At 38.7% G+C, this 985,838-nt stretch overlaps 7 protein-coding genes, 2 non-coding genes and 1 pseudogene across 10 annotated transcripts; 5 read left to right on the top strand and 5 right to left on the bottom strand.

Moving 5' to 3' along the window:
• Nucleotides 1–160,170: 160,170 nt before the first annotated feature.
• Nucleotides 160,171–160,242, top strand: TRNAV-AAC (transfer RNA valine (anticodon AAC)). Its single transcript has one exon. It is a non-coding gene; the product is annotated as a tRNA-Val (tRNA).
• Nucleotides 160,243–204,787: 44,545 nt separating this feature from the next.
• LOC141573835 (ryanodine receptor 1-like) lies at nt 204,788–229,933 on the bottom strand. Its single transcript, XM_074345415.1, has 14 exons — nt 229,929–229,933; nt 229,629–229,830; nt 229,449–229,576; nt 228,477–228,575; nt 210,356–210,398; nt 208,954–209,084; nt 208,792–208,852; nt 208,239–208,385; nt 207,848–207,982; nt 206,077–206,233; nt 205,612–205,676; nt 205,415–205,521; nt 205,173–205,239; nt 204,788–205,026 (listed from the first exon to the last, which is right to left on the bottom strand). The coding sequence occupies exons 1-14, from the start codon at nt 229,931–229,933 to the stop codon at nt 204,931–204,933; spliced, it is 1,443 nt and encodes a 480-aa protein (XP_074201516.1). The 3' UTR covers nt 204,788–204,930.
• Nucleotides 229,934–230,627: 694 nt separating this feature from the next.
• LOC141573952 (mitogen-activated protein kinase kinase kinase kinase 1-like) lies at nt 230,628–871,272 on the top strand. Its single transcript, XM_074346855.1, is given in 26 exon segments — nt 230,628–230,871; nt 231,040–231,097; nt 231,210–231,300; nt 232,025–232,089; nt 233,530–233,585; nt 233,706–233,753; nt 233,919–233,961; nt 234,055–234,127; nt 234,667–234,798; nt 235,207–235,269; nt 235,498–235,579; nt 236,082–236,198; nt 236,425–236,503; nt 237,008–237,110; nt 237,260–237,304; nt 237,671–237,677; nt 238,048–238,107; nt 238,549–238,711; nt 238,809–238,891; nt 315,160–315,183; nt 868,456–868,540; nt 869,426–869,502; nt 869,600–869,660; nt 870,468–870,576; nt 870,663–870,721; nt 870,909–871,272. Coding segments are annotated over 26 exon segments (1,956 nt in total). The 5' UTR covers nt 230,628–230,772; the 3' UTR covers nt 870,983–871,272.
• On the bottom strand, nt 590,228–770,039 carry LOC123618043 (IQ domain-containing protein M-like). The gene is given in 7 exon segments (XM_074346859.1): nt 590,228–590,371; nt 609,852–609,958; nt 675,477–675,638; nt 747,351–747,485; nt 756,670–756,814; nt 764,589–764,784; nt 769,963–770,039. Coding segments are annotated over 7 exon segments (966 nt in total).
• A 7-nt stretch (nt 871,273–871,279) lies between the features above and the next one.
• Nucleotides 871,280–875,226, top strand: LOC141573953 (mitogen-activated protein kinase kinase kinase kinase 1-like). 2 transcript variants are annotated; one of them, XM_074346856.1, is made up of 4 exons: nt 871,296–871,729; nt 872,288–872,377; nt 873,193–873,248; nt 875,037–875,226. In XM_074346856.1, the coding sequence occupies exons 1-4, from the start codon at nt 871,558–871,560 to the stop codon at nt 875,067–875,069; spliced, it is 351 nt and encodes a 116-aa protein (XP_074202957.1). In that variant the 5' UTR covers nt 871,296–871,557; the 3' UTR covers nt 875,070–875,226. The 2 variants fall into 2 exon arrangements, with proteins under 2 accessions (XP_074202958.1, XP_074202957.1); XM_074346857.1 differs by lacking the exons at nt 872,288–872,377; nt 873,193–873,248; nt 875,037–875,226 and adding an exon at nt 872,027–872,274 and having other exon boundaries at nt 871,280–871,729.
• LOC141573837 (ryanodine receptor 1-like) lies at nt 875,203–887,365 on the bottom strand. The gene is made up of 12 exons (XM_074345416.1): nt 887,198–887,365; nt 886,704–886,846; nt 885,732–885,830; nt 880,903–880,945; nt 879,498–879,628; nt 879,336–879,396; nt 878,782–878,928; nt 878,391–878,525; nt 876,604–876,760; nt 876,139–876,203; nt 875,942–876,048; nt 875,203–875,554 (listed from the first exon to the last, which is right to left on the bottom strand). The coding sequence occupies exons 1-12, from the start codon at nt 887,363–887,365 to the stop codon at nt 875,218–875,220; spliced, it is 1,593 nt and encodes a 530-aa protein (XP_074201517.1). The 3' UTR covers nt 875,203–875,217.
• Nucleotides 887,366–887,914: 549 nt separating this feature from the next.
• On the top strand, nt 887,915–904,069 carry LOC141573951 (mitogen-activated protein kinase kinase kinase kinase 1-like; annotated as a pseudogene).
• Nucleotides 904,070–904,178: 109 nt separating this feature from the next.
• Nucleotides 904,179–905,723, bottom strand: LOC141573838 (ryanodine receptor 3-like). Its single transcript, XM_074345417.1, has 5 exons — nt 905,669–905,723; nt 904,995–905,059; nt 904,799–904,905; nt 904,557–904,608; nt 904,179–904,410 (listed from the first exon to the last, which is right to left on the bottom strand). Exons 1-5 carry the CDS (start codon nt 905,721–905,723, stop codon nt 904,315–904,317), a joined length of 375 nt encoding a protein of 124 aa, XP_074201518.1. The 3' UTR covers nt 904,179–904,314.
• Nucleotides 905,724–908,943: 3,220 nt separating this feature from the next.
• LOC105073367 (putative ATP-dependent RNA helicase DDX60) lies at nt 908,944–974,827 on the top strand. The gene is given in 38 exon segments (XM_074345418.1): nt 908,944–909,045; nt 909,131–909,472; nt 911,042–911,157; nt 912,237–912,412; nt 913,762–913,907; nt 917,888–918,029; nt 919,030–919,185; nt 922,634–922,660; nt 922,663–922,738; nt 923,196–923,311; nt 924,598–924,758; nt 928,349–928,601; nt 929,594–929,596; nt 930,154–930,320; nt 931,167–931,325; nt 932,675–932,824; nt 935,018–935,137; nt 936,194–936,289; nt 939,209–939,324; nt 940,139–940,281; nt 940,378–940,487; nt 944,776–944,880; nt 945,383–945,511; nt 946,516–946,640; nt 948,529–948,656; nt 948,659–948,686; nt 954,017–954,164; nt 955,498–955,650; nt 957,694–957,798; nt 959,320–959,520; nt 961,344–961,448; nt 961,716–961,857; nt 963,405–963,526; nt 965,281–965,431; nt 967,055–967,197; nt 971,013–971,164; nt 972,433–972,495; nt 973,862–974,827. Coding segments are annotated over 38 exon segments (4,977 nt in total). The 3' UTR covers nt 973,962–974,827.
• A 9,548-nt stretch (nt 974,828–984,375) lies between these two features.
• LOC141573967 (small nucleolar RNA SNORD44) lies at nt 984,376–984,436 on the bottom strand. Its single transcript, XR_012500461.1, has one exon. It is a non-coding gene; the product is annotated as a small nucleolar RNA SNORD44 (small nucleolar RNA).
• Nucleotides 984,437–985,838: the final 1,402 nt, after the last annotated feature.

Consider the following 985,838-nt stretch of genomic DNA (forward strand, 5'->3'; position numbering starts at 1 on the left):
GAAGTTCTCGCTATAAGAGTATTTTCCTGTGAAATATACCTCATTTCCTAAACTGGCGTTAGGAAAAGCTGCGAAATCTGAGTAAATGCTTCTAGGTGACAATATGCCTTTTATGGTGGATGAAGGATCGGTAATCCACATGTTCACAACACATTAAGTAATGTTTGTCGAATCCGTCATGCATATAGCGTGTTCGCAAAACTGAATATCATGGTGAGGGAAACTATGTAAATTAAAACACTATTTGGTAGAACTCGCCCCAAGAGTATTTTTCTGTGAAAACTTCATGATTTTCGAACCTGGCGTTAGGAAAAACCTGTGAAACCTGGTAAAAATTTATAGGTATAAATATGCCTTGCATGGTGGATGAAAGATCGTAATACACATGCTCATATCTCAGTACTGAATGTTTCTCGAATCCTTCGTGCTTGTAGAGTGTTTGGAAGACGGAATGTCACTGTGAGGGAAATTATGTAAATTACAATTCTATTGGCTAGAACTCACTCAAAGGGCAATTTTCTGTGACATTTCCCTCATTTCCCAAACTGTCCTTAGGAAAAATCTGTGAAATCAGAGTAAATGTTCCTTGGTGAAAATATGCCCTGCATGGTGTTGAAAGTTTGGTAATCCACATGTTCTCACCTAAGTAATGAATGTTTGCCTTATCCGTGATGCATGTAACATATACGGAACACGGAATATCACGCTGAGGAAACTATGTAAATTACAGGTCTATTGGGTAGAACTCGCTCCAAGAGAATTTTTCTGTGAAATCTAACTCATTTTCGAAACTGGTGTAGGGAAAAGCTGGGAAATCAGAGTAAAACTTTCTAGGTGTATATATGACCTGTATGGGGATGAAAGTACAGGAAGCCACATGCTCACATCTCAGTAATGAATGTTTTTTAGAATCTGTGTTGCATGTAGTGTGTTCGTACCACGGAATGTCACGGTGAAAGAAGAAGTGTAAATTACATGTCTATTGTGTAGAACTCGTTCCAAGAGGATTTTTTTGTTAAAACTGCCTGATTTAGGAATCTGGCATTATGAAAAACTTGCGAACTGAGAAAAAATATATCTAGGTGTATATATGCCTTGTATGGTGTATGGAAGTTCGGTAATCCACATGCCAACAACTCATTAAAGAAAGTTTGTCGAATCCGTGATGCACGTAGCGTGTTCGGAACATGGAATGACACGGTGAGGGAATCTATGTAAATTATATTTCTATTGGATAGAACTTGATGTAAGAGGAATTTCTGTGAAAACTGCCTGTTTTATGAAACTGGCGTTAGAAAAAGCTGGGAATTCAGAGTAAAGAATTCAAAGTCTTATTATGCCTTGAATGGCGAATGAAAGTTCGGTAATCCACATGCTCACAACTCAGTAATAAATGTTTGTCGAAACCGTGATGCATGTAATGTGTTCGGAAGACAGAACGTCACGGTCAGTTAAGCTATGTAAATTACATGTCTATCAGGGAGAACTCGATAAAAGAGTATTTTCCTGCAAAATACGCCTCATTTCCGAAACTGGCCTTAGGAAAACTGTGAAATAAGCGTAAATGTTTCTAGGTTTTCATATACATTGTATGGTGGATGCAAGTTCGGTAATCCAAATCCTCTCAGCTCAGCAACGAATGTAGTCAAATCCGTGATGCGTGAAACGTGTTCAGAACATGGAATGTCATGTGGATTGATTCTATGTAAATTAAATGTCTAATGAGTCGAAATTACTCTAAGAGATTTTTTTCTGCAAAATCTACCACATTTTTGGATGTGGCATTAGGAAAAATCTGCGAAAAAAAGTCTGTGCTTCTAGGTGTAAATATGCCTTCTTTCGTGGATGAAACGTCGGTAATAAACATGCTGAGTACTCAGTAATTAATATTCGTCGAGTCCGTTATTCATGAAGCGTGTTTGGAACACAGAATATCACGGTGAGGAAACTCTGTAAATTACGTTTATTGGGTAGAATAAGCTCCACGAGGATATTTCTGTGAAAACTGCCTGATTTCTGAAGCTGACATTAGGAAAATACAGCAAAATCAGAGTCACTATTTCTAAGAGCAAATATGCTTTGTATAGTGGATTAAAGTCTGTAATCCACATGCTCACATCGCAGTAATGAAATTTTTCGAATCTTTGATTCATGTAACGTGTTCGTAACACGGAATATCATGGTCAGTAAACTATGTAAATTACATGTCTAGTGGGTACAACACGCTCAAAGTGTATTTTACTGCGCATTGTGCCTCATTTTTAAACTGGCGTTAGAAAAAAGCTGAAAAATCAGAGTAAACTCTGAAGGTGAACATATGCCTTTAATGGTGAATGAAATTTCGGTATTCCACATGCTCACAACTCAGTAATAAAAGTTTTTCGAATCCGTGATGCATTTAACATGTTTGGAAGACAGAATGACACGGTCAGGTAAGCTATGCAAATTTCAGATCTATCGTGTAGAGCTCGCTTTAAGACCATTTTTCTGTGAAATATGCCTCATTTCCAAAACTGGCATTTTGGAAAGCTGCGAAGTCTCAGTAAATCCTTCTAGGTGACAATATGCCTTTTATGGTGAATGAAAGCTCTCTTATCCACATGCTCACAACTCATTAAGGAATGTTGGTTGAATCCGTCATGCATGTAGCGTGTTCGGAACCCAGAATATCATAGTGAGGGAAACTATGTAAATTAAAATTCTATTTGGTAGAACTCACACCAAGAGAATTTCTGTGCAAAAACTTCATGATTTTCGAAACTGGCGTCCCAAAAAACCTGCAAAAACTGAGTAAATAATTCTAGGTATAAATATGCCATGCATGGAAGATGAAGGTTTGTAATACAGATGCTCACATCTCAGCAATGAATTTTTGTCGAATCCGTGATGCAAGTAGTGTGTTCGGGTCATGGAATGTTACGGTCAGGGAAACTATGTAAATTACATGTCTAGTTGGTAGAACTCACTCAAAGAGGTTTTTTCTGCACAATCTTTCTCATTTTCAAAACTGGCATCAGGAAAATGCTGCAAATTCAAAGTAAATATTTCTCTGTGTAAGGATGCCTTGTATGGTGGATGAAAGTTCAGTAATCAACATGCTCACAGCTCAGTAACGAATGTTTGTCAAGTCCTTAATGGATGTAGCATGTTTGGAACACAGAATGTCACGTTGAAGGAATCAATGTATATTATATGTCTATTGGGTAGAAATCTCTCCAAGACTATTTGTCAATGAAAACTGCCTGATTTTGGAATCTAGTGAGAGGGAAAATCTGCGCACGCAGACTAAATCTTTCTAGGTGTAAAATGCCTTGTATGGTGGATGAAAGTTCTCTAATCCACATTCTCACATCTCAGTAATGATTCTTTGTCGAACCCATGATACATAATTCCTGTTCGGAAAACGGAAAGTCATGGTGAGGGAAACTATATAATTTACATGTCAATTGGGTAGAAATCACTCCAAGAGTATTTTTCAGTGAAATCTACCTCATTTTTGGATGTGGCATTAGGAAAACCTGCGAAATCAGAATAAGTGATTTTATGGCTAAATATGCCCTCTATGGTGGATGAAAGTTCGGTAATCCACACGTTCACAACTCAGAAATAAATGTTTGATGAATCCGTCATGCAGGTAGCGTGTTCAGAACACGGTAAGTCACGGTGAGGGCAACTATGTAAATTCCATGTCTATTGTGTATACCTTGCACCACTAGGATATTTCGGTGAAAACTGCATGATATTTGATACTGGCGTTAGAAAAAAGTTGCGAACTCAGACTAAATATTTCTAGGTGTATATATGCCTTGAATGGTGATTGAAAGTTCGGTTATCTACATGCTCACAACTCAGTAATGAATGTTTTTCCAATTAGTGTTGTATTCAACGTGTTTGGAAGACGGAATGACACGATCAGGTAAGCTATGTAAATTAGATACCTTTCAGGAAGTTCTCGCTATAAGAGTATTTTCCTGTGAAATATACCTCATTTCCTAAACTGGCGTTAGGAAAAGCTGCGAAATCTGAGTAAATGCTTCTAGGTGACAATATGCCTTTTATGGTGGATGAAGGATCGGTAATCCACATGTTCACAACACATTAAGTAATGTTTGTCGAATCCGTCATGCATATAGCGTGTTCGCAAAACTGAATATCATGGTGAGGGAAACTATGTAAATTAAAACACTATTTGGTAGAACTCGCCCCAAGAGTATTTTTCTGTGAAAACTTCATGATTTTCGAACCTGGCGTTAGGAAAAACCTGTGAAACCTGGTAAAAATTTATAGGTATAAATATGCCTTGCATGGTGGATGAAAGATCGTAATACACATGCTCATATCTCAGTACTGAATGTTTCTCGAATCCTTCGTGCTTGTAGAGTGTTTGGAAGACGGAATGTCACTGTGAGGGAAATTATGTAAATTACAATTCTATTGGCTAGAACTCACTCAAAGGGCAATTTTCTGTGACATTTCCCTCATTTTCCCAACTGTCCTTAGGAAAAATCTGTGAAATCAGAGTAAATGTTCCTTGGTGAAAATATGCCCTGCATGGTGTTGAAAGTTTGGTAATCCACATGTTCTCACCTAAGTAATGAATGTTTGCCTTATCCGTGATGCATGTAACATATACGGAACACGGAATATCACGCTGAGGAAACTATGTAAATTACAGGTCTATTGGGTAGAACTCGCTCCAAGAGAATTTTTCTGTGAAATCTAACTCATTTTCGAAACTGGTGTAGGGAAAAGCTGGGAAATCAGAGTAAAACTTTCTAGGTGTATATATGACCTGTATGGGGATGAAAGTACAGGAAGCCACATGCTCACATCTCAGTAATGAATGTTTTTTAGAATCTGTGTTGCATGTAGTGTGTTCGTACCACGGAATGTCACGGTGAAAGAAGAAGTGTAAATTACATGTCTATTGTGTAGAACTCGTTCCAAGAGGATTTTTTTGTTAAAACTGCCTGATTTAGGAATCTGGCATTATGAAAAACTTGCGAACTGAGAAAAAATATATCTAGGTGTATATATGCCTTGTATGGTGTATGGAAGTTCGGTAATCCACATGCCAACAACTCATTAAAGAAAGTTTGTCGAATCCGTGATGCACGTAGCGTGTTCGGAACATGGAATGACACGGTGAGGGAATCTATGTAAATTATATTTCTATTGGATAGAACTTGATGTAAGAGGAATTTCTGTGAAAACTGCCTGTTTTATGAAACTGGCGTTAGAAAAAGCTGGGAATTCAGAGTAAAGAATTCAAAGTCTTATTATGCCTTGAATGGCGAATGAAAGTTCGGTAATCCACATGCTCACAACTCAGTAATAAATGTTTGTCGAAACCGTGATGCATGTAATGTGTTCGGAAGACAGAACGTCACGGTCAGTTAAGCTATGTAAATTACATGTCTATCAGGGAGAACTCGATAAAAGAGTATTTTCCTGCAAAATACGCCTCATTTCCGAAACTGGCCTTAGGAAAACTGTGAAATAAGCGTAAATGTTTCTAGGTTTTCATATACATTGTATGGTGGATGCAAGTTCGGTAATCCAAATCCTCTCAGCTCAGCAACGAATGTAGTCAAATCCGTGATGCGTGAAACGTGTTCAGAACATGGAATGTCATGTGGATTGATTCTATGTAAATTAAATGTCTAATGAGTCGAAATTACTCTAAGAGATTTTTTTCTGCAAAATCTACCACATTTTTGGATGTGGCATTAGGAAAAATCTGCGAAAAAAAGTCTGTGCTTCTAGGTGTAAATATGCCTTCTATCGTGGATGAAATGTTGTCGGTAATAAACATGCTGAGTACTCAGTAATTAATATTTGTCGAATCCGTTATTCATGAAGCGTGTTTGGAACACAGAATATCACGGTGAGGAAACTCTGTAAATTACGTTTATTGGGTAGAATAAGCTCCACGAGGATATTTCTGTGAAAACTGCCTGATTTCTGAAGCTGGCATTAGGAAAATACAGCAAAATCAGAGTCACTATTTCTAAGAGCAAATATGCTTTGTATAGTGGATTAAAGTCTGTAATCCACATGCTCACATCGCAGTAATGAAATTTTTCGAATCTTTGATTCATGTAACGTGTTCATAACACGGAATATCATGGTCAGTAAACTATGTAAATTACATGTCTAGTGGGTACAACACGCTCAAAGTGTATTTTACTGCGCATTGTGCCTCATTTTTAAACTGGCGTTAGAAAAAAGCTGAAAAATCAGAGTAAACTCTGAAGGTGAACATATGCCTTTAATGGTGAATGAAATTTCGGTATTCCACATGCTCACAACTCAGTAATAAAAGTTTTTCGAATCCGTGATGCATTTAACATGTTTGGAAGACAGAATGACACGGTCAGGTAAGCTATGCAAATTTCAGATCTATCGTGTAGAGCTCACTTTAAGACCATTTTTCTGTGAAATATGCCTCATTTCCAAAACTGGCATTTTGGAAAGCTGCGAAGTCTCAGTAAATCCTTCTAGGTGACAATATGCCTTTTATGGTGAATGAAAGCTCTCTTATCCACATGCTCACAACTCATTAAGGAATGTTGGTTGAATCCGTCATGCATGTAGCGTGTTCGGAACCCAGAATATCATAGTGAGGGAAACTATGTAAATTAAAATTCTATTTGGTAGAACTCACACCAAGAGAATTTCTGTGCAAAAACTTCATGATTTTCGAAACTGGCGTCCCAAAAAACCTGCAAAAACTGAGTAAATAATTCTAGGTATAAATATGCCATGCATGGAAGATGAAGGTTTGTAATACAGATGCTCACATCTCAGCAATGAATTTTTGTCGAATCCGTGATGCAAGTAGTGTGTTCGGGTCATGGAATGTTACGGTCAGGGAAACTATGTAAATTACATGTCTAGTTGGTAGAACTCACTCAAAGAGGTTTTTTCTGCACAATCTTTCTCATTTTCAAAACTGGCATCAGGAAAATGCTGCAAATTCAAAGTAAATATTTCTCTGTGTAAGGATGCCTTGTATGGTGGATGAAAGTTCAGTAATCAACATGCTCACAGCTCAGTAACGAATGTTTGTCAAGTCCTTAATGGATGTAGCATGTTTGGAACACAGAATGTCACGTTGAAGGAATCAATGTATATTATATGTCTATTGGGTAGAAATCTCTCCAAGACTATTTGTCAATGAAAACTGCCTGATTTTGGAATCTAGTGAGAGGGAAAATCTGCGCACGCAGACTAAATCTTTCTAGGTGTAAAATGCCTTGTATGGTGGATGAAAGTTCTCTAATCCACATTCTCACATCTCAGTAATGATTCTTTGTCGAACCCATGATACATAATTCCTGTTCGGAAAACGGAAAGTCATGGTGAGGGAAACTATATAATTTACATGTCAATTGGGTAGAAATCACTCCAAGAGTATTTTTCAGTGAAATCTACCTCATTTTTGGATGTGGCATTAGGAAAACCTGCGAAATCAGAATAAGTGATTTTATGGCTAAATATGCCCTCTATGGTGGATGAAAGTTCGGTAATCCACACGTTCACATCTCAGAAATAAATGTTTGATGAATCCGTCATGCAGGTAGCGTGTTCAGAACACGGTAATCACGGTGAGGGCAACTATGTAAATTCCATGTCTATTGTGTATACCTTGCACCACTAGGATATTTCGGTGAAAACTGCATGATATTTGATACTGGCGTTAGAAAAAAGTTGCGAACTCAGACTAAATATTTCTAGGTGTATATATGCCTTGAATGGTGATTGAAAGTTCGGTTATCTACATGCTCACAACTCAGTAATGAATGTTTTTCCAATTAGTGTTGTATTCAACGTGTTTGGAAGACGGAATGACACGATCAGGTAAGCTATGTAAATTAGATACCTTTCAGGAAGTTCTCGCTATAAGAGTATTTTCCTGTGAAATATACCTCATTTCCTAAACTGGCGTTAGGAAAAGCTGCGAAATCTGAGTAAATGCTTCTAGGTGACAATATGCCTTTTATGGTGGATGAAGGATCGGTAATCCACATGTTCACAACACATTAAGTAATGTTTGTCGAATCCGTCATGCATATAGCGTGTTCGCAAAACTGAATATCATGGTGAGGGAAACTATGTAAATTAAAACACTATTTGGTAGAACTCGCCCCAAGAGTATTTTTCTGTGAAAACTTCATGATTTTCGAACCTGGCGTTAGGAAAAACCTGTGAAACCTGGTAAAAATTTATAGGTATAAATATGCCTTGCATGGTGGATGAAAGATCGTAATACACATGCTCATATCTCAGTACTGAATGTTTCTCGAATCCTTCGTGCTTGTAGAGTGTTTGGAAGACGGAATGTCACTGTGAGGGAAATTATGTAAATTACAATTCTATTGGCTAGAACTCACTCAAAGGGCAATTTTCTGTGAAATTTCCCTCATTTTCCAAACTGTCCTTAGGAAAAATCTGTGAAATCAGAGTAAATGTTCCTTGGTGAAAATATGCCCTGCATGGTGTTGAAAGTTTGGTAATCCACATGTTCTCACCTAAGTAATGAATGTTTGCCTTATCCGTGATGCATGTAACATATACGGAACACGGAATATCACGCTGAGGAAACTATGTAAATTACAGGTCTATTGGGTAGAACTCGCTCCAAGAGAATTTTTCTGTGAAATCTAACTCATTTTCGAAACTGGTGTAGGGAAAAGCTGGGAAATCAGAGTAAAACTTTCTAGGTGTATATATGACCTGTATGGGGATGAAAGTACAGGAAGCCACATGCTCACATCTCAGTAATGAATGTTTTTTAGAATCTGTGTTGCATGTAGTGTGTTCGTACCACGGAATGTCACGGTGAAAGAAGAAGTGTAAATTACATGTCTATTGTGTAGAACTCGTTCCAAGAGGATTTTTTTGTTAAAACTGCCTGATTTAGGAATCTGGCATTATGAAAAACTTGCGAACTGAGAAAAAATATATCTAGGTGTATATATGCCTTGTATGGTGTATGGAAGTTCGGTAATCCACATGCCAGCAACTCATTAAAGAAAGTTTGTCGAATCCTTGATGCACGTAGCGTGTTCGGAACATGGAATTACACGGTGAGGGAATCTATGTAAATTATATTTCTATTGGATAGAACTTGATGTAAGAGGAATTTCTGTGAAAACTGCCTGTTTTTTGAAACTGGCGTTAGAAAAAGCTGGGAATTCAGAGTAAAGAATTCAAAGTCTTATTATGCCTTGAATGGCGAATGAAAGTTCGGTAATCCACATGCTCACAACTCAGTAATAAATGTTTGTCGAAACCGTGATGCATGTAATGTGTTCGGAAGACAGAACGTCACGGTCAGTTAAGCTATGTAAATTACATGTCTATCAGGGAGAACTCGATAAAAGAGTATTTTCCTGCAAAATACGCCTCATTTCCGAAACTGGCCTTAGGAAAACTGTGAAATAAGCGTAAATGTTTCTAGGTTTTCATATACATTGTATGGTGGATGCAAGTTCGGTAATCCAAATCCTCTCAGCTCAGCAACGAATGTAGTCAAATCCGTGATGCGTGAAACGTGTTCAGAACATGGAATGTCATGTGGATTGATTCTATGTAAATTAAATGTCTAATGAGTCGAAATTACTCTAAGAGATTTTTTTCTGCGAAATCTACCACATTTTTGGATGTGGCATTAGGAAAAATCTGCGAAAAAAGAGTCTGTGCTTCTAGGTGTAAATATGCCTTCTCTCGTGGATGAAACGTCGGTAATAAACATGCTGAGTACTCAGTAATTAATATTTGTCGAATCCGTTATTCATGAAGCGTGTTTGGAACACAGAATATCACGGTGAGGAAACTCTGTAAATTACGTTTATTGGGTAGAATAAGCTCCACGAGGATATTTCTGTGAAAACTGCCTGATTTCTGAAGCTGGCATTAGGAAAATACAGCAAAATCAGAGTCACTATTTCTAAGAGCAAATATGCTTTGTATAGTGGATTAAAGTCTGTAATCCACATGCTCACATCGCAGTAATGAAATTTTTCGAATCTTTGATTCATGTAACGTGTTCGTAACACGGAATATCATGGTCAGTAAACTATGTAAATTACATGTCTAGTGGGTACAACACGCTCAAAGTGTATTTTACTGCGCATTGTGCCTCATTTTTAAACTGGCGTTAGAAAAAAGCTGAAAAATCAGAGTAAACTCTGAAGGTGAACATATGCCTTTAATGGTGAATGAAATTTCGGTATTCCACATGCTCACAACTCAGTAATAAAAGTTTATTGAATCCGTGATGCATTTAACATGTTTGGAAGACAGAATGACACAGTCAGGTAAGCTATGCAAATTTCAGATCTATCGTGTAGAGCTCGCTTTAAGACCATTTTTCTGTGAAATATGCCTCATTTCCAAAACTGGCATTTTGGAAAGCTGCGAAGTCTCAGTAAATCCTTCTAGGTGACAATATGCCTTTTATGGTGAATGAAAGCTCTCTTATCCACATGCTCACAACTCATTAAGGAATGTTGGTTGAATCCGTCATGCATGTAGCGTGTTCAGAACCCAGAATATCATAGTGAGGGAAACTATGTAAATTAAAATTCTATTTGGTAGAACTCACACCAAGAGAATTTCTGTGCAAAAACTTCATGATTTTCGAAACTGGCGTCCCAAAAAACCTGCAAAAACTGAGTAAATAATTCTAGGTATAAATATGCCATGCATGGAAGATGAAGGTTTGTAATACAGATGCTCACATCTCAGCAATGAATTTTTGTCGAATCCGTGATGCAAGTAGTGTGTTCGGGTCATGGAATGTTACGGTCAGGGAAACTATGTAAATTACATGTCTAGTTGGTAGAACTCACTCAAAGAGGTTTTTTCTGCACAATCTTTCTCATTTTCAAAACTGGCATCAGGAAAATGCTGCAAATTCAAAGTAAATATTTCTCTGTGTAAGGATGCCTTGTATGGTGGATGAAAGTTCAGTAATCAACATGCTCACAGCTCAGTAACGAATGTTTGTCAAGTCCTTAATGGATGTAGCATGTTTGGAACACAGAATGTCACGTTGAAGGAATCAATGTATATTATATGTCTATTGGGTAGAAATCTCTCCAAGACTATTTGTCAATGAAAACTGCCTGATTTTGGAATCTAGTGAGAGGGAAAATCTGCGCACGCAGACTAAATCTTTCTAGGTGTAAAATGCCTTGTATGGTGGATGAAAGTTCTCTAATCCACATTCTCACATCTCAGTAATGATTCTTTGTCGAACCCATGATACATAATTCCTGTTCGGAAAACGGAAAGTCATGGTGAGGGAAACTATATAATTTACATGTCAATTGGGTAGAAATCACTCCAAGAGTATTTTTCAGTGAAATCTACCTCATTTTTGGATGTGGCATTAGGAAAACCTGCGAAATCAGAATAAGTGATTTTATGGCTAAATATGCCCTCTATGGTGGATGAAAGTTCGGTAATCCACACGTTCACAACTCAGAAATAAATGTTTGATGAATCCGTCATGCAGGTAGCGTGTTCAGAACACGGTAAGTCACGGTGAGGGCAAATATGTAAATTCCATGTCTATTGTGTATACCTTGCACCACTAGGATATTTCGGTGAAAACTGCATGATATTTGATACTGGCGTTAGAAAAAAGTTGCGAACTCAGACTAAATATTTCTAGGTGTATATATGCCTTGAATGGTGATTGAAAGTTCGGTTATCTACATGCTCACAACTCAGTAATGAATGTTTTTCCAATTAGTGTTGTATTCAACGTGTTTGGAAGACGGAATGACACGATCAGGTAAGCTATGTAAATTAGATACCTTTCAGGAAGTTCTCGCTATAAGAGTATTTTCCTGTGAAATATACCTCATTTCCTAAACTGGCGTTAGGAAAAGCTGCGAAATCTGAGTAAATGCTTCTAGGTGACAATATGCCTTTTATGGTGGATGAAGGATCGGTAATCCACATGTTCACAACACATTAAGTAATGTTTGTCGAATCCGTCATGCATATAGCGTGTTCGCAAAACTGAATATCATGGTGAGGGAAACTATGTAAATTAAAACACTATTTGGTAGAACTCGCCCCAAGAGTATTTTTCTGTGAAAACTTCATGATTTTCGAACCTGGCGTTAGGAAAAACCTGTGAAACCTGGTAAAAATTTATAGGTATAAATATGCCTTGCATGGTGGATGAAAGATCGTAATACACATGCTCATATCTCAGTACTGAATGTTTCTCGAATCCTTCGTGCTTGTAGAGTGTTTGGAAGACGGAATGTCACTGTGAGGGAAATTATGTAAATTACAATTCTATTGGCTAGAACTCACTCAAAGGGCAATTTTCTGTGAAATTTCCCTCATTTTCCCAACTGTCCTTAGGAAAAATCTGTGAAATCAGAGTAAATGTTCCTTGGTGAAAATATGCCCTGCATGGTGTTGAAAGTTTGGTAATCCACATGTTCTCACCTAAGTAATGAATGTTTGCCTTATCCGTGATGCATGTAACATATACGGAACACGGAATATCACGCTGAGGAAACTATGTAAATTACAGGTCTATTGGGTAGAACTCGCTCCAAGAGAATTTTTCTGTGAAATCTAACTCATTTTCGAAACTGGTGTAGGGAAAAGCTGGGAAATCAGAGTAAAACTTTCTAGGTGTATATATGACCTGTATGGGGATGAAAGTACAGGAAGCCACATGCTCACATCTCAGTAATGAATGTTTTTTAGAATCTGTGTTGCATGTAGTGTGTTCGTACCACGGAATGTCACGGTGAAAGAAGAAGTGTAAATTACATGTCTATTGTGTAGAACTCGTTCCAAGAGGATTTTTTTGTTAAAACTGCCTGATTTAGGAATCTGGCATTATGAAAAACTTGCAAACTGAGAAAAAATATATCTAGGTGTATATATGCCTTGTATGGTGTATGGAAGTTCGGTAATCCACATGCCAGCAACTCATTAAAGAAAGTTTGTCGAATCCTTGATGCACGTAGCGTGTTCGGAACATGGAATTACACGGTGAGGGAATCTATGTAAATTATATTTCTATTGGATAGAACTTGATGTAAGAGGAATTTCTGTGAAAACTGCCTGTTTTTTGAAACTGGCGTTAGAAAAAGCTGGGAATTCAGAGTAAAGAATTCAAAGTCTTATTATGCCTTGAATGGCGAATGAAAGTTCGGTAATCCACATGCTCACAACTCAGTAATAAATGTTTGTCGAAACCGTGATGCATGTAATGTGTTCGGAAGACAGAACGTCACGGTCAGTTAAGCTATGTAAATTACATGTCTATCAGGGAGAACTCGATAAAAGAGTATTTTCCTGCAAAATACGCCTCATTTCCGAAACTGGCCTTAGGAAAACTGTGAAATAAGCGTAAATGTTTCTAGGTTTTCATATACATTGTATGGTGGATGCAAGTTCGGTAATCCAAATCCTCTCAGCTCAGCAACGAATGTAGTCAAATCCGTGATGCGTGAAACGTGTTCAGAACATGGAATGTCATGTGGATTGATTCTATGTAAATTAAATGTCTAATGAGTCGAAATTACTCTAAGAGATTTTTTTCTGCGAAATCTACCACATTTTTGGATGTGGCATTAGGAAAAATCTGCGAAAAAAAGTCTGTGCTTCTAGGTGTAAATATGCCTTCTATCGTGGATGAAATGTCGGTAATAAACATGCTGAGTACTCAGTAATTAATATTTGTCGAATCCGTTATTCATGAAGCGTGTTTGGAACACAGAATATCACGGTGAGGAAACTCTGTAAATTACGTTTATTGGGTAGAATAAGCTCCACGAGGATATTTCTGTGAAAACTGCCTGATTTCTGAAGCTGGCATTAGGAAAATACAGCAAAATCAGAGTCACTATTTCTAAGAGCAAATATGCTTTGTATAGTGGATTAAAGTCTGTAATCCACATGCTCACATCGCAGTAATGAAATTTTTCGAATCTTTGATTCATGTAACGTGTTCGTAACACGGAATATCATGGTCAGTAAACTATGTAAATTACATGTCTAGTGGGTACAACACGCTCAAAGTGTATTTTACTGCGCATTGTGCCTCATTTTTAAACTGGCGTTAGAAAAAAGCTGAAAAATCAGAGTAAACTCTGAAGGTGAACATATGCCTTTAATGGTGAATGAAATTTCGGTATTCCACATGCTCACAACTCAGTAATAAAAGTTTTTCGAATCCGTGATGCATTTAACATGTTTGGAAGACAGAATGACACAGTCAGGTAAGCTATGCAAATTTCAGATCTATCGTGTAGAGCTCGCTTTAAGACCATTTTTCTGTGAAATATGCCTCATTTCCAAAACTGGCATTTTGGAAAGCTGCGAAGTCTCAGTAAATCCTTCTAGGTGACAATATGCTTTTTATGGTGAATGAAAGCTCTCTTATCCACATGCTCACAACTCATTAAGGAATGTTGGTTGAATCTGTCATGCATGTAGCGTGTTCGGAACCCAGAATATCATAGTGAGGGAAACTATGTAAATTAAAATTCTATTTGGTAGAACTCACACCAAGAGAATTTCTGTGCAAAAACTTCATGATTTTCGAAACTGGCGTCCCAAAAAACCTGCAAAAACTGAGTAAATAATTCTAGGTATAAATATGCCATGCATGGAAGATGAAGGTTTGTAATACAGATGCTCACATCTCAGCAATGAATTTTTGTCGAATCCGTGATGCAAGTAGTGTGTTCGGGTCATGGAATGTTACGGTCAGGGAAACTATGTAAATTACATGTCTAGTTGGTAGAACTCACTCAAAGAGGTTTTTTCTGCACAATCTTTCTCATTTTCAAAACTGGCATCAGGAAAATGCTGCAAATTCAAAGTAAATATTTCTCTGTGTAAGGATGCCTTGTATGGTGGATGAAAGTTCAGTAATCAACATGCTCACAGCTCAGTAACGAATGTTTGTCAAGTCCTTAATGGATGTAGCATGTTTGGAACACAGAATGTCACGTTGAAGGAATCAATGTATATTATATGTCTATTGGGTAGAAATCTCTCCAAGACTATTTGTCAATGAAAACTGCCTGATTTTGGAATCTAGTGAGAGGGAAAATCTGCGCACGCAGACTAAATCTTTCTAGGTGTAAAATGCCTTGTATGGTGGATGAAAGTTCTCTAATCCACATTCTCACATCTCAGTAATGATTCTTTGTCGAACCCATGATACATAATTCCTGTTCGGAAAACGGAAAGTCATGGTGAGGGAAACTATATAATTTACATGTCAATTGGGTAGAAATCACTCCAAGAGTATTTTTCAGTGAAATCTACCTCATTTTTGGATGTGGCATTAGGAAAACCTGCGAAATCAGAATAAGTGATTTTATGGCTAAATATGCCCTCTATGGTGGATGAAAGTTCGGTAATCCACACGTTCACAACTCAGAAATAAATGTTTGATGAATCCGTCATGCAGGTAGCGTGTTCAGAACACGGTAAGTCACGGTGAGGGCAACTATGTAAATTCCATGTCTATTGTGTATACCTTGCACCACTAGGATACTTCGGTGAAAACTGCATGATATTTGATACTGGCGTTAGAAAAAAGTTGCGAACTCAGACTAAATATTTCTAGGTGTATATATGCCTTGAATGGTGATTGAAAGTTCGGTTATCTACATGCTCACAACTCAGTAATGAATGTTTTTCCAATTAGTGTTGTATTCAACGTGTTTGGAAGACGGAATGACACGATCAGGTAAGCTATGTAAATTAGATACCTTTCAGGAAGTTCTCGCTATAAGAGTATTTTCCTGTGAAATATACCTCATTTCCTAAACTGGCGTTAGGAAAAGCTGCGAAATCTGAGTAAATGCTTCTAGGTGACAATATGCCTTTTATGGTGGATGAAGGATCGGTAATCCACATGTTCACAACACATTAAGTAATGTTTGTCGAATCCGTCATGCATATAGCGTGTTCGCAAAACTGAATATCATGGTGAGGGAAACTATGTAAATTAAAACACTATTTGGTAGAACTCGCCCCAAGAGTATTTTTCTGTGAAAACTTCATGATTTTCGAACCTGGCGTTAGGAAAAACCTGTGAAACCTGGTAAAAATTTATAGGTATAAATATGCCTTGCATGGTGGATGAAAGATCGTAATACACATGCTCATATCTCAGTACTGAATGTTTCTCGAATCCTTCGTGCTTGTAGAGTGTTTGGAAGACGGAATGTCACTGTGAGGGAAATTATGTAAATTACAATTCTATTGGCTAGAACTCACTCAAAGGGCAATTTTCTGTGAAATTTCCCTCATTTTCCAAACTGTCCTTAGGAAAAATCTGTGAAATCAGAGTAAATGTTCCTTGGTGAAAATATGCCCTGCATGGTGTTGAAAGTTTGGTAATCCACATGTTCTCACCTAAGTAATGAATGTTTGCCTTATCCGTGATGCATGTAACATATACGGAACATGGAATATCACGCTGAGGAAACTATGTAAATTACAGGTCTATTGGGTAGAACTCGCTCCAAGAGAATTTTTCTGTGAAATCTAACTCATTTTCGAAACTGGTGTAGGGAAAAGCTGGGAAATCAGAGTAAAACTTTCTAGGTGTATATATGACCTGTATGGGGATGAAAGTACAGGAAGCCACATGCTCACATCTCAGTAATGAATGTTTTTTAGAATCTGTGTTGCATGTAGTGTGTTCGTACCACGGAATGTCACGGTGAAAGAAGAAGTGTAAATTACATGTCTATTGTGTAGAACTCGTTCCAAGAGGATTTTTTTGTTAAAACTGCCTGATTTAGGAATCTGGCATTATGAAAAACTTGCGAACTGAGAAAAAATATATCTAGGTGTATATATGCCTTGTATGGTGTATGGAAGTTCGGTAATCCACATGCCAGCAACTCATTAAAGAAAGTTTATCGAATCCGTGATGCACGTAGCGTGTTCGGAACATGGAATGACACGGTGAGGGAATCTATGTAAATTATATTTCTATTGGATAGAACTTGATGTAAGAGGAATTTCTGTGAAAACTGCCTGTTTTTTGAAACTGGCGTTAGAAAAAGCTGGGAATTCAGAGTAAAGAATTCAAAGTCTTATTATGCCTTGAATGGCGAATGAAAGTTCGGTAATCCACATGCTCACAACTCAGTAATAAATGTTTGTCGAAACCGTGATGCATGTAATGTGTTCGGAAGACAGAACGTCACGGTCAGTTAAGCTATGTAAATTATATGTCTATCAGGGAGAACTCGATAAAAGAGTATTTTCCTGCAAAATACGCCTCATTTCCGAAACTGGCCTTAGGAAAACTGTGAAATAAGCGTAAATGTTTCTAGGTTTTCATATACATTGTATGGTGGATGCAAGTTCGGTAATCCAAATCCTCTCAGCTCAGCAACGAATGTAGTCAAATCCGTGATGCGTGAAACGTGTTCAGAACATGGAATGTCATGTGGATTGATTCTATGTAAATTAAATGTCTAATGAGTCGAAATTACTCTAAGAGATTTTTTTCTGCGAAATCTACCACATTTTTGGATGTGGCATTAGGAAAAATCTGCGAAAAAAGAGTCTGTGCTTCTAGGTGTAAATATGCCTTCTCTCGTGGATGAAATGTTGTCGGTAATAAACATGCTGAGTACTCAGTAATTAATATTTGTCGAATCCGTTATTCATGAAGGGTGTTTGGATCACAGAATATCACGGTGAGGAAACTCTGTAAATTACGTTTATTGGGTAGAATAAGCTCCACGAGGATATTTCTGTGAAAACTGCCTGATTTCTGAAGCTGGCATTAGGAAAATACAGCAAAATCAGAGTCACTATTTCTAAGAGCAAATATGCTTTGTATAGTGGATTAAAGTCTGTAATCCACATGCTCACATCGCAGTAATGAAATTTTTCGAAACTTTGATTCATGTAACGTGTTCGTAACACGGAATATCATGGTCAGTAAACTATGTAAATTACATGTCTAGTGGGTACAACACGCTCAAAGTGTATTTTACTGCGCATTGTGCCTCATTTTTAAACTGGCGTTAGAAAAAAGCTGAAAAATCAGAGTAAACTCTGAAGGTGAACTTATGCCTTTAATGGTGAATGAAATTTCGGTATTCCACATGCTCACAACTCAGTAATAAAAGTTTTTCGAATCTGTGATGCATTTAACATGTTTGGAAGACAGAATGACACGGTCAGGTAAGCTATGCAAATTTCAGATCTATCGTGTAGAGCTCGCTTTAAGACCATTTTTCTGTGAAATATGCCTCATTTCCAAAACTGGCATTTTGGAAAGCTGCGAAGTCTCAGTAAATCCTTCTAGGTGACAATATGCCTTTTATGGTGAATGAAAGCTCTCTTATCCACATGCTCACAACTCATTAAGGAATGTTGGTTGAATCCGTCATGCATGTAGCGTGTTCAGAACCCAGAATATCATAGTGAGGGAAACTATGTAAATTAAAATTCTATTTGGTACAACTCACACCAAGAGAATTTCTGTGCAAAAACTTCATGATTTTCGAAACTGGCGTCCCAAAAAACCTGCAAAAACTGAGTAAATAATTCTAGGTATAAATATGCCATGCATGGAAGATGAAGGTTTGTAATACAGATGCTCACATCTCAGCAATGAATTTTTGTCGAATCCGTGATGCAAGTAGTGTGTTCGGGTCATGGAATGTTACGGTCAGGGAAACTATGTAAATTACATGTCTAGTTGGTAGAACACACTCAAAGAGGTTTTTTCTGCACAATCTTTCTCATTTTCAATACTGGCATCAGGAAAATGCTGCAAATTCAAAGTAAATATTTCTCTGTGTAAGGATGCCTTGTATGGTGGATGAAAGTTCAGTAATCAACATGCTCACAGCTCAGTAACGAATGTTTGTCAAGTCCATAATGGATGTAGCATGTTTGGAACACAGAATGTCACGTTGAGGGAATCAATCTATATTATATGTCTATTGGGTAGAAATCTCTCCAAGATTATTTGTCAATGAAAACTGCCTGATTTTGGAATCTAGTGAGAGGGAAAATCTGCGCACGCAGACTAAATGTTTCTAGGTGTAAAATGCCTTGTATGGTGGATGAAAGTTCTCTAATCCACATTCTCACATCTCAGTAATGATTCTTTGTCGAACCCATGATACATAAATCCTGTTTGGAAAACGGAAAGTCATGGTGAGGGAAACTATATAATTTAGATGTCAATTGGGTAGAAATCACTCCAAGAGTATTTTTCAGTGAAATCTACCTCATTTTTGGATGTGGCATTAGGAAAACCTGCGAAATCAGAATAAGTGATTTTATGGCTAAATATGCCCTCTATGGTGGATGAAAGTTCGGTAATCCACACGTTCACAACTCAGAAATAAATGTTTGATGAATCCGTCATGCAGGTAGCGTGTTCAGAACACGGTAAGTCACGGTGAGGGCAACTATGTAAATTCCATGTCTATTGTGTATACCTTGCACCACTAGGATATTTCGGTGAAAACTGCATGATATTTGATACTGGCGTTAGAAAAAAGTTGCGAACTCAGACTAAATATTTCTAGGTGTATATATGCCTTGAATGGTGATTGAAAGTTCGGTTATCTACATGCTCACAACTCAGTAATGAATGTTTTTCCAATTAGTGTTGTATTCAACGTGTTTGGAAGACGGAATGACACGATCAGGTAAGCTATGTAAATTAGATACCTTTCAGGAAGTTCTCGCTATAAGAGTATTTTCCTGTGAAATATACCTCATTTCCTAAACTGGCGTTAGGAAAAGCTGCGAAATCTGAGTAAATGCTTCTAGGTGACAATATGCCTTTTATGGTGGATGAAGGATCGGTAATCCACATGTTCACAACACATTAAGTAATGTTTGTCGAATCCGTCATGCATATAGCGTGTTCGCAAAACTGAATATCATGGTGAGGGAAACTATGTAAATTAAAACACTATTTGGTAGAACTCGCCCCAAGAGTATTTTTCTGTGAAAACTTCATGATTTTCGAACCTGGCATTAGGAAAAACCTGTGAAACCTGGTAAAAATTTATAGGTATAAATATGCCTTGCATGGTGGATGAAAGATCGTAATACACATGCTCATATCTCAGTACTGAATGTTTCTCGAATCCTTCGTGCTTGTAGAGTGTTTGGAAGACGGAATGTCACTGTGAGGGAAATTATGTAAATTACAATTCTATTGGCTAGAACTCACTCAAAGGGCAATTTTCTGTGACATTTCCCTCATTTTCCCAACTGTCCTTAGGAAAAATCTGTGAAATCAGAGTAAATGTTCCTTGGTGAAAATATGCCCTGCATGGTGTTGAAAGTTTGGTAATCCACATGTTCTCACCTAAGTAATGAATGTTTGCCTTATCCGTGATGCATGTAACATATACGGAACACGGAATATCACGCTGAGGAAACTATGTAAATTACAGGTCTATTGGGTAGAACTCGCTCCAAGAGAATTTTTCTGTGAAATCTAACTCATTTTCGAAACTGGTGTAGGGAAAAGCTGGGAAATCAGAGTAAAACTTTCTAGGTGTATATATGACCTGTATGGGGATGAAAGTACAGGAAGCCACATGCTCACATCTCAGTAATGAATGTTTTTTAGAATCTGTGTTGCATGTAGTGTGTTCATACCACGGAATGTCACGGTGAAAGAAGAAGTGTAAATTACATGTCTATTGTGTAGAACTCGTTCCAAGAGGATTTTTTTGTTAAAACTGCCTGATTTAGGAATCTGGCATTATGAAAAGCTTGCGAACTGAGAAAAAATATATCTAGGTGTATATATGCCTTGTATGGTGTATGGAAGTTCGGTAATCCACATGCCAACAACTCATTAAAGAAAGTTTGTCGAATCCGTGATGCACGTAGCGTGTTCGGAACATGGAATGACACGGTGAGGGAATCTATGTAAATTATATTTCTATTGGATAGAACTTGATGTAAGAGGAATTTCTGTGAAAACTGCCTGTTTTATGAAACTGGCGTTAGAAAAAGCTGGGAATTCAGAGTAAAGAATTCAAAGTCTTATTATGCCTTGAATGGCGAATGAAAGTTCGGTAATCCACATGCTCACAACTCAGTAATAAATGTTTGTCGAAACCGTGATGCATGTAATGTGTTCGGAAGACAGAACGTCACGGTCAGTTAAGCTATGTAAATTACATGTCTATCAGGGAGAACTCGATAAAAGAGTATTTTCCTGCAAAATACGCCTCATTTCCGAAACTGGCCTTAGGAAAACTGTGAAATAAGCGTAAATGTTTCTAGGTTTTCATATACATTGTATGGTGGATGCAAGTTCGGTAATCCAAATCCTCTCAGCTCAGCAACGAATGTAGTCAAATCCGTGATGCGTGAAACGTGTTCAGAACATGGAATGTCATGTGGATTGATTCTATGTAAATTAAATGTCTAATGAGTCGAAATTACTCTAAGAGATTTTTTTCTGCGAAATCTACCACATTTTTGGATGTGGCATTAGGAAAAATCTGCGAAAAAAGAGTCTGTGCTTCTAGGTGTAAATATGCCTTCTCTCGTGGATGAAACGTCGGTAATAAACATGCTGAGTACTCAGTAATTAATATTTGTCGAATCCGTTATTCATGAAGGGTGTTTGGATCACAGAATATCACGGTGAGGAAACTCTGTAAATTACGTTTATTGGGTAGAATAAGCTCCACGAGGATATTTCTGTGAAAACTGCCTGATTTCTGAAGCTGGCATTAGGAAAATACAGCAAAATCAGAGTCACTATTTCTAAGAGCAAATATGCTTTGTATAGTGGATTAAAGTCTGTAATCCACATGCTCACATCGCAGTAATGAAATTTTTCGAAACTTTGATTCATGTAACGTGTTCGTAACACGGAATATCATGGTCAGTAAACTATGTAAATTACATGTCTAGTGGGTACAACACGCTCAAAGTGTATTTTACTGCGCATTGTGCCTCATTTTTAAACTGGCGTTAGAAAAAAGCTGAAAAATCAGAGTAAACTCTGAAGGTGAACTTATGCCTTTAATGGTGAATGAAATTTCGGTATTCCACATGCTCACAACTCAGTAATAAAAGTTTTTCGAATCTGTGATGCATTTAACATGTTTGGAAGACAGAATGACACGGTCAGGTAAGCTATGCAAATTTCAGATCTATCGTGTAGAGCTCGCTTTAAGACCATTTTTCTGTGAAATATGCCTCATTTCCAAAACTGGCATTTTGGAAAGCTGCGAAGTCTCAGTAAATCCTTCTAGGTGACAATATGCCTTTTATGGTGAATGAAAGCTCTCTTATCCACATGCTCACAACTCATTAAGGAATGTTGGTTGAATCCGTCATGCATGTAGCGTGTTCAGAACCCAGAATATCATAGTGAGGGAAACTATGTAAATTAAAATTCTATTTGGTACAACTCACACCAAGAGAATTTCTGTGCAAAAACTTCATGATTTTCGAAACTGGCGTCCCAAAAAACCTGCAAAAACTGAGTAAATAATTCTAGGTATAAATATGCCATGCATGGAAGATGAAGGTTTGTAATACAGATGCTCACATCTCAGCAATGAATTTTTGTCGAATCCGTGATGCAAGTAGTGTGTTCGGGTCATGGAATGTTACGGTCAGGGAAACTATGTAAATTACATGTCTAGTTGGTAGAACACACTCAAAGAGGTTTTTTCTGCACAATCTTTCTCATTTTCAATACTGGCATCAGGAAAATGCTGCAAATTCAAAGTAAATATTTCTCTGTGTAAGGATGCCTTGTATGGTGGATGAAAGTTCAGTAATCAACATGCTCACAGCTCAGTAACGAATGTTTGTCAAGTCCATAATGGATGTAGCATGTTTGGAACACAGAATGTCACGTTGAGGGAATCAATCTATATTATATGTCTATTGGGTAGAAATCTCTCCAAGATTATTTGTCAATGAAAACTGCCTGATTTTGGAATCTAGTGAGAGGGAAAATCTGCGCACGCAGACTAAATGTTTCTAGGTGTAAAATGCCTTGTATGGTGGATGAAAGTTCTCTAATCCACATTCTCACATCTCAGTAATGATTCTTTGTCGAACCCATGATACATAAATCCTGTTTGGAAAACGGAAAGTCATGGTGAGGGAAACTATATAATTTAGATGTCAATTGGGTAGAAATCACTCCAAGAGTATTTTTCAGTGAAATCTACCTCATTTTTGGATGTGGCATTAGGAAAACCTGCGAAATCAGAATAAGTGATTTTATGGCTAAATATGCCCTCTATGGTGGATGAAAGTTCGGTAATCCACACGTTCACAACTCAGAAATAAATGTTTGATGAATCCGTCATGCAGGTAGCGTGTTCAGAACACGGTAAGTCACGGTGAGGGCAACTATGTAAATTCCATGTCTATTGTGTATACCTTGCACCACTAGGATATTTCGGTGAAAACTGCATGATATTTGATACTGGCGTTAGAAAAAAGTTGCGAACTCAGACTAAATATTTCTAGGTGTATATATGCCTTGAATGGTGATTGAAAGTTCGGTTATCTACATGCTCACAACTCAGTAATGAATGTTTTTCCAATTAGTGTTGTATTCAACGTGTTTGGAAGACGGAATGACACGATCAGGTAAGCTATGTAAATTAGATACCTTTCAGGAAGTTCTCGCTATAAGAGTATTTTCCTGTGAAATATACCTCATTTCCTAAACTGGCGTTAGGAAAAGCTGCGAAATCTGAGTAAATGCTTCTAGGTGACAATATGCCTTTTATGGTGGATGAAGGATCGGTAATCCACATGTTCACAACACATTAAGTAATGTTTGTCGAATCCGTCATGCATATAGCGTGTTCGCAAAACTGAATATCATGGTGAGGGAAACTATGTAAATTAAAACACTATTTGGTAGAACTCGCCCCAAGAGTATTTTTCTGTGAAAACTTCATGATTTTCGAACCTGGCATTAGGAAAAACCTGTGAAACCTGGTAAAAATTTATAGGTATAAATATGCCTTGCATGGTGGATGAAAGATCGTAATACACATGCTCATATCTCAGTACTGAATGTTTCTCGAATCCTTCGTGCTTGTAGAGTGTTTGGAAGACGGAATGTCACTGTGAGGGAAATTATGTAAATTACAATTCTATTGGCTAGAACTCACTCAAAGGGCAATTTTCTGTGACATTTCCCTCATTTTCCCAACTGTCCTTAGGAAAAATCTGTGAAATCAGAGTAAATGTTCCTTGGTGAAAATATGCCCTGCATGGTGTTGAAAGTTTGGTAATCCACATGTTCTCACCTAAGTAATGAATGTTTGCCTTATCCGTGATGCATGTAACATATACGGAACACGGAATATCACGCTGAGGAAACTATGTAAATTACAGGTCTATTGGGTAGAACTCGCTCCAAGAGAATTTTTCTGTGAAATCTAACTCATTTTCGAAACTGGTGTAGGGAAAAGCTGGGAAATCAGAGTAAAACTTTCTAGGTGTATATATGACCTGTATGGGGATGAAAGTACAGGAAGCCACATGCTCACATCTCAGTAATGAATGTTTTTTAGAATCTGTGTTGCATGTAGTGTGTTCATACCACGGAATGTCACGGTGAAAGAAGAAGTGTAAATTACATGTCTATTGTGTAGAACTCGTTCCAAGAGGATTTTTTTGTTAAAACTGCCTGATTTAGGAATCTGGCATTATGAAAAGCTTGCGAACTGAGAAAAAATATATCTAGGTGTATATATGCCTTGTATGGTGTATGGAAGTTCGGTAATCCACATGCCAACAACTCATTAAAGAAAGTTTGTCGAATCCGTGATGCACGTAGCGTGTTCGGAACATGGAATGACACGGTGAGGGAATCTATGTAAATTATATTTCTATTGGATAGAACTTGATGTAAGAGGAATTTCTGTGAAAACTGCCTGTTTTATGAAACTGGCGTTAGAAAAAGCTGGGAATTCAGAGTAAAGAATTCAAAGTCTTATTATGCCTTGAATGGCGAATGAAAGTTCGGTAATCCACATGCTCACAACTCAGTAATAAATGTTTGTCGAAACCGTGATGCATGTAATGTGTTCGGAAGACAGAACGTCACGGTCAGTTAAGCTATGTAAATTACATGTCTATCAGGGAGAACTCGATAAAAGAGTATTTTCCTGCAAAATACGCCTCATTTCCGAAACTGGCCTTAGGAAAACTGTGAAATAAGCGTAAATGTTTCTAGGTTTTCATATACATTGTATGGTGGATGCAAGTTCGGTAATCCAAATCCTCTCAGCTCAGCAACGAATGTAGTCAAATCCGTGATGCGTGAAACGTGTTCAGAACATGGAATGTCATGTGGATTGATTCTATGTAAATTAAATGTCTAATGAGTCGAAATTACTCTAAGAGATTTTTTTCTGCAAAATCTACCACATTTTTGGATGTGGCATTAGGAAAAATCTGCGAAAAAAGAGTCTGTGCTTCTAGGTGTAAATATGCCTTCTTTCGTGGATGAAACGTCGGTAATAAACATGCTGAGTACTCAGTAATTAATATTCGTCGAGTCCGTTATTCATGAAGCGTGTTTGGAACACAGAATATCACGGTGAGGAAACTCTGTAAATTACGTTTATTGGGTAGAATAAGCTCCACGAGGATATTTCTGTGAAAACTGCCTGATTTCTGAAGCTGACATTAGGAAAATACAGCAAAATCAGAGTCACTATTTCTAAGAGCAAATATGCTTTGTATAGTGGATTAAAGTCTGTAATCCACATGCTCACATCGCAGTAATGAAATTTTTCGAATCTTTGATTCATGTAACGTGTTCGTAACACGGAATATCATGGTCAGTAAACTATGTAAATTACATGTCTAGTGGGTACAACACGCTCAAAGTGTATTTTACTGCGCATTGTGCCTCATTTTTAAACTGGCGTTAGAAAAAAGCTGAAAAATCAGAGTAAACTCTGAAGGTGAACATATGCCTTTAATGGTGAATGAAATTTCGGTATTCCACATGCTCACAACTCAGTAATAAAAGTTTTTCGAATCCGTGATGCATTTAACATGTTTGGAAGACAGAATGACACGGTCAGGTAAGCTATGCAAATTTCAGATCTATCGTGTAGAGCTCGCTTTAAGACCATTTTTCTGTGAAATATGCCTCATTTCCAAAACTGGCATTTTGGAAAGCTGCGAAGTCTCAGTAAATCCTTCTAGGTGACAATATGCCTTTTATGGTGAATGAAAGCTCTCTTATCCACATGCTCACAACTCATTAAGGAATGTTGGTTGAATCCGTCATGCATGTAGCGTGTTCAGAACCCAGAATATCATAGTGAGGGAAACTATGTAAATTAAAATTCTATTTGGTAGAACTCACACCAAGAGAATTTCTGTGCAAAAACTTCATGATTTTCGAAACTGGCGTCCCAAAAAACCTGCAAAAACTGAGTAAATAATTCTAGGTATAAATATGCCATGCATGGAAGATGAAGGTTTGTAATACAGATGCTCACATCTCAGCAATGAATTTTTGTCGAATCCGTGATGCAAGTAGTGTGTTCGGGTCATGGAATGTTACGGTCAGGGAAACTATGTAAATTACATGTCTAGTTGGTAGAACTCACTCAAAGAGGTTTTTTCTGCACAATCTTTCTCATTTTCAAAACTGGCATCAGGGAAATGCTGCAAATTCAAAGTAAATATTTCTCTGTGTAAGGATGCCTTGTATGCTGGATGAAAGTTCAGTAATCAACATGCTCACAGCTCAGTAACGAATGTTTGTCAAGTCCATAATGGATGTAGCATGTTTGGAACACAGAATGTCACGTTGACAGAATCAATGTATATTATATGTCTATTGGGTAGAAATCTCTCCAAGACTATTTGTCAATGAATACTGCCTGATTTTGGAATCTAGTGAGAGGGAAAATCTGCGCACACAGACTAAATGTTTCTAGGTGTAAAATGCCTTGTATGGTGGATGAAAGTTCTCTAATCCACATTCTCACATCTCAGTAATGATTCTTTGTCGAACCCATGATACATAAATCCTGTTCGGAAAACGGAAAGTCATGGTGAGGGAAACTATATAATTTACATGTCAATTGGGTAGAAATCACTCCAAGAGTATTTTTCAGTGAAATCTACCTCATTTTTGGATGTGGCATTAGGAAAACCTGCGAAATCAGAATAAGTGATTTTATGGCTAAATATGCCCTCTATGGTGGATGAAAGTTCGGTAATCCACACGTTCACAACTCAGAAATAAATGTTTGATGAATCCGTCATGCAGGTAGCGTGTTCAGAACACGGTAATCACGGTGAGGGCAACTATGTAAATTCCATGTCTATTGTGTATACCTTGCACCACTAGGATATTTCGGTGAAAACTGCATGATATTTGATACTGGCGTTAGAAAAAAGTTGCGAACTCAGACTAAATATTTCTAGGTGTATATATGCCTTGAATGGTGATTGAAAGTTCGGTTATCTACATGCTCACAACTCAGTAATGAATGTTTTTCCAATTAGTGTTGTATTCAACGTGTTTGGAAGACGGAATGACACGATCAGGTAAGCTATGTAAATTAGATATCTTTCAGGAAGTTCTCGCTATAAGAGTATTTTCCTGTGAAATATACCTCATTTCCTAAACTGGCGTTAGGAAAAGCTGCGAAATCTGAGTAAATGCTTCTAGGTGACAATATGCCTTTTATGGTGGATGAAGGATCGGTAATCCACATGTTCACAACACATTAAGTAATGTTTGTCGAATCCGTCATGCATATAGCGTGTTCGCAAAACTGAATATCATGGTGAGGGAAACTATGTAAATTAAAACACTATTTGGTAGAACTCGCCCCAAGAGTATTTTTCTGTGAAAACTTCATGATTTTCGAACCTGGCGTTAGGAAAAACCTGTGAAACCTGGTAAAAATTTATAGGTATAAATATGCCTTGCATGGTGGATGAAAGATCGTAATACACATGCTCATATCTCAGTACTGAATGTTTCTCGAATCCTTCGTGCTTGTAGAGTGTTTGGAAGACGGAATGTCACTGTGAGGGAAATTATGTAAATTACAATTCTATTGGCTAGAACTCACTCAAAGGGCAATTTTCTGTGAAATTTCCCTCATTTTCCAAACTGTCCTTAGGAAAAATCTGTGAAATCAGAGTAAATGTTCCTTGGTGAAAATATGCCCTGCATGGTGTTGAAAGTTTGGTAATCCACATGTTCTCACCTAAGTAATGAATGTTTGCCTTATCCGTGATGCATGTAACATATACGGAACACGGAATATCACGCTGAGGAAACTATGTAAATTACAGGTCTATTGGGTAGAACTCGCTCCAAGAGAATTTTTCTGTGAAATCTAACTCATTTTCGAAACTGGTGTAGGGAAAAGCTGGGAAATCAGAGTAAAACTTTCTAGGTGTATATATGACCTGTATGGGGATGAAAGTACAGGAAGCCACATGCTCACATCTCAGTAATGAATGTTTTTTAGAATCTGTGTTGCATGTAGTGTGTTCGTAACACGGAATGTCACGGTGAAAGAAGAAGTGTAAATTACATGTCTATTGTGTAGAACTCGTTCCAAGAGGATTTTTTTGTTAAAACTGCCTGATTTAGGAATCTGGCATTATGAAAAACTTGCGAACTGAGAAAAAATATATCTAGGTGTATATATGCCTTGTATGGTGTATGGAAGTTCGGTAATCCACATGCCAACAACTCATTAAAGAAAGTTTGTTGAATCCGTGATGCACGTAGCGTGTTCGGAACATGGAATGACACGGTGAGGGAATCTATGTAAATTATATTTCTATTGGATAGAACTTGATGTAAGAGGAATTTCTGTGAAAACTGCCTGTTTTTTGAAACTGGCGTTAGAAAAAGCTGGGAATTCAGAGTAAAGAATTCAAAGTCTTATTATGCCTTGAATGGCGAATGAAAATTCGGTAATCCACATGCTCACAACTCAGTAATAAATGTTTGTCGAAACCGTGATGCATGTAATGTGTTCGGAAGACAGAACGTCACGGTCAGTTAAGCTATGTAAATTACATGTCTATCAGGGAGAACTCGATAAAAGAGTATTTTCCTGCAAAATACGCCTCATTTCCGAAACTGGCCTTAGGAAAACTGTGAAATAAGCGTAAATGTTTCTAGGTTTTCATATACATTGTATGGTGGATGCAAGTTCGGTAATCCAAATCCTCTCAGCTCAGCAACGAATGTAGTCAAATCCGTGATGCGTGAAACGTGTTCAGAACATGGAATGTCATGTGGATTGATTCTATGTAAATTAAATGTCTAATGAGTCGAAATTACTCTAAGAGATTTTTTTCTGCGAAATCTACCACATTTTTGGATGTGGCATTAGGAAAAATCTGCGAAAAAAGAGTCTGTGCTTCTAGGTGTAAATATGCCTTCTCTCGTGGATGAAACGTCGGTAATAAACATGCTGAGTACTCAGTAATTAATATTCGTCGAATCCGTTATTCATGAAGCGTGTTTGGAACACAGAATATCACGGTGAGGAAACTCTGTAAATTACGTTTATTGGGTAGAATAAGCTCCACGAGGATATTTCTGTGAAAACTGCCTGATTTCTGAAGCTGGCATTAGAAAAATACAGCAAAATCAGAGTCACTATTTCTAAGAGCAAATATGCTTTGTATAGTGGATTAAAGTCTGTAATCCACATGCTCACATCGCAGTAATGAAATTTTTCGAATCTTTGATTCATGTAACGTGTTCGTAACACGGAATATCATGGTCAGTAAACTATGTAAATTACATGTCTAGTGGGTACAACACGCTCAAAGTGTATTTTACTGCGCATTGTGCCTCATTTTTAAACTGGCGTTAGAAAAAAGCTGAAAAATCAGAGTAAACTCTGAAGGTGAACATATGCCTTTAATGGTGAATGAAATTTCGGTATTCCACATGCTCACAACTCAGTAATAAAAGTTTTTCGAATCCGTGATGCATTTATCATGTTTGGAAGACAGAATGACACGGTCAGGTAAGCTATGCAAATTTCAGATCTATCGTGTAGAGCTCGCTTTAAGACCATTTTTCTGTGAAATATGCCTCATTTCCAAAACTGGCATTTTGGAAAGCTGCGAAGTCTCAGTAAATCCTTCTAGGTGACAATATGCCTTTTATGGTGAATGAAAGCTCTCTTATCCACATGCTCACAACTCATTAAGGAATGTTGGTTGAATCCGTCATGCATGTAGCGTGTTCGGAACCCAGAATATCATAGTGAGGGAAACTATGTAAATTAAAATTCTATTTGGTAGAACTCACACCAAGAGAATTTCTGTGCAAAAACTTCATGATTTTCGAAACTGGCGTCCCAAAAAACCTGCAAAAACTGAGTAAATAATTCTAGGTATAAATATGCCATGCATGGAAGATGAAGGTTTGTAACACAGATGCTCACATCTCAGCAATGAATTTTTGTCGAATCCGTGATGCAAGTAGTGTGTTCGGGTCATGGAATGTTACGTTCAGGGAAAGTATGTTAATTACTTGTCTAGTTGGTAGAACTCACTCAAAGAGGTTTTTTCTGTACAATCTTTCTCATTTTCAAAACTGGCATCAGGAAAATGCTGCAAATTCAAAGTAAATATTTCTCTGTGTAAGGATGCCTTGTATGGTGGATGAAAGTTCAGTAATCAACATGCTCACAGCTCAGTAACGAATGTTTGTCAAGTCCATAATGGATGTAGCATGTTTGGAACACAGAATGTCACGTTGAGGGAATCAATCTATATTATATGTCTATTGGGTAGAAATCTCTCCAAGATTATTTGTCAATGAAAACTGCCTGATTTTGGAATCTAGTGAGAGGGAAAATCTGCGCACGCAGACTAAATGTTTCTAGGTGTAAAATGCCTTGTATGGTGGATGAAAGTTCTCTAATCCACATTCTCACATCTCAGTAATGATTCTTTGTCGAACCCATGATACATAAATCCTGTTTGGAAAACGGAAAGTCATGGTGAGGGAAACTATATAATTTAGATGTCAATTGGGTAGAAATCACTCCAAGAGTATTTTTCAGTGAAATCTACCTCATTTTTGGATGTGGCATTAGGAAAACCTGCGAAATCAGATTAAGTGATTTTATGGCTAAATATGCCCTCTATGGTGGATGAAAGTTCGGTAATCCACACGTTCACAACTCAGAAATAAATGTTTGATGAATCCGTCATGCAGGTAGCGTGTTCAGAACACGGTAATCACGGTGAGGGCAACTATGTAAATTCCATGTCTATTGTGTATACCTTGCACCACTAGGATATTTCGGTGAAAACTGCATGATATTTGATACTGGCGTTAGAAAAAAGTTGCGAACTCAGACTAAATATTTCTAGGTGTATATATGCCTTGAATGGTGATTGAAAGTTCGGTTATCTACATGCTCACAACTCAGTAATGAATGTTTTTCCAATTAGTGTTGTATTCAACGTGTTTGGAAGACGGAATGACACGATCAGGTAAGCTATGTAAATTAGATACCTTTCAGGAAGTTCTCGCTATAAGAGTATTTTCCTGTGAAATATACCTCATTTCCTAAACTGGCGTTAGGAAAAGCTGCGAAATCTGAGTAAATGCTTCTAGGTGACAATATGCCTTTTATGGTGGATGAAGGATCGGTAATCCACATGTTCACAACACATTAAGTAATGTTTGTCAAATCCATCATGCATATAGCGTGTTCGCAAAACTGAATATCATGGTGAGGGAAACTATGTAAATTAAAACACTATTTGGTAGAACTCGCCCCAAGAGTATTTTTCTGTGAAAACTTCATGATTTTCGAACCTGGCGTTAGGAAAAACCTGTGAAACCTGGTAAAAATTTATAGGTATAAATATGCCTTGCATGGTGGATGAAAGATCGTAATACACATGCTCATATCTCAGTACTGAATGTTTCTCGAATCCTTCGTGCTTGTAGAGTGTTTGGAAGACGGAATGTCACTGTGAGGGAAATTATGTAAATTACAATTCTATTGGCTAGAACTCACTCAAAGGGCAATTTTCTGTGAAATTTCCCTCATTTTCCAAACTGTCCTTAGGAAAAATCTGTGAAATCAGAGTAAATGTTCCTTGGTGAAAATATGCCCTGCATGGTGTTGAAAGTTTGGTAATCCACATGTTCTCACCTAAGTAATGAATGTTTGCCTTATCCGTGATGCATGTAACATATACGGAACACGGAATATCACGCTGAGGAAACTATGTAAATTACAGGTCTATTGGGTAGAACTCGCTCCAAGAGAATTTTTCTGTGAAATCTAACTCATTTTCGAAACTGGTGTAGGGAAAAGCTGGGAAATCAGAGTAAAACTTTCTAGGTGTATATATGACCTGTATGGGGATGAAAGTACAGGAAGCCACATGCTCACATCTCAGTAATGAATGTTTTTTAGAATCTGTGTTGCATGTAGTGTGTTCGTACCACGGAATGTCACGGTGAAAGAAGAAGTGTAAATTACATGTCTATTGTGTAGAACTCGTTCCAAGAGGATTTTTTTGTTAAAACTGCCTGATTTAGGAATCTGGCATTATGAAAAACTTGCGAACTGAGAAAAAATATATCTAGGTGTATATATGCCTTGTATGGTGTATGGAAGTTTGGTAATCCACATGCCAACAACTCATTAAAGAAAGTTTGTCGAATCCGTGATGCACGTAGCGTGTTCGGAACATGGAATTACACGGTGAGGGAATCTATGTAAATTATATTTCTATTGGATAGAACTTGATGTAAGAGGAATTTCTGTGAAAACTGCCTGTTTTTTGAAACTGGCGTTAGAAAAAGCTGGGAATTCAGAGTAAAGAATTCAAAGTCTTATTATGCCTTGAATGGCGAATGAAAGTTCGGTAATCCACATGCTCACAACTCAGTAATAAATGTTTGTCGAAACCGTGATGCATGTAATGTGTTCGGAAGACAGAACGTCACGGTCAGTTAAGCTATGTAAATTACATGTCTATCAGGGAGAACTCGATAAAAGAGTATTTTCCTGCAAAATACGCCTCATTTCCGAAACTGGCCTTAGGAAAACTGTGAAATAAGCGTAAATGTTTCTAGGTTTTCATATACATTGTATGGTGGATGCAAGTTCGGTAATCCAAATCCTCTCAGCTCAGCAACGAATGTAGTCAAATCCGTGATGCGTGAAACGTGTTCAGAACATGGAATGTCATGTGGATTGATTCTATGTAAATTAAATGTCTAATGAGTCGAAATTACTCTAAGAGTTTTTTTTCTGCGAAATCTACCACATTTTTGGATGTGGCATTAGGAAAAATCTGCGAAAAAAGAGTCTGTGCTTCTAGGTGTAAATATGCCTTCTCTCGTGGATGAAACGTCGGTAATAAACATGCTGAGTACTCAGTAATTAATATTCGTCGAATCCGTTATTCATGAAGCGTGTTTGGAACACAGAATATCACGGTGAGGAAACTCTGTAAATTACGTTTATTGGGTAGAATAAGCTCCACGAGGATATTTCTGTGAAAACTGCCTGATTTCTGAAGCTGGCATTAGAAAAATACAGCAAAATCAGAGTCACTATTTCTAAGAGCAAATATGCTTTGTATAGTGGATTAAAGTCTGTAATCCACATGCTCACATCGCAGTAATGAAATTTTTCGAATCTTTGATTCATGTAACGTGTTCGTAACACGGAATATCATGGTCAGTAAACTATGTAAATTACATGTCTAGTGGGTACAACACGCTCAAAGTGTATTTTACTGCGCATTGTGCCTCATTTTTAAACTGGCGTTAGAAAAAAGCTGAAAAATCAGAGTAAACTCTGAAGGTGAACATATGCCTTTAATGGTGAATGAAATTTCGGTATTCCACATGCTCACAACTCAGTAATAAAAGTTTTTCGAATCCGTGATGCATTTAACATGTTTGGAAGACAGAATGACACGGTCAGGTAAGCTATGCAAATTTCAGATCTATCGTGTAGAGCTCGCTTTAAGACCATTTTCCTGTGAAATATGCCTCATTTCCAAAACTGGCATTTTGGAAAGCTGCGAAGTCTCAGTAAATCCTTCTAGGTGACAATATGCCTTTTATGGTGAATGAAAGCTCTCTTATCCACATGCTCACAACTCATTAAGGAATGTTGGTTGAATCCGTCATGCATGTAGCGTGTTCGGAACCCAGAATATCATAGTGAGGGAAACTATGTAAATTAAAATTCTATTTGGTAGAACTCACACCAAGAGAATTTCTGTGCAAAAACTTCATGATTTTCGAAACTGGCGTCCCAAAAAACCTGCAAAAACTGAGTAAATAATTCTAGGTATAAATATGCCATGCATGGAAGATGAAGGTTTGTAACACAGATGCTCACATCTCAGCAATGAATTTTTGTCGAATCCGTGATGCAAGTAGTGTGTTCGGGTCATGGAATGTTACGTTCAGGGAAAGTATGTTAATTACTTGTCTAGTTGGTAGAACTCACTCAAAGAGGTTTTTTCTGCACAATCTTTCTCATTTTCAAAACTGGCATCAGGAAAATGCTGCAAATTCAAAGTAAATATTTCTCTGTGTAAGGATGCCTTGTATGGTGGATGAAAGTTCAGTAATCAACATGCTCACAGCTCAGTAACGAATGTTTGTCAAGTCCATAATGGTTGTAGCATGTTTGGAACACAGAATGTCACGTTGAGGGAATCAATGTATATTATATGTCTATTGGGTAGAAATCTCTCCAAGATTATTTGTCAATGAAAACTGCCTGATTTAGGAATCTAGTGAGAGGGAAAATCTGCGCACGCAGACTAAATCTTTCTAGGTGTAAAATGCCTTGTATGGTGGATGAAAGTTCTCTAATCCACATTCTCACATCTCAGTAATGATTCTTTGTCGAACCCATGATACATAATTCCTGTTCGGAAAACGGAAAGTCATGGTGAGGGAAACTATATAATTTACATGTCAATTGTGTAGAAATCACTCCAAGAGTATTTTCCAGTGAAATCTAACTCATTTATGGATGTGGCATTAGGAAAACCTGCAAAATCAGAATAAGAGATTTTATGGCTAAATATGCCCTCTATGGTGGATGAAAGTTCGGTAATCCACACGTTCACAACTCAGAAATAAATGTTTGATGAATCCGTCATGCAGGTAGCGTGTTCAGAACACGGTAAGTCACGGTGAGGGCAACTATGTAAATTCCATGTCTATTGTGTATACCTTGCACCAATAGGATATTTCGGTGAAAACTGCATGATATTTGATACTGGCGTTAGAAAAAAGTTGCGAACTCAGACTAAATATTTCTAGGTGTATATATGCCTTGAATGGTGATTGAAAGTTCGGTTATCTACATGCTCACAACTCAGTAATGAATGTTTTTCCAATTAGTGTTGTATTCAACGTGTTTGGAAGACGGAATGACACGATCAGGTAAGCTATGTAAATTAGATACCTTTCAGGAAGTTCTCGCTATAAGAGTATTTTCCTGTGAAATATAACTCATTTCCTCAACTGGCGTTAGGAAAAGCTGCGAAATCTGAGTAAATGCTTCTAGGTGACAATATGCCTTTTATGGTGGATGAAGGATCGGTAATCCACATGTTCACAACACATTAAGTAATGTTTGTCGAATCCGTCATGCATATAGCGTGTCCGCAAAACTGAATATCATGGTGAGGGAAACTATGTAAATTAAAACACTATTTGGTAGAACTCGCCCCAAGAGTATTTTTCTGTGAAAACTTCATGATTTTCGAACCTGGCGTTAGGAAAAAACTGTGAAATCTGGTAGAAATTTATAGGTATAAATATGCCTTGCATGGTGGATGAAAGATCGTAATACACATGCTCATATCTCAGTACTGAATGTTTCTCGAATCCTTCGTGCTTGTAGAGTGTTTGGAAGACGGAATGTCACTGTGAGGGAAATTATGTAAATTACAATTCTATTGGCTAGAACTCACTCAAAGGGCAATTTTCTGTGAAATTTCCCTCATTTTCCCAACTGTCCTTAGGAAAAATCTGTGAAATCAGAGTAAATGTTCCTTGGTGAAAATATGCCCTGCATGGTGTTGAAAGTTTGGTAATCCACATGTTCTCACCTAAGTAATGAATGTTTGCCTTATCCGTGATGCATGTAACATATACGGAACACGGAATATCACGCTGAGGAAACTATGTAAATTACAGGTCTATTGGGTAGAACTCGCTCCAAGAGAATTTTTCTGTGAAATCTAACTCATTTTCGAAACTGGTGTAGGGAAAAGCTGGGAAATCAGAGTAAAACTTTCTAGGTGTATATATGACCTGTATGGGGATGAAAGTACAGGAAGCCACATGCTCACATCTCAGTAATGAATGTTTCTTAGAATCTGTGTTGCATGTAGTGTGTTCGTACCACGGAATGTCACGGTGAAAGAAGAAGTGTAAATTATATGTCTATTGTGTAGAACTCGTTCCAAGAGGATTTTTTTGTTAAAACTGCCTGATTTAGGAATCTGGCATTATGAAAAACCTGCGAACTGAGAAAAAATATATCTAGGTGTATATATGCCTTGTATGGTGTATGGAAGTTCGGTAATCCACATGCCAACAACTCATTAAAGAAAGTTTGTCGAATCCGTGATGCACGTAGCGTGTTCGGAACATGGAATGACACGGTGAGGGAATCTATGTAAATTATATTTCTATTGGATAGAACTTGATGTAAGAGGAATTTCTGTGAAAACTGCCTGTTTTTTGAAACTGGCGTTAGAAAAAGCTGGGAATTCAGAGTAAAGAATTCAAAGTCTTATTATGCCTTGAATGGCGAATGAAAGTTCAGTAATCCACATGCTCACAACTCAGTAATAAATGTTTGTCGAAACCGTGATGCATGTAATGTGTTCGGAAGACAGAACGTCACGGTCAGTTAAGCTATGTAAATTACATGTCTATCAGGGAGAACTCGATAAAAGAGTATTTTCCTGCAAAATACGCCTCATTTCCGAAACTGGCCTTAGGAAAACTGTGAAATAAGCGTAAATGTTTCTAGGTTTTCATATACATTGTATGGTGGATGCAAGTTCGGTAATCCAAATCCTCTCAGCTCAGCAACGAATGTAGTCAAATCCGTGATGCGTGAAACGTGTTCAGAACATGGAATGTCATGTGGATTGATTCTATGTAAATTAAATGTCTAATGAGTCGAAATTACTCTAAGAGTTTTTTTTCTGCGAAATCTACCACATTTTTGGATGTGGCATTAGGAAAAATCTGCGAAAAAAGAGTCTGTGCTTCTAGGTGTAAATATGCCTTCTCTCGTGGATGAAACGTCGGTAATAAACATGCTGAGTACTCAGTAATTAATATTCGTCGAATCCGTTATTCATGAAGCGTGTTTGGAACACAGAATATCACATTGAGGAAACTCTGTAAATTACGTTTATTGGGTAGAATAAGCTCCACGAGGATATTTCTGTGAAAACTGCCTGATTTCTGAAGCTGGCATTAGAAAAATACAGCAAAATCAGAGTCACTATTTCTAAGAGCAAATATGCTTTGTATAGTGGATTAAAGTCTGTAATCCACATGCTCACATCGCAGTAATGAAATTTTTCGAATCTTTGATTCATGTAACGTGTTCGTAACACGGAATATCATGGTCAGTAAACTATGTAAATTACATGTCTAGTGGGTACAACACGCTCAAAGTGTATTTTACTGCGCATTGTGCCTCATTTTTAAACTGGCGTTAGAAAAAAGCTGAAAAATCAGAGTAAACTCTGAAGGTGAACATATGCCTTTAATGGTGAATGAAATTTCGGTATTCCACATGCTCACAACTCAGTAATAAAAGTTTTTCGAATCCGTGATGCATTTAACATGTTTGGAAGACAGAATGACACGGTCAGGTAAGCTATGCAAATTTCAGATCTATCGTGTAGAGCTCGCTTTAAGACCATTTTCCTGTGAAATATGCCTCATTTCCAAAACTGGCATTTTGGAAAGCTGCGAAGTCTCAGTAAATCCTTCTAGGTGACAATATGCCTTTTATGGTGAATGAAAGCTCTCTTATCCACATGCTCACAACTCATTAAGGAATGTTGGTTGAATCCGTCATGCATGTAGCGTGTTCGGAACCCAGAATATCATAGTGAGGGAAACTATGTAAATTAAAATTCTATTTGGTAGAACTCACACCAAGAGAATTTCTGTGCAAAAACTTCATGATTTTCGAAACTGGCGTCCCAAAAAACCTGCAAAAACTGAGTAAATAATTCTAGGTATAAATATGCCATGCATGGAAGATGAAGGTTTGTAACACAGATGCTCACATCTCAGCAATGAATTTTTGTCGAATCCGTGATGCAAGTAGTGTGTTCGGGTCATGGAATGTTACGTTCAGGGAAAGTATGTTAATTACTTGTCTAGTTGGTAGAACTCACTCAAAGAGGTTTTTTCTGTACAATCTTTCTCATTTTCAAAACTGGCATCAGGAAAATGCTGCAAATTCAAAGTAAATATTTCTCTGTGTAAGGATGCCTTGTATGGTGGATGAAAGTTCAGTAATCAACATGCTCACAGCTCAGTAACGAATGTTTGTCAAGTCCATAATGGATGTAGCATGTTTGGAACACAGAATGTCACGTTGAGGGAATCAATCTATATTATATGTCTATTGGGTAGAAATCTCTCCAAGATTATTTGTCAATGAAAACTGCCTGATTTTGGAATCTAGTGAGAGGGAAAATCTGCGCACGCAGACTAAATCTTTCTAGGTGTAAAATGCCTTGTATGGTGGATGAAAGTTCTCTAATCCACATTCTCACATCTCAGTAATGATTCTTTGTCGAACCCATGATACATAATTCCTGTTCGGAAAACGGAAAGTCATGGTGAGGGAAACTATATAATTTACATGTCAATTGGGTAGAAATCACTCCAAGAGTATTTTCCAGTGAAATCTAACTCATTTATGGATGTGGCATTAGGAAAACCTGCAAAATCAGAATAAGAGATTTTATGGCTAAATATGCCCTCTATGGTGGATGAAAGTTCGGTAATCCACACGTTCACAACTCAGAAATAAATGTTTGATGAATCCGTCATGCAGGTAGCGTGTTCAGAACACGGTAATCACGGTGAGGGCAACTATGTAAATTCCATGTCTATTGTGTATACCTTGCACCACTAGGATATTTCGGTGAAAACTGCATGATATTTGATACTGGCGTTAGAAAAAAGTTGCGAACTCAGACTAAATATTTCTAGGTGTATATATGCCTTGAATGGTGATTGAAAGTTCGGTTATCTACATGCTCACAACTCAGTAATGAATGTTTTTCCAATTAGTGTTGTATTCAATGTGTTTGGAAGACGGAATGACACGATCAGGTAAGCTATGTAAATTAGATATCTTTCAGGAAGTTCTCGCTATAAGAGTATTTTCCTGTGAAATATACCTCATTTCCAAAACTGGCGTTAGGAAAAGCTGCGAAATCTGAGTAAATGCTTCTAGGTGACAATATGCCTTTTATGGTGGATGAAGGATCGGTAATCCACATGTTCACAACACATTAAGTAATGTTTGTCGAATCCGTCATGCATATAGCGTGTTCGCAAAACTGAATATCATGGTGAGGGAAACTATGTAAATTAAAACACTATTTGGTAGAACTCGCCCCAAGAGAATTTTTCTGTGAAAACTTCATGATTTTCGAACCTGGCGTTAGGAAAAAACTGTGAAATCTGGTAGAAATTTATAGGTATAAATATGCCTTGCATGGTGGATGAAAGATCGTAATACACATGCTCATATCTCAGTACTGAATGTTTCTCGAATCCTTCGTGCTTGTAGAGTGTTTGGAAGACGGAATGTCACTGTGAGGGAAATTATGTAAATTACAATTCTATTGGCTAGAACTCACTCAAAGGGCAATTTTCTGTGAAATTTCCCTCATTTTCCAAACTGTCCTTAGGAAAAATCTGTGAAATCAGAGTAAATGTTCCTTGGTGAAAATATGCCCTGCATGGTGTTGAAAGTTTGGTAATCCACATGTTCTCACCTAAGTAATGAATGTTTGCCTTATCCGTGATGCATGTAACATATACGGAACACGGAATATCACGCTGAGGAAACTATGTAAATTACAGGTCTATTGGGTAGAACTCGCTCCAAGAGAATTTTTCTGTGAAATCTAACTCATTTTCGAAACTGGTGTAGGGAAAAGCTGGGAAATCAGAGTAAAACTTTCTAGGTGTATATATGACCTGTATGGGGATGAAAGTACAGGAAGCCACATGCTCACATCTCAGTAATGAATGTTTTTTAGAATCTGTGTTGCATGTAGTGTGTTCGTACCACGGAATGTCACGGTGAAAGAAGAAGTGTAAATTACATGTCTATTGTGTAGAACTCGTTCCAAGAGGATTTTTTTGTTAAAACTGCCTGATTTAGGAATCTGGCATTATGAAAAACTTGCGAACTGAGAAAAAATATATCTAGGTGTATATATGCCTTGTATGGTGTATGGAAGTTCGGTAATCCACATGCCAACAACTCATTAAAGAAAGTTTGTCGAATCCGTGATGCACGTAGCGTGTTCGGAACATGGAATGACACGGTGAGGGAATCTATGTAAATTATATTTCTATTGGATAGAACTTGATGTAAGAGGAATTTCTGTGAAAACTGCCTGTTTTATGAAACTGGCGTTAGAAAAAGCTGGGAATTCAGAGTAAAGAATTCAAAGTCTTATTATGCCTTGAATGGCGAATGAAAGTTCGGTAATCCACATGCTCACAACTCAGTAATAAATGTTTGTCGAAACCGTGATGCATGTAATGTGTTCGGAAGACAGAACGTCACGGTCAGTTAAGCTATGTAAATTACATGTCTATCAGGGAGAACTCGATAAAAGAGTATTTTCCTGCAAAATACGCCTCATTTCCGAAACTGGCCTTAGGAAAACTGTGAAATAAGCGTAAATGTTTCTAGGTTTTCATATACATTGTATGGTGGATGCAAGTTCGGTAATCCAAATCCTCTCAGCTCAGCAACGAATGTAGTCAAATCCGTGATGCGTGAAACGTGTTCAGAACATGGAATGTCATGTGGATTGATTCTATGTAAATTAAATGTCTAATGAGTCGAAATTACTCTAAGAGTTTTTTTTCTGCGAAATCTACCACATTTTTGGATGTGGCATTAGGAAAAATCTGCGAAAAAAGAGTCTGTGCTTCTAGGTGTAAATATGCCTTCTCTCGTGGATGAAACGTCGGTAATAAACATGCTGAGTACTCAGTAATTAATATTCGTCGAATCCGTTATTCATGAAGCGTGTTTGGAACACAGAATATCACGGTGAGGAAACTCTGTAAATTACGTTTATTGGGTAGAATAAGCTCCACGAGGATATTTCTGTGAAAACTGCCTGATTTCTGAAGCTGGCATTAGAAAAATACAGCAAAATCAGAGTCACTATTTCTAAGAGCAAATATGCTTTGTATAGTGGATTAAAGTCTGTAATCCACATGCTCACATCGCAGTAATGAAATTTTTCGAATCTTTGATTCATGTAACGTGTTCGTAACACGGAATATCATGGTCAGTAAACTATGTAAATTACATGTCTAGTGGGTACAACACGCTCAAAATGTATTTTACTGCGCATTGTGCCTCATTTTTAAACTGGCGTTAGAAAAAAGCTGAAAAATCAGAGTAAACTCTGAAGGTGAACATATGCCTTTAATGGTGAATGAAATTTCGGTATTCCACATGCTCACAACTCAGTAATAAAAGTTTTTCGAATCCGTGATGCATTTAACATGTTTGGAAGACAGAATGACACGGTCAGGTAAGCTATGCAAATTTCAGATCTATCGTGTAGAGCTCGCTTTAAGACCATTTTCCTGTGAAATATGCCTCATTTCCAAAACTGGCATTTTGGAAAGCTGCGAAGTCTCAGTAAATCCTTCTAGGTGACAATATGCCTTTTATGGTGAATGAAAGCTCTCTTATCCACATGCTCACAACTCATTAAGGAATGTTGGTTGAATCCGTCATGCATGTAGCGTGTTCGGAACCCAGAATATCATAGTGAGGGAAACTATGTAAATTAAAATTCTATTTGGTAGAACTCACACCAAGAGAATTTCTGTGCAAAAACTTCATGATTTTCGAAACTGGCGTCCCAAAAAACCTGCAAAAACTGAGTAAATAATTCTAGGTATAAATATGCCATGCATGGAAGATGAAGGTTTGTAACACAGATGCTCACATCTCAGCAATGAATTTTTGTCGAATCCGTGATGCAAGTAGTGTGTTCGGGTCATGGAATGTTACGTTCAGGGAAAGTATGTTAATTACTTGTCTAGTTGGTAGAACTCACTCAAAGAGGTTTTTTCTGTACAATCTTTCTCATTTTCAAAACTGGCATCAGGAAAATGCTGCAAATTCAAAGTAAATATTTCTCTGTGTAAGGATGCCTTGTATGGTGGATGAAAGTTCAGTAATCAACATGCTCACAGCTCAGTAACGAATGTTTGTCAAGTCCATAATGGATGTAGCATGTTTGGAACACAGAATGTCACGTTGAGGGAATCAATCTATATTATATGTCTATTGGGTAGAAATCTCTCCAAGATTATTTGTCAATGAAAACTGCCTGATTTTGGAATCTAGTGAGAGGGAAAATCTGCGCACGCAGACTAAATCTTTCTAGGTGTAAAATGCCTTGTATGGTGGATGAAAGTTCTCTAATCCACATTCTCACATCTCAGTAATGATTCTTTGTCGAACCCATGATACATAATTCCTGTTCGGAAAACGGAAAGTCATGGTGAGGGAAACTATATAATTTACATGTCAATTGGGTAGAAATCACTCCAAGAGTATTTTCCAGTGAAATCTAACTCATTTATGGATGTGGCATTAGGAAAATCTGCAAAATCAGAATAAGAGATTTTATGGCTAAATATGCCCTCTATGGTGGATGAAAGTTCGGTAATCCACACGTTCACAACTCAGAAATAAATGTTTGATGAATCCGTCATGCAGGTAGCGTGTTCAGAACACGGTAAGTCACGGTGAGGGCAACTATGTAAATTCCATGTCTATTGTGTATACCTTGCACCACTAGGATATTTCGGTGAAAACTGCATGATATTTGATACTGGCGTTAGAAAAAAGTTGCGAACTCAGACTAAATATTTCTAGGTGTATATATGCCTTGAATGGTGATTGAAAGTTCGGTTATCTACATGCTCACAACTCAGTAATGAATTTTTTTCCAATTAGTGTTGTATTCAACGTGTTTGGAAGACGGAATGACACGATCAGGTAAGCTATGTAAATTAGATATCTTTCAGGAAGTTCTCGCTATAAGAGTATTTTCCTGTGAAATATACCTCATTTCCTAAACTGGCATTATGAAAAGTTGCAAAATCTGAGTAACTGCTTCCAGGTGACAATATGCCTTTTATGGTGGATGAAGGATCGGTAATCCACATGTTCACAACACATTAAGTAATGTTTGTCGAATCCGTCATGCATATAGCGTGTTCGCAAAACTGAATATCATGGTGAGGGAAACTATGTAAATTAAAACACTATTTGGTAGAACTCGCCCCAAGAGAATTTTTCTGTGAAAACTTCATGATTTTCGAACCTGGCGTTAGGAAAAAACTGTGAAATCTGGTAGAAATTTATAGGTATAAATATGCCTTGCATGGTGGATGAAAGATCGTAATACACATGCTCATATCTCAGTACTGAATGTTTCTCGAATCCTTCGTGCTTGTAGAGTGTTTGGAAGACGGAATGTCACTGTGAGGGAAATTATGTAAATTACAATTCTATTGGCTAGAACTCACTCAAAGGGCAATTTTCTGTGAAATTTCCCTCATTTTCCAAACTGTCCTTAGGAAAAATCTGTGAAATCAGAGTAAATGTTCCTTGGTGAAAATATGCCCTGCATGGTGTTGAAAGTTTGGTAATCCACATGTTCTCACCTAAGTAATGAATGTTTGCCTTATCCGTGATGCATGTAACATATACGGAACACGGAATATCACGCTGAGGAAACTATGTAAATTACAGGTCTATTGGGTAGAACTCGCTCCAAGAGAATTTTTCTGTGAAATCTAACTCATTTTCGAAACTGGTGTAGGGAAAAGCTGGGAAATCAGAGTAAAACTTTCTAGGTGTATATATGACCTGTATGGGGATGAAAGTACAGGAAGCCACATGCTCACATCTCAGTAATGAATGTTTTTTAGAATCTGTGTTGCATGTAGTGTGTTCGTACCACGGAATGTCACGGTGAAAGAAGAAGTGTAAATTACATGTCTATTGTGTAGAACTCGTTCCAAGAGGATTTTTTTGTTAAAACTGCCTGATTTAGGAATCTGGCATTATGAAAAACTTGCGAACTGAGAAAAAATATATCTAGGTGTATATATGCCTTGTATGGTGTATGGAAGTTCGGTAATCCACATGCCAACAACTCATTAAAGAAAGTTTGTCGAATCCGTGATGCACGTAGCGTGTTCGGAACATGGAATGACACGGTGAGGGAATCTATGTAAATTATATTTCTATTGGATAGAACTTGATGTAAGAGGAATTTCTGTGAAAACTGCCTGTTTTTTGAAACTGGCGTTAGAAAAAGCTGGGAATTCAGAGTAAAGAATTCAAAGTCTTATTATGCCTTGAATGGCGAATGAAAGTTCGGTAATCCACATGCTCACAACTCAGTAATAAATGTTTGTCGAAACCGTGATGCATGTAATGTGTTCGGAAGACAGAACGTCACGGTCAGTTAAGCTATGTAAATTACATGTCTATCAGGGAGAACTCGATAAAAGAGTATTTTCCTGCAAAATACGCCTCATTTCCGAAACTGGCCTTAGGAAAACTGTGAAATAAGCGTAAATGTTTCTAGGTTTTCATATACATTGTATGGTGGATGCAAGTTCGGTAATCCAAATCCTCTCAGCTCAGCAACGAATGTAGTCAAATCCGTGATGCGTGAAACGTGTTCAGAACATGGAATGTCATGTGGATTGATTCTATGTAAATTAAATGTCTAATGAGTCGAAATTACTCTAAGAGATTTTTTTCTGCGAAATCTACCACATTTTTGGATGTGGCATTAGGAAAAATCTGCGAAAAAAGAGTCTGTGCTTCTAGGTGTAAATATGCCTTCTCTCGTGGATGAAATGTCGGTAATAAACATGCTGAGTACTCAGTAATTAATATTTGTCGAATCCGTTATTCATGAAGCGTGTTTGGAACACAGAATATCACGGTGAGGAAACTCTGTAAATTACGTTTATTGGGTAGAATAAGCTCCACGAGGATATTTCTGTGAAAACTGCCTGATTTCTGAAGCTGGCATTAGGAAAATACAGCAAAATCAGAGTCACTATTTCTAAGAACAAATATGCTTTGTATAGTGGATTAAAGTCTGTAATCCACATGCTCACATCGCAGTAATGAAATTTTTCGAATCTTTGATTCATGTAACGTGTTCGTAACACGGAATATCATGGTCAGTAAACTATGTAAATTACATGTCTAGTGGGTACAACACGCTCAAAGTGTATTTTACTGCGCATTGTGCCTCATTTTTAAACTGGCGTTAGAAAAAAGCTGAAAAATCAGAGTAAACTCTGAAGGTGAACATATGCCTTTAATGGTGAATGAAATTTCGGTATTCCACATGCTCACAACTCAGTAATAAAAGTTTTTCGAATCCGTGATGCATTAAACATGTTTGGAAGCAGAATGACACGGTCAGGTAAGCTATGCAAATTTCTGATCTATCGGGTAGAGCTCGCTTTAAGACCATTTTTCTGTGAAATATGCCTCATTTCCAAAACTGGCATTTTGGAAAGCTGCGAAGTCTCAGTAAATCCTTCTAGGTGACAATATGCCTTTTATGGTGAATGAAAGCTCTCTTATCCACATGCTCACAACTCATTAAGGAATGTTGGTTGAATCCGTCATGCATGTAGCGTGTTCCGAACCCAGAATATCATAGTGAGTGAAACTATGTAAATTAAATTTCTATTTGGTACAACTCACACCAAGAGAATTTCTGTGCAAAAACTTCATGATTTTCGAAACTGGCGTCCCAAAAAACCTGCAAAAACTGAGTAAATAATTCTAGGTATAAATATGCCATGCATGGAAGATGAAGGTTTGTAATACAGATGCTCACATCTCAGCAATGAATTTTTGTCGAATCCGTGATGCAAGTAGTGTGTTCGGGTCATGGAATGTTACGGTCAGGGAAACTATGTAAATTACATGTCTAGTTGGTAGAACTCACTCAAAGAGGTTTTTTCTGCACAATCTTTCTCATTTTCAAAACTGGCATCAGGAAATTGCTGCAAATTCAAAGTAAATATTTCTCTGTGTAAGGATGCCTTGTATGGTGGATGAAAGTTCAGTAATCAACATGCTCACAGCTCGGTAATGAATGTTTGTCAAGTCCATAATGGATGTAGCATGTTTGGAACAGTGAATGTCACGTTGAGGGGATCAATGTATATTACATGTCAATTGGGTAGAAATCTCTCCAAGACTATTTGTCAATGAAAACTGCCTGATTTTGGAATCTAGTGAGAGGGAAAATCTGCGCACGCAGACTAAATATTTCTAGGTGTAAAATGCCTTGTATGGTGGATGAAAGTTCTCTAATCCACATTCTCACATCTCAGTAATGATTCTTTGTCGAACCCATGATACATAAATCCTGTTCGGAAAACGGAAAGTCATGTTGAGTGAAACTATATAATTTACATGTCAATTGGGTAGAAATCACTCCAAGAGTATTTTTCAGTGAAATCTACCTCATTTTTGGATGTGGCATTAGGAAAACCTGCGAAATCAGATTAAGTGATTTTATGGCTAAATATGCCCTCTTTGGTGGATGAAAGTTCTGTAATCCACACGTTCACAACTCAGAAATAAATGTTTGATGAATCCGTCATGCAGGTAGTGTGTTCAGAACACGGTAAGTCACGGTGAGGGCAACTATGTAAATTCCATGTCTATTGTGTATACCTTGCACCACTAGGATATTTCGGTGAAAACTGCATGATATTTGATACTGGCGTTAGAAAAAAGTTGCGAACTCAGACTAAATATTTCTAGGTGTATATATGCCTTGAATGGTGATTGAAAGTTCGGTTATCTACATGCTCACAACTCAGTACTGAATGTTTTTCCAATTAGTGTTGTATTCAACGTGTTTCGAAGACGGATTGACACGATCAGGTAAGCTATGTAAATTAGATATCTTTCAGGTAGTACTCGCTATAAGAGTATTTTCCTGTGAAATATACCTCATTTCCAAAACTGGCGTTAGGAAAAGCTGCGAAATCTGAGTAAATGCTTCTAGGTGACAATATGCCTTTTATGGTGGATGAAGGATCGGTAATCCACATGTTCACAACACATTAAGTAATGTTTGTCGAATCCGTCATGCATATAGCGTGTTCGCAAAACTGAATATCATGGTGAGGGAAACTACGTAAATTAAAACACTATTTGGTAGAACTCGCCCCAAGAGAATTTTTCTGTGAAAACTTCATGATTTTCGAACCTGGCGTTAGGAAAAAACTGTGAAATCTGGTAGAAATTTATAGGTATAAATATGCCTTGCATGGTGGATGAAAGATCGTAATACACATGCTCATATCTCAGTACTGAATGTTTCTCGAATCCTTCGTGCTTGTAGAGTGTTTGGAAGACGGAATGTCACTGTGAGGGAAATTATGTAAATTACAATTCTATTGGCTAGAACTCACTCAAAGGGCAATTTTCTGTGAAATTTCCCTCATTTTCCCAACTGTCCTTAGGAAAAATCTGTGAAATCAGAGTAAATGTTCCTTGGTGAAAATATGCCCTGCATGGTGTTGAAAGTTTGGTAATCCACATGTTCTCACCTAAGTAATGAATGTTTGCCTTATCCGTGATGCATGTAACATATACGGAACACGGAATATCACGCTGAGGAAACTATGTAAATTACAGGTCTATTGGGTAGAACTCGCTCCAAGAGAATTTTTCTGTGAAATCTAACTCATTTTCGAAACTGGTGTAGGGAAAAGCTGGGAAATCAGAGTAAAACTTTCTAGGTGTATATATGACCTGTATGGGGATGAAAGTACAGGAAGCCACATGCTCACATCTCAGTAATGAATGATTTTTAGAATCTGTGTTGCATGTAGTGTGTTCGTACCATGGAATGTCACGGTGAAAGAAGAAGTGTAAATTACATGTCTATTGTGTAGAACTCGTTCCAAGAGGATTTTTTTGTTAAAACTGCCTGATTTAGGAATCTGGCATTATGAAAAACTTGCGAACTGAGAAAAAATATATCTAGGTGTATATATGCCTTGTATGGTGTATGGAAGTTCGGTAATCCACATGCCAACAACTCATTAAAGAAAGTTTGTCGAATCCGTGATGCACGTAGCGTGTTCGGAACATGGAATGACACGGTGAGGGAATCTATGTAAATTATATTTCTATTGGATAGAACTTGATGTAAGAGGAATTTCTGTGAAAACTGCCTGTTTTTTGAAACTGGCGTTAGAAAAAGCTGGGAATTCAGAGTAAAGAATTCAAAGTCTTATTATGCCTTGAATGGCGAATGAAAATTCGGTAATCCACATGCTCACAACTCAGTAATAAATGTTTGTCGAAACCGTGATGCATGTAATGTGTTCGGAAGACAGAACGTCACGGTCAGTTAAGCTATGTAAATTACATGTCTATCAGGGAGAACTCGATAAAAGAGTATTTTCCTGCAAAATACGCCTCATTTCCGAAACTGGCCTTAGGAAAACTGTGAAATAAGCGTAAATGTTTCTAGGTTTTCATATACATTGTATGGTGGATGCAAGTTCGGTAATCCAAATCCTCTCAGCTCAGCAACGAATGTAGTCAAATCCGTGATGCGTGAAACGTGTTCAGAACATGGAATGTCATGTGGATTGATTCTATGTAAATTAAATGTCTAATGAGTCGAAATTACTCTAAGAGATTTTTTTCTGCGAAATCTACCACATTTTTGGATGTGGCATTAGGAAAAATCTGCGAAAAAAGAGTCTGTGCTTCTAGGTGTAAATATGCCTTCTCTCGTGGATGAAATGTCGGTAATAAACATGCTGAGTACTCAGTAATTAATATTTGTCGAATCCGTTATTCATGAAGCGTGTTTGGAACACAGAATATCACGGTGAGGAAACTCTGTAAATTACGTTTATTGGGTAGAATAAGCTCCACGAGGATATTTCTGTGAAAACTGCCTGATTTCTGAAGCTGGCATTAGGAAAATACAGCAAAATCAGAGTCACTATTTCTAAGAGCAAATATGCTTTGTATAGTGGATTAAAGTCTGTAATCCACATGCTCACATCGCAGTAATGAAATTTTTCGAATCTTTGATTCATGTAACGTGTTCGTAACACGGAATATCATGGTCAGTAAACTATGTAAATTACATGTCTAGTGGGTACAACACGCTCAAAGTGTATTTTACTGCGCATTGTGCCTCATTTTTAAACTGGCGTTAGAAAAAAGCTGAAAAATCAGAGTAAACTCTGAAGGTGAACATATGCCTTTAATGGTGAATGAAATTTCGGTATTCCACATGCTCACAACTCAGTAATAAAAGTTTTTCGAATCCGTGATGCATTTAACATGTTTGGAAGCAGAATGACACGGTCAGGTAAGCTATGCAAATTTCTGATCTATCGGGTAGAGCTCGCTTTAAGACCATTTTTCTGTGAAATATGCCTCATTTCCAAAACTGGCATTTTGGAAAGCTGCGAAGTCTCAGTAAATCCTTCTAGGTGACAATATGCCTTTTATGGTGAATGAAAGCTCTCTTATCCACATGCTCACAACTCATTAAGGAATGTTGGTTGAATCCGTCATGCATGTAGCGTGTTCAGAACCCAGAATATCATAGTGAGGGAAACTATGTAAATTAAAATTCTATTTGGTACAACTCACACCAAGAGAATTTCTGTGCAAAAACTTCATGATTTTCGAAACTGGCGTCCCAAAAAACCTGCAAAAACTGAGTAAATAATTCTAGGTATAAATATGCCATGCATGGAAGATGAAGGTTTGTAATACAGATGCTCACATCTCAGCAATGAATTTTTGTCGAATCCGTGATGCAAGTAGTGTGTTCGGGTCATGGAATGTTACGGTCAGGGAAACTATGTAAATTACATGTCTAGTTGGTAGAACTCACTCAAAGAGGTTTTTTCTGCACAATCTTTCTCATTTTCAAAACTGGCATCAGGAAATTGCTGCAAATTCAAAGTAAATATTTCTCTGTGTAAGGATGCCTTGTATGGTGGATGAAAGTTCAGTAATCAACATGCTCACAGCTCGGTAATGAATGTTTGTCAAGTCCATAATGGATGTAGCATGTTTGGAACAGAGAATGTCACGTTGAGGGGATCAATGTATATTACATGTCAATTGGGTAGAAATCTCTCCAAGACTATTTGTCAATGAAAACTGCCTGATTTTGGAATCTAGTGAGAGGGAAAATCTGCGCACGCAGACTAAATATTTCTAGGTGTAAAATGCCTTGTATGGTGGATGAAAGTTCTCTAATCCACATTCTCACATCTCAGTAATGATTCTTTGTCGAACCCATGATACATAAATCCTGTTCGGAAAACGGAAAGTCATGTTGAGTGAAACTATATAATTTACATGTCAATTGGGTAGAAATCACTCCAAGAGTATTTTTCAGTGAAATCTACCTCATTTTTGGATGTGGCATTAGGAAAACCTGCGAAATCAGATTAAGTGATTTTATGGCTAAATATGCCCTCTTTGGTGGATGAAAGTTCTGTAATCCACACGTTCACAACTCAGAAATAAATGTTTGATGAATCCGTCATGCAGGTAGTGTGTTCAGAACACGGTAAGTCACGGTGAGGGCAACTATGTAAATTCCATGTCTATTGTGTATACCTTGCACCACTAGGATATTTCGGTGAAAACTGCATGATATTTGATACTGGCGTTAGAAAAAAGTTGCGAACTCAGACTAAATATTTCTAGGTGTATATATGCCTTGAATGGTGATTGAAAGTTCGGTTATCTACATGCTCACAACTCAGTACTGAATGTTTTTCCAATTAGTGTTGTATTCAACGTGTTTCGAAGACGGATTGACACGATCAGGTAAGCTATGTAAATTAGATATCTTTCAGGTAGTACTCGCTATAAGAGTATTTTCCTGTGAAATATACCTCATTTCCAAAACTGGCGTTAGGAAAAGCTGCGAAATCTGAGTAAATGCTTCTAGGTGACAATATGCCTTTTATGGTGGATGAAGGATCGGTAATCCACATGTTCACAACACATTAAGTAATGTTTGTCGAATCCGTCATGCATATAGCGTGTTCGCAAAACTGAATATCATGGTGAGGGAAACTACGTAAATTAAAACACTATTTGGTAGAACTCGCCCCAAGAGAATTTTTCTGTGAAAACTTCATGATTTTCGAACCTGGCGTTAGGAAAAAACTGTGAAATCTGGTAGAAATTTATAGGTATAAATATGCCTTGCATGGTGGATGAAAGATCGTAATACACATGCTCATATCTCAGTACTGAATGTTTCTCGAATCCTTCGTGCTTGTAGAGTGTTTGGAAGACGGAATGTCACTGTGAGGGAAATTATGTAAATTACAATTCTATTGGCTAGAACTCACTCAAAGGGCAATTTTCTGTGAAATTTCCCTCATTTTCCAAACTGTCCTTAGGAAAAATCTGTGAAATCAGAGTAAATGTTCCTTGGTGAAAATATGCCCTGCATGGTGTTGAAAGTTTGGTAATCCACATGTTCTCACCTAAGTAATGAATGTTTGCCTTATCCGTGATGCATGTAACATATACGGAACACGGAATATCACGCTGAGGAAACTATGTAAATTACAGGTCTATTGGGTAGAACTCGCTCCAAGAGAATTTTTCTGTGAAATCTAACTCATTTTCGAAACTGGTGTAGGGAAAAGCTGGGAAATCAGAGTAAAACTTTCTAGGTGTATATATGACCTGTATGGGGATGAAAGTACAGGAAGCCACATGCTCACATCTCAGTAATGAATGATTTTTAGAATCTGTGTTGCATGTAGTGTGTTCGTACCATGGAATGTCACGGTGAAAGAAGAAGTGTAAATTACATGTCTATTGTGTAGAACTCGTTCCAAGAGGATTTTTTTGTTAAAACTGCCTGATTTAGGAATCTGGCATTATGAAAAACTTGCGAACTGAGAAAAAATATATCTAGGTGTATATATGCCTTGTATGGTGTATGGAAGTTCGGTAATCCACATGCCAACAACTCATTAAAGAAAGTTTGTCGAATCCGTGATGCACGTAGCGTGTTCGGAACATGGAATGACACGGTGAGGGAATCTATGTAAATTATATTTCTATTGGATAGAACTTGATGTAAGAGGAATTTCTGTGAAAACTGCCTGTTTTTTGAAACTGGCGTTAGAAAAAGCTGGGAATTCAGAGTAAAGAATTCAAAGTCTTATTATGCCTTGAATGGCGAATGAAAGTTCGGTAATCCACATGCTCACAACTCAGTAATAAATGTTTGTCGAAACCGTGATGCATGTAATGTGTTCGGAAGACAGAACGTCACGGTCAGTTAAGCTATGTAAATTACATGTCTATCAGGGAGAACTCGATAAAAGAGTATTTTCCTGCAAAATACGCCTCATTTCCGAAACTGGCCTTAGGAAAACTGTGAAATAAGCGTAAATGTTTCTAGGTTTTCATATACATTGTATGGTGGATGCAAGTTCGGTAATCCAAATTCTCTCAGCTCAGCAACGAATGTAGTCAAATCCGTGATGCGTGAAACGTGTTCAGATCATGGAATGTCATGTGGATTGATTCTATGTAAATTAAATGTCTAATGAGTCGAAATTACTCTAAGAGATTTTTTTCTGCGAAATCTACCACATTTTTGGATGTGGCATTAGGAAAAATCTGCGAAAAAAGAGTCTGTGCTTCTAGGTGTAAATATGCCTTCTCTCGTGGATGAAATGTCGGTAATAAACATGCTGAGTACTCAGTAATTAATATTTGTCGAATCCGTTATTCATGAAGCGTGTTTGGAACACAGAATATCACGGTGAGGAAACTCTGTAAATTACGTTTATTGGGTAGAATAAGCTCCACGAGGATATTTCTGTGAAAACTGCCTGATTTCTGAAGCTGGCATTAGGAAAATACAGCAAAATCAGAGTCACTATTTCTAAGAACAAATATGCTTTGTATAGTGGATTAAAGTCTGTAATCCACATGCTCACATCGCAGTAATGAAATTTTTCGAATCTTTGATTCATGTAACGTGTTCGTAACACGGAATATCATGGTCAGTAAACTATGTAAATTACATGTCTAGTGGGTACAACACGCTCAAAGTGTATTTTACTGCGCATTGTGCCTCATTTTTAAACTGGCGTTAGAAAAAAGCTGAAAAATCAGAGTAAACTCTGAAGGTGAACATATGCCTTTAATGGTGAATGAAATTTCGGTATTCCACATGCTCACAACTCAGTAATAAAAGTTTTTCGAATCCGTGATGCATTAAACATGTTTGGAAGCAGAATGACACGGTCAGGTAAGCTATGCAAATTTCTGATCTATCGGGTAGAGCTCGCTTTAAGACCATTTTTCTGTGAAATATGCCTCATTTCCAAAACTGGCATTTTGGAAAGCTGCGAAGTCTCAGTAAATCCTTCTAGGTGACAATATGCCTTTTATGGTGAATGAAAGCTCTCTTATCCACATGCTCACAACTCATTAAGGAATGTTGGTTGAATCCGTCATGCATGTAGCGTGTTCCGAACCCAGAATATCATAGTGAGTGAAACTATGTAAATTAAATTTCTATTTGGTACAACTCACACCAAGAGAATTTCTGTGCAAAAACTTCATGATTTTCGAAACTGGCGTCCCAAAAAACCTGCAAAAACTGAGTAAATAATTCTAGGTATAAATATGCCATGCATGGAAGATGAAGGTTTGTAATACAGATGCTCACATCTCAGCAATGAATTTTTGTCGAATCCGTGATGCAAGTAGTGTGTTCGGGTCATGGAATGTTACGGTCAGGGAAACTATGTAAATTACATGTCTAGTTGGTAGAACTCACTCAAAGAGGTTTTTTCTGCACAATCTTTCTCATTTTCAAAACTGGCATCAGGAAATTGCTGCAAATTCAAAGTAAATATTTCTCTGTGTAAGGATGCCTTGTATGGTGGATGAAAGTTCAGTAATCAACATGCTCACAGCTCGGTAATGAATGTTTGTCAAGTCCATAATGGATGTAGCATGTTTGGAACAGTGAATGTCACGTTGAGGGGATCAATGTATATTACATGTCAATTGGGTAGAAATCTCTCCAAGACTATTTGTCAATGAAAACTGCCTGATTTTGGAATCTAGTGAGAGGGAAAATCTGCGCACGCAGACTAAATATTTCTAGGTGTAAAATGCCTTGTATGGTGGATGAAAGTTCTCTAATCCACATTCTCACATCTCAGTAATGATTCTTTGTCGAACCCATGATACATAAATCCTGTTCGGAAAACGGAAAGTCATGTTGAGTGAAACTATATAATTTACATGTCAATTGGGTAGAAATCACTCCAAGAGTATTTTTCAGTGAAATCTACCTCATTTTTGGATGTGGCATTAGGAAAACCTGCGAAATCAGATTAAGTGATTTTATGGCTAAATATGCCCTCTTTGGTGGATGAAAGTTCTGTAATCCACACGTTCACAACTCAGAAATAAATGTTTGATGAATCCGTCATGCAGGTAGTGTGTTCAGAACACGGTAAGTCACGGTGAGGGCAACTATGTAAATTCCATGTCTATTGTGTATACCTTGCACCACTAGGATATTTCGGTGAAAACTGCATGATATTTGATACTGGCGTTAGAAAAAAGTTGCGAACTCAGACTAAATATTTCTAGGTGTATATATGCCTTGAATGGTGATTGAAAGTTCGGTTATCTACATGCTCACAACTCAGTACTGAATGTTTTTCCAATTAGTGTTGTATTCAACGTGTTTCGAAGACGGATTGACACGATCAGGTAAGCTATGTAAATTAGATATCTTTCAGGTAGTACTCGCTATAAGAGTATTTTCCTGTGAAATATACCTCATTTCCAAAACTGGCGTTAGGAAAAGCTGCGAAATCTGAGTAAATGCTTCTAGGTGACAATATGCCTTTTATGGTGGATGAAGGATCGGTAATCCACATGTTCACAACACATTAAGTAATGTTTGTCGAATCCGTCATGCATATAGCGTGTTCGCAAAACTGAATATCATGGTGAGGGAAACTACGTAAATTAAAACACTATTTGGTAGAACTCGCCCCAAGAGAATTTTTCTGTGAAAACTTCATGATTTTCGAACCTGGCGTTAGGAAAAAACTGTGAAATCTGGTAGAAATTTATAGGTATAAATATGCCTTGCATGGTGGATGAAAGATCGTAATACACATGCTCATATCTCAGTACTGAATGTTTCTCGAATCCTTCGTGCTTGTAGAGTGTTTGGAAGACGGAATGTCACTGTGAGGGAAATTATGTAAATTACAATTCTATTGGCTAGAACTCACTCAAAGGGCAATTTTCTGTGAAATTTCCCTCATTTTCCCAACTGTCCTTAGGAAAAATCTGTGAAATCAGAGTAAATGTTCCTTGGTGAAAATATGCCCTGCATGGTGTTGAAAGTTTGGTAATCCACATGTTCTCACCTAAGTAATGAATGTTTGCCTTATCCGTGATGCATGTAACATATACGGAACACGGAATATCACGCTGAGGAAACTATGTAAATTACAGGTCTATTGGGTAGAACTCGCTCCAAGAGAATTTTTCTGTGAAATCTAACTCATTTTCGAAACTGGTGTAGGGAAAAGCTGGGAAATCAGAGTAAAACTTTCTAGGTGTATATATGACCTGTATGGGGATGAAAGTACAGGAAGCCACATGCTCACATCTCAGTAATGAATGATTTTTAGAATCTGTGTTGCATGTAGTGTGTTCGTACCATGGAATGTCACGGTGAAAGAAGAAGTGTAAATTACATGTCTATTGTGTAGAACTCGTTCCAAGAGGATTTTTTTGTTAAAACTGCCTGATTTAGGAATCTGGCATTATGAAAAACTTGCGAACTGAGAAAAAATATATCTAGGTGTATATATGCCTTGTATGGTGTATGGAAGTTCGGTAATCCACATGCCAACAACTCATTAAAGAAAGTTTGTCGAATCCGTGATGCACGTAGCGTGTTCGGAACATGGAATGACACGGTGAGGGAATCTATGTAAATTATATTTCTATTGGATAGAACTTGATGTAAGAGGAATTTCTGTGAAAACTGCCTGTTTTTTGAAACTGGCGTTAGAAAAAGCTGGGAATTCAGAGTAAAGAATTCAAAGTCTTATTATGCCTTGAATGGCGAATGAAAGTTCGGTAATCCACATGCTCACAACTCAGTAATAAATGTTTGTCGAAACCGTGATGCATGTAATGTGTTCGGAAGACAGAACGTCACGGTCAGTTAAGCTATGTAAATTACATGTCTATCAGGGAGAACTCGATAAAAGAGTATTTTCCTGCAAAATACGCCTCATTTCCGAAACTGGCCTTAGGAAAACTGTGAAATAAGCGTAAATGTTTCTAGGTTTTCATATACATTGTATGGTGGATGCAAGTTCGGTAATCCAAATCCTCTCAGCTCAGCAACGAATGTAGTCAAATCCGTGATGCGTGAAACGTGTTCAGAACATGGAATGTCATGTGGATTGATTCTATGTAAATTAAATGTCTAATGAGTCGAAATTACTCTAAGAGATTTTTTTCTGCGAAATCTACCACATTTTTGGATGTGGCATTAGGAAAAATCTGCGAAAAAAGAGTCTGTGCTTCTAGGTGTAAATATGCCTTCTCTCGTGGATGAAATGTCGGTAATAAACATGCTGAGTACTCAGTAATTAATATTTGTCGAATCCGTTATTCATGAAGCGTGTTTGGAACACAGAATATCACGGTGAGGAAACTCTGTAAATTACGTTTATTGGGTAGAATAAGCTCCACGAGGATATTTCTGTGAAAACTGCCTGATTTCTGAAGCTGGCATTAGGAAAATACAGCAAAATCAGAGTCACTATTTCTAAGAGCAAATATGCTTTGTATAGTGGATTAAAGTCTGTAATCCACATGCTCACATCGCAGTAATGAAATTTTTCGAATCTTTGATTCATGTAACGTGTTCGTAACACGGAATATCATGGTCAGTAAACTATGTAAATTACATGTCTAGTGGGTACAACACGCTCAAAGTGTATTTTACTGCGCATTGTGCCTCATTTTTAAACTGGCGTTAGAAAAAAGCTGAAAAATCAGAGTAAACTCTGAAGGTGAACATATGCCTTTAATGGTGAATGAAATTTCGGTATTCCACATGCTCACAACTCAGTAATAAAAGTTTTTCGAATCCGTGATGCATTTAACATGTTTGGAAGCAGAATGACACGGTCAGGTAAGCTATGCAAATTTCTGATCTATCGGGTAGAGCTCGCTTTAAGACCATTTTTCTGTGAAATATGCCTCATTTCCAAAACTGGCATTTTGGAAAGCTGCGAAGTCTCAGTAAATCCTTCTAGGTGACAATATGCCTTTTATGGTGAATGAAAGCTCTCTTATCCACATGCTCACAACTCATTAAGGAATGTTGGTTGAATCCGTCATGCATGTAGCGTGTTCGGAACCCAGAATATCATAGTGAGGGAAACTATGTAAATTAAAATTCTATTTGGTACAACTCACACCAAGAGAATTTCTGTGCAAAAACTTCATGATTTTCGAAACTGGCGTCCCAAAAAACCTGCAAAAACTGAGTAAATAATTCTAGGTATAAATATGCCATGCATGGAAGATGAAGGTTTGTAATACAGATGCTCACATCTCAGCAATGAATTTTTGTCGAATCCGTGATGCAAGTAGTGTGTTCGGGTCATGGAATGTTACGGTCAGGGAAACTATGTAAATTACATGTCTAGTTGGTAGAACTCACTCAAAGAGGTTTTTTCTGCACAATCTTTCTCATTTTCAAAACTGGCATCAGGAAATTGCTGCAAATTCAAAGTAAATATTTCTCTGTGTAAGGATGCCTTGTATGGTGGATGAAAGTTCAGTAATCAACATGCTCACAGCTCGGTAATGAATGTTTGTCAAGTCCATAATGGATGTAGCATGTTTGGAACAGAGAATGTCACGTTGAGGGGATCAATGTATATTACATGTCAATTGGGTAGAAATCTCTCCAAGACTATTTGTCAATGAAAACTGCCTGATTTTGGAATCTAGTGAGAGGGAAAATCTGCGCACGCAGACTAAATATTTCTAGGTGTAAAATGCCTTGTATGGTGGATGAAAGTTCTCTAATCCACATTCTCACATCTCAGTAATGATTCTTTGTCGAACCCATGATACATAAATCCTGTTCGGAAAACGGAAAGTCATGTTGAGTGAAACTATATAATTTACATGTCAATTGGGTAGAAATCACTCCAAGAGTATTTTTCAGTGAAATCTACCTCATTTTTGGATGTGGCATTAGGAAAACCTGCGAAATCAGATTAAGTGATTTTATGGCTAAATATGCCCTCTTTGGTGGATGAAAGTTCTGTAATCCACACGTTCACAACTCAGAAATAAATGTTTGATGAATCCGTCATGCAGGTAGTGTGTTCAGAACACGGTAAGTCACGGTGAGGGCAACTATGTAAATTCCATGTCTATTGTGTATACCTTGCACCACTAGGATATTTCGGTGAAAACTGCATGATATTTGATACTGGCGTTAGAAAAAAGTTGCGAACTCAGACTAAATATTTCTAGGTGTATATATGCCTTGAATGGTGATTGAAAGTTCGGTTATCTACATGCTCACAACTCAGTACTGAATGTTTTTCCAATTAGTGTTGTATTCAACGTGTTTCGAAGACGGATTGACACGATCAGGTAAGCTATGTAAATTAGATATCTTTCAGGTAGTACTCGCTATAAGAGTATTTTCCTGTGAAATATACCTCATTTCCAAAACTGGCGTTAGGAAAAGCTGCGAAATCTGAGTAAATGCTTCTAGGTGACAATATGCCTTTTATGGTGGATGAAGGATCGGTAATCCACATGTTCACAACACATTAAGTAATGTTTGTCGAATCCGTCATGCATATAGCGTGTTCGCAAAACTGAATATCATGGTGAGGGAAACTACGTAAATTAAAACACTATTTGGTAGAACTCGCCCCAAGAGAATTTTTCTGTGAAAACTTCATGATTTTCGAACCTGGCGTTAGGAAAAAACTGTGAAATCTGGTAGAAATTTATAGGTATAAATATGCCTTGCATGGTGGATGAAAGATCGTAATACACATGCTCATATCTCAGTACTGAATGTTTCTCGAATCCTTCGTGCTTGTAGAGTGTTTGGAAGACGGAATGTCACTGTGAGGGAAATTATGTAAATTACAATTCTATTGGCTAGAACTCACTCAAAGGGCAATTTTCTGTGAAATTTCCCTCATTTTCCAAACTGTCCTTAGGAAAAATCTGTGAAATCAGAGTAAATGTTCCTTGGTGAAAATATGCCCTGCATGGTGTTGAAAGTTTGGTAATCCACATGTTCTCACCTAAGTAATGAATGTTTGCCTTATCCGTGATGCATGTAACATATACGGAACACGGAATATCACGCTGAGGAAACTATGTAAATTACAGGTCTATTGGGTAGAACTCGCTCCAAGAGAATTTTTCTGTGAAATCTAACTCATTTTCGAAACTGGTGTAGGGAAAAGCTGGGAAATCAGAGTAAAACTTTCTAGGTGTATATATGACCTGTATGGGGATGAAAGTACAGGAAGCCACATGCTCACATCTCAGTAATGAATGATTTTTAGAATCTGTGTTGCATGTAGTGTGTTCGTACCATGGAATGTCACGGTGAAAGAAGAAGTGTAAATTACATGTCTATTGTGTAGAACTCGTTCCAAGAGGATTTTTTTGTTAAAACTGCCTGATTTAGGAATCTGGCATTATGAAAAACTTGCGAACTGAGAAAAAATATATCTAGGTGTATATATGCCTTGTATGGTGTATGGAAGTTCGGTAATCCACATGCCAACAACTCATTAAAGAAAGTTTGTCGAATCCGTGATGCACGTAGCGTGTTCGGAACATGGAATGACACGGTGAGGGAATCTATGTAAATTATATTTCTATTGGATAGAACTTGATGTAAGAGGAATTTCTGTGAAAACTGCCTGTTTTTTGAAACTGGCGTTAGAAAAAGCTGGGAATTCAGAGTAAAGAATTCAAAGTCTTATTATGCCTTGAATGGCGAATGAAAGTTCGGTAATCCACATGCTCACAACTCAGTAATAAATGTTTGTCGAAACCGTGATGCATGTAATGTGTTCGGAAGACAGAACGTCACGGTCAGTTAAGCTATGTAAATTACATGTCTATCAGGGAGAACTCGATAAAAGAGTATTTTCCTGCAAAATACGCCTCATTTCCGAAACTGGCCTTAGGAAAACTGTGAAATAAGCGTAAATATTTCTAGGTTTTCATATACATTGTATGGTGGATGCAAGTTCGGTAATCCAAATCCTCTCAGCTCAGCAACGAATGTAGTCAAATCCGTGATGCGTGAAACGTGTTCAGAACATGGAATGTCATGTGGATTGATTCTATGTAAATTAAATGTCTAATGAGTCGAAATTACTCTAAGAGATTTTTTTCTGCGAAATCTACCACATTTTTGGATGTGGCATTAGGAAAAATCTGCGAAAAAAGAGTCTGTGCTTCTAGGTGTAAATATGCCTTCTCTCGTGGATGAAATGTCGGTAATAAACATGCTGAGTACTCAGTAATTAATATTTGTCGAATCCGTTATTCATGAAGCGTGTTTGGAACACAGAATATCACGGTGAGGAAACTCTGTAAATTACGTTTATTGGGTAGAATAAGCTCCACGAGGATATTTCTGTGAAAACTGCCTGATTTCTGAAGCTGGCATTAGGAAAATACAGCAAAATCAGAGTCACTATTTCTAAGAGCAAATATGCTTTGTATAGTGGATTAAAGTCTGTAATCCACATGCTCACATCGCAGTAATGAAATTTTTCGAATCTTTGATTCATGTAACGTGTTCGTAACACGGAATATCATGGTCAGTAAACTATGTAAATTACATGTCTAGTGGGTACAACACGCTCAAAGTGTATTTTACTGCGCATTGTGCCTCATTTTTAAACTGGCGTTAGAAAAAAGCTGAAAAATCAGAGTAAACTCTGAAGGTGAACATATGCCTTTAATGGTGAATGAAATTTCGGTATTCCACATGCTCACAACTCAGTAATAAAAGTTTTTCGAATCCGTGATGCATTTAACATGTTTGGAAGCAGAATGACACGGTCAGGTAAGCTATGCAAATTTCTGATCTATCGGGTAGAGCTCGCTTTAAGACCATTTTTCTGTGAAATATGCCTCATTTCCAAAACTGGCATTTTGGAAAGCTGCGAAGTCTCAGTAAATCCTTCTAGGTGACAATATGCCTTTTATGGTGAATGAAAGCTCTCTTATCCACATGCTCACAACTCATTAAGGAATGTTGGTTGAATCCGTCATGCATGTAGCGTGTTCGGAACCCAGAATATCATAGTGAGGGAAACTATGTAAATTAAAATTCTATTTGGTACAACTCACACCAAGAGAATTTCTGTGCAAAAACTTCATGATTTTCGAAACTGGCGTCCCAAAAAACCTGCAAAAACTGAGTAAATAATTCTAGGTATAAATATGCCATGCATGGAAGATGAAGGTTTGTAATACAGATGCTCACATCTCAGCAATGAATTTTTGTCGAATCCGTGATGCAAGTAGTGTGTTCGGGTCATGGAATGTTACGGTCAGGGAAACTATGTAAATTACATGTCTAGTTGGTAGAACTCACTCAAAGAGGTTTTTTCTGCACAATCTTTCTCATTTTCAAAACTGGCATCAGGAAATTGCTGCAAATTCAAAGTAAATAATTCTCTGTGTAAGGATGCCTTGTATGGTGGATGAAAGTTCAGTAATCAACATGCTCACAGCTCGGTAATGAATGTTTGTCAAGTCCATAATGGATGTAGCATGTTTGGAACACAGAATGTCACGTTGAGGGGATCAATGTATATTACATGTCAATTGGGTAGAAATCTCTCCAAGACTATTTGTCAATGAAAACTGCCTGATTTTGGAATCTAGTGAGAGGGAAAATCTGCGCACGCAGACTAAATATTTCTAGGTGTAAAATGCCTTGTATGGTGGATGAAAGTTCTCTAATCCACATTCTCACATCTCAGTAATGATTCTTTGTCGAACCCATGATACATAAATCCTGTTCGGAAAACGGAAAGTCATGGTGAGTGAAACTATATAATTTACATGTCAATTGGGTAGAAATCACTCCAAGAGTATTTTTCAGTGAAATCTACCTCATTTTTGGATGTGGCATTAGGAAAACCTGCGAAATCAGATTAAGTGATTTTATGGCTAAATATGCCCTCTATGGTGGATGAAAGTTCTGTAATCCACACGTTCACAACTCAGAAATAAATGTTTGATGAATCTGTCATGCAGGTAGTGTGTTCAGAACACGGTAAGTCACGGTGAGGGCAACTATGTAAATTCCATGTCTATTGTGTATACCTTGCACCACTAGGATATTTCGGTGAAAACTGCATGATATTTGATACTGGTGTTAGAAAAAAGTTGCGAACTCAGACTAAATATTTCTAGGTGTATATATGCCTTGAATGGTGATTGAAAGTTCGGTTATCTACATGCTCACAACTCAGTACTGAATGTTTTTCCAATTAGTGTTGTATTCAACGTGTTTCGAAGACGGATTGACACGATCAGGTAAGCTATGTAAATTAGATATCTTTCAGGTAGTACTCGCTATAAGAGTATTTTCCTGTGAAATATACCTCATTTCCAAAACTGGCGTTAGGAAAAGCTGCGAAATCTGAGTAAATGCTTCTAGGTGACAATATGCCTTTTATGGTGGATGAAGGATCGGTAATCCACATGTTCACAACACATTAAGTAATGTTTGTCGAATCCGTCATGCATATAGCGTGTTCGCAAAACTGAATATCATGGTGAGGGAAACTACGTAAATTAAAACACTATTTGGTAGAACTCGCCCCAAGAGAATTTTTCTGTGAAAACTTCATGATTTTCGAACCTGGCGTTAGGAAAAAACTGTGAAATCTGGTAGAAATTTATAGGTATAAATATGCCTTGCATGGTGGATGAAAGATCGTAATACACATGCTCATATCTCAGTACTGAATGTTTCTCGAATCCTTCGTGCTTGTAGAGTGTTTGGAAGACGGAATGTCACTGTGAGGGAAATTATGTAAATTACAATTCTATTGGCTAGAACTCACTCAAAGGGCAATTTTCTGTGAAATTTCCCTCATTTTCCAAACTGTCCTTAGGAAAAATCTGTGAAATCAGAGTAAATGTTCCTTGGTGAAAATATGCCCTGCATGGTGTTGAAAGTTTGGTAATCCACATGTTCTCACCTAAGTAATGAATGTTTGCCTTATCCGTGATGCATGTAACATATACGGAACACGGAATATCACGCTGAGGAAACTATGTAAATTACAGGTCTATTGGGTAGAACTCGCTCCAAGAGAATTTTTCTGTGAAATCTAACTCATTTTCGAAACTGGTGTAGGGAAAAGCTGGGAAATCAGAGTAAAACTTTCTAGGTGTATATATGACCTGTATGGGGATGAAAGTACAGGAAGCCACATGCTCACATCTCAGTAATGAATGTTTTTTAGAATCTGTGTTGCATGTAGTGTGTTCGTACCACGGAATGTCACGGTGAAAGAAGTGTAAATTACATGTCTATTGTGTAGAACTCGTTCCAAGAGGATTTTTTTGTTAAAACTGCCTGATTTAGGAATCTGGCATTATGAAAAACTTGCGAACTGAGAAAAAATATATCTAGGTGTATATATGCCTTGTATGGTGTATGGAAGTTCGGTAATCCACATGCCAACAACTCATTAAAGAAAGTTTGTCGAATCCGTGATGCACGTAGCGTGTTCGGAACATGGAATGACACGGTGAGGGAATCTATGTAAATTATATTTCTATTGGATAGAACTTGATGTAAGAGGAATTTCTGTGAAAACTGCCTGTTTTTTGAAACTGGCGTTAGAAAAAGCTGGGAATTCAGAGTAAAGAATTCAAAGTCTTATTATGCCTTGAATGGCGAATGAAAGTTCGGTAATCCACATGCTCACAACTCAGTAATAAATGTTTGTCGAAACCGTGATGCATGTAATGTGTTCGGAAGACAGAACGTCACGGTCAGTTAAGCTATGTAAATTACATGTCTATCAGGGAGAACTCGATAAAAGAGTATTTTCCTGCAAAATACGCCTCATTTCCGAAACTGGCCTTAGGAAAACTGTGAAATAAGCGTAAATGTTTCTAGGTTTTCATATACATTGTATGGTGGATGCAAGTTCGGTAATCCAAATCCTCTCAGCTCAGCAACGAATGTAGTCAAATCCGTGATGCGTGAAACGTGTTCAGAACATGGAATGTCATGTGGATTGATTCTATGTAAATTAAATGTCTAATGAGTCGAAATTACTCTAAGAGATTTTTTTCTGCGAAATCTACCACATTTTTGGATGTGGCATTAGGAAAAATCTGCGAAAAAAGAGTCTGTGCTTCTAGGTGTAAATATGCCTTCTCTCGTGGATGAAATGTCGGTAATAAACATGCTGAGTACTCAGTAATTAATATTTGTCAAATCCGTTATTCATGAAGCGTGTTTGGAACACAGAATATCACGGTGAGGAAACTCTGTAAATTACGTTTATTGGGTAGAATAAGCTCCACGAGGATATTTCTGTGAAAACTGCCTGATTTCTGAAGCTGGCATTAGGAAAATACAGCAAAATCAGAGTCACTATTTCTAAGAGCAAGTATGCTTTGTGTAGTGGATTAAAGTCTGTAATCCACATGCTCACATCGCAGTAATGAAATTTTTCGAATCTTTGATTCATGTAACGTGTTCGTAACACGGAATATCATGGTCAGTAAACTATGTAAATTACATGTCTAGTGGGTACAACACGCTCAAAGTGTATTTTACTGCGCATTGTGCCTCATTTTTAAACTGGCGTTAGAAAAAAGCTGAAAAATCAGAGTAAACTCTGAAGGTGAACATATGCCTTTAATGGTGAATGAAATTTCGGTATTCCACATGCTCACAACTCAGTAATAAAAGTTTTTCGAATCCGTGATGCATTTAACATGTTTGGAAGACAGAATGACACGGTCAGGTAAGCTATGCAAATTTCTGATCTATCGGGTAGAGCTCGCTTTAAGACCATTTTTCTGTGAAATATGCCTCATTTCCAAAACTGGCATTTTGGAAAGCTGCGAAGTCTCAGTAAATCCTTCTAGGTGACAATATGCCTTTTATGGTGAATGAAAGCTCTCTTATCCACATGCTCACAACTCATTAAGGAATGTTGGTTGAATCCGTCATGCATGTAGCGTGTTCGGAACCCAGAATATCATAGTGAGGGAAACTATGTAAATTAAAATTCTATTTGGTAGAACTCACACCAAGAGAATTTCTGTGCAAAAACTTCATGATTTTCGAAACTGGCGTCCCAAAAAACCTGCAAAAACTGAGTAAATAATTCTAGGTATAAATATGCCATGCATGGAAGATGAAGGTTTGTAATACAGATGCTCACATCTCAGCAATGAATTTTTGTCGAATCCGTGATGCAAGTAGTGTGTTCGGGTCATGGAATGTTACGGTCAGGGAAACTATGTAAATTACATGTCTAGTTGGTAGAACTCACTCAAAGAGGTTTTTTCTGCACAATCTTTCTCATTTTCAAAACTGGCATCAGGAAAATGCTGCAAATTCAAAGTAAATATTTCTCTGTGTAAGGATGCCTTGTATGGTGGATGAAAGTTCAGTAATCAACATGCTCACAGCTCGGTAATGAATGTTTGTCAAGTCCATAATGGATGTAGCATGTTTGGAACAGTGAATGTCACGTTGAGGGGATCAATGTATATTACATGTCAATTGGGTAGAAATCTCTCCAAGACTATTTGTCAATGAAAACTGCCTGATTTTGCAATCTAGTGAGAGGGAAAATCTGCGCACGCAGACTAAATGTTTCTAGGTGTAAAATGCCTTGTATGGTGGATGAAAGTTCTCTAATCCACATTCTCACATCTCAGTAATGATTCTTTGTCGAACCCATGATACATAAATCCTGTTCGGAAAACGGAAAGTCATGGTGAGTGAAACTATATAATTTACATGTCAATTGGGTAGAAATCACTCCAAGAGTATTTTTCAGTGAAATCTACCTCATTTTTGGATGTGGCATTAGGAAAACCTGCGAAATCAGATTAAGTGATTTTATGGCTAAATATGCCCTCTTTGGTGGATGAAAGTTCTGTAATCCACACGTTCACAACTCAGAAATAAATGTTTGATGAATCCGTCATGCAGGTAGTGTGTTCAGAACACGGTAAGTCACGGTGAGGGCAACTATGTAAATTCCATGTCTATTGTGTATACCTTGCACCACTAGGATATTTCGGTGAAAACTGCATGATATTTGATACTGGCGTTAGAAAAAAGTTGCGAACTCAGACTAAATATTTCTAGGTGTATATATGCCTTGAATGGTGATTGAAAGTTCGGTTATCTACATGCTCACAACTCAGTACTGAATGTTTTTCCAATTAGTGTTGTATTCAACGTGTTTCGAAGACGGATTGACACGATCAGGTAAGCTATGTAAATTAGATATCTTTCAGGTAGTACTCGCTATAAGAGTATTTTCCTGTGAAATATACCTCATTTCCAAAACTGGCGTTAGGAAAAGCTGCGAAATCTGAGTAAATGCTTCTAGGTGACAATATGCCTTTTATGGTGGATGAAGGATCGGTAATCCACATGTTCACAACACATTAAGTAATGTTTGTCGAATCCGTCATGCATATAGCGTGTTCGCAAAACTGAATATCATGGTGAGGGAAACTACGTAAATTAAAACACTATTTGGTAGAACTCGCCCCAAGAGAATTTTTCTGTGAAAACTTCATGATTTTCGAACCTGGCGTTAGGAAAAAACTGTGAAATCTGGTAGAAATTTATAGGTATAAATATGCCTTGCATGGTGGATGAAAGATCGTAATACACATGCTCATATCTCAGTACTGAATGTTTCTCGAATCCTTCGTGCTTGTAGAGTGTTTGGAAGACGGAATGTCACTGTGAGGGAAATTATGTAAATTACAATTCTATTGGCTAGAACTCACTCAAAGGGCAATTTTCTGTGAAATTTCCCTCATTTTCCAAACTGTCCTTAGGAAAAATCTGTGAAATCAGAGTAAATGTTCCTTGGTGAAAATATGCCCTGCATGGTGTTGAAAGTTTGGTAATCCACATGTTCTCACCTAAGTAATGAATGTTTGCCTTATCCGTGATGCATGTAACATATACGGAACACGGAATATCACGCTGAGGAAACTATGTAAATTACAGGTCTATTGGGTAGAACTCGCTCCAAGAGAATTTTTCTGTGAAATCTAACTCATTTTCGAAACTGGTGTAGGGAAAAGCTGGGAAATCAGAGTAAAACTTTCTAGGTGTATATATGACCTGTATGGGGATGAAAGTACAGGAAGCCACATGCTCACATCTCAGTAATGAATGATTTTTAGAATCTGTGTTGCATGTAGTGTGTTCGTACCATGGAATGTCACGGTGAAAGAAGAAGTGTAAATTACATGTCTATTGTGTAGAACTCGTTCCAAGAGGATTTTTTTGTTAAAACTGCCTGATTTAGGAATCTGGCATTATGAAAAACTTGCGAACTGAGAAAAAATATATCTAGGTGTATATATGCCTTGTATGGTGTATGGAAGTTCGGTAATCCACATGCCAACAACTCATTAAAGAAAGTTTGTCGAATCCGTGATGCACGTAGCGTGTTCGGAACATGGAATGACACGGTGAGGGAATCTATGTAAATTATATTTCTATTGGATAGAACTTGATGTAAGAGGAATTTCTGTGAAAACTGCCTGTTTTTTGAAACTGGCGTTAGAAAAAGCTGGGAATTCAGAGTAAAGAATTCAAAGTCTTATTATGCCTTGAATGGCGAATGAAAGTTCGGTAATCCACATGCTCACAACTCAGTAATAAATGTTTGTCGAAACCGTGATGCATGTAATGTGTTCGGAAGACAGAACGTCACGGTCAGTTAAGCTATGTAAATTACATGTCTATCAGGGAGAACTCGATAAAAGAGTATTTTCCTGCAAAATACGCCTCATTTCCGAAACTGGCCTTAGGAAAACTGTGAAATAAGCGTAAATGTTTCTAGGTTTTCATATACATTGTATGGTGGATGCAAGTTCGGTAATCCAAATCCTCTCAGCTCAGCAACGAATGTAGTCAAATCCGTGATGCGTGAAATGTGTTCAGAACATGGAATGTCATGTGGATTGATTCTATGTAAATTAAATGTCTAATGAGTCGAAATTACTCTAAGAGATTTTTTTCTGCGAAATCTACCACATTTTTGGATGTGGCATTAGGAAAAATCTGCGAAAAAAGAGTCTGTGCTTCTAGGTGTAAATATGCCTTCTCTCGTGGATGAAATGTCGGTAATAAACATGCTGAGTACTCAGTAATTAATATTTGTCGAATCCGTTATTCATGAAGCGTGTTTGGAACACAGAATATCACGGTGAGGAAACTCTGTAAATTACGTTTATTGGGTAGAATAAGCTCCACGAGGATATTTCTGTGAAAACTGCCTGATTTCTGAAGCTGGCATTAGGAAAATACAGCAAAATCAGAGTCACTATTTCTAAGAGCAAGTATGCTTTGTGTAGTGGATTAAAGTCTGTAATCCACATGCTCACATCGCAGTAATGAAATTTTTCGAATCTTTGATTCATGTAACGTGTTCGTAACACGGAATATCATGGTCAGTAAACTATGTAAATTACATGTCTAGTGGGTACAACACGCTCAAAGTGTATTTTACTGCGCATTGTGCCTCATTTTTAAACTGGCGTTAGAAAAAAGCTGAAAAATCAGAGTAAACTCTGAAGGTGAACATATGCCTTTAATGGTGAATGAAATTTCGGTATTCCACATGCTCACAACTCAGTAATAAAAGTTTTTCGAATCCGTGATGCATTTAACATGTTTGGAAGCAGAATGACACGGTCAGGTAAGCTATGCAAATTTCTGATCTATCGGGTAGAGCTCGCTTTAAGACCATTTTTCTGTGAAATATGCCTCATTTCCAAAACTGGCATTTTGGAAAGCTGCGAAGTCTCAGTAAATCCTTCTAGGTGACAATATGCCTTTTATGGTGAATGAAAGCTCTCTTATCCACATGCTCACAACTCATTAAGGAATGTTGGTTGAATCCGTCATGCATGTAGCGTGTTCGGAACCCAGAATATCATAGTGAGGGAAACTATGTAAATTAAAATTCTATTTGGTACAACTCACACCAAGAGAATTTCTGTGCAAAAACTTCATGATTTTCGAAACTGGCGTCCCAAAAAACCTGCAAAAACTGAGTAAATAATTCTAGGTATAAATATGCCATGCATGGAAGATGAAGGTTTGTAATACAGATGCTCACATCTCAGCAATGAATTTTTGTCGAATCCGTGATGCAAGTAGTGTGTTCGGGTCATGGAATGTTACGGTCAGGGAAACTATGTAAATTACATGTCTAGTTGGTAGAACTCACTCAAAGAGGTTTTTTCTGCACAATCTTTCTCATTTTCAAAACTGGCATCAGGAAATTGCTGCAAATTCAAAGTAAATATTTCTCTGTGTAAGGATGCCTTGTATGGTGGATGAAAGTTCAGTAATCAACATGCTCACAGCTCGGTAATGAATGTTTGTCAAGTCCATAATGGATGTAGCATGTTTGGAACAGAGAATGTCACGTTGAGGGGATCAATGTATATTGCATGTCAATTGGGTAGAAATCTCTCCAAGACTATTTGTCAATGAAAACTGCCTGATTTTGGAATCTAGTGAGAGGGAAAATCTGCGCACGCAGACTAAATATTTCTAGGTGTAAAATGCCTTGTATGGTGGATGAAAGTTCTCTAATCCACATTCTCACATCTCAGTAATGATTCTTTGTCGAACCCATGATACATAAATCCTGTTCGGAAAACGGAAAGTCATGTTGAGTGAAACTATATAATTTACATGTCAATTGGGTAGAAATCACTCCAAGAGTATTTTTCAGTGAAATCTACCTCATTTTTGGATGTGGCATTAGGAAAACCTGCGAAATCAGATTAAGTGATTTTATGGCTAAATATGCCCTCTTTGGTGGATGAAAGTTCTGTAATCCACACGTTCACAACTCAGAAATAAATGTTTGATGAATCCGTCATGCAGGTAGTGTGTTCAGAACACGGTAAGTCACGGTGAGGGCAACTATGTAAATTCCATGTCTATTGTGTATACCTTGCACCACTAGGATATTTCGGTGAAAACTGCATGATATTTGATACTGGCGTTAGAAAAAAGTTGCGAACTCAGAGTAAATATTTCTAGGTGTATATATGCCTTGAATGGTGATTGAAAGTTCGGTTATCTACATGCTCACAACTCAGTACTGAATGTTTTTCCAATTAGTGTTGTATTCAACGTGTTTCGAAGACGGATTGACACGATCAGGTAAGCTATGTAAATTAGATATCTTTCAGGTAGTACTCGCTATAAGAGTATTTTCCTGTGAAATATACCTCATTTCCAAAACTGGCGTTAGGAAAAGCTGCGAAATCTGAGTAAATGCTTCTAGGTGACAATATGCCTTTTATGGTGGATGAAGGATCGGTAATCCACATGTTCACAACACATTAAGTAATGTTTGTCGAATCCGTCATGCATATAGCGTGTTCGCAAAACTGAATATCATGGTGAGGGAAACTACGTAAATTAAAACACTATTTGGTAGAACTCGCCCCAAGAGAATTTTTCTGTGAAAACTTCATGATTTTCGAACCTGGCGTTAGGAAAAAACTGTGAAATCTGGTAGAAATTTATAGGTATAAATATGCCTTGCATGGTGGATGAAAGATCGTAATACACATGCTCATATCTCAGTACTGAATGTTTCTCGAATCCTTCGTGCTTGTAGAGTGTTTGGAAGACGGAATGTCACTGTGAGGGAAATTATGTAAATTACAATTCTATTGGCTAGAACTCACTCAAAGGGCAATTTTCTGTGAAATTTCCCTCATTTTCCAAACTGTCCTTAGGAAAAATCTGTGAAATCAGAGTAAATGTTCCTTGGTGAAAATATGCCCTGCATGGTGTTGAAAGTTTGGTAATCCACATGTTCTCACCTAAGTAATGAATGTTTGCCTTATCCGTGATGCATGTAACATATACGGAACACGGAATATCACGCTGAGGAAACTATGTAAATTACAGGTCTATTGGGTAGAACTCGCTCCAAGAGAATTTTTCTGTGAAATCTAACTCATTTTCGAAACTGGTGTAGGGAAAAGCTGGGAAATCAGAGTAAAACTTTCTAGGTGTATATATGACCTGTATGGGGATGAAAGTACAGGAAGCCACATGCTCACATCTCAGTAATGAATGATTTTTAGAATCTGTGTTGCATGTAGTGTGTTCGTACCATGGAATGTCACGGTGAAAGAAGAAGTGTAAATTACATGTCTATTGTGTAGAACTCGTTCCAAGAGGATTTTTTTGTTAAAACTGCCTGATTTAGGAATCTGGCATTATGAAAAACTTGCGAACTGAGAAAAAATATATCTAGGTGTATATATGCCTTGTATGGTGTATGGAAGTTCGGTAATCCACATGCCAACAACTCATTAAAGAAAGTTTGTCGAATCCGTGATGCACGTAGCGTGTTCGGAACATGGAATGACACGGTGAGGGAATCTATGTAAATTATATTTCTATTGGATAGAACTTGATGTAAGAGGAATTTCTGTGAAAACTGCCTGTTTTTTGAAACTGGCGTTAGAAAAAGCTGGGAATTCAGAGTAAAGAATTCAAAGTCTTATTATGCCTTGAATGGCGAATGAAAATTCGGTAATCCACATGCTCACAACTCAGTAATAAATGTTTGTCGAAACCGTGATGCATGTAATGTGTTCGGAAGACAGAACGTCACGGTCAGTTAAGCTATGTAAATTACATGTCTATCAGGGAGAACTCGATAAAAGAGTATTTTCCTGCAAAATACGCCTCATTTCCGAAACTGGCCTTAGGAAAACTGTGAAATAAGCGTAAATGTTTCTAGGTTTTCATATACATTGTATGGTGGATGCAAGTTCGGTAATCCAAATCCTCTCAGCTCAGCAACGAATGTAGTCAAATCCGTGATGCGTGAAATGTGTTCAGAACATGGAATGTCATGTGGATTGATTCTATGTAAATTAAATATCTAATGAGTCGAAATTTCTCTAAGAGATTTTTTTCTGCGAAATCTACCACATTTTTGGATGTGGCATTAGGAAAAATCTGCGAAAAAAGAGTCTGTGCTTCTAGGTGTAAATATGCCTTCTCTCGTGGATGAAATGTCGGTAATAAACATGCTGAGTACTCAGTAATTAATATTTGTCGAATCCGTTATTCATGAAGCGTGTTTGGAACACAGAATATCACGGTGAGGAAACTCTGTAAATTACGTTTATTGGGTAGAATAAGCTCCACGAGGATATTTCTGTGAAAACTGCCTGATTTCTGAAGCTGGCATTAGGAAAATACAGCAAAATCAGAGTCACTATTTCTAAGAGCAAGTATGCTTTGTGTAGTGGATTAAAGTCTGTAATCCACATGCTCACATCGCAGTAATGAAATTTTTCGAATCTTTGATTCATGTAACGTGTTCGTAACACGGAATATCATGGTCAGTAAACTATGTAAATTACATGTCTAGTGGGTACAACACGCTCAAAGTGTATTTTACTGCGCATTGTGCCTCATTTTTAAACTGGCATTAGAAAAAAGCTGAAAAATCAGAGTAAACTCTGAAGGTGAACATATGCCTTTAATGGTGAATGAAATTTCGGTATTCCACATGCTCACAACTCAGTAATAAAAGTTTTTCGAATCCGTGATGCATTTAACATGTTTGGAAGCAGAATGACACGGTCAGGTAAGCTATGCAAATTTCTGATCTATCGGGTAGAGCTCGCTTTAAGACCATTTTTCTGTGAAATATGCCTCATTTCCAAAACTGGCATTTTGGAAAGCTGCGAAGTCTCAGTAAATCCTTCTAGGTGACAATATGCCTTTTATGGTGAATGAAAGCTCTCTTATCCACATGCTCACAACTCATTAAGGAATGTTGGTTGAATCCGTCATGCATGTAGCGTGTTCGGAACCCAGAATATCATAGTGAGGGAAACTATGTAAATTAAAATTCTATTTGGTACAACTCACACCAAGAGAATTTCTGTGCAAAAACTTCATGATTTTCGAAACTGGCGTCCCAAAAAACCTGCAAAAACTGAGTAAATAATTCTAGGTATAAATATGCCATGCATGGAAGATGAAGGTTTGTAATACAGATGCTCACATCTCAGCAATGAATTTTTGTCGAATCCGTGATGCAAGTAGTGTGTTCGGGTCATGGAATGTTACGGTCAGGGAAACTATGTAAATTACATGTCTAGTTGGTAGAACTCACTCAAAGAGGTTTTTTCTGTACAATCTTTCTCATTTTCAAAACTGGCATCAGGAAATTGCTGCAAATTCAAAGTAAATATTTCTCTGTGTAAGGATGCCTTGTATGGTGGATGAAAGTTCAGTAATCAACATGCTCACAGCTCGGTAATGAATGTTTGTCAAGTCCATAATGGATGTAGCATGTTTGGAACAGAGAATGTCACGTTGAGGGGATCAATGTATATTACATGTCAATTGGGTAGAAATCTCTCCAAGACTATTTGTCAATGAAAACTGCCTGATTTTGGAATCTAGTGAGAGGGAAAATCTGCGCACGCAGACTAAATGTTTCTAGGTGTAAAATGCCTTGTATGGTGGATGAAAGTTCTCTAATCCACATTCTCACATCTCAGTAATGATTCTTTGTCGAACCCATGATACATAAATCCTGTTCGGAAAACGGAAAGTCATGGTGAGGGAAACTATATAATGTACATGTCTATTGGGTAGAAATCGCTCCAAGAAAATTTTTCAGTGAAATCTACCTCATTTTTGGATGTGGCATTAGGAAAAGCTGGGAAATAAGAGTAAGTGATTTTATGGGTAAATATGCCCTCTATGGTGGATGAAAGTTCGGTAATCCACACGTTCACATCTCAGAAATAAATGTTTGATGAATCCGTCATGCAGGTAGCGTGTTCAGAACACGGTAAGTCACGGTGAGGGCAACTATGTAAATTCCATGTCTATTGTGTATACCTTGCACCACTAGGATATTTCTGTGAAAACTGCCTGATATTTGATACTGGCATTAGAAAAAGTTGCGAACTCAGAGTAAATATTTCTAGGTGTATATATGCCTTGAATGGTGATTGAAAGTTCGGTTATCTACATGCTCACATCTCATTAATGAATGTATTTCCCATCCGTGTTGTATTTAATGTGTTCAGAATATGGAATGACACGATCATTTAAGCTATGTCATTTACATATCAATCGGGTAGAACTCGCTATAAGAGTATTTTTCTGCAAAATATTCCTCATTTCAAAAACTGGCGTTAGGAAAAGCTGCGAAATGTGAGTTAATACTTCTAGGTGACAATATGCCTTTTATGGTGGATGAAAGATCATTAATCCACATGCTCACAACTCATGAGGTAATCATTGTCGAATCCTTCATGCATGAATCGTGTTCGGATCACGGAATATCTTGATGAGGGAAACTATGTAAATTAGAATACTATTTGGTAGAACTCGCCCCAAGAGAATTTTTCTGCGAAAAATTCCTGATTTTTGAAACTGGCTTTAGAAAAAAACGGTGAAATCTGCTAAAAATTTCTAGGTATAAATATGCCTTCCAGGGTGGATGAAAGATCGTAATACACATGCTCATATCTCTGTAATGATTGTTTCTCGAATCCTTGGTGCTTGTAGAGTGTTCAGAACATGGAGTGTCACGGTGAGGGAAATTATGTAAATTACATTTCTATTGGCTAGAACTCGCTCCAAGGGCATTTTTCTGTGAAATCGCCCGCATTTTCAAAACTGTCATTAGGAAAAACCTGTGAAATCAGAGTAAATATTTCTTGGTGTAATTATGCCCTGTATTGTGTTGATAGTTTGGTAATCCACACGTTCTCACCTAAGTAATGAATGTTTTTCGTATCCGTGATGCATGTTATGTGTTTGGAACACGGAATTTCAAGCTGAGGAAACTATGTAAATTACATGTCGATTGGGTAGAACTCGCTCCAAGAGAATTTTTCTGTGAAATATACCTCATTTTCGAAACTGGTGTTAGGAAAAAGCTGGGAAATCAGAGTAAAATTTTTTAGCTGTAAATATGCCTTGTATGGTGATGAAAGATCAGTAATCCACATGCTCACAACTCAGTAATGAATGTTTTTAAATCCATGTTGCAGGCAGCGTGTTCGTAACATTGAATGTCACGGTGAAGGAAGAAGTGTAAATTACATGTCTATTGGGTAGAACTAGCTCCAAGAGGATTCTTTTGAGGAAACTGCCTGATTTTGTAATCTGGCATTATGAAAATCTGGCGAAATGAGAATAAATATATCTAGGTGTATATATGCCTTTTATGGTGGATGAAAGTTCGGTAATCCACATGCCCACAACTCATTAAAGAATGTTGGTCCAGTCTGTGATGCATGTAGCGTGTTCAGAACACGGAATGTCACCGTGAGTGAAACAATTTAAATAAAATGTCTAGTGGGTTCAACTCACTCATAGAGGATTTTTCTGTGCACTATGCCTCACTTTCTATACTGGAGTTATGAAACACATGCGAAATAAGAGTAAATGCTTCTAGGTGTAAATATGCCTTGTTTGGTGGATGAAAGTTCGGTAATCCAAAACCTCACAGCTCAGCAACGAATGTAGTCGAATCAGTGATGCGTGAATCGTGTTCAGAACACGGAATGTCATGGAATTGAAACTATGTAAATTACATGTCTATTGAGTCAAAATCACTCCATTAGGATTTTTCTGCGTAATCTACCACATTTTCGGATGTGGCATTAGGAAAAAGCTGCGAAAAAAGAGTCAGTGCTTCTAGGTGTAAATATACCTTCTATCGTGGATGAAATGTCGGTAATACACATGCTGAGTGCTCGGTAATTAATGTTTGTCGAATCCATTATGCATGAAGCGTGTTTGGGACATGGAATGTCGCGGTGAGGAAACTGTGCAAATTACAAGTCTATAGGGTAGAACAAGCTCCACGAGGATATTTCTGTGAAAACTGCCTGATTTCTGAAACTTGCTTTAGGAAACTGCAGCAAAATCAGAGTAAATATTTCTAGGAAAATATATGCTTTTTATAGTGGATTAAAGTTTGTAATCCACATGCTCACATCTCAGTAATGAAATTTTTCGAATCTGTGATTTTTGTAATGTGTTCGGGACACGGAATATCGTGGTGAGGAAACTATGTAAATTACATGTCTAGTGGGTAAAACACGCTCAAAGAGTATTTTACTGAGCAATCTGCCTCATTTTTAAACTGGCATTAGAAAAACCTGCAAAATCAGAATAAATGGCGTAGGTGTACGAATGCCTTTAATGGTGAATGAAATTTCGTTAATCCACATGCTCACAACTCAGTAATGAATTTTTTTGAATCCGTGATGCATTTAACATGTTTGTAATACTGAATGACACAGTCAGTTAAACTATGTAAATTACATATCTGTCAGGTAGAACTCACTATAAGAATATTTTCCAGTGAAATATGCCTCATTTCAGAAACTGGCATTAGGAAAAGCTGTGAAATCTCAGTAAATGCTGCTACATGACTATTTGCCATTTATGGAGGAAGAAAGTTCGGTAATCCACATGCTCACAGCTCATTAAAGAATGTTTGTTGAATCTGTCATGCATGTAGCGTGTTCGGAACACAGAATATCATGGTGAGGTAAACTATGTAAATTAAATTTCTTTCTGGTAGAACTAGCACCAAAAGAATTTCTCTGCGAAAACTTCATGATATTCCAAACTGGCGTTCAGAAATCCTGCAAAATCAGAGTAAATATTTCTAGGTATAAATATACAAAGCGTGGTGGGTGAAAGTTCATAATACACATGCTCACATCTCACTAATGATTTTTGTCGAATCCATGATGCATATAGTCTGTTCGGAACACGGAATATCACGGTCAGTGAAACTATCTAAATTACATGTCTAGTGGGTAGAACTCGCTCAAAGAGGTTTTTTCTGCATAATCTTTCCCATTTTCTAAACTGGCATTAGGAAAAATCTGCAAAATCAATGTGAATATATCTGAGTGTAAGAATGCCTTGTATGGTGTATGAAAGTTCGGTAATCCATATGCTGTCAGCTCAGTAACGAATGTTTGTCGAATCCGTATTGCATGTAGCGTGTTCAGAACACGGAAAGTCACGTTGAGGGAATCAATGTATATTACATGTCTATTGGGTAGAAATCTCTCCAGAGTATTTGTCTATGAAAACTGCCTGATTTTGGAATCTGATGAGAGAGAAAATCTGCGCACACAGACTAAATGTTTCTAGGTGTGAAATGCCTTGTATGGTGGATGAATGTTATCTAATCCACATTTTTACAACTCAGTACTGACTATTTGTTGAATCCATGATACATAAATCCTGTTCGGAAAATGGAACATCATGCTGAGGGAAACTATGTAAACTTGATATCTATTGGGTAGAAATTGCTCCAAGAGTAATTTTTTGTGAAATTTCCTCATTATCGGATGTGGCGATAAGAAAAAGCTGCGAATTCAGAGTAAGTGATTTGATGGGAAATATGCCTTCCATGGTGGATGAAAGTTCAGTAATCCACACGTTCACATCTCAGAAATAAATGTTTGATGAATCTGTCATGCATGTAGTGTGTTCAGAAGGCAGAAATTCACGGTGAGGACAACTATGTAAATTACATGTCTATTGTGTATACCTTGCACCACAAGGATATTTCTGTGAAAACTGCCTGATATTTGATACTGGCGTTAGAAAAAAGTTGCGAACTCAGAGTAAATATTTCTAGGTGTATATATGCCTTGAATGGTGATTGAAAGTTCGGTTATCTACATGCTCACAACTCAGTAATGAATGTTTTTCCAATTAGTGTTGTATTCAACGTGTTTGGAAGACGGAATGACACGATCAGGTAAGCTATGTAAATTAGATACCTTTCAGGAAGTTCTCGCTATAAGAGTATTTTCCTGTGAAATATACCTCATTTCCTAAACTGGCGTTAGGAAAAGCTGCGAAATCTGAGTAAATGCTTCTAGGTGACAATATGCCTTTTATGGTGGATGAAGGATCGGTAATCCACATGTTCACAACACATTAAGTAATGTTTGTCGAATCCGTCATGCATATAGCGTGTTCGCAAAACTGAATATCATGGTGAGGGAAACTACGTAAATTAAAACACTATTTGGTAGAACTCGCCCCAAGAGAATTTTTCTGTGAAAACTTCATGATTTTCGAACCTGGCGTTAGGAAAAAACTGTGAAACCTGGTAAAAATTTATAGGTATAAATATGCCTTGCATGGTGGATGAAAGATCGTAATACACATGCTCATATCTCAGTACTGAATGTTTCTTGAATCCTTCGTGCTTGTAGAGTGTTTGGAAGACGGAATGTCACTGTGAGGGAAATTATGTAAATTACAATTCTATTGGCTAGAACTCACTCAAAGGGCAATTTTCTGTGAAATTTCCCTCATTTTCCAAACTGTCCTTAGGAAAAATCTGTGAAATCAGAGTAAATGTTCCTTGGTGAAAATATGCCCTGCATGGTGTTGAAAGTTTGGTAATCCACATGTTCTCACCTAAGTAATGAATGTTTGCCTTATCCGTGATGCATGTAACATATACGGAACACGGAATATCACGCTGAGGAAACTATGTAAATTACAGGTCTATTGGGTAGAACTCGCTCCAAGAGAATTTTTCTGTGAAATCTAACTCATTTTCGAAACTGGTGTAGGGAAAAGCTGGGAAATCAGAGTAAAACTTTCTAGGTGTATATATGACCTGTATGGGGATGAAAGTACAGGAAGCCACATGCTCACATCTCAGTAATGAATGTTTTTTAGAATCTGTGTTGCATGTAGTGTGTTCGTACCACGGAATGTCACGGTGAAAGAAGAAGTGTAAATTACATGTCTATTGTGTAGAACTCGTTCCAAGAGGATTTTTTTGTTAAAACTGCCTGATTTAGGAATCTGGCATTATGAAAAACTTGCGAACTGAGAAAAAATATATCTAGGTGTATATATGCCTTGTATGGTGTATGGAAGTTCGGTAATCCACATGCCAACAACTCATTAAAGAAAGTTTGTCGAATCCGTGATGCACGTAGCGTGTTCGGAACATGGAATGACACGGTGAGGGAATCTATGTAAATTATATTTCTATTGGATAGAACTTGATGTAAGAGGAATTTCTGTGAAAACTGCCTGTTTTTTGAAACTGGCGTTAGAAAAAGCTGGGAATTCAGAGTAAAGAATTCAAAGTCTTATTATGCCTTGAATGGCGAATGAAAGTTCGGTAATCCACATGCTCACAACTCAGTAATAAATGTTTGTCGAAACCGTGATGCATGTAATGTGTTCGGAAGACAGAACGTCACGGTCAGTTAAGCTATGTAAATTACATGTCTATCAGGGAGAACTCGATAAAAGAGTATTTTCCTGCAAAATACGCCTCATTTCTGAAACTGGCCTTAGGAAAACTGTGAAATAAGCGTAAATGTTTCTAGGTTTTCATATACATTGTGTGGTGGATGCAAGTTCGGTAATCCAAATCCTCTCAGCTCAGCAACGAATGTAGTCAAATCCGTGATGCGTGAAATGTGTTCAGAACATGGAATGTCATGTGGATTGACTCTATGTAAATTAAATATCTAATGAGTCAAAATTACTCTAAGAGATTTTTTTCTGCAAAATATACCACATTTTTGGATGTGGCATTAGGAAAAATCTGCGAAAAAAGAGTCTGTGCTTCTAGGTGTAAATATGCCTTCTCTCGTGGATGAAATGTCGGTAATAAACATGCTGAGTACTCAGTAATTAATATTTGTCGAATCCGTTATTCATGAAGCGTGTTTGGAACACAGAATATCACGGTGAGGAAACTCTGTAAATTAAGTTTATTGGGTAGAATAAGCTCCACGAGGATATTTCTGTGAAAACTGCCTGATTTCTGAAGCTGGCATTAGGAAAATACAGGAAAATCAGAGTCACTATTTCTAAGAGCAAATATGCTTTGTGTAGTGGATTAAAGTCTGTAATCCACATGCTCACATCGCAGTAATGAAATTTTTCGCATCTTTGATTCATGTAACGTGTTCGTAACACGGAATATCATGGTCAGTAAACTATGTAAATTACATGTCTAGTGGGTACAACACGCTCAAAGTGTATTTTACTGCGCATTGTGCCTCGTTTTTAAACTGGCGTTAGAAAAAAGCTGAAAAATCAGAGTAAACTCTGAAGGTGAACATATGCCTTTAATGGTGAATGAAATTTCGGTATTCCACATGCTCACAACTCAGTAATAAAAGTTTTTCAAATCCGTGAAGCATTTAACATGTTTGGAAGACAGAATGACACGGTCAGGTAAGCTATGCAAATTACAGATCTATCATGTAGAGCTCGCTTTAAGACCATTTTTCTGTGAAATATGCCTCATTTCATAAACTGGCAATTTGGAAAGCTGCGAAGTCTCAGTAAATACTTCTAGGTGACAATATGCCTTTTATGGTGAATGAAAGCTCTCTTATCCACATGCTCACAACTCATTAAGTAATGTTTGTTGAATCCATCGTGCATGTAACATGTTCATAACACAGAATATCATAGTGAGGGAAAATATGTAAATTAAATTCTATTTGGTAGAACTCACACCAAGAGAATTTCTGTGCAAAAACTTCATGATTTTCGAAACTGGCATCCCAAAAAACCTGCAAAAACTGAGTAAATATTTCTAGGTATAAATATGCCATGCATGGAAGATGAAGGTTTGTAATACAGATGCTCACATCTCAGCAATGAATTTTGTCGAATCCGTGATGCATGTAGTGTGTTCAAGTCATGGAATGTTACGGTCAGGGAAACTATGTAAATTACATATCTAGTTGGTAGAACTCACTCAAAGAGTTTTTTTCTGCACAATCTTTCTCATTTTCAAAACTGGCATCAGGAAAATGCTGCAAATTCAAAGTAAATATTTCTCTGTGTAAGGATGCCTTGTATGGTGGATGAAAGTTCAGTAATCAACATGCTCACGTCTCAGTAACGAATGTTTGTCAAGTCCATAATGGATGTAGCGTGTTTGGAACATGGAATGTCATGGTGAGGGAAACAATGTATAGTTCATGTCTATTGGGAAGAACTCTCTCCTAGAGTATTTTTCTAAGAAAACTGCCTGATTTCCAATCTGATGTAAGGCAAAATCTGCTGACACAGACATAATGTTTCTAGGTGTAAAATGCCTTGTGTGTTGGATGAAAGTTCTCTAATCCACATTCTCACAACTCAGTAATGATTCTTTGTCGAACCCATGATACATAAATCCTGTTCGGTAAACGGAATATCATGGTGAGGGAAACTATATAATTTACAAGTCTATTGGGTAGAAATCGCTCCAAGAGAATTTTTCAGTGAAATCTACCTCATTTTTGATGTGGCATTAGGAAAAGCTGCGAAATAAGAGTTAGTGATTTTATGTGTAAATATGCCTCCTATGTAGGATGAAAGTTCGGTAATCCACATGTTCACATCTCAGAAAGTAGTGTTTGATGAATCCGTCATGCATGTATCGTGTTCAGAACATGGAAAGTCACGGTGAGGGCAAGTATGTAAATTCCATATCTATTGTGTATAACTTGCTCCACTTGGATATTTCTGTGAAAACTGCCTGATTTTTGATACTGGCATTAGAAAAAAGATGCGAACTCTGAGTAACTATTTCTAAGTGTATATATGCCTTGAATGGTGATTGAATGTTTTGTTATCCACATGCTCACATCTCAGTAATGAATGATTTTCCAATCCAAGTTGTATTTAACGTGTTCTGAAGACGGAATTACACGATCAGTTAAGCTATGTAAATTAGATATCTATCGGGTAGAACTCGCTATAAGAGAATTTTCCTGCGACATATGCCTCATTTCCGAAACTGGCTTTAGGAAAAATCTGCGAAATCTGGGAAAAATTTCTCGGTAAAATATGCCTTGCATTGTGGATGAAAAATCATGATACACATGCTCACATCTCAGTAATGAATGTTTGTCGAATCTGTGATTCATGTAACGTGTTCGAAACACGGAATATCATGAAGAGGAAACTATGTAAATTACATGTCTAGTGGGTACAACACGCTCAAAGAATATTTTAATGCACAATCTGCCTCATTTTTAAACTGGCATTAGAAAAAGCTGCAAAATCAGAGTAAATGCTGTAGGTGTACAAATGCCTTTAATGGTGAATGAAATTTCGGTATTCCACATGCTCTCAACTCAGTAATGAAAGTTTTTCAAATCCGTGATGCATTTAACGTTTTTGGAAGACGGAATGACACGGTCAGGTAAGCTATGTAAATTAAATATCTGTCGGATAGAACTCGCTATAAGACCATTTTTCTGTGAAATATGCCTCATTACCGAAACTGGCGTTAGGAAAAGCTGCGAAATCTCAGTAAATGCTTCTAGGTGACAGTATGCTTTTTATGGTGGATGAAATTTCGGTATTCCACATGCTCACTACTCATTAAAAAATGTTTTTTGAATCTGTCATACATGTAGCATGTTTGGAACACAGAATATCATGGTGAGGGAAACTATGTAAATTAAAGTTCTATTTGGTAGAATTTGCACCAAGAGAATTTCTCTGTGAAAACTTCACGATTTTTGAAACTGGCATTAGGAAAAATCTGCAAAATCTTTTAAATATTTCTAGGTATAAATATGCCTTGCATGGGGGATGAAAGATCGTAATACACATGCTCACATGTCAGTGATGAATGTTTGTCGAATCCTTGGTGCTTGTAGAGTGTTCGGAACACGGAATGGCACGGTGTGGGAAATTATGTAAATTATATTTCTATTGGGTAGAACTCGCTCCAAGAGTATTTTTCTGTGAAATCTCCCTCATTTACGAAGCTGTCATTAGGAAAAAACTGTGAAATCAGAGTAAATGTTTCTTGGTGTAAATATGCCCTGTATGGTGTTGAAAGTTTGGTAATCCACATGTACTCTCCTCAGGAATGAATGTTTTTCTTATCCGTGATGCATGTAATGTGTTCGGAACATGGAATATCATTGTGAGTGAAAGTATGTAAATTACATGTCTGGTGGTTAGAACTCGCTCAAAGAGGATTTTTCTGTGTAATCTGTCACATTTTTTAAACTGGCATTAGAAAAAGCTGCAAAATCACTGTAAATATCTCTCTGTGTAATTATGCCTTGTATGGTGGATGAAAGTCCTGTAATCCACATGCTCACAGCTCAGGAACGAATGTTTGTCGAATACATGATGTGTGTAGTGTGTTTGGAACACGGAATGTCACAGTGAGAGCAATAATATATATTACATGTTTATTGGGTAGAAATCGCTCCAAGAGTATTTTTCTATGAAAACTGCCTGATTTTTGAATCTGATGTTAGGAAAAATCTGCGCAATCAGTCTAAATGTTTCTAGGTGTAAAATGCCTTGTATTGTGGATGAAAGTTCTCTAATCCACATTCTCACAACTCAGTAATGATTGTTTGTTGAATCCGAGAAACATAAAGCCTGTTCGGTACACGGAATTTCGTGGTGAAGGAAAGTATGTAAATTATATGTCTAGTAGGTAGAAAGCATTCCAAGAGTATGTTTGTGCAATATCTACCTCATTTTCAGTTGTGGCGTTAAGAAAAATCTTCGAAATCAGAGTATGTTTTTCTAGGTGTAAATATGCCTTCTATGGTGTATGAAAGTTCAGTAATCTACATGCTCACAACTCAGTAATTAATGTTTTTCGAATCCATATGCATGTAGCATGTTAGGAACACAGAATGTCATGGTGAGGGAAAGTATGTAAATTACATGTCTATTGGGTAGGACTCACTCAAAGGGTATTTTTCTGTGCAATCTTTCTCATTTTCTAAACTAGCATTAGGAAAAATCTGCAAAATGAAAGTAAATATTTTTCGGTGTAAGTATGCTTTTTATGGTGGATGAAAGTTCGGCAATCCATAAGCTCACAGCTCAGTAACGAATTTTTTTCGATTCCATAATGCATGTTGCGTGTTTAGAAAATTGAATGTCACGGGGAGGGAAACCATGCATATTACATATTTATTGGTATATCTCGCTCCAAGAGAATTTTTCTCATGCCTTCTATACCAACAGGAACCAAGAAATACATATAACATACATGAAATAACCCCCAACTTAGGTTTCCATTGTGCATCTGGTGCCCTATGCTGCCAATGACACATATTGGCCAATGTTGGCATTTTAAGGGGAAACATTTCTCTCTAGGAAAACACAAGGAAACCCTAACAAAATATTTACACATAGGCTTGTTTCCAAAAGTACCTAGATGCATTATAGCTATGAGAAAACTGCTGCAGCTTTGAAAGGCTATTGAGAACCAGGTGATCTTCTATCAGCGATGAGAACGCTTAATCGTCCGATCATGTTGGTAAAGCAATTTAACCCTACCACGTCTGCCTCTCCATGATATACTGCACCCGTCGCTTAACTGAAGGGAAATTACGGTTCACAAAACATGTGTCTGTATAACTCTATGGCAAATTTAACAGTTTAGTTTTCTAACTGACATATAATAGTTACCTATACTGTCTTGAAAAACTGAGCCCTAATACATATTCAAGTTCAGTCAAAGATTCCCCTCACTTACCACACTCCCTTCACCCCAAAGAAAATATAACCCTGGCATTTGCTGAATCTAGGGGAAGTTCATCGTTTCTTCATCTGAGCTAATTATTCAATCCATATATACTTTCATTGAGACTATTTGACCTTCAAGGTTTTCACTGTTGTGCACAGAGTGTGAAGGAGGAGGAACTCTGATATTAGGAGGGGCTTGCTCTCCTCCTAATGGCTTCATTGCATCTCAGGTGCTGATTCTTTGGAATGGATGGCTGAGTGGAGTGTAGGGAAGAGGAAGTACTTGATAGCTAGGTCCAACCCTGGGAAAAAGGCTTACGAGGGCTTGCTGCATTGTGGTCTAAATGCTTTGTAAATGCCCCTTGGGATGTGTGGATTCTCATTTCTTCTTCCAAGAACATGAGCCCACTTATCACCTCTGCCTTCTCTTCTGTTTTAGATGTAAGGAATCTTGGGCCTGTTCTTGGAGCAGAGAATTGAGTACCTTACTCAAGTTCACGTTGACCCTCCACAGGTTTCTGCCAGTATAAGCGAGGCACAATATGTCTCATGAAAATCTTTTCAACCTAGTATTCTCTACAGAATTCTCCATGCCAGTATTCTCCATTGTTGTAGAACAACTATCATCAATCTGTTCGCATCTCTCCTCAATCTGTGCAGCCATCTTTTCTGCCAGCTTCTCTTCGTGTCTTAGATAAAGTCGACTTCTACAGGACTTGGCAAGGCTGAAAGTACCTCAGAGCCTCACCAGTAAGCTGATGACCGGCAGATCTCCCACTATCTGACCTTTCAGGTTCTGGGAACTGACCCATGAACTCAGGCTATTGGGGAGCTGCAGTATCTCAAACTTACACCGCATCCCGAACAAGAGACCTAAGCCAAGCTCCTCAGAGGATGGCAGCCCCTCCATGACACTGATCCACCCACAGAGCTCTGCCCAGTTACCTTGGATCCACCAGCCACAACAAGCCTCACGGAACACACCAACATTCCACCTGGAATCCAACCGGTAAATGCCATCCCCAATGGTTGCTGCATCTTGTCAGTGTTGGGGGAGGGACTGCATCACACGAGAGGTTCCTAGGGTAAATGTGAGTCTCTCCATTAGCATCCCATAGTCCTTCTTTTCTTCCCTCTTTCCTTTAGTACTGATCTCTATACAAAGTACAGAGGGATGTGTGTCCATGTTAATTTTATGGTTTCACATGACATTAACCTTTTTAACAGTTAAGAGTACACAAAGACACACTTTAGGATTCTTATGTTTGTGTAATAACCATTCACCCAGAATACATATCCTTCTGTTGATTTTCTGCTGAAACACCCACACTCTCAGAACATGGATCCATTTTTTTCCATGAGGGCTGAAATTCCTAGAAATGAAACCAATCTCAGTGTACACTTTACTACCTGTCTCTTTTGCTCTCAGTACAGTTTTTAAGACATAATTGTATTTGTCATAGGCGTATGCCATTATTCTCTACATAGATTTCAATATGCCATTCATTCATTCTGTTGGAAGACATGCAAGACTATATCAAGGACTATGAATCAGTTTTATTCAAAATAGGCATTCGGGTTAGGTCACGATGTGCTCTTATGAATCAAAATTTATGAATGTTAATGCACACATCTGTTTTCTGAATACAAGTGCGTTGAGTACATGCAAGCAGCGATACTGGGTTGATGCGTGCTGAATGTTCCTTGACATCAGTTGGAGTATTTTCTTTTGCATTATCATGGTTCCTTTCGATATATGTCAGCCAACCGTACTCCATTGGTGTTTGTTTGTTTGTTTGATTGTCTGTTTGCTTGTTCTTTGTTTTGCAAACACATTATGCCATGCATCTCTCCGTTTACTTCAGAGAGTCTTATAAGCTGATTCACTTATTATAGTGCTGAAAATCACCTATGGTTTCCTGCTTCCCTCTCCGATCTTTAGAGTTTCAATGTCCTCCTTGCCTACTTCTTGTTTATTCTTTGCAACTCATTGCTCTTCTTGATTTTCCAATAACTGTTTTCTTGTTTCCATTTCGTCTAGCTACTTTTCTATTCAGGGTAGAATTCTCATCTTTCTTTTTGGATAAGTTCCAAACTGCTGAATTCTTTTAAGTTTGGCCAGTCTGTGAAATTCTCTAGCTCTGCCGTTATTAGAAACGGTGGTCTTTTGGCATAGGCTTCCATAGATTGCAACTTTTTCTCATTCAGGATTTGGTCTATCTCCTGGCACTCCTTTCTGTCCTGTAATATATCTGTCGAGATATCAGCTGAAACTCCTCTGGAGGTTCTGTTGTGTCTAAGTTGCTTTCCCCTAGGTGCATTAAAAATCACTGAGTTGATCAGGAACTTTAATGATTTGAATGATAATACAGCTGCTTGTAGGTCTATTGGTATTCCAACTCCTTTGGACACTGTGTGCTTCCTAGTTTCGTATAGATGATTGTTTCTTGGCTTTCAGCAAAATTCAGTCTGATTTTTCTCCAAATAACTTTACAGACTTTTTTTTTTTTAATATCTTGCTTTTCCATCAGCGACTCTTATGAAACCTAGATTTTCATGAGTGATCTTACACCAGGGTTCAACAGCAATGTTTGCAGTGATTTCCACTCGCTTTTCTATGTCATCTTCTGATCGAGAGATTTCTGTTCTCCTGTCTTCACAGTCATTCACAAGTTCATCTACATTATCTAGTCGGCTTATGTCTGACTTTTGCCCTTCTATTATCTCATCCATTGAGTTTTATTATTTTACTTTTCTCGAGTTTAGAATTTCTCTTCCCCTTTTCTGATATTCTGCATATTGTGATTCTGAGACACTGTTGTTCTTCAGTGTTTCTCTCACCTGGGTTTTCAATACTTGCTCTGGTAGTGTTTCGCAGTCTAGTTGTATGAAACCATTTTTTTAGGCCTTCAATCTCTTTGGAACTGAAAATGCTACTTCCTTTTTCGTTTATATATTCTTTATCTCTACTGGTCAATTAATATTGGGTATTTAATGTAGACTTGTGGGGCTTTGTTAAGTGAAAGTTTTAGCCTGTTGTGTTTATGCAAATCCGTGATATTACTGTGAGGACAATTTTTCCTAGACACTGATGCCATGTCATTTTCTTGTGTGTGTTGTCTGGTATATTTCAAATTGCTGGTGTTGAATTTGCCGTGATAAACACAACATAATCTTCTCTTTAGTTTAACCTCATATTTATTATGCTTATCTCACAGTTCTGAAAGTGGGCAGGACACTTCTTCTTGTGGAAATGGAGCTTCTAAAGGTTTTCAGCCCTGCAGGCTGCTGTATGTCATTTTGGAGTGTTTCGAAGACAGCATCAAGATTGTGCACTTGAACTTTCTTTTCCCATGAGAATGTCCCAACGTTACCAGTTCTCCCCAGAGCTTCTCTGTCTACAGAAACACCAGAGTAAACTTATCTAAGGATATCATGCATCAGGGCCTTCTACAATGATCCTGCATTCCCTCCTAGGTGTCCTCTGTGCCGTAAAATATCCGTGCCATCCAAAATGTAGCATCTGCATTTGGGAGATAATATTGTAGGAAATGCTTCATCTTCTCACGCTGTGGACCTAGACCACTGTTCTTTGTTCTCTCATTTTATGGCATGGGACCACGACTGCATCCACAGAGATTTCCCACATCCTCTACCTCAAACCAAACCCTAATTCCAGTCCAGGCTATGAATGTATCAGATCTTAAGTCTTTGGCTACTGATTTCAAACGCAAGGCCACCTGGATTCCTCAGACCAGATGCATGATGTCTCTGATTGAGCCCCACACATGCTCTATTGGCAAAATGCCAAATTAGTCCCTGGGCCTGCAGATGCAGTGGATGTGGCCATGGGACATTTCGATAAAGTCAACCTTGCACACCAGAGTGTGTGCTTTCTCATTGGTGTCCCAGGAGTGTCTGCTCTCTTGATAGGACAAGCCAGAATCCATAAACACCTCCAGATTCCTAAGCTCAGTGTGTGACATCATCCATAGCAGTATCCCACATTTTCCGCAGCCTCTGCTAGCTCAAATTTGGCAGCTCAGCTTTTGGTCTCATAATCAATTGTGGGGATATTTTGTGCTGATTTCTTTGAGTTCTGTCAGCCAAGCATCTGCTGTGCAGTCTTCTAACACTCAGCACATCACTTTCAGTCCCATGTGTCCTGTCCACTTGAGAGTGTGTGTCCAATTAAGCAGAGATTCACCTTGGCTGCTCCATCACTGGAGGTCAATTCCAGCAATGATTTCCATTCTCTACTTTGCCTTCTCCTCCTTCCAGGTTTTCTGAGGCCTCATTCTGTCTCTGGAAGTAAGAGACCACTCATCGATAAGTGTCCTGAGCCAAGAGCTGGGTGAGTGGTTGTTTATCTAGCTGTGTATATGGGAGAGAGTAAGCATAAGTGGCACTGGTACTCTGCCAACTGGGCATCGATATATCAACACATTCCAGATATAACTCACAGAAATGTGATTCTTCTTTAGCTCATTTTTCTATACAGCCATGGTTGGAGGGTTTGTCCGAAGACACCAGTTTTGACATTGTGTAGGTACCTCAGGTGCAGTCTTTCAAATTTTAATAGAATTGATAGACATATTTTGGGATTTATATGAAAATTAAGTTAGTTTTTGAAACATACTCAATCTACCTTCAAGCCTGACTTGTCAAATTCTGCTACCATTTTGTCAGCTCTTAGGAAAAAATAGACAGTTAGAATGTAAAATAGCAGTCAAAAATGATGAAGGGGACAGGTCAAGTCTTTACTGTTAATGCCCCCAACACCAACAGGAACCATGAAATAACTTTTGGTGACATGAATTAACCCCTACCCTGGGTTTCACTTGTGCATGTAGTGTCCTTTCCACCTAATGACACATACTGTCCAATGTTGGCATTTCAAGGGATACATTTCTGTCTTGGAAAACACAAGGAAACCCAAACAAAATATTTACATGTAGGCTTGGTTCCAAAAGCAACTAGAGGCATTAAAACTATGAGAAAACTGCTGCAACTTTGTAAGTCTATTGAGAAGTATGTTTTCTTATATCAATGATGAGAATTCTTAATAGTCTGATCATGTTAGGTAAAGAAATTTAACACAACAACGTCTGCACCCTCTGATATACTGAACACGGGACTTGCCAGAATGGAAAACATGGTACACAAATCATGTGTATGTATGACTATGGCTATTTTACAGTTTAGTTCTCTAACTGACTTATAATAGTTACCACTACTGCCTTGAAAAACTGAAGCCTTATACATATTCAAGTGCAGTCAAAGATTCCCCTCACTTACCACACTCCCTTCTCCCCAAAAATGATGTAACACTAGCATTTGCTGAATCTAGGGGAAGATCATCATTTCTTTGTGTTAGCTAAGTATTCAATACCTATCTACTTTCATCAAGACGATTTGACCATTGAGGATTTCACTGTTGTGCACAGAGTGTGAAGGTGGAGGAACTCTGATTCTAGGAGGGGCTTGCTCTCCTCCTACTGGCTTCATTGCAGCTCAGGTGCTCATCTTTTGGAATGAATGTTTGAGTAGAGAGGAGGGAAGAGCAAGTGCTTGATTGCTAGGCCCAACCCTGGGTAAATGCTAACCAGGGATGGGTGCATAGTGGTCTGAATGCTTTGTAAATGCCCCTTGGGAGGTTTGGATTCTCACGACCTCTTCAAAGAACTTGAGCCATTTTATCATCTCTGCCTTCTCTTCTGTTTTAGACGTCAGGAATCTTGGACCCATTCTAGTAGCAGTTAATTCAGTACTATCCTCAAGTGCACATTGAAACTCCCCAGGTTTCTGCCAGTATCAGCGAGGCTCAATATGTCTCATGAAAGTATTTTGAGCCTGGTATTCCATATAGAAGCCTCCATGCCAGTATTCTCCTTTGTAGCAGAACAACTGTCATCAATGTGTTCGCATCTCTCCTCAATCCGTGCAGCCAGCCTTTCTGTCAGCTTCTCTTCGTGTCTCCCATAAATTCGACTTCTACAGGACTTGGCAAGCCTGAAAGTACCTCGGAGCCTCACCAGTAAGCTGATGACCAGCATATCACCCACTGTCTGCCCTTTCAGGTTCTGGGAACTGACCCTTGAACTCAGGCCATTGGACAGTGGCAGTATTTCTAACTTACACAGTTTCCCAAACAAGACACCTAAACCATGCTCCACAGAGGGAGGCAGCCGCACCATAACACTGATCCACCCACAGAGCTCAGCCCAGTTATCTGGGATCCACCAGCCACAACAAGCCTCATGGAACACACCAACATTCCACCTGGAATCCAATTGGTAACTGACATTTCCAATGTTTGCTGCATCTTGTCAGTGTTGGAGGAAGGGCTGCATCACATGAGAGGTTCCTAAGGTTAATGTGATTCTCCCCATTAGCGTCCCATGGTCCTTTTTTTCCTTCCCTCTTTCCTTTAGCACTGATCTCTATACAAAGTATAAATGGAGGGATGTGTGTCCGAGTTAATTTTATGGTTTCACACGACTTAAAACTTTCTAAAAGTTAACAGTACACAAAGACCCACTATAGGAGTCTTACTTTTGTGTAATATCCGTTCACCCAGAATACATATCTGTCTGTTGATTTTCTGCTGAAACTCCCACACTCTCAGAACATGCATCCATTTGTTTCATGGGGGCTGAAATTCCTAGAAGTGAAACCAAACCCAGTGTACAATTTACTGCCTATCTCTTTTGCTCTTAGAACTGTTTTGTAGACATGTTTGTCTTTGTCATAGGCGTATGCCATATATTCTCTACATAGATTTCATTATTCCTTTCATTCATCCTGTTGGAAGTCTTGCAAGACTATATCATGCAATATGAATCTGTTTTATTCAAAATAGGCATTCGGGTTAGGTCACGATGTGCTCTTATGAATCAATATTTGTGAATGTTAATGCATGCAACTGTTTTCTGAATACAAGTGTTTTGATTACATGCAAGCAGCGATATTGTGTTGATGCGTGTTTAATGTTCCTTGACATCAGTTGGAGTATTTTATTTTACATTATCATGGTTCCTTTGGATATATGTGAGCCAAGCGTACTCTTTGGTGTTTGTTTGTTTGTTTGATTGTCTGTTTGCTTGTTCTTTGTTTTGCAAACATATTATGCCATGCATCTCTCCATTTACTTCAAACAGAGAGTCATATTAGCTGATTCACTTTGTATAGTGCTGAAAATCACCTATGGTTTCCTGCTTCCCTCTCACATCTTTAGGGTTTCAATGTCCTCCTTCCCTATTTCTTGTTTATTCTTTCCAACTCATTGCTCTTCTTGCATTTCCAATAACTGTTTTCTTGTTTCCATTTCGTCTAGCTACTTTTCTATTCAGGGTAGAATTCTCAATCTTTCTTTAAGGATAAGTTTCAAACTGCTGAATTCTTTTAAGTTTTGCCAGTCTGTGAAATTCCCTAACTCTGCCATTATTAAATATGGCTGTCTTGTGGCATAGGCTACCCTAGATTGCACCATTTTCTCATTCAGGATTTTGTCTATGTTTTGGCACTCCTTCCTGTGCTGCAATATAAGTGTCGAGATATAAGCTGAAACCCCTATGGAGGTTCTGTTGTGTCTTAGTTGCTTTCTTCTAGGTGCATTAAAAATCACTGGGATGATCATGAATTTTGATGATTAGAATGATTATACAGCTGCTTGTATGTCTATTGGAATTCCACCTCCTTTGGACGCTGTGTGCTTCCTGGTTTCGTATAGGTGATTGTTTCTTGTATTTCAGAAAGTTTCAGTCTGATTTTTCTCCGAATAACTGTTCAGACTTTTTTTTTAATCTTGCTTTTCCATCTGTGACTCTTATGAATCTTAGATTTTCCTGCGTGATATTACCCCAGGGTTCAACAGCAATGTTTACATTGATTTCCACTATGTAATCTTCACACCGAGGGATTTCTGTTCCCCTGTCATCACAGTCATTCATGAGACCCTCGGCATAATCTAGTCTGCTTACATCTGACATTTGCCCTTCTGTTATCTCATCCATTGAGTTTTATGATTTTATTTTTCTCATCTTTAGAGTTTCTCTTCCCTTTTTCTGGTATTCTGCCTTTTGAGATTCTTAGACACTGTTGTTCTACAGTCATTCTCTCACCTGGGTTTTCAATACTTGCTCTAGTAGTGTTTCACAGCCTAGTTGTTTGAAATCTTTTTTTTTTTTTTTTGGCCTTCAATGAATTTGGAATTGAAAATGTTACTTCCTGTTTCTTTTATATACTTCTTTATCTCTACTGGTCTATTACTATCGGGTATTTAATATAGAATTGTAGGGATTTGTTATGTGAAAGTTTTAGCCTGTTGGATTTATACAATTCCATGATATTATTGTGAGGATAATTTTTCCTAGACATTGATGCCATGTCATTTTCTTGTTTGTGTTATCTGGTATATCTCGAATTGCTGGTGTTGAATTTGTTGAGACAAACACACCATACTTTTCTCTTTTATTATAACCTCATATTTATTATGCTTATGTCACAGTTCTGAAAGTGCACAGGACCCTTCCTCTAGTTGAAATGAAGCTTCTAAAAGTTTTCAGCTCTGCAGGCTGCTGTATGTCATTTTGGAGAGTTTCCAAGACAGCATCGTGACAGTGTGCTTGTCCTTTCTATTCCCATGAGAATGTACCAATTTTTCCAGTTCTACCCAGAGCTTTTGTGTCTACAGAAATACTAGAGGAAACTTATCTATGGATATCATGCATCAGAGCCTGCTGTGATGATCCCGCAACCCAACCAAATGTCCTCATTGTTGTACTATGTCTGTGCCATCCAAAATGTAGCATATTCCTTTGGGAGATAATGCTGTAGGAAATGTTTCATCTTCTCACGCTGTGGAAATATACCACTGTTCTTTCTTCTCTAATTTTGTGGCATAGGACCACGACTGCAACCACAGAGCTGTCCTGAATCCTCTACATCAAACCAAAATCTGTTCCCAGTCCAGGCTATGAATGTAGCAGATCCTAAGGCTTTGGATACTGATTTAAACCCCAAGGCCACCTGGATCCCTCAGACCAGATGCATGATACCTCTGAGCAGCACACGTGCTCTATTGGCAAAATGCAAAATTGGTCCCTGGGCCTGCAGATGCATTGGATGGGGACATGGGATATTTCCATAAACTAAACCTCACACGCTGCGGTGTTTGCTTTCTCATTTGTGTCCCAGGATGATCTGCTCTCTTGATGGGACCAACCACAATCCATAACAACCTCTAGATTCCTGAGACTCAGCGTGTGCCATCATCCATAGCCTTATCCCTCATTTTCCACAGACTCTGTTAGGTCAAACTTGGCAGCTCGTCTTTTGGTCTCATAATCAATTGTGGGGATATTTTGTGCTGATTTCTTTGAGTTCTGTCAGCCAAGCATCTGCTGTGCACTCTTCTAACACTCAGCGCATCACTTTCAATCCCATGTGTCCTGTCTGCTTGAGAGTGTACATCCAGTTAAAACAGAGTTTCCCTTTGCTGCTCCATCACTGGAGGACACTTCCAGCACTGATTTCCATTCTCTACTTTGTTTCTCCTTCCAGGAGTTCTGAGGCCTCATTCTGTCTTTGGAAGTAAGAGACCACTCATCGGCAAGTGTCTTGAGCCAAGGGCTGGGTGAGTGGATGTTCATCTAGCTTTGTACATGGCAGCGAGTGAGCGTAGGTTGCACTGCTACTCTGCCAACTGGGCATCGCCATATCAACACTTTCCAGATATAACTCACAGAAATGTGATTCTTGTTTAGCTCATTTTTCTATACATCATTTATTGGATGTTTTGTCGGAAGACACCAGTTTTGACATTGTGTTGATACCTCAGGTGCAGTCTTTCAAATTTTAATAGAATTGATCTACATATTTTGGGATTTATATGAAAATGAAGTTAGTTTTTGAAACATACTCAATCTACATTCAAGTTAGGCTTGTCAAATTCTAGTACCATTTTGTCAGCTCTTAGGGAAAAATAGACAGTTAGAATGTAAAATAGCAGTCGAAAATGATGAAGGGGACAGGTCAAGTCTTTACTGTTGATGCCTCCAACACCAACAGGAACCATGAAATAACTATTGGAGACATGAATTAACCCCCACCCTGGGTTTCCCTTGTGCACGTGGTGCCCTTTCCTCCCAATGTCACATACTGAACAATGTTGGCTTTTCAAGGGAAACATTTCTCTCTAGGAAAACACAAGGAAACCCAAACAATATATTTACATGTAGGCTTGGTTCAAAAAGCACGTACAGGCATTATAGCTATGAGAAAACTGCTGCAGCTTTGTAAGACTATTGAGAACCAGGTTCTCTTCTATCAACGATGAGAACGCTTAATAGTCCGATCATGTTAGGTAAAGCAATTTAACCCAATGAAGTCTGCACCCCCATGATATACTGAATCCAGGGCTTGCCAGAATGGAAAATACGGTCCACAAGTCATGTGTCCATATATGTCTATGGCAACTTTTACAGTTTATTTCTCTAAATGACTGATAATGTTTACCTATACTGCCTTGAAAATTGGAAGTCTTATACATATTCAAGTTCAGTCAAAGATTCCCCTCACTTACCACACTCCCTTCACCCCAAGAAAGACGTAACCACAACATTTGCTGAATCTAGGGGAAGGTCATCATTTCTTCATATGAGCTAAGTATTCAATCCCTATCTACTTTTGTTGAGACTATTTGAGCATTAAGGATTTCACTGTTGTTCACAGTGTCTGAAAGTGGAGGAACTCTGATTCTAGGAGGGGCTTGCTCTCCTCCTACTGGCTTCATTGCAGCTCAGGTGCTGATCTTTTGGAATGGATCACTGAGTTGGGGGGAGGGTGGAGCAAGTGCTTGATAGCAAGGCCCAAACCTGGGAAAAGGCTTACCAGGGCTTGGTGCATTGTGGTCTGAATGCTTTGTAAATTCCCCTTGGGACATGTGGAGTCTCACGACCTCTTCCAGGAACATGAGCCCTTTTATCACCTCTGCCTTCTGTTCTGTTTTAAAAGTCAGGAATCTTGGAACCGTTCTTGGAACAGGGAATTGAGTGCCTTCCTCAAGTTCACGTTCAGTCTCCACAGGTTTCTGCCAGTATCAGCGAGGCTAAATATGTCTCATGAGTCTTTTGAGCCTGGTATTCCGTATAGAAACCTCCATGTCAGTATTCTCCATTGTAGCAGAACAACTCTCATCAATGTGTTTGCATCTCTCCTCAATCTGTGCAGGCAGCTTTCTGCCAGCTTCTCTTCGTGTCTCCCATAAATTCGACTTCTACAGGACTTGGCAAGCCTGAAAGTACCTCGGAGCCTCACCAGTAAGCTGATGACCGGCAGATCTCCCACTGTCTGCCCTTTCAGGTTCTGGGAACTGACCCGTGAACTCAGGATATTGGGCAGCAGCAGTATCTTAAACTTACACAGCGTCCCGAACAAGAGACCTAAGCCAAGCTCCTCAGAGGATGGCAGCCCCTCCATGAAACTGAACCACCAACATAGCTCTGCCCAGTTACCTTGGATCCACCAGGTACAACAACTTCAAGGAAGACACCAACATTCCACCTGGAATCCAACCAGTAACTGCCATCCTCAATGTTTGCTGCATCTTGTCAGTGTTTGGGGAGGGGCTGCATCAGACGAGAGGTTACTAAGTTAAATATGATTCTCTCCATTAGCGACCCATGGTCCATTATTTCCTAACCTCTTTCCTTTAGTTCAGATTTCTAAAACAGTTCAAATGGAGGGAACTGTGTACATGTTAAGTTTATGTTTCCACCCGTTTTTAACCTAACAGTTAACAGTATTAAAAGACCCACTATAGAAATCATATATTTGTGTAATATCCTTTGACAGAGACTACATATCCGTCTGTTGATTTTCTGCTGAAAGACCCACAATCTCAGAACATGGATCCATTTGTTTCATGGGGGCTGTTATTCCTAGAAATGAAGCCAATCCCAAAGTACACTTTACTGTCTGTCTTTCTTACTCTTAGTACAGTTTTGTAGAGCTACTTTTCTTTGTTATAGGCGTATGCCACTTAATCTCTACGTAGGGTTGAATATGCCATTCATTCTTTCTGTTGGAAGACTTGTAAGCCTATATCATGGACTATGAATCTATTTTATTCAAAATAGGCTTTTGGGTTAGGTCATGATATGCTCTTTTGAATCAAAATATATGAATATTTATGCACACATCTGTTTTCTGATTACACTGGTGTTGAATACATGCAAGCAGAGTTATTGTGTCGATGCATGCTGAATGATCCTTGACATCACTTTGAGTGTTTTCTTTTGAATTATCATGGTTCTTTGGATATATGTCAGCCAACCATACTACTTTGGTGTTTGTTTGTTTGATTCTTTGTTTGTTTGCTTGTTCTTAGTTTTGCAAGCACATTAGACCATGTTTCTCTCCGTTTGCTTCAGAGAGTCATATAAGCTGAATCACTTAGTATATTGCTGAAAATCACCTATGTTTTCCTGCTTCCCTCTCCCATCATTTGGGTTTTGATTTCCTCCTTGCCTTCTTCTTGTTTATTCTTTGCAACTCATTGCTCTTCTTGCATTTCCAATGATGGTTTTCTTATTTCCATTTCGTCTTGCTTCTTTCCTATTCAGGGTAGAATTCTCCATCTTTCTTAGGATAAGTTTCAAACTGCTGAATTCTTTTAAGTTTTGCCGGTCTGCAAGATTCTCTAGCTCTGCCGTTATTAGAAATGGCAGCCTTGTGGCATAGGCTATCCTAGATTGCAGCTTTTTCTCATTCAGGATTTGGTCTAAGTCCTGGCACTCCTTCCTTTCCTGCTTTATTTCTGTCGAGATATCAGCTGAATCCTCTCTGGAGGTTCTGTTGTGACTTAGTAGCTTTCCTCTAGTTGCATGTTTTAACTTTTTTAATTGTTTTATTATCATTTTACAGTGTTGTGTCAAATTCCAGTGTTCAGCACAATGTTTCAGTCTTTCATGGATTTATACACACTCATTGTCTCATTATTTTCTCTGTGAGTTATGATAACATTTTGTGTATATTTCCCTATGCTATACGGTGTAATCTTGTTTATCTATTCTACAGTTTTGAAATCCCAGTCTATCCCTTCCCACCCTCCACCTCCCAGCAACCACAAGTTTTTATTCTCTGTCTTTGAGTCTATTTCTCTCCTGTATTTATGCTTTGTTGTTTTTTGTTTGTTTGTTTTACAAAGCTTCATTGTTTTACACGCTGCTGTCCAGTTTTCCCAATACCATTTGCTGAAGAGTCTGTCTTTATTCCATTGTATATTCTTGCCTCCTTCATTAAAGATTAGTTGACCAAAAGTTTGTGGGTTCATTTCTGGGCTCTCTTTTCTATTCCATTGGTCTATATGTCTGTTTCTGTACCAATACCATGCTGTCTTAATGACTGTAGCTCTATAGTATTATCTGAAGTCTGGGAGAGTTATTCCTCCAGCCTCTTTCTTTCCCTTCAGTAATGCTTTGGCAATTCTAGGTCTTTGATGGTTCCATATAAATTTTATTATGATATTTTCTAGTTCTGTGAAATATGTCCTGGGTAGTTTGTTAGGGATTGCATTAAATCTGTAGATTGCCTTGGGCAGTGTGACCATTTTAACAATATTGATTCTTCCAAACCAAGAGCATGGAATATCTTTCCATTTTTTAAAGTTTTCTTTAATTTCCTTCATCAACGGTTTGTAGTTTTCTGTGTATAATTCTTTCACCTCCTTGGTTAGATTTATTCCCAGATATTTTATTACTTTGGGTGCTATTTTAAAGGGGATTGTTTCTTTACTTTCTTTTTCTGTTGATTCATCATTAGTGTAAAGAAATGCAACTGATTTTTGAACGTTAATTTTGTAACCTGCTTACTTGCTGAATTCTTCAATCAGCTCTAGTAGCTTCTGTGTGGACCTTTTAGGGTTTTCTATATATAGTAACGTTGTCAGCATATAGTGACACTTTTACCTCTTCTTTTCCAATTTGGATCCCTTTTATTCTTTCTCTTGCCTGGCTGCTGTGGCTAGGAATTCCAGGACTATGTTGAATAGGAGTGGTGATACTGGGCAGCCTTGTTTTGTCCCAGATTTTAGTGGGAAGCTTTTGAGTTTTTCACCATTGAGTACTATGCTGGCTGTAGGTTTGTCATATATAGCTTTTACTATGTTGAGTTATGTTCCCTCTATACCCACTTTGGCGAGAGTTTTTATCATAAATGGGTGTTGAATTTTATCAAATGCTTTTTCTGCATCGATTGAGATGATCATGTGGTTTTTGTCCTTTCTCTTGTTGATGTGATGTATTACACTGATTGATTTGCGTATGTTGAACCAGCCTTGTGTCCCTGGGATGAACCCCCCTTGTGTCCCTGGGATGAACCCCACTTTTTTATGTGTTGTTGGATTCTATTTGCTAAAATTTTGGTGAGGATTTTGGCGTCTATGTTCATCAGTGATATTGGCCTATAATTCTCTTTTTTTGTAGTGTCTTTGCCTGGTTTTGGTATCAGGGTGACTGTGGCTTCATAGAATGTGTTTGGGAGTATTCCCTCCTTTTCAATCGTCTGGAAGAGTTTGAGAAGGATTGGTATGAATTCTTCTTTGTATGTTTGGTAGAATTTCCTGGTGAAGCTGTCCTGTCCTGGACTTTTATTTGTAGGGAGGTTTTTAATTGCTATTTCTATTTCTTTTCAAGTGATCGGATTGTTCAAGTGTTCAGATTCTTCTTGATTCAGTCTTGGTGGACAGTATGTTTCCAGAAACTTGTCCATTTCCTCTAGGTTATCCAGTTTGTTTCCATATAGTTTTTCATAATATTCTCATATGATATACTGTATTTCTATTTTGTTTGTTGTAATTTATCCATTTTCCTTTCTTATTTTGCTAATTTGTTCTCTCTCTTTTTTATTCTTTGTGAGTTTGGCCAGTGGTTTGTTGATTTTATTTACTTTTTCAAAAAACCAGTTTTTGGTTTGGTTGATTTTTTCTATGGTCTTGTTAATCTCTATTGTATTTAATTCCTCTCTGATCTTTATTATTTCCTTCCTTCTGCTGCTTTTTGGGGATTTTTGTTCTTCTTTTTCTAATTCATTCAGGCGGTGGGTTAAATTGTTTATTTGAGATTGTTCTTGTTTTTTGAGGAAGGCCTGTATCGCTATAAACTTCCCTCTTAGCACTGCCTTTGCTGTGTCCCATAGGTTTTGAGTGGTTGTGCTTTAATTATCATTTGTCTTAAGGTATTTTTTAATTTCAGCTTTGATTTCCTCATTGACCCATTGTTTTTTCAATAACATATTGTTTAATCTCCATGCTTTCCTTTTTTTCTTCTTTGTTTCTCTGTTGTTGATTTCCAGTTTCATGGCATTTGGTCAGTAAAGATGCTTGAGATAATTTCTATCTTCTTAAAATTGTTGAGGTTTCTTTTGTGCCCAAGTACATGATTGATCCTGGAAAATGTTCCATGTGCACTTGAAAAGAATGTATATCCTATTTTTGGGGGGTGTAATGCTCTGAAAATATCCACCAAATCTAGTTTTTCTATTGTATTATTTAATTTCTCTGTTGCCTTGTTTATTTTCTGTCTGGAAGATCTGTCTAGTGATGTTAATGCAGTGTTAAAATCTCCAACTATGATTGTATTCCCATCAATATCCCCCTTTATCTATGTTAGTAATTCTTGTATGAACTTAGGTGCTCCTATATTGGGTGCATATATATTAACAAGTGTAATATCCTCATCTTGTATCACTCCTTTAATCATTATAAAATGCCCTTCTTTATCTTTCTTTATGGCCTTTGTTTTAAGTCTATTTTGTTTGAAATCAGTACTGCAACACCTGCTTTTTTGGCTTTTCCATTTGCATGGAATATCCTTTTCCATCCTTTCACTCTCAATCAATATGTGTCCTTCTCCCTAAAGTGGGTCTCTTGTAAGCTGCATATTGAAGGTTCTTGCTTTATTATCCAGTCTGCCACTCTATGTCTTTTGACTGGAATATTTAGTCCATTAACATTTACACTGATTAACGATAGATGTGTGTTTATTGCCATTTTGGACTTAACTTTGCAGTTGAATTGTTATATCCTCTTTGTTCCTTTCTTCTTCCTTTTGTGGTTTGGTAATTTTCCTTTGTATTATCATGGATTTCATTTAATTTTTGTGACTCCCTTGTAAGTTTTTGGCTTGTGGTTACCTTTTTTGTAAATCTATTAGCCCATTACTATAACTGTTTTTATTAAACTGATATTAACATGATCTCAAACCCATCCTACTGTTAAAAAAATTTTAAAAAGAAAGAAAAAAATATATTCTATATTTCCCTGCCTCCCTCTCCACTCTCAGTAATTTGTATGTCTTCTTTTATAATTTCGTGTTTACTTTATTTGTAATTCATGAGTTATCACCTTTCCAGTTGTGAATTTCTCATTTCTGTAGCATCCTGCTGCTTTTCTATTTAGAATAGACCTTTCAATATTTCTTTTAGCATGGGTTTAGTGTTGCTAAACTCCTGCAGCTTTTTGTTTGTTTGTTTGTTTGTGAAACTCTTTATTTCTCCTTCAATCCTAAAGGATAGCCTTCCTGGATAAAGTATCCTAGGCTGCATCTTTTTTAATTCAGGGCTTTGAACCACTACCTTCTGGCCTGTAGTGTTTGTGTAGAGAAATCAGCTGAGAGCCTTATGGGGGTTCCCTTGTAACTTACTCTTTGATTTTCTCTTGCTGCCTTTAGAATCATTTCTTTATCCTTGACTCTGGCCATCTTGATTATGATATATCTTGGTGTGGGTCTATTTGGGTTCTTCCTGTTTGGGACCCTGTGAGTTTTGTGTACTTGGATATCTGTTTCCTTCTTTAAGTTTGGGAAGTTTTCAGTCATGATTTCTTCAAAAACCTTTTCAATCCCCTTTGATCTTTCTTCCCCTTCTGGGACCCCTATTATGTGAAGATTGGGACACTTTATATTATTCCATAGGTCCCTTATGCTATTTTCATTATTTTTTATTTGCTTATCCTGTAGCTCTTCTGAATGGTTGCTTTCTATTGTCCTGTCTTCTAGATCACTAATTCATTCTTCTGCATTATCTAGTTGGCTTTGCACAGCTATTAGATCATTCCTCATCTCTGTCAATGAGTTTACCCATTCTACTTGGCTCTTCTTTATAGCTTCAATTTCATTTTTGACATATTTTATATCTCTAAACACTATCTCTTTTAATTCCTTCAGCAATTCGATCACTCCTTTTTTGAAATCTTGATCTAGTAGGCTATCGATGTCTATTTCGTTGATCTTTCTTTCGGGGGATTTCTCCTGTTCTTTTAATTGGGAAAGGTTTTTCTGCTTCTTCATCTTGCTCATACCTCTTTGGCACTGTGGTTTATGGAGTATCAGTTGTTTATTTTGGTCCTTAAGGATTTTATCTATCTGATGCCTATTTAGGAATAGAACTTAGGAAAAAAAGAAAAAAAAATAAGAGAAAGAGAGAAAGAATTTTAAAGGAAGGGAGAAAGAAGATTTGAAAACAGTGTATAATGAATAATAGAAGAGCAAGTTGAAGCAGAGTATTAATCGGGTTGAGACGTCCTTTTAAAATCTTTAAAAAAAAAAGGTGGGGGGAAAATGAATAGATGTATTTGAAACCTTTGTCTAATCAATAACAGGACATCAAGACCCACGAGAAATAGAAATGAATTAAGAAGTAAAAATTAAGAGGGTAATAGAAAATAGAACAGGTAAAAACAAATTTAAAAAAGGGGGGGTTTTCGGTGTTCTCCTTGAGTCCGTGTGCTTTTAATGTGAAGCCTTTCTGTCTTCGTCCTGTTTTTGAAGCTCAGCTTGCTGTTTTTAGAGGCCCTCCATTGGCGCCCTCTTCTCTGCTACTCCCAGTACCTGTCAGCAAGCAGATCGTGCCTCCTCCTAACACTGGGTCAGGTGCAGCTCTTCTCTGCTGTGGGCGGGCAGGTCACTACCCCTCCCGATGCCGCAGTCAGGTGTTGCAGACTGTACAGGTAGGAGAGCGTGTTGTGCCCCCTACCAGCACCTCGGTCAGAGGCTGTGTTCCCGCCCGAAAGGCAGGGAGGACTCTCTCCCTCTCCCTGTGCCTCTGGTAGCTCCCCTGCTCTGTGCTGCTGGTCAGTGCTCCACAGGTGGGCTTGGGGAAGACTGAGGAACAGCCTTGTCCCTGCTCCCAGCCAAAACCCAACTCCTTGTCTGTCTTTGTGGAGCAAGTGCTCTGAGGGACCAGGATGGAAGGATCCTATCTGCCATGGGCTGTAGGCAATCCTCAGTCTGGCCTTTGAGGCTGCTTAGCCCTTGGATGCAGATGCAGGTTTTGCCCCTGCCCCTGCCTGGGTGCTAAGCACCGGAGGATATGGCGGGTGTGCCTGAGCCCCACCTGTCTTCCCCTGAAAGCTTTCTGCAGGTTTACAGAGATGGGGTATGAACACTACCCCCCAGAGCATATCAACTTTGTTGTTTTATGGAGGGCCCAGATTGTTCTGCCCTGTACACCCACAGCCACAGCACGCAGCCCCTTGTAGTCCCCCGGGGCTGCCTCAGTGCAGCCACCCCCATCCTCTGCCCAGCTTGGGCAGACTGGCCCTGCCCACTGCTGCCAGCCCACATCTCAGGCTGGGTGTCGGGGGGACCCTCTGTGCCCTTTTAATGTATTTCTGTCAGTCAAGGGCTGCTCCATATAGATCCGAGTCTCGGAGGCTCCCCTACCATCCCGCTAGCCTCTCAGTTGGAGAGGGGAGACCCAGCAAATGAGTGCCAGTCCTCATTTGCTGCTCCCTCCCCACGGGACCTGTCCCGCTCTGTTTGCCCTTTGTTATTTCTTCTTTCCTTTTCTCCTACCAGATTTTTGGCATCTTTATCTTTTGAAGAGGGTGATGTTCTGTCGGAGTACCGTAGGTGTTCTGGTTGGCTGAGTGGGTCTGTGGATTTGGCCCTTGGTGGATTTGTGGGAGAGGGTGAGCTGTGGGTGCCCTTCTACTCTGCCATTTTCTGCTATAGGGTGAGCTGTGGGTGCCCTTCTACTCTGCCATATTCTGCTATTCTTCCTACTCTAAGTGCATTTAAAATCACTGGGTTGATCATGAATTTTGATGATTTGAATGATAATACAGCTGCTTGTAGGTCTATTGGGATTCCATCTCCATTGGACACTGTGTGCTTCCTGGTTTCCTAAAGATGATTGTTTCTTGGCTTTCAGCAAGTTTCACTCTGATTTTTCTCCAAATAAATTCTCAGTTGTTTATTTTTTTAATATATCTTGCCTTTCCATCTGGGAGGCTTATGAATCTTAGACTTTCATGCTTTGTCTCAGCCCAGGATACAACACCAATGCTAGCATTGATTTTCACTCACTTTTCTATGTCATCTTCAGATCGAGGGATTTCTGTTCCCCTGTCTTCACAGACATTCACGAGTCCCTCAGCATTATCTAGTCTGCTTAGGACTGACTTTAGCCCTGTTATTATCTCATCCATTGAGTTTTCTGATTTTATTTTGTTTGTATTTAGAGGTTCTCTTCCCCTTTTCTGGTATTCTGATTTTTGTGATTCTGAGAAACTGTTCTTCAGTGTTTCTCTCACCTCCATTTTCAATACTTGCTCTGGTAGTGTATCACAGTCTAGTTGTTTGAAACTTTTGTTTTTGGGACTTCAATCTCTTTCAAGCTGAAAATGGTACTTCCTGTTTCTTAAATATACTTCTTTATCTCTACTGGTCAAGTACTATCAGGTATCTAATGTAGACTTGTAGAGCTTTGTTAAGTGAAAGTTTTAGTCTCTTGGGTATATGCAATTCCATGATATTTCTGTGAGGACAATTTTTCCTAGACATTGATGCCATGTCATTTTTCTCTGTGTGTTGTCTGGTATATCTAGAATTGCTGGTGTTGCATTTGTTGTGATGAACACACCATACACTTGTCGTTTAGTATAACATCATTTTTATTATGTTTATGTCACAGTTCTGAAAGTGCACAGGACACTTCCTCTTGTGGAAACGAAGCTTCTAAAGGTTTCAGATCTGCAGGCTGCTGTATGTCATTCTGGAGTGTTTCCAAGACAGCATGGTGACAGTGCGCTTGTCCTTTCTATTCCCATGAGAATGTCCCAATGTTACCAGTTCTTCCCAGAGCTTCTCTGACTACAAAAACACCAGTGGAAACTTATCTAAGGATATCATGCATCTGGGCCTGCTGCAATGAACCCGCAGCTTCACCTAGGTGTCCTCAGTGCCATACCATGTCAGGGCCATCCAAAATTTAGCATCTGAATTTGAGAGATAATGCTGAAGGAAATGCTTCATCTTCTCACGCTGTGGACCTAGACCACTGTTCTTTGTTCTCTCATTATGTGGCATGGGAACACGAAGGCAACCACAGAGCTGTCCCACACTCTCTGCCTAAAACCAAACTGTAATCCCAGTCCAGGCTCTGAATATAGCAGATCCTAAGGATTTGGACACTGATTTCAAGCCCAAGGACACTTGGAAACCTCAAACAGATGCATGATTTCTCTGATTGAGCCCCACACGTGCTCTATTGGCAAATTGCCAAATTGGTCCCTGGGCCTGCAGATGCACTGGATGTGGCCATGGGACATTTTGATAAACTCAACCTCCTGCACCAGGGTGTTTGCTTTCTCATTGGCGTCCCAGGACTGTCTGCTCCCTTGATAGGACCAACCACAATCCACAACCTCCAGATCCCTGAGACACATCGTGTGCCATCACCCAGAGTCCTATCCCTCATTTTACACAGCCTCTGCTAGCTCAAATTTGGCAGCCTGGATCTGGGTCTCATAATCAATTGTGGGGATATTTTGTGCTGATTTCTTTGAGTTCTGTCAGCCAAGCATCTGCTGTGCACTCTTCTAACACTTAGCCCATCGCTTTCAATCCATGTGTCCTGTCTGCTAAAGAGTGTGCATCCAAGTTAAACAAAGTTTCACCTTTGCTGCTCCATCATCAGAGGTCAGGTCCTGAACTGATTTCCATTCTATATTGTGCCTTCTCCTCCTTCCAGGGTTTCTGAGACCTCATTCTATCTTTGGAAATAAGAGACCACTATTTGGCAAGTGTCCTGAGCCAAGGGCTGGGTGAGTGGTTGTTTATCTTGCTGTGGACATGGGAGCAAGTGAGCGTAGGTTGCACTGGTACTCTGGCAACTGGGCATCAATAAATCAACACTTTCCACATATAATTACAGAAATATGATTATTGCTTATCTATTTTTTCTATACAGCCATGGTCGGAGGGTTTGTCCAAAGACTACAGTATTGACATTGTGTTGGTATCAGAGTTTCAGTCTTTCAAAAGTTTAATAGAATGGATTTACATATTTTGGGATTTCTATGAAAATGCAGTTAGTTTTTGAAACATACTCCATCTACCTACAAGCCATTCTTCTCAAATTCTGATACAATTTTGTCAGCTCTAAGGGAAAAATAGACAGTTAGAATGTAAAATAGCAGCCCAAAATGATGAAGGGGACAGGTCAACTTTTCAATTTTGATGCCTCCAAAACCAAGAGGAACCATGAAATAAATATTGAAACCATGAAATAACCCCAACCGTGGGTTTCCCTTTTGCATGTGGTGCCCTTTCTTCCCAGTGACTCATACTGTACAATGCTGTCATGTCAAGGGGTAACATTTCTCTCTAGGAAGACACAAGGTAACCCAAACAACATACTTATATTTTGGCTTGGTTCCAAAATAACTGAGAGGCATTATAGCTAAGAGAAAACTGCTGCAGCTTTGGTAAGCTATTGAGAACCAGGTGCTCTTTTATCAATGATGAGAATGATTAATTGTCTGATCATGTTGGGTAAAGCAATTAAACCCAACCAACTCTGCACCCCCATGATATATTGCACCCGGGGCTGGAATGAAGGGAAAAGACGGTCCACATAACATGTGTCTTTACATGTCTATGGCGATTTTTACAGTTCAGTTCACTAACTGACTTATAAACTTACCTATACGGTCTTGAAAAACTGAGGACAAATACATATTCAAGTCCAGTCAAATATTCCCCTCACCACACTGCCTTCACCCCAAAGAAGACCTAATCCCAGCATTTACTGAATCTAGGGGAAGGTCATCATTTCTTTGTGTGAGCTAAATATTCATTTCTTATCTATTTTAGACGAGATTATTTGACCATTGAGAACTTCAGTGTTGTGCACACAGTGTGAGGTTGGCAGAACACTGGTTCTAGGAGTGGCTTGCTAATCTCCTACTGGTTTCATTGCAGCTCAGATGCTGATCCTTTGAAATGGATGCTTGAGTGGAGGGGAGGGAAGAGCAAATGCTTGATAGCCTGGCCCAACCATGGGAAAAGACTTACCTGGGCTTCCTGCTCTGTGGTCTGATTGATTTATAAATGACTCTTGGGACGTGTGGATTCTCATGAGCTCTTCCAAGAACATGAGTGGTTTTATCATCTCTGCCATCTCTTCTCTTTTAGACTTCAGGATTCTTGGACCAGTTCTTGGAACAGAGAACTGAGTGCCTTCTTCAAGTTCACGTTGACCCTCCACAGGTTTCTGCCAGTATCAGCAAGGCTCAATATGTCTTATGAGTGCCTTTTGAGCCTGGTATTTTCTACAGAAGTCTCCATGCTAGTATTCTCCATTGTAGCAGAAAAACTCTCATCAATGTGTTCGCTTCTCTCCTCAATCAGTGCAGCCAGCTTTTCACCAGCTTCTATTCGTGTCTCCCATAAAGTCGACTTGTACAGGACTTGGCAAGCCTGAAATTACCTCGGAGCCTCACCAGTAAGCTGATGACCAGCAGATCTCCCACTGTCTGCCCTTTCAGGTTCTGGGAACTGACTGTAAACTGAGACCATTGGGCAGCAGCAGTATCTCGAAATTACAAATTTTCCCGAACAAGAGAACTAAGCCAAGCTCCAAAGAGAATGGCAGCCCCTCCATGACACTGATCCACCCACAGATTTCTGCCCATTTATCTTCAATCCACCAGCTACAACAAGCCTCGAGGAACACACCAACATTCCACCTGGAATCCAACTGGTAACTACCATTCCCAAAGTTTGCTGCAAATTGTCAGTGTTGGGTGAAGGGCTGCATCAAACGAGAGGTTCCTAAGGTAAATGTGATTTTCTCCAATAGCATCCCATGATCCTTTTTTTCTTCCCTCTTTCCTTTAGTACATATCTCTATAAAATGTACAAACCGAGGGTTGTGTGTCCATGTTAGTTTTATGGTTTCACACGTCTTTAACCTTTCTAACAACTAGCAGTACAAAAAGACCCACTATAGGAATCTTGTTTCTGTAATATCCATTCACACAGAATACATATTAGTCTGTTGATTTCTGGTGAAACACACACACTCTCAGAACATGGATCCATTTGTTTCATGGGGGCTGAAATTCCTAGAAATCAAACCAATCCCAATGTACACTTTACTGCCTGTCTCTTTTGCACTTAGTACCGTTTTGTAGAGCCACTTGCCTTTGGTATAGGCGTATGCCATTTATTCTCTACATAGATTTGAATATGCCATTCATTCATTCTTTTGGAAGACTTGTAAGGCTATATCATGGACTATGAATCCATTTTATGCAAAATAGGCATTTGGGTTAGGTCACGATCTGCCCTTATGTATCAATATTTATGAATGTTAATGCATGCATCTATTTTCTGAATACAAGCGTGTTGACTAGATGCAAGCAGCGATACTGGGTCCATGTGTGCTGAATGATCTTTGACATCACTTTGAGTAATTTCTTTTGAATTATCATGGTTCATTTGGATATATGTCAGCTAACCGTACTCCTTCGGTGTTTGTTTCTTTGTTAGATTGTCTGTTTGATTGCTTGTTCTTTCTTACACAAACACATTAGGCCATGCATCTCTGCGTTTACTTCAAACAGAGAGTCATATAAGCTGATTCACTTAATGTAGTGATGAAAATCACCTATGGTTTCCTGCTTCCCTCTCCCATCTTTGGGTTTGATGTTCTCTTTCCTACTTCTTGTATATTCTATGCAACTCATCGCTATTCTTGCATTTCCAATAATGACTTTCTTGTTTCCATTTCGTCTTGCTTCTTTTCTATTCAGGGTAGAATTCTCAATCTTTCTTTTAGGATAATTTTTGAACTGCTGAATTCCTTTAAGTTTTGTCCTTCTGTAAATTTCTCTAGCTCTGCCATTATTTGAAATGGCGGTCTTGTGGTATAAGCTACCCAAGTTTGCAGCTTTTTCTCATTCAGGATTTGGTCTATGTTCTGACACTCCTATTTGTCCTGCATTATTTCTGTCGAGATATCAGCTGAAATCACTCTGAGGTTCTGTTGTGACTTAGTTGCTTTCCTCTAGGTGCCTTTAAAATCACTGGGTTGATCATGAAATTTGATGATTTGAATGAGTATATAGCTTCTTGTAGGTCTATTGTGATTTCACTTCCTTTGGACAATGTGTGCTTCCTGGCTTTGTATAGATGATTGTTTCTTGGCTTTCAGCAAGTTTCAATCTGATTTTTCCCCAAATAATTTTTCAGAGTTTTTTTTTTTATATGTTGATTTTCCATCTGGAACCGTTATGAATCCTATTCTTTCATGCTTTGTCTTACCCAAGGATTCAACAGCAATATTTGCATTGGTTTTCACTTGCTTTTCTATGTCATCTGATCGAGGAATTTCTGTTCTCCTGTGTTCAGTCATTCACAAATCCCTCTGCATTATCTACTCTGCTTAGGACTTACTTTAGCCCTGCTTTGTCTCATGCATTGAGTTTTCTGATTTTATTTTGCTCGTATTTAGAGGTGCTCTTCCCGTTTTCTGGTATTCTGCCTTTTGTGATTCTGAGACACTGTTGTTTTTCAGTGTTTCTCTCACCTCAATTTTCAATACTTGCTCTGATATTGTTTCATAATCTAGTTGTTTGAAAGCTTTTCTTTGTGCCTTCAATCTCTTTTGAACTGAAAATGGTACTTCCTGTTTCTTTTACTATGCTTCTTTATATCTACTGTTCAAGTACTATCAGGTATCTAATGTAGATTTGTAGGGCTTTTTAAGGGAAAGTTTTAATCTCTTGTGTGTGCGCAATTCCATGATATTTCTGTGAGGACAATTATTCCTTCACATTGATGCCATGTTGTTTTCCTGTGTTTGTTTTCTTTTATATCTCTATTAGCTGATGATGCCTTTGTTGTGATGAACACACCGTACTCTTGTCTTTAGTATAACCTCATTTTTACTACGCTTATGTCACTGTTCTGAAAGTGCACAGAACCCTTCCTCTTGTGGAAACAAAGCATGTAAAACTTTTCAGCTCTGCAGGCTGTTGAATGTTATCTTGGAGTGTTTCCAAAACAGCATTGTGACAGTGAGCTTGTCCTTTCTATTTCCATTGGAATGTCCCATTATTATGAGTTCTTTCCAGAACTTCTCTGTCTACAGAAAAACCTTTGAAACATATCTAAGGATGTCATGCATCAGGGCCTGATGTCATTATCGCACAGCCCCAGCTAGGTGACCTCATTGCTGTACCCTGTCAGTGCCATTCAAAATTAAGCATCTGCATTTGGGAGATAATGGTGAAGGAAATGCTTCATCTTCTCAAGCTTTGGATCTAGACCACTGTTCTTTGTTCTCTCATCCTTGTTGCTTGGGACCATGAAGGCAACCACAGCGCTGTCTGCATCCTCTCCCTCATACCAAACTGTAATCCCAGTCCAGTCTCTGAATGTAGCAGATCCTAAGGCTTTGGATACTGATTTCAACCCCAAGGCCCCCTGGATCCCTAAGACAAGATGCATGATGTCTCTGATTGAGCCCCACATATGCTCTATTGGCAAAATGACAAATTGGTTACTGGGCCTGCATATGCAGTAGATGTGGCCATGGGACATTTCGATAAACTCAACCTCGCAAGCCAGGGTGGTTTCTTTCCCATTGGGATACCAGGTCAGTTTCCTCTCTGGATAGGGCCAACAACAATCCACAGCACTCTCCAGATCCCTGAGACTCAGCGTGTGCCATCATCAATAGCCTTATCCGTCATTTTTCGCAGCTATTGCGAGCCCAAACTGGGTAGCACTGATCTTGAACTCAGAATCAATTCTGGGGATATTTTGTGCTGATTTCTTTGAGTTCTGTCAGCCAAGCATCTGCTGTGCACTCTTCTAACAGCACAAAGCTTTCAATCCCATGCATCCTGTCTGCTTGAGAGTGTGCATCCAAGTAAAACAGAGATTCACCTTTGCTGCTCCATCAGCAGAGGTCAGGTACTGCACTGATTTCCATTCTCTACTTTGCCTTCTCCTCCTTCCAGGTTTTCTGAGGCCTCATTCTGTCTTTGGAAGTAAGAGACCACTGTTTGGCAAGTGTCGTGGGCCACAGCCTGGGTGAGTGCATGTTTATCTTGCTGTGTACACAGGAGTCAGTGAGTGTAGGTTGCATTGGTACTCTGCCAACTGGGCATCGATAAATCAATGCATTTCATATATAACTCATGGAAATGTGATTCTTGTTTATCTCTTTTTTCTATAAAGCCACAGTGGGAGGTTATGTCCGAAGACTCCAGTTTTGGCACTGTGCTGATACTTCAGTTGTGGGCTTTCAACAATTTAATAGAATTGATTTACATATTTTGGGATTTATATGAAAATGAAGTTAGTATTTGAAACATACTAAATGTACCTACAAGCCAGACTTGTCAAATTCAGGTACCATTTTGTCAGCTCTAAAGGAAAAATAAATGGAATGTAAAATATCAGTTCAATATATTGAAGGGGACAGGACAATTTTTTACTTTTGATGCCTCCAGCACAAACAGGAACCATAAACTAAATATTGGAACTATGAAATAACCCCCACCCAATTTTTCCATTTTGCATGTGGTGCCCTTTCCTCCCGGTGACTCATACTATACAATGTTGTCATTTCAAGGGGTAACATTGCTTTCTAGGAAGACACAACTTAACCCAAACAAATTACTTATATGTTGGCTTGGTTCCAATAGAACCAAGAGGCATTATAGCTAAGTGAAAACTGCTGCAGCTTTGGTAGGCTATTGAGAACCAGGTGCTCTTTTATCAATGATGAGAACGATTAACCGTCCTATCATGTTGGGTAAAGCAATTAAACCCAACCAACTCTGCACCCCCATGATATATTGCACCCGAGGCTGGAATGAAGGGAAAAGACGGTCCAAATAACATATGTCCTTACATGTATATGGCGACATTTAAAGTCCAGTTCACTAACTGACTAATAAAGTTACCTATATTGTCTTGAAACACTGAGGACAAATACATATTCACGTTCAAATATTCCCCTCACTTACCACACTCCCTTCACTCCAAAGAAGACGTAACCCCAGCATTTACTGAATTTAGGGGAAGGTCATCATTTCTTTGTGTGAGCTAAATATTCATTTCTTATCTATTTTAGATGAGATTAATTGACCATTGTGGAGTTCAGTGTTGTGCACAGAGACTGAGGTTGGTGGAACACTGTTTCTAGGAGTGGCTTGCTAATCTCCTACTGGCTTCTTTGCATCTCAGGTGCTGATCCTTTGAAATGGATGCCTGCTTGGAGGGGAGGGTAAACAAGTGACTGTTAGCTAGGCCCTTCCCTCGGAAAAGTCTTACCAGGTCTTCATGCTCTGTGTTCTGAGTGATTTCTAAATGCCCCTTGGGACATGTGGATTCTTACGACCTCTTCCAAGAACATGAGTGGATTTATTATCTCTGCCATCTCTTCTCTTTTAGATGTCAGATTTCTTGGACCATTTCTTGGGGAAGATAATTAGTACCTTCCTCAAGTTCATGTTGACCATCCACATATTTCTGCCAGTATCAGCGAGGCTTATTATGTCTCATGAATGTCTTTTGAGCCTGGTATTCACTACAGAAGTCTCCATGTAAGTATTCTCCATTGTAGAGGAACAACTCTCATCAATGTGTTCGCATCTCTCCTCAATCCATGCAGCCAACCTTTCTGCCAGCTTCTATTCCTCTCTCCCATAAAGTCAACTTCTACAGGACTGGGCAAGTCTGAAAGTACCTCGGAGCGTTACCAGTAAGCTGATGATTGACAGATCTTCCACTGTCTGCCATTTCAGTTTCTAGAACCTGACAAGTGATCGCAGGCCATTGGGCAGCAGCAGTATCTCGAACTTACACAGCTTCCTGAAAAATAAATCTAAGCCAAGCTCCACAGAGGGCTGCAGCCCCTCAATGAGACTGATCCACCCACAGAGCTCTGCCCAGTTACCTTGGAACCACCAGCCACAACAAGCCTCACAGGTCACACCAACATTCCCCCTGGAATCCAACCAGTAACTGCCATCCCCAGTGGTTGCTGCATCTTGTCAGTGTTGGGGGACGGGCTGCATCACACGAGAGGTCCCTAAGGTAAATGTGATTCTCTCCATTAGCGTCCCATGGTCCTTTTTTCCTACCCTCTTTCCTTTAGTTCTGAACTCTAAACAAAGTACAAACGGAGGGATGTTTGTCAATTTTAAGTTTATGTTTTCACCCGTCTTTAACCTTTCTAACTGTTAACAGTACAAAAGGAACCTCTATAGGAATCATATGTTTGTGTAATATCCATTCACCCAGAATACATATACATCTGTTGATTTTCTGCTGAAAGTCCCACAATCTCAGAACATGGATCCATTTTTTTTCATGGGGGCTGAAATTCCTAGAAACGAAACCAACCCCAAAGTACACTTTACTGTCTGTCTCTCTTACTCTTAGTACAGTTTTTTACAACTACTTTTCTTTGTTATAGGCATATGCCATTTATTCTCTACGTAGGAATATATATGCCATTCATTCATACTGATGGAAGACTTGTAAGGCTATATCACGGACTATGAATTCTTTTTATTCAAAATCGGAATTTGGGTTAGGTCACAAAGTGCTCTTATGAATCAATATTTATGAATATTAATGCACAGATCTTTTTTTTGAAAAACAGTGTGTTGAGTACATGCAAGCAGCGATACTCGTTCGATTCGTGCTGAATGTTCCTTGACAACTCTTCGAGTATTTTCTTTTGAATTTTCATGGTTCCTTTTATATATATGTCAGCCAACTGTACTCTTTTGTTGTTTCTTTGTTTGTCTGATTGTTTTTTGTTTGCTTGTTCTTTGTTTTGCAAACGCATTAAGCCATGCATCTCTCCATTTGCTTCAGAGAGTCATATAAGATGATTCACTTAGTAGAGTGCTGAAAATCACCTATGTTTTCCGGCTTCCCTCTCCCATCTTTAGGGTTTTGATGTCCTCCTTGCCTTCATCTTGTTTATTCTCTGCAACTCATTGCTCTTCTTGCATTTCCAATGATGATTTTCTTATTTCCATTTCGTCTTGCTTCTTCACTATTCAGGGTAGAATTCTCAATCTTTCTTTTTGTATAAGTTTCAAACTGCTGAATTCTTTTATGTTTTGCTGGTATGTGAAAGTCTCTAGCTCTGCCGTTATTAGAAATGACGGTCTTGTGGCATTAGCTCCCCTAGTTTGCAGCTTTTTTTCTTTCAGGATTTGGGCTAAGTCCTGGCACTCCTTCCTGTCCTGCAATATTTCTGTCGAGATATCAGCTGGAACCCCTGTGGAGGTTCTGTTGTGACTTAGTTGCTTTCCTCTAGGTGCATTGAAAATCACTGGGTTGATCATGAACTTTGGTGATTTGAATGATATTACAGCTCCTTGTAGGTCTTTTGAGATTCCACATAATTTGGACGATGTTTGCTTCCTGGTTTTGTATAGATGATTGATTCTTGGCTTTCAGCAAAATTCAGTCTGATTTTTCTCCAAAAACATTTTCAGACTTTTCTTTTTTATATCTTGCTTTTCCCTCTGGAACTCTTATGAATCCTATTCTTTCATGCTTTGTCTTAACCCAGAATTCAACAGCAATATTTGCATTGGTTTTCTCTTGCTTTTCTATGTCATCTTCTGAATGAGGGATTTCTATTCTCCTGTGTTCACAGTCATTCACGAATCCCTCTGTATTATGTAGTCTGCTTAGGACTGACTTTAGCCATGCTATTATCTCATCCATTGAGTTTTCTGATTTTATTTTGCTCGTATTTAGAGGTGCTCTTCCCCTTTTCTGGTATTCTGCCTTTTGTCATTCTGACACACTGTGGTTTTTCAGTGTTTCTCTCACCTCAATTTTCAATACTTGCTCTGATATTGTTTCATAATCTAGTTGTTTGAAAGCTTTTCTTTGTGCCTTCAATCTCTTTTGAACTGAAAATGGTACTTCCTGTTTCTTTTACTATGCTTCTTTATATCTACTGTTCAAGTACTATCAGGTATCTAATGTAGACTTGTAGGGCTTTTTAAGGGAAAGTTTTAATCTCTTGTGTGTGTGCAATTCCACGATATTTCTGTGAGGACAATTTTTCCTACACATTGATGCCATATCTTTTTCCTGTGTGTGTTGTCTTGTATATTTCTAATTGCTGGTGATGCCTTTGTTGTGATGAACACACCATACACTTGTCGTTTAGTATAACCTCATACTTACTACTCTTATGTCACTCTTATGAAAGTGCACAAAACCCTTCCTCTTGTGGAAACGAAGCATGTAAACTTTTCAGTTCTGTAGGCTTTTGATTGTCATTTTGGAGTGTTTCCAAAACAACATCATGACAGTGAGCTTGTCCTTTCTATTTCCATGGGAATATACCAATGTTACGAGTTCTTTCCAGAGCTTCTCTGTCTACAGAAAAATCTGTGGAAACATATCTAAGGATGCATTGAATTAGGGCCTGCTGCCATTATCATGCAGCCCCAGCTAGGTGTCCTCTGTGCTGCACCCTGTCAGTGCCATTCAAAATATAGCATCTGCATTTGGGAGATAATGGTGAATTTAATGCTTCATCTTCTCATGCTGTTGACCTAAACTAATGTTCTTTGTTCTCTCATCCTTGTGGCTTGGGACCATGAAGGCAACCACAGAGCTGTCCCGCATCCTGTGCCTCATACCAAACGGTACTCCCATTCCAGGTTGTGAATGTAGCAGATCCTAAGGCTTTGGAAACTGATTTCAACCCCAAGGCCCTCTGGATCCCTCAGATCAGATGCATGATGTCTCTGAGCCTCACACGTGCTCTATTTGTAAAATGCCATGTTGGTCCCTGGGCCTGCAGATGCAGTGGATGTTGCCATGGAACATTTCAATAAACTCAACCTCACGGGACAGTGTGGTTGCTTTCTCATTGGGGACCCAGGTGAGTTTCCTCTCTGGATAGGGCCAACCACAATCCACAACACTCTCCGGTTACCTGAGGCTCAGTGTGTGCCATCATCCATAGCCATATCCCCCATTTTTCACAGCCACAGAGAGCCCACTTTTGGCAGCACCTATCTTGGTCTCATAATTTATTGTGGGGATAATTTCTGCTGATTGCTTTGAGTTCTGTCAGCCAAGCATCTGCTGTGTACTCTTCTAACACTCAGCATATCACTTTCAATCCCATGCGTCCTGTCCACTTGACAATGTGCGTCCAAATAAAACAGAGTTTCACCTTTGCTGCTCCATTAGCAGAGGTCAGGTCCTGCACTGATTTCCATTATCTACTTTGCCTTCTCCTACTTCCAGGTTTTCTGAGGTCTCATTCTGTCTTTGGAAGTTAGAGACCACTCTACAGCAAGTGTCATGGACAACTGGCTGGGTGATTGCAGGTTTATCATGCTGTGTACATGGGAGCGAGTGAGCATAGGTTCCACTGGTACTCTGCCAACTGGGCAATGATAAATCAACACATTCCATGTATAACTCACAGAAATGTGATTCTTGTTTACCTCTTTTTTCTATACAGCCATGGTTGGAAGGTTTGTCGGAAGACTCCAGTTTGACATTGTGCTGAAACCTCAGTTGCGGGCTTTCAAAAATTTAATAGAATTGAATTAAATATTTGGGGATTTATATGAAAATGAAGTTAGTTTTTGAAACATACTAAATCTACCTACAAGCCAGACTTGTCAAATTCAGGTACCGTTTTGTCAGCTCTAAGGGAAAAATAGATAGAGTTTAAAAAAGCAGTACAATATGTTGTAGGGGACAGGACAACTGTTTAATGTTGATGCCTCCAACACAAACAGGAACAATAAACTAAATATTGGAACCCTGAAATAACCCCCACCCAGTTTTTATATTTTGCACTTGGTGCCCTTTCTTCCCAGTGACTCATACTGACCAATGTTTTCATTTCAAGGGGTAACATTTCTCTGTAGTAAGACAAAAGGTAACCCAATCAACATACTTAGATATTGGCTTGGTTCCAAAATAACCGAGAGGCATTATAGCTATGAGAAAACTGCTGCTGCTTTGGTAGGCTATTGAGAACCAGGTGCTGTTTTATCAATGATGAGAATGATTAATCATCTGATAATGTTGGGTAAAGCAATTAATCCCAACCAAATCTGAACCCTCATGATATATTGCACCAGAGGCTTGAATGAAAGGAAAAGACAGTCCAAATAACATGTGTCCATATGTGTCTATGGCGGTTTTTACAATTCGTTTCACTAACTGACTTATAAATTTACCTATACTGTCTTGAAAAACTGAAGAGAAATACATATTCATGTTCAGTCAAATATTCCCCTCACTTACCACACTCCCTTCACCCCAAAGAAGACCTAATCCCAGCAGTTGCTGAATCTAGGGGAAGGTCATCATTTCTTTGTGTGAGCTAAATATTCATTTCTTATCTATTTTAGATGAGATAATTTGACCATTGAGGAGTTCAGTGTTGTGCACAGAGGGTCAGGTTGGTGGAACACTGGTTCTAGGAAGGGCTTGCTAAACTCCTACTGGCTTAATTGCAGCTCAGGTGTTGATCCTTTGAAATGGATGCCTGAGTGGAGGGGAGGGAAGAGCAAGTGTTTGATAGCTAGGCCCAACCCTGGGAAAAGTCTTAACATGGCTTCGTGCTTTGCGGTCTGATTGATTTATAATTTCCTTTTGGGATGTGTGGATTCTCATGACCTCTTCCAAGAACATGAGTGGTTTTATCATTACTGCCATCTCTTCTCTTTTAGACGTCAGGATTCTTAGACCAGTTATTGGAGCAGAGAATTGAGTACCTTCCTCAAGTGCACGTTTACCCTCCACAGGTTTCTGACAGTATCAGCGAGGCTCAATATGTCTCATAAGTGTCTTTCAAGGCTGGTATTCTCTACAGAAGACTCCATGCCAGTATTCTCCATTGTAGCAGAACAACCCTCATCAATGTGTTCACATCTCTCCTCAATCCATGCAGCCAGCCTTTCTGTCAGCTTCTCTTCATGTCTCCCATAAAATCGACTTCTACAGGACTTGGCAAGTCTGAAAGTACCTCAGAACCTCACCAGTAAGCTGATGACAGGGAGATCTTCCACTGTCTGCTGTTTCAGTTTCTAGAAACTGACCCGTGATCTCAAGCCATTGAGCAGCAACAGTATCTCGAACTTCCACAGCTTCCTGAACAATAGTCCTAAGCCAAGCTCCACAGAGGGCAGCAGCCCCTCCATGACACTGATCCAACCATGGAGCTCTGCCAAGTGAGATTGGATCCACAAGCCACAGCAAGAATCGTGGAACACACCAACATTACCCCTGGAATCCGAACGGTAACTGTCATCCCCAGTTGTTGCTGCATCTTGTCATTTATGGGGGAGGGGCTGCATCAGATGAGAGGTTCCTAAGGTAAATGTGATTCTCTCCATTAGTGTCCCATGGTCCTTTTTTTTTAACCCTGTTTCCTGAAGCTCAGTTCTGTAAACACAGTACAAATGGAGGGAAGTATGTCCATTTTAAGTTTATGGTTTCACCCATCTTTAAACTTTCTAACTGTTAGCAGTATCAAAAGTACCTCAATAGGAATCATATGTTTGTGTAATATCCATTCACCCAGAACACATATCCGTCTGTTGATTTTCTGCTGAAAGACACACAATCTCAGAACATGGATCCATTTTTTACATGGGGGCTGAAATTCTTAGAAAGGAAACCAACCCCAAAGTACACTTTACTGTCTGCCTCTCACACACTTGTTAAAGTTTTGTAGAGCTACTTTTCTTTTTTAAAAGCGTATTCCATTTATTCTCCACGTAGGGTTGAATATGCCATTTATTCATCCTGTTGGAAGACTTGTAATCCTATATCACGGACTATGAATCCATTTTATTCAAAATAGGAATTTGATTTAGGTAATGATATGCTCTTAAGAATCAATATTTATGAATATTAATGCACGCATCTGTTTTCTTAATACAAGTGTGTTGAGTACATGCAAGAGGCGATACTGCGCTGTTGCGTGCTGAATGATCCTTGACATAAATTTGAGTATTTTCTTTTGAATTCTCACGGTTGCTTTGCATATATGTCAGCAAAACATACATTTTTGGTGTTTGTTTGTTTGTTTGATTGTTGGTTTGTTTGCTTGTTCTTTGTTTTCCAAACACATTAGGCCATGCATCTCTCCGATTGCTTCAGAGAGTCATATAAGGTGATTCACTTAGTATAATGCTGAAAATCACCAATGTATTCCTGTTTCCCTCTCCCATCTTCAGGGTTTTGATGTCCTGTTTGCCTTCTTCTTGTTTATTCTCTGCAACTCATTGTTCTTCTTGCATTTCCAATGATGATTTTCTTATTTTCATTTCTTTTTGCTTCTTCACTATTCAGGGTAGAATTCTCAATCTTTCTATTAGGATAAGTTTCAAACTTCTGAATTCTTTTAAGTTTTGCTGGTATGTGAAATTCTCTAGTTCTGCCATTATTAGAAATGGCGGTCTTGTGGCATAGACTACCCTAGATTGCAGCTTTTACTAATTCAGGATTCGGTCTAAGTCCTGACACTTCTTCCTGTCCTGCAATATTTCTGTCGAGATATCAGCTGAAACCCCTGTGGAGGTTCTTTTGTGACTTAGTTGCTTTCCTCTAGGTGCATTGAAAATCACTGGGTTGATCATGAACTTTGATGATTTGAATGATAATACAGCTGCTTGTATGTCTATTGAGATTCCACATAATTTGGACACTGATTGCTTCCTGGATTCGTATAGATGATTGTTTCTTGGCTTTCAGCAAGTTTCAGTCTGATTTTTCTCCATATATCTTTTCAGACTTTTTTTTTTTCTATCTTGCTTTTCCCTCTGGAACTCATATTAATCCTATTCTTTCATGCTTTGTCTTACCCCAGGATTCAACAGCAATATTTGCATTGGTTTTCACTTGCTTTTCTATGTCATCTTCTGATCGAGGGATTTCAGTTCCCCTGTGTTCGCAAGCATTCACGAGTCCCTCTGCATTATCTAGTCTGCTTAGGACTGACTTTAGCCATACTATTATCTCATCCATTGAGTTTTCTGATTTTATTTTTCTTGTCTTTAGAGGTTCTCTTCCCCTTTTCTGGTATTCTCCCTTTTGTGAATCTGAGACTTTTTTTTCTTTAGTGTTTCCAACAACTTTTTCAATACTTGCTCTGATAGTGTTTTACAATCTAGTTGTTTGTAAGCTTTCATTTGGGCCTTCAACCTCTTTGGAACTGAAAATGGTACTTCCTGTTTCTTTTACTATACTTCTTTATATATACTGGTCAAGTAATATCAGGTATCTTATATAGGCTTGCAGGGCTTTTTAAGTGAAAGTTTTAGTCATTTATGTGTATACAATTCCATGATATTTCTTTGAGGACAGTTTTTCCTACCCATTGATGCCATGTCGTTTTCCTGTGTATGTTGTCTTGTATATCTCTAATTGCTGGTGATCCCTGTGTTGTGATGAACACACCATATTCTTGTCATTTTGTAAAACCTCAATTTTACTACGCTTATATCACTGTTCTGAAAGTGCACAGGACCCTTCCTCTTGTGGAAACGAAGCATGTAAGCTTTTTAGCTCTGCTGGCTGTTGAATATCATTTTGGAGTGTTTCCAAATCTGCATCATGACAGTCAGCTTGTCCTTTCTATTTCCATGGGAATGTCCCAATGTTATGAGTTCTTTCCAGAGCTTCTCTGTCTACAAAAAAACCTGTGGAAACATATCTAGGGATGTCATGCATCAGGGCCTGGTGCCATTATCGTACATCCCCAGCTAGGTTTCCTCGGTGCTGTACCCTGTCAGTGCCATTCAAAATGTAGCATCTGCATTTGGGAGATAATGGTGAAGGAAATGCTTCATCTTCTCACGCTGTGGACCTTGACCACTGTTCTTTGTTCTCTCATTTTGTGGCATGGGACCACGAAGGCAACCACTGAGCTGTCCCACATCCTCTGCTTCATATCAAACCGTAATCCCAGTCCAGGCTATGAATGTAGCAGATCCTAAGTCTTTGGAAGCAGATATCAACCCCAAGGCCCCCTGGATCACTCAGACCAGGTGCATGATGTCTGTGATTGAGCCTCACACGTGCTCTATAGGGTAAATGCCAAATTGGGCCCTGTGCATGCAGATGCAGTGGATGTGGCAATGGGACATTTCAATAAACTCAACCTCTCGCACCAGTGTTGTTGCTTTCTCATTGGGGTCCCAGGTCAGTTTCCTCTCTGGATAGGGCCAACCACAATCCCCAACACACTCTAGATCCCTGAGACCCAGCGTGTGCCATCATACATAGCCATATCCCACATTTTTCACAGACACAGCGAGCCCAAATTTTGTATCACAAATATTGGTTTCAGAATCAATTGTGGGTATATTTTGTGCTGATTTCTTTGAGTTCTGTCAGCCAAGCATCTGCTGTGCACTCTTGTGACACTCAGCATTTCTCTCTCAATCCCATGCATCCTGTCCGCTTGAGTGTGCATCCAAGTAAAACAGAGTTTCACCATTGATGCTCCATCAGCATAGGTCAGGTCCTGCACTGATTTCCATTCTCTACTTTTCCTTCTCCTCCTTACAGGTTTTCTCAGGCCTCATTCTGTCTTTGGAAGTAGGAGACCACTCTTCTGCAAGTGTCCTGGAAAACGGCCTGGGTGAGTGGATGTTTATCTTGCTGTGTATATGGGAATGAGTGAGAGTAGGTTGTTCTGGTACTCTGCCAACTGGGCATGGATAAACCAACACTTTCCATATATAACTCACAGAAATGTTATTCTTTTTTATCTCTTTTTTCTATACAGCCTTTGTGGGAGGGTTTTTCCAAAGATTCCAGTTTTAACATTGTGTTAATACCTCAGTTACTTTCTTTCAATAATTTAATAGAATTGATTTACATATTTGGGGATTTATATGAAAATGAAGTTAGTATTTGAAACATACTAAATCTACCTACAACCCACAATTGTCAAACTCAGGTACCATTTTGTCATGTCTAATGGAAAAATAATCAGATAGAATGTAAAATTGCAGTCCAAAATGATGAAGGGGAAAGGTCAACTGTTTGCTGTTGATGCCTCCAACACAAATAGGAACCATGAAATAAATATTGGAACCATGAAATAACCCCAACCCAGTGTTTCCCTTTTGCATGTGTTGCCCTTTCCTCCCAGTGACTCATACTGGCCAATTTTGGCATTTCAAGGGGTAACATTTCTCTCTAGGAAAACACAAGGAAACCCAAACAACATATTTACATGGAGGCTTGGTTCTAAAAGCACCTAGAGGCATTATAGCTAAGAGAAAACTGCTGTACCTTTGATAGACTATTGAGAACCAGTTGTTCTTCTATCAATGATGAGAATGCATAATCGTCCGATCATGTTGGGTAAAGCAAAGTAACCCAACCAAGTCTGCACCCCCATGATATACTGCACCCGGGGCTTGACTGAACAGAATAGACGGTCCAAAAAACTTCTGTCCTTATAAGTCTATGGCGACTTTTACAGTTTAGTTCTCTAACTGACTTATAATAGTTACCTATACTGACTTGAAAAACAGAGGCCTAATACATATTTAACTTCAGTCAAAGATTCTCCTCATTTACCACACTCCCTTAACCCAAAAGGAAACATAACCAAAGCATTTGCTGAATCTAGGGGAAGGTCATCATTTCTTTGTGTGAGATAGGTATTCATTCCCTATATACTTTCATCGAGACTATTTGACCATTGAGGTGTTCACTGTTGTGCACAGGGTGTGAAGGTGGAGGAACTCTGATTCTACAAGGGGCTTGCTCTCCTCCTACTGGCTTCATTGCAGCTCAGGTTCTGATCCTTTGGAATGGATGGCTGAGATGGGGGAGGGAATTGTAAGTGCTTGATAGCTAGGCCCAACCCTGGGAAAACGCTTACCAGGACTTGGTGTACTGTGCTCTGAATGTTTTTTAAATTACCCTTGGGACGTGTGGATTCTCACGACCTCTTCCAAGAACATGAGTGCCTTAATCACCTCTGCCATCTCTTCTGTTTTAGACATCAGGAATCTTGGACCCGTTCTTGGAGCAGAGGATTCACTACCTTCCTTAAGTGCACTTTGCCCTTCTGCAGGTATCTGCCAGTATCAGTGAGGCTCAATATGTCTCATGAAAGTCTTTTGAGCCTGGTATTCTCTACAGAAGTCTCCATGCCAGTATTCTCCATTGTAGCAGAACAACTGTCATCAATGTGTTCGCATCTCTCCTCAACCCGTGCAGCCAGCCTTTCTGTCAGCTTCTCTTCATGTCTCCCATAATGTCGACTTCTACAGGACTTGACAAGCCTGAAAGTACCTCGGAGCCTCACCAATAAGCTGATGAATGGCAGATCTCCCACTGTCTGCCCTTTAAGGTTCTGGGAAATGACCCGTGAACTAAGGCTATTGGACAGCAGCATTATCTCGAACTTACACAGCTTTCCAAACAAGAGACGTAAGCCAAGCTCCACAGAGGACGGCAGCCCCTCCATGACACTGATCCTCCCACAGAGCTCTGCCCCGTTACCTTGGATTCACCAGCCACAAGAAGCCTCACAGAACACACCAATATTCCACCTGGAATCCAACCGGTAACTGACATTCCCAATGGTTGCTTCATCTTGTCAGTTTTGGGGGAGGGGCTGCATCACACGAGAGGTTCCTAAGGTAAATGTGATTCTCTCCTTTAGTGTCCTATGGTCCATTTTTTCCTTCCCTCTTTCCTTTAGTACAGATCTCTATACAAAGTACAAACGGAGGGATGTGTGTCAACGTTAATTTTAAGGTTTCACACGACTTTAACCTTTCTAACAGTTAACAGTACACAAAGACCCACTATAGGAATCTTATGTTTGTGTAATATCCATTCACCAAGAATACATATCCGTCTGTTGATTTTCTGCTGAAACACGCACACTCTCAGTACATGGATCCATTTTTTTCATGGGGTCAGAAATTCCTAGAAATGAAACCAATCCCATTGTACACTTTACTGCCTGTCTCTTTTGCTCTTAGTACAGTATTGTAGAGATACTTTTCTTTGTTATAGTCGTATGCCATTTTTTCTCTTCGTAGATTTGTATATGCAATTTATTCATCCTTTTCGAAGTCTTGTAAGGCTATATCACGGACTATGAATCCATTTTATTCAAAATAGGCATTTGGGTTAAATCACGATGTGCTCTTATGATCAATATTTATGAATTTTAATGCACACATCTGTTTTCTGAGTACAAGAGTGTTGAGTACATGCAAAAGGCGATACTGCGTTGTTGCGTGCTGAATGATCCTTGACATCAATTTGAGTATTTTCTTTCAAATTACCATGGTTCCTTTGGATATATGTCAGCCAACCGTACTCTTTTGGTGTTTGTTTGTTTGCTTGATTGTCTGTTTGTTTGTTCTTTGATTTGCAAACACATTAGGCCATGCATCTCTCTGTTTACTTCAAACAGAGAGTCATATAAGCTGATTCACTTAGTATAGTGCTGAAAATTTCCTATGCTTTCCTGCTTCCCTCTCCCATCTTTAGGTATTTGATGCCCTCCTTGCCTACTTCTTGTGTATTCTTTGCAAATCATTGCTCTTCTTGCATTTCCATTAATGGTTTTCTTGTTTCAAATTCCTCTTGTTATTTTTCTATTCAGGGTAGAATTCTCAATCTTTCTTTAGGATAAGTTTCAAACTGCTGATTTGTTTTAAGTTTTGCCAGTCTGTGAAATTCTCTAGCTCTTCCATTATTAAAATGGTGGTCTTGTGGCATAGGCTACCCTAGATTGCAGCTTTTTTCTCATTCAGGATTTTGTCTATATCCTGACACTCCTTTCTGTATTGCAATATTTCAGTCGAGATAGTAGCTGAAACCCCTCTGGAGGTTCTGTTGTGACTTAGTTGCTTTCCTCTAGGTGCATTTAAAATCACTGGGTTGATCATGAACTTTGATGATTTGAATGATAATACAGCTGCTTTTAGGTCTATTGGGATTCCACCTCCTTTAGACACTGTGCTTCCTGGTTTCCTATAGATGAATGTTTCTTGGCTTTCAACAAGTTTCAGTCTGATTTTTCTCCAAATAACTTTTCATACTTTTTATTTTTATGTCTTGCTTTTCCATCTGGGACTCTTAGGAATCCTAATCTTTCATTCTTTATCTTACCCAAGGATTCAACAGCAATGTTCGCTTTGATTTTCACTCGCTTTTCTATGTCATTTTCAGATCAAGGGATTTCTGTTCCCCTGTCTTCACAGTCATTCACGAGTCCCTCTGCATTATCTAGTCTGCTTAGGACTGACTTTAGCCCTGCTATTATCTCATCCATTGAGTTTTCTGATTTTATTTTTCTCGTCTTTAGAGATTCTCTTCCCCTTTTCTGGCATTCTGCCTTTTGTGATTATGAGACACTGTTGTTCTTCAGTGTTTCTCTCACCTCCATTTTGAATACTTGCTCTGGTAGTGTTTTGCAGTGTAGTTGTTTGAAACCTTTCTTTTTGCACCTTCAATCTCTTTGGAACTCAAAATGGTAGTTCCTGTTTCTTTTATATACCACTTTATCTCTACTGGTCAAGTACTATCAAGTATCTAATGTAGGCTTGTAGGGCTTTGTTAAGTGAAAATTTTAGTCTCTTCGGTGTATGCAATTCAATGATATTACTGTGAGGACAATTTTCCTTGACATTGACGCCATGTCCTTTTCCTGTGTGTGTTGTCTGGTATATCTCTAATTTCTGGTGTTGCATTTGTTGTGATGAACACACCATAATCTTGTTGTTTAGTATACTCTCATTTTTATTATGTTTATGTCACAGTTCTGAAAGTGCACAGGATCCTTCCTCTTGTTTAAATGAAGCTTCTAAAAGCTTTCAGCTCTGCAGGCTGCTGTATGTCATTTTCGAGTGTTTCTAATACAGCATCGTGACAGTGCACTTGTCCTTTCTTTTCCCATGAGAATATCCCAATGTTACCACTTCTTCCCATAGCTTCTCTGTCTACAGAAACACCAGTGGAAACTTATCTAAGGATATCATGCATCAAGGCCTGCTGCAATGATCCTGGAGCCCCACCTAGTTGTCCTCGGTGCTGTATCGTGTCAGTGCCATCCAAAATATAGCATCTGCATTTGGGAGATACTGCTGAAGGAAATGCTTCATCTTCTCATGCTGTGGACCTTGACCACTGTTCTTTGTTCTCTCATTTTGTGGCATGGGACCACGAAGGCAACCACTGAGCTGTCCCACATCCTCTGCCTCACACCAAACTCTAATCCCAGTCCAGGCTCTGAATGTAGCAGATCCTAAGTCTTTGGATATTGATTTCAATCCCAAGGCCTCCATGTGTTCTGTGACTGAATAGGAGGTTTTTTATCTCACAGGATGCTTCACATCCAATTCTAAAGGCCTATAGGCTGCAGGTGTAATTCAATTCTTACATGTCTGTAGGGCAGACATGAACATTATTTGGTAATATGACCGTAAGTTCATACATTGCATTTAATCTGCCGGCTCTGTATCTAATAAATTTTTAAATTCCAAACACTTGAAGAAAATTTGCAGAACATGTCTTTTTGCCTGTAACTAGTTGCAAAAACTGAAGGCACAACTCTACCACAAACCCCAGTGTTTCCAGTGGAGAAAGCCCTTTAATTTTACAACCTCTATGTAATGCAGTGGTTCTTTGGGTGAGATGAGGGATACCAGAGTATTTTGTTGGGAAACTAGTGTGTCATGACAAGTATTCTGGGACTTGTTACAGTTGAATCTCTACTTTCTATAGCCTGGACTCATTGCAGAGGCAATATTTGTGTGGTAACAAGCTTCTGAATGCAAGTGTATCTAGGAAGACAACAGAGAAAATATAAGTGATACAATGTAATGGAGGGACTTCAGAGCAGTGAAAATGGTGACTTTGACACCACCAGCTGCTGACGTGAAATTGGCAGGAATTTGTGAGAAGTGATGGGTGACTCATTGCAAGCAGGGGAGTCCTGAAGTTTTGCAGTGGACAGGCAAAGGGGAGACCAGAGATGGTGTCCACCTGGGGGCTGAGTATTTGTGTTCTGAATGTGAAAATGTCTGGTCCCCTGTTCAATTTTGCAGCCACAACTTCACATGACTCAGGGCATTATTTCCACCAGAAAACCATAAAAACGTAACCTCTGTTTCCTAAATTGTTTGTTCTCGATCTGAGATTATTGTCCTGTGGTGGGAGGTAAGTGGGTGATGGGGCCTATTACATCACCCCCTTTCACTAAAATTCTACCTAGCTGTTTTTCACCCTACTTCTAGAGGTGCTGTCATTCTGTTTTACCTAGAGCTGTAAGACGGGCTTGCCTGAATCCTCACATGAAGAGGGATGATTTTGTGTAGTTTTAAAAAAATTGCTTGGGTCATGTGGTCCTTTGTTCCCTCCATTGGAAATCACTATTCCAGAGCAAATATTATGCATCTAAAGAAACTGTGGTATTTCTAAGATGTCTTCAGAAGTTTTGCAGTAGGTTTAAATCTTTGCTTGGTGATGGCATCTTGACTGAAAGAGGCAGCTCTCATTAGGGGCTTTATTTGCTTCCTGTCTGAGGGTTCCATTACTAGCTGTAGGGTGTTCATAGGCAGAGTTAGAAAGTTACGTGGTCTGAGAATCCTACCTTGCCTGAAGCTGGGAATTGGCAGAAGAATCAGTTATGGAAGGAAGGCTTTAGGATTATCTGGTAGCAGAGTTCTGGAATCCAAGCCCTGGGAAACCTCAGCTCTTGTAGGGTATGTTCTGTAACAATAGGCTATTTGATAATTTTAATACTGGTTATGCAATGTAGAGTTGGGAAAGGCTTAAAAGTAATACAACCTTAAAAAAGAATCTTCCGGGGAGGGTATAGTTCAAGTGGTAGAGCTCATGCTTAGCATGCACAAGATCCTGGATTCAATCCCCAGTACCTCCTCCAAAAATAATTGCCTATGCCCTGCCAAATACAAATAATTAAATAATACAATAATAACTAAATAAAAATATTAAGAAAGAATCTCCAAATATTTTAAAGAAGACAGTTCTCAGAATGAGAGCTTTTCTGCATAAGACTAACTCTTCACATTGGAAGCAGGGAGAAGGTGTAACTTCACCTATGATAACTTAAAAGGTAAAACTTACCCTCCCACTTGGCTGTTTCCTGGTGTATGTTCATCTTCCACATCTGCAGTTTCAGACATGATGTGTCATTTTCTGGTACTCCATTCTGCTTCTGAGTGAGAGACTGACACAAAGTCATATAGCAATTGAAAACTTGTACAAAGGACTTTATTGTTAAAAATGTAGACCTGTGGCAGGGTGCTGCATTTGCAAGTGACTCTCAGTAAAGAGGACATTTAAAAGAATGCAATGTTATTTATTCTTTATTCCTTTAAGCCTTTGAATAGAAGATTTTCTTTGCAGAGTTTCTGGAGTACATCAGAAACAGCAGGAACTAAAAATAGCTTTAAGAAAGCACCAGTATAGACGTTGCTTATTGTATGGTATCTGTCTTAAAGTTAATTCTTTAAAGCAGAAAGTTGTAACTCTCAATTTCTTAAGCAAATATAAACATTCATGACTCAATGACATTCTTTGCAGAGCTGCTTTTGCTTCCATTCTGAGCATTGAAATGCCTTCTATGATAGTTCTATTGGCCCTCAATATTTTATTTTCCCTCTGTTGTGAACTTAGGTTATTAAACTTGAAGCAGATATAAATATCATTAACTTGCTACATATGTAGATATTCAGTGTTACATGGTCAGAAAGTTTGTGTACATCATATGTATCTACATAATTCCCCCCTTTCCAACTGTGTTCCTGATGAAAGGATGGTGGGAAATGGCATTATGGGGATGTGTCTTACAGTACACAGTGTTACCCCTGTTCCCTCTACCAGATCTGGATATTCTTTCATCTTTTGGCTTCTAGACTTACTAGCTCTTTTTCTTAAGCCAGGTGTAACTCATCCCCCTGCATGCGCACACACACACACACACACACACGGCCATAGGGAGTAGCAGGCACCATCCCATTCTCCCACTCCAGCTCTGGACCCACCCACTGGAGGCAGTGTCTTGCACTAATTCGTTTGTAAGTTCCCTTTAAAAACTCGAGAGGTTGGGAAAAAGGACTGATATCCATGCCTAGTAGGCAGGCCCTCAAGGGATCAGGTGTCTCTCAATTAGTGTTGATTCTGGTCCTGGGGACACAAGCAAGGATAACTTCTATGGTTAATGCCAGGTTATCTTAATGTTTGAGTACCTGGGTTTCATGTCTTCCTCTACCACCTGTGTGACCCATGATTCCCACATTTCTGTCTCCCGCTAGACTTTTTCTCTCCAACTCTGAACTCTTACAATCTTCTGCTGATTTGACATCTTCACTTGGAACTCTGATATCTTAAAACCAACATGTGTAAAAACTGAGCTCTTGCTCCTCCTAGTCCTCCTTCCCCCCCCAAACTGGTTCTTTCTGCAGCCTTCCCCATTCAGTTAGTGGAAACTTAATCCTTCCAGCTGCTTGGGTCAAAAAACTTGGAGTTATTCTGACTCTCACTGACATACCACTTGCATTCTGTCAACAGATCTGGTTTAACATTGCCTTTAAAACGTATCTAGAACCCAGCCACTTTTCACCATGGCTTCTGACTCCACTGCTGCTTCCCTGCCCTGAGCCACTGTCCTCTCCTCCTGCACAGCCCCTTTCAGTGGCTTCCCTCCTTTCATCTCTGACCCGTGTCGACTCTTCTTACCCGGCAGTCAAGTGAGCCTTTGAAAACCAAAGTTAGATTGTGTCATCCTTTTGCAGTGCCTCCCCATTTCACTCTGGGTAAATGCCACAGTCCTTACAACGTCCTCCAAGGCCCTACAGGATCTGCACTGCCCCTCCCCGCAGCCCCAGCCCTGCCTACCATCCTGGAACACACGAGGGGTGTGCTGGCCTTGGTGATGGTTCTTCCACCTACCTGGGCCTTCTCACCTCCTAGGCCTAGTTCTAACCTCAGGTCTCACTTTGGCCTGCTCTGATATTTAATGCAACATCACCCTCATCCCATACTCTCAACTCTCTTTACCTCGCCCTTTTTTTTTTCCATGGTTCCTCTTTCCTCACATGCCACCTCCTTTGCTGCTCTGTTGTGTGAATTGTCATCTCCAACCCCCGCCCCAGCTAGACTCCAAGCTCTGTGAGGACAGGAATTTTTTTTTTGTTTTTTGATCTATTCCAAGTGTCTAGACTACTCCAGGGTACATAGTAGGCAGTTAAAAATTATTTGCTGAATAAATTAAAAGACTATTAAAAATGAATCATCCTTTCAGGAACAGGTGAGGAAAGGAAGCTGCATGAAGGAACATGGTACAGTAAATAATGATATTTGCCTGTTGTTCTTTCTGTGATATATATATATGTATATATACATATATATATATACATATATGCTTAATTTAGTATCCCAGTTTCTTAATTTAATAGCTGTATTAAGGTATAATTTACAGGCCACAAAATTCACACATTATAATCGTACAAGTCAGTCATTTTAGCTATTTCTAGAGTTGTGCAACTGTGTCTTGAAAAAGTCCCATTGTGTCCATCCATATGCAGTTAGCCCTCCCCCCAGTGGCACCCTGATTTTAATTTTTTTTGGCAATCACATCGCAAAAGAATAATTTACACAGTAGTACTAATATAGCTTTGCACTTTTAGAAATGACACACTTAAATATCAAATCAATGGTCATTGCTGAATGTAGGTAGCAATATTAGACATTGGTGAGAAGAATGGACTTGAGTGTCAGGCTGGCTTGCAGTCTTACCCAGCTATGTCATTTACCAAGTTACCAAAATTAATTTCTGCCACAAGCTCTTTATCTGTTATATGGGGGTAATAATAGCAGCTTACAGAGTTGTTGTGAGGATTAAGCAAACAGGGAAACAAAATTTAGTATAGTGGCCAGCTTATGTCATTACCTGAAAAATAGCCTTGCAGGTAGAGAGCAAAATTCAAATCAGTTACTAAAGTATGTGTAAAATATGATCCAGTTCCTGCCTGGTTTGTAAATACGTATGCCTACTGCAGAATGTAAAAGCAGGCTAATTTCCAATAGAAAAGATCAGTTCTCAGCATTTCTTTCAAAGGTAGTTGCAAAACCATTTTTACTAAATTTTCTGTGCCCAACTTTGACAGAGCTTTGACATCAGGGAGGTAATTATCTACTTTTTTGTTAAAATCATGCTGACCATCAGAAAGTGTTCTGAGTTATATTTTAGCCTTTATGTTGGGATATGCTGTGAGACTTCCTCTAAATGAGTGTGCGGAGGGGCATTCATGGTAGCTCTTGTAGCCTGATAAGCCTGCACTAAATTATCTTTTTTTAACTTTTAATTAAAGTATTTAATTAATTTTTTGCAGGGGGTTAATTAGGTAGGTATTTATTTATTTATTCATTTATTTATTTATTTAATTTATTTTATTTTTAGAAGAAGTACTGGGGATTGAGCCCAGGCCCTTGTGCATGCTAAGAATATGCTCTTTCACTTGAGATATACCCTCCCCCCAAATTATCTTTAATAAGGTCTTTTTCTCTGTTATGTTATTTTCTTTTATGTACAGATGCACAAAGCGGGGTCATCAGAAGCCTCTCAGTTCCAAAGATGATAATACCGAAAAACATTGCACAGTGACAGTGAATCCTTGACATGTGAAGAAATATTGTAAGTCCTGAATGAATTAAGAAGGTATTGTTACATTAACACACATGTAACCATGGCTCTCTTACCTTTATTTTTCACTTTATAATGAAGATATTCCCCACCCATCAAGGTTGCTTTGTTTGATATAGGGAATATCTAAAGCCTTTCCTGCAAGTAAGAGACCAGGTAATTTATCAGAAGTGTGAATGGTGTAATCTGCTCTGTCTAGTATGTTAGCCACCAGCCATATGTGGATATTGTGAATTGAGATGTTCTATAAGTGAAAAATACAGAATAGGTTTTCAAGACTTAGTACAAGATAATGTAAAATATTTATTAGTAAGTTTTAAAAGTGTTAATCACACTTTTGAAATGATAGTATATTGGATATTTTGGGATAAATATAATTATTACTGTAATTAATTTCACTTGTTCCTTTTTATTTTCTAAATGGGATTACTGGGAAATTGTGACTTGCATTATGTTTCTATGGGGCAGTGCTGGCTTCTAAATTATTGCATATAATATGAAAAGAAAACTGATTAAAAATTTTACAATCGAGTAGTTGATTTACATCATATTAGTTTCAGGTGTACAGCACAGAGGCTCAGCATTTTTATAACTTATATTCCATTTAAAGTCACCATAAAATAATGGCTATATTTCCCTGTGCTGTGTGAAACATCCCTGTAACCTATCCATTTTCTATGTAGTACTTTGTACCTCTCAATCCCCTACCCCCATCCTCCCTCCCCTCTCCTCCTTCTCCCCGCTGGTAACCACCAGTCTGTTCTGTGTACCTGTGAGTCTATTTCTGTTTTGTTATAGTCATTAATTTGTTTTATTTTTTTGATATACATATAAGTTAATACATAGAATATTTATTTTTCTTTCTCTGACTTATTTCACTTAGCATAATACCCTGTAAGTCCATCCATGTTATTGCAAATGGCATTATTTTATTTTTTATGGCTGAGCAGTATTCCATTGTGTGTGTGTGTGTACATGTGTATATATGTGTGTGTGTATATATATATATGTATATATACATATATATGTAATATACCACACTTTCTTTATCCAGTCATCTGTCAGTGAACATTTGGGTTGTTTCAGTGTCTTGGCTATTGTAAATAATGCTGCTATGAACATTGAGGTGCATGTGTCATTTTGAATTATATTTTTCTCCAGACATATGTCCATGAATGGGATTGCTGGATCACACGGAAGTCTATTTTTAGTTTTTTAAGGAGCCTCTATACTGTCCTCCATAGTGGCTGCACCAATTTATGTTCCCACCAACTGTGTAGGAGGGTTCCTTTTTCTCTTAAAAGGTCAAAAAGTCTCTACCTTTATATACTTTCCTTACAGTTTAGGACACAATTTGGCAAGAGCCAGATAGAATTTAATAGCAGTATACACAGTACTTTTAATGGCCATGCAATATGGCTAGATATGTTATTGATGAGTTGGTTTCCTATTTTTGTAGATGTAGAAGTTTTTATAGCTTCACAGACATTTCAACCTTGCAGAGAGAAAAATTTCTTTGCATTTTGCTGAACTTGTCTGGGTGGTTTTATCAAATTTGGTCCAGGTCTGCAGATGTGAATACACATCCAAACCTGAACCATTTGAATGTCTTCAAGATTTCAAAAGTCTAGAATGTCAGATCTGGACTACAATTCTGGTAAATGACATCAGTTAGTGGGACTCAAGAAAACTCCATTTGAGTGCAAAACTTTTAATAAGCCAAAAAAGGCTTTGAAACTGTGGCAAAGCCAGAGACTTTTGTGCACCACAAATGGCCACAAACCCATGGGGACAACCAAGGGCCTTCTGGAGTGCCAATGGAATTCCATTTGGGGAATCCAGCACAGGAATCCAACAAGTCCCTGCCAGCCAGAGTACCATCATTGCTACTGTGCTATTTTGAGCAAATGTCTTTTCATCAGGTTCAAATTGGTTTCTTGGGGTTTTTTTTGCATAAAAAACCAAACAACATCTTGTTCCCTTGGTGAAAGTAAAAGCCTAACATTTTCTAATTTCTTTTTACAGAGAAAAACATGAGCCTAAGAATCTAACATCATCTGTGATGGTCTGCAGCTGGAAGCAACCAGATCAGTGTCAGTCCCTTTGCAGCCATTGGCTGGAAGCCTGCATGTTACTGGGAATGCTGGAATGGCATCTGAAATATGTCACCCCAGCAATGCCTTCTCTGTGGGCTGGGAGGGGAGTAAGTCAGAATGTGCATTGTGGAATGTAAGTTTCAGATCCAAAGCTAGGAGATCTTTTTTAATAGCCAAGGAATGTAGTCATAAATATATCTATTAATGTGTTTATGCAAGAACCATTTTAAAGATTTTTTTATTAAAAAATTTACCCCCCAAAAAATGAAAATGTAAGAATAGTGGAATTAAAAACCATCTATACCTTAATTATCCATAAATAATCTTAAAATCCTTCTTAACTTTTTTTTTTTGCTCAAATGTAGGTATTTTTCCCTTCCAAAAAGGAAAATTGTTATTTCACAATTTTTTGCTTTTTCCTTTTATTATATATTCCATATCAATAAATATAATACTTTTAAATCATTTTTAATGGCTGTTTAACACTATATTGAACAGATATGTAAATAGTCCTCTTCTAGGTTTGAGAAATTAAAAAACTTGTCATTACAATACCCCTGCAATGAATATTTAGGTGTTTTTATTTTTAGCTACTAATTTGGACTAAAAATTAACAAGTTTACTTTTCTTCATCTAAAACATTGGTAAATTTATGAATGAACTGTAAGGATTTTAATTAATTTTTCAGTAATTTGAACAAAGAAATTATCTTTAAGGCAAAAATGTATGGTGGTTTGCAAATCCATTTTTATTATATCTTCACTTTTACCAGTGTCATATGTGTGTCTGTTTGCACATGTGCTTTAACTACGAGCAACGTAAGAAAAACCTGTGTACTAAAAATGTGAAAATAGTTTCCTGGTTTGTGTTTTCATTCTCCCAATACAGGTTTTGGATGACAAGCTTGTATTTGTAAAAGTACACACCCCGTGGGAGGTGCTGTGTACATACGCTGAGATAATGCACATCAAATTGCCTCTGAAGTCCAATGATCTGAAAACCCAGTCCTCAGCCTTCGATAATTTCAGCTGTTTTATGAAAGTCCTCCAAGTGGATGAAAGTATCATCAAGCCAGAGCAAGAGTTTTACACCGCCCCATTTGAGAAGATCTGTGTGAATGACTTATATTCAGGATAGAGATACATTTTTCAATCCAGCCGCCAGAAGCTGCATTGTAAGTCTAAACAGAGTTTAGCTGCTGTCTTGTGGGTGATTTAGAACCTGCTGTTGAATTACCAGTTATTTGGTTTGGTTGGTTTGGCTTGGTTTTTAAAAGCTGCCCAAAAAAGGAAAAAAGAGAAAGAAAAGAAATATGCCTACAGATTCCTGTTAGAATAGTAAACAGTGGCTGGCTAGTTACACTGTATAAACCATACATTCTCTTTTAGAATCTTTTTAGGTTTACTTCATCCTTTCTCAGATCAAGTATCAAGTAAGGGACAATGTTAAAATATTCGGGATTAACAGGCTTGTGAGCTCCGGGATCTGCAAGGCCCCTTTCACTCCGCATGGTGTAAGTCAAATGGCAAAGATGAAATAAGCCACCTCATGTCTCCTCTGGTGTTAACAGGAAATGTCTAATTTTCTTGACCTTGTTTCTTCCTGGGTAAAATGAAGATAATATGTCAGGAGGCTACAAGCTCATTTAGGGCAGGAACCATGTTGTCTTGTTCACTGCTGAGTCCCAGGCACCTGGAAGGCCGAGTTTAAATGAGTGAGTGAATGAATGAACTGTAGTTCCCCCAGAGTTACTGTGTGGGGCAGTGCTGATTAGCCACTGATTAGAGCATAGACTCGAGAGAGGAGGGTAAAGCTCAAGTGATGGAGCGCATACTTAGCACACATAAGGTCCTGGGTTCAGCCCCCAACACCTCCTCTAAAATAGACAAATAACCCTAATTACCTCCCCACTCCCCACCAGAATTACCTTATTATCTCCCTGCCACCATAAAAAAAAAAAAAAAAAAAAAAAAGAGTAGTGGCCATGAGCGCAGACTCAGGCTGGAACACCTGTGCTGGTTTCTCGCTGTCGACCTTGTAAAAGTCATTTAGCCTCTGTGTTTATCAAGTTCCTCATCAATAAAATGGGGATAATAATAGTACCCACCTCGTAGTGTTGCTATGGGGATTAATGAATCTGTGTCAATGTTAGAACAACCCTGGCTAATAGTAAGTACTATGCATCTGTCAGCTCTTTTCATAATTACTGACAGATGTTATTATCAACCAAAGAAGTATTAGTTATTTGTAAGGGAAGTGCATGTTAGACCATTTCATTTATCATTTTCTGTAATTCAGGATTTTCCCTCTGAAATACCATTTTCTGTGCACTAGAAAACCACAGGGCTTTCCAAAGTTCATCTGTCTTCGTTCTCGTCATGATGGCAATACTGCAGAGTGTTGACATTCTTTAGGGACTCCGTCTGAGATGACAGCAACCCCTCAAATTCAGGAGCACTTCTCTAGCTGATAACATCTCTCATGAAATGAAGTTTTTAAAATGTGACTGCTTCAGATACTTAAAGATGCCATAAATGCAAGGATGTTATATTTAAGCTCTTTAAATAAATCCTGTCATTGAAACAAAGGAAATACTATATTATAGCACTCTACAACTTTGTTATCTTCACTATCCATTTATCTGACTCTCTAAGACCAATGAAAGCAAAGACTGAAATTGATCATTACTACTGTGTGGTACACGTATTTATGGATGAAGACAATACTGAAATGCACTGTTTAAGATATTAAAACAGACACTAAACAGCTGCTTGATACACATGCATGAACAGAACAGGGACCTGAGTGCTGGGAGCAGACATTGAGCTTCCTGGCTCAGAGACTCAGCATAGCAGTCCAGCCCAGCATTCCACATGTCTTATATTTATGCCCCAGCAAAATTAGCAGTGAGAGCCTCAAATGAACTTTGGGGACACTTGCAAACAGCTGTCATGATTACTAATGTGGGACACCAGGATTCTACAGTGTTTAGTTGACATCTGTGCACAACCAGTTCTTTTCCACTAAAGTCTCTTGTAATTGCTGGTCCCACATCCAGGCTGAGGAATCATCTCATGTGGTGTTGGGGAGGGAGTGAGTTAAGTGGAATCAGGACCCATGTTAAGTCTGGGCGGGTGATAATCTGGTTCTAGTAAAGGAGAAAGGAAAGTAGGTCAGGTGGGAAGGAGAATGACTGGATTTAAATTTTGTTTCTTGAGTAAGCTAAATATATAACATCATGTCAAGTTTCTTTGTTGTTTATATTCCATGTGCTGTCACAGAATAACTACTGAATTGAGGGGACAAAAAAGTCTGGGTTTTAGAATTGGCCCTGCCCCTTACCAGCCAGAGTCCAGCTTCCTCTAGGTGTCTAAGGAGGGGGCTGGACCACCAGGTGTCCCTCCCCTGCAGCAGTTTGGGCACTTTGGTGGCCGAGTTTTTTTGCTGTGTACGACTGGCCCTCTTGTAGGACATTAAGCATCTGCAAGGCTCTCACCAGGTACCCACGGTGGTCCCAGGACTGTAACATCCAAGCGTTCCTTTCCACCCACGTTTGCAAATGACCCTCAAGAGGTTAGTATTAATCCTCGGTGAGAATTATGAAAAACTATATGGTACTTCCATCCCTTCTGGCAAGTGAGGGCCCCTTATTTACAAATGACCATGAAGTGTTAGCACCACATTTTATCAACATAACATGTGAACACGTGGTGATTGTGATGCTCACCTGTTTGCTTCTGCTTCCCAGTGCATCTTCAGCACTCCATCAGAGGACCTCTGCTGCCCCAGCAAACAGGGCTTTCTGTACAGGAAATGGGCTCCTCCTCAAAGCATAGACAAGAAACAGCCCTTGGATCTCATCAGGTGAGCTGCTGTGGAGAGCACTCCAGTGGGAAGGGCTCAGGGTTGCCCTCATGGCTTCTGAGTGTGACAGTCCTCCAAGAGTGTTATCAACCAGGAAGCTCACAGGAGCTCTGAATTTTGTTGCCCCAAGTTTTTACTGGAGGCTTAATTAAAAAGGCATGATTGATTGAGTCACTACCAACATGGCTAACCCAAACCTTAACTGTAACTCAAACCTTTCCTTAGCCCTAAACCTTGAGCCCCTTCCTCTCCTGGTGGTCACTCACCTGTCACACAGCTCATATCCCCACTCCTCTAATCACATGGTTGGTGTCTCTGGCTGGACAATCCCCATCCTGAGTCATCTCATGAGCACAAGCCATCCAAGGATCCACCATGAATAACAAAAACACTCCTATCTTGGGAAATGTCAAGGCTTTAGAGGTTGCCTTCCAGGAACTGGGACCAAAGACCTCCCAAATTCTTCATTAAACAGGAGTAAATGTTAGATTTCACTTAAATTATAAAATAAGAGAGAAATTCTCACTGCTTTGCTGTATCTGCTGTCTGACACCATCCCACTACACCACATGACCGTAACGTCTCGCTCAGAGTGCTCTTCTCAGAGCACCAATGTCAGCTGCTCCCCAGGAGCTTATGCTGTTTGGCAAGGCGGCTGGGGAGAGGAAGGCCAAGGACAAATGAGCAAACATAACTGGGTATATGAGGAAACAAAACGTCTCATTGAAATGAAGGGAATACGCAGTGTTGAGATGGGGAGACATGGGGGGAAGTCAGTCAAGAAAGCTATCTTTGAGTAGGTGACATGTGAGCTGAAATGTGGATGGTGGTAAGGAGGCCGGACTTTGAGGACCTGGAAAATATCATCCCAGGGATAGAGGCAGCTTGTCCAGTGGCCCTGAGGCACAAATGCATTCGGCAGGCTTGAGGAGATACTGGAGCCAGTATCTGCTGAGAATGATGAGATGTGAGGTTTAGAAGGGCATGAGGAGCACGGAAAGGAGTGTAGACTCTAAGTGCAGTGAGAAGCAGTCATGATAGTTTAAGCACTAAAGTAATTTTCTCTCGCTCACATTTTGCAAAGATAATGTGGAGAATGGATTACAAGGGCCCAGGAAGAAGGGAGATAGGGTAGGAGGCTCTTGGAGTGGGCCAGATTAGAGATATTGGGAGCCAGGGTGGAATGCATTTGGGGAGTGGAGCTGACACGATGCAGTTATGGGCTGGCTGTGGATGATGAGGAGAAGAGGAGGGTCAAGGTATCCCCAGGTCCGCCTGGAGCCAGGTGCCTGTTCTTTCTAATCTCAGTGCCCCGTGCAGGTGTCCACCTACTTGGGCAAACCTCTTAACATTCAAAGTGAGAGTTTTAAAACACTGTGAAGTGTTTTTGTTTGTTTTCACATTTTATGGAAAATTTCAAACATGTACAAAAGTAGAGAGAACAGCACAGCCAACCTGCCTGTTTCGGTCACCCAGCTCTAAAATTATAAACTCAGAGTCACTGTTATTGCATCTTTTATCTCCACCTCCTCCCCTCTCCCACTACTGAATCATTTTGAAGACAATCTTACATAGCTTAACCTTTCCTTAGTGAAATGACAAAATCTATTTTAAATACAATTGGAATATTTCTTTTTTTTCTTAGGGTTACAAAATACTTCCCTGGTTGTCACAAAAATACATGTTTAAGTAGTTTTTGGATTGCAGTCAGGATATAACTAGGTTCAGACATTGCAGCTAACATATCTCTCAAGTGGGTTCTAATCTATAAGTTTCCTGTTTCTCATTTTCCTTGAAATTGTTGAGGGGATTCTCTATTTCCTGTTTGGTTTATTTCACTTTCCCCTGTGGTGTTAGACTTGTTTCTCTATCCTGTGTATTTGCTTTAGCTAAGTGATTTGATCCTCCCCTAAAAGCTTGATCTGATTGAGATTCAACTTTGTGCAAGAATACTTGTTACGTGGAGTTTTGTATTCCTGTCATAAGGTACATAATGTCCAGTTGTCTCTCTTTTTTGTGATGACAGCAGCCAGTAATGATTGTCGCCTAGGATCATTATTTCATAAAGGATTTTATTTCACGTGGTCATACTCTAATTTCCTCCCTCATTTATCAGCAGGATCGCAGTCATGAAGAGGCTCTTTGTCATTAACCCAGGTTATCCTATAGAACACAGTTTTAAGAGGATGTCTGTACATGTGTAATTCATTCGGAGAAGGTCTGGGCCTGAATTGTTAAGTGCACAGAAAACTAAGCTATGAACCACCAGGACAATTATAAGCTCCAGCAAAGACAAAGTAGGGAAGAAAATAGTAAGCCTAGCAGACAATTTGCTACAACCCTGAACAGTCTGTACAGAGTCCTAATAATGTAAAGCAAAGATATTGAGCTGATCAAAATTATAATGTAATTGTGTCAAAAGGTTGGGAGAATGAAGGTTTGGGTGTGTAGATGAGATGGGGTTTGAAAGAGAGCTTAATCCTCATTTTCCAAAATAGAAAGTCAAATAGGTGATACATAAAGCTGAAAAAGTCAGTAGGCTCTGCTACAAGGATATTAGTCAGGGATAGGGAGTCATTATTCCAAGAGTCAGCAATAGAAGCTGAAACTCTTTGCTTCTGGCCAGGAAATGGGGGCGGTTGTTGGGAACTGCTCCTTTTTACAATTGGTGTTCTAGAACTGTTTGATTCTTTAATGAATGCATGGTATAACTTTGATAAAAAGAAATCAAAGCTGAATTTTGAAAAATTGATGTTAATAATTGGGGTGTTTTTGACAGAGAGAGATAACAATCAGACAAAACTACATTTGAAGGGATCCTCATTATTCCTAGCCTTTCAGCAAGGACTAGGAGGCAGACATCTGCTTAAGGTTCAAAAATTCTTTCTGACCTTCTTGCCGACATGTAACCTTTGGAAGTAATGAACTCCCCACCACTGTAAATATCCAGGCAGAGGCTGCCTGCCCAGCTCTCTAACTGTAGCAGGATATGTTTACCATTGGCCAGTTGGAGCAGGCAACTTCTAACATTCTTTCAGTTTTGAATGTGGCATTTCCAGAGCAGATAGTTGATAAGAATGTATTACAGAAAGCTTAACAAGAAAGAGTCTAAGGCATCTCAAACCCATTGCCAGAGTTTTCTCTGCCAGACATCATCCTGAGCCTGCCATCTGTGAGCCAGGCCATAAAGCCCAGTCACATGAGAATGAACACAATTTGTCCCTCCTATCTGATTTGGCATCAGGCTCAGCACTTTTCCCCATGGAATGGTCCACGCCCAGGTCTCTGACGATGGAGCTTGTCTCACAGCTGCCCTGTGAGCGCTGGTCCAGCCCAAGGACGTTCCTGTGTGAAGTTCTCCAGGACTCCAGGCTGTTCTCAGAGCTGAGTCCCCACTAGCCTAATCCCACGGAGCTCAGCCCAGCTCCATACTGAGCCGGAAGCCTCAGAGAGAACTCAGAGCTAAGGAAATCCACAAGATTTACCGAGCACCTCCGAGTCAGTGGTGAGCCAGGTGAGGAAAGTATCAGCAACAAGAAGACACACCTAAGAAGCCGTCTCATTGTTCCCCCTCATCCCTAAACCCTCTGTGTCTACCTGTCTGTGCCTGTCTTCCTTTCAGGACCAGCCTGGCACCGCTTCATGCCCTACCTCCTTTCTTCTAATCTTTCTTCCCTGGCCTGTTCCATCTACTCCAGATTAACTGAGAAATATTGAAGGGTTTTTAAAACCTAGGAACAACAGACGTGCTAGATATAAAGAATACAGGGCAGTACCTTCCTCAGTCACATCCCTCCTGCCCTCTCCCATTCCCACAATGAGGTTTATAAATATTTTGTCAGAGAAACATTGCACTCCCTGTTGTTATCATTATCAGCCATTTCCTTACCTGTGGTTTACGATGCATTTTCTCCAGGGAAGTTCCCGAGATAAGGCAGGAGCAGATGACTGAGCCAGTTGTTGACGTCCACTTGTGTCAAACCTGTTAAGAATGATCATTGGGGGGTTTGTTGAATGTGCCAGTCTTTCCAGTGAGTGACGATGATCCCCTGCATCTGCTCCAGAGTCAGCCTCATCCCCTCCTTTGCTCTGTTCTCATTTATCTCTCTTCAGCAGGTGAACCAGTGATCAGTACTTTGATTATACATAAAATACTTCTTATTTCATGGTAGAATTTGGGGTCTGCTATGAAAACGCATATGTTTTAAGTGTGAATTGAGTCAGAGGTTTAAACTTAAAGCCCCCTTGATTTAGAATCTGAAATTAATATGATGGAGGGAGGGTATAGCCCAGTGGTAGAGTGCATGCCTAACATGCATGAGATCCTGGGTTCAATCCCCAATGCCTCCATTAAAAAAGCAAATAAATAAACCTAATTATGCCCCCCCAAAAAAAACAAAGAAAAAAAAGAAATTAATATGAGGATGAAGCTACAGAGTGATTATGTGTCTTCTGAAACTACATTCTGTCTTTCTGCAGGAAATTCTACAGAGAGAAGGTCGGAATCTACTTTGCTTGGCTGGGCTATTACACTTAGATGCTCCTCCTGGCATCCATTGTGGGGGTGGCTTGCTTTCTGTATGGATATTTTAATCAAAATAACTGTACCTGGAAGTAACTTCCCTTTATTTCTTGTTACAGTGCTTAATTTACTTAGAATGACATTCTCCAGGAGCACCCTTGTTGCTGCAAGTGGCTTTATGTTGTCAGCTTTTATGGCCGAGTAGTATTCTGTTGTATAAATACACCACCTCTTCTTTATCCAGTCATCTGTTGATGGACATTTAGGCTGTCTCCATGTCTTGGCTATTGTAAATAGTGTTGCTATGAACATTGGGGTGCAGGTGTCATCCTGAAGTAGGGTTCCTTCAGGTTATATGCCCAGGAGAGGGATTCCTGGGTCATACGGCAAGTCTATTCTTAGTCTTTTGAGGAATCTCCATACTGTTTTCCACAGTGGCTGCACCAAAATGCATTCCCACCAGCAGTGTAGGAGGTTCCCCTTTCTCCACAGCCTCTCCAGCACTTGTCATTTGTGGATGTTTGAATGATGGCTATTCTGACTGGTGTGAGGTGATACTTGATTGTAGTTTTGATTTGCATTTCTCTGATAATTAGTGATTTTGAGCATTTTTTCATGTGCCCATTGATCATTTGTATGTCTTCCTTGGAGAATTGCCTGTTTAGGTCTTCTGCCCATTTTTGGATTGAGTTATTTGGTTGTTTCTTATTAAGTCGTATGAGCTGCTTATATATTCTGGAGATCAAGGCTTTGTCAGTTTCATTTGCAAAGATTTTCTCCCATTCCATGGGTTGTCTTTTTGTTTTACTTATGTTTCCTTTGCTGTGCAGAAGCTTGTAAGTTTCATTAGGTCCCATTTGTTTATCCTTGCTTTTATTTCTATTGCTTGGGTAGACTGCCTAGGGGAACATTTTTGAGATGTTTGTCAGATATTTTGCCTGTATTTTCTTCTACGAGGTTTATTGTATCTTGTTTTATGTTTATCTTGCTGAAGAGACTGTCTTTATTCCATTGTATATTCTTGCTTCCTTTGTTGACCAAAAGTTTGTGGGTTCATTTCTGGGCTCTCTATTCTGTTCCATTGGTCTATATGTCTGTTTTGGTACCAATATCATGCTGTCTTGATGACTGTAGCTCTATAGTATTGTCTGAAGTGTGGGAGAGTTATTCCTCCAGCCTCTTTCTTTTTCTTCAGTAATGACCTGGAAATTCTATGTCTTTGATGGTTCCATATAAATTTTATTATGATTTGTTCTAGTTCTATGAAATATGTCCTGGGTAATTTGATAGGGATTTCATTAAATCTGTAGATTGCCTTGGGCAGTGTGACCATTTTAACAATATTGATTCTTCCAATCCAAGAGCATGGGATACCTTTCCATTTTTTTAAGTCTTCTTTAATTTCCTTTACCAATGGCTTATAGTTTTCTGTGTATAATTTTCTCACCTTCTTGGTTAGATTTATTCCTAGGTATTTTATTACTTTGGGTGTTATTTTAAAGGGGATTGTTTCTTTACTTCTTTTTTCTGTTGATTCATCATTAGTGTAAAGAAATGTAACTGATTTTTGAACATTATCTTGTAACCTGGTACCTTGCTAAAGTCTTCGATCAGCTCTAGTAGTTTTTGTGTGGGCCTTTTAGGGTTTTCTATATATACTATCATGTCATTAGCATATAGTGACACTTTTACCTCTTCTTTTCCAATTTAGATCCATTTTACTTCTCTAACTTGCCTGATTGCTGTGGCCAGACTTTCAAGACTATGTTGAATAGGAGTGGTGATAGTGGGCATCCTTGTCTTGTCTCAGATTTTAGTGGGAATCTTTTGAGTTTTTCACCATTGAGTGCTATGCTGGCTGTAGGTTTATCATATATAGCTTTTATGATGTTGAGATATGTTCCCTCAATACCCACTTTGGTGAGAGTTTTTATCATAAATGGATGGTGAATTTTATCAAAAGGTTTTCTGCATCTGTTGAGAAGATCATGTGGTTTTTGTCCTTTCTCTTGTTGATGTGATGTATTACATTGATTGATTTGCATACATTGAATCATCCTTGTGTCCCTGAGATGAACCCCATTTGAGCATGATGTATAATTTTTTTATCTGCTGTTGGATTCTATTTGCTAGTATTTTGGTAAGGACTTTTTGCATCTGTGTTCATCACTGATATTGGTCTGTAATTCTCTTTTATGGTAGTGTCTTTGCCTGGTTTTGGTATCAGGGTGATGGTAGCTTCATACAATGAGTTTGGGAATATTCCCTCTTTTCAGTCTTCTGGAAGAATTTGAGAAGGACTGGTATGAGTTCTTCTTTGTATGTGTGGTAGAATTCCCCAGTGAAGCTGTCCAGTCCTGGACTTTAATATGTAGGGAGGTTTTTTATTGTTTATTTGATTTCATTCCTAGTGATCGGTTTGTTCAAGTTGTCAGTTTCTTCTTGATTCACTCTTGGTGGACTGTATGTTTCCAGAAACTTGTCCATCTCCTCTAGGTTATCCATTTTGTTTCCATATAGTTTTTCATGATATTCTCATATGATATTCTGTATTTCTATGTTATTTGTTGTAATTTCTCCATTTTCCTTTCTTATTTTCACAATTGTGCTCTCTCTTTCTTCTTCTTTGTGAGTGTGGCCAGAGGTTTGTCGATTTTATTTACTCTTTCAAAAAACCAGCTTTTGGTTTGATTGAATTTTTTCTTTTGTTTTTTTTTTAATCTCTATTTTATTTATTTCCTCCCTAATCTTTATTATTTCCTTCCTTCTGCTGACTTTTGGGTGTTTTTGCTCTTCTTTTTCTAATTCTTTTAGCTGGTGGGTTAGATTGTTTATTTGAGATTGTTATTCTTTTTTGAGGATGCCCTGTATTGCCCTAACTTCTCTCTTAGCACTGCTTTTGCTGCGTCCCATAAGTTTTGTGTGGTTGTGTTTTCATTTTCATTTGTCTCAAGGTATTCTTTAATTTCAACTTTGATTTCATCACTGACCCATTGGTTTTTTTAATAGCATGTCATTTAATCTCTATGCTTTCCTTTTTTTCTCCTTTGTTTCTCTGTAGTTGATTTCTAGTTTCAATGGCATTGTGGTCAGTAAAGATGCTTGAGATAATTTCTATCTTCTTAAAGTTGTTGAGGCTTCCTTTGTGACCAAGTACATGATCACTCCTAGGAAATGTTCCATGTGCACTTGGAAAGAATGCATATCCTATTTTTGGGAGTTGTAATGCTGTGAAAATATCCACTAAATCTAATTTTTTTATTGTATCATTTAATTTCTCTCTTGCCTTATTTATTTTCTGTCTGGAAGATCTGTCTAGTGATGTTAATGTGGTGTTAAAATTTCCGACAATGATTGTATTCCCATCAATTTCCCCCTTTATCTGTGTTAGTAGTTGTTTTATGTACTTAGGTGCTCCTATGTTGGGTGCATATATATTAATGATTATAATATCCTCATCATGTATTACTCCTTTAATCATTATAAAATGTCCTTCTTTATCTGTCTTTATGGCCCTTGTTTTAAAGTCTATTTTGTCTGAAATCAGTACTGCTACATACACCTGCTTTTTTGGTGTTTCCATTTGCATGGAATATCATTTTCTGTCCATTCACTCTCTATATGTGTCCTTCTCCCTAAAGGGGGTCTCTTGTATGCAGCATATTGAAGGTTCTTGCTTTATTATCTAGTCTGCCACTCTGTATTTTGACTGGAGCATTTAGCCCATTAACATTTACAGTAATTAATGATAGATGAGTGTTTCTTGCTATTTTGAACTAATTTTTGCAGTTGATTTGGTATTTCCTCTTTGTTCCTTTCTTCTTCCTTTTGTGGTATGGTAATTTTCCTTTGTATTATCTTGGATTGCATTTAGTTTTCGTGACTCACTTGTAAGTTTTTGGCTGTGGTTACACTTTTTTGTAAGTCTGTTAACTAATTACTGTAACTGTGTGTAGTAAACCGATAGTAATGTAATCTCAAACCCATCCTACTGAGAACAAAAAATTAAAAAAAAAAAGAAAGAAAATAATACTCTATATTTTCTTGCTTCACTCAATGATTTAGATGTCTTCTTTTACAATTTCATGTTATTCTATTTGTAATTCATGGTAGTTATCACCTTTCCAGTTATGAGTTCTCATTTCTATAGCATCCTGCTTCCTTTCTATTTAGTGTAGACCTTTCAATATTTCTTTTAGCATGGGTTTAGTGTTGCTAAACTCTTTCAGTTTTTGCTTGTCTGTGAAATTCTTTATCTCTCCTTCTATTCTAAAGGATAGCCTTGCTGGAGAAAGTATCCTAGGCTGCATCTTTTTTTCATTCAGGACTTTGGATGTATCTTGCCACTGCCTTCAGGCCTGTAGTGTTTGTGTAAAGAAATCAGCTGAGAGCCTTATGGGGATTCCCTTGTAACTCACTCTTTGTTTTTCTCTTGCTGCCTTTAGGATCATTTCTTTATCCTTGACTCTGGCCATCTTGATTATATATCTTGATGTGGGTCTGTTTGGGCTCTTCCTGTTTGGGAACCTCTGAGCCTCCTGTACTTGGATGTCTGATTCCTTCTTTAGGTTTAGGAAGTTTTCAGTCATGATTTCTTTAAATACCTTTTCCATTCCCTTTATTCTTTCTTCCCCTTCTGGAACCCCTATTATTCATAGATTGGCGTGCTTTATATTATCCCATGTGTTCTTTATATTGTTTTCATTGTTTTTTATTTGTTTTTCTCTCACCTGCTCTGATTGGGTGCTTTCTGTTGTCCTGTCTTCTAGGTCACTTTTTCATTCCTCTGCATTATCTAGTCTGCTTTGTACAGCCTTTAGGTCAGATCTCATTTCAGACAATGAATTTACCAATTCTACTTGGCTCTTCTTTATAGCTTCAATTTTGTTTTTGACATATTTTATGTCTCTAAACACTATCTCTTTTAGTTCCTTCAGTAATTTGATCACTTCTTTTTTGAAATCTTGATCTAGTAGGCCATCAATGTCTATTCCATTCATCAAATTTTCAGGGGATTTCTCTTGCTCTTTTAATTGGGAGTAGTTCCTCTGCTTCTTCATATTGCTCATATCTCTCTGGCACTGTGGCTTAAGGAGTATCAGTTATCTATTTTGGTCCTTAAGGAATTTATTTATTTATCTATCTAAAGCCTATGCGGGAATAAAACTTAAAAAAATAGAGAGAGATTTTAAAAGAATGGAGGAAAAGAAGGTTTGAAAACAGTGTATAATCAATAATAGAAGAGCAAGTTGAAGCAGAAATAGCAATTGAGTTGAGACGTCTTTTAAAAACCTTAAAAAAAGGAGAAAAGATCTGAAAACAATATTTGAAACCTGTGTATAATCAATAACAGGGCATCAAAACCAAGAGAAATAAAAATGAAATGAGGTGTATTTTTTAAAGTAATAAAAATAAAAATAAAAATATTTTAAAAGAAAAAAATTAAGGGATTAAAACTGGAGACATATACAATTGTTTAAAAAGTAAATTTTTAAAAGGTAATAGAAAATATAATAGATTTTAACAAAAAAAGTGAATTTTAAAATAAGGGAAAAAAACTGAAAACATTGTGTAATCAATAATAGAAGACCAAGTTGAAGCAGAATAGTAATCTAGTTGAGATGTCTTTTAAAAACCTTAATAAAAAGAACAAAAAAATCAAAACACAATATTTGAAACCTGTGAATAATCAATAACAGATCAAAACCAAGAGAATTAAAAATGAAATGAGAACTGTAAACATATACAACTGTTTACAAAGTAAAGATTAAAAAGGTAATAGAAAATAAAACAGATATAAAAAAGATTTAAAAAACAAAGATGTGTTCTCCTATAGATTGTGTGCTCTTAATGGTTTTACTGAGAGGTCTTTGTGTCTTTGCCCTGTTTCACGAACTCAGCTTGCTGTTTCTAGAGGCCCTCTGTTGGCCCCCTTTTCTGTGCTGCGTATAGTGCCTGTTGACAAGAAGATCGCACCCCTCCAACACTGGGTAAGGTGCTGCTCTCCTTTGCGGTGGAGGGGCAGGTCACTCCCCCTCCAGATGCCACAGTCAGTGCTGTGCCAGGTGCTCCATAGGTGGGCTCAGCTTCAAGAATAACAGCTTTTTGGAGATGTAACTCGCATACCATAAAATGCAGCCTTTGAAAGTGTGCATTAGGGTTTTAAGTACATTTCAGGGTTGTGCAGCCATCACCCCCAAAAGGAACCAGTACCTTTTAGTAAGTCACTCCCTAACCTTCCTTTCTCTTAGCCCCAGCAGCCACCACTCTACTTTCTGCCTCTATGGATTTGCGTGTACTGCGCATTTCATATGAGTAGAACCGTACAGTATGCTGCCTTTTGTGATTGTTGTCTTCCATTTAGTGTGACGTTGTCAAGGATCATCCATGGTGTAGCATATATCAGTACCCCATTCCTTTTTGTGTTCAAATAATATGCCATTGTTGTAAATACACCACATTGCTTATCCATCCATCAGTTGATGATGAATAATTCTGTTGTAAATGTTCATGGACAAGTTTTTGTGCAAACACACATATTCCATTCTCTCGAGAATATATCAAATAATGGAATTGCTGGGATGTATTCTACTTTTAACATTTTGAGCAATTGCTAAAGTATTTTTTAAAGTGACCGCACCATTTTATATTTCCAGTAGTAATGTATGAGGAGTCCAGTTTCTCCACATCCTCATCAACACTTTTAATTACCGGGTTTATAGATATATATTTATATATCATGTATCATATATATTTGTCATTCTAGTTGGTATGAAGTGACATGATATTGTGCTTTTGATTTCTGTTTCCCTAATGCCTACTGATGTTGAACATCTTTTTATGTGCTTATTTGCCATTTGTATGTCTTCTTTGGAGAAACATCTACTCAAATTCTTTGCCCATTTTAATTGTAATTGTCTTTGTATTGTCACGTTTTAAGTGTTCTTTGTCTGTTCTGGATAAAAGTTCCTTAACAGGGAAAATATTGGAAGTATTTTCACCCATTCTGTGGATTGTCTTCTTACTTTCTTGATGATGTCCTTTGAAGCACAGAAGCTTTTAATTTTACTGAAATCCAGTTAGACTGATTTTTTTTTCTTCTGTTGTTTGTGCTTTTGGTGTCATATCTTAGAAGCATTTGTAATCCAACGTCCTGAAGATTTTCTCAGTGTTCATTTTCTAAAACTTTTATAGTTTCAGGTCTGTGATTTATTTTGAGTTAATTTTTGTAAATGGTGTAAGATAAAGTTTCAGTTTTCTTTCTTTACAGATGTATGTTCAGGTGTCCCAGCATCATTTCTGTAAATATTATTTTCCCCCCATTGGATTGTCTTGGCACCTTTGTCAAAAAGTAACTGGATGAGTGTAAGAGTTTGTTTATGGACTCTCAGTTCTTTTTTATCAATCTATTGTCTGTCCTTTATGCAAGTACCACACTGTATGGATTACAGTTTTGTTTGTGAGTTTTGAATTTGGAAACTTCAAAACTTTGTTCCTTTTCAAGGTTGTTTTGACTATTCTGAGTATCTTGCATTTCCATATTAAATTTAGGATCAGCTTGTTCATTTCTGCAAAAAAAGCCAGAGTTGCATTGAATCTATAGGTCATTTTGAGGACAATTGCTTTCCTAACAGTAATAAGGCTTCTGATCCGTTAACACAGAAGAGATTTCCATTTATTTAAGTCATCTTTAACTTCTATCAGTAGTATTTTACAGTTTTCAATATACAAGTTTCACACATTTTTTCTCCATATTCCACACATTTTTCTTAATATTCCTAAGTATTTTATTCTTTTTGATGATATTATAAATTAAAGTGTTTCCTTCACTTTATTTTTAGATTATTCACTGCTGTTGAATAGAAATATAATTACTTTTTAATATATTGATTTGTGTCTTACAACTTTGGTTGGACTGGCTTATTTTAAAAGGTTTTTTGGTGAATTCCTTATTATTTTAATATATAATATCATGTCATCTGGAATAAAAATAGTTTTAATTCTTTATTTCTAATCTAGAGGCTTTATTTTCTGTGTCTGGTTGCTTTAACTAGAACCTCTAGTAAAATGTTCATCTTGGGAGGAAAGAATTCAGTCTTTTGTCATTAAGTATATTTGCTCTAGGCTTTTCATAGATGTTCTTTGTCAAGTTGAGGAAATTCTCTTCTATTCCTAGTTTTTATTCATTATTCTATTAATATGGCATATTACATGAATTGATTTTTATATGTTAAACTGCCTTTGCATACCTGGATACTTCCCACTTGATTGTGATCTGTTTTATATGTTACTGGATTGGATTTGCTTGTATTCTGTTGAGGATTTTTGCATTTATATTCATAATAGATAGTCTATAGTTTTCTTGTGATGACTTTGGTTTTGGTATCAGTGTAATACTAGTCTCATTGAATGAATTGGGAAGTGTGCCCACCTCTTCATTTTTAGGCGAGTTTGTGAAGCATTCTTTGTTTTGTTTTGTTTGTTTGTTTGTTTGTTTGTTTGTTTGTTTGTTTTTTGTATTTTCTTAAGTGGTTGCCCTGGAGATTATAATTGAAATCATGTTTTAAAGCAATCTAGTTCACATGAATGCCAACTTAATTTCAATAGTACACAAAAATTTTGCTTTGGCATCAATCTTTTCCATCCCCATCCTCATGCTGTTACTGTCATACAAATTACATCTTTTTGCATTTATAAGCCCATCTACACAGTTTCATAAGTATTGTTTATGCAGTTGTCTTTTACATCAAATAGAAGAAAACACTTACATGTAATACTCTATTTATACTGTTTTATTTATTTATTTATTTTTTTACTTATGTAGTTATCTCTACTAGTACTCTTTAGTTTTTCATGTGAGTGTCCTTTCATTTACACCTGCTGGACTATCCATAGTATTTATTCTAGGGCAAGCCTGGTAGCAATGGATTCTTTCAGATTTTGTTTTTGTAGGAGTGTCTTAATTTCTCCTTTAATTTTTTGGAAGAATCATTTGCTGGATCTAAAATACGTGGTGACAGTCTTTTCCTTTTATCATTTTGATGATACCATCCCACTGCTGTCTGGTCTCCATGGTTTTTGATGAGAAATCAACTGTTTGTCTTACTGAGGAGCCTTTGCATATGTTGAGCCACTTTTCTCTTCCTTCTGTCAGGGTTCTTTGTTCTTGGATTTTGACACACTGAGTCTGGTGTGCCTATGTTTAGATGTCTCTAAGTTTATACTGCGTGGAGTTTGTTGAGCTGCTGGGAGGTACAAATTAATGTTTTCATCAAATTTGGGAAGTTTTTCAGCCATTATTTCTTTATATGTTCTTTCTGCCCCTTTTTTTCTCTCCTTCCTTCTGGCACTCCCATTGTGTGTGTATTGGTATTGCTGATGGTATCCTACCTATCTCTGACAAGGTGTTCATTTTTTTTTTCATTCCTTTTTCTTTCTGTTCAACAGACTGGATAATCTCAATAGTTTTAAGTTAACTGACTTTTTCTTCAACTAGTTCATATCTACAGAGAAACCTCTTTAGTGAATTTTTCATTTTAGTCATTATATTTGTATCTCTAGAATTTCTAGTTGGTTTTTAATATAAATTTTATCTATTGATATTCTCTGTACAATGAGATGCTCATGTACTTTAATCTTTTAGGCATGGTTTCTGTTAGCTCTTTGAACATATGTGTAATTTCTTATTTATGTCTTTCTCTAGTAAGTGTAGTGGCTGGGCTTCCTCAGGGAGTTTCTATTGACAACTTTTTCCCCTGTGTTATGGCCAAAATTTTCTGTTTCTTTGTACATCTTGTAATTTTCTGTTGAAAACTGAACATTTAAAATATTACAATGTGCCAGATCTGAGAGCCAGATTTTCCTCATCTCCAGGGTTTATCATTGCTTCCATTGTCATTGCTGCTGCAGCTATTTATTTAGTTACTTTCTTGAACAAATTCTGTAAAGTCTGTATTCTTTATCATACATGGCCATGAGATCTGTATGAGTACAGAAAGCCTAGTTGTCATCACTGTAGTAATGATTGGACAGTGATTTCCTTCAATGCCTGGAGCCAATCGTTTCAGCTGTTGCCAGGTGGCTATGTGTCTGCGTGCTGAGGATGCCCTCAGCACCATCAGGCAGTCTGCGGCTCTTCCATAGCCTTTAGCCCTTGCTTATGCAGAGCCTCTAGTTCAGCCAGAGTTGAAGGCTTAAGGTTTTCTCAAGTCTTTCCTTGCCATGTGCCACACATGTGTATGGTCTTCTACAATTCTCAGAATTTTTTGGAGCTTTTTAACCCTACCTCCACCCCTAGAACATCTCATTACTCAATTTTGCCTTCTAAGTTTCCTAGTCAGCATCTAGTCAACCTCAACTGGTACCACTGCCTCAGGCAATTGTAATGTTAAATACTCACTGCTGATTGTTTTCCACAAACACTCTGGCGATAGGCTGTTTGCACAGCATGAGTTTGAGATAGGTCAAATAGAGACAGCTCTCTTGGGGTGAGTTTTTTGGGTAACTTCAAACCACTTCTGCCCATACCTTGATTGTGAGACTGTTGTTTTAAAGGCCACCATTTAGGTGAGGATACGGGGATAGGGGTAGATCAAGTTACAATGCCACAAAACTCACTATCTTTATGGCGATTTAGCTGTCTTTTTTTTTTTTTTCTCAAATAAACACTCCACAGATTGCTGGAAGCCTTTGTTTAATTTCCAGAGTTCTGCAGAGGTTAATTTTAACAAATTTTTCCATTGTCATTACTTCATAGAGGAGTAAGTTTTCCAAAATTTTCACTCAGATATTCGAGAAGTGTATCCCATTTGCATTTGTTTTTAAGTGAGTTACTTGCAAGACTATCTAATTCTACAGCTCCAGCCCCATGCACATAAGAGTCCATCTTCATGGCTTCTCCTACAGGGAGCAGTGTGCAACCTGTTGTCAGTTTGTTGTTTTTCTTATTAAAATGTCAGAGTTTTTAAAAATACGCTCATGAATATCCCTTTGTCATTTTTACATGTTACAAAACTTCCACTAGTCTGTGGCAATTTTTTTTCCCTTTCTTTTCGTTACTTTAATGAAGTTCTCACTTTAAAGGATTTTCAGTATATCAATATGTTGGTGCTGATCACATGGCTGAGACATTTAACTACTGTCTAAACCTCAGTCTTTGCTCTGATTCACTGTCTAGAACATCTGAACACATCTACTGAACCCCGTATACCAATGGCTCTGACAGCCCTAATTAAAAAAAAATGGTTTTAAGCAAAAAATATTAACTTTGACACTGGAAAAGACAAATCTCAAATTTCCTAGCTGATCTTGCTTTCTGTGATCATTAGCTACATCATGTTTATAAAGCTGACAGGCATATTGAGCTACTGATTTTATTTCATCAGATTTTAGAATGCAGAACACTTTTCAGGCCCACTTATAGCACCATATGTGTATCTTTAAGGATATGTACATATGATGATGTCTTTATTTTACCTATTGCTGTGAACCTCATTAAGGAAACCTTGGAACTGCAGAACTGAAATTTTTCATACCACCATCATCCCATAGCATCTCTTTTGCACTTAGATGTTATGTGGCAGAGTATTTTTCTCCTCCCTAGAAATGATCAATGTTGAAGGGAAAAACAAAAGATCTCTTCTAATAAATATAGTCAAAATCACACACTTATCTGAACAATGGCCACCATTTTAGTCCACAACAGTCCATCTACTCATACTGACTCAGAGTCCTCAACACCAACAACCCACTGCTGAAGTCAGGGTCCTCAGTACACGTTTTCTCCCCTCCCCATTCCTTGTTGTTTCTGACCTACTTTTGTCCAACGCATCCTGCCAGTCTCTTCGCTGCCTGAATGCAGTTTTTAATTTTTACCTTTGAGTTCCAGGCTGTGCCTAGTGATTTCCAGAGAAACGCCAGACACCTGGCTCATCAGGAGGGGTGGGGAGGATTTCAGGAAGCTGTTATCCTAACTCACTTGCAGATCAGTGAGTGGCTGTTTTGACCACTCCATCTAGATCTCTGCCATGCTGGCTGCATCCAACCCAGCAAAATAATGTAGCTCCTCCAACCACCTCTGCCTCCGTTCATCTGGGTTTCTTCTTTCAGTGACACTCAGATGCTGCTGATGGGCATTTTTAAAAAATATATATATATATACACACACACATATATATACATATATATTTTTAATTGAAGTATAATCAGTTACAATATGTCAATTTCTGATGTACAGCACAACGTTCCAGTTATTCATATACACGTATATATGTATGACTTCCTTTTCATATTCTTTTTCATTAAAGGTTATTACAAAGTATTAAATATAATCCCCTGTGCTATATAGAAGATATTTATTTTTTAGCTATTTTTATATATAGTAGTTAATATTTGCTGATCTCAAAATCTGATGGGCATTTTTAAAGCCACATCTGGAACCCTTGCTGCAGGAGAGTCTGAGAAATATATTTTTAACCTCATAGCCTTTTGGTTAGGAAGTTGGAATAAAGGCTGAGCTGGCTCACCTACCTTGTCTGCCTTTGTGAGTATAGACGTCTGGAGTTTCAAGGCCTAATGAAATGCCCCAGCCCTTCAGCAGCAAACTCTTAAAGCAACCAAAATGTTCCCATCTACCAGAGCATGCCTTGTCCTTAGACACTGCTGGACATATCCACCTACACTGTCTACAGGCATTGTCTTCATCTGGTGCACACTTTCTTTAGATGTCTAATATCCTGATTAACACGACAAGCTGGTTTGGATTCCCAAGGTCGCAGGCAGCCTTCTGCCTGCCTTTGGTGTATATATGTTCATAGAAGAGTCCTCTCTCTGATCAGCTAGAGCTGGCTGGTGTGTTGTTTGCCAGAGAATATGTGTGCAGGGCTCCCAACCAGAGTCCTGCCAGTTGTTTTATTGCAGGAAGAGAGAGAGCAAAATAGACAGAACAGGAAGTTCTTCTCCAGCCTCAAACACAGTCACCCCACCCAGGGCTCTCACTCTGGGACACACAGCAGTGCAGGTCAGCAGTGATATGGCCCCAGTGTACTCCAAAATATGGCGTGGTTGTACTGGGCTATCTGTGTCTTTCCTGGACCCTGCAAAATTCTCGGCTTTGTGAAATGGGGAACTAAGGAACTCCCACACATGCCTGTAGCTCCCAGGGTTTGCACCCTTGCGGGTTTTGAGGATTTGCTCGCAACTTATTCTTTTTCACTAGGTCATTTCCCTCTGACACGTTAGTCCTGTGACCCTCATCAGAACTGCTCCTTAATTTCAGGATTTAGTGAAAGATGCCATTTTACTCTGTATGTTCAAGTTCAGGGAGGAGGAGGAAGACAGCACAGATCAGAATTGCTGTTTTGTTTTGTTTTTTTGTTTGTTTTGTTTTGTTTGTTTTCATAAGCAGTCTCCTGTTGCTGGATAGACACTGAGGAAATGAATGGCTGTTACACTCCCATTTGAAGGATGAGGAAAATGACACTCACGGAGAGGAGGGAAATTGCCTGAGTCTCCTAAGACAAAAAGGGATGAGCACAGAATCAGAGCCCTGCAAATTTCTCTGCTGTCATCAGCCTTTAGGTCAGCGACAGAGTGCTGTGTGTAGTAGTAAAGTTGTAGCGTGCTTTTAGAAGGGTGCAGACGTACTTGTTTTTGTTGATACAATTGCACTGTTTTGTCTGGGACTCTGAAAATTAGAAATGGGTTAGAAAATGTTGGTTTCTCATCCTTGGTCCTTCCTCACCCTCACAGATATGGACCCTTCCATCTGTAGCAGGAATAAAACAGCCCCAGCCTTCCCACCTCATGAGATCAGTCCTCATTCATTTCATCCCTGCCCACCTGTATGTGCTAAAGCACAGCACGATTTTCATGTCCTGCATCACAGATTCTTCTGAAATTAGGTGTTTGAAGATAGAAACTAATGAAAGGAAGCTGCTTTTTAAATATAAAGTGAAGTAATTTTCTTAGCAGAGAAGGAAATTAAGGATTTTTTTCATTGAAAATCAATACAGATTTCAAGAGAATCTGTTTTTCTAATGCATAGATTAAAATGACAAAATCTAGAGGGATTACAGAAACACAAGGAAGATACCCAAAGTGTCTTTAAAGAGCTTTTCCTAGGCTGGGCTTGTAAAGAGACTGTTAATTGATGGACACCTTCTTCTCACCCATAGTCCCTCTCCTTAGGTTGGAAAGGGCCAGTGTTTCCCCTGTGTGTGGTGCTGGTGCTTCAAGTGAGTTGTGGGGTAGGGCGGTCCACATGGTACTGCCTTCAGTCCATCCTGAGTAACCCCCACCAGTCAAGGGGGAAGGGTGCTGAAACCTCACGAACCAGCTGCCACAGTCTCTGGAGTGTGTGCTCATCTCAGCTCACCCCAGCTCAGGTGATGGCAGAGCAGAGAGTGGTGGCTAGAGGTCAGTCATGAATAGCAGGGAGCAGCTGGTGTCAGCTGGGACCCAAGTGGCTAGAAGTCCCATGTGGAATTCCCAGGACTTCCCACAGCTCATTCACCCAACTAATACTCCTCCAGCACCTGCAATTTGCTGGTGCTATTTCTGTGAACAGAACCAAATCCCTGCCCTCATGAAGGTGATGTCCTAGTGGACATGAGAAATGACACATGCAGAAGCAGATCCAGGACAGGACACATGAGTGCTGTCTAGTTTGGAGTGCACAAGGTGAGATCTTTTGGGAAGGAAAGTATGATACAGGAAAATGTGGGGGAGGGGATGGCCATATCCCAGGTCTTGGTTGGGTCCGTGAGACAAACCTCACCAAGTGTGGGTCCTTGGCTTTGCACAGGAAAGAATTCAGGAGCAAGCCACAGTTCAGTAAAGGTAGATTTACTCAGAGAGATACATACTCCATAGACAGAGTGGGCTGTTTCAGAAGGCAAGAGGAATGCCATGAGGCGTGGGGGTTGGGTGCTCCAGTTTAAAGTAAAAGTAGATACACACTCCACAGACAGAGTGTGGGCCATCTTCCTCAGATGGGAGAACAGCCACGAGGTGTGGGGTTGTTAGTTTTTATGCACTCAGTATCTTCATATGCTAACAAGTGGGAGGAATATTCCAACTGCTTTGGGGAAGGTGCTGGGATTCCCAGGAATTGGGCCACCACTCACCCTTTGATCTTTTATGGTCAGCCTTGAACCTGTCCTGGCACCTGTGGGAGTGCCATTTAACATCCTTCTGTATTTCGGTGAGTGTATTGAAGCTCAAGATCTAGTGGGAGTTGACTCTTCCACCATCTTGGTGCTAATGGCTGTGCCATTCTTTTAATGGCTGTGCCCGGCCCCCTTCCCTCCTGTCTCATGAAGGAGCTCTGGACTGTTTGCACAATTGCAGAACAGGGGACAAAGTGGAAAGAACTTCATGAGTGGAAGGTGGAAGGCAGTGTTGGCAGTAGAATTCTCAAGTCAATTATAAAGTAAGGGTCTTCTGTTTGTTGGGGGTACTTGGTGTCACATTAGGGATCTGTGAGCCTAGGGGACTTCAGTGAGTGGGTGGCTCACTGTGTATACTGTGTTGTTTCTTAGGTGGCCCAAGGACAGTTGGTTTATAGGTGACTCATTCCCTCAAGCAGGGGTCTCTGGGGATTTTATGCACGTAAGGCTAACATGGGTCACATGGGGAGCAGTACCAGCCATTCACAGTCACCTAGTGCCCTCAAGGCTTTCATCCCATGGATGCATCACCTCCCCATGGATGGGGGCAAGGGCACAAGTGGTGGGGCAGCTTCTCAGTGGTGGAGACATTGCTTTCCAGACCCAACACTCAACAGCATGGACCACTGGCTTTGGCCACAGTCTTGAGTAGATGAGGCTGTTTGGCAGCTGAGCTCATGAGATGTGGGTGCCATGCTTCCATTTTCACCAAGAGCTCTACTTTTGAAGGTTCTGGTCAGAGAGCCACAAATACTCCCTTACGTATAAACAAAGAACAATCTCTTTCAGTTGGAGAAGTGCACACAGAAGGAGAAAGGATCATCCTGAGAGCAGGAGATGCCAAATCATTCCTGCCATCAGGAGTCTGACAGGTGAGTCAGCTCAGTTTCTCTTATAAGTTGTTTACTTGGAGGATCTGGGCTATTTGGGTGACCTGCAAGTGTCAGGAAATAATATGGAATTGTAGATTTCCCAGCCCAGTGTTAACTCACCCCATTGTAGCTGTCGTGCAAGGAGACAGAACTTGGTGGACAACAGGCCATGGCCTCTGCTCCCTGGTGGATCCAGGAGATTACAATGTTAAGTACGACTGCGGGGACATCATTTCTATGTTGAGAGGCCAGATGGCCTTACATAACTCTCATGCTGTATGTTAAAGCTGAAGAGGGAAATTAGATTTCATCCAGCTCTCCAGCCAAGGAGGAGACCAGAAGTGGCCTCCCCCACCAACTGTGAGCTCTTTGCCTCCACTGACAGCAGCATCTATAGCAAAAAGCTGGGCTGCCACCTGCATTTCCATGTAAACATCCGAGTAGCCACAGCAATGGCCTCTTGAGGGTTGGTGTGCCCAAGGAAGTGATGTGTGGATGGAGGGAGGAGTGCCGGGGTCAGACACTGGGTGGGCAGGCAGGCAGTGAATACATCTGTGCAGAGCAAGCACCATAGAACTGAGCCAAAGGAGGTAGGTTTCAGAGCAGGGAGCTTTGGCAGCGCCATGTTGTTCATAAGAAGATCCTGGGCTCTGGAGCCAAGAAGGCATTGGGTTGATTCCTGACCTGAACCCTCATCTTGGGCAAATATTTGAAGCTTTCTGTGTCTCTGTTTCTTGGTGTCCCAAATGGGGACAATAGTAGCAATTACCTCTGAGAGTCAGGAGGGCCTTTATAGGTGTCATTTCATTATGCTCACAGCAGCCCACGAGCACGGTTCTAGGTCCCCCATTTTACATGTGGCAGACAGGTAACCTTTTAATCAGCAATCACACAGCTAAGAATGGTCAGAACCAGCAATTGAATTTGACCCCTGTGTCCAGATTATTTCTATTCTCACTCAGTATTACTGGAAATCTAGTAAAGTCAGAACAAACGCTGCTGGGAAGTGGGTGCTTGAAACATTTTTGTCATCTTCACCATTGGGGAGTGTTGAGTTCACATTCCTCACAGCCCACCCGAGGCTCCCTGTGTCTCTGGCTGCCCCTGGTGGGGCTTGCAGGATTCTGGGCAGCTTCTCCTTGCTCTCTACTCCAAGGCTGTCTACTCTTTACAGGTTGATTCTCAACCCTGACTGCTCAGTAGAGCTAATGTCTAAAAACAAACAAAAAAAAAAAGGTGGGGAGGGTATAGTTCAGTGGTAGAGCACATGCTTAACATGCATGAGTTCCTGGGTTCAATTCCCAGTACCTTCATTAAAATAAATAAAGCTAATTACCCCTCCAACAACAAAAAAGAAAGATTATAAAAACAAAAAACAGCACAAAGGCCCCACTCCAGGCTGGTGCACACTGTTTTTTAAAAGCTCCCAGATGCTTCCCATGTGCAGAAGGGTGAGAGCTACCCCTCCACACCTCTTCTCGTGAGCTTGTCCACTCACACTCATTATCCTCTTGAAACAGGAAACGTACTTGGCTCAGCCTAGAACTTTCTCCCGATTTCTAGACTTTTATTTGCCTACTGGATATCTCTCCTGGAGCCCACAGTCACCCAGCCAGAACTGAATCAGTTGTCTCCTCTCACGACTTGCTACTCTTCCTGCCCTTCTTATTTCAGGGAATGGCACTATAATTTAGGACACTGCCAAAGCCAGAAAGCTGGTGGGCATCTTTGACCTCTTCCTGCCCTTCCATCACACCTGTGGCCAATCCGTCCACCTGCTGAAATGTTTTCTTCTCTCTCCTCCTGCCGGGGCCTCAGCAGGCCTTCACATGAACCTGCCAATAGGTCTCCCTGCCTCTATCTTGTCTCTTTCTAGATCACTTTGCATGTCTCCTCTACCTTGGAGGCACACAGAGTCCTTTGTGATGTGCACCAGTGATATCTCCACCTGGTTGCCTCACCTGCCTCCCACACCCTGTGCTCACTTCTAGACTATTTGCAGTTTCTGGAAGGGACCTGGCTCTCTTTGGCCTCCCTCCTTTGCATGTGCAGCTCCCCAGGGAGAAATGTCCTTAACATTATACCTTCACCTGATCACTTCTAGGGCATCTCAGAACTTACCACAGTGGTTCCCTCCTCTGGGAAAGCCTTGGCTACAGTTCTGGCTCTCTGCCCTGAGCACCCTCTGCTGACTGTTATCCAAGCCCTCTTAACACGCCTCTTCAGCCATCATTTCATGATGAGTCCTGTGCACCTAGGAGCTCCCGGAAGCAGGGACTGTGTCTTTTTCTCTTTATTCTCAGAGTATGGTAGAGACTCAGGTATAATTGTGGAGGGAACAGCGGTTATTCTGGAATTTCTCTAGAGTTGGGGCCTAGGGTTAACAGCCTGGTTGGAAGAAAGGCTTAGGGGATTTACCCTGAAGCCACATTTTCAATTAACATTTCATGTTGTTTTTGTCTACTATTTGAGGTTATGAGTCTTAAAGCAGAATGATGATTTCTAAAAGTTGGTTTACCAAAGATTGAGGAAAATGACAGTTTTCCTTATTTAAGAATATTATTTTAATTTTGTGTGACTGGGGTGGTGGAAAATGGAAATGCAGGGGCTACTAAAGCATTCTCATCCTGTTCCCCACCCTCAAGTCCTTCTGACAGAAGAGACAGGGATGTGAGGAGAAGGCTTGGAGGGAGGACCGTGCACTGCTCTTAAATTATGATAGTTACTTGTGCTTTTTTTAACTTTCTTTTTTAATGGAGGTACTGGGACTTGAACCCAGGACCTTGTACATGCTAAGCACATGCTCTACCACTGAGCTATACCCACACTTCCCCCCAATATTTGTGTTTTTAGTAGGCATAATGTGCTGGTAGCAGGTACTTTAGCATCAGACACAGTCAACTGCCTCTGACCATCACGTTAATACCTTTCCTCTGAGCTAGAGAGCTACATAGTCTGTTTTCACAAGTTTTTCTTAAAAAAAAGGCATTAACTCATGTTTCTCTTTAGTATCACCTATAAATAAAATGTGATTTTATTAAACATTTACCAAAGTGTTAAGGGTAATAAATATTAAGTATAGATTTCTGAAGCATCAGTCATCACTGAAGATCCACATTCTGCTGTTCTCTCTCTCTGTTAGTCACCTTACTACTGGAGTTCTGGAAGCAGCACCAGGAAGAACTTGGGTAAGAATGGGACATGGTTGAGCAGGAAGAACAAGTCCGGCCAGAATAGGAGGCGCGGTGTCCCCACGTGGAGATAGATGAGATTACCCAGAAAAAGTGGGCTCTGTTTAGATACACTTTAGTCTGTTTACTTCTGGACTTGTCAGACTTGGCTGCATGTTGGAATCACCAGGGGACCTCAAAAATGTTGGTGCCTGGATTCAATTACTGCAAACTCTGATGGTACTTAGTGGCCTGGGGTGCATTCTGGCATAGGGAAGTCTTTAAAGCTCCTCTGGTTACTCTAATGTGCAGCCAAGGTGAAGGAGCACTGCCTGGAATGGTGGACGGAAGAGAAGAGTGGTCCTTCATTCATAATAACAGTAAAAAGAGGGAAATGAAAAAGACTGGTATAAATGTATAAGAAAAGAGGCATTGATTTTTATCCTTACAAAACACCAATAAAAAAATGCAAAATAAAAATTAACCACTATGACTTGGATGTAGAAGGAAAGACACATTGGTTTTTACAGTTGACTCTCATTTTTTCACATGTGCCTTCATTATTGCAGCCTCCATTTCATCATAGACTAGGTGCCCCTTTGTCTTGAACTAAGTCCCAGTCACTGCTCCCCCTTCCGTTTGGGATGTGCACAAAGCAGCGTGGCTCTCATCCTAAAGTCAGAGAAAGGGTAGAAGAATCAGGGAAACCTTTGTTGAGGTGCCATCAGTGTTTGAGCAGTGTTTGATCTAGGCATTATATATAATTGGAAATGTAAATTTATTGCTGCCACTCCTGCTACAAAATTAAAAATAATAAAACTATATATCTTTGTATCAACATTCCAGAGCTATGAAAAGATGATTTTTTGAGTCATCTGTATTATTGCTTCTTTCCATCAGCTGAGATAATTTAGAGCTGATGGTACTTGCAGTCAGCAGCAGCAGGACAGAAGGTTGTGAGCATAAATAACACTTGGAAAGAAAATGTTTTTACTAGGAGCATCTGAAAATGTCTCCAACTATAGATTTAATAAATTGAATCACAGATCTACAGAATGTTGGCACTGAAAAGGTCTGGAGGGAGCAGGTCAAACTCCCCTTTTTATAAATGGAAAAAAAATGAGGTTCAGCTACAAATAGAAAGTGACATTTGTCTTTTACAATGTAATAAGTTTCTAATAATCCCAATTATGAACAGTTCTCATTGTTTACAACTGAAGTTGGGGGTGAAAGCTTATGTTGGTGAAAGACTGTACATTCAGAGATGAAAGCTGAAACTTATACAAAATTAGATGTTCATAATGCTTTTGAGTCCTGAAAAACAAAAACTTATCATATTGGCAGCATACAAAAAATACTGAAGAAAAGATTTTTGGTCATTTAAACTGCCAATTTTAAATTAAAATTTGCCAACTAATAAGTTTAAATTTTCAATGGAACATGCTTGTTGAAAAATTGAAGATGAAGACTCATTTCACTTTATCATTCTTCCTTATTTAAAAAATTGTTTAATTTTTTTTTTTAGTTATTTAATTGAAGCGTTTTACTTTACTTGTGAAAGCATGCTCCATTGTTTAGAGAGGCCAGCGTTGTGGTAGTGAGAGCTTGGGAATGTAGTTGCCTAAATACATAGTTGAACACAGCAGCTTGCTTCCTGAGTGATCTTGGACAACTTAATTTCTCTGCGCCATAGTTTCCTATGAAATAAGAATAAAAGTGTTGCTTCCTCATGACTATGGTAAGGACAGGTCGAATTAATGTACAGAATCTACTTGGAAGACTTCCTGGCACAGAGGAAGGGCCATGTACTTAGTTACAGCTATTATTATACTGTATCTGCTTTTATAATCCAGGTAAATCTCGAGTCTTACTGATTTCATCTCTAAAAAAATCTAAATATAACCTCTAAAATGGAAATTCTAAAACTTAATAGTTGTAGCTAATTAACATATAAAGCTCAAACAAAAAACACACAGTGGGGACCAGTTAGCTGCAGACACCTCTGATACTTTCTGTCCTGCACAGACTCTAAGCTGTCACTACCGTCACTTCTGAAATCAAAGGCAAGCTAAGGAATAGAGCTTTAAAGCTTGGCCTCATCAGGTACCCAGACCCCCAAGCTTAGGCCATGGCAGGGAAACAGTTTACTGTTCACATGTGCATTTTCAAAAAACAGTATTAAAATGAACACTGTACGTATTTTGTTGTGTGTTTTACATCGATAACAGAAAAGAAAAGAAAAAACAAAGAAAAAAAAACCCCATGCAGTTACAAATAAGGAGGCTATGTCTGAAAATTATTATTATTTTTTAAATTATGTTTAGGATTTAGTGACCAGTTAGGAGAAAAATCATTTCATAGGTGTAATCCCTTGATTGACTAAACTTGTTTTTTTAATTAGGAAGAAGAGCGTTTTCCCTTTACCAACTGGGGAAAGTGTATACATATAACCCTTTGTGCAAGTGCTCTTTTTCTGGGTAAGAACCTGCCACAGACTTTTTAAAATCTTATGTGAAATGCTGAGAAAACTGAAAGTCAAGCTGGGAACTATGTAGTCTGATAGAGAAAAGTTTTTCCAGAGAACATCTGAGCCAACACAGGGCACCACTCTGGAGGTTCCACAGTCTCTTCTGCTCACAGTACTTTCCCCAATTCTTTTCACCTCATTTGTTCAAATCAGATCAGTTGTTTAGGATTCTCCAGGGTCTGATTAAGAGACCAGATGGAGGCATTAAAAATTCTAAAATTTTCCAAGAATAACAACCAAAGTAAAATATCTAAGAATAGCCTAACAGAAGGATAGTAGGAACTATCAAAAAATAAAAATAAAAACTACTGAAAGATATAAAAGATGCTTTAATCACATGATTCTAGATTAAAAGATCATATCTCCAAAATATCAGAATTTATAAAATTGATTTGGGGTTTATTGTGAATAAAATATTATTAGTAATATAATAATTAATAAGATAATGAGAGTTTTACTAGTTCAAGGATAGCCAGATTAGAAAATAAGAAAGGAAGTCCAGATATGGGCTCTGATATCAATAATAATTTAATATAAGGGATGGAAGGCATTACAAATCAGGGAGATAAATAAAGGATATTCAGCAAATGGAACACTTGTTAGCTACTTGGGGGGAAAAGAAAAGATTGAAATCATACAGTGAACCATATATTGTGATAAATTCCAGAAACATTTAAAAAAGTAACACAATTAGAAAAAAACTAGAAATAAATATGGATGAATATACAACCTCTAGATGAACAGTAAGTTTCAGGGGAAAATATATAAAGATTTCCATGCATCAGAAGCATTGTAATTTTAAAAAAAACACCAGAGGATGTTATTTGTTTACACGTCTGACAAGGGGCTAATTCCTTCAATACATAGAGAGTTCAGATCACTTCAAAGGTATCATCAAAATATCTCAGGAGCATAGAAGGCAGAGAAGATGAACACACATTCACAAAGGAAAAAATAGATGTCACAATCCAATGGTAATTCAGTCAGTGCACATCAAAATGAAATAGTTTTCCACCTCTCAAGTGACACAGTTCTGTTTATGAGGATGAAGTGCCAGTGATCACCAATTCCATGCCTAGGTTACTGGATATTTTTTGTGAAGTATGGTTGATTTACAATGCTGTGTTAATTTCTGGTGTAATCCTCAAGCCTTCTTAGAAAGCAGTCTGGCAGTTCATATCAGGAGTCAAAAATATTCATATGTTTTAATCCACTAATTCAGCTTTGAAAATCTTTTAATCAGGAAGTATTTCAAAATGGCAGGGAAAAGTCAGTATGGATGCAAGTCACAGACATACTTTTATATGTATATATATATATATAAAATCTCAGCCAAAATATTATTCCAAACCTTCACATAGTAGAATATTATGCAGCCATGAAAAGGTGTGTCCATGAAAATAGTTTATGACATGTCAAAGTGTTATGCTTATGATAGGTTTGAGAATAAAATTAATATATAAAATGATTTGTAATATAGAAACAATGCACTGCACTGAATGAATTATGTCTATAGGTAGAAGCATTTTTCTTATTTTATTTTTTATTCATTTTCAGAGTTGGAGTCTTTTGATTTTAGGTGACAAAATCAATCTCCAATGGGTTTAAACAACAACCAAAAAATGGGGATGCATGGGATTTACTGGTTCCTGTAAATGAAAACCTCAGGTCTGAGGTCTGGCTTCAGTCAAGGAGAGATACTGTAGCCCAGATGATGTCAAGGGCTGGTTTTGTCCTGTCTTCATTCTGTGTCCAAGGATGTCTCAGCATGCTGCTTCTAGGCACTCAGCATCCCAGATCACACATCCATCCAAACCAAGAAAGGTCTCTTTTGGCAGCTTCCTCTCTTGATAGAAGAAGCTTATCATTCACATTGGCACCAGCACATATCTCCTCACATAATAGTGGCACTTCCTGGGTTATTTGCCAATTCTCCAATCATGTGTGAGGCCAATAGTATGAGGGGTATTATTTGTCTTAAACCAACTGAGATCTACCTCTGGTGCTTCAGAAAGAGTGGGTCAATCGAGCTTAAATCACAGGACTAAAAACAGAAAGGAGGTTATTTATCCAAAAGCAAAATCTGGGTCCTCTTCTAAGACTGGGGACAGATCCAGGACAGTAGTTCTGTCCACTACTGAGTACTTTCAAATTTTCTTTAATGAGCAAATATTAAAGTTATGGTCAGAAAAGATGATAAATAAGAAGAAACTTGAGGAAGGAGAATGGAAAGGCTTTCCTGTTTCTTAAGAAATATTGAACCCATTAAGAGCTTGGAAGAAAAATGGAAATGTGTCAAGTTTGTAAATGTTCTGAAATGAATTAGAATTGATTTCACAGACCATGTAGGAGACAGTGCTATACAGTTAGTTTGTCTTTGGGCTCTTTGAGTATTTCAGTTCTTTCACTTAATAGTTACTTCATTTGGGGCAAATTGCATCATCTCCACGTGGCTCTATTTCCTCATCTGTAAAAGAGATATAATATTACCTTCCCCACAGTGATTGTGAGGATTTAGAAAAATAGATGTGTGCTGAAGCAATAGTAAGCATTTAAGGAATCTTAACTATTATGATTACTTAATACATAATTAAAAAATTATTATGCAGACTTCTTAAAAATGCATACTATTTAAATGGCCTATATGTGCTGTACAAGAGAGGAAGGCTTAATATACCTTCTATAATACATTTTTTTTAGCCTTAACTAATTTTCACATTTAATCACACACACACCAATAAGTTATTCCTTTCACAAGCATGAAGACTTAACTGTGAAGAAAAGGATGATGAAAGAGAGTAGAAGAGGAAATAAATTCTTTCTCTACATACTGATGGCTTAAAAACTAAGAAAAACACCTTTTTAAGACTTTGGTCACCATATTCATAGCTAATACTTAGGTAGAATTTTCCACATGTCTGTGGTTAATGTTCTAATTGTTTTCACAATTAGTAAATCATTGACTCATGACAATAGTCCTATAAATTGCTATTATTATCCCCCCATTATATGGGTGAGGAGATGGAAGCCCCTAGAGGTTAAGAAATTTGCACAAGGCCCCACAGCTAGCATCGGAGCTGGGATCCAGATGCAGGAGTGTGGCTCCAGGAGGGGCTTGTAAACACTCCCTCTTCTCTCCCCTGCAGGTGCAAGCCAGCCTCCCGCTGTTACTGTAAATAACATGATGTGGTTCACTTAGTCTTGAAATTCACATTCTTTGTAGCTTTCTCTCTGGGACAGCCATCAGGAGCGGCCAGGGACACTGAGTACATGCTTCTGGACTATGACCAAGAAGGTAGATGGAAGGAAAACAGTTTAAAAATGGGATCTTTAATGTGCATTCTTCAGTGGCCAGAAAAAAAACCTGCCTAGTGAGGAACTGAAACCCTATCAGCCACGTGAAAATTATGCTTCAGACACCCCCATTACCCTTGGGTCCACCCAGTCAGAACTACAATGGATCAGGGACATGAATCTTGTACAAATGCAGGGAGTAGGAATACCTGCCATTTTAAGATCTCAAGGAGTATGAAAAGCATGTGAATCTTCCATCAGCAGAGACCTGCTGTCATTTCCAGTGTTTCCCTCAGGGCATGTCTGCAGCGTCACTGGTCCTATTAAGAATGAAGATGACAGCTAGCACCTGCTGACCCCTGAATCAGTGATAGGTTCTCCCTTGAAAGGAAGCATATCCCCTTCATTGGTTACAACTAGTTCATAACCTAAGTAATTCTATAGATGTAGAAGGGATACTTTCTTTGGTTCTGCTATCACAGACTTCTCTCCAAAAGAACATGCCACCAGTTACTCCATTTTCAGCCATTTAAAGATATACTTAACAGGCTTCCTTCTTTAGTGCAGTTTTAGGTTTACAGAAAAATTCACAGAAAGTGGAGTTCCCATATATTCCTTATGCCCTGCACACAGCTGCTCCTGCTGTCAGCATGTTACATTAGTGGATGCACTCATTCTTTTTGACATCCTTCATTCCTCCTCCACTGAAATTTAACATGCCTGATATTCACGTCTCTTGTGGCATTTACATGTGATTTACATCACTTCTCACGTTTATGTGAGGTTTACAGCACATGCATGTTGTCTGTTTAAGCGTGGGTTGGGGCAAGTTTTCTGTGTAAAAATATGATCATTAATGAGTCTCATGCTGCTGGGTTTTTGGGTTGTCAGGTCCTGTTGACCATTGCTTCAGTTATTGGGATCATTGTCTACGGACTTTCAGTGTTCATTGTATTTTCTGCAAAACTTCCCAAGAACCTGAATGGAAGAGACCCAATCCAGAAGTACCTGACTGTGCAGGAGGGCCACGCCCATCACTGCTTCCCTCATCAGTTTTGTCATCATCGTGACACTGAACGCCATATATGAGAAAGTGGCAATCATGATGACTGACTCTGGTAAGCTCCTACTGCAGCTGAGGTCATTTCTACACCAGTTTTAGAACCAGGTCAGAACAGAGACTGTATCTTTTAGGCACTACAATTCCAGTACATTACAGTCTTTAGAAAACTTCAAATGTAAACGTATTTTCTCTAGCCTATGTGAGAAGTGAATTAGCTCCAGCTTTGGATTAGTAAAAGGGACAAAGGAAGCATTAGAATGTCTAAGCTCTGTGTAAACAGGTCAATGCTTAATAATAATTTCAATTACATTCGATCATGTACCCTATTTTTGAAAGTAAATAGTCTCTGTATTGCAAATAAGTGGAAGAGGGTCGTGGTTCCAGTGGCAGATTTGCTTGTGTGTTACGGAGAGGACAAGTAATCACAGTGTTATGTGTCTTCCCCCATGCTGTTCCTGTTAGTGTAGCTCCATTCTCATCAGCTGTGGCTTCTTTAATAAATGTTTCTTCTCTCTGGCTTGTATCCCAGCCATCAGCTTAGTGGCCCAATTTAAGTGCTTCCCACACACTGCATGTGGCTGGGTCGTTCTCCCAGTGGTCTGCTCAGTGGTCATCTTCTGAAAACACTAAGACCAATTCAAATTCTGAACTAGGAGGATGACCCGTTTTATGTTCCCCAAATGCTTCTAGCAAGTTGCCCCGTTTTTTGTTTGTTTTCTTCAATACTCCTACCTTACTCCCATTCAAGGAGACAAGAGAATATCATTTAGCAGGATGTATAGAAGTAGCTTTCTGTCAAATTACACCTGAAAGAGGACAGTTCTTGCCCATTGGATACTGTTGTGCTTATAAATTTTAAGGAACGGCCGACTTCTTTTTTTTTTTTTTTTTTTTTTGCCTTGTGGGATATTGCGCTCATAGTGGGAGAAACTCTTACCACAGTGTGTACACTTGGAACTAACATAGTAGCTATGTTAAGGAATTCAAAACAGCTTAAATGAAAACACTGAATTGTGTATATATATATACATATTTACCATGTTAACTCATGTGTCCGTGGCTTTGATTAGGATATAAAAGCCGTTCACAGTTTTACAGACTTAACTTTTCTTTATTCTAGCTGCAGAGCTCCCAAGGACCAGAGTGACTATGAGAACAATCTAGCCATGAAGTTGTTCTTGTTCCAGTTTGTCAACTACTACTCCTCGTGTTTCTACATCACATTCTTTAAGGGCAGATTTGTGACTTATCCGGGAGATCTGGTGTATTGGCTGTGAAAATACAGAAATGAAGATGTGTGAATACAGCTTTGTGTTCTGACAGTCTAACCTGTTTCATGTTTTCTCTTAGTTGCCCAATGAAGAGTGTCTTTACTCTCAGTTCCTCAGATTTTTTTAGGCATAAAATAATGACTTTATTTCATGTTAGAGCTATCTAAAATTTAAATGAGATTTTCTTTCTAATATTCCAGTGTGACCCAGGTGGCTGTCTCCTTGAACTGATGACACAGCTGACAATAATCATGGGAGGACAGTCAATCTGGAATAACATACAAGAGGTGAATACTAAGTCATGTGATCTTGGGGTGAGAATGGCCCACCCATCCAAGTCATTTTCCTGCGTGCCCATCTCTAGAACAGGGGAGACTCTCTGCTTATTAAAGCTCTCCAGATAAGATGATACAGCCAACAGTGTAAGCCATACCTGCTGTTTAATAATTATGCTTAAATACCTTCCTTTATATGTTTAACTTAAATGCTCAAGTGCTATAGTTTCTGCTTACTAGCCCATCACTGGGGACTGACAGATCAGAGCCCTTTGAGAGATGGCCCTTTTTGGGGCCGTGAACTAAGTTTTCCCACGACATCCCACAACTTTCTCCTCCTTTTATACATGTATTTAAAAATCCATAACAGGAATTTGTTGGGTGCCTAATATGTGTTATTCGCTGTATTAAATGTTGTACATATATGTGTGTGTGTGTGTGTGTGTGTACAATTTAATCACCCAAATAATCCTTATTCTTATCTTCCTTTCGCAAATGAAGATCCTGTGGCTTAAATAGGGTAAATGATTTGCCGAAGTTCTCACTGCCAATAAGAGACCACTGTGGGACTCAGATGTAAGACCCTATCTCACGGAATCCATGTTCTTCTAAGAACAGAGACTCTTTTGGGGTCCTAAGGCACAGAGTTACATAATGTTTTAAGAGACACTTGTCTAAAATAATAATTACAGAAGTTTTGACTTACTGTTCTCTTCCTAAAAATGAGAAAAGCAGATGTTAGCAAAAGTCACACTGTCCTTTGGATTTTCACATGAGCCCAATCCCATATCAAAGTGGACAGTCCAGTGTTATCTGCAATTTCTGAACATTTCAAGGAGCTTACTGTATTCACTTTCTGTTGCTGTTGTAACAAGTATCCCCAAACGTCATGGTAGTAGGAAGAAAAAAGAAAAAGTCTCCACTAAACAACACAAATTTAATCTTGTAGGGTTCTTGAATGCAGAAGCCTGCTGAAGTCAAAGTACTGGGATGGCTGTTTCTGAAGGCCTCAGGGGAACCTGTATCTTTGACTTTTCTGGCTTCCAGAGGCCATCTACGTCTCTTGGCCTATGACCTCTTTTCTCTCTCTCAGGGTCAGCATGGTTATGTGCCTCTGAATCTGATCCTGTGGTCACATCTCCTCTCCTCTCTGCCCTCTTCTGCCTCCCTCTTCCTCCTTTAACGACCCTGGTGATTACACTGGGCCCACCTCTATAATCCAGCTCATCTCAGAGTCGGCTGGCTAGCAACGTTAACCACATCTGCAACCATAGGCCCCCTTTGCCAGGGAATCTGACCTCTTCCTATGTTCTGGGGATAAGGACATAGACATATTGGGGGGGAACATTTTCCTGCCTACCACACTAACATTTTTAAGATAATTTCTGGCTTTGAGTTTCTGTTCTCATGAAACTGTTGATCTCTCTTCTGTCTTGCCTTCCACACCAGCATTCTGCTCCTGGCCAACCTAACTGCAAAGATCGCCCCTCTCTGTGTTGTCCCCCAAAACCAATTACACAAGCAGGTCTTACTGTTGTTTGGAGCATGGAGGAGAAACTCAAACAACTTGAATTTTGAAATTAAAAACCTCCATCATTTTAAAATCTTCCATGCCAGTATAAAAAATTTATTTTTTAACTTCATTTTTTAATTTTTAAGCTATTTTAAACTTTGTAACTTTTTTAAACTTTACTTTTTTTCTTATCATCCTCCATTGTAGGCTCCAGAAAACTGCTATTCTGCCCACCGCATCCAAGTTCCCTTTCATTGTTTCTCCTCCCTTCCCTAACCTTCCTTCACTCTCCCATATTACCAAGTTTCTGTCCATTCTCTTTATAGGGCAGTTAAATTATTTTTTCTTTCTTTCTTTCTGTTTTTGCAGAGTGAACAGCTGTGGGTTTCAATGTGTCCTTCCACATTTCTTCACAAAGGCTTCATCTTTCAGCTTCAGTATGGATTATTGTGGTCTGTCTCTAAACAAAGGCATTTCCCTTGACCCACAGCTCACCACGCCCCTCAAAAAAAGATTCTGATCTTTGCTGTGAAATGAATCTTTTTTTTCCATACTGTGCAGTAGACAACTCTTACCCTGAGCTCACAGTCAGATATTTCCAGAGGAGTAAAAGTAGCTCATGTGCAAATAATTCTACTTTTCTCTGTGAAAAGAAATAGATCAGATAGAGGAAATACTTAACTCAGATTACTCAAAAGCATTTCCTGAAGGAAATAGGTAAATTATTTAACACAAAATTTTGTAGAATCTGGTTATCAGTGAGCTATTTTTACCAATCAAGAAGGATATATTTCCTAAATTGATACTGAGCAATTCATGTGAAATGAAACTTGCTCACATGAAATAGTTTAAAGTAAAGGATGCATTATAGTATCTGTGGTCTGTTTATACCTTCGTTTAAGTAAGCACATTGTTGTAGGTTCCTGTGAGCAGAACTTTGCCTCCATGTATTTCTACTATGGGCTAAAATATTTAGGGAATATATTTTGAATTATGTTTCCCTGTTTTGAAAACCAGGAATTCTTAATTGTAGCCAAGTCTGAGGGTGGCTTGTGTTTTCCTCACTGCCTCTTCTCTTTGTATAAGGTGCCAGTTTCCTTCTTAATTTTTCATATAAAATCCTAACATTCCAACGATCTATCAATTACTCTTGCTGCACCAAAACTATACCCATCCTCAAAAATACATAGGAAGGGAAAAGAAAACTTATCAAAGTTAGCGAGTATTTTCATGCTATTTAAATATGTCTAAAGGAACATAATGAAATGAATTTCACCATATCTCACCTGCCTCCACCCCCCAATCCCATGTGGGTTTCTTGAGTAGGATTCTGGGAGCAAATGAAGAAGGACAGTGATGCCGTGATCCAGGCTCCCTCTGGGGTCTCCCCAGCACTTGGATTGGCACCTGGTATAAAGTAGGTCTCAGTCCGAGCCAGCTGAGTGAGTGACTCACAGGCATCGAATGCATAACATCAGTGAATTAACAGCACTCTTTGTAGGACTCAGAGAATAAGTTGAGTGCCCTGTGGCCTTCTCAGCCTCACATACTATTTTGATGTTGGGGTCAATTCTGGGAATGTTATTCTGTACTTGACAAAAGTCTAGTACAATTCCAGGGTTAAGTAACTTGCCCTAGGGAAATTTTATGATAAAATATTAAGAAAAATAGTTAAATGCCCAACATGACATAGCATTGTCCTTTGGTGTTTAGATAATGTATGGCTGTAATTTTCTTACTTTATATGTTTTCTACATTTTCCACCGTGGGTATGCACTTCTATATAATAAGAAAAAGCAAGTGTTTAAAAGAGAAAATCTCTCTTCTCCAGATATGATTTGGTTAGAGGATGAGTCAGATACATATAATAGGAGAATCTTAAGTACATGTGTCCATAATTCACTCTTTAAATTCAGGAACAGGAAACTCAGGAATGAAATAGATTCAGAAAATCAAAGATACTTGTATTCAAGATTAGCAAGTAGGAGTGTCCTCAACAGAAATGGTGATAATCTGTAATGCAGGGATTAAATGTGATAATGAGGGTACAAAGACAACATGAAGTAGAAAATGCCACGTGGCAAGCACTGAGTAAAGGGCAATTTACTGTGATTATGCCAACATGTGTGGTCAATTCCCAAGCAAATGATTGTGTAACCCCTGCTGGAGGGAGAAAGCTTCCATCCTTGGCTGGAGAAGGGGGAAGATCCAGTGTCTGTACTTTTTAAAATGTCTACAGGTGCTTCTCATGTGCAAATTGATATCCCTGCACAAGAACCATATCCCAACAGAAAACCCAAAAGACCGAGGACAATGATGGGTAGACGACAGCCCAAGCTTTTCTGCCACAGATGAGTGGTTCCAATCAGGAAGACTGAGCAAGAGGCTCAGAGCCTTAGCTAAGGACAAGCCAGTCGGGACTTCTAATACGACCTAATGCCATCGACGGGGGAGGGCAGTTCAGCACAAGAAGGGAGCGCCCGTTGAGTTAACATGGAAGTTTCATCCTGGATCCAAACCGTGATGGATTTGGGTCCCAGAGGGTAAAATCCCTGCTTCTGTGGGGCATGGACCGCATTCCACAAGAGGCTGGGACAGGAAGTATGAGGCAGAGAAAAATTCCCCCAGGAGACTCCCGAGTCTGGGTGCCAGGAAGGGTGATGGACGAGCGCAGTCCCAGCACCACGCTCACCGCAGGGCTCTGAGTGGCTGTGGAGCTGCGTGCCCCGGCCGAACCTCAGACCTGAATGCAGAGCTCTGGGCTGCAGCCTGGGGAGCGGCTTCAGCAGCAGGCTGTCCCCGTCATTCTCGTAGGTGCTGCAGTGACCCCCACCCCTGTGGCCATGGTGTTCCCAAGCCAAGGGTCTAAGTGACTTCAACCTTATTTACAGGTGACCACAGCCGGTTAGCCTGTGCTGCTCAAAAAGAAGATCCCACATGGGGTTTTGATGTGTTGGGGGGTTGCTAATACCTGGCCTGCTTTGAATCGTTTCATCCTGACAGCAGCCTGGGCAGTGGAAGTTTCATCTCCCAATTTTATTTCAACTTTTTTTGTTGAAAGTATAGTTGGTTTACAATATTGTGTTAATTCTTGGTGTACAGCATAGTAATTCACTTATACATACATACATATATATATATTCCTTGTCATATACTTTTCCACTATAGGCTATTAAAAGTTATTGAATGTAGTTCCCTGTGCTATACAGTAGGATCTTGTTGTTTGAAACAAAAATTACTAAACAAAGTAACAAAGGAAGCAGACTAAACCTAGCCATGTATATGACACAGTTGAGTTTATCTCAGGATTTAAATGTGGTTTTGATCTCCAGGATCTCTTTATCAACTTATCATAATTAAAGAGCCTGTGGACCACTTCTCAGAAAAATGTTTTAAAATCATAAGATTTAGAGAATAAAGAAGGAAGATAATTATACTGAAAAGCAGGTATCAAAATATAGAAATGGGCATTTGTGATACAGTAATATCTGAATTATTGGAAGGACGTGTTGAATAAGAGGATCCAGTGGTGGGTCTACTGACCGCAACATTCTGCCACAGCAGTGAGTGTGAATCAACTTCTGAGATCCTCAACAATTGCATTTTGAATGTAAATAAAGTTAAATAACAAATAAGCCATGAAGTGTGGATTCAGATTCAGGGGTATCTCGAGTCCATATCCACACCACTTCCCAGAGCTCCCTGCTCTTCCCCTAATGTCATTGAAAGAAGTGGGGAAAGTTTGTGAAGCGAAGGGCATGTTCCATTGCAAAGAAATCTCGTAGCAAACCTGGGAGCATGGCCAGTGAAAGGTTAATGCTGAGATTAGAGGCCATGGGAAACCAAGCAGGGGCAGCTCTTTACAAGTCACATCATATACTCTGTGTGTGTCCAAGTGTGTGTGCATACAGACGTGTGGGCATGTATGATGTATACACCTGCCTTTCATGTGAAGCCGCCTCACTGTCCAAATTTGAAATCCATCCAAACGTGCAGTGCAGTCAGCCGAAGCTCCGCCAGATGCTAAGATGTCTGTTGTTGCTCTGTCTCTTCTGCTGAACTCCACGAGTAAACCACAAGCCAGCTGTTTCTTTCAGGGACAACAGCTCTGTAGGCTACAGGTCCATGCCTTGTTTCACTGCCAACTCACATTTCATTTCAGGACAAATTGCCATTTGAAAAAGGGGGAAGCATTCAGTTGGCCCACAAGCCTCTGAGTGAGGAAAAAACATAACCTTAGAGACAGCTCTGTGGGACAGCATCCAGAAGGGGGCAGAGCACTGGGCTGCAAGTCAAGGCTGTGTTTCTTTCAGGCTCTGCACTGAATTTGAGGTGGCATGTCACTTCTTTGGCCCTTGATTTGTTCAGCTTAAATTAGGGTCTTGGACCTGTTCGATCCAATGTTAGAGTACCACTTTTTTGATCAGTGACCCTCCATGGCTCCGCAATTCCTTCAGAGGGAAAAATGCCCACATCCTCATGGCAGCCTCTAAGGCTCCACTCCCAAAACCACCACTTATTTCCTATTCACTCTGGCCCACACCGGTCTCCATGCTGTCTGTCCAGCATGAGGGACCTCCAGGCCTGTGATCACTGTTCCCTCTGCCCACCCCTTTACCTCCATCTTTGCCTTATTCAAAGGTCACTGCCCCATCCCCACTCCTCCCTACCACACATTCCTCACCCTCCTTTATTTTCCTCCGCTGCACTTATCACCAGCTCACAGACCCTGTATTTCTTTCTTTTACTTATTTTCTGTGACAATTTACAGACTGGAAAGGCCATGGTGGATAATAGCAGAGAGATGGGGGGAAAAAACAAATGAGGGAAGGTATCTTCTAAAAGCTAAAATGCCCACCTGAAAAGGAGGTAGGAGATAAAGTAGTAGTAGTCGTTACAATTTTGGTAAACCCAAGGTACGTAGTCAGGACTAGTTTTCACAATATTTGAGGGTAGGGAGGCAGCAATAAAAAGAAATTTATCCTGAAAATAAGAAACTAAATTCTTGGGAAGATGATGTGTTCAGCTTAAAATGTCAGTAATACTTTTATGACCTTGGTCTGATAATATCCTGCCTTATAATTTGATCTGTTTGGCAGCTGGGTCATGAATCTAATGGTGCCACAGTTTCAGGAGCAGAACAGACCACCCCACGATGGGAACGGGACAACCATCTGTATCCCATGGGCAAACTGGAGTTATTTTTATGAATACCCTGAAATGAGTAAGTCATCAGTGGAGATTTCTGTGCTGTTGGTTATACTAGAATATGCTTTGGGTCTCAGAAGCATCAGTTACTGAGCCAAACAATGACCTAGCATACCGAAACGGAGCTCGCTTTTCTCAATTAGATGCAATTATGCAGTCAGGCTTTCAAATAGGTTGCCTGTGTATATCTTTGTCAATATTTATGTTGTACAAAGCTGAAGATTTACTGCCAAGGAATGAAATGAAATATTCATTCAGGTAAGTCTCCACCATTGATTCTCAGATCCTTCTGGTCATGTCGTCTAAGGATGAACTCAGAACCATTACTAGATGTGACTCAGCTCGGGCTGTAGCCCATGTGGCACAGCTGTTGGCTGATATCCTTCTAAACAGAGTCATGTGAGCCAGCCAGCCTCTGCAGAAAGCCCACAAGAGCATCCTGCCTCATGGCAGCAAGATTTACAGGGTCACCCCTTCCACATCTCACACCTGCCTTTCACATTGGTCCTATTTCTTCTGGCCGATGGTTTCTGCCTGGTTCCTTGAGTGACTTTATGGCACATCACTGGCTTGAATTCAGAATGAATTTGCTGATCTGGCGTATGGGTAGAACACAGATCCCCTCCTTCTCCAATGTCTTTGTCCATTTCTGTACATTTGCTTGGGCTCTGTTTCTCTTTGGTTGAACTTGGTTTTGAGCTCTTTGTTGCCTTTAAATTGTTGCATCTCAAAATAGATTTCCATAGGAAACGTCATCTTTTCTATTATGCATGGCGCACTTTTATCTACTAGAAGGCTGATGATGTGCACGTTTTGTATCTGAGCCCTTTCAGCTCACCACTGCCTTGAATTAGTTTTCTTTTTTTAAGCTTAGGAGACAGGAAAGGATTTTGGTCAATAGGCTTTGCATTTATGCATGCGGGTTCATGTCTGCAAAGGCACCCCTTTGTGCTTCCTGTTTATAAGTCTACAGATAGAGGGAGTTTTCTTTTTCCTAAATTACATTCTATATATAAAATAATTGCTTTTAGAAATATACAATATACATGGAAACGCATCTGGTTCCCTCGGTGAATGAAAGGTCATTTTGTGGCATCTTCAGTCAGCTATGTTTTGTGGCCTGGTGTCTGATTTGAGTTTCATCTTTGCTTTTGTTGTGCTTAGTGACCAGGTTCGATTAAGGGTGCAGCTGCTGTCCCTGGTGTAGAAATTATGTTCGTTTATTCTGCTTATTTTCAAAAGGACTTAAAGCCAATGACCTGTTATTCCAAAATGAGTCATAATCGTAAATATGTCTTACTGGGGCTATTATCAGCATTAATAATAACAACAACATTCTGAGGGCAGCATATCATTTGGTATTTTTACACACACGAAAAAAGCCTTGGAAAATAGTTATTGTTCTATTTAAGTCAAATAAAGGTCATTGAAAGGAAAAGTTGTACGCTTTTGGGAGAAATTGTTAGGACTTTTAGAACTTTATAGTCTCATTAAAATACCTATTAAATAATTCAGCCTAACTCTACCCTACATAACAGGATGGAGTAACAGCTATTCTAGAGAGATTGTTCAGATTTATTCATTTTCCTATTATATAAATAATCCCTAATGAATTAGAAAATTCAATCCATTTCTGAGAGTAGGCAGTCTGTTATTCTGTATTCAACGCTGGAATGAAACTTATTTTGTGTTCTTTTCGTTCATGGGAGATAGAATTTCCAAGTGCTTTTTGAATTATTTTTGTTCCTCTAAAATAAAGTGGCTTTGGTGGTGATCTCCTGACCTCAGTTTCCTCCTACCAGTTTTACACATGATCATTAATGACACCCCACCTACCTTTTTAGTTATGCCTCTTAGCTGCTGAAGGGGAACAGCTACTGACAGATGACCCTGGAGCCCTCCACCCGTGCTTCATTAGGCCTCACACCCAGCCACCAACCCTAGTCTCCTTTGCCAGTAGTACCTTTCTCTGCTTTTCTGCCTGGAAGGACTCTTGCCAAGCCTTGGCAGGAAACCCTCCACTTTTTAGAGATTTTCTGCTCTCTTCTCTAGGCATGAATTGCAGTTGATTCTTGTCTTGATGGTGCATGATTGTGTCCGTGTCCATTGTGCTCCCCGGCTGGACTGATCTTGTAGGAGGCAGTAGTCAGGCTTTTCATCTTCCCGTCCATGTCTGGAGCACCACAGCCTGGACCCTGGTTCTCATACGTGTTTAAGTGACTTGAGCTTGGAGTTTCAACACACTCACTTACAACTGTTATATGAGTTGGCAGTAACATTGCCAAGGCCCCCACAAGGTTCTATAAGGCATATGTTTTATTCTGAGTGAAATTTCTCTTTTATTTGTTTTAGTGAATTCCCCACTGTCCTTTGAGATTATTAGAGTAACCCTGAGTTGTTAACCACAACAGCTCTCCCCCCACAAGCAAAAGATCCTGCTGTTTGAGAACTCAGACATGGGACATAAGAGAAATAATCTATCAGTCTTAAAATCTGGAAGCCATAAGATACCATTTTGTACTTAGAGCACCCACAGCACAAACACCAGTCTCTCAAGAATTTGGCGCTGCCTTCCCAGAGTGCGGGTGCCGTAAGTGAAATGCAGTGAGTGATGAAGTGAGAGCTCTTTGTCTCTGGTACTGCCTTTTCCACACTTGCTGTGTTAACTTGATCTTCCCTTTATTTATTATGTTCTCCATTTAATTTACTGCAGTTAATATCAGTTGTTCTTCAACACCTCCTTGCACCCAACCCCTCCATTTCCTCTCTCTCCAGTGTTATCCCACCCACACCTCTCCTGTGCTCTCCAGGACCAGGCCTGTCTCCCCCAAGCCCTCACCTCTGTTCTGTCTGCCCACCACCTGCACAGACATTTCCTTAACTCTGCAGAATGAACTTTCCAAAATGGCAGCTGAGTAACTGGGGGGGGATTGTAGACCTCTCATCTCTTTACTGATTCATTCGTTTATCTATCCAACAAACACTGAGTACCTGCTATACCAAACACTGTATCAACTGCTGGGGAGACCAAGACAGGTAAGACTTGGTGTCTGCATTCCCCAGGCCAGGCGAGGCTTGGTGAGTAGTTGATGGATTGCTATGCAGGTGAACACACATTGGACTTCATAGAGCTGGAAATATTTGAACTGAATTTTGAAAGGTGAAAGGAAGTTAGCTCTCTAATGTGTGGTAGAGGGACTGGACACTTCATGCAGAGAGGTAGAGACATATAAGAGTACACGGCATGAAGCAGATTGGCCAGACTGAAGAACAACATGTAGGGCTAGAACAAAGGATCCATAGGTGGGAATATCAGGTACACAAGGCCTCTGTCATGATGGGTCTTGTGTGCTTAGACTTGAATGTATCCTTAAAGAAACAGGGAAATATTGGAATATATGTAAGCAAGAGAATTGCATAATGATTATGTTGAAGAATATCTGGTTATACTGGCAGCAGAATGGAAGATACTATTTTTGGGGGGAGTCCCATATTTTGGGGGGAAAGGATATTTCGGGGACCACCCCAGGTAACCCAGACAACAAGGGGCTCATGCCTGCAGAGAGGCCCTGGGCAGAGGGAGAGAGACATGGGCGGCAGAATTGGTGACTGCTGCAGAGGGGACTGCAGGGCCAGGGCAGTGGGCCACAGAGCTGCTGAGGTGACTTTCCAGTTACCCATCTGGAGAGCGGATCTGCAGGGGGAGTGTAAGGGGAGGAGATGGTTTCGAGGAGATGGTTCTGTGTGTGGCATTTTGATTGCAAAGTGTCTATGGGACATCTGAGGGGTGATGTCCGTTGTTATGCTGGATTCACCAGTCAGGAGCTCAGAGGAGCTGTGGGTGAGGCCATGGGGGTGACTCAGTCCTGCCAAGTGGAGGATTGAAGACAAGGCCCTGGGGAAAAGTGCCTTGTACATGGCAAATGGGAGAAGAGAAATCCACCAAGAGAAAGAAGAATAGCAGAGCAGTTGGGAGAAACTAGTTGAGGCAACACAGAGAAGGCTGTAACCTGGCTTAAGAGGGATTTGAACACTGACTAAAAGGAGCATAGTGAGAAAGGGGGGTGTGTGGGGCAAAAAAAGCAAGAGTTAAAGCCCACCTTTAATTGACAAGACTGGGGAAAAGGAGGAGGAGGACTATACTTAGGTAGACTTTAAAAAACAGATCTGTGTGTATCTGTGTGTGTGCATATGTGCACACACACTTTTCTGTCTGGGCTTTTTAAATTTATTTAAGTAAAACAAAACTTAAGGGGGGAAAACATTCCACTGAGAGGAAAATATTTGTCCACGGCAAAAGCTAACTGGTAATCAAATAAACAGGAGCTGAAAATGCCCACTGGTTTGAAACACGCAGCCACCGTCAGTGCAACTCCCGTCTCAGTGCCGCGGTGAAGGCCGTGGGGGCTACAGGGATCTGAGCCCTGGAGGAGTCATCAGCGCAGGTACTTCTCCAAGAAACTGGACTTTAAAGGGAAGAAGAAAGTGTAGAACGTATCAGAGAGCAATACAGGGCCGTGAGAGAGGGTTGGGCGAGGGTTAGTTTTGTTTTACAGTGGGCGTTTCTGGCCTTGCTGAGTTGCTAGGCCTTTGCTATTTTTGGTCTTTGTTCCAAAAGCTTTTTAGAAAGTTCTTCTCGCTTAAAAATCTGAACAGATTAAATCATGTTGGGTTATTTCTGGTGTTTTATTTTTTAATTAAAAATTATCTGGAATTTATTTTAATGTCATAAATGAGGACACTCTACCAGGTCTTCCACTGATTTAGCTAATTACTGCAGTACTTGAATCCACTGATTTGAAGTGTCAGTTTTATAATATTACTAAATACTCATAAATATCCACATCTATTCTTGAAATGTATTCTATTTCATTCATACTCTCAGTGCACTATTTCTATACTGTTTCCATGACCATAGATTAATAACTCATAGAGTTGGTCCTTTTTTATCCTTTTCCAGAATGTCCCTAATACTACAAATTCAAACATCCCTCCTCATTATTTTATTTGTATATATGGGTATATTTCTGGAATAAATTTAGGATCACCTTTCAGATTTTTTTCTTAAATCCATTTGGGATTATTAACTAAATTTGCATTCAGATACTAAATTTAATTTGGAGAAAAAATGTTCTATGTTCCCCAAATTTGAGTCTGCCCACTGAAGAGGATGGTGCATTCTACTGTTCATTCAATCATCTTTCTTTTTCTTTTTTTAAATTATTTATCAGAATCATCTTAATATTTTTCATTAATTTATTTCTGAATAGTCTGTGCCTTTTTGTCATTATAAATGATATCTTTTCTGGGTTTTCAGCTGGGTTGATTGCTAATAAACCCTTAATTTCTGGCTTCTCTTGAATAAGAAGGAGATCTGAGAGTGTGGGGCCTTATTTCCAATATGGTGACTGTGAGCAGTGAGTGTCATTAGGATGCCCACTTGCCAATTTGCCAGTGGCTGCACCCACTCCACACATTTCTGCTACTTACATGCCCCCCGTAGGCAGATGAGCTCATGTAGGGTTAGGTGGGTTACGGACACAGATATTGATGTCACTGCTGCCATGCTGCTGACACTGTGGTGTCACTAACTCTGGTTCTTGCTCTCTGACCTCCCTGAATATGACAGCTCCTTTTGGGCTGTGGACCTGCTGCATCTTTCCAGCACTGTCGGCTTTTCTGCAACACACCCATGCCTCTCAGGTCAGAAGCAAATGTCAGCTCCTCCTACCCATCCACCCCATCCACGGTCTTGCCATTCCTGGCCAGAGTGGTCCCTACCCCTTGACTGAGCAGTAACACTAAAGGGACTATAAATTTGCCTCTCATCCAATGTCTTAGTTACATACATGTGCTACTTTACTTTAAAGGTCTGCCAGTTAGGAGGGGAGGGTCTAACAGTCTTTTAGATCTCTGACCTTATCATTTCTAACCACTCCCCCACCACATGGAACAGCTTACCACAGATCTCTGCTTCCCCATCTGTAGCAATGTCCTGTAAATTACAGACCGAGAGAAAAGAACTTCTAAGCCACCACCATAACTTTGACTTCCTGTGACCACACAGACCATAGAAATATCAAGATAAAAATTCCTGAAGAAGTATATTTTGCTTATGAAGGCACTTTAATTGCATAGCTTTCTGTGACTTGTAATAACTTCATAGACTCTCTGAATGGGCTGCACTCACGTTCCCAGACTCAAGGGAGCTTTCTCACTTGCCTATTTTCAGTGTATTTCCTCCAACATTCTGTATGCATAGCTTTCCCAAAGGTATATTTATAATTTCTATTTAAATTGTTAGATACATCCACAATATTCTTTTTTAATCCTCAATTACAAATCATCTTCCAAGATTGTATTATTTCAACACTGAGAGTGAATAATATGCTTCAAGATTCCCATTTATTATCAGCAAATAACTATGGTTGGTTAAAGATTTTTAAGTATCTTATTCCTACTAAGGGTATATATGTGAAAGAAACAGGTTGTAATTAGTCTTCTTCCCAGAGATTTTATATTTGCCTTTTGTTTGGATTCTTTCACTGTTGAACATTATTATTACCATGAATGTCTTTTCTCTTTGGGATTTAGTTCACCATTTGCCCCTCTCTCTTTACAGGAATAAAGGAATTGATGTTTTCCTTCCATCCATCCACCACTCCATGTTTTGTGTCCATTCCTTCAACAGGTATTCAGTTTGGGTTCACCACCTTATATGTGGCCTCTTTCCAGTGGCCCCTCTGTTGGCTGTGGAGAACAATATATTGGAAATCAGAGTGGGTACATGGAAACTTGACTACCCGGTATAGATGCATGGTGCCAGAAAAAGCCCAGAACATCACAGCGTGGCAGCCCATCATGCAAGGAACAGCAATTCTGGCTGTGGTGGACCAATGTGAGTAAAAAGGCTTCATGGGGTGAAGACCTTGAAGAGTCCAAAAATGCATTGGCATTGCTTCCTAAGGAATCCAGTGTTAGGTATTGTTTAATATGAGAGGGAGATGCTAACACTATCATCGTTATAAACAACATAGATGTTGCAACTGTAATTGTTATTATTTTTAATATATTTTCTTTATAATTATTATTTGTGACTTACAAGAGCTCTTACAGAGGCAGTTGTTAAGAAGTGTGGCCATTATACTGTTGCTGAAGTGTTAATTCAGTAGAAACATGGTAATAGTATTAACAAGTACTCACTCTTTTGATCCTCATATGACTCTAAAGTTCACCCAGCAGTGCTTGTATAATGGAGATAGAAATCTATCCGTTTAAGAGTTTGTAGAACCTAAAATAAGAGCAGTCATTCCACCGTATTTCACCATATGTTCCAGACTATCAGTTTAAAGTAGGAACTACCTGATGAGGCCATATAAACACTTTGTGCATCCCCAATCATTCATTACCTTCCTGGTCCCCTAGGGCAGAGGTTCTTCCAGAAAGTGATCCCATCTCTCCTCCCTACCCCACTCTTGGCCTTTGCTACACACTGTTGGTCATTAGCTAAGCAGCCTCATGTCCTGCATATGTCTGAGCTGTGAAGGAACAGAACTCAGCTGTTTACAAACTGTACTGTCTATGACCAGTCTGAACAGTCTCTCTCCTTCCCTGCCCACACTCCCACAGGGCAACAGGGGGCTCACAACCACAGCGATTCCCATGCCAGCCCATCAGGGCACCTTCTTCCCTAGAAATATTCTTACAACCAGGGCTGTTTCCTCCCTTACTTCACTGCAGGTTTCACTCCCAGGTTACAGTCCCCAACAAAAGGCTATCCCAGTTTGAATTTCTTAATCAAGTCACATTGACCCTGAGTACCTGGCATTTTCCCATGAGCACTCATAGAAAAAGAACAGGGCCTGGCAGTGGCTGCGGGCCAAGTTCCTGGGTGAGGGGACTTGCTGGGCCCTTCAGGTTCTGTAGTCTGGCCCAAGCTTAGCTCCCAGCACGGCGTCTTCCCATCTGCATGATTTCGGGCCAGGCTTCAACAGTTCAGAGCTTCATTTTATCACCTGCAAAGAGAATAATTCCCTGCTGCATATTTTAAGACTACTATGTACCACAAAGGGTGCTTAGGGAATTCAGTGAGTCAATGCATGGAAGTCACACAACCTGGTCCTCAGGGAATGTTAGTTATCTTCATTATGCACCATCGATAAAATTGACTGCACAGACTTGGCCAGGTATCAAAGCTACAGGCACAAGAATTTGACAATGTGTCACTGTCTGGATCATAGTCACAATTTTACACAGTAAAACAAGCTACCTGGGACCACCCAGCTGTCAGCCCACTCGACTCCCCACCCCAAGAACCCTCAATTTATCTGATTTGCTTGCTACCCCTACTTTTTGGAGAAAGCTGGCAAATCACACACAGTCAATGACTGCTAGGCTATGTCCATTCCCATTCACTCAAATTGCCCCATTTTCAGTATTCACTGTGCTGCAAAACATAGACTAATATTCAGAATATGACAGCAAGTCCTTTCCTGTTCCACAGTCAGAGAAGTATGAATCTGTCATGTTTAATATGCCATATGACACTAAGCAAGGCAGGAAAACAGGCTCCTGTGCTTTAAGGAAATTTTTAGCAATGACGTTTGAAACTAAAAGTGTTTTTGTTTGACCTTCAGCTAACCAGAAAATTCAATCGACTCCTATTACCCATTACTCAGGTGTCCTGGTTTGATTGTATTAGGCACTTTTTCCTCATCTCCCCAGCATGACTTTGCTCATCAGCACAGATGGAGTGTCTCCAAGGCTGCTCTGTGTGCATGGGCGTGTGTATGCACACATGTGCACCCACTGATTGGTGCCACTGATTCATATCCAGGAGTTGTTCTGTCTTATAACTCAAGCATTGCTTTATTATATCCTAGAAAACTGCTTTTAGATCATTGATGGAACTATAGACCATCCTCTTGCCCACATTAGGAAGTGACGTCTTACAAGACACAGGTCCTGTGTGCTTGTATATATGTATAAGTAAGAATTAAATATGCATGTCATCCCCTCACATAATTAATTTGTGCCTTCCCAATTGAATGTGCGCAGTAAAGGCTAACTTCCCATAACAGGAGAACTTTTAGGAAGAAAGAAGAAGGAATTAGCCACCAGGGAGAAGACAGGATATCAAGCAGGAGTTTGGTATAAAATCATTTATTCTAAAGCTGCTCTGGCTCAATAAATAAGTGGAATTGACATTGTTGTATCATGCCAGAGCATCTGCTATTGAAGGCCGATTTTAATTTACTTTGATATAAGTGGAAAATTGTGTCAGAACAGCATGGGAAATGAAGCACACTGCATGTATCTGTACTCCTGAAGTGTGTCTCAGAGCTGCCCAGTTTTGAGGAAAATTATCTTGTCTGGAGACAATAGAATTATTTTCATTGTTGGAATTTTTGTAGCTTCCAGAAGCACATCTGCAGGTGATTCTTTAAAAGTCTAGAGTTGACTTAAATAGCAGGAAATTTTAGCCTATTGAAATCAGGAGAAGTGAAATATTTTTGCCTACCACCACCATCACCACCACCACCACCACCACCAGGCAAGCACGTGTACACCCAGAGAGATTTCACATCAGAGGGAATGACAAAGCTGGTTCTATTACTGAGGCCAAACTTGTTCTGTTCACTGCACAACAGTGATAAATAAATAAATCATGTGACAAAGTTTTGGGGCAAGGAATAGTAACTTTATTCAGAAAGCTGGCAGACCAAGAAGTTTGGTGACTAATGTCCGGGAGAATCATCTTGCCCAAGTCAGAATTCAGGCTCCTTTTAAACTAAAAAGGGGAGGGGGTGTGGTTGGCTGTGCAAACTTCTTGCTGTAGGCATTCTTTGTTCTTGCAGCAGTCCATGTGTGTCAGGCTATGGTGTCCCTTTAAGCCTCCAACAAAACAAAGGTTATTCTGTATTTTGCAACTTTCCATCTCTGCATAAGTGCAGAACTGCTAACATCCTTAAAGGTCAGAGCCCCGAGAATAGGCTTTCCTGTAGGTTTTAGGCTAAAGGCAATGTTGTTTTACAAAAGGTGCAGAGCCAGCAAGATTAAGCCTGGAACACAGGGCACAGTGCTTCAAACTGAAGGAACAGATACAATATGGCGTCAGACTTGTTCTCCTTATTACAGTTCTAGTTTGGGGAAATTTTGCAGTAGAAAATCCCCTCAGTTGTTTTTCTTGCTTTGCCTGAGATCTTGTTTGTTGGTTTGTGGTATCACAGTGTCTAAACCGTATGTTCAGATGAATACTATTAAAATCATATGGTGCAGAAAACATATCTGTTCTGCTTCAAAAAAATGACCGAAACACTTAGCTTTGCATATTCCCATAGAATTTGGATTGAATCTATTCTCGACTTTCTTCTTCCTTCAAACCAGTTTATTACTGGAAGGTTTAAAGCCCAAATTAAAGAATTTTGGAGAAAATTCATGTCATTCATAAGAGCTTTACATCCGAATTTAACTCTGACCCATATTTATACTTTTAATCAAGGAACACACTAAATTTTGTTAGTCTATCATTTATGACGTTTTTAACTTTGTCCATGTAATCTTTTGGAAGTTGAAAGGCTTAGACAATTTATGTAACAAAACAGGCATCATTGCTTGACTCTGTGAATGGAACAATCCCAGTATAGCTTCCTGCTAGCATATTTTATTAAAAATAATAAAGAATTTTTGCTCTCTAATAAAGCAATAGACAGAAGCAATACTGAGTGTTTCAAATAAATCAGACTATGCATTGACTTGTCTAAACAAGTCAAGATAGTATAGGAAAAAATGTATGAATTTGAAGGAAAACATATTTTATGGAATTAGTATTCTATTTTTAAGAAGCAAATGATAAAAAAAATAAATTTTTAATCATTTATCTACAAAGGAGTTATATAAAGCCAACTTATTTTCATAAGTGTTATGTATACAAAAGGGCTATCTAAATGTACGTTATTAAAGATTAAATTATACCAAATATATCTCCAAGGTTGATTGATTTTCATGATATTTCTAATTTTTGAAAATATAAATTACATATAACATAGCCAAGCACCTCTTGACTTATCCACAGTACCGTAGTCTACAGTTATTCTTACTGTACTTAAAAAATGTAATAGGCAAGGATCAGGCCCTTGCATTTGAACTGCCACTGGATTTCTGGATATTCCCTTAGGTTAAAGACTAAAAGTAAAGTAACCACTCTACTTTAAAGCAGTTGCTCAAAGACTTTAAGATATTCACTAGCTATATCCAGTTTACAGGAAAGAATTAAGTTTTCTGAATCTTAAAAAAAAATATACTGCTGAAAATGAAGTTCTGTCATATCTGTTGACCATAACTATAAAGGCTCTAAATTAATGCTCCCTTTACTGTTTTCCTCCCAGCATAGGCCATGATCATTGCTTTCACAACAGACACGATCTCCTGCCCAGTGTATCACTGGTCCTTCTCTGTCCCACTCTAGGGGGACCACCTGCATGACACCATGGAGTGATACATCAACAAAACACTCTGCTAGTTCAGCATCATGGACTTCAAAAGCAGAGGCAAGGAAAATCCATACATTAGGGTTAATAACCATACCTCATGCAGGTAAGTTCTGTTTACAGGTGTTTAAAATGCTTTTCATCTTTTATAGGACTTTTATTGTAATATAATTCTGTTTAGTATCACAACTGCCAGAGGATTTTTATTTTTTCCTAGTTTTCTTTTCAATTAAACTTAAAAAAGGAAGATATAAAAGTTAATACAGACTAGGGTTAGAACCTTCAAACCAAACCATAAAGCAACATTTTAAAATGAGAGTTTCAAGTGATTACAGGGAGATGTATCCAGGAGAAAACATTTTTTTTTTTCTGTTTTAAATTTGAGTGTTTTATTTTGTGTTAAAAATGTTTCTTTTTTCTTCTTTTTCTCTTTTTAAATGTTTTTATTGAGTAATAGTCATTTTACAGTGTTGTGTCAAATTCCAGTGTAGAACACAATTTTTCAGTTATACATGAACATACATATATTCATTGTCACGTTTTTTTCACTGTGCAAGAGAAAACTCTCATATGTTAGTAGTGAAGAAACTCTTGAGTCCCAAAAAGTAAGACAATTCAATTGTTATGAGTAATGTGTTATTTAAGCACAACCTGATGATCCTGAATGATGACAAACTGGCACAGTCACTTAACAAAGCAACACAAAGACAAAAAATGTAACCTGGTAACCTAGTTTGTTCTCTATAAGTCTGTTTCTTTTTTGTTATATTCACTAGCTTGTAATTTGTTGTATTTTTAAGATTCCACGTATAAGTGATATCATGCAGTATTTGTCTTTCTCTGTCTGACTTATTTCACCAAGTATAATACCCTGCAAGTCCATCCATGTTGTTGTAAATGGCAAATTTTCACTTTTTATGGCTGATTAGTATCCCATTGTATGTATGTGTGTGTGTATATATGTATGTATGTGTATGTGTATATATATATATATATATAATACACCAAGGAACATATGGAAGTTCCATTTTTAGCTTTTTGAGGAGCATCCATACTGTTTTCTACAGTGGCTACACCAATTTACATCCTCACCAACAGCATATGAGGGATTCCTTTTCTCCATATCCCTGCCAACATTTGTTATTTGTGTTCTTTTAGATGACCACTCTGATAGGTGTGAGGTGATGCCTCATTGTGGGATTGATTTGCATTTCCCTGATTATTAGTGATGTTGAGCATCTTTTCATGTGCTTGTTGGCCATCTGTATGTCTTATTTGGCAAAATGTCTATTCAGGTCTCCTGCCTATTTTTCAATTGAATTGTTATACAAATGTAGTTTATAATGATATTTGTAACAAACATCAAATATCCTAAATATATGAAGCAAACATTGAAAAACTTGAAGGGAGAAGTAGACAGCTCTACAATAATAGTAGGAGACATCAATAACACACTTTCAATAATAGGTAGAACAACAAGACAGAAGTTCAATAAGGAAATAGGGGGCTTGATCAACATAATAGATCAGTTGAACCTAAGAGATATATATAGAAAACTCCACAACAGCAAAACACATTTTTCTCTAGTACATATGGAATATTCTCCAGGTTACACTATGTCAGGCCACAAAAATGTCTCAATAAATTTAAAAAGATTGAAATCATATAAATAATCTTTTAAATCAAAATGGAATGAAACTAAATATCAATAGCAGAAGAAAAACTTGGAAGATCCACTAATGTGAGGAATTAACACCCTTAAACAACCCATGGGTCAGAGAAGGTATCATAAGAAAATTTAGGAAAACTGAGTCAAATGAAAATGAAAACCTAGCATATAAAACTTAGGGATTCTGTAAAAGTAGTACTAAGAAGGAAATTTATACCTGCAAATGCTTATATTAAAAAAAGAAAGATTCCCAAAGCAACAATTTACACCTTAAAGAACTAAAAAAGAACAAACTAAATGCAAAACTAGTGGCAGGAAGTTAATAATAAAGTTTCAAGCAGAGATATTCAAAATGAGAACAGAAAAGATACAGAGAAAAATCAATAAAACCAAGAGTTGCTTTATTGAAAACATAAACAAAATTGACAAAATTTTCGCTAGGTTGACTATGGAAAAAAGAGACAGACTCAAATAACTAAAATCATAAATGAAAGAAGGGATATTACAATAAAATTTACAGAAATAAAAAGTGTTATAAGAGCATTATGAAAAATTGTACACCAACAAATTGGATATCTGAGATGAAATGGACAAATTCCTAGAATCACAAAACCTACCAAGACTGAACCATAAAGAAATAGAAAATCTAAACATCCAAAACTAGTTAGGAGATTGAATCAGTCATCAAAAATCTTCCAATAAATAAAAGCTCAGGACCAGAAGACTTCACTTGTGAAGTCTACCAAACATTTACAGCAGAATTAACACTATTTCTCCCCCAAACTCTTCCAAGAAATTGAAGAGGCGGGAACATTTCCAGACTCATTTTATGGTGTCAGCATTACACTGATACCAAATCCTGACAAGGACACTATAAAAATTGCAGATCAGTATCCCTGATGAAAATTCTCAAGAAAATATCAGCAGACAGAATTTAACAGCACATTTTTAAGTATTATACACTGTGACCAAGTGGAATTTATTCCTAGAATGCAAGAATGGTTCAACATACAAATATTAATTAATTTAATATGCCACAGTAGCAGAATAAAAGTGAAGGGAACCCATGATCATCTCAATTTATGCAGAAAGAACATTCAACATAATTTAACACCTTTTAATGATGTAAACCCTTAACAAACAAGAATAAAAGATAACTACTTCAACATAATAAATGTTACATATGAAAAGCCCACAGCTAACATACTGAATGGTGAGGCTGAGAGCTTTCTCTCTAAGAAAGCTTAATAAATAGACTAAATTCTTCACAAGGAAATTCACAAAATACCATTAAATAGAATAATATTCAAGATTATCTATGTCTTTTTTATAGGGCAAAAAAAGCCACCCCCAAAGCAAAAAACTTACACCAGGAACATAATGATAAGAGTCCCTGGTTGAGGAAGCAATGAACAGGAGACTACAGTAGACAGGCTACTAGATTGTATAGTAGGAAATATTTAGACCCATTACATAAAATTTATATTAGTCAATAGACACATTAGTCAATGGAATAGAATAGAAAACCCAGAAATAGCCCCTACCCAAGGACAGGCAACTGAGTTTTGACAAATATACAAAAAGCAATTTTTGAAAAGTCTTTTCAACCAATGGTACTGGGACAATTGGATATGCATAGAAAAAAGTGAACCTTGACCTAAGTCTTACACCTTATGCAAAAATTAACTCAAAATGAATCATAGACCTTCATGTAAAACATAAACTATAAAACTTTTAGATGTAGCATAGGAGAAACCATGGGGAGCTGATGCTGATTGGTGACTTCTTAGACTTGACACCAGAAGCATGACCTATAAAGGGAAAAAAAATCAGCATATTGGACTTCATCAAAATGAAAAATGTTTGCTATATGAAAGAGACTGTTGAGAGGATAAAAAGAGAATCTAGAGCAAGGGAGAAAATATTTGCTAACCACACATCTGACCAAGGATTCATCTCTGAAGTCCATAACAAAACTCCACAGTAAAATAAAGAAACAAAGACAATTCAATTCAAAAAATGGGCAAAAGACATTAAAAGGCATTTCACTAATGATATAGGATTGGAAAATACACACATGAAAAGATAGGTGATATGAGTAGTCATTTATGGAAGAAGTGAGCTTTAAGCCTGACCTCAGATAGAATTTCAAAAATTAATAGGAGTGTAAAGCATAAGCTCAGAGATCCCAATGGATCCCAATAATGTTCTTTCATCTACCATTTACTTTTAACTTTGTTAGTTGATCATTTATGACGTTTTAAACTTTGTCCATGTAATCTTTTGGAAGTTGAGAGTCTTAGACACTTGATCTAACAAAACAGGTATCATTGCTTGACTCTGTGAATGGAAGAATCCCAGTATAGTTTCCTTCTATTATATTTTATTAAAAATAATAAAGAATTCTTGCTCTCTAATAAAGCAACAGACAGAAGCACATACTGAGTGTTTAAAATAAATCAGACTATAGGTTGACTTATGTAAACAAGTCCAGATAGTATTGGGAAAAAACTGAATTTGAAAGAAAATATATTTTATGCAATTAATATTCTATTTTTAAGAAGCAAATGATAAAAAAATTAATCATTTATCTACAAAGGAGTTATATAAAGCCAACTTATTTTCATGAGTGTTACATATACAAAAGGGGTACCTGTTTTGTTAGTTTAAATTATTCTGCAATAAACTAGCATTATGTCTAGTATAGTTCTGTTATATATATGTATATAGTTTATATATTTTTCAGATATTTAGGAATACTTGAACACTACTTCATTTTATTGAAGTTATTTATTTAGAAAATTTTAGGCATGGTAATGGTGTTTAAATGTCATGTTTTAGAGATAAATAAATACTAAAGTATTGACTAATAAAATATTATGCCTTTTTTTTTTTTTTTTTTTTTTTACAAATAACCCAGTGAGGGATGGAAGACATTGGGTGGGAGTGTGGATGAAGCAAGACTGAGGAAAAATGGAAAGAGTTCAATTTGGGTGAAAGGTATATATTCGCTCATTATAATATTCTAATTTCCACAACTTTGAAATTTTTCACAGTAAAGATTAAACTAAATTAAAATCTATGTACACAAATGTTTCTATGTGAATTGGAAAATAAAATCTGAAAAGATACATGTCAAAATGTTAACCATGGTTATCTCTGGCATGTAAAATTGGAGAGAAGGAAAGGGAAATTTCTATTTTAACTTTACAGATGTTGAGAATTGCACAATGAACATATTTTTAAATTAGAAACAATGACTGTGAAATTCATGATTCCTTTTTATAATTAATCCCTTTAATCAGTGGATTATACATTACAGAAAGTTTTCAAGTTTGTAAAACTTTAAGAAGACTCAAATATTGCTAGAAATGTAAAGAAAGAAATGCACATAAAACATATTGATGAAGCTAAACTCGAACCTCTTATCCACAATGTGATCCAGATATTATGATTCTTTTTAAAAATAAAATAAAATAATCCAAATGCACTGGCTAATCCACCAGATATACATTTATTTCTTCAAGATATAACAACAGAGTTGGGAAAATTACATAGTAGAAATATTCAACAATGATCCAGAAGAATGAATTTACCTTGGGCTCAGTTCTTGAAATTTGAGTCTTTGAAAATACACTTAATTATATTCATAATCACTAGGGCTCCATGTCTTCTTTAAAATGTGAAATTAATGATGCATTTTTAGAAAACAAAAGAGATCACAAAACTTATTCTAACTTGGTGCTAAGTAGATAAGAAACTGTCTTTGGGACAGTCTCTGGTCTTATCTAAAACAAAATGTCAGGGAAATTTGTAAAAGATAGTGATGGGTTCCCATTAAGACACTTCTATTTACTCCTGAGATGACTGAGAAGAATGTTGTTTGTAAATTAAAAAACAAAACAATACTGCCTCTAGTGATGGATTTATATTTTCAGTCATTATTTGAATTTTTTTTTCAAATGGAGGGACTGGGAATTGAACCCGGGACATCATGCATGCTAACATGTGCTGAATCGCTGAGCTATGTCCCCCACCCTAAACTGATGCACTTAGAATATTGATGTTCAAAGTGATCACAGATATAGCTGGTTAATATCTATCCATTACAGCCCAGGTTTTCTTGCTCCAGCACTGATTCCTGTGGCAGTTTCTGCTGGTGAGTCTCTGCTCTAGTGAGCCATGTCTCCCTATATTTACCTGTATGTCTTTCCAAACTTGGAAGTAGCAGCTTGTCATGTGTCCTCTCTTTTCTTATGGATCCTAGAAGAGTTGTTGATTTCTCAATCCATTAAACTTTTTACTTATTGTTAGAATGAAGTAGTGACTTCCAGTCTCTTTGCATGTGGAACTAGAAACTGGACATCTTTCTTAAGATTTTGAACAAAGAAATATGGAAAAAAGTCCAAGTCTGTGAGAGGCAACTGAGCAAATAAGTTACAGAATTCAGCTGAGGTGGCTGTGCTGGTCAGTGTGGGAGAGAATTCACAAAAGAAGGAGAGGAGGGTGATCGGTTAGAGGGATGGTGAGGCTCCCTGCAACCACCAAGACACTACATTTCCAGTTCTTTTGGCCGGGCAGTTTTACGCAGGAGCCAATAGGATCAGCAGCCCTGCACAAAAATATTTTGTTTACAGAACTATTCGAATTGGCTGAGAATAGTTTGCCTGTCAATAAATATTGAGATAAAAGATACTACTGAATGCAAAGCAAAGTTTTAAGGTTGGAAGTAAAAAGTGGCACAAGGAGAGAACCTATGGTTTTCCATAAAAACATAGGTCCACAGATGAGAGTTGAGAAATATGTGTTTTGAGATCCTTAGAGTTTTGGACATAAATCAAGCCACTTTACCCAATTGTTAAATATAAAGGTTTCTTTTCTTTTCTTTCCTTTTCTTTTCTTTTCAAGTAGTCTAAGTTACCTCTAAGTTTACCTCCAAGTTTACTTCAATAAACTTGATGTGTCCTTCACAAAAGTGACTATAGCTCACTTGTGTGGTATATGTTTGTGTGGCTAAAAAATCACTTTGAATTTATTTTTCTACTTCACTGAGTGCCTGTATGTGCTGGATTCTCTGTGCTAAAGATACAGTGGAAAATAATCCAATTTCCAATTTCCAGAATTTGAATTCTCATCACTCTGTAAGTAAGTAAGAAGAGTAGGGACATACTAACACTGGAAAGATTTTGTCTCATGGAATACTAGTTGCAGATACAGTGTGGTGCTTGATTTATTTATTTATACACTGTTTTTCCTGACCACTATTTTTATTCCACTTCTTTATGGTCCTAAGTTGCCTAATTACTCTAATTTTATGCCAGGTACTTGAGAGTGAATCTTGAAGTGGAAGGTAAAACAGACAGTCACAAATTAGCTTCTAGGTAAACATATTGGCCACTGGTGATTTTTCTTGTAAGAACCTTAGGGTATTCAAAAGCTAAGTTACATAGGGTATTCAAAGAATAAGGTGACAGTCCAGTGACATTTATAAATAGCCATTGCATGCAATCTGTTAGGTCTTAGGAATTAAGTAACACAGTCACTCTTCTTCTTTTGGCATAAATATCAAGAGAAAACTTGACAAGTTTATAAAAAGTAAGTTTTTTAAATCTTTAAGAGAATAAGGTATTACATGGGAGATATATCAAGGAATTATGTATTTAAAGTTTCACAGAAAGGTGATACATGAGATAATGTTACTGAATTCCTCTACAGTAAATAGTGCTGGTCTTATGGATTTCAGAAAGGAAATATGTGAATTAGGCTGGATAAAGATACTCCCTAGAAACACTTACCATGGTTTCTCAGCAATTTTACTACAGCCAGTTTCAAGTTAAAGGCAGTTTGCACTGGAAAACCTAGTAGGAGCAAGTGCCCCCCTTTATGTATATGGGTAGGCCAGTCAACCTAACACAGAAACTATGGGCTCCCAACAAGCTAGGTGAAGGATGGCTTCCACACACATTCTGATCCCAGAATGGAACATGTGGAGAAGCTGTCTTTCAGCTAGCCTGAAAAGTAAGGGTACATCTAGAAACACTTACCCTGATATCCTAGCATGTATCCTAGAGAAAGTTTCAAGGTAAAGAAAGTTTGTGGTGGAAAACCGAGTTTGAGTGAGTGCTTCCCCTTATGTATATATTTAGGCCTGTGAGCCTACCACAGAAACTGTTCCCAACAAAGTAGGAGGACAGTTTCCACACACATTTGGATCCCAAACTGGAACACGTCAGAAAGCGTTCATTTACCTACCATTAATGGCAAAGTTACATCTAGAAACACATACTCTGATTTCTCAGCATGTTTCTTAGAGAAAGTTTCAAATTAAGGCAGTTTGTGCTGGGAAATCGAGTTGGAGTGATTGCTCCCCTTGTATATATAGGTAAGCCTGTCAACCTAACACAGAAAATCTACCAACAAGGTAGTTGAAGGACAGCTTCCAACACGTTCAGATCCCAGATTGGAACATGTGGAGAAGCGTTCATTCAGCTAGCCAGAATAGCCATGGTACATCTAGAAACAATTACCCTGAAATAAAAATCAAGCTCTGTAGAGATGGTTTGAAGGTAAAGGAGGCTTGAGCTGGAAAACCGACTTGGAGAGAGTGCCTCTCATTATGTATTTAGAAAGGCCTGTCAACATAACACAAAAAGTCTGTGTTCCCAACATGGTAGGTGAAGAACAGCTTGCACACACGTTCAGATCAAAAAATGGAACATGTGGGGATGCCTTCATTCAGCTAGACTGAAACTGAAGGGTACAAGTATAAGCAACACGAATTCTCAGCAAGTTTCAAAGAGCTGGATTCAAGGGAAAGGACTTTTGTGCTGAAAAACTGAGTTTTAGTGAGTGACTCCCTTTATATATACAGGTAGGCCAGTGTCCCTAACTCAGAAACTCTGTGTTCTCAACAAGGTAGGTGAAGGACAGCTTCCACACACATTAGGATCACATAATGAAACATATGCAGAAGCGTTCAGTAATCTAGCAGAAAGGGCAAAGATACATTGAGAAACACTTACCTTGAATTCTCAGCATGTTTCCTAGAGCCAGTTTCAAGGAAAAGGCAGTATGCCCTGGAAAACCAAGTTGGAACGCATGCCGCTCCACGTATATATATATATGTAGGCTAGTGTCCACAATCTAGAAACTGTGTTTTCCAAACAAGGTAGTTGAAGGATGGTTTCTAAACATATTCAGATCCCAGAATGGAACATATGCTGAAGCATTTATTCATCTAGAACAAAGAAAAAGGGTACATCTAGAAACACTCTGATTTCTCAGCATGTTTCCAAGAGAGGGTATTAAGGTAAAGGCACTTTGCTCTATAAAACAGAGTTGGAGCGAGTGTCTCCCATTATATATATATAGCTAGACCAGTGCCACAGAATGAGAAACCCTATATTCCCAAGAAGTTAGTTGAAGAACAGTTCCCACACACAGTCCAATCCCAGAATGGAACATGTGCATAAACGTTCATTTGTCTAGCACAAAGGGCAAGGATATATCTAGAAACACTTACCGTGATTTCTCAGCATGTTTTCTAGTGCTGGTTTTAAGGTAAAGGCTTTTTGCCCTGGAAAAGCTAATTGGAGAGAGTGCATCAACTTATATTTATAGTTAGGCCAGTGCCCCTAACCCAGAAACTCTCTATTCCCAACAAGGTAGTTGAAGGACGGCTTCCACACACATTAGGATACCAGAATGGAACATGTGGAGAAGCGTTCATTCATTTAGCACAATGGGCAAGTATATACCTGGAAACACATGTGATGATTTCTCAGCGTCTTCCTGGAGATGGTTTCCAAGTAATCACAGTTTGTGCTGGAAAACCGAGTTTTAACAAGTGACTCCCCTTATGTATACAGGTAGGCCAGTGCCCCTAACTCAGAAACTCTGTGTTCCCAACAAGGTAGGTGAAGGACGGCTTCCACAGACAATCAGATCCCAGAATGGAACAATTGGAGAAACATTCATTCATCTAGCACAAATGGGAAGGATACATCTACAAACACTTACCCTGAATTCTCAGCATGTTTCCTCAAGCTGTCTCAAGGTAAAGGCAGATTGTTTGGAAAACAGTTGAAGCACGTGCCTCCCATTATATATACAGGTAGGACAGCCCCCTAACCCAGAAACTCCGTTTTCCCAACATGGTAGTTACATGACGGTTTCCACACACATTGGGATGCCAAAATGCCACATGTTGAGAAGCGTTCATTCATCTAGCACAAAGGGCAAGAGTACATCTAGAAACACATACTCTGGTTTCTCTGCATGTTTCCTCCAGCTGGTTTCAAGGTAAAGGCTCTTTGCTTTGGATAACAGTTTTGGAGAGAGGGTCTCCCTTGTATATACAGGTAGGCCAGTGCCACTAACCAAGAAACTTTGTGTTCATAAAAATGTAGTTGAATGAAGGCTTCCACACAGTCAGATCTCAGAATGTAACATGTAAAGAACCGTTCATTCATGTAGCACAAAAGACAAGGGTACTTCTGGAAGCAATTACCCTCATTTCTCAGCATGTTTCCTGCAGCCGGTTTCAAGGTAAAGCCAGTTTGGTCTGTAAAACCTAGTTGGAGTGAGCGACTCCCCTTTTATATACAGGCAGGCCAGTGCCAGTAACCGAGAAACTCTGTGCTCAGAACAAGGTATGTGAAGGACGGATTCGACACACATTTGGATACCAGAATGAATCATGTAGAGAAGCGTTCATTCACCGAGCACAAAAGGCAAGATTACATCTAGAAACACTTACCCTGATTTCTTATCATGCTCCTTAAGCTGGTTTCAAGGTAAAGGAAGTTTGTGCTGGAAAACCGAGTTGGAGTGTGTGCTTCCCTTATATATAAAGTTTGGCTAGTTCCACTAACCCAGAATCTCTATTTTCCCAAGAATGTAGGTGAAGGACTGCTTCTACACACATTCAGATCCCAGAATGGAACAAGTGGAGAAGTGTTTATTCTTGCAGCACAAAGGGTATGGACATATTTAGAAACAGTTATCCTAAATTCTCAACATGTTTCCTAGAGATGGTTTCAAAGTAAATTCTGTTTGTGCTGGAAAACTAAGTTGGAGGGAGTGACTCCCCGTTTTACATATAGAGGTAGGCCAGTGCCTCTAAACCAGAAACTGTTCCGAACAAGGTAGCTGAAGGGTGGTTTACACACACACGTTCGGATCCCAGAATGGAACATGTGGAGAAGCTTTCATTCAGCTAGCACAAAGGGCAAATGTACATCTAGAAACAATTACTGTGACTTCTCAGCATGTTTCCTACAGGGGGTTTCAAGGTAAAGGCAGTTTGCTCTGGAAAACCAAGTTGGAGCGAATGCCCCCCCTTCTATAAATAGGTAGGCCACTGCAACTAACCGAAAAACACTGCATTCAGAATAAAGTAGGTGAGGGACTGTTTCCAAACACAGTCTGATCCCAGAACGAAAGATGTGCAGAAGTGTTCATTCATCAAGCAGAAAGTGCAAGAGTACTTCTAGAAACACCCTGATTTTTCAGCAGGTTTTCTAGAGACAGTTTCAAGGTAAACGCAGTTTGTGCTGGAAAACCGAGTTGGAGCAATTTACTCCACTTTTACTACAGGTAGACCATTACCCTTAACCCAGAAACCCTTTTTTCCCAACAAGGTAGTTGAAGGGTGGCTTACACACACATTCAGATCCCAGAATGTGACAGGTGGAGGAGCGTTCATTGAGCTAGCAAGGGTAAAGGGCAAGGGTAACTCTAGAAATACTAACCCTGATTTCTCAACATATTTCCTACAGCAGGTTTCAAGGTAAAGCTTTTGCACTGGTAAACCAAGGTGGAGCTATGGTCTCCCTTTACATATATAGGTAAGCCAGTGCCACTAACCGAAAAACTCTCTGCTACAAACAACATAGGTGAAGAACGGCTTCCACACACATTCGGATCCCAGAATGGAACATGTGCAGAAGTGATCAATTATCTAGAAGAAAGGGCAATGGTAAATCTATAAACACTTACCCTGATTTCTCAGCATGTTTCTTAGTGTTGGTTTCAACATAAAGGCAGTTTTTGCTGGAAAACTGAGTCCTAGTGAGTGCCTCCCTGTATATATATAGGTAGGCCAGTGACCCTAACCCAGAAACTCTGTGTTACCAGCAACATAAGTATAGGACAGGTTCTACACACATTTGAATCCCAGAATGGAACTTATGGAGAAGGGTTCATTCATTTAGCACAATGGGCAAGGGTACATCTAGAAACACTTACCCTGATTTCTCAGCATGTTTCCTAGAGATGGCTTCAAGTTAATGGAAGTTTTCACTGGAAAACCGATTTGGGAACAGTACCTCCTCTAATATATATAGGTAAGCCAGTGACTCTAACCCAGAAACTCTGTGTTCCCAACAAGGTATGTGAAGGACAGATTCCAGACACATTCTGATACCAGAATGGAACATGTGCAAAAGCTTTCATTCATCTAGCACAATGAGTAAATCTAGAAAAAATTCCCCTGACTTCTCAGCATGTTTCTTCAAGGCAGTTTCAAGGTAAAGGCAGTTTGCACTAAAACAGTGTTGGAGGGATTGCCCCTTAATGTATATAGGTAGGCCAGTGCCCCTAAAACAGAAACTGTGCGTGGAAAAGGGAAGGTGAATGATGGTTTTGAAACAATTTTGGATCCCAGAATGGAACATGGGCAGAAGCATTCATTCATCTAGCAGAATGGGCAAGTGTACATGTAGAAATACTCTGAATTCTCAGCATGTTTCCTACAGCCGGCTTCAAGGTAAAAGCAGTTTGTGCTTGAAAACAGAGTTCGAGCTAGTGCCTCTCCTTATATCTATAGGTAGGCCAGTGACCTGAACCCAGACACTCTTGTGTTCACTAAAAGGAAGGTGGACAGCCTCCACACACATTTGGGTCCCAGAATGGAACATGTACAGAAGCGATTAGTCATTCAGCACAAAGGACAAGTGTACATCTAGAAACACGTACCCTGATATCTCAGCATGTTTCCTAGAGCTGGTTTAAAGGTAAAGGCAATTTGTACTAAAAAACTGAGTTGGAGCAAGTGGGTCCCCTAATATATATAGGTAGGCCAGGGCCCCCAACCCACAAACTCTGTTCCCAACAAGGTAGGTGAAAGAGGGCTTCCACACACATTTGGATCCAGAATGGAAAATATGGAGAAACTTTCATTCACCAAGCACAAAGGGCAATGAACATCTATCAACACTTACCCTAATTTCTCAGCATGTTTCCTAGAGCTTGTTTCAAGGTAAAGACAAAATGCTTTGGAAAACCAAGCTGTAGTGAGAGCCTCCCCTAATATGTATATAGGTAGGCCAGGGCCCCCAAACCACAAACCCCATGTTCCTAACATTGTACGTGAAGGGTGGCTTATACACATTTGGATCCCAGAATTGAACATGTTCAGAAGCGTTCATTCATTTAGCACAAAGAGAAAGGGTACATCTAGGAACACGAACCCTCAAATCTCAGCATGTTACCTAGAGCTGGTTTCAAGGTAAAGGATGTTTGCTCTGGAAAACTGATTTGGAGAGAGTGCCTCCCATTATATGTATAGTTGGGCAAATTCCCATAATCCATAATGTCTGTGTTCCCAACAAAGAAGGGAAAGGACTGCTTGATTACACATTCAGATTCCAGAATGGAATATTTGGAGAAGCGTTCATTCATCTAGCATAATGGACAAGGGTGCATCTAGAAACACTTATTCTGATTTCTCAGCATGTTTCTTAGAGCGGGTTTAAGGTAAAGGCAGTTTGCCCTGGAAAACCAAGTTGTGGCCAGTGACTGAACTTACATAGTTAGGCAAGTTCCCCTAACCCAGAAACTCTGTGTTCCCAACAACATAGTAGAAGAACGGCTGCTACAGACATTCAAATCCCAGAATTCAACATGTGAAAAAGCTTTCATTCTTCTAGCACAAAGGGCAGGGATACATCTAGAAAGAATTACCCTCATTTCTCAGCATGTTTCCTACTGCTGGTTTCAAGGTAAAGGCAGTTTGTGCTAAGAAAACAGGCTGGAGTGAGTGCAACCCTAATATATATAGGTAGGCCAGTTCCCGTAAACCACAATCTCTGTGTTCGGAACAAGGTAGGTGAATGACGGTTCCCACACACATTAGGATCACAGAATGGAACATCTGCAGAAGCGTTCCTTCATCTACTAGAGTGGGAAAGGGTACACGTGGAAACAATTTCCCTGAATTCTCAGCATGTTTCATTGAGCCAGTTTCAAAGTAGAGGCTGTTTGCACTGGAAAATTGAGTTGGACTGAGTGCCTCCCTTTATATACATAGGTAGCCCAGTGCCCTTAACACAGAAACTGTGTTCCGAACAAGGTATGTGAGGGGGGCTTGCATACACATTCGAATGTCAGAATGGAACACGTGGATAAGCGTTCTTTCATCTAGCACCAAGGGCAAGGTTATACCTAGAAACACTTACCCTGTATTCTCAGCGTGTTTCCTATAGCCGGTTCAAGGTAAAGGCTGTTTGTGCTAGAAAACCGAGTTGGAGTGAGTGCCTCATCTTCTATATATAAGTAGGCCAGTGCCCAAAATCAGAAATTCTGTATCCCCTTCACCCAGATTACTCATATTTTATTTTTTAACCACATTTGCTTATTTCTTCTCTTTCATATACGTTTAGTATTTTTTCTATTTGCATGTGAATTATAGACATGATGACATGATGCCCATTTATCCCTAAATACTTCAATATATGTGACCTATACCAACGCAAGGACATACACTTACAAACCAAAATACAGCTGTCAAAATCAAGGAACTAACACTGAGCTCTCACTGCCTTCTAATTCACACACACATTCAAGTCTCACCAGTTGTCCCAGTGATGCTCTTTATAACCAAAAATCATACTTTTTTTTTTCTGGTCCAGGACATGACATAGGACAATGGGTTGCATTTGGGAGTCATGTTTATTTTTTCTTGAACCTGAAACAATTCTTCAGACTTTTCTTTGCATTTCATGACCTTGACACTTTTGAAGCATAAGGGATATTTGTTTTACCAAACGTCCCTCAATTTTGATTGAGGTTTCCAGGTTAGGCGTTTTGGGCAGGAACACCACAGTAATGATGGTGTGTCCTCCTCATTGTATCAGATCAGGAAGCAGATGTCAGTTTGTCCCATTACAGGCAACGTTACCTTGGTTATTTGGACAAGGTGGAGTCAGCCAAGTTCCCCATTAGAAATTTACTCTTTTTTCCTTTGTATTAATAAGTATCTTTTCTGATGATTTGTTGAGATGTTTGTAAATTTGCTATTCCTCATCAGACTTCCACACACTAGTTTTACCTTTGATGATTCTTGCCTGAGTCTACTATTAGGATGGTTACTAAATGGTGGTTTTCTATTTTTATCACTCCTTCTACATGTATTAGTTAGCATTCTACTGCAAGGAAGAGCTGTCCCTTCTCCACCATATATGTTTGCATACATGTGCTGGTGTGTTCTTCCAGCATAGTCTCAATAGTTTCCATTTTATTCTACGGGTTGTAATCTATTAGTATCATTATTTAGAGGCACAAATACTCCCAGATTTAGCCATGAGAGCCCCTTCAAGGACCTCTTAGATCTTTAGACATGACACACGTGGTCGTTTAAACTCCAGATCTGACTGTGTCACCCTCCACCTGTTCAACACCCAATCCTGGCCACAGCCCACACAACCATGACTTCTGCTGTCAAGCCCCCTCCCACCTCAAGGCCTTTGTGCAGGCTGTTCTCTCTGCTCAGAACACTCTTCCCTCCCCTTTCACCAAGTTCCCTCCTGAAACTCTTTCAGGCTCCAGCATCCACTCTTGGGGGGGCACCTTGGCCGACCCGTTGGGCTAGGTTTCCTGGCTGTGTGCCTCACGCTGCTTTGCACTCACGTCATTCACTGATTCATGTTGGGCTGCTGCTCCAGACTGAGCTCCCCGAGAGCAGGAGCCGTGCCTGCTCACGCACTGCTGAAGCCCAGCCTTGTGCTGGCACACCCTCTGTAGACTCCTTTGTGAATGTATGTATGAATGAATGAATGAACAAATGAATGAGTAAACTGATTTTTCTCTTCCTTCCCCAGGCCTATGGTAGTGGAGACACGCCCAGCAGATGATCCTACTGCCCCCAGCAACCTCTATATCCAGGAATGAGTCCCTGGGGTTGGGGCTTGGTGTTCGGAATCAGTCTCTGCACCCCCTCCCCTCCCCAGTGGACACAATATAGTGGACATGACATGCCTGTGTCTCCCAATAAATGTGATTTTATCCTCTGCTGTCATCTTGGTTTTCAGGGGGAGGGGAGGAGGGCCGAATTCCTGGATGCATACAGAACCCCCCCAAATTCAACGATCCAGTACAACGTCAGGGATGTAGCACAGACTTTATTTCTACAGCACATGGTCACCTCTCCCCCAGCGGCCTTGGGAGGAGGGATTTGGGGACTAAGGGGCTTGCTCTAAGCATAAGGCATTTGAAGTGGGAGTGAAGGGCCAGCTGTGGGTGTCTCAGCTAAGCTGGTCCTCATACTGCTTGCGGAAACAATCACCAGCAGGGAAGAAATCCCAACATCTCTCTTGGTACATCTTCCAGACATAAGACTCCTAGGGTTTGGGGATGGGGAAGAGTTGGTTGGTCACATCTTCAAATGCTTGATATGATCTGAGCTTTTTACTGCCACCTGCTGATTGAAATTTTATTAAAATTCTCCATGTCCTTGCCCATTTTTCTCCCATTAACACCCCCTTACCTGACCCGTGTGTTCTGTCTCATCCTTGTTTATCAGATACTTCAGGAAAAACCTGGGGTTGGAAGGGCTGTGGGAGACAGGTCAGAACCAGCCTTACTTACCTTCTCCTGATTGGCTGGCTGAGAACCCACCCACATGGATGCCACAGCCCTTTTCCTAACTGACCAAAGCCTGGTATCCCCACCCTGGATGTTGGCGGCAACGCCCCCACCCTCCTGATTAGCCAGCGGGCCCACGCTCACATGTAATTGGCCAGGTTGTGCTCCTCTAGCGTGTGGGTCTCGAAACCATGCGGTGTCATATCAAAGTCATCGCTGCCGATGCTGATGCCGCAGATGGAGCACTTGGTCTGTGGGTGGCAGGAAGCATCAGAGTCGAGGCCCATTTGAGCCCCCCAGGGTCCTGTAATCCCTCTGGATCGCCCCCTGATATGACCTACCTCCATATCGTCCCTCACTTGCTGTTGTTGGTCTCGGAGCTCACCAAAAGCGTCAATGATCAGACCTGGGGAGGCAGGGTGCAAGTCAGTGCCTAATCTCTGACCAAATTCAGACTGCTCCTTCTTCTGGCTACCCCCTTCTGAGCCTTGCCTCCCATTCCCTAATCTCTCATCTCCCTAATCTCACCCTGCTGCTTGAAAATAATACCTAGCATTTATTGAGCACTTAGCATGAGACCCTTACTACTTATGAATTGACCAAATTCTCACAACGACCCTACAAGACTAGTATAATTAATATCCCCATTTTACAGATGGAGAAACTGAGGTTCAGAGAAGTAACTTGCCCAAAGTCTCACAGTAGGGAGAAACAAAGCCAGGTCAACCAGATCCCGGGCCTGCACTCTCAGAGGAGCTAGTCTGCCTCTGGGCATCTCCACTCCCACAACCCCGACCAGCACTGACCCTGGATGATGGCCAGCAGGATGACGATGACAAAGAAGAAGAAGGTGATTTTGAAGACCACCCGGTACAGCTCATATTCATCACCTGCTGGGTCCTCAATCTCATCCCCAATGCCCCCACCTGCTCGGACACCCACGTACATGTGAAACAGGTAACACTGTGGGGGCAAGGTGAGAAGCATATTAGTCATGCATTCAATCATTCGGTATTCACAAAGTACCTACAGGACCCTGGGCTAGTGGGGCAGGAGACTCACAGTAATGGCTGAGACAGCCCTGGGCTCTGCCCTCACATGGCATCAGACAGTGACAGCCCAGAAATGATCAGGGTTGTGACAGGGACAGCTCAGGCAGAGGGCTGAGGGCTGGGACGGGGAAAGCACAGTGTAATCGGGGGCGAGATGGGGGGAGTACAGGAAGCCTGTACAAAGCCTGGGTGATCAGGCAAGGCTTCCTAGAAGCAGGGACATGTGTGAACTGGAACTTGAAGGAAATGTTAGGTGGAAGAGAGTGTTCCAGGCAGGGAAAACCACACATGCAACGTCACCACTGGGGAGGAAAGAAGACATCTCGTTCCTGTGAGGAAGTGAAAGAGGGTCAGTGAAGCTGGAAAGTAGAGCTCCCGTGAGCAAGAACAGCAAGAGGAATGAGGTGCAGCCGATGGTCAAGGAGGGCTTCCTGTAGGAGGCAGCACTTAAGTTGAAAGGTGAGGCATCAAGGGAAGGGGTATTTGTACTCAGGGTCTGAGGTGGAGGTGGGGCAGAGAGACCGTCAGATGCAAAGGGCTTGGGTTGGGAGGAAATACATGATCTTAGGGGAACTGAGGGGCACCAGGCAGCCAGAGAGCAAAAGGCAAGAAGGACTGTGGTTTGACTCAGGCCAGGCTAGCTATTCCCTGGCTATTCATAAGCCATGCTGAAGGCACTGGGGAACCAAGAGGAAGTTCTGAGAAGAGAGAGGAACATGGTCTGCCTGGCATGTGGGAAAGATTTTACACTATCCTTTTTGTGTCCCTGGGAAGTGGGAGAACCTAGTTGTCTTAGGTAAGGGCTAAGACCAGTGACTGGAGGGAACAAGGCTGAGTGGCAAGGCCAGGTCTGGGTGGTGGGGCTCAAACGTCAGGCTGAGGAGCTGGATAGGTCCCAGGAGCACGGTGCCTGATTACAGGCCATCTTCTGAGATAAAGCCCTGGGACAATTCATTTAAATGTGGCCCATGCCTCTAGTAGGAGAAACTCAATTTGGTTATGATCATCTCTAGTAGACTAGAAGAGAAAAAAATGAAACCTGCATGGCATTCTTTGGGTGAAACTTTTAATTACAGATAATGATGACAATAGCTCACCTCTATGGAATCCTTGATCCCTACCAGGCAGTGTTCTACAACTATTTATTCTTAGATGATCAGGGAGCATCACTACGTCCTAAAAGCCACCCTAGAATGTAGGCACTGTTATTATACACTCATTTCACAGGTGAGGACACCAGAGCATAGGGAAGCTGAGTAGCTAAACCCCAAAACATGTAGCTTGTAAGTCAGGCACTGTGCCTGAGCACCTTTCCAATAATAACAGCTTTAAAAGCTCAAATAATACGACAACAGTGGCTAACGTATATTGAGCACTGTTCGAAGTACCTCACAAGTATCAGCTCACTGAACCCTCATGATAAGCCTACAAGGTAGGCACTGTTCCTAAGCCCCTTGGCAGATAGGAAACCTGAGGGTCAGGGGTGGTCGGAAGTTGCCCAAGAGCGTTGGGGGGAAGGGCTCACCGTCATCATGTCGTCACATTTCACGTCAGGCTCGTCCTCGTCCTCGCTCTTGTTGTAGAGCTTGCGGAAGAAGTCGAAGGCCACCACGGTGTACAGGTAGAGCACCACCGCCAGGAGGCCCACGGTCATCACCAGCTGGGGGCAGGCAGGGGGCGGGTCAGCGCCATGCTCAGCCAGCCCCTCCACCTTGCCCAGCCTTCGGGCTCCTGACCCTGCTGCTACCCAGGTGGCTCTCCCTGCTGGGGCCTCACGACCCACACCCACCCTGGCTTGGCCTGCCCTCCTGGCCCCTCCTCACCCTGGCCGCCCAGCCCTCACCCCTCCACCCTTGCTCAGACTGCCATGCTTGGCCCTGCCCGGCTCACATTCCTCAGGCAGTTCCTCTCCACACCTGTTTCCCATCGTGGGTGACGGAGGAGAGGATGGTGGGCAGTGTCTTGACCCCCATGGCAATGTCCAGGAGGTGAGCAGCGAAAAAGAAGTTGTTGTAGTGCCCCAGGAGGGACATCACCATGTACCAGCCCAGGTTCAGGAAAGACTGTGGGCACACAGAGTCAGGGTCAGAGAGCATTCCTGAGGGTCAAGGAGAGCTCGGGGAGCCCCCGGAACATTCAAGAGGGTCAGGTGCGCTCTGGGGGGTCAGGGTGCCATCGCTGGCTTGGGATTACTTGAGGGATCAGGAACACTCTAGAACAATGGAGCACTCTGGGTGAGAAGCCATCCTGGGTGGGGTCGAGGAGCCCTCTGCAGGATGTAGTCTGGAAATCCAAAGCATTCTAGGGCACAAGGAGCCTTGGGCGGGTGTTCAAAGGGTGCCCGAGGAACAGAGGTGCACAGAGGCTCAGGACTCAGTCCCTGGTCAGGGCTCCCTGGTGCTGGAGCCCCCAACCCTCCCAGGGCCCTTCTCCTGCAGGTCCCTCCCCCACCTACAAGTCCCTCCTCACATTGTCGGTGAAGATGACCCCGAACTTCCAGATCTGGTACTTGACGCCGATGGACATGAGCCTGTCAGGTGGAGGGAAGAGGGATGGCCAGATGCCGGAGGGTCAGACCCTGGCCACCTCCCCTGCCTGCCCCTGGCCTGGGCAGGATCACCCCTGGCTCACCAGGTAAGCAGCCCCGGCGGTGGCTCAGGCTTGCGTTCACTGTGCGCTGTGATCTCCAGCGTGGACAGATCCATGCCCAGCAGCTCGGCGATCCGCTCCCACCCACAGATGTCCCTGTGCTTGTCCAGGACCTGCGCAGGAGAGCAGAGGGCAAGCAGACACCACTGGAGTGGGGCGAGTCATGGCCTGGGTTGGAGAGGCATCTGGGAACACTCTGAATTTTCTGTGAAAAATTGGGAATGCATTTTTCTGGGAAGAAGGGCCAGAGCTTTTTTCAGATCCTCAGGGGGAGGGTCCAAACGTGATAAAGGTCCAGTTAATTCATTAGCCAAATTATTTGGGATAACTTATTATTATTAGGCAGGTGGGCAAAGAATCCTATACAACTGGGCCGCCTGTCATCTATGGACTTATCTCCTTCCCCTCACCCCCTTACTCACTCTGCTCCAGCCACACTGGCCCCCCTCAAGGCTCCTCAAATACGCCAGGCACGTTCCTCCCCCAGGACCTTTCCACTGGCTGTTCCCCCTGCCCAGGGCAGTCTTCCCCCAGATTTCCACCTGGCTCACTCCCTTACCACCCTGCACAAGAAAGAGCAAACCTCTCTGGGCCAGCACCCACACACTCCCCAACCCTCTTACTGGATTATTTTTTCCTTCTGCAGTACTTATCACCGCCTGAACACCATAAACGTGTTCCTCATCTGTCTGTCCAACTCGAGCATCAAAATGTGTTTACTGCTTGAAACGTACCTACTGCTTGGACTCCACGCCCTCCAAAATTGTTCTTGGCACGTAGTAGGTGCTCAGTAAACATCTGCTGAGTGAATGAACGTATCAGCCAACATGTATCTTTTTTTTTTTAGGTGCAGGTACTGGGGATTGGACCCAGGACCTCATGCATGGTGGGCATGTGCTCTGCCACTGAGCATACCGCAGCCCGGATGTTTTCCTATGGGCCAGATACTGTGCACCTAGTAGGTCATATAAACTTTACAACAACCCTGTGGGGGCGGCCCTCTTATTACCTTAGTTTGAACGTGAGGGAAACTGAGACACCGAAAGGCTCACACAGCTAGGAGGAGAAAAACAAGACAGTCCAGCTCCCGAGTCAATGTGCTTAAAACAGAATGCTTTACTTCCTCCCCTAAAATTAGTATTTATTGAGTACTTACTCTGTGCCAGGCACTGCGTCATGCTTGTTATGCACATCGTCGCTTTCCAGAGAGGGGTGTGTGGTTGTCATGCCTATTTCCAGATGGGCAAACTGAGGTGCTCCCTCAGCAAATCCCCTCGCCCAAGGTCACACACACAGCAAGTGCCTGATGGGGCTTAGATGGCCAGGTGGCAGGAAGGGACCCAGCCCAGGAGGCCCATCTACTGCCCCATTCACATTCTCTCACCTTCCGCTTGACGAACTTGTCCCAGTAGTTGCTGGGGAAAGACCTGCCGAGAGAAAGAGGCCACAAGATGTCAGGGCAGGAGGGAAGAGGAGCCACCAGCCAGGCCAGGGGGCTTTGGAATTCCAGTCCTTCTCTCACAGGGGACTCGACACAGTGGGGTCGCATCTCACTCGGGGTCAGGCTCTAAAGACCCCGTGCCAGGTGAAGTTTGTCCTTCCCCCCTACTGCCATCTTTTGGGGAGCTTAGGGGAGGTAGGTGGCTTGCATTTGGAGCCGGGATGTGCAAAAACAAAAGACAAACAACATAAACCTGAATTCAGGTGGGGAGGCAGGGCCAGCGGTCTGGCCTTGCCCTGGCTCTGGGGAACGGTGTGCTTCTCACTGTTTCATTTAATTTTGTCTGATGAATCAGGCTCTTTCGTTACCAGTTTTATAAATGACGAGTCGATGCTCTAACATCCTGCCAAGGTGGCCAATGGGTTTTGTTTGCAGGGGGTGGGATGGGGAGTGAAACAGAGATTTACTATGAATCCATGGATTTAGATCTATTTGCTGTTTCAATTCATAGCCCTTCCTGTCCTTCCTGATGCTCAGGTTGTCCCTGATTTGCCCAGTGGGGGCCCCTTCTAGCTGGTGGCTGGGTCCTTTCAGCCTGTCACCATTTTTCATTGAGCACATCCTTGCTTTCTGATAAGGTAATCCACTCTCATCTTGCATTTCCCTGCCCCAGCCCTGAAATCTGCCACTTCTCCAAGCTGCTTGGTTCCTCGTTGAGGAAAATGGTATTTAGAAGTCAAGGTCTTGGTGGGTAGGTATAGATTAGTGGTAGAGCACATGCTTAGCATGCACGAGGTCCTGGGTTCAATCCCCAGTACCTCCATTAAAAAAAAAAGATAAATAAATAACCTAATACCCCCCCGTCTTGTTGTCCTAAATGCCCAAGTTAATGTCGCCCCCTTTGAACACTCAAGCCACCTCAGAATTCAGACTCATAAGAGTTAATTAAGCACATCTTCCTCCTTCCCCTCCCTCCCCTCCCTCCTTCCTTCTCTTCTCTCTCCCTCCCTCTCTCCTTTGTCATTCATTCACTTAGCTTATAAGGCCACTTCATACGGCCTCAAGGACCCAGTGATGCTTTCTCTCTCCAAATCCAAGTCCATAATGGACACACTGAGTAGGCCACGCCTTGTCCAGCCGGCTGTGCCTGTCTTAGGTTGTCCTCCTCTGAGGATCATATCCGTCATTGGCTATCCAGCCATCCATGCTGGACACAAAGAGTAGGCCACGTCTTGTCCAGCCGGCTGTGCCTGTCTTAGGTTGTCCTCCTCTGAGGATCGTACCCGTCGTTGGCTAGTCAGCCATCCATGCTGGACACACTGAGTAGGCCACGTCTTGTCCAGCCGGCTGTGCCTGTCTTAGGTTGTCCTCCTCTGAGGATCGTACCCGTCGTTGGCTATCCAGCCATCCATGCTGGACACAAAGAGTAGGCCACGTCTTGTCCAGCCGGCTGTGCCTGTCTTAGGTTGTCCTCCTCTGAGGATCGTACCCGTCGTTGGCTAGTCAGCCATCCATGCTGGACACACTGAGTAGGCCACGTCTTGTCCAGCCGGCTGTGCCTGTCTTAGGTTGTCCTCCTCTGAGGATCGTACCCGTCGTTGGCTAGTCAGCCATCCATGCTGGACACACTGAGTAGGCCACGTCTTGTCCAGCCGGCTGTGCCTGTCTTAGGTTGTCCTCCTCTGAGGATCATATCCGTCATTGGCTATCCAGCCATCCATGCTGGACACAAAGAGTAGGCCACGTCTTGTCCAGCCGGCTGTGCCTGTCTTAGGTTGTCCTCCTCTGAGGATCGTACCCGTCATTGGCTATCCAGCCATCCATGCTGGACACAAAGATTAGGCCACGTCTTGTCCAGCCGGCTGTGCCTGTCTTAGGTTGTCCTCCTCTGAGGATCGTACCCGTCGTTGGCTAGTCAGCCATCCATGCTGGACACACTGAGTAGGCCACGTCTTGTCCAGCCGGCTGTGCCTGTCTTAGGTTGTCCTCCTCTGAGGATCGTACCCGTCGTTGGCTAGTCAGCCATCCATGCTGGACACACTGAGTAGGCCACGTCTTGTCCAGCCGGCTGTGCCTGTCTTAGGTTGTCCTCCTCTGAGGATCATATCCGTCATTGGCTATCCAGCCATCCATGCTGGACACAAAGAGTAGGCCACGTCTTGTCCAGCCGGCTGTGCCTGTCTTAGGTTGTCCTCCTCTGAGGATCGTACCCGTCGTTGGCTAGTCAGCCATCCATGCTGGACACACTGAGTAGGCCACGTCTTGTCCAGCCGGCTGTGCCTGTCTTAGGTTGTCCTCCTCTGAGGATCATATCCGTCATTGGCTATCCAGCCATCCATGCTGGACACAAAGAGTAGGCCACGTCTTGTCCAGCCGGCTGTGCCTGTCTTAGGTTGTCCTCCTCTGAGGATCGTACCCGTCGTTGGCTAGTCAGCCATCCATGCTGGACACAAAGATTAGGCCACGTCTTGTCCAGCCGGCTGTGCCTGTCTTAGGTTGTCCTCCTCTGAGGATCGTACCCGTCGTTGGCTAGTCAGCCATCCATGCTGGACACACTGAGTAGGCCACGTCTTGTCCAGCCGGCTGTGCCTGTCTTAGGTTGTCCTCCTCTGAGGATCGTACCCGTCGTTGGCTAGTCAGCCATCCATGCTGGACACACTGAGTAGGCCACGTCTTGTCCAGCCGGCTGTGCCTGTCTTAGGTTGTCCTCCTCTGAGGATCGTACCCGTCGTTGGCTAGTCAGCCATCCATGCTGGACACAAAGATTAGGCCACGTCTTGTCCAGCCGGCTGTGCCTGTCTTAGGTTGTCCTCCTCTGAGGATCGTACCCGTCGTTGGCTAGTCAGCCATCCATGCTGGACACACTGAGTAGGCCACGTCTTGTCCAGCCGGCTGTGCCTGTCTTAGGTTGTCCTCCTCTGAGGATCGTACCCGTCGTTGGCTAGTCAGCCATCCATGCTGGACACACTGAGTAGGCCACGTCTTGTCCAGCCGGCTGTGCCTGTCTTAGGTTGTCCTCCTCTGAGGATCATATCCGTCATTGGCTATCCAGCCATCCATGCTGGACACAAAGAGTAGGCCACGTCTTGTCCAGCCGGCTGTGCCTGTCTTAGGTTGTCCTCCTCTGAGGATCGTACCCGTCGTTGGCTAGTCAGCCATCCATGCTGGACACAAAGATTAGGCCACGTCTTGTCCAGCCGGCTGTGCCTGTCTTAGGTTGTCCTCCTCTGAGGATCGTACCCGTCGTTGGCTAGTCAGCCATCCATGCTGGACACACTGAGTAGGCCACGTCTTGTCCAGCCGGCTGTGCCTGTCTTAGGTTGTCCTCCTCTGAGGATCGTACCCGTCGTTGGCTAGTCAGCCATCCATGCTGGACACACTGAGTAGGCCACGTCTTGTCCAGCCGGCTGTGCCTGTCTTAGGTTGTCCTCCTCTGAGGATCGTACCCGTCGTTGGCTAGTCAGCCATCCATGCTGGACACAAAGATTAGGCCACGTCTTGTCCAGCCGGCTGTGCCTGTCTTAGGTTGTCCTCCTCTGAGGATCGTACCCGTCGTTGGCTAGTCAGCCATCCATGCTGGACACACTGAGTAGGCCACGTCTTGTCCAGCCGGCTGTGCCTGTCTTAGGTTGTCCTCCTCTGAGGATCGTACCCGTCGTTGGCTAGTCAGCCATCCATGCTGGACACACTGAGTAGGCCACGTCTTGTCCAGCCGGCTGTGCCTGTCTTAGGTTGTCCTCCTCTGAGGATCGTACCCGTCGTTGGCTAGTCAGCCATCCATGCTGGACACACTGAGTAGGCCACGTCTTGTCCAGCCGGCTGTGCCTGTCTTAGGTTGTCCTCCTCTGAGGATCGTACCCATCGTTGGCTAGTCAGCCGTCCATGCTGGACACACTGAGTAGGCCATCTGTGGTCCAGCCGGCTGTGCCTGTCTTAGGTTGTCCTCCTCTGAGGATCATACCCGTCATTGGCTAGTCAGCCATCCATGCTGGACACACTGAGTAGGCCATCTGTGGTCCAGCCGGCTGTGCCTGTCTTAGGTTGTCCTCCTCTGAGGATCTTACCCGTCTTTGGCTAGTCAGCCATCCATACTGGACACATTAATTAGGCATCTCTTATCCAGCCAGCTACCTGACATTTCTCACAGCTTGTTTATCAGTTCAGCCCATGGCTTCTCTACAGCCTTCAGGCAGGGCCTACAGCTTCCTGATAGCCAGTTGTTCCCTAATATCAACAACCACCCATCACTTATACTTTTCTTGCCTTTTGCCTTTTGCCTTTATGCCTCAGGACACCGGCTCAACTCACCTTCCAGAAATTGAACTTGCCTGTCCTCCACTCTGATACCTCAAAGAGACCTCAGCTTTGTCTCAAGACTCAGCTGTCTCTACCATCTGACATCTCTTGATCTAGCCAGGGCTGTGACATTTAGAAATGGGATAAAGGCAGGAAGGATGATAAAGCTGGAGAAAGGAATTAACATTTGTTTTTCCCCCACTATGTGCCTGGCTCTGGGCCTGGCCCTGACACATCAGATCTTTCAATTCTACTTCTGAAGAACACCAGGGAGCCTGGAGATGATACTTCCACTATCTGTGACTTTGGGTTAGGAAGTAACTCTCTCCATCAAGATCCCAAGTGTTTTCATTCATGAAAACTAATCCACTTCCTTGAATTACTGATTTTCAGTTGCAGGTCTGAGAATTGAATATCTGTAATGAAAATTTGACCCATCTACAACAAAATAAGAAAAATAAGGGCAACAAAACGCATTTATCCATAGGCTAAAATAGTCTATGTAAAGGGTTATCCTTTGTTCTGAGACCACAGTGGAACAATATGTTAAGATGGAGTAAAGTCATTCCTTATTGCAAAAATTACATACAGCCAAAATTATCCTTCAAAATTTCTTATGAAGGTACGAAAATGAAGTCCAAGCCAATCACAGCCTAATTTTCCTACAGCATGTAATAGATTGCTAATCCTATGGTTGACTGTATCTGATGAAATAATTGGGCTTCCTTTAAGTGTCATGATGTTTTTAAAAACAAACCTCTTAAAGACCTGAATGGCACATAGCTGAGGGACATGGGACTGTAGACTCAGGGGAACAGAAGATTCACTGTACACCCAGACCTGCTAGGAGAAGGGAAGATCCACACCTTCCATGCCTTCATCAGTCCAGAGTAAATGCTCCGTAAGTGGAAACAAAACAGCTGACAGACTGTCCCACACTCTTTAAGGTGTGTACTTTTGAACGTCTATGGTTGAAGAGAAGTCACAAAAGTTAAATGGCTGTATGACACTTTGTCCTTCCTTTGTTGTCTTTTAGTTTTTGGTGGGGGAAAAAAAACCAAAAAAACCTTCCTTTCATGACATGAGGTTGAGATGAAATAAAACTTAGTAAAAAAGGAGTTGGAAAAATAAAACATTGGCAGTCTTGTATCAATCTCCAAACCCTTTTAAAGTATACTTGTTTGTGACATTCCGATCTCTGAATTTGCAAGTTATAAACTTAATATTAGAATAGTAAGCAGCTGCCATAGGAAACAGAGGGGGGGAAAAGTTGCAGCCAATATCCTAAGATCAAATATGGATTCCTAAAGAAACGATCCATCTAAGGACTTTTTTTTCAAAAGTGCTGAACTTAAACACCATTACTTTTAACCTACTTTTCTAACTTTCCATGGTTCCTTCTCATAGCATAGTTGAAAATTTAGCAAAAGAATTGATTTACCGTGTCAAAATCTAGTTCTCACCCCACTCAGATAAACCTACTCCACTCCACCTCAAACTCCACATCTAGCCCCTCAGCCAAAACCTCAGAGTCGTTCTTGTATGTTCCTTCTCCTTCACCCACTTCCAATCCAACAGAGAATCTTGCCCATTCTCTCCTTAAACCGGATCCAGATTCCAACACCTGCTCACCACCTCCAACCCACCAGGGACTGTGCAGATTATCACAACAGCTTCCTCACTGGCCTTGCTGGTTCAACCCTCGTCTACTGTCAGCACAGCAGCCTCAGCACTCCTACTAATGCTCAAGTCAGATTGACATTTATCTGCTCAAAACCTAAAAGTGGCTCCACATCATTCAGAATCCCAAGTTCTTACTCTGGCCAACAAGAGGGACTTGACCCATGTACCTCACTTACTTCTCCGACCTCATCCCTTGCTGTTACTGTTTCATGAACTTGGGACAGTGTCTGGCAGAAGGCAGCTGTTAGACAGCGGGTACCGGGCTCTGTTATCACTAGCGTTATTTCCATTACTGCTACTGCTACTCCCAGCACTGTGTTGTCACCCACCACTTGCTCCCCTCCAGCCACACCACCTTTCTTGCTGCCCCCAAACACACAAAGTGGAGTTCTGCCTTTACACTCTGCACTGACTGTTCCCCTTGACAAGAGCACCCCTTTTCCCAGACATCATCCAGACCTTGCCAGGCTATCTGCAGGGCTTCCTCACTCACCACCTTCAGCTCAAATACTCACTCAGTACGTCCTTCTCTGACCACTCTATTTTAAAATTGCAACTGCTCCCTCTAACCATGACACCCCGTCCCCTTTCCTTGTTTAATTGTTTTCCTTACAGCAACTACCACCTTCTAGTATAATATATAATATCTATTTTTTTGTTGTTTATACTTTGTCTCTATATATTTTAACATAAGTTCCAAGAGGGTAGTGATTTTGTACATTTTGTTTACTTCTGTATGCTGGCTAGTAGATAATAAATATTTGTTGAACAAATAACATTCAGTTATTATATTCAGATCATCAAAAACCACTAAGAATTTACTGAATTTAATATCCATTCATGATATTTTTAAAACTCTTTAGAAAACTAGAAATATTACAGTATTCTCTCAATCAGACAAAGGTAGCTTTAAAAAAATTCTACAGGTAAGGTAACATTTAATAGTGAAATATTACATTCCTTCCCCCCAAGGCTAAGAATTTAACAAGGATATCCACTCTCACCATTTCTATTCAATATGGCCCTGGAGGTCTGAGCTAATGAAATAAGGCAAAAAGAAAAAAAGGCATTAATATTATCAAAGATGAAGTTAAACTGTTTTATTCAAAGATGATGACTGTCTGTGTAGAAAATCCAAAGGAATCTATAAAATGTTAGGACTAGTGAGTGAATTTAACAGTATCACAGGGTATAAAGTCAACACCCCAAAATTCATTTTACTTCTAAAGACTAACAAACACTTGAAATATAAAATTTTAAAATATTTATAGCCTCAAAAAATTAAACACAGGTTTACCATATGATTCAGTAATTCCACCTCTCATATGTAAACAAAAGGATTGGAAATAGAGACTTGAACAGGTATCTGTACACCAATCTTCATGGCAGCATTATTCATAATAAACAAAAGATGAAAATAATGTCCATCTATACATGACTGGATAAGCAAGATCTGGTATTTTATATATAGTAGAGTATTATTATACAGTCTGAGAAAGGAATGAAATTATGACATGTGCTACAACATGGACAGGTGTTAAAGGCACTGTGCTAAGTGAAATAAAGCAGAAGGACAAATACTGTATGATTCCATGTATATGAGGTGCCTAAAACAGTCAAATCATACAGACAGAAAGTAGAATGGTAGTTTCCAGGGCTAAGCAAGGGAATGGAGAGCTATTATTTAATGGATACAGAGTTTCAATGTAGGATGATAAAAAAGTTCTGGAGCTGGAGAGCAGTGATGGTTGCACAACAATGTGGATGTACTTAATGCCACTGAACTAAACATTCAAAAATGGTTAGAATGGTATATTTTGTATTATATATAGTATCACAAGAAAAAAAATCATTTATAAAATCATCAAATGCCTAGGAATAAAATTAATAAAAGATGTGCAAATCCTCCACCCTAAAAACTACAAACATGGCTGAGAGAATTTTCCAAAGACATGCATAAATGGAGAGAATTACTACATTTATGATTAGAAAGACTCTATTATTAAGATGTCAAGTCTGCCCAAGTTGATCTATAGATTCAACGCCATCTCCATCAAAACCCCTTGATTTTTGCCTTTGAGTTTGCATTTTCCATGGAGCTGCTTTTTCAATGAACAGGCTGAGTATAAAATTAACACAAAAAGCAAAAGATCTAAAAAGCCAAAACAATGTTGAAGAAGGAGGAAGAGGAGGAGGATGAAAAGGAGTAAGAAGATGAAAAAGGCGAAGAATTTACACTACCATGTTCTGAAACACACTCTAAAGCTATAGTAATTAAGAGCAAGTAGTACTGGCATAAGAATAGACAAGAAGGCCAAAGGGGACAGAATAGAAATTCCAAAAATACACCCAGACAATATGACCATCCGATTTTCAACAAAGACACCAATGAAATTCAGCAGGGGAAAGAAAACTCTTTTCCATATATTATGGGAGCAACTGAGTGCCTTTATTACTCCACACTGTACACACTCCCCCAAAATTAACTCTCAATGGACATGGATCTAATACTTAAATGTGATGGCTAAAACAATAAAGCTTTTTGGAGGAAACCCTAAAATGATGTATTTGGGAACTGCGGCAAAGATTTCTCAGCTAAGATGCAAAAAGCACTAATTATAAAGTGGAAAAAAATATAATAGACTTCATCAAAAGGCAAAACTTTTATTCATCAGAAACACCATTAAGAGAGTGAAAAGGCAGTCTATCGACTAGTAGAAAACAATCATAGTACATATATTTAACAAAGGATCTGTATTAAAAATACATAAAGAATTACTACAAATCAACAGTAAAAAGATAATCATAAAAATAGAAGAATGAAAAATACTCAACATCATTAGTTATCAAGGGAAATAAATTAAACCACAGTGAGATATTAAGAGATCCTCCCAAAAGGACAAAATCTAAAAGACTGGTAATGCCAAGTGTTGGTGAGGACACAGGCAAGTGGGAAGTTTGGTACACTGCTTGTAAAATGGCATCCCGTGTTTGGAAAACTGGTTAGCAGTTGCCAACAAAACTGAACTCACACTTAAATTAAGCAGTCTCACTCATATGACAAAGAGAAGTTAGTCTATATGTCCACAAAAAAAGTGTACAGAAATGTTCATAGCAGCTTTATTCACAAACAAAAAACGGTAAGTGCACCAATGACCATCAACAGCAGAATGAATATGACACAAAGGAACAAGCTATTACTGCACACGGAAGAACCTCAAACACATTATGCTAACTGAAAGAAGCCAGCATCAAAGGTTGCATATGTATGATTTATATGACATTCTGGGAAAGGTAGAACACTAGGGATGGAGAAAAGATCACTGGTTGCCAGGATCCGTTGTGGGGAGGAGCATTTGGATTCTAACGGGAGATTTGGCGGCTGTATCCTGACCATGGCGGTGGTTACAGGAATCTATTATGTGTTAAAACTCATAGAAATGTATACGTAGAAAAACAATGAAGTCAACTGTATGTAAATTTAAGACTATTTACATCTAGTGAAAGGAACCAGACACATTTCTATGCAAGAAAGCATAGTGTACAAGTCCTTTTACCTAAGGCTGAAAAACAGACCAAACCTACCTATGGGGAAAGAACTCAAAAGAGTGGTTAAATTGGGGTCGTGATACGAGTGAGAAAGGGAACTTTCCGTGGTGAAGGAAAAGTTCTAAATTTTTACCTGTGTGGCAGTCACGTGGCTATCGATGTCATTGGGCTTTATACTTAGATTTGTTCACTTTACCCTGGGAAAGTGTTGCAAAAAATGTCTCATCTTGACAGGCATGTGATTATGAAGAGAATGCTCAAAACTTCTTATTTTCCCACAACTGAATTTCAATTGATACACTTAAGTCCTTAAGTTTTTGAGCATTAAGCTTTTTTTCTGGCAGGAAACTAGGTACCTAAAGGAGCTTCTTAATTCTGTCAAATATTAAGTCAGAAGCCAAAGCCACCGGCTCCAGATCTCTAACTTCTTCACTTATTACTAAAAACAGCCTTAGGGGCCAGGGAGCCTGGACTTTCCCTGCACTTTTATGAGACTTTCCTCCATCTTAGCTGAATTAACTCAAAATCTCTATGTGACTCAGTCAAACTGTTACGAATCCAATAAGAAGACGTTTGCATTCTGGGTTAGAGGCACAAGAAAAATGCTATAATAGTTTGAAAAAAAAAACCTCACATCTCCCATAAAAGGTGTATTAATTCCTTTTTGAGTTTTACCAAACAAAAGATGTCTAAATCTTGACTTAAAAGGACGTCAAAGCAACACTTCATTGTCAGTATGCAAACTCTAGAAAATAATGCAGCAAGAAAGCACTAGCCTTCGGATTAGCTACTATATAGACTACTTTCCTTCACCCTCTCAATTCGTAGCCCCCATGGGAGTTTATTAATGTAAGGCTAAGCTCACGTTAATTAAGCTTAACTGCCCTAGACCGCTTAAACAGCTAACCCATAAAAAACGCAGCTGCTGTTGGACAGATAGATTTATCAATCCGAAATCTGTGTATTCATAGATATATAGTGCCTGAGACAAATTGTCCAATAAAACTTAGCTTCCACTGAAAATACACAAGTAACACCCCACAAAAAAACCCACCTTAAAAGGCGAAATTATCCAAGGGGGGAGAGTATAGCTCAAATGGCAGAGTGCAAGCTCAGCATGCACAAGGTCCTGGGTTCGTTCAATCGCCAGTACCTCCTCCAAAAATAAATAAGTAAACCTAATTACCCCCCTCATAAAACAGACAAGCAAAAAAGGCAGAACTATCCAAGAAGGCACTCAGATCTCACCCCCAACTCACCACTCTCCTCTCTGCCCTCACCCTCATTCCCCAAGGAGTAACCACTTTCCTTAGTTTTTAAATTTTCCTTCCTGGTTCTTCTTGCAAAATGAGCAAATACACTCTTTTTTTCTTTTTGGAGGGATCTTTTAAGCTGCCCACCTCACTCCACTGAGGTAACTGTTCAATGCTGCCACCTCCTCACCACCACGTGCCCCCAGCCCTCCCTCTCCAGGGGCTGTCATACAAGAATTACCACTGGACACGTACATCCTCATTCATTATCTGTGGTGCTACTGCCACGAGAACGAATCTGAGCCATTCTTTGATGTTCAAGGCTGCGTCCCCAGGGCCACGAACAGTGTCTGGCACAGAGCAGGCATTCATGCAGAATGAAAGGATAAGTGCCACAGGATCTCCACCAAGGAAAGGGATGTTTTATAATGATCTGATGAGGCAGGGGTGGGCCATCTGAGGAGCTGGCTGAGACCCGCTGCCCAATCATCTCTGACCTGCCAGACTGGCACTAGGGACCCAGAGATGGCCTTACCTGTCAGATCCCCAAGCATCTCGGCCAGCAGCCAGCGATCGATGTGCTGGTAAGTGATGCCCACCACGTGGCAGATAACTGTGGAAATAAGGGACAGAGATGGTGAAGGGCCACCCCCAGGACCCCACTGCCACTACCCCACCCTGGGGAGCCGGGGCTCAGGGAGGGACTTACATTTCCGGACAGAGTCTTCAAAGCCAGCTATACCCTCCAAGAGGTCCATGTTTTCATCCAGGGCCTGCTGTGAGAGGAACAATGTTAACAGCGGTAACGTCAAGAACATGTGTAACACTAACAATGACAGAAGGGAACACTTGAGTTCGCATCCCACATACCACGGTTCTTCTGCATACCGCCTTATGATGTAACAGTGACTCTCTTAATGCCCATTTTAGGGATGAGGAAACCAAGGCTCAGAACAGCTAAGTGTTTTGCCCCAAATCCCAGAGCTGGAGTTTGAACCTGGCAGGCAGAAAACACAGTCCCGAGAGAGGAGCCAGATGCAGATAAGCGACCTGCACTCAACCACCTCCTCTTGGCTCCCGTCTCACTCAAGAGAAACGGCCAGCTGTGCTCCTGTGGCTCATAAGTCCTCAAAGGATCTGCCCATCACCTCCTCCCACTCAGCCCCTCATTCCAGCTGCAGGGGCTCCTCGCTGCCTCTCCGATATGCCAGGCACCACCCACCACCAGGCCTTCATGCTGGCTGTTTCTGGGGCTGGAACTCTTCTCCCCCATAGCTAGTGCCCTCACCTCCTTCAGGCTTCTGCTTAAATGTCACCTTCCCAGTAAGGGCTCCCCCCAACATTAGTGAGGTACACAAGGAACCTGCAAGGACAATGGGAGGAAAGCCAGGAGAGCAGCTGCCCTGGAAGCCAGGGGATGGAAGGGTTGAGGGAGCAGAAGCGGCTGGCTGGACAGGGAAGACGGGGCAAGAACTTCCTAACAGACTATTAACGGAACGTCACTGTGGATCTGGACGAGAGCGGTTCCATGCGTGGGCTGGGGGTTCAGGGGCAGGGGGCTGGCCAAAAAAGCCTCAGTGGACTAGATGGAGTGGGTTCAAGTGAGCCGGGGGGAGACAGGGAGGCTGAGCACAGGTAACCTGTCCAAGAGCAGGCTGCCAAGCGGTTCTGACTCGCCTGAGACCGAGGGTTTCCTAGGATGTGAGAATTGCAGTTTTATTTTATTTTTATGTTTTTTTTTTGAGGGGGTGTAAGTAATTAGATTTACTTATTTATTTTAATGGCGGTACTGGGGATTGAACCCAGGACCCTGTGCATGCTAAGCCAGTGCTCTACCACTGAGCTGTACCCTCCCCCCTGAGACTTGCAGCTTTAAAACTAAGAAAGCCCCAGGCAAACTGGGACAGTGGGTCCCCCAGCCAGGAATACGGCTGGAAAGGGGAGGCAGAGCTGGCAGGGAGTATGGAGATCAAGGGAGAGTTCTTTCAGGCTAGGACTAACTGCAGGGTGGGCGTGCTCTGTGGTGACAGGAACAACCCAGGAAGGCCAAGTTTGCTGATACAGGAGAATGGGGAGAACCGTTGGTGTGATGCCGCTGAGTGGGTGAGAGGGAAGGGCATCGGTGCTCCGGAGGATGGGTGCCTGCGACAGGAGAAGGGACAACTCACCCACTGAAACAGAAAAGTATTCGGTCAGCTGTCGGCAGGCGGCGGGCCAGGGGCAGAAGCTTTGGCTGCTTCTATTTTGCCATGAAATGAGAAGCCAGATCAAAAGTTGAAGGGGAGGAAGGGGAACAGCTTAGCGGTAGTGTGTGTGCCTAGCATGCACAAGGTCCTGGGTTCAATCCCCAGCACCTCTGTTAAAAGTAAACACGTAAATCAGTTGAGGTTGGGGGAAAGTGGTGGGGGCGGTGGTGAGAAGAGCCGTCTAGCACAGCAGGGAGGGAGGCAACACCCTAGGCCGGGAGGGGCTCAGGACCGGACCTCGGTCGTTGTCACCTGCGCCTGATGGGCTCTTCTCCAGCCTTGGGCATCCTGTCAGACACAGGTGTGGAGAGGAGGAGCCCACAGATTGGGCTGAAGGAGGATGTAGGACAGAGGATGGGGGCTGCCAGTCAGGCCCAAGAATGCGGGGCTGGGACCCAACGGGGCCGAGCTGGGAAGCTAGGAGGAAGTGGTCAGAGGGGGGAAATGCCTGACATTCATGGGCAGAGGAGGAAGCAATTACTGGTGAAGACAAGTATAGGCCAGTGGCTCCCAGCCTTCACGGAGCATCAGAAGCCCCTGGGATAATTGTTTAAAATCCCAAAACCTGGAGCACACCCAGGCCCATCACATTAGACTCTGGCAGGATGCAATTACCAGTATTTGTTTTTCTAACTCCTCAAGGGTCCAATGTGCTGAGAACTGGTCTAGGGTGTGACTGGGGTTGAGGGGCTGAGGGCACAGGGAGAACAAGAGATCCAGAAACTGAGGTCAGGAGGGTGGAAGGATCACTGATCTGCCTCTTCGGGCATCTAAGAACGAAGACAGGAGTAGTAAAGAGTGGCAATGAGCTAAAGTCTTCATAAAACGAGGAGCAGTCATCTGGGGGTGGGGAGGCTGATACCAACAAAGAAGGGCAGGAAGTGATAACAGGTGAGCTTCAGGGCTGGGGACTTGGGGAGAGGAGGGGGGGATAAGTCTGGGAGTGGCAGTGAGAAGCTAGGAGGCCACCTGGCCTTCCTTGCACTTGGGAAGCCACTGCAGAAGTGGAAGGCCAGGCTCAGTTAGTGCAAGAGACAGGGAAAGAGAATTTAGAGGATGGAGAGCTTTTGCGGGAAGGACGGGTACGTGTGTGGGCATGTGTGTGTGCGCGCGTGTGCGTGCCTGTGCACAGGGGACGACCTGGGAGTCCTGGCCCCGGGTGAGGAGGACCGTCCCATGAGATCACACAAGCAAAGCCCTGAGCACAGTCCCTGCCACCACGCAGGCCGCCAACATATGTGCACGGTCATGACTTTCAGCAGTCTGCCCCTCATGACCCAGTTACCACTCTGCCCCAGGAACCCAAGGGATGTTACCCAGAAGGCCTGGAAGTGGCAGGTCTCCAGCAGGTCTCCGAGGTACAAAATCTGCCGGATCGGCCATTCTTCTTGCTGGGAGGAGGTGTTAAGGGAAAAAGGCCTGGGAGCCCAAGGAGGCTGCTGCTGCATCCTAGACCATCCACGCCCACCTTGTTCACTGCAGCGTGGTTTGGAATCGCAAAAGGCAAGAGACAACCTAGTGATCCAGTGATGGGGACAATTAATTCAACAGCGGGCCATCCACACGCTGAGATGGAGTCAACCCTTACAGAATTGACCTGGAGAAAGGGATGAGTCCCATCGCCATGTGAATGCAGCAAGACACAGAATGACTTGCGCAACAGCCCCCATTTGGGTGGGGAGAAATCTGTATCAAAACACACATGCCTGCACCTGTGCAGCTACAGGGCCTCTGTGGGAAGCACCCAAGAATGCAAACAACTGCTGTCTGCGGGAGGGGAGCAGGTGCTGTGGGAGGAGGAGGAGGAAGCCTTGGCTTTTCCACCGCACACTTTGTTGTACTTTTAACAGTGGACCACATGCCTATTTTTAAGCCACCAGAACACACCGCAGGAGAAGAGGGACAATCTCTCTGGAGGCAGGCACTCCCATGGACAAGCCTGGCAGAGGAGGCTCAATGAGGAAGCCATTTCTCAGCCCAGCCGCCGGTGAGCAGGCCAGTTCACTGACTTTCCCTCAGCATTTCTTCACTGAAGGCCAGCACTGGGCCAGAAAGATGCTGCGCCAGGCCCTGCGGACACATATGCTGAAGGTCAGCGGACAAGCTGGCTCCTCCCAGCTCCTGCTCCAGCCCCCAGCCCCTCCTGTCTCCTGCCTTTACCCAGCTGGGAACCCTCACTGGACTCTTTGTAGAGCATGAGTCCACCCATATCCCTCTGCAGCTTGAAAGCTCCCACGGCTCCCCAGTGCCCTTTCTGAAACTGACCGAATTCCACTTTGACGTCTGGGGTGCAGCTGTATGGAACTTCCTCTCCTGCTTCTAAAACATAGCACCAAGCAATTCTTTTCCTCCTTCTTTCCCTGCATACTGTTCCCTCTGCCTGGATCACCCTTCCCTACCACATCACCCAACTCCTCATCTCTCGGACCTTCCCTCCTCCAGGACGCCTTCCACACATCCAGGCAGGGTCAGGTGCCTCTTCTGGCTCCTGTAACCCCCAGCCCTGCCTATTCCAGGCTGTCACTGACAGGGGACGGGTCTCCCCAACTGAACGGTGAGCTCGGTGAGGACAGGGCTGGGCCTACCTCGGCCTCCACAGCACCCCAGCCCCAGCCAGCACAGGACCAAGCCCAGAGCAGGCACTCGGTGTCTGAGGCTGAACTCCGATCACCTTCTCGTGAGTTCACCTGCCCTCCCCCACACCCGGCCCGGGAGCAGGAAGGATACGTGTGCCTGGTCGATCATACACTTGCACAGCATGAAGTCGGTGTGGGGTAGGTTGGTGAGGGCCTTCACAGGATCTGGGCGGTGACTGTGGTCTGAAAGAAGGCTGGGTTGAACTGGTACCTGAGAAGGGGAAGGAGGGACACAGTAGCAGAGGTGTGCCCAGGTCCCTGAGCCTCACCAGGGCAGGCTGCCCACTGCTTCAGCCCAGAGGCTGGGAGCCAGACATGCCTGGGCTCCAATCCTATCCACACCAATCTCTGCCTGTGTGACCTTAACCTCCCTGACCCTAATACTCTCCTGCTGTGTAGATGGGGACACTTAATCTTCACAGCCACTCAGTAAGGCAGACAATGTCCAGTGATTCACAAACAAATGAACACCTAAATAGCAGTCTGGAACAGTGGTCAAGGCTCTGGAGACAGACTGCCTGGGGTTAAACTTCACTGCTGAGTGCCCTTGGACTACTTATCTTAAACACTCTGTGCATCAGTTTCCCCTCTTGCACGAGGGGACAGTAACAACCAGACCTACCTCACAAGGGCCATACAGCACCTAAGAGAGTTCATGCACCAAAGCTTACAGCACAGAAGCTACCATGTGGGGAGCACTCTCTCAGCAGTGTCATCACCAGTAACAACCTCACAAACACAAGCACCATTATCTCCATTTTACAGGTCAAAACCGAGCCCGTGCAACCTGTAAAAATCAACAAAGCACTGAGGCGGAAGACATCAAACGTCCGCCAGCAGGAGAATAGTCCCACGTGGAACACTATACAGCCATGACAACAAACAAATCACATCCACACAGAGAGGGGATGGATCTCACAAACCCAGGGCTGAGTGGAAGATGCCAGGAGAGCTCCCAGTTCAGAGCAGGCAAACCACAGCTAAGCTAACCGGGATGCACACGTGTGCGGTAAACCCACATAAAGCTGGGCCGTGAGAGCATAAAGGTGGTGAGCAGGGTGGGGGCGGTTGGCACAAAGCATATGAGACAAAGGACGAGGGGCGCCAGCAACACAAAGCTTTGCAATTTGGATGGTGATCACGCGGGTGTTCATTTACAATTACTTGCTGAACTCTGTATTTATGTACTAGCTTTTATGCTTTATAACCAATTTTGAAAACGCCATCCCTCCTCCTGCCCCAACTTCCTTGGCTTCCTAATCCTGAACATCAAAGGAAGCCACATCTTATCCAAAATATGCAAAGAGTTCATACAACTCAATGTCAAAAACCAAAATAAACCAAACCAAACCAAACAAACAAAAACAAACCACCCTGTTAAAAAAAGGGCAGAAGACCTGAACAGACATTTTCCCAAAGATGTACAGATGGCCAACAGACACAAGAAAAGATGTTCGACGCTGCTAATCACCAGGGAAATTCAAATCAAAACCACCATAAGATATTACTTCACAGCTGTCAGAATGGCTATCATCAAAAAGGCAACAAACAACAAAATGTTGGTGAAGGTGTGGAGAAGAGAGAACTCTTGTTGGTGGAAATGTAAACTGGTGCAGCCACTTTGGAAAACAGGATGGAAGTTCCCCACAAAATTAAAAACAGAACTACCAAGTGACCCAGCAATTCCACTCATGACTATATATCGAAAGAAAACAAAAATACTAATTCCACAAGATACATGCACATTTTCATGGCAGCACTATTTACAACAGCCAAAATATGGAAACAACCTAAGTGTCCATCAACAAATGAATGGATAAAGAAAATGTGACACCTAAACACACACAAAATGGAGTATCACTCAGCCATAAAAGAATGAAATTTTGCCATTTGCAACAACATGAATGGACATCGAGGCTATTGTGCTTAGTGAAATGAATCAAAAGAAGACAAATACTGTATGTTTTGACTTACATGTGGAATCTAAAAAATAATAAATAAAACAAATGAATGTAACAAAACAGAAAGAGACTCACAGATACAGAGAACAAACTAGTGGTTACCAGAGGGGAGTGGGGTTGAGGAGAGGCAAAGACAGGGGAAGGGGATTAAGAGGTACGAAATACTAGGCATAAAATTAGCAAGATACAAGGATAATGTACAGCACACGAATATAACTGATATTTTAAAACTTTACGTAAAATATGGTCTATAAAAATACGTAACCACTATGTTTCACATCTGAGGCTAATGTAATATTGTAAATCAACCATACTTCAATTAGAAAAAAAAAAAAGATAGCCACACCCTGCAGGCTACCCCCAACTCCCACCCACCCAGTGTTGTGAGTGGCACCATGCTGGCTACTGGCATGGGGGTGGGAATGGAGGTAGAAACTCACAGCTTTAGGACAGCCAGGTTGGCTTCCAGGTCATAGGCATTCTCCTTGGCCTGTGTCTCCACATAGCGCTCCAGGGTGGCCAGATTCTCAGGATTATACCTAGAGGAGAATAAAGATGGATGAACAGAGAGGAGACAGGAGTTGAGCTCAGTTACTCTATGGGGCCAGGGAGGAGGGTCACTGTAGCCTGCGCCTCTCTCTCTTCCTTTCTTCCCTTTCTTTAGCTCTGTCACTGGCCACTTAGGCTCTACCCAAATACTGAATCAGCTCTATAATTTCTAATAAAACTTATCCACACCCCAGACCTAAGCCAAAGCTCTAAACTGCATCAGAGCCTTGGGTCTTTTCTAGCTTGCCTCCTCAACCTTTCAGACAGCCAGTCATTGCAGACTGTATACCTAGCCTCCTAGACATCTTTGCTACCCACCCTTACCTTCCCTCCCCAGATCTCATACTGGTCTAGCCCCGTCCTCTCCTGCCTAGCTCCCCTCATCACACCCTGACCACTACTGGTTCTAACTAGCTACTTGGTTTGTTTGGATTCTGAACTGGGAACCCTATGAAAGCATGGCCTGCGGCTGTCTTGGTCAACTCTGGTCTGCAGCATTGCCCAGCACTCACAGACTAGATTTTAGTAAACATGTGTTAAATGAATAATGAGAGGTGAAGGAAGGGAGAGATAAAGAGGCACTAAGAGACACGAAGAGACTGAGGAGCAGACACAGAGAGACATTAAGGCAATTAAAGGGGAGAGTGGCGGTAGGAAACGCTATCTTCTGCCTTTAGGTCTTCGCAGTGCTATTTCCTTAAACATCTCCAGGATGATAGGTGAGAACCCCAGGGCAAGCCCAGGACTGACCACGCCTTACTCCAGAAAATTCTCTCCTCCACCCCGCTTGGCCAGAAGCGCTCCCTACCACCGAACTCAGACCTGTCGATACCCTTGAGCGTCTTGCCCACGTTTGCTCTCACCTGCTCAAACATCGCCAGGACTCCGTCGCCTCCCACACCCGGGGTGAAGCCGCAGACCCGGCCGCCGCAGACCCGGCCGCCGCGGACTCCTCCAGGACCGGAAAAGGAAAGACTGGTGGAAACGGAAACTACGTCATTGTTTTCGCTCCGGGGCAGTTAGCGCATGCGTGTATGCTCCACCCGAGCAGAATCAACGGCGTGAGAAAAAGCCTGGTCTAGCCAAGTGCGCAGGCGCCTTCTCGTGGCACGCTGGCGAGGAGGCGGGGCTGAGGTTTTCCCCGGCCTCGCGTACCCTGTTCTAGTGCCTGCGGTGTGCGCGCGAGCTGCCAGGGAAGGAGACGGATCCCTGACGGCGTGCACGCACGTCGCGTTGCTCGCGACCCTGAACTCAAAAGCTGTGCTGGAATGCACGTATCAGTCTCCCTTTGGGCCATGGCCAAGTCCCGAGGAAGGTGCTTTTTGAGGTCCCCTTTGCCTCACGCCATGATCCCTAAAGCAAGATCCGAGCTCCACAATTTCAAGTCCTGAACCCAGTCCCCACGCTGCACCCTGACGCCAGGGTTAGGGGCCTGCAAAGCTGTTGTGCTCTGCCTGTCAGGGACAGGGGTGAGGGGCTCCTGGACCCCGCCAGATCACGCCCAGTCCCCATAGGCTCCTGTCTTGTGGGTGAGAGCGAGCACCGCATGTGTGTACAGGTTCTGCACACTGCAGGCATGAAAGCACATGCATGTGTCGTATATGTGGAGGTATATGCTCTGGGTACATCCACATGTACGCACACGGGTATCCAGACACGTGCACGTTGACTGGTCTTCACACTGCACAGGGGGTTACCACTAAGTGCTTTATGAGCCCCACCCCCCACTACCCCGGAACAGTAATGGACACTGCATGGTCAACCCCGTGCAGACCTGCCGTCTACCGGTTGTGGCCAAAGTCTCAAGCACTCAGCAGAGGTTCAACTACAGTTTTTAGCTGCCACCCAGAACGAGGGAGGGAGTGTTAGGGCACCCCCCCCCACCCCAGGTCATAATTAAGATAGTTTGCATCTGGTTTACATTCAGCCCACGGCCCTGGAGGTGGAGGGGGGTCCCCTGGGTCCCAAGGCAAGCTGCCTCTCACAGGCTTTCAGGGCCCAGGGGACAGGGGGTGGAGCCGGCCGCACAAGCCTGCTGGGGCAGGAAGCCAGCGTGGGGAGGGGGAAGGCCACAGCCAGTGGAGGCAAGACAGTTGCAGGGCCTGTGGGGAGGGAAGGAGGTGCCAGCACTCTGAGCCCTGAGGCCCTGCTGGCCCCTGGGCACAGGCCCAGCTCCGGCCCCCAGGAATGGACCTTGCAGACCCCGACATCTCTAATAGGGACCCCCGGGACCACTATGACCTGCTGCAACGGCTGGGCGGCGGCACCTATGGGGAAGTCTTCAAGGTGAGGAATCCCCTCCTTCTCCATCACCCTCAGACCAGAGATCTTTGGGGTGAGGCCCAAGAAGGGAAGGGGATGCAATAGGGTCCCAGTCCTTGGCTTTGGTTCAAGGATGCTGAGGAGAGCTCAGGCGAATGGAGCCTGCCTGACTGCCAACTTCCCCTTTATAAGGCTCGAGACAAGGTGACGGGGGACCTGGTGGCACTGAAGATGGTGAAGATGCAGCCTGGTGAGGAGAGAACCCAGGAGTGCCTTCCCCACACCCCCACCTCCTGGGACACTGGGATCTCTCCCAGAACCCTTCCCTGCAGCGGCCTTTTCTCTCCGGCCCCTCCTTGCAGATGATGATGTTTCTACACTTCAGAAGGAAATCCTCATCTTGAAAACTTGTCGGCATGCCAACGTCGTGGCCTACCATGGGAGTTATCTCTGGTGATGAGCTTAAGACCTGCCCTGGGACCCAGCCCAGCCCCTACCCCCGAACTCCCATTCCTGACGAGGGTACCCCCTACCCTGACCTCAATCATGGATCCTCATTTTTAACTGGGGCACCCCTAACTGGATCTCCAAGTCACTTCTCTGACCAAAGGATCCCCAAATCTAATCTCCAATCCAGAACTCCCATTTCTTACAAGGGGTCCCCAAAATGGATCCCTTTGTAGTAACCAAACCTGAACCAAGTCCCCTAAAACCAATCTTTCATACTCCTACTCATCGGGTCCCCCGGTTTCACTTTCAGTTCCTTTAATATGAACCCCTAAATTCCCTGACCCTCAAACTAATATCCCAGATACCTCAATAATGACTTCTGTTCCCTATACCTGGCACCTTGGCCTCCTCTGTCGCCTCCGAACTTTCACAGCCTGTGAAGTCTCTACCATGTCTTCTAGATTAGTGTGGAACAGCAGAGGTGCTCTGGCTTAGGAGCCCAAAGACCTGGGTTTGATTCCACTTGACCTTGAACATATTATTTCCTCTCTGAGCCTCAACTTCCCCATCGGTAAAATGGAAATGGGACTGTCTCACTCTGGTGGGCGAGAGAGAGATGGCAGCTCTTACACTGAAGATCTTGTTGAACTAGAACAAGGCAGTGGGCTAGGAGCTGTCCTACAAATGATTTATTACTGCTATTGTGATTGCTCTTGAACTGTTGTAGGCTGCAGAGGCTCTGGATCTGCATGGAATTCTGTGGGGTGGGTTCTCTCCAGGGTGTCTACCAAGGTGAGAGGAGCCCCTGCTCCTCCAATCCACCCCTTCTGTCCCTCTGCCATTGTGTCTCCTGGGACTGCATTTCTGGTCCATATTTCACACAATGAGCCCCTTCTCTGGGCCTGACCTGACCTGGATGATGCTGGGGATGTGACAGAGCAGGCCCTGAGCCCTGTCCCCCAGGACCTGAGAGTCCAGCCCTAGTCTTTTTGCAGGCAGTGACCCCTCCTCCTTCCCCCGCCCCATCTTCCTCTGTGTCTGCTTTTCCTCGCCAAGGTCTACTCACAAATTTGAGTATTTCTGCATTTCTGGCTCATTGTCATTTCATGCCCACATGTTCATTTAAGGAGTGAAGGCATTTCTGATTCTCTCAGCCTCCTTTTCGCTCTCTTGGAGCATTTGAGGGTGGGGGCGGGGTGGGTCTCTGATCACTTCTGGATTACTGATGTGCACCTCTGTCTCTGACCATCTCCCTGTCTCCACAAAGGTCAGGAAAGGAAGGACTTCATTAGGAAGTCCTAGGTGGGGAAACTGAGTCCCACAGAGAGGAAGTGACTCACATCACCAGCTGTCAGACCTGCTCTGTGCCCTCTCTGTGTCTATATTGTCCCCTCGGAATCTCTCTTTCTCGATGTGTCTGTTTTCTCACTTATTGGTCTCTGCCCAACTCTTTCTTTCTCTGCCTCAGTTTGGATCTGTTTCTGATTTTCTGTCCCTGTCTCTGTCTCTCTCTGCCTTTCCTCATTTTAACAAAGTCACATCACCTTCTGCTCAAAGCCCTCCCAAGCCTTCCATTTCCCTCCAACAATAAGCCCAAATTTCGCATCACAGTACTCGAGTCTGACGCCCACAACCACCCCAGGCTGACCCACATTCTCTCCACTCCACCCACTTTGCCATTTTCCAGGCCCACCAGGCAATTTAATTTCCTACCTCCGGGCCTTTGCACTTGCTCATCTTGTTCACGTTGAGTGGGAATGCTCCCATCCTCAACCCCATCACCTTCTCAGAGTTGCCTTCACTGATCACCCAGTATAAAATGTCATACCCCTTCCCACACATATTTCCTGTTGTCTTTTCTTGCTTTTGTTTTTTTCTATTTATTCGCATCTCACATACTGTTTCTTTCCCCTATTTCTCTTGTCTACTGTCCGTTTCCCCCACTGGAATATTCTCTCCACGAGGGTGGGGATCTCTGTCTCTGTGTCCACAGCTGTGTCCCCATTGCCTACCACGGCACCTGGCACACAGTAAATGTGTAGTCGGTTGAATGAATCTATCTCCCTCTAGCCTCTGGTTCCCTGTATTGCTGCCTCTCTCTTTTGCTGACCATTCCTTGTCCCCTCATGTTACCCCCTCCCCATGTGGTACGTGGTGTGGGTGGCAGCCAGGGGCTCCTGGGGCCAGGTTTCCTGGTCCCCATCTGACACCCTGCCGGTGTGACCTTTGCAGTCACAGGCCCCCTGTCAGAGCTCCAGATCAGCTATATCTGCCGGGAAGTGCTCCTGGTGAGGCGATGCTTGGTGGGTTTGGGTGGGGGGAGGAGATGCTTGGTGGGTTTGGGTGGGGGCAGGGCCCTGCTCAAACCCCAGAACACTCACAGCCCCCCTCTCCACCCTCCTCCCCAGGGACTGGCCTATCTACACTCACAGAAGAAGATACACCAGGACATCAAGGTGATCTGGGGGCAGAAAAGTAGCCTTGGTGTGTGGGGGCCTCTGGGAGATGGTAGTGGTATTTGGAGGGCTCAGTCGTTGTGTGACCAGGGAGCAGAGGCAGAGTTGGGCTGGCAGTAGGGAGGGGTGTCTGTGACAGCCTCTGATCCCCCCTCTATTCCCCAGGGAGCCAACATCCCCATCAACGACCCTGGGGAGGTCAGACTGGGTGAGTGTGGCTGGTGGGGGTGGGGAGGGGGACTGGCTGGGAGCCAGAGGGGACAGGGACCGTAGGTCAGTATGTCTCTCCCTCTGCCTCCAGCTGACTTTGGTATATCGGCCCAGATCGGGGCCACACTGGCTCAACGCCTCTCTTTCATTGGGACACCCTACTGGTGAGGGGTGCCTGGCTGGCAGCCAGGGGTGGTGCGGGGTTGGTGGTGGTGGGCAGCGGCTTTCCCCACCATGGATCTCTTGGAATCTCTATCCTGCCTTTTTTTCCTGCCTCTGCCTTTCTCTGTTGAGCGATCTGTGTACTCTGTGGCTCTCCCTTGAGTTTTCCATTTCCCTAGATCTTCCTGTGCATGTCTCCCCTCCACGTGTTTTTCTCAGTGTTTCTGTTGATTTTGATCCTGATCTCTGTCTCTACATATCTGTCCATGGCTGTCTTTTTTGTCTGTTTCAGTCTGTGGCTCTCCCTGTCTCTTTGCCTCTCTCTGTCTATGTTTTCTAGTCTATCTCTGACTCTCTGTCTTTACCTCTCTCCGTCTTTATTTCTGTCTCTCTGCCTCTTTATGTGTCTGCATCCAACTGTCTCTGTGTCCCATTCTCCGGCTCACTCCCTGTCTCTCTCCTGTCCCCCCACCCCCTACCTAGGAGTCTCCCCTCACCTTCATCATGTCACCCCTGGCTCTCTGAGGGTCTCTGCCCCTAGGATGGCTCCAGAAGTGGTGGCCGTGGCCTTGAAGGGGGGATACAATGAGCTGTGTGACATCTGGTCCCTGGGCATCACAGCCATTGAATTAGCCGAGCTACAGCCACCCCTCTTTGACGTTCACCCTCTCAGGTAGGCAGATGTGGCAGGTCCCCCTGGTCCCAGAGATCCCACTCGACTCTGACCCTGAACACCACCCCCCGCCTGATTCCCCACATCAAGACCCCCCTACAGGGGATCCCTCTCCCTTCGAACCCAACCCGAGAACCTCAACCCAGAAAGCATTTTCTCCAGTCCACACCAGGAGCCCCCAGTGCAGGAAGTCCTGTCTTGAGGCTCCCCTGAGACTTCTGGAACTCTGTAACATGATGAGCAGCATCCCCTGGAAGTGGCGTCCTATGCATCGTAAAACCTACCCCTCATTCTCCTCCTGTCCCTCACTGCTCTCTGCTGACCTCAGTGCCATCGGGGGTTCCTCACATCGTGAGATCTGACCTCCACTGAGAAGTCTGAATCCCATGTTCTGTCCTTGCATTCTAGAGATCTCTTCATCATGACCAAGAGTGGCTATCAGCCTCCTCGGCTAAAGGAAAAAGGCAAATGGTAGGAGAGAGTCATGGGAAGGCGGGGGAGAGAGGGCAGAGTCAGGGCTGATGGTCTGATGGGAGGGTCTCTGGTCCCCTCATCCCAGAACTTGCCGTTTGGGGGGGTTATTTATCTATTTATTTACTTTTAGAGGAGGGGGTTGAACCTAGGGCCTCCTGCATGCTAAGCATGCGCTCTAACACTTGAACTGTACCCTCCCCCAGTACTTGCCTTTTTCTTCCCAAGGTCGGCTGCCTTCCACATCTTCGTCAAAGTCACCCTCACCAAGAGCGCCAAGAAACGACCTGGCGCCACCAAGATGCTCAGTGTGAACCTCCCCTCCCTGAGCAGCCTTCCCAAACTCACCCCCTGTGAGAACACCCCAGGGCCTCCCTCGGCTCCCTAGAACACTGATGATTTTATTCCACAGAACGCCTATGGCCCTTTCAAAGTCCCTGCTCCCTCTGAAATCCCCAGGGCTCCGCCTTCCAAGACCCTCCAAATTGTACCCCAGACCTTTCCCCCAAGATATGCTGAGTTCTAAAACCTCACAAGTTGCCAACGGCTTCAGGACCCATTCCTTGGGGTTCTCTGGAATTCCAGGGGACACCCGAGACACCTCTGGAATTCTCCAACTTCTCTGAATTCGTCTGATCCCTTCAGACACCTCAGAATCCCCCAGGTGGCAGCTGCCCAGACTTCCCCACCTTCTTCCTCTATTGGCACCTTCACCGCCAGATTCCCTTAGATGGGTTCTCAAGCCCCTGTGCCAGCCCTCTCCCTGCAGCCCAGCCCTCTGTCTGCTGACCGGCTCCTCCTCCCACCCCCAGCACCGACTGTTGTCCCAGCCCGGGCTAAACAGAGGCCTGATCCTAGAGCTTCTTGACAAACTGAGGAACCCAGGGAAGGGGGCAGCTGTTGGCGAGATTGAAGATGAGGAGCCTGAGGTGAGTGGGCCTTGCTTGGATGACAAAAGCACTGGACGGTCCCCACCTTTGCTCAGGCTGCTCCCCTGCCTGGGGTGTCCTTTGTTGCCTCTCTTAGAAGGAGAAAAGCCAGGGAGCATGGGGGGCTTGGCACAGAGCTGGGGGCACAGAGGTTACGGGAGAGCCGAGGGCTCCAGACTGGGCTGCTGGAGGCCAGTGGGCCTGATGCGGCTGCCGCTCTGCCCAGCTACCCCCCGCCATCCCTCGGCGGATCCGATCCACCCATCGATCCAGCTCTGTGGGGATCCCAGATGCGGACTGCTGTCGTCAGTAGAGAATCCTTAAGCTTTGGAGACCCTTGTAACCCCCTCATCAGATTGCCAGAGACCCCAGAGACCCTCCTCGCTTCTAAACAGACCCTCAGAGGCCCCCCATTACCATCTGATCCCACAAGAGGCCCCAGAGAACCTCATCTACAAAATGATTCTAGAGACCCCTACCTCTCCACTCTGCACACTGACCCCATAAGATTTCCTATAACCACCAGGACTCCCAGAGACCTCAGAAACCTTGTTCTGATCCCAGATACCCAAGTGGAATCTAAAAATAAACACTCTATAACCATGTTGAGCCCCCATCGCCCTGATCACAAATCTTGACCCCAAAATGAGACCCCTGTAAACCAAGATCCCTCCCCTGAAGGGACAGCTCCAGTCCTAAGATCCTGGCTGCAGACCACTCCCCCACCCCAGTTCTATTCTTTCTATTCCCGAATCCATGTCCCCAGCTCACTGTGTGTCACCTGCATACCACCCCACCCCACCTCCTGTGGCGGCACATGGAGTTCAGGAAGCTCAGAGGCATGTAGTCCAGACCCACAGCTGACACGGTGAGATGCCTCCCCACTGCCCCGCCACCCTCCACTCCCCCTGGGCCACTGCTGACTCTTTCCTATCCCACAGGCTCGCTTACAGCCCCTGGAGGCTTCAAGAGCAGCAGTCCTAGGTCAGGGACCCTCAGCGTGGGAGGGGGGCTGGGATATTTGTGGGGACCTCCCGAGGCTCATGCCTGTCCCTCCTCAGGAGGAACCTGTCAGAGTCCGACGAAGACTACGACGACGTGGAAATGTGAGAGAGCACCTCAGACCCCAGCCAGCCCCACCATCCATGACCCCAACCTCAGCCCCTGCTTTCCTTCCACCACTAAGCCCGGAAACCTGGCAGTACACTCAGTACCCACACCTTCCTTCACCCTAAACCTGACCCTCCCAGACCAGCCCCACTCTCCTCCCCACCAACCCTTCACCCCTAACCTCACCCCAACTCAACCCTGGACCCCCTGCCACATCCAAGTCCCCAGCTCGTCCTAGATGTTGCTCCAACACCCAGACCTCAACTGCAGCCATAAACCTCAACCCCTGGCCCTCATCTTTCTTCATCTTCTCACCCAAACTCACACTGAACCTCAGCCCCTGGGAATTCTGCCCCCTCCAGACCCTCAGTCCCAGAACTCAACCTCAACCAGGAGTCAACCCAGGCCCCCATCTCCCTCAGCCCCAGGCCTGGGGGAGATCCATTCCACACATCTCATCTGTAATATACTCCCATGTGGCGTGCCCAGCACCAAGTGAGAACCCGACCCCTAGGAGCTCATAGGACCTGTGTTACTAGGTGGCTGTGATGATGCAGAGACCTAATGCACTGTCAACACTGATATCCAAGAGTTGCTGTTGCTATGATCGTCATGGTTATTAGTCCTTTCACCCTCAGCTCCAGCCCAGACAGAGTCACATCCTGGCCCTCCTGAGCTCAGACCTCCAGCCCTAACCCACCCGAGTACTTGCTCCCAAAACCCTCCTCCCCCGCTTAAGCCATCTGTGTGTTTCTGCCCTACCCTCGCAGAAGATATACCTCCTCCTCTACTCCCCAAGGTAAGGTTCTGGGCAAAAGCTGGTGGGCTGGGGGCCAGGAGGCCAGGGTCCACAGATGGTGGGATACCAAGCTCTCCAGGGCTGGAGTCTAGGACACTAGGTCCCTTGAAGTCTGGGACGACCAGGACGATGATCCCACTGGGATCTGGAAGTGGCATCCCTGAACCTAGGTGTGGGACTCAAAATATTTAGCCTGATGAACACTCATCAGTAGCTGGTCCTCGGAAACTCCTGCTGTACCCAGCATTCCCCCTTTAGTTGCCGGAGTATGTTGATGTTGTTGGGGGGGCGGTTAGAGGGGAAGGCTGGAGTGGTGGTCGGATATTGTGGGGAGGGTCAGACCCATGATGCAGCATCAGTTCTGGCAGAGGCAGACTGCAGGGTGCCCTCCCTCGGAGATCATCTCATGTATTTCCCCACCTTCCCTCCCTGTTTCCAAAGCCCAAGTTCCGTTCTCCATCTGACGATGGTCCTGGGGGGACTGTGGATGAGGGGCAGCTGAGCCCAGGGGTACTGGTCCGCTGTGCCAGTGGGCCTCCCCCCTGCACCCCCCAACTTTGGGCTCCCCCAGCCACCCGAAGCCCCCACCTAACCGCTCACTCAGGTAACAGGGCAGGCTGGGGTAGGAGGTGGGCATAGGTGGGGGTTGTTCAGGGCAGGGGGGGGTGATTTGGGGGCTGATTTTCCCCACCCCATCTCAGAACCTTCCCTCTGGAACCCAGCCCTCCGGGAGCCTGACCAGCCCCCGCTTTTGCCCCCCAAGAAGGAAAAGATGAAGAGAAAGGTGAGGCCAGCTGTGCTGAGGACTCACACCTCTGATCGGGGCTGGGGCTGCCTGGTTGGGGTTGCGGGGCTGAAGACTAATAATGATGACAGGTGACATTTGTTGAGCAACTCCTCTGTGCCAGACCCTGACCTCATGTCTTTACATGGTGTATACCTTCACAGATGGAGATAGATAGCACAGAGATAGATATTGTCCCCCATTTAAAAATGGGGAAACTGAGGCACAGCGGGGTAAGTAGCTTTCGAATGTCATAAACTTTCAGGAGGCAGAGGCAGGATTTGAACCTTGGCACTCCAGAGTCTTAACCACGGCAACTTCCTGTCCCCTCCTCTCTTCTGCTGGATGGGCTGCTGCACTGCCCCTATGGCCCACCCAGGGATGTGCCCTTCTTGTAAAGTTGTTCAATGGCTGCCCTCTCCAGATCCACAGCACGGTGGCCTCGACACACCGTTCCACCAAAGTTGAGCATTCAGGAGAGTCTCAGAGAATGAAAGTCCAGACAGATCATTAAGCTTATCTGTGCTTGCTTGCTGAGTGGCCCAGTGAGGACTGAAAGGGAGGGGGTCAGACTCCAAAGCTCAGGCTTGTCATTCTGTGATGCTGGGCCACTTGCAGAGACATAAGTTACATGAACTTCAACAAAGAAACTAGCAGTGTGTGTCATTTCCACGTTCTTGTGGAATGATGGAGAAATACGATGTGGTTCTAGGATAATTAAATGAATACTTGACTTGTTGAACGACCATGTATAAAGGCACTGACAGATGAGCTGATGTGGGCTTGGAGTAAGACGCTTCGTGGCCAACCCACTGTTAAGTCCTCAGTCACGCCCTCCACAGCAATTCTGTTTATGACAGGAATGAAAATGTGTCAGTATTATGTATTTAATTTGTAGTCACGTGAACACCAGAAGGATAGCAAAAATGACAGACTCATAATTTAAAGTGATGTTCACCCACTAAAATACTGGGCTGAGTTTTCTCCAACTTATTAATAAGAAAAATTCCATACACTTTTAAAAAAGGTTGAAAGAATACTGTAATGAATGCTCAGCTAAGGAGTACTTAGGTTGAACAACATTAGTATTTTATCGGTTTTCTTTACCTGGTTTTCTAAATATTTATTCTTTTAGCAATTTGAAAGCAAGCTGCAGACTTCATAAAATTTGACTGCTGAATACTTCCTTATCTCCTAAAAATAGTCTCCTGTCACTCAAATTCTAACCATCACATCTAAGAAAATTAATAGCAATTCCGTAAGTTTGTGATATCCAGTCCATACTCAAATTTCTTTAATTTTTTATGGTGGTAAAATATTTATAATACAAATACTATTAATTACCCTTTTGCTAATTTTAAGTGTACAGTTCGGTGGCATTAAGTACATTCACATTGTCATGCAACCATCACCACCATCCTTCTCTAGAACATTTTCTTCATCATTCTCAATTCTTGATCCACTGAATTTGATATGAAACTTTGTAGGGGCAGGGCCTATAATCTGACACATGGATCTAAAAGCCAACTTCATAAGCACATGGCTGAGGAGGTAGCAACTTACCTGTGACACGAATAAAAAAAATTGGGGGATTTTAGTCAACAATAAGTTCAATAAGTTTGTGAGTGCCATAGTCCTGGACTCAGGGAAGACTGAAGTCTGCCATTTTCTGCCCTGCTCAGACCCTCCTGGGAGCATCATGTCCAGTTCTGGGCTCCACACCATTTGGTAGTCAGAAAACTCTTGTCAGGAAAATGAAAGGATTTAAAACAGGCAGTCTCTGAGAAAGAGAGGAAGAAATTGGACATTTGAGGCTTGAGGAAAAAAACAAACAAAAACTGTTAACACCTTAAGTAAGAGATGTCATTTCAACTTGCTTGGAATATTTAAAGAACTCCCATTTGGAAGGTATGTTTGTTTTTTCTAAGGGGTAGTTCTCGGGCTAATAAGAGGGAAGTGCTGTGGGGAAGGCTTCAGTTTAGGTGAATAATTTAATCATAATGACGGGAGTTGATTAGAGTGTGGCCTTAGGAAGCAGCCAGTTCCTTGTCACAAGCGGCATCCACTCTAACACTTGGCAGAGGAACTCTAAGCACTGAGTGGCTTTTTAGACTAGAGGACTTTAGGGTCTCTTCTGTACAATGTTTCATTTAGGATTCTTTGAGTTGCAAGAAATAAACCCAGACTACCTCCTTCTCTTGAACTGTTGCATGTGACCAGTGGCAGGACTGAACACTGAAACTCAAGTAGGACAGAGCACACATGCTCGCTCCCCTCTCTCTCCCCTGCCCCCTCTCCAACTTGATGTGTTCTCTTTCTCACTCTGCCCACCCCACCTCTGGCCTCAATTTTTCTCATTGATTTGGCAGCAGCCTGGTTAGAAAAAAACAAAAACAAAAACAAAAACAAAACAGCTGCTGACTATTTCTGATCTTAAGATGGTTGGTTGAAAGATCCTGGAGACAGGCCCTGTGTTACCAGTCATCTCTGGCCAGGGAAAAATGATGATGGACAAATTGGCTGGAGCTGTCCAGTTGTGAGCTCTCTCAGGTAACAAGGGACCCTGTGATGGCAGCTCAAATGCTACGAAGGACAGGGGTGGGCATGGAGACCCTGTCCTGCCTGAAATGATGTGAGGGGCCAGTCCTGAAGGAAAATAGTCCTCTGCAGGGTCCTTCATGGCCACCTCAAGTCACCCTGAAGGAGAAAATGCTGGAAGGTCACCCGGACGCTCCACATGAAATGTTGTAACATAGTTGGGGGCTGCCGGGAAAGCCCTGCTACCCACAGACTGGCCAGGAATGCAGCAAATAAAGTGAGGCTTTCTTTTCTGAGAAATGATGGGGGCAGGGTGCAGCTGTGAGGCCAGGGCAGGGGTGCAGACATTTGAATTGTGACTGAAAGCCAAGGGTGAGGCCTGGGACCCATGAGACCACAGCTGAGATCTTAAGAGTTTTAGTAAAAAAAAGTCCCTGCTTCCTTTACACCCAGGAGAACTGAAGGTCCTCAAGGTGCAACAACAATTCAGTGGTAGAAAAAGTCTTGAACATGGGAGTCCCCTGGCCCCTGATATTTCTCCTACTCTATAAACCATCCTGCCTCTGAGAAATTACCTTATCGCTACCTTATCTTCCTGGCATTTTTGGTTTGAGAAGGACCCAGGCTTGGCTCTCAGAGAGAGGCCAAATGTCCCCAAGCACCAGTTCTTGAGGTCATTGCAAAGACACCCACGGAGGAACTTTCCATTTTAATCTTTGTACCAGTTGTTTGAGTGTCACGTTCATGCACCCTCATTTTGCTATGAACTTATTCATTTTGGGGCAAATTCTACAAGTCACAGCAGGGATTTCAAAGAGAGAACATAAATGCAGGACATGCCCCTGGGAGCTAAGTCCCCGTCCTTGTGCCACTGCCCACCCCCGGCTTTCTACGTCCTGTCTCTGTCTCCCCCACCCCCATCAGCCCTCTAAGGCTGACCTGGAACCAGGACATTTCCAGGAGTGAGGGAGGCAGGCTTTGGGATGAAGGGCTGTTAGTGCAGCTAGGCTGGCGTTTGTATAATCCGTCCCGGAAGTGGAAGTAGGATGATGGCGTTGACGGCGACAAGGATGAAAATAGGTTTCAGGTGGATCTGCTTTGCTGTTCTGACAGCGTCATCTGAGCACCCAGGTAACTAACGAAATGAGAGCTATAGGGAGCGGATGCTGCTGCTTCTCTGAAAACCCATACGGGGAATGCCAACGGTTTGAATGTTTCATTATACTTTATATTTCATAAGATCCTGCAGGGTACAAAAAGAATAAAAAAGTAATGGCTGGAAATGGAGAAGCAGGAGTGATGAGTCCTGGAATTGAAAATAAGCATCACCCTTGGTTACTGTGGGTAAATAATATACTATAAACACCTTGAGAGTGGGGAGTGGTGTGGAAAAAGGCAGTGCCTGAAAGTAGCAGCACTGACATGGCTCTAAATAGGGCTACAAAAAACAATTAGGACAAAAGAGAGACAACTTCACTCTCTCTCCCTGAACACTGATGCCAGAAAATAGAAAAGGGGGGCCCTTTGGGAGAATTTGTTACAGAATATAACTGTGGCTGCAACAAACACGTTCTGGTCTCACAATGAGTTACAGATGAAACCTATGTCTATGACAAATGTGCCTCGTGTGAAAGCCACAGCACTTGAAAATATATGTTTTTTTTTTCCTCCCTGCATCTCTTGATAGGGAACAAATAATCTATGGAAGACATGTCCATGTTCATGCACAGAATAAATCAAGAGTCAGCCCAGCAGGCTTGGGTATGACACGCAGGCCAGTAAAGAGCGCCCACTGCTTTCTGTTCCAGCAATCTGATAGCCTCCTCAAAATTCAAGCCATTCTGTGTGGATATCTGCTCTTGAGGGTAGGCTTCTAGAGGGTGGCAATGCATCTTTTTCATCTGGTCAGCAATGCCAACTTTAGATGACTCTTTGGATTTTGGAACTAAGGCAAAATGTGGGAAGATGTTAGTTTTCCCCCAGCAAAGGTGTGTTTTAAGCACAAAAGGCTACCTGTTGGATACGTGGAGCACCATTTGTGTGGAGAGTGTTGCCACAGGGACCTCAGGGAGGGTAATGTAGACAGTGTGCGATGGGCTAAGGAAGAGACTTTCACATTTTTTGACCTACACTGAACACATTTTATGTGGAGATGCATCACACACACGGAAGGTTTCATGAAACAATGATTACTCTAACTATGTGCAGCACATCTTAATTTTCCCATCCCATGCCATTCCAATTTATTCCATTGCTTGCTTCCATCCTTCCTTCCTCCCTCCATCTCTTTCTCTTCCTTCTGTATATTAAATTGGTTGTGGCTTAGTGTTTGAACAGCTCTGCACTAGGGGACATGAAGAGACACAACAGAGCATCTGTGTTCTATCCAACAAGCTGACTGTAAGCCTTAGGAGGGAAGAATTATCCCCAAAACCTAGCTCAGGGTATAGTGTGCTGCAGATACTAAAGAAATGTTCCTTATCAACACCATCTACTAATTACTTGACCTTGGGCAAATCATCAACTGTTCTGTGCTTCTATTTTCTCATCTGTTAAAAGATACTAATAATACTTACCTCTTGGCATTGTTGTGAGGATGAAAGGATTTAGAACAGTGCTTGACATGTAGTTTGTCATCATTTTTGTTGGTAATCTTATGATTAAAGACGCGGTGGTAAATGCTGTCAGTTCTCGCCAATTTACTTGGCTATTCTCTCATTCATCCATTTCTACAATGCCTTCTAAGTTCCCTGAACAATGCTAAGCATTTTGCATTAGTTACTCTTGTTATCATCTCAATAATTCTATGAGGCAGGCACTGTTAGTCTCAGTTTATAGGTGAGGCTTAGAAGGGTGAGCTACTTGCCTAACATAGCTAGCCCGTTGCACCAGGTCTAGATGACTCAAAAGCCTGAGACAAATGGAGGCAAGTGAAGTCGAGTAGAGGGTGTTTCAGGCAGATAGATTTGCACTTGAAGAAGTTTAGGGACGGGGTCCTAATACTTTATTTTGTATTTGTTGTTTCCCCTCTCATCTTCATGAACACTTGAATTGGATGAGTGTAAGGAAGGTAGCAAGATACACTTCATTTGTGACATAAGAAAGAAACAAGAGAAGTCTTGGTTATCTTTTTTTCAAGCTCCCATACAACTACTCTCTTTCAGAAGCTGCTTCTCCTCAGTGCTGTGGGTGTGATCCTGCTTGGTGAGCAGATTAGAGTCATCCTGAACGGAATACTGCTCCAGATTTGATGGAGGTCAAGGAAATGTGGCAAGAGATAGGTTCTCTGCAAAGCAGGAACAAGAGACAGCCTAGGTCAAATGGGGAAATCTGAGACAATGGAGTACCAAGTGAATAAGAACATTTAAATGGTTACGGTTCTGGAACTGGTGTTGTCAGGGAGTGCGGCTGGACAGGCAGTGACTGATTTCCCAGAGTGGGTTTTATCTGCCCAGTTAGAACTTGTGAGGGGCTGGGGCTACCCCATCTTTGGCCTAAACCTTCATTTTTGAAACCCAGCTTTGATAAGGGTGGCCATTATAGACACCATGTTCAGAATTTGGTAGCTCTTTCTTCATGCAGATTTCCACTCCTTATTAATTATATCTTACCTTCTTATTGAAAATTTCTTTTCCAATTTATATCCTCAGTGGAGTGAAGCACATTTTCACATGTTATATGAAAATATTTCATATTTATTGCACTTCCTGCCTGGTTCACCAGATGAGATTTAAAAAGCAATTCACTCTTGGTTCTCTTGGAGGAGACTGAGGGCTGTCTGCCTGGTGACCGTCCAGTGTGGTATCACGGGAGAAGAAGTTGCACTTAATGTCACATGGGCTGTTTCTGAAGGAAATGGATGAGGTGTTCTTAATTTATTAACTGGACCATTTGCAGAGTGAGAAATCCTCTCTTGTGGAAACATGAATGGAATTTCCTTCCTAAGGATGTTCTTGTTAGAAGCTTTTCACCCTACTCTGGCTCTCCAGCAAAGTCTGCGGACTTTTTTCCTGATGCATCCTTGACCCATCTAAAATTATGTCTTTCCTACTTGAAACCCTAAAATTAACTGCTCTTTGACATGAGTAGCTTTCAGGATCTGGTACCTTCTATACACCGGACAGCTCTGCTATTATCAACCCCCCCTCCCATTTCCTAGTGTTGCCGAGTCCAAACTCATTCTGCTCACCTCATGACAGGCCAATAAATCAGGAGACGAGGTGTCGGGGCAAGGAATAGCGACTTCATTCAGAAAGCCGGCAGACCCGGAGGATGGCAGACTAACGTCTTGGAGAACCGTCCTGCTCTAGTCAGAATACAGGCTCCTTTTATACAAAAAATAAGGGAGGGGGAGGGAAAATAAGGGAGGGGGTGTGGCTTATTGTTGTAATCCTCTTGCTGCAGGCATTCTTGTTCTTGCAGCCATCCCCGTGGTCTAGGTCACGGTGTCCCTGTAAACCTCCAACAAAACAAAGGTTATTCTCTACTACACTAGGCTGCTTCCAGGCAGCCTCTCACCATTCTTATCAAACCACCAAATATCCCCACATATGTGTGTGTACCTATTCAAAATATTGAACCTGGCACACCATGAATTATGGTCACTGACATTAACAAACTACACAGTATTGACTGACTAATAGCCTAGCTCATTAGTATTTTGTATTAGCATTCCAAATCATAAATATCTGGGGAAAAGGAGGTATTTCTTAGCATTCCCTATTGGTAAGAATGGAAAGTTTGGGACCAGAATTCCTGGACCGCCCTGCTCATCCTTAACTCTTTCCTTTCTGCTGGGGGCCACCTCTCCCTCAGCTGGGAACTCATGGACTCCTGGCTGCTTTGTGAAGCTCTTCTTTCCCCACTGGTCACTGTCACTGCCAGCAGTTTTATTTTGCTGGTTTCTCTGAGCTAACTTTTTTTAACCTATGGAATGCCCTTGCCTCCTTCATTGTCCCTTTTTCTGCTAGCCTCTAGTGGGTCACCAGACAGAGTTGCAGGGGAATATATAAGTTTACTGAAGAGCTTGGGGAAATTAAAGAATATGGCAGTGACTTAGAAAGAGTATGTGCAGTTCCCCTTTAAATGTGACATTTACCAAAACCCTGTCCATTTTCTAAGGGAGAAGCACTCAAAAGTTAAACCTTTCGGAGAAAGTTCTCTCTAACAGGGCTTCTTAAAATCAACGCCATTGATATTTTGGGCCAGATAATCCCTTGTTGTGGGGGCTGTCCTGTGCATGGTAGGATGTTCAGCAGTATCCTTGTTTCTATTCAGGGGATGCCAGTAACACTTTCCCAGTTATGATGACCAAAAATGTCTCCAGACTCTACCCAGAATCCTCTGGTAGAGAACCACTGCCCTTTAGACTTACTCTTCAAAATATGGTCAGCAAAGCAAGTGGCAGCATCATTGCCTGGGACCTTGTTAGAAACGCAGACTCTGGCTGTGCCTCACGTGTACTTCAACAGGATCTGCATTTTGACAAGATCCCCTTACGTGTGCCTTAAAGTTTTGAAGCCCAGCCCTAGAAAATGTCTCGCACTTGCTACTTTTTCTGCTCTGTTTTCAACTCCATCTTTCACTGAGATATCTTGCTAACCTTTCCTGGATAAATTTCCACCTTTTGCAAAATTCCTCAGGCTGCTCACAAGTATTTATGTTGATTCAAGAGCCATCGCCTTCCCCCTTCTTTCCAGCAATCTGTCCCCTCAATTCTGAGTTACTAAAGCTATAACAGTGTTCAAGAGGCTCTAGAATAATATTCCAGAAAATGAGCCTGAGCTGGGGAGGGGAGGAGGAATTTGGGTCAACAAGCCTGTAAAAATAGCTCAGATGGGTATTGACCACTCAATGTCTGTCCACTTTGATGTTTCCTGGCTCGTAGGATTTGAAATTAAGCCTAGGCTGATTCTTCAGTTAAAACTATCATCCTTCTTCAATTGACATTACACTTTGTACTCTATGAAATTCAGAATCTGTGAACTGGCAGTGGGAAACACTGAAAGTCTATCAATCTTTTACCAATGACTCGCCTCATTTCCAGCAGTCTTTAGGTGTTCAGAGTACAATAACATTGGTTAACACTCTTTCTCAATGAATTAATTTACACACTTGAATACTGAACCAGCAGTGCTAATCTACCTATCTTATTTTGATACCTAATATCCAGTTTCCTTTTTAAATTGTTTGGTCATCTATTTTAATACTATTGAAATTTAGAACTGGGGCATAACTTTTAGTCACTTTCACATATTTATATTCTGCATCTCAGTTCATAGATTGTTATTTAGCAATTAAGGCAACAAATAGAATACACACACACGTGCGCGTGTCAGTTGCTGGGAGACAATGTGCAAACTGGGAGCCATGTAATTATAGACTTAACAGAACTGGGTTTAGAGTGAGGCAAGAAAACTTACCTAGGGCGCAAACACTCTCTCTCAGCTTCCTGAAAATGCTGACTCTAGTTCTCGCCTGAGACCTAGTATCTCCATTCTGTGAGTGGCATGTCTTCTTTTAGAGTCATTTCTGTATCATCAAGGTTATGGGTAACAACGAATTTTCCTATTGTTTCTAGATTTATGCTGTGTTTTTTGTTCCCTACACTATCTTCCTAGTTTCAATCCCTAGTCTTTTGATTTCATGAAGGTGGGCCATCCTGGTGTTCTGTCTCCAGTGAAGATAACTCCAGTAACCTGAAGATTAGGAAAGATATGGTTCAGAAGATCAGATTTGGAATGTTCTTGCCCAGATTCATTATCTCCATGTGCCAGTTATCAATATGTTGCTTTCTCAGTCCAAACCCACCCTCCTTTGTTCTGATTTCTGATACTGAATCTGGATCCTATACAGATTTCTCTTTCACCACCTAGCTTCATGTTAAGCTTTATCAGTGGAAGATGCTGGAGGAACTCTCCAAGCACTCCTGTTTCTGTTGCTTTTCTTCTTGCTTCTGTAGGGAAGTGGCTGGCAGATACCTTCATGTGAGAGACCAAGTGATGCACATTCTCCAGCAAGTTTTACTGGCACTTTGACCAGCATCTTCTCAGAGAGTCTTGCAGGCACCCCAGCAAGTGACTTCTCGGTGAGGATTACCAGCACTCCAGTGGGCAGCTTCCTGGACAGTGCAGTCAGGGAGACCCACTAGCGTTCACCCACGGCAGTGCCCCCCGACCCAGCAGGTTTCTCTGGCACTCCAGCAGGCTCTTTCCTGCTTGCCAGTCCCAGCCTGTGGTACCTCAGTGAGCTTCAGTGTCATCTGGTGGGCCGCGGCCACACCGTCTGCAACAAGGTCTCATTCTTAGCCTTGAGGGTAGAGGGATGGGGACTTCCAAGTTTGTTTCTTTCTTGAATATTCTCTCTCATTCTTAGGAGTAGCAGCTACTCCCATGATCTCCTCTTCCAGTAATCTTTAGGATTCTCTTTACTCCTCTTAGTATTAATCCTTTTTGTCTATTTAATAACTCTGTATGTTACATTTTTCTGTTTAAATTACTGCTGTAGTTTCTGTCTCCTAATTGGACCCTGACTGGTTCATCCTCCAGTTCAGAAGAGACGTTATACTAAAACCTGAGCCTACTCTGCTTTTAGAAGGCATCCACAGGAGAGATAGGGCTCTTATAAGGATCCACACCCATTTTCTTGTAGCTAGGTTAGAAATGGCCTTCTCTGAATGGAACCTCTAGGAAGTAATGAGGAGTTCATTAAAAGGTGGTGTTCACCAGTAAATCTTTGTTACTTCAGCTTGTCTTTCTGGGTCTTTGCCTAGACATGCTCTCCCCTTCTCTGGTTCTGACTGTAGTATAACTACTGCCAATCTGTTTGGACCTTATCTGCAGACCTTTGATTAAGCCTGAGGCTTTCCCTGAGATTAACTATCTGTAGATAATAGATACCTGTCTGTCTATAGATAATCTCAGGGAAAGTCTAAATTATTTAAATGCATAAATAATTTCTATATATATATATAAATGTATAAATAATTTTAAATGTATAAATAATATATATATATATTTATATACATATATATAATCAAGATTTCCATGGAGGAAATCACAGATTCTGTTTTTTAAGTTTGTTCCATTTTATTTTGTTTTTGACAATACAGAGTCACTGGAATTGTTTGTCCATGGTTTTCTGCTCTCAATGTAGAGTCTTTTTGAATAAGTGCTTGCATGTGTCCAGTATTAATGTTTTCATGAGTAACCATTCTGAGAATGATTAGCTAACCATTCTCATATTGCTTATGAGGCTTAATGGAAAAACGGAAGATTTTTTCCATTCTTCAGCTATGATTTTCTTGCTGGTTGGGTCAAGAGGCCATCTGATTTACAGAGTTTTTGAGTATTAACTATCACAGGACTCTAACTAAAGTGATGGGCTTGAAAACATACATCGGCTTTACCATGTCCTTAATTCTGAGTTTGGATGCAGCTAAAATAGGGGACATTAATATATTTTAGTTTACACGGTTAGAACTAGGTCTCATACTTAATATGCCTATTTATGAAAAATAAACTATATATCAGCATTTGAGCCAATGGCTTTAGCCCAAATTTATCACAGTAAAATATTGCAGTACTGGTTTCTGATTGATAACCTTCATTAAAGGACCACATGCCTTCCAATATGTTCTTGGCAAGTGTACCTTAATTATTTTATTTTCCTGTCAATAAAATTGGCATAGAATTATATTTTGGGGGTCTATATATGGGCTGCATATATATTAGATGCAAAATGTTATTACTAATAATAGATACACTGAAGTTGGAGGGTTGACAATGATCTAAACTCACATACTAGCTTTAAAACAGCAGCTCAGGTAATGTTTAATAAAGTGGCTTTCATGATTTACTGTATTTCTTACTCTAAACTTTTCCATGAGTGTTTTCATTTGTATCTCAGGATCTTATGGTAGCCTGTGTTATCCATCACTATTACACTGTCACTCCAAGAAGAGATAAATGTTCCATATAGACTAATCTGATACAGATATCCTATTGGAATAATTTCCTTAATGTTGTGTCATTTCTAGATTGTGAAGATGTAAAATACAGGCAGAAGTGAATTTTTTCCATCTTTGTGGTCAGCAGCTTCATTCACTGATTTTGCATCTTAGATATGCTTTAGTGTGGTACAACCATAAAAAGTCACATGTCAAGTAAAAACAGCCTGAAAAATGGTGATTTCTTGCTTGTGGCATTAGTGCTCTTATGGAACAGTTTCTGTGTTTTGAAAAACAATAGAGTTTGTTATGAAAATGAGTTTCCCCAGAGAGTGCCACATGACCGTAGGCTATTAATTATACACTTTTATTGTTATCTTTTGTTCAGAACAGTAGTGCTCCTGAGGTCCTGTGGAACTTTTCTCCCATGAGATCATGTCGAGTTTTGATTAAGCATCATTATATACAGTTCATTAACAATGTATCTTAAAATGAGTTTTTGATTGAACATTTTTATTGGCCATTTACTATAATTGATGGATTCTGTTGAAATTTCACATAGAAAATTTGCCAGGATGGTTATGGTATTTTTCATTATATATCATCATGCCCTTTTCCCCTAAAAGAACCCAAGTTTCTTTTAAAAAAATTAACTTCCAAAAATGAGATATTGATCTATTGCCAAGGCAGTTGTTCCTTCCATAGTTCAATTAGGAGAGAAACAGAAACTGGTAATATTAAATAGAAATAAGAAAAATTGGGGAAATTAAATAATCCTATTAACACAGCCCTATTTTCCCTGGGGCTCAAGTCACTCTTTAGGAGAGAAAATGAACTCTTTCAAGTTGATAAGCATCCTTTTAATGCAAAACTGAACTTGATCTGTTTCACTGGAGTCTCCAATATCACAGCATTAATCATAGTGTTTACAGCTTCTGTTCTGTAATCAAAGGGTTAAAAGGAATTTGGCAGTTGGTCAACTCATTACTTTTTCTAATACCTTTACATTTAAAGAAAATTAGAAATCTCTTAGAAATTGTTTATGTGTTAGTAAAAACTGCCCTAGAATTTTTTTTTTTTTTATACTGAATCTATTGTCACTGGAGGTGTTCAAGCAAATACTGGGTTGGGTACACACTGGGAAGGAGAAAATGGTAACACAGGTCATCTTTAACATTTCTTCCAACTCTAACCTTTTATAAATTACTCATCTGATAACAGCTAAGACATAGGACAAAGATAGAAAAAGAAGAGGGAGAGAAGTTTGAAGACTGATACTGTTTGGCTTCAGGCAAGTTACTTACCTTCTCTGGGTTTCAGTTACTTTAACTGTGATAATAAGGAAATTGAATTCAGTGATGTCAAAGGTTCCTTCCTACTGGAGTATTCCGTGATTCTCTATTTTCCAAGTGACTGAGGAATAAGTGACAGTCTTTCAAGAACCTATTTTTCATTCAGGAAACACCAGACACTTGGGGCGATGGAGCCCACTGACAAATGTTGGCAAATTTATAAAATTCCAATGAATTGACAGTTTTGGTATCTATTATGTTAACATATTTCTACATTATCTGTCTTTTCATGTAGATTTCCTCCTGCTGAAAATATGAATAAGAAAAAAAAATAAAGGAAAGAAATTCTCTTTATAACTATTTTCTTCTTTGAAACAGCAATTACTGCTGCCACAGGAAGCTTCTGTGAGCTGGAATGTGCTTTGTCATTGTCATCACAGACAAAGGGTCAAATTAAAGACAAAGGGTCAAGTTGTAGGTGCTGAGCATGGGATATTTTTCAGGAAAGAGAGAGTGCTCATCATTGCTTACTTTCCCAAATCTCACTGATTGATTGTCATGATCCTTCTTTTCATATCTGTTTTACTCTCTTCCCCTGAACATGGGGACTATTAGCTCACAAATTCACTTCTAACCCTGGTGAAATCACATAGTTTGAACTGTTAGACTTTAGTCCACCACCCAGATATTTGTTGGGGAGCCAAAAGTGCTCGGTCTTCTGAATCTGAAAGAAAAGGAACCCGAAATGTCAAGTACATATTTTATCTGCTGCAGAACTCTGTATTGCTCCTCTTTCTATTTCTCTGTCCCAACATCCTACCCCTTTAAACTGCAAGGCACCACTGCAACAAAGGAAAATGTGCCAGGAATGTACTAAATTATGATTATTCAGTCATTATTCACTCAATAACATTGAGTGGACCACCCTTCCTCATTAACTTGTATCTCAGAATTTATCGATTTTTACCTTAAATAGTGGTTAACTAGGACACTTTCTCTCTTTTCCACATCTTGCCCTATCTTGCAATTTAAGTGGGAATAACATTATGGAAAAATAATAAATTTAATCCATTGTAACATCAAGTTCAGTGGGTGAAACTTAAACATGGGTCAAGTTTAAGACTATATTGAAGTTCATTCACATGATATATTGATTTATTTCCCATATGTGAGGTGAATGAACAAAGTGGCTTTGTGAGCATTTAATGTTTTAACCACATGGAGGAGAATACTATTTCTCCTTAAGTGTAAAACTAAGTGATAAGATACATTTTATGGCCCATTTTATTGTGGGTGAGGGTCTACTGCAACAGTAAGAAGTCTCTACCCCATAGTAAAACTTACATATTTGGGTGAAAGAAAAAATCCAGAGTCAAGATAGCAGCTTGAACATTTGTTGTTGTTCTTGGCCGGAAAGGGAAGAAACAGACTACTGTGAATCTGTGCATCATCTGCTAAACCGCTTAGTGCACAGATCCTGTGGATTGAGATTGTATTCTTCATGTAGACAGAGAAGGGTATGAAAACAGAGTTCGATGACCCAACCTGGGAATAGGATGGAAAGACCAAAGTGTCTTGTCTTCACACCAGCAATAAGGCATTCTGGGGAAAGTACAGAGCTTGCTAGTTAATAGTCCCGGACTCTAGCCTTCAGTCTGTCTTGAGCATTTGTGTGCCCTAGGCAAGCTAACTCATCTCTTTCAGCGTAACTTTCTTGGTCAGCATGTAGACGAGGAATGGAGACATCCTTGACATCTCTGGCGCAGCGCCTAGCATCCAGCAGGCACGCGCAAAGTAGTCATAGGTTCTGAATCTTTCTCGCTTTCTCACCCACAAAGTGAGGGATTTGATCTATAACACAATCATTTTCAAGTACTTGTTTTTTTTTTTGAAGCAGTAGAAGCTTTTGAATACCACCAACAAATTTTACATGGAATCCCAATACATTAAACAGATGAAGCTAAACTGTTCTGATTGGAGTGAAAGTCCAGAACTACCTTCACTGGTCCTTTGTGTTTATTATGCCAGGAGTTTGACGTCCATTCAAGCTTTCACTCACTGCGTGTGTGGGAACTGCGTGTGCACATCCATGCACTCGTGCACAGGCAATCACAAAGCTTTTCAGCACCTTTAAATCATTAATTATTTCTTGGGCCAATACATATTCCTTGTGGGTTACTCATGTCAGTGGTCTAGTTTTCCACCTTCTATTTCCCCAAGGTAAGTCCCCTGACAATTTATGATGAAAGAGGGTTCGTATTGATGTAGTGAATGATGATGATCCTTTGAAAATGTGTTGGCAGTCACACTTGCAAATAAAGAGTGGCACAGCCAACTGCAGGCAAGCCTGATTCAGGCGGGATCCTATAATGGGTATCATCTATCTGTGCCACTGACTGTGGGTGTTGGAGTTTTTACTAAAATTACCATTTGGGGCCCTCCCTGTTCAGATATCTATTTTTAACAATACACGAAAAGTTTCTTTTAATTCAAGACTATATAAAGACAAAAGAAGCATTTGGTTTAGCATAAATCCTAGCATCGTAATAACTGTATATATTTTACTAAATATTTAACTTACTTCTATGACATCTATACTTAGCAGCGAAGCTCTGTTGGGAGAGCCTTCAGACTCAGACTAAACTGATTTTAAATCCCAGCTCTTTTCATTTGTTAGCTTTGTGAACTTGAGCAATTATTTTATCCTTGCTAAACCACAATTTCCTCATTATTAGTGGAAATGGAAATGAGAATTCATTCCTCTTTTAGGTTGCTATGAGACTTAAAAGAAAAAAACAAAATCCATTCTGGAGCCCAACAATGGACTCAGCTCACAGTAGATGCCCAACATCTATTAATTCATTTTTGATTAAGAGGTGATGTGGTGCTGATGTTGACTGACAGTCCATCCTCAGCCCCAGACTGGTGAGACTTGAGAACCAAATATGGCCAAAGAGCGACACCAGGACAGCTTGGCTCCCTAGCTTATTTGATTCTTCTCTTTCTACCTCTGTGTCAGTTACTGATCATTGCATCTTGAGCTGACTTGGATTTTTATGCTAATTTACAAAGATTCTCTGGTTCTTTGTTGTTTGTTGTTAAATGTTTACATACCACCAAGATGTAAATGTCTGCATTAACTCCAAGCCTATCATCCTCTCAGCCTCTAATGCTATTGCACAGATTCACACAGTCAAAGCAAGAAGAAATCAGCTTTCTTTCAAAGTGTGCTCTGCAAACTATCTGCTATTATCATAAGCTTACTTAGGTATGTGCCACCTCTCTCTCTCTCTCTCTCCCTTTCTTTAGCTTTCCTCATTAGACATTTTTTAGGTAGTAATGACTCCAATTTATATACCTCATGAAAATTTTTGCTCTTCTGTGTCGACAGCACTAACTATAGAATTAAACTCTTACAAATTTAACATGCAGACAAGACATTATTAAATGTGCAGAGCCTGATTTAGTAGGTCTGGTGTAGAGCCTGAGATTCGGTGTTTCTAACAAGCACCCTGATGGTGTTCACACTGTTGATCCACAAACCTCAGTTTAGGTAGCAAAGGTCCAGGTACATCCCAGGCCACCTTGTCAATCATCCACTATTGCCCCTCCTCCATCTCTTCTGCCCATCCAATTAGAATAAGCAGAGTTGGTTTTTCGTTTAGTTTTGTTTATGTATGTATTCCATTTCCTGGCCATGTTTGAAATACAAACAGATCCAAGAAAACCCTATTGCCAATTTGGAAATTTTTAGCTGTTTATCTCCAAAAATTATTTTCTAAAGGAAAAAAAAAAAAGCCAACAGAAACAAACTCACAACTTTATGTCAGTTTTCAATGATGACCTCCTTTTATGAGATTGCCTTCTTTGCAAATTCAATCTTTTTTTTTTTCCTTTGGCCATCTTGTAGGTTGATTTCCTAACTACAAAGAAAGTGAAAAGCCCTTATGGAAAAAAAAAAACCATTCTTATGACTCTGAAAACTATTAAAGTAACATTGGCATGTGATTATGGCCAGTCATCCATAGGCTGAGCATTTATAATAACAAGAACTCTTCCTTCCCAACTTCTTTTCAACAGTGAGCTATCTGTGAGTCCTATTTTATCAGTGAGAATGATGCGGACGTGAACTGGGACTTCATGGATTTGTTACGTTGTCAGTAGTCACACTAAAAGCCTATCTGGTAACCTGTGGGGCTTTCTCCGCAACCACCCCCGCAACAACAGCCCTGAATTCTAAAACACAAAGATATTCAGAAACGTCATAAACTTCGTTATTTTAAGAGCTGTTTCTTGAGAAAACTGTGGGCCAAGCATTCTAGAATATATTATCACTTAGACACAGATTTTCATTGACAACATTCTGTGGGCATCCACTTAATATTAAGCCAAGGAAATAATGGTCCTTGTTTCTTTCCCTTAAAATGACAGGAATAGTGGGTACTTGTTCCTTCTGAAAAACAGGAAATGTCTAAGCCAGCAGTGTTCACACTGGTGTCATTACTTGTATCACTTCAGTTATCGATTGAACCTTGCCAAATTCTCCATGATGCATCTGTCTACCGAGGAGGGAGAGGCTTGTGTGAGAGATTGACTCGTAAAGGTTACCTCAGGATCAAATGATACACAGCTCCCTGCCTTTTAAAAACCTTTGACAGGCTGGCAACCCAGAGAGTCACCCAGGCACAGAAAATGGGGCTTCTGGCTATGATTTTCAGAAATTAGGAATGTACTGTTTTAATCTCATTGGTACAGAATGTGGACTTGATTCTTCAGAAGGGATGCCCAAACCAAATAACACTCATCAGTACTGTCTTCTGTCAACTTGAAGCAATGGAAGTCTGAGTATTTTCCGGGATTAGAATGCAGGAGTCCCTAGGAGTTGCCCAGATCCTTGAATTTCTTGACTATCTGGTCATTTACAGGGTGGAAGGGGACAGGGACAGCACAGCCAGGATCTGAGGTCCTGGATGAATTTCTCCACGGATCTCAGGGAGTCTTCTTGTTGGTCCTTTTGCTAGCATTTGAATGGGTTGTATTTTATTTTGTCCTTTCTGTTGCATCTAGACTGATAATACGTGCCCTCCCCCCGCCCCCAGCCAGTCGTTCCCTGGGGTCTGCACCTTTATAAACCCAAGAAGAGGAACCATGGAGGCCTCAGCTTGTTTTACTGATTTGGAGACTGCTACTGAGAGTCCTAGGATCAGTCACGCACTGGCTTCTTCCCTTTCACCTCTTCCTTGCCAATGTTTATTGTCCCAAATTTGCCTTTTTCCTTTTCTTGCCCTGCTCTGGGCGATTCATGCCATGTGCATCTGATCTCTCTCTTCACCCCTTTCAGGGAAGAAATTAAGCTTGCATTTTAGGATTTTACCAGCAATACATTTTGAGGTGGCTGAAGGGAGTCCCCAGACTCACGTGGGTACCTCTAGGCTCACCTTTCCTGTGTCTGCCTTTACCTGCAATGCAGTGTAAAGCCTAGGGCTTTGCGCGCCCTTTGGCAGGTTGGCTATTGCTTTCCTGGTCTTGGTGGAAGCTCGAGCACCTCTGCGCCCACGTGGCTATGTGCCCGCCCAGTATATTTCTTTCTGGGTTCCTCTTCCCCATGCTGTTTGCATGAGTTGTGCAAGTGAGGGTAAGCAAAGATCCTCACACTGTAGGTGGTGTCTGTGTGAGAGAGAAGAGTATCTATTGAAAAGGTCAAAATAGGGATGATAAAGCTCAGATGAGGATAAACTAGAAATCCAGCCACAGGACAACACTGTGATACTTTGATGATTGGATTGTCTCCAAGATCCTTGTCTCTCTCTCTCTCTCTCTGGAAAACTACCTTACATTGGACACTCCTTTCTTTAGACCAACAGCTAGACAGCCAGCAGGTGACAGAAACCCTCCTTGAACAAAAAGGTATTTCATCTCCCATGGATCAGAGATGAGTTTTATTTATTCATTTTGCTGCAAGAAGACTCAGCAGCAAGAATGAAGTTTCTCAGATGCAGTTCTAAACTCCCACTGAAGGAGATGTCCTTAGGTTTCCCTCAATCCTTCTCTTTCCCTTATGCCCAAAACTAATACAGAAAATCAAGGCGGTAAAAAAGCATATGGTCAAAATAAAAGGAAGTCCAGATAAAGCCCTCTTCCTAGCTAAAAGAAATCAGAGTTGTTGCTATGTCTCCCATCACAAGCTGCCCTTGCCTTTCAAGAATCAATGACTACTGCTGGAGTCAGCTGTAGCTTCCAGAATTCTCTCTGAGAGCCGTTGTACTAACCTTCAAGGGGACTCTCTCTCCTGCAAATCAGTGACTCCTTCCTGGACTCTGGTCTCACTTCAGGGGAGAGGCTGTTCCCTTCTCCTTGAGAAGAAGTGCAGCCAGCCTTGGTGCCCATCCAGAATGTCCTTTTACATTAGAAATGACATTTCTTCAATGCTCAATCAATGGACTGTCCAAACTAGATAATGGCTAAAAGAGAGGCACAGTGAATGGAGTAGTCCCTCTCTGGTTATTCATTTTCCTCTAATTAAAAAAAAAAAAAAATCTGCAGTCTTTCAGATGGGTCCAGGAACTCCCTGAGGGGGAACAGATATGGAGCTGCTCCATTTTAACTTCGGGTATTGGAACCATGCAAGGCGTGCTCTTGATCTACACTCCACGCTCCAGCCTCATGTTTCTCCTCCATGACTGACAGTCCCTACCCTGTACCGAGGGACCATCTGTCTCCACAGCTCGCCCACACAAGGATGGAGTCGTGGTTGATGCGGCAGCCAGGACTGCAGCAACAGGCACAGATGCCAGACGACACAGGTGGTTGGGAGCATTGAGTGTCACCAAGGAGACTCGGAGAAGACCAGCACATTCATTATCAGGGTGGGATATATCCGGAGGCATCATGATATCAGTCTAAAAAAGTCTGAGCCAAGTGACGGACACTGACTCCCAAAATGTGTCCATCACATCCAGAGATGTTAACAAATGTAATATCAGTTACCATTCACTAAAAATTCACTGTAAGTTTTCTCTGTACACCACTAGACTTCAGTGCTTCTTCTGACTTGTGGAGCTAAAATAGGATGAAATATGTCTTCTGGTGGCCAATGTCTCTACCTCTAGAGTTCATGGTATAATCAGAAAAAAGTACAGGAATTTTTCCAAATATTTTCTCTGAAGATGACCCATTGGATGACTATTCAGATACCAAGAAACCATTTCCCAGGTGCTGAAGTATTGTTGGCAATACTGAACTATCTCAAGAAGTTGAATGGATTTAGTGCTTCTTGTTTCAAAGAATGAGGAGAGTAACATCTTCTAGTGGTCTAGGAGAGGTTAAGCAATTTATGACCTTAATGAGATCATACAACAATAACATGACTCTCGATCTTCCTTTTCTAATGATTACTCAAACTTTGATGAGAAAACAGCATAATTCTTATCCGTCGTTTTCTTCTTCAATCTTATATACAATACATCCCTAATAGAGTCCTGTTGATTCTTTTGAATCTGTCTCTTTCTCTTCATTCCCATTGGGTAATTGTGGTTCCTAGCATTACTGTACCTGCCATGAACACTTTAATGAAATTTTAACATGTATATCTGTCTGCAGTCTATCTCTAATCTCTTTGAATAATCAAGGAGAGTTGTTCTAAAACATAAATCTAATTACTTCACTTCACTCTTTCCTGTTTTTATTTTTCTCCCTAGCACTTACCACCTTTAAATTTACTATATTTACTTTTTTTTACATTTACTAAATTTACTTTCTTTCTTACTTACTTTGCTTATTGTCTGCCTTTTCCCATTTGACTATGAGCCCCATGAATTCAGGAGTTCTTGTCTGTTTCTTCATGACTGTTAAATGCTGAGTCTAGAAAAGGCCTGGCATATACTAGGTGCTCAGTAAATAAATTTGAATGTTTGAAATCCTCCGCTTAAAAATCTACCTTGCCTTTCTGTGTCTTCCAGAACGAAGTACAAACACTTTGATGTTGGATTTAAGAGAATTTACTTGCTGATCTCAACCTGAATTTCGACCTCATTTCCTTACATCTTCCTCTGCACAGACCTTTTGTCCAGGTAACCTAAATATCTTGTCATTCCTTAAGCTTGCTGTGTTTTATCCATGCATCTCTGCATTTGCAAATGTGGTTCTTCTTATCACGAGAACCATTCTCAAGGCTGCCTAGAACCCAGCAGATGCTGATAATTGTCTCTTCAGTTATCAGCATCCTGTCAAACACTTCATCCATTTATCCATTCTTTACCTGATCAACCTCTATACATTCTTGGAGACTCAGGTGAAATTTTGTCACTCCTATGAAGTCTTCCTAGACTCCCTGAGTTAGGGCTGGGGGTTGGTCACATTTTCTCAGTGCTTTCATAAGACTTTATATATAACTCTATTTTGCTTCCTATCAGGCTGAGTTGTAATTTGTCTTGTATGCTTCCCTTGTCCTCCTCTGGACTATGCGATACTCCAGAGTAAGGAATGAGTCATTTATCAACTTGTCCCCAGTATATTTTACAGTGCCTGGCACATAATAAGCACTCAATACATGAATAATGAATAAATGAATAAGCTACTTGGAGTAGATATATGTTTTGGGAAGAAGGGATCATTGCTCTGGACTGAGGATTCAGCAGATGAACTCTATAACATTCTATCCAGATACCTGAAAAAATCTCAAGGAGTTCCTTTAGCATTTTTATATGAAAGGTGTATTTCAGTTTTGCTAAAAATAATAATTTACCTTATGTGACATTCTTAAAATAGCAACCAGATAACAGAAAAATCTCAGAGCTATAGACCAAGTAATATAACAGTGAATCACATATACTGATTAAAAGAAAAATGTTTAGGGCTCCTCAGGTCTCAATTATTGGTACATAATTCTCTAGGGAGCCCATGAGAATGATGAATGACTAAGTAGGACCACATTTGGTTTCTAGAGCAGAAAAGTTAACCATTTACAAACAAAAGAAATAATACAAATATTATGATTATCCTCATCTTTTAAAAAATTGTGAGTGTGCCTCAAAGTGACTTATTTAAGTTTAAATATAATTGGTTTTTAAAGTAGATACTCTTGTGTTTCCCAAATGACAGAAAAGAAGAGCTGGTCAGCCATTTTCTTTCCCCATCTCTCATTCATGCCTCAAGCCTATGGCTTTTGTTTTATGTTTTTTTTTTTGTTTGTTTGTTTTTTTGGTTTTCCCTGAACTGAAGCTGCCCACAGAGAAAACAAAATAGGATGTTTGAAGGACATTGTGAATGGGCAGGTTAACAGGGCTTTTCCCAAGAAAGGGGGCTTCTTAAATGAACTGACAATTTTCTTTGTTGATACAAATGAAAAACTAGCAAAAAATTCTCCTCTAAGCTTCACTTTTAGTGCTTTATAAGGATGGAGACTGGCTTTGACATATTTCTGTGTGCCTATCTTAATCCTCCAGGACTGAGAATTCCAAGCAAACTGCTGAACCTGCCGTGTTTGCCTATTTATCTGTCTTCCATCTGCACATAATAGAGACCTCACATTGTTCATTTGGGAGTCCCTGTGATTGTCCAAATGTCTATTACAAAATAGGGTGTCTTAGTCCTCTGGGGTAACTGGCCATGGTACCAACAGACACAGATGGTGAATGAATACATTAATATGCTCTGTTCATGGTGGAAATTGCACAGAAATAATATGTTAACTTGAGAAGGATTGCTTCCCATCTTTGTTACAGAGTGTTTGAGACCATGTCTGCATGTACAAAATGAAGTAGAGATTTAAGGCAATCATCTAGGTAATATTTGGGGGAAAAATAATAGCTACCTGTTAGTAAAGGATCTGTGATTAATTTTAATCTGAACATCCTTAACCGGCAGACTTTCCTGATGGATTTCACCATATTTATCCTTTAATTTATCCTATCATGTTTCCTGTGTAGTAAGAATCATAGTATCCTTGGGTGCTTGAAATGCAAAGCTGTGTTTCCTGGCCCTTAAGGAGAAAGGAGAAAAGAATGGCAATGTTTTCATTGTAACTCAATTATTATTTATAGGTCATAAAATAAAGAACTTAAGTTTTATTTATAAAATGGTAAGCACAGTGTCTAACACCTTATAGAAACAGGACTGTGATGAAAGCAGTTTGTAACTTTACAGATAATACTGTTGGAAATATTTGTAGATGGAACAGGGAATGATGATGGGGGTAATTACATGATCTGGATTTACATGAAACTTTCAGCAGGAGAGGAATCCTGGCTTTTATTAAATCACATGCTGACACTCTAGAGGTCCTTTTGACAGGTTACACAAGAGCTATATATACATATATGGTAAGGCAAGGCTCTCTGCTCATTATTCCTTCAAGTTAGTACCTGAGTGTTGGCTGATCTTTTGCATGAAGGCAATGCACATGAGGGACAGTCTGCTTTCCTTCTGCCTTAGACTCTTTTAACCCCACCTTCTTCTTGCTTTTTCCTATTTTGCTGTCCCTTCTGCTGATGTCCGGTGTATTTTTTTTTTTTTTGGTCTTTAAAAATTTTTTATGTTATCAAATTTCCCTTGAACATTGTAAGAGTCATCCAGGTTCCCTGCAATGAATAAAACAATGTAAGTATACATGAAGAAAAATAATGAAGCATCTTCTCCTACCCACTCACTCTGCACCCCAGTTCTTGATGGCTATATTCTATCAGCTTCTAGTAAGTGGTGATGTTAACAGCCTGTGTGCATCTTTGCCGTCTTCTCTTCATGCTGCATCACATCTAAATGTATAGCAAAGTGTTTATGCACATGTACATTTTTGGCTGTCTTGACTTTTATGAAACTTGGATTATACTAAACACATCATTGCTGCAATCTACTTTTGTTGCTCTGAAAAATCACTATGGATTCAGTAAGCAGCCAGGATGGAGGCATAGAAGGTTCCTGAACTCACCTCCTCTGATGAATGCACCAAAATCTACAGCTACATATGGAACAATTACCATTCAGAAAGGACTGGTAACTGGCTGAACAGCCCCTCCACAATAAGTGAGAAAGGGGCCACATCGAGACAGGTAGGAAAGACAGAGAAGTGATCTTGCCAAAACCCCCAACCCTAATACATTGACTTACAGTGGGGGGGAGGGTCTCACACATATAGAGCTACTCCCTGAGGAATGAGGGATTTGTGCCCCACATTGAGCACCCTAATCTTTGGGACCTGTGCAGGAGAAATAATCTCCAAAATATCTGGCTTTGGAGACCAACAAGGCTAATGTCCAGGGACCCCAAGGGGTACATACAAACACAGCCTTGCTAGGCAATGGCTATGCACCTGCCCTGCCCTCAGTGCTCTTCCCCTTCATCACTAAAACAACAGCCTGCTCCAACCTTAGCATGCTCTCACAGCCTCACTAAAGCTGTTCTGCCTAATGGTACATAGACACAAACATGGAAAGCCAAGCAAAATGAGAAAACAGAAGAATATACTCCAAACAAAAACAAGACAAAGCCTTAGAAAAAAAGATCTTAATGAATGGAGATAAGTAACCTACCTGATAAAGAGTTCAAAGTAATGGTCATATAAATTATCGTAGAACTCAGGAGAAGAATGTATGAACACATTGAGAACTTCAACAAAGAGACAGAAAATATAAGAAAGTAACAAACAGAAATCACAGAGCTGAGGAATACAGTAACCAAACTAAAATACACACTAGAGGGGTTCAACAGCAGATTAGATAAAACAGAAAATTGAATCAGCAACCTGGAGACAGGGCAGTGAAAATCACCCAAACAGAGCAGAAAAGAGAAATTAAAGAAATGGAGATGGCCTAAGGGACTTAAGGTACAGCATCAAGCAGAATAATCTTTGCATTGTAAGGGTCCCAGAATGAGAAGAAAGAGATAGATATGGGCAGAACACTTAACTGAAGAAATAATGGCTGAAAACTTCCCTAACTGGGGAAGGAAATAGACATTCAATTAAAAGATATAGAGTGGCTGGATGGTTAAAAAAAAAAAAAAACAAGACTCATTTATACGTTGCCTACAGGAGACCCAGTTCACATGTAAGGACACACACACAGACTGAAAGTGAAGGGATGGCAAAGATATTCCATGCAAATAGAAACAACAAAAAAAGCTGATATAGCTATTCTTATGTCAGGCAAAATAGACTTTAAAGCAAAGATTGTAATAAAAGACAAAGAAGGACATTATATAGTGAGAAAGGAATCAATACAGAGGATATAACATTTGTAAACATTTACATGCCCAACATAGAGTACCTAAATATATAAAGGAAATATTAACAAATTTAAAGGGAGAAATTGACAGCAATACAGTAACAGTAGGCGACTTTAATATCCCATTTATGTTAATGGATAGATCACCCAGAAAGAACATCAATACAGAAAAATTGGCTTTAAATGACACAGTAGACCAGGTAGACTTAACAAATACATATTGAACATTCCATCCAAAAGTGGCATAATATACATTCTTCTCAAGTGCACATGAAACATTCCTAGGATAGATCACGTTAGTCCACAAACAGATCTCAATAAATTTAAAAAGATTTAAATCCTATCAAGCATCTTTTTTAACCACAAAAATAGGAAACTGGAAATGAGTTACAAGAATAAAACTATAAAAATGACAAATATGTGGGGATTAAACAACGTGCTACTGAACAACCAATGGGTCAAGGAAGAAATCACAGGGAAATTTAAAAATACCTAGAGACAAATGAAAATGGAACTACAGCATTCCCAAATCTATGCTATGCCACAAAAGTAGTTCTAAGAGGGAAGTTCATAGTGATATAGGCCTACCTTAAGAAACAGGGAAATCTCAGACAAGCAATCTAACTTCATGCCTAAAGGAATTAGAACAAAGCCCGAAGTTAGAAGGAAGGAAATAATAAAGGTCAGAGAGGAAATAAAGAGTAAAAACACAATAGAAAAGATCAATGAAATTAAGAGCTTGTTAAAGTAAAGGTAAACAAAACTGACAAACCTTTGCTTGACTCATCACAAGAAAAAAGGTAGAGGCCCAAATATATAAAATCAGAATTGAAAGAGGAGAAGTTACAACTGGTACCATATAAATGTAAAAGATCAAAGAGATTGCTATGAACAATACATCAACAAACTGGGCAACCTAGAAGAAATGGATAAATTCCTAGAAACATGCAATCTTCCAACACTGAATTATGTGGATATAGAAAATCTGAATGACCAAGTACTAGTAAAGAGATCAAATCAGTGATAAAAACAAATGAACAACAACAACAACAACAACAACAACAACAACAACAACAACAACAACAACAAAACTTCCCAAAAGACAAAAGCCTAGGACCAGAGAGTTTCACTGGTGAGTTCTAAGAAAGATTCAAAGAAGATTTCATGCAGTCATCCCTCAGTATCTGCAGAGAATTTGTTCCAGGACCCTCCGTGGATACCAAAATCAACCAACACACAAATCCCTTATATAAAATGCTGCAGTACAGTGAGCCAATCACATTTGTGGGATCCATATTTGCAGATTAAACCAACTATGCATTGAATTTGATCCATGGTTGGTTGTGATCTTGAGTTGGGCAAAGTTGTCATAGACATGCTATTGAAAGCATGATCCAAGAAACAATTGATAAATTAGACTTTACTAAAATTAAATTTTTTTACTCTTCAAAAGCCATTGCTAAGAGAGTGAAAAGACAAGCCACAGACTGGGAAAAATATTTGCAAAGTATATAACTGATAAAGGACTTGAATTGAAATCTATAAAAAATAAAGAGCAAAAAAAAAAAAAAAACCCAAATAACCCAACTTTTAAAAAAGTGAGCAAAAGACTTAAATATATAGTTCACCAAGGAAGATATTTAGCTATCAGATAAACACATGGAAAGATGCTCAACATAATTATAATTTCAATTATAAAATTGAAAATAAAACATCAGTTAGATACCACTACATAGCTATTAGTGTGGCTAGAACTTTAAATCATATGAAGTGTTGGGAAGGACTTAGTAGAACTCTAACTCTCATACACTGCTGATGGGAATGTAAAATGCTATAACTACTTTGGAAGACAGTTTGGCAGTTTCTTATCAAGTTAAACATACACTTACATATGATCCAGCCATTCCACCCCAGGATTTATTCAAGAGAAAGCATGTGTCCCCAGGAAGACTGGTACACACATTTTCATGTTTATTTGTAATAGCCAAACACTAGAAACAATGCAGATGTTCACCAATGGGTGAATAGATAAACAAGGTTGGTGTATCCATACAGTGGAATACTACGCATCACTAAAAGGGGAATGAACCATTGATACATGAAACAACACGGATGAATCTCAAAACAATTATGCTTAGTGAAAGAAATTAGAAACTAAAAAGAGTGCATAATTCTTCCATTTATGCAACCCTCTAGAAAATGTAAGCAAATTTATAGCGACAGAAAGCAAATGGTGGTTGCCTGCAGATGGGGAGAAGGGAGGTGGAGAGGAAATTGTGGGTACTTTCCCCAGGGAGAGATTGCAAAGAGGCATGAGAAAACTTGGGGCTTAGGAAAAATTCGTTCGTTATCTTGATTGTATTGATGGAGTCACAATTTGTGTGTGTGTGTGTGTATCAAAACTTATCAAATTGTAATCTTTAAATATATATAAGTTATTCTATATCAGTTGTATATCAATAAAGCTTTACAAATCATTATGACAGTTTTCAAGGCCAATAATGTATTCTTTTAGTGGTTCCATGTCATCCTACCATCATATACAATTGTTCAACTTATTATGTCCTTTCAGCCTATATATAGTTTAATAACTGCTAGAAAGTTATGCTGTGGTTAACACACTTGTTCACATATATTTACTATTTAGATAGGTATTATTTAATGGGTATTATTATTTCTGTGTTATATATATACTTATTTTATATCAATAGTATATATTTACATATGCACTAGAAAAAAATGACATAGGTCATTTATATTTTTACTTCTGACATATTTTACATGTTTTTTTTTTGCTTTTAATACATATTATCAGAAAAGTTTCCAAAATGATTTATAGAAATTCACAATCCCACCAAAATGAGAGTGACTTTTCCCCCTCATCCTTCATCAGCATTGAATTTAATCACTCTTTTTATTATTTCATCAATCTGTAACATTAAACATATCATCTTGTTTTATTTTAGATTGTATTTCTCTGTAATTTAGTGAGATTGAGCATCTTTTCACGCATTTATTGGCCCTTTACCTCTCTTACTTGCTAGTTGTTCGTATGCATTTCATAAAGCAACAGAGCTGGGTACCTAGGGTCTTAATAAATACTGGTTGAATGAATAATTAAAACGTCTCCCTAAGCTAGAATTTTCTTTATCAATTTATAGGAACTCTGTCTACTGGTGGTGTTGCACATTTTTCTACTATCTGTGTTTTGTTTTTTTTTTTAAGTTTCCTATTTGTCTCTTGATACTGTTTATGCCATAAATTTAAGGTCACAAGTGATCTCTTGGTAGAGGATGAGTAAAAAGCAGATAAAAGCCATAAAACACTCCATAACTCTAGATATGTCTAATAACCATGTTGCTGCCCCATCTCCTCTCACTCACAGCATGTCTCGTACTGTGTCCCCAGGATAGATGGATGATTCTAGAGCAAGGCCTCTCATGTCACCTGTGGGGCTTATTTAACTAAATCAGAGAGCAAAACACAGGCAACAGAGCAGCTGTTTCAGCCCAACCTACAGATTGGAAACAGGAGTGAGACTGACTTTTGGTCAAAATGAGGGGAGAGCACATCTTTTAGGATATTTAAAATGAGTAGCTAAGGAACATAACCATAACAACAATAATAATAAATATATCCTAAAATAAGTGTAATTTCTTTGCATAATGGAATAGTTGATATTTTTTCACTGATAATTTAATCTCATTTATGTGGTGTTCTGTTCTCAAAAGAACTTGGAAAAGAAGGTAACATCAAATATTGACATTTAAGATGGCTGCTAGTTGAACTGTCTTTAGAACTCTGAATCACTTTGAGTTGAGATTTATAAAGCAATAGTGCTGCGCACATAGGCCCTCAATAAGTACTGGTTGAAGGAATAAATCAAAGTACCTCAAAAAATTTAGAATTTTAGAAATGGGGGGAAACTTTACACAGTCTGATTCTCTCATTTTTAAAACAAAAGACTTGAGGTCAAGGAGAGTGGGTGACTTGCTGGGGTCAGCTCATGAGTCTAGGGCAGACTCGAGAGAGAGAGAGACACTCTTTGCTTTAGGAGTCTCTGCCCAGGACCCTTAGTTCGTTCAAGACTTACTAGAATGTCACCACTTGACTCTGACCAAGCATTGGGCAAATGGTGGAGAGAAGCTTGGCTTCACTGTGTTTAATGGGAAAAACATACCATTGCTTCTGTGATTGATTCTTTGACAATCAAGGACCTTACTTGTTCCTAGCAACACAACTAAACAGAAGAGGAAAGCTGGGCTGAGGGTGGCCAAGTGACTGGCACAGTCACTCAGGGGCTGAGTTGGGACTTGACTGTCCACTTGTGATTCAGAGACAGCGTCAGAATAAAGATGTTATCTAAGAAAACTGTGACATCTCTTTTGACATTCTTATTTTACAGTGTACTCATCATTATTATGTTTTCTGAGTTCCCTAGACTCTGTCATAGATATGACCATGGTTATCAACAATGTTCGCCTCGCATAACATGGCCAAATGACTTCCCAGGTATGAGGCTCAGTGGTGACCTCCACCCAGCTTGAACATTAGCCTGAAACTATTTCTGGGCCAATTAAGTTTTTATCCATCTTATGAAATATATTGTTCCCTCTTTGCTGGTTCCACTCCTGACATGTCTTGGATGCTTTATCTACCATTCTATCTTCATGAGCAAAGCAGTCACGGGGTTCCTGTGCCCTATGGCCCTACTCAGAACTCCCCAGAAACTTAGAATCCTATGTGAGGAGAGGCAGCTGTAAGCACATTCTATTTTAATTCTTTAAAAATAAATAATTTAAGTCACTTCCTTTTTTATTGTATTATACTGTATTGTATTGTATTGTATTTGAATAAGCAATACATTTGCATGGTTCAAAGACATTCAAAAATAAATGAGAGAGAATATAGGGAAAAATTTCCCTCCACCTTTTTCTCTTTGTCAACCAGTTCTCCCTGTAGGCAGATTAAGTTTCTTATACATTCTTCCAAAGTTATTTTATACATACACAAGTGCGTGTGTGTGCATACATATACGTATACTTACGTTTATTCACCCTTTGTGCAAAAATGATTGCATTCTATACGTGCTATTTTGTTACCTTGAGTTTTCCATTTTATACTTTATCCTGGAACTCTTTCCTTAGAAGTATGTAAAATAGTTCCTTATTTTTATTATGGCTGTAGAGTATTCCATTGTCTGGCTGTATTAAAGTATGTTTAACCTGTCTGCCACTAGTGAAAACTTAGATGTTCTTTTCAACAGTTGTTATTACCAAAAGGTTGAAATAACACTCTACATTGGTTATTTTATTTGTATGTGAAAATGTATTTCAACTGGGTAAATTCCTAGCAGTAGAATCACTAGGTTATGGTATAAAGGGGATTTTTTTTGCAAGTAAGCGCACTTATTTTGATAGGTATTGCCAAATTCCCTTCATATGAACGTTAGTTGACTGATTACCATACAGAACTTGCTTGTCTTCTTACAGTCCTGTGAACCTAAGTACATGTGTTTTTGGTTTAGGAAGAGAATTTTTATCAAGAAAAGGTAGAATAAACTAAGAGTAATACCAGTAGCCAGTATTTCCTTGACATTAGTATGTTCCAGGCATTGTTCTAAGGGCTTTACTTTGATCAGTGAGTAGATATTTCATCCACTCCTCCTTCAGTCCCCCAGACAAGAATTCTCCACATTCAGCTCAAGATATTTCCCAGTAATTATACAATAAAAAGTAAAATTTGAGGAGAGTTTTTTCTTTCAATTTTTGAATCTTCAAATCTTTTTTCATTGATGGGTTGAAAGAATATGGGTTTCTTCCTTATTTACAGCCTGCTTCCTTCTTCCTTTTGGCCATCCTGCCACTTTTCTTCCTCCTAACCTTCCTCCCAGATGCAGACTTCTCTGAATACCACCACAGCACAACCCTGTGTGAAGGAACAGATCCTCACAGCATTTCATGGATAGCTTCTCTTTATTTCCACATAAAGCATGTGATGGACTTGCTCCTACCAGAGTGTTGGGCAGCTGTTGATTTCTGTGTTCTCTTACCAAGAATTTCTTTTCCACTTACCAAGAATGAGTCATTTTCCTAGATCTTAATTTCAATTTTCTTGTATTGGTTGACTGTCTATTTAGAACTTGTTTTCTCATTAAACACAGCTCTAATCTCATACGGTTTACTCTCAGGGACAAGCAGCAGTGAACAAGAGTAGGAAGAACTTCACTGTGGCTGCCATGTGCCAGGCTCTGTTCTAAGTGCTTTGCACACTGTTCTTGGGGTACAAAGCTTAACATGCCTTCCCATATCCCTCAACCACGTCTTTCTCTTTCAACGTGCAGCTCGCATCAGGCACCTCTCCATTTTGAGATCTGGCGGAGGCATGGGGTGTGGCTTCCAAGGTGTCTGCCAAGGGATCAGATGAGGCTTTTGGTAGAATAAGGGAGTTGGCTCTCTACAGAGTGAACCAGTTGGAATTAAAGTAGCTGAAAGGAACCAAAAAGATAAATCCCCCTCCGCTATCTTATTTGCGGACTACACACGGCACAGTTCCTTTTGGCAACCCTTCCACAGAAATCCAGTTTCAGTCCCCTTTGTTGAAAGAATGTTGGCTGAGCCACATTCTGTGTCTTCCTGGCTGTTTGTGGAGGAGCCAGTATGGCGGGAGTCATGCTGAATCACATTGTAGCTTCTCTTGTTTTATTTTCCTTTTACCCTCACTGTTGCCATCTTAGCCTTATAACACCTCCAAGAACTAGCCTCACCATAACATTTGCCTCTGCATCTTTCCAGAGGCCCCCAGCTGAGATCTAACACACAACTAATTTAGTCCTCACAAGAACAAGAACTCTATTAGATAGATACTTCTCTTCCCTGTTTCAAAGATGATGAAACTAAGGGGCTTAAATGACTTGCTCAAGGTCACCAAGTAACTTTGTGGCAGCAATGGATTTCAATCTAGTCTGCATCCGGTATCCATGCTCTTAACCATTGCTCTCAGCTGCCTTCCAATATGAAGCCTCTCAGAGCTGAGATGTGGAACAATCCCTAGGTTCATACATCAGCTGAGTGACTTGTCCCCGAGCAAGTTCTCTGCATCATAAGATTCAAATTTGAACCTCAGCAAAGTGATCATTTGTTATATGTCATGGACCCTTGGAGATTGTTCTGGAAATGTAGGAGCTGATGGTTGCAACTGAAATCCAAGGGGTTGTTGTGTTTACTTCCTTACCGCATGTACTGTTCTGGAAAGTGTAAGATAGCACACACTTACAACAACCCATTTAATAATCACAGTTTCTAGTCTAAGCATCGGGATGTATGGCCTGACGTGTGTGGCACCCCAATATCTCTTCCGTGATGGGAAGAAAAGTGACCCAGGAAATTGAGAGACACAGTTATAGTACATACATATGTATCATTAAAGCTAGTGGACATAAGGAAAAAGATCTGAAAGAATTTTTTTCACAGAACTTTCTGTTAGGATAAGGTTATCCTCCCTTCCACACCTGACCTGCAACTTTCAGGAAGCCTGGGCTTAACTGCTTTGATTTACTCTCATAATAAGGTGATCAGTTAATGTAAAAGGCTGACTTTATAAGGCCTGTCTTCAAATACTGTTGGAGATTTCTGTGGTGAGAGAGCTGTATTGTCACTACTCTAAAAAGGTCATTGGAAAAGAATCAGAGACAGCATAAAGGATGGTTTACACGTCAGGAGACTCTCTGTAGAACAGGCAGAGAATGTTGAACATCCGACCTCTTGAGGTTTGGTGCAGATGTTAAGTAGTAAATGTAATTTGACTTGTTGCTCTGTAGATTCTTTCCCTGTCAAAAATTACACTCTTTGAAGCCCATCTCTATGCCCTGTCCTATGACTGAATGAGAAGGTCCTGGAGAAACCTCAAATGTTACAGAGTGGAATGCATTGAATGGTAATTAGGGTCTGTCAGAGCTGTTTCATGACCCTACATGACCAGTTCCTGGGGTCAAAGTTCATAATGACAATTCTTATTCTGGAACCAGATATTTAAAATAAAAGAGAGCAATATTAAAGAGGAGCCCAGTTAGAGATGTTCTTGACGCCATAGTTTGACACTGACTGACCACTGAGAAGGGTGGAAAAGTTTCGACGTGCATCTGGGTTTGTCAGGCATGAGAGTAGCCTATTTGCTGTTGGGTCTCTAAGCATGACGTTATGTGGGTATGTGTGACTTGCTGGCCATCTGAGACAGGTGTTGACTTTCTAAAGCTGATGTCTCTCCCCAACCAACATCCACCTTCCTCCCAGGCTCTGTGGGTTTGCCAGGGCCATTGTTTGTCATTTGTTCAGTTTTCATCTTTCTGAGATAATATGGTGACACACAAGACCACAGCTGTGCCTCTTCTCAAATCCTTTCGTGTTTAGACTTGGTTTTTGTTTAACTAGGAGAAATTTACCATAAAATTCACCATTTTCTGAGTATGGCTGGCAGAGCCAAACACGATGGCGATGTCACCTGGCTTTTAAAGAGGCTTAAATCCTGAAAGGCCAGTTTGCAAGCCTCACATATTTTATCACTGACACCAAGCTGGGAAAGAAGTGAGAATATTTTGATCACTGGGTACGGGCCTTTGCGGCAGATGGTCTCTTCAGCAGTATTCCATTTGGGGGGTCAGTGGGGGAGAGAGGAGGATATCCAAATAGAATATATAAAGTCAAAGAGATACAAACTTGGCCTCATTTTACAAGGTTTTGTGCCAAACTTTGGAACACCCATGCATCTCCATTCCAGCAGGTAGAGGTTCCCTGTCTGAGCAGTGTGATGGGGATGACAGTTCATTTAAACAGTCTGCTGGGAGGATTTGCTAGGGTGGAAACCCAGAAGCCAGGGATGGTAAACAATATGGGAAAATGCGTATTCCCATACTATCGGGCGTGAAGGGGCGGGCTTACAGTTATGCCTGCAGAAGCCCCGGGTGGGAAGAACATTGTCAGAGGCATGTGTCTATGGAAAAGCTTCGAGAAATGCAGCCAGGAAAAGAGCTGAATCATCTGACTTCACCTTAGGTGACTTTGCCTAGGACTGAAATCCCCAGCCCAGCTCCTTGTCCTAAGACCTGGGTACTGCCGGCTGACAGGCTGGCTGGCAGGAGTCCAGAGACTGAGCTGCTTGGAAGATTTGGCACCACCCTCACCCTCACTAGACAACCATTATGATCATGCAAATGTACTTAGAAAAAGACTGAGACAGGACCAGCTACCAAGCCAAGCTGGAGCTCTCTCAGGTCACAGGATTCTGCCAACTCCAGCTTACTCAGTTTTCTGTCTTGATTTTATTTATTTATTTGCCTGGAAACTGCAGCTTTTTGTGTATGAAAACTCTTAGGCAGAAGCAAGAAAGTCATCTGGGGGAAAATCATTTTTCCCAAGGGCCCGATGGTACAGATGTTGACAGAGGGAAGACCAGAGAATGACATCAGTGTCGTTAGAAGCGGTCACCATTGCCTGCTGGGCCTCCCAGTTGAAGATATCTTTCCCAGGCAGCTTCAGTTATTGGTGGACTTGAACTTGGGCTAACCTCAGTTGTCTCAGATGGCAGAGGCCACCTTGAGGTTCCTCACAAGGCGGGCAGGTGAGCCATTACACAGCAGTGCCTCCCTGATGACCAGCGAAGGCACTGTTAGCTCTGGGGCTGACACTTCTGAGCAGTAGCTGTGTTGCTGCTAAGACTTGCTCCGCTCTTGAGGGGAGAGGCGAGAAGCAGCTGGTCCCCAAGGAACACACTGCTTATAACTTACATGTACATTGTGATTTGCTTTTTTTTTTTTTTTTTGCTCTTGACATGGAAAGACCGACTGAAGCCCCAAGGTAATTATTCTGAGTTAATAGTTTGCAGTGCCGTTCCCTTTACATAAGAAGGGACAGGAAGAGACAACAACTCAGAAGATGAGCTTTCTTTCCTTGGTGCCCTCATATAACAAAATGATAACAGACTGCCTATTACAGTCTATAAATGGCTTCATGTGCACACCTAGAGTTTATCTTGGCAACAAGTTTGCAAGTGTCTCTGTCCCAGGTATGGAAACTGAGTTTAAAAGGTCAAAGGATGTGCCCAGAGCAAGGCAGCTCATTAACAGAGAGTTGGGAAAAAAACGGGCACAAACGTAGGGTTTCTGAAACAAAGCCTGGCTTTCTTCTGCCTTTTCCACAGCTGCCTCACTTTTGTAAAGTGCTAAGTGAGTACATTGCTGTGAAACCTGTAGATTTTTAACTGGGGAATGTTTAAAATGGAAATTAGCCTCATACCAAATGAGGCTAATTTTCCCTCTTTGGGAGAGATTAGATCGGGAAAAGCCGTAGCGCAGTCAGGATGAGTCTGATCTGAACAGGAGACATCCTATCTGGCCCTCCCTTCCCACCTCCGCCCCCTGCCCCTTCTGGAGCTGAGAGGCGACTGGAGGAAAGGGTATTTTTGCATGTCTCCGGTACATGTTGCCAGTCAACTTCCATCTTTTGCTGCAGTTGTGCAGTTTAGGTCCTGGGTAGGAGGTAAGACAGGAACTTGGAGTTTCTCTGTCCTTCCTGAAGCTTCTAGAAAACTGAAAATGGAGGGTTAAGATGTTCAATTCTCTTCTATGTTTACTTTCAACTTTTTATATAATTTCAGACATTCAGAAAAGTTACCCAAATAATATACAGAATTCCAACATATATTTCATCCAATTGTTAACATTTTCTTCTCCCCTCTCTTTTTTTCTATACATGTACAGATACAGATATATCTGTATCTGTCCAGACCAGTGCATATTTTTTCTGAACTTTATGAGAGTAAGTTGCTGATATGGTTCTCTTTGACCTCTAAAATTCTACTGTGTGCTACTTCCTAAAAATCAGCACATAACCATAGTGCAAATATCAAACTCAGGAATTTAACATTGATGCAATAATATTTCCTAAGCAATAGACCTTATTAGATTTTTGCCAGTTGTCCCAATATTATTTATAACGAAAGAAGCGACTAGATCACGCTTTCCATTCAAGAGCCGTGTCTGTCTACTTTTCTTCAATCTGGACGTTTCTCAGTCCTTCTTTGACTTTGATGGCCTCGACACTTTTGAAGATTACAAGTCAGTTACTCTGTAGACTGCTTCTCACTTTGGGCTCATCTGATGATTCATTCTGGTTGAATTCTAGAACTGAAAAGAAAGTCAATAATAAAAGCATAAATAAATAAATATCCTAGATTAGATGAAAAGCTTGTTTGTTTCTTTCCCTGTTTTACTGTTTTCCATCATTTAGTACCAATATTCTTTAGACCAAAAACACTATATACATAAGTGCTCATTTTTTTTAACTAACAAATCCTGCTTTGTTGCTCCTAAAATTTTCTCACCACTTTCTCCTTTTTGAAGCATAATGTGTTTGCCCCTTTGTCTTCTTTCTCATTTGTTTCTTGCACATTTCCAAGAATGTTTTTGTGTGTCTGGTTTCCCTAGATGTATAAACTGTATAAACTTTCCCTTTCCCTATGCACCTGCTCTCTAAGTCCCTTTTGTGCCATGTTGAAAACACTCTTCTGTTTAGGGGGATTGTTTCTCATTTGCTTAGTGAAGTGACCTGAAGGGCATGAATCCACGTGGTATTTAGTGGAGTGTGTAAGCATTACAAGATCTCTTGGAAACGAGCTCTGAATGTCTGAGAGTCATTAGCAGGGCCGGACAGAGGGGGCCGAGTGGAACAAGTAGGCTGCACTCATTTGGAAGCGGAGCGCTTTCTGCTTCTTTTTAACGCTGAGCTGAAGGTTGTGAGAGGGCTCGGCAGCAGTTTCCTGGGTGCTCTCCATGTCCCCTTCCTCTCTACCAACCCATCCTACACACCCCATCCCACACAGCAGAGTAAGGTCAGAGTGGGGAGAGGAATTATCAAAAGCACATTCTGAGATTTGCAGATACTGACTGGTATACATAAAATAAACAAGTTTCTACTGTACAGCACAGGCAACTATATTCAATATCCTGTAGTAGCTTATGGTGAAAAAGAATATGAAAACGAATATATGTATATTCGTGGATGACTGAAGCATTGTGCTGTACACCAGAAATTGACACAATGTTGTAAACTGACTATACCTCAATAATAATAATAATAATAATAAAAGCACATTCTGAAATTACCGGAGAAAGGAAAGAGGCGCTCTCGTCTGGAGGGCAGGAGAAAACAGACTGAAGATACATCCATTCTGCTCCCCCTGTGTTATCATGGGACGCTGATTAGAGACAGTGAAAGGAAAGTCAGGTTGTGGAAGGTACAGTTTGCTGTAGAAAGAAGGGGGTAGGAACTGTAGGAAAAATACAGTAGCTAAAAATGAAGTGTGCATTTCCTCTGCCCCCACAGACTTGGAAATGCTTCCAAGTGGTGTCATGCAGAGTGAGTTTTGTGGGTTGTCTCGGATTCATGCCCATACTCCTGCATCCTTGCTTCTGGAGATGATGTATCAGAGGGGAGGTCCACATGACATGGGTTGATGAAAGGGCTGTTATCTAAAGGTTATTATAACTATTGCTGTTGAGCCAAGTTTTATGCCTTCCTTTTTATTGGTAATTCAAAAGTTAGGGTCTATGATTTGGAAGGATATACAAAAAGTAAGTGATGGAGGCCCCGTGAAAAGGCAAGTTCCCTTAATTTATGTTCCTCAGGTCCTCATGCTAGATGTATTTGCCTGCACATAAGACAGAGAGCAGTAACATTAACTCAATGATGTTGAAATGTTCAACCGCTAAAGGCCGTGGATAGAGAACCAAATCATGGTTATAAAAAGAGGAACATGAAAACATTTTTTACATGAATAAATATGTTATTTGAACCCTTACTCTATAATAACTGCTTTCCTCTTTTATTCTGGACCCTCTATATGTTTAGACTGATCTTTATCTGTTTTAGTGCAGGGTCTTATGAATTTTCAAAGTTTTAATGTTTTCACATACTTAAGGATTCAATTCACACCCATTTAGCCTCTAGGATGCCTAAGATACTGGGCTCCATGTAGTGGAGGACAAAGTGAGAACCAACACATGGCCTCAGCTCTAAGCATGTCCTCTTTTAGTTAGAGGGCTAGCAATCCAGAGATCCTGGAAACAAGCAAATGTAACAAAGTAAGAAAACTTAGGGGAGGTCATTTTAACTTCCTCACATTCAAGGCAAACCCAGTGGAAAATGCTCCCAGCTCCTTCCAAGGCCCACTTTGCCTGAAACACTCTTTATACTCACAGGACTGTGTAGGTCGCACACAGCCTGTCTTTCCGTCTGCAAAGAGAAGAGGGATGAAGAGGTATTTTTGATGAAACAGGAAATGGGGGTCAAACCCAAGGTTGGTGTTTCTAGAACTAGGAAATCTAAGGCAAATCAGATAAAGTTTTACAAACATAAAACATCTTTATATATAAAGATACTGAGAAGCAATGATGATAGGCCTGCCTGCATAATGGATTCATTTTAGAACAAAAGGCAAAATCAGCAGAAAATTTTTCACACAATAGGATGTAAAGACATCATCTATGCCTGCACTGACCTACGTACTGTTTCTTATCAGCCCCTTCCTGGAGCACAGGAACTCTTTGCAAATGCAGACAAAATTATGAACAGCTGTGAGTCTAAACAAGGATACTCTAAGAGATGAGATGAAGGTAAAATTATAGCAAGAAATTTGAGAATGAACTGAGAGAACAATTATTTCTAATTACAAACTGAAAACATACACTAAGGAAAGTTTACAAGGTACGGATAACAAAGTTACAATATAAAAATCATTTACAAAGTCCAACACTCTGATTACCTGTTTGTTATACCATGTGGTTTGTCCTCCCAGATAAGTGTAGACATATGGAAGTATTAATAGAAATATTGGAGCATTTATTTAACGATATAATACATCAGTCTGTCTGTCTTTTTCTGTTCTTCTACCTATGTTATCTCTATCTTCATGATAATATTTATTGGTGTATTATACTACTATGTTGACATATTATAATTTATTTATCCAATACTTTATTATTTAAAGTTATATTTCTGTAGTTGTTTTTTTGATTGAAGTATAGTTGATTTACAATATTGTGTTATTTTCTGGTGTATGGCATAGTGATTAGTTTTATATATTTATATATATATATATATATATATATATATATATATTCTTATTTTGTATTCTTTTTCTTTATAGGTTATTACAAGGTATTGAATATAGTTCACTATGCTACATTGTAGAACCTTGTTGTTTATCTACTTTATATATAGTAGTTAGTATCTACAAATCCTGAACTCCTAATTTATCCACCCCCCTTTCCCCTTTGGTAACCACAGGTTTGTTTTTGTTTTCTATGTCTGTGAGTCTGTTTCTGTTTTATAAATAAGTTCATTTGTCACATTTCTTTTTAGATTTCACATATAAGTAATCATGTGATATTTATCTTTCTCTGTTTGACTTACTTCACATAGTATGATAATCTCTAGTTCCATCCATGTATATTTCTATAGTTTTCAAACATTTCTTTTTATATAGATATAATAATATCTACAATGTGTTAGATGTTCAGTATCCCCCATGCACCTTATTCAGTAATAAGTTTATTGAGCAGTCTCAGCTCATTGGGTCTTGACCTGGAACAAATTTATTTTTCTGCAGTCACTCCCCACCAGGCTTGCAATTTTAGATCTTTGTTCTTTGCTGCAAAGCAGTTTCATGGGTGACATCTAAAGAAAATTTCATAACTTTCTCATGATTTTTAATTATTAAACCACTGCCCAGTTCAAAACTCAAACTTGAGTCCAGGAGAATTCTTCTGAGGGCCTTGTGGGGATCACTCCAGGATGGAGGTACCTGCTCTGGAAAAGCAAGAGATTGAATCTGGATGAGCAGCCCCCAACCCCTCAGCCCCACGTCCTAGAGTCTTTGCTCCAGAGTGTGGGCCACTGGCAAGATGGCGGCTCAAGCTTGACTATCTCCAGCATTGTTGCTTGGCACACAGACACTCAGGCATTGGCCCCCCACAATTAGGGTATGCAGGTTGCCCTGTTGCCTGCCACCTCTTTTTCTACTCTGCTCCCTCCAATTTCTTCTTTCTTGTGTCAGGTAGTCACAAATTGATCAAACAGTTAACTACCCAAATGACAACTTCCCCTACTTGAAGAAATCCATAATCTTTTCAAGTGATTCATTTGGTACTGCTTTAGTCTGCTTGGGCTGCTGTAACAAAGTACCACATATTGGTGGCTTATAAACAATAGAGTTTGATTTCTCACAGTTCTGGAAGCTAAGAAAACCAAGATCAAGATGGACTTGGTGTCTGGTGAGGGTTTACTTCCTGGTTTATAGATGGCATCATCTCACTGTGTCCTCACATGATGGAAGGGGAGAAGCAGCTCTCTGGGTCTTCTTTTATAAGGACACTAACTCCACTCATGAGAGCTCTGCTCTCATGATCTTATCACCTCTCAAGGGCTCTAACTCCAAATAACATTGTATTGAGGATTGGGTTTCAACATATGAATTTTGGGGGAACACAAACATTCAGTTAGCAGCAGGGCCCCACCCACCTAACCCCTCCCCAATTTAGTTAAAGCCCCCTAGGGGAATAAAAAACCCCAGAGTCATGCCCCTACTCTTATCCCCAATGAGTTGACAGCACATTACTTTGAAGATCTTTTCCTCTTTTCCCTTACCTGTCTTTTGCTTGTATAGACTACAGTTTATATAGATGGTCTGGGTAAATGTTTCTCAAACCTTATTAATCCCATGAGCTCAGTCACCTCAGGTACTTATTAAAATGAAGATTATAATTCTATAGTGCTGGGGTGGGGCCTGAGATTCTGCATTTCTAGCAGGCTCCCAGGTGAGACTGATGCTACTGATCCATGAATCACAAGTTGATTAGCAAAGGTCTAGCTGTTATGGTTGATTGTGGCCAGGCTGTTTTTGCTCCTTTTTGGAAGGCCCTGGAGGACCTTGTGGCCCTGATTGCTGACTGCACACCTGCAAATATGTGGTTCTAAGTCTTGATCCTTGGACTAAGGCTCTGTTGTTGACTTCAGTTGACCCAAAAATCTCCCTCATTATCTTCTTTCACATGTATTACTTTATTTCATCGTCACATAAACATTAGTGTCATTATCTCTGTTTTTCCAATGAAGAAACTGAAGCTTTGAGAAGTTGAATAACTCATTCAAACTCTCATAGCTATATATATACATATACATATATCAAAAACAAACAAAAAAAACCCAACAAAAAAAGAGTTCTGTCTAATTTCTCTCAACCCTTTTCCCCAAGGGTTATTGCTAGTTCAACAGTGTCTCACAGCCTGGTCCAATTTTCCCAAAAACTACTGTGGAATTTGTTAATAATAATTAATAATAATAATAACAACAACAACAACAACAACAACAACTGGTTAAGCATCACTAATTTCCAGACCCAGTGCAGAGGACTCTACCTGCAATATCTTGTTAATTTTCACATCTACCCAAAAAGGAAGGTACTAGTATAATTTAGACTCAAAGAAGTTAAGAAAGCATAGAGCTGAGATTAGAACTTTAACGAGCTTCAGTGCAAAGCCCAAGCTGTTAACTATAACCCTTGTCATGGTATATATTGCTACAGAAATATCTTTTTGGTTTTAATCCCAGAAAAAGAGAGATTATTCTAGTTGCCCCCCAACTATTTGGAGTTTTCTATAAACTTCTGACACATATTCACTGAGATGTCATGATGATTTTTTAGATCTGAACTGAACTATTGAATGCACTTAAGTGTTTGGCATTTCATGAGATGACACACACTTCTGGTTCTCCTGCTAATTTGTAGTATGAGTTAGGGTTTGTCACTTATAAAACTATGGGGTTTTTCCCACTTGTAAATTACAGAAAATCATCATAAAATTGAAGACCTGGATATCCCAATGGCCTGGGAATGTGAGGGACAGGGAGTTTAAGTGACTATTCCAGGGTGATCAGGAGGTTAACTTGATCAGAACCAAGGCTCCTGGTGTGTGCTCCAGGTTTTATTCAACCAGCCTATATTGTATCTCCCATATCACGTGTCTTTGGGAAGACGTGCTGGTTCAGAACCTGGTCTCCATAACCTGTTGAACATGCCTCAAGGGAATGGGTATGTTAGGTCTCTACCCTGCATCTTGTACAACTTTGGCTCTCTGAGCCCAACTCTTAGCCAATATGTGACTTCTTGGAAGACATCAGGAGGCCCCAGCACAGGGCATAGCCACTCCTGGAAATGTGAGCCTGCTCTCACTGTGTACCTATAGCTTGTGCTCAGGCATCCTTTTGCTTTTAATGAGATTTTGCAGTGACAGGATTGGAACAGATTGCTGGCATTATGGCAGCCAGGATATTGTCAGGAGGAACTTGGCAGTTCTTGTAGGTGTTATGATGCTGCCTCTTTGCTCAAGGGCAAGAGTATCGAAGGGAAAATTAGAGATGAAAGAGAGAGTGAGGGATAATGTCAGAAAAGTTCAGAAGATGAAACCGGTAGCAGTAAATACATTGGAAGTTTTTTGAGGTTTACATACTTTGAGTCCTTGGTGACGGAAGACATAGCCAAGAACCACTTCAGTGATATTCCTTCATAAATCTGCATAATAATCTCGCAGCGAGGAATTGGTGAAATTACAAGTATTCATTTACTAAATTGGGTTCAGTGTCTGTATCATGCACACCATATGAATATTCAGTGCAGTGAATGCTTCCCAAGCTATGTTGAAGTTAACACATAAGCTGAATATAACTCAAGGAGAACTCAAAATTGCATACTTATTTTAACCTAACAGAGGTCCTAGTGTCTTAAAGAATTGGATCCAGTCCCACTCCCAATATGTCAATTAATACTCATTCTAACAAAACAAAATTTAAAGTCTTTTTAATATTTGTATCTGATTTTTGGCATAAAGTGGTTTTCTTTGTAATAGAGGATTAGGATAATAATACACAGGGCTATGAATGGTTCCTTAGAACACAGTGGCAGCTGCCAAACAGACTCAGGAAGAATGTTTAATTACAATACTCAGTAATAACAACAAAGGAAAAGTTCAGTAAGAAGAAATGACTCTATTATGAGACAGGGGTCTGTTGCTGAGTGAAGGAAGAGCCTTTTCCAGACCACAGACATTTGAAGTTGCCTTGGAAGCTGATAGATATTTTACCTTAAAACTTGACCATTTTTTCTTCTTAAAGCAACTCAGTTGGTTTTCCAAGTTAAGCATATGGAATGACTTCTATTTCCAAAAAAGGAACTTTTTTCCTGAAATGAAAACTATTAATAATTTTCAGAGAAGAGGTGATCACCTCCAGTTCTGTATAACAAAAGAGCACTTAATCAGGAGTCTTTGAGTTCTCGTCCAAGACGCTGCAACAAACCGACTGTGAAGCCTCCAACCTTAAAAAATTAATTTCTCTGAACCTCTTCCAACTGTGAAATTTTCCATGATATTCTGATTATTCACATAGACATATTAAAAATATTCCTTTGAGAATATCCTTGGTCATAATATTTTATATTGCTCTAAATTATAACCTGATTTTAGATCCACAGTAGATGGTCAAATGTAGTGTGTGAAATTTTCTCAATAAATAGTATTTGTTGGTACTTATTTTATGGAAAATATTATGCTAAATATGCTTCATCTGCAAAATGTCAGTATACAAGCTAGCTTTATTTATTTATTTATTGAAACTTTCTTCTCAATCTGTTCTCTGTATCTGTGAGCTTGTTTTTGTTGTTGTTTTTTCAGATTCCATTTAGAAGAGAGATCAAACGGTGTTTGTCTTTCTCTGTCTGACTTATTTCACTTAGCATAATGCCCTCAAGACTTTCCATGTTGTTGTAAATGTCAATAAGGTACCTTTATCATTGTCTTCACTTTATAGATGGAGAAATTGAAACTCAGAAAGTCTAAGTCACTTGTACCATGTCATGTAGTTAATAAGTAACAAAACTGAGATTCAAAGTCAAGTTTCTCTGATCCCAACAACCACAGGTTCACCATTCTGCCCTCCTTCCTTTCAGACAACTTCTGGATGCATGGCGAGCTTCCCATGTCCGTCATTAGTGTGTGCTGAGGAAATGGGCTTGGGTTCTTAATTGAACGTGTTATTCATCTAAAGAGATCTAAATGAGAGATGCAATGAAAATGTTATTTAAAGGACAAAGCTCTGACTTTCAGAGGCGCTGAGAGAGGGGAGATGCTGTAGTTGATTATCACTATGCTTAGCAATAGTAAACAACTAGTGGGGTCAGTTTTCCTATCTTTCTTTAAGATACTTTCATATCTCTATGGCAACGGGGCAAATATGACAGACACAGAAACACCCAAGTGCACGGATGGCACTTGGGAAAATAGTACATGACAGTGGGTTGCAGATACAAAGTGAGAAGTAACCACACCTCACTTGGTTTTGCCAATTGGGGAAACTCGGGAAAGATAATGCAAGCATTTGGGGAAGGAACTAAACGTTAAATCTGAAAGATTTATTTTAGCAGAGATAGTATGTACTGATTAGAAGACATAGAGGCTGCAGCTAGAGAACTGGGTGTGGAGTTGTCTTTATGATGGAAGACAAGCCAAGGCTGAAAAAAAAGAATTTAGTGGTGGTTATCAAGAGACATAAATCAAATGTCTGGAAAGAGATTCATCAGTCTCAGGTGGTGAGGTGTCAAGATGCAGTGCAGTCACATCCCAGGGAATGCCTCCCAATGGGAATGTTTATACTTGGAGAGGTGCCAGAAGGGAATCCATGCACTGAAGTTACCTTAGGTTTATAGTAACTTATGCAGCAAATGAAACAAAATTCCCCCAGCATGAAATTAGAGAAAATTTATTTTTCAGTGAAGAAGTTCAAATTTAGATCCCATCAAATGTGATAATCAGATATGATGGACAGAGCTATGACTTGCCAAAGAAAACTACAGAGGAAGAAAAGGTCTCTGGGGATTCTAATAACTAGTGAGAAGACTGAAGAATATTTTGAAAAAGTAGAAGGTAAGATTTATTATGTCAAAGCATAAAAACCTGTAGGACATTATTATGTTGGAAAGTAAGGTTTGGCAATAGGCTTGAAGGGCTTAGGAGAGACCAAAGTGATCAGGGACAAATTGAGTTGACATAAGTTTCTCCTTGGATAATTTTTACTAATACACTGCATTAGGAAATGTATCATTGTTAAACTACCATGAAGAGTAAAGTAAAATTTTTAATTCTTAAATTCAGAGAAGTCAAGTCCAGAGTTAGAGGGACAGTCTTTCTGCCTTCATACGGCAAATAAAGAAATGATCGTGTGGAAATGAAGCTGTCCATCTCATATTATTTAGAAGCAAAAATGTATTTTTAAAGAAAAATAATCAAATTCTAGTATCTTTATTTTTGTTAAAATTGTGAATGTTCTTATGATAAAGAAACTATCAGTGTACCTCAGGGAGGAAAGCATAAAGGAGTCATTAGAAAAGGTTCTAAGTAGTACTGCAGCTGATGAAGATGCTGTTTCTAAAGTCAGAGGACAGAAGAGGTATCTTGGTAAGTCTCCTGGCAAGCGTGACTGCCGGCCGTAACCACTGGAAATGTCTGTGTCCAGAGTTAGATGGGCCTTCACTACGCTCTGCTTAGCCAGCTAACAGAGCGTGGAGCGCAGCCCCATTGAGGTCAGGAAACTATTTATGGTCCTCTGTGACTTTACTTAGATTACAAACGAAACATCCTGATTTCAGGAAAGAACATTCAATAGGAGGCCCGACCTTGTGCAGACAAAGGATGAAGCTGGAAAAATGCCCCCTCAGACCAGAATATTTTCAAACAAGTTGACTTAGGTTCTTCCATTTAAATGGTTTTGTTTCAGCAGACATTTTTTGGTTCATAAGACAAACAGTTAAAAAAAATAGTTTGAAAAATAACAACAAACGAACAAAAGAAAACAAAAGAGATTTTTTAGGTTTCTTCTCTAGAACCTTCTCCTTTGCTAAGGTCACTTCTTTTGTGGGTATACTTATGAGGTCAGTAAGCTGCAACCCTGAAACACAGCAAAAGTAAGTGGAATTGTCTAAATTAAAAAGCAAACATTGCAAAAGCAAATGGAATTGTCTGAATTAACAAGCAAAGTTGGCTTCATACATTTTGACTATGATATATTGAATTAATGTTTATAAACAAGGTTGGGGTAGCATGTCTATACAAAATAATTTTCCATGTTGCAGTCTTTCAAATGGAAATGGCTAGGTGGCATGACTTTGTCAGGATTCAGTAGTCCTTTTAATTGTTCGAAAGGGGCTACAATTTTTTATGTTACATCCCTGTACAGGCTTCAAACTTTTCATCAGATTCCTGTCTTGGGTTCCTGTTGATTCCAGAGGAACTTATTTTAGCACTGGTTTGACAGCAACTGGCCATATCCAATGACCTTGAAAATTAGTTGTAGGGAAGTAGGTGAAATAAGTCATATGCACATTTTCACTTAGAGTTTAGTAAGCAGAAGTTAATGCTTTATGAAGGAAACTAAGTTACAACAGAAAAATAATTTTTTAAGAAACAAAAGAATGGAGATGTTGTGGTTTCTTGGAAGAATAATGGATTTGATCCTGAGTCTCAAATTTCCCATGACTGAGTGATTTACTAAAGGCCACGTATTTATAAGTGTTCATTTAAGTGTCTATAACATGGGAATAATAATTCCATCCTGTCCTATGTAAGAAAAAAATAACATTTAAATGGACATAGAGATCATGAGATTAAAAATGCTGTGTAAATATGAGTCATCCAAAATTAATTAAAATGAACTCAACTGAAATTATACTTTTAAAAGGGGTTTTTATAAATGAAATGAATTAATTGAAATTTTTAAAACAATACAGCAACATACTCTGAAAGAAGCACTTTTAGAAAGCTAAGCTTTACTTAATGACTATGAAAAAAGAAAAGTCAGTAGATTAATTGTCATCTAAGACATGGCTTTGTTATTCTCAAATTAGAACCAGTATTTCTAGGAGTTTCCAGTGATTCTTGATATGTAGGAATAAGTCTGAAATTTAAATACACAACGTTGTTATTAGCTCCTCCATTTAAAAAAAGAGCACTTATTATGCGCCTCCTGTGTTCCAAGCAACATGCTAGGCACTGGGAATTCCACAGGGAGGAAAAAAGAGATGATCTTGGGCTTAGATCCAGACCATCACGGAGCTCTGACTGGTCTCTATTTCTCCATGACAGCAAGAAGACTTATCAAAATACCAGTGATGAACATGTAATAAGAGGACAGAGCATCATCATATAAAAAGTTTCCAGAACTTTAATGGTGAGCTGGAGAGTATGGACTTAAGATAAAATGTAGGGTGTGGCCATTGCACAGATTAGGGGCAAGTTGTGATATGTGTTGTGCTGCTGCCTTTTTGTTTGTTTGTTATTTCCAGCTTGTCTACAATTTCTAGAGCTTCAATGCTAAGAATAATATAGAAATGACAAGTCTAACTTGCTCTGTAACCAGATTGTATAGGAGCTGATCACCTTGGAGGATCTGGGAATCCTGCAGTCTTGAGATCAGGAGAACCTTAAGGATAACTTTTCAGGTCTTCTGTTAGAAACATGAAATTCATTAGAGGGGTCTGAAGACCACAGAGAGGATTTTCTACCCTCATCTGAGCAAAGCAAAAATAGCATGTCTACTAGACTTCAAGTAGAATAGGGAGACTTATTTGTATAGTTGTAATAATCTAATGTATGCTGAGATTAGAAAGGGGGTGCTGAGTGCATAGCCAGGATCACAGACAACCTGTCTTTTCCTCTTATCTTATTTTGCACAAAGGAGTCAAGTTTTGCTTGTTTTTCTATTTGAAGATTGGGGTGCATAGGTGGGTATGGGGGGCTATTTCCTCTAATGTCTTCTGGTTGTCATAAGGTCTGTTGAGATACTACTTCAAATTTGTTCTCATCTCTAAGGTATCCTGAGTCCTTTCTGAGGTGCCGGAGAGGTTTGTAGAGAGTAAGGAAGATCTCTCTGACTTTCACATCACGTGCCGGCGGTGCTTAATGTTGGGCCATTGAAAATTAGTGAAGTTGTATAATCTTCCTTGGGTTTTCTTGCTAATTAAGCCTTGTACAATTTACCTCGTTAATTTGATCTTAATGAGTTCATCTGCAATGATTTAATACAACTTTGAGGAACAGCTTTCTTTAGTCTTTAATTCACGACAGTTCCCCTTCTATTTGGCAGTACATTAATGGAAATGGAAAATTGCCTCATTCTAAATGTCAGAATAATACTGCACCAAAAACAATTCAGTCATGTCTTTCAAACCACGCACATATGGTTCATCACCAAATGTCACTGTTCTTCCCCCCTCCTCCCCATGCCCCCCTCCTGCCTGTACCTTCCCTCTGTATTTTCTTTCTATTCGCCTGTCTCTGGTGATCATTGTTTGGATCAACTTTCTAATATCTTTGCATAAGCTTCATTTCTCCTGTTGTCCAGGTACCAGTTCTCAGAACACTGGTTTTACCCAGATCCTTGGAATTGGCAGAGTTCACAGATCAGGTGAAAGTTATTGCTTTTAGTATAGCAAATGTCTTTCATCTGCTTTCAAAATTGGAAAAAAAAATTTATATGAACCATCTTCAAAATAATTTTTGTGCATAATTTTGGGCTGTTTTGTGAAGTTCTCTAAGTAAAGCTATATTCCTCACTCTGTCTACCTCACAGCAATCTTTTTTCTTTTATTTTTTTCCCCAGCACTGTATTTAAGTGAGTTTCTCTCTAGAACAAATGCTTTTATTATGAGTACTTTAGTTATGATTTATTGGCTAAGTTCCAACACAATTTCTCTTGCACTTAAGGATACAAACTTTAAATTGCAAATCTTAACTCACTGACACTTAAAGGACATTGCAATAAAATTCTTAAAAATAATCTATAATCTAAACTATCTAAAGACTGTCCATTTTTCATAAAGAGAAAGCTAAAAGGTAGAGCAATTTCCAAAGTTATTGATCAAACATCACCTTTCAGAGGTCAACCTCTAAAGAATATTTTAAATGATACAATTTTCTTTCTGGAAAGGACCCCCTTTTCAGATAATATTTGAAGGAAAAAGAAACTTCCAGAAAAAAGAATCCCCACTCTAAATTGCATTTTTTTTAACATCAGTAGATTTAAAGTACTTGTCTGAAACTAGATTTTTGAATCTTAATTAATTTATTGGTTTTGCTTTTTCTTTCTACCAGCAAACTGACTCATCTGTAAAGTATGAATGTTTTAATTCAAGTACGTGTTTTCTGCAGATGGAAGTTCACATGTTTAAGCAGTCAGAAGGTAATCATAGGGTGACCTGTAATCTTGCATTACAGAGGTAGAATCGGAAAGCACCAGGGACATGACTTAACTTCTCAGTTTTTCTTTTCTTCTATCTAGTGATAGATATTTAAGAAATTTGCCAGTTTTACCCTACAGAAACTAATAATATAATTATTATCATAAGAATTATATATTTTTCCAAGATTCATTTAGCATCCACTATGTGACAGGTGCCTTACACAGGTTATTCAACCTAATTTTCCAGAGAACAGTGAAGTAGGTTCGAAAATAGTTTTCATGGAGGTTTAAAGAGCTGACGTTACAGAGATGGTGTGTATGTGGATAACTGCTTTTCATCTCTACAGTTTTTCTATTATCTGTACTATTTACCCTAGAGCAGAAAAGGACACAGTATCTTATCCACTCCCCTCTGTTGTCAGTCGTCACCAGCGTTTACTAGACTACTTTCCGCGATGCAGGGCTCACGCCCTGAGGCGGGCTGACCATTGCAAAACAGCTCGGTTGACAGAATAGGATTCATTCTATTACAACAGAAGCGAGTCCTATATATTTGCCCATTGTCTTTCTTCTGCATTCTGTTATAACACAATTAGTCAAATCTTCCTCCATGTTATTCCTTCAGCTGTCTGAGGACACCACTGATACCCTAAATTGATTTCTCCTCTGGGTGAACATTTCCAGTTCTTTGCTTCAGGGTCCTTCATGGTGAAATCAGAATAAGCTACAATAGACCATACAAAATCTGAACCAGTTTAAATAAAACAGTATTGAATTTGGGCACTGTATTTTTTTAAAATGTAAACTCAGTTGATAGCATGTGCGTGTGTCTGTGTGCCTGAATTATGTAAGTTGAGAATCACGTAAAAAAATAAATGGCAACATAAATTTCTAGGAACTGGATCACCACCCTGTACTAATGTAACTGACTTTTTGAACCCCACATAAACCTTTACATCCTTCATGTAAGTTTATACACCCCGACTTGGTCAGTCAGTGTATTTTTTAATTTGTTTCCATTAGTTGATGCTTGAATCCTCTCTTCCTTCCTCCCATCTTTCTGACAACATTACATTTCATAGAAATTTTTTTTTCCATATTGTCAGTGAAGTAATTGATGTAAAAGTCAAACTGAAAACAAATTCCCAGAACATGACCCCATGGACTTTCCCCTGGGCCGCCTCCAAGTCAGCACATCTGATTGGCTGTCATTTAGGGTTCCCTGCATTACCCTGAACCTTCTGGAAAAAATGGGAGCTGCCCCCAAGGCCTCTGCCTGTCTGCAGACTCTACTGAGGCAATCTTTTTCTTGTGATCTTTAATTGTTTTGGTTTTGTTTTAAAGTCACATCTGGATGTGAGACTTCACGCCATTGTTTTGCCATGTCCTTTGTTCTAGGCTCTCTCTGTGTGATACTTATCTTTGGTTTTACAGCCAATTTGTTCACACATTACTAATTCATAGGTTAAGTAAAATACACAAAAAACATACTCATTTTCTACATATGTTCAGAAGTGCAGGCGGGGTACGATGCACTCTTATGAATATACCAAAGACTTGCTCCCTGGGGTTTCCTTTTAAAGCTGAGTTCAATCAATTGACCATGCATAGACACAAAAGATTCTTCAGATTCCTCCCTCTTTTCTTTCTCAAAGAGATTGTAAGAATTTGCTAGATGGTGCCTCAAGGCTCTGATTTTACTCATTTTCACTCACTGTTTGGCTCCTAAAAGGGGCTCAGTGCTGGTTGGTGGATCTCAGCCTCATTGAATTCTGATCACTTGTGAATATCTTCATCAGAATTTCACTTCTCAATCCTTCTATTCTTCTTGTTTCTTCCTTTTCAGAACTACTACCTTTGGAAAGACACCTGCTTTTTGCTTCCTTGCTTTTAAAACCGTGTGTTTTACAGGTGGGAGTTCATTTGCCTTGGCTTGATACCCCCTTTCTTTGTGACCATCACACCCGGTGTGACCCTATCTTGTCCACAGAATCCCAACACTTCCAAGTCACCAAAAACATTTTTTCTGGATACTCAAAATTAAAGACCATTATAAATAAGCTCAGGAACCTGAAGATATGATAGTTTCAACCACATCCATAGTAACTAATACCAACAAGCAAATGAACAATTAAATTCAAAGGGGCTGTTCTGAATGCTTATTTTCCCTTTTAATCCAGAAAGATAGCTCTAACACCTCATGAGTGCCTCTTCTCTGCCAAGCACCATCATAGATATGTTCATATAAGTTACCTTTAAAGTATATGAAAGACATTCTGACCATCTATTGTTTTAAATAAATTGTTATGTTATGTTCCAGAGGCTCATTGAAGAGATGAGAGATTGATCAAAAACATGAGTAGAATGAAATTGGATTCTCCTTTTGAGCATTCCAAGCAACTTGATTGATTTAAATTTTAAGTAAATTTTGTTTCTATAAATACTTACACGTGATCAGTGCTCATTCAATGACAAAGGTGAGTTAAAACAAACAAACAAAAAAACCCCAAATTTTTATTTCCTTGTTTTTGCCGTGACCAGAAGATCAAGTACCAAAATAAAACTATAATGTGCCTCGTGATTGTTGTTAACTGGCTGGAACCAGCATATATCAGAGGTCAAGGAACTTATCCTCATAAGCAATTTTAAGAGCAAAGAGTTTCAGGTTACATCATAAATTCTTAGGTACTCACCCACAACGCATACCTTAGACCTTTCTGAGAACTTTTTCTTGACAGGTGAGTTCTCTGGTTGTAAATAGTAAGGTGTAGTGGACAGAATGCTACACTAAGAGTCAGCGGAACTAGATTCTAGCATTGCCTTGCATGTCGTGAGTAGCTTCCACTGGAGGGTGTGTTGGATTCATTACAGTAGATCAGTGAGAAGGGTGTGTGAGTAGGGTCTAACAGGACTAAACTTGCTGGGGCAAAGGCCTGGCATCTACAATATCATATTTGCATCAGTTTCTTACTGCTGTCATAATTAATCACCACAAACTTGGTGTTAAAGTCACAGAAATGTACTCTCACGTACATTTGGATGCTTAAAGTCCAGAATCAAGGTGCCAACAGGGCCATGATCCCATTGAGGGCCCTAGAAAGGGCCTTCCCTGTAATTCCAGTGTCTCATGGTCCCAGGCATGCCCCGGCTTGTAGCTGAGCTGCATGGCTCCATCTGTCTCTACCAATCACCGCCTGTTCCTTCACAGGACCCCTTTCTCTGTCTCTGTGTGTCCTTTTCTGCCTCTTATAAAGGCATTTTCATTGGATTTTAGGGCCCACCTTAATCCAGTATGATCTCATCTCAGTTCTTAAGTATGTCTGCAAAGAACCTATTTCCTAATAATGTTTCAAAATTCTATTTATTTCCAAATTCTAGGTTCCAAGTAGACATGAATTTGGGGGGATGCTCTTCAACTGGCCATAGTATCTGTGGATACGTGGTGGCTCTTGGTTTGGGTCAATTTTCAAGTCATTTATTGATCCGTGATTCATTCATTCATTCAACAAAGATTTATTAAAAGCCTGTTCTATGGCATCCTCATCTAGGGATGAGGATACTGCCCACAAACAAACATGAACCAGACCTTTGTGGAGCTTACAGTCTAGAAACATCCCAAGGAGTCCCCTCAGGTAGATGAGACTCTGTTGTACATGTTTTTAAAGTGTTGATCTCCAGAGTTACTTGATCATGCATATTTTTTTCAGCATGCACTTCCAAAACAAATTTCTGTTTTTATTTACTATATTATTCTATGAGCTACTTTATTAGCACATAGGTACATTATACAACACACCCAAATTAAGACTTTAAGAAATAAACATAATAAAAATAAATAGAAATTAAAATTCTAATATTGTGTTTCAGCTCTTAGTCATTTAGGCAAGTCATCCTCTTTTGCAAGAATGCTATCTAGATACCTGTTGTATTCTAAGTCTTGAGAGCAATCCATAGTTCTAGATGTGTCTTCTGATTGGAGCAACACCCCAACCAGGACTAAGGGTCCAGGAGGCAGGCAGTACCCTCTGGGATATTGAAATGACAAGTGATATACTGGTGTCCCTCAATCAAAGAAGGTACTCAGGCAAGGCTTCACACAGAAGGAATGGAATGCAAATAAGGGCATGAGCCCAGCTGTAAGGGTTTAATGATCATGACAATCTGAAGTTTATGGATTTGCTGGTACTTGCGTCTATGTTAGGCAACTGGTTCTTGGATTCTGGACAGAGCTCCCAATTTGCTGTCAACATTAGTTAGTCATGGCTTGGGATTTGGATGAGGCTGAACCTGGGGAGTGAATTCTTCTGTGTTTGAAACTGGGAAGACAAGGAAAAGCAAGGGCTGACACCATTCCTGCCTATGACTAACTTGATGACTTTGTAAGAGAAATTCAATCACATTAAGCCTTATTTAGCCCAGCAAAATGAAGGTGATTACACTGTTTGAAATCAGGGTCTTAGAACTAGAAACTTTTTGTCATTTCTTCCAGAAATAGGACACACCATTGTATGATCCCGGTGTTTTTCAGTAAGTTAAATGTTTGCGAAGGAAGGGACTGTTGACTATTCTAATGAAGACCGTTAAAATATCATACTCAAAGTTGAAGGAGGAACATTTTCAAGTAAGTTTGTTTATTAAATGGATTCAGAAGTGTCATGGAGAGCATGAAGCTGTGATATGCTTTCCTAAAGAGGTGTGGTTGATTCATAAGTGAATATCTTTGAGGGAACTTGATAGAACCAGCAGAGATGTGCAAGCCTTTATTAACTTTGTGTTGTCTGATTGGGGACAATGCTAGGACAGTCCTGTGTGTTCAGAGAGGGAAGTAGATTTCCTGAGACCAATAAGGTAACCAGTAGGTGTTTATTTAAAATAGTCAGTGGGGGGAGGATATAACTCAGTGGTAGAGTGTGCACGCTCTACTAACTTGGTGTGCATAAGGTCCTGGGTTCAATCTCCAGTACCTCCATTTAAACAAACAAACAAACAAACAAACAAACCTAATTACCTCTCCCCCCCAAAATTTAAAAAATAATAATAATAAAATAGGCAATAAAAACGTGTATACTAACTTAGAAGAATTTGATTTTCATCTATTATTTTTGAGGTTACCCATTTCAATATACATTTGAAAATGTTTTCTGCTCACTTTGAATCCTTGTGTTAATTCTTTAAAAACGATAAACAGAAACTCGGCCGTAACATTGTATTGACATTGTGTTGCTTATTTTAAATAAGAGGTAAAATACCTATGTACTTCTGGGTAATTTTTGTTTAATAAAAATTATGGGATCATTCAAGTTGAATGATCAGTGGATTGGACATTGGAAGGTTCTGCCCTCAGCTCAGCTGTTCACTGGACTCATACCTTCTGTTTTTCAGGTAAAGTCCCTTGTCCTCTCTGAGAGTCTTTTTCCCTTTATTTTAAAGTAAAGGGACCAGAAATGGATTTTCTCTAAGTTTCTTGATATAAACATTCTGTAACTCTGTGAGTTACTAGTGGGCTCTCAGGGTTATACTGAGCGCTTCCTCCTGGCTCAGTTGGACAATTATCTTTCCATTAATACTTTTCTAACTACTCTGTACCTCTGGGAAAGTCACCTGTTCTCTTTTTGGTGTCCCTACTTGGTTCTCTCTGTATTTGTACCATACCATGTGGATCAGTCAGGGTTCAGTGCAAGATTAGAAAATAGTAGTGGTTTCAAGCAGTGTTTAAATCAGGTAATTGGATGCTCATAGGGTAGGTGGAAGAGAAGTTACAAAGCCACTACTGAACTATTGACTTGACGGTCACACCACCAAAGCTGCTACCTAGAGGTCAGAAAATGGTGCTGCTGCCACACTTTCTCCCATGGCCATAAAGCTGATGACTGGGTTCTGGGGTGTGGAGTCTAGTCACCACAAACACGTTTGTATGACCTTGCCTTGATAGTATCAACAGAGGCAGGAAAATGGCTGTCACATCACGTTCATTTTAAACCATCATTCAAGTGAATCTGGTGAGTCCTTGTTCAGATTTAGAGACAGCTTCAAGCACATATGGGGAACATAGGGATCACCTTTTCAATCCCTTCCCATAGAATGAGGGTGGGGTTGTGGTTAGGAGGGCTAACTCAAATGTCTACCATAGTATGTGTAATGATTGACTTTTTGAACTAATTTATTTATGGAACTTCCTACCGGACTGTAAGCCCCTCAAGGGCAGGGGCCATGTCTTATTAATACAAATACTAGTAAATTAGGGAGAAGGCAGGTCTTGAAAGGATTTTAGTCCATTCAGAAAACATGTATCCACAATAAACAATGGGAAAGAACTAAGCAAAGCTATATGATGGGCTAGTAAAGTCTAATTGAGAGACCAGTGAAGGCAGGAGTGGTCAGGAAATCTTAAGAAAAGATACAGATCACAGCATGAATTTGAAGAATGGTAGAATTTGGATGGACCCCAAGACAAAGATAAGATGTTCCTATTAAGAGAATCCAGTAGTTGGCACCATGGGTGCTGGGAGCTATCTCTTCTCAGTCAGAAAGTTTCTCATATACAAAAATAGTTTTCATTGATTTGTAATTCATTTAGTGAACATTTATTAAGTGGCTAACATATATGCCATCTATATTTTTCAGAGGCTGGGGATATAACAATGAATAAAACAGAAAACAGGAAAAAAGCGTGATTAGAGAAGTATCAAACTTCAGTAGAAAGAGCAAGTATTTTCAGATGTTGTTTGATATTGGCTTTTATATTTTGAAATAGTTTGTGTGATTGAATAATTTTCTTCCTCCTTTTTTTCTTACACGTGTAGTTCAGATGGTTCCTGGTATGCTTGGCAACATAGACATTCTCATATAGACTCTGCCAGATGGCCTCCTCATTGTCTAAATGCCTAATAGTTACATCATGCTATAATAGATGTTAACACAGTTGTGGAGAGGAGGGTAATGATAGATCCATTAAGTAAGGGTTATAGAGTGTTGGTCTGTTTGTTCCCCACCCCATCCCCTACCTTTTGGAAAACATGAGTTAAACAAAAAATATAGTAAGTAAGTGTGTTACAAAGGATATTTAATTTGGGGCTTATGGAAAGATATTGTTCAAAGAGAAAATAAAACCTTTCTAGAGAATGCTAAAATGAGTTCGGACTCATATCTGTCTTCCATAAATATGTCTTTGCCCAATCTGTCAATGTTTTTGTATAGTAAGACCAAATGCATCGCCCTGACCATCAGTGCCCTGTTCCTTACCTTATCTAGATTGTAATCCCTTCGATGGCAGCAACCGTATAAACTCCGTAAATGCCACCTCGACTTCTCCTTTACTTTGCCTACCCGAAAACTCACTGGTCATTTGTCTGTTTACAGCATATTCTTGTGTGATCATTCTGTATATACTTCTCATCACTTTATTTCTATTGAACAGACCATTCCAAACCATCTACACACTTGAAAAATGTCTCCCTACATTTCTGATCATTTATAAAAGTGCTAAACAAAATTTGTTTCCTAGGGCAAATTCCTAGGTGAAAGACTGTTTATTTATCCAATAGGAGGAGTGACATTTGTCTTAACCTTAGAAAGGATAATTCCAGGATGATGCGTGTATGTGTGTTTTAGATTCTGCTTTTGTCACCAAGTGTTTGAAGCAAATTAGTTATGGCAGTATTAAATCATATTTTCTGGTTATCACCATTTCTGATATGTAATCTGCTTTTATTTTAGAAAGAAATTTTTATAATAGAAAACATACAAAATAAAGAGAAATTGAGTTACCAAACAACAAAGATAACTAGTGTTATTATTTTAATATATTTCTTTCTGGTCTTCTCAAGTAGCTCTGATATAAAAGAATGAAATAGCTGTATGTATTCTTATAGCATTTTTTTTAGATTGATTACAAATGGTGCCCTTCCTCCTGTAGGTTGTTTTTAGACATTCTACCTTGTTTATTATGGCTCCCACTCAGAGCCGTTTCTGGTTTGTAGCAATTGGGATCATCACTCCAGACTTTGTGCTCTGGGAAGCTCCATAATTCAGTGAACAAATTCCTGAAACTTCTGGGAAATAACTGGAGGAGTATAAGGAGGTATGTATCCCAAATGGGGGTTAAAATTACACTCCTGTGGTGACACTCTGCAGATGTACTTCAGGTGTGTTGGGAATGTCAGGGGAGACAGGACTTTGAGTTCCTTTAGTTAACTTATTTTTCCCCTGCTTCTCAGTTCTTAAGTTTCAGGTGGTCATTTTGGGAAATATTGTCTTCTTTTCCTTCCAGGTACCCTGGATATTGCTTTCAGTCTGATTCAGTTGAATATATTTAAGAGAATGTTTCTGCAGGATGGGCATATAAAATACTGCTTTCCATTGATCCTACACGCCCCTAGTGTGGGCTTGGTTCTATCAGCTTATGATTCCATCAGATGATACTCATCTTCTGCATTGTCAAAACTTTCTCTGGTGATGTTCACATGCAACGGAGATGTGATCATTGGTTATGCACCCAGCTTCAGGTCCTGTGGCCATCTCTGCCAAGTTACATATTATGGTCACTGACTCTATCCCTGAAGTTTTTCTAAAGACATGTGACTTATCTCTTTCATATTTATCACTCAGTCTAGAACATATGTGCACATTTTCTGATGTGAGAACTATGATTATTAGCTTATGTAGTAGATTGTTTGCAAAGAAAGCACAATTATTCTTCTCATTCTCATAAGTAAACCTCTTTGCAATGTGGCTTGGTGGCTTCTCCCATTAAGTTAAGGAATTTACTTCTCCCCATCCTCGAATATGGGCTTGGCATGTGACCTGCGTGGGCCAATAGGCTACTAGCAAAGTTGTGCAAACAGAGGCTTGAAAAATGTTTGCACATTGTGGCTTGCTGTTGCCATGTGAACAAACTGGATTCTTCTCCTTGAGGATGAGAGAGAATGTGGAGAGAGGACCAGCTGTCCCAGAGCAGCTCAGCCCCAGACATCCAAGAGAAGCCATCCTAAACTTTCCAGCCCCCAGGGAGCCAATCCCAAATAGAACTGCCCAGTCAACCCACAGAATCATGGTTAGCAAATAAACATTTGTTTTATTTCCACCAGTTTCTTATGGGAGTGGTTTACTACATGGTAAAACTGAACTGGTATAGAAATTGGCACTAGAAGTGATGACTGCTATAACTAAGCTCAAAACCTGTAGCAACAGCTTTGGGGTCAGACAGCAAATGGAGACTGAAAAAGCAGTGAGGCAACTGCGGGCAAAGTTGAGAAAAAGGCAAATGAGCTGTTAGTAGAGGCTGGCAAAGTGGTGAGGAAACAGCAATAGCCGGCTAAAAAAGATGGCGATCCATGTTTTTTAGCTGCAAAACAATTGACAGAACTGTCACAGGATTAAAAAAAAATGTACCCAAGACACTTGTAGATATGCCTAAGATTTTTTGGCCAGTGGTTAAAGTGTCCATTGGCTGCTCGTGATATGATCCTGTGAGAGAAAGATGAGCTAAAGAAAGATCGATTTGGCGAGTGGAATTTAGAGATTTGCAGGGAAGCCAAATTTGGGGGTGTTGAGGGTGGAAGATAAAACTGTTTTTCATCTCTAGTCTTTCTGCACAGCAACTATTCTCAAATAAGAAATGACTTATTTGGTAAAGGGTAAATCGAGGGTAGAGCTCTCAGATCCTTTATAAAGTCCTCTGGAAGATCTCAGGTGGTGGCTAATAGAATCTTTCAGCTGTGCAGAGGGCTTTTAGGGAGTTTAAGGGTATTTCCCCACGACAGCCTGACATTGTGCCCAGAGAGATGTCTGTTTCCAGAGAAGCTGTAGATGTAGCATTTAGGGCATGGAATAGACTTGAGTCTGTTCATGGGGGGAACTCATAAAATGGTGCAAGCCTTGCAAGATTTTGCTACAAAGAAGAGAAATAGTTCAGAACACAAGGAGGTCTCTGGGCTCCAACTTCTTATGGATGGGACTCCGTCTTCCAGAAGGAATAGCCAACAGCAGCACAGGACAGTGGAATTGGGGACCGTTCTTGAAGACCATGTCCTGCTTGAGGAGTTGAGCCCTTGTTTATATTTGCTTGTTAGGACTTCACAACAGCTCTGAACTAGTGTGACTGCTCTGTAATTCTGTCCTCATTGTGAGTGGGACTGTCCATTGCCATTACCTATCCCCTCTCATTATTATATGTTGTGTGTGTGAGTGTGAAGTAGATGGGTGACTTTGGTGTATAAGTCTTTGGATAAAGAGGAGCCACACCTAAGGAGCAGCACCTGAAGCTCTTCATCTCCATCAGGACCTGATTTAGAGGAAGATCCTATACTTCAAGGCTGATGCCATAATAAGATATGACTTTGGGCAAAGAGAGAGAATGTATTTTGCATGTGAGAGGAAGGTTTATTTTGCAGCCAGAGAGCTCATTGTGTTGGATTGTTTCCAGAGATGGCCACAATGATTCCTTTCCTTAAGTACACACCTCTTCGTATTGTGACTTTGCCATTCTTCCCCAGAGGTGGAGTCTTATTCTTGCTCTTTTGATCTGGGCATGGCCAAGTGACTTGCTTAGGCCAATGGGACTTGAGGAAATAAGACAGAAGCCCAGGTTTGTAAATGGCTTGTCCATTATGATCTGCTGTGAATAGCTGCTCAATCATGTCACCCTCAGACTAGGATGCAACAGTCCTTCACTAGCTGCTGGAGAGACCACATGGAGGAGAACCAGGGAGAAGAAGTAGGGATTGCCAGACTGGCGAGTGAGGCCCATCTTGACATCCAGCTTCAGTGGAGCCACCAGCTGCTGCAGCCATTTGAGTGAGACCCCTGAAGAACAGCCCAAAGGATCCCAGCCCAGAGAGCCCAGCCATTGAATCATCATCTCCTAAGGAACTGTTGTTTGGAGTGGCTACCTTTTGGAATGGTTTGTTAGGCAGCAAAACTGATCCAGATTCTCTATATAAAATAAAATTTCAGGGGGAGATCTCCATAAAATACAAAATTACCTTTTGTTTATTAAATGCTGTGACAAATAATCCCCCTCTTCCTTTTTTGCTTTTGCCTTTGCATGCTCAAGTGCAATTTTCTTATCTTGAATCTCAAGCAGTTCCATTAATACTCTACCTGCTTTCCTTTCTTTGTTTAAAGACTTTAGTGTTTGATTTTGGATTCCCTTGCAAGGTGCCCTGGTAATTATGCAGTTTTTGAACTGTTGAATTTTGTTTAAATTTGACCTGTCACATTTATAAGATTCCCACTCTTCTTCCTGGAAAAAATTCTTTTCCTCCCTAAAAAGATTCCCTACCCTCACTGCCTCCTTTTTAAAAACAGACTTTTTCCCTTTGCCATTTAGACAGTTAGTGTTTATTTTCAAATGCCTGTTCATTTTGGACTGAGTCAAACATTTTTCCTGAGTTTCCAATAAGCTGTTCTTAAACTGTCTCCAGGCTTCTTCATGGTTATTTACTTTCAAAACTATTTCTTTCAGGATTTTTCCCCCCAGAAAAGTCCCTATTTTGTCATAATTCCCTTTTCTAAAACTTAATAACTTCATGATGAATACTTTTGGTTTTCCTTTCTTGCCAGAATGTTGGACTTCATCACATGGTAATTGCTGTTAATCAGCTGCTCCTTGAGGGACAACATCTCTCTTACGAACATATCCTATGGATGGACAGGGCCATCACCTCCCCCTTTCTGAGGTGGTTGAAAACCACAGCTTGTCTGACTACTGAAAGTGTATCCTAGAGGGAAGATTCAGATGGAAATGAAGTAGAGGGGGAAACGCTGTTTTGTTATTTCCTTTGAAACTTTTCTGATTCCTTAGCCCCCTTCTCTGAGAACATATCTTTATAACATTTATGTTGCAATTTTTTGCAGAATCATTTTATTTTCCATCCTAGACTCAAGCCATTTGAGAGTAAGGTCCAGGTTTCAGTCATCTTTGTACCTCTTGGAGTGAACCCTGCATGTGTGTGGTACATTATAATATTATAAAGATTATATGATAAATATCTAAATAAATGAACAATTAACATATAAATTGATGGGTGAATCCAAGCCATGAGCTGGGTCAAGAACTCCTTTGGTGTAGAAATGGGAAGGTTGCACCAAATATGTGGTCCTTCAGAATGAACTTTGTCTCTCCATGGTCGTCTAGTTTTCCTTTCCCCCCTTAAAGGAAACAGAGAAGGTTAAAGAAATAGAAACTCCATAGCAACAAGTATTCTTTTTCCTCATCTCAACCTGTATCCATTGCAGAGCTATCATTTATTGCTCAAAAAGACCTGCCATACCTAGTTCTTCTGCTGATATTCCTAAAAGGTAGAGGAAATCTGGAAGATGGCAGGAGCATAGATTTGGAATCTTTCTGATTGCTCATTAGAATCAACAAAGCAATGACTATAGCAAAACCAAAGGCTCATATACAGGTAAACTTCAGAGATATTCCTGGTTTGGTTCCAGACCACAGCAATCAGGTGAGTCATGTGAAATTTTTTGGTTTCCCAGTGCATATAAAAATTACATATACACTACACTATACTTTAGTAAGTGTGTGAGAGCTTTATATATGTATTATATCCAGTTAGTATCCTAGCTTTTAATAGTATTTTCCCTAGCTTTAATGAGGTATAATTGACAAATTGTAATATATTTAAAGTATATTTCATGATGATTTGCTATACAGGCATGAAGATATTGCGGGTTTGGTTCCAGCCCATCACAATAAAACAAATATTGCAGTAAAGGGAATCACAATTTTTTTGGCTTCCCAGTGCATGTAAAAGCTAAGTTTACATAACATTTTAGTCTATTTAGTGGGCATTATGTCTAAAACAACAATGTACACAACTTAATTTAAAAATACTTTATTTCTAAAAATGCTAGCCATCATCTAAGCCTTCAGTGAGGTATAATCTTTTTGCTGGTAGAGGATCTTGCCTCTATGTTGATGGCTTCTGACTGACCAGGGTGGTGGTTGCTGAAGGCTGGGGTGGCTGTGGCAATTTCTTAAAATAAGACAACAGTGAGGTTTGCCGCATCAATTGACTCTTCCTTTCATGAACAATTTCTCTGTAGCATGCAGTGCTATCTGATAGCATTTTACCCACAATAGAACTTCTTTCAAAATTGGAGTCAATCCTCTCCACCCCTGCCACTGCTTTCTCAACTACGTTTATGTAATGTTCTAGATCCTTTGTTGTCATTTCAACAGTCTTCACGGCATCTTCACCAGGAGTAGATTTTACCTCAAGAAACCACTTTCTTTGCTCATTCCTAGGAAGCAACTCTGTATCCACTCAGGTTTTCTCATGAGACTGCAGCAATTCAGTCACATCTTCAGGCTCCACTTCTGAGTCTAGTTCTTTTACTGGTTCCACCACATATGTAGTTACTTCCTCCACTGAAATCTTCACTGCTCACAGTCATCCATGAGGGCTGGAATCAGCTTCTTCCAAACTCCTGTTAATGCTGGTTAATGCTCTTCCTGTGAATCATGAACGTTCTTAATGGCATCTGGAGCAGTGAATCTTTCCAGAGGTTTTCAGTTGATTTGCCTGATCCATCAGAGGTATCTATGGCAGTTGTATATTACAAAATGTATTTCTTAAATAATAAGACTTGAAAGTTGAAATTACTCCTTGATCCATGAGCAGCAGAATGGGTGTTACATTAGTAGTCATGAAAACAACATTCATCTTGTTGTCCATCTCCTTCAGACCTCTTGAGTGACCAGTTGTGTTGTCAGTGAGTAATAGTGTTTTGAAAGGAAGGTTTTTTCCAGAGGAGTATTTCTCAACAATGGGCTTAAAATATTAAGTAAACCATGTTGTAAACAGATGTTCTGTCATCCAGGCTTTGTTGTTCCATTTGAAGAGCACAAGAAGAATAGATTTAACATAATTCTTAAGGTCTCTAGGATTCTCAGGGTGGTAAATGAGCACTGGCTTCAACATAAAGTCACTAGCTGCACTAGCCCCTAACAAGTGTCAACCTGGCCTTCGAGGCTTTGAAAGCAGGCATCTTCTCCCAAGCTCTGAAAGTCCTAGACTGCATCTTCTTCCAATAGAGGCTGTTTTGCTTACACTGAGACTCTGTTGTTTAGTGAAGCCACCTTCATTACATATCTAAGCTAGATCTTCTGGCTAACTTACTGCGGCTTCTACATCAGTACTTGCTGCTTCACCTTGTACTTTTATGTTGTGGAGATGGCTTCTTCCTTAAACCTCATGAGCCAATCTCTGCTAGCTTCAAACTTTTCTTCGGCAGCTTCCTCACCTCTCTCAGCCTTCAGAGAATTGACGAGAGTTAGGGTCTTGTTCTGATTAGACTTTGGCTTAAGAGACTGTTGTGGCTGGTTTGGTCTTCTGTCCAGGCCACTAAAACTTTCTTCATATCAGCAATAAGGCTGTTTTGCTTTCTTATCATTCATGTGTTCACTGGAGAAGCACTTTTAATTTCCTTAAAAAGTTTTTCCTCTGCGATCACAACTTGGCTGACTGGCACAAGAGGCCTAGCTTTCGTCCTCGCCCAGATTTCCACATGTCTTCCTCACTACGCTTAATCACTTCTAGCTTTTGATTTAAAGTGAGAGCCATATGACTCTTCCTTTCACCTGTGTATATGTTAGGTTGCATGGCAAAGAGGAATTAAGGTTGTGGATAGAAGTAAGGATGCTCACCAAGTGTAAACTTAATAAAATAGTAGGATTAGCCTGGATTTCACTCTTCCTTTCTTCCTTTCACTGCAGCTTTGGTAGGGCTATTAATTGGCTTAATTTAAATATTGTTGTGTTCAGGGAATAGGGAGGCCTGAGGAGGAGGGGGGAGAGGAAATTACCTGTTAGTGGAGCAGTCAGAACACACACACCATTTATAGATTAAGTTTACTATCTTACATGGGCATGGTTCATGGCACCCCAAAACAATTAGCATAGTGACATCAAAGATCACTGATCACAGACCACTATAATGAAAACATTTGAAAGACTGTGAGGATTAACAAGATGTGACAGAGACACAACATTGGCAAATTCTGTTGGGAAAATGGCACCAGTAGACTTGTTCGATGCAGGGTTGCCACAAACCTTCAACTTGTTAAAAACAGAATATCTGCAAAGTGCAATAAAGTGCAGCACAATAAAATGAGATCTGCCTGTACAAAACTATCTGAAAAGGCATTTCCCTGAACCCCCAAATATGAGTGGTGACATACCACCAACGATTTATAATAACTGGTATCTGTAACTCTGTGGGGAGAGCCGAGGGAAGATAATTCTGTTAGTTCTGAGCATAGGTAAGCAGTGGGCTAATCTGAGAACAACAATCAAAAAAACCATGACAGTTTTCTGCAGGGTCCAATTCAAAGGAGAATACAATGGATTATGTTGCTATGAATTCTAATAGTGCTGGAGGCATCTGGGCCTATAAACTCTCAAAACTATCAAGACAAAGCCGTATTCCAAGACAAAGCCCTGCAACTGAAGAGAAACTGGTAGGAGTAGAATCCCACTTGAGCAGCATGAAGGCAGTAGGACCAAAGGACTACACAGTCCAGAAATAGGAAGGGAAGAGGCAGATCTCAAAATGTACCAGACCAAATTGTTGTTTTTGTTTGAAAACAACAGAAGAGGAAGCTCTAGAGCCATGAAACTAAAAATATCCTCTGGCCCACACTTCTCTCTTCTGCAAGTGTAGAAAATCTTCTTTACTTAAAGGGACTATAGTTAGATCCAATATAGTGTTACTACTAAAAAGAGAATAACCCTACAGAAAATGAAAGCACGCAGATATGACATGCCCACAAAACATTTGAAAATTTGTATGGTATTTGCGGTGGGCAGAATAATGGCCCCCTAAAGACACCTACATCCTAGTCCCTTGAACCTGTGTATATGTTAGGTTGCATGGCAAAGAGGAATGAAGGTTGTGGATGGAAATAAGAATGCTCACCAAGTGTAAATTTAATAAAATTGGAAGATTAACCTGGATTACCCAGGTGAGTCCAGTGTGATCATAAGGGTCATTAAAAGTGGATGAAAGAGAATGAGAGAGAACTAAAGAGATGGCTACATGGGAAGGACTCAGCCCAACATTGTTGATTTTGAAGATGGATGAATGAGGCTACAGGCCAAGGAAGATGTGGGTAATCTCTAGAAGCCAGAAAGGGTGAGAAAACAGATTTTCCCCTAGAGCCTCCAGATGGAACAGTCATGTTGACACCTTAATCTTAGCACAGTGAGACCAATTTTGGATTTCTGACTCCCAGACCAGAAGATAATAAGTATGCATTGTTTTAGGCCATTAAGTGTGTGGTAATTTGTTACAGCAGGCATAAAAAACTCATATGCTAGTATTTTAAGATTACCTAAAAGAAATTAAGGGAATGACAGAAGCTATGAAAGAACAACATAAATTATTTTTAATATAAGTGAGGTAACTGGAGAAAAGCAAGATTTGGAAGGAAAATGACAGACTCAGAAAGCAAAAAAAGAATAAAATGACATTTATAGAATGCCAAGGAGATGAGAATAAATAAAATGACTGATAATACCTTAAAAGAAATAGAAGATAAAAAGGAGAAAAATTAAAAATAAATTAGGAAGAAGATTCAAAAAGGTGTTTAAAAGAAAGTATAGAGATAGAAGTTCATAGAGAAGGTTCAATATATTTGTCATAGGGGTCTTTATATGAAAACAAAATATACTCTATCAACTAAAAATTTTTAAAAATCCTTGAAATAAATTTATTTAAAACCTATGAAAGTGTATATCACATACCTGGGAAAATCTAAACAGAAAGACAAACATCAAGGCATAGCCTAGTAAAAATAATTGGATTAAAGAAATCCCTTGGGCATCAAGGTAAAAAACAAAACCATTCATAATAAAAGAAAATCAGTTTGTCATTGGAGTTTTCAATGGCAACATTATTCTCTAGATCAATAGAGTAACACTTAAGACATCCAAGAAAGAAAATGTAAGCCACATTTCCTATGTAGACAAACCAACTGTCAACATAAAGGGTGCAAACAAATGGTTATGAACCTGTAGTAATTCAGGAAATATTTTTCCTATGAGCTTTACCTGAGTAATTTATTAAAGAATGAACTTCAGCCAACCAAAAGGTTGGAGAGACGTTGAAATTAACAAGGTAATGTTTATACTTTCTTAGAATGAGGTATAGGACAATGATCAAAAATGGGGAGAGAATAGGTGATGTTTATAACAGGAAGAATAAGATTGATGATTGCTTTAAAAAGTATTAACTGGGAGTAAAAAAATATTACTCCATGTAGGCTGTTGTGCAAAAGAGTGAGGGGGAAGGAAATGTTACTAGCTAATTTTGACATAGATCATCATAGGGAATCAATAAACAATAGTTTAAAATAGAATTATGGACACTATAAGAAGATACTAATATATATTCTAAGATGTTAATTTAATGTGTTTGTGTTGTGTATATATGTATATACTATAGATTTCTTTATGTATGAAACAGAACTAAGGCAAAACATATGGATATATTGATCTTGTCAATAAATGCAAATAAGCTAAGGTCACCTATTGAATTAAAAACAATTTCAGACTAGTTGACAAATTATAATTGAAACTATGATAAATACTAGATATCTAAGGAAGCAGAATTAAGATCAAATGCATTAAGAGAAAGAAATGTGATTTTATAGTGCTGATGGCTACAAGGCATCCAATAACATAGTACCAACTTCCATAAAGCAGAAACTACCCCAACTACACCAACAGGGAAATCTTTAGCACTCTTCTCTAAGTCCAAGTCAAACTGAGTGGACAAGATATTGGTAAAGCTATAGAAAAGTACAGAATATTCAAAAGTACAGTAGCTCTTAGAGATACATAGCGAAACCTGTTCCCATAATGGAGGAGACTCTTTCTATGGAGTACGCATGGGATATTTATCAAAATTGGCTATATCAATGTACAGAAAAAGAACTAATTAAATTCTAAAGACTAGAAATAATATAAATAATAGTTTAGACCATAATAAAAAAAAACCCTAAAAATTAATAACAAAATCAAAAGCCAAACAGATTCTTCTGTTTAGAATTTTTAAAAAAATCCTATGAAACAACTAATGGATCTCAAGGGAAGTGAAAAATAAAATTACTTCTTTAACATTATGATTTAACACATGACATATCTGAATCTGTGGAAAACAGACAAAGAAGTTATTAGAAGAAATTCGTAGAATTATTACCTAAATAGCAATGTAAACATTCCACCTCAAAATCTTAGAAAAAGAAAAGCAAACACACAAAACACAAAATAAAATAGGAAGAAATTAATGAAGATAAAAAAGAATTTAAAAACTGAGATAAGTAGAATTATTAAATAAAATTAAATGCTGTTTCTTAGAAAAAAACCTCAACAAGATGGGCAAGCCGTTGTGTAACTTAAGAGCAAAAGGGAGAAAGTACAAATACACAAAGTCCAAAATGACAAGAAGGAAATAGCCATGACAAAAGAAACTTAAAACAAGAGTTATAAGAAACTACTTTGTATTACTTTATCAAATAAGGTTTAAAACTTTGAGCAGGATTCTGTAAACTACACAGGTTGTGAACCTGTCAATGAAAAATTAATCAATAGTCAGTCTAAGAAAGAAGTGGAAAATGTTATTCAAGCCAAACTGAGGATTATAGCTCTGGAGACAGCCTCTCTGAGAGCTCTGAGAACTGTTCTGAAGAGATAAAGGGGGAAGGCAGTATCTATGTGGTTTTGGTGTGAGGCAATGGAGCACACATCTCAGTAGAAGGTTGCTGCTAGTCATGAGCAACAGACATCTTACTTAATGGCTTTAGTGCTTTTCTAAGTATGGGAAGATGCATGAACCCAGGTTTATAAATTTCTCCTGAAAATATCTATCTGAAGGCCCATTCTGCCAGTTTTCCCAAAGCACAGAATTCCTTATCCTGATCTTCCCCCCAATTCCTTTCAGGGTGTAGTGTAGGTCAGCTTTTCAGCGACCACAGTGGCTGACTTGATTCTTGTCAAACTGGATGATGGGCAACATTCTTTATTTTATAAAGTCCCTTCCCTTTTGGCCTTAATTTTGACCAAAGTTTGGGAGGCATTTCTTGACCAATTTGTCCCACAATGCTAAGGATGCTCACTCTCAGTACAGGAGAGGATTTTGTTAATAAGCCACTCAGTGTGTTAGTACTGGACTATGCCCAGTTACATTAAGACCTCCTGTCTTCCTGGTCTGTTATGGTCCAGAAAATGGTTTCCTCTAGTTGCTTCTTTCCACATCCAGTATCACACTATTACACTCATGGATCTTACAGAACTTATAGAATTCAATTTGCCTAACATCATTAATTTTATCTGAGGCTCAGTCACACATTTGGTATGCAAGAAACAATAATCTTGTAAAGTAGATAGAATACAAGTAATATAGCTGATAATATTAATAAGGTCATAAGTAAGTATTTAAGCTAAGAATTTCCATTAGGTGTGGCTCAGTATCTCTTCAGATTGTCTAACTAGTCTGTTCCACACCAATCACTATCTTTAAGGGAAGGGATACATTGACATTGTACATAAAGTTCACCAAAGATGTGTGCACCACTCACAAAAGTGAATTGTGAGTTATCATGACCCCTTACAGGATTGAGCAAGAAATGTTACCTTGTAAGGAGTCACATGGCTAGCACCAGAAGGAGAAAAATTGATCTTTATGGTTGCACAGGTATTTCTGCCATGGAGGAGGTCTGGGTAACACATGATGCATGCACAATGCACACTAGAGGGGAACAGGGAGGTCACAGGGCAGAGAAAGTTTTGTGTGTAAATTTTTCTTGCCTTGCCTTAAAGTGTGAATTTTTCTTTCATCTGGCCAAAACTGGCCTGTTGCCTGTTTTTGTAAGTAAATTTTTATTGAATCACATCCATTCTTTTATATATTGTATATGGTTGCTTTTGCTAAAATGGTAGAGTTGCATAGTTGTGACAAAGACTTCATTGTCCTCAAAACCAAAATATTTACTATCAAACCCTTTACAGAAAAGATTTGGTGATCTTGATCTAGAAAAACAGTGGTTTTCTTTTTGGAAAAAGTAAACTTCAAAATGAACTTTATTGGGAACACAATGTCACAGATTATCCTAGGAGAAGTAGAGTATATAGTTAAAGCATTACTCCATACCTTTCCCTCTCCACTGAGAGACACCAGGAGACCAGGGTTATCAACAAAGACAATCCACAAGTACTCAGCCCATGAAGACTCTCTCTCTGCATTCCTAAGACTCCCCTTCCCTACCAAGAGACACTGGGTGGCCACGTAGCCTCATAAGGCAGATCCAGCCACAACAAGCTGACTATGAAATCTCTTTAACTCTGTGGGCTAGAGACTCCCTTCCCCTACCTAGTGGCACCAAGTGGCTGGCCCAGCCCTCAGAAGCTTCTTCTGTCTCCTCCTTAAAAGATTTAAATAAGACCCAGAAATTTCTAATATAGTTGCCCAAAATGTCCAGCATGCAACTGAAAATCACCCACCAGACCAAGAACCAGAAATTCACAAATTTAATGAGAAGAGGTAATCAACCGATGCCAACATGAAGGTGAATTGGATTTTAAGATTATCTGATAAGGACTTTAAAGCAGCCATCATAAAAATACTGTAACAAGCAATTACAAATTTCCTTGAAACAAATTCAAAAAATAGGAAATCTCAAGGAAATAGAAATTATAAAACAGAACAAAATGGAAGGAAGAACTGAGAAATGCAACAGAAAAGTAGTTTTGAACAAGTGGAAAGACATACACCATTACCTTGGGTAGAAAGTGTCTACATCCATAAAAGTGTTAGTTTTACCTAATGTATAAGTTTAATACTTCAACTGAGGAAACGTGAATGTTGATTGGATGTTTATTTTATTTTTTTTTAATTTTTTATTGATTTATATTCCCTGTGCTATACAGTATAATCTCGTTTAATTTTTCTATGAAATAATTATCAAATTTTTAAGTGTTATCAACAATTGGTGGTTATAATGATGAGAGTGAGTTTTTATCTCTTGGAGATAAACAGTGAAATACACAATAAACAGAATATTTGAGATCTGCTTCAAAAAAATGAAAGAGGGTAGTGAGTGTGAGTAAGGATGAAACAAGATCAGCAATGTATTGATTTGTTGATAATCTTTGATGCTGAGTGACAGATATGTATGGTCTACTACACAATATTCTCTACTTCTGTATGTGTTTGAGATTTTCCAAAATAAAAAGTTTTTTAAAATGTCCTCAAAATCTAGGATTTTGCTGATATCTTGAATTGGTGAAAAAAAAAAAAAAGGTGAAATAGAAGAGGCTGGCTTTTGAGTGAGATGAAAGCAGAGGAATAAGACCATACGAGAGGAAGAGTAATTACAGGTGCCTGAAGAAGAGTTAGCCTAGACAACCCCTGGAGAAATATCCAGAATCCACCTTTTTTTTTTTTTTAATTGAACTACAGTCAGTTACAATGTGTCAATTTCTGGTGTATAGCACAATGTCCCAGTCATGCATAATGAAAAAAATTTTCATATTTTTTCATTAAAGATTATTACAAGATATTGAGTATAGTATGTGCTATACAGAAGAAATTTTTAAATCTATTTTTATATATAGTCACTAACATTTGCAAATCTCAAACTCCCAAATTTATCCCTTCCCACCCTCTTTCCCCTGGTAAACATAAGATTGTTTATTATGTCTGTGAGTCTATTTCTGTTTTGTGGATCAGTTCATTCTAGGTCCATCCATGTTGCTGCAAATGGCATTATTTTATTATTTTTTATGACTTAGTAGTATTCCATTGTTTAAATATACCACAGCTTCTTTATCTAGTCATCTATTGATGGAATTTAGGTTGTTTCCATGTCTTGGCTATTGTATATCAGAATCCACAATTTTTTAAAACTGTAACTTCAAAATAATGATCTGCCCTGTCTTCCTTAAAAAGGGTTATTAAAAGAGAAGAGATTCTAAAGAAATAATACCAAAATCCCCTGAAATACTCTAAATTCTATTTCAAAATCACCCTTAACATTTTCTTCTTACACTCCTTTTTTTTTTCTTCTAATTAATTGTTCCTTTTCTTTGAACACAATAAGAGTAAAAGATAAATATTTTAGAGTATTTTACTGGTTTTCAGTTTTCTGTTTTGTTTGATTACTTCTCTTGGACAATAGTATTGTTTTCTGATTTGTTCTGGTATTAATTAGCTGAATATTTGTGGGTTAGAATATGTTTTCTGAAGGTAGATTATGTAGATTTGAATCCAGCCCCTATTGTTTGTGACCTGTGTGACTCTGCGCAAATTGCTTACCCTTTCTATGCTTCCTTATCTGTAAAATGGGAATATGCTTGTATCTAAGATAGTGGTTAGGATGAATGATAACACACAATTATTGTGGAACTGAGGGAATGTTACAGACTGTCTATTCATATGTTTGTGGCCTTTGATTAAGCTCAACGCATGGGATACATCAGCAATTTATTTACTTAACTAACCTGGGGCTTGGACTGAGTGTGTGATGGTTTGGTATATGATTCTGTCATTCTCCACTGCCCATCAGCATTGGTTTCCTGTGGCTGCTGTAACAAATTACCATCAACTTGGTGGCTTAAAATAGACATTGATTCTCTCAGTCCTGGAGGCCATTGATCTGCAACCAAGGAGTAGGCAGGGCCACATTCCCACTAGAGGTCTTAGGGAGGAATCCTTCCTTGCCTCTTCCAGCTCCTGTTGGCCCCTGGCATCCCCTGGCTTATAATTGAGCTGAATTGCTCCACTTCCTGTCTATAGCTGCCTTCATACGACCTTTTTCTAAATTGATGTAGAGTTGATGTACAATGTTGTGTCAGTTTCAGGTGTACAGCAAAGTGATTCAGTTTTATATATATAAATATAAATTCTATATATTCTTCAGATTCTTTTCCATTATAGGTTATTATAAGTTATTGAATATAGCTCCATGAGCTATACAGTAGGTCCTTGTTATTTATCTATTTGATACATAATAATATCTATTAATACCAAGCCCCTGATTTATCCCTCCCCTCCTTTGGTAACCATAGGATTATTTTCTATGTCCTTGAGTTTCTTTCTGTTTTGTAAATAATTTCATTTGTATCATTTTTTAGATTGCACAAATAAGTGATATCATATGATATTTTTCTTTCTCTGTCTGATTTCACTTAGTATGATTATCTCTAGGTCCATACACATTGCTACAAATGGCATTATTTCATTCTTTCTTCTGGTTGAGTAGTATTCCATTGTATATATATATATATACCACATCTTCCTTTATTCATTCATCTGTTAGTGGACATTTAGGTTGCTTTCATGTCCTAGCTATTATAAATAGAGCTGCTGTGAACATTGGGGTGAATGTATCTTTTCAAATGAATAGTTTTTGTCTTTTTCAAATACATGTCCAGGAGTGGGATTGCTGAATCATATGATAACTCTATTTTTTCTCTCTCTTTGTATCATTTTCTGTCTCTTATAAAGATATTCTCATTGAATTTGGGGCCCACCCTAATCCAGTATGATCTCATCTCAAGTCTTAACTATAATTATATCTGCAAAAACCCTATCTCCAAATAAAGCCACATTCTAGGGCTCCAGGTAGAAATGAAAATTGGGGGGACATTGTTCAATCTCCTATAGTATCTAAAGATACATAGGAACTATTTTGATTTGGCTTCCTTGGCTTGTGGTTGTATCACTCCAATCTCTGCCTCTGTTTTCATATCACCTCCTCTCTGTGTCTTCTCCACTGTATGTGTTTGTCCCCAAAATTCCTTTGCCTCTTTCTCTAAGATGATTATATTTAGGGCTCACAAAGATAATTCTGGATAAATCACCTTCTCTCAAGAACCTTAACTTAATCACATCTGTTGCCATTTTAGGTAATGTTCATAAGTTCTGGGGATTAGGATACAGACATGTATTTTGGGGGACCACCATTCAGTTCACCACACAATCTAAAGAAGACACTCCTGGCAGAAGTATCTAATGAGGAGCCTAGCTAGATGCAGACATAAAATTCAAAGGCATCAGCTTTGGAGGCAGATGAAAAGGCAGCAGAATTGTTTGAGAAAATGCTAGAACACTGTTTGTTACATAGCACCCTAGGCTGTGACAACCCTGGATTCAGAAAATGTTGCTGTTTTGAATTTCCACTGCCAAGGTCAAGGTTTACTGAAAGAATGCTACAACCAAGAACAGGCTTCATTACTTTTGTTTGGTAACCTGACTTCAAAGTGCCCCAGCGTGCTGGACCACATTCTTGACTTATTCTGGATGTTTAGAACACTGTTTAAGTGAATGGCCATGACATTTTTATATTATTTTACATTTAATTCCAAATGTAACACATGCTCCTTGTTAGAATTTTAAACAGCTTTGGCATATATAAGTATAAAGTGAAAAAGCTTTATCCCCTATTTTCTAATTACTTTCTTTATCCCAACATCACCACATCAGTCTTCAGTGGAACTGTTATTAGTGGTGTAGGGTTTGTTTTTCCATACATTTTCATGTATATGTAAATACACATAACCAAAATAAACTCATACCATACATATTAATCTGCAGCTTTTTTTTCAGCTGTAATCTCTTTAACCTTTCTTAAAAGTACTGTTTGATTTTCCAGGAAACAACATTGTTCTGAAAACTAAATTGCCAATTCTAATATCAGCCATTGTTACAATTGTTCTATTGTAACAATCCAGATGAGAAACGATAGTGGATATTGTTAGCAATAGAGCTGTGAGAAATGGCCAAATAATGAAGATCTAGATGCTCACCGAGATCCAAACACCCAATCCACAATATTCTTTTTATCCTGAAAAAGACTAAATTGCTACTTCTAATGTCATCCATCTATTGTAACAATCCAGGTGAGAAATGATGGTGGATAGTTTTTGCAATAGAGCTGTGAGAATTGGCCAAATAATGGCTATCCAGATGCCTACTGAGATCCAAACACCCAACTCATAATATTCTTTGAAACACTTTTGTAAATTGAGAATCGAGTAAGTGATTCATTCGTTTCTATTTACTGCTAAAGAAGCCAAGCACATTTTCGTTACTTTTGCTTTGACAGGAAGCATCATATACTTTACTTCCAATTTAAAATGCTCTATTATAACTACTCAGATAGACTCTAAAGTCTTCCCACTCCCATTCATTATTTGTATCTGTGTTATCATATGCATATGGTTTAAATATGGAATTTTCACCAGCGGCAATTTCATGTTGCTTCTTTGTCATGAAAATATTGTTTTACTCTTACTATCTTTCACCATCATCTTCACTGTTATTTTCATCAACAGCATATGCTGTTAGTTAGGTTTAAGACCTCCATAGCACTATCCTAGGAGATACAGAGACATGTGAAGTATCCATCCTTTTCTTAAGAAGCTAAATATCTGAATGGGGAGACAGAATATATAGTAGTTTGAGTATCACAGATTGGTGAATTCATTCATTCATCAGGTATTTTTTTAAATACTTGTATGTAAAATAATTATATATCAGGCATGGTTCTAGGCTCTAAGAGAAAGCATCAAACCAGACAAAAATTTTTGCCCTTACAGATTTTATATTCTAGAGGGAGGGCAAAGTAATTAACAAGAAAACTATAAGGTATGTTAGAAGATTATCGGCGCTATTGAGAAAAATAAGAAAGGGTAACAAAGATGCAGGGTGCAGGGGGTTATGTATGTGCATTTTTAAATTATATGGGCAGGGTGGACCTCACTGAAAAGGTGATATTCGGGCAAACTTGAAAGAAGTATGGGAGTAAGGGGTGAGAATATTTCATGCAGAAGAGACAGAGCAAAATCCCTGAGGCAGGGTCATACCTGATGGCTTCAGAGAACAGCAAGGAGGGCAGCGTGGCAGAGTAGAGTGAGCAAAGAGGCAGTAAGAAGTGGGATAAGAGTAGTCCAAAGGGATCAGAACCTTGGCTTTTACTCTGTTAGTAGTAAGGAGATATTAAAGGTTTCAAGCAGAAGAGTAACATTCTAGATTGAGAACAGACTCAAGTGTGAGCTATTTGATGTTGAGTGATCACCTAGGACACTGCTGCAGTAATTCAGGTGAGGGGTGACAGTGGCTGGGACCACGGTGGTAGTAGTGGAAAAATCATCAGTAATACATTAGGAAGGTACAGATAGCAGGATTTTCTGATGAATGGGAGATAGATTGTTAGACAAATTGGGGACTACTTCACATTTTACTTGTCTGGGGAGCTGGAATAATGGAGTGGCTAGAACAATAAGGCACCAAAGTTAGGCATTCATTTTGGCACATGTTGAGCCTGAGATGTTTATTAGACAGACAAGTGGAAATGTTACATAGGCAATTGGACATAGAAACCAGCATTTAGGAAAAGGATCAAGTGGAGATAGAACTCTTGCAGTCTTCAGGGCATAGGTGGTCTTCCCAGCGATGACACTCGGGGACATCAGGAAGATGTAGGACATCAAGGTAGGGAACAGGTCTGAGGATGGGCCCTGGAACACTCCTGTGGAAAACTGAGAAGAGGAGAGACCTGAAAGAAACCAGTGAAGATCAGTGAGGTAGAAGGAACACTCAGGAAGCCATGAAAAACTGTACCAAGGAAGAGCGATCAATTTTATTGTATATCGTCGATAGAAGAAGAAAGAGAAGAGAAGCAAATATACTATGGAAACTCTTTATAGGAAAGCAAAAGGAGCAGCAATAGGGGGAAGGAGCTGGAGGGGAAGGTGTGCCAAGGACTTATTTTTAAACATGAAGAATTAGTGCTACAGATAAGATATTTTGTTTAGTCTTTAATGAATTTTGAATTTGAATGTGCAGGGGAGGAAAACTTTTCTTTGTCCTCTACCCATCTTAGATGTGTTGCCTGGGCCCCTGTAAATTACAGTGACAAAAGACAGATTAATAACGAAAAACAAACAGAAGTTTATTGACATGTGCATCTCGTATGCATATGAAGGTACTAGGTGATGAGTAACTCAAAGGGGTGGTTAAAACTTGGGCTTTATAATATAGCATCTTAAAGAAAAAATGATGCATTTTTAAAGAAGTAACAAAACAACAAAAAAAAGAAGCTTTGTTTCTAAGGTTGCAAATTATGAAAAGGTAAATATATTAGGGAACTAATGGAAGACAAAGGAAAGTTATAAAGTTTGTTTTGTAGATTCCTCTGGTACTGTCTCTGGGCTGGTAAGGGTCTTGTTATCTCTCGTGATTAACTTTTGTCTTCTTGGATGGGAGTAGGGGACATATTTACAAATTTATGTTCTCCTTTTAGGCAAATAAGAGAAAAATGAGAACTTTCCTTGTATCTACTTCTTCTCAGTTGCCTTCAGTTCAAAATAATCCTTATGGCAAAGTGGCATATTTTGGGGTGGCATATTCTGCTACCCTTCAGATGCCTTTGAAAGGGCACGTTCTCTTCAGTTCTCCACACTTGTCACTTACTATCTTTGTCTAGTCCCTATAGCCTTGCAACTCTTGCAGGAAACTCTGTGCCCTTGTGGATTTAATACTGTAGTTGTGGTATTTGTGAATGACCCTGGAAGACAGGCAGTCATTTGTAACTATACTGAGGCACTTTTAGTTGACTTTTGAAACAGAAAATACATTTTTTGGTCCTTTGGAAAATGACAAAACTAAAATTTGTTTATGGTATATAATTTAAAAAATATATAAAAACAGAAAAGGGAAATAAGTATGAATCACAATCTACTATCAGAGATAATCCCCTGTTGACACTTAGGCATATATACTTACATATAGTCTTTGGGTTCTTTTTCTTTTTACTGAAACTATATTTAAGAAAAATGGGGCCATAGCATAAATAATGTTGTATGATTTACTTTCTACATTCAACACAGCATAAAGTCTTTTGAAATCATGAAGTATTTTTATTATGTCTTCAGAGATCTACAATATCATTTTTATAAATATGTAGAATTTCATTGTATGGATGGGTCAAAATTTAATTGATCAGGTGTTTGGATATGTATTTATTTACTTACTTATTGTGAATAAAATAATGTGACAATGAACATCCTTGCAGCAAATCTTTGCATGCATATATTCCTAAAAGAGGATTATTAGTGCCTCAAAGCTGGCGTGAAAAGTCTTTCTTGGCCAGAGAGTGAGCCAGCTGACTTCCTCATGCAAAACTCCGGAAAGCTTTGTGGTCTTATTAAAATAAAGTACCTCATTCAGTCTTCACCCAAAGACATAAATATTATAAAGTTCTTCTTTTAAGAAATGAGGAAATTTTGGGAAAGTCGCATTCACGCTGAGATAGAGACCCTCAGATATAGGAAAACATCAATGATCCAAATTAGAAGTATGCTTTACATATAGCTTCTCCTAATCTGTCTTTAGTCTTTTAAATAAATAGCACCATGTCTAACTGGATCCTCTCAGGCATTAAGTCTTCAGTGACAATTTCAAGGGTGTTTGTTTTGTTTTGTTTTATTTTTATTTTTATTTTTTGCTGCCAAGCATTTAAACTCATCCTTTTTATTATTTAGTGTATGAGCAACAGTACAGAGCACTGCACATTTTGGCTTGACTTTTTAATGCCTATCATTTGATTAATTAGGTGAGTTGATTACTTTGCCATCTCTTCTTTTCTCAAATATGGCATGAATTCCCTTTCAACCATGCTGGAACTGCTTTAATTGCAGTCAGAGGCCCTTCCATGCTAAACTCCTTCGAACTTTTAAGGTTTGTTGTCTTCTTGCATAATTTTCATGTAGCTGATATCCATCTTTCCCATGTAAAATCCACCTGAAGCCCCTTGTTCAAAGACAGCAAAACAAAGAAGCAAATAAAAATTCCATTAAAGATTCTAAAATATAAAGCTTTTTCCTTTTTGTGACAGAATCCCTCTGAACTTGCCATGATGCTTTTTATTTGCTATTTAAAGTCATTCTATGTAAAGAAAAAATTAACATTTAAATTATTAATATGAACATTACTGTTCATCTTTCTATCGTATAATGCCAGTTTTAAAGGCAAATATAAGAACATTGAACTCATATGTATAATCACTAAAATTACACAATTCCTACTTTGTGGCTCCTGTGGGTAAATTTACTTTATACTTAGCGCATTAGAAACGCTGCGCAGAACTAAATTGGCTATCTTTTTTCTCACTTCGTGATACATACACATTCTTCCAAGACTTTCTGCTTTTGGGTTATTCATGAGTAAGGAAGGGCTGAAAAGGAAACGGGCCTATCAGTTACTTTATCTTTCCTTTTCCTGCTCTGCCATCATTTTCAGCCTAAATGGTTGGCTAATACAGGGAAGCAATAGAGCAAGAAAAGATAATGATAAACTTCCTTGGCTGTTTGTGTTTCCTGGAATGCCACTGCCTTCTTCCGCATTTAAAACAAATTCTGGTTCCATCAGAAAGCATGGATTGTCTGACCTGTCAGCTTACTCAGTGAGGACAGTACGTGCTTACCTTGTCATTGCTTTGAGTCTTGGGGAACTCCTGCATACTGTGAGTCCATGAGTCCACCAGCATTCTGTGTTCATGGGCCACCACACACTAAGTGTGACTGGGGTGGCAAGGAATAGCCAACCCACATAGGACATCTATCTCCTTTGCTTACAGTCATGCGACATTGTTCTATCAGATGGCACTTTCCAACACAAGTTCAAAGACAAAATTAGTAAGAATTTCAAGACCATGACCACAGAGCATAAAACCAAGCACAAAGTCATTCTGACCATTAGGCCCTGTGTGTCAGCCCAGATTGTATGCTCATGAAGCCAGCTCCAGTTCCAGTCTTTTCAAATGACTTCTTGATCTTCACAGTGAAAAAAAAAATTAGGAAATTAGGGGCTGTTTTGTCTCATGATAGACTCTGCTGCCAGAAAACTTCATCTCTCCTCAAAGTTACCACCTCTGTGTTAGTGATGGATGCCCACTTACCTGTACCTTCAGCCTCTCTTGTCCTTCTGGGTTTCAGAACCGTGTATCAAGCTGCCCACTTGACATCTCCACTTGGATGTCTCAAAGGAACATCAGGCTCAAAGTGGCTCAAACAAAATGCATAAATTTTCTTTTCACTGCCCCTCTTCCTTCGGTCTCACTCCCAGCACCTCTAGGTTTTCTCCTCTTCCAGTGCCATGGGTTTCAATGAAAGAGATCACCATCCAATCAATTACTCAAGTCAGAATTCAGGAGGTCATACCTGGACCTCCTTCTTCTTAACTTTAGTGCTGATTCATCATAATTTCTGGTCAGTTTTATCTCCTGAATGTCTTCCTCTGTCTTTCCTTTTCTCTCTCTTCATTGCCACTGCCTCTGTTAGGACAATAACCTCCTCATGGTGCTTGTGGGAATCACTCTTGCCACAGCAGATCTGTTTCTCATGCTGCATCCAGAATATTTGTTTGTTTAAATACAAATCTGATTTTCCTACCTGCTTGAGGCTCTTCATTTCTCTTAGTATAGAAAGAAAAAAATTTAATGTGCCACACATGGCCATTTGCAGACTGGCCCCCAACTACATCTTTATTATATTCCAGCTCCATGTGTTTGCATTCAGTATTTCAGGAACACCAACCTTTTAAAGATCCTTAAATACTCCCTGCATCCCAGCCCAGCTTCTAGGGTTTTTAAACATGTTTTCCTCTTGTCTTGGAATGCTCTTCCCTCCAGCATGCACATTTAAATCTTACTCTTCCTTTACATCTGAACTCAATCTTAAATTTCATAGTATAGAATTCTCTGACCCCCGAAGGAGTCATTCTTTCTGCTCTATAATACCATCAATGTCACGTGTATAGTACTTTTACATATGAACATGTGTAATTTATAATACAGCTTATGTAATGTGTTTTTGATCAAAATCTATCTCCTTCCCAAATGAGTAGGCTCCATCAAGTCAGAGAGTATGTCTGGCTCACTCAGCTCAGGTTCTGACTTGGTACCTGACTTGTAGAAGAGACTCCATAAATATTTGTCACATCAACGAATGAACACTTTCTTTGTTCCAGGCATGATGCCTGGCACTTTACATGTTTTATCTCATTTAATCCTCAAATAATCATATGAGGCAGATTCTATTATCATCTCAGTTTTATGGAATTTGAGACTTTTATAGCTTAAATTGTCTGTATAAGGTCACATAGACTGTAAGTAGCAGGATCAGGATTTGAATGCAGATAGTTTACTCTCTCTTTAATTCTAGTAAAGGAGACAATTTTTAAAATAGGAGCATGTATTATTTTTTTTAATTTGGGGGGGTAATTTGATTTATTTATTTAATTAATTTATTTTTTAAATGGAGGTACTTGGGGATGGGATCCAGGACCTTGTGCATGCTAAGCATGTGCTCTTCCACTAAGCAATACTCTCCCTCTAAAGGAGACAACTTAAAACTAGATTGGAGAGGGGTGAGGAAAACAAGGAGTTGAAATCTGAACCAGCATTGATGGAGTGAACCACATATGACTTATTAAAATCACTGTTCAAATAGTAAAGAAATACATAGATGATTCCAGTATTCATGGTCCACCCTTTCTACCAACATTCTGTGACTCACTTAGGTAGGACTGACAGACGAAGGAGTGTCTGCAAAGCTCTGAAACAGACTTTTTCTTTCTCTGCCCTGCCATTCACTCCTCCTTTTCTGAGTCTTTGATAAAATGTGACCCAACCAGATCTGCCCTCAGCCTTTTCATGTTTCCTGCTTAATAGACCCATGCTCAGAGGTCTAAGTATCTGTCAACAGTTGCTCTAGAATTAGGCTTCAAATTACAAAGTTTTCATCAACCAAAGTCCTCCAGCTGTAGCTATTTCTCCAACTAAACAAATGCTGAGCCTGGAAGAGGACAGCTTTCCTCCAGAGCCCGCCCTGCCAAATATGTCTGGCAGAGCTGCCTGGGAATATCTTCTCGGTCTGCACAGAAGTGATGGGAGTGATTTCAAATATCCTCCTAACTTTTTGCAAGGAGAATGAAATTTCTCTGCTGAGTGCCACCTCCACAGGGCTTCCTGCACCACATAAATAGCTAAAATGCCATTATTTTCCAGGCACCTCCCAGGTTTCACTACTCAGCGATTCCTTTGTCAGTAGCAGGGCAGTTTAGGTGGTCACTCATAGCCTTACATGAGGTTGGTCCCTTAACCGTTTCATGACTATCTTTAGTGTATGTTTGGCAGTGGGGGTGGTGGGGGCCTGTGAATTCAGCAATGGTCTAAAAAATAATTTTCTTTGACTCTTTAAAATATTGATTGCTGTCCTCCCTTCCCCCTTCCCTAAATAATTAATGATTGTCCATATCACCTGGTTTGCCCAGTCACTGCAAAAATCTTACAATCTGGAAGGTTAATGACAAAATACAAAATAGTGTATGAAAGCTTTCTTTTGAGAATGGGTGTGGAAAAGAAAGACGGATGAAAAAAAAAAAAGAGGGTTAGGAATAAGTGAGGTAATAAGTTTGGCCGCAGTGGATATGCACATACATCTAGTTACTTACAAAATACATGGTTTTAATCTCAGAGGCAATAGAATCCTCATGAGTGGGGTTGGGAGAGGGTGGTGACCCCATAGTTAAATATCTTGTTAGCAGATTGAACTGGCTGAAAGAGAACTTAGAGGTTGGAAAGCCAGAAAACACACACACACACACACACACACACACACGCATACAAAACATGTGGCAGGAGCTAATTGAGGCAGAGATGAGTGCAATATTCTTTTATATAAAAGCCCAGTAAATATTTTTCTTTTTGGAAATTTGAGATGTGGCAAGGCATGTACTGCTTTGACACTTACCCCTTTCAGCACTGGTAATGCCATTTGTAGTCTATGAAACTGATAAAAGGTTTCTGATCTGTCCTTTCAGTGCTGGCATTAACATATAGGGAAATAGTCAAGGCAAAACAAAAACACGAAGGAGCTACTGTAAAAAATATTGTATTATTTGGATTCAGTCACCACCAATCTTGCCAAATCCCGACAGATTTCCATTGTCCTGCGTAGCAAGAATAAAGGAAAATACAGAGGTAGATGCCAAATTGTTTTAAGTTGAATGTTTTCCAAATTTTTTTTCTTGAGATGTCAGTAGTTCTTTAGAACACAGTTAAGGATTTTGTAATATTTTTATTTTCCCCATATGTACTTAAGAACTATATATTTTAGACTCTGCCTTAGTTCTTTCAGTAATTAATCTCCAGGAACTAATTTCATTTGTGGATATGCTGAAACCCCAAAGAATGGAAAAGAACAAACATTGGTGTGAAAACGATGCTTTAAATGCGTGGTTGCCAAACAGGAAAAGCTCTTGGTTTTTTCCTATATTTAATCAATTGGCTTGCCTAATCCATTTGGCTGTGGAAGGTTGGCCTGACATGACTTCAGATTAGTTTAATGGGGATTAAGGTGGCATGAAGTGTGTAACACTATGCATTTGCAAGTACAAACATGCTTGGGAATTCATTTGTCTTTGAGGGGAGGCTGGTTCAAACTCCAGCTATATTTACAAACAGTGTCTTGCCACAGCCGAGCAGTTTGGAGCTGGGGAAAGTAACTGTGTCTGAATTTCCTTAAACCCACAGGGCCTTTGATTCCTGCCCAAATAAAACTGGCCTTTGGCATTCAGCTCCCTTAGCTGGCAAGGTATCTGCATAATGTTTGCAGAATTTAGAATGGCCAGGAGGAGCAGGTCAAAGACAGCCAAAATTATGATATCACACTCATAAAACCTCATCAATGGTGACATACAGAAAACACTCAGTGAATTGCTTTCATTAATTTATCCTTATTAAGAAACCTGAAGCAGTCCTTTATTTTTTGGCCGGTTTCAGGTTCTGTCATTTCCCCTTCCTTCCTGCATCATTCCTTAAAAAGAACAGCGTCCCATGGGTACTGATTGATAGTAGCTGAAGAAATACAGCTGGGGGAAGTCTAGGATACTCAGACAGCCCTGGAGGAATGTTTTATAAATGTTTTATTTAGCTTTGGGAAAGCCAAAATTTTTCCAGAATCTTCTGGAATAGGTTAGGATGAGAGCTGTTCTTGCAGTGAAAAGAAAGGAAACCTGATTCCAGAGAATTCTGTGTCTCTTCTCTAGGGACAAGGACAGGTGCTCTGACATATCACCTGCACTAGACCCTATCCTGGTCCCGGGTGGCAGTGCTCAGACTCTTTTCTAAAGAGCAGATGAGAATGGTTGTCAAGATGTAAGGAAAGACGTGGATTTGGGAGGAGGGGGGTGGTATGCAGTTGAACGCAGGCCTAGTTTTTCTTCAGGTCACACAGGTTTCTAAAGCTGAAATCTGGCTAGTCTACAAAAACGACATCAGGAGGAACTGAGGGAAGGGAGAAGAACCAATGGGAACCACTTCCTAGTAACCGGCTGACCCTGTTGGGAGTTTAGAATGTCATCCACGTTGGGGGTGGACATTCAGAAGACTCAGATGTCTTGTCTGTTTGTCTGATGTGGGGCCTGGGAATCTTGGCCTGAAAGTCTAGACTCATGGAGCAGAATTTATAAGCCTTCTCTGTGCCATGTAGCGGAAAATTTTTGCATATAGTTACATAGTAAGAGGAGTGCAAGAAAGCCAAGACCAAGAGAAACAGAAATGAGGAAAGAAGAGTAATCAGGGTGTTTAAGATTGGAAGTAATAGAGAAAATGTTTTGAATACAAAACAGAGGAGCAAGGATATTACATTGTTTCCCAAGCAAATTTCAAAACAACGAAGACATAATTTATGTACTAACGGTGAATCTTTGTGTTTCTTTTTTTTTTTTGTGCGCTTTCTCCTTATTGTGCTAAATTTCATTTCTCAGATTGTGTAAATGAGAAGTTTGGGATTAACAGATACATAATATTATATATAAAATAGATAAACAACAAGGACCTACTGTATAGCACAGGGAACTGTATTCAATAGCTTATAATAACATATAATAGAAAAGAATCTGAAAAGAAAACATAGATAGGTACATATAGGTATAACTGAATCGCTTTGCTGTACACCTGAAACTGACATTGTAAATTAACTACACTTCAAAAAAAAATTTAAAAAATACATTTCATTTCTTAGATTGTACACTCTGAAAATCTAAGCTCTTAAATATATTTTAATTCCTTTAAGTATAATAGGAACCAACTGAACTATGGGGCATTTTGAATAGTTGAAAAGTATTCTTTTAATATAACCTTGCTAGCTACTGGCATTCTTGAGGACATCCATGTTGAATAAGCTTGTCAGATGGACCCTTGTCAATGATGACCATCGATGTATGATGTGGAACTCCATGCCCTGAGAGGCAAGTGGGCAGGGAACCTTGATGACAGAAGCACTCAAGTGTATATGTTATCCACTCCAAAGAGAGGTGAGAAAACCAAAGGCTCCAAAGCATGACTCAAGAAAGAAAATCAACTCTGAAGATGTTTCTGGCATGACTGTATGAAGACTTAAACACATCCATTGCCAATTCCATCTAGGTAAAGAGTCATGATATTCAGTAACAGGAGGTAAAGCCAAGAGACAAAGAAGGGGCACAGCTATTTAAAGCAAAACAATGCAAACAAACAAATACAAGTCATTTAGAGAAAGGCATCCTGGTGAAAGAACTTGACTGGGAGTCTGGGGACTTAAAGTCTAGTGCAAACTCCAGTGCTGACCAGCTGGAGAGGAAAGGACTAGCTGACCTTTAGGTTTCTTTTTAACTCTGCATTGTTATGATTCTTATTCATCTTTCTAAGAAATACAGTTGAATTTCAAAAGCACTGAGCAGCAGTAAAGACTGAGTGAATCCGATTTCTTGAAGTGACAGAAAAGAAAAGACCTGTAATTCTGTAGAAAGGATTATTTGGGCTCTATTTTTTGTCTTCTGCTTTTATTTTATTATTTTAAAAACTAAACTTGGTGGTTTATGATATTTGGGAAGTTCAAATGTAAAATTATTATGCTCCTTATGTGTTTTTTTTTTTTCCCCCCAAGGATGAACGATGAATCCACTTCCTGGTGCCAGCCCATATTATTTCTTCACTCTGGCCAGTTAGATCTGGTGTCAGGTCAGTGGAAGAGATACGATCTAATTTAGTTCACATGTTGAGATTTTCTGCTTATGGTCTCTTCCTTAAGCAAACACATGGAAACCCATGCAAGGCTGTGAGAGCTACTGTAACAATACTTTTGGTTTTACTATTTCTATCTTCCTCCCTGGTGGTGGGGAAAAATAAACTGGAGAACCCTGAGTCAAAGGTCCTCAGATTACAACTAATAGTTTATTCTAGTTAACAGTTTAAGCACATTTAAGTAAAATGAAAGGAAATGAAAATGAATTACAGGCTAAAAGCTAGCTTTTGGCTTTCAGGAGCCTCTGGGCTGCTGGTTTCAGGCAGCACTGAAACAGAAACACTGGAAGACATAATAAACATGAACCAGCGCCCAGCTGCAATTCCTGCCTCTCAGAAGGAACGTAAAATGGTCCAGCTCTTGTTACTGTAAATATGCATAAGGCAACAACCACAAAACACCTCACCTTCCATCTCTTTGGACAGTTCTGGGTGTTGACTGAACAGAGAAATTTACTAAAAGTACAGTTTCTCACCACTGGCGATAGAGAAATGCAAAAATAAAAACAATGTGCTTGAACGCATGTGTGTGGGTGTGTTTGTGTGCATCTCACCTTGTATGGGAGAGGCGAGGGGCTATCCACACTTAGCGTCTCTTGGTGTGCATCAGGAGACTAACATCTGACCCTTCTGAAATTTTTCAAGGGCTCCCTTCACCAGAAGAAGCGAATTAAACATCCATTGTTATTTTGGCTCTGGTTATCTTTATGTGCAGTTTCTCCAATCAGTGTGATCTGTCTAATAAAGCTTCTCCCAACTCCAGATGAATTGTTCTCAGAGGTCTTTCTCTATGGACTGCCCAAAATCTCCATCTGTATTTAGGTACCATTCCTGCGATACTGATTGGATGTACCATCTGAAAATGGCAGAGCCTGTCATTTTGTCCTATGTATTTGGCTTTTCAATCCAGGATTTCTCCCATTTTTTTTTTCTTTCAATTTGGATCCAGAAGAGGAGAGGGAGCTGGCCGTGCTTGTAAACCACTGTGTCAAGTCCCAGACTCCCAGATGGATATGCCAGTGCCTGGAGGAGAACTCATTAGAGACCTAATCAAACAGGCTTCATTGACTCATAGGCTTCTGCATATTGGCTGGTGGTGTTCCCCACCCCCCAGCTCTTGTATTATTTCCTTGGCACCTTTAGTATGATGTTGAAGATCATCTGAGACTGAGACAGAATGATGCGTGATGTGAGGAAATTGGAACCAAATGTCTTCACTGTACTGGCACATGTACCACACGTTTCTAAAACTGAAACTGTCTTATCTGGACAGCCCTGCTTTATAGGTCAGAGCATATTCCTTTAGCCCCTGAGCCCATCCTTCCTTCCTTCCAAAGCAAGACTGTCTAAGGAACTTAAAGGACTTATCTTAACAGCTGTATTCATTCTGATCAGTTTGAGTATCTTGATGGTAGCTTTCACCAAGAACAGCCATGCATTAGAGGTAGAGCACTGGATTCTTTAGAACAGACAATAGGCAAATGAGAGAATAAGATATGTTCTGTTAGAGGTATTCTGAAAAAACTAAACAACACAAAACAAAGCAAACATGCCCCAAAGGTTATAATTCCACTCTCTTTTGCTCTCCTGCGCACGACTTTCCTGGCTTTGGAAACTTGAGTCTCATCCCTATCTTTTTCAGAAATGTATCATAAAGCTTGATTTAGATAAGGTGATGGGAGGGTGGATGTAGTGGCATAAGAAAGTCTGAACAGTCAGCGCTGGTGGGCTGGAAAGTTAAATTACATGAGAGTGTCAGCCACTCTGCTGAGTTTTGTAGGAAACGAGCAATTAGAAACTAGAAGCAGAAAATATTTCTAGGTAGACAAACTTTGGGCTCTGTTCCCTGATTCACACTGCAAAAGCAAAGGGAACCTGATAGCTTGTAAGACTGAATAACCTGGAGATCCTTCTAATTTCTGACTTTAAACAGATTAATAAAAACATTTGTTTTTAAATGAGGAAAGCAGGCTGTGCTTGTGCAAATGACATCTGAGAGGCTGAATATTAAAGAAACTAAGAGGTTGAAGGGTGGCTGGAAGTGGTGACTGGAAGGAAGATACATGTTAACAAAGAAAAGCCCATATATACACAAAATTATTTGGGTCTCTTCCTGGGTTGCCAAATTACAGACCCAAAAGGGGCTCAGAGAGCAACCAAGGTGACTCCTCTTCTATGGGGTAACCTGAATTTCTGTACGTGCAGAGGTGGGCCAGAGGCAGCTGTGAGCTGGAATCCTGGGAAACTTCATTACTGAATTGGCTGGATTGGCATCATGGGAATTTGCCCATCCCATGAGAGACAATTTGTTAAATCCCATTCATGTGTCCAAATGCATGATTAGGGACTTGTAGTAACCACCCATGTTCACACATCTATCATTTAGACACAAAACAAAATACAAAACACCAAATGTCTCTAGAGTTGAGCCAGATCCTTCTTATCTTTGAACAATCAAAACTTATAAAAAGCCTCAGGGAACTGAAATGATTTATGAATGTTCAACGTTGCTAAACTTTTGACAATTGTTCTCGCTAAAACAAAACTGTCTACATTATCTTGTATTACCATACTGATTGTGACAAAAAAAAAAAAATATTTGTTTCCAAAAAAAGAATGTTGTTTTCTTGTTATTTTTTCCCCTTCTATTTAGGCATTGCACTAAAAAAAAACCAAAAATAAAACAAAACAAATAAACAACAACTAAAAAACTTTTTTGTTTTTTTTCCTCTGAAAGCTGTTCTAAGTAAGAGCATCTGAGAGAAACAGAACCTTCTCAATACAGTGTTAGTAAAATCTCATCCTGGTCGGGGCAGCAAACATTATCTTGTTACCAGGCTGATCAAAGACATTCATAATCTCTTGAACTACCAGGGAAAATTGTAGGCTCTAGAATATGTCGATTCAGGCCTGATGAAAAGAACAGTTTGCTTAAAAAGCTGAGACAAATATTACTCTGTTGTGGAAGCTCCAGGGTCCTGCTACCTTTTCTTTTTCTGCCATGGACGTGTTCATACAGCAATTAGCAGAATATCACTGATGGTTTTGCCCATGGAGAACAAATAGCTAGCCTAGATTAGCCTATCTGTTATTTTCTAAAGGGTAAATCTGTGGCTTCTAAAGTGTTTTATTTGCCTCTTTTAATAATGTGACTTCTGAAGAATGTTCAGCTGTCAGGTTTTTCCCCTGGATATAGAGCCTGGGAGAGAAGAGTGTAGCCACAATGAACTGCAATGAGAAAGAATCATGATTTATAGTCTCTTTACTCACGTCTAAGGTAAATTGAAAAGGTATGAGATGTGCAAGTCCAAAAACATGACTGATCCATTGTGGCGAAAGAAAGAATTTTTTTCCCTCCTCAGCATTAATTGTATGATCTGGGTGTTTCATTCTTTGTGCAACATTGAGGCCCTTGATTAAGAGATAATTACGTTTCATTAATGTCTGATGAGCATCTTGTCAGCCTTAGAAGACAGAATGGAAATATCTGGAAGATTTCAGTTACAGTAGTCAGTGTCTTTAGGCATTATTGCCCAGTGATGGTAGGATTATAAATTGGTGCAAGCATTTTGAAAACAGCTTGGCTATATGCTGTAGCAATCTTTAAGCCATATCCCTTGAGCTAACCATTTCTCTTCTTAGAATATAATGTAAGGGAAAAGTACCAGATATAGAATAAATAGATCAATTTATTGATTTTTATGTAACCTGAGGCCCCCCAGGTCCTCCAACTATCTGGGATTATTTTTTGCTTTTAATATCCAAGTAAATAAGCCATCCATTATTAACTTCAGAAAATCCAATGGGTTTCTAAAATGTCTAAGAGTAGGAGGTGGGAGGGGCCAGGAGAGACTTAGCTGACCTTGGTTTTGTTACGACTTCTCCAAACTACTGTTCCAGGCCTTTACTGCATCCCTGTGGTGTCTCCTCTCTGCCTTTCTTTGTCACTCAAGTCTCACTGGTCCACTTTGTGCCATTTCCATCATTCTCCCCAGCACCCCTGAGATAACTGAATGTTTGGGAATGATGGAAAAGACAGCACAGGGTAGGAAAGAACTTAAAAATGGCTCAGGGTCACTTTGTGGTGTTAAAGCTAGTTGGCATTCCCGGAGAGTCCTTCCCTGGCTGGCTCTCTCCTTGGGCTCTAGACTGTCATCCTGTTGATGGCGCTGGTCTCTCCTTCCAAAGGAGCCTCCTTGCCATTTCCTGGTTTCTCTGAGTCCTGCCACCCCAGCCTCCTGTTGTACCTCCCCTCCCCCTCCTCCCTCAGCCTCAACTCCTTTCTCTGAGCACCACACAGAAGTGCTTCAGACCTGTTTTTTAATCTCAAAACCATTTTCCCTCAGAGGAAATGCACTTTTACTCTATTTTGCAGGGCAATGCTGTATGATTTTGACCAGGTAAAAATACTCAAATAAGCAGAAGAAAATACACTAAAATATAAACAGCATCTATTCTAAGCTTTGGGTGATTTATGGCAGAGTTATGGGGGATTTTTTTTTCTTTTAAACATTTTTAGTGGTTTCCAGTTTGTCTGCAATAAGCATATACTACCTTTATGACTTAAAAAAAGTAAATTTATGTAAAATTCTCAAGAATTTGGACTTTTAAACTTATATCTTCTTTTTTTTCCCTTTCTCCTGATACTGTTCATTGTGATGATGTTAGTCTGGGCAGCTTGACCCCAACTATAGTTGATGATCTGGGATGAATGGTGGAGCCAATAATCAAAGAACTCAGGTTAATAACTATTTAGCTTAATAGGAAAAAAAGATGGAAAATCACATGTTCTCTGGGGACATTCCTTTTGAAAAGTCTCCAGAAAGAATATTAGCCAATTAACTACCAAGAAGTTGTCATCTATATACAATTTCTAAATTGCTAACCCAGCCCCAAGTTAGAAACCAAATGCAATAATCTCATAGACTGGCCATGTTCTTTTCATGATGATATAGGCAAACACTCAACTCTTCCACTGCTTACTCATATATAAACTGGGATCCCTGAATTTATATGATTCCAGCCATCTATTGTGACTAAATTGTCCCTGATGTGACATTTCAGGCTTCTGTGCAGCCACACACTAGCTATTCCACCAGGTTTATGGTGAAAAGCCCATCTGAGATCGAGGATGAATCTACTGAGACTTGGGTAGCCTGTTTAGTCTTGTGAAATGCTTTTAAACAGTTCTCATAGCCTCCATTAGATGTAGTTGCAAGCATGTTATTTTCACAGTTCAGCATCTTTCTTCGTAAGGTCAGGCATTGCAATCTGATGATATTCACAACAAGTCATGTAATACCAAAATCAGTGATACAGGGAAGCCATTTATTTATTGCGCAGGTGTATGTGTGCACTGGGACATACCAGAGCACCAGAACTCTTTACAAGAGTAGGCGCCCTTCACAGGCAACTGCATTCTCCTTCGATTGGTCTTTCCTTGTGATATATTCTAATTGACCTGTCATTAGATAATAGATGTGTACCATTTCCCCAATTATTCAAATGTCCTTAACAATAATGTAAAACATGAAATCCTTTTTCTTTTTCTTTTTTTTTCATTAAGAAAAAAAAGCTTTCCATCCAACTTGGGGTATCTGATTTGAAATGGTATGTCTTATCCCTCTCCTTTGGATTCCCAGGTCTGAGGAATAAGACAGTAACGAGTTTTTCTAGTAACACAAATTTGACGGCCCACTTCAACTCACAGTTTGAGATGGCAACTTCCTTGCCTTCTGCATTCTGAGTTATACCTTATGTCTGACAGTCACAAAGACAAATAGTCTTTAGCTCTGGGGAGGCCATGATAAGGCTAACTTTAAGGGAAATTTATGTCATGAAGGTGGCAGGATTGTTTCAGGGAGGGAGTAATGTTTAAAATTGAACACAGAAAAGAAGTGTATTACGAGATTTATTTTGCAAAAGTTTTTTTTGTTAAAAAAAATTTTTTGGTAGAAAATCTGATAACATAACTGAAGCGTTCCTCCATGACTCAATTTAATTTTTATCAAGAAGAAACTGTTTCTACAAGACCAAATATATGTACCAAAAATTTAAAACCCTATTTGACAAAACTAAAAAGAAAGGAATGATTGCCCAGTAGGCTTAATTTTGGTACATGTGATTGCTGGGTAGCTTCGTGACAATGAAAGGAGGTCCTCTTGGATAATGTTTAAGTGCCTAGACTCTGGGGTTAGATGGCCTGCGTTCAAATCCAGATTCTACCACTAACTGGCTGTGTGACTTTGCATTTATTATTTCATCCCTTTAAGCATCAGTTTTCTTGGGAATAAACTGGGAATTAAGATTCTATTTACCTCATAATATTGTGAAGATTAAAGGAAAGATAATATGCATGGAATACTTAGAACAGTGCTTGGATTATGGTAAATGTTCATTAACTGGAGGTAGTTGAACATCATGATTTCCAAGGGCATGTGTGTAGGGGGAGCTAAAAGCTACCCTTTAAAGGCTGACTCCTGTTTCCCATGGCCACATGACCATTTTCTTCTCATTTCTAAATATTCCCTATGAACATCTTTAAACACTTAGATGTTATCTCTGTGGTTAATAAAGGAAATTCTTATCTTATTTAAAAATGTAAATTAGTTGAATGGTGAAATCTAGAATGAAATTCAGATTTGTTTTCCCTCTAGAAAATACCAGCTGTAGTCATCCACAGAATATGAGTTGCCATTACATCCATACATCCCCCCAAAATTGAAAAAATGTATCCCCTGCCAGGGCCTCAGGGGTATACAACAAATAATACAAGAGTTCTGTCCACAAGGAGTTTTTCTTCTGTAGAGAAGATAGGACAAATATCAAAGCAAATATAATGTGGAAAAGAATAAGTGCCTGAAACATAGGGATGAAGTATGTTTGGAGTTCAGAGGATGGTATGATCCCTTGAATCTGTTGATCAAAGCAAAATTCATGGCAGAGGTAGCTATTGAACCAGGCCTTGAGTGATAGGAAGACTTGGTGTGATATTCAGAGGCACAAATATACAATGGAGAAAAGACAGTCTCTTTGGCAAGTGGTGTTGGGAAAGCTGGACAGCCTCATGTAAATCAATGAAGTCACAACATTCCCTCACACCATACACAAAAATAAACTCAAAATGGCTAAAAGACTTAAATATAAGACATAACACCATAAAACTCCTAGAAGAGAACATAGGCAAAACATTCTCTGACATAAACTGTAGCAATGTTTTCCTAGGTCAGTCTACCAAGGCAATAGAAATAAAAGCAAAAATAAACAAGTGGGACCTAATCAAACTTAAAAGCTTTTTCACAGCAAAGGAAACCATAAACAAAGTAAAAATACAACCTACGTATAGACTGGGAGAAAATATTTGCAAATGATGCAACTGACAAGGGCTTAACTTCCAGAATATACAAACAGCTCATACAATTCAATAACAAAAACCAAACAATCCGATCAAAAAATGGGCATAAGACCTAAAGAGACATTCCTCCAATGAAGACATCCAGACAGCCAAGAGGCACATGAAAAAAATGCTCAATATCACTAATTATTGGAGAAATGCAAATCAAAACTACAATGAGATATCACCTCACACCATTCAGAATGGCCATCATTAAAAAGTCAACAAATGATAAATGCTGGAGAGGGTGTAGAAAAAAGGGAACCCTCCTACACTATTGGTGGGAATGTACGTTGGTGCAGCCAGTATGGAAAACAGTATGGAGATTCCTTAAAAAACTAAAAATAGAGCAACTATATGATCCAGCAGTCCCACTCCTGGGCATATATATGGAGGAAACTCTATTCAAAAAAATACATTCACCCCAGTGTTCATAGCAGCACTATTTACAATAGCCAAGACATAGAAGCAACCTAAATGTCTAGCGACAGATGACTGGATAAAGAAGATGTGAGATAGATAGATAGATAGATAGATAGATAGATAGATAGATAGATAGATAGATAGATATATTCCTTTATATATATGTATAAAGGAATACTACTACTCAGTCATAAAAAAGAATGAAATGATGCCATTTGTAGCAACATGGGTGGACCTGAAGATCATCATACTAAGTGAAGAAAGTGAGAAAGAGAAAGAAAAATACCATATGATTTCACTTAAATGTGGAATCTAAAAAAAATAGGGACATTGTAAATGAACTTATTTGTAAAACAGAGACAGACTCACAGACATAGAAAACAAACATATCATTACCAGGGAGAAAAGGGAGGGGTGGAGGGATAAATTGGGGGTGTGGGATTTGCCAATACTAATTACTATATATAAAATATATAAAATACATAGCACAGGGAACTATATTCAGTGGCTTGTAGTAACTTGTAATTAAAAAGAATATAGAAAATGTGTGTGTGGGCATGTATATATATATAAATATAAATAACTGTATCACTATGCTGTACACTGGAAACTGCTACAACATTGTAAATCAACTATACTTAATAAAAATGGGGAAAAAAAGAAAATGCAACAGTGACAGCAATTGCATTAGTATCTTATTAGTTTTGATTTTTCTAGTCATAGGTTTGTGTAGCAAGTTATTTTTTCTGCAAGGGTTTTGCCTATGAGATAAAGTTTAAGATAATTTGATTGTCCACGCTACAGGTTGTGGAGAGATTGTTGGAGGGGTGGTTTCTTACTGTAACTGCCTCACCTCAAAATTCACTCAGATAGACATATAAAAGTTAAAACTATCAAATTTCTAGAGGAAAATATTAGAGAACACTTTGCAACCTATGGGTAGGTTTATCAACATTTGTAAATTATACCTCATACAAATGAAAAATCTTTACTATCAGAAGAAACCATTAAGAAAATCAGACTAGGAGAAAGTACATCTATTCTGAATATATAAAGAACCCTTTCAATCTGATATAGACAACCCAATTTTCAAAAGGGCAAAAGACTTTAACATATATTATTCCAAAGAAGATATACAAGTGGCCAATAAGCAAATGAATAGATGTTCAACATCATTTGTCAAGACAAGGAGAATAAAACTTCAGTGAACTACAGCTGATTAAAATTAAAAAAGGACCATATGAAGTGTTGATGAGGATGTGGAACAACTGAAAACCTTATACATTGCTGGTAAGAATGAAAAATGGTACAGCTCATTGGAAACACAGTGTGACAGTTCCTTCTAAAGCTAAACACATATTATGCATGACCCAGGAATTCCACTCTTAAGTATTTACCCAAAGAAAATGAAAACACATGTCTACAAAAAAAGATAAAACAAAACAAAACAAAAAAACTTGAACAAGAATGTACAAGGATAGGACTGATATAACAAATATATTTAAAATGACTTACAGGAGCAGGGGATGTATATATTTTTTCAAGTACAAATGGAGCATTTATAAAAATTTACTATGTATTAGGTAAAAATACCAGTCACAACGTAATTCCAAGAATGGATATTATATGGATCACATTCTCCAATCACTAGAAAATATCAGTAAAACATATCTCCCTCAATCCACATATATTTAGTAATTTAAACACCTACTCATGGGTTATAGAAGGAAATACTATGAAAATTAGGAAATATTTTGACTATAATACTACAACATATTAAAATTGTAGGGGTGCAGTTCACGCCATATTTAGAGATTAATATACAGTTTTAAGTGTATTTATTTAAAAAAAAAAGTTAAACTTTCAATTTATGAAGCTACAAAGATAAGATCAGAATAAACCAAAAGAAGTCAAAGGAAAGAATTAATAAAATAAAAGCAGATTTCAATAAGTGGAAAACAAAGAAATAATGGCAAGAGTCAGAAAAATCCAGAACTGGTTGCTTGAAAAGATGACTAAACAGACAAACTTGAAGCAGATCTGACTTAAAATAAATAAGTAAAAATAAACAATATTAGGATTGGAAAGGAGGCTACAAGTGCAAAAGCCGTGAGCCTTAAAAAATCCTAAGAAAATACCCTGGACAACTTTATTTCAACTTTACTGAAAACTTAGAAGAAATGAGAAATTTTCTTGGGAAAAAAGGTCTTTTTTTTTAGAAATAGCCTAGCATAATGATTAAGAGTGCAGCATCTGAGTCATACTGCCTGGGTCTGAATCCCAGCTTACCACTTACAGTGGGTTTTGAGCAAATAAATTAAACTCTCAATTTTTCCATCTGGAAAATGTGACTAATCATAGTGCTTTGCAGTACATTGGTATAAAGGCTGAAATAATGTTTGAAACGTGCTTGGAGTACCACCAGGCAAATATTAAGTGCTTGATACATGATAATGTTTGTTATTTTTGTTAGTATGAATTACCAACTCTAACTCAAGAAGAACAGAAATAATGAATAAACCAATAGTAACTAAAAATTAAGGAGTAAAAACATACTGCGTCTATAGTCACCATTTGCACTGTTTTGTGTATGAGCTTTATCAGACTTTTATATAACAGTAGTTCTCAACTTTAATAAACATCTTCAGAGAATTATGAAACAGGATAAGCTACTCGATATATTTTACAAAGCTAATATAACCTTGATACAGACACTATAGTACTGGATAGAGACAGCACAAGAAAAAACATACAAACCATTGTCAATTAACAACATAGTTGTTTTAAACATAATTGAAAAAATACCAAAAATTGACAAATTCAAGAGTATATTAAAAAAAACATTATGCCAAAGTATTCTGTGAAATGAAGTTAGTACATCAGAGGGATCTATTCATGTAACACATATAATCTTAAAGGATGCAGAAAAAATAAGTTGATAAAATTTAACAAATCATGTTAAAAATGTTTTACAAAGTAAGAGTGCAGAGAAGCTTCATACATTTCTTAACTTAAATTCCTGGCAAAATAGGATTTGATGTTAAAATATGTCCTTCAGAAATTTGCAGTAAACATCACATTTAATGTTAAGATTTTAGCAGCATTCCCATTAAAGCAAAGAGCAAATGGTAATTCCTGCACTTAACATTTCTGTTCAGTATTGTCCTGAGGCCCTACTTGTTACAAAAGGAAAAGACAAAGGAAAACCAGAAGAATTGAAAAAGAAGAGATAAAGCATCCTTCATTAGGTGATATAATTATCATTTAATTGGGCAATATACAAACTTTCAGAACTAACATGAATGCTAATGTTTCTTGATATGAACCAAATGTACCTAAACATACAATGATAACCCTAACCCTGTAGATTGTTTTATTATATTATAGAAAAAAAATCTCATGTTTTTAGTTATAAAATATAAAAGGTATGTCAGAATAAGTATAACAAAATCTGTAAGAATTTATGAAGAAATTACAAAAGAAAATACTGACATGAAAGAAGACAGTAAGTAATGGAGAAAAATATGGTGTTAAGTTAAATATAAACTCAATATTGTGATGATATAAGTTCTATGCAAAGGAATCAAAATATTTCAATAAAAATCTCACCAGGGTGGTTCATGGAGGTAGATAAGTTGTTTCTGAAGTTAACAAAGAAAAGCAAAAGGCAAAAGCAAAAACGAGACAAATTTGGAGAAGAATTAGTTAAAGAGAGGCTGGTCATAGCAAAACTTAGAAGCTATGGAAATGACAGTGTGACAGTGTGTGTGAATGCAGAGACTGGGAAAGAAATTTCTTTTTTTGTGTATGACTATCTATCTATCTATCTATCTACCTATCTATCTATTATTGAAGTATATAGTCAGTTACAGTGTATCCATTTCTGGTGTACAACATAATGTCCCAGTCATGTATATACATGTATATATTCATTTTCATATTCTTTTTCATTAAAGCTTATTACAAGATACTGAATATAGTTCCCTGTGCTATACAGAAGAAATTTGTTTTTTATCTGTTTTTATATATAGTGGTTAATATTTGCAAGTCTCAAACTCCCAGTTTCTCCCTTCCCACCCTCTTTCCCCCAGCAACCATAAGATTGTTTACTGTCTGTGAGATCATTAGTGTCCTCTTTTTTTCTTTTCTTTTTTCTTTTTTTTTTTTAGATTCTGCATATGAGTGATGTCATATGGTATTTTTCTTTCTCTTTCTGGCTTACCTCACTTAGAATGTTGATCTCCAGGTCCATCCATTGTGCTGCAAATGGCATTATTTTATTCTTTTTATGACCGAGTAGTATTCCATTGTATAAATATACCACAACTTCTTTATCCATTCATCTGTCGATGGACATTTAGGTTGTTTCCTTGTCTTGGTTCTTATAAATAGTGCTACTATGAACACTGCGTGCATATAGCTTTTTGAATTAGAGTTCCCTCTGGATATATGCCCAGGAGTGGGGTTGCTGGATCATGTGGTAAGTCTATTTTTAGTTTTTTGAGGAATCTCCAGAAAACAGTAGGGGAGAGTTTTTTTGTTTTTTAATAGAACAAATCAAAACAGGATTGAGAAGCAGTAAGTGATAGTCTCTAGAACATAACTACCTGAATTAAAACCCAGATTTCACCTCTTATCAGCTGGATGACCTTGGGTAAGTTACTTGACATCTATATACTTCAGTTCCCTATATACAAAACAGGGATAAGAAGTTTCTCCATCTCTCAGGGTTGTTGTAAAGATTCAATGAGTTAATAAATATAAGATTGCCTAAATAGGACCAAGCTGTCATAAGCATTCAATAATTTTAAATTATTATTTTAAAGAATTAATATTCAAATATAGAAATAAATCATAAAAATAAGAAAATAGACAATCTAATAGAAAAATGAGAAAATACTAGAATTTCAGAAGGACATCCCAATGTCCTATGAACATTAGAAAATGTTCATTAGTAATCAGAGAATACAAATTAAAATTACAGTGAGTTTCCATTTCATGCTCATCAGATTGGCAAATTTCAAAGTATAGGGCTATGGATCAGTAAAAATCCTGCAAACTGTTGGTAAGAACGTAGGTTGCTACAAGCAATATGGAGAGTAATTTGGCGTCATCAAGGAATGTTGATGATGCTCATACTAAGTAATCCAGCAGTTATACTCCTGAGATATAAACCCTAGTGAAATTTTAATAAATTTGTTCCAAAAAACACATGCAAAACGATTCGTAACAATACCGCTTGTAATAGTAAATAGGTGGAAGCAACCTAAATATCTTTCAGTAGAGGAATGGATAAATAATATTGTTATTTTCATGTATGAAAGTACTACACATGGTTGTAGTGAATGAACAAGAGCTACATCCATCAACATGAACAAATATCAAAACATGGTGTTAATTGCAATTTGTGTATTAGATCCCATCTCGTCTCACTCAAACAGACCACTGTAAGAATTTCTCTCTTTCCTGCATGAGCAAATTTTCCATTTCTACTGGATTATTCCCATGGGCATACAGCTTGCTATGCTTATCCCTTCTTACATTGTCTCCTAGCTACCATCACATTTCCTGCTACTTTATAGCAGAGTTCTTTGAAAAGGTTGACATTACTTGATGTCTATAATTCCCCTGCTCCCTTCTTTTTCTTAATTTTTCTAAATTCTTTTACACATTTCAACAGCAGATGCCTCAAAGTATTATTCACAAGTTTTGTGTCTTCTTTTATCAATTTTATACTTTCAATAGATAATAGTCAAATATTTCATAAATTTAAAAAAATATTTTATATGCAGTAAAAACACTTTTTTATCCTAGTCCTTTCTCTCCACTATTTCTACTCCTCTCTCCCAACTATTACCCATTTTTTTTTGTTTTTTTCAACTATTATTTGTTTCTCATGTATTATTCAGCTTATTTCTACACACGCAAGTAAATGCAAATTTATTTACACTGACTGATTGCTGAAGAATTCTTTTTTCACTTGATGTGTCTTGGAAGCCATTTCATATTAGCGCATAAAAGCTTTTCAATTATTTTTTATGTGTCAAGTAGTATTTGATTGAATGGAGATACCATATAATTTATTTTACCACTTTCCTATTGATGAACATTTTGATAGTTTCCATACTTTTGCATTTACAAACAATGCTGTTATAAGTGACCTTATATATGTGCTATTTTGCATGTGAGTAAACATATGTGATGAGATTCTAGAAGTGAAACTCCTAGGTCAAAGCAAAAATGCATTTACTTTCAAAAGATATTAGATATTACTAAATTTCTTTTCATAGGAATTGTGCCAATTTAAACTTCTTCTAATAATACGTGAGAGTACCTGCTTCCCTTAGGCCTTCCAAGAAGTTCTACTGTCAAATTATTACAATTTTTCTCATTATTATAGGTAGAAAATCATAAGGTTTTAGCTTAAGTTTATTGAAGTAAATCAAATGAGTATCTTTTCATAGATAAAAAAAATTGTATTTCTTTTTCTGTGAATTACATGTTTTTATCCTTTATCATTTTTTCATTTGGGTTATTTTTCCTAGTTTCTAGGAGCTCTTTAAATATTGGCAATATTAGTTATTTTGTCTCACATATTTTTCCTTTATTGTCACTGACTTTTAACTTTGTTTATGATTTTTTCCCAAGCAGAAGTTTCTTTTTATTTTTTATTTTTTATTTTATTTTTATTTTTAATGAAGTATAGTTGACTTGCACTATTACATTAATTTCAGGTGAACAAGATAGCAAGTCTATATTTTTATACAACATACTCCATACAAAGTTATTATAAAATATTGACTATATTCCCTATCTATATATTAACTTGTTAGTTTTATACTGTAATGTTTTAGATTTATACCTAGTAGTTTGTTCTTTTAATTCCTTTCACCTATTTTGCCCCTTCCCCACCCCTCTCTCCTCTGGTAACCACTAGTTTGTTCTCTTTATTATGAGTCTTTTTCTGTTTTGTTATATTGGTTTGTCTGTTTTAGATTTTAGATTCCACATGTAAGTGAAAACATACAGTATTTGTCTTCCTCTGTCTCGCTTACTTCACTGGGTGTAATACCCTCCAGATTCATCCATGTTGTTGTAAACAGCAAAATTTTACTCTTCTTTTATAGCAAAGTAATATTCCATTGTAAATGTACACCATATCTTCTTTTTCCATCCATTCATTGATGGACACTTAGGTTGCTTCCATATTGTGGGTATTGTAAATAATGCTGCTATGAACATTGGGGTGCATATATCTTTTGAAATTAGTGCCTTCTTTTTCTTCAGACACTTCCAAGGAGTGGAATTGCAGAATCATATGGTAGTTTTATTTTTAATTTTTTGAGGAACCTCCATACTGTTTTCCATAGTGGCTATACCAATTTACATTACCATCAACAGTGTACAGGTGTTCACTTTTCTCCAAATCCTTGCCAACACTTGTTATTTCTTGTCTTTTTGATGTTAACCATTCTGATAGGTGTGAGGTGATATCTCATAGTGGTTTGATTTGCATTTCACTGTTGATTAATGAGGTTGAGCATCTTTTCATGTGCCTGTTGGCCATTGGTATGCCTTTTTTTTTTCCAGAAAATTGCCTATTCAGATCCTCTGCTCTTTTTTTAACCAGGATTTTTTTGATATTGAGTTTTATGAGTTCCTCATATATCTTGGATGTTAACCCCTTAACTGACATGTGATTTGAAAATATCTTTCCCATTCAAAAGGTTGTCTTTTTGTTTTGTTGATACTTTCCTTCACTGTCAAATATTTTAAGTTTGATTAGGGCTCATTTTTTTATTTTTGCTTTAGTTTCCCTTGTCTGAGGAGACAGATTCAAAAAAATGTTGCTAAGACCAATGTCAAAGATCACAGTGCTGATGCTTTCTTCTGTGAAATTTTTGGTTTTGGGTACTACATGTAGGTATTTAATCCATTTTTTAGTTTATTTTTGTATATGGTGTAAGAAAATGTTCTCAAAGAAGTTTCATTCTTTTACGAGTAACTGTCCAATTTTTCCACATCACTTATTGAAGGGGCAGTCTTTTCCCCATTGTGTATTCTTGACTCCTTTGTCATAGATTAATTGACAATATATGCATGGATTTATTTCTGGGCTTTCTATTCTGTTCCATTGATCTATGTCTCTGTTTTTGTGCCAGTACCATACTGTTTTGATTACTGTAGCTTTACAGTGTCATCTGAAATCAGTGAGTGTGATACCTCCAGCTTTGTCCTTTTTTTCAACATTGCTTTGGCTATTAGTGGTCTTCTGGGGTTCTAGGCAAATTTTGGGATTATTGGTCCTAGTTTTATGAAAAATGTCCTCGGTATTTTGTTAGGGATTGTATTGAATCCTTAAATTGCTTTGAGTAGTATGGACATTTTAATAATATTAATTCTTTCAATCCATAAACATGGGATATCTTTCCTTTAATTTGTATCATCTTTAATTTCCTTTATTAATATCTTATAGGTTTCAGAGGTATTTGACCTCCTTGGTTAAATTTATTCCTAGGTATTTTATTCTTTTTGTTTTGATTGTAAATGGGATTTTTAAAATTTCTTTTTCTGCTAGTTCATTATTAGTGTATACAAATGCAACAGGTTTCTGTATATAACTGTAATATCTTGTCACTTTACAAAATTCATTCATTAGTTCTAAGAGTTCTTTTGTAGTGTTTTCAGGGTTCTCTCTATATAGTGTCATGTTTCCTGCAAACAGTGACAGTTTTACTTTTACCCTCCCAGTTCAATACCTTTTATTTCTTTTTCTTGTCTGATTTCTGTAGCTAGGACTTCCAATACAATGTTAAATAGAAGTTGTGAGAGTTAGCAGCCTAGGCTGTTCATGATTTAGTCCTCTAAGAAAGCTTTCAGCTTTTTACCACTGAGTATACTGTTATCTGTGGGTTTGTCATAAAGGTCCTTTATTACATTGAGTTATGTTTCCTCTAAACCTACATTTTTGAGAATTTTTATTATGAGTGGAAATTGAATTTTGTCAAATACTGCATCTATTGAGATAATCATGTGATTTTTATCCTTTGTTTTGTTAATGTGTTGTAACATTGATTTGCAGATGTTGAAACATCTCGCTTGATCATGGTGTATAATCTTTTATGTATTGTTGAACTCAGTTTGCTAATATTTTGTTGAGAATTTTTGCATTTTTTTCATCAGAGTTATCAACCTGTAATTTTGTTGTTGTTGTTAGTGTCTTTGTCTAGTTTTGGTATCAGGGTAATGCTGGCCTCATACAATGAGTTTGAAAGTGTTCCCTCCTCTTCAATTCTTTTGAATAGTTTGAGAAGGATAGACATTAACTCTTCTTTAAATGTTTGCTAGAATTCCCCTGTGAAGCTGTTTGATTTTGGACTTTTGTTTGTTGGGAGTTTTGTCAAATTACTGCTGCAATTTCACTATCAGTAATTGGTCTGTTTAGATTTTTCTAGCTCTTCCTCACTCAGTCTTTGAAAAATTAAATGTTCCTAGGAGGTTATCCATTTCTTCTAGGTTATCCAATGTGTTGGCATATAACTGTTCATAGTATTCTCTTATCATTATTTCTATTTCTGTGATATTGATTTAACTTATCTTCTTTCATTTCTTTTTTTTATTTATAATGATTAGTTTCTGATATACAGCATAGTGATTCAGTTATATACATATATATACATATATATATATATACACACATATATATACATACACACACATACTCTTTTTCATATTCTTTTTCATTACAGGTTACTACAAGCCACTGTACTATACAGTAGGACTTTTTTTTTACCTGTTCTGTACACAGTAGTTTATATCAGCCAATCCCAAACTTCTAATTCGTTCCTCCCTCCATCCTTCCCTCCCCTGGTAACCATAAGTTTGTTTTCTATACCTGTGCTTCATTTCTAATATTCTTTATTTGGGCACTCTTTCTTTTATTTCCTAAATGAGTCTAGCTAAATTTTATCAATTTCATTTATCTTTTCAAAAAACCGGCTCTTGATTTCATTCATCTTTTCTACTGTTTATTGGTCTCCATTTTATTTATTTCAGCTCTGACCATTATTAGTTCCTTCCTTCTACTGACTTTGGGCTTTGTTCTTCTTTTTATGACTCCTTCAAATGGAAAGTTAGAATGTTTATTTGAATTTTTTTTTTTTTTTTTTGGTTTCTTGAGATAGGCTTGTACTGCCATAAACTTTCCTCTTAGAACTGCTTTTTTTCTGCATCCCATAGATTTTGGAAAGTTGTGTTTCTATTTTCATTCATCTCAAGGTATTTTTTGATTTCTTCTTTTTTTTTTCATTGTTTCATTGGTTTTTTAGTAGCATGTTGTTTAGTCTTTATATGCTTGTGTATTTTTTCCCCAGTTTTCTTTCTGCAATTAATTTCTACTTTCATACCTTTGTGATTGGAAAATGTGTCCTATATATCTTGTTGATTTTATCTATTGCTTAAAAGAACTGACTCCATAGCAAAGTTATAAAAGAATCTCCCTAAGCCTTCTTTAGGTGCTTTTATTGATTCATTATTTAAAACATTTGAATCTTTGCATCCTTTGGAATTTATTATTAGAATATGGTAAAAGTATATTTTATACCTATGGTATAAGTAAATTTTATTTTTTTTCAGGTGGCAACTAGATTATTCCATTTATTTAATATCCTACCTTTTTAAATGCCAACTTTTGACTGTTTCTAGATTTCTTTATTGTTATATAGTGGTCTGTTTTGTCTATGTATATACAAGTATCACGTTGGTTTAATTGCAGGATTGAGGCTTTAAATACAAGGTTTTAATATCTAATCAGGCTAATCCTACCATCATTGCCCTTCTTTTTCAGAATTTCTTTCAGAATTTTTCAGAAATTCTTGTCTACTTTTCCTCATGAACATAGTATCCATTTTTCTAGTGCTTCAAATCTCATTGGTATTTTTACTGGGAATCCATTACACTTATAAATTAACTTCCAGAGAATTGACATTTTGTAACATTGAGGTTTTAACAGAACAGCTTGGTATGTTATTCATTTGAGCAGCATTCCTTTCATCTGGTTTTGCATGTTTGTTTTGACAAGTTTCTTTCATATAATATTGCATATTTCCTTTGATTCCTAGGTATTTTCCTTTATTTTTTAATTGCTTATGAAAAATGAGTCTTGTTTTATTATAGCTCCAAACTATTTATTGTTAGTTTATGTGAAATCCATATTTTTAATATTAATTTATACTTTATCATCTTATGGAGTGATCTTGTTTGTGTTAGTTTAAGTTGATTTTCTTGGTTTTTCCAAGTATACAAATATAACATCTGCAAAAGTGATAATTTTACCTCTTACTTTCCAAATTTTATGCCTCTAAATACTTCCTCTTCTCTCATTATTTTGATGATGATGGTGGGCTTTTTTTTTTTTTTTTTTTTTTTTTTTGCATGATTTCTGTGTAAATGTCTCCAGTCCTTCCCCATCAAGTATGATGTTGACTTGTGGGCTGATATAGTCATATAGCATTAAGGAAATCTCCATCCATTTTCATTATGTCATGTTTGACTCCTCTTGTAGAAGTTTCCTCAAGATAGCTTCATGGGAACGGTATTTGTTGGTTTCTTGCAAGTCAGAACTGTTTCTTTATAGCCTTTGCAATTGGATATAATTTTGGCTATATGTAAACTTGTAGATGATCCTTTACTCAAGAAAAGTACTGTAGAGAGACATGGTACCAACTTAATTTTTCCCCTGTTTATAAGTGTGGTGGTTATAAGGTGTATTATTCAAACAGGGGTAATCTTAAGAGTAAAGGAGTGTTCTCTTAAGAATTATACTGGGAAAAAAAGCCATAAACTGGGACTGCCCTCCCTTCCTCCAAAAAAAAAGAGCCTGAGATACATGGGGACATTAACAACCAGTGCTTTCTTTATTTTAAGTTACTCAAGATTTATTTCTATACCATTAAGGTTTAGTAACTTTATTAAAATATATCTCAGTGCTGAATGTTAAGTATTCAAGTTTCTAGGGCACATAGGAAATTTCAATGTGTAGATTCTCAACAAAGATTTCTTGAGTTACATTTTTTTCAGTGTTTATTTTGTTCCATTATTTTGCTTTCCTTCCAAGATCATATATTGATTTTCCTTTGCTTGTGCTTTATGACAAACATTTTCTCTCTAATCCTTCTTAACCTTTAATTTCAGATTCAACTTGATTACTTTTCTCATTTCTGATGTCTGTCCCTTACTGTGCTCCTCCATGTATAATTTATTGTGTGCTATTTTCAATTGCACTTTATTTCTGTGATTATATATATGTTTCATTTCTGAGTTCTACAAAATCACATTTTATCTCCTGTTTTTATCATATTTTCCCTTAGATTTTACATTTCTGTTTTATAATATTCCTTCAAAGATGTAATTGTATCATCAAGTTTGAAATTTTCCATGGCAAAATCCTTAGACATAATTTGTATCAGCCCATGGTACCACATTTTCATGAGTGTTCTTTATCTGCTGATAACTTTTGCTGTTTTAATCAAATTTTTTTCTTACCTTTATATGGATACTGTGCCATGTAATTTTTAAATTACTTTTCTTTGGAAGAATTGTATTTTCCAGGACCAACAACTATTAGTAGAAATTTCCTATGAGGAGTTAAATAGGGCAGGGTATTCTTCTAGGAAACAGAACCCAAATGTCTCTATTTTGGTTTTGTTTCTGTGTAGGCAGGATGTTTCTGATAAACATTCATCTTTATCTAGCTCTATCTTCACTGATTTTTATGAGCTAATCATATCCAAAAGGGTACTGCCACCAGCCTTGTTCATTCCAGTTATCATACCTGAAGGCAAATGTTATGGGTTTTATAATTCAGGATTAGCCCTTTACTTTCAAAAAATGTATTTTATCCAAGACAAGGAGGGAAATGCTGAGTTACACAGCTGTCTTTCTCCCAGAGATTCTTTTGAACCAGCTCTGATCAGCACTTCTCACCAGCCCGCTGAAAGAGTTCTTGTCAGAAATCATTAATAACCTCTCCATTGCTTATTCCAATGGTCAAATTTTAGATATTATTTTATGTGGCTTACCATCAGCACAGTTGCTTATTCTCCTTTTTTGAAACATTTTCTTTGATTGTATTCTAGGACATTATTCTCTCTGTTTTCCTCCTACCTCATTGGCTAATTCTTCTTAGTCTACTTTTATTGATGCATTTGAAATATTTCATTTTATTTTTGAAGAAAGGGAAAACAGATTAATCTCACCAGGGAATATACAGCAAATACATGTAGAATGAGAAGAACCTGTGGAATGAGTACAGAGCTTATTGTGCCTAAGGAACTGATTGAAGTGATCGGCAAGGATTGACAAGGATTATAATCTACCTAAGCTTAAACAACGCTCAAGGAAAAAAGAATTTTACCTGGATCCTTATTTCATCAGATGCCTAGTAAAGTGAGCAATGACTAAAGATGTCATTGATATCACTTAGAAAAGGCAGTTGGTTTGTAGTTTTAGAGATAATTGTACTTGGTTATTTGAAAAAAAACCCATACATGCAATAAATGCATAACAACTTTTTCTATGGATCTGATTTACACTAGTTACTAGGACTACAGAGATGAATAAGATGAAAATGGAAAAAAAAATCTGAGTTCACAGTCCAGTGGGGAAGGTGGACAAATAAACAGTTATAATACTGCTATAATAGTGCAGTAATAGGGATGTGTGGGGTGCCATGGGGGCAGAGAGCTGTGAGAGTGAGCCTCCCACATGTCAATAGAGATCTGTGCTCACAGAGAAACTTTATCTAGTGCCATGCTGTCAGCAACTGTGTTCCAAAATCTACCCTAATTATTAGTCCTCACTGCCAAATCCAGGGCCTCCCACTAGAAATTATTAGACTCCAGGTTTTGTGATTTTTTTTCAAGTAATAAGGCATTTGTTAAACTCAGTACATTCTTAGGAAGTTTCTATACTCCGATTTAAGTGCCATGTGGCTAACTTTATCAAGCTTTTTCTCCTGCTTCTAAAATAACCTTATCAAACCAACAACAAGCGAGTGCCTGTGGATCAGCATTTGCGGCATTCAGAAGCAAATTTGTCCTCTCCAGAATCTAGTGGTAAGAGATACGAAGAAAAACCTCCCTTAGGAAGAAGTACTGAGATGATTTTCTCAACCAAAACCCAATTTTTTAGATATTAGTTGGTTCCATCTGATGATGCTGTGAGTTTAGTTATGGGTAAAAGCAAGTACGATAACATCTATAATGAGGGTCAAGTGGACGACAAACCTAAAAATGTCCATCCAAAGAGTGGCATTAAACAGAAATGGTCTAAATATTAAAAGATTAATAATGAGAGTTTTCTCCCCAGACTGCTATTCACGAGTGTAATATTGTGCCTGTATTTAAGGAGCTGTTTTCCTCTTGGATTTATGTCTGTCAGAAAAAAAAGCACCACGGGGCAAAATTCTCCTGGTTGAGATGATTTATAGCTTTGGCATTGTCATGATTGCTCTGAGCCCTCAGCTCTCCTGCCATCAGGTAAATAGATTTTATAAAGGTGAGATGGCTTTTACATTGGAACTGGTGATAGAGAAAATTTGTGTCCCTTTTGGGAAGTAATGCCATCTGCATTTCTTGGGGTAGCTTAATCAGAATGAGAGGTAACAAATTTGCTATTCTGTGAACTTGGAAACTCATTGGAGAATGGTTTCTGTACTCAGAGATTATTTCCCTTAATTAATTAATTAAAGTTCAAAGTGGAATGGATTCCATTTAACCAGAGAGATCAGGGAAGGTTTTACAAAGGCAGTTTTGGGTTGGGTTTTGAAGTCTGTGTGAGAGGAGGAAAAAGACAATGGGGAAAGAGAGTTACTCATTTGGAGGACATTCCAGGAGATGAGTGTAGTCAGAAAAGATGTTAGTAGAGGAAAGGAGTTAATTAATTAATTAATTAATTAATTAATGTAACAGTCAGCATCTCCCTTATTTTAACCACAACGTTTTCCCCCTCAGTTAGGTCCTAAAACCTTAAAGTTGAGGGAAGTAATTTCCCAGAACCAAGGTTTCATTTAGGCAAATCATGCTATTGCTAAGAGGAAAGCTGAAAAATGATAATATTTACATTTAGAACCCAGTCATACCTACGTTATGAAGGAGGAATTTTAGTAGTTGAGTGGTAAATTCCAGAGAAAATAAGGTTCTGCCTGGGAATATCCCTGGTCTGTACTTGCAAGAGGTAGAAATGGCATCATATTTCTAGTTTGTAGGGTAGAATAATTGCCTTAGTTTCCTGAATTGGGTATTAGCTTAAAGTTCTGTAGGAAAATTTAGGCCTTTGGGAGGTAACAACTAGGAAAAAAATGTACATAACATTTACTTGATTTCATTTCTCTAGAGTATATGCTCTTGGCAGGACAGTCTTTTGATACAATTCACTTCATGTCTCAGTCTCTGATGATGATAAATATGGCCTTATTGATTGTTAAATAATGTCAAATCCCTAAGTACCACACCCAAGGTCCTCCATCATCTGGACTACTCCTATACTCCTTTCTTCTACTAACTTCTCAAACATCCTATTTTCTGTCTACACTTGCCTCCTGGAATCTCCCTCCATGTTCTCTGCTTTATGCATCTGAGTGACTTTCCCTGTCCCTCTGTCTTTCTCCTGCTCTCACACACAGACTTCAAAACCCATCTCAAATCTGCCTTCATGAATCCTTCCCTGATCTTTCTAGTTAAATGGAACCCATCCATTGAACTTTATACTTTGCCTTAGAACTTTCACATGGTAGACTCTTCTATAATTGTTATAAAATACATTTATGGGTTTTTTTTTAACTTCAAATATATTTCTTGAGCACCTACTAGAGGCCAGGCACAAACCTGGTATTAGAACATGACAGAGAACAACTTCATGGACTCCATGTTCTCAAGGGAGGAATAGGGAGAGAGGGAGAAGAAGAGAGAGAAGAAAAGAAACAAACACAAATAAATAAATGAAAAAAAGACTGAATAAATAAGTAAATAAATAAACATATTTTAATAAATGCTATGAGTAAAACAAACTAACAACAAAAACCAAGGGGCTAATTTAAAACTATCACAGAAGCTGAGGAATTTTAGAAATAGAATCCATAAGATTTGCTGATAAAATGGATGCATGGGTTAAGAAGAGAGAATAAAGGACAACTCTTAAATTTTTGGCTTTGGTAACAAAGCAGATAGTAGCTCCATTTCCTGGGATCAAGAGGACAGGAGGTTGTGGATGACAGATTTGGAGGGGGCAAAGTTGATCTTTTCTACTAGATTTTAAGCTCTTTGAGAGCGGAGAAGAGTTTTACCTATTTCCTCCACAGCCCACAGTGTCTTTTGAGTAATAAGTGCAATAAATATCTCCTCAGTCAAACTGTGGAAAAGCCAGTGCCCACGACTGCCCCAGTGAGATCATCGCTTCTGAAAGCATTTATCTACAGTATATATGGATATAAATGAAGATGCATTTTTAACATTTGCATAAACAGAATGGACATACTACATCAATTAATCACACTTGGCAAGGGGAGGATATATCAATTAACTTGCTGTCTTTCAGACTTTGGCTGCACACAGCAGAGTGATATAAAGAACCGGAAAATGTATGGTTAATTTGGCTCATGGAGATGTGCACCTATTAAAACGGGTCATATCAGTCACAAAAATGAGGAATTGGTGTTCCACTTTGAGTTCTGTAAACAAAACCTTCATGCTTCTTGCTTATGGACAATTCTAGCTTGTGCTTGCATGACCTTGGCCTTTTCTTTGCAGCCTAGTTGCTCAGATGTGTATTAGCCAAGGCTTCTTTATAAAGTGCCTAGTTGAATATATTCACTCCAGAATTTCTGGAAACTTTCCTGATGGATCCAGGACTTTAAATAGACACAACATCAGAGGTAACATAGCTGCAGTGACAGAAGGACGACTCTGCAGGGCATTCTCCAGAGTAACACCTATGTGGCAGCTACATCTTTCTGAGTTCCTTCAGTTTCTGGAGCGTCCAAGGGGAAAAGCCATTCCACCTGTATTCTTGGTGTTTGACACTGTGCTTTATGCAAACTTGCCCACTTGGTAAATACCTTCACAGGATCTGGTTTGCCTTTTCTTTCTGGCACCTAAGTTAAGAATTTATCCCTCTTAAAGTATTTGCCAATCTCATTTATATTTGAAAGGCAAGTATGAACACTGGAGACATCTCTGGCCACATTATTTTCCTCTGAGTTTCTGGGGAGGGTAAGGAATGCTGCCCTGTGGGTGTCGTAGAGCGTGCCTGTGGGGGAAAGCCTTGAAAATAGGCTTCCCAGGTGTGGCCACTGGACACACAGACACTCTTTCTAAACTGCCCATAACTATCTCAGGGAAAAAGTTTTAGTTCTTCGATGAAAAGATGCTTAATGACAAAGATATGCCTCTCTTGATTATTTTCTTTTGGAGACGGAGTTCACACAATCAACTCATTTGGCCTGTCCTTTAAAAAAAAAAATGATCGTCCCATGTAAGATGTTAATGTTTATCCCTTATTAAATGCCTAGTCTAATTAAACAAACTCTCCACCTTGAATAAAAACATTGATTTTCTGTTTAAGATTTTTGTCGATAAAATCATGGTGATTAGTGAGGTTGCAGTTAGTTATTAAGTCTTAATATATGGGTGTAACTTAAAGGCCATCGTTTTTCAAATAATGTTCAATGACCCATCAGGTTTCCTGAGGTCTTTTGAGTTTCCACTGCTCATAATCTTCTATTGTGTTAAGAGGATTATGAGGTACTCCAGGGAACAAGTGCTAGTGGCCAAACAGGTTTTTATTTCCAACAATGGGAGGAGTTTTCATTAAGAATTGAATAATCCTACATTTATTAGGCCTTCAGGGCATCCCATGCCCAATGAGTATAATACCCACAGGGTCTTTTCTCTTCTCTTTTCTTTTTTCTTTTACTTTTTTCAGATAGAACATAGATCCAAAATTTTTTTTTTTAAATTCTCAATGTAAGAAGGAAGCTTTGCATCAAGTAGAGTGAAGGAAGGAGGCAGTTACTTGAGGTCAGACCCTCTTTTACTCATCCATGCCATTCTTCTGCATCTATGGCTTAGCAGCTGGAGGCTTTATAAATTAAGGAAATTTATTTTTAAAGTTTCCTCTAAATTTATGAAACCACTTTTGTTCATTGAAGACATTGGAAATGACACCAAGGCGTGTATAGTGTCTTCCACACAATACAGCCACTGTTCTTCCTGCCCTACTTAAGGCCAGTCACTGTTATTGGGTTAATAGGTATCTTTTCATCCCTTTTATTCTGTGCACACCTACAGGCATGCTAGTTATGCACATGTGTATAGGTACCCCAGAGACACATGTGTGGCTGTGGCATTGGTGTTGTTATTGTTTGAGTCAAAATGGAATCATGCAATACAGCTAACTTTCACCAATGTATCAAGGACATACTGCATGGACAATATAATTCCATATTAGACATTACTAAAAATATTTAAAGAAAACTGATTTATTTTTAAACAAACTAATCAGCATCCAAAATGGTTGTTCTTTTTATACTAATTCCATTGGAAGTCTAGATATATTCTTTATAAAATGCTACCACTTTTTTTTGAAATAGTTTTCACTCTTTTGATCTACTTTTAGAGCCAATTTAGACAATCTATCTCTGCTTTGGGACCTCAGAGCAAATGGGCCATGAAATTTTTTGTTTTACGTATATTATGCTTTTTCTGAAAAATAGAGCCCATTTCAGCACACAGAATTCTAAGATGGCTCTCAGGGGCCCTACTTTTGAGGTACAGGCCTGTATAATCCTCTCATAATGAGTATGAAGGGGCTTGTGACTATAATGGGATATTACTTACGGGATTAGACTATGTTCTATGGCAAAGATGTAACTAAGGTCTCTAATCAATTGACTTTGAGTTAATCAAAAGAGAGATCATCTTGGTTGAGCCTGACCTAATCAGTAAGTCATTTAAATCTGAGTCCAGAGGCCTGAGACAATGTAAGATGTTCAAAGTTGTGGTAGATGTTCTCTTGTTAGCCTTAAAGGAGCAAACTCTCTATTCCATGCTGTAGAGAGGACCATGTGGCAGGGAGTGTCAAGCAGCCTCTAGCAACTAAGAGTGACCCCTGGCTAACAACCAGCAAAAGAGTGGGGACCCCAGTTATCTACCTTCAAGAACTGAATTCATCCAATGACCAGTGAGCTTGGAAGAGGACACAGCCTCAGATTAGATTGCAGTCCTGGCTGACACCTTGATTTCAGCTTCTGAGATGATGAGCAAAAGACTCAGCTAGTCCATGTTGGATTCCAGACCACAGAAACTATGAGAAAATACATTTGTGTTGTTTCAAGTCACCAAGTGTTATGGGTTGAATTGTGGCCACCAAAAGATATGATCTGGGAATCTCAGAATGTGATCTCATTTGGAAGTAGGATCTTTGCATACATAATTAAAGATCTTGAGATGAGATCATCCTGAATGAGGGTGGCTAGAAAAAGTGGAGACACAGTCAGTAAAAAGAAGGACACATGAAGATGGAGAAGGAGATTGGAGTGATGCCGACTGCTTCTGGCAGTCACCTGAAGCTGGGAGGGAGTCATGGGATGGTGTCACCCTCAGAATCTAGGAAAGAAACCAACACTGCTGATATCTTTATTTTGGACTTCTGGACTCTAGAACTGTGAGATAAAATTTTCTGTTGTTTTAAGTCCCCAGGTTTGTGGAAGTATGTTACAGCAGCCCTAGGAAACTAATATATCACATTTGTGATAACTTTTGTTACACGTAAATAGAAAAATGATATACAACAGGAAAATGTCAGGAGACTATTTTTTCCCTCTCTATCAACACTGCATCTGCATCTCACATGGTAATAACTGGCTGAAGAGGTGGCCACTGCTGTGTGCCTGAGCTTTGAGTGGCCTGGTTCCCTCCATGGACCACAGCACTCCCACAGTGCCATCACGCACACTCATCCCTGGCCTGCTGCCTCATCTGCTGGGTCCTTATGGTCACTTGCAGTTTTGATCTTTGCTTTATGGTTTTGCTTTATTTTTTCAACCTCAGACCATATTTTCCAATTTTTGGCACTTCACTGCTTCTCAGAATTGAAAATACTCCCCCAGCAGCACTGAGTTTATTCGGAATAGAAATTTGGAAATGATAGAGAATTCCAAATTAGATCCAAAACTATATTGTACCTAAGCAGTCTTTTCAGAGCAGACTTAGCCAAGCAAACCCTATACTGAACTTGAAATGAGGTGGCCCTTTGCACCAGAGAGCTACTTATTTTTCAGTGCAAAAAGTGAATTTTTTAAAACATACACTACTGTTTCCTGCCCTTATGCTATGATACCAGCACAGAATATATATGAATCCTAATTTCAGTGGAAACTGAACTTGTCAAAGACATGCTGACTTTCAAAGATACATTCTGATTGAATCTACTTTGAGTTAGGTTCATAGTTCATGCAGTGTAGTGTGCTGATTCCAGCTTCTCCCTTTCATACTTGGGTTGGCAGCGGGAGTCAGAATACTACCTGTTCCTTAAGAATGAGTTTTTCTTTCATGGAAACCATCTACAATTGAGCTTATGCTCAGCATCAAGACTTCCATTTCTACCTCCTATTGCAGATTACAGCCTAGACTTATTACTCATTCAAATAAGCAAAAACTTGCCAATGGCTTTAATAATTGTTTCTTTGTCTGCCAGTAGTGAGAATCACTTGCGTTAAAATGATGAGAAATGCCAAAGAGCAAATAAGTTTTTTCAACAGGTCCTTTTAACAGGAAACTAACTAGTAGAGTGGAGAACCAACATCTTCACAGCTGAGAAGGGAAAAGTTGATAAAGCCCTGAGGAAAAATGATGTGACAGATTAACTATAATAGAGAACAAGATCCTTTTAAGTTTGATTCTTAACCTGACTTGAGAATAAAACTTGAGCCACTGTCACTTAAGGATATATGGCAGTCTGGGAGTTGTGTTTTGATGATGGCTGGGATTGAATTTCAATCAGAATTCAATGTTCAGGTTCACTGCTACCCCCATCATTACTGTTTTATACTGACACTGCATCAGAGTCAGGGGCAAGCTTGTGTTTGGCAAATGAGACATTGCTATTTTCCCCAAATCCCCTGGGGTTTGTTGTAAGTAAGTTTCTCTGATGATCATCATCGCTGAACAGGATTTATTGAGCGCTAACTGGGTGCCTGGAATTGTGTGAATCCATTTCATTTGTAAGAGTGTTTTCATCACTTATTTCCTTTTTCTTAAAAGAGTAAGAATACCTTCTATTATTGTTGACAACATGCAAGTGAGGATATTTAATTCACTATCCTCTCACTTTGAGCTGGAAAGGAAATTGAAGCATGTATGTAAGTAAGCATTTTCCAGTGAGTCCATCCCCAAATATGTCACCTGAGATTTAACCTTCTTCTGGGTTGACTGGCTCTTCTGTTAGGACCATTTGAATAAACTACTCTTCTAAGCATTTGTGTCTGTACTCTAAAAGTTTCAGACCTCATCTCCACTTTGACTTGTAGGTTTCTGAGCTAAGTTACAGGCAATGGAAAGGGTCAGGCCAAAGAGGGGGAAACAAAGTGCAAACAGGTGATGACACTGGATGTAGAGCTTCAGATGGAAATGAAAGGCATCAATGTGACATAATAAAAAATATCCAGTTTTGCAGCTTTTCAGAGGACTTGTGTGTACCACCCACGGTATGTCTATTTGTTGACAAAGAAAGCAGGGAATAAAATATTTGTGAGGTATGTTAGGAGAGTGCCTAAGGTTCTTTCCTCAAGACAAAGGCATAGTGTTTACTATGTCATCCAGAAGAGTTAGGTGTTATTTCTTTTCCTTTCTTCACTTATTTAAAATATTTTATTCTTTCTGCTAAATCACTTGATAAAAGGAGGTGTCAAACACTCATCTTGGAAAATCTTAGCAGAACATTCTAAATTGTTCAATTAAAAATTGTACAGGTTTGGTTGTGGACTAAGGACAAGTCTAAATGCTCTCTTGTTAAAACCCCACTCCACTTTCATATTTTCTGCATTATCTTTTGAATCTTATTCATTCATTATTCAGGAGTAAAAGCAGACTAGTGCAATGAAGAAGGAACCATTTTCTCTTGTGGGTGTTTCATTTTTGGCTTCTTAGATCACTGCCAGGGCCAATACTAATTAGTTGCCATTGTTTGTTTTAGTTTTTTGCCTAAGTGGGTGGATAGAAGATCAGCTTTTACATTGCTGTTTTTGTTTATTGTTTTCTTACTTTTCCTTAGGTTGAAAAACCCTCTGCCTCTGCTGTTTTACTCATTGTGACAAAAATGTGCTTAATTAAACATAAGATTATACAGATGCTTCAGCAAGTGTCTTTCAGTACAAAAGCACCTATCTGGCTAAAAGAAGGGAAGCCTTCCCTTCCAACTCCTCCTGCATTTAAAGAAAACAAAAACAATTGATGATATTGCTTGGGTCCAAATGTATAGGTATCTGGAGGCAAGAATGTATGCTACAACAAAAATTAAATTCTCCTGTTTATTTAGAAATCACATGAATGCTTAAAGAAATGTTAAGCCAATAGGATATTATACAAAGGTATTATTCCATTATATGTGTATATAGCTATGTTTGCCAAGAATAATTATAGTGAAGATAGTGGAGACATACTTTACATTCTTTAGACAGTAGTGCATAATGGCAAGTGCTATCCGACAACATCAAACATTAGTGAAAGAAAATGTTGAAAATGATTTATTTAATAGAAATCTATATTTTATGTATTGCTGGTAATGTTTTCTTTCAACATTCGAGTTTTAAAGGAAAAGTTGAGCATGTCACAACATTGAGTAACTTATCCCGATGGCTTTCAGATCCCTGGTCCTTCATGATACCTCCTTCCTCCCTCTCCAGCCCAGTCTCCCTCCAGGACACCATATACATCCTTCACCAAAGGCTACAAGATTCAGATTGACGATCATCATCTCCACTCTGTTTTTCCTTTTTCCTCCTCTTTTTTTTTTTTTGCCATTGTCTGATTCAAATTTTCTATATTTGTCACATTTTTTCCCTGCTTTAAGACACTTCTCTTTGAATATGACCTTATAATTTTATGATTGACAAATTACTAAAGATATTTAACTTTTTCATTCATTTCTATGGCCTATAAGTTGCAGTTATAATTGCAAGTGAAAACTGGAGTTTGTGACCAGCTCATGGTTAGGACACTGTTAAGTTGGATTGGAAAAACTCCTTTGTGGAGAGATTGGCAGAATATTCTCAGTGAAGCCCATTCCAAAATGTACAGTTCATTGCTCTTGCAGTAGAATTAGTTTATGTAGATTTATTTGCTCTAAATAAATACCCGACAATGACCATTTCAACAGATGATATAGATAAAATCCCTCAGACATAATGTCATCTCACAAACAAAACAGGAGAAAAGCCACATGTTTTTCCTTTATTGTTTACAAAATGATACTCAAAACCAACCAACAAACAAAAGAAGGAATGTATCTATCCCAAGAAGCTTCAGACCACCTCCCTTCCAATCAGCTTTCTCCTTTACAGAAATATTGGATCTGACACTGAAACTAGAAATTTCCCATCTTCTGCAATTCTGAATGAAAATATTAGTGACAAATTGAAGTTTTGTTTGAATTGAGTAAATAAAGCATTCAATAATTTATCAGCCATGCATGAGGATGCAGCAAGGGATCTCATTGATGGTGTTAAAATATGCATTGTGTATCTGAGGATTATTTTTTCCTCAATAGGCTAGTCTACACATAAATGTGCTTTTGAAATCCATATGCAAAAATGATCATGATGCAGATTGATGGGAATTCTGAAGAAGACTGAGGCCATGTATTTATCTAGGACACCATCAAAGATTTTCATTGACCACTCAAATCTGAAACTTTGTATTATTTCTTCTGAACCCATAAAAATGCTGGATCCAATAACCCAGCAAGAAAATAATTCAATCAGAATTCACTGTGACACTGAAAAAACAGTAGCTAGAATTTGATACTTCATGTGAATCAAGTTCAAACCAAAAGGAAAAAAAAAGTTCTAATATCACTTTATGTGCGAGTATAAACCCACATTAATATGGATATGAAACTGTGATGATTTTTTTTCCTTACTGCATCAATGTAGTTAAATTGGGACTGTGATTTCCTGAATTCTCTTTCTTGGTGGATTTAGTTTAGGGTTGACCACAAGAGAAATTTGCATGATATTGACAAGGCAGAAGCAGCCATTATGCCCTAAGTGTCTCTGTGGGCTTTGGGTTCCCTGGCAGATGATGGTACCCTGGCAGGTGGTGGTGCACCTTCTCACTGATCTGCTGGCTCCCCAGGTTGATGGAGAATCAGCGGGGCTTGCAGCTGCTCCAGCTCTTGCCCAGGTTCCTCCTGTAGCTCTTCAAGTTCTGGACGAGGAGCCACATATAGTTTGTGGCAATGGATGTTGGCCTCTCCAGTGAGCATTTACTAAGTTCTCTGTCTGAGGATACCCGTTAACCTCCTTTGCCTGAAAAATTATATTGGCCTCCCCTCTGGAGCTTGCTCGTCTGATTCTCTTCAAAAACTGGCTCTACCGTCTCTCTTTGCTTTCAGACCTATAACCAGAATCCAATTTTGGTAGGCTCCAGGGCTACCCACAAAGTTAAACAAACAAAATGATTACCCATACAACAACCAAACAAAATTATTGCCCATAAGACAACTAAAATGAATACTAGGTTTCCCCAGTTTATAATGACATACCTGGGAATGTGGATGGGAAAGCATCATATGTTATATTGGATAAGGGTGGAAAATATATTAGATAGAGTATTTTCAATATATGTGTATTTAAAGGAGATTCTAGATTCAGTGTTTTAGCTTGAGCAGCTGGGGTTGGCTCTATCAGTCACCTTGGTTAGGTGACTAAATTTTCTTTGTACCCTGAAAATGATGATACCCCAACCAAAGTTGGAATTCTAGAGAGGACCTGCTTACCACCAACTCACTATGTCTGGAGAGCATCCTTCTCACTAAGAGTTTGCAATATACCTTTTTGAGGGAGCTGCAGGGTGGCTGTCCTCTGAGGTCCAGAAACACCCATGGGAACTGCTGCAATCAAGCTGGACTCCCTGAATTCAGTGTGGACAATGGGACCCTGCAGTAGTAGGGACCATGTTGTGACACTTCTAATGGCCAGAAACAAAGTGGCTCAGTCCACAAAGAGTTTTGAGTTAGCCAACAATGTGTCCCCAAAAAAGAAATAGGTTGACAGCCTTTGAAAGTATTACTACTTTGAAAGTATTACTAGATACGTATATATATAGTAAAGATCTCTTCTAGTGAATGGAAGTCTAACTTTAATCATTATAATGGTCATACCTCTCAGCCACTTCCCAGCACTGAGCTAATTTACAAACCTAAAGCCCCTTGAATGAAGTGGAGGCCAGGTCATTCGTGAGAAGAGATCCTGCCTCATAGCTGATAATTTACACTGTAAATGTTCTTCTCCAGCTTTTCTCCAAAAGTATTTGTGGCCATTTGTCAAAGTGACTATGCGTTTCAGGAGAAGAAATAAACCAGACTTTTTGGGAATTGTTGGTCACTGGCTCCGAACTGACCTTAATTCCTAAAGACACAGAATGTTGCTATGGTCCACCAGTCAGAGTAAAGGATTCTAAATGTCAGGTGAACAGTTTTGGTTCACACTGATCTCAGTGGGTCCACTGGGTGCCCAAACTTATGATGGGGTTATTTTACCAGTTATGTGTACATAGATGGAGTAATATACTTACCAACAGGCAGAATTCTCATGTTAAGTCCTAATTTGTGCAGCTAGAGCTCTATGACAGGACAGGTCAATTGGAAGCCACTGGGAGTGACTCTGCTTATCAGAATAGTAAACCAAAGCCAATAGAGCTTTCTGGAGAGATTGCAAGAATCATTGCCAATATCAAAGTCTTGAAAGATACAGGAGTGGTTATTCCTATCACATCACCTTTCAATTTGCCTCTTCGGTCAGTACAGAAGACAGCTAGATCTTGCAGTATATAGTGGGCACCCACAAAATCATATATTGATTCCATTGTAGCCTCTACTCCAATGTTTATTTTCTTTCTGGAGAAAATAAGCAGCAGGTACATAGCCATTGTTCTGACAAATACATTTTCTTCTATGCCTTTTAGTATCTTTTAGTAAAGATCTCAGAAGCAGTTTGCTTTCAGTAGAAAGGCCAAGAATATGTCTTTGCTATCCTGTCTCAAGGTTATGTCAGCTCTTCAGTGCTATATCATACTCTGATCCAGAAGGGTGTTATTTGCCTCTCCATTCCAAAGACCATCATGCTAGACATTGCCTTGTTGATGTAATGCTGATTGAACCTGGTGAGCAGAAGCAGCAGCTACTCCTGATACCTGGGTAAGATAGGTGCATGCCCGGTTGTGAGAAATAAGTTCTACAAAAATTAGGGCCTGCCACCATTAGAATTACTTAAGGAAACAATGGTCTGAAGCTTAGTGGGAGATTCCTTCCAAATTTAAGAGTTTCTGCATCTTATTATTTCCTACAAACTAAAAAAGATACACAATGCCTAGAGGGATCTCTTTGGATTTTGGAGGCATTGCATATTTCATTTGGGTATGCTTCTTACATGCATTTATCAAATAACTTCAAAAGGATGCCAGTTTTGTGTGGTCCTAGAACAAGAGATGTCTCTGTAACAGGTCCAGACTGACATGCAAGCCACTCTTCCACTTGGGCGATATGACCTAGGTGATCTTCTGATGCTTGAAGTATCTTTGGAGGATGGGATGATGTCAAGAGCCATTAGCAGGCATTTACAGGTAAAGAACTGTGCAGACTTTTAGCATTTTGGATTAAAGCTATGCCATGATTATCAGAAAGTGATTCTCCTTTTATGAAGCAATTTCTGGTCTGCTACTGGGTCCCAGTAGAGATTGAATGCTAGATCATCAGTCATCAATTTGACATGCTGCCTGAGGTACCCAGCATGAACTGGGTGTTGTCTGACCACCAAACCATGAAGTTGGATATGCACAGAAACACTCCCTCACCAAAGGAAGCGGTAGATATGTGGTCTCACTTGAGCAAATCATGGAGGCACAAGTAAGTTTCATGAGCAAGTGGCCCAGCTGTCCAGGTCTCATGGCCCAGGTCTCATGGCTCCCTTCTACTCAACCATAGTTATAGCCTCTTGGAGAGTTCTTTATGATCATAACTGAAAAAGAAAATGTTTGAGTCTGTTTCACCAAAGGGCCTACAATATAGTCTGTCATCACCATTCCACAGAGGGATCAGCCAGCTATGTGTTGGCAAGTTGATTACACTGGACTGTTTCCATCATGGAAGGGGCAGTGCTTTGTCCTCACTGGAACAGACACTTGGTTGGGATGTGGATTTTCCTTCACTGCACACATTTATTCTGCTAAAAGCACCATCTATATATGCTTTCTTCATTCTCACAATATTCCACATAGCATCACCTCTAACAAAAGTGTATTAGCATTTAGCATCTAATAAAGGGTGGATAAGGAAGATTTGGAAGATTTTGTTAGGACCCCAACTGGGTGGCCACATCTCATAGGGCCAGGATTGTGTCTTCTAAGATGGAGTATTAACCCCAAACCAGCAACCAAATTATAGTGTTGTTTCTCCCACAGAACGATCAAAGAATGGGGATGAGAGTGGCTTCTCTATTACCCTTAATGGCCCACTAGCAGAGTTTTTGTTTCCATGCCTGTTACTTTGGGTCCTACCGCTCTACACGTCTTACTTTCCAAAGGAAGAAAGCTTCCACCAGCGTGCACAGTAATGCTTCTATTAAAGTGGAAATTGAGACTGTCACCTGGAGACAAAGGCCAGTGAATCAACAGGTAAATAAGAGGCTACTCTGCTGCTGGCGCATTTGATTCTAACTGTAAGGAGGAATTGAATTTCCTCTATACAGTGGGCATAAGGAGTGTGCATTTTTGGAATGCAGGTCATGTAGGATACCCCTTGGGAGTCCCTTATTCTGTGTAAAAGTTAATGTGAAACTAAGATAACCCAATAAAGACATGTCTTCTGATGGCTCAGACACTTTAGGAATGAAGGTCTGAGTCACTCCACCAGGCACGGAATCACAGCAAGGTGGGGTGCTACCGTGGGAAGATGACATGGTAGCGGAGGAAGAAAGTTGTAAATGTGAGGTGTGAACATACTGAGTAACAGAAATGAGGACTGTAATAGTTATGAGTATTTCTTTGTTAATTTATATCTATTTGTGTGCATGTGTGTATTAACCAATTTTTTGTCCCCCTATCCCACTCTCCTACCATCCAGCACAAGGCATCTTGATTGGTTGACCTCCTATTTTCACAGCTCATAGTTCAATATTTAAGTTATAGAATAGCAAAGGGAGAGTTGGACTCAACTGGAGGAAGAATAAACTTAATCAAGCCAAAGATGGATAAAGTGACAGACGGGATGTTTATATTACATAGAGGCAGGTAGTGTGGTTTTGGTTGTACAAAGAACAGTTGCGTTATGTTCTACTGTGTTTATCTGGAAGTGAAACATGCAGTATGGAGGGATACCAAGGAGTGTCTCATGCTCAGTGATAAATTAACTGAACTGGAAATACATTTTTGAGAATGTTCTTGCCTCTATGGGCCCGGATTAGGATTGGCCACAAGAGAAATTTGCATAAGATTTGGAAGGTGGAAATAAAGCAGCAGCCATATACTATGAAGAATGATGAAAGGTACCGGGCATCCCTGCAGTTCAGGCACATGGTCCCTGATCTGCTGGCTCATCTTGGCACAGGACAGCAGCTCAGCTTGGGGCGCTTCCTGCTCCTCCCTCAGCTTCTCCAAGTCCTGGGCTAGATGTATGTGCCATCTGTGCAAATGGGTATCAGCTTCTTCTGCAGGTCACCCGTGTCACTGATGGTTCAGGTGGTGAGAGGCAGATGTGAGTTTCAGTTCCTCCTTGTGGGTGCCACTTGGTCTTTGCTCTCCTCTGCTTCACGTAGAGCCTTTCTTCCCAACTGACTGCTGGTCCTGACGACCTACAACAACTTCAGGACCACAAACCAATGCGGCAGCAACAACTTCCCATAGACCTTTCCTATCAGTTCTAACGATTAAGGATGGTCTGGCCCCTTTAATAAATTTTCCTTCCATATCACTCATAATGGCTCTGCTCCCTGAATTAACCCCCAAAGTGGTACAGTCACTAACAGTGTAATTCAGTATGGTCTCCTTTTAGGAAGAATTACAATGTACACACCTTTAGGAAGCATCTTGGTTAATTCATCCTAATTATTGTTTTAAACAAAATCTCCTTCTATGGTCCTCATTGGCCTCAGCAGGAGATAATGTTTGATGTTTGGTGTTGAACAGTTCCTATTCAGGTTTTTCCTTGGTACTTTAATAGAATCACAAGTTTCAGAATACTGTAAGGTCCTGTTTATATTTTTTAAATATATAGCAAAATTAAATAAATAACGTGTAATGAATGAATGCGCTAATAGATGTTCCATATGTCCTCAAACTAGTTCTGTCTTGAATGTGTGTATGTGAAATTGAGGACAGAAGGAGAGAGAGAAAATCATCTCTCCCTCTAATAAAGCAGAAAAAAAGAAAAGGAAAAGGAGCAGACATTCCTTTTTTATAATGTTTAAGGGTGGATCTTCAAGATTGTAGCTGGATTCAAATATTTACTCCCAAAACAATCCTGCTATCCTAGGCCTAACCTTCAAACTGGAAGATGATAAATGACCCATAGATGGAATAAAAATACTCTCAAAAGATACCCACCTTAGATGAACGGGACTGCTTACCCACATCTAATTGGCAAACAAATCTGTTTTCTCCACTGATGTTGATCACAAACTCAGCAATTGTGCTACTTTCTCAGCAGTCCACTGGGATTGTATGGCATCAATATTGCCACCCCTTCCTCCACCCAGGGAGGGGTTGGAACCAATTATGGAATCAGTAAATGGAGAGTTAAAATGTCGGCTTTCTCTTTTTCTAACTAATAGATGCAGGCTGGAGAAGATAGATTTCTTTTTTTTAAGCATGTGGGAGGATAAGTGTCAAGATGAGCTCGCTAATATTTTACGTATAAAATGGACAGACTCGCCCACACAGTCACAGACAGCTGAGGTTGACTGCAGGCCCCTCCCACGTAGCTGCATAGCAGTCCATATATTTTCAGCTGTCAGGAATAGTCATTTTTGCTTCTGCTATTTTGTTAGTCCATTAGCAACTTACTGTATACAACACCACCTTCTACTTGCCTTTACCAAGCAGCACCCTGCAGGGTTCTGGTGGCAGACTTACCTGGTGATATGACCCAAACACTCAGTTTTGGCAGATCTGAGCCCCTGGTCACCATGATCTTCTCATTATTTCCAGTATTTGGCTTTATTTTATATAACATTGCTTTATTCTCTGTGCATATATAGTATTTCCCTGAATTGACTGTAAATTCTTTATAAGTAGGGTCCATGTTTAATGTTTTGTTCTGCTTCATTGCCTTTACCATAATGCCAGGCACATAATAATTCTTCAAATTAAAAAATATATATATTAAAAAAAGAACCTATCAATCACCTTTGGAGTATGATTGCAACCCAACTCATTATTTTGAAAACTAATAAAGGGAAAAAAATGTATTTTGAAGAAATGAGTGAATGCATGCTAGGTGCATGTTGCAGGTCGTCTTTCCCAGGAAGATAATCTCTAAGATAGAGATTAATGTGCAGAAAGTTTATGAGGAATCACTGCTTACAGGGCCAAACTCTGTGCCAAAAATAAAAAAGAAGCAAGGTGGAAAAAGGAGAAGTTGGACGATATTGCAGTCTCAACAAAGCCCTCAGCTAAGCCCATAAAGAGCTTTAAAGCTGGAATAGACCTTCAACCTCATACCAGCTGGAGAGGCTACTGGGCATGTGCACTGCAATATCGACCGTTCTTTGGATGCAGGCTTCTCCCAGTAGAGGGTGTGATCTTGGCAAGGTACCTCTCCTGGTGAGTGCAATTTCTGCAGAAGTGGGCAGCTTATCTGTCATCCAGAAGCACTCCCAGAAGCTTGAGGATTTTGTCCTTCAATACTGAAGGAGGATCCAGGTGGTACATTGGAGCGTCCATGACAGACCACCCCTTGTGATGCTCAGACCCACTTTATATAAATTCTGGGAGACGCTCCTCAAGGATTCAGAGTAGGTCTCCCTTCCTGAGAGAAATTTCTAAGAAGTTGCATGGGACAAACTATAGCCTCCTGACACCTAAGCTGGTCTTGAAGCCACACCTGTTGCTCATCTCCCTCCTGCCTTCGAATCCGTGACACTAATGTCCATTCTTTCTTTTCCAGCCCCCATGTTCTGTTGACAACAGCTCTAAGCCACTGGGTCCTTTCTTTAAAAAAAAAACAAATTCCCTGACTGTGCTCTTTCTTTTTCATCTCCCCTGCCCTTGGTCTCCTCACATCCAGGCTTCCCCAAGGTCATTCTGCATAATATTTATTTCATGGCTAATTGGCCCTCATCAATCTTTTGATGAGAACATTCTTCTTTACAAAACCCCCCAAAGCTTCTCCTTGTCTTAGAACTTATAAATATAAAATTCTCCATATCTAGCTAGGCATTCTGTAGTGCAGCTATAGTATCCATGTGCAGACTGTTTCCCCCTAATCCTTAATATTGACTCCAGACTACAATCACACCACTGGCCCCATTCCTGCCTTCCTGAATTTGTTATGTAGTTAGATAAGTGAGGGCACCGGGCAGACAGGTGGAGGGGGGGGAGGATGGTCTGGAAGATGGCATTGTGTCTGCTTCCAGCATAAAGGGACTTTACTTCTTCTAAATGAGTGCCAGCAAGAAACCAGTTAGAACCCGGCAGCCACAACCTTGCAGCAGCAGAAAGGACCTGACCGGACATGACCCAGTGCTCATTGTATTATAATTAACGTTGCAGTTTAGAACCCCACCCCACCCCGGCCTTGGGTTTTCTCTACACACCTTGGGTAAGGGCATGCACAAAGGGGCCAAACATGACTAAGCATTCCAGGGACAAAAGCTGTCAATCAATCAAAAGAGCACCTCTAAGTAAGTGTGTAAGGGAGAGGGGAGACAAAAACCGCAGGTCGTCCTCCCTTGGGTCAACCCGCAGCCTGTTCATGGAGGTGTACTCTTCCTTTTTTAAATAAATCTTTCAAAATCTTTTGCTACACAATGCACTGTCTCCTGACTATAAACTTATCTTTTGGGCATGACAAGAACTGGGGTCTTTACCTTTTGGGGTAGCAGATTCACTTCTGCTGCTATTGCCCTTTTCAGAATAGTCCTCCACTCTGCTCTCCACTGATCCAAATTCCATGAACTTTAACAAGGTCAAATGCCATATACTCAAAGCCTTTCTTCGGAGTTAGCGCATACCAGTTTTTGTTCCCAGGACCTCCTCTTCTATTTTATATTTGATGCCAGGTCATTAATCTAAATGTTCCATGTATGTTAGATCTACCTCCCAAATTCAGCTCTCTGCTTCCTCATGGAAATACGTATTAGACTTCCTCTGGATCACCTGTTGAACCACAACAGTGCCACGGACTTAATGAAACCTAGTAAGTGTAGTATTGACTGGAAAATAAAGATGCCTTCCTTCCACTGGCTGAACAGTTGAAAGTGGATATTGCAAGGAATGAAAGGAATTGAGTTAGGAAAATAGTAGGGAAACAGTGCATAGTTTATGAACAAGGCAGATTTGAAGACTAAAGAGTTTTGCAAACTATTTCAAGCCTGAGCCAGTGTTACCATGACTGAGCTTGTCAACAACCCTGATGGGACTAGCTCCCCACCTGCTGCAGTAAGGAAGCATTTGGAGCTCAGAAAGAATGAATGGCAGCTTCAAATAAGACTTTTATTTTTTTAACATTACACACCTTTGCATTTATTAATATACTTTTGAGAGCCCCTAGCTGATCTCTGGGCAGGCTTTCCTGTCAGCCTGTGAAGGAATGTGAGCGAAGGGTTGATGGGCCCTTTGACAGAAGAAGACAGACACAGAGAGGAATGTCTTGCCAAATCTCTAACAGAGATACACCTGGGAGTAGAAACCAGGTCCCGTGCCTTACCACCTGGTGTTCTACCAGCTGGACCACACTGCCTCTGGGAATTGCCAGCCTGGACTGACAGCCGCACACGCGACATAGCCCTGGCCTTCCTCTCTCTGTGCTGCTGTGGCGGAGACAGCTCTTCCCTCGGGCGGGGCAGAAATTGGTGTGTCTGTCTGTGCGAACTTGTAACCAGTGATGTGGCTTCTGTATGCACAGCAAGGCAGAGACAAAAAAGCATCTATTTCAATGCTATAAGAAAATTAAGAAATTCTTGGTGCAAGATGGGTAGATAGTAAATTACAAATTATTTAAAGGAGTGTATTTTGAAAATCGGCTAATCTTCCATGTTAACTCGTAGACATCTGTGTCTTTCTGCTAAAGTCCAAGCTACTCTAGTCAACAAAGCAGGACTGTGTGCACACAGGACTTGTATAGCTTCATGTTTGTGCTGAATCACAGTTACATAAAGAAGAATGCTGGTTCTTTCCATCCACTTTTCTGGCCACGTGACAGCTACTTGGTGACATGTGCACTCACATACTTGGTTCCCCGTGGTTCAGACATTGTGCTCCTTTGATTCAGACTGAGATAAGTATTTTCTACTTAATTTAAGGAAAATGAAAGCTTAGGACAAAGTAAAATATACTTCTTTGTTTAGTTACCATATCAGGAATCTATTTGGGGTTGTAAAATGGAGAAAACATTTGATTTACTAGCATTTCAACCTTTACTCTTTCAAATATCTATGTGTGCTTCAGACCTACAACCACGTGGGCTGTGCTTATGCATATGCTTAAAGCATCTTTGATGGTGGCAGTTGTAACCATGTCTATAGGAACGGATCTGAAGACAACACCTGCTGAGGAGTGGCAGAGAGGCTGGGTTAGTTCTCTGAAATGATTTCTTATCAATAGTATATTCTTTTCTTTACACCTTTATGAATTGTCTGAATTACCCACCATGAAAAAGAGAAAAACTGTGGAAGAAGAATTCTTCACTTGATGAGAATTAAGGGTTGAAGCAGGATGGGGTGACTGAGAAGGGATATCATACGACACAGATCAAGGGGGGCATTTAAGGTCAGCAAGCACTGGGAGGTGGTGGAGAGCAGAGGAGGAAACTCAATAGCAGGATGCGAGGAGCATCCCCCAGAGCTGACCCGTCTCCAGAAGGAAACAGCATCACTGCCCCTCTTGTTCCCTGCTGCCCTCGTTCCTAAACGTGGTTTGCCCTACTCACTGATTCTTTTTAGAGGAAAAGTTAAGGTTTTACAATTTCTTTCAATAGTGCACTTGAACTAGACATAAAACATACAACATGGAAAACTATTTCAGCCCCTAAATTAATGCACTGAAGTGTAAAATGGGGCTGGCAGTGATCCAAATAGAAAAGAAATCTGAAATGATAAGAGATATATATATATATATACACACACACACACACACACACATATATATACACACATACACACACACATATATAATCTCTTTAAGAGCGTAAAGCTGTGTAAGAGTGGCTATGGAGAAAGGGAGGGAAGAAGAAAGGGGCAAGTGTAGTTGGTAAAAAAAAAAACATAAAAACTTTAAGTCAGAATTTAGGATAAAGAATATTTGGGGGGAAAAGTAAATTATAAAGTAAATAGGTGAACACAGGAAGGGCATGTTTATAAAATCTTAGTAAATATACTGAACAGGAAGAGAAAGACTGCATTGAGATAAGAGGAGAGCAGTATTTCAGGGAATAGAACATCTCGGTCAAGGGCCATATATTTAGGCTATTGGGAAAAAAAGCCATTGTCCAGGATTGTTCAAGTATAAGTAAAGAACTATCTTGCTTGGTTGTTAAAAACGCTGATAATTTTTATTGGATTTTCTTAAGTCATTTCAATATTTAGTCAAGATGAGACAGATGAAATGCTGAGGGCAATTTTGGGAAGGGCTGGTGAAGGAAATCCTGAGTCCCACCTTCCCGGCCCCGCCTCTGTGCTGACCTGCAGAGCGTCTTCACTGGGATAAAGGACGGAAAGCCTCATGGGCGTCCGAGCTCCTTCCCTCTCCCCACTTCTCTCCCCTGCTTCCCACTTCTGTTTTGCAGCCATGTTGACCCCTTCACTCACTCCCTGCCCCGGAGAACTCGCCATCACTCCCTTACCTCTTCTCAGATCTTTCTCCTCAATGGGAATAGCATTTCCCCTCCTTCCCTAGGTCACACATCATAGCTTTGTGCATATTTCTAAATAGTCACTATAGTCCAAGAGGCGTTGTTTGTTAATTTTCTTCAGAACATCCAATGGGTTGTGCTTTTCTTGGGTTGAATTTATTTTCTCTTATTTTATTCTGATGAATCAATTTTTCATGTCATGTGCTGTATTTCATAAAGTACGATTGTGATAAGATGTGTGAATGCAAAGTCGCTTTGACACTATATAGACTTTTCTAAGTTGGCTAGGTAGGTGATAAGCTAGTGATGGCTGAGAGGTGAGGCTTAATAAATGTCCATTATTTCATAAATAAGAAGGATAGCTATTCTAGATCTAGTATTGAGCACTTACAATGTACCAGGTTTGGGACCAGATGCTTGATTTTGGTAATCATAACCATAAGAATCATCATTATAACAATACCTTTCCTTTCCTTCTTTCTTTTTCTTTCTTTCTTCCTCCCTTCCCTCCCCTCCCCCTTCCTTCCTTTGTTTCTTCCTTCTTCCCTTCGACTTCCTCTCTTTCTTTTTTATATTTTTATGAGGAGAGGAAGCTTAGTAATTCCATGATTTAAAAGCATTTAAAATTGTTTCTCTTTGTGTTGCATTCTATAAATCAAGGTCAAAACAATGCAAACTTTAGGCTTGCAGAAGGCAGGCAGTAACTTGATCTCTATGATATTTAAAAAATAAAAGTTATTTTATTCAAGTGCCATATATGTGTTAAAGCCCCAGGTTTAAACACTTACATCCGATTATAGAGTCTAGACTTCTTTCCAACCAACCCTAAGCCTTCTAAGTCAGTGGATAATTTGGAATAATTTACTAAGCTGGATCCTGGACTCAGTTATCAATGACTTCAGAACATCACTCAGTAATGCTTGGTGAACAATTAGTGACAACAGATTCTGCTCTGTTTTTAAGCTCTGTTTCTTTTCAGGTACCTACTCTTATTGTAGAGCATGGGTCCTACAACTCACAATCTCCATGACTCAAGAAAAATCACAGGCTAAAATCTGAGCTTCTCATCTGTGTTTCAAATGTGGCTAAGTATTTTTATAGCCTTTCAGTCACAGACCAGATGTGTACATAGCGTTTCGGTCAGGCACGTGCTCGGTCTTTTCACCTCTTTGTTATGGCTGGTTGATAATCCTTGGCAAACTATACATTTTCACTTGATTATTCAAATTCTCTCAGTGTCTAGCTAATATTATGTTTCTTTTTATGATGATAAAAACATGTGATGTCTAGTTCCAGGAGGCAAAATCTTCAGTTTGCTTTTGTGCTTTAAATGTTTTCTTATATCTTGGGATTAATTCAGCATTCACCAGTATTTTCTCCTAATTTTTAGATTATTTGTAACAACAATTCTGGTGATCCAGGTCAGATTGTATCTAGCTAGCTAGCTAGATATCTGTATTACAAAAGATTGAATAATACAATTTATTTTGCTCTAAGTGGCCAATTTACCAACACTAGTAGTTTACAGTATTTTCTGACTCTTGAATTCCAAAATCTGTTTGAGGATTATCTACTCTGTTGTTCCCTTGATTCTTATGTCAGTATCACACTGTTGCTAGTTATTGGCTCTTAGAATAAGTCTACTTGTTCTAGTATTTAATTTTTTTTATTATTATTTTGGACAGTTCCCCACTGCTTACCTTCTTTTTTTTTCAAATGTATCTTTGAACAATGTTTCCAAGCAAATTCCACAGAGACTTTGTTTGGAGATTGTATTTTGAAGATACAAATTTATTTGGGAAGAATTGGCCCCATTATAGTATGAATATTCTCAATAGAGTCATCTAAATTTTGTGTCTGTGAAACTTGTTTCCTCTTTGATATTATTTTGGGGAAAAATGGCTGTGATGAAATCTCAACTACTGCAATAGTGATTGTCTGCTTCCTGGATGGGCAGGACCTTTACCTCTCTTTTATGTCACAAACTATTTGTTCAAGATGGAACTTGCTTTTGAGGTAAACAGGAATCCAAAGGCTGACCGAAATCAACAGTTCTGGGTACAGGCTTGGTCAAGAAGGGAGGTAACACACCTGGACTTGAAGAAGAACCCCCTGTATGTCTGGCCAGAGGTCTGTCTGCCCATGAGGTCACTCATCATGCCTGTTCTTTCTTGTATATATTACCGAACGTGGTCCAACTATTCACCCCTCAAAAAATCAATAAGCAAAAGAGGCAATGTTGATAGAAAGGAAAGCTGCTTTTAATCAGAATGCCAGCAATCTGGGGAGATGGTGAACTCAGTGTCTTCCAAAAGCCATCTCCAAAGAGTCTGCTCAGTCATGAAAGTTTTAAAGGTAAAATGGGGAAATGGGGAAGTTATCTCAGTTAATCATTGAGATAGGGGTTCAGAGTCGTCACCACCCCAACTGTGTGCAGGCTTGTCAGTTCCTTGCGAATTTCCCTTAGATGCTCTCTTGTTCACATAGTTTGTTCCAGAGATTATTGAAGAGGAAGCTAAGAAAGAGATCAGGTCATCTGTTAATTACTTATTCTCCATGTCTGCTTCTTTGATCTGCAGAAAACAGAACCAACAGGTTAGGCAAGGTATGGTGTGATCAAAAGATTTAGAAGATGTGCTTAGGCCTGAAATGAGTAGGGCGTGCGGGTTCCTGGTTTAAGTTACAATATAGTTTTGCTAAAGTGACGAGAAAAGGGGTTTCCTGCTGGGGCAGTTTCCTGTAAAGAGCTGCGTACATATAGTCTCCTGCCCTTTAGTGGCTGCCTCTGCTCCATCTCCTCCACCCCACCAGGAACGCTGGCTCAGTGTATGTTTGGATTGAATTAAGGTGCCAGAGGAAGCTTCGCTCCGGGGCTTCATGGTTGACTTCTCCTCTGTTAGTGAAAGGCCACACGAGAAGGAGGGGATCAAAAGTAAACGTAGGGTCTAGTTTGGAAGGCAAGTGCTTGTCTTTAATAACTTTTTTAGTACGTAGAAGAGGCTTCATTGCCTCTTGATTTCTCAGAGCTCTCTGATCTACCTATCTTTTTTGTTAGAGATTAAATTGCTTTTTAAAGAAAAACACTTCCCACCAGTCACCTTGTGCTCCCTGTGAGCACTGAACACTTTCTCCTTTCTGATGAGAATAGTTTCATTTCAAGGAGACAGCTGGAAAGATACAAGCTTAACCATCAACAGATTGCAGGCCTTGTGGTTGAAGAGGTTGAGAGGTCTGTGGGTTCCATTTCTGTCCTCCCACAGTTCCATCAGTTGTTGGTAATGTATGTGACGTCGCCAGTCTCTGGTGTCAGGGCATGTTGGCTGTGGGAAATAAACAGCTTTTAAAATGCAAGTTTGGGTTTCTGATGGATCTCTGAGTGGGGACAGTTTTGCATGGTTCTTGCCTGTTATGCCTGATTTTTGCATTCTCTGCTCTTTCCCCCTTGTGTTTGTTGACCCCAGATTGTCCCTGAACAATGTTTGGAAATTTGCATCTCAGCAATATTACGGATACAAATACTTTTCCCTCGATGATTGCATTTAAAATACCCATTTCATATGAAAATGAATATATGTATGTATATGCATGACTGGGACATTGTGCTGTACACCATAAATTGACACATTGTAACTGATTGTACTTCAATTTAAAAAAAAACAATCAGATGGGAAATGCACACAAATGTATTAAGCACTGCACCACACATGTAGGTGGTGCTTAATACATGAAAACTAAATATTAATTTGATATAAATCAATTGTTTTCAAAAAATTTAAAGAAAAAGACAAATTTATAAGTAATGTTTCTACTCATTAAATTTATTTCTAGTTCAAAAAAATAAAATAGCCATTCAAGTATGATCCCTATGTCTAAACTGTTTACATATGTAGTATTAACTGTCAAACCCAGCAATATATTTTCATACAGCTACAAAGATTCCACATTTCTCAACATGAAAAGTAAGTTAATAAAATCTTCCAGTGTTCAGCTACTGTGTCAAGAAAGAGCAAGACATAGAAGAAAACTGAGACGTTGAGTTGATATCTTTCTTAATCCTGACTGGTATTGGTTTCCTTAGGGGAATTCTCAAAGTTGAGAAAGGCGAAGTCAAGTTATCTGAGCGTCAGGGCTGCTCAGCCCAAGACCAAGGGCGAGCTTGCATTGCGCTCTGTAACCAGGGGCAGTGCAGTCTGGAGGCAAGTCAATGATGGCTCTTTCGAGCACTCTTCAACTTGACGTTGACTATTGTCTAACCCGTCTGCTTACTATTCCAAAAGTGTGGCCCTAGATTTTTGGATGCCCAATGTTCTCTTGCATTTTCACAACCTTCTACAGTCACTGCTTGTTTTTGATCTATTTTTCATGACAGGGTGGTAGCCTTTTCTCTTCACTGTTGCTTCAGAAAAATGCAGTGAAAAATGTTTTCCAAGAATTTCTTTCTTCCCTTAAAAAAAATTTTTTACTTGCCCTTTAGATAACGCCCATGTACTCCTTTGACATGCAGCATGAGATTCGATTTTTTTTTTTTTTTAGAAATTACACTGCATGTCAGTTATGTATTAGAGCAATCTGTCATCTTCACATTAGAGACACTGGATGCGGTCTCCAGCAGCTGGTTCTCTAGGACTTATATTTCAGAAAGTATGGTCACGGGTGTTACATGAACAGTGTCAGCAGGCCATTATTCTTAACATGATGTTTTAAATTATAAATATTACCAGACATCCCAGGGTGGCTCAGGGAGATGATTCTGTGGTTAAAATAGACAACAGTTTACACAACTACCAGGAAGAAGCAAATGAAAAGGCTAAAAATATATTGCTTCTATTAGTTTTAAAAGCTGACTTGGATCACAGCAGCCACTTCGTCTTACCTAGCAGTGGTATAGGGCTCTATTTGATTTTTTTTTCTTTCTATTTTATAAATAAGTAACTAAATCTATGGCATCTTTATTCCCTACCTCTCCTTGCCCCTCAAGGTTGGTCAGTGCTCAGCTCCGGCAACTATCGAAGTGGAGGTCAGTAATTCTTTCTGGACCTTCGCTCAAGGTGGGAGCCTAGTTGTCACTTTATAATAGTATCTATTATTTTGCATCAATTCTGTAAAAAGGATCTCCGCCAGGAAGCACTCCAGAGGACCCAGACACATTTTATATTAAGGAGGCTGGTATTTAAAACGTCAAAATAAAATGGCTCATGCAGCTGAAAAGAAAGGCATAGAAAAGCAGGTGGTGCAACCCAAATTCCCAGCAGAGCTGACCCCGGGACTCCTCACCCCCAGGCACGGTGTGCCATTTAGGAAACAGTTCTTTCTACCACCATCTGGATGGTGGAATAAGTGATTCTGGAATCATGAAGATATCAAGTTGTAAAACAAGCCTTATTCGTTCCTTCACCCATGTTTCTTCCTGATGATTTACAGGTGCAAAGGGGGGGGTCCTCCATTAAATACCAATGCACGTTGCCATCACTTCATGGCGATTTGTTAGCAAAACTCATATTTATACCAAGTTAAATATACAAAACACTTCGGATGATCACAAGTGAAGGTTATAAACATCTCGCTCATTTTCCTATATGATTTTTTAAATCCATGAACATTATTTAAATAAGCATATATAAGAAAATTCTCTCATTACATGGTTGGTTGTCAGTCCATAGACAATTGCATATGAAGCCTTTTCTAGAGTACTATGTGGTAATACCATTTACCTATGGAAAGAGATCCACACAATGGCATTGTCTTTTAAAATCTAATTGTTTGACATAGTGGGGGACAAACATGAAAATGCGGTCCAACCCACATATGCCAAGGCAATCCAAGAAAGAATCTCCTGTTCACAAAGTATATTTCTCCTACTATTAATTCATGGTCTTAATATCTTCTCTTTGTTATTTATTTGATGTGAGTTTTCTGTGCTTTGAGATATTTGACCATTTCTGTCTCACACTAGAGAAGCAAGCATACAAATTTTCTCAGACTGTGACAAAACTGTTTGAAAAACTGCACCTTGTTTATACCATTCATTCCTTAACATTCAGTAGTACAACAATTACAAAATTACATAATCTTTTATTTCTGATATGTTTGTGTAGTTTCAGAAGACAATTGTGAATTTCAGATATTTCACTTTAATGGTGACATTTGAAAGTGAGCTACGTATGATTTGACGTTTATACAACATCTCAATTCTAACTTGAGCTATTGGGCATGTATGTTCACAGATCTATTCATTTTTTTCCAGATATCTATTTTCAGAGATATCAATGCATTGATTACACCATCTTCCACATCATGGAAGCAATCATTTCTTGGTCTCCATCCACCTCATCTACCTTAATTGGTATTTGTTTGGTCTTACCATACTGGGAATCTGGCACTGTGCTAAGTGCATAGAATGGTTTAACTTTAATTAAACAATTTGAATCAATAATATTGTGTGTGTGTATACACACACACACACCCCTACACCCAAACATACATATTGACCTAATGGACTCTGCATACAGTGGAGGCTTGCCTATTGGTCCAGTGATCTCTGGACGTGTGGGAACTTCCTCTGTTCATCAGTAAATATGCAGCAGTGATATTTGACAGGCACAGAATCCTTTCTACCATCTGCTGTATGTTTTGGCATCCATGCCAGGGAGCCAGGAGGGTATAGGAATCTTTTGGCTGCTTTATTTTCAGAGGTCATGTGTCAGTTTCCTATGTATATTTCATTAAATTTTTAGAATTGGCTACCTACAACCCCCTAAATGCCCAAAGATTAAAATAAATTTTTTCTTCTCTTAAAGCAGAAAATACTTTTGATATTTGTACAAGATTTTGTAATTTCGGTAATATTAGTAATATTCATCAATCCATCCTCAATATCTCTCAGAACGGATGCTAGTTCTGCACAGGACTTTCACTGAATATTTTTATTTATTCTTTCAATTACTCCATCTGTTTGCATGAAAAGCGTTCCTATCAGATCTTGATGCTTGTTTCCAGAGTTCAGGAGGCAGAATAGCACAACGTATAGAAGAACAGCGAAGGAACTAGAGAATAATCACCACATTGGAAGTACTTCTCTTCCACGGCCCCCCATCCCTGTTTGTATCCAACAAAGAATAAAAACCTGAAGCGTGTTTGGATAAATACAGTTAGCAACCTAGCTGTTAAACAGGCACAATTTCTTTGAAACTTGTTAACAGTTGTCATTTAGTTGATAATTTCTGATGCTCAGCCCAGCCTTTAAATCTTCACATTTGGATTTGGATCTGGCTTTTGAGTTCAACTTAGATGTAGTGATGAATGTGAAATCAGAAAAAAATCCAGCTGGGAAATGTGGATCCTTGGTTGGAGTCAGGGAAGAGAGGAAAAACTGAGTAGAAGTCAGAAAGGAAGGTGTGGGCAGATGGGCTCAGCTGTAATATTAATGTTTTACTGCTTTTTTATTAATGACCAATGTTTATGCTGCAGCTAAAATTTATATATAACACCTCTCCCTCAGGCTGAAGAACACTTTTTATTTACTTTCTCAGGAAGAAGGAAATTCCAGCTTTACTAGTATATGGGTATATTGTGTTTTTGTTCTCTTCAAGTAAGCCAAGAAGTACAAATAAACAAATGTAAAAAATAAGACCTCCCTCTATAGAATGAAAATGTGTTCTACATCTCATATTTTCCAATTTGTTTTATGATTCTGCCATTAAGTCAGGGCAATAAAAAAATAAATGGAGTAAATTAGCCTTTGCTTTAAGGTTAAAATCGTGCATGGAAAGTAGTATTTGAAACAACTAAACAACTAAAAAATGTATTTGTGCACAAGGGATGGCTTGAGAAACCTCCGAAATTGGTTCAACCTCTGCAAAAAAAACAAAGTGTCTGTTGGTATTACACTCTATGAAAGAAATAATATGAGTCAGTAAAAGGCGTTTCTACCACTTCTAAAACACCTGCTACGCAGACCACTGTCTGTCTTCTTTGAACTCCTCAAAAATAGAAGGGGAGAAGAGGCTCCAGCTTTTTGTTTACTGATCTGTTTGTTTTACTGCCCCTGCATTTCAGTGAAGTTACAGATTTTGAATCTATAAGCCCATTGCAAATTTATCAAAGGAGCAGCCTGATAAATCAGAGGGGAGTTCAACAGTGGCTGCGTAAAATCCCACCTGTCTTTTTACGCCTTCTGGGAAGAGAAGCCGCAGTACAAGTCTGCCCACCCTTGCCCTCTACACAGCCCGACCACGCCAGTGGCGAGAAGCCCTGGTCTCAGGCCTTCCTGCACCCTGAGGACCTTCCTCGCCATCTCATGTCACGAGGAGCTTTGTTAGGCCGGCTTCAAGTTGTTAGTAAAACACAGGAACGGCGGCTCATTTCCGTGTTGTTTGCTCTGCCCCTCTTTTTATTTTTTTAAACTAGTCTTTTGTCCCTGATCCTCTTTCAGCCCTCACCCCTGGCCTTCACCTTTTTTTTTTCCATTTTTTCCCCTTTTTCAGGTTTATTAGGTAGAACGATTACAGTTTGACTGCACACATACATTATATTGCATGTAAATACATATACACAACATACTGCACACTTTTTAAGTTCACATATATGTACTGATCATTGGTTCTAAGAACAAATTAGAGCTTTAGCTTTTTAAGTTTACATAGTTGTCAAAGGAATAAAGCACATACATATTACTTATAACTTAGATGATTGATTTCTTGAATATGTGTAAGCACATTTGACTGTCCTGTATGATTGGATTACCGCATTCTGTTGATTCTTATTTTGTGGTTGGCTTTATTCCTTCATCTTTCTTGATTGACAGCTTTGCCTTCCTCTGTTGCCTTCTCTCCCCAAATCCCTTGATTTCCCTCCAACTTTGGAACTCAGGGTGGGGTGGGGTGTGGAGGAGAAGCCCCAGGCCCAAGAGTCCATCTGCTCTCCTTCCTGTACCCCACGGGGGGCAGGAGAAGAGGATACCGTCCCCAGCCCAGCACTGAGGAAGAATGGGGCTGTTAGGGCCTGAGCTCTGACCCCCTTCTCCCCCACCCCCAGGACTGTGCCACTTCTGGGTGGAGCAGTGAGCTCTAGCTCGGCTCACACTGAGAATGTAAGAACTACAAACAAAATTTCTATTAAATTAAGTTTTGTGTCTTAAAAAAAAAAAAGTGTCCAAGGCCACACATTCAAGAAGACCAGAAACAAGGCTGCTGACCCCAAAGTTTGAACTGGTTTCAAATTAAGTTGGCAAGGAGGAAATATGTGAATGGCCTTTTGAAGGTCAAGTTCTTTCTGTTCATGGGGGAGTAATATGTTCAGAGCCAGAATAAGGAACTAGCACCTGGGCACTTAAAATGTCACCAAGGCCACTGTAACATGACTGAAAATGCTGGGAGCTGTAGCAAATTGCATTTTGCAGAACTCCTCCTGGAGAGAACTGCAGATGGTTGGAAGAAATGCTACAATACGCTGCTTGTTTACCCTTGTGGCCCCAGCCAAGCAGGGGGCCTGAAAAGCAGTAGGTGCTAAATAACATTCATGAAAGAATGTTCATGAACCAGAAATGATGGGGAGCATGATCTACCAAGGGGGTTCAAGGAGGCAGCGATCACTTGATGGTCTCTAAAATGCTTTCTAAAGAGGGTCCCTCTAAGGAACATTTCTTTCTTTTTTTTATGGAAACATAGTCAATTTACAAAGTTGTATTAATTTCTGGTACACAGCATAGTGATTCACTTACACGTATATATATTCCTTTTCATATTATTTTTCATTATAGGCTATTATAAGGTATTGAATATAGTTCCCTGTGCTATACAGTAGGGTCTTGTTGTTTATTTTATATATAGTAGTTAGTATCTGCAAATCCCAAACTCTCAATTTATCCCTCTACTCCCCCCTCTTCCCCTCTGGTAATCAAGTTTGATTTCTATGTCTGCGAGTCTGTCTCTGTTTTGTAAGTAAGTTCACTTTCTTCCAAAATGCCTTCTAAAGAGACTTTGTTCCTCTTGTGGAGGATGCAAGCTGTGAGTCCCCCACTGTTAGAAGACAGATTGATTTCTGAACCAGTGCTGTTCTTGCCCTCTCAGTGTTCAGTCTGTCTGTGAATCTATCTTCTAGTCAAAGAATAGAGTGTGAAGGAGTGTGACATTATGAGTTGTCCCTGAGTGCCCACCCACGTGTCTCAGCTTGGTCCTGAACATGACACTGTGACTTCGAACTTGCTGGTCGGTGTATTTTCTTGGAATTCTAGCCCCAGTCCTGTTAGTACATTCACCCTGGTGTCTGGATGAGAAGCACTGTTCAGGGTCATGACTCAGTGGCTCATTTTGTTCCTTTGAGACCCCTCCCCACTTTCCCCTCCCTGCAAAGAAAAAAAATGCAGTCTTTCCACTGAAATAATCAACAGAGGTTGTTTACATAAGGCAGCATGGAGGAAATTTTTCATTACATTTTATTAGAAATGAACTTAAAATTTACATTAACTGAGACATGAATTTATTTATGGACATCAGATATGTTTAGCTTCAAGAGTAAAATGATCAAAAAGTGCGTGCATTTTAGACAGAGTACCCAGGTTTGTACAATTTTACTTAAATGCTTTAAAACAATTGGTACCCAGTAAGGCATCCAATTTGTTTTAACAAATTGTGAGTTACACACAAGATGACTGAGCTATTGCTCAGTGGGGTTCTATATAACTCTGCCTCCTGCAGCCATTATTGAAAATATTTGGCTACCAGGACATCAGCTGGGGTGTACCATCACCATGTCTAACAGACTATAGAAAATTTCTCTACAATAAGTACAAAGGTTAGACTTAAACAATGGATGATCTTTTTAAAAAGAAAACTCCAAAGCTTTAAAGAACGTGGTTCTTTGGTTTGGAATGCTTCTCATGATGGAATTCTGAATAAAGTATCTTCTACTGCATAATCAGAAAACTATGATACAATCATATCTCATTTTATTGTGTTTCACTTTATAGATACTGCATTTTTTTTTCACAAATTGAAGGTTTATGGTAACCCTGCATTGAGCAAACCCATCAACAGCATTTTTTTTTAGTAGCAGTTGTTCACTTGCTGTCTCTGTGTCACATTTTGGTAACTCTTGCAATATTTAAAATTTTTTCATTATTATTATATCTGTTATAACTGGGAGAACACTCAAAGTTTTAAAGGAATCTTTAATTTGTTGTTTCCTGTTTCCCTTTGAGAGTCAAAGTTTCTTACCATTATCATTTTGGATTGAGAAAGACTGCAATAAAGATTACTGATACCCAGCAATGCATGCAAATGGTTTCCCAGCTTTTCCTTCTCCATCCTACTCTCCAGCCCATAAGCAGGGCTAGTTTCAGGAAAATGCTTCTTCCAGAGAACTCTGATGGCAGCCCCTGAATGGACTACTCAGCCAGTTTGTAGTTATCAATAGCAAATTCCCAGTGGCTCTTAAGAGGTGAGAGGAGTGCAGAGGCATTGGGATGGACGCAACAGCTCAACTATGCTGCAGATACAATGTGTCTCTTCTCTGCAGAAGCAGTTTCTTGGTTTGTGACTCCTGATGCCCTTTCCCCCATAGTGAATAGTCTGGTGATCTATTCTGTCAGCTCTTGAAGTTCAACTAGTTATTATCTATGAAACTCTATTAAGAAACATTAAAGCTTCTGATTATACATAATATATACTGTGTGCATCTAAGTTGAGAAAATAACGCAGATAAAAATCACAGTTGTCTATTACCTACAGTAATTACTCGTAACATTTTTACGTTAATCTATTTACAGTAATTTTTCTAGGTATAGATGTAATTTTAAGGTATTATATACCCAAAACTTGCTAAAATGTGTGAATATTTTCTCATGTCATTTTTAATGTCTGTGTAATATTTCATCTTTCAAATGTATCCTATTTTTTAACTGACACATACTTTTGGGCATCTAGATAGGTTTTAATTTCATTTTTATAATAACCAGTTCTGCTACAGACATTTTAGGAAATCATTGAGTTGATATCCATAACACTTTTCTAAGGATAAATCCTGAAAAGCAGATTTTTTAAATTGGCTCTGCAATACTTGATCTTAGTATTTTCATGGTTTTGAGCTGTGTTACTCAGGATAGGCTAACTGCTCTAATAAACAACTTCAAACTCTCAGAGCCTTAACACAACAAAGATTTTTTGCTCACACAGAGTCTCATGAGGACGTCCCAGGCCAGTGTTTCTCCTTGATGGCTATCCTCCAAGCATCAGTCCTCAGTGGAGGGATCCAGGCTCCTTCCAGTGTATGTTTACACCATCAAGGAGTCAATGGAAGCCATCCTAAGATGACTCAGATGTTTTATGATTGTGTCTGAAACAGGGTACATCACTTGTGCCCACAATGAATGCCTGTAACTCAGAGCCATAACTCAATGTACCCAGATCTTCTATCTATAGATTGTGACTCAATTTATCTATCTGCAAGTGTGTGTGTGTGTGTGTTGGGGATGGTAGTGGTTGTAATGAATACAGTCTTTCTCTGTGCCCAGGAGAAATATTAAATATTTTGGGGGAACACAGAATAGTTTTGGTCCCAGTTTCATTTTTCTTAACTTGATTAGGATGTTCCCGTACCTTGAAGCAGTATTAGTTCACATCAGTTATCCTGGTATGCCTGTTAATAATACCTCTCTCCCTCTCAAAAGTATTCTGGTTTAAACGGTAAGTTTTATGGTAACTCTAGCTATGACTCCATGATAAAGACCCTAAGGTTTCTTGAGTCCCTGTTTCTCAGATCCAGGTGTCCTTCTGCTTTCAAAATGATTCTCTGAGATCTGCCTTGTCTTCCCAGCACTGACCAGATGGGTTTCTCTGAAGTAGGAAACTAAGAAGAGTTCCCAGATAAAGGAGACCATTGTTCAGGCTTTCGCTTTTCCCCTGCAAAATAGAAGCTACAAGAACTTAGATTTTAGTTCAATGTAAAGAAGACATTTCTACAATTAACAGCATCTAAACAAACCACTTTAAAATGATATTTCTAAGGTAGTAAGGCTCCTATCCTTGGAACAGTTGAAATGGCAGTGGGATTAACACTTACCAGTAGATTCTTGAATTGAGTAGAAGGTTAGAATAGATGCATTTAAGTATTCTCCTGACTCTGAGAGCTTCTCTGTTCTCTGATTTTAAATCACTCGGTCTGCTTGGAACAGGGCCATCTGGATCTTTTCAAGGAGACCCCCCCATCGCTGTCAACTGCATGAATTTGACACAGTTTAAAGACAGCTATGATTTGGACTGGATTGTAAGGTTCAACCAAAATTTTCTAAAATAGGTTAATCCTGGAGCTATTTTCAATGTTTGAAAAAGTGGAATTTTTTCCTTCGCCTTAGGGGACGACCACTAAGGAATCTAACACTGTATCTTTTCAGCTGAACCAATAAACGAGTGAATCTTCTTAAAAACAGTCTTTCTAAATGTACCATGTTCTCTACAATTCTGGTCATGTTTGCTGCTGATGAAGGAAAGGAAACTCTGTGACGAGTTACACTCATGTAATAGGACAGGTGATTTGTTAGCCCTGTTCTTTCTCCTTTGCATCCTCTTGCTAACTAAGAGAACTGTTTTGCCTCTAAGGCCACATAAATGGTTTTCACTGTAAAATTAAGACCTAGAGATCAGACAGAAGGGGAGAGAGCGGGACGGAAGAAAGGAGAGGGAGGGAGACATAGAGTTATTGAGGGGGAATACAGACAGAAATAGAAAATAAGACAAGGAAAAGAGAAAGGTAAAAAAATGATCAGGCAAAGTGATACAATTGCTTTGCTTTCAAATCACACATTGGTAGAATTGCCTAGCGATGGAATAGTTAAAAATATGCTATAAAATATGTCTATTGTCAGACAAATTAGAGAAGAATAGTATAATTTCAGAAAACAAAACTATCATTAGGGACACTGAGAAAGTGAATGGAGAATAAATTTCTGTTTTGACTTCACTCAGTATGAAGAACAGTTTAAAATAGCATATTCATATTTACGAATTTGAAAATATGCAGTCTGATATGCTTAAAAGTGTCAACTTTTTCTTCTATTCCAGTCTCTTTCCCTCTTTGAGGCACAGACTAAACCAAGACTCACCAACTTTAGCTTCCTGTTTAGTCCCTGCTTTAATGATGGAGTGCAAAGAACGGCTTTGTGGTACCCACCAGCCTGCATTGTCTTTTCTCCTCTCTCTCTTACTCTTCTCTTTTTGAACTTCTCACACCTCAGGGACAATCACAACGAATTTGAACAGTTTTCCTCGATTGTTTCCCTTTTAGAATTTCCTTGTAAGTCACACCATTCCACCACTACACCATCCACAAAACAAGTTCCAAATTATGTTAATCAAAACACAAGACTTCATCTTTGAACAAAGTGGATGAATACTGGAATTTTTAGGAATAATTTCAAATAAAAACAACTCCAAGGCCTCCATGGACTTGTTGAATGTGCAATAACCTTGTGGAAGTGTGAGAAAGAAAAAAATCAAAAGGGAAATATCCTCTTGAACAATGACCAAAACAGCAAAGATGACCCAGTGTGGTCCTCCGAGCATGAAGGAAAAGTATTAGGGAAATCCTCCTGCCAAGTGCTTGTGAGCTGACCCCATACCAATGTGTCTAACTTCACGTCATGTCATCAGAAGCAGGAGGCGGCTAGTTCCTCAAAGGTCAGCCTCAGAGTGTCTCCAATCAACTCCGTTTCCTTAGGATTGACATTTTTACATGACTACTTATTCATTCTTCTCCTGTCTTGACTTTCTTTCTCCTCTTTTTTTTTTTTTTTTTTTTTTTGTTCATTTGCTTCCTAGGCCCCATGGTTTTAAAATCAGCTATAAGTTGTTGGCTGTCAGTTTTATATTTTCAGTCTCTATTTCAGCACTCTACAGATGTTACTCCTCTGTCTTCTTTGCATTGTCTTTGATGAAAAATCGGGTGTCACCGTTACATTTGCTGTTCCGTAGGTAATATGTCTTTACTCTCCCGCTGTGTTTAAGACGTTTTCTCTAACTTCGGTTTTAAGCAACTTGATTACGATGTACACAGCTGTGGTTTTCTTCATGTTTCTTGTCCTTTGGGTTTGTCTCACATACCAGATCTATGGATTCATAGTTTTCATCAAATTTGGAAAAATTTTGTCCATTATTTTTTCTAGTATTATTTCTATTTTACTGTCTTTAGGGACTTCACTTAAAGGTAAATCAGACCGCTTGACATCATTCCACAGCCTAATAATTCTGTTTTCCCTATTTTGTATTCCTTTTTCTTTTTTGTTTTATTTTGCATAGTTTCTATTGCTATGGCTTCAGGTTCAGTAATCTTTCCTCTGTGACGTCACATCTGCCATTAATCTCATCCTGTGTAATTCTTATCTTTGACGTGGTAGTTTTTATCTCCAGAAGTTTTATTTGAGTCCTTTTTAATGTTCTGTGTCTCTATAACTTTTTGAACATATGGGATACAGTTAAAATAACTGCTTCAATGTATCTGTCTCATAATCCTAACATCTGTGTCTAGCTTAGTTGGTTTAGATTGATTGTTCTTTCTCCTCTTTATGGGTCACTGTAAATTTTAACTAGTTGGGTGCTGGATATATTTTACTCCTGTGAGTATTCTTGAGCTTTGCTCTGGGACACAGTTACTTGGAACCAATTTGATCTTTTCGAAACCTGCTTTTAAGATTTGCTCGGTAAGACTGGACTAGTTCTCAGCCAAGGATTTATTAACCACCACTACTGAGGCAAGACCTTTCTGAGTAGTCTAACCATGGCTCATGAATCATGAGGGTTTTTCAATCTGGTTAGTGGAGGCACACACTAGTTTTGCCCTGGGTGAGTTTCAAGTACCCTTCAAGTGGTTCTTTCCCCAGCCTTGGATAGTTCCCTCACCTACATGACTGGTCTGTGCTTTGCTAAATACTGGAGAGGAATCCTGTGTGTTTATCTGAGATTCCCTCTCTATGCAATTTTCTCCTCTTCAGGGTGCTGCCTGGGAATTCTACCTCCTTGGTCTTCTAGGACTCTCAGCTACATCTCCTCGTCTCAGAGAGTCAGCCAGGTTCCACTTGGAGTCCCCCTCCCTGTGCCACCGCATGTAAACTCTCTCAAGAAAGTAAGTCAGAGAGATCACATACCTCACCTCCTTGGTTTCTTGTCTCTCCACTATTGCTGTCCTTCGTTGTCTGGTGTCATGTGTCTTAAAAACATATTTTTCCAACGTGTTTGATGCTTTGGATTAAAAGGTAAACCCAGTCCCTGTTACTCTACCTTGCCTGGAATTATAAGCTCTGTGTTTCCAATATTGACCTTTTTCTTACTCCAATTACTCACTCAAAGTCTGAATTTGAATACCTAGCAAATATTCCAATGCACCGTGCATACAACTAAACTCTTTATTCCTTGCAAAACTGCTTTTAAGTTCTTCTCTGTGCTTTAGACATTCAAGCCAAATATTTAGAATCATCCTTCTTCGTTTCTCTTACACCTCCCACAGTCTAGCCATCATCAAATACCATTAACTCTACTTTGCAAATACATTCCAAATCTAACTTCTTTTTTACCTTAACTGACATCACTCTTCTCTAAGGCAACATCAGATTAGTGTAATAACCCAGTGTCTGGCAGGGGTCTGGCAGGGATGAAAGACAATACTCTCGAACTGATAAATTAGGAGAGAATTTAATATAGAGATTATTTTAAAGGTGAAGTCTGGGTTAGTTTCATAACTCAGAGCTAGTAATAATGGGGAGTGATTTCCACTCAATGACCTAAATGGACAAAGAGAGGAAGCAGGAACCAAAATTTGAGAAATCAGGGGCTACCTGACAGTAACTGTGGCCCTTGGCCCAGCGCTGCAGCTAACCTTCAGCAACCTTGCAGATAGGAAGCTGAAGAATTAAATATATTGACCTCACTCTCTTTTAATTTTATCCTGGTGGCGACCACTGGCTGAACCCAAATGGAAGCCAGAGGTCAAAGAAACTTTCCGATGCTACACAGAAAGGTCAGGTTCTAGGGACCCAGGATGAAGACAGGTAGAGTGGCTCTGGAGCCCAGTCCCCTGAGTGGTCTCCTCACTCCTGTGCAACCCGTCCTGCTTTCTGTTCAGAGCAGCCAGAGGGACCCTTTGAAAATATAAATCTGTTTATGTCATCTCAGGGCTTGAAATGCTGAAGTAGCTTTCCCTGACACTTAGAATAAAATTTAAAATCCTTACTATGATCTAAAGTCCCTACATGATCTCATCCTTGGCTACTTTTCCAGTGCAATCTCTAATTACTCTGCGCATCTCTTATTCTGCTCCAGCCACAATGGTCTTCCTGCTTTTCCTTCACGCTCCAAGTTTCTTCCTGCTATGCACTGGCTGTCCTCTCCAGCTGAAAGCTCTTTTACAGTCCTCATTGTATTGTCTTTGAGAGATCTTCTCAGATTCATGCACCTAAAATCGTAGCCTTTATTATGCCCTATCCCCTCATCCTATTTTATTTTACATTCCTTCATAGCAGTCATTTCCATCTGTTTATTATCTCCCTCTCACATGAGAATATAAGCTCCATGAAGGCAAGAGCTTTGGCTTAGTAGTTGGCTAGTTTCTGTGGCTAGAACAGAACCTGCCACATTATAAGTGATAAATACAAATTGAACAAGTAAGAGAATACCAGATAATTCTCTACCTCTTTTTCTAATCCAGAGAAATTTTGTTTGTGTTTCTTCCAATCATCAGATTTCATTGTACGATACTATAGTTCCCCCACTTCACTTCCCGAAACATTTACAGATAGAGTATTAGTTTGCTGGGGCTGCTGTAACAATACACCATAATCTAAGGGACTTAAACAACAGAAATGTATTTTCTCACAGTTCTAGAGGCTGGAAGTCTGAGATGAGGTGTCATCAGGATTGGTTCTTTCTGAAGGCTATGAAGAAGAATCTGTTCCATGCCTCTATCCCCCCTGCTGGTGGTTTGCTGGCCGTCTCCATCATTCTTTGGCTTGTAGAGGCATCAACTAAATCTCAGTCCTTATCTTCACCTGGCATTCTCCCTGTGTGCATGTCTGTCTCCAGCTGCTCTCTTTTTACAAGGACCCCAGCCATGTTGGATTAGGAGCCCACTCTACTCCAGTACAACCTCACCTGACTTAACTAATGGCATTTTCAAAGCCCCTATTTCCAAATAAGCCCACATCCTGAGGTACTGAGGGTTAGGACTGCAACATACAAATTTTGGGGAAACCCTATTTAACCTGCAACAGATAGTGAGCTTGCCATAAGAATCAAATAGATAACACTATATAAGAATAAATAATTAAAATAATATTTCAATGCTTTAATAATTTATTCTGAAGTAATTTTGTACTTTCTGAAAAGTTATAACAACAGTACAGAGAACTCCTATACCCTCTTCAGTCACACTCTTGAGCTAACACTTCATCACATTTATCACCTTTTCTCTCCCTCCCTCTCTCTCTCTGTTTCACTCAATCTATTATTATTACTCTTTTCCTGAGCTATTTGAGAGCAAATTGCAGTCATAATCTTCATTCTCCCCTAAATTCTTTGTTTTATAAGTCTCCAAAACATGTTGTAGAGACTTGACAGACACTTCCATAATCACAATACAGCCACCAAAATCAGTAAGTTAATATTGATGTAATACTAACTTGGACTCATTGAAGCACATTAAAATTTTTCCAAGTGCTTCCACCTTATCTCCTTTTCCAAAGTTCAGTCCAGAATCACACCTTCCTTTTTGTTGTGACCCATCTTTAGTCTCTCTTCATCTGGAACAGTTTCTTCCTCTTCTCTTGTCTTCCATGATCTTGAAACTTTCGCTCTGTGGGCTGTCCTTCAACTTGAGTCTGTCTGACTTTTCCCCCACGTCCAGTCAGGCTGTGCGCTCCTGAAGAGGTACCACAGAAGTAAAGCTGTGCTCTTCTCAGTACCTCACACCAGGAGGCACCTGTCTCTCCACTGGCGATGTGAGCCTTGATCTCCAGTCCAAGCAGCTGTCTGTCAGACTTACCCACCCTAAAGTCTCCATGTTTCCTTTTACAATTGAGAAGTATTTTGGAGAGAGATACTCCCAATACTTGTCAATATCCTGTACCTCATCAAACTTCTCCCCCAGCCTAAGCATCTCTTAATGACTACTGTCTAAATCAACTGCCAGTATTACAGTACAATGTGGTAATTTTTCCTGTTTCTTCTACACTTATTAATTGGCACACTAATTTAAGGAGGAGTTTCCACCTCTCCCTCCATTTTTTAAAAATACCAGAACGGACTTGTGGAATCCCATTTTATTCAAAGGGCTGCAATCTATTTCTATCATTGTTTATTGTGAGGCTCAGAATTCCCAGCTTTGGCCAGTGGCAGCTTCTCGCTAGGCTCCTGTGTCCCCCTTCTGCCATGTGTCTGTCATTCCCTGAGCGCTTCTCTACATTTTGACACAGAAATACATTACAGATTTGTCTTACATTTTTCTTGCCCTCACTTTGAAATCAGCCATCTCTCTGAGGAACCTTTGTTTCTTCGTGTGGAGAAAGGGTTTTAGAATTCAAGATCTGGGCACTCATTGATCTCCTGGAATTGCTTGGCAGACCTTCAAGGGCAGAACTAGAAAATGAATATTAATATGCCTATATATTTATACACATCACACACACACACATAACTTCTATCTACTTATATTTTTCCATATTTGTAAACCTTTTCTCCAACAGGGAGAAATTTTGGTCTTAGTGTCCTCAACATATTTACTCATTTGTTCAGCACCCAAGGATGTGGCCACACTGGCCACCACCTTTGCCCTAATTCTGCAGCTCTCTCCTCAGCTCCTGGCCTGTCACCATGTCCTGGGCTGCTGCCACCTTAGCATCTAGTCACACTCCTTCCTTGAAAGTGATGGAGGGGATAAAAAGACAAAGAGGAAGAGCAACACATAACATCTAATCCCTGGAAGTGCTGAAGAATTATCTTATACCAGCTCATTTTCCAGCCTTTCCATTGCTCCATCTGTGCTCGACACTTTATTTTGACGTAATTGGACAGTAGTGAATCAAAACTGACTTCAGTGGGCTGCTAGTGCACCTGCTGATATGTACGCCCCTGTGTGGCACAGGGTGAGGTAAGAACGTGGACAAGGCTCATATCTTGCCTTCAGAGTGCTCTCAGTTGAGTAGAGAAGATAATGCATGTAGGTGGATCTATTTTTGTCAAACAAGCTGGACCATAATAGGAAAGTAATCGTCTTCACTTCTCCTTCTCCAGGTATGATTCTGTGTTAAGGACTCTCCCACATGACATGCTTGCACATTCTGAGAAAGTCTTTCATGGAATGCCTTTGACTGATCTGCCATAAGTTAAGTCATACTGCCCCTCTCACCAGCCATCTCCATAACTCCCTCACAGTCCCTGGGTTTTAATTGGCTTTTGTTGGTCCAGCTCATTTTTGAGTCCTTTTGCCCCCCAGACATACTTCTTGGGTGGGATTCCTTTTAAAATGAGTACAGAGAGTTTAGAAAAACCCAAGACCTTTCACAAAGTCCTCTTCTGGTGTTGGGAAGACATATGCCTTTGTCCCGCCATCTGTAGAATTGCTGGGCTCATTCTCAGCTTGATTCTGTTAAGTTCATGCTTCCTGAGCCTGGGGCTCTGTAGGGCTTGTTGTGATGCCCCTTAAGTTCTAGAGGCCAAGTTGTCTCGCTTGATCTGGATGATGGTTTCTTCATGTTCCCATTTGGGTATAAGTCATCAAGCTGTATACTTGTATGGGCAGTTTTCAGTATGTAGATTATATTTCAATAAAGACTAATTGTTAAAAGTATATTCAGAAGATAATTTGCATAGTTTTGATTTTGAATTGGTGTAGAGTCCCTCCTACCATTTTTAAAATTATAATCGTGTAACTAAGTCCAACTCACCCAATTCGTCATTCCTTCCAAATCGAGACTGAGAACCCACTTATCGTTTTCTTATTTCCAGATCTACTCCTGGTATCCCTAGTTCTGTTCATCAGGATTCTTTGGATTTCAAGGCACAGAAACCCAATCTGAAGCAGCACAAGGAAGAATTTATTGACACATAAGCAAATCACTGGGGAGAGAAGAGTGAAGCAAAGTTCAAGGACTAGAAAACTTCAAGATATTCTTTGCCATTTTCCCTAATGTGCTTCCCTCCATTTCAATGAAAAGTGTATATTCTTTCAGACCAACCTGCTCCATGAGGTGCTGGTCAAGACTTATCAGTACCAAAGCTCCATGCCTCTATTCACCCCTCTTTCCACTGAAAAGTCCTGCTGGAAACTTCTGATCAGTTTGGGTCATGAGCCCACTACTGCCAAGGAGTAAAGAGATAGAGAAGAGGAAAGAGTAAAGATACTTATTTTGGGGTGGGAAGAGTAGTTCCACAGAGGGAAGGTTGCACTGTCTAAAATAAATGGGAGGAATCCTGGGAGAGACAAATAAAATTTATTCACTGATTACCACTAACCTTAAATGGTTTCAACAGGGTGTTTATTGGTTGATGGAGATGAGCTGAAATATGACCTTTCTTAATGTTGCAGGAACTTAAGAGCTGTGTGCTGGTCTGAAGCATTTCCATGTATTAAATAAAGGTTCAGCAAGTATTTGTTACTGATTTTACTAGTAATAATGATGGTGAAGATACTAGGATTCTCTGATCATGTTCAAAGAGTTATTTTTCTTTTACATTTTCTGAAATAGAAAACCAAATATAAGAAACATATGGATGGTGTATGAAATACATTCTTCCTTGAGCTCCTGGGGAAACTTATAAAATTTCCCTTTCTAGACAGAAAATATTTGCATAGTGTCCATAAGCATTTATTGACCACCTCCAGATTTTGTGGTGATATCCATATCCAATTTCCCATAGTAATATATTCCATTTTCAGGTTCAGCTCTATTGAATACCTATGATATGTGAGATGCTCATGTCATTTTTAATCCTCCCAACATTTCTGCATGTTAAATACCATTATCCACATTTTGTAGATCAGTAACTGTATTTGTTATCACTGTGTAACAAATTACTACAAAATGTAGTGGCTTACAACAGCAAATGCTTATTATCTCATAGTCAAGACACAACAAGATACTAATTATCAGAGAAATGCAAATCAAAACTACAATGAGGTATCACCTCACACCAGTCAGAATGGCCGTCATTCAAAAATCCACAAATGACAAATGCTGGAGAGGCTGTGGAGAAAGGGGAACCCTCCTACACTGCTGGTGGGAATGCAGTTTGGTGCAGCCACTATGGAAAACAGTGTGGAGATTCCTCAAAAGACTAGGAATAGACTTACCATATGACCCGGGAATCCCACTCCTGGTCTTGTATCCAGAAGGAACCCTACTTCAGGATAACCCCTGCACCCCAATGTTCATAGCAGCACTATCTACAATAGCCAAAACAGGGAAACAGCCTAAATGTCCATCAACAGGTGACTGGATAAAGAAGAACTGGTATATTTATACAATGGAATACTACTCAGCCATAAAAACTGACAACATAACGCCATTTGCTGCAACATGGATGCTCCTGGATAATGTCATTCTAAGCGAAGTAAGCCAGAAAGAGAAAGAAAAGTATCATCTGAGATCGCTCATATGTGGAATCTAAAAAACAAGCAAACAAACAAACAAACAAACAAAAACAAAGCATAAATACAGGACAGAAATAGACTCATAGACAGAGAATACAGACTTGTGGTTGCCGGGGGTGGGAAGGGATAGACTGGGATTTCAAAATTGTGGAATAGATAAACAAGATTACACTGTATAGCACAGGGAAATATACACAAAATGTTATGATAACTCACAGAGAAAAAAATGTGACAATGAGTGTGTATGTGTCCATGAATGACTGAAAAATTGTGCTGAACACTGGAATTTGACACAACATTGTAAAATGATTATAAATCAATAAAAAATGTTAAAAAAATTAAAAAAGACACAACAAGATATAATACATGGCTGGACTGATCTTGAAGTAGAGAATTCAAGACATAGTTTGCAGGTAGTATCGGCAGGTCTTGTTGAGGGATTAAATCTGGGGTAAGAAAAGAAGTAGAAGAGATCAAGTATAACTCCAAAACTTGACTTAAACAATGTGAGGTCCTTCACTAAAATGGAGGGGAATGAGATAGAAATAGGTTGGGTGGGGAGAATGAGAGCTTTATTTTGGACATATTAAGTTTGAAGCACCCATGAGACAGCCAAATGGAGATATCAAGGGTGAGATGGTCTTACAGTTTTGGAGTTAAAAGAAGAAGTCTAGACTGGAGATCACCCTTGGCCAAGGAACTGATTTTTAGTTACTGAGGCTTGAGCCTGAAATCTCAATGCAATTTGATAGTAAGCTCATCTAGATACACACAGAAGACTAGATAAGAGGCAGAAGGAAGAGCAGGTCAAGAAGTTTCTTCTCAATGTCTAGTTCTCAACTAGCTCAATTTCTTGCCTAAGGCCTTTATAATTATTATTATTATTATTATTATTATTATTATTATTATTATTATTATTTTATTATCATCATCACCAATGTTTGGGGGAATGGTGTAGGAGAAATGCCTTTTGGGGGTGGTGGCAAAGAAACAGAATCCTTCTAGAGAGAGAGAGAATCCAGATTCCAAGAGCTGTTCCTGTGAGGGCTTCAGAAAGCATTAGGACATGGATGACCCTGAAATGCAGTGGTGGGAGTGATGTCCAGGAGGGAACAGATCTGGGGTCTTGCCTTCCCTCTCTTGAAGCATGGGAGAAGGAGTTCAAAGAGAAAGAAAAGGAAAGAAAGATCACCCTTCTTCCCAGCTCCCTGCTGTTATGCTTTGAGTTCCTATCTTCATGTAATAAAAGATTCTGTCCAACAATACAGCCTCTGTTAAAAATATCCTTAATCTTGAGTGATTCAGAGCTGCATTCATCCTCCCTGGGAGTGGAGAAAACTAGGAGACAAACCTTATAGGTCTTTTTCCTGGAAGCCTCCTAGTCAGTGGGCTGGCTGGGAACATCCAGTTGTCACAGTCATACAGTGACACTCTAGCTTTTTCCGACCACAAGCTCTCAGGTAAAGGGAAGGCAGGGGCTTGTTACCAAGGTCCCTGAGGGCCATCTCTCAATCACTGCCCCTAACAAAAAGCATTCACCTGTACTCCATAAAATATTCCATTCTCCATCAGCAAGTGATCCTGGCTGCTAGATTTCTCTCACTCTCCTAGCCTGAAGTTCATATGCCCTTTTTTAACTACAGTAACACTCAAAGATATCAAAATGAAGACTGTGTTGACAATGCATTTTTGGCTCAGTTGCTTTTCGATTTTAATCAGGCATAGCTGTCTTTCTTCACGTAGTGGCTCCCGAGCTTACATTTAAAAAAAAGAGTAGAGAATGTGATTTTTCTATATTACAAAGCAATAAAAGTACATGAAACTACAAAAGCAGTTTTTATGTCTAGCTTACTCCCTTCGGTTTTTTTAAAATGAAGAGGGAGGTGTTAATTGGACCCTGTCGGTTCTGCTTACATCTTCAAATATAGTGATTTGTTTTCTTTTGCAAAGAAAAGAGACATGATGTTTTTTTCTTTTTGTTGAAATACAGCTTCTGTTAAACTAGTATGCTGCCTTTTTACAAAATGGTCAACAAGAGGTTCAGCCTGTTCATGGCACTGAGAATCCAAGAGCCAGAGATGACACACACTTGTCCAGCACGTGTCAGCAACCACTCCCATTACCAGTGGATAACTGATAACGTCACTAAAGCCTGTCCAAACTTTTTTGTCACCATCTTCTGTTTTACCCACTTTTTTAGCCTAGTAAGTACTTTGATTGTGTCATTCCACCCTCTCTTGATATTTTGAATCCTTTTCCTCTCCTAGCCACAGCACTCATCAAATTCAGTCTCAAAACAATCCTGCTTTGGGCATAGAAGTCACCCACAAACAAGTTCCTTATTTCCTTCATTTAGTTTTGAAGTGACAATAGATGTCAGTATCACTGGTAAAGTCAAAAATAACCATCAAATATTTTTCTCTTGCTTAATTCTTTTCTGCAGGGTTTGGTGTGTGTCTTTAACTTCCCTCAGAGGCCTTTGTGGTGACATCACATTTCTCCTAAGAAAGGCAAGATTCAGGCCATCTTCATGGCTCAGAGCTTAAAAACCTCAATCTGGTCACATACTTTGATTTACTTCTTCCGTCTGGACTCACACTCTGTTCTCACCAGATACCCTGAACCATCTTTGAAATTCATCAACAGCTTTCCCATTGAGTGATTCTTTATATAGCCTCTTACGGGTCTAGATCTGTCAAAGTTTCTCGGCAATATTTGTTTTGTATTCAAAGGTTACCTGCTAGAGATCCTTGAAGTGGTTTGCTCCTGATGGATAGTAATGACGGCAGTGGTCCAACCCCCATACTGTCCTCTGCAATCAAAGTTGGCAGCGCAAATATGAGGCTGTCTGTTTTTCCACTTGTGAGAAACCTCTTGCAGACAGGCTGTAAACAGCTTGGGTGGTATTGGCATGACACTGCCTAACTTTTCTGCCTACTCTTTTTAGATTTACTGCTTGTTAATTTGCTCACGTGTACCCATGTGTCTAAATATACTGAGGCCCTGGAAGATAGTTTTTAATTCAACTTCTACATTGTCAGTTTTAAAAAAAATTAGGTAAAATTTGCATACAGAGGAATATATGCGTCCAATTATACAATTCAATAAACTCCAACAAATTAAACACTCTAGTCATAATATAAAATATTTGCATCACCCCGAAATGTTTCTTCTACTTTTATCCAAGAAATCCACACACTTCGTAAGTGACCACTGTTTTGATTTCTATCTCCACATTCTTGAACTTTATATAAATTTAATCAAACAACATCTACTCTTTGGTGTCTGGCTTCTTTTAGTTATGACAATTTTGAGATTCATCAGTGTTATTGTGTATATCAGTGGTTTATTCCTTCCTTATGGTTGAGAAGTATTCCATTGTACGAATATGCCATAATCTGTTTATCCATTCTCCTGTTGATGGATCTTTTGGGTTGTTTCCAGTTTGGGGCTATTATAAATAAAGTTGTTATAAACATTCATGGAGAAGTCTCTTCTGGACCTTTGTTTTAAATTCTCGTGGGTAAATATGTAAGAATATAATTGCTAGATCATGGGCTGAGTTTTAAAAAAACTACCATTTAATATTCCTAATAGTAGTGTATGCAAAGTCTGATTTCTCCACATTCTCACTAATAATTCGCTGTATTTTTTCTTTAATTCTACCTTTTTTGGAGCAAGTGCACAGAATGTGATTCTAGCAGGTGTGATCTTCATTTACATTTCCCTAATAATGCCGAGAAACTTTTTGTTTATATTTTCTACCATTTGTATATCTTCTTTTGTAAAGTGTCTTAAGTATTTTGCCCATTTTAAAAATTCTATTATTTTTGTTTTTATTTTCCAGTGGCAAAAATTCTTTGTATATTCTTGATAAAACTTTCTCAGTTCTGTATACAGAGTCCTAGTTGTTGGCTTGTCTATTTATTGTCTTAATGGTGTCTTTTGATGAGCAGAAGATTAACATTATAAAGGTCTAATTTATTAGTTTTCTTTTTTATGGTTATTGGTTTCTTCCTGCTCCCTAAGAAATATTTGCCTACCCCAGTACTGCAAAGACATTTGCTTATGTTTTATCTTCTAAATAATTGTAGATTTAGATTTTATGTTTAGATCTTTGATCCCTCTTGAATTAATTTTCAGTTATGATGGAGTAGGATTTGCATTTCATTGCTTTTCATATGCTATCTTCATTTTTAGAGCACTATTTATTAAAAAGATTTTTTATCCCCATTGGGTCTATTTTTGAACTTTCTTTTCAGTTCACTGATCTATTGGCCTACCTATATGTCGATACTATACTGTCTTGATTGCTACAGTTTTAGAATAAGTCTTGAAATCAGGAAGTATAAATCCTTCAGCTTTTCTCTTCTTTTCCAAATCTGTCTTTGCTATTCTAGCATCTACATTTCCATGTACATGTTAGAATTGGCCTGTCAATTCCCTTTAACTGAAAAAAAGAACCTACTGAGATTTTGGCTGGGATGTTTTTTAATAAAAAATAAATGTTGAATTTTGTCAAATATTTTTCTGCACCTATTTGAGATGATAATATTTTTCATTCTATTTGGTAAATATGGAAAATCACACTGATTAGTTTTCTAATGTTAAACCAATCTTGGTTTCTGGAAATGACCTTGCTTAATTATGATGTATTATCCTTTTTATATATTGCTGGAATAAATTTGATAATTTATTTATCAATATTTTTAAGAGCTAGTGACCTATAATTTTCTTTTCTTGTAATGTTTGTGTTAGGTTTTGATATCACAGTTACACTGGCACTATAAAACTAATTGGGAAGTAATCTCTGTCTGAAAGAATTTGTAAAAGAGTGGTATTATTTTTTGCTAAAAGATTTGATAAAATTTACTAATCAAACCATTTGTGTCTGGATTTTTTGGGGTGGAGGAAGGAAGATTTTTTTATTACGTTTTCAGTTTCTTTAGCTTTGGTAATTTTCTTTTTTCAAGAAAATTTCTATTTTATATAAGTTGTATAGTTTATTAGCAAAATGTTATTCATCATTTTTATTATATTTTAATGTCTATGGGATTCATAGCCCCTCTACTAAAAATGATATTAATACTTTATATTTTCTCTTTCATTGACTTCTCTTATGTTTACTATTTCATTCTTTTGCTAGCTTTTTTAGATGGAAATTTAAATAAGTTTATACTGTTCTTTGGTAATGTAGACATTCAAAGTTATAGATTTCTTTTGAAGCACTGCTGGAGCTGCATCTCACAAATTTGATATGTCGCATTTTAATTATTATTCTATTCAAGTCCTCTAATTTGTTATACTTTATTTTTATCTTAAATTATTTAGAAGTGTATGGTTGATTTCCAAATAGTTGGAGCTTTCTAGATATATTCATGTTACTGATGTGTAATTTAATTTCACTCATGTCAGAGAACATATTCTTTATGATTTTAATAATTTTAATTAATTAAGGCTAGTTTTATGGGCCAGGATATGGCCTATCTTGGTGAATTTTTCATGCTCACTTAAAAATAATGTGTATTCTTTTGTTGTTGAGTAGGGTGTCTACTATGAATGTTAATTAAGTCAAGGTGGTTCATAGTGTTGTTCAAATCTTTTATATTCTGGCTGATTTTTACCTACCTGTTCCATCAGTTGTTAAGAGGAGGGTGATAAAGTTACTGATGGTGACAACTGTGTATTTATTTATTTCTCCCTTCAGTTTTATTCATGTATTTTGAAGATCTTGTATTTAGTGTAAACACATTTATGATTTTATGTCTTCCTAAAGAGGTGACCTTTTTATTGTTTGAAATGCGACTATTTCTGGTAACAGTCTTTGTCTTGATGCTTGTTATTAATCCTCACGCACCATCTTCCTTATTCTTACTGTTTGCATTGTGTATCTTTTCCCAGTTACCTTAGTCTGCTTAAGCTTCCATAACAAAATGCCAAAGCCTGGGGACTAAACAACAGAAAGTTATTTTCTCAGAGTTTTGAAAGCTCAAAGTCCAAGATTAAGATCCAACAAAGTCAATTTCTGATGGCATCTCTCTTCTTGGTTTGTAAATGCCACTTTCTTGCTCAGTCCTCCTGTGACAGAGACACACAGAGAGAGAATATCTGATATCCCTCATTTCCTTATAAGGACACCAGTCATATTGATCAAGGCTTTGCCCTTTTTGACCTTAATCACATCTTTAAAATTTTTTTCTCCTATGGTCACATGATGGATTAGGACTTCAACATATGAATTTAGAGAGGGGCGGGGCACAATTCAGTTCATAGTATGAAATTTTAACTTTCAAACTATTTATTTCTCTATATTTAAAGCATGTTGCTTGTATATAGCATATAATTGGATCTTAATTTTTTCAGTATGACAATCTTTGCTTTTTAATTGAAGTGTTTAGTCCATTTATATTTAATGAAATTATCATTTGGCTAGATTTAGTTCTATTAGATTCCTCTTTGTTTTCTATTTTTCCAGTCTAGTTTTTTTCTGTTCTCCTTCTATACTGAAACTTATGTTTTGATTGTCAAAAATTATTTGGTGTTCCATTTTGAGTCCTCTTTGGCTTTCTAGCTATACCACTTTGTATTTTTTAGTGTTTGCTACAGATATGAATTCTTGTTACAGTTTCCCTAGAGTTAACATTGTGATTCTAATATTCACTTAAGATATATAAATTTCTCAAAATATAATTCAATTTACATCTTCCCATCTTTCAAATTACTGCTATCATTTATGTAACTATTACATTTGTTATAAATCCCATAATACAGTGTTATTTATCTTTTACCCTAAAAAGGAGGTAAGAAAATTTTTTCCTTAAGGACAAATAGTAAATATTTTAGGTTTGAGGGCCACATATAGTCTCTGTCACATATTATTTGTTTCTTTCTTGTCTTTGTTGTTATTGTTGTTGTTTCACGCTTGGTTTTTATAATCCTTAAAAATATAAAGGAACATTCTTAGCTATCAGAACATACAAAAACAAGCTGTGAGCTCGATTTAGCCCATGAGCCATGAAATTTGCCTGCTTCTACTCTAAAAAGTCAGCTATCTTAAAAAAAATTAATGCAAGAAAAATAGATAGGTTTTTATATTTATGATTTTCAATGGTTGTTTTTCCTTCCTGCAAATGTGAATTTAAGCTGGTATTATTTCCTTCAGCCTGAATAGCTTCCTTTAATATATCTTGTAGTGCAGATCTCATGAGTTCTCTCTGCCTCTATTTATCTGAAAATGTTTTCTGTTTTACCGCATTTTCAAAGGATATATTGCTGGATAAGGAAATCATGGTTTCTTCTTTTATTTTTCTCTGACTCCTTTCTGTCTTTAAAGCGTCATTTTATTGTCTACTGTTCTGATAAGAAATCATAATTGTTCACCTTTATGTAATGTTTCTTTCTCTCTGGCTCCTGTGGTAAGTAGAATCATGAAGGATACCCTGCCTCCCAAGACTTGCTATCCTAATTCTTGGGAACTGTGAATATGATGTAACAATGTGCCCTGATTATGTTACATTATATGGCAAAAGGGATTTTGCAGATGTAATTAAGGTTACTGATGAGTTAACTTCAAGTTAATCACAAAGGGATTACCTGAGTGGGTCTAGGTTAAATATGTGAGCCCTTTAAAGCAGAGAGTTTTTCCAGCTGGGAGTGGAAGAGGAAGAGAGATTCAATGTGAGAAGGAGTTGATGTGCCATTGCTGGCACTGGAAATAGAAGTGACCATGTGAGAAGAAATGCAGGTGACTTCTAGGAGCAGACAGCAGCCTCTGCCTGACAGCTCAAAAGGATACAAGAACCTCAGACCTATGACCGCAAAGACCCGCATTCTGTCAAAGACCCGAGTGAACTTGAAGCGATTCTTCCCTAAAGCTCCAGAGAAGAGCTCAGTCCAGCCAACACCTTGATGTCAAATTTGTGAGAGCCTGAGTAGAGAACCCAGTTGAGCCTACCTGGACTTCTGACCCAAAGAACTGTGAGATAATAGATGAGTATTGTTTTAAACCTCTATGTTTGTGGTGATTTGTTACATAGCAATAGAAAGATATTTCAAGATATTTCTCTTTATTGTCAGTTTTCAGGATTTGACTGTGATATACTTAAATGTGGTTTTCTTAGTATTTTCTTGTTTGAGGTTCACCAGACTTTTTGAACTATAAATTTATATTTTTCATAAAATTTGGGTAAGTTTCACCCATTATTTCTTTTTAAAAAACTTCCCATCAAATTCTCTCTCCTCTCCTTGGAGACTCCAACTGAGTGTACACTAGACTGCTTGACTTCTCACAGATCCTTAAGGTTCTTTTTTTTCTTGACTTTTTTCAGTCTTTTTCCTCTCTGTTTTTCAAATTTGGTTATCTTTATTAATCTTCCTTCAAGTTTACTACTATTTCTTCTGCCATTTCTAATCTGAATTTTCATTTCAGATATTGTACTTTAATATTGTAGAATTTCCTTTTGGCTTTTTAAAAAATGTGTTCCATTTCTCTGCTAAAATTACATATCTGTTCACTCATGTTCATCATTTTTCTTTAAGTCCTTACACATCTTTATTAAAGTTCTTATCTGCTAATTTCTGGGCCATTTTGTAGTCTGTTTACATTGACTACTTTTTCTGATTGTGAGTCTCATTTTTCTCCTTTTTCAGCTACATAGGATTTTTTTGTTTTAAAGATTTGTCCTTATAATGGACAATATAAAAAGTTACACACATTTAATGTATACATTTTGATGAATTTAGACATAGGCATACACCCATGATACCAGCACCACAATCAAGGTACTAAATATATTCATCACCTACAAAAATTTCCTTGTGTTTTTGTGTTGTATGTGTGTGTGTGTCTGTGTTTGTGGTAATAACATGATATCTATCCTCTTAATGTATTTTGAAGTGAAATACTGCTTTTTTAACTATTGGTACAGCATATTGCTAAAATTTATTCATCTTGCATAACTAAAACTTTATATCCATTGAATAACAATTCCTCATTTTCCCTCTCCCCACACCCCAACACAAATGTCCACTGACAGATGAATGTATAAACAAAATGTGTTATATACATACAGTAGAATAGTATTCAGCCTTGAAAAAGAATGAAATCCTGGCATTTGTGACAAAATGGATGAATCTAGAGGACAGTAGGCTCAATGAAATAAGCCAGTCACAGAAGGACAAATACTGCATCATTCCACTTGTATGAGGTATCTAAAATACTTGAATTCATAGAAACAGAGAATATGTAGTAATTTTAAAATTTTATCCTAGATATTTTGAAAGATGCATTGGAAAGAGTATGGATTATGCTGCCACCTTAAAGAATGTCGAATTTTGTTCTGGCAGGCATTTAAATATAGCAGTATATGTATATGTAACTGTAACTATAATTAACAATATTATATCATATATTTGAAAGTTGCTAAGAGAGTAGATCTTGAAAGTTCTCTTTATAAGAAAGAAATGTGTAATATGTGAGGTGATGGATGTTAACTAAATTTGTTATAGTAATCATTTTGCAATATATACATCTATAAAATCATTATATTGTACACTGTAAGCTAATACAATGTTCTATGTCAATTATATCTCAATTAAATTGGAAAAAAATTGTTCTAAAAATAATTACTGGATTATTTAGAGTCCCTCAGACTTGGCTTTATTATTTGTTAGGATGGGATTCTTTAGGTTTTGTTCTTAGTACTAGGGTGTGGTATCTTTTCAAAGCTGTGTTTTTTACTCTTAAGACTTGGCCTTTTGGGGATCTAAAATAAATGACCAAGGAGCTTAGTGTGGTTTCTCCACTCTGACTGGGCTGCAGGGTCCAGTGTCTCCTAGACTTTCATGACCTCTGTTATCTGTCCTATTTATTATACCTCAGTTGTCTTGCTCAGTTCTCAGCCACATAGCAACTACACTCTACTAGGTCTAAAGTTGTCTGGACTTGCACGTGCACAGCCACGCCTTGGGCCAAAGATGCACAGAGAAGCCCCAGGTGGATTTGGAACACCTTCTGCATGGTCTCCTACATCCTGGTACCGTGCTGCTCACACTTCAGATACTTCAGTAGCTCTGTACTCTGACCTTTGCCTCACCCTCCTTACCTTGGACATCCCCTCCAAAAACTGTCCTAAGGCAAAAAGCCAAGACAAATGTGGGGCTTGATTCCTATAGTTTGCTTTTCTAAAGGATTACAGTCCTGGGCTGCTTATTATCCAATCCCTAAAAAAAAAAAAAATTCATATAGCCCTTCCAGTTTCACAGTTGCTTGTGGTGAGAAGTCAAGTCTGGTACCAGTTATTCAGTCACAGCTGGAAGCAAGAGTAGTCCTTGTTGTTCACATGATCTTTGATGTCCTCTCATAATGGTGCCATTATTTCCTCTATGAACTAGGAGTGTCCAAACTGTAGGTCTTGGAATTGCAGAGTCATTCGAAGGAATCTGTAAATGTTATCTAGTGACTGAATGAATAAAATTTACTACCCTGCTTGCCAGCCTTCTCCACTGTGAAGTTACTCTTTTCCCCCTTTTTCACACTGTACTCTTTGGAGGAAGTCACTGTGCACACTAGGCAGTGTGGAGTCCCCTCATTAGAGTCAGTATAGCTGTACGAATTATTTGGAATTCTCCTACATGAGGGATTTGTCTTTTCTTCCCCATTTATTGCTGACCCAATCATTGGTGCTCAGTCAGGAATTGATTATTTCTGTTTGAAAGGCATGTGATATAGACAAAGGGGCATTAGGCACGTACTCATGTGTTGAGTTTGAGCCCTAACTCTCCCATGTGATTGTTCTGTAGCTTATGTGATTTCTTGCATGCCATTCATGCTCCATTTCTTCATATGTGAAGTGGAGATAGTAATATTTGCTTCATATATTATAAAGTTAAGGAAGAAATGGGGGAAAGACCTTTAAAAATTTTTACATTTTTGTCTTCTTGCATCCCCTCGAGATAAAAAGTGGGGTGGTTTAAAGAAATGGTATCTGAAAGGCAATAGTGATAGCTATGTATGAGAAAATATTCAGGTAAAGAATAACAGATTGAATTATTGAGATGTATGTATGTGTGTGGGTGTGTGTGGATGTGTGGGTGACGTCTGTAACAAACATTTATACTGTTAAAAAATCTAGATCATTTATTCAATTTTTACTCTTCAAATTTTTGGCACTATCCACAGTTGAAGCCAGAGAGATAATTAGTCCCCTTCCTTCATTTAGTATCAACCGTAAACTTGAAGATTAATTAATAAATTATTAATTTATCTCTCAGCCCTGTCATCTCTAAGATAAAGCAAGTACCACTTCTTTTAACCTTTCACCATCTACTATATTGAAATTTTTATTAAATATTCTTAACATATCCAAACATCCAGATTCTATAAATACCTCTACTTATTTGCAGTCTGAAATTAACATACTTTTCTCATAGGAGTCTAACAGAAAGAAGATGTATTCACTGAGAATGGTATATATAATTGAGATTTACAAAGATTGTCAGCAACTGAAATAAATTATATTCTGAGAAGAGTTAGAGAACTATCGTCCCAACATTGTGGATCTACCTGTTTTGATTAAAATCTAAAATGAGATGAGAAATTAAGATGTTGTAAATTTCCCCTTTGAAGGACAATAAAATTTTGAACAATTACAGCCCAGAGGGTTATCCTGGTAAAGAAGAGAAAGACGCAGGACTAAGAGATAAAGAGAATATTGTTTCCCTTTGACCAGGGCAAGGGAGGCCCCTGCCTTAGGCCTCCATATTTTACAATCTGCCACCTCTTGGCCCTCCTCTGCCCATACCGCACTATGACAAGGATTCTAGGGAGCCAATAGAATGCGCCTCGCCAGAGGCAACAGCATCCCACCCACCAGCACCACTAGACCAGATTCTGGTTAGCTGGGATTGTGAGCTACAGTGAGCAACCGTTCTGAGTCAGCTTCCTCCACCTGAGCAGGTCTCTTGCCTGGGTCTATGAGCCCAAAGGCAGACTCCATCTCTGGAAAGTGCTCCCCTAGGCCTTAGAGTTGCTCAAGAGTATAGGAAGAATGTAGATGGGGCTCAGACATGCTGGATGTGCAGACTGGGTTGTCCAGAGGTATGCCTGTGAGGCCTCTAATGATGTGGGATGGAGCCAGGAATGAAAAAAGTCGTGCTGGCTGCAGCCCAGGGGCTGCATGCTAGAGGCTAGCTCTCTTCAAGTGCTCCAACGAGTCTAAGAACTGAAAACTTCATTCATAGCGAACATTTCAGGTTATGATGGGTATGTTTGTCAAAGTAGAATTATAGAACATATTTTATTTAACAATTTTTGAGCTTGATTAATAACTTATTAATCAAGTTTTCAAGATGATGAATGTTTAAGTGTTTAGACATATTTCATGTAGTTTCCACAGGTACTTTTGCCTTGAATCCAGAATATCTTAGGGACAGCCTGGAAGTGACCTATGCTTTATTTCTGGTCCTTTCACCGACCAGCATAAGCTTAAACAAATGACTGAAAGTCTTTGGGTTCCACTTTTTATATTTGTAAAAGCAAGTGGATGATTTCATTTGAATACTATTTCTATCACTTATTAACTGTGTAACTTTGAGCACATTGCACAAAACTCTGGGTCTCAGTCTTTTCTTCCATCAGATTTAAGGTTTAGATTAGGCAACTATATGATCTATTTTCATTCTACTCTAGGAAGACTTAATTTTTATTAGACATTTATTAGACATTAGACAATTTTTATGTAGATATTTTGTTAAAAGAAGGAAGCATATTAGAATAATAGCTAAAATTGATAAAAGTGAAACCGTATAAAATCTAGTTACTTCTTCCCTGCAGTGCCCTCTTTGCTGGTTTATCATTACCTGATAGCTCAGTTTTGTTCTAACTTAAGTTAAAATTACAATTGAAAAATGTGACTCAAGGTCAAAAAGCAATTAAATGGAAATTAAGGTTATTTGTTTTAAAAACTCAGGGAATATTTTATATAATGAATCTGTTAGGTGACAGTTAATAGGGATTAATCAGCAACTTGCTTTCTCTTTGATCATGACTCCAGTCTGCTCTGGACAGGAGTGTTGATAAGGACACAATTATGAGCCATTTCCTTGGAGCAGTGCACTTGGAGAGCTTTGGATAAAAAGCCTCTCTGAGTGCAAAGTGGAGCCCTTGTTGTTATGTAGAAAAATCAGATTAATTGTCTCAATTCATGTCGTGGAGCACAAAAGGCATCCTGTGGTCAGTCACATCAATCCTACTCTGCCCTTTATTATACATCGATTACCTACAAGGCAAAGGTTGATGTGTTACCTTTTGTTTTATAAGGCAAGAGGACAGCCACTGATATTTTCTGGGCTATGCAATGGGCTGCAAATTCTAGAGCTGTGCGTTCTGCCTCTAGTTTTCTCTAGAACCATTAGAGAGCCTAAAAAATCACAGAATTTAGTCTCAAAGGGTTAAGCTAATTGGAGCAGTAATTACTAGGGGGAGAAACAGGAAAAGTATTCCAACTGCAGCCACAGAAACCACAGGGACAGATCATGGAAAAATCTTACCTCCTCAGACTTTGTGTTTTCAAACTATTGATGTCAACTTCAAATTTTCTCTCTTCCTTTTATTTCAGCTGTAAAATTAGCTTTTACTTCCACTTCACTGAAATATTATGATGCATAAGAATGATTAACAACACTTAAGCAACTTAAAAGGCTCACATGCAGACTCACTTGCCCCAGCACTGGTCACGATAGGGGCAGTTTGAAGAGTGCCTGGGTCATGTGTGAAGGAGATTTGGTTGCTGCCTCGGGGCTTCTGTTGGAGAGGCAGGAGCCAGCTGGGACTCTCTGTAGGGGCAGATGCACTGTGGGTGCCATCTCTGAGTTCTTTTTCTGCCTTGCTAGTGCTGGCACTGGCCGCACCATTTTGGCCCTGTCCCTTTAAGCTGCTAGTGGCGGGGGGGGCCCCCCCCCCCCCCCCTGCACCACAGCCACGACCCCACCATGGCAGGCGGGCACGCACAGCAGCTCGCACAGGGGAAGCCTCTTGAGTGCCTGGCTCTGGCAGCCAGCAGGGATAGCATTTCTGGGCCTCACAGTTTACCTGCTGCACAAGGTCACTCCTTCAAGCCTGGAAGAGGTAGCTGTTTCACCCAATAAGAACAAACCCAGAGAGACAAACAAAATGAGGAGACATAAAAATATGTTCCAAATTCAAGAAAAAGATATAAAACCTCAGAAAACAACCTTAATGAAACAGAGATAAGTAATCTACCTAATACAGAGTTCAGAACAGTAGCCATAAAGAGTCTCACCAAACTCAGAAGAATGGATGAAAACAGTGAGCACTTCCACAAAAAGATGGAAACTATTTGAAAGTGCCAAACAGATCACAGAATTGAAGAACACAACAGCTGAACTGAAAAATACAGTATAGGGGATCAACAGCACACTAGATGAAGTGAAGAGCTGGACCAGCAACCTGGAAGATAGGGCAGTAGGAATAACCCAAACAGAGCAGCAAAAAGAAAACAAAAAAAGAATATTAAAAAATGAAGATAGCTTAAGGGACCCATGTAATAACATCAAGCAGAATGACACCCACTCCATAGGGGTCCCAGAAAGAGAGAAAAGGAAAAAAAAATTTTTTTTTGAAGAGATAATGGCTGAAAATGTTCCTAATCTGAGGAGGGGAACAGACATCCAGGCCCAATAAACACAGAGTTCCAAATAATTCCAAGTAATTCCAAACCCTAAGAGAGACACATCAAGACACATTATAATTAAAATGTCAAAATTTAAGAAAAAAATAGAGAATCTTAAAAACCTTGTTACATGCAAGGGTGCCTCCATAAGACTATCAGCTGATTTTCAGCAGAAACTTTACAGGCCAGAAGAGTGTGGATGAAATAATCAAAGGACTGGGAGATAAAAAATAAAAACTTCCAACCAAGAATACTCTATCCCACAAGTTTATCATTCAGATGGAAGGAGAGATTAAGAATTTTCCAGATAAGCAGAGGCTAAAGGAATTTGTCACCACTAAACAGACATTACAAGAAATGTTAAAGGGATTTCTTTAAGCTAAAGAGAAAAAGCACTAAGTAGTAACAAGAAAGTGTACAAAATTAAAAATCTCACTGGTAAAAGCAAATATATAGTCATGCTGGGGATTAACCACTTACAAAGCTGGTATGAAGTTTAAAATAGAAAGCAAAATTAACTATAACTATAATAATTAGTTAAAGGATACACAAAATATAAAGTATGACATCAAAAACATAACAGGTGGGGGTGGGTAAAAATGGAGAATTTTAAAATGTGTTCAAACTTCAGTTGCTATCAAATTACTCTAGACTGTTATAGATATATAAGCTCTTATATGAAAACCTCCTGATAACAACAAAACAAAAATCTATAGTAAATACACAGAAGACAATGAGAAAAGAATATAAACATAACACTAAAAAAGTCACCAAACCACAGAGGAAGAGAGCAAGAGAAGAAGAAAGGAACAGACAGCAACTATAAAAAAGGCCAGAAAATAATTAATAAAATGGCAATTAAAAAAAATGGCAATAAGTACCTTCCTATCAATGATTACTTTAAATTTAAATGAACTAAACTCTACAACAAAAAGACACAGAACAGCTGAATGGATTAAAAAACAAAACAAAACAGAACAAGAACTCTCTATGTTGCCTACAAAAGATTCACTTCAGATCTAAGGACATAGACAAATTAAAAGTGAAGGGGAAAAGATATTCTATGCAAATTGATATAAAAATAAATCTGGCATCCATACTTGTATCAGACAAAATAGACCTCAAAACAAATACTGTCCTACAGGCAAGAAAAAGGCATAAAATAATAATAGAGGATTCAATCCAACAGGAGGCTATAATATTTGTAAATATTTATGCACTCAACATAGAAGCACCTAAATCTATAAAGTAAATACTAACAGGGTGAAATTAACAGCAATATAGTAATAGAAGAGGACATCAGTACCCTACTTACACCAACAGATGGATCATCCAAACAGGAAAACAATTAGAAAAAATCAGCCTTAAAGGACATACTAGACCAGAGAGATAGGTACTTACAAAACCTTCTATCCAAAGTTAGTAGAATACACATTCTTCTCAACTGCACATGGAACATTCTCCAGAATAAATCATACACTAGGTCACAAAACAAGTCTCAACAAATTTAAGAAGATTGAATCATATCAAGCATATTTTCCAACCACAAAGATATGAAACTATAAATCAATTACAGGAAGAAAACTGGAAAAAAACACAAATATGTGGAGGTTAAGTAACATGCTACTTAACAACCAAAACATCAACAAGAAATCAAAGGAGAACTCAAGAAACATCTTGAGAGAAATGAAAATGTAAATACAGCATACCAAAATCTATGGGATGCAGCAAAAACAATTTTGAGAGAAGTTTATAATAATAAATGTTTACCTCAAGCAACAGGGAAGACATTTTTTAAAAATCTAACTTTATACCTAAAAGAAGAAGGAAAAAACAATGCTCCAAATCAGCAGAAGAAATAATAAACACAGAGCAGATATAATGAAATAGAGACTGAAAGACAATAGAAAAGGTCAATGAATCTAAGAGCTGGTTCTTTTAAAAGATAAATAAAATTGACAAAACTTTAGCTAGACTTAGCAAAAGAGAGAGAGAGAGAAAGAGGGAGAGAGAGAGGGCTCAAATATATAAGATCAGAATTGAAAGAAGAGTAGTTACAGTTGATACCACAGAAATGCAAACAATCAAAACAGATTACTGTGAACACCAATACAACAACAAATTGGACAACCTAGAAGAAATTGGCCAATTCCTAGAAATATGTAGTCTCCAAAATTAAATCATGAAGAAATAGAAAATCTAAATAGATCAATTACTAGTAACGAAATTTAATCAGTAGTCAAAAAACTCTCAACAAACCAAAGTCTAGAAAGAACCAGATAGCTTCACTGATGAATTCTACCAAAGTTTAAAAGAAAAATACCTATTCTTCTCAACATCTTACCAAAAACTGAAGAGGAAGGGACACTTCCAAATTCATTTTATGAGACCAGCATTACCCTGATACCAAAACCAGACAAGAATAACACACACACATACACAAATATTACAGGCAAATACCCCTGATGAACATAGATTCAAAATCCTCAACAACACATTAACAGAGTTCAGCAACAAATTAAAAGGATCATATACCATAATCAAATAGGATTTATTCCAGGGGTGCAAAGATGGTTTAACATCCACAAATCAATCAATATGACATACTACATTAGCACAATGAAGAATAAAAAAACATATGATCATCTCAATAGACACAGAAAAAAAATCTTTTGACAAAATTCAACACCCATTTATGATAGAAGTATCAACAAAGTGGGTTTAGAGGGAACGTATCTGTACCTAATATAGGCCACATATGACAAACCCACAACTAACATAATCAACTGTGAAAATCTGAAAGACAAGAAATGACAAGTGTTAGAGAGGATGTGGAGAAAAGGGAACCCTCGTACACTGTTGGTCAGAATGCAAATTGGTGCAACCAATGTGGAAAACAATATGAAAGTTTCCCCTAAAATTAAAGATAAAACTACCATATGTTCCCTGTGATCTAGCTGTACCAACTCTGGGTATTTATTCAAAGAAAACAAAAATACTAATTCAAAAAGATATATGCATCCCAATATTCACTGCAGTATTAATTACCATAAGCCAAGTTATGGAAACAGCTTTAATGTCCATCAATGGATGAATGGATAAAGAAGATACTATATATCACACACAGTGGAATCCTGCTCAACTGTAAAAAAGGAAATCTCGTCATTGTGGCAACATGGATGGAGACAAGTTAGACAATGAAAAATAAATACCATATGATTTCACTTTTATGTGGAATCTAAAACAAACAAACAAACAAACAAAACAATACAAAACAAAAAAATCTCATAAATACAGAGAGCCGACTGGTAGTTATCAGAGGGGAAGGGGTTTAGGCAATGAACCAAATGGGTAAATGGGATTAATTTTATGGTGGCAGATGGTAAGTAGACTTTTTGTTGTGTACACAAAGATCAAATTATTATATTGCATACCTGAAGCTAATATATGTTATATACCAATTTTATCTCAATATAAAATTATTTAATTTTAAAAAACAAATAATGGAAATATGTTTATGTGATTGCTTGGCTGGGAGTGGGTAAGGGGACCACTGAGTGAGACGAGACAGAGCTGAATTCAGTAGTATTCGTTTGAAGGTAAAGGGATTTTGCAGCCTACTCAAGTTTAATTAAAAATGAATGTGGCAAATTGTTTCAAAAGATTGTACACAGTGATTATCTCAAATTGCCATGGGAAAAACAGAAATGCCTCTTTAAAAAACACATTGAGAATTTTTTATATATATAAACTCCATCATTTATATTTTAGCTTAGAAAAACTCCGTACTTCTAAAAAAAAAAAAAAAAAGCTAGCTGAAATATGTCATCATCATTTTTATGAACCCCAGGATATCATGTATATGTGTTCCAGTGATTTTTGTGTACGTCAACATCACAAAAATCATTTTAAAGGAAACTTGCAAAGCTTTGTAAAAATGAAATAAAACCACTGGACAATTAAAGGATTACTGAATTATTCACAGAAGTGAAACTAGCAGTAAAATTGAGTCAATCCTGGGGAGCCTCCAAAAATTAGGCTGGGTGAGTATCATGATGCTGCTTTTCTGTGCAATTTCTTGGCATCAGGCTGAGGTTTTACCTCTTCCCAGTTCTAAGTTATGTTTGCATGCTGCTTAAATCTCTTGATATTTTTATCTGAAAGATTTAGTTGAACAAAAAGATCAGTTTTACTGATGTTTTTGTCATTGAGTTGAAGAAGAGTTTGGTGTTGTATAACCACATCATACGGCGACACAGAGACAGGCTTTCCTCAAAAGCCAAAAAAAAATGCCTAGTTACTTTTCCGCTTTTTCCTTTCTGATCCTGAAGAGCCAAAGCTTCTCAAACGTAGCTGAGTGGTTGAAGATGTGATCGAGAGGTAATGGAATGGACATGACGTGGAAAATAAATAAATCTATCGAAAACTTCTAAGACTGCAGGAGTAATTTGTTCCACCCTTTAAAGAATTTAAACGTACATTCTGTGGTTTTAGGAAGAAAGGATATCCGTATTATTAATACGCATGAACAGCTTTAGGGCAAGCATAAGTGATCATGCAGAGAAAATAAAGGCACTGTACAACTAAATTATTCTTCTTAATATCATATTGCTTCTCTTTAAATTGTGTTTTTTGTGATGATGACTGTTCATGAGCCAGATTATCTATGACCTATTTCTTCCTTGAAATTCCCCAAAATGTCAGAGCGTATGATGAATATAATATGCATATACATGAAACTGAGAAATACTCGTCCCTAAAAGAAATCTCCTTCTCGGGTGGGACTATGCATAGACAATTTGTCACCACCATGGTGTCTCAGGGAGTGAAGTTTTCCAAGCAATCAGGCTCTTTTGTGTCGACATCTGCTGTTTTATACATTAAAGGGTTAATGAACTCTAGAGATCTGTGAGAGAAAATTTCAGAGACCAGCAAAACACAGGGCTTCTTTTTGCCCCTTGGTGACTCTGTGGGAGGGATTACATTTGTCCTGGGGCATTACTTGCTTAGTCAACTCAAGACTTCTCAGGCAAGTTATCTGCTTTGTGCAGTTTATCTGAGACAAATCTTGCTTTCAGTTATTTACGGACAGTTAACACCTGCCAGGGCACATTAACTGCTCGGTTAACATCTTACATTTCCTCCATGAACCCAGACTTTCTAAAGACTAAAGCCTTACTGGTAGAATTTGAAACTGAAGTATTTCCCTCTATTAGCTACAGGGGAGGAGGCTTCAAAGGGGGGAAAATAAGACATGCTGTTCTAAATGCAAGACCCAACTATTTGCTTTTTATAAGAAATGAACTTTAACACGTAGATGCAGCTAAAATTAAAAGGGGAGAAAAAGATATATCATCATAGCACTAAACCTAAGAAAACTTACTATGACTTAAAAGAGAAATATGTTTTTCTGTCATTTAAGTCATAGACTCAATAAACTGCACATAAATTACCAAGGGCCCAGGCTTCTTCTAATTCATTGCTCTACCATCCTCAGGGTATAATGCTCATCTTGATGTAAGATGCCTCAATCCCATGTTCATAGAACAAGAGAAAGTGAGGGGAGAGGCCATCTTCCTCTCTTTCAGAGCATGGCAGAGGAGTTTTCACACATTAATGGCACTTAGACATATGGTGGTCAATGAAATGTTTACAAGATAAAGGTAAAGAAACTCTCCGGAAATGCAATAAAAAGTAAGGTCCTGTAAAATAGGAGAGAAAATATTAGATCATCTATAAGGCAGTCTGGAAAATAAAAAGATGGAGTAGAAAATTATTAAGCATGTGTGTGTGTATGTATATATAAAAATATATTTATATATACATACACACATACATATATATAAACACATATTTCTCAGACTGAAGGAAATGCATTTCTAGATTAAGAGGAAATTTCATACTGTTGACAAAGAGAAAATCTTAACATTTTTCAGAGAAAAAGTGGTCCCATAAAGTAGATTGGGAATATGAATTATATAGGTTTTCTCACAACAACATTGGAGGCTAGAAAGAAAGAACGGTGCCTTTAAATTTTGATTTGAAATGCTTTCAAACTTAAGAGTTCTGTTTCCAATGAAATAGCAACAATATCTGCGAACAGAGTAAAGCATTTTCAGACATGGGAGTTCTCAAAAATTTTATCTTATGTGCATTTCTCAGGAAGCACTTGAAGGATGTGCTTCATCAAAACTAGGATGTAATCCATGAAAAGCAAACCCATGATCCAGGAATTGGGGATTTAGTACTGAATATAATTAAAGGGATGGTGGTGAGCGTGCATCTGTCACTGAGAATGAAAGAAAAAGCCAAGAGAATAATCACTTCTGGCTGTAAAATGGAGCTGAATTCTCTGGGAGGAGACTTTCCGGTAAGAAAGTAGAACTGTATTGGGAGGGGATTTCATCCTTCTGGAAGAGAGTTTGGTGATGAATTCCATAAAAGATGAGATGATAAAAAGTTGTACATCAGAAAATATATAGTAATAGTATTCTGTGTGGCTCAGTATAAATATTTATACATCAATAATAAGGTAAACTTGAAAATGGACTTAAGAACTGTGATATAATTGTGTTTGTGGGACGTGAGCAGAAAGCCCCTAAAGAGCTAAAGCTTCATCTTCTACAGCAGAAAATCAATGGACAATATCTGAAAATGAAAAAAAGTCAAGAAATAAGAGTATAAGTGTGTTATTCAGAAACATGGGGGGAAATGAAAAGGGTGAATGTGGCTTCCTCTAGAGAAAGGCAGTGAGACTTTGGAAAATTTGGGGGCAGGAAACTGCTGTTTCTCATTATAAGCCTGGTAGAACTATTTGACTTTTATAATTATGTTCATGTGTAATTCTGATGGTAATAAAAACAGTAATTTAACAAGAAGTGAAGTTGTGAATTAGTGTGATTAAATTCTACAGCTTTCTACTAGAACATTGGTTCTCCAGCAAATAGGATCGTGATGTTTCCTTAATTTAAAACAGAAAAAAAATGAAAGAAATGAAGATCAATAAATAGAAAAATAAATACGATAAATGGTCAATTTAGGAAATTTTCATCAACAAAATGACTGTATCATTTAGCATTTTGTGTGGCTTGGGACTTGCTCTCAGGAGCATAGAGAAAGTGATGAAGGGCGTTCTTGGCTTTGTCCAGAGACAGAGAGAGAGCGATGCCCTTTAGGAGCCCAGAATAGTGAAACAGATGACTGGGTACATTTTGTAGGGTACCTCAGAGCAGATACAAAGCTCTTTGACCTTTCCTTGGGAAAGGTCAAAGAGTCTTCTAACAGATGTTAGCAGAGATGAAGAAATACAGTAAATAATGAACATTTTATATTTTGTAGAAGTCAAGTGACTTATCAGAAATCTTTAGTGAAACTTCTATTGCATTCTTTGGCCTACAAATATGAAGGGAAAAAAAAGTTACCTGGGAAGAACATTTTTTTACCCAATGGATGCTGCATCTATTCAAGCCTTAAGCTCAACTCAGTCAAGAGCTCCCGGTGGAATAGAAGACAGAAAGCTGGAGCTTCTCCTGAATCTGGGAGGAAAGGACAGAGGAGTCACAGGAGGGAAGAGAAGGGGAAGAGGAGGAGAGAGCAGATGGAGGGTGGAATGATTTAAACTTGCAACGGGTCTCTTGAGATCCTTGAGAAAATGTTGGAAGCTGTGGGAAAATAACTTGCAGATCATCCTGGAGAACATCAGATACTACCTGAGGGAGCTGTGAGGTAGCAGGAACAGGCTCTGCGCTGCGCCTGCCAGAGGCTGTTATTTGAGAAGAACTGACTAATCTCCATAAATGGTTCTTCATGGACATACATGTGACCTTGAGATTGGAATTTTTAAAGGAGGCAACTCATTCTTCCATGACAGGCTTAGACATTAAACATGACAAATCTTCATTTTTTACAATAAAGACTAAGAACTGAGGTGATAAAATAATATCAAGAATGCTCCATTGAGTGAACGGTAGGTAACACTGGGAAAAGAGAAAAAAACATTGCTCTTAATATTTCTGCTTCCTAGCAGTCCCTTATTCCTCCCATCTCTTCTTCTCCTTCTAGTATTAGAGCTGTTTCTGGAAAAGGCAGATTCGGTCTCTGCTCCCAAACCCTTGATTTTAAAACTAGGTCAAAATGCTTTAGTGATGCGATGCTGCTTCATTCCGCCTTCCCAGCATCGCTTCACTCCATTTCCCCCACAGCGCGCAGGCTAGTTGTTCTTGCCTCTGCAGGCAGGAGCCAGTGCTGTTTCTACCTGCAGTGTGTCTCCCTCCCTTCTTTTTAAAGCTAAGCTCAATACAACCTCTTTTCTGGTACTTTCCCTGACTTCCTTGGACAGGATTCATTACTGCTGGTGCAATGTCCCTGTGGTTGATTACAGTACCATTGCACTGACATAATTATATTGTGATTATCCATTTCTTCCACTAATTTGAGTTACTCAAAGGAAGAAAATGTTATATATATGTATATGTGTGTGTGTGTGTGTGTGTGTAGTCCCCAGTACTTTGCACAGATCCTGATTCAAGCGAGGGGCTTCCTAAAAATTTACAGAAGTTAGTAATGAATGGGTGAGAAATGGAGATTTTCATGTCAAAGGATGAGAACGATGCTATAAGGTATTCTGAGTGCTAGACTGTAAATCATAGTCAATCTGGAAAAATATATCATTCCGTTCCACTGTTCTTAGTCCAGATTCACTAGATGTTTTGGGGGTTTTTTATTTGTTTGGTTGGTTGGTTGGTTGTTTTTTTTTTTTTTTTGTCCCTTTTTTTTTTTCAGGGGGGGAAGGTAATTAGATTTATTTACTTATCTTTAATGGCAGTACTGGGGATTGAACTCAGACCACATGCATGCTAAGCACACACTCTACCACTGAGCTATACCCTCCCCCTTCAGATTCACTAGAAATTTCTCTCCGTGTCTGTCCCAGTCATCCTTATGGCTGAATGTCCTTTGTTACTACTACAACCATGTTGTGTTTCACAAGCAACGGGCAAACATTTCCAACTATGCTCTTTAGAGAGAGGTGAGTAAGCCCAGTCCTGAAGAACAGAACAAAATTACGGAGGATGGGAAATGATAGAATTAAACCAAATACAAAGAAAATTGCCATCGTGAGCATTTTATATTAACCTTTTAAAAGGATGGATTATCCATTCTGAGCACAAATATATCAATCAGGGGAAATTATAGAGGCAAGAGATGTGACAGCAGCTGTGTGGTTTGCCTGATGATTCTGGAATCCCAACATTTTTCAGCTTGGCCGTATAGAATATGAGGACTAGGAATTATAGGAGGCTGTGAGAAGAATACAAATGTCTTGTACACCAAAGAAGAAGAAAGGCCCCAAAGATCAAGACTTCAGAATGTTGTTGGTGAAATGACTTCCTCTAGACTTTTAGAAGAGTTTTTTTTTCACCATGTCATCACATTTCAATATCTGAGGCATTCCAAATTGGGGACATTCTGACCCTTATTAAAAGAAACAGGAAAATCAGCTGTTCTTTGTTCTAGATGACAGAATTGGAGAGGAAAATCCCAAGTATACACTGTACATATACACACATATTCAATACAAATACAAACATTTAACAAGAGATCAAACACCACAACTCAACACCAAGAACTGAGAATTGTCTACTGTAAATATTTAGAAAATTTCCACCCTGGGATTATACACACTCATTTCTGTCCTGCACGGTGCTCGGTGCATATCTGGTTTTCAGCAAATGCTAAATTGATTTGTGGAATTTAGATAGAGGATGAAGCATAAAAAATAAACCTTTGAAAGTTTTTTTGATACTCAGCTTTGCTTTTCAACATTTTGTTTTGTTTTAATAGACCTAGAGTATATTTGGTAAGAGTATTTGTAATTAAAAAAAAAAACTAAACTAAAAAAGTTGGTTAAATTCCAGGTTGATGGAGGGGATGGACAGAGTGTGACTTCCACAAGGGAGCTGGAGGGCAGTGTGATCACGCCAAGAAGGCACCTCCGCATTGCCATTTGGCTTATCTTCCAGAGTAACAGCAGGAAATTTTCAGAGAACACAGGGGTAAAGAAAGAAAGTTGTTGCCCTACCTTAAAAGACCTTGGTAAGTTACATGCAACATAAAGTTGCATTCTGATCTAAATGATTGTTTAGTCATCCATTCGTTGAGCAATTTTTAAGCACCTATTATGTGTCAGGAACTGCTGCTATAGCTACGTGAGAGTCACGAGCAAATAAAACAGATCCCTGCCCATTCAGAGCTTATGTTCTACAGGGAAATCATGACTTCCAGAGGGGCAAGTCTTTGGGATGTGCAGAAAGTTTAGGAGTATTCTTTAAAAAGAAAAACGCATTGTATTCTCTTTTCAATGACCAATCCACCTGTTGTCCTAAAGGCAAGAGTTAAAAAATGTCAGAATAAGTTATGTGAAATGTACACTTAACATTAAGGTTAAATATTTTTTAAAGATTTTTCAAAAATGACAGGAACCTCTTGCCCCAAAGGATGAAATCTTCTGTAGCTAAACTTATATTTCTGTCAAACCCCCATCATTCTTTAAGGTGGGAGACAGCTGATCATTTACACATATTCTCATATTGATGAAATAGCCTGTCGTGGGAGGATTTTCTTTATTCTTACTGGTTGCAGAGCACAGCACAATTACAAGTTTATTCCTCTTCTGGACAGGTGAAAATTCCATGAACAATTATTTATGGTTAATGCTCTATTAACTTGTCCAAGGATCCAAAAAATAAAAATATCACAGAACAGCAACACAGGATTGTCTGTTGCACAGTTGCTTTCCTGAGATATCTGGCTAGAAGATATGTGGCTTATAAAACGAAAGTTTTTCATTCATCGGTTTGTGGAACCAACATAGAAACACAGCCTTTAAATATCTGCTGTTCTTCCTTGACACCCATCACTGAAAACCTTTCCAAGGTCAAGAACACTTGAAAATGTGAATGGGTCATTCTCCATCACGTTGCAGGGCTGAGTCTCTGCTGACAGAAGACGTATACGTGGGATTCAGAATAGCTCCTTAGAGTAAAGCTTTGAAAAAACTAGAAATGACCATTATTGATGAAAAGTCTATTAAGTACCAGTAGTGTGCTCAGAATTCTGTACTAGTTACTTGATAGTACTCACCACAACTTTATGACATGGATTTTAGTATATACATTATGTAGATTAGGAATTTAATATTATGTAAGCTCGAAGACATGATCTGAACCTCAGTTTAACTCCTAATTTTGTATATTTCCCACAGTACACCAGTACCTCTTTCAATAAGAGTTGGAATAGACGGCAAACTACTTTCCCTTACTGATGTGACCCCTGGTTTTATAAGAGCTTCTTTACCAACACGTACTGCTTTGGTATTAAGACCAAAAACTGGTTGTCAAACTAAGAGCATCTATAAATTTTAAGAGACTAGAAAGTTTATTAGGTATTTTTTAATGCATTTTATAGAACAAGAGGTTTTTGTTTTCTTTTTCTGTTAACATAGGCAAGCAAATAAAATACTCACTTCAGTATATTCTGTTTCAAAATATTCTGGGCATCAGATCATAAACAAGAGTAAAAAAATTAAAACTTCATATGAATACCTAATGAAGGGGTTTTTTTGTGTGTGTGTGTATGAAATGAATTCATTTCAGGTCCACAGAAAGGTAAAATGCTGTAAAGTTGAACTCATAAAAATAGAGAATCTGTAAAACTGATATTGTTTGGCTTATAGTGTGCATAGAATCAATGGAAGGTAGAAGAGAGTTTGGCCCGAAAAATGGGTACAGGCATGCATTTCTGGGCTACATGATTTTGTGCTTGATGACTTAGATCTCTGCTGTGTATTTCCATTAAAGAAAATTGTATTTTCTAACATAAAACCTCAGCAGGCATGCACTTGGCTAACAAGGGGGAAATTTGGTCCCAGTTTTCCATAATACATTCATGAAGAGATTTGAGGCAACCAACATTTACTGCAGAAGAAAAACGGAAAAAAATGTTGTTCCCTGGCATCTTTAAAATAAACACAAAAGTTCAAGCTCTGAGCTATTAAGCTCTTTGGAGACAACATAAACACTGGCTTATTTCAAACCCACTATGATCCCTGAATCAAACCCAGCCTTCATTTTCTGTTGTAATTCTTCCTGCAATCCCCCAGAGGGGAGGAGTTGGTGAAGGCATGGTCACCAGCCCAGGGTGTCAGTTGCATCCTGCGATAGCAACATGAGAGCCAAGGTCTTCACTTAATCTCTCCTGATTTTACAGAATAAGCACCTTCTCTACTACTCCGCTTAGTCTATAGAGAAGCTCTTCGCTTTGCAGGTAAAGAACCATTTCTTCCCATGCTCTTTCCTTCAGGAAAAAAGGAGCACATTCGGGGGTGGGGGGCTTGTCTTCCGTGTGAGCTGGTGGAAGGCAATTCTTTTCAAGATGTAGCTTGATTTATGCAGGATCTCTTGGGATATTATAGCATGTCATGTGATCATTGTGACAAGGAAAACTTGTAGGAGCAAGGTCTGGACAGGCTGCTTACAAACCACTGCACAATAAGACACAAAAGAGAGATGCCTTTATAGTTCTGAGGAAGAAGTTTCCACAACTTTTGTGGCTCTTCCAATCAAGAGATTTGCCTGGTTTTATCAGCCATGGAAACAATGCCATCATCAAGTAGCTTTTTCAAAATTCTCATCTCGGTGGAGAAAGAACAGCTGGCCACCATCACCTGAGTCATCTCCCCTCAGGCTGTTTCTAAACAGCGCTATAGCACAATGGGCGTGATGCTCCAGAGGCAGTTTCCTAAATGGACACGGAAGTCCTGAAGAGGATGACGCATGGGCAAATGTTCCTCAACTGACCCCATTTACACAGCTACAGCCAGGCCCGTTCATTACAGGTGGGGGCTGCAAACTCATAGCTAAATGCAGGGCTACAGAGTCTCCCCTCCCATCTGCAGACCTGCAACCAGCAGTGAAGTGCGCACAGCCCATAAGCAATATGAACAAAGGCCCTCAGCCCTGATGATACCAAGGCTCATTTGTATAGAGATAAGAGATTGGTAAGTTGGGTAGGGGAAGAAGGCAAAGTTTTAACCAAAAAGATCTATAAGCAAACTTCACTAAAACAAGGGTAATTTTTTTTTTTATGTTTTGAATTTTACTTGTGGGTGTTTTAATACCTATTAAATAAGTAATGAGAATTAATAGTTAGCTACAGGGCAGTGGTGATTTGCACTTTGATGACTGATGCTCGCAGAGCTCTGCAGATGATAGCTGCAGTACACGGAACATGCAAAGTATTTCCTTAAATACAATTCTGATTAGTTAAAATTTAAGGTTCACCTTCCACTAAGAATTCCTTTAGAGGGACGTTGAGCAAGACACTTGATCTTTGGTCTGGACCTTGATTTTCCCATTTGTAATACAAGAAGGTTGAAATAGTGGATCTCTAAGGTCCTTTTTAACTCTAACATTTTGTGATTCTAATTAACCGTACAGATGAAGATGGATAGCATTTTGGATCTGGAAAGATTCCGAAGGTGATTTATACAGAATTGTTCTTCTGACAATGATATTTTTAAGTGACTTCCTTTGTTGAATGTTCATTATATGCCATGCACTATACAAACCACCTTCATACACCCTCCTATGCATCTCAAAAAAGTTCTGTGATTTAGGCAGTTGTCATCTTCACCTAAGGAAACCGAGGCACAGGACAATTAAATAAATTGCTTAGGAACATACAAGTAGAAAAGAGTGGAACAGAAACTTGAACCCAGCTCTCTTTGGCTCCAAAATCTATACTCTTAATCGTGACTGGGCTGCCTGTGGCATAGCTTTGACGTGACCCCATTGCCACCCCGTGACCTTCCTGCTTCCCCTCGGTTCAGAGCCAAGACTCCTTTTATCTCAGAGAAGCTGGCTGTCTATAAGTGAGAAAGTAGAGCCTCATTTTATTGCAATGTTTGTGCTTACACATCTGTGCAGGCAGGACGGGACGAGTGACCGTTCTGCCAGTCTTGGTTCTTCTTTAGAATTTTATCCGGGGTAACATGGTATTCCAATTTCTTGTTTCCTAGCAGAAGCCTTCTTTCCTAGCTTTCTCCTCCCCTGTCGGCTGACCAGTGGGGGTCCCTCCACTGGCCCCTTGCCACTCTCTCTTTCTTCCCTCCTTCTTTTGTTCTTTCACCCACTGTGCAATTAGTGCCATCAGATCCTTAATAAGCCAATTGAGTCCCACCCACATAGCTATTTTGCTCCTAATAAATCAATTCAGCTCTCATTGAGGAGACTGTCATGTTTACAACATCACAGTCAGTAGCTACATACTTCTGTAAGAAATAAGATGCTAAGGAGTATTTTTAGAATAAAACTTCATCTTTCTTTTTGTTGTGTAAGGGCTGGTGGTTGTGCTGCTGTTGCTAGGATTTCCTTGTCTTAACCAGAGGCTTGAGAAGATGGCTTAACAGTCATTTACAATATTTGTTTCATGGAAGGGGAGTGAATAGATAAAAGTCCACAGAGCTCTGTTTATATTGGGTACAAGGGATTTGAACAAGGCTGGAACAGTCCTTTTGTGGTGACACTTCTCAATGATTTCCCTTCCACCATCCCATTGGGTTGGGTGGACCCCATTAAAGAACATAATATCAAAAGTTTATCTTCAAATGACCTTGAGTTGGTGGGAATTATCACTACCTATCCAATCTTTTTTTTTTCTTCAGCCATAGTAGCAGGGTTATTAAATTCAAATTTGAAACTTAAGTTTCCAAAAATTCCCATAGCTCTACCCTAGAATAGAGAAGGTTTTGGAACCACACATATAAACTGAAATTTAGAGACTCTCCTTAGTAGCACTAATGAATAAATAATGTGGTCAGTTGCTCAAGTAACCCATTGATGAAATCCCTAAAGTGAGAAGTTGATGCTTGTGCTTTTCTCTACATTTTCAATCAGTTGGGCTCAGTCCTGGGAGCCAGTACACGCCTCCTAGACCATTATTAGGCTACTGTTTTAAAGGAAATGGCATCAAAGCTTGATCTACTCTAGGAAGAGTGTCAAAATGGCAAATGAATAAGAAGTCCTGACATATAAGAAGTAATAAGGGGTATTGACATATTTGTTTAGAAAAGGGAAGAGTTGTTTGGGGACAGGGAGTCAGTCCTGTACTGAGAAAGACCAAGGCATGTTGGCTGATTTTAAGTACTTTAGTTTGTTCATGTGGAACAGGGACCAAACTTGTTCATCGTGACTTTAAGAACAGAATTTAGTGTCCATGAGTGAAAAAAGAGGCAGCCAGATTACAGTTAAATAAAATGTGAAATACTTTCTAAGAGCTACAGCTATAAGGAGATGGGAGATATTAAGTTCCTTGTCTCTAGGGATGTATAAGCAGAGACCAAGGTTACAGGCTACAGTGATGTTATTGTATTGGGTCTGGGGAAAGAGGATGGGAAATAACTCACATTTAAAGTTTCTTTCTATGAAAGACTACAGTTCTACGGTTGATGTTCTCACTAGAAATATGATCTGTATTTGTTTGATGTTCTAGAAAAGCAGCTTGAGCTTAATAAAAAGGAGAGAGAGAGATCTGAGGGATGGCTCAGTGGTAAGTCCAGGTCTGACTGCAGTGGGCATGTGTCCTCCCCGCTGGTTTCTCAATCACAACAGTATAATTCCCTTCACTCTGCAAAAGTGCCCGAAAATCAGGACCTGTACATCTTGATATAGCATCAAATATTAGGCTACTATTTATTTTCCTAGAAACTGCTCAGCAAATTTGCATCCAGGATATGCCCAATTGAGTAAGGCAATAGCACTGGGTAAGTTTGGGTAACTTGTCTGAAAAGTCATTTTTGTTGGAGTACAATGGGATAGCTATTGTTTCATAACTTTTTCAAACAATTCAAAAATTGATGTAATCCATTATTAGGTAGAAGAAGCATGTGGATTTTTTTTTTAAAGCTACAACATTGTAAAGTACAAATTTATCTGAAAAGACATACCCAACATTATGCATTCAGAATAACAAGAAGCTTTCTCCCTTTTGAGAATAGTCATGATTTTATTTTGCCTTCCTTTAGTTTTTAATCACTATCCTTCTTGTCTAAAAAGCAAATTAAATTGTCCCAGTGTTCAGCTCTTTGTTAATGAAATCTCTTTGCGAATTCCATTGTTAGCATGAAAATCTAATTTCGGGTTCTTAGTTACACCCAATATTCTACCACAGATAACATCACAGCTATCAATTAATTGTATTCCTTTTATACTTTGGTTGCAATAAAGATAACAATTTACAGATTACCAAAAGGAAATTTTTGTAATCTTGGAAATATTAAGAAGTTTTCCCAGGCAGCTAAGTTCTGTTAGGATCTGTACACAGTCCTTGTACTATAAACAGAATAACATGTTTGCAACCTAAAGTGTCTCTATATTTCAGATAGAGAAAATTCTCATCTCTTTGAAATGTGTGTATTAGTTACCTTGTGCTAAGTTGGGCTGCAGTAACAAATGACTCCAAGTCATCTGTCGTTTAAAATAACAAATGTTTACGGCTTATTCTCATTGCATATTCATGTGGGTTGGCCCACCTGAAAGACTTCTGCTCCATCTCTTTTTCATTTGTTGACCCAAGTTGATTGAACAGCCCAAATCTAGGATTGCTGGGCTCATGTCAGAGAGAAAAGAAAAGGTACATTGGCACTTCAACTCACATTTCATTGACCAAATCAAGTCACAAGTGTGATGTCTGTCAATAGGGTAGAAACATACAGGGAGGAGCTGTGTAGATCTTTGGCTACTGAATGCAAAGCTAGGAGCATGAAAAGGCTATGTGACACATACCAAAAGTCACTGTGATCGAGTATGCCCTGGGAACATTTTATCTAATCTGCTTGACTCTTCACAACAATTTGATTGATGGGATCAATTGAGGATTTATCCCAAGTGCCCAATATTTCATCATTTGTTCTTGTGTCCTTAGCTTTCGGTGACCTCAGATTATTTGCCTGTAGAATGACAGTTCAGTGCATTTTCATTGTGAATAATCAGGGAATTTGGTACTTTATGCAAGGTTTTCCTTTTTTTCTTTCCCCCCTTAAAGTAAGAGAATACAGGACCACATGAAGCCGCCACATGTATTTATCTCATTAGCACTTCACAATAAATGGATATTAATTCATGTTACTATAAATTACAATGGAATGTCCAAGCTGCCATGGAATCACACCTCACGGCTACATGGATACCTGGAGAGTTGCTGGGGAGTAATGTGATTATCACAAGCAACACCAGGGAAATGATATCATTTGTTGCCTACTATAAAATGCTACCCATTTTTCTTAGACGCTTGGCAGGTTGAAATAAATTCTTTTAAAGTCAACTTATTTGATTAAAAAAAAAAGTCTTACCATTTCCCCCTTCCCTTCCTCATCCAGAAACCTTTAAGAAACAGGTGTAAAAATCAGCAGGCACCTAAGCATGTTGAGGACTTTCTTGGAGAGAAATCTGTTAGGATTAGCTAGGATAGCAGTATTCTGAAGAGCACTGATAATATTGCTGCCCCAGTAATTTGTGGTTAGCTACCCTGATGTATGCTTTGGAATTTAAATTATGATTAGATAGATAGATAGAGAAAGGAAGGAAGGGAACGAGGGAGGAAGAAAGAGAGAAGAGACAGAGAAAGGAAGAGAGAAAGAGGGTGAGAGCGTGTCATCAGAGAGCAAGATTATTTCAACTGGTGGTGTAGATTTTTCATAGCTAGATGCTGATATAAAGCTGATTTTTCTTCCTTTGTCAGAAAGTAACACCCGTTGACAGTGACGCTTACTTAAAACAATTTCCCACTAGAAGCCATCCCCTGGGAAAGGCCTCTTCCCTCTCCTTTGGCCATCCCACTAACCAGGCAACACTGGCGCTGTATACAAGTAGGTATGTGGGTTGTCAGTAGATGCTAGATCGTACTCTGGATTATTATTCTGTGTCTGGATGCCCAGAACAGACAGATACCCTGGCTTCCTTTGAAACTATGTGTCCAAAAGCTTTTTGTCCCTCAGGAACCAGAACATTCATGTATTATCTCTTTTTTTCAAATTCCAAGGCACCACTGTGCATTTTCTACTACCTGTTTGCATATTATATTAACAAAACGTTGCATATTCTATTTAACAAAAATGCTCTTTTGAATTAAAACATAATAAGACAAAAACTAAAGAAATAGCTCGGTATGAAAAACCAAGCCCATGCATTCATGGGCTCACCACTGAATTACAATTTCACAATTATACATGTAATGTGTGGTTTTTTTCCATAACCAATCACTAAAATACCCTTGGGGTGAAGAGAACAAAGACAATACATCTAGTACAGCATCGTTACTGTCTTTGGATTTCTTCCCTCGATATTCAGGTGCCTCCTTGCAATTTCCCCATTGCTGAAACACCTCACATATTCTGCCCCCCAACTACTAACACATTTTTTTTTAAGTCTGGCGCCATCTTGATCAGTTCATCTCCATGCTGACAGTGTCTCTTGGTATGAGATGAAAATTTTCTATATAAAAATTTTTACACAAAGTGACTTGTTTTTCTACTTGGGTGCACACATAATCATTCTTCTTAATTATTTCAGCTGTCATGTCAATAATAGTTTTCAGCGATGAGAGAGACAACTAACTCTTCAGCCTCTAAAAACAAAATATGAGCCAAGCACCTATAAGACATGTTTTCTGCTGTGATAGCAACACTGGTGGCCACACAATCATCTGTGCAGCCTGAAGTCTGACTTCAATTGGCCCTTTCTGTCTGCTGTTCCTGTTTTAAAGGAAAGTTTCAGGAGTCTTTTATTAGTGAAATTTATCCCTTTAGCCTAAGAAAAGATGTGGCTGTCAAAGGAAATTGTTCACATTTTTAAAAGTAATTTTGCATGGAAAACACTGATTCTATCCTATGTGCGTGATAATTTACCTTTGCCTTATAAGGGCTCAAGAGAAAATGTAATCCTGTGCCACAGGGAAGTTCAGAGATTTCACGCTGAACATTCACATAACTAGAAATAGAGTCAGACTTTGAATTTTCTTATCCCTATAGTATGGTCTAATATGCTCAAGGAAATAGGCTTTTATCTAGGAACAAAGTGAAAATGGGAGAACATTAGTTCGATGAGTGAGAGATCGGAATACATCCCTTTTCCTGCAATATCATTGTTGAAAACAATAAGTTCAGGATTGTTGCATTCATTGACTAGTAATGATACACATACAAAATCTCCTTTATCTTTTTTCTTTTTTTTTTTTTTTTGAACATTTCCATTGTTAGAATACACCTATTTCAAGTGATGGTGACATTTTTGAGTATGGAGAATAGATTGTTTGAATTGTAAAAGTACGGCTTCTTAATGATGAAACACTAAGGAGAATGGCGTTATCTTTTTCTCAGACCTCCTCAGTTTGTAGAGCAGAACATATGCTAACATGCTTGCTTGTTTGTTATATTATAGAGGATTGTCACAAATAATTAGATGATGGTGAGCTACTGTTAATAATTCCATTATCAGCTTCACATCTCGTAATTCAATCTGAGATATACCCTGCAGGTAGAGTGGATATAGGCTTTGGCTGGTGGACTTGAACATAGGTTGTGAGAGAAAGCAAAGTGTCAAGGATAACTCCAAAATTGAGCATCTGGGTGAATGGACACATGAAGGAGCTGGATGTGGGGCAGGAGGATATCCACAATTCTGTTGTGTATCTGTTAAGATGCTGAGTGAACAATTGGATATACACGTCTGGGACTCAAAAAAGAGGCTGGAGGTAGAGCTTTATCAGAAGAAAGTACTGCTTAAAAGATGAGATTGGATGGACTCAGAGAAGGAAGAGGGGGTAGAACTGAAGAGAAGCATCTGAGGACTGAAGGAAAGAAGCAATCAGGAAGGAAGGAGAGAGAGGAGGAGGCAAAATGTCAACATTACTTCAAGAAGTTTTGCCATAAAATGGATCAGAAATGGGTGGAAGGTGGAAAGCAAATCTGGTGTCAAGGGAGAGGCTGCTTTTTAAGATGAGAGACATTATTTCATGTCTGTCCACTGATGAAAATCATCCAATAGAAGAGAAGAAATTAAAGAAGAAAGCGGGATTCAATGCAAGAGAAAGGTTTTGCTTATATAAGAGGGGATAGGAATACGGTGCACAAGTGCGGGGGTTGGTCTCATAGGGAGGGCAGAGACACCTCATTCATCATGTGGGAAGAAAGGCCGAGTTCATGGTGACAGATGCAGGTAGAACAGCTTTCGTGCTGGGAAGATGAGGACACAGGCTTCTGGTTGCTTCCAACGTCTAGGTAAAACATCTAACAAGTTTTATCAGCTGAGAAGGAGGATTGGAGATATGTTTGCGGAAAAAAGAATGATTGAAATAGTTTTAAAAGGCAAACTGACAAGACAAATAAGATTCCTGGGCAATACTTCTGACTCACTTGAGGTTGTGTTCGTAATTTTGAAACAAGACCAGTCATCATGACTATGGACATTTTTTAAGTCACTTTCTACTCTGAGGATGCATTTTTAACTGTGGTTGATGTTTATTATTATATATTATATATTATGTGAAATGATGGGGGGAAGAATGGCAATGTTGTTGAGGGGATTTTCAAAAGAAAGATTATAGTGAAAGACCAAAATGGACCATATGAATTGAAGCTTGGCAAGAAAAGACGGAAGTTGTGAGTTGTGTGGTGGATAAATGGTCCCAAAATTGAATTCATAAGCTCTCTCTCCAGACCTAATACCTGAGTTTTATTTTCTCCTCAGTGATGGCTCACCTAGTTCCCTGAGCCAGGAATCTGGAAATCATCCTATATTTCTATTGCTTTTAAATCCCCAATCAAATTCTATCAAGTCGATCTCATATTTTTCAAGTCTATTTTCTTTTCTTCTTCTCTCTGCTTGAACTTCCTATGGTTATGTTCTTTGGTCACTCACATGGATGTTGCAGGATATTCCAAACTGGTTCTTTTATTCCTTTGCAGACTTTCACCTCATTGATCCATGAGCCGCAGTTACCAGAATGATTGTTAAGATCTGATCATATTACCTCTCTACTTAAAAATATACATTGTCTCCAAATATCCTGCAGAATAAAGTCCAAAACCTTTAAATGACAGAAGAATAATGGTAGTTAATAATGGGTCTTCAATAGCTGCTATGTGCCAAACACTGAGCTAAGCTCAAGGAATCCTTGTACAGTCTCAGGGACAATTGATTGATTGATTGATTGATTGATTGATTGATTGATCATTCCATAGAGATACTATGTTACAGATAAAAAAATGGAAGGAAAAAAACATTAGGAAACTTAAACAAGGTAATACTTGGAAGTGGAAGAGTCATAGTTTGGACGCAGGTCTAAGTCCAGAATGTGCTGTCATGACTATAAGACAATACTGTCTGATTATAAGGCTTGGGATAATCTGAGACTTGCTTATCATTCAAATTTGTCTCTTACCCCCTTGGATTGACCTTCTTCCATAAAAGCCAGATTCATACTCCTTTCCTGTATTTATACATCCTCTTGTGCTTAGAATGCTTTCCCCAAATGTCCCTCCTTCTCCTCAACTTCATACACTACCCATCTTTTGTTGAAACATCATGAATTGATTTATGATTCACTTCCTTTTCTGAGGGCTCTGGGTAGAATGGATATTTTTTCCATCCCCCATTCAGCCTTCTATTATTGTGTCACTAATATTTTGTTGCACTTTTCTGTTTATCTGTTCATGTCTTTATAATGGGCTAAATTGTGTTCCCACTGTCAATTCATATGATGATGTTCTAACCTTTGGTTTCTCAGAATGTTAAGTATTGGGAGATAAAGTCCTAAAGAGGTGATTAAGTTAAAATGAGACCATTAGAGTGGACTCTAATCCAATCTGATGGGTGTCTTCATAAGAAGAGGCAATTTGGGCAACCAGAGAGATGCCAGAAGTGTGGTCACAAACAGAGCAAAGTTCATGTAGATCTTGTGAGGACAGAGTGAGAAGATGGCCATCTATAAGCCAAGGAAAAAGGACTCCAAAGAAACTCGACCTGCAACACTCCATCATGGACTTGCAGCCTCCAGAACTGAGAGAAAATGATCTTTTGTTGTTTAATCCACTCAGCCCATGATATTTTGTTATGGCAGCTCTAGCAAACTAATACAGATGCTCTACCCTTAGCCTGCAGGGCAAGAACTAATCTTATCTGTCTCATTAACCCTTAGGATTCTTCTCCTGTAGCCTCCTCCACCCTGTACCCAATTCCTTTCTGACTCATGTTTCAGATATTCAATACTTTTTTTTAATAGCAGTTTATTGGGGTTTTTTTGCGTTATAATCAGTTTACAATGTTGTGTCAATTTCTGGTGTACAGCACACTGCTTCAGTTATACATGAATATACATATATTCATTTTCATATTCTTTTTCACTGCAAGCTACTACAAGATCTTGAATGTATTTCGCTGTGCTATGTAGTATAAACTTGTTTATCTATTCTATATATACTGTCAGTATCTGCAAATCTCATACTCCCAGTCTATCCAATACTCTTTACCAGATGCCTAAAAAAAATCGTTGAGAATGACTGTGCTTACAGGCAGGAATAAATTATGGGCCTCCTGAATGTGGTCTGCAGCCATTTCATTTTCCGAGGTCAAAGGGGAATCCTTTTGTACCATTCATTTTCACACCTCTTCTTCCACATGTTACTGAGGGTGATTGTTGTATCAGAGGAAATTTGGCAGAGCTTGTAAAACACAAACAGAACTGCAGTGATTTGCTTGCCAAAAAGGTAAACAGATGCCCATACCTCTTGACTTTGCTCTCCAGAGTCATCACATTCAAATTTGGCGCTTTCAGAGGTATACTGACCAGGGCAATGTCACTGCAGGTGTCGTCAGACGTTGAGCTCCTACTTCTTAGTGTGGCCAGCGTCAGAGTTATCTCTCCCTTTTCAAATGCTTCCTTAATGAAGAGAAAAAGAAGTGCGCTTACCTGCCAGGACATTTGCAAGTTTTCACAGTTTCAGTTAAAATATTCCAACTTAATATTGGTATACGTTAGCAAATAGCAGCCTATCTAACCAGGATACAGTGAATGCAGTTACCGAAATATTTGGCGTACACAACATGTAAAGCCAGCATCACTTTACAGAGGGATTCTGTTCCTTATACACAGAACTGTGATTTCAGTTTGCCTTGATTTCTTGGTTAAAAAAAAAAAAATTCTTAGCAAACAATTATTTTAGCTTTCAGAATAGCCACCGTTCTGGCTTAAGTGAGAAGGGGGGAAAAAGAGTTGATTTTTGCACTTTGTAAGGCTCCGATATCTTGCTAAACCCTGAGGGCCTTGAAAGGACTCAAATTGGATTTTGAACCACTTTTATGACCATGTCTTCATTTCTCCTTAATGGTACACCTAAAGTCACAGGGCCTTGTTTCTTCACCAGGAAACTTCAGACCGGTTTGATAACTTTGGAATGACCTTAATCAGCTCATTGAACAGACAGACCTTTTGCAGTAACTAAAAGAATGACCAAGTGTGATTTTGATTTTTTTTCCCAGAGATTGAGTTGGGGCTAGGAAGAAGAGTGCACTGATGCAGGAAAACCTTTCCTATTCAAACAGGAGCACACTTACCAACCTCGCAGGGCGCTGTGGAGCTGAGTGAGCAGAGACAGCCTGGAAGCCTCTCTTGCCCCCCAATTCTTTTTGTCAAACTCCTCTCCCCTGTCTGACTTTTATTTTTCAGCCTTCTATTAACGATTTCTATAAAATCCCTTATACTGCAATTTTCTTTCCAACCCAAAAAAATCTTATTAGGGGCTCATGATTCCATAGTCCTCACTATTGGATTCTCCACACTCCCGGTCCCACCGTCGGCACTTCCTTTCTTCTGGCTCTGTGGAATTTGCTTTTTCCCACAAATCTACCTCCCTCTCTGGGCCCACTCTTCCCTCTCTCCTGGTCCCTGAGGGAGGAGCAGGGAATGGATGAGAAGGGACTCAAAAGACCAGAAGATGAATGGTCTCATGATAGAAAGTCCTGTGGTATCATGACTCCATCAGTGTTTTGATCTTCGGCTAACCCAGAATTTACTACCCTGATTTAGAACATGCTATTCTTTGAATTGGGTTGTTTGGAAACTGTGCAAACCACACCTCCCAACTGTATAGAGACATCTTACCTTTCTTTTCTTATCTTTGTACAGAATCTCCATAAACTTTGTTGAAGTGTCCCTATGGCCTCTGTACCTATTTAAATATCAGGACACAAAAGAGAGAGACAAAGAGATTGGACTTGTTATCTGTTACCCAAGACATAAAATAGGACCACAAGGAGAATATTTCTGAAAAGATTTGACTTAATAAAAGACTGTTTTTTTTGGTGATGGAAACTTAGGATCTAGGGACAGGGAGGCCCAACGAGAAGCAACTCATTGATCCATGTCACCTTTTGCTCGTCCTTCTCTGAAAGTCCCCAGCTCTTCCTAAAACAAGCCCATCTGGGAAGAGCAAGGAGGCTTTTTCCGCTTTTGGATGGCTTCAACTCTGATGAGAACTGAGCCAAATCTAAACATTTCCATTTCTTCAATGATTTGATAAGCAATCCAGGCCCCAAGATTCAGAAAAGAGGAAGCCCCCAACTCGCAAAGAAATACTTCTTCCTGTGAAACTCAGAAACGGCTGGAGAGCACAACAAAACCACCATGGCTGCTGCTACAGCGCCATGTGGATTCAAGTCTGGTCTGTATTATAAAGGCTGAGGGAACCTTAACCTCCTTCCAACACCCCCCCTCCAATACCTCCATCCCGCTGTCCTTGACTTAAAGCCACAGTCTTGCTATACATTTATTGGAGCACAGTTTAAATACTCTCCAGCTCTCTTGTCTATAAAAAGGAGTCTGTTTTGGGTAACGTGTCCAGCAGTGGGTCCACCCTCACGTCCAATACAATCCAAGAAAGCGATGTCACCAGATATCTCCACAGCTCTGAGCAAAACAGGAAAGCCATGGTGTCTGCAACATTCATCCACAGGACAAAAGGTGCCAGAACTTTCCATGGGGGAAGACGTGGTCCTGCTGCTGTGGAGATGGCTCTGGGGAGTAGGGGCGGTACCAGAGGTGAGGATATGAGAACATGAGAAGAGACCTCCACAGAGAGAGGCCAGAGCTGGAACGTGTGAAGCCTTGGCCCCGTCTCGTGCACAGCTGTGTTATAAACGTGATGCACTTGCACATCTTGGATTGCGTTCAGCCTGGGCCACAGGACAGCTAAGGCGGGAATAAAAATAATATTACCTTAGGCCTGCCCTCCTCCAGGGTGTATGTTTCTAAGAGCTGAAAATTGCGGACATCTGTCCTCACAGCCGCAAGGGCTCAGAACGTGACGAATGATAGGCAGTTGGCGACGCCTAGTTCCTCGCTGCCCACAGTTGAGGGGGAGGGGATCTCCCTGTCTCCCTCTGTCTCTGTGTTTCTCTCCATCATCTGTCTCAGGACTGGCTGGTGGAGAAAGCCCTCAAGCCAGCTGAAACTTCCTCCGAGCTCAGACTTTGAAGCCGTGCCTCCGCTCCCTCCCACAATCATCAAATAATCAGCCTGATACATGTGTGCATTGCTGAGCAACTGTGGCCCAACAGTTGCTGAGTTGCAAGATGGCTCATGGGTGTTCCTATTCCACTGGGAAACTGTGTTTGATATTAACCCAAACATAGGCATCGTCTAAAATGCTTGCCCGCATCCCCAGTGTGCATACTCTATATAAGGCTGCCTTTCATGGATCAGAATTCCACAGATACTATTTTAGTTTTCATCTTAGGAGTTATGACTTAAAGGGATGGAGGCCAAATTATGGGTGGAGAAAGTGAGTACTGCAAATGAGGTGTTAACCATCAGAGCCTCACCACAAGGGCGGGGGCTGGGGGGAAACAAAGAGAGAAAACAGCGTTTACACATCTCACAGGGCCTTCTTCCCCCTGCGAAAAACAGCGCATCCTCTACTGAGTCCATGTCTTAATGAACCAGATGTAATTATAAACATGAGGGTGGGAAAGACACTGAGGGAAACTGACTTTGAAAAGAAGCAGACAATTCTTTGTGTCAGATGAAAGTTTCCCTCGGTGAAGACAGCAAGCAGGGAGTGGGGTAACTGTCCCATGTTTCTTGCCCACTGCACACAAGAACATTCTCTAAGTAGAATTAAGTTTAAAATTTGTATCAGTTGATGCTTGTTTGAGCTTTAATGTCGAGCCTAAAGTGAAAAGACTCACTCCGGGGATTATGTAAAAATGTTCAAGTCAGACATGATGAACAGCTAACTTCCTTGGGCTCGGCTAATGAGTGAATTGGCTTAGAAATTACACTTTAGCCGGAAACCTACCCCCTTAAATAAGCTTTTGGTCTTAATGTTCAAATCCATAAAAAGCATTATTGTGGATTTAAGCCTAATATATCTGGTAGGATCAAAAGTAAGCACCCAAAATTCTTGGCAACTTTACCTGAAGCAGCAAACGTTCTCATAACCTCCCAAATCCTTGAGATTGATGGGGTACCAACTTGACTTAATTCTGGTGCCTTTCCTTTAGAGAAGGGACTCTCCAGGAGGGCAAGGTGAGTTTGTTGGCAGACCTCTGGAAGACAATGCTCTGATAAAACTGTCTCCTAGATCATCTGTTTCATTCCGGCATAGAATCCCAGACTATGACATCAGTAAGTGTTCCTGAATCACACAGAAGACCAGTCCCAGTTGCATTTCTTTTCTGGGAGAAGTAAATTAAAACTCCCTCTCCCAGCTGATAAACTCCAATGCACTTAATCCATTTACAAATATTCACTACAAAATACATAAAATGAGAACAAAACATTGTAGGTGACTCATACACTCTCAAAATAAGGGCCATTGTACAGGGCCAGCATCCAGAAGGGCTGATGAAAAGGCAAATGACATGACACTGAAGAATTAATGGAAATTTGCTAGTGGATCTAAGTTAAGTTTTAATATACTGTCCGTCATATTTTCTTTCTCTTTGGATTTGAGACTCCCTTTGACAGAAAACTTTGTCTGTGTGTGTTTAGAAGATACTTTTTTAATTCTAAAAATTATAGGAAGGTATAGAAGTGAACGAGGTGTCGGAAAACAATGGAGTAAAACTGAAATGTAGGTTGTGCAGATATAAAACATGCCATGTATATTTTCATAGTTGATTTGAAAAATGGAATTTGCAGCCCTATAACGTAAAAATTAAGACCCCCACACTTGTAGCAAATTAATCACTTTTCTATAGTGGCCCAATAGTAAGTGAAACTGAGGTCATTTTAAAGCACACTGTATTTTCAGAGCCTTCTCAAAACCAAGAAAACCTACTCTTTTTTTCATAATGAAGTTGGAAGTGAACTTCATTTGGACTCTTCCCCGGAAACAATTCAACTTTCAAAAGCTACTGAGACATGAGTTCTGTTTTCCCCCCACTTTCTCAGCCTCCCAATTGTCTTTCATTTTAAAAGCACTGAGACTGCTAATTTTTTTATTATCTAGTTTAAAAAATGGTTTCCTCAAATACTTTTTGCATAAAAAAAGGCAGTAGAAACTCATTTCTCTTGAACCTTGATGACCAGAATTTCTTCCAGTCCTATAAAATTTTAAGTCTGCAAGAGTCAATAGACTCCCAAATTGATTTTTTTTTCAAACTTCATCATTTTTTTACTACATAATTCCAGGCATTTTGACAACTTTAGTAGCAGTTGTTTTTTGGTTTTGTTTTTGTTTTTCACCATCCTTTTCTCCCCTTCTTATGCCTTCCAGTTTCCTATCTCATTCCCATCATGTCTTTCTCATGACCTAGTCTTCTTTCTCTCTTTCCCTTTTTCTTTTTTCTTTTTTTGGTCTATATGGCTGGGATCCATTCTAAGTTATTTCCCAAATCACTTTCACCCATAATTCCTTTCACAGTGTTAGTCTGTGAGAGAATGAGAGTATCATTGTGTGGTATAAACAAGAATTCATGCACAGTAAGGAACAGTTTGTTGGTCTTTCTTGGATGAGTGGGCTAGTAACTCTCTTTTAAGGCTGAATTAAATGCTGCAATTGTTAATTAACTCTCTTGATAAGAAATAACTCAAAGCAAAGCATGGCTAAATAAAGCAGCAGTTATCCGACCCTCAACAGTACGGTATTCATCTCAAGGTTTTTGCCCTCATTGTCCAATCCCTTGTAAGAACTGAATTTATTAAAATTTCAGCTCTTTTCCTTTTTTGATGGTTTCCTCCCTCAGAATGTAGAAGTTACCAGTGACTAGAGTGGGAAAATGCTAATAAACTGAGGAAAGACTTTTTCATATCAAAGGGTTCTAACCGAATAATTTTTCTTTTAGTCTCTGACTCACACTGATACTCAGATTCTATAAAAATGAGAAACAAGTGTCTAAGCCTTAATTTTTTAATATTAGCTTTTGAAATAAACCATCTAGGATGGTAAAGATATCTTTAATCATCTTCTGTATTCCAAGGGAGAGAAAGAAAACACAGGGATATAATATCTAGAGATGGAAGGCAGCTACATTAAAACAGAAAGATCAAGTGTTCTTAAAGAATATTTAATCATTACCTCCTCCCTACAGTGTGAGCATATTGAAGGAAAGGCCCATGACTTACCCATTTTCATGTTTGGTCTACCCGGCATGATTCCCATGGTAGAGGTGGAGGTGCTCCATAAGCATTGTTGAATGAATGAGGAAGACTATAAGCATTAAACATTTAAATGGACACAATCCTAAGTGGATAAATTGGAAAGATATCTGTCACTTATTTAAGTTATATCCCAAAGTACCAGTTAGTACTTTGTATACACTTGGTGTTCAGGACATGAATGACTTAAAATTAATTGTTATAAAATATTCATTTAATATCAACTTTCATCTTTCCCTGATGTATGTGCTGAAAACCCTCTCCTTTCTTATTTCCCCATGAGCGGCCCAAGGAAAATTGTGTTAGCATCAGATCTTGTAAGGTACAGTTTATAATCATAGAGACATAGGACACATAATTGTCAAGCCCTGCAGACTATCAGAGGTAAAATTAAGATGATACACTAGGCTTCTAATTCTAGGGCACGTCTTTGGATTCCAAATAAAGCCTGTGTTAATGATATAGAATCTGTATTGGGTCCCAAAGATCTCAACATAGCAAGTACACATCCCAGGTTTGCTTTAAGCCTATACGTAGTTTGTCTTCATTGAAAGCAAAAACGCTCTGAAAGTTCTAATACAATTTGAGATATTGAAGTCATCTTGTTTAATTTTCAAGAATTATTGGATCTCCAGGAAGCCTTTTGAGATGTATTTTGCCAAGAGCAAATACATTTAAATACCCAGAGCCTCATTTATTTCTGTTCAAAACTACAGACCACATAAGGGTGGGATGACTTCTAAATTTGGCAAAGCGCCCTTTCCTGGTACTCCAGAAGTGAGCATCAATCACCCCAAACAAGCAGCCCGCTACTAATCAGAACCACCTAATGAGTCTCATTGAAAATACTTTCAGCTATTTCTTGAGTCAAGTCGGAAAAGGCTGGGGGAAAACATCCCCTTTTGATTAAGCATCACAAATGAGAATTTCATTTAAGCAAATGCTCTCTGCTAACTAATTTGGAGAATGCACAGGAGACTGACATTTTTAGTGATGATATGGGGGGGAAACAAGGAAAGAAACACAAATATATTTACGGATGTGCTGCCCTGGGTTAAGCGAATATCTATCACAGCTAGAGATGACAGTTAATATATACAAAAGGGATATATGTATATATATATATATATATATTTTTTTAATCCAAACATCAATTCTCAAAGAGGAAAAGAAAAACATAAGTGTCATTTGACAGTCTCAAAAAACACCATTTTGATGCATTAAAATCCCTTAGAAGAATATATATGCATCTGTATAACTAAATCACTTTGCTGTACACTAAAAACTAACAAAACATCATAAATCAACTATTAAAACAACAACAACAACAGCAGCAGCAGCAGCAGCAAAAACCCTCAGGAGAGGCGCTAAATCATGCACTCTTACAAAGGGACCACTCACCCTAAAGAGATGTTAGAGAATCCAAGGGGAATTGCAAATTCAGATGCAAAAAAAGTGCATTTTAATTTTTACTCAGCTATAATTCAAATTTTAACACTCCCTTCTTTTATGAATGTAGGCAATCAACCACATTATTGTTAGCAGTATCTATGACTTTATCCTAGATTTTTTTAGATATTTCATAATGTCATATATATACAAATTGTAGATATCTAGAAATTTTATTCTCATCACCATTTTGAAATTATGGTGATTATAAGACCAACTGCTAGATCTTGATTGTTATTTAATGTTTAAATAAAGGAACATTATTTGTCACAAATATTTTCTTAATATTTTGACACTATTTCAATATAATTGGTTTCCTGTATAATGCTATGCATTATTTTATGTGTTAAAAACATTATCCCAAGCCAACATCCTTTGACTTTTCCAGGCTGCAAAATGCAAACATTTCTGGGATAAACCAACCATTAGAGTTCAAAATAGTCATCAGCGTATTTTTGTCTGTATCTGTAATGAATATTTACCTTGACAGAAGGACACTTTGGAGCATTCTCTACTACTTTTATGCAGTTATGTCCTAGAGTGGGAGTTTAATGGCCACACACTGTTAAATAATAGTCCCTTGTAAGCTAATTTACTAGTGAACAATAGCTAGATACATGGTTTAAGCAATGTATACACTGCACATTTGGGGGGAGAAAAGGAATGTTCTTTCTAATGAATAGTTTTTTACTCACATTGTCCTAGCTAGTCTACAACCTTGAAAAAATTGTGTTTATTTAGAGAAATTTACCCAGATAAGTCTTCAAGCACAAGACTTAGGTAGATGATAATAAAGAATTCGGTTTTTGGGGTAAGGGTTAGAAGCTGAATTACTCCATTTTTATATCAATTTTCTGTATTCTCAAAAGTGGGCTACACTTTAAATATTGCCATTGATGTATTGTAAATTCCACACTCCTTTTAAAAATTCATCTATCATGTCATTCTTTGAGATCCCCTGTATAGACAAGGTTGGGTTAAGAATTGGTTCTTTGCTCACACTATTAGTTTGTGGATTCCATTTCTTGCCCCCTTTTCAACATGCAACAAATGATTCAGTGCTTTCAACGTTAGGGATTACTAGAAATATGCTTTTTAAAACCATGACTTTTTGGAAGGTTTAGAAATACAGCAAGAAGCCATTTGGGACTTCTTTTATGGATGACTGCCAGCGAGACCTGCCTTAGTGGAGAAAAGCAATCCGTCTGTGTGTGTGTGTGTGTGTGTGTGTGTGTGTGTGTGTGTGTGTGTACTACAGCATCCTAATCTCACTCCTCCTGCTCCATTTCCCGTGCTGTACTCCCTTGCCTCATTTCCCAGCAACTTTCAGGGGATATTTTGAGAGATGGTGTGAGAAGGAGATGAAAAACAAATGAGAGAAAAAACAGAAAGAGGGAAGCAAAGAAACAAATAAAATAAAATGTAGTCAAGTCACTTAAAAACTGCATGAATATTCTCATAAAGAGGAAAAGTGAAAAAAGTACTCTGAAAATTAAAATGTCCTTTCCCCAGAGTAGACTACTCTTCAAGGTCTGAAGGAAAAATATTTAACTTGCTCTCTGTCTCTTTCTTTCTCTCCTTTTTCTGTTTCTTTCTTTCCTTCTTCCTTCCTTCCTTTCTTCCTTTCCTCTTTTCCTCCTTTCTTTCTTCTTTCCTTTTGTATTTCTTCATTCTTTCTGCCTCTTTTCATTATATTCTAAGTTCTATTTTAGGTGCTGGGGATAAACAAGAGAGAAACGGGGGACGGAAATATTTGCTTTCACGTTGCTTACATGCTGGTGGCAAGGACAGTCAGCCAACAAGGTAAGTGAGAAATACAGTTAAGTGTAACGTGTGTTAGACAGTGATAAGTGCTGAAGAGAAAAATATAAAGGAGAAAGAAGATATACAGTTTTCAGGCAACAAGGTGGAATTAAAACAGCTTGGTGGGAAAAGGCCTCACTGAGAATGTGACTTCTGAGAGGACGCTGGGGAGAAAGCTCCAAGGAAAGAAGGAGAGGGGCTTCCAGACGTCTGGGGTATGAGCATGCCAGGCAGAAGGAACAGCAAATGTCTTAACACTGGGAATAGTTCTTAGGAAACATCAGGGAGGCCAGTGGGTCTGGAAGAGCCAGAAAGGTAATGAGGTGACAGAGAATAACCTCAGGGGTTAGGACTATCTGTGATTTTCACTTTGACAGAGGAGTGACTGGAAGGTTTTGAACATTAGAGCAGCACGAGGGATTTTTAGGGCAATGAAATTATTCTGTACGATACTTCAGTGGTGGCTACGTGTCATTATGCATTTGTCAAAGCCCATAGAATGTACAACATCAAGAGCGAACCCTGATGTAAACTATGGACTTTGGTTGATAATAATGTGCCCATGTTGGTTCATCAATTATACTAAATATGCCACACTGATGAGGGATGTTGAGGGTAGGGGAGTATATATGTGTGGGTGGGGAGGGCTATGTGCAAACTCTCTGTATTTTCTGCTCAATTCTGTTGTGAACCTGAAACTGCTCTAAAAGAATAAAGTCTATTAAAAAAAGGAAAAAGAAAGAGTGACATGATTTAACTTATGTTTGAAATGATTACTGATTCCTGTGATGAGAACAGACTAGGTAGGGGGGATCCAAACAGAGACATCAGTTGGACCAAGTGGTAGCAGCAGTTGTGAGTAGAAGTGGCTGCGTTTTTGGTATATTTTAAGGTAAGTTGATGGGATTTGCTGATGATTTGATAACAGGTTATAAGAAAAAGAAAGGAATTAAGGAGTACTATAAGGTTTGTGGGGCAAAACAATTCGAAAACTGAAGTTGCCATGAACTCAGAGCAGAAAGCAGGTTTGGACGTTGGTGGCTGGAGGCAGCTGACGTTTTAAATTTGAGCTGCTTCTTCCCCACCCAAGGAGAGATGTCAAGCAGGTGGCTGGTTATATGGATTTAAACTTCAAGGAAGAGGTCTGTGCTAGTGAGAGGGACTTGGGAATCATCGTATATAGAAGACAACTAAAGACATGGGTCTGGTTGAGGTTGTCTTGGATGTGGGTGTAAATATGAAAGACTATCAAAGAGAAGATGCCCAAGGTAAGGACTTTGGGACATCCCATCAATTAGAGGTGGGGGGCATGAGGAAGGACCCCCCCCAAAAGACTGAGAAAGAGCATCCAGAAAAATGGGAGTAATAGCCAGGCCTGATTCCTTCAGGTGCCTTCACATGCCGTTATTTGGAGGCACTGTAAACGTGAACAGCCTAGTTTAGTCCAGGGAAAATGCTGTAAGGATGACGTTGTTTAGCTCAACTTGGTTTAATGATGCTGAGAAGTATACCATGTGCAACCCATTGATATTTTTGTTTGGTTTGAATTAAGGCTTGCTGGCTGCAGAAAACTGAGAATACATCATGCTGGAAGATGGGCACACAGAACACTGTGTGTGTTTTCACAGTTTCCGTGACATTTTAGCTGAGCATGGAGGACATTGCTCTCCTTTCCTCACACTTGGCATGGCTAATGCTGAACGTGTGAGGATGACAGTCACGCCATGTGACAGATTGCAGTGTCACACACATGGGATACTGTTTCCACCACAGGGATGAGCAGAAGGGAATCGTGGCTGTGAGAGAGAAACTGTTCAGCCGCAAACAGTGTCACAAACTAGCAATGCAAATTGAGAAAGCTACCAGCTTCCTTCCGGTTGTTCCCTCTTCCCCGTTACCTCCAAGTATGCTTTTTTTTGCTTTTTTTTTTTTTCTGAATTCATGCTATCTCCACCACTACTGGGACAGTCAGTTGTATTTGCAAAAAATACCCCACTAATGTTGTGTCAAGAGAGCATTCAGCAAATGTAGACCTTTAGTCTGGGAAAAACTGGCTTGCTTGGGCAATCAAGTAATGATACCTGAGAGGAGAAAAGAAGTGTGAGGGAAAGGAGTGGAGCACATACATTGCTCATACAAAGCCGTGTTTACAATTTAAAAGTCAGATTTCTTTGACTGGGGAAAAGACCCAACATCATTTGAAGAGGATAGCAATCTAGGGTGTGGTGCTGTGTAGGGCCCGCCCTTCTTGTTCCTCTGGGGACACTGAGGTCCTTTCTCAGAGCAATAGCACCGCCCCAGAGACAGACCAGGGATGGCAAGGAAGGAGACTGAGATGTCTTGGTTCTTCCAATGCTGTATATCACGGTCTTAAGAAGAAGCAGAAAAAAATATTTAGGTAGAAGAAAAGTTAAATATTGACTAAAATGAACTTCCAGATATTTTGTGAAGTTAATCTGTTCATGTTTTCTCTGTCGCCCATTCTAGAATGGGAGAATCTTAGCGACACAAGCCCAGTGAGCAGATGACCTCACTTAGGTGTGGGGGGAACATGCCTCCCTCCGTCTCTCTTTCTGTATGGTTGTTTCTGTCTCTCTCTCCCTCTCTGTTCTGCTTCTCTCTCCTCCACAATCTCTCCTCATCTTTCCTCCACAGTAATATTGTTAACTTTAGAATTCACTGATTTTTTTTCTAGATAAGATCTTTGATAGAATTTCATTACATAACAAATTATTTGCTCCTCGGGCTTCATTTCATACTCAGTCAAGGGGGAAGAATTCACACCCTAACTGATTTCTTTTGGGGACCATAATTATTTGTTTTAGGGAGTGTGTGAGGGATGACGTTTGAATTCTAAGACTTAGGCATCCTAATCTGCGAGGTAAAAGCTGGTGACCGGAACCGCTGATCTTATATTTTCAGAATTGATTTCATTAAGTTTGTGAAGAATAACAGCTCTCATTTTATTCTTAGATATTGCTCTTGATAAATATTAAATAAAATAATAAGAAAGAGGGAGCTCAACTCCTTACAGCCTTCCTCCTCTTATGGAAATAATGTGCCATATAAGAAAGCTGAAATTTATTTAGCTCCACATGTGCTTTTCTAAGCAACAAAAATGTATTAACAGCAATTGGCAGGAATTAACAAGAATATCAGATTGACCACCTGGAACAAACCTTTATTTTATTTTATTTTATTTTATTTTATTTTATTTTATTTTATTCTATTCTATTCTATTCTATTCTATTCTATTCTATTCTATTTTATTTTATTTTATTTTATTTTATTTTATTTTTTAAAGTAGTGCTTTAATCCTTTGGACTCCGTGATAAAATTAGGTCAATGAAGGTGATACAGTTTAATAATGTGATCAAAAGCACCCTGAGGAAATATAAAGTCAACAGTAATTCAACTTGTGTTTTAGATTTATAGCCTCCAACTTTGTAGCATTGAAGAAAATTCCATCAAGTGTTTCCTGCATCTCTTTTTCTCCCTGGAGGAAAACAAAATATTTATCTCCCTTTCCCATGATTAGAGAATTGTCACTTTTAAAAAGCAATGCTCTTTGTCCCCAAAGCAGAAACATAACAAGAAATTTATGTACATTATGTACATATCACAGTACATTTTCTGATGAACTTTTGGGACTTACACTTGATGTTCCCTCCTTTACTGAGGCGTTTCCTGTAAGTGTGCAGAGGTGTGTTTTACTGAATGCTACTGCACAGAACTGCACACACTCCACTTCCTCGAAGGCTTTCAACAGCCTCGTAAGTCGTGTTTTATTACCCTCATTTTCCAGAGAACATTAGGTATCAGAAAGTGTAAACGACTTGCTGGATGCTATGGTTTGAAGTGTTGGAGCCAGGATTTGAACCTAGACCCAAAGATGAAGATGTATATACAATGATGAGTTATTTCATTTCTTAAATGACATATAATCATGTGTGCGCATCTGTGCACGGTGAGGGCGTGGGCGGCAATCTATGCAAGCCAGCCAACAGAGCAGATGAGAGTATGGTTCTTTTGTCCTTGGTTCGGAAAATGGGATATAAGGGAATGAAAGTGATATTGGGATCTGGGGCTGGAATGCTTCTGTGCTGTTGAATAACCTTCTCCTGTGCATATGAGGTCAGTTACCTCTGGAAAGGAGACAAATAAAATGGAAAGATCTCAGGTCCCAAAGCTTTTAAGCCGTCACCAGAGGCCTGGACTCCTATTCAAAATATTTCTTAAAATGTACTTTGGATCCTCTCATTATATTAGCCTAGAGCATCTCCTAACTAATATAGAATTGACCATATTAAACATTAATTAACAGATTAAACATTAATGATCTGAATTACAACCAAGGATTTAGAAAATAGCAGAGTGAGATGGAAGAAAATTGGAAAAAATAATAATGAATGGAGGAAAATGAATGTAAAGGAAGCAAACAAGAAAAAAAAAGAATAGAGAAAGACAATGAAATAAACACCCAGTTCTAGAAAAATACTATTAACATAGATGAAACTCTGCCAATATTGGTCAGGAAAAAAAAAAAAAAAAAGAGAAAAAGAGAGAGAAAAGCAATGGATGGATTGATGGATGGATGGATAGATGTATTGAAAAGAACACCATAAGTATAGATAATATTGAGGATTTTTAAAACTTATTAAAAGTAGGAGAAGCTTTATGATAATGAATTTAAAATCACAAAATGCTATCTAGATATATGTAAGTTAATAAAATGTACTCTGTAAATGAAAAATCTAAACGGGCTTATAGCATTTAAAAAGATACAATCATTATAGAAAAATCCACATACAAGAAAAACAACAGGTCTAGGTGTTTCAATTGACATGATTTACCAAGTTATCAAGAAATAGATTACCCTTTTCTTATAAAACTCTTTCAGAGTTTAGGAAAAAATTAAAACTCCTCAACTAATTTTATGAAACTAGTGTGAGTTTGATAATGATTCTGCAAGTAAATGGAGCCGGGAAACTTATTAGCCATGATCATTTATGAAATAGGTGCAAAATACTGTATGACATAGTAAACTGACTCGCACTTCTGCGTGTGTTCGTGCACACGTGTACATGGGAAAAACAATCTCATGACTCACTACGCTTTATCCTGAGGCTATTAAGACAATTTAAATTTAGAAAATGCATTGATGTAATACACCAACTTGACAGTGTAAAGAAAAAAACTCATATCGTTAAATGCAGCAGTCATTTAATAAAATTCAAAACCAGCCAAATGCAGATCGAAAATTTCAGGAAAAAATTTCAGGGAGTTGCAAAAAGCAAAACTTTGCCATGCACTGGCAACTGTTTACAGAGCGTTTGTATTTACAACTATTTAGACAGCGCTTACATGGTATTAGTTATTATAAGGAATCTTCTAAATCTTAAGAGATGACAAAGTATCCAGGAGGATGTGTGTCGATTGTATGCAAATATTGCACCATTTTATTTATAGAAAGGACTTGAGCATCCACAGACTTCGCTGCCCGCAGGGGTCCTGAAACCAATCCCCTGCAGGTACTGAGGAGCAACTTTAGTTCAAATTCATTTGGCTGTAGGCAACAGAGTCTTATTTCAAATTAGCTTAATTAACATGAACATCTACTATCGTCTGAGTGCAGAGTTGAGACCAAAACCACACTTATAACTGCTCAACAAGTCTTCAAGGACACAGTTCTTTCCAATACTGCTTCTGCCATTCTTAGTATCTCAGTTTGTATCACAGACTAGACTCTCCCTCTCTTGGCAGCAAGAACGCTGCAGCTATTATGTGGATCTCATCCAGACAGATAACGTCCCGAAGGAAAGGAGGCCCTGATATCCCTGTGGCTTCTAAAAGGGGTGAGGAAATCAGAAGTTCATGCTTCTTTGGTCAGCATTGGTCATGTACCCATTCTCAGACCAATTATTGGCCAAAAGAATGGAAGAACATAATCATTGGAGTGAGGCTTTTCATAGCAAAAGGTTAGAGACTAAATATTCATTGATAAGCAAATGGATAAAATTTTATATTACAGTTACAATAGAATGCTATATAATAATGCTAACAAGAGTTATAAACGACATTTATTAAGGCTTTACTATATGCTAAGCACTCTTCTAAGCACTTGCCCAATATGTATTCTTTTTTCTAGCACAAAACCCAATGCTGGTTGGGCATTTAAATTGAGATAGCAATTTTATTCTATTTCATACCCATTAGACTGACAAAAATTAAAGGTTCTGGTAATGAACAGTGTTGGTAAAGATACATGTTGTGTGTATGAACACACATATATACCTATATATAAATATATATGAGACAGAAACTTCATATACTACTTAAAAGTTTAATTTTTCATATTAATTAAATAACTTATTCAAAGTCACAAAGCTTAATAGAGACAGAATTTGAATTCAGTCTTTAATTAGTAGTTAAAATAAATAAATTAAATTCATAGGTATTTATGTGGAAACTATTAAAAGCATAATCTTGAGTAGATAGCAGCCCTTCAATGTAAAAGGAAACATGAAAAATAGACTGAGTTTGTCAAGGGGGAAGAGGGGAGGGGGAAGGGACCTTTAATGAGCTCATTTGGGAGTGGGTTGTATTGAAGACCAAAAGCAAGGCTGATGCCACGTAGTCATCTGTACAACTATCCAGGATGCATCAGATGCAAAGATTTCAAAGAAAGAGGTTTGGATCTGGAAAGTTGAGAGTTATGAAGGTAGCAGTGGAAACTGAGCGAGTGGATTTAAAGTGAAAAGAGGGAAGTTACGAAGAAAGGGTCCTGAGGTTAAGGAGAAAGGAGCCAGAAAAGAAGACTGAGAACATCCAAGTGACTGTAGATGAGAGAGGAATGTCTCAGACATGAGTGAGGTGTGAACCTCCAGTCCGTCATGGCCAATAATGTCATGTGCTGCAGAGAGTAGTAAAAACACTTGGTATATCGTGAAAGACCTTGACGAAACCAGTTTCAAACGCAGTTATAGTTAGAAACTTGCACTGTGCTTTGAAAAGTCAATAGGAGATGAGTAAGAGGGTAGGAGAAATGCATCCTGTTTTTCAGAGAAGCTTGGTCAGGGAAGGAGAGTGTGTGTTAGAGCACTAGCCAGAGGGAATGAAGGGTTTTCAGTGGAAAAGGCACAGGGATATTTGCAGCTCGTGTAAGAGTCAGTAGGGGGAGAGGTCCAAACTGTTGGAAAGATAGGGGAGAGTGGGACTTACCATGACAGCAACATCTGGACGAAGCTGAGAAGCCGTGGATCAAGAGCGCAGGTGGAGAATTCAGCCTTGAACGTGAGAAGCAGTGGGGAAGTGAACGAGAGATCTCCCAGATGAGAAGAGAGACAGATGGAACAAAGAAAGGGGAGAAACGAGTTTTATCCTGCTGTGTTTCCAATCAGCTCTTCCCAGGAGGGATGCTTGGGGAGAAAAGCAGGAAACAGACAGGTGGCCCAAAGTCTGTTGGGTAAAGTTAATATATAGTTGCTTGATTATTCAGGTCTGAGTTTTAGGACAAAAAGTAGTAGATTAAAAGCAATCACTGCAAATTTATGAATCACATCCAGTTGCCCAGACACCAGTCTCCTGACCTCAATTTCTGCCTCCCTTAGTGAGTGGAGCTGGAGTGTTGCCTATGTGGAGGCCATCCTGATTTGAAACGAAAAAGCAAACTGAAGCCAGAAGAGTTAAAGAAAAGACTCACCAGATGTCAGTGCCAAAAGCTGAAGGCCAACTAGAGATCATCCCCACAATCTCTCTTCCACGGAGGAGAAAATTAAGTCGCAAAAGCATTCACAACAGCCCCACGGTCATCAAGTGATTGATTGCTGAAGGTCTCATGGTTCCTATTGATCACATTGAACATTTTACCTCTTTAATTCATTTCTTATTTGCCTCATCCCATGAGAATGTGCTCTCCCTGAGACCAGAGATTTTTGTCTTATTTGCTCACTGCCGCTGCCTCAACCCTCACCGTGTGCCTGGTGTTTACAAGGCACCTGATCATTATTTGCTGAGTAAATGAATCGCATCTTCTACGTCCCCAACACACTTTCACGGAGAGCACATCAGAGTGAGATTGGTACTTCTCACAACCACCTCCAGGCAAGCCACTTTGCCATTATCTGCTTCTTCACTGGGTAGGGAAAGCTGTGGGGCAGAGCAGAATTCAAATCCAAGACTGCCTGGTCTCAGCCACATGTTGGATGAATTCAACTCATTCGGTTAGTTCTCCCTGAAAAACACGGAAGGGAGTTTTGTGGCAAATCAATGTTACAAGACGAACTATAAGGAGTTTATACAACAATGGGCTTCGTGGTTTATTTTTTTGGATGTCTACATTTATGTCTTTATCCATAAATTTGTGTCTGTGCCCACATTTACGCCACACGAGAGAAATGCCGTAGTAAAGATTCACTGGGTCTGTTGCTAGGGGAGTGTTATGAACATTGTAACTTCTTATGACCCTTCCTTTTTCAGTTTTTATGTGGAAAAAAAAAATATGAGAACGAAGCATTGTGAAGCTGGCGACTGCAAAGAAGAGAGTTGGTAGATTCTGGGTGAATCTCAGAGAGGTATTTCCTACTCTCTCTGAAGTACACTTTTTTTTCTTTTTGTTTAATTTTTGTGCAGGAGTCATCTGCAGGGATGCGAAGGAGAAACACTTCGAATGAAGATGTGTCCATTTCAGGGGGAGCACGTGAAACCACGACAAAACGTTCGTTCATGGAATTAGGTGAGACAATCCCCTCTTGTGGACGTGAGGGTTGCGCTTGTGTATTAAAGATTCAGGTTGCCTGAGGCCTCCTGGTATCTTTTTTGTACCCCAAATTCTTCACAGAAAATGTGCAGATTAGTAGTAGCAGAGTGCCAAACTCTGTAATATATTTAATAGGGTGTTAAATAGTAAATTCAGGTTCCAGAATTTTTGCTAAGATACAAAGCCAAGAACAAATATATCTCAGGTCCTAAGCTGAGAAAGTCCACCACCTTCCTACCGGTTATTAGTGAAAAGAGCCAGTTCAGAAAATGTCTGGCCACCAGCTCTCCCTGCTCTCTAGCACTATCCCAGTCAGACTTAAGAGGAGGGTTGAGTAAGGAAAGAGGTGGTAAGCCTTGTGAAGAGAGCGGACTTTGGGTAAGGGAAGAAAGCACTGCTTTTCCCTTTCTGAAGCTCAGTGGGAGAACTCCAAGAGGATGACATAAGGATTGACGGCACTTGCAAGGGGACCCTGGCAACACGACTCTCAGCAGGCGGTGTGCCCAGCTGCAGGACCCACACGTCCCCTCCTGCGCCATCATTAATGCTGAGCACTATTGGAGAGAGGGGATTCTGGGAGAGCATCTGGGAGTCTGGAGCAAGCATAGACTGTTGTCCTCTTCAGTCCTCCTCTTCCACTATGAGGATGCCTAGATGTGCTCCTGAAGATTGGATGTCTGCATGGACCTGGGGTGTGGTCTTGAGCTTTCTGTAACAGAAACACCCACAACAGCAGCCCTTAAAGGAATAGTGGTCTAGCGCACCCTGGAGGAAGATGGCAATGCTGCTCCATCCCAGTTTTCCAGGATCCTCCAAAGTTTGACAAGGGCTCCAGGGGTTGGCTTAGCTCCATGGAAAACATCACGAAGGTGCTGGAAGTGGATGGGCCTTGGCACTGCTGGGTGGCTGCTGGGCCAAACTCTTCAGGTTCAATTTAGAGAAGAGGTTGTGGTACTCAATCTGCTAATAAAGGAAACTGCCCTGTGCGGGTATTTGTAACTACTTGAGTAAAAGCAAGTTAATAGATTTTCACAGACACTGTCCTGTCACCCACATTTCTGCCCAATTAAGGGAAACATTCATTTTCTTCTCAAGCTTTAGTCAGCAAATAAGTAATATTTTTGCTTTATTTTTCCATCAAAGTAGGAGAAGGATAAGACCTTCTTTATTGCTATAATAGGCAAGAAAATACAGAACCCAGAAGCAGGTAGCCAAAGTACACAGAACGCTGAAAGACGGGAAAGTTCACGTAGAACTTCAGGGTCACCGAAAAGAAATAAGCAACTCTTGAAGTGGTAAGTAATTAATGGGCAAAATCTTGCCAGTTATTTATAGAAAACAAACAGCTCAGGAATGCTGTTGATAAAAGCTTAGCGCACAAGCAGGGAAGGACTGTCTGTAAGGGCTGAGATTCAAGTAAGTACCAACCCAGAGCAGACAGCGGTGGGGAAAGAGCGGTGTAGCCAACACTGAAGCAAGAGCTTGGATAATACAAGAAAATCAGGACATGTCCTAAGGTAGATTGTACTTTCCAAAGATGAACCCCACAGAAGAATCTGTCCCCCATGCTCCATTTGCAATGACAATGACAACCCTTCGATCAACGGGTAGGATCCCTGTCTCCTCCCCATGGACCCAGGCAGAGCATCGTGAGTGCCTTGCTCAGCAGAACACAGCAGAAGTAAGGCTGTGTGGCTTACCAGGCTAGGGGCCACAACTCCCTTGTTCTTCTACCGTATTCTCTCAGGACACTTGCTCTGTAAACCCAGACATCTTGACATGAGGAGGCCAAAAAGAAGCCTCTGGAAAGGCCCACAGAGAGGATGCAAACAGAGAGGAGCCGAAGCCTTCGGCCACCAGCCCCCATTGAGCTCCGGTTAACGGCCAGTGTCAAGTCGCCAGCCGTGTGAGTGTCATTCTGATTGAACCATCCCATGTCCAGTTGAGCTAATGCCACATGGAACGGAGATGAGCCTTTTCCCACCAAATTCTGCCCAGATTGCAGACTCTGTGCTAAATAAGTGGTGGTTGTTTTAAGCCACTAAGTTTTGGGGTCTGGGGGCAGGAGTTATACAGCAATGGATAATCAGAATAGAATCAGAAAAGTACTATTTACCTAACCAGAGCCAGCTGAATTTCTGTAGTTCCTTTGGGAAGAGGAATTGAGAGTTTTTTTTTTTTTATCAGTACTCCATTTTGTATTATTTATGGTTTTCTATATTTTATTACCTCTTTAATAAAGCATGTGTAGAGAATTCTCACTTCATTGTATAGGTTTAGGTGTTCCTAGTAATTCTCTTGGCAGCCCTTACTCAATTTTGAATTAAAAGATACTTCAAGTATGAGCATAGTTCTTGTTCACTCCATGGTATGTTCAACTTTAAATAACAAACATGTTTAAGAATCTGTTGCCCCAAAAGGGGTACAGCCCATATAGACAACAATTTCCTTACAAAACTCTGATTTGCCTGGGCTTCCTGCTATAGTTACAAGGATCAGCATGTGGGAAAAAGACTTCTGCCTGAAACTTTGTCCCCAGAGCAGAGTGGTATGTTTGCAAGAAAAACTCCAGGGACTTTATGTAACAATACAGTTGACCCTTGAATAGCACGGGCTTGAACTGTGCATATTCACGAACTTTTTCCAATAAACACGCTCTCCAGCACTGCACGTTTGGGGCTTGGTTGACTGCGCAGATGTGCGGCAGCAAGATACGGAGGTGGACTCAAAAGTTACAGGGGATTTTCGACTGCTCAGGTAGTCAGCGCCCCTGCCTCCTGCACGGTTCGACGGTCAACTGCTGTTAGTGGAATATACATAGTACATAGTTTATTCATTTAACAGTACTTCAGCCATGATTTCCTGAATGCCACTATGTGCCAGTATCAGACTAGACGGGATGTGGAGGTGGACAAACACATCGGTCTCTGATGAGACAGTAAGGAAATATATCTTTCTCAGATTTTGAGCAGAATAGGAAAAAAGTGAAGTAGATTGGGGGATACCGTGCCAAAGTAGGGTGAGGGTGGGCAGGCAAGCTTGCTGTTTGTTCCACAAGGAGGCTCAGGGAGACCTCTCTGATCTGGTAACATTTGAGCAGAGGTTTTCAAGAAGTGGAGGTGAATCAGGCAACTTCCTGGGAGACGAGTTCAAGTTGGGAGAAGAGCCAAGTGTAAGCACCGTGAGATGAAAACAATCTAAGTGTGTTCAGAGGCTCCCAGACATCGTTGTGGCTGAGACAGAGCAGGCCAGGTGTTGAATGGAAGGACAAGAAGTATTGGGAATAGAAGCAGGTAGTGGAGAAATGTAGGGCATTATAGAACCATTGAAAGAGCTTTTGCTTTTATTGGGTGATTATACATATGCATATACATTATGGACCGAACATCTGCATCCCCCCAAAGTTAGTATGTTAAACACCTGACCGCCAGTGTGATGTTTGGTGACGGAGGCTCTGAGAGGTAATTAGGGTTAGAGTCGGTCATGGGGTAGGATCTTCACAATGGAATTTCTGGTCTTAGAAGAAAAGGAAGAAAGAGGATCTTTCTCCCTCTGCACTCACACACCAAGGAAAGGCCACGTCAGGACACAGGAAGAAGGCAGCTGTCTATAAGTCAAAAGGAGAGCCCTCAGCAAAACCCGACCATATCCCAGCGCCCTGAGCATGAACGTTTAGCCTGCAGAGCTGTGATAAAGCAGATCTCTGTCGTTTAAGCAGCTCGGGATGTGGTAGGGTGTTCTGGCAATCTGGGCGAAAACAGTATCACCACAGTCACGGTGATATACAGTGTCAATCAGTTTTAATTCAGCATTGAAATACATTTCTTTCTAAGTATCCTATTTTTATTCTCCTTAGTCCACTCCTACTAGCTTTCTGGTAACAAAGGTGCTGATTGCACAGTTCATTGCCTGACATTGTTTAATGATCGGTTTCAGCTATGACTTATCCATTTGTATTTTTAACGTTCTATTTTTTGTGAGATATGAGCAAACACAGGAGCTTTGGGAAATGTCTCTTCCCTAATTGGAATGTCTTCTCTTAATGTCTTTTGCAAACCACGTCGCAAGAATTAAAACAAAAAGTCTTCTGTAATACGCATATTATAATTTTATCAGTAGAGACTATAGATTGCTCTGGCTTTAAGAGGAAAAGATTATTTTCTTGATTGAATAAGAGATTCCTGCCCATTATGTAGAGGTCCTTCCATCAATAGTTAATTATTTGTTTCCTTCTTGATTAATTATTTCTCTTATATCACGTTTCCTTTGGTTAAAACAAATGCGGTTTCTGACTGTTCTCTTTTCAGGGTTTAGTGATTTAATTTCAACATAAATGATTATAAGGCAGACTTAAATTTTGCCTGTCAAATCAGGCACACAGGAGCGGATGACTGTGTATAGCCTCTCCTGGCTACAGTTCGTGTCCAGCTAGTTTCTCCTGAGCTCCTCAGGAGTCCCCTGCCACCTTTGTGACACCTGTGGCGCTCACTTCCCTCTGTGTTTCTGTCTTTGTTTTTTGCAGGAGTGCTCAGGCATCACGCAACAGCAGATCTTTTAAGGCTACCAAGACTCACTTCCCTTCCCGAAGCACCTCGTAGTCTCATTTTCTTCATCCTTTCCCCTTTGTCTTGTGCCACTTCTTCCTCTCTGAGGGCTCCCTCCTCCTGACCCTCCCCCTCCTCCTTCCTCTGCTTTTTTTCATGTTCAGCATTTGCATTTAGATTCCTCAGCTCAAGGTTTTTTTCTAAATCCCTACAGGATTTTTACCATCTTTCTGCACAATGGAAGAGGCTATTTATCCTGTCTTCATCAAGACTGTTTTTGGGAAGGGAAATAATTGACTTCTTGGCATTTAGTCTCCAGTAAACAAACACACAGGAAGCGAGCACACCAACAAGCCAGAGGTCTGGGGCCTTCCCTCTCCCAGTCTGTAAGACTCATCTTAACGTGGTGATGGGCAGGATCTCACCAGCGTGAAGTCAGGGCAGACTCGGTGCTTTGGAACTCTGCTCTTTAAATCTTAACTAACAACATAAGCTCTGTAAGAAATATGTAATGTCTTCAAACTCAAAGAGCAATGAGATTATGACTTATCATCTGGGCCCTCCTCAGAATTCTAAGAATGAGATAATTTGTCATTTTGGGGGAAAAATGAACTTCTTTTATAAAGAACATGACTCACCTTCTGCAATACCACCCACACAGACATAAATGGGATGTTTATGTTTTAGGGAAATCAAGGTCACAAGAAAAAAGTGAATTGACAGTTCTGTTGAGACTCAAAAAAAGTAATTTTTTCCTAACTTGTTTAGATTCCCCATCTTTCATGGCAGCTTTGGTTTTTGTGCTTATGAGTCACAGTAAGAAAATTTCAAAACAGAGCTGACAAGATTTATGGAAATTTCATTCCATTATTTTTAAAAGAAACACTTTTATTGGAAGAAGGTAGGCATTCATCTCTCTCAGATGTCATTGTCTCAATTGCTTTGGGCACCATAACAAAAATGTTCATCTGGTTGTTTACAGAGAAGCAAATAATCTTGTCCAGTTTATACAAGACAGTTTTAAAGAGCCACAGAATTCTGAGCTTCGGAGTCAGAGAGATCTGGTTTTATCACTTGTTCCCTGTGCGGCCTCGCACTACTGAGTTAACCTCAGTTTTCTCTGTCTGAAAAACCAAAATAACATTAGTGCCTACCTCTTAGGTTTACTGTAAGAATTAAATAAGGAGGTTATACAGAAGGCATATTTAGCAGCACAACTGGCCCAGACTAAACGCTCAGTAAATATTAATGCTAATCCTTGTGCATTTCCATGTTTTGTGACGGCCGAGTATCATCCGTAGATCAACATGTTTTCCTCAGTTACTAACTGGAAATCCGAGTCAAGTGACTTAGCCTTCCTTACCCTCCATCTGTGTCCTTACATATGAGATTTCTTACATACAGTGGATTATAATACGTAACCGTCAATAAGCGATGGTCAGGTAAGTATTTTGTTGCACAAGTGGTAATATTCAATAACAGGTTGTACAGTCAGGAGTCTGAATTCGTAAAGGAACTCCAGAGTGCCATGTTCTTGCTCCTTTTCTCTTCTCCTCATGTAACCACATTCTCCGTTATTACTGTGGATGATATCTGGCATCTATTGTAAATTAAAACGTAATGACGGTGACTAGTTAGAATGTATGCCCGATCCTGGAGTCACATAGTTTTGATCTTAGTAATTATCAAGTAAAAATAACCTCCTTTCCATTCCTGTCCTTTCTATCAAATAATTAAGACCTTCATACATGTTAAGTAATCATGGAATCCGGTTATCTGTGCTCTGCCAACTGAAAATTAATTACGGTAAATAGGTATCACTTTCCTTATTCTTCAGATAATAAAACTAAGACTTAGTTTAACTGAGATTAAAATGCCTTCACCAAAATTTTAAAAAGCAGTAAATAGTAGAAGGTGATACTAGCATTAATCTCTCCATCTGTCAAGCACAAAGGAAGTGACCTTAACCATCACACATGACCACACAGCGTGCAGACCGCTGCTAAGGAAGAATTTTCAGGTGGCCATTATAGGAAAAGTTATTTCCCAGAAGGAACAATACCAAACTGGTTTCTATGGCATTGCTTTCCTGTCCCCATGCATAATTCAGCTGGTTGTTGACCCACAGGGGCTACACCTGTTATTTTATAGACAGACTACAAATCTTACAGTATAAATAATAGAGGAGCTTGATGGAGTCTTGTGAATTTACATCCCATGCCAAGTTTCCAGCAACCCAGCTCTACCAGTTTCTGTGTTAATTGACACAGGGTGGTATATTTACACTGCTGATTTCTAGGAGAGGTGATAAGAGCTGGGTGGCAATAAAGGGTCATTTAGCTCCTCTACTGGTTAAACCTTATATCTAAAAAAATGTGGGCTAGATGCATTCTTAACAAATAGTCCTTCAATCACCTGAGCTGCACTGGATCTATGGAGAAGCCATGGGAGGTGGTATATATTCAAGCGACTGCAGACATTCTGGTCGTGTTTTTCGCATGAGTGTACAAAGGTCTAGAGCAAATTCAGTTTGTCTTCCAAAATTGACCTTATACAGCTTTATAAAAGTTGGTCCTTAGCAAGAAAAGACATATTTTGTGCTTCATATTTAGTACTTAGTTAGAGAAATTAATCATGGAGAATACAATGCATTTATTTATAAATGACTGTTTCGCTAAAATAGTTTTGGCTCCACCCAGGAAACACTGTCTTTTCTAAATTGTGTCCGGTTTTCACTGTCTTCAGATTACACTTGCAGAGTATGGTTTCAGTGACTTATACACACACACACACACACACACACACACACACCCTTCGGAGTCCTTGACTAAGAAGTAGAGACTGGTGGCTTGGCTCTTCTGCAGTAGAGCTTCTCTGCTGAACATCTCAGATCCTAGTCCTTGGGTGTGCTGTTCTTGGAATTCCTTCCCAGAGCAGTTCAACCTTCTTGACCTGGTGCTAACTGGCATGACTTGCAGGGGAATATGCCTCACTTGGTGAGATGACTAAAATGAGACAGTCCAAATCTGCTATTGCTGGTTACTGATAGCACCATCAAGGCTAGTCTTTGCCTTGAACTTTGGAACTGTTATTTGATGAATCAAGATGACTTCACAGAATTGTGATAAACTTTTCTCTACTACTTAATTAAATAATAGTCATGTGCTATCTTCGTATTTTGATGATTTGTTCCTGAACTTTAAATGAATGTATTTATTTACATCAGAAAAACGTGTCACATGGTATTTCCCACTTAATTTGTCAATGAAAAGCTCTATCCAAAATCATTCCTTTCCATTACTTTCTAATTCGTTTCCTTTTTTGGTTTCTTCATAGAACTGACTCACCATAATTTGTAATTACTTTGTTTCATATCAACTGCATGGGACTCAGACCTTGTCTATTTTATTCACCATTGGATCAAGCACTCTTATATGTGCATGTTTTTAAGGGGGAGCTACTTAGGTTTCCTTACTTATTTATTTATTTTTGGAGGAGGTTATGGGGATTGAACCCAGGACCTTGCGTGTGCTAAGCATGCACTCTACCACTTGAGCTATGCCCTCCCCTCCAGATCAAGCACACTTAATAACAAAGTGAACGTCCTTAATAAATACTTGTTGAATGAATGAGTGAAGGAATGAACTAAAAGACAGATATTAACAACCGAAGTAAATAAGCTTTAGCTCTACAAACACTGTTCAAGAAGGCAAACAAGGGGGGAGGGTGTAGCTCAAGTGGCAGAGCGAATGCTTAGCATGCATGAGGTCCTGGGTTCAATCTCCAGCACCTGCATTAAAAACAAATAAATATATAAACCTAATTACCTCCCTCCACCAAAAAAAAAAAAAAAAAAAACCAAAAGAATTAAAAAAAAGAAGAAGACAAACAAGAGGAAGTCTCTAGAACATTTAAAAACATTTTTCCAGACAAGCCAGCTGAAAATGGTTGACTCTGGGTAGGAATATTGGAGAAAGAGAGGAAAAGAGTTTGAATAAATACAGGAATTACAATTGCTTCAATATAACGCTGCTGTTTGAAGTTCGGGTTTTATACACTGAGTTGGGTACAGAATAGTCTTGGTATTTGTTTTAAAGCAATTTTACCATCTTTAGGCCCGACTCTAGAGCAAGTGTGGGCAATAGCAAAACCACTGATCTGGAGACTGACCTCAGGGGGGTTTCTCCTCTGTGAGTCTGGTCCTCTCATGACAAAACTTTTGAGATTCCAAGCAGGTCTCAGTTGTTTATGTAAAGGCTGATATTTGAATCAAAATGGCACCTGCTAATTGTCAAGTCAACACTACTGACTTCAGAGGCAACATTAATGAAAAGTGGGCAAATTGAACCACACTCGTCTTCCTGAGGGCAAATGTAAGCTTGCTTATTGAGCGAGTAAATATCCATCTTACAGATATTTCGGTGAAAGGATGTTTAGTTTTGTTTTTATTTTGTTTTTTGTATTTTTGTAAGCAAAATAAATCTGTAGATAATAGATAGATAGATAGATAGATAGATAGATACATAGATAGATAATAGAGAAACAGGTATCAAATGCTTTAATTTTACCAATATACCACAGTATTATTTATGCTAAAAACTAGGCACACATTGATTTTCCAAGAATCTGAATGTGGCTTAATGACTTATGATACATCCTTATGATTGAATATTACCGTAGAGAGGAGCCCGTTTCCCCCAGTCGCCTTGCTCCCACTCTCACCTCTACAGAAGACAACTGTCCATCATTTCCACCCTTTGGCTTACAAGGGAACCTCTGCCCTCCTCTCTGTGCATTATTACTCAAGGATGGAAGCGTTGCTAAACTTACTGTCAAGAGGCTGATCTTCATCCGTTCACATTTTCGCTGGTATGGAATTACTTTACCTTACAACTGTGGTCACAGTTTGGGGCCTTTATTTTATTCTTTTCTTTTCCTTGGGCTGTCTTTGTTAGGGGCCTGGAAGAAGGTTTGTGGAATCCTTACTCAGGTCTTTTTTTTTCATGTGAAGCACACCTAGCTCGGGACCCAGGGCCTGCCTTTTAGAACATGTCTTAAACTCTGGTAGGGAAAGTTATCCTTGTTTATTCTTCATGGTGAAGGTGGTTGTTATTTGTAGACCTCTATTTTCCAAATAACTTCTTAAGTAACTATCTTGAGTTCCTCAAATATCTAAATAGATCTTGAGTTTGCATTAAATTTGTAGAAGAATATATGCAATATATCGTCTGTGTAATATAAAGAACTTCTGTCTATGACTATGGGATGTTTCTCATTTGTCTTTTATTAAAGAATTAACGTTTTCCCCAAGAAGTATAGTAAACTGGTAGAAATGTAGCAAGACCTGTTTGTTAGCAGTCTTCTTGGAATCCCTTTGTCTTTGGAGCTAAGGATGCTCCTTTAGTTTGGGTAGAGGGAGGACATCTCTCACATGAGGATTTTATGACCTGTTTCAAAGGAGAAGGGTGGGGTAAAGGTCAGGGTGACCCTCCTACTTCTGCCATTTTCTCAAACCCCTTCAGCTTAAAATATTCAATATGTTAAGGTGCCATGTTTTGGGTTAGTGTGTCCTCAACCCCATCAGATACAAAGGGAAATTCTCAAATATTAACTAAACATAAGTTTCAAGAATGCTACAGGTCACTTTTTTTCATTAAGGTAGAGTCAGTTTACAATGTTGTGTTAGTTTCTGATGTACACCATAGGGATTCAGTTTATACACACACACACACACACACACACACACACACACACACACACACATATTCCTTTTCATATTCTTTTTTCATTATAGACCACTACAAGGTATTAAATATAATTCTCTGTGCTATACAGTAGGACCTTGTTGTTTATCTGTTTTATATATGATAGTGTGTATCTTCAAATCCCAAACTCCCAATTTATCCCTCCACCAACTCCCTTTTCCCCTCTGGTAACCATAAGCTTGTTTTCTGTCTGTGAGTCTGTCTCTGTTTGGTAAATTTCATTTGTGTCTTTTTTTTTTTTTTTTTTTTTTTTTTTTTAAGATTCTGCCCATAAATGATATTATATGGTATTTTTCTTTCTCTTTCTGGCTTACTTCACTTAATATGGCAATTTCCAGGTCCATTGATGTTGCTGCAAATGGTATTATTTCATTCTTCTTTATGGCTGAGTAGTATTCCATGCTAGAAGTCACTTTTGAAAGCTTTTTGAAATGAAGAGAAATACAATAATCTCTGCAAATAATTTCTATTTTCTGATTCATATCTAATGATTCTTTAAAGTAAATCTTGTACTTAGAGTTGTAGCAGTAGAAAATTGAATAAAGCATTGGTAATGACAAAAATTTATTAATATAATTTAATTTACCTGGAAAGTGACTATTTCTAAGGAAAAGAAAGCAATCTACTTCAGACTGATAGCAAAGAGTAAATCTCTGTATGTTTCACATTTCAAGCTTAATTCTTTAGGACCTAAATTTTATTATGGAAGAAACTTACTGAAGTGTTATTTGATTAGAGAGAGAGAGACTTTCTGTTTTACCATCTTCCCAAACACTACGTGATAGCTGAGTCTTTCCAAAATAATTCTACTTAATCATTTTTATGAGAATTAAGCTGCCAAACTTTTCATCAAATAGCAACTAAAAATTGGAAAAATGCAGACTTTGTGGTCACATTTAATTTAGTGTTCTACAAAAAAAAAAAGAAGAAGAAGAATATTATGTAAAGGCTACATTTACACATGCAAAGCAAACAAAGGAAATGGGGCTATTTTCCTGGTAGTCTGTACTGACATCAAATTTAACCTTGAGATACCTGGAATGAAATGTATTATGGTGGAAAGTAGTTGAGAAATTAGCCCCAATTCCTTGCTTTATTCAAAGGAAATAATACCTGTTTCACTTACACTTCAACCAGAATTACTTGTTTTGGTCTTATGCTAAGGGAAAAGAAAAGAAAAGAAAAGAAAAAAAAAACTACAGAAGGAATAGCTAAACACTTCAGGAATTAAGAAACCTATTAATTGCTGTTTTTAGAGAGAGTTTATTGGAAATCACAAATTTGAGTCACAGTCAACGTTGAGAAACATTTCTGCAGAAAGATTACATTTCTCTATGAATCTAATCTGGAATAACCTGACGGTTTAACTGTGGCTAAGAGCTCTCTTCTGTTGAATGGCGTTTTGCTAACCAGCTGCCTTTTTTGAGGTAGAAAACTGAAACTTTGAATAACACACTGGGAAGATATGAACAGTCAAAACATCGTAAAAGGCCTCAATCTAATTTTTATTTTCCTGTCATCCTGGGTGGGTTCCCTGAGAGACAAGAGTGAAGACTGCAGAGGGAAAACTCTCACAGGATGTTTTACTCTTATCTTTTACACTAAATTGTTTTCTGACAGCTAGCGTAGGGCTTTGTCCCTCCTCTTCTGAGGAATCATGTTCTTAAAGAATGTGTGAGCCTGGAAGTATAAGGCTGGATTTTTCTTTAAGCAGATAATGAACACAGAGCCACACGGAAGCCCAAGGTCACAGATAATGGAAAATACACCATAGGCATTTTCATTGCCTTTATGTTTTTAATGACATCTTCATTGCCTCTCATTGGGTTTTTGTTTTGTTTTCTTTGTACAGTTGCTTGTGTTTCCTGTTCTTTGCCATTTGCTTTCAGGCTGGCAGGAGAATGTCCATAAAATATCTTAATGGCCCCCTGCAGGGCTTCTGTCATGAAGGATCTGCTAATGTTTCTATTATGACCCTGGTCTCAAAGATCTTTATATCACAGTCATCTTAATTTGCATTAGACCATGGGGAACATGTCACATAGGTCAGTCCTGGGAGCAATATTTTTTGGTACATTTGAAAAAAATTACAGTTTGAATTCCTTGGCAGCTCTGTAGATGTAGAGTGCTGAATCTACTTACGGTAGCATTTGCTGGGGTTTTAGTTGAGTAACTGCCATAAAGCTTAATTGAAATTACCTGAATGGAGCCTCAGGTGATGCTTTGGAAACAGAGACTAACATTGCAATTGTCTCGTTCTCTTTTCACCTCTTCTTTCATCTTCAACTCTTGTGCTGCCACCGATTAGCTGGAACGGCATCTTATAGATGAGGTGGGATGACATAATAATTAAAAACAAGTTTTACCTTGGTTTGATAAAGAATCCCAATATAAACACAAGGCAAAGCAGCTGTTTTGAAATGGCAGGGTGACGGAGGGCAGTGACGATAACAGACGCAAGCGTCCATGAAGACAGACACTGTCGCAGCATGGCGGGCTCACAATGGACTCGGAGCCGAAGGAAGGGCAAGCACCACACGGGAACTACTTGCAGCCCACCTCCTTGCTGTAAAGCTCCATCTCAGGATGTCGGGATCAAAGGGGCAAGAGGGGACTAGAGAAACGGGAGGGAAAGATTCCAGCAATGTCAAAATATACAGTTTGCTTAAAATTCTAAAAATATTTAGCATTCAATTATTTTTTCAGCCTTCCCAACCATCTTCTGAATCATGGAAAAGATTATTATATATAAAGTGGATTTAAACAACCAAATTTCGTCTGTACAGCACAGGGAACTATATTCAGTATCTTATAGTAACCTATAATGAAAGAGAATATGAAAATGAATGTATGTATGCATATGGATGACTGAAACACTATGCTGTACACTAGAAACTGACACATTGTAACTGACTATACTTCAATTTAAAAAAAAGAAAAGATTTCTATATTCAAGATAAGTAAATGAATGATTGCCTGGCGGCAGGGACTTTGCAGATAGACCTGGACTTGAATCTAGTTGTACTTTTCTCTAGAGGAGGGTTTGGGGCAAGTTACTCAATTTTGTGGAGCCTCGGTTATGACCCTGCATAAAGGGAATACAGCGAGATCTTTACAGGACCATTGTACGGGCTCAATGAGGTTTTTATACAGCTTCACTCAATCCTAGCACAAAGAAGACATGTAGGATGGTCCTTCCTCTATTTTATTTCTCTGAGAATATGGGACTTAATAGCAAAGATAAAATTAAAATATAAGTGTTTTGACCTTTGACCTGAATTTGTGACACTCCGGACCTTGCTCCTTAGAATTAAATGCACCAAGTATTCTCACATAATTTTACTTTAACTTATTTACTCTCTAATCCAGTTAGAAAGGATTCTAGTTGAAGAAACATGATCTAATGAGGTTAGTGATCTCGCACAGAGATCATCCTAGATTATCCAGGTGGGCCTTAAATCCAATGGCAGGAGTCCTTATCCAAGACAGAAGAGTTGACACAGACACAGAGAAGAAGCCCAGGTAAAGACTCAAGACAGAGGTTGGAGTTATGCAGCCACGAACCAAGGAATGTCTGGAATGAGCACAAACTGGAGGAGGCAAGGAACGATTCTTCCCTAGAGCTTCAGAAGGGGCACAACCCTCCCAACATCTGGATTTCAGACTTCCAGTCTAAAGAAATGTAACAGAATAAATTTCTATCATTTTAAACTAAAAAAGATAGAAAGAAAGAAACATGATCTAGAACAAAGTATTACCTGGATAACACAACAATATATGATGTCAGGAAAGGAAACTTCTTTCCTTCCAAATGAACTTGGAAAATACTAGGAGAATTAGAAACATTAGTACTGTCTGCCAGAAGTCATGGAACAAAACGTGTAGAATCTATTTGCAAAGTCTCACAGAAAGCAGAGGTCTAGACTGTGATAATTGAAGGAGACTGAGTTAACCTACATGGTTAATAACACACTATGACCTTTCCTTCTTGATATGGAACTCCCGTCCTTGTGAGTTAGTTATTTGACCTTATTAGCCTTTTTATACTCAGAACATCTAACAGATGTGTTCTTAGGACACGCTCAAATTATAGTGTAACTATATGTCTCTGTTTGCCTGAGACAGTCTCTGTTTAGGTTTGTTATCCTAGCGTAATTATTAATAGTTCACCTTTTCACTCTCAAAAGGTCCATATTCAGGAGATAAATTATATTGTTATTGGAGAACAGGTTCTTGTCTCGTTGCAGAAAGAATTCAGAAATAAAACATGGAGGTCAAGAAAGCAAAGCAAGGATTTATTCAAAACTACCAGTCATACCAGTCAGAATGGCCATCAATAAAAAGTCCACAAATGATAAATGCTGGAGAGGGTGTGCAGAAAAGGGAACCCTCCTACACTGCTGGTGGGAATGCAGTTTGGTGCAGCCACTGTGGAAAACAGTACAGAGATTCCTCAAAAGACTAAAAATAGACTTAGCCTATGATCCAGCAATCCCACTCCTGGGCATATATCCAGAGGGAACTCTAATTCAAAAAGACACCTGCACCCCAGTGTTCACAGCAACACTATTTACAATAGCCAAGACATGACGCAACCTAAATGTCCATCAACAGATAACTGGATAAAGAAGTTATGGTGTATACAATGGAATACTATTCACTGATAAAAAATAATGCAATAATGTCATTTGCAGCAACATGGATGGATCTGAAGACTGTCATTTTAAGTGAAGTAAGCCAGAAAGAGAAAGAAAAGCACCATATGACATCACTCGTATGTAGAATCTTTAAAAAAAAAAAAAAAGCAAAGATTTATTAAGGGATAGATAGTACACTCTCAAGGGGATAGTGGGGCAGACCCAGGTGGGTAGTCCGAATTTCTTTGGTAAGCTGGTTATATGAGCTATAAAAATGAATGGGCAGAATATTCATTGGTGGGGAGGGGGTTGGGAGTCATCTTTCCCAATCTTCATCCCAGCTCCACCTTCCCAAGTAGAGGAGGGATTTTTTTCATCCTGATTTAGTCTTGATCAGGAAGTTTGATGACGGCATAATGACCAAAAGACCAAAAGGTTATGTTCCAATGGTGGAGATTCCTGCCTTGTCCCACCTTTCTTTATCTGCCCTCCAGGACACTTGTGAACCCAAAATGTGTGGTTTCTTTTCAGTCCAGAGGCTCCTGCTTTTCTTTCTTTCATTTTTTTTTAATTGAAGTATAGTCAGTTTGCAATGTGTTAATTTATGGTGTACAGCATAGTGATTCAGTTTTACATATATATATATATATATTCCCTTTCATATTCTTTTTCATTATAAGCCCTTACAAGGTATTGAGTATATAGTTCCCTGCTCTCTACAGTATGACCTTGATGTTTATCTAGTTCCTGCTTTTCTTGGTCTGCCCAGGGACCCCTGTTGTTCACAAGATGTATGGTTTCCTCCCATTTGGCCCGTGTTCCCCTTTCTCTGCTTAAATCCAGCTACCTGCCTGCCCTAACAATATGGTCACTCTACTTGTTAAGGACAGGATCTCCTGTCATGAGACTAGGTCGGGTTCTGCCATAACCCTTAACCCCACAGCAGGCTCTCTAAGTTCATTACTCCTGGTTGCAATTCAACTCCCAGAGAAACTAGGGCTCTTTGTGAAATGGAGTGTGAAACTGAGAATGACTACCAATTGGTACCCAAAAAAGAGTGGTGTGTAGGAGCAGAAGGAGGAGAACCACAGTGGGATACATACACTAAACCAAAACTAAAGCATTTACATTTTTAAGCTATTTCCACTCCTCAGTGGAACGATAATAAACAGTGGGAAGCAGAGCATCCAGACTTAGCATCCAGATGCTGGAAGTCCGTTTCTGGTGTTGGACCCAGCTCCATACTCAAAGCCCCAGCTCTGCAGTGTATTTGCAATTGTTGACAAAGTTGTCACTGCTGTTACCTTCACAGCTACATCACTTAGTATTTTGGGCCATTTAAATTAAAGTTCTGGGAAGACTTTCTTTAGACTGATCCTGAGATAATTTATCATATGTTGCATTATTTCAGTGTAATTGGTTGTTTGTCTTAACTTCTTGGAGCAAATAGTTTAACTCCTGTACACCAGTCGAAGGGTTAGGTTGACCTGTATGGAATTGTTGCTCAAAGCACTTTGACTTCAAAGCTTAATTCCATCTAGTTGAGCCTAATGTAATTGTAATAACTTAGGAAAAGGGGGAGAGAGTGCTTAATTTAGCATGGGAACAACCTTGAAGCATGACAGAGAGAGAGAGGAGGAAACAGGTGAAAGTCACTCAGCAAACATTTTCTCTCTCTTTCTCTCTTTCTCTTTCTTTTTCTTTCTCTCTTTCTTTCTCCCTTTCTTTCTTTCCTTTCTTTTCTTTCTATCTTTCTTCCATGTACAGTTGATTTACAATGTTCCAACAAACACTTTTTGAGCACCTACTTTCACATGCCAAGGAACTGTCCCAGGTGCTTGAGATCAAACGGGGACTAAAAATTGACATTTCTCCCTCCCCTCGTCTATGGCACGGTCTATGGAGAACATAAGTTAAGAGCTCATTATCTAGGTATCAGTCTTGTTTTTAAAGGTAAATTCTGATCAAGCAGCTTATCTTCTTCCTTTTGTTTTGTATTTTCCACCTTGTTTCCTTTCTAGCTTATGTTTTCTTCTCATTCCAGAACATTTTCATGTTGATTTGTGACCATCTTCCTTCCCCCATCTGAAAGCCTGACTTCCTATTGCTCTAAAGCACCTGTTTTACTATCTCATGTCTGATTCCTGTTTGAGGTCTGTGCCTTTTTCTCCCCAAAGCACCAATATGTAAGCTTCTTAAGGACACAGCATGTGAATTATTCATCTTAATTAATCTGTCCGGGACTTAGTATATTCCTGCCCTTATACATTGCTCTGTAAATTCTCTTTAAAGGGACTCACGTGCATTGCATACTGGTGATGATCCCTGGACGGTGTCAAAGCCTCCCAATGTGGTCCCACTGCTAACAGAGGTCTGGCCATTGCTACTCACTTCCAGAAACTCAATACCGTCACTGGACATCCCATTTTGTGATCAACTAAAATACTTTGCTTTTCTCATGTATGTGTGGCCTCAGTCTTTTTTTTTTAATGGTAATATTAGTGTGGATGATTTTTTATGGTTTAGAAGAGGAAGAAGGAAAACAGTTTTGCAATTTGACTCAGTGTTTGCCCCTTTTTTATACAATCATCCAAGAGATAGAAAATTATACCAAATGATATTAAACGTGATGAAATCTTTCTGTAAAAAGCTCCTGGGACCCTAAACTATTTTTCTCCTTCCTCTTTTCCTGAGAGGAGACCTTGAATCTGGAGCCTGAAGGTCACTCTTGGTTGCCCTAAGATGTCAGGGGAAGATGAGGATAGCCAAGCTGGAAGGTCACCAAGATACTTGCTAATGTACAATTTGTCCTGCTTCCTGCATTTCACAATTTCTAAAACATCACACCCACTTAAATAACATAATAAAATACACAGCAATTCACTCCTTAATACAAATGGGAATCCACCTATACATATATATATATATGGAGGGGGAACTCTGTACACACAAAATACAAATTTCATTGCATTTTGCTTTGAATTTGAGAAAACATATAAATATTGATATATTCAATTACAGCTGTGTTCCATATTTATGCATGTACATTACTTAATATAGATTATATATGTATATAATATATATGGCCAGTGTATTCAAACAGCTTATTGCTTGAACTAATTCTATTAATAAATGTACATATTGTCCTCTAAAGACACTATTCCTAATGAAGCTTTTAAAACACACATAAGTAGTGGTTTTTGAAGAGGCTTAATGTGTTTCATGTAGAGTCTTCCCAAAAGAATCATCACAGAGCTACTCCAAAATGGAAGGAAACCAAAATCTACAGTTCTGGGTTGAGGAATGGAAGACTTTTCACAAAATTAGCGTCTGTCCTCAGCACAGAACCGTCCCTAGTTCCCCGGTAGAATCGAAGGCTAGTGGGTGCCATCAAGCAAAGGCACCGTATCCTGGGGTTTTACTCTGTTCTTGGCTGGCATTTGGGTGAAAGGCATTAACGTGACTCACAAAGCCATCACTCAGTGGTCTAAGAATAACCAGCTGAGGTCTAGTAGTAAATTCTATTGTGGTGCCTGGAGAATGTATTTTAAATGGTTCTATACTCAGAGCACCAATAGTGTGGGGGTTTTCTTGGCAAATACATTTTTTTTCACATTTTTTATTGAGTTATAGTCATTTTACAATGTTGTGTCAAATTCCAGTGTACAGCACAATTTTTCAGTTATACATGAACATCCATATATTCATTGTCACATTTTTTTCACTGTGAGCTGCCACAAGATCTTGTGTATATTTCCCTGTGCTATACAATATAATCTTGTTTATCTGTTCTACATTTTGAAATCCCAGTCTGTCCCTTCCCACCCCCCGCCCCCTTGGCAACCACAAGTTTGTATTCTATGTCTATGAGTCTGTCTCTGTTTTGTATTTCTGTTCTTTTTTTTTAAGATTCCTCATATAAGCGATCTCATATGAAATTTTTCTTTCTGTTTCTGGCTTACTTCACTTAGAATGACATTCTCCAGGAACATTCATGTTGCTGCAAATGGCGTTATGTTGTTGTTTTTTATGGCTGAATAGTATTCCATTGTATAAATATACCACATCTTCTTTATCCAGTCATACCAATAGTGTGATTTGAAAGGTATTTCTCTCCTCCTATACCGTGAGCTCAGAGAGGTCCCAGAACCTGTGCACATCCTGACTGCTTGGTGTCTCTTGGCACCAGGACAGTACTCAGCCCAGAGTATGTTACTAATCAATGTTTGTAAGCTTCATTTAACTCCATGCGGAAAACGAGTCTATCTTAATTTTCATTATAATCTTAAATTAGCTTTCCCTCTCCCTGAAGGAGAGAAAGTTTATACATGGAGGGAAATGAGAGTAACATGGGAGGAAATAAGATAATCAGATTTATAATTATTTCAGTCTGAGCTGGTAACTACTAAGTGCTTATTAATAGTCCAGGCAATTTCCTAGATAGGTAGGCACTCATTTATCCCATCTGACAGATGAGAAAACTGAGGCATGGGAAGTGGTAGAGCCAGGATTTGACCCAGGTAATCTAATTACAGAGCCTGAACTTGTAAGAGTCAGTTTCATCCAGAATATTATGATATCAAGCTAAGTTATAAAAGACACTAAGTGAAAGGGAAAAGGTTTAAAAGAATATTTGCAAATTTTGCAAATGAGTGTAATACTGAAAATAAAAAAGCGAAGTCTAGGATTTGATGATAGTAACTGGGTTTAAATGTTTTTACTGGGGTTAATCAAGTATAACCAACTCAGCACTGCAGGTGGACTATGTACCCGTTAGCACTTGACGTGAGCACACGTGTCTACTCATTGGACAGATATCGGAGTCACCGTGCGCAAGGCAACCTGCTGGTGGTGTGGGTGGGACGTACTATGGCAATCAAGCCACTCTCAGACCTGTTGGGCAGGGAGAGGTGATGCCAAAGACCAGTGCAGACAGCAGGATGTGTTTTGGGAAAAGGACAGAGTTGTTCCTTGGTGGGACCTGGATGTGTGGAGATTGAGGGACAACTTGCAGCAAGAAAGCAAGGACATTTGAGGGAAACAGAGAATAATATGCTTCAACTGGTACGCTGAGTGCATGAAGCAGATGACGGATTTGTGAGATACTATCCCTATTGGTGAAAGCCTTGAATGACAAGACAGGGCAAAGAAGTGATGTGTGTGTGTGTGTGTGTGTGCGTGTGTGTGTGAGTGTGTGTGTATGTGTGTGTGTGTTAGACACCACCATATCTTCTATGCATTATCCTTCCATCATCCAGCCTCCTATCAACCTTCTATTTATTGTGATATGTGTGTAAAGACAAATGCATCCAGTTGTGATGAAAAGAGCAAAGGATGTGGCTTGAGATGGATCTCTCTTTAGCTCTGAGAGCTCAGAAAAATCATTTGATATCTCTGGATCCTGATTTCTTTAGCTGTGAAATTAGGATGATACTAACCTGCAAAATTATGATGAGGACTACATAAGGTCAAGCAGCAGTGCCTTGATTCATAAATATTACTCAATCTATATTATTTCTCTAAGAGTATCAATATCATCCTTCAAGCAATGCAAAGCTACTCCAGATTTCTAGGCAAGGCAGGAGCACAGTTGATACTGTATCTTGGTTTTGATTTCTTTATAGAGCAGAATAGAGACGATTTTTTTTTTTTTACTTAACTAAAAAATTCATCAGTAGCTAGTGATATATATTATTCAGTGCTCTCTTTCTATGCTGTTGTTCAGATTTGAGGAACACGGGTCACTATGCAGTCACAGCCTAAGCATTGAGGCTTTAAGATCTGGTTTGGTGCCCTCGCCCTAGACACAGGGACAGCTAGCCTTCTGAGAGTCTCAGAGGAATGAGTCCTGACTAGGAAACATTGCCCTGTTATTCAAATACTCTCCTCTACTTTTTTTTTTAACTGCTTCTTATTAACAAAAATGCCCATGGAAACTATGAAAAATAATAAGAGCAAAATACCCTTGGCCCACTTTGGTGGAGCCTTTTTTGGTTAACTGTTCCAGGCACATGTCTCTAGTCAGGATGCATGGATGGTGACCGTCTATCCTGACTAAGAGTCCCCAGAATATCTAAGGGGAAAAAAAGGAGCAAGAGTCTCAGCATTATAAAGCGATTGCATGTTTGGGGGTCAAAGGAGAAAAAATCATGGCAGGGATGAAAAATTAGGACACATGAATATTACGGGAGAGGTAGACCTTTCTGTGACACTGATAAAATTTCCATATTCTGAATGCCTACTTTTCGATTTCCTCCCTGTATTTTGACTTCTAAGCATGCCTCAAAAGATTTGCCTCAATGTACTTCTTTTAGAGCCCAGTCCTCTGGGAATTTTAGGAGTTTATATTTCTGTTTCTTTCTTTTTCTTTTCTTTTCTTTTTTTTATGATTATGGCTTTAAGTTTTTAAGTTCCTGGAATTTTTTCTTCAGAATTGAATCAAGTAAGCCACTTGCCAGTCCATGCATTTAGCCTGTCCAAGTCAGTGCAAGCACTCTTTTGTGACTGTCCCTTCCGCACCTAACTATCCCTATGTCAGCAGATTTCATCCTCTTAATGCAGGTGCCCTCTTCCAGGTCACTGATGAAGAAAGTGAACAAAACGGTCTCCTAATATTTATCTCTGCAGCTCTCCATTAGTTAGCCCTGACCAGTCACCACTCCCAATTACCTTCAGTCTTAGTTATTCAAGCCATTTCTTCCCCTCACTCAAATATCTCATTACCTCACACCATAATTACTGACCTTGTGAATCAGTTTGTCTGTACTCACTTATACTAAGAAATGTCTTAAATTCTAGGGAAGGTATATGTTCATGGCTCCTAGTTCTTCTAAAGAAAGGCTTTATGCCCCTTGTTCACGATAATTATAACAGTTTTATAATGCATGGTTTCTTTTAGTCAATCCACATAATCTCTCCATTTTAATTCACTAATTTTTGTATATACTCTTAGTCTCTCCTGTTTCCCTTTTAGAAAAAAATTCTGATTTGGAGATTTGACTGTATCTGATTTTCTATACATAAGCTTTATAATTTAAAACCTAAGCATATATTTACAATATTTTCAATATATATTGATTTCATATTTCAAATGAAAATGCATTTTATAAATTAATTATATTTGCCTGAATTGGCTACCAGGTTATGAAAAAAAAACACTGCTTTCTGAGAATCAAAATGCGTGGACCATGTGAAAGCTGTTGTCAGTGAGAGGTTTCCAAAGGTCAGGTTATAACTGAACAGCTACAAATTGCTTGAGTAGCTAAAAAACAATTTCTAAATTCTTAGTGACAAGTTCAGAGTGTTAACTTCTTTTTAAGAGATTACACTTTACCAGGTGACTAATCCAAGCCTAGGAATTGATAGTAAAAAAATTTGATTTGAAAACCCTTTTTGTCTTTTTATGTCTGAATAGAGCAGACTGCCATCTGTTGGTGGTTCTCTTGAATTGCAGGATCCACTCTAAGGGTTTCCTGACTTCTTGAGTATCAAAATAACAAATCTATGTCATGACACTGATTTTTGGCCATCTTAATTTCTATTAATAAAAACTCTGCAAAGATTGCTTGGTTGCATTATTTAAGCTACGATGCCATTATTATATACAGTTACCACAGATGACTTAAGTTGAGTTTAATCACACTGATTCTAATTGTAAAGGAATATAAATTGCAGCCATTGCTAGAAAATAATTACTTTTAAATTTTAGGTCACATTCAGTGAATATCTACAGCTGGAAACACATAATAATATTGAGAGTGGAGAATTTTTTAATTCTGATTGGATTTTAAAAAATAACTAGAATAAGTTAATCCATTTTCAGTGTGCAGTTGTCACTTTATAACTTTAGGATTAGACCTAAAGCCTGAAACTTAGGGCTGCTTGGGATAGTGTGTTTGGGGAATGGCCTTTGAGTCACTGAGTCACTCGTCACACAGTACATAGTTGGCAACATGCCATTGCTGTCAGTTGCTTATTTCTCATGGAAAGACAGGCCCACAAGTGAGATTTCCCAGCATGGGTGAAAGGGCCTAGCAATGTATAAATAAAAAATCCAAGAAGCATCTTGAAGGACTGAATGGGGTCCTCACCCTGATCAGGGAGGGTTTTTAGTCTGAAGAATTAGATGCCAGAGAATCATGAACCTTTGTCAAAAGCACTGCTGGGTTCCTTGCATTGTGGGGTAACTTCAATGCAGTTGAGTTTCTGTATCTTTATGGACAGTAAAGTAAATGAGACACATCGATTTCCCTTGGCTTCTTTCTGTCAATCACATTGCTATCTCCCTTGAGAGAAACCTGCAAGTAGCTTTCATCCTTTTAAGCAAAAAAGTCCTGGATGCATGGATATCTTTGGCATCATATTGAAACCCAAATCATCTATGGCCAGTGATGACAGGTAGCCATTCTCCCTGCCATGTCTAGGGGAATATCTTAACCTAAATCTTCCTATACAGTACACTTGATCTAGAACCTTACCCCTACCAAATCCTGGAAGTAAGTACATACTACATGGCTAAATCTGGCTCCAATACTAGAGCAGTATCCAATCTCTTTCCCTTCAATAGCTCCATATCCTATTCATTTACCACCCATGCCTTTCCCTCCTGTTAGTCACCATCCCTAATGTAGAAACTCAAAAATGTCACAACAATGGATGCTTAACAGTGGCTAATTCTCCTTTTGCTATAATGTTAAATTGTTATGATATGAATTTGTATATCTTTGATGCTAAAGAATTCAATCTTTTCACATGTAATCTTTGTGCTAAATAGAGCAACACCAAAGGTCCAGATTATATTTTTTATAAGTTTCCATTTTGTTTTTATATGGTACCCTTGGGAATACCCACTACACCAAATTAAGTAATTTTCTTTCTTCTTTTCTAATGTACCACATACTGTAATTTCTCCTATTACTGACTTATAATGAGAATTTAATTAGCAAAGAAAAGAATTTAACATGTTCTACCTCACTAATAATAAATAAATTAAAATTAAAACTACATATTTTTAAACTATCAAACTGACAAGGATTAAAAAAAATAATAGTATCTGATGTTGGAAAGTTTGTAAAGAGAAACTCTCATTTGCTGAAGGTAGTTTTTTTAAGTTGCTGCACATTTTGTGGAGTGATTCCTAACAATGTTTATCAATACTTTTAAAATGTTTATACCACATATATCCAGAAAAGATGAAAGCTCTAATTCAAAAAGATACATACACCCCAATGTTTATAACAGCACTATTTACAAGAGCCAAAACATGGAAGCAATGTCCATTCACAGATGAATGGATAAAGAAGATGTTGAGGTGTTGGAATATTACTCAGCCATAAAAAAGAATGAAATAATGTCATTTGCAGCAACTTGAATTGTCCTAGAGATTACCATACTAAGTGAAGTAAGTCAGACAGAGAAAGATATATATCACTTATACATAGAATCTAAAAAATAATACAAATGAACTTATTTTCAAGACAGAAATAGACTCACAGACAGAAAAAATAAATTAATGGTTACCAAAGGAGAAAGTGGAAGCAGAGAGAAAGATAAATTAGGAGTCTGGGATTTTTCAGATACATACTGCTATATATAAGATAGATAAACAACAAGGTCCTACCCTATAGCACAGGGAACTATATTAATAAAATTAAAAATACTTCAATAAAAATTAAAAAATATAAAAGATATAAAAATGGATACAGAAAATAAAAATAAGTAAAAATAAACGTTTATCTCATAAACTTATTGATAAATGTTCTAGGAAATTATGTTTTCAATTATGGAGAGCTATATAGAGATTTACATATACTTTCATTATAATGAAATTTTATACTATTTCATATACTTTGTACATGTAGTATGCAATTATAATTATATTAGTAACAGAAACAATCAAGGTTTCTCAAGAATGGGTGGTGAATAACTAAACCACGCCACATCGTTAAGATGGAATGTTATATAGATACATCATTCAGATATATGTAAATAGCTGTTGATAGAGATATATAAGTAGAAACTAATACAATAAAAATATGAAACACCAAAATGTTACCAGGGACTATTTCTACATAATAGGATTTTGGGTCATTCTCATTTTTTTAAATATTTTATTTCCTGCATTAAAAAAAAAAAAACTTACAATGACTATCAACTATTTAATAGTTTAAGAAAATGTTATAATGATCTGAAAGAAAAATATGGAAAATTATAAAAGTGAGCCAAATATTAAGTCAAATATTTTCTCATTTGATGTGATGTCAATTCACAATGTTCTTGAGTCTTTCAGTTTGCTTGCCATGGTTGAAAAGATGGGAAGGTTTTTTGTTTGGGCCCTTTGGCCTCAGTACTGAGTCCCAGCTTCTCACACTTCTGTTGTTCCCATCTTCAAGGCACTATTTGGGGAATTCCGTAGAGCTCAGTACCTAGCATTGTCTCTGCTGGCCACCTCCATTTATTGTGAGACAGGAGGGTTACCTGTTGCCCTCTTCTCCTTCAGGACTTCTTTCTTCCTGTCTCTGGCTTTGTGCCGAGAAAAGAGTTAATCTGTGCCTCACTAGGAAATTCCCTTGCTTGCAAATCTTCATCCTCCATCACTATAATACTTCCTGTGTTGGTTCCTAGTCCTGACTGGACCCTAGTCACAATTCTTATGGATAAACTCCCAGATTTCTGTGCCACGGTTACTCAGGGGACCATTGCACAAGTTTGTTGCAACTCTACTACTGATATTTTGATACTAGTTCTTTTGCTATGACAGATAGTAAACCCTTACCAGTTTCAGTACAAAGATCTCCAACACCTGTTTTCTTTTTATGTTAATTTTATTTTTATTGCATAAGAATTTTTAACAGATAAGAGTTTTTCAGTTTCCTTCTATGATTTATCTTGTGTCAATTATAAAAATTGTCTTTCATCTGTAGATTTTTAAAGAAAATTCTGTACTAGTTTCAGGTAGAGATTTATATTTTGGTTGGTATGAGGGAGAAAGCCATGTTCTCTAGGGTTGGCTCTAGAAGAAGATGCATATTTCTGGGGTTGAGATTTTTCATATTAAATGATTTGGGGCATTCACTGGTAGGGTCTCTACAACTGGTGCTAGTGTTGGAATTTATGGGGGGGCTCTTAACTTGGGGACAAGTCAGGGAAGGGAATGCTCACCTGAGGGAGATAAGCTGTCCCAGAAATATGGCCGCTGACTGCACACTATGGAGAAGGGCCGCCTGTAAGAGAATCCTATGTGAATTGGCACATATGACCAACGGATACTGGGAGCTAAAATGTTTTATATTTAGTTTTAATTTAAAAAATATTCCAAGGTGTCATTTCATTATTTTAGCCCCAAGTCTAAGTATTATCTAGACAACTACAATCTGAGGAATAAAGAAATTGTTCCTGTTTTGGAGGTGAAATTGCTGAATTAGTAGACTATTTGACTCCTAAAATCTGTGCAAGGAAGCCCTAAAAGATACTCAGAAATACTTGGACAGGAGGTTGGTTTTCCTGAAGCCATACAGGATGAGGTTCAGTTTATTGTCACTTAAATTAAAGGAGAAGGTAATTCCAGAAGGATAGGTATAAATTCAGTGTAACTCCACATGGGCTATATTTATTTTATTGTTAATTGCTATGCAGTTCTAGCCACACAATTTTTTTTAAATAGACATCCCTTCTGCTTTATTTATACATTTTACTTTGCATTAAAAATCCTTACGTAGCTGAGTTTAATTTCTTTCTTTCTTTTCTATGACCCTAGTTTCTTAACACTAGTACCACACTACTTTAAGTAATGCTTTTTGAATTTTTCTTTTCCTTTTTTTTTTTTTAAGTATTAGTTCCCCATGGCTGTTGCAACAAAGTACCACAAATTTGGTGGCTAAGAACAACAGAAATGTATTCTCTCACCGTTCTGAAGGCTAAAAGTCTGCAATCAATTTGCGAGCAGGGCCACATTCTCTCTGAAGTCTTCACGGGCTGACCCTTCCCCACTTCTTCCTAGCTTGTCCTGCTCACGGGCACCTTTTGCATTCTTTGGCTTCTGGACACGTGACTCCCATGTTCGCCTCTGTCCTGGCATGGTGGTTTCCTCGTGTGTGTCTGTCTCTGTCCAAGTTCCCTCTTTTTCATGGGGATACCAGTCATATTGGATTTAGCGTTATTCTCATCCAGAATAAACTCATGCTAACTTGATCCCATCTGCAAAGACTTTATTTCCAGATAAGATCACAGTCACAGGTTCTAGGTGGACATAACATTTTGGAGAACAGTATTCAACACAGTACAAGTATATTCTAATATCTCCCATTGTCATATTGGTCTTTTTATCACACAGACCTATGTAATCATAGAACTTACATAATATTGTCACTGGGACTAAAGATCTGGTTTTTTAAAAAAATCTTAATTTTTTTCATCAATTAAGCAAATATTGACTAATGAATATGGATTATGTGTCTGGTACTGTTTTTGATACAAGGATTCAATAAATGAGGTGCCTGACCTCATGGGGCTTAGACTCCAGTGTGAGAGAGTAAGGATACAGACAACAAATGAGTAAATAATTGTATGCTGTCATTTCATATTCAAGAGAAAATAATACAGGCTGAAGGGGGAGAGATTCACTGGTGGTAGGATCACTGCAGAGATGACATTTGAGCAGAGACTTAAAGGATTAGAAACAGCCAGACCTGTGAATTTTCAGAAAAGAAATTTGAGGGTGAAGCCACAGCCAATGCAAAGACCTTGAGTGATGACACTTGTGCAGTGTATTCAAGGGGTTTCAGATAGATGAATTGATGGGGCAAGTAGTGAGCAAAGGGGAGATACAGACCATGAAGCAGACAGGGGACAGGGGTCGGGCTTTGTAAGGTCTTCTAGGCTACGCCAGGAGTTCTAATTATAAGAGGAAGCCACTGGATGGTTGTAAGTATGAAAGGGTTATGATCTGATGTATGCTTTCAAAAATGTCATTCCACAAGTAATGTTTGCAGCCATTTTCCACGACTCTTGGAGAGTTAACCCTCTCCCTAAATAAGTCCGGGTCTGGTCTGGGCTATGTTGAAATAACAGATATAAACTCTGAAATTTCAGTGGTGGAAGACCGGATTAATTTCTCCCTCAAATAAAGTCACATACGTCAGGACTCTTTTCTTCTTGTAGCTACTTGGCTTAGAACATATACCCCTGAGGATGCTGTGGCAAAAGAAGGAAGAAGACTGCAGGACCCTGTCAGATGTTTCTAAGGGCCAGACCTAAGAGTGGCTTATGTGGCATCTGCCCACATACTGTGGACCTGAACGCAATCATATGGCACAAAGAGATCAGCAAGGGAGATTAGGAATTTCATCTTCTTTTATGCCTGAGAAAAGAAGACAAATGTTACTGCCAAACTTCTTGAGTCATGATGACTCTGACTCATTGTTTTTTAGAACCATAAGGAGGTTCTAGACATTCTCTCTTCTTCTTTAGGAAGAGTAAAGCCTGACCTCCAGGGTTTTGGCATCAACTAGCAACAAGGAACTTCATCAGTCTGATATAGTTCCCAAACCCCCACAGACCCCCAGACCTCCTAACAGATCTGGGCTCTTGATACAGTGATGACTGTTTCCTGGCCATTCTGGATTACCTTTGGCTTACTGCCCCAAACTGGAGTCGCCTAGGTCAAAGAACCTTCTCCAGGACTAGAACTCAGAATGATATGCATTTCACACAACTCTGAACCCAAAGGATGGAATGGACCATGAGCGGCTGAATCTTTACCTTTTTTAAGGGAGAGGACTGGTAGAGTGAGTTAAATTTTGGTCACCTCCCTGACTTTGCTTTATGGTCAACAAAATTGATTTCTCTGCCAAATTTTCTTTACACCACTTCTTTTTCTCCATGAGAAAGGAAAACTTATTTCAGGACCACAAAGGAAAAATTTTACAGTTGTTTGACTTGTGAAAGACTTGTCTCTAAGCCAGTAATAATACCAATACTGGTGATACTGGGAGTATTTACCAGTTATTCTTTTTTGGTCAGGCACTGTGATAAATTCTTTCAAATAATTTTTTTTTCTTTTAACTGTTACCACAAATGTATGCAGTTGGAACTACCAAAAAGTTGTTGAAACTGAGTGGTAGAAAGATTACGTCCTCTTTCTGGTCACATGGCTAATACACTGTGAGCCAGGATTCAAACTCATGGGTTTCTAACTCCTAATTCCATGCTCTTAATCACAAAAGAACAATACAATAGATCCTCTGCTTATTTTGATTCATCAAAATGCAAATATTTGGGTTAAAAATTTCGGGGCCAAGTACTAATTTCCCTAATACTTAGAATTCTGTAGAGTCTATAGTTTGCCTTTTTATGACAAGCAAATCAAACACATATTAACCTTTTTTTCACCACGAAGATAATTAAACCAAAATGTTCGCAAACGTTGTAAGTGCTGTAGACGCGAAAGGATATTCACGCCTTCTTCCATGGCATCCACCCCCCAGCCCAGCCCAGACGGCCACCGCCTGGTGATCAGCCCCCCGGGTCATGCTTATTTGTGTTAAAATCTCTCATATTGCTTTGCAAATAGTGTGCTTTCAACAAATGTCTGTTAAATTAATGAATTCATATTTCCCTAAGTGCCTACCTGGTTGAAAATATATGGAGGAACACCAAGTATTAATATCTTTTGAAATTATAATGTGATGTGTGCTTTTTGTTTATGTTAAGAGCACTTTTTTTTTTTTTGTTATCTATAAAATGGAAGATCACTGTGTTACCGAATTAGTCGACTGGACTTGCAGGGGGCCCTCGTCCTGGGCTTGAGACCTTTTGTCTCTGCCAGGGAGATTCTTTTGCCAACTGGATTCAAGAAACAGATAACGAAACTAATGATGAGACTGAAATAGCACAGCTTTACTCGATGGCCAAAGAATGGAGAAGGGGAAACTTAGTTCGCAAATCAACTTCTCAACCCAATGTGGGTGAAGACACAAAATATATAGGAGAGTGGGGGTAAAAGGGAGGTTATTGAAAAGGGTAGGAGGAATATCCATCCACGACTGACCCAAGAATAGGGGTGTGGTTTGGACCCAGAACCTATGCAAATCTCCTTTTCAGTCTTTGTATGGGCTTTTCTAGTTGTCATGGCAACGGTCAACTTTCAGAGTGCCTGTGATGTGTTGTCTAGCATGTTAAATGACAATGAGCACGTAACGAGGCTCAAGGTCTACTGGAAGTCAAATCTTCCACCATCTTGGGCCTGGCTGGTTCTACCCAGTTCTTTTTTTTTTTTTTTTTTTTATCTTTTTACAGCTTCTTTCTGAAACTTAGGTAAGACTAATTGGTTTCTGCTCCAGGGAGGGGCAGGCATATGATTCTGGGGCAACAGCCTTGGTAACAATTACAGAAAACATTTATATGTTTCATGTAGAATACATATGCATATACACATAAAATGGGATTATGCTGGTGCACTGTTCTTAATTTTTTAATTTTTCATTTGATTACATATCAGCTACTATTCAACTGAAAAAAAAACACCTTTCTAACAAATGATGAATAATATATGGCTAATCTGTAAACTTTTCATAGTCCATTTCTGCTGCAGTTTTCTGGAAAGCAACATGTGAAACTAGATCTAAACCTCCCTGAGAAATAGCTTCATAAGTTTTACTGTTGAGCCAGTAAAATATTCTTGCCTCAAATTCAACAAGGCAGCTCAAATGTGAGATTGTTTTTCACATATAATATGTACATAGTAGATTTATGCAAAAATGTTACTGGTAAGTAGCCAAACAAAACAAGGTCCCTTCATTACAAATACAGGCAAAACCAAGAAAAATAATTAAACAATCATTTAAAAACCCATAAACACAGTGCTGTGCACGCGCACGCACACACACACAGAACGGTCTCATTAACTTCAAACCATAAGAAATTAATTACAGATTCATTGCTAATGAACATATGGGATAACTGCTGACACTCAACTGGTTTCAGTTCAGTGATCACAGAAACAAAGCAGTGCTCACAGACAGATGGTGGGGGAAGCGTCAGTGAGTGGGGCCAGGAAGCAAGACTCCTTCATAACTATGGAAAACAGTTCCAACATATTCAGAACGAGAAAAAAAGGGCTCCAAAATCCATCCCATTCTGAATCTGAACAGACCTTCTCCACCATTACCACCTGCTCTCTACCTCCAGAGAAGCTGAAAGGTCTGAGGAGGGAGAAGATTGAGCACAGGGGAGAGGCAAGGCAGGGAGGCATTGGCAAAGAAAGAGATACCTACCCCCTAAAAATAAATAAAATGGAAAAAAGAGAAAAGAAGAGATGACTGTGTCTGAAAAAAAGAGTCACAAGCCATAATCAGACAGCTATCTATTCCAAGAGGTCATGAATTAAAGCAGAGGCTAAGTCACGAAGTGATGGCAGAGAAGATGGTGATCTTTTTCCACTTAAATATGCAGACAGTTTGAAACAACCCCCCTCGAAGATACAGATCACGGAGACACTTGCCTTTAATATGCTGAATTACAATATCAAACTCAAAAGAATTCACTGCAGCAGGACCATCACTTTACCTTCAGGATTCTTACCTCCCTGGGCTTCATGTCCATCAGCAGGATGTAAAAGCAAGCAGTACCACCTGGAGCTGTAAGACAGCGAAAGCCACCTCCTGGGTTACTTGGGATGAACAAATTCCCTCTCCTGTTTCTGTTCATGTCCAGACTCATCAATTCATTATTCATCACCTGAGATGTACGCATTATTCACTAAATATTTTTCAGTTCATATTGTTGGTTCTTCCTCTTGAATCACTCTCCTATTCTTACTCATATGTGTTTAGATCCATTGTAAATGTCTTAATCTGTCTATGAGGTGCAGCACTCCTAAACACTTTGTGTCTTCATACATTACCTATCTTCTTGAAGTATTTTAAGAAATTATTCCCCAGATGTTTTAACTTCTTTGGGAATCTGTTCCCTTTAATATTCGTCTTCTTAGTTCTAGAATCAATTCCCATCAGTTTATATGATCTCTAACTCTATACTGATGAAAGTTTTCAGTGTAATGTGGGTCCTAATGAATTCATTTAGCTTCTGGTTATGATTTTGATCTTCCCATCTGTCAGAGATGTACCAATCTTGAAAAACAAATCAAACACTATCAATTATAAATAAATTTAGGCAATGATAATAATTAGAGAATATGATTCATTATACAAATCTATCATTTTTGCCAGATTTTACAGAAGAGCCTGCCTAGCAAAGCATAATTTAAATAATGTAAAAGGATGCTAAATAAGAAAGCATGAGGATTTCCATACTACTCTTTAATCGGCAGTTGGAACCTTTTGTTTGTTCTTCTGGCTGTAGAAAAGAAATAGGGCTTTAGCTAATGCACTTTCCAAGTAAATCTTCCAGTCCATGAAAGAGTATAATTCTATATAGATCATTTTGTACTAAACAGATACACCTTTTACAAATTTCAGTGACTAGTTCTGGTTGGAGGGGTGTTTAATCATTACTTTGGTTATATTGAGAAAGTACAGTGTGATGGTTAAGGGTATGGCCTTTATGATTTTTTAAGTGGAGATATGGGGCTTGAACCCAGGACCTTGTGCGTCCTGAGCATGGGCTCCACCCCTGAGCTAGACACCCTGTTCCAGGGTAAGACCTTTAAACTTGAACTGCTTACATTCAAATCCCAGCTTCGCCACTTGTGGACTAAGTAATTGTGCTTTGGTTTCCTTTTATGTAAAATGGGGGAAAAAAATAGTTATTTGGGGAAAATATTTTCAAGACGAAGAGATGTAATGACATGTATAAGGGTTTCAGAGCCTGTAATGTGGCAAGGACTGAAGGAATGCTGGTATCATTATTTTGATAAATGACTTTTTTTACATATATATCTATTCTTTTTCATATTCTTTTCCATTATAGGTTATTATAAGATATTGAGTATTGTATCCTGTGATATACAGTAGGTCCTTGTTAGTTATCTATTTTATATATAGCAGTGTGTATTTGTTAATCCCAAACTCCAAATTTATGCCCCTCTCCCACTTTGGTAACCATAAGTTTGCTTATTATCTGTGAGTCTGTTTCTGTTTTGTAAATAAGTTCATTTGTCTCATTTTTTTAGAATCCACATATAAGCAATATCATTTCATATCTTTCTCTGTCTGACTTATTTCACTTAATATGTCATCTCTAGGTCCATCCATGTTGCTGCAAATGGCGTTATTTCATTATTTTTATGACCGAGTAATATTCATATATATATACACCACATATTCTTTATCCATTCATATGTCAATGGACACTTAGGTTGCTTCCATGTCTTGGCTATTGTAAACAGTGCTGCTATGAACATTGGGATGCATATGTCATTTTGAATTAGAGTATGCCCAGGAATGGGATTGCTGGTCATTCTATTTTTGCTTTTAAGGGACCTCCACATTGCTCTCCATAGTGACTGCAACAATTTACATTCCCACCAACAGTATAGGAGGGTTCCCTTTTCTCCACACCCTCTCCAGCATTTATTGTTTGTAGACTTTTTGATCATAGACATTCTGACTAATGTGAGGTGATACCTCTTTGTAGTTTTGATTTGTTTTTTTCTAATAATTATCTATGTTGAGCATCTTTTCATGTGCCTGTTGGCCATCTGTATGTCTTCTTTGGAGAAATGCTTATTTAGATCTTCTGCCCATTTTTGATTTTTTTTAATATTGAGCTATATGAGCTATTTATATATTTTGGAAATGAATCCCTTGTCAGTTGTATAGTTTGCAAATATTTTCTCTCATTCTCTAGGTTATCTTTTTGCTTTGTTTATGGTTTCCTTTTCTGTGTAAAAGCTTTTAAGTTTAATTAGGTCCCATTTGTTTATTTTTGCTTTTATTTCCATTACTCTAGGAGCTGGTTCCAAAAAATAGTCCTGCATTTTATGTCAGAGAGTGTTATGCCTATGTTTTACTCCAGAGTTTTATATTATCTGGCCTTACATTTAGGTCTTTAATCCACTTGAGTTTATTTTTGTATAGGGTGTTAGAGAATGCTTTAGTTTCATTCTTTTACATGTAGCTGTCCAGTTTTCTCAGCACCACTTGTTGAAGACACTATCTTTTCTCCATTGTATGTTCTTGCTTCCTTTGTCATAGATTAATTGACCAAAAGTGTGTGGGTTTATTTCTGGACTTTCTATCCTATTTCATTGATCTATGTGTCTGTTTTTGTGGGAGTACCATACTGTTTTGATGACTGTAGCTTTGTAGTATAGTCTGAAGTCAAGGAGTGTGATTCCTCCAGCTCTGTTCTTCTTTCTCAAGATTACTTTGGCTAATCAGGGTCTTCTGTGTTTCCATACAAATTTCAAAATTTTTATTCTAGTTCTGTGAAAAATGAGATTGGTCATTTGATAGGGATTTCATTGATTTTAAAGCAAGAGAAACAACCTGTTCTTCAAAAGGAAGTGTGTGCATGTGGGAAGGGGGCAGGGTCTAGGTAGGAGAATTGGATCTTATAGCCTGTAAGATAGGGATGCTGTTGTCTCCGTGTTACACACAGTTCATGGATTTTGTCATCATGCTCTTTGTGCATATTAGAGGGACTTGGAACTAAAAAGAACTCTTGAATTAAAGATAAGAGAATATCCATGTTGGATTACTTTTTCATCGTCTGTTTAGATACGTCATCTAATCTAGGACCCTTTAAGTCACCAAAGAAAGGAGGGTCCCAATTATTTATTTGATTTTTTTGCTTTATTCATCTTCATGTCTTTATGCTGTATTTTATACATTTTTTCAACTTGTTGTGGATAGTAGAAATTGACCTGCTTTCTTCTTCAGCTCCAGTGTCCCTACACTCTCCTGGTTCTCCTCCCACTACCCGGAGGGTTTCTTCTGTCTACATGAAGTCCTCTTCCTCTCACTTCAGGTTCTGTGTTTAATCATTTTTTTAAAAAAAATCATTCTTTACTCAGAAATATTTATCTGAGCTTCATCTACCACCTAAAATTCAGATTTCCCAATATTACATATTAAGCTGCTTTCTTAACATCCTCTGGGTGGCTCACCAAGAGTCCAAAATCAACATGGCTGGGGTAAAATTGTATTTTCACAGCCTCCAACTCTTTCTCCTCCTAAATTTCCTCTCCGAGGGATAGCCTGCCACTGGTTCATTAGCCCAAGCTGGAAACCTGGGAGTTGTCCTGATTTCCTGTCACTCCCAAACCCCAGTCACCTTATTGTCAGTCAAATTCTAAGAGTAATATCTTAAGTCTCCCAACCTTTCAGTCCTCAGATTTCATAATTCAACTTTTTATCATTCTGTCTCCAAATCACTACATTAACTTGCTGATCATCTCCAACATGTTTCTAGTTGGTAGTCCGAGAGATGGCTTCCTTATTGCTTAAAATCTATTTATTCAACCATTCAATCAACAACTGTTTATTGAACATTCACTGTGTGCCAGGTTCTGCTCTAGGGATCAGGACACCACGATGACCATGCCCTTTAAATGTATGTACACATCCATGCACACACACATATCTGTACATACGTGTATGTGTTTATCCTTAGACAAAGATATACTTCGTCTACATCTATCAATGACAATATATCTACATCTATGATGAAATATCTGTAACTATGATATACAAGTACTCCTGACTTTCCCAAGTTCACTTTACACCACTTGATTTTTATGAGAGACTTATCTTACTTCGTACCTGTTTTTGCAATACAAAAGGAATCCCAATCGGATTTTTGCTCTTACAAAAAAAGGTGAAAATCGAAAATAGCATTTTGTGTATTTTCACAAGGAGTCATGATAGAGGCAACTTACACCTTAAGCAGTGAGAGCGACCCCGCCAAGCTTCCTTCCCAGGAGCTACATTCGGCATTTCAGCTTCAAAGCTTCGAACTGTCTGTGACCGTCTTCGCTGTATCTCAATTGATACTGTTCATCTGTCAGCAAGACAGTCCTAAGGTAATTACCTCTTAGCTTTATAGTAGTTCACCTTAAGAAACGTGTCAGAGGAAGTATTTACTTTTGGATAATGGGGGAAACCTGTATCTACAGATATATCTGTCTTATGATAAAGATACTTATCTATGTATACGCTGCATATACAGGGACAAATATGTACATATACAGATATATTATAGACACGCAATCGAATCAAAGCTGCTAAAGATTTCAATTCCAACTTGGGAAAGTATTACAAGTATTCCTGTCTCATTTGCATATTCATTTGCTTATCCATTCAGCACCTTTTCTTTGGTGTCTTTTCAATGCCTTCATGATAAAGTTCACACTCATTAGTATTACATACAAGTGCCTTCCTGATCTTATCTCTGCCTCTCTCTATAGTTCTATTTCTGCTTCTCGTTCATACATCTTCTGTATTCCAATCACAAGTTTCATGTACATTATAATCCTGTCTCCTGCCTGAAACTTGGCATTTCTATCCCTTCTACCAGGAATATCCTTTTCTGCCTTACTCATGGAAACTGAAACCCATTTATTCAGAGTAACTTGTCTTGACCTACCTGACTTTTCAGACTGTTAGAGACCGCCCATCGTACATAAATCTATTCCGCCAGATGTCCAGTTGTATAATTGTTTATTTTCTGATCTCCACTGTGAACTCCTTGACACGTTGCCATCATGGTCACTTTCTTACACAATGGCTGGTACAGAGTAACAATTCATCAATGTCTTTTGAATGAATAAATGGCAGAATGAATGAGTAAATTACCCTACAAGCACTTGGGTCATATGCTGCAGAAATATTCAGGGCTTTGTTGAACAAAATTCTTTTATTTCTTCTTTCTTCTGGGGAGTTCTGGAGTGATGGCATAAAGATTCTATGAAATTTTTCCTAAGTTGAGATTCAATTTAGCAGCAAAGCCAACTAAATTCCAACCAAATTCCTACCTTTAGAGGTATCTAAAGATGTATTCAACAAAAAAACACAACAGGAGATAATCAAACATTTTTTTCTTAGACCTGATGTGTACAACTTTTTCTTGTAAATGCTGAGGTCCACACCTTTTGAAGTCTCTTCAGTTTACTCAAAGGGCGGCATGCCTCGAGATATTCATTGCTGAAATTCACCTTCACTTCATCTGCCTGCATAAAAGCTGGCAGTTCTGAGAGACAATAAAATTTCCATATGCCTACTTTCCTTTGTTTCTTTCTCAAAAATAAGAGCTTGCTGAAAGCACCAAATGTTGAAAACAAGTATAGCTGATGAGACTAATCTCTGTCCATACAATGTGAAAACAATCAGTTTACAAGCGATGGAACAGTAGCCCTGACTGCTTTGTGTGTTGGAGTCACAGGTTACACTAGCATCAGAGTCGAAACCTTTCCAAAGTTCTTTCTACAAAGAGAATGCACCTCACTTGCTTTCTTTGACCATTTCCCCCAAATTCTGACTTAAAATTGAGATTCTTCAAATAGAGTCATTTAGCCTCACTAGCTTCCAGAAGGCTGAGTCTATTGCAAATTACACATAATGTCTAGCAGAGTGAGCGTGCTTGAAAAATGCTTTGTCGTGAGTCAATAAATATACGAATCCTAGAATAAAAATGATTACCTCATGCAGGAAATGGATGATTTTATATACACATTCATATATAATTTTATGTATAAGACATTATATGTGTATCTATTTAAAGCCAGACAACCAAATAGCATAAATAATGTATGGATTAAAATTCAATTTGCCTTCAAACAATTATGTAATGTTCTGAAATCTTCTAAAGCTATAGGGAAGTTAAATTTCCATTAGTAAGGCTATTCTACAGCACTGCATTGTTCATTAATTGTTGCTTGAAGATTGAGTATGAAGTAATGGATTCTATGGCACTTACATAATATTTTATATTTGCAAAGTGCTTTGCAATTGTGTGCCAGTTAAATGTTAACTGGCCTTCTATCCATTATGAATAAGAATAAGAAATTCCTATATGCAAAAGGACAGATGACTGGAACTTTTTTAAAATGAGACCAGCAACATTTTCATTAACTACATATGTCCTGTAAATTATTGACCTGTCTACATCTTCCATTTTATGAAGAGTCTTTCAAGTTAAAAGTTTAAAATACAACCAGTCATTCCTCAATATTCATTCAGATCTTGAAACAGAAACTACACCAATTCCAACAATCACATTTTTCTCTCTAATCAATATTCATCCCAGGTTGTCAATCTGTCCTGTATTTTAGCGCGAATATCTCTTTTCTTCAATTCTCTGTACTGTTGAAAACCTTTGTCGGTCAGTAGAAACTTAACAATTCCTCCTGTTTTATTGATCTTTGTATTTTTTATGTCAAAGTCTTTCAGACTCTGCTTATTATTTAAATGTGTTCATCCTTCAATAGGACTAATCAATATTTTAAAACATATATATTATCTCTTCTCAGTTCCTATCATATCAGACTTAGAAACATGGAGTCTTTTTCCTAAATAATATTATTTATTCTTATTAGAGGTAATTTTCATTAAAATCTTACATCAGAAAGATGAGAGGTTTTTTTGTTTGGTTTAGTTTTGTTTAAAATAAAATTGGGTGACCTGCATTAGGGCCTGCAAAACCTACCAAAAAGAAGACTCTCTCAGAACCCACACAAAGCACACCTTGGAAATTCCTAGCTCAGAGTAGGTATTTGTTGAGAAATAATTGTAAATAGTGTTTATGCTGATATCTGCTTTAAAGGTAGTGACTACAAAATGCCCATACAGTTTAATTATATAGTAATGTGCCTGATTTTTTAATCAAACAATCCAGAACGTTCACATCCCTGGCTGGAGTCAGGAGGATGGAGTAGAAGGCACAGGGCTAGTTCAAGGGACAGACACCCCATAAGGATACACGGTGGAGCGAGGAGGGTGGTGGAGATGTGAAGGGGAGGGCGGGTAGGGGAGAGGTTGCTGCAGAACCATCACCGTGAGACAATGCACAGAAGGGAAGTAGCAGGTGGAGGGGGAAAGCTGTGCCAGAAAATCAGGCAACAGAGCAAAGACATGAGTTTAATTTGAGACATTTCAGGATTAGGGGAGAGATGTCTGACAGGTATATGGAAGAACAGAACTGGACCCTGGGAGAGGGAGGGAGGCAGGGATGGGGTGGGGAGTGATAGATTTACCGGTCATCTGCACTATTATTTCTGTGGGTCAATTTTAAACAGAGATTTGGGTTTGCAAATTCAAGATGTAAATTCTGCATATTTCTTTTAGGATGCTTTGCTGAGCTTAAGTAAAGGTATCATATCAACTATATTATATAAAATCATATAAAAGTAGAGAAAGATGTAAAGAAATAAAATCATTCAAGTACAACAGGACTGTTTTCATTCATCCTAAGCTGTCATCACCTACTCCTTATCTAACTTTGGCTTTTTCACACAACACTCCTCAAATATAATGTTTTAGATGTTCCAAAAATTAGGGGAAAATTAAGGTTGAGTTTAGCCGCAGAGTCTAGAATGTCCTGGCTCTGGAACAGTGAGTTTTTAAAATTCTTTTTTTCTCATTAACCCCTGCCGGTAAGGTTCTCCTAACTACCCACTTACACTCACTGTGGAAGAAGCATTGTTTTGGTTTTTATCAGCATTTTCTCTGCTCTAAGGGTTGTGTCCTGGGCCCACTTCCGATCTTAGAGCTTCTTGCTTTCTTTAGACTTGGGGTGAAGAAGAACTATAAAAACAAAAGTGAAAAAGTTAAAACTCAATACATGAGCTACATTTTTGTGACCCTGAAACCATAAAATTCTTCCTAATCAGACAAAATTGTCTCTTTCCTGCCTCAGCTCTTTACCCTCTGTGCCCCTATCTGACCGTTGCTCCTCCGCGTTAGACAGTGCCCCCTCAGTCAGCTCTGACACATAACTCATTTCAGATATAAAATAGCTTTCTGAAATATTCATATTTATCGATTTTACTAAAGCATTTCACAATTTTTAAGTATATTTGAACAGAGCCTTAAATTTACATTTTCAAATACAAAAACCAAGATGAACAAAGAAATTTAACACAGGCAATAGATAGCCTATGCTCAATGTACATTTGTAGCATAAATATTTTCTAAGTAAAATACTTAGAAATGGGACATTTCAAAGTGAAAAACTTGGTCCTTTTCTGTTAGCAGTCAAGTGAAAGCGGTTTGAATTTAAGTTGTAGGGAAAACCTCTAAAGAGAAATGACAGTCTTAGGTTAAAGATCTGGGGGGGAAAAGTAATTGCTAACGTATTTGGGATAGCCTGAGAAATAAGAAAAGCATCAATTCACATCAAATCAAAAGATTACTTAAAATTAGGTAGAATTGAATTTGAATATTAAAGGGATCCATGAAGGCTGTATTCCAAGCCTCAATAAACAGGCAAATATATGAGCATTACTCACTATGAGGTAATTAGTCTCCCTTTGCATATTTAGAAAGTTTATTGGCAGATTTATTAGTGTATTTATGGTATATTTGTCTTACTGCTTGGAAGGCAGTGCTTCCAACCTACAAAGGAATGCTTCTCATTTTTCAGGGATGTGCGTTCTTGGTGCCTTCCACGTTCCATATATGGAGTCAAGAAGAATCTGTGTCGTAACACTTGATGTCTGAGCAAGAAATTTTGTACATCATGCAAGTTATTTATATAATTTACAGAGACTACAGCAGATATAATACGTTGCCAATTTAAATCTTTACATAAGAAAGAAAATATGTGCAGTGTGTAAGATAGTGCTTGAAAGCTGTTCAATTTGACTCATTTCCATGATTTGCATCAATCAATCATGGATTCTTTGGTGCAAGAGTTTTCATTTTTACACTCCCTCAATGAGCACACAGCAATACATAAGGCTTAATATCCTTTTTCTTCTTATAGTTCTCTCATTAAACTAGTCTAAGGCAATGCATATTTGAAAACATTTTTTTTCCACAGTGACTATGTGAGAGTGGCAACGCAGCAATGTTTTCATCTTTCTCTTGAGATTCTACTTAATATCCCAAGCATAGCTGTGCAAAACTTAGTGAGCCAAATCTAGTGGGTGATTTAACAGGGGTGTTTATCAAAGATTCTGCTGAAGAACAATAATGAAGCACAAACACCTGGAGGCTGAACCTAGCCACCTTTCCCACCAAGGATGTGTGCCCCCCAAAGATGGAGTAGGGTGATACGCCTGGGTCAGTTCTCCCGGGGACAGGTTTCCCACTTTGTCTAGTACTTTACCCAGAACATTAACTTGAGGGGAGAGCGGGAGGCCAGGGTAGGAATGTGAGGACTGAGCAGAAAGGCCCGTGGCAAACAACAATTTCATCAGTGGAACAGAGCCTATAAATAGCCAGACGTATCAAGGCCAACCGGTTCCATTTGCCTATGTTTTCCTTGGCCCTGCTGTTAATTACAATCCTTTTCTGTCTGCTGTGCAGCTCCCATGGGATGGAATGGGTGAGATATAGGTAGGGTTGCCAGATTTAGCAAGTAAAACACAGAGTGCTCACCCCTAAATTTGAATTTCAGACAATGTATATATTTTTCAACAAGCGATGAATAAAATTATTTCTCATGTATCCAAAATACAAATTTAATTGGCCATGCTGTACTTTATCAGGGAACCTTAGATATGAGGAGAAAACATGGAAGAAGATGAGCTTGTGAAAAAGAAGGGAAAAGAGGATGCAGGGTAGCTGCGGTCATATGGGAACAGCCTCTCAGCATCCCTGTCCTCCGTGGTCCTTCCTCTCCATCTCTATTATTGGCGCAGGCTGAGTGTTCCTCTTGATCTTCTGCTTTGTTAGAAATTTGAAAGTCTACTTGGACATAAGAGCCACAAATATATTTTACTACATTTGTTTTCCAAACTATTTCTTTGTTGACCAAACTACCTCCTGGTGTTGACCACACACTGAATTCTTCCTTTGACTCTTGTAGGCATACAATCTGTCTCCTCAAAAACTAGAAATAATTGGGACTAATGAGAAAGGAAGCTTCCTAAGCACCTTGAGCTCAATGCTCTTACATTTGCCAAATGCTTATTTTTTTTTTAAAAAAAAAGCGTTTTAAGAGAATTCTAACTCTCCTCCTAAACCAACACTTTCATTTAACTTCTCATCTAAAAATTTCCTGTCACCATCACATACATCAAACATTTTTTGGACAACTCACTAAAGATGGATGCTACGGATAAAGCAGAATCTTGTGATTCTAAGACATTCTTCTACTCATGAAGGGCAGCCAAACTTTATGAACCTGGAGAGCTTCAGCCATCATGGCTGATAAAGTAGGTGATGGTGCTATAAAGAAAAAAACATTGCCTACTGCTCCAGTTCCACAAGGATCAAGACATGAGCTACTGCACTGCACCCTGAGGGGAACTTAGGGTGGGGAAAAACAGGAGGCATTCTGTGCTTTGGGTATACTGACTCGACAGATAGTTAAGATATATATCTAAAGAAAATTTTCAATGACCCTAGATTCTTGCATCTTTCCATTCATAGAAAGGCACTAAAATCATTAACTTGAGATATCTATTCTTTGTGATTAGTATTAATCTTTTAATGTTCAACTTACATGGGTTTTTCCCCCTAGAAAAAATATATATCCTGACTCCTCCCGTACTGCTTCAAAGCAGTTCCTCAGAGCTATCCAAAGGCTGTTTCCCATTATATAGTCCTTAGTAAGTTCCCCAAATAAAACTTAATGCACAACTTTTACATTGTGCATTTCTCTTTCATTCCACGGGGTACTTGGGAATTTCAATCCATTCAATAATCTAAAGTTGATTTGCACTTTGTTTTCTATGCATCTGGTTTACTGTTTTTTGTTTCTGTGTGGAGTGCAGTGCTATGCCCATGGGTATCTGATGTGGGATCTAGCGCCATGTTGGATATGATTGAACTCTTGGAAGTTAAGGGTTAAGGAGAAGCACTTCACCATTCCTTCAATGAACTCATGCTTTGGCTCTCCCCCATGCATATAGAATGCGGCTCGCACAGAGAATGAGCGCATGATGTTGTGATCTCATCCCGTAGTGGGACATTACTTTGTTGGCTCCCACACTTGAAGCAATTTGAATTTCTCAGCAGCCATACATCACCCACTTTGACAGAATTTGCAGGTTTGCTCTTTATGCCAGGCCTAATGGATGAAATGAAACTTGGTGATCTCCCAGAGTTGGACAGCCTTCAGAATGCTGAGACAGGCCAAGGAAGGAAGAAAAGTCCTTGCATGTGTTCTCCCAAACTCAGCCCTCCCCATGCGTGTGGCAGGGTCCTGTTGATTCAGTGAGAAGCCATTGAACTTTGTGTCAGCAAGTGGTCTCTAGAATGACAAAAGCTTCTGAGATTCCGGAATCTTTGGTTCAAACCTCCGGTCCCTCCAGCCAAAGAAGATGGCACTCAGAATGTGAACAATACCTGATCCTCACCATCTAGCAAAATGACTTGCACAAGCAAAGCATAAACATCTGCCCATGCCCAATTATCTCCAAGAGAAAAAAACACATTATAAAGCTAGTTCAAATTGCTAGAGTTAAGTTTCTTTGTTTGGGGTTTTGCCTTTTATTTGTTTGTTTATTTTAGAAGTCAGCTCAATTTTTTTTGATTAAGATTGATCTTAAGATTAATAGCCCTAAATCAATTCCTGTTGTACTTGTTTGTTTAGAATGACATCAAATTAACACAGTTTTCAATGAATGAATCTTCAGATGCATTTGCTGATGTACTATTTCAGGTGCATTTTTTTTCTAAATCAGTCTGAAATATATAAATTTCTTCTGTACAAATCATTAGTATAGTTTATTTCTTAGCAAGCTATACATAGGATGAAAGTATCTCTTACATTTATCTTTTTCTTATATACTACAATTTTGGCATTGCTTCCAATAATGATTGATATGCAAAAATAGGTAAAAGTCATCGACTCACATAAACAACTTTTTTAAATGCTGAAAGTATAGTTGGATTTAAGATCAGATCCTATCTTTTGTTTTCTCAAATAAAAATCTTATTCAATAGGAAATCTGAAAAACATCTGAACGGGGTGAAAACATTGTTTCTCATAACTGAACTTTGCTTAATTTACTTGTTAGTTAAGCTCAGCATGGATGGAGGGCAGGACTGGTGTGGAGTTGATGTGTCTTGATGTATTATGAAATGTTACAGCCCCTGGGCTGAGGTCAAGTGAAAGTGGAAGAGATGACTTCATGCAGGTTCCTGCCAGAACCTTGATATCCGATGTCGACCGCTGACAACAAGCCAAGTGAATTCACTAACATTTGGACACTGTACAGTAAGTTTGGTGCCCCATGTGACTGCATAATAGGACTCTAAACCCCAGATTAAACTACTTACAGAAGCTGAAGAGTTGTCAGGGCAACTCAAACTTTACGACAAAGGAAAAAAGGTACTTGGTTATATTCACAGACAACCCCATTGACCTGACTCTGAGGTGTACTTGTGAATACTAATGAATGTAACTGACTGTGCACCTTGTGTGAGGATGAATTTTAGAGCTAAATCTCTTTGAGACAAAATTATCGGTTCTGTCCATATAATTTGCTTGTTTATTTTCATGTTGCCCATCCCCTCCCACATTAGAATATTGGGTCTATGAGAATGAGAATGGTTGGTTTGTTCACTGCTGCATGTATTCCCCACATGTAGAAGAGTCCCAGGCCCATAAGGGGCACTTGATAAATATTTATTAAATGAATGATAAATGATGAAAGGAAGAAACATTACACTTAGGTTATTGGGTACCATTGGGTAGAAGGATAGGAATAAACTGTGAAGGGTCACAGAGCAGTATCACCTGTATCTGGAATATCACCTTCACAAAAGACCTGATATATTTATGGTTACCGAGGAAAGGTGATGGAAGGGATAAATCTGGGAATTTGAAATTTACTTATTTTAAAAATAAAAATAGATTTTTAAAAAGCTTCTTCTGTATAGCACAGGGAACCATGTTCAATATCTTATAATAACCTCTAATGGAAAAATATGTAAATGAATATACAAACGTATATGCATTGCTGGGACATTGTACTGTACACCAGAGATTAACACATTGTAACTGACTGTACTTCAATAAATAAATAAATAAATGATTTAAAGGGAAAAAAAAAAAGACCTGATACAAATATGTCAAAGTGTTGCGTTCTTAAAAAAAAAAACCTTCAGCCACAGTTAAACAGTTGAGGGGTATGACATTATAAACAGTTTCCACAATTGGTTAGAACACATATCATGTGATGAAAAATTATAAATGGTTTTGATTCACAAAGAGAAAAATATAAAGCCGTTTTTCTTCTGTTTTCACTTTTAAGGTTGGTTCTCATAAGATTAACTCTTTGCTTTCTTATCAACTTTGTCTATGTCTCAGTGTAGTCAGAAATGGTCTTAAGACCCACTTTTGTTGTTGTTGTTGAATTTATATCATGTCTTTCAGACAGAAAACTATAATTGACAGTTTCAGATTATACAATACAGTTAGCCAGAGGTTTCATATTTAACAGAATGTTTAACTAATTTAAATTATTCAAGCCCATCATGATTTTAGAAAGAGTCCAAACTATTTAGATGAAAACACTTTATTGATTAAACTGAACAAATTATCTTAATTCTCTATTTTTTATTTAGCTTCTTTCATAGGCAATGTCCTTTGAAGACTCCATAGAAAGCTTCCTGACACATAGTGTATTCTAAAGCTTATTCATTTACAAAAATATATTTTCTGTCTCTTGGACTATAAATCAGAGTTTCAAAAGTTGAACAAATTTTCATTGATTTTCTGAATAAATAAATGGCAATGCCAAACAAATGACAAGCAGAGAAAATATTAGTCCTTAATCTCACACATTGACACTGTCACATTTTAAGCTAAATTATTTCATCAGCAACTGTTTGGCAGGTGGAGATGTTTCTTTGCTCTCTGTTTGGACTCTCCATAGTTCAAGTGAAACCATGGCTTCTACAGGAAGTAGTGTAACAGATTTGTGAGTCCCCAAAAGCATCTTTGAAGAGATTTCACAGTATAAGAATCTGGAACATTTTATAACCCATTTCTTAAAATGTTCCCCTCAGCATCCCCACTAGACCATAAACAAGGGTCTGCTGGTCTCCCCTCCATTCACTCATTCATTCATTCATACATGGATCATTACGTGGGCATAGTCTTTGGGCAGAAACGTTCTTCTCTCTATGTAAAGTCATATGGCAATTCCAATAATACCCTTTTGGAGCTTTTGGTGCTCTGTTTCCCTCCAGTGGGATGAAAAGTGAGGAGGAAGGGATCCCCCAAAAATCATGCAGGAAAAGAACATCAAGATTCTTAGAAGACTGTCCAACTCAGGTGTTATTTGAAACCTCTAGGGAATTTGTAGAAGATCCTATCTTAGGCTTTTCTTGAAAGTTTGTGGATAAAGCCATTCTTTCCCAAACAGACTTGGTGTGCTTTCTCGTTCCGTGCTTTGTTCCTTGTGCACCCTTTGTCTAGAAGGCCTTTGCATCATCTGCCGTATGGAATGTGGTCTCTCATCCTCCAGGGCTCAGTGTGAATGGAGCCCAATCCCCCCTTCCAAACCTTCTCTAATCCTTCTGGCAAGAGTCATTTCTTCTCCCTCTGAATTTCCTCAGCATCTTTATTTAGAGATCTAATGACCTTTAAACATTTTCAACATATTTAACAGCTATCTGTGTACCTTAGATAAACTTTTGGAAAGTTGTGAGTGTTACTTACCTTTGCATCCTCCACCTCAACCAGATGAGTGATTCGCATGCAATAGGCTGTCAACACATGCAGGGTGAATACTAACTGAATGGTATCTCTCTTTTCCGTAGGAGGAATAGCTCAAAAATTACACAGTTTGACAGCATAGCTTTTTCCATTTCTAGCCAATTTGTCTTCTTTATAAAATAAAAGGCTGAAGATTAACCTACTTAAACTTAAAAAAGAAAAAAAGTGAAAAAAAAAAAAAACCCTCCTGATAATGGCGGCTATAAACCAGCTGCTATACATTTTAAGCTCCAGGAATTCAGCATAATCTGACTTCCCAAAATCTCAGAGCTGTCGAATGTTTGATTCCACACTAAAATTCCAAACATCAACATTAAGAGGCTGGTTAATTAACTGATCATTCAGGTTTCTACTTCTCTCAGTATTCTGCTTGGCTCTTAGATAAAAGAAGGCAATGAAAAAAAATTAAACTAAAACTCTGGCCAAATAATATACAGGGAAGGGAGGTTGAGTATCCAAAATTGAGATTCTCACTTTGAATTCTTTGTGTATTTTGATTATAAATTTAAATAAAATGACAAATATCCCAATCAGACCTTTCCCTTAAATCACCTGAATTTATCTAAGCTTTGTTATTTTGTCAGTTTTTCTGGCCGCCCTTGGACTTCACTAGTGGGTACACACTGTATTAGATAATTTTTCTTAAAAGAAAGTTCCTTTTTTCTTAAAAGTTAATAGTCATGTCCAGGTCACATAGTGAGTTAATGTTAAAGGTCAGCTTTAGAATCCAGGTTTTCTGTTCCCTAATTCAAAGCTTTTACGTAAGTGTTAAAAATCCAGATGCCATTAAATATCAAGCTCCCTTTGAGCACATAAAACATGATCCCATTAATAAATAATTCAACCTGAATGAAATTTTTCCAAGAAACCTCTTTTTCCCAAAGCAAGACACAGAAGCCATAAGACAAATGTAATAAAATTTAAAATAAAGGTAAGGGAAATAGTTTGGCTGTTCATTAAAAGATTAAAAATAGAGTTACCATGTGACAATTCTAGACATATACTTAAGAGAGAAGAAAACAAAGAAACATATCCACACAAAATTCTGAACAGATATTCATAGCGGTATTATTCACAACAGCCAAACAAGTCAGTGGAAATAACCCAAATGTTCATCATTGATGTATGGATACGTAAAATGTGGTATATCCATTCAATTGAATACTACTTAGCTATAAAAAGAAATAAAGTCCTGATACCTGCTACCTCATGGGTGAACATTGAAAACATTATACTAGGAAAGAAGTCAGTCACAAAAGAACAATATTGTGTGACTCCAGTTATATAAGGTGTCAAAAAATAGGCAAATCTATATATTCAGAAAACAATTACTGCTTGCCTGGTGGAGGTTGAAGAGACAAGTTATAGGGAAACGTGTGTGACTGCTAATGGGTATGCATTTATTTTGGGGGTGTTGAAAGTGTTCCAGATTTGATTGTAATAATGCTTGTCCAACGCTAAGATTATACTGAAAGCCATTAAATTGTGCACTTTAAGTAGGTGAGTTGTATGGTATGCAAATTATATATCAGTAAAGCCATTACATATTTGTTTCAAAAAGGTAAGCCTTAAGGGCTTAAGGTCCAATTTATTCATTTATCATTTACTCTTTTTTCATTCACGTATATATTTGCTTCCCCAGATTAACCTTCCATGAACTTACTACATCTCTACCTCCATCTCCATCTCTAGACTGACATTATCTTCATAGCACCCCTCAATTTTCCTTCAGAGCACAATTCACATTTGTAATCACACTGCAGTCTTCATGACAAAGTCATCACGCCTGTTCTGGTCACGATTTACCTGTACTACATAGTGCACTGTGCATGGCACATAATCATTGCTTTAATGACTGAAATATGAAATTTTGCACATTAAATAAGAACTTGAAACCTGCTAACACAGCATATAAATATATACATATAATTGTATGAAGATATACATGGAAATAATACAAATGAAGAATAGATAAGTTTGACTTTCAGTTGAAGTTTTGATCCCAAATCTTCATAATTTAAACCATGCTTCAAACCAAAAGAGATCATAGACTGATTTCAGGAAGACCATGATGTTCCTAATATATGCCAACTTTCTTTGTGTCCTATACTTTTTCTAGGAAACTATGTATAGTTGTCATCATATTTTAATGCAGTCCATGAGCCTCTGCATGACCACTACTAGACTTTGATCAAAAAGCCCCCAAATGCTAGTAGTATTCAACATAAGAATTATCCACTTGTTCACTCTCCCCGTCTAATCTGACATCAGCTTGTGTTGATAATAACACTTATAGATGAACTGAATGTGCCCTCGTGTCTCTATTTCAATTTCTACTGCTTTGGTGCAGGCACTTGTAATTTCCTGCCTGGACCAACGTCATAGCAGCCAAACTACTCTCCCCACCACCAGCAGAGAGGTGCTTACGTTCCTCCTCAGTGAATTAGTCATTCGCAGATGCTTTGCAAACAAACAACCCTGGGGTGAAGATAGAGTGCACATCTGCAATTATTATTGTTTTACTTTCTTCCTTTTCAGTTAGTACACGTAAAAGGAATAATCAGATTCCTCTGAGCAAAATCCGTGATTAATCATATCTATACTCAGGTCTAGAACATTTTAGATGTTGAATAGTTATTTGTTTAATTGAGTGAAGCTGTACCCTTCAAATGCTGAGTATGTGCTTTGCAAGTGGAAGAGGTTTAATAATGTTAAACAAACAAATAATTTTTCTATATGCTATGCATTCATGTGTATGCATATTCTATGTGTTCATTATTTAGGCTTTCCTTAAAGCTCTCCTAAGGGGTAAAAAGGCAAAAACCTTGAAAACAGCAGGAATTTAGGTCTACAATATGTTGCTTTAAGAAACTGATGTGTCTTAAAACCAAAGCCAATCCCCTTAGCAGAATAAAACTCCCACATACATACAAACAGTGCAGAGTGGATGAATTTTAGCATAGTCCTGGAAGTTGCTACCCCGAAATTGCCATCTTGTTCCAAGGAGATTTCTAGATTATTTTAGTATTTTATGTAAATTTATAATAACTTGAATTCTGAAAGCTGTTTTATCAAGGATTCAATTGTGTAGAATTAGTCCACAGGGCTTATTCCATTTTGCTGTTTCTTGAAAACCTTAATACATATTTAGTTATGACCTAACAGAGACCTTGTTCCATAAAACCACAGAAGCTCAAGTAGCTGCTCTACTGTGATGCCACAAGCAGCATGAAGGGCTTATCTTGTTCTTGCTTCTGGCTTCTTGTTGGGCAATTCTCAGAGGTGTTTAGCTCAGACAGCTGGATTTATTATGTATCTTTTGGGAGACAATACATTTTCAAACAAGAAGGTCCATGCTTGGATTTGAAAAAGTCCAATACATAATTATAACTAAAGTATGGGAATAAAAGGCACTTAACCTCTTTAAAGAGCAAACCAGGGTTAGATGATCAGTGTCCACTCCCCTTACATTATGTGATACACAATAAACCATTGTTCAGCTCCAACTTCCTAAACTACATTTTGCAAAATGAATCCCAAGCCATCCATCATCCCTGGAAATGTGTTCACCGTGTTTTCCAGGTGGCACTCTCCTTCCTGACACCCTGTACTTCCCATTCAGCCATTAACTAGCTATTGGTTTTGGGCAAGTCTTTGAGGTTTGATTATATCATCTGTAAAGAGTCTAATTAATGTCTCAACTTGCATTAAGTTATGGGGGCCAAAGTAGATGTAGTATTGAGGCTGTTTCCAGTTCCAAGGTCTGTTCATCCAGAATTTACTCAGTGCTCTCAGGCTGAGTACAATCAAGCTAATTTTACTAAGATGAAAATAAAATGGGAAAACCAGTGGAGGGCACTGGTGATCATTTGGAAACACTGAACATCTTCAAAACTCTTAAAGTTCTAAACTCTGTCCCCTTCCTTCCAATTCAGCTGCCATTGCTTTAGTTATCCTAATGTTGCTAGGGGAAAAACGTCATTAAACTTCTGATTGATATCTGCCCAAAAGATTAGCTAGATTCTCAGCTTGTCCCTGGTAATCATTTCAATATATTTCACTCACCTGCCATTTCTCACCTTCAGTACATCCCAAGACCTCTAAATAATTCCTAAATTTCTCAGAAATAATTATTCCCTCCTACAGATCATTGCGGGGAACTCCCTCCACTCCCCACCTGCCATGATCATCAACACACATTTTCTGAAAATTCAACCACTTTCACGGTGTTTCCTCAAAGCTTGGAGGAAGAGGGCTTTTTGTCTCATTTCAAGTCTTGTAAACACCACTTGGTTGTGAACCCACCTTGACCTTCCTCCTTTAAAAATATGCTTCTCTATCTTTCTCTTTCTCTTATCTATTTCTGTATTATTCCTTGTGTTCTATAAATATGGTCAAATCTCTTATACCTTAAACCTAACCAAAACAAAACAAAAGCCCCCTCCAATTTACCTTCCTTTTTGGCTACTACGCTAGTGCACCCATCTGTCTTAGTGAGGTCTTGGGAAGAAGAGCCCGCATGTGCTCACTCCACTCTCTTATTTTGCCCTCGTGCTCAAGACTGACCACTACAATTTCACCATAGCAGTTTGGGGGAAGGTCACCAGTAGTCTCATTTCTCAGTCTAGTAGAAATTACCCATATTTAACAGACACCACTTATTTTTGAATTTCTGAATATAGGAGTTTGCTTTACATTTCTTCCTTCTCAGGTTTGTGGGATATTTCCCACCCCTGGTTTTCTTCCTTTATTTCAGCCTTTCGTTCTTAGCCTTGAAGCGTCTTCTCTCCCTCCCTTGGCTACCTGCACAGTAATACCCTTTCCACACCCAACCAGGACTTTTCCCAGGCCTTTCTCTCTCCTCGTTTCAGATATTATGATATTCCTTCCATAGATGGCTTGAACTATCCCAAATCGACATTACATAGGCATTTCCAAGTCAACATGTTTAAAATCAGATGAGCCCCTTCCCCCAAACATGGACCTATTAAGAGGAAGAATACTTCAAATAAGTTAAGAGAAAAGGTCTTTTGTGTATGCCGTACTTAAAAAGTAGCATAGCCAAATAATTTTGAAAAAAAAATTGGGAGGAATTTACAAATGAAGGGGCTAAAAATGGCTACATTCAGAAATTTGAGTGTACCTAAGCTGACACTGAGGGAAATTGCATCCCTGTCCGCCAGTGGAACATTGCTTAAAACTTCTGTTCCCAGAACACTGGATGGATGGATCTTCAGTCTGACTTAAAAAGATGGATATTCCTGGACTCACAAAAATGTGAAGAAAGACATTTTATATAGTATGGAGCAGTGAATTTTTAACCCAGAATCCTGGGAATGATACCATTTTGAGGGATATATAAAAGAATCATGTAGCTGGGATAGAAGTAAGAGGAAGACGCTAGAAGGTCTAGCTCTAGTTTGGAAAAAATGCTTCAAATATTACGATTATCTATTATCGGTGAAAAACAAATGTATTTATTTAGAGATTTCAAATAACATTAAATGAAGGCTTGGATTTTGATGTTTAACAAGGTGGGCATGGATTTCGAAGACTTGAATAATATCTATGTTTTCTAACAAGTAGACCCTTAAAAAAAAAAACCTCATTGTTAAACCAATTGCTAAATAAATATGGGATTTTTGAAAACAGTGTTAATCCCAAGAATTTGAGATTAAAAACAGTTTCATATAGAACTGACTTTCATAAACTCATTTGTGAAAACAAAATTCCCCATGCAAAGGATGCTTTCCAGAGGCAAAAATTAGTCAAAGAGAGTTCCAGCCACCCCGAACATGGACCCTGAAGAATCTGTTATAATCCCCAAACTAGGATACTTGTGGTGCTGTCGTGATGTGACGTCATTTCCCAGGAAGCTCTGCAATTGGATCTAATCTTATGCTTTCATACCCTCTGTCCACAGGTTATGACACATTTTAGTTCTGATTACAGGATTATTGTAATTAAAAGTGTTATACTTTTTAGCAGCTCTAATGTGACCTTAATTCAGATAACTTTTTAAAGCAATTATGACAAAAGCATTCCAACAAAATATTCTGGTGAGAAGATAAAGGAGGTTAACGTAGAGGACACAAGCAGTAGGAAAATGTAGGCATATATGGAAGTTATTTATGATGTGCTTTTTAATTGGGTCAAGAATTGATAATGGCTAACAATGTAACTCAGACCCCATATGTTACAATATTATCCCAAGATGACTCAGAATTAAAATCTTTATGCCTCAAAGTACACGATCAAGAAGGTGAAAAGACAACCCATGAAATGAGAGAAAATCTTTGCAAATCACTCATATGACAAAAGGAAAAAAAAAAGAACCAGTATTTGGAGTATATAAATAATTCTTACAACTCAACAATAAAAAGACAAACAACCCAATTTAAAAATGGGCAAAATATTTGAATAGACATTTCTCCAAAGAGGATATACAAATGGCCAATAAGGACATAAAATATGCTCAACATTTTTAGTCATTAGGGAGATTCAAATTGAAGCCACAATGAGATAGCATTTAACATGTGCTAAGATGCCTACATATTTTTTTTTATAGGAAAATAGCAAGTGTTGGTGAGGATGTGGAGAAATTGGAACCCTCCCACATTGCTGGTGGGGATGTATAATGGTGCAACTGGTGTGGAAAACAATTTGACAGTTCCCATGAAAAGTGAAGTGTAAATTTACCATATGACCCCATAATTTCACTCCTAGATCTAAACCCAAGAGAACTAAAAACATATGTACATGCAAAAGCTTGTACACAAATATTCACAGCACTATTATTCATAGTAGCCAAAATGTGGAAACAATCCAAATGTCCATCAAATGCTACATGGATAAACAAAATGTGTTATAGCCACAGGGTGGAATATGATTCACCCATAAAAGGAACAAAGCATTGATACATGCTCCAATATGGATGAATCTTGAAAACATTATGCTAAGGGAAAGAAGCCAGTCACAAAAGGCCACATATGGTATGATTCCATTTATATGAACTGTCCAGAATAGGCAAATCCATAGAGACACAGATGAGATTAGTGACTGCCAAGAGATAATGGGGAGTGGGATATATGTGGTTTCTTTGGGGGATGATGAAAATATTCTGGAATTGGATAGTGATGATGCTTGTACAATATTGTGAATGTACTGAGAATCACTGAATCGTATGCTTTAAAAGGGTTAGATTGGTGAATTTATGTTCTGTGAGCTTTTTATCTATAAGATTTTTTTTAAGTAATTAGAACGTTGTCTTGATTCAGCTTCAGAAGGCACAAATGAGCATACATCTAAATAATCATTTCTTTGTGATTAGTCCTCTGATATTTCTAGTTGGGCCTCTGGTAAAATGATTCATCAAAAGAAGTCATTGTTGATAAAACATAGTGTACATAAGTACCCTTTTCTAGACAAGCATTCCATCAGGAAACTAGACACAGTATAGATATTAGAAGTAGAGAAGGAATTGATGCAAGGAGTTTCATGTGTTAAAAATAATTGAGCATTGAAAAGTTGAGTGAAAATACAGGAAAACCAATACTGTCTCTCTAGAATACCACCGATTTCCACTGAATCAGGAAGTTACTCTGGACACCCCGGTTGGGAACTGTGGCAAACTTCTACCAAATGCCCCAGTTGTCTGAAGTACTCAGACCAGTGATGCCTGAGGGCTGCTGCAAAATCTCCTGCTTCCCAAGGGCCCATGCTTCTGCCCAGCCTTGAGCAACTTTCTTTGGCAGAATGTAAATTGCAACTAGAATCTTGGAGGTAAGAGGATCTGGGAGCTGTAGTTGAAAACTTTCAGGTCTGGTAAAGAGGGGAAAGCATAGAAAGGTGTAGAGTTCTATTGTAATTGCCAAAAGATATATCTAGTACGTTTTCCAAGAGTTAACTGTAGATAAAATAGTTTAAATCCTCACAAAGATTGTCAGATGTTAACCCCAATGTGCATGGATGTTAATTCTCATAAGAGCTATGGAAATTAATATAATTATTTAGGTTTATTTGGGACAGGTTTTTCCTTTCACCAGTTCTCATTCTTTCACAGGAAATTCCACTTTCTCCAAAACAATGGACCACCGAGTCACCTGGCAGGTAGGTCTTTCTAGAAGACAAAAGTTGAAATGAAATCTATATGTCCTTAGTTAATTTCAAGCTTACTATGCAAAGTTTTTGTCTTGTTTTATTTTGTTTTTGTTTGTTTGTCTTGATGATGATTGTTCTCAGTCTAAATTTCTGGGACAACCTAACTAACCTGGATTATGTTGAAACCTGGTATCTGAAAGTAAAACAAATGTGTGTGGGAGAGATAGGGTTTGAATCACTATTCAGAAGTAGTAATTTTTAGCTGAATTCCCGAAGATGAATTTAGGTTTGGGAAGATTGTCAGTTTTGCTAAAGAGTTTATATTTGCATGATTTTCTTGAAGTATATTTTACATGAAGTTAATTTACAATATATGAAATTAAAAACTAACAAAATCATCTCTTTGCAACAGATATTGGAAGGCAGGATCATTTCATTTGTAGATTTTAGACAAAATGGGGCATGATCTTTTTAAGTTACAAACTGTAAAGCTAGTATAATTTCTGCATGGGTACTTTTGACATTATAACCTAATTATATTTATACTAGACCCCTTATGTTTGGAACAGAATGTTTCCAGATTAATTTTGGACAAATTTTTGAAAGAAGAGTAGGTTGCAGTTTACTTAGACCATAAATAATAGAATCAAGAGAACGTAATCTGCTTTGAACTACAGATCTCTAAATCAGCATAAGTGCTAGCTAATACTTAGAATTTTACTGAAGTCTCTTTGAAGAATCTAGGATAATATTTTGGCCTTTTTCCTCTGCAGAATGACCTCATCATTGGCTCGTGAAGTAGGTGAAATAATGCTAATAATTTATGGAAGCTATTTTAATACAAATTTATTTGAGTTGGAAAACATTGCAGGTAGGTATATTTCTTGTCTCTAAACATGTAAGAGAAACCTTGTGACATAGCAGTAGTAGTAATGATGTAATATTTGCTTTTATTTTATACCCTCTTGATTTCCAACCTCAGACTAAAATTTTCAAAAGCAAAAAGTAAAAGAACAATTTTTTAAAAGGTAAAATGAGAGAGATACCTCAGAATGGATTATAAATTAATTAGGACACTTCACAAGTAATTATCCACCTCTAAAATAAAATAAAAATTTGAAAACATTATTGTCAAATTTCAAAACAGAGAGAGCTATTTATTTCTATAACTGAAGAATGTCAGATGACTATCATAGGGGCTAAGATCTTAAATATTTGTTCATTGTATTGTTACGGAAATGACAGGCCAGTCAAGAAACAAGCACCACTCGGAGGGTTGGAGTACTCAGATATATTATGCCGGCGGGCTCAGAGGGGCTTCTGCTCCGAAGGTCTGAGCACCTCCAAGATGTGCACATGAGGTTTTATAGGGTAAAGTACAAACTTGGGGTATTCGGCCAATAGGCATGGAACAGCTTTAGCAGCATTATCATCACAAAAGTCGAGGTGGGGAGGCAGCAAACCAACATTCCAAAGCCAGATATGTATCTTTGAAAATCCAGCTGGCTAGCAAAAAAACATAAACAGTAAACCAACACTGATTAACTTAGATTTACAAGTTGGTCCAGCAGAACTCAGATCAGTATTCCAATACTTAGATTTGTGAGTTATCTTGTTAGCCCAGCCCAGCCTCTCCTTCACATTCCTAGACCTGTGAGTTATCTTGTTAGACCAGCCCAGCTTTCCCTTCACAGTATCCCAGCACTAGGCTGGAATGCTCAATTTAAAAATGTGTTGAATGATTGTAAGACATAAATATTGTTAATAGGTTACAGTGTCAATGAAGATTTATCACTCAAGATCAAAACAATGTTTCTTATTAAGTATAGTAGATTAGCACACGTTGGCCTTGCAGCAAACGATAATCTAGCGTACTTTTACTTTACATTGAACATAACATTTCTTTCTAAAACAAAGACTCTGTCTTAATAAAGATTATGGGTTATTACCTCTTTGGATAATATGCAATATTTTCTCCTCCACCACATTTCTTATTATTTCTGTATGTAGTCTTTATTATGGGGAAAAACAGGTTTGATACACAAGCAAACAAGAAACATTTAATAAATGTGAAACAGAAGGGAAAATTCTGTATCCTTTTGCAGTATGAATGAGTCACTAAGGTCCATTCTTACTACCAATTCCTTTCAAAGTTCTTGCTCAATAGCTGAGTGATTAGCTCCTTGAGGCCTCTGTGAGCCTCTCCCCTGCTAGTGAGGAATCTGGTCCAGGAAAATTCCTATCTTCTGTCAACCCCTACTGTTAGAAGAGTATCATTTTTAAAGCAAAAGACCTTAGAATTCAATCAAAAGCATCCATGAGAATTTAGAAACTATCATTAAATTTGACTACCTAGCTAGCACACAAACAAAAATAATTTGACAGATGAGAATAGACAATGGATTTGTTAAATATCAGCCTGTCTTTTAAAAGATGACTTGAAAATAATGTTTTGTCAGGTTTTAGAGTTAAATAAAATAAAACTGTTTTTTTAACTTGGATTTCTCATTGATGTCCCTAGACTTTAACTAGCCTCACTCATGAGTGAGGCTCAAAATTGAGAAGAAGAGCATGACCCTTTATCCAGAAACAAATAGAGAGAAAATCAAGAGAGCCTGAGAGTCACAGAAATGGTGGGGAGAGGTTTTTTCCTAAGAAAAAGCAAATTCAACGATGTCTGTGGCTGCTGAGATGCCAAAGAATGAAAGAACTGAAAAATGCCCTTTTGATTTGGTGACATGGGGATTGCTGATGACCAAGGTAAAGTGAATTTTCAGTGTGGCTGAGGATTAAGGGAAGCCAATGACTGACTTAAAGAGTAAGGGAGGGAGAAATGAACAAGTGGAGAAAGCAAAGATCAAAACTGTTTGTGAATGTCTATCAATGAAAAGAAGACAAATGGGAAAGTAATTATGGCCCCAATTTCCTTTGACTCTTCTCCACTGAGGGCTGGGGTCTATGTCCCACCCCAAGAATTCTTCACTCTGTCAGTGTTTGACAATAGTACATGCTGTGCCAATTTCCAGAACTGGGTCTTAAGAAAATGGCAGCTTCTACTTCTTGTTTCTTGGAAAAATAGGCACCATTCTGTGGAAAAAACCCAAAGTCATACTGCAGAGAGATGGAAATGGAAAAGAACCAATCGAGAGCACCAAGCTTTCGGCCATTCAGGGAGCCATCTTGGAAGTGCATCTTCCAGCTTTGGTTGAGCTGCTCCGATTGATACGATGAGAGGTGATCTGCCCTCACCCAGCCCTGCCCAAACTGTAGACCTGTGAACAAGAGAAAAGATTATTGTTTGAGCCATTAAGTTTTGAGATGGTTTGAGCACTGATGCAGATGTTTGTGCTGGAAGTGATATGCTGCTGTTACAAAAACCTAAACATCATTGACTTTAGAATTGGACAGTTATCAGAAGCTGGAAGGACATTGAGAAGTCTGCTTGTGGAAGCCTGGAAAATTCAAGCAGAGTGTTATTTAAAGCCTCCAGGGATGAGGAGAATGTTAGTCTAAAGGGCTTCATAATGCTGTTGGTGAGGGCTGAAAATAAGAAAAATACCATTGAAAGCTGGTAGAAAAGGGACTCCTTATATATGGAAGAAATTTGGTAACACTGTCACCTGCAGAAATGTGGAAATAGGAACCCACTTACTGAATTCAATTACATCTCTAGCTAAGGAGATTTTCCAGGCAAAATGTTGGAGGTCCTGCTGACTTCCTCTAGCTATTTATTATCAAATTAAAGAGGAGAAGGATGAGCTAAAAAGGGAACTATTGAGTTTTTGAGCAAAATTTAGAGGAAATATAAATTATTCAGGATCTGTGAGGCTCAAAAATAAAAGTGTCTTACTCCCAGGCTCACTAGATGACAAAATATTCTCAAATTAAAATATGGCTTACACAAAAAGGTCAAATCCGCGGTGGGCCTTTAAGCCCCTTCATTAAGACATGATGAAAATTTAAGACAATGTCTCACAGAGCCTTTCAAAAGAACAAAAGACTTTCTAAAAATGTTAAAGGCATGCCTCATAGACCCTCCCTGTTAACTAATAGGGCTTCTAAGAAAATTAAGGGTATGGCCCCTCAGTGGTCCACCATAGAGCAGGGTTTATCTCTGATAAATTTTTGGTTGTAGCTTTTCTTCTGGTGGTGTGAACCCCAATAAGGTTTATAGAAAATCTGCACAGGTTTAAGTATCATGGTTCTGGAAGATATACTACAAGCTTGAACTAAAAGAAACAGAGACATTACAAAATGAAAAGAAGCGTTTAGATCCTCAACCTATGCCTCCTAATGGGCAAGAAGCAGCTGAGGAGGAAACTCAGGGGCAAAATCTGTTTACTTTGTAAAAGGAAGAATGATTCAGTGGTCAGGACCAAACGCTCAGAGGGTAGAGCTAAGTGCAACAGAGAATCGTTCACAGGACTAGGAGCAAGACTGGACTCTAACCAAGGAACTTAAGGAACCATTATGGACCAGTCAAAGTTGCATCCATTTTCTCCTATTTTGAATGCATGCTCACTTTTAATGGGCATATCGACTGCGACTATCCTATGCCCACTCCAGCACTGCACACTGATTGTATGGGCGGCAGGGGAAAATCACCTGTTTCTTTAGTTCACAGGGTTCAATTCAGGAGGAGCTGTGCCCCCGAAGCTTATTTATACCTGGACCTGACATCCATGACCTGATCCGGAAATGCTGACTTGAGCCCGATCCCTTAATGAAATGAGATGTTTGGTGTGAAGGGTGCTGGGACGACGTGAGTGCATTTTGCACCTGGGTTGAATGCAAATTAACTTGTGGCCATGGATGGACTACAGAAGTTTTAAATAATGGCTCCAACATACTTTGACATATAGAGGTAGAGTCTATTGTATCTTTTTGCCTTCATCGGGGTTATTACTGTTTGATCAATATATGATGCCACTGTCTCAGCTTCTGGGCTTAGCCCTTAAGAAACTAGCAGCTTCGCTCCCCTAAAACTCGATCTTGGAACCCTGCACCATGCTGAGAGGAAACTCAGACAGCAGGTGGAGAAGCCCAAGAGGAAAACGCTGAAGCCCCAGGCCCACAGAAGCCAGAAAACTTGAAAGTCAATGCACACTTCTCCCTTACCACACACAACCAGCCACATATCATTAGTGTACTTTCATAAAAATTACTAATTTTATCTCACACATAAGAATGAATGTAATACACATGTACCATAAAGAATATGTGTAAGTACCCACACCCGAATTTAGAAAAAGATCAGAAGCATAGAGTGCCTTGTTTGCTCCCCACAATACACTCTTACTCCCTCACTCCAAAGGTCACTAAGAATCCTGAAGTATGTGTTAGATAATTACCTTCTTTTCATCCAAGTTTTGATTTTCTTTTATATATCCCTCTAGAATATATATTTATTATTCTCTGATTTCTCTTTATATAAGTATAATAGTATATTATTCATCCTCTGTAACATATTTTGTTCAAAGTATTCGAGATCTCTCAATGTTACTCTGTGCAGCTGTATTTTATTTGCATTACAGTTTTGTAATAGAAATTTTTTTAGACTCTGTTAACATTTGTTGATAGCCTTTAGTTCTGGACTTGGGTCCCTAAGAGAACAGATTGGTGGTTGCCAGAGACAGGGAGTGGGGATGTGAGAATTGGGTGACAGTGGTCAAAAGGTCCAAATTTCCAATTATAAGATAAATAAGTTTGAGGGATGTAATGTACAGTATGATGACTACATTTTTACAATACCGTATTGTATTATAAGTTGATAAGAGAATAGATCTTGAAAATTCTTGTCACAAGGAAAAATTGTAATTATGTGAGGTGATGAATGTTAAGTAAAAGTACTCTGGTAATCATTTAACAATATATACATACATCAGGTCATTATTTTGTATACCTTAAACTTACATGATATTATATGCCAGTTATATCTCAATAAAACTTGAAAAAAGAGAAAAAAGGAAAAAAAATCTCCTGCTAGTGTTTAGATTTTTGAGTTTCTTTTTGTATTATTGTCATTGTTTGTTTTACATTTTAAGATAAGTGATTATGGTTTTCATTTTATTTTTAGTAAATAATATTAATATTACATATGTATGCATATTAATTTGTTTAGCATATGTAAAATATATCTTTAACTCTTCTCATTGTTTCATATGTGCCTCCTTTAAAAAGATTATGGATGAATTTTTTATAAATTTAATATTCCCTGGATTATAATTGATTTATTTCTGTATAGTTATTGAAAATATTAATATATTTATCATCATTTCTTCAAAAAATAGTTCATATGATGTTACACTATATAACTATGTCAAAATTTATTTATTCTATTATTTATGGATTTTTGAGTTATTTCCTGTTTTTACAATTGCAAAATATTATCATGTTCTTATACATGTTTTCTTGTTGATATGTGCCTGTGGGAGTACAAACACCAGGTGATAGGATTTGTGCATGTTTAATTTTACAGAGTAATTCTCATCTCTTTGCAAAATGGTATCAAATTATGCTTTCATTTAATAGTATATTAGAGTGTTTGTTTCTCCTCCTTACTAATGCATGTAATGTCAGACTTTTTAACTTTTGATAATCCAAAAGAGTGAAATAACATTTTAAGAAATATTTTGTGGTTTTAATGTACATTTCTTTATAACTAAGGAGCCTGGGCAGCTTCTGGACCATGGTGGGCTCTCCTTAAGGGAAATGGCTTCTCACATCTTCATTTCTTTTTCTATTTGCTTATTGGTCTTTTTTTAATTCATGGGAATTCTTTATATATTTTTGCTAATTTGTTTTTAGTTATATATGTTTTTCTATTTTCTCTCTGTTGTTGTCTTGTACTTTTATGCACGTATATTGTCTTATAATGATCTAAAATACTTACATTAATGTATTTGGGTATAGTGTTCTTTTTATGTTTTAATACCTTTCATATCAGCTTATGAAATCTTACACCACTCTAAAAGTACAAATAAATTCTTCTCTATCTTCTTTTAACACTTTTACAGATTAACTTTCTATATAACAGCATTAATTCTTTTGGAATTTATTTTTGTATAGCATGATATAGGAATCAAAATTCACATTTTCCAATGGGCATAATCAATTTTCCATCACCATTTACTTAGTACTCCAAACTTTCTACATAAGTACTCAATTCATCCCTTCACTCAAAAATATTTATGCCAATTTATCACAAATTAAATTTTCACAAATGCATGAATATGGTCCTGGATTTTCAGTTTTGTTCCATTGTTCAGTTGACTGTGCACTAATATTAAACTGCCTTAATTAATAAAACTTTATGATATCTTGCTATTTCATAGGAAAAGCCTCACCCCCTCCTTTATCTTGTTCAGAAATGCTTGGTTATTATTGGCCCATTGTTCATCCATTCATTTTGGAAATATACAGAATATGTAAAATAATCTTATTGAAATTTTTATTGAAAGTTTAATTAATACATAGAAAATTTTGGTAGAATTTATATATTCCTATGTATATAAATGCCATATCTCTTCATCTGTTTAGATAATCTCTCTCATCTTTTAATAATGCGTTATAATATTCTCTACAAAGAGCTTGCCCTTTTGTATATGAAAGTATTGTATGTATTGATTGATAATGTAAACATTAACTTTCTTATGTTAAAATTTCAACTGCAGAATAACATAAATACATAAAAGTTCACATTCATATGTGTAGAACTCAATGAATTACAACATTGCTAAAACATCCATGTAACTAAAAAACAGACACGAAAGTTGAACATTATCAGAGCCCCAGAAAACTCCTGCAGGATGCTTCTGGTTCAACACTTTCCTTCCCGAGCAAGTTCCACTAGCCTGTCTAATTCATACATTTATTTGTTTTTTAACATTATTTCAATAAAATCATACAATATATAGTGGCTTTTTTTAGCTCAGCATTTTATTTGTGAGATCCACCCCTGTATAATGTAGTATTGGTTTATTCATCTTCTTTGCCATGTAACATTATATTCTGGTAATGTTCCACAGTTTAATTTTCTATTCTATTGTTGATGTGTAGTTTTGAGTTTTGGGCTATTGGTATCAGCATGGTTATGACCAGTTTTGTATACCTTTTGGTGCACATATGTTTACATTTCTAACTGGTATATACTTGTTAGACCTAGAATTTTATTTTACCCTATTTAAAAGCTAGTAACTAGTCTATGACTCTTTAATGGATGCTGGCAGAAGACACAAGACTCCTGGGTCAGAGACAAATAATTTATTTCTCATGGCACAGCAAGCAGCATGAGTATTAATATCTTTGTGTCACTTTCCCTTTCTCTCCCATAACACCTCCCCAAATTTCACGGGAATGAAGAAGACGCAGATGCATGCCAGTGCACATGAGTACAACGTTAAAGAGAACTGGTAGCAGCAAGTATCTTTTTCTTTATCTAAATTAGAGAGCAAGCTTTCAAAATCTTATCATTAAATACAATGCTTACTCTATATCATTACTGTTTCTATTATTGTTACTGTTATGATTGAACTATGTTTTAAACATAATATAGATAAGTTTTAATAAATGTATACAGACCCCAGTAAGTCCCTGTGGTAGAGAACAATTCTCAGACAGACCCCAAGTTTTCCAGTCTCTAAGACACACGCCCTCTATAATCCCCTCCCCCTGAGAGAGGGCAAGACCTGTGAATATGATAGGATAGCATTCCCTTGATTACACTATGTTCTACAGCAAAGGAGATTTTGCAGACTTAATTAATGTGCCTTAATGGTTTACTTCCATCACAAGGGAGGTTACCCTGGGAAGGATTAACCTAGTCAAATAGCTGTAAAAGAAAGAAGCAGCAACTGCAGACACCCTTGTTTTGGTCCATAAGTTGAGCACACTGTGAACTGCCTATGGGAGGGGGCCACAAGGCTAGAACCTGAGACTGACCTTCGGGTATTAATGATGACTCCTGGATGAAAGTCAGTGAGACACAGGAACTCTAGTTCTACAGGTGCGAGGAACTGAGCTCTTCCAACATCCCAGGAACTTAGAAAGGGGCTCAGGACCTCAGATAAGATCTCAGCTCCAGCAGACATCCTGACCCAGGGCAGAGGATCCAATTATGTGATGTCCAGACCTCTGACCTACAGAAACTGCGAGATAACAAACAGATGTTAAGTCACTAAGTGTATGGTAACTTGTTACGCAGTGATAAAAAAATATTACATTCCCACCTGCTTTTTTCCAGTTAATTTTCATACACTAGAGGGTGTTCTGGTTCAATCACTATAACTTAGTTTTGCCTTTCCTAGAATTTGACAAAAATTGTAACATATATATAAATTAAATAAATAAAATATTTTGTATCTGGCATTTTGCTTTATGTTTTTCTGTATATCAGTAGTTTGTTCTCTTTATTGCTAAGTATATTATTATGTGAATATACTGCAATTTGATTATTTATTTACCTGATTTTGATATTAGGGTTGTTTTCAGCTTGGGGATAATATGAATAAAGTGGTTATTTTGAACATTCTTGCCCACAATATTTTGGGGACGTATGTTTCATTTCTTTGGAGTAAGTACCTAGAATATAATTGTTGAGTCATAGGGCAGGTGGATGTGTATAAGATGTTGCCAAATTGTTTTCCAAGGGATTATATTATTTTTCACTCCCACCAGCAACGTGTGATCATGCCAATCTCTCTATATCTTGCCAACACTTATTATTGCCAGTCTTTTTAATAGACTCTGGAGTAACGCTGCCAGAATTTGAATCCTGGCATTGACACTTTGTGTATGACCTTGAATGAGCTATTTTCTGTCCTTCAGTCTTCTTATTTGTAAATTGAGAGAAATATTAGTACCTGACCCATAGGGTTGTTTTAATGACTGAGTTTATGTATGGAACATCCTAAAAAATGTGCTTGACATCTAATATCATATAAATTTAAATTGTTATTTATAATTTTGCATTCGTATGCATGATAAAGATTGCTCTATAATTTTCCTTTCTTGTACTCATCTTTTAAGAACTTTGTTGACCTACAGGGAAATATATACAAGATCTTATGGTAGCTCACAGAGAAAAAAATGTGACAATGAATATATATATGTTCATGTATAACTGAAAAATTGTGCTCTACACTGGAATTTGACACATTATAAAATGATTATAAATCAATAAAAAATGTTAAAAAAAAAGAAAGTTGCTGGCTTAATATATTAGCACTATTGTATGTTCTTAGTTTTTCTATTCTCTGGTAAATTTTATAGAATATTAGAGCTATCTAAACCTTAAATATTTGGTAAAATTAAGTCATAAAGCTGTGTGGGACTGGTGTTTTCTTTGGGAAGATTTTTAACTCCTGATTCTATTTCTTTAACTATTGTGTGAAAATTCTAATTTTTGTTTCTTTTTGTGTAAGATTGGTAAATTATTTTCTCCCATAAATTTATCAATTTTATTTATTCATATGCATTGGCTAGTTTTTCCAAGGGTCCTTTAAATTTTTGTTGCTTCTGTAAGTATGAACTCAATTATTTTCTAATATTATTTGTGTTTTCTTTTTTAAAAATAATTAGTTTTGCCATCATTTTGTCTGTTGTTATGTTTTCAAAGACTCAGCTCTTAACTTTGCTGATCTGCCACATTGGGTATTTATTTTCCTTGTCATTTATTTATACTTTTATCGCTTGCTTTTTTTCTATTTTTGACAGGGTCATTATTCTCTTAACTTCATAATTTGGATGATTTATTCTTTAATTCTCAGGCTTTCTTTTAAAAATTTCAACACTTAAGTCTAAGTTCACATTCCCTCTATGCACACTACTAGCTGCATACCAAAAGTTTTGATATGAATTGTTTTCATTAAAACTTAGTTCCAAATATTTACCAACTTTCATTATTATTTATTCCTTAATATGTACTATAGCCACATGTGTTTTTCTAAACTCCAATATAGGCATCTTTTCTGGTCATCTTTGTGTTATTGAATGTTATCATATAATTTTTTGAGAAAATAGTATTACTTATCTCTTTACTCTGATAATATGGTGAATTTCATTGTTGGTTGTCACATTCTGGTATATTTATTGAGACTGATTTACTACCTAGGTTATGGCCAATTTTCCTAAATATAACATATGTGTTTGGGGAAAAAAAGTGCATTATTTATTTGCTGAGTACCATATTTTATATGTTCATTGGTTGAGTTTGCTAGTCAAACTCTTCAAAGTCATGTTCTTACTTTATTTTTCTTGTCTGTTTGATCTATCAGTTATGGAACATTAACTCTTTTATTCACCTGTGATCAATTATAATTTGGATTTGGTGATAAAACAATTATTATGGATGTTGATATCCTTGTCAAATTCAGCTTCTTATTTGGGAATTTTTGGTATATTTTGAGACTACATCACTAGTTTCACACAATTATATCTCTCTGGCATTGAACCCATCATCAATATATATATTCTTTTTGTCATTGGTAAAATTTTTATATTTGTTTCTTTTTTCTGTTATTTATATAACTACATCATGTTTTTTGGTTAGTATTTGTCTCTTGTAACTTCTTTATATTTTGCCTTCAACAATTGTATATTTTTATATTTCAAGAGCACTTAACTCAGCTGAAACAACTTCTAATCTGACAATCTTCATCCTTAAAAATGGAGAGCTTAGTCCATTTGTGTTACTGCTATCACTTTTTTAATTTAAGTTTAGTTCTACCCTTTTATTTTGTGCTCTTCGTTTTGTCTTTCCATAACTGAGGAAGATTCTCTTTGAATTGTATCATTTTCCTATTCTTTCTATTGTCTCTTTGTAGACAATGAATACATATTTTTTTAATTTTATTTTTTAACTGAAGTATAGTTGATTTATAATACTGTGTTAGTTTCCATTTTGTCTTTCCTTTTGTTAATGTCATGCATTATATTGATTGATTTGTGCATATCGAACCCTCTTTGGGACCCTGGAATGAATCTAACTTTGTCATGTTGTGTGGTCCTTTTTATGTGTTGTTGGATTCAGTTTGCTGTTATTTTGTTGAGGATTTCTGCATCTATATTCATCAAAGATGTTGGCCTATAATTTTCTTTTTTGGTGTAAGACAATGAATACATATTTTTATGCTACCTTTTAAATAATTTCTTTTAACTTCTCATCTAACTCTTTAATTCCCTCTGTAATTGAGCTGAATATGTAACTTAACTTACCTATTAAGTTTAAAATTGTGATTTTTTTTTAATGCATAGGAGCTCTTTCTGATTACTGTTTTTCAAATTTCCTTGCTAAGTTTCATATGCTGTTTTTCTTTGTTCATATACTTAATATTCTCTTTTATTCATTCAAATCTATTAATGATATTTCATTTTTACTCTGTCTTACAGTTTAAATATCATGGATTTGATGTTGCCTCCTGTTGCTTTTGCTGACCCTTATATGGAGTCATGTTTCTTTTTTTTTATGGATTTTAACTCTAAAGTTTTGTTCCTTGGAATATTTTGTATATAGAATTCTTTGAGGTCTGGTCTGAGGTGCACTCTCTAGAGGGGAATTGACTGTGACTAATCTGGATTCACTTTACATGAGTTGATGTGAATTTGTGCTACAGCCTTACATGATGGGAGAATTGTGTTGGGACATGTCAAGGGAGAATTTTTCATATTCTTCCAGTAACATGATCAAGAGAGGCAAGATCCCTTCCTAGGAGCTTCTGCTGAACAACCTGACACTGTCCATACAAACTTTGGGGCCCAGCTTTCTGTAGGAGAGCTATATTAGACTCCATATTTGTGTCTGGCTGTAGGCTGTATGTTGAGTCTTCACACATGCTGTAGCCATCAAATCTAAAACTCAAGGTCACTAGGGTTTGGCAGATATCATCAGAGTGGCTTAGGCACTGGCTTACCTCCCAGAGTTCCAGCTTTCACTTCATTTTTTGGCCTCTGCTGATTCTAACCCTTTTTTTTTTTTTTTTTTTTTGCCACCTCAGTTCTATACTAAAATTTAATCTTAAGTTTTTTTTTTTTTTTTAATTTTGCTCATCTTCTGCAGTATGGTTTTTCAGAGTATCCAGTCTACCATTTTGGTAGAAATAGAAAACAGTTATATTTTTTAATATTTATGGAATCTTTCTCTTTTCTCTGTTCCACCTTCAGCACCCTAAGTTTCGTTCTCAACTGGGTTCTCACCTGGATCCTAGTTTCACTCTCTTCCACACTGGGGCTGCTTTTGGGCTGCTTTTGAGCTTGGCATATAATCCATATTCCTTGGAGGAAACAGAGAAGGAATGGACCTTAAGATATGACTAAAACTGAAGAGTGTGCTAAAAGAATGTAGAGTCAATGAATAAATGGATTAATCAATAGTGTATCTCGCAGGATATAAGGTCCCAAAGTTATTTCATTGTTCTTTTTAGTCTAAAAGCATAAATTTCTACTTTGCATCTGATTAAATAGAGTTCCCAAGTTCATTACTTGTATTTCAAAGAACATCAAATTATTTGCTTAAGCTAAAAAGATCTTTGACAGCAAGTTTCAAGTACTTAAGAATGCATAGGGCTTCTCTTCCATGAATAGTATGTACAGAGAGATGCATATATGCCACATTATGGAAGTCTCTCTGAATGATAATTCTACTGCAGATGGATAATGATATTCTGTCTCTCCTTGCCATTATTGAGCATTAGATTGTTATTAACACTTTGTTTCATTTTCTATTACCTACAAAGTAGAGATGGAGAGAGAAGTAGGTTCTTTTCACAATGAATTTTCAAAGCTTATTTTTATCAGTGTCTAACATACTGTGATTTTAAAAGCATGTGATCAGTTCCTTCACTCAATTAATTTAATAGTAATTTTAAAACATACAATCTTTAATAATAAGTAGGAGTTCAAGGAAATAATGAATCAGATAATGTACTACTTCATTTTTCATTCTCCTGTACCATATGCAAGACACAGTCTCACACAGACACACATCTTTATCAGTAATCCAATTGAAAGACTTCTTGGCACTTCAAGTTCTTGGACAGAAGGGGGAAGTTTTGTTGATAATATATCAATACATCTAATATATTGGCAAAATTTCATTTAGCAAAAATCTTTAGATAGTGAAGAGCAAATTTCATGAAGAATATTACCATGATTATAAACAGATTAAGAAACACAGCTGTTAAAGTAATAGTGTTGATGTAGATGTTTCAGAGAAACGATATGCAATCAATACTTCCTTGCCAAGGGCCTGGAATGGATAGCACACACGTAGCTACGTAGGCACTAAACTTAGGATGAAAACTATTTTCGAGATATGGAGTCCACTAAGATTAGATGTCTGACTTCATAAAACCTGCCTCTGTAGTTCGTTGCCTTCGTATCTTTGCCTCTACTCTCCTATAATTAGTGCACAGTTAAAACTGGGCCACTCTGACTCAAAACGCTGGGGTTTTGCTGACTTCATTGTCTTCCTAATAATTGTTGCCTGTGTCACAATCATCAGATGCAGCAGAAATCTTACAGGGCTGTCTCCTTCTCACCCAGCACTGTCTGACAGACAACATGCAAGCCACATATGTAATTGAAAAATTTTTAGGAGCGTATTTTTTAAAAAGGAGAAGAAACAGAGGAAACAAATTTTAATAATGTATTTGATTTAATCCAATATCCAAAATATTAGCATTTAAAATATAACCAATGTTTAAATTATTAATCCAATATTTCACATTCCTTTTTCATACTAAGCCACCAAAATCCTTTGTGTCTGTTACACTTCCAGCATATTTCCATTTAACTGGGAGCATTTCGAGTATCCAATAGCTACATGTGGCTAGTGATGACTACCTTAGCAACACAGTTCCAGACAAAATTTTTAAGAAGCACAAAAAACAGGCTCTATAAACTTGAGCTCAGCGGCCTTTATGCCATCTCCGTGATCATGGAAGGTGGAGAATACATTTCACTTTCACTTTTAATTCCCCAAAGATGAAATACTCACCTGTTTATTTAGTAAATACTTGTTCTTTGCTGACTCTGTGCTTCATGATGCGCTTGGCATTGGGTTAGTGTCACAAATAGTCCCCATTCCCACGGAGCTTGTAATATCATTGCAAGGACTCACAAACATTTATTGAATATGCATTTTGTGCTAGTAACTCCCCTCAGTGGTCTTTGTACATTGTCTCCGGCAGGTACCAGTCAGATGTTCGTCTTCTCACCAATTTACAGGTGAGAAAACCATAGTCATTTAGTTCCCTGTCATAATGCCGTCTTCATAACCCTAACCTTCCCCAAACTGAACTTACTGATTCTCGCCTAGAGAGTCCTAAGACAGTAGTTTTCAACCCTGGCAGAACATTAGAACCACTTGGCGAGCTTCTTAAAGTTGCCAATGCCTGGGACCCTCCCTCAGAAATTCTAATGTAGTTGGCTTGGGTTTCTTAAAAAAAAATGACCCAAGTGATTCTAATATGCTGCCAAGATTGTTTAGGGGAGATTCAAGGAGGTTTAATCCCATGGTCATGGGAAATGCCTGCAAGTATTCCCTTCCTAACCTTTGTTCATCACAGAAGAATTAAGTGTTGGTTTTGTCACTGATACCAAGTCTCAAAACTTTTACCCAAGTTCTTTTTTACCATCTTCTGCTCACCTCAAGACCACAAATCACTTAGCTCTTGCTGAACTTTCTGCTGAGCCTAGAGTCCTTCTCAAAACCCCTACCCTAAGGCTGAACTAAGTTTGCGTTTCAGACAATATCTGAGAGCCGCTGATGTTGTTTGTCCAGGAGCCAAACTTTGACAACTACTGCTCTATGGAATGCTGGACTGGATTCCTCAAATCACTTTTAACTGAATCTGCTTCTTTCTGCACACGATGTGGTACTTGCCCCCACTCTAGTGAATATGCCCACTGATTTCCAGCATCTGCTGGTCTACCCTGTCTTACGTACTTTGTATTTCTATATCTAGCTCTAGGACAAGATAGCTGTACACCTTTGCAAACAGAATGCAGTCTCAGCGTTTCAGTAGCTGGATCAATGATGCTGTTGTAGATTTCTAGACAAACCTCACTTGTCAATGAGCACTCTATGCAAAGCATGTCCAAATAAAAATGCAAAACTACACGAGAAGGAGACTTTCCCCCTTTGTCTGTTGCCCTTTGTCTAGCCTCCTTCTTCCTACTGGAACGAACACATGATGTCTTCTAAGTTCAATAACCACCTTGCAACCAAAAAGATACAAGGAAGTTAGAAGGAGCCCAGGTTTTGACAGGATCTTGGAACAATCAAACCAGCCCTGAAATGCCTACCACTGAACTTCCTGTTACATGAGATGGATAATCTCCAATTTTATTCATCTCATTGTTCATCAAGTTTTTATAACAGCCAAATTCAGTCCAACTTGACACGTATGCTGAATTCTTAAACTACCCTTTGAACTATTAAACCACTGCTTCTTTGAACAGCAACTTGTCAATAATGACTTAGGGCTCTCGCTTGATGATATTACCAACTATCTCTGCTCACCAGGCTACAGGAATATTTGCATGTAGAAGCTGAGGGAAAATATTTTTCCCTACTCTCCATTGTCCCAACCATCAACATCTGCCACTTGAAGAAGCAGTCCTGGAAGCTCGGCAAACCTGGGAGTTGTTACCTGAAAATAGGTTCTTGTCTCGCACAGGAAAGAATTCAACAGCGAGACATAGTAAAGTGAAAGCAAATTTATGTAAGGAGATGCACACTCCGTACACAGAGTGCAGTCTTTCTCACTCAGAAGGGAAAACGGCTTAGGAGATACATATTCTATAGGCAGAACGCGGGCCATCTCAAAAGGAGACGGGTGGGGAGCGAAGGAGCGAGAGAGTCCATGAGGAGTGAGGAAGTTTAGTTTAAAGTAAAAGCAGGGACACACTCCATGGACAGAGTGGAAGTCATCTCAGAAAGCAAAAGAGAGCAGCCATGAGGTGAGAGGTTGTCGGTTTTAATGGGCTCGGTAAATTCATATGCTAATGAGGAGGAGGGTTATTTCAATTACTTTGAGGAGGAGATGGGATTTCCAGGAATTGGACCCCACCCACTTTTTGACCTTTTAAGGTCAGCCTGGGAACTGTCGTGGCGCCTGTGGGTGCACCATGAGGCTCAAGGTCTACTGGAGGTCGAATTTTCTGCCGTCATGGTTCTAACCAGTTTGTCCTCCATTGCTGTGTTATTCCTTCAGTGATTATGCCCTGCCCCCTTCCCTCCTTTCTCAGTAGTTTAGAGTTTGCTTGCTCATGATAGACGACATTCTTTTGGCCAATTCTGCCTTCTCTCTCTCTCCTCACCTATATGCAGCCCCGTTTTGGATATGTGGGACAGGATTCTGCTGCATTTCTAGCGGGTAGCTAGAGGTGGGTGTTTCATCCCATCGGTCACCCGTGTACATGGGTGGAAGCTGCTCCTTGACTTCTGTGGTAAAAAAGATATACTTCCGACTCTCCCCTTGGTTCAGGAGCTAGTATGGTCTCGTTCAGATTTTTTGAGCCTGAGCGCTGCCCAGTACTCTACTCTGGTCCTTCCAGAGGGCTCTGGGAAAAGAGACAGTCACTTCGGAGAGGTCGCCAGGATGAAAGGAAGGTAACACCCCCTCTGGCCCAGGGCTCTCTGATTGTCCTTTTAAAGCCTTCTTTGAGTCACAAAGGAACAAATATCGCCCACGGCCACTGAATATGCAGCAACTAGATCTATCCAAACCAACTAGCATAACAAAAGACAAGGATGGAAGCACTTAGCCTTGCTGGTTAGGCTACTAACCAAGAAGGGCTTAGTGTAGCAAGGGCGGGAAGTACTAGTGCTTTAGTTTGAGAGGAGTTGCTCATAAACTTGCCAAGATAAAGATCCTTCGTCCAAGGCCTGTTTGCTTCCTAGCTGCTTTCTGATTCATAATACAACATGCATGGAACCGCATCTTGTGCTCTCCTACCTGCTAAGCCCAGAAATTTACATTAAATGAAAATGTCTGTTAAAATGCATTTTAGTTTATGGTGGCTGAGCTTTTGCAGTCTCCTGCACCAAGTAATTCTGAAATACTGGATGACTTTACTCTTTTCATAATTTTGTGGCTGCATTTAGCATTCTGAGCTTTAAAAAACACAGGTTAATTCTAGTGTTTGTATCACCCATTTCTTAACAAAAAGCAGCACATTTCTTCCAAAAAAAAAAAAGTATTACACAATTCCCTAAATCCAAACTTATTTCTAGTGCTTGTCCAGGCCAGATACAAAAACATTCCAATGGAAGCCAATCACTTTTGGTGGCATTCTTTACATTTTGAATTCCTTGCTTTATCCCTGTAACTTCAATAGTTTCATTATTAAGTCAAAATGAAGGCCTTGGCAGCAAAGTCCTTTGAATGATGAACAAAGCAGGTTAATTGGACCCGTGCTAGCTTTTCTTAAGTCACAAATTATCATGAGTAAAAGAAATGGAAGTCTCATAATGCAAGAAGGAGAATGACATTGTTTTTATGTTCCCAGATGAATAAGCTAGGCTAAGAAAAAGTATCGTTCATGGAAAATCTCTAACAATAGTGAGACTTTTTTCCAAGAAGATTGGCTCCATTTCTGAGCGTCTACCCCCGATGGCCACCACAGCGTCATCGGCATTTTTATGCAACATTCTGTCCTCCCCTCTTTTCCCCTGTAGTGGTGGACTCTTGTCCTCTGGTCCTTCTTGCTCTGCTTTTGGAGAGGAAGAGGATTTTTCCATGATCCCAGTGAGCTAAGGCTGTCTTTCAATGATCATCACAGACATTTTCCTTCCACTTCCCAGATTACCTCTGGCACTTCCTGAGCCAGCTTCTCCCACTGTGCAGCCTGCTCGCAGGATAAATTCCCTGCCATCAGTTGCTGTGTGGGCAGGAAATGCAAACTAATTTTAACCTTAGCTTAGCCAAACCATTATTAGAATCCTTCAACCCCAGAAAATAAATCATGCAGTAGAGGCAAAAAGGCAAGTAGGAAAGACGCTCGGGGGAAGCATGGGGCTCTCTGGTGTTGGGGCTTATTCTAATCTCTGACTCTCTCCATGAACACCAGTCACTGAGAGCAGTCGATAGCGTTGCATATGTATTATTCTAAAGCACATGTCAGACAGACAATATTTATCTGGGTCAGTGAGCTCAATTGGTGTGGAGCTAATAAGGCCAAAAGCATGGGTTCTTTCCCCATAGAAATCAGGAAAAGGAACTCAGAGAGAAAAACTAACCTATTCTACATTCACAAGTTGCACCCCCAAACCTGGCCAGACATCTCACAAGCGCATGCTGTGGGTAACAAGTGGGGTGGGGGTGGGTGAGGGAAAACTGTGCTAACTGGAAACAAGTCCTATGCAAGTGTTTTAGAGTTGATTCAAAGCTGAGGTCCTTCAGGAAGCAGATCAGGATTGTGATTAATTAGAAGGGTTGGAATTCATATGCCAAACAATACAGGCGTATAGATGCGTGTCACTGCCACTTACTACAGAAAACTGTAAAATACTGTTACAAATGTACACATTGTTCTAAAGAATTGATCATGAGTTTTTGATGGTTTTCACTATTCTCAGGGTTTATCTGTTACATGTGAATCTGCTTCTTGGCCATGTAGGAAGACACTGTGCAGAAAAATCATCTACTTTGGAGTCAGAGACCTGAGAGCAAGTCCTGCCTGCATCATTTACTTCTTGCATAGCCTTGGACAAGATAGACTCTCTGAACCGTTTCCTTATAGTGCCTCTCTCGGTCCCTCATCGCGGGAGACAGCCCGCACTCTGTCTATGGAGTGTGTATCCACTTTTACTTGAAGCTGAGTGCCCAACCCCCACACCTCGTGGCCTTTCTCTCACCTTCTGAAACAGCCTACATTCTATGCAGTATGTATCTCTCTAAATAAATCTACCTTTACTCAAAAAAAAAAAAAAAACTTCCTTATTTGCAAGAGAGCTGTTGGGAGGATTCAGAGTGATGAAGTCTGTAAAACTATGAACTTTGTGCCTGGGACATCATGAACTCCGCACCAACGGGGATGTGTGCTTCTCATACATTACAGGATAGCACTTGAAAGATGAGCTGAGTGGTGTCAGGTTCATGATAGGAAATCAGTAAAGGTTAGTCCACGTCCTTCTTCCCTTGTTTGCCCAGTGTCTGCTGGTTTTCTGCAGGTGTCTCCCTTTCTTCGTTGTGCTGTGTTTCTTTCTCTTTGCGGGTCAGTTTCTGTCCCTGTCCAGGGCCTTCCTACTCCATGATTTCACAGAACAGGTGCTTACATGTCCTACTGTCACCTTCTCCTCTGCTCTGCACCCCACATGCCTTCATTCCTGCAGTGATTGTATCTCAAGGTCCTCTTTTCAGAGCAGCCCCCTTGCTATTTAACATTCTCCGGGGCTCACTCATTCGAAGATTTATTTATCCATCCAAACAATATATATTAGTGGTCTTGTTCAGGTCTTGCCAGGTGTGAAGCATTTATTTGGAAAGTATAGGCTGCTTCATTTCCAGAAGGTTAAAAACTTGCCTCTCAGTAGACCTTTTATTTGTCCAAGAGCTGGATTCTATATTGGCACCACATTCAACTTAGGTGAGTTAATTTTTCCTCCCTTTTCTCCCCTCTAAATGACATTGACAGTGAGCTTAATGAAAATAAATTGGTGGGCATGGAAGAAATTTATAATGAGCCTTAACTCTAGTCTCACATGTCCTGTTTCTCAAAGTTCAGTGTTGGTGCAGGGCGCTGATGCTGCTACGGATGTGACAGAAGCAGCCGAAATACCCGGACTGAATTCTCCCATGTGCTTCTAAGGCAGTGCTTTGGTTCACCTTCCAAGCTACTAAGGAAGAAAAATCTCATCTGCCTTCATTTGATATTTGAAATAGAAGGTGTCAGAGATCATGTCAACTCTGCTGTGGGAAACAGGTTCCTTTTTAATATTCAAGAAAATGCATCTGTGCGTAGAGTCAAAGGCCTTCCAAAACAATCCCACAAGAGCAGCCCACAATTCAAGTAACTTTGCCTGGTTTCTCCTTGTTCACTCCCAGCTGGCTCTGAGGACAGAGCCATTATCACTCTTTTTTTTCTTCCCCCTTTTTGCATGATGCACTGTAGTCAGATTTGTCATCTTCCGCTTTTGATTCGAGTATTGATCTGTTTGTCCCCAACTGTGATTTTTCTGTACATTGTGAACTTTGATGACCCACTCACACCCTTGTAGATATATCTGACCTGCATTTGTATTTCGTGTTAGTTTTGAAACCTATTGGTGTGAGTCACAAAGAGACAAGATGTTGGCTGCAAGGATCTCTGTATGGAAGGCCCAGTCACAAGAACAGAGATCAATAACCTTCATTCTTCTACAGCGAAATCCCTGCAGAAGTATATATTTCTTTGAAGTCACTCTTGAATATGTTCTCCATTAGGGTCTAAGACAGATTACTCCTCACCCATTTCTTCATAATGTTGTCCTCCAATGCAAGCATCACTCTCAAGGAATTTTTTCTCAGTTGTCTTCCAAAGAATTCTTCTGAAAACTGAGAGCTGAAACATGGGGAGGAGGCTGTCTTTAGTATGGGCTGTGAGGCCAGGGGGTGGTTTACAGCTGAGGAGGGCATGTTGCACTGTTTTCTCACCGCTCTGCACTAAGGGTGGAAGACAAATGGTCAAGTTTATTCATTCCTTAAACTAACATATTGAGCACTTGTAAATATAACTAAACACTCAAGACACAGAGATGAAGAAGACATTGTCCCTGCCCATCATCTGTCACAGAGACACAGACAGATACATAAAAAGGTCATAAGACAGAAAGGTTAATTTACAGATAATTGACATTTTTAACACTTCATTTCCTTATTATGTGCTTTTCAATACTATTGAAATATTATACCTTTTGGGGTAGAGTTAGCATCACAAGTCTCCTACGTCTCATTATATCTTCTACCCACACTAGCTTCCCCTACCCACTTTCTGTTTTTAATTTCCTGTCTCTCCCCTAAGCCTCGGGCCCTCAATCAATCAGTTTCATCTAGTGTCCCTTTGATAAGCTGCAGGGGCAGCTTTATAATTTTCAGTTTGCCGCTGGCCCCCAGGTCTCTGACTAAATATACTAAGATGTAAAGATCACTTGCAATGCTGTTGGTTGAATCTCCAATAAAATGATGCACTGGGATATACTTGAATTGATGGCAAACATGGAAGTTTTTTATTGATACAGTCCCTTGAGTCAAGGACTCAAATTTTAAAACCAAATACACTTACAAGGAGGGTTATTAATAGTATATTTATTCATTAATTCAAGCTGCCTTTGCAATTTCTTTCAAAAACCCATAAGAGCCAGAATACCAAGTATATTCCTTAAAAGGATTGTTTTTTATTTTTTTAACCACTACAGAATGTAAAGGATCTCAATGAGTCAAACTAAACCCATGAATTTTCATAAAGTTGGATGTGTGTTTTCTCCCATAGAATATCAAGACCTGGCAAGTCATTTTTCTCTTCCCTTTCTCTGTACAAAATGAACTTATTAACAGTGATTACAATGATCAGAAGTGAGGTGTTTAACAGAGCTGACATTTAGACACTCATAATTAGGCTTGAAAGTTACCATATTATTGAGATAGATAGAAGTGACTGTCATTTTCCTCTTGTTCCAGTGGGCGCAGATCTGTGGGCAATCGTGTATTACCAGAGGGAAGCTAAGAAGTCCATAAAGTTTAAAATAGGACCTGGTAGGAATCGCACAAAGGGCCAACCATTTTCAAAATCAAAGAGCCCCCTCTGGAGCCCTCTCTGATCTGTGCTGTCTCTGTGCAAGGTGGAAATTATTCTTTGCCTGTAAACCAACTACATGTGTTTGTGTGTCTGTATTTTTCCCTTTACTCCCTTTAGTTATATCAGTATCTATATTTGCATCTATTTTTGTCTTTCCTTCAGCCTCTAGAAGAGACTGATTCTTGCTAAGGTGCTACTATGTAAGGAGTATTTCTGTGTGTTCCTTCTGTGTACCAAAATCCTAAGAGTAATTTTCAGCTGTAGCCCATGGTTTAAGCACCTATCTGTAAAAATAATAGAATGAGTCTTTACTAAATCTTCAACCACAGAGAGATAGCTGTGGAATGAGAACTCCATACACCTTACTTAGGTTTAATTACAAATGAAGCCTGGTTCTAATTTCAACAGCCAATCCAACCCTTCCTTCAGTTGGTGACATTCTTAGGTAAATTTGTCTAAAGAGATTGACTTTATTCTCTTTAAGGTTGAACCCTCTTCTTTGATTTTTCTGGCATTGCTTTGCCCCTGCATTAAAACATAAGTTCTATAAGGCAGGACTTCTATTTTGTTTACTTTGGAACTTCCTGTTCCTGGATGGTGCTAAATCTTGCTACTATTATGTGAACTGTCCCTCTGTGTCTACAATGGTAGTAACTCTGGACTATTCTGTGTAATTGTTGCTTGTGTCTTTTTATGTAGCCAACAAAGGAATTTATAAATATGAATTAAAAATATATATATAGGCACATATGTGCCTAGCATATCATTCTTTCCTTTTTACTAACATTCCAACACTGTGTTTATTCTAACTTTAAGAAGGAATTCAGAGGGGTGGAGGGTATAGCTCAGTGGTAGAGTATATGCTTAGCACACACAAGGTCCTGGGTTCAATCCCCAATACCTACAAAAAAGAAGGAATTTATTTAGCATAGTAGGGAAATTTTTGACCTAAAAATAATTCCTACAATTTAGCAGCTGATAGTATGGGGCAAGATAATTTACTTTTCCGAGGTTACATTTTCTCACTTGTTAAAATGTAATGCCTATCCCACAAGTTGTGTAAGTTAAACATGATAATATACATGAAATGTATAGCACAGCGTTCGGCATCTAGTATACGCTCAATAAACGTTATCAGAGTGATGAAGTTCATCTCATTCTGTCTTTGAGATTGAGTTGCATGGCCCATGACAATTACAAGGTTATGGAATTGCTTGGAGACAAATAGAGAAAGCCTGGCCAGGGTGACTGACTGTGAGATCTTGTGTGAATGACAAAGCCTAATCAGCCAGAGCATAATTGAATTGCTTATTTTGGCTTTATTTAACAATCAGTTCTGCACAATTAGTCACTATCAATCTATTCAAAATTAATGGAGCGCCTGCTGGTGAAAGAGTATTATGCAAGCTATGCCTTTATTATTTAAAATGCTACAGGGTGGTTTAAGGTAAATTCTAAATCAAGATGCCTTCTCCAAAACCCAACTTAAAATATTGGTTAAAAAAAATTGATCGCATCAAAGCAAGAAAAGTGGCTTTGCAGACAATACCCTGGTCCCTGAGTTCTAGGATTTATTTAAATGCCACTTACTCCTAAGTCATTTTCTCAGGAATATAGGACTACGTGGGCGTATGGAAAACAGGACTGGAATTATCTTTGCATATTTATTCATTGTATTTATTTATTTATTTTTTATTGAGGTATAGTCAGTTTACAAGGTTGTGTCAATTTCTGATGTATGGCATAATGTTTCAGTCATATATGTACACGCATATATTTGTTTTCATATTCTTTTCATTATAGGTTACTACAAGATATTGAATATAGTTCCCTGTGCTATCCAGTATGAACTCATTTATCTATTATATATATAGTGGTTAGTATCTGCAAATCTCCAACTCCTAATTTATGCTTTTCCACCCCCTTTTCCCCCTGGTAACCGTAAGTTTGTTTTCTCTGTCTGTGAGTCTTTTTTGGTTTTGTAAATAAATTCATTTGTCTTTTTTTAAGATTCCACATAAAAGTGATATCATATGGTATTTTTCTTTCTCTTTCTGGCTTACTTTGCTTAGAATGACAACTTCCAGGTCCAGCCATGTTGCTGCAAATGGCATTATTACTTTTGATGGCTGGGTAGTGTTCCATTGTATAAATATCCCAGAGCTTCTTTATCCAGTCATCTGTCAATGGACATTTAGGTTACTTCCATGTATTGGCTATTGTAAACAGTGCTGCTATGAACAGTGGGGTGTGTATAGCTTTTTGAGTTAAGGCTCCCACCAGATATATGCCCAGGAGTGTGATTGCAGGATCATATGGTAAGTCTATTTTTAGTCTTTTGAGGAATCTCCATACTGTCTTTCATAATGGCTGCAATTTCTCCAGCATTTATCGTTAGTGGACTTTTTAATGATGATGATGTGAAGTCTACAAACCTCTGAAAATTAAATGAAAAAAAATGCTGGAAAGTTGCAGCTCCTCACATGATGCACTACTGAGTCATGTCCTACAACTTTGTGAGGTTCTAGGGAGACTACTTGGATTTGGCAGAAAGGGGTCCACATTTCCAAAGCTACCAGGCTGCTGGAGCTCACTGATGGTCCTTTCCGACGAGCATGCCTTTTCAGTTCACCGTGGTCCACCCTGGACCTATGTCTGCCTTTCTGGTGATATTCTTTGCCTCAAAGGCACTAGATTTGGGGATTCTATATCTACTCCCTGAGAGTGGAACAAAGTGACTCTACCCATAATTCTTCTGAATTGCTTCTAAATAAATCATGTCTCTATGATTTGTTAAGGATTGAATGCATGAACTGGGGAAGACCAACACCTTATTTTGTTCTACCTGTTGCTTGTATCTGGCCCTTTTAGTTGCCTTATTTCTATCACTTACTTTTGCAATGTTGCTATCAGTTTATTAGCAGTTTTACTTGACAAATATTTGTATGGCACTGACTGTATGCTGAGCACTACCCTGAGAGTTTTACAACTGGTAACTCAGTGGTTCTCAATCAAGGGCAACATCTGCAAATAATTTTGGTTGTCACGATTTGAGAGGGGGTGTTGCTACTCCATCTAGTGGGTGAAAGAGAGGATGCTAAATATTCTGTAATGCACAGGACGGCCCCTCTCCCCAAACCAAAAAGTATCTGGCCAGAAATATCAACAGCATCAGGGTTGAAAAACCCTCTAGTAATTTCTTACCTCTGTCACAGTCCTATAGAGCAGCTCCCATTCTTACCCTCACTTTACAGATGAGGAAAGTGAGACACAGGTTTACTAAGTGGCTCAAGCCCACACGGTTGATGAATGGCAAGCTGGTATGTAAGACCAAGTAGTCTGTGTATAAAATCCATGCTCTACCACCATCCCAGGTGACCTCTCTCTATAGTTTTTATACAAATTATTTTTACTATTTTGAAATCTCACCAGGAAAGACCACATTTCATCTCATCTCATTTCTTTACCTCCAGACCACAGAGCTTGGGTGATAACTGGCTTCGTTCGTGCTGTGCATCCTATCAATGGATGTCCTGTTATCCTACTGGAGTGGGTGTGTCAGATGCAAGGAAGTCACTCCTCCCCTAAACTGGCCTCAGTCACAGAGCATCCTTAACACTACCCTGAAATCATTCAACCTTGTGGTCTCTTTGTCCTCCTTTTCATGACTCGTAGCCTCTTGACTACTTTAGAGTTAATTTATGTATGTTTCAGAAGGTAGCTAATGGATAATGAAATTCAAGTGAATCTCTTCTATGACAAGCTGGCATCCCTGAAGAAGGTGTGACTACACAGGTTGCAAACATAGGAATAAAAGTAAAATCAGCCCACTATCTGCCCATTCTTTATAATAAGATTTCTTAGGTCTTCGTGTTTCTTTTGATACTCTAAGTTAAATATGAGTGTATCCTTCGATCATTGCAAAAAACTGAATTGAAATTGCACAATAAATCCACCCTTATCTGAAAAAGTAAAGCAGAACTGGGTGTTCATGTCATCTCCTTGAGGTACTGTGTGGACACTCACTGAGAAAACACAGGATTTCCAAGCATGCATGAATCCTGCCAGAAAAGATCTGAAGGAAAATATATCTAAGTGTATGTTTCATAAAAGCTACTCCTCAGTTTGCAAAACACTTGCTGTCCATCAAACAAAATGTGGGTGGACAGCCTTGATCTCAGTAAATCAAAAACAGGAGTGACACTTAGGGTTCCTTCTAACTTTCCTCCACAGTGTTGGTTCCATATGATACTTTATATCTGCCTGGGTCTTCTGATACCATGTCGTGGATGGCCTGTGCTGTAGAATTTCCCAGTGTGACAGCTGGACCTGAATACAAGTCTCTTTTCTTTACAGCTCCCATTTCCACGCAAATGTCATTACCAACCTGGGCTTTGTGCATGGATGCTGAAGGACTATGTACACAGAGGAACAGAAAAGAGGAAAGGAAGGAAACCACTGAGAGGAAATGGGCCAAGGCTTGAGTCCTCCAGCACTCAGAAGGCAAAAGGAACCAGTAAAGAAGTAACAGAAGTCAATAGGATAAAAGAAAAACTAAGAGAATTCTATCTTCCAAAGGCCACCGGGAGAAGTATGCCAAAGTAGAGAGAGTAAACAATTGTCAAATATTGTGGGAGAGACTGAGTAAGATAGACTGGGGGTTGACAATTGGATTTGGCCATGTGGAAACCACCAAGAACACTGACAAAAGAACCTGAGGGCCTTCTCTGTTGTAGGAAAGATATTTCAGAATGAAATAGAGACTCAGGAGCTGAGTTTAGGCATCCTGGCCAGGAAGGACCATCCTGTATCTGAGATCAGCCCCTGCTCCTGGTGTCAGAGGTGATGCCAAGATAAGTGGGTCACAGGACTGGGCAGGACCAGGAGAGTTGTTTACCTGAGGTGGCCAGAAGCAAAGTAATTCATGAGGAGAACTAACTCCATGACTGGGAAACCAGACCTGAGCACCAGTTAGAAGTGCATCTGTGTGTAGATCTTCTCACCTCTGGTTCAAAGTGGTAAACTGCTTCTTGTCTTTGATTGCATCTGACATCACCTGCTCCAAGCTGTGCTGGTTGCCATTCCTTCTTATCTTCTCAAGACTTCTGCTCCTTCCTGTACTCATCACCCATCTCTCTTTAATCTCTCTTTCTAATCTCTCTCATCTCTTCCAAGCTAATTTTATCAGCATACAAACAAGCTTCGTTATCTCCAATCACATGACAAAATAAAACAAGCAAACTTTACTCCACTCCAGGGATCCTTCAGCTCTTGCCCATTCATTCGTGCAAAAAATTTCAGCAAATTTTTCAGCAAGCAAAACCCTCTAGTAATTTCTTATCTCTGTCACAGTCCTATAGAGTAGCTCCTAGTCTTACCCTCACTTTACAGATAAGGAAAAAATTTTCAGCAAAAAATTCTCCAAAGAGCTGTTTATACTCACTGTCTCCTCTTCCTCATCTTCTCACATCTGCTTGGGATGTGGAAAGAGTTTGTTCACAAGACTCCACAGAATAACTTTTGTTAAGTATTTTTTTTTTTTTTTGGTCAATAATTTTGTATTCAAGTATAGCTGATTTACAATATTATATTAGCAAGCTGAATTCAGCAATGCATAAAAAGGATCATACACCATGATCAAGTGGGATTTATTCCAGGGATGCAAGGATAGTTGAATAGCCACAAATCAATCAGTGTGATACACCACGTTAACAAAAGGGAAGATAAACATCATATGATCATCTCAATAGATGCAGAAAAAGCATTTAACAAAATTCAACATCCATTCATGATAAAAACGCTCATCAAAGTTGGTGTAGAGGGAACATATCTCAACATAATAAAGGCCTTATATGACAAGCCCACAGCTAACATCATACTTTTTTAATAACCTCTGGCCAGAGGAGCAGGAGCTGACGTTAGATTCAGGATGTCAAAGAGTGCGGGAACCAGAGAGCCCCTCCCACCCAGGATACTCAGACTCTGTTCCTGAATCTTGTTTTGCCCCATTGCACAAAATATGCCCATGCTATTTCAGTGTTTTCTTGTTAGTCTAAGCCGATAATTTGGGAAAATAAATTTCATCTTTACTTCCCTTTGAGAATTAGTACCTTGGAACCAGTCACTGCTGGTCTCTGTTCACATTTGCTGCAGAAGATAAAACAGAAAACATTGAATGTGGTCTTTGCCCTTTAACCACTGAAACTTGTTACCTACAGACCATCATTCTTCAGTTAAGCCAGACTGGTGACAAATAGCAAACTTACTAAGTCTTTATCAACCATGATTCTGAGGCCAAAATTCTAATTCTTTTTTGTGCTGTGTATCTTTGCTAACAGACATGCCTGTGCAGAAGCACCATGACCCTCATGTGGGTAAAGAAGATTCCAGAAGGCCAGGACACTGGCCTGCTTCTCAGTTGGCTGGAGGAAATTTGTCTATCACAATTTTCCTCCAAATATAGTTATCATGTACCTTACATCATTTTGAGTTGACAGTCTCCGTACATTAATTAGAAGTAGTCTAAAAAATTCCACTGCAAATGTAATTTGGTGCAGTCACTATGGAAAACAGTATGGCGATTCCTTAAAAAACTAAAAATAGACTTAACATATGATCTAACAACCCTACTCCTGGGCATATATCTGGAGAAAACTCTAATTCAAAAAGATACATGCACCCCAGTGTTCATAGCAACACTAACTATAGCTAAGACATGGAAGCAACACAAGTGTTCATCAACAGATGACTGGATAAAGACGATGCGGTACACACACACGTATATACACACACACACACAAACTGGATAAAGAAGCTGTGTGCACACACACAATGGAATATTACTCAGCCATATAAAAGAATGAAATAATGCTATTTGCAACAACATAGATGGACCCTGAGATTATTATACCAAGTGAAGTAAGTCAGACAAAGAAAGACAAAAATCATATAATATCACTTGTATGTAGAATCTAGAAAATGACACAAACGAATTTATTTACAAAGCAGAAATAGACTCACAGACATAGAAAACAAACTTATGGTTACCAAAAAAGGAGGGGTGGGAAGGAAAAATTAGGAGTTTAGGATTTGCAGATACTAACTACTATATATAAAATAGATAAACAACAAGGTCCTACTGTATAGCACAGGGAAATATATTCAATATCTCATAGTGACCTATAATGAAAAGAATATGGGAAAGAATATATGTATATATGCATAACTGTATCATATGCTGTACATCAGAAACTAACATACAGACATACACAAATTCTATTGTATAACTGAGAAATGTGCAGAGAAGGAAAGAGCTTCCAACCTCCCTTCAAACCAAACTCAAACTGTCTTAGAAAACAGCCTTTTGAATCTCAGTGGGGAATCCTATGCAGTAGATGTTCCCATTGCTGCATTTATTTGGAAATTTTTTTAAAAATCGCTTTTGAATGGAAATATTAATGAACAGTTTGCTGGGCATTTTTTTTTAATTTTTGATTTATTTTTAGGAAGTGATAATCATTTCTGGTTCCCAGGCAACATCAAATTGAGCTGAAGATATGGATAGTGCCAAATGAGACAGGCTTTGCGATCCTAGCATTGGACTTATTCTAATGTCATTGAAAAGATCTAGGAATGCTGTTCTGCAGGAGTCTGAGAACAGCTCTGGCATCTGAGAAAATCAGCATTAGCCACACAGAATCCCAATCCAATGTATTGGACTTGAGATTAATGGGAATCCCAAGTTAAAGCACCCAAAACAAAACAAAACAAAACAAAATAATAAAATAGGTGACTCATAGATGAACAAAGAGAGAAAAGCAGAAATAATACAGTGGAAAGAATACAAAGCTAGAATCAGGTGACCTGGTTGAGTTCCAGCTGGCCAGCTTCCAGCTGCATGACTGAGAAAATCTAAACTGGGGGTAATCACGTTGTGCCAGCTCACCATCTTCCTGCGTTTCTTCACAAGTGCAACAAAGTTCCTTGTTCCACCACAGGGACCACGTCTAGCATGGTGACGTGTAGTGGCAAAGAGCTGAAGCTGTAGAACTGCACTACATCACACTGCATGACTCTGGAAAATGACTGAGCCCCGTTTCACCTTGCTTTCCTTAAACAATAGGATCTACCTCTTAGGATGGCTTTGAGGATTAAATGAGCTGATTCTTACAAATGGTTGTGGCAGTACCTGGCACACAGTGTTGGGTGTTTTCTGCAGCACCATTCCTGCCCTCCACTAGATGTGGTGAGGAAGACAGAATTGCCCTTGCACTTGCAGAATCTGCCGTGCAGTTGTCATCTGCACAGGCGACTTCATATACTTGTTTTAAGGATCAAACGACAGAAGAAAGGGGGAAAGCTTTATAAGTTAAGTTCATTTCAAATAAAAGACATTATTTATAATTTGAATTCACCACACCCCCAAGGAAGAAAAACGACTTTAATGATGTGCCTTAAACTAAATAATGCAGAATTTAATTAGTTTAAACTGTGGGATTCTGTATGAAAGACTTTTTCAATGGGCTGTAGCATTGCTTTTAGAAAATAATGAGTCCATCTGAGGCTATTAAATGAGCTCCTGTGCTTTAGAGAATGAACACACCCCCTAAAGAGCCGTCCTCAGGACAGGCTTGGCACAAAGGCAGAGACAACTCCTTGTTATTCAGACAACTATTCGTCCTTCCAATAAATTACCTTGGGCTGTGTAGGAACAGCTGGGCATTGGGTGAACTCTTCTTGTTATATTAGTTTCCATTTTATTTTTTAATAGGTTTAGCCTTTTCAACACTTTATTTATGTAAAACCTTTGAGTGCTGTCCAGTGTACTTTTTCTATAAGGTTTAAGCTATCTAGACTGGCACAAGAAATTATTTCTTAAAAATGTAAATTGATTCAAACATTGATGCACTCAGTGTCAATTATTGGCCTGACAGCTGGACTCTTAGATCTCTTGACAATTTAAATATTAATGTAGACTTTCAATAGCATCTCATGTGTTACATCCAATACAATGGAAAGGTAAACAGATGCCCTTCAAATAGCTGCATTCGATAATGTGCACTTTCTGAAAGGCCCCACTGAGATGTTCCCGAGGGAAAGGGACATCTGAAATGTTTGCCGTCACTTTTTGTCAGCCACGTGACTTCTCCATTCCTAGAAAAGGTGAGTCTAATTTCATGGAAGTTCCTTGCCGTCTATCCAGCGGCTCCAAGAAGCAGACAGTTTGTGGGTTCAGGGGTGGAGCTTGAATTAAGCAGTATTTTCTTTGAAATAAAATCTCTAATATTCAAGAATGATCCACTTTCAGAAAATAATGGGCTCCAAGTTTCATCCTGTTATCATGAAAGGTAATCTTTCGAGGGGAGTTGTTAAATCAATATTACGTTTTTTGAGAGACTTTAAACTCCCAGATAAAAATGAAATCTATCAGAAAATACAAACACAAGCTAAGCATTGTCCATGTTTAAAATAACAAGCATTGGGTAATGATCATTCAATTTTATATTATACATTCTTCAACGAAGGAGAAGTACTAATAGGATAAGCCCCAAGAATTTGCAAATACGATAAATTGATACAACGTGAAACTGGGATAGCTATGAAGAATCAATTCAGACTAGAAAACTCAGAAATTATTTAGTAATATCGAGTCTGTCATAGCTTCTCTGTGTACGAAATAGCAGATCAAGAAAGTTTTTCCAAGAGAAAATTTCAGGACTAAATTAGCAATGTCATGGTTTGGAGTTAGTTGGACCCGGGATTGAATCCTGTGTCTACTACTTGTTAAAGTCAACCAGGGACAAATGACTTAAACAAAGCTCTGTGTTTTCTCTGGAAATTGTGTATATGAATGCCTACCTTTTAGAACTGAGAAGAAAGAGTGTGATAGTGTAATTTATGAGAAGTACCTGGTTCATAGAAAATACATATAGCGTATACTTACATATGCGTTTGCATTTTGTATGTATGAGTGTTTGCGTGCATGTGTATATGTACTTTTCCCCATTACATATATAGAAATTGAGACCTTGACTCATGAATTCACTTTCTTAGAACCACACATCTCTTCAATAGCATAATTAGGTTTGAATCTAAGACAAATCCTTTCAGTTTAAGTCCGTTCTAGTTAATGTGATCTTCATAAACATCAGTAAGTCAGCAGAGCCCTCTAATTCTCAATTCTCAGAACAATCCAGTTGTTCTAATTGATTACTTCTATATCTGATTAAGTACTCTAATGAAGACAAAAAATATATATGTATTTGTGTTAGCATTCAAGTGAAGAAAACCACAAATGAGCGTGCTAGAAATCTGAGGAAGTATTCAAGACACTAAAACTGGAAGAAAACCAATTAACTTGGGGAACAGGTTAAATGTAAACACAGCAGACAACCTGCTGAGTCTTCATTTAGTTTTGGTGAGTGGGAGAGAACTGTCTATTCCATTCACAATGTAATACACATCAACACATTAGCATATCGAAAACTTGGATTCATCACCCTAGATTCTACTTTCCTGTCACCCATCTTTTGCTAGGCTTACATGTTTTGCTAGGCAGGTATAGTGATAATTAATAATGCCGCTTCCAGAAATTCTCCCGAGGTTTATTTGAAATCAGCCATCTCTGCTATACACCAATTCCCTTATGGATTGGTAGAAATGCAAATATAGTGCCACTAAGAATAACACAAGCTCACAGTGCATGTGTGCTTTCTCCTCTAGTCCATATGAGCCATGCAAATAATTAGAAGATGCAATATTTGATTTCAAGATGTTCAGAATGCAGTTTGGGAAAATGTTTAGGATTAGGTTACTTTAGGAATGACAGAAAACTCAAAATACAGCAGCTTAAACAAGTGTATGTGTTTCCCAAGACTGCTGTACAGAATTATCACAAACTTCATGACCCTAAACCACAGAATTGTATTCTCTCAGAGTTCTGAGGGACAGAAGTCCAAAACCAAGGTGTCGTTAGAGCCCTACTCCCCCTAGAGTCCCCCACAGACATTCCTTTCCTACCTCATCTGCCTTCTGGTGGCCTCCTGTTCCTTGCAGCTGGGTCACTGCAGTTTCTGCCTCTGTCTTCATATCCCCTCTCTTCCGTGCTCCTGAGACGTCTCTTCTTCTGTCTGTGTTTCTCCTCATGTGTCTGCAATGAGAACACTTATAATTGAATTTAGGGCCCACCTGGATCATTCAAGATGATCGCATCATGAGATCTTTATCTTAATTAAACTTGCAAAGACTTTTTCTCCAAATAAGTTCACATTTGTGGGTTCCAGGGATTAGGACGTGGACATATCTTTGGGGAGGCCGTAATTCAACCCCCTACAAGATAGAAGTTTATTTCTCTCTTATAAAATCTAGGCAAAGAGCCAGAGGCTGATGTGATTCTCTGCAGTGTGTCAGCAATCCAGGCTCCTGCTGTTTGGTTTGGTTTCCCTGCTAGAAGCAGCTTCCTTTCTGAAGGCCACCTTAGAATCCAAGATGGTGGCCCAAGCCACCACATCTGATTTTGAGCCAGTAGAAGGAGAATAGGGTTTATGCATTTCCAAATGAATTGCTGAGCTGCTGCCCCTGATAACCTTATTGTATAAGAAATATAAATTCTGCATTGTAGTACTTGATAAATTAAACTAGCCTTTCTGTTATTTGCAGCCAACAAGTGCTTATGAGAAACCAGACCAGAAGAAGCATGGGCATATTAAAGGATTTTGAGCCATGTAAAGCCACATGTCACAAGGGACTGTGGTCGAGTCCAGAACAGGCAAGATCTCTGCTGTGTAGGTGGTCCAGGAAGAGCTGGTTCCTGATCACTGTAAGGGCTGATGAGATTTGGCAGTGTGGACTTCCAGATGACTTCAAGACAATTGATTTTTTTTTTAATTGAAGTATAGTCAATTTTCTATGTTGTTATGTTGTGTTAGTCTCTGGTATACACATAGTGATTTAGTTACACATACATATATATATATATTCATATATATATTGTTCATATTCTTTTTCATTATGGGTCACTGCAAGATACTGATTACAGTTCCCTGTGCTATAAAGTAGGACCTTGTTGTTTATCTATTTTATATATAGTAGTCAGTATCTGCAAATCCCAAACTATCAATTTATCCAAACCCCCCATTTCTCCCCTGGTAACCAAAAGTTTGTTTTCTATGTCTGTGAGTCTGTTTTTGTTTTGTAAATAAGTTCATTTGTGTCATTTTTTTAGATTCCACCTATAAGTGGTATCATATGGATAAAGAAGTTATGATATACACACACACACACACACACATACACACAATGGAATACTACTCAACTATAAAAAAGAATGAAATAATGCCATTTGCAGCAACATGGTTGGACCTAGAGATTATCATACTAAGTGAAGTCAAAAGGAGAAAGACAAACACCATATTAATTGATCTTTCTTGATCATAAAATTCAACATATTGGATTTTTGTAATTACTTGTTAACTGTAACTACTTAGACTGTTCATTAGGGACAAAAAAGAAAAACCATTCTAAGAAGAAGCTAATATTGCACCACTCACTTCTTAAGTTCTGCAGGGCTGATGGAATTCAGCTAGGAAAGAAGAACCAGAACTAATCTAATAATTACCTAAGAAATAAGGCATAATCCGAGGAACAACAACAACAAAAAATAAAAATGGATGTGGAAGGTAAGAAAGAGGTAAGAGGGTCAAAATTTTGAAGGGGACAGAAAAGAGTTTGAGGCCGCTGTTGCTAAAAAAAGAAATGCTCTCCACCTTTTGTTGGTACTGCATTTGCTGCCACTTCAAGAGAATTCAAAACAGACATAATATTAATGAAGGCTTTGCAGTCGCACTGCAAACAGAGAGGCTTACAGCGGGACAAGAAGACACAGGGCGGAATATTTGCACCTCCAAGATGTAAACAACGGCAAAACTCAACGAACTCTACATAGGACAGATCGTTTTGATTATGATCACTCCAGATTAATCATGAACACTCAAGATGAGCAGAAATAACTACTTTTACTCATGGCAGAGATGCTTGAGAAGCTGGCCACTGAGCTAACCACAGAAATACTTGCTCCCTCAAAATTACAGAAAAATGGATAAGACACAGAAGACGCATATGGCATTAGTTATTGGGTCTTTAAATGTTAGTTTCAGTAGCGTTCTACCTTTATGGTTCTTTAAAAAATATTGTGTACAGTAGGCAAATAACCATCAGGAGTATTTTTCCGTGAATGATTTTTCCCTGTGTTGAAAGGAGCACCGGCAAGTCCCTACCAGAGACGCAGGCATTAGGTGTTTACTTGCAACACAGCGCCATCTGGTGGCAAATGCTGCAAATTTCAGACACAGGGTCCCTGGGTTCCATAGAGACGCCCAAACTTACATACCTTGAGGTGTCGACCCAATGGAAAATAAGTAAATACTATCTTTAGGAACATTTGCCAAAGTTGAAGGTCAAGTTGTTTGTTAATTATTCTCATTAAGATTACTAATATCTATACTTAGTATATTTCCAATAAAAATGAACTGCTTTATGTAAAAATGAATTCTTAATAGTAACAATTCTCAGTCTGCATAACACTGTAGTTTTCAAAGTCCTGTTCTTACTCAATACACAAGATAAGTGTGGATATTATGCATTTCTCACAAATATTAACTGAAGGTCATGTAAGTTAAAGACGTTGCTCAAGCTCAAAAAGTCAAAAAAAAAAAAGTTGTTGAAACACGAAGACCCTCTCTGTTACTAATCTGTGTGTTGTCTTCACAATGATGCTGTTTCCCTCTGCTTAGAATGAAATGAAGCAGTTTCAGTTGAAGCTAGATTGAAACTTTAGCTTTAGCAGGAAATGGTCTTTTGAACTTGGTGGCATTTGATAAAGTAGTAGTCTCAAGCCTCTTCTGGTGGAATCTGGAGGAGGGCCTGGGCAACCTTGGTGGAAATGGCTGTGCATTCCAAAAGCTTGGTACATGATTTCTTTTTCTTGCTTATGCCCCAGACCTTGTGTTTATATATATACAAGACCGTGTCTTAGCCTGCTGCCCTGTTTGGGAATTGCCTCTTAATCACTTGCTTTTCACCAAAAGCAACACCTACTTGTCAATAGAACTTCAGGTGGCCCTTCACTGCCTCCTAGTAGAGGTAATTCTTTCTGAGTTAATCAAGGGACGATATTTAAGGTGGCATCTCTTATTGGGCATCTAGATGACTTATGCCATTCATATCAATGAGACCTTTTCAACCCTAATACCCGTTGCAGTGATCTATGGAGTACAGCCTTGAAATTTAATTACAGTGACGTTTCAGAGGCTGATGGACAGCTTTAAAGCATCTTGCTTTAATGTCATTAGACAGTCCCAAGTTTCAGTGCTATAAAAGATTGAAGACCAGTCTACTGTGTGTCTTACCTTCATTATGATCTGTAGGTATAAGCCTACGTCTCTCAGACCCTGTCAGGAGGTATTTTATCTTGTGGCTGTGATATTTCACCTTGTGAGAAACTATTGAAATTTAAGGCTATTTTTTAAGAAGCCTATTGAAGCCTATTGAAGCCTATGGATAGGACTTTGGTCATAGCTGTACAGTTGCTTACATTCTTAGACTTGGGCAATGAATCCTGAAACCATTCCAGGAGCAAAACTGAAACTTACCAATGTTGTGTTCATCTAAAATAACCTCCTGGGGAAAATGGTAAAAATGCATTTTTATAATGCCTAATCTTTATTGGTTCATCAAAACCGTTTTGAAATATGTTTCAAAATATGTTTCAAAATGCAGAAACTTTTCTTTCCTACAGTTACCAGATCACTGGAAACCTCAAATCTCCTTCTTCTTTTCAGCCATCTATCATCAGCAGCAGTAAAGATTTTGGAATTACAACTTAGGTAGCAATTCGGGGATGATTTATTGGCCAGTCTTCAACTATGTTTGCTCTAGAGAGCTGATTAATATAAATGTCAGTTTACTTGTAAACTAGGAATATGTAGCACAGAAAAGAACCAATACTGTCATTTCCAGAGCCTCCATTTAGACCCTCAGTGAACTTTAGTGGGGTAATGGCCACAGCCAAGAAACACTAGAAGCAATATTGCCTGAAATGACAGAGAATACAGCGGCATGCATCTCTTTTCAAGGTTAAGGAGTTGCTGATTCTGTTTCAAGAGCTCAGCATATAAATACAGTTTACAAGGAATTTTAAACTGATCACCAAAACCCGTGTATATTCAACTGTTTAATCAAAAGGAAGCCTGCGGTGCTGATGGAGCCCAGTAATCACTCTTTAATGTCACTGGTGAGATAGCAGTGATGGAGAGGATAAGGACGGGATAAATCAACTGAAGAAATTCTGAGCCAAAGACCTTCATTTTTAAAAGGCAGAGATTAAAATCACCCAGCTAATAAGATCTGTTCAGGGACCTAGAAATGTCAGCCAAAAATATGGAAAATGTATCCCCCAAGAGTAAGCTTTACTCAGGTCAGTTTGTAAATGATAGTTATCTGCTGAAAATAGACCATTAGGCTTGCTGTTTAGCTTAAAGGTAGTATTTAGTTAGAATTCTATACAAGGGATATCTTATTCGTATATTAACGTTCATATCTGATGGATAGGAAAAGAAATGAACATTGCAAATAGATTTTGCATGAGTTTCCTAGCTCCTTCCTAACATTTGGAAATCGCTTCTCAGCTCTCAATAATACCACTTTGCAAACATCTCCCCAGACCCAAGACCCTGAAAGGGTCTTCTCTGTCAGTGGGGGTAGCCCCCTCTTACTGCTTCGACTACCTAAGATCTTAATCTTATTTATTGATTTGGCAGTCATTCCCAACAAATTGGAAGTTAAGGAACAGAATAGTATACTGGTAATTTTTAAATATCCAGGCCCTTGCACTGTTCTTGAAAAAAAAACACCAAGTGCCCGATACACATTGTTGATTTTTATTTAATTATCTCATTATGTCTCAGCATAAACCTATCTTCAACCCAGCTGATAGAATGACTGGTCCCCACACACTGGAAATGCCCTCCTTTGTGCTTTGGCTTGTATTCTGTCTCTTTCCAGAAGGTTCTGATTCTTCTTTCCTTTTTCATTCTTTCCTTTTTGTTTTTAAATGAGATAAAGTTTCTGAGACCTTGTTTCTCAGGAAACACGAGCTTTTCTTCCCCTTCCTGGGCATTTGCTGTTTCCCCAGCTCTCCTACTTCTTATTGGTACATGCGATCTGAAGGCATCACTTAAGTTTTTAATTCACAGTCACGATTTCTAAATAAGGTTGAGTCTCTTCTACACCAGAAATCGACACATTGTGATTGACTGTACTTCAATTAAAGAAAAAAAAAAAAAGAGCAGGAGTCATAGCTCGGATTTGGTCACACAGCAGCTACCCAGAGCACTGCATTAGCACACTCAGGTGCTCTGTGAACCTCAGATGAAGGCTTGCTGGCTCAGTGCTGGTCTGATGATGAGACAGCGTGATAAAAATGAAGCTTAGTGCCGACAACACAAGTGTAAACTATGAACGGTGTCAGGGAGAAGCTGTGTGGAAGTTCAGGCTGAAACATGTCCCGCACCATGATTTGATAAAATTAATTTTTGAAGATGATTTGGATCATTAGAGTGAAAAAGTTGGGTAAAAATCCTACTCATCATTCAAGATGCCACTTTCTCTGGAAATATTTCCCTTATCGCATCCGCTCTCCTCCCCAGCCAAACTAGAAGCAATGGCTTCTGGAGATAAATACCCAAATCAGAGTACTCATTTTTCAAGTGTTTTTTGTCTTTTTTTTCCTCTCAACCACACTTGGGGTACTTACCATCTCTACTTTGGAACTGGACATAATATATTTTGTTCTTTTCAAAGCTATAAGGTATTTGAAAGAAGGGTATCAAGTTTAATTTATTTTTTAAACACTGCCAACATTTACAACATGGTTTACATGTAGAAAGGAGTCAGCGTGTGCCCACAGGCCTACATGAGTGAGTAAGTGTCCCTGTTATTAAGACAGGGGCATTCAAGTTAAAATTCTGTATCTGGAGACCAAAGACTGATTCTTGATTCTTAGAAGCACACTTTTTAATGGTAGCATTTCTGAAATCAGAACACGTCTTACATTTGATGCACACATTCGGTATTGTCACTGTTGATTGTGTTGAGGGGAAATGGTAATTCATCAACGGCACATCTTAAAATGAATAGCTGGTTTGAATTGAGAAACTGGAATGTAGGTCGAAAGATCTGACTCAAAATCAGCTACTGGGTTTACGTGTGTCCGTGAGAGAGCGCGTGGTTCGATGTGAGGGAAAGGACCTTCCAACCTCTCAGAGAGGCGTGCAGTTCTTTGCTCGATGCTTGCATTCCCGGAGTGGAAGTAACATTTGCCATGACTAGGCAGCACACTGATCTCCGAGAAACTCCAAGTAAGTGTTTAAAAGAGAGTTGGCCGCTTGCCCACCTTCCTTCCTGCACTGCTGGGTTCTCGGAGGCCAGCTGCTTAACCTCCCAGGCCCCTCCGTCCCTGAGATTCATGCCCGTCTGTAAATACAGTTGCATCACTTCGTACGCCCTACCATTCCCTTCTGACTCCTTTTGTGGTTTGCCTGAACCTTCTCATTCATGATGAAGATTAGTTACTCTGAATGTGTCAAATCTTGGGTCCAGAGCCAAACAGCAGTTGGCCGGTTTGCAAATTAAATCCTTGGTTATGAAGAGACCCAGGAAAGGAGAGAAAACTTGCATCCCATAGTGTACCTAGAAGTCTACTTCTAGAAGCACGTTCCCTGGCTCTAGATGTGATGACCACATGATGTGAGCGTGACTTTAATCACAAGGATGGGGGCTAAGCTGCCCACCTTGCAGGACAGGAAACCATCAAGACTGGAGAACCCTCTCCTACTCCCTGTCACCTCCTTTGGGATTATCCATAAGGTTTATAAAAGTGAATAAAAGAGAGCCATCCCACACTGCATTACTTGTGAATAATGGCCAGGACAGCCACTTAAGTCTATATATTCAGGAAGTCGCTGGTAGAACAAGAAGGCATTCTTATTTCATATACGTGGAATATGCTGTTCATTTTTTTTTTTATAGCAGAGCCGTCTAACTGCTACATATGCACGTTTGTACCTCTGGGCAGGGATGAGTGGGCAAATGATAAAGAATATGTATTCAGTCAAATTACATTTGAAATGTGATCATCGCTACAAAAGACTGTAATTGTCCTTGTGAGTCTGAAGAGTTAATTTTTTTCCTAGCATGATTTCATTTTACAGCCCAAAGAACCAGATTTCTCCCAGAAAAATGCCACTTATACGGGAAAAAAATAAAAGGAGGCAAGAAAGGGGATTGACAAAAAAGCAGGCTTGAATGCATAATGAATGCTCTGCGACTCATTGATGGACAACCCTTAAAACAAAGCATTGTTGTGGAAAATGTTCTTGAGAAGAGACCTCAACAGTTAATCAAATGAGTTATTGGAAAAGAATTTTTTTTTTCAAATCTGCCAGAAATGTACCAGGCCATTATTGCATCTTATAAATTATGTATTATTCTTAGATATGTCATAAAGTCCAACACAAATAAAGGGGAAATGCTGACAAGACAGAAACCTCATTGCAAATATAGAGATAGCCTCCTGAAGTCGTGGAAAATATCTTCCAAGAATCCCCATGCCCTGCCCACCACATTGCACCGCTTGGCATATTTCGCTTCTTTGTATTTGAGGATGTCAGCATTTTCGTTCCCTAGCAAGATCATCCAATCCCATTTTTCTTCACATGACTCGGCTAACAGACCACTAACCCCTTTTGCTGTGTGTGTGTGTGTGTGTGTGTGTGAGACAGAGAGAGAGAATTAACTATGAAGGAGTTCAGGTTTTGGGGGCATGAGCCACACATTCTCCTTGTTAGACCTTGTGATAAATCTTTCTCTGTTCAAAAAAAAAAAAAAAAAAAAAAAAACAGAAAAGTAAAATGTGATACTGAAAAGAAATCCAATTTTAAAACATCTATTAATACGGTCACCTCATTTATAGTCATCTCTGCAAGACAGCTCAGGACTGCCTTAGCTACTCCAGAGTGTCACTTCATGAAACAGCCAGGCATCCCCAGGCTCTCAGCCTTACGAAGCAGGCCAATGAAATAGGATGGAAATACTTTTGTTTTAACGCTGGGAAGACATTGAGTATCTGACCGTAAAATATTTTTCTCCTTAGTCACCTGTCAGGGTCTTACGAGAATGAGTGAGGTTTTAGGAAAAAGCAGAAATGCCAAAGTTGCCTGGTCCCATGAAGACACACCATTGTCTACCTCTTGTTTTATTCTTTGCCCATTACTTATTTCAGATTCTGGAAGCACATTTTGCTCCACTGTGGACTTTCCAATGAGTTGCTGAAACTATCTCCCAGATTCCTTCAGGACAGGCAGACCCTCTGTCTTGTATATCTTAGTGTCCACAGAACTGCACCAAACGTTTCCCAGGTCACAAGGGTTCCATAAACACTCACTGACTTTAATGAGTATGTGCGGGGAGTGGGGTGCATGGACTCCTCCACATCCTGCTGCTGTGTGCTTGGAGAACTCACTCTAGGACACCAAGTGTCACACTCCATCTGACCTTTTCTCTGTCGCTGGTGTACGGGAGGTCACAGCTTTATTCTTTATGTCTGAGAATCAAACTATATAACGTGAGTGTTTGCTACACAACACACCTAAGAAGACAACTTAAGCCTACTGCTAACTCCCAGCCAAGTGGCTCAAAATTTTCATGCTTTCATTTTCTTAATCTTACATCTCAATTAAATGCATATTTAATCTCTTTTTTTTTCCAGGAACATTCCAATGTACTTTGTAAAGGATTGCACTGGCAATATTCAGATGGTATAAACTAGACTGTTGAATATTTAGGAAAAAGCTGAAAATTTGAGGCACTGTAGTAAAGACTACTGAGTGAATTAAGGTACAGTGAGAAGAGTGGAAAAAAGGTCGAGTTGTCTGTGAAAGATGTGGGAAAAAACAGAATTATTTCAATTTTATACTCTTCTTTTCACCATATTCAAGATCTTAGAAAAACTAGGATTTGGGGTCATTGATTGGGCCAATGATCATACAGTTCATAGACTCATAGACTTTAACTTAAATGTGATGCTGACACAAATGTGGGAAGAGTCATGGGCTGGTGGGGAGGAGGCCTTCCTACTAACAGGCTGGGAGACTCCAGGTATCTGCCTTCTCAACTACAGCTTTTGCTAATGTAAGTGAGGGCATTGGACAGGAGTATTTAGTTTCTCTATCATTCCTTGTATTCTATGGAGTCGATCTTGGATTCTTCTGCCCTCCAGGGCCCCCATAATCAATCACTCCTCAAGGACTCCTGATAATGTCTCCCCATATCTTCTGACCACTTCTCATGGTTCAGACGTTCAGACCCTTTTCAATGCAAAGGCTCCTAGTATGTTTTCCTTCCTTTCATCTTTCATGACTAATTCATCCTGTACATTTAGTCTCCTCTAACCATGACTTAAATTGCATCAGCTCCAGCTCCAGGACCTTCCAAGAGGCCCCATGAGCAGAGAACGCGATTCACCTACCTGAGCCCAGGTCCCTCCTCAGCCTGAGTTGCATCTGGTTTTCATTTGTTCTTTTTTGAGAAGTTAGCTCTTAGCTGACTTCCTATCCCTCCTTTCTAATTAATAGGTCCAAACACGTCTCACTTCTTGATTCCAAACATAACCTTTTTTGATGCACTTTTAGGCCCACTTTCTTTCCTTACATCACTACTACACCACAAGCTCCTTCCCTATGAGGTCTCTATGGCACTGCCATTCCCATTCAATGGTTTCTTGCCATTTATTGCTTCAATTACTTGCATCTTCCTGTTAGCATCTCTGTGGCTTTGGGCTAATGACATCATCTCCTAAATCATCAGCTGTTGTCTGTTAAATATGAACAACAGATATATGCACTCATAGTGGGTTTGGGTTCCCCCAGATAACGTGCACGAAACACTTTGCACTGTTCCTAATAGTGACAGCCATTACTACATAGAAAATATATATATTGCCCTTTTTCTGTTATAATCTGTACAATAAGGTACAAGATGAGGAAAAATAAAAGTAACTTAGATGTCTGGATAGAATGCCTGTGTACACAAATATATTGTCCAGTAATGAAGGAATTGACCAAGAGTTTGCAAAATCAGGGAGTGTGAAGAATCTGTGGGCACAGAAAAAGAAAAACAAAACTTGTGAATGCTATCATCCTCATTATGGAATTGTGAATACTTTTTAGATAGGAATAACGACAATAAAACCATATTGAGAAGAGATGCTCCAAGACATATGGCAACACATTTCCCCATGAGGTAAGGGCGGCTGATGGGATCCAAGAGCTCAGGGACCCCACCAACACCACCGACTTTGGAGAGAGGAGGACTGGAAGTGAAGGTGAGCTCTAGGGGAAAGGGGGGTTCCTTTGGCAGCTGTGGGTTGGGTGTATCTGAGGGACACAACAGGGGTATGCCCAGGGTCATGGGCATTTACACATATGAGGAAGCACATGGTGGGCTTTTCCTCCAAGCAGCAGGTGTGCTCTTGAAGAGGTGGTGGATGAGCAATGAGAGTCCACTCCCAGGCCCCGCTGGTGCCGTTAGCTGAGACCATGCTTCTCTTTAGGAGATTGCCTCTTACTCATACAGGAAAACACAGAAAGTAAATGACCATCGGGCCAAGATTTAAACTTTCAGCTCTGGTTGGCTAAAAAATGCTAAACAACAGATTGAAAGAACAGAAAAGTCATACGGGATTGAGTCAAGTTGTGCATCGAATCCATTTTTTAAAGTTTGAATAATTGCTATACCTGTGGTTGCAAAAGTGGCAATTTTAATTTTGAAAATAAAATGTTTGACATTGTGAGAATTTAAGAATAGAAACTAAAAACTGATTATATGAAAAATAATAAAACCAGGAAGTGGATGGGAAGGTAAGGTGTGGTAATGTTTTTATCTTGCATCCCAGGAAGTCAGTGAATACTGTTTTGTTCTTAATATTGATGAAACATTTGGAAATTAAATATGCTTCCAGATAAACTGTGGGTTATTAAATACACAGAAACTGAATTTATCAAATGCATGAGGAATAATAATGACAACAATGCATAATAAAAACCATGGAACCTGGCCAAGGCCGAAATTAAAAGCAAATTTACATTGTGAAATACTATGATTAAAACAAGGGGTAATGAAGATGTGCAATAAAGAAAATAAAATCTTTCAAAAGAAAGGAGAAATAGAAGGGATCACTAGAATTATATACAGAAGTGAGTAAGTAAAAGCAAAAAATGGTAAGAATCTATAAATAGTAGAAAATACTTCTGTCATGTGTCTCAGAACTGTCTTACAGATCTTAATAATATACGGAATTATGTTTGAGATTGCCTGGTTTAAAATATTGGCTCTGTGGACATCTCAAAATTAATTTAAGAGATCCTGTGGGGCAACTCAAAGCAGTAAGTTTCCATATTTCAATATAGTGGAAACTGAAGACGAAATTTCACCTAAGCTTGAGAAGAGATTAAGATGGTCTGCTGTCAAATACAGGCGATGAGGAATACATGAACTTCACTTCGGGAGCCCACGGGAGTAACTAAAAGAGAAGGTCATAATCCTACAAATGTCTGGAGCGTCGGCATGGTGAGTAACTCACAGCCTACAAAATAGGAGAGATGATGTGTGTCTTAACATATAAGAGAAAGAAACTGGCATTTCAGTATAAATATGCAATCAACAATCAGCATCAAGAACTACGAAGGATGTGAGACTTTATCCTGCTTTCAAACTAACAATTTTGCCTACTGCAAATACACCGATGCTGGCAGAAGACACAAAGCCCACGAGTCAGAGACAAAAGACTTTATGACCGTCATGTTTGTATCAGTTCTTTCACCCCAAGTCATGGAGGGTGCCGTGGGGTAGCCCAGGTAGACACTGTGTACACGGTGGATTTGCATCACAGCTGAGGAACCTGTGGAACCCTAAGCAAGAACCCAAATCTTTATAATGCACAGCACCCAAATCTGTCCGACCTTCGTGCCAGAGCGAGATACTATCTTCATTATGCTAGGCAGTAAACACATCTGACCTCTGCTCCAGAGAAGGACTTTATCTCTATCTTTTAAGGCTATTTGCTCTCCAACATCCTTGAAATGATAGTCCAAGACAAAGACCATCCATGCCTCTAGTCCCAACATGTACAGAAACGAGGGAGACCCAAGGGCAATTGTCTCTGAACACACACGCATGCTCTAAATTGCAGGTGTTGACTTATAACTGCTCTGCTTCTTAGACTTACACTGTGTGTAGCAGGCGACAAAGTAAATAGGAGCCAGGATTTATCTAACAACGTTGAATGGTTCTTCCAAGCAACTCAGGAGAGTCCAGCCAAAAAATCCAAGGGTCAATTATTTGAAATCATTTTTAAGGAAAAAACAATAGCTGGACAACCTGTATGAAAAATTCTGAAATACAGAAAATTAGAAATTAGGAAAGGTAGAAAACAGATAAAATGTTCACAAAAGACGAAAAGAAAAACGATGTTGATGCAATAGATGATTTTCTAAGAAAACACAAGTGATCTAATTTTTTGGCACTTAACTCCTTAATCATTCTGGAATAACCTTTTATATAAAATATGATAGAGATATTGATGTTTTAAAAACTATTGCTTTATCAAATGTCTGTAATAGCTGATATCTCAAATATCACCTATTATATAATTCATCTTTAATTTATTGATTTAAATAGAGAAAACCCTAAAGTAAGAAAATAGTGTATCATTAGAGATGGTAAAAAAAATGGTCAGTAGATTTGATTTGCTATTTTATTACCATTCACTCTGTGGTAGGAGGTAGTGTGGGGCGCCTATTAAAAGTCCAGACCTCGCTGCTGGGTAAGAAATCTGGTCACCAGGATTTGAATGACTTGGATCATGTTACTTTACTTCTGAACATATTTGTACCCGAGTTTCACCCACTATAAAATGAAGATAATAACTGTATGCACTTCTTACTAGCATTAAATGAGTTAATAATTAGATTTAAATGAGTTAATAAAAGGATTTAAAGGATTAAAATAGTGTCTGGGACAAAGCAAACACTCAATAGTGTTAACTATTGCTTTTTTTTTTTTTACCTTTTTTTATTTAGCACACCAAAACATAGCAAATAAATATAGATGACGAAAAGGGTAACATATCCAAGAGGCAGAGTATATGGCTTTAATTTATGAGAAGCTTACAAATCTTTAAGAAAAAACAAAGACCCTAATGGAAAAATTGCTTACAGACATAAGCAGATAATACACATATACAACTATTCAGCAGAAGATAAAGTATTAAAATATTTAATATGACTAATGCTAAAAAATGAAAATAGAAACAACCAGGTTTTTTTCCCTATCATATTGCCAAGATTAAAATAGGTACCAAAAACGTGTATGAAAACCCTCAAATACACCTTACCAAAAGAATAAGCATAGAGCATGTTAACTTCCTGGAGGAAATATGTCAATATGGATCAAATCCTAAACCTTTAAAGAAGGAATCCAACCACTCTGAATTTATTCCCATGATAAAATCAAATATGTCTGTGTTACATGTACGTGTTTATCAGAGTGTTATTTATAACAGGAAAACATTAAAAATGACCTGAATGTCCAACAGTAGAGCACTGAGTATTATAGCACATCTACAGGGTACCAGGTGCTGGGCGGGGACTGGGGGGAGGTGAAAATGTGCTCAGGGTACATGATTTAAGGAACCACTGACTGTCAGGGTTGTGCCAGTGCCGACACTGCTCTCGCAGGTCTCCAAGAGTGAGAACCTCCTTAAATTCTGCTACCAAGGCATATCTTCTGCCTTGACCTAAGCCGGAGTCTAAAAATGGGGGTCATTTAAAGTTATGCTATTAAAAATCATCTAATAATTTAAGTTCATATTTTTATATAGTCCTAATTCAAAATCCAGGCTAGATAATACTTGCAGAAATATCATACTAGGATAACCATAGTCTAACCCTCATCCTATTAGTTATTTTACATTTAATTTCTTAATTTTTTTTTTTTTTTTGCTATTTTGAATAGTGTTTGGATGATCCTTCTCCTTATAGCTAACTTTCTGTATGTTGGAGGTTATTTATTTTTGTTTGTTATTTAGGATTGGGATTATTGGACAAAGAATGTGAATATTTTTAAGGCCTTTGAAAAAGTTGATTACTTTCCAGAAAGACTCCCACATCCTTACACCCTCAAGTGGGCAAAGCAATTCTCTAAGACATCCAGACATGTCATATCTTCTACTGAAGCTCAAAGACATGATAAATTTGAATTATTTCCCCAACTCACCAATTATAGAACCTTTCACGAAGGCGAAGACTTGGCCGTACACATTTTTGGTTTTCCTTATGTACTTTGCATGTGTACCCCAGTTCTGAAGCCTGCTAGGCATTCACTGGTTGAGAATTCCTCAGATATATTTTTTCCACCACAATTTTATAGACTTCTCAAACCTATGAGTTCTTTTTTCTTTCTTTCTTTTTGACTCTCCTGCTAGCAGCAGTATAAATGGAGGCTGGCCAGAAGTTAAGGGAAGACTAAGGATCCAGCTGGTTCCAGCAGCTCCTGTGATTCCACACAAGTCACAGTGAGGGGGTTGCTGAGAAACGGCAAGTTAACATAGAAGGGCTCCTGGAAGAACTCCTCCTCCCTCCACAGAATGCTGTTCTTTTTTTTTTTTTTTTCTCTATTTTATTTCTCATTTTTTTTAATTGAAATACCATCAGTTACAATGTGTCAATTTCTGGTGTAGAGCACAGTGTCCCAATCATGTACATAAATGCATATATTCGTTTTCATATTCTTTTTCATTAAAGGTTATTTCAAGATATTGAACATGGTTCCCTGTGCTATACAGCAGGATTTTTTTTAAATCTATTTTTATACATAGTGGCTAACATTTGTCAATCTCAAACTCCCAAATGTATCCTTTCCCTCCCCTTTCCCCTAGTAACCACAAGATTGTTTACTGTGTCTGAGGGTCTGTTTCTGTTTTGTAGATGAGTTCATAGTGTCCTTTTTTTTTCTTGCCATGATGGTGGGACTGCATACAAAGTTGACTGCACAGGTGGCTGTTGAGAATTTACTAAATTACAATTAGAGCAACAGGATATTAAAACCCACTTGCAGAATGACAGAAAAGAAATAGTTCCAACTCATGTCAATTGTCAAGGTGTATTAGAAAAGGGGGCATCTCTCTGAAATGTTTTCATGAGATCGACCTCTGTGTCCAAGCCACCATGTTTGCACCCTCAAGTCACACCTAAATGGACCAGGAGATCCTCTCTTACTCATTTTATTTTCTTGCCTAGTTTACTGGGAATTTCCGCCTAGCTGGTCACATCAGTGATTCAAGTCTGCTGTTTCGGGCAAGTGAGAACACAGAATCCATAGTGTCACAGCCAAAGTTTCCTTAGTCACAAGGACACAGCTGAGAACCCACATGAAGTTCCTTGGAGGTTTCTGTGGGTGATGACTTGGCAGCAGATGGCAATAAGCCCTGCAAGAATGTGCAGTCAGGGGCAAAATGACACCCAAAAGAAATGGGATCGTATTGTCTTCTCAAATTCCTAGAGTGGAGAATTTGGTTTTGGGTTTTTATTTTCTTTATTTTATTGAAGTATAGTTCATTTATAATGTTCTTGGTGTACAGCAAAGTGATTCAGTTTTTATATATATATAATATTATACATAATATTTTACATGTATAAATTATATATATCTATATATTCTTTTTCTTACTTTTTTCCATTATGGCTTTTTACAGGATATTGAATATAACTTCCCTATGCTATTTGGTAGGACCTCGTTGCTCATCTAGAGAATTTGTTATTGAGGTTTTGACATTTGTTTTATTTCTCTTTTCCTTTCTCTACCTTTTTTTCTATCTCACTCTTACATGTATGTGTTCAGAAGGGAACTTGCAATTAATCCAAGAAATCTGCTTGTGCTTTAAAAAACAGGAGGGCACCAACCTTATTCTATAAGGAATGCTAATTAGTGGGCATATTTGTAATGAGACTAAGGTTTTATTGGTGAACACTATGAAATTAAAAAAAAAAAAACAAACCCCGACCTCTCTTTGAGCAATTGACCCCGAGATAGTTCTCCCTGTCAAGTAACATGAAATTATATTTATGGTTATCAGTTTTGAAATTTAAGCTACCAGCTATGAACATTTTAGAAGGTTCATTCCTTCTGTCAGCAAATATGATAATGAAATTAATGATACAGACTTTTTTAATTAAAAAAAATCTTTATTTCAAACACAATTATGATACAGACTTTAAAAATCTAAAAACGATTACTGACAGCAGAAAGAAAAGGAAGCAATCTTAAGCATTTGGGTTCCTGAACATCTGAGAGGTCAGGCTTTCGCGGCACCTGCTGTCCCAGCCGTGGTGACCACAGTCTGACTATGTGATGACAGACTCATCGGAACTGTACACCGCCAGCCATTCTGTGCTTTGGTCTCCTGTCCTCAGGGGCCCGTCCCGGGTCCAGTTGACCCTCGTGGCTGTAGTGTGGGCTCTGAGCCTGTGTTATGAATGGCACACCTGGCCCATCTATCGGCTGGATGCTGGAGGCCACCTCTACTTGTCAGAAGTCAGCAGGTAGCTACGTGTAGAAAATGACTGAACCCATCCGTGAAAAGGTGGGTATTCTCCGCATTTACTTTGTTCAGCGCAGTTCTGAGCCTCCCATTTCCTGCATTGTGTCAACTGCAGCTTTCCCTTCCTTCCAGCCAGGGAGAAAGTCTGGTAGTCAGAGATCTCCTGACAAACAAAAAATGCAATGAGAGGAAACAGTCCGAAGTCTTGATTCTGAGTTCTCCTTGAGGATGTGAGCACATTTATGCAATCTGGACCTGCATATTCATCTAATGAATTCAGTTTGGAAATTTGGCTTCCATCGCTACTACCTAAAAGAGACGGAGTGCCAAGAGGGTGGCAGCTGAGAGGGGAGGGACAGAAGGCTAGGGAGTGGGCGAGACTAATTGGTCTTGTCACATAACACAGATTAGATTACGTCTGCCGAAAACGGGGAGGGGACAGGGGGCCCTGAATCACTGTTTATACCAGGAAGACAGAAAACCAAGCAACCTCGTGGAACCAGATGCAAAGATAGAAGCACAAGCCTCTTGACAAGAAAACAGGAAAAACTAAATGTAAGACAATTTAAAAAAGAAAGAGACAACATTTTGCTCTGCAGCCAGATAAGGGAATTGAGCACCAGAACAGCAAAGTACAATCTGATCAGAGTTACGATCATTTCTGAGCATTCACTAAGGCCAGAGCAGGATCTTACCTTGCTAAGCAAGTCCATAGATTTCTTTTTAAATGGGCAAAGGATGGGTGGCATTGTGGGGAGTGTTCTAACTACAAAGAAAAAGTCAACTTTTCAAGAAATCAGAAGTAAAATGTTTATTACAAACAAGTAACATGATTAACTGTTAATAATTCTTATCTGTCAAAGAGGAGAGCATCTTAGAATTGCTGAGATAGAATTACTATTACAAGTTACCACATGCTCTACACTGTAAAACTGCGTTTTAAAACAATACTCTGCAAACCAAACTTCCAGAGCCCAGGCTGATCGTCCTCTCATTTATTCATATTACTGAGCTGGCTACTGCGTGTTGGCTTAGTGAACAAGACTCTGAAAAGAAGAAAACCAATGTATTCCTCCTCTTCCCTTTCTTCCTACCTAATTGTCCTCCTGCTCCATTCCTTCCCCTGGGTCCTTCTGTCTGTCTTCTTTTCCTGAGGTACTTGGTCCCCTTCTAGCAAATTCCAATAATTTTCCTAAGAAAACACAAGGAAGGCATAGAAAGCGCTGATGTGTGACTCAGATTCCTGTAGAGCGGGGTCGGTTCTCTAACATTACCTTTTCCCTAGACTCTGGAATGCGAATGAAACAGAAATTTCCCACAGGTCTTTCTCTGTTGCCTCTGTCTGTGGAACAGCGTTAAATCAGCCTCCTTGGGTTTGTCTTCCACACGACATCAGATATCACAAACACCCTCCTTATGAAACCCAGCTGTGAGCTAACTAATGGTACCAAAATAGATTTTTCTCTCCTTTATACTGTTATAACTTCCTGTAAATAGCGGAGCCCGCTCGGCCCATTAAGCAAATAATCTGAGGATTTTTGCAGCAGGAACTTTTTATTTAATGGTGGACCTGGTGTGGCATTTGCATTGTGTCAAATAACTTAAGGCTTTTCCTTTTTTTTTTTTTTTTAAGACTTCTAAGGGTTTTCTCTACTTAGTAATTCTTTTCAATCTTTTCTTTTTCTTTTTTTCCATTCTCGGTTGGTAGATATTCATTTGCTGTGAAATTGTAATTAGTGATATTCATAGAAAGAATAACATTGAGTTTGGGACTGTAGTTGTCACACTTAAGTTCTCCACAGATGTTTCTAGAAGGATGAACGCCAAGGTTGCACAACGCCTGTGAAAGGAAAGTAGCACCAACTATTATTTTTAACAACAACAACAACAAAAAAATTTATTTTCAGAAATGGCCTACCTGTGAGCCCAAACTAGAACATTTCTTTCTGAAGGGATGTTGGCCAGGGGTCCCTAGCAAGGAAGATTATTACGCTTGGTTTTAGAAATGTTAGAAGGTGACTCAAGCCCCTAACTTTCCATTTGCAGGATCAGAGATGCCGAAAGGAAGGAACAGGAGAGAGCGTGCAGAGGAAGAGACCTGGAGGGTGACAGAGAAAGGTCTTTGGGTGGCTATAAAATCATGATGAAGGGAGTCAGTTACAAGAACCAGATCATTTTGAAATAAAAAACGTGTTTCTGGGCTTCCAGTTACAGAAAAGTCCTGGGTGTGTTAATTCAAAAATAGTCCTCTTGATTTTTTTTTTTTTTTTTGGTGGTAAATTATTGGAATTATTTTTTTGCAGACACTGTTGTGGGACATTGTTTGATTTTAAAGGCATCAGAGTTTTCTCAGAGATCTGAGCTCAGGAGATGTTAATCTTCCCTTCCTTGTGGCCTGTTTGGTATCTACTAAATTGGGGGCAGTATTGTAATCCATTGCTCTGATAGTCCCAGCTGACTGCAGCATGAACAAAACTGCCCGCCCATGATCTGTGTGGCCCCTTGGTCTACAGAACTAACCAGAAGTCATCCTGGCCAGGAATCACGTGGCATTGTTTGTTTTATTTTCCCTTCTATTTCATACTCTAAAATGACACCTTTAGATTCCATTAAAACAAACAAAAAACAGGCTGCGTCTTTGGGATTTACCTACAGTGATGATTGCTACTGATATTATTGATCACTTATAGTTATGATAGTGAGGTTATCTATCCATCTATCTGTCTATCAATTCATTTAATTCTCATAACAACTTTTATGAAGGCAGGAAATATTATCACCTCTATATCACAGTGAGAAAACTTACATTCAAGGGTTGAAAAATTCCCAGGGTCATAAAACAAGTAAGAGACAGAACCAAGATTTGAGCCCTTGTCATTTTGACTGTAAAGTCATACAACTCCCTTGGCCATCCTGCTATTTTAATTGATTTCATGCTATTACATTGTCATCACTTATGTCTAACAAGGAAAAGAGGCAGAAATTATAAAAAATGTTGGGATGGAATGAGTTATTCTTCATTTTACTAGCATTCAATGGCCATGTTCCCATTTCTGGTCACTTGTTGATGAATGGATTCTGATCCAGGTAATGAAATCAGATGAGGTACCAATGGGGTCATAGGATTTTGCTTCGGTGCTTTTGTGCTAGCATTTACGTGATTCTCAGAGAAAATGTTATCAGTGCTCTGAGGTCATACTTCACAGCTGCATTTTGGACCACTCAGTTCCTGTTGTTATTTGTCTGAAGAGAGAGAACTTTAGTCTTGGTAAAACTCAAAGCTACGAATGTTTCTCAAAGCAACAACCTAAATGTTAAATCTCACAGTTTCCAAATCATCCTGTGGTGAGGCTACGTTGTATATATTTTTTCACACTGAATTTGTCTGTCTCATTCCTTACCAGATGAGTTAAGGCAACTTATAGAAAAGACAGAATAGCAAGCATTATACTATGAAGGAAAAAGAGCAAATAAGATATAAGGAAAAGAGGAAAAACGAAAAGAGAAGTTGCCTAGATGACAGGATTAACTCAAAATTTTCTAATATTTTTTGGGGGGTAGGAAAAATGTTAGATATGGCTCCTGCTTTTATAATCCCTTATACCACTGGAATTCACATTAACAGGGGACTTTTTATAAAATAAATATTCATTGTAAGAATAAAAATAAGTCAATTTAAAATATGAAGGTACATATTTTTGATTAATTCTCTTGGAGTATCAATAATAAAACCCACTAGATAAATGGCTGAACATTATGAAAGGAGAAATATAGTCGTCTGTATAATAGTGCCAATGAGATGATGAGTATAATTTGACAAACTAAAAAATAGAAGCAATTTATATCATTCTCATGTCTCAAAATCTGCCAATGTTTAGCTCTGTCTCTGGAAACATAGGGTACAAACAGAACGTATAATGATGCTGGGAATTCTTGAGGAAGTCATGGGATGAAAACATTGAAGAAATGTCATATCACTTGTTTTCTTTACAATATTGACCAAAGTTTTGTTTCCTCTTGGAGCAATAGACCACACAATCAAACTGCACAGTTATCCAGAAAAGGATTGAAGTCTGAAAATGTCTTTGTCTAGAACCAGAGACCTCAGCTGGCCATAACAGACAACACCAAATTCATTTAGAGAGAGTGTCCTTCAGCTCTCTGTGTTTCCTACAGCTTTTTTTCTTTTTAACAGAATATTACTCAACATTGAATTTTCATCAGTCCGGATTCTAGTTGGCATTTTTGTAAACTTTGAACCATTAAATAAATCATAGTCCCACCACATCTAGACCCCAACAGTACAACAAAATGGTTTCTAGACTTCCTATGCATTATTTTTTACATTTAACCACAAAAAAACAAAATTCAAGACAATTTTCTGTTTATATCACTTTGTAACATTTCTGAAACTAAAATGTGCATTAACTTGTTTCTGATTTGGACTATGGATATTTTCTACAAGGAAATGCTATTATCTTATGGTTGAGAAGATACGACAGTCCAGGAAAAATCCAGGACACATAGATTTACTAGAGTCTGTGGGATTAGATAAATCAATTAGTTGAAAAAATTTAACTCAGTGATTTTGCTGCTTGATGGATCTGATAAACCCATCTCCTGATTTTGAAAAGACTGATTTCAAATTGTGTGTAATTTTACTTCATGTCCACTTCTCTTTAAGAACTGTCATATTTGTTCCCTATAAAGTAAGTGGAAATGCAACATGTCTATTGGGAAATATCCTTCAAGTTCTGAAACAAAGACTTTTTTATTCATGATGTGGGCTAATGCTATGTCTGTTCTAGGCAAATATATCAGCGAACTAGATGTCCTTTCTGGACAGCATCTGCAGATAATGCAAAAATGCTAGAGCAGGCATACATATCTGTGACCTGACTTGCATTTATAGCATCATTTCTTGGTCACAAATAAATAAAGGGAATGTTTAACTGGAATAAAGACTCTAAGAAAGCATTAAAAATGTTTTCTGATGAGGTAGGCTTTCATGCAGAAGAAATGCTAGATTTGATCTGTTTCCCAATAAATAAATTCAGGATCAACAAGAGGCTCTTAGGGAGAGACTTCATCAACTCTCCACAAAACCTGCTGTACATTCACAGCTTCGTGAGGGTCGGACCAACACCTGTTCTTTTTTAGCACGTACCCAAGCATCTAGCAGGAAGCCTGGAAAAGTAATATTTATCCTATCAGTAATAGTTCCACGAATGGAATGAGGAGTTTGGAAGGAGAAGGGAAGGACTTCCCATTTCTCTGGAGGATTTCTCTCAGAAAGTATGCTCCATTCAGAGATGGGAGGTCCGGCAGAAAGCTGCCTCGTGGGGAATCTCAAGATGACCATAAAGATCTATACCTCGAGGTTTAGCTCATCTAGTTCAAAGGCTGTCAAACTTTTTCTGCACGGGTCAGATAATATTTTCGGTACTGAAGGCCAGTCTTCCTCACAACTATTCCACTTGCCTATTATAATATAAAAGCAACCACAGATAATAAAAGACCAAATTGGTACGGCTGGATTTGGCTTATGGGCAGACTGTAGTTTGCTAACTCATGATTTGGTTACATATTACTTTCTCCCTACTTTCTTTATTTACCAGTGCACTTTTTTAAAATTAATTTATTTTGCATCTAATTTTGTGGCAAAGTATACATAACAAAAATTTGCTCTTTAAAACCATTTTTAAGGGTACAGTTCAGCAACATTAAATATATTATTATTTTTGTGTAACCATCATCACCATTCATCTCCAGAACTTTTTCATCATCCCATACGGAAGCACTATACAAATTCAACAATAACTCCCCATTCTCTCCTCCCTCCAGCCCCTGGTAACCACTGTTTTACTTTCTGTCTTTATGGATTTGACCACTAAGTGTACTTCCTATAAGTGGAATCATATAATATGTGTCTTTTTGTGTCTAGCTTATTTCACTAAGTATGTCTTCAAATTTCATTCATGTTGTAGCCTACATGAGCATTTCGTCTTCTTCATAGGATTAATTTTTTAGAGTTTTAGCTTCACAGCAAAACTGAGAGGAAATACAAAGATTTCCCATATCCCCCCACCCCCATTATCAACATCCCCAAAGTGGTCCATTTGCTCCAATCGATGTACCTAGATTTATGCATCCAAATTCCACAGTTACATTAGGCTTCCTCTTAATGTTATACGTCCTATGATGATTTAGGGACATGCAATGAGGAACTAGAAGCTTCCTTACAAACTGGAAGAGATGAGGCCCCAAGAGAGTGGAGCAAGCACCTGTTGCCTTCTCCCTCTTTCTCTTTTCCTACTGCATCTAGGCTCAGGAAGTGATCACAAGTGCAAGTAGTGCACGACAGAACCGGTAACATAAAGCCCCAGCTTTCTGGCTCTACTGAAAAAAGGAGCCTCAGGGAAACCAAAAGAGCTCTAGGGATGTCACAAAGAGGAAAAAGTTGGGAGAATAACTGGAAAAAATAGTTTATTAACTGCTGGGAACTCTCTCAATGTGCACATGCATAGCTTTGACACAAAATAGCATATGATAGACTTTGGGAACTGAACTATAAGATCACCACCCAGAACTAAGAATGGCCACAGTGTGGAACACATGCATGAAACAGATCTGAATAATATTGCAAAGGTATTGACAAAGGAAGTGACATTGAGACCATAACTCCCATAAGGCTTGTTAGAACTTGCAACCTGAAACAAACAAGGTCAATTGTCTGCTAAAACTAAAATATCACCATTCTTCAGAAGAGTTAAGTAAGACTCAGAGGAATCTAGCATAATGTTCAAAGTGCCCAAGATACAATCCAAATAGCATGACCTACGGTAAACAAGGAAGATGCCAATTTGTGAGAAAAGGCAACAAAGAGTTACTAAGACTGAGATGACGTAGATGTTGGGATTGCCTAGCAAAGACTTTAAAGCAACTATTAAAAAAATTCTCTAACAAGTAAGGTCAAACATTATTAAAATGAATGGAAGGGGATAAGCCTCACCAAAGACATAAAAGAAGCAAATAACAACCAGAGAATTTTAGAACTGGAAAATAAATAATCAAGTTTGAAGCATACTATAGGACTCAGTAACAGAATGGAAATGACAAAACAAGGAGTGAATTTGAAGATAGAGTAATAAAAGTTACCTGATCTGAATGATAAAGAAGAAAAATATTTTAAAAATTAATGACCAGAATCTCAGGTATTTGTGGTACAATACCAAAAGCTTTAAAATCCATATCATTGGAGACACAAAAGGAGAGGGAAAAGAACATTATTCTGGGAAATAGATGAAGAAATAATAGCTGAAAAATCCCCAAATTTGGAAAAAGACATATACCTACAGATTTAAGAAGTGTGGCAAACCCTAAACAAAATAAACTCAAAGAAATCCACACACAGACATATCATAATTAAGCTCTTCAAAACTAAATGCAAAGAAAAAAATCTTGAAAGAAACCAGAAAAAAAACTGCAGTATTTATAAGGCAAATAAGATTTGAATGACCATATTTCTGATAAGAAAAAAATGGAGACTGAAAGGAAGTAGAACGAGAATTTTAAAGTGCTGGCAGAAAAAAAAAAAAAAACAGAATTCTATACCAAGCAAAAATAGCATCCATAAATGAAAGAAATACAGACATTAACAGATGAAGGAAAACTAAAATAATTCACTGTCAACAGGCCAGGACTAAAGGAATTGTTAAAGGAAGTTCATCAGAGAGAAGAAAGGAAATGAGAGGGAAACTTGGATGGTAAGGAGTGAAGGAATCACAATAAAATGTAAATAATTGGGTATGTAGATTGTTCTTCTCTTGAGTTCTTTAAACTATGCTTGAGAGCAGAAAGCAAAAATTACAACATTATCTGATATGTCTTTCAGTGTATGCAGATATAATACATAAGACTTTTATATCTTAAGGTGGGGGGGTAGAGTAAAGGGCCCTAAGGGTGGTAAGTTTCTACACTCTACCTGAAGTGGTAAACTACTGATTTTAAGTTGACAGAGAAAACTTAAGTGTGTACATTATAATCTCTAGAGCAAACACTAAAATCCCATACCAAAAAAAAAAAAAAAAAAAAAAAAAGATTAAAAAATGCAATAGATAAAGTAAAATAGAATACTAAAAATATTGGTTAAAGAACTCAAAAGAAGGCAGAAATGGAGACAAAGAAGAACAAATAATAGAGGAAACAAATATAAATCAGATAATAAAATGGTAGACCCAATTCCAAACATATCAAGAATTACATCCAATAAAAATGGCCTTAAAAAGCCAACTAAAAGAGATTAGAATTTATTTAAAAAAAAAAAGAAAAGAAAAAAGTGGTCCAACTTTATTCTTTATATCCTTATCCAAGTTTATAAAACTTATACAAATTGGCTAAAAGTAAAAGGATAGGAAAAGATATCCCACACGTGTATTAATGTAAAGAGAGTTGGAATGGCTTCAGTGATACCACACAAAATAGTCTTCAGAGCAAATCAAATTATCAAGAACAAAAAGAAAAATTACACAATGGTGAAGTAAATTTACCGAGACCACGTAACAATTCTTAATATTTATGCATCAAAACAGAGCTTCAAAACTCATGAAACAAGTGACAGAACTGAAAGGAGGACCAGATAAAGTAAAAATTATAGTTTGAGATTTTTAACACTCTTGTCTCAGTAACTGTTAGAACCAGGTGACAGACAATCAGCCAGGATGCAGAAAAACTGAAAAGTACAATCAACCAACTGGATCTATTTGATTTTTACTAAACCTACAGACAACATCAGAATACACATTTTTTTCAAGTGAACTTGGAACACTGACCAAGACAGACCATATGTCCTGGGTGATAAAACAAATATTAACAAATAGAAAATAATTAAAACCATTTAGAGTTTGTTCTTTGACCAAAATGGAATTAGATTGGAAATAGGTAACAGAAAGCTAATAGAAAAACCTAAAAAACTTGGATATTCAATATTTTCCTAAATAATTCATGAGTCAAAGGGGAATTCTCAAGGGAAAAAAAGAAAATATTTGAAGATATAAAAATTTGTGAGAGACAGCCTAAATAGTGCTTAGCTGTACGATTTTAGCATTCAGTGCTTACACTTAAAAAGAAGAAAGATGTGAAGTTAATAACAGACTTCTACCTTAAGGAAAAGAGCAAAAGAAACTCATATCAAGCAAAAAGAATAAAATAAAAAGGAGGAAAAAAAATCAATAAAATTGAAAACAAAAAGCAGGGAGAAAAATCAATGAACTATCAAGAAGTTTCTTGGGAAAAAAATCAGCAAAGTTGATACACCTCTAGCAAGACTAGCAAAGAAAGTGCGAAAACCCAAGTTACTAATAAAGTAGTAAAAGATGTTATGCCACCAAAGACTGTGAAGACATTAAGAGAAGACTGTAACAAGCGCATGCACTTAACTTTGAGAACTTAGATGAAATGATACAAATCCTTGAAAACTACTAACTCCTAAAACTTACCCAAGTGCAAACTGATAGGCTGAATCACACTGTAACTACTGAAGGAATTAAATTCATATTTTAAAACCCTTCAGAAAGGAAATCTCTGGGCCCAGTTGACTTCTCTGGAGAATTCTACCAAACATCTAAAGAAAAAGTAGAACCAATTCTGCACAATTTCTAAAAGAAACTAGAGGAGGATAGAACAGTCCACAACTCATCTGGGGAAGCCAGCACCTCCCTGATGAAATTAGATGAAGAACAGCAAGAAAAAGCAAATTACAGACCAATACCCCTCATTAAAATAGATTTTAAAATCCTCAACAAGATCTAAGCAAGTTGAAACCAGCAATAGATAAAAGGAATAAGCACCACAATCTAGTGGAATTTATCCTAGGAGATCAGGACTGTTTTCTATAGTCAAAAAGGGATTGGTGTGATCCATAGATTTAACATGATTCCAGTCAAAACCCAAGCAAGAGTTTCGGTAGATAAAGATGAGCTAATTCTAATGTGTACGTGGAAAGGCAAAGGAACTAGAGTAACCAAGTGGTTTTGAAAAAGAAGAAAGTTGTGGGAAATCATGATACTCAATTTTAAGACTTACTATAAAGGGACAGTAGTCAAGATAATATGTTATTAATGAAAGGATAAGTGTATGGATCAATTGGACAGAGTACAGAAATAGACTAAAGGAGAATAAAATAAAATAAAAAGTATTGTATAAAATTTATGTTCAACTAGATGTTATAATATAATGATTTTATATTCAACACTGAGAATTTTTTCCATGTAACAAGATTTAATGGTTTTTTCCCCTAGAAAATATAAAATGTTTTATTTTTCTTTAAAAAAAATAGACTAACCCAAGCAAAGTCAATTACCAAGGCAATTTGTGAGGAAATAATAGTATTTTAAACAAAAGGTGTTAGAATAATTGTATATCAAATAAAGATAAATCAATACCCTTCAATCTAAAGTTTATACAAAAATTAACACATAGTAGATCATGGATCTAAATGTCAAACATAAAACTATAAGTTGGAGGGGGGTGAAATATAGGAGAAGATCATGTGAGGCAAAATCGTGTTAGGCTGAGTTCTTAGACCTGACACCCAAAGCATGAACCATCAAAGAAAAAATTAATAAGTAGGACTTTATCAAAATTTAAAATTTTCATATGATGAGAGACACTGTTGAGAGAAGCAGGTATAGACCGGGAGAAAATACCTGTAAATCAAATATCTGGAATATGATTTGAGTTCAGAATATGTAAAGAACACTCAAAGCTCAACAGTTAGAAGAAAGTCCAGGGGACCAAGGACTTGAAGCAACACTTCCCCAAAGAAAACATACAGATGAAATATAAGCACATTAAAATATGTTCACCATCCTCGACATCCTCAGTTACAGCTATGTTGAGATGTCACCACACACCTAATAGAATGGCTAAAGTATAAAATCCCAGTAACCCCAAAGCTAGTGAGAATGCAGAGCAACTGGAAGTTCATCAATTGCTAGAGAGGATGCGAAACATTACAGTCACTCTTCTTATAAGTTTGACAGCTTCTTACAAGGTTAAACACACACTTCAGAAACCTCACTCCTGAGCATTTGTCCTAAAGAACTAAAAACTTGCGTTTACGCAGAAACTTATACACAGATGTTTACAGTTCTTCTATTCATAATGGGTCCAAACAGGAAACAACCAAGATGTCCTTCAACAAGTGAGTAGATTAAAAAATGATGGAACATTGAGAATTTACTATTCCCAATAAAGAGGAATGAACTCTCAGTACACACAATTTAGATGTGTTTTTGAGGCATTATACAGAGGAAAAGGAGCAGGAAATTTTTATATAGTATAATTCCATTTATATGACATTCTCAAGAAAACGAACTACAGTCCTGGGAGGGCTTTGATTACAGACAGACAGCGTGATAAGACGTTTTGAAGGTATAGAAATGTTTAGTATCCTAATAATGGTATAGAGAGGAAAAAAATCTTTTCCTCTACCCATCTGAGGGTCTCCAGACAGGCCCATAAGTTAGACTGGCCAAAGACAGATTAACAAGAGAAAAACAAACAGACGTTTATTAACATGTACATAGTGCGTGTACACATGGGACCATCCAGTGATGAGTAACACAAAGAGGTGGTTAGAACTTGGGCTAACACACCGTCATAGGCTAAATAATGGAACAGGGGTTTTGTGATCCGGGTGGGGTGGGGAAGACAAGCTCTGAAAAGGTGGTCAGGAAAAGTATGGGAAACAGTGGTTATTCAGTACAGCTTATTACACAGATTCAAGTCAGTGCCTTTTCCATTGGTAAGAGTTGTTGAGTCCTCCTCTCCCTGCTGTGGGAGGAGGCACATTTTGTAAAGGAGAATTTCCTTTGAGAAAGGAAAACCTCTGCTCTGCTTTTAGAGTTTTTCCTGCATCTGCTGCTTCTCAATGACCTTTAGCTCAAAATAATTCATATGTCAAAGAAGTATATTATGGGATGGCATGTTCTGATAGCCTTCAGTAATGATGATTTATATCAATGCGTACCTGTTCTAACATTGAGAGAATGATACACTTTAAAACGTGTATTTTTATTGTATTTTAATTTGAGCAATAAAACTTTTATAAATATGAAAACTCATTGGGGAAAAAGTAAACTTAAAATGTGAAAAGAAGTTTGAGTTAGAAGTTGTTCATACTGGGTTATCTAATAAATCACTTTATCAAGAGAATTCATTAACTCTTCTCTATCTGTTAAATTGGTATAATAATATCTGATTCAACTTTCTGAACAGCAGTGGTTCTCAATGCTTTTTGTCTCCATTTCCATTTAAGTTCTTAAAAATTATTAAAATGTAAAAATTTTCATTTATGTGGGTTATACATATCACCATTTACAATATTAGAAATTGAATCAGAAGAAATATATTTACTAACTCATTTTAAAATAACAATACCAAACTCATTACATTAACACAAATAGCATTTTTAATTAAAACTATTTTCCAAATTAAATAAAATAGAATAGCAAAATTGTTTAAAATATTTTCAAATGTTTTCATGTCTAGCTTAATGGAAGTCAGCTGGATTTTTTATAGTTGTTCTGGTCTTTTGGGCCCCTGGGATCTCAGATCAGGCTTTAAGAATAGGAGAATGCCTATAGAATTTTTATAGAGTAAGAGAGTGAGAGAAAGAAATACTCAATATGAAATTGTCTCTATCAATGAATCTTCATATATCATTAATATGTATTAAAATGGTGTGTGTTATAGATTTAAAAACAGAACTGAAAGATTGTTTGTTTCTGTATGTAGGAGAATACAAGAAAATTCTTGTCTTAGCCAAAACTAGAATCTACTTCTCTCAATCCCAGAACCTGTATTCTTTCACTATGTAATTTTCCCTCCCAAATGCCTTGCTAGAGACATTCCAATCCTGCTTTCCCTGTCTCACCAATTCCCAGCTATAGTGGAAAGTATATTAAACAATTCCAGAATCATTAGATATTTTTAAAGTCTAAAAATGCTATTCTGATTTAGTTTGCTTTTTTCCCAATTTTTCCCTGTAATTTTTTTCCCTAAATTATGTCTTCCCAAATATTGTCTGAATTTTTCTGAATAAGAACAGCTGTTCATTCCCAGGTTGGCTATGACCCCAAAGCAGCAGTGGCACCAAGCCAACGTCCTCTCCTTGACAGCATCAAGACAATTAACACTTTTTGGATTCTGTCCACTACAAGATCCTCTTCATATTTGAATTCACAGGAGATGTTAGGAAGAACGTAGTGAAATAAAAATAGTACACTTTCCTGATTTTTTACTTTGTCATATTTAAGAATATTGGGATGTTCCATGTCACTGATAAAGAGGAAACTGACACATTGTAACTGACTATACTTCAATAAAAAAGAATATATCTGAATGTTACACTATTATGAAATTAAAGTTTGATATGTCCTGGAGAGACTTTTATTTCCCAACCTTTATTCAGTAATACACTGTTGTACAAATTGCATCAAACTGCTACAAATATTTCCCATAGTCACCCATTTTAATAGTTAGCTTTTGCTGTGTAAGAAACCACTTCAAAATGTATTTATTTAGCTTGTGATTCTGCAGGCCAGCAATTTGGCCAAACTCAACTGGCTGGGTTTTCTGGGCTTAGCTGCCTTATGTGCCTACAGTCTGCTGGGAGGACTCATTTCTGCAACACAAAGTCTTATCCTCTAGCAAGCCAGCCCACACATTGGCTGGTCAGAATTTTGCAACAGAGCAGAGAATCAAGACTCTCTTGAGGCCTGGACTTGGAATTTGCAGACTGTCACTTCTGCCACATTCTATTGGCCAAAGCAAGTCACATGGCCAACCCAGACTGAAAGTTTAGGAGAGTAGAGCCCATCTCTCTTTTTTCTTAACAAGATTAAAAAAAAAAACAAAAACTGAAGTGTAGTCAGTTTACAATGTTGTGTCAATTTCTGGCATATGGCATAATGTTTCAGTCATACATGAACATACATATATTCGTTTTCATAGTCTTTTTCATTATAGAGTCCATCTCTTGATAGAAGAACTGCCAAGTAACCTGGGGACAGTACGTTTATAGAAAGGAGAATAATATAGCCAATTTGATAATCGATTTCCACTTTATGAGATCCAGAAATCTACTCCATGTCAGTTTTCAGTTCAAGAAAGAGATGATAAAGGTATGGAAGAAGAAAAAAGAAGATGTTTGGAAAATACCTAAATATACAAGAAAGGAGACTTCTGTGGGTGGTGACAGGGAGAAACGGAAAAAGCTGAGTGCTAAAACTTATAAAGAGCACTTCGATCTCCATTGTGTGGTTATATAGGATATAACTAGGAGAAATGGAGAGTGAAATTAAGAAAAAGAAAACTTGGGCAGAATTCCATGAAAGTTCTAAGAGTAAAGATTATTATTCTATAGAACAATCTTGCAGACAAAGTGATTTATTATGCATTGCATAAGCATTTGAAAAAACAAGCTTGTAAAAACACACTTTTTAATTCTGTTAGGAAGAAACTTGCCTTCAACACTGCAAGACTGGCCAGTTTGTTTAACTTTCTTCCTTTCTGTACTTATCTGCTGATGTCACCGATTTTCAGAATATGTCATCATTTCCCCCTCCGTGCTCACAATATTTGGACTGGCGCTATTTGGAGCACGTTTTCACTTCTCCTTCCTATACAACACTGAAAACTGAATTCCAAAAGTATCATCTTGGAATTGCATTCTCCTTAAAAATTTAGTGTTTTGTTTAGACTAACATTTTCAGTTAACAGACAATTTATTCAGCTCCTATTGTATGCATGATGTTAGATTAAAAACTAGTATGTTACAGAATATTACTTTCCAACTGGATGGTTTCTTTTTAACTATTTCAAAGAACTTTCTCTGTTATTTCATTGGCTCTCTATGAATCATCTAAGCAGATGTTTTCGCCCTTCTATGCATGTGAAAACTTAGCACAGTGAACTGTGTGGGAGGGACTAGGCCATGGAGCAGCTACTTCATTATCCAGTTTTCCAAAGTAACAAAAACAAAAAACAAAAAAAATTAAGACTGCAAGGTCTGAGGAAGAGATAGTGTACCTTTCACTCTGTGCTCTGAGCTGTCCAATCCAAATAACCAGGTCTCCTAACTGCCCCTGACTCAGAAAACATTTGCCTTCTATACACGGACCACCCTTCCAGGGAAAATGTGTTCTTTCTTCTGCTATCTTTCTCCTCTCTTCAAAATGCTCATCAACACTCACCTCCACCAACGAATTTCTTCAGAGACACCCTGGTTAGAAAAAAGCTTTACATTTATAGATTTCATCAAAAACAAACCAACCAAAAACACCCCTATAGATTTTATTTCATCCTTGCATGATGGCTCAGTGGCCAATTTTATCCTGCTTCACAGAGAAGGGTCTGGTCTGACTCCAAGCAGATTCCCAGGATCATAGTTAGCAGAAGAGCCAATATTAAGATGGAAAAAACCAAGGAGTTTCCTTGTACGAGTCACCAGCTCTAATCAGTCATTAGTGTCTCTTTAGTGCCTGTGAGCATTGCTGTACCTCACCGTGAATTCCTTCTATTTATGTATATACATATAATTTTGTGGAACACATCCTCTCCCCCAGTGATGGGCTGAATTGTTCCCTTCCCCTCAATTCATATGTTGAAGTCTCAATGCTCAGCACCTCAACGTAACCATATTTGGAGATACGGTCTCTAAAGGGTTGATTAAGTTAAAATAACTTTCCTCTCGGGTGAAGCCCTAATCCAATATGACAGCTGTCCTTATAAGAAAAGGAGGCAACTCCAGGGAAGTCCTTGAACAGAGGGAAGAGTATGTGAAGATGCAGCAAGAAGACAGCCGTCTAGAAGCCAAGGAGAGCAGCCTCGACACAAACCAAACCTCCTGACGCCTTGTCCTTGGACTCTGGCCTCCAGAACTGTGAGATAATAAATTTCATTGTTTAAGCAATTTTGTACTGGCAGCCCAAGCAGACAAATACATCCCTTTGGAAACCTTGTGGTCATGCTTCTTAATCTTTTACTACTATTACTCTCCTCTTAGAACAGGACTGTTGTTTCCTGGTAGTTTTTGTCTCAGCATAAACATTCCCCAGTTTGAGGGTTTTCCAGGATCTTCAGAAATCAGAAAGAAAACTTACAAGCCTTTGCCACGTGATTCTTTCTTCAAGAGAAATCCATCGAATGATCTCTGCACTAAAACAAACTGTTAAGGGTTTCGGGTAAGAAAATGGAGGAAAAAAGGGAAATTTGATCAGGAAGATGTTTCCTGCTAGCTCCCTACAGCTTCCAGCTCTCAGGAACCAAATGACAAAATCTCAAGCATCCTTGCAATATTTAAAAGCTTATCAGGAGCTAGAAAAGTGTTGATGTAGAGCCGGGCATCCGTTGTGCGACCACAATAACAAAGTGTGGGGCTAAAATAGAATTTGTTCCTTCGTGCCTGTGTGTCTTTCCTCTTTCATCCTGGAAGCACACAATTCCACCAGTGGGTTAGTTTCCAAAACTAAAAACAGGCAGAATATGCGAGGCAAAATGCTAAGCTGAGCTTGGTAAAGTCTCTTCAGTTCTCCTGCTTTCTGCCAGTGTCTTTATTGTTTCCTGATCATGTTCGAAGTACAGTCTTGACTGTTTTTTTTTCCCCAGCCTTGGAAGGACTTGGTCACTCTAGAAGAATGATTTTTTGAAATACAGGGAACATGTGAGATATAGTGTAATGATTCTTACAGGATCCAAGCTCCAGCAAAGGATTAGAGGGGAAATAAATCAAACCAATGCCATTCACACCTGCCAGATTTTCGGTCAACTCGTGTGCCAAACATTTGACAGGATCGTGATGAATGAACAATGAGAATCTTTAGAAAACATTAAAAACTGCTTTATTCTGAGAGTCTCTCAGCACACGGACAAAACAAGCCTGGGACATTAGAGCCACATTTCTATTTCTGGAAAATAGTGAATCACAGAGCTACCGGTCCTCAGGCTGGTACGGTTAAGCACAGTGGATACAAGTAGAGGGACCCTCGTTTGCAGGGTGCTCAGAGACTCTGGGCCTGGCCTGGCTGCACTGCTGGTCTGGGGTGCTGCTTGAGAGTCAGGGGAGCAGCAGGGAAGCTAGAATCACTTTATGCGACTGGATTCGTACGAACCCATGGGCGCGAACTCCGTGGGAACCGGCCAGAATCAATCCTGTATTCCTTTCTTGCAACAAACCCGTTTCTTGGTTTACACTAGACACGAAATGGACTTCAAGACCTAGTAGGAACCAGGACCAGACAGGTTCCTCTTAAGGACTTAGAATCAAATCCCTGATTTCCCCAAGGACCAAACCAACTTACCAGGTGGGTGGGGAGAGATGGGTTGGAGGTGAAGTGTATCCTTGGACCCAGGCCAAATTTGTAATCGCGAATCCATCCTACCAATATCTGTAAATGTGCTTTTCTAGGCTCCGTCGCTGTGAAGTCTTGGAGTGGCTAAACGGTTGTCAGCGGAATTCAGTTCCGCTGCTCTTCGTGATGACCATGTGGAAGGTGACAGATAAGAGGGCAGGGCACACCCTCCACCTGAAATCAAACATTCTTTTTGCTCTCTGCACCTCATCAATATGGAGAAGGCCGTGGTGGCAGAGCAAGGATTATGATCTAAAGGGGAGGAAAATACGGAGCTGCCCTCTCTGCCTTAGAGCTTCAAAGTGCATATAAATAATTCAAAACTTAGATTATTAACTTGCTCCTAAAGTTAACTTTGGCTAGAAATCCAGCATGCCAGTATAAATAAAAGAACTTTTTCTCAAAGAGAATCAGAAAACATGGAAAACACAGAGAGCTATTTTCAGATTTATTTTGAGCAAAGAACTCTAAATTCTTATAGATTATAAAAGTAATGCATGCTCCCCAGGTAAAAGAAATTTAAGGCAATACATGAGGATGTAATATGCCGCCCTCCTTTTCCCACTCTGCTCTCTTCTTCTGAATCCAATTCTCTAGAGATAAGAACTGTTAACAATCTGATGGACAGCCTTTTGTAAATGTCTCTGTGAATTTACAAATAAACATCCCCTATCAAACTGAATTACAGTAGCTAGATTATACAATAGAGGATATCCTAAGGACTTTTCATTTAGCAATTTACCATGGACCTTTTCCAAAATGGAATATGTAAATCTACTTCACTATTTTTAACCACTGCATAATATTCTAGTATGTGCATTGTAGCAAAATTTATTTAACCAATCCCTAAAGATGAAAATTTAGGTTGCTCCAAATTTCTGCATTTCTTCTTAAAAAAAGAACACAAACACTGTGCCTACACGCCCAATGTGCATTATATACTGTTTTCCCTTACACACTTATTCTTAAAATTGTAATTTATATTTAAAGGGGCGCTGGCAATTAAAATATTAACATACGTTGACAAATCGCTCCCAAAAAGGTTATACTGAACTCATTTATAATCCAATCCAAGCAGTACTCTGAGTGTCCAGTTCCTTTACTCTTCCAGACTACAGAGTGCCAACCATTCTGTCTTTTACCAACCAGACAGATACACAGTCACGTCTGCTTTTTGTTTTAACTCTTATTTGTTCAGTGAAATTGAACATATTGGATGTTGGGTATTTGTATCTCTTGCTCCACGAGTTGCCTGTACATAGAGCCTTTCCTCACTTAAGAAAGGTTTTCTTTATCGTATCGATACGCAACAGCTCCTTTTATTTGAAGGATATTATGCTCACTTCATGTGCTATATGCTGTGAGTACATTTTGTTATTAATATTTCTGGAGTTTCTTGATTCATGCAGAAGTTTTAAATTGGGATGTAGTAAAAATAAATCTGTTCTCTTCTTTATGATTTCTAGATTTTTTTTTTCTCAGGCTTGGGAGATTCTTCCCTAATTCAAGAGTATCATAATAATCAGTTGCATCTCATCTCAATATTTCTACTAATTTTTAAAGAACCCTTAAACCTTTAACTCATCCAGAATTCATCCTGATGTTAATTTTGAAGTAGGGCTCCAATTGTATTATTATTTTTTTTAAATGGCTTTGTCACTGTACAAAACATCAGCAACTGAATAATTATTTTCCTGGGGATTTGCAATGTCACCTTTATCACACAGCGAATGCCAGTAAAGGTTTTAATCAGTTTGTTGATTACTCTGCAACATGGGATTATCTGTTCTCTTTCTGTTACTACACGATTTTAAATGTGGTAGCTTTATGAAAACAATTTAAAATCCAGCATGGATATTTCCTCCCGATTATTCTTCCTCTCCAGCATTTTCCATCCACGTCTCAGATACTTATACTTTTAGATGAAATTCATGAAGTTTAAAAAAAGCTGAGTTGTGATTCACATTGGGATTTTATTTACTTTATAGATTAATTTAAGAAGAATTTGTATCATTACAGTATTGAATCTTCCTATACGAAAACAAGAGTTGTCTCTGCTTTTAAAAAACATTATTTCTCACACTTGTGGCTTATCATGTGCTTACAAGAGGTGCTATGCAGTTTTTTCTATATCCGTAGATAATTTTGTTGTATCTTAACTGGAATAAACAACTGGAATATTTTTATTTAATCCTCTTTGCTGACTGCTTGTAGGCATTTGTGTGGTAATTTTTAACTAGTATCCAACTAAATTTTAAAAATGCACAGTATTTTTGCCTGATAGTATTTTTAATCCCTTCCATGCATGCAGTCATAATACAATCTGCAAATAATCTGCCCTACTTGAATATAAGCTTCAAGGGTACAACCAGCCCATAGTTGCTCAGTATCCACAGATGACTGATTGATCCCAGGATGCCCACAGATACCAAAACCCACAGATGCTCAAGTTCTTTATGTAAAACGACATAGTGTTTGCATATAATTGATGCACATCCTCCCAGATACTTAAAATCACCTCCAGGTTACTTATAATACCGAATACAATGTAAATGCTATATAAGTAGTTGTAAATACAATGTAAATGCTATATGAATAGTTGCTGGCATGCTACAAATTCAAGTTTTGCTTTGGGGAACTTCCAGAAACTGTTCTCCCTAATATTTTCCCTTGGAGCTTGGTTGAATCTGTGGTGCGGATCTCGTGGACACGGAGGGCTGACTGTGAATTCTAACATTATTCTATGGCTGACAGTGGGCTCTCAATCAATACTTGTGGAATAAATGGAAGAAATCTGCACCATTTCACATGTTTCTTCACTAGTTTTAAACACTCACAATAATAGTGGGCACCCCTGTTACACTTCTGACTTCAACTGTAATACTTCAAGTGCTTCCCTCTTCTTGACTCTCTAGTTGGCATACACATTTTCTCACGTGAGGGAAATTTCTATTCCTATTTCTCTAAGACCTTTTCTTCTTGAATCAGGAGTGGGTAATGAAATTTTTCAAATGTCATATCAGCATATGTTGAAACCCTCATTTGTTTTTTCCTCCTTTAACTCATTAATATGCTGAATATTATTAATGCCTCTTAAAACGTTGAATCAGTTTGGATTTCTGGGTTGAATCCCAATTGGCCATGGTGAATTATTCTTTTAATGAGCTGCTGAATTCTATTTGCTGATATTTTATTTAGAATTTGCATCAATATTTCTGAGTGAGATTGGTCCTTAGTTTTCTTTTTGGTATTTTTTGGACATCAGCAGTATGGGCCTCAGACAGGGACGTGGGAAATTTACTTTCTTTCTTTGTGTTTCAGAACAGTTTAAATAGCAGCCAACCATTTCTGACTTGGAGCACTCCTCCCAACTCTGCTAGTCTGAAGAAAAGTTAATCTCGATCCTTTTAGGGCAAATCCTCTTTTTTCCCAGATTTGAGCTATTGTCCTGGTATCTGACCCTTTCAGTTTTGGCAGGGTTTTGTGGCTTGTCAAAAAATCTTTTAAAATTACTATGTGTGTGTCCTAGATACACATGTTCTTGCATGCTTGAGAACCTTTTCTTTTCTTGTGCATATTAAATTTGAGTTTCATCCTGTGATTCTCTTTTCTGTGTGCCACATGTTTATTTTTACAGCTCTAGTTGGTATAAACATGTGGCCTTTTATTAAAGATCTTGATTAAACAAGATCTCTTTTTTTTTTGCTATAATTAAACATTTCAAGAGATATCCACGAAGAAGGTCGTGTGTCATTCAACTTCAATACATTTATTGCAATAATCTTGAAACACTACTGTTTATCCTTTGAGAGCTATAAGGTAAAATCAGAGTGGGGTGACCAAAAACGCACTGGTAAATGATGCTTCATATTCTGACATTGTGACAGTACGTACAGACATTGTTAAACAGACCAGACTATTTAAATCTGTTTGGGGATAAATTCTCCTCTACTGTCCAGGTATGGGACAGTAACAAGTGAGGTGATGCTCTCTTCTGGCATTCCATTACACTAGAATACTGAGGTCTTATTGAATATCAAAATAACAGCATTTTGTTATTGTAATATTGTTATTCTGGTATTTTTAAAAACCTGAAATCTGGATCTTTTCTTCCTTAAAATCTCTCCATAGTATTATACACCACATTAAGTTTTCAACTGGAATTAAAGTATTTTCCTTCCAAAGCATCCCTCATTGTTTAAAACCCACCCAAAGCATCTTACTTTTTTATTCCAAGGACTTATGTTACCAATGAGGTTGAGCAAATTATATTTATTGTCTATTTCTATTTTTTATGGAGTCAGTTTGGATTTCTTCTGCATCTGAAGGATCCCAAAGGGATTTAAGGAAGATGGGGGAAGCCCATGGGAAGAACTGGGAAGGACAGTGTAGACAGGAGTGGATAGAAGGTCCCCAGGCCCCAATTTAAGCCCTTGCCCTGTTGCTTGACTGCACCTTGCCTCCAAGACTGGATTCCTGCTGCTCTCATGTCTTCCCACACAACCAGGACTAATGTCTAAGTCTTTCCCTTGATTTGATAATTGATTTTAACCAAGGACTTCTTTCTAATTACCTGACTAAGACTCAGGCATGAAGGACAGAAGGAATTCATCCCTGGATCTCAAGCTTTTCTTAGAGGGAATAACTTATGGGAACAAAGTAAAGAAGACTGTGGCAATGGGATCTCACTTTTAAAAGTAAGTATCAAAAGCATACATCACAGTATACATTTTGTTCTCATATTGAAATCACTAAGTACTTTGATGGACAAGATCAAATACTAAGTTTTTGGGCTTCTCTTTCCTGTATCTTCCAAGTAGTCTGTATCAATGGGTAAAATCCTATAGTGTTGACAGTGAGTTTGAGAGTAACTCAGGAGGGTCTAAGATATTGTGGGCAAATGTAAGCACGCACACACACACACACACACACACAAAATCAAAAGCCAAAGTATTAACATCAGACAAATGTCTTTGGCAAAAGGAACCTATAGCTCTCCTGCAACTGTTGCATACATGATGTGATCGAAAAGGGAGATGTAACCGTTACCTGACTTCAATAAATTCTCAAACGTAAGAAAACTAAGTAAGAAGAACAGGGCATTAAAGTTATAAGGAAATGTTATCAGACCCAGGGACCATAGCAGGAAGAGAGAGAAGGGAAGAAGGAGAGATGACATGACTGAATGAAGGTCAGTGGACTGGAAGTTTCAGTAGGTTGACAACCAGTCTTGGTGGACGTTGGAACCTCACAGGAATTTTATTTGGAGAAGAGAGCAACTGGTTGCCCCCGTGCACAATGAATGAGGATGAGTTGATCTGAGTAAGAAAGGCAACAGCTAGAAGAGAAAAGCATCTTATACAAATGTTAAGTAGAGTGGAAGGTTAGTGGTTTGAAAGAGGCAAAGGGGAGAAATAACCCCACCACCTGTGACCAAAGTGTATGAGAAGCGAGGGGATAAACTGCTGCTACCTGAGATTCCACCCACAGATGCTGGTCCTCGGGGCAGAGGTGGGTTTTATTGAAGCAGACAGAGAAGAAAGTAGGTGGAGAAATATTGGAGGTATGAAGAAAAGCTGATAACTATGGAAAGATAGTTCCAGGGGACACGGAAGAGGCCTTTGGGAGTTGGAGAAAATTGAAGACGTGAACATAAAGCCTTGTGGCAAAAAAGAGGGTGGTAGCTAATATCAGAGGTGTCAACTGACCAAATGACACATAGGCAATGTGTTCATTTAGTCTCATTTTGAGGGGGTAGAAAACGTGTCTGATGCACAGAGGCCTTGGCATTAAAGATGCTCTGTTGTCTGCCATATATAAAATCAGTATTCAATATTAGTGATGTAAAACCAGCAATCATACAGAAAACAACGTAATTTCAATGAACTCTCTTTTATCTATGACTTATCCATTCTAAGTGGGTATCTATGACATCATAGAAATTTATGTGGTTTATATCTCTGGTTCCTTTGTTCCCAGCTGCTAAAACCCTTGGGATTTCCTGAGTGATAAGGGTGATAGGATTGTCTGATGTTCTAATGAGGTTACCCTTGTTGGGTCCCCAAACAGCTTCAAGATGAGGGCTAGTTATCAGAAAGACCAATCCTTGATTAGAAACTTGGAACTGGAAATCCAGCTCCCCAACCTTTGGGTAGGGGAGAGGCTGGAGATGGACTTAATCATCAATGGCTAATGATGGAATCAATCATGTCCACTTAATGACAGCTCCATGAAACTCACCCCACCCCCTCACGGCAGGGTTTGGAGGGCTCTGTGTGCTGGGAGGGTGGCACACCTGAGTTCCAGAAGATCCTATGCTGGGAACCCTTCTGAATGTCATCCTATGTACTTCTTCCCCTGGCTCATTTATATTCTTTATAACAAATTGCTAAATATAAGGACCATATTCCTGAGTTCTGTAGTCACTTTGGCAGATTATTGAACCTGAATAAGGGGTCTTGGGAGCCCCTCATTTATAGCCAGTTGGTCAGAAGCACAAGTGGTCCAAGACTTCCAACTGACGTCTGAAGTGGGGACAGACTTATAGGACTGAGCCCTTCAGCCATGGAGTCTGCACCAATTCCAGGGAGTTAGTGTCTGAATTGAACTGAATTGTTGGACACCTAGTTAATGTCAGAAGTTGAGAGAAGTCGTATCAGGAAAACACCATATATGTGGCATCAGGAGGAAAACAATCCTCTCTCAGGTACTACTTTAGTCCTAGCCTGAACAATATAGAATGAAGTAAAATGGAATAAATTACCAGTTATACTGAGAGAGCTCTCTGGTTCCCCCTACATGGAAATTCAGTGATGGACTAATTCCAAAGTCAAATAGCAGCAGTTGTGAGCACAACATAAACCAGACTGTGTGCCTAGTATTCTCTAAGAAACTGTAGTCTTCGTTCCTCTGCCTCATCCCTATAGTTTTGGTACTATTTCCAGGATTAGAGTATAATAATTTTATTTAGCTTGTAAATTTCAGGATCATTCTGAGGTCAAGCTTGTTAGCAGGCTTCTACTGAAATGGGTACCATTCTTAGACTGCGCTGTAATATTCCAGAATACGGCCTGAGGGGAGGGGCTCAGGGTGCCGTCCAGCCGTATAAGCCCCACGTGAAATGCATGTATCATTGGTTTCTACTGCAGTTATGGTGTGAATTTCAACTGATCAACAAAGATAGCTGCCTGAGCCCTTGAACGTCTTTCTGAGATGAAATGTAAAGGAATGAATCACCTCCTCAGAGTCAAAAAGTGTGACAATGCAGAAACTGAGGGACTACCTCCTACAGAAGTCGTCTTTGTAGATGATGCTGTAGGTTTTCATTGAAACATACATGCGCTGTAGCAGTCAGTAAGCACTGACCACAACTTTGTCCTTTCTCAATTCAAATAAATATCCTGAAGCAAATCTTATTCTCAGATATTTTATAGGTAAAAAGTTCCTGGAATATTCCTGGGTTTGTCTATGTCTTTTGAAAGAAAAAGGAGCATGACAGTTTCAGTCTACAGTGCTGTGAGAGCGCATTTTCCTCAATAATTTTCCTATGCAGCAAATTTGAAATAAAGAGGAAAATTTTAACCTGAGTATTTTCTACTTGACAGTGAATTATTAAACAGAACACATAAATGCCAATGTGAATCTCCTATGTTCATTAGAAGATTTTGGAGGACATTTTAAAAAGTTAAAATTAAATCTATTGCAATTCTACCCAGTCAACATGCTGACAAAAATTTTCCATATGGCAGGTTAATTATATATTTAAAGATAGAAATCCTTAGCACATAGACCTTGAAATTATCAAGAATATTTCTACTCATGTTATTAGCCAATAATATACTGAATTGTCTAAGCATTGTTCAGAATTAGTAGGTATACCTTAGGAAAAAAAAATATGATCATTAGCCATGGTTTTACATTGAAAAAAGAAAGCTGAGGTGCTGGTATAACTTTCTTAATAAATGATAAGATACCTCTCCAATTTCTGTCACTTAACTATTTCTCCTCTATTCTATACTGAATTTCAATCTGTAACATATGCACTTTAAATGGGATGCCAGAGATATGTGAATATGTGAACAGGTGTTGCTGTTAAAATTAGAACAAGAAAATGAAAAAAGAAAGAAGGGTTTATCACATTTCAGTCCACGTTAGCATAAAATCACAATGGAATTTATTTTTTGTTTGAGGTGGGTCATAGGGCAATCTGACTGATGACTACATTGCTCACACCTACGTAAATCAGTAGACTTTAACACTTCAGTGTGCGTCAGTGGGCATGTATCAACTTCACTATGAAAAAAGAAAAGGGACTGGTGTTTTGAAAGGCACTAAACACACACACACAAAACAAAACCAACAACACAACAAAAAAGAACAAGAAAGCTAATACCAAAACACTGCTTAAAACAGTGATTATCTCTCATTAGCACTTTGTATTGTATTATACTAAGAGGTGAATTAGAATCTCTGAAACACTCTGAAAATATTCACTTACCAGGTATAAGGTAATCCACAAACCATGGGATACACATGCCCAGGTGCTTTTGGAGGGCTAAATATAAGAAATAACAGTGATCAAGGTAATATAAAACTCTGCAGGTTATAAGAACTTAAAATCAAATACAAATTTAAAATCAAACTAAAACATTCCTAAAAAACACATAATATAAAGCCTTTATTTTGCCCGCATATTAACACTCTTTTTTTTTCATGTAAAATCGTTATCTCTGTGTAGTATGCATGCTACCCTAAGCCGCTGTAAATAAGGGGTATCTCACTTTTAAGTGCCCTACGAGGACCCTAGAGAAATTCCACACTCTCATTGGTTTTCAGGAAGAAAACTAATACAATAATTTCAATATACAAAAGGATGTTGTTTTGTTTTTCTCAGAGCATCTGATGCAACTGGACCAAATAAAAAAATCAAAGTATTAGGGACGGTCCCACCTCAATGGAAGAGAGTTGGTTGTGTTTTCCTTTAATACACAGTACTTCCATTGATACCAGACCTGGCAGCTTCTCAGAAATGCATGGAAAACGCAACAAATGTGAATCAGGTTTTCTTGTATATCTCCATCAAGCTTGGACCACTTCCAGAATTCCATCTACTGTTAATGAAAGGACTCTACTGTCTCTCACAGCAGATACTCTTGCTCAGCCAAGCTTGCTGAAGTTTTGCCTTATGCAAAATGGCAGAAACATATTTTTCCAATATGTGCCCACCTCAATAAGGGACTAGCTTAGCAGCATAGACTCTAACTTTTCCAATCATCCAATAATTCGAGTCTTAAGGCTTTGCCAGTCATGTTGAAATGTGTTTGCTTATTACTATTTTAGAACATTTCCAAAGAGACATTTGTTTTTCTCTTTTGGAGGAGAGAGAGATTGGGGTGACTGCAGCATGGTGAAGAATAGAAAACCACATCTGCATTACCATTTTCTCTTTCTCTTATCAAGTGTTATGAGTATCTCCATGACAAGATAGTGAATAATAGATATTGGCAAAAAGTGGCATTTCCCACCAGATAACCCCAATTTAAAACAGGATATCCTGGTCTCTCAATTGCCTGATGAAAACTCCCTTTGGATGAAATAGACCATATGTTTTCCAGGATGAAAAACAAAGATGTGAAGGATTTGGTGGGAAGTTATTAGACATTTCTTCTAGGGATGAAGGAAAACAGCAGAAGCATCTTTGAACCGTCCTCTGAAGGAGTGTGTCATAACAGATTTAGGGAATGATAATCCAAGCCACAGAGAAATATTTAGCTAATGGAAGAGAGAATACATTTTCTAACCATGAAGCTATTTAACATTTAGTTCCGTGGAGCGAAAATTTATAGGGGAAATTCTTTAGCTTCCCTGCTAGGCTAATTCCCTGAGGGTGTCTCTTCAGCGCTTATCTTAAAACACACCACTGAATCTTGGAATGGTAATGATTTTCATTGCTTTTATGGGGATTTGTCAATTTTTTTTTTCAAGTTTGAGTATGTGAATTATTTATTTCCTTAAAATAACTAGGGAAATAGTCACAGATACTCTTCAACAAGTATTCTCTCGTTCTGAATTCATTTAGAAATAATATTTGCCTAGTACCATGGCATATACAACTATAAAAGGAAAAGTCATTAATAAACTGAAAATGACTTGTATACCCTGAGCACAAACATGATCATACCAGTAATTCTCATTAGGAATTGTCATCTAATATTGGAAATGTGCAGTGTGCCTGCTGTCACTACTAATCGATATTATAAGATCTTTATTTCTTAAGTTAACTAACATGTATCAGGTGTTTTCTACACACTCAGCACTGTACTAGGCACTGAAGAACCAGAGATGATCAAGAAAAAAAAATCTACAAAGTATAGTATATTGTAACGACTAATTTTGTTAAAGAGCTAAAGGTAATAAATCATCTTCTGATAAGCAGACATTTATTAAGTACCTAATATGTTCCAGAAACTGTGACTAGTTCCTGCAGATTTTACAGTGACTAAGAAAGACATGATTGCTACCCCCACAGATCACACAGTGTAGCATAAGAGGAAGTCAGTTTAAAATAATTGTGATGAAATGTGACAAATGCCGACAAGGAAGTGAAGATTACTAATAGGCGTGCACAACTGCCCACCAAATCATTTGAGGTAATCAAGCAGTGAAGACTTCTGGGAGGTAATGTCTATGTTGGGACCTAGAGAATTATTAGCAGTTACAAGATCAAGGCAGGGTGCAGAGTGGAAAGGGAGCATTACAGGCAGAGAAAAATGTGAAGATGCTGGAGACCAGTCTTGAAGAGTGGGAGTAAGGAGAGCTGAGGATCAGGAGAAGCAGGGGCTGGATTGTAAAGGACCTTGATCACTACCTTAATTGGATTGGTCTTTATTTTAAGATCAATGAGCACTTGTTTCAGGTTGTAAGTATAGGAACAATTTATCAAACTTACCCTTGGGAATATTACAGTGGCTGCTCTGGGGAAAATGGATTGAGCAGAAAGCAGGGAGATCAATTAGGCTTTTGTAACAGAAATTCAGGTAAGAATAATGACGGTCCACACTAGGGCAGTGTGGGTGCAAAAAAAAATGATGCATTTTAAAAATATTTAGAAAACACAATGGTGGATCTAAGAAACTGGTAAATGTGGAAAGAAAGTGAAAGAGACAAAGCTAGAATAACTCTGGTTTTCTGATTTAAGCAACTAGTATGAAGGTGCCAATCGTATATCCAGGCAATCCAGAAGGAGGAATGATTTTAGAAGGTGGGAAGGTGGGAGTTGAGTTTGGGATAGGCTGGATTTCAGAGGCAGGTGAGCTCACTCTCTAAGTCCTAATATCTAATAGGCAAATGGTCTAAGGAGGATGAAAGAGGATTGAATTAGAAGAATAAGTACGGGAGTCGGTACTCTTACACCAGTAGGATGTGCTATCATGGGAGCCAAGGGAAGAGAGTGCTCAGTAACAGTCATTATTAGAGACCCGCAACTCTCCACCTGCGAGCTTTCTCCCCCGCTGGCTATGAGTGTGCACTGGACCTAAAGGCAGAGCAGTTCTAAAAGTATCAAGGAAGTAACAGCCACAAAAATAATAAATCCATTACCCAGTGATATGTAGGAAACTAGTGGATAAATTCCAGAGCTTGCTTGTGCTTTTTAATTTCCTTTTCTTTTCTTTTTCTTTTCTTTTTTGCACTCTGAGATGTGTTCTACACAGTGTTCAAGAGTTTCCCAGCAGAATTAAGGCCGGGGTGTCTATGGTGAAGATATACTTGCTGTTCACCCTTTATTGCTTCTTTCTCTGCCTCATTTCACCACTCCTCCCCTTGTGTGTTCTGAAATCACCTGTGAAATTAGCTACTTCACTCAAACCCTTTTCTCAGGCTCTGCTTCTGAAAAAACTAAACCTAGGAAAGCTGGGATGAGCATTTGTCTCAGGAAGCAACCTCTTGACATGATATTCTAGAATGCAGTCATTCCATCCATCAGAAGGCAATTAAGGACACCACTGCTGGCTGTGAGACAGTTGTAACTCCTGATCTTGCTGTGGCACGGCAGTTACTCAGGCTCTCCTGTATGGTGAAGTGGGATGGATACGGAGAGAAGGAGATGTGCTGGCTCATGCAAAAACCTCTGACTTTAAAGGATATGCAGCCTATGGCAATTATTAGAATTTTAAGGTAGGTTGACTGTTTCTAACTGCAATATATTGAGACTCCAGCCCCTACAAGTTTCCCAGGCTAGAGTGGAGTTCTTGATAGAATTCTTAACATCAGAATATTTGCATGAATATGTTTGAGAAGCATGAACCTGCAGATTCCCCTGAAATCACCAAGCCAGCAGAAAAGAGCTCCCTCCCTTTGACTACAGTCTCCTTTTATTAGAGGCCATATAAATGTCTCATCTGATGGACAGGCCTCCTAAGACAATGGCTGCCCCCTGAAAATCCACCCACTTCCCCTCTGTGCTCCTGGACCACTAGAGTTAAGGCTCAGCATAACCACATGGGGGAAAATATTCCTGCTACTGAAGGAAAAGGATTATCACCAAAATAGCTTTGGGTTCTAGCCAGAATGCACTGGAAAGAACCAGAAGAACATGCCTAAGACATTGTGAGTGCTGGCCCAGTCGGTACAGAATAAAAGGCTGAATAAGGGAGAGCTCACCTAGGTGGGATATTCTCATGACTTAAGATTTAATGTCCAAGCAAGGTCACATATAGCCAGTTCTAACAGACAAATGGGTTGATTGTTTCAAGCACAGAACAAGTGATGGTCATTGAGGTGAAGTTATGAGAACTTTCCTGCCAGAATATTGAGAGAGGAGTCAAAAGGCTCAGGGAGGAGGGAATGCTAGAGTGGATTTAGCCCATAAGACAGCGATGACTGTCTTCTGTAGGAGGCCGAGGGATATTCCCTTTATGTAAATGATAAGGATTGGGCTAGCGAGGGGTACTGATGTCACTGAGAAATTCAGTGGTGGCTGTCCTTTGTAGGCAGTGTTAGTGACAGTTAAGTAACTGGTCCCCATGGTGTCAATGAGGATGATAGGATTCTGTTCTGGGACAGTGGAGGCCAAGTGATAGCATTTAATCATTGGAGGCAAAGTGGACATCATTACCGTAATGGGCAGGCGATATCTGTAGTTACCGCAAACAGACCCCGGTGTTTTGAGAGGTGAGATAGGTCTCTAACAAAGGTGTGGCTGAACCTAGGTACCCAAAAATATTAAGAGCAGGTGAGCAAAGGCTGTTGCCAACCAACAGAATAGAAAACTGTGATTCTTTGCCATGTTACCAGACATGAATCAACCATTGGCTGAAGGGGAGGCCAGGTCTCCTAGAGGAGTGGTCCTGCAATGCCAGAATAAATATACACAGTATCTATTCCCCAGTCCTCCGCCAAAGAGACATTCAACCATTTACCAGAGGAACTGTGGTATGTGTTTCAAGGGTTGTTGGAGAAAGGGTATGAATTGACACTGATAGCTAGAGGGCCCCAAAGCCCCTCGTGATTCTATGTCGGAAGCCTGGTGGTAAGCAGACCCCACGAGCGCTCACTGGTCGTTTGCCTGGTCTGCGAGTGCGCAACCAGGGTGGACGTGATCTGCAGCTTGTGGAATCCTCACATTGTTGCCTAATCTCAAAACTAAGAGCCATAGTGTGAAGTAGAAAAAGCCAAGTAAAAGCCCTGAAACAGCCCCAGGCCCAGCCAAAATCGTAAATCAGAAGTAAAAACCTATCCTCAGTGGAATGTCAGAGATCAGTGCCTCCATAAAATATTTTAAATAATGCAGAAGTAGTGGTCCTGTCATATCGCCATTGAATTCACTGGTGTGGTGCCTTGAAAAACCCGATGGGTCATGGCAGATAGTTGACTACTGCAAACTTAACTAGATAGTAGTAATAACTGTAGTTGCCATGCAAGATGTGATATATATTTACTGGAACATCTCAACACAGCCTCTGGAAATATGTGACTACTGATCTGGTAAATGCATTTTTTAAATACCCATCATGAAGGAGATTCTGAAGCAATCTGCATTCAGCCCAGATGGACAGCAGTATACATTCCTGGTTTTGCCTGAGGGTTGAGATAAAGAACAAAGTGTTGCATCTTGTATCTCCTACAACTCAGAAAGAGGCCTAGTACTTACTAACTTGCTATGGATCTTGGAGACAGTACATGCAACACTTGGGAATGTTCCCCTGATCCATTTATCAAGTGATTTGGAAGCCTGATAATCTATGTCAAGCTCAGAGCAAAAGAAGGTTCTGCAGCAGATACAGACTGAAATACAAATGATCTTTCTGCTTAGCCAATGACATGGAAAAGTCCATGTTAGTAGAGGAAGCATCCATGGTGGATAAGGATGCTACATGGATTTTCTAGTAAGTTCGGCTAGCAAAACCACAATGCACTTCCCCAGATTTCTGGAGCAAAGCCATATTGTCTATACAGAAGAGCTATTCAATCTTCAAAAAGTGACCTCACTATGCTATTATGCTTCAGGAGAGCCCTATGTAATTAGAGTTTCCATCATGAGGTGGGTATTACCAGACCTACCAAGTCATCATAAGGTTGATGAGCACAGCAGTAATCCATCATACAACAGAAATGGAACATTTGGAGTTGGATTTAAGCAAGACGGAAGGCAAAATCAGTTATGTGAACAGGCAGTCCATACTATTAAGTCGCCTACCCTTGGTGCACCTAACTCTCAGCTCACATCTATGGCTGTGTTGAAGAGTCTCTATGACTAGTTGATGGAAGGGAAGAGGGAAAAATCCGCTTCGTTTCACAGATGCATTGGCTTGATATACCTGTGGGAATCGAAGTTGGACAACAAATGCATCATGGCCGTCTAGCCCTGCTCCGTGGTGGTCCCGAGTAACAGCGGTGAGAGGCAGTACTCCAGTCAGGATGGATGCACTTACACAGAATTGAATGATTTGAGTGTTTCATGGTCAGAGGGACTGTCAGGAGAAAGATTGGAAAATCAGAGACAACAAAGTCTAAGGAAGAAAAATGTGGAGGGACCAATGGGAACGCACTCAGAGGCTGCAGTTCTCTGTGGGTTTTTTTTTTTTTCTTCCTTCTCTAAATTGTAGGGGTTCTGAGGCAGCAAGGATTGGACATGGCTAGAGCTCTCCTGTGGCCCTGACTCATAAAGACTGGAAGCTGGCCTGGAGGCATTCAGTAAAGGGAATCAGGGACAATGTGGGCCACTGCACTCTGACCACAGCGACATCCAGTAACGACATGGAATAATATGCTAAAATTATACTTATTCTTTTTACTCTAAATCTGAGTGAATGGCTTACATATTATGGTCTCATTTAATTTCCCTGTGGGATTTAAGTAAAGATCATGGACCACCTGTGCAATGAATGGAAGGAGAGAGGTGAGGCAAGTGTCCATCACAGCCCAATCCATCAGGCCAGAGTGTGGGTGGGGTGAACCACTGGGCTGGCCCCTGCAGAGGACCCGTGGTCACACTGGGGCAGCAGGGCAAGGGGTGGAGGTCTATGCAGGGGGCCAGAGAAGTGGAAAAATGGGGGTTCTTTTTGGAGCACATGTGGGACAACACACTAAGAAATTGTGTGAGACAAAGGCTGGGCAACTTGAGAAGGCAAAATTCTGCCACAGGTAAAGGGAGGCTTAAGAGCATCATTTTTTCAATATTTGTAGAAATCTAACTACTTTGTAGTCACTGGCCACTGAGGTCAGGGCCATTTGCATTTTTAAATTAAAAGGAAGTATACAAAATGTGGGAGTTACAATGAAGAGAAAAAAAGTATTCAACTTGCATCAGAAAAAAGTTAATTTTAGATATTTTGAGAAAATTATTGACTATAACTCACGATTTATCAAAGACTTAGAATAGTTCACTATAAAGATTTTTTGGAGGCAATAGAGAATTAGGGTTATATCTATAGTCAAAAATAGGCTAATTGGTATTTTCATTGGTGTTACAGCTGCCTTATTTAAATATGTGAGCACAGATTTCAATACATTACTCACACATATAAACTCTGCTCACATACATGTAAATTTTTACAGAATGTGTTTAATGATAATATATAATAAACATATTCATTTCCACACTGATGAAAAATCATATTAGATTTTCAGCTTAGACAAAATAAGAACCTATCATTGATATAAATCACATACTTTAAAATTTTTAATATGCCAGTTGAAAGATTAACTTGGCATATAGATACAAATCAGCTTTCACAGATAGATGAAAGATGACACGAGATGTTTTTATATTTTAGTACAGAGACACATACAAGAAATAAAAAAGTTATCCACTATTGTGAATACTCTTTTTGAAAAATTGAAATCACTTATTGAAATAAAATATCAAAAAACTGAATTACATTTTACTTTACTGGTAAGTTTAAACATTTGAAATATCAGAAAGATTTTCCTAAGCAAAATGGTATATATGTTGTGCTACATATACACATATGCATACACATGTACATACACACAAGAGTGCATATACAATATTGACACATATGCTATTCAAGGTAATAACTAATTCTTGTACGTTTTTCTTGGACAGGCTTTATTGAAGTGATGCTGATGAAAATGGCTATAACATACTATTAAATCACTGGTTAGGCTAAACACCTTTTCTTTGGTGTGTGCCCAATTATAGGATCTCTAGAACTTGAGAGTCTACAAATTCTAATTTCCCACATTAGAAAATTTCTAATACACACATTAGGAAATTTATCAGTTGCATCAATTATCTCACAAAAGATGTTAATATTATCCATATTAATTAGGAACAATTTTGCACACACAAATAAAGCATTTATGGTTTTTTTGAGCACCAACTCTGAAGAGTATCAGGAAATCACAAAAATTCGGGAGTTTTCTACAAGCAGTTACAATTGACAAGAAGTGTGGTAAATCTAATTTTGGAAATAGAAAGAATAAAGAAATTCTGACTATCTCATGAAGTTGTAAGCATACAAATGTCTTGAGTTCTTACATAAAAGAGCCTCAGGAGGTCTGTTTGTGAGAGGAGAACCAGGAATTGTTAACGATGTTATTATTACATATTATAACATCATACTTTAACAGAAATGGACCTGAAAAGTTGGATATGCTCACATGTGAAACAGGTAAACATCCTCCATTATTATTATTAAATATTTTTCCACTTGATACATATTTTATTTAGCATATTTGGAAAAATAATACTATGTGGTATTTAGTTTCAAAATAATGCAAAACACTTTACCACATGTTACATGTTAAATCTGGAGGAAATAGGTAATGAATACATACTTTTCACAAAGGTAAGTTGGGAAAACAACTTTAAATTTAAAAATTTCCATGCAGTTTCCATGGGTTAGTGCATAGTATGCATATCTTCATGAAAGAATCAAGTTAGTAATATATTTTGAGATCAACATACAACCTAATTTCAATAAAAGTTTCATGATTTTCATATGTCTACAAAACCAAATGTGAAATCTGTGCATGCAGGACTCTTTGGAACCATACCAAAGTTAATTACACTGACATCATATATGATATTGGAAAAATACCAAAACTCTATACAACTCTAAGATGTTATTTTTATGTAACCATATAATTATAATAATCTGAAGAGTTGCTGGAAGTCCTTAGCTCACTTCTGCATGAAAATGTCCTTTTTAGTGTTCTTGTTTTTGAAATTTCCATTATACATTTATAGATTTTTAATAAAAATCATAATCTCTGTATTCTACTCAGAGATCATGATCAACAAGTATCCATTAAGTTCTTCTCCCTATTTCTTAATCAGGTTATTTGGGGTTTATTTTTGTTATTGAGTTGCCTGTATCCTGTACATATTTTGAATATTAAGCCCTTATCTAATAATAAGCCATAGAGATCTAATGTACAATAGAATGAATATAGACAATAAAATTGTACTATAATTATGTAAGGCAACAAATATCACTACCTTGGCAATCATATCAAAATATACAAATATATCAAAGTAACGTGCTGTACCTTAAACTTACACAATGTTACATGCCAAAGTTATTCATTAGTAACTACTATATGAATTCATTTGGGATGTATTATAAAACATTTAAAGTAGTAGGCATTTTAGAGACCAACTGATTTAAACCTAATATTTTACAAATCAACTGATCTAAACTCAAATTTTACATTAAGAGAAACTGAAGCCCAGAAATGTAAAACAATTTGCCCCCAAACACTCCATTAATTAATGACAGACCTGAGACTGGATCCCAGTGGACATTACATGTCTGTTCATCTACCTCCCAACCCATCACCCGTACATATCCCCCCAAAACTAGTGCTATTTTGTATTTTATTGTTATTTATATGGTATTTTAAAAAGTTATTTCGTATGTATCTCTCTTATTTTCACAAAATCCCAAACCTCCTGTTATATTGTCCCTCACAGGGCAGCACAATGCTCATTAATACGTCTGTTAGAATCTGATGCCTTGGACCACTCCATGTCACTGTTGGGGCCTCTCACCCGAGTGCCATGGTGGCCTCCTGACTTGTCTTGCTGCCTCTGCCCTTGGATCCCCGTGGTCCGTGTCTGCTCTGTACCCACAGTGATGCTCTTGAACTGTGAGTCAGGTTATGCCACTCTTCTGCTCAGTATCCTTTAATGGCTCCCATTTCCCTAGGGGTAAAGGGTCAGATTCTCCCAACACACACTTCTCCAGCCCCCTCACTTACTGTCTCTTCCACTCCAGCCCTGTAGGCTTCCTCACTGTACCCACCTGTGCCAGCATGCTTCTGCCTTCAGGTCTTGGAACTACCTGTTCCCTCCACCCAGAATGCTCTCATTCAGCTGTCTGCAGAAATATCTCACCTTTTAAAAGCATGCTGAATGTCACCTTCCAAATGAGGTGTCTCTGATCACACAGGTGAGTACTGTCCTCCCACCAAAATTCACTTCAAGTTTGTCTATAGCATGTATTATTTTTTGAGTCCTCTAAAGTTCACTTTTTTGCGTGTATTTTTTTAATTGACTGTCTCCTTCTACCATAATGTAAGCTCCACAACAATAGCAACATTGTCTTTTGCTCTCTTGCAAATTCCAGGTGCCTAGAACTGTGGACAACATGTAGCAGATTCTTAATAAACATTTGTCAAACTGAAGTTAATTGACCACTCTTTTCAATAAAAGATTACTCAGTTCATTGCAACATCTTAAGTTTTCAAAACATCTCAAATCTTTGTATTTATATTAATTACTATGGCAAAGCTAAAGTAGTAATTTCAGATTGGGCAAAGTAGCTATAGAAAAATAAGAAATCAGGTAGACTATGCAGATTTTATATTTTATATAATTCTGAAGTTTACATTTTCAGTGTGTAGGCTTTTCCTGAATGCAAGTTAATCATCATTGAAAGATACAGCAATACTTTCAGATGACTAAGGAGCTATTTAAAATCCAACAAAAAATGGTAGTTTACAAAATATTCAGCAATCTGCCTTAATCTATCATGTTTGTACCTTAAAAATCAGATAAGCCCCTTTTTGTTTTATCAGTAATTCTTACTGTGTCCTTATCTAAAAACCTCATTCATAAGATTTGATTTCTTCTTGCCACTTAAAGTCAAATGGAAACAGATTTAACCAAATACAAACTGAAACATATATATGGTGATGATAATGTCATTTCATTCTAGTTGAATTTTCTTTAGTCCAACTATAAATGCATTTTTTTCTTTTATATTTCACTATGATGCCTTCTGGTAATTTAGCTCTTTCCGTGGGGAAAAAATTACATTAGAAAATATTTACTGAGTAAAAAGCATTGCTTAGAGAATTCTCCCAATGGCTTTATGTCCTCTCAGCAAGAGTTAATTGTAAGATGAAATTTTTCAAACATTTTCTTTTTTATAAAAATAAAATTTGCTAATTGAAGCAGAGAATCTGTTGAGCTTTTGTTTTCCCCAGTAGAGAAGCTGAAAATGCATGAGTTAATATACTGTGTCTATGGAGCTTAGATACTATTAACAAGGGGAAAAATGAATATGATTCTAGGCCACCATCCATTTTTAGCAACTGTATTTCTAGCTATTATTTTCCCTATTGAAAAGGTACATTAGGATTCGATGTGCTTGGCATGGTGTACAGAATGCTAATACTTTCTAATTATAGACTGTCTTCTAAAGATCAGGTAGATGCTACAAACAATGTCCAAGTCACTGCACCTGCAGGGAAGCACTATGAACTCAATATTGCTGAGAAGGTAAGTGGCCAGTGGAAGATACCATGCAACATGGCAGTTTTTTCTTAGCTTTGATTCTCTTTTCTGTATATTCCTCTGACTGAACTTTTTCAGCTATCTTTCTCTCAAATTTCTTCAGATTGAGGTTTAAAGACTATTTGAAAATTTGAAGTATTAGAATAGTAGACTATATCTCCTTGAATGTAAAAATCTTCATGGATATTCACAAGAAGCAAGAGTAAGGAATTGGAGGGGGTATAGCTCAAGTGGTAGAGCGCATGCTCAGCATACAGGAGGTCTTGGGTTCAATCCCCAGCATCTCCTCCAAAAAATAAAGAAACAAATAAACCTAATTACCCCCCCAAAAGATTATTCTCAAAAAAAAAAAAAAAAGAGTAAAGAAGTAAAATCAGATTAGATGAAGCTGTGGATGGGCAAATGACTATGGTAGGAAGGCAATGTGCATAGTGGAATAAGCAAAGGCTTTGGGGGCTAGCCCAACCTCAATTCAAATCCTGCCCTGGGTACTTTAAGCTACAGTTGCCTTATTTCTTATAATATGATAATAATGTCCTGACCCATAGGATTTTTGTGAGGAATAATGAGATATCATAAAGCTTCCAGTGCAATCTTTGCACTTGGTAAATTCTCAATGAATAGTAGCAATTATGTGAATTATTTTGTTGTGCTTACATAGGTTTTTCTTTTAGATGCCTAGATCATCCTAAAATCAATAATCTGGTAAGACAAGAACATTTAATTGCATGAAGTAAACTTATGATGGTACTGATAGAGGTTTTTCTTGGTTAATAAAATAGGGAGGTCTATGTTTAAATTTTTGCTACAAAAAGATTCAAGTAAGGTTTTGCAAGATGTTGCAAGTGCTTTATGGCTATGGTGCCTCATAACTTTTAGCCTAAAGGTAAATCTAGACTGGCACTGCCAAAGGAAACGAAGCAGATTGGCTTACAAGAGACTTCACGAGGAGACATTCATTACCCCTGATTCTTCATGGTGCAAGGATGACCATCTAATTTTCATGCTCATATGTACGTTTCTTATGGCTAAAATGTTTGAGAGGCACAATTATTGAAATGTATTATGGTACGTAGTAGCTTTTTTTTTTTCCTTGAAAATTTGTTTTTACAAGATTGCAGAAAAAGTAGACTGACTCTAATGTTATATAATGTATGTAACTGATTGTCCTTTGACAGTTCAACACAGTTCTGGGTGAACTCTGAAAGATTGGACATAGCCCCTCCTCATCGCCAAACTGTGTGTGGCAGAAGCATTTCATCCATCTCTCAAGAACAGAATCATATCAACCAGTTCATGTATAAAATTGAAATACCAATTCATTAATTTACAGTGAATAATCTCTGCAATGAAACAGAAGTGTTCAAATCCTTGAAAGGAGATCTACATGCAAGCCAAATGCAAATTAGACATTTTCTTGGAAAGCAGAAGTTGGACTAAGAGTAGTTTAGTGGAAATAGAAAAGTGGAAATACACTGTTTTGATCCAGTCTTTAACAATACGCTTCCTTGACTACGTATCTCCCTCGTATTGCCCCTTGGCTCTGCTCTCTATCCACAACAAACTTTTCAGAGGAGTCTTCTGCAATCTCTGTCTCTGCTCTCTCTCTCCCCATCCTTCCACTCTTCCTTGAACTGATTCCATCTAGGCCTCCATGTTGCCAAATCCAGTGGTCAGTTCTCAGTCCACACTAACGTGACCTTTCAGCAGCGTGAAGCTGTGTAAAACATCGGTGATGACTTCCTCCTCCTTGAAGCGTTCCTTCACTTGTTCTCGAGCTATAATGCATCCGGTACCATATTCCCTTAGTTTTCCACACTGGCTCTTAAGGATTTTTAAAACTTTTATTTTGAAATAACTTTATCCTTAAAGAAAAGTTGCAGTAACAGTACAAGGAACCTCCATATACCCTTCACCAAGATTCACCAACTGCTAGCATTTTGCCACAATTTATCATTTTTTGTCTTAGCCATTAATTTTTCTCCCTGAATTTGCAGTAGATTAGAGTCCTTCTTTACTTCTCTGTGTGTTTCTTCAGAAGTAGGACATCACGTAACATAACTATAGTACAATAATCAAAATCAGAAAATGTAACATCAATACAATACTATCATGTCTTTTACATTATAAGAATTAATAAAATTTGGCCAATTGTTCCAATAATATCCTTTACAGTAAATTTCTTTTTTCTAGTCTGGTATCCAATCCAGGATCATGACTGTATTTACCAACTATGTCACTTTTTTTTTAATTGAGTTATAGTCAGTTTACAATGCTGTGTCAATTTCTGGTGTACAGTACAATTTTTCAGTCATACATGAATAAACCAACTACGTCACTTTTAATTGGAGTTTCTCAATGTCTTCCATGACATTGACTTTTGGAAGAATACTGTACAGTTATTTTGTAGACTGAATCTTCCTTGTGAATAGGTTTAGGTTTGCATGTTTGGTTGGAACACCACATAAAATTGACTCTGTGTCCTCTTCGTGCATCCCATCAGGAGGAACACAGTGTTGGATTGCCCTCTTATTGGTAACATTATCTCTGATCATTTGGTTAGACTGATGTCCTCCAAGTTTCTCGTAAAGTTATTACCTTTCTATTTACAATTAATATGTAGCTAATGAGGAGACTTTGAGGCTCTGAACATATTTTGCTTCTCATTAACTTTCAACCTCTAATCTAATCATCTGCTGATGATTCTTGCCTTAATCAGTTCTTATGATCATGGTTGCAAAATAGTGACTTTGTAGCTTCAGCTATATTTGTTAGCATTCTACTTACTGTAAGGCAAAGTTTCCTCTTATCCCCACTTATTTGGGGAATCATTTTTTCATGTTAGTATGAAGTCATGGATTCATATTGTATTCAATACTTTGATTCAATGGGTTTATTCAATCCATTGCTTTCATAATTTATTTGATGCTCAGATTGTTTCATTTTTTTAGTCTTTTCACCCAGGTCTTTTTCTACTTTTTCTAATTTCTTGGTCTGTGAACACTGGAATAATCTAGGGCTTGTCTGCAATTCTGGTTTCTTTTCTATGCACTCATTCTGGGTAATCTTATCCAATCCAATAGTTTAACTATCATTTTTATACTGCAGACTGTAAATTTATCTTTATCTCAACTTTTCCCCATGAACTCTAGGTTTGCATTTCCAACAGCTGGTTTTACCCTCTAAAGTCTACGAGGCATCTTGCATTTAAACTACTGTCTATACTTGTGTACCCCTTCAGAATATCCCATCTCAATTAAATAATTCTTTTGGCTGGTGATCAAACAAAAATTCTTGAGTCCTCTCTTTTTCTCACACCCCACACCTAATCTGTCAGTGAGTCCTGTAGCCTCCAACTTCATAAATTATCCAGTGTCCCGCTGCTTCCCATCACTTTTACTGTGACTCTCCATCCACCTTAGTGAATACTTTTGGTGCTAAGTAGCAAGTGCCGATGGACCTTCACTTAGGAATAACTGAAGCATTTTACATTCTAAGCCAAGCAATGTGTATAATATATGTATATACATGTATATATATATATATATATATATATATATATATATATATATGCCTCAAACCTACCCATAATTCTGGGCAGGTGTAATTTTTACTTACTTCTGCTCTTGCTTGTGATGAATTGATTCTCATCTCCCATATACTGAGGTTGAGAAACCTTGATCTGGGGCAACCATGATTAACTCAGAAAGCCCAGATGTTAATGATAGGATTTGAAGTCCAAACTCTTTTATTTACTAGCCTCCCTAAATATCAATTATAGATCCACAAAATGGGCGTAATAATATGTAGCTCACACAGAGTATTGTGAGGTTTAAATGAGATGTTACAGAAATAGCACCCACCCTCCGGGTAGATGGTGGAGTTCACTGCTGTTCCAATGGGCTCTAAATGAGGCTTAGGATTAAAGGATTAAAGGACATTGAGCCTTTGGGTCTCACCATTCCTTCTGGATTTTCTTTTTGTTTGCTTTTCATGAAACTCTCAATATCCTTAGAACACTGCTTGACACATGACAAACGCTTCATACATACTGGCCGTTGCTATTATTGGCATTGTTGTATTTCTCTTACCTCTAATCCAGACAAGTGAGCATTTCTCAGTTTTTCCTTGAGTGAAACACCCTAAGCTTGCCTCCCCAAGAGAACTGTTTCCTCAGTCCAGGGGAATACTGAATTTTGGTGGTTAGTTTGAGTACTTCTTCCTTTTACACCACACTCTGCCTGTTCTGAAAACTGAGCATCTGTGATCACTTTACACTTTTTCTGATCCTTTCTGTGAACTAGCAGATTGATTTTTAAGCTTATCCTGTTGACATTTTCAGTTCCTAGGAAGTAAGACGTTTGTTTTGCTTGAAGCTTTGTCCCCGTGGATAACTCTACCCTGATGGCACCCATCTTTTAGGGATTTCAACAACCCTCCAAATAAACCTAAGCCCATCTGCTAAAGAACCTAAAAAGAGTCAGAAGTGTGATGAAAGGAAATTGAGCCTTTTGGGCTCACCATCCCCTCAGGATTTTCCTTTTTGTTTGGTTTTCATGAAACTTTAAATTTGCTGGGGAACAAATACTGCTTCCTGCAGATTAATGCATGTGTTCTCAGTAATATGAGAAATAAGGGGGGAAGGGTGTTGGATAGAGAAAGTTATGACCGGAGAATGTGGGAGGATTAGCTACAGTGAAGGAGAAAAGCTATTTCAGCTTAATGGATTTTAAAAACATTTTTTCCACTATTATGCTTTAATGTGTGGGGAATCACATTTTCCATGCAGGAAGGCCATTTGGTAGAAATTTAAGCACAAGTTAGGTTCAGATTCAGGCACTCCTAAATTTCTCCACTGGTTCAGCCTGACTAACTGCATGGTCTGAGCCTCGCTAGTTTCTTCATCCATATCCTGAAAATAATAATATATTCATAGCATAATGCTAAGAATTAAGATCATCTGTCTGCAAGGACCTGATGCATAGTAAGCACTCAACATTATTAGTATTTTACTTTTCCAAACCCTTTCTTTATGTTTCAGACTCTCTAACCCTCTTTGGGAAAAAGGAATACCTGACCTGCTCCATTACAGAGATTTTATCAAAACTTCTAATCACCTAAAATCTAATTTCACGTCTTTCTTTTTTTTTTCACTTGCTGGTTTTCCTTCCTTCTTTTCTCACAGTTCTCTGATAAAGAGCAAGATAAAAGATTTCACTTGTTACTTTTTAAACTAACTCTTCTTATATGTAAATATTTTTAAATAGAAACTTGTCATCCTATGGTCTACTCGAGAAACAAATCTTAAGCATCCATGTGTGTGTTGGAGTCCAGATAAGACTTCATGTTCATACTGTAAACTACCCTGTCTAGTCGAAGCACACAGAAACGATAGACTCTGTGTGTCTGTTTGTATGGTTTGTATATACATGCATTTCTTAGTCATGCTTCAAAAAACATGTCTCTGTGCACCACAAACTGAACAGAAACTCAGAAAAGTCAAGGGCTGAAGCTACTGGCCTGCTGGTTTCCAAGCCAGGAAATATTCAGAGGTGGCTAAGAGATGACTTTCAAAGGGTAACAGGAGCTAGAGTAGGGTCATCTATAATAAGAGGTTGAAAACTTCAGGAGACTCCTGAGGATACAGGTTACAAACCTGCACAGCCTGTGCAGACTGGAGCTAAGCTCCATTTAGGTAAGTGACCGGATCTGTAATGTCTCCAAGACCACTTACGTTCTGCTGCCGTGATCAGTTCAGATTCTGCACTGGATGAAATTGCGGTGGAGGTAGGCAACCACAAAGCCAACCAATAAGTAGGGATGGGTAAAAAAGAGGGAGAAAAGGAGACAGGAAAAATAAGCAATTTGAAACAATCCCTACTAAGAAGGGCCTACAGTCAACAGGAATGTGCAGAAAATTAAAACTTCAGAACAAATCAACAAGAGCAGTAATTAAGACATGGATTTATTAATAAAATTTTTCAAATGATTGTAAATGAGATAAAGGGAAGAAAAGCAAACATATTTTTAAAAACATACAATGAAGCAAAATTAAGCAGGTATGAATCAAGAATAAATGAATACATAAAAGAACCAATTGGAGAAATTTTGCAAAGAAAAGATGTTAATTAACTTTTTAAACTACCATGAACAAAATAATGCTCTAGAATAAAAAGACAATCAAAAAGAGAATTACTGAATTAGAAAATAGCCCTGAGGAATTCTTTCAGAACACAACTTTGAGAGATGAAGAGAGGAAAAGCACAACAGGAAATTAAGAAACCTGAAGGGTAGAATGAGGCACCAATAAACTTGGGTCTAATAAGTTTCCCCCAATTGAGAACAGAGGTAATGAAAGACGATATTTATTCAACATGGCTGAGAATTTTCCACATTTCAAGAAAATTGAAAGTGTATATATAAAGCCAAGCTAGATAAATGAAAACAAGTTGCTCCATGGACACATTCTAGTGAAATTTCAGAATACAAAGAAGAAATAAAGACTTTGAGAAGAATGTTTTTAAAGTACCTGTAAAGAAATGACAGTTATACTTACAGCATTGAGATCATCAGCAAAAATGAATGGCAGATGATGATGGAATAAAATCTTCTAAGTACTGGAGCTAAATGACTTGCAACTTCAAATTCCTGATTCAGCTAAACAAAGTATCATACTAAAGACAGAGGAGCAAAGATATTTTCAGATATTTAACAAGTAAGAGAATTTACTACCCACAGAACCTCATTGGATGAACTACAAAAGCATGCAACTTAACGAGAATAAGAGTTAACTCAGAAATTAAAATACCACAAACATTAATAAAACATTTACCATGAGAGTTACTATTCTGTGGTCAAAATATGTGCAAATCTAAAATTCTAAAAGTAAATTCTGTACAATGAAGAGTTAACTTGCTAAATTTCATTTTTTATTCAAGAGAATAGAAAAAATGAAAATTTTAGACTGATAGAAAAACACATTTGAGTATGTATGTTAATATTTGTAAAGGTAATAAACCAGTAGAGGGGGAAAGTGAACAAAACAAATTTATCAATCCAACAGAAGGCAGATAAAAAGGAAAATAAGCAATGGAAAAGCATAGTAAATAGAAAACACACAGTGTTAAAGATAATTCCAAATTTAACAGTCTAATAGGTGATGAAGTGAGAAATTTAAAAAATTTTTTTAATTAAATTGTACATTTGAAAACTAAAAGAATCCAAATAACATAAGTTAAAGATTAAATAAAATTAAGATTACAAAATATTTACAATGAAAAATATAAAAGTATTATATAAAAACCTAATAGAATGCAGCTAAAGCATTGTTTAGATAGAAATTTTAAACCAATGCAACTATTTTAGAGATATTAAAAACAGATTAGCTATGGAAGCTATTAAAAGAAAAAGATTATATGTAAAAAAGGCAGAAATGAGGAAATAAAAACAAGAGCAGACAATAGTGAAATAGAAAAATATATATAATCACAAAAGCAATAGAATGTTTCTTAAAAAGACTAATAAAACAAGCAAACCTCTAGCAAGGTGCTGATGTGGCTGCTTTATATTACATTACAGTAATTTGTTTAATCCTCACAGGAACCCAAATGGTAGATATTATTAAGAGTTGGTACAAATGAGCATTAATAAGGAAAGAAAAAGGAGAACATGGCTATAAACAGAGATTTTACAAATAGTAGCGAATCCTGAAGACAATTTTTGCCACTACACTGAAAATGTGTCTTTGTCAATTACCAAAAGTAACTTAAGAAAAGAGCTAAATAGCCGCATACCTGTTTTTAAAAATGGAAATGGCAGTCTAAAGTCTCTCCCTCTAAAAAGCTATTAGTAAACAGGGTGTTTTATAGAATCATTTTATTAATTTCAAATCCTATCTTACATAAAAAGTTTTATATAATTCAATTAGGAAGTAGATTAACAAATTAATATTAGGAAGCTAATATAACTTTGCAAATAAGACCTGACAGAGAATTCAAGAAAATCCAAAATTATAGGTAATCTCATGTGGTAACATAGATGAAAAAGTCCTAAACGTAATTTTTGTAAATCAACTCCAGCAGTGTTAACTCATACCTTGTAACCAAGGAAGATTTATCACAGGAACTTAAGAATGATTCAATATCAGAAAATATTGCAATGTAATTTGCTCATTGGTAAATGAAAACTATCTAAGACAAAAATATATATACAGCAAAACTTTAAAAATATTTCCATTCCACATGAATAAGGCAGTGTTGCCAATTATCACTCCTCATTCATCATTATTCATTGTTGTACCAAAGTTTCTAACCACGGCAGGTCTACCAGAAAAATAAATAAAGCATAAGGATTGGTAAAGAGTAAATAAAGCGATAATTATTTATAAAGCCCATTTATCAATAAGCAGGATATATGATAATTTCCAAATAAACAATTAGAACACATAATAAAGTTTAGCAAGATGATTAGGTATAAGATTAATATATAGAAAATCAAAAGGAATGTTTATATTTTAATATATTAAGTATATAAAACAAAAATAACCAATTAAATTAAAATAGAAAAGGATACTTATTTTAATAGCAACAAAAATTATAATGTACCTAGGAAAATACCCACAAAAATATGGAAGCCCTGTATTCATTTCCTAGGATGGCCTTAACAAAATACCATAAACTGAATGGCTTAAACAAACAGAAATGTATCGTCTCACAGAGCTGGAGACTAGAGGTCTGAAATTAAAGTGTTAGCAGGGCCATATTGTCTTTAAACCTTGTAAGGAAAGACCTTCCTTGCCTCTTCTAGCTTCTGATAGCCCCAGGGGCTCCTTGGTTAGTAGATGAATAAATCCAATCTCTGCCTCCATCTTCATGGGGTGCTTTCCCTGTGTGTCTGTGTCTTCACGTGGTTGTCTTCTTATAAGGGCAACAGTCAGATTAGATTAGGGCCCCACTCAATTCCAGTATGACCTCACCTTATCTAATTACATCTCTAATGACCCAATTTCCAAGTAAGATCACATTCTGGGTACTGGGGTGAGGGGATGAAGACTTCAACGTATTTTGGGGGTCACAATTCAACTCATAACAATCCAAAAATTCAACCTGGTATCTAAGGACATAGAAGACCTGTATCACTGCCCAAAAGACAAAGACCATCAGGAACACCTGTCTTCAAATTGACCTGTGGTCAATTCTACAGACTACTGGGCTCAGCAGGGAGGACTGCATGAGATGGGGAACAGTGGGGCATCTCAGTAAGAAGAACTTGTGCAGGGAGGGTTCTGATAGGATTTAGGCATGTGTGGAGGATTTGGGGAGGGCTTAAGGAAGTGAGGGATTATTCTGGACTGGATGATGTGAGAAAACAAAGGTAACTGCTTGAGGGTTGCAGGTTATTGGAGATCTTAACATCACTAAGAGGTGTGAGGAAGCAAGTGGAGCTAATTCTGTAACTGGCAAAGAAGCAACACTCACTCTCATTAGCTGGGAAGGGCAGGGTGTAGTTTGCGTGGTGCACTGGTCTTTGTCTGTGTCTTTAGGTAATGACTTTGTTTTAGTCTTACTCCATCACAGTCTCAATGACCTTATCTTATGGGTTCTGTGACATTGTACACTGTTACAGACTCATGAGGTTTCTGTTTTTATTTTTGTTTGGGGGCTAAAATCCAGCAGTATTATTAGAGTTGATTCTAGCACTCAGGATATTTTATTCTAAAAAATTACACTTTGATGATCTGTAACTTCTCAGAAAGTGAGAATCTTAGGTCTCATTATCTGAAACATTTTTACTTCTTTGTCCAAGCCTAGTACATGTGTAAAATAGTTTCAGAATTGTTAACTCATATCTTGTATGGTAATATTTCATTTTTGCAACAAACACCTTTTAGTAGCCATGAACTGAAGAAAATGTCTACATTCAATTAAAAAATAATAACTAAATTTATTTCTTAAAAAAAATAATAAAAATTTCCAATAGTTATCTTAAGAAGATTATGCCCAAAGATACTGACCTAAAATGTATAGACTCAGAAGATGCCTTTAAGTATAACTTTGTGACAACTTAGCAAGTATGACATTGGTTTAATTACTACATGGAATTTTGTTTATTTTCAATTCCAACTTTTCTTTTAACAATCTCCAAGTTAAGTGATAGCTGTTACTGTATTAACTCTATTAGCAGAAGAAGATAATTACACAAAGCATATTATATGAATATCATCAGATCCTGCAAAAAGAAATATCAGTTAAGTCTGATAATGATATGGTTTTTTCATATACTTCATGGCACTGATGTAAGTTTATAGAATTTCATTCTTTGAAAGATGAGAAATCCTACATTTTTTATAAATGCTTTTGTAAATTCAGTTAGAAAGTTCAACATAGAAGATACAATTTTTGTTTTTGCAATGGTCATATCAATACAAATTTTGTGAGGAGTAGGATTATTCTTCAGGGTGTGAGAGCTCCCCCTCTGATCTCCTGATTCTGCTTAATTGAGATTTCTGTTTATTAATTTTTAACACTGTGAAAATACTTTGGTTGAAATATTCGTATGTATCAATACAAAAATTTACATTCGAGAATATTCTCCATTTAGCAGAATTTGCCCTGAGCTTATGTCAGCACATACAAAAAGAATGTTTTCTTAATTCCAAATAATGTAATCCATGGAGAACATTCAATGGAATATGTCAATTTTAAATATGTTAATCATAAAGTGCAATTTAGAAGATATTGTGGGCAATTTTATGAAAAAAATAAAAATGAGATCTGATTTGAGAAAAATACCAGTGGCATTGTATTAAAGAATTACAGCTATGTAATTCATTAACATGTGTGATTTTAAAATGTAAATTAATAACAAGAACAAATATTCTGCTTATCTTATTTTTAATGTTCAAATAATCAATAAAAAAGATTTTGGTATGTTACATTAAGGCATATAGATGTATGCTATTTTTTTAAAGAATTTTGTGTTTAAAAATAGTTTTCAATAGAATTATTTTATAGAACCACCAATCTAATAAAATTAGTTATTTGAAAAATAACAAATTTTAGCCATTTTGGGTACTGCCTTTACTCTCACAATTGTCTAGTTTAGATGATTTGTTTTTTTCATTAGCTTTTTTTGTGACCTGCTACTGTCTATATATTTTCCAGTACTTGTAGAATCCAAGACTGATGCCTTTCATTTTTGGTAAAACCCTTGCTGGCCTCTTCTGCCTGGTTGAGCAGTCTAGTTTAAAAGCCTCTGAATAAAAAGAGCATTTCTCAAAAATGTGTGGTAGGTTTAGGCACATAGCCTAATCTTTGCTCTCAGGAATCTTTTTTGTTGTTGTTTTTCTCATCAGTTAAAGTTATGCACATGAAACAACTGATTGGGGTCAGTGTAAACTGGTGCCAAATAGCATCATCAAACACACAAATAAATGATGTACATTCACTCTGGCAGAAGAAAAAAGCACTAAGGATGGTTTTTCTGGGAAAGGTTATAAGGTAACCCTACAACTGGTTGCTGAGAAAACTAGCTAAACTTTGAGTGGACAAGGAGAAAATGGGAGGGGTGCCATGAATTAGGGCAGAAGGATGGCTTTCTTTGGTGATCAGTAGATAGGATGGTAAGGTAGAGGTATTTTGCAAGCAGCATAGAATGCAAGGGTAAAGATTTGAACTTCAGCTGAGGGTCTAGAAATTCACGGATGAGGGACTTGGGTGGGAGGGCTATATGTTGCTAGATGGATTAGAGAATAGGACATTCATATTTAAGAAAATTCTGAGACATAGTAAGAAGTCCAGATTAGAACTGATGAGGTTCTGGACTAGCAGAATGAGTAGACAGTGAAAAGAAAAGAAAGGGAAATCCAAGAAGCATTTTGAAAAAAAGGAGAATTGGTAAACAACCTTACATAAGACACTTTAAAAAATGGAATTCTTTGGTTTTTTACTTCAAAGACTTCGCATTGGCTAGCCTGGGAGTCAGGATCCAATAAGAACTTTTTCTATATGTTGTACAGCACAGGAATATAGCCAATATTTTATAATAACTTCAAATGGAGTATAAACTATAAAAATTTGAATCACTATGTTGTACATCTGAAACTAATATGATATTGTAAATCAACTAGACCTCAACAACAAGGAACACATTTGATAATTCAACATATGTAACTATGAACACTACTGATTTTTCTTTTTTTATGAGAAATACATGAGATAGTATTGATCAGAATTTGTAGGTCACAATCCACTAGAAGTACCACAAACAATCAAGATGACAGTGTACATGTATGTATCTCAGTTATCAATGATAAAATACAAATTCTGATCAATCATGCTAGGAGAAAAAAATGACTTAACTTTCTATATTCTCTACAAAAATGATATTGCAAAATCATTAATAAATAAAGAGGCAATTAAAGTATGGGAGCCAAAATGGAGAAAAAAACCACAGAAATACCTCAAATAGTTACTTAATAAAAACATTATGCTTTTTCTGGGGAACAAATCCCTGAAATTATATACGTGTTGATATGATCATCTAGTTATAACATGTATCCTAGGAGGCTCACTTACTAATTAAGTCATAACAAACACACAAAATAAAATTTCTAGGAAAGGATGTTTTTGTGTTTCAGTAAAATGAGTCGTCAGTGGTGATGGAAATGTTGCCAGGATGCCACTCAACTGACTTGCACAGATCTAATGCTCCGAGGATTAGTCACTCACAAAAAGTTGATAGGCATTGTTAAAATGTAAACTAGGTAACACACGAAGCCATTAGGATCCATTAACACCTTGAACCAATTCAACTGATCAAATTAGCTAACCTATTCTAAAAGGTGAGGAAAAGGGGGAGGGAGCAAGAACAGCAGGGGAATTTTTTTGTGTGGGAAGAGAGGTCATTAGAGAAGTCCAAGCCGGTAAGTGTAGTTTCCTTGATGTTGCCTCATTTGGGCCTCCATTGTGAATCCTTCTTCTTTTTAGATTTTTAACATCCACCCATTTTGTCTTCCAGGGAGGTAATACGGAGTACGATAAAGAAGAAGGGACTGAGAATCAGAAGATCCTATGACAAATTTTTGTAAAATGAAGGCCTTAGACTACAAATGTAATGCCTGATCCAGCTGCTCAATTCTATAAAACAGCCACCCACATTTTAATTTTCATAGGGTTGTGGATTTTTTTTCTTTTTTGGTGGGTGGTATTTTTCTTTTAGCACAAGGGGTTTTATAAATAAACTACACTTTTATCAAGAAAATCACCTATATGAAATTCTGACACATTGATGATTCTTCAAAGACATATATCTTCCGACTCTGAAGATTAGCCAGGTATCTTGGTTTATGATGAAGATCTATAGGACCTACATTTGCAAAGGCCATATCAGTTTTTTTTATAACCATATTTCACTTATTACACTGTCCCAATATATATGTTCCATTAGTCATCTAACTATGTGAGAGATTTTACTTCCAGACTAACCATTACATCATCATTGAAACAACCAAATTTACAAAGAGTTTAGTCTTTATTATATATGTTGTCAAAATGCAGAAAGATTACATTGATATATCTCTTCCTGTTACATCCTTTTCATTTTTGTGGATTATAAGCAACTGTCAAGCCTCTGGAGTTTCATAAAATTATCATCCTGCTATCAAAAATAAAGTTACTTTTCTGACACCCTTGGCTTTTCTTCTGTACAGACTTACTTCTAGGAATACTGTTTAAGATACCTAATATGCCTTCAACTAAGATGAAACCGCAGTTATATGCAAGGGAAAGTGAAACTGGGATTATCTGCTACAATATGACATGCCAGGAGATCTGTTATCTGGGATTTATGCTTATGAAGAAAATCAAAATCTTCGTTTTGGAAAATGCATCTTAAATTTGAATACCTTTATATTGGTAGAGTCTTTGTTGAGGAGAATTATTTAGTCAAGATGGAGGGAAGAAGAGAAGGAAGTGTGGAGTCCACAGACACCTGGCAGATTCCCACTCCAAGGCCCCGCAAGCTTCCAGTTGCTGCCCTTCAAAGACAACAAAGAACAATCTTTTCTTAATACCTACACCTTGGCTGAACTAACTACTCTAGACAATGATCAACCTCACAATGCCTGGAAGCCTAGCCACCAGGACCGGTCACAATCCTCTGTCAAAATCCCCAGCCCTACTCTTTCTGGACCTCCTCCCTTCCCTGTCACCTCAACATCAATCAACCAGAGAAGTGTGCATGAGCTGATTAGGCACCTCGCAATCCCTTTTGTGCCCACTGTCACCAAGCACAAGAAGTGAAAGGTTACCCTCCCTTATAAAAGACCTCAGCAACCGACCCTCGGGGCACACAGACCCCTCTCGTCTGTGGCCCGCTGTTGCCTATAGCAGCGTATCTAACAAACTCCTTTCCTATCTTCCTCCTTTGTCTTTGATAAATTATTTTACCAGCTGTGCACCAGCCCTCTGGATCCTACAGCAGGAAGGCCTGAAGGAGGAGGAGGAAGGAAGGAAAACGTATGGGTCCGTTTTCTCAATTGAAGAAGACAGGGCAACACCAATTACATTAATCAGAAAGTGTTTTATTAAGAAATATACACTAAAAAAACCATTGGGATGGCAGAAAAAAAAGGGGTGCAGGAGGAGTTTCATGAATCAGTCCTTGTATCACCCCAGGAACTGGACTGCCAAAACTGGAAAACTATGAATCAGAAAGCTACCCCATAGCCACTGGCCTCAGAACCACGAGGCCAGGTCACTGTACTCCAGTAGTGCAAATGCTTTGTGCTCTCCTCTTATCCCTACAGAACATTTCCAAAGCAAAATTTTGTATGGAAGGGATAGAAATTATAGTTTGTATTATTATTATTTATTATTATATTGTAAATGTATGTTTTACAATGTGGAAAACTAGCAAAATGTGTAGAGACTTCTAAAAATAATTGGAGGAAACACAAATAGGAGAAGTCCAAAGTGGAATTTGTTTAATAACCCCCAAACTTGAAAGTTGTAAGCATTTATTCCAGAAAGAGATAGTAGTCTTGAAGGGAATGTACCTAAGCTAGCACATTTGTTCAAAACTTTCGGCAAACCTATTTAGAATTTTGTTTAAGTTTTTTCTTTTTCTTTCCCCCTTAGTTGCTTAAAAATACTTTAAAAATGAGAATTTTTGATCCCTCAATATTCCTGCCATTGGAATAACAGGAATTACTTCTGAGGAGGTCAGTCAGTCTGAGTATCATTTTATTATCCTTTCTTTTCTTGATTATTTATATAGAAAAGTCTCCATCCATTGATCTACAAGTATTAATTTTTAACAGCCTGCTTCTTAAATTGTAAATAGGTTTTTTTAATATAAAAAGAATGAGTCTTATCAACATATTACTGATATTTATTTGAATAAGAAAGCTAAAACCAAAATAAAACCCAAAGTTCTTCAATTTCTACAAACAAAAGTACATATATAAGGGATAAAAAAGAAAAATGGCTTCCCTTTCGGTTGATGCTACATGTTTCAAGAGTCTTGGTAACTAGTTCAAGAGAGTTAGCAGCAAAATGCTAAAAAAAAAAAAACAAAAAAGACTGGATTATTTGACTTTTTATAATAAATTATTTTTGCTGGTATTTTTAGTTGAAGTATAGCTGACCTACAATATTTTATTTGTTTCAGGTATACCACACAGTGGTTTGACATTTGTATACATTACAAAATGATCAACACAGTAAGTCTAGTAACTACCTGCGACCATACAAAGTTACTGCAAAATTGTTGACTCTGTTCCCTGTGCTGTACATTGCATCCCCATGACCTTAGCTACTTATTATAGATAGAGATTTTGTAGACATACAATTTTATTACTTTGGTTATTTAACATTTCTACTAGTTTTATAAGTGGTTGACCCATTACTTTGACTATTCATTTGCCTTTACCAGTGAGATTGTTTTTTTCTTTTGTAATTTTCTCATTTCTAGTTGGGGCCTTTTCTCTTCCACTTCGAGAAGTCCCTTGAACACTTCTTGCAGGGCCAGTTTAGGGCTGATGAGCTCTTAATTTTTGCTTGTCTGGGAAACTCCATCTCTCCTTCAATTCTGAATGATAACCTTGCTAGGTAGGGCATTCTTGGTTGTAGGTTTTTCCCCTTTCAGCTCTTGCAATATATCATGGCACTCCCTTCTGGCCTGAAAAGTTTCTGCTGAAAAGTCAGCTGATAGTCTTAATGAGAGTTCCCTTGTGTGTAACTAGCTGGGTTTTTTCTTTCTTAATGCTTAAAAAAAAATCCTTTTTTTTTTTTTTCCTTTTTAATTATAATGTTTCTTGGTGTGAAACTCTTTTGTGTTCATCTTGTTTGGGGCTCTCTGTAATTCCAAGACCTAGATGTCTGTTTCTTTACCCAGGTTAGGACAGTTTTCAGCCATTATCTTTTCAAATAAGTTCTCTGCCCCTTTCTTTCTCTTTTCCTTCCGGGGGGCCTATTATGCAAATGTTATTCTGCTTGATGTTGTCCCAGAGGTCTCTTATTCAACTATCCTCACATTAAAAAAATCTTTTTTTACTGTTCAGCTTGGGTGACTTCTACTGCTCTCAGTTAGCTGACCCATTCCTCTGTATCATCTAATTTACTATTGACTCTTCCTAGCATATTTGTTATCTCAGTTATTGTATTCTTCAGCTCTGATTGGTTCTTTTGTATATTTTCTAACTCTTTGTTAAAGTTCTCATTGTGTTTATCTATTCCTCTCCCAAGTTCAGTGAGCATCTTTATGATCAATATCTTAAGCTCTTTATTGGGTAGACTGCTTGTCTCTGTTTTATTTAGTTGTTTTTCTGAGGTTTTGTCTTGTTCTTTTGTTTGGAACATCTTTCTCTGTCTCATCATTTTGCCTATTTCTGTGAGTTTATTTTTAAATATTAGGTAGGTGTGTTACATCTCCTGAGTGGAGAAGTATTCTTATATATGAGATATTGTATGGGGCCCAGAAGCTCATTCTCCTCTGGCCACCAGAACCATATGCTCCAGGAGTGTTCCTAGGTGGGCTGCATGCACCTTTTAGTTGCGGTGGGGCCAACTGCTGTAGGTGTACTCATAGAGAGGCTGGCCCCTGGCCCAACTAGTTGCAAGACTCTGCCTCATGTGGTTGTTGTTGGTGCCCTCGTGGGTGGGGCATACCCCCAGAATGCCTGGTTCAGTGTAACTGTCTGGTGGTATGGAATTGCCGCAGACATGACAGTGGGCAAGACAGGCCCCTAATATTAATAGAGAAGGTTTCAAAACGGCACCCACCAGCCCTGGTGTCAACATGGTAAAATAAGATCACAAAAATGGCTGCCACCAGCTTCTCAGCCCCTAGAGGGAGTCCTAGCTGCCTCATGCTTCTCCAGGAGACTCTCCAAGATCAGTAAGTGGGTCTGATCCAGGTGCCTTTCAAACTGCTTCCTCTGCACTGGGACTTGGAGCAAGTGAGGTTTTGTGTGTACCCCTTAAGACTGGAGTCTCAGTTTCCTAAAGTCCTCTGGCTCTCCTGACCCTAAGCTGTCCTGGTTTTCAAAGCCAGACTTTTGAAGGCTTATCTTCCCAGTGCAGGACCCTGGGATGGGGAGACTGATGTGCGCTTTGGGTCCTTTGCTCTTTGGGAGGACCTCTGTGTGTTAACCCTTCAACAGTGAGTCACCATGCTGAGGGTCTGGCCCTAGGTAGACCATGTCTACACCCCTCCCACCCATTTCAGTGTAGCCCCTTCTTTATATCTTTAGTGGTGGAAAATAGTTTCTGCTAGTCTTCTGATCATTCTCAGAGATAGTTGCTCTGTAAGTGGAAGTAATTTTGGTGGACTGTGGGAGGAGGTAAGTTCAAGACCTACTTACGCTTCCCTCTTGATCCAGACTCCTTACAATAATATTTTAAGCCAGAATTATGCCATTCAAGTGAAGTCATTTGAAATTTTTCCTGTTCCCTAAAATAATGAGGAATGCAATTTACTCCCTATGCCTGAAAGTGGCATACTCTCTTTTTTGATGTAAAACTAGACTATACTTCCTAGTCCCCTTGCATTTAGGTGGAACCACGTGACAAATTCACTCCAGCAAAATGTGAGTAGAAGTGATATGTTCCAAGTTCAGACTGAAGTAGTCAAGAAGTGGGGATGCTTTCTCCACACTCTCTTTTTTTGTCTACTGCTTGGATGTGAAGACTGCAGTAGAGGCCCTAAAGAATGTCAAAGCTATTAAGATGGGAAAAGCCTGAATGTCTGGAAGAGTATGTGGAGCAGTATCTGCTGGCTCACACTGGACTGTGAAATGAGCAAAAATGAAGTTATTTTTTTAAACTAATGATGTTTTGGGGGATTGTTTTTCAAAGCTATTAACCTACCCAGAATGATATATTTCTTTGAACATAATATTCATTGGAAGAAAGCAGTTACTATAAAAGGTTGGTCTACCTATTGTTGAAATAAACTTCCAGGCCCAAGGTAGAACAGCTCCTCCCCAGGGTGCCCTGTCAGCAAACCAACATTTAGATACATTCATTGCTCCTGCAGATGTTCCATGTGACCAGAAACATCGTATATCCCATCAGTCAATCCCCAAATGCCAAGCCAGCTCTGGGCTCTATACTTACTTCCTTGTTCCTTCTCACCCAAATAAAGTTGACTATGTGGCCCCAGCCAATCAGATATCATCTATTTTCTCTACTTTGTTCTTTATTTTTCATCCTGTGAATGTTTCCTGCCTTCTGTACCATTTTGGAGTTCTCTGAAACAAGACCGTCCACTTCATGAAGTGTTAAAGTTTGTTTGTGTCACCTGGATTGTCTTCTTTAGTCAATTTTTAGCACAATTAAAGTTTTCATAATTCAGATTTGTATAAAAGTATACTGCATATTCTTAAGCACTATGCAAATCTACTATCTTTTTGTTATCAACAATATCAATAGAAATATTAATAATTACACAGAATTCAGTATTTCAATTGTGTGTTTTAGACTGGAAGTTAGGAAAAGGAGTGTGGAAAAATTTTCTTAAATCTGAATTTTCTGAAAAGTAGTCGATGTTGCAGGATCATGGAAATTTGGCTTTCAACTACTCTAATAGCTGCATTTATTTAGAAAAATATAGATTTATGTTTTTAAACATAAGACATAGATAATTTAAAAGATGTAACAAACCTGAATCTTTTGTTATTTCCATTTTTTTTTCTTAATGCACTTTTATTTAATTTGGCTTAGCTGTTTTAAAGATTGGATAACTCTAGTCAGGAGTGTTTAAGAACTCAGCTGGGTCACAGGAACTTTCTGACCACTCCATTCTAATTTGCAGTTTTGCTATAATAAAAGCCCTAAATATATTGCTACTGTCTAGACGTTTTATCTGAAACAAGTGTCCTTTGTAGTCTCAGAGGACTTTTCCATTTTATTTCCTGTAAATCAAAGTCTGTGAAGAGCTTCGGTTCTTATTAAGACATACCCTTCACAGTCCAGTGATTGCCAACAGTGGCAAGCCATTGACAGTTCATTTACATATAAGTGATGACTTCCATCAGGTAGTTGGCTCAAAAATACAATGGACATTTAGAGCATATCCAATATTTCTTGTTCTTTGATGAGCACCAAGTGCCAATTTTTATATAGAAACTGACTATTGAGAACCGAAGGCTTCTTTTCACTGACCTTACCCTGTCTTCTAAAGCTCCAGAGTGACATGTTGCCACTGCTTAATGTAGGCTTACACTTCGAAAAGACATTCAATAGCCCTAGTTCAGTCTAAAAATCAAGAATAGTCAAATGTAGAAAATATGAAATAAGAAAAGACATACATTTTTAAAGGAGGAATAAATTTCTTCTGTGTCTTGGCCCCAACTGTCATAACCATAATTTAATTTTTATATTTTATTTTTATAAGGTAATTTGATATTATTTTAATACTAATTGTTTTTCCCTTATGAATATTTTTACCATTTGAAATAGTGACACTCAATACACAATACTCATTAAAAAATCTTATATTTTGGTTTGTAAGTGCTTTTCATCATATCCTATGTTTTGCTCCCAATTTTCTGGAACAGTGATGGCAGAAATCTAGCCAAATTTTTATCCTAATAATGCTATAAAAAGCAGCAGGCTGATGATCTGTTACCATGCTGGGACTCAACTTACATGTGATTTTTTTTCCCTTTTAATTTTGCATTTTCTAGCTTTTTTTCAATATTGAAATAAAGACAAATTTTTCTCTTTAAAATGAGACGTCCTCAACTAGCAACAGGGACAATATGGATCATTAAATTTCACAGATAAGCCAACCTCTACATTTTAGCTATTAATCACTTTTCCCCTTATCAAATATTTCACTGCTAATGTTTTGTGATTAGAGTGTCAGCATGTTTTTTAGTTCAGCGAGGTTCTGGTTTTGGTGAGGCACTGACTTAACATGATTCTTGTAATTGGCTTTTTAAAATATTTCATTCTGATAATTTCCACATTTATAGTAAAATCATTGCACGAAGTACACCGAGAGATTTCCTTTTAAACCAAAGTGTCTATTTCAGAAGTAATAGATCAGGGTAAGAATTGAAAAAAAAAATGGGACACCTGTCAGGTAATTCCTGCTTCTCTATTCATATCTAGTCACTATGCTGTTCCCTCAACTATACTGCTCCTTAACTTATTTCTCCAATCCCATTCACAGGTGGAGGCAGGCAGGGATGAATAATGAATAGATGGATGGATGGATGGATGGATGGATGGACTGATAGATCAAATTAAATTTAAGATTCTTACAGGACTGGTGTTAGTCACTGTGCTTCAGATCTTTCCTAAACTAAGACAGGTAACTCAGGAATACTGTATATTGACTCTCAGTTTTTCACTTAAGAGTGAACAATAAGAATAAGAAAAATATAATATGATGACTAAACTAATAAAAAAAATATTTTAAAACATATTTTGAGAAACCATTTCCAAAAAAATGTGAGTTTTTACAAATAGGAATCTTGAAGTTTCTTTATGGCATTTATTGGCACTGGAACAAACCAAATTTAAATCCAATAAAAGGGATACTTGATACTATGTGATTTCAACTTCACTATGATAAAACAGGTTGTCTCTTATAAAAAAAACAAATCCAATGAATGGTTCATCCAAAGATATTTAGTAATTATAGACTGACTTGTTGAAATTCTTCTTTGGATATGTAAAAAGATGACTGTCCTTTTCTCTTTTGATACAGAATTAATCCATAGCCAATATTAATCTATGTTTTGGGGTAGACAGGTTCAACTTTTAAGGTAATGACATTGTATTGAAAACATTACTTCTCACGATAAATAATGTTGTCTCATTTTCCTTTCTCTCATAAATCTGGCCACTAACTTTCTGACAATCCGGATGTTAGCTCTTTTGAGTACTGGATGTCCACTCACTGTAAGACAAAATATATAATTACATTAATAAATTTTCAATTATATGAGAGAATGTATCATGCTTCTGAAATCATAAAATACTATAGGAAATCAGTTATGGTTATGCTAGAACAAAGATTTGACTTGGACACATTTCCTTCAGTTGTTTTGTGTTACAGTATGTATTATGCCAAGAGATTCAGCAAGAATTAATGTTGGACCAAAGAGTTGAATGAAAGGATAGCAGAATCTAGATTCCACCAATATACGGCATTCATAAAATAAATTAGATGCAACCATAAGAACCATGTTGAGCAACAGTATTTACCATAGGAACAACAGTACTGAAAATTTTTGCATTACAACAGAATCAGTTCTGATACTGATATTCAAATCAATACAAAGCACTATTTGTATAGATGGCTTGTACTTCATTCATCTTTATGTATAAAATGACTTCAAATAAGAAATAGAGCTGTAGATTTACTGCAGATATCATTTTACACAGCACTAATTTATAGATACAGTAGTATATTTTGCCCTTTAAGACCTATCATTGTTATTAAACAAAACCACAGCCAACTACCAAAAATCAATTAAAGTTATGAGAAGAACACTCCTCATAACCAAAAGAAAATGACTTGATGTGTTGTAAAAGAAGAAGTTGGGCATTGTTGTTTTTACATTTATCTATATTGTCATTAGATAAAGAACAAGGCTTATAATAACAAACCAAAATTAGACTATATTCAGAATATTTATAAAATAATTAGCATTAGTAATTATCATTGAAGGTTTGACTATAGGGAAAGGCAATCACCAATTGGTGTTTTAATACAGTAGTTATACAAGATAAATGTGTTAGTTCTAAAGATGAGATCTTAGAATAACATTATTTCCTTTTGCAGCTTTTTCTGGTAATATGCAATATCAACCAAACATTTCATCAGACAGAAGATAGCTGAAATATAGGATTACTCAATGCGGTAAAATAGAAGAAAAAGTGCATATAATGGTCCAAGCTCTTGTTCTTATACATTTGTGAATAAATCCAAATTTAAAACTCAATCTTAATTTCCTTATTTTTGAAATGGGGATAATATCTATCTTGTCCTGTCGTTGAAATGATCCAAAGATATATATTAAGAGAAATATGTGTAATAATAATGTATTAATATTGACTCATCAATTATAACAAATAGTGATAGGGAACAGGAGGAGGGGGTTGCAGGTAGGAGTGTATATGACAACACTCTGTACTTTCCACCAATATTTCTGTAAACCTAAAGCTCCTCAAAACCATAAATAAATAAATAAAGTCTATTAGCTAAAAATAAAGATATTGGGGGTATAGCTCAGTGGTAGAGTGTGTGCCTAGCAAGCACAAGGTCCTGGATTCAATCCCCAGTACCTCTGTTAAATAAACAAACAAACAAATAAATAAATCCTAATTACCCCCACCATACCCCCCAAAAACACACAGTGTTATATGTCAACTATGTCTCAATAAAACTGGAAGGAAAAAACAAGAATGATTAAAACATCTACAAATAGATAAAGTAAAAGATTGTGTGAGATACCAGAAAATGTATATATTTTGGTCTGTGCCCCCAGCTCCTGACACAGGGCTCCTAAAATGCTTGTAAAAATGCTAGTGAGAAAAGCACTAGGAGCATCCTTTGTTTTAATGACGTGACTCTGGGTGGGCTCCCGGATAGCTACTGGATAGGGGCTGATCACCAGGAAGACCAAGCCATGATTAGAAGCTTGGAACTTTTAGCCCTCTCCCCTCCACACTCCTCTAGGGAAGGTCAGGGGCTAGAAATGGACTTAATGGTCCATCATGCCTATGGGATAAAGCCTCTATAAAAATCCCAGTAGTATGGAGTTCAGAAAGCTTCCAGGTAAATGAAAACATCCTGTACTAGGAGGGTGATGCCAGAGGCACAGAAGTCCAGGACTCTCCATGATCTCACACTACATATCTCTTCAACTGGCTGTTCATCTTACCCTTTATCGTATCCTTTAATAAACTGGTAAATGTAAGTAAGTGTTTCACTGAGTTCTGTGAGCTGCTCTAGCAAATTAATAAAACCTGGGGAGGGGTCATGAGAACCTCTGATTTGTAGCCAAGCTGGACAGTTGTGGGTAACTTGATGACCTGCTACTTTCAATTTGCACCTGAAGTGGGGGATAGTCTCCTGGGATGGAACACTTAACCTGTGGGATCTGATGCTATCTCCACGTAGATTGTGTCAGAATTGAATTAAATTGTAGGACACCCAGCTTGAGTCAGAGAATTGCTTGTTGCTGTGGAAAAAAAATCCCACATATTGGAACTGGTGACCAGAATCTTAGCTGGTGATCAGAAGTGAGACTGATAGGGTCAGGGGGAGGGATAAATTAGGAGTTTGGGATTCACAGATACACACCACTACATATAAAATAGATAAACAACAAGGATCTATTGTATAACACAGGAAAATATATTCAATATCCTATAATAACCTATAAAGGAAAAGAATCTGAAAAAGAATATATATCTGTATCTATATATGTATATATAGATATGTATAATTGAATCACTTTGCTATATACCTGAAACTAATACAACATTGTAAATCAACTATACTTCAATTAAATTAAAAAAAAAAAAAAAGAAATGAGACTGGGAGCAGAATCCAAAATTGCATAATTTGTTATTTCATAAATATTTCAATTAAATAAAGGATAATTTAATTTCAGGAAGGATAAAAATACAAGTATACATGATATATTTTTAATCTTTCAAAGTAAACATTCTTGACCTTCATTTCTGTCATATGGTGGAACAGATTCAGAGAACAATCTTTTTGATTAAAACAAGTCAAATCCTGAATAAAATATTAAATGTGTTTTAATTGTATTGCTAAACTGGCAGAGAAGGAAGAAAATGCAGGGGCTGATTTTTTTTTTTTAAAGTGAGGAGCCCAGCATGAGACCACAATGCAGGGCTGAGGCCCCAGAGGGCTACACTAGGACAGTAGGTGGGATAATACTGAAAAATACAAAAAGAGCGAGAGGAGAAAAGGGAAAGGAAGGGAAGGGAAGGAGAATCAAAGAGAAAACCTCAAAGAAGGGTACAGCAAGGAAACTTTCCCATTTCTATGAGGCTGCGTGGATGAACCAGAGGCTCAAAGCTGCCATTGGCTTGTTCTTCCAGTTCATACCACCTGTGTGGTCCAAAATACCTTAAATAAATTTATAATTTGTTGAGCACCAATAATCAATGAAAAACCTCTCTAGAAGAAAGCAACTTCAACCAAGGTCTTTAGTATATATTATAGAAACGTATTTTATTAAATCCCTATATGTTACAATTAGTTTTAAATGGAAAAGCAGGTTACAAAGCAGTATCTACAATATGATCCCAGTTTTATAAAAATTACATGCATAGGAAAACATGTATAGTATTAAATACCAAGATATTAACAAGGGTGAAATTATAATTTAGCTTTAGTTCTTTTCACTTATCCATATTTTCAACAGATGTTATTTATGTAAAATAACATTAAATATTTTCAAGTATCTAGATTAGAATAATAGCAAAAAGGTTTTTTGTAGATAATGTATAAATTTTTATATTTTTATTGTAGACAATGAATAAATAATCAGAAGTTAGATCTTTGTTTATACTTCAGGAAATTTGAAGAAATGATTTCAAATTGGGAAAATGTTCAAATAAAAATAGATAGTATGCTTAATATTCATGTAAGAGTCTGTATTTTCAGAAAAAGGACGCTAAATTTTTCTCAAAGGCTCAAAGTATGCTTCGGCCCTCTGTTTTCTTTTAAATCATCTCCATGGTTTTATGTTCACAATTCTATTTTATGATTTTTCATGCCATTTCCCTGACCTACTCACGGTTATTCTACACTATTGGTTGCTTCCTGTGGGTGTTTCAAAATGAGTCTTTGTAGAGCAAGTTGGAAAGAAAACAAACGCAGATTATGTTAGAAAATAAAATACACATTTATGTCATTGAGTGTATACTGGATCCTATTTGTTCAGGTTCGTGCAAAGTGCTATGAGGTGATGTAAAGAGCACTAGCAGAGAACCTTCTGGGTCTCTATTTCTTAATCCAGCAATAAACCTCAAAAAAGCAAAAAAAAAAAAAATGCAATTTTATGCTACTCATAGAGATTTATTAGTTTTTAAAAAATGAAAGTATCTATTTAACAGGGCCCTGCCCACCAGAAAATTAGCACAGACAATACAGAGCAAAAATATGTCCTGGATGATGCACTTCATATTTAAGTGGTTACATCTGATGGTCATATATGGCAAGGGTACAAGTTTGAACCTAAGTTTTGTGCACCTTAGGATTTCAAACAGAGGTATGTCTAAGAAAACTGGGAGAGTAAATCCTCTAGTGATCTCTCTGCAAAGAAAGACCAAGAAAACTTCTCGGGGAAAAATTCTTAATATGGGAAGAATGAGTTGAATATTTTCACCTTGGTTCAACAGGACACTGGCAGTTGGCAGGAATGAGTGGGTTGAGGTTCTCTGAGGTGCTCTTGCTAAGATGATTTTGCCTAGACTCTCCACTCCATTCTCCCCACCCTCCCACCTCTCCTTCCCTCAAGGAGATTCTGGCCTGTAATCTCATGAGAGGAAGACCCAAGTGAGAAGATGACAGAGTTGAAAGAGCTATTTTCCTACACCATGATATTTGAATACTGAGAGCACAGGGCATCAGTGCTCTAAGACTGAGGGAACTGGGGTACAAAGGCTTCTCCCTTTAGCAGGTTGGCTTAGGCCCATGTGGAATTAGCTCAGCGTGGTCTGGACAGATGCTTGTGGCAATAGCAACAGCAATGCTTTCACCAGGCTTCCTGAGCTTCAGAGTGACAGCAACAAACAGCACCGGAACGGGCTGGGGGGCAATTTTATGTTGCAGCCTAGAGTGGTGTATTTATGAGCACATGTGCAATATCCTAGTAGAATTACTAGAAATAACTACAGTTACGGGGGTTGCTTTCAAAGTGACAAGAGGTTGCAAAAAGCAGGTAGAAAACTCTGTGTGCCATTATTTTTTGTGAGTATGTATGTATCCACATATATATATGTGTGTATGTATATAGTTTTGAAATATTAAAGGTTTTCTCCCCATTCCTCACTATTCCTAGCTCCTGACTCTGCCATTTAGGCACCAGTAATGACTTCCTTGAGGGTGACTGAAAATAATCACCTCTAAAGGGAAGAAGATGTAACAATTGTAAAATTATATGCAACCAACACAGGAGCACCTCAATATATAAGGCAACTGTTGACAGACATAAAAGGAGAAATTGACAGTAACACAATAATAACGGGGGACATTAACACCCACTTACATCAATGGACAGATCATCCAAACAGAAAATCAATAAGGAAACACAGGTCTTAAATGACACATGAAGCCAGATGGACTTAATTGATATTTAAAGAGCATTCCATCTGAAAGCAGCAGAATACACATTCTTCTCAAGTGCACATGGAACATTCTCCAGAATAGATCACATGCTGGCCCACAAAGCAAGCCTTGGTAAATTTAAAAAAAGTGAAATCATAAGAAGCATCTTTTCTGACCACAACGCTATGAGATTAGAAATCAACTACATGAAAATAATCACCTAATTTCTGATGCGTATCAATTTTGAAACAAGGGGAAATTATAAATAGCTAGTAAATATTCTATTCTAGAGTTTTTTTAAATGATCAGCTCTCTCTTTTGCAATCTGTAAAAAAAAAAGGAAAATATATAGCTACTTAATAAACATAGCTATTTAAAAAGAAGCAAATAATTTTGTGACATTCCATATATGCACTGCCCTCAAGCAGAAAAATCTTAGAACAAAGAGACAACTGTATTTCAAGAAAGAGGTTTTAAAATGCAAAACTATAGCAATATTTTCTAAAGGAAAACTTCTACTTGAAAGAGTATGGTTTTGCTTAGAATGTGCAACATTTGGGGGATTCAAGAAACCAGAATCTGAAGAACTTAGCACATGGAGCCATATGGCAAGGAAAATTGTGTGATGACGGGAGAACCCTTTCCAACTTACAGAATTTGACTAACAGACTGATGGAGGAATGAAAGAGGAAATAGTGATGAACTCTTGAAAAAGGGCCAGTCACTCTATGTCCTGGTATTTTGCCCTGGGGGAGCAGAAAATGGGAAGCCTCAACGATAAAAAGCACATATAGTTTGCAGAACAATCTGGGAGTTTGTTGAAGGGAGCTGTAAACTGCTTAGAAATCACCTTGTGACCAAAATGGTGCTTTAGCAATAGCTGTGGGTGGTCCTCGGTGGTGGCTCTGCAGCCTTTCAGAACAAACTGCAGCCCAGTGTGATGCGAAGAGCGCAACTGAGATTCAGAGTATCCCAGGGGAGCATGGGAATTCTGAGAAGGCTCTCTCACCTAACAACGCCTAAGGTCAGGATAGGGAGCAAACTAAGTTTATGACCTTCACGACTGGGGCTACAGCAGACATTAAGACTAGAGGCTAGTGAATGGCTCCCAAGGCCCAGGTGGCATGATTTACACCACAGGTGGTCAGCAAGGAGAAGAGATCACATTGAGGATGACTCTCATGAGATGAAAGAAAATTAGAGAGCAGGCCTGTTATAAATGGGCTCCTGGCACAAAGTAAGTAACAATAAAGGACAAAATTAGGTGGCATATATAAACAATAGAGTAGCATAAAAACACAAAGATAGAAAAGTAGCTTATAGAATACTGATATGAAAGAAGTCCATCTAGTTACTAATAGGTAAATATTTTTTTCCATGTGAAAGACTTGACTAAATACTGTACAATCAGGAAATACAAGTTTCGTCAAAAATCAGTGAAAGGGATCTAGGGAAAAAAGGAGCTTATCTAAGTAACTTTGGAAAACAGTGTTTTGACTGAAAACTGGAGGCTAAAGACAAAATGCAAGTAGATAGAAACAGAAGGATAGATATGGTAGTAATTATAACTATGTGTACAAACAGGAGTTTGTATTCATATATATATTTCCTAGATATGTCCACTGAGAGAAACTGGAAACACTGATACCTCAGGAGCAAAGAGCACATCTAGTGTCCAGATTTTTGTTTCTAAAGACTATTCTCCAACAAAAGGAACCAAGACTCCTCAGAGAAATGGACTAGGACCAACAGTTCTAGGACTAGGGCAGATAATACAAGACGAGTCTGCAGAATACTGTAGTGACAAAAGAAGCATTCAAAAAACAAAAGGATAGAGAAACATCAGTTAAAGAGACAGGAGCCACCATGAAAAAGCTCCCAACGTCTACTGCTGGAACAATCTGAGTAACAACAACAACAAAGTAATGTAGTATTAGATTATAACACATAGTATGAAAGAAATAGACATGAGTACATACTGATATAAACAAATGACTGATAAACAAAAAGGGGGGAAATATCTAAGAGTTCTTAATAATTTATGTCACTGCTTCCACCTCCAGGAAAAAAAGTCTAATTCCTCCATTCCTCCCAACCCCCTTTCCATACAGGATTTAGTTATGTGCTTTCAAAAAAGTAGACTGCAGAAGGCGGGTGGGAGGAAAGTTACTTTACGGCGAGTGGAGAAACCTGACAAACACTACCTTGGTCAGGTAATTAATGTTACTATCACAGAGGATAAATCATATTGATAGCATGTTCCTGCTGATATGATGTGACAAGAAGGGCACTTCACCTTTGTGACATTCTTTCAAAAGTGTATACCTTCAGCATTATAATATAATATAACCTCAGCAATAATAGAAACAATGTGAGTAACAGCTGCCACTTAACCCACACTTGCTCTGTGTTGGGCACTGTGCTGAGTGCTTTATTTATCTCACTTTCTCTTTCTACCAATACCTGATGCTACCATTATTATTATTATAAGAAATTAAGGCTCATTTCAGTGACATGTTTCATTGGGCTGTAAGTACTTGTTGATCCACAGATGGATTACAGAACCTTTTATAATAACTCATTGGAAACCACAGCACTATTTATATCACTGATTTTTAAAGCAGGTCAAAATTACATTATATTATTGTTCGTCTTTTTGTATGTTTGTCCTATATCTTCAAAATATCAGTTAATTCACTTCTTTGTCTCACTGCACTGTCTCTATGAGAGTGTCTTACAGATAAATGAGAATTCAGTATATAATTTTGATGATGCTTATTTTTGTTTTATAAAAATTATATCATATTATGCATATTTTTCTTTCCTCACTCAAGAATTATTCATGGAAATTCCTTCAAGCTAACTAGCATAGCTCTAATTCATTATTTTAAGTGGTACATAGTATTTTGTGGCATGAATAGACCATAATATTCCACTACTGATTAACATTTACTTTGTTCCTCAGCTTTTCCAAATAAGAATAATGCTAAAATAAGCGTTTTGTGTTTATTAGGTAGTGCTTTTATTTCCATGTGACAGATTCCCAAGATGGAGTACAGAGTCAAATGTATAGACATCTTAATGTTAATTGATATTATCAAGGTGTTTTCTAAAACACTATACAATTCATATTTTTACCAGCAATGTGTAACAGTACTTCTTTGTTCATATTCCAGCCAGCAACTGAAGTTATTGTTTTGGTTTGGTTTGGTTTGAGCCAATCTAAAAGCTGTTAGTCCATTGAGTTTTCTCACCTGTTAGTGACTTTGAGCATCACTGCATGTATTCAACTGCTGCTGGATTTTTGTTTTGCCAGTGGTTACTCACATCTCTTGTCTATTTTGCTATGATTGTCCCCTTGTTCTCAATTTTAAATAGCTCATTGTCTTAAACCTCTGTCTTCTAAAATACAATTCCACACCAAATCAAATTTTTAAATAAATTGTCTTATGGTCTTTTTCCATAGAAAAGTTTTGAAATTTTTATATAAAGCCAGGGTCATTTTTCTCTTTTTTTTGTATTCTTTATTGAATACTATCTTTCCTGCTCCTACCTTAAATATGTTGTTTTCTAGATTTCCTCTCAGATTTATGTATTTATTTACTTACTTATATATTTATTTACTGAGATGTTGTTCAAGTTTTCTCATTGCCTCTTTTAGTATCTATTGATATTATATTTTTTTCTCCTTAAAAGTGTTGATGTAATAAACTTGGGAATAGAATTCTTAATCGTTAATACAGTATCATCCTTTGTTGGGAACAGAATGTGTCTTGACCTTAGTGTAGTGTCCTTTAATACATGGCTGGGACAACTTACTTGTCACCAAGTACTCCATACTCATGACTACTAAGACAAAGAATGGCAACCACTTCCACCTTGTCAGAAACCTTTCTGGATCTTTCAGACCCAATCACAAGAAACTGACTCTCAGTAAGAGCCTTTCAGCCAGGTTTATATAAAAGTGGCTGGGACTGCTTCCATGACCTGGCTCTCATTCTCTGCCCAGTGTTTAAACAATGAGGCTTTGAAGCAAAGACATTAGAGATGAAAATAAAAGAGCAATTTTAGAGTTCTCAAATGGAGATTCTTCATCATATTTCTTTAAGGAGGTGATAGAAAATGACAAAGTAATACAAGCAGAAGACTTTGGAATCTGTAAAACGCACAAATAAATTTTTCTGAGCTGATGTACATCCTAATATTCCAAACAAATATATGAGATTAACATAAGGAGGAGGACCATTTAGGTTAGGAAACACATTTCAATTTTGAGAAAAAATGTGTACGAATGCTTTTTACCCCAGATGTTCTCGATAACTTAGCACATCCCTTGGCCTCCCTTGGCTTCTGTCTTCTTGCGTAAAGTGAAAGCGGTACAGTATTACTGCAATAAGTCACTAGGGAATGCTCAAGCAAGTGCTGCATTATTCGTTTTCGTCTGTGTTAGGACAACAGCAGGGTGAAGATTCAGATGGCCAAACTGCCTTTGAGAAGAAACAGTCACAAGAAAAAGTGTTCCGATGTATGTGCACAACAGAAAAGAGCAAAGACGTGTCAAACCATCTGTGCTATAACCTATTGAGCTCTAACTGAAATCTGATTGATCTTAATAGGATTTAGATAAGGACACTTAACAGACAAAATTTTCAAAGCAGGATGGTCAACATCTCACCAGGAAGCGATAAAAATTCTTGTGACAAGTTTGGCACAAAGCTAACTTTGGAATCAGAAATACCAGCACTTCTAACGTAGCATCTCTGTGATTTTAGGAAAGATGAGCTTGCATTTCTTCAACTGTAAAATGAAGATAATAACAGTACATACCTAAAAGGATTAGTATAGAAATTTAATGAGAAAAACCAGATAAACCACTTGCCTTAGATTTGAATGCATCATAATTTCTTAATAAATTTTAGCTGTTATTATTGCCCCCCTCTTCTTTTATGTCATCCTCCACTGAGATGGGGATTAGTTTATCACCATCTGCCCCATTACATACTTATTTATTTATTAGGTATATTGAATTTTTTAAAAAATACTGTCCTTGTTACATAAGTGCAACTTCCAGATAAGCAAACCACCTCTTCCATAGACTGCCAGATGGTTCCCTCTAACCTTTTCATATGTAGAGATTCTCTAGGTACCACTGACATGCCTACATTCTGATGTGAAGAACACTGGAATGTATAATTCTTCCTCCATCCTGATTGATTTTCAACACATAATACTAGCTCCCCTGCCCACACCCCCAGTTAAACTCTGAGGAATATAAATTCTTCATTCTGTTCAATCTTCTTAGATAAAACTATCTGATATATCCCAGAGATCTACCAACACACAGCCCAGTCTTCCTGCCCTTCTACCTTTTCCTTCTTTTATGACCATGACTCTAGAAATATTGTAAGACTCAGGCTGGTAAAATCCTACTAGTTTCCTTCTCCCAGACCTTGAATCAAGGCAATGACAAATTCTGAGTAAGCATATTTATTAAGGTATTTAATGCCTTTCCATACAGGATCCACAACTGTGGAAAGGCTTAGAACAGGATATGGCCATAGTGTAAATATTCTCAGTTATACTTTACGACTAGTTGTCACTCTTTGTCATATCAAAGCAAATTCGGGGCAACTTCCTACTACCAAAACGCAATGCAGTAGGCACTTGTCCTGTGTCTGAGAGGCATCTAACAATAACATCGACTTTGTCACACTAGAAGCAAATAACAAAGATTAATCTCTAATGTAAGACTGAGTCTGGCTCTGACAGGGACAGGAAAACCTGTTTATCTCCACCAAAAGGACTTCATTTAATAGGTACCCACCTCCAATGGGCTGAAGCATACCTGCAGTGTTTTTGTCTCCAAGAGTATCCAGCTTTCCAAGCTCCATCATTCTAGAGTCTGATGGAATCACGTTTTACCCCCTCAGACTGTGTTGGCACTATGGTGGCAGACTGTGGTGTCACTAGCAAGAACTCAGAAGGGTTTCCGATTTTGTGATGAAAACCAGGGTTAGTCAGTACATCTTTACCATGTAAAGCTCCTATGCAAACATGATCCAGTTTTTCCTGATTCTCCAAGATTCTTTCTACTATTGCTGACAGGTCACGGAAGTTAATTTTCAGCCTGAAAATCCAGCATTTTTCTTCTTGTCAGAGATGCCCAGGAACTGCACAGATAAACTCCAGCAACCATTTCTCAGTAAGTCCACCCCAGAAACATTTTTGTGGAGCTGAGTCCATGGAAAAACCCCTGTTCTTAAGCATTCTAGAGCACACTTAGCATTTTCTGCTTACAAAGAAGCCAATCCCTCAGAGATTTAGTGGCATGTTCTTAACATGACCAAGTCCTTTTTCTCCATTTGATGCTTCTTATGAATTTCTCAAGTGTTAAAAAAATTATTGTAATTAGTCTGAACCAAGGAAAAATTTTACTCAGTTTCAAGTTCCACAGCAGTGGACACAGTCTCACATTCTCAAAGGTCCAAGTTAATCTTACATGAACATCCTCTGAACAGAATTTCAAACTCTTCAGAACATTAGTCTCCATTAAGACTTGATTAAAACTCATGTCCAACTGGAAATTTAATAAAGTACTTCTTTAGACTTCCTTAATTTAGTAAATTTATATGGTACTGCATAGGTCTGCATCTCCTTCTGGCATATCTTGCTTTAAGCAGGGCATTCTAAACACAACTGTCATTATTTAGCACAAGTTCAGTTTTGTTGATGCCTCTCTCCTTCACAGCATCCTTTGACCAGAAAAAAAAAAATGGTGAAATTTACTCCTGGCTCCAGTACAGAATAAATTTAATGCTGAATACAGTAAATTGGGTTTAAAATTCTTGGTTGTAGATCCCATAATGCTACCCAAATGTAATTCAGGGGTTTATGTGACCCCATTTATGGTATAATCTAAGGTAAGGATAAAGAATTCTAACTTTTACTCACTATAAGAAAATGCCTAAAATGTAGCTTCCCAAAAATTCTTTTAAAGTAATCCTTAGACAGCTTTTCAATAGTCAATATTTTTACATATCCATCCAAGCTCCCTTTAAAACTATTAGCTGTTTCTCTACTCATCATTGTTCTTCAACATCAATCCTATGAATTGTTTTGGTCACTATCCTCAAAATTTAACCACTCATGGCAGCTGTCAAAAAAAATTCTATTTTTTTACTCTCTCTTTCATCCAAATACCAAGAAGTAGCCCCAGCCTTCCCTAATCCCTTCGTCTGTTCCTACACTGTTAATACGCATAGTCTCCTGAAACGCTGCCCTCACCTTGCATGTCTACCTCTATAAGGCATCTCTGGAAAGACGTTTTTCTTCTACTGTGACTGGTTTTTAGGTGAGACTCAGTCTATTTCCACACCCACCCACCTACCCCCCCCGCCTCCTTGAATTCTGGAGCATGAAATTCTCTAACATTCTAACTACTAATGTTGTAACGGTTGTATAGGTAAGGAAACTCAGTATTGGAGGGGCTAAGTAACTTGTCTAAGGAAGTGGGGGACTATGAATGAAAACCCAAGTCAGCATTACCCCAGAGTTTGAGTCAGGCAGGCAGCATGGCATGGTGGTTACAAAGACAAACTCCAGGCCATACTGTCTGGGTTTAAATCACCACAGTGCTGCTTACCATCTGTGTGCCTTAAACAATTCCTCTATGCTTCAGTTTCTACATTTGTAAAATAGGGGATTATGACTGCATTGCTCCCTATTCCTGTGAGGATTAAATGAGTTAATACATTAGCAAAATACACACAGTAAAACTGCTTAATCAATCATTAATTGTTACACTGTATTATCTTTCAAATTCAAAAAATATTTTTTAAAAATAAATTTAAATTTATCAAAGTAATATACATTACTAATCTCCAACTCAAGTTATAAATATGGAAATAACTTGGCTTATTTAACTAAGGAATAATTCACTGACCTATATCTATGTCAGATGCTTTATTAGTCGAACCCTCAATCAGAGTTTAAAATATGTAGCAGGAACTTGATGAGGAAGAGGAGGATAATGACAATAATTGCTCAAATTTATTGAGACCTATGTGTACGAGGTACTTATTTGATGCAGTGATAAGTACTTTAGTCACCCCTGTTTACAAATGGGGAAACTGAAGCTAACAGGTTAAGTAACTTGCTCAAGATTAAGGAGGCATTAAATGCCAAAGCTTAGGTTTCAACACACTGGGGTGCTTACAAAGCCTACAGAGCCTACAGCTGACAAGACATAACTGGACATATTTTCAGATAAATATGTTTCAATTATTTATGAGTCTAGTTGTTACTTCTTCAGTTTATTTTTCATTGCATTTACATTTGACTGTGTAATCTAAAGTTGTGCTTTGGTCATAGACTCATAGTAGCTGCTACTGATAATAAGTTTTAGGTACAAAAAATAATCATTTAATATAAAATGTTCACTGAATCTTAGAATAAAAAGAACTCCAGGGCTGTGCTATGGACATGCAGACAAATAAACTAAAATATAATTTTCCCAAGAACCCTGTAAGATAGCCTCATATTGAAATGGAGACGCCTATAGCCCAAAAAGGTTAGGAGCAAGTCTAGAGTCAGTAAGTAAGTGGCAGAATGAGGATTTGTAGCAGGTTACTTTTCCTGATCTCAAAGCAATTCCCACAAAACTGATCAGTCTTCAAAAGTGAGCATTATTCCTTAAGTTTGCCAGTTATAACTTTAAATTTTTTTCTTATTAAAACCTAATTTAATAAAATAGATATGTAATCATACTCTCAAATGCATCTTTTAATTCTAGTGGCATTATTTCCTGGTTTTGAAAGACGAAATTAGTGGTGTTCCTAGAATTTGTATCATTTGGCATCTACTGTATTAGTAGTAAAGATTTTACATATAATATCCATCATATCATATCTAGATAGCACAAGAGCATTGTGTACCAGTCTAGACATTTTCATGCCTGAGAATTTATAATGCAATCTGTGTGTCTGTAAGATATAATACACTATAATCTCAATTTTACACATGAGGAAACTGAGGCACAGGTATTTTGAACAAATTTCCTCTAGTCACAACATTAGTAAATTCGTAACTGGACTTCAAACCCAAGTGGAGTTGGTGAAGTGCCTGACTCCAGTATAAAACACCAATAGCAGCAACAGTAACAGCGATGAATCAGACTCAAGGCAAGCACTTTCATGCATTTTCTCAATATTGTTGATACCAATGCTATGGGATGTTACTATTGTAACTCTCGTTTTATAGATGACAAAACCATGGTTCACAGAAGTTAAATAACTTGTACAATGTCACATACTTAATGAATGGCAAGATCAGGATTAGAATATAGTCAACAGACTTCTTTCTTTTGCCTTTTGCCTTTTGCCTGAATATTAATTACCTGCATGCACATTTAATTGAGATTTTATATATATATGTATATATATATTTATGCACATGGTGATCTTAGCTCCAGGAATTTAAATTTAAAATAATTATATGAGCAATTTATAAACATTTCTAGTCTCACATATTGACTCTGCAGTGGATATTGTGGATTGACTCCTCCCTTCAACCTGACTTCTAGATCTGGAGCCACTGGAAATACAAAACCTGTATTTGTGAGATGACCTTGAAGCTGACTCTGGATGTTAATTAGCTTCTACCAATTAGCTGCACTTTCTTGAGATTTGGAAGGCAAAAATGATGTGGAGATCATTTTTCTACTCATTTTTTTTTTCCTTTCTGCTAGCAAATAAGGTCAAGGAAAGGCAAGTGTGTCCTGCTCCAGTGTTCCAAGGAGTCTCACCTGGACTCCTGGGTGATAGAAGTTTTTGCAGCAGTAGCAACAATAACATCTTCCTGACTTCACATTCTGATTTCTGGATCAGTTACTGGAGTGTATTCTTGCATTCATAGCTGCAGTGGCAGCCACCAAGATGGCAGCTTCCCTGGGGGGTCAGGCCTTCATTGCTCTGAGAGTCATTCCTGGAAGCCCAAACTAGAAACCACCCCTTCACCATCCAACTTTTTTTTTTTTACAGTACTAATGTAATGTATCAAATCCATTTCTTCATAACATTTCTAGTGCTCTTTTTCATTTCCAGTGCTGAGCCTTGACTGATAAAGTATCCATTGTTTGAATTGTATTACTGCTGTCTGGTAGTTCTTGGAGCTGCTGCATTTAGAGACTGTGCTCCTGCTGCATCCTCCAGCTTCATCTCTTCAGGCATCCCAGCCCATCTTCTTTGCCTCGTCCCCCTTTCCTTAGTAACCCTGTCCATTCACTACTTCAAAACCATTTATGAAAACCATTTTGTCAATCAAGCCTGATTTATCCTTTGGTTCTGGTTTAGGAATGTTAGTATCATTTTGAAAGGAAAAGAAAATTCAGGAAATAGAACGTTCAGATTTTGATTTGTTTTAAGGCTTAATGACAGTGTTCCTAAAGAAGGGAAGTCTTGTTTGTTCGTTTCCCTTTTCTCTGACGTATCTGAACTAGGAAATATGTCCTGATACCTAGCCCCCAAGTCCTGCCACTTCACCACTGATGCTGCATCCTTCGATGCTGCTACTGGTAGTGCTTCCCCCTTGCCCTGAAAATTCTGTTTCAAAAAGGAGTGTAAGTACTGTACTTGGTACTTTGCATTTGCCACAAAATATAAATGTTTTCATGACGTGTGTGTAAAAGTTAGAAGTCAAGATCATGCCAAGTCCCTTGCCTTTAGCAGTTTTGCACCAAAACCTTTGTGCAGAAAACCTAAGTTTTGAGAATCGCGCCTTTTTCTTTTTTTAGAATATTCTTTATTAGCAAAGTTTAGCCTCTGCATAGCCATTAAGGAAGTTCCAAATCCATTCAGTTAAAAAGCTCAATAACTTCATATCAAACAATAAATATTGGTCCCAGAGCACCTTGCTGAATTTGTACTCAGCTGCACACTAAAATAAATACCACACATATTTATATGTGATGGTTGTTGGGAAGAATATCAGAAGGGTAAACAACATTTGGGGAAACCAGCCGCCATTTGTTTCTTTTGTACCTGACCAAAAATACGTTCAGCTGGTATTTGTGCTGCTACATAGATTGGCGCCTACAGCCCATCTGATACTTCTGCTTTCATCCTCTTTCTCTGCAGAAGGGAAGGAAGAGACAGAGAGATCAAAAACTGTGCCCAAGTCCCAAAATACCACAGCCAAACCAGAGAAGTACCCTAACAAAGGAGAAACTCCATGTTGTCAGGAGCTGAGTTATCTCCTACTTTTTGGTTTCTGGATGGTAACTGGAAAGGATTTTGTAGAAAAAAAAATTAAGTAAAATACAATTTCCACTCTCAAACTTTTTCAAGCGTTAGTTTGAAAGTTCATCAGGTTACTGCACTTCTGTGGAAAGAACTGGAACTTTTTGCACTCTGGTTTCTCTCCAGATCTTTAACAAAAACAAAAACATAAATATAATTCCCATTTCTATTTTAGTTGCTATTCCATTGTGTTGTCCCTAAATATTGTAATTCATTGATTCTTCCTCCCAGTTTACGTTTCTTTATATTCAGATTGGATGTATGGAATTTCCTTTGCAAACAGTATTAGATGCTGCAAGATTATTTTACTTTAAATGTACTATAAATAGTCATTTGATGAAACAAAGAAATGTCTACTCTGTTTTCACTGACAGGGTCTGAGGGGTATATTTGAGTATTTTGTTTCCAACAATTTATTAGGAACACTTTCAAACGTACTAAAACTGTGAATGACTTATACAATGAAAATTTCCATTTCTTAGATTTCTCCAATCAGTATTTTACTGTATTTTCTTTATCACATGTCTCTCCATCTATCTGTTCTATTTAAGGATTTTGTAATCAAACATCAGGAAGAATCAGCTGAAAAACATTAAAAAGGGCATGACTGAATAGAAATATCCTGACTTTAATAATGTGTTCAACAGTTTGACTTTGCTTTTTCCTATCTAAACATTACTATAAAAATATGGAAGATGTTTGAAATGAACACTGGGGTTCAATTCCCACTACCTCCATTTAAATAAATAAATAGATTAAATAAATAAATAAATAACAAATAAATGAAATGAACACTGGGATTATGACTCCTATCGATGTTTTCACCAGGTTTTCCCGTTTTTCAATAAAGTAGTGTTTGTTGAGCAGTAGAGGAGAAAGGGTTATCACTGAATATCAGACTAATATATAAAGCTCCTTACATGCTATCACTCTGCCCTCGATTTTTAAATAATGGAGTTTTATAAAAAAGATTGAGTGAAGGACTCTAAAGCGATAAACTACAGAGAGATACAAGATGCTATTGCCAAAAACAGATAGCACTCAATTAGTTTTTTTAAAGGCATTCTTATCACATCTCCCCCTAATATTAGCTTTCTCAATAAACAATAGCCTGCTGCAATATTGCCAGGGTTGCCCAGCTGAGATGACAATGTGCAATGACAGATGATCGGGACCATCCGAAATTGTTGATGTTATTCACAAATGGTACTCACTGGCCCTTCGGTTTTTAAGATTATCTTATGACTCTAACAAGAAACCAGATTAATATTTATGTGGTAAGGGAGATAAGAAGTGCATTTTTCTGCAATAGAAAAGGAACTAAAAATATGTTGTGGGTCTGTTTTCACGTACTAACTTTTATCTAATTGAGTCTAATGTGTACATAAAAAGCAAAAAAAGCAATAAGCACACATCTTTCTGCTTTTTAAAAATGTTTTAAATATTGTATGTCTATTCAAGACCTTAGTTAAGATTTTCAGATTGCATTTGCTATAAATGAAGGCAAAAGAGGTAGGGAAAAATATCTCTACAATTTAATGTAATAATGCCACCATTCACACTCGTTTATGTCAGTCTCTGTTTTTGAAACATATGAATTAGTATATTAAACTACAAGGTCAAATTAAAGTTTAGGATAATATTTTATAATCTGTTCTTTTTCTCCAGAACATAGAAAATGTCTAGTTTTAAAACAAACAAACAAAATCATTATTTTAAATCATCTAGCTAAAATGTTATATTTTCAAGATATTTTTGCACACTGCCCAGTTTGATAGGATTGAAACATCTGACATTTTGAAAGGAAATGAAATATTATTTACATGCTAGAACTAAAGTAAGATACATTGAAATCTTTGTAATATTATAATATTTCTAAATAAGACATAAAGCAATTGCTAGCTTATGATAAACAAAAAATTTCTTAATATTATCTGTGAGGCTCTGAAAGGTCTGGCTCCTTCCTGTCTTTCCAGTCTCATCTAGAATTATGTTCACAGGGTTTCCAAGTAAGTCAACTCCTTAGTTTTCTCCTCCCTTAATGAGATGCTGTTTCTGTCTTTTAAGGATTCTTCCTCCTTCTCTCTGACTTGGTATCAAATTCTATGCCTTGAATACTTCTCTGTCTCCACTCTCTTCTGTCCTTATCCAATCCCATGCCCTTAAATATCATAAATTTGTTAACGATGATCAAATTTAAATCTTCAGCTTCAAGAGTCTCTAAGCTTCAGATCTGATGTGAAAGGGGTGCTAAGATCCCCTGCATATCAGGGGTGAAAGATGAACCCTTTCAGTGATGTGCTGGAATGGCCAGAGCAAGAGTGACAGATCTCTTCCTAATTCTGTGTTCAGTGGCATCGTATCGGCAGCTTGAAATGAGCTATATTGGGAATATTTAGTCCATGAGAATCAGCAAGTTCTACAAATCCCCACCCACCTCAGAGCTAGTCTAGCAGCATGTAACTGCCTATAACATCTTGAAGTGGCCCAAGAAAACCAGGGACAGGAAGATCCTGAGTAATTAAAATGCTCTTTTTGCCTGTGGGAAATGATTATTGTTTGTGTTATTCCTTGAAGATCATTTTCAAAATCTATTGTTTCAGTTTATTTAAAGTATCTCTGTAGAAACAAAGTTCCAAATCCTGATCAGCAGCTAGATTTGGTGGCCTTGGGATATTTAACCTCTGCATTCAGATGAAATAACAAGGTTAGGGTAATACGTGAGGTCAGAGGAAGCAAATTTAATGACTTGAAGAAATTTTTGCTAATAATTATTATCTAGATCAGGATCCTATGATATTGACATCTCTAACCCCTTCCCACTCCAAATATCCGGGAGGAGATACTTAACACAAACTGGCCAATCAGAATTTTTCTTCTGGAAGTTGTAGATCAGTTAGCTGTTGACGGCCAAGTTGGAGAGTCATGGGTATATATTCTGCCTGGCATTGCTGCTATGAAGAGCAACGTGTTACAGAGCAGAGGAAATGAGACTGCAACAGGAAGAAAAGAACAAATATGCAAAGAGAAACAGTGCTAAGAGGTCCTGTGGTTCAGGAAAGAGCGGGAGAGAGGGCGAGTTGGCATTCCATAACCCATGATCCCATGTAGCGTGGCTCTACTGCCTGCAGCTGGCTTTCACATGCTTCCATTCTGTTCTTTAAATAAAGAACTCTTTTTGCTTAAAAGCTCTTCTCATTAAAAACTGCCTTTAAAGATTTAGTTGAGAAAAAAATTTCATTAACATCAGATATGATACCAAACTGACTGTTTGCAATCACCACCTAGATGTTCACATCTCAAAATTCACATCTAAAACTGAACTGAATTTCACCCAAAGCTGCTTCCTTCATGTTTCATCGTCTTCTTCAGCTCAGAAAATCCATTTTTTTTCAGTTGTTCAGGCTAAAACCACTAGACTTTGACCACTTTTCTCTCACGTAACGGCATCCATTCCCATAGCATGTCCTGCTGGCTCTACCTTCTGAATATATTCAGAATCTCAATACTTCTCATCATCGCCATTGTCCCCAGCCTCCTCCAAGTCATTATTCTCTGCTGCCTGGATTATTGCAATAGCTCTTAACAGTCCCTGCTTCTGCCTCTCTCCACCTCCCCATGCCCCCACGTCTATTTTCACACAGCAGCCGAAGTAAATCATGTCACTCTTCTGACCAACACTCCATTAAGCTTCCCATTTCTCTCAGGCTAAAAGCCAAAAACCTTATAATGACCCCTCCTCTTTAGCTCTGTAACCTCACCTCCAACTATTCACCTCCTCATTTATTTCCTTCCAGCTACACAGGCTCCCCTGCTGTCCTGAAACACTCCAGACACTCTCCTTTCAGGCTTTCTGCCTTTGCTGTTCCTTTTACGTCTTAGAATTTCTCCTCAGTTATCCCTTAGGCTCAATTCCCCACCACTTTCAGGTGTTTGCTCAGATGGCACCTTCTAAATGCAGATTTTTCCTGGGCATTCCATTCAAATTGAAAAACCACCTACCCCCAAGACATCCTACCTACTTCTAGACCCTTTCTGCCATAGAGTTTACAAGCATATAACATAGTGTGTATTTCATTCATTTTGTTTATCTTGTTTCTCTCCGCTAGAATGTAAACTCTTTGCTGGCAGAAATGTTTGACTGTTTAGATCACAGCTGCAACCCCATGTGCCTAGAATGGTGTCTACTATATAGAAGATATTCAATAAACTCCTGAATAAATGGATTAGTGAATTCAGATAATAAATAAAAATACTTGTCAGGGTGAAGTTGGGAAAATGGCTGAATTACACAAACTATTTGCCTCTACTACCCTAATTCAATGGAATATTGCCAACTCTTTGTTTTGTTCTATTTTGATTCTGCATCTGTGTAGAGTTTGTTTCCAAAATTTGGGGATGTACAGTAATTTAGTCAGGGAAAAAGTTGTTTCCATGGGTGCCTGGTAAACTGATTACAATGAAATTGGCAGTGGGTCCTAGTTTTAATATGACACTGTGGCATATTATAATTCTAATTTCCACTATGAAGTTTTTCTAGTGGCAGGATGGGTACTTTCCTAGGTCCATTTTTTTTTTTAACAGAACTTAGATAAAAAAGCTCATGTTGTATTTGGCATCTGATCATTCATAGCAATCTTCTCAGATAAAAACACAATGTCAGTGAGAAGAAAGGAAAAATCTCCTGCAGTCTAGAAGGGAATAATCTCTTGCAAAACTGTCTCTGGATGCTAATGAACCAACAATAAGGGACCTATTATAGGATTGTTTTGAATGATATCGTTCACATTAAGTTCCAGTGATGCCAAAGGCAGAATCACCCTGAGGCTTGGACTCACCAGTTAGGACTATGACACATACTTAAGCTCATCAATATTAATAATGGTTGGTGCATCTAGTTTAGATCAGAATGTAAAAATGGAAATTTGAGTTTTATTTTTAGTCTTATTTTGACATTATTGACCATAAAAAAGGGGGAAATTACCTTGAGGCATCACTACCCTGAAATACACACAAACGTGTATATTAAAGGGACGACATCAGCATTAAAACATATGTGGAGTCCTCTCCTCCCCATCCCCAGGCTGAAACAGTAACACTAATTGTGCTTATTTGAATGTCTTGTGTCCTCATATTCAAAGTTAAGTCTGGTTAGATTAGTAATTACCTCCATTGCCATACGTTGACACTTTAAATAACGATGGAGGTGATACGAACTGGAGACAAAATGCATTGTCAATATTTCTTGACTTTCTCATAGATTTAGGAAATTTAGAGTATCTCTAGTCATTAAGTTATGTTTGAAATCACTATGTGGATAACGGATACCTCTGTGGTCCCTCCAAGGATAATACAGATTCCAGATTAGACACTTTAATTTTTTATGAGATGAATGTGATACTGAGATCAGATGGTCAGCATTTTGGCATATTCAGTAAAACGCTTTTGACACAATTCTGTTTAAGTATACAATTAAACTTATGTCACAAACTGAGTAGCTGACTTCAGAAATTTTTAAACCTTCACCTATAAAATTGCTTATTTAATTTGAAGAGCTAGATCTTTTTGGCCAACTGTCTACCAAAGAGATGGGCTAAACTCCTCCATCGTTAGCCCTCACATTCTCTACAGAATATTCTGGAGTAAGTCATATATTAGAATTTCTTATGACGTTACAGTTTCTATGAATGTGAAAATCACGTATGTCAGATGATGGGAAGTATGCAGTCTAATGAAATTTGAGAACTGAGAACACTGGAGGTCACCTTAACTCATTTTTTTTTTCATTTTACAAATAAGCAGCTTTGATCCAGTAAAACAAAGCAATATGGAGTCATATTAATAGTTTTAATTCCATTATGTTACTGAAGGGGATCCTAAAATATGTCACTTTAGCAAAAGAATTATATTGAGTTGAAGGCAATTGAGAAGCAGCAGATGCAGGAAGAACTCTCTGCTCTTCCACTTTCTGCCTGGGCATAAATTTTCCTTCGTGAAAGTGTTCCCTTCCCCTCTCCTGTAACAGGAAGAAGAGAATGACTTTTAATCTCACTGCAGAGTCACTGACCTGAGCCTGCAAAACAAACCTTACTAAACAACCCACAAGCTTTATCAGTTTCCCATATATTTATTTTCCCACAATTTACTACACCTAGAAGGCCAACCTCCTTTTCTTTTGTACAGTTACTTCTCCACAATCTATTGCCTTTTGTTAAAATGGTACATGAGCCCCCAGGTTTAACTGCCTCTTTGGGGTTTTCACTTCTTTTCTGTGAACCCCCTCACACACTGCATAAAAATGTTAAAATCAATAAAATATGCATGTCTTTTCTTTGGTTAGTCTGTCTTTTGCCAGCTTAATTTGCAAGTCCCATTCATAAACCTAAAGAGGGTAGAGGAAGAGTTTTTCCTCCTCTACGTGACAAATTTGATTATTTGCCACTCGGTTAAACAGCTAGCATTAAGAATTTCCTCAGAAACATATTTCTATAGTGTGTTTGTAATTCAGCTGTTGGTTATTTAGGCTTATTACTTAAAAATTTATACATCTCACATTATCCACTTCAGAACACCATCCCTTTACATTCTATATGTGTTGCAGGGCTGGGGGAGATGAGGGGTGTTTGCTATTGCCATTCATCCTTTTAGGATGTTTTAGAAAGATAGAGGGAGAAGGATCCTACTGTTTTAAAGTTGTGAATCTAGCTATATTCCAGGATTTAATTTTTAAATGGTCTTAATTTGCCTTGAACACAATTAAGCGTCTACCAAATGTCAGACATTTGTTAACAAAGGGTAGGCCATGATGCCTATCCTTAAAAGTCTTAAAATCAAACATGAGGAGACAGTTAAAAAACAAGGAGCAGAAGGAAGAGACTATGGACACCGTGATAGTAGCCCATGCGAGATACAGAAGGACAAAGACAAGAGCAGATCATTATAACGCAGTGTGGACTGACAAAATGAGCAGAGAAGTTGCTTGTTAAGAGGAAGGTGATAAGATATGCCGCATTCCTACTGAAGAGTCAATCACAAATGCATCTCAAAGATTCCTAGAAGCCAAGACATTTCCCCCAAAATACAGACCCAAATATCCAAATGACCTGACAAATCCATCAAGTTCAACATGTTTAACTCAGAACTTATCTTTCCTCACAAACTTGGTCTCCTTCACTATAGATATTCCATCTGTTTCTCAAGTGAGAAATCTAAGACTTGACTCCTTCCATTATCAAACCATTGTCAAGTTCTTTCCTGTTGATTTTGCCTCCAGGATATTTTTCATTAGTAAGTCCAAGTTTTTTCCATTTTCTCCATTAATACTGTAATCCAAACTATGATCATCAACTACTTCTACTATTATATTATTTGAGGACTTAGAAGCATACCTAGTACATACTAAATGCTCAATAAATATATCTGAATGAATAAATGATTGACTGGACTGGCTTTCTTGCACCCCCTTTGCTTACTTACCCTTTAATTCATTTTCCAAGGGGCAGAGTAATCTTTTCAGATCTCTAATATTATCATGCCATTTTCCTATTTTAAAACTCACACTGGCTTTCCATTGCTTTAAAAAAAAATAAGCCTTAAAAGGTCCTGCATGAATGGGTTGGTTAATGCTCTCTTTTGTACAAAACAAGATGAGAAATGTGAGTCTGTGCACTTGTAATTTATCACCACTGTATAGGATTTGTACTGTGATGTCAACCTCCACATTGAATAACTGGGAACTCTAAGGTGCCATACTTCAATGGATGCAAGAGGAGAGAAAAGATTGGGGGAAAGGTGGTGACCCTACATGGCACATATTTTTTAAAAACAAAATCTTTGATTATAAATATTTTCAAGCACAAAGTAGAGAGGATATATAACAAACTCCATACACTCATCACATACATTTAACAATTATCAATATTTTTAATTCTATCTTTTTGTAGATGAAGTATTTTAGAAGTGCTAAACCTCATATCACTTCAGTTCAGCATGTTTTAATGAGCATCTTTAATAATGTGCACACTTTCTTGCAAACTACAATGTCATTATCATACCTAACAAAAACAGAATTCCTAGGTATTACCTGATTCAAAGCTGTATTTTAAAATTTTCCATTTTCTCAAAAATGTCTTTTTCACATATGAGTTATTAGAATCAGGATCCAAAAAAGGACCATACATTATGTTTGGTGATCTCCTAAATCTTAATCTGAAGCAGTCCTCTTTCCCATCTTTTCAAATTTTTATCCCAATGACTTGAAGAAATTGAGTTAGTTGTCTTACAGGATGTCCTATATTCTAGATGTCTCAGTGTGATTCCTTTGTGGTCTCATTTAACTTTTTTTTTAATCAGGAAACTTTCTGTAAATTGAAAGTTAGCTCAAAAGATTTAAATAAATTCAGATTTAATGTCTTCCCATATCTCCTGCCACCAAGAACACTTAAGTGATGCTGTGTGTTTCACATAGAATCACAGAGGAGGCACATAATATCTAATTGTATCCTCCTTAGTGAAACTAACATAGCTGTGGGTTCAGCTGGTGACAGACTGAACTCTCCATTATAAAATTACCAATAGTTTCATTGACATGTTTTATGTGCCAGTGGTTTTTTTTAATTGAAGCATAGTTGATTTACAATTTTGTGTTAGCTTTAAGTGTACAGCAAAGTGATTCAGTTATATATATATAACTTTTTTCAGATTATTTTTCATTATAATTGATTATAAGATATTGAATATAGTTCCCTGTGCTATACAGTAGGTCCTTCTTATTTATCTATTTAATATATAGTAGTGTGTATATGTTAACCACAAACTTGTAATTTATCCTTCCTCCACCTTTCCCCTTTGATAACCATAAGTTTGTTTTTTATATCTGTGAGACTATTTATGGTTTGTAAATAAGTGAATATATATCACTTTTTAGATTCCACATGTAAGTGATATATGATATTCGTCTTTCTTTGTCTGGCTTACTTCACTTAGTATGATCATCTCTAGGCCCATCCATGTTGCTGCAAATGGCATTATTTCATTCTTTTTCATGGCTGAGTAGTATCCCATATATATATATATATATATATATATATATATATATATACACACACACACACACACACACATATATTTATATATAATATATATACACCACATCTTCTTTATCCTTTCATCTGTGGATGGACATTTAGATTGCTTCCATGTCCTAATTATTATAAATAGTGCTGCTATGAACACTGCGGTGCATGTATCTTTTTGAATTAGAGTTTTCTCCCAATATATGCCCAGGGGTGGAAATACTGACATATGGTAACTCTATTTTTAGTTTTTTAAGAAACCTCCATACTTTTCCTCATAGTTGCTGCACCAATTTACATTCCCACCAACAGTATAGGAGGGTTCCTTTTTCTCCACACCCTCTCCAGCATTTACTATTTGTAGACTTTATAATGATGGCCATACTGACTGGTGTGAGGTGTGATATCTCACTGTAGTTTTGATTTGCATTCTGTAATAATTAGTGATATTGAGAATCTTTTCAAGTGCCTGTTGGCCATCTGTATGTCTTCTTTGGAGAAATGTCTACTTAAGTCTTTTTCCCATTTTTTTGATTGGATTTTTTTTTTTTTTACATTAAGCTGTATGAGCTGTTTATATATTTTTGAAATTAATACCTTATAGGTCACATTTTTGCAAATATTTTCTCCCATTCCATAGATTCTCTTTTCATTTTTTGTATGGTTTCCTTTGCTTTGCAAAAGCCTTTAAGTTTAGTTAGGTCCCATTTATTTATTTTTGTTTTTATTCCCACTGCTCTAGGAGGTGAATCCAAAAAAAATATTGCTCCGATTTAAGTCAAAGAGTGTTCTGCCTATGTTTTCCCCTAGGAGTTTCAGTCTTATATTTAGGTCTTTAATCCACTCTGAGTTTATTTTTTATACAGTGTTAGACAATGTTCTAATTTCAGTCTTTAATGTGCAGCTGTCCAGTTTTCCCAGCACCGCTTATTGAAGAGACTGTCTTTTCTTCATTGCATATTCTTGCCTCCTTTGTCAAAGACTAATTGACAATAGGTGCACGGATTTTTCAGGGGAGGCTCTCTAGTCTGTTTCATTTAACTATGTGTTTGTTTTTTTCTTCCAATCCAAGAACACGGTATATCTTTCCACTTGTTTGTGTCATCTTCAATTCCTTTCATCAGCATCTTAAACTCTTTAGAGTATAGGTTTTTTGCTTCCTTAGGTAGGTTTATTCCTAGCTATTTTATTCTTTTTGATGTCATGGTAAATGGGATTATTTCCTTAATTTCTCTTTCTGATATTTCATTGTTAGTGTACAGAAATGCAACAGGTTTCTGTATATTAATTTTATATCCTGCAACTTTTACCAAATTCATTAATGAGCTCTAGTAGTTTTCTGGTAATGTCTTAAGAATTTTCTATGTATAGTATCATGCCATCTGCAACCAGTGACAGTTTTACTTCTTTTCCAATTTAGATTCCTTTTATTTTTTATTTCTTCTCTGATTGCTGTGGCTAGGACTTTGAAAATTATGTTGAATAGAAGTGGCAATAGTGGGCATCCTTGTCTTGTTCCTGATCTTAGAGGAAATGCTTTCAGCTTTTCACCATTGAGTATGATGTTAGCTGTTGTGCTTGTCAGATACGGCCTTTATTAAGTTGAGGTAACTCCCCTCCATGCCCACTTTTTGGAGAGTTTTTTTTTTTTAATCATAAATGGATGTTGCATTTTATCAAAAGCTTTTTCTGCATCTATTGAGATGATCACGTGATTTTTATTCTTCAGTGTGTTAATGTAGTGTATCACATTGATTGATTTGCAAATATTGAAAAATCCTTGCATCCCTGGGATAAATCCCACTTGATCATGGTGTATTATCCTTCTAATGTATTGGTGGATTTGGTTTGCTAATATTTTATTGAGGATTTTTGCACCAATGTTCATCAGTGATATTGGCCTGTAATTTTCTTTCTTTGTGGTATCTTTGTGGGTGATGGTGGACTCACAGAATGAGTTCAGAAGTACTCCATCTTATGCAGTTTTTTGAAATAGTTTTAGAAGGATAGGTGTTAACTTTTCTCTAAATGTTTGGTAGAATACACCAGATCCCATCTGGTTCTAAACTTTTGTTTGTTGGGATTCAATTTGAATACTGATAATTAGTCTGTTCATATGATCTACTTCTTACTGGTTCAGTCTTGGGACATTGTTTGTGTCTTCTTTTGAGAAAGTTTATTCCAACTTTTTGCCTATCTTTTATTTTGCCATAGTCCTGTGGGATTGTGGCCCACTGTTACGACCTTACAACCTTAATTACTATTAAAGAGCTTATTTCCAGATATAGTCACATTGGGGGTTAGGGCTTTGACATATGAATTTGGGAGGAATACAGTTCAATCCATAGAAATCATACTGTTTTGATTACTATTGCTTTGCAGTTAAATTTTTAAATCATGAATCCTCCAAATCAAGTGAGTACTCTATTCTTTTTCTATTCTTATTTCATAATTTCCTCTCTACACTTTATTTTATTTATTTACTTTGCCTTTCTTTTCTAGATTCTTGGGGTGGAAAGTTTAGTTGCTGATTAGACATCTTTCTTCTTTTTTTAATATAGGCATTTAGAAGTATACATTTCCCTCTAAACACTACTTTAGTTGTATCCCATAAGTTCCAGTATGCTGCATTTTTTATTTGCACTGATCTCAAAGTACTTTCTTAAATTTCAATCGAGATTTCTTCTTTGGTCTATTGGCTACTGAGGCAGTGTTGTTTATTTTACACATATTGAGAATTTCCCAAATTTTATTGATGTTGATTTCTAACTTGATTATATTGTGGTCAAAGAACATATTTTGTATAAATTTAATACTTGTAAAATGTGTTGAGGCTTATTTTACAATGTAGGATACTCTTTATCCTGGAGAATGTTCTAAAGGTGCTTGAGAAGAATGTGTATTTTGCTGCTGTTGACTAGTGTACTCTGCAGATATCCATAAGTGTAGCTGATTTTCAGTCTTGTTTAAATTTATCTTTCCTTGTTGATCTTCTGCCTATTTGTTCTCTATCCATTATCAAAAGTAGGAAAATGAAGGCTACAATGATTATTATTGAATTTTCTATTTTTCCTTTCAATTCTGTCAATTTTTGTCTTGGGTAGCTTGGGGCTCTGTTAGTAGGTGAATATGTCTTATTGATGTTTGGTAGGCATTCTTGGCAATATTTTATTATCTAGTAATTTGTTTCACTAACTTAAAAGCAATGCCCCTGAAGTTCCTAAAAAATTTTATTAATACGTCTTGTTGACACTAACCATTTTCTTCTCAATTAATAAAAATTAGTGAGGTTTTGTTATACATCTAAAATTTCTATACCTAGATGAAATAAACTTCATTAGAAAATGTGTGAAATAAACTAATTCTGACAAAAATTATAGCATAGTTCAATTCAACCTTTCTTTTTCAAAATAGATTCTTTGAAATAATCAAACTAACATGTAAATACAAAATGCCACCCTGATATAAGTTTTTAAGGATAAAGAAGTGGAATGAGTAGTTAAAATTTATCAAATAAAACATAAATCTGGAAAAAATCATGAAAAATTAAGTGCAGTCAACAAGTGATCACAAAATAAAGGATGAACCACCTTAAAAAAAGTTCATGCCTGATAATTGATGCAAGCATGGCTCTAAGAACACTTTCCAAGTGTGCTATATTAAAACACTGGAATGACAGAGAATGGGAGAGGGGAGGTAGAAAGCTCAGGTCCCTTACAACCTGTAGATTCTATGATCCCCTATTAAATAAGTGAAAATGCAAAATTAATACGAAATTAAAAGGCTGAAGATAAAGCTTAGCTTCTCATGGGTCCTTTGTTAATCTCTGTCATCTATAACTAATATCCACAGCTGGGGACAGAAGGCAGGAATTAAGCCTCGAGCCTACATAAAGTGAAGAGCTGGAGTTATTATCTCCGTACATTGTTCTATATATTATCTCCACATATAGTTTAAGCTCAGTGAAAGAAGGGACTAGACAAAAATCTGTCCCTGGAGAAAAGAAACATGTCTGGAGTAACCTGAATACTAAGCAGGAAAAAAAGAAAGAAAAAATGAAAAAACAAAAAACAAAAAAAAACCTACCTCTATTGAGAATTTATAACTACAATTAACCTCTCCTGGGTTTAGGATTTAAATTTACAATAACTATATTGTTCCCAAACCTCCAAACTCAGAAATTAATTTATAGTTGTTCCATGATAGGGGTGTCCCAGAAACCTGGAGAGAAGCCACAACAAACCTTTTCTAAGAGATTTATAGACTCATAATCCAAAATACACACAATGCCCCAGGAAACAGGCAGCCATTAGTGAAAGCAGGACAACATACTGCAGATTTTGACTCCTGAGAAGTTCAAATTTTAAAAATATAAACAATATAATGAAAATTAATGAGTTTGAAGTAATAAGACTGGATCAAAAACATGAGCAATTAATAAAATTGTTTTAAAATATCTAGTGATGTAGAAAAGAACTAAATAGGTGAGAAATATAATTATTAAAATTATAAACTTCTTTATCAGTTAAAAAGTGAAATAGTGTGAAGAAGAATGAGTAATCCAAAAGAAGTATTTGCTAAGTAAAAAACTTAGCAAAAATGCACAGTAGATAGAAAACATGAAAGATACATCATGAGATACGAAGAAAAGAATGACAGATTCCGTTATAAACCCAATGGGAGTTTTAAGAGAACAAAGTATAATGAAAAGGTGACATGTTCTAAAGAATAGTGGGTGAGAATTTACAGAACATAATGAAATGTAGAAATTTAAGATTCTGGAATCCCAAAGAAGAAAAAACTTAAATTTAAAAAATTTGTTTTTTTAATTTTACATGTCTAAACACCTCTCAGTGAAGCTGTATGGAATCAAAGACCAAGAGGTGGACAACATAGCTACATAAAAATGAGTGACAATAAAAGTGGCAACCACAATAGATCTAAATTAATATCACTAAAGTATTGGAGAAAATGACTGCAGATCAAGAATTAAATGCCCAACTTACCTATGATTCATGACCAAAATGGAAATAAAGATAATTTCAGAGAAATAAAAATGAGAATGTGATAAACATGATGATAAATCAACTAAAATTTTTCTAAAGGGCATATATCTAGAAAAAGATGGATCCCAGAAAGAAGCTGGAAATGTAAGAAAAATTGATAAGCTAAGAAACTGGTAAAAACACAAAAAATTCTAAACAAGTGTTGAATGTATAAAACAGTGAGTAGGTGGACCTAAAAATACTAAATAATAATTCCAAGTCAGGAGGCTCTATTTCAGATGCATTTCTCCATTGTCTTCTCATAGTCAGTGCTGTTCTTAGCATGCTCTATGCCATTTTTGTTCAAACTGATTTGAAGATAACCTCTTTTTATTTATTTCATTTTCTCTTTGTAAGCTTTTGAATAATGTAATGTAACAAATTGGTGGGTGTCTTATTGCATTTATTTTGCTGGTTACATTGAGGGCTTTTATCTTAAATGTTTGGAAAGTTTTCTTCCATTATTTCTGTGATAATCTCCCTTCATTTTCTTTCTATCTTTACTTTTGGAAATTCTTATAATTCAGAGTTGTACTTTACAGATTAATGTTCTCATTTCTTACATTTTGTTCCTGTTTTTTTCATTTGTTTTGTATTTATTACTTACTTCATCTTTTTCTTTGGGGATATTGCTTTATCTTGCAACAGTTCTTTTTTTAATGTTGATTCTATTATTGGTTTCTAAGCAATATTTTGGTCCTGTTTGTTGTTCTGGGCTTAATTCACGTACCTCTTTAAGTTTGCTCAGCCACATCTCCCTCTAGGGCGCTGACTACTTACTTGACCTGATGGGTCATCTCACTTTCTTTCTAGCACAACCAGTTGTCTTGGCCTCCCATGGAGTGCAGTCAGATTCTGTGGCCTCCAGAGTTCATGCCACCCTACAAGTTAGACACCTAGGTCTTGCTCAACTAAATTTAATCCCACTACTTGCAAAGTAACCTGAAGCTCATAGGATCTGGCTTCTGCAGCAGCAATCATGTTACACACTTGGAAGACTTAATCTGAAAGACCACTCTAAATACTTTTGTACATCTAATCTCTTTATCTTGAGAAAGGGCTAATTTGAATATTTTTACCTAGTTGCTCATTAAAAAACTTAAATCAGAGGAAGGGACTTAAACCAAATGCTTCTAGAGAATTTGCTTGATTAAGCCATTACACTGCCTTGAGGTCCACATCACTGCCTCCGAACAAGCTTATTTTGTTATTTATTGGCCTATAATTTATCTGACATAGAAAACATCTTAGAAGAAAACCCCACCAAATAAAAATAAGGTAAGGAATAGGAAGAGCACAGGTCCACAAATAGGTATCTAAAACTGCCCCAGCGAAATCTAAGAATTTAAAAGAGGCCAATTCAAATGGGAAAGATGTCGCAAAGCAAAACATATAAATGTATCTATAGCTAACATTTGTTTTGATCACACATTCCTCTGGGAAACACATGGCAACTAGGAAGAAAATCCTATTTTCATTGCCAGCAGTTAAAGGGCTAACCTGCCATGGAATCCAAAGTATTAGGGGTGTTGTATGTGTTTTAAAACTCAGCAATTACCACTTTACACAAATGGTAGATTCACTTTTGCAGTAATGATAACTGTTTCTATTATAGAAATATCATTTGCTGAATATAGCTTTCAGGCAAAAAAAAAAAGCATGTGAATAATAGACCCCAGGTCTAATTAAATGCTGCTCTTGGGACACTGGTTTACATAGATTACCTTGGATTTAATGTTTTATTTGAGCATAGTTTGTTTTGTATAACAAAGGATGGGAAATGTAAAAGCATAAACTGAAAGGGATCCCAAGGGGTTACACATTGCTTCTCTTTAACCACTGGAGAATTGTACAACCCACCTGTCATGGGCTTGTCTGTTCTCTGCTAAAGAATGAGGGTGAATCATAAATTATTCTTAGTAGCTTACTTAGGTTTCCTACAACCATATCTGTCAGGAGACAGAAAAACATTTTGGGAACTATAAAGTGCTATGCAAATGAAAGTTTTTATAATTTCTATTAAGACCTGTTCTTCATTCCCAGAAGGGGAAAATGACTAGACGTTTTGCATCTTAGAAAAACTCTTATAACCCTGAAAACACTGTTATTCTTCAGATTTCTTTATACAAATAAAACTCACATTTTACTTTTTTCTCATTTGCCTTCTCAGTCTAATTTCATTCTCTTTATTGGACAGTTGCCAAACTTACAATGCCATGAATTTAAAACAAGTTGTAAATTAGCAAAAACTGGTGTGGCTTTTGTTAAATTTTTGATATTTTTGAATAAAGGTCAACATATAGTTCAAGTCAACTATGTATAATATTTATATTTTACTTTTTACATCTTTTAATTATAAATATTTCTAACATGAAAATTCAAAGAATACTACAAGGTATTACCACGTGATCAACTTGACTTCACATTATCAGCTTTCTCTCATAGTTGATTATTTATCACACACCCACATGCACACATACATCATTTACCAAGCTGACCGAAAGTTGCAGATGCTACATAACAATACCATTATCCCACAAGGAATAATAATATCTTAATGTCATGCAATGTCCAGTCCATGATCAAATTGCCATAGTTGTTCCCCAAATGTCTTCCACTATCTGTAGGTAATTATTTTAATTAATTTCTGATTTAGCTCTCCAATTCTTTAACTGAAAAAAAAATTTATGTGAAAGGAAGCATGCTGTACGCAGTCATGCTCACTTAAGTTGTACCGTTGTGAGCTCTGTATATCAGTGTTCACTGGTCATCTCCATTTCTCTTCATGGCTTACTCTGAGTATGAGTGAATATAAGCAAAGTGCTTATAAGCGCAATTGCCTATAAAACAGAAAGCTCTCCATAAATGCTAATTGCTGCCCTTTTAGAGAGATTATATAAAAAGCCTGGGATTAATGGAGAAAAACACACTTGTTTTTAGGGAAAGGTATATATAAATAAACACACATATGTGTACATTTCTCCAAGATATTTACTAATTTGATGAAATATGATTGCAGACTCTGGACTGGCTACCAAAACATAGTAGCGACACTTTTATTGCTTATCTCTTTAACTTTACAGTCTGAATACCTCTGCTACTCAACTCTCTGGCCTCCAATGTAGCTCATGATGCTATGAAATGTTATTATGATCCGTGAGAGTTGGTGAGAGTCCCAGAGCTTCTCATCCCATAAAGAGGCAAAGTGTCACTGGGACACAAGGGATAGGGTTTTGTTTGTTTGTTTTTAGGGTTTTTTTTTTTTTCTTTACTCCTTCCTCCCTCTTTCTGCCTAGAACTCAGATCTGTGGTCTAATGATACATGAGCTATTAAGGCCTAAGGGAAGAAGCTTGAAGACAGTCTTAGAGTTTAAAGACAGAAGAATGGGAAATAGAGAAAAATCCCCAAATCTCTTATGGTACCACGGAGCTGCTGTACTCTCTAGATTGTTACATGTGAAAAAGAATTTTTTGAAAGCTATTTCTTGTCTGTTTTCTGCTCTTTTCAACCACATGCATTCCTGATGGAGCTAGAAATCAAAATCTTACAAGAATTTTTCTGAAAACATGATGCTTTCATTTTAAATTCCATTTTTGATAATTTGTTGTGGAGAATGTCGAAGAATATTTAAAAAAAAAATGAGGAGGAATACATGCTACCAGCCCTTCTCTATACTAAAATACATTTGAAGCAAAAATAGCTAAATTAGTATATCATTGGGTGACAAATAAATGGTAGATCAAGGGAGAAATATTAAAGTCTAATAAATATCTAAAAGTACAATACTTAATAAATCAGGCATGACCAAATGATGGAGAAGGAAAAAGAACTCAATAATTTTTAAAAAATTCATCAGTTTGGAAACAAGGAGACTTGTCCACATATTTTCCCAGGTAAAGCCTTAAGACGAATCATGCGGTGGACCAAGTCCGCTGAGGGGAACACACACATCCTGTTCTGTGCTGTTTGCTGCACACTTTGCTCTGGCACTTTTCACATACATTAGAAGTGTTGACTTGCTTGGCTTTTAACACCAACTCCTAAAATAGTAGCTGTGGGCTCAATAAATGTACAATAAATAATGAATATCTCTTTAGATGAATCTGGATGTCCAAAATTTATGTGAATACCCCCTCAGAAACCTCATAACCAGTACTGAGCATACGAGGATGTAACTTCTGAAAAAGATAATACGAGGAGAGTGTTGTGAATATCTTAAGGTGGATGAAAATAAAATATTCGGTGAATTCACAGTATTCAGATAAAATCAAGGAAGACAGAGGGAAACTTTTATGTTTTCGTCAAATACGTGAATGAATACAATTTTAAAATTTGTATATATTACTTAGAATAGTGTTTTTATCTTTCAGTGGGTGATGGCCCACTTTGGGTATCCAAACCCTATCAATAAATACTCCTATATCGATAGATAACAATTTTGTACACAATTTCAGGAGATTAAAGGATTCCCCTGAAGTTTGGCCATGAATATATAGTTAAGGACCTTTGATCCAGATATTTGTAGCTAAGCTTCTATCAATGTTTATGTAATAAATAATCTGACTGTGTCTACATATAGGCTAGCAAACATCTTATAGAAATATTTTTTAAATAGGACAGGAACAATGTTGCAGATCATGATATAGTGAATTTATGTTTTAAAATTCAGATGTTAAATATGACATTTCAATGGTAACTTGAGAGGAATGAAACTATTTCTAAATGATTACTTTACAACACTGTTAAAATGACAACTTTCCAACGATTATGTCATAAAAACTTAGCATAATTTAGAGGTTTCTTCTGTAAGAGTTGATAGTTTCCAGGATATTGAAAGCATTTTGTTCACACAATTTTGGTTGAACATTAATTATGCTTTAATGTAAAACTATAAATGTTCAATTAGATTTTGTAGAAATGGACTTAACAAAACACTTCTAAGGAAGGGGAGGTTGATGTATTGAAAAAATTTTTAATTTTTCATGAGGACTGTATAGACAGCTTGGGCTGAATGATAATCTGTTTTTTGTTGCTACTGTTATTATTATTGACAAACACACATATCCAGGTGCAGAAAGTATTTTAAAAATCTTTGAAATTCAGGACTCACTTGGGGAATGTTATTATGGCACAAACCAATATTCAGGTCCTTGGGTTCTTCTCCCGAGAGCTTTCACTTTTCTGTATTCCCTAGCTGAAAAACACTAGCTCCTATTGTGGGGTTCTAGGAAAACAATTATTCCTCATGATCTTCTACCCACACTTGTAGAAATTCAAGGCAGAAGAAGCAGAGGAGGGCACAAAATATATGAGGGAGTTTATGGCCAGGTGTTCAACTGAAAATAAGTGTGTCTCCAAAATTAGGATGTATAGGTTACAGATAATTTTGGTGGATATGTTCGTTCTGAAAATGCTTTTAAAAATATATAACCAGTATTAAACTCTAAGCCATCATTGATTCCTTTTTCCATGAAGGCAAAGAGAAGAGAAGCTTGGCTTACAGAAGATTGAGGCAGAATGAGGGAGGAAAAAACCACGGACTCAATGACACTTCTTCATGTTCAATAAGCAAAGGTCCTCTTTTTCATGAAATAACTGTATGGCGATCAGCACACCATAAATAAAATTTAGAAATTGTCTAATAATGCTTTAATCAACATGTAGAACTATGTGGTTATGGCATATTTCTTAGGTACTTATTAGGAACTTTGTATACTTGGAGTATCCCAGGTCATGCAGTTCTTTTAAATAATCATGTCTTCATTTGCATGTTGCTTCACAGTGTACGACACATTTTAGCAAACATGGTTCTATTAAAAGGTTTTAAATTTTGAGTAGTTCACTCCATTTATAAATGAGGAAACCTAGCCTTTTCAATGACCTATACCTAAAATGGCCAAGCCACGATGCTAATCAAGGTCTTTCAGCCTTATCTCATGTTATTTCCATTTTGACACACTTACTTGCATTTCATTATACATAAAATGCATTGGTTTTTACATTTTTCATTATGAAATAATTTAGCATGATCCTCTGATGCCATTCTTATTTGAAACTTCATCCAAAAATGTATCCTGTATAAGCATTTTTAAGTGAATGGAATATTTTGATTATCTTTTGATTTTTGAGACTGAATTTAGTTGGTGTTCAATTCTCCTAAAGAGAGATATTTATAGATCAAAACTACCTTTCCAGACTGCTGGTTTCTTTCCAAACAAAATTTCTTTTTACGTTTTTTCCCTCTGGCACCAGTTTCTGCATGTGACAGCAGGAATACAAATTATGTCCACAGTACTTACATAGTTGGCAGAAGCATTTTCTCTTCTGCTATAAATTTATCAAACACTTTTCAAAACAGTAAATCCCTAAAAACAAGGGCTGAATTCCAAATAGGATCATCACAGTTATGCCATTTACAATGTTTTAGTTGAGGATCTTATCATCTATTGTAAAGATCCTAAGTTTGAGAGCAGTAACAATTTGCTATGGGTCTGAACTGGCAGACTAATTTTCAGCTTCAGCAACTCTATTTTTCCTCCTGGAACTTTAGGCCAGTTTTGCACTATGGGAAATGCACTGCTAATTAGTGATGAGTTCCTGCTTGAGTCTTTTCATTCAACCTACAAATGTGCATGCCACCGCAGACAGTAGCATCATCCTCAAATCGGGAGCATAATGGGGCAGATGGAGGAGAAAGGAAGAGCTTCCTGGAGTCAGAGACAAAATTGAGCACGTACGACATCATTTATAATGTCCTTCATGTGCACATTCAATCAGAGGTAAAATATTGATTAGGTAGTTGATGTCACAGATAATACATTATGGAAAACTAATTAAACACTTTCAATTTTTCATTTTTTAAATATTCACAACACTAGAGCAGAATTAAAGATGAGTTAGTTAGGAAGCAAAGGGTGCTGATGAAGAAGAGAAAGGAGTTGAGTATGGACAAACAACCAAATGAGTATTTGTTTAATCATCAAGGATTCAGCAATCATTTTATTAAGTTTTAAGCAAAACAGATATAAAGGTGAACACAGAGAGTGAGATAAAGTTCCTTCCCCCAAAGGGCTCTCATCCCTTAAGAGCAGTCAACAGACGTGCATCCTGTGAATCAACTTGCATCACTGCTTAAATTAACTCATGTATTTATCTGGAGTTATGGAGATATAACTGAGTATGCTGGGGCAACACCAGCTGCCAAATCTCTATTGATCAATCTACACAAAAAACTTATTAGTACAGTAGTGCAAATGACCACCATCAAAGCATGGATTTATTAAGGTCTTTCCAGATTCTGAGTAGTTGACATTTGTCCTCTGTTTCTAAACTGTGCTTGGAAATATCAACCAGATGGAAACTCAGAGAAGACTTTCTGAGCTCTTGACTGTTTAGCAAATGAAAAGATACCCTGAAAGCTCAAACACAAGTTTGAATAACCATTTCTAAAAACACTGAAATACACAAGAGGTGGAGATGTGATGAAAAGTTCCAATTTCTGAATACAGAGGTAGACGAGAATATAAGAATGCACAGAGAGAAGGTGGTGTTTATTTCTTAGGGTACAAAATCAAGTCTGGCAGCTGGTGAAAGCTCAAGGAAAAAAAAATCAAATCAGATTTGGAAAAAAACCAGTACAGCTAGCAACAATACATAGGAAAGTGTTTGAAACACATAAGAGAAATAAAAGAATATAGTCGCCAAGGGTGAGGAGAAAGAACAGTACAGAAAATATGTACACAAATATAGAGCTTTTCAGATTTTTATGGGAAAACATGAATTAACCAGGAAACAGCAGCATGTGCTTCTGTAGGGAAAGTGGAGAAGTGTATTTAACAGAGAGATACAGATATCACTCTGTATTTTAGTAGCAGAATAATCGGAATAATCTAACAAATTCAAATTCTTTGCTAATGTTCCCATTATGTAGAAGAAATCATTCGGGTTACATAAATATAATCCACCCTGAGACAGAAAAGTATGTTTGGGAATAAAATGATACTTCATTCATTTAGGGATCTCTGTCTGACAAATCTGCATGTTCAGAAGAGAAAGAACACTGGGCTGTAACAGAAAAGGAGGAGGAGGCGTGGGAGGAGAAGGTGGCTTCTATGCAGCCAAAATATACCGCAAGATTGCGTGAAGTCATTGCGTACGCAACAGGTTCCAGCACAGTGCCTGACCTATTCATAGATTAGTGAATTAGTCAGAAAGGAATTTCCAGGGCCCTCAGTTCTACAGCCACTTAGCTTTATGTTAAATACTCTTCTAGCTTTGCCATCTGACTTCTCAGCCCATGAGAGATTAGAGATGCAGATAAATAACCTGAGAAGAAGAATAGCTGACCTTCAGACACTGAAGGAGGGGATAGGAAATAAAACTCGAAAAAGCCTCAGGAAAACTCAAAATCAGCCACTTAATGGTGGAATATGCCCCTGAAACAACTGGAGAAAATGGCGAGCAAGACAGAAATCATCACCTTACAGCCACAGACTTATTTTTAGTCATCCATTCTTTCAATACAATATTCATTTTGAATAAAGAAAATATTTGCTTACTCACTTTCAGTGTTTCTCAACCCTTCCTTTTTTTTTGTTCCTTAAAAAAATCTTTTTAGACATTTATTTTTTCTGAACCACCACCGCCAACCTTTGCCATGGAAATGTAATATCACCGATATATTATTTATATTTTTACGTACTGTGGACTTTAGGAGGATCTCAAATCACTGTAATATCTAAAATTTTTTCACCCCTCAAGAACCAAGCTTTGCCCACTTGAAGGCGATATCAGACCCACCGAAAATGTATGCTCTACCCTAAGCCATGCACTGTACAATCACTGAAGTGTTTAATGGTGAGCAAAACAGACTAGGTCTCTGCCCCTGTGGAACTTCCTATCTAGAGAAGGAGACAATTAATACAAGCTTAGTGTAGTGACACATGCTAGTGGACAATTCTCAGCCTGTATTAGTGGTCAAGGAAGTAAGAAAGGGCTTCTTTGAGAAAGTGATACTTAAATTGAGATCTGAAGGATGGGTAGGATGATTTAGGAAAGAAGAGAAGGGAAAACAGTCAAAGTAGCAATAAAAGCATGTACAAAGGTCCTGTGGCAGAAGAAGACCAACATGGGTAGAGCAATGAGAACATCAGAGAGCGCAATGTACAACGAGTCTCCATTCTGAGACCAAGGTGAAAAAAATGAATGGCTTTATTTAAGCAGAAGCAGAGTCTGTGACATGATCAGATTCACAATAAACACACACACATACACATACAAACTGAATTATGTTCAAAGTATCCTGTTTACGAATGCTTGGAATTATGGAAGCTGTAAAATTTTTCCATATTTTCCATTAAGATGACTAGGTTTTAAAAATGGATGCTTCTGTGGTAGATTTCAGTTATTTAAAAAATTAGATTCCGTGAAACAGTTAATTTTCAACTATGCCAGAAAAAGCAGGTATTTTTCTGTTTAGAATTGGACCAACTCATTGTGACATACGGAGTAATAAAGAAAATGAATAATGAATGTATGCAACAGATGATTATTATCTTCAAAGTATGACAAGTAGATGGGTTACAAAATAATTGATGAAGAAAAAATGCTTATAAGACATGCCATCCTAAAACTCTAAGAGCCTCTCGAGAACGGACACACTATGCTGTCCGTACTCAAATAAACAACAGAACTGCTTCTTTTGCCTTTGAATGAAATTGTTTCCTATCATTTAAGAAATACCCATTAGAAACCAGCGATTTTAACAAATGACCTCAGCAGTCACTCAGCTCCTGTTCATTGGTACTATAACAACAGGAGGTAAGTCTCAAAGAACTTTGTTTAAATTGTTTTAGGTTTAAGGTTCTGTTTAGTTCCAAATACATCTTTGATTACTATCTGGTAAGGCAGTGTGTTTGTGTTTGTGCAATAGTGTGTGCATATAATATTGTTATAAAATAAAAACATAGCCTTTGGGTCTTTTACTATATTTTAATATTATTTTTCATATAAAACCGTAGTTTAAGGGGGGAGGGTATAGCTCAAGTGGTAGAGCGCATGTTTAGCATGCATGAGGTCCTGGGTTCAATCCTCAGTACTTCCTCTATACATACATACACACATACATAAATAAATAAACAAAACTAGTTATCTCCCCCCAAAATAATAAAAATAAATAAATTAAAAAAAAAAAAGCTTAAAACACAACTGTTGTTCTTTAAGAGCAGCTTGTGATCCAAATTGATGCTCTCAAGCCAACCAGGAGGAACATAACATGAAAGAGAGGCAGGGAGGTGTAGAAATTTAATTTTCATGCCATTCCAGAAAAACCTCACCTTGTTCCAACCTAGCTGCTCAACACTTTGGTAAGATATGTACATTCAACGTGACCTTTGACAAAATTACTTCCTGCAGCTACTTTTATTTTCCAAATGAGGTAGAGCTGCATAAAGCGATCAACGACTTTTCCCAACCCTCCTGAAGATGGCAGGAATACTGCTCTCTGCCATTCTGGACAACAAGGATGGGCTGTCACACCAACAGAGGCCCTGAGCCCATTCCAGGGCCCTTGGCCACTATCCAGTGGGTGAGAAGCCAGATCAGAAAATATTTACCGAGAAAATTCACAAAAGGTCAGTCAAGGTAGGGCTTCTGAGGACACTATAAATGACTCTAGGATGGGTCCAAGGAAGCATGTGTGAACTGAAATATTGAAAGACCTGGCAGGGGTCACACTGTCATCCCTGCCAGTCAACCCCAAGCCCAGAAACTCATGGCCCACACTAGAATGGTCTCCACTCAGACATTCTGGCACTCCTGATGGCTGCACACTGAGTCATAGGATGTGGCAAATAGTCCAGCAATTATCATCCTGGCATTGCACAAAGTAAAACTCATGGGGTCGCTTTTGTTCCGCTTTGTGAGGGCCAAACTGACAAACAACAGAACAAGAGACGGCAGGAAACTATTTTCAAGTTTCTTCACCAAATCTCTTTTTGAAGTCAATTAGAAATGTGTGTGGTGGCATAGAATGTAACTGTTTTTTATAAGTAATAATAAAAAAGGGTAGTGTGTTAAAGAGCTTGTGAACAGGTCTAGTGCTGTTTAATGATCTGGGATCCTGAAAATGTCCCTGTTCTTTCCTAGGGAACGGCTCTTTTCTAGGGAAAGACCCTCGGCTCTTTTCCTACAGAAGTAAGCATCTCTTGCAGTGGAGCAGGAACACAAAGAAGGTCCATGGGAGTAGCAAGAGCCTTTAATTGGGCTGAACTGCTGGCTGACCCGACCCACACTGCATCCTATATCAGGCTCTCCGAAAGAACCAGTTCTACAGGAAAAGGCACCCAAATGCTCACATTTGCAGCCTAGCACCCCTTGAAATCACAATTTTAACTATCACGGTTTATAGCACTCTATTTACATAGCATATTTATATAGCATAAAATGTAGCCCTAAATTATTAAAATAAGCTTTCCCTCCTGTGGGGAAGTTGTTCTACAAATACACAGCTAGCTGCTACATATAATAGTTCCATATTATGTATGATATATGATATACAATATATAAAAATAAAATTTATATATGTAATATTTTCATTTTGTAATTTATAAACAACTGGTTGGTGATGGGAAATTTGCATTTTTGTGGACTGGAATTCAAGACCAAGAATATTGACAGAAGCATTTACTTTGTCTATACTGTTTTTTTTAAGCAAGCAAATTGCTCATGTATCTGCCTTGAAAAGAGCTATTTTCAATTACATTTAGGCTAAGATTAGCAAAAGTGAGATTTCTATCTTAATCTAGTTATATCTGCTGAAGAGGAAATTGTGTGGCTTTAATTGAAGGTCTCAAGGAAGATAATCTTAAAGCTGGCCAGTAATTTCTTGGCCAATGGACCAAGGACATATTCCCATCCCTCAACAGAGTAGACTTTATAAATTTACTTCACTCACTAGATTTTAATTTTTATACTGGAACTATGCATAACATCCTGGCAAACAAATGAGCAAAACTCTCCTTTATTGTTGTTTTAAAATTATGGAGGAAAAAGAAATAAAGAAAACTTAATTAATTATCTTAGAATGCTTTGAAAAGCTAAGAGGCATCCTCCCTGTTACCATGGATATGAGCGTCCTATTTATAATAACAGCCTTTTCAAAGAAACTGAAGCTCATTAAAATCACCAATTACAAAGTAGCACTTCTATTGAAATGTCCCATTAAAATTACACAATTTATGCATCCTCAATAGTTCACTCTTAATAGTCTTTAGCAGCAGTTTTTCCCACAATATATATTTCATGTCTCATTTTTAAACGATTAATATTTTAGTATATTTTTAAACAAAATACAGATTTTGTTCATTACAGTTCTGTTGGAGAAAACATAATTGCTTAACTGTTCAAAAAGTGTTTGTATTTTTACACATACTGTGGTCATGGAAAATAGGTGAAAAATCTGTCATTAAAAAGTTACTTGTAGCTAACATTTTTTGAGTGCGCACTAGGTTTCTTTTTGGTGATATGCATGTATTAACTAATTTGTATTTTGGAATGGAAATTTACTTGGCAGCTTCAACTGAGACTGAAATAAGCCAACCACATTTTGACTCTATAGAAACATAGAATTTATTTTTTAAATATTCTATCCAGAAAAAGAGAGAAAAAGTAAAGGGAAGTCCTGAGATGGTTTTCACTAGGTTAATATGTTTCTGGTTCACCTTAAGATTCACTTTGTCAAGTTAAAAAAAGTAGTTTACCAGGAAGTAGAATAATGAAGGTGGCTAAAAATTATTAGTTTTTTTTTTTTTATCAGGCAGTATGCTATGTTACCTAAATACCTTACATTATTCAACCCACCAAATATCCTTTTCAAAATTTTTATTTTGCTGATATGAAAACTGTAAGATATGCTGAGAAAAGTAAATAACTTGTCCCAACACACGTAACCGATAGTGATGGAGGTGAGATTGAGCCCAGACTGCTCTATTGTTCTACTCCAGAAGCCAAGATTTCAACTGAATTATTTTAATTTTTATTATTTTTATTTATATTTATTATTTTTATTACTGTAAATATGATTAAACTATATACCTTCTTTTATAGATAACCTCGTATATATGTATCTTCATACATATCACATATATCTTAATACATACAAAATTTAGTTAGCACACATATATTTTTGTTTGTTCTTTAGCCTCTCTGTAATGAGTCTTGGGGAATAGCACAGGAACACAATGAAGACATGATAGTCCATGATAGTCTAAAAGTTACGTCTTTAGGCTCCATGGCAAAAAATGTAAGCCCAGATCACTCTAAGACCAAGAAATTCAAGACTTAAAAATGACAAGTCTTCTGAGGTTTCCTCCTCTAGAGTGCATAAATTATGGTTTTATTTTTGACCATTGAAAATACAACAGTGGATACCTAGAGCTTTCCCAAAGAAACCTCCCACACTAGCATTCCAACATCTTCTTTAGGTGGGTGTACACTGACTAAATTTACAGCCATATATTGATCTGCCTTAGTGTTGGTGATAAGCAATAGTATCTCTGTAATACAGGCCCACGTCTCTATACACTTAGAAGTATTTACTGAGCACCTGTGATGTGCCAGACAGTGTGCAAGGGACTATAGATGCAAAGATGAGTAAGAAATGGCTCCCACTTTAGGTATAGTTCAAAGCAGAATTTGGGAGGCAGATAAGCATAGATCTAAATTATATTGTGCTAGGTGTTTTCAACATATCTGAACAAAGAGTCATGGGCACTCAGGGGATAGAGTGATTACAGAAACATTAATGTTTCATGCCATGGTGCCACTGGATTTAGTTAAGGTGTGTGAAGGGGATTTTCTGCATGAGGGAACCTGTGCTGAGGCAGGCCCAGGCAAAGTTAAGAAGTTCAAAGTGCCAGGGAGGTAGGTAAGCAGCGGGTGATGGGGTGGAAAGAAAGGTGTTGGGGCCAGACTATGAAGGAGCTTGAATTTCATTCTCAAAGCCACTGCTTTCTAAAATCTTTTACTGTGCACCTATACTAAGCATGAATCCCCCAGTATACACACATTTATCTATGTACAGGCAAATTTATGTATTTCATAAAACACACATGAAGTACAAATCTCAAAAGTACTGCATGAAAATAACATCAAATAGGGCTCCTGAGATTTTCTTCTCCCACCCCATGGATCCTTCTTTGTCTCTGCACTCCATTTTAGAAGCAACTTCTTTAGGCAATGAAAGTTCAAGAGACTGGAAAAACCCATCAGCTTTGCTTTTTTAAGAGACTAACTTAGGGAGATGTGTGGATAAAGGACTGAAGGAGATCAGATGGAGCCAACAGCAATGGTGCAGGGGAGCTGGTAGGAACCTGGGTTAAACCTGAAGCAGGAACAGAGGCTGTGACTGATAAGATCCCTGCGGGGGTGTGGGAGGGGTGTGGGAGGGGACGTGGCAGTGACAGGACCAGGCTGAGGTTCCAATGATCCACCTGCCAGGGCTACTCAGAACTGTATACACACAGTTTCTAGGGGGATTCTTTTCCTGAATGCTTTATATCAATGCCATGTTAAAGAAAGAAAAAGAAATGAAATAGAATTAAAAAATAAAGAGAAGTACATAAACAATTCTATGAGCTCTATGTGGGTAGTGAATAGGTGGGTGCTTACTGCATTAGTTATTTTATTTTTCTATGTTTGGGAAACATTTTAAAACAAAAATAAAAATTTAGCTTATTTACATGCTTACATTTTTAAGTCAACTTCATTATCTAACAGAGAATTTTGATAACTATCCTATGATTATTAAACATTAAATTCTCCTTACAGAAATGAAGCAGTTTTTTTGAATTCAGTGAAGTGTTGACATGTGAGAATTTCTTACCTTAAAATGACTAAACATTTCATACATCTGCAGATAGGTGCAAAATTGCTATCAACTTCCCTCTTCTGATACAAAATTAATGAGTGTTCAGTGAAGCCATAACAAAGAATTTTCCTCTAGGCATGTTATAAAAACATTTCTAGTCCTGGTATGAGTGCAAAGTCTTGCCTGAAATCCAATGATTTAAAGTATGCACATTTTTTTGAAGCTGATGAATGTCACACAAAGTAATTCTTTTGATGTTTCTCATATTTTAAATCCCTATCCTTCCTTATCAAGTCCTATTTTATAATGAATGTTTTCCTAAGGGAGGTTTGAGGAACAATTAATGATTAAATTCAGAACATTCTCATTTCATCTGACTACTTAAGGATAGGAGCTCCAATAAATCCTGCATATCACTAAAGCATTCAATCAATACTACTGTGTCTTCTTCATAAAGGATGATTTTGTCCAAAAAGAATACCTACAATTATCTCAGGAGTAAGGGAATTGCTTTCACGATGATCGTTTTTCTACGTTATATAATAATGCTGGGGTCTGAGTTGCAGTCTCTGATTCATGGTGTATGCATTTTAGTCTCAATATAAGGGAAAAGCAGTGTTGGAAAGTGAGGTGTGAGCCTATTAAAAGTGCACAGACAGAGTCACAGATTCATGAAATAAATAATCATTGATGCACTTCGAGTTGATTCATTATGCTCCTTATGATAAAAATTTAATATTTTCATGTTATCTTTTGTCTCTTCTGTTTTAAAAGACCCCATGAGAGCTTTCTATATTTGGAGATACTTCTAAATTATGTAATTAACTCTTGTCACTAATCTTTATAAATGAAAAAATAACAATCCAAAAATACCAATAAACTGAGGGCTGCTAACATCAATAGTTCTAAGAATTTTACTTTCACATTTATGGAATAACAATCAGAGGTTCAGATGTAAAATTTAACAAAATAGATAGAAAATGTTAATGGACTCCTATAGGACAACAAGTCACAGGGTAAAACTGCAAATATCAGAAATATTAAAACAGATCTTCTGTTTTGAAAATTCATGGAGGAAATTATTTGCATCAAATCTAATAAAATAAATTTTATAATATGGATTCAACCAAATGTATGTTTTCTTTTATAATTCTTATTTTCCACTTATATTCCATAGTATTTGTATCTGATTGAATATAAATTCATTTGATACAATTTCTAAAAATGTCAGTTATGTTGGAAAAAGAAATGGATACTTTGATTAAAATGCCATATGCCACATTTTCATCTTATTTACAAATGCATGTGGAAAAGGACAGCCTTGAACACTTGAAGTTTTGAGATCACCTAGAAAAATTATATTGCAGGCATTGGTTTGTGAAGGAAGCTCAATCACTGTTTCTTGCTCATCATTCTTTGTAATTGATGATACCACCATATGAAAGGGAGTCTACCATAAACTGTGGAATCTTGGCCAAGACATAATTTCCTTAAATCTCAGTTCTCTACTCTGCAAAGTGAAAAAAAAAAAAAAGTCTATCTATATCTATCTCTCTGTCTATTACTTGACTCAGTATTATTGGAATGGTCACAGTGCTCAGGCAGTTTTATAATGCTTTGTGTACAACCACGTAACACCTGCAAATATTCACAAGGAAGACGGCAGGGGCTTGAGGTCTGTCCTTGCTAGAACACTACGTGGCTGTTACTCTGCTTTGTGGATCCTCAGTTTTCAGAACAGCCAGAGTACTTTTCTAGCTCTCCCAATCTAACAGCAATGTTCATCCTACACCTATTAGCATACTGTAAATGAGCCAGGGGGAAAAAAGTCAGGAAAGGGACTAATGCTAGCATTTCCATTCTGGGATGTGTAGAATTATAGGTAAAGCAGTGGTAAGTTGTGAAAGGATAGCTTCTCACAGACTCATCTATTCCTGAGTCAGAGAGCTGGGCAGCAAGATTGCTGGACTGGGTAAAAGCCTGCTAGTAGAGTTAGTTTAGAAGCCTACTAATCAGATGGTTTGGTGGGTATGACCCATGAAGCAGCGGTTAACACTAGCACAAGGCAGATTTTTCTTCATTCAGGGACGAAAACACAGGAAATACAATCAGTCTCTTTCTCTCCCCTTAGCCCTCTTCCCTCTCCCTCTTTCACACTTCCTCAACTCCCTCTTTCTCTCTCTCTACCAATATGGACTTAAAAATAAATAGTGCAGAGCCGAAGTGACCCTGAAAACTCAGGAATAACATGTTCCTGACAAATTACTGTGGCATTGTTCAAAATAAAATTGAAGCAGGAGCCAAGCCCTCATCCATTTGTTATTAAATAAGTTTCCTGAGTACCTTGTATGTGCCTGGCATTTTCATAAGGCATTGTTTCTCAATCCCTGGTATGCACTAGACTGACCTGGGGGTCTGAAAAAATTAATGGTGCCTGGGCTCCACCCCAGACTGCATGTGAATGTGCTGCCTGGGTGATTCTAAGGTGCTACTGAAGCTGAGAATCACTCGGCTACAGGTGGGGGAGAAAACTGTGAACATGTGGACAAGATTCCAGCCATCATGGAGCCAGAGTTCTCAAGGTAAGAGCTGGGTCATAAGCAGGGAGAAACATAATTTTAGATAGTGATGAAAACCTTGATGAAAGCAAAACTGCTTGTTGTTCTTGAGAGAGAGACTGGAGGGACTGGGGCAGGACATTTTTGATTGGGTAGTTAGGGAGACAAAAAAAAAAGGTGACATCCAAACTGAGACAGATCAGAAAGCTCTCCAGGCCATGATAAGTATTCAGGATTTTAAAAATTTATTCAGAAGGTATGACAGATTTAGGCATGGGAGTGGGAAGATCTGATTACAGTTATAGACCGTGTCGACTTTGTGTGGAAAACAGACTGTCAGGTGAGCAAGGGAAGATTATTAAGGGACTTTAACTGGTCCAGACTAGAAATTACGTGACTTGAACCAGAATGGGGAAAATGGAAAGAGATCAAGGAATGTCTCAACACTGCAGAAATGCTGATAACTGGGGAAGGCGGGTAGTGAGGTTCACTGGGCTACTCCCTCTATTTTTGTGTATGTTGAAAATTTCCAGGAATAAAAAGTAGCCTAAATACATAAGATAAATGAAGTATTGCTATACGCTTTTGAGGGACAAGAGTCTGACCCAAGAATTCCATATGCTTTCTAGCTTTATGATGGGAACAGACTTTCACAGGTTTGTGAGGACTTAAATCATTTTCAAAATCTTTTAGACAGACTTTAACAGATGGAGTAATCAAAACCTAAACTTAATCATGGAATGTTGTGCAGATTAGGTTTTTCTTTAACCAGCTTGGAGCCCAAACTCAAGAGTCCTGTTGGATTATGTGTTGTCAGAGCATCTATGTGGCCTGCTTGAACTTTGTCCTTAGCAGTGTTCTTGCTTTTGTTGCTTTCTCTGTCTCAGGAAATGTGTTTCTTGTGCCATATCACTGAACTCACAGTTTAGATGGGATTTCTTGCCAGGGTGATGACTGCTAAGAGCTTCTCAGACTCTCCCTAACACTTGGGTCTCAGTGCTTCTTTCCATGCCCGTGGGTTCTTACCACAGTCAGATTAGAACCGCTGTGGCACACTCACATTCCAGTGGGACTGGGCACACTGCAGCTCCTTGTTCTGGGACATGTTGGTTCCACTGGAATTGATCTAACTTGAAGATATTTCTGGGTGTTGCCTCAATCTGTTAGCTTAAGTCCACTGGAAATTAATTTAGCAATTTTCAAATGTGACTAATAGGAAATGTAATTCACTCTCTCACGGCGAACACCTTTGATGGATGTATCTTTGTTTTTGGTACATAAAACCTTCTAGACTCAGAGTCCACAATCTAATATTAAAGTTTTACAGTTGAGTCATCCCCTCTCTGCTACAGGAGAGAGACACATTTTACTATCTCCTCTCTAGTGATGCACCCATTAGGCTGTTCCAAGCTGCTGGATGTATATATGTTCAGATGCCAAATGCTACAAAAAAGCATTCCCTATTCCCCTTTTCACTTTGTTTTTCATTGAAGACACTTTGAATTTGCAAAAGTAGAAACTTGAAGACTGTGGGAGTATATGAATGGTAATTTGGGTTTGCGGGATGAGTGAGGGTTGTTACCTACCTACACACTCACACTCGAGTCTAGCAAAAGCAATTGATGGGTTGTTATCTTCTAGAACTTCTTTAAATGGCTGAACTACTTACATAGTTGGATGCTCTATTAGGAGCATTACTAATTTTTTTTTTCCTTGACCATAAGCAGAGGAACACAGAAAAACAGACTGGCTAGTCTTTATAGAGAATTGTGATTGATGCTCTTCTACATCCGTTAGATTCATGTTGAATGACCCAAGTCCCTCAATTGTTCAATCAAGAAAGATTACTAAACTGCCCCAAGCTAACAGTATTTTCCCATCATTTTCTCATTATCATTTTTGATTTAGACATGTGAATATTCCGAAGTTAACCATGACAAAAAATCAGTACATATAGATGTGTTTAATTTTATCTATACAGTAAGTGAAATGTCTTATAATTCACTATACAATTAGTGAAATATATAAAAATATTAACAGAGATTATTTTGGAAAGTGGATATTCTACATACTTTTTAAAAATGTACTTTTTGTTTGTAATTTCTCAATTTTTCCTAATGAGCATATATTATTTTTATAATCAGAAAAACTTATTTTAAAGTTCATATGTATATGTATAATTTTTATATACCCTGTCATTACAATTATGTATTTTAAGAAGCAAAACATTAGAAAATACAGCAAAAAGTAAGTGGTAGTTATCTCTTGGTGGCCTAATTTATAGATGATCTTAAGCACACTATACATACTTGTTGAGTAAATGAATAATGAATAAAATTTTTCTTTATCCTTTCTAATTGTTAACAGTTTTTGGTAATAAGCAAATGCTGCATTCTTTTTAAGGAAAAAAGCAATAAAAATGCAACATTGGTCATTGGTGTTGGCCCATAAGAACTAATTGTGCATGCTCCTCCCCAAAAAAGATTTTATTGATTACTACCACCTAAAATTGCCAATAAAACATTATATCTATTTACAGCATTCAATAATTACTATCCAAATAATTGTGTCTGAGTGTTGGCCTTGTTTTTGAATTATTATTTGAAGCTTTTATTCTGATCTACTTCTTTTACAGGTTGTATGTTTAATATCCTATATTACTTTAAATATTTTTAAACCATGGCTGAAAAGTCAAAACACTCTAGTTTCATGTCACAACTCTACCACTGTCTAGCTATGCATTTCAGATATGCTGCCTCTCTGTGATTCAGTGTTTTTATGGCACATGGCCCATTGGGTTTCTTATGAGAATTAAATAAGATTACTTAAATAAATTCAGGTAAATCATTTAGAACAATTCTTTGCACATAGCAAGCATTCAATACATGTGAAATGTAATTATTTTGCTTTATGTTTCCAGATAATATAGTAAGTGAAGCACAGTGCTGGTTCACTAAATAGATGTTGATTTGCTTTAACTTTAAAGAATTCTGATTAATCTAAAATGTAAAGCCAGAAACCAAAATCACAATACCAGGTTATTCTTAAACAGTGAGCATATATTAAAGAACACACCTGGGTGCATTCTACAGTGTGGAAGAATTATTTTACTACTGACATACATAGGTTGTACATTATGTAAGCAATTCTTTAAAAAGACAGAAATAGTTCTTGACTTCTGCCCATACCTATGACAGTGTGTAGTGATGTTTTGCAAATAATTAGGCACCAGCGTCTACTATAAAATTCCTTTCCCACCCATCTCTTCTATATTTTTTCCTCTTCTGCTTTTAAATTTTACTCTTAAAATCTCTAACAGGAGCCCAGTAGACAGTCAGCTGGAGAGTAATACACATAATCATGAAAAACACAAATGTTTGATGGCACCAAAACACCAAATTTAATTTAGCAATTTTTTAGTTCAGAGGTCCTCAGAGTCCACGTGTATACTGACTAGGAAGAAATCTACTTAATATTCAACCTGCTCTGTGATTCTTTTGTTTCTCTGTGCTGCAGGTTCTTGCTACATAGTACCACAGCATGAACTTCAGAATACTTTTTGAATAAAGGAATATATAAATAAAGTTTTGAACATTTCTTTTAAATAAAATCAGTTAGAATCATTCACTTTTTGCATAGATATCTGTCAGACTTACTCTGAAAAAATGAGAGCAAGCCATATCACCAATAAAATGGACAGTATGAAGGGTGATGTGAATGTTTAAAAACATATGTGTGGTAGTCATGGTCACTGAGTCCTTCCCATGTGTGAATAAAGGAATTCCAGTTAAAATTGTTGAAGGACCTCTATTATTTGCAACATGACACAAAGATCATTTTTCAAAACTAAAGTTACATGTTTTGTATGAACAACTGTCAATGTATTTATTAAATAACTCCAGTATCCTGGTGTTTGCACAACAGATGAAATCTGGGAGCCTCTACATTTAAAAAAATTCATCACTCACTATTTTCCCACAATAGGCAAACAATTAAAAGCTAAATAATCTTATTCATTGGTTGACTTTAAGTCTAAAGTATCTCTATTTATATAGAAATATCTATGCTACAAATTGTAAAGGCTTTAAGGAGGAAAGACAGCTATAGTTTTAGCAGTCCACTATTTATATACTTGTTTAAACTAAGGTTAACTTCAAAGGCATTTAAAATGTTCTATGCCCTCCAGGGTAATCTAATTTAACAGGTTATTTTATTCTAATATTATATAATCAAAATAGGATTCGGGCAGACTATATTTGAACCGAGATTAACATAATGACATACCTTTAATAGAAAGTCTTATCAGCTCCCTACAATTATCAAATGTTCTAATTTAACTGACAGTCGAACAATACAGAGGACAATTATAAAAATTCCAAAGTATTGTGAAAACATTTTTACTTCATTATACTGCAAGCTTGGGGAGAAAAGTCATCATTCTCTCCTGGGGATATTAACTGATTTTCAGCTTTAAATAAAATTTACATGTGATAAGGATCAGTTTTTATCTTATATGAAGTTTCATGATGAAGTACTATTTCCTACCATTTAACATACGTAGTTGGAAAAGGAAAGGAATTAAGCTTAAAACAGTCACACAAAGCAGCATTTGAAGGACCAAAAATGCGTGGTCCGAGCTAAAAAGGTTGGAGCCCAGTGTGTCTGCCGGCCATGAGAGCCGGGGCTCTTTTGCAGGGTCCGGCTGCCTCAGCTCCAGGCCTTTGCCTCACCTCCACTCCCAAGATAGAGCAAAAAGGAGAGTGAATAGTATTTCTTTGCTTTTGCTTCAGAAAATATTCAAAGGACAAAATGAGAAGCGAATTTTAAAGACTGAAAAAAACAAAGAGAAAAAAAAAAGACTAGTACAAAGACAGGGATAGTGGTGCTTACTTTGTTCAGAAAAACTAATTTTCACAAAAAGCCAGTATGGCTTAGGAAGCATGTGTGTTTGTGGTGGGCAGGCAGTGGCAGGGGAGGTAATGGGCCTGAGGAGACTCTGAACTTGAATAGTCGTCATCACAATTGATAGCTAAGATTACGACCTTGAGCAAGCTACTTAGCCTCTGTGTCCTGAGATCCTCAATTCAAATGATTCTTTTTTAATACCTCCTGACTCCCCATAATGTAAGGGAATTGGGCAAAATGACATGGTAGCATCCCTTCCAGAGCTTCCATATTCTAGTTACAGGTAGTTTTATAAATTACTGGAAGAAAATGTGGTAAAATAATAAAAAGTGGTTATATGAAAGAAAGTGAACTCTTAGTCATATCTTCCTATTTTTACAATTTTACAAAATTTCTAAAAACCATCTTTATATTAAGTTTATACATTAAAAATATCAATGTATAAGTACACTATAGCTGATCACTACCTTAGTAAGCAGGTGTACTGTTTTTAATTATTGTTACTTTAGAAGGGCTGGTTACACATATTATGCATGTTTTAGTTGAGGGGACTTTCTTCCTGTGAGCAGGAAATGACTTTAGAAGCATGTTCACAGTTCTCCAAAGATGTTCAAAGTGTCTGCATCACAGCCCAGGCTCCTGTCTCCTGCAAAGCCCTTTCTCTGCCCTGCCTCTCAGGACTGCTTAGCAGAGCAACTGACAACTCAGTATGAGCTTGTTTTACATCAGTCACCACTTCACAACGTCTATGGTAGTTAATTATGTACGTGTATCATCTCCCTCAGCCTAAATCATAAGCACACAAGAGGGAAGCTGTTTTATTTACTTTTGAATCTTCATCATATTTATCACAGAGCATTGAACACAAGACACTCTATAAAGATTGTGGAGTGACTGAATATGTTCTTATTACCTTGAATTTTTGCCTCCATTATGGTTAAATTATATTTTATTAAATTAAAAATGTTAAATACTAAAGAACCATGTCATACTATATTACTGCCATATCACATTACAATAATCTTTGAAGGAATCTGTAGAATAAACACAAGTAATTTTAATATATAAAAGTTGAAAAAATGGCTTAAATGTTGTAGTAATGCTTCACATATACATTCATAAAACAATAGTGCATAAATGCTTACTATGTGCTAAAGACTTTTGGTGTGGAAATAAGAAATACGTTCTCAAAAGCTTATAGAACTACCAAAGAAAGAGATAGTCCAAATATATATTTTCACATTTCTGAAGGTCTATAGTTTTAAATACAAAATTATTTTAGACGGTTTTGAAAAATAAATTATAAAATGGTTTCATTCGTTTCTACCGTTTTTAGAAATGCTATATTTTATCTTGATGTGACAAATATTCTTTTCACTATAGTTAATACAGCAAAACAAAAATAAATGATATAAAGATAAACATATGAAGAGCAATGTAAAAATAGACAAAACTTTTGATTTTTAAATTAAAGAATATATCATATACATGGAAGTTTAAGATGACAATTTTCAAGTCCCTAAATCTCTTTTATTACTATTAAACAAGAAACGTATAGTAAAATGTGTAGAATATGTAGAAAAATTAGAAAATTCAGCCACACCAAAATATTTGAAGTCCACTGGATTCACACAATGTAGAGATTAAAATTTATATATTCTTACATTAATTTCATGCAACTATGTGAATATAGTAAATGTCATGCTATTCTGCAACATTTTTTCACTAAAGATATATTGTCAGTATATCTCACCCAACGTTCACAGCAGCACTATTTACAACAGCCAAGACATGGAAGCAACCTAAATGTCCATTGACAGATGACTGGATAAAGATGTGGTATATATATATATATACATAGACAATGTAACACTACTCAGCCATAAAAAAGAACAAAATAATGCCATTTTCAGCAACATGGATGGACCTAGAGATTATCATTCTAAGTGAAGTAAGCCAGAAAGAAAAAGAAAAATACCATATGATATCACCTATATGTAGAATCTAAAAAAAAAAATGACACAAGTAAACTTATATACAAAATAGAAACAGATTCACAGATATAGAAAACAAACTTAATATTACCATGGGGGAAGGGGAAGGTGGAGGGATAAATTGGGAGTTTGGGATTTGCAGATACTAACTACTATACTTAAAATAGATAAACAGCAAGGTCCTACTATATAGCACAGAGAACTATATTCAATACCTTTTAATAGCCTATAATAAAAAAGAATATGAAAAGGAATATATATATATATATATATGTATGTATAACTGAATCATTATGCTGTACATCAGAAATTAACACAACATTGTAAACTGACTATATTTCAATTAAAAAATTTTTAAATCTTCATATTTCCCTTAAGTAAATACTTAATAAAATAATTTTAATGTTCATATTGAATTCCATATTATTAATGAATCATAATTTATTTAACCATTTCCCTATTGTGGATTTACATTGTTTAAACATTTGCAGTAATTACAATGCTGTAATTGCTATCATATATAAATCTATAAGTATTACTTCTTTAAGATGAATTATACACATTCCACTGAATTCTAAAAGGATAAACTAATCATAATTTAATATTCTCTTGATAAATCAAAATAAATCATCTTTATAATACATTTATTATATGAAGTTGAAGTGCTTGCTCTAGGTTCAGAATATTTGAACTGAAATCCTGGTTGTACCATCTAATAGCTGGATGACCACACAAGTTACTTAGCCTTTCAAGGGCATAATATTTCTTCTAGTTAAATGTGTTCAATAATCACATCTATCATACAGATTATGAAGATAAAATGAGAAAATCACATAAAATGTATAGCCCTTAGTCTTATGAGTTTGAAATTTATAAATATTAACTTTACATTAACTATGGCATTTTACCATCATAACAATCATGGCAGATACCAGGGGCTGCTATATAGTATTTATAAATCTATGTAAATATAATTTTTATAAAATTAGAGATTTTTAATATATGTATATAATTAGAAATTAGAATAATTCATACATTAGAAAGTTTTATATAAATATGTATATTATATTTTCAAATATATATATTATATATACATATATATATGAATGTGTGTATAATATAATCATAATTTATATTAACAAAATCTGAGTAAAGAAGGATATATATTGCCAAATGATTTTTTTTATCCTTGCCATTGTATACTATGTTCACCAATAATCAGGCTTTACAAAACCACTGTCTTAAAAAGAGTCTCCCTAAAGGTCTCAAATAGCCAAAGCAATCTTCAGAAAGAACCACAAAGCTGGGGGCATCATGCTTTCTGATTTCAAACTATGTTACAAACATAGTCATCAAAATAGTATGATATTAACATAAAAACAGACACAAAAATCAATGGAACAGAATAGAAAGCCCAGAAATAAGACCACATGTAACTTATAACAAAAGAGACAAGAATATACAATGAAGAAAGGATAGACTCTTGAATAAATGGTGTTGGGAAAACTGGAAAACCATATGCAAAAGAATGAAACTGGATCACTCTCTTACACCATACACACAAATTAACTCACAACAGATTAGAGACTTGAATGTAAGACCTAAAACCAAAACTCCTAGAAGACAACATAGGTGGTAAGTTACTTGATATGGATCTTGGTGATAATTTTTTGATTTGACATTAAAAGCAAAGGCTACAAAAGCTAAAGTAAACAGGTGGTACTATATCAAACTAAAAAGTTTCTGCACAGCAAAGAAAACCATCAATGAAATAAAGACAAACTACTGAATAGGAAAGAGTATTTATAATTCTTATACCTGATAAGAGGTTAATATACAAAAAATGTAAAGAATGCATACAACTCAATAACAAAGACAAAAAAAAACTTCATTTAAAAATGGGCAGAAGATCTGAATATTTTTTATAAAGAAGACATACAGATGACCTACAGGTACATGAAAATGTGCTCAATGTCACTAATAAGAGAAATACAAATCAAAACCACAATGAAATATCACCTCACACCCATTAGAATGGCTACTATAGAAAAGATAAGAAATAACAAGTGTTAGTGAAGATGTGGAGAAAAGGGAAGCCTGTACACTCTTGGTGGAAATGTAAATTGGTGCAACCACTATGGAAAACAGTATGAAGTTTCCTTAAAAAGTTAAAAGTAGAACTACCACATGATCCAGCAGTTCCACTTCTGGACTTCTGGGTAGTTATCTGAAGGAAACTAAAACACTAACTCAAAAATACATGTACCCCCATGCTCAATGCAGTGTTGTTATTTACAACAGTCAAGACATGAAAACAACCTAAGTGTCCATCAATGGACATATGGATAAAGAAAATGTGGAGCATATATACACAATGGAATATTATTCAGCCACAAAAAGAAGTAAATCTTACCACTTGCAAAAACATGGATGGACCATGAAGTCCTTATGTTGAGTGAGTGACATAAATCAGAGGGGGAAAGACAAATACCATATAATTTCACTTATGTATGGAATCTAAAAACAAAACAGACAAACAAACAAACAAAAAACCAACTGAATTCATAGATACAGAGACAAGATTAATGGCTGTCAGAGGCAGGGGAGTGGGAAAATAGGAAATGGTGGTCAAAAGGTACAAATTTCCAGTTATAAAATAAATGAGTCATGGGGAGGTATAGCTGGATGATTATAGTTAATAATACTATAATGTATTTGAAAGTTACTAAGAGTATATCTTAAAAGTTCTTGTCACAAGAAAAAAATTATAATTATGTATCATGACAGATGTTAACTAGACTTCTTGTGTTGATCATTTCACAATATATACAGATATCATTATGTTGTACATCTGAAATTAACATGATGTTATATTCCAATTATAACACAATAAGAAAAAAAGAGTCCTGTGATAAGTGGAGCAGGAGAATTTTTTAAAAATTTCTTAAAACAAAGTTAGTTTCCACATCTGGACTCTCCCATGCTCTTCCTTTTGCCTATTCAACTTTCTTCTATTCCCTACTTAGTAATTCTAATCTGTTCTGTAAGAATAAACTCATAAATCATTATCTTTATAAAATCATCTCTCATACTGCCAAATACAGTCATTCTCCTTACCTAGGCTTACAGTTATGCTTAATTGTTTCTATTAAGTCAACTACCATGTAATTTCTATTTTGTTTCTTTCTGCACCTATTTATTGAGAATAACTTTCCCCCTGACAGTCTTAAGAAAAGCCTAACAGTTCTACAGCTATGTAACAAGTTAGTATCAGAACTTGTTTTTATATCTCTTTAACCAATGAATTGTAGTTCTATAGCCACACTGACAAGCAACCCCAAAACCAATATTAAACCTATTTTATCAGCTGGTGAAAACGCACCTCAGTAAATATACCTCTGAAAGCCAACCAATCAATTAGTGAGAAATCCTACTTTTAAAAGTTAACTAATGAACAAAAGTTCCACTCTAGTAACATGTTTTCTGAAGGCCAGTCAACTAGCAACTCATTTCTGAGGGGTCACACTCAATCCTACGTCATTTCACTCCCACTAGTAAAAACCACCAATCACTGACTTGTATGCTGTGTAACAAATTACTCCAAAACTAGAGTTATAAAACAACAAACATTTGTCTCACATAGTTTCTGAGGGTTAGAAATCTGCAGTGGATTTTCTGGGTGGGTCAGTTGTAGTCCAGCTGTCACTGGAGCTGGAGTTATCTTTGCAGGAGTATTATGGTGCTGGCTCCACCACCATGTTGCATTACCCACATAGACCTCAGCTCCTTACTGCCTGTAGGCATATGCCCTCAGCTCCTCAGCACACCAATCTCTCAGCAGGGCTGCTGGAGTGCCTTCATGACATGATCACTAGCTTTCCTGAGTAGTTTATCTAAAGGAGAGCAAGGGAGAAGCCACAAAGTCTTTTATGACCTAGCCTCAGAAATAACATACCATCACTTTTGCTGTATTCTCTTGGTAAGAAAGACCAACCCTGATGCAATGTGTGTACCTCCACATGGGCATGAATACCAAGAGGCATAGATCATTGGGGCATCTTGGGAGCTGGCTACCACTCTTCTCAAAAACCCTTATTAGTATCAACAGTCTTCTTTACCTAGGGAGACTATTTAACCAACATGACTCTCCCTTACTTAGAAGGACAATGAACTCAGCTTTGAGTTTTTATTTCAGATATTGAGTGTTACTGTTATCCTTTGTCATTTAGAGGTGTTCTGTCAAGATTTTTTTTGAAGGTCATCATTTGGTATCATTCTATTTGACTCATGGACTAATAAGAGTGCTCAGTAGGACTGACTGAGCCAAAATCTGACAGGGTTTTGGATCTGCTAGAATGTAAACACTTCTAGGGCAGGGATTAAGCATAAGCTTTAGTTATTTCTCAATCTTTGTTGCCAAGCATATAGGAGACACTCAATTAATGCTTGTTAAATAAATAGATGAAGAAATAAAATAATGAAACAATAATCCTACAATTTTTATTTTACAAAGATAAGCAGTAATGTAGTGAGTGGTAGGTTGTTGTATTTGTGCAACTCACATTTCCTTTAAATACAGACCTGATGCCATATCTTAATGTCTTCTTCCTCAGTGCTTCCAACTTGCTTAGTGAAATGGGTTGAGGAAATGAGAACCACATCTCTGATTTTATCACTGACATCCAAGAAAAAAAAAGGAATTCACACACTCATCCCATCAAATGAGGAAGACCTAATTCATCATCCTAAAGAATTTTTAATAATTTGACCATAGTTAAAAAATGCTAGCCAGACATAATACAGCATTCCTGTTATCTTTATGTTGGATTATTCTTGTGAATGTACTAATGCTGAAATTTTAATCAACTGAACCATCTAAAATAAAATAACATTTTTTCCACCAGCAATTACATTTATCATGAAAACACATTCACATGATTTGCCCTTAACAACGAAAATCAAAGGAACATTAAAGAACATAAAAGAGGAGGCTGCAAGGTGTTTGTAGTTGGTAAAATGGAGATCAACGGGTATATATCCAAACAATTTTTCAAGTTCAGTTGAACTTAAAATATAATTTTCAGTGACTACATTATTCTCCTCAAGCAAACAGGTACTCTACAGGCAAAGCACAATATTGAACTAGCCATAGTACATTTAAACCTATCCAAATAATAACAGACCACTTCCTATGCTTGAGCAGATATAAGTGATATAAAATATATGGAGCTCCTTTCAAATCAGGATTTATTTGGGTTTTTCATTTTGTAATAATTAATGTTATAGACCACCTCGAAGAATGGGCTCAACACTCAACTTAGTTTTAACAAGAGTAATAAATGTCCATATTTTAAATAAGTTAAGGAAAATCAGTCAAGTCACGGTAGGGACTTTAGAAGGCAAATTAAATTACACATATATCATATAGCTACAAGAAAATATGCTCCCAAAAAGGAGATAAAAATGATGGATAGAAATCCAAGTAAATGCTGAGATGTGTATTTAAGAAGTCTAAAAAAGTGCAAAAGATATAAGCAGAACATGTAGTAGCTAGGATTATATTCACAATAAATCAGAATTATTGGATTATTACATCTTAGTCTGAGTTCCACTACTTTTAAACAAATGAGAAAATGTGGAAATTGTTTATAGAGAGAAGTGCCAAAAGACATTAAGGATTAGACAGAGGGCTTCTGAGGAACTATATTTTAAAAGGAATATTTTTAGCAGAAAGAAAGAGTCTTAAGCATCTATGCAGAGCTTTTATTTTGTGGAGAGTGAAATAGTTACAACTGCAACAAAGAGTGTGTAAGAAAAGAAACTCTTAACGTTGCAAAGTAGAAAATTCTGACAGAGGAGATCATAAAAATCAGACTTGACTGTCAAGGACAATTGAGTAATTTCCATAGTCTTTAAAGATGGGATAGATTCTCATTTGGCTAATGTACATCAGGTCTTGCCCGAAGGCAGTGGTATAAACTGAAGGGCATAAAAAAGATACCTTGTACTCATAATAGGTAACAAAACAGTGATTAGACCAGGAAATCTGCTTCCAGTATTAATTACATAACTTAATTAACCACATATTATAAAGGTAAGTAAAATTTACTATATGAAGGGCTCAAAATGATGTATGACAAAGAAGTAGCAGAACTAGAGCTCATTACTCAGAATCTGAACTAATTAGAAACCTTACTGTAATACAATAATATGATTTCAGTTAAGAATGGACCAATGCTTTGAGAAAGTAATTTAATCATTCATTTGTATTCCCTAAATTATTTCCTTAAAAGATAATGACTAACCTACCCCTTTTAAGGTATTATCATTAGAATTCCAAGAGTTCATTAATAAAATCTACAGCTTCCAGGCTGGAAATCCACCAAAGTCACAAAAGTACATGAAGGAGAAGAACAAGTCCAGCCTATCCGTGACAGGCCAGAGGGGCAGGGGTGCTTAGGGATAGACAGCTCATAGGGAAAGACAACCAAAGACATGTTAAAAGACTAGCCTTCCAGTCAAAACAGGGAGGAGAGCTGCTGCCACGAAGAACCTATATCTTCAAAGAGACAGAGTTTAAAACTCAGAGATGCTAATCAGTTACTCAATATTGTCATCTTTTCTTCTGTGGAGTGAATAAAAGAATGGCTCGTTCATGTGAAAAAAAAAAAAAAAAAAGACTAGCCTTCCAAAATAACTTTCCTGAAAATAAGTTTGACAAGACATGTGCTCTTAGGAAAAAAAAAAAAAATTACGGATTTTTAAAATTCATATTCTAAGATTATAAAATTATAATTCAGAAGAAATACTTTGTTCATATTCAAGCCCAGGAATTCTGGGATATAAAATATGGATATGCTAAATATTTTTAGAGTGTGTATGGTCTTTATAATTTGTTAGCAACCCATGCCATTTGTAGAACATTCAGTAACTCTATTAACTACTTTTCAGGTCTTACTGATGATCTGTCTCTAAATCTACAGAGTGAAATCAATAAACAGGAGTGCCTACATTGTGGAGTATTAATGTTGGACACATAATAAATTCCCAGAGCTATCTTCCTTAAAATGTTTATAGCCAAGGAGTTACTGAGTTTCAGAAATCACTTCTGTAATAGACTAATCTTTTTCAAGGCAAATACTGCAAACTCTTGTCAATCAATTTAATAACAACTGTAATTTAAAAAGATTCAAGGCCCAGTCACTTACTAAAAAGGGAAAAGAAAGCATAAAACTTCAGGAGATGAGCCCTCAACTTATAACATAAGGCCACTTGTGTATTTCCTTTCGATTTGTTTTATTTGAACCAAATGTTTACAAATGGCTCTAAACAATGAACACAAATCTTTTAAAATGTAATAGGTCACATTCTGTTAATTTTCAGGGGGAAGTTGCAAAGAGTAAATAAATTGCAATCAGGGTCCTGATTCACCTTATAGAACCTAAAACCTTCAGCTTTCTTTTTCATAATTTTCTTTCTCTTTCTTTCCCTCTTCTTCCTCTAGGCTACCTATCAGAACTGAGCAATTAAATATACCTTTACACGTGCAAGTGAAATGAGATTGCATTAAATTTGTGACTCTCTATAGATAAGTTCTAATATGCTAGTTTTAAAATGTAAAGATAAAAGTCATCTTTCAAAAATATTAGCAAATTAAATTTTAATATCTTGGTTCTTTAAATTTATGTTTTCAACTACTTCTATAGCTTTACTGAAGCATAAATGAAAAACTACACATATTTAAAATGTGTAATTTGACGAATTTTGACATATGTTTGCATCCGTGGAACCATCACGCATCACCACAATCGAGTTAATAAACATTTCCATCACCCCCCAAAATTTTGTAACCCATCACATCTCACTTCTATTTCTCATCCCCAGCCCAGGTATCCACAGATCTGCTCCTGTCATAGGCCTAGTTTGTTTGCAACTTCTAGACTTCTATACAGATAGAATCATACTCTTGTACTCTTTTGTTGTCTGACCTCTTTCAGTGTAATTCTTTTGAGATTTAGCCATATTGTTTGTTACATGCATCGTATATATTCAATAGTCTGTTCTTTTATATTGATGAATATTATTCTGCATGGATATATCACAGTTTGTTTATCCTTCCATCTGTATATGGGCAATTGAGTTGTTTCTACTTTGAGTCTTTTACAAAAAAGGGTCTATGAATATTTATGTACAAGTATTTGTATAGACATATACTTTCTTTTCTCTTAGGCAAATAGCTAGGAGTGGTATGGCTGGGTTGTATAGCAAGTGTACATTTAATTTTCTAAGAAAGCGTCAAAGTATTTTGCACAGTGTTTTTACCCTTTTACTTTTGTATCAGCAGAATATTGGTGTTCTAGTTGCAGCACTTGGAGTGTTTAGTCTTTTTAATTTTGGCCCCTACGGTAGATGTGTAGTAGTATCCCACTGTGTTTAGTTTACATTTCCCTAATGCCAAAAATGGTGCACATCATTTTTGGGTTTGTTGGTCATTCTTAAATTCTTCTCTCTTCTTATGTTGTATTTATTTTTAAAATGTATTTACAGTAAAATTCATTCTTTTTGGTATACAGTTAGTTTTAGTAATTTTTAGAGTCATGTAACCACACTATGATCAAAATACAGAACAGTTTCATCACCTTAAGAACTCCCTCACAGGACCTCTTTGTAGTCAAACCCTCCCAGCAGCAGTAAACCCTGGCAATCACAAGACTGATTCTCTCCTATTAGTTTTGTTTTCCAACATGTCATTTAAATGGAATCAAAATATAGCCTTTGAGTTTGGCTTCTTACACTTAACATTGAAATTCATCCATGTTATTGTAGCAATAGTTCTTCCTTTTTTATTGCTGAATAGTACTTCATTGTACAGATGTTAACAGATTTTAATTATTCATTCACCAGTTGACAAACATTTGTGTTGTTCCAGCTTTTGGCATTTATGATTAAAGCTGCTATATACATTCATATACAGGTTCTGTGTAAGCAAACACTTTCATTTCTTTTGGGTAATTTTCAAGGGGTAGGATGGCTGAGTTTCATAGTTAGATTATATTAACTATAAGAAAAAATCAACATTTTTAAGTATTGGTTGTGCAATTTTGCATTTCCACCATCAATATATGAGTGTTCCAGTTACTCTACATTCTTGCTAGACTTGAATTATCAGATTTTTAAATTTTATTTTAGTCATTCTAATAGATGAGTAGTGGTAGGACTCGATGGGTTTTATTTGTATTTTCCTAAGGACTAGTAAATTGGTCATTATTTCATGTGTTTTTTGTCTTCTATATATTTTCTTTGTCTTATTTGTTTTTTTTACCAAAATACAAAGTTAATTAATAGAGAGATAATACTATTAAAGATTAGTACTATTTCAACAAATAGTGCTAACACATTTGGATATCAATATGTTAAAAAAGAAAGAACTTCAACCTATACTTTGAGCTATGTAAAAAATATAACTCAAAATAAATCATTCACTGAAATGTAAAACCTAAAACTATAAAATTCCTAGAAGAAAATCTTCAAACCAGAGGTCTAACCAGTGTTTCTTGGATATAACAGTAAAAGCATGAATCATAAAAGAATACAGTGGTAGATCTGACTTCATCAACATTTAAAAACTCCTGCTTTTCAGAAGATATCATTAAAAGAAAGAAAGGACAGCCACAGACTGGGAGAAAATATTTGCAAAGTATATATATGTTAAGAATTTATATTCAGAATATCTAAAGGACTCTCAACACTTAATAACAACAAAAAACAATATAAAAGTGGCCAAAACTTTGAAGAGACACCTCACCAAGGAAGATAAGCAAATGACAAATACATGACAAGATGCTACATATCATTATCTACTAGATAAATGCAAATTAAAACCACAATGGCACACCAATACATAGCTATCAGAACAGCTGAAGTTAGAAAAATTGATTACACCAAGTACTGATAAAGCTATGGAACAAAAGCAACGCTTATATTTCTGTTGATGGTGGATATGAAATGGTATCACTTTGGAAAACAGTTTAGTCAAGAGAAATGCAAACACGTGTCTATGCACAGTCTTGCACGTGATGTTCACAGCAGCTTTCCTTATAGTATCACTTTTTTAAAAAACAACCCAAATGTCCATTATTAGGTGAACAGATAAACACAGTGTGTCTTCACTATTCTAGTGGGGACACCAAAGTGAAAAACAGCCACATTTTAAATTGCAAGCATAATACTTAAGAACTAAAGGTAATACTCTATAGGGCCAATGTAATACTCCACATCATCTAAGTGATGGATAAGTGTACTTACATAAAGCACAAGGTCATTTCTTCTTTATTATAAAAGAAAATAATACAGTTTAGTATCTTACCTATATACTTATATCCTTCTTCCCCATTTACTATGGGTCTCAGCCAAGTTGACCTAAGCCAATTTTTATTACACACATGGGCACCTTGAGGAGGGTAGAGTGTAAATAACATTTCAATTGCATTGGATTTCTTGATGATTTCAGAGTATTTTTCACAGTCTTCTGTTAAAAAAAAATTATTTAAAAAAAATTTTAGACATTGTTGAAAAATTTCTAAATGTGTTTCTTTAAGGGATGCAAATTGAATCCTAATGATTATGTTGATAACATAGTTTTCTTTAGCCAAAAATACTTCACCCAAAATAATTCCTAGCAAAAATTAAGACTTAAGGGCTTTAGTAGTAGAATTGTCAAACTATCAGTTTAAAGCAGTGTTGTTAATAGCTTTAGAGAAAAGTAAGATAACCAATTAACAGCATTCACATTATACACACTATAACATAACCATATTTTATAACATGACCATGTATTTATTTAATTGCCATTAAACAATGAAATCAGAGTAATCTGACAAAAATGTTGAGTAAATGTAGAGTTCCATAAACAGGAACTACTGAAATAATCAATATTCTTAGGCTTTGGTCTTTAACAAAATACAATAACACAAACATAAATATTTATATAGCACCTACTATATGCAAGGAATTGTTCCAATTGGTCTAAACCATTAACATATTTAACTTTCATAACACTTCTATAAGGCAGACACTGTTATTATTTCCATTTTATATGAGGAATTTAAGGTCCAAAGAAATTAAATAACTTGCTTAAATCTTGCAATCTGTAAATGATTCAATTAAAATTTGGATTGTGTGAGGAAATTCTTATTTGCAAACAAATGCTTGTCAAGAGAACATGACCTGTGTTAACTAGTAGATAAGAAAGCTGGAATTAAAAAATAATTTGAATTGTAGAGTAAAAAATCTTCAGTAATGGCTCTTGGGCCTCCAGTTTGTGTTTTCAGTTTTTGGTTGACAAGCCAATGTCCTAAAATTTAATAAGGCAGTCTCTTGAGCAGTTCATTCAAAGTGACTTTACCTAGAAATATTTCAAAGAAAAGAGAGATACTGATGTAAATCTTTATTTAGAATCCCATTATATTGTCTTTCTTTCTCTTCCTATTACCTACCTTCCTTTCTTTCTTCCCCTTTATTTTATTAAATATCATGTTTTGTGGTGCAGTGAGTATAAGGCAGTTTGACATAATGATTAAATGATTAAGAAAGTAGGTTTGTTGGTGGATAGTCAGCCAGGTATCAATCTAGCAATCAGAGTTTCTTTCTTTGAAACTGCAAAGAAAAAAATAAAGTAGGAAAAGCTAGCAATAACAGCAGCCTATTTGGTGTGAAATTTCACTTAAGCTTTCTCTCTTACTCAAGATTTACATCTTTCTAATTCCTTTAGCTTAAACAAGATGTTTAGTAACATTACTTAATAGGGTTATACTTACTTGTTTTTACAAAGCATTTTATTTCCCATAAAGGCAAATGTTTCCATTTTGGGCACAATAAAATGTCTACGCTAAAATCTAAGCAGTGGCGAATACAGAACTGGCACTTTCTCTTACTGGCTTATCCTGACTGAAGACTAAGTAGAAATAAGTGAAGTCTGTGTAATGTTGAACTTGCCACCAGGATAACGGGATACAGTGATAGCTGTAGTTTCAGACACACACTGAAGGTTTCTAGCTCACAGTCTTGCTAATGCCACCATTTGCCATCAGGAAATACAAATGGAGCCTTGCAGATTAAATCAACAAGGCATAATGATTTTTGAATTACTGTACGTTCCTTTGTAATATCAAAGTTGATTACAATAAGCATTTTTTATTTTAGAAAACATACAGCCTGTAAAACATGTCCTCTTCTTTTTGCTTTATTATGCATGTCATCCCAAGATAAAAACAGGAATTTAATTTTCACTGCTGATATTGATAACTTGTTATTTATGGAGCACCTTTCTTTTAATATACTGCTAAGTCAATATTGCTACGTTGGATTTAGATGTAATAATGCTGTTCTCAGAATGCGAAAGTATAAGAGCTCTTCCTTATCCCTTCTTATCAAGCATTATATGTAGTAAAACTCTGAGGAGCTCAGATTCTTGTGTCTAGGTCTGGTGTGTAGCAAAAGCCCACACAATATTTACATGACTCTCTATTACTCCCAGGTCACCAAGCAGTCACTTATCTTCATTAGAGGTAGCAGCAGCAGTGGCTGAGAGCAGAGGCTCTCAACTGCTTGGTCAACAACCTGGATCTGCCAATTATGAGTTGTGTGACCCGAAGCAAGTTAGCTAACATCTCTCAGGCTTAGTATCTTAGTAAAAATGTTCACATGATAGTGTTGTAATGAAGACTATAAATGAGTTGACATAAAGTCCTTAGAAGAACACCTGGTCTATGGTCAGCATTACTTAAGTGCTATTGTTGTTATTATCATGCTCTCCATTTAACAGATGATGGTACAGCCTCTATTCTATTTAGACAATGATGGCAGCTTCCTGCTCCTCCCCCATCTTGCTTGTGCTCTGGATGGGTGAGTGGAAAAATGGTCAGTCATCCTGAAGTCACTGCCATTTCCGGTCACTCCTGCACTATTTTGGATGTTCTTGTTGGATACTGATCAGGAATTTTTGGTTAATCAGTACTCGTGGGCTACTAATCAATGTAAGGGTGGTCTTCCTTGTTCTTAGTATCAGCAATAATAATAAGCAACATATTTTGTTGAATCTAAGACATTACAGCTGTTGATGACTCCATTAGTTTACATACTACTAAGAAATATAAATTGGCTGGAAATTTAACTATGGCATACCATTGATTATAATACGTAGCTCAATTTTAGGGACATTAAAATATGAAAATACACATCTTACAGTTAGCAAAATCAAGATATACATTGACTAACTGACAACTCTACTTGACTAGCAAATGGGCATCTTAATGTCTGTCTTGTGCCAGGTTCTGTCTCAGTAAACAGCCCCTACCTAATGACACAACCTAGAAAACAAGACCTCCTTGACACTCACCTCACCACCCACTGCCACCCTCCCAGAAAAACTATCATCTAGTTTTATACAAACACTTTAGCCTCCTAAATAGTTTTCTTGGCCCTTTTGATCTTGTCCCTAAACTGCAGCCAGAATATTTTTAAAGTATTTGTAATACATTTTCTTATTTAATGGTTTCCTATTACATATATTTTCTCATCAATGGTTTCCTGATGCTCTTAAAATAATATTGGGTCCTTACTATGTCCTAAAATATTCTGAACATTCGGGTCTTGCCTCCTCCTCCATCTTTTCTCTGGCAACCTTGGCTTTCTTTTAGTTTCATAAATACAGCTTGCATCCTCCTATTTCAGAACCTTAGCATAAGATGCTCTGTCTACCTGGCACATTCTCCTCCCACACCCTTTCCTCCATTGTCTCATTAACATCTACATCACCTGCATGTCTCTTCTCAGTCTCCTCTGACTCCCACCGAACTAGCTTAAGCCTTCACATTAAATCATCTCAGAGTTATTGTCTGCTATACTTTTCCTCCATTACACTTACTGAAGTTTGTAATTATATTATTTCTATTATTACTTAAGATCTGTCTCCCTCAGAAGATTATCAGTTAAAACAGTAACTAGTCTCAGGCACAGGGCAGGCAAAGTCCATTCAATGTTTGCTGACCATAGAATCTCCTAATACCTAGCCCTGTGCCTGATAGAAAGGGTCAATAAAAGACTTTTTAATTAACAAATACAATAATAATTAATAGTATTCATTGGGAGCTTAGTATATAGCAGGCAGGGTGCTAAGCAGGTTACATACATTCATTAATTTAATCCTAAAACAACATGTTTGCCTTGCTGACAATCCTTTGAGTTCAATATTATCATACTCATATCATAGCTCAAGAGACGGAGGCGTATAGAGGTTACAGAGCATGTCCACGGCCTCAGAGCCAGTAAGTGGTGAAGCCAGGATCTAATCTCAATTCTAACTTCAAAGCCTGTCCTTTGGACCAGGATGCCACATTATTTTAAACACACAGCTCCTGGTATCTTGGGACTGTTAGCACCTCAGTTGGTTGCTAGTCATCGGGTAGCCTCTCCCTTTGAAGTCTTCTTCCAATCTTTCTAAATCCTTCAGCTGTCCCTGCATAGTCTGCTAGTCAGCACTATGGTTTCTCTCACTATAGCAGCAGCTCATAGCTCTTTTCAGGCAGTTTTCAGATGTTAAGCTTCTCTGCAAGAACTTGTTTTACAGAGGCTACTGATGAGCCCTCAGGTCAAAACCACTGTTCATCAACTGGTCATAACTCTCTTTGTTTGCTAAGGATGGAAGTCAAAATAAAAACCCAGTGGGACCTCCTTAGACACCTCTAGTTTCCCCTTGCCTCTCAGAAAAGTGAGGCTCATTATGCTTAATACTCAGAGTAGATCATGAGTGCTCAGAGAACCCAAAGATGCCCTTGCCTTCATCTCCAACACAGGGAGCTGTATTATTGAGAACTCATTGCTTCCCTCCTGCAGAGCCTGAATTTGAACATTTAAGGCAGTGTTCCCCAAACTTGTACTTCAAGAATCACAGTGATTTAAAAAATATGTTATAAATGGAATCATACTAATGACTTATTTTTGTTTGGCAAATATTATGGTTCATGGTTTTCTTAATATTATTTCATGATTTTAAAAGTATTATGTGTTCATGATAGAAAATTCTGGAAACACAAAAATGTATAAAGAATATATATTACTCTTAATATTTGCCAACTATAATCCCATATGCATGATTTTTATTCTCCCACAACCCCCAAGGAACTATAACAGAGCATAGGTAGCTAATAGGATACTTGGTGGCAGATCACTCTTAGATCAAATAAAATATAAAATCTTTACTATTAAAAATAATACACTGATCAGCTACTTAAAAAAATAAAAATAATTTATTAAAAATTTAGAATTAGGAAACAGATAAAAAATTACCAGCTTTACATTATAAGTAGGGATGATAAAAAGAAAGACTACTATCACAATTGTTCCTTTCTAAAATTATTATTAAAGGATATTTTAACACTAAAAATACATGAGCAGCACAATCTCAGTTGTGTACACAGTACACAAAGGAAATGTACTTTACATTGAGTGAGAAGAACCTTGGGTTCCCAGGATTTTTGAAAGTGTCAATTTCTTGCTAACGGCCTGTCTGCAATACAAATCCCAGTACAGACTCAATACTTAAAAAGGGCTCATATGTAAATTGTTAAGTTCAGGACCAGCCTAAGTGTATCAGGGACAGTTAGATGGCTAACAAAGCTTTACTAATGTCCCTGGGTTATTAAACCAGAATGGAAGACCTAGTTATTGATGTCAATTCTTAAGAAATATTTACAAGTATGGGCAGAAATAGCCTAAGAACTTGCACTATTATGCAACTAAATTTATCACCAGGTAAAAACACACTTTATTGTCATCACATGAACAAACAAAGTTCACAGGCTAAAAACAACAGTGACAGATAATGGAGATTTTCTTCCACTGTGAATATTTTGCATTTATTTAAATGCTGATTTATCTCTCATGGGCCACTGATCAGTCATATGAGGTTTTTAGCATGGGTTATCAAATGGGAGTTCAAACTGGTGGTCAAATAGCCTATAATCCAGTGTAAATGACCAATTTATAAATGTTGTACTTTTAATATCTTATCACTGTTAGAGCACTTTGTTTTCATGTTGCATTCATTTTCTTTGATTTGAATTAGATGAATGTCATAATTTTTGTCATGTGATTTTAATCCAAGCTTTCTCTATTCATTAGTAAATTTAAAAGAAGAATGTCAATGTATCAGTATAAAAAACTGCATATGTCTTGAACAAGGGAACATGAATCTAAAGCGTCTCCATTCCTAAATTAATGAAACTTTCTTACATTTAATTTCTCTGAGCTGAACTATAAGATCTTACACATCATTGGTAAAGGAGCAAAACACTAAGCAGAAAAACCAAGGGGCAAAACAGTTAAGGAGGCAGTTAAACAATATGCCACTGGATGATAAAACCAGGAAAAATAAATACAAGGAACAATGGTCTCTTATATTACACTTAAATATTAACATTGCTTAATTTAAGGAAGAGCAAAAATGTTCATTAACATTTGACTTAGAGTAAAGAATATAAAATAAGGACATGAATTAATTAAAATTTTGTTAAAGTATAGCAGCCTTAATTTTAAAATTGTTAAAATACAGCAAATATTACTAGTTTTAAATTCCCTCAGTTCATGAAAACTGTAAATTTCACCAGAATATTCTTTACCATATAATTCAACGGTTAAATGTGGAAATATTGTGTCATTAATACATACACACCTCTATAAATCCAATCAGATTTCTACTGTGAAATAGAAAATTAGGAGATTTCAGTCATTTGATTGCTGAATATTCAAAGTACAGATATTTCAAAAGATTCACTTCTTCAGTGGAATAAGTACATAGATTAGTAAAGAATTATGCTAATATGTATTTTCATTCCCATGTTGTTTTTTTTTTTTGTCTTTTAGACTCATAAGCAAATTAAATACATTTTCAAGTATCAGATAAAGAAAGCTAAAAGACTTTTCACTTTTTCTCTCTTCATAGAATTTAGACAAAAACACAGAGCACATTACTGTACATAAACAAGTCACATAGCTACATAAAACAAAATAATTTTGGTTAATGATTCTGAAAAAAATTATAAGGATTTCTTATGAGGGGCATTTTCTTTTTTTCTAACATCCTATGTAAAGTATGTTAAAACCTATAATAAACTGCTAAAGAAAAGCTCAATGGTAAATTTATTTTTTAAAATCTTTGTTATTAAACAACAAAGATTAAAATGACTTTACATCTAAAAATCCTAAATAAAATAATAGTATGAAAAATCCAAGAGCATACTTAAATAATTAGTGAGGAACAAAGATTTAAGTTGGGAATGCAATTTGTCAAATAAAATGTGAACAGTCTCAATAGATATCAAAAGATATTTAATAAAATTGAAAAAAAAAACCCACCTCTTCATAAAGACATGTAGTAAACTAGGGAGAGAAGGATACAAACTTAAAATATATATCAATGGTAGATAATAACATTAAAATAGTGAGAAAATAACAATATGCATCATTATTATTATCTAATGTCTTAGAAGTTCTACTAGTTAGTGAAAAAAATCAAGGAAAAGGTATCTTAAATCACATCTTAAATGACAGATGTATAATTACGAAAAACATCACATCATTTTCAGGTGAAACGATTCCACACGTATAAAACTCAAGATAAGCTAAAAATTATTACAATTTGGGAGAGTAAAATATGGCTACTGATTATAAAATAAACATATAAAAATTGACAATCCTTATATATGCAAGAAAAACTAGCTAGAATACATACTAGAAAAAGAATATGATTCAAAAAATTTTTAATTACTAACAAAACAGCTAGAAAAAAATAAAAGCCTTTGTGTGTGTGTTTTTATGTGAGTAAGTCTGTGTACTGGAAGTAAGGCAAACATTGTCTCATAAATGATTGGAGTATTAAGATGAATTTTAAGTAATCCATTTTAAAAATATGCCCTTCACTTTTCTCTGAAGGTCTGAGTCTCAGGATAGCCAGATTAAATCCATTAGCATGACTTTACTCTGACAGACTGAAGACAAATGTTCCTCTCACCTTAGTTAAAATGTTCTCACTTTGAGAGAAACACAATAGCACAAAAAAGTTCTCAAAACTTAAGAGCACAGTGACAGTTTTTTGGTGGCTTATTATACATAATTCAAAATATATTTCTTTTCTCTTGATTTGGAAGAATATTTCAATAAAGTTACCTCCTAGGTTGGAAGTATAGCAATTCCAAATAAAGAGTTATTCTAAATTGTTAAATTAAATTTGAATTACCCAATCTCCTTGTCTTTCTTGCCACATATTTCTATCTGTTTGGTTATTTTCCTTTGTGTATACATATTCTTAAGGGTTGAGTGAAATTCAACTAATCCTTAGGCTATTCCATACTGAAATAAGTTTTAAAAGGTATACTGTGGGGAAATTTGGAGTTAATTACACAATTCAATATTGTAAGTATTATTGTCCCATATTATATCAATCCCTTAGGAAAAATTGCAATAATTGGCAGTTGACTACAACAGCTTACCTCTATACATTTACTCAACAATTATGTCTGCTTGCAGGCAAAAAATATTCTCAAAAAACCCAAAGATTTACCTTCTCTTTTATGTGCTTAGGATTCTCTCCAAATTCTGGAGACAAAATTAACACCATGCTATTTCATATAGCAAAAAATGAACTCCAAATAAATGAGAATCTTTCTTGACGGATTTTCCAAGGGAATACCGAATATCAAGTGGTATTCCCTTGGAAAATTACTTGGTATTAATTTTTTTTAAATAGTCTTTTAGAACTAAACCATTCTTTCAGTTTTGGGAGTTCATTTGGTAGTTTAATTTAGATTTCTCAATAACAGTAAAGAGGTCTATAATTTGAGGTCTGTTTACTTATTACAGAAAAGTTAACATTAATCTGAATTCTTACAAAACAGGTTGGGTACAAGCTAATTAATGAATGGAAGAATTTACTTATTTAACAAATGTCCAATTTACTGGCTTGATTTATTTATAAGTATCAATAGGTAATAATATCCCCAGTTAAAGCTGGTATAGTAAAAGTAATTTTTCTCTCCTTCTCTCCCATGATACTCCAAAGAAACATTTTTTAATCTACCAAAAATACAAATGTATTTACATCTTTAATGAAACATGAGAATTACCATAACTTCCAATGACTGAAGAATATTTGGCAGAAACAATAAAATTCAGACCTAAATGAGAGAGAATGCCTGAAGCTGACACAGACTTCCTCAGCTCTCAAACAAGATATGTCTGAAAGGAAGAATCACTATTCTGAAAGACCCCTCCAGGGACATTTTAAGGGAGTGACAAGACTTATATGTGTGGATGGAACAAAGGAACTCAGTGCACACCACACCTCAGAGTGGCAGTTGAGGTGGCACTGAAGGAAGAAAGAATCATGTCTGTCTCACAAGCTTATTACATCCACCCAGTCCCAATGTCCCCTATAGTCTCTATCACTGATAGCATCAAGTCCAAACATTTCATCAGCTCACAAGTCCCTAAATCATCTAAATGTCATTCGTTATGGGTGAACCGCCCTATATAATCCATTTAGCTCGTTCTTTCATTTGGAGCATATTCCTCTGTTTCCTCATTTTGTCTGACTCTTTGTTTCTGTATATCAGGTAAAACAGATACCTGTCCCAGTCTTGAAGGACTGATCTAGGAAGACTTGAGGGGGTGGCAGGAGGGTGTTTCAGTCAGCTGTCTGTGCAGTGCTCTGAGGTGGTAGCCTGCCAAAAACTGTCTCCAATTTTTTCAGTCCCATGGAGCCCAGAGCTAGGCATTCAAGGGGCATCCCCTGTGTGGACTATGCACACCCACCAGCTTTGGCAGGGCCATGGGGCAGTGCTAGGCCAGGATAAGCCTGCTCACCTGCTTCGGTGGGGCCATGGGGCAGGGCACACCTGTCCAGGGTTGACCCACCTGCTGGCTTTGGCAGGACTGTAACGGGGCACTGGGAAAGGGTAGGCCTGCTGACACTAGCAAAATGAAGGGGGAGTGAAAAATGTCACCCACTAGAGCCCCTGTCCCTGGAGAGAGTTCCAAGAGACCCCTGCCCCTCTGGCAGGTGCTTTAAGATTATCAAATAAATCTCCACATATGTCTAGGCACTTTAAAAACTGCTGCTTTTGCACTGGATCTCAGAGCAAGTGAACCTGAGTGCAAGTCTTTTAACAGCAGAATCTCCATTTCTGACAGCGCTTTTGGCCTTCAGGATGTAAGCCTCACTGGTTTTCAAAGCCAGACATCCTGAGGGCTTGTCTCTCTGATAGAAGTCTGGGGTGTGTGACGTGGGGCTTGGACCCCTCAGTCCTCGGCTGGAAGCTCCGTATTTGTGAGGTCCCTCCCAATTGTGGTTTGCTACACCAGGGGTAGGGTTTTTAGGGACACTGCATTTCTGCCTCTCCTGCCCATCTTGATGTGGCTGTGGCCTTTTTATCCTTTGTTGTGGAAGGGGATTTTCAGCTAGTTTTCAAGTCTTTTTCAGAGGGAATTGTTTAATATGTAGCTGCAGATTTGGTATGTCCATGGGAGAAAGTGAGTTCAGGATCCTCCTACTATCTTGAACTGTCCCCACTAAATTTCTTAAAGTATTCTTTTAAAAGACACAGAACAATGCAGAATAATTCCTGATGAAGCTAAACTCCCATTTAGTAACATACATAGTATTTTAGCAGGACATACTGCTGCCTCTAACAATTTAGACGTTTGGTTACCAATGAAAAGGGGCAAGACCACACATGTGCATATTTACAGTGTCTTTCCTTCATTCATTCTCGAAACAAATTAATGGCATTTGGAAAGAAGCTCTCATGAAATATTTTTTCTATAAATATATCACTATCCTGTTTCCTAGTTCTAAGTAAACATTTATCAATCAGGTTATCTAATAATTGTATTTAGGGAAAAAGTGATGTTTAGTGAAATATTTCTCACATTTGAGATTGGGTAAAGAGCAAAATCCCAGTGTTTTGTGGATGTTGCTTCTTGGAAATACAAGACAAGTTGGGTTATTTCCCCTTGGGTTTTTTGCAAAAGAGCAAGATTAATTGCTGGAATAAAGATAGGCTTACATAATTTATAACTGTGTATGTGGTCCACTGTGATGTATTTAATTTCTTTCATGAGATAACAAGCTTAAAGGATAAAGTAAATTAGAGACCTGCTATCTCTCTATTTTAATGGGGCTTTAAAGAAGATTGTGTAAAAAAAAATTAAATGGAAATTAAAGAAAAACAGATTAGCAAGGACTAAGATCAAATGGATTGGCAGAAATAATAAACAGATTGTTTTTAGTGTTCCATGGCAAATTGACAGCAGATATTAGTTAAATTGATAACAAATATGAGCCTAACATATTGTATTATCTTGAGGAAAAGGAGGAAACGTTAACATAATGTAGTTCAGAAAATGCATTGAGATTATCTTCAGAAATAGTACAAAGCAGAAGAAAAAACAGATAAATTTGACTACATTAAAATTAAGAGCTACTGTTTATTAAAAGACCACTTCCCCCCTAACCTCCACTTCCTTTTAGGTTGAAATACCCTTTATAAGCACAACCTGATAACAGGATAAGTAATACACTGTGATTTTATCAGAGTCACAACGTTTTTTACCTTTGACCCTGAAGCACAGTCGAGGTTTTGTTGACAACCAGCTCTTCCTAGTGAAGAATATAACCTGTAGATAGGCCCTCGGGGGCAATTCTTTTCTGCAATTCAGTGCAGCCTTCTTCTTGGCTCAAAAATTAACTAGATACAAGTGACTGAGAGAATGGTGGCTAAATGGTCAACATGGCTGTCAAGGTAAGGTCAATCTGTATTCCTGCAAAAGCTCATGTAATTGTGTGTATGTCTGTGTTTAGATATGTGTATCTATAATAAATACCTGAGTTTTAACTATTTAACAGAAGACACAGACTATGTATATAGTTATTTCTAACATATATTATCAAGTTTTTAAGTTTTACACATTTGATACTCCAGGTATCTAATTTCAAAATTAGAACTGAAATCAATAAATTAAACCAGCCAACTGATGGTTTAAAATATGATTGTAAAAAAGGAAAATGAGATAAGTTATACAGCCTAACTTTTGAGTGAAAATGGTGAGTAAAGGGACTTGATTTAATAGTTCTGTTAAATGTTGCCAGTGCTTAAGGTAACTGTTATCATCAATGGACGGTAACATAAAGTTTCATGAGTTCAGAATTTGTATCTGTACTGTTGTTACTCTCTGTATTCCTTCATAAGAGGCTAACAGCTGCTTTCCTGATGATTTACCCCCAAATCTGGGATCTTGATTCAAATTTTTAAGGGAAGGTTTATGTTTCAAGCAGCATGTTTTACCTAGGATATCACTTGGAAATAAAAAGGGAATATCTTTTTTTTTTTTTTTTTTCCTGAGAAATACAGCTGCCTATTCATTTGAGTTGTCATATTACCCACTACTGCTCTGGTTTAATCTCCCATGAGATTTACATTATTGTTCCAAACCAAAGATTATTTCCTATTTATTCCTCCACAGTGTTAGCATCAGGTGCATTTCCCATCTTCACCCCTCCAAAAAAAATTTGACATTATTTTATCTAACTTTCAGAGGAATCACTAAGGACTAAAAAAAAAAAAGTGAGAATTATTATATTCTGACATACAATATTTTGGATAAAATTATTATGTTACTGAATTAAATACTAAAAATACAGTTTAGAGATCTTTTTTTCTTTTCATTAGTTGTCATGAGAAATTTCAGATGAGCCATTCATGCTCTCTTACTTGGTGACTCTTATGATCCCTGAGATGCATTTATAAGAATGCTGCCTTTAAAGAGGACTTCATTCTTGTGCAGTAGAACACAATGGATTCTTTATATCAAGACAATTGGCCCATGAAATAATTGAATCCATATTGTTAGGTCTTTCTAATATGCTCCACTCAAAGAAGATAGTTTTGGCTCAAATATAAATAATACTATAAATAATACTTAAACTTTTGAACAATAATAAAAATATGTTTCAAGATTTATTTGCTTTTTAAAAAAGTGTTTATGATGCTAGGTGTCATTTTAGTGGACAGTAAATTACATAGTCATGGGGGAAAACTTGAGATATTATTATAGCAAACTGAAACACAGGATTTTTTACATGGCACTAAGACCTTAATTTTAATAATCTCTGGAAGTAGTTGAAGAAAATAATGGGTTGTACACTTACTTATTAACTTTATAGTTACGGCTTTCATGTTAAAAATACAAATTAAAGACATTATGTATTCTTCTAAATTGCACATATAAATGTATTTCCATGAAGCATTAATTTCAGTAGAACATTTCATTTGAGAAATTCAGGGCAAAATATACTACTTTAAATTCTCTAAAAGTCAAGTCAGGATAATCAGTAACAATAATTTCTTAGAAACAGAATTATGAAGCCTGAGGATGGTTTATACTTTACATTCAGTAAATGAAATTCAAATGTTGTCAAAATGTTAAGCCCCCAACCAAAATGTTATTCCATGGCATTAACATAGCAGAAATCTAAAATCACTCATTTATTTATTGAGCAATTATGTGCTATATGCTGTTAAATATCACAGATAAAAAGTGAGCAAAGTGGTACTTGCCTTCATGAACCTAATGGTTTATTTGGAAATGAGATAGATAATAAGAAAATGAACAAATATATACAAATTATTAGCCATGTAAAAAAGGAAAATGGCATAGTTATACAAAAGTAAGTAATATGGTGAGTGGTAGAAGTAGAATGAATCACTTTAGCTAAGTTTTAAAGAAATTGCTTTTACAGAAATTGAAAGTACATTAATATTTATAGAAATTGAATTATCAGATACCAATAAGATAAAATTCAAAATGTCTGGCATCCAATGAAAATTACCAGGCATACAAAGAAGCAACCCATACTGAGGAGAAAAATCAATCAATCTAAACAGACTCACAAATAACACAGATGACAGAATTAATAGACAGTGATGTGAACATGATTATAACCATATTCCATATGTTCAAGAAGTTAGAGGAAAGATTAAACATGTTAAACAGGAACATGAATGATATAATCAAAACTAAAATCAAACGTCTAGAGATGAAAAATATAATGTCTGAGGTGAAAAGTATATTTGATGTAATTAATGGCAGATTATGCACTACATATAAATAGTGATTGAAATTAAAGACATTGCAATAAAAGCTATGCAAAATGAAACAGGGAAAGAAGATTTAAAAAATATAAAGCATGTCATTGAACTGTAGGATCAACTTCAAGCAGCCTAGCATGTATGTAACTCAAAGCTCCTAAGCTGAAGAGCATAATAGGGAGAAAACAGAATATTTGAAGAAATAGGGTCAATTTTATAAATTTAACAAAAACTGTAAACTCACAGGTCCAAGAAACTCAAAGAACCCAAGCAGAAGAAATATGAAGGAAACTACAGCAAGATACATCACAATCAAATATAATAAAATTGGTAATAAATAAATAATCTTTAAAAAATCCAGAGAAAAAAGACACATTATCTGCAGAGGAACAAATATAAGTTCTAGAAACAATGAGATTTCAACACTCCTCTCTAAATAATTGATACAACACATAGAAAACCATTAAGGAAAAAGAGAAGTTGAATAATAATAACTTAATTGATATTGAAAAAACACTTCAACCAACAGCATCATAATACACATTCTCTTCAAATACACACAGAACATATTCCACAATAGATTAAATCATGGGTCAAAAAAAGTCTCAGTAAATTTCAAAAGATTCAAGTCATACACAATACGTTCTAAGACTACAATGGAATAATGTGAAAAGTAAGTAACAGATCTCTGGAAAATCCTCAAATCTTTGGAAACTCCATAACATACATCTAAATAACTCCATAGTTAAAGGGCAAATTTTAAAACACTTTGAACTGAATGAGAATGAAAATATAAAATATCAAAATTTGTGGGCTTTCACTAAAGTAGTACTTTAAAATTTATAGTACTAAATGCCTATATTAGAAAAGAAATACTTCAGATACTAACCCCTTGTGGGTTTTGTCATTTTCAAATATTTTCTCCCATTTCATAGGCTGTCTTTTCAATTTGTCAATGGTTTCCTTTGCTGTGAAAAGCTTTTAAGTTTAATTAGGTCCTATTTGTTTATTTTTGCTTTTTTTTTTTTTAACTTAGGATACAGATCCAGGAAAATATTGCTATGATTTATGTCAAAGAGTGTTCTGCTTACTATGTATAAAATTGATAAGCAACAAGGATATATTGTACAGCATAGGGAATTATAGCCATTAATTTACAGTAACTTTTAATGTACTGTAATCTGTAATAATACCAAATCATTATACTGTATACTTAAAGCTAATATAATATTATACATCAACTTCAATGAAAAATATTACAAAATTTGAAAAAAAATACTTCTCACACCAAAGAATCAATTTTCTGCTTTAACACTCTAGAAAAAAGAAACTTAAAATGAAACCCTAAAAATAGAGCAGAAAGGAAAAATTACAGGACAGAGCAGAAAACAGTGAAATACAAAACAGAAACTCAATAGAGAAAAGTCAGTGAAACAAAGTTGATTCTTTGAGATCAGTAGAACTGATAAAAATTTTAGCCAAAAAAATGAGAAGATAAAAAAATTTCCAGTATCAAGAATGAGAAAAGTGACACCACTACATCATCTACAGATGTTAAAATAGGGAAATGTTATGAATAACATTATGTCAATAAATTTAACAACGTTGATGAAATCAACAAATTCCTTGAAAGACACAAATTAGTAAAGCTCACTCAAGAAGAAATAGTCTGTACCTATGAAAGAAACTGAATTTGTGATTAAACACCATCACAAAATAAAACAAAAAACTCCACAGCCAGATGGTTTCACTGGAGAATTCTACAAAATATTTAAAGGAGAAATGATAGCAGTTCTATGAAACATCCTCCAGATATTTGAATAAGAAAGATGCTTTCCAATTCATTCTATGAGTCAAAACTATTCCAATATAAAAATAAGGAAAAACTTTACAAGAAAACTACAGAACAATATTTCTCAACAACATAGATTCAAAAGTTCTTAACAAAATTTCAGCAAACTGAATTCCATAATATACAAAAAAGATAATATACCATGAATTTATTTTAGAGATTTTGGCTTGAGAATGGATCAATCATATTCACCACATTATATAACCACATGTCATCTCAATAGATGCAGAAAAAGTATTTAACAAAATCTAGTATTTTTTCCTGGTAAAACTTCTGAACAAGGTAGGAACAGAAAGGAACTTCCTCAACCTGATAAGGTCATCTATGAAAAGCAAACAGCTAACATCATATTTAATGGTGAAAAACTGCATACAATAGGCCCTCTGTATCCACAGGTTCCACATCTGTGGAATCAACTAACCATAGATCGAAAATATACCCCCAACCAAATTCCATAAAGTTACAAAAAGCAAAACTTGAGTTTGTCATGCACTAGCAACTATTTATATAGCATTTACATTGTACTTACAACTATTTACACAGCATTTACATTATAGTAGGTATTATAAGCAGTCTAGAGACAATTTCAAGTATACAGGAGGATATGTGTAGGTCATTGGCAAACACTATGCCATTTTATATAAGGGACTTGAGCATCCCTGGATTTTGGTATCTGCAGAGGGTTCTGGAATCAATTTCCCACAGATATCAAGGAACAACTTACTTTCCCCTTAAGGTCAGGAAGAATGCACAGATAAACATTCTCATCACTTTTTTTTAATACGGTTGTGGCTCTAGTTAGTGTCATAAGACCAGAAAAATAAATAAATAAAAAGCATGTATCTTTGTTTTTTTGTTTTTGTTTTTGTTTTAAACATTTTTATTGATTTATAATCATTTTACAATGTTGTGTCAAATTCCAGTGTAGAGCACAATTTTTCAGTTATACATGAACATATATATATTCATTGTCACATTTTTTTCTCTGTGAGCTACCATAAGATCTTGTGTATATTTCCCTGTGCTATACAGTATAATCTTGTTTATCTATTCTACAATTTTGAAATCCTGTCTATCCCTTCCCTCCCTCCACCCCTTGGCAACCACAAGTTTGTATTCTATGTCTATGAGTCTATTTCTTTTCTGTATTTATGTAAACAGCATGTATCTTTGGAAGGAAGCAGTAAAACCATCTTTATTCACAGACTACATGTTTGTCTATGTAAAAAATTCTATGGAATCTACGAAAAGCTACTAGAACTAATAAATGAGGTTAGCAAGCTTGCTGATTAGAAGACCAATATAAAAAAAATCAGTTGTGTTTTCATATGCATACAACAAAAAATCTGATTTGCTATTAAAAATTATCATAAAATAAGAAATACATAAAGACAAATTAGATAAAATACACGTAAAACTCAAACATTGAAAGCTACAAACACTGCTGAGGGAAATTAAAGAAATCCTAAATAAATGGAGAGCTGTATCATACCTATGGATCAGAAGATTCAATATTGTTAACATATCAGTTCTGCCCAAACTGATCTATTGGTCAATGCAATCCCAATCAATGTCCTAATAGGTATTTTTGTAGAAATTAATGAGATGATTTTAAAATTCATATGGAAATGCAAAGTACCTAGAATAGCCAGAACAATTTTTTAAAAAGAATATAGTTGGAAGTTTTATACTACCAAAGTTTAAGGCTTATTACAAAATTACAGTAATCAATACAGTATGGTATTCACATAAAAATACACAAGTAGATCAACAGAACAGAATAGAAAGTCCAGAAATAGATCCAGACATATACGGTTGAATTGATGTTTGATAAAGATACAAAGGCAGTTTAGGAAAAACGGTCTTCTTAACAAATGTCAAAACATCTTTAAGTAAGTACACTTAAATATGTGCAGTTAACTGTATGTCAATTAGGTTTCAATAAAACTGTTAAACAGCTTAAATGAAATAGGTTATTTTCTAGAAAAGTTTGATTTGAAGGAAAACATTAGAAACTAAGTTTTAAAAGAGAAAGGGTGGGTAGAAAAGCTTTAAACAAACAGGAAATGGGATGTGATGAACTGGAAGTAAAAGAGCCAGGTGGCTGCATCATAGAGATTGTGAAAGGAGACTAGCGATGAGAAAAACATCAGGCCTTGCAGACAATAGTTAATAATTGTTATATATATAATGGAAGGCCATAATAGAGTTTTAAGATTCTGGGTAATCTATGATTGATGTTACATATTTAATAGACCCCTCTGATTCCTCTATGCTGAAAAGCAATATTGGAAGGATAGAGATTGGCTAAGAGGCTATTTGCAGTAGTCCAGGCACAAAGCAATGGGCTTTGTAAAAAGGGAGAATAGAGGGACAATCCAAAAATGACATTTAAGAAAACAATTCCATTTACAATAGTATAAAAAAGAAGAAAATAATTAAAAATAAAGTTAATGAAGAAATGCAAGACTTACATACTAAGCACCACAAAAGAATGAATTTGGATGCCTACCTCACACCATATATAAAAATTAACTCAAAATGGATCACAGACCTAAATATAAGCATTAAACTGTGAAACTCCTAGAGGGAAACACTGGAATTTATAAATTTGGAGCATGCAATGGTTTCTGAGAAACAATATTAGAAACACAGGACCAAAAAAAAAAAAAAAAAGATAAATTGGACTTCAAAAAATTAAAAACTTTAGCTTCCAAGGACACTATCAAGGAAATGAAAAGACAACCCACTGACTGGGAGGAAATATCTGCAAATCTTTTTTGAGATAATGCACTTGTATACAGAACACATAAGGAACAACTCAATGGAAAAAGAAAAATTACTCAATCTTAAAGTGGGCAAATTATTTGAATAGACTTTTCTCTGAAGAAGATATACAAAGGGCCAAAAGCGCATGAATAGATGTTCAACATCATTAGTCATCAGGGAAATGTAAATCAAAATTATAGTGAGATACCACCTCACACCTACTAGAATGACAATAACAAAAAAGACAGACAGTAACAGGTGTCACCAAGGATTATAGAGAAGTTAGAACCCTCATGTATTATTGATGCAATTGTAAAATGATGCAACCACCTTGGAAAAGAGTTTATCAGTTCCTCAGAATGCTAAAGTAGAACTATCATATGACTCAGCAATTTTACTCTTAGGTATCCATCCATGAAAAATAAAAACATGTCCATACAAAAACTTGTACATATATGTTTGTCACAGCATTATTAAGAATAGCCCCAAAGTGGAAACTACTAAAATGTCCATCAACTTATTAAGAATAAGCAAAATGTTGCTTATCCATACGGTGGAATACTATTTGGTAATAAAAAAGAGTAAAGTACTGATACATGCTACAACATGGATGAACTCCTAAATCCTTAAGGAAAGGAAGTCAGTTATGAAAGACCACATACTGTATGATTCCATTTATGTAAAATATCTAATATAGGTAAATCCATAAAGGCAGACAGTAGATCAGTGGTTGCCTATGGCTGGGGATTGGAGATGGACAGCAGCCAGGTAGGGTATGGGGAGGGAAAGCTATTGGTACAAGTTATAATTCTGAATAATTAAACAAAATAAGTTCAGGAAAAAATAATGGTGAAACCTCTGATCTAAAATTTATAAGAATATATATATTCAGTAAGTAAATTTAAGGGTCAAGATTAATGAAAAGCAATAACAAAATGAATGAAAATAAAATACTGAGAACATTTAAACTCTAAAGCATAAGATTAGTCTATAATTCCTCTTAGTGTTTTGGGGGTTTTCTGTTTGTTTACTTTTCTTAATTTCCAGTCTTGGTAATCCTGCTGTGTGGTGGGTTTTAATTTGTTAATATCTAGTTTGACAGAAAAGACAGAAAAACAACTTAGGAGTTAATTTTCTTATAGAAAAGATTAGAAAAGAGAGATAAGCTATTTTAGCCAAATGTTCTTATAGACAAATTAGTTTGGAGTCAAATATTTTGAAAGTTAATTCAGAATTTAATATTTTAGGTGCAAAAGCTTTTCTCTCAGTGGCAAGAAACACAGAAATTTAGTAACTGAGTTATAGATTGCAAACAAACCAATCCAACCTATAAACACTTTTTAACTTCCATGATCCTCTGCAAAGTACTAGGTTTGGGGATTATGCTCTACCACAGATTAGTTTATCATTTGGGTGCTGTAGGCAGCCATCCAGTCTAGTAAATGGCTAACATAAGTCATAACAATAAAGCTAGATGGAGGGTTTCTGTTACTGTTATTTTACTTTCAGCACCACTAGATTATAGTGCAGTGGGACTGTGAATCCCTGAATGATGCCTTGAAAATGTTCCCATATGTTTCATAGAGTGGCTTTCACTATACTGAAACCAAAAAAAAAAAAAGTTTAAATAGCTCAAGAAACACACCTCTTATTCTAATAGGCTGCGACATGATAATATACACAAGATGAATGTTAAACAATTGTTGCTTCTCTGCTTTCAGCGGGATAAAACAGACTATAGGATGAAAGCAAAGGATGCTCTGCATTAAGGTATTTATTTATCACATTTTCTCTCCTTATGGTCAGATACAGCCTTCTCAGCCATTCACCTCTGTCTTGCCAATGCATGGCACTTAGTAGGTACTTAATAAACATTGTTGGATTAACTAAAAAGAACAATGAAGACGTAACTGCAAAAACAAAGCAAGAAATAGTTTACCTTTTTTTTTTTCTTCACTTGGTTTCAAAGTTTTAGAAATGGATGGGTACATGTATAATATTATTTTATTAGCTGTATAAAAAATCCACTCTAGAGTTACCAAAATAACTGAATTACTGTTTGAGTAACATAATTATATTGCCACAGGTTAAAAAAACTCTCTGGGATCAAGGATGGAATTTTTTTGGTACTAGACAGAGTGTCTAAGTACCAACTGATCCTAAGAGGATCAATATTAACATACTGAAAAGAGGGAAAAAAGGGAGAAAAAGGAAGGCAGGGAAGAAGAAAGGATCAAATGACAGTGTAAACTAACCAATGGACCCAGAAAGCTGTAATGCTTTTTAATACTCACCACTGCTATTTAGGACAAAAGGTACTGAAAATCATTGGAAAATCTTTATTTCTAATGGACTAAACATGTCTACTTCAAAAAATAATCAAGTATTGATTTTCAAAATTCCTTCTGGACCCCTTAACATACTACTATAATACTACTTAACATTTTCTCTGTTAAAAAAAAAAAAAAAAACAATGCCAATATATGTCATTAAAGCAAGGTGAAGGGTCATGTGGAATGCTATTGTTTATGGTAAGGTACATTAACAACCATTTTTACCATAACATCAAGAATCCTTGAAAAAAATACCCATTTTGCTTATGAACATCTATTTTTATATCAGACTAGATTATAAAACAGCAAAGGAAAGAAACATGAGGAAAACGTATCATCTTTGGTTTTACTTTCAATTTTAAAATTGACTGTAAAAAAAGGAAGAAAAATTCTAATGAGGCAAGTTTCTTGTTAATGGTAACAGGAAGCCAATAAAACTGAAGGAATGACTTACATATATCCATCCTGAGGCTGTATGTGACACTGCAGATAATTTTCAAGAGAAGAAATTTCCATAAAAAAGACTGAATTTTAACAAAATTTGAATTAGTCCCAATAGAAATGTCTTGTGTCATCCTATGAAGTTGCTTATTACACTGTCTAGGAAAAGAAGTGATAAATGACTAAAGATTGAAGAGATTTGGGGGAAACCATATGCCCAGAATATAAATGGTCAAAATGGCTGTGGCTTGGATAGAAGATAAATATGAGTTCCCTATACGTGAAGAAACCCAAATCTGTTAGAAGGAAGATACAGCAGCCTGAGAACTGACGCAAACTTCCATTCCAAAAGAGCTTTCTTTTTAAATAAAATATTAGAAAATGAGAAAGTAGAGATCCTTCCTACAAAAATCAGTTGCTTTTACAGACTTTATTGCATGTATCTTATGCATATATATATTGCATATGTATTATGTACCTCTCTGTATACACTGTACCTAAAAGACATTATTTGTAATATCTATTAAGTCACCTATGAATTCTTTGGAGATTTTATCACTATACTGTTCTATATCAGCACTGCCCAAATGCACACCATGATTTGGCAGGTCTGAGGCGGAGCATGAAATTGTGCATTTAATGGGCATTTCTTACCCTGAGTGCAAATGACATCAGTGTTGCTGATATCAACGAACATTGAATGCAAAGATTCTTACGGGCTGACTAGCCAATGCAGGCGAAGGGTCTTTTTCAGAGTTAGATCAAAATTAGAATGACACTTCTTCAGAAAATGACTCGATCAGAATAATGACAAATACCAGTAGAGAATGGCAGGCCGGACAGGCTCTCTCAGTGTTCATGTGTTTCCTTGAGTATTTTAAGGACAAGGAGGGAGAAGAAGGAGTGTTAGAGGAATGGATGTAAAGGAAAAATTACTCATCTTTCCGCATCTCCACAACAGCACCTACCACCTACATACAGTACACTGAAGTTAATTTTCCATAAAGCAGTAAGACTGTTTCCTACAGTTTGAATTTCTGTCTTTGCTTGTTTATCTTGCATGTGTCTTTTTCTCCATTTTCCACTCAGAGCCCATTAGTTATCATGGAAACAATGACTCGGGTGTGCATGAGGAATAGAGGCATAAGTATTTTCAACTGAGGCAAAGTGCCACAAATTACATTCAATTCTCAGAGCTGGGTTTATACCACAGTTGGACAGCAGCAAAATTAAATCAGAAATTAGACTGCTGAATTATTCTGGATTCAACTTTAGAAGGCAGACTGCTAGTCTCTGCAGGAGAACATATGAATCTGAGCTACAGAGAATGATTAGGCAATGAACAACACACTGGGAGAAAACGAATTTGTAGGAGGAAGGGATAAATAAAAGTTCTCCATTTCTTTTCTACAAATTTCAAAATATCCCTTTGGTGTGAGGTGTTGGAATTACTGCATCAAAAAAAAACTGTTAGAAAGAACTTAGGAAAAATAGCATGATTTCCATGATTTAGGGAACAGCCTCTGGTTAGGAAATATAAAAGACAATCCCATTATATAAAAATTCAGTTTATATACACAGGCAAGGTGAAGATTACTAAGCTGGAGGTGTCCAATGAAAATCTGAACCTGATTCATTAAGTCATGAAGACAAATGATGATCAAACAGAGCATTTTAAAATGAACTACCATAAACACCAGGAGCACAGCTTACCACTGCTATTAGCCATAGTTGGGTTTTGGAAGGAAACAGAAGCCGAATGCAATATAGGTAATTAAAGAACAAGCTTTTGTTAACACTGGCAATCAAGGGGTTATGATTTTACAGACTTGGAACCTATTATGGTACCCTGAAACTAGTCTATTTTTAAACAGGGAGTGTATTTCTCCTTCTTACAACACTAAAGTATAATCCTGGCTAACAGACAGGTCGTTTTCTACTCAAACTATTTACTATCCATATAGGGGAAAGATGAGCATTTTTAGAATCCAGAATTACCATGGAAACCATATTCTTAATCCCTGAGGAATGGGGAACAATTGGTTGTGAAATCACAATGGCTAAATTACGAGTCCCTAAATAGTGCATTATTGTAACTACTACCTCAATACTAAGCATATGGGGTTTTATTTTGTTTCCCTTTAAAATGAACTTGTTTTTTTTTATAAGATACCTATAACATTTTGATTAGGTAACTTAAAGTAAATACGGTACTTCAAAACATGATGTCTGAGAATCAAAATTAAAATCATAATGAATATAAAGGAATGATTACAATAGTCATATCAGATGTTCAGCATTTCTGGAGAAGTAACACAGACTTAGCTTTAAAAAAAAGCTCAAAAGTAAAACATAAAAATAACACCAGTAGATTTGATAAATAGGAATCTTTTTAGAAAGTTTCCAATCATACTACTTGGAAAAAAACCCTGAATCTCAAAGTAGCTCATCAGAAAGAAAATTAGAGTAAACTGCATATTTCTTTCTAGGTTGGGTACAAAGGTAAAATTATAATGCTTTGTGGCATTCATCTTTTTCCTCTTTTATTGTGTTTGTAATATTGCCACTCAGATAATTTAAATGAACTGCTGATCTCAGACTGTCCATACCTACCATCCCTCATTTGTACATTTATCCAGCTCCCTCCCACTAGGCTGCAAGCCCCTCCAGTGAAGGAAGTCTGCTGCATGTATCATAGAGACCGAGAGCCTTTCTTCATGGTTGGCGCATAACTGAAGTATGATAATGATAACATTCAATTAAGGAGTGCTTGCTTAGTTTGCACTAAGACAAATGCAATAATCTGATCAAGGGAGATGCCTATTCTGCCTTTTCTGTACAAGTCAGGCCTGCATCCGAAACAATTATTCAATTCTATGCATAACATAGAATTTCTTTCTGTGGACTTTTATCAAGAGGAACATGACTGAAAGATGGTTCCAAGGATTACTGTGGACTGTTTACCATAAAAGAGTTGGGCTGCTTACCTTCATGAAGACTGAAAGTGCAGAGCGCCACAGCAGCTGTGTACTAATGTTAGGAAGAATGCCAGAGGGAAGACAAGTAAGATGTGTCCCTATAACTCCAGAAGGTAGAATTAGGAGAAAAGAATGTGCAGTTCAGAGACAGAAGTGAATCATTTTAATGACATATTATTAAATAATTAGTGGTTTGAAAATGAAAATATTCTGTTGTAGGCAACAGTGTTCTGTCACTGACTATGTGGCCAGATTACTTTTCAGGAATGTTGATTAGGAGAATAGATGTCCACGAAAAAACCCTTTCCAACGCTGATATACAATGATCTTAAATTTGGTAGAATATCTGAATAAGGATACTGAGAACCACATTATTAGAGGAGAGAGAAAAGATACGATGAGAATCCTTAATTCATTTTCTTATTCATACTGACAACAAATATGTATTGAGTGAATACCACATGCCAGGAACTGTTCTAAGTTTTGGGGATGCATCAGTGAACAAAACAGACAAAGGTCACTGTTAGGGAATACAGACAATAATTAAGTACATTTCAGCTAGGATCTCAGTGGGAAAGAGATGACATACTTAATAAAAACATTACTTCAAAAAGGTAAGGGTGAGGTTTAGGGAGACCAACAAGGGCTGGTGCAAAATTCCAAGGCTACCAATTTCAAGGAACTGTTATATGGTAGGCTTGATGGAACAAGAAAAGAGTATAGTTATTAAAACTCAGAAAGGGTCATGTGGCTTTCAGTAGAGCAAAACAGCCAAGTGGCAGAGACACAGCAGGGAAGGAGCTGAGGAAATAAATACCCCAGCCTCACTGCCCTTCTGCCCTCTGATCTAGCGCTGCTGCCCACTAGGCTACACTCAGCTGGAACCCGAAGGACCACAGACTGTTGATGCTGAGGGCACAGAGCAGGGTGGAAGAATGGCTCTGAAGGGGTAAATGAAAAATAGCCAGTATGGTATGTTAGAAGGTAATAAGTAAATAATAAAAACAATGATGGAGTAGGGAAAGGAGATAGGTAGTTTGGGAATCAGGAGAAGGTGTTACAAAATAAGAGTGGTCAGAGTAGACATAACTGAGAAGGTATCAAATGAACTAAGACTTGAAGGAGACAGGGAGTTTAGCCAGTTGAAAATTTGGGTAAGGAATATTCCAAGAAGAAGGAATGGTCTGTGTGTGGCTGTTGTCTTTAAGAAAAAATAAGGTAGCCAGTATGATACGAGCAGAGTGGATAAAGAGGAAAATAGTAAGAGATGAAGACAGAATGTTTCAGGGGGCCAGATAATACAAGATTTTAAAGGCTATTGAAATGAATTTGGTCCTAGCAAGCTGAGTGGGATACTGATGAAGGGTTTTGATCCGAGTAAAGACACAACCTTACATATGTTTGAATGATCATTCTGGCTGCTGTTCTGGAAATAGGTGGTGGCAGGGAGAGGCAAGGATAGCATCAGGACAGCATGCTAGGATGCTACTGCCATAACCCAAGCAAGAGGATGCTCAGACTAGGGTGGCAGCAGAGATGATTAGAGTCAGATATAACTGAAGGTACAGCCAATAGGATTTCATGACAGATTAGATGTAGAAGTAAGAGAAAGAAAGGAGTCAAAGATGCTCCTAGATCGCCTTGGAGAGTGGGAAGAATGGAATTGGTATTTACTAAGATGGTAAGAATGTAAGTGGGGTCAATTTGAACCAGAAAATCAGGAATTTTGGATATACTGAATATGGAGTGTCTGTTGAATCTAAAGTGGATATATTGGCTAAGCAGGTATATAAATGAACCTGGACTTGGGAGCAAGGTCTGGGCTGGAAATGGAAGATTGCGAGTGATCAGCATATATATGATATTTAAAGCCGTGAGATAGAGGAGATCACAAAGAGAGTGAATATGAACAGAGAAGGGAGGAGGGCCAAGGACTGGGGCTTGGGGAACTGCAATATTAAGGTGGTAGGGAGGTGAGAATCAACAGAGGAGACTGATAGAGAAAAAAATCAGAGAGTGAGGAGGAAAACCAGAAGATGTCTCTGAACAACAACAACAATAACAAAAATAAGTCTATCAAGAAGGGAATAACCAACCATGGGAAATGCTTCTAGACCAAGTAAGATAACAATTGGATTTAGCAAAATGAAGGTTATTGGTAAACTTGACAAGAGCAGTATTGGTGGAGTGATGGGGAGGGAGGGATGTGACAATAGTGGATTTGAGATACAGTAAGAGGAGAGGAATCAAAGACAATGAATGCAGACAACTCTTTCAAGACAGTTTACTGCAAAAAAAAGTTGTAATTGATAGGAAGAAATTTTTCTGTTTTTTTTTTAATGTGGGATAAATAGCATGTTTGTATACTGATAGAAAACATTCAGTAAAAAAGGAAAATTGATGATTTGGAGAGAAAGGTGAGAGCTGCTGGAGCAATGGTCTTAAGAAGGTAAGTGCTGGAGCTCAGGCACAACTAAATGGACCAACTTAAGACTGGACATGAATCAGATGGAGCATCTATGGTATCACGAGAAGACAAGATAACTGACAGTAGTACCAAAGAATGCACATTTTTTGTAAGGAACGATGCATTAGCCTGTCTGCTTGATAGTAGGAAAAAATATTCAAAATAAATCTGAGTTTCCTTGCTGAAGTTCCCCCAGAGTGGCAGGTAGAGCACTGGTTCTCTACTATGAATGAGGAATTATATTACAATATGAAATTAAATTAATTTATAAATAAATTGACTTTATCCTAAAGGCAGAAAGTGATCAAAACACCACTAAGTCTTAAGTCTTAAGTCTTTTTTTTTTTTTTTTTTTTTGCTTTTAACCAGTTATAGGAAATATTATGAGCCAGATACAGAAAAAAGCAAACTGAGAGGGTGTGCCTTCCTGCCCATCAGATCCAGGAACACATCTCAGATCAGAGGCATTGAGTTCTCTTGATCTTTCATTCTATTTCTATTAGTACAATAACAGCAATCTTTTATTTGAATAGCATTTTACAACTTACAAAGCTTTGTACTACATTAAATGGAAATTAAATTGAAAGTAGTCTCACAGAAGACAGACAGAAATCTGGTCTCTGGGAAGACAGCTGGCTTCTTAAAAGTTTATATGCCATCAGCACTGCCTCCAATTCACTTCATTTTTATTTAATCACATATCAAAGATAAGATTTCAGTGGAAAATAAGCAGCAATAGGTCATAAACCTATCAAAAGACATCATTTTGTGAAATATGGCTGTGTTCATAAAGTTAAAACTAAGGGTCTGAGAGCCCTCCCTGTCATCTTCAAAAAATCAGCTGATGATGTTCATCGGGGCTTGTCTTAGACTACTTTCTATTAAAGCTATTTTTTTCCTGTCTCAGCTAAACCTAAACCAGGACTGACCTTTAGCCATTTTCTGATGAACTAGCAGGCTGTGATCTCCCAGGGGCCTGTTAACAAGAGCCGATAAGCACAAGGGTCAGGGAACCCATAAAGAAGAAATTCCTCTCTGCTGAGAAGAGGAAGAAACAGGAATAACCAGGAGGTAGATATTTATTGAGCATTTACTTTGTACCATACACTGTGCTGGGAAACTGGGATATAGAAGGAAGCAAAAATAGACATGGCTCTTGCCTTCAAAGGGCTTCTTTTCAGTGGGGGCTGGCAGGAGACACACATCAAATCAAACAGTCTCACAGATAAATGCAAACAGAAATGGAACAGTTATGATAGAAGGTAAAAGTTGAGACTGGGGGGATATAATGGCAAAAAAAAAAGTTCTGTGTGTTGGGGAGTTCTGGATGGTGTGGGTAGTATGGTCAAATGGCACAGACCTTTTAAAATCTTTCACAAGAAGGATATATGGTCTGTAAGCAAAAGTGGGATATCAGAAACATCTCAATCCTAGATCTTGCTCTGGGGTTTCTGGATCTTAAGAAATCAAAAGGCCAATGCTTGAAAGGGCTACAAGAGAACTGGCATCTTCAGGAGACAGCCACATTTATATTAAGGCCAGGAGCTGAAGAAACCACATACGAGAGTGAGGACATTGCAGAGCTGGATGACTGGGGACCAGCAGTTCTAGGGGCACAGTGGAATAACAGGCTATCAAAAGTGAGGGGAGACAAAATCAAGGAAAGAAAAGTAAAATGTTATTGGGATGAGGGCTTATGCTTTGGGTGTTGACTGATGAAAAGATGGATTAATTCATTTACTTAACAGTTTAACAAATATTAAGCACCTCCATGGGTTCCAGGGCCGATGACCCAGGTGAGACCTCAAAGCAGCAGGTCCCTCCCTTCACTGGGAAGCAGGAGGAGCTGAGCGGTTAGTGGCACTGACTCTGGAGCCAGGCTGAATGGGTTCAAATTCCGGCTAAACTAGTAATTAGCTGTGTGACCTTGGGCAAGTTACTTTACATTTCTAATCTTTGACTGTCTCATCTCTAAAGTATAATACACCTTCCTAATTAGCTCGAGGATTATATGAATTAGCCTGTGTAAAGCATTTAGAATATTCTCTGGCACACAGTTAGTTATTAGGTGGCCATAAAAGAAATGACAAAAATGATTAATAAGATCATTCCAGACAGCAGTGTTGCTTTGCAGGAAGTAGAGAGTCAGTCATGCAGAAAGCCATGGGCAGCTTAGTGTATCAAAGAGTATGAGGCTCTGGCATCTCATGCCTGGGTTCAGATCCTGACTCAGTGCACCTTCAAATGTGTGGCCTTGGGCAAATTTCTTAAGCTATGTGTTTCTGTGTGTTCACCTCTAAATGATTAGTAACACTTATCTCATAAAGTTGTTTTGGGGAATTAGACAAGTAAACACATGTAAGTTACTTAGAGTAGTGCCAGGAATAGAGTTCATGTACAATAACTGCTGGCTGAAACTGATTGTTTTAGAGTGGAGACGCACGTGCAAAGCCTCCAAGGCTCATTCAAATAACAAGAAGAAGGGCACTGTGACTGGAAGCTAGTGAACAAGAGTTTCAGCAGTCTTTGACAGGAGGTGGGCAGTGGTCCTAGTGGTGTAGGACTTGTCTTTCTTGCCTGGGTAACGGCAGGTGCAAGACGGAACTCACCTGAGATGATGCAGACGTAGCAGACACCTATGTTCTGACAGTCTGGATCTGTCCCCTGTCCTGGAGCAAGAGTTGGTGGACCTCTATATAGCAAAGAGCTGCAGGGCATTCTGATACATGGGGTAGAGACTGCAGCCTAGGTACCAAGTCACAAGACTGTCATGATATAGATTTATCCCAGAGGGACAGTCTTCCCATTAAGTCACCAAACAGAGGTCTGGCTCAATAAGGCTTAGAAGAAACATGGCATGGTTTGCCCCTTCTAGGGTTCTGCAGCTTTGGACCACCAGCAGACACGCTCACGAGCAGTTTCATGGACAGCACAGCAGCAGGGAATAGCACAATGGCCTGAGCCTTCCTCAAGGGATCTGAGGACAAAAGGAATGCACAAGTGCTCTTGTGTATTAGAATCCATCAGAGTCCTTCAAGGATCTTCCAGGAATGCATGGGGTGAGATTTCCTAATAGGTATAGAATTCCTTGCAATTAGCTCAGGTTATCATTAGGTGAAATTTGGGTGTTAGCATTAATGTGATTTCATTTGTACCTACAGGTTGAGGATATCTGGAATATATACATTTGTTATTTTTCCAAGTAAAATGCAATCTTGTAGACTGCACACTCTGTCTCCTAAAATCCTAATAAAACCACCATTTAATAAATATCAATCAATGATGGGAAAGGTGAGTCTTAGTTTAAACAGATTCAAAGGAAGCAAGAGTTACAGCTCTTAGAGGTAAAGAATCATTTCATTTCTCTCTGCTTCAAAATATGGACAAATGTTGCTGGAGAGAAAATATCAAAGCAGGAATAGAAAACTTTTTAGAGTTTAATAGGAGTACTTCATATTTGAGTCACTTAATGCCAATGACTGATCATATTGACAATATTAGCTTAAGTATTAAATATAAATTCAATAAGATACACTATGTATTTTTCAAAAGTATTCATCCCAAAAAGCATGGTGTACAGAGGGAAAAACACTGTTTCAGGAGTAGGTGTCATAGGTCCCAATTCTGCCATGTGACCTAGGTTATGATATTTTGGGTATGTCACTTAAATTTTAAAATAATGATGATCATATTTATAAACCTCTATCATTTAGAGGTATTTACTGTTCTAAGAGCTTGACATCTATCCATGCATTTGATCTAAGAGCAACTCTAAGAGAAAGGCACTCATTATTTCCATTAAGAGGAACATAGAGTAACATTCACAGGTCACACCAATTTTAAGTAGCAGAGCCAGGTTAAGAATCCAGGGAGTCCCCTCTTCTTTTTCTTCCTTCCCTTTCCTGAACAAGGCAGTCCTAAAGTCACTAGAGGAGACTCAGCAAGGTGGGCACCCACACCGGGCAGGGGGGTGCATATTCCTCTGGCCTCACACAGGGTGATGGAGTGAAGATCTGGGCAGAAGAAGGAGGGTATTCCTGCAGAGGGACAGCCTGGCACAATGAACCAGACCCCCAAGTGAGGTGAGGAAGACAGCCATGTGCAAAGAGCCCAAGATGAGGTCCAAGAGAGTGCGCCAAAGCTTGACAACAAATAGTGTGTTGCATGCCTAGACCTTTTGGAATGACAATTGCCACAGAGGAAACAAGATGATACCCAGAAAAATAAAGTATTCAGAAACATTAGGTAATGTACAAAGGACAAAGAGCAACAAACAGATCTTCAATTAAAGGCCACTGTCAGATATTAAAGGATGGTCTTTATGTGACTACTGACATGTAAAAGTCTTCTTTTCAAAGAGCATAGCATTGTTAATATGCCATTAGTAGACCCGCTCCTAATCACTGTGGTTTAAAAACAGTGTTTTTAAAAGATAATTAGATATATAGATAGGTAGATAGATAGACAGGTATAAATATATTTTTATAGTTTTTTTTCTTGATAGTTAATTCTTTTAACATATAAAACTCTTTGTATAAGTTTATTGGTATTGCTATACTATTAGGTATTTCAATGCCTGTACCAGCATGTAAAAAAAAATATATGGTTACCATGCACTATTTATTTACTCAAAAAAGGCACTCACAAATAAATGTATTAATTTGCCTTACAATTGTTTACCAGTAATCCAGCACCATGAAGCATATCCTGGTTGTAAAACAGGCATAAAAACCAGTTATGCTAAAATGAGCAAACTAATTCCAAGATGATAAAAATGCTCCCTAAGAAAATACCATTCACTTTTCAAAAATATATTTGGGATGTCCTAGGAATTGGAAACAATCAAATTTTGAAAACTTCTAAATTCATTTTCATATCACTTTCATTTCAAGTCCAGAACATAAATACATTATGAAAAGTTGTTAATAGAATCTTTCCAGATACATCATTGCCATGATTACAGACTTCACGCTGCTGTTTTTGAGGTTGTCCCTCAACATGCAGATTCCAGATTGCATTAAGAATTGTAAAGAGAAAAGTGATAATTCTCTTCTTTGTTACTGAAAAGAAGCAAATATGACCCCAAAGGACTCCATTTTATACTTTAATTTGCAGTGTTTTATGAACTAAGCAAATTCTAGGAAAAAAAAAATTGAGGAGGCAGAGTAGGTAGACTAATTCCCAAGAAGAAAAAAGGTAATAGTGACACTTATCTCAGAAGGTAACACCATCTGATCATGAATCTGAAAACACGGGTAGTCTTTTCTATTGTACAGTAAGAAGGTGGATCTTTTGATGGCATGAATGGCTATGTAAAAAGCAGAGCCTTGATTTAAAATATTTTTACTAAAACTGTAGATCAAACAAAGTCTAGTGATTTATAATGAATGGCTCAGGATCTCATCCAGCTAAAAGACTTCAATGATCTAGCCCTTTCCAAATACTTTTGGAATGGAGATCTAATTGGATGTTCTATTTAGAGTCTGTGCTATTGAAAAAGGCTTTTATCAACATCAAATGGGCATAGTAACATAATTCAACAAGCAAGCAAGCAAGTAATGGAATGGAATTAAACAAAGGAAAACATACACCCACAAAGGTGAACTTAGCATTGGAGGGCTTCAACTGCATTATTTTTAAAATTCTGAATAAAACACAAAATGTCCAACATAGTCTTCCCAGCAAGTACATTATTTGTTGGAAGCCAGAATGCTGCTTCAGTGCATTCTGATTCCTTATTTTGTTACATAATAATATGCTTAAAAAGCAACACATTGTGAGCTTGGGAGCTGTTAGGCATTTATTTACCATGGTGGGTTAATCTCATTCAGTGAGGTATAGAAACTCAATAATGAGTGCTACAGTATATAAGCTAATTGCTAGGATAAAACCAAATGAATAATTACTTAACTCCAGAATGAGGCCTGAGGGAATTTTTCTTTAATAAAGGTTTAATTCACCAGTGATAATGAATGCAATCTCATATACTACTGAATAACACCATTAGCATAATGGCTGTGATACAAAAACTATAATTAGAACTAAACAGAAACGTTAATTACAACCACCAAGGTACTCAATGAAATACTGTTGTTTAAGAAATTGACCTGCTTTGCTGTCATGCTTTATGGGCTCAAGGATATCTCTGTAATTAAATATACATGTATATAAATATATATGCATATATATAAACAGAATAGGATTTCTTAATCAATCTACTGGAATCCTCTTAAGTATAATAAATCTGTTAATGAGAAATTGTCTAGAATTTGAAATACAAGATAAACATAACAATGATTAAAACTTCTTTTTTTTTATCTTAGTTAAATGCAAACATCAATATTTGCGTTAAAAAACTACAATATTAGACTGTTTCCAATTTTGCATCTTACTGGTGTTAGCTCTATGAACACTAGAAAAGAAGTTACTAAAAATGAACAGATTAATAAAGTGTGAAATATTACTATAATAAGTTGGAAAAATAAGTTGCACAATCAATTAAAAAAAGTCAAAGTACTAAATTAATGGTTCTAAAAAGACTCAGCTATGATTCTTAAAATTCTTTTGAGTTTTGCTTCCCAGATACATAAATACGCATACAATATTTAACTGCACACTTAATAGATTTATATATCCAGATAGATATATGTAGATGAGCATTTTGAAGCCAAGTGTCACAGTCTGTTAAATATCAAAAATAATAACAATAACCATAACAACCTTCTATTATACAGATGCTTTCAACTTAGAAATATAATCAGAAAGATATGAGATGCACTTCAAATATGTTTTATTGCCAACTCTAATGCTATTGAGTTTTCATAATAAAAGAATCTTTATTTTTAAGATAGAACTCAATAAAAAATAAAAACATCCTATGAACCAAATCAGTAAGACTGGCTTACTAATCAGTGTATCCCTGGTTACTCTTTATCATTTACTTCAATATTCAGTTTTAATGGAATAAATATATTTCCAATCATTTTCTATCAATCCCTTCCCTCTATTATAATGCATTTTCAATAGTCCAACACAATTTTTGAGGTCTTATATTTGTAGCCTCTCCAGTAATACACCTGGAAAGTGCCTCTCTTCCCACTAGCAGTCCTCCCATGAAAACTCCATTCTTTAATGAAAGATTACCTGGTAATAATGCATCCGACAGCTGTATTTATCCTTCATAGTACAATTTTCTGTGACCTGGATGATTGCTCACCACAAGCAGATTGCTCACCATAGCATTCACCCTGACAATAGCCCATGAGGGAACAGGAGGGAGGAAGCATTAGCTTAGATGCATCCACCTCCATGTTGCTCTCATGTCCTCTTCCGCTAATAAACTGTGTGGGTAGAACTTGATTGCTTGCAAGTTTCTCTTTTGCCATCCACTACCTGGTGGAATGTGCCCAGACAATTAAACCTAAACGGCCAGCTTTGATTTCTGAATTTCAGACTCATGTTGGAGGCTCTAATAGGTGACTGACTATAACTCCCAAATAGGTCTTTGACCAAAATGAACTTCTCTTATTTTAGGAAATGTCATCCTCTTACACAACTCTGGATAGATTATAGAATGTACGATGGCAAGGAAGGAAAAGACTGTGTACGACCTAGTAAATTAGATGAGTAAAACCAATTCTGGTACCAATGGGATAAGTGGCCACTCTCATTACACAGACACTTACGTAACTGCCTGGTTGGCATCTACAACTCAATGATCTACAAACTAGCCCCTGCTTAGAATTACTCTGCGCAAGTCGTCTTTCTTTTTTATTCCCTACCTCAGTTAATGGTAACACTGTCAGCTCAACCACCCCAGCAGGAAATCAGAAAATGTTGTCTACATCCTTGTACTAACAAGGTTATCTACAACCTTGTACTAACAACCCTTAAAATACCTTAAAATTTTTTATTTTTCTTGTCATTCTCAGTAATTATCTTTTTTTTTTTTTCAGTGAGAAAGAGGGGGCATAGAAAATAATTTTCCTACAACAAAACTTGAATGATCTTTAATACACTTTGAATCAAAAAAAAAAAAAACAAAAAAAAACAACTCTTTTTAGACCCATTAAAAGCCAATACTAGAATTTCTAAAATAATGCTTTAACCTGGACAGCATAATGTTACCATTTTTAGAAAAGGTATTGCCAACTGATGATCATAAATGTGGACTGAATATTATTAGTCTATCCAAACAGGTTTAGAATTGCCTGTTATCACCTATTAACTCCCTAAAACATACATGTTGAAATTGCCTCTAACTAGATGGTTAGAGAAAGATCTTATGTTTCAGGCCTTAAGCAACTCTTTTTCTACAGGAAGAAAAGGAGGGGGTTCCTAATGGTTCCCAGCAATCAGTACTTTTACCCTTGGGTGAGCTCTGCAGTTAAAGAGTGTGTGCATAGTCTGAGAAAAATTCACCTTGCTATGGACCTTGAACCATTCTGCAAACACACAGAAAAATAAATTAAGTTAATTCAAGTGCTGTTGCTGCTGCTAACACTGTCCTTCACTAAGGAGAAAAAAAAAAATAGGTGGGTGCAGGTAGTGGGGAGAACTAAGGAGAAAGAAATTTGGAAATGGCACAAAAATCTACATTCTGCCTAGTGCTGGCCGGAATATAAATTTCTGAAAAGGAGAATCATAATCAAACACAAACTATCTATTCTGTTGCATAAAAATTAGCAACTGTGGTTCAGGCATGTGGGTCTACCCAGATACAATGCTTTTCTTCTTTTTTTATTTTTTGCATTTTCTACTTCATAATATCTAAAAACTCCTGTCCAAACAAGCCGTATACTACACCCACAAAAAGACTGAGCCTCCTTTGTTTAATTAACTCAGGCCCAGCAGTCATTTTTAATAGCTTACATTTTGGTTGAGTTACAGTATGCACACTGCTGAGACATAAATGCAAAGTAATCACTCTAATAAGTAGATACAAACATTTACAGCAATTGCAACAAGTCTCTGCAACAAATAAGGGGTTACAAAGACAAATAACCAGCAGGAAAAAGTCTCAATGCAATCGCATGGCTGTGAATGTCATTCAAAGCTCTGATCTTCTGTTGCCTTTAGTAATTTCAATACCCTAAAGTCACTAATGAGCTTGTACTTTCAATGCCAAAAAAATGAGAACCATGATTAAGAAACAAACACAAAAACTAAGACTTCAATTTTCATGTTTGTGTCAAAGACACCAGCAGAGAACTCCAGGCACTTGGGTGACTGCATCATTTCTAAACAGAAAGAAATGATAATGCCTCAGTCCAGAACCAAACAGGGCAAGCCTTCAGCACTCCACCCACAAAGAACAATATGCCTCAAGGTTGGGAAAAAGCCGGACAGGTATGGAGAGCAGAGAGAATGCCATACGACCAAGATGAGGTTGGAAAAGCAGGCTGTGATCAGGCTGTGGCGAGCTTGGCAGGTCAGGGTAAGGGGAATAGACGTTATTCTAAGTACAGTGAAGACTTGAAAGGGTTTTTAAGCAAGGTGGCACCATGATTTGACTTACGTGTCTTAAAGGTCATTGGTTGGTCTTTAGAGAATAGATTGTATAGGGCCAAGAATAAAACCAAAGAAACCATCTATAGGCTATTGTAGTGGCTGTTCGTTATTCAGGGGTCAGACTACAGATGGAGGCAGAAGGACCAGACAGATCAAGGACAGGTATTAGAGGAGAAAGGAGAAGGAAGAGATAAAGAATGAGTCCCCAGGTTGGGACTTCAGCACAGGGGAGAAAGATGATGCCCATCACAGAGACAGAGAACACAGGGAAAGGGGAAAACTTCTGCAGGATTTAAGTCCACAGCTTTCATGTTTCTGATCTGCATCAAGCAGTGTCTACAATACACCATGAATACTGTCATTGCCATTGCCTTTTAATAGCTTATAACCTACTATGACACAGAGAGACAAATGTATAAGTAATCACTAGAAAGGAATAGCTAACACATAAAATGTGAGCTCAGCACTAGTCTAAGAGCTTTCCTTGTTTAAATCTCCCACAAACTCATGTTACTGGTGGGAAGACTGGGGTTCAGAGCAGTAAGGTGACAACCCAGCTGATATACATTAGAGCTAGGATTTAAAACTGAATCGATCTGCCTCCAAAGTGTATGCCTTTAACTTTTATGCCAACAACTTTTTTGAACTCTATCAAACATTAAAAGAAGAATTAATAGCAATCATTCTCAAGCTCTTCCAAAAGTCTGAAGAGGAAGAAACACTTTCAAGTTCATTTTATGGGGCCAGCATTACCCTGATACAAAAGCCAGGCAAGGACACTACAAGAAAAAGAAATTACAGGGCAATATCCCTGGTGATCATTCACTCCTTTATTCATCAAATGTTTATCAAGCTCCAAAGCCTACTAAGACCTCCTATAGTGCCCAAAATATAATGGCAAATAAGATATTTGCTCCCAAAATGCTCACTGTCTAGTAGAAGAAATGGAAACAAACATTGCAATAAAAATCCTTTAAGTAATACTGGGGAGCCAAAGAAAGGAAACAAGTTCTGCAAGTTCTGAAGGGGTGGAGTGAGAAGTGTTCAGAAAGCCTTGGTAGAGTCTTTCCCCTTTGTCTCCTTTTTTTTTTTTTTTTTTGGTTAGAATAACTAAAAATTTTAAGTTAGAAAGAACTATGACATTATCCTAGTAAGCTGTAAAAAGAGGGGCAAGAAAGTATATCCCATTCTCCAGTCAGTCTTTCAGAGAATGAAATGCCAAGTGATAAAACTGTAAGTGATGGCAGCTTCTACCTTCTAAACTGGGTCCTGAGCTTCCTGGGAGGAGGAACTGGAGGAACTCAGAGGGGGCCTGGGCTTGAAAGGCTTCTCAGGATGGACAAGAGAAAAGCCATAAGGCTTTTTGGCACAGGTTATCTTTGGCAAAATGAATCCTCCATTTCCACCCCAGAAGGCCAGATATTATGAGAGACATGTCATATTTTCCTGAAACGTTACTAGAGGGAAAAATAATGTTGAAGTTTTATTTCCCTTTTGAAAAGAATACAACTACCAAAAAGTCCTATATATCACTATCAATTGCAAGTTTGTTTGTATACTCTGATTTGCAATTTCTCTCAATTTTTTTTTCTTTTTGGTTCACAAATCTACTTGTTATTCCCACATGGTATTGAATGGTTTTTTATTCTACTATTACCAAATTGTGATTAATGATCTAAAGTTGAATATCATAGGTGCAATAAAATACCACATTTTTAAACACAATCCCTGACATACCCTTGAGTTACTTCCTAAAAGAAGTTAGAACTGGCCCATATCCCATCTTCCCTCAAGGCCCACCCTGTTTAAACAGAACACTATTGGAGCAGAAGACTAGGAATGTAAAGTAGAGTATGTGGAGCAAAGAACCAGCGCTCTAGAGGAATTGGTTTGTCCTCTCCTCCCTCCATAAGGGAAGAAATAGGCTCTTACCTGCCAAAGCCAAGTGATGACCCATAAAAAGACAGGTTGCAAGAAAGACAGACCAACATTCTATCTCTGTTCATGCAGCACATTTTCTCTGTGACTACTGGACCAAAGGGAAAGGAATTGGGGAACTAGCAGAAGAAGCAGGGGTCAGAGTTGGGAGTTGCCACCACTTCCATTATTTGGTGTGGCAAGGGTTTCATGTTCTGGCAGATCACCTTTACCACGGAAGGTAGCCAGGCAATGGGCTGCTTGCAATTATTTTAACCTAGAGGGCAGCCTCCTGAGCAAGGTGGTCCCAGCAACCAGGGGCTCTGAACTGTACAGTGGAGCAGGGCAGAAACTAAGAGGAGGCCATGCTGGAATCATCTCCTCTATCAGGAAACTCGACTAGGGATGGTCTCACAGGGTGCTGTGAAGGGTACACACAACTCATGAGAGAACAAGTGACTAGAAGACAGTTAAGTAACAAAAAAAATCTTCATGCCTTTTCTTTAGTCCTCCCACCACCAGTTCTCTCCCTCTCTGCTCCCTGCTCCAACTCTGATGGCTTTAGAAGAGAAAGAGAAAGAGAAGAGGTCCCAGCTGAGAGGATGAAGGAAGGCACAGGTCATGCTCCCTTCCCACCCATGTTTCCAGCCAACACCTGTCCAGCTGGGTTGGAAAGGGGTGGGATACATGGAAGAAACAAAACTGAATTTTTGCACTGGGATAGATGGTATTGAATTTTTTTTTTTTTTATGTGAAAGAACAAGAAAACTATGGCTCTGCCTGAGAAATTGTTAAAGACAGAAAAGGAGCATGTTTGAAGGTGGTGAATGAAGAAAGAAACAAAAATAAATGTTCCCCACAAAGTGCAATCTGTTCAATAGCTGGGATTTACCAGCAGAGTTAGGTATTTAGAGAACAGCTTTTACAAGTGGTATCTAGCCAGAAATAGCTTGACACTTTATTTATCCCTTTCAAATGAGTGGAGAAAAACATATATTCAACTCTCTCAAAGTCCCTAAAACTCAAACACAATTCTGGCTCCTGAGAAATAGAACAGGGGAAGGGAGGATGCTATACAGAGAATGGTAAATGTTAGGTGAAAGTACTCATCTATCATATATTACTCTGTAAATTAAAATATACATGTGCATATACCTGCGACTTTTTCTAGAAATAACATAGTACAATCTCCAGTGTTGTTTGATTTTTCTCAAGGAAACAGTATTTTTTCATCAAAATATTAGGAAAAAATAATTTTCCTTAGTAAAGAAGAATGCAAACACAGTAACTCTAATTTGGAAAGATACTAAACCTATATTTATTGGCTAATCAAATATATTGTAAAACCAGAAAGACACAGCAATACTTAAAATCTAGCTGATTACTCTTTGGAGGCAGATGACTAACAGCTTACCTCAGCAAAGCAAAAATTGCTACCTGAGTTTTTGTTTTTTGTTTTTTTTTTTATAGAAATAGTCCTTATTTATTATCTAAGTAACAGCTGTATACCCTGCAGGCAAGAAATAAAAGCTCTTAAAGGCATGATTTTTAAAAATCCAACATCATGTCACAGTAATGTGATACTAATTAAAGTGGTAGCTTGGAAATAAATTCAAGATGTCTACTCCATCATCCACGATACTGAAGAAAGGAAATGTAGGTTGACCAAAACATTGGATAGAGAGTCAATAGAATTTACTTCAGAATGTAATTTTTGTTTGCATATTTGAACCAGGGGAATAAAAAAGTGTTTCAGAAATCACCCTAAGACTATGTAAGTTCTTCTGTCTAAAACTTCCTTGCTCAACAACTTCCTGAAACTCACTCCATCCTGAGAACATGGTGCTCTCTTTTCAGCTGACCTAAGGTAACAGCCTCAATGCAGCAGACCTTCCAAACCCTCTCTGGGAAAAAGCAGTTTAAATGAACAACCAATTAATAAACTCCTATTTTGTCCAAATCCAATTGTACAAATACAAGCCGGTTAAGAAATTTTGTTTCAATGACCTTTCTTTCAGTTTGAAAGGTAAAGAATCCTAGATAACAATAAAGAATGATTAAATGAGAACAGTCTCAACTATCAATAAAGGGAGATATCCCTCCAGAGGAAACACTTTTCATTTTGCCCTTGTAGAGGTCTGCATGATTATTTATGATTTAAGCCAGAAAAGTGCCACATGCAGGTTTAAGTTAGTATCTTTTAGATAATATAAACCCTCTCTCTATATTCATCTAGGAAGGAATGAAAATAATCTTCTGTTAGATGTAGTGAATTGAAGCTTAGGATAACTGAGAAGGCATTAAAAGAACATTTAAGTATATAAAAAGAGTTAAAATATTCAGATCCAATGACGAATCAGAAATGGCTAAAAGCATCATCAGATATGAACACATACTCTCTTGAATTAACTTTCAGAAGCCATACAAACTTGAAAAGGCACCAAAAGACTAAGATAGGCAAAAGGTGTCTTCTCTCTTTTATTTTAAGGATAGATTCCAGAAACCATAGAAACATTGACATTAATCTCAAGATAAAATTATGAGACAGGTTTTTGAGCAGATGGCTTGTATATATTTAGGGGGAAAAGGTTGGAAATCAAAGAAGTCTAACTAGGGTCAGTAAGAAAATTCAAATCAAATCAATTTTGTTTGATACTATTTCTCTATTAGAAGAGTAGAAGAATGTCTCAGACATTCATGGACCTGATTTCATTAAAATATTCAACAAAATCACATGATAGGATGGAACATGATGTAGAAAGGGACAGAACAATGAAATAACAACCCATATGGCCACTCTGTTCTATGCCACTGGGTTCGTTCCATTAGCAGTTTTGTTTCTCAGTGACTTGAAAGAAGACATGGAGTCATGGTTATCCACTTTTAGAAGACAAAAATCTACTTAGATTTATTTAGCATAAGATACTTCAAGTTCATTACTTTCATACTTTGGGCTTCTGCACTGGTTATTACTTGTGTTGGCAATGACTTTCCCCTGCCCTCCCTGGATTGGCCAACAGAAAAGCCTCTACATTTCCATCAAATCTCAGTTTTACTTAACAATGATATCCTCTAGCATGCCTTCCACAAGGAGCTGCTGAAATATTTTTCCCATTACCTGAGTGATTGAACTAATCACACAGCATTGTAAACTAGTTGTTTACTTGCTGTTCAGACATCCAGACTGCGACTATCTTGAAGAAAGGATATTTGTATTTAAATTCATGTCAATATCCTGGGCATTGGAAACACAAAAAATATTCAGTGTTTGATGAATAAAACCAATCTGCATGATTCTAGAAGTTAATCAGAATGGTAAGAAACTCTTATCAGAAATTGCAAAAGAAACTGCAACTATCTAGATATTAAAAAAGAAAATTCCTGGTAAAATGAAAGGCATTTACCCATTCATTACTCCAGATTCCTACTGAAATGACCCAAAGATTGCAAAAAAAACTAAAGATAGCAGGAAATTTGATCAACAATGTGAAAGTCCACCAACAAGATAACATATTTTAGCAAACTACATAAACTATAGTACAGATGGATCATACTGAAGATGGGACTGAGAGATGATTTCCAAATTCTCCTTTTGGGAAAGCTCAGAATCAGCCAGGAGGAAGAAAATGCATGCAGAAACCCACCAACACCAGTTAACTTTGAAGAGGAAATACCGGACTCACAGTTGGCGCATGGCCAATATGGAGCACCCGTTTAGAGTCCCGTCTGCTGCTAGGAGATCAATGGCCCAGGTAGGCTGCACTTGGGCTGCAGTCATCAGCAGATGAGTGGAGCAGCAGCAGGACCAGGAAGGCTGATCTGCGTATAAGGCTGAGAGCCCCAAGAAAACACATCATCCTGAAGCCAATTCCCAATACAGCAGATTCATTAATAAAGAAGAAACTGCTCTATAAGGAAGTTCCCTTGTTAGCTATAGGGGAATGTTCTTATAATAAATTTATAGAACTTCCTGTAACTTTAGTTCCCTCAATTCACCTTAGGCTGTTAGATCACTGGTTAAGTAAATGTTGTCCACTGATCAAAAATCTCAAGATATTATAAAGGATTTTAATGGTACAGTTTAGACAATAAGAACCTATCAAGCTATTTATGGGCAATTACTATCCCTGAATAGTCTTCTGTTAAATGAACAATTTTTAAAAGTATATACATGCTTAAAGAAATAGATATACAGAATAAGACAGAGAGAGACTTTTGTCAAAATAACTTATTATTAAAAAAACAAAAGTCAAGTTTGTAAATATACCAACTTTGTGACCACAATAAAATTCAAGGAAAAAAATGGATTCTGAGCCCAGAGATAAAAAATAAAATAACAAAACAACAGGCTGAGAAATAGAAGAAAAAAGATCACAATGAAGTAAGAGAAACTGAAGAAATGCAATTGCAGAATTGAAATATGCATCAGGAGCAACGAATAGTAAAATCGGCACTACAGAAAATTTGAATTCATCATGTAGGGGACAGAAGTGAGAAAATTTCCAAGCAAGCAAAAAGGCTCTAAAATCAGTGTCCAATAGACATCTGTATGTTCCTAAAGATACCAGGAAAAATCTGAATACAAATAAAAATAAATAATTGAATTAAAAATAACTTTCCTGATCTATAGGAATGCCTGCATGTGCATATCTAAAGGGGTTACTAAAAACAAAACAAGAAAACTAATGCAGAAAAAAAAAATACATGGCTATAAGGCAACAATATTTTTAAATTTCAGAGACAAAAACTCCCTAATAACCCAGATTGAGGTAGTTTGAGGAGAGAGGGGAATTAAGGTGGCTTCAGAATTTCTCTACCAATTATTAAGTGCTAGAAGAAAATGAAATGACACCTGCAGAGTTTTTAGAGAAAACAACTGTAACCCAAGATTTTGATGTGCAGCCAAATTACAGGTGGTATGTAAATACAAAGGAGAGATTCTCTCAGCACTAGAGCTCAAAATCTTGACTATTAGATATTTTCTCTATAAATATTACTTGAAGGCTTACACCAGCCAACCAAGAGGTGAGCCACAGGGAAAAATAAATAAATAAAAAACTGAAATGACCAACAAAATACCAAAAAAAAAAAAAAAAAAAAATTCTGTAGCAGGCCAGAAACACTGAGGAACTACAAAATATTATAGACTGGAAAGAACTGAGAGAGCTTATTTCAAAACACCTACACCATCTAAATTAAAAAATAAACATCAAGTTGGGGGGAAAAAAGCATCTGGACTTGTGAGAAAAAGAGCTATTAGTCTTAATATATAAAAACATATCCAAATTATTAAGAAAAAGATTACCACACCAATTAAACAAATTAGCAAATGACTCAAATGGATCATTAAAAAGGGAGAATTTCAGATAGTATGAAGCTTATGAGAAAAGATGCACTAGCAACTGAATAAGACAACTTAACACAATTTTGTGAAATCATCTTTCATCTATCAAATGAGAAATAATGAGAAAGCATGATACTACCCCCAAGATGGCCGGGATAAGAAGAAATAGATATTCTCATACATAGCTGGTGGTAACATATGAATTGTTAGTCTTTCTGGAGAGGTATCTGACAGCAAGAATCAAAAGCCTAAAAATGGTTCACTCAGCAATTCAATAATTCCAAATAAGCACAAAACAACCTAAGAATGATATAGAAAAATCATCAATTTGTTCATCAAACAGACATTTACTGATTACCTATTGTGCATCAGGTACGATTCTAAATGAGGACCTATAGTAATAAACATGGCCGCTCAGATTCCTAATCTCATGGAGTTTATATTGTAATGGGGGAAAGGGGATAACAGGCACATCACTGATATTTCTGAATATATTACTAACAAAAATTCCCAAAGTCACAGAACACCAATGACTTATATATAATTTTAAAATAATCTTTCTTTGAAACATCTAATGAAGCAGCATTTCTTAAAGATGTGCCCCACTAAAGGAGGGGAATTCTACAGTCACATCATCTTGACAAATACTCTTGGACATTCCCAATTAATATAGTATCAGGCTTTGAAAAGTTCTGAAGTAAGATATCTGTTTCATTTTAAGTTTTCTAAAGTTTGTATTTTTTAAAAAGACAGCTCTGTAGTTTTTACTAGATCATATAAAAACATATTTGAAATACTACTATAAAGAACAGTATAAAGAAGCAAATATAAGTCACCTGAAATCACACCATCCAAGATCACCACCATAAAGTCTGCTGCTGACCTTCCTCTCTTTCATCTCTCCACAACTATATGGGCTCTTGTTCTAAAATACTGTCCTTATTGTGTATGTACTTGTTCTCTCTCACATCTCCATTTTCCATCCTGAAAATCAATATTAAGGATCTGGTTGTTACTTTTTTCCATGTTCATACTATCATGTACAAGTTTTTGTATAAGAGGATGCTTAATGGGATTGTCCCTGTACTCAGAGTGGACTGAAACCCTGAACAGAAGGTGGGTAAGTGATAAGTACCGAAGCTTTCAAAAGATTTTTAAAGAGATGTCCTGGACACGTTTTCGCATGACTTATTAAGAGGGGAACAAAATTGGGCCTGTGAATCTTAGTCATCCCCCAACTTGAGCCTACGTGTGAATATTTATTTATATGAAGAATGTTGGCCTGAGAGTGAACCAGCATTTCCTCTTCCTAATCGAGGAAGGGATGCTATCTTCCCACTTACCAAGTGCAAGAGTAGGGAGTGAGGAATAAAAACAATAAAATCCTTAGGAAGATTAAAGGGGGCTTGCAAAAGAAGATTCAGCCTTGTCATTTTCTGACTGGATGCTTGTTGACCTAAGGAAACTCATCAGCCCAACCAATATTATGTCTACTTCTATTACAAAAATTTCTGAGAATACAAGATAGTCCTACAAGAGTTTAGGGGGGAATACACCATAAAAACAGAGGCTGCTAAAGTTCTCCTGACAGAATAAGGAAAGAAGACTGCAACAGGAGTAAAGTATATTTCCATGGAGGTGGGGCCAGAGGGTAAGTTTTCTGTAAGTCAAGTGGTGCCATAAAGGGTGTCTGGCAGAAGGAGAGGATCCAAAGTGTAAATCCTTTTGGAAAGGAACTAAGGGAAAATAATAAAAGGATAGACCAAAAGTGAATCACTCAAATTAGGAAAAGGTGGAGTATAAAAGGCCACAATAGCACCAGGGTGCCTGGGGCAGGGGGCCACTAAAGAATCTACAAATGCATTCTCAAGAGGAGCGAGCAGCAGCTGGACATCTGTCATAACAGACAGCAGGCAAACAGGAGCCAAAAAAGAACTCCAGAGAGCATCAGCTTTTGCCGGGTTGCTTCTCATCTCTCCTGCCTGCTCCGGCACTGGAAGAATCAGAAGCAGCAAGGGAACAAGATAGAACAGGGAAAGAATATATAACATTGCATCACTTCTCATCTCCCTACCACTGCTTTGCAGAAGCAAGGGTCCAGCTTGAGCTGGAGCAAGGGAGAAGATTTGAATTGGTTGAGAGATTGAAGTTTTGATATTAGGTTAGACTGGGTTTTTTAAATTATCTAAACAAAAAAAAAAAAAACAAAAAAAAAACAAAAATGCTGGAACAGCCAAGAGATCTGAATCAAGATGTAATCCAGAGACAAGGAACATCCAAGAAAGTCTATTTGGTCATCGTTGAAGAAAAGTAAAACTTATTTCCTTATTGCATTCCCTTGACACTATCACATTTAATAAATAATATATATATATATATATATATATATAGGTAGATAGATATAGAAATGTATATATATCTTATGTATATCACTACTAAATTTACAAAATGCAATCATTTTACAAATTTTGTATATTTCTTCATATATGCCTCTTGTTATTTAATAATGCACTCTGGAAAACCTCCTATGCTTAGTTCTAATTCATTGATAATGGTCATTTTTGAGATCTTGGTATTAATGTACCTCAGTTTTTTTCATCATTCCTGTCTTATAGATTTTGATTTCATTTCAGTATTTTTTTTTGCTACAAAAACCCCTGCAATATGCATTCTTATTTTACATTGACTTCTATTTTTATGGAATAATTTTACAAGAGTCTGCTTGCTAGGATAATGTATGCATATTATATTCTAACATATTGCCAAAATGAATTCCACAAAGAATAGAACAAAATTGCCACCAGCAATATATAAGAATGCCATGTTCTTGGAATCCCCAGTTGCACCAGATATTACCACTTTTTAATTTTTAACAACCTAATAGGTGAAAGAGATATCTCATCATCATATTAATTTGCATGGCCCTGACTACCAGTGAGGTTGAGCATGTTTAATTGGTCATGTGAACTTGCTCCTCTAGGAAATTCCTTATACATAATATCATTTGCCTATGTTTCTACTCAGTTATTTGTCTTTTTCCTATCAATTTAAAAGATTTTTTGTATAGTATAGAATTTAAATTTATTTCCCAGGTTTTACAAGTATTATTTCCAAATCAATCATATCTTAGCATATATTATTTTTTCATCCTTTTAAAACAAATTTTTTAATAACTTTTTTATTTTGGAATAATTTTAGATTTATAGAAGAGTTACAAAGAAAGTACAGAGAGTTCCTGAATGCCCCTCACTTAGTTTCAGTTTCCCCTGCTGTTATCATCTTCCATTATCAGGATGTATTTGTCAGCTCTGAGAGACCAATATTGGTATATTACCAAAAACTAAATTTTAGACTTCATTTAAATTTCACCAGTTCTTTTCATTAATATTATCTTTCTGCTCCTGGATCCAATTCAGGATAACATATTGCATTTATTTGTTATCTCTTTAGTATCATCTGGTTTATTTGTGATTGTTTCTTAACCTTTTAATTTTCATGATCTTGAGAGCTTTGAGTAGCACTGGTCAAGTATTTTACAGCAGGTCCCTCAGTTTGGATCTGTCTGATGTTTTTCTCATGATTAGACTGGGGTGATGGTGAGACAAGAAGTGGGCAAGGCACAGCCATTCAAAGAATGAAGCAGCAATTAACACCAAAATGGTGGAAGATTCAACTCCCAGTAAGCCTTGAGGCTCAAGATGGTGGGAGATTTGACTTCTGGTAGACCTTGAGCTTCATTATACGCCCATCGTATTATATTAACATGGTTCATAACATGCCTGCAGGCACAATGACAGTCCCAGGGCTAGCCACAAAAGGTCAAAGAGTGAGAAATGGCCAACTTCCTGGGAATCCCAGCCCTTTCCCCAGGCTAGTTAGACTGGTCCTTCCACTTATTAGCATATGAAGCCACCAAGCCCAGAAAAACTGGCAACACGGTACCTAGCGGCCACTGCCCTCTCTCTCTTCTTCTTGGGAGACAGCCACACTAGAGTGTGTACGTACTTTTAATCTGAGCACCCAATCCCCACATCTTGTGGCCTCTCTCTTGCCTTTCAATGTATCTCTCTGAATAAATCTAGCTTTACAAAACTATGGCTCGCTCTTGAATTCTTTCCTGTGCAAAGCCAAGGACCCACATTTGGCCGGGCACGTCCCTGGGGCTCAACTGAAGCCTGAGACATGGCCCTCCTCACGCCCCACATACATTTTTCCTGCATCAGTTTCACTGAGTTAAATCCCATTCTTTCTTCAGATAGCAGCTTATATATCACTTTTTCCACAAATATATCTCGTGAGACTTCCAGTTTGGGTCTGGTAACACATCTCTGTGCTCCCATGGCACGCTGTCATCCCCTGTTATTATGTGCTATAATCCTCTGTATCTTGCACTGGATTATGCATTATAATAGGGTAGTGATGGTGTCTTTCCTCTTCCCTTTGTGTCCCCAGGAGCTAACATAGTGCCTGACACCTAGTGAGTACTCAATATTTGATGAAATAAATAAATACTAGTTCCAAATACTATGGTCTTGACTTCAGTAGCCCTCTTAATAATTGTTTACTGCTTTTTACTTTCACTCATTCATCCATGCATGCATTCATTCACTTACTTGACCAGTATTTAGTACACACCTCCTTTGTGCCAGATACATGCTAGGTGCTGGATGCCTAGTGCACAAGACAGACGTCACCTCTGCTCTTATGACTTTATAATCATACACCACAAGAAGTCATAAAACTATTTAAAAAGCTAAGACCATTCCAAAAAAGTCACTTACACATACTGTGGCTGTCAACACTGACTGATCAACCTGTTAGTTTCAGGGGAATCTGAGCTCTACTTAACAGAAAATATAAATCAAGTCCTCTTATTCTAATTGATCAGCTTCCCTTAGAAATCACAAGCAAATAGTTTATAGTGGTTGGGAGGGTGGGGTGGGCTGGTGCATAGAAATGTGAAAGAAAGGAGAGGAAATGGTTTAGAAATAGGAGGTTTCCACAGTGTTTTGCAGTGATTATCATGCAAAACCCAGACCTGCAAATTTTGTTTCAAATGCTAGGCTAAGAAATTTGGCAATAGAAACAGCAGTGGCATTTTCAAACCCTTTATTATAGGTATTTATTTAGCTTAACTTGAGAGAATTCACAAATATGAATTTTAATGGAGAGCTTTTGACCTTTCCTATTAGGTTTAAATTATTTCTCTTTTAAATTGTTTGAGTATTTTCATTTGATTCTGTGTTGTCAGTTGAATTTTTCTACTAAGTCAGAGGTAAAGCTTACAATTATGAAATCCAAGCATACTTGTGACTTATGACCCAACCACTTCATTATTACTGCTGACTGGCTGAACCCCAGACCTCCTAAAATATTAATTGTGTAATTTCTGCTGAGGCCTTTGCTACTTCTCATAAATATGTTTTTTTAAAAAAATGAATTCACTACATTCATCCAGTTTTCTGAGTAACTTTTATCTCATAAAGCTGAACTGAAGTGTTTTTAATAAAGATACCCTTAGCTTCCTACAGTAAGATTGCTTGGATTGTTATATGAATATAATAAGAGAGATTTAATCTGTTTAAAATACCCTGTTTAAGTATTTATTTCCTCATCTATAAAATATGTCCAATTTTTGTACTACATAAATAACCCAGCCATGTCCTAGGTGCCACGCTCAACTACAGAGCCAATGCAGACCAATGAACTACAAGTATGCCAAACCCACTTGAGCTGACCAGTTGACCATATGTCTAAAGTTAGTAGAGAAAATAAATATAGTCTCTTTATTCCAAAGAGAATCTTTGAAAGATCTACAAGGTTCCATCTTATACTATGCTTCTAAAGGGTATAGAATAATTTAAAATGTGGACAACATACTCAGTCAGGAGAGGGAGTTGGGTATTTCTTAGCACAAGGAGCCAATTTCTGAAGGTGAGTAAGACTTCTGTAGTTAGTGCACTCACCTTATTTATAGTGCCCAAGTCATCCTTATGTTCTTGTCAACAATGCTTTAAGAGCTATTACTCATTCTCTTAAAATAATAGAAATATAGAAAACAAATATTCTCTCCTAAAGAATACATGTAAAATGAAAAGAAAGAAAAGAGGGCCACGTTTATCTATTTAGTTGTAATAAATAATGCAAGCTTTCCAAATGGAAGTATTGGAATAATGAAACTAATTTTCCAAAATTATTCTAGTGTATTCAATTATGGATTTTAATTATTTTAGAGAAGAAACTCACAGTGTTAATGAAAGAGACAGTAGTAAAAATCATGATGGGGTTAGGTTTCATGTTTCTGCATTCTATAAGCTTTATTAGATGATGTAAATTAAATATTTGATGAATACTAAGAGCCTTTTGGGATAGTAAAATGAATATTACCATCATGACTCTGAGAGCTAGGTTGAAGTATAATCATAGCCAGTTAAGGTAAGTGGGTTTCACAGCCAAAGGGAACATTGCTTGTTGAAAAGAGGCCTCCAGAGAGCTGTTTGGTATCAATTATAAATAATAGTAAGATAAAAATTAAAGCATACTGAACTTATGGTGTAAACTACAGGAGACCAAAAATAATAGGATAATGTTGCTCTTCAACCTTCAACTCATAATGGATGAAAAAAACTCAGTAGGTTATAAGAGAGTAGAATAGACCCCTTATCATTTTATTTTCTATCTTCCATTTGTTTCATGTGTCACCCAAGTACAGCTTATACTTTTCCCTCTAGGGAATCTTAAAAAAGGAAAAGAAGAAAAGAATGAAAGAAAACAAAAATGAAATCAATGTTTCCTGGACTACTTAAGAGTGGTAAAGATACAGAATCCTGGTAGCCACCCCAAACTAATGACTTAACTGCTAGTCTTAGAGCCAGGGATTTATTCTTTAAATAATCTGTCCAAGTGATTCTTCATCACATTAAGGTTTAAAATCCACTGAATTAGAATGTTTAGTGAAAGAACATGCTGAATATCTGATTATAAGGATTCCTCTCTTTTCCTCTAATATTATTGCTAGGCAGTTAGATAGAAATGAGCACCGGGCAAGGGGAGAGGATGGGGGAGGGAGCAACCCAGAAAATAACAGCATGCCTGCACTCAGGACAAGAAGCTCCAAAAACTTTTACTTTCTCTAAATGACGGCCAGCAAAGAGGCCAGCTAGAATCGAGCCCTGCAGCTGCACAGCAGAGAGAAGGACCCAGCTTCACTTGGCCCAATGCTCATTATAATGTAATTAACATTGCAGTTTGAGCCCCCCCCTGCGTAGGTTTCTCTGTGTGCATCATGGGTAACAACACGCATATAAGAGATAGGCGTGCCTGAGCACAAGGAGTATGAGCTGTCAATCAGCCTGAGCGTAATGAACGTGAATCATCAATCAAATCAATTAGCCACAAAAACGCCCCCTAAGCTGCAATATAAGAACAGGAAAAACAGTGGAGCAGCACCATTTCTCCTCTCTTGGGTTGGCCCGCCCCCAATTCTCGGGGGTGTACTATACTTTACTACCTTTTTACTTTACTAATAAAATCTTCTGTTTATATCACTTTCTGTCTCTCATTAAAAATTCATTTTTTTCATTAAGAACTAAGGTGACTTTTCCCCTCCTCCCAGTAACATTATCATGACAACTTTTATAAAGTACATGAATTTATTTTCTCTCTCTTAATGAGTATTACATACTGAAATACTTTGCTTATTTGAAGCTAAAAAACTTTCCTGGAAACTTGTGTCAGGGAACTATTGCTGTGAAACAAACAGCATAGAATATGAGGGGCATACAAGGGCAAGTGTTTATTTAGCTCATTATCAGTGATAAACATTTAGTTAGCTCATGTGAGTCAGCTGGGATTCAGTGGAACTAAGCGAGGCTTATCTAGGCAGCTATAAGCTACAAGTGGTTTATTCAGTCTGCTCCATGTCTCTTATCCTCCCTAGACCAGAGGGCTAGTTGGGAAATGTCATTCTCATGCAATGACACAGGCACAAGAAGACGAGCCTAACCACGCAAGCACATGTCAAGCCTCTGCTGGTGTCACATTCACTGATAGCCAACTGGCCAAATCATATGGCTAAAGCTGGTTACGTGGCCAAGTCCAACACCAGGAGTACAGGAAAGTATGTACACTCCTACCATGGGGGTGGTGGGCAGGAAATGACTATTTAAAAAACCTAAAAGTCATAATTTACCTCAACAAAATTAGAGTAGGTCACTGCTAACCTAGTACTAACTGGGTAGATGAGGAAGACCTGGGAAGGGGTTTTATCCTACTCAACGTCACCTACCTAAAATGCCACTCTTAATTTTATTCCTTTGAGTAAAGTCTCTGTAAGACTCCTTTAGTATATCTCAAACTTTCCATAAAGGAGGCAATACATTCTAAACAAAGCAGTACATTTTTATGTCTTTCTTCCAAATAAGAGAACACTTATGGGTCAGTAGCATATTCATAATTTACGAGGGTCAGATATAAAGTAGCAGCCAAGAAAATAGAAAGGAAGGGGAAAGTCAGTCAGAGCTACCAGGAAAAGAGAATCAAGAAAAGTTGATTAGATGGTATGAAACAAGTGGAAAGAAGCACAATGGATTTTAGCTTCCAGTGGATACTGAGTTGGAAGTGACCCACAATTCTGTATTGAAAGTGTGAGAAGAGAATTCGGTCAAGAAGCCAGGCATGCGCATGTGAGAGAAAGAATGCGAAAGAGAGACATAGGAGGAGAGAGAGAGAAAGAGATGTGGAAGTCTTGGACATAGAAATGACAATGGAGGTTGAGAAAGGTGATGAGGTCACCTAAGGAAAGCTCTGAGGAAAAGTACAGAAAGCAATTAAAGAGACATTCTTGGGGAGTTCCTGCATTTAGGGAGAAGCTAGGAAAGGAAACAAAAGGAAAGAACACCTGAATTAAGCTTCCTGGTCCAGGACAAGTCAACCATGCCATAAATACAGATAACAGATCACATCATTTGATCTAGACAAGACAGCAGAGAGATAGGTCTAAATCCCTATGTTGTGATTTCTTGTCAAACAGCGAAAGAGACCATTTATCAGACAATACTGCTGTTTTGCTAGATAGAAATCATCTACCAGAATCCAGTAAAAATAAATAAGAGCAACTTTATACTATTTATAACACAGAGAAAGTATTATGCAAGCTTGTGATTAGTTTTCTACTAGTATTTAATGACTATTTGATTCTGTCCCATTTTGGAAAATTGAAAAATAAATTCTAATTATTTTGTAGGCAAAGAGAGTGATATTTACTCTTCCTTGAAACAGACCATACCCTTGATTTGCTTTCTTAAATATGTGCTATTGAATATATGTGTCTTGCTCTTAAAATGCTGCCATGTTTGATATCTGTTAAACAACGTGTGATAGACTTGGTTAAGACACTCCCATGAAATGGCAGTGTCATGGTAATAATGGTTAACCTTTCTAAATCACACATCTATCCTCCAGGCACTGCTCAGAATTCCTTCTGTATATTACTTTATATTTATTCCACACAACAACATAATAAGGTGGGTATCATTATCTCTTTTTTTGCAAGTGAGAAAATGAGAGCAAAAAGAGTTAGAGTAATGTACGCAGGCTCTCACAAACAGCAGATGCAGAACTCAAACCCACACAGTTGAGTTCCAAAGCTCAGCTGACAATGTGTCCCTCTTTACTCAAAAGATTCATGATTTTTTCTATTGTCCCAGTGTAATTATTAATGGCATGTCCTTTAATTCTCAAAGTGTCCCATTTGGGATGATAAATTATATGGTTAGCCCACCTAGATCCCAAACCCTTATCAACTACACAATGCTGCCTCTCTGGCAGAAAGCTAGCAATGCTGAGGAATTAAAAAAGGAAAATAAAGAAAGGGCTTCTAAGAGCAGTAGGCAGATTAGTTAAAATGAACCATCACAAAGGGCTACAGAATATATGAAGTATTCTTTTCCTTGTTATAGAAATGTAATCTGAATGCCCCAGGTATCGCCAGCCTGTCAGCATAAATGTAGTTCCATCAGCTTTAGTGCACAAATTTTAACTGCTCTTAATCCCACCTGAATGATCCTAAGACATCATGCTTTCCTCAAAGTCTTCCTCAGTTATATTAGAGTCTCCAAAATACATACCACATACCTGTGGACACAACTCATTCATGCTCTGCCACTTTGTCTCCTCAGTGGAAGTCTGCCCCACTTATATTTAGCCTGGACATCATTCCTACCCCATGTGCCCCAAGAGAACACCACTCTCTCAAGTGCCCCAAACTCACTTGTTGCTCTACTGCGCACAGCAACTCTCTGTCACTATGATGCTGTGGGGTCCCAGGCTGCCCTGAGCTCTGTGATGAAGCAGGGCTAAGTATGGAATGGCTCACTAACCCACTCCAGGCTGGTGCTTTTTCACCTGGGCGCAGAACAGTCAGCTTTGATCCAAATCTTCCACATTATTCATGAACAGTTATTTCTGTTCTTGGGCATAAACCTTCTATACTCAACATCTCAAATCCATCTATTAGTTGGACAATAAGAGGTGAGAGAGGATAGTCTGTTACCTTCATTTTGCTCTCTGTCATCTTTCTTAGTATCTATGCATTAAAAAGAAGAAGAGAAGGAAAAGCAGGAGAACCAGAAAAAGAAGGAAAGAAGGAAGGACGAGGGAAAGAGGGTAGCTGGGTAGATGGAGGGATGGAGGGATGGTGGGAGGGAGGGAAGAAGAATTTTTAAAAAATCTCCCCTCATTTTTCTCACCATGAAAATAATTACTGTACAATGCTCACAATTCCAATAATGAGTAACTCAGTTTCAATTCTGGAGACAAAAAGAAAAATTATCCTACTTTTTGTAATTGTTTAATTCTATTAAAATATAAGGTTTTAGTTTAAAATGCATTCACATATCTGAATTGTAGAGTCTCTAAGTCAGTTGACACTTTAAACCATTACTTGACTAAGTTTGTTCCAAAAATAAGCTATTACTTAAATATCTTTAACAACAACAACATAAGTGGCTTCACTGGATTACCTGGGTGCGGCTGAGACAAACACCCAATTTAACTGCCTCCATTTTCCAATTAGGAGACAAAAATAACAGTTCCCAAACACATCAGTCAGGTTACACTGCTGCCCTCCTCTGCCACTACAGAGTCCTCAATTTGTTCTCCAGACTGATGGGCCTGGAGAGTCTGAGAGACTGGGGTACTGCCAGGAATCAGTACACATGAACTCTCTAGGCTGTAAAAAATGTTGGAGGCTGAGGTGGAGGGTCACTGGGCAAGGATCAGACCACCACCCCTTATTCTGAGAGAGTTGAGACCAAGAGTGATAAGAACCTTGGAAACAAAGAGCTGACTATTTCAAAGAACGAATGTTGATATTGATATTGTTTTTGTCAATTGAACATATTTGTAAAGCACTGGAAATAGGAAATTCCATGACAAACTATCTTATGGCAGTATTATAAATATATAAACTGAATATGAAGGATTAATGACCAGAACCATTAAAGGATCATCCTGGCATACTTTTTATTTTCATTATTTCCTACACATTTTGCTTATTGCTAAATGTTATATTCTATTTTAAAGAAATCATGTATTATAAAGATTTATAAGTAATCAATTCTACTATTTTTTATTTACTTACTTTTTGTGGGGGGAGGTAATTAGGTTTACATATTCATTAATTTAGAGAAGGTACTGAGGATTGAACCCAGGACCTTACGGATGCTAAGCAACCACTCTACCACTTGAGCTATACTCTCCCCTAATTCTACTATTTTTTATAACCTCCCATAAAAGTAATGACACATATGTTAAGCTATGGGACATTTACAGATCAGCACAGCAAGGGGAATTCTAGTTACATGCCAAAGTACTTTCCTATCTGACTCCTGGAATTACGATCTCAGCAAGAACTAGATTATAGCAGTGATACCAGACTGAGAAAGGAATCACTAGATCAGCTTACTATAAACAGACTATGATTATCACTCCCATCAAGTAGGCACTAAACTAAGCATGATTTGGCCACACCAATCAAAGCAGATATAATAGTTCAGTCCTTCCCCCAGAATAAGAAGAAAAAAGGACATGAAGTGACTAAAATTTAAGATGTGTTGCTTTGTATAAAACATGCATTCTTCTGTTGTTATGGACCGAATGTTTCTGTCTCCCCTCAAGCTCGTATGTTGAAGCCCTAATCCCCAGTGTTATGGTTTTAGGAGGTGGGGCCTTTGGGAGGCAACTGGATTGAGATGATGTCATGGAGGTGAAGCTCCCATGATGGAATTAGTCTTCTTACTAGAAGCTGAGATGAGAGCATCCTCTCACACCAAGTGAGGATACAGTAAGAAGGTGGCTGTCACTAGGAACCAAATCTACTGTACTTTGATCTTTGGCTCCCCAGCCTCTAGAATTGTGAGGAATAAATGTCTGTTGTTTAAACGTCCAGTATATGGTATTTTATTATGGCAGCCCAAGCTGACAAAGAAACTAGATTTATTGGTGAAATAAATCTGTATTTTTAATTTCAATGCATTTGTCTTCAGAAACTATTACAAACAATAATTTCTTGGATGTAAGCTGGCAGCTACCAGTTTTTAAAATTCATTACATGCAGCACTAACAGAACGAGGCCCCACAGAGGATTCTGCACACTATTCTGTTTTATTTTTATTTTAACAATAAGAATAATGCTTCTTTTTAATATTAAACATTTGTTCTGATTAAACAGTCCATTTCTGCTGACTCATAACAGACCCTGGCCTGGTACTGTTTATTAACTTTCCTATGAACATATTGTTTACAGCAGGAGTCTGATTAACATAACTGGTCACTGAAGGCTCATTGTTGGCCACGGAGGAGAGTAGCTTTCCCTGGCAGCAGGGCCAGCTCCTTTATCGCCTCATGTATTTGTATCCTGATCAGATTTAACCCTCTCCTAACTTTCCCTTTTGTTGGGCGACTCATACTTGGCTGGCTATGCAAGTGTGTCCTAAGTTCACCGGGTCAGAGCAGAAAGCCACTTGAATATGCCAAACAGATGTGGCCTCAGGATACGTTACAGCTGTTTTCACCTTGAAAATCTGAGAAAAACGCCATACAAACTAAATAAATGTAAGAACAACAAAATGTCCTTTTCGAGTCTGGTAAACAAAGGTGATGTTGGTATGAGGCCAGGGCCAGACCATCTTCAATATCTATGAAGCGACACATTCACAGTAAATCTACAAGAGATGTCCATGTTTAGAATTATATCTCCAAACAAATCAAACAGAATACTCATGAATAAGAAAGTATAACCTGGGTATTACTCGAGGATCTCCACAGGCTTGCCTGGAAAAGGTTTTTGGAAAGTTCTGAGAAAAGCAGACTTTTTCTGAAGGATAACTTCCCTTCTCGGCCCCAAGACAAGACATAAGGCAACTGAATTGTCAACTTTTTATCATCTCTAGGACTAAAAAGGTGTATGTTATCTTTTGCAATTTTTCCTACTCCACCAATTTTAGAGGAAAGTAGGAAAGATTTTCATTTCATGTCTCTCACCTTAGTACTGTCATCTGTCCTTCACTCTGCTGTGGCTGGCGACACCATCTCTTCTCTCCTTTCTGTATACAAGGTTCTAGTCTATGACCTGGATCACCGCAGGGAATAGGGAAGAAAAGAACCCTGCCATATTGGCATCAACGGCCACGGGAAGAGATGAACGATAAACAAACCAGTATTTGTGTAATATAACATCACATAATGATAAATGAAGGAAAATAAATATTAAAGAGATGGAGGAGGATAGAGAGCAGAGGACGTTTCAGGGAGGAAAGTCAGGAAAAGCTTTTCTGAGCAAATGATATTTCAGCAGAGGTGTGAGTCAAACTCTTGCAAAGTGACCCATGAGGAAAGAAAATTCTACATAGAAGAAACAGCAAGTGCGAAGAACTTAGTGTCTTCAAAAGAGTAAAAGTCATCAGCCTGATTGGAGTAGAGTGAGCAGGAGGCAGGTGGTAGGACCTGAGGTCAGAAAGGTAGAAAATGTATTTCTTGGGTGTTTGAAGTTTATTCTACATGTGATAGGAAGGAACTGGAGAACTTTTAAATTTTACTTCAAAGTATTTCAGACATACGCGAAAGAAATAAAGGAGAAAATGAGCACTGCATACGCAGCATCTAATTTAAGAAACATTACAGAAATTGAACCTCCTTCATACCCCCACAGCAACAACAAAAAAAATAAATAAAAAATAAGAAATAAGTCTATCAAGCAAGATGAATAGAAATAGAAATGTCTATTAAGCAAGATGAGTACGTTCTAGAATCTGCTGTAGCATGCTGTGCCTATATTCAACAATACTGTATTGTACATTTAAAATTTTGTTAACAGGACAGATTTCTTGGGAAGTGTTCCTACTACAATATAAAATGAAATAAAAAGGAAATAATTCTAACAAGAATTTACATGATCTTTATGAAGAAAAATTAAGAAAGTCACTAAAAAACAAAGTATGTAAATATAAAATATATGATGTAAAAATACATCTTCTAATTTTTATGAAATATAAAAATATAAAGATTAAATAGATAACCTATTGACAGACAGAAAGATTTAATATCAAAAAGAAGTCAATTCTCTATAAACTATTTCAATATTAACTGCATTTTTAATGGAGCTAAAAAACATTAATTCTCAGATTTATATGAAAGTGAAAAAATTCAAGAAGATCCAAAGGGAAAAAAAAGTAGTGGAACTTTCCCTGCCAGACATGGGTCTTATAAAGCTATACCAACTGGGGTATTGGTGTGGGGAAACACTAAGAGATAAAAGAAATAGAAATGAATATCCAGAAACAGACCCAGATGTAGGTGGAAATTTGATATATGGTGGAAACAGCATATCATCCCCCTTATCTTTTCCTCTTTTTCTTCCACTCCAGACCCATAACTTTATATGGAGCTCAGATTTAACTGTGCTGGAGAGCTCTCTCTTTATGCAAATATCTCATTATTTCATCAGGAGCTTCCAGAAGTTTCATTTGGGATAAATTCAGCAGCATTTCTGACCGTTGGATTATTAAGATGGAAGTTTTAGTCTCATACTCATTTTTTTGAATGCTAGATTCTTACCTGTATCAATAGCTCCTCTTCTCCGTAACTGACTGGTGTTCCCTTACATGCCTAATCAAGCAGTTTCTTCCTTAGTGGAAAAAAAGGAAGTAATCATTATTCTGAACTTAGCTGTTTTCCTTTACCACTCATGTCTTTATGCTTTACTGCATATATGTATTCTTAAATAATTAAAATACCATTTTGAATACCCAGAATTTTTACATAAATATGTGTCCTTTTGAAACTTTTCCTCATAATTTCTTCAAAAAATATTTACCCATGTTGATACAAATAGCATTAGTTCACTTCCTGAGTGGTTTTTATCATATATTTACTGATTCTTTTTATAGGTCTGAAGTATTTCATAATAGGTCTTAAAAAGAAAAAAAGTATAGAAAGTAAAGAAGCAGACATGCTAAGAAGATTTAATATTTTGAGGAGTTGTTTATAAAGGAGAGCAAAGAAATGGAACGGCAATTGAAGAAGTAAGAAACAAAAGATTACATGGCATCTATGGAGGGTGTTTATAAGATGGAAAATTTCTCAGTTTATTGTATGCTCTTGAGATACAGTCCAGAAGAGAAGAAATAAATAATGGAGGTGAGACAGGAAATAATCTGGAGTAAAGAAAGTGAACAGAGGAGTAAAATCCTTGAGTAAGTCCCAGACAATGTGATACTGTCAACAAGAAGGGATGAACAGGGAAATGTTCATCCATTGCAAGAGGAAGAGAAGCAGGCTCTGAAGCTGAAGATGCTGGAAGGTTGACAGACTGAGAGGTAGGAAGATAAGATCATCTTTTCTAATATTGTCTGCTATACCCATTTCATTAGAAATAAAAGTCATCAGCAGAAAGGAGGAAGACGAGATGTTTAAAGTCTGAGGAAGGCCAAGATCATGTGTAATATTAATCAGAGAGAGAAGACTGAATTAACTTGAAATGTGGACTAAAACTGCTTGTCAATTCTGACGGTCCACTTGACATCTGTGATCAGAAAGTGAAAGTGAAATAAATCAGCCTAGTTACGTTTTTCTCCAGCCATGCCATGTTTATCTGCATGAATTAGGCAGAAAGTTGGTTTTACTGTTGTTTTTATTAGATTCAGCCTGTTGGAAAATAAATCAGAAGAGGGTAAGGAAGTAAAAATGTATGCAGGGATACCATGGAATGAATCTAAGTTCAGTAAGGAGAATGGTAAAAAAAAAAAAAAAAAATCTCAGGGGTTACTAATATCATAAATATATGATGTTAATGGGTTGAATGTCCCCAGGGGGGTGCAAGTTTATTGAAGGGGGAGAAGAGCTAGAAAAATATGAGGAGGTGACCAGAAAGTAAGAGGCTTAAAAGAAAAATGAAAGATGTTACTGCTAATGACAAAATCTAGTTACAGCCAAGGAAGTAATGAAGCAGCTATTGGAATACAATTGTTAGAAATGAATACTCTAAAAATGAGAGCTCGAGAAGCACTGAAAACAAGCATCTCCAGAAGACTGAGAACACAAGACAGCTGGAAGTAAACAGAAAAATAGTTTCTCAAGGTACTTTAAATGCTGTGTCCTGAAAATGCTGTGTTAGGGAGCTAGTTATCCCCTGCAGACTAACTGTTCAAAATACGGTAATGGGTAATAGCCCTCCTTGTCTTTCACTGTAACCAAAACACAATGGAGAACATGGTATTAGAAGTCTTTCAAACAATGATTTGCTTTCGGTACCTACAGAAAACACTAAAGTTTGGCATTAGCAAGAGCTATGTAGTAGTTACACTAGTAATCATCTTATCCCTGAAAAGGAGAACTACTCCTTATTCTATGCAATAATCAGATTTTTTTCCAAGGGCAGAGTAAGAGTTATCTGCTAGAAATTAGTTAGCTGACATGGGGAATTAATGCAAAACAGGGTTTCTCATTCTGTTCCTGGCTACAGCCGCCCAGAACTGAGGTTTACCTGCATGGCACATGCACAAAGGCTGTACTTGGATGGAGTTTCCAACACTTAAGCCACAGTTCCCTCCTCTCTCTCCTTAACAAATACTATGGAATTCCAGCAAATGAAAGTTATGTTATAGGGATTGTCTTGTAATCCATTCAAATTCATTTCTTACTTTAAAAATACGGGGACATTAACTTTCTTAGAATCAAAAGATTTGGAACTCACTTTATAACTTATTTAGATACATGAATATGTTATGAGATCTTGGGTAAGAGCCACTAATTTAAGTGATTGTTTAATATTAAATGTGAATCTCAATGCTAGAAAATATGCATAATAGGTGTACAGTCAATTTTGTGTCTTCTCTGATTGGTACTATGAATTAAACTCCACAGAATAATAAAGAAAAAGAGAATGTTATGGTATCTGCCTTTCTTCTAGGCAGTTATTAGTGCTGATGAGAGCTATTAACTATAATATACATGCTATACAAATACGTTTATGGGGCAAGGGTATATAGCTCAAGTGGTAGAGTGCATGCTTAACATGCACAAGGTCCTGGGTTCAATCCCCAATACCTTTATTAAAAAACTAATTAAATAGAACTAATTACCTCCCCCCTCAAAAAACTAAAAAAAAAAAAAAAAGTGCTTATATGTGTGTTCTTGTGTCTGCCTCAAAGCATTATAAGTACATACAAGGATGTATATGTAAATCAAGTCCTCTATATTTAAATTGCTAAACAAATCAGTTAAAAGGATGTTTGGCCCCTCATCATGCTAAAATATATATATATATAGGCATTGGTAGATAAAGAATCGTTGGCAGGAATACTTCTAAAGAATAGAAATTCAAGAATTTTATGGTAGGATCATGAGATATTTACCTTAAAATTCCTCAAAAACTATGCCTTAAAAGAAGCTTACTCTGTAAACACTTTGCATAACAGGCCAATATGGCTCTGGTTAAAAAAAAAAAAAAAAAAAAAAAAAAAAAACCCTGCATCTACATAACAGTATTGCCATGCTGATTTCAATGTGGTAACAGTCACAGAATTTTAAATTCTGGAAACAGAAATGCCCAAATGAAGCTCTCGTGGGCTTGTGACAGCAGAGGAAAACTTTTAGTAAACAATCCGTTAGCATTAACTTTTGGCATCTAATTTGGCAGCATCCCTAAAGAGGCTTGGTTTCAGGAATCTGAAACATAAGCTTTCATTTCAACACCACTTATAACATATCAGCACAATAGACTTCACAGCACTGGAGCATCATGGTGCCTTACCAAGCAGAGCATAATTCCTTTTAAAAGCTTGATTCAGAAATGCTAGAAGATGTTCATTCCTAAAGGTGACTTAAGAAGTGAACTGAGTAAGAACTGCAAGACTTATTTGACTGTAAATGGCTGAAAACTACTTTAAGTCCTTTGTAAGTTTTTACTTCACTATGGGAATTAACAGGACTCTGGATAAAATGAAATGCCAGAAAAAAATAGAGCTCTTTAATTCTGTTTACAATGTTGGAATAGCTATACTATATCATCAAGTTTTGCATTTCATAAGCACTTCTGATGAAATATTTTATATCAATAATTCTTTCATTTATCAGAGACTTGCATAGCAAAGTTGTTCTCACCAGGGAGTTTATATTCCTGATATTATAGTAATTCAATCATATAAAACAAAGACCTGCTGGTGGATCTCTGCATGTTAGGAGTGCTGGGTGTGTAATCTTAATAAACAGTGATCTAACAAAAGAAGCCGAAAGCCTTGCTCTCTAACAGACTTATGAAAGTAATTATACCTTTATTGAACTTAACACTACTCTCAGACCCCTGCTGTTCCTGCTGTTTCTTAAAGATGGTTATTTTCTACTTAAAGAAAACAGACAGGCTTTAGAAGAATGGCTGGTGTTAAGTAATATTACACAATTTAATCAGATTCTCTGTGCAGCTTATATAACAATGATACAACTATTTCAACCCAAGTAATAAAGACCCAAAGATTTAAAAAAACCCAGTATGGCTAATTAGAGGAACTTAATAACTGCAGTAACAACTCATGTGACTGCAGGATAGGAAAGAGGAGAAAGGGGAACGTCTTCCACTGGCAACAACCATTCCCAGGGCGTATCATTAACATAGGCTTTCACAGGCTTTGCACAACCATGGCTAGAGTGAAAGAGGGCATTAACGGTGTTAAATAATGTAAGATGAGACAAAATGTCAAGAACTATCTTTAAAAAATGTTAGGGAGAAAGCAGGTGGAATTTTAGGAGCAGCTGCTTGTATTAGGTAGCTGAAGCAAGGTGATGATAGACAGATCTTTTGGGGTTGCTCTTTGTCCCTAGGGTTTGGTATCTAGTTTATTCAGGGGTATTCAAGCTCTAGGGAGAAGTGTTTAAATAGCTCCTACTGTTACAAAACTGATTTATATCCAAAATCTAATTTGCATTGTACATTTGGAAGCATCCATTTCCGGTAGGCAGATGACAGGTGAACAAGAAACCCAAAATAAGAAGAATCCTATATGGAAAGGCAACCACAGTCAACTAGATCTCAATGAATGATCTGGTATCTTTTAGTCAGCAGTTTTAGTAACATCATGCCCCTCCCCAGTTACCCACCCAGCAGACACATATTCTCCTCTTTTCAGTGTTACCAGCATCCCTGAAAATTCTAATTTGCTTTGCACACAATCCTTTATGCATTAAACTCTTGTCTTTTTTGTTATTAATCTAGTTAGCACAATGACTGATTCAAGTCTTAAATACTCTCTGTAACTTTCCCTGATTTCCAAACTTAAGACATAATTAGTATCTGTATCATCTCTGTACTTGATACATATTTGAATGTATAAGCATTACAACATTGTATTTATCTAGTTATACATGTGCCTGTCCCCGCAGTTATTGTGGGGACTCTAAGACTTTTGAACCACATTAAATTTCACAGAGCATACTAAATGCTCGAAAGATGTTTGTTGAATATATTTGCAAGAACACTTTTATAAAAAATATTCTGGATTGTCTCAGTCAGGGAAGGCATCCATACAATATGCTCTAATGTATTTCCTTTCACCTCATGACATACCAGAAATTATCAACCAGAGAAAAGAATGCTCTTTTACTTCTCACATGGATGAAAGTAGTAGACACTATCTATCAAAACACCAGAAAAAAGGTGGCATACTGCTACACAAGGGTTATAGACATCACTAACAAACCTTTATATCTTTGCAATGCATAGTAAGAGTCTATAGATTCATAAGACCTGAATAGTAAAGCCATCAGAGTAGGTGGGACAAACATCAAACTCTCTCAAGTTACCCATTGTTGCATAACCCAAAAACTTTAAATGCTGCTTTAAAAAAAAAAAAAAAAAACTTCATGGCAGTACAATTTAGGGGACTCCTTTCATTAATGAAGTGGAGGTGATACTAGAAGGACAATTATCATTATTCAGTCATCAGCAGAAGTATCAGATATTCCTAATACTGGCCACCTGCCTAAATCATCTTTATTGCTTCATTTCTGATAATCTGATTTTGTTCCAAGAGTTATACTCATATAACTACATTTTTGAGCATTTCGTCTTCCTCTAGTGAACAAATGTATACCTATAGGTCATAGGCTCTACTGAACTGGATCCTGACAAGAGTCAGAAGACTTGACCAATGTCAATATGCCTAAAATGAGAATTATTTTCTCCACATATAAAGCCATCAAAGGAAGCTAAACTGATTTAAAGAGGTGAGAAAAAATCAAAACCAACTGGCATTAACAGTATAAATAACACACTTGATAAGAAATAAATGGACAGAAGCTGCAGCTCTGCAAGCCTGAGTTTCAGTCTCAGTTGGGGGCAACCACAGGACAACTGCAAATTTAATAGGTTCTGAAAATAAGAAGGCAATAGAAAGATTTGATAATCTCTACACACATCCCAAGCTAACCAGGAAACAATGGTAATGAACAGAAAAAACCCAAGAGTGCCAGCGGAAAGTAAAATATGAGGCAGACATAAAATTGAACATTGAATGTGCTCCCAAATCCACACACAGATGGTGGAGACCTCAGGGGCTCAAGGTGTTTTGAGTAAAACATCTGGCCAATCATTGGCTGAGAACTAAGTTATACAGATACAAAGATGATCTGTTTGAACCCCCCCCAAAGAATTAAAACAATAACTGAGCAGAAAAATGAATAGCCAAACATCATGGAGAGGAGATCAGATTCCACATATTAAGTCCAGACAATTACTAATAAATAAACCCTTGGAGTGGGGAAGGTCAGAATCCATAGTTGCAAAGACATATTAACTAAAATGTCCAGTATTCAACAATTATAAAAAAAAAAAAAAAAAGAAAGAAACTCTCAAAAAACAGGAAAGCATGACCTATCCTCAGGGAAGAAAAAGTCAATGAAAATTGAATGGACTCAAATTCTAGATTTAGCAGACAAAAAGACCTCAAAATTCTATTATAAATATGCTTAAATATTTAAAATAAATTATACTTAAAGAATTAAAGGAAAATATGACAATTACTCAAAAATAAGAATTATCAAGAGAAATAAAATCTATAAAAAGTAACTAAAAGATTCCAGAGATGAAAAATACAATAATGGAATGAAAAATTCACAAAATAGTCTAGGTAATGTACTTGAGAAGAGAGAAGGGAGAAATAGTGAGGTTGAAAGTAGATCAATAACTATTATCTACTTCTAGGAATGGAACAAATGAATTAAAAAAAATTAAACATAGCCTCAGAAACCTCTGGGATAATATTAAACAGACTAATATAAATATAATGAGGGTCCTAGACGAAAAGAAGAGAGAGAAAAAAACACAAAACAATTTGGCTGAAAAATTGCCAAATTTGATTTAAAAAACACATTTAAAGATCCAAGAGGTTCAATGAGCCCCAAGTATAATAAAAATTGATTCACACCTAGACACACCATACCCAAAGTGCTGAAAGACAAAGACAAAGAGTTAACCTTGAAACCGTAAAATGACAAACACATTATCATATATAGGAGAACAAAAATAAGATTTATGACTGATGTCCCATCAGAACCAATGGTGACCAGGAGCCAGTGGAAGAATATATTCAAAGTACTGAAAAATAAAATTGTCAACCAAGAAATCTCTATCCAGAAAAACTATCCTTCAAAAAAAATTAAAGTGGTAAAGACATTTCCAGATTTAAAAAGATTATGAGAAATTACTGTTAGAAGACCTGCTCAAAGGAGAAGACACCAGATGTTAATTCCTATCCAAAGATGTAATGAAAAGCAAAGGAGGTGGTAAATGTATTCAAATATATACACACACACACACACACACACACACACACACACACACACACACACACACACACATATATATATATATATATATATATATATACGCAAGTGTATATATATAATATAAAAAAACTATAAAATATTTTTCACATTCCTTTTCAACCCCCTTAAAACCACCTGATTATATAAAATCATAATTTTAAAACTGCATTGCTAGGTTTATAAACTTTATATATGCAATACATATGATGATAAGAGCACAGAGGAGGAGAGATGACATGGAACTATACTGAAACAAAGTTGGTGTACTTAACTGGAAATTATTTAGTATTAATCTGAACAATACTGTGATAAGTTAGGAAGTATACTGCAATCCATAGAGCAGCCACTAAGAAAATAATTTTTAAAATACAGTTTAAAAATTCACAGTGTAGTTACAATAGTACAGTAAAAATATTTGTAAAAAATACAAAAGAAGGCAGTAAAGGAGGAACAAAGGAACAACAGAGACACATAAACCATACAATAAACAAATAGCAAAATGGCAAACGTAACTCCAGCCACATCAATCATAGCATCAAATGTGAATGGACTACAGACTCCAATCAAATGATAGGCTTGTCAAACTATATTAAAAAAGCAAGATCAAACTCCATGCTGCCTATAGAAGAAACACTGTATATTAAAACATGCAAACAGATTAAACTAAAATTGACTATAGACCTAAAAGAGCTAAATCATAAAACTTCTAGGGAAAAAATAGAAGAAAATATTTATCTTTTAAGAGGCAAAAATTTCTAAACTATGACAGCAAGAGCCTACTCTAGAAAAGAAAAAAATTGATGAATTAAACTTTATAAACATTTGAAACTATTGTGCTTCAGATATCATTTTAAAAATGAAAATATATTCCATTGACAGGGAGAAAATATTTGCAAATTGCATATCTGATAAAGAGTTTGAATCCAGAATACATAAAGAACTCCAATAATTCAATAATAAGAAAACAAAGCTTTGAAGTAAAACAATACACAAAAGTTTTGAATAGACAGTTTTCAAAAGATAGTATATGAATATCTAATAAGAACATGAAAAAATGCTCAATATTATTAGTTTTGTAGGGAAGTGAAAATTAAAACAACAAAGAGATGTTTATGGCAGCATTATTCATAACCAAAAGGTAGAAACAACCCAAATATCTACCAACTGATGAATAAACAAAATGTGATATATGCATAATGGAATATTATTCAGCAATATAAGAAGGAATGAAGTACTGATACATGCCACATCACTAATGAACCTGAAAAACATGTTATGTGAAAGAAGTCAGCCACAATATACACATATTGTATCATCCTATTTATGTGAAATTTCTAGAAATGGCAATTCTATAGACATATATAGCAGATCAGTAGTTATCTGGGACTGGGGGTAACAGTATGGGCTGACTGAAAATGGACTTAACAGAACTTTTCAGGTTATAGAAATCTTTAAAACCTGTTGTGCTTATGGTTTCACAAAAATATAAATTTGCCAAAAGTCATTTAACTGTACACTCACAATGAGTGAATTTTTTAATATGTAGACTAACCTAAAAGAGACCTTTAAAAAATCTCCATAGCAACCCGCTGGGACTGACTAAATGTGAGTAGTAAGTTATCCAACAAGTCAAATGGATCTCTCAGGTGTTATGGATTTAAGTGTGTCCCCTCCAAATTCATATGTTGAGGTCTTAAACTCAAATATGACTCTTTTTAGATGTAGGACCTTTAAAGGTTAAATGAGGTGATAAGGATGGGGCCCTAATCCAGTAAGACTAGCGGCCTTATAAGAAGAGGGAGAGACATCTGAGACAGGCACACAGAAAAAAGACCATGTAAGGACATAGCAAGAAGGCCAGTGGTCTGCAAGTCAAGGACAGAGGCTTCAAGAGAAGCCAGCTCTGTCAGCACCATGATGTTGAACTTCCATCCTCCAAAGCTGTGAGAAAATAAATTTCTATTGTTCAACCACCCAGCCTGTGGTAGTTGTCATGGCAGAACTGGCAGACCAATACACCAGGAAATGCCTGTGTCCACATACGATACTGCAGATCAGGTGGACAGGACACTCCACATGCTGTGTCACTACACAGCCTTCCCTCCTTATTTAGCCACGACCTCATAAAAAGAAAATGAAAAGCCAAATTGACAGAGATTAAAGTTTGATGGAGGTTTGAAATAAAAATTAACTCTTTGTAGAGAAACAGTGAGTTCATGGACTGAGATCTGTACCAGCAACATAAATGCACAGTGTGATCACATTTTTATTATATAAAAAAGAAGACAAATTGCCAGACACCTTCCCCTCATGTTTATGATGGCCCTAGGAGATCTTTACAAGACCTGGCTACCTATTCTAGTTGACCTCTAGTCAGTAGCCTCATGTCACTCTGAAACAAAATGGCCAGTATTTTTATTTTCATCTCTTGGTTTTAGTATATATTTTCAAAATGTTTATAATAAGAATGTGCTAAATTTCTCTTTTAGAAGTTATTTAAAATAAAGCTTTTTAACATGTTATCTCCTATACTTCTGAATTCTTTTACCATCAGAATTTCTTATGCCCTAGTATCCTCTATTATCTACTATCTTTTATTAATCCTCCTTAATCCCTTTTCTGCATAATCAAAATCTTATTGTTAGAGTGCTTGTTCATATGAAAAAAAATTTTAGGAGAAAATCGTTATATGCTTCCCATTTAATAACACAAAGCTGTATCTTGAGAAAATAGCAGAAAATCCAGTGTTGTCTGCTTGTGGGGGACAAAGCTGTGCCTTGAGGAGGAGGCGGCCCAGGATATAGTTACAGTTTGCCACCAATTAGTCAGGGAGCCTGAAATAATTCATATCCTATCTCAGACCATAGTTTCTTCAGATGCATAGACTATTTCAGGTTTTAAGGTTTTTATCTAGGGCTCCACAGTGAAAATGGACTTGTCTTCATTGTTGAGTTTTCTATTATTTTAGTTGCAGAAAATAAACTAAAAAGTTCTATTTACATGTTGAGAAAACACTGGAAAACCTTCAAAGTTCAAAAATCTAAGAAGATTTGAGAATAGATAACATAGAACCAAATGTATTATCTTTCTTGAGATATGCCACTCCATTGCAATTAGTTAGCTTTCTTTGTTGAGATTTAAATAAATATCAAGTAAAGGTTCTCATGTTTATATGGTCTTCAGCCTTTAAGATCAGTCTATACAGGCAGTCTGAAGTTGCTTCATTCTCCCAAAGGAAGATTTTCAGACAAAAAATCATGTCCTCAGTCACAATTTCTTTGTTACCATACTGATAAGAAGAAAAAAATGAAAAAAAAAAAAAGCTAAAAATACCTGAACACATACAGTTTTAGAAATTTGACCTACCTGGTATCATACACTGAAAAAGTTAATCAATTGGATTAAGTATATATGTGTTAGATGAAATATTCTACTGGATGAAAAAATGTGTAGGTTGCACATCTGGAGCTATTATCCACAATCAAGGAAGTCAGTATGAATGAAGATGACTGACAATCAAAAAAAATCAGGGTCTCTTAAAAAATGGTATATACCAAAAGCAAGCAGAAAACATTAATTTAGCTCCATTTCCCATAAATTTTCTGGTTTCTTTCAACTACTTTAGAATATTTCCATTTTAAATGAAAGCTTCTTATGAACCACTAGAATTTTTTAACTGGATTGAGCAACATAATTGGATATATATTTTAAATTATGTTAGAGTGACTTCTTTCTATAAAGGAAAGCTTCTCAATTTTAGGCATTATAATAAAAATAGTATGTTTTTAAACTAAGTTTTCTTTTGAAAATTCTAGTTTTAATAAGAAATTCAATAGAGTGAATTATTTACAGAAAAACCTACTATATTGCACGGCATTATCTAGTATGTGAAAGATCAATAAATGGCAGTACTTGCTGTCAAGAATATTTTAATCATCCACCTAATTATGTTTTTGTAGCACTGAACTTTTAAAGTGTCTCCACATAGTAAAATGGAAACAGCACTGAACTTGAAGAGACCAAGGATAAAGTTCCAGCTCTCGTAATGAGCTTAAAAAAGTCTCTTTCTAAGTCTCAGTTCTCTCAGCTGTAAAATGAACATAAATAAGCATATCATCTCCTCTAGCACACAGGTTATTATTATGATAATCAAAAGAGATGATACGGGTGGAAACCAATGGATAACATTCAATACAAAAATCTCTATAAAAATAAATCATTCTATAATTAGGTTCAACATTTAAACATTTTCAAAATAAAAATTATGAAAATCAACTTTCATAATTACTTAAGTATACTTAAGAATTTAAAGAATAATAATAACAAACACTTACTGAGCACTTACTATGGGCCACATATTTTACACAAGTTATTTCATTTAAATCTCATAACAGTGCAATGACTTAGACAGTATTACCTTCCTTTTATAGATGAGTGAAATAAGGCATAGCAGAGATAAATATCTTGTCCAAAGACACAGCTAATTAAGTGAAGGAGCCAGGAATTAAACCCAGGCAAGCTAATTCTAGAGCCATGCTCTAAACCTAAGCCTTTATGATATATTCCAGAATAATCAGTGGAGGAAAATATTACTATGAACTATTAATTTGAACAAAAAATTATATTTTAAATTAATAACACTGATCAGTATAAGTTTCTGAAATCTCAGGTGATTTCTATTTTGTCACATTCAATTTTTAAAATTTTATTATTAATTATAAAGAAAAATAAAGAATTTAAATGTACAACAGTAAACACTTTGTAGAACACCCTTATGATAGATTATTACTAAGTCATAAATAATGTTGTAAAAGATATTTATGCCTTGGAAATTTATGAGTACTGTTAAGCAAAAAAAAAAAAAAGTAGATTTTCAAACTACAGAAAACCTCAATTTTCATAAAATTGTTACATGCACAGAAAAAAACTGGGAACAATAAACATTAAATATTAATAATTGCTATTTATTAGTAATTTTATATATTTCTATATTCCCAAATTTTATATAATAAATATTAAATGTTTTTTCATCAAAAAAAGTTGCTTAAACAAACAACCTAGTCATGACCACTGAAGCACAAAGTGATTTGAATGCTTCTCTAGTCTGTGAACAAATATTTATCGAGAGTCTGGAAAACCTGTCTAAGTACTAGTGATTTGGCAGTGGCAAAGCAAAGTCCATATACAGGCAAAGAATTAGGTCAGTTTACATTAAGAACTAACAAAGGATGAGAACGTCAACCTATAATGAAGCCTCAACCTTGTCACCCTGACATTAATCATACCTTCCTATCGGCATGTGGGCCATTTTCCTCTATTAAAAAAAAAGTCCTGAAATCTTTTGTTTTGTTTGTTTACCTTTTCTTCTCAATTAAATTGTGGATACATCATCCACCATCTCTAAACAAAGCAGCAAGCCACAGCACCAGTGTGGACATAAAAAGAAATGCTGAGAAGAATCTTAACGGGTTAAGGAAAATTCATTGAGATTTCCCATAACTTTGGTGACAATTTCCACCCACTTAGTAGTTTTTAGAGAAGAGAGAAACGTTGCTCCATTTAATTTATTACATATTCCCATACACTACAATATTATCCTTTCACTTATTGTTCAGAAAATAATCAATTTTCAAACTGAATATCTATTGTATTGAAATAATTTATGTTTACACATTTAAACTTAACTATGTTCTTCAGTACCAAATCTAACCATTCAGGAGAAATCATTTTAGTATCAGTATTTCAAATATGATGATTTAAAATATATTCAGGCTAAACTTAGTGTATGAAAAATACATCAAGAACTTAAAACGTAAAAATCATCTCTGCCACCCCTCTTAAAATAACTTTATTGTATTCACTTCTTTTAACCTGTTCTTTAAGTCTCTTCTTTCATATATATTAAAATCGGGTTTTAAAAATTTGAAAAAAGGGATTTATAAGACAAGCTTACTGAAAGTAAAAGGAAGGAAGGAAAGAACAAGGGAGGAAAACAGGGAGGAAAAAAAGAAGGAAGGCAAAAGCAAAAGAAGAAAAGAAATGAGAAAACACTCGCCTCTGTGGACCAGGTCCCAAACCTCATCAATTTGCTGCTGGGTTGGGAAATGACCACAGTCATTGAAGAATTTAAGGAGCTCACTTCTTCCTAATCCTCGCCAGTCTTCCCTTTTAGCAAACATTGTTTCATAGACTACAAGGAGAAAAAAGATAAAATAAAATATTTTCTTTGTAAGTAATACATCAAGTACACACCCCACCTGAAATTGTCATCTCAATTTGGAGAAGATTTAACTCCGGTTTTATTTTGATGTCTGGTGGTAAGCCTCACGATGAAAGCAGCACTATCTCAGCCTCCTGGGGAAGGTTAGAAGGAAGTGGGCATGCTCCTCCCTCCCACATTCCACAGGAGTGAAATTTGGACTTGCTTCCCTAAAGAGAACACTGGCATCCTCCGGCCTGGTTTACATGACAGTTGTCCATAGACTCTGCACCCATCAATGCTCCAACCACATCATAAGCCATGGCTTCAGTGTCAGGGTTTCTGGGGGCCTGAGTTCTGTTGACCCATTTCAGCATTCATTTTTTTAGTTTCCCTAATTTTTTCATCTCTTTTTGACTTCTACTCACATTCTAACTAATTGAATTGGTGATTACATTTTGGATCACTTATTCTTCTCCTGATTTCGCCCTTACTATATCTGCATTTTGCTCATTGACTTCATGTATTCCTAGTTCAAGGTCCTTTGCCACTCCTGGCTCAAGGTTTCCCCAGAAAACCATTCAGGTGGGCCTTCCCTCACCTATCTCCCATACTTGGCATTAAACAGTGGTTAGATAATGACCAAAAGAATTGACATATATGTTTTGAGTGTAGCTATCCATAAACATTTTTTTTCCCAAAAGATGGTATTTACTCGCCATTCTGAAGTATATGGATAAGCCCCATGAAGCTGATTGTTAATCAGCATTGGCAAAAGGGCAGGGTCTGCCTCAGTACAGGGTTAGTTCTGAAATATGGGCTCCCAATGACAAAGGGCATCAGAGTGGTTTCGAACAGAAGTTAAAGTATCATCCTGGCAATCAACCAATGGACTTCAATTTTCTATCCATTCATTCACTCATTCAGTGGAAGTGGACAGTCATGAGACATCAACAAGTTCAAGAAATATTTAGTGATGGCCTGAATATGAGTAGCTATTCAAGATTCTGAAACACAGCAGAAAATAAACATAAATTTTTATTTAGCATACCTATGACTTTTTCTCTTTTCAAATAAGCAAATTAGAGCAGTTGCTATTGATGTCCCCTTCCATATTGCCTTACATTTCTGTGCATGCTGACCTGACTTTCAAGTGCCCGCACCTGCATTTCATTGCCTAAAGGCTCCCTCTGGCTGCAGGACTCCACTCTGTCCACCAGCACAGCCAGAAGTGCCAGGAAATTAAGGCTCCCAGTGGAGCAGCCCTTAACAACTGACTGGGGAAGCTGGTGGCTAAAGACCCAGCACTTGAGGCAAGATGGCCACACTACTCCCTACAGGGATAAAGCTCAGGTTGCCCACGTGGTAATCTGCTTCCCCCCCCCATCCCTTCCCTGTCTCACTTCTCCATTCTACTAACAGTATTTCCTGGGACTAACTCCTAAATAAGATAGTTGTACTCTCCCTCACTTTTCAATGGATTTTTAAGTAAAAGGAGTCCCAGCAGCTTCCTAATGAAAGAAGGGTTTTCTCTTTCTCTGCCTCTCTCATTTGTTTTCTCTTTCTCCCTTTTCTTCCAGTCTTTTCATCTCCCAAACACTTTGCTCCTTCTTCTTTTTCCTCTGGAAATCAGGCTATTGGATGGGGTGAACTGATTGAGTTCCATGACTTATATAGAATCTCTCTCTCTCTGACTTCTTCCTTCCTCAAGCACTAGCTACAGAAAAAGAGGCATTCTAACTCAAAGAATTCTGGTTATTTGTATATACTCTGCAACATATTTTAGAATAACTAATAAACTTAATAAAAACTGTCCTTTCAAAAAATACTTTTGAGCCCTTCTGATAGACCAGGCATTTGCTAATAGCAGGTGCATATTAATGATCATAACAGACACAGTTCTTGACTTCATGGAACCTACAGTCCACTGCAAAGTAAACATTTTATAGCTAGCTGAAACTACCAAAAAATGTAGCACTTTGGTATTACAAGGCAATAAATGACTGATTTCAATCAAATTAATTTATTTGCATCATTTTGTTGTTGTTGCTTTAAAGAAAATTTATGAATAGTTTTAAATTTAAAATGAAATTGAGAAGGAGGTACCAGAAATTTCCCATATATCTCCTCACCACTCTCAAGCATAGCCACCCCACAACCCCATTATCAGTATCACTCTCCAGGGTAATGCATTTGCTACCAAGGATAAACCTATATTGACACATCATAATCACTAAAGGCAATAGTTCACCTTACAGTTCACTCTTGGTGTTGTACATTCTATGAGTCTAGACAAATACATAATAACATTTATCCATCATTGCAGTATTGTATGAAATAGTTTTGCTGTCCTAAAACTCCTCTCTGTGCATGCCAATTCATCCTTCCCACCCACCTCATCCCACCCCTGGCAATCACTGAATTTTTATTTTCTCCACAGTTTTGCCTTTTCCAGAATGTTAGATAGATGGAATCATAAAGTATAAAGCCTTTTCACATTGGCTTTTTCCACTTAATAATATGCATTTAAGTTTCCTCCATGTCTTTTTATGGCTTCAAAGCTCATTTATTCTTAGAGTTAAATAATATTTCATTGTCTGGATTTACCACAGTTTATTTATCAATTCATCTATTAAAGGATATTTTGATTGCATTCAAGCCTTGGCAATTAACTAAAAGCTGCTATAGATATCATATGCAGGTTTTGTTTGGGTATAAATCTCATGTGGGTAAATACCAACAAGCATGATTGGTGGATTGTATAGTAAGAGTATGTTTAGTTTTGTAAGAATCCACCAAACTGTCTTTCAAAATGGCCATCATTTGGCATTCCCTCAACAATGAATGATAGTTCGTATGGCTCCACATTGTCGCCAGTGTTTGGTGTTGTTGGTGCTCTGGATTTTGGCCATCCAAATAGGTGTGTAGCAGTATCTCTTTGTTGTTTTAATTTGCATTTCCCTGACAACAAATGACATGGAGCATCATTCCCTACACTTACTTGTGATCTATCATCTTTGGTGAGTGTCGAGATCTTTGGCCCATATTTTAATCAAGTTGTTTGTTTTCTTACTGTTGAGTGTTAAGAATTCCTTGTATATTTTGGATAATAGTCCTTTATCGGATATGTCTTCTGAAAATATTTTCTCTCATTATGTGGCTTGTCTTCTTATTCTCTTGATATTGTCTTTCACAGAGCAAAAGCTTTAAAATTTTACTGTAGTCTAGGTTATTAATTATTTCTTTAATGAATCCTGTCTTTGGTGTTGTATCTAAAAAGGCATCATCTAGGTTTTCTCCTACGTTACCTTCTAGGAGTTTGATAGTTTTGCGTTTACACTTATTCTGTGATTCATGTTGAGTTAATTTTTGTGAAATGTATAAAGTCTGTGTTTAAGTTAATTGTTTTACATGTGAATGCCCAACTGTTCTAGCACCATTTGTTAAAAAGACTATCTTTGCTCTATTGCATTGCCTTGGCTCCTTTGTCAAAGACCGGTTGACTATATTTACAGGGGTCTGTTTCTGAACTCCCTATTTTGTTCCACGGCATATTTGTATATTCTTTTGCCAATACTACACTGTCTTAATAATTGTAGCTTTATAGTAAGTCTTGAAGTCAGGTAGCATCAGTACTCCAACTCTGTTGTTCTTTTTCAGTATTGTGTTGGCTATTCTGGTCTTTTGCCTCTTCATATAAACTTTAGAATCATTTTGTTGATATCCACAAAATAACTTGCTAAATTTTGAAGGGATTGCATTAAATCTATACATCAAGTAGGAAGAACTGACATCTTTACAATAATGAGTCTTCCTATCCATCAACACATAATATCTATCCATTTATTTAGTTCTTTGATTTTGCTAATCAAGGTCTCATAATTTTTCACATAGAGATCATGTACATATTCTGATACCTTCATACATGAGTATTTTATATTGGGGGGGCTAATGTAAATGTTAGTGTGTTTTTAATTTCAAAGTCCACTTGTTCATCCTTGGTATATAGGAAATCAATTAACATTTATATATTATCTTTGTATCCTGCAACCTTGATATAAATAGCTTATTATGTCCCAACAGTTTTTTGTCCATTCTTTCAGATTTTCTACATGGACAATCATGTAATCTGCAAACAAAGATAATTTTATTTCTTCCTTCCCAATCTGTATGCCTTTATTTCCTCTTCTTCCTTTACTGTGTTAGCAAGAATTTCCAGCATGATGTTGAAAAGGAGTGGTGACAGGATATCCTTGCCTTGTATCTGATCTTAGAGGAAAATCTTCAGGTTACTCACAATTAAGTATGATGCTAGCGGCAGGTTTTTTAAGATAATCTTCCTCGAGTTGTGGAAGTACCTCTCTATTTCTTGTTTACTGAGAGTTTTATTATGAATGGGTGTTGGAGTTTGTCAATTGCTTTTTCTGCACTTAGTGATATGAACATGTGATTTTTCATTTTTAGCCTATTGATGTGATAGCTTATATTAATTGATTTTTGAAAACTGAAACAGCCTTGCAAACCTGGGATAAATCCCACTTGGTTATGGCATACAACTCTTTTTATGTTTTTTAGGATTCAATTTGCTACTATTTTATAGAGTATTTTTGTTTTGATATTCATGAGAGATACTGGTTTGTAGTTTTCCTATATTGTCTTCACTTAATTTTGGTATTAAGGTAATGATAGCCACATAGAATGAGTTAAGAAGTATTCCCTCTGTATCTATACATTGGAAAAAGATGGTAGAAAATTTGTATAATTTCTTCCTTAATGTTTGATAGAATTCACCAGTGAACCCATCTGGGCCCGGTGCTTTCTATTTTGGAAGGTTATTAATTTTGGATTCAATTTTATTAATAGATATAGACTGATTCACATTGTCTCTTTCTTCTTGAGAGAGTTTTAGAAGATTCTGTCTTTCAAGGAATTGGTCCATTGTATCTAAGTTAACAAATATGTGAGCATAAAAAGTTGTGCATAGATGTGTTTATCATCATTTTAATATCCATAGGATCTTTAGCAATGTCCCCTTTTTCATTTCTGATATTAATAATTTGTGCCTTCTCTCTTTTCTTCTTAGTCAGTTTGGCTAAGGCTTATCAATTTTATTGATCTTTTCAAAAGACCACATGTTGGACTCATTGATTTTTCTCTATTGATTTCCTGTTTTCAATTTCATCGATTTCTGCTCTAATTCTTATTCTTTCTTTTCACTTATTTTGGATTAACTTTTTCTTCTTTATCAAGTTTCTTCAAGTGAAAACTTAGATTATTGATTTTAGATCTATCTTTCTTCCTTTCTAATATATACATTCAGTGCTATAAATTTCCCTCTAAACACTGCTTTTTCTGCATCCCACAAATTTTGATAAGTTGTATATTCATTTTCATTTAGTTCAAAATGTTTTCAGTTTCTTTTTAGATGTCTTCTGTGACTCACGTGTTATTTAGAAATCTGTTGTTTAACCCCTATGTATTTTGGGATTTTCCAGTTATCTTTCTGTTACTGATTTCCTGTTTAACTTCACTGTGGTTTTAGAGTAGACATTGTATGGTGTCCAATATTTTAAATTTGTTAAGGTGTATTTATGGCTCAGAGTATGGCCTATCTTGGTAAATGTTGCTTGTGACATTAAGAAAAATATGTATTCTACTGCTGTTGGATAAAGAAATTTAGAGAGGTCAGTTATATCCAGTTGACTGATGATACTGTTGAGGTCAACTGTGTGTACTACTCTGCTTCCTTGACCTGTCTATTTCTTATAGTGGAGCATTGAAGTCTCCAACTGTGATAGTGGATTCATCTGTTTCTCCTTGCAGGTCCATCAGTTTTTGCTTCACATAGTTTGATGCTATGTTAGGCACATACACAACTAGAACTGCTAATGTCTTCTTGGAGAACTGACCCCTTTATCATTATGTAATGCACTTCTTCATCCTTGATAATTTTCCTTAATTTGAAGTCTGCTCTGTCTGAAATTAATACAGATACTCTTGCTTTCATTTGATTAGTATTAACATGATGCATTTTTCTCCATCCATTTAATTTTAATCTAGGTATGTCTTTATATTTAAAATGGTTTTCATGTAGACAACATATAATTGGATTGTGTCTTTTGATCTACTCTGACAATGTCTATCTTTTAATTGGTGCCTTTATATAATTTAACATTCAAACTGATTACTGATACAGCTGGATTCATATCTACTATATCCTATAGTGTTTTTGGTTGTTACCCTTGTTCTTTGTTTTTGTTTTTATCTTCTATTTTTTTTCTGCTTTTTGTAGTTTTACTTGAGCATTTTATATGATTTAATTTTCACTTATTTCATAGCATATCTATTATAATTTTTTTTTAAATACTTGCCTTAGAGTTCACAGTACATGTTTACAGCTAATCTAAATCCACTTTCAAATAACACTATCTTACTTCATGGGTAATGCAAATACTTTACAATAACAAAATAATCCTAATTTCTACCTCTCATCCCTTGTGTAATTGTTGTCATTACTTCACTTATTTATAAGTATACATATATTAGCATATATAATTATACATAAGCTATATATGTATATTATAATTGAGCATATTGTTGGTATTATTTTGAATAAATTGTTATCTGTAAATCACTTAGCAATAAGAAAAATAAATATTTTATTTATTCTTATTTCTTCTCTTATATTTTATGTCTTCTGTGCTTTTCTTTACTTCATATAGTCTGAGTTTCTGACCTATATTATTTACTCTAAAATACTCTCTCTAAAAAACTTCCTTTAGCAGTTTTTTGCAAGGCAGATCTACCAGCAACAAATTGCTTCAATTTCTATTTGTCTGAGAAAGCCTTCACTTTTGAAGGATAATTTTTGCAAGGTACAGAATTACAGGTTGGTCGTCTGTTTCTCAATACTTTAACTATTTCATGCCATTCTTCATTCCTGTACAGCTTTGGATAAGTCAAATGTAATTCTTATTTTTTTTTCTCTACGAGCAAGGTGTTTTTTTCAGAATTTTTTTATCTTTAATTTTCTGTAATTTGATGATATGCCTAGGTGTAGTTTTTTGGAATTTATCTGCTTGGTGTTCTCTGGACTTCCTAGATCTTTGGTTTGGTGTCTGACGTTAATTTGGGGGAAATTCTCAGTCATTATTGTTATAAATATTTCTTCTGCTCCTTTCTCTCTTTCTTCTCCCTCTGGTATTCCCATTATACATAAGTTACTCTTTCTGTAATTGCCCTACCATCCTTGGATGTTTTTTTCTTTTTTTTCTTTTTTTTTTTTTTAGTCTTTGATCTCTTTGATTTTCAGTGTTCAAGGATTCCATTGATATATTTTCTAACTCAGAGAATCTTTCCTCAGCCATGTCCAATCTACTAATAAGCCCATCAAAGGCATTCTTCATTTCTGTTACAGTGTTTTTTTATCATTAGCATTTTTTTTTTTTTTTGGTTCTTTCTTAGGGTTTCCATCTCTCTGCCTACATTGTCCATTTGTTCTTGTATGCTGTCTATTTTATCCACAATTAGCATAGCAATCATAGTTGTTTTAAATCCTCAGTCTGATAATTCCCACATCACTGCCATGTCTGTTCTGATGTTTGCTTTGTCTTTATAAACTGTGTTTTTGAATACATTGTAATTTTTCCTTGACAGCCAGACATGATATACTAGGTAAAAGGAACTGGTATAAAAAAGCCTTTAGTAATATGGTGATAAGGTGTTGGGGGAGAGAGTGTTCTAAAGCCTTATGGTTAAGTCTTAGTCTCTAAGTGAGCTTATGTCTCTGAACTGTGAACTTCACAAGCATTTTTGGTTTTTTCTCTCCTCAGGTGGGAGAAGTTGGTCAGAGTGGACTGGAGTTGAGTTTTTCTCTTTCCCAGGTTCATTAGGCTCTGATAATACCTAGCAGGTTAAGCTCTGGTTAATCATTTTCTCCTGAAGGCAAGCCTTGTTAAGAATGGAGTGCTCTGGCATATTTCAAAATGGTTCATTTTCTCATATTTATTGTGGGAATCTGGTTGAGCTCCTGGTTGTCAATATCACAGCATTATGGAGGCCCCACTATGACCTGGTCCCCTTTGAATGTTTAACTCTCAGAGTTGTCCACATTAAGCCTCCAGCAATTCATCATTTACAGTTCATTTTTCCTACCCCAGGACTGTTCTCCCATCAGTTCCTGCTCCTGAGTCTCTGCTCTGGTAACCTGTATTTCCCTGTATTTGCATGCCTATGTCTCCAATCTTGACAGCAGCATTTTGTCCTGTGTTCTTCCCTCTCTTATAGAGTCAAGAAGAGCTGCTGATTTTTTAGTCTGTTTAGCTTTTCTACTGTTAAGATGGAGTAGTGACTTCCAAGCTTCTTACATGTGGAAGCAGAAACCAGAATCCTTTACTTATTTTTTCATAAAATAACTGGCTGTAATAGCCATCCTAATCTTAAGCAATACTAAATTCATTGAATATAATAAAAATCAAGATCTCTGAAAGTTAAGATACAAATTAGGAAACTTGTTCTGTGCATAGAATTTCAACACTAATAAGCAACATGTAATGGATATCTGTTGTTTAGTTGGTTGAGTGTCCATTAATATTCTTTTATTATCAATATGCAGTTTTCCTTCAGGAAGCTACCCATCCCCTTAATGGATATAGCTTCTCTGCAACTCTCAAGCAAATTCTGTCCTCCCATGGCAAAGTGCTGGACACATAACTCAACCTAAACCAATCAGGTGCTCTCTCAGAATTTAAATTTAAAGCTTAATAACAAAGTGATATATATAGTGATATCAGTTTATCTAGCACTCAGAAGTAAACAGAGATTGCCCCTTTTTTTGCTCTCTAGATCTCTGGAGCAGCTCTGGTTCATGTTCTAATGGAAATCTGATTCTTTAGCTATCTTTCTTCTATCTTTCCTATAAATTTCTTTTTTTCTTTTTTTTTTTTTTTTTGCTTTGGTCAGCCAGAATGATTTTTCTGTTGCTTATAAGCACAAGATCTTTTATAAATTAATCAAAATAAAAAATATGTCAGCTTAAGATGCAACGAGATTCAGCAAGAAAAATCTGGTCTACTTTTGGTGTCCATAGGTAATTATTTGTAAATTATATATAAATTTCCAGCGGTTAAATTAATTCCAAACCTAAAATCAAACCAGAAATGACAGCATCACTTACATTTTTTTCTGTCCATCCATTCCTCTAGCTCTGCAAGGTTTATAATTTGTCTTGTCCTCCAAAGACCAAGTCGATATTTAACATGGTAGATTAGTCTGCAATACTTGTTTATAACTGCTCTCAAATCTGGTCCATGATACAAAGCCTATAAAACAGTAGTATGGTCAGCTGAACTCCATATATACTTCTCCTATGTAAATTTAATCTAATTTTGCACCTTTCATTTCATCAATCTCACCCAGTTTCTTAGATTACGGATGTATTTATTTATGTTTCTAAGCTAGGCTGGTTAAATACATGCATTATAGAGTGGGATAATCTCCCTAAAGTTCAGAGAGTTTCAATGTTGAGTTGCTCTGTCATCACATACTCATACTTCCTGTACAGTAGAGGTTTCAATAATAAACTTTTATAGAAGCTTCCTAGGTTGGTATCCAGATTTCTATAATATGTAGCCCACTTAGCCAGAAAAAAAAAAATCTGGTAAGGCATTATTCTGTAATGGATGATTCTTGCCTAAGCTATCCACTCTGAGAGCTCAAATACTTGTGTTTTCTTTTGAAAATAGTATATGTATGTCTTTTACCTATTTTCAACTGAATTTTTTTCACGTTTTACTTCCTGATTTCTAGAACCTGAATATTAAAGAAATTAACCCTTTTCAGCATATGCGCAAATTTTATCAGTTTACTTTTCATCTGTGACTATATTTTTTCTGTGTATGCATTTTCTACATTCTACTACAGTAGACTTTTAAAAATTAAAGTATAAAAAATTCATCTATTGCAGGCTTGTTTTCTTTTCTAAATAGCCAGTTCCATTTTATTTATCAATTTAATTATTTTTACATTTTACATTTTCTAGCTCATTAATTTCTCTACTCATCTTTTTTAATTCCTTTAGATTTATTTTCCCTCCTTGACTTCTTAAATTAAAGATTTAAATTATCTATTTTCATTTTGCTAGGAATGTAGTTAAGTTTATGAATTTTCCTCTGAGTCAGCTTTCCTTTCATGTGTTTTGCATACCATTATACAAGTAAGAAAAAAAAAAAAACTGAAGCATAAAATCTTTAAATAGCTTTCCCAAGGTCCTGTAGTTAGTAAGTTGCAGAATTGGTTGTGAAATCAAAACAAGGACACTCCAGAACCCACACTTTTAACTACACACTATATTCCTCTTAATTTACTTGCATTTTATATTTTTCACACATTCTGTAAATTTTTGTTTTGGTTTATTCCCTAGTATATTTATTTTTTATAACACTTACGAGTGTTCTTGCTCTTGAGATTTATTTTCTGTTTTGTATGATTCTTTAAAGGTTGTTTCTGTCATTTTATTTTTCTTTGTCTTTGCTTAATTTCATGGTTCTTCTCTGAAATTTTAAAATGTAATGTTTCAGTCTATATTTCTTAATTTATTGATATTATCAATGAAATAATATTTCTTATTTTGCCTGAATGAAAAAATAAATTAGCACAATTTCACTACTTCCCTCTTCTCCTTTATCCCTCCATCTGAATTCCATCAGAATCAGGCAGATTCTGAATGTTTGCTAATGTGTTTCAATATTCAATAAGTTTCTAATGTGTATTTTTAATCTGCCTTTTGTCCAGTAGACTCTTGTTGTTTTGTTTTGTTTTAAATAATGGATTGTTCACACTTTTGGAGCATTCCCCACTGTATGAAACTTAGTAGGAGGCAGAACTCACCTCTTACAATTTGAAGCCACAAATCAGATGCTTATGACCCAAGCCTCCTCTGTTGCTAGGATGCAGACATGTGACAAAGCTTCATACATTATCCACACCAGCATCAGGCTTTGAATTGAAACTAATAATGCTTTTAAAAGTGAAACAGTGGGAAATCTATTTGTGTGGCAGAGTAACCATGGAGCAATAATCCACTTTTCAAGGGTAGCATTTGTGAAGGCAGTAATACCCAGGATTCAGCATCTGCATCAGACTCTGTGCAGGATTTGGCTAGAGTCCTGGGCACTATCTAGGCTAGCCTTCATCATTCCCTTCATGCTTCTGAGCTTAGTTCTTCAGACCTCTGCCCAATATTCTACTCAGTGCCTTTCTGCTTAAATCTGTCAGTAGGTTTCTTTTGCTTATAACTAAGAATCAAACACTGTTTTAATTGTATCCTTAGAATATGAGCCAAAAGATTCCACCTTAGAATGCTGCTTAGTGGAATGATGACATTTGCTAAGAGAGCAAGGACACTAGGCAGCGACCAAACCCAATTTGAGTGTTTTCCCAACAAATTTACTAAATCCTTTTTTGTGGACACACCTTATAAAGAACACTTCTCAGATCCGAGGCATTCGGAAAGTGACCTAGGAGTTTTCCATGGTTAAGAAGTTGGGTGAGAGAAAATTGCAATGGTCCCTCTTTGTGGTTACTACAGCATGCCTCTCCACCAGTCTTCCATATGGAAATATGCCTCAGTTGTGATGGTATGTACATCTCTGTATGTAGGTTTTCCCCCATATTTCTAAATGTTTCTCAAGATAGAATTAAATCCAAAAAAAATGTACAGATTGATATTTACAGCAGCAATATTAGAATAAAAGACTCATAAATTACTGATTATAATTTTCCAATTCATGTTGACTTAAAGGAAAAATGTATCATACTTACACATCAGGATTTAAACTTTTTTTTTCCAATATGCATTTCAAGTTTGCTTTTTATTTGGTATGGTCATATCTTTCTTTTTTAAATAATGAATGATTGCTTGTTTGGAGAAGTCCACTACTATATGATACTTAGTGGGACTTAATTTCTTTGATTACTAGCAAGAGTAGCCTCTTTTCATGTTTACTAGCCATTTATGTTTCTCCTACTGTGAAGTACTGGTTCATATCTTTTACCTATTTTTGCTTAGGACTTCATTCCTAGCAGCACTGGAAATCATGGACCCAACTCTCTTCTTGTACTGTGTCTGAACTTCCTTGATCTAGCGTATTCTGGTTTTCTTTATATCTCTCTAGCTTTTGCTTCATTGTTTGTGGAATCCTCACCTCTGCCTGCCCTCTCAGATTGGTCTTTCCCACTCTTACCTTTCCATGCTTCTCTCCTTACTCTATAGACTCTATCTGGACAATGACATCAATTCCAGTGGCTCCAGACAGTATCACTAATAATGATTCTCAAATCTATGGATGAGGGTAGAGTACAGGAGGGCATCTTTGGTCAGGGAGCCGAATCAAAATGTCCAGAAGAAGATTTCCCAAATTTCACATCCTCTCTTCCCAATATGTTATTTATTACACATCCTCCATCATGTTGAAAATAATTTATTCAAAAACATGTGCCAGAAATGTCCTAGTCTTTGTGGACAGATTAGTGAAGAGGAGAGACAAAATCCCTGTCTCAGTGTGTTGCATTCTGATGGAAGGAATAACACAGCCAACAAACAGGTGAGCACTTGGCAGTAAGAGGTGTGAAGAGCAGCAAAGTGTTTTGAATGGAATAGGGAGTGACTGGGGTAGGTATTGTTTTTTATAGGGTAGCACGGGGCCGGCTCTTTCATAGTGGGACAACGAACAGACACGTGAATGAAGTAAAGGAGCCATTCAGTCACCTGGGGAAAGAGATTGCTCAGAGATAAAATAAGGACTATTGCCAAATAGAACTATTTTTATGAGTGAGAGAGTTTTACATTCTTTTTCAGGTGTGTTAAGGTGAAAAGAGTTTAAGAACTATTACTGGATCCCAAATGTTTCCTTTTGGCCCCATCTTCCTTCTAAACGTTAGACTCACATGCTCAATTGCATCCCAGACATTTCAAGGATGTTCCACAGGCGCATTAAACTCAGGTTTAAAACCTAAACTCTATCTCCTTTTCTTTCCTCCCCCCTTCTCTTATGCACTCTTCCTCTGAAGTTCTGTATTTCACAACCATTCATCAGGTTGCCCAAGGCAAAAATCTAGGAACCATTCTTGATTCCTCCCTCTCCTTTATCTCCAAATCCAATTAAATCCAATGTCCTATCTACTGTCCATTTCTCCAATCCTACCCCAAGCCAATACTATTATGCACTGAACTACTGAAAAAGCATACTAGTTGTTCTTTCTCTAATTTTGTCACACTCTTCCCCCAATTCACTGTCCTGAGTCAGTAATTTTTAGAAGCATAACATTGAGGTAAACACTGTTTTTGTGTCTATGTTTTTTTCTGGATCATATTAACTTAAAGCAGAACATATGCAAACAAACAACATAAAAACTTTAAAAGGAAAAGAATATTTCGAATGGTGGAAATAAATAATGCTGATAGTTAAATGGAGCAATCTCTGCAGTCTCCTTATGACTGATATAACTCAATGTTACTTAATTATTTCTAAATAAACCCAAACTGGAGCATTTCACAGGAAATGGTGGAAACTGTATAGTCTCTTGAGTTTTCTTAGAGTGACTGACATTCTAGCAGATGCCATCTACAGCCACAAGCCCTCAAGTGCCAACCAAACAGTAGGACTATGAAAGTGTCCCAGTGGAGGGATGGCTACAGTGCTGACAACTACCCAGTGGTTTGTTGTGCAGCCTCTAGAGCAGAAAGTCTATCAAGAATTCCTCCAACAGCAACTCTGCACACAGGCTCAGTCTGAAACCGGACCACACGTGCATCACAGGCCTGCCCCACCAGCATTTTGACAACAAGCACAACATTAACTGTATCAACAGAGCAGCTGTCCAACATACAAAGCAGCATGCTGATGGCGGAATAAAAATGAAAATCCATGATCATAACACGTTTTTTAACCAAATCAAAGGCAACAATCCACATTTGCTCTGACTCTTTAATAATGCTTCTTATTCTTTTCATCTCAAATTCTACTCTGCCTAGAAAGTCAACATTTTCCTTGTTGAGCTCACCTTTTCACTGTCATCTTGGACCCACTCTTACTTTCCAAGTTTTCTAGACCCGTTTTTGTCCCAGAAGTTATGGATGATGTTACAATTCTCTCCAATATCAGAAAATACTATAATTAAGTTAAATTATATTATATATATGGTATGTATATATGACATATATTATATGTCTCTACATATTTATATATATGATATGTGTGAATCATTAGAGTGATCTGATAAAATTCTATAACTATATTTTGCTGAATTAATTCAAAAGACATTTGTTGAATTAACTATCACATGCCAAGCTCTATTCTAGGCATTTGAACACAGTAGCAAACAAGACAGAAAACAATATAAACATACATAGACAAGTAAATAAACAAGAAAAACAGCAGATAATGAGTGAATATAGTTAAAATGAGAGAGAGTGTATGTGACAAAACAGTATGTGGTACTATAAATATAAAAATAAAGAGCAGGTACTCCCAAATAGGTCACATAAATTGTATTGCTCATGACAAACATGTAAACAAAAGGTCAAAATGCAAAGGACTGGGCAAATTATTGATCAAAAATGGAGAGATCAACTCTGCTTGATGGACCAGAGATCATATCTGGGTGTGTATACTTAAGGAAGAGCTAAAAGAATGAGTTGGAGTTTGTCAGAAAATTAGGGAGGAAGAGTATACCAGACTAAGAGAACAGCATAAAGATTCATAAAGTAATAGGAAACAGTCAGGGAATATAAGGATCTGGGCTTTGCTAGAGCCCAGGGTATTAGTGAAGAAGTGCCATGTGACGAAGCTGGACAGTGGGCAAGAGCCAGGCCAAGGAGGCCACATGTACTATGTTAGAGAATTCATATTTTATCCAATTAGCAACACGGGACCATCAAAAGATTATAAGGCATGAAATAAGGAAGTCAGAGTGGAGCTTCCTCTGCATATGACAGATCAGATGGGAGGAGGCCTACACGCAGGTAGACAACTAGGAGACCACCGCAGTTCTCCATGTGAGGGGTGATGGATAGAAGCTCTGGCAAGAAGAACAGAGGGGAAGAGTGGCACAAGAAATGTTATGGAAGTGGTAACCAATTGAACAGGGGGGTGAGAAAGCTGAAGGGGTCTAAGAAAATTCCAGGTGCACAGCTTGGACGATGGGTGGTGGCACAGTTCAACAATATAAGTAGTGCAGGAAAGGAAGAGCTCTGTAGAATAAGAAAATGGTTCACGTAAGGCTATGTGGAGTTTGATTTAACTATGGACCTTTCCAATGGGCAACTTAATGCTTGGATCTAGAACTAGAGAGACAGGTCTGGGACATGGCTTTAGATTAGATTAGGGAGCAATTAGTCATCAAATAGTTTAAGTCAATGATATAATATGTGGACTAAGCATGGGCTTTGAAGTCAGAGAGACATGGGTTTGAATTCTATCTCAGTCCCTTACCAGCAGTGCAGCCCTGGGCAAATGACCTAGTTTCTCTGAGCTTTAGTTTCTTCATCTATAAAATGAACACAGCAGCTCCACACAGAATTCCTGATCTATTCTTCAATTTCTAGTTTTTTTTTCCAAATTCCTATATTAGTAGTACAACTTTAGCCCTCAAGGTGAGGAAATTTTTTTTAATTTCCTCAAAGGTTTGCCAAAATCCATCCCCTCAGGTTCTTCTGTATTTGCCCAACCAGAACAGGTCCTTGTGATTTATTCTGAAAGTCAGGATTGCTATATATAAAAGTTGCTCAGGTGGATGTGTGGAAATGTGTGTAATTTCTTTTTAAGGTGAACGTTTAAACTGCGAGAATACCCAGGAGTGTGGGAAGTGGAGGAAAGTTGCTTTAAACAGAGGATAAGCCAATAGCACAGAAGAAACAAAATCAGTGCAAAGATAGGTGGCCCCAGCCTTAGAGTAAAAGTAGACCCAAAACTGTTGGGTTAAGGATAAGCCAGGCATTTGTTCAGTCTCTAATCTGACACAATCTGAAATTGTCACAAGAATAGATTATTCATAACGTTTTCTTAAACCAAAAAGTGGAGACAGAACTTTATTGAGAAAAATTATAGATATATTGACCAGGTGACTATCCAAATTCAGCTTAACTGAATTAAAGTCCATTGATGGATGAATGGGTAAGAAGGTGTGATATATATACACACAACAAGATGTTACTCAACCACTAAAAAAAAAAAAAAAGAATGAAATCTTGCCATTTTTGACAACTTTGGATGGACTTGAAGGGTATCATGCTAAGTGAAAGCAGACAGACAGAGAAAGACAAATGCTGTATGATTTCACCTACATGTGGAATATACAAAGCAAAACAAATGAACAGACATAATGAAACAGAAACAGAGCCATGAATGCAAACAGGTTTTTGCCAGAGGAGTGGGTGGGGAAGACAGAAACAGGTGACAAAGATTAAGAAGAACAAACTTCCAGTTGTAAAATATGAGAGTCATGGGTATGAAATGTACAGTGTGTGGAATATAGTCAATGATTAGGCATGTATCATTGTATGGTGACAAATGCTAACTAGATTTGTTGTGATCATTTTGAAATGTACATAAAATCAGACCCCAATGTTGTGTAACAGAAACTATACTTGTGGATCAAGTATACTTCAAAAACAAACAGACTCAATAAGATCAGATTTGCAGCTACCAAAGACAAGTAGGAGAAGGGGAAATTGGATGAAAGCAGTCAAAAAGTACAAACTTCCAGTTACAAGATAAGTAAGTACTAGGGATCTAATGTACAACATGATAAATATAGTTAACACTGCTGTACATTATACATGCAAGTTGTAAGGAGAGTAAAACCTAAGAGTTTGCATCACAAGGAAATTTTTTTTTCCATTTCTTACTTTTCTATGTATAGGAGATGATGGATATTCACTAAACTTACTGTGGTCATCATTCCATGATGTATGTAAGTCAAATCATTACGCTGTACACTTTAAACTTATACAGTGCTGCACGTCAATTACACTTCAAGAAAACTGGAAGGAAAAACAAGTTTTAAACACATTATAACATTCCAGATATGCTTTACCTTGGTCATTATTCTTTGGAATCTTCTGCGTTCAAGCCACCCTCTGATAAGCGCCTGTATGACGGTGATCATTTTAACTATGTTTTTGGTTATTAATTTTTTCCTTCCCCAGAACACTTGGAAGATTTCTATGTGTGGTCCAATTCTTTTAACTTTATTGCCAAATTTATCACTTTTACTTGGAATCGGTTTTACACTAAAAATAAAACATAAAACTTCATTGTTAATAAGGAAAATAAACATTCCTGAAGTCTTAAATTCGTTTTGATAATGAATATATTGAAGTAGGAAATACACTGTAATTAGCACATATAATTCATATACATATATAACCTGAACATGTCAGTAGGATTCTCCAAAGAAGGTTGAATATGCCAGAATCTGTATAATATGTATCAAATTAACCTTCTGAAGAAAGGAAATCCAAAAGTAGGTAAAGTTGTCAAAATTCACCCACAGCTATACAAATGAGAGATACAGTATCTAAGGAACAAAATAATTTTCATATGACAGGGCACACTAGTAAACATAACTTTCTCGTCCCAGAAGCTATTTTAAACTAAAGACTGCTTCAGAATTATTTGGCACTGATACTCTGCTTACCAAATATCATCTGAAAAGTAATTTTATTTTCCAAATGCTCTCAGTTGCGAGGCATGGTGGTGTATTGATAGGGTCGTGGACTACTAGACAGCAGGAAGGATGCATCATACCGGAAATCATGACTAGTCCTACAATACTGATATGGATGCCCTCGCAGTGATGAGAACCACGTGAGAAAACTGCAGACTTCCTAATGTGAACAGACTGTCTGCAACCTTGGTACTCTTGTGCCTGCTTTTTTCCTTTATATATCTGTTGTATATTTTATATGGTAGTCAAAGTTTTCCAGTCTTCCAAAGTTCAAAGTGTAGTTTTCTTACAATTCTTAGCATCCAAACATGCTTTTTTCTTCTTAATTGCTTTTGTTTCTGCATCTTTCACATCTGAAGTTCCACTGAGATGCTTAGGTCATTTCACACACTGGAGCTGAGTCTTACCCTAAAAAGACCTCTGAATCCCAGACCCAACTTTCTTGATTTCAAGTGAATATCACTGACGCTGCTTCTGCATTTTTTTCTCCTCTGAGTCTGTTTTGATATTTGCACTAAACTGGTTCTTGTCGAGTCCTATTCTGTTTTGTACGTAGCCATTATTTTTCTTCCATGTCGGAAGCCTGATTTTGACTACTGGACCCAGCCATCTAGTCTCTGTTGGCTGGTAGATGGTAGATGACAGGGGACCTTTTTCATTTGTCTTTTCTGTTAGTTTGTCTTGAAGCTTGTGATACTTCTGATATGCTCTGTATTATATGTCATTTGAATACCAGTAATAGCTAAAATCATTTAAGAGATAATTTTGTACCCACTACAATGGAGATCAGCTTCAGATCAACAGACTTTCATAACAAGTATTCCTTGGAGATCCTTTTTGACTCCCAGACCCTCCTACTCCCAAGAAGCCACTACTGGCTAGTGAGATTTACTCAGACACAGAAAACTGTCCTCCATATTTACCTTTGCCCTCTAGCTGAAGAGGTAGAATTGAGGCTATTATTTTTCTTTGTGTTCGTGTATATAAATGAAAAATGTCCTTTCCATGCTTGTGAAATAAAGGAAGTTAGTTTTGTATGATGTTCTTGTAACTATAGTTCTTTTGCATCTTTGGTTGGTTCTTTCCCTCATTCTCTCTCTTGAGAAAACTTTTGTAGATTAATGAGTCAAAAATATAACATTTTGTTCTGTGAAGAAATATTTAGATAGACAAAGCTACCAGAAGAGGCAAAGAAAACAAAGCAAAGTTTTCTTTTCGTTTGTTTAAATTAAGATTTATTTTGAATAGCTTAGAAAAGAAGGAGCTGTGCCTTCTAAAAGTATTTTTTGCTCAGTTAATATAACAATTTTATAAACAGGTCTTCATGTATGAGATTAACTGGGAATGCGGATGAAATAGAAATGATTCATTCTGGCCTGTCCTGAGTTTCAAGACCTACTGTGAAATAGAAAGGATTCTGAGTTCATGACTTTTCCTCCTTTCTCTCAGAAAAGTAAGAGAAGTCTTCTAGAAATACCTAAATGAGCCAACTTTATAGGTAAAGTGCCATGTTCTAAAAATAAGGAGTGAGTAAGTTTTAAAGGAATACGTGTGACTGACTGTAAGGTGATATGTGATGTACACTGTAGAAGCACCAGCAGTGGTCAGCGGAGCTCTGCTGGTCTCCTAAGTTGCCTTGAATGGCACAGAGTTCTTATTCATGTACTCAAAAGTGCACATGACGCCGTACCAGTTCTTAGCATGTACCCCAAGAGGCCTCATACAGTTCCATGCTCATGGAATCCTCCATCTCTGAGAACAATCCAGCAAGCCTCTACAGGATGAGAGACCACATGAGAAGAGACAAGACGAATCCACCTGAGTGAGCCCAGGTTGTTATCAGCTGAGTCTGGACTAGATCATCAAAACCGACTCATGAAAAATAAAGGTTGTTGTTTTCAACCTCTAAACTTTGTGATGTTACTGTAGCAATAAATTACTGATACACATATTTATGTTTATACCCAAAGGGTAATACAGTAATTGTCTAATTGATTTTTAAAAGATTTTATTTCAGAGGTAAATTATTGCTGTCAAGTAGTGACACTTGTGACAAATGCTTTATGGGGTAAAGGTTTTAAAAACCTGAGGTTTGCCTCAAGTTTTGCCAGTTTTGCTAACCATGCAACATAGACATCTTCTTGTTTTAACCAACACCTCTTAGGTCATCTATGTTATTGAAATTGGCCCCAATAAAGCACCAAGTTAATGATATTAAACCAAAAGTTGCTAAACAAACTTATTTGGACACAACCATGCCTTATGAGTGCAACTTGACCACGAGGTAAGGCTGAGAAAGCAAACTGGCAACTTGTCTTTTCTCCATCATGAGCAAGTATGCACATTAACATCTCAGTCAGGGGAAGAAAGGCATCTTTTATTCCATGATAAACAAACACAAGTAATTTCTCTCTGGAACTTATCTCCAAAAGAACTGAAATCTTTAAAAAAAAAAACTGTATGTGTAAGGATATCCATCATAGTTTCATTTTATGATGGGAGAAATTCAGAAACAAGTATCTAAGGAAATTGTACTATATCCAATCAATAAATTATTATGAGGTCATAAAAGTGATGTTTATGAAGATTATACAATAACCTGAGAAAATATGATTTCAAAAACTTGTATCAAGAGAATAAGAGAAATTATATCAAGAGATATTAAATTATATGCATTATAGGATTGCAACATTATTTTCTTAATGATGTATGTAAATAGGAACAGAAAGATAGAAATCAAAACTTTATTGGTGACTATCACTACAGTGGCTGTGAATCAAGGGTGGCATGAGAACCCTCTGAGAAATATTTTCAAAGAACTCTTATTCAGGAACTGCCCTATAGATTCTGATTCATTAAGTCCTCCAATAAAACCCATGCAAATCCCTGATTAAATACTAGGTTGTAAAGAAACAACACTAGTTATAAAGCAAAATGTTTACTTCTTGGTTTCCATTTTGTTTAAATTTGAAATAGACAAATATACATTGCATAATATAAATGAAAATTATAATAACTAAACCCATTAATACCAGTAATAGTGGCAATCTTTTATTAAGCATTTACTCCCAATACACTTTCTGCTTTAATCTGCAAAATAATTTTATTGGATAAATGTTTCTAGTCTGATTTAATAAATTAATGCTGAGAGAAATTAGGTGATGTCCCAAGATCACGAAGTTGTGATTAACACAGAATTCAAAGCCCATCTTGAACTATGTATGATAAAATCAAGACAGGACAAAATTATGTCATGACTTTAGAGAGGTTGGCACTGGCAAATCCCAATCCTCAATGGTTAGATTGATTTGAGTGAATGGCTTCAGGTTTTCTTTTTCTTTTGTTTGTTTCAGAGATATTAAAGACAGTCATACCACATATACTGACTCTATTACATAAATGGTCAACTTCATGCAGGGTACAAGAATCAGCAGCATGTAGGTGTGATGCAGGAAATATATTGTGACTGTCTGATACATGGAGGCAGAGTAACCTCCTCTGAATTAAAGAATCAGTAGAAACTATCTTTTGCTTACTTCTCCAAATGTAATTTTTACATTTACCTTCCTTCATAATGTCTTAATACCATTCTGATATGGAGATAATTATCATTTTTTATAGATTTTACAGTTCTGATATGGAGATAATTATTAATTTTATGGATTCTCAGCCACTAAAGAGTCTCTGTAAAACTCTTTTAGGCTAAAAGTTACATATTACAGATATAAAATAAATAAGTCCTGGGGATGCAGTGTACAGCATGGTGACTATAGTTAATAACACTGTATTGCATATTTAAAAGTTGCTAAGAAAGTAGATCTTAAAAGTTCTCATCACAAGAAAAAAAATTTGTAGCTGTGTAGTGATGGGTGTTAATAGGACTTTCTGTGATCATTTCACAATATATACAAATATCTAATCATTATGTTGTACACTTGAAATAAATGTGATGTTATATGTCAATTATATCTCAATTTAAAAAAAAACTCGTTTAGAAAGTCTTTATAAAGATAAAAATGTCAGTCATTAAAGGCTAGATATGAAACCAGTTTTCACCATAAAGAGACCACCCTCTTTTTCCCCAAACCACCTTTTACTAAAGTCACTCTAAAAAGTTTAAGAGAAAGACCAGAACTGAAGAGCTGAATTTGCCTCTTTCACTTGAGATCTGACAAATCTATGATCAAGGTATCAGACCAAATAGTTTTCAGTGAGAGGAGAAATCATTAAGCAAGATTACATGTGAGAAAAGAGACAATAAGTTAATTAGTAAGTTCATCGTGTCTGAACATTAGACACTGAGCTTGGCAAACATTTGAAGAGGGAATTTCCTTTCAACTGCTAATGCTTATATGATAATATGTATTAAACACTAACTCAGTTTTAGAGTTTGGTTCAGATATTGCTACTAATTAGCTTTGGCTGATATTGAAGTATTTTGTATGCTCCATTTATAAAAGCACTCTTTGCACATCTGTTCACAGGTTGAAAGTGATTAAGGGATACTTATTTTGGCTGTTGTAAAAGCCAAATACTTTTTAAGCTGCAAATATGTGGCAAAACCAGTTCAGGCTGCCAAGTTCAGAAATACATTAGAAGAGATTTGTGATGCTGCCTCCCTTCCCTTATTCCTCTTCCAACCTGCACTATCGAAAAGTAAATATCGTCACTTGCCTGATTAGACTAGCATGCCTGCTTTGTCCAAATGCTTTGCAATTTGGTTATAATTTACACAATTTACTCTGATTTGGATCCTCTGCTACCAAGCTGTGTCGAGGGCTTTCGTTTCCTGTACGGGCAGCCTTGAAGTGGAGACATGTGATGCCCTTCTGCTTTGAATGCTGGATCTGAAAGCAGCTTGGCTAACGAGTGAAACAAGTTTGTGGCCTACTTTAATGCCCTATATGAGGTCTGTTCAGTTTAAAAACAATGCATTAAATTCAGCATGGGTGGTAGAGGTTTTTTATGAACAGGGATATAATACATTTCCATGATTAATACTGTCTCAATGTTATTTATTTGCAAATCTTGCCAAGGGTTTAGTACTTCATGCTAGCAAAACCTGTTCACTTAAAAAAATCAGAGCAGGGTTCTTGAAACTTTAAAAAATCAAATGCAATCCTCCTGAAATGTAAGATAGAATCACTTTAATTTAGACAAAATTTTAAATAGTTTAAATATCTGAATGTGTTTTCTTCTGGGCTTTCTCTATGCTTCTTTTGTGTTCTGATCATTCCTCACAATGCTAGCCTGCCTTGACCCAAAACAGCCAAGAGACCTCTTATTTTTGGAGGCCCCCAGTTCCACAGCAATCTCTTTAACCAGATCATATTAAAGGGCGGAGGCTAATATTCTATTTGAAGCCTCTGAGGGTACTTGCCTTAAACAATCACCTAAAGTGCTCTAACTAGTACCCATCCAGAAATGCAAATGCTACACTGGGCTGGGAGTATGTCTGCTCCCTGCCCCACCTGATTTTCCTAGGAAGACATCTCTCAGCCCATTATGTCAGATTTCTGGAAAGATGGATTTTGTTTTTGCTGCTGCTGCTTGGTTTGAATTTTCCAACAGCTCTTCTTCAAAATAAGAAAGAAATTTTTAAATTCCAAATTCAGTTTAAAAAAACACAATTATTCTTTCTCTTATGTATAAACATTCTGGAGGAGAACTATTTATTATGAATTAAACTGAAATTATCGTTTCACACAAGAGAAAAGCAAAAGCAGAAAGGAAATACACGTTTTGTTCAAACTTAATGGACTCTGACTTTATGGGCAAGGTAATTACGGTGCACTTCCAGGGAATTCTCTTTAATACAAACAGTTAAAACTCCTTTTTATTGTGTCTATGTGTTTCATCTGTAGGACATTGAAGAAAACTACTCCTGAAGATGTCTGTAATGACCTGGGCATTTATGCCACAGGTGTAATGGGAGCTGATTTTACTGTGGCACAGTGACCACAGTTCTCCATTTTTCACAAGCTTGTCTATGGAATAGGGAACACAGTGAGTTGTCTGCTCTTTCTCCCAAAACATCAATTTATGTCTCTTGGGATAGCCCTTTGCTCCCAGCCCAAACTTGAGGCAGTTATGGAGGAAAGCTGGCTCTACCCACTGCCATCCATCTCTCTCATGTCTACTCAAAAAGAGCAGACAATGAAGACCGGTGCACAGGTTCCTTCTCCCTAGAAGAGGGCTTTAGGTTAGGAGAGAAACCCCCACAAAAGTTCAGGTGACTGTAAAAACAATTCCTGATATTATACTCAGTATTTCATCCCCAACCACACATGTGTTTTAGGGACTGTCATTCCCTGGAGTCCAGGAGACCCTCAAGCAAGCACACACACAGAGTGATGGTCAGGAAGCAAGCTGAACTCTATTAGAAAAGCAGGAAATGTGGACAGTCTTCACAGCAACCTAGAGAGGAATGGTACTTTGTATCCCTACCTCCCCTGGGTTCTGCCTCTCTACTTTCCCTCTGTATGAGTACTTCCATGAAAAAGTGATAGAAAATCTGATTTTCCCTGCCTGAGACATTCATGCATCCTCATTTTACTTCTGTGTGCAGGGTTACTGTGTGTTCTCCCTCCTGTTATTCTGCTTGCTGCTCCTCAGACATTTTCCTTCTGCTTCCACACAGGAATTGGTACCAATACGTTAGCTGCCTTCCCTCCTCAGTTATTGTTCATATCAATAAGGTGAAATTACTTTTTGCAGCAGCAGACAGAAATTTTATTCATTGGCCAACAAATGGAGGAGGAGGAGCTCTTGCTCTAAAAGCACCTTCTCCCCGAGTGTAGGCGAGGACAAGCTTCTTATAGGAAAAGGGGCTAAAAGGGTGGAGACCAGTGTCACTTAGGCTCATGGAAGTGGGAGATGATTTCCTGGAATGGGATCCAGGACTCTTTTCTGCCCCTTTATGGTCCTTTAGGGTTTGGGTCACAAGTGGATGGAACCAAGATGGTGCCCTCTGGTGGGGATTTTAGTGTTAAAATGAGATGACAATGAGCTGTAGAGAGATCTTTGTCCCAGTTTTCAAGTTCAGCCAGCTTATACCAGTTTCTTGTGGATAAGTCCTCTGGTTCTTGTCATGTAAACACAGCTAGAAGATATAGTCAGTTTGGTTTTCTGCAAGCTTTCCCAGAGCTTGTTATTAGAAACAGGATAGAGGGCTTCCTTGCTCCTTTGCCTAAGACAGGGGTGCCTGTGTTTACTAGAGACAGTTTATGTACAGATTAGGGACCCTCAGGTGCTCCCCTGGGTGACAGAATCACAGCTACACAGGACCTTCCCCTTGAATCAGGCCAAGCCATTCTTTTTCCCAGTTGCTGATTCCACGTGGTCAGTTTTTTCCCTGCTGCTGCATCCTTCGGCAGACATGGGTGGAGTTAGATACATCCCAGGCACAGAGAGGAAGTAACTCTCTCCAAGTCACCGCTATTCCAGGGAAGGGAGTGCAACTCCCCAGTTCTGCCAGGAACCTAAGCCAATATGCACTAACTCAGTTTTACCAGAGAGCCTGTCTCTGGGTGCTTGGCTACTCTTGTGTCCTCTTTGCTGCTGCAGTGCTTTGTCCCACCCAGTCAGGTAAGATTAGGACAACCTGAGGGTGCTGACATGCTGGGCTCTGGACACATTCAGAGCTCCAGGCTGCTAGCCGTCTATTGTGCAACCTGCTCCTGCTTGAGTACAAAGCCCTCTTGAGAAGGTCCCCGGCATGAGAGGATAAGTAATGGAAGGAAGACACCAAAATTCCACAATTAACAACTAAGAGGAAGTTTCAAAGTTCTTGGCAGTGGTCAAGCAAGAGACCAGTAGTTTCTGAAGATTCAGAGTAAAGTAGACATTTTAAGGGCCAGGGAAATAGTCATGAGCGAGGAAAGTTGGGGAAGATGGAGGATCAGCACAAAGGACACACCAAGCAACATAAAATGATATTAGGAAAAAAGTTGATGACTGAGGCACTCACTTATTTGACCTAGACTTAGCTATCTTTATTCTCTACTGACAGCACTGAGAAATAATCCTGAGGATGGTGGGACGGGAAGACTGAAGGTGCAGCTAAATAATAACACCTGACTTGGAGGTAACCGTGTGTTTTGAAATGGTAGCATTTCCCAGGAAATGCAGTTCTCTGGTAGCTATTTTCCCAGATAGTTTGCTATCACAAGATTATAGTGCTAGGATATCATTAAGGTGATTTACCACAGCTTTCTCTATTAGCTAGACAACCCTAGGAAAAAGCAACTACGTCATCCTAGAAATTGACAGAGCTGAGAATAGAGGGAAATACTGGACATAGTCCAGTGTATCCTCCAGCATGAAACTCAAAGTGTGGTCTGGAGACCAGCAGCATCAGCACCACCTGGACTTTAATGGAAATACAATACCTCAAGCTCAACTGTTTCTATTTTGCTCAAGAGGCAAAAAAAAAAAAAAAATCAGACTAAAAAGGACAGAACAAGTACTAATAAGAAAGAACTGAAGCTCAAACCAAGGAAAAATGTCATAAACAAAATTAAAGCTGCTCTTAGTTAAATTTTCTAGGCTCAGGCAAATAATTTTCCAGATTCATCTGTTGATCTGCTGTCTTGGAGAAACTGGAGGATGAATGTCATGTAAGAATTCTGGAGAATAGCAAATGTCTTCATTTTCTTAAAAGGAAAGAGTAAAAAAATTGCAAAGTATGAGCCAGTAAATTTAACTTCAGATTGTATCAGTTATCAGTTGGATGGTATGTGAGGAACTAAAGAAAAGTAGCAGTGGTGCCAAGAGCCAGAATGTATACAAAGAGAACGTCGTGCCATCCTGAATTCATTTCCTTTATTTTAATTTAGTTTTATTATTGTTTTTGTTTTGTTTTCACTAGATTGCTATACCAGGGAATGATTTATGATGTTTCTGAATTTCAGGAAGGCAAATTTCAAGGTTCTTATAAAATCTTTGTAAACAAGGTAGAGAATAAAGGCTGACTGAGTAGTTTTGGGTGATAGAGTGGATAGTATCATTACTGGTAAGAGAGGGAATACAGGAGAAAAGACACAGGAGAGAGAACACATAATTATTTCAATTTTGAGACATGGTTATGGGATATTCCAGTGAAGAGACATAGGAAGCAGTAGAAAGTCTGAAATAGAAACTATAGATGCCTGGAAAGGGAAAAAGTTCATTAGAAGGCAGAGAAAAGATCCAAAAATTTAATTCATGCATTAAATGTATATTCATTTATTCATTCATTCATTCACCTAGTATATGATTCTCTTCTAGGACTGAGGAGTCACTGGTAAATAAAACATAGAAAACTCCCTGTCCTCATTAAGCTTATATTCTATTGGGAGAAACACAATAATCAAACAAGCTAGTTATAGAGTATCTTAGAAGACAATGTGTGCTATGATAAAAAAATAAAGCAGGGTAATGCAGTTGGGGTATGCTAGCAGGTATGGAAGATACAATTTTAAATAGTGTCAGGGCAAGTGTAGGATTATTGAAAAGGTAACATGTGAGCTAATTATTTGAGGCAAATATGGTAAGGAGCTAACTTTAATGCTGAAATGTGATAGTTTCACTGGTAGCTCTGCAATTGGTTAATACACATGTTATACAATTAGTTCCTCTCAGACCCATGAGGACGGTTAGGTACCTTTCTTCCAGCATTGCAGTTACTACATAACTTAATTCTCTGGGTCTACCACCCTTCAACACTGTGAATTCCATGAGAGCAACTAATTTTCTTTGTGTGCTTGGCAATATATAATAGATGAAGGGAAGAAAAAGGAGGGAGAGAAATAAAGAGAAAGGAGGGACCGAAAAAGAACAGAATGGGGATGCATTAGAATATCTGAGAAAGCCTCAAGGTTTGCGTGTTTGACGTTTTATTTGTTTTCCACAATTTAAAGCAACGTGAGTATTGCCCTTAAGGAACTGACCCCCAAAGGCTTCCTGTTAATCTAGAGTGTCTACGGTTTGGTCTCATTGTAAACTGTATTCATATAATTATATCTGAAATACTGTGTTCTTTCTAAAGCATCATACTTTAAGAAAGATACTTTTGAGTATGGTGGGCACCGGGTCTTTTCCTCTGTTTTCACCTCCTTTTTCCTTGTGGAATTGCACTTCTCCCTCTCCACTCATGTGACTTCTCCACGATGGGGCTGCTCATGCTATCCAAGCTGGAAGGTTAGCCAGAATATCTCTGTGTGTGTGTGTGTGTGTGTGTGTGTGTGTGTGTGTGTGTGTGTGTGTGAAGAGACTCCTTTTGGTAACAGCAGGAAGTAAGTCAATTACAGATAGCTGGAAGGCAGCCATTTTCCTTACCACATGGAGAAAAAAGTCTATAGTAAGAGGTTTTAAAGCCAAGCAGGGGCAAGCAGAGATTTAAAATGAATGAAAGGAGCACACATCCTGAAGACATTACTTGAGTCTGTTCAATCAGTTGAGCCTGAGGTGTTACTAGATACCAAGAAAGACGCCCACCAATACTCCAGACTCTTGGAATCTCCACTTACGTGAGCAAACAGATTTAAGCACAATTTTGCTTGAGCTGATTTGAATTAGCATTCTAACAAAAATGTTGCAAACACACACACACACACACACACACACACAAACACACACACACAAACACACACACACACACACACGGGGTGGGAGGAGCATCTAAAAAAAAGAAAATTGGTAAAGAGTGGCTTCAAGAAGACAGAATTAGGACCAATGTGGATCAGTTCAAGGGGATAGAGAACTGTCTAAAAATCTGAGCATTCTCTAGAATGAAGTGGGATTCCACTTCAACAGACGCATTACTAATCTCTGGAGTTTTCAAATAGAGGTTATGTGGAGATTCATCCTTTGGATAGAGGGTTTCAGTAGAAAATTTCCAAGGTTCCTTCAACTCTGAGATTCTATAATTCCCCAAAGACAAAAGACACAAGGGGAAGTATCACTGGGAAAATATTATCTACTATAACTCTATTTTCAGAAAATGCTTAGGCTGGGTACTGACTCAGAAAAAACTGTTCACAGAAGGTATCTAACCATAAACAAGCTAATATTACACTAGAAGGTAACAAATTTTAGAAAAGGTTAAAAGAAAAGTATTAGGTAGCAAACTATAAAATTGTTTTGAGATTAAAATAAGAGTACTTAATCCATGACAGGAAAAAAATGATAGATAAATGCAGTAATTCTAGAGAGATAAAGGAAACATTAGAGTACCTAGATAAACCTCCAGACTCTGAAATGTGAATTTCATACTTAGATATACCAGGAAATGCACTATATTCCATTATATCAAAAAAGAGAAAATTTAAAATTGATAGTACAATTTTGCCTTTTAGTAACATGTTAGTGAGTCATTTCCAGTTACTACTACCCTTTTAGCTCTAGTATGCTACAAACTAGGAAGGAGGAAGTATACAATGATTCCTCATCTATATATTTCCATGAACTATCTGGATGCTTGGAATTCTAAAGAATGAAAAAAAGAGGAACTTAAGGTTTCCAAAATGGTACACTTCGTAGAAGCTATATTTAAATAATGTTTTTAACATCCAGAATTGAAACAAATTAAATACTAAAAAGGTGAAAGGCTGATGACCAGCCTCCGAACTTCTTACAAGTACAAATTTAATATTATGAATCAAAAATAGAATGTTTTTCCTCTATGAATTCTATGAATTAAAGACCCATCGATTGTTCTTATCGGAAATCAATTAGTCATTTTTAAAAACAATTACGTACTTTAGAAATTCAACAAAAGGTAAATTTATCACTAAAGTCATGTGACTCTGCAAGGGATGAACAGCTCTCTGCAGAAAGACATCAAAGGAGGATAAGTGTTTTATTCATGGAATACAATAGATTACCTGAAGGGAAAAGGAGATACTATTTGCAATACAGTTAGAGACACCAAACAAATTGAAGTGGTCCTCAAGGAAGACATAAAGAAAATCTTTCTCACAGAAAATAAAAGCACAATGTCATCCTAATAGTATAACAGACTACAATCAATATAGCTTCTGGCTCACAAGTTTTGCTTAGATACTGAGAAAGAACTCTGCATGCTGATGCATTATTTCCTTTTAGTTAATAATATAAACTGCTCTTGATAGTTTTATACTAATGATACTAGACAAATAAGAGAAAATGTGTTAAGCATGAAGAAGTTAATGAAGATATTAAAAAGATGATGCTAGGAAAAGACAAAATCCCACTTTACTGCAAAGTATCATCCACTTTTACCTTTATCAGGGTAAAAAATATACATACATACTATAACTCCTGTATGTATTACTTTTTTTAAAAAAAACTAAAAATTAAGAGTTACATCTAATTGGCTTTAATTCTTTCTGGTTTAGAAATCTTAAATAAAGCACTTTACTTTAAAAAAAAACAGTAAAACTCATAAAAATGTCCCTTTGGCAATTCTAATGGAAATGAAATTGCTTGGCACTCTTTGAAAAGTTTAACATAACCTTCCTTTCCCTTAAAAAATGGTTTTAGGCTTTGTCAACCTTATTTTCACCTGAAAGATTTCTAACAGTCCTCTGACACAAGAGTTCTAACAATTTCAAAATTTATCATTTAAGTTGAAATATTGAGGAAGGAGAAACTTTCATTCAGATATCAAATAATTTAGTTTTATAATGTTCATCTATGAAAATTAGATTCTCTAAATGTTGGGCAAGATTGTACATGAAATGAATATCTATAGCAGAATTGAAAAATCAAGACAATAAGATCATCTCTCTCATAAAAATACACAAATTTATATTTAAGAACCCCAAAATAAAACCAATTGTGTGGAATCTGCAATCCTGTAAATTTATCCTAAATGTGCTGGATTTGAGCATTATAGCTCTCTGGTTAATAATGTTGCTAACAAAAAATCTTAGGTACTTCGGTATACATATTTGCACAGCAAATAGACCTAAGCGATACTATCTCATCTGTTTTTCTCCTTCTAAATTTTGAGAACTTCACAGTTGGAAAACAAAACAAAACAAAACAAAACAACAACAACAACAAAAAAAACAGGAAGATGGACCAAAAAAAATAGAAATGTGAAAATTTGCCTTTTAGGCTCATAATCATTGAAGATTAGGACAACAATAATTCTCTCTCCCTTATCTACCACTTTTTCTCCATATAAGGCAACAGGTTCCATTCCCTCCCAAGAATAGGAGTAGGTGCTCAGATTTGCAGTAATTCCAAATCAAGTGCAGCAACAGCATTTTTAGTTTGCTTAATTTCCCATCCCCACCTTCTAACAGCCAAGTGACTGCCTCCTTAAAAAATACTGCTGAGTGGGTGCATAAACCAGTTCTATTTGCCAACTGTAGAGGGTTCCCACAAAGCTTGTGGGTTTGTGTAAATGAATTACTTCATTTTTTTCTATAACTAAGAAGGGTAAAAATAAAACAAACTTTCTTCTATTTACTGTACCCAGGCAATGGTAATATATACGTGACACATTTTCACCTTTTAAATGCAAAAATACTTCAGAAATTAGCCAGTACCTTACAGAAGTTGACTGATGACTGATAGAAGGTTATAATATACTTTGTCTCATGCAGACTCTAAGGGAACTTCTAGTTGAAAATACATGGGAAATTTCTAACAAAAAAAAATGCTTTAAGACAAGATTTGAAGGGTCCCACATTTGGATTCTAAAGTTCATGGAATTTTTATGATAGAAATGGTACCAGATTTCAAATAAACAAGAAAATCTTAATATTGTTTCACTTCAATATTTTCAATGAAACGTGTCTGTATGTGAAATATTTATAGTTTTATATAGTTCACTGCATCACTTTACTTTCACTTTGTTTCACTTTCTCTCTTTCTTCAGAATTCTATCTAGTAACATGTTTTGATCATTAGAGCCACTCCTGAATTTACTAAATGATTAGTTTCAGTCTACTTCTCTTAAGTAATCATCAGAAAGGTTGTAAATTTTTAGATAGAAATGGCATAAAAGCAGCATGATTGAGTAAGAATACTGTAATTGAGGGTTGTATTCTAGTAACAGTTATTTTTTGTGTGATGTTGAAACCTTGAAGAAGTCACTTACTCTTTTTAAATCTTTCATTTTCTCAACTGGAAATTAAAAGAATTAAATCAAGTGCTCTCTGAACTTCCCTTCAGCCATCATCCTCTAAAATGCTTAAGATAATCCCTGCAGAAGTTAGCTAGATATCCCTGCAAAACTTTGCTACAGCTCTTTATGCCTGCAACAGATGGTAGACTGTACAGGAAAATATTTAGCATTCAGATTAGCTGGTTGGCTCCAGGAAAATAACTATAATAAACACTCATCTTTCAGACTGTACAATTTTTTTTTATCATTGAAAGGGCTGGAATAAATTTTAATTTTAGTAACACCTATTAGGAAAAAAAAAACTTCTTAATCAAATTAACCCGGTAAAGAATGTTTACAGGAAAAGGACCTACTCAAAAAGATAAGCTAACACTATCAAATAGTGTGTGTGTGTATATATATATATACACACACACACATACACACACACACACACGTATTTTTTTCTTTAAAGCAAGTATTTTTGTGGGAAGGTCTTTGATGACAAGTTCAATTTCTTTAATAGACATAGGTTATTCAGCTTTTCTATTTGTTCTGTGTCAGTTTTGGTATACTGTCTTTTTTCAAGAATTTGTCCACCAATGCAGTAGGCATTAAGTTATTCATATATTCTCATCCTTTTAATGTCTATAGAATATATAGTGATTCCACTTCTTTCAATTTAAACATTAGTAATTTTCACTTTATCTCTTCTTTTTCTTAGTTTTGATAGGAGCTTACAAATTCTTTTAATCTTTTCAAAGAACCAGCTTTTGTCTTTGTTAATTTGCTTAATTGTCTCTGTTTTCTATTTCATTGCTTTCTGTTCTTATCTCTATAATGAGTGTTACATGTGCACTTAAAAGGAATGTATATTCTACAGTTCTTAGATGTAGTCTTCTATAAATGTTAATTAGGTCAAATTAGTTGATAGTTTGTTCAAATCTGCTATATTGTTATTTATTCTTTTTACTACTTTGCTTATTAATTACTAAAAAAAAGCATGTAAAAAGTTTCCACTCATAATTATGGAGTTGTCCATTTTATTCTTTAATCCTGTCAATTTGTTTTATTTATATTAAAGCTCTATTATTAAGGCATACATATTTAGGATTATTATCTAGTTCTGATTAATTCACCCTTTTACAATTATGAAGTGTCCTTTTGATCTCTGGCAATAGTCTGTCAAGTCTACTTTGATGTTAACATAGCCACTCTAGCATTCTTAGGCTACCTTTTTTAATTGTTTATCTTTTCCTAACCTTTTATTTCTAATTAATGTCTTTTTATATCCATCTCTTATAAACAGTATAGAGTTGGTTCTTGCTTTCTTATCCAGCCTGACAAGCTCTTACTTTATCTGTATGTTTATTCTGAATATGTAACACAAATATTTGTACAGTTGGGTTTAAGTCTACAGTTTCCCTATTTATTTTTATTCACTCTACATGTTCCCCTTTTCTTTTGAGTTAACCATATAGTTTTTGATATTCCATTTTACTTTTTGTATTATCTTTTAGGGTTATCTTTTTGTAGTAGTGGCTGCTCTAGGAATTACACTTTGCATTCTTAACTTCTCACACTACTTAGAATTAATGCCACTACTCATGACATGAAAGAAACTTCCAAAAGTAGAAGTCCATTACTTTTGCTATTATTGTCATATATATTTTTGCATATACCTAACTTATAAATACCATAATAATGCTGTGATTTTGCCTTAAATGTTTAATTTTAAAATAATTAGAAAAATATTCATTTTCATATTTTTTTTTATTTTCAAACTTCTTTATTTCGTCTCATAGATTCAAATATCTAGCAGATGCCATTTCTTTCAGCATGAAGAGCTTCTTATAACATTTGTGAAGTGCTGATCAGCTGGCAATATATTCTCATTTCTTTAATTTAGCTGAAAAATTATTTTTTCAACCCCAATATTATGAGAAATTTTCACTAGATATAGAATTATCAGTTGATAATTTTTTAGCACTTTAAAAATATAATTTCATTGCTTCCTGGTATGCATCACTTCCAATAAGAAGACATCCATAATTCTTAGAATTGTAACCCTCTGTACAATGTATATTTTTCCCCCGTGGCTATTTTGAAAGTTTTTCTTTGCCTTTGATTCTCAGCTCTTTGACTATGATATTTCTACATGCAGGTTTTCTTGTATTTATCTTACTTAGATGTGATGATCTTTTTAGATACATAAAGCTGTTTTTCATTAAATTTGGAAATTTTCAGCCATTATTTCTTCAACTACTTTTTCTGCCTTTTTCTATTTCTCTTCTGCTGAGACTCCAATTCACATATGGTAAGCCACTTGATATTAATTTATAAGTCAATCAGTCTTTGCTCATTTTTCTCTCAATCATTGTTTTCTCTCCTTCAGATTAGTCTCTACAGATCTATGCATTTACTGACCTTCTATATTGCCTTCTCCAATATGCTGTTCAACTATCCAATGAAATTTTCATAACAGATACTGTATTTCTCAGTTCCATAATTTTCATTTGATTATTTTCTTTATAGTTTCCATTTATGCACTGGGATCCTCTGTTATTATAAACACATTTTTCCTTAAGTTCTTGAAAATTTATAATAACTGCTTTAGAGCCCTTGTCAGCTAATTCCAACATTTGGGATGTCTTTTTCTTTGCTGTAACCCAAATTTTCCTGTTTCTTAACCTGTTTAATATTTTATTTGTTGTGTACTAGCTAAGCATTGTACACTGTAGAGACTGGATTGTGTTACTGTCCTTGAAAGAATGTTGATTTTTTTTTTCTAAGTGGTAGCAAGGTTACTGGTTTATCATCTTAAACTGGTCAAGGCTTAGCTTACGCCTTTGTTAGGGTGAATCTGTTTGTTTTGTCCTTTGTACTAAGGTAAATCTCTTAGTCCTGGGATATAATCTCCACTCCTTAGGTGTTGGCCTTCTAAGATTTCCAGGGAGAGACTGAGGTATTTACTAAATCCCTATTAATTTGGCAGGACTTAAACTTCAGTTTCTGTCTCACTCCATGGTAAACAGCAACTAACGACTCTGCCTAGGCTTTAAATTCCATAAATTTAAGGAGTCTATCTTGGCACCTAAAATAGGAGGTGCTTAATGTTTGTTGTTAAATGCATAAACTATGAAAGACCAAAGGAAATTTTTCTCAACTAGATAATACAAATTTGTTTTTCCTTTTCCTCTAGAAATTGTTAATTTATTCAATTATATTTTCTGAGTATCTACCACATGCCAGGGATGGTGCCAAGAGCTCTAAATAGAAGTATTCACAGAATCAACACTCCTTGCTCTCATAGAACTTGACATTTTAGCCAGAGATCCTTCCGGTACAATTTAGTTTATAAAGTATAGCAATGACTTTGCAATTAAATGACCTACATTTGAATCCAGCTCTGACATCAACTAGCTGAATGACCCTAAGTGAGATATTCAACCTGAGTTCTTCCATCAGTAAAATGGTGATAATAAAAATATATCATTGTGTTGTTGCAGGAGTTAAATGAAAGTACCTGGTACAAGATAAGCACAGAATGAATGCTATTATGCTATTACTAAATTTATTATGAGATTAGCTCTCAGAAAATACTTAATCTTAAGTTGGATATTTATTTATTGGATATTTAAGTAATTGCATTGCATTATTTCATAGTCATATTGGTCTAGATTCATCATATAGTGAAATTCCACAGTACTTGAACCTTATAGTCAGATGTATTTTGGAATTCAGATTTTCTTTTTTGAAGTCTAGGAAATTAATATAGCATGTATACTATATAGTATGTAATACTCAAGCAGAGTCTGGGCAGTGTCCTGTCATTAAACATATTGATATTAATTAGCTAATATAATTAATGTTAGTATGCGTGCAAACATGAATAGTCATATGAAGTGGAAAAAGTAAAGACTATGAGTAATCATAATCACCTGTCATTTTAAGTCAGGTTTGACACTTAGAGTTTTGGTGCCACCTTAGGTAACATTAACTTACAGTTTCTGGAGCTTTCCAGATTTTGGAAGTGTGAATGAGGGATTATAGTACTTTTATCACCAGAATTTTTGAGTAATTGAGAGAAGAAATGAAGAGGATGTCAGGTAAGAAAAGGTACCCTATAATATATTTAAATAAATCTGTATTTACTAGAGGATTAAATTTCCAAACTGATTGCTTCTGATCAGATTCAGTCTCCAAGGCTTTTTGCTATTTGCATCTATATAACTTGGCACGGTGTATTGCACTGAGTGAGTACTAAAACAATATCTGGTGAAGTCATAAATGAATGTATCACCAGTGAATTAGAAATTACAGGTTTGAAATCTCTCCTTTCCAGAAACGTCACTGTTAACTTTCTACAATCCCTTCTTTCCATCTCATTCTCTAATTTATCTCACAAAATCAGTTGTTTTTCACAAAAGTTTGTCAATAAATTTGCTACACAAAGAAGCAAAGCAATCTTAAGAATCCCTCATAGAGTCACTGAAAGGCATGCTGTACCATAGTGAATTGTAGTTCACAGTTTCTAATAAATAAAATTGCTGAAACATCTTGAAGTACTGTTTACATTGCTTTTACTAGCTGTTGCAAAGTAAACTTACAGCCTGGCCTACTGAATGAGCATTAATACACTCAAAAAATAAGAATTTTTTTCCCCTTGCCCTAGTAGAATGAAATGGGAAACTTTGAAAAAGATATGTTAAAAACATGAGCTTTCAAAAAACCACTTCTTTAAACCAGATACTTAAGAAGTCACGATAAAACCGAAAGCAAGCACATTAGTTTAAACTTTTGTGCTATTATATAAAAGATATACCTGGGTTGTGGCTTTGATTTGGGCTTGACAGACTGTTGTTCTTTTTTCATGAAGGTTTTCTAGAAAAAGAGAAAGAAGAGTTGACATAGTAGGAAAACAGCTTCATCATCTGTAAAATTTTAATTCCATTGATGTTCTGTTACATTATCAAAGGGAGAACTGTTCCATTATAATATATATTATAAGCCTAAACATTTAATAAGTAAGTATATTCAAAGTTTGATAACGGACACTCCTCCACCATCTTTTGGCCCCCAGGAATATAATTCCTACTGATCATTTCAGTGAGCAAATATCCATACAAATCTATTATAGATAAGAACTTATTTATTTACTTACTTTTTTGTCCTTTGTCTTACAAAAAGATTTAAGGTAGCTTACAAAAAGTAGAGTATGTATAAAAAAGGAAGAAAAAGAATATCAGGTTAAAGGGAAAATGTGGACAGAAAAATAATGTCAAGTGTTTTCTGATGTTGCTTAATGTGTTACACAGATTTGGCTCTCAAACTCCTTTGTATCAAAGTGTTATAGACTGAACTGTATTCCTATAAAATTCATGTGCTAAAGCCTTCATCCCCAAATGTGACTACATTTGGAGATAAGGCCTTTCAGGAGGTAATTAATGTTAAATGAGGTCAGAAGTGGGTCATAAGGGTGAGGCCCTAATCCAAGAGGACTGGTGGCCTTATAAGAAGATGAAGAGATGCCAGGGGCCCATGTTTACAGAAAAGGCCAAGTGAGGACACAGCAAGAAGCAGCCATCTATAAAACAAGGAGAGAAGCCTCAAGAAAACCAACTCTGCCCCAGAGCTGTAAAAAAATTAATTTCCATCGTGTAAGCCACCCAGTCTACAGTATTTTATTGTGGCAGGCCTGGCAAACTAAAACATAAAGTAACAGAGAAAACACAGTCCTAACATTCACAATATCTATAAGGGAAGCAAACTTATTTTCTGTGAAACATTTCTTCCATGAGTCCTTGAAAAGAAGCCTGGTATAATTTCACAGTCACCTTCAAAAGCATTTCTTAAACAATTACATGAGAATGTTTAATATGAACTTTTTACATGATCCTTCAATATCAGTCAACAGTAGAAAGAACAACACATGAAGATAATGCTACAAGACTTCAGAATAAGTGGGCCATTGCCCTTCTCGTCATTTGGCGAGATCCAAAGGTTAAACTGATACCTAGAGGCACTGATGGATTGCATATTCAGTTTATAATCTGCTATGACAATTATTTTGCACAAAATAGCTGTTGAAAAAATGGTCTCAGATAGGAGGAATTTGAGGTAATCTTGATAATGAGTAAAGGTTAGCAGATTTTGGATTGTTGGTGTTGTCTTCACCTTCAGACTCTAAGTCAGTATCAGAAAGTGACTTAGCTATTGATGTGCTCATGATACCACAAGGAAAATGCTTACTTCAGTTTTGCTTTTTAAATTTTAAATATGTATTTAGCCTATTTGACAAATGAAACTAAGGATGTCTCTTCTATACAATCTCAGGATATATAAAGGGTCAGTGTAAAGACGAAAGGTAGAAGAAATTTGTATTTGTATTGCCAAAATACTGTTTTAAGACACAGAGACAATGTTTTTAAATGTTTTAAACAAATCATATATCTCTCCTTTAGAGTTAAGCTTCATTCTGTCTTATAGTGCTGTCATACATGAAGCCTGACTTGTATATGTAAATTTGTATTTCATGCCATTTATTTTTTAAGATCAAAGATTAACTTTTTTCTACAGTTCTGCTAGAATGCAATAATAACCTCGAGAATTGGTTTGCTTCATCTCTCAAGTGTTTTTTTACTTTGAGAACTCCCTGATCATGTTTTCTTTTTAAAAACAATCATCCTTACGAATAATACTGTACTTACTAAAACTTACATGCAGCATGTAGGTGATAATAAAACAGGAAGCAGTAGCAATATTTTAAACAATTCCTTCAATGCTGTGTTCCTTGACACACACTTGTGGCTACAAAATTACTCGTGGCTACAAAAATTATTTTTAACCTATATACTCCATACTTTTGCACAAAACAAAGTGCTTGGCTTGGAACAAATTGTCTTTATGTGATACTAATATTTACACTTACCAACTTAATTTTTTTTAACTGCTTCCTTCTCGGCCAGACTAACTGAGACTGGCATGTTCTCCAGGATGAAGGGTATCAAATGTGAAGGCCACTAAGTAAAAGAGTCTCAAAGAAACATTCTTGAGGATTTGTTTTTACTTAATGTTCTCTGATTTTTTTCCAGTTATTCTGTTGTGACCTCATGCCTTCACAACCTCCACTGTGTCTTTTTCTTCTTATCTAACATAATTAGAAATTGGGAGTTTTGAGGTCATCTTTTTGCAAAGTGAACGGCAGTCATTTTTAAGGGGTCCTGAGTTTTTTGTTTTTTTTTCCCTCAGTCTCAGTTTTCTCCATACTTTCATATTAAAATCTTAAGTCCATTCTGCCTTAATGTTTCAATGCCTTTCTCTCTTAAAATTTTTCTTCTTTCCATAGCTGCTACCTACTCCTTTAGACTTCTTCAAGCTCCCAGTCTCTCCATGACAATGCATTTGAAGTGACACATTCAAAATACTTGGCTGAAGATGTAAGTCATCTATTAAATCCTCACATCAAAATTTTCAAAAATTTTTAACAACCTGTGTGGATTTATTTCAAACCTCTTCTCAGACTCCTTTACCCCATATATTTTCTCAAATCCCACAATTTAACTGGTACCAAGCTTACTTCTGATAATCTGCACAATATTATTACACCTCAAGGTTCTCTTTAGAAGCAGTTGTCTAATATATCAATTCCCTTCTACTTAACAAATCTCATCTGGAATTTTCTTTTTCCTTTGGACAATGCTGCTAATTCGTCTTATAGTTTAATGATTAAATTCTTGCATTGATTAACCATAGATGAAATATGGAAGAAAGTCTTTGATTTTGCATCGTAATGCTAGACATATTTCTATATTACTATTATTAGTGTGAAAATTTGCAATATGTTTGCAATAAATATGTAGTCTATAGTTGGCATATTACACCTCCAATACTTAACCCAAAAGGTGTTTAAAGGTATTTTCTAAGTAGCAAGAAATTTTCATAGCTATAAATAGCTTCATGACCCTACCAGAAGCATATATAAACACATTATTCACAGTAAATGAAAGGTTTGTTTAAAAGTAGGTAACTGTGAAGAGAAAAATCACTAACAGCATACACATATACAATTACAAATTACACATCAAAACATGTGAAATAAACTGGAAAGCTTTTTCTGCCAGGCTTGAGTATTAACACTTGTGTTTCCCCAGCAAAGATCAGTCACGTCACTAGCACATTCTGTGAAATAGCAGTGAGCGTCCTCCTTGTATTGCTCCTGCTTCTTGTCTAAGAAATGGTTTAAAAAGAAAAATATCAATAACTTGCACGCATGCAGAACCAGAAGACACCCAACACATCATTTTGGAATTTTTCACAAGTAAGTATCTTTACATTGTTGCTTTTGAGAGCTTCTAAGAACACACACAAACCAAAGGAGGGTTTTCAAGCCGTAGAACCGCCCCCAGGAAGCTGCAGTAAGCCCAGGAAACCTGTAGTTTTTCAAAACCTTTCCATGGAGCCACAGAAACACCCATTTTGGAGGTGTTCTCAAGCGCTGTGTTTCTTCTACATTTCTTAGGAGGAGTGGAGGGGATCCCACAGGTAACGCTGGTCACTCTATAATGGCCATGGCCTCAAAAAGCCATTCAACTTTCAGATTGGGAGAGACCAAAGATGGTGGCCCAACAAAACATGGGTTATTCACTTAACAGCCCCTAGACAAAATTTCTTTAACCTCCAAGGGAAATCAAAACTCTTTGATATGTAGGGATTTAAGGATAACATAGGAGATAATACAGACTGAGAGAAGGGGCTGGATAGAGAAGTTTACATCTCAAGGTAAGTCCCTCTGAAGGTTGAAACCTATTTGTAAAAGACATAATAGGGCTGTTATTTCCAGGAACACGTTCGTAGCAACAAATCACAGCATAATACTATAATAAATTCTAAAGACAAAAATAAAAGATATTTTGAATGCATAGCTGAGTTGAAGAGAAAGTAATGGCATTCCTTTCTGATCAAAAACAAGAAATGTTGAATTTACTGTTGTATGATTTCTGGAGCTTGTCTTTGCTTTGGGAATTGCATGGAAATTTCTGACAACCTGGAGCCTCAGTTTTAATGAGCTCTGTGCCCTGCATCTGGGAGACTAATACTGGAACCCAGAGCATGAAGGAATGTTAGAGTTGAGACCATGCCTCATAAAACCTGGGTACTGGAAGTGCAATATCTTTAGAGTATAAATCAGGATTTTGAAATTTCCCTGGAGGAAGAAAGAAATAGAAACAGGAAGAGAAAGGGATACCATGAGACTACTTATCTGTCATGACTTTGGCTCTGGGTAGAAAGAGAAAAAAAAGACCTTCTGAGGAATTTTTCATGACAAGACCTCATTCATATGGATTTGCGGCCTCAGTTAGCACTACCTGCAATATCCCAGACCTCCTCTGCAAAATAAAGGCAAAACACTCAGAATAAAGTGGCCCCAGATTGGTAGTGCTCTAAAGCACCTGGGAAAAGCAAACATCAATCATTTTTAGAAGAATGCAGTTTAAGTTCTGGTTTTCAAGAATTCTCACAATAAAATACCAAGAAAAATGAGCTCACAATCAGAAAAGTCATTAAACATAAGAAAATAAACAATCAAGGTATCACAAGAAACAACAAACTACGTTTTCAGAAACTCAAAGACTGTAATACTGTAATTAAGATATACAGAATATAAAATAAGAATGAGCTTCCATTATTTGTTTAGAGGAATATATTAAAAGAACCAAAAAATTATCAAATTGACCAAGCTGATTTGGAAAATAACAACTAGATGTTGTAAAAACTGAAAAATATAATAAGTGAAATAACTAGAAACTCCATTGATAGTAAAAGAAAAGAACAGACACACAAAAAGAGAACCAATAAACTAAAGGAGAAATCAGGAGAAAAAAAAGACCCAGGATGCAGCAATGAGACACAAAGAGATAGCAAATATGAAAAAGAATAAAAGAGTAACAGAATGATAATTGAATGTGTGAACAAAAAATACTGCAAACCATATCAGTAAACAAAGAATGCTGAAGCCATCAAGTCATCAGTAGCTGCCGCCACCCCCCAGTGAGGACAGGCCTGCAGCCCAGCCTCTGCAGCCATTCACAATGGTGCACTCTGAGGGGACTCAGAATAAGAAAGGACAGGATACTGGCTTTAGATAGCTAGGTGCTTGTCAAAGGAATGAATTCAGTGAGTCCAAACGTTTGCTTCCTCCCATACATAGAAAAGCACCGAATGTTTTAACTCGAGATACCTGGTTTTTCTTTAGTTAACTAGTAATCTTTTATTCTTCCAACTCTGGTCTTTGTTTTAAAGCTCCTATATATCCTGGCTCCTCCCCTACCTCTCTAGAGCAGTCCCTCAGAGACATCTGAGAGGCTTCATCAGAGACTCGAAGGGGTTCGAGTCCTCAGAAATGTCCCCCAAACAAAACATAACTCTCAACTTTTAGGCTGTGCATTTATTTCAGTCGACAAATGGAAGACTCAGCATATGTCTAAGTAGAGTTTTATAAAAAGTTTTAATTATAGAGTTGATAAAACATGGAAGAAAGACAGCATTTGAAGAGAAAATTGCAGAAATATTTTTTTCTCAGAATGCTCTTAAGACATTGATTTTCATACGTAGGAAGCCCAACAAAAACAAAGCAGAATGAACAAAAAGAAAACCACACTTGGACATCTCATAATAAAATAGTAGAACAACAATGAAAAGAAGTCCTTAAAAGTAGACATAGAACAGAGACAGATTACTCACAAAGGAAAGACAACTGGACAAACACTTGACTTTTCAAAAGCAACAGTTGCAGCCAGATAAACAGGGGAGTGAAAACGTCAAGATTCTGAGAAGGTATTACCGAGGAGGAAAACATAAACACACTATAAATTGAAGTTTTCAGCCAACTGACCCTTACTGAAGATACTTCTAAAGATGTAGTTCAAGAAGGAATATCATCCTATAGATCTGTGGTGCTGCATATAAGAGCAGGTAAAAAAAAAAAAATTAGTAAGCATGTAGATAAAACTAAACAAACAAGGAAGTATAAACAAAATAATTATTTCAATTTGGGAAGTTAAAAATGGTAAAAATAATAAAAGAGAACTAAACTCCAGTAGTTAAGGCAATTTAAGATTTCTATATATGGCAGGGAAAAGATAAAGATAGTTTAAGTTAAAGGTATATATTAAAATTAATAGGTTAGCCACTTATAAAGACTATACATAAATGACAAACAAGAACATTAATGCCAAATGAGTACAAGGAAAACTAGTACAACGCCAAACTATCACAAGGAAAAATGGAACAAGAGGGGAAAATGTATCAAACAATTTCCAAAAAAGACAAAGAAGCAAAAGAAAACAAGGACAAAATGGAAAGAACAAATAGCACAAAATAGAAGGGGTATGTGAACCAAAATACTGCAATATGAATGAAAATACTGCAACCGTATCAGTAAACAAAGAATGCTGAAGCCATCAAGTCATCAGCAGCTGCCGCCACCCCCTAGTGAGGACAGGCCTGCAGCCTGGCCTCTGCAGCCACTCACAAAGGTGCCCTTTGAGGGGACTCAGAATAAGAAAGGACAGGATACTGGCCCTAGATTGCTGGGTGCTTGTCAAAGGAATGAATTCAGTGAGCCCAAATGTTTGTTTCCTCCCATACAAAGAAAAGTGCTAAATTCTTTAACTTGAGATGCCTGTTTTTCTTTAGATAACAAGAAATCTTTTATTGTTCCAACTACCTGGTCTTTGTTGTAAAGCTCCTATATATTCTAGCTCCTCCCCTGCCTCTCTGAAGCAGTCCCTCAGAGCAATCTGAGAGGCTGTCATCCCTGCTCAAGTCCTCCCGCCAAATAAAATATAACTCTTAACTTTTAGGCTGTGCATTTTTTCAGTCGACAGGTATAAAGGCATCCAAACACATTTTTAAAAACACAACAATATGGTGTTCACAAAGAAGAAATAATAGTGGCTTAGAAATATGTTAAAAAAAATTATCACCCTTATTTGTTACAAGGAAAATGTAAATTTAAAGCACAAAGAACTATTTCATACCTTACAAATTGGCAAATGTTAAAATTTTGACATAATAAGTGTTGCCAAGCACATGAAGCAATGGGGACTTGTAAACAGCTGTGGGGAGTGGAAAACTGTGAACATACACTCAACTGCCCAGCACAGCTATTCTACTCCAGGCCACTTGTGGTTCGAGGCAATCAATTATTCAGATAGTTAATAATCAGTTACTGAGTTCCTCCTGCCCAGGCAGGTCCTGCCCACCTGCCTTCCAGGCTGAAGGGATCGATATTCTGCCATCTATATAACCCATTCTCGACGCAATAGGATGCAGGTTCATATTGACGTTGAGAGTTCTTACCCTAGAGAAACTCTTGCACCTAAAACTTGCAAAGGAATGTAGCAGAATTGTTCATGATAGGAAATAACTTTTTAAAAGGCCAAGTATCTCTCAGCAATAGACAGGATAATTAAACTATAGTGTAATTATTCAATGAGATGTTATGCATCCATGAAAATGAATGAACCATGGGGCATACATCAACATTTTGAAGACTGATGGATCTCCCAAAAATACATCATTGGGCAAAAAGAGAGAAAAGACATTATAATTCTATACACATAAAGTTAAAAACAAGTAAAAGTAAGCAAAATACTAATTAGAGATATATGTAGTACTAAAGTGGTAAAGAAAAGTAAAGGAACAATTAACATAAAATTAAGGAGACTGGTTTCTTCAGGATATGAAGGGAAGGAAAAGACACAGAGTTCTGCTCCCTAAGTTTTGTAAGTATTTGTTTCAGTATTATTCTTTAAGATATACAGAGATATAAATAGATATGTATGTGAATAATTATACTGTTTTGTATAATTGATGTATAAAACAACAGAAATTTTAAAAATAATATGGTAGAAAAATTTCTTAAGCTTAGGATGAGTGTCTGTCTCTCAAGAAAGAAAAGAATGAAAAGATCTTGGGAATCATAGGTTTCCCAGGTGTATCTAAACTTCCTAGGAGGTTACATGGCTCCAAATCTCTCCTATGGCTTGTGTGTGTTCCTGGAAACTAAAATTCAAGAATGCCAAGCAGTGGAACAGCTGCTGCCAGGAGTGAGTTGTTTCATTCTCAAGTTTTAAACTGTATGAATCTATAAATACATATGATTGATTTTTTTATCAGCTGGAGTTAAAAGGAAATGAGTTTCTGTTTTATAATTTGGGGGCATTTTAATGTGCTTGTGTTCTTATTGATGTTGAAATTGATGCTTAAATAAATAAAGATGCTTATTTGATTTTGAATATGTTTCCCCCTTTGGATTTAAAGTACTCTGCCAAATAGTTAATTTATTACTAAACAATTCAGTTGTAAACTGAGTAGTATTTTAAAATTTTGAATTCAACCCTTTTGTGTATTTGAGAATTATTTAACTGTAAAACACTGTGAATGGTGAGTTTGGTTATCATGATGAGATTTATGTACTGTGTGGTAGATCTGGAACTGCATCACAGAACGAATAAATTGTTATAACTAATAATTAGAACCTACTATGTGCTTTATGTACATTTTCTTCAATCTTCACCAAGACTTTGCAAAATAGATACTTTAATTACCACTTTTCCTTAGGAAGTTGAGAAGTTTAATATCTTTACCTTGATTACACAATAGGAGGTGACTGGGATTCAGACTCACTACACTATTCAGAAGGTGAAATTAGTGATACAGGGAAAAGAAATTTATGAAATTTATGAAAATAGTCAGAATACAATAAACAAAGACAGCATTAGAGTATACATGAGATTTTTAGTGCTTGGCACTCAGCAATTGTGTTTTCCACTTTTAGATCTTTTAGAAAACAGCCAGTGATTTTGTAGGGAGTCACTAGGACTTAATCATAATGGGATATAGAACTGCCAATCAAATGCATGTGGTCAAAGGCTGCCCCAGCCCCCTAGCTGCAACTTGATTGACTACCTCCTCTTGTTTGGAGGACTTTTATGGGGAATTACATAAACCAGTGCTTCTCAAACTACATGTGCTTATAAATCACTAAAATCAGATTTCTAGAGATTCATGATATGCTTGGATGATATATCAGCTTATTGAAATTGTCTGGATTAATTTATCTGGCTGAAAGCTCTATTATAAAAATATCTGGCATATTTTCCCAGGTCAATTTTGACATTCACTGTAGTTCTGTTTCATTATTTGAGAATGTGTTTCTGGTATCTTTGATTGGTTATAATCTCACTCTTCAACTTTTACAAGAAAATGCATTCCTATCCCACCACATTACTCTAAATTCAACATAAAATATCTGCATTTTAGGTACTTGTCAAGAAAAAGATTACTTCATATAGTCAATACTTATCAAAAGCTCACTTAAAAGGCAAAATACTATGGGGAATTATCTAAAACAGTGTTTCTCAAACCTTAATATGATTATAAATCACTGCTGCCCTTATTCAAATACAGATTCAGGTTCCATAGGTTTGTGGTGGGGTCCTGAGATCCTACATTTTTAACAAGTTCCTGGAATGATAACAATGCTGGTGATCTGAGGAGTAGGAAGGGCCTAAGGCACATTCCCCCACTCCACAAGATACCCTAAAATCTACCTCTGATTTAAATTAAACCTGCAGATAATTATCTAACTTTAGCTAGTTGTTGATTTGTTTTTACTATGTGTACTTTTGTTTATGAGGTAGGAGAAGTAGTGAAAATCTATGTGAAAATTCCAAACCAACACTTCGTTGACAGACAATTTAACAATATATATTAAAATACAAAGCAAAAGGAGGAGGAGTGCACACCAACAATTCCATTACCAGGAATATGTCACAAGGAAATTAAAATTATGCACAAACATTCGAACATAAATATAGTGCACTGCATCCCATTAAAGCATTATTCAATGCCAAAATAACCAAAAATGCATTATACCCATATACTGCTAACATTGATTTAATATTAAAGAAAATAAATGAATGAGTAAGAAAAGATGTTCAGAATGTACTTTTGAATGAAAAAATAAGGTAATCAAGCATTGTTGTTATAATAAGTATGGTTAATTTTCTTATTTTGGGCTTTTTATATAAAGCATAATTTATAAAAATTATTTTAACACATGGTAAAAGACAACTGTTAAAAGGCTTTACAGGATGCTCATAAATATGTAGTAACAGCATAGAGAGAATAGAGAAAGAAGAATACAAAGATCTAAAATAATTTGAGGTTAAAGGCTGTCCTATGTGTTTGGTTCAAGAATAAACCTAGAATCAGATTAGGAATCAATCACTGAAGACAGCATCCTAAAATAGCCTTTTGTGACTGACAGTATCTTCACCATCTGTTAATTTCCTAATGCAACAACTGAATGGGGGTGTGTGGCCTCCTGATTACTACCAACCAGGTGTCACCATCTGTGACCTAGTCTTCAATACCAGGATCTCCTACAAGTCAGAGTTTTGCATTTGTGCCCCTGGGATGGATTTGGTCCCTTCCAACTAGCCAATGAAGCCAGCCCTGCCTGTAGTCTCAAAGGAGTCTTCTAATGAAGGATGTTGGAGGAGGTTAGAAAAAAGAAAAGGAGAACCCACAGGAAAATGACTTGATAAAATGAGAATGGCCCAGGTTCCAGAGAAGAGGAATGGGCCAAGTCCATTTCAAGACAAAGAATTAAGGCCTGTACAACAATTTTGATCAATATAGGAAAAAAAAAACACTTACAGCATGACTTTTCTTTTTTTCTTTTGCTTCTTTCTAGTAATATTATCATGGTGGTATTTTTCACTGCTTTGGGACCTTGGGCCTCTCATGTGTTCCATTTAGAGGAAATGTCTTGCAGCCCATTATAAATGTATTCAGCAAATATTTTCTAAACTTCTAGTTTATCATAGAAACCATTCTAGGGACTGGGGTCGCATTGGTGGTCTAAAACATCTTCAGCCTTGTGGAGTCTACGTTTTAGTGAGGAAGACCAGGAATAAACCAATAAAGAGATTCATGATGTACTGTCAGGTTGGAATACATTGTGAGTTGAAAAACAAAAGAAGTGGTGCTCTTCTAGAGGTGGGGTTCAGGGAAGAACTCTCACAGGAGTTAGCATCTGTCAGAGATATACAATTACATCTGCCTGATTCTGCCACTGGGAATCATATAAACGTGGACATTGTGCAATTAATTCCAGGAAATCTTGCACCAAGTATCAAGAAATATGAATATATGATCAAGATATTTTCCTTATGGAACTAGTAATATTCATTGTTGTCAACCTTAAAAATAAAGCAGCCAGTTATTTTAACCAGCAAAATGGGTTTATTCAGGAATAGCAGAGAATTGCCAAGACAGATAAGCTATGGTGAATCACAGGCAAGTCTGGAGAACAAAGGAAAGCGCTTGTGCTTTGAGTAGGTTTTAGAAGGAAATTGGCAAGGGTTGTTTTGAACAAAAGTTCATTGGGGAAGAGCAAGAGTTGGAGGTTTTAGAGTTTCTCACCTAAAGGGGTGATTAGAGTTTTGTTGCTGGGGTAGGGAGAGATCTTCCTTCTTTTCCTGAAAAGCAGGTGATATAATTCCCCTATGATTAATGTCCTCCTTCATCAAAATAATTCTTATCTTCTGTCTTCCTGCTGGTTATGCAAGTGCAAAGAGTGGTATGTATGTGAGAGCTCTCCCCTTGGGCTTCCCGGTTCCATTTTAAATAAGGTTTCCTTTATTAGCACACAATGTGTCTGTACTGTGTGTGTTTGTGTCTGTTTCTGTCCTTATCTCTTTATCTTCTCCATCGCCTTTACCTCTACAGCGACCACTACTATTATTATTGCTATTACTATCACTACTACAGGTCTTTGAGTCCTTACTTGTAACTCAGAAATCCAAAAACCTTTACCAAAAAAAACAACAAACCTTTCATAACACATATGGAGGCAAATTTAACTCATCTGACCTTTGGTTGCAAAACCTGACCAGATCCAACCAACAAAAGGCCTATATAACGGCCTTGATCTCCCACTTAATGAGAATATCCTTATGCTTTACTGTAAAATGTTTCAATGGTTTGATTATAGGCTTGACTGTAGATCCACTTATCTTCTTACCTTTCTAAAGTTTGAAATATTCTGATTCCCAAATACGCCTGGTCCCAAGAGTTTCTAATAAAGATCATGCTTCTGCATAACTAGCACAAGATACAACCATCACCATGGCTGTCACTTATACTAAAATCTTTTGTCTTCAAGTATCTATATTTGTTATGCCAATTCCTTCTAACATCTCATTAGCCTAACGGTGTACAGCTGAAGAGAAAATTTTGCACCTAATCCATCTATTATTTAATGAACACACTTGACTTTTCAGAAATTTTTTCTGATCATTTAAAAACACAATATAGCAAGTCTGAAGTCAATGCAATATTAACAGCCATAGCAATATACAGAGCCTGTGGACATAACCCCGGATACCAGCACTTTCTGCATCTACTGGTACTCTCTTTGTCTACTTATCATTACTACTGAAGTCTTCATTCATATTCAACACCCATGTCTGGTGCATGTTGTTTGATGAAAACAAGCTAATTAGTGCTGAACCTTTCCTAGTTCATAAATTTATTCCTAGGAACATTAAAAGGAAGTCAAGTGAGACATGTTCAGTAACAGATGTTTGCCTTTTTTGGCTGCCTTTTTACAGTTTGTTCCCTTTCATTACTTTTTAAGAAATTTAGTTAATGTTCCCTTTCATAGAGAACAAGTGTACCTAGCTTCCCAGGAGGGTGGGGGTGGGGGGGGTTCCCCAAGGCAGGCACAGTCTGTTCACTCCCTTAACCTAATATCTGCTCCAATGTTCTCTCCATCCAGCTTTTCATTCTTTCATCCAGGTTTCGGTAACAATCACACTCCAGCTCATCTCAGAAAGAATGCACATGTTGACTGGAGACTGTAAAACTACAACTATGGTGGGCACTATTAGTAAAGCACGTGGGCCTAATGCCCCTCAGACACCTTTCCCACACAACTATATCTCAGAATAAAGGGTCAATATGATTTAGAGAATTTGACTGAATCGTTTGGCTTCTGCAGTAAAGAAAGATTTTGAAGTGGCTTCCCAAACTAAAAATCCAATGGCCTTTTATAATAAAAGAAATGAGAAGTGTAGATCATGATTTTTCTCTATATAATCAAATTGATTCAAAAATACACATTTAAAATTATCCTATTTACTTATCTAACTTTTCATTTTGAATACTACTTAGTGTGAGGGCTATTGTGATGTGGTTTAAATGGTGGTACACTGGTAAATCTAAGTAACATTACAATCCAAATCTTGCATTCACCAAGAGTGCTTCCTTTTAAAACTTTGTAAGAATATATATATATATATATATACACACACATACAGAAGTCTTGAGCAGTTTATTGTGACCATAGATCTTAACCTATTTATTGCTAAAGGAATTTTGCATGGAGTAAAAAGTACTTAACTAGGACAACACTAGAAATTTCTATCTAGAAGGAAAAATTCAATAAAATGAAATAAGTAATTATTATAAAAATACTAGGGACCATATAAAATATATGATATAAAACAATCAGGCCCAGATAATACTGTTGCAAGGTAATAAATCACTGAAATGTGGCATTTTGACTACAACTATATACATTAAAAATAATTACTAAATATATCAAAATAAATATCTATGTCATTCAAAATTTTATATTTCATAGGAAAACAAATATGCATTTCACAATTAAAATGTGAAAGCTGAAGATAATGTGCAGTATTAGACATCACATTTCTTGTAATAGGATCAAAACAATAAATAAAAAAACTAGATAAGAGTAACTTCTGGAATGCTGCTCAAAATGTCAAAAAATCATAGTCACTTAGTTAACTCAAGGCTTAAACTAATTCCCAGACTACTATAGGATTTTCAAAATGTAATTTCATTGGTATCCAAAATGATCTTTAAAAATTTAGGAAATCATTTGAATAAACAGAAATTTTCGAATTGATAGCCACAATGATTTGTGTTAATGCTTAGAAATATCAGAAAATCAAATCAGATAACATTTTTTTTATCAAATGCAGCCCACAAGAGGAGAAAATCGTGAGTATGAAAACAATTACAACACCTTCTCAAATATTGTGCAGGAGGGAAGGAAAAGAGCAGAGAGAAGAAATTGTGATGTGGGAGAAAAATGAGCAAAGATGCTCTATGAATTAAAAGTTAATTTACTATTTTTTATTATGTAATAAAATATTTCAAGTGAATGCCCACAGTCTTCTGACAGTACAATAAAGCATTACAAAAAAGTGTCTAAATTTCCAAGTTAAAAGAAGAATATCCCCTTAGACTCATACAGCTTTCTTTTACCAAAATGGCTCAAGAAAATTCTCCAGAAAAAAGTGATAAGAAGTTTCATTAAAATCTAGTCAACCCATTCTATGGTCAAAATTAAGCTTCTATAAAGAATGTTATATACAAAATTTCTTTTTCATCTCTAAAAAATATGTTTCTACAAAACTAATTTTTTTTTGGTTTTGTTTATCAGATGAATCTGTAAGTATGTTAAAAAAAAATGACCACTGACTCTTGGTTTCTCCTCTCATATGGGACTTGTTCTCCTTGGGAGGAGGGAGGTCTAAATGCCCAGAGGACTCACAGTGTGTTCTTTGAAACATAAAACAATTTATAATGCAATCAGTTATTACACCAAATTCTGCTTGCTTGTAATCCCTTACTTCCTAGTGTCAAGGTTAGGCAAATTCTTTTCATCCAGAATTAAGAAAATAAAGTGATCAAATGTCTTCCTACAAGGCACTTCGTGATGATGGGGCTTTGTTAAAATCTTGTTTCTGCTCTTGCCACTTTCCTCTTGAATGCCACACTTCTGCCACACTGAACTTCCCTCACTTCCTTGAAATGCGCCTGCCCTCCCACGGGGACAAACCCAGCTAGGTTCTTTCTCCTCTGCTCCTCTCTCCCTGAATTCTGTCACCACCTTGATAGTATGGGAGCACACATGCTTGGGCATTCCCTTGCTTGTCATCTCACCCTCAACCTAGGGTGTCACCAGATGGCAGAGGTCCTGTCAAGGAACTTCCTGACCCCCAGAGCCACTGCAACATAGCCATGAATGAGCCACTAGCTTAGAAGAGTTTTGCCTTACTGATAACTAATGTGTAAAAGTTACTTCACCCTCTCCTGTGTTTCCAAATATTAGCTAGAAATTAACTTCTTACACACATTTCTGTTAATATTTGTTTTTATCCTAGCTTTTTAAAGAGCACTATTGATAAATACATTTATTTTTGCATCTCACAATTTTGATAAATACCAGAGTTGTTTTCCACACCTACAGTCCATCAGGTTGAGGATTTCAAGATTGCTTCATACATTGTCATAAAGTTAGTGAACCTTGTAAAGAGGAGTTACGAAGTGAAATTGCAGCAACAAATTTGGAGATGGTGGTCTTTCCTATATACGCCATTGCAATGCAATATCACATTTTTATGTTACACAAGAGATTACATTCACAGGTGCTCACTTACTTTGGATAAATAATATCTTTCAAGATAATTAAGGCTATAAATATCTCAGTACTTCGGAGACCACAAAAAGTATCATTAGTAACTTATTCTTCAGGATGCGGTTTCTTTAACTTCATGTAAAGAAGTTTTAAGGGGCCATATGCCATTGTTTACAATAACTGGGAATTCTAATACAATAAGTCTGCAGTTGCAGAAATGAAACATTAAAATTAAAGACATACAGCATTATTGTATTGTCATTTAATTAGAACTAAAAACATATAAGGATACAAAATACTTTAAAAAGAAAACAAACACTTCAGGCTTAAAAGGGATAGTGTTCTTTTAGCTTAAAGAAAGCAATCCACAATGACTTTCTTATTCGAGTGAATTAAAATTTTGATGTGTAGCTAAGCTATACAGAGTGTTTTGAAAGTAGAATGTGTTATAGTTTTCTCTCCTCCTACAAAATCAAAGACAAGTTTATCTGTGCCCCGTATTCTCTTCTTTCAACAATGCAAGCTTCTTTCTACATCCTCAGTTTTCCTAGTCCCTTTTTGTCTTTTGGACCTGATTGAACAAACTCACATCAAGATTACTTAACACTTCACACCCACTAGGATGGCTATTATCAAGAAAACAGAAAATGTAGTAAGTGTTGATGAAAATGTGGAGAAACTGGAACACTTGTGCATTGCTAGTGGGAATGTAAAATGGTGCAGCCACTGTGCAAAATAATACAGCGATTCCTCAAAATATTAAACGTAGGAATCAATATAGATCAGCAATTCCACTTCTGGGTATATACCCAAAAGAAGTGACAGAATGGACTCAAACAATACTTGCACACTCATGTTTACAGTGGCATTATTCACAATAATCCAAATGGTGAAAGCAGTCTAAACGTTCCCCAACAGATGAATAGATAAATAAAGTATGATATATATATGTATGTATATATATACAAGAGGATATTATCCAGCCGTTTTTAAAAAAGGAAATTCTGACACATGCTACAACATGGATGAACCTTGAAGACATTATGCAAAATGAGATGAGCCAGTCACAAAAGAGAAAGCAGAATACCTGTTGCCAAGGGACAAGGGGAGGCAAGAACAGGGAACTAGTATTTAACGGGTACAGAGTTTTAGTTTGGAAAGATGAAAAGATTCTGGAGATGGATGGTGGCAATGGTTACACAGCAATGTGGGTGTACTTAATGCCACCAAACAGTACACTTAAAAATGTTAAAACGTGTGGTAAGTGTATTTTTAGTCTTTTAAGGAATTTCCATACACCAGAAATTGACACAACACTGCAAACTAACTATACTTCAATAAATATATATATATATAGGAAAAAAGTTAAAATGGTAAATTTTGTTATGTATATTTTACCACGATTAAAAAATGGGAAAAAAAAAGATTACTTAAAACTTTGTGATCCTTTTTAGGACTGTTATTATTTTAAAGAATAAACAAAAGCAGAATCCTTACTAAAAAAAAAAAAAATCAGACTTTCAATGGTAAAAATTAAAGGTGCAGTGAGCTGCAGGAAAGGAATTTGAAGGTCTGACCTTACCCCCTCTTATCCATTTACCTCCCCCAACATAGTTGGCTTGCAAGAATAAGATAAAAGCCTTAACTGGACTGATGCAAAAGGCCTATTAATGCTTAACTAGTCTCCACTCTAGTCCACCCCAAGTTCTTTAGACAAGTACACATACCCAAAATACCATCTACTATGTCAACCACGTTTAGAAATCTTTTGTACTAATTCCCCAGTCGGCAATGAATAAACACTCCTAGTCTTGTATTTAGAGCTATCCACAGTCATGCCTACTCTTGCCAGATTAATCCCAAAAGAACTATGTTTAAATGTACTTCACATAGCTAGAAGCAACGTCTACATTATTAGTGTAAAACAGGGTAGAGCTGGAAGGCTTAGAAGCAGTAGTTCATTTATTCACTTTTACTGGAAGATAATGAAAACAGCCTTCTATGGGTATCACTTGTTATAGACATGTATGAATTAGAAATATACATCCCATTAGCTGGAAGTAACTGTCTATTCTGTGATTAACTAATATGTTCTGAAAATAACAGATTACAAAGACTGTTCAAATTTCAAAAAACATTAACATAATTTCCTAGTCTAAATCCATCTAAATTTCCTTAATAATATTCACATAATGTCCTTATCTAAACAGGGTGGTAATGATTTAGTAGGTTCATTCAGAAAGAATTAAGCAGCATAAGTCAAATAAGACATAATTCAGAAGTTTTCATTTACAGGAAAAATATAAAAACTCAGTGTTTTTTAAAATAGTAGATAACAAACTATTCAATAGGAAAAATTATTATCAGCTGTCTAATAGTGCTATGGACTGAACTGTGTCTCCCCATAATTCATATGTTGAATCTTTAAGCCTCAATGTGACTATATTTGGAGATATGACCTTTAAAGAGGTAATCAGGTTAAATGAGGCCATAAGGGTAGGGCACTAATCCAGTATGATTAGTGTCCTTGTAAGAAGAGAGAGACACTAGAAACACATACACAGGAAAGGCCATGTGAGGGCAGAGCAAGAAGGCAGCCATCTGACAGTAAGGAAAGAGAGGTTCCAGGAGAAACCAGTCCTGCAGGCACTGTGGTCTTGGACTTCCAGCCTTCATGACTTTGAGAAAGAAATTTCTGTTGTTTAAGCCACTCAGTCTGTGGTATTTTGTTATGGCAGCCAAAGCACACTAATACAAATGACAAGTCAAAAAGAAAAATAATCAACAATAGGAAAAGAGGAAAAAAGACACAGGATGAGACGGACACATTCACACACAGAGCATAACATATGGGAGGTGTAAGAAACCTAGACATATATACAGACACTGTGAGACCTAATGTTGTAAAACAGCATTTTGAAGCCTTTTAAAAATCGCTGCTAAAGATTTCAGAATCACATGGGTTTCTTCTACTATTCACATAGTGACATCTTAGGACTTGCCCTGATGAGTTGGTGAACTTAAAGTGAAGTTCCAATTCTATTTTCAAGTCACAGTTTCCCATGTCCAAGATTACTCTCACTCAAAAAACCATTAGTATGTGGTTATAAAATTGTGCTTGGAGTTTTAAGTCCTCCAAGTGCCACACCCTAACGAACCTCTTGGTTCTCCCTTGGTCTCCACTATCTTTTCTTGATAGTCTATAGGTACCATTACAAAAATAGGTGCGATCACATTTGGCACAAACCATTGGGATGATCACTTTGACTATTACTGCTCTTCAAACAAAAATCAATACGTGTATTTAGGAGTTAAGGTGATTAGCAAAATTTACACAAAATAAGATAACAGAACTAAAGCACTGCTTCAGAAAAAAGGTGAATTTCAACGGGGAGTCATTTTAGGAATGAAATATGTCCAGAGCAGAATCTTACATGTTATATCAAAATTAACTCAATAATATGACAGAAAAATGGTAATGCAAGTCTATGTTCAGTTTTACAAATACTTACAGTATAATAATCCTGAAACACTGATGATTCAGAGAAAGTAGGCCAACTGGAGTCACGAGCCAAACAGGAAAACCTTTTTGACACAACTCCTCTCCAATCATACAATGCTCTGTCTGTTAGAAATATCAATGTAGGTTAAAAGAATATTTATCCAGGAAAAGTACACACTGATCACACTGCTTAGTGTTACAAAGAGGAAAGTAAGTCATCTTTATGGCCCCACTATTCTGTATTAAAATTGCATCTTGTCATCTAATCAGAGAGATGAAGAAGTGATAGCACTGCATTGAGAGGCTTCAATTAACAGGCTTCCTCTTACAGTAAAGCTCTCGTGTTTTTATTGCATACAGTGTGCCCATCAGAAAACTAATAGGTTCATTCTTTTGACTCTTCTCTTCAAGAACACTGACTTCGTTTTAAAGGAAAGCTTAAAGCAAAATCATATTTGCGAATAGCACTTACAAAAACAAAAGAAACCTCCTTTCCCAGTCACATAAACAGCTTAACAGAAAATTCAGAATCATTATGAAGGCACAAGTTTTGACATTGCAAAGTAAATTAAATTATTGAAAGTACTTAAGGTAAATAGGTTGAAAGAGCAAAAGGTTAGCCAGCATATGCCCACGTATTTCTTCTGTCTCACGGTAGTTGTTAAGTGGGATTTCTGCACAATTTTTTTTTAATGAAGAAAAGATTTTATATTGATTTGTCCACTTATTTCTCAGAAATATTAAGCATTTTAACTTACAAAAATTCAGTTTAATCCTACCATCCAAATGAATCAAACTATTTTTACATTTCCAATTTTCTTTCTAACCCTTATTCATATACATATATTCTTTCCAGAAACCTTCAATTTAATAGAGCCCTCCATGGGCCAGTTAATTTCATACAAATTTAGAGAAAAGAATATATTCTCTCATTTCATTGCTTCAATTTACTTACAGGACCATAAGTTAAATGTCTTCTATATAGGGAGGTAGAGTAGTCACATGAAATAACAAAAAAGTGATATTATCTCAGGGACATCCTAATCAATACACGCACACACGCCCTGCCCCATTTTAATTTTATGTATATTTCTTCAATTTCAGTCAAAGAGTCTCTGCCCTCTATCAAAAAGGAAGTCTCTAGAAGAGGCAACATAATAAGTCACACATTTCAATCACAATGCATTGTGAATAAGTGAATGTATTTAATGGAACAAATGCCACTAAGGGGAAATCACAGAGAATCTGAAAATATTAGTATCTGAGGACAGCAAAGGAGAGGACACACAGATCATACTTTATTTGCAGACTTTTATAAACCTAGGGGGATATAAAAGGATAGCATAAGAGTTATTAAAGATGTGGAAGCCCCCACAAATTTCTTAGGAAGCTTTTTTGACTAATTTGAAGCATTTCCCAACTCATCGGCACCATCCCTGTCCCACCCACTTCCCTGAATGAACTTCTACAATAAGCATTCTCACTATTTTAGATAACTGAGCATCTCTTTCCAATCTCCTTTTTTAAATTTATAAATTCTTCAGGGACAAGGAAAATATTTTACTTGGAATTGCTCTGTGATTCTGGCTTATTAGCAATATGATTAAAGCTGCTATGTAAACACTAATGAACAAGAATTAGCCTCAGAAGGTTAAATCTCACAGGCGAAAGGGAATCTTTGTGATCACTGAAGAGCCCAACCCAAAATGAAACTAAATACAATATGACTTATTTTTCCAAGAGATTCCAGAGCATTCCAAATATTTTATCTTGTTTACTCACAAAACAGACTCATGTAATTGAGAAGGACATACATTGTTTTCTCTAGTATATAGGTATCATACTAGAAAATACAGCTATAACTTTTCCACATCAGGAAGCAGTAAAGCCTCCACTAAAATTCTCAAGGTAATCATTCACACCCTGATCTATGCTAACGACTCCTCCTCGGAAGCCACTCACAGAAGGTGACATGCAACAAATTTTGGTTTATCCCACAAAGTCAGTAGAAAGTTATAAGCTGATAGTTTGAAGAAGACCAAAGTCATATATCAGACTAAATCATCACAAACCCTTCCCGGAGCCAACATCCTCACAGATAATGCCAGAGAGAAATGAAAATTCTGAATACTAGGGTATGTGTGTGTGAGAGAGACAGAGAGAGACAGAGAGAGACAGAGAGACAGAGAGAGACAGAGCACAAGAGAAGGCTGTACATTGATAGGTGAAAAAGTAAGAAATCTTGTCAGTACTCCCAGTTTATTAGCCAACAGAACAGAACAAAATACTCAGAGATTAAACAAATCTGGGGAAAATGAAACATCAAAATTTGGAAAGAAACCAAAATATTCCCATCACATTAACAAGGAGGGACTGGCTAACTTTGAACATAGAAAAATTGGAAACCTGTTAAAATCTACACTAATGTCTTCCTGCACTGGAATTTCCTGAGTACTTACTTAGACTCTTTTTGAAAAACTTTATTATGCCACTAGTTCATGTTATGTTGTTGTCTTCTTCATACCTCATCTCCCTACCTAGGCTTGAAAGTTTTTCTCTTGCTTTGTATTCTCCATAATATTCAATACAATGCTGTACCCCAAGCACAAGTTCAATATATGCTCCTGGATTGATTTAGCATCAAGTAAAAGGCCAGTCAGCATGCTGTTAAGAGTAAAAGGCCCCATACAATGCAGCTGACATAAACACCTGAAAAACTGGGAGAATCTTTAGAAAGGTATTGTTTTTAATTTTAAGATTTTTCAAGACCGAATATTTTTCACCAAACCATCTTCCCTCTCTTGATGTTTATCTTGATGTATAAAATGATAATAGTTTTTAAATACATATCAGTTTTTATTTCATTTTCCATTTTCATTCAGATTTCTGTAGTTAACAGTGACCCTACTATTTACACAGGTGAGAGATATTTCTAAAATCAAATAAGCGTAGTTATTTTAGAAAGTTAAATGACTTAGATGACTCACAGAAAACTGGTAAGATTGTATCTGGTGATACTGCCAGGAGAATGAGGAAAGAAAGAAGGGAAAGAAGGAGGAAGGAAGGAAAAATCTCTAGCTAGTTAAAACATTCACCACTTTTCTATAGTCTTTGTAGCAACACATTTCCTCCATATTGCAAACTGATAGATTTGTCCAAGTTGTCTGAATATCAGCAAAAATCCCAAAGACAATAGGAATTCAAACTCTTCAGACATACTGTCTTAGTCTACCAAGAAATCAAATGTTCATAAGAAATAATGTATGCAACTGTCTCCAACAGAGCCAAAGAAGTCCAGATGCAAGCACAGTGTCTTTATGAGGACGTGACAGAGCCCAGGACATCACTGGGCCCCGTGGTCCTGTGTCCCTAAGCCTCTTTTATGCCAAGTTCATTCTGTTTCCTTTTTATCAATTCCCTTGTATCAATTAATTCTTTGAGTTAATTGCACATGCAGTTTTAATCTGTAGGTAATTACAATCAATTAATAGTTAGGAGACAGAATTAGCAGTTCTTAGTTTGATTATCTATATAATTAAAAGGGGTGGTAAACTAGAGTTGACAAATAGCATCTTAATCACTTGAATAATCAAACCCCAAAAGCTTGCTTGGGCAGCTGAATTCCACCTCTTACATTAGTTTAAATTTTAGAATCAATGACTGAAATATCCATTTAAATCAATTTATATTGTTAATTTATAGTCAAAAATGAACAATGTGTATTCTAAAATTACTTAAACTATTTACCTTCTTTCGTTTGTTTATAACAAACCACTTCCAAAAGGAGTCAATAAAAATAGATTCAACAAACTAACTTACGTATATCAACTAAATATCAGCAATAGAGATGACTCCCAAATCTTATGTTATAAAACATCTAAGAAATACGAAGTCCTTTTGTACTAGGTTCTATTTAACACTTTTATTGAAGTGTGTACTGAGAGACAGCAAATAAGCCACAGTTTTAATCTTTCATTTTTGGCTGTCTAATGGAAACAGTTGTTTGAAAATACAGAGCAAATACCAAGAAGCAGGATAAGTTTAACATGAGTTAGAAAAATTTATGAGGACTTCATTATGGTTAGGATACAATATAATAGAACAGTGGCATCACTGTTGCATAATATCCTTGTGAATTGCCAAGTATTTGAACAAAGTTTGGCAGATACTTCCAAGCTTATAGTAAATAAAAAATGTCCAAAAAGAATCATGATTTCTGGCTCAATATGGCTTGTTACCTTCAGCTGTGAGGCAGCCCCTTTTATAGCCCCACTGAAATACTCTCATGATTTTAAAAAACAGATGAAAATCTCAAGGTCACAAAAAATTAAATTTAACCATTTATCAATCTGCAGATGAGAAAACATTTTTCATTGATTAGGATGATGAAAGTGAACAGAGGAAAGCAATCAGTGATCTTTACATGACAATTCACCCCTAGCCCATCTGAAAGCTGTCAGAAAGAGATTTAATAAATACTAAGAAAAAATAAACAAAGAAAACAGAACAAAAACCATTTCTCTAAAATGTGGGTGCTGCTTTTGAAGGATCATTTGCCTCTCCATGACCCCCCCCATCGATCACAATCCATTTGGACACCACAACTCCATGAAAACAACTAGAAAGGAAGTAATCCTGATGGTAATTACCAGAATTTGATACAGTCCTATTTTAAGGGAAGAGTACAGTGCAGAGCAGGGGACAGGCAGGTCTTGATAAAAATGTATAATGGGGATTGTAATTTTCTTGTGCTGAAATAGCTAAAAATAGTAACAAATGAAGGAGTGGAATAGAAAAGGCCCCACCTTGGCAGAGCCAAAATGTTTCAGATGGATGTCTGCAATTACTGGGGAATTAGAGAGAAGTGGTCATTGACACCTTCTCATCAACTGCAGAACTAGACAAGACCACAGACACACCCAAGTGAATATGGAGCAGAGACGAGAAAAATCTACCATGTTCTCCATCTGTAATCATTCACTTTGCATAGACCCATTTCTCATTCAAGGAGGAGCAAACACACTGGGGCCTACTTTAGCGTGACAATGCTAGTTAACGTTCAGTTAGGACCTAGACTGCTAAATACTTCATATACATTACCTGATCTATTCTGCAAAATAACCCTGTGAGGTGGGTGCTGAGTTTATCCCAGTTTAACAGAGGAGAAGACAAATTAAGTCACTTTTCTAAGTTTGGACAACTGGTCAGTAGTCATTCTGAATTTGAAGCCCACATGACTGTGACACAAAGAGGAAAGGTCCCTGCAGTAGACTTAACAATGGCCCCAAAGATAGCATGTCCTAATCTCCAGAACCTGTACATGTTAGTTCATATGACAAGAGGGACTTTGCAGGTGTGATTAAATTAAGACTCCCCAGAGGGGAAGATTATCCTGGATTATGTCAGTGGACCCCACATGCAAGTGCCCTTACAAGAGGGAAACAGAGGGAGATTTGACTGAAAGAAGAGAAAGAAATGTGATGAGAGAAGCAAGAGACTAGAATGATTGGAGGAAGAGGTCATGAGCCAAGAAATGCAAGCAGACTCTGGAAGCCAGAAAAGGCAAAGAAACAGATACTTCCCTAGAATCCCAAGAAGGAATTAGTTCTGTGAACATCCTGACTTAGTCTAGTGGAATTAATTTTGGATTTCTTGTCTCTATAACCATAAGATAATAAATTTGTATTGGTTTAAGGGAGTAAATTTTGGCAAATTGTAAGAGGAGCCATGGGAAATTCATGCAGTCTACAATTCTGAAAATCTAGTAAAATATTCTACTTGAAGCAGAAGAAAATTTTAGAAAAGTGTTGGCATTCTCAATATATTGTAAAAAGCCAACTCTTCAAAATACAGGCCAAAACATGGGAGCGCAAGTATTTTCTCAAATTAGGTTTTCAATGAATATATGTATGTATATGCATGACTGGGACATTGTGCTATATCCTAGAAATAGACACATTGTAATTGACTGTACTTCAATTAAAAAAAAATAGCATTTTCATTTTCTTGGGATATAACACCAAGGAGTGGAACTGCTGGGTCACATGGTAGTTATATGTTTAGTTTTCTGAAGAACTTTCGTACTGTTCCCATAGTGGCTGCCCCAATTTACACTCTCATCAACAGTATACAGAGTTCCCTTTTCTCAACATCCTCACCAACACTCTTTATTTGTAGACTTTCTGATGGCAGCTGTTCTAACAGTTGTGAGGTGATATCTCATTGATTTCATCGTGATTTTGATTTGCATGTGTCTCTGTTGATTGGCAATGTTGAATATCTATTCACAGGACTGCTAGCCATCTGTATATCTTCTTTGGAAAAATGTTTATGCAGATCCTCTGCCCATTTTTTAATCTGGTTGTTCAGTTTTTTTGGTATTGAGTTGTATGAGTTGTTTATATATTTTGTATATTAACCCGTTATCAGTCATATAATTTGCAAAATGTTTTCTCCCACTTGGTTGGCTTTTCCATTTGTCCATGGTTTCCTTTGCTGTGCAAAAGTTTTTTTAAGTTTAATTAGGTCCCATTTGTTTATTTTGCTTTAGTTTCCTTTACCTTAAAAGACAGGTCCATAAAAGTGTTTTGAAAATTTATATCAAAGAGTGGTCTGCCTATGTTTTCTTCTAGGAGTTTTATGGTTTCTAGTCTTATATTTAGATCTTTAGTACATTTTGAGTTTATTTTTGTATATTGTGTGAGAAAATATATCTGAAGAAAAAGAAAACACTAATTTGGAAAAATACATGCACTTCAGAGTTCATAGTAGCATTATTTACAATAGCCAAGATATAGAACCAACCTAAGTGTCCAACAATAGATGAATGGATATATATATTCCACATATATACAGAATACTACTCAGCCATATTGAAGAATGAAATGCTGCCATTTGCAACAATGTGGATGGACCTAGAGGGTATTATGCTTAATGAAATACGTCAGATCAAGAAATACAAATACTGTACATTATTTCTTATATGTGGAAACTAACTTTTTTTTAAATGAATGAATATAACAAAACAGAAACAGATTCACAGACATAGAGATCAAACTTGTGGTTACCAGTGGGAAGAGGGAAAAGGAGGGCAGGATAGGGGTAGGGGATTAAGAGACACAACTATTATATATATATATAATAAATAGGCTACAAGGATATATTGTACAGCACAGAGAATACAGCCAATATTTTACAGTAACTTTAAATGTAGTATAATCTATAAAAATATTGAACCACTATGTTGTATACCTGAAACTACTATAATATTGCAAATCAACTATACCTCAATTAAACAAGAGGTCAAAAGCAATAACAAAAAATAAACTTAAGACCTTAAAAAAATAGCAATAGTTGTAAGGTAAATGAAAATGGAATAAGTGTTTTTACAAACACAAGTAATATAAAAAAATCAAACAAGTAATGGCAGAATTAAAATGCACTTCAGAGTTAGTGGGGGTGTAAAAGACAGCACAGAATATCAAATGACTAGGTTTGGCAAGGATTCCTAGAATAGGAAGAAAAGTATCCAAAGATGACAATTATGAGACAGAAGATTATAGATTAAAGAGGACAAAAAATAAATAGCCATAGAAGGAATCATACACTTTACTGAAGATGAAAACAGAACAATCAGAAATGATAAAAAAAAAAAAAAACCACACTACTGAATAATAATTTCCTGAGCTGAAAAAAAGATTTGACTCTTCTGAGTATTGGGGCTCATTGCATTTCAGAGAAAGTTAATTAAAAGGGATCTGTATGCAAGTACATCCTGCAAAATTAAAGGAATAAAGAAAATTTAAATTGTAAGAATAGAGAAAAGTTGATATATATTTAGAAAGAAAAAAATCAAATGTGCAAAACATAGGTTGTTTGCCAAATTTCTTCTGTGAAACAGCAAAAGAACCTATACATCATAGAATACTACCAACAGAGTTTCCAGGAAAAAAGAAAAGTTGTGAAACAGAAATTTTATAACCAAATTTTCTCAATGTATAAAGGACAGGAAAAAAAAAAGTCATTCTCAAATATACCAATGTCCTAAAAATCTGCATAGAAACATATGCATTTTTGTTTAAGTAAAGAAACAAACACACACTTATCTGAAGACCAAGACATGAATCCAAGTCAAGGATAAAAGAATTTAGAAATCATGGTATAAGAGTACCAGTAGTTCTTCCCATAGCCAGTAGGTTCAGTTCCAGTAGATCACTTGGAGTACCTGGATGTTGTAGCTCTGACGTAAAGCTTGATCCTGCCAGGCTTTGCCTCATAGATTCTTTTCTGTTTATTCTACTTTCCCAGGAACCAAACAATTTGTTTCCTAGGATATAAACTTGAACTCACAGTTCAAATGAAATGTTCTTTCTTTCAAATGGAATCTTGCTCTCTAACCAATAACCAATGTTGTTCTCTTATGCACTTACAATGGCTAAACGTTTGGAACATGTACCCAGAGCCCTAGTTAACAAGAAATAACAAAGAACAATACAATGGCTATTTTCAGCTTTACAGAACTTAATGATTTCTCTCCTTTTAAAAGTTCAAGTTGAATCACCTGAGTCATGACATTGCCCCTCACAAAGTTCCTCTTTATATCACAGGAAAACACTCAGTGTTCTTACAGTGCTCCATTGTTTAACTATGGGGGAAAATATACCTGGAAAACAGATTATAGGAAATATACCAGTATTTAACAGTAGTATCTCTGGGTGGTGGAATACTAAAGGATTGTTGTTTTTTGTGATAATGTTCTGTATTTTTCAAATTTTCTACAATTTGTTATAACTAATGGCAATTTTATGGAAAAAAAAGCATTCAAAATAAGGCCTAAAATTTGAGGTAAAAATAAGCAAAAATTATGTAAAAAACTATGAAAAAAAGCAAAGTCCAGAGAGAGCGTCATAGAATTTTAGAGATGGTTTACCTTTCGGTAGGCATTAGATTGAGACTAAATTTTACTTCTTTTTTCCTAGCAAGGACATTTTGTACTTATAAAAGAGAAAATACAATTTGTTTTAAAACTTCTTTTAATAAACATACAACAAAAATAAATCTTTCCTTCAAATTTTCCCTCAACGATCACAATATATTTTGGGAGCAGCATGACATGAGGTGGGGGAATGATGACATCTTTATTGTCAAAACTCTTATTCTCCTCCCACAAGTAAGAGACAATCCGCTGTGTCCTAGTAGCTTTGGAAAACTTTGGTCTCAGGCTTAGGAATGAAAGACTCTTGATTTACTAAAGCAGGGGCCCAGGTACCAGGTATGTCAGATTTACTTCTACAAAGCAGGGGCAGCTATCTGAATAGGTGATCTGAAAGCACCTGTTGATGGCAGCTCACCTTCCATCTTTGCCAAAAAGCACTCTGACATGTACAGCTCATGCTGGCATCACACTGCAAATGCCAGGAGGGCAGGAACTGTGCCCAGTGCACTGTTTTATCTTCCATACAACCATAATGCCTGGTACAGAATATGTGCTAATAGTTTAAAAGGAATTAATGTTAAAATGAACTAGATGATGTGTGTTTTACAGACGACAGTGATGTCATAGGTTTCTAGGCAAAAAAAAAAAAAAAAAAGATAGAGGTGCAGGATAAAAGTGCATATTGGATGATAATGTAATGGGAGTGTTCTTAGTGTCCCCGCTCCTCTGCAAATGGAAGCAATGGTTAACTAGTCTTTTGTTCGACTCACATAACTCAAAAATTTTTTAAATTAATTTTTCCAGATTTCTTATGTATTGATGTTTGGACCATATGGTTACTTATTTCAGTCAAGATTTTGGCGGCCACACTCATACATGCTTGGTGAAAATGAAAATTTGAAAAGACTTCTGGGAAAGTAGTTTATCAGTAAGAGAATTCTTTTAAAGCTAGTATTTTTGATGTAATATCAATTTCTAGAAATCTTTCATAAGGAAATAATCTGAAATATGCCAAAAGATTTATTAATAAACATGTGTATTATAGCATTATTTATAATAATTGTGCAGAAGAGTTAGCATAGCAAACTTGAGAGTGCTATTCTTAGAAAAACATACTTGCAAGGTTGACCCTCAGTTGGCATCTGAGTACTTGGAAGGTAAACAGTTCCCTACCTTGACGTAAAACTTTGCCTAAAAGATAAGGATATCTCACTGTGTCTAAACTGTGCAAACAATATGGTTTATGCAGAATGTCTGCTTTCCTTTTGGAAATCTGGAATGTTGGTACATGCTGGGCAGAGGGTGCCTATGTAACCATGTTCCAGCAAGAACCCTGCGTGCTGAGTCTCTAATGGGTTTCCCTGGTGGCCAACCCTTCACACCTGTCATGTCTCATTGCCGGTGGAATTAAGTGCATTCATGTGAGTCCACAGGAATAGGACTCTTGGAAGCTTGCTTGCTCCTGGTTTCCTCTGGACTTCACTCACTACAATGAAACTTAGCTGTGGATATGACTATATGCTGAGTCCCATGAGTCCTCCTAGAAGATCATTTTAATTGGGGGTGATTTTGGGACCCCCAACACAATAATAAAATTGGAAATAACATAAACATCCAGTAATGGGAGATTAGTTAAGTAAATTATAGAATATACAAACTTGGATTGTTTTTGATAACAAAAATTTTGCCTGTCAAGTTGTTTACATTATACAGAAAACTGAAAATATTACATATATATATACCTTATTGCTTTTCATTATGAACAGAAAATCCGTAAACAAAAGGACTAAGCAAAAATGTGCCAAAATGCTGAAAGTGATAGCTTCTGGCTTGATTTGACCAGATTTTTGTCTGTATTCTCCTCTTTTCTTTTGTTATTGAGTGTGGGGTTCATAAATTCCTAATATTTGACTCACATCCAGCCACCCTTTGAGGAAAACTATCCTAATTGTATTTTCCTCATACAGGCTGCCCCAGGACCTAACCCATAGTTTATTAATGAAACCACCAGACTTGCTGCCTGAGCTCTAGAAGGACTGCATTAGAAAGTAGTCCTTGAGCCTGAGACAAACACGTAAGTTGGACAAAAGAGGGTAAGTACACTGAACATGTTTGTCTCAAACTCTGCCTACTTTGGTCTCTATAATGTTACATGGAAACAATCTTACACAATCAAGTCTTTAACAGTTTAATGTTAAGTGAATGAACAGAAGCAGGTTATTAGCTGAGAGATTAAGCAACTTCTCTACTTCTCTTTGAAACAGGTTGATAGTCCCAGTGTCTGGAAATATGGAACCTAGAATAACCACGGGGCTAAGGGGATGATTTTCCACAATGCCTTCAGATATATGTTCCATCACTAAAGGAAATATGCACATGCCTCTTCCTTCCAGTTATAAGGAATGTGACCTGAATATCTGACTTTCCAGAAGTTCTATAATGAAAACATATTTTTCTGTAATATGAAAGGATGATTAAGCTTTAGAAAACAAAAACTATCTACAAAGTATTTCATCACAAATCTTCAGTATTTTATTTATTCACAGGTTATGCATGAGCTAGAATTATTTTTCAAATTCTGGAATGTGCTAGTCTTTTTAGAAAATAAAAACAAGAATCTAATCCCCTAAGAAAGATTGTAATTTTTAGTTTTTTCCATCTGTCTCTGATGATTGGCTTGTCAGAAGACTGAAGTTCATCAATATATCATCTTTACTAAAAACTGATTAAAGCAACACATTCAATAGAAGAAAAAAGATTCTGGTGACAGAAAACAAGACAATCAGAACAGCATTTTAGCCTTGCTTATGTTGTATGTTTATTTCAAATGTTTCACTCTACTCTTTCCTACTCTCCTAGTCATAGCTAGTATCAAGCTTGTGTGTCACCTCACAAGGTCCATACCACATATAATTAGTGAAAACTTAAAACTAAATTGCAGGCAGAGTATTGTAGAAAATTAAATTAAAAATTTATGTAAATACAGAGTGATTCACAAAGCCCAACTCTATAAAGCTACAGCAAATATCATACATAAATATAACAAACAAGACTAGTGAAATAAGCTAATGACAAGGACTTTCTATTTCTTATGATCAACATTTACAATTATTAGTTTTAAGGATTAGTCAGTTTCTACCTGTCCTTTTCAGTATCACCAGAAAGGAAGCAAAGATAAAACATAAACCAATGTTTCTACTTGTTATAACCACAAGTGAAAGTCTTAAGTTCTGAGTGGATGATGAAAATTCTGAATATCAACGTGTTAAATATCTATGAAGCTCAGTAGCAATGTGGACTCCATTTCCTTTATTACTAATAAATGAAAATTGATTGTACTAATAAAATATTTCACAGATGCTCTGTCTTCTTACTCCTACACATCAAAAGATCAAATTCAACAAAATTTGGTTCTTTTGAGAAACATAATATGCATCACTTCAGCAGAAACTTTAAGAATAAGTGAGGACAAAATTAGGTTCATTTCTTAATTTATCTTAGAGGTTTTACTAACTACTATGTCCATGTATGAATTTTGCCCCTAGTTAAAGTGCTGTACTTGCCTTAAGCTAGAAGTGTTGAAGTCCATCTCCCCTCATTTGCCTATGCCATGGTGCCCACCTGTTGATTTTAATGTGTTGACTTGTCTAGGACACACTGCCCATATATTTAGTCAAACATACCTGGATGTTACTGAAAAAGGTATTTTTAGAAGATATTAACATTTAAATCTACTTTGAGTAAAGCAGACTGCCCTCTATAATGTGGGTAAGCCTCATCCAATCAGTTGAAGTTCTTAAGAAAAAGACTAATCTCCCCTGAAGAAGAGAGTATTCTGCCAGCAAACTGTCTTCAGACTTGAAATGTAACACCAACTCTTCCCTGGGTCTCCAACCTGCCAGCCTACACTACAGATTTTGGACTTGCTAGCCTCTACAATTGCATAAACTAATTCCTTAAAATAAATCTCTTCATGTATGAGGCATAGGAGTGGGAGAGAGACTCATTTTTTTAAAAATTACATACAGAGAAAGAGAGAGAAATATATCTATCTCTCAGCTTTATTTATAACAATTAAAACTGGAAACAATTCAGATTAGCAGGAGAACAGATAGATACCCTGTGGTACTGTCAAACAATTGACTACTACTCAGCAGTAAAAAGAATACACTACTGATATACGCAACAACATGGATAAATCTCAAAAACATTTTGCTAAATGAAACAAGTAAGACAAGAACACATACATAATATATGATTTCACTTATATGAAATTCCTAAATTGCCAAAACTAAACTATGATGATAGAAATCAGATCAGTGTTTACTTCTAGAGGTGGAGAGCAGGGAAGAGGTAGATTGACTGGGAAGTGGTAGACAGGAAATTCCTGAACTGATAGTAATGCTGTGTCTTGATATCTGTTTCTCAAAACTGGATGAATGGTACATTTGAGATATGAGCATTTCACTACTGTAAATTATATTTCAATAAAAAATAATTTAAATATTTTATGTATCTTCTATTATTATCTCCACACAAGTGACATATTATTGTTACGGTGTCAAATCAAATTTGAATTATAGTCCTAAAATGTTAAAAATCTCCTCATACTAAGTGAAGTAAGCCAGAAAGAGAAAGAAAAATACCATCTATTATTCATTGTGTAACCTAAAAAAAAAAGAAAGAAAAAGGACACTAATGAATTCATCTACAAAACAGAAATAGACTTGCAGACATAGTAAACAATCTTATGGTTACCAGGGGAAAGAGGGTGGGAAGGGATAAATTTGGGAGTTTGAGATTTGCAAATGTTGGCCACTATATATAAAAATAGATGTAAAAAAACCCCCAAGTTTCTTCTGTATAGCACAGGGAACTATATTCAGTATCTTGTAATAACCTTTAATGAAAAAGAATATAAAAATGAATATATGTATGTATATGTATGACTGGGACATTGTGCTGTACACCAGAAGTTGATACATTGTAACTGACTATACTTTAATTAAAAAAAAAAAAAACTCCTCGCAAATATCTTAAAGGTACTTTCTATTTGAAGTTGAGAACAAATAATTCACAAAACAATTGAGAGCATTTCAAAATCTAAATTGCCAAGTAGTTTTCCTGGGACCAAGATCCTGTTCTCTCATGCAAAATGAACTAAATTTAAAAATAATTTTCCAAATGTTGCATTCAGGTGGTTTTCTGTTGAGGACGATCAGAATTCTTGTAGATATTTCAAATTTATTAGTATGAGACTTTTTTAACTTTAGAACTTATGCAGTATTTACTGATTTGAGCGTTAATTCTCCATTCTAAAATTAGTAATCAAAGTTTAATACTTCACAATTTACAGTTAACTTTTACATAAACAAGCCTCATCTGATTCTCATATCCAACATGAAAAATAGAGGGATTCCCTCCCTCATTAAAAATAAGACAAAATTATGGTTTTCTCTTCTTATACGCTTCTTCTTTATCATGCTTGAAATTCCTGTTTAACTATTTTCCTCTTTGATTCCTTAAATTCTAACCACATTTTCCACCTCTATACATCTCCATTTAAGTTTTTTCTTTGGTTGAGATCCTCACTGTTCCTGAATAAATTATCCTTTTTATCCAACTTTGTTTTTTCATTTTGAGGCCAATCTTGAGATACAAAAACAATTTTAATGGAGCCAAGAATACAGTAAAAGTTTTTTAACAACCAGATTAACATCTTTGATGGACCCTTCAGAAAATATTTGTTCTCATTTTCACTGATGCTTAAAATCCCAACTCTGACAAAACAAAATAATACCAAAATAAGAATTATAACTAAAAACAATAACATAAAAAAACTAATTTTATTTAGCCATTTTACTTATTCTCCTCTGCATCAATTTATTAACTCTAACAAAATTATTTTGAGACTCATGTTACTATAATCACACACAAAATTCCATCTATTTTTAATTATGCATTATTTCAGAAACACTAAAAATTATAAAATTATAAACGCCATTTTAAAAATTCATGTTCTACAGATTAATTGTGGAAAAACAATTTCACTCACATACAATTAGATGAAAATGATTGGGGGCAATTAAGATCATGAAAAGCTTAAGAATCCTTTTAAAAGTCTGTTTTCTTTTTTTGTAAAGTGGTAAATAAATGGTATCTTTTTTAAACACAACAACAGAAAATGCATCAGTCAATTAAATATTTTTTCACTACATTTCCAAAACAATTTTGTCCCACAGAGGAATTTAAGCCAAAAATTAGAAACCCAGAAAAAGAAAACTTTCTAACATTCAATTGTCCTTATTTCCATGCATTAGCCTTCTATTCCAAGTCAGATAAGCTTGCAAAATATACTATGACATACATGTAATTTACTATGGTCATGAATTATTAATTTCAATTTTTAAAACTTATGCCAGAGAAACTACCTTAGGCATAAAATGGGGGATATAAATCTAGTTGGAAAATTGCCTTTTAAAAAAGGCAAGTTAAAAGAATAAAATCTAGCTTTTTGTATTCTAAAATTGGTTCCAAAGTCACTGTAAGTAAATGAATCAACATCATGATTTTGGTTGTCTGTGGACAAAGTTAAATGTTCAGTGTGTATATTCAACAAGAAATATCCCAAACAGATAATGAAGGGGGTGGGGGAAACAACTTTCAGAAAATGCTCTGACAGAGATTTGCTTTATGGAACTGATGATACAAGTAATTATTATGACATTTAATAAGTAGCACTTTGAAGAACTGCTAAGCCCCAGTAAACCTTCAGGTCAAACCACCTTGGCTTTTATTTGTTTTTAAGAATAGTATATTTTAAGCATATTTTGCCAGCATAGTTTCACTACCTCATGTTTAAAAGATTCATATGCATGAAATGCTTGAAAGAAACATCCCTTATATACACTGTATTTCCCAGTGGACATATCTTAGCACAAACTGATAAAAATAAAGGGCCATAAAATATGAAAGCCATTTTCATATCCATTGGTGTGTAATCGAATAGATTCTTTGAATACTTGCTATAAATTAGTTTCAAGTTAAAAACACTGAAATATTTTACCTTTTGCAAAGCAGTCAGGAATGACAAAAAGCATTCTTTTACCCCTTTAGCAAAGAAGGGATACTCTGTGACCTCAACAGTTACTGCCTTCATCTATCTAAACTATAAACCCATCTCAAGGACTGCACAAGAAAATTTGGGGCTCCTTCAAAGCGCAATCATCCAAATACAACAGAGATTCTCATTGGTTTAAAGTACATTTTAGAACACTAGAATATTGTTCCAGGATATTAAATTTGAAGAATGACTGACTTTGGCTTCCCTGTGAGTTAGGACACAATAATGAATAGCTCTCCTCAGACTTAGAGATTCAAAACTATATTGAGGGACCCAAACATGTCTTCTGGTCCATAAAATTTTTATCGCCCTTTGCCATATGTATTAGAGAAAACATAGCAAGTATTTTTTAATTAGGAATAATAAATATGCTAGTTATATAGCAGAATTCATACATAATACAGTACCTGCTCGAGAGGGGTGTATGTCCTAAGACAGATATATTCAATATGAATCGGTAGCCTATAGAATAATGCTTACCTTTTTTTCAAACTTTTTTTTTCTTTTTTAAAACTTTTTTTCCAAATCAAAAGTGTTATTTAGCACAGCTACACTCTATCAGGCCAGCAATACTCACTACTCGTAGGATGATAACATAGCATGATTTTCATCAGAGCCAAACTAATTGTTACACCTAATATTTCAGTTCAATACATTGCTTTGTCACCTTCAACCTCAGCAGGTATTTCTTTCATAGTTACTAGATGCAGCTAAACAATGGATGCTTACTGTGTGCCAGGCATGTGCTAAGAACAAGATGAACAAGATAGCCTCAGGCTTTGAGAAATACATAGTCTAGTAGGGAAAAGTAAACAAAGACAAGTCACCATCACTTTGTGGTAAATATTTACTAGATTTATCTATAAAGGCTCAGTCAGAGGCAAAGCAACTCTACCAGAGGAAGTCCAGGGTCATTTTCACAGGTGACAGGACACTCAAGGATGCAAGAGTGGGTCTAGCATGGGCTGGAAGAGTTTCTGTCCCTCAGAGGAGTGAGGGCTCTGAGTCCCACATTTTCAGGACACTCAAATCGTCTTTGGAGATCCCTGAGACTAAACTCCAGAGCACTGTTTTGCCAGACAGTAAAGTGTAGGTGAGAAAACCCAGTCAAAATCCAGAAGTTGCCCATGATACCCACAGAGGCTGGTCAGGCAGAGAAAGACTGGGCAGTCAGGAACCTCTCAAGAAACCTAACAAATTGTTTAACACTGTGGCATTTTCCTAGCTGCTGTAACTAGGAAATCCAAATAAACCTCTCCATTGGATCAGCCCATCAATTATTGCTTTAAACAGCAGTTTAAAGATTCTGCCTTCTTACTGCTATTTCACAGCATAATTTTACAATAAGTGATGAGGTGTTCAGAACTTATCCTCTGTACCTAATGGCCTCTGCAGTGGTAAAGTGGTCCAGGTGTACAGTGAGCAACCATCCCAGTTTGCCCAAGACGGCTTCTACTTTAGCACTGAAAATCTCAAATCCTGGCAACATCCACAGTCCAGGGCAAACTGAGCCAATTGGTTACCCTAAGATGTCCCTCTCCTGAGCTTCTAACAGAATAGGTGCTCAGCCTTGCTTTCCCTGGTGAATTTGTTCTTTTAAAAATCTATTATCATAAAATGTAACGTACATAAAGTACATAAAATTCTATGTGCACAGATATTAACAAATAGTGGGTTACTTAGTACCAGAAACAATATATTTGCCACCTCTCGAGAGGACTTCGTTCCCAAAGTACTTTCCCTCTCCCAAGAGCTAGCTACTTCCCTGACTTCCCTTTATAAACATTTGTCTTTTTTAAAATAAATTTACCAATAAAATTAAACTATTAACCTTAGTTTTACCTTCTTATTTGAACTTGATCTACCAAAATATGCCTGTGTTTTGCTTTCAGTACTTAACATCATGTTTATAAAATTCCACTTTGCTGCATGTAGATACAAGTTGTCCACTTTCTTGAAATACACTGTTTCCTTGGATGCATTTACCACTATTTGTTCCAATAATGAACAAATAATTGCTATTGATGATATCTGAATTGTTCCCAGTTTGGGGTTATTACACAGTACACTGCTATGAACATTCTTGTAGACGCATCCTATGGACACATGCTAGATGTTTTCTAGCGCAAGTCTGTGGATTAACAGAATCCTCAACATCTGGGAGCTTGACAGAAATGCAGATGCTCAGGTCCCAACTCAGACCTACTAAATCAGAATATTCATTTTTAACAAGATTCCTCTGCACATTAGAGTCTGTGCAAATACTATGCAGTCCAGGGTGAGAAGCACTGCTCTAGATTGAGAGCTAAGGAGTGGAATCACTACAATTAAGCTTTACTTGACACCAGTGAGAGTCCCCAGCCTTCCACATCCTCACCAACACTTCTTACTGTCGGTCTTTTAGATCTGTAACTATCTGGTGGGTGTGGCCTGGACTCTCCTAGATTTCCTTTGTATAGATGTTATCTTGCAGCCAAGGAAATGTGGCCACAACTCCTCAGGGAATTTCTTTTTTCACAGTTTCATAAAGTCCTGCACTGGCTGCAGAAGGAATGGAATACATTCTAGATTGCTCTTACCTTGGGTTAACATGGGGAGGCTCTTTTACAAAAATCTCCAATATTGCCAGGCCTTAAGCCTTGACTCTGTCCTCCTTCCCCACATGCTTGCTTTTCCCAGGTGTGCAGTATAACAATGCCTTCATGACATAAACAGGTTAACTACTCCAATATTCTGCTTCTCACTCTGGCTATAGGTAGTTGATCAAAAATTGACATGTGGAGGACCCCACTGTCTTTTTAGTTCTTCAGTGATTTTTAAGATTTTTTTTTGAAAAACATTACTTATTTTTAATTTTTTTATTATTTCAAAAGTGATGATTCACCCAAATAACACTTCTCTCCATTAACTAAATAAATACCTCATTAGAATTATCAAATTATTTAAGCCACAGTTGGATAGATTTTGTTACTCACAAACTAAAACAAGAGACTATTCCAATGTTTACATTTCCTTGGCTAAAAGATAACACTTTTTATAGTCTTACATAAGTATTTACCTGTCCATAAGTAAATAACTAAGCAATGCTGGACTATATTTCTATATCCTGAGATAATAATCACTGGCAGGTCTCCAAACACCTTTTTCCCAATTTAAAAAAAGATACAAATTTAAACATAGTATTAAAATAAGGAAATCAGTATGTCTCAATGGTTCAATACAGCTGTTATAAAAAGCACAATGTGTTTCTAAAAAACTTTAGAGATGTTTCACAAAAATATTATTTATCTGTTAAAAAATGAATTGTGAGTTAGAATAATCAGCTAATCCAGTCTCTACCAAAAGATACTACACTATATGTTATGGGTTAAATTATTTCCTCCTAAAAAGAGATGTTGAAGTCAACCTCCAGTACCTCAGAATATCATCTCTTTGGAAACACAGTCATTGCAGATATAATTAGTTAAATGAAGATGATGTCATACTATAGTAGGGTGAGCCCTTAATCCAATGATGCATGTCCCTATAAGAGGAGAGACAGATAAACAAGAGGGCTATGTAAAGTCAGAAGCACAGATTGGAGGTACACTGCCATAAGCCAAGTAATGCCTGGCACTATTAGAAGCTGGAACAGACAAGAAAGGATCCCCCAAAGGGGCTTCAGGGGGACCATGGCCCTGACAACACTTGGGTTTTGGACTTTTAGCCTCCAGAACTGTAAGAGAATACATTTCTGTTGTTTTAAACCACTCAGTTTGTGGCAATTTGTTACAGTAGCTGTAACAAACTAATGCACCCTATTAAAATGTTATTTTTCACTTTACATCTTAGCAACTTTTGAAGAAACTACACGATTATCATTTAACATAAAAGTACAGATAGGTAAGAATAAGCTTTGTGTTAAACATTGATGTATGAACTGTAAATCTTTCAAGGAAGCTTTCTTCTCAGTATTTGCTTCAGTTACTCAAAATATTATCATGCCTCCTCATTGGTAAGTTTTGGAGGGAAAATATAGTCTTTGCCCCTTCTTCTCTTGTAAATAGTCCAAAAATAATGATAAAAATGAAAAGATCAGAAAAGCAAATTCCTTGGATGAAATGAGAAGACTGCCATAACTCTGAAGCATAGTATATGAGAAAGAGCTTACAAATATAAATGAAAGTTAAATGCGAGTTAAAAAAAGAGAAGGTAGAGATGCCTACAGTTGTCAATCTGGGACAATGCGGAGAACAACTCTCTAAAATAAGTAGCTACAACCTGAGGAGCAAATCCTTTTGGAAAAATGGAACTTATCCTGACAGCAGAAGCACCGTGGACCAGATTTTCACAAGGTCTCAAGAAGTCCTTGACAAGCAGGGCTGAATGAGGAATCACACAGACGAGGCATATTTTCAGAACTCAACCACCTTTTGTGAGGCATAAAGAGAGAGAGTCAGCAATGTGAGTTATGCTTCAGAGGGAAGACACACGGCTGGAGGGAAGACAAGTCTAAAGGAACTCATGCACAAACAAGGACCTGTGTCATTAAAGGTGTCTCCCCTTAACCCAAAACACCATTCTGGCCACTGAGATACACCAACCTCCAAACCTCCTACAAGTGGCTGGTCGAGGAAGAGCTCACCACAAAGTGAGTAATGAAAAAAGGAAAAAAAAAAAAACTAGCATAAAAGGTATACAAAATTACTGTAGAAACAAATAAAATGGAAAAGGTGCTTTAAAAAATACAACAGATGAATGCCATGAGAAAAAGTATTTCCAGAATAAGAAACTATGAAAAATATTGCCACAAACAGTGTAAACATTTTGACAAAACATATTGCCTAAGGTTTTTGGAGGAAAAAAAGGTAACTGTTTCTATTAAAATACTCCCCCCCCTAAAAAAAAAGGAATATAAAAGCTGAAGAAAGATACAATGAGATAATAGAAATAACCACTTGAGCTGGTGCAAAAAAGTAAAATCATTTGCAGAAATGAAGACATATGTCCTCCAGGGCATTACGCTAAGTGAAATAAGTCAGACAGAGAAAGAGAAATACCATATGATCTCTCATCTGTGGAACATATGAATACACACACACACACACACACACACACACACAGTTCATAGATACAGAGAACAGACTGGTGGGTTACCAGAGGCAGGTGGTGGGGAATGGGAGAAATGGATGAACTGTTTTTGTTTTTCACTTGTTTAAGTAAATTGAATTTTTTTTTAAAAAAGAAATGAAGACTGACTATGGGACATTGAAAATAGGACTGACAGAAGTGGACAACATGAAAAATAATAAGGAAAGAGTTTAAAAGGAATACAAGAAAAAAGACAGACATAGGAAACAGGCAAAAGAAGAATAAAAACAAAATAACTGAATAAAAATTTATTAAAATAGTTTCAGGAGCAATTACCAAAATAAAACAAACTTAGGATCTTCAAATTGAATGACATACTTTATATCAAGAAAAAAACTATCTGTTTGATGCTCATCAAAACATATCTCAGAAATATTATTAGAATTCAGAAATAAAGAATCCTTTGAATAGTTAGGCAAAAAGAACAATATGCCTGTAAGAAGCAAAGCCCCAAACTAGAACATAGTAGGGAAATGTCTACAACATACTCAGTAAAAATCAGTGACATAATAAGGCTTTTATCCTAGCCTAGATGACACAACCAATAAATAACAAAACTATCTGAAGTTTTGAGAGGGAAAAGAAGTTGGTAAATGATGTAAGTAGCTGATTTCAACATCATTTATCGTCAAGGGGAAAAAATTATCATTTGGAATTAGTAATAATTGCATGATCAAAACTAGGTGCATTTAAAGTATGAAGGTGTACAGTAAGAGAAAAAACGTATCTAACAAAATATGGTGGTAGATGAAGGAGAGGGGAGGGAAGAACAAATAGATACATATAAATTCCATTTCTGTTCATGGGAGTGGTCATAGTTATGTGTAAAGAAAATATGTCTCCTGCTTATGAAATATTAACTGCTATAGCAATTGGACTCCTGTCACAAACAACTAGAAAACTGGATAAAAGATTTATTATAAACATATGGCAATTAGGAGAGTGTAGTATTCTTCTATGAATGAATTGATGGAACAGAAAAAGAACTCACAAAAAACCCTACCTATGCATAAGTGGACACTTAGTATATGACAGAGGTGACCCTGAAGACTACTAGGTAAAAAGGGACTTTTCAGAAAATATTTCTAGGACATCTGAATGTCTCTATGACACAGGAGTGGCGGAGAAGGGGGAGGGAATAAAACTGGACCCTTCTCTCACACCTTGAACAAAAATCAATTCCTTTATGCTTAAAAACCTAAATACATAAATTAAAACTATAACTAGTTAGAAGATAATAATGGACATTAATTTAATGACCTTTAGGTAGCAAAGAATTTCATATTTTAGAACCAAGATACAAAAAGAAATAGTCATAAAGGAAACTGATACATTCAATTTCTATTTATCAAAAGACATCGTAAAATAGTATATAAAGACAAGTCATGGAGTTGGAGACATTTTTTCAACTTATACAGTCAGCAAAGGTGCAGTTTATGAAATTTTATAAAGAATTTTTACAACTTAGTAAGAAAAAGAAAACAACTCAAAAGAAAATTGGGAAAAAAGCAAGTGAATAAGATTTTTAAAAAGAAGAAATCCAAAATGGCCAAGAAGCATATTATAAGAATACTCAATCTCATCAAAAATTTGCAAAATGCAAATTAAAATAAACAACTTTTAAAATACTGAATCCCAGTTCATTGGCAGAAATGCATGCATTTAATAATTCCAAGCACCAAAGAGGATGTAAACAATGGGGATGCTCGTTCTCTGCAAGTGTAAATGTGAATTAGAGCTAATCTTGTAATACAGTTTGGCATTATTGAGAAGTTGGAGGTATACATAACCCATAAACCAGAAAATTATCTCCTTGGTATAAACCCTAGAGAAATTCTTATTCATGAGCACTAAGGGATATACACAGTATGGTTCGTAATAGTTCTAAAGTGAAAACAATATAATGTGCATCAAGAATATACTAGGGAGGAGGCAGAGCGTATGCTTTGCACATGCAATGTGCTGGGTTCAATCCCCAGTACTGCTTCCAAAAATAAATAAATAAACCTAATTACTTCCCCCCCCCCACAAAAAAAAGCTAAAAAAATAAGTAAATAAAGTCACCTAGATTATGTAAAGAAAACCAAATTAAAAAAAAAAAGAATGCATAAAAACTTAGTGATATATTCCTAAAATGGTATATTGTACAGCTGTGGGGATTACAACCTACAGCAGTATGCAGCAGCATGGACAAATTTTACAAGCAATGTTGAGCAAAACAGGTAATGCACAGGAAATACATGCAGCACAATTTAATTTATATAAAAATTTTAAATATGTACAAATAATTCACCATCACTCCTGATGGCAGAACTAGAGAGATAAGCACAGTGTTAACCCCAAGGGAACCCTCCTACACTGTTGGTGGAAATATAGTTTGGTGCAGCCATTATGCTTAACAATATGGAGATTCCTCAAAAAACTAAAAATAGATAACATATGATCCAGCAATCCCACTTCAAGGCATATATCCAAAGGCAACCTTAATTCAAAGAGATACATGAACCCCAATGTTCACAGCAGCACTATTTACAATAGCCAAGACATGAAAATAACCTAAACGTCCATCGACAGATGACTAGATAAAGAAGTTGTGGTATATTTATACAATGGAATACTACTCAGCCATAAAAAAGAATAAAATAATGCCATCTGCAACAACATGGATGGACCTGGAGATTGTCATTCTAAGTGAAGTAGGCAAGAAAGAGAAAAAAAATACCATATGATACCACTCATATGTGGAATATAAGAAGAAAAAAAAAGACAAATGAACTTATTTATAAAACAGAAACAGACTCACAGACATAGAAAACAAACTTATAGTTACTGGGAGGGAAGAGGCTGGGAAGGGATAAATTGGGTGTTAGAGATTTGCAGATACTAACCGCTATATATAAAATAGATAAACAAGTTTATACAGTATAGCACAGGGAACTACCTTCAATACCTTGTAGTAATCTATAGTGAAAAAAGAATATGAAAATGAATATAAGTATGTTCATATATGACTAAAGCATTGTGCTGTACACCAGAAATTGACACAATATTATAAACTTACTATACTTCAACAACAACAACAACAAAAAACTAAAGCTAGTGGTTAACTATGATGGGTGAATAAGGTTGTCCTAAGTGGGAAGAGAAAAGGTGGGGTGGGGGTAACTACTGGGTATTGACAGTGTCCTATTATAGTACTTACACAGGTTAACTTTATAGTTCTTCATCACATCATACCAGGTTTTCAGTCTGTGTTTTACTTGCTGTTTAACATCACGCTCCCTTGAGCATGAGGACACTGGCTGGTCAAGTGCAGACCCATGTAGGTATGTGGACTGTGTGCACCCACCCAATCTTCCTTGCTCCTGCATCGGGACCCACACCCAGGGCAGAGAGTGATTGCAGTCACTGGGCTGTGGGTGGTCAAGATCCCATCCTGATGCACAGAGAAAGGGACAGGAGGTGAAACCAATTGGAAAACCAAGGCTCCAAGCCTCCAGTGCATGTTCCATTATCTGATCAGATTCATTTACAAACCACAAATTTAAAGATAAAATTATCAAGAATTCAAGATGGCAAACACAGAGCACTAAACCCCAAGCACTGATCCCCTTCTGAGGGTCGAGTCCTATGTAACCCATGAAGTCAACCCCACAACAAACACATTTTCTGCTTATTTCTGCATGTATGTTATATTGTGTATGCATATACGTGAGTGTAGGAAAAAAGAGATCATGCTTCTAACTCCTTCTGCAAGCGTCTAAGCCCTGAGTCAGGCTTGTGCTGAAGAGAAGTGAGAAGATCTGAACTGATTGTACTATTAACGTTTTACATTGGCTATCAGTCTGAATGTATTTACCGAAATTGTAATATATCTAAATATAGACCTGTGTGTTTAAAGATTGTTTTATAAATTAAGTATTTATAATTAAGATCATAGGCAGTTAATTCCACAGCATGCTAAGCAATTTAATGTAATTGTCCTTGGCTACTCTTCTGATGCCAAAAACCTACTTTCTGATGCTAGTTCCTTCCTTTCCACTCACACGTAACTGAAAAAACGTACTATGTTTGATGGGGTAATTTAAAAGATCTAATAAAATTGGATACAAATAGATAAGGTCATTTAATATATGACTGAATTCAGATTTCAGAAAGGAAATGGGATGGAAGGAAACCTGGCAGGCGCTCTGGTTGTGTTACCCTCACTTAATTCTTTCACAGTAATTCTGAAAGGTAGGTACAAATATCTCAATCTTACAAAAGGACACTGAGGTTAAGAAAAGTAAATATCCCAAACAAGGGCATCCATCTAGTAAGCGGTTATATACATAGTTCTATCTGACTACAAACTTCTCCTATTACCTTTCTTTGCTTCCTTTTTTTCTTCTTTTCTTTAAACATCTACTGTCCATTTACTGTGTGCCAAGCATTATCACAGAAACGAGTGGCCAAGTTCCGGTGCAGTCCCAAATCTAAGACTGTGCCGTAGGTATGGTAATATGTGGCCATGAGCAGGTGGAATGTGGCTAGTAGGAACAGTATGAATTGAGATGTGCTGTACATTAAATTACACATCAGATTTCAAAGAAAAAAAGGATGTAAAATATGTCAATATTTCATATTGATTATATACTGAAATGTAAATTTTGTATATATGTTTTAGGTTCAATAGAAAGTTGTTTAAAATTTATTTTATCTGCTTCTCTTGTTTAATGTGGCTGCTAGAAAATTTTAAATTATAAGTGTTTCATAGTTTATTTCTACTGTGCATCACTGGCCTAAAGATGTCCTCTCAATCTTAGACTTCGGGATATATAAATGAATTACCTATCTGTAATTTTTAAATTACAGGTTATATTTCAAGAGTATTTTGAATAAGAAATTTCACATTTGAATAAGTTATATGTCAAGATCAAGTTTGAATAAGAAATAGCTATAATTCACTGTGGAATTAATCTTCCTCCCACCATCAATATTTATTGACTATATATTCAATCTCCCTTGAAATTTTAAAATTTTGTTTAACTAAAATTAGCTAAAGCTTGTTGGTTTCCTTTTCCTGACAGAATGTACAGTGAACAGATAAATACCTGGATTAATGACACAGGTAATTCTTATAATGTATTGAAACAGTTTTTTTAACATCCCACAAATATCTCTTGGAGATTTGTTGAACATTTTTAATATCATGGCACACATTTCTCTCAGCTTGAAACAATTTGATTCTTTAGAATTTGGTACATTAAAAATATTTTTCACATTTTCCTAAAGAAGATGAGGCAAGATGTGTTTGTAGACAATAAAACACTGTGTTTTCATGAAATGTCTATTAACATGAGCAGTGGGGAATCATACAAGAAAGCTATCTTTCCTATTATATTGTTACATACTGAAAAAGCAATACAAACTAATTTATAATTCAACATAAATGCTAACACTCTAAAATTGTATCGTATGCAATAATATCACTGATAAACTTATGACTCGCTGAAAATGTAATTTTAAAAAAAGTACAGCAGTAAGAAATACCAAATTTAGACTGCATAGGATAAGCTGGACCAAAACTTTCAAAAATCATACAAATTTACATAAGCTTGTAGTTCATAACATTATACATAGCACAAAATACTCATTTTATATGCCCATCCTATATTGAGTCACTCTTTTGCCTTGAAATATAGCCTTAAAATATCCCAAATTTATACTTACAGAGCGAAATACTCATTGATACATATAAGAAAGTATGAACATAAAGCAAAACAATAAAATGGAACAAGAACTGAGAATCAGAAGCCTTATACTTCTGAGACTTGAGCTAGCTGCAAGTGTCTTGATAGATGGGAAAAGTTAGACTGGCCATTCCTGAAAATCCCATTAGAATTAAGGAGACAACATATAAAAAGAAACTTATTACTAGTATATCATTATATTAAAAATAAATTTATTCTATTATTTTAGTATAAACATCTACCCTTCAATTAATGTTTTGAGTAAGCTATTGTGACAAAAAGTAATAAAAATATTTTAAGTATCCTAATTTAGCTTTTTCAAATCATTTTTTAATCACCTTGATATAAAATAATAACTGAAATTACACCAATAAATGAAAGTATTTATGAGGAGGTATTTAATGATTACAGTAGACTATTAAGAAATAAGTAACCACAGAGTTAAAAGGGTAAATATTATCAGTCTAAATGTACAACTACCTCCCACTCCAGCTGCTGTGATATAGTAGAATTCCACATAAAATAATATATTTAGAGATTTTAATATTTTAGATTTTGTTATTCTGAAAAATCTATTTTCCTCTTCTACAATAAGTTGAGACTTCCTCCCTCCCTCCCTCCCACCCTGTCTTCCTTCAGCTGCCTTCATACAGTGTCAGAAGGCAAGAACAAAGAACATGTTTTTCCTCCTCCTCCTCCTCTGATACAGAGTGCTATGACCTGAACTGTGCCCATCCCTCCAAATACAAATGATGAAGCCCTGCCCACCAATGTGATGGTATTTAGAGATGGTGCCTTCTGGAGATAATTAAGTTTAGATGAGATCATGAGGGTGGAGACCTCATGATGGGATTAACATACTTACAGAAAGAGACCAGAGACCTCTCTCTCTCTTTGAATGTATGGTCTGAGAATAGGGCATGTGAGAAAACAGCTAGAAGGCTGCTGTCTATAAGCCAGAAAGAGACCTTCCCTCATATCCCACTCATGCTGTCACCCTGATTTTAGACTTCCAGCCTCCAGAACTGTGAGAAAATACGTCTGTTGTTTAAGTCACCCAGTCCAAAGTAATTCATTATGACAACCCAAGCAGATCAATACATTGAATAAGCCCTGGTGGGGCAGGCAAATGAAGAAACTAGAGAGTCTACCCCATGATACATGGGGGAGAGTTTTCTTACAGTCACTGGGGAAAAACTGAAGTAGACACTTATGTCCAATTGATGAAAGGAAACTATTACATTAGACTTAACTAGAAAAAATGTTAAAATTTGTATAGCCACTAGGTTTTAAAAAAGAAGCAGAGGGAACAAAATTTGGAAGGAAATAAACCAAGCTGTTAATCACGGAGAGGATGGTGGCATTAATGGACAAGTTTTTTTCTTTTCTCCATATGTTCTTTAATATGATATGTTCTTTAACATGATTACATATATTTAATATGTATTATATGCATATGAAAGAAATGAAAACTAAAACTTTGCTATTGATTTTAATATAGTATGAGTCTAGTGGTAAGGGTTTTATTTATTTTAAGCTATCTTCACAGGGAACAAAAACAATTTATTAAGCATTTTTTGAAATCCCATATGTCTACCACTTGAATGGCTATTTTTAAAGGAGGACTGATGTCCTCAAAAAACTCATCCATTTTATTGAAAGAAGATTACATCACACTAATTAGATAATAATACCATATATAACAGAATTTAGAAAATGCTCATTGTTTTGAGTAAATACTGAATCAATAACAAATATTAGAGTCCCAAATAAGGTGCTCAGTCAGAGCTGACCAAAATGAAGATCAGGAAAATATAGCAATTCATGGAGTAGAAAGCAATATGCTATAGAGAAAATTGATAAAGCTAAAAGCTGGTTTAAAATAAAAAGAAAACAATAAAGTTGACTGGCTTTTAGCAAAACTGACCAAATAGAAAGAAGGAGAAAGGGAAGGAAAGAGAGAGAGAGAACCTAAATAATTAATATCAAATATTAAAAAGAAGACATCAGTACAAGTGTTACTATAGGCATCTTCATGGCAGTACTTTTGACAATCTAGATGTATCCCTATAAACATAACTTACTAAAACTGAAAGATGATAAAAATAGTTTCATCAGTCTTACTTTAAAGACATTTAATCTATGATTTTAAAATTCCATATAAAGAAATGTCCAGGCCAGGTGGCTTCGCTAGTGATTTACCACAACATTTTAGAAAAATATAGCACAACCTTACACAAATTCTTCCAGACAACACAAAAGAGGAAACAGTTTCCAACTTACTGTATAATGTCATCCATCACCTCAATACCAAATCCTGACAAGAGCATTATAAACAGGGAAAATCACAGACCATCCCTCATCAATATAAATGGGAAAACCCTCAACAGAATATTAATAAATTGAATCCATGTTAGGTTTATTTTATAGTTTAAGATTAGTATAACATCTGAAAATCAGTAAGTACAATTCACTACATTAAAAGAACAAATGAAAAAATAAACTCAAAATGGATCAAAGACTTAAACATAAGACAAGATATAATAAACCCCCTAGAAGAAAATATAGGCAAAACATTATCTAACATACATCTCAAAAATGTTCTCCTAGGGCAGTATACCTAAGCAATAGAAATAAAAGCAATAATAAACAAATGGGACCTAATTAAACTTACAAGCTTCTGCACAGCAAAGGAAACCATAAGTAAAACAAAACGACAATCTATGGAATGGGAGAAAATTTTTGCAAATGATGAAACCGACAAACGCTTGATCTCCAGAATATATAAGCAGCTCATATGACTTAAGAAGAAAAAAAACAAACAACCCAGTCCAAAAATGGGCAGAAGACCTAAACAAGCAATTCTCCAAGGAAGACATACAAATGACCAAAAGGCACATGAAAAAGTGCTCCATATCACTAATTAACAGAGAAATGCAAACCAAAACTACAATGAGGTATCACCTCACACCAGTCAGAATGCCCATCATTCAAAAGTCCACAAATACCAAATGCTGGAGAGGCTGTAGAGAAAAGGGAACCCTCCTACACTGCTGGTGGGAATGCAGTTTGATGCAGCCACTGTGGAAAACAGTATGGAGATTCCTCAAAAGACTAGGAATAAACTTACCATATGACCCAGGAATCCCTCTCCTGGGCATATATCCAGAAGGAACCCTACTTCAAAATGACACCTGCACCCCAATGTTCATCGCAGTACTATTTACAATAGCCAAGACATGGAAACAGCCTAAATGTCCATCAACAGCTGACTGGATAAAGAAGGTGTGGTATATTTATACAATGGAATACTATTCAGCCATTAAAACCGACAACATAATGCCATTTGCAGCAACACAGTTGTCCCTAGAGAATGTCATTCTGAGTGAAGTAAGCCAGAAAGAGAAAGAAAAATACCATATGAGATCGCTCATATGTGAAATCTTAGAAAAAAAAAAAAAAGAACATAAACACAAAACAGAAACAGACTTACAGACATAGAATACAAACTTGTGGTTGCCTAGGGGGAGGGAGGTGGGAAGGGATAGGCTGGAAGTTCAAAATTTGTAGATACTGACAGGCATATGTAGAATAAGATTATATTGTATAGCACAGGAAAATATATACAAGATCTTGTGGTAGCTCACAGAGAAGAAAAAATGTGACAATGAAAACATATATGTTCATGTATAACTGAAAAATTGTGCACTACACTGGAATTTGGCACAACATTGTAAAATGACTATGACTCAATAAAAAATGTTTTAAAAAAAAAACCAAGCAAACAAAAAAAGGAACAAATGAGATTGCTTTGGGTATACGGCCATTTGATAATGTTGATTCTTCCAATCCAAGAGCACAAGATATCTTTCCATTTCTTTGTATCATCTTCAATTTCCTTCATCAATGTTTTACAGTTTTCACAGCATAGGTAACCTTGGTTAAGCTTATTCCTAGGTATTTTGTTGTTTTTGATGCAGTGGAAATGTTTATGCCAGTTATAAAATTCTGGTTTCTGAAGTGGAAAAAAAAGTGAATGAAGGGCCACAAATGGCAAAATATCCTTCTTTCTTATGAGTGAGTTGTATTCCATTACATATATATGCTGTATCTTCTTTATCCATTCATCTATTATGTGCACTTAAGATGCTTCCATATCTTGGCACTTATAAATAATGTTGCTGTTAATAGTGGGGTATATGTATCTTTTAGAATTAATTCTTATTTTGTGGTTAGCTTTACTCCTTTGATAACTATGTAAGTTTAAAAAGCTAAAGCTCTATCTGTTCTTAGAAACAATGAACAGTACATATATGTAAATTTAAAAAATATGTGCAGTATATTGTGTATATGTATTTACGTGAATATATTGTATATGTGCAGTCAAACTGTAACAATTCTACCTAATAAAACTGAAAAATGAAAAAAAAAGAACACATGCGAAAAATCATATAAACACCTTAAGATGTAAAAAGACAACCATTTAATAAAATTCAACACTGATTCATGATTAAAAAAACTTAGCAATCTAGGAACTTTTTAGTATAATGAGGAAATTTTATAACAAATACTAAAATATGTAACAATTTCTTCTGAGATAAGAAATGAGACAATAAAGCTCCCCAACACTTCTATTTTACATTGTGTTAGGTAGTTTTAACTTATACAATAAGGTAAGAAAAAAATAAATTAAAAATTTATAATCAGAAGGAAAAAACAAAAAATGTCATCACTCATGGAGAACAAGATCGTGTATGCAGAAGGTCTAAAATGATCAACAGATAAACCAGATAAACTACTAGAATTAGTAAGTTAATTTATAAAGGCCATAAAGATATAAGGTCCATGCAAAAAGTTCAACTGTATTTTTATATTCCAGAAAAGGGAGTGGGGGGGTGAAATAAAATTTTAAATACCATTTAAAATAGTATCAAAAACATTAAATGCATAGAAAGAAATCTTTTAAAAAATGCAGAAAACTAAAGTATTATTGAGACAACTCTAAAAAGGCCTAAATAAAAGGAAGGATATTTCATGTCCACCTATATTTCATTTTAAAAAATTTCTAAGTTTTTCTCAACTCTTAACCTACCAGGAGGTAGGTAAATCTAAGTAAATACTATCTTTATAAAATAATGATAATTATAGCATGGCTTGTGAGATTAAAGTTTAAAAAAAAGACAAAATTGAAATAATGGACAATGATAGTATGAAAGTCAAAACAGAGGAAGAGAAAACCTAAAGTTCTTCATAGTCTTTTATTTATCCCAGAGAGGGTAACATTTTTAATACAATTTACTGTATTTAAATCAATACTATTTGTTTACCAAAGACACTTTAAAGAAAGTGAAACGACTAGCCACAACAGAAGTAACAAAGGATTAGTAGTGAAAATTTACTACAACTCTTCCAAATCTGGGGTGGAAGCAAAGGGATAGGATTTGTAAGAGGCACAGTAGAAGATGATAGTTGCTGTCAATATTACAGTCTTTTGTCTGGGGGATGATTTTCTTTGTGTTCATTATAACACAGAAAGGAAGAAAGGAAGAAAGGGAGGGAGGGAAGGAAGGAAGGAAGGAAGGAAGGAAGGAAGGAAGGAAGGAAGGAAGGAAGGTGGAAGAAAGAAAGGAAGGAAGGAAGGAAAGAAAAAAAAGGAAAGGGAAGGAAAGGAAAGGAAGAAAGGAAGAAAAGGAAAGAAAGAAAGGAAAGAAAGGAAAGAAAGGAAAGAAAGGAAAGAAAGAAAGAAAGGAAGAAAGGAAGAAAGGAAGAAAGGAAGAAAGGAAGAAAGGAAGAAAGGAAGAAAGAAAGAAAGAAAGAAAGAAAGAAAGAAAGAAAGAAAGAAAGAAAGAAAGAAAGAAAGAAACAATTCAGGCAAAAATGAAGATAATGCATCATGAAACAAGGATTTCTATCAATCTAATTCTAGATACCTGAGGCTGGACAACAAATAATGCATATATTAAAAAATGCAGATAGACAGACAAACAGATAGCTAGGAATGAAGGGGGAGAGAAGTGATGCTAGTTTTTTGTGGGGGTTTTTTTTTAAGCTAGGAACGTCTAGGCCACCAGGAATAAACAACCCTAAAAACAAACTGCTATAAAGAGTATTAAACCTCTTTGGGATCAGGCTTGCTTATATTTTCTGGTTTTATTATTTTTGTGCTTTCCTGGCAGATCAGCTGGGTTTTTTAAGTTACCTTTTTAATATTTAACTAGTATTTTTAGGTGTTTTGCACCCAGAAATCTTTCCTTACATAATTGTTCACCATATCCTCAGAAATACACACACAGAGCTATATTTTTCCCAGCTGTAAATTTTTATTCAAAATGAAGACAGTATATTTGAATTCCACTGATAAAAGTATTTATTCTAATAAACCAGATAACTTTCCTCATAGTATAGAAAAAAATAAATATGAAAATTGGTAGCACTCTTTCTGCAAATAAAATAGCAGTATCTTCATTCATCCAACAAAATACAATGAGCACATCCAGGAATGATTCTGTGTCTAAGGGATTTAGTAATGAATTAATCACTATCTGCATTCATGAAGATTACATTCTAGCAGAAGGTGCAGACAAAACCAGAGAACTCAAATAGGCAATATGTCCTCAGGTCCTAAGTGTTAGAGATCAAAATAAAGCAGGATTGGTAAGTGGGACTGGGAGATATACTTGCTACTATAACAGGCTGGTCAGTGATGCCCTCACTGATTAGAAGGCATTCGGACAAAGCCTAGAACTGGTAAAGAAGTGATGCTGTGATGTCTAAGATAAAGAGCTTTCCTTACAGTGTACAGGGTTCCTGAGCTGGACATGCTAAGTTTGAAATGCCTATTAAAAACCCAGGCAGAAATGCTGATTAAGCATTTGAATGTTACCTGGAGTTGAGGAGAACGACCAGGCTGGACATAAATTTGGAGTCATCTGCATATAAATGGCAGTTAAAGCTATGGATTGGATAAAATTATCAAGAGAATTAGTATAGCTAGAGAAAAATTCAAAAATTGATCACCAGGCCCATGAACACTAAGGACCCCCAGACTCCCAGTGGGAGTTTGAAAAAAATGTTAAGAGTTTAGAAGGTAGCCTGGTTGAGTTGTGGTACCCTTCAAAGTGAGATTTTGGAAATATTTCAAAGGTTCCTAGGCCATAACTATCAGAGTATATATATATATATATATATAAAGTATTACAGATGACAAAATCATTGGAGGAAAAGAGCTCAAGGAATCAAGAAGCCAGTGAGTTAGAGAGCTTATTTATCTGGATACCAAAATCAGAGTTATTACAAGACTAGTGCTAGAGAAAGTTACAAGAATCCAGGGGCTAAATTCTTTAAGATATGAAAGAATGGATACAAATCAACAGGTTACTGTAGGCAGGAGAGGTAATAAAGGATATCATTTGATAACATGAGAAGGGGGAGGGTATAGCTCAAGTAGCAGAGTGCATGCTTAGCATGCACAAAGTCCTGGGTTCAATCCCCAGCATCTCCTCTAAAAGTAAATAAATAAGTAAATAAACCTAATTACACCCCCCTCCCAAAAAAAAACAATTAAATTCAATGACATGAGATTCAAAGCTTGGAATTTTAGGAAAGAGGAAGGTGAATGATCTGGAAACAGCCTGAGAAATAAGGAAGTCAACCCCCACCTCCACTCCCAGAGATACAAGGCAAGAGAAAGAGAAGACCATCACCACTTGAGAGAGGAGCAGAGGAAGAAATGTCCTCAGGGTTGGAGACAGAGCACAGATTTCAACTAGACGAAGAAAGTGAAGGTGACACTTAGATGACGTTAAGGATTCAGGGTTTTTGCTAGTTACTGGCTAGCAGTTCAAGGAGAACAGTAAATGGGTTTCAGGGGTGGGAAGGGTTAGGGATTAAAGTCAGAAAAAAAGGCAAACAGAATTATGCAGAAAGTGGGGTTTTGATGATAAGAGGTGACTGGGAAGTCCTAGGTGTCTTGTGGAGACTGATGTAGACAGAATTAAAGGACGTACTTAGTTTATTCATTCCAAGAGTCTCAAGTCTGTGAACTTGGCAAGCAGAGAAAGCTTTAAAATCACCAGTGAAAGGGGTGCTTGAAGAATATCAGTTTAAGAATGACTTTCCAAAGTTATTGAAATAGGAGGGTAAACAGGCAGATTCAAGGTGTAGAACAGGATGCTAACAATGACAATGGTAAAAATAGGTGAATCCAGGAAAGGCCACCATGATTGTGTTTGCACAATAACAATAAAACTCATTTCTGCTTGGTGCATTGATATGGTAAGTCAGTGTTATAATGAGATGTGTCTTGTGTTTCAAGTGACAAATCTTTTAGGACAGGGTCAAAGTTGGACAAAAACATCAGACTCTCAAGTATATTATGCTTTACTACCTATACCTAGGGAATTATAGCTAATAATTACAGTTCAATTTTAGTAAGCACTAGGATGTATGTTATACAATTTACAAGCATTATCTAAAAATTCTTGGATAAGTATTGTTATTATCCCCCATTTAACCAATGAAGAAACTGAGTCAAGAGTGATGAAGTAACTTGGATGAGGTCTCCCAGCTAGAAACTGACAGAGCCAGAATTCTAACCTCATTAGAGTAGGTATAATAACTGCAGTGTCTTCACTCTTAATCACTGTGCTATACTGCTTTTAAAGGCAAGGCTTCAAGCAGTATAAGATACATGCATTTATATACAATATTGTATATTATATTATTATTATATATTGTAATATATGTCAAATGGATAGAAATCATGACTCTTCTTAATTCTTATGTTCTAATTTCCTTTCCTTTTTCCTTTAATAATAATTTATTTACCCTAAAACAAAATCAGAAACTTTTAGAGCCCAGTAAATTACAATATACCCCAGAGAATACCATAAGATCTATGTTCTCTCACAATTTAAGCAACATTCTATTATTAAAGAGATCTCAGTGACTGTTTCAGATATTCAGTGAAGCTGTAACTTTAAACTAGAGTTACAACAATACGTGGAGAAAAATCTTTTTTGTGCAAATCTTTATAGACTATAGTCCTAAACTAAAAAATATGACAAGCTTAAAAAAATATTATTTTTCACCCAAGACACAAAGCAAGGACCACATCTAGGTTTTTCAAAGAGAAAATCAACATTTTTCACATTTTACTAATAGTTTACATAAAATAAGTTTCTGGACACAAGCCTTCAGATATTTTTGCCCTTATGAAAAAATATATTGCAATTATAAAAGAGCAGTTTAGCTTAAACTAAAAAAATAAAACCACAACAGAACAGTGATGGAATCTCCATTCTTATTTGATTAAATATACTTTCATTTTAAGGAAAAAAAGAATAGCTGCTCTAGAGCATTTGGAAATAATTATTTTTGTTGCAATTTTTTACACTTTTAGCATGTTCAGCCTTTCAACTCCCCGTGTTTATGAATACTGAAAGACATATCATAAAATGAATAATCTGCCCAATAATTTGGTTTTAAAACATATAAGGTAAACTGCATAAAATCTTACTTATTTTTGTGGTATCTGTGCAGTCTACATTATATAATCAGTATAAACAAGAACTGTAAAAGTGTCCAGTGATATTTTTTACATGTTTGTATTCATTGCTGTTATTGTATTGGATTGTACTTTCCCAAATTCTTTTTTCTTTTAGCAGTTATCAAGTTTTAGCCTACTATGCAGAAGCAGACACACATACATATACAGAAATACATTCCATTTGAGTGGCTTCTCCTTTTAATTCATCTTCATTTATGCATTTCATTCATTTAACAATTTTTTATTAATGCCCAATACATGCCAGTAACTGTGATAAGTATAGGGATTCTTTAGCTTCCGTGAAGTTATGGTTCCTAGTAAGTATTCCAGATTTTTTTGGCACAGATAGAACCTTTAGAAAATCTCAAAACACATCACATAGGTGATTGCTCATTCTGCCAGCCTTTCACTCACAATTTCACAATAATCTATAGCTAGTAATGGGGATTCTCTTGACAAACATTTTAGAAGAAAGGTCCTCCATCTTTTCTTTAGCACTAAACAAACAGCGGTCAAACCCCTGTAGAGTAGACTCTATGTATATAGGAAAAGAAGAGTTACATTTCTATTTTCAGACTAAAGCCTTGAGAATGACTGGCCCCTTCAAAGGGCTGATATGTTCCTCCATAAGGGGAAGACAAGTGATTTATCTCAGGTGGATGGCATTCAAAATAGAGGCTTTTATCAGCCCTTACGATGATCTTGAAACTCTAAATATCACACAATTAGCAGAATTTTCACTATGTGGCAGTTAAGGGCTGTAAATCTCAGCTTTCAGTGTTATCAGATTTCAAGATTGTTATCTATTAAAACTATTTCACCCACTGGACCCTCCCTATACATTATGAGGAATTTTAGACAGCATTTACCTCTTCACATAAATATTTAATTCTAGAGTCAGTTGAGGCCCATACATCATTCCACTACCCTGGGGCCTCAAATTATCTGATTAAGCATCAAAAGAATTTAAGGGATGGATCAATACAATAACCAAAGACTTTAAACAGACCTATTGCACATGTATGAGATTTTGACATTATATTCACAAATATTAATACCTTGAGTGAATACTGGTTAGATAAATATGTGTTTGATGACCCTCCAGTTGATGCTTGAATTCCTTCTATAATAATCCACACAAATAAAGGCTGGTAAAATTGTAGTTGGATACAGAAAATTTTTAAGCAAGAGTGCCCTGAGAACCCAAGGAGGTGTTTATTCTGCAAATTTTCAAAAATTTATTTCAAAATCAACTGAAGCCTCACTCTAAAAGTAGAGTTTTCTCTTAATGACAGCCTGAAGCTCAAGAACATGAGTAACAAGTTGAAAAGAAGGAAAACTACAAAAATAGTTTCTTTGAATCAATAGCCCCCTAAGTCTTCAAGTAGCTCACCAAGTTCCAGAGAGTTGCTCAATCTCACTTAAGGCATTTTAAAGGGTCATCTATATTTTCTTTTGAAGAATTACATATTTTTTAAAAAATAACTCAACTGTAGAGAAACTTTTAAAATTGTAAGAATGTATCCTTATAATTTCCTAAAACCATCAATATTTACACACATTAAAAAAATCCAATCCCTCAAGTTCAAATAAAGGAGCTGAAAATCAGTTAGTAGTAGTTGTTTCTGAAATCTCTAGCTTATGACTCAGTATTTGAAATGAAATATAAAGGAAATGACTGTTCAATACTAGCTGTTTGACTTTGCATTCGAAATGAATACAAAACAATGAAAATCACAGTGTTGCTACCTACCACACCTGAGCAGTGAGACTCATCATGTTCTTTCAGAAGCCCCATGGGAGAGGTCATGGGGCTTAAGTGCAAACCATGGTTGACAACGGGGAAGGGACAAAATGAGTCCAACGTCCTGTTTCCAAAACACAAAGTCAGAGCTTTGAGTGACTTAATAGTACCTCTTTTGTAATCCAAACTTTCAAGACTAATGTTATAGGGTTACACAATAATCATGGAGAGAAAACCACCTGTCTCCTCTCTACAGAGGCTGCAACCATTGTATCTCAGTCCTTTCACTGCAGAGTAACAGGCACATGGTGGGCCCTTTATAAATACTTATTATTGAATGAAGACAAAAATAATACCAAATTTTGCTGGCCCTGAGCATGGATAACATAGGAACATTTGCTTTCTGAAAGGAAAACTCTAACAAAAATCAGAGAAATGAACACGCATCACATCTATTTCTGTTTTGCAAGAGCTTTTAAGTAATTTGTTTTCCTATCACAGCTTGGAAAGCTTTAATCAAGTCAGCTGAATCAAAAAACAAGTACCATGTAGAAACTTTAGCAAATGTAAGTAAGCAAAAGTGAGAAGGTAAAAATTACCCCTAATTCACTACCCTAGTATTTGAGTGATAATTGCACAGTCTTGATTCTTCCTATGAGCTGAGCACTATTCATTATGTGTCTTACCACATTTAACCCTCACAACAAGTGCCTGGGTATTTACCATTATTAAACCCATTTTATAAATGAAGAAACTAAGCAGTTTAGGGGTTAAGAGTATATAGTTCACATTACTCCAGCTAGAAATGGGTAGAGCCAGGATTTAAATCCAGGCAGGGGGACTTCAGGAACTAAGTAAGCCCCTTTTTACTACTTTATACTGACTCTCTTTGTCATGATTAACAGATGTAATATACTCCATACTTTCTCTATGTTTAGATGTGCATAAACATCCATGAACTTTTTAGCTTATTTCTTACACTTAATAATACATCATGAATACATTTCTGTGTAAATGGTACAAAGATGCACATTGTTATTTTGGCCTAGAAATGAAATTGCTAGTTCAAATGTTATAGAAATGTTATATAAATTTTTAGGATTTTAAAAAATTCTGCCCATCAAAAAACTAAAGTCTGTAAGAGAAATCTGACTCTCCAGTTTAGAGTTTTATATTTAACATATAATAGGCACTCAATAAATAGTAAACAAATTAGTGACTTATAAGATCCATTAATCTAGCTGTCACTCATGTGGTCACACTTACACAGTTGGCCAAAGAACTGGCATATGCCTTATATGACAAAATCATACTGTCAAGAGAAAATATGAGAGGCTTGAGTATGCAGGCAGCTTTGCAAAATTCCACTTGAAATTTTAGAATTTTATTTACAGGCCACTAAGAATGGTGCCAAGATACACAGTTGTAGTTTGCTTTGCTTCCTTATAACTAGTTCCTGGTTAAATATTACTTAAATCCCCAATCCTTATTAATGAAAGATTCTAAAAGAAGTAGACCACAGTCCATCCACTTAAGCAAAATATTTTACAAACATTAAGGTGAAATGCCATGAGGGATTGTATCATTATTTTATAATATCCTCATTCTGTGATTAAATTGATTAGAATAACCTAAATACAAACTGTCACATAACACGTAAGAAATGCCCACTGATCACAAAACTAGGGGAAGAAGTTCAGGCTCACTTGCCTAAATTACACAGTGCATATAGAAATACAGTCGTCACAGACCAAATATTATCAAGTAAAAAATCAGCTCTAATAAATAAGTGCATAAAAAGTGGATTTCCTTGATGGAAAATTAACATTTAGAATGCACTCACATTAATCAATTAATCATTATTGTCATAAAAAGAGCATTTAATATAATAATTAATCTCTGAAGTCAGAATTCGAAGGCATATTGAAGAACTTCACTTCCTTAAATTTGAAAATGCAAAAGTATTCAATTTTGTTTTCTTCTGCAAGTCAAACAGAGAAATTTGGAAAAAGGAAGGAAGGAATCATACGTTTATATTTTTAAGGTCCACCTAAAAATATTATGTCACCTTAAAACTTAGTGTTTTCCAAGGCATCTTTAGGAGAAATTTAAGTAGTTAATGTACAACTCCTTTCACAGAGGTCTGTTTGTCTTGAACAGAAACCTTTCCAGAGTCCCACAATAAGTTGGGCAATTCATGTTGTTTAGTCCTAGAGCCTTCCCTTCACTGTTAACAATTCCAAACCCAATTTCCTGACTGATTCTGTTTTCCTTTCTGTTGCTTGTATCCTCATGGCTAAGTTTCCCTATCTTCATTATGGGGTGAACCAGACTTCAATAAAAATTTCAGTCTAATGACATTTTCTTTGTCTAGTTAAGCACAGGTTTTCTAAAACTCTAAGTCACCACGTCCAAAAACATATTTGTCTTTCCTTCTCCATTCCTATCACACTTCTAACAATAATGAAACGAAGCTAACTGCTAGGGTAGGTAACCAGTTAATGCCATAAGCTAGCTATAAATAAAAACAAGGCAGCCTTGGTGGCTTGAAGTTCAGGCTTTATGTGCTCCAGGCTGTCACTGGAATTACAAGTAGTTGCTCTTAATTTCAAAGGGTGTTGATCTTCCTCAATAAGCAGGACGTGTTTTCATTAAAAGCAGAATGTTAGGGTGTCAAGAGACCTTAATCTTTTATCAGTTGCAGAAGAAACAGTTCTTTGGGAAATACTCAACTCTCTTGAGAAAGACATACTGAAAGATATCTGGTCAGATTTCACGTTTTCTTTTTTCCTTCTTAAATTTTTTTATTGATATATAGTTGATTTACAATGCTATGTTAATGTCTGGTGTGTAGCATAGTTATTCAGTTATATATAGATACATATATATTCATTTTTATATTCTTTTTCAAAATAGGCTATTAAAGATATTGAAAATAGTTCCCTGTGCCATACAATAGGACCTTGTTGGTTATCTATTTTATATAATAGTAGTTAATATCTGAAAATGTCAAACTCTCAATTTATCCCTCCATCACCCTCCTTTTCTCCCTGGTAACCATAAGTTTGTTTTCTATGCCTGGGAGTCTGTTTCTGTTTTATAAATAAGTTCACTTGTGTCATTTTTTCAGATCCCACATACAAGTGATATCATATGATATTTTTCTTTCTCTTTCTGGCTTACTTCACTTAGTATGACGTTCTCCAGATCCATTCATGTTGCTGCAAATGGCATTATTTTATTTGTTTTTATGGCTAAGTAACATTCCATTGTATATATACACACTACATCTTCTTTATCCAATTATCTGTTGATGGATATTTAGGTTACTTCCATGTCTTGGCTATTGTAAACAGTGCTTTCATGAACATTTGGGTGCATGTATCTTTTCGAATTAGAGTTTCCTACGAGTATATGCCCAGGAATGGGATTGCTGGATCATAGGGTATGTCTATTTTTAGTTTTTTAAGGAATCTCCATACTGTTTTCCATAATGGCTGCACCAAACTACATTCCCACCAACAGTTAGAGGGGGTTCTCTTTTCTCCAAACCTCTCCAGAATTTGTTTGTGGACTTTTTAATGGTGGCCATTCTGACTCGTATGAGGTTACACCTCATTGTAGCTTTGATTTGCATTTCTCTGATAATTAGTGGTATTGAGCCTTTTTCATGCACCTAGCAGCCATTTGCATATCTTCACTGGATAAATGTTTCTTTAGGTCTTCTGCCCATTTTTTGACTGGGTTTTTTTTCTTTTGTTATTGAGTTGTATGAGCTGTTTGTATATTCTGGAAATTAAGCCCTCATCACTTGCAAATATTTTCTTTCATTCCATAAGTTGTCTTTTCATTTTGTTTATAGTTTCCTTTGTTGTGCAAAAGCTTATAAGTTTAATTGGATCCCACTTGTTTATTTTTGCTTTTATTTCTATTGCCTTGGTAGACTGCCCTAGGAGAACATTGCTAAGATTTATATCAGAAAATGTTTTACCTATGTTTTCTTTTAGGAGGTTTATATAAGTGTCTTGTCTCACATTTAAGTCTTTAAGCCATTTTGAGTTTATTTTTGTGTATGGTGAGGGAGTGTTCTAACTGTCTGGCCGGCTGTCCAGCTTTCCCAACACCAATCACAAAGAGGCTCTCTTTTCTTCATTGCATATTCCTGTCTCCTTTGTCAAAGATTAATTGACTGTAGGTGTCTGGGTTTATTTCTAGGCTCTCTATTCTGTTCCATTGATTCATAAATGTCTGGTTTTGTGCCAATATCACACTGTTTTGATTACTATAGATCTGGAGGATTGTCTGAAGTCTGGGAGGGTTATTCCTCCATCTTTGTTCTTTTCCTTCAGTATTGCTTTGGCAATTCTGGGTTTTTTTGTGATTCTATATAAATTTTATAATTATTTATTCTAGTTCTGTGAAAAATGTCCTGGGTAATTTGACAGGGATTGCATTAAATCTGTAGATTGCTTTGGGTAGTATGGCCATTTTAACAATATTAATTCTTCCAATCCAAGAGTATGAGATATCTTTCCATTTCTTTAAATCATCTTTAATTTCCTTAATCAACATTTTATAGCTCTCTGCATATAAGTCTTTCACTTCCTTGGTCAGCTTTATTCCTAAGTATTTTTTGACGCAATTTTAAAAGGGATTTTATTTTTTTAATTTCCTTTTCTGATTATTTCATTGTTATTGTAAAGAAATGCAACAGATTTCTGTGTGTTAATCTTGTATCCTGCCACCTTACTGAATTCATTTATCAGCTCTGGTAGTTTCTACGTGGAGTTTTTAGGATTTTCTATATATAGTATATGTTATCTGCATATAGTGACAATTTTACCTCTTCTCTTCCAATTTAGATCCCTTTTATTTCTTTTTCTTGTCTGACTTGCTATGGATGGGACTTCCAATACTACACTGAATAGAAGTGGTGAGAATGGCATGCTTGTCTTGATCCAGATTTTAACGGGAAGGCTTTCGACTTTTCACCACTGAGTATTATGTTGGCTGTGGGTCTGCCATAAATAGCTTTTATTATGTTGAGGTATATCCCCTCTATACCCATTTTGGTCAGAATTTTTATCATGAATGGATGTTGAGTTTTATCAAATGCTTTTTCTGCATCTATTGAGATGATCATGTGATTTTGTTGATGTGGTGTATCATGTTGACTGATCTGCAGATGTTGAACCATTCTTGTGTCCCTGGGATGAATCCAACTTGATCGTAGTGTATGATCTTTTTTATGTGTTGTTGGATTCAATTTGCTAACATTGTGTTGAGAACTTCTGCACCTATGTTCATCAAAGATATTGGCCTGTAATTTTCTTTTTGGGTAGTGTCTTTGTCTGGTTTTGCTATCAGGGTAATGGTGGCTTCGTACAATGAGTTTGGGAGTCTTCTCTCCTCTTCAATCTTTTGAAAGCATTTGAGGACTGGTTTAAGTTCTTTGTATGTTTGGTAGAACTCCCCAGTGAAGCCATCTGATCTTGGACTTTTGTTTGCAAGGAGGTTTTTAAATTACTGATTCTATTCCACTTCTAGTGATCGGTCTGTTCAAATTATCTATTTCTTCTTGATTCACTTTTGGTGGGCTGTGTGTTTCTAGAAACTTGTCCATTTCTTCTAGGTTGATCAATTTGTAGGCATATAATTTGTCATAGCATTCTCATGGTTTTTTGTATTTCTGTGGTGTTTGGTTGTAATTTCTCCATTTTCATTTCTTATTTTGTTTGTTTTCAAGTTTTGTTTGTTCTTTTCCTAATTCTTTTAAGTGGTAGGTTAGGTTGTTTTTTTGAGGTTGTTCCTGTTTTTTGAGAAAGGCCTGTTTCACTATGAACTTCCCTCTTAGTACTGCTTTTGCTGCATCCCATAGATTTTGTGTGGTTGTGTTTTCATTGTCATTTATCTCAAGTTATTATTTAATTTCTTCTTTGATTTCATCAGTGATCCTTTTTTTTTAGTAGCATGTTGTTTAGTCTCCATGCAGCTGTTTTTTTTTTCTCCTCATTTCTTTTTCTGTTGTTGATTTCTAGTTTCATAGCATTGTAGTCAGAATAGATGCTTAAAATAATTTCTATGCTCTTAAATTTGTTGAGGCTTCTTTTGTGTCCAAGTATGTGGTCCATCCTAGAGAATGTCCCATGTGTACTTGAAAAGAATGTATATTCGGCTTTTTTTTGGATATAATATCCTGAAAATATAAATTAAGCCTAATTGTCCTATTGTGTCATTTAGTATCTCCATTGCCTTATTGATTTTCTGTCTAGACTATTGTCCAGATGTTAGTAGGATGTTAAAGTCTCCTACTATTATTGTATTCCCATCAATTTCTCCCTTTATGTCTGTTAAGTATTTGTTTTACATAATTAAGTGCTCCTACATTGGGTGCATATGAGTGCTTCAATTGTCCCAATTTAGAGACCTAAGACTAAATTATTCTTCTTCCTTTGATTACCACCCCACCAAAATATACCAAAAGTGATAGTTTTTCAAATTAGTTCAGTAAACTATCTAGTACCTGTAAAATTCTAAACTAAATTTACCTAAAATTCTAAACTGTTCCTAAAATGCTAAACTGTTCAGTTAAATTACTGTATTAACTATTCTTTTTAACAGCTAACACTCTGCTAGACTAACCTGGGTCTTTGGTAAACTTAATAAAGGCAAAAAGAATATTTCTTTAAACTGGTAAATTTCCAATAAATCATTTCTTTTCCCTCACAATTAAATGACCCAGATTTCTGACCATGTTAAATAATGAATTAATGTAAAACAAGTCACTGAAAAATACATTTTAACAGAGCAGTATTCACATTCTAGAAGTATTAATATCCCTAGACAATAAAAGGCTTCTAGAGATTCTATCTGTAGCTTTCAGGCCAACAGTAACATAGTCCATTGTAAAGTTACCTCAAATATGATGTTGCTATTTAGTGCAATAATTCAGAAAAGTAACTGACCCATCTCCAGACACCTTTGGAAAGCAGAAGCAATGCTCAAAATTCATGCCTTCAAACTATGCTCTGTAGGATCAGCTTTACCTTCTGCTAGAAAAGACTAACTATAAATTATTACATTAAAAAAGAAAAATTATAACTCTACTCTGTTCCATAATTGCTGCAGATGAGCTATTAAAATTCTAAACTTATGTAATATTATCATAAAATATGGCATTTTTCTCAAGAAAGCCACAAATTGGATTTGAGCTTATGCACTGTAAAACCCAGATGGTTTGCTTAACTACTCAGACATCCTCAAGTTCAAAAGTTAATTGAACTGAAAACTAAAATTCTGATAATTGATATGCTTTGAGGTACTTAAGCAGAAGGCTAAATTAGCCTCATACATGGGTTGTTAACAGAATTGAGAAACCATAACAATTGGTCAGGAAATACTGGCAAAGTATAAGAAAAGTTTATATTTTCTATAGGTTAGCTGATTACATGTTACCTGGGCTTTCCATGGTGCTGCTGCTTTTCTTTCTCCATTTTTTTACTTACTGATTCAATATTAGTCACTATTTTACCCAGTTTAACTTGCTCTGGAATTTGAAGAAAAAAAAAAAGCTTTAATTGTATACTATTTGTTTTCAAGTTCTTAGTGCATTTTTTGAATTAAATTGCAAATCACAGATTTTTTAATAACAAGAGGTACAACATTGTTCAAAAAAATTACTAACACACAGATACTCCAGAAACACATTTGAGTGCTTTTTTCCAACCCATGCTCCTCAGATGTTTTACAATTACTAAAATTTAGGAGTAGAAGTATAGAGTAAATGAATATCACATATCAGAAAGGAGACAGATTCCAGAGAAATGTCTGCAAGAGTATATAGCACATACTAGTGAATGCAAGCACCCTCGTTTATACATATCAGCATTATTATCATCTTTATCTTCATAAGACTTAGTTTTTATAGGAGAGCTTGGTATTTTAAAATAATGTAGAAATCATTAATTAATATAAATAGGGGCACTGAGCTCTCCAGAAGTCTCTTCCATTTGATAGAAAGACTAACTCCAGAAAAGGCAAATCTTTGTTTTTAAAAAAAATTGAGTTTGAGTCTAAAACAAACTTAGATAAATATTTTTTAAGTATCTGTTACTTTCTATTTTGTACAGATAATGGGGCCAACACATAGTTTGAAACACTGCAATAATATATTGTCATATATCTATTAAGGACCTGCTAGCTACCAGCTCAAGTATAATAAAAAGATAGTAAAGATACAGAGAACATATGAGATAAAACACTCTGTTTCAGAAATATTTACAAACTTGTTGGTGTGTCAGTGCTAACAAAAGAGCACAGTCGACAGAATTATGTAATTTAGACTTAAAATGAATAACAAAGAATATAAAAAATTTGTAGACATGGAAAGCAGAATGCTTTACTGACCTTTTTTTTATTGAAGTATAGTCAGTTTACAATGTTGTGTCAATTTCTGGTGTACAGCATAATGTTTCAGTCATACATGTACATTCATAAATTTTCATATTCTTTTTCATTATAGATTACTACAAGATATTGAATGTAGTTCCCTGTGCTATACAGTAGAAACCTGTTGTTTGTTTTTTTAATGGGAGAGGTAATTAGATTTCTTTCTTTGTTTATTTAATGGAAGTACTGGGAATTGAACCCAAGACCTCATGCATGCTAGGCATGCACTCTACCACTAAGCTATGCCTTCACCCCTATCTATTTATGTATAGTTATATAGTAGTTAGTATCTGCAAATCTGCAATTTATCCCTTCCTACCACCTTTCTCCTCTGGTAACCATAAATTTGTTTTCTATGTCTGGGAATCTGTTTCTGTTTTATAAATAAGTTCATTTGTGTCATTTTTTTAGATTCCACATATAAGTGATATATGCTATTTTTCTTTCACTTTCTGGCTTACTTCACTTAGTATAATCATCTCTCAGTCCATCCATGTTGCTTCAAATGGCATTATTTTATTCCTTTTTATGGCTGAGTAGTATTCCATTATATACATACCACAACTTCTTTATCTAGTCATCTGTCAATGGCAATAGGATCTAATTGAATTTATAAGCTTTTGCACAACAAAAGAAACTGTAAACAAAATGAAAAAACAACCTACAGAATGAGAGAAAATATCTACAAATGATGTGACTGACAAGGGCTTAATTTCCATAATTTATAAACAGCTCATACAACTTAGTAACAAGAAAACAAATAACCCAATCCAAAAAATGGCAGAAGACCTAAACAAGATTTTCCCCAATGAAGATAGACACATGGTTAATAGGCACATGAAAAAATGCTCAATATCACTAATTATCAGAGAAATGCAAATCAAAGCTACAATGAGGTATCACCTCATACCAGTCAGAATGGCCACCATTAAAAAGTCCACAAACAATAAATGTTGGAGAGGGTGTGGAGAAAAGGGAACCCTCCTACACTATTGGTGGGAAGGTAGTTTGGTGCAGCCAGTATGCAAAACAGTATGGAGATTCCTTAAAAAACTAAAAATAGTGTTACTCTATGATCCAACATTATCACTCCTGGGCATATATTCAGAGGAAATTCCAATTTGAAAAGATGCATGCACCCCAATATTCATAGCAGCACTCTTTACAATGGCCAAGACATGGAAGCAACCTAAGTGTACATCAACAGATGACTGGATAAAGAAGTTGTGGTATATTGACTATTTATAATATACCAGAGTACTAGTTAGCATTCCCTATGAATAATCTCACACTTAAGCCTCAAAACCTTTTTTCTTTTTTTGTGTATTTTTTGAAGTACTGTGATTATTCCCTTTTATACATTGGGGAAGCAGTTTACCCAAGATCTTGTCAGTTAAATGGTACAGAGCCAAGGCTCAAACCTGTATCCTTCTAACTGTAAGTTCACCCTTTTTCATTCTGCTCTACCATCCCCTGCAGACCTCATGGGGCCTCAGGTGCCTAATTATGGAAAGAGGATAATTTCTGCCTTGCTTATTTTGGAGGGTGATTATAGAGCTCAAAAGACACACTTTATGTAAAAGTTGAGAAATATCATACTAAGGTGAAGAAGTAGAGAAAGAATTTATAAGTTTGGGTCTTAAAAATATCAACATTTAAAAATATTTGCCATATGCTAAGTGTGCTAATTGCTATATATGGATTATCATATTTCATTCTCCCAACCACCCCATAAATTAGGTACCATTATTATCCCCATTTTACAGATGAGGAAACTGAAGTGAAGTAGAGATTAATTTTCCCAAGGTTATACAGCTAACAGTAGGTGGAGGCAATATTCAAACCCAGGCAGGTAGTCCCTATAGCCTGCATTCTTAATCACTATGATACCCAATATGCTTATTTGTTTATTTTACTTATTTAAGGACTATCCACTTAGTGAAAATTGTTATGCTAACTCCTAGGTAGGGGAGATATACGATATAGTGATTAATAAAACAGGATTGCCACTCTCCATGGACAGTATGGCTAATAGTGAAAATCACTGCAGAAAAGGGAAGAAAAAGGATGAGGGGAAAGGTCATGAGATGTGCAACTAAGAGATCTAGAGAGCAAATTTTACACTGATGCTAAAGGAACTAAGCTTGTGTTACTATAATAATTAATAAAGCAAAAGATATGCCCATTTTGAGGGAAAAATGTTTGTTAAAAACTTTAGGCATAATCCATTTAAATGATAAACTGAAATCTCTCTACAGTACCATTTAATTAAATCATCTTAGTACTTCATCTGAAACAGAAAATAAGCACAGTTATACCCTTTAAAAAATAGGATAGAGTTAAAGGAGATTTCTAGAAAGGTAATTAAAGCATATGGAAATCCTATATTGCTTCTAATTAGTGTAGATAAGCCTTTAGCTGGGGAACAAGACTCACTGTATGATTTTAGGCAAACTGTAACATCTCTGAGTTCATAATTATTCCCTTTATGTAAAATCTAGTCTTTAAACTAATACACCAAACTCTAGAATTTCAGTTCTGGGACATAAATTATAAATCACTTCTGGTTAAAATAATTAGTAAGTCGTAGACAAGGAGACTAGGAAAAGAAAATACAGGTAAAGCAGTGAATATCTGGCAGCTTTTGTAATGAAATCAAACAAATGGAACATAAGACATTAGAACTTTCAACCAAAGGACTCTAGTCCTGAATACAATTTTCCATGCTTTCCCAAGAGTTCAGCTAGAATCAGTTATTCTTTCACCTGGAATCAATTATCCATTCAAATTCCTCCACTTCCAACTATTACCCTGTTTCCTTCATGGGTTCATTTTGCTTTGACCACTTCCCACTGTTGTGTATGACCCCAAGCTCTTTCGTTGGCTGCTTTCTAACCCTCTACTTGAATGATTTGGTCCACTCCCACAGCTATATTTGTCACTTAAACGTGGATGCCTCACAAAATGTATATATCTTGCTCAGAGCACCCTCAAGTGCTAAATTTGAATAACCAACAATCTCTATATGTACATCCCAAAGACATCCCAATCAACATGTCCCTCTCACAATTAATGACACTATCATCCATCCATAAACTCAGAAGTCCTTTCTACTATTCAATCTCCCTCAGCCTCCTCATACAATCAGTCATCTAATCCCTTCCACCCTTTCCCACTCAGAATACCTCAACACAGACCTTGATTATCTCTCCTCTGGAATACTAATGGCTTCCTCACTTGGATTCCTGCCTCCAACCATGAGACTCTTCAATCCACCATCCTCCATACTTTCCATAAATAATCTTTGATTTCCAAATTATGGGATTTTAAATTATCATTGTTATTATTTTTAATTTAATTTATCTGTCATCAGAGAACATGAGTTATATATATTCAAATTCTTTGAAATTAATTGACTCCTACTATACAGATCAATGTATAGTTAATTTTCATAATGTTCCATACTTGTCTGAAAATGTATATCCTCTAACATTGTTGTTCTGTATTCAGCTAATAAATTAAGCTTCTTAATTTAGTTGTTTAAATCAAATACTTTGTAGCCTTACTGATATATGTATATGCATACACCTTTAAAAATATATGTATATACACAATTTTTTTGGCTGGACAATTTGAAAGTAAGTTGCAAACAGTATGACATTTCACCCCTAAATAACACATCTAAAGCTCCTAAAAACAAGCACAACTCCTATATATTCATAATACCTACTGAAGAAATTAACATTGACACAGTAAGATTATCTAAGGCATATCTGTATACAAGTTCCCCTAATTGTCCCCAAAACATCCTTTGTAGTTGTTTGATTTTTTTTTTCATTCCAGGCTCTAATCAAAGATCATATATATCTCTCTTAGATCTATTTTAACCTAGAAATGCCATGTCGAATACAGTGACCACCAGCATATGAATACTGAGTGCTTAAAATATGACTACTCTGAATTAAGATGTAAGTATAGGATACAGTCTAATTTTCTAAGATTTACTACATGTAAATGTAGTACATGTAAATAATTTTATAGTAATTAAATGTTTAAATAATATTTTCATATATTAAATTAAATAAGATATATCATTGAAATTAATTTCATGTTTCTCTTTACCTTTTTAATAAGACCACAAGAAAATTTTAAATTGTATTTGTAGCTTGCATTGTCTTTCAACTAGGTAACACTGACCTCCTACCCTTTTTCATCTTTTTTGACATAGATATTCTTGAAAGCAATCTGAACTCTTCTCACTGTTTCTTTATGACTAGATTGAAATTAAATACTTTTGACAGGAATAGTACATATGTGATATGGTATCCTTCCTATTACATCTCACCAAAAGATGTTGCTAAATTTTAGCATTTTATTCAGGTGGTAACTGCCAATTATTTCTATTATAAAGATATATTTCTCCCTTAGTCATTAAGAAATAATTTCTGGTTGATACTTTAGCTGTTCCCCAATCACCTTTTCTAAAAAAAGATTTCAACATCCAGTAATTACTCTTGCCTAAGTCAGTCATTACACTGGAAATTACAAAATGATGTTTTTTGTAATTCTATCATGACTTCTACATTTATAAACTGGCATTAATCTGTAAAGGATTTTCTTCTTTTCCCTTTTTCCTCCTTTTGGGGACACATTAATTCATTTTTTAACTCAGTGTGTTATAATCTACTTCCACCATTATTCTGTTTGGTGCTCATAATGCCAAAATTGGCCAGTCAGTTCCTCTACCATTTTCACCTATCTCCATTAGTCTTTAGCCATTTCTTCCTTTTTGCCACAGTGAGAGTTTTAGGCTCACTTTGTCCTTTCTCTGTCCCAGACCTGGAATCAGATCTCCAAGAAGCAACTGTCATTATATCTTCTAAAATTACTTTTTCCTCATTCTCTAGTGTTTCCTAATTGAAAAATCCTGGTTAGATTTATGTTAAAAAGTTTTCCATATACTCTCCAGAGCTCTTAGTCTTTCATATTTTCCCTTTCTTTGTGCTTCATTTTGTAAATTTCTCAAGATACCTTTTCTACTTTACTGATTCTATTTTCAGGTCTACTAAATCTGTACTTAAGAACTTACATTTCTTATTTAAATTATTATATATTTATTTCTAGAAGTTCTTTTAGTTTTTATCGAATCTTCCTGAACATTTTAATAGTCTCTAGCTCATTCGTACTTTTATACTTTTAATTTTTAAACATATTAAGCATACTTATTTTCTATTTTATACCAGACAATTCTAGTATCTACGGTCTTTGAAAGTCTAATTTCATTTTGGGGGAGCTGAAGGGCTAAGTTTCTCACTCACAGCAACTAATTTCTTCATGCAGTTTGTGATATTTTTAAATTGTAAACTTATATTATGTAGGAATGAGAATTGTTTGCAAACTGAGATTAAGATCCATTCCTTAAGAAATAATTTGTTTTTCCTTCAGGCAGTTGAAGGAACTTTCAACTCATACTAACATTAAACTAATTTCTCACTTAAGATTTTTGAAATACTGCTAATATGGATTCTGATTCAATCCGAGGTAAGCTTATGTGTGGTTATGAATTACAAAATTTCTTTTTTTCTCTTCTTTCAGTACCAAAGCTGAGACAGTCAGGTTTGTTTCATTTTTCCTTCTTACAAAGCAAGGCTTTTTTATTTTCCTGGTTTAGTCTTTCATTGATGGCCCCACCTTTTGGGGAAGTCTTAGATTTGGCGGAGTCTCTGACCTGTCTTCCCATCTTGCATGTGTCACAAGTATTTTCTCTGAGACTTGCACGTGGAAGGTGCAATGAAAACGAAAGCTCAGGGCCACCAGAGACATGCAGGAACTACCAGGAAAAGAAGCTAGGCTCTGCCCTAAATACCTCTTTAGATTTGTTCTTCTGTTTTTTTTTTTTTTTTTTTTTCCATTCTGGATTCTCAGATGCTCTATAAAAATGTGTTGAATGAAGGAATGCCTGTTCTGCTAGTCATTTAGGATTCAAGATGCAACTTGGGGAACACTATTTGGCCTACCTCCCCCTTATTAGTTTGTAAACTCTGTGATGATGTCCCTGGGACTTATTCCCCTTGAATCTTCAGCCTCTCATTGTAATATCTAACACATTCATCATATATTTGTTATACAAATCAATCAATAAAATATTTAACGATTCTTATTCAGTTACATAGAATTTTTAATATTATTGCTTTTTGTTTGCCAGTGACATGGATTAATTTCTTTCAATTTTTTTCAGATATGATTGATACTATATATATTCCTCTTTCAACTGATTCCCATTTCTAACCCAACTTTTATAAACCTTCTCTCACTTTCACAAAAAAAAAAAAAAAAAAAAAAAGGAGCTCTAGTTCAGGTGGCTAGAAGTAGCCTATCTTAAATCTTAAATAATAAACTGCAACAATGTAAGTTACTAGAAACTAGTTTTCTAGAATTTAGTTTTAATAATTCAGAAATTGAATATCATAAAAAGAAGTGTGTTCCCCATCACAGGTGTCTCCTGCAGAGATTGGACAGGAACTTTCCAGAAAATATTATAAAAGGGATTTTATATCATGAAAATAGTTGAGCTAGAATAGTGTTAAGGTCTCTTCTATGCAGAGACGTAATGATACTACGAAAGTGATTCACACAGGTTAGTTAAATTCAGATCCTTTTCATTCAAAAAAATGAGATTTTAGATTTTTTTTATTGAGTGATTATAAAATACTTATCTTACCTTTCTTTTTAAGAGCTACTATTTAAATCCTATTCAATTTTATATGAAGTAATTATAATAAAATTTAAAACATTAAGTTTTAAATTTATAGACAGATTCATTAGTCAAGATTAACAGATCGCAATTTACTGAAATTTCACATTCTAGTGTGTGGGCTGGGTGGATGTCATATAACTTTCTACTGTTGGAATTTCCAGCACATGTGTGTTATATAGAATGCCAATTCCTCAGTAAATTGTAAACTCTTTCATGGTCTCTTGAGGACAAGGACTTTATTTTTATCCATCATCCACTTATTCAATCATTCATTCAACAAATATTCACCAAATTCCTATAATGAGACAGGCAGTCTGCTGGGCATCAGGGATGCAAAAAATAATCAGGGGATTATGAAGGCTACATTCTAGGGAATTATATTAACTAAATAATTAAACAGTTATACAAATAATTGAGTAATTCCAATTGCAGTGCTATGACTATTTCTATTATCTCATAAATTTAAGACAAAGAATAAAACATATCCCTTAGCTTTTGTAACTGGGAGGTTATTGCTGGACAGTTTAATGGAAAGATGGGAGTGGAAGCAAGATTTCACTGCTTTGAAGGAATAGTTATTGGAGATTACAAAGTAGACTCTCTTCAAGACATGTGGTTTGAAGAGAAGAAGAGTGATGAAATCATCACCATAGGGAAATAAGTTTGAGAACAGAATGTTTTCATGTCATTATATTCTTAAGATAAGAGAGACTTTAAGATGCTTATATATTATAGGAAAGGAGAAAGTGGAGATATAGAAGAAAGTAAATAATGTGTAACAGATGAGGTAGGTTCCACAGAGAAGAGAAAGGATGGGATAGAATTTAGCTAGAGAAAATAGGCATCTTCTGAAAGAAAAAGGTAGATAAGATTTTAGGTGGCTATTAATAAATTCTCAGCAAGTTCATCAAGATATTTATTTCCTCCATGAAGTAGGAGGCAAGGCTATTTACTGAGAGGAGAGGACAGAAATTTAATAAGGGTCTCCAGGACAGTGTAAAGACTTGAAATAAATAGTAAACGGGGTGGGTAAAAGAACTAACCAAGGTCAAATAAAAGGTTTTAACTGTGATTACCACTTAATGCAGTCACCATCACAGCTCACACTCCAAAACAAAACATAACAAAAACCTCTCTAGCTACTGTTCAATTTTTCTTTGCTTTACAGCAAACTTTAAACTGGCTGTCTACACACAAACTGTGTGCCCTTCCTCACCCTGTTCAGTCTTCAGTCTACCAGGAATCCAGCTCGCACAGTCATCACTTACCAAGGATGCAGTAACACCACGGTAGCACACACACTGGACATATCTCTGCATTTTACTGGGCCTTCAGCAGTACACAATGGCAACAGTGGTTCTCTTGTGCAGGGATTATATGACAACAATTTCTCCTGGTTTTGGTCTTGTGAAAACCCAGCTGCTCATTTTCAGTCTCCTCTGCTGACCCTCCTTCTATCAGACCTCTAAAAGATGGAGAGCCATGGGCCTCTACCAGAAGCCCTTTTGTTTGTATTAACCTCACTTGTTCCCTAGGAGATTTCAAACAGTTCCTTGGGTAAATGTGTCCACACACCAGTGACTCTAATAAAACTTTATCCTCCAGGCCATACTGTGTTCAAAACTTCAGACTCATGTATACAATCGTCTTACATGTGAAGCTGAATGTTAATAAGTATTTCAAATATAACATATTTAATAAAACTCTTGATTTTCCCCTTCAAAAACTGTTCTTTCTTGTCTTTCTTGTGTCAGTAAATGACACCACCATACGCCCACCAACTCAAACGAGAAATCCGTAACTAAAATATATCTCAAATTTTCCCGTTTCTCTCCAATTTCACCACCACCACAATAATTGCCACAATCATGCTGCATAACAAACCAAACCAAAACTCGGTGGATTACAAGTTTAGATTTTTTTGCTCAGAGTTCTCTGACTTGGCCAGAGCAGCTCTGCTTCAGGCTGTGAGGCAGCTGGCATAGAGGGGCCACGCTGGAGGGGTGCAGCTACTTGGGACATGGTCTTTTTGTGACAGACCAAGAAGTATAAGAGACAAGTTAAACCACTAACATATTTAAAACTACTGCTTGCAACACATCTTCTCACCTCCTGTTGGCCGAAGCAAGCACATGGCCCATCTCAAAGTCAGCGGGGCAGGAGAGCATATTCCAACCCAGGGTGGAGGAGGAAGAGAGTGGATATGTGTTGAACAATAACCCAATCTAAGCCAACATTATCTTTTGCCAGAACTGAAAACTAGCTTCCTAATTAGTCTCCTGTTTTCTCTCTGGCCTCCATTTACCCCATTCTATACATACAGGTCAACTTATCTTTTTTAAAATGGAAATCTGATCACATTTGCCTCAAAACTATTCAATGACTTTCCACTGCTCTTAAAATAAAAAGCAGTTCCTTGCCATTACCTCAGGGCCATACATCGTCTGATTCTTACCCATCTCTCTCACATGGTTTCACATGGCTTATTTTCTCAGCCACTATATGACAGCCACAATGGTTTATTTTCAAGACCCTGAATAAGTCAATTCCTGCCCCTTCTTGGGGCTTCTTCACTGCCTGGATTTCTCTTCATACTGCTGCCAGTGATGTGCTGCAGCTGACTTGTACCAGCTTTCAAGAGTCAACTGTTAAATTTTTTTAAATTTTGCCATCCAGAGGTTAAGCCCTGGGTAGCCCGAAATCACTCACAGTGGAAATATTTACACCATGAAAGTTAAGATGTGTTATATCAGGCTTCCTCCCACCCCTAGACAGCTAGTTTACCAGCACACTACTGGTCTTCCTTTCCTTCAGATCTCAGATCAAATATAAGTTTCTCAGAGACACTTCTATGACATCTGCATCTAAAGTATGTCCCCACAGTCTATTGTATCACTCTGTTTTCTTCACTGTGATCTTTACATTTTGTGATTATCTTGCTTTATCTGTTTGTTTGCTTTTTGCCTATCCTCTCCCAGCAGAATATAAGCTCCATTTTCACAATGATAACATTACTGTCAGGAAGAGTGACTGGCATATAATAGATGCTTAGTAAATACTTATTAAATAAATGAATGAATTTTTTCACTGGTATGTTATAAGCTGGTTAAGAATGGAAAATTTTTGATCCCTAACTCACACATAGCATTATAAATCAGCAGCCGAATAAATATTAATTGAATAAATAGAATAACATGTTTATTAGGTACAGATGTAATGAATTTCAGATGTCATGTCAGAGAGGGAAGAAAAGATATTTGCGCTAGACAGGTTGTCTGAATACTTCAGATTTCTCTTAAGTTCCTCTTCTCCATCCTGATGTAGTTATTATTGTCTAATATAATATCCTTCAATTAACAAATTGTTATCGACTACCTTCCTCAATCATGTGTCAGAGACCATGGAGGTTAGAAGACAAGGGGAAAACACCATCACCACTTTCTGAAAGCTTATATCCTATTAATCCCACAGTAATTGTACTCATTCATTTATCTATTGAACAAATATCTCAGTACCTAGCCTAGTACATATTAGGTACTCAATAAATGCTGAATGAACAAACAGATCTCAGCCAGGAACTAAAAGTAGAGTTGAATTAAATCCAGAGAATATGTAGTTCTCTGTGATGTCAGCAGAACTGGAAGTTAATCCGTGTTTTTTCAGTACAATTTAACTCCACTATTTTAGGCCTCAATAAAACAACAGTGTGAAATGTTTTTAAAACCATTTTTAAATGTTTTAAAAAACAATGAACAAATAACTATTTTCAGGAATACAAAATATAATGTAATAGCAATGAAAAGGAAGACAAAAATTATACAATTCCAATAAGCTTTAAGACATTTTACTCAAGTATAATCAATCAATTCAATATCTACCAGGTACAAATTATTACATTAATTAATATATTTCAGGTATGGGAATCTCATCCTCCAGGTGGGTAAATTATATTATTTACAAGGGGTAACACAGAAGAAGTGGTTAAGAAAGCAGATAGACTTGAGGGGGCATAAATTTGAACTTTTTCACCAGTATGACACTCAGCAAGTTACGTTATGTCTGTGTTGAGCTGCTTCATTTGTAAATGTGTATGATGATAATAGGTTGCCGTGAAGACTGGGTGAATAATACATGCAAAATACTTAGCACAATGCCTGGTACATAGTAAGTGCTCAGTAAAATTAGTGAAGGTAATGGTCATAATGATGAGAATTATAACATGACATTGATTATATCTATACAGGAAATGAAGCAGACATAACATGTTACAAAGTGGAGTATGGAAGTGCCATAAGATAAAGTGCTACCAAAATATTGTACCAAGTATGTAAACTTTTAGTAACAGCACAACAGATTAAAAACAAAACAGAAAGTCGTATCATGCTAAATAAATATTCCTATGCCTAAAATTTCTCCATCAAGCATTCACTTCTCTTATCCAGTCATAAAATACAACAGTACTCATCAAGCCTTTGGCAAATTAAGCAGCATACATTATTCCCCAAAAGGAAGAAAATGCCAGTCACCACCCTCTAGTGAAATAGCTGAATCTCTACCAAGTAAATATAGCCAAAGGCTTAACAAAATTGCCCAAAAGACATGTATGTATATTCACCTTTTGGGGTCATGCTCTCCAACAAAAAAAACTAAAAACAAAGAAGCAACAACAAAAACCCAAAGATGTGGCTGTAATTCAATGACTCTCACAAATCGACCTGATGAAGAAATACCAGTGTATATCCCTAGTCAGTATATCCCTTGATTTCACTAACACAAAATGAAACAGGTGTCAAGAAATAATTCTCCATGAATATTTTCACATTTCTGCACTGCCATGGCTTTCTGAGCAACGAATTCTGGTACCTGGGTTAAAAGATGCTTGAATAGCAAACAAACCAGGGAAGGTAAAGACCCTGGAGAGATTTTGAGGCACCTGCTCTGGAGCCACTTATTTATATTCAAAAGCGTGAAAGACGCAGGGACTGTCACTTCACCTCCTCTTCCCAGAATGGATTTGCTTACATTTATGAAGCACTTGCTCTCCCTCCTTCCCCCCTCTCTCTTTCTCTGTCTCTACAGGGGAGGAGATGCAAATGTGCCAAATGCCCTACATAAGCACTTAAAATCAGAATTTCAGAGTTCCTCTTCTGTGGTGCTCACTCCAGTCTACATGAGGCATGAGGAACCTGAGGTAGGATGCCCTCTGAGCAATTAAGTCTGTCTGTGACCCAGAAAACTCATGCTTCTTATCAGGATAGACAGATGTGGATGGATGAATAGATGGAAGGAAGAAAAGTAGGAAGCTAGGTAGGCAGACAGACAGACAGATAGGTGCAACTTAACATAAACAGGGCTGACACATTCCTAGGGACACATGTTTCCTTCCCATTATGTCTGATCTAGGAAATATAGAAGACTTGGTAATAACTCCAAACCCCTTTGAACATGCTTCCCAAAAGTGAGACACACAAATGAACAAACTGAGTCTCAGAAGCAAGTAAAACCTAAGGACACTCTAACATAGGCCCTGAATGAGGTTTTGAGAACTCAAAGAACTCATTTGACCCTAGCTGAAAGACTGTCCGAAGAAACTTGGGAAGAGAACAATCATTACGGCAGTGACAGCTGCAAGGCAAACCAGTATAAAACTAATGATCTTCACACGTCAGGTGGGAAAAATACAAGCACTCATGGAGAAGCATAAAATACCACAGTCCTTTATCGTAACTATTTAGTAACCTTGACATAGCAAGGAGGATATTCATTTATAAATTGTACTCCTCTCCACAGATATTCATGGGGTGAGAGGGGTGTCATCACTAGGGCAGGGCTGCTAAACATAGAAGGTGGTAACTTGAAAGTATTAGGGACTGTTTGCAAATGGAAACTGTTTTTATGTATTAATTTTTGGTAGCATTAATCATGTTGTATCCTACAGTGGTGTTGGCATTTCTCTTGCATGCACACACTGAATTACTGAGCAGCACTATGCAATGTGTCTCACACGCTCTGGCACTTCCATTTCATACTTCACAGTTTTAGTGTCACTTTGAGGTTTGAAATGTTTCACAGTTATTTGCTATATGTGGGTGCCAAAAAAAAAAAAAAAGTCAGCCTATATCACTGCAAAAGATACTGCAAGAATAGAAAATGGTTAAAGTCAGATGAGAATTTCTGTCCCATTAGCATTCAGAACTCTATCAAGAATCAATTTACTTTTTATCAAAATCTAATTTATGTTCTATAGATGCATGAGTGCATGCAATTATTTTGCTCACTGCATACAGTTATTATAAAGTTAAATATAAACTTTTATTGCTGTAGATAAGATTCTATAATTAAAAGGAAACTGAAAATACCATACATCTTTTCTAGGCTACAACTTGCCCATATGCTCTCACATAACAAAGCTGAAAGCTCAATTCAGTCACCTGATCTAATCCAGTATAAATATTGAGTGAATTTCTATGTATATATCTTGATGGGTGTCTCAATGTGTTAAAGCAAATCTATTTAAACAAGGATAGAATAACATATCTGTCACAAATATAAATGCATTAAGACTCATCGGACACTGAACAATATACTGATCGACATCTACAAATAACGACAGGCATTTTACCTTCAATTTTTCTAAATAGACACTTGATGACCTATTTCTGCCTGTAGATTATTACTTGGCATGACTCCCCCACTTCACATGCCACCCACACGCAGTTTGGCATTTCACCACCCAAATACTGCATGTATTTTTTATTAGCATAATCTGTCCAGTAGTGAAATAAAAATAAATAAATAAATGAATAAATATAATGATAAGCACAGTAGGACACAAGAAAGGATGCTTCTCATACAAGAGAAGCACTTGTCAAAAATCAAGCACTAAGTCAAGGTTTATCCTCCCCCTCCTCTTGTCTTTCCAACTGCACAAGATGCCTCCTCAAGTTTAAATGTCTGGTTTGTTTCATTACAAATGGAAACTGAGAGCCATTAGTAAGCATGAAAAAGCAAAAAGAGAAGTAAGCAAATACAGACAGACACTCAAGTAGTGACATGCTTAAGCATGCTCTGAATAAGTTTTAATATCTGAAATTATTTCTTTCTGACACTTTAAAAGAATATTTCCTTTGTAGGAAGAGGAAATTTATGCTTAAAATGTGGCTATCTGAGATTACAAAAGTTACCCTAAAAGAGGGTAACTTTTCTATCTAGTGCTTAACGAAAAAACAAATAATGAGTAATACTGCTGAACATATTAAGAAAACTACTAAAAGTTCAAAGGGGCTACTCTAGTTTCAAATATTCCAACAGGAATCCAGGTAATCCTGAAAGTGGGTGTGTGGAGACAGGGCCAACCTCCACAGAATGGACCATGGGCATACAGAAAGCTGATTGAGATAGAATGCTAGCATGGTCTCGATTGAGTTTCCAACTTAACCTAAACTCTAACTTGACAAGATCACACTAAAGATGCAAAACTATTGGTGTATTTTACATTTGCAAATTTCTCTTTAAATGATACACAATTAAACACTTAGCAGCTACATCACTTAAAACATACAACTTCTTTGTTGGGAGGATAAATGTAGGCTACTTAAAAAGCAATAATGTTACACTATTAAAAAGATTTTGATTTAATGTGGTTACTTATATTAGCCACTTGTATTGGACATTCTGACTCTAGATTTACGGTAGACCCAAAGTACTGAAATTGCATAACAGCCTCATGAAATTGACAAAAAGTTCTCAAAATCAATTAATTGTAATTCATATTAAAATTAAAAATTAACACTTCCCAGTGGCAGGTTTAGAACTAGGTAGGGGGAGGAAGTGGAAGAAATCGATCACAAAACACACGCAAAACTTCAGAACTATCACTACTTCCTCTTAAAGGGTAGGCAAGCATTGGTTTAGACAGCACACCAAGGCCTCTAACTGTGGTCTCTAGAGAGACTATAGGGCCTTCATTTATTTAGGAACATGCTGCTCTTTGTGTATCAATCGTTCTGTCAGATGCCAGGGGGTTAACAAATGCTAGAAAATGTATGATCTGCACCATCCATAGAATTAGAGAATAACACTTTACGTAGAAAAAGAAGTCGAAAATAGGTACGTATATGCATTACTGGGACATTGTGCTGTACACCAGAAATTGACATATTGAAACTGACTTTACTTCAATTAAAAAAGGCAAAAGAATCATATTTAAAAGTAACAATTCAGAATATTCTTGATACTACCAAAGGGAAAATGACTACTATTAAAGGGAAAGTTAGACTAATGGTCAATTGTTGACTACCTGAGATGGTTCCAATAAAAATGAGAGAGAATGCATAAGATTCTAAGTCTCTAGGACCCTTTCCCTATTTTACAACTCCACAGTCACAACTCCTTACACTAACAGTGCCTTTCTTGTGTATAAGCATAAGATGACAGTTTGTCCCATTACAGACAACGTTACCTTGGTTATTTGGACAAGGTGGAGTCAGCCAAGTTCCCCATTAGAAATTTACACTTTTTTCCTTTGTATTAATACGTATCTTTTCTGATGATTTGTTGAGATCTTTATAAATTTGCTATTCCTCATCAGACTTCCACGCACTAGTTTTACCATTGATGATTCTTGCCTGAATCTACTATTAGGAAGGTTACTAAATGGTGATTTTCTATTTTTATCACTCCTACTACATGTATTAGTTAGCATTCTACTGCAAGGAAGAGCTGTCCCTTCTCCACCATGTATGTTTGCATACATGTGCTGGTGTGTTCTTCCAGCATAGTCTCAATAGTTTCCATTTTATCCTATGGGTTATATTCTACTAGTATCATTATTTGGAGGCACAAATACTCCCAGATTTAGCCATGAGAGCCCCTTCAAGGACTTCTTTGATCTTTTGACATGACACAGGGGTCTTTTGAAATCCAGATCTGACTGTGTCACCCTCCACCTGTTCAACACCCAATCCTGGCCACAGCCCACACAACCATGACTTCTGCTGTCAAGCCCCCTCCCACCTCAAGGCCTTTGTGCAGGCTGTTCTCTCTGCTCAGAACACTCTTCCCTGCCCTTTCACCAAGTTCCCTCCTGAACGTCTTTCAGGCTCCAGCATCCATTCTTGGGGGTGCACGTTGGCCGACCCGTTGGGCTAGGTTTCCTGGGTGTGTGCCTCACGCTGCTTTGCACTCACATCATTCACTGATTCATGTTGGGCTTCTGCTCCAGACTGAGCTCCCCGAGAGCAGGAGCCGTGCCAGCTCACGCACTGCTGAAGCCCAGCATTGTGCTGGCACACCCTCTGTAGACTCCTTTGTGAATGTATGAATGAATGAATGAATGAATGAATGAACAAATGAATGAGTAAACTGATTTTTCTCTTCCTTCCCGAGGCCTGTGGTAGTGGAGACACGCCCAGCAGATGATCCTACTGCCCCCAGCAACCTATATATCCAGGAATGAGTCCCTGGGGTTGGGGGTGTGTGTTAGGAATCAGTCTCTGCACACCCTCCCCTCCACAGTGGACACAATATTGTGGTCATGACATGCCTGTGTCTCCCAATAAACGTGATCTTACCCTCTGCTGTCATCTTGGATTTCTGGGGGAAGGGGAGGAGTGCCGAATTCCTGGATGCTTACTGACGCCCCCCAAATTTCAACGATCCAGTACAACATCAGGGAAGTAGCACAGACTTTATTTCTACAGCACATGGCCACCTCTCCCCCAGCAGCCTTGGGAGGAGGGATTTGGGGACTAAGGGGCTTGCTGTAAGAATAAGGCATTTGAAGTGGGAGTGAAGGGCCAGCTGTGGGTGTCTCAGCTAAGCTGGTCCTCATACAGCTTGTGGAAACAATCACCAGCAGGGAAGAAATCCCAACATCTCTCTTGGTACAGACCAGCCCCCACTTTCCTCCCCACCAACCCTTGACCCCTAACCTCACCGCAACTCAACCCTGGAGCCCCTGCCACATCCAAGTCCCCAGCTCCTCCTAGATGTTGCTCCAACACCCAGACCTCAACTGCAGCCGTAACCCCCAACCCCTGACCTCATCTTTGTTTATCTTCTCACCCAAACTCAGACTGAATCTCAGCCCCTGGGAATTCTTCCCCCTCCAGACCCTCAGGCCCAGAACTCAACCTCAACCCCAGGAATCAACCCAGGTCCCCATCTCCCTCAGCCACAGGCCTGCGGGAGATCCATTCCACACATCTCGTCTGTAGTAGGCTCCCATGCGGCATGCCCGGCACCAAGTGAGAACCCGACCCCCAGGAGCTCATAGGACCTGTGTTACTAGGTGGCTGTGATGATGCAGAGACCTAATGCACTGTCAACACTGATATCCAAGTGTTGCTGTTACTATGATCGTCATGGTTATTAGTCCTTTCACCCTCAGCTCCAGCCCAGACAGAGTCAAATCCTGGCCCTCATGAGCTCAGACTTCCAGCCCTAACCCACCCCAGTTCTTGCTCCCAAAACCCTCTTCCCCCACTTAACCCATCTGTGTGTTTCAGCCCCACCCTCGCAGAAGACAGACCTCCTCCTCCACCCCCCAAAGTTAGGTCCTGGGCCACAGCTGGGGGGCCGGGGCCAGGAGGCAAGGGTCCACAGATGCTGGGATACTGAGCTCTCCAGGGCTGGAGTCTAGGACACTAGGTCTCTTGAAGTCCTGGACGACCGTCATGATGATCCCACTGGGATCTGGAAGTGGCATCCCTGAACCTAGGTGTAGGACTCAAAATATTTAGCCTGATGAACACTCATCAGTAGCTTTTCCTTGGAAACTCCTGCTGTACCCAGGATTCACCCTTTAGTTGCCAGAGTATGTTGATGTTGTTGGGGGGGGTGGTTAGATGGGAAGGCTGGAGTGGTGGTCGGATATTGTGGGGAGGGTCAGACCCAGGATGCAGCATCAGTTCTGGCAGGGGCAGACTGCAGGGTGCCCTCTCTCGGAGATCATCTCAAGTATTTCCCCACTCTCACTCTCTGTTTCCAAAGCCCAAGTTCCGTTCTCCATCTGACGAGGGTCCTTGGGGAACTGCGGATGAGGGGCAGCTGAGCCCAGGGGTACTGGTCCGCTGTGCCAGTGGGCCTCCCCCCCGCACACCCCAACTTGAGCCTCCCGCAGCCACCCGAAGCCCCCACCTAACCGCTCACGCAGGTAACAGGGCAGGCTGGAGTAGGAGGTGGGCAGAGGTGGGGGTTGGGCAGGGCAGGGGGTGCTTTGGGGGCTGATTTTCCCCACCCCATCTCAGAACCTTCCCTCTGGAACCCAGCCCTCCGGGAGCCTGACCAGCCCCCGCTATTGTCCCCCATGAAGGAAAAGATGAAGAGAAAGTTGAGGCCAGCTGTGCTGAGGACTCACACCTCTGATCGGGGCTGGGGATGCCTGGTTGGGGTTGCGGGGCTGAAGACTAATAATGATGACAGGTGACATTTGTTGAGCAACTCCTCTGTGCCAGACACTGACCTCATGTCTTTACATGATATATGCCTTCACAGAAGGAGATAGATAGCACAGAGTTAGACATTGTCCCCCATTTCAAAATGGGGAAACTGAGGCACAGCGGGGTAAGTAGCTTTCGAAGGTCATAAACCTTTGAGGAGGCAGAGGCAGGATATGAACCTTGGCACTCCAGAGTCTTAACCAGGGCACCTTCCTGTCCCCTCCTCTCTTCTGCTGGATGGGCTGCTGCTCTGCCCCTATGGCCCCCCCAGGGTTGTGCCCTTCTTGTAAAGTTGTTCAATGGCTGCCCTCTCCGGATCCACAGCACAGCGGCTTCGACACACCCCTCCAACAAATGTGAGCATTCAGGAGAGTCTCAGAGTATGTGATGGGGATGGGGAGGGTCCTTAATGGAGGTGCAGATGCAGGGACAAGGGGAGGGTCTTAATGGGGTTGGAGTGGCCGAGCTGTGTTGTGGGCAGAGCCAGGGGTGACAGTTGGGGTTTAAGGATCAAAGATGGGTAGAGTGAAGATGAGTTTGAGAGTGAAAACCAGAAAAATTAGAGTTTGGAGGCCAGGAGTGTCAGATAAGGCAGAAAGGCCAGCGTTTGGAGTACAAGCCTAGGGACAGATGGACCCCATTTACCTCAGTTGCAGGTTAGTGGTAGAGAGGCTAAGATCAGCGTATTGGGGTCAGGAGACTTAGGGATTAGAATGTAGCTGAAAGGGAAAGTATTTGGGGATCAAAGATGTGGAGACAAGGTCAGTGAAGGGTAAATGTTAAGGAAACAGTATAAGAATTTACTTTCTGTCACACTGGACAGAAAAAGCTATACGTCAGGGCATCTGAATTTGAGGATCAGTGTTGAGATAGGAGTAGCATTTAGGGAGCAGACTGGTGAGAAGGGGGGATAGAATTTAGAGGGCTATTACGGGAGGCAAGTTTAGTGTTGAGGTCAGAATTGAGGAGACAGAGGGTCAGGATTTGTGGGTCAGAGATGGAAGAACCAGCAGAACGGGGGAGGTCAGAGGCTGGGGAGAATGAGACCGGCTCCAGGGAACAGGTCAGGGTTTGAGTTCAGATTTGGGAAAACAGGGACTGGAAATGTCAGTGTTGGAGGCAAGTAGAGAATTGAGGGTCAGGGCTGGGAACAGAGTACCCGTGTTTGGGGTCAGATGAGGGGGCCTGGGAGGTCCTCGATGATGAGGCAGGTCCCAGCATCTTCATATCTGTTCCCCAAGACCAGCACTTAGTCCTGGGAGCTGAGAAAGGCATTTTTATTCTGAACCGAAATGATCTGGAGGCCACGCTGGAGATGGTGAGGGCCAGGCATCACCGCGGGTGAGCCAAGGGTGGGAGGCTGGAATTGGGAGGTGCTGCGGTTTTACAGGAGCTGTCTCCTCCATCGTCTGCAGCTCTCTTCTAGCCCGACTACCTGGGTGTTCTCCATCAACCATGTCCTCATGTCTCTCTCAGGTCTGGCTGTGGGTTGGTAGGGATGGGTTGGGGTGGGGGGGTCAGAACTTAAGGAGTCAATGGTCAGGGTGTGGGAGCTAGCTGGGCACAGCTGAAAAAAACACTTAGGATCCCCTTCCACAGAGCCCACAATTCAAATCCCAGACACGTTTTCAATGTAGGACTTGGGGCAAGAGACTTTGGCTTCCCAAGCCTCTGTTTCCCCATCTGTACAATGGGGCTCACAATACTGCCACGTCTCAAGTCAGTTTTGAGGTCATTCCTACAGTGAGTTAGTCTTTACATTTCTTTGATGGTCATATGACAGTCCTTATCCCACACTTTACTTAACTAGAGTGAGCGAGCTGTATGTTAAAATTTTGTGTCATTGTTTTAGAAACGCTTTGTGTAAAGAATTTCTCATTTGTGAGGAAACACCAAGCCAGATAGGATTTGTGAGCTCATTAATATCACATGTGGGATGAGAAACTTTTACAGAATCTCTAGGTATGATTCTTCTTAAACTTTTGTACTATGTGTAACTTCAGCTGACTGGTTAAGTGACCATAGTTTCTCATGTGACTACAGGCACCACTAGTGTTAGGAACGTACTTATTTTACTCACCATTGTTCACCAGAGCCAAGCACACTGCCTGGCCTCCCGTGGGAATTTAAAATATGTTAAGTGAGAAGGGAATATATACAGGTGCTTGAGATTTAATGGCTTGGGCATTTCAAAGGGATGTGGCCCAGGGAAGGGATGGGGAAAGCTGGGAGTGTGCAGTGCCCTATGAATTCCTGCTTCCCCTACCTAAACACACCCTGCAGGAAAGACCCCCCTCCTGTATTCTCATAGCAACCTGGGCCTGCTGGAACGGAAAGAGGCCAGAGCAGGAAGCCCCACTGCTCACATCAGTGCCCACCGGCTCCTAGCAAGGTACGAGACCCCTGTGGAACCACAGACCCCGCTAATATCTGATTCCTGCCCCCACCGCCCCCACTCACGCCTACCTTCTTCTGCAGAAAGAACATGGTCTCCACTAAGATCCAGGATACCAAAGGCTGCCAGGCGTGCTGTGTGGGTGAGCGAGAATCTCGTGGATATTCAGAGGGGAGCGGGGCCAGGGGCATGACTTGGACTGTAGCTAGTGAAGAGGGTTGCAGAATTAGGGCAGGGTGTCCAGAGCCCGGGGAAAGATGTGTGGCCTTTGGGGGCGCGGGACAGGGGAGACAGGATTGACCCTAACCCATCCTTCCCCACCTCCACAGCGGAGGGCGCTAGCTCCGGGGGCCCGTTCCTGTGTGGGGCATTGGAGACATCCGTGGTTCTGCTTCAGAGGTAGCAGCCCGTGAACAAGTTCCTGCTGGTCCGGATAGGGGGCCTGTAAGCACTGGGGACTTTGTCAGGTTCTGTGGCGGGGGCCTTCCACTCTTCTGCTGAGAGCTCTTTGAAGTCGGGCTTCCACCCGAGGTCTCTTCCCAATCTCCCCAAGAGCCCGCTCTCCTGGAGGCTCCTCCTTCTGAGGCCCTCCGGTTCTTTAAGCCCCGCCCTTCGCCCCGGGCCTAATTCTTCTTCAGGCCCTGTGCCCCGCCAGGTCTCTTAGGAGACCCTGTTCAGGTTCTTGGAGCCTCTAAGACTTTGGTTCCTTGGAGGCCACGCCCCCTTGGAGCCTGGCCTTTCTGTCACCAAGGCGGCACGCCCCCTAGTGGAAGCCACGCCCACTCTGAGAACACACACGTCAACTTCTAAGCCATCTGAGGCCTCAGCCCCTCAAGTTTCTACATGGCACCTCCCAAGACTGAGGGCTCCGGAACTCCTTCGGGAGCCCCAGGCCGACTCTCTTCCAAGGCCCCGCCCCTCACAGGCCCCGCCCCAAACCTCCTCTGAGTCCGCCCCTTCCCGAGCGGCCCGCAGCAGATGCTCTTCCCGCTACCCACGCCTCTGCCGGTGTTCTCACTGCTGACCGGGCCAGGCTCCGAGCTGCCCGCCGTTTGCATCGGCGTGAGCCCCGGGCAGCCGGCGAAGTCGGTGTTCTTCCACGCCGTGCGCTTCGGCGCGCTCTCCTGCTGGCGGGGCGAGATGAGCGCAGGTGAGTGGGACAGGTCCTGGGAGGGGTGCGGCTTATCAGGTTAGCGGCGTTGGGTCTGGGTAGCTGGGCGGTGCTTAGCCTGAAGCGTAACTGGGAAGCGGGCTGAACTAAGAGGGGACTGGAGAACGTTGGGTATATATAACTGGTGAGATGGATGACGGGGAGGGGGAGAAGGAGGGTGTGAGGAACTCTGTGATGGGTGGGGTTTAGCCTGCTTGCCTGGGGATACAGAGGATGCCTAGCAGAGTATAGGGGAATGAGGTGGAATTGGACCTTGCACTTCCGCCTCTCCACCAGAGCCCAAGGGACCAGTACAAGTGACTCAGGTCGAGGAAGATAAGGTGATGGTGTTGATGGACGCTAAGGACCCTTCTGGCTCTCCCTCACTATTCCTAGATCTCGGATTTCCGACCCCCACATCATGTAACTGTCAGAAACTCTAACTCCGGTCCTTGCCCGTCTTTCTTTGCTTTTCACACTGAACTTATTGTCTGGTCCCTCAGTAACCTTCTAAGCCTCACTTACTGCTCTTAAAGCTCCCTCTCTATCTCCTTCGAGGTTCTCTGAAGCTGGTGACTCCAGAGGGGGCCCCAGTCCGGGGGCTTCGAACTCCAGAGATCCCCATGACTGAAGCAGTGGAGGCCGTAGGTACGTGCAAGGACAGTAGGGCCCGGGGTCCTGGTTGGAGGATTAAGTGAAATCCAAGGGTAACAGGCACTGATTTCCTCCCAGCTATGGTCAGGGGTTGGCTCCAACCCTGCTGGAAGCATGGAGTGTAGGTGTGGGCTCTAGGCTCAGACAAGGGAAGCTCCTGCATCCCAGCACCCACAACCCAGTCCCTCCTTCAAACATCTCATTCATCAGAAGGATGGGGAGAACTGAGTCAGGGTGTGAAGTCCTGGAGAAGCTTCCTCCAGTCTCAGTTCAGACAGGTCTCCCTTCTCTACCCCAGTTTCTCTTAGGTCCAGAGCTCATCCAGGGCCACCGTGTGACCTTGGGTAAGGGACTTTGCTTCTCTCTGAGCCTCAGTCTCCCAACTATAAAATGGGATCACTATAGAGATATGTGGGTTAAGAGCATGGACCAGACTGCCTGGGTTGGAATCCAGCTCAATGACCTTAGGCATATGACCTAATCTTCCTGTGCCTCACTTTCCTCCTCTGGAAAATGGAATGAAAAATGGTGCTTGGCTCACAGAAATCTATGTGTCAGACTTTGCCCTTATGCTTTTGTATTTTCCTTAATCCTTTTGGTCGCCTATCAGGTAGGTATTATGATGTCAAAGGTTGGTAATCTGAGGTGCAGAGAGATTAAGTCACTTGCTTGAGGTCACACAGTGGATAAGTGGTGTTAGCAAGACTGATTATTTCTGGACCTGAGGATTTCAGAGACTACCTCCCTGCTCTCTTTGAGGGAGAGGGGAGGAGTCTTCTAGACACTGACACATGCACCTTTTCCCCCAGCTGCTGCAGGAGCTGAGAGACCCCACCCTCACCTTCCATCTGCTTGGCTCCCCCAGGTATGAGCTTGGGGTAGGGGAGAGAGGACTGGGAAGGGGGAGGCTTCTGATGGAGAGAGGGCATCCTCACATGTCCCCAGCCACCTGGATCTTTGGCCTGAACATTCTCTAACTTGGTCTCCCTGCTAGCATCTCTGCCCCCTATAGTCCATTCACCAACACAGCAGCTGAGGGGGAATTTTCATTTTGTATTTTTATTTTAGCTTTTTATTTTGACATGACTTTTAGACTCTCAGAGAAGTTACAAAAATAAAACTAAAAATTCTGTATCCCCTTCACCCAGATTCCTCATATTTTATTTTTTAACCACATTTGCTTTTTTCTTCTCTTTCATATACTTTTAGTATTTTTTCTATTTGCATGTGAATTATAGACATGATGACATGATGCCCATTTATCCCTAAATACTTCAATATATGTGACCTATACCAACGCAAGGACATACTCTTACAAACCACAATACAGCTGTCAAAATCAAGGAACTAACACTGAGCTCTCACTGCCTTCTAATTCACACACCCATTCAAGTCTCACCAGTTGTCCCAGTGATGCTCTTTATAACCAAAAATCATACTTTTTTTTTTTTTCTGGTCCAGGACATGACCTAGGACAATGGGTTGCATTTGGGAGTCATGTTTATTTTTTCTTGAACCCGAAACAATTCTTCAGACTTTTCTTTGCATTTCATGACCTTGACACTTTTGAAGCATATGGGATATTTGTTTTACCAAACGTCCCTCAAGTTTGATTGAGGTTTCCAGGTTAGGCGTTTTGGGCAGGAACACCACAGTAATGATGGTGTGTCCTCCTCATTGTATCAGATCAGGAAGCAGATGTCAGTTTGTCCCATTACAGGCAACGTTACCTTGGTTATTTGGACAAGGTGGAGTCAGCCAAGTTCCCCATTAGAAATTTACACTTTTTTCCTTTGTATTAATACGTATCTTTTCTGATGATTTGTTGAGATGTTTGTAAATTTGCTATTCCTCATCAGACTTCCACACACTAGTTTTACCTTTGATGATTTTTGCCTGAGTCTACTATTAGGATGGTTACTAAATGGTGGTTTTCTACTTTTATCACTCCTTCTACATTTATTGGTTAGCATTCTACTGCAAGGAAGAGCTGTCCCTTCTCCACCATGTATGTTTGCATACATGTGCTGGTGTGTTCTTCCAGCATAGTCTCAATAGTTTCCATTTTATTCTACGGGTTGTAATCTATTAGTATCATTATTTGGAAGCACAAATACTCCCAGATTTAGCCATGAGAGCCCCTTCAAGGACTTCTTTGATCTTTTGACATGACACAGGCGGATTTTCAAATCCAGATCTGACTGTGTCAGCCTCCACCTGTTCAACACCCAATCCTGGCCACAGCCCACACAACCATGACTTCTGCTGTCAAGCCCCCTCCCACCTCAAGGCCTTTGTGCAGGCTGTTCTCTCTGCTCAGAACACTCTTCCCTGCCCTTTCACCAAGTTCCCTCTTGAACGTCTTTCAGGCTCCAGCATCCATTCTTGGGGGTGCACGTTGGCCGACCCGTTGGGCTAGGTTTCCTGGCTGTGTGCCTCACGCTGCTTTGCACTCACGTCATTCACTGATTCATGTTGGGCTGCTGCTCCAGACTGAGCTCCCCTAGAGCAGGAGCCGTGCCTGCTCACGCACTGCTGAAGCCCAGCATTGTGCTGGGCACACGCTCTGTAGAGTCCTTTGTGACTGTATGTATGAATGAATGAATGAATGAACAAATGAATGAGTAAACAGATTTTTCTCTTCCTTCCCCAGGCCTGTGGTAGTGGAGACACGCCCAGCAGATGATCCTACTGCCCCCAGCAACCTATATATCCAGGAATGAGTCCCTGGGGTTGGGGGTGGGTGTTTGGAATCAGTCTCTGCACCCCCTCCCCTCCCCAGTGGACACAATATAGTGGACATGACATGCCTGTGTCTCCCAATAAATGTGATTTTAACCTCTGCTGTCATCTTGGTTTTCTGTGGTGAGGGGAGGAGGGCCGAATTCCTGGATGCCTACTGACCCCCCCCCAAATTCAACAATCCAGTACATCAGGGATATAGCACAGACTTTATTTCTACAGCACATGGTCACCTCTCCCCCAGCGGCCTTGGGTGGAGGGATTTGGGGACTAAGGGGCTTGCTGTAAGAATACGGCACTTGAAGTGTGAGTGAAGGGCCAGCTGTGGGTGTCTCAGCTAAGCTGGTCCTCATACTGCTTGCGGGAACAATCACCAGCAGGGGAGACATCCCAACATCTCTCTTGGTACATCTTCCAGACATAAGACTCCTAGGGGTTGGGGTTGGGGAAGAGTTGGTTGGTCACATCTTCAAATGCTTGATAAGATCTGAGCTTTTTACTGCCACCTGCTGATTGAACTTTTATTAAAATTCTCCATGTCCTTGCCCATTTTTCTCCCATTAACACCCCCTCACCTGACCCGTGTGTTCTGTCTCATCCTTGTTTATCAGACACTTCAGGAAAAACCTGGGGTTGGAAGGGCTGTGGGAGATAAGTCAGAACCAGCCTTACTTACCTTCTCCTGATTGGCTGGCTGAGAACCCACCCACATGGAAGCCACAGCCCTTTCCTAACTGACCAAAGCCCGGTATCCCCTCCCCGGATGTTGCCGGCCACGGGCCCACCCTCCTGATTAGCCAGCGGGCCCACGCTCACATGTAATTGGCCAGGTTGTGCTCCTCTAGCGTGTGGGTCTCGAAACCATGCAGTGTCGTATCAAAGTCATCGCTGCCGATGCTGATGCCGCAGATGAAGCACTTGGTCTGTGGGTGGCAGGAAGCATCAGAGTCGAGGCCCACTTGACACCCCCAGGGTCCTGTAATCCCTCTGGATCGCCCCCTGATATGGCCTACCTCCATATCGTCCCTCACTTGCTGTTGTTGGTCTCGGAGCTCACCAAGAGCGTCAGTGATCAGACCTGGGGAGGCAGGGTGCAAGTCAGTGCCTAATCTCTGGCCAAATTCAGACTGCTCCTTCTTCTGGCTACCCCCTTCTGAGCCTTGCCTCCCATTCCCTAATCTCTCATCTCCCTAATCTCACCCTGCTGCTTGAAAATAATACCTAGCATTTATTGAGCACTTAGCATGAGACCCTTACTACCTATGAATTGACTTATTTCTCACCACGACCCTATAAGACTAGTATAATTAATATCCCCATTTTACAGATGGAGAAACTGAGGTTCAGAGAGGTAACTTGCCCAAAGTCTCACAGTAGGGAGAAACAGAGCCAGGTCAACCAGATCCCGGGCCTGCACTCTCAGAGGAGCTAGTCTGCCTCTGGGCATCTCCACTCCCACAACCCCGACCAGCACTGACCCTGGATGATGGCCAGCAGGATGACGATGACAAAGAAGAAGAAGGTGATTTCGAAGACCACCCGGTACAGCTCATATTCATCACCTGCTGGGTCCTCAATCTCGTCCCCAATGCCCCCACCTGCTCGGACACCCACGTACATGTGAAACAGGTAACACTGTGGGGGCAAGGTGAGAAGCATATTAGTCATGCATTCAATCATTCGGTATTCACAAAGTACCTACAGGACCCTGGGCTAGTGGGGCAGGAGACTCACAGTAATGGCTGAGACAGCCCTGGGCTCCGCCCTCACATGGCATCAGACAGTGACAGCCCAGAAATGATCAGGGTTGTGACAGGGACAGCTCAGGCAGAGGGCTGAGGGCTGGGACGGGGAACGCACAGTGTAATTGGGGGCGAGATGGGGGGAGTATAGGAAGCGCTGAAGCTCTGAAAGCCTCACAAAGCCTGGGAGATCAGGCAAGGCTTCCTAGAAGCAGGGACATGTGTGAACTGGAACTTGAAGGAAATGTTAGGTGGAAGAGAGTGTTCCAGGCAGGGAAAACCACACATGCAACGTCACCACTGGGGAGGAAAGAAGACATCTCGTTCCTGTGAGGAAGTGAAAGAGGGTCAGTGAAGCTGGAAAGTAGAGCTCCCGTGAGCAAGAACAGCAAGAGGAATGAGGTCCAGCCGATGGTCAAGGAGGGCTTCCTGTAGGAGGCAGCACTTAAGTTGAAAGGTGAGGCATCAAGGGAAGGGGTATTTGTACTCAGGGTCTGAGGTGGAGGTGGGGCAGAGAGACCGTCAGATGCAAAGGGCTTGGGTTGGGAGGAAATACATGATCTTAGGGGAACTGAGGGGCACCAGGCAGCCAGAGAGCAAAAGGCAAGAAGGACTGTGGTTAGACTCAGGCCAGGCTAGCTATTCCCTGGCTATTCATAAGCCATGCTGAAGGCACTGGGGAACCAAGAGGAAGTTCTGAGAAGAGAGAGGAACATGGTCTGCCTGGCATGTGGGAAAGATTTTACACTATCCTTTTTGTGTCCCTGGGAAGTGGGAGAACCTAGTTGTCTTAGGTAAGGGCTAAGACCAGTGACTGGAGGGAACAAGGCTGAGTGGCAAGGACAGGTCTGGGTGGTGGGGCTCAAACGTCAGGCTGAGGAGCTGGATAGGTCCCAGGAGCACGGTGCCTGATTACAGGCCATCTTCTGAGATAAAGCCCTGGGACAATTCATTTAAATGTGGCCCATGCCTCTAGTAGGAGAAACTCAATTTGGTTATGATCATCTCTAGTAGACTAGAAGAGAAAAAAATGAAACCTGCATGGCATTCTTTGGGTGAAACTTTTAATTACAGATAATGATGACAATAGCTCACCTCTATGGAATCCTTGATCCCTACCAGGCAGTGTTCTACAACTATTTATTCTTAGATGATCAGGGAGCATCACTACGTCCTAAAAGCCACCCTAGGATGTAGGCACTGTTATTATACACTCATTTCACAGGTGAGGACACCAGAGCATAGGGAAGCTGAGTAGCTAAACCCCAAAACATGTAGCTTGTAAGTCAGGCACTGTGCCTGAGCACCTTTCCAATAATAACAGCTTTAAAAGCTCAAATAATACGACAACAGTGGCTAACGTTTATTGAGCACTGTTCGAAGTACCTCACAAGTATCAGCTCACTGAACCCTCACGATAAGCCTACAAGGTAGGCACTGTTCCTAAGCCCCTTGGCAGATGGGAAACCTGAGGGTCAGGGGTGGTCGGAAGTTGCCCAAGAGCGTTGGGGGGAAGGGCTCACCGTCATCATGTCGTCACACTTCATGTCAGGCTCGTCCTCGTCCTCGCTCTTGTTGTAGAGCTTGCGGAAGAAGTCGAAGGCCACCACGGTGTACAGGTAGAGCACCACCGCCAGGAGGCCCACGGTCATCACCAGCTGGGGGCAGGCAGGGGGCGGGTCAGCGCCATGCTCAGCCGGCCCCTCCACCTTGCCCAGCCTTCGGGCTCCTGACCCTGCTGCTACCCAGGTGGCTCTCCCTGCTGGGGCCTCACGACCCACACCCACCCTGGCTCGGCCTGCCCTCCTGGCCCCTCCTCACCCTGGCCGCCCAGCCCTCACCCCTCCACCCTTGCTCAGACTGCCATGCTTGGCCCTGCCCGGCTCACATCCCTCAGGCAGTTCCTCTCCACACCTGTTTCCCATCGTGGGTGACGGAGGAGAGGATGGTGCGCAGTGTCTTGACCCCCATGGCAATGTCCAGGAGGTGAGCAGCGAAAAAGAAGTTGTTGTAGTGCCCCAGGAGGGACATCACCATGTACCAGCCCAGGTTCAGGAAAGACTGTGGGCACACAGAGTCAGGGTCAGAGAGCATTCCTGAGGGTCAAGGAGAGCTCGGGGAGCCCCCGGAACATTCAAGAGGGTCAGGTGCGCTCTGGGGGGTCAGGGTGCCATCGCTGGCTTGGGATTACTTGAGGGATCAGGAACACTCTAGAACAATGGAGCACTCTGGGTGAGAAGCCATCCTGGGTGGGGTTGAGGAGCCCTCTGCAGGACGTAGTCTGGAAATCCAAGAGCATTCTAGGGGACAAGGAGCCTTGGGCGGGTGTTCAGAGGGTGCCCGAGGAACAGAGGTGCACAGAGGCTCAGGACTCAGTCCCTGGTCAGGGCTCCCTGGTGCTGGAGCCCCCAACCCTCCCAGGGCCCTTCTCCTGCAGGTCCCTCCCCCACCTACAAGTCCCTCCTCACATTGTCGGTGAAGATGACCCCGAACTTCCAGATCTGGAACTTGACGCCGATGGACATGAGCCTGTCAGGTGGAGGGAAGAGGGATGGCCAGATGCCGGAGGGTCAGACCCTGGCCACCTCCCCTGCCTGCCCCTGGCCTGGGCAGGATCACCCCTGGCTCACCAGGTAAGCAGCCCCGGCGGTGGCTCAGGCTTGCGTTCACTGTGTGCTGTGATCTCCAGCATGGACAGATCCATGCCCAGCAGCTCGGCGATCTGCTCCCGCCCACAGATGTCCCCGTGCTTGTCCAGGACCTGCGCAGGAGAGCAGAGGGCAAGCAGACACCACTGGAGTGGGGCGAGTCATGGCCTGGGTTGGAGAGGCATCTGGGAACACTCTGAATTTTCTGTGAAAAATTGGGAATGCATTTTTCTGGGAAGAAGGGCCAGAGCTTTTTTCAGATCCTCAGGGGGAGGGTCCAAACGTGATAAAGGTCCAGTTAATTCATTAGCCAAATTATTTGGGATAACTTATTACTATTAGGCAGGTGGGCAAAGAATCCTATACAACTGGGCTGCCTGTCATCTATGGACTTATCTCCTCCCCCTCACCCCCTTACTCACTCTGCTCCAGCCACACTGGCCCCCCTCACGGCTCCTCAAATACGCCAGGCACGTTCCTCCCCCAGGATCTTTGCACTGGCTGTTCCCCCTGCCCAGGGCGGTCTTCCCCCAGATTTCCCCCTGGCTCACTCCCTTACCACCCTGCACAAGAAAGAGCAAACCTCTCTGGGCCAGCACCCACACACTCCCCAACCCTCTTACTGGATTATTTTTTCCTTCTGCAGTACTTATCACCGCCTGAACACCATAAACGTGTTCCTCATCTGTCTGTCCAACTCGAGCATCAAAATGTGCTTACTGCTTGAAACGTACCTACTGCTTGGACTCCATGCCCTCCAAAATTGTTCTTGGCACGTAGTAGGTGCTCAGTAAACATCTGCTGAGTGAATGAACGTATCAGCCAACATGTATCTTTTTTTTTTAGGTGCAGGTACTGGGGATTGGACCCAGGACCTCATGCATGGTGGGCATGTGCTCTGCCACTGAGCATACCGCAGCCCGGATGTTTTCCTATGGGCCAGATACTGTGCACCTAGTAGGTCATATAAACTTTACAACAACCCTGTGGGGGCGGCCCTCTTATTACCTCACTTTGAACGTGAGGGAAACTGAGACACCGAAAGGCTCACACAGCTAGGAGGAGAAAAACAAGACAGTCCAGCTCCTGAGTCAATGTGCTTAAAACAGAATGCTTTACTTCCTCCCCTAAAATTAGTATTTATTGAGTACTTACTCTGTGCCAGGCACTGCGTCATGCTTGTTATGCACATCGTCGCTTTCCAGAGAGGGGTGGGTGTGTGGTTCTCATGCCTATTTCCAGATGGGCAAACTGAGGTGCTCCCTCAGCAAATCCCCTCGCCCAAGGTCACACACACAGCGAGTGCCTGATGGGGCTTAGATGGCCAGGTGGCAGGGAGGGACCCAGCCCAGGAGGCCCATCTACTGCCCCATTCACATTCTCTCACCTTCCGCTTGACGAACTTGTCCCAGTAGTTGCTGGGGAAAGACCTGCCGAGAGAAAGAGGCCACAAGATGTCAGGGCAGGAGGGAAGAGGAGCCACCAGCCAGGCCAGGGGGCTTTGGAATTCCAGTCCTTCTCTCACAGGGGACTCCACACAGTGGGGTCGCATCTCACTCGGGGTCAGGCTCTAAAGACCCCGTGCCAGGTGAAGTTTGTCCTTCCCCCCTACTGCCATCTTTTGGGGAGCTTAGGGGAGGTAGGTGGCTTGCATTTGGAGCCGGGATGTGCAAAAACAAAAAACAAAAGACAAACAACATAGACCTGAATTCAGGTGGGGAGCCAGGGCCAGCGGTCTGGCCTTGCTCTGGCTCTGGGGAACGGTGTGCTTCTCACTGTTTCATTTAATTTTGTCTGATGAATCAGGCTCTTTCGTTACCAGTTTTATAAATGACGAGTCGATGCTCTAACATCCTGCCAAGGTGGCCAATGGGTTTTGTTTGCAGGGGGTGGGATGGGGAGTGGAACAGAGATTTACTATGAATCCATGGATTTAGATCTATTTGCTGTTTCAATTCATAGCCCTTCCTGTCCTTCCTGATGCTCAGGGTGTCCCTGATTTGCCCAGTGGGGGCCCCTTCTAGCTGGTGGCTGGGTCCTTTCAGCCTGTCACCATTTTTCATTGAGCACATCCTTGCTTTCTGATAAGGTAATCCACTCTCATCTTGCATTTCCCTGCCCCAGCCCTGAAATCTGCCACTTCTCCAAGCTGCTTGGTTCCTCGTTGAGGAAAATGGTATTTAGAAGTCAAGGTCTTAGGTGGGTAGGTATAGATTAGTGGTAGAGCACATGCTTAGCATGCACGAGGTCCTGGGTTCAATCCCCAGTACCTCCATTAAAAAAAAAGATAAATAAATAACCTAATACCCCCCCTGTCTTGTTGTCCTAAATGCCCAAGTTAATGTCACCCCCTTTGAACACTCAAGCCACCTCAGAATTCAGACTCATAAGAGTTAATTAAGCACATCTTCCTCCTTCCCCTCCCTCCCATCCCTCCTTCCTTCTTTTCTCTCTCCCTCCCTCTCTCCTTTGTCATTCATTCACTTAGCTTATAAGGCCACTTCATACGGCCTCAAGGACCGAGTGATGCTTTCTCTCTCCAAATCCAAGTCCATACTGGACACACTGAGTAGGCCACGACTTGTCCAGCCGGCTGTGCCTGTCTTAGGTTGTCCTCCTCTGAGGATCTTACCCGTCGTTAGCTATCCAGCCGTCCATGCTGGACACAAAGAGTAGGCCATCTGTGGTCCAACCAGCTGTGCCTGTCTTAGGTTGTCCTCCTCTGAGGATCTTACCCGTCGTTGGCTATCCAGCCGTCCATGCTGTACACAAAGAGTAGGCCATCTGTGGTCCAGCCAGCTGTGCCTGTCTTAGGTTGTCCTCCTCTGAGGATCTTACCCGTCGTTGGCTAATCAGCCGTTCATGATGGACACACTGAGTAGGCCATCTGTGGTCCAGCCGCCTGTGCCTGTCTTAGGTTGTCCTCTTCTGAGGATCTTACCCGTCATTGGCTATCCAGACGTCCATGCTGGACACATTCAGCAGGTCATCTCTTGTCCAGCCGGCTGTGCCTGTCTTAGGTTGTCCTCCTCTGAGGATCTTACCCGTCGTTAGCTATCCAGCCGTCCATGCTGGACACAAAGAGTAGGCCATCTGTGGTCCAACCAGCTGTGCCTGTCTTAGGTTGTCCTCCTCTGAGGATCTTACCCGTCGTTGGCTATCCAGACGTCCATGCTGGACACATTCAGCAGGTCATCTCTTGTCCAGCCGGCTGTGCCTGTCTTAGGTTGTCCTCCTCTGAGGATCTTACCCGTCGTTAGCTATCCAGCCGTCCATGCTGGACACAAAGAGTAGGCCATCTGTGGTCCAACCAGCTGTGCCTGTCTTAGGTTGTCCTCCTCTGAGGATCTTACCCGTCGTTGGCTATCCAGCCGTCCATGCTGTACACAAAGAGTAGGCCATCTCTTGTCCAGCCAGCTGTGCCTGTCTTAGGTTGTCCTCCTCTGAGGATCTTACCCGTCGTTGGCTATCCAGCCGTCCATGCTGGACACAAAGAGTAGGCCATCTGTGGTCCAACCAGCTGTGCCTGTCTTAGGTTGTCCTCCTCTGAGGATCTTACCCGTCGTTGGCTAGTCAGCCGTTCATGATGGACACACTGAGTAGGCCATCTGTGGTCCAGCCGCCTGTGCCTGTCTTAGGTTGTCCTCTTCTGAGGATCTTACCCGTCATTGGCTATCCAGACGTCCATGCTGGACACATTCAGCAGGTCATCTCTTGTCCAGCCGGCTGTGCCTGTCTTAGGTTGTCCTCCTCTGAGGATCTTACCCGTCGTTGGCTATCCAGACGTCCATGCTGGACACATTCAGCAGGTCATCTCTTGTCCAGCCGGCTGTGCCTGTCTTAGGTTGTCCTCCTCTGAGGATCTTACCCGTCGTTGGCTATCCAGCCATCCATGCTGGACACATTCAGCAGGTCATCTCTTGTCCAGCCGCTGTGCCTGTCTTAGGTTGTCCTCCTCTGAGGATCTTACCCGTCGTTGGCTATCCAGACGTCCATGCTGGACACATTCAGCAGGTCATCTCTTGTCCAGCCGGCTGTGCCTGTCTTAGGTTGTCCTCCTCTGAGGATCTTACCCGTCGTTGGCTATCCAGCCGTCCATGCTGGACACAAAGAGTAGGCCATCTGTGGTCCAACCAGCTGTGCCTGTCTTAGGTTGTCCTCCTCTGAGGATCTTACCCGTCGTTGGCTAGTCAGCCGTTCATGATGGACACACTGAGTAGGCCATCTGTGGTCCAGCCGCCTGTGCCTGTCTTAGGTTGTCCTCTTCTGAGGATCTTACCCGTCATTGGCTATCCAGACGTCCATGCTGGACACATTCAGCAGGTCATCTCTTGTCCAGCCGGCTGTGCCTGCTGAGTGCCCTTGGACTACTTATCTTAAACACTCTGTGCATCAGTTTCCCCTCTTGCACGATGGGACAGTAACAACCAGACCTACCTCACAAGGGCCATACAGCACCTAAGAGAGTTCATGCACCAAAGCTTACAGCACAGAAGCTACCATGTGGGGAGCACTCTCTCAGCAGTGTCATCACCAGTAACAACCTCACAAACACAAGCACCGTTATCTCCATTTTACAGGTCAAAACCGAGCCCTTGCAACCTGTAAAAATCAACAAAGCACTGAGGCGGAAGACATCAAACGTCCGCCAGCAGGAGAACAGTCCCACGTGGAACACTATACAGCCATGACAACAAACAAATCGCATCCACACAGAGAGGGGATGGATCTCACAAACCCAGGGCTGAGTGGAAGATGCCAGGAGAGCTCCCAGTTCAGAGCAGGCAAACCTGAGCTAAGCTAACTGGGACGCACACGTGTGCGGTAAACCCACATAAAGCTGGGCCGTGAGAGCATAAAGGTGGTGAGCAGGGTGGGGGCGGTTGGCACAAAGCATATGAGACAAAGGACGAGGGGCGCCAGCAACACAAAGCTTTGCAATTTGGATTGTGATCACGCGGGTGTTCATTTACAATTACTTGCTGAACTCTGTATTTATGTACTAGCTTTTATGCTTTATAACCAATTTTGAAAACGCCATCCCTCCTCCTGCCCCAACTTCCTTGGCTTCCTAATCCTGAACATCAAAGGAAGCCACATCTTATCCAAAATATACAAAGAGTTCATACAACTCAATGTCAAAAACCAAAATAAACCAAACCAAACCAAACAAACAAAAACAAACCACCCTGTTAAAAAAAGGGCAGAAGACCTGAACAGACATTTTCCCAAAGATGTACAGATGGCCAACAGACACAAGAAAAGATGTTCGACGCTGCTAATCACCAGGGAAATTCAAATCAAAACCACCATAAGATATTACTTCACAGCTGTCAGAATGGCTATCGTCAAAAAGGCAACAAACAACAAAATGTTGGTGAAGGTGTGGAGAAGAGAGAACTCTTGTTGGTGGAAATGTAAACTGGTGCAGCCACTTTGGAAAACAGGATGGAAGTTCCCCACAAAATTAAAAACAGAACTACCAAGTGACCCAGCAATTCCACTCACGACTATATATCCAAAGAAAACAAAAATACCAATTCCACAAGATACATGCACATTTTCATGGCAGCACTATTTACAACAGCCAAAATATGGAAACAACCTAAGTGTCCATCAACAAATGAATGGATAAAGAAAATGTGACACCTAAACACACACAAAATGGAGTATCACTCAGCCATAAAAGAATGAAATTTTGCCATTTGCAACAACATGAATGGACCTCGAGGCTATTGTGCTTAGTGAAATGAATCAAAAGAAGACAAATACTGTATGTTTTGACTTACATGTGGAATCTAAAAAATAATAAATAAAACAAGTGAATGTAACAAAACAGAAAGAGACTCACAGATACAGAGAACAAACTAGTGGTTACCAGAGGGGAGTGGGGTTGAGGAGAGGCAAAGACAGGGGAAGGGGATTACGAGGTACGAAATACTAGGCATAAAATTAGTAAGATACAAGGATAATGTACAGCACACGAATATAACTGATATTTTATAACTTTACGTAAAATATAGTCTATAAAAATACGTAACCACTATGTTTCACATCTGAGGCTAATGTAATATTGTAAATCAACCATACTTCAATTAGAAAAAAAAAAAAGATAGCCACACCCTGCAGGCTACCCCCAACTCCCACCCACCCAGTGTTGTGAGTGGCACCATGCTGGCTACTGGCATGGGGGTGGGAATGGAGGTAGAAACTCACAGCTTTAGGACAGCCAGGTTGGCTTCCAGGTCATAGGCATTCTCCTTGGCCTGTGTCTCCACATAGCGCTCCAGGGTGGCCAGATTCTCAGGATTATACCTAGAGGAGAATAAAGATGGATGAACAGAGAGGAGACAGGAGTTGAGCTCAGTTACTCTATGGGGCCAGGGAGGAGGGTCACTGTAGCCTGCGCCTCTCTCTCTTCCTTTCTTCCCTTTCTTTAGCTCTGTCACTGGCCACTTAGGCTCTACCCAAATACTGAATCAGCTCTATAATTTCTAATAAAACTTATCCACACCCCAGACCTAAGCCAAAGCTCTAAACTGCATCAGAGCCTTGGGTCTTTTCTAGCTTGCCTCCTCAACCTTTCAGACAGCCAGTCATTGCAGACTGTATACCTAGCCTCCTAGACATCTTTGCTACCCACCCTTACCTTCCCTCCCCAGATCTCATACTGGTCTAGCCCCGTCCTCTCCTGCCTAGCTCCCCTCATCACACCCTGACCACTACTGGTTCTAACTAGCTACTTGGTTTGTTTGGATTCTGAACTGGGAACCCTATGAAAGCATGGCCTGCGGCTGTCTTGGTCAACTCTGGTCTGCAGCATTGCCCAGCACTCACAGACTAGATTTTAGTAAACATGTGTTAAATGAATAATGAGAGGTGAAGGAAGGGAGAGATAAAGAGGCACTAAGAGACACGAAGAGACTGAGGAGCAGACACAGAGAGACATTAAGGCAATTAAAGGGGAGAGTGGCGGTAGGAAACGCTATCTTCTGCCTTTAGGTCTTCGCAGTGCTATTTCCTTAAACATCTCCAGGATGATAGGTGAGAACCCCAGGTCAAGCCCAGGACTGACCACGCCTTACTCCAGAAAATTCTCTCCTCCACCCCGCTTGGCCAGAAGCGCTCCCTACCACCGAACTCAGACCTGTCGATACCCTTGAGCGTCTTGCCCACGTTTGCTCTCACCTGCTCAAACATCGCCAGGACTCCGTCGCCTCCCACACCCGGGGTGAAGCCGCAAACCCGGCCGCCGCAGACCCGGCCGCCGCAGACCCGGCCGCCGCGGACTCCTCGAGGACCGGAAAAGGAAAGATTGGTGGAAACGGAAACTACGTCATTGTTTTCGCTAAGCGCAGTTAGCGCATGCGTGTATGCTCCACCCGAGCAGAATCAACGGCGTGAGAAAAAGCCTGGTCTAGCCAAGTGCGCAGGCGCCTTCTCGTGGCACGCTGGCGAGGAGGCGGGGCTGAGGTTTTCCCCGGCCTCGCGTACCCTGTTCTAGTGCCTGCAGTGTGCGCGCGAGCTGCCAGGGAAGGAGACGGATCCCTGACGGCGTGCACGCACGTCGCGTTGCTCGCGACCCTGAACTCAAAAGCTGTGCTGGAATGCACGTATTAGTCTCCCTTTGGGCCATGGCCAAGTCCCGAGGAAGGTGCTTTTTGAGGTCCCCTTTGCCTCACGCCATGATCCCTAAAGCAAGATCCGAGCTCCACAATTTCAAGTCCCGAACCCGGTCCCACGCTGCACCCTGACGCCAGGGTTAGGGGCCTGCAAAGCTGTTGTGCTCTGCCTGTCAGGGACAGGGGTGAGGGGCTCCTGGACCCCGCCAGATCACGCCCAGTCCCCATAGGCTCCTGTCTTGTGGGTGAGAGCGAGCACCGCATGTGTGTACAGGTTCTGCACACTGCAGGCATGAAAGCACATGCATGTGTCGTATATGTGGAGGTATATGCTCTGGGTACATCCACATGTACGCACACGGGTATCCAGACACGTGCACGTTGACTGGTCTTCACACTGCACAGGGGGTTACCACTAAGTGCCTTATAAGCCCCACCCCCCACCACCCCGGAACAGTAATGGACACTGCATGGTCATCCCCGTGCAGACCTGCCATCTACCGGTTGTGGCCAAAGTCTCAAGCACTCAGCAGAGGTTCAGCTACAGTTTTTAGCTGCCACCCAGAACGAGGGAGGGAGTGTTAGGGCACCCCCCCCCACCCCAGGTCATAATTAAGATAGTTTGCATCTGGTTTACATTCAGCCCACGGCCCTGGAGGTGGAGGGGGGTCCCCTGGGTCCCAAGGCAAGCTGCCTCTCACAGGCTTTCAGGGCCCAGGGGACAGGGGGTGGAGCCGGCCGCACAAGCCTGCTGGGGCAGGAAGCCAGAGTGGGGAGGGGGAAGGCCACAGCCAGTGGAGGCAAGACGGGTGCAGGGCCTGTGGGGAGGGAGGGAGGTGCCAGCACTCCGAGCCCTGAGGCCCTGCTGGCCCCTGGGCACAGGCCCAGCTCCGGCCCCCAGGAATGGACCTTGCGGACCCCGACATCTTTAATAGGGACCCCCGGGACCACTATGACCTGCTGCAATGGCTGGGCGGCGGCACCTATGGGGAAGTCTTCAAGGTGAGGTATCCCCTCCTTCTCCATCACCCTCAGACCAGAGATCTTTGGGGTGAGGCCCAAGAAGGGAAGGGGATGCAATAGGGTCCCAGTCCTTGGCTTTGGTTCAAGGATGCTGAGGAGAGCTCAGGCGAATGGAGCCTGCCTGACTGCCAACTTCCCCTTTATAAGGCTCGAGACAAGGTGACGGGGGACCTGGTGGCACTGAAGATGGTGAAGATGCAGCCTGGTGAGGAGAGAACCCAGGAGTGCCTTCCCCACACCCCCACCTCCTGGGACACTGGGATCTCTCCCAGACCCCTTCCCTGCAGCGGCCTTTTCTCTCCGGCCCCTCCTTGCAGATGATTATGTTTCTACACTTCAGAAGGAAATCCTCATCTTGAAAACTTGTTGGCATGCCAACGTCGTGGCCTACCATGGGAGTTATCTCTGGTGATGAGCTTAAGACCTGCCCTGGGACCCAGCCCAGCCCCTACCCCTGAACTCCCATTCCTGACGAGGGTACCCCCTACCCTGACCTCAATCATGGATCCTCATTTTTAACTGGGGCACCCCTAACTTGATCTCCAAGTCAAAGGCCCACTTCTCTGACCAAAGGATCCCCAAATCTAATCTCCAATCCAGAACTCCCATTTCTTACAAGGGGTCCCCAAATGGATCCCTTGTAGTAACCAAACCTGAACCAAGTCCCCTAAAACCAATCTTTCATACTCCTACTCATCGGGTCCCCCGGTTTCACTATCTGTTCCTTTAATATGAACCCCTAAATTCCCTGACCCTCAAACTAATATCCCAGATACCTCAATAATGACTTCTGTTCCCTATACCTGGCACCCTGGCCTCCTCTGTCGCCTCCGAACTTTCACAGCCTGTGAAGTCTCTACCCTGTCTTCTAGATTACAGTGGAACAGCAGAGGTGCTCTGGCTTAGGAGCCCAAAGACCTGGGTTTGATTCCAGTTGACCTTGAACATATTATTTCCTCTCTGAGCCTCAACTTCCCCATCGGTAAAATGGAAATGGGACTGTCTCACTCTGGTGGGCGAGAGAGAGATGGCAGCTCTTACACTGAAGATCTTGTTGAACTAGAACAAGGCAGTGGGCTAGGAGCTGTCCTACAAATGATTTATTACTGCTATTGTGATTGCTCTCGAACTGTTGTAGGCTGCAGAGGCTCTGGATCTGCATGGAATACTGTGGGGCGGGTTCTCTCCAGGGTATCTACCAAGGTGAGAGGAGCCCCTGCTCCTCCAATCCACCCCTTCTGTCCCTCTGCCATTGTGTCTCCTGGGACTGCCTTTCTGGTCCATATTTCACACAATGAGCCCCTTCTCTGGGCCTGACCTGACCTGGATGATGCTGGGGATGTGACAGAGCAGGCGCTGAGCCCTGTCCTCCAGTACCTGAGAGTCCAGCCCTAGTCTTTCTGCAGGCAGTGACCCCTCCTCCTTCCCCCGCCCCATCTTCCTCTGTGTCTGCTTTTCCTCGCCAAGGTCTACTCACAAATTTCAGTATTTCTGCATTTCTGGCTAATTGTCATTTCATGCCCACATGTTCATTTAAGCAGTGAATGCATTTCTGATTCTCTCAGCCTGCTTTTCGCTCTCTTGGAGCATTTGAGGGTGGGGGCGGGGTAGGTCTCTGATCACTTCTGGATTACTGATGTGCACCTCTGTCTCTGACCATCTCCCTGTCTCCACAAAGCTCAGGAAAGGAAGGACTTCATTAGGAAGTCCTAGGCGGGGAATCTGAGGCCCACAGAGAGGAAGTGACTCACATCACCAGCTGTCAGACCTGCTCTGTGCCCTCTCTGTCTGTGTCTATATTGTCCCCTCTGAATCTCTGTTTCTCAATGTGTCTGTTTTGCCACTTCTTGGTCTCTGCCCAGCTCGCTCTTTGTCGGCCTCAGTTTGGATCTGTTTCTGATTTTCTGTCCCTGTCTCTGTCTCCCTCTGACTTTCCTCATTTTAACAAAGTCACATCACCTCCTGCTCAGAGCCCTCCCAAGCCTTCCATTTCCCTCCAACAATAAGCCCAAATTTCGCATCACAGCACTGGAGTCTGACGCCCACAACCACCCCAGGCTGACCCACCTTCTCTCCACTCCACCCACTTTGCCACTTTTCAGGCCCACCAGGCACTTTCCTACCTCCGGGCCTTTGCACTTGCTCATCTTGTTCACGTTGAGTGGGAATGCTCCCATCCTCAACCCCGTCACCTTCTCAGAGTTGCCTTCGCTGATCACCCAGTATGAAACATCATACCCCTTCCTACACGTATTTCCTGTTGTCTTTTCTTGCTTTTGTTTTTTCTATTTATTCGCATCTCACATACTGTTTCTTTCTCCTATTTCTCTTGTCTACTGTCCGTATCCCCCACTGGAATATTCTCTCCACGAGGGTGGGGATCTCTGTCTCTATGTCCACAGCTGTGTCCCCATTGCCTACCTCGGCACCTGGCACACAGTAAATGTGTAGTCGGTTGAATGAATCTATCTCCCTCTGGCCTCTGGTTCCCTGTATCGCTGCCTCTCTCTTTTGCTGACCATTCCTTGTCCCATCATGTTACCCCCTCCCCATGTGGTACATGGTGTGGGTGGCAGCCAGGGGCTCCTGGGGCCAGGTTTCCTGGTCCCCATCTGACACCATGCCGGGGTGACCTTTGCAGTCACAGGCCCCCTGTCAGAGCTCCAGATCAGCTAATTCTGCAGGGAAGTGCTCCATGTGAGGCGATGCTTGGTGGGTTTGGGTGGGGGCAGGGCTCTGCTCACACCCCCAGAACACTCACAGCCCCCCTCTCCACCCTCCTCCCCAGGGACTGGCCTATCTACACTCACAGAAGAAGATACACCAAGACATCAAGGTGATCTAGGGGCAGAAAAGTAGCCTTGGTGGGTGGGGGCCTCTGGGAGACGGTAGTGGTATTTGGAGGGCTCAGGCGGTGTGTGACCAGGGAGCAGAGGCAGAGTTGGGCTGGCAGTAGGGAGGGGTGTCTCTGACAGCCTCTGATCCCCCATCTCTTCCCCAGGGAGCCAACATCCCCATCAACGACCCTGGGGAGGTCAGACTGGGTGAGTGTGGCTGGTGGGGGTGGGGAGGGGGACTGGCTGGGAGCCAGAAGGGACAGGGACCCTAGGTCAGTATGTCTCTCCCTCTGCCTCCAGCTGACTTTGGTATATCGGCCCAGATCAGGGCCACACTGGCTCGACGCCTCTCTTTCATTGGGACACCCTACTGGCGAGGGGTGCCTGGCTGGCAGCCAGGTGTGGTGCGGGGTTGGTGGTGGTGGGCAGCGGCTTTCCCCACCATGGATCTCTGGCAATCTCCATCCTGCCTTTTGCCCTGCCTCTGCCTTTCTCTGTTGAGCGTTCTGTGTACTCTGTGGCTCTCCCTTGAGTTTTCCATTTCCCTAGGTCTTTCTGTGCATGTCTCCCCTCCACGTGTTTTTCTCAGTGTTTGTGTTGATTTTGATCCTGATCTCTGTCTCTCCATATCTATCCGTGGTTGTCTTTTCTGTCTGTTTCAGTCTGTGGCTCTCCCTGTCTCTTTGCCTCTCTCTGTCTATGTTTTCTAGTCTATCTCTGACTCTCTGTCTTTACCTCTCTCCGTATTTATTTCTGTCTCTCTGCCTCTTTGTGTCTGCATCCAACTCTCTCTGTGTCCCATTCTCCGGCTCACTCCCTGTCTCTCTCCTGTCCCCCCACCCCCTACCTAGGAGTCTCCCCTCCCCTTCATCATGTCACCCCTGGCTCTCTGAGGGTCTCTGCCCCTAGGATGGCTCCGGAAGTGGCGGCCGTGGCCCTGAAGGGGGGATACAACGAGCTGTGTGACATCTGGTCTCTGGGCATCACAGCCATGGAATTAGCCGAGCTACAGCCACCACTCTTTCACGTTCACCCTCTCAGGTAGGCAGATGTGGCAGGTCCCCTGGTCCCAGAGATCCCACTCGACTCTGACCCTGAACACCACCCCCGCCTGCTTCCCCACATCAAGACCCCCCTACAGGGGATCCCTCTCCCTTCGAGCACAACCCGAGAACGTCAACCCAGAAAGCATTTTCTCCAGTCCACACCAGGAGCCCCCAGTGCAGGGAGTCCTGCCTTGAGGCTCCCCCGAACCCTCTGGAACTCTGTAACATGATGAGCAGCATCCCCTGGAAGTGGCGTCCTATGCATCATAAAACCTACCCCTCATTCTCCTCCTGACCCTCACTGCTCTCTGCTGACCTCAGTGCCATCGGGGGTCCCTCACATCGTGAGATCTGACCTCCACTGAGAAGTCTGAATCCCATGTTCTGTCCTTGCTTTCTAGAATTCTCTTCCTCATGACCAAGAGTGGCTATCAGCCTCCTCGGCTAAAGGAAAAAGGCAAATGGTAGGAGAGAGTCATGGGAAGCCGGGGGAGAGAGGGCAGAGTCAGGGCTGATGGTCTGAAGGGAGGGCCTCTGGTCCCCTCAGCCCAGAACTTGCCTTTTGGGAGGGTTATTTATTTATTTATTTACTTTTAGAGGAGGGGGTTGAACCTAGGGCTTCCTGCATGCTAAGCATGCGCTCTAACACTTGAACTGTACCCTCCCCCAGTACTTGCCTTTTTCTTCCCAAGGTCGGCTGCCTTCCACATCTTCGTCAGAGTCACCCTCACCAAGAGCGCCAAGAAATGACCTGGCGCCACCAAGATGCTCAGTGTAAACTTCCCCTCCCTGAGCAGCCTTCCCAAACTCACCCCCTGTGAGAACCCCCCCAGGGCCTCCCTCGGCTCCGTAGAACACTGATGATTTTATTCCACAGAACGCCTATGGCCCTTTCAAAGTCCCTGCTCCCTCTGAAATCCCCAGGGCTCCGCCTTCCAAGACCCTCCAAATTGTACCCCAGACCTTTCCCCCAAGATATGCTGAGTTCTAAAACCTCACAAGTTGCCAACGGATTCAGGACCCATTCCTGGGGCTTCTCTGGAATTCCAGGGGACACCCGAGACACCTCTGGAATTCTCCAACTTCTCTAAATTCGTCTGATCCCTTCAGACACCTCAGAATCCCCCAGGTGGCAGCTGCCCAGACTTCCCCGCCTTCTTCCTCTATTGGCACCTTCACCGCCAGATTCCCTTAGATGGGTTCTCAAGCCCCTGTGCCAGCCCTCTCCCTGCAGCCCAGCCCTCTGTCTGCTGACCGCCTCCTCCTCCCACCCCCAGCACCGACTGGTGTCCCAGCCCGGGCTAAACAGAGGCCTGATCCTAGAGCTTCTTGACAAACTGAGGAACCCAGGGAAGGGGGCAGCTGTTGGCGAGATTGAAGATGAGGAGCCTGAGGTGAGTGGGCCTTGCTTGGATGACAAAAGCACTGGACGGTCCCCACCTTTGCTCAGGCTGCTCCCCTGCCTGGGGTGTCCCCTTGTTGCCTCTCTTAGAAGGAGAAAAGCCAGGGAGCATGGGGGGCTTGGCACAGAGCTGGGGGCACAGAGGTTACGGGAGAGCCGAGGGCTCCAGACTGGGCTGCTGGAGGCCGGTGGGCCTGACGCGGCTGCCGCTCTGCCCAGCTACCCCCCGCCATCCCTCGGCGGATCCGATCCACCCATCGATCCAGCTCTGTGTGGATCCCAGATGCGGACTGCTGTCGTCAGTAGAGAATCCTTAAGTTTGGAGAAACTTGTAACCCCCTCATCAGATTGCCAGAGACCGCAGAGATACTCCTCACTTCTTAACAGACCCTCAGAGGCACCCCATTACCATCTGATCCCACAAGAGGCCCCAGAGAACCTCATCTACAAAATGATTCTAGAGACCCCTACCTCTCTGCTCTGCACACGGAACCCATAAGTTTTCCTGTAACCACCAAGACACCCAGAGACCTCAGAAACCTTGTTCTGATCCCAGATACCCAAGTGGAATATAAAAACAAACACTCTATAACCATGTTGAGCCCCCATCGCCCTGATCACAAATCTTGACCCCAAAATGAGACACCTGTAAACCAAGATCCCTCCCCTGAAGGGACAGCTCCAGTCCTAAGATCCTGGCTGCAGACCACACCCACACCCCAGTTCTATTCTTTCTATTCCCGAATCCATGTCCCCAGCTCACTGTGTGTCACCTGCATACCACCCCCACCCCAACCCCCATGGCGGCACATAGAGTTCATGATGCTCAGAGGCATGTAGTCCAGACCCACAGCTGACAAGGTGAGATGCCTCCCCACTGCCCCGCCGCCCTCCCCTCCCCCTGGGCCACTGCTGACCCTTTCCTATCCCATAGGCTCGCTTACAACCCCCTGGAGGCTTCAAGAGCAGCAGTCCTAGGTCAGGGACCCTCAGCGTGGGAGGGGGGCTGGGATATGTGTGGGGACCGCCCGAGGCTCATGCCTGTCCCTCCTCAGGAGGAACCTGTCAGAGTCCGAAGATGACTACGACAACGTGGACATGTGAGAGAGCGCCTCAGACCCCACCAAGCCCCACCATCCATGACCCCAACCTCAGCCCCTGCTTTCCTTCCACCACTCAGCCGTGACCCCTGGCTGGACACTCAGTACCCACACCTACCTTCACCCTAACCCTGACCCTCCCACACCAGCCCCCACTCTCCTCCCCACCAACCCTTCACACCTAACCTCACCCCAACTCAACCCTGTAGCCCCTGACACATCCTAGTACCCAGCACTCACGTCATTCACTGATTCATGTTGGGCTGCTTCTCCAGACTGAGCTCCTCGACAGCAGGAGCCCTGCCTGCTCTCGCACTGCTGAAGCCCAGCATTGTGCTGGCACACCCTCTGTAGACTCTTTGTGAATATATGTATGAATGAAGGAATGAATGAATTAACAAATGAATGAGTAAACAGATTTTTCTCTTCCTTCCCCAGGCCTGTGGTAGTGGAGACACGCCCAGCAGATGATCTACTGCCCCCAGCAACCTCTATATCCAGGAATGAGTCACTGGGTTTCGGAGTGGGTGTCAGGAATCAGTCTCTGCACCCCCTCCCCTCCCCAGTGGACACAATATAGTGGTCATGACATGCCTGTGTCTCCCAATAAACGTGATTTTAGCCTCTGCTGTCATCTTGGTTTTCTGTGGTGAGGGGAGGAGGGCCGAATTCCTGGATGCCTACTGACCCCGCCTCCAAATTCAACGATCCAGTACAACGTCAGGGATGCAGCACAGACATTATTTCTACAGCACATGGTCACCTCTCCCCCAGCAGCCTTGGGAGGAGGGATTTGGGGACTAAGGGGCTTGCTCTAAGCATAAGGCATTTGAAGTGGGAGTGAAGGGCCAGCTGTGGGTGTCTCAGCTAAGCTGGTCCTCATACTGCGTGCGGAAACAATCACCAGCAGGGAAGAAATCCCAACATCTCTCTTGGTAGAGACCAGCCACAACGTTCCTCCCCACCAACCCTTGACCCCTAACCTCACCGCAACTCAACCCTGGAGCCCCTGCCACATCCCAGTCCCCAGCTCCTCCTAGATGTTGCTCCAACACCCAGACCTCAACTGCAGCCATAAACCTCAACCACTGGCCCTCATCTTTCTTCATCTTCTCACCCAAACTCACACTGAACCTCAGCCCCAGGGAATTCTGCCCCCTCCAGACCCTCAGGCCCAGAACTCAACCTCAACCCCAGGAGTCAACCCAGGCCCCCATCTCCCTCAGACCCAGGCCTGGGGGAGATCCATTCCACACATCTCGTCTGTAGTAGGCTCCCATGCGGCATGCCCGGCACCAAGTGAGAACCCGACCCCCAGGAGCTCATAGGACCTGTGTTACTAGGTGGCTGTGATGATGCAGAGACCTAATGCACTGTCAACACTGATATCCAAGTGTTGCTGTTACTATGATCGTCATGGTTATTAGTCCTTTCACCCTCAGCTCCAGCCCAGACAGAGTCAAATCCTGGCCCTCGTGAGCTCAGACTTCCAGCCCTAACCCACCCCAGTTCTTGCTCCCAAAACCCTCTTCCCCCACTTAACCCACCTGTGTGTTACAGCCCCACCCTCGCAGAAGACATACATCCTCCTCTACCCCCCAAAGTTAGGTCCTGGGCCACAGCTGGGGGACTGGGGCCAGGAGGCAAGGGTCCACAGATGCTGGGATACCGAGCTCTCCAGGGCTGGAGTCTAGGACACTAGGTCTCTTGAAGTCCTGGACGACCATCATGATGATCCCACTGGGATCTGGAAGTGGCATCCCTGAACCTAGGTGTGGGACTCAAAATATTTAGCCTGATGAACTCTCATGAGTAGCTTTTCCTTGGAAACTCCTGCTGTACCCAGGATTCACCCTTTAGTTGCCAGAGTATGTTGATGATGTTGGGGGGGGGCGGTTAGATGAGAAGGCTGGAGTGGTGGTCGGATATTGTGGGGAGGGTCAGACCCAGGATGCAGCATCAGTTCTGGCAGGGTGCCCTCTCTCGGAGATCATCTCATGTATTTCCCCACCCTCCCTCTCTGTTTCCAAAGCCCAAGTTCCGTTCTCCATCTGACGAGGGTCCTTGGGGGACTGCGGATGAGGGGCAGCTGAGCCCAGGGGTACTGGTCCGCTGTGCCAGTGGGCCACCCCCCCCGCACACCCCAGCCTCCCGCAGCCACCCGAAGCCCCCACCTAACCGCTCACTCAGGTAACAAGGCAGGCTGGGGAACTAGGTGGGCATAGGTGGGGGTAGGGCAGGTCGGGGGGGGTGATTTGGGGGCTGATTTTCCCCACCCCATCTCAGAAATTTCAAATGTGGAACCCAGCCCTCGGGAACATGACCAGCCCCCAATGTTGCCCCCCATGAAGGAAAAGATGAAGAGAAAGGTGAGGCCAGCTGTGCTGACGACTCACACCGCTGATCGGGGCTGGGGATGCCTGGTTGGGGTTGCAGGGCTGAAGACTAATAATGATGACAGGTGACATTTGTTGAGCAACTCCTCTGTGCCAGACACTGACCTCATGTCTTTACATGGTGTATACCTTCACAGATGGAGATAGATAGCACAGAAATAGATATTGTCCCCCTTTTAAAAATGGGGGAAACTGAGGCACAGCGGGGTAAGTAGATTTCGAAGGTCATAAACCTTTGAGGAGGCAGAGGCAGGATATGAACCTTGGCACTCCAGAGTCTTAACCAGGGCACCTTCCTGTCCCCTCCTCTCTTCTGCTGGATGGGCAGCTGCCCTGCCCCTATGGCCCACCCAGGGATGTGCCCTTCTCCTAAAGTTCTTCAATGGCTGCCCTCTCTGGATCCACAGCACGGCGGCCTTGACACACCACTCCACCAAAGGTGAGCATTCAGGAGATTCTGAGAGAATATGATGGGGATGGGGAGGGTCCTTAATGGAGGTGCAGATGCAGGGACAAGGGGAGGGTTTTAATGGGAGGGGGAGTTGAGGAGCACTGGCGGGGGCAGAGCTAGGGGTGACAGTTGGGTTTTAAGGATCAAAGATGGGTAGAGTGAAGATGAGTTTGAGAGTGAAAACCAGAAAAATTAGAGTTTGGAGGCCAGGAGTGTCAGATAAGGCAGAAAGGCCAGCGTTTGGGTTACAAGCCTAGGGACAGATGGACCCCATTTACCTCAGTTGGAGGTTAATGGTAGAGAGGCTAAGATCAGCATATTGGGGTCAGGAGACTTAGAGATGGGAATGTAGCCAAAAGGGAAAGTATTTGGGGATCAAAGATGTGGAGACAAGGTCAGTGAAGGGTAAATGTTAAGGAAACAGTAATAGAATTTACTTTCTGTCACACTGGACAGGAAAAGCTATACGTCAGGGCATCTGAATTTGAGTATCAGTGTTGAGATAGGAGTATAATTTAGGGACCAGTCTGGTGAGAAAGGGGGATAGAATTTAGAGGGCTATTACGGGAGGCATGTTTAGTGTTGAGGTCAGAATTGAGGAGACAGAGGGTCAGGATTTGTGGGTTCAGAGATGGAAGAATAAGCAGAACGGGGGAGGTCAGAGGCTGGGGAGAATGAGACCGGCTCCAGGGGACAGGTCAGGGTTTGAGTTCAGATTTGGGAAAACAGGGACTGGAAATGTCAGTGTTGGAGGCAAGTAGAGAATTGAGGGTCAGGGCTGGGAACAGAGTACCCGTGTTTGGGGTCAGATGAGGGGGCCTGGGAGGTCCTCGATGATGAGGCATGTCCCAGCATCTTCATATCTGTTCCTCAAGACCAGCACTTACTCCTGGGAGCTGAGGAAGGCATTTTCATTCTGAACCGAAATGATCAGGAGGCCACGCTGGAGATGGTGAGGGCCAGGCAGCACCGCGGGTGAGCCAAGGGTGGGAGGCTGGAATTGGGAGGTGCTGGGGTCTTACAGGAGCTGTTTCCTCAATGCTCTGCAGCTCTTTCTAGCCGGACTACCTGGGTGTACTCCATCAACCATGTCCTCATGTCTCTCTCAGGTCTGGCTGTGGGTTGGTTGGTATGGGTTGGAGTGGGGGGGTCAGATCTTAAGGAGTCAATGGTCAGGGTGTGGGAGCTATCTGGGCACAGCTGAAAAAACACTTAGGATCCCCTTCCACAGAGCCCACAATTCAAATCCCAGCCACGTTTTCAATGTAGGACTTGGGGCAAGAGACTTTGGCTTCCCAAGCCTCTGTTTCCCCATCTGTAAAATGGGGCTCACAATACTGCCACCTCTCAAGTCAGTTTTGAGGTCATTCCTACAATGAGTTTGTCTTTACATTTCTTTGATGGTCATATGACAGTCCTTATCCCACACTTCACTAAACTAGATTGAGCGAGCTGTAGGTTAAAATTTTGTGTCACTGTTTTACAAACGCTTTGTGTAAAAGAATTTCTCATTTGTGAGGAAACACCAAGCCAAATAGGATTTTTGAGCTCATTAATATCACATCCGGGATGAGAAACTTTTACAAAATCTCTAGGTATGTTTCTTCTTAAACTTTTGTAATATGTGTAACTTCACCTGACTGGTTAAGTGTCCATAGTTTCTCATGTGACTACAGGCGCCACTAGGGTTAGGAACGTACTTATTTTACTCACCATTGTTCACCAGATCCAAGCACACTGCCTGGCCTCTCGTGGGCATTTAAAATATGATAAGTGAGAAGCAAAGAAATACAGGTGCTTGAGATTTAAAGGCTTGGGCGTTTCAAAGGGATGGGGCCCAGGGAAAGTTTGGGAAAAGCTGGGAGTGTGCAGTTCCCTATAACTTCCTGCTTCCCCTACCTACCCACACCCTGCAGGAAAGACCCTCCACCTGTATTCTCATAGCATCCTGGGCCTGCTGGAACGGAAAGAGGCCAGAGCAGGAAGCCCCATTGCTCAGATTCAGTCCCCACCGGCTACTAGTAAGGTACGAGACCCCAGTGGTTCCACAGACCCCTCTAATATCTGATTCCTGCCCCTACCCCCCACCCACCACACACTCATGCCTACCTTCTTCTGCAGGAAGAACATGGTCTCCACTAAGATCCAGGATACCAAAGGCTGCCAGGCGTGCTGTGTGGGTGAGCGAGAATCTCGTGGATATTCAGAGGGGAGCGGGGCCAGGGGCATGACTTGGACTGTAGCCACTGAAGAGGGTTGCAGAATTAAGGCAGGGTGTCCAGAGCCCGGGGAAAGATGTGTGGCCTTTGGGGGCGCGGGGCAGGGGAGACAGGATTGACCCTAACCCATCCTTCCCCACCTCCACAGCGGATGGCGCTAGCTCCGGGGGCCCGTTCCTCTGTGGGGCATTGGAGACATCCGTGGTCCTGCTTCAGTGGTAGCAGCCCGTGAACAAGTTCCTGCTGGTCCGGATAGGGGGCCTGTAAGCACTGGGGACTTTGTCAGGTTCTGTGGCGGGGGCCTTCCACTCTTCTGCTGAGAGCTCTTTGAAGTCGGGCTTCCACCCGAGGTCTCTTCCCAATCTCCCCAAGAGCCTGCTCTCCTGGAGGCTCCTCCTTCTGAGGCCCTCCGGTTCTTTAAGCCCCGCCCTTCGCCCCGGGCCTAATTCTTCTTCAGGCCCTGTGCCCCGCCAGGTCTCTTAGGAGACCCTATTCAGGTTCTTGGAGCCTCTAAGACTTTGGTGCCTCGGAGGCCACGCCCCCTGGGGGACCCGGCCTTTCTGTCACCAAGGCGGCACGCCCCCTAGTGGAAGCCACGTCCACTCTGAGACCACACCCCTCAACTTCTAAGCCCTCTGAAGCCTCAGCCCCTCAAGTTTCTAGGTGGCACCTCCCAAGGCTGAGGGCTCCGGAAATCCTTCGGGAGCCCCAGGCCGACTCTCTTCCAAGGCCCCGCCCCTCACAGGCCCCGCCCCAAACCTCCTCTGAGTCCGCCCCTTCCCGAGCGGCCCGCAGCAGATGCTCTTCCCGCTACCCACGCCTCTGCCGGTGTTCTCACTGCTGACCGGGCCAGGCTCCGAGCTGCCCGCCGTTTGCATCGGCGTGAGCCCCGGGCAGCCGGCGAAGTCGGTGTTCTTCCACGCCGTGCGCTTCGGCGCGCTCTCCTGCTGGCGGGGCGAGATGAGCGCAGGTGAGTGGGACAGGTCCTGGGAGGGGTGCGGCTTATCAGGTTAGCGGCGTTGGGTCTGGGTAGCTGGGCGGTGCTTAGCCTGAAGCGTAACTGGGAAGCGGGCTGAACTAAGAGGGGACTGGAGAACGTTGGGTATATATAACTGGTGAGATGGATGACGGGGAGGGGGAGAAGGAGGGTGTGAGGAACTCTGTGATGGGTGGGGTTTAGCCTGCTTGCCTGGGGATACAGAGGATGCCTAGCAGAGTATAGGGGAATGAGGTGGAATTGGACCTTGAACTTCCGCCTCTCCACCAGAGCCCAAGGGACCAGTACAAGTGACTCAGGTCGAGGAAGACAAGGTGATGTTGTTGATGGACGCTAAGGACCCTTCTGGCTCTCCCTCACTATTCCTAGATCTCGGATTTCCGACCCCCACATCATGTAACTCTCAGAAACTCTAACTCCGGTCCTTGCCCGTCTTTCTTTGCTTTTCACACTGAACTTATTGTCTGGTCCCTCAGTAACCTTCTAAGCCTCACTTACTGCTCTTAAAGCTCCCTCTCTATCTCCTTCGAGGGTCTCTGAAGCTGGTGACCCCAGAGGGGGCCCCAGTCCAGGGGCTTCGAACTCCAGAGATCCCCATGACCGAAGCAGTGGAGGCAGTAGGTATGTGCAAGGACGGTAGGGCCCGTGTTCCTGGTTGGAGAGTTAAGTGAAATCCAAGGGTAACAGGCACTGGTTTCCTCCCAGCTATGGTCAGGGGTTGGCTCCAACCCTGCTGGAAGCATGGAGTGCAGGTGTGGGCTCTAGGCTCAGACAAGGGAAGCTCCTGCATCCCAGCACCCACAACCCAGTCCCTCCTTCAAACATCTCATTCTTCAGACGGTTGGGGAGAACTGAGTCAGGGTGTGAAGTCCTGGAGAAGCTTCCTCCAGTCTCAGTTCTGACAGGTCTCCCTTCTCTACCCCAGTGTCTCTTAGGTCCAGAGCTCATGCAGGGCCACTGTGAGACCTTGGGTAAGGGATTTTGCTTCTCTCTGAGCCTCAGTCTCCCAACTATAAAATGGGATCACTATAGAGATATGTGGGTTAAGAGCATGGACCAGACTGCCTGGGTTGGAATCCAGCTCAATGACCTTAGGCATATGACCTAATCTTCCTGTGCCTCACTTTCCTCCTCTGGAAAATGGAATGAAAAATGGTGCTTGGCTCACAGAAATCTATGTGTCAGAATTTGCCCTTACGCTTTTGTATTTTCCTTAATCCTTTTGGTCGCCTATCAGGTAGGTATTATGATGTCAAAGGTTGGTAATCTGAGGTGCAGAGAGATTAAATCACTTGCTTGAGGTCACACAGTGGATAAGTGGTGTTAGCAAGACTGATTATTTCTGGACCTGAGGTTTTCAGAGACTACCTCCCTGCTCCCTTTTAGGGAGAGTGGAGGAGTCTTCTAGACACTGACACATGCAACTTTTCCCCCAGCTGCTGCAGGAGCTGAGAGACCCCACCCTCACCTTCCATCTTCTTGGCTCCCCCAGGTATAAGCTTGGGGTAGGGGACAGAGGACTGGGAAGGGGTAGGCTTCTGATGTAGAGAGGGCATCCTGACATGTCCCCAGCCACCTGTATCTTTGGCCTGAACATTCTCTCACTTGGTCTCCCTGCTAGCATCTCTGCCCCCTATAGTCCAATCCCCAACACAGCAGCAGAGGGGGAATTTTTATTTTTTATTTTTATTTTAGCTTTTTATTTTGACATGACTTTTAGACTCTCAGAGAATTTACAAAAATAAAACTAAAAATTCTGTATCCCCTTCACCCAGATTCCTCATATTTTATTTTTTAACCACATTTGCTTTTTTCTTCTCTTTCATATACGTTTAGATTTTTTTCTATTTGCATGTGAATTATAGACATGATGACATGATGCCCATTTATCCCTACATACTTCAATATATGTTACCTATACCAAAGCAAGGTCATACTCTTACAAACCTCAATACAGCTGTCAAAATCAAGGAACTAACACTGAGCTCTCACTGCCTTCTAATTCACACACCCATTCAAGTCTCACCAGTTGTCCCAGTGATGCTCTTCATAACCAAAAATCATACTTCTTTTTTTTTCTGGTCCAGGACATGACCTAGGACAATGGGTTGCATTTGGGAGTCATGTTTATTAATTCTTGAACCCGGAAAAATTCTTCAGACTTTTCTTTGCATTTCATGACCTTGACAGTTTTGAAGCATATGGGATATTTGTTTTACCAAACGTCCCTCAATTTTGATTGAGGTTTCCAGGTTAGGCGTTTTGGGCAAGAACACCACAGAAATGATGGTGTGTCCTCCTCAGTGCATCAGATCAGGAAGCAGATGTCAGTTTGTCCCATTACAGGCAACGTTACCTTGGTTATTTGGACAAGGTGGAGTCAGCCAAGTTCCCCATTAGAAATTTACAATTTTTTCCTTTGTATTAATAAATATGTTTTATGATGATTTGTTGAGATGTTTGTAAATTTGCTATTCCTCATCAGACTTCCACCCACTAGTTTTACCTTTGATGAATCTTGCCTGAGTCTACTATTAGGATGGGTACTAAATGGTGGTTTTCTATTATTATCACTCCTTCTACATGTATTAGTTAGCATTCTACTGCAAGGAAGAGCTGTCCCTTCTCCACCATGTATGTTTGCATACATGTGCTGGTGTGTTCTTCCAGCATAGTCTCAATAGTTTCCATTTTATTCTATGGGTTGTAATGTATTAGTATCATTATTTAGAGGCACAAATTCTCCCAGTTATAGCCATCTAGAGCCCCTTCAAGGACCTCTTTGAACTTTTGACATGGCACAGGGGTCTTTTCAAATCCAGATCTGACTGTGTCAGCCTCCACCTGTTCAACACCCAATCCTGGCCACAGCCCACACAACCATGACTTCTGCTGTCAAGCCCCCTCCCACCTCAAGTCCTTTGCGAAGGCTGTTCTCTCTGCTCAGAACACTCTTCCCTCCCCTTTCACCAAGTTCCCTCTTGAACCTCTTTCAGGGCTCCACCATCCACTCTTGGGGGTCTCCTTGGCCGACCAGTTGGTGTGGGATTCATGGCTGTGTGCCTCAAGCTGCTTTGCACTCACGTCATTCAGTGATTCATGTTGGGCTGCTGCTCCAGTATGAGCTCCCCGAGAGCAGGAGCCGTGCCTGCTCACGCACTGCTGAAACCCAGCATTGTGCTGGCACACACTCTGTAGACTCCATTGTGAATGTATGAATGAATGAATGAATGAATGAACAAATGAATGAGTAAACTGATTTTTCTCTTCCTTCCCCAGGCCTGTGGTAGTGGAGACACGCCCAGCAGATGATCCTACTTCTCCCAGCAACCTCTATATCCAGAAATGAGTCCCTGGGATTGGGGGTGGAGGTGTTAGGAATCAGTCACTACCCCCCCTCCCCTCCCCAGTGGACACAATATAGTGGTCATGACATGCCTGTGTCTCCCAATAAACGTGATTTTAACCTCTGCTGTCATCTTGGTTTTCTGGGGGGAGGGGAGGAGGGCCGAATTCCTGGATGCCTACTGACCCCCCCCCAAATTCAACGATCCAGTACAACGTCAGGGATGTAGCACAGACTTTATTTCTACAGCACATGGTCACCTCTCCCCCAGCGGCCTTGGGTGGAGGGATTTGGGGACTAAGGGGCTTGCTGTAAGAATACGGCACTTGAAGTGTGAGTGAAGGGCCAGCTGTGGGTGTCTCAGCTAAGCTGGTCCTCATACTGCGTGCGGAAACAATCACCACTAGTGAAGAAATTCCAACATCTCTCTTGGTACATCTTCCAGACATAAGACTCCTAGGTGTTGGGGTTTGGGAAGAGTTGGTTGGTCACATCTTCAAATGCTTTATATGATCTGACCTTTTTACTGCCACCTGCTGATTGACCTTATATTAAAATTCTCCATGTCCTTGCCCATTTTTCTCCCATTAACACACCCTTACCTGACCCGTGTGTTCTGTCTCATCCTTGTTTATCAGACACATCAGGGAATACCTGGGGTTGGAAGGGCAGTGGGAGACAGGTCATAACCAGCCTTACTTACCTTCTCCTGATTGGCTGGCTGAGAACCCACCCACATGGATTCCACACCCCTTTTCCTAACTGACCAAAGCCCGGTATCCCCTCCCCGGATGTTGCCGGCCATTTCCACACCCTCCTGATTGGCCAGCGAGCCCACGCTGACATGTAATTGGCCAGGTTGTGCTCCTCTAGCGTGTGGGTCTCGAAACCATGCGGTGTCGTATCAAAGTAGTCGCTGCCGATGCCGATGCCGCAGATGAAGCCCTTGGTCTGCGGGTGGCACGAACATCAGAGTCGAGGCCCATTTGACCCCCCCAGGGTCCTGTAATCCCTCTGGATCGCCCCCTGATATGACCTACCTCCATATCTTCCCTCACTTGCTCTTTTTGGTCTCGGAGCTCACCAAAAGCGTCAATGATCAGACCTGGGGAGGCAGGGTGCAAGTCAGTGCCTAATCTCTGACCAAATTCAGACTGCTCCTTCTTCTGGCTACCCCCTTCTGAGCCTTGCCTCCCATTCCCTAATCTCTCATCTCCCTAATCTCACCCTGATGCTTAAAAATAATACCTAGCATTTATTGAGCACTTACCACGAGACCCTTACTACCTATGAATTTACTTAATTCTCACAATGACCCTATAAGACTAGTATAATTAATATCCCCATTTTACAGATGCAGAAACTGAGGTTTCTCCTCTTCTGAGGTCTCCTCTTCCTCTCCAAGTTCACTTCAGAAAGAAAAATGGGAGGAAAATACTTAAGGGCTAATCGTGTATGTAAATTAAGGAGGACCACGGGGGTGCGGGGGTGGCGGGAGATTGTGAAACAGCACAAGTTTTTTTTGTTGTTAAATTTGTTGTTGAAGTCTACTCAATTTACAATGCTAGTTTCAGGTGTACAGCAAAGCAATTCAGTTACACATACATAGATATTTTCTTTCCCATTATAGGTTATTAGAAGAAGTTGACTATAGTTCCCTGTGCTGTGCAGTGGGTCCTTGTTGTTTATCTATTTTAAATACAGTGATACATACCTGCTAGCCCCCAGCCATGCTCTGTTAAAAAGGCAGTTTGATACAGTGGAGCCATCACCAGCATTCAGGCAGCCCTCTCGGCAGAATCTGGGTGACTCCAGTTACGTTACCACTGTCTCAGAGTCTCCATGGCCAAAGTAGAGAACTCTGTAATAAAAGGTGTTGGCATTGTAATTTTAAGAAAGCATGCATCTATCTTGGCTTTTAAAAAAAATCTGAAAAATAAGAAGCCTTGAAATTCCTTACAATGGCACACATTAGGCAAGCTCCCGAACCAACCATCACATCCTAATCAGAGGAAAAGTAACAAAACATGAAGCAGTATCATATTAAATTGTTACACTCTTTTCTTTTTTTTTTTTTTTTAAACAGAAGTCATGAGGATGGTACACAGGACCTCCTTCATGCTAAGCATACACTACCACTGAGCTATACCCTCCCCCTAAATTGTTACATTTTTGACAAATAATTTTCAGGAATTTAACCATAAGGCCTAATGAATGAAGGTCTCGTTATCCTCACTTCTTCCCTAGGTACTAACCCACTTTGGTGTGTTCTCAACTGGAGGAGCGTGAACAGCCCCCACAGTGGATCCCAGCCCCTCCACACCATGGTACCCACTGCTCTGCCAGCAGCCCGTTTGGAAGTCACTGTTACAGAAATGGCACATCTGTTCTGTGTGGCCTCGGTATGCCTTTGTCTCTGGAGGGACTCCACGTGCCTCTGCCGGGCTCCTTGGGGGTGGCAGCCTCACAGCTGCACACACTCTGCAGGGGAGGTCTCAACCCCCCCTCCCCACCTTCCTCCAGAGCCCAGGGGTGATGTTGCACAGGTAATATCATCTTCTGAGCAGCTCCAGGTGTTCATGCAAGTGCTTGTTCTGGACACACGGATGCTGGCAACGTGCCTGGTCCAGAGGAAGCCCCTAACCACCACCCAGGTGAAATCCCCTAGGATTGTTGGGTGAACTGAGGACCGCTCCACTGCTGGCAACGTCAAGACCTGGCTCTTGTCCCTCCAGCGTCCAAACTATCAATGTAAGTCTGCCAACTTTTAGTTCTGCATGGTTCTGGAAACAACACGTTCTGCATTTACTGATTTTATTTAATCTGACTGATGCTGTGACCTGCTAGTCAGTCCACCTGAGGTGGGGCCCTGCACCAAATGCTGTCAGGTCCGTCCCCATCGGAATCCACACCCTCTGGGGTAAAGAGCTCTGGGGGGCCTTTCCTTTGCAGAGACCACGTATAAAGCTAGGTGACAGACACCTCCACGAGCACTCAGCCCCAGGACAACCTCCCCCGCCCCCGGCACATGCTGCGTCCCCGTGGAGCTCCAGGCGTTACCACCGTGACGTTCAAGTCCCTTCTCAGAAAACCGTGCTGCGCTCTCGAAGGAAGATTTCAGTGGGACTTTGAGGGTCCATATGCCCCTGGTGGCCAGATGAATTGGTTTAATTAAGAGGACCTGCGGGCTCTTCCCAGAGCTCTTATATAAGTTACAGAGCAGCACATGGGCCTGGAGGTGTCACCATAGCCACAGGCATCGGGGAAGCTAAAATCCCGCCTCACCCTTGCCACTCAGACCCCCAACTGCCTTTAGTGGCCACAAGGGCGGGCACCTCTGAGTTCACGTTTCCTGGTTCTCTCCCTCCTCCTCAAGGATCTACTTTGCTTCCTGGGGAGGCATTTGTCCTGCTCCCTAAGAGTCTGAGTCACCACTAAGTTCATGCCGATGTTAGGGTCTCGTCTTGTGAGGCCTGGCTTTGCACGGCTGCCGCAGCAGAGGACAAGCTCTCCTCCCCCTCCTGGGGTCTCCGGCTAAGAAGTAAACACACAGAAGACAGATGAGCAAGGAGAAAAGCGTGGCAGGTGTGCTGAGGCTTTCCACGTACACAGGGCCCTTCACAGGAGGATGAAGTCCTAAAGGAGCGGCCAGAGCAGGAAGACTTTATACCTTTTAGATAAAGAAACAGTAAACATGTGAAGGCTTGGAGGCTGGAGGGGCTCAGGCGGGGGCAGTGAACGGTGGAGAGCTGTGTCCTGTTGTCCTCTGTCCCCAGGTCTGGGAGTCGGCAGGGCAGGGCTGGCTCCTCCTTTCAGGGAGGAGGTGGGGGACAGGTCCCAGTGGCTGCCCTCCTGCTGTTGCTCACCTGGCTCCTCCAGCTAGGATGTTTGACGTGTCAAGGTGCCGTGCTTGGGGGAACCTCCCAGGGCCCCCCGAGCTCCTGCAGGGGCACCTCTGCTCCCTGGGGGACTGTCAGGTGAGAGCGGGTGTGTTCCCTGCCATGCAGCAGAGGCTCCCCACCTGGCCAGTTCCTCTCCCGACTGAGCACTCTGGGGCAAGAGCCGTCAGCCAGTCAAGAGACCACCTGTAAGTGAGGGTAGCAGAGGAAGGGAGACAAAGACCATTGCTGTCTGCCCTGGACCCACCCACCCCCGGTTCTCGGAGGAGTGCTTTTCCTTTTCCTGAGTAAATCCTGTGAAATCTTTTGCTGCACAACGCTGTCTCCTGTCTGTTATCTTATCTTTCAGGTGTGACAAGAGCTGGGGTCTTTTCCCTTTCCCTTTTGGGGTAACAGTTCCATGAGTCCCAAGAGAGAAGGCAGGAAGAGGAACAGATTTAACTGGAACCGAGGGGGCAGAGGCTCCTTGGAAAGAGGCAGTGGCTAAAGCCTTCCCAGTGTTGGAGAGTGGTGAGTGGATCATGGACTGAAAGAGTATTGCCCGGATTTCCAGTCACTGGGGCATCCCCGGTGACCTCAGAGCAGGTTCAGGGTAGCTCCAGAGGAAAGGGGCCCGAGGACTTGGAGGAGTGAGGAGGTGTAGACATACAGTGTAGACAAGAGGGAATCGGGCCAAAAAGAGGAGGCTTGAGATGGAGTGGGAGACCTTTTAGTTTTAAATGGAAGTGACCTGAGACTGTTAGAGGGTGAACAGCAGTCCCTGTGCTGATGGAACAGAGGCGAAGACACAAGACTGAGGAGCAAGGAACTGAGAAGTTGGAGCAGAAACCCAGCCCCGTCATGGGGTTACTTGGTTTGGGTCTGGGTGGTGCCTGGTGTACCCTTCTCAGACTCTGAGAATTGCAGATGGAGTCACCCTAAAGTTGAGAGGGGGCTGAGAACAGAGGCATCCTGTCATCAGAAAGGACTTGAGGAGACTAGAAAGTTCTGGAAGGCTGAAGCCATCATTGTAGGATTAGGGCGGGAAGGGAAAGTGTGATACCCACTCCGCCGAATTAAAGAGGACACGTGGATCTAGACCCCAATCGCGATGCGTGGTGTCTGCAACCTGACTGTCGAGGTTCAAGGGTCTGTTTCTTGTGACTATAAAACATCAGAACTGGTGGAACCTAGTCCTTTACTGACTTTGATGGTGCGTGCTAACCTACAAAACTGGTGGAATTCTAAGTGCTAATTTCACAATTATGTCCTTCCCACCCCTCCCCCCGCCCCCACAGGATGCTGAGTATGCATATTTCAACTTCCCTGAACTTCTCCCTCTGAAGAGGGCTTTAATTCTCCACCTAGAGCACAATACCACCGTCGACGTTCGAACAACCTTTTCTGGGTGCTTGTCGCAGGAGTGGCAGACTTTCCTGGAGGACAGTTACCCGTATTTCCTGATAGTGGAGGATGAAGGCCTGAACCACCTCCAGACACACCTCTTCAACTTCTTAATCATTCAGTCTTGGGCGATGAAGGTCAATGCTGTGCTCTCCTCGGGCCAGGTGTCCGACTTCCTACGACTTTATGCGTATTTCATGCCAAGCAAGCACAAGAACCAGATGTTTTTCCAGAAGGTAATTTGCATCTCAAAGACAGGCTTCTGGAATGTCACAGAATTTTCCAAATTACTTGACTCAGTTTTATTTCTGCCTCTCCTATGGGAATTATCACCAGTCTCACAGAGAGGTATAGAGAAGTAGTAATAATGATGATTGTAACCCTAAATGCAGCCCTTTACTGGGCACGTGCGGCCATGACAGGAGTTAGTGTGTGGTCCTTCCAGAGAGCCATTTTATTTACCGTTAGCAGCAGCCCCGTGAGGGAGGGTCAGGGTCACAGGTAAGTAGTCTGCTCACTGTCAACACACAGTGGGTCTGAGGAGAGGCCTCTGACCCCCCTGCCTGCATATGCTCCCCTGTGGTGTGGGGTGCTGGAGCCACAGATGAGTGAAATGATGGTTAACTCAGCAGCTTTTCATGAGACAACCATGGAGAGAGTTGAGGAGGAAGGAAAAGAAGTGAAATATGTTTATTTAATAATAAATCATTAATAGAGCTTTCAAAGTATTGAGAATTTTAATTCTGTGATCTTACTATTTTGCTGTATCAGTATAATTAGTAATTACTGTACTGAAATTTTGGGAGTCAAAAATGCTCACCAGTTTTATAAATAAATCTGGTTTCTGTTTAATTTTCGCTGCTTAGAACAAATTTAGAATGTGAGGATGACTCTTATTTCATCAAAATGATTTTTGAGTTAGTTAACACTTTTCATTTTTTGAGTTTGGGGTCACACCCCTCATGATATTGGGGACATCTGGATGGTTGTAATGAAGTATAAGATAGAACTCCAATCATTAAACCATTTCCAACTCGAGGTGCCCTCTGTGAGCAGAAACAGACCTGGGACTTGTTTCTGTATTGAGAGGAGGTCCTGTAATCCACTCACCCTTTTTTACTCTGTGAGAGCGTTTTTTGAATTTGAGTTTGAAATGTCCCTACAAGTTTCCTTCCCAATCTATCCTTCAGGAAAACTTTTTTTTAATGGAGGGTTTTATTTCTGGTAAAATAATTTATTTCCTAATTTACTGAACTCTCACCCTAGAGAGGATCTTTCACTTTCATTCTGAGGACCATGTAAAATGCTGAAGAAGATGCAGTGTATGTTGATAATGGTAGTTACTGGGGAGGGGGGAGTGTTACGCTTTTCTCTGTGTGTATGTTTGAAATTTTTCCTAATAAGACACAGTGCATTACATGAGTACAGTGTTTCTTTTTCAGATGTTGAAAGCGTTCTAAAATTACATTGTGGTGATGATTGCACAACTCTGTAAATTTACCAAAAGTCATTGATTTGTACCCTTAAAGTGAGTAAATTTTGTGTCATGTTAATTATACCTTCATAAAGCTGTTAAAAAAATAAAATGGACCAAATTCCCAGACAAAAATTGATTTGGCAAAGACAAAATAGTGCTGTTTGGCAGACTTGAAAAGCACTGTTGATGATATATAATTACTTTAGTGTATTTTTTAATTTAGAAATATATTGTAACAATTATATCTTTAATATATGATTGTCTATAGTTGGAAAGTAATGTGACACTTTATTTATGACAATTTATGTGACTTGCCTATCTTTTACAGAATAAGAATAACATTGAAAATGCTTATAAAACCCTGATGAAGAAATTGGAAGAATGTCGACTTTTAGCATTGGGACATCTTTTTGGAAATTTTAAATGGGAAAATATGATGGAAGAGGTACTGAAACTTTAAAAAAAAACCTCTTGACTTGAACTGTTTAATGACAAAAAAAAGATGCAAAAGTAGTACAGGGTCCCCACTTGCCCCTCCCCCAGCTTCCCTGCATGTTAGCACCTGGTGTGACCACGTGCACCTGTCCAGCCAGGGTGTTAGTGTCAGTGTAACAATATTAACTAAGCTCAGACATTATTTGTATTTCACTTACATTTGCACTGATGTCCTTTTTACAGACAAAAGGAACTAAACTGAGAAACATATTAGCAACAGAATTTAATAGACCACTTTTTCTGATTATCAAAAAATTCCTCACAAATTTTATTTTTTAGTGGGTGCTTGTATTTCTCTAATGCCTGGCATTTAAATTGTTTGAAAATTGGCTCTAACAAAGAACTCCACAATTACGAATATATGTACGTATATGCGTAACTGGGACATTGTGCTGTACGCCAGAAATTGACACATTGTAACTGACTGTACTTCAATAAGAAAAAAAAAGAACTCTGTGATGAACATCTTGATGCCTAAATCTTGGTACATATTTTGTGGTATTTACCTAACCTAGATACCTAGAACTTGAGTAGTCAATTAAAAGTATCAACATATTTAATGATAATCTTATGTTTTACTAAATAGCTTTGCAGTAACTCTGTACCTATTTATATTGTTATCAATAAAGTAAAAGAGAAATGACATGTCATATGATTTCCAGTGCTATTATCATTAAGATATACTTTGCAAACTTGGAAGTAAAAAATATGCTAATTGTTCATTTTGTTATTTAAGAGGTTAACACTTTTATTTTTATTTGTATTTCTTTGGTGAATTATCTGCTCATCTCTTACTAAAGGCTTAGTTGTTTTCTTATTGATTTATAGGAGCTTCCTATGTATTGAAGTTTTTAATAATTTCACTGAAATACTTTTTATTTTCTCATGGTAAATTTTATTGCTTTAGATAGGAATGGTTATAGTTTCATGTCATCACATGTGTTCTTTGTATTTCTTCCAGTGAGATCACTTATGATTGAAACTGTTTTCCTGAACATCCTGGTATTTTACAATTTCCTTCTGTGACTGGCACGTGAAATGATTTCTCCGCTTAAGGAGCTGTGGCCGGAAGGGTCTGACATTCGACGAGTTCTTTGTGTCACTTCATGCTCGTTGTTCTTGAGTTTGTACCACAGCGTCTTAGAGAATAGGTCGCAGACCCCCGCTGCTCAGAAAATTAACACCCAACAGGTGCGATCATTATTTTACTGTGAAATACAACACCATGGTTCTCCATGTTTGAAATTTTATTGATTTTCATTTCCCCAATTCATTTGATTGACTTTATTTCTCTAATTTATATGAACTTCCAAAAAAGGGGTGGGGGAGGCGATAGAATTTGTTTCTAAGACTCATCGATGGTGCCGTTACACGATTTGGTGTTTTACTTTGCACGTTTCCCTTAGTCCACGTCTAGTCAAATCTGTCCAGTCCTCCCCGGAAGAAAGGAGCTGGCACTGGTGAGAGCTGGCCATCGTCCGAGGTTCGGGTCTCCTCACACCTCTTCTGCCCTTAAATCCTCACAGTAGCATTTTTAGGGGGCGCTGTCATTCTTATTTCCCGGATGGGCACGCTGAGGTTCAGCGGGTCCGGGGAGCAGTCCTCAAACCGAACTGTTAAATGCGGTGTGGCGTGAACCCAGGGCTGTCTCGTCCCGGTTCCGCTGGTCCTGGAAGCGGCAATCCTGCCTCCCGTCCTCGCCGGGGAGACACGGAAGGGCCGAGCCTTCCCTGGCTGAGAGGCCGCGGCGGCTTCGCTGTCCTGCTGAGCAGCCGTCCCTGCGCTGCGCACACGCGCTCACACACGGGTCCCCCTGCTGCCGTGGAAGATTCTCACTAAGGAAAAACGAAGTTTTGTCTCTTTCTTCCGCAGTTTCAGAAATGAGCGGGACTCACCGTGCTTCTCTTGCGTCCTTTGTGTGAGTCGTGTCCTGGTGGCGCGTCCCCACGGGGCTAGGCGGGTCATCTTAGGTACCACCCAAGTGACCTACACCCAGTGTCTCTGGAGCGGCTCATCCTTAGGCCCGTCTCGCTCCAGGGAGGCGCTGCACCCTCTGCGTCTGGGGCCCCGAAACCCGCGGGCACGGGAGGTGGCCAGGTTACATGCGCCCCCGCCTTTCCTGCTTCGGCCGGGGACGCATTCCCAGCCGCGCCGCGTTCAGCGCCAGCTGTACACATGAGGGAGGCCGGGGGAGAGGACAGCCTCGGGGAGGGCTCCTGAGCCCGGGCCGCTCGGCAGCCGCGCTTCACCAGGACAGCCCGCACCCGGGACGTGGGGAGACCGGCCTGCTCAGAACCGGGGTGTCAGTGCGTGACGGCCGCCCGCACGCGGGGAGCAGCTCGTGGGCTGCCCAGGCGTCGCGCAGCGTCACGCAGGGTCCTTCAGTCTTACGCAGGGTCACGCAGCGTCCTGCCGCGTCCTTCAGCCTCACGCAGGGTCACGCAGGGTCACGCAGCCTCTCACAGCCCCACGCAGCCCCACGCAGCGTCGCGCGGCGTTGCTCGGCCGCGGGTCCCTGACGCGCTCTGTGGCTCGTGCAGGGGGAACGCCGCGGCCCGCCCCTGAGGGAGGCGGAGGACCTGTGCAGGCTGCGCTGTCTCGCTGCGGTTTTCCTGCTCCGCGTGCCTCTTCCCCAGAGAGCCCGCACCAGAGTCGTGGCTTCCTGCTGGACCGAGGAAATTCAGACCTCCTTACAGATGGTGAGTGGACGCTCGGCCAGGGGGCCTTGTCTCTGGTGTGTGGGAGCCACGTCAGCGCGGGCGCCTGAAAGGGTCAGTGGCCTGGTCAGTCCCTCCCGAACTCCAGCAGCTGTGTTTACGGTAGGACCGGCCGCGCGCCGTCTCCAGCCTGAGGGGACCATCTCTCCCACTCCGCCTGCGTCAGGGCCGGGGTCGGGTCAGGCCCAGGGTCAGGGTTGGAGCCGGGGCCGGGGCCGGGGTCAGGGCCAGGGCTGGGGCGAGGGCCAGGGTCAGGGTCAGGGTCAGGGTTGGGGCGGGGGCCGGGTCAGGACTGGGGGCCAGGGCCAGGGCTCCTGGCCCTGTCCCCTGCGCTGCGCAGCCGGCCTGTCTGCGGGGGCGTCTGCTTCTTGCTTCTTCTTCAGCCTGAGCCCCACCCGTGGCCTTTCCCTCATCTCCTGTCCCTGGAGTGTGCGTCCCTGAATAAATCTTCACTCAAAAAAAAAAAAAAAAAAAAAGAAAGAAAGAAAGAAAAAGAAAAATTAGGGTTTTGTGATGTCAACTGGGAGAGAACAATGACCGTCGTGTTCTGCTCTTGAGAGCCGTTGAGGAAAGCAGTCTGATTGTTTATTATTTTCGTCCAGTATTGAGGATATTTAGGGAAAATATGTTGACTTGAAAAAAATAGCAAAAGAAAAGCTTACCCAGGAGCCCACGCAAATCAGTGCTGGTCACCATTGATGTTTCAGTTTATTCTTTTTGGTGTAAATGCGTAGGTTTTTCTCTGTTATGTGTAATTGTTTCTAACATTGGGACTATACATAGTTATAGGTAAAGATATATATATAATGTATAGTCTATACTTTTTTTCTTTCCACGTGTTTTCCCAGTTTCTCCCTCACTCCACTCATTCTGTGGTGGCTATTGGCTGTTTTCGATGGACACAGCGCGGTCTGGGAAGTGAAGAGGGCGTTTGTTGTGTTATAGGTGCTGCTGCTCCCGGGTTCTTCGTGTGTGAGTCTTTCCCTTTGATCTGGGGACTCCATGCCCAGAAATGGGATTAGCAGACCTTTTTTACGGATCTTGACACTTAGAATCCAAGTGCTCAGGGAGAGTACTTTAGAACCAGTCAGTTAGGAAGCCAGTCCACAGGTGTCGACCCACCGCACACGCTTTGCATGAGTCCTAGGGAGGAAACTGAGAACCTAGTCCCCCCACCCCCAGCACTGTCATAGAGCCCTGTTTTGCGGGGGAGACAGATACTGAATTTTTAAAATTTACATTAAGGAGGAACTGCAGGATGCTTTAGTACCTGATAATGAGAAGACTCCACTCAGTCTGAGAAGGATGGCTTCTGCTAAGAAATAAAGAAGTCAGGTAACCCAAGTCTGTTGGTTTGGGCTGGTTTCACTGGTGGTGCCTCAGTGATGTCTGCTGTGGCAGCTCATGGCGTGTGTGGGCAGCACTTCCAGTCCAGTTGTGGAGGGGTGGGCCTGGGTCTGCAGTCATGAGCACTTCCAGGGGACACAGGATCATGTGCTTCTACTGGTGTCCAGTGAAAGTACGTTCCTGTGTCCCAGAGCCCACTGGGGAACCCTTTCCTTGGCATTTTCCATCAGGAAGAGGCAGACTGTGGTTCACTAAAGGGATAGAGATCCTGTCTTTAGCGCCTGTTTAATTCACTTCAGGCATCTTAGTGTAAGTCATGCCAGGGCAGTACGCTGAGCCTAGGGATACTCTACGTCAGACACTGAAATAATATGATACAGCGTCAACAATGTTGTGCTATGAGTTTTGCTGTAAATTTACTTTCGAGAAATAATTTTTTTGCCAACTTTGTGTCGGTTGAATTACATGTACTCAACTACTGAATGGTATGTATATATTAATTGTGGTATTGATTTACAGATGTAAAGGAGTGCTCTGTATGTGTAATTTTCACTTACCTGAGTTTCATAAACAGTTTTTTAATGCACAGTGGGTATTAAATGAAAAGAATAGTACAGAGTCTTTCTAAATGATGGGATGTTCTTGGGGGACCCTGCAGGACATGCTCAGTGGTCTTGGCTGGTAGAAAACATCGTTCTTTAACTAGAGTGGTGTGGATGGCCAGATATGTGCGAAGAGCACTGTATATTCCGTGCCTGTGTTAAGTGTGTCCTTGACCTCTGTTACCTCATTCAGACAACACTCCTCATATGTCCTCATTTTATGAATGAAAACCTGGGCTCAGGAAGGCTGAGTGGCCCCTTAGTGGGCAGCTAACAAATGACCAGGTTGAGGTCCTGTTTCATCTTAAGCCTATGCCCTCCCACGCCCTCTGCTCTCCCCACATGTTGGGAGCAGCTGATGACCCCTCACCCCTCCTCTGGTCTCCCCCTTCTCTGAGCTTCACTTGGGGGGCACTGGCACCAGGAAGCATAACTTCAGGGAGCCTCAGACATTTTGGCAGTAAAAGGCATATTCTGAGGTCTCGGGAGAAACTGAGCAGCTCAGCAAACTGCAGGGAGGGTTTCATGTTTGCTCCAGTCTTGATACTTGAAGGCCACTTGTGGTACCTGTCAGATGGAGTGAGTAAAGTCGGGGACTTCTGGTGTTCTGTTCTCACACATTACTGCTGACTCAGTGGTGGGATGGGGAAGGATCTGTGGCCTGGGGGTGGGGACAGACCTCACGTGCGTGGTTCCCAAAGTAGGGTCCCCTGACCAACAGTATCAGCATCACCTGGGACCTTGTTAAAAGTACAGATTCCTGGGTCCACCCAGACCCATGGGATCAATCTCTCTGGATGGTGCCCAGCAATCTGTCATATTTAATAACCTTTCCAGGTGAGGCTTATGCTGCATTTTGAGAATCACTGCTCCGTGGCTCTAAGGAAATCTCCTCAGTTTTTATTTGTAGATAAAACTACAGTTGAGGTGGGAGGTCCCTGCCTTTTTGGTATGTATGATTTAATCAGGAACCACAGGTAGCCGTTCTGAGTTACCTGGTTGGAGCGGAGCTGCCCAGCGCAGTAGCCAGCAGCCATAAGTGGACAGTGGGCACTTGAGATGTGGATAAGTCTAAAAGAGACACCATATTTCAAAAACTTAGTGTGAAAAACACATAAGCTGTTCTGTTAATATTTTTATATTTATTACACATTGAAATGATAATATTTTGGATATGTTGGGTTGAATGAAATAAGTTAAAATGAATTTCAGCTTGTTTCTTTTATAATGTGACATCCAGAAGATTTGAAATAACATTTACAACTTGCCTGTTTGCCTGTGTTACACTTCTGTTGGGTTACTCTGGATGCGGTGCCACATTGATCGAGATGACAGGAGAGCCTGAGTGTTTTATCAGTAAGGGAGTTTAGTGCAGAGAGCTGGCTTTTTTTCCCCTCTGAACCGAACTCTAACACTGACGAAAGGATGACTCCACTCACTCAGAGAAGTTACTGAACTCTTGTCTGCCTTGCTCTGTGCTAAGCATGCTCGGGGAGACATCCTGCCTGTGACTGGTGGGGGGACAGATGCACTTCTGTTAACTCTGTGGCTGCACAATGATGTAGGCTAATGGGAATCTTTGAGTTTGAAGGTTTCAGCATCTTCTAGATCCCTGAATGATCAAATGCTCCTTATTTTTTTTAATGCTCTTTTGACCTGGAAATAAAATGGAAAACATTAAATCCTAAGTAAATATTGTACATTTGAAAGCAATGTTTCTGTAGTCTTGGATTTGTGGGTTACAGTAGGAGAAAAAAATGTATTAGGCATGAAATACAGATTTCTATGATTCAGAATACAGAACTATGATGAATTCATTTTTTGGTTAGTTTGATTTTATTTTAGCTTTAACCTTGCAAGGTATAAAGCACTCATCATTAACCAGCCCAGAAGGGCTCACATCAGTAAGAAAAGGAGGAGCCTGGCTACCTTAGCCTGCGTGTTCAAGACCATGTTAGAGTTTACTGCTAATGTAAAAATTGTCAATAACTTGGTTTTATTTCCAATTTTCAGAAAAACTGGTGTGACTATTTCATCCTAAGTAATATAAATGTTTTTGAATTTTGGAATCTGAATTTAACTCACCTTTCTGACTTAAGTGATGAGCTTTTGTTGAAAAATATAGCATTTTACAATGAAGAAGAAAATGTTCAAGGTACCACCTTAGTATATTATAATAAGTATACTTTTATCCAGAGGTAGACCTTATAAAGGATTTAAAACTTCAAAATCATTTTTCTATACTTCCAACATATAACATAGCAGTCATCGTCTTTCCACTGTTTGTTTATACATGTATATAAGTTTTACTTAGTTGCAATCAGAGTGAATGTATTTTAAAACATTTTTAACTTAATATTACTCCACGAGTATTGTTACAAACAATATGTGTTTGGGAAATTGGCATTTCTAGGTAACAGTTGAATTTTCTGTTTAAATACATGCATAACATTTTTTCATAACATTAATGGAATCATTCTACTACTATTAGATATTTAGGGAATTTAAAATTTTTTCCAAAGATAAAGCTGATATATATATATATATACATGTATTATATGTTATATGTAATTAATTTTCTTTTCTTTGCATCATTTTATGAGAATAAATGTTGTTTATTAATAGTGAAAGAAAAATAAGACACATTTTAAGAGAAGTATAACTAATTGAGCATTACCGTGAATCAACAGTACTGTGAAGCAGCATTACTAATTGAGCAAAACCACTAAGTTTTGGTTCCTACATATTGCAAACACTGGAATGAGTTAGCTACAAATATATTTAGCAATTCTTTACAAACATTCTAACTTTTGAAAACTCATAGTTTTTATTCTGTTTTATTGATTGTAAAGCTATGTGTGACATAACATTTCTTACTACCTTGAAGAATATTTAGGTGTTCACCATCTGTTATTGTTAGTTAAGATAGTTATAATTTTAATACTTAGTTATCAAATAGGGGAACAAGATAAATTTTAAGGTGTGCAGTCTCACAGGCAACACTAGGGATCATTTTCCTTTAGGTTCAGTTTGGAACTCACTGAAAATGTCACTGTTTGACAAGTATTTTAGAGTTCTATGACTTTAGTCAAAGTAAGTGCATCCGTGTATGTGTGAATGACTTTTAGTACTTACCACTTTTAACTCTTATATAGGTCTACATTTGAATTTGGGAAATGTCATTACGAAGGATTATGAACACCTCTGGGATACTGTATCAAAGTTGGCCTGAAAGTTTGATGTTGGAAAGCCATTTCCTCTGAGAACAACAAAACTTCCTTTTCTTAAAAAGGCTCCATCACCGATCAAAGGTAAGAGATCGCTGAATTAATTTGAAAGAAAAGCCTCATCCCTCTGAAAATGTTTTGAAACATTTGAACGTTGTTAACTAAATGTTGCAGGTACAAGTATTTTCCTGGTGCTGTGCATTTTCACAATAAATTACCTATATTGTCATATCCTTGGGGCAATAATACTTTGAGTGTAATTTTGAAGTTTTATGTTTTGCTTGTAACTAATATTGCTGTCAATTTTTAAAAAAGCAAGATACATGTGATTTCCATTTCTGTCAGTATGAAAGTGTTAGTAAGTGAAATGCTGGATAAAAGACACCAAACATCTTTGTATAAAATCGTAACTGAGCTCAAAACAATAGGAGGGAAATCTCAGGAGCCAACAAATGAAGGAAGAGATAGATCTGCAGATCACTCTGAGAATTTCTAATTATAGGTCTGCTCTCCCAGGAATCTGGGTTTTGGTTTACTCTGTTATCAGGGTCAGGACCATGCTAAGCCAGAAAATAACCTTAAAGTGATCAAAGGAATCTGGCACATTCTCCATAGAAGAGCAACACGATAAACCCTGGTTTTACAGGATTATCTGTGAAATGTGAGTGTAAACACAAATTTATAAAACAGCAGAAGAAATAAGTCCCAAGAGAAACAAGAAGTTACAGAAATGGAACTCTTAAGTCCTTCAGGTTTTGTAATTATCCAAAGTAGAATGTACTATATGTGTGTTTAAAAATGTTTAAAGAAATAAAATAGGAAATTTGAAATGTGAGAAAATAACAACACGATGCAAAACATTTCATTCACTTTGTAAAGTAGCCAAAGTTGTAGAAATGAAAATACTGTCAGTGGATAGGTTCGAAGCTGACGGGATTTTGCCAAAGAGAGAATTTGTGAACTAGAAGTAGGTCACAAAAATTACATGTACAAATAGAGATGACACAGTGTATGCCTTAAATTTACACAATGTTGTATGTCAGTTATATCCCAATAAAGCTGGAAAACATTTGAAAATAACCAAAACAAGCAAAAAAAATAGATACAAAAAATTATAAAATACAAGTTATATCTTCCATGTCTTCATGGAATGAAGCACACTAATATTCGCATTACAGGGGTCCCAGAAAGAGAAGAGAGAGAGAAAGGACCTGAGGAAATTTTTGAAGAAATAATAACCGAAAACTTACCCAACTTTGTAGAGGAAACAGTCACCCAAGTCCAAGAATTGCAGAGTTGCACACAGGATCAATCCAAAGAGGAACACACCAAGGCACGTAGTAATCAAATTGACAAAAGGAGAAAATATTAAAATTAAAATGACTAAAATTAAAAGACTGACCATAGCAAGTGTTGGCAAGCTGTGAAGCAGCACTACTGGTGGAATGCAGAATAACACAATACTAGGCTTCTACCTAATAGAAATGAAAACATTTTGTCCAAAGACTTGTACATAACTGTTCATGGTGGCTTTCTTTGTGATAGACATTATCAACTAGAAAACACGTTTATATAACCATGCAATGGAATATAACAACAATGAAAAGGACTGAATACAGACCTAATAACTACATGAGTGAATTTCTAAATAATAATGCTGAGTGGAAGAAGCCAGAGAATAGATTATTCCATTTATATAAAGTTCTTGAAAATGCAAACTAATCTATAGTTACAGAAATCATATCAGTGGTTTATTTCTGGACAGGGTCTAGATGTGGAGGGAAGAGAGAGATTATAAAGACACACAAGAAACCCTTTGAAGATGGTGTTTATATTTATTTTCTTGTTTGTGGTAAAGGTTTTGTGAATATATACATATGTCAAAACATCAAATTGTACACTTTAGATATGTGACTCTTGTCAGTTTAACCTCAATGAAGCTGTAATTTCAAATAAAAAAGATATAACAAGAAAAAATAAGAGACATGGAAGATAGAATGAAGATGTGTAACTTTTCATTCATTTGGAGATTCAGAAGCAGAGAATGAGCCAAGGTGGGTCAGGCAGTATTTGAAGAGATGATGGCTGGGCAGTTGCCTGGATGATGAAACACAAGAATTTGCACATCGAGGGCATACGATGGGTCCCAAGTGGGTCAGTTAACAACTGCACATGCACACTGAAAAATACCCATGCTAGACACAATGCAACAGAATCATAGAATGTGAAAAATAAGTATTTTAAAAGAATCAAGAGTTACTTACAAAGGAAAAAATTAGTCTGATAATAGACTTTCCCAGTAATGGTGATAGAAATCAGAACATAATGAAATTATATATAATTTTTAACATGTAATTTAAGAATGAAGGAGTAAAGTGGACATTTTCAAAAGTACAAACATGGATTTATCCATCATCCTGTCATGGCTGAAGATATTTCTGCATCATGAATTTCAGGAAGAATAAAATGACCCCAGAAGGAATGTGAAGGAAAGTTAAGGGGAAGTCAGGATGTAGTTACAAGTATGGTTTTCAGAGGACAGGGGAGGAATATATATCCTCTGCCCTTAGTCAGGATAAGTCCCCTAGACAAAGACTCTTGAGTTCAAGGAGATGGTTGGCACCGGGAAGGTCAAATAAGGGAGTGTTAGGTAACACCAGGGAGAAAACATAGTCCATGCAGGGCATTAATGAGTAGGTTTCCATGTGGGCAACTGCAGGTAAGTTATACTAGGTATTTTCAAACGGTGTGCAAACCACTTGGGAGATGTCTTACCCAAAGAGCAAGATAGCCAGGGTATTTACCCTGCAACTTCCATCCAGTCTTTGGGGCATGAAATCCTTAGGATGCTGGCTGCACCTACAGCTGTAAGAGGAAGGTGCCCAGGTACAGTTGTAGGGCTCATAGGAAGGTATCAGGCAGACACTGGAACAGTGAGCATCAGGGGAGTAATAGGCAGCCTACCTGGAATTAGGAGCCAGATATTAGATAAAAAGGCATTTGTTAGCCAGCTGTCATATATACAGTGTGCATGTGACATGTATGAACACTGTTGTGTGTGTGTATCCATGTTTGTAATATCCAGAAGGGTGTAAGGGAAGACACCAGTGATACCCAGTAACTTCACTGACATCGGTATCTTCCTCTACTGTTTTTTCATCTTATTTTTATAAAAGTATAATGTAAGAGATTTATGAGTGAGACTTCCACGTTCAAATTCCTTGTCCCATAATAAGATATGAGAAAAGGAATAAACATTTGGAAATAGGAAACAGGCATTTTTCTGTCTATCCATCCATCCACCTACCTACCTACCTACCTACCTACCTAAGTGCTGCCTTTCTTATACACTGCGGTGTTCCAGAATGTTTTAATGTGGGAAGTAGCTTTATGGTATGGGCTGGAATTGATCACTGTAAATTTAGATCGATCAAAAATGTTTCTTTAATGTGAAGTTTTGGAAAATGATGTATAATATGTCTGCATGAAAGTTTCACATTTGACCTTGTCTTAATTTTTTACTTGTTTTCAGATACCTTCAAGGAAAAGATGCCTAATTATGTTTTATTCCAATGTCATGTCAGGTGGTGGATAAGTTTGTTGGAGACATTTTGAAAGATTTGCCCTTCCTGGTGAGGTATGGGGCTCAAAGTGCCTCAGTAAATACCTGGGTGGAATAAATGAATTACTCATTAAAGATTCTATGAAATGTGACATTATTTATAAATAGGGTATGTTAGATGTAATGTGTTTGTAACACATGAGTTTAATATCAAAGCCTTTTGGATCATAACTAGGTTAAAATCAACATGATTTTAATCTTAGAGTAAAATCATTCTACCTGCATGTTTTTAATTAATGAATTAATCTATGAATATTTGTTGATGTTGACCTCACTGTTAGAGATACACAGTGGAGTCTGGGTTCTTAAGTCTCTAATAAACTGCTCTTTGGAGCCTACTATCCACGTTCTATGACAGAAAGAGGAAAGGTGGCTGTGATTTTTAAAAACAAAAATTTTTTTTAAATGAAATCTGTGCTGTGTTTGGAGGCATGTGGTTTAAAATAAGCATGTACTTCCTGTCATCTCATAGTGACGACCCTGCTGTAACTTCGCTGGTCAGACAGAAGGAATTTGATGAACTCGTGCACTGGCATTCCCACAGACCCCTCAGTGACGACTACGACAGGACAAAGTGTCAGTTCAATGGTCAGTGCTGCGACTCTGGTGAAATAAATTAAGATCGGTTTCACTCTCTTCCTGTTATTTTATAATGAAAAGTTGTCGTGTTATGAGCCAAGAGTTATACTTCTTGAATAATAACAGTGTTCTAGGTGTTTAGAGGTGTGTCAGTGAGGCAGGTGATGGAAGAGCCCCCCTTGGTTGCTGACGGCCACCTGTCCATGGCACGCGGCTCTCTCGGGAGGAAGTGCATGGATAATGGCATTTGTCCCCACAGAAGTTAGAAGCTTTTTTAAGCAAAGACAGCTTGCAGTTTGACACCTGTGTGTTCCTTGACCTCAGAAATATTGAGGCCAAAGGCTTCTGAGCAGTTTCAGCAGCTTTCACAGCACTCAGTTGCCTGCTCGTCACAAGTATAGTGATTTACTGCCATGGTGCTCAGGTTGGAGGGGCTGCCACAGGAGGCCGGTGTCACTGCTGACAGTATGTCAGTGAGAGTGAGTTAGGGACCCTTCTCCCCGGCTCATCCCGTGTCTTCCTCTCACCCTGGTCTACCCCCTGCTCAGCCCCTCCTTCACATGGACAAAACTTAGCATCAGAAAAATCTAGATGTGTACATGATAAGCATGCTCACACACACCACTCACCAGCCCGCTGATGGACACAGCAACCAAGATCCAAAAAAATACGAGGGACTTTTTAGATTAATCCCTAACATCCTTCCAAGTGGTTTGATTTGATATTGGCAGATAAGGATAGAAAAATCAACCCACTGAATTATCCCATTTAAGTGAGGACTGTAGGTTTCTTTGGGGCTGGGAGCAAGTCATACCTTTGTTGTTGGGGTTTCCTATGTCAATGGATTTTTCCACAGTGACAGGTTTTCTGAGCTGACAAGTTCTTGGCTCTGTGGCTGTGGTCTGGAGTAAGGGTTTTTCTATCAAGTGATGCAAGAAGGCCTAGATGGGTGTCTTCCTGATTCTTCCACCTTCCCCTCATTAACTTCCTTCACAGCACATGACAGAAGCAGTGCTCAGAAGCTGTCATTCTCTGCAGCATCTTGATGTTTACTTTGAGAGGTAGATGATGAAAGAGTGTTCTATCCCTTCCATCCTTTAAGGAATGAGGCTACAGACGAGAGAGCTTGACTGAAGATTCCCTCTTCAATGGAAGTAATCAGCCTAAATGACTGCTCCAAACTAAAAGGAAAAGTGTGTGTGTATGTGGGGGTGGGGTGGGGTGGTGTGAAGCATCAGTGAGAATGCTGTTGCAAAAATATAGTTGTGTTGCATTTTAAGTCTTTTCTTTTTCAGAAAAATCTAGAGATCCTCATTATCTCAGATCTGTGCAAAAGTATCATGTTTTTCAGCGATTTTATGGGAAGTCACTAGAATCAGTCTCTTCAAAACTTCTTGTAACTCAAGCCGCCAAGCCCAGGAGGAATTTCTGTGAACCCAAGGGCAAAAAGGCACAGGTAGTTTCTGTTAAGTCTATCCTTTTTTTTAAACTTTTCTTTATCTTGTATTGTTATTTGTTCCATCTGTTTGGTAGTTGCTTTCCATAGTGTGTTTTTAGAAAGTAAAGAGTTAGAAAAGATACTTCATGCAAGTGGAAACCAAAAGAAAGTAGGGGTAGCTATACTTATACCATACAAAATAGACTTTCATGCAAAGACTGTAATAAGAGAGAAAAAAGGTCGTTATATAATGATAAAGCTGAAAACCTGAAAGCTTTTCCTCTAAGGTCAGGAACAAGACAAGGATGCCCAGACCACCACTTCTTTTCAACTTCGTACTGGAAGTTTTAGCCAGAGAAGTTAGGGAAGGAAAAGCAATAAAAAGCATCCACATTGGAAAGGAATAAGTCACACAGTCGCTATTTGCAGATGACATTATGGTACATAAGAACCCTTTAAGACTTCACCAGAAACCTGTTAGAACTAATGAATTTTATTCTTCAGTAAAATGAAGAATAAAAAATGAACATACAAAGATCTGTTGTGTTTCTATACACTAATAACAAACTATCAGAAAAAGAAATTAAGAAAATAACCCCATTTACAATTGCATCAAAAAAAAAATACCAAGGAATGAATTTAACCAAGGAGGTGAAAGACCTGTACTCTGAAAACTGTAAGTCATTGATGAAAGAAATTGAAGAGGATACAAATAAATGGAAAGGTTTTCTGTATTCATGGATTGGAAGAATTCTTCTTGTTAAAATGTCCTTACTACCCAATGCAATCTACAGATTGAATGCAATCCCTATCAAAATACCAATGGCATTTTCCACAGAAATAGAACAAACAATCCTAAAATTTGTATGGTGCCATAAAACACTCTGAATAGCCAAAACAATCTTGAAGAAGAAGAACAAATCTGGAGGCATCACACTCCCTGTCTCCAGCTATGTTACTAAGCTATAGTAATCAAAACAGCATAGTATTGGCATAAAAGTCCTAGAAGAAAGTATAAGTGATAAGCTCCTTAGTATTGGTCTTGGCGGTGAGTTTTTGGCTCTGACACCAAAAGCAAAGGTAACAAAAGCAGAAATAAACAAGTGGGACTACTAAAAAGATTCTGCACAGCAAAGGAGACCATCAAAAAAAAAAAAAGGCAGCCTACAAAATGGGAGAAAATATTTGCAAATCGTATATCTGATAAAGGGTTAACATCTAAAATGTGTGATGAACTCATAAAACTCAATAGCGAAAAAACTGAACAGTTGGGTTAAAAAATGTCAGAGTGACTGAATAGATATTTAACCAAAGATAACATGCAGATGGCCAACAGGTTCATGGAAATGTGCTCAACATGACTAATCATCAAGAAAATGCAAATCAAAACCAGTGAGATACCACCTCACACATGTCAGAATGGCCATCATCAAAAGACCAGAGATGATAAGTGTTGGTGAGGACGTGGAGAAAAGGGAGCCCTTGTGCACTGTTAGGAATGTAAATTGGTGCAGCCCCTGTGAAAAACAGTATGGAGTTTCCTCAAAAAAATTAAAAATAGAACTGCCATATGATCCAGCAACCCCACTTCTGGGTATTCCAGAAAGGAAAACAGGATATGGAAGCTCTCTCTGCACACCCGTGCCCATTGCAGCATTACTCACAGCAGCCGAAATACGGAACCAGTGGAAGTGTCCACCAAGGCATGAGTGGATGAAGAAGATGTGGTAGATACATGTACATACTGGAATAGTATTGAGTCATAGGGAGGAAATTCTGCCATTTGTGACCACACGGATGAACCTAGAGGTCAGAGGGAGGCAGATACTGCATGGTAGAACTTACATGTGGAATGTGAAAGAAAAACACGCCAAGCTCATAGGAACAGAGAGTAGAAAGATGGCTCCAGGCTCAGGGGTGGAGAACTAGGGTGGGTCTGGTGAAAGGGGACTGGCTCTCGGCTCCGAGAAGAGCAGGGTCTCAGGAGCTAATGTAACACGTGGCGACTGGAGCTGGCAGCGTTACATCACACCACTGAGATTTGCAAAGAGAGTAGATTTTAAATGTTCTCACCTTCCCCTCTCTGAAAGATAAATATATGAGGTGATGGATGGGTTAATTAACTCAATGGGGAGGACCCTTCCACAATGTATATCGAGTCACCATGATGCACACTTTCAATATCTTACGACTTTATTTTTCAGCTATATCTAAAATTTAAAAAAAAATGTATCAGAGCAGAAGCGGGGACTTTTGCTTTAATGTCAAAAAGTAGCCTCCCCAGGCCCAGCCAGGTGGTCTTGTTTTTCTCCTTGTGGTGACCCCCTTCTTTTTATTTTCATAGCCAATTTTATTGTTAGTGAGACCACCCAATGACAGCTGTGCCTTTTTTTATTTAGGGCTACAAAAAAAGCTTCTTCTGGGTTTTTTTTTTTTTTTGAGAGATGTTATAAAATAGAAAGTTTGCACAAATTCCCATTATATAGTGTAAGGTATAAAGACTGAAAAAAGTCTCATGCTTTTCTTTATTTTACACTGTCAGAAATTAAATTATCTCATGGGGATTAAACAACCTTCACACTGTATAAATGTTCTCTTCCAGCAACAGTTTAGTAAGTCTGCATGTTCTAGCTAAAACAAGCACTGTGTGGCAAAGAGCCAAGGGTCACCTTGTCCCCTTGAGACAGAGCCATGCTGGCTCCACCTGGGACAGTACCTCTGGGAGACCAGAGCACTGAAGATGACCCATTGATGAGAACTGAACTCTAAGAAAGTGATGAAACTAAAATGACTTCATTACAGGCAAGGCTTAGATACTGGTATCATGGCTGACCAGTGCAGTGGGAGGTTTGTCAGAATTCTCTATGGATGCAACGGTTCTCTGATTTTCTCTGCAGATGAGTAAGTCGGGTTGGTAACAACATATCAGAAGTGGGTCCCTGTTGTGTTTAAGTAGGTCAGAAATGCTTGTCCAGATGGAGCAGACCTGCTCATTTAACTTGTTCCTTCTCCTCCCTCCTTCCCTTCATGCTCTTGCCCATCTTCACTCACTCATCAGACAGTCTGAGCTACATCTTCTGTGCTTGGGACCCAACAACAACTGTCTCAGGGAAAGTAATCTGGAGATACAGCATGGCGCATAGGGTCATGGTGGCCCTGTGCGTGACGAGGCTTCTGTAGAGATGCCGGGCAGAGGGGGCACAGGACTTGGGCTCATAGAGTTGGGTGAGGTTCTGTGGAAGAAGCATCTTGATGGACACGTAAGGGTCGGGGGTGACCCTGGTGGGTAGGAGAGGAAAGCCAGTCCCTGAGAGAGTGGGAGACAGGAGGCCCAGGGGCCTGATTGTTTTCCATTTGCTCTTCAGCTGATAACCTACAGCACTCAAATCTAGGAGATGCTCTTCAGGGGCTTTACCATCATCCAGGTGGGTTTCCACGGTATTCAGTTCACAGAGGCTTCAATTTTAAGAAACAGACAGTGAACCAAAAAGTGTGCTTTTTCAAGAATAAGAGGGTGGTCAAAATAATTAGTATACACTTACTTAAAAATACCATCTCATTCATATTGCCAACTTGTTTTATGAGATGATTCTTTCTTTTTTGAGCAGGAGACCAAGGCTGAAATAATCACTAGAGAGGATAAGAAGAGGTTATTTGCCAAGGAGGAGCAAAAAGAAGAGAAAAAATGGGATGTCCTGTTATTTTCTATTGAGGAGGAGATGCAAGAGAATTTGAGCTCTGGAATAAAGAACCTAGAAGACTTTCTGAAATCATGTACAAGTAGCTCGGTGAAATTTCGGGTAGAAATGGTAAGCTTAAAGGCCTGCTTGAAAGAGTGGAAAGAGCATTGCCGAGGGAAAGGTGTGTGAGTGGATGCTCATTTGTTTGCTTTAATAAATTGGAGAAGAAATAAAAATGTAATGATGACAGCTGTCCCTTATTAAGTGGAAATTTGTGGGAGAAGCCTTAGATGCATTATGTCATTTTCTCCTTGCAGAGTTCCTCTAAGGCTGATTTTCTCTGTTTTGTCAATGAGTGCTGACCTTTCAGAGAGGGCCCCAGTAGCAGTTAAATATACAGCACATTCATAAGCGAATTCAAATCAAATTACAGGCAAAGTTAGGTCTACAGATAACTGCATACAGAACTGTGGGCGTGGTTCAGGGGACCAGCCGAGATGGTGAGTTGCCCGAGGAGGGTCTGTCCTTCATCTCTGAGATCTCAGCTGCAGACTTTTTCTTTCTGAGTGGAGCGTGGATCGTGTTTGCCTGGCTTGCTGAGTCCTTCCAAAAGTGGCTGTGGTTTCCACATGCTTTGCTTTACCACTGCTACAGTAGATGGCAGAAAGGAATGGGAGAGGCAGGAAGAGGCAGGTGTTGGAGAAATCAGGCAGGGTGGAGATGTGCAAGTTGACAGGAGGTACGACAACCAGGTGCCTGATGCCTCTAGATGGACAGCTCTCTCCTGCACCTCACTGGTTGACTCTCCATTCTCTCCATGCTGGAGTCCGCTGCACACGTGGCTGCCAGGTTCTTTTTTCCTTCTCATTCTACCAACTTCAGTCTGTTGAGCAAAGTCAGCCTTTCACTGTGGCCTTCATCACCGTGAGAAGCACACGACTTGGCCTGTGTAGCGCTCACTCAGACACTGCATCAGGATTTGCAGTTGGCTGCTAGTAAGGGGTTGAGGATTAGCAGTGGCTCACCTTCCTGGGCAGTGAGAATTCTGGATTAAGTGTGTTTTGTAGCCTTTATAGCATCTGTAGGTGTCTGGTAGTATTTGTTAAATAGATAAAATGTAGGGTGATGGAAAGAAAGGTGGAATCAAAACAGCTCTGACAGGTAGTGCAGGAGAAGGTCAGCAGTGAGGAGGAGCAGGAGGGATGTGTGGGACTGTGAGGAAGTGGTGGGGTCACAAATTGGGGGCTGGAAGTTGTAGACTGAGGGAATGAAAAGGCTGCAATGATCATGCCACATACTTACCCATTAGGCCACCATTAGGATTCAAAAAATGTTGCCAAGGTTTTAACCAGATATTTAAAGTCAGCTGAATATTTTTCTTTGAACACAGTAGAGAAGGAATGAAAATAATAGGTGGAGAAAAGATTTGTTCCCCAGAATGTATACAAACTCGGGCTTTGACGATCTTGTTTCTACCATGAACTACAAGATGTTTCTTTTCCTCCAGCACTCAGGCAGCTACATTGCAATTATCCGTGGAGATGATGAAGTGTGTGTAGTTGCTCTTACAACATTTAATTTTATTCAGTTGTCTGTACTCCCAAACCTCCATTAATGCTTAGACAGTGAATTAATTGGGTCAGATTGGTAGCCTGATGACTAACCTTGGATAATCAAATATTTATTGCTTTTGATGGGCTTTAAAACAGTTTTGCTGTTTGTTCTTTGACCAGGTGAAACCGCAAAAGATATAAGTATAGCTGTTCAAATGATGAAAAGGATCCACTCTGTGATGGAAAAGTACCCAGAACTTTTGCAAGAGGCAGACCAACAACTCATAGCCAGATGCCTTAGGTATTTAGGATTTGAGGAGTTGGCAAGTTCTGTGCATCCATCCCAGGTAATGCTTTCAGAATAGCTCCACTTTAGTTATTAGGTATACATAAAGTGTCTTGTAGACACCATGACCTCTTTTAGATTTTTTTTTTTTACTGAGAATATTTACTCTTAAATTTTTAATCATTGTTAGTAATCTAGCTGCCCCAACTTGAAGTAATCCAGAGTTAGAAAATTGTGCAGATGCTTGTCTGGACAGACAAATTAAATGCCAGATAATCTCTGCAGACCTTTAAAATCAGTCCTGTGTTTGATTCTAGCAAAACATTTAAAAGCTGTACTGTGATTGCTCAGTTGTCTTTATATCAGACTAGCTCAAATATCGTGGTGGGCATGTGAAAATCTTGATGTCTGCTAATTATTTACTCTTAGTTAAGGTGACGATTTAGGTGGGAAAATATTTCTTCAATAAACATACAAATCTAAAAGGTGGTGGGTGCTTTTCTCATAAAATTATTTAATTATTTTATTAAAAATAATATTTTAATCATTTAAATGATGTAATTTTTTGTGTTCTAAAGTTGTACATTTTAGCAAACGTGGTTTAAAAAACAATGCCAAGAATCCAAGTGACAGATGGTAGGTCTTTTCTTTTTTGTTGTTGGAGTATAGTTGATTTACAGTGTCAGTTTCAGGTGTACAGCAAAATGATTCAGTTATACATACACATACATATATACATATTTTTTTCAGATTCTTTTCCATTGTATGTTATTTCAAGAAATTGAATGTAGTTCCCTGTGTTATACAGTAGGACATTGTTGTCTGTCTATTTTATATATAGCAGGGTGTATCTGTTAAATGGTATAATTTAAAATCAGCTTCAAAATGGACTTTTAAAATATCGCAGGTCACAGGAAATGACATAAAAGAGAAGAAAAAGAATAAATACTCAGTTGGCATTGGGCCAGTTCGGTTTCAGCTGCAGCACATGGGCCAGTATTTGATACGAGAGGAGAGGAAAGACCCAGACCCCAGGGTTCAGGACTTTATTCCTGACACTTGGCAGGTAATGACTGAATGAAATGGACATTTTTGTGTTTTATCATTAAATTTGATCTGAGGAACTTCTCATTATTGTGGCTCTGCACACCATTTTGGCATCAACTTCTTCATTTTGAGTCATGCCATTGAAAATGATTCTGTCACTGGAAATGTCAAATGTAGACTTTTTTCAAATGTAGAGAAAGTGAATTTTTCATTTCATTCATTTTTCATAAACAGGCTATTTTCCTGGAGGTGCTGTGATGGATTCTTGTGTGTATATTTGAAGTTCTATGTCATCCAGCTGTATCGTTACAGAGTTGCCCCCAGGGTTTTCCAGTGTCAGTAGGATTTCCTGTATGAATACAGATGTGTGCACAGAGACATTTGGGAGTCCAAGCAGTATAGACAAGTGTTTGGATGTTTACACGTGGCACCTGTGCCAGGGTAGCTCTTCTACAAGTAATGTAAAATTAATATTGATGGGTATAAAATTTGGGGTAAAAGTGTGTGTTTCTGCATTGATTGAACCTTATAAGATTGCCTTGAACCTTATAAATTAAATGTTTCCCTACAAGAGTGGAGGTTGACAGGTGCAGTCTAATAGACTGTTTTCTGCAGATCTGGGCTATGTCTTCCTTGTGTTGATGGTGGCAGGTGCCTCAAAGTCCCTGCTTGCTGTTCAGGAGAGGGAGGACCAGAGCCTGCCTTCTTCAAGTGCAGGCTCAGTGGGGGGCTCCCCTTGCATCCCCCACGCCCTGCAGTTCTGTGCCTGCTTCACTCTGGGGTGTGGACCTGGCTCAGGGAATGAATGGGATGGGGCTTGGGGGTGTTCTCCCACCTTCTGCCCATCACACAGGCTTATGGTTCTGTGACTGGGCATCATTTCAAGGAATAAAAACATGGGCTGAATGGCTGTGAGCCTGTTTTAATGAAGGTCCCACACACCTCCAGTGTAAGGACCTGGTGTTCTCATTAGAAGGTAGAAGATAGGTAGTGAAATTATTAGTCATTGATGTTTCTTCTCCTTCACTACTTTCTCCCTGTCACAAAGATGCACTTTGGCTCCTTCTTAGATCCTCATTTTTCAGAGCCGTTGTGCACTTAGTGATGAGTAACCATAAGGAAGATCTCCACATGGACGAGGTACTTGGTTCAGACTCACTCTCGGTACTTCACACACAAGCCCGCCCCCAGGTGCTGGAAAGCATTATGGTTGTCTGCTGGGGGAGAGCCCCGTGAGTCCTTCAGATGCTCTCCGGTACAGCTCACCCTGTGGTCTCAGCTCCCAGCCACTCATCTGAGTGGATTACGTATTGGTTTTCATAATGTCCTGTTCATGGTATTGACACAACGGTGCTCTGAACCCTGCAGAGGGAGCTCCTGGATGTCGTGGACAATAATGAGTCAGCAGCCATCGTAGCCCCCACATCCTCAGGGAAGACCCACGCCTCCTACTACTGCATGGAGAAGGTGCTGCGAGAGAGCGATGAGGGGGTGGTTGTGTACGTGGCCCCCACCAAGGTAGGGCCCTGGGGATGGGGGGATTGCCCAGGGTGACCAGGGGGTGGTCATGGATGTGGCCCCCACCAGGGTACATCCACGGGGATGGGGAGTCTTCCAGGGTGATAAAGGGGTGGTCTACGTGGTCCCCACGAAGGTAGCAATCAGGTGACTTGAATTTTCTGTTCCACTCCTCTGGTCACATGGTGGATTGAGCTTACTTTGTTTTCCAATTTATTTTTTTCCAGTTTTACTGAGATATAATTGACATGGAACATACAAGTTTCAGGTGTACAATATACGGCCACTATTTGTATATATTGTGAAATGATCACCACAATCAGTTAACACGTTTTTTCTTGTAATGAGAACTTTTAAATCTACTCTTGCCAACTTTGAAATACATAACATACAGTTGCTAACTATTGTCACCATTATGTCCCAGGGCTTTTTTATCTTATAACTGGGAGTATGTACCTTTAGACACCCTTCCCCCACTTCCCCAACCCCCCACCTCACCAACCCCCAATTTGTTTTGTGTCTGTGAGTTTCACTTTCTTTTTTAGGCTGCGTTTTCTCCTTCCAGTTTGAGAGGCCAAAATAACACCTTAGAGCCTGGTGAGGGTGAGCTCTGGTCGTGGGACCCTGTCACTCAGCACTTGTTTATACAGAGGGAAGCACCATTCTTTGCTGGGCGGTGTTGAGTGGATAAGAATTCATTATTGCCTCTACCACTGGCAGGCAGGATGTGTCCACTCTGCTCTTGGGCACTGGTGTCTGGCTTGTTTCTCAAGCCACGTTGTTTTGCCATGTTTCTTTTATGGCCGGTACCACCTAATATACAGCAGAAAGTCTGATCTTTGTCATTTAGGAGAAAGTTTTGTTTACAGAAGGTATAGATATCCTCATTTACGACCCTTTGTTTTTAATGTGATTACTCTTAAGAAAGGCTGATTTGGTTGGGATAACTAATTCTATAGATTAAAATGAATTCAGTCTCCATTTTAGTTTCTAGGAAAAGGTGGCCTTGAGGGACATGTGCTCAGGCTCAGAACTGGATTGAACAACATGATTAGTTGAAATTAGTACTTTATTTTTTTGTTTTTAGCTTTTTCATTTTTCATAGTTGTGAAAGCAGGGAAATTAGTAAAATATATGAAGAGAAACTGAGCTTCCTGGAAGTGGAATTGATGAAGTCAGCTTCATGCATGTTGCCAAGTTACTCTTCTAAAAGTTACATCCATTGTTGTTCCCACTGACAGATACCGTCCCTTATTTTTCCCAGCGTTCCTGTGATCATTCAAAGTTTTTCCATTAGGATCGATGAAAACTTCTGCCTCATACTTCAGCGTGTGCCTCTGGACCCCTGGTGGTTTGGGGCTCTTTACACGTGCTTTCTGGGCAGTGGGACTTCTTTATTCACCAGTTCACTTGTGGGTGTATCTGCCTGCTTTCCTTTTCGCCTAGTGGAGAGGGATTGTCTTCTTGCTGATTTGTCAGAATTTTGTGTGATAAGTGTATTACTTTTTCTCTATAAATTATAACATATGCTTTTTCATTTTGTCTTTTTGCTGTATTGTGGTCATATTAATGATAATATGTTTATGTCTTTGTACAGTCAGATCTACCAGTGTCTTTAGCATTTCCATGTGTGCTCAAATAGATGAAAACCTTCACTTTCTAGTATCTTCATGCTTATGTCTTAAAGTTTACACTTTAGTCACAGTGAAATTTATTTTTTGGTATGAAGTGTGAAATGTTTGTGGGTATGCACACTCTCCGATTCCACTGGTCAGGCTGCCTGCCTGGTCAGTGTTCTGCTTCTTGCAATGTACATGTCCGGGGAGACATCCCCAAGGTACGAGGACCACAGGCCACCCTGGCTGCCCCCTCCCTCTGCCATCCCCCTCCAGTAGACTCACTGCTTCTCTCTGTGCTGTCTTTGTCTGATATGTGGGCTTCTTTTCCCATTTCTCCCTCTGATTAAGCTGTTTTTCCCATTTTCTTTGGGTTGAGACTCATCGGTGAGGTTCCCAGGTGAGTCGAGCAGCAGGAAGGCAGCGTGTGGGTTAGTGGATGCAGAGCAGAGGCTGTGAGGTGTGTGGACCTCTCTGTGCTCCCTGCAGTGCTTGTTTGTAGACAATTCCTGTGGTTTTCTGAGGTTTCACCCGGACTTTATTATGTGATTAATGGAAGGCTTTCCTTGTCAGTCAGGCCCTTGTGAACCAAGTGGCAGCCATGGTTCAGAACTGTTTTAACAAAAATCTGCCCAGTGGAGAAGCTCTGTGTGGGGTGTTCACAAGGGACTATCGACATGACGCCCTCAACTCTCAGGTAGGATGTGTATTAATTAGTGCATCTGTTACCAAATTATATGATGGTACTTAGAAGTCTCTCTCACTAGAAATTCAGTATCTTGGCAAGCCTGTAGAAATAATTTTCTTGAATTTACAAAAGATGTCACAGCTTCAGAGAAAATTTAACATTGTTTCATTCCAGAGAGTGAGAAACAGCTCACCTTTCTCAGGGACACTTATATTTTGATTGTAGATTTCAGTTATAGTTCATTGGCATCATCTTGGCTTATAAGTAGATTTAGAATGGTCTGAAAAACCCAGTGTTATACAAATTAATAAACACCACTTTCCAAGCACAGTAGCTGTTTCTTGACCTGCCTTGTTAAGTAGGATACTTATGGTAATTTCAGAAACGCTGTGTCGTGGATAGACTGCGGGGCGTGAAATAGGCTGCAGATAGTGGTCCTCCTCATTGAACTCATAGACAAGCAGTTAAGACCAAACAAAGGGAAACTGTGACCACGGAATGCTGCGTGGGAGACTGGGCTGTGCTGCCAAGGGTAGGGAGTGTGGTATTGGTGTCAGTCCCCCCAGTCCTACCTCCACAGCCTGCACCTGGGGCTGAGCAGGGCAGGGGGTAAACACCAGCTGTCTTGGCTGAACGTGGAGTGTCCCTGGCAACCACTGTTTATGCCAGGATCTGAGCTGGGGGCCAGAGCATCACCAGGTGTGTCCTGCAGCTCATCTCCTCCCTCTGCTTGGCCCTCTCCCAGCTGCCATAGCTGCTAGTCTTCAATAAACATTTTTCAATTTAAACTGTACCTCAGGGTCAGATTTTGAGGAAATAAACCTGCGACAATGAACTCTTATTGTTATCACCTTGAATGCTCATAAGTAAGAATTCAAGCTGCATAAGCCATTTGACCTATAAAAACAGCAGTTTCACAAGGCTTAAAGTAATCTGTCACAGCTTTCCTGCAACATTCTCAGAAGCAGCAGGTGCCTTCAGGAGCTACAGCACTTTTGTGTTCTTGGAACCATGTCTTCCAGCCCTGAGAGCTCACCACATCTGTCTGCACATGGTTTATTTCAGGTACTTGTCACTGTGCCTGCCTGCTTTGAAATCCTGCTGCTGGCTCCTCATCGCCAGGTGTGGGTGAAGAGGATCAGATACGTGATATTTGATGAGGTGGGTGGGGTATGATTTCTCTAGGTTGAGTTCCTCGTTTGGCCACCTGAGGGTGTTTGTCATTGGTAGGAGTTGGCGTTGGGGGTCCCCGACTTCCCGGGTGAGTCACATTCAGCCTTTTGTGTCCGTTTTCCTGTTCGGGTTCAGGGAGGGACGTTTGGGTCTGCAGACCCCTGTCTTTGGTGACTTGGAGCAGTATTAGCCACCAGGGCATAGATCTTCCTGGACAGAGATTTCCAAATCCAATCTTGGACCCCTGCAGCAAAGATCTGGGGCTCTGACAGTGATGTCAGTTATGTGAGTTATTTCATCAGTCCTGGTCCTGACAGAAAACAAATGACACTCAAAATAGAATGACTTGAGAACAGCCTTTTCCCCAGGTGTGCAGGGGACGCTGTCATCCAGAGAGAGCAGCTCTGCCCGGGACTTAGAAGGACAAGCAGAGGGGCGACCATGGAGTCCTGCAAGGAGACTGGGGCTGTGCTGGTCACTTGGTGAAGGTGGCGGTCTGAGCCCTGGTCCTGCCAGGCTCATAGTAGCCTGTTAGGAGGACAGCGTGGCCCAAAGACCCATCCTCTCTTCTGGTCTCCTGCCAAAGTCGCCTTTGGCCAAATCTGATGGAACCAGAGGACAGAGGAGCCCTTTGAAGGAGCTCTGTGCATCAGTTTCCCTGGGCAGAAAGGGCAGGATGGAAAATAATGGATGTACAATAGGGCAAATGAAGGGTATTTAGAAAACTTCTACAGCAGCGTTAAGAATATTTATTCAGAGACTTAAAACATTGTAAAGTGATCCTTTTGCTTCAAGGAATTTTCAGTTTCAAGTGGAGAACGGTGATAAGCCTGTGTCTAACTTAGCTTTTCTCGTGCTGTAAACTCAGAGTGACCAAGCACGGTGATGCTTTTCTTTGGTTTGAGTCTGATTTATTGTGTTTATTTTTGCTCAGTCTGTGTAAACTGCATCTTGAAGCCTCGAATGTTTATATTCAAAAAAAAAAGAACCCCAACAACTTTGTCTTTGCGATCTAATTCCTTGAGTTTCTTATCTCAACTCTGAAATGATGTGACACTGGGTACCTGCTTCCCCAGTTTTAGGTCAGGGCAGAGCTGATGGGCTTTGAAGGCTCATGTCTGTTCTGGCAGTTGGGGAAAAGTGTCACCTGTGTGAAGCATAAGGTCACTGCTCAGTGGAGGGGCATGTTTTCTGATTCAGGCAAAGCCAGATGGGCAGCAGGATGCCTTTTTAAATGATCTGGCTCTGATGAGAAGTCCTTATCAGTTGACTGCAGGTGTCATAACTTGATCTGTGTAAAGAAGATCATGTGAAAATTTTCCCTAAACCTGGTTCATTTTGCTTTATTTGGTCTGAGGATATTGATTCATCAGCTGGCATTAAAGGAGTGTGTCTGCAGTGCCAGGCACGGTGGGTGCTGGGGGGCCCAGGATTGAGTCAGAGTCTCGGGGGAGGGAGTTGGACCATTAAGTGTACATGGGACTGTGCAGCCCTCGTAGGTGCATCCTGGGGAGAAGGGGTAGCTGGTCTTGACAGTGACAATGGCAGAGCAGCATGAGGATTGCTCTGCAGGGGTCAGAGACGTCTTCTAGGGCAGTGATGTTGAGCCCAGCTCTACAAGTGGAGAAGAAAAGGGGGAAAGAACATTTTAATCCAAGGGAGCAATAGATATGGGCATTCTGGGTAGAAAGTTGTGCTCCAGGAGCACAGCCTAGTCCGGTGTGTCTGGGGAGTGGTGAGGCAGGTGGGACCGGGAGCTGCCCCGACAGCATTGCCTGGTTCAGGGGTCTATATTTTGTCCCACGTGCAGTGGGAGGATGGTGGAGACATTTGACTGGAAACATGGCCTGATCTAGTCCATCCTTGAGACTCATCTGGTGAGGTGAATGACGCAGGGGTGGCAGGGAGTGGGGAGGGTACTGAGGTAGTGCAGCTGTGGTATGATGCCGGCGTGGTGGGCAGCAGACTTGGAGTAAATGCAGAGATTTGAAAGACACTTTTGAAAGAAAGACCAGAAGGAATTATTGATGGAGGTTAAAGAAAATTTGTGTCAATATTTCCTATTGCCAGAATTTGCCAATATTTATGTAAAGTTGGACTGATGGATTAGAGGTAATAGGAAACTATGTGTGACCTTCCAGGCTTCTGTGTCTCATTGTCATCTGATATTTTTAAATTAACTTAAACTTTAAACTAAAACAAACCAACAAAAACAGTTCACCCATTTCTCCCACCCCACCTCCACCTTTTGCAACTACTTACCTGTTCTCTGTATCTTTGAGCTTGTTTCTGTTTAGGTTCACACATAGGTGAGATCATTATTTGTGTTTCTCTGATTTATCTCATGTAGCGTAATACCCTAAAGATCCATTCATATTGTCACAAATGGAAAGGTTTCATTCTTTTCTGTGGCTTTTTTTGAGGAATAATATTACATTCCGTATATACACACCCCTCACCCATCAGTGGACACTCAGGTTGCTTCATTTATGGCTGTTGTACATAATGTGGCAGGAAGCGTGGGGGTGCAGGTATCTTTTCATGTTCTGTGGATAAACACCCAGGAGTGGGACTTAGGGATTATATGGTAGTTCTCATTTTAATTGTTTGAGGGCCCTCCATACTGTTTTCCACTGTGGCTGCACTGATTTGCATTCCCACCAACAGGGATTGTGGGTTCCCTTCTCTCCACATCCTCACCACCATTTGTTATTTGTGGTCTTCTTTATGATGGCTGTTCTGACAGGTGTGAGTGGTACCTCACTGTGGTCCTGATGTGCATTTCTCAACAGTGAGTGATAGTGAGCATCTTTCCATGTGCCTGTTGGCCGTCTGTATGTCTTCTTTGGAAAAAAAGTCTATTCAGACCTTCTGTCCATTTTTAATGGAGATCTTTGTCTTTCACAGGTCCACTGTCTTGGTGGAGAAATCGGAGCAGAAGTCTGGGAGCATCTTCTGGTCATGGTCCGCTGTCCCTTCCTGGCTCTATCAGCCACCATAAGCAACCCCCAGCATCTCACTGAGTAGGCATTGGCTTCCAGTCTGGAGAGAAGGCTGATCTAGTTTGAATGTTTGTAAGTCACACTCTCTGTATGGGTCCTGGAGAGTTTCATAACTTCCTGGTGGATTTATTAGCTTATCTCTGGGTTCAGGGATCAGAGTCTCTGGGCCACCTTGCTGGTGCTGAACAGGGACACACTCTTGAAGGGAAACCAAGGACGCCCCCAGTCAGGTCTGCAACTGAGCAGGAATTACCCCCATTTCTCACAAAAGGTTGGCCAGAACTGGTTGATTTGTGTCTGTTTCTTTCTCCTTTACCTTTAAAGTGGTGTAAAGGGCCACACTCTGCTGTGGCCCTCGAGGCTTCTTACACTGTCCCACGTTGGAGATGTTCGGAAAGGCAGTGGAGCCTAATTAGCTGGAAGCCCCACATCATTTTTTCATTGGGCTGGATTTTTGCCCACTAGCAGTCACAGTTACAGGAAAGACTCCTCTTCATCAGGTACTGTTCTAACTGCTTTGTGTACATTAATTTATTTTAAATGGCCAACAGCACTTACGATTGACAGTTTTCATTACTGCTCTTAGATAGGGTTTCTAATGCTACTGTTATTTACATTTTAAAATGTGGAAAATGAGGCACAGAGAGATTACGTGATTCATGCAAGAGCCCCAGCCGTGTGAGGAGGCCGAGATTTGATTTGAGGCAGCCTAGCTGCCTGGGCCTGTTCCCTTCAGTACAGACTTTAAGACACATGATTTTCTTTGTTTAAAATATTTGATGTCACAGGAAATAGTTCCATGTTCTGCTGAAATAATGCAATCTTAATTTTTGAGGTGGCTGCAATCAGTAAAATGGTACTGGAAACAAGCAGACAGTATGATGGCAAAGAACGCTGCCTCTCGGAGAAGCGCTGGTACCCGCACCGGTGTGCACAGAGACTACGCACTACCGAAGCAGTCTTACAAAGTGAGACTTGGTAGGTTTGGCACATTCGTAGGAGTTTTACCTTTTCCTTTGACGTTCTCCCAGCCCTTGTACGTCCACCCACTGGAACCCTTGCTCTCCTTCCCAGTGCTCTACGGGGAGAGGTACAATGATTTGGAGAAGCACGTATGTTCGATGAGAGATGGTGGGATTCAGTTCGACCATTTTCACCCATGTGCTGCGCTGACCATGGACCACGTGAGTGAGGCTCCCGCCAAGCTTGTTCTGAAAGGTGTAAATTATTTGTGTCCTGTTGCAAAGCTGCCTGGTTGACACTTAGCAGAATTACATAATAGACACGGTATGAGTTATGTCACCTTAGTTTTAAGAGTAACAGGAACAACTTCATAGCTGCACTGGTGCTTCTTGGGTGTCTGGATCCCCAGAGCTTCAGAATGACTGAACATTTTAACCTGAAGTTTTCTGGATTGATTTTCTTGATTCTTGGATGTTATCTTTGCCCATTTTCCTTCTTCTCAGCCCCTGTGTCCATCTGTCTGCTTCCCTGAGACTCTTCTCAGTGTAGCCGTGACCACATGTGGACAGTACTGAGGACACGTGAGAATCTGACTGCTGTGGATTAGGTCACAGAACAGTCATGGCAGGCTTGTCGGGAGTGAGTCAGTAAAGTGGAGGTTTGATGGGGACCTCCTTGGGGGCACTGGGGTTAGAGTGGGGGAAGGTTTCTTAATTTTTCTTGCATATTTTTTCCCCTTTTTCATTCTTTTCTCAGGAATAGCCCATTCAAGCTCTGGTTGCCTCTCAGTGATAATGAGGCAACAGTTGGCCTTCCTTCCAAGACCTGGCAACTTAAATATATTCTAAATTCTGTTGTCAGATTAAGCCTTCTAATCTGACAGTTTTTAAGGTATATGCAAGTTTCTCTATTTAAAGTGTTTGCTGTCACAGGGAGTTCCAGGTTCTGCCTAAATAATGCATATGAATCAGAAAGCTAATTTAGAGAAACAGGATGGTCCTGACCCTGCCATGCCTGTGATGACTTTCCTTTGGGAACAGCCAAAGGCATGTTTGGCTCCTCAGCTTGGCTCCCCAGGTCCTCTCTGACCTGCCCCTGTTCCTTCCTGTTCCTCCCCGTGGTGGATCTCACCTGGAGGCCCTCATGACTTTTACATAAACTGGAGTATTTCACCACAGATGCAAAGTGCCAGTTGTCCAGACCCTGTTCATCTTTTATGACTTGTCTCATGGGAAGCCTTATCAGACTCCTGTATGACTTCCTCAGCCGATGTCACCTCCTCTCCACAGCACCTGGTCTGTATTTCTCTCATGATGCAGCCATGGCCAGCTTGCTGCAAGTTCTGTGCATGCTTGTCCTCTTACAAGAATAATAATGCCTTGAAGACAGGTTTTGTTTCCTCATAGTTTGAGACTAACTGCTATGCATATAAAATAAAAATGTATGTCAGATAAATTACAAACAACCCAAATGGAGCACTTACGTTGTGTTCCAAGAGTTTTACATATCTGGTCTCTCTTAACTGGCACAATAATTTGGGATGGATGCCTTGTTAACACTCTCATTTGGCAGGTGAGGAGGTGGGGCAGAGGGAAGCCCACTGACTCCCTGTCCTGTGATGGAGGATGTGGCAGGGCTGGGTAGTGGCCTCCGAGGGGCTGAGTTAGAGCCCACCCTCTCATCCCTGAGTTCGGAACGCCTGGAGGAGGGACTGGATGAGAATCGCTGTAGAGCATCTGGGCTGAGACACACGAGCTTCTAGAAGCAACTGAACAAATTCTAGTGATGATAATTTTCCAACAGAATTTTATCATTGGAAGCTTCTTTTTTCTGTGGCAATGGCTCAATCTCAGCTCTAAATAAAACTAAACTATGGATGAGATTCCTGTGACCTAAGTCACACCCCCAAACTAGAGTATCAATGATAACGCAAACATAAATAATGAAAGACTCCTTCCTCTGTCCCTCTCCCCTTTTCTCATTCTCTTTTCTTTCCCCATCGTCACCTGGCATTTTTAAGCAGTGTATTATCTTCCCAGTTACTTATTCTGTGTGGATGGCTCAGTGAAGGTTGTCTTTCAGTCACAGTGAGCACAGATGTTGGGAGTACTTGGCAAGGCTGGTGTTTTGGTCCATGAGCCTCCGCTCTGCAAATGGGAGCTATGACTGGAGTCATAGGTGTCATGGGAGCAGTACAGGTGCCCCCTCATGCTCTGACCCCATGCAACCTCTGCAGAGGTCACCTTGCTGTTCGAATCTCCTTAAGACTCTGGACTTTTCCAATAGGCATACAGGATGAACACAAAGGCTTGGCTGTTTTTACATCTGGCTTTTGACAGTTGTGTGTGCAGTGTGTTTCCGTAGGAAGCAGCAGTGGTAAGAAGCAAGGAGGCCTTCCTGGATGAGGAGACGCTTCCTGAGCTTGCACAGTGGCCTGCAGAGTGACAGGGAAGAGCTGGGTGGTCAGAAAAAGCCTGAGGAATGTTGACAGTAGGGAGAGAAGAGCCGTCTGCCTGGGTGTCTACTCTCTGGCCCCTTCCCAGAGAAGTTTTCAGGAAGAGGGGAGGAGGAGTGAGCTGGCCTTAACCCGGCCGAGGGGAGAGTTATCTTCCTCCACAGAGGCTCTCTGATGAAGGGCTGAGTCTGGCCTTTGCCCCCATTATCCCACTGCACAGCGCTGCCAGGGGTGAGGGTTGTCAGTCCCAGCAGGTGTTGGGGAGCTGCCACCGGCCTCTTCCTGCTGCACCCGGATCAGTGCCCTCATCACTATGGAGCTAGGGGCACCGTGATCGTGGGACAGTGCTGTTGTGCTCATAAGGGAAGGCTTGTGCCAGTCTGTGGGCTTTTATTTCTCTTCCTTTTTCACCTAGTCTGTTTCAGTTTTTCCAGCTCATTAGTTATCTTATAGTGAAGAACAATGGAGCTGAATTCCCAGCTTTTAGCCTTAGAATTGTTAAATTGATTTAAAAAATTAAGACCTGTCAGTTTATCATTAGTCCATCACGCTGACAGTTTAGGCATCGCCCGTGTCCCTGGTAATTTACCAGACCTGCTCCATGCATTGTCTGTCTTAATTCCTACAGCAGATGTACAGCTCAGCTAAAGTGCCCTTCATTGTGGAAACAAGGGCACTGAGGCTTTTGTAAGAGGCCAAGGGCCTTAGGAAATCATAAGCATTCTAGTGACCAAAAAGAAGATTGACATCTTAAAAATTATGATAATTCCCAGACTTATTTTATTCAGACAAAATAAGTTACCACTTTCAAGCAGTATTAATAAGAGAGCAAAATGCTGCTATTCTAAAATAATATATTCACGTGCTATTTGGCAAAACGTTTTTTTTTTCTCTGTCCAGCTGGTTTGATGCTCAGACTATGATGCTAAACCATGATTCCAGGCTGGCACCTGCCCCCTATAGGTTCTTACAAGCCTCATTCAAAGACTGATTGATTATTTTAATTAAAATATGTTTGACATGAAATGGTGTGTGGGTTTAAGGGGTTCATCATGTTGACTGTGTACATTTATTTTGCAGTATGACTGCCACTGTGGCTTAGTGAGCACCTATGACGTCGTCATTCCGATTTTGTGGGGGAAGATTAAGTTCCACCTCTTCACGTGTTTGGTGTCTGTAATACAAGCCTTGTTGTCTGTGTCTGTCATCACTGCATTCGCTCTTTGGATCTCACTTATCTCCTAGTTTTTAAAGTTTAAAAAAACATACACTGATATATATGTATCTTGTTTGCTTTTACCACAGTCAGTAATCTATATTGTAGGTTTTTATTTTAACCCTATATTGTGGAGGAGGAACTAGCATTTAGAGGTAGAATTAGAACTCAATCCTCTCATTCAAGCTGAAACACCCTTTCCATCCTACTGAGTTTTTTCAACTGTATTGTGATTGGAGTGACTTGTTTAGCCCAGAATTTACAAACCTGAGTTTCATAACTGAATAGCTGTTTACTAAGAAATGTGCTATATTGCCAGATAATTTGTGAGAAATCTGTGTACTGTAGCCCCTTCTTTGAGATTTAACATTTCTGATGTAAAACCTTGAGGAAACCTGTTTAATAGAACACCCTGTCTTTTCTTTTGAAGAATTCCTGCCCACATCTTGGGGATTGTGGTTTCATAGGCAGATGATTCACAATAAGAGTGGTTGAAACCGGTAGAATCTACTGCAACACAAGCTTTTTGAGGACAAGAATATTTACTTTATATTTTAAAATACTTGTGGGAAAATGAACGACGTGGATATCCAGAAAGCTTAAAGCAGAACCAATTCAGTGACCTGGGGAGAGGTTTCCTGGAGTGTCTTGAAGGTCATGTGAGAGCCTGAGCCTTGAACTTGACCTCAAGTGATCTTAGGACTTAAGGAAGTTTACTAAGCATGTTACTTGAGGGCTGTTTTCAGTGTCTTCAGGTCCATGAGAGTGTGAGGCAAAGGATAGAACATAAGGTAAAATAAAAGGAATGTTAAACTTTTCCATTTTATTTTAAACGTAGATTGAAAAGTATGGATTCCCTTCTGATCTTAGCCTGTCACCTCGAGAAATGATCCAGCTTTATGACACCATGTCTCAGTTCTGGGAAGGCTGGCCCAGGGCTCAGGTAAATAGTCTCAACTCAATTATTCTGAACCTGTCATAGTGGGTGGTAACTTTGCTGTTCAGAGAGACAAGCTCTCACTCTTTCTGATCCCTTGCCTCTGAGCTTTTAAAATTACTGGTGAATTCTTTCCAAAATAAGATTGCCCCTTCTCTGACATCCTTCCTCCTAATGTTCTGTGTTTTACTGCCATGGAGTGGAATGCTCCTGTATTCCTGAAAACATTTCCTGTTTACTTCTTGGGACGGGGCAGCCCTTCAGCCTCCTCCTCCGCCCATCCTGGGTCTCATTCCTGGCCTCTCTCTGCCCTGACTGCCCTGTGCTTTCACTCCTGTCTGGTTTTTCCATCCTGTTAGGTTTATGCTCCAGAAGTGATGGGGAGATAGAATGAAGTTTACTATGTCCCCTCAAGAGGCTTGTCCTTCTGTTAATGACACATGTAGTTGAGAAACATCTGTGGATTTTCTTACATGATTGTATTAATTTGGTGGCATTTCTCTTCAAGGAGTTGTGTCCAGAGGAATTCATTCATTTTAAGAATAAAATAGTCATCACAAAGATGGACACTAGGAAATACGAAGAGAGCCTCAAGGCAGAACTGACTGGCTGGGTGAAGAGCGGCCACGCCTGAGAGGTGATTGTCATGCGGTGTAGCTGCAGCTGCTCCGGGCTCCCTGTGGCCTCCTTGGGCTGCGCTGTGCTGTCAGCACTCTTTTCTGGGCTTTTCTAGTCTTCCATTTAAGGATTTTCAGTCGAAGGTAAAGTCTGAGATGGGGTAGGGAGAGAGAAAGGAGCCTGGCCTCTGTCTTGTCCTCCAGTCCCCTCCACATGGGCTCCATCTCCTACTAGACAAGGTCAGAGGGGCCCCCGAGGTCTTGATGTCGGGGCTGCGTGGAGCCTGGAATCACAGGGACAGTAGCTGTGAGGAGCTTTTTACTCCTTTATCTTCTTCTTATCTTGAAGTTTTTCTCTTTTATGATTTTTATTTTAACTTGTTGGAACTATTTTTGTATTAAAACCTTAACTGGGGGACATGTGAGTTATGCGTGTTTATTTTCAGTAAGTTGATCGTCTTTTCATTTTGGAGTTTGTTTTATTGTCACACACTGAGGTTTCTGGCCCTTGGGGAGTGACGTGTATCAGGCTTTTCTCAGGTGGGTTTCTCCCATTACAGTGCAGCTTAGATTGTCTCCTCCCACTCTGAAACATAATATAATTGATGTGTATTTTCTTCCATTTATTTTGTCACTAAAAACCTCTGAAATATATTTATAATTATAAGTGACTTTTTACATGATACAGAGAGAAACTGACTCACCCCACCTCCTGTCGTGGTGGAATCAGCATCGTTTTCTGAACAGTCCTCTTCCTGATTTCTGTTGCCTTAAAATTCTTGTTAAACTGTGTGTGTGTGTGTTTGTATGTATTACCATCTTTTTGTTCTGGTGTGTTGATTTGTATATTTCTTTTTTTTTGCAAAATTTTAGCTTATACTTTATTTATTGTTACATTTGTTATATATTATGTCAAAGAACCACAGAAGCATAGATTAGACAACTATGAACACGTTTCAGCTGGCAGTAGTAATGTGTTTCTTCATCGTGCATAACTTAGATAATTTTCTGTTTGTTGTTACAGGCCAGAACAGTCCTGCGGAATCTTTGTCCAGTTTTGGTTGTTAGTTCAGAAAACATGGCAGATCTGTTTCCACTTCTCGTTGAAAAGCTCAGCCAGATGAAAAAGTTACCTGCACTATTTTTTTTTGTGAGTCATTTTATTTGTTTTTAGTCATAATTTGTATTAGAGTTATTCCTTTAAGTTAAGGAAAGTTGTACAGAATTTTCTGTAAAGTAATGTTTATTACTACTTTTGGTGCCCTTTTGTTATCAGAGTGCAGAGTTTCTAGTTCAGTTCTTAAAAAAATAATTTTACTCGTGCTGTTGAAAGATACCGTCTTTATTTAGTTTCCTTCTCCATTTCTTGTTTTCCTTTGACTATAAACTACTATATTTTTATTCAGGTCTTGTTAATTTTCAGTAAAGACCTAGATTGTTTGCAAAACAAATTGAACATTTATGCACCCAGTTACCCCACATAAAATTAGAATATGCTAGGTTAAGTTCCAAGTTGCCAGAAAGTCCAGACCATGTGTCCCTAAGTATTTCTTCAAAAGGCATAAATCCCAGACTATGGAGACATTTCTGGATTGTAGAGGCCAGAGGCACCTGGGTTGATCTGGTCTCTAGAAAGAAATAGTCACAATCCAAGAGTTTAGGGCGAGAACCCCAGATTCTCTTCATCCCGCCTAAAGGAGCAGAATTTTGCTGTATGATCTCAGTTACGTGTGGAATCTGGAAAAGCCTAGTTCAGAGAAACAGTAGATTAGTGGTTGCCAGGGACATGGGGCTGAGAGAGAGGGGCAAGTGGGCCAAGGTGCAGATCTCCAGTTGTGAGAGGAGTTAAGTCCTGGGGGTCTACTCTGATGTCCGCACAGTGACTACAGTCAACAGTACAGCATCACGCTCTTGAAAGTGGCCAAGACAGTAGATTTTCAGTGTTCTCACCATAGGAGAAAAAAGGGTGACTATGTGAGGGGCTGGTTCTGTTCACTAACCTTGTTGTGACCATTGTGCTGCACATGCTTATGTTAAGTCACCACGTTGTGCACCCCAAACATACACAGCATTACACATCAGTCGTGTCTCAGACTGACAACAAAAGACACGTGGAGAAAAACAAAGGAGGCACTAAAATTCACAAGATTCGGCCACCAAGAAATCTGACTTATTTCACTAAACATAGTATTCTCTAGTGAAGTAAACTAGAGGGAGAGAGACAGATACTGAGGGTATCACTTGTATGTGGAATCTCAAAAATGACACACATCTATATGTGAAGCAGAAACAGGCACACAGACAAAACAAACTTCCGGTCAGCAAAGGGAAGAGGGCAGGGGGAGGACACATGGTAGGCTGCCATTAAGAGTACAGACCACTGTGTGTGAGGTATGAGCGGCGAGGATGTCTGTGCAGCACAAGGAGGGATAGTCGTTACTTCTGATAACCTGTGACGGAGCTTAATCTGCAGAAAGCCTCAATCACTGTGCTGTACACCTGGAACTAACATCAAATTATAGATCAACTGTACTTCAATTTTTAAAAAATAGAATCTGGGCTTACATATATTTACGTAATACTAAAGGTCTTTGATTCTTTTATGAAGCACAATTAAAGACCAGTGGAATTCAACACAAGAGCAGCTATGAAAACAATACAAATAAATTAAAGAGCAAAAATTTTTTTTGGTTTTAAAACATTTTTTTCATCTCTTAAGAGGGGAAGCATCCCTCTCCTATGTGTGAAGAACATCTCTTGTCCCTGTCCCTTGCCTGGGGGGTGCCTGACCACTCCTACAGGGACAGCCTCCGGGGTGCTCATTGCCATAACCCCAGGGGCAAGGTCTGGGGCCGGGAGGGGAACTTACAACTCACAGACCCAGAACTCCTGGTGTGCCTATTCAGGACAAAACTCCTAAAGATGGGTGTTAAAAACCCCACAGGTAGATGTCAGGATGGCAACCGTGGATGGACAGTGATTGAATTTTCTTTATTGCATTATTTTCAAGCCAAGCATTCTTTTTGTTTGTTCCCAGATTTAATTTAGGGGATGTTGAGCAAAGGGCAGGAAGTGTGAAAACTTTCCTGGAGCAAAAGCAGCAGATAAAAAGGCCCCCCAAGGCTGACAAGGAGGCCTATGATGTGGCCAATAAACTTCGAAAAGTTAAAAATCCATGGAGAAACAGAAGACAGTGTAAGTATGTAGCTAAGCAGATTGATGGTTAGCAGGTGGTTGAAATACTTCACCAGGTCCCAGGAGGAAACACACTGAACGTGCTGCAGTGCCGTTCTAGTTGTTGTGTGGACTTACTTGCAAATTGAGTAAACAGGGCGGGAGGACAGGGTAAATGGAAGTGGCCCAATATTTACATGTTCCTTAGTCGCAGAGGTGAGTCTCCTGGGGCCCTGGGAGAGGCCGGAGCACAGCTACAAGCACAGGTAGATAATGCACCTGACAGGAAGCACACCTGTGACACAGGTGACCGTGACCCTGTTGGTCCCCAGAGGCGTGGACACAGTCTGCCACAGTGTCTCAGGTCACTGAGGCACCACTGCAGTCACATGAGTGACCACACAGTGGACAGAACAGCCAGATTTTTGCTTCCTTGTTCTCAGTGTCTGATTTGACCACTCTGGGGCCCAAATGAGCAGTCCCCTGTTACCCTCTCCGTCCTCAGTCATGGCCAGTTTAAATGCCCCCATATCTTCCGTGGATCACCACAGAAGTCTCCTCCTCGGACTCCAGAGCGCCACGGCCCACCACCCTGTGGTCAAGGTAGCAATCAGATGAACTGTTAGCCCCACTCAGGGTTCTTTCTTCTTTCTTGCTTCAGGGGTGAGGTCTGAACTCCTTGGCTGTTGTTGGTGGGCAGACACATTTGGGTTTTGCCCTCACTTGGCAGGTTCACTGCCTCCTGCTCCCATCTGACAAGGCTCAGCACAAACCATTCTCCCCACATGGTGCGTTCTGCTGCCCGTCTCCGCATTCCGGCCCTTCTGCCTGGATGGCCTTCCTGCTGCCCCCAGGCTGCTGCTCTAGTTTTGCTGTGCTCTGAACCTGTGCTCACCCCTGGAAGGGGCAGCACCCTCCTCCCTGCTCTCACCTCACATCAAGTTTATAGGTCAAGTGGGATGCCCGGCTATTGTCTTTGCACGTCTGGCTTTCGCCAAGTCCTCGCTCTAGCCCGGCAGGAACCATGCCTGTTCCTCGTTGCTTGGTAGGTCAGCCTTGTGCCGCTTTGAAGCAAATGGGAGTTACTTCCCTCAGTGTTGAAACAGCTTTTAGAGTTTCTCTGACTCAGATTTCTCAAATTCCGGATTGAGTCAGAAATTGCTGCTGACACATGTACTCATGTCCTTAATAGCGGTGGGAGATCTCAGCCTTGGCAGTAACTGGTCTGCTTTAGACAGCTTCCCCAGGGTGCTTGGGGCGCGATTTCAAGTTGGATTAGTGATCAATTCCAGCTATTAGAAGGAAAAGGATGTTTGGTACCTTGTTCAGTGCCATGAGCGCACAGAGGGTGGGGGCTCCCGCGCTGAGACCTCCATTTGCATCCGGTGCCGTAGGTGAGGAGTTGGTGCTCCTCACCTGGCAGACACAGCCCCTGGACCCATTCTCCCCTTCCACAGTCCAATCCTAACGGGGCTGAACATGCCAGGGTGGCGGGAGAATGTGTTTTACTTGGAAAGTTTGTTACCTCGATTTAAAACTTATAAATAGCTGGACAACAGTCTGTGAGCCCCAGTATCTCTGCTCCCCACAAAGAGTGGGACCACGCTTTCCCGGTGGCAGCGTCCTCCCTAAAGGTGAGGGAGTGTTAGTTGAAGGTGAGGATATATATGGTGCGACACTGGTGTGCTCATCGCCTCCTGTTGGAGCTGTCTTGTGTGCACAGTCCAGAGACAGTCCCAGGGAGGACCAGGGCTCTGGGGTCTGTAGATGGCAGTACCGGTGAGGAGTGACAGGAAATGCCATCTGATGGCTGAGTCAAATCCAGTGTTTAAGGCACGGTGTCCTAGGTCAGGCTCCCCACACCTCAGGGATCTGAGATGGGGCCCCATGTAAGTCATCTGTTGAAGGGATGCGCTCATGAGGGGCCAGTGACAAAGTGATGAAGAGACCTTAGGGTGTGGTTGTTGCTGAAACTTGGCCTCAGCCTGGCCAGCGGCAGGGCAGGGTCGGGGGCGGGCCTGGGGGCATTGCAAAACCATCCCAGCTGGGGTTTAGGTGGCTGACTCCTTTTTTTTTTTTAACTTTCTTTTATTGAGTCATAGTCATTTTACAATGTTGTGTCAAATTCCAGTGTAGAGCACAATTTTTCAGTTATACATGAACATCCATATATTCATTGTCACATTTTTTTTCACTGTGAGCTACCACAAGATCTTGTATCTATTTTCCTGTGCTACACAGTATAATCTTGTTTATCTATTCTACATTTTGAAATCCCAGTTTGTCCCTTCCCACCCACAGCCCCCTTGGCAACCACAAGTTTGTATTCTATGTCTATGAGTCTGTTTCTGTTTTGTATTTATTTATTTATTTTTTTAGACTCCACATATGAGTGATCTCATATGGTATTTTTCTTTCTCTTCCTTGCTGACTTCACTTAGAAATGGCATTCTCCAGGATCATCCATGTTGCTGCAAATGGCATTATGTTGTTGGTTTTTATGGCTGAGTAGTACTCCATTGTATAAATACACCACCTCTTCTTTATCCAGTCATCTGGTGATGGACATTTAGGCTGTTTCCATGTCCTGGCTATTGTAAATAGTGCTGCTATGAACATTGGGGTGCAGGTGTCATTTTTGAAGTAGGGTTCCTCCTGGATATATGCCCAGGAGCGGGATTTCTGGGTCATATGGTAAGTCTATTCCTATTCTTTTGAGGAATCTCCATACTGTTTTCCACAGTGGCTTTCCTTACTTCCCTCTCCCACTCTTAATGATTTAGATGTCTTCTTTTACAATTATGTGTTTATTCTATTTGGAATTCATGGTAGTTATCACCTTTCCAGTTAAGAGTTTCTCATTTTTGTAGCATCCTGCTGCTTTTCTGTTTATAGTAGACCTGTCAATATTTCTTTTAGCATGGGTTTAATGTTGCTAAACTCTTAGTTTTTGCTTGTCTGTGAAGTTCTTTGTCTCTCCTTCTATTCTAAAGGATAGCCTTGCTGGATAGAGTATCCTAGGCTGCATCTTTTTTTCATTCAGGACTTTGACTATATCTTGCCACTCCCTTCTGGCCTGTGGTGTTTGTGCCTTTAGGATCATTTCTTTATCCTTGACTCTGGCCATCTTGATTATGATATGTCTTGGTGTGGGTCTGTTTGGGTTCTTCCTGTTTGGGACCCTCTGAGCTTCCTGTGCTTGGATATCTGATTCTTTATTTAGGTTTGGGAAGTTTTCAGTCATGATTTCTTCAAATACCTTTTCAATCCGCTTTGTTTTTTCTTACCCTTCTGGAACCCCTATTATGCGTAGGTTGGCATGCTTTATATTATCCCATAGGTCCCTTATATTGTTTTCATTGTTTTTTATTTGTTTTTCTCTCACCTGTTCTGATTGGGTGCTTTCTGTTGTCCTGTCTTCTAGGTCACTTATTCGTTCCTCTGCGTTATCTAGACTGCTTTGTACAGCCTTTAGGTCAGCTCTCATCTTAGCAAATGAGTTTACTAATTCTACTTGGTTCTTCTTTATAGCTTCTATTTCATTTTTGACATATTTTATATCTCTAAACACTATTTCTTTTAGTTCCTTAAGTACTTTGATCACTCCTTTTTTTTTTGAAATCTTGATCTAGTAGGCCATCAGTGCCTATTTCCTTGATCGTGCTTTCATGGGATTTCTCTTGCTCTTTTAATTGGGAGTGGTTCCTCTGCTTCTTCATATTGCTCATATCTCTCTGGCACCAGTGGACTGGCGGGTCACTCCCCCTCCCGATGTTGCAGTCAGATACTGCTCAGGGCGAGACAGGTGGGCGGATTGTGCCCCTGCCCAGCGCCGTGATCAGGTGCTGTGTTCCTGCCAGGAAGGCAGGTGGCTCCCCCACCTCTCCTGGCGCAGGTCGCTCAGCTGCTCTGTGCAGCTGCCTATTCCATCTCTGGTCGGCACTCCATGGATGGGCTTGGGGAAGACTGCAGAACATCCCCACCCCTGCTCCATGCCAAACCTCAGCTCCATGTTTGTCTTGGCAGTGTAAGTTCTCTGAGATGCCAGGGCAGAAAGATCCTATCTGCCTTGGGCTGTAAACAAGTCTCAGTCCTGCCTAGGAGGTTGTGGAGCCCTAGGTGCGGATTCAGGTCTCGGCCCCGCCCCCGCCTGGGTGCTGCGCACAGGAGGATATAGCAGCTGTGGCTGCGCCCCACCTCTCTTCTTGCGAGAAGCTCCAGTAATGGCACCGCGGGTCTGAGGAGACAAAGGCTACAGTGCCCCTCCCCGCAGGGCACACCAGCCGTGTTGCTTTGCTTTTTTCACAATTTATGGGGGAGTGAGGTTGTTCTGCTCTGTATCCCATCCCAGTCGTGGTGCACAGCACCCTGCAGTCCCCTGGGGCTGCCTCAGTGCAGCTGCCCCAGTCCTCCACCCAGCTCAGGTGGCTTGTCCTGGCCCCCAGCTGCCGGCGTCTTGGGCTGGGTGTCGCAGGGACCCTTTGTGCCCATTTAACTTAGTTTTGTTGGTCAAGGGGTGCTTGGGGCAGATCTGAGCCTTGGAGGCTCCCCCTCCGTCCCATTGGCCTCTCCGTTGGAGGGGGGAGACCCAGCGAACAAGCGCTATTCCTCCTTTGCCGCTCCCTTCCCGCGGGACTGGTCCCGCACTGTTGTGCTTTTTCTTCTTTCTTTTTTCCTTTTCTCCTAATAGATTTTTGGCATCTTTGTCTTTCAAAGAGGGCGATGTTCTGTCGGAGTTCAGCAGGTGCTGTGATTGGCTCAGTGGGTCCATAGATGTGAGTTTTGGTGTATCTGTGGGAGAGGGTGAGCTACAAGTGTCCTTGTGCTCCACCATCTTGCTTCTCAGGTGGCTGACTCCTGTGCCTCCCATTAGTCAGTTACTGGTGGGGGTCACCCTCTTGGCCCCAGGACAGGTTGTAACCTCCCAGGCTTTTCCCGGGGTCTCCTGTCACTGGAGGGCAGTTCTCCAGGGAGGGGTGTCACTGAGAGCACTTAGCAGCCAAGCTAAGAGCAGCTGTAGCAGCGTCCACTGGAGGAGAGAAGGAGCACCCCCACCACTTCCTCCCAGCCCTGTGTCACAAAGGCTGAGAAGGCGAATGGCCACAGGAACAAGGATCAAGGGTCATATTGGAAAACGGGATTTGGCAGAAGGGAGGGAATGTGCAGAGATGGTTCAGGCTTTTCTGATGCAGCCCTGCAAGTTGAAGAGGCTGGGGAGGAGGAGGACTGGTGCAGGACCTGGCAGGTGTGTGCAAGTGAGCGTCCACCTGATGAGGGGTCCAGGAAGTCTTGGGCTTCTCCTGGTGACCAGATCTCACACCTCACTCCTTAAAATTTGTTTTTATAAACAGAGATGAAAAAAGCCAGAAAAAGCCCAGAAAAATGGATCAGAGCCTAATCCATGATGCTGAATATGATCATCTGCTCAGGGTTCTTGAGAAGAACTTGGAGATTCCTCAGGACTGTACCTATGCTGACCAGAAGGCAATAGACACTGAGGTCAGCCTGTGGGATGGAGGGAAATCATTTCACACCCCTGCCCTTGCATCCCTGCTGCGGGTGGAGTGGAGTGCTCTAGCTCAGGGCGTCCTTTCCAGAGCAGAGACTTCTGCGCGCGACCTGCTGGCTGCGCCTGACCCCTCGGGTCGCTGAGTGGGTCTGAAGGAAGGGGTAGGATGGGGGCTACAGATGATTTTCTGCTTATTAACAGTGAAACTGGAAGTGGCTGCCCTTCCGTTATTTCTTTCTGTGATGCTGTTCTTCTCAGCCTCAAGTCCAGACTCCTTCCTGTGTCACCTGCCTCACCTGAGAATTTCAGCACATGTGGTCCAGTACATTTCAAATACCACACACAGAATTTCTCATGAACAGACTTTATGTAAAAGACACTGAAACCTCTGAAAGTGGGGTGCCATTTCTTCCTTCGCATATGTTTTAACTCACACGACGTGTGCCTTTGGTAATACAAATTAGTGACAATAAAAGCAAGCCCAGCAATCAGAAGAAATCATGGCCCTTCTGGGTGAGCCTTTCTCACCTAATTTTTTTTTAATTAAATTTTTTTTTTTTATATTTTCTAGGGGGGTAGGTAACTAGGTTATTTATTTATTTAGAGGAGGTACTGGAGGTTGAACCCAGGGCCTCATGCCTGCTGGGCATGTGCTGCACCACGGAGCTGTGCTCTCCCCCGCTGTCTTGCCTTTTACCTGTGACCACACTCCCACCCCTGCGTGTGCAATTTCGTGTCGTTCTTTGGACACTTACGGTCTCCTCCTGTTTAACAGCAGTGCTTTAGTCACTGTTTTCATAGATCATTGGCATCACGTTGTGTGGGTAATAGTACCATGGAAGTGTCTTGCTTTTGGATTTAAGATTTAGGGTTTTTTTTTTTTCCCTTTTCTCTCTCATAAGTGATGTTTGTCTTGGTACATAAAAGTCTGCACACAAGTGGATTTCCCTCTTCGGGCATGGCTATTTTTAAGGCTCTCTGTGACCATGAAAGGTTAGCTGCTCTGCCTTCTTGGAGAAACAAACCTCTCTTCCCCCTGGGAAGCTCGGCAGGCAGAGCCAACCTCCCCAGGCAGGAGCAGCACTCTTCACCCCTGAGCTGGGGTGAGGCAGCGCCAGTTCTGCTCAAAGAGTCTGGATCACTTCCTGTAGTTCCTGTCATTCTTTAAAATTTTCTTTACATGGAGAGTCAGCTTCAGTCACCACAGTTAGCCAAATTATTGTATAGAATGCCCGTTACTTTTATTTCAACACTTTTTATTCTGATTTAAATTAAAATTAGATACAAAATTATCAAAATCCCTAAAACTCTTGCTTCTTTTAGTCTTTGCAGACGGTGTTTGAACGAGTGAAATTCACAAGAAAAGGTGCAGAATTGAAGGCTTTGGCAGGAAGGGGGATTGGATATCACCACAGCTCTCTGAATGCCAAGGAAAAACAGTTAGTGGAGATTCTTTTTAGGAAAGGATTTATTAGGGTAGGTAAAGTTCTTCATTCTAAAAATTGAAACTGTGTCTGTATGAAGCTGAACCCCCATAAAAAGTGAAAATAACCATTTTTTCTCATCTTTTTTTTCTTAACGACCCCCTAGTACCACTGCATAGTCCATCCCATTTCATTGAGGGAGGGGACTTGAAATTTACCATTCAGATTCTCTCTTTTCATGAGGTTAAAATATCCCCTAAACAGGTACTTTTCCAAGTGTTTTCTACCATGAAATATACCTGCAGTGATCTTGGAGCAGTCCCTGCTTTTCGTTGATAACATTTGGGGATTTTCTCGGCTGTTCACATGATCTTGGCTGCAGATATCTGCTCATGGGCATGAAGGACATTCATGGTAGCTGTGGTCAGACCTTTGATCTGGTCTTTTCTTTGGGTAGCAGCTGAAGTAAGAAGAAGAATGTGCTGCACCCTCAGGGCCCGCTGCGTGTCTCGACCGACTTTGGGCACAGGGTCATCCTGCATGCCCTCTGTCCATCCCTGATGTGGGTGGGAGGAAGGGTACCTCTCCCCACCCAGTGCTCACTACATTGTAGGGGGCATGTTACATGCCCTGTGTCTGTCCCTGATGTGGACAGGAGGAAGGGTACCACTTACCACCCAGTGCTACCTGTGTTGTAGGGGGCATGTCCTGTAAGGATGTGCGGGGATCATCTGGATAAAGTCACAGAAATGGTTTATATAATTTCCTGGTTAATTCAAACCTTGAGTAGTATTTTAAAATAGACCCTAAGTTTTTCTAATAACCCACATTAATTTTTTATATTATGTACATTGTGTGTGTGTGTGTGCGTGCGCATGCATGCGCGTGCAGAGAGAGATTGATTCTGCTACTCTAGGTGGTATCCTTTAATCTTAATAAGTAAATCTTGAGGAAAATCTGACACCCTAATTTAAGGGTAATTCTGTAATCTGGGAAAAAACCAAACTATATTGTTAACAACTTTGCTTGGTTTTTTCCTTAACTAATAACAAGTTACATACTTATTTTAAAAGTCAGTAACCAGAAAGAAAACTTTTCACATGATTATGAATTGAGTTAAAGCGGTGCACCTGTTTTGATCAGCACAAATAGTACCTGTTAACTGGTGGTTGCCCAGTTACCCTTAGTTTAATACATGGAAAACTGGATCATTCTGGAAAAGTGATAGTTTTGCTATTGAGAACACATTTTTAAAAAGATGTTTATGCTGGTTATAGTCTAAACGCAATGTTATTACTTTTCCCATTTGTGTTCTTACTGAAGTTTATAAAAACAGTTCATACGTGGTGTTTCATTTTGACAGACTATAGAGTTAAGGTTGAGAATAATTAGAGAAACATGAACCTTAGCCATGACTTCACGACAGTCAATATAAAGAGAAAGAGAGGACAATGAGATGTACCCAGTATTATATGAAAAAATCCACCTGAAAGTGAATTATTTAAGAAACATTAAATTTTGCTTTAGAATTTTTGTGTCAGTTATGGCAATTCAGGAGGAAAACTGAAACATTGTTTTGCTCATATTACTTAGATGTGTGATTTTCATAGAGATAAGCTTCACTAATGTCACAGTGGGTGAAGCAGGCAGCCGCCCCCACGTGGATCTGTCAGAGGGTGGCCGCCAGGTGAAGGGTTCCTTTCTGGTCATTCCCCTCTGCGTGTTCCCCAGTCACTGGCCGGGGCAGGCCCTCTGCTCTGGGGGACACACTGTGCTGGGCAGGGCTTAACCAGACTCACCTGTGGTCATGTCATTGACGCCATGGGGTGTCATGCTCCAGAACTTTCTCTCTGGCATGGAGTGGAGGCCCGGAGGAGCAGGGTGAACAGATACTTGGGAGAAGGGTGTTCTGGGCAGAGCTGAGTGGCGGGAGTGGCCTGGGCGGGTGCCCCAGAGGTGCTGTGACACCACAAGAATGCCCATGCACTTGTGTCTCTGTCCCTCTGGGGCGTCACTGAGTTGCAGGAGTTTCAGTTACTCTGTGGCCTCCACTGAAATGCTGTTTTATGAAATAATTATTCTATTCTCTTTCTAGGTGGTGACAGCTACGGGGACACTTGCCTTAGGAATCAACATGCCTTGTAAATCAGTGGTTTTTGCTCAAAACTCAGTCTATCTGGATGCTTTAAACTACAGACAGGTACTGCAGTGTGCATAAACTCAAATATGACTGCACTACTCAGACATGGCCAGAAAATAGTAAGAAACATGAGCCTTTAGTCTGTACTCATGCTGCATTGGTGGGCACAGTCATTCGAGCCCAACAGGCACTTTCAGCTGTGCTGTAGCTGGCAGCTCCTGAGCCTGGCATTCGGTGGCCGTTACCACCGGGTACGTGACCTTGGGTGAGGTGTCTGCACGGCCTGGCCCCTCTGTCCTGTCTCCAGGGCTGATAAATACTGTCCCACAGCATTTGCAGGAGTTGAATGAAGCGCTTTGTAGGGAAGACATGGGTGGGAGCTGCTGGAGAAACACTCCCTCCCACTTCCCAATGTCCTTGCCTTTGTCTTTGCCCCACTTCGTTACTCTCCTCTAGAGGTCTGGACTTTTGCCTTGTAATCCCTGTTTCCACTGTCTTCCATCGTACAGGCATGGCCTGTGGGATTAAAGCACTGGTCCTGATTTTCAGTTCTCCCGAGTCCAGCACGCATGTGGTTTGTCCTCGCATGGTTTCCCGGCTCAGGGGTATCTGGTGACTGTTTCTGCTCCACATATCAGCCAGCACTAAAGATTGTATCCAGGCTCCCTTCCCTTCCTCTGTAAATGCGTTTCATTCCCCGATGGGGGCTGTTCGTACCTCATGTAACATCCATATTTTTACTGCGTTTTACCAGCCCCAGTCCTTTTGATTTCTCCTCCTGCTTCTGATCTGGGCATGAAGCCCCTCCGGTGTCATCTTTGGGGTCTCGCCTCTGGGCTCTGTGGCTGGGCATTCTGATGTTTCAGAGGATGAACTTGGGAGTCTGAGTGCCAGGCTTTGAGTCACGGTTGTACTACGTCCTGGTGTTTGACTTCGGCGAGTTTCTGATTTCCCCAATCCCCAGTCACTGTGTTGTAACTAGGGTAACGACTGTTCACCTCCTGTGGTGGTCGCTGGGGGTCCGTATAAAAAGTGTAGAGGACTTAGCATGTGCCAAGCACGTCTTAAATGAGAACTCATATCACTTCTGCAGAAAGTTTGTTCTTAACTTGCTTTTCACAAGTGGTGTTTCTGAATTTCATCTCGCTGCTGTGTCTCCTTTGTCTGTGCAGTTTTGTGGTGATTTGTCACTCAGCCCATGTGTGTGTGAGGGAGAGTGTGAGAGGGGTGTGTAGAGGGAGGCAGGAAGTCTTGTACGTTCAGCTGTAAGTGGACATGAAACCAGGGTCCAGTCTTTTTCTTCTTCTTGCTGTTGTTTCTTCTGTGTGTCATTATGCAAGGATGGAGCACAATGTTGGGTGTGCAGTTGGAGCATGACAATGAGCAGTGCCCCATTTTCTGCTCTGTCTCAGCCCTGGTGAGTTTCCTGAGCACCTTCCACTGGGATTCTCATTTCCATGTGGTGTGGCCAGACATCGCACAGTTGACTTGCTCTAGCCTGATGGAGAAGGCTCAGTTCTCACCCTGTGGTGGAGAAGATGTTTAGGAAAGGTTTAATATGTGATTCTGCTCTGCTTCTAGATGTCTGGATGTGCTGGGAGACGAGGTCAGGACCTGATGGGGGATGTATACTTCTTTGATATTCCATTGCCCAAAATAGAGAAACTCATCAAGTCCAGTGTTCCTGAACTGCGGGGCCAGTTCCCACTCAGCATGTCCCTGGTCCTGAGACTCATGCTCCTGGCTTCCAAGGGTGATGATCCAGAGGATGCAGAGGCCAAGGTGGGGGTGACGTTCTCTGATGCGGACACTCTGCTGCCTGCCCAGCTGCAGGGGGAGCCGCCTCTTCTCCCACGTCTGTGGAAGTAGCTTCCTGGGGTCAGCAGTCCTGACTGCTGGAGTGTTGTGAGTGGTGGAGGGTGGGCTGGTGGGGAGAGTGCAGTTGGTTCTGGTGTCTCCTGTGTCAGTCACAGAATTCACGGCCGGTGGGTGTTTGGAGCTGACCCCGACCACTGTTTTCATGTGTGATGAGCTGCGTCCTGTAGGGGTTAGAAGCGCTGCCCCTGGATTTAGAAAGATCTGGGCCACCTTCCTGTCACCACTGTTAGGGACAGCAAGATCCACTTTGATGATTTCATATTAAAGGAGTTTATTTTTCTTTAGAAAAGTAACCCAAGTTCATCAAGGAATATTTGGATCATGTACAAAGTTGAAGGAAGAAAAAAAGCTATACCTAGTTCTGCTATCCAAAAAGTGACATTATCCCTTTGGTATTTTTTGCAGTCAAAGTTCTAGGCAGATGTGAATATTTGGTTTTAAACAAAGATACATTTATATTTAGTTGGACTTTAGAATATGGTTATAAACGCTTCCTGAAATTTTCTGCTCAGATAAATATTTTGAGCCCAGTCCCACAGTAAGAGATTTAAAATCCCCAGTTCAGCATTTGGTTTCACCCTTGTGAGGCTGCATCATGCTGGGACCCACTCCTCCCTGTTTGTGTACTGATTACCACACCCTCTAAATCGGGCTCTCTTTGCTGAGGTGAGGACACTCCAGGACTTCTGTGACCATAGGCTCTTGTGTTACTGATGGTCCTACAGGGCAGGTGCACATCATTTTTGATCAAAACTTCCCCATTTTTGAGTTCTTATTTTTTACCTCTATATAGAAGAGAAACCTATATCTTCTTGCAAGCTTTTTAATTTTTTTTCAAGAAGGTTATCAGAGTGGTTTATTTTCTTTGCCTTGGCATCTTTGGGAATATCTCTCTGCAACCCTCACACACAGAGACTCAAGTGTAGGCATAAAATTCTTGGAATATTCTCTTTATTTATTACATCAAACTAAGATTGTTTCTCTATCTCCTGCCATTTACTGTTACAGAGGAACAGACTCTCTTGGAATCTCCTCTAGAGGAATCATGCTAATTCCTGTTTTCTTGTCGTTAATTTGTTTTTTTTTTTTCCTGCCTGTGTAATTACATGAATTTTTAAGTCTTTAAATTCTTTTCCCCAGGATTTTCTATTTTGTGGGTCCTTCTTGTTAATTTTGATTGATGTCTTCCTTATTATATGATGAGGACTTTCCGTCTTCATGCTCAGGTGTTTTTATTGGGGTTACACTCACCTAGCATCAAGTTTGTTGTCCTAACCATCTTTCAGTGCGCAATCCAGTGATGTTAGTAAGTACACATGCACTGCAGTGCTCAGGTCATTTTGGAACTAGGAAAAGGTTTCTTAAGTTAGATCTTCGATACTTCCCTCTGCTTTAATTTGTTGTTTCTTTTTCAGAGAAGTTATTTTAAGTAGAAAACCCTCGTCCTGTTCTCCACTGCTGTTTTTCTTCATTATGAGAGAACACGTGAAATTGCCTCCCACATCTTTGACTCTCTCAGAGTTTGAGTTCTGCTCCGTAGTGATGCCATGTGAATGTCAGTTCTGCTGCTGGACTTTTCGATTCCCTGAAATTCTTCACCACTCTGTGCATCTCTCTCTCATTTCATAGTGATGCATTATTGTAAATCTCAGTGTAAATTGTGCACCTGCCTTTCGTTATTGTGCCGCACACGAACGTGGTGCGAATGAACGCGCTCACCTCCGCAGGTGCTGTCGGTGCTGAAGCACTCACTGCTCGCCTTCAAACAGCCGCGAGCCCTGGAGATGCTGAAACTCTACTTCCTGTTTTCACTGCAGTTCCTGGTGAAAGAGGTACGACTGTGCTTGTCTGTTCCTGAAGCAGGACTGGTGCTGGCTCTGATCCTCAGCAGGCTGGGCTGGCTCCAGTCCCTACAGGTACTGTTCAGTGATTCACATTCCTTATGACTGATACACTTCTCAAGGCTGGGCCAGGTAGTAATTGTTAATCTCTCTCATATGGGTATTAAGTACTATTTTAAAGTGGCATTTAGTAAGTTATCTATTAATTCATGTATGTGGTGAATGCAGTCAAACTGATAAATGATTCTTGTTCTTTAGGGCTATGTAGACCGAGAAGGAAACCCCATGGGGTTTGCTGGACTGGTGTCACACTTGCACTATCACGAGCCTTCCAATCTTGTTTTCGTCAGTTTTCTGGTAAAGGGCCTTTTCCATAACCTGTGTCAGCCAACCAGGAGAGGTAAGCTTGGTGTTCCACGTGTGGTCTGAAAGCAGCACCGGGCGCTGTGGAGAAGCTAGCACGTTGGGAATACTGTTTCTACAAGGAAAATACAAGTGAACAGATAATGCAGATGCCAAATTAGATAAAATAAAGTGGTATATGCCTACTAATATAGATTATATAGGAGACAGCTGCATTTTGTGGCAGATGTCGAAAAATGTCGAGTTACTAATTTTGGAGTTTCCTTGACTCCAGGATTCAGAACATTTTAATATATGATTTTTTTGATAAATATCTTTTCCGACTAAATCTAATATATGCTCATGTTAGAAAAAGGACAGGGAAAACCCTTATGTTAAAAATAATACTCACTGTTGATATTTGTGAATATTTTCTTTGAATAATTGTACAGTGTATTTAGACAGCTGATATCATGTCAGTTGCACAATCTGGCATCTTGTTTTCCCCCAAATATTTTTTTGGCAATATCACGTGCAAATTTTTGAATTCCACTTGCAATTTCTACCTGAAATTTCATTTAACATAGTTTTTATGAAAGCCTTTGATTTTTATAACTAAACCATAGATCTTTAAACAACGTCTCCCAGAGAAATGTTTCCCTGTTTGTCCTTAAATCTGTTATAGTTTCTGATGCTGGTGATTTCAGTGCCTTCCACAGCATTACTTGACTTTATCTTCTGTTGTTAACTGGCAGGAATGATGTCCCTTGCACAGTGTCACTAGGCTCTGAATGTGCAGTGTTCTGTGAGTCAAGGATGCTCAGGAAATTCTGTCTCCCACAGGCTCTGTAGGAGGAGAAATAATTTCAGGCAGTAAGAAGTGTGGTTGTGTTTATTGCTGTGTATGGTGGAGGCAGGGCGTGTGCAGTTACAGACGTGGAGGTTGAACATTGGGTTGCTCTGTGAGGCAGGTAACATGGAATTTCATAAATAATGAAACTGAAACACAGAGAAGTTAAATCAGTTGCCTTGGTCCCCAAATCTTGAGCCAAGATTCGAAGATGAGCAGACTGACTCCAGAGCCCAAGCTTTTAAAGGTAGCATTTCTTAACACTGTGTGTGATGCTCACGTGATGTGAAGGGTAGGGAATGACTCAGGCTGATGGTATTGACATGAGTGGCTGGCAGGTGAGGCAGGGAGGGGCCAGGAGGTCTTTGGTGGATGATTTTTGGAAAGCCTTAAGTGCTGGACTCAGGAGACTGGATTTTGTTTATGAGGCACTGAGATGCAATCAGACTTTCGAGGAGGGGAGATGTGGTCATTACATGCTTGAGGAAAACTGATGACAGACTGAAGAAGGAGGAGTTCAGGTAAGGAGACATGGCAGCTTGTGGTTGGAGGACAGGGTCTGATGCAGAGGTGAAGGAGCAGCTGGAAGGACAAAGAAGGAGTAAGACTGTCCTTAGAGATTCCTTAGTTGCTGTATTTGTTACACATTTCTAGTTTCTATTAAATAAAGTGCAATATAACATTCAATTTAAGCATTAAAAATGGGATTAATCCACTTTTTATGTTTATATAACAAGTCACTTTGTTCTGTATAGGCTCAAAATGTTTTTCTCAAGATGTTATGGAAAGGCTAGTGTTAGTCTTGGCACATCTGTTTGGAAGAAGATATATTCCAGCAAAGTTCCAAGAGGCAAATCTCAAGTTTTATCAATCAAAGGTAAAATTTATGATCCTGTTAATGTTAAATAATTAAGATAATTAAATAGATCCTACCATAAATGATGCAGCAGCAGAATTTTATTAATATAGGATTCATTTGTTTTGTAGGGTAACAGTTTGTTCGTTCTGTAATCAGTGTAATCAATTTAATCTGTAATTCACGTCTCTATAAATCTATCCAAAGATTAAATGCTTTGAGGAGAATGGGATAAAAAATTTGATCTTGTTTTCCATATGATTGTATAGAAGCATAGCAGTCAGTGGCTAAAGAAAAAATGTAGGTAATTATACATGAAATGAACTAATAGTTCTCATTGACTATGTGGTTCTTTTAGGATCTTTTTACCTTGAGGTAGGGCTTCAGACAGGAAGTGTATGTTGTGAACCGTGATGTCCTCACTGAAAAAAATACTAGAATAGGCACCTAGGAATTTACCACTTGACACACACAGAGCAACTCATCCAATTGTATTTGCGACAGTTTCTGCGATCATGATTCCCTGTCACTGAATCAGCATCAAACACGATGACTTACGTGTTTCACTGGAATCTGAGAGGGTGGGGCGGGCTGGTTGTACCAGTTGATCTTCATAAAAGGTGGCTAAGAAGAACAAAAAGAAGGCAGAGAAAGACAAATCCTCTGTTACCCGAGTTTTCTTCCGCCCTTGTAACCTCTGGTCTTTTGGTGACGGCCCTTCTGGCAGGTGTGAGGTGGCGCCTCACTCTGGTTCTGAGCTGCGTCTCCCTGAGGGTGAGGGATGATTAGTGTGGAGCACCTTCTAACATACGTGACGGGGACTGGGGTGCCTTCTTTGAGGAGATGTCTGTTCAAGTCCTTTGCCCCCTTTTTTGGCTGTTGGGCTGTACTAGATTCTTCTGTGTCTTATCTCCTTAGCAGGTAGATGGTTTAGAAGTATCTTCTCCCATTCCAGCAGTGCCTTTTCACCTTGTTGATTATTCCCTGTGCTGTGCAGAAGGTTTCAGTTTGTTGTCGCCCCCCTTGTGTTTTCACTTGCGTTGTCTGTGCTTTTGGTGTCACGTTAACAGAATTACGGCCAAAATCAATGTTGCTGTATTTTCTCTTAGGAATTTTACAGTTTCAGGTCTTACATTTAAGTCTTGAATCCATTTTGAGTTTATTTTTATGTACAGTGTATGGTAATAACACCAGGTTTTCACAGACTCTTCTAGGGAATACCAAAAGAGAAAGCAAAGCCTAAAATTAACATCAGAACGTGACAAGGACATCATGAAAAAATTAGAGATGTGCCTCTTCCATGACTGTAGATGGAAGAATAATCAGAAAATATTAGCAAGACAAATCCAGTGTGAGTTTAAAACCCTCACAATCAGGTGAGGTGCATTCCAGGCTCAGAGGGGCTTTCTGTGGTTGCTGCTCCGCAGACATGCCACTAGATTCTTTGAAATATTCACAAGTCCACTGTCATTTGAGGGCATCCTTCTATTTAAAAGATTGTTTTCACTAAGTAGCACAAAAGCAAATATTTACAAGTAGAGGTATTGGTTTTTATAACATACACAGAAACAGAAGAATGAGTTTCAAGTTAGTTTCACAGATGAAAGAATGAAATAGTTACATTACTGAATAGATGGATAACTGTAGGATTATATTGCGCTGTTGTTTGCCCTTCTTCCAAACTTCCAGTTTTCAAGGAAGGTTTGTAGAGCTCTCTGAAAAAAATACTGGGCCTTCAGTTTTGTTTCGTCTTGATGATCTCCTTGCCGATGCAGGTGTTCCTGGAGGATCTCCCCGAGGACTTTAAGGCTGCCCTGGATGAGTATAACGTGAACGTCACCAAGGGCTTTGCCTCCTTCCTGCTGGTTGTTTCCAAATTGGCGGACATGAAACAGGAACATCAGCTCCCATTGTCAAAATAGGTAAGTGGGTCTTAGCTCTGCTGTGGAACAATTTAGAGACTGAATCATCTTGCCTTAGACTGTTCGATCCCAGATGAAGAGCAGAGCCCTGGAAAGCTCAGTCCACCTGAGGACAAGGGGATCCATCCCTTCTGCTTTCTCAAGAAAAAACAGGTATGATTATTAGAAGTTAAATAAAGGACAATGGAGAATGAAATTGAATAGAGTCATTTATAAGCCGTCTTAATTAAAGGTTGCCTTTGGTTCAAGCCTGGAAAATGGAGTAAGTGCCCGTGGGAGGAGGAGACACTGGAGACTCTCCTGCCACTTCTTTCTTGGGAGGCACTCTGCTTGGTGGTCTTGGACGTCAACTCTGCAGATTACTTGGTCCACACTCTGGCTTAGCTACAAGTTAGCAGTGAGGCCTCAGGCCAGTGACCCCATATTCACACCTCAGTTTTCTCCGCAGATAGTAAGAGAGAGTAACGTCATCCCCCTGGCTCAGGTGAGCTTTAAGTCACAGAGTTAACGCATGTGACTGTCTGGGAGCAGCGCCCAGCCCATGGTAACATCATCCACCTGGCGCAGGTGAGCTTTAAGTCACTGAGTTAATGCATGTGACTGTCTGGGAGCAGCGCCCAGCCCATGGTAACATCATCCACCTGGTGCAGGTGAGCTTTAAGTCACTGAGTTAATGCATGTGACTGTCTGGGAGCAGCACCCAGCCCATGGTAACATCATCCACCTGGCGCAGGTGAGCTTTAAGTCACTGAGTTAATGCATGTGACTGTCTGGGAGCAGCGCCCAGCCCATGGTAACATCATCCACCTGGTGCAGGTGAGCTTTAAGTCACTGAGTTAACGCATGTGACTGGAAACAGCGCCCCAGCCCACAGTAATCACTGTTAATCTTTGTTCTTATTTTTCATGATCTGTTGGGTGGAACTCTCCCAGGGGAAAGTAAGGAGAAAGGGATGGGGATACAGGGAGAGGGTAGAACTGTGGGTAGTAATTTCCTGGTTTCATTTCAGTGTCACATTCTCCATTGGAAAAAGTCAGGGAAGCGGACTTGTAGCTCCCTGGGCAACATTAAGGTGGGGGAAGCAGCATGTTCAAAAGCAGACGATAGCAGTGGGCTTCCCGGTGGGCTTCCCGGAGGAGGCAGCACAGGAGTGTGTGGATATAGCCTCTGTTACAAAGCAGAGCTGACTTTGATGCACCATCTGGTGCTTCATGAAACTGGAAATGGAAAAAAATAGGTCTTCTCATACACTGTTTACAAAGCTGCTGATGGTGGCTGCCTGAATCACCCTGTCTAGAAAGATTCTGAGGTCAAACCTAAGTCAGGTGGGAGAAGGTACCAAGGTGATAACAACAGTTCTGGGCTGAAAGGGCAAGAATTTAAATTTAGCCTCTAATTACCTGTTGATCAAAAAAATTCTATGATACTGTTAAGGACATTAGTAGCTAACATTTACTGAACGTGCCAACATGTGTCAGTCACTGTGGTCAGTCTTGTTCGGTCTTCATACGACGTCGGCCCTGGGAAGTCGACTGTCCCCCCCAGCAGTATGGTCTAGGGCAGCTGCATCAAGCCTGGTAGTTTGGCTGAATTTTAAAAGCTGATCTATCCAATCTCTTGTGGTCAGATTTCACAGGTAAAGAGTGCGAGGACTCCCAGCTCGTGTCTCACCTGCTGAGCTGCAAGGAAGGGAGAAGAGCCGTTTCTCCATTTGCTTGTCTCTCTGGGAACTCTGATGCTGATTTGCTCCATCCAGAAACTCCAGGCCATGTAAGTGGAAAATGGGGCTTATAAATAAAAGTCTCAAGAAAGAATTGGATATATAGCTGTAGGCAGTTTAGCAAGGGCTTCAAATTCTCCAAATTGAAAAAAAAAAATCCAGGTGTAGCAACAGAAATATCCAGGAAGTGGTGTGATTTGTTTCTCATTCTGGCCTGAGGACCCCTGCCCCATTACACAGAAATCCAGGACCAGCACTTCTCTGGAGATTGACACAGGTTTGCTGTGAAAAGAGCACATTAAATGACCTTCAGGCTTCCCAGTCTTGCTGTAGGTGCTGTGAATCCCATATATTTTGGATCTCAGATGTCAGAAATGGAGTATAAAGAACCAGATACATTTCAGATATGCTGGATAATCCATTCGAATGTTGGAATGGACTTGTAGAAATTTAATTTATACTTTAATTCAAAATCTGAGAAAGAAAATAAGTTTTGTCACATTTGATGTTACAGTGTCTCAGCTCCATTCTATTCCAGAAGCAGATAGTCCTCTGCCATGTAAAATAATCCAGTGTCACTGGAAGGAGTTTTGAAAAGTTATATGGACCCTTGTGAATTTTAAATAGACACACATACTTTTATCATGTATTTAAACAGTTTCAGATGATTTGGGTTCCATCTTCAGATAAATGTTGATGTGTTAAAATAATAGCATTGCATCATTCTTTTAAATGGATAAAATGGAATATAAATACTAAAGTGTTTTAACACCCATAACTTGCAAGTTAAAAACAGTCAATGGTGGTTCTGTTTTTGGGTTTTTGAGAAACCTCCATACTCTTCTCCATAGTGGCTGCACCAATTTACATTTCCACCAACAGTGTATGAGGGCTCCCTTTTCTACACACACACACACACACACACACACACACACACACACACACACAAAAACAGTCCAGAATAAAATTTAATGATTTAATTAAATTTTCTCTTATGTTTAGATTCTGCATTCCCCCATATTTTTTATCTTAATGTAACAAATTTTTAAACATGAAGTTACTATACCTTTTATATTTCTTAACTTAAGTAGAATACAGTTTCAATGTAATACTTATTTTTAGTTGGCCACAGAAACGTAAGTATAATACAAATTTGGAGAAGTAATTACTAGAAGTGATGTTAATACTGTATTGAAAAGGTGTGTAATAATGAGATGAATGAGGTGAATGAGGTGTGTATTAATGAGATGAATTTCTTTTTTAATTAGTCCGTGTAACTGTGGATGAATATTTACTTGTTTACAGAATGAAACAGAATTCCACCATCAAATCTTAATTCAGATTCTGAGAAACTTTATTCAAATAGTTCAGTAGCTGAGAATGGAGTAATTGTCATTATAACAGTAATATACAATTCTTCTAACGCCTTATGAGCTATATGCCCCAAATCACCTAGCAATTGATTGTAAAGATATATCTTCTCTTAATTAACAACTTGATTAGATTCACCTTCAATTTTGTTGAATACAAGTAATTGGAAACTGCCTAATTTTTAAAGATTGTTTGAAACAGTCTTTAAAGCCATCCACTTTCTCAGTAAGAAAGCAAGCTTGTCCTTTGTTGCTACTCAGCACGTTTTCAAACCCCAAGGAAATGTATCATAGTAAGTTAGGGGAGACACTTTGTTTTATAAAATGAGAAAAAAGCATTCATGAAACAAGAGGTGAGAAAAGGAGGTTTTTTTGTTTGTTTGTTTGTTTGTTTTTTTTTACTGATAAGGTGCATGGTTTAGAAACAAACTGGAGACCAGCATTCAGATCCTGTGTGAAGCCCTCTGGAGCTGGCTGCGTAGGTCTTTATCCCCGTTGGTTTGGTGCCTTGTAATAAACCGCCCTTGAAGAATGTGGAATTCTGGCAAAGTAGTAATAAAGGACTGCACTTTAGTTTACAAGAGCAGTACTTTTATGAAGCTCCCCCCGCCCCCGTAGTTTGTGTGTATGATTACAATTAATTACTCATGTAAGAGGTTTGTAGCCAACCACATTGAAAAAGACATCATATTACTAGTTAAGTTGGATCATTTCCCTTCTCTCTGTTATACAGTGAGTCTGGCTGAGGGACAGGATGTGCCATTCACTTTTGCTTCCTTTCCACATTCAAGCTCTTCCCTGGGGTTTAGAGGGACGCAGACAGTTCTCATAGGATGTAATGTCTGTGTCTTACCCCCATGTGGTCACCATCCATTAGGAGACCGCGAAGGACAGGACAGGAGCTGAGTTGGACCCCCAGTTGCTGCTGGCGGTGTGCTCAGAAGGGTCCTTCCTACTGCACCCACTGGGAAGTGTCCGGCAGCAGGGAATGTTTCCAGAGTGTCTCATGCCCTTTGCCTCTCCCAGCTCACTTGGTACAGATTTACTAGTGTAAGCCTTCAAACCTGGCCTTTATTGTTTGTCACGTTTTAGTGCAATACCAAATATGCACACATGCACATCATTTTTGTGGATGGAATTAGGTTTATTTATTTATTTGGTTTAATGGTGATACTGGGGATTGAACCCAGGACCTTGTGATTACTAGGCACGTGCTCTGAGCTCTGCCTTCCCCTTCCCCTGTATGTGCACATCTTTAAATGGTGTGTAGAAAAGCCACAAAGCATCACACTGCCGGGAACAGAATATATGTGGGTATATGTATGACTGAAATGTGATGCTGTACACCAGGAATTGACACAACATTGTAAACTGAATAGACTTCAATCAAAAAAATTAAACCAAAACCAAAACAAACTATGGTGAACAGCCACGGACTCAGGACCCGTGTGCTCCTCCTCTGTTTCATTCTCCAGGATAGCAACTACCCTAAACTCGGTGTTTTTCATGCTCCTTTTAAAATGTCCTATTCCAAAATCACTTTTTATTTTTGCTGCTTTTGAATTTTACAGAAAGTGAAGGAACACTTACTGTGGTCGCCTGGAAGGTGCTTTTTTTGCAGTTGGCACTGTGCCGTGAGATGCATCCGTGTTGTGACCTGAAGCTCTATTCTGTTTGCACTACTTCATGGTGTTCGCAGTGTGAATGTAAAACCACCTGCTGCTCTGTTCTTCTCCTGGTGAAGATCTCTGTTTCTCATCTTGACTGTTGCTCACAGGGTCACCAGGGAGGTCTGGGACACTTGGGCATCAGTTTCCTGTGAGTGTGAATCTTCTGGATTTTTGGGGTCAAAACGATTTTCTGGACCATAATGGAGTAAGAATGCTCCAAGTACTTTTAATAATAATAACTTTCTAAGTGACTCCCAAGGCATTTAGACAGTCCTCGTTCTGCCCCCTGTGCACTCTCCTGGCTGTGTCTGGAGTTCTCGACCCTGGATAGTTTCCAAGAAATGCGCAGATGTGGAGAGCTACTGATGCGTTCTTCCTCTTCTTATTTTTCTTCTCCTTTCCCTGCATCTTCCCACCCTCCCCTTGCATTCCGGCCCTTGGGCTGTAGAAGTGTTGCCATTGTTCAGATCAGCGGGTCCCTTCTATGGAAACATAGGCCGCACCAGCTCCCTGAAGGCCCACTTACAGAGATATTGCCTTCACCAATTAGGTTAAGGGCAAAATTTTCAAGTAGCTTTTCTTTCCTGGTGAGTCTTGCTTTATTCTAGGGGCTGGATGGTGGAAGTTTTCATCCATGTGTTGTGAGAGTGATGTTCGTAGGTGGAGCCAACCACCCGTAGTCTTGCTTGGAAAGGCACCAGCGCACTGCGTCTGGAAGACACCCTCTCCCTTCACTGTGAAGGACATGACCACAAAGCACAGTGTAAGAAATCATAAACATTCTTTACACATAAATGACAAATTAAGAAGATCTTATTTCTTCAGGTCACTCGGTGCACAATCGGTATCAGTAATATCTCGGCTCCTGTGCTGTGGCCCCAGAGACTTGATAACCAAGGAAGGAGGATGCCGCTCAACGCTTATGCACTTGATTTCTACAAGCACGGTTCCTTGTTGGGACTAGTCCAAGACAACAGGTGTGTTTCACCTCTCTGTCCCTCTGTCTCTGTCCCTGACTCCACCTCCACCATCTGTTCTCTGTCTCTCCCTCCACCATATGTCTGTCTCTGTCCCTGTCTCCACCTCCACTGCTGCCCCTGCTTCTCTCATTGCCACCTCTCCCTCTGTCTCCATGTCTTTCCACATTCATGTCCACATCTGCATCTGTTTCTTTCATCTCCATCTCCACCACCTCTGCCTCCACCTGTCATTCCCACCTCTGCCTCTGTTTCTGTTTATATATCCCTCTGCATCTCCATGTCTTCATATATCTCATGAATTAGCACAATGAATTTTAGACCAAAGCCTTTTCACAATTTCAAGCATGGGTTCATCATGCTGAATATACTAGAATTTTTTCTCATGGACTAATGGCAGGAGAAAATAGTACATTTGGTGGTATTGTTATTTGTGGTTGACCAGCAGACTCTTGGGACTTAGGCTGACTCACTTGACATAAAGCTGTATGCCACAAACAGAAACATTCACACATCCCCACAGATGTATTTTTATTTATTACTGTCCTACTTATTCATTATTAAATATTTCAAAACCTCGTAACTAATAAATACTGCTGTGCTCACTGTTATTTGAGAAAAGTACATAAAAAATATAATTCACATGTCTGAGGACTGAGAACATGGCAGTTGTTTTAACTCTTTGGCAGGGAAACCATTTTCAGAAACTGTATTCAGGGGTAGACCCTCTGGGACTTACTGGGAGTGGAGGAATTGGCGCAGCCACCAAGCACCTTGATGTGTGTGGTGGGGGGACATTCTGTTACACCATCAGAAATTAAAAGTGCATTTGACATAAAATTTGGAACAATCTCTGTTGAACTCAAGTATTTAAAACTTCTGCCCTCTTGAGCAATGTTGATTGTTTTTGAAAGTGTGACTCATTATTGTGAATAAAGTTGTGACACCAGTGAGTAATCCACTGGGTTCTTCTCTGACTCACTGGCCCCATTCACTCTCCTGATGTTATCTTTTCCACTTGGGTTTTCTCCCGAGGTCAGCCTCCCGTGTTCTTGGATGAGCTGTGCTGTGGTACTCATGACTCTTGAGTTCACAACCCTCCTTCCCACGGATTAGGTCGTCGTTTGGGAGTCTGTGGCAGAAAGTATTTTGGTCAATACATCTCGACTGACAAGTTATCTCTTATTGACAAACCCAACTTTTCAATATGAAATGAGAGATTCCGTGATTTTTTATAGCATTAATTTTCAAAATGTTGTTTTGTTTAGGATAAATGAAGGAGCTGCCTATCAGTTGTTGAAGGACTTTGCCCTCACCATTCAGTCTATCAGGTGTGTGATGCATTTTAAATACTGAGTTCAGATATTCCGATATGTTAATGGTAACCTGAAAAATGTTGAGCTTGTACTTCCAGGGGCCACTGAGCCTCTCAGGTGCCAAACATTTCAGCTCCCCAAGGACTTTGCAGAAGTTTTCCTCAACACTGTTGCATTGTTTCTATAATAGAACTAATTCCAAAGTCCACTCGAAATTAAGTTTCACCCGGCCCAGAGCCTCAGCCCAGACACGCGGCACCAACAGGCATCAAAGCTCAAAGCCTCAAGAACCCCTAGACCCTGGCAGCCTCAGCTCCACATCCCAGGTTCCTGTTATAGTTAATGACACACAGGTGATGCGGGGGGTGAGGAGGATGTGTGGGGGCTGAGAGCCGGGAACAGTGAGTGGGAACCTGTATGTCATGTTACATCTGTGGGTCCGTGAGGACACCAGGGAGACGCTGGGCCTCAGGCGAATGACAGAGCCTGATGCAGTGTCCCTAGTCCCTGACCGGCCCAGCCAGACTGCCTTTTCTTGGATTTCCTCTCTCCATTCTTGTCACCCTCATGTCAGTTTCTTACACGGCTGTAACTGGTGATCACACATGGTGTATCTAAACCAGCACAGCTTCATGACCCTACTGATCCTGAGGTCTCATGTCTAAAAGGGGTCTCCCTGGGCAAAAGCAAGGGTGTCAGGGCTGCATGAAGGAGGCTCTGGGACAGTCTGTTTGTCTTTTCTGGCTTCTAGAAGCTTTGATCTAGGCCCCTTCTGCCCTCAAAGCAGCACTCGGGGCAGAGGCTCACGTCAGGCCCCTCTGACGTCACCCCTTCCACCTCCCTCTTCCACTTAGGATGTCCTTTGTGACAACAGTGGACCAGCTGGTCCCTCCGGGTTAATCTCCATCTCAAGCTCAGCTGATTAGAACTTCACTTGCATTTGCAGCCCTGACTCTCCACGTGACCCACCAGTTTCTGCATGTCTAGGGATTAGGATGTGGACCCCTTTGGAGGACCGTTACTCTATTCACCACACCCTGTGTTCTGTATTTGCTCACATCTCTAGGTCACGGGAGGATTATTTTGCTTTTTTGTAGAGGTAGTTGCCTGTGGGTGTACGTGTGTGTGTGGGTGCATGCATATACATATGTCTGCATGCACACGTGCATGTATGCATGTGTGTACACGCGTGTGTGCACGTATGCACGTCTGTGTGGTCTGTGTGGATGGACGTACAGGGTTCTGAGATACATATGCTCCTTGTCAGTCTTTCATCATCTAGTGGGGTTTACTTCACTCTGCCTCCCCAGGGAGAGCTCTTCTGGCCCTGAATCTCAGCAGCATGGGCACTTTTTACCTGTCCCTGTATTTCCATTTCCAGCATCTCTTTATGGGAACTGTGTGGAAATGAAGAGGACAACGTGGTCTTAGCATTTGAGCAGCTGAGAGAAACCTTTTTTGAAAAATTTAAAAAAATCTGAAAACTAAGTCTTACCCAGACCACTTGGAGGACGGCCATGGACGTTTTTCAAGTCATAATTTCTGATTCTGATGCGTCTTGTTAGGAACATGTGCAGGATGGAGTAGGGAGAGTGAGGCTTTGAGCTGGGGCTGTGACCGCCCTGCCGTGCTTTCTCCTGGGCCCCTGGGATGAACTGTTTCCTGTCTCTGGATCTCGGCTTCTCTGCACAGCTTAGTGATGATGCTCACAGCTTGGCTGGCATGTGATCGACTGAGAAACATGAGGATTTTGCTTGTGGTGGAAGAACCAGTTTTGCTCTGTGAGGCCTAAGCTGGTCTTACATTCTCAGCATTTCTTTTCTCGTTGTAATTTGTAAAAATTCTGTTAAGATTAGAATAAATAATTACAGTGCCCTGAAGTTGAAATGTGACTCTCTGATTAATTTACATGTGATGGCGTGACTTAGATACATGGCTGTTAGGAGAGCACCTGCCAGTGAATGAAACTCCTTTTTATAAAACGCAATGAGACTTTAGGCATAAATTCTGTGATGCTTTATAATGAAACATAACTGATGTTTTAGCTTGATTTTAATTGTATGTAAGTGACTGAAGAACCACAAACAAAAAGAGGTTTAGTCTTATTTACCATTGGCCTCTTCGTGTTAAATCTATGCATCTTTCAGTCCATTTACACATGTTTGCATTTTATGTAACGTGGCTTATGTATAATCACTGTTCCTCCCAGCCTCACCTTGGATTATAGTTCTAGAACCTATTTTAGACCCTAAATTTGAACAGAGCCTTTCGTCCTCAGAGCTGGAAGTCTGCTGTCTCCTGCTGTCCTGATGTCTTATGACAGATGGTCCCTTGTGTGGCATTATTTCTACACAGATTGCATCAACTTGGAAAACACCTGTGGTTCATTTTATCTGGAGATGGAGGAATAATCTGTCTCCCCAGCATTGTGTGTGCCACATAAGGGGTCCCTGCTTTCTTTGGGCTAAACTGATAACATGCCTCATAAGAATTTCTGAGCACGAAGACACCTGGAAACCGATGTGGCCTCTGCTGCTCCTTTATCTCTGTTTCAGATAGTGATACACAGTATTCATCTATTATTACATGGGTCTCCACCCCTTACTTGTAGCTTCGTAAATCTGATGGGGACGTGAAGTTTCTTCTTTTCCCATGTGACTGAGCCAATCTGAGCCCCTGACTTTTAGGAGGAGAATAAGATTATTTCTTGCAACCTGGTGCTCTTTTAAAAGAGGAAGTTACACCTGACCTCTTTGAGGTGTGTCTAATGGGCAGCTTCCTTTTTGATTTTTAGCAACAACTTTAAAGAGTAACTGTTAAGAACTTACAAAGAGTGAGTTTGCACAGGCTCTGGACGCGTTTTCTGCTCCAGTTGTGATCATGTGGAATTTTTCCTTGAGAAATATGTACAGAGACTCTGCTGTGATTTACTGGAAAATCATTATTACCACAATAATTTATTCCCATCTTTTTCCCCAAAAGAGGGAAAATCGTATTTGCATTGGGCTTATGAACGGTTTTCTGGAAGACCCATTTATCAAAAGTTTTTATTTAGAGAAAATTGTGGGTTCATATGGTATTAAGAGAAATAATAAACCTATGCATGTGTGGTCAGTTAATTTACAACAAAGGAGGCCAGAATATACAATATGAAGGGACAGTCTCTTCAGTAAATAGTGTTGGGAAAACTGGACAGCCACAGGCAAAAGAATAAGACTGACCGTTATCCTACATAAAAAGTAACTTAAAGTGAATTAAAGATGTGAACATAGGACCTGAAATCTTAAAACTCCTAGAGGAAAACTAAGGGTAAGGCTCCTTGACACAGGTTTTGTTAATGATTTATTGAATCTGACAAAAGCAAAAGCAACAAAAGTAAAATCAACGAAAGGGATGACATCAAACTAAAAAGCTTCTGCACAACAAAGGAAACCGTCAGAATGAAAAGGTGGCCTGCAGAATGGGAGGTGTTTGCAGACCGTGCATCTGCTCAGGGGTGAATAACCAAAATAAAGAACTCATACAACTCAATCCCCAAAACCCCCAAATACTCAATTGAAAATTGGGCAGAGGATCTGAATAGAAATTTTCTCAAAAGACATACAAATGGCCCAAAAAAAAAAAAAAGCCCACGAAAAGATGCTTAGCATTGCTAATCATCAGGGAAATGCAAATCTAAACCACAGTGAGACATCACCTGACACCAGCCAGAGTGGCCGTCCATGGAAGACAAGAGGTAGCAAGTGCTGGAGAGGGTGTGGAGGAAAGGAAGCCCTCATGCACTGTTAGCTGGAATGTAAATTGGTGCAGCCCCTGTGGAAAATAGTATGTAGATTCCTCCAAAAATTAAAAATAAAGTGACTATGTGACCCACTTGAGGGTTTTTATCTGAAGGAAATGGAAACACTAACTTGGAAAAATATCTGCACCTCCATGTTCACCGCAGCATCATTTACAGCAGCCAAGACAAAACAACCAGTGTTTCCCGAGGGATGAATAGATAAGATGTTACCAACAGCCAGGGCACAGGTCAACCAATGTCCACTGATGGACGAATAGATAAAATGTTATGTACATATGTAAAATTCAGCCATAAAAAAGAATGAAGTTTTGCCATTAGTGACAACGTGGATGGACCTTGAGAGCACTATGCTAAGTGAAATAAATCAGATAAAGACAAAAGACCGTATGAGCTCATGTAGAATCTAAACAAACAAAAAATGAACTCATACAGAGAAGAGATTGGTAGTTACCATAGGCAGGAGGTAGGGGGTGGACAAAAACAGGCAAAGTGGGTCAAAAGGTACAAACTTTCAGTTCTAAATAAGTCTTGTGATGTAATGTACAGCATGGTGACTATAGTAAATAATACTGTGTTGTACACACTTGTCCCTTGGAATCTCCAGGGGGTTGGTTCCAGGACCCTCTGCAGACACCAGAATCCACGGATGCCCAAGTCCCGGAGTGGGCTGTCTGTTTCCAGGGATCCTGCATCTGCAGATCCAGCCAAGTGCAGGGAGTAAGCAGAGCACATGTACCCTGGTTGGTTGAATCTGTGGATTTAGCACCTGAGGATTTGGAGGAACAACTGTATATTTATCAAAAAAAAAATCCAAGTATAAGTGGACCTGTGCAGTTCAAACCCGTGTTGTTCAAGGGTCAGCTGTATTTGAAAGTTTCTGAGAGAGTAAATCTTAAAATATTGCAGGAAAATAAAATTATAACTGTGTGGTGGTGAATGCTAACTAGACAACATGATGATCATTTCACAACATAAACTTACAGTGAATCATCATATTGTGGACCTGGCACTAATGTTCTATGTAAGTTATGTGTCCATTACAAGAGATAATTCAAAAATAACATAGGGAGACCCATGAGGCCTTTCCCCAGTCTCCTAAATGCTAGGCGCTTGCATATAGTGCAGTATCAGAACCAGGAAGTCGATAGAAATGGAGTCTGTTGCTCAGATTTCGTCGGTTTCCCATGCTCTCATTTGTGTGTGAGCATTTAGTTCTGCGCAGTTGTGTTGCACGTGTAGGTTAGTGTACCCACAACCACAGTCAAGACACAGAACCGTCCCATTGCACAAAGAACCCTCTTCCTGCCCTTTTATAACCACAGTCTCCCCCCACTGTCTTCTGTTCCCCTTTTTCCTTCCCACCAGATCTCATACCCACCTCCTACCCCCTCGTGCTGTGTGCCCAACCCTCCTGTCCCTAACCCCTGGCCACCACCGGCTGTTCTCTATTTCTGCGATGTTACCATTTCAAGACCCATATAAATAGACTCCTACAGTGTGGTTGGCTTTTTTCAGTCAGTGTAACTCCCTCGAGGCCAGTCCAAGCTCTTGCATGTTGCCCACAGTGTGCTATTTTATGACCGAGTCGTGTTCTCCAGTCAGGACGTCCCTCTGTTTGTTACCCCGTTCAGCCCACTGAAGCACTACTGGGTTGCTTCCAGGTTTGAGCTGTTAGAAATAAGCTGTTAATATTCATGCTTCCTCTGTTTCTTTTTCTTCTGTTTCTCTTTTCTTGCCTTCCCATGAATTACCTGAAAATGTTTGGATTCCATGTTGATTTACTGATATACCACTCTGTACCGTTTTCTTAGCGGTTGCAACACACATTGTAACTTAACCACAGTCCGCAGGTGGCGAGGTCTTACCCACACTGTTACTCAGGCCCCTTTACCCTTCCCACTTTCTAAATGGAATCGTTGTAAGTGTTTTCTCAACATACACTGAGCACCGCATCAGGTGATGTTAACATTTTTACTTCAACCATTAAGTATGATTTAATAAGCTCATGGGAAGAATATTCTATTTACCCCTATTTTTACTCATTGAGTGTCTTTTTTCCCTTTCTGAAGGCTCACACTTTCTCTTGTGAACCTTTCCTTTCAGCTAGAGAATTTCCTTTTCCTGTTCTTGGAGGGTAGGTTTGCTGGTGACCCATTCCGGTCATTCTCCTTCGATAGACAGTTTTTATTTCCTCTTCCATCCCAAAGAATATTTTCACTGGGTGTAGAATTTATGATTCATGGGTTTTTAGAAATTTCAGTTGTTGAAAAACGTGCCACTTCTTCTGGCCACCGTGGCTTCTGATGAGATGGCCCCTGGCACCTGCATGGGGGGCACTGTGGGCTGTGGGCAGTTTCTGCTTTCAAGACTTTGTAGTTTTCAGAAGTTTAATTATGATGTTTTCTTTGCCTGATTTTTCTTTTTCTTATTTGGGGCTCTTTTAGCTTTTTCACTCTGGGGGTTCATGTTGCTTAATTTGGGACGTTTTCAGCCATTATTTCTTTACATATCTCTTGAGCCCCACCCTTTCTCCTCTCCTTCTGAGACTCCAGTGGAATGAGTGTCGGCTTTTGTGGGTGGCCTCACAGGTCCCTGACACTCTGTTCATTTCTTTCTCAGTCTCCTTTCTCTCTGTTACTCAGGTTGGTGAGCGCTGTTGACCTGTCCTCAAGGTCACACACGCACACACTCTCTCTCTCTCCCTCCCTCCCTTTGCAGCCTGCTCTGGAGACGCTCCCTCGGGTCTCCTGTTCTCCATTTCATCCCATAATAAAGCCCTAAAACTAGTGTGGCAGTTTCTTTGATGGAAAAATGTCGGCAGCTGTGAAGACCAAGGTGAGAAACCAGACTGGGTGACTTTAACCACTTGTGGCTCAAAGGTTCTGGGGAAAAAACATGGAGCCATGAAACATTTATTATAGGAATCTAGCAAAATAAACCGCAGTGCCAGCTGAAGATACCATTTGTTAAACTGAGTTTTATTTCAGCCTCAGTGTTGACTAACTGCACATCCAACTAGCACAAAGCTGGCCGGGGCCGGGGAACGAGCGAGCATTCCTCCCCAGGGGCTAGGTGTCTACTCAGAGCCGCGTCCAGACAGCAGTCACTGCAGCCCCAGAGCCGCATTCCTTGGTTTCCAGGACCACGTCCAGCCGCAGTGGGTACAGGAAAGCCTTGTTTTCACGTCCAGCGTCAACGAGGCTGTGTGGGACAGGCACGATCGATCCGTCTGTTAATACAAGGTTAGACTTGGTTTCGTCCCGGCACGCCCACACAAGTAACAAGAGCTAATTTGGTTTTACATCATACACGCTGATGAGACATCACTTCCCCTAATAAGTGCGGAACTGAGGAGGGACTTCGACCACTTGTGGCATCTGCACAGGTGACAGGCTGAGCCTTTGTTCAGCAGGAGAACATAAAACAGGATCAAGAAAGAATATGGGGAGAAGCAGAAACCAGCTTTCCGAAAATTCTCCAGCCACGGAGGTCTCACGCACCTGGCAGGAGGCTGCCTGACCTGGGCACACGTGGCTGTGGGGACCAGGGTGGCAAGCCAACGAGGAGAAGCTTTCTCTTGCCCCAGGTTCACGTGAAAACTACAGAATCTGACTTTCCCCAACATGTCCAAATCTTCCATCCTTTTAATTAAAAATCCAGGACAGAGCAGCCCTGTGCCTCCTGGCTCTTTCTTCCTGCAGCAGAAAGCCCCGGACACCTCAGAAATGGGAATAGACACCTGGAGGGGGGCGGGGTGACGTGGCAGTGAGTTCTCCAGGTCTCCTCACTGCCTCCCGTACATCCAAGAGGTGGGGGCCCCACCACCCCTGTGCTTCCCCCTGTGTCCTGGGGCCACCCTGCCACCCCTCCCCCCCACCTTGGCACCAGAGAGAGAGCGAGGCAGCGTGGGTCACCCTCAGCTGTCCCTCCTTCCTCTGTGGTCCAGCCATCAGCCCAGCTCCGGAGCCGTGGTGTCTGCTTTCTGTCCATGTGTTATACCGTTAGTGATCTGGCCAAACTGAGCAAGTGGACAGTGTCCTCCAACACAGTTTGCCTTTTCCTCATTGCAAGACCAACCGTTTGGCCCCGAATCTCCCTCCTTTTTATCTAAATGCTTTAAAAACCACATGGAATAGCTTCCCTACTGGATGGTCTTTTCCCTTTTGGGACCTACTAGAAAGGGAAACACAAAAGTGCCCATCAGATGCTGTTCTCCACAGCGTCTGCTCCGATTTCCAGTCCCTCCAGCAGTGTGTGAGGGCCCCCTTTCCCCCACACCCTCGCCAACACTTACGGTTTCTTGTCTTGTTGATGACAGCCGTTCTGACAGGTGTGAGGTGGGATCTTACAGTGGTTTTGAATTTTATTTTCCTGATGTTCAGTGGCATTGAGCATCTTTTCATGTGCTGGTCAGCCTTATGCTTGTCTTTGGGAAAATGCCTGCTCACTTACTCTGCCTATTTTCTAATCAGATGTTTTGTTCTTTTCGTATCAAGTTGTGTGAGTTTTTAAAAATATTTTGGATATTAGCCCCTTATTGGATATATCATTTGCAAATACAGGCATAACTCTGAGCTGTTGCAGGTTTGGTTCCAGACCAATGCAATAAATGAATATCATAATAAAGCAAGTCACATACTTTTCTGGTTTCCCAATGCATATAGAAGTTGCATTTACACTGTACTATGGTCTGCTAAGTGTGAAATAACATTATGTCTTAAAAAAACAATGTACACACCTTAACTTAAAATATTTTATTGCTAAAAAATGCTAACCAGCACCTGAGCCTGCAGTGAGCCATACTCTTTGTTAGTGGAGGAGTTGAAATTCTGTGAGAATTAAGAAAGTGTGAGACAAAGACATAAAATGAGCAAATTCTGTCAGAAAAGCGGCATCTACAAATTTGCCTGATGCAGAGCTGCCAGAAATGCTGTGTGTTGCAGCCCAAGATCAGCAAAGATCAGCAAGAAGACACAGTCAGCCCATGTGCTCTCCGTCCAGCAGACGGCCCTGCCTGCTGTGTCATGGCTCTTTTGGTGAAGTCTCATTTGTTTCTTTTTGCTTTTGTTTCCCTTGCCTGAAGGACAGACCCAAAGTAAATGTCACCAAGACTGAACAAAGGGTGTGCTGCCTGGGTTTCTCTTCCAGGAGTGTTACGGTCTAGGGTCTTACATGTAAGTCTTTAATCCACTGTGAATTTATTTCTGTATTTGGCATGGAAGAGTGGCCTGGTTTCACTCTTTTGTATGTGGCTGTCCCATTTTCCCAGCACCAATATTTCTTCCTTTTTTTTTTTTCCAGAAATGAATTTAACTTCAATTTTATTTTTAACATGTACATACATATATTCATTTTCATATTTTTTCATTAAATATTATTACAAGATATCAAATGCAGTTCCCTGTGCTATACAGAAGAAGCTTTTTTTTAATCTATCTTAATATACAGTATTTAATATTTGCAAAGCTCAAACATGTATTGAAGAGACTGCCTTTCCCCACTTGAACATTTTAAAGTGAACAGTTCAGTGACATTTGTTGCATTCATAAAGGGGAACCACCCCCTCTATCTGGTTATTAAACATTTTCATTAGCCCACAGAAGTCTGAGCCCCGTCTCTCCCCTCATCCTCTGTCTCTGTTCTCCATCTTGCAGGTTTATCTAGTCTGGATATTTAATATCACTGGACAAGGTTCACCCATGTTGTAACGTCATCAGTATCTGACGCCTTTTTGTGGCTGGATTTCACTCTGCTGTTTGTATGTAAACCGCTTATCCAGGTGATGGGTGCTGGGTTGCTTCTTCTTTTGGTGAACATGCTTGTACTTGCACTTGTCTGAGTCCCTGTTTTCAGTTCTCTTGTGTACATACTGATGGGTAGAATTGCTGGCTCATATAGTAACTCTGTTCAACTGTTTTAGAACCACTGAAATATTTTCCACAACAACTGAACCATTTTACCTGACCACCAGCAGTGTTCGAGAGTTCTCATTTCTCTGCAGCCCCACCACACCTGTTATTTTCCTTTTTAAAAATTACAGCCATTCTAGTGGGTGTGAAGTGGTTTTGATTTAATTTCCCTGAACACTAAAGACGTTGGGCGTATTTTCATGTTATGAAAGAGATGTATATATTTTTTTGGAGAAATGTCTATTCAAGTCCTTTACCCATTTAAAACTTACGTTGTTTTCCTTTTTGTTGTTGAGTTGAAGTTCTTTCTATATTCTGGCTACTAGACCCTTATCAGATACACGACTGGAAATTATCTTCTCCTGTAAGTTAATTTTTCATTTTCTTGATAATGTCTTTGGTGCACAATTTTTTTTTTTTTAACTTTTGATGAAATTCAACCTATCTAATTTTTCTTCTGTTACTCATGCTTTTGGTGTCGTATCCAAGAATCCCTTCCTAAGTTCATGGTCTTGAAGCTTTATCCCTATGTTTTTTTCTAAGAATGTTACCAGTTTTAGCTCCTGTATGTAGATTGTTGATCCATTTTGATAAATTTTGGCATATGGTGTGAGATAAGGTTCCGGCTTCATTCATGTGCATCTGAGTACACAGTTGTCCCAGTGCCACTTGTTGAATTCTTCCTAACCTTGCCAAAGCCCAGCTGGCCCTAGGTGTGTGAGTTTATTTCGGTTTTCAGTTCTGTACCATTAACCTACATGTCTGTTCTCCTGCCAGTACTATGCTGTTTTGACAACTGTAGCTCGTGAAATGTGTGGATCTTTCAACTTTCTTTGTATTCAGTATGTTCTGGCTTCAATGTCCTTTGTAATTCCACATGCATTTGAGGATTATCTTTTCCACTTCTGCAAAAAAGGCTGTGAGAATTTCGATAGAAATTGCGATGAATCTATAGATGACTTTGAGTAGTATTGGCATCTTAACAATATTAAGTCTTTCAATCCATAAACACAGGATGTCTTTCCATTTTGTAGGTCTTCCTTAATTTCTTTCAGCAATATTGTAGTTTTCAGTGTGCATGTGTTTGACCTCCCTTGTTAAATTTATTCCCAGGTATTTTATTCTTACATGTGCTCTGACACCTAGACCCTTCCCCATAATATTCTTTCCAGGAAGTGCCTTGCTTTCGTGTAGAAACTCTACTGATTTTTGAGTGTTGATTTTGTACTCTATAACTTTGCTAACTTTATTAGCTCTGATACTAAGTTATTTTGTGGATTCTTCAGCATTTTCAACCCATGGGAATCACATCATCTGTGAACAGAGTTTTACTTTTTCCTTCCCAATTTGAATGCCTCCTTTTTCTTCTTACCTAACAGCTCTGGCCAGTACTACTAGTAAATACTGAATAGCAGCAGTGAAAGCAGACATCCTTGTTTTGTTCCTGATTAAGGAAAAAACTTTCAGCCTTTTATCATGGAATTTGATGTTCACTGTGAGCTTTTCCTAAATGTCCTTTGTCATGTTGAGTAAGCTTCCTTATGTTGCTAGTTTGCTGCCTGTCTTTATGAAAGGTGATCTAGTGGCTTTTCCCCTTTATTCTGTTGATATGGTGTGTTATATTGATTGATTTTCTAATGTTGAATCGTTCCTGGGATAAATCTCACAGGGTCCTAGTGTGTAACCCTTTAAATAAATTTTTGGACTCAGTTTACTGGTATTTTGTTGAGGATTTTTGCATCTATATTCATAAGGGATATTGGCCCGTAGTTTCTTTACCTCTGATTTTTTAGTCTGGTATTGGTATTAGGATAAAACGGGCCTTATAGAAAGAGTTAGAAAGTATTTCTTCCTCTTCTATTTTTTGGTAGAGTCTGAAGAAAAATCGGTGTTAATTCCTCTTGAAATGTTTGGTAGAATTCACCAGGGAAGCCAGCCGATTGGGTTTTTCTTTGTTGAGATGCTTTTGATAGCTGACTCAATTTATTTATTTAGTATGGGTTTTATTAGGTTTTGTATTTTTCAATCAGTTTTCATAATATGTGTATTTCCTGGAATTTATCCATTTAATCTGAATTATCTGTTTGGTGTAGAGTCAGTTGTTCATAGTAACCTCTTGTCATCCTTTTTATTTCTGTGTCATCGGTAGAACTGTCTCCATGTTCATTTCCTTTTTTTTTTTCTGATCAGATAGAGCTAATTAAGACCTTTGTGTTTACTCAGTATTTGCTTATCATCACACAGCCCATGTTCATTTCTGATTTTATTTATTTCCATGTTTTTTCCCCCTTGGTCAGTCTAGCTAAAGATTTGTCAGTTTGCTGATCTTTTCTGAGATTCAACTAGTGTTTCACTGATACCATTTTTCCATTCTTTATTTCATTTTCCATCACACTAATCTTTATGATTTCCTTCCTTCTCCTAGGTTTTAGGTCACACTCTTTCAAGTCCCTTAAGGTGTAAGAGTCAGCTGCTGATTTGAGATCTTCCACCTTTTTCAGATTAGGGAGTAACTGGTATAAATTCGTTCTGAGCACTATTTTTTTCTGTATTCCATAGGTTTTGGTATATTTTGCTTTTACTGTCATTTGTCTTTGTTCTCTAATTTTCCAGTGATGTTTTTTCTTTGACTCATTGTTTATGTGTGATTTAATTTCCAAATATTTGTCAGTTTTCCAGTTTTCCTTCTGTAAATGATTTCTAGCTTCATTCCATTGTGGTCTGAAAAGACATTGTGTGACTTCTACATTTTTAAATATATTGAAACTTGTTTTGTGCCCTAACTTATGGTCTCTTCTGGAGAATGTCTGATCTGCTTATAAGAAGAATGTATATTTTGCTGATGTTGGGTGTAGCCTCTTGAATATGTCTGTGAGGTCTAGTTGCTTTATGGTGTTAATTCATTCATTTCCCTACTGATTTTCTGTCTAGATGTTCCATGCATTATTGAAAGGGGTACTGAAGTCTTCAACTATTATTTTAGAACCGTCACATTCTCCCTTTAGTTCTGCCTCATGTATGTGGGGGCTCTGCTATTTGGGGTCTAGATGTTTATTACATCTTCTAGATAAGTGTGAAATCTTCCAAAACCCTTTTATCAATACATAATGTCTTATTTGTTTCATGATAATGGTTTGACGTATAGTCCATTTTATCTGATACTAGTTCAGCCCCTCAGCTCTCTTCTGTTTACCGTTTGCATAGAATGGCTTGTTCTGGCCTTTCACTTTCCACTTTTTTTGTGTCTGGCTCTAAAGTGATGCTCTTATAGACAGTAAATGTTGGAGCATGTATTTTTTTAACCCATTCTTCTAGGCTTTTTCTTTTGATTGGAGAGTTTAATACATTCAGATTTAAAGTAATTACTGAGAAGGAAGGACCTACATTTGCCATTTTGGTGTTTGTGTGATATGTCTTATACTTTTTCGTGTTTCTCAGGGATAGTAACTGATAATTTCATCTATCAGTGGGTATATTTTCTCTTTTCATTTTATGCTTCATAAATTTTTGTTGAGCACAATACACTTTGAATACAAAAATATGATAATTCTGGAATTTACTCCATCTCAGGGTTTATGTTTTTAGGAGTCTACTCTGGTATTTTTTGTTTAGTGACTTTTCTGAAATATTTTAATGAAATGTCTGTA

Source organism: Camelus bactrianus, chromosome 18, assembly GCF_048773025.1.
Source record: "Camelus bactrianus isolate YW-2024 breed Bactrian camel chromosome 18, ASM4877302v1, whole genome shotgun sequence".
In the NCBI taxonomy this organism is placed as follows: Eukaryota; Metazoa; Chordata; class Mammalia; order Artiodactyla; family Camelidae; genus Camelus; species Camelus bactrianus.

Excerpts from the sequence above, each read along its gene's own strand:
- LOC141573837 (XM_074345416.1), bottom strand. The coding sequence starts at position 887,365 with ATGGGGACTGGGCGTGATCTGGCGGGGTCCAGGAGCCCCTCACCCCTG. Across the intron at positions 879,629-880,902 it reads ACAAGTTCGTCAAGCGGAAG|GTCCTGGACAAGCACGGGGA; the intron begins GTGAGAGAATGT and ends TCTCCTGCGCAG. Across the intron at positions 878,929-879,335 it reads GGGTCATCTTCACCGACAAT|TCTTTCCTGAACCTGGGCTG; the intron begins GTGAGGAGGGAC and ends GTGTGCCCACAG.
- LOC141573953 (XM_074346856.1), top strand. The coding sequence starts at position 871,558 with ATGCTCTTCCCGCTACCCACGCCTCTGCCGGTGTTCTCACTGCTGACC. Across the intron at positions 871,730-872,287 it reads GCGGGGCGAGATGAGCGCAG|GTTCTCTGAAGCTGGTGACT; the intron begins GTGAGTGGGACA and ends ATCTCCTTCGAG. Across the intron at positions 872,378-873,192 it reads TGAAGCAGTGGAGGCCGTAG|CTGCTGCAGGAGCTGAGAGA; the intron begins GTACGTGCAAGG and ends CTTTTCCCCCAG.
- LOC141573835 (XM_074345415.1), bottom strand. Across the intron at positions 206,234-207,847 it reads AATGTGACGACATGATGACG|TGTTACCTGTTTCACATGTA; the intron begins GTGAGCCCTTCC and ends TTGCCCCCACAG. Across the intron at positions 205,677-206,076 it reads CCTGCTGGCCATCATCCAGG|GTCTGATCATTGACGCTTTT; the intron begins GTCAGTGCTGGT and ends CTGCCTCCCCAG.
- LOC141573838 (XM_074345417.1), bottom strand. The coding sequence starts at position 905,723 with ATGGCTCCACTGTATCAAACTGCCTTTTTAACAGAGCATGGCTGGGGG. Across the intron at positions 904,906-904,994 it reads AAGTGAGGGAAGATATGGAG|ACCAAGGGCTTCATCTGCGG; the intron begins GTAGGTCATATC and ends TGCCACCCGCAG. Across the intron at positions 904,411-904,556 it reads AGACAGAACACACGGGTCAG|GAGTCTTATGTCTGGAAGAT; the intron begins GTAAGGGTGTGT and ends CCCAACACCTAG.